The sequence below is a fragment of the Phocoena sinus genome, chromosome 1 (assembly GCF_008692025.1).
Source record: "Phocoena sinus isolate mPhoSin1 chromosome 1, mPhoSin1.pri, whole genome shotgun sequence".
Taxonomy (NCBI): Eukaryota; Metazoa; Chordata; class Mammalia; order Artiodactyla; family Phocoenidae; genus Phocoena; species Phocoena sinus.
In genome coordinates, this window is record NC_045763.1 from 86572336 (window position 1) to 87725768 (window position 1153433).

A 1153433-nucleotide genomic window follows, 5' to 3' on the forward strand; every position below is an offset into this window, starting at 1 on the left:
TCAACGACCAGCATTATTTCGGAATCTGAAATATTTTTCTTTTTCTGTCCCCTTGGTTTCTCTTTCCACCTGGGAGTGGGACCAAGGATGGGTTACTAATTATACTGTGGTAGCTGTGATTCGTAACAACCCCAGCCCTCATCCTTATGCAGCATCACTCACTTAGCTGGTCCAGCTAATACTCGGAGATCGGATGGGGCTGCCAGTGAGCACATGCAACATCGCAGGAACTCAGCTGTGCCTCCTAGTAGCTCCGCGCTGGCTTTTAAAATATGATTTGTTTTCTCCAAACCTGTCCAACGCGCAACATCCAGAAAGATACATGATAAAACCACAAAATCTGCCTCCTGCTTATTTTTGACAGTTAGAACAATCTTTGTCTTCAATTAATAGAAATGCTAAATTTATCTGTTTGAGAATCGATGACTACCGAAATTCAAACAGAAGAATTTCAAAACCCAAAACCTTTCTCCTATCCTAATAACAACTCCTCAGGTAGCAGCACAGACTCCAAGGAGTATTCTTTAGTTTGGAATCTGGTCTTGTGTACATTGGATTGCTGATTAGAGCAATAATAAATGAAGGAAGTTTGCAGAGTGCACAGCACTTCCTAGACTGTATAAAAACATGTTATCCTTTACTCAACAGGCATAATGCTTTAAAAATGGAACTCACTAGCTTCAGGACCTATTTTGGCCTCCAAAATCTCCCAGCTAAGAAATCTAAGGGCTTCTGACTGCATGTATTTTGCACGTAATGTGTGTGATGTGTGCATATCAGTATAGTAACTCTACTATGCTTGTATTAATCTGCCAGGAATGAGAGCAGCTCACTGACTTAAATGCCTTTAGAGAATGATGGAGTCAGGTTACAGAGGCTTGTCATTCGAGGTGTGTTTGGTTTATACTCAGTCCTGTGGTGGTTCAGAACTCTGTATTATCACATGTGGAGCATCGTCTCCTACCAAGGCTCTCAGGGGCTGCCATATTGGATTCCAAGTGGCTCTGGGTTTGGGAGCAACAACAAAAAAAGAGGGATTGATTGATGCCCCTCCTCTATCATAGACCTGAGGTTTCCTTCTGTCTGCAATTCTGGACCCAGGGCTGTCCAGTAATTTATTTAAAATGTAGCTATGGCTTGGAATATTTAAGTTGTTCTTGCTCTGGGTATATTGTGTATTTCTTTGGTAGAACAACAGAGAAGCTAGTATTTACTGAGTACTATGTTCTAGGCAGGTTCTAAGGGCTTTACATGTATTAGTCCATTTAATCAGCATAGCAATCCTATTAAGTAGCATTACTATTTTCCCAATTTCCTGATGAGGACATTAAAACACAGCAAGGGGCTTTCCTGGTGGCACAGTGGTTGAGAATCTGCCTGCTAATGCAGGGGATACGGGTTCGAGCCCTGGTCTGGGAGGATCCCACATGCTGCCGAGCAGCTGGGCCCGTGAGCCACAACTACTGAGCCTGCGCATCTGGAGCCTGTGCTCCGCAACAAGAGAGGCCGCCATAGTGAGAGGCCCACCTACCGCGATGAAGAGTGGCCCCCGCTTGCCGCAACTAGAGAAAGCCCTCACACAGAAACGAAGACGCAACACAGCAAAAATAAATAAATTAATTAATTAATAAACTCCTACCCGCAACATCTTCTTTAAAATAAATAAATAAAAAACAAAGCAAGGTTAAGTGATTTTCTTAGGGTCACACGGTAAGTAGTAGAGGGGAAACATGTCCAGTGCTTTTAACCACTATGGCCATGGACTTTGAGAGACAGCTTTTATGTAGAAGTAGAAGTAAGGAAATTTTTTAATATCAGGTCAATCCAGAGGAGAAGCTAGAAACCTCTGATTTATGATACATAAACTTCTCGGTTTTTCAGGCTAATTTGCCCTGTTAGCAAGAGCATCTAAGAGTCCTCGAATTGGGGGGAAATCCTACATCTATTGTAGCTACACATTTTCTCCTTTTGCAACAAAAATATTCTGAATGTGTAAAATACATGAAAAAATTGCAACTAGTAAGAGATATGAACATAAAGATTTTCTTACCCCATGTGGTGGTAATAGAATAGATGGTTCCAGAACTGGTACCATGCACAGTTTTAAGTTTTACCTAAGAAGGAGATAGGGCTCCACTCCAAAGGAATGCAGTGTTCACTATATTAAACCATTTGGCTGGCGATTGTACCTAGAGTAAGGAGTGCTGCTGTACCCGCCAATCATTTGTTAGCTTCACACACAGTTGTAGGACATTTTCTATAAATGCATTTTCTGTAGATGGTGCATTTGATCAAGGACTAGACATTTCAAGGGATGACTCTGAGTAGAAAGTTTTGATTTATTCCTATTAGGTCTAGCCCTGTCTCACAATGAGTCTTGGTTCCCCCTGAGTTCTGAGATGTTGCAAGTATCTGAGGTAGTACTGAGTGACTGGTATTCCCAAGGAACCTAATACAATAAGGACTAGTTGAAACTCTGCCTTTGGAGACTCACGTGTATACTTCACCTTGGTCTGTGGCCAGGACACAGGAGATGGATGAGCCATTGGTTCATTTATTTCAATTAATTCCATATCACTCCACATCACCAATCCATTTCACTCCGGAGTATTACCAACAGCGTTCTCTTTTTGGCCTGAACCAGTGAGTCCTTTAGATGTCCAGTGCTACCTCCTAATTATTTTCATTCTTGTTCCCCCTGCCCACACACAAAAAATCATTAGCAGTACTGTGCGTGATTTGGTTGATTCACCTGCCAGTTTTGCTACACTCAGAATTCTAGAGCAGATCTGCAAATGAAAGGGTGTCCAAGTAAAGACTCTACATGTGAGGATAATTCACTAACTGATGGTTGCACTGCTAATTTGATTTTGCTGTTGATCAGATATGAAGAGAATTGTAATTGAAACACATTGCCACCAATTTGTAAATGTTGGTACACATTATCCATCATTGTTATGCTATTATGCCATTAACATAAATTATCACACAGAGGTAATTTAAAACTGTTAACTGATACAGGTATAACTTTTTCCTGGTGATAATTACACATAAAGGAAAGAGGTCAGGCTAAATGTTGCATGGTATTATTGCATGGACTATTGATGGGCAGTAGTGATTAAGTGATGTTAGTACTGAAAAATTACTTTGTTCCTAGCATTTCTATTAATTTTCTGTTACACATGAATTCAGAATATCATATTCAAATAAACAATAAATTTTTCTTAAAAACACACTTTCGGGGTTAACTTTTCTAAAGTCACTATTCTGCTTCATGTTAATTTAAGATTGATTTTAATGAGTTTTTATTTCATGTTTTTTAGCTGCATACTTAGCTATAAAACATTTTCTTTAAAAAGTTAGAAGACACTAACTCACTACTAGTGAATTCTTGGTTGAGTACATGAATTCCCAATTCATTTGTATATTGATGAATTGAATTGTGTCCTATATTCTTAAGCAAATTGGTACCAGAAATAATAAGCTTATGCTTCAGAAGGTGAGTATTCAGTTTGACTAAGGGAATTGGGATATGTGGGCAGATTCTGTGTTGATGCTATGATACTATGAAGAAAGATTTTCAATGGAGTTTATCACGTTATGTACTGTATGTGGCTCTGGAGATATAACTAATGAAAGGGAAACTGAGATCAATTATAGGATGAGAAGTAAAGTCAGATGAGGAGCACTGAATATTTCAGGTTTAAGCTTTAAAAATCTTAAGTGCTTGAAGCTTCTCAGCCAGAGGTTAGGTTGTCAATGAATATCACAATAAAAACACTGGACAAGTCATTCCTAGAAACGTTCCATGAGATCTTACTACAACTGATGTCAAGGACAAAATGTAAAATAACAAATAGGCCCTTAACAGAATAATGTGCTATAATTTTATCTCCTCCCAAAGGGTTCCATCAGTGCTAGGACTGTTGAGTCTATGAGACCCATGTGTTACAAGTATTTATGAGATGGAGAAGAAACAACATAGGTGGCATTCTGCTGCTGTGAAATGGGAGGCCCAGACTGATTTCTCAGTGCTCAGGTCAGAAAATAGTTGCACATAAACTTATAGAGAACACGTGACAATAATTCTTTGTTATTCTCAACTGTGGGACACTAAATTCTGAGTCAGGACTTAGTGGGCTGTTTCTAAGTGATAAGTTCTAATATAATCACGAAGGGGGAAAAACAAATCATCAAGATTACTCTTGAAAACCTCAGGAAGTTGCACTATCGAAGACCTAGACACCCTCTTAGGAAATCCAGAGCCGCCAGTTTTCTCCCAGGTTGTGTAGATCAGATTTCTGTGCACACCAAAGGCAGTAGATGTCATCTATTTAGGGCCATAATGCACAAGAAGGATATATGTATAAGCACCAGAGTCTGAGTCAACAGAGCAAGGACAGTCACATGATGAGGGGCATGTAAGAACCGGGGCAGGTTGAAGGAACAGATTTTCATCTTCTCACATTCCATCCACAATTCTCTCTGAGATTTATAGGGACTGAGTGAAATTGCTGAAACTGCTGGCCTAATTGCTTTATTTAAATAGCTATCTTTCACATGCTTCTTCTCTTTGCTCCCTCTCTTTTCTCTTCCTCTTTTCTCCCTTCCCTTACCTCCCCTCCACTACTAACTCTCAACAGAACATTATTTAGCATCACCCTGACAGTCTCTTTGAGATAGAATAGAAGCATTAAGACTTAAAAAACTTGTAGGTAGCGTATTCTCAGCTCTAAGATCTCTAATTTGTTCAAACCTCTATGACTTATTTTATGTTGGTAGGGATTCTTAATGTTTTTGTAGGTCCGAGATTTGAGTAGATTCTGAAAGGACCCTTTCCCAGAAAAAGGTACTATAAACATTCAAACTCGGGCTTCCCTGGTGGCACAGTGGTTGAGAGTCCACCTGCTGATGAAGGGGACACGGGTTCGTGCCCCGGTCCGTGACTATCCCACATGCCGCGGAGCGGCTGGGCCCGTGAGCCATGGCCACTGAGCCTGCGCGTCCGGAGCCTGTGCTCCGCAACGGGAGAGGCCACAACAGTGAGAGGCCCACATACCACAAAAAAAAAAAAAAAGACATTCAAACTCAACATAAACAAAAATCAAGATCCATTCATGGTCCTATAATTTTTAACTAAGATTCTCTAGACCACCACAGATTTCTCCTTCAGCTAGCATGTGGTCCACATTCTCACAATCTAATATTCTCTCCTATATCATCACTTTAGAAGGGACCCATAAGGATGATAAGGACAGAATACTAAGATTGAATAGCTAACATTCATTAAATGCTTAAAGATGTACAGGCACTAGTATCAGTTAACTCATTTACCATTTACCACAACCTGATGACAAATGTGCTGTTATCCTCATTTTACTGTTAAGGAAACTGAGGTACAGGAAGGTTAAGGAATTTGCCTAGAAAACACAACTACTAAGTGACTGAGTCATGATTTGAGGTCAGAAAGTCTGGTTTGAGAGTCCAAGCTCTTAACCACTATGCAGTATAAAATTAACTGGGTGTCCTTTCTACTCAGTTTCGTAAAAAGAGAAGAGAAAATGATTATGACTATACTGTACCATCAAATTGTGACCCTGTGACAGTGGTCATTTCTACGAGTGCTTCCCTCCTTAGAACGGGATGTGCCACCTCTTAGTACTTGAAGCTGGCTGCTGACCTACAACTACTTCCAGCCAGTCTTACAATCAGTCCCCTTGGTAAGCACTTGTATTGATTTCCAGCAGTTTTACAATCTGATTCCGGATTCCTAAAAGGACTATACCTACTTTTCAGAACAGGTTAATTATACATTACTGCTTGGTTTACAATCAAAATATAATTTCAAAGACTATTTAATAAAAATAATATTATTTAGGACATGTGGCTGCAAGTATCAGAAATTTAACTTGTTATAACTTAAGGAAGAAAAAAAATTATTCGGTCATGATCTCCAAAGATCTATAGAACAGTGACGTCATGGAAAAATACAGAGAAGCTAATACTATTGGATAACTTTTGTCCTCATCTGCTTTTCCTTTTATTCATTTTCCCTTATTGCTAACTGGCCTTTTCCTTTTATTCATTTTCCCTTATTGCTAACTGGCCTTAACACGTTTTACATTCTACATCTTAATCACAAAAGGGAGACAGTTTTCTCATTTTCTTCATGTCCAGTTCAAGAATCTAAGACAATATATTTTATGGACACAACTTGGTTTAATTTCCCAAGGGTTTGTTCCCTGGCACAAATAGAATGGGACTAGGGATAGAGGGGTTGGATCATTTGAAAACTTATTAGGTCCATAGAAGTATGTGGATGGAGTAGGAAGCAAGAAGTCCCCAGGAAAAGGGACAGAGTGATAGACAACCCTTACCGAATGGCTATGAAAGAAAACTCAACTCAATTTATTTGCTTGAAGTTAGCATTAAATTATAGAGAACTATTGGAAAGAGGGCTTGAAAACTTATTTCTTGCTTTACACATTGGGAAAAAATGATATGCAAATTAAATTTGTGTTAATCCAGTAAATAAGTGACTGTTTGGAAAAGTTTTATTATAAATATTTCAGCAAAAGTAATGTTATTACAGTAAATAATATCAACCTCAGTTTATCAATAAATAAACCTCATATCAGTTTAGAGTCAGATAAAATTGTAACAGGAAGCCAATGGGAATAAGAAGCACCTTTCTTCAAAGCACAGCTGTGACGTCCTGCCGAATGACGTTCTGGAGGAGTCTGGGACTTGCACTGAGGGAACGAAGTTCAGAAGCAAAGTGGATGGGCACAGTTTATGGACTGATGTGTCAGAGGTTTCCTCATAGTCTAATGCCACCTGGTGCTTTTTAATTAAATAAGCAAAATAGAATTAATACACATGACATTTTAAGTAACATGATTCTGCGACATGGGCCTGAGTCCACTCCTGGAAGAATCTGTAGTTTTCGAGAGGGAGATTTCACCGGTGTAGCTACACCTGCCTTACATTGCTGTCACTGTGCTGAGTAAAAGGTGCTTCTACACAAGCGTGTTCTTAGGAATTATGTTAGTAATAAAGGCTTGTACCTTATGGAGGTCATATTTTCAGCATTGAACAAGAATCAGGATGTGAAGGACAAGTTTCTCATTCTGTCTCACTCACATTAAGTGAGAAAAAGAAATTTATGTGTGAGACTTTATGTATTTAAAAATACATGTGAGTCAGGACAGCCTCTTCAATAAGTGGTGCTAGGAAAACTGGACACGTAAAAGAATGAAATTAGAACACTCCCTAACAACGTACTGAAAAATAAACTCAAAATGTATTAAAGACACTATAAAACTCTTAGAGGAAAACATAGGCAGAACACTCTTTGACGTAAATCACAGCAAGATCTTTTTTGACCCAAGATCTTTTTTTATTTAATGAAAATAAAAACAAAAATAAACAAATGGGACCTAATTAAGCTTAAAAGCTTTTGCACAACAAAGGAAACCATAAATAAGACAAAAAGACAACCCTTAAAATGGGAGAAACTATTTGCAAATGAAGCAACTGACAAAGGATTAATCTCCAAAATACACAAACAGCTCATGCAGCTCATACATCCAAAAAACAAGCAACCCAATCAAAAAATGGGTGGAGGACCGAAATAGACATTTCTCCAAAGAAGACATACAAATGGCCAACACATGAAAGGATGCTCAACATCACTAATTATTAGAGGAATGCAAATCAATATTACAATGAGTTATCACTTCACACTGGTCAGAATGGCCATCATCAAAAAATCTACAAACAATAAATGCTGGAGAGGGTGTGGAGAAAATGGAACCCACTTGCACCATTGGTGGGAGAGTAAATTGATGCAACCACTATGGAGAACAGTATGGTGGTTCCTTAAAAAACTAAAAATAGAACTACCATACGACCCAGCAATCCTACTACTGGGCATATACCCAGAGAAAACCATAATTCAAAAAGACACATGCACCCCAATGTTCACTGCAACACTATTTACAATAGCCAGGACACGGAAGCAACCTAAATGTCCATCAATGGAGGAATGGATAAAGAAGATGTGGTACCTATATACAGTGGAATATTACTCAGCCATGGAAAGGAACAAAATGGGGTTATTTGTAGAGACATGGATGGACCTAGAGACTGTCATACAGAGTGAAGTAAGTCAGAAAGAGAAAAACAAATATATACTAATGCATATATGTGGAATCTTAAAATTGGTATAGACAATCTTATTTGCAAAGCAGAAATAGAGATACAGATATAGAGAACAAGTGTATGGATGCCAGGGGTGGGGATGGGATGAATTGGGAGATGAGGATTGACATATATACACCATTGATACTATGTATAAAATAGATAACCAATAAGGATCTACTATATAGCACAGGGAACTCTGCTCAGTGCTCTGCGGTGACCTAAATGGGAAGGAAATCCAAAAGAGAGGGGATATATTTATACATATAGCTGATTCACTTTGCTGTACAGTAGAAACTAACACAACATTGCAAAGCAACTATATTCCAATTTTTAAAATAATAAATAAATAAATACCAGATCTGCCATTTAAAAAAATATATGTGGGAGTCAGATTGAAGCCTTTCTCCTTGACCAGCTTGAGTGAGTGTGAGAAACAATGTGGTGTGGATGGGCATATGCAGCTCTGAACTCCATCATTTGGAAAAATGAATAGCAGAAAGTTTTAGCTTTAATGCTTTTAAAAAATGTACTTTACATTTAGATTTATAGTTAATATTTAAAAATCTCTTTCATCTACCATTAACTCTGGGAGCGTGATGATGGAACACTAATATCAATTTGTAGCAGTTTTTGGGGGGGAGTAGATGTGTGCATTTGCACAGCAAGTTCAAAGGACAATTTAAGATTGAACAAATGTAACCACGAATTTATGGTGATAGTAAGCCATCTCAGTAGCTTGAAAGGGAAAAGATGGTATATATGAGGAGAGAGGGAACAGAAGGATGAGATATAGTGGGGGAAGTGCAAGAAGGGTGTGAAATTGGTAAGAAACAAAGTGTGTTTATACATAATCACAGACATTAATTCTATATAGAGGAAAAAGAAAATAAGATGTTAGAATTATAATTTGTGAGAAAGAAAATCCAGCATGCTTCTTGGTCATTTAGAATTATGACTCGTTACCCATTATGCCATTGGAAGGCATTAATATATAGTTGGTCAAGAGTATGGGCTGTAGAGTCTAAGTTCAAAAACCTTTCTTACTAGTTGTGTGACCTTGGACAACTTAATCTTTTAAATCTCAGATCTACCATCTTCAGAATGTGGGTAAGAATAGAAGCTGCTTGAGAAGGTTATTCTGATTAAATGAGCAAATCCATATAATGTTATTACCATAGTGCCTGCTATACAGCAACCGCTTAATAAAGTTTCCTATTATTTATGACTCAGTCATTAATTCCCTCTCCTCATTTATGGATAGAAAAATCTGCCCCAACACGCACATGCACATCCTGGTCATATTCTTGGTTTCAGTACTCACTGGAATGGCCTTAACGTTGTCTGATCATGGATAACTCTTTGACCAAGGAATAGTAATGGACTGCTCAAGGTAGAAGGTGACAAAGTCGTAACTACCATTCCTACTGATGGGTAAGCTGAGTCCCAGAATGCCTATGCATTCTTCATAAGATTACCCAACTAATTGGTGCTAGATTAATGATTTTTCCATTATAACATTTATTCTTAAGATCCTCTGGGGGCCAGGAACCTCTATGAGCACCTGACAAAAGCTGTAGACTTTATCCTCAACCAACGTATCTCTGCACATATAAAACATTTTGCATATAATCTCAGGGAAATCCCCCACCACCACACCCAACACACACACACTTTCACAGGCTCTTGGTTATGGACTCTAGCTGATCAACACCCTCCTGATTTTGCACCTTGAAAAAAATAACTTTCAGTTAGAGTCATCCTTGTTTTTCTTCCCATCCTTGTCCTTCATGTAGAGACTTTCATTCTCTCTTCCCCCGTTCTCTAAACCATAGACACAGGAACAGGAGATCTAGAAGCAATGACTTATGTTATATTTTAAAGCTGGTTTGAACCTAGAGGTCTTACCCCCTGCATCCTTTGGAAATATTTCAAGAAATACACAACCAACTCCAAGGAAAAGAAACTTCTACCAAATCCCTCAGGAACAGAGCAAAGAATAAACTAGGAAAAACATAAATGTGGGAGTATGTCCATATGTGTGGCTGTTCTAATTTTTATTATATCAAGAACATGTGAAATGAGATGGTGCCTCTAGATTTGTGCTCATAACAGAGGAAAAAATTGCCCAAAATCACTGCTTTCTTTACCTCCTGCAGATGATGACTTGTGGTTCAGCTGGAAACTTATATCCAAACTAAAGTTTTCTCGTCAGTGGTGGAATGATTTATTTTTTTCTTTTGGAAAGGTTACAAGCATCTCTCTGTATGCAAAAGAGTGAACAGTGGTAGACATAAGAGAAAGGAAGGAAAGGAGTGATTTGCTTTCAAAGTAACAAATGCTTATTAGAGTATTAGTGAAGGAATAAGAGGGTGAGGCAAAACATCGGAGTGGTGAGAGGGGAGAGACGAGAGGAAAGGAGAAGCATAGGGAGATCAGATTGCCAGCTGTTCATCCACCCCTCTGTTGGTGGCAGACAGAGGACCCCCACTGTCCCTTCCAACCTAGCCTAAAGCCCCCAGATAGAATAGCATGTGCAGTAGCATATGAGGGATATTATAACAAAACTCCACAGACTGGGTGGCTTACACAACAGACACTTATTTTCTCACAGTTTTGGAGCCCGGAAGTCCAAGATCAATGTGTCAGCAGGGTTGGTTTGTAATGAGACTTCTTTTCTTGGCTTACAGATGACCATCTTCTCTCTGTGTCCTCACACGGTATTTCCTCTGAGTTTGCACATCCCTGGTGTCTCTTTTGTGTGTTCAAATTTCCTCTTATAAGGACACCAGTCAGACTGGATTAGGGCCACCTTAATGGCCTCATTTTCTTAACCCCCTCTTTAAAAGCCTTATCTCCAAGTGCAGCCACATTCTGAGGTACTGGGTATTTGGACTTCACCGTAGGATTTGGGGGAGATACAATTCAGCCCATAACAGCAGAGTAGCTTGTCAGCCTGCCAGCCTCATAAAAATGGTCATCCAGGCAGAGGTGAGCGGAAATTTTTTTATTTTTCATCGGAGTATGAAATATTTCTGTAAGGTAGAGTGATGCAAGGTGGGCTTTCCACTTACATTTTGAGCCATCAGGATTTGGAAGATATAAGGTAGACAGTGATTACTTTGGCTCTTTGACCAAGGTAAGTCCCAAATCCTACACCAGCTCTCTCTGCAAAAATCTGAAGTCTCTGGAACAAAAGATTTTCTGTAACCCTGAGAATGGATCTCCAAGAAGGCTGCCAACCCTAACATAAAGGCTTTGGTCCTGTCCAGCTCTCACTGCTGTGTATACTCACCACGGTGGAACATTTCCAATCCTGTCAGCTTGTCTTTGATTTTACATTTTTTATAGTAACTTTCTAGCCAAATATCAATGCTGCCCACTGTCTTTTAGATGTTCAAAATCAAAAGTTGCACAGTGGCTATGTTTTTATTTTATTTAAGGATTATTTCTATTTTTGGCAATCTTTGACAGCTCTTTTCAGCACTGACGCTACAGTAAACCCATTGAAACTCTGGCTTTCATGGAGAGCAAACAAGCCAGAGAATTATTTCACTCAACTCAGATGAGAGACAGATTTTTGTTATCTTCCGTCTCCAAAAATCCTATATATCTCCATTAAAGGTTTACCTTAAGAATGGAATTTTGTGTCTTGCTTGCATTTTCTAAACTTTGGAGTATTTCACACAAAATAGAAAAGTACCTTTCATATCTTTTATTTAAAGCCAGGACATCTTCTGGGCCAAAGAGGTGACTTTTAGAAATGGAGCTAGGACATGATCTTTTGCCCCAAATGGGAGACAAATCTAAAGTGTGCTGAGCTAAGAAGCCAGACAGGTTTCAGAAACCTCTTACCATATTTATTTTTATCTGTATACTTCATCTCGTGTCCATTCCCATATGATCTGCCATCAATTACCCATTGTAATGGAAACCTTGAGTTTCTTATAAGGTAGAGATACAATAAAAGTAACTGGAGGCCAGTGAGGCTGCCAGTTCAGCTTTTGTCTGCCCCTGCACATCCCTGACTCCTTCCTATGGCCTTGTTGTTAAAAGCATCCATTTGTATATTTCTTCCTTTTTGCCTTTTAAAGTTCATGGGGAAAATTATCGTGTTTTGTTTCAAGGCACATTGGAATCAGATCAGGAATTGAAATCCTGGCCCTCCGCTTGCTGTGCCGACTTGGACGAGTTTCTTATCCTTTTTTCTGCCTCAGTTTCCTCATCTCTTAATTGGTGCTACGAAAAATAAATGAGATTACGTTTATAAAGCACTTAGTCTAGTGCATGGCTACGTAGTATCATCACTCCACGAGTGGAAACTATTTGTATATTTCTTATCTCTCTCCTTATTATCTCTTTCATTTTGGTCCCATCTCCTCTCCTCTCCTCCCCTCTCCTTCCTCTCCTTTACTGTCCAGTTTTCTCTTTCTCCTAACAATAACATAGTATATGCACACCTTTGCCTGTGACCCAACCCAGTGAGTCTCAAGCAAGGGCTGTATTGGATATATGTAAGGATATTTAAGTATTTCAAAAGCCTGAGGGAAGTCTTAAATTGATCTATAATAGCACTTCATTGTTTCTTTTCTTTTGACTCCAATTAGGTGAACTCAGTATAAAGAAACTGCTTCCTGTTTATCAGCAGCTCTGATGAGTTATAAATGTCTTGCATTAATAAGAGAGAGAGAGAATGGGAAAAAAGAATCAACTTATAAACACATTTTTTTTCTGAGAATTACATCTTTCAAAATGTGGAGTCCATGAGAATTGAGAAAGAGAATAAAAAAATTAAACACATTTTTTTCTCTTTTCTCATCTCTAAATTAAAAAAGATATAGACTAGATGCTTTTACCCATCCTGAATACTAGTGGTATGGACCATGTCAGCCTGACTTTAATTGAAAGGTGTTTTGGTGTCTGAGGCCATTAGCCCTTTCATTGAGGGACACTATAAGAAAAATGTTTATGAATCACACCATTGTGTTAGTTGTTCAGGAATATTATTGAGGACATTGGCTGCTACATTATTAAGCGTGGCTCATGTATGAAAGCCATTCCACTATTTCATATTGGCATCTAGGAAACTTACAGTCAAATTCAAATCTCAATTCTAGCAACTGAAGTGGTCTTTACAGCTTACAATTTATATTGTATTATCCCAGATCCTGGTGTTTAAAATACAACGTTTTCAGATTTTTCTAATTTATAATATTTACCTCAAATCCTCTCTAGAAAAATTCAGAGTATACATTAGTAAACAATTCTCCTCCCTCCTCTGGCTTCTGTAACTTCTTAGCACTCACAGGTACCATTTCCTCCAGAGGCCATTTCATTCACTCGCCTTCTTAGTCTCTGTTTATCTCCTGTGTAAAATCAATGACTAATAATTTGTGCACGTGGACAAAAAGAGAGACATCTGTTCTTTCTCCTCTCCCAACCTCTAATTTTTGCATGTGGATTTCTGTTTGGCTTGTAGATGTTATTCTATGCTATCCGGTAAGAAGAAATCTACAGTGATAACTCGTACCCCATATCATACCTGACTTTCCCTTATGGTCTTAATTTTGTTAGTGAAGACTGATATTTTTCTCTTCTCTATATTTCTCTTTTCTTTTGTTTGAGACTATCCCATATTTTATTTTGGAATATGTCATATTTTACGTTGAGAAGATGGACTCCGGACAAAATTGTTCCTGAATTGTTTAGTTTGTACCTTACTTAAAAACAATTGGTTATTGCAAGCCACATTACCCACAGAATGTAGCTGGCTCAGCCAGTCCTTGATTTAGTAATTTACTATAGATTATTGAAGGGGTTTCGCATTTTCATTTTTCAAATTGTTTCAAGAGCGTTTTCATCATTTACAACAAAAACTTCAGTGAGCAGGGTACACACGTAACATTATTTTTTACAGAAGGATTGCTGAGACTCTGATAACTAAGATGGCATGTGGGTTAGCGCATGGTGAAAGCCGTGGATCTTGAGTAGGACTTCTTGGGTCTGAACCCCAGATTCTTCATTTATTTGCCACGTGGTTTTGAACAAGTTACTTAGTCTTTGTGTACTTTATTGTTTTTGCTTTTTAATCTGTAAAATGGGCCCAAAATGACACTTTCAGCTTAGCTCAGAGCCTGGCTCATGAGCAGTATTATTGTTTTGATGATTTAAAAATTTCAGGATAAAATTGTCAAAACTGGCCTGCAATGAACTGGAACATAATTACACTTTATTGCCTTAACTCCATGTCTCTTAGCTGTTGGGTTTCTGTTATCCAGAGAAAGCTGTTCTATAGCCCAGCATTATACTTGGACATTGGGGAACAAAAGGGAGCTCCTGTAAAATGAAGCTGAAAAAGAAGTTGATGATTTAAATAAATGAGAATTGTTTCTTATAAAACCCGGGAAGGATAAAGAGCCCCACTCAGTTCATTAACCAGTCGCTAAATGGTGTTTGTGTTATCTCCATGAATACTAAATGAATTCATTATGATATGTGCTATTATGGTGAATAGCAAATGAATTCATAACGATGGGCTTCATAAAAATATTCCTAATGGAGAAGTTATGCATTATCAAGCTGATTTCTAGAGTAACTAGGGCTTACATTTAAATGGGGGAAATAAATAATACTAGTCACGACATTGGTTAGTTGGAGTTATTTGGGAAGGTTCTACAGAACTGAGAACACAGTTCATGTCTTGGTAATATATCAGTAGCCTCAGATGACTCTCAGTGTTTGGTTTCTGTCTTTCGTTTCTGATGGCTAATATCTATTTTTGTCTTTGATTCAAAGAGAAGAATCCAATTATATGCAGCTAGTCAACAGTAAACCTTTACTTTGTGATTAGAAAGATTGAGAAAGTCTTAAAGCGTTTTCAACCTTTCCTGCCCAGAGGCTATCTGAAGGAATGGTTATCACACTTCACCAATCTTCAGGTCAGTGGCTGTACATAAAATGCAGTGAACCCCCTCATCTACCACTTTCTCTCAGCATAAGAATAGAATAAATTTCAGAATTAATGGCATGAATAGTGTACCCTTGAAGTAATATTTGAATTTTATTGACCGTCATAAACAGATTATGAAATCATGGCAGCAACAAAAGCACAGATGGTGTCTTATTATAAACCTGCAAACTGCAGGCAATGAGCCTGAAGACCACTCAGAGGGCACTTGTGGGCCATCAGTGGTCTAGAAACCACACTATGCTAACCTCTCATCTAAAGGTAGAATTAATTTCTTAGAAAAAAATTGACACAACTTCTTGATTTCATAATAAAATTAAAATACATCCAGGGCTTAAGTTTCAAGAACCAGCAGTTTTATGTGTAACCCTAATTTATGAATTACATTTGAGCCTCTAAGAGAAATATTTAGTGAGAAGTATAAAAAGTAAAAGAAATACAAGGTAAAACTTTACTAATGCAAGCAGCTTAACAATTCAATTAAATAACACTACTTGCAGCCTACAATGTGCAAGGCATTGAGGGAGGTATGTAAATAAGACACTGTGTTAGTCTTCAAGAAATTTTCAATAGAGTTACATATTTCTCTATGATATAAATTAAACTGGGATAAGACTTAGAACTAATATACATATAATGGAATGTGAATAATTATAGCAAAATAATAATAATCACGTACATAGGATTTTTTTGTGTGCCAGGAACCTTTCTAAACACTTTACATAAGTTCTTCATTTAGTCCTCACAACAAGCCTATGATGTAGGCACTACTGTTATCCCCAATTTACATGTGAAGAAATGGAGCCACAGATGGTAAAGTAACACAGAGATAGCTGACTGTGACCTTTTCTTGTTTTTCTTCTAGGAAGGAGTGTTTTACTGAGAAGAATTTTGAAACTGTAGAAGAGGGTGGAGTCAGAAGATGGAAGAAGGTTGGATTCCTGATACCATAAAAAAGATTGGACTTTCCAAAACAGAAGGTGGTATCAAAAGCAACAGAGATATAAAATAGGGTGACTGGTGAAAAAAAGCAGAGAAAGATGTTTGATAACTAAAACATCAATGGTATTTTTAAGTGAGTGGTTCATGGAAGCATTAGTGCATAGACATGATTTCCAGATTAAACTTAAAGAAAGAATAGGGCATAAAAATGTGAAGACAGTAAGTGACGCCTGTTCTTTTGAGAAATTTGGTATTGAGGGCCAGGGGAGAAAGGATGAGATTAGTTATAGGTATTTTTAAAAAGGAGAGCTTTTCAAAATAAGCATGGAATAGATTTAAGAGTGATTGTCAGAGGGGAGGAGTCGATGGAGACAAAGTGATTAAAGATGCAATCATCCCACCCTTTCTTGGGAGGGATATGAAATTTTATTTAATTTGTTTATTGAAATATAGTTGACATACAGTATTACATTAGTTTCAGGTGTACTACATAGCGATTTGATATTTGCATACATTATGAAATGATCACCATGATAAGTCTAGTAACCATCTGTCCCCATTCAAATTTATTACAATAGCATTGACCATATTCTTTAAACTGTGTATTATATCCCTGTGCCTTATTTATTTTATAACTGGAAGTTTGTATCTCTTAATCCTCTTCAGCTGTTTCACACTGCCCTCACAACCCACCCTTTAGGAAAACACCCTTTTCTTCTCTGTATCTATGAATCTGTTTTCATTTTGTTTTGTCTTGTTTTTTGGGATTCCACATATAAGTAAGATCATATGGTATTTGTCTTTCTCTGACTTATTTCATTTAGCATAATACATTTAGCTCCATCCATGTTGTTGCAATAACAAGATTTCCTTTTTTTATGGCTGAGTAATGTTCTGTTTTATATATATATATATTACAGCTCCTTTATCAAGTCATCTATCAATGGACACTTAGGTTGTTTATATATCTTGGCTATCATAAATAATGCTGCAATGAAAATTTCATATATCTATTTGAATTTGTGTTTTTGTTTTCTTCAGGAAAATACCCAGAAGTGAAATTGCTGGATACATGGAAGTTCTACTTTTAATGTTTTAAGGAACCTCAATTTGTTTCCATAGTGGCTGTACCAAGTTACAATCCCACCAATTGTGCACAAAGGTTTTCATTTCTCCACATCCTTGCCAACACTTGTTATTTGTTGTTTTTTTGATGATAGTCATTCTGAAAGGTGTGAGGTGGCATCTCATTGTGTTTTCAATTTGCATTTCCTTGATGATGTTAAGCATCTTTTCATGTGTCTGTTGATCATCTGTATGTTTTCTTTGGAAAAATGTCTATTCAGGGCCTCTGCCCATTTCTTAATCTGGTTGCTTTTTATTATTGAATTGTATGAGTTCTTTGTATATTTTGGATATTAACCTCTTTTGGCTACATCTTTTGCATACATCTTCTCCCATTCAGTAGGCAGCCTTTTCATTTTTGTTGTTAGTTTCCTTTGCTGTACAAAAGCTTTTTAGTTTAATTTTTTTTCTTTTGTTTACTTAATTGAAGAAACATCAAAAAATATTGCTAAGATCAATGTCAAAGAGCATACTGCCTATGTTTTCTTCAAGGAGTTTTATGGTTTCAGGTCTTATGTTTAAGTCTTTAATCTATTTTGAGTTAATTTTTGTATATGGTGTGAGAAAGTAGTCCAGTTTGAGTTTTTGCATGTAGCTGTCCAGTTTTTCCAGCATCATTTATTGAAGAGACTGTCTTTTCCATATTGTGTATTTTTACCTCTTTAGTCATAGATTAATTGACCATATAGACTTGGGTTTATTTCTGGGCTCTCTTTTCTGTTCCATTGATCTATGTGTCTGTTTTTGTGCCAATACCATGCTGTTTTGTTTACTGTTGCATTGTAATAGTCTGAAATCAGGACATGTGATACCTCCAGCTTTGTTCTTTTTTCTTTTTTTGGCTATTCTAGGTCTTTTGTGTTGGTATTTTATAGAATATTTGTTCACTTCTATGACAAATGACATTGGTGTTTTGACAGAGATTGCATTGAATCTGTAGATTTCCTTGGGTAGCATGTTAATTTTACCAATATTTATTCTTCCAAACCATGAGCACAGCATATTTTCCCATTTGTTTGTATTGTTTTCAGTTTCTTTCATCAGTGCCTTATAGTTTTCCAAGTACAGTTCTTTTGTCTCCTTAGTTAGATTGATTCCTAGATATTTAATTATTTTTAATGCAATAGTAAATGGGATTGCTTTCTTAATTTTTCTTTCTGATAGTTCATTGTTAGTGTACAGAAACACAACAAATTTCTGCGTTTTAATTTCATATCTTGCAACTTTACCAAATTCATTGATGAGCTCTAGTAGTTTTTGATGGCATCTTTAGTATTTTCTATATAAAGTATCACATCATCTGCAAAAAGTGACAATTTTACTTCTTATTTTACAGTTTGGATTCCTTTTATTTCTTTTTCTTTTCTTATTGCTGTGGCTAGGACTTCCAATACTATGTTGAATAAAAGTAACAAGAGTGGTCATCCTTGTCTTGTTTCTTATCTTAGAGGAAATGATTTTAGCTTCTAACTGCGGAGTATGATGTTGTCTGCAGGCTTGTAATATATGGCTTTTATTATGTTGAGATATGCTTCCTCTATACCCACTTTGTTGAAATTTTTATCATAAATGAATTAACTCTGCTCAAAGCTTTTTCGGTATTTATTGAGATAATCAAATGATTATACTTCTTCAATTTGTTAATGTGGCATATCATATTGATCAATGTGCAGATATTGAAGCATCCTTGCATCCCTGGGATAAATCCCACTTGATCATGGTGTCAAAAAGATTTGTTGTTAGTTATAGGGATTGGACACCATGGTGTGAGGAAACATGGTTCGATGGTGATTTTCCTAGCTCAGGCTCTTCATTAGCCAATGGACCTATTTCTTATTATTTTAATCCAAGAAGGGAAGGAAAGGAACTTGTGACCAAGATAGAGAAGAAAAGTGAATCCAGGGAGTAATTTCAGGGAATCCAAGAGAAAAGTTTGCTGATTTTTTCAATGTTTGGCACATTTCAATATCACTTGCATGTCTTCTGAAGAAATTTTTATCAATTTTTCAGACTCTGGACCTTCATTAAAGAAAGTCTTATAACACACACACACACATGCACACACACACACACACACACACCTACAGTTACTCTAACTATAATACACAAAAGCCTTAGTTTTGAGTAATTTCCTATATTACTTAAACATGTAATATATATGATGACTCAGGTAACTTTACCTTAACTTCATTAGACCAATGGCATTAGAGTCTATGTAACTTGTTAATGGCACATTACACATTTCAGAAATGAGAGAACTTTTCACATAGTGCCTAGCAAAATGTTAAATGAATTAAATGTAGTTAAATATGAGCTTTAACACACATCTCATTTAACACTCACAAAAATCCTGTGAAATAGGTGTCATTATCCTATTTTACACATGAGGAAACATGTTAAGTGACTTGACTAAGGTTACAAGGGGTGGAGAAGAAAAGCATGGTCTTGAATGGGTTTCAAATATCCTAGTAGTACTTTCCCTTGCATCACATTTGTACTTAAAATTGAAAGTACAAGGCAAGTTTAAACTATAAACTTCACTGTGTATTAAAAATTATAATATTTTTGTGTAATGACTTCTAAAAACTGTTCACAGTCTTGTACTGTGGCTTACACCTCAGCAGAAAAAGCTCTCAGCTCTTTGAGAGTGGGACCATTTTATGTAGCCTAAAAATGCTCTCAAATGAAGCCATTTAGTAGCAACTCCACAGACAGCCTCCGGAATATAAAGTATGAACAGAGTCTAAATGGGAAGAAATGTTTTTGTGGGGGAAGAATGCTATTATTAGCATCCTTACAGTCACCATGCTTGTGGTGTGGAACCTGAAGAAAAACAATGATGTAGATTTATTGAAACTAGTCTCTAGTACCCTCCTGGAGGTAATTGATAATCAATTACTTATCTGTCCTTAATATCTTTTCTATTTCTTCCATAACAACCACAATAAGAACACAAATGGTTTAATGCAATCATTTATTCCTTCCACAAACTCTTTTTAAGTAATTATTTCGTGCCAGGCACTGGGATTAGCATTTTCAATACAAATATGAACAGAGTTCCTAATCTATTCCCTTGAGGCTCTTGTTCTCTATTGTGTGTATTTTAGGTATATATATATATATATATATATATATATATATATATATATATACACACACACACACATATGTAGTATTACACATAAGATGGTTAAAATACATTATAAAAGATATTATATTAATGATAACCTGGCATTATGTATCAAACTAACAGTTGTCCCAGACGACTCAAATTCTAAACTTTTTCAGGAGAGAGGCTGCCTTATACAGCACTTCTCTTCTCTCCCTAACAGCTCCCTTCCTCACCAGTTGGTACAATGGCTTAGACTTAATGAGTGGCCAAAAATACTAATTAAATGATTTCTTGATTGGCTTTTGATAATCTTTATTCTTTAAGGTATATATTTAGCATTTTTCTCCACAGCAATAATTTTTAACCATCAGATAGATTTATTCTTTCATCAGACTCTAATAAATGCTACTAGACTACTACTACTAGGTAGTTTCTGGATAATTGTCACTGAGTTCAATTCACATCTAAACAAAGTCTTGATGCTCCAGGATTACTAAGGATGATTTGGCATATGTCAAAATTATTTCCTAAGGTCAGTAAATCAGGCAGGGTCTGCATAATGCCACCACCATTACATGATCTAACTTTCACATTCACATGTTGGCTTTATGTTTGCCCATCCAGGGGAGGAGAAAAAGTGAGAAAACCAAAATTTGCTTGGTCATAGAAGGCAAATCACTCAGTCAATTGTCTTGCCTCTCTAGGAAGCTATGGCTCAAAAACAAATTGAGCATATCTAAAGCTGATAAAGTGCCTAAGCTTCAAAAGCAAAACAAACCCAGAAACTGATAAATCCCTTTGCTTAAAAGCAAAACCGAAGAAATTTAAGTGACTAAGAGAAAAGATTTTGTTTAGCAGCCAGGGATATGATACATAGTCTTGTGGGAGATGGGATGAGAATTAAATGATCACATAAATGATCCCACTGTTTTAATGGATGATTATGAAAAAAAATATATTCTCATTTTGATCAGGGTTTAAGGTAATACAGTGGAACAAGTTTGATAATTAAAGAGCTCCAGGAAAGCTGATGTTTATTTTTAAAAAATTAAAATAAGCCATTCTCCTCACTATGTAATTTAGTGGACGACAGTTTTATTTTTTATTTTCATGAAAACCACTTCATTCTTTATCCGCTAGGCTCACTCATTTCTAAGAAGTCAGAATTATGTGCCCCCAAAGTCAATGATGTACATTGCAGAGCAATCAAATCAGCTTGAAGCATAAAGTCATTTTGTGATTAATTAGATTTGAACTAACTCTTCTTTGGAGGATACTTTGTGATAAATCCCACAATTGTGTGTGTGTGTGTGTGTGTGTGTGTGTGTGTGTGTGATTTGGGCAGTATTTAGCCCCATGACCCTTTCTTACTTGTTGAAATACTCTCTACTTTTGGACTGCATGATAACTAACTCTCTTGATATTTTCTCAATTTTTTTACTTCTTAGTCTCCTTTCTAGGGTTTTCTTCTTTGCCCCATCTCTTTAACTTCTTAGTTTTCTGCCCCAGTTTTAATATGTGATGAAGGGCATAAGCTTTGAGACAGATTGTGGCTTCTCAATAACTATGGGACTTTGAGAAAATATTTTAGCTTTTTATGTCTTGTTTTCCCTCAATAATACGCCAAGATAATTATACTTGCCTGTTTGTTTCCTAGGGCTGCCACAACAAAGTACCATGACCTGGATGGCAGTCTCACAGTTTTAGAAATTAGAAGCAAGAAATTTAGTTGTCAGCAGGAGTATGCTCTTTCTGAGACCTGCAGTTTTGCCTCTTTCCAGATTCTGGTGGGTTGCTGGCAATCTTTAGCATTCATTGGCTTGCAGTTGGGTAACTCCAATCTCTGTCTTTGTAATCACATGTTTTCTCCCTGTGTCTATGTCTTCACATGACCGTCTTCTTATAAGGACCAGTTACATTGTATTAGAGGTCCACCCTACTCCAGTAGGACCTCATTTTAACTTAACTAATCACGTCTGCAATGACCTTATTTCCAAATAAATTCATATGCTGAGATACTGGAGATTAAGACTTTAGGGGGGACCATTTCAACCCATAACACTGACCTATGGCATTCTTGTGTGAACTAGAATGACTGATCAATTGCTTGGCATCTAGTAACTGCCACAAAATTATATTCCCTTCCTTTCTCCTTCACGCTGGGTTATTATTACAGTGTCTGTCCATGACTGATTTCAGTCTGTTGTAATGTCCTTAATCTTTTTCCAAAAATCTGCACTGAATGTGGTGAAAGTTGGGTCACCACGTTGATTTTTATTGATTCTCATCCTCACTCTGGTTTCTGAGGGCATGGGCTAATTAATGTTATTTGGTATTTTTGTTTAGAGAAGCACTTACTTGCACCTCATGCAGTGTTTGCCCATTGTTGGTTTCTTTCTTTGTCATTTTATTCAGTTTTACCACAATCTCTTCCACACAACAATATGCTTTTGTGCAAGAAATCAGATTACTCTAGGGAGAGGGTTAACGTCCACAGAGAGTGGACCCCAGGAGCACCTGATCTGCTACAGGAGGCAAGATGGCTCTGGAAGACACAAACTGTCCTAAGTTATGGATGCTCAAAGAAGAGTGGTTAGTTTTCATTGTAATACTTTACTTTTGGCTATGCTTACCTCCTGTCAGATTTCTAATTCCCTTAACATTTAAGATTGCCAAATCAGGCCATCTGTAAACATGAAAAGTTGTAAAACTGGGGTCTTTCACCAAAGTGATAGTTTTAATATTATGAACAGAAGAAGGAATGATTTTTCTGGTCCGGAAAGTCCCAAACAATTTAGTTTGGAGTGGGTATACCTTCTTCCTTCTCTATCCTCTGTAATTCCTAGGGCTTTCTAAATGTGGGTGGATTTTGGTTCAATGACCATCTTTAAAAATTTTTCTTTTTTCCTTTCTTTCTGTCCAGAATGCGTCTTGGCAAGCATTGTGGAGAAGCCCAGCACAGCCTTTCATGAGCCAGAAAGGTTAATACTGTGATGAAAGGACAGCACCAGCTCTCTGCTGTTGGTGAGTTATTCTGTTTATTCTACATATGTTTCCTTTTAATTAAAATGTCATTTTTAATTAAAAATGAAATGTCAAGAAGGAAAAAAAATTGGCAAAGTCTGGACTATTGCAATGGATGCAAGCAGAAAAAGTCAGTAGAGAGGAAAAAACTTTGAAAGGATGAGAACCGTATCTCATTCCCCATTTTTGTAGAAAGAAAAAAAATCCGGAAGAGGATTGGAGAGGTTTGAATGGTCCTTGTTGTTCATGGCACACACACACATCTGCTTTATAGCATGTTCCCATAATTAAAAAATATATATTTGATATGTGGGCACATGCTTTAAGTTAATGAGTGATACTGATGGGTGCCACATTTTTCATGAGTGACAGAGCCACTAATGAGATGTAGCACTGACTGCAGAGGGCACCAATAAATTGTGTAAAACACCCTTGCTGGCCGTTTATTTAATATATTTTACAGAAGTGTAATGCCTTATAGCTTAATATGGGATTTTTATTTTGTTATAAACACTCAAGCCTACAACGGGCTTTTCAAGAAGTATGCATCATTTATGCCTCCCATTTCAGCATCGCTCTGATAGAGAATGTTCCACATTATGATTAAATCCTCAAAGGGATGCTTCCACAGACAACTAAATTCCATAAAAATAATTGCACGAGAGTATCCATCCCTTTTTCTAGAGTGTAGGAGCTGACACACGGTTAGGAAGATGGTGGGGCATGTAGAAATCAGCTGTGGAGGAATGACAAAAAAGTAGTTTTGGTATTGAATAAGGGAGAGACCAATGAGGAGTGAAACTCTCCCCAGCAGGTAGTACTTTGATTTGGCCTTTCATCTCTTTCACTTTTGTCTTGTTTGCTCTTTCCATGAAAACTTCCCTTCCCTCTCCCTCTCTGTCCACGTTGGCTTTATTTTCTTCCCTCTGTGGTACTATGCTTTTCCTTGACTCGCGTCTGTGCATATCGTTTTCCTTATACTTGAAATATAATTTTTCCCCCAAACTCTCCCCTAACTCCCTTCCTAGCTACTCCTTCTCATCCTTTGCATCTCAGTTTATAAAATCAATTCTCAATAGCATCCAAATCTACTGCCTTTTCTCTACCATCAGTAGGTTCTGTGATTACCCGCCCACCATGATATTCTTTCATAACACACTGGACCTCTCCCTTGTAGCACTTATTGCAACTGTAATTATATAATGAAATGCTTAACTTCCAACTTAACTTGCCTACTTTTTCTAGAGTGTACGCTCCAGGAGGGGAAACCATGCCTACCTTATTGATGACTATGTCTCTAGCACCTGGCTCACTGTCCAGTACATAGTAAATGTTAGATACACATTTGCTGTTGAATGAAGTTTACGGTCAGTGAAGTAAGACTCTGTGTGTGGTTAATATGATTTGCTACAAAGCAGGTGGAAAGTAGTGTAGGTTCCTGCAGATTATGAACAGGCTTTACAAACAGTCAAGCACACCTCTACTGTAGATTTAGCTGTCTCTAATATGGCTGTGATCCATGAAAATGATAATAGTGCTTAGAGTTTTATCCTGAAAAGATCAGGAAAAAAATGCAATTTATGGAGACATAATTCAGTAAACCGATATTAAGTTTCTACTGGCAGTGTGCTTGGTACCTACTGTACAGTTTAAGAGCTCTCAATTTAGTAAAATTTGTGGAGCAAGTGAGAATGAAAGAACATTTTTCTGCTGGCTATGCTTTTTGTTCTCCATCAGTAAATGTTATCTAGAGGAAAATGAAGGTTAGGTATCTGCCCAGTTCTTCACTGGGTCTACAAGGAAACATACTTGTAACTATTTACAAAGCTGAATCTGAAGGAGATTGAAATGTTGCTAATTGTTTACCTTAATAGCTGATGAACTAACATGAAATGACTGCTTTTGTTGAAAAATAAAGAAAATGGTAGAAATTTTATTAGGTATATATTAATTTCCTTGCCTCGTCCTCAGTTTTGTAAATATAAGTAATAAAAGTAAAGACATCTCCTATCCATTTCACTGGATATTTTTTGACAGTTATCTTTGAAAAATATTGAAAAGTTCCCCCATTTTTCTTTATCACCATGACAGTCCAGAAGTCCTGCTTTGTGTCCAATCGAAATCCCTCCTGTTTTATTAAAACAATTTCTGCTTGTTTGCTTCTCTGTATCCATGGAGAACAACTGATCAGCATCCTTCATATAAAACCCTTTATATTCTTGGAGGCAGTAATTTCCTGTGAGATATTTAGTTGAAAGTTTCATAAACTTTAAGAGAAAAAAAGGACTGTGATTTTGTAACTTTACATTTTGTAAAGTTTATACTTTACAAAAATATTATCCAAAGTTTTGGACATAAAGATAATTTCATTTACCTCCTGTGTGACAAATTAACTCTAACCCCCTTTTAAATAGCATTTTGAGTCCCATCATAATACATTTAAATCACATATTTCCTGTCAAGCATGGTTAATTATTTTGAAAGTGTGTGCATTATAGCACCTCTTTTTGGTTTCTCTTAATTTCTTGGTAAACCTCTTCTACTGTATTCTATCATTTAAATTTGTAATTGTTCCAATATGAATTATCACTCATTTTGAATTGATTTTGGCAATTTGATTTTAAAACCTTGAAATCTGATTATGGATAACCAATAAAAAAAAATTCATGTGAAAGACAATAAAATATTATCTTTTAAGGTTGAGTGATTCGATTTAGGAGCAGTTTTTAAAAATAGCTTATCTCTAGCATTAATTTCACATTAGTTGTCCACAGTAGTTTAAGACATCCAAACATTTACATAACAAAAAAGGCAAAATGTCACTTAAACTGCAAACATTTGTATGTGATCTAGATGTGAAGTTATTTTCTGGGATTGACAGCACATGGTATTAACTGTCTCACAATTTCTTCATTCTTCACAGCAAGAGAGCTCTTCTTCTTGGAAGTTCTATGATTGGAGGGGTCTCGATACAAATTAACAAAAAGTTCTGCCCAACTGTTTCCTTGGTTTTGGTGAAAGGCTGCCCTCTTGTGCAGAGACGAGAAGCAACTGCTTAAAAACCTCATTTGCCTTATTAGTGATGCAATTACTGTTGGATTCTGAAATGAACATTAAGACTTTGCTTGGCACACGCAACTCATCATTTAGAAATACCAAGAAGCCACTCTTAATCTTCCTTTGGACTCCTTCTACTTTATAAATGAATTATGATTTCCATAATTCTTTTATGCAACTCAGGCCAAAGGTAAACTTTCACTTCGATATAATAATATAGCCCACTAATAGGAAGAATCTACATGGCTCCCCTTTTAAAAAATAAATGTCCCAGCTTACCCTTCCCCCTCCCCATGTCCTCAAGTCCTTTCTCTAGTAGGTCTGCGTCTTTATTCACATCCTGCCTCTAGGTTCTTCATGACCAATTTTTTTTTTTTTTTTTTAGATTCCATATATGTATATGTGTTGGCACACGGTATTTGTTTTTCTCTTTCTGACTTACTTCACTCTGTATGACAGACTCTAGGTCTATCCACCTCACTACAAATAACTCAATTTTGTTTCTTTTCATGGCTGAGTAATATTCCATTATATATATGTGCCACATCTTCTTTATCCATTCATCTGTCTTTACATTTTATTAAAATATTCTCTCATGGAAAAAAAATAAGTAAATGATGTGCTTATTTCTAATTACAAAATCTTCTGATCTGTTAACAAACAGAGTCATATAACTAAATAAAAAAGAAGTCAGGGGGCTTCCCTGGTGGCGCAGTGGTTGAGAGGCTGCCTGCCGATGCAGGGGACACGGGTTCGTGCCCCGCTCCGGGAAGATCCCACATGCTGTGGAGTGGCTGGGCCCGTGAGTCACGGCCGCTGAGCCTGCGTGTCCGGAGCCTGTGCTCCACAACGGGAGAGGCTACAACAGTGAGAGGCCTGTGTACCTCAGAATTATTCCTTTTGGTCTGTTGAAGGCTGGTTCTTGACTTTGTCACCAGAGGGAGAGAAGAAACTTGGAAAATCCTTCCAAGATTAGCACTTAAAAGTGAAAAATAGAGCACACGCACTCTCCCACCCTCTTTTGGTCTTATTTTTCCAAGTATTTAGTTTCACCGAAGTAGTGATTCCAAAATTCATCTTGGATAAATAGATAGATAATAGTATATAATAGCAGTAGATAATAAGTGGATTATTTCTATCTGATACTTTAATAATGTTTTATTTTATGCAAATGCTTTCTTGTACTTTTTAAATTTAGGATTTTAAAGAACTTAACAAATAATTATTATTATTTAGAAAAGAATTAGCTGACTATCTGTGAAAGGTATGAGCAATGAAGAATACTGAGCATTGCTATCTGAATTAACTACTCTGTCTTTAACCCATAACTCACAGAATGGAGAAGTAAAGCTTTGATGTGGCTTACACTTTAGAATTCCATGAGGTCTTTAGTCATCTGATAATGTTCGAGCTCCATCTTTTCAGAAGATAAGAATGACTTAAAAGCAAAAGGAGCCCCCCCAAAATAAAAATATATGTCCACACAAAAAGTTGCAAACAAATGTTCATATCAGTATTATTCATAATAACCATAATAGCCAAAAAATGGAAACAATCCAATGTCTATCAGTGGAAAAAATGTGGTTTATCCATACAATGGAATATTATTCATCTATAAAAAAAATGAAATACTTATACCTACTACAACATGGATGAATCTTGAAAACATTATGCTAAGTGAAATAAGCCAGACACAAAAGGCTACATAATGTATGATTCCATTTTCATGAAATGTTCAGAGTAGGTAAACCTATAAAGATAGAAAGTAAGATTAGTGGTTTCCTTGGAGTAGGGGTAACAGGGAAGGATGGAGAGGGAGAGAAGAAAAGGAGAGCTGCTATTAATGAGCACAGGATTTCCTCAGGAGGTGATAAAACTGTTCTAAAATTGATTGTGGTGATGGTGGCACAACTTTGTGAATATATTAAAAAAACGTTGAATTGTACACTTTAGGTGAATTGTATGGTATTGGAAATACATCTCGATAAAGCTGTTATTTTTAAAAAAAAAAAGGGTAAAAAGAAAAAAAAAACCCTGCCCACTGTGTTCTGTAACAAAGTCTTTTCCTTTATTGTCAATGTCTGACATTTGGCATTCAAAACTCTTCTTATGTGTGCAGTTAGCCTCACAGAACCTTCCTTGGTTTTTAAAGATTTTATGTCACTGGTTCAAATCTGCCTTCTTGTTTTATGAGTTTAATTATTATGAATAATATTCCTTCAGACATTTTTTCCCCCCTTCCAGGACAAAATGCCTTGCAGGGAATGTAAATATTTTAAGTGTTGTTACAATATTTATATGTGCAGAAACAAAGAGTCAAGGGCGGCACTTTGCCCTAACAGATCCGAGCACAGGCTTTGAGGTCTGACCGATTAAGATTCAAATCCTGCTTATTAGTTGTGAAATCTAGCACAAGTCCTCTTTTTGAGTCTCAATTTCCTTAGCTGTAAAATGGGGACAGCTTCACACAGCTGTTCTCTCATGTATTAGATGAGATAATGCATTTAAAACACTTTGCAAAGTTGCTTAGCACATGATAGATATTCAAAAAAGAGATTAATAATAATTCTGAAGGAAACAATTTCATTTATTTAACTAAAGTACATGACTAGAAAAGAGTTAGCTTCCTCAAGCCACTTTACTGTTAATTAGGGAGTTTTTGCCTTGGTCTTTAAAAATATGAATATTTCTAGAGCGTTCAATATGAAGATGCATTATTTTTCCTTTAAAAAAAGCTAGATAGAAACATGTAAGGAGTCATCACAGCTTTGGGAGAATGGACAAAATTATTCTCTTCAGGTATTATTTTCAAAATAATGGATTTTACTTGTCTTAGGAATTTTTTTCTGTCTTTTCATCACAATTGCAATCAGCACACTACCTGCTGTCAACAACAACAGAAACAGCTGGATCACCCATTTTGATGAGGGATTACTCTTCAGTATTTATAGTAACACCCATTTCACCAAGTGGAGCCCAAAAGAAGGAAAAAACAAACAAGTGACTTTCCTTATAACAGGTAACTGCTTTCTTTTGTATTAAATTTCCTTCCCTATTGCTTTCCCCAGCTTCAGAGTCTGAAGCCTGTTTTGCCACTCAGGGGACACTTTGAAAGCAGCCAAACCAATGTAGCTAATAGAAATTTAACTTTAAAAATACAAAGCTTTGCTTTAAATATCCTGTAGAAGCATTAAGCAAAATATTAAGGGATAAAAATAAGCACATAGCCATGCCAAAGACCTTGAAATCTGAACAGAGACTAGGTTCGAAGTCAGACATGCATAAATGTCTTTTCTCAGTGATATTAATGAAATGGTTAATTCTGTTGTCATGGCAACAAAGAACAGCTGTGATAAAAAAGCTAAAGGTCTATACATAATGCCCAATACAAGGTCTCTCTAGTTCTAAAGCTGATTTTCTTAGCTACAATAGAAGTGATGTGTTTTCAATATCATCCTAAGCTTTCACGTCAAATCCTCCCAGTTAATCCAATAAATAGACAAGTAGCATAAAAAGGAATATATGTTTGTACATTATAAACCTTATAAAAGAAGTTTACCTGTGCTCTATCTTAAGAGGGGATCTGGAAGGTAAACATATGCTCCTGGAAAAATAAAAACCTTTACTGAGTGGAAACTGTAAAAAATAAAATATGTTTAAATGGGATATCAGAGTAATTATCAAACACATTATTGTCTAGCCAGTCAGTAGGAATGTATTATATGTGAGATAACAATATCACTGTCAATAACAGCAATGCAACAGCAAAAGTAACTCAATTTTTAAAACTCACCAGAACATAATAAGTGAATGAGTTTGTTTTCCAGGCCCATCAGTGTTGTTTGTGTGAAAGTGAATTCACTTCAGTTCGCTGAATAATCACACCAGTAAATCCACCCTGACTGCAGATCAATTTTGGACTCTTATAAAGACCCATATTTCATCTTTCTTCATAAACCTCTTCTCTCCACCTTCTGGTTCCTGGAAGATGTCCTAGCTTTCTTGGTCTTCCTCATCTCTCCTCCTCATGGGTCTCTATCAGAACTATTCTCTCCACTCTCTTCCATGTTTGTAGTTCAGGTACTCATTGTGCCTTCCCTGCATTACTCTAATAACTGAATGGGTCCCCAATTTAATGTCTTCTCAGATGGCAGAGTGATCTTTTTAAAACACAAATCAAATTGTGTCGTTTGTCTTAAAATCTTTCAGAGAGTCTCCCTTTACATTCAGAAAAAAATCCAAACTTCTTTCTTTGTTTATTCATCTGTCTTTATTTTTTAAATAAACACTATATATATTTAAGGTGTACTTGATGATTTGATGTACCTATACATAGGGAAAAGATTACAACAATCAAGCTAATGAACATATCCATCTCCTCACATAGTTACCACTTTTTTTTTTTTTTTTTGGTAATGAAAGCACCTGAAATCTATTCTCTTAGCAAATTTCAAGTGTATAATACAGTGTTATTAAGTACAGTCAGGCCGATCACTAGATCTCTAGACTTAACGCATCCTACACAATGGCAGCTTTGTATCCTGCGACCAACATCTCCTCATTCCCCAACATCCCTGCCCTTGGTAACCACCATTTTGTTCTCTGCTTCTGTGTTTTCAACTTTTAAAAATTACACATATAAGTGAGAGCCTGAAGTATTTGTCTTTCTGTGTCTGCTTATTTCGCTTAGTATAGTGTCCTCCAGTTTTATCCCTGTTGTTGCAAAGGGCAGAATCTCCTTCTTAGAAGGCGCTTCATGATCTGAACCTTAGTGACTTCACTCTCAACTCCTGTGACACCGCACATCTTCCTCTCTGGCCAAAAAGACCTTTTGAAGCTTTCCAAATGGGCAATATGTTCTTAATGTCTGTGTCATTTTACAACTCTTTCTTCCTTTAATTTGAATGTCTCTTTTTGCTTCTCCATCTAATACCCTCCGATTTGTAATTTTAGATCTAACTCATATTTTCAAAGGTGAGCAACATAGTATTATATGTAATGCAAAAAAAAAATATATTAAATGTCCCATAGTTAAATAATTTAGTTAAATAAATTGTGGTATAGACGCAATATGGAATGTTTCAAAGCCATTACAAACTATGCCAGAGATATACATGTATTGATACAGAAAATATTTCCTGCTATTTTTTTAGGTTACTATCAGGTGAAACAACAGTATGTTCAATATGATTCAAGTTTTTAAAATTAACTTTCTTGATTTATAATTTATATACTATAAAATGTACACATTTTAATTGTACAGTTTGATGGGTTTTTTTTTTTAATGCATACTAGCATGTGACCATCGTCACAATCAAGATAAAGAATATTGCATCAGCCAAAACTTTCACTGGCTCCCCTTACTAGTTAACCCCACTGCTACCCCTGGCCCCAAGCAACCACTGATTTCCCTTCTATTAATATAGATTTGATTTTCTTTCCTAGAGTTTCAATGAAACCATATAGCATGTGCTTTTTGTGTTTGGCTTTTTCCTTCCAGCACAGAGATTTTGAGATTCCTCCATGTTGTTTTATCGATAATCCTTTCATTTTATTGCTGAGTGGTACTCTACTTCGTTATTCAGTAATTTATCTATTCACATGTCGGTGGACATTAGGGTTATTTCCAGTTTTTGCCTAATATTAATAAAGCTGCTATGAACAGTCAAGTACACGTCTTTGCATGGACATGTGCTTTCTTTTCTCTTGGGTAAATCTCTAGGAGCAGAATTGCTCAGTTGATTGGTAAATGTATGTTTAACTTTACAGGAAACTGCCAAATTGTTTTCCAAAGTGGCTGAACAATTTTACATTTCCATCTTCAATGCAGTTCCTCTGCAGTCTTACCAAGTTTAATAGTGCCATTCGTTTCAATACTGGCCATTCTAGTGGGTGTGTAGAGGTATCTCACTGTGGTTTTTATTTGTATTTACCTGTTGATTAATGACATTGAGCATCTTTTCATATGCTCGGTCATCTGTTTATCTTTCTGGTATCTATTCAAATCTTTTGCTCATTTTAAAATTTGTCTCTTTTTCTTGAGTTGTAAGAATTTAAATTTTTTATTCTGGAAACAAGTTCTGTTTTATGTATGTATTACACAATATTACGTAATGTTTTATGTAATACTTACATAATATTACATAATATTTTCTCCTTGCCTATGGTTTGACATTTCATTTTCTTAATGGTTTCTTTTAAATAGGAGAAGTTTTTTTTTTTTTTTTTTTTTTTTGCGGTACACGGGCCTCTCCCATTGCGGAGCACAGCCTCCGGACGTGCAGGTTCAGCGGCCATGGCTCACGGGCCTAGCCACTCTGCGGCACGTGGGATCTTCCCAGACCGGGGCATGAACCCGTGTCCCCTGCATCGGCAGGCGGACTCTCAACCACTGTGCCACCAGGGAAGCCCTAAATAGGAGAAGTTTTTGCATGATTATGTTTTGGTAAAAATAAAGCATAAGCACATCTATCAAACACAGACAAGAACTTAATTGCGTCTTTCATCTTCGCATTCCTAGAACCTGGCTCAGTATCTGACATAGTCAGTGCACAATAAAATTTGATTGAATTCATTCAGCAAATATTACTGAGCACCTACAATGTGCCAGGAACTATGCCTGGAACTGGGAACACAAGTTATATATGAAATACAGACCTTGCAAATAAGTAGCTTATAGTTGAATAAATGAAAGGCAGAAATACTGTATATGGACAAATCTCTAGATTCTCTGTGCCTAGCAGGATTCCTAGCACTTACTAGCCACCTGAAAAAAGTGTGCTGATGAATGAAATGCAGTGATAAAAATTGAGCCTTGCATTTTTTAGTGCCATTGTTTCAGATACACTATCCATTTATTTGAGAGGATTTTTTGCTTGTTTGCTTATTTGTTTTTAACTTATTTAATACATATGAAGGTGGACAACCCAAATAAATGAGAATTCGATAGAAGACTGAGAAAAGTTTATAGCAGAGTTTTGTTTGGAGTGACCCAACCAAGTGAGCTGTTACTCTGGGGTCTCTGCAGAGCTGATGACTCCTAAAAGGAGAGGGATCAGGCAAATAAATTTTTTTTCTTTTTTTTTTTTTTTTTAGGAGAGTTCATCTTTAAATAAAAATAGAGCCCCAGATGTCTGCATGGAGCTATCTCCTTTTCTTCTTTATTAGAAGTGGTCAGATCAGATCTCAAGTCAGTTTAAATGTCTTAATTATTAACAAGACTACGATCATTCTTTACATAGATGTTGTCTATGTATTCCTCAGTCATTAGAATCAGGACACCAGTGTCATTATCTGTATAATCAAATTGGATGATTTCATCCTCAGGCTCTCTAATCAGAATGATACTGGTAACTCATTTCCTGTGAAACATTAACTCCAAGATATTAGATATATCATTATTGGTTACTACATTTGAACCTTTTTCTAATAAGGGCAAATAGAAATCGTGATTGCAAGAAGTGTCAAAACATATGAATAAAGAAAATGTTCTTTCAGCAGATGATAAATTCTAGTTATGTAGTCATTCATGTGTAAATAGAAAAGGCAATCAGGAGTGTGGAAGGATTTTTTATCTGGATAAATTGATCATTGACTACTATTTTAGGCATGGGATGTATTTTTCCTTTTATGATAATACTTAACAGGCTGGTTTTTTAGTATCAAGATTTAAGATGGGAGATTAAATAAAGCATTTTTAATTTTATGGTAGCATTCTACAGGGTAGGGACTTTTTACAAATACTAGTTTCCTCTGAGTTTAGCTTCTGTCTTCAGTTTTGAGAATAAATCACTACCTGTGGGTGGAAATATGCATCTTGATACATTTGGTAACAGCTTTGAAGACAGAAAAACACACACACATTTTTTGGAATGCAAATAGAGAAAATGCACTTATTATAATCTTTAGCTTTTCCAGACAGGAATGCATTTCTGGGGAACACAAGGCTGTTGTCTAATTATTGGTGAATTCAGAACTGCTTGTTAACTTGTATTAAATTGAATTGGGATCATCCCTTAATCTGGCCAATGCATTGCCCTATTACATTTACTAAACTTTACCAGCTGGTTCATGATAATTCTTTCATCCTTCTACAGGACAACTGGTTATATAGAGTTCCTTAAAAAGCAACAAGACTTAGTTTTTAAGTTTTCTAATTTCTTCCAGCAGCTGATAGGCATTACTGTAGAAAGCCTTGGAGACGGCAGTGAACTTTGTCTGGCTTAGATTTGTATGAGAAAACTCTGAAAGAGACAGCAACGTTTTTCACACAGACAGAAAGCCCTGGAAGAAATCAGTTACCTTCTTGGGGGGAAAGGTGGCTTCTATTGTTCTGTTCATAATTTAAAATCCTAATGATTGAAGAAGAGGGTTCTTGGAGGGAAGAAAGAATGATATATAATTTTATCCTCAACAATTAAAATCCAACAAACCGAGACCCAAACTCTAACCCAGTTGTAATGTTCCATCTCATCAATAAAGACAGGAATTTTTAAAGTTTGTAATTTTGTTAATTAATCTACCATTGCCTCAATATCCTTGTCTAGAAAATGAAGATAATCATACTATCTTTGTCACTGACTTATTTTGAAGTTAAATCAAATTATTTAAACAATCCACTAGGACAATAGATGACACTTAGTACGGGCTCAATAAATATTAGTTTTACTATTAGTACTATTGTTAATACTATTATTTTCCACTTTTATTATTATTATGGATAACTCCTCTCTGGTTTCTGTAATGTTTAGGGTAAAGTCTGTAAAATGAAAAGAGCTGAGCATTCATCTTTGGGGGTGATCAGGAACTGACACTGGCCTTCTGGAGAGAAGTATCCTCAAACATTAGAGATCACCATGTCCTACTTAACAGATAGAAGGAAGCTGTGTAAGCCTTTCAGGCTTGCATCTTGGAGGGAAAAGAATGTCATGGGAGACCTTGGCCTGAGCCAAGGTCCTGGGACATGATCGTGTTTCCCACTGTGCTGAGAGAGCACCAAAGATGAGTCAAGAGTTAGTGGTAATCAATTCACAGTTTTATTTGGAAATACAGGTCCAGGATCTTTTCTTCCACAATTCTAAACAAAACCTCCAAAATCCAAGAGGGTTTGGGGTTTTTTGTTTTTGTTTGTTTGTTTTTTAGTAACATCATTTGCCAGTAAAATTAACCTGACTTGCACTCATTTGGGGGTGAAATCTGAAGCATCATCATCACCCTTAGAGTGAATACACTGATCCAGAAATATTAATGACTTCGTATATGGAGTGCTGCCCTCATCTTTCTAGGGATGTATATGATATACAGCATATGCATATGCATTTTTTCCTAAAATGTGAGAAATTCTGAAATGGGAAACACGTGTGGCCCCAAGCTTTGTGGATAAAGGATTAAGAACTACATCTCCTCACAGATTCACTTTGGTCTGGTAGAGTGAGCTGACCCACTGTGATCCACCGATTCCTCCCTGGGCCACTACCTCTGAGTGCCCACTCCTGGGGAGGCGTCTGTCACCTCCATGCAGCACTGGTGGGCTCGCCAAGAGAAGGGAGGCCATCGAGACTGAAGCCACAGCCTGACTGTGGTGACTTCTTGCTTTTGAGAAAGCAACCCATCCCCACTTTTTTTTGAAGCCAGGAGTCAAAATTTAAAGACTATTTGGACAATCAGAATTCAATCTGAAGGGTGACCTCCCCAGTGAGAGTAGAATATGGCCTTGTGAGTTGAACATTTCTAGTTCCAATAAAGCCTTTGTGTATTGGAGACTTGGGCTCCTACCCATCTTTGGTTTTCAGTTTGGTGCTGAGAGCTCCTGCTGTAGTGAGATGTCCACACTTTGCCCCCCACTTCAATAATGTAGCTAGTACGTTGGGACCACTCTGGGCTGATGCCTTCCCTCTTCTTTCCACTCATCTTGAAAATAAGACACTACCTCTGAGATTTATCAGTATCTAACAAATCATAGCAGACATATAAGGTCATGTTAAAGAAAGACTAAACATAGATGCTAGTCTTGGTACTTAAATATTCTAGAGAAGGAATGTGAATTGGAAAGGTGTTTGTTTAGTAATGAAATCCTAGAAATGGGATCACAGATGGAAATCATTAAAGCACCTTGGAGGGAAGGGACTCTGGCCACGGGAGGTGACTAACCAGCCCAGGTGCTCTGGACGATTAGAAAGTAATGTCAGTGACCATTCCAACCATCTAACCAACTCCCTTTACTTTACTCCTGTTTTCCTTGTTAGAGAGAAAAAAATATGTTGACCCGAAGGCTTGAGAGTTCAAGCTCCTTGGCTGTTCTAGTTCTTATTGCACAGTCTGTTTCATAGAACTGTGTCTCTGAGTGGAGGTGATAGGAGTTTACTCCAAGATGTGGAGCTAGTCTGCTATGTGCGCTAATAAGCCCCCAAGACTAAGTTACCACCCTGGAGGCCTTTCCTGAGACTGCCTGCCTTTGCCTGCAGAGAGTGGATGGGTGATTAGGAGAAGCTGACACAGTAACGTCCCTAGTTGTCAGATGGGAAATGTGCATCTTCCCCTCCAGGTTTTCTTCCTGAAGGAAAACATCTATGTTGGTATTCTTTATTCTTTTCTAAGGTTAGGGTACATCAGGTTGACAACAGTTAGTCAACTAAAAATATTTACTAAGCGTCTATTGTTTTATCCTCACAGAGCCAGGCCTTAGGGGTGTGCAAAAGAAGGGGAGATATGTTCCAAACAATCTTTAAACAAGAAGAAACCATTCCTGCAGCTAAAGCAGGGCAGGTAACTGTGGCTGGTTTGATTGACAGTGGGGAGAATTGGGGGCTGACTTAGTTAAAGGAGGGGGAGAGAGGTGTGAGCAGAGGTGGTGAGAGGTTCTAGAAACTTGTAAACAGGGAAGACACTTGCGTGTCTGCAGGGGCCAAGCAGGCAATGAGAGGGGTGAGTGGAGGTGGTCTGTCCACTTGGAGAGCCCTGCATGAAGGGGCAGCTGCTTCTAGTTTTAGCGCAGTGGTCAGCAAACCTTTCCTGGAAAGTGCCAGATAGTAAATATTTCAGCCCTACTGTCTCCGTCATAACTTGTGACTGTGAAACTCTGTTGCAACCCCACTATGCACCTTGTTATCCATGACAGCAGCCATAGACAGTTCGGTTAGTGAATGGATGTGGCTTTGTTCCAGTAAAACTTTACTTACAAAAAGAAGCTGCCTTGGCGTGGCTGCTGAAGTATGGCAACCCCTGCTCTAGAACTGATGGTTGTTGGATCTGAGTTTTCAAAAGGATTTAGAAATCAGGATCGTGATGTGACATATTTTGATCTTAAGATGTTGACTCAGTAAAACTTGTAATGCCACCTGATCCAAGCAAAATCATTTCTATGGCCCCGTTGCGGCCAATTTGTTCACTCTCAGTAAGATCTGATATAGGCTTGGGGATAAGCAGGATTTGACAGCTGATGAGGAGAAAGAAGAACTTTCTAATAAAGAGAATAGCATGAGAAAGACGATCAGGGAACGGAAGGTGCTCGTGGTGGGTGGTTAGGAGTATAAACACTAAAGCCATCTTCTAGCTGTGAGACTTTGGACGAATGACCTCACCTCCCAGGCTTGAGTTTCCCATCTCTGCATAACAAGGATTAAATTAGTTATTATTTGTAAAAGTGCTTGAAACAATCCCTGGCACAGAGGAATCACCAAATAGCTACTGGGTTAATAATAATTTAAAAACTTGTTAAGAGGACTTGTAAATAACAAGCTAGATGTTTAGGCCAGCTTACTATTAGGAATAAGTGCAAAAATTTTCACTCATTGTTCATTTTCCATTGATATGGGTGCTTTATTATTTGTAGTAGAGATTAGTGAATTCTACACAGGCAGACAACTTCCATTTTTTCCAGAGTCGAACTCCACTCCTGACTGGTCACTCACTCTGCAAATGTGTCTCTTGATCCCAAGGGGGACCAGATATACTATATATACCAACTTGGGAGGGAGAAGAGAGAAGGAACATCTAAAGAAATCCATTATATGCTAATTGCTCCTTAAGATATCAGAATTCATACCACAGTCCTGTGAAGTAAATATGACAGTCTTCCCTCATCCTCCAAGTCCAGTAGCTTGCTGCTGCTAAAAGTGGCAGCGACAGAAACTCAAACCCGGTTTAACATCAATACCCATGTCCTTTCCTCTTTGGTAGCTGGGGTTTTCAAAATGTGTCTTGTGGCACTCTAGAATTTAGGAAAGCGACCATAAGCTCCTTGTGAGCAGAGATTTGTCTGTCTTTATGCTGAAATCACCAAGTCCTAGAATATGCCCTAGGTATTTGTTAAACAAATGAATAAATATCTATACATAAATAAAGGAAGGGAGGAAGGGACATAGGACGTTTTTTCGTGGCCTGTTTCAACCAGAGCAATTCCACTTGCATCTGCTTTATCCTTCTGGAAGCTCCTGCAGTGCACGTCGCTGCCTCCTCACAAAAGCACATTATCTTCTCTGTGACATTTGTAGCAAAACTCAGATCACGATAGTGTTATTGCTACATCACTGTATAAGGGTGTCTTCTCTAGGCCTGAGCTGAGATTAGAATCATCTAGCAAGTAGAGGCTCTTGAGCCTATGCTTCAGGAGCCCAGAATTCCCAACCATCACTTCTAGGACTTGCCCAGCCCTGTTCCCTGGGTCCCCTTTCCAAAGGCAGATCCTACCACGAGATGTGTCCTGTGCGATGTGAGATAGGCCCTTTGGAGGAAAATAAGTTTTCGTTTTTTTTTTTCCTATTGACCTGAATATTTGCACTAAGGTGTCCACAGGCATGTGTCTAAGGCCACTGACAGGGGCAGAGAGAGAGTGCGGAGAGAAAGGTTTAGGCTGGGAAGACACTTTCCATTTGTACTTTTGCTCCAGGCACCGTAAATATTAGGGCCAACACATTGGACCCCTTTAACAGAAGGTAATATAAGGAGTGGGGGCAGCTTTTATTCCTTTTACCTGAAAGTAGAGCTGATGTCACAGAAGCTAAGAAGATTGAGAGTTTTGTTGCCTCTGGGACTGGCAGGATGTGAATGAGGATGTTAATGATGCAGTGGAAACTCAGATTAGCAGAATCCAGGTTTGGAGTGATGGGACCCTGGTGTCTCCAGGAGCAGTGCTGGTGTGCAAGAGGATGGGGGAGCACATGGCCCCTTGGAGACAGATGTTAATCCTTTTGTTGTTGTTGGAAATTGGGAGTGGGGTGTGCTCTTCAAAAACGGCTGACATAGGTAGGCTTGCAGGTGAGGGTTGGCTGTTAACATTTATTTCGTAACGTCCGTGTGACCTCATTGGTCCACACAGTGACCTCGTGAGGCCTGAAGATGTTCAAATCAGGTGAACATTTCACACGAGCACTGTTTGATTAGCCCAGTGCTGACAGTTCAGCATGTGTCCCCATCGGAGCTGTCCTCACTAAAATTCAGCCCTTCTTGCAATAGTTCTCTTTAAGTACGCTTTGTAAATTCTTTGGATGAGGGTTTCTAAAAACCTATTCTATTGGGGACCCCAAATCTGTAATTTCCTTCTAATGAGTCCTGTTATTTGATGACAGCCTTCTCTAACATCAAACACCCACCCTCCTTTGGTCTATAGGGGGCTTCATAATAAGATGGATCCAGGGGGACAGAGAGCTGCCAGACACATTAAAGAAGCTAGCGTCCCTGACTAAGGAAGGACTTATAATGATTTTAGTCCCAAAGGGAGAGACACACAGAAATTCTTCAGAAAGAAATGGCGATGGTGAAATCAAAGCAACCCAGATGGCCTATAAACAGGCTAATTATGTAGAAGACCCAGAAGCAACTCTGAAGTTTTCTTCCCCAGCTGCCTTTGGAGTCTGCCTGGTAGCCAGCTGCTGGCAAGGCCAAGCACATCCTCCACAGGTCATCAGCAAAGTGGTGCCACATATCAAAGCAAGCGATAACCCCTAGGATACTTCTTTATGTAACAAAGAATATTTAGATCTTCATGGTAAAATTCTAGAGGATTTAGAAACCATCCATATTATTCAATGAGTAAAAAAGTACTTACAAATTGTTTTTCTTATTGGAAAGGCATAATTAATGGAACACTGCATATATGTATTTGTTCACAACCATAACCCTGATTGTCAGATTAAGGAAGAAAATGGTACTAGTACATGGTTAATGTATTGTAATTGAGAGATAAATGGCAACCATTTTGATGAATAATGTCATTTAATGTCAAAGTTTTATCATCTTAGAAGTAAGCAAGTCCAAAGCTTGGTACAGACTCTGAAATTAGAGGCCAGGATTGAAAAACTCTGCTCAATCTCTTGCCTTCACCAGACCCTTTGTGACAACCCTGACAGACATCCTAAAGCAGGGAGTGCAGGCCTTTCTCCCTAATTGAGTTTGGTGATTTTTTTTAAAATTAATTAATTTTATTTATTTTTGGCCGCCTCGGGTCTTCGTTGTTGCTCGTGGGCTTTCTCTAGTTGCGGCGAGCGGGGGCTACTCTTCATTGCGGTGCGCGGGCTTCTCATTGCAGTGGCTTCTCTTGTTGTGGAGCACGGGGTCTAGGCGTGCGGGCTTCAGTAGTTGTGGCTCGTGGGGTCTAGAGCACAGACTCAGTAGTTGTGGTGCCAGGCTTAGTTGCTTCCGCGGCAGGTGGGATCTTCCCGGACCAGGGCCCAAAGCTGTGTCCCCTTGCATTGGGCAGGCGGATTCCTAACCACTGTGCCACCAGGGAAGCCCGAGTTTGGTGATTTTAGCAATGTCTGCGGAGAAGCCAGGCACCTGATTCAGAATGGAGAAAGGGCGACAGACGGTGGGAAAAGGAAGTGTGGAGGCTTCCTATTTAAAATGAATGGATCGATTTAACAATGGCCAGGATGATGTCATTAAAGGCATCTTGGTGATTACTAATTGATGTTCCCATGAGGTGGAAAGACTAGTGCCCCCCAGAAATCCAGATATTATGCACGTGTCATTTTTACTATATCTCATAGGAGGAAAGAACAATTGCTTGTAGTGAGTTTCTATGTTCAATATCAGGGCTTAGTTTAGAAACCTAGAAGAGATTCCTAGCTGACCCTTGCACTCTTCTGGGCTTACACACTGTTATAGGATTTTCTGGTGGTACCTACCAGTCTCCCATCATCGTACTGTGAGTTCCTGAGGGAGGAGCCATGCCATTTAAATCAAAAATTTTATTACGGGGAAAGAATGGTCCTTTCCAACAAATAGTGCTGGGACAAATGGACATCCATGTGCAACAGAATGAAGCTGGACTCTTACTTTACACCATCTAAAAAAAATTAACTCAAAATGGATCAAAAAGCCTAAATGTAAAAGCTAAAAATATAAAAATCTTAGATGAAAACATAGGTGTAAAATTTTATGACCTTACAGCTAGGTAATAGTTTCTTAGATATTACACCAAAAATATAAGCAACAAAATAAAGTAGATAAATTGGACATCATCAAAATTTTAAAAATTTTGTGCTTCAAAGGACACTATCAAGAAAGTGAAAAGGCAACATATAGAATGAAAAGAATTTTTACCAATTGTTTGTCTGAGCAAGGGCTTGTATCTAGAATATATAAAGTACTCTACAACTCAGTATAAAAAAGACATATAACCTAACTAAACATAAGAAGAGAATATGAATAGACATTTCTCCAAAGCAGAGATAAAAATAATACACACAAGAAAAAATGTGTAACGAAAAGCTATCAGGAAAATGCAAATCAAAACCACAAGGAGGGCTTCCCTGGTGGCGCAGTTGTTGAGAGTCCGCCTGCCGATGCGGGGGACACGGGTTTGTGCCCCGGTCCGGGAGGATCCCACATGCCGCGAAGCGGCTGGGCCCGTGAGCCATGGCCGCTGAGCCTGCCGCGTCCGGAGCCTGTACTCCGCAACGGGAGAGGCCACAACAGTGAGAGGCCCGCGTACAGCAAGGAAAAAAAAAAAAAAAAAACCACAAGGGACATTACCATTTCACTTTGCTAGGATGACTATAATCAAAAGGACAGATAAGGGCTTCCCTGGTGGTGCAGTGGTTGAAAGTCCGCCTGCTGATGCAGGGGACACGGGTTTGTGCCCCGGTCCGGGAGGATCCCACATGCCGCAGAGCGGCTAGGCCCGTGAGCCATGGCCGCTGAGCCTGTGCGTCCGGAGCCTGTGCTCCACAATGGGAGAGGCCGCGGCAGTGAGAGGCCCGCGTACCACAAAAAAAAAAAAGGACAGATAATAACAAGTGTTGGTGAGGATGTGGAGATATTTGACATTCATACACTGTTGGTAGGAATGTGAAATGGTGCAGCAGTGACTTTGGAAAGCAATCTGGTAGTTCCTTAAAAGGTTAAACATAGTTACTACATGACACACCAATTCCACTCGTAGGTATACACCCAAGAAAAATGAAAACATGTCTACGCTAAGGCTTGGACATGAATGTTTATAGCAGCTTATTAATAATAGCCAAAATGAAAACAAATGTCCATCAACTGATGAATGGATAAATAAAACATTGGTATATCATATAATGGAATATTACGTAGCCACAAAAAAATGAAGTATTGATACATGCTACAAGTTGGATGAAACTTGAAAAGATTACGCTAGGTGAAGGAAGCCAGTCACAAAGGACCAAATATTTTATGATTCCATTTATGAAATGTCCGGAATAAGCAAATCCATAGACAGAAAGTAGATTGATGTTTGCCTGGGGATGGGACAGAGAGGAATGGGGAGTGACTGCCAGTTCGTATGGGGTGTCTTTTGGGGAGTGATAAAATTGATAGTGGTGATGGTTGCACCCCTCTGAATATACTAATAGCTAGTGAATTTTATACTTTAAACGGTTGAATTTTATGTTATGTTGAATTATACTCAGTAAAGCTGTTAAAAAAATAATCTGTTGTGTACCCAGCCCACAATATGCCAGGCCCTCAACGTGGCCCTGGGAATGCAAATATGCGTATGGCAAGTGCTTGCAACTTAGTGCACTCATAGGTAGATGCATAAGGAGCAAAGATATTATCAGGAGGGAATGATTAACTCTTGCGTCTGGGGATGCCCTAGAGAAGAGGTCCCAACGTCCTGTGTTAGTTTTTGAAGAAAGAAAAAAAAAATACTCCTGTATGAAGAACAATACAAAACATGGAAACAGCACATGCTAAAGCATTAGGGTGTCTTATATATTTTGGTATGGGGTTCATTTTGTAAACTTCTATGCTAAAAAAGGGAAAAATAAGAAGTTTAGAAAGCACTTCATTGGGCAATTGTTCTAGTACTGATGAGAAGTGGGAGGATGCCAGTTCTGGTCGAACGTGTGGGATGGAGGGAATGGAGGGGAAGGACCACGCAGGGGGCATGTTCATGGAGCCCTCACTCTGGACCTCTGTGCGTCAGCTCTCTTCATCCGCAGCAGCCCCCCTATAAGGTCTGTTTACTCTTTTTCCACTTTAGAGACAAGGGAAGTGAGGCACAGAGAAGTTAGGTAACTTGTCCAAAGTCTAAAGCTAAGTGGCAAAATTGGGATTCAAACCTGGGAAATCTGTCTCCAGAAACTGAACTTTTAGCCACTACTTTATTTTGCATCCCCTGAGAAACCTGCCACAAGGCTTGGCCCATCCCTGGTCCTTGGAAAGTGATTGTTGATGGAATGAACCCAGCTCTCCTGTCAAGCCCAAAGAATCTGTGCTAGGAAGCCCTGCCCTTGAGCATGGGCACTGCCACCACCTACAACCAGAGAAGTTGGAGATAGAGGCCCTGGTCTCATGTTTCAGGACAGCTGCCTCCTTCCTTCCTTTTTACTCTTTATAACATCCAGCCAGCAGATCCTACTGCCCAGGGGCACCATCCTGAAAAGCTAACTTAAAAAAATATTTGATATTATATTATAATTTTGTATTATTAAAATAATATTTATTACACACTTTGCACGTGCAGGCACTGAGCGAAGCACTTTGCATGCCGTATCTCCTTTTGACCTCTCCATAGTGCTGAGAAGTTGATCCCTGAGAGAGTGGTATATTGGTTAATGGCGTGGATTCAGGAACTAGACTGCATGCGTTCAAATCTCAGCTCTGCCATTTACCGGCAGTGAGGCTTGTACAAATTGTTTAGTAGCTCTGTGCCTCAGTTGCCTCGGCTCTAAAACTGATGATAATAATGGTACATACTTCATAAGACTGTGATGGTTAAAAAGATTATAGGATGTACGGTGTTTGTAATAGTGCCTGGCATGTAGTGCCGACTGGTTAAATGTTAGTTGTCATCAGTAATCTCCTTTCTCCTGAGAAAACAGGCTGAGACTATTAAGTATCCTCCACAAGAAGACACATCTAAGCGGCAGAGCCAGGATTCAAGCACAAGGAGTTTGATTCCAGAATCTGCATTCTAAATCACTACGCCATGTCACTGGTCCACAAGATTCTGTTCACCTGGTATATATCTTCTGTGAAGTATCCTTCGTTTTTCCCAGATGGACTTAAGGATGCATTTATATTATTTCCATAATAGCATGATCAACATTCTATTAGAAGAAAATTACTGTGTATTTCTAGTATTTTTCCATTACTTTACACAGTGGCTGGTATCTACTGGTTATTAATAAATATATGGTGTTCTCAACTCCATTGCTAAATATATCTTCAATCCATTCCTTCATCTCTAACCCCACTATTGCTGCCTTATGAGTTCAAGTTCTCAAAATTTCTTGTTTGAGTGGCTGTAAGGGCACTGTAATTAAACTTTGTGCTACCATACCCATCACCATATGTCATGATATGAGATACTCTTAGTAAGCCTTTGTCTGTGCAATCAAAAGACTCTACAGTTTCCCTGCTGATAAAATTGATCTGAAAGCTAAATGTATATACACGTAGACCCAATAATTTCATAATTTGGACAACCCCACCACCTGAAAGTCCTTAATAATTATCACTTGATGAATGTGGAGCTGTCTCTGCTATTTAAGGCATGGTAATGAAGAGTTAATTTGTAAACACCTCCTGGCTGAGTGTAAAAATGGTTGATGCAATGCTATTGATAATATGCAAAGTATGGTTTTCTTTACTGTTGCTGTACCAAACAAGCCGTCTAAGATTTTCAACCACCCGACAAATTCCATAGGGGTCTGTATGTAGTAATGAACATCTTCCCTAAGGAAGGTATCTTCTAAACTCTCTGAAATTGACAGTCATTCATTCATTAAAATCTCACTTGATACAGGAACTAATAAACTTCCTTTCCTAAATAACAAATCCTTTACAATGAATAAAGATTAAGAAAACTTCATTTCTCATTTTGCCTCAGCATGAAACCGGTAGGCTAAATTTTATTTACTGCTCAATTACACACTCTGGTTAGGGGCCAAGCAGCTTCAGACTTTTCTATTTACTACAATTCTTTCAGGTTTTTTTCTATCTAGTGGAGTTGTACCTTATATTTTAGTTTTCAATACCTTGAAGCACCTTTTTATACACTTGTTTACAGTTAGAATATCCTCTTTTTGTGAGACATCTATTTATGTCTTTTGCCCATTTGCTCTATTGGTGGTCTGTTTTTTTCTTATTGATTTGTAGGCCTTTTAATATTTTGTAAGTGAGTTCTTTGCCAGTTATATGTATTGCAAATGTATTTTCTCACTCTGTGACTTACCTGTTCATACTCTTAGTGGTCCTTTTGATGAAAAGAAACTCCTAACTTTTAAAAATTTTTTAAATTTTTGGCCGCGCCTCACGGCTTGCAGGATCTTAGTTCCCCGACCAGGGACTGAACCCAGGCCCTCGGCGATGAAAGCGAGGAGTCCTAACCACTGGGACACCAGTGGGAGTTTCCCAGAAACTCCTAATTTTAATGTTGTCTTTATCAACTTTTCCTTCATGATTAAGATTTTTGTTTTCTGTTTATTAAATATTTACCACTATGCACCCATCAGATTGCTAACACCCCTCCTTCCAATATAAAGTGTTAACAAGGGTGAAGAGGAACTTGAATGCTGCTGGTGAAGTGTAAATGGCTATAATAATTTTGCAAAACATTTCGGTAGCACAAATAATAATAAAGACACACAATTCCTACGATTCAGCTATCCCCTTCCTGGTTATTTCTCAAAAAAAAATGCATACATCTATGCACCAAAATACAAACCCAAGAATCTTCATAGCAGCATTATTTGTAATAGTAAGAAAGACTACCAACGACCTATATTTTCTTCAATAATAACATAGATATGAAATCATGTCATTCTTATGCACTGGAATACTATACAGGAATAAAAATCATCAAATTACCATTACATGCAATGGCATATATGACTCTCCAAAGGCTAATATTGAGTGAAAGAAATCAATCATTAAAAAAATACATATTGTGGGGAACTTCCGTGGTGGTCCAGTGGTTAAGACTCCATGCTTCCACTGCAGGAGCACTGGTTCCATCCCTCATCCAGGAACTAAGATCCTGCATGCTGTGCAGTGTGACCAAAAAAAAAAAAACAACTTATTGTGTGGTTCTATTTAAATAAAGTTCAAAAATAGGCAAACCAGCATGGTGTTAGAGGTCAGGACAGTGGTTACTTTGCGGGAGAAAGGAAGAGGTCCAAGAAGGATTTCAGAGATGCAGGGAGATTTCTGACTTGGGTGGGAATTAAATGAGTATTGTTCTCTTTGTGGTGTTCCCTTTTTTTTTTTTTTTTTTTTTTTTGCGGTACTCGGGCCTCTCCATGTTGTGGTCTCTTCCGTTGCGGAGCACAGGCTCCGGACGCGCAGGCTCAGCGGCCATGGCTCACGGGCCCAGCCGCTCCGTGGCATGTGGGATCCTCCCGGACCGGGGCACGAACCCGTGTCCCCTGCATCAGCAGGCGGACTCTCAACCACTGCGCCACCAGGGAAGCCCTGTGGTGTTCCCTTTGTGTGATAAGCTGAAACTTAAGACTTGTGAATTTTTCTGTGTGTGCTATATTTTAATGAAAAGTTTATGAAGATAAAGTTAGCACATAAGACAAAAATCATATTAAATTTCTTTTTGAGAATATTTGACTCTACATTTTACTGTCTCATCTCCTATACATATCAATGTAATCTGATATTTTTGGGCACAAATGAATGCTTTGTTTTTACTTCTAAGGTCATGTAAATTTCTACTTTAGACAATTTTTTTTGTTTTTTCATATCTTAGGTACTAGATTCTAGCAACACGGAACCATTATGGACCTTACAAATTATCTTTAAGTCCCTTGATAAAGACCTGAAGTAGGACAATGAGAATAGAAGAAGATACAGAAGCATTTCTTATTTCAGAGGTAGAATTTGATAAAAACTGGCAAAGGATGGGAGGAATGCAGTGGGACAGACTGTAGTTGATTTTTATTCTTTGGTCCATCCGTTTACCCAAATTTGGTAACAACAGAGGCTCTTGATCCTTGCAGAATATATGAGATTCCTATTGTTGCTGTAACTATCACAAAGTAAGTTACTGAAAGCAACACAAATACTTATCATCTCACAGTTCTGGAGATCAGAGTCTAAGAAGTGTCTCCATTGGTTACAAACGAACGATGGGCTGAACTGCCTTCCTTTCTAGAGGCTCTAGGGGAAAGTCCATTTTCTTGCTTTTTCTAGCTTCTCGAGGTGCTCGAATTCCCTGCCTTGTGACCCCCTTCCACTTTTAAAGCCCTAAGTGACCAGCTGAGTATTTCTTGATTGCATTACTGACATTCTGTCTTTTCTGCCTCCCTCTTCCACTTACTGAGGACTCTTGGGATTACATTCAGCTCACCCAGATTATCTAGCATAATCTCCCTATTTTAAGGTCCGTTGATTAGCAACCTTAATTCAGTCTGGTATTTATTCCCCCCCTTGTCATGTAGCATGATAAATTCACAGGTTCCAGGCATTAGGACATAAGCAGCTTAGGGCGGGGACATTGTTTTGTCTACCACACAACAATATGATATTTTTTATGATACAACAAAGACGATATGAACTTAGAGCTCCAGGGGTCACACGTGGAACCTGAAAATAAAGCCACAGAAGGCAGAACAGAGAGATGAAGGGAATCTGAGTTCTGCTGATGCCGTTATTTGAAACTCTGGATCTAATAAACACTACCCCTGGGTTTTTAGGTATGTAAGCCAATAACACCCTTCTTTCTTTTCCTAAAATAGTTTGAATTGGATTTTCTGTCACTTGAAATTAAGCTTCGTGACTGATATGGGGCAGGAAAGAAAGGAAGAGCTTATTGTGATTTTATTGGATCAATCCTGAGGGACTAGACGAGGAGCAAAGCTATGATACACGAAGAAGGATGGGAAGAGAGGAACTAAGGAGGAGATAAGAGTTGACTTTAGGCATCCGAAGTTAGGCTTTGTAACTGAATATCCATTGTACAACGAGCACTCTGATATACACATTTGAAATTCAGAGAAGTGGGGATGACACATAGACTTTGGAGTCACCAGTCTTTCCCCTCTTATCTTTAATGTAGATGTTTTATCTATGGTGTTCTTTGCTAGGTCCTTGGACTCCTATACTGCTGTCTTTAGCAGAAGAGAGCATAAAGTTGCCATGTTCTTGTCTTCAGGAAACTTTCAAAGATTTTTATTTTAAGAGTTAGCTCAGAATAATACTGGAATAGGAGGCATTGCCATTGGCCATAGTTGTTGGTAAGAGTTGCAGTAGGATAAAAATTACTCATGCTGGGCTTCCCTGGTGGTGCAGTGGTTCAGAGTCTGCCTGCCGATGCAGGGGACGCGGGTTCGTGCCCCGGTCCGGGAAGATCCCACATGCTGCGGAGCGGCTGGGCCCGTGAGCCGTGGCCGCTGAGCCTGCGCGTCTGGAGCCTGTGCTCCGCAGCGGGAGAGGCCACAACAGTGAGAGGCCCGCGTACCGAAAAAAAAAAAAAAAATTACTCATGCTTGTAGTCTCAAAAGAGAAAACGAACTTTCATTATTAAATATACCATGCCCCCCCAACCACATAAGTGCCCCATCAAAACATCACAACCCATAAGAAGGAAGAGCAAGATGTAGTCTCCCAAATGTTGCAAAACAAACGGGGAATGTAAAAAAAAAATTATGGTTAGCTTCCTACAGTCCTGTCCCAAATCCCTAAGCCCTCCCTCTCTGTTTCACTCAGAAGAGATTCTTTTAAAACAGAGAAAATAAGCATTTTTGAGTTTCTTACATAAAGACATGAATTGAAAGTTTCTTATCTTTCACTCAGGTTCTTACATCTCCAAGAAAATATGCAGACTTAACCTTTTCAATAATTGAGTCTTAACATACCTGTGTCTTTCTCACACTTGTGTGTGTGTGTGTGTGTGCGTGTTTGTGTATACTTGGCACTTTATCTTTGACCAAATACCTAGATTCCATGGAGCTGGATACCATAAAATCACAGAAGGTCAGGAAAGATGAATAAGCCAGCACTAGTAATAGGCAGGTAGATCTTAGTTTCAACAGAAACACATGAAGGAAAATTATTGGTAAGAGAGGAGGCCTTGACCCGTATGTTGACTAATGCAAATCTTCAAAAACTTCCAGCAGTGTATGAATTTGAATTCATCAATGGTAGTGGAATAGAGAAGGCAGGGACACAGAAGACTCTGGGTGCTTGCAGAACACAACATATGGAAAAGCCCTACACAAATTCTGTAAAGAAATAACTGCACAGATACGTTAATCAATATGACTCACTACTATAGACTATCTACCAGTGACAAGATGGCTTGGTTTCTTTAATGGCACAGCAGTTTATAGTGCATATTAGAAGAATAGTAAATATGAAAACAATGATAGACAATATCAGAGTTTATAAATGCTATAGATCACTTAATGAAAGGCTAACATACTCAGAGGGACAATTAGCCATGAAAGTTTCCAACCTGAATGGGACTATTCACTTTAAAAATGTCATTTGTAATTTAAAAATATAAGCAGAAAATCTGTACTAATTAATAAAAGAGGTACTATATTAATTAATGTTACCATATTAATTAACCCTTTCAGACAATGGTTATTTCATAATTTCTTCAGGCCATTAATTGGCACCCTAAGACCACCAAAAGTGAATAATGCATCTCCAAATATTCATATTGTAGAAAAATAGATAATACCCACTTAGCAAAATAATATGGAAGAGAGGGCATTGTCTGAAAGTCAAGTCAGCTGAGCTTCATTTCTAAATATGGTAATTGGATATATATATATATATGTTAAGTTTCATTACTGAGACCTTTCATTTTTGTTAGAATTAGCTACCCTACTCTCTCTCTCTCTTTTTTTTTTTTTCTTTTTTGCGATACGTGGGCCTCTCACTGTTGTGGCCTCTCCCATTGCGGAGCACAGGCTCCGGACGCGCAGGCTCAGCGGCTATGGCTCACGGGCCCAGCTGCTCCGCGGCATGTGAGATCTTCCCGGAACAGGGCACGAACCCATGTCCCCTGCATCGGCAGGCAGATTCTAAACCACTGTGCTACTAGGGAAGCCCGGTTACCTTACTCTCTTTTTAAAAGAATCTTGGGGCTTCCCTGGTGGCGCAGTGGTTTAGAATCTGCCTGCCGATGCAGGGGACACGGGTTAGAGCCCTGGTCGGGGGAGATCCCACATGCCGCGGAGCAACCGGGCCGTGAGCCACAGCTACTGAGCCTGCACGTCTGGAGCCCGTGCTCCGCAACAAGAGAGGCCGCAATAGTGAGAGGCCCGCGCACCGCGATGAAGAGTGGCCCCCGCTCGGTGCAACTAGAGGAAGCCCTCGCACAGAAACGAAGACCCAACACAGCCAAAAATAAATAAATAAATTTATTTAAAAAAAAAAAAGAATCTTGATCTTCCAACTGCTTGGAATGTCTTTTTCCAGATTGCTATGATGATGAATGAATGCTTAGGAAGTCATACCACCAGTTAATACTAAGACAGTCTGATTTTGAGTCTAGCAAATGTAGAATTTTGATAGTAGCCTTTTATCTCTTTAAAGTGTTTTTGAAATTTCTATGTTCATAAATAATAGCAACAGAAATTATAATTATATCTAATGTATTAAATGCAAAGCTATCATCTTCTGATGAAATTTTACAGATGAATAAATTGAGGTTCAGTGGTCTAGTTAACATATCCAAGTTCGTGTGCTTGGCAAGCAGCAGATCCAGATTCTAATAACCTGTGTGTAAGATGAATAACTTTTTTCACATTTGTAGGAAGGTTTGGGAGGTGCAAGTGAAGATGGGGAACATGCACTGTGGTCTGTGTAGTGGGGGAGTGGAGTATTGGGTTTAAATACGGACTTTGCCCTCTTCAGTGTATGGTCTTGGACAAATTGCATAAACTCTTTGAGCCTTGGTTTTTCATCTGTGAAATAGGGCTAATAACCTCTATTCTGATCAAATTACTGTGTGCTTAAATGAGATGTTTTATTTACATTTTAGTTTTGGTTTGTTGCTGTCATTTTGGTTGATAGAGTTTTAAAACAATGGTAGAAGAATTTGTTCTGCATTAAAAATTGTGTGTCTTATATAAACAATATTTACAGGTAAATTTTTTTCTTAATATACAGTCAACAAGAATTTTTAAGTTATTTTATTGTAATGACAAGGGTCTCACATGAGTAGTACAAGATAGACTGCTGATGGTCTCTTCAGACAATATTAGATAAGATCTTAGTAACTGAATGTTTTTATATTATTGAAATTATGTGTTTATTATAAAGTATAACCTGATTATATGAGCTCTAGTGTAAACATATTTTTTTTATGATTTTTTTTTTAAGAAGATGTTGGGGGGTAGGAGTTTATTAATTAATTAATTTTTTTTTTTTTTTGCTGTGTTGGGTCTTCGTTTCTGTGCGAGGGCTTTCTCTAGTTGTGGCAAGCGGGGGCCACTCTTCATCGCAGTGTGCGGACCTGTCACTATCGCGGCCTCTCTTGTTGCGGAGCACAGGCTCCAGATGCGCAGGCTCAGTAGTTGTGGCTCATGGGCCTAGTTGCTCCGCAGCATGTGGGATCCTCCCAGACCAGGGCTCGAACCCGTGTCCCCTGCATTGGCAGGCAGATTTTCAACCACTGCACCACCAGGGAAGCCCAGTGTAAACATATTTTTAAGTGAACACATTAAAGATTTTAATGAACTCACGGTTAACAAGGGAACCAGTAAGATTTACAACTTGTTCCAGTATAAACATTTTAATTTTAAAATAACAAACATAGGGGCTTCCCTGGTGGCGCAGTGGTTGGGGGTCCGCCTGCCGATGCAGGGGGCACGGGTTCGTGCCCCGGTCTGGGAGGATCCCACGTGCCGCGGAGCGGCTGGGCCCGTGGGCCATGGCCGCTGGGCCTGTGCGTCTGGAGCCTGTGCTCCGTGGCGGGAGGGGCCGCGGCGGTGGGAGGCCCGTGTACCGCAAATAAATAAATAAAATGACAAACATAATAGAAGTGACAGAAGATGATTTGTATCCAAAACATATCTTTGTTTTCTAAATTGTTTCACTATAGGATGTTTTTAAATGAGAAAAAAAAAGTGAATACTTATTCAATAAGAGTTATTTAATTAACCTGTATTATTTTGTTTTATCCTCACAATAACCTTAGGAATTAGAAACTATTTTAACACCAGTTTTATAGATTAGGAAGTTTGGTTGTCTGAGGTAACAAGCAATTAAGTGAGAGCCAGGTATCAAACTCCAAAGACTGCAATTATCTTCCAACTTTGGTTAAAGCCCAGAGTATGTAAAGGACATATGTTTGGAATAGTAGTGGAGGCTCTTAGTAGGAGAGTATTCAATTCCATTTTATTGAAACTGCATTTAATTTGTTAACACGTGAAAGGATCTGGAGGTTTTTATGGTGGTGGAGAAATATGATGGGACATTCATCTTGGCAAGTAATCTATCAATAGAATAGCACTGAAGAAGTGGAAGGGGATGTTGGATGGCCTGTTAGGAGGTATTACAAGAGCTGCATAATACACAATGGAGGAAAGAACCACAATGGGGAAAGGCTTGGGGAATGTTTTAGTAGTAAAATTGTTGGACATGGTAAGGGACTGCATGAAAGCAGGGAAGACAAAAAGCAGGAGAAGTAACTATTTTGACTTCTGAAATTGAGTTTGAAATGCTTAAATACAGCAAGTGGTCAGATACATGGACAGAAGTCCAACTTGGAGGTATAGATGTTAGCACCATCTGTATAGAAGGGGTTATCAGAGTCAAGAGTGGGAAGAAATCTTAAGGACACCTTCATTAGATTTGAACTAGCTTGATATATATGACTGACTGTGAATGGAATTTACTGTAGAATTAACACCAAACTGCTCTACCAAGAGATAGCAAAAGACCGTGTTATTTAATAATGCTTTATAAAATTTTATTTGGTATTATTCAATCATACAGATTTTGTGGTAAATGTGCATTTCTAAAAGTGCATAATCAAACATTTAATTTTTCTTGATCTTGCATTTATCATAGAAATATGCCACAGATGATTACATAAAGATTCACTACTTATGGATTCATATTAAAATATGTCACAAAGAAGAGATAAACTAATTTATAGGATGCTATTTGCTGATTATGAAAATAGAGAAATACGAAAATATTATTTGGCAATAACAGAAAATATTTCTTTTTTATTTAATTACTTTCAAAATTCAACATAAACACTAAAATAAAGAGTTGGTAAAGTGGTATCACACATTTAATATATATTTCCAATACTATATTTTTCATTCTTGAATGATGAAGCACATGACCCACTGCTGTGTAATCTGGGTTGTGTTCAAACATTAATTGCTGTAATCATGAAGGTTACTATTAGAAGCAGATAGAACAGATCTGTGCACAGCAAAAGAGTGGCTTTAACCAGAGCTCCGTCCTAACGCATCTTACTTTGTTAGGAACATAGTTTAAATATTTAAAGAAGAATGTCATGTTGATTCATTGGTGGCGTTTGGACACCCATCTGAGGAGTGAGTGATGAATAGCACAGCGTGATATGAATGGTTACTAAACACTCTCGCCTTCAGTATCCAGCACCAAAAAGAAGTTATTTCAGCGAAGGGGCCTGAAAAAAGTTTCCCAAATCCTTGTTGGCTCTCTTTTCCTGCCACAGAAAATTATTATGTGACTTCATTTGAGCTTTATGGAGCTAATTACCTTTGCTTAGAAACAGAGTTAAAATTAAATGTAATTTTTAATTATAAAATGTTGCCTTGGAAACATTTGCTCATAAGTTAAATTGTACTTTGTTCTAAAATACTTATTTCTTTTACAATTAGAAATCAAAGACAGAGCCCAGCATAGGGCAATTTGGAAACTGTAGTATTAATTGCCACAAAACTGCTAATATTTTTCATAATGGACAACTGATGGCGAACATCCAATTAACTGCTACACAGTTATATTTAACAACTCTCCTCAGAAAAGAATTATTCTATTTTATGACCATTAACTGAATGGTCACTGGCAGTAGACATTTTTAAAATTTAGAAATTATCTTTTTTTATTTAGAAATTATATGTTTGTTTGAATTTAGAAAGAGCTGAGCATAATGATCACAATTAAAAAGATCAGCATAAGTAGGTGACCTCAAGGTCCACAGCAACTGTTTCACAAATCACCTTAAGACATGGGATTCACAGCCAAGGGCAAGCCTCTCTTTGGTTCATAAGGTGTTGTCCTGGAAACCATTCTGATGCAGTCGATAATAGGGCAGACGGAGAGACACAGGGTACAGCCTGTACAAGTGTCAGTAATGGTGGGCAGGTGGGTTTCAGGATCAAACTGGATAGCCTGCGAACAGAAATAAAGAGTCTTGCTGTCACTGCCCACAAAGGTCAAGAATGCCCCCATTTTAGCATCAACGTTTTTTTCCACTGCAGGAGAGCTGCACTTGGAGACAACTACGCCCAGCACTGTGGTGCAGCTATAGCAACAGTTGAACTGCCAGGGAGAAGGGAAAAAAAAAAAAAAAAAAGGACAAAAAAGAAATGCCTTTAAAATTAGAAACACAATGTTTAAAATTCCTTAGAGGTATTTTTCTCTCTTTGTGTGAGGAAAATATTTCATAACATAGTAACTCTCTAGTGTCCTGTGTTCTGAGAAGAACATAGGTCTTGTCAGTCTGACCATGACTGGGCAGGTGTCAGCTACCTGAGGGGGGCAGGGTGCTTCCACACCTTGTCCTTCACGCACTCATGGTTCTCGGCAGTGGAGAAACGTCACTGTCAGATGCGGCAATGAATGCACTTGTTTGGATTTCAAATTATGTGTGTAGTGTTTAGAAGAAGGCAATAGGAAAAAAAATTAGCTTAAGTGCCAGCTTTCAGGTTTGAGGATTTCCAAGCTGATTCTAGGCATTACCCGACCACCAAGGGGAAAAATCACTGAAAGATGGGAGCCTGGACACCTGGCTTCCTGGTCCTGGCCTGACACTCCTCAGCTGGGAGAACCAGGATAAGTCTTCAAGCTCTAAAACTGCTCAGGATTTTGAGAAATTCAATAATTTATTCCATTTCCCCCCCTCCCTTCTCTCCTTCCTTCCTTTCTTTTAACATGAAGCAATCTATAACGTGCAATGAAAATACCTAGTGTGAAATTTACAATTGAGATTTTTATTTAAAGTCATGATGATTATTTGTTAAAGAGAGAAACATTTGTTTCCAAATGTTATAACATTTGTTATTTGGAAACAACATGCAAGAATTTCCATCTAGGGGAGACTTCAGGGTAGATACGTGGGGGCAGAGGGGACTTGAGGACTTGTCTGGAATCTTGCAGAACAATTTGATGTTTTTACTCAGATGGTGCACTAATTCGGAGGAACGAGCTAGGGGGCTCAGCAAAATTATGAGGGTCATTAAGCCCCCGCCTCACTCCAGATACTCCTTGAGGCCAGGTCTGCAAATCTTACATTTTGAAATAATTACTGAATTCTGTTGTGTTTTTTTTTTCCTGTGTCATATACAACATGCTATATAATCCAATTCAAAATATTTTTTATGTTTAAAATTTTCCTCCCCCAAATGAGGCTACTTGTAACTATAATTTTTTTCTCTTTTATGCACATAAAAATGAAAATGGTCTCAGAGTAAATTATGTCAGGCTGCTTAATATTTTTTAAAAATTTCTGATCTTTAAGGAAACAACCATATATCTGAACAAGAACTGTAGTTATGACAAACTATTAGAAAATTTGTCTAAACAAATTGTTGCTATGTTTTGTAAAACAACATCTCAGATGGCTGTTTAAATGAGTAAAAGCTATTTTTCTTCTTTATGTACCCTTTTATAAATAGAAATCCAAGAAACAATTGATGAAAATAAAATAATACTTATGTTTTAGAAATCTTAAACTTTGGGCTTCCCTGGTGGCGCAGTGGTTGAGACTCCGCCTGCTGATGCAGGGGACACGGGTTCGTGCCCCTGTCCGGGAGGATCCCACATGCCGCGGAGCGGCTGGGCCCGTGAGCCATGGCCGCTGAGCCTGCGCGTCCGGAGCCTGTGCTCCGCAACGGGAGAGGCCACAACAGTGAGAGGCCCGCGTACCGCAAAAAAAAAAAAAAAAAAAAAAAATCTTATACTTTGAAAATTTGCAAACATGTAAAACTTTTCAGTTGAAGATTTTGATTTTCTATTTTTTATCCTTTAGAGACATAAGAGTCAAAGGACTTTTAAAATCTTTTTAAATGTATAATTGTGATTTTTTCCCCTTCATTAATAAGATTATTTTTGCTAAAATTGTACCAAGGCTAGAATTCCAAGGTGGGAGTAATAACCTCTAAGATTTAAGATGTTAGAACCCTGATGCTGTGATTTTAGTGACGGAACTTCCTTACTTATCTCTGATTGGTTAATTAGAGAAAAGAAGAAATGAAAATGAATGTGATATGATTAGCATTTTCAAAGTAACTGTTAGAGACACTTCTCAGATAGAAAAAAAAGTGATACAAGGGTGAAAACTTGGTATAGAAGTAGTGTTAAATTAAGGAAAAAGAGATTTTTTAAAAATTAAAATTATGTCTGTCGTACCTGTATTAGGTGATCAGAAGAATATGTAATATCATACCACAAGCAAATAGGAACTTTCTCCAAGCTGAATAAGGTAAATGAACTGCAATTTTTAACAATGGCCAGTTTATCTATTTTGAAAATTCATTAATCATCTTAAAGGGATCTTATTTTACTTTACTATACTTCTTTATAGCTTGAAATATTTAATGAAAATAATATTATTCTGTAGTTTTTAGCCTGAAGACAGTTGAATGCCCATTTTTTCTTTATTGTTCCATGGCAGACTCTCAGCTGAAGGCTGAGGAACTGGGAAGAATCTCTGGATCATTTCATGTGGTAGGAATACAACTTGTTGACTCTTCCAGCTATAGAGGAATTTCTGGTCCCAACCAGCCCATCTAGTTGGTGGGAAAATGCTTTTTCTTTCTAACTGAAGCTCAATCAATACTGAATGGAAGAGCATTCTCTTTTGGTAGAAGGAAGCAAGTCCTTTCAGGGTCATGGCAATAAATTGTAGCTCTTTTCCCTCTGCATGAGAGCATAATGCTTCCTCATGGGCATAATTGTGTGAATTTCTTTTTTTGTTTGAATTCTTCCTTCCAATTTTATGAGTGATGAAATGATACTAAAACAGTACTGTGCACTGAATGGTGGCATCGTTAGTATGAGTTATGGCTTCCCTTTAAAAAAAAATCACTATGTTATGAGGGTGAGAGGACAGAGAGCTATGTCACTGCTGAGTAGCAATGTTTGGCACGTCTGGTCTGAATCCCACACTCTGTGACAGAAGATGCTTTCTGCTACAAAAGCCAAGAAGAAACATGCCTCACAGCATCCTAATTGCAGCAGGATTCTTACCTGGTAGCCAGAGTCATTACAGGTCATGTAGCATTTGCCACAGCTGATACACATTTCTTCATCAATCACAGCCACAACTTGCTCTAAGGTGCTCAGTTCACCAAATGTTCCAAGGTGCTGCAGTGCTTTTCCAATCACATCCTGAAAGACAGGCACTGAATCACTTACAGTGTTCATTGTAAAACATTACCATGTGATGATTAATATCTGTCCAAATTTCCCTGTTTTTATAAAATGCTGCATTATATAACTTAGAAGGTTTTGGATACTGTAGTTCTCACAGATATACTTTTTATAATTATAGCTTACATATTTCTGTCTCCTGAAAGATGGGCTTTCTGTATATATCTAGCGTAGAAACACAAGACATAACTAATTGCATTCATCAGGTTTTCTACAAATGATCTAAATCAGTGTTTCTGTGGACAGAAGAAATGACACCCTTTTCAGTGGTTGTGGCTTACTTTTTCTCAATTTTGGACTTTGAATGATCCAAAAGTAATGAAAAGTGACAAAGGGTAATGCACTGATACTAGAAAACTTTAGATTGCTAGGAATGAGGGGAATAAAAATGTGGACACTATGCATTTATAGCACTGCATTTGGAGTCTAGATTTCATTTAGAAGAGTGCTTTGATAGCATACCCACCTGTCATGTCTTGAAGAGTATATTTCATTCTTTAAAAATTCTAATTTATGTTAATTAATTAGGTTAATTTAATAGCTAAATAAGATGCTCTTTTACTACTAAAGAACTAGGATTTTCTTCATTCACCACTGAAGATTTTTCATGCTGTTACACATTGCTTTGTTCTTCATATTAATTGGATGTGTGCTTAATATGTGAAGCACAGAAGATGTTTCATCAACAATAAGAAACACTTTGTTTCATAAAACAAAACAGAAGAATGTAACAATGTTTGTAAAATTAGTATGCTGTCAAGATTTTCTGCTTCTGTTTTTAACTTTTAACAAGACAATCTTTTGTTTGAATTCAAGGTCCGTCTTCAAGGTGGTTTGACTCACATTTAAAGCCACCTTCCTATATTCTCTATGGTATCTTATTTTCTGTTCTTCTTTTTATGACCTTGGTTACCCTTTTTTACTCTATTTTTTCCCGATTTCAGCTCTAAATGACAATATGCTCATGACTTTGAGCTTTTAAACTGAAACAAAGCTTACATAATTATATACCATTGGTGTGTCTCTCAAAAAATAAGGTGATCAAAAACTTACTGTCTTTACTATTTTCTTTTCAGTGTGTTGAAGGTATACTTTCAGTGATACCACAGTCTGTTTGTAGAGGGGGGGCACCTGATGTCCAAATCAATATCTCCATTCTGAATTTCTCTCACAAACTTAAAATCTACTTTTATCAGCTGCATGATAAGCACTGTCATTAGGATTAGGTTTGTCAAATTCACCACTCACTGAATTTTTCATCAGCATCACAAAACTGGATCTTCCTTCTGATTTCCCTAGTCTTACTAACACTGTTAGGAGTTCTTCAGTCACTGAGGCTTGAAATTTCAGAGCTGTATTTCACTCTGACTTCTCCCTACTCCAAAATCTCATCAGTTGCCAAGTCTTCTGAGCTCTGGATCTGCAATATCTTCTGAATCCTCTTTCCAAGTCTACTATAATCTTTAACCATTACTAATTAATTTCCCATTACTTCTAATGTAGTTATAAGAGCCTACATGTCTCATCCTCTTATTCTCCCTTTCCTTTCTACCTTACTCAGTGTTGTCATCTTCATCTATGCTGTACAGCACAGCTTAAATTTTCTCACTACCTTACTCAAAAATCTGTTGAATTAAATACAGTTTCACATTTAAGTCTAGCATTTAAGGCTTTCTACCAACTAGTCTTTTTTGGTCTTATTTCTCACTTCCGAACACCATGTGCTTTAGCTACACTGGACACATGCCCTACACTGAACACACTTGTCAGTCAACTCCTCTGGCACCTAATTTTATCTTGAGTCCTCTGTCCAGAATACCCTTCCTTCCCATCTTCACTTTGAAAAATCCTGTCCATCCTTCAAAGGCATCTCACATGCCACTACTTCCTGAAAACCTCCTTAATTCTTCCTTCTCCTTTCCTAACCAAATTGAAGATGTGATCCCCCGCTTCTTCATTCTCTTCTTCCTTTGTCTCCTACCTCTTTTCCTCCTGCCCTTTTCCCCTCTTCATCCTCTCTCTCTCCCCCTCCTACCAATGCAATGGCCTAGAGTGTTTTATCTATTATGTGGAACTAATGGTTACAGATTACTTTGAGTTCTTACTATGTATCAGGCCAGTGCCATAATTTTTAAGCATTTTCTCATTTAAATCTCACACATTTTATAGAGGATGAGATTATTGACATTTAAGGTATAAAATTAAATAAATGATGAAGCAGGGATTCAGACCAGTGCTGCCTAACTTCAAATTCTGTGACCATAAGCATTCTGCTTTACTGGCTCATCGGTTATTTCTCCATTTAGCAAATTTTACTTCATGTTGTAGATATTTTCTACGTTCAGCTCCTTATTTGCAGCCTCTTAGGAGGCTTTATTCATCTTTGTATCTCATGTTGTGTATCTTGCTCCTCAGATCACTGAAACATAATGGGTACTCAAATATTTGTTAAAATAAATGTATCTTTAGTTTTTCTATATACTAAATATTCAGAAAAATATTAGGCACACAGTTGTATGAGCTAACAGCTACTTTGTGATTTACCGAATACTTTTATTAATATGAGATTCACAAAAAGATTTGAGTACCTCTTTAAATACAAAATAATCATAGTCAACGTATCTGGATATGTTTAATATTTTCTAATATCTTAAGACAGTAAATGCATGAGGTCACTCTATGGCTGTAAAAGACTATACGTGATAGAAAATAATTTTTTCAATGTAGTAAACAAATTAGCCAGAACAGTTGTTTCATTGAATTAGATCATGGCTTGACTGAAATCATCAGTAAATATTCAAAAGATGATTAAACAGGAAACTCCCTAGATGGTCATCCAGCTTATAAGGCTTATTCCAAAGAAACTGCATATTTCTAAGATATTTTATTGGAGGAAGCAAATTCACATTCTGTGTATATCAAATACGCCTTTTGCTCTATATTGGAGATTTGCTGTTGTCATTTATTAAAACATCATTGTTTAATATGAAACTAAATAAAACAAAGTCCTTTGAGCCTCTAAAAATTATTTACACATGGTGTTAAAAATCACCCCTCATTCATCATAGTTCTGAAGAAAATTATGTATATATATATTTAATCTGGAAGAGGATAAAAGAATGGCAACAATTTTAAGTTATTTTGTAAAGAGTAATCAAATAAAATGAATTATCATTCTATGTGGCAGAAAACGTGGACATTTGTTTAAAACTCAAAGCTTCCAGGTAGTATTGCCAGCTTATAAATACCCTTGAGTACACGTTCTGGAATTTGGAGTTTGCTGAAAGTTGCATATAATCAGTAAAGCACATATGGCTAGTCTAGTCCCTGTTGGACACATACCTGTGGAGATTAGGGTACCTACATTCATTACTCCAAGCAGGGTGTGGATATACAAAGGTCACACGATCTGCTATAGCCATCCCTGATTAGTGGAAAAGTTTATGTATGAATGTGTATGTGGGAAAAGTGATGCCAAATTCTTTAAAGTGTAGGTGATACATGTGACTTAAATATGTTTTCCCAAAATTAACGTTGGGAAGTAGTACAGAATTCTAGAATCACATCTTTGTCAATTAGTTATTTGTCTGGGATAATCAAAAGTATTTTTAAAAACTAGATCAGTCAATATTTCTGTTTGATATAAAGTTTGGGATCAAAAGTGAGGAACTACAGGGCCCCCATCCCATCCCTGCTGCATCATGCTTAATGTATTAGGCTTAGTATGAATTTCTTAGTTTTGGCCTATTTTTTTTTACAGGTGATTGAAGTATTTTCAGGTTGTGACTGATATCTGGCGTGTTAACTGTCCTTAGATTTAAGTCTTCTACGCATCTGATTAGCATACTATTTACGATACCTGTAAAAAAGTGTCATTCAAAGGCCAGGACTAAGGACAGTGTGCTGTGGGCAATCACTATGATGTCTATCCAAAACAGATCAAAATTATTTGGACGTAGCTGTTTAATTACTTTACCATTTTCTTATCTGTACCATTACCAATGTCACAGGTTCTTATCTGTTATATCAAGTTCACTGCTTGCATAATAAACCTATCAAAATAGGAAATGAGATAATTTGGTTTGTTCTCACAGAATTTATGCTGACACTTGATAATTTCTTCCTTTACTAATACTCTCAAGTCAAAAGTTTAATGATCCTTAATGAAGCTTTCTGGTCTACTTCTATCTTTTCTTCACTCCCCTTGCCACATCAACCTTTTCCTTTTCTAAAGAACCTAGAGCACCATTTAATTTTTGGCAGTGTGATACAGTGATATCATACTAAAATAGTTTCAAAAATACAGCATACAATTTATCTTTGATATCCTATATAATGTCCTCTGAGCTAGGAGACAGGGATGGTGACTGTACAATTAGATAGGGAAGTCTTGAGTGTAAATTCAGTAGAACTCTGATAACAGGACTCAGCGTGAATAAGCTGAGTTGGGAGGGCAGAGACAAAGCATGATTCAGGAAATAACGTAGTAAGTAAATTAGTGGAGAAGGTAAGAGAAACAAGCAAACCAAGAGATGGGGTAGAAGCTAGTGAGGACCTGGGAACTGACGTGGGTGAGAGAGGGTGCAGTGGAAGGGAGCTTGTTACTGAGAGACAGATGGGTGAGGTTTGGGTGCAGTCAAGGTTGGTTCAGTAGAGATCTGTGGCCCTGATCACTGTATTCTTTTTATGTGGGCTGGCTCGGGCTTTAAAGTAGCAAGTTCTTGCCAGACACTTTGGATTTAAATACAGTTAATGAGGCTAAATGTGATGTGTTTCTACTTTATCTTTACCTATCTTGGGCTTCACCTCTCGAATATGTTTTCCTTATCCTTTTCAGTTCTAAAAGCATTCTTTATGGGGATGCTACAAAGATAACAGGAGCTGAACAGTTCTAATTGTAAGTTAACAGTATACCATCTGCTCTAAGTAGTGGGTGTATTCTCTTTTTTTTTTTTTTTTACTTTTAATAGACAAAATACATTTCCATTTTTCCTAATATTTTCTTCAAATTCAGATAATTTGAGGCTTTGGTATTTCTGAAACACTTTAAAATCTTGATGCCACTCTTTTATGATCATCGTTGGTAATGTGATCTCTATTTTCTCATATGACTATTCAATACTGAGTTATCTAAATGCTTCACTCTTTTCCTATTCCTCGTGAAACTCAGAGAGATTATGTCACCAAATTTCAATTTGACAGCCTCTCATTCTTCTTGATCCATGTTCAGGTTAGAGCTCTGACTACGGGATTGTTTTCTATTGTTGTTTCTGAGCTCCCTGAAAGTAGATTTACTAAAGGTGGCATACTTGTACATTTCAGTTTAGACTTCCTTTCTGTGGCCTAACAAACTCTACGATGATATGGGATGGTTACTTTCCTTCAAGATTCTTTTAGCTGCCATTTTCCCCAAACAGATTGTTATAAGGAACCAGAAATAAGTCAATGCAGTAAGTCTCTCATTGCTTCTCTCTCCTTTGTGAGATTAAATTTCCAACATGGCAATTCAATAGTTTTGCCAATGTTTTGCCTTTAGTGGAGTGGGATTTTCATCTGAAGTCTGTAAAGGCTTACATCGCTGCCCTATCTTGCCTGTCCGTATTAACCATCTAGTTATGGGGTCTCTGATGTAGTCCCCGAAAACATTTCTGTTTTCCTTTCATTTCACTCTCCTGCAGCTGCTTCCTCCATGCTTCACTTTCACGTTGGTGGATTTCCATGCATGTGTATATCTTTTTGACATATACTGTTCCTCCCCCAGCCCTTTCATCAGACTTATTTATTCCAAAGAAGATATACCTTTCCATCATCATATTCCAGTCAGGAATCACACCTCAAAACATCCCCGTAAGACTTAAGAGTTGATTTTCACCATATTCTGTTCATGTGTTTTAAAGTGCAGTTTGATAATTTTTCATCTGCTATTTGTCTGTATATAGACAACTGAGAATGTTAATGCCTCCCGCCCATTTCGCTGGTATCTTCTGAAAATTGCTGGGAAAATCCTCTACTATTTTTCTTCCTGTGTCATCCCTTTTATGCTCCATAGTATCTAATATGCCTTACAGTTATATATGAGTACTTTTCTCCTTCCCCTCACAACTCAATTGAAATAATAAACCTCTCGATCAGGCTGACTGGTCTCCTGCCAACACTGTCTTGCCAGTCTTATGAGATGCAGTCTATCTCTTCCTAGAAGCAGCAGGAAGAGATGAAAACATCACTAGTGCCCCTAAACCATTCATTTTCCTACCCAGAAATTCAAAGACGTTAGAGATACATTCCTGGCTTCATAAAGAGAATGAGAATTCATTCTCAAATATATCAACAGAAGTGGGAAGCATTCGGGGAACTTTATAAGCCTTGGCAGACTCTCAAATCTCTGTTATATGCTGCCTGGGACCAAAGCACGTTTCTCATTTAGCAGGGCCAAATGTGCACACTGTCACTTCAGTTCTCTTCAGCCAGGAGATAAAATGGCTTCCTATTTGGTTTCTTTTCTCTAGCACAGGTGAACCTGTGGAATGTGTTAGGAGCTTCTTTAGAAGGTCCTGGTTCATCTTTTAGAAGGAGACCTTTACATCTATTGCTGGAGGTCAGTTGTCTTTTTCTTACTTTATCTCATTCTTCCCCTTCCCCTTCAGCACTGATTTTGATTACCCTCCTCTTCCTCAGAAGCCTTTTCTTTCACAAAAGCGACAGCTCCGCAATATCGCAATATGTATGGTAAATGTGTCACTATGAAATGGAAATCCAGATGTAGGGTTGATAAAGAGGAAATTGACTGGACGCCAGGCTGACGCTAGGGCCCCAGACTATTCCCTGCGGTAGGACTGACAGCCTCTGAGACCATTTTTTAGCTTCCAAGGACGCAGGGGAAGCTGGATACCATGTTGGCTAGTGAAGACTTTTGGTTCTCAAGGACCCCCTAGTCACAGTGTAACACTGGGAGTAACCACTCTTGACGCTCTAGCTGAAATCCTTAAATGTTTAATCAGTATATCCCCTCGCCCTTTTACATCATATTAAGACTGAGCAAGAAAACTGGATTATTTTCCTCATCACTGCCTCTCAGTTTGGTCCTTTCTAGGAAATCTTATTGAACAAAAGAATGAGTTTTGTATTGGATTTAAGGTCCCATGGCTGCATTTATCCCAAGTATGTATTAACCCTATGCTTTGCAAACATACTCATATGCTTGAAATGCCACCTTCCTTTTTTTTTTTTTTTTCTTTCATGAGAGACAGAAGAAGATAGTGATTAAGGCCCAAGTTTTAGTTTTAGAGCCAGATTTTGGAATCAAGTCTTGGTTTTCATGTCTTCCTAGCTGTGTGACCTTAGACAAGTTATTTAACCTCTCTGTTTATTAATTACTTAATTAGTAAAATAGGGAAAATATGGATACCTGATAGGGTTATGGTGAGGATTAAATGAGTTAATTCACAAGCATGCAGAACAGTGCCTGAAACCTCATAAGTACTCAATAAATATTAGCTTTTATTATTAATTCTCTGCTTAATTAACACTAATTTATTAAACTCCATGTTAAATATCACCATCTCTGTGAAGCTTTGCACAATTACCCGAGGCGGAACTAATCCCTTTCACTCCTCTGTGTTCCCAGAGCATTTTGTACATATTTGATTGAACTGTAAATAATTTTTAACATGTGTCTTTCTCCCTTGTTAGACTGTGAGCTCCGTAAGGATAGATATCTTTCTTTTTAAAATTCATGTTGTATTCCCAGTTTCCTGGATTGCAGCGAGTGCATAATAAATGTATGTTGGCACTACATCTCCACCAAGATCAGGAAAAACCTGGTGCCTTGAACCATGCCTTGTTAGTCTCTGGACGAAGATCCAGTCCTGAGCACACTGCTAAGGTCACATAGCAAATAATAGAATACTTACTGATTGACTGATATTGAAACTGCCTACTTCTGAAGCAGCAGACCATTAAGTCTTATCTGAGGCATTTGAAAGAAAAGAACAAAAGATGAGATCTATTGAGCATGGCTTGCTTAGAAATAATATTGTCACACTCATAACCAGAGAAGATGGGGGTAGATTAGAAACTTGAATGCATGACTGAAAAACTTGTTCAGACAAGAGGGGCTTAGTCAACTTTGTGGGACACTGGGGCCCTTTATATAGCAGATGGGGAATAATATACTGTGCTAGCTGAGAGGATAAACAAAGCAATGGCATGGAGTTTAAACTATTGAACAGAGGAATCTATAAAGAGGCCAGCAGCGAGCAGGGAAGAAACATGCTAAAATAAACAGATAGGTGGACAGGGAAAATATTAAGCACGAAAACAGATAACCCAGGCCCTCAGGAAAAAGGGGAGATGGAAAAATGGTATGTCAAGAACAGAAGAAACACTGTAGGGAAAACATAAAAGTAATGATGAAGCAGCAGAGGGAAGTACGTAGCATGCCTGGGTAAGTGTGGTACAATAAAACAAAGAAGCACAAGAAGAAATGTCTGATTCACATGCAGAGAGAAAATGACTCTTAAAGGGAACGTGCCTGTTAATTTCAATGGGGACTGAACAACCACATGGCCGCATCATCCAGATGGAGTCTAAAATAATGGGCAAGGGGGCAAGGGACTCGTACGAAAATGACGACAACCGTGGCTCCTTACATATGAATAGAACTATGCCTCATGCAATACTTTCACACACATCATTTCATTTATAACAATGGAGTTGAGGTCTTCTGACATTATCTAGTTTTTATTCTCCTTCCTGCCAATCTCCCACCTAGATTGTTACAACAGCCTTCTAACCAGTCTTCCTGCTTCTGTCCTTGCCCATCTAGGATCTTGTATCAACACCGCAGACAGAATGAGCCTTTGAAAAATTTTGTCAGATCACATCATGCTTCCTTTTAAAAAGCCTCAATAGTTTCCTGCCAAGGACTTTCCTACTTTGGGGTCTTTGCATTTTCTGTTCCTTCTGAATGGAACGTTCTCCCCCGACCCCGATATTTATCTGCATTGATCACTCTCTCACTCTTGGAAGTGTTTACTCATATGCCATTTAACCAGGCAGGCATCTCCTGATCAACCTCTCCAGCAATTACTTTTCCCCTAATCCTGCTGTATCTTCTCCACAGCACTGTGACCATCTGACATAGTATGTACCCACTCATTCATTTGTTTATTGTCTGTTCTATAATGTAGACACCACGAGAGCTGGGCTTTTGTTTTGTTCACTACTGAATTGCTAGAGACTAGAGTAGTGCTAGAACATAGTGGGTGGATGTTAATAGTTGTTGGATGAATGACAAAATGGATGTATGGGTGAATAGGACAATTATTGCCAACTGGAAATTGGAATCTCAGTGGTTTACATGTGAAAGGCAAAATGAAACGATACCAGATGTCCTTGCCAAGATGAGCAGTGCTTTCTGACCTGTGGACCACTTCCTCATTCTTAAGACTTCCTCTATTTTTTTCTCCACGTCATCATTTCCTTCTGGTTATTCTCTTATTTCTTTGATCACTTGTTCCCATTTGCTTCCCCAGAACTTCCTACTCCCTCATAGGGTATTAGGTTAAGCAAGAAATGAAGAAATATACGTGAAGCTTCTGTCTTGTATCTGGCACCCAGTAGGCGGTCAGCATGTCAGTTCTTTTTTCTTTATATCATCCAGCACAGGTGCAAAATTAGCTTGAGCTCACTAACTTCAATATGCTCAAATCTAAATTTTTCACCCCACATTAGAAAACTCATCAAACCTAAAACACCAAGAATAAAACCCTGATTCATTATCTTTCATTTTTCTTTATCTCAGTTAGTGGGACTAGCAAAAATCTAATCATCTTAGTCTCCTTATTTTCAACTCCTTACTGTCCCTTATACCTCAGTATATAAAGAGAATCATCAAATTTTAGAGGGAGAATTATCAAGTCTTCATCAATTTAACCTCTGCTTCTGTTTCCATAACCATGGCCACTCACCAAATCTAGGACCACATTATGAATCACTGGGAACATCCCTTTTTCCACTTACCCTTCTAATCACTACCCAGTCTACAGGGCTCCTTAAACGCCAGTTCCTCAGAGAAGCCTTCCTCATCTCCTTCAATCTAAATTAGGTCTTGCTATGAAAGAGACTCCACACATCCTGTATTTTTCTTTATTGTTTGTATTATAAACATAGCTTTATATTATTAGTGTGATTCTTTGTTTTAATACCTGTTTCTTTCTCTATTCTGTATGCTTCATGAGGACAGAGGCTGTGGCTGTTTTATTTTTTGTACTGTAGATGCTCAATTCCTAGCACACTGCTTGTCTCATGGTAGGTATATGATAAAAATTTCCTGAAAAATATATGGACTTCTTCAAAACTTCCAACTTGGTTGACTTCCAGAGCTTTATGTATTCCTACTAACATTCTTGAGTTCACTTTATTGGACATATGGAAATGGAGGGTCACCCTAACCTGTTATCTATTTCAAGCTGTCCATTCCTAACATCATAACTAATAGTGGGTAACATATACAGTATTTAGGATATGTTTGGTGCAGGCTAAAAGCACTTCACACACTACCTAATTTATAATCCCATGAGGCAGACTCTTTTTTTTTTTTTGCGGTACGCGGGCCTCTTACTCTTGTGGCCTCTCCCGTTGCAGAGCACAGGCTCCGGACACGCAGGCTCAGCGGCCATGGCTCACAGGCCCAGCCGCTCCGCAGCATGTGGGATCTTCCCAGACCGGGGCACGAACCCGTGTCCCCTGCATCGGCAGGCGGACTCTCAACCACTGCGCCACCATGGAAGCCCAGGCAGACTCTTTAATTATGTCCACTTTACAGATTAGTTAACCGAGGCAAGTTCATGTAGCTGCTAAATGGCAGTGGCATAATTTGAACCCAAGCAGCATGACAGAGTAGTTCCAGGCTTAATTCAGGAAACTCTTTTCCCATAAATATAATCTTCTAAAATCTTATAAACCTTGCTACATCTTTCAATGAAGGAAATAGCTTCTTAAGACTTTCTAGCAGTCACTTTCTTCAAACACAGGCTACTTACTAAAATGACACTGGTAAGCCCAAATTCAGTTTCATTAAATGCCTATGGCATTGCAGTAGGTAGAAAATCATATGTCACTCTCTTATCCAAGATGACTTAATGTATTGTCTGGACTCCATTCCTTCCTTATTTGCCAAGGATATAGCTTCTTTAATCATGCCCTTTCTGGTAGCTTTAGCTATCCTTTCCTAGCATATAAACACATGCAAGCTTACAGTACCCTAACATATACAAACCAACATTTCCCTCTACTACATTTCTTCTTGTCACTTTCCTTTTGATCTTTCTCAGGTTCAGGGAAGAGTATTCCATATGCCTTGTCCTTAATTGTGAAACGGTTATTCACTCTTCAATTTACCACCTCCTGGATTCTACTTTTCACCACTCCACTGAACCTGCTTAGGCCAAGATAAGCTAAAATATGAAGGTCTGATGTTTATGCTAAGGAGTTTACCTTAAGATCATGCTTAAGATGTGGGAATTTTAAGCAAAGGATAAAACAATCAGATTTGCATTTAACAAAGAATACTTCATAATAGTTGGAGGATACATTAGATAAGAATGAGAAAAGAAGGTGGGAGGCCAGTTTGTAGAATATTTCAGAATTCCAGGAAAGAATGTATAAAGAACTTCCCTAAGATCTTTGCTGTAGGGAAGAGCAGAAGAGGAAGAGGACATGACAGATAAAAATGGTGGACATTGGTGAATGTCTATGATCCCATTCATGAGTGAGATGAGTCATAGGATGAAATCTAGGCCAAATTTCAGGTTTCTGCTTAGGTAAGAGGGTAGATAGAGTGCTGTTCATTGAGACACAGGACTCAGGAGGAAGATCAGGCTTAGAAGGAATGATAATCAGTTTAGTTTGAAGTACGATGGCCTTTAGGCACCTTGCTTAGACTATCCAGGTGGAGGTATCCAGAAGATAATGGGTGACACAGGTTTGAAGCATAAAAAGAGGTAGGGATGCAATCCAAAAATGGGCAGAAGACCTAAATAGACATTTCTCCAAAGAAGATATACAGATTGCCAACAAACACATGAAAGGATGCTCAACATCACTAATCATTTGAGAAATGCAAATCAAAACTACAATGAGATATCACCTCACACCGGTCAGAATGGCCATCATCAAAAAATCTACAAACAACAAATACTGGAGAGGGTGTGGAGAAAAGGGAACCCTCTTGCACTGTTGGTGGGAATGTAAATGGATACAGCCACTATGGAGAACAGTATGGAGGTTCCTTAAAAAACTAAAAATAGAACTATCAATCATATGACCCAGCAGTCCCACTACTGGGCCTATACCCTGAGAAAACCATAATTCAAAAGGAGTCATGTACCACAATGTTCACTGCAGCTCTATTTACAATAGCCAGGACACGGAAGCAACTTAAGTGTCCATCGACAGATGAATGGATAAAGAAGATGTGGCACATATATACAATGGAATATTACTCAGCCATAAAAAAGAAACAAAATTGAGCTATTTGTAGTGAGGTGGATGGACCTAGAGACTGTCATACAGAGTGAAGTAAGTCAGAAAGAGAAAAACAAATACCGTATGCTAACACATATATATGGAATCTAAAAAAAAGGTTCTAAAGAACCTAGGGGCAGGACAGCTATAAAGACGCAGACATAGAGAATGGACTTGAGTACACGGGGAAGGGGAAGGGTAAGCTGGGACGAAGTGAGAGAGTGGCATGGACATATATACACTACCAAATGTAAAATAGATAGCTAGTGGGAAGCAGCCGCATAGCACAGGGAGATCAGCTCTGTGCTTTGTGACCACCTAGAGGGGTGGGATGGGGGGGTGGGAGGGAGGGAGACACAAGATGGAGGAGATATGGGGACATATGTATATGTATAACTGATTCACTTTGTTATAAAGCAGAAACTAACACACCACTGTAAAGCAATTATAGTCCAATAAAGATGTTTAAAAAAAAAAAGAGGTAAGGATGGAAGATAGTTGAGTCGATATATAGGAAAAGCTTAAATGAATCATAAAGGGAAATGATATAGTAAGAAGGAAGCAGAGAGAGGAGTCCAGACACCATCATCATGTTCTCTCTCCACCCTTTTCTCTTATTGTACCCCAACCTGCGCCTGCTTCCGTCATGTGAAGCTACATGCTGCTGCTTGAACTGATCAATCTTCTCCTCAAGGTCCACCTTCTGCTACCTTTTCCCTCTGGTTAATATCAAGAAGAAAAGGGAACTGTGTTGAACATATTTCAAAGTAAAGAATCAGCACTGTAGTAGAAGAAACATTTTTGTCTTCACAGAAATGTTAAAAGTAGTACTAAGGTCTTGGTTTCAAATAAGGGGCTTATAGCCAAGAATTTTGGACTTTGTCAGAAGGTTTTATTTGTAAAGTTTTTTGTTAAACTCTTCCTTATTAGACAAAGATTTACTTAAGGTATGAAACTTTTTATAGAAATTGGCCATCCTTATTAGAACTTTGTCTAACCCATTTCTGATTCACTCTTGAAAAGCTTTAGCGAATTCTGAGACACTGAACATTTAAATGTAAAGTAAGTCATACAATTTATGATACATTTTTTGTCATTGAATCATAACTTGAGAGAAGGAAGGAGCCACTTTAAAATGCAAATATTGAGATCTTGGAATGGTTGCTTATTTGTGAAAAAAAATTAAAGGTATAGCCATATCTGATACTTTAGAGCAGAACAAATTTTAGATTAATTAAATAATCAAATGTAAATTCCAAAAGAACCAGATGTAGTGAATGCATATAATCTTAAGGCAGAAAAAGCTAACCTAAGCAAATAAAAAAAGGGAGAAATCACAAAACTAGCTTTTGCCAGATATGATTTCATAAAAGTAAAACTTCTGTATGTATATCTAAAAACACCGTCATACAAATTATGAGGCAAATTGCAATATATAAAAAGTGTATTAAAAAAAATCTATAAAACAAAGATAAATACTACAACAGAAAACTGGTCAAAAGAAATAAGTAACAAATTCACAAAAGAAGAAATGGTCAAAAATATATTAAAAAATCATGCCCATCTTACTACTATTTAAACATTGGAAATTAAGCAAAAAATACTTTTTTGACTATTATATTAGTTAAAATTAAAAATAAATCTGTTGTTGATGGGTGTCTAAGAATATGAGTCCTCGCTTACATTTTTTGGCAGAATGTAAATTTGCACATTCTTCTTGGAGGACAATTTGGCACTATGTATCAAAAGCCCTACAATTTCACCTGCAATTTCTCTTGAGGAAACAATAAGAGATCTACACAAAGATTTTTGTACAACAATAGTTATAATAGCATTATTGGTAAAAAATTCTGGGAATAGCCTAAAAATTCAACAATAGGTTAATTTTTAGAAGTTAATAAGTTCATATTATGAAATATTATAAAACCATTAGAGTGATATATAAATAATTATGAGGTTTTTATATAGAAAATTTGAGTATTCTATGTTTATTTTAATGTATTACATTTAGGTTTAGAAAAAGAACTAGCAATTTATAAATCTAAATTTTAATAGTGATTAAGTTGAGGTGGTAGGATTATGGGTAACTTTTAGATTAATCTTTGTGCTTTTAACAGAAACAAAACAAAACAAACAAATGAAACTACAGAAGGTCAGGAGGAGGAAGAAAAGCAGAAAGGAAAAGAGACGTCTTTGTCCAGTGGTCTCCTCTTACAGATCTCTCATTAGATATTTTTCCCAAATCAAGCGATTAGTAGCACAGCGGTGACAAAAGCCATGTGTCACAATTCCCTTACAAAACGTTATTCTCCTTGTTCTATACTGACACCTTCATCTTCCATGAGCAATCTCTAGGTATATTTCGTATATTTGCTAGAATGGATCCAAACATTTTGGTCCCTATTATGAGCCAATCTTTTCAATCCTAAGCCAACAATTCTCAATTTCACCTCCATCCCCCACTCTACCACTGTTTACTATGTGACTTGATCAAATTATTTAATGCTTTTTAATTCCTCAATTTTCTTATCTGTAAAATGAATATAAAGATAGTACCTATCCCAGGTACTGTGAAGATTAAATGAGATAAGACATGTATAGCACTTGGAACAGTATTGGCATATTAGAGCTATTGGTTGCTACATACTTCCATTGGTGCTTTCAGGAGATGAAATTTCTCTCCTACTCTGGAAAATCATACTGGGATATGAGTAAAAGTGAATTTATTAGAGGACAACTGTTCTAATTAAAAATACAATCAGACACACACAGAGCTCACTTTTGGTAACAACATAATGACTCTAGAGATCAAGTGTCATCTAACGCCACCACGAATATCTCTGGGACAGGAACAGATCTCTATCTTCCTTCTTCCTCTAAAACATAAGCTCTGTCCCACTCTATAGAGAGATAAAGCCTTGTAGAAAGCAAGATGAAGTGAGCAGTCATTGTCATGGCAAATGTAATTCCTCATTTTCCAGAAATAGTTGCACCTATAACTGGTGAAAATTCCCCATCTCTCTGCAGAAAAACCTCACCATTATCAGCTACCATTATGCTTTCTGACAGGACACACCATATTTCTAGAAATGATAACGGGTATTATAGAATGGGTGTAGACTCCCTGGGAAGAAAAACAAGGTAGTGGAAAATCCACTGGACATTGAGAAAAATCTACCATGGCAGCCCCTTAATATGTCAGCACTGTTATGGTCTTAGTTATGGGAAGATGGTGTCAATGGTCTCTTGAGGCTTATGTAATGTAACACCAGGGGTACTTCAATTTGGATCATCTCTGAAGTAACAATTTAGGAGAGGAATGTAAGCCTGTACGATTTCTAATAAGATTCCTCATCTCTCCTTGAGACTTTAAAAAAATGTTTACTTACTTTCCTGACTTCCCAGTTCTTTGGCTTATTTAATTCTGCTGAGTTTGATATTTTATTTGGATTAGTGATCGGCTAGCTTTAATTCAACTTCAGCAGGTTTTTTGTTTGTTCTGTTTTTGTTTTGATTCTAGGCTATCAATATATTCCCTGACAGAATAGAAGCCTAAAAAAGGCCGCAATGCTTTTATAATCACCTTGCTCTTCCTTTATTTCAAATATAAATAATATTTTTTCTTTTGAATTTTGTATACATAAGGAAAAGATGGAGATCTTACATTTATTTCAAATTAATTAAGTAGGAAAAAGCAAGCAGGGACAATTCCCACTTAACCCCAAATCATATATTAGTTATAGCCAAAGGGTGGGGGAAATGTGAAGAGCAGAAGGATCTGGCTTCTTCTTTACCATCAGTGTCCAGTCCATCCTTTTAGTATCACACAAATAATTGAAAGGAAACAGCTCAAGAGACTCTTTGGGGCTATTATACTGCTGAAAGTCCCAAGTGTTCACTTTATTTGGAATTATGGCATTGAAGTGCTGGTAGAATTTGTGTTCAGCCACTTCCATATTTCCTTTCAGAACTCTGAATAACTTAGCCCTCTCAACATCGTCTAAATTCCACTGTTTTTAGCATAGGACACATTTCTTCTTTCTCATAGATAGAGGGGATTTTTAAGGGTTCCAACTCCTGTTTGACTACTAAAGAGGAATTTCAAAGAGCTCCTAAGAGTAAGTTTTTCAGCTGATGCTTCAACCAGGATATGGAGATGGTCACTAAATGGAGAAGAGTAAGTTTCAGTGACTGAAAACCACATTCCCTGATGGTGACTTCAGAGAGAATGTGAACCAGTAATACTCCTTTTTTTTTTTTAATTATGATTGCTTTAAAATAATTCCATCTTGAGGGAGGTGGGCAGGAGGGAAGTAGGTGTGGCTATAAAAGGGCAAGCTGAGGGATCTTTGTGCTGATGGAACTCATATCTTGACTGTGGTGGTGGACACAGGAACCTACCCATGGAGTGAAATTACACAGAACTAAACACACGTGTGTGCTCACACACACAAATGAGTAGAAGTACAACTGGAGAAATCTGAATAAGATCAGTAGATTGTATCTGTGTCATTATCCTTGTTGTGATGCTGTATTACAGTTTTACAACATGCTACCATTGGGGGAAACTGGGTCAAGGGTACTGAGACCTCTCCGTATTATTTCTTTCACCTGTATGTGAATCTACATCTTTTTCAAAATAAGAAGTTAAAGAAGAAAAACAAGAAATATAATGCACACATAATTCTATCTTAATGATAATTTTTGATATTATCCAGAAAATAATTTCCTGAAACCCAAATTTGTACAGGCTTTCCCAAGGCTGAAGCAGAGAAAGTTTGTCCAAAATGTAAGGTATCATGTTGATATTGATGGTGCATATTGATAATTTAGTTGTACTGTATGACTAAGATACCTCTTCGATTTAATTAAGATTACAGTAATTTTTAAATGAGTGTAAGAAGACAAAGAATTCACTGTAATAGTTTATGGCCTATTTAATACATCCAAAATTTGCATGAAACACATATTTGACAGTGTTCTAAAAAGTATAAAATATACAAATAAAAGAGGCTATCCTGTCACTGCAGACCGAATTTTTAAAACTCTCAATATATTAAAAAAAAATCAGTGGTACATTTAAACAGGAAATAAACACAAACTAAACAATAAAATAGACATATTTACATATACAGCTTAATCTTTACCTTAATAGTGGGAATAGGCTTTTTGGGGATAAAATGGTTTCTCTCAAGTGGTGGAAATGTTGCATTTTGTTCTTTCAGTCTAATCTTTTCCTCTGCTATGATTTTCTTGCGCTGCTCAAGATAAGGTCCAAAACTTGGCAGTTTCTAATAGGAAAACACCCAAATAAGAAAGTATGTTAGCTCACAGAAGAGAAAAATGTGAGGATATAAACACAAATATTATAAACAAACAAATGTGTGTTCTGAGACTGTTTCACATATACTGTAACAAGGTCTTCATTCATTCTTGGACCCTAGTCTTCTATGTATCAGAGTCCACTAATTATTAAAAAGAACACAATAGCACAATACCTTTCCCAAATATGTATGTATTAGATATACAAATATTAATTGAAATACATTTCTAAACAGAATAAAATTCACAATGGTAAACCAAACCATTCACTTAAAACAATAGCTATTAGTTAAACCATTTGTTTAGTTCATATAGACAGAAGGTGAAACCTATTGATGCTTTTTTTCCTCTTCATCAGGTTTTTAGCACAATATAGATACAGCCTAGTCTCTGACAAATGCTTTTGTCAATAGCAAAGGTACTTTGCCAAAGTTCAAATCTGTATCTCTGTTTTACTGTGTTCAAATTCTTACTACATCTCTTTAAAGATTGTAACTAATGTTGATTGCAGTTTACTGGAATAGCTGAAAAACAAAATGGTAAAAATATTGATTTCTCTGCACAGAAAATAAAGTTTATTTTGCATGAAAGAGGCAAAAATAGAAATGAAAAGCACAGGAAATATCACAGTGCTTAAACAAACTCCCTCAGTATTCAAAATCACATTATGGAGCTTTAAATCTTAAGGTTATTCAATTGTACTTTACAAAGTTCATTTAGAAAGATACCTGGGTGTCATGGAAAAATGCTAAGTGGTTTCACGTTAACATGAATATGCCCTCATACTATTCATTATCCTACAATTATTTCCTCTTCACTTTGTCCTTCTCTTCTAGAACCTTTGATCTTCACTTTTACTGACATATACTGCTGGTGATAGACACCACTGAATTCCAAATGTTCTGTGTCTGCCTGGAACCTGGAATTGCTAGGTCTCTTTTCAAAGGCTGCAAAAATACCACCCTCCGCCCCCGCCGCACCCCCCACCCCCCTCCGCCAGCTCTCCTGCAGAATAAAGCAGATTTACCTAGCCAGTGAAGGCTTGGAAAACTACAGCATTCCAAGGTCATACTGATCTCTGCCCTAGCAATAATTAGATGAAAAAATCACACTTGTTTTAAAACACTGGCCTCTACCTACCAGGTTGCATAACACTCTAGGAAAATGAGTTCTCTGGTCCTTTAGAGATGTCACTACAGAAGGTAAAAACTAAACTGAAACTGTGTTCCAATTTGGCCAAACTGCAACTGAAAATTTATATTAGCAGAAAATATTCATGTGGAACTATCTAAGATTGTTATTTCCATTACCAATTTACTGTAATTATGTCAACAAGTTGAGCAAATAGAAACAATGTTATGAATGCCAAATTAATACACACAATTAAACCAGAACTATATACTTCATCTCTGCACCTTAATGCTTTTCTAAATTACAGTATTTAATGATTACAGTAATATGAAATGATATGACAGAGGGAGAAAATATATGAATATGTTGTATCTATTTTATCATAAAATAAGTGATGCTGTCTTGTTAAAAAGCATAAAATAGAGTCTAAAACAAATCCTCAATATTATCACACATGTAAGCCCCTTTAATGTAGAAAAGATAGTGCTTGCTTGTCCTATTATGAAATAATTCTTTTCCTAGGGCAGATGAGGTGTTACAGATTACACTTGGTGCCAAAGAAATGCCCCGAGGGTCCTTTCTTTGGTGAATGTACGTCCACTTGATATAAATCTTGTCAGAATATCAATCTCCCCACACTTCTGTTACACGTCAAGGACACCTCTACCCTAATCTTATATCCTTGAAGATTATTATCAGGACTTGTTAGTGTGAAACACATGACCTCTGAGTCTAGCAGATCCCTCATGATAAACGCAAGCTCTATGAAAATCTGAACCATCATCCTGACTCCTTGATGGGGCCTTACCTTCCTCAACACTATCTCATTCCACCTAAATGTTCTGTAAAATTATTCAAAAGAAATTGTTCTCAGAACTTTTTAATCTATCTTCTTTTAAACATAGACCAGAGGAGATATTTTTTTTCCATTTAGATTATTCTTTATCCAAAGAGAAATAAAGCAGTTAAATTTAAACTGTGATGATTTCAAATTGTTCCAATAATGGTAAAAATAATAATAATTAATAATAGGAAATCCCTTGATTCAGAATAGAATACAGCCTGAATAGACACCAACCACGTGCTATTTTCTGTAACTTTTTTGCCGTGGTTGACCACATTTACCATATTTAACTAATGCAGCCTTTCCATAACTAAAGGTGTTACGATTCTAATGTGCTAATCTTTTATAACTAGTCCTAAGGAGAGGTTTTCAATTTAACATAGAGATTCCTATAGGATTTTCTTTGTGTGTGGGTTGAAGAATCAGTGGGAAAAAACAAAACAAAACAAAAAACTGTTGCCAAAGTTTTCTTTAAATCGAAAGCACACCCACACAGAATATCAGTGACTGCCCCCTCAACGTTCTGCCATTCATCTCCAAATCAAAGAGGGTCTATTTTCATGTAGTTCTCACTGCCATATGGAGATCCCAGAGGCTGAAGTGTTGTACCAGGTTCCAAAACTTCAAGGCTGCCATAGTCACTTTGCTTTCTGCATTAGTGTGAGAAATTTCACTGCTTTTAAAAAATTATTACATCGCACGTTAGAATGCCTCTAGGATAGCAGAGAACTGAACATTTGAAAAGTTAAGTTTTCTGCAAATAAAAAGGTCAATTCTCCCTTGCACCAGAGGATCACGTATTACATTTAGGCGTATGTTTGTGTTCAGATCTTGCCAAAGGAACAAACCAAAGCAAAATAGAAATAAGAAAGAGTGAAGGTGAAGGCAGAGCGGGCCACTGTATATGTGTGCAATCAGCGATGATTAATAAAGCATTTAGTTCAAATCTCTGTCTGAACATATAGTTAATTGATTTCCTATTGCAGGAGGAGAAGCAGCAGGGCCTGACAGGGCCAGCAGCAGGAGCTTTTCCTCTTCCTTCATTATTTTCTTGCAGAAAAGGTTGTAGCCTGCGGTAACTCAAAGAGAGCAGTTTTGAGCGTCATGCTATATTTCTTAAACAAAGGAAAAAGTTCTTTAGGACTCTCGAAAGCTGCTTTGTAACTGATGAGCTGAACAAAGCTCAGAAATGGTGTGATTTTTGTTTCAGTGCTTTCTCCAGGGATTCATCATTGATGAATTTGTCCTCACCAGAAAAGCTAAATCCTACTCATTTAAAGATAACAGTATCTCACACTAAAACTCTCTGTCCAGATATTAAAAGCATTACACTGCCAATAGAAAAGTGACAACGTAATGAATCAACAAGGATACCTTAAGCCAGCAAAGCTTTAGGGTAAAGAGGTCTATTTGGACTATAATTTATTCATAGATCAATCTAAAGGTAATTGAGCATATTATGAAGTAGAAGAGGGTTCTTGTTTCTAATAGAAGCAGGCACTAGTATCTTCCCATTTAAATTGCATAATTTTTATGAGAATGGCAGCAAGTTGGCTAATAGCACTGGTCTACAGTGCTGTAAGAGATCAACTCTTATTTTCCTAATCATACTCTCTCATCTGATTTGAAACAATGAGGGCAAGAAAAGTAATTTATTTGATATTCAAATGGTAATAAAAGATAAAATGACTTCAGGTTTATACTTAGTGCAAGATATATATATATATGTATATATATATATATAGTGCATATACTGTAAATATATATACACACACACACACACACACTGAGTGCAATATATATGTGTGTGTATTTTAATTTGTATACATATTTTGCACTCAGTATAAACCTGAAATCCAAATATATATATGTCTCATTTCTGCGTGTATACACTGACAGATTGAAGAATAAATTAGAGGTAAAGGATATAGTATGCTTCACGACTAAGAATTTATTTTATATGTTTTACAAAAACATGTTCACATATGACTTAGTTACACTATCTATCTTTTGTCATTTATTCAACATATACAATATCAAATGCCTACTCTGGGCCAGGAACTGTCCTTTGCTACATTAAAGGTTGAATAATTTCCATACGTAATGTGTGTAATTATCATTGTGACTAATTTTATAAGTATCTCTTGTCATTCATTAAGGGGTAGTGTCAGGCTGAATTATATGTCAAGTATATCTGGTTATTGCAGTTATCTAAAGGCATTGTATACAAAGCTCCTTGGAAAACTATTTAATCTCAATCAAATGACCACTAAAGAGAAAAGTGAAGAAAACAAACTTCCAAAGAGTTGATCTTTAACAAAACTCAGAAAGGCAACAGAGTACTCTTGGATACCTAAAATAAAAAATGCAGGGCTTCCCTGGTGGCGCAGTGGTTGAGAGTCCGCCTGCCGATGCAGGGGACACGGGTTCGTGCCCCAGTCCGGGAGGATCCCACATGCCGCGGAGCGGCTGGGCCCGTGGGCCATGGCCGCTGAGCCTGCGCGTCTAGAGCCTGTGCTCCGCAACGGGAGAGACCACAACAGTGAGAGGCCCGCGTACCGCAAAAAAACAAAACAAAACAAAACAAAAAACATGCGGGAGCACGATGGCTGGGAACCTGGGTTCTCTGTGTTCCTAGCACACCCCAATTTCAATCACTGTGCACTTGGCGTGATGCAAGGAAGTATGGGAGACAGAGATGAGAGGTCTCTGTTCTGTTCTGTCTGAATTCAGTTACTTTTCTTCTTCCCTTCCTTCAGTTATGACAGTAATCAATTACTTACATTTGATCCTGATTTTTATTCCAAAATCTGCTTTCACATGGCTTACATTCAGAAACTCAGATTTTCCCCATGAATAACTGGCTTGTAATACTTAATCACTGATATAACAGTAAGCCATTTTTCATGATATTATCAGATTTGGACAGTGGAAAACAATAAGAAGACAAAGAGAGAAGGACCATCTGTACATTATATTACCATAGTACTATGTGGTGCCCAGTGGTGCAAATTGGGACACTGGAGTAGGACATGCAAAATATATGAAATTAATGAAATATAACTCTTAGCTTAACCTGATAAATTTAAGTGGATAACTTCTGATCAAAAAATGCAATGTCTATAGCAGTCAAAAGCAAAGATAACTCATGCTTCATAGTGGAAGCAGAAAGTCAGCATTTGCATAGTGGTTAGGATACTGATTTAGAAGTCAAATTTGCATTAAAATCACAGTTTTACACTCATTACCTGTGTGACTATGAGCCAATTACTTAACCATTCTGCTACTAATTTTCCTTATCAATGAAATGAGAATGATAGTATCTAACTCACGATACATTTGATGCTCGGTATAAGCATTAAAATGGAATAATATTTGTAAAGTGCATGCCTGCTAATTTATTCCCGCAAGCCTTAACTGCTTATGTTGCGTTGTGTACCAGGCTCTGTATTTCCACGTTTGCTCATGCTAGAACGAGCCCGCCCTGTCTTTTTTACCTGGTACATGCCCATTTGGCATTTTCCTCTCAGCTTGGTATTCACAGCATTGAAGTAATGTCCTTTACTGACTCCCCTCTGTCTGCAGTGTTAGGGGGGACTTGCAGTGCTGCAGAGCACTCTGGGCACTTTTTAGCCTTGCACTTACGTCACTGCCTTATCACTATTAGCCTCTGCCTGCATCTTCTCCGCTTGAGGTCCTAGTGAGTTTTTGATCCAGCACATAACAGGTACTCAATATGTTCTCCCCACCTTGTTTTTGGCTTGTTGCTTAGCTTTTTTCTCAATAGGTTTTTCAAAACTTGAAAAATTATTGAATGAATGCATGCATGAATATCTTGAATGTATTTTAAAAATCCCGCTGGTTGTTTGAAATGTCAGGCAATCCCAAACAATTACTTTCAGAAAGAAATTAAGTTACAGAAATAAGTTCTTTAAAATTAAAAATTAGGGCTTCCCTGGTGGCGCAGTGGTTGAGAGTCCGCCTGCCGATGCAGGGGACACGGGTTCGTGCCCCGGTCCGGGAAGATCCCACATGCCACGGAGCAGCTGGGCCTGTGAGCCATGGCCGCTGAGCCTGCGCGTCCAGAGCCTGTGCTCCGCAATGGGAGAGGCCACAACAGTGAGAGGCCCACGTACCGAAAAAAAAAAAAAAAAAAAAAAAAAAATTAAAAATTATATCATACTTACACAACAGCTGTGACTCATAAATTAAAAAAAAAACACTTGTAGAGTGCAAGACACTTACAATTTATATATAAAAGACAATCTGTCTCCTTAAAGAGCCTGTAGTTAATAACAATTGCAATACTCCAAGACAGAGGCTGTGGCAGAGATGCCCCAGGATGTCAGATGAACAAAGACAATGTGCACCTGACCCCGGCTGAGAGGACAGAACTTTTCTAGAAATGACATCCGAGCTGAGTTCTGAAGGATAGGGTGAAAGTCGGTTGGCAAGTAGTGAAGTTGGAGGTGTGAGGGTCAGGAAAGGGGAGGAAAATCCTCCAAGTGGAAGAAACACCAGAGAGAGAAGGGCGATACTTTGGAAGAGATGCTGGGGAGCCAGCAGACTGCTGACCCTCTGCTCTGTGTTTAATATGATACAGAGGGTGAGCAGCTTCTTCCGTGAAGGGGAAGCAGAGCACATTTTGTTGTGAAGTGATAAAGTCGGGATGTATGTTAGGGAGAATGTCAACCAAGAGAAGAAAATCTAACATGAATGGAACGCCAGCAAAGGATGAAGGAGATAAGACTTGCTATTTTGCCAAGGACTGTGCACGTGCTGGAGCTGCAAAGACAGCTAGGAGGTCGTTCTTTCCAAAAGCAGTTTATGGCCTGTAGGAGGACTGACTCATATTCAATGGAACTGAGGTGAGAACATTATTGTTTTATATTGAAATATCATTTAAATGATGTATAGCAGATTCCTCTAAAGAAATAAACTTCGTTGCTTAAAGTGATAACTTTTAAAGCAATATCTTTAGCTTGGAGTTCAGGAGATTAAGCCCTGATGGCATGATTGAAGAGAAACAAAACCAAAGAGATGGTCAAACCACTATGCATGAGAAATGCAGAAGAATTTTGAAACAGAGACGCAAGAGGGAAGAGATATGGGGATATATGTATATGTATAGCTGATTCACTTTGTTATAAAGCAGAAACTAACACACCATTGTAAAGCAATTATACTCCAGAAAAGATGTTAAAAAAAATAAAAAAGAAAGCAGAGAGGAGAGGGAAGATGAACGTGCATGAAGAGAAGGAAAAGCGAGAGATGTAGAGGGAGAAGAGCCTATTGATGTGATGACGGGAGTACTTCTATAAAGAGGAAGTGCTAATATCCAATTTTAAGCAATCCAAATCCTCCTCTATGACCCCTAAAACTTTAAAAACTTCTCCTACCCACTTACATATCCTGGAGAGAAATTTGGAAGAAAGTCGGGGAAATAGGGTTGAGTTTCATGTTTGGATTGGCATATAGCTCAAAGAATAGAGACCAACGAGAGACAAGATTTGAGGGAGATTCAGAAATCAGTGGGAATAGGAATTTACTGCCAGACGTGACATAGAGAACATAATCTCTAGGAATTTTGTAGCAATATCCAGAAGGATGGGACTGGTTGACCTCAGCTGACATTTGGGTTATGTAGGTAATTATAAGGAAGAAAGGGATAAGCAGAGGAAGAGATGCAGTTTGATGTAACCCTGATTTTTTGAGCAATTAATTCCAACTAAGAGACTTCTTTTTTTTTTTTTTTTTAAACATCTTTATTGGGGTATAATTGCTTTACAATGGTGTGTTAGTTTCTGCTTTATAACAAAGTGAATCAGCTATACATATACATATGTTCCCATATGTCTTCCCTCTTGCGTCTCCCTCCCTCCCACTCTCCCCATCCCACCCTTCCAGGCTGTCACAAAGCACCGAGCTAATATCCCTGTGCCTTGCGGCTGCTTCCCCCCAGCTATCTACCTTACTACGTTTGTTAGTGTGTATATGTCCATGACTCTCTCTCGCCCTGTCAAAACTCACCCCTCCCCCTCCCCATACCCTCAAGTCCGTTCTCCAGTAGGTCTGCGTCTTTATTCCTATCTTACCCCTAGGTTCTTCATGACATTTTTTTCCCTTAAATTCCATATATATGTGTTAGCATACGGTATTTGTCTTTTTCTTTCTGACTTACTTCACTCTGTATGACAGACTCTAGGTCTATCCATCTCATTACAAATAGCTCAATTTCATTTCTTTTTAAGGCTGAGTAATATTCCATTGTGTATATGTGCCACATCTTCTTTATCCATTCATCCGATGATGGGCGCTTAGGTTGTTTCCATGTCCTGGCTATTGTAAATAGAGCTGCAATGAACATTTTGGTACATGACTCTTTTTGAATTTTGGTTTTCTCAGGGTATATGCCAAGTAGTGGGATTGCTGGGTCATATGGTAATTCTATTTGTAGTTTTTTAAGGAACCTCCATACTGTTCTCCACAGTGGCTGAACCAATTCACATTCCCACCAGCAGTGCAAGAGTGTCCCCTTTTCTCCACACCCTCTCCAGCATTTATTGTTTCTAGATTTTTTGATGATGGCCATTCTGACTGGTGTGAGATGATATCTCATTGTAGTTTTGATTTGCATTTCTCTAATGATTAATGATGTTGAGCATTCTTTCATGTGTTTGTTGGCATTCTGTATATCTTCTTTGGAGAAATGTCTATTTAGGTCTTCTGCCCATTTTTGGATGGGGTTGTTTGTTTTTTTGTTATTGAGCTGCATGAGCTGCTTGTAAATTTTGGAGATTAATCCTTTGTCAGTTGCTTCATTTGCAAATGTTTTCTCCCATTCTGAGGGTTGTCTTTTAGTCTTGGTTATGGTTTCCTTTGCTGTGCAAAAGCTTTGAAGTTTCATTAGGTCCCATTTGTTTATTTTTGTTTTTATTTCCATTACTCTAGGAGGTGGGTCAGAAAGGATCTTGCTGTGATTTATGTCATAGAGTGTTCTTCCTATGTTTTCTTCTAAGAGTTTGATAGTTTCTGGCCTTACATTTAGGTCTTTAATCCATTTTGAGCTTATTTTTGTGTATGGTGTTAGGGAGTGATCTAATCTCATACTTTTACATGTACCTGTCCAGTTTTCCCAGCACCATTTATTGAAGAGGCTGTCCTTTCTCCACTGTACATTCCTGCATCCTTTATCAAAGATAAGGTGTCCATATGTGCGTGGGTTTATCTCTGGGCTTTCTATCCTGTTCCACTGATCTATCTTTCTGTTTTTGTGCCAGTACCATACTGTCTTGATTACTGTTGCTTTGTAATATAGTCTGAAGTCAGGGAGCCTTATTCCTCCAGCTCCTTTTCTCGTTCTCAAGATTGCTTTGGCTATTCGGGGTCTTTTGTGTTTCCATACAAATTGCGAAATTTTTTGTTCTAGTTCTGTGAAAAATGCCAGTGGTAGTTTGATAGGGATTGCATTGAATCTGTAGATTGCTTTGGGTAGTAGAGTCATTTTCACAATGTTGATTCTTCCCATCCAAGAACATGGTATATCTCTCCATCTATTTGTATCATCTTTAATTTCTTTCATCAGTGTCTTATAATTTTCTGCATACAGGTCTTTCGTATCCTTAGGTAGGTTTATTCCTAGATATTTTATTCTTTTTGTTGCAATGGTAAATGGGAGTGTTTTCTTGATTTCACTTTCAGATTTTTCATCATTAGTATATAGGAATGCCAGAGATTTCTGTGCATTAATTTTGTATCCTGCTACTTTACCAAATTCATTGATTAGCTCTAGTAGTTTTCTGGTAGCATCTTTAGGATTCTCTATGTATAGTATCATGTCATCTGCAAACAGTGACAGCTTTACTTCTTCTTTTCCGATTTGGATTCCTTTTATTTCCTTTTCTTCTCTGATTGCTGTGGCTAAAACTTCCAAAACTATGTTGAATAAGAGTGGTGAGAGTGGGCAACCTTGTCTTGTTCCTGATCTTAGTGGAAATGCTTTCAGTTTTTCACCATTGAGGATGATGTTTGCTGTGGGCTTGTCATATATGGCTTTTATTATGTTTAGGAAAGTTCCCTCTATGCCTACTTTCTGGAGGGTTTTTATCATAAATGGGTGTTGAATTTTGTCGAAAGCTTTCTCTGCATCTATTGAGATGATCATATGGTTTTTCTCCTTCAATTTGTTAATATAGTTTATCACATTGATAGATTTGCGTATATTGAAGAATCCTTGCATTCCTGGAATAAACCCCACTTGATCATGGTGTATGATCCTTTTAATGTGCTGTTGGATTCTGTTTGCTAGTATTTTGTTGAGGATTTTTGCATCTATGTTCATCAGTGATATTGGCCTGTAGTTTTCTTTCTTTGTGACATCCTTGTCTGGTTTTGGTATCAAGGTGATGGTGGCCTCGTAGAAGGAATTTGGGAGTGTTCCTCCCTCTGCTATATTTTGGAAGAGTTTGAGAAGGATAGGTGTTAGCTCTTCTCTAAACGTTTGATAGAATTCACCTGTGAAGCCATCTGGTCCTGGGCTTTTGTTTGTTGGAAGGTTTTTAATCACAGTTTCAATTTCAGTGCTTGTGATTGGTCTGTTCATATTTTCTATTTCTTCCTGATTCAGTCTTGGCAGGTTGTGCATTTCTAAGAATTTGTCCATTTCTTCCAGATTGTCCATTTTATTGGCATAGAGTTGCTTGTAGTAATCTCTCATGATTTTTTTTATTTCTGCAGTGTCAGTTGTTACTTCTCCTTTTTCATTTCTAATTCTATTGATTTGAGTCTTCTCCCTTTTTTTCTTGATGAGTCTGGCTAGTGGTTTATCTATTTTGTTTATCTTCTCAAAGAACCAGCTTTTAGTTTTATTGATCTTTGCTATTGTTTCCTTCATTTCTTTTTCATTTATTTCTGATCTGATTTTTATGATTTCTTTCCTTCTGCTAGCTTTGGGGTTTTTTTGTTCTTCTTTCTCTAATTGCTTGAGGTGCAAGGTTAGGTTGTTTATTCGAGATGTTTCCTGCTTCTTAAGGTGGGCTTGTATTGCTATAAACTTCCCCCTTAGAACTGCTTTTGCTGCATCCCATAGGTTTTGGGTCGTTGTGTCTCCATTGTCATTTGTTTCTAGGTATTTTTTTATTTCCTCTTTGATTTCTTCAGTGATCACTTCATTATTAAGTAGTGTATTGTTTAGCCTCCACGTGTTTGTATTTTTTAAAGATCTTTTCCTGTAATTGATATCTAGTCTCATGGCGTTGTGGTCGGAAAAGATACTTGATACAATTTCAGTTTTCTTAAATTTACCAAGGCTTGATTTGTGACCCAAGATATGATCTATCCTGGAGAATGTTCCATGAGCACTTGAGAAAAATGTGTATTCTGTTGTTTTTGGATGGAGTGTCCTATAAATATCAATTAAGTCCATCTTGTTTAATGTATCATTTAAAGCTTGTGTTTCCTTATTTATTTTCATTTTGGATGATCTGTCCATGGGTGAAAGTGGGGTGTTAAACTCCCCTACTATGAATGTGTTACTGTTGATCTCCCCTTTTATGGTTGTTAGTATTTGCCTTATGTATTGAGGTGCTCCTATGTTGGGTGCATAAATATTTACAATTGTTATATCTTCTTCTTGGATCGATCCCTTGATCATTATGTAGTGTCCTTCTTTGTCCCTTTTAATAGTCCTTATTTTAAAGTCTATTTTGTCTGATATGAGAATTGCTACTCCAGCTTTCTTTTGGTTTCCATTTGCATGGAATATCTTTTTCCATCCCCTTACTTTCAGTCTGTATGTGTCTCTAGTTCTGAAGTGGGTCCAACTAAGAGACTTCTTAGTGAAGGAGGAATTTAAATTGTGATGAAAGATTATAAAAGGGAGAAATAGTGTGTGGTGTTGGAAAGGGGGGTAAAAAGAGAAAGGAATGGATGAGTAAAGGGTTGAAACATTAAGAAACTACAGAATGAACTTATTCTTACATGACTAAAACAGAGTAAGTGCCTGAGGAATAGTAGCAGGTAAAGCTGGGAAATCTATGAAGGGCTCTTAATTCTGCGCAAAGCAGTTTGGATTTTTATTCTTCAGGGTGTAGGGAAACACCAGATATTTGAAAATATGTAATCAGGTCTTTGTGGTGGCAGAAAGAAGGATGAATTGTGGGTAGGTGCTTTGGCAAAAAGAGAATGATCCAGAATGTTGTAGATGGGATTCCGGTTGTAGCAGAAAAGGGAAATAGATGACATAACATTTTTTAAAAGATTATACAGTACTCTGGAAAATAGAGAGCCAACACTGACTACACATCCCAACTCCAACAGTACACGTTGATTTTCACTCCCTCACAACCCACCGGCTGCTGCACCCCTGCTCTGACAGTGACTCCTGCCTGAAACCACCTAGCTTTCATTCTTTCTGACACAGAACCCTCTCTGAAAATCTTCTGTCTCTACCTCTTTGTTACTCATCTTTCTGCAAATGACCCCTCCTCTCTCACCATCCCCTGCTCAATCAGAGTCTCCAACATTTTCAAAATCACATGGGAACTGTGTTCACGGGTGGCTGCATAGGCTGTGAACTACAGAAGAGTTACACCTTAGTGAAAATGAGCATAAAACAATGGTGGTAGGGAACCTGGGAAGGATGAAATAGGATTTGTTTTTCTTTCCTTGCATTCTGGAGGACTCCTGTTTGTGTTTTGTAGTGATGATGAATTGGGGGAGAAATGAAGGAAATCAACTTCCTCAACAATAGCTCTAGTGAGAGGGGATTGTAAGTTCTATACAGGAAGGAACTGCACCATCATTATTATCTTCATCAAAATCAGCATATTTATTGAGCATCACTATACACCAAGACCTTTGCAAAGCGCATGAATACCTAATCTCTTCTTCATTGCAACCCCATGAGGTGGGTATTGTTCTCATCCCCTTTTACAGATGAGAAAACTGAGGTTCAGAAAGGCTAAATAACTTGCTCCAGTTTTCACTTATTAATAAATGGCAGAGCCAGGATTCAAATCCCAGTCTGCCAGATGCTAGACTCTCTGCTGCGCTGTCACTCATATTTCGATGTAGTACTTATAAAGCTTATTAAATGAGTAGTTAATGTATTCCTTATTGCTATAAAGAAGCATACTACACACATATTCCATTCCTTGAAATCTATGCTTCCTGTTTTTCTTTTTCCACAAACTGTGAAGCGGAAAACACCTCACACAGTAGACATCATTAAAGAAAATGCTGAACACATACCATGCAAAATATCTGTATTAGTTTAGTCCTGTTTATTACTGGCCTCAAGTTTAATGAGCTCAAGTTAATACAGGTGAAAGGCCAGAGTGTTACATGTAGCGGTTAATGAAATACCACAGAGATGCTGAGAAAATGATTAGCAGCCAAATGTGAATTTAATATACTTCATTCTCAAGATGCAGCGCCCCGTGGGAGGCATCTTTCTGGGGGAAATAATGTGGTATATTGGAAGTAGCACTTGCTTCCGAGTTGGGAGATGGGCCTCCGATCTTAGCCTTGCTATCAGCTCTTCTTGTGACCTATGACAGTGCAGTGACCCCCTCTTAGTCTCAGTTCTCTTATCTGTAAAATGAGGAGGTTGGACCAGATAATTTATAAGGTTCCTTCCAGTGTGACGTTTTGTTTTGTTTTCAAATTCAGTTAGAAATCCTCAGGGTTTATGCCCAGGTAGCATCACATAGTCTGTGGATGAAACATTGGATTGAGTCATAAATTATATTGATATATACCTCTTTCCCTCCTATTTAGCTATAGAACATTCTGAATCTGTTGAAGCTGTAAAATATGGATATTATAAATAATGTTTATCAAACTCCTAAGGTTGGAGTTAAACTGTTTTAGACTTCATCAGTACAACTACAGATAGCATTGCTATGTTATCTCATTATTAAATAATGAAATCTGTATAGATAATTAACAGAAATAAAAACAATTTTAAAAAGGAAGCTATTATAATCTGTATGAATTGGGAAATTCCTACGATCACAACTAACACTACACTGTAATTATCTTTACGAAGTTTGATGTCTAGTTACAAACTCACCTGAGACATACTCTATATAAAATCAACTACACACATATTAGGAGTAGATATAAGTGATAACAAGCATGAAATTGCCAAGTGAGTGAGGTTAAAACACAAATACACTTCAACTGCATTTGTGTATATTCAAAGTTTTAGGTTGTTAAAGGAAAATAGAGCCTTCTACTAAAGCAGTGCGATATACAGAATGGTCACTCGTCTTGGGATGCAGAGACTAAGACACTTAGTTTCTAAGACAAATCACCTGCCCTCTGTGAGCCTCAGTTGTCATCTGTGTAAAACAGAAATAACAATGACCACTCTTCCTCCCTACTTTTCATAATTTTTTGAAATAGGAAGGCACTAATAGATTACTAAAATACAGCTTTTACCATTTTAAAAACTATAAAGCAGCGTAGAACCCAAGTGTCATTTTAATATGAATATAAATATGATTTATGCTCAATATGATAAACAATATAAAGATGAAGTATGCTGAATTATAAAAATGTCACAAAATACTAGCTACACATGAAGAAAGACTTTCTGAGCTATAGTTCTTCCAATGCTTTAGGACAACTTGAATGAAATAATTGGCTTTTGAAATCCACCTTCAAAATGCTACTGCTTTCATGGCTAAACATTGCATAGAATGTCAAGTGCAAACACCAATAAGGGAAAATGGAATAAAAATTATTTCATTCAATGGTATGGAAGCAAAGGAAAACAGAAAAATGGAGTGATGAAGAAAATGGGACTGCTATCAATATGAAAAAAGCATTCAGGATTCAGACTATATTTGGAGCCAGAGTAGAAGATTAATCAATCTTTTCCATATTTATTCAATATGATACCTAATATTTCCCTACACAAGAAACAGCTGGATGACCGCTTTAAGCCTTCTTACCTCAAAGTGTGGCACAAGACAAAAACTGTTACATTTTGATCCAATCAAAACTATTTGGAGTTACATTTCAGGACATACTGGAAAAAAAATCATCATTTTGAAAGTCAATTTTTAGGGTTTCTATGCTAAGCAGGAGATTTATATTGGAGAGAAAATAAAAGTGCAAGGTTTTAGTTGAAAGGAAAAGACTTTTCTAACATAGTTAATTACCATGCTAGTAGGAAGTATTTAACATGGGAAAAGAATCTTTGGTATGCGTGGCAAAGTTCTCCATAAACAATAGCTTCTGCATACAGAATAGAAAACACTAGCTAACATCCATCTGTAACATCAGACTCATATCCAAACCTAGGTCACTACTGAAGGCAATCCTTGCCCCACAGATTTGGATTTTCCTCTCTGTCTCTCTTCCACATCACTTTCTAAAGTATAATACCATTATTTATGTATTTTCTATTTTTCTGAATAGATCATAAACATTTTGAGAACAGGATACTTTCTTAACATGTTTTGTCATTCCTCTTAATTCTTTACATATAGTTGGCTTTAATTAAATATTTGATGGATGAATGAAGGATTAAAATCAACAGAAAGCTGTGCTGACAAGAAATTTCAGCTAACCGTATGTGGTCACAGCTTAATGATGACAATAAGTGATCTAGTCTAAACACTTTTCATATAAAATATTCAGAAAGATTCTCTCTATGCACAATGCTGGGCAAGAGTGGGATTGATCTAATGCCTAATGACCAGGCAAATAAAATTTTGCCTGGTCCATAATATTGCATAATCCAATATCTGATAATAACAGGGAATTGTAAAAACAGATAGCATTTGTAGTGATAAGGTATTGTAAGGTATAATTCCAGCAATCAATTTAGATTCAATGGCTTAGAGCTCAATACAAATAATTTCTTTGTATTTTCCAGGTTCTTTGTTTAAAGTTTTCTATCAAGAAAATAGTAATGATCAACTATTTCATTTTCCTATTCATAACAGAAAAAATCAAACAACAAAACATTCTATAGACCATAGTTACCAAAACCATTATTTTATTAAAAATTTACTTTGAACAATTGTGAATCTAGGCAATTATCACATTAAGTCAAATACTCAGCTTCAGGGAAAGAATAATCCACTGGATTCTGTGGCCTTTAGAAAGGCCATATGGCTATGCAGTACATGCTACTTTTCTTTTGATCCCCTACCCCAGCCATTGGTTGCCATAGTCTTTTATAAAGATGAGCCTAATGCTTTGCATTGGCTAACACCACAAAATGAGGACAGCAGTCAAAGAAACCAGCCATTAGTACATAATTTTCTGAGCTTCATCAGACATCAGCCAATTGTTGAATATCGCATGTCCTAAGAAGCATTAGCACCAAACTCTAAAACTCTTATGTAGCTCTAAATTTCTAAAACCATAGCGGTTATGGTTTTAGAAATTGTTTTTGTATATTATCTCAATTTCCACAATAACATAATTATTATAATATTGCTGAAACTTGAGGCCACAGGTGTGGCAAACACTTAATGCCCAAGTCCACATAACAGTAGGCAGCAGAGCAAATTCAAACCTAGGTCTCCCAACTCCAAGCTTAGCCTCTTCTCCTCTATATTGACTGGCCATGTCCTTCCCAAGCATTTTAGCTGCTATTTCGCCAAAAATTACTGTATGGTTTTTGGCATTTGACCAAGGGAAAGATCTAATAAAATGTGTTCTTGTGGAAGGCTCATTCTATGTGCTAAGCATTGAAGATATAACAGAGGGCAAAATAGATATGATCCCTATCCTCAAGAAGTCTGTAGTAGTTTGTCATGTAATAGGATTAAACATAAATAATCCTATGAATATATACAACATTTATCACAATTTTCAACAATATATAGTTATCTGATTATTTGTTTAAAGTCTAATCCTATCAGACAACAACCTCTAACCCTTTGCTTTAATCACCAGGCAAAATCTTAGCCCATATTTAACCCAATTATCCAGCTATTCTATATTTACACTTGAAAACTGAATATGGCTGGAGAATATGACTGCTCCCCATTCCCCAAATGGGCACTAAGTACCCAATAAGTCTTGGTACTTACCACTGTCATTCTTTTTTTTTTTTTTTTTTTTTTTTTAGCGGTACGCGCGCCTCTCCCGTTGAGGAGCAACAGGCTCCGGATGCGCAGGCTCAGCGGCCATGGCTCACGGGCGCAGCCACTCCGCGGCATGTGGGATCTTCCCGGACCGGGGCACGAACCCGTGTCCCCTGCATCGGCAGGCGGACTCTCAACCACTGCGCCACCAGGGAAGCCCACCACTGTCATTCTTGAACTTTCTCACTACAAAATGACATTCTTATACCTTCTTCTTTCTCCTAAAAACTAAACTGCCACTCCTTCTCATTGTTAGTTGATGATCTCTGTTAAAGATCATTACATTATTGGTTAACATTTTTGAAGTAATTGTTCTATTCTAAATTTTATAAATCCATCTCATCTGTACTATCATCCTTCATCTTTTCTTCTTGCTATGATGGGAAGTGTCCTGGTTCTTTCAAAGGCTCCACTGAGGGCTCTATCTCACATCTGCCTGGTCATCCAAAGGAATGTGCCTCTGTAATTTTTATCTCTGCCCACCCCATGATTCACTCTCACTTTTAAAAAGTATTCCATTAACACACAAATGTGCTTTAATCTCTCATCCTGAAAACAAATACATAAAACAAATAAAATAACTCCTTTGAATCTACAGCCACTTCTAGGTATTATTTATCTACTGCCTTTTAAATTTCTTTTAAGAATGGTTAATCGTGTCTGTCCTCACACCCTCACCTCCCATTTACTCCTCCGTATACTCTTGTCAGGAATTTGTCCTCCATTCCAAACCATGGAAATGCTTTCGTAATGAGGTCAACAAACACCTTTATTTCTCAAATTACATGGCCACATTTTTGTGCTCATTTTACTTTATTTCTCAGAAATATTCAACCTAGGTAAGCCCTCCCTCCTTCTTAAAATACTACCCTTCTTTTCCTCCTACATCACTTCTGTATTTCTTTTGCTGGTTAAATCTTTCTTTGTGAGACTTAGAATATCCAAGCCTCAGTCCTAGCCACTCTTTTTTCCCCCTCTGTTGACATACTCTTTCCAAGTGATTTAATCTTGTCTTATGGCCTTAAATATCATTTAAACTGTGGCTTTCAAATTTATAGCTCCAGTTCTATTCTTTAAACTGAGCTCTAGACTCTTATGTCCAGCACCTTAATTAACATATTTAATTAAATGTTGAGAAGCAATCTCAAAACTTAACATGTCTTAAGTAGATTCCTTGTTATTTCACTCCAAATAGCTTTCTTTTCTAATCTTTCCCATCTCAGATAATGGAGTGACTGCTCACCCATTTGCTCAAGTAAAAACCCTAGGGTTATTATGGCTTCTTTCCTTCCCTTACCATCCTGCGAAGATTGATCCTTCAGCAAAACATCCAGGCTCCACCCCCAACACACATCCCCAAACTCCCCACTTCTCACCATCTTCACTGATACGGCACTAGCCTAAGGCTTCACTGTCTCTCACAGTGAACATGGCAATAGCCTCCTAACTGATCTGCCTGCTTTCTCTTTTGACTTGATATAATGTATTCTCCACATAGTTACCAGAGCAGTTATCTCAAACACAAATGAGAACAGGTCACTCCTCTGCTTAAAATTCTCCAATGGTTTCCCAGCGCACTTAAAATAAAATCTAAAAGCTTCACAATGACTGCAGATTTATCTGGTCCCCGACTACTTCTTCAGTTTTCTTTTTGACTGTTCTCCTCTTAATTCACTATACTGCAGGCACACTGGTCTTGCTTTTCTCAAGTCTTATAAATTCCTATAGCCTTAGGGACTTTACAGTTAAAGTAGGCCCTCCAAATCACACTCTGCGTATCTCCCTTTTAATAATAATCCTATAATTAATTAATTAATAAGTTCATTTCTCCATCCTCTCTAAAAGGTATGAACTACCAGAATAGGTCGTGCATCAATTTCGTTCACTGATGTTTCCCCAGAACCTTGAACCCTGACTGACTCTTGTATATTCTTAGTGAATGAAGGTACTGGGTGGCAGTATATTTAGGATAAACAGTGCAGTCCTTGAACTGAGCTTGGCTTCCAATCCTGGTTCCATTATTTAGTAGGTTTTTGACCTAGTCAAAGTTTGCCTAACCTTCATATTATCTCAGTTGCCTCATTCATACAATGGGAATAACATTTCATAGGGTTGTAGTAAGGATTATATAATTTATACACTGTATATAAAATGAAGCTAGAGCTTTGTACATAGCAGGCACTTAATAAATGTTAGTCCTTGTCTTCAACATCATCATTATTACAGAAATTCCAGCAGTGTATTATAGTTTTTTCAATTATTATCTTACATGTGCTTTAGCATATTTTGCTATGGGCTTACCATTACCCTAGGATTAACTTTCCCCTCCCTCCAGTAAACTATTTTTCCATCTTTTACAAGGAAAGTCAATGGATTGACATCATGTTTTACATGATGGAAAATTGTTTATTTCACGTCCAGACTGCATACCCTCTATAAAGTAAGAATTGCTCACATAGTTATATAATTTTATGCTCCACATGTTTAAGTAAGTAAAATTAAGGAAATGAAGATTTGATAGTTGAGAAGTAAATGTAAACACTAGTGCTTAAAGAATGAAGCCAAGCCCATTCTGTAGCCTAAAGTGAATGCTGTCATCTGTAGGGGCTGGGGAAAGATCCTAAGATCTGAGCCCATTACCGTGCTACTTCATGAACATCTGGCAGTCTGTCACTTCACAGGCAACAACATCTTCTCTAAACAGAAGAGACTTGAATTCATCAGGGAATCCCATAGTACAGTATATGCTTAACTTAAGTACCTGCTTTCTGTGATTTCCATAGATTTTCATATTCATGACACTGTGGAGTGAAAGCATTCTTCTCACTAACCAGAACATGAAAAAGAAATTAAAACATTGGCAGGCACTTTGTCTCCAGTTTGTTGGACAAGTAAGAAAAGGACTGTCTACCCATTTATGTAAATGAAATTCTGTCAACTCAGCGCATTTTAAAAAGATGACAGCTGTCTGTCTATTAATAAATACCTGACAAGATAACAATTACATTTGGAGTTGACTGTTTTTTCTTTCAATAAATGTAGGTCAGTGGGTATTTTTAAGATTTTGTTTAAAATAAATTTTCAAACCCCAATAACTTTCCCCCTCATTTCCATTAAACCAGAAAGAGATTTCAACATGTACATTCTTGCTTTCTTAGCAGTGGTTTCAGAACATAATGGTCAAAGTCTTTTTAATATGTATAACTTTGAAATTAAATATGTATGAGCTTACTGTGTGTATATATATACATACACACACACACATAAATATGACATCCATACTCGAATGCAATATTTTGAATTCTATAGAAAGTGTAAAACATAGTAGGCTCTCTGGGCTTCCCTGGTGGCGCAGTGGTTGAGAGTCTGCCTGCCGATGCAGGGGACACGGGTTCGTGCCTCGGTCTGGGAAGATCCCACATGCCGCGGAGCGGCTAGGCCCGTGAGCCATGACCGCTGAGCCTGCGCGTCCGGAGCCTGTGCTCCGCAACGGGAGAGGCCACAAGAGTGAGAGGCCCATGTACCGCAAAAAAAAAAACAACAAAAAAACCCAAAACATAGTAGGCTCTCTGTTGTCCAGGAGCGGCTACTCAGTGTAGGGATTATCTGGGTTTTTGTGCTGCTTCTTCTATTTGACTTTGGATTTTTATTTCAGTGTTGACTATCAGAAAGGAAGGGTAAGGATATATAACAAATTAATTAATCTGGTTACCCATCAAGCTTTGGGAATATATTTATGAATAATATATTAATGAATAATTTGAATTTTGGTGGATTATCTATAGCATTCATTAATCCATCCTGGCCCAATGTCCTATTAGTTAGACTTCAGAAAGTGAGTTTTTTAAACAGAATGAGGATGAGATTTTGAATTTCCTTTTATGGAAGATCATTCCAGGAGAATGTGTTTTTCTCTGTCTAGTGGAGTTTGGGAGAGGGTCTATGTTGATGTATTAGAATGCCAGTTATAAGTACTGGATAACTTTATCTTTATTTATTACAGATTAAGAGCACAACATTGTATTTAATCACATTTAAAATGTTATATTATTATTATGCATACTATAAGAGGAAAAATATAAGCAAAATAAATTGTTTAAAATATTAATAAAACTTTTTACACCTTCAGAGTCTGCTAATTTAAAGATGACATCAATTAATTGCAAGACATTCTGATTCAGAGGTATTAAAATGTGAAAAAAATGCATGTCTCATAATTGATGGAATGCATTATGTTCCCTAAATACTTACTGGTGCAGTTCTAAGGTCCTTTCTCATCATTGTTAGTAGCTGTAACAATGGTATTTCATTATTCCTAGAGCAATGCTGTATGAAAATTACATCATCATCCTAAAATTCTATTTATAAATAGATGTCCAAATTTTAGAAGTATAAAACAATAACAAAAACCTTATCATCAGAAAAAGGCAGGGAATAAATATTGTTTTATTTCCAGCTTTATCCCAAAAAACAATGAGAAAGAGAAGGCAGAGAAGAGAACTCACTGGATGCCTCTGATTCGGGTGGAGTCCAGATCCGAATGCTTCTGAGATAGGTATCTGTTGTTTCCTGAATTCTATTTTCCCCCATATCTATTCTAGAGGTAGGTAGTGCCATTTAAAAAATAAGATTAATCTGAGTTCAAGAAGAAATTATCGGCGGCTTCCCTGGTGGCGCAGTGGTTGCAAGTCCGCCTGCCGATGCAGGGCACACGGGTTCATGCCCCGGTCCGGGAAGATCCCACATGCTGCGGAGCGGCTAGGACCGTGAGCCATGGCCGCTGAGCCTGCGCGTCCGGAGCCTGTGCTCCGCAGTGGGAGAGGCCGCAGCAGTGAGAGGCCCGCGTACCACCAAAAAAAAAAAAAAAAAAAAAAAATATATATATATCATATGCAATAGTGTTCCTTCAAAGAAAATCACGATATCTGACCATTTTTTAAAAAGCAAAATTCACCTCTTGTATTTCTTATGAATGTCTTTGCATGAGCTAAATACCTGAGCAGTTGATGGACTTAGTTATTTCCAGGAGAAACTTCTGTTGATCAGAGTGCAGGGAATAATTCTATCACAGCCCCTTGGAGATATTTTTTTTCTAGGACAGAATGAGCCACAGGGAGAAAGATACTCAAGACAATGTCAAAAGATACAGCATCATTATGCCATTTAAAGGCTGGTGTGGGTTACGTCAACCAATAGTCCTGGGAAAGTAGGTTTTCCCTGAATAAAAATGAATCAAAAAGATAATGTCATATTTTATTAGACTCAATAAAATCATAAGCAAATACCATACATTCCTGTTAGTCATCTAGTGATGGAACTGTGTATGTGATGGCACTAATGGATTCCTTAAATGTAAATTACTGCTAAATTCCTAAGTAAACCATCCCTCACTTCAGAGCCATTGTAATCCATCTCTTATGTCAGTTGAACTGTGATGCTTATCCTTCTGATTGCACAGGCTTTACTGCTTTTCTTCTTTCATCTCTCATACTCAGTAATCTTTTTACCTCTCCTTTCCAAGTTTATAATTTAAAAGCAATCTACTCACTACTGAAAAAAGGACCCTAGTGTAAATAAGATGACTTCGAGTTATGACCAAAGAAGCCATTACTGGTTATACAATGGTTCAGGTTCTATTACACATACGACAATCTGGGGAGCCTCACTGCTCGCGCGCCTTCAGCAATGTTTCGTGTCAACACACAGAATCAAGGCTGGGTACTGACTTTGGGGTCTCCTTCTGTTCCTACTTTTTTCATATGGTCTTACATTTCACGTTTGAGAGAAAAGTCCCAGAGGGCCAAGATTTGCTGCATTAAGTTCTTTGTCATCAAAATGGATTTTGATTTTTTTAAAAGTTGCAAAATAGTGGATTGGCTAAATTGGAATGCATTCCTCAAAATCCTAGATGGCCATTAAAAAGAAAATCATATATAGGAGGATTATAAGAAGTATAGAAAATGCTTACATAATAAGAGAAATAAAAAGCAGAATTAGAGCAGTATATGCAGTAGGATACTAATTTAGTTTGAGAAATTATTGTTTGTATGTGTATACACACACCCACACACACAGTTGGGATCTCTGAGTAGTAAGATTAGCAGTGATCTTTTTTATACTCAATGTATTTTGCTAATTTCTACAGTAAGCACATATTACTTTTATAATCAGAAAAATGTTATTAAAACAAATATTGTCTTAAAAGGTATACTAATGGGAAATATTATAAAAACCTTTGTAGGAATAAAATTACAGTTATCATTATGGCAAAAATTGTTCTCTTTTTTAAAACCATGAGCTTCAAAAATTAATTTAGAACTGTAGCTACCACACAAATCTAAGTTGTGGGAGAAAGCATAAGCAATGATGAGACAGAAATATGATAAGCAGACCTCAGGCCAAATTCTAAAATATTGTTAAATACATATTAAATCGGAAATGTTCATCCACTCCAGCAAAGCACTGTGCACATTTGAGGTTAGAGATGTTTATTGCTGAATAGATGACTAAATTTCTGTCCTATGTGGGGTGTTGGCAAATTAATGTGCCTCTAAGAATTAAACTGTAATGTAAACTTTTTAAGAATTAAAATTCTAATATTAGCTTTTATTAGAGTGAGTTATTTTTAATTTATATTTCTGAAGGAAGACATACATTTAGATAGATGTACATATAAAATATTTACACGCACACTCAGAATAAAACGTCGAGCTACCTCAACAACGGTAGTTTTCTGAATGTTCCTGAGCCTAAAAACATTGCATCTCCAGAAGGATCTTTGGTGGCAAGTATCATCTGCACTGAACGGAGCTGAGAAGAGCTATCAAGCTAAGAGTTACCCTCACATTCAGTTTTGATGGGTCCGTTTGTGGATTGAAAGAGAACACTTTTGACTGGCTAGTGATGTCTTTTGTAGGCCAGTCTTTTTATGTAGAAGTCAGTGAGTATGAGAGAAGTTTCACTAGAATAATAAACCAATTTCTAAAAATATGAAACAAAGACTATACATAGATTAGAGGCCAAAGAAGCAAATACATTGATCCTGGAAAAATAAGGTATCAGTAAAGAGAGGATTGTAAACAACAGTTGGTGAGACACAGCGAAGGCTTGTATTTTACAAGCACTGAAGACCCATTAAGGTAATATCTACTTCCCAAACACTTAAAAACGGGTATCTGTATTTCACTGAGGCCTGTTATAACGCATATATAACATGTATATAAATATATAACAATATATACTATATAAATATATATATTGTATGTGTATACACACACACATAAGTACACATGGAGAGAAGCCAACTGTAATTTCAACTCCATCTTCCTCTGGAAGCAAAGGACAAATGTATAAAAGGGAAACTGGGCATGTGCACATGATCTAAAAGAAGATCAATGAAGGAAAATATTAATGAGTCAATAAAATTTTCTCATTGCATATGATATTGAAGTTCAGAAAAAGTAGCTGTGGAAACTCTGCAAATGCTGAGACATTGGATGTGATTTGAAAGCTGAATAATCTTCTGTCTAAATAATCCAGTTAAGTTACACCAACGTTTACTGAGAACCTACAATTTTTCAGGCATTGCCCTCTCTCACTGATTCACTGTTCAGCAAGGAGACTCAGGCTGACTGCACCATGGACACCTTCTAAAGGCGGCTATGCTGTATTGTACTGAGACACCAGCCTAGGAGGCCTAGAGACATACAGCTGGTGTGAAATGACAATCCTGGATCTGCTATGGATGCAGGGGAGCTCTTCTTACAGAACTCATTTCTGTACACAATCTCTTTCTTGCAACATTTTGTAGTGAAGATGAATTACCGTTATTGTCTTCTAATATCTATCCCAGCAGATGCTTGAACAAGTAACTCAAGTCCCCATGGGATAAAAAGCATAATGACAGGTTGAATGTGCTAACACTATAGGTTTCCCCACTAAAACCTTTATTGATTAAATGCCTTATCATCATCAAGAGTCACTCATTTATCCGATGCTTTCAAGTATATGTGAATGTATGGATGAACTACTTTTTCCTGAACAGTCTTCACTAAAAGATCACTTCAGAATCATCAGCTGAAGCTTTATTAATGTAGTATAATTGCAGAGGACACTCAAAGGAAGCTAGGTCAAGCACTGTTACCATCTTTCTGATATACTGATTCAACCTATATACTGGGGTTTATCCACATTCTAGAAAGCTAATGCAGAGATTAGAAGAGAAAGTTAATCCACTGTATAGATACATTGCTTGGAACTTTTAGTATCATTGTAATGTCAAAGATGCAGTTTTTAATATTATTTGGTTTAGAATTTTGCATCTTTATTCATAAGTTGAAAATGGTCTATAATGTTTTATTGCAGTATTATCTGGTTTTAGTAGTAAAGTTGATCAAGGTTAATAAATTTATTGGGGGGTTTTCTGTATCTTTCTATAAGCAGGGATTGTTTAAATAACAGAAACTCTGACAAAACTATCAGCTATTCAGTTGCAAAAGTACTCTTGCCTGATCTCTTTTTAATGGTAAAAGTTAAAGTTTGCTTTCCAGTTCTATAGATGATAACTGGTTACATATTTCAAAATTTTTGTCATTTATATTTGATGAGAAATTAGCTACTCTCTCTAGATTTTATTGCCAAAGAGTTATACATAACACATTATTCTCTAATTCTCCTATATTTGAGGTTACTTCTGGTTTCATTCTTACAGAATATATTTTTACTTCCTCCTTTTTGAGTTTTAATAATAATTTTATCTATTTATTGGCTTTTTCTTTTCAAATGTCATTTAAAAATTAGTTAATTAATTAGGTAATTAATTAATTAATTAATTTTGGTTATTTCCCAAACAGTCCTTGCTGACACCCAGGCGAAGAAGATATTCCTTGTAGATGCAGTGTATTTCCCCCTGGTGCAGGCTGACCTTCCCTTCTCCGAGCATCCTGAGCTGTCTTTATAATCTTCAGGTTCTATTGTGAAAATAACTTCTTTCTTTTCCCTCCTATTTTGCCCCTGTCCTTAACCTTCTGCCTAGATGCTCTTTCTTTTTAACATTAGATTTCTCTTTTTTTTCAGCATTGCTTTTTCAGGCCAGAAACTTTGGCTTCCCTGCATACAGAGCATTTAAATGTACATGTGTAGAAAGCAGTAGATGATTATAAAATAGATTCCCTCATTTCTTGGCTTCTGCAAAGAAGTAGGGATGGCAAGGGCGTCAAAAATTAGATCCAGCAATAATGAATGACATTATTAGGTTTTCTGTCTGTTTAAGTACCAGGAAACAGCAGCATCTACTGAAAAGAATACTGAGCCTGGAATCAGATAAGAAGATTAAGGTTTTAGGTCTTTGTTTAAATTATTTTTTTCTGTCAGATTCAAAAATTAAGGCTTCTCTAAGGGATCTTTTACCAAATTTCTCTCTTTTTACTCAAAATATTAGAGAAGTACATGCAGCCAAACTGAAAAACAAAACAAAACAAAACAAAACAACAACAACAAAAACTAATTGTAAGTTTTATGGTCTGGTGAATCTGCTTCAAAACTTTGTAAAAGGTTATTTGTTTATTTTTAATAATTTACCTTTCAGTGGTTTAGACCAGGTCACCTGAGGATTGAAGTTTAGTGAGAAAATTACTGTGCCAGTTGCAAATGGAAAAGAAGTTTCTAAATTTAGGTTCGTGGCTTTGGAGATCTTTGACTCTGGGATGAACCTGCTATCTGCACGCTGACCTGGGCAAGGAGCACAGCTCCCCCCGTGGATACCTCTTAAGTATGTAAGACAAACTATCATCATTTCCAAAAGATGTAATGAGACAAAAAATAATGTAATATTATTTAGTAATGAAGGCAAAAAAACTCCTCATTGTTTTTCACAGGCTTTGGAGACAAAAGGTTCTTACAATTTTGAATAAAAAGCCTTCGGTATAAAGCACACTAGGTGTGTTATTTATTGTGATTGCTAGTGACGTATTAGAGGCCAAGCAGAAGAGTATTTGAAAGGAAAGACCAATGCTGTACATTCTGTAACTCTGGCTCACAACCAGTAAGACGTCAATTTTATGCCATCGAAAACACATCTCATCCCTTCAGTGTGTCCCCAGAAGTCAGGTAGGAGTTCCGTGTAACAGCCCTGCACGAGAAGACGGTTGAAGACAACGACATGGAAATTAGCACATCGCGTGTCCCACTTTGCAGCCCAGTCCCTTGATTTCCATGATTTGACAGGAGATTATATCAAAGGCTGAAGAAGGGTGTTAAGGAATAGGTGAGCAGTTAGGATCGCGAGTCACACACTGACAGCAGAGGGAATGCTGGGGTGAGTGAAGCCATGGACATGGGCCCTATCATAGAAAATATGCTTTTTGTTAAAGCTCTCAGTATCGAGAGGGAGGAACAACCTTTCTGGCATGAATACTTTACTGCTGTGAGGATCTAGTAAAAGGTCTTCTCAGGGTTTGTTCAAAAAGGTCAGCTCAGGGACTACTGACCCCCACGACTTCATCCTGACAGTTTCAGCCCTCTCACAAAATCACTCTTGTCACTTCTAGCCTCCTGTGCTTTTCTGAAAACAAAACCCTCTACCACCTGCCGTCCATTATTCCATCAGCGAGCAACACGCGCTCTCTTCAGCTGATATTTCAATTTATTTGTGGTTAGATGTGCTATAATCCTCTGACCGAAGCCGAGGGAACAGTTTAAAGATTTAAAACAAAACGAAGCCAGTGCTTCAAACATCTCTTCATGCAATACTTACCAGACACAAAAATGTGGCTAATTCTCATCCGTACAAAAGCAAAACTAAGACACGCAGATGGTCAGTGCCTGCCCTCTGCAGAGGGAGAAGCAGGGTTGGCTCCAAGTAACAAATAATTATCCAGGTCCTTTGTAAATCAAGTTGTACCACTTCTCCTGTGAGCATCCACAAAGACGGCTGCATATATTTGCTATTAGCTCCTTCTTTGTCTGGGGATTTTGTTAATGCCCTTTCTTCATATAAGTTTGTGTCGCCTTGTTCTCACATTTGACACCAACTGAAATAGCCTCGCAGAACCTTTGTTTCTATTTTCTTCAAAATGTGTATTCCTCAATGAGGTTTCATCCTAATCTCTTCTTTTCAAAAGGATATGAATTGAACATGCAGAGAATCAGCCTAACAGGACCGATTATCAATTTCCATTTCCTTTCAGCGCCTCTGCCACCCGTGGGCCCCCTAGACAGCGTTCCTTGAAGACAAAGGGTGTCTGAAATGGACAACTTTATTTTCTACACTGATCTCTCTTAGTGGACGACAGAGACTCATCGCCCATAATAAATCCTTCCTCTGACCCTTTTATATAATGCACAGCTGAGCTAAAAAGGAAATCAATGTGGCAATTTTAATTTAGCAGTTTCATTCTGTTAATTTATCTAACAAATCCTATGCCATGACTTCCCCTTGTCAAAACAGCCAATTCCTGTCAACGTGAAAATGTGAAAATGCTTTGAGTTTCTTCCCTTTTTAAAAATAGTATGGCTGTAAAAAAAACCATGGGTCACATACTAAGCCCTCTGTGATTTTCTTGTGAGTGCAAAGCTCTTTTTGAAATCAATGTGAGCGCAGCAAGTTGGAGAAATGTGGAGGGTCTCTAGGGAGAAAAAAATCTGGGCCTACATTGTTTGTTAGCTTCGCTAAAGATGCCTGTGAAACACTATGGAAATGGGATGCCAAGTATCTGCAGTCTGTATGTGGTGGTGAAGCCTGGTCATTTTAGTGAAGTGGGGGCTGTTTAATCATGATTCATCCTTGGGGAGAGTTCTAAGTAATGAACCACACTGTGTTTTCTGTCAGGGCACCGTAAAATGAGCTTGAGCATGACCAGCAGACAGAGCCTTACTCTGCTCTGGATGCCACGCTGTCGTAGGGGACGGAGGCCACCTCAATGCCACACAGCCATCAGGGCCACGGTGGGATGAGCAGCAGTGGGGCCTGGGAGGGGTGCAGACTCCACAAGGGAGGTGGATTCTGCTGCCTTTTCAGTAGGAACCTCATGTCAAAGGAATTGCTTTTTCAAGTCTTTGTTCAAATCTGACTTTTCTGAAACATCCAATTTAAATTGAGAATTTTTCCTGCCTCTTGCCATTCCCCAGACCTACCTAGACCAGTTACATAACTTTTTTCTTTTTTCCTCCTTGGCACTTGTGACTCTCAATCTCCTTTATAATTTACTTATTTATTTTTATTATCTACCTCCATTCCAGGTAAAATGTTAAGTGCCCTGACTGCTTGTTCACTAAATTATCCTCAGAGCATGGTACAGTGTTTGGCACACCGTGTGTGCTCAATAATTATGTTTTGGAAAGAAATGTTACAGGCCCACATCTGCCAAGTTGTCCTTTGGGTGTGGGAATGGCAGCATTGCACCTCTGTTGTCACCCCAGACCAAGGCCCGCTGTAGAGGGTCTCCTGGAGGCTGACTCACATCATGGCCGTGTTTGGGAAGAAAATCACCTATTGCTCTGAGAACCCTCAGGACTTCCATAAGAACTGAGACTGGTAGAGGAGAGGAAGCCCAACTCCAAACCAGATCAAGGAACTAGCCCAAGTGTGGGCTTATAAATAGTCAGATCCTGGGACTTGGGAATTGTAGAGACAAACCTAACTGGTTTCAGTTTAATACAAGGCTTCAGCTATTGGGCCAGCATGCTTCAGCACAGTCATTCAGTGAGGGCCATTATGGTATAGATACCATGCCAGGCACTGCAGAGGAGACAGCAACTGGCCTATGTCTACAAGTAGGTTATGATGTATAGAAGTTAGCTTGTTTCAAGCCCAGAGCAAGACATGGGGTTTAGTATCTTGAATCTTGAAGAATGGCAATGCTTTCAGTGGCAGAGATGAGACGAATGACGTTAAATGTAATGGGAATGGTGTTAAGAGAAGCAGAATGCATTTGAGGAATAACAATCATGTAATCCACTTACCTTGCAGACATATTTACCGGAGGGAAATTGAAAAGGGAGATAAATCTAGAAAGATCGGTGGCTAATTATATTGGAGATGGGTTTTATATGTTGTATTATTTTATTGGGGAACCACCAATAGCTTTTAAGGAGAGGGCAGACTCCTTCGGAAGTCTGTGCTTTAGGCAGGATGTTTTATTTTATTTTGTTTTTGTGGGGGTAATGGGGTGGTGGTAAACATAATTACTTAAGTAAATAAACATTTATGAGTACTGAACTATAAAACTTAAGAACTATGAAATCCATCCAACTTCTAATCTTTAAGTGATAAAAGAATATTCTAGAATAGAGTCATGTATTTGCTTTTCAAAGACCTCGCAACTTTGCTCATCAATCTTCCTAGTACTCTGAACAGTTAAGAAATTCTTTATTTCCAAATCAAATCTCTCTCTCTTTTTTTTTTTTTTTGGTACGTGGGCCTCTCACTGTTGTGGCCTCTCCCGCTGCGGAGCACAGGCTCCGGACGCGCAGGCTCAGCGGCCATGGCTCATGGGCCTAGCCGCTCCGCGGCATGTGGGATCTTCCCGGACCGGGGCATGAACCCGTGTCCCCTGCATCGGCAGGCGGACTCTCAACCACTGCGCCACCAGGGAAGCCCCAAATCAAGCCTCTTCACCTTCATTATAGCCAATTTTATCTGACTTCATCCTATATGTATACAGAGAATTACCATATGCTATACAAAAAGTCAGTCTGCTATATGCCTGAAGAGAGTAAGCAAGTAAATTTTGTTGAAATAATCTACTGTTCTCTAAAAACCTTGTTGCTTTAATCCTTCCTAATGTCACTCATTTTATCCCTTCAGTGAAAAGAAACAAAACAGAACAAAACTCTTAGGTCTCTTTGCTATCTTTATATTTCCTTCCGAAAATTGACATTAAAACTATATCTAGAAGAGTATGTCTATTGGAGAGAGTAGTGGATGATCATTTTGTGACTGTTTAATGTCATTGATTGACTTTTTAGTCCTCAATTGCATTGCTCTGATTAGTAGGATTAAATATAATGTTGCCTATACCCTCAGATTTTTCTTTTTTCTATACTCAGACCTAGTTAGATCACATCATCCTCCGTTATCTTCAGAGTAAAGGTTAACTACCACGTGACCAGGGTACAGGGAAACATGGTTTTGACATATTAATTTGTTTTAAAGGTAAAACTCTCAGTTTTAAGTTGATAAAATATAGACTGAAAATTTTAATGCCAACAATAACATTCTGAAAATTCTGGGTATCTTTACATATCAGAAACATATTTACCTTGCATACCAGCCAGTACTAAGATATACACACAAAGAGTTTACCACAGTTCCTGTAGATAAAATTTATTTTTCAAATAAATTCTGCCTCTAATAATAAGGTTGGAGTTTGACCAGTTCATTGAGACTTGGTCCTTTATTACCCTCTGAAATTGGTACTATCAAGTGAATTTAAGAAAACCAGTAAAAATTCAGCTGAATAGGGTTTGAAATATAGCACCTTCAATAGACCAGAGCACTCTGATACTTTCTAAATCCGATAAAAAAAGTAAATATATGAAGAAAAATATATTTGCTCCTTGACATCACATTTATATACTAGCTTATTTATGAAATTTTTCTTTATTTGTCCTTTGAATGTAAGAAAATAAGAAACCTAGATGCTTTAAAAATAGATGAGAGCACTTATTAACCAAGAAAATATACATAGATGTATATCAATATTTACTTTTGTGTTTTTATTCTTTCATTGTTCCCTAATTTTTCTATTTTATTTCCTATCTAATCTTTAACAGATTTTTAGAAAGCTACATTACAACATCCTAAGCATCCTATTTCATATTAAGCCACTGCTGGGCTTAGGTGGATACTTTTTTTTTTCTTTGCGGTACGCGGGCCTCTCACTGTTGTGGCCTCTCCTGTTGCGGAGCACAGGCTCCAGACGCGCAGGGTCAGCGGCCATGGCTCACGGGCCCAGCCGCTCCACGGCCTGTGGGATCTTCCTGGACCGGGGAACGAACCCGTGTCCCCTGCATCGGCAGGCGGACTCTTAACCACTGCGCCACCAGGGAAGCCCAAGGTGGATACTTTTATTGAGTTGTCAGGACGATGAAGGTTCTGAGCCCTCAGCATATAGAAGTCAATATGCAGTAATGAATCTGGGTCCCTGCCAAATATGGTCTGCCATTGTGAAGTTCCATCCCTGCATTTTAAATCGTGCTGGAGTTTCTTGCATTTCACTTTTCCTTGGATTTTGCTTCATTAAACAACTTCGGGAGAAGTATTTTACACTTCCAATCTCTGTGTGAAAGTCACTGATCAATCAGTGGATTTATGGTTTACAATGACACAATGCCTGATATATAGGAACCAAAACAAAATTTCATAATGAACTCTTTCCTTATCATTTTACTGAAGCAAATGGCTCCCCCCTGCCCTGCTCCAAATAGCACATATTTCTGGCATTTTAATATATCGTTAGTTGGACCAGACAGATTTTAATCCCTAACAAAATAATTCTCCTAAACCTTATTTATTTCTCTTAATACTTTGCTATGATAAAAGGCAAATAGTCATGTTAACTGGGTCATAGTGCTTTAATATTATAACTTTTAGTAACTTTTCTCAGTAATTTTAAAAACACAGAGAGGCACAGTTCCCAACAGACAGCCAAAGGAAACCAAAGAACTAGATTTATTCCAAGCACAGACTCCATAGGTCAATGTCCACATTAGAATTTGTGTTTTGCATTTTATATTATTTCCTTCAACTTGTTTCAGTGTCTCTCAAGGATGAGAAAATTATATTTTCCATGGTCCATTTGGAATTTATTCCTCCATATTTGTACAGATAATAGGGGTAAAATATTTGGTTTCCATGGATAGAAGACCACTGAGAAAAACTAGATGCTACTAAAATTTGCCTGCATCTTTGGACATCCTGTATGATCCTTCTCTTACTCTCCTCCTATCCCAAATATCTGTGCATCCACACAGAAAACAGAATGGTTTGCATGCTCTTCTCTTAGTGATTTGCTGGGCAATCTCTGTTTTATGAATTTAGGAAACTCCTTCTATCTGTGGGCCCTTACTTTTTCTACTTGGTGAAAGAAAAACTCTAGTTTCATCCTAAAAAACATCTGGAGGAAATGAATCAGTAAGGTAGAACCACAACTTCTATAATATTGTTTTAACCTTAGTCTTGAAATCTTTAAAAAGGATTCTTTTAGAATAAACTAACTAGTGAGAAAGAAATAAACCACTTATTTTTGGAAGTAATAAATGATTTTAGGACCCTGTAGTAGCAACTTCCCAAATTAGCTCTTAGATTAAAATTTTCAGAAAAGAGGAAGTATTTTAAAATAATCACATTTTCCTATCTAAGGTGAGGACGGTTTGTTGGTGAATGGAAACTGAACTTGTATCACTATGTCTCCTGTTTTATGTGGATGAATCTCTTTTTCAAAAGACTGTCTCAACCGCATGAGTTCATTTTTTTTAACAAACAAACCAAAAAGTATTGCATCTTAGACATTCTGATTCTTAGACAAAGCATCAAAGCATCTCACTTTACCACAGAAAGTTAAGTATATTTCGGTTTTATAGCAGATCGTCTACATAGGTGTGAAAGAGAAATTCCAGTTTTATAACTTCCTAGTACATATATTTATTAGAACTATGCTGAATATTTGCATAGGCCTGAGGTTTAAGACCCCTAATTTACTGAACATGACAGAATAAACCATGATGAGCAATAAATTATTTCTATATAAATGCTTGGAAAGCAGTTCACTCTGCTTAGTGGAGATATAATTTATACCATTCCTTTCTTTTGATACTATTAATGTTTTATAAATCCTTTGGAGATTACTAGTACAATGATCAACTTTAGCCTTGCTCTTGTCTGACTTGTCACAGATTCTCAATTTTGGGGATAACAATGAGTGAAATTTACTATATGTGTGAGACTTTTTCCAGAACTGTTCTTTGGCTCTCATTCTAACAGACGTGGTCTTAAGTGATAACTATCAATAGCTGGAGAAATTGAGAGGCAGTAGCTATGTCTCCACTTTCAGCACAAGTTTCCCAGTTGGTTTGGTTTGGGATATCTTCTGTTTAGATACCAATATCTATATATAAATCTGATAAATTTGCTTGAGTAGAACTTCTGAATGTGAATATTTGACAAACTTGATTCTATCCTAGTGATTTTTATTATCTGTAGATTATAAAGCATTTGTATACAAATGTCTTGCTGAAAGCTCTGGATCTTAACAAAACAAGCACTTGCTTTGACTTGCCTCCCTGGCCCCTTCTTCCATACTTACACTGCAGCCAAACTAAGCTTCTTTCAATCCCCAAATGCTGCATTATGTCTCATGCCTCTCCATCATGCACATACTGTTCTCTGGGTCTTACGTACCTTTTCTCTAGTCTTAGTCTTGTGAAGACTGACTATTTCTTTAGGTCTCAGCTTTTTTTTTTTTTTTTTTGCGGTACGCGGGCCTCTCCCTGCTGTGGCCTGTCCCGCTGCGGAGCACAGGCTCTGGACGCGCAGGCTCAGCGACCATGGCTCACGGGCCTAGCCGCTCCGCAGCATGTGGGATCTTCCCGGACCGGGGCACGAACCCGTGTCCCCTGCATCGGCAGGCAGACTCTCAACCACTGCGCCACCAGGGAAGCACAGGTCTCAGCTTTGATATCATTTCTTCTAGGAAGCACTCCTGTCAACACTTACTTCTATAGCACCTGGGATTAACCCATTCAGAGCATTTCCTCTGCTACCTTGAGTACCTTAGTTTCCCCCAGGCTAATTCCTCGAAGGGCAAGGATTGAATGTTGCAGTATTATTAGCACAATGCCTGTCACATAGCTGCACTCAAATACATTCATTGAATAAATGAAAGGATGAGTGGGTAGTGAAAACATCATCTTTTCTTTAATGTGCTTTCTGTACATGATTTCCCCATTTCAGTTCTTTTTTTTCTCCTGGAAATAGTACCTTGAAATGTTCTCAAATACTCTGTTTTCTTTGGAACTTTTCTGCCTTGCTCTACCTGGACAATCATTTATTCATTCACAGATATTTCTGAGTTTTGTTTATGTACAAGGCATTTTGCAAGGTTGTCAGAAGAACTCCAAGAGAAATCATACTTGGGTGTGGCCCTCAAAAAGTTTACAGTCTAATAGAAAAGGAAAGACTGGCATAAAGAACACTATCATCAAAGTAGAGAATAGTGCCAGGGAAAGGAAATGATGTATTCAGTTGGAGAGATAAGACAGGTCTTCCTAAACATGAATAAAGTCTTAAAGCATGTGCAGGGTCTGGACATCATGGCATACAGAGAAAAGACATTGCAAGCAATGAGATAATGTGTGCAAAGAAGAAAGAGGAAAACAGAGAGCATATAAACACAGACAAAACCTGTTTGGAGCTCAGGGTTTATGAAGAATTGGAACAATGCTGATAGTATGTTGAGAAGGGAGCCTGGGTCTAGATAGTGGAGATCCTTGAATGCTGAGCTAAGAGTTAGATTTCTGGCAGACAAAGGGGACTATTGAAGCTATGAGCAGAGCTGTAAATCTCTCATCGTCTGGCTGAGTCTTGCTTCATCTTCCTACACAATATTTCTGTATCTAACTTTTTTTTCCTACAAAGCCACAGAAACACTTCTCATCCTGTTCCTGTTCCTTTTCCTATTATTTTATGACATAGTAATTGATTCTTCTAAAAAGCCCCACTTGAAGGCCGCTGGAAAGGTCATTGTCAAAGTATTTTCCCCCATCCTCATTAAGCTTTATGACTTATATTAAGTTAAAAATCCCAATAATTAGCCTCTTCTGTAGTTTCCTGCTGGCATCCTTCCAATTCCAATTTACCTGCTATACATTTTCCTGGTCCTTCTGAGACCTTTGACTCCAACTCTTCCATTTCTGGAGCCATTTCCTTGTCTTATATACCTCTGTGTTGTCTCTCTTTTTTGAAACACCAACTCACGGCCAAGCTCCCTTGGACATCTTGGATTATGGATAAATCATATTAAATAGAACTCATTAACCCCCCCCAACATGATGTTATCTGTTGCCATAATAAACCTGGTCTGTATTGCTCATCTTGCATGAATCAAGCACATAGTAATAGATATTTAATAAGTGCTTAGTGAATAAATGAATGGAATGAATCTTGATTCATGTTGGAATACATGTTCCTTATGAATAGGAATTAATTTTTATATTCTACAACCTCCTCTACTCTCACTGGTACAGACACTCAATAAATGCTAATTAAATGAATGTAATTAATCCTTTCAGAAAAAGGAATGCTGTGGAAAAATCCCAAGGAAGTGCCAAAGAGAATACATTTTCTCACCTCAACATACTCAGAGCCTCATATATGGTATTTAAGATAATACAGAAATGTACTCTTTAGCTCTCATTTACTGATGCTTGGCCTATATACTTTCAATAAAATATAGCCAGTGTTGATTTTTTTTAAAGCCCACCTCAAAGGTTTCATATCTTTGAACTAAACAAGAGTTCTGGGTTTTTATGGCTTTTGCACAAACAGAAGCTGGATGTGCTTAGAGTTATCCGTACCTAATATTTTAATTCCATTGTTCAATAATTCCCATTCCTTTGCATTACTTTTGCTTTATTACACTCTTATAATACTCTCAAATATATCTATAAAACTTTACAACCCTTTTCCAATGGCATATGGTGTGTGTTCTGAAGAGAAACATGTTTATGAGCTGAAAGATGGGAAGAAAATGTAAAGTACTCCTATGGGACTTGGGGAGGGATTACTGCCTGTCTGCATGGCAGGAACACTGCAGTATATCAGACTCTTGCAACCTGAATCAGAGCTCTTCTGTTTCCGCAATGAACAGAAGTCTGGGAATGTACTATGCCAACTTTGATGCTTTTAGGGGTTTTTTGTTTTATTTTTTTGTTTTTCCTGCTGGAGACTGAAGTCAGTAGTTCCTTAAATGGTACTTAAATTCTGTGTGCTATAGAATAATATCTATTAGCAAGGAGAGGAATTTAGCGTGTGGACAGAGGTATGAAACCAAATACAATTTTACTGTCCTCTCCCATTGGAGCCCCCCACCCCCCAAGACTTTGTCAGGCCACAGTTAGTTCTTGGAGCACTTGTCCTTCCATAATCATTTTTGTAAGCCTATAGATTCTTGTTTTGAAAGACCCTTTTGTGTTCTTAAAATGCTTCACTTGTTGAGCTCTCAATTCAAATTTTGAGCTGTCTCCGATATAGAGTCCCTATTTGTCTTTCTCATCACAATCATGGAGACACAGAGCCTAGAAATCTTAGCTTGGTCTCTAACCTTTCTCGTTGCTCCCTAATTGGTCAACAAGTACAGCCATTTCTCCTCTCAGTTCTCTCCTACCCACTTCTCGCCTCCATCTTCTTTGCTCTTCCCTAGTTTCAGGCCTTGACCTTATCTCCCATGGCCTACTTCAGTCATATCTTAATCGATCTCTTCTGACTCTAGCCTCTCCCACTCAGATTATCCTCCAACATGCCACCATAGGATGACTGTTCCTTTAAGAAAGCCTTAAGGAGCCCCTTAAATAAACAACAGACCCCTCCCTCCTGGCTACTAAGTCCCAGAGGACTTTGGGATTGCACTGCTCCACACACTCTTTACATCAGCAGCACTGGATGCACTCAGGGTCTTCTGCACATTCTACTCAACCTTAAATCCTCTTGAACTTCTTCACCTCTGAAATACGGCTCCTCTGTCAAAGGTGGCTCAAAGGCTCTCGTATGTATTCCTGGATTTCTCCAATTAGGAAGAGTCTCCCTTCTATGCTCCCTGACACTATTGTTACCACATCTCCATTGCAGCATTTTTATTCTGCTTTTTATTAGAATTTGTAACTTTAATTCCTGTAGCACCCAGTGAGTTGCATCTTCCTGTCTTCTTCAGCATCTCCATTACCCATTTGACAGTGTGTTTTAAGTGGACCCAAAATTATCTTTGCAGAAAGTATTGACTCTACTCATGAGGATTTTTTTGGTCTATATTCTGACATTTTTAAATGACCTAGCCTTCCTTGTAGATATTCTAGTAACAGGTAAGATAAAATGGCATGGATCTGCCTTAGCAACACTCAGTGATGATCAAACAGATTTGAAAATAAAATATTCAAGGAGAATGGTTTGAAGGATAAATCTCTCTAGATTTTCTAAATTTTATTTCTAGGTGTTCTAAATTCAAGTTTTAGAGATCTACTTAACTAGATGGTCCTTTGTAAAAATCTCATCACTGTCAACAGTGAAGGACGGTGTAAAGTGCTGCACTAGGAAACCCACTTTGCATTTGTATCGGGATGTGGCTCTAGAACATAGTATCTTTGTAAGGATATAACAGACATTTCTTGAGGGATTCTTACCAGAAAAAGCTGTGCTTCATTCACTTCTTTTGGTTTATACCTATAGGTATTATGAATTGTATATGTGATTGTTCCACTTTTTGCATGTTGCTAGGCAGTTTAGGATCTTATTTTCAACAATGCTTTATTAACAAACACAAGGCCACTCATAGACAATGGCTACTAACTCCATTCCTTTTCCATTTTATTTTTCTCACTTTAATATCTACCCTCTGATTTTTTCCCTTTCTAACATCTATCTAACCATCTGTCTATCATCTACTTATCCAGTTATTACTTATAACTTGAAAATCATTGTAAGAAGTTTTAAATATGAACAGAGTTGAGGAAAAATAATTTAGAAATTTCTATTTCATACAAACTACATAAGATAGCACTTTATTTGTAGAAGGTACTCAAGGGTTTCCTGACTGAACTCAAAGAATTTCAAAGCACTGAAAAATCCCAGAGAAAAAGGCTATAGGTCAGATGTAATCAGTCACTAGAAGGAACCCAAATAGGCTTTTGGTCAAAGTTGAACACAATAATATGGTTGTCATCGTTATTGGGTTTCATGTATTTATAGTGACATACTTCATAATTTTACATAGAAAGAGTGAGGCAACATATGCAGTATTTTTCCCTACTATAATCCTCATAAAGAGGATCTGAAAGAGAATGGTACTTTTCATGATGTACTAATACTCAGGCATCACTACATCAGCTAACTCAAACAGCAGTCACAAAAATCACATCAATATTTCTCTTACCTCCACCTGAGAAAGGTTAGCGTTATGGGATGTGCACAAGAAGAAGGGCAAGGAGCATGGATTGCTGGTCCCTGCTGTATGTCAGAGCAAGACAACTGAAATACACTGAGAAGGTCAAGAGCAGTGGAAGCTGAAGAGACAACTGTTTGTGTGTGTGTGTAAATGTTCATAGGATCTGAAGAAACCTCAGTACAAATGTCAGTTTTCATGACCTGATCACATATGACTCAATACAGAGGTGAAATCAAGATGCCCCTACTGAGAAGTTCAAAGTGTAGACTCCTGAAGAATAAGACTGCAGCAAGCCAAGGGATCCAATCATAACGGGAAGGAAATCCATGAACACACTTTTCATATTACGCTCAGTTGGACTAGCAATGAAGATCATTAAAAACTGAATAATTTTAGTTTCTAGGGTTACCTTATTTTATTTTTTTACATTACAAAACTTTTCATTCATTTATTTACCTTTTAGTGTATGCTTTTTAAATGAAGATATATGGCTGCTAAGGTGTCTACAATTTAAAATACACTTGAAAAGATTTCTGTGACTTTCACAATTACCATGCTATTAAGAGTGAACACAACTAAAATTGGGAGGGACATGGAGAAAGAAGCCAAGGGAAAAAATTGTTTTTAAAGATGCTTTTAAAGACACACACACAAAATATAATTCCTTCATTATCTTCATCAGACTTTCTTACATCTCAGCATTCTTTAGGTCAATCAGTCAAATCGCCGCTAATGCTTTCATCAACAGGAACAGCATGATTGAGGTTAACACATCTGTGCAAAAGCTGTTACATTATAACAAAAAATTATAATGCTAAGAACTTTTCCCCTTAAGTGATATAGAAAATGCCCCTACAGATAAACTACTATTATATATCATTTCATTAATCTATTCCATGTTCATTACCTTGGCTATAGTATAGTTTACTAGGATAGGAAATGAATAAGATGCAGGAAATCTTTATAGCATAAGAAATATGCATAAAACGTCTTGTTTCTATATTTTACAATTATAAAGGTAAAATAATACTATAGAAAAAACTGACACATAGAGAAAAGTAAAAGAAAAAACACACACACAAATCCAGTGCTCTAAAATTGGTATTCTCATGGGTCCTCCTTCCATCTTTGTCATGTGCAAGTCATCATGATGTAAAATTACTGTTAGAATGTGTTTGCTCATTTTGCATTTTATCATGTGGAGTGTGCCAGATCACTGCCTAGAAACTGAAATACTCTAACTAATGATATACCATAATTTAATCAATTCCCCATATTGCTTCCAAGTTTTTATAGTTAGTACTATTTGATTATTAAATAATGATGAAGTGAACTTGTGTGCACATTTAAAAAATGTGTTTGGGAATATTTCCTTAGAATTAATTCAAAGGCTTTAGATTATAGGATTTCTTTTCCAAAGAGTTGAAACTATTTCCAAAGTTATCAATATTTACAAGATCGGAGAGAGGGGGAAGATGGCAGAAGAGTAAAACGCGGAGATCACCTTCCTCCCCACAGATACACCAGAAATACATCTACACGTGGAACAACTCTTACAGAACACCCACTGAACGCTGGCAGAAGACCTCAGACCTCCCAAAAGGCAAGAAACTCCCCACGTACCTGGGTAAGGCAAAAGAAAAAAGAAAAAACAGAGACAAAAGAATAGGGATGGGACCTGCACCAGTGGGAGGGAGCTGTGAAGGAGGAAAGGTGTCCACACACTAGGAAGCCCCTTCGCGGGTGGAGACTGCGGGAGGCGGAGGGGGGGAGTTTCGGGGCCACAGAGGAGAGCGCAGCAACAGGGGTGCAGAGGGCAAAGCGGCGAGATTTCTGCACAGAGGATCTGTGGCTGACCAGCACTCACCAGCCCGAGAGGCTTGTCTGCTCACCCGCCGGGGCGGGCGGGGCTGCGAGCTGAGGCTAGGGCTTCGGAGGTCGGATTCCAGGGAGAGGACTGGGGTTGGCGGCGTGAACACAGCCTGCAGGGGTTTAGTGCGCCACGGCTGGCTGGGAGGGAGTCCAGGGAAAAGTCTGGACCTGCCGAAGAGGCAAGAAACTTTTTCTTCCCTCTTTGTTTCCTGGTGCGCGAGGAGAGGGGATTAAGAGCGCTGCTTAAAGGAGCTCCAGAGACGCGAGCCGCGGCTAACAGCGCGGACCCCAGAGACGGGCATGAGCCGCTAAGGCTGCTGCTGCCGCCACCAAGAAGCCTGTGTGCGAGCACAGGTCACTCTCCACACCCCCCTTCCGGGGAGCCTGTGCAGCCCACCACTGCCAGGGTCCCATGATCCAGGGACAACTCCCCCGGGAGAACGCACGGCGTGCCTCAGGCTGGTGCAACGTCATGCCGACCTCTGCTGCCGCTGGCTCGCCCCACACTCCGTGCCCCTCCCCCCCCCCCCCCCCCCCACGCCTGAGGGAGCCAGAGCCCCTGAATCAGCGGCTCGTTTAACCCCGTCCTATCTGAGCGAAGAACAGACGCCCTCCGGCGGCCTACACGCAGGTGGGGCCAAATCCAAAGCTGAGCCCCGGGAACTGTGAGAACAAAGAAGAGAAAGGGAAATCTCTCCCAGCAGCCTCAGGAGTAGCGGATTAAATCTCCACAGTAAATTTGATGTACCCTGCATCTGTGGAATACCTGAATAGACAATGAATCATCCCAAATTGAGGAGGTGGACTTTGAGAGCAAGATTTATTATTTTTTCCCCTTTTCCTCTTTTTGTGAGTGTGTATGTGTATGCTTCTGTGTGAAATTTTGTCTGTCTTTGCTTTCACCATTTGTCCTAGGGTTCTATTTGTTCGTGTTTTGGTTTTTACTTTAAAAAAAGTTTTTTTTTCTTAATAATTATTTTTTTATTTTAATAACTTTATTTTATTTTACCTTACTTTATTTCATTTTCTTTTATCCTCTTTTCTTTCTTTCTTTCCTTCTTTCTTTCTTTCTCTCTCTCTCTCTTTCTTTCTTTCTTTCTTTCTTTCTTTCTTTCTTTCTTTCTTTCTTTCTTTCTTTCCTTCCTTCCTTCCTTCTTCTTTCTTCTTTTTCTCCCTTTTATTCTGAGCCATGTGGATGAAAGGCTCTTGGTGCTCCAGCCAGGAGTCAGGGCTCTGCCTCTGAGGTGGGAGAGCCAACTTCAGGACACTGGTCCACAAGAGACCTCCCAGCTCCACGTAATATCAAATGGCAAAAACCTTCCAGAGATCTCCATCTCAACACCAACACCCAGCTTCACTCAACGACCAGCAAGCTACAGTGCTGGACACCCTATGCCAAACAACTAGCAAGACAGGAACACAACCCCACCCATTAGCAGAGAGGCTGCCTAAAATCATAATAAGGCCACAGACACCCCAAAACACACCACCAGACGTGGACCTGCCCACCAGAAAGACAAGATCCAGCCTCATCCACCCGAACATAGGCACTACTCTCCTCCACTAGGAAGCCTACACAACCCACTAAACCAACTTTAGCCACTGGGGACAGACACCAAAAACAACGGGAACTATGAACCTGCAGCCTGCGAAAAGGAGACCTCAGACACAGTAAGATAAGCAAAATGAGAAGACAGAAAAACACACAGCAGATGAAGGAGCAAGATAAAAACCCACCAGACCTAACAAATGGAGAGGAAATAGGCAGTCTACCTGAAAAAGAATTCAGAATAATGATAGTAAAGGTGATCCAAAATCTTGGAAATAGAATAGAGAAAATGCAAGAAACATTTAACAAGGACCTAGAAGAACTAAAGATGAAACAAGCAATGATGAACAGCACAATAAATGAAATTTAAAATACTCTAGAAGGGATCAATAGCAGAATAACTGAGGCAGAAGAACGGATAAGTGACCTGGAAGATAAAATAGTGGAAATAACTACTGCAGAGCAGAATAAAGAAAAAAGAATGAAAAGAACTCTCAGAGACCTCTGGGACAACATTAAATGCACCAACATTCGAATTATAGGGGTTCCAGAAGAAGAAGAGAAAAAGAAAGGGACTGAGAAAATATTTGAAGAAATTATAGTTGAAAACTTCCCTAATATGGTAAAGGAAATAGTTAATCAAGTCCAGGAAGCACAGAGAGTCCCATAAAGGATAAATCCAAGGAGAAACACACCAAGACACATATTAATCAAACTGTCAAAAATTAAACACAAAGAAAACATATTAAAAGCAGCAAGGGAAAAACAACACATAACACACAAGGGAATCCCCATAAGGTTAACAGCTGATCTTTCATCAGAAACTCTGCAAGCCAGAAGGGACTGGCAGGACATATGTAAAGTGATGAAGGAGCAAAAGCTACAACCAAGATTACTCTACCCAGCAAGGATCTCATTTAGATTTGATGAAGAAATTAAAATCTTTACAGACAAGCAAAAGCTGAGAGAGTTCAGCACCACCAAACCAGCTTTACAACAAATGCTAAAGGATCTTCTCTAGGCAAGAAACACAGGAGAAGGAAAAGACCTATAATAACAAACCCAAAATAATTAAGAAAATGGGAATAGGAACATACATATCGATAATTACCTTATATGTAAATGGATTAAATGCTCCCACCAAAAGACACAGACTGACTGAATGGATACAAAAACAAGACCCATATATATGCTGTCTACAAGAGACCCACTTCAGACCTAGAGACACATACAGACTGAAAGTGAGGGGATGGAAAAAGATATTCCATGCAAATGGAAACCAAAGGAAAGCTGGAGTAGCAATTCTCATATCAGACAAAATAGACTTTAAAATAAAGACTATTAGAAGAGACAAAGAAGGACACTACATAATGATCAAGGGATCGATCCAAGAAGAAGATATAACAATTGTAAATATTTATGCACCCAACATACGAGCACCTCAATACATAAGGCAAATATTAACAGCCATAAAAGGGGAAATCGACAGTAACACATTCATAGTAGGGGACTTTGACACCCCACTTTCACCAACTGACAGATCATCCAAAATGAAAATAAATAAGGAAACACAAGCTTTAAATGATACATTAAACAAGGTGGACTTAATTGATATTTATAGGACACTCCATCCAAAAACAACAGAATACACATTTTTCTCAAGTGCTCATGGAACATTCTCCAGGATAGATCATATTTTGGGTCACAAATCAAGCCTTTGTAAATTTAAGAAAATTCAAATTGTATCAAGTATCTTTTCCGACCACAACGCTATGAGACTAGATATCAATTACAGGAAAAGATCTGTAAAAAATACAAACACATGGAGGCTAAACAATGCACTACTTAATAACGAAGTGATCACTGAAGAAATCAAAGAGGAAACCAAAAATTACCTACAAAAAAATGACAATGGAGACACGATGACCCAAAACCTATGGGATTCAGCAAAAGCAGTTCTAAGAGGGAAGTCTATAGCAATACAGTCCTACCTTAAGAAACAGGAAACATCTCGAATAAACAACCTAACCTTGCACCTAAAGCAATTAGAGAAAGAAGAACAAAAAACCCCCAAAGTTAGCAGAAGGAAAGAAATCATAAAGATCAGATCAGAAATAAATGAAAAAGAAATGAAGGAAACAATAGCAAAGATCAATAAAACTAAAAGCTGGTTCTTTGAGAAGATAAACAAAATTGATAAACCATTAGCCAGACTCAACAGGAAAAGAAGGGAGAAGACTCAAATCAATAGAATTAGAAATGAAAAAGGAGAAGTAACAACTGACACTGCAGAAATACAAAAGATCATGAGAGATTACTACAAGCAGCTCTATGCCAATAAAATGGACAACCTGGAAGTAATGGACAAATTCTGAGAAATGCACAACATGCCAAGACTGAATCAGGAAGAAATAGAAAATATGAACAGACCAATCACAAGCACTGAAATTGAAACTGTGATTAAAAATCTTCCAACAAACAAAAGCCCAGGACCAGATGGCTTCACAGGAGAATTCTATCAAACATTTAGAAAAGAGCTAACACCTATCCTTCTCAAACTCTTCCAAAATATAGCAGAGGGAAAAACACTCCCAAACTCATTCTACGAGGCCACCATCACCCTGATACCAAAACCAGACAAGGATGTCACAAAGAAAGAAAACTACAGACCAATATCACTGATGAACATAGATGCAAAAATCCTCAACAAAATACTAGCAAACAGAATCCAACAGCACATTAAAAGTATCATACACCATGACAAAGTAGGGTTTATTCCAGGAATGCAAGGATTCTTCAACATACGCCAATCAATCAATGTGATACACCATATTAACAAATTGAAGGAGAAAAACCATATGGTCATCTCAAGAGATGCAGAGAAAGCTTTTGACAAAATTCAACACCCATTTATGATAAAAACCCTGCCGAAAATAGTCATAGAGGGAACTTTCCTCCACATAATAAAGGCCATATATGACAAACCCACAGCCAACATCGTCCTCAATGGTGAAAAACTGGAAGCATTTCCATTAAGATCAGGAACAAGACAAGGTTGCCCACTCTCACCACTCTCATTCAACATAGTTTTGGAAGATTTAGCCACAGTAATCAGAGAAGAAAAGTAAGCACAAGGAATCCAAATTGGAAAAGAAGAAGTAAAGCTGTCACTGTTTGCAGATGACATGATACTATACATAGAGAATCCTAAAGATGCTACCAGAAAACTACTAGAGCTAATCAATGATTTTCGTAAAGTAGCAAGATACAAAATTAATGCACAGAAATCTCTGGCATTCCTATACACTAATGATGAAAAATCTGAAAGTGAAATCAAGAAAACACTCTCATTTACCATTCTAACAAAAAGAATAAAATATCTAGGAATAAACCTACCTAAGGAGACAAAAGACCTGTATGCAGAAAATTATAAGACACTGATGAAAGAAATTAAAGATGATACAAATAGGTGGAGAGATATACCATGTTCTTGGATTGGAAGAATCAACGTTGTGAAAATGATTCTACTACCCAAAGCAATCTACAGATTCAATGCAATCCCTATCAAACTACCACTGGCATTTTTCACAGAACTAGAACAAAAAATTTCACAATTTGTATGGAAACACAAAAGACCCCGAATAGCCAAAGCAATCTTGAGAACGAAAAACAGGACTGGAGGAATCAGGCTCCCTGATTTCAGACTATACTACAAAGCTACAGTAATCAAGACAGTATGGAACTGGAACAAAAACAAAAATATGGATCAATGGAACAGTATAGAAAGCCCAGAGATAAACCCACGCACATATGGTCACCTTATCTTTGATATAGGAGGCAGCAATGTACAGTGGGGTAATGACAGCCTCTTCAATAAGTGGTGCTTGGAAAACTGGACAGGGACATGTAAAAGTATGAAATTAGATCACTCCCTAACACCATACACAAAAATAAGCTCAAAATGGATTAAAGACCTAAATGTAAGGCCAGAAACTATCAAACTCTTAGAGGAAAACATAGGCAGAACACTCTATGACATACATCACAGGAAGATCCTTTTTGACCCACTTGCTAGACAAATGGAAATAAAAACAAAAATAAACAAATGGGACCTAATGAAACTACAAAGCTTTTGCACAGCAAAGGAAACCATAGACAAAACCAAAAGACAACCCTCAGAATGGGAGAAAATATTTGCAAGTGAAGCAACTGACAAAGGATTAATCTCCAAAATTTACAAGCAGCTCATGCAGCTCAATAACAAAAAAACTAACAACCCAATCCAAAAATGGGCAGAAGACCTAAATAGACATTTCTCCAAAGAAGATATACAGACTGCTAACCAACACATGAAAGAATGCTCAACATCATTAATCATTAGAGAAATTCAAATCAAAACTGCAGTGAGATACCATGTCTCACCAGTCAGAATGGCCATCATCAAAAAATCTACAAACAGTAAATGCTGGAGAGGGAGTGGAGAAACGGGAACACTCTTGCACTGCTGGTGGGAATGTGAACTGTTATAGCCACTATGGAGAACAGTATGGAGGTTCCTTAAAAAACTCCAAATAGAACTACCATATGACCCAGCAATCCCACTACTGGACATATACCCTGAGAAAACCATAATTCAAAAAGTCATGTACCAAAATGTTCATTGCAGCTCTATTTACAATAGCCAGGAGATGGAAACAACCTAAGTGTCCATCATCAGATGAATGGATAAAGAAGATGTGGCACATATATACAATGGACTATTACTCAGCCATGAAAAGAAACGAAATTGAGTATTTGTAATGAGGTGGATGGACCTAGAGTCTGTCATAGAGTGAAGTAAGTCAGAAAGAGAAAGACAAATACCATATGCTAACACATATATATGGAATTTAAGAATAAAAAATGTCATGAAGAACCTAGGGGTAAGACAGGAATAAAGACACAGACCTACTAGAGAATGGACTTGAAGATATGGGGAGGGGGAAGGGTAAGCTGTGACAAAGTGAGAGAGTGGCATGGACATATATATACACTACAAAACATAAAACAGATAGCTAGTGGGAAGCAGCCACATAGCACAGGGAGATCAGCTCGATGCTTTGTGACCACCTAGAGGGGTGGGATAGGGAGGGTGGGAGGGAGGGAGACGTAAGAGGGAAGAGATATGGGAACATATGTATATGTATAACTGATTCACTTTGTTATAAACCAGAAACTAACACACCATTGTAAAGCAATTATACTCCAATAAAGATGTAAAAAAAAAAAATTTTTACCAGATCACCAGTTTCATACCAATACTTGACATTGTCTTAATATACGTAATTGTAATTTTTCTGCTTATTTGCTATGTGATATAAAAATGAGAACTTATCTTTCTTTTAATTTTCTTCAAAAAGCAGTGGGCTTGAAAAATGTTTCTATGTTCTTAATTAGTTGTGCTTTTGTTCATGTATTTGACTATAGAGGTATCAAGATATTTTTCTATAAATTTTAATTTAACCTTTTATTAAATAAAAATAGTAACTCTGCCACATTTATTATACTCTCCCTAAATTTATTGCTAGCCTTTTAAATTTAGGCTATATATTATGTACACAGGTTTTAAAATTTATGCATATAAATCTATAAATTATAATTTATATGTATATTAATAAATGGAGTCTATAATTGTTGGTATTACCTTTATTTTATTTTAAATTGCTTTTCGATCGTGATAGCATACAGGAATATTAAACTTTATTTTCTTCTAATTTTTTTTTTTTTTTTTTTTTTTTTTTTTTTGCGATACGCGGGCCTCTCACTGCTGTGGCCTCTCCCGTTGTGGAGCACAGGCTCCGGACGCGCAGGCTCAGCGGCCATGGCTCACGGGCCCAGCCGCTGCCGCGGCATGTGGGATCTTCCCGGACCGGGACACGAACCCATGTCCCTTGCATCGGCAGGCGGACTCCCAACCACTGCGCCACCAAGGAAGCCCATTCTTCTAAGTTTTTAAAGTTTATAGCTAACATACAGAGAATCCTATTTGTTGGTATATTTTTCCTTTTTGTTGCTTTTTAAAATTGATTACCTATAGAAGTTTGATAAATATTCAGTTTTAATTTCTACCTGTTCTCTGGTTTGTTTTTTATATCTAACTATTTAATCCATTTGGAATTTGCTTAGGTATATGGTATGAGACATTTTTGATTGTTTTTCTACGTAACTGCTATATATTATCATGTAATACATTTTAATTAAAAAATACTTTCCCACTGTTGTATGAAACTTTCTATGATACATAGAATTCATAGAACTTACTATACATATAAGGTTCTATTTTTAATTTAAAAAATTATATTCCATATAGGTATAGACTGTTCGTTAAGGGCTAATTACATTGATAATATATGATAATTACAGGAAGCAACATTACACTGATAATTTCCTTATCTTCTAGGGAATGACTTTTGACCAAGCTGGAGCTTTGTAGAGTTGGCACTGGGCTGATCATAAGTTTTCAAGAAATGAGAAGGATATTGCCTTCAATTTTTAAACTAAGTTATTATTCTATCTCCAAAATGAAAATAACCCTTCTCATTACATCTGAGTATAAATGTTTGTTTTCCTTTGGTAAATGAACTGTTTAAAATAAAACTGCATTTTGTATCATCACATAGTATTGTGAGCATGGATTCTGAAGCCAGACTGGCTGAGTATAATTCTCTGGGCTGCTACTGACAGGCTGGATAGTTTGGGGCAAATTACTTAATCTCTTTGTGCACTACTTTCCTCATATATAAAATGACAATAATAACAGTCATTATCTCCTGGGGTTATTACAAGGATTTAACGAATATTTATATTATTTTACCTAGTTTTAGAGGAAAAGGGGAAACTGTGTTAACAAAAGTTTCCTAGAAAGGGTTATCATTTGGCTAAATCTTAAAACATTAAGTAGACGTCACTATTTGAATTTTCCATTTTGACACCAGTTTCGGAAGCTGGTGGTTGCCGATTTAGCAGAGAATTTTTACTACATACTTCTAGAAAGTTCTGCCCAGCTCTGCTGGGACAAGTAGAACATTGCTTTTTCAAAGAAGTTCTAGCATAGGTTTCTCTTCAGATCATATAAATCTTTTGCCTTTTTTTTTCAAAGAAGTCTTAGGCCTAATGATGAAGTATGTCAATACTGCCTTTGATAGCTATCTCCTCTCAGTAGAACTAGTGCTGAGAGTACCCCAATGTTGAGAGTATACATGGTAAAAGATCTGATAGAATAATTTACACACAGGTGAATAGTAGCTAGTGGGTTACTTCTTTTAGGCAGGATCTTATGTACAGTTTTTATTTAAAAAGTGTCTCAGAAAGAATTGATATTTAAAAATATCACCCTAAAGGGCAGCTTAATCCACTATTTTTCTGGGTTTCTCTAAGCATTAAATTTGGTCACCATGAAGCAATAATCGTAGAGTTATTAGCTTAGGTCTACTAACACACACTTCTACTTAGTTGATTTAGCTAATCCTTAGCTTCCACTAAGAATTGGTATGGTATAGTTATTTGAAGGACATTTTTGTATCTTTCACAAAACAGCAGTTGTAGGCATTGTACATTATATTAAGGAATATTTCTTAAATATGGATCCATGTAACAAAATTTCCCAATATTTAGTGCCTTTCAGAGCAAAATATTGTCTCTTAAGGCAAACCTAGACTTCTCCTTTTATCAGACCACGAGCACTGCAAAGCCCATGACCTTCTTTAGTTTCTTGGCTACCATTAAGTTTAAAGCTAAACTTGGTGTCCTGTTTCAGTACTATAGCTTATCTTTGGTTTCTGATACAAGTACTTCTTACTTCCTAAATGATTCTTGATCACTCTTAAATTTAAAAAAAATGGTATTATCTTAAATATTTTAAATCTATAAGCTGTTTTAAAAAGCATATAGGTACATGAATGAAATAGTTATCTGTATTCCTCTTTTGACCTTTGTTAAATGTTAATTTTTATAAGAGTGGTAATTTTTTTTATTTCCAAGTAAAGTTCAAGGTCCTACAGCAGGATAGGATTTCTTGTTTTATACCTTCTATACCATTCACTTATAGGTACTCAATAAATAACTTGATTGGCTGATAGCTGTCTTTTAAAAGAGGATGTCTAGTTTTCGTTAAAAAATGATGGGTTAGTAGAAATATTGAGCCAACAGAGGCTTTCTGTTATTTTCAAATTACTCCACAATGGTCTATGATTATTTTCTATATGTAAGGGAGAGTATATCCAGGATCACCACTCTTTAAACTGGAAGGGATTTTGACAGAGTCCAGTTCCTTTATTTCAGGGATTAAGAAAACAAGGCCCAGAGAGTTTATATCATTTGCAAAGGTTACATGCCAAGTCATTAGAAAGTCAAGACTGGAATTAAGGCTTCTCATTTTCCAGTCAAGTCATCTGAGGCCAATCTATTTATTCACTTTCTACATCCACACAATAAGAATGACTTGCACACATTTTAAGGTTCGAAATAAAGCATGACCCTAATTAGAATCTTCATTCATAAAACTCTAAGCTTTAAAAGCGTTAGGAGTCATGACACAAATAACAAAGTTCTAAGAGCTCACTATGCCAGGCCCTGTGTTAAACATGTTTTATTACTTCATACAATCTTCACAATAACCTTCGATGTAAGTATTACTGTTATTCCCATTTTACAGATGAGAAAATGGGTGGCAGGCCCCATGCTTAGTACCAAGATTCAGCTGAGCTGAGCTGAGCTCTCATTTACTATGAGTATTGCCTCACAAATCCATTACAGTACATGCTTTCCTTTATAGATATGTAGATATTTTTTCCTAAACCAGACTGGGCTACCGTAATAATCCTCTACTAGAATCCTTAATTCCTACCCACTTAGGCCTTTTCCCTGGAAACTTCCTGCCATCAAAACAGTAATTCATACTCAGCCCTTCAGGACTTAAGTCACAAGTAGTGCTGGAATCCAAGAAAACACCAAGTATTCAGACAAATCGGGGAGGAATCATCTGAATTCCTTCGAAAGTCAGTGAAAAGAAGATGCTGCAATTACCTTGGAAGAATGTAGGAATCAAATTTGTGAAGAGAAGGAAGGAATCTAAGGTGAAAGCAACCGGATCCTTTCTTTGTTTATGCCATCCTCAACACCAGTAAAGAGGAGTGTACTAGATTGTCTTGGACTAGAAAGAATAGCTAAAATGGACAACTAACACCATAATATTTCAAAGTGACACATATCAGAGAAAGTCTCAGCTAACTAACCACTTCATTCCATAAGTATGATATTTGCTTTGCGAAAGGTGATCACCTGTTAATGTTTCTGATGAAGCCTAAGGAATCATGCGGCAAACGCTGAGGAAATAGTTCAATTCGAACCAGGTTAATTGTTCACCTGTTGGTGCCACAGTTCTGTGTAGTGGTTGTCGGGTCTTTTTGTAGCTGTGGAACACAGGGCCTTCTGAAAATGCTGAGAGAGTAGTGTCTTCCCGGAGCCGACTCTACTAGATGCCAGCCTCAATCACGCATGTGCCAGCTAATACCATGCCACACAACCCATCAGTGCTTTCAGCATATTTAATCATCTGCCTTGGAGAGACAGAAAATATTACTATTGATTTAGCTTGGTGTTTAATGTGGTTGTTAAATTTTAAATCACTGTACAATGACCAATACTTTGGGTAGTAATGTAATTCTTCCAGGTTTATCATCTCTCTAGAAGCTTAACTATTTAGTTCATTGTGTAGCATTAAATTCCAGACAGAGGAATAATTTTTAATAACACAAACACTTAATAGAACAACTCTTCTGTAAGCTTTCTCATAATGGTAACAGGAAAAGACAATTGCTCTCACTGTGCTCCTCTGTAGATGTTCTGCCTGCTCTGTATCTCTATCAGTTTTTCCATAATGTGCTCTTGGCACACTTACTTTAGGATTGCCGGGTTGAGAGCACTGCTTTTTTTATCCTTGTCACCAAATGTGATATTTTGAGCATTCAAGATACACTGCAAGTGTGGATAAATATTGAGACTGATTAATATTGAGACTGAAATGGAGAACATGTAGGTTCATCTACCTCTTTATAAAATGAGCCTTTAGGAAATGATTTCATCTTGGGGATATGTCTGGCTATGCTACACAATTTTTTCTACAAGGCTAATAGTTAATGTGCCAGGCAGCACTCCTTCTGTACTCACTGCCTACGGGCAGAGTGGTCTTGGTAGGTACACACCTTAACATAGCACAGCATCAACTCTTGCCTTTCCCACAGAGAGACTGATGGCTCCACTGAGTACACATCCCTGATCCAAGATGTTAGTGAACACATTTCTTATCGGCAGTGGAGCTCTCAAAGGTTTCTTCACTGTTCACCAACCACGCTCCAGTGTGGAGGAAGGATGTTAGCTAGGTATGGGACTAACAACAGATGCAATCTGGGTATTCAAGCTGACCCTACTGGTGGATGTTGGCTGCACACTGAATGTGGCCTGGCTGAAACCTGTTCTTATATGAGTGTGGCACGTGGAAATTGGAACAGATGGCGGGGTCAGTAATAAGAAACTTGTTTGTTGTTGCCGATTGGAGGCCATTTCTCCTGCCAGCATGACTCCACAGATTTATCCTGGCATTGGTGACCAAGGGGAGACAAACAACGTTGTTCAACAAGCATTCTGAAAGATAGCATATGGCCAGGAATAAATCTCCAGAGAATACCAGGATGTGTTGTGTTGTGCTACACTGTGGTAGTATTGCTCCTAAGCAGTAGAGGGCATGGTGAGTTCGTCCGGTTAGCAGTATAAATACAAGTGACTGAAAACAGCAGCAAATATAATCTGGTGAGCTTGGGAGCAATTGTGTGGTGTGCTGCTTCTAAGATTACTTGCTTAATAAACTGCGTTCGTTTCATTCTTTCTCATTTTACTACCAGAAAATATTCACATGGGTTGGGTTTTAGGGTGACAAAGTGTTGAGAATGTTTGTTGATTTTATATACATATATACATATATATATATATACACACACACACACACACACACACACGCAATATGTATATACATAGTAACTAATAAGAGAGAAGCATTAATGGTTCTAGTCTAGAAGCTTAGTTAATTGGGAGTCTCTGGGGGGAGCAACTCAAGTTGGTGTCTGCTAATTAAGGCAATGCATTTTCCAGGGATTTAGAAAACCAAGAGCCCGTCTGACTTTATGACCACTCATGGGTTATAATGCAATAGCAGTGACTAGCTTTCACTGATTCTACTCACATGGCTGACTTGGTTAGATGCATTTCACTCTCACAACAAAAACTCGTGGGCAGTAATACAGTAACATTAGTCATAGAATAAAATACCAAGGTGATTCCACTTTAACATTTTTTCAGAAATCTGGAAAATTTGTCATTTAGTTTGGTCCTTTTGATTAAAAGAAACCTGTCACAATTGCATATTTCTTCTGAAGCTTTGTGGATTCACAAATCTTATTCAAATATAGATTAATTTCCTGAGATACCTCCAAATTAGGTATCCTGAAATTCCATTCATCCAGTTTTGATCCATGCCGGCTCTGGTTCGTTAGTGCTGAGCAGGTCCTGGTGCCTCAGATCCTTCTCCCTCATTTCTGATGCTATAGCAGGATCTTCCCAATTACAACTGATCAAGTAAATGGAATTTTTAGAAAACTGCAAGGTACTTTTCATTCTTCTGAGAACAAGTTATAAAAATAAAAATATTTACTGTTAAAGTGGTTTCACAAGATGAATCAAAGAAAAGTCAAAACATCGTGAACAACCCAATAATACAACTTCCAGATATGCAACAGAACAATGAAATAGTGCCAAAGCCAAAGACTTGGTTTTATTCATGGATTTAAAAAAATCTTGGACTTCTGGTATTTAAAACTTCTCTCCCTAGAATCTGGGTTTAATCCTAACATATGAGAGTGACCAGAAAAGCTCTGAGATCTGCCTAGGGTTTTATCCAAAAGCAAGAAAAGAACCTAGTGGGTTTGAGAGAGAATAGAGATGTTCCTGGCTAGTTTTGAAAGTGAAGCTCATTCAGTAAACTGTAGTATCAGTTTTTCCAAATCTCAAGTAATTAAGTTTTGTGTTATCCTACAAAGCTGAACGTAGGTGTGAGCTGAGAGTGGGCCTTAAGTCGCATAGGTTTGCAAACAGGTGGAGGGTAGGGAAAGCTCTCTTCTGAGTAGATATTACACCTGCAAACCTTGTCATTATCATCCCAAACAGGGTGGAATGGGAAGTGCTACTATGGTGACCTGGCTTCATGGAAGAGGGTGCTTGCATTTTCTAGCACAGTTCCTGGCACACAATGGAAGCTCTATACATGCATGTCAGACATGAACTGCAAAGCTTGGGAGACCATGGGGCGGAAGGGCACAGAAGGTGGCCAGCAGATTCCTGAGTTAGAAGGGAATTAAGTTAGGGCATGAACAATGGGCACCCTTGCTCCACTCTGCCTTACCTCCTTGAATTTATCTCCTGTTACTTCCCCCAACCATTCTACTCCAACACACTGCTCCTTGTTGTTCCTTAAGACTTTCACACTGCCTGTTCCTTCTGCTTGGAAATCTCCTCTCAGGCATCCACGTGGCCTATTCTTCGCATCCTTCACCACTGTGCTCAAATGTCACCGTCTCAATGAACTGCAACCTGTCTCCTGACTCCCATACTTTTAACTGCCTTACCCTGCTCTGTTCTTCCATTTATATAGCCATGCCTCCTAACACACTATCATTTCTTATCCTTATTGTTCTTTTTTTTTTAACAACTTTATTGGGGTATAAATGCTTTACAATGGTGTGTTAGTTTCTGCTTTATAACAAAGTGAATCAGCTATACATATACATATATCCCCATATCTCCTCCCTCTTGCGGCTCCCCTTATTGCTCATTTTTATGTCCTCTCTCTTGAAGATAAGTTCTACAGGGGTAGGACTTATTTTTATTGATGTGTCCTAACTGTCTAGAACAATGTCTGGCAAACAGGGATTTGATAGTTATCTTAGGTTTCTGTGCCATGTGAACTGAATTCCCTTTGAAGCATCACAGAATATGTGCTGAGGGAAAGTAAGGAATTATTGACTCCTATGCTAAGTAGCTGCAGTGCATATCCGTGACCTCCTACCAAAAGCCAGCATCCTGGGTATTCTAAAATCACATTCAAAAATTACTCAATGGCTCTCGAAGAGATATATGCACTCCCATGTTCATTGCAGAAGTATTCACAATAGCCAAGGTATGGAAACAACTTGTGTCACACACACACACACACACACACACACACACACACACACACACACAGGAATATTATTCAGCTATGAAAAAGAAGGAATTTCTGCCATTTGCAAAAAAATGGATGGAGCTTGAGGGCATTATGCTAAAGGGAATAAGCCAGACAAGAAAAGACAAATACTGCATGGTATTACTTACACGTGAACTCTAAATAAAAAGGAAAAAGAAAAGACAAACTGAGAGAAACAGAGTAGAAAAGCGGTTGCCAGGGGCTAGGGGGAGGGTGGTGGAGGAAATTGAGAGAACTTGGTAAAAGGGTACAAGCTCAGTTATAAGATGAATAAAGTCTGAGGATCTAATGTATAAATGATGACTACAGTTGATAACACTGTAATGTATATCTGAAATTTGCTAAGAGAGTAAGACTTAAATGTTATCACAAAAGTAAAAAAAGAAAAAGAAAACAAGGTAAATATGTGAGGCGATGTATGTGTTAATTAACTCTATGGGGGAAGAATCCTTTCACAATGTATACAAATATCAAATCATCACCTTGTACACTTTAAATATTTTACAATTTTATTTGTCAGTTATATTTCAATAAAGCTGAAAAAAAAAGAGAACTACTCAGGGACTCTCAAGTCAAATGGCAGGTCAAAAAGCTCCTTTGGATTCCTCCTTGGCTGTTTGGAAGTAGGGTCTACTAAATTAGATTTAGAGGTACTCAAGGTTTGAGAGCTATCCCTATATAATGCAGAGAGGATAGGAATTTAGATACCATTGGAAATTAAAATATATTGAAATGGAATCAATTTAGATTAGATAGTTCTTCAAATCAACTTGCACTCAGAGAACACAGGAGCAGTTTTTTGGTCAAAAATAATCAAACTTCACATTAAGGATAAATAAATCTATCTTCAGTAGGACTTCACCAAATATTTCTGGTATTAGTGTGAAGAACTAACTTGAGAATTCTTTTCTTTTTTTTTTTTTTGCGGTACGCAGGCCTCTCACTGTTGTGGCCTCTCCCGTTGCGGAGCACAGGCTCCAGACGCGCAGGCTCAGCGGCCATGGCTCACAGGCCCAGCCGCTCCGCGGCATGCAGGATCCTCCCAGACCGGGGCACGAACCCGTGTCCCTTACATCGGCAGGCGGACTCTCAACCATTGCGCCACCAGCGAAGCCCTAACTTGAGAATTCTGGTGAATGCATTTTAAAGAAAACTTCATATAACATTAGGGAAGGAAAAGAAACTCACATCTTTCATATAGTTCTATGCATTTAGAATTACAGATACATGAGACGCTCTCTTTTTCTCAAAGACCTAAGAAAAAAATAAAGAGATAAAGAAAAAAAGGAGAAAAGAAATAAAAAGAAAAAGAAAAGATTCTAGGGATTTTTGTTTCAGTCCTCTTCAAATAGTTTATTCTCATCATTTCTATCGGATTTAACTTCCTCGTATTGGCTTAATTTCCCTTCCTCAGTGGTAGACTTAGAAAACTGCACTCCTTAAAAAAAAAAAAAACTTTACATAATAACCCTTTTTAAGAAAGATAAGTAACAATTTTTCTTCAGCCTTTCTTTTTTTGGCTAAACTAAGTTTAATTTAGTCTACAAAGCTAAATAATGCCCTTCCGGATTTTGCTTTTTGGCACTTGAAAAGTCTGGATTCTTTTACATTTGGCTCTTCCAGGGCTATTTTGATAAAATATTTGATCAATATTCTTTAGAGACTCCTACAAAACCTTCTAAAGCTACTACTTTCATTTTTAGACTTTGTCACTATAAAAAATATATGTTCACTCTGGGAAATTAAGGAAATACAGAAAAGAAAAAGAAGGAAACCAAAATCACCCAGAATGCCTGCTCTCAGAAATGCCAGTTAATATACAGATATCTCCATTGCTTTTTTTCCTGTCCACATATACATGTTTTTTGAACAAAGCTGGAATTATATTTAGATATCATTTAATTTCCTGCTTTTTTTTAAACTTAATACGAGCATTTCTAGGTACAGTGTACATTATTTTTAAATATTATATTTATTTTAAAAAGGAGTCACTTTCATTCTACCAAGGGTGTTTATAACAAGATATATTTTTGAAATCCTGCTTGGTAGAACAGTTATATAAGAAGTGGGGTATCTCAGCATTTGCTTTAAACACACAAATATTTAATGGCCAGCACATTTGGAACTGAGAACACTTGACCAATTAGAGTAAATTCCTTGAACTGCAAAGTAAATAAACCCAGAAAAGTGATTTGAGGACCACTATTACTGATTGAGGTATCCGATTCTCTTGTCCACAGTGGAAAGAAACCTCAGGGATGAGTGGACCTAGACTCCTGAGTAAGGCATTTTAGCATCATCCAGTGACTGTAGAAATTAGGTAGACCCTTCTATGCAGTAACTCAGTATATATAATGCATACATTTATAATGCTGTCTATAAAATAGCAAATACAATCTTCATCTATATTCCACAAGTACTTTCTTAGAATTTAAGTTTTTCAAGCATTCACAGGTTAAAAATGAGTTCTTTTTAATCATAAGAATTTTTTTACTATAGCATATTACCAGGGGACTTAGCTATTCATTACCTCAGGTTTAGTTTCTGAGATGAGTACAATTATAAACCAAAAAGCATTCTGAAAAGAAAATTTACAACCCATCTTTGTAGGGCCATTTCTTATATGTCATCTTGCAAATTTTACTCTACCAGAATTTGGGCAGAGTTATTCTTAATAAGTGTGTAAAGGCCGCTTTTCTGTGTCATCAAGAAGAGTTATCCCCCAGCACATGCCGACTTATTCCTCTAGTGTATGCGGTATCCCCAGTTACAGACCTTTCCTACACGGTAATCATTATTCCTGCTTTGCTTTTCTGGTCATCAAACCTCAGTACGTATCACCATGAAACAAATGTCAAATAAACGATTGTCTCAGGAGAACCCCAGAGCTGAACGTTTGACTCTCAAGACTTTGGAACAATATTCTCTGACTTTAAGGCCTTTGATAATTCAAGTGACTTTTTAAAGCAGAAGGACAAGAAATAGGTATGCTTCCTTAAAGTAGATACATAGGCAAGTGTTTTTCTTCCTGCTTTGCACAAATACAGTAGAAAATCTTTTATATTCTGGCAACCAACCAGAACTCTATTAACTGGTAGATGAAGTAAACTAAACTATATGTTCCAGATGTAATAGGGAACAAATGCACTCGATCCATGGAAGGTAAAGTCACAGCCCACAAATGGAAAGAACTAAAAGTTATCAGGTCATTCTACATGAAAAGTCCATTTTGACATTTCTGTTGTATTAACAATCTGTTCCTGCTTTGGTGGCCTTGGAAGAATGAACAGCAATATTCATAGTCTCTACTCTCAGCCTTGTTAATTTTTTTGAAGACCACTGGATACTTATTAACCTACGACTTTTCACTACTTGAAGTGTTCTCATTTCTATAATGAATAGATTAAAATCAACAGAGAAAAGTTCCAAAGAGTGACAAAGTTATTGGGTTTTCTTGAGATTGTTACGCTTACTTCTTTATAATGGAGGTCTTTTGAGTCATGGTGAAATATCACCTATTTGGAGTCATATGCTGTGCTTTATCCCTTTGGTAGATCAGAAAAAGAGAGAACTTGGGTCCATCACTGAAATCTGATGCAGCAAAGAGGAGTGACAACTGAAGGAGTCTTAGACGAGTTATCATTTTTTCTTACAAATTACGTTCTTATTCATTCTACAGTTATGCCAAAATAGCATTCGTTCTCTCAGCAAATTTAACAAATAAAATAAAATACCTTTCAATGTAGTGGCTAAGATTCAGTGATGTTGAGGGAAGGATGATATGTAGAGAGATGCTAGTGTGGTACAGGGTGTTGGTGGTGGGGGAGCAAGTGTGCACCGTTAATAGGAGAAGATGTCAAAAAAAAATGAAGCATAATAATAGTGCAATTTATCCTTGCTAAACGTACTGCAGTGTGCTATAATTAAATATGAAAACCTAAATTTATCTCTATGTTCGGTTGTCATTAATTTAACAGGGAGTGCACATGTTCTAATCTAATGGCTGATTTTTTTTTCTCCATGTGCAGCATATTAAAATGTATATTAGCCTCAAGGTGCATAAACACAAAATAATAGACCAAAGGTTTTGGCCTGTGGAGAAAAAAATCCATGCTCAAAGGCCGTCAAGTAGCTGTGATGCAGGGGAGACACTCACTTAGCCTCATTAAGCCAAAGCTCTCTTTTGCTTGTCTTTTGTTCTGCATGACAGCAGCCTCTTTGTTGTATAATAATTCATTCCGAGTTCGTTCCAAGCTACCGAAACTGGTGAACTGTGGCCATTTTAATGAGAAGTATTGGTGGTATGCATAATCTGGAAGCCACGTGGCCAGACAATCACAGAGCACTGCAGCCCGCAAAATGAGATATTGTCGAAATCACAAATTTGTCAAGTTGTTTTTGGACAGGGTATTATAATAAGCACTAAAATATGCATCCTATTACTCTGCATCTGCCAGTCAAAGATCACAGTAATGAATGCGTGCTGCAGGGTAAAACCAGGCCGTTTTCCTAAGTAAAACAAACCACAGAGTACAGAAAAGAATTATGCGGTAGGTTTTTTTGTTTTTGTTTTTGTTTTTGGCATTGCTCGATTTCTTTTTTTAATCCTTTTGCACCAGGAGTCAGGTTCTCCTGGCATGGTGTCCACTGCTAGCAGTGAATACACAGAACCTTCTGATGCCAGGGAGTTTACGTGAATACATTGCTTTTTAATAGGTGTGCTTACCAATGGAGAATACAAAATCCTCTAACTCAAAGCTTAAACTGAGTCTAATGAAGAATTCCTTGGAGACAAAAGAAAAAAAGAAGGATAAGAAAATCTCTCCCAATGATATGATGCCTTATGTTTTATCCTTTCCTACTTCAAATGGCTTAGGCTTTGGGGCTCGTTTTTTCGTTGTGTTTTTTTCCCTGGGTTTTGTATCTGTTTGTCTGTTTCTTGCTTTTTTGTCTGTCTGTCTGTTGGTTTGTCTTTTTGGATTAACCTGAAGCTTCCATACTAGCCAGTTTAAGAAAACCAATACAGTGTATAAGGTAAGTCTTTTCACTTGTCAATAAAAATGGTCCTTAGGGAGAGTGACCATATAATTTATCATCTAACCCAGAGCGCAATTGAGAATGAAAGGGAGAGGGGTATCAACAATTGAAGGCATAAAAAACTGGTTTGTCACAGGCAAACTGGCCTATACGATTATCCTAACTGTAGGTTTTTGGATTGGTAAATGTGAAAGAAACTCACAATGACCAAAGGAAGTACAACACATTCTGTTATTTTAGACAATCTGTATTAAACACGTAGGGGTTTTGTTTTTGTTTTTGTTTTTGCCTTCAGCTTACGGACTCTCCATAAAGCCCGGCTAGAAGTACAATGACTGGAAGACAATTGCAGAATAGGGAGAAGAATCCACCGTTCCACTCTTTTCTAACCACTCATTTAAACAAATTTTATTTGATCAGCAGGCACTATGAGAGACAGCAATCTATAAAACTATGGTCCTCATGGTGTTTATAAACAGGACTGGGGGTGGAAAGATGGTTAAAGACAAGTACCACAGTGACTCAAACAAACAGGTACACACATAGTAAATGTTCATGTAGGTATAAACCAGATGGTCCCTTAGTTCAGAGGAGAGAAATATACTTGCTGGTGAGGAAAAATTAACAAAGCTTCCTGAAGTAGGTAATGACATCCTGAAGAAAGAGTAGAATTTCATTAGGCAAGGACAACTGAGGCAGGGGAATTAATTGCACGTCATAAGCCGAGACGTTGAGGTTGTGATAGGAAGGAGGAGGGCATGTTTCAGGACCACCTGACTCAGAGATGATGCTGTATGTGCAGAGGAATAACAAAAGTAAGATCGTATAACAGGTTGCTGTGAGATCCCAAAGAGCCTTGAATGCCAAGTAAAAGAATCCCTTGGGCTTCCCTGGTGGCGCAGTGGTTGAGAGTCTGCCTGCCGATTCAGGGGACGCGGGTTCGTGCCCCGGTCCGGGAAGATCCCACATGCCGCGGAGCGACTGGGCCCGTGAGCCATGGCCGCTGAGCCAGTGCATCTGGAGCCTGTGCTCCGCAGCGGGAGAGGCCACAACAGTGAGAGGCCCGCGTACCGCAAAAAAAAAACAAAAAAAACAAAAAAAAAGAATCCCTTACGTCTATTGATCAAGCAGTGTCATTGAAGGCTCTGAACAGGAAAATGAGTTTTGGAAAGAGTAAACTGGCAGTGATATATAAGAGGGCTGGAGCGGGAGAAGCTGGGAGGAGAAAGCCTACAGTCGAAGAGCAGGAGAGAGGTCCTAAAAACCTAAACTAGAATGTTGTTATTTGAGTCAGATAAATGGGGCTCATCCAAGTGCTCCCATTCTTTCTGAAATATTTCTACTGTGAGACTTACACATATTCCCCAAGTTGCATCATATCTTCTCTGTCTTCCGTGCTCTCAGCCACCAATCCATCTTGTTTTCATGAACATCTCTTCTGTGCCTTGTCTCAGGCGCAGTGATTGGAGAGCACGTGACTGGTCTTGAGCTCTACTTTGAAAATGCTCAGGACCAAGAGGGTGAGTCTATGTGACTTGGTATAGCCTAAGCTAGTAGGCATTTTCTTTTGCTTTAATGTTTAAAAGTATAAGCACTTGGGCTTCCCTGGTGGTGGAGTGGTTGAGAGTCCGCCTGCCCATTCAGGGGACGCGGGTTCGTGCCCCGGTCCGGGAAGATCCCACATGCCGCGGAGCGGCTGGGCCCGTGAGCCATGGCCGCTGAGCCTGCGCGTCTGGAGCCTGTGCTCCGCAACGGGAGAGGCCACAACAGTGAGAGGCCCGCGTACCGCAAAAAAAAAAAAAAAAAGTGTGTGCACTTTGGGGACATAACTATTTTATTTTATAGGTGCAGGTTTGCAAAGGAAGATAAGTGCAAGACAAACCAGAGCCCCGAGTTTGTCTCAGGAGATACAAGCTAGAAGCTCTGCCCACAGTTGAACCATGGAAGCCTGAAAGTGTAACAAATGTCCTGGGATGTAATGTCTGGGGTCTTAAAGCTGTGATGCATGACATGCTAAGCTCTTCAGTGCCAGAGGTCTCTGTCTCTGGGGCACTAATACATCCCTCCATTGCTCAAGTCTTCTGTTTGGGGTGTATCCGTGTGTGTGTGTGTGTGTGTGTGTGTGTGTGTGTGTGTATGTATGTGTTTTCCTTTGGGACATTTGCTTTGAAGTCTGGTCATCAAACTAGGCTCTTCCCTGGTGAGAGCACCATCCTATAGAGAAAACATCCACATTTGCCTGCAGTTTGTGTAACTTGCTAAACTGAAGACAGACACACTGCACGGCAACCAGAATGCTTTCATTCACCTTTTAATTTCATTAGATTTGTATCTACTGGTCGAAATTCTGGTTTTATTTTTCAACTCTGATGATGAATACTAAGAATTATTTTACTTATAGCTCTATTTCATTTTGTAGGGAATAAGAAGTATTGTGAATTTTTTACTTTAAAGACCTCAATAATATTTAGCTTCTAAATGGAATCTTCAAATATACCAGGGGTATCTTATGGCTTACTACATACTGGGAGATGTCTGCTATGAGATCCCTGGAAATATCTGTCTCAATAATATCATTCCACATGCTGATGTCATGACAAAAATCATTGAACACCTGTTAAATAATCAGAAACACTTGATAACATTTCTAATGATTGTTCTACATAAATGGAATCCCCTACAGTGCATTGCTTGTATTTTCTTTATATTCCCCTTGAATATTCTTCCTTGCATTATAGCTATTTAAATCTTACCTTTCAACTAGACTATAAGTTCTCAATAGATAACACCTGCTTCACTCTAAGTTCACAGCACAGAGCCTTTCATGTGCTTTGGGCTAAATAGATATTAGTGGAATAGAAAGGTAAATCTAAATGTTTCACACTTTTCAGAGTTCCTCTCTATTATAGAAACATAATAGGCAGATGTGCTAACAGAGGATGACAAAAAATAGCAGTCTTTTGAAAACTAGTATTTATTAAATGGATGGAATATATGTTATAAGTTAGTGTTGTATAAACAATTAAAATGCTCTACAAGGACCAAACTGAAAGCTCATATTGGTGGCAATATGATGTTGGATTCTAACTGTATTTCACCTGCAAAAGACAGATTACTTTACTCCATCCCCAGTGCTATCATCTTAGTCTATGGCAACATTGTCTTGTAACTAGATTTCTCTAACAGCCAGTCCCACCTGCCCAGTGCACAATAAAATGCAAGGCCCATTGTTTTCAAAAGCATTAAGATGGAGTTAGCAGGGCATTAAACCAAGAGCAGAACTCTTTTGAAGAGGGGAGTGTTGTGAGACTGCACAGGTCACACACCCATGAAGCTGGCCCTGGTAATAGTCTTCTAATGATCTCCCGGATTTGATTTTGCATATTTTCTATTTTCCCACTGCAGCACAATGATGTATTTAAAATGAAATTTAGATAATATCATTGTTTCTGGGAGAAACCATTTGACAGCTTCCCCTTGCACACTTAATATACTCCAAATTCTTTATCGTAAAGCTCCACAAGATGTGGTCACTGCCAGCCTCTCTAATCCTATGTGGTATGACTTTTACCCTTTTTCTCTAACTTTGGCCATACAGGCCTTCTTTCAGTCTGTTAAACTGAATCACAGATGCTTTTCTCTCCCAGTGGAATGCTGTTCCCTGACTCCCTCTCATCCTTCAGATCTCATTTCAAATATCACTCCCTCAGAGAACCCTTTCTTGATACCCAAACCAAAGTAGCTACACATTCCACATATTCTCCTAAGCACACCTTTTTCTCCTTCATTATAGTTATGACAAAATTTAACTTTTTAAAAAATTAAAATTGTTTCTCTCCATTATCTGACTGTAATCTCCAAGAGGGCCAGAGTCCAGTCTATCTTACTCACCACAGTATAACATCTGGCACAGAGCCTAGCTTACAATAGGTGCTTAATAAACATTTGTTGAATGAATGAATGAATGAAAGATTCATTCAAATGATCAATGACATTTTTCTCATTCTTTTAATGAAGTTAAGATGTAATTTGCTTGGGCAACCAGAAATATACAAGTTCACTCTGGCATTTGGAGGGGGGAGTACCAGGCTCTGTTCTGTACCCAGGAAGAAATTATTTTCTCAAGATAATGAGTATTTATTAATATTTATTTTTGTTATACAAAATAGGACCCAGAACTAAGTACATTCCCTCCTCATCTGTTTTCATGACTCCTGGGTGGTCTGAAATATAATGCCTTTTTCTAGGGCTTTCTCTTTCCCATTTTCTATTCTATTTCAGAACAATGAGCTGTTATTTTTCACTAGCCATCTTGTCCTTCTTTGGCTTCAAATAGAACTGGGGCCGTTTTTAAGAAACTACACACAGAGTATATTGCCTCCTCCTGGAATTCTAGTACATTATTATGACAAATGTTTTTCATAGCAATATTCATTGCATTATGTTCAACTGTTTTTGTTGTTGGCCTGGAAATACTAGAAGTATAATTACTAGCTTTGACAAAGTAATAAAGTCAATAGAAAAAAACTATGCTAGGATTATGGCCTCTTGTTAAGAGAGATAAGCAGCGAAGTCAGTACATACATGGAAAATTAATATTGATATCAAATCCAGCTATCTTATGCTCAAAATAAAAAATCATTACATTCTTAAAATATTCTTCTATGAAATGTATTCCATTTACAACTTGAATGCTATAGAAAACATTAAAATGCTTTATATATATTTATATAGCACCTTACTTCATTTAGAAGCTTTTTATTATATATGTTTTTATTATATATATATTATGCTTACATATATAATATATATTATATATAAATAAATATATATGTGTAAACTTTCTTTTGATTCTCTATAACAGTTCTATGAAATCAGCAGAGGAAGATTTAGTTAGCTCCATTCTCTAGATGAGAAAACTGAGGCTCAGAAATATTACCTATGACCATGCAATCAGCTAATGATAGAGTCAGAATTCAGATTTTCAGATTCCTGTTCTATTTTACTGTTCTATGTTTAACAAATACAGCAGATATAAAAAGCATTTTTTTTTTTTTTTTTTTGCGGTACGTGGGCCTCTCACTGTTGTGGCCTCTCCCGTTGCGGAGCACAGGCTCCGGACGCGCAGGCTCAGCGGCCATGGCTCACGGGCCTAGCTGCTCCGCGGCATGTGGGATCTTCCCAGACCGGGGCACGAACCCGCGTCCCCTGCATCGGCAGGCGGACTCTCAACCACTGCGCCACCACGGAAGCCCATAAAAAGCATTTTAAATTAAAAACATTTTGATGAACATATTCTATTATTCCATGGAAGAACTTAATAGCAAAAAGTTAATTCATGAAGAAGATTTACGATCGTACATTATCTGAATCGGTCTAGTATTATTTACTAAGCCCTCTTCAACCTTTCCCCATCAAAAAGAAGTGTATTAAATTAACATTATAGTTATTTAAGAACTAATTTTTTTCTAGCCTGATTTAACTTTATGGATAAAGTATTAATTATCATGATTTCTTGGTTTTCCATCAAAATGCAGTTGAGGATATTTAAACTGGTATTTCCAGGAAATTCCTTATGCTAACTTGGTAAAGCATTTACTTCACAGGAAGTATTTTCAATACTTTCTATAGGAAATTACACTGTGCAATTTCAGCCAAAGTTTCCAGGGATATGGAGGATTTATTTCCTGGCCTAAACCACCTCTAAATGAGATTTAAGAGTTTAAAAGTTGGTAGTGGAGGGGAGTAGTGCCTGTGTTCTGGTGGATACGGTCATACAGAGTGAAGTAAGTCAGAAAGAGAAAAACAAATACCGTATGCTAGCACATATATATGGAATCTAAAAAAAAAAAATGGTTATGAAGAACCTAGGGGCAGGACAGCTATAAACACGCAGATGTAGAGAATGGACTTGAGGACACGGGAAGGGGGAAGGGTAAGCTGGGACGAAGTGAGAGAGTGGCATGGACATATATACACTACCAAATGTAAAATAGATAGCTAGTGGGAAGCAGCCGCATAGCACAGGGAGATCAGCTCAGTGCTTTGTGACAACCTAGAGGGGTGGGATAGGGAGGGTGGGAGGGAGACGCAAAAGGGAGGAGATATGGGGATATATGTGTATGTATAGCTGATTCACTTTGTTATAAAGCAGAAACTAACACACCATTGTAAAGCAATTATAGTCCAATAAAGATGTTTAAAAAATAGATAAATAAAATGTATTCAAATTAAGGGACTTCCCTGGTGGTGCAGTGGTTAAGACTCCACACTCCCAGTGCAGAGGGCCTGGGTTTGATCCCTGCTCAGGGAAGGAGATCCCACACGCATGCTGCAACTAAGAGTTCACATGCCACAACTAAGGAGCCGGCGTGCCGCAACTAAGACCCAGTACAACCAAATAAATAAATATATATATGAACATATAAAAGATATTCAAGTTAAGTAAAATATTTCATGTACAAAATAAATTTGCATTCACAAATAAAACTATTATGCCTTAAAAAAAAAAAAAGCCGGTGGTGAATGTATGTCTGGGCTACATTACATTCAGATGAATAAGATTTGCAAGGTCAGTGTCAGTGTCAAATTTGGGTGTAAAATGCAAAGGTAGGAAGTTTGATGTTCTCACTTTTTTAGAAGATGACTGACTCACATATATTGTGTATACCTATATATGAACACATACATATGCAGAGGCCCATATTTAATATCTATTAGTGTATCTATTAAATGATGGTGTTATATCACATATACATACACACTCATATTTAATAGATATTAATATATTATATATTATACATAATATATGCTATTATATATAATATATGAAGATAGGCATACATACAATAGATATTGACATATACAATACAAAATCGATATTGACATATGATATTTTTTATATATTAATATATATAATTATCTATATGATATTAACACTATCAGCTTTCTTTGGTCAAGTTGTTACACTCTCAGGTATAGCACGACTAAGAAATGGATACCTTTTTAAGCTTATGTTTGATGATTTTCATTGTATTTTCCCACTGATAAAATAGAATTTTAAATATAACTCATTTTATTTTTATCTGTCCTCAATCGGACAGATTCATTAGTTCATTAAATTTAGAAATCCCTTCTCACTGCCCCTCTGTCACGTACTTAATGATCTGTAAAACACTTAAAAACACTAGAGGAGTTCATTTTTTAAAAGAAACCCTACAGAGAAGCTTTCTGAAATGTCAGAAAATCTTTTGTAATCAGCGATTTATTTATTTGTGCTTTAACTACTAACGTTCATATAGTAGAGGCATTCTTCTGCAGGGCAAACCTGTAGGATGCTCTGAAGCTTAATCTGATGATAGCTGATACAGCCTATTTAAAAAAAAAATTTGTTTTGCATTGCTATTGTAACAAAACTAGTTTAGAGCCTAATGAGCAGAATTAAAAGCCAGAAGAACAGGATCTAGGTTCAGCTGTGGGGGAAAGAGAATAACAGCTACACTGCATCCACACTCCTTTTCTAGCACTGTCTTTTTTGTGGACTATTTGGTAACATGGCATGATAGGTGAATTGAGGCCTAGCTGTAGGCTGTAGAACATGGTGAAGACAGTGTTAAGAGCATGTGTCTAGGTAATCTGCACAGTAGGTACCCTTGTCCTAGGTAAGTTAAATGTGTTTTTACCTGTGTCATCACGAAAGTGGAATAGGCTAGGGCTGTACTAGACTGAACTTTTCTCAAGACCTGGTAGTGAAGTGGGGAGTTGGCCTCTACTGGTTATCTTCTGTGGGGGTTAAGGCTTACCTGGCCTGAATGAGTACCCAGGCTTGGGCTGGGTACTACTAGGTATGTGGGATGTAACATTTGGGACATAGTTTTCTGTTTGATTTCACTACTATACGTCAAACTTCATGCTTCCTAAAATCAAAGGCTTTTCGCATTTCATATTTCCGTGTGCTGTCATACGTCTGACCTTGGAATCATCATTTAAACTATTCATAGTTCTTTTCATCTATCAAATTTTATAACCTGTTGTTCTCTGGGTCCTGTGTGAAGCATAAGCCTTTCTGCTTTTGTGTCCAACTATTCTCTTTGAATTTTCACCTGAGTCATTTTCTCCCTCTTCCATGATTTGTCTCTGGATAGGAGGCCCCAAATTGCATTAGCTGTTTTTATTATCCTAATACATTGAAAGCCTGATTTTACTATAATTTGTTCTTCATTTTCATCCCAGTTCTAGGTCTCCTGATAATCTGTTTTCTAAATTGTGTCTATTAAATGTCTTATTTGGCATTGCTTTTTCACAGATTCATATCTTACATCTAACCAGGTTTCGCTTCATTTCTTTGTCCTTATTTGTAACCTCTTTAGATTCTTTTATAGAAGTCAGCTTTTTCTGAGAATTGAAAATTGGCTCTCAAATTATAACCATCTACAAATTTCCTTACTGTTCTTTTGACCTCATTTTCCAATGATTTCATTAAATAAGATATACAAAGTCCTTCCTACTTTGAGATACTACTTTATTGTAATATATATACCAGTATTTCTCAAACTTTAACATACACATCAGTCACCTGGAGATCTTGTTAAAATAGAGATTGTGATTAAGTAGATCTGGGGTTGGGCCTGAGATTCTGCATTTCAAACAAGCTCCAGGCGATGCTGATGTCGCTGGTTCATGTACCACGCTTTGAGGAGCATTTATCTAGACAATTTTAGTTCATGCAAATAACGTAAATAAACTGATTTCAAAGAAAGTTTTAAGGAAACTGTTCATGTTTTTACACATGGAACTTACTTGAAATGGTGGTTACTTGAGATGAATTTCTTTGTATTAGAGAAAGGATCTTACTTCCATACGGCCTAAGAGGGTGATTAGGATTTGATTTTCCCTTCTTCAGAATCTAGGGTCCTGCTTTGGGGTACGAAAATGCTTACGTGGTTCTTTCAAACCCTTCTTGATGGTAAGCTATATTACCTAGTGTTTGCTCCCATTCAATCACATGTCACCTTTTCTGCCTATTCATATAACTTTAGAGATAGATCCCTTTTCAGTGTATTGTCATCCTCTTGCCTTTTGCTTGTTGGGGAGATTTATCTACTTATGTGGGATTTTATTCCTCAAATAAGATAGGTTTGATTACTGACCCCTGAGGAACACAAATGACTAGCTATCCCTATTTGTAATTTCCTATTATTAAGTCAGTTCTCTATGCAGGACAACAAAGTCCCTCTCATTTCCATGGTGACTGAATGAAGAAGCAATGATTACAAGGAGCCAGCCAGAGCATATGAGACAGAAAATAGGAGGCTTGAAATTTCTCCAGACTTAGGAAATATGTATTCCATGGCAGAGAATGCAGTATCACTTCTGAAATATTTCAGTTTCTGTGAGAACTGCCTACACCTCTTGATGGATATATTTTGAAGTTGTACAAGCATTCCCATACCTGTAATATGTGTATAAGCGCTCCTTTATTTTTGACTCTTTTATTTACCCTTAATGGTACATGGAACTAAAAGTGATATATTTTCTAGACATGGCTTGATTTCAGGTGATATATATGTGCAACCAGAGAATAAGATTCTTTACAATGAGCAGTGTTGAATAGGTGCTTCTACAGTAATCAGCCGTCATGTATTTGGACTTGACTGCTCAGGGTAGCCATATATATTCTTATTGAAGCACTGGGTGCTTAAAAATGCTTTACTTCATTCCGAAGTTAACAAAAATGACCCTGAAAAGTACACTGATAGCAAGCAATATTGCACCAATTATACCCTTCACTGCATTTGATTGTGGGGTTTTCTCTTTATTAGCTTAAAAGTGAGCAATACCAAGTCTAATTCCCCAGGGCCTTTTGTGCTTCTATAAATCATGTCAAGTTGCTCACAACCACTGAATTCATTGCTCTGATTTAGAGATAGCAGTACATTGGATGAGAATTTAAAAACAATAGCAAAAAAATTTAGGTCTTCAATTTATACAAATTCGCAATTTCAGAGAGTTTTATATCTAGGTGAATTGTTCTTTTTATGAGGATTCTTCATGTTTCTCATTTACCAGAGATGAATTTTGGAGAGTCCACTTCTGGTAATGGCCAAGGACCTTGTGTTGAACTTCTGCAAGTAACTCACCACACACACACATACAAAGTTATCCAAAGGGATTTAAGAATGATTAAAAGAAAGCAGAAACTGAAGGGAAGTTGACATTTGGAAGAAGGGAATAACACCATTCTTTTTGCTTGAGGATGGGTTCAGGTGGTATCAAGCAGGGAGGTTAAAATTCAGAGAGAAATCCAGTCCTACTAGTTGAGAACCCAGAGTTCAGTGCCATCAAAGCATCTAGAAACTGGGGGAATTTCTAGGAAAGGGGAAAGCTACAGAGAGCATCGAATTCTGCATATGTACTTGGCCCAAGTCTCTGGCTGACTTCTGAGCTATGAATGTGCTTGGCGGACTTCAAGCAGCCCAGCCAAAGCTGAAATAACTGAAATAGCTGAAAAGATATTTCAGCTTCCGCTAAGTGCAGAGGCGTCAGAGTTTGGGGTTTGTGTTCACATAAGTTAACTGTCTGCTGAAACAAACAAAAGTCAGCACTCTTAGGTAGCAAATAATAGAGTCCAGAGTCTCCACAACGTATCATTCACACAGTCCAGAAACAATAAAAAATTACCAGACATACGAAAAAGCAGGAAATTCTGCCAGTTCTCAAGAGAAAGGGCAGTCAATGTAGATCAATCTTGAGATGATCCAGATATTGGAATTAGAGGTCAAGGATTTTAAGGCAGCTATCATAACTATACTCAGGGTATAAAAAAATATAATGATAATGAGTGATAAGAAATCTTGCCGGAAAGAAAATCTATAAAAATAAACCAAGAAGACATTCTAAAATGGAAAAATGTGGTATCTGAGATAAAAAAAAATTCACTTGGTGGGCTTAACAGCATAATGGTGATGGTACAAGAAGAAAGATTCAGTGACTATGAAGGGAGATCGATAGAAATTATCTAATCTGAAAAACAGAGAAAAACAATTGAAAAATAAATAAATAAAGGAACATCAGGGACCTGTGGAACAATATCAAACTCTAATAAATATTTAATTGGAGTCCCAGAAAAGAGGAAAGAAAGAATGGGACACAAAAACTACTTGAAGAAATAGTAACTAAATATTGCCCAAATTTAGTAAGATGCATACATTTACAAATTCAAGAAGCCCAGAGAAACTTAAGCTGAATAAATATTATAGTTGATTTTGAAACATTAAAATGTTTTATAACATTTTAATACTATGTAGGGGGCAAGTTGGAGAAAAATTTGAGGACTCTGAATTTGTAATATGTTTGGGGATATGGAAAAATGGGAACATAACAAAAATGAACTAGAAGTGCATTTTGTTCCTTTTAAGTCTATTATTAGAATGTTAAACAGGAGTACTATAAGAATGAATTATCCATTAGATAACTAAATAAAAATAATATCATTCAGTCACTATGCCACTTAAATAAATTCTAAGATTGCCTTTCATTTCCCTCCCTTCCTTCCTCACTTTCTCCCTCTCTATCTCCTTCCCTCTCTCTCTTTTATCCTGGAGAAAGGCAAAGAACATAATTTTTCTTATTGGCACTATTAGATTGAAGATTAGATTATTTGGGTCAAGAGTTACTGTGATAACCAATAGTTTTATATTTATAATATTGCATATTTAACAAATTTCTCCACAATTATTATACAGTAGACTGCTAGGATTTCTCAGATGATTTTAAAATAATTTCTATTTGACAGATATGAAATTAAAACAGAAAATTATTTTATGAAAATACGTGATAAAGGAAAAATAACAAGCCAACTTTTCTCTATTAACCATTCAGAATATTAGAATAGGGTGACTGGGAAATTATACTGAAAATGCAAAATAGAATGTTTTCTCTACACTACTCATAGTAGAATGTTAATTATACATCCTCAACTGAACCAATGCCCTGGAGCTTTTCTATAATATTGATAAGAGAGTTCAAAATGGATGTCTCTTTAATGTACCACCTGACAAATATGAGATTAAAGGTCCTGCAGAATTTTGAAGGCCAAATGATGGGGTGTCTGATTCTGAGAGATAAGCTAACTCTTTAAATAGAAATGAAAGATTGCATGAGACTTACCCCCTTCTATCAGCCCCCCTCTAATTCCCAAGGTTTAAACTCAATTACATTTTCATTGGTACTTGAATTTTCCCTTATTGTCAAAAATTTTGAACATCTGAATTTCAAAGAGAACACAATAGCCTTACACGCAGAATCAGTCATAGTTGGAAGGGTACCACCTAAATTATTTAGTTCGTCTACAAGAGACTGTACCATTACTGGGATTCAATAATGTGATATCTGAATAAAAGCCTTACTTTAATTACTGCTTTCATTTTTTTTTTCAAAGCCCAGTTCTTAACAAATTTTGAAAACATAAATTTGGACCTGGTCACTGTTCTCCAGTTAATTCTTCAAATAGCTTCAGGATAGCTTTAGTTAACTTGGCAAAATGCCCTCAGAAATGAATTAGCATGTTTAACAACTTGGCCAATCTCTCCCTCATCCCTACCCCAAGCAAAGCCTATTTAATTTCAAGCAGGCATTTTAGCATATAGTGGTTAAATTCCATCCTGCGTTCCTATCTTGAATTGGCTGATTTGGAGGCAGGCAGACTTCCTTCTGTATCTCATGCAATTTAGAAACAACAGCAGATTAGCGATTAAATTGGCTGAACAACTTCTGGCTCATATCAATTAATTTCTCCAAGGATTTTTCCTTAAATAAAGCATCTTTTATACACAGCTGCAGGGAATGTCTTAAACAACCCAGCCATATAATACACCACTATCTTTGAATACTTTCATTTTTAATGTTAGAAGCTCTGTCATAGAAAAGAGCCTGGAAATCCATCATTATTCTACATTGATACAAGTATAAGAAATAACAGTATCAGTGTTCCAATAAATTAAGACTCTGTAAAGAAGAACTCTCACCTTCTGAAAGGTGCTGCAATCATGAGGGATCTGAGGGTATTTCTAAGCCAGTCAAAAAAGAGCTATATATTTGGCATCTGTAGAGGTATTCTCCTTTTTAATGTTAAATTCAACATGAAATCTAAAGCATGTGTAGTTAAAGTGATTTTCCAAGTAGAAAGAAAACAACCTACCAACCAAGTCCACACACTGAGAACAGTATAAGAGGAATGGGATCACCCTCCTTTGGAAACAGGGCTGAGAGGATAAAGTTGTGGTATTCACTTGTTTCTGGCTCCTAGAGTTCGATTCTTAAAAAAAAGTGGAAGGTTAAAAAGTTGTATAGTAAAACTGAGTCTTCATTCGAATGGGAAAAAAAAATCACTTTCCTCTTGGGGTTTCCTTAAGATGCTTGGTGGTTTACCTGTACTATCCCCTTAGCCTTTGGAAGCTTATCAACCCAGCTACCCACTCCTTTCAAACTTCTCTATCCTCCCAGTTCAGAGGTACCAGGAATTACCTATCAGGAATTACATTTTGTGTTGAGAACTCTCCAGACATAAGCAAGAACCCAGAAATTTGCCAAATGGGCTAAAACTTGTGCTTTAAAGTTTAAAAAAAAAAATCAGAATTTAATGCAGATACAGGAACATTACCTATGTTCTGCGTTATCTGAGCATTTGGAAATTTTCCTTATATTTTATTTTCAGTAATTTTTATTACCACTAATGTTTTCAATAACTTTAGAGAGTATATTAATGCTAAATTAGATAATGGGAATGTTTCTGACAGCAAAAGTTTAGATTTATTAAAAAATGGAAGAAAAGATTTACACATTAAGTTTTTAGAGTGGCATTTTTTTTCTTCTCAGCAGATATCCAGTGGAAATTTTATATTTATCAAGAGTTTTAGTGCAGGATAAAAGTTAGAATTATTCCTGTCATAGGAAGAGCACAATAAACACTTCTGTGGAATATCTACCTCATATTTACATACTCCCTGGATTTATTTAGTATCCTGCTATTAGATTTAAAAATTAAAGCCCGTATCACTCTATTTCCTGTAAGTTACCACTTCTTGACACTGTACAATTCTTGGACTTAATTACTTTGAGTCCCTAAAGTAATGTCAGTAAGCAACTCATGAAAGCTTCCTGGTAGAAGCAGATAGAATGAGACAATGACTACATAACTGAGATCAAATTATATCCGCAGGGAATATGGTGCTCTCTGTATCCTGTGAAAGTCTACATGAAAAGCTCACTGATTTGGATGAATAGTGTGGAGAGTTCTTTCGAGCTGGTGAAAAGTCTGAATTATAGATTATTGGGAAAGAAATGCATATCCACTGGAAGAAACCACTAACAAGTGCTCATTTAAAACAGTACCTACATTGTTGGTTTTCATAAGCATTTTGATAGCATACTTGAAAGCTGTTAATTATCTAAAGTAGGTTAAACAGTTTCTTGCAATGTGTTTGTACTGATAATTTGTTTAGCAAAGCAGTCCTTTTTATATCAAATAGCATAAAGGTATATTACAGCTACTAATGACTAAACATCCAGCATTTTAAATTAGTTATATCTCAAATTTACAAGTTTGTAGTTTTTCATTTCTAGTCTCTGGAAAAATTCTAGGCCTTTCTTTCAGAGGTCCACTATTCTTATTCAATATTCACAAATATATAACTTTAATTAAATATGATCATATCCTGAGAGAATTATGTTTTCAAGTTTGGATGACAGATTTCTATAGTGTATGATAAGCTTAAACTTTTTCTTTCAGTCACATAGTCACAGATTCTAATTGTAAATCTGAGGAACTCTGAGAATATGAAACCTTTTTACAAGCATGATATTCTCCAACCAGCAAGTTAAGCCTTTCACAGGGAAATAAGAATATTATGAGGCTTACCTAATTAATACCTATCTTGCTCTGTGATAGTCACCCCTACAGTGTTCAACAGGCTATCGCAGTCAAGTGTCAAATAAGTTCCAGAAATCAAAGTACATTTTACCAGCAGCCATTCTTCTCTTCTGAGAAGGATGTGGACTGGTTTGGGTTTGTGCTCTGATTTCCTGTTGTCTGGGTTCAAATCCCAGCTTGGCTATTTACTAGCCTTGACTGTTTTCTTATCTGTGAAGCGGGGACACCAGCAAGACCTATTTCACAGGTTGGTCTGAGGCTTAAATGTGGCACTCAGTCCAGCACACAGTACTGAGTAGGAGCCAGGAGAAGGTTAACAGTTGTTATCTGTTTGCTAGAAACATATCCAAAAGAAGTTCGGTTCATTTGGCATGAATTGTTCTTATCGAGTTTTCGTTTCTCCATATCCCTACCCATTCTGCTTCCAAAAGAACACTGCTTTCCTTTTTTCACAATTATATATATATTTAAAACCAGTGAGTTCAAGTTTTCTCCAGGGGGCCAAATTCAACTTTAATATTCAGAAATTTTCAGAATTCACATTTTTTTCCCTTTGGGAAAATCAATGTATCTTCAAAGTTTTGGCCCTGCTCCTGGGGACGATGATTTCTCAGAGATGACCAGTATCGTGTTCGATCACATTTTCAAGCTCTCTCAGTTCCCTTGGTGCAATCTGTCTGGGGCTGGAGACTTGCATTTAAAGTGGTTAAGTAGTACCTGACTAAAATTGCTCACATCAAAACAGGGTTTCAGTTTCCATTTAGTGATTTTTGTTCTGCTCTTTCCAGACTGAGATAATCCTTCTTAGTGGAGAGGATGGAAACAAAATAGGAGTTGAGTAGTTCTGTCAACTGTGTGTCGCCTGTAAACACTTAACAATTTTACATTTACTTTCCTAAGAAATGGTCTGATCACTACCATTTTCATCTGGTAACTCTAAAAAAAGATATTACTGATGAGATGGATACCATCCATATTACTCTATTTTTTTCTTTCCAAATCAAAATGTCTACATATTAGCAATCTTCTTACATTTTGTCTTAGATGAAGCATCTATTTCTTTCCAAGGCAAAACAGTTGGGGGAAATACCCTTAGTATGAAAATGAGCTTACAAATGCCTGTAATAATGATCAGAGTTTCTTCTATTTTTTTTGGACAAATTGGGTTAAGTTTTGAAACACTGCCATATTTTGCTCTTTAGATGAACTCTATTCTCAACTTGAAGCAGTTAATCACTACTGAATCAGGTTATATTGTTCTAACCTGCATTAGAACAGGCGTACATATTTGGCATAATAAATAAAATAACTCAAAAATACTCTCTGATGGTGAACCAATGGTGTAACTCTTGTATACAACAATTACGCTCTGCCTGGGATTGTCGCTTGACTTTGTATACTCACTATGCTGAAATCTCCTCAAAGACAACCTTGAAGCTCATCCCTCAACCCCCAAGTCCTGCTGCTGCTTCACCTCACTCCACCGAGCTCTGGCATGCTATTCCCTGTAACACCAAATTAAAAATAAGGAGTAGGGCTTCCCTGGTGGCGCAGTGGTTGAGAGTCTGCCTGCCGATGCAGGGGACACAGGTTCGTGCCCCGGTCTGGGAAGATCCTACAGACTGAGGAGCGGCTGGGCCCGTAAGCCATGGCCGCTGAGCCTGCGCGTTTGGAGCCTATGCCCCGGGACGGGAGAGGCCACAGCAGTGAGAGGCCCGTGTATCGCAAAAAAATAAATAAATAAAAAAATAAGGAGTAGATAAAAATGTTAATTGTTTTCTTGTGAATTTTTCTTAGGTCCAAGAATATAAGGCCAGGTATCCTGTAGGACTTCCAGAAAGAACCTTATAGGAGTAAACACAGGAAATATACAAGCATTGTAAAGCTAGGGCATAGTACCCACATACAGATCTAGGATACTTTCAAACACCACTTAATTTTGGTTGGCTGCAGACTGACATGCACCACAATGCTTGAATAAGGACTGCACGAATGGGAGCTTCGCCTGGAGTATAATGAAAATGTTCTAATGTTCTTGGCAAGTGTGTGTAGGGGTTTGCTTACCATTAAGTATAAATCAGTCATTGCCTGGTACCCTGAACAGTGAAGGGCACTAGAAGCACATAAGAGACTGTGTACCATAGGAGAGTCTAAAGTCCATTCAAATACCAGTTACTGCCTAGATGTCTGATTTTATATGGAACTGAGATGACTTAAGAGAGAAAGAAGGCAGTGTTCACAGTTTGGCTGGGCATCCAGCCAGACGTGCACACAAATCTAGACAGGCACTGCAGCTGCCGAAGGAGAGGCCCGATGCTGGGGAGGGCATAGAAGTCTGCAGGAGCCTGTGCAGGCTCCTCCCCACTGTCTGAAGGCTCTCTCTTCTCCATTACCCCCCAGCTCTCTTTATCTCAAACATGTTTAAAGACATAAATCAGCAGACAAGAAGGACTAGATTCATTAAGGCTATTGGTGGGGAAAATATATGCATATAAATAAATATCTAAATTCATAACCCAAACTGGAATTGCTGTAGAGGAGCTCAAAGTCAAGAAATCCAAAATAAAGAGACAGAACTGAAGGAAGAGATGGGTTCGTGACCTTTGCCTGTACATGGTGAGAGGATCAGGCCAGTGGGCAGGATGGCAAAGTGGCTAACGATCTTGATGCCAGCAGTGAAGGGCCTAGGAAAGGAGGTGATTTGACTGCAAAAGTAATGATTTATCCTGAGTCCACTGAATACAGGTGAGCAAGCAGGTGTCGTGTTATTCTCAGTACAATCCACTACCATAGGTCACTGGAAGGCAGGTAGAAAGTTCACCACTTTGCCCACAGATTAATAGAATCTTAATCTGCTGTCAACCCAGCTCAGATCTAAAGCATTAGAAACAATGATTGTCTCAGCACAGGATAAGTGGAGGCAGTGAAGCACAGTGGGCGAGTGTGCAGATTTTGTGACCACATACACCTGGGCTAGAATGCTGTCTCTGCTTTTACTAGCATGGGAACTTGTACAACTTTCTTAACCTCCCTGAGTCTCTTTTCTCCACAAGAAAAAGAGGAAAATGGTTCAAACCTTACATGGATTGTTATAAGGATTAAAGTAGATGGCATACAAAGCTGTCAAAACAATACTACACAGCAACCAGTTGAAAGTATTTTTATCATATCATCATAATTATTAATTCTACATTTCTTTGGGCAAATGAAGTCATGAACTGACTCTAACAGCTTTGTCTGTTTTATAAGATGAACACATACATCACTGAATGGTAGACGCAGGACTTAGCCAGGCTGTGCATTCAGTGGGTGCAGTTGAGGGGCATCACTGGCCCCTTGGAATAACAAGACTGATCCCATTGACAAGACATGGGATGATGAAACCATGTAAGAGGAAGTTCATTGGAACAAAGGAATTCTTGAAACGGGAATATTAATGTCTAGAGAAGATGTAAGAAAAATTTCAAGCTAAGGAATCATTGTGTTTATGGCCATGACACAGGAATTAAAAAATCAGGTGAAAGTAGATTTTGTGTCTCATAGAATTTGAAGCACCCTCATTGTCACAATCATAGGTAGATGATGCTGTTACTTTCTTCATAGCCTTTAGAGTCTCTAACAGTGAGTGTGAGAAGGGGATTTGTATTTTAAAGACTCCAGAGTACATATATAAATGAGTAAAAAGTGTATCTTACTCTGGCTAACAGTTTTTATTGGACATCCTTCAAGTAACAAATAAAGTACTTAAAAAACTCATTGGATTAAGTTCTGATGAGCCTAGAAATGCTAAGGAGAGGGAAAGACATGATTTGATACAGAGTTATAGATCTGATTTCTGTGTGTGGAAATTCATATAAATTTGTTTTTGTCGCACTGATTTTGATAACATGCCATAAAACTTTTGTTAATGCTAAGAGGAAAGACATAGCTAACGCTATAAATTCATATAGATATCTCTGCCTTACATATTTTGGTAGCAAATTAAATGTATCACTTCATTATCCCTTCCTGGCAGTTGGAAGTTGTAGACTTTAATGGAAGGTGCCAGGGCTGCTAATAGAATCTTCTCGTCACAGATGAAGGAAATGTAAAAGCAAAACTCACAAAGATTTGATGGGTTTTATGCTAAAAGACAACAGCACCCAAAAACACAAGCTAAGAATGAAGCGTGTACCCTATCAGGGGATGGAATTAATTATCTAACAGATTTGTAACTCTTTCTCTGCTATAAATAAAAATGCAGCAGTTTTCACAAGTGATCATTTGGCCACAGCCATTGCCTAGTATAGATTGGAATTAATGAGGACATTTACATAAAGCTTATACTACCATTTTCCACCCTCGAGACAGTTCATCTGTCCTTTCCCAATTGCTCCTAATTTCCCAGATTGAGATGGACACTTGTTCCTTTCTGCTTCTATAACTCCAGTATCATAATAGCAGTTATGTTGAAAGGAGGTATAGTTTAGTGGTTAAAGGCACAGTTTTTGCAATAAACAGAACTGGGTTTCTATCCTGCTTCCACTAGTAATAACTAAACCTCTTTAAGCCTCAGCTTCCACCTTTATAAAATGAGGGTTTATATAGATATAAGTAAATGCATGTATATATGTATATGTGTAGATAGTTATATAAAGCATTTAATTAATTTATTACTGTTATTATTATTAGTTTTGCAATTGACCATCCCTTGATGATAAAGGGTTTACCTTGTTCATCACTCAATCTCAATTATCTACCACAATGCCTGGTATGTAACAGATACTCAGTATTTGTTGAATGAATATACATATGTTTAAATGATTAAAAGCCAAACTCAAATTAAAGCTTCTGAGCTAAGCAGAGAGACATAAATTCTAGTTAGTTCCCCAAATCAAACCTGTCACAAATGTTATGAGTTCAGAAAAGATATGTGATATTTGTTTCCAGCCATAATTTTTTAGGAGATGCATCTTAGATAATAGGAAGCACAAAAGCAGAAGCTTGAAGGAAGAAAATACCAGTATCAAAATATAGTTTTGAACTTTTTACAACTTTGCCATAGTAAAGCCTCACAAAATGCACAAAATGTACACGTGTGAATCGAAATTCAACCTCAAGAGTTTTGTCTTTATTTCTATAAATGTTATAATTTTATTATCTATAAATAATGGTGCTATTACAAGACAAAATGTCCATGCATATATTAAAGCGTTAGAAAGGTATTTGGCTTAAATTTCCAGACAAATGTCCCACCGGGTTTGTCTATATAAGGGTGGGTAGGACATTAGGGCAAAAGAGCCCAGCCTTGCATGTAACACTCTATCAACAATCAATTTAAGGTTCTGTTCTGGGAGCTGTGGCCTCAGGCAAGGCCAGCTTTTCTTAAGAGGCTGGCAAGCACTGGCTGATGATACAAAGCAAAGGAAGTTGAAGGCCTACCAAAGGACCTAATCAAATCTTCCATCTTTCTGAAACAGCTTCTCATTTGCATTGTGATGCCACATCCCTTACCTGTGTCACTCCTCACGGAGCCAGTTGTTCCTCTTCTAGATTTCTAAGCCCTAGCCAACCTCCCTGATGTGCAAGGCCTAAAGTATTCCAATTCCACACCCAGTTGGCAGAGGGAGTTGGCAGAGGGAAATACATTTGTTTATGCCCCCAGCCATCCATTTGCTTTAAGCTGGTTTCCAGCCAAGATTGTTATCTAGGTACCAGTTATTCTTTTCCAATAGTTAAATTCATAAGGTTTTAGTTTCCCAAAGGCTACCTGATTAAAGTAATTTGGACATAAAAAGTGTCTTTAGTATTTCTTGTATGATATATCTTACTTTGTCCCTAGAAATATTACTGAATGCTTCTTTTCTAGTTTCTTTCAGAATTAGTTTATTTTTTAAAAGTTAATTTAACGTATTTATGTATATTTACACACAGTAAAATACACAGTAGACCGTTGGAGGAATTTGAATAAATAAATATATCCATGAAACTATGACCCTAATAAAGGTATAGGACCTTGTTATCACTCCAGAAAATTCCCTTGTGCCTTCTTCCAGTCAATTTCTACTTATCACTGTTGTTATTTTGAAATCAAGTAGGACCCTGTAGGATCCTGTGGGGATCCTGGGCACAGAAGCTTTTCTATGTCCTCTGTTTCTTGTTTATAGGGAATAGGCTTCAGCTTCTATGACCTTCCCTGAATTCCAAAGGGTAGGTTCAAACTGTTGCTAATCAGGGAAGGGAGGGAACACAGAGACAGACAAAGGAGGAACAGTCCAAAAACAATAGCGCAGCCTTGGGGCAGGGCCCTGCTTCCGCCTCAAGGGATACACATAACAATATCTTTGAGCTCTTCTGCAGAAACAAACCCCCCAACAAATGGAAGATGTTAACTACCTGATGAAGCATTCTTCATTTCAGAGAGAAGACAGTTTGATAACCTCAAGAATCACAGAAGCTCACTGGGAGACCACCTGAGGCCATATTAAAGGAATACAGGTCCTGCACACACCTTGATCCTTATCAGCAACCCTACCCTTGAACCATTGCTATAAAACTCCTCACCAAATCCCCCGGGGTTGGAACACACAGTTTGGCGGCCGGAGCCTGCTGTGTCCCCCTTTGCCTGGCAAAGCAATAAAGCTATTCTGTGCTACTTAACATAAAACTCTGTCTCCAAGATTCAATACAGCACCAGTGCACAGAGGACAAGTTTTCAGCATCAATTTCTAACAAAATTTATTTTTCCCATACTAAAATTCCACATAAAGATGTTTTTGAAATTCATCGATCTCAAACTTTAAGGAGATATGTTTTTATTTCTCTTTGATAAATACCTGGGAGGAGAACTGTTGGGTCTTATAAGAAAGTGCCAAAGAGTTTTACAACGTGGTTGTAGCATTTTATATTTCCACTGGCAAAATACAGAGGTCTAGCTGCTCCATATTCTTGCCAACGTTTGACATTGTCAGTCTTTTTAATTTTAGCCATTACAGTGGGTGTGAAGAGGTATCTCATTGTGGTGTTTCACTGCACTTTTTTTTTTTTTTTTTTTTTTTTGCGGTACGCGGGCCCCTCACTGATGTGGCCTCTCCCGTTGCAGAGCACAGGCTCTGGACGCACAGGCTCAGCAGCCATGGCTCATGGGCCCAGCCGCTCTGCGGCATGTGGGATCTTCCTGGACCGGGGCACGAACCCGTGACCCCTGCATCAGCAGGTGGACTCTCAACCACTGCACCACCAGGGAAGCCCTGTTGCACTTTTTAATGTCACCTAAGCTTTTTCTGTTTTTCCTTACCCAGGTTTGTCAGTTCTTACCTAGTGCTGTCATTTACTTAGGAGAATATCATTCCTAATCACAGGTCAGGCTACCTAAATTATGGTGACGTGCAAGGTCACCTGTGTGATGGAATATAAGTTGGTGATGACAAAAGATGCATCTACCAAAACATTTCCTTGACTCACTCCTGCTAAGCTTCCTTTGGGTTTTCCAGGAGGGACAGAATGTACCACCATCACAGATAGGCTTATCAGGCTTTTGGTAAATTAATTTTGGTAAATTAATTAAACAGAAGTCTGCTCAATTTTGGTGCCAAAGGACTAACAGAAGAAAAAGGGAATGGGGCAAGGAAGTGGGGCTATAGAATGTCTGTCCTTGGACTCTACCTTGTTTCTTTTATTCAATTACTGCCTGCTCTAGGCCTTGACACCTACCTAACCAGTTAATGCATTCCTCCTTAGCCCACGGAAATTATCCTTGAAGCTCCTTAGAATCAAGTGTATCTCGTATTAATTGACTTAAAGTGGAAAAACCCCACCACATTTCATACAATTTAGGCTAAATAAATTTTTTAAACACAGTGCAAATCAATTGAACTGTCCTTTCATGTTGCATCCTTCAACTGCTGAATATTCTATATGGCATTTCACAGAAATATGATTTGATTTGAGAACATCTGCAGCAGTCTGGAACACATTTTCCCCTGTACTTGACTTTTAGCTCATTATAGCTCTCAGATGTTCTCTCAGCAATCCTGTGACATATTGGAGTGTTACTGAACAAACATCAGTGAAGCCTATGTCTTGAGTAGTGTCAATCTCAGTTGAAAATGTTTCAGCTTTCTTAGCATCAACACTAGAAGAATTTAATTAACCCACTGAAACTTTCAAAATGATAGCTAATGCATGTAAGAAATGAGAAATCTGAAACGTAGGGGGAGAGTGGATAAGTGCTTAACCTCCCACAAGCTGATGCCTGCCACCCTCAGCCTGTGCTTAGGAAGCCCATGAAAAGCCTTGCTGCTCTGTGCAGCCTCCTAGACTTTGCCATGAAACCTCTGGCTTGCTCTGTCACCCCTCCGGAGATGGAGAAGGTGGAGGTGGCAACCACTGCTGTCACACTCCCCTGGTCCCCAAACAAGGTCAGCTTCCAACCTCTAATCAGCTCCCATCCAGCTGCTCTTATGTTTTTAGTAGGTGGGGTTGGGAGACCAAGGTCAGAAAAGCGCTGTTGGCAGTGACACGGTTTTTTGCCCACTGATGCTATTACATTAAGGAAGCAGCTGGTGAGATAATGTATGCCAAAGTGCTTTGTAAATTATAAAGTGCTTATATAATTGTCAGGGATAATCACTACTGTTGTTTTATTCCTAGGTTGCAGGAAGAGCACTGAACTGGGCTACTGGGTGGCAAAGTCCACCAGAAAGCTGGAGAGATGGGCGTGTGGGGTCCAGAGGGGGGGTCTTGGTGAGAGTACACATTTGGATGATAACAGCAAGGAGATTAAAATTGGCTTCTGGGTCTGATGAGCACAGACAGTAATAGAAGAGCCATGGACAGGGGAATGTTATGTGACGGCCAAAAAAGGGGAGGGGTTCTAAAAGATTAAGTCCAAGAAGCTTCTGTTCAGACACAGAAATGTTGTTTGACCCCAAGCCTCTGTCATACTTTCGGCCTTAGCTTGGGCCCTAGCCTTCCCACACTTCCTAGACCTTAATTTCAGATTGTTTTGGAAAACATTCTCAAGTTCCCTGCCACCCCTGCTATTCTGTGCATATCTCTGTATCACTGTGATTATCATACTATATTATATAAATAACTCTTTAATTGCCTAATTTCCACACTAGTCTGTGATCCTTCTAAATAAGGCAGCATTATAACGCCTGGCATATACGAGGTGTTGACAGTTGTTTGCTTGATAAAAAGTAAGGGAGAAATCAGGAGAAAAGAGTGTTCAAAAATCAAAGAAGAAATTTCTAATGGGAAGAAGTGGTCAATTGTTGAATGTAAGAAAATCTAGTAAAGACAAGACTGGAAATTACTGGATTTGATGATCACTAAATCACATAACTTGAACAAGAGCAGTTCTAGTGATTTGGGGGGTGGGGATGGATAGAAATCTAATTTTGATGGGTTGGAGATAGTAAAGCAAGTAAGGAATGAGAGACAATGAGTAGAGATGATGTTTTCTGGAGCCTGACCTGTGAGAAGAAGAAAAAATTCAGACCCTGTTATTTATTTTTCTCAACAATCCTATGGGATACCTATTGTTATCCCAATTTTTTAAACAAGGAAATGGTGGCTAAGAGGAAAGTATGTAAGTTGCCCAAGGCCTTACTACTAACAAGAAAGAAGCTATGTGAAAAGCATAAGCGCTGCTCAGTTTCATCAGTTGGATTAAGCCAATGGTGGGATCTCTTCACAATAACTTATTTAAAACCAGCTACAAAGCAGGAATAAATATTTTTGCTGTACGGTTTGGAAACAAGGCTATCTGGTATCTTCCGGCATTTTGCCAAGAGATCAGGCCCAGGGTGGAGTGATGTAATGGAAAACCACATTATGGTACCAGCTGCCAGCACGTGGAAAGAGGTGCAGAAAGGAAAGTGAAGGTCACTAAAGAGGAGCTCTTCCGTTTTACAATTTTCAAAGGGCTACAGTGCTGTCAGTCCTCTGGCAACAGCTACAAGTTATTTGCAATTCTGTATTAATCCTCACTGGCTGGTTGTACTCTGGTAATAATCATACTTGAAATGTCAGTGACTTAACACAATAAAAGTTGATTTCTCACTCATAAAAAAAAAGCCTGTTGTGTCTCTGGATATCCTCAATGTGGCGGCTTAGCAATCTAGGCCATACATTTTATGTTGCCCCTTTCTCATCATGAGACTTCAAAGTTTGCTACGGCAAAGGAAAGGGAATTTAGAGAATTGAGTGCCAGCAGTGAAATGTTTCCACTCAGAATCACATGCCACATTTCACTCACATTGCATCAACGAGATCTAGTCACCTAGCCCTATGAAGCATCCAAGAGGCAAGGAGGTTTACTTCTCCTACAGAACAAGGAAATATTAGTGAGCACCACCAATGCTGACCACAAACTCTGAGCGTATGAACAGAGAAGGATAATCTTGCAGGCTTGTTCTATATCTCAGTGAAGAATGTATACAGTAGTCCTGGGATAATTCTATTTTCTTGGGAGGCCCGGATTACCACAAATGCCATATGTTTACTTTCATTAATTTCACTTGGGACCTATATTAAAAGTAAAGAAACATTTAGGCAACATTTGGTAACATTTAGGCTCCAAAAGATAACCAGCTTGATAGCCCTGAAAGGACGGGTGACATTCTATAGTTCAGTTGGAATGGGCATACGCAGAGAATAATTGAAAGCAGAGGATCTAGAGAAGGTTCTCTAGTTTGAGATGAAATAGGATACAATTGATAAGCAGGAAAGACAAGAAAAATGCTTTAAAGATATATGGCAACAGAGGTTCAGGAGGCACGGTATTGGCGTGGTTTGCCAGGAACAATCCACAGTAGATGGGGCAGCATGGGAGTGAGGCTTCAGGGCACTTCCAAGTCTATGAGGCAACTTCACAGACAGAGCCTGAAGCTGCAAATCAAAGAATTCTCTATGTAGCATTAGTCACATTCTCTGGGCAGGTTGTAGTCACATCTTCTCAAACACATTTCTAGGGGTCACTCGTGGCCATGAAGCACAGACTAATATAGGGCATGGATTTTAGACACTAATAAGATTGCTTTCCAATATCTATACAGCATGAAATGGAGGGGATATTTAGAAATTAGGTGGTTAATTAGGTCAATATGGCAACCAAACAAAGTAATCAGGTTTCTAAGGAGAAGAGGAGAAGGGATAGATATTTCATCTGGATATCTAAATGGATTTAGTTAATTGGAAGACTGCCAATTATTCAGAACAATTGAAGATATCTTGGCCTATCCTTCCTAAACTTCCAGGGCTTTGGTAATGCTATTCAATGGCAGTTACATGCATATAATTTCAAAGGTAAAAAAATACAAAACCAAAACCAAAATACAATAACAAAACCAAAGAACTATGGTTTGTCTTGTTTGATGTTTTTGGGGAGGGGGTAAATCACATCCTTCTTTTGAATTTCAAATAGCAGATATTTAATTTTTTTTTCCTCAAATCTTAGATTAGGATAGGGCTTCCGTGGTGGCGCAGTGGTTGAGAGTCTGCCTGCCGATGCAGGGGACACGGTTTCGAGCCCTGGTCCGAGAAGATCCCACATGCTGCGGGGCAACTGGGCCCGTGAGCCACAACTACTGAGCCTGCACGTCTAGAGCCTGTGCTCTGCAACAAGAGAGGCTGTGACAGTGAGAGGCCCACGCACCACGATGAAGAGTGGCCCCACTCACCGCAACTAGAGAAAGCCCTCGCGCAGAAATGAAGACCCAACACAGCCAAAAAAAAAAAAAAGAAAGAAATCTTAGATTAGGATACATTGTCATAAAGTTGAATATAATTAGAATCTCTGTTGACTCTTTGCATTATCAAAATGACTCCTTTGACTCCTTTAATACCAGAATATTATATCTTTTATATAATGCTCCATTTATTCAAGTGGACAGTGAGCTTAAACAGAGATATAACAAATGTCTATTTTTTTCTCAGGGGCGTAGCTCAGAATTACAAAGAGATATTTTGCTTTATTCCATAAAATCAGGATTAGGAACAAAGCTAACTGGTTTGTGATAAATGTTCACTGATTTTGTAGAGTTCTTAGGAGGGAGGATAGGAGATGAGTTTGAGGATAGTATTTGAATTCAAATTTTATCTTACATGCTTATACTAATGGTTTCTTTACAGATCCTCAGTCCCCACCCAGAACAAGAAAAATCCTAATTTTTTTTCCTGGCTTAAAAGTACTATCAGAATTAATGTGGGTAACTTGTGTTGAAGATGAAAAGCACTTTTACACAAGTTCTAAGTATATAATTAATATTAATGAGGTGCATTCTGATTAAAGTAGTATATTTGATGAAGTATGAGGAATTATACTGAACCACTTACTTTCATGAAAGTGACAAAGGGAATAATTTCATTTGTACTTGGAATTAGATATCAATTTAATGAGTGAGAAGAAATAGGGACTCGTAAGTTTTAAAAGCATGATGGGATGCTGGCAACAGTAAAAATGTTGTATGGCTTACATTTTATTTCAGGCACACAGTGGTGGACTGCAACGAGGTGGGTATAATGGTTACAAATTCAAGAGCTCATCGCTGCCCAAATTCCTAAACCAGTCAAGCTGTCAGTGCTCCACACTCCAGGAAGTGCAAAGCCATATCCTGCAACATCTTTCTGTGTCGGTGCCCATGCAGGCATTACCAATTGATCACATACCTCCGCTGGGCTTGGCTTTGAGTTAGAATTCTCCTCTACAAAGTGCTCTCAGTAATTGCCACCAAATATCAGAGTTCCCCTGTGCAATGAACCCACCTACCCCTGAGATGGGAGAGAAAACAAGCTGGGAAGGTTTATAGGGGCACACACTATTCTGGTTATAAGCAATGCAAAACTATCTCTTCCCATAACATGAGAGACTTCTACCAGCCCCTCCTATAATTGTTGATATTAAATTCTGATACAGTTACTCTGATTTGGCAACAAAGTAGGCCCCTCCCTTTCACCTATTGTAGGACCAATGATGAACCATTCATGCTAGGTTACTGCTCAGACCCCAAATTAACAAATTTATCTCCATTTTGCTTGGAAAGCAAACATTTCTGATTTGTTTAGGAGCTTTTTTGTGTGTATGAAAGGGAATGCTTCAAAGGACAAAGTTGCAGGCTTTTAAGCAGATCAAACAAAACTAACGTAATAAGGGCATGTTATCAATAGAAAGCCAAGAGAATGTATAAAAATAATGTATGAGTATCAGCTGGAAAATCTACACAGAAGATTGAAGAAATCCACTCATAAAGCATTGCTCAAATGTTTATGCTTACCCTAATGTTATCCATATATTTTGGATACAAATATATCACATATCCAAATTACCCCAATCTATCTATCTATCTATGTTAGACTTAGTTATAACAATAACTGCCATGCATTGAATGCCTGCTATGTGCTACATACATCATATATATGATTTCTGGTCCTCACAAAGCACCCATGAAATCAGTATCATTATCTCACTTTGGCATTTCAGCAAAGGGGAACTGTAGGATTCATGTGGTTGGTCCAAGTTCACCCAGTAGTAAGACACTGAGGTGGGATTCAAACCCAGACCTGCTGGACTCCAAACACAGTGCTCTTTTTACTACAGCAGCATATTGACTCCTCTGTGGGATTCTTACACATTAATGAGCTGATGAGACACTCAGGACTACAAGAGGGGATATCAAATCTTATCCAGCATTTTTTGCTTATAAGTAGGAATAATCACCATTTATAACAGGTGATTGCCATATTCTAAAAGGATACTTGGCAATTCAGCATTCTACCTAAGATACTACTCAAACCATCTGATGATATTTAGAGATGTAGATAAGTTCCCATATCTATGCAGTAGACTCATTTGGTAATTTTGGAAAGTTTGAATTTCCAGGAACTGATGCTGTTTTTTTTTGCCATGTTCTATGAAATGAGCTAAAACAATAAAAAATATTTAGCCTCATGCAATCAGTCATAGAAAGCAATAATATTGATTTCTATTTCAATCATTACCCAAGCTAACTGACAGAAATGTAACATGTCATCTGGAACTTCTCTAACTGTATAATGTATCCCCAAAACATAACCACAGGGACAAAGCTGCAATGAGAGAAAATAGCATGGACAAGAACTATGAGGCCATAAGATGAACTTGAAAGAAAATGACTTTCATCACCTTTTCTCTCTCTTTTCTGAGCTAGCCGTGCAAGTGGCCATGGATGGGAGTTCGCTGCAAGAGCCCACGGGCTCCCTCACAGTGGATTTTTCATTGTAAGATACCATGTACTTGTTGATAAGATTAAATTATTTCAAATCCAGTTTACTTGCATAAAGTATTACATATATTTATTCTGGTCACAAGTGCTTTGCGAGATATAAGTATTATGGATATTTTCTCTCATTCTGTGACTTAAATTTTCATTTCCTTAACTTGCCTTTTGATGAGCACTTGCCTTTTGAAGTGCAACCTATCTTTTTTTTTTCTTGTATGGTTAGTGCTTTTTGTATCCTATCTAAAAATTTTTCCTTATAAGTAAATATATTTACTTATATTTTCTTTAAAACTTTTATAGTCTTTTTACTTTTATATCTATGATATAATTTAAAATTACTTTTGTGTCCTGTGTGAGGAAAGTATGAGGTTCATTAAAATATATCTATATCTATATCTGTATCTATATCTATATCTATGCTTACCCATTAATTCCAGCACCATTTATCAAAAGGACTTTCCTTTCTCCATTGGAATGCTTTAGTGCCTTTGTCAAAAATCAATTGAGTGTATATGTGAGGGTTTACTTCTGGACTTTCCATTGATCTATTTGTCTATCCTGACACTAAAACACACTTGCTTGATTACTGAAGATTTATAGAAAGTCTTGAAGGCAGATAGGTCAAATCATCTAAGTCTGTTCTTTTTCAAGATTGTTTTGGCTATTCTGACACCTTTGAAATCCAATGTAAATTTTAGAATCAGTTTATCAACTTCTACATAAACGTGTGCTGGGATTTTGATTGGGATTGTCATAACTCTACAGATCAATTTGGACAGAACTGAGATCTTAACATATCTCTCCATTGATATTTCTTCATTAATTTTCTCAACAATTCTTTGTAGTTTTCAGTGGGTGGTTATTGCATATATTTTAATTTGTTCCTAAGTACTTTGTAGTTTTTAAATGCCATTGTAAATGGCATTTTAAAATTTAATTTTCTGATTGTTTATTTTTCCTGTTGTTCATACAGAAATACAACTGACTTTTGTATATTGTCTTTTGTCCTGAAACTTTGCTTAGTTCATTTATTGACTTTAATAGTGTTTTTATAGGTTCTTTATGATGTTTTATGTACACGATATTACTATCCGCAAATGAAAACAGTCTTAGTCCTTTGTTTCCAATCTGGATGCCATTTCTTTCTTTTCATGTCCTTACTGCACTAGTTAGGACCTCCAGTATAATACTGGATATAAGTAGTGAGCATAGACATTTACGCTTAGTTCTTGATCTTAGGAGAAAAAGTTTATTGTTTTGCCATTACATATGAAATGAGCTGTAGAATTTTTGTACCTGCCCTTTATCAGATTGAGGAAGTTTCCTTCCACTAGATTGCTTAGGGTTTTATGGTAAGTAAATGATGGATCTTTTCAAATGCTTTTTCTGCAGCTAAGGACTTGTACTGAGAACATATAAAGAACTCCTAAAGTTTAATTAAAAATAAACCCAACTTCTAAGTGGACAAAAAATTTGAATAGACACTTCACAGAAGAAGATATATGGATGGACAATAAGGACACAAAGAAGTGTTTAAATCATTAATTTTCAGGGAGATGAAAATTAAAATTTCAGTGTCGTACCAATGTACATGTACTAAAATGTCTGAAATTAAAAAGACAGAGGATACTAAATGTTGGCTGGAAGAACCGAAACACCCATCCACAGTTGGTAGCCGTGTAAAATGGGACCACCACTTTGGAAATCTGTTTATAGGTTTCTTATAAAGCATACACATCACCTTAAGACTCAGATATTACACTCCTGGGTTTTACTCAAGAGAAATGAAAATATGTATTCACAAAACCAGTTATGCCTGAATGCTTATTTCAGATATATTTATAATAATGGGAAAGTGAAAACAGCCCAAATGTCATTTTGAATAAATACACAAATTGTGGTATATTTATACAATAAAATATTTTTTACCAATTAAAAAAATGAATTACTTAACACTCCCCAAATCATGGATGAATCTCTGAAACACTGTGCTGAGTGAGAGTAACTACACACAAAAAAACACACAATGTGGAATTCTAATTATATGATGTTAAAGAGTATGAACAAACTAATCTATGTTGATGGAAATTAGATTGTGTTTGCTTCTGGTGGTGAGGAGGAGGGAGAGATAATGACTGGGAGAGTGCAAAAGGGAATCTTTGAGGTGTTGACAATGTTCTGTATCTTGATAGAATTAAGAGTTGCATGGGTATATCATTTGTCAAAACTCATCAAATGGTTTATTTAAGACCTGTGCTTTTAAAGACAGACCTTTTTTCTTTATGTAAATTATATCTCAATTTGGAAACATAAAAAGCATGAAAAAATAAATAGCATGAAGACATAGAACTTTTAAAGTTTTGGGTAAACAGGAGATACCACTCTCCTCTTCTGAGACTGTTATTATTAGGACTTTTGTGATGATCATGCTTATGACATTATATGTTCCTTGTGGACACTTCTTTGTTCTCTGTGTTGGATAATATACCAGAGACAAAGAAATAGACATCTACACATCAAACACCATAACCAGATAGCGGTAGTGTTACAAAATCATATTACTTTTGGTTTTAAAAACATGAGAATGATGCATCTGGTCATATAGATGCGCCAATTTTGGTTTCTATCATCAAAATAAAGCCTTGTTTTATGAGTCATTATACAAGCACCACGACAGTTTCTCTGACTTTATCCTAATGAAAGCTTTTTCATGAGTACACATTATGTTCACTTATTAATATCACTGATATGTATTTCATCATATTTGAATACCTACTGAAAGTAATTTGGCACATTTACTGTTTTCTTCTAAAATGCCTGCTATTTTTGAAAGGGCCTGGCTGGAATTTTAATTATAAATTTGTTTCCTTTTTTTCCTTCCAAATAAGGACACCACAGATAGTCTGTGCAACTTAATTGTATAAACATGTAGCATTGTGCTAGTTGCTTGAAAACTCAAGTGTAAATAAGACATGATCTCTGTTTTCAAGTTGCTCATAATGAGCTCAGCGATGGACAAGAAGTAATGTTAACTAGAAGATAATGTCATAACTGCAATAGCAGTTATATGAACAAAGGGCTGTAGGAGAAAGGAGTGACAATTTTCCCAGAGGGAGAGGAAGATAGTCATAGATGGCTTCACAAAGTAAGTGACATTTAAGATAGATCTTAAAAAAAAAAAAGAGTGATCAATATATCATTCATCAATTCGGCTACCACGCCGTTGCTCCTACATGGTAGATATTGGGTCAGGCACTGGCACAGAGTGTGTGGTCTAGGCCCTAAAGAAGCTTATACTCTAGGTACATTTTGCCAATCCTAGAAGGAATGCAGGTTGCTCACTTGCCTATCTCACTCTTTCCACTCTGGCTTCTTTCCATTTCATTTTACTAAACTAGACTTATACACCAAAAGGAACTTTTAAGTTCAAAGTTATTATTTTTCTTTTTACATTTTTTCATTTCTGATGTCATGGGAAAAGCGATGGCTTGATAAGTCATTGACTACTAATATTTAGTTCTACCACTTAGCTGTTTTCTTACATTAATTTATTCATTCAGTTACTTATTTGAGCATCATTTATTAAGCCCTTTCTGAGTATCAGTGGGTCCCCAGAAATTGGGATACAAAGGTGAAGAAGACTGTCTGGTAGAAGAAACAGAGATGCAAAAATTCAAATGCTGTGTGATACTGGTTGCAACTAAGGTTGAAGAAGAGAAGGAGAAATTAATTCTGGTGTAGAGGTCAGAGAATAACTCAAAGAGAAGTGGATGCTTTCATTACTCTTTAGTGAATTGGAAAGACATTTCAGATGTAAGGAACAGCATGTGAAAATGAACGCAGAAACCAAGCAGTCAGTAGTGTTGTCCTGTGCTGTTTCCCTTTCAAAGGCTCTTGCTTAGGAATCCTTCATCTCAGGCACAAAGAAGTGAAGTCATTTCCTCCTATGCTTTCTGACTGTAACATTTTCTGTTCTAATATTGGAGCCTCCAATTTCTTTCATGTTTCTCAAGCAAATAATCTCCACATAATTCTTATTTCCACACCTAAAAATGCCAAATACTAACAGTTTACTTTCTAATGTCACTAAAATATATACTTTGTCTCCAATTCTAACGAAGAATTTGTGGATAAAGGTATAATTGCAACTATATTCTCACTTAAGTATTCTTCACAACGCTTTATCTAAAATACTTGGGGCCAAACGTAGCTCAAAACGCAGAATTTTATTTTGGACTTTAGGAAAGAAAAATGGTACACATACTACCTTTTCCCTAGCACCTACAGCAAGATATGGCGTGGCAACCTGGACTTCAACACATTCGTCGATTGGAAGTAAACACGTAAATGTTCTCTCTAAGAGGAATAAATAAAGATTATAAAAGCCTCCCATCAGTTCAGGCCGGGTTTGCTGCCAAATGAGTTATGTGAAACATTTGGTTTCAGAGCTTTTTGGGTTTCAGAAGTGTTAATGAGAGATCGTGGACTTGTACTGTGGTTATCCTCATTTCATAGTTTTAGAAACAGATTTAGAGAGATTAATTAACTTGTCCAAGTTGCTTAGCTAGTATAGTAAGGAAGCATCATGGAAACCTAACAGTCTTACTTGGAACTCTGTTGGTAACCACTGTCCCATACGTAGCAAGCAAACAGTTCACTTTTATTAAGTCACCAGGTTTTCACCAGGTAGAAGAGGGGATTAAGGTAACTGAGTATATAATAAAAGTTCTTTCTTACCGATGCGCCTCCTTTTTTTTTTTTTTTTTTCTTGCGGTACGCAGGCCTCTCACTGTTGTGGCCTCTTCCGTTGCGGAGCACAGGCTCCGGATGCGCAGGCTCAGCGGCCATGGCTCACGGGCCCAGCTGCTCCGCGGCATGTAGGGATCTTCCCAGACTGGGGCACGAACCCGTGTCCCCTGCATCGGCAAGCGGACTCTCAACCACTGCGCCACCAGGGAAGCCCCCGATGCGCCTCCTTTTTGATGATACTGTGAATAGCCTCCCCTTCCTTATCCTCACAGACTTCCTCGTTGCTGACTGTCTGCATGGACTCTGGATGTCATGCTTTGAGAACTGTATCTGTCCTTAGAATTCTTCTTGCTTACATGTCTTTGACCTAGCTGCTGAACTAACTCCCGGTCCTGGTTCCTCAATGGGTATTTTCAACCACTGGCCATTCAGAGCCCAGTGTGCTGCTTTTCTGGATTTCCTCTCCTGACACTCTATTTCATTTCTCTTCCAGCTCAAAATCATTTCTTACCAGCTTTCTCCCTCAAGAGAAGCTTGTGTTGTTCCCACTGCTAACTTCTCCATCTCTGACTATATTCGGTTGCTATTCTTACTTTCACTTTTCTTGGCAATGCGGATCCTTGTATGCTTCCATCAGAATCAGGTTGTTAAAATGCAGATTCCTGGACTCACCTTTGACCAATGAAATCAGGATCTCTGGGAGTGGAGCCTGGGAATCTACATTTTCATAAGCATGCCACATGGTTTTTAAGCACCAGGAGTTGGAGATCGATAGCTTTGTGGTGCAGCAGAGCTGGTGACTGCTCTTCCTGTGGGATCTACTTTCATGCTCGCAGGCACGAATTTATACAACTTGCACTGTAAGACCAGAGCAAACCATAAAGGCCTGACTGCTTGCGCTTCCAAAGTCACATGAAGAAACATTGCTTGGGAAGTTTAATCAATTTATACGTGAGGTATGCATTAGGGAGACTATATTAAATATACTAATTACGTATATTAAATATACTAATTACTTGAAAGATAACATGACTAATTTGGCCAAACTAATTTGTTTCCATGGCTCAAGTCTCATTTTTCCTCCATCTTCAAACACCGTACTGTAATTCGTTTCTTCTGAATTTCTACTCTAATTTATGCTAGCCTGACCTCTGAGCGAAAGATGAAAGAGAGTAACAACTGTACTTTCCAAACAAATTTTTTCCTGTCTAAAGGAGCCAGCTACTTCCAGCGGGGCTTTCTGAAAAGGGTCTGCAACTTCTCTTGTCCATTTATCATGAAAACAGGGTAAGAACCAGCATCCTATTCTATAGCTAACGAAAATATAATATGAATTATTTTCAAAGATGCGCACACACACACACACACACACACACACACACACACACACACACACACCTGCAACGCTAGGAAGGAATAGCTAGGAAGCTACAGCACTTTAATTCACTATTAGGGATATTAACCTAAAGGGGATAGTCACCTATTGTTTGAGTCATGTCAGCCCTCACCAGAGACTCTGGAGCATAGATCTATTAGCAGACCATCTGCTTGTTCCTCAACTTAGTGCTGAGAAATGAATCGCTAATATAATCACATAGGCAAAATCTTTTTTTTTTTTAACAAATGATAATGCTGGAAATTACACTTTTGATTTTGATGAAGGCTGGACTTACTAAAATAAAGTCTGAATCTAGATTCAAACTATCAGAAAATCAATTTCCACTTAAGTCACTGACACAAGTGTTTCCATCATTATCCATCTTCTATTTGAATATGTAAGTTTTCAAACGAGTGTGGAAGTCTTTTAAAGACAAAAATGGCACAGTGCAATGCAGCTACTTCCATTTCAGCGTGCATGGTGACTGCATACATTTGAGACAATGCTTTTATAGACAGTCATAAACTATCAAAGCTACCATGTCAGAAACAATTGACTTGATATATTTACATTGGATGAGTATAAAGTTATTTGTAATTTTTTTTTAGTTATGAACAATTTTAGGATATTGATGGTCATTGATAAAGGCAAGAACACTCACTGTCTAAATACTTGCAGACTCAGTTTATGATAATATGATTAGTTACACTAATAATGCTGCTTAGGCACAGTCTCGCTAATTATAATATTATAAATATTAATGTCACCCAGCCTTTTTGTTTGATTGCCACTCATGGAGTCATTCATCACGATATTTTCCTGGAATCCACACTGTAAGATTTTATTTCTTTCTCCCTTTTATTTTTCATCACTGGACTTGCAGGGATACACATTATTCTCCAAGAAGCCCTTATTTTTGGCTGTTTGGAGAGGAATAGTGATATTTCCCATTAAAATTAGCCAAATGTAAATTGTTATATGATGTTTCTCTTATTCTTTCTGAGTCCCTAACCTTGCCATCCAAGGCAGAGTACCCAGGGTTTTTGTTTTCCATTCTTTTTCATGTGACCTGTTTCAAGTTAAGATTCATTTGAATTATTAAATGCTTCCTTAAAGAATCTTTTTACTTGCCTCTCTTTTTTTTAAAGTTAATTATTGATGTAGTGACAAGCTGAAAAGACTAAGAATTATAATTTTTTCCTCCCCTCATTCAGGACTCAAGAAACGTCTTCTGACAATGGTTATCTATTTAGAATAATACAAAGGAGATACAAAGGCGAAATGCTGAATGTTGTTTTAGAAAAGATTTGCTAAAATCACTGTATTATTCAAAATGTAAATGTAGTGTATATTTCTCTGAAAATAGCAGTTAGTGAGAAAGTTGGGACATAACCTTTTGAGCCCAGGTTTAACCACATAGCAGAAGCAGTTACAAAAGATACTGATTAGATTTTAATTTTAAAAACTTCATCGTATTATTCAGGGCTCCAGTGATTTGATTGTCTTGAAAATAGAAAGGTAATGTTATAATTTCCAGAGCTTGTTAAAGAATAAAGAAATCTCCAGCCTCCTACTGGAAAGAATGCCAGTCATCACCACAGTAAGCAAGAATTTGGAGGCACTTTACACTATAAACTTCAATCTTTTTCTTTTATATGACCTTGTGTTATATTGGTTTCATAAAAATGTAAGTCAGAGACCTATCATAGAGTTATAATCAAGCCTCCTTCAGAACGATTCTACAGCAGAAATCACATCAAATGGGCACTGTGTTTCCTCTGTTAATGAGATGGTAGGAGGGCAAACAAGACCTGAAATGGAAAGTGAACAAGGCAGAGTTCTCAAGGACAACCCAGGAGAGGTGGCCACATACCTTTCCCACGAGTTCAGCAATGCGAGGAACTGGTTTCCCTTTCTGGTGACTCTCGGTGGCTGGACTCTGCCCGTCCCAGTCTTGTAGCTCTTCAATGCTTTTCAGATAAAGCAAGGCTTTGAGGCCAGTGCAGTAGTCTTGAATGACAGTGAAATCCTGATTCTGAACAGCACTGCATACCTAGAAAAGGTGGAGCAACCAACTAAAAGTCAAGCTAAGAGCTAATTCTCCAAACAGCCTCACTTTTCATATAGTCAACACAATTTATTTTATGTGCCAGGCACTGTTCTAAGCATGAGAGGTCAATTGTTGCCTGGAGGGGATGGGAGTGGTCGGGAGGGAAGGACTACAAAAGGGACAAGGAAACTTTCAGGGACTGTGAATACTTTCATCAGCTTGATGTGGTGATGGTCTCACAGGTATACACATATTTCAAAACATCAGACTGTACACTTTAAATATGTGCGGTTTACTGTATGGCAGGTATAGTCAGTATGGCTGTAAAAAAATTAGGCCCAACCAGAAGAATTTCCCAGGAGTTAAGTTTAGCACAACATGAGAATGGACATTTTAACTCTCTCATTCTCCCTCCGTTGAGACGTGCAGCCTGGACGTGGTTCTCATGCGAGGAGGTGGTCCTGCTGAGCAGGAGACCCATCAACTCAGCCCTCATGTACCACGGCCTGCCTCTTTAGCCTCATCTATCACTGTCCCCCTTTGTATTCACTGTGCTCCAGTCACCCAGGTCTTTCCTCTTTTCCTCGAATTCGCCACATTCCTTCTTTGCCTTAAGACCTCATAAGATCTCGCCGCCTAGAAGGTCCTTCCCTTCTACATATGGCTAACAGCACAGCTGCAGTCTCATGGGAATTATCACTTCCTCAAGGAGGCCTCCAGGAGCCCAAAATAAGTTAAGACCTTCTTTAGCTCATATATTTTTGACTTCTAAGTCTTGCAACGTTATTTGATTGACAGCTCCCTCCCCCAATAGACTGAAGCTTCAGGAGGGAAGAAGCTATTTTATTTTGCTCCACATATTATCCCCAGTGACCAGCACAGAGTTTGTCATTTATTCTGCTCTTAATAAGTATATGTTGAATGAATGCGTAATTCAGAAGAGATTTTTTAAATTTGAGTAACATTTCTTAGAAAATAGAGATTTAATTCTAGAGTTAAGGCAGGTTGATTCTGAGAAATTAGGATCATTCAAATAAAAATATACTTGAGAGTCTGTGTTAGGATTTGAATTAGAGCTTGAATTTAGTGGAGTTAGAGAAACACTCCAGGTTGATTATTTACAAAGGTACTTCTCCAATTTTGATACCATGCATAGTCTCCAGAGACTCATTTACAACTGCCAGTAGGACCTCCTCGCCCATATGGCCCATCATCACTTCAAATTCAAAATTTACCATATAGAATTCAACACCTCTCTGCATCCATATTTCAAATCAATCCAAGGAAACAGCTATCCAAACAAAACTAAGCAAAGCAAAACTCACTTCTATCCCATCTTCCCAGATGTTAAATTCTCAGCATATATCATAGTTACTGGTGATTGCAGCCAATAAAGAAAAACCATGTCATACATGAATGTAGATGAAGAAATACCTGAAAATAGAATGAATCATATTCTATTTCAAGTTCTCTTAAAGCCTTCTGAGTCTTTAATTAATACATTTCATTGTAATCCTCATGCCTAGTGCACTACCTGATACCTAGCTATTGCTAGGCTGGTTGAGAAAATTTATTGAAAACACACTAAGGGGTTCCAGAATAGGGAATGGGAAGTAGACAGAGACAGAGAAAGGGCAAGAAAAATATATACCTAAGAGTTCACAGCAAAAAGTGGTAGTGATTTCATCATATATATGAAAAAGAAGGCCAAGTGTGGAATTCTGGGAATATGAGCATATAAAAGGAAGGCTAAGGAAGACCATGAAGGACACTAAGCAGAAGAGATACAAGACAGCATCATGGAAGATGTCAAATGCTGCACGAAGGTCAGTAACATCGGAGGTGAAAAGTGATCGTTAAATTTACCAATCAAAAGACTTCAGCATTTATGGGGGAGAAGCTCTGCAACAGGGCAGAAGCCATCTTATAGTGAGTTGAAGAATGGATGAGGATAGAGGATGTGACAATATGAAGACAGACTGCTCTGATGAGAAGTTTTGCTCCTATTAAGAGAAATAGGAGAGCTAGGGGTATAAGTAGGAGAATTTTGAATTTTTTTTTTTTTGGGTACACGGGCCTCTCACTGCTGTGGCCTCTCCCGTTGTGGAGCACAGGCTCCGGACGTGCAGGCCCAGCGGCCATGGCCCACGGGCCCAGCCGCTCCGCGGCATGTGGGATCTTGCCGGACTGGGGCACGAACCTGTGTCCCCTGAATTGGCAGGCGGACTCTCAACCACTGCATCACCAGGGAAGCCCTGTATCTTATTTTTATAAGGATGGAAATAGCCATGTTTTAGGAGAACGTGGACATTTTATATTTCAGAATAGGAGAGAATGGCTTCTGTATATTATATTTCTGTCAAAATTGGCTGAATGATGGTGTGGTAAGAAGAAAACAATGTAATATCTAACATGAGATGAGCTCTTACTATGGGCCACACACTCTCTTAAACACTTTTTAATGTACTGAGTTGTCCAAAAAGTTCATTCTGGTTTTTTCATGAGGAAATTATATCATTTAGTCCTCAAAATAATGCTGAGGTAGGTTTAATTTTTAGCCCTATTTTACAGATGAGGGAAGTGAGATGCAGAGACTTGCCCCAGGCAGACCACATGGTTAGAAAGTGGATTATACTGCATAATTCATGACCGTGCAGTCTAAGGTGACTAAGGTATAAACATTCACGAAGGAAAACTCTTTTCATGTGACTACAATTATCTTTTCCATGACCCAAACACATGTATATATAATTTTAAATGATCAATTATCTTCAACCCAAATATAACTATTGTTTTGAAAACTCGATACTGCTAGATAAAAATTGTCAATGTCCTCCTGTTTTATTTACTTCTTACTTGTACATGAGTAGAAACAACAAGGTAAAACCAAAAGCAGAAATAAAAACCTTTCATTTCCTATTGTGAAGGGCTGTATGTTACCACAGTGCAGGAAAGAACATTGAATAACCACTAAATACAGACAAGAATATTTTCTAGGAAGTCCATTTATATCACATAAAAAAAATGTTTCTCAGGAGGAACGATTTAAGCATTAATTAGGCCGGTTATAACTTTCTTAGAGTTGATTTTCTTTTCAGAACAATTATAAAGAACATCATTATAATTTCCTCCATGAGATTTTTTTTTTTTAACTGTAAAAGTCAACTGATGCTTTACTTAATCTTCTTTGTTCACCGTGAGATTCTATTTTTTGGTAGTATATGTTAATGTGTATACTTTTACTATAGTCTTAAAATAGTTCCCCATATGGACATCATAAGAAATCAGATTTTGAAAATCACATCATGTCATGTAATTTATGGGATGTTCATGACTGCTGTGAAAACCCACTGCCGAAAGGACTCTAGATACTCTGCAGTGTATGAATAGTCAAGTTGAATCTCAGTCCTCCTTAACTTTTCCAATGAGAAGATACAAGAGCCACTACTTCTCTTAATCCACAAACATGGCACAATTTGTATAGAGTAGACTCAGCCAAGTGGTGCTGGAATGATCACAAAGTAGACTTGTGTATTTTAACTATGGAAGAACATGTGGGGCTAAAGGCTAAAAAGACTCCCTCCTTGCCCACCCTCTTGTATGCACTTTACCCTATAGTGCTAGTGTTTCAGATAAATGGGAGCTACACTGAGCATGTGAAGGGGACACAGAACTTGAAGAGGTAGGAGAGACTACCAGATGGCGACTGAACATTGCTGGGATGGTGTGATATGCTGGAAACCCTGGACGCCACCATCAGGCATGGGTGTCAGAGGGGACCACTTCAGATACGTTTCATCATCAAGCAAATGTCACACTATTTATATACCTTCCTAAAGCGAGTAATTTCCCTTTTACTGTCCATAAGATTAAATATTAATTTTCTGATAGAATTTCTGATAACAGAAGCGTTCACATTGATATTTCTTTGAAAATTTTAATATATATATATTATCGGAGGGTCTTATTAAAATGCAGATTCTGGGCTTCCCTGGTGGCGCAGTGGTTGAGAGTCCGCCTGCCGATGCAGGGGATACCGGTTCGTGCCCCGGTCCGGGAGGATCCCGCATGCCACGGAGTGGCTGGGCCCGTGAACCATGGCCGCTGGGCCTGCGCGTCCGGAGCCTGTGCTCCGCAATGGGAGAGGCCACAACAGTGAGAGGCCCGCATACCGCAAAAAAAAAAAAAAAAAAAAAAATTGTAAAATGCAAATTCTGTTTCTGTAGGTTTGGAGTGAGGTCCAAGATTCTGCATTTGTGACAAGCTCCCAGGTGGTGCTGATGTCGCTGGTCTACACTTAGAAAAGCAAGGATTTAAGCACTGGTGGGGATGAATCTCATCTTATCCTGAAATGTTGTCTGCAAAGTAAGTTTCTTCCAAACAAATAATTTCTTGATTTTTACTATTAGATTGTAGCAACATTTTCATGGCCCTTTAAAGCAGCACTACTTATAATAATAAGTCACGTCGGAAAAAAAGAGAGTAATTTTCTGATGAAATAGTAATGAGACCCAAAATAAACTTAGGATGCAAACACACCACTGGGAACAGAGCTTTGTCCATGGGATTTGATGCTCAGAAAATGGATTTGCTCAGAAAGGGGCCTCGCTCTTGCCTAACCTGCACTGAGGGCTTTATCTCTATCTCAAAGGCAAATGGTTCCTTTTAAAACTCCAAACATGTAGCTGCTATTCCTAAATGGGTGTATTTTATATGACATCTCTTAATTGTTTGTTTAACAGCTCTGATTAGGACTCTTAATAGCTGTTAACATGTTTGCTCAGTATAATTTGTAAGTTCTTTATGGTGAAGGCTGGTTTATCTTTCTTCGCAGCAGGGCATCAGGTGCCATTATAAGGATCATTGCCACCATTAATTATTTCCATAAGCGTGAATCTCCCTACAGTGAGCTGTTCTAAATAGGAGCCCTTGGATTCTCAGCAGGACCAGCCCTGTGCAGGGGCTGAGTGGGTGGTGGCCCCCTGTGCGGCATGTTTTGAGGTGTGCTATGAAGCTCCCGTGGCCACCGAACAGTCTCTTCTAGAGGTCTGACACAGTGCCCTGAATTTTCACTTTAGGTGCAGCCACATTTAATTGAAGCCTGTCTATGTAAAGCAACTGTAAAAATACCTGGGAGGTGACAGAGGGTTGAGGGGTGTTATTCCTTTCTCATTATTTCTCATTAAATGAGATTAACCATATTAATAGTAAATTACCTATTTACGGTGATTTATATTTTAAAAATCTCCTTTACATACATTATTTCTTTCAATACTCCGAATAAAACTATGAATTAGGCAGGGGAGAGGATAGTATTTTTACTTTAACAATGGAAAGAGCTTGGACTTGAAGAACTATTTCTTAAAGTCTAATTGAGTGTTTTTTATGCCATATCAAGTAGTATAGCCTAGGGGTTAAGAGCATACCTGTAGAAGTTTGGCAGAATCAGGTTTAAACTGCATCTTAGCTGCCTAAATGTGAGCAACTTTCTTCACTTAAAAATGGAGATTAAATACTTAGCACATAGGACAGTAAAAGGCAATGTATTTAAGTGCATAAACTAGTAGCTAGCACTTAGTAAGCTAGATTGGCACCAAAAATAAATTTCATAACATGAATAAATCATTAGAGCATGAATTAGGCAGAATATAATTTTTTAAATCTATACTTTTTTGGTCTAATGCAGTAAAAGAAGGTCACGGATATTATTTTTATTTACATTAAGTAATGACCTCAAAAAAAGCTCTGGTCTTGTTGTCAGAAGACAGGTGTGAGACCCAGCTCTGTCCTTCAGCACCTGTGTGACTGAAGCTAGTCTTTTAGCTTGTTGTTTCCTCCTCTCACACCTCCCAATCTGAAAACAGTGGATGATGATAACTAATTCATTACTGTGAGGATTAAATTACCTCATGTAGGTGGAACTGCTGTGGAAATTAGAGTACCATTCAGACAGAATGGTATCAAACCTCAGAGTTATTATCAGGTAATCTAGAATTTAAAGGGCCTGGTGGAGGTCAAAATGGAAACTTTTGCCTGTAAAGGAAAACAAACTCCTTAAAACGTAAAAGTCAATGTACTAGAAAACTAGCAAACAGAATTCAAACTGGATTAAAAATACTAATCCCAGGCAAATGACTTGGCCAAGAAGAGTTCTATAGAAATAGAACACTGTGGGGCTGGGACTTGTTTTTGTGCAACAGAGTAGCACCTCTTTCAAATGATATTTTGAAAATGTGACAAGGTTCTTAAATAGAGATCTTGAAGTATCAGACACAACTCAGATGAACCCATGATCACAGTGATTCCTTTTCATTTCTTACCACATAGGTGGACAAACTACACTCCAGGTCTCAGACAAAGTAGTCTCAAAGTTTCTGTACATTCATTAGTAAGAGGGATATTGGAGAGTAACTACACTTAAGCAAAAATGGAAATTCTGCAATGCTTATCACATTCCAAAATGTACTAATAACAGAGGCTTATGTGGCTGGAAGAAGTTCAAGAATATTCCCATGAAATATGTTTGAACCATGAAATATGTTTCATAGATGAAACACTGAATAAGGAGGATTATCCATCCAATTCTTAAAAGATTTCCCAGAAAAAGAAGAAAAATGTGATCCTATGATCTCTCTTTACTAATCTCTTTTGATAAAGGGTTAATCTGTTTAAGCAATGTAAAACACTTGCAATAGTTTACATAGTGCTTTATTGTTTTCAAAGACAAAAGGGAATTTAGACATTTTTCAGACCAGCCTCCTTGTTTCACAGCTTAGGAGTCCAGAAAGGTTGAAAGAACTGTCCGTGGTCACACAGGTGGAGGCAGGGCTGGCCTCCCCACCTGGTCTGAAGCTTTTGCGCTAAGGCACTGCCTTTCAAGTGTCATCACTTAGTCCATACACCAATTCGGAGAGGAAGACAGAGAAGGTGCTATTAAATGTTTAGTGAGTGAAGAAATGGAAACTAAACATTGAATGTCCCAACTCAAAAGATTAGTAGGTGGTTGAGTCAATGGTCAGATTCAGATCTTCTGACCTCTGCCTTTATCTTATTTCTCTAAATTCTGAAATCTTATTTGTAACGTGTCTTCCATGGTTCAATATGCTCATATTTATAATTTTCATAAGAAGAAGCACATTATTGAACAATGATTTCAAATTTATTATTTAATGAATAATGGCAGAAATCCACAGATTTTTAAAAGCATCCTAAAATAATTGGAGGACTACTTGAAGGTTTACTACTAAAACTGGAAAACAGACCTCTACTGTTGTTGGATGAAAATGCAGTTTCCAATTCCATCTGTCCACACCCACTGATTAAAAACATCAGATCTTCCGAAGGCATGGAATCAGTCATTCCTCACTGAATTGAGTTCTGACCAGTACTGATAAACATGTATAAAACTACATTGTACTTTTGAAACCGGTGTACAATACATACCGTTAAAGTAATAATTCAGAATAACAATATCCCCCTGTGAGGTTTTGGTACTACATAAACATGGTACTGCTTACTAGAATTCATGAATAAAACACCAAAATTATGATTTTAGAAAGCTATAGGTGAAAAGACAGCCCCTGAAGATACATAGTACATAGGGAGCTAGATAGGGATATATTTGCAAATCCACATAAAACCACAAATCTTAGTAGTTCTGTCATATTAGTTTCCATTTGTTGGAGCTGTACAACATCAAAGTCGTGATGTCCCTATATACTGCATTTAGCAGTAATGTAATGGACTACGTGAAGAAATCAAAGTGAGAGTTTCTAAGTAGTTTCCTGGCAATAGAGACAGCAGGCTCTTTCATGTGCTCTGTAACTGTAGCAGGGCATTGATTTAAACTCCTTCTGAGATCTCAAATGCTTTTATACTCTTAGGTCTCTCAAGCAGCATTTTTTTTTTTTCAAAGTGATAAAATTCTGGCATTCCGCAGAATACCGTCTTGTTTGCCCCAAAAGGAGAGGGCTTATTTCAGCTTTGCTACTACACACTGCACAGGATCAGTAAGTAAAACAGCTGTCCAAATGCCATCCTATTAAGAAATCTGGCTTTGAGTTCAGTTTTCTATGTTCTGACCATAGCAAATTAGATTGGGGAAGAAAGAACAAAAACCAAATAGCCCCACAGATGTTGTTTTTGCGAAGGTTCAGTTCAGAAAAAGCCCAATGGATAAGCAGTTAAGCTTACTAATTTTTTTTCAAAGTTGTCCTTTAATTGCTACTCATTGATAAATCCTAAAGGTATAGGAGTCACTTAATTTTTGTTTTGTATGTCATCTATTTCATTGTCGATTACATTCCTTATCCTCTTACCTAGCCTTTTAAATTACCTATTTTCTGAAAAATTCTAAGTATATGAATACCTCTTTTTTCCCCAATCAGGAAGGAATTTTATGGAGCTTGAAAGGCTATTTTTCAATGTCCATCTGTGGTCATTCTCTATCTGATTAATTTCTTAACCCACATTCAGCTGAAGACAGACTAAAGAGAATAAAGTGTTTCCAAGGTATTTTACACTGAGATTCAGACCACATTTTGCCAACCAGAATATATTCATCTATTCTCCAAGTACTTTCTTACAGGCAGCACAGGTGATGGGCCACGCCCTCGACTATTATTCAGAACAGCATTGTGGGACTGATCTTCTCACTTGTACTTTGTTGATGACACAACTGGACTGAGATGGCCTGGGCTGATTAGTCAAAGGGATGTGCCCTGCAGGTGAGATTGCCTCTGTCTCCTTCCTTATAGCGTCCTTTACAAAGTCAGTTCCAGCTGGATTCAGATCTCAATTATGACCTGAACCAAGAAATAATAATAGAAAAGAATCATACAGAGACACAGCACCGCTGTCTGCCTTTTATGAGGGGCTAGAGATAAAATGGGTAAGCCAGGCACAACATGTAGGGCCAAGGAACGGTGACTGCTTACCTGCCTCCTCAAAGACATTGCTGTCGATGGCCATGCTTCCCCACAGACATAAATACAAGACAAAAAAAAACTGAGGCAAGGCCTGGAGTCTTCTGCACATCAGGGTCTTATGTAGCCCATTCTTCAGTTAGGGGCTGTGGCTGCAGTTTGAGGAAGCTTGGTCCCTTTTGCTTCAGAAGCAGTAGGATTTTTCTACTAAAAAAAAGAATCTCACCATCCTGGGCTGTGGTGCAGCATCAGTTACCACAGTAATTTTCAATTACTCTGCAGTAACACAGGTGGTGGTGCAAGGGTTTCACAGAGCATTGTGCAAGCTCAGCATCTCCCATGATCAAAGTGGGGCAAGAAAAGGAAACTAAATATCCAAACAATAGCTGTCAGATGACTAAAATCCATAATTTTAGGCAATCTCTCTTTTTCAACAGTCAACACAGCTGTGAAAACTTGACTTACAATATCATTTACTAAAATACCGCACGGGGTTTGGATGACAGAAGGAGAATAAGTCATAGTGCCTAGAAAGGAAATGTCTATTGGGCAAATTATCCCATGGAAAATTTTTTCTGGACCTTGAAGATGGATAAAGGTATGTGGTTATTCAACAATATAAGCAGACATTCATCATTCCAAGAAAAAAGGACTATTTGCCTACAACGAGAAAAATGCTATTAATGTGAAAATAGCATCTCAAATAATACTGTCCACTTCTTAACTCAAAGCCCTCACAATTCAGTAGTTGATTTTATGGTTAATGTATTATTGATGAAAACACAAATTTGTGAGAGTAGTGTGTAGCTATTATCAGTGAGTCAAGAATCTTGACTGAGTTGCCGATATAGTCTGGGACAAAAAAGTTAGACAAAGTTCAGCTGATTGAGTGAATACTTACAGAGTTAAGTGCTATAGAAAAAAACCCTACCAATGTTCAAGTTAATATACTGAAAGCACTCGTATACACCGATGGAAGGCTGGAGAAGCAAAGCAAAAAAGTTTTTATTTTTAAAAAGATGTGTTCTTTTTAAACATTAAAGACCTAAAGACAAAGAACATTAAAGACTTGTTCTTAATTCCTTTACTATACAGGTAGAAAACGTGAGGCTCACAAGGTTTGTGACTTTGTGGAAAGACCAGGGAAGTAAATTGTGTACTAGGTTTTTATTTTTTAAATTAATGAAGACCAAGAACCTGAAAACAAAATGCCTGGTTTTCAAGCTTCCACAAATGGATCGCTGGGATATGGTTACAGATGAATGAATTGCAATGACCAAACAAGCAGTTTTATTTCTGCATTTCTCACTAAAAGAGCACATATTTTATGATTTATGAGTATGAGAGTTAACCTGAAGGAAGATAACAAACACCAGTCAAAGTTCTAGGCTGAGAGTTTTAGGAGGATACTCAGAGGTGATCATGATTTACCATTGAAACTATGACACTTGAGAGTAAACAGGGCAATTATTCATGAAAACACCAGGACAATCATCATAAATTAAAATTGTCCTAGACAAACCTAGATCTATGATTTCCTTACTTATTAGAAGGTTTTTTCCCCCGTGTTTAGATCGGAGGGAGATTTTCGCTTATCCTCATGGAATGTGTTCTGAAATGCTCTGTCACTTTTGGTTTGGTTTAATATTCTGGTCCTTGGTCCTTCAGGTACTTATGCAGGCCTCAGAACCTTAACAATGGATTGAAGTCACAGGGCCTTTACTGCTTAGGTGGGAATTTGGAGTCTTGAATAGCTGACCTGATCCAGATAGCCCTAGGGTTAAAGGGGCCCTCTTGGCCTCCAAGGGTCTTTTGGCAGGAGACGAACTCAAGAAGAAAAGAAACAATAAGGACTGTCCCAAATCTGAATCTTGTAAGCCAGAATCTTGTAAACCACCCTTAAGGGTGGAAAAATCTGATGTACTTTACATATTTAAGAGTCTGTTCTTTTGTAGCTATCATTTCTTTATACTTTACCCAAATTCCTTTAGGCTTACTGTGCTTTGAAATTCACCTAGTGGGTTATTACATTCCAAGTTCATGTGTAGCACCACATTTAAACTTCACAATAACACCATGAAATGTGGCATTATTTTCTTCAATTAGCAGATGGGTAAAAGAGGGTCAGAGAACTAAGGACCTTGGCTAAGATCATACAGCTAATAAATAGCAGAGCAAAGGTTCAAATCCTGGGTCAGTCTGCTTCTAGGACCCTTTCTCATAACTACTGTGTACTCTTGCTTTTCTGTTGTAACCACTACAATCTCTCATGTGGTAACAGGGATACATAAATTTTGTATTATATATATATATATTTATTTATATATATATTATGAATCTATCTATCTATCTAAAATAGAACTGTTATGAGGAATATATCGAATAAAATATGTAAGTATCTGGGTCAGTACCTAAAGTACATGTATGTAGGTATCATCGTCTGGATCTCATTCACCAGTTTTCAGAGACACAATAAAAGGATAGGTGCTATATCTGTTTTGTTCATCACTGCACACTCACATAAAGATTTGTGCTTGGCATGTGATTTGTTCAATGAATAAATGAATGAAGCAAGAGAAAGATATCAGAGCAACAGCACTCAATGATGAGCATAGTTCTTTCATTTTCTGTCAATAATTCATTTTCTCTTCCTCTACAGTAAGATATTTTTATTTCAATTCCTATTGCATTTAGAGTCTGTTCCATTCATTGCACCATTAAACATTAATTTCTTTGCACTTAACTCTTTTCTGGGAATATCAATGTATTTCTACGATGCAAAGAAGCAGCTCTACTTCTTTAGCATTCTTCTTGATATTCAGCATACTGTTTGTCACAGCCAAACTTGGCCTGTATTTGGATTATTACTTATCTGGTGGTCCCACTCTAGATACCTGAATGTTGATAGCAGCTGTCATTTGATTTTTCTCTTCTAGTAGTCTCCTTTAATAACAACTGGATAAACATGTAATTTATTATTCTATAAAGACCTCATTTAACAGTGACTGAACTTACAGTATCATGTCCAAATTATGCAATGTTCTAAACTACTAATTTTCATTCATATATGCATATATGTTGAAGTGTTTATATATAGCAATCTAGATGCTATCCATGGTGAAGAACAGATAAAATAGAGCCAGGAGAAACTAAGGGAAAGGTCTCTAAGTTCATTTGTGTCTGGATTGGCTTATTTAATTTTTTTGTTTCTGCGTCACTCATATCCAGTTGTCTCCTTGGATCAGGACCAATATTTCCATTCTAAAGAATTCTTTCTCTGTCTTTGATTATTTCAAGTTCATCCTTTAAATTTAAAGTTCAGAACTTCATCAACTTACTCTAAGTAGTTCAAGGTAAATAATCAAATTTACTACTGAACAGATTTGTGGAAACACTGGCATTTAAAACAATTTGCCCTCCTTTAAAATATATCCTGCAAAATTGCTGCATCTTCCCAGTGAAGACCTTTTCTCTCTATTTGCTTGGGATGTAGCCAGGAGTGGTTAATAGATCAATATGAATTTTAATCATAAGAGAGCAGTTTTATGACATCATTTCTTCAAAAAAGCTTTTACTCAAAAATTACCCACTCATTCATTTATTTTTTCATTCAAAGATGTTAATTTATGAACCAGTCCTCTGGTTTCTTTTCAAATTCTATTATCAAACAAAACTGACTGCAGCATCCTGAGATTGTGCTGTTTGTTTTATATCTATCAGAATGAACCTTCCTCAAAAAGATGTTGTCGGGACAAAATGAGATAAGAATTATGAAGAACTATATACAGGAAGGCTTTCTTGTTATATGTATGTCACAGTGGGTCTCATTCAGAGGTAAGAATAACTATTCAAGTTTTTAATTGTGTATCTTGATGTGAAACTAGTGCCTTTTGAGTTTTCTTCCCATAATGATTAATTTCTAAGATAAGTTACTACATTGAGCCCCAGGACTAAAATTATCACATCTACGTTGTAAGCAATTGGCTTATCACACACAGATGAAGATATAAGATAAAATGTGGAGACCAAGAAATAACTGAATTTCAACTGTCATGCTTTGACAACATAAACTAAAATCTGATTGCCATCCCCTCTCCACAAATCAACATACTGCAAGTTTTAAATCAATTAAGAATATGAATTAGAATATGTATATGAATTAAAGGAAAGATAAATAAGGTAGATGCAGCTTAAGTGAATTTTATGTGTCTTACATTTCAGTCTTATCTATAAAATGTCACACTGTAAGTTAAACTACTGCTTACATCCTGAAGCTGTTATAAGGAACAGTCCCTAATTACATAATGCTCTAAAATGCAATAGAACTGGCTTATTTTTTTTAACTCTCTTTAGATTACTCACATTTACTTTGTGTGTTTCAGAGACATCATGCCCTATGAATATGCAACATTATTCTTAATTTAGCTCTGTAAAACCAGGCATGTGCAATGTGTGGTGTATTTGGCCATGCTGAATTCACCAGTGATTAAACTGATTTTTAGCTTGCGTCATTGTTTTCAGGCCCCATGATGAGTCACGGAACTTTTCTCTCACCTCATATATATTACTGCATCTGGTATCATTAGGATGGAGTTAACATCTAGGAGGTAGTGATTGATTTAGGGAGATGATAATGAGATTATGGCTCATGCCCTTAAAGCATGACAACTGAAATCCTATCCTTTTCCACATGAGGAAATATGCTAAATATTATAATATCTGACACGTCTATCACTGTGGGATTAAGCCAGCTATCTGAAACAGGGTTGATATTTTCATCCTTAGACATATTATCTTCTTTGTCTTACAAACACAGAATAATTGATTCGGAGATAATGAAGGTTTAAATCTGCATATCCAAATTTTTAATTCCAAGAAGTTTTTAGGTCCTCTTGGTTCAGATCTGTCAGCTTAAACAAAAGAAACACACAACCATCACTGTCTCTCTTTCCTCTGATTTTGTGGGGCGGGATCAGTAAACAGGATAAGAAAGGTGTTTAACTAGGTGTTTAACTAGGAATATGTATGTTTCAGACCAGGAGAATCTGGTCTGAAAGTTTTCAAAAGACCCACAGGTCACCAGAACATTAAATGTGTGGGAAATCTGACCACTTAAACACAACAGAGAAGCAATATTTCCTGAATGTTTGAAGAAAATGAGTTAGGGAAATGGATGAGCATGTTTTTAAAGACTAATAAATTTAGGCTTTTTTTTTCCTTTGGAAGGAAATGTTTTCTGGACCTTTTATTTACTTTATTTAAAAATATACATTTGATGCAAATTTCATTTCTTTTAATCTTTTCCTCTAACATAATCTTCTAGAACTCAGCTTCAGGAGATATATATATATATATATATATATATATATATATATATATCTGAGAATGATAAGGGGTAACTGAAATTGCCCTCTGAACTATTCAACACCCAGACGCTTTTTGTCTATGTCTAAACATTCATTGATAGAGACATCTACCCATTCATTTCTCAGCATCTATACACGAGCATGTATCCATGTATCTACTTTGTGCCTAATCACTACCAGGCATTCATAAGCATTCATAAGAAATGGAAAGGAATATACATCCTAGCTGAGAGAGAAGACATATTTTTATGGGTTATACATGCATTTGAATGCTCGGTACATCTCTGGAAAGTAGGATAGAGAAAAGGAGATGCAATTGCCTATCTGACATCTCCACTGAGATGTCTCCTAGGCATGTTAACTATGGCCAGAATAGCATTCTTAATTTTCCCACTCCTTACGACCTACTTCTCCAATAGTCCAAGACTTAGGAATCATTCCTTATTTCCTTTTTTTTTTTTTTTTTTGCGGTATGCGGGCCTCTCACTGTTGTGGCCTCTCCCATTGCGGAGCACAGGCTCCGGACGCACAGGCCCAGCATTCATGGCTCACGGGCCCAGCCGCTCTGCGGCATATGGGATCTTCCCGGACCGGGGCACGAACCCGTGTCCCCTGCATCGGCAGGCGGACTCTCAACCACTGCGCCGCCAAGGAAGCCCCCCATGTGCCCTTTTACAGTCATCCTCCCATTTCCTCCCCAAGCTGCCGGCAAATGCTGATCTGTCTTCTGTCCTCATACATTTACCCCTTTGGATCATTTTCATATAAATAGAATTCTGTAATACAAATAGTGCAGTATTTTGTGTCTGCTTGTCTTCACTTAGCATAATGTTTTTACACATGTTAAAACAACCTATGCTGTTATGGTGTCAGTTAATTTCATTGTTGAATATTATGCCATTGGACGTACCCCATTTTGTTTATCCATTCATCAGCTGATGTGAATCTGGATTTTCTCCATTTTGGGGGTATTAGGAACAGTGCTGCCATAATCATCTGTGTACAAGTCTTTGTGCGGATATATGTTTTTATTTATCTTGGATAGGTACCTAGGAGTGAAATTTCTGGACTGTATGGTAAATTTATGTTTAACTTTCTAAGAGCTGTCAAGCTGTTTTCGAAAGTAGTTGCACCATTTTACATTCCCACAAGCAATACATGAAGTTTCCAGTTTCTCCACACCCTCAACAGCACTTATTACTGTCTCTCTTTTGAAAATAGTCATTCTAGTGGGCAAAAATGTCAATATAGCATAGTGGTTAAAATCAGAGATGCTAAGCCAAATTATGTGAGCTTAGATGACAGCTTTGCCACTTACCATCTTGTTATTTAACATTCCTATCTATAGAATGGGGACAATGCTAATATCTATCTCAGAGGATTATTGGAGGGGTAAATGAACTAATATAACTAATAGCTTACAAAAGTATCTGGCACATAGTAAATTCTGTGTGAGCATTAGCCATTATAATAGCTTTGTTATTATGATTTGCAAAGTTATAATGTACGTATAGCCTGTTTGTGGATCATAGTGAGGCTGTGGGAAGCTATTTATGTTCTCTTCATTAAGAGTTTCTTATATGATGCTGGGCTAAGATAGTTATAACAAAATCCAGGCGCTAGAATGTCAAGTTTTATAAAAATCAAACTAAAGATCTTACATATAACTAGAATGGGTAAGACTCCAAATGGCCAGTGACCTATCAGACAATTTCGGTTAAAATTGGGACTTAGATATATCTATTCATGAAAAAAAATGAAAAACTAGTATAGACAAGTTGTTTTCCTACATAAAGTTGCATTCAGTTCTCAATTACTTGACCATAAGGACCTTCTTCCTCCCTTTTCTTTACCTGTATATTTGTACCTTTGATTCCTTTTTTCCTTTGCTTGACTGTTTGGATGATTAATGAATCATTGCGTGCTTCAACCAAGGAATGAATGGAGAAACAGCCAAAGAATGATATTCCCCCTTCTCAAATCACTACAATGCTCATTTTAGACACTTTTCCAGAGAGAACCAAGTCCCATCTTCGTATCAGGTATATTTCTGATGAATAACTTTAGAATATGTTTTGCACGCATGCTACTCAGTTTTTACATATTACTGAAAGCATTTCAGAGCACTTCCCCTGGGTTTCCTGGTATAAGCAGGAATCACTTCTGCATGCTTAGGTTACTGCTGTCCTAATTTCTCCAGGTTCCAGAAAGTCTTTGGGTACCCATTTAATTCTCTCACAGCAAACTCTTCCTACTTGAGAGCACCCAACTTCCTAGCTTCCTGTGTCTCATTCTGGGAGTGAAGTGATCTAGGTTATAGTACACTATTTTCACTTACCTATATTACCACTTATGGTTATAACCAAAGAAATGAACAGTATGAATATAACATTTAACTGTTTCTGTACTGACAGGGTTTTTCTCCATTTCTGAAATTCAGTGCTTTTACAAAATAAGATGAATATATTCTCTTTAAAAAGAAGTAGTAAGGCCAATGGATGAAAGATACATTGAAGTAGATTTTCCACAATATGAGGCAGAATTTGCTTATAATTTTAACTGGATAACTCGTAAGGTCATAAGTTATCTGTCACTGTGAATATAGAGGCTTGATAACCAGATGTGTAGAAGAGATTAGAATCTGGATGAAGTGCCACTATAGGCTACACTACAGTTTGTAGGAGCCCGCTTTCACAGGGTGATAAAACCCAGAAGGAGGGAGAGTTAACTCTCCAGAAGGATGAACTTTAACGAATGGAAGAGAGAAGACCGAAGGGAATGGCAGATAAGTTTTTTCTTCATTTTCCCTGTGATGGATTTTCCCAAGGCACAGTTGTGTTTGTTTGTTTGTTTTTTGCCATACCATGCTGCTTGCGGGATCTTATTTCCCTGACTAGGGACGGAACCCAGGCCACTGCGGTGAAAGCTCCGAGTTCTAACCACTGGACCGCCAGGGAATTTCCCCAAGGCACTGTTTATCTAGTCTGTCTGGAGGCAGTCCACGTGGCCAACTGACTGTAGCTTCTCTTTGCATCTTGTGAAGCAGTGGCCAACTCAGTAACGCATTAACTTGTATTCAAATCGCATCTTCCTCTGTCTCATTTCTAGTTTCTTTTACTCTAACTATCCTAGATTTTACCTTCCAATGAAACATTAGCACTTGACCTTTCCCTCAGGCTCATTTTCAATCAACCTGAGCTAAGACTAGCTACATGCTAGTCAAAAGCTAGAATAGAGGGCTGTAAATTTTGTTTTGAAATTCTTTGTAAATGTATAAAAATGCTAGTGGGGGGTGATGATGATGGTCATTCCTAGCTAACATCTGTGGGGTACTTTTTTGCAGGTACTATTTGAAGTGCTTTACATGTGATAATGTTTAATCCTCATATCCATCCTACGAAGTAGGTATTACCATTATCCCCACTTTACAGATAACAAAACCGAAGTATAAAAAGTTCACACACCTATTAAAGCCGAGGTCATATAGCTAACGAACAGCAGAGCTAGGATTTCACTCTAAGCAGTTTAATGCATTTTCATCTGTGTTGAAACATACATCAGTAAGACCTCAGTCTTCTGAGGTCCCCTGTGCTTAGCTGGCAATTCTGAGGCTGATATCATTGCCTGTGTAGCCGACTCTGGACAAGGCCACTTGGGTCCTTGCCACACTTTTATGATTAGAATGTGGTCGCTAAAGAGCTGAGATCCACTTGCTTTCAAGAATGCGTGCTTGGGGCATCAGACTCGCTACCTCCCAGGCTACTTAGCTCACATGTTCAAAAGGAAGCATCGTAAAACACACACTTGGTTGCACCAAAGTTTCTCCTATCTTCCTGCGTAGAGGTTTATTACAGAGACCTGTAATAAAACAGACTTTTATTTTATGCTTAATTCAGGGCATTTGTAGTTTCACCTGGCATCATTTTTACCCACCATCATACACTGCACATTACATCCATCCTGCACACAAACAGACATGCCCACGCTCAGGCTCATTATACTTATGTGACTATTGGGGCTGTACTACAAAGGTTCCTACCTTGTGTTGTGTAAGATACTTACAGCTGAGAGTGACCTATACTTTGGTTTTGCCTTTCTCTTGCTCTATTTAAAATAATAACCACAGAATCTCTTTCAACATAAGGTCATCTGGGTCAATGGACAGAACACAGAGGATCAGATCACCTGCCATAATTGCAAATTAATGCTCTCCTGGTAATGCATTAACTACACACTATTGATCTACAATTGAATCACAGAAGAACTACTGAGAAGTGATTTTACTTTCCGATTTTTTTGTGCTTTTATTGCTTTCTCCATAATGCATTTTTCTTTCAACTGGAATTTTCTCTAATTGTCTCCATTTTTAACTTCCCACAGTGAGATGACTTCTAACTTGTAATTAGAATCTGTAAAAATTCATGTCTCTGTCTCAAAAGGCTTTTGGAAATCTACTGAACTGTAACTTTGATGCCATAAAACACGTACATGATGCACAGATACATACTTCTAGAGAGCCAAGCTTTTGAATGATTTTTTTAAACTTAGATAAAACAGAAATCCATTTGGTCCTCTATCTGAAATTACAATTTGTTGAATAGTCTTCAATAAAATATTCAAAATTTTCCCTTAAAAGCATTTTGCTTGGGAGCATTGATGATGTGATTTCCCTTCCTTGAGCAAACTTTTAACATGTAAGTAAACCGTTTCTATCAGATACATTTTTTTAAGGAGTGTAAATGTGAGAGCATGATGAAAAAATCCAGTAAATATTTATACACATCTGCACAGAATACTTCTGACAAAATCCAGATTTCCTCTTGTTTGTGGCAAACTCAATTGATAAAAATTCTTCTACTGAGTGGAGCTGATCATAAATTTCAATGCTGAATTTGAGCATGCTCCTAGTTTATACAAAGGTCATCTGGCCTAAGCCTGGTTTCTGAATTGTGAATTAGGAGTCACTTGAACTGGAGACTGAAATTTCCTGACAGAAATTTCCTGTACTTCTCATACACCTTAAACTTATCACTGATTTTTTTTAAAACTTCTAAATGGGAGACATAGTTGTGATTTCTAAGAAAAGTCTTTTAAGAATGTTTTAGGCCTATAAGGACTTTGATATTTTACTGTAATTTCTTTCATAATCACTATTTGCATGAGTCCTAATCGATACTATGAAAATAAATGTGCATCCAAATTATTTGCTTATTCTTTAATCCTCAGTAAATCACTGTCATCTGTAGCAAGAAAACCTCTAATAAATGTCAATTACATGACTAAAATTACATGATCTTAGTACTCTTTCTTCTAGGAGTTTATAATGAGAGACCAACACAATCAGAGTTCATATGCATTTTCCAACCAATCTGAGAGCTGGACCAGGGTGCTGGAGCCTCCCTGATGTGCCAGGCATCGCTGGATGGCAAGAGGTTGGCAGGATCAGAGAGGCTGGATCAGGAGGGAGGCACTAGACGTACTGGGACTCTGAATCATGATACTTCCTTTAACATATTAAATATTTCTCACAGCAACCCAATAAGGTAGATACTATAACTTCTATTATACAGATGAATCAATCAAGGTTTACAGAGGTTAAATAATTAGCTTAAATTTATTTAGTTATAAAATGGTGAGTCCAGGAGTTGAGCAAAGAATTGTAGAACTTCAAATCTCCTTCTCTTAACTACCGTAATATACATGGCAATACAACCAGATCTGGATACATAACAGAGGCACACAAATACTGTCAAGAATCTTCAAGACTAGAATAAACAAAGGTTTCTGAAAAACACTAGGGACCAACAACAGGCTTTCTTAACTGAATGCATTAAGGAACTTGAGACACTGGTTGGCAAGATAAACGAAACAAAACACCACATATTAGACAATGATATAGAGGTATACGGCAGAACTGTTCAGCTTCAATTTTACCACACTAAGAAGAGATCCAACTAACCTTCTTAAGACAGCTCTCAGAGCTCAGTTATACCTTTGGTGCCTAACAGAGTCGTCCTCCCTCTTCCTCTACCTTAGACACATCCTGTATTAAGATCAGAGAGTGAATAAACAAATCTTCACATTTCTAATCTTTGAAGATGGTTAGAAATAAGACGTTTTCAAGGCTACTCCATAAGAAATGAGCTAGGTGTTCATATTTTAAATACTGCCATGTTATACCCAAAACAATATTTGTAATAAACAGGACAGGTGAAAATTCATATTTGTATGACAATTATTTGTAGTGCACAAAGGCATTTTCTTCTTCATACTTATTTCTTCTCTCACAAAATAGAAAATTAACTCTGTAGTATGCTCTAAGTAAAAATAATTTGTTAAACACACATATTGCAAAATTGTAGGATTTATTTTAATTCACAGAGTAAAATGTCTTTTGGAATGTTCTAATGTAAATAAATCCAGGTTACCGTGACCAAAAAAAACAAGAAATGAAAGAAAAGAGAAGAAAAGTGATAAAGAATTGGGATAGCACATACAAAGCAAAATAGTAGAGTACAAAATTGAATGTCAGGCCTGGGAACTCCTAGGGAGGTAGGCACTTATGAGAAACCAACTGTGAAATGTCTTTTTGTGGTCTGTATTTTCATTTTTTCTTGTAAGAGAAATATTTAGAATCTTTGTGGTCTGTACTTTCATTTTTTCTTGTAAAAGAAATACTTAGAATGGCACAATCTATTCTGATCTGAACTCTTGGGGAAAAAAATTCAAATATATTAAGCATGTGATAGAACTGAATGATTCCGGAAAGGGATTTGTGCTAGTCTGATTTTTAGATTCATATCTAATAACATTTTTGTTGTATAGAAAGTTGATGATGATGTTCTACCATTAACAGAACATGTACTGGGAGATATGTTTTTTTCTAGAAGTGATGGATTTGTGTTGATAGAAACACATTTTTGGGGACCATCATCCTTGGAAACAGTAAAAAAAATACTTGCAAGGCAAGGATGAGGGAGGCTGGCTGCAGCCCTAGAAGAGAGGAGAGTTGAATCACAAAGGATAAAAACCATAAATTAAAAGTGAACCATGTGCTCTCGAAGTTCAAAGTAGAAAGGGCCCACTGAGCATTTATTTGCTCCTGGATTTGTGGAGAGAGAGAAGGGTATGGTGTCAGACTGTGAAAATGTAAAGACCTTGTCACTCTTTAATAGCTTCCCATTAAACAGAGAATAACATCTAAAATTTTTATCGTGGCCTACAGTACCCCACAGGAACCACCTCTGCCTGTGACTGCCCCTTCATCTCCTATCATCCTCATCTCCGCTGTGTCTTTCTGTCCTGAAACAAGACAAGACTGCTCTCACCCTTGTGCGCCAGGCCTTTGTATTTATGATCTTGCTCTTCCTTGTGCCAGGAGGACACTTTTCTCCCAGACCTCTGCATGGCTGACTTCTTTTTCTACTCATCCGAATCTGGGCTCGATTATTGTATCACTCCTTTGAGGGGGCTTCTAGCATGCAAGGTTCCTAAAAGCATTCTCAGTTGTCTGAAAACATCCTTGTACCCTTGGGGCTAGAACTATGCCTGGCACATAGTGGGCACCCACCACGTGATAAATGAAGATGTCATCTGATGTGAGTTCACTGAGGACATCATTTCCCTTTTACTAAATATCATATCTCAAATACAACTAAGATCACATCAACATTTACTGGGAAGCTACATCAATATGCTATTTTTGTTGACCTTATTGTGAATTAAATCCCTCCACAGCTTTTCTACAAAATCTTCTCTTTGCCATAGTTACCTCTATTTTAGATGTATAATTAAGTTTTTGCACCCAAGGATGTGTCTTTATATTTATCAACAACCAGCTTTAACTTCTTATAGGGTATGAGTCACATATGTGTCTCTTGCTTTTCCTGAAGCTACATTGGAACTTACTCTGCCTCCCTATTTCACGTTACTTAAAAATTGATTAACTGGATTTCTACGTTTTCCCCAAACAGAACTCAGGAGCCCTAAGTTAGTCAGCTTTCTAGAAATCTCATGATTTCCTTTACTCAGCACACGAGAAAACTTATTAGAATTTAAAGTAATTTTGGAAACTGAAGAATTCAGGGATAAATTATTTAAGAAGGAGTAAGCAGTTCACCTGGAAAATTATAAGACTGGGGTAAACAAATGATACACAGGTGTAGTTCAAGAGTTGAGAATGAATCATCAGTTAATAAGTCAAGGACAGAGCATGCATTCACGTGTTTGTGAATGATGATGAATTCCTTTTTCATTTTCTAGAACAATTTCTTGAGCACAATAACATGGACGGTAGGAGATGCAGAGACAAATCATGGGGTAGAAATCAGGAAACATGGTTTCTAATCACACCGGTTAGCCAACTGGTGAAACAAAGTTAAGGTAATTACAAATTTGCAAATCTACAAAATAGGGTTAAAAATGCTTATTGATATGCCCTGAGCTTTGTAAGAGCCAAATGAATTAATAACTAGAGAGGACTTTTTGAAAAACAGATGGTAATTCATCATGAATATTCTTTACAATATATTTGCTATGGCCTAGCATTTTCTAATAACTCTCTATTCAGTCTGAATTCTGAACCCTAACTTAGTACCAAAATGAGTCTCTAAAATATTGAGGTGGATTTTTAAACAAATACACAATTATACACATCTAAATTAGTTTGGGTTTTTCAAAATAATGTTGGTGGATGTTGGCACTGCTCAGAATAATTTTGTTACACATTTTCTTGAACAGCTTATTAAAGTCAGTTTATGGACTGACAGAAAAGGAGACTCATGACTTTGTATACCTAACTCAGTTCAACAACCAACGTTGTTCACTTGGCTTGGCTCTCTTTAGCTTTGTTTACAGGAAATGAGATCCATTCTCAAAGTATGAAGAGTAGTTACTGATGGTATTGAAAGTACATTAGCTCCCAAGTGACTATTTCTAATAGTCATTTGGGGGGATAAGTTATGGAATGATTATTAAAAAATTAGTTATGTTAAATCACAATTCATTTCAAATGATAAATTGATAAATTGGAAAGATTCAGAGAAAACCAACATAGAAAACACAATGTTTGGAAAATAATGTGTGAAATAAGAATATCTAAACAACTAGGATTTTTTTTTAAACTGAAGAATAAAAAGGTAAATAGTAGTTTAAAACTTTGGTCAGACATATGAAGATTCTTTGATGAAGAAGTGAAACTAGTAATTAACCATAGCTCTGCATACAATGCAAAAAGGAAAAGACAATATAAAGGATCTGGCCAGAGTTGGGAAAAAATTTAGCCAAGGAAGTTTATACAAGATCAGAAATGTCATATGGCTAATTGCAAACATCTTAGCTAACTCATGGTTATTTTCTCACATAAAATAGTCATTGTGCAGTAGAGTTACTTTTTCTTATAGTAAAACTGTCATTCAAAAAGATTAGATTTAATTTCAATTAATTTCTTTTGAATCTAGATATTAATCGTTCTATCAAGTGGCGAATGTGTAATCATTCGAAAGCCTAGCAGGTTTCCATTTAATTTCCTCTGTTTGCTTATAAACAACATTGTTGCACTGCAATCAAGATACTTTTCAAAAATTAAAACCTCTTCCATTAAAGACACCATCCATTAAAGTAATTTAAAATAATGCAATAACTGACACAGTAATTTGAATTTCACTGAATGGATACTATTTTTTTCCTATATATTATTCTACAAATATAGGGTTTCTATTTTTTAAAATAACTACTTGCATATTGTTCTTAACACTGTACATGAAACACTCATTAAAGCTAGGAAACAAGAAACTGCATAGTGGAAAGAAAAACGTGTCTATTTTAACTAGCTATGTGAAATAATTCTGACGCCATTTAAAATAACTTTGAATGGTATCAACTATTCTTCCTTCATGTATCATAGCCTGACTTTAATGATGATGATTAATGATGATTAAATAAAAAATAATTGAATAAATATATTTTCTGCTTACCCAATAAGAATTTAAAATATAGTACGCAAAACTTTTACCACCTAAAGACCCCATCTATATAGCTGAAGCACTGCAGTCTTCCTGTGCATTATGACCAAGAGAGAATGTCCATAATGCATCTGCACTCATGTGGAAATAGTGTCATCGTGCTGCTTCAATTACCCCTTTTTCTCTAGTTTCAATAAAATAATACATCTCTTGATCACATTAAAAAATTCCATTTAGCTTGAACTAGCTCCATCAGAGCAGCTAATTATTGTCAAAAATTGATTTGGTTATATAATTCTAGTGAGTGTCTGTCACATGACCATGACTCACAGAAAATGCCCACTATACTCTCTCTTTCTGCTGTATTTCAGGATTTTCTATTAACTTCAGTGAAACCCATACAAAAGAAATGGAATAAAAAAACCCACCCATACAATCTCAATGAAGGCACAGGTCATAATTGTACATGAATGAACTTCCTATAATTTCTGATGTCCTGAATCAAAGTCCTTAAAAGATTGAATTGTAGTGGCAATATCATTAAATTAAATTATAGAAACCCAAAGTAATTCAGTGAAAAAAAAGGTAGCATAGTACTTATATCCTCTATCTATATACAATAGAGGAGAGTGAACATTTTGTGATGAAACCTATTACTAAAAGCAACTGACTCCGTCTGGGTTTTGGTTGCAATAGAAATCCCTAAATAGTTTTTATTAACAGAAATTGTAGACTAGTACTTAAATCAGATGAAGGGGATATAGAATTCATTCTGAAGGCTAGATCTGGGACAAACAACTTAAACTACAAGTTTTAAAAAAAGCCAGTGTTAATTTATTAATCTTTTCAAACTGTTTTAAAGAGAAATTATTCAAGTTGTTTATTTACTATGCTTTTCCTGAATAACTAATTGGCAGCCAGAAGCAAACTTCCTTTTTTCAGAGTAGCCTTTCAAAAGATTTAAGACCTCAAGAGTTTATGAAGAGCTTGAGAATGTAATTTAACAAACAGGTATTTATAAATTTCAGTGTTCGGTATCTTAATTTTTTTTTTTTTTTTTTTTTTTTTTTTTGCGGTACGCGGTCCTCTCTTTGTTGTGGTCTCTCCCATTCCGGAGCACAGGCTCCGGACGCGCAGGCTCTAGACGCACAGGCTAACCGGCCATGGCTCACGGGCCCAGCCGCCCCGCGGCACGTGGGATCCCCCCAGACCGGGGCACGATCCCGTGTCCCCTGCATCGGCAGGCGGACTCCCAACCACTGCGCCACCAGGGAAGCCCGGTATCTTAAATTTAATAATAATTTTCACTTAGAATTTTTATAGATCTAACTTGCATATTCTAACTAATGAGAGCCTATCAAAAAAGATGAAAAATAAGATTTCAAAAACACTGGGGTTCACTTAAATAAATTAGAAGTTAGTTGGGTTGACTGACAAAGTAGTAAGAGCAGCTACCCAAGAATACACACCCATAATTAGTTTTGAACCTTATTTCTTGGCCAAAGTGTTGCATCTGGTTCTGTTGTAATAGTCATTTTTACTCCAAAGTTCCAGGGAAATGATCTGGAATACTCAAATTATTGTCTAGCTAACTCCTTAGTTTTTATATAAAACATTAACTGAAGCATTTTTAAGGTAGGGTTATTGGATGCTTTACCACTGAAATGTTAAAATCCTCAGCAAAGTAAGTTGTAGAATAAGGTAATAGAAATAAACAGTGCCAATGAGAAATGGTACATTCCTAAAAAATTGTAAGAAGACTTCAAAAAGCAAAAAATTTCCCATTAAAATGCAGCCTAGGGCTTCCCTGGTGGCGCAGTGGTTGAGAGTCCGCCTGCCGAGGCAGGGGACGCGGGTTCGTGCTCCGGTCCAGGAAGATCCCACATGCCGCGGAGCGGCTGGGCCCATGAGCCATGGCCGCTGAGCCTGCGCGTCCGGAGCCTGTGCTCCGCAGCGGGAGAGGCCACAGCAGTGAGAGGCCCGCGTACCGAAAAAAAAAAAAAAAAAAAAAAAATGCAGCCTGAAACCTAAAAGGCATTTTCCATTTTTAAACTGCAAGGTGGTCTAAAGTATTTTGTGATTTTTATATTTCAGTTAAACTCTCAATTAGCAAAAATTTAAGCAAGTGATGCTATAACCTAAGTGTTTTAATTCAATAAAAATTTCCCTAATTCCTCGCCTTCAGTTTTTTATACAAATATTACCTTTGCAATGAGACCACTTTTTCACAGCACATATCATCTTACATACCGGATAATATACTTATGTTTCATATTTATTATATCTTTGTCCTCACTAGAATGTAAGCCCCATGAGGTGATGGGCTTTTGTCTGTTCTACTCACAGAAGTATGTATTCCAAATTTCTAGAATAGTGCTAGGCATGTAGATTCTCAATAAATATTTACTGAATGAATAAATGAATGAATGCTTCTCTGTGGTACAAACTGATTAACAAGAAAAGAATGTTCTATCACACTTATCAAACTTATGAAAAAAATTTTAGTTTTCCATTTTTGAAATGTCAATACTTTTTCTAAAGTCACATAGAAGGTCATGGTTATTAAATTCACTTAAAAATTGAATTCGAAATTGCTACTTTGAGAATAAATCCTTATTCCAGTAGTGCACTCACCTAACTACATAGTTTATTTATGTGCATCAAGAAAATCAGAATCAAAATATTTAATTTATATCACTATTTCTGTTTATTACTTCTCTTTCTAAACTCCAGTATAACAGCACCATCACACTATTTAAATACGTATCATCTGTCTGATTATGTCTTGTAAAAAAATGTATCTTGTCAGTGCATACTTTACATCTGAGTAGAAACAGAAAGCTAGATTTGATAGTATTCCACCTTAAGTTATATAAGTGGATGAGCTCTTCAAGGGAAATATTATAGAACCAGAGAAGGGGAATGAGGTGGGCAGTTAAGAGCCAGTGAACAAATGGCAACAGAGAAATGGGAAGGTGATGATGGAGGGATTTAGGGCCTTGAGGTGTACAAAAAAGATTTGAACCAACTGCCAGAGGGAATTTGATGGGAAATTTTTTTTAAAAGATGAATAAAAACTGATGCTTACCAGCACACCAAGGCCCAGCTGACATTAAACACTGTGAATTTGGAGTAAATTCAATTGGCAAAGTTACCTGAATTTCTCTAATAATATTCAGCATCCCAGAAGTATAGAAAATGAAAGGTTAGATTAACCCAGGACTAGGGCGTGGAACAGGGTAAAATTCAGTTACAATGGAAGAGAGATAGAAATATTATACATTCTCCACCCCATTCAAATGCCAAGCCAAAATTGTATACTCAGGGATTTTCCCACTCATAACTATCCTGAATATATCTTAATACTGATTTTAGTTCAAACTTTAGCTAAAATTGGTTTAAAAATATTTTCCGACTGAATTAAAACGTGACTAAAGCTAATGACACATAATTGATACATAATTTGTAATTTTTTATCAGTAAAAGCCTACGTGTGGAAATTTACCTTTTTAACAACATCAACTGGGAGTCAATATTTTACATGGCTGGGAAGTTTCTGGGCCATTCCTAGCCAGAGCTGAAGGGGCAGTGCTTTGGCAGCCACTTTTTAATACCATGTTAACCTTCTCATCCCCTCTTCATAATCTGGTTTAAAAAAATGACGGACTTGGGCTTCCCTGGTGGTGCAGTGGTTGAGAGTCCGCTTGCCGATGCAGGAGACACGGGTTTGTGCCCCGGTCCGGGAAGATCCACATGCCGCAGAGCGGCTGCGCCCGTGAGCCATGGCCGCTGAGCCTGCGCGTCCGGAGCCTGTGCTCCGTAATGGGAGAGGCCACAACAGTGAGAGGCCCGCGTACCACACACACACAAAAAAAAGATAAAAAATGACAACTCGAGCATACTCATTTAAAAAATACATTCAACAAATATTTAATGTGTTTTTCCTATACCCTGGTCAATATATCAGATGACCAGTGTTCTAGGATGAGGCCTGGCATGAAAAGATACATTGAGCCAAACAGATTTCCTCTTTTGAAAATCTGAGCCAACAGATACTAAGCTGGTGAGGTATTTCATGTAGAAGGTGGAGCTGAAAGACCACCATGTCGAATGGGTCCATGATGAGCATGTGCTAGGCAGAAGTTCAGAGGAGGCAGGAACAAGGAGTAAGTCCTGAAGACAAAGGATTGAACAGAGCTATAGATTCCTTTGAGGGAGAAATCACATGGCTCACAAAAGAGATGGAAAAGGTCTCTGCCCAGAACAGCCCCATTGGTTCTTGCAGTTCCCATCTCCATTCGCATATAGAATACAATAGACTTCATTTTCTTCAAGTAGTTTGAGTGAGTCTCTGCTTCTTGATCCAAGATGAGCCTAAGCAGAAACTGCAATTTGAGCAATTATTTCACCACACGTTTTTATGAGGACACAAAGTACTCTATATATTTATATATCAGGGTCCATAAACTGAGTGCACATCTGTGTTTGGAGCATATCATGTTACTTATTTTATTACGTTCCCACATTTCTTCTCTTCTTTGAATCCTTACTCTAAGAATTAACTTGTAGCCTGAACATGTAAGCTTTGAGTAGATGGGGAAGATCTGCCTATTACTGCTACTCCACCTTAGAGGTTCTGGGAGGGGGACAGGCAGTATGACCAGTTGGAAGAGCATTGGCTTTGCAGTCGAGAAACTCAAGGTTTTAGTTCTGGCTTTAGTGCTAGTCATGTGACTTTGGCTACACTACTTTCATCCTCCAAGCCTAAGATGATGTCAAAGAAGTATAAAATGATTTCACTCTCAGGTAGGCATGGAAATACTGTATCTAGCAGTAGCTAGAATCAGCACACGGTAGACAGTCAACAATTACCACCCCTCATGTGTGACTCGCCCAAGCTTACATGTCTGGAAATGAGCAGGAGTCCTTTCTGGAACCCACTCATAATGCATTTTTATACTTGAGTTCATGTATTCCTCCATGTTCATGAAAACAAATTCAGGTGATATTCAAGCCTAGACATCCATTATCTTCCAGATTCTTCTTGAAGATACTGCTCTGTATTCTCCCTTCATTTCTGATGCCCACAAGTCCCTTCTTTTACCATTTCCCTTCTTCTTAAGGAAATTCCTTCAGTCATTCTTTTAGTTATGCTTCCTGGAAATAAATTCTTAGTATTTCTTGAGTTAAGAATGTCTTGTTTTAGCTTTCCTTTTTGAAGGAAATAGGATTATGGGTTGATAGTTCTTTTCTTTCAACAGTTGAAAAATTTTGTCTCACTTTCTGGACTTGATGGTTTCTGATGATGAGAAATCTATTGTCATTATAATTGTTTGCTCCTTATAGGTAAGATGTCATTTTTTTCTTGCTTTCAAGGGTCTTTTGTCTTTAGTTTTCAGAAGTTTGATAATGATGTGTTTTGGTATGGGTTTCTTTGGATCTCTCATGTTTGAGATGCATTCAGCTTCTTGAATCTTGTAGGTTTATTTATGTCTCTTACAAAACTTGAGAAGTTTTCAGACATTATTTCTTTTTCATCCCCTCCTTCTGTGACCTCTCCTCTGGCACTCTGATAACATGAATATTACAACTTTTGTTACACTCCCACAGTTCCCTGAGTTCATTGTTTTCCTTTCTGTCTTTTTTCTCCCTGTTTTTCAGATTGGTTAATTTCTACTGCTCTATCTTCCAGTTCACTGATTATTTCTTTGTCCTCCCCAGTCTTTTGTTGAACCCATCAACTGAGTTTTGTATTTGTTATTATATTTTTCAGTACTGAAATTTCCATTTGGTTCTATATAACTATGTCTTTTTTGAGACTTTCCATATTTTCCATTTGCTTCAAGCCTGTTTGTAATTGCTTCTTAGAGCAACTTTATGATGTCTGCTTTAAAAATCTTCATCAGATCATTCTAAATCTCTGTTACTGCTATCTTGGTATTGGCATCTATTAATTGTCTTTTACCATTCAGCTTGAGGTCTTCCTGGGTCTTGGGATGATGAGTGACTTTCAATTAAAACATTGACATTTTGGGTATTATGCTAAGGGATTCTTCATCTTATTTAAACCTTTTGTTTTAGCTAGCATTTTTGGATACCATTCTGGTAGAGGAGGGCAAGGATGCTGCCTCATTACTGTCCAGATGCCCTACTTGTCCTCCTTTGACACCTGAGGGACATAACTCCTTGTTACTGCCAAGAGAAGATAGGAGCTCTGGCTCCCCTCTAGGCCTCATCTGACACCAGGGGGCTGTGACGGGGCGGGGACAGAGTGGCCTTGTTACTGCTGGGTGGTGATAAAAATCCTGACTCTCGGGCTTCACTGGTGGTGCAGTGGTTGAGAGTCCGCCTGCCGATGCAGGGGACACGGGTTCGTGCTCCGGTCCGGGAAGATCCCATATGCCACAGAGCGGCTGGGCCCATGAGCCATGGCCACTGAGCCTGCGCGTCCGGAGCCTGTGCTCCGCAACGGGAGAGGCCACAGCAGTGAGAGGCCTGCGTACCGCAAAAAAAAAAAATCCTGACTCTCCATTAGACTTCCTCTGACAAGGCCCCGGGGGGGAGGAGAAGGGACACCTCATTACTGTCAATGGGGTGGAAGTCCATGCCTCCCACATATGGGAGCTCATTATTGCCCAGGAGCGATGCTGGGTGCCTTGTTACAGCCTCCTGAGGCTGGAAGTAAGAGACCCATGCTTGTCCTTTGCTTGTGTGGACAGGTGTGGCGCTGCAGTTTTTAACCTGTGGTGTTTGGCTAGAGAAGAGCAGTTACGGTCAAAAATTTTCTGTCTTGCTAGGCTGTCTTTTCCTGGTTCTCTGGCTAGAAAGCATAGGGGTTTTTTGTCTGCACCTATTGTTTCTGGGTGGCTAGCTTCTTTGGCTCCAAGTCTGGGATATATGAGGCAAAAAGAAAACCCAGGAAATTCTCCACTGTGTGGTGCCTTAGGTCCTGAGATTCCTAGCCAGACTGCCTTCTCCCCTCCTTTCAGAATCTCTTTATGTTCGTTCTAGATATATAAAGGTTTTTAACTGTACTTACTCAGAAGCATAGGGAAAAGTACACCTACTCCATCTTCCTGGAAGCAGAAGTACTCCTCCATGAGCATTCTGATATATGTTATTTCCAATTTATATTTTATAACAGGATGTTAATTCTGATTGTTAAATTGGCAACACAAGATACTGCACTCCACTTTCTTGCCAGAGAATATAAGTGATGCTAAACACTCTGCTCCCCAATTACCATCAATGTTAGGTAGTAAGCAGCCATATTAAAGTGGGATTTACCTCAGAGGTCACAGTCTAGTCCTCACATGAAAAATTTTACCTGGGTCATGTCAGACCATCCAAACCTGCATATCTGGTCCCTGAGAGAAATGCTCATGCTATAAAGTGCTGAGGCACTGTACTGCATCTATGTTGAACAACATTATAATATAAAAAGCAAGTGTATAAATAATAAAAAATTAAGTCATTTCTAAGTTATTTGTAGAGGGCTAATAAGAGTATGATGGGGCTTCCCTGGTGGCACAGTGGTTGAGAGTCCGCCTGCCGATGCAGGGGACACGTGTTCGTGCCCTGGTCCGGGAAGATCCCACATGCCGCAGAGCGGCTGGGCCCGTGAGCCATGGCCGCTGAGCCTGCGCGTCCGGAGCCTGTGCTCCGCAGTAGGAGAGGCCACAACAGTGAGAGGCCCGCGTAACGCAAAAAAAAAAGAGCATGATGTACTACATCTCAAAGTATCACTTTATGAAGACAATGGATGATTTTCCCTCAGCTTTGTACCACAAGAAGGTAAACAACCAATTCATTTCTATATTTTGAAAGCTGTGATTTCTTTGCTTTGGCTACCAGGAAGTTCACAGTCAAGTTTGTTAATGCCTCTAGTACCATATGGCATAGATTGTGTGTGTTGGTCTTGCCCCTGACTTCTGTTATTTTTCGATCAAGATTTTACTTTTACCCAGAGTTCCTCATATATTTGGGTTTTTTTTTTTTTTCATATACTTGGTTTTTATCCAGTAGTACAGTATACATTTTGGAACGTGATCTCATTTATTTTAGAAACATACAGGTGAACAAATATGTTAAAAAAAAAATAGAGGGTTTGTAAGCCCTCAAAAGGACAGGAAATGAACCTCAGGTTTGTTCTCAACTCGTAATAGGAACGTAATGAGTGCCACGCTTTTGATCCCGCAAGGCCTCTTTCTCAAGAGACCCTACAAGAACATACTTGTCACATCATTTTCACTTTATTTGTTAGACGGAGTTTTGTGAAGGGACAGACAAACACAAGTACTACCTGGAGGACCGAAGCACCACTGTGGAGAAACTGAAGACCACTTTCAGCTGAGTCAATTCCACCAGTGGCCAAAATGGGAAATCCAGGCAAAGCGCGAGCAATGGTGGTCACAGCTCTCAAAGCAATAGGTCTGATGGCTGTGCCTACAGAAAATGAGGATGATCAATGGTTAGTATATTGACCACTAGAGCATATTGCCTTATAATCACTATCATGTGATGGCAGTGTTGTACTAGACAAAATTCAATTTTATCTCTACTTAAGATATATACGTATATAATATACAAGCATTGCTATGTTTCAAAGTATGTTAATTTTTAAATGGATATGTACTTATTTTAAGGACTTTGATGCTATTATTGCATGCAGGCATGTTATGCAAGCGGGTATAGCAACTCTAGGACTCTCACGTAAAATACATACATATCACAATTTGATATACAGTAATGTGTAAAAGATTGTACGGAACACTTGAGCATCTGTTTTAAAAAGAACAAGGAATAGCAGATTTTGTAAAAGAAAAACAATCACATACAGTGCATAAATAGACATACAGCTCTGTTATGTTTCCGCGAAGTATAAAGCAGCTGGTGTGAATAGAGATACTGCAAAAACAAGCAAGGTGCTGATGAACTTACAGATTCCATATTGCATTTTACATGTATTTCCCAAAATCTGATAGTGATTTTACTCAAACATAGTAAGCCTAATCTGATTTTCAATACATTAGAACATTTTAATCAAGTTAAAGAGAATTTACTAGAATTCAGTAATTAGAGTATGCGTTTGAGTTTGTATACATTATTTAACCAAACATTACCAATACATTATTTGCTAATTGTAATAAAGGCTGTATGGATGGACAGAACACTCTGAGGTCACTTTTTACATGATCACACTGTATAAGGCTGCTTAGACTCTCAAGGGTTAACCCAATTGGGAGTAAATTAATGCTCTCATAACATAGTAATATAATTTGATATTTCAGGTGTACACTCATAAGTCAACGGTCCTTACAGGCATTTTCTGAAGTAAAAATAGTTATTTTTGTGCAACAATGTGGCATTGCTTCAAATAAGGGCTCTACAAACAACAAAACAAGCAAAGGGTAAAATAAGCCTCATGTGGTGCATACTTTGGCATCTCCTCTACCACCACAAGCATCCTTACCAGCATTCTCAATATGTATTAATTGGTGCTCCTATTAAGGAAGCACAAAGAGCTTTCATTAAAATCAGTGGTTTTCTTTTTATCCTGTTCATTTCAGATGAAACTGAATTTACGTGTAAACTAATGCTTTAGCACTCAACACCAAAAATGTTTGTGGAAATGTCTACTTGGCGCTCCCACACCTAAAAAATCTTCCTCTAGATAGCAGTGTTTCTTAGTCAAGAATATTCAATGCTGACACTTCAGGATTCCATAACTGACATTTAAATACAAGGTAGTAAGTTAGGGCAAATTAGAAACTGAACATCAATATTTCTATTTCAAAATATTTATCAGCAACTTCTTCTTAGTCTATATGTTTTAACCATAAAAAAGGCTAACATAGTGGACAGGAGAATGCATGGAAAGAATACACACACATATTTATAGAAACATATCTTTAGCTATACTAAAAAGAAATTCAATAGTAAAAGTTAGAGGAAAGCATTTTTAAAGGAAGTTGTAACTTAAATAAACCTTTTAGACAGACATACAGCTATCTTGGCATAATATAACTGATATGTTCAATATATGCTAAGTTGATGGCTCCTTTACACACATGTTACTTTGAAGTAATAAAGAAATATTGGGATTCTTTTTTTTCTTATTTAGTTGACCCTGGAGAGTAAAGGAAATTTTTGCTAAGCAGATAAATAATTTATTTCTAACTGCACTGTTAGAAGACTATCATTAACACTAAGGGGTAAAATTTCAAAGTGGTACACAGGGATTTGGCCACATATTCCAATTGATATTAATGGACATCAAATGGCAAAATCCCAGAACACAGCTTTGAAAATTTAACCAGTTACATTTAAAGGGCAACATTATTACACAGGTATTAAAAAAACATCAGCAAATCCTCAGTGGCATTTGAAGATGTTCAATTAGGTCAATAAGACATTTTCTATTTGATGTTTTTCTTCTTTTTTAAAACTTTTCTAATTTACCGAATGAACATGAAAACCTTTCAAACTAATAAAGGTATCTTTTCAAAAATTAAAAGTAATTATGTTCTCTGAGGAAATGGGATCCAAAAATGAAGAAATGGATCCTTCTGTTGCTGGGTAATAGTAAATTCAGTTTTAATTTCCATTATAAATTCCATTTGATTGGTTTTCTTTATAACTCAATTGATTTAGTATGAAATATAATCTACCTGTTCTCAGCATTTTTATGGGGAATAGATTTTAAAAATGACTTTTATTCACCATGAAAGGTTTTTGGAAGGAAACTGAAGGTATGTAAAAGGATCTTTCTAAATTGTTATACAGAAATTTCTTTTTAGTTTTAAAGTGACAGAAATGAAAAAATAATAGATTCAATATAAAAATAAAACTTTTGGTGTGAAAGAAATACATATATCGATACCATACGAGATTGTACATGTTAATTAAAATGCATACAGATTTCCAGAATCACAGTTATTGAGATAAGAGTTTTTAAAACTTTGTCACTGCTACAGTAATTAATGATTTTAGACCAAAGACCAGGGAGGAAGAAGCCAGTTGAGAAGCTCAAGGAATTAAATGTGGACTCCATCCTAAAGGAAGCAACAAGGTTTAAATCAAAAATTGAAATCCTATAAGCTTAAATTAATTAATAGGCAACGTGCAATTTAAATTAAGCCTTCATCTACATGAGGAAACCAGATGAACCTGATGGGAAATTAATTACATCAGCCTTTCTGTTTCAACAGTGTGGGAGGTGCCAATGAAAGTCAGCCATTCTGAATCCCCACATTTTGAAACAAGCTGCAGGTTCAAACAAACAAAAAGTGAACTAGACCTTTGAGTTCCAACATTGCTGTGAAGAGTCCTGATTTGTGCCAAAGTGACCCTAGCAGAAAACCTGGGGGACTAGAATGAACTTTTGGTATCTAATCAATCGAGGCCCTCCATATAGTCACATCCTAAAATGCAAATCAGTATGTTGAATTCATAGATCTTTGATAAACTTCACATTACATTTGATTGATTCATGATCTAGAAAAACATTTCAGTAAGCCAGAGATGTTGAATTCAAAGGTAACCAATCTGAATTCAATGATTTTATTTTCTTAAGAAAATACTTTCTTATTTTAATTGCAATTTCAAAAACGCCACCATTAGTAGTAGTATTACATATTGATATGCAAGTAAGAATTAATGTATTATGACTTAGGTTCCTTACTCAGGCCTCATTTATCCAGTCATCTGTTCATCTGTCTATTCAAGAAATATTAAGCACCTGTGCCTTCTTTTAAAAAAAAGGTAATTGTAACTGAATTGGAAAAGCTTAAAAGACAATCTCAGGTAATCAGTTTATGTTGTAACCATATTGTCACCCAGGGTGGATACCCAAAACACCAGCCTCAGTGATCTTAGGAGGTAATAAGAGTTCAGTTATTCATTCTGTACATATCCCATTAGGAAAGCTTCACATTCATTTAAACGTCATATATTTTATGATTGCTATTAATACAAATTCTAGAAAGAAGGGAATTTGAGGATGAATTAGTTACATCAGAGAGACAACAGGGCCAACTGCTTAGGTTCAAATTCTAGCTCCGCTATTTACAAGCTCTGTAATCTTGTGAAAATTTCTTAATCTTTTCATCTATAAAATAATAAAATTATAATAACTTCACAGAGCTGTTTTGAGGATTAAATTATTTAATATATATAAAGGGCTAGCACATAATAAAGATTATACAGATGTTTGCTATTATAACCTGTGCTACCTAGAAGGACAATTGATTTCAGAGGGAGCATTTATTTAGTTTACTTTGTGCCTTTTACGCTGTTGCTGTGTGCTTAGTAATGCAAAGAAACCTTTTTTTTTTTTATTGGAGACAAGATCGTGATGCCTAGGATGATGAAACTTTATAACCTCTGCTCCCTTAGGAGAACCACACATCTCCCTCTCCCTTTTCCCCTCTCCAGCAGCTTTCATTTAGTGGTGTCATAATGTTAGTAGGATTAACTGACTCCAAAGCTAAAAATCTCAAAGGCAGACATCCATATATTTAAGATTTTATTTTGAGAATCAAAAGGTCCATGCACTAAATCAATATGCAAGACTTTTAATGACAACATCAGAAGTTGAGTTTATTGGTGAGAAGGAGGCAGAGCTTTACTTAGCATGACTAAACCCTTGAAGAGAAAAGACATTTTTAATGGGCAAGATAGTGTGGAACATATGCTAATTTTGGATAACTGAAATTTTGAATAATTGAGTTTTTTGCTTAATCATTTGACTCCTAAGACAGCTACTGTTACAGAGTTAGTTGTTAAAGCTAAGTCCACAATAAACTCCCTGATAATGGCTCTAGCTGGCAATAAAACAGAATTGGGTTATAATACTCACTCATGCTCACTGTGTATACAAAAAGAAAATGTAGTTTTAATTTGCTTACATTAATTAAAATATAATGAATTAAGTGGATAACAAATTCCTTAGAAATTGAACTTTGACTGTCTAATTGTTAACAGTCTTAACATCACCCAGAAGAAAGAAAATATTAGTAAATCAAGAATTTCAAGGATTTAGGAGTTGAGAGATTGATTGTTATAAAATAAATATAAATCAAGCACCAAAAATTTATCCTTTAAAACAACTTTAAGGTATTAATGAACCTAACATACTGATAAATATGTAAAGCACATATATACATATATATACACACATATATATAATGGAATATTACTCAGCCATAAAAAGAAATGAATTTGAGTTATTTGTAGTGAGGTGAATGGACCTAGAGTCTGTCATACAGAATGAAGTAAGTCAGAAAGAGAAAAACAAATACCATATGCTAACACATATATATGGAATCTAAGAAAAAAAAAAAAAAGGTCATGAAGTACCTAGGGGTAAGACGGGAATAAAGACACAGACCTACTAGAACATGGAGTTGAGGATATGGGGAGGGGGAAGGGTAAGCTGTGACAAAGTGAGAAAGTGGCATGGACATATATACACTACCAAATGTGAAATAGATAGCTAGTGGGAAGCAGCCGCATAGCACAGGGAGATCAGCTCGGTGCTTTGTGACCACCTAGAGGGGTGGGATAGGGAGGGTGGGAGGGAGGGAGATGCAAGAGGGAAGAGATATGGGAACATATGTATATGTATAATTGATTCACTTTGTTATAAAGCAGAAACTAACACACCATTGTAAAGCAATTATACTCCAATAAAGATGTTAAAAAAATAAAATAAAATAAATAAAAATACATCTTTACACATGGATTAAAGTCCTCTGAGAAAACTACCATAATTCAACTAGAAACTGAAGTACTACAAGGATCCAGGGTTATATCAAGAGATATGAAATCTAAAGAGGAGAAATGGGAAAAAGAAAACCAATTATTTTACGTTGTTATTTTAGGTTTATTGAGAAAGCTAAAAATTTTCTTATTAACATGTTTTAATTTTTGTTGAATATTTCAAGATATTTTTTCTGAGTCTTCATATCTCTATAGCTGTTTATCTGCTTCATAACATATTCAATATATTCATAGTCAATTTATATTCAATAATTTGGTACCTAGCATGTGCCAGGCATTTTATTTTAAAGCAATAGAATTAATGCTATTTACCAGAGAAGGGGCCATTTTCCTTTCTGAGCATTTATTCTTGGAGTGATTTCCATAGCCTGACACAGAGACTGGGGCTTCATACAGTGTGTGATTTAACCCTTAGAGTGCTGTGCAGGTAGATGCTATCATCTCTGTTTCGTATGTGAAGAAAGGGAAGTTCAAGCTGAATAAAACTTGCTTTATGCCAAAGTTTAAACACCAAGTCTCTGTGACTATCAGAGTCCATACTTTTCAGCTGCTACTGAGAAATGACAGTGCAGCAATTATGACGAGGATCACTTGCACATTGTCTTTGCCTAAGAAAACCAGTATCAGTATCGTCTGTGGTCTAATGCTCAGAGCACAGGTTCTAAAGTCCAACCAATTAGGTGTAAGTCTTTGCTCTATTACTTTACACAATTGTGACTCTGAGCAAGCTCCTTAATTAGCTTCCTAGAACATCAGTTTTCCCTATCTGTGAAACAGAGACATCAATAACAATAATATCATAGCAACTTGGGGACTATTGCATGATACAATTTGTGGAAAGCACTCGGCACAGGGCCTGGTTCATAGTATATATAAGCTAATATTACTATCAAAGCCAGAGAAAATTGATCAGAAAAATAAGCATTCACTATAAACATGTGGGGATAAACACTTAATACTTAGGGGGTGTTAATTAATCTCCTAGATATTAAATTTGGAGATCCTAAGTCATTTCATTTCTAAAAATTATAGTTTGAGTATATGATTGTAAATGCATATATTTGTGTGAATAACTCTTTATTAGATGTATAATGCAATTGCAATATCTAAATGTATATGTCTTATCCAGAAACTCTATTTTGAGAAATCTAATCCATTAGTGCATAGACATAAAGTTACATGTACAAAGATGTTCCTTGAAATATTGTTTCTTATAGCAAAACAGTGAAAACAACCTAAATAATCACTAGCAGTTATGCTAGTAAATAAATTATAGTTCATCCATGTATGTATGATATCACAGGAAACTTTTAAAACTGACGTGGAAATATCTCTAGGATATGATGTTATGTGTTAAATGACAAGTAGCAGAATAATATATAGGGTGTAGTCCCATTTTAGGTAAAAAAATATATGATTACATTTAGTATGTGGGCATGTAAATGCAAAGAATGTTGAGTTTTAAACTGCTAATAGTTATTTCTGGGGAAGAGGTTGAAGAGGAACTTTCAAGTTCGATATCTATACGTCCATATTATTTAATTATTTTAGGTAAGAAAGGTTTATGATTCACTTCTGCAACGAAAAGTGACTATTTTTTATAATGCTTCTAAAACAATACAGGAATAGGCATTTTCAGATTCTGTGCTGTGAAACATTTATATATGGGATGTGCAATGATCCTACCCTCTGTACATTCAGAAGAGCACATTTGGTTCTATATCCAATATTTTAAGTAAAATATTAACAAACTTAGAATATATCCAAAACAGGGTGAATAGAATGATCTCTCTCTCTTTCTCTCATTCTCCCCGCCCTGCCACATACACATATACACATACACACACATAATGGGATGGACCCAGAGATGGAAAAAGCCTATGAAAAGTTTTGTTTGGAATCAAAGGGTAAGCAAAACCAGTAAAGCAAAATTTCAGTATGTCAGTTTTCTGAAGTAGTTTAGGATATGGTGATTTAGAATAACACAGAAAAGCAAGAAAGTGCTTCACACATATCAAATTAAGGATGTCGAGTTATGTTACTAGTGTATGAAACTTTAATTTTAACATTATCTACCAAAATAAACTTTATTCCCCATAACTTAAAATGCATACGTATACATATATATGTATATATAATATACATATATTATATATAAATAGTTTATTATGTACAGCTAATTCCACTGTTATGGTGCAATAAGATTGATTTTGAAATAAAAATTTTTTAAAATAATATGTGTGTGTATAAAATGGCTGAAAGTAATCCCAATAGTGGTTCTTCAAATATTTAAGGGATAACCATAAAGAAAGGTTTCATTTATGTTTTCCTCAAAAGATAACTAGAACAAATGGTTAAGAACACACTATTGGTTTTATTGTTATTTTTATCATTAATTTGTTGTAAATTCAGCAACAGAAGTAGCTACATTTGGATGCCCATATCCTTTAAACCTAAATGGATATTTGGCAGGTAGTGGCAGGTAGGATGCAATAAAAAAGACATCTGTACTATAGAAAATATTGGATTAGATGATCTCTTCCAATTCAAAATTCCAGGATAATATGAACTTTGTCATGGTATTTTAAGGAGCAATTTTATATGATCTGTGGTTTCCTAGTAGATACCAGTGATGAAGTTAACTTATAAAAAGATTAAGTATGAGTTAAAGTGAAATTTTAACATGCAATACATTCATTATAGAGACTCCTCTTTTGAGTGCTTTCTAATTGCCAGGTGTTTTCCTAAGTGTTTTTTCATGCATTGTCTCAGTGACATTACTTTAGGTATTTTTTTGTCCTCACATTCTTAGATTTGTAAATGAGATCGTAAGAAATAAATATCTCACCCTCAAGATCACTCAGACAATGTGGGTCCAGTATTTGCATCTAGGTGTACCTGACTCCTAATGCCATGCTCTTAACCACAATACTATATTTCTTCCCTATTGTTTGCATGTTGATTAAGTTATAAAGAGAGGAGTTAATAATTTTTATAAGTAATAAAGGTATGTTGTCCACGTATGGTAAAACCAAGAATATTGGCATTATATTAATTGTTGGCTAGTAACTAGATAGAAACGATAGTAGTTAGTAATTGGTCTAACTAGAGAGACCATATGACCTGGTTTGCCCAGGAGAGTTCCAGTTTATCACACCTATATTTATTTGTAATTACATGATGTAATTATAAACTGCATCCTTTTTCACTCTAAAAGTAATCTAGTTTGGTTAATCAATTATAATGATAATTGTATCTAGGAATTATAGGACAAAGATAATTATGGAAGCAAAGTGAAAGTTGATTTAGAACAAAACCATAATCTATGAAAAACTTAGAAACTAACTACACCTTCCAAGACTCAAAGGATGGCATGAAGAGATAAATTTCCTTGAACTTGTTACTAGAGGGAAAAATATATGGCATTCATATGTGATATCTAGGCATAATTAGTCTATATGTTCTTTCTGTTTTCAACCTGTAGGTGGCCACCACAAGCTACACTTATTAAACAACTTATTAGTAGCATTTTCAATACTGTCATCTTCAGATAATTAGCAATTTATTTAAATAACCAATTTCTGTAGAAATAATTGCCATGAAATGCCCTGAACCTACTTTTTTCATAAACTATAATAAAAGTGTTAAGATAATCCCTGACATTTGCAAATGCCATTAGTTCACCTTTCCTTTTGATAGTGCTATGGCATTATGTTTAAACAATTACCCGATAACACAGCAGTTTAATGAAACAGTACAGTAAGCACATTCTTCAATATGGCCAGCGAGGACATTCAGATTTAGAAAGAAATCCAGACATGTTAACATAGAGGAAAGACACACAGACAAAAGAAAAAGGATTATTGAAATAAGTACATTATTGCTATTTCCAACTTGGTTTAGTTTTCATAGTAGATGCTACAACATATGTACTCTCTTTGGAAACAAGAATGGAGAGTTTTGTAAATTGATTCATGTAATTGGATGGTGTCAGTTAAAATCGTATGAATCTATGAATATGTAAAATATACTCATCATATTATTTGTTCAGTAACCTCCACACACAAGAAACAAGTAGGGAATTTTTCTTACTCTCATTTTTCATGTATTTGTGTTTTTACTTACAAAATGGTGTAAATTTTCAAAGTAGAGTCATCAAGGAAAAACTATAAATGGCTTTTACATCTCAGATGGTATTTAGCATTTAAAATGGACCAGGGTTCTAATCTCAGTTTCTTCCTTGTGATTCGGCTCCCTATTTTAAGAACTATTGATGAGGGCTCATAGTGTGTTTCTGAGTTACCAGAGATAAAACTCTCTGAGACCATCACAATTTTTAAGCTGTTGGTCTTCAGATTGGGATTGACATAGACACACTACTATATATAAAATAGATAACTAATAAGGACCTACTGTATAGCACAGGGGAACTCTACTCAATACTCCGTAATGGCCTATACGGGAAAAGAATTTTAAAAAGAGTGGATATATGTATATGAATAACTGATTCATTTTGTTGTACACCTGAAACCAACACAACATTGCAAATCAACTATACCCTAATAAAAATTAAAAAAAAAAACAACAACTAGAATTCAAAAGCAGTGACAATATCATTTTACGGCTTAAAGGAAATAATGCTGAGAACCTACTGAATACCAGGTGCTCTGCTAAGTTACTTACACATTATTTATATCTTCACAGGTCACATATGCATTATCCTCCTTGTACAGATGAAGAAATTCAGGCTCAAAAAAAGTTAAATAGCATATGTATATAAGAAAGGCAGGGTTGTGTAGTAAAATAACACATTATAGCAATAAAACAATTAGTTCACAATGTGACCATAAAATTCATTGATGGGTTTGAATTTGAGGGCTTTTCTTTATTTCCAGATTACCATATGCCTCAGTCCCCCCACCTTATAAATACTTCTGGCAGTACTGTAAGCTTATAAATATAATGAATTTACCTATTAATGTATGACTCTTTAAAAATACACATATTTCCTTAGAGAAGAGATTCTGAACCATGACAGACTTAGCGAACTTGGTGTATAAACATCTCTCATAAGATTTTGCCTAAGGATATTCAGGGCAAATGTTATCATACCACATAAAAATCTCACAGTCTATGTGTATTCAAAAATGGTTATTGGAAGAGGAGAAAGAGAAAGATTAAAATGACGATGATAATGTTGATGAACCAGAACTAGGCTTTGCTCTTGGAGAACCCAGGACAATTACAAGGGGGCATTTTTCTGAAGATATAAAAAATAACAAAAATTTTCCCACATCCACTAGGATCATATTATCTCTTTCTTTGTAAAGCCATGATTTCTTTCCTCTCTGAAATTCTGTACTCTGTTTACACTGTGGGTGGTTCCATGGTCAGGGTGTCCATGGTAGCACTTGCCCTACTGTCAGTCTATTCCTTTTATTCTCACTCTCTTTTTCACTTTACAATGAATTACATGTGTAAATCTCTGGGCCTTGTGATAAGGCTGCATTCCACAGAGTCTGCTGAAACCCAGGTTGTACAGCAAGCACTAAGGTTTTGTTCTCTCCTCTGGGCTGGACATCTCTCAAAGATATTAATGGGCTTTAACATTTTTTTATTGAAGTATAGTTAATTTACAGTATTATATTAGTTTCAGGAGTACAGCACAGTGATTCGGTACTTTTACTGATTATAGTCCATTAAAAGTTATCAGAAGAGAATCGGTTAATTTTCTGTGCTATACAATATATCCTTGTTGCTTACCTATTTTATACACAGTAGTTTGTATCTCTTAATCCCATACCCCTATGTTTTCCTTTAATCCATTTTGAGTTTATTTTTGTGTATGGTGTTAGGGAGTGTTCTAATTTCATACTTTTACATGTACCTGTCCAGTTTTCCCAGCACCACTTACTGAAAAGGCTGTCTTTTCTCCACAGTATATTCTTGCCTCCTTTATCAAAGATAAGGTGAATATGTGTGCGTGGGTTTATCTCTGGGCTTTCTATCCTATTCCAGTGATCTATTTTTCTGTTTTCATGCCAGTACCATACTGTCTTGATTACTGTACCTTTGTAGTATAGTCTGAAGTCAGGGAGCCTGATTCCTCCAGCTCCATTTTTCATTCTCAAGATTGCTTTTGATATTCGGGGTCTTTTGTGTTTCCATACATATTGTGAAATTTTTTGTTCTAGTTCTCTGAAAAATGCCAGTGGTAGTTTGCTAGGGATTGCATTGAATCTGTAGATTGCTTTCGTTAGTAGAGTCATTTTCACAATGTTGATTCTTCCAATCCAAGAACATGATATATCTCTCCATCTATTTGTATCATCTTTTTTTTTTTTTTTTTTTTGCGGTACACGGGCCTCTCACTGTTGTGGCCTCTCCTGTTGCGGAGCACAGGCTCCGGATGCACAGGCTCAGCAGCCATGGCTCATGGGCCTTGCCGCTCCGCAGCATGTGGGATCTTCCCGGACCGGGGCACGAACCTGTGTCCCCTGCATTGGCAGGCGGACTCTCAACCACTGGGCCACCAGGGAAGCCCTATTTGCATCATCTTTAATTTCGTTCATCAGTGTCTTAAAATTTTCTGCATACAGGTCTTTTGTCTCCTTAGGTAGGTTTATTCCTAGATATTTTATTCTTTTTGTTGCAATGGTAAATGGGAGTGTTTTCTTGATTTCACTTTCAGATTTTTCATCATTAGTGTATAGGAATGCAAGAGATTTCTGTGCATTAATTTTGTATCCTGCTACTTTACCAAATTCATTGATTAGCTCTAGTCATTTTCTGGTACCATCTTTAGGATTCTCTATGTATAGTATCATGTCACCTGTAAACAGTGACAGCTTTACTTCTTTTCTGATTTGGATTCCTTTTATTTCCTTTTCTTCTCTGATTTCTGTGGTAAAACTTCCAAAACTATGTTGAATAAGAGTGGTGAGAGTGGGCAACCTTGTCTTGTTCCTGATCTTAGTGGAAATGCTTTCAGTTTTTCACCATTGAGGACGATGTTGGCTGTGGGTTTGTCACATATGGCCTTTATCATGTGGAGGAAAGTTCCCTCTATGCCTATTTTCTGCAGGGTTTTTATCATAAATGGTGTTGAATTTTGTCAAAAGCTTTCTCTGCATCTATTGAGATGGTCATATGGTTTTTCTCCTTCAATTTGTTAATATGGTGTATCATGTGGATTGATTTGCGTATATTGAAGAATCCTTGCATTCCTGGAATAAACCTCACTTGATCATGGTGTATGATACTTTTAATGTGCTGTTGGATTCTGTTTGCTAGTATTTTGTTGAGGATTTTTGCATCTATGTTCATCAGTGATATTGGCCTATAGTTTTCTTTCTTTGTGATATCCTTGTCTGGTTTTGGTATCAGGGTGATGGTGGCCTCATAGAATGAGTTTGGGAGTGTTTTTCCCTCTGCTATATTTTGGAAGAGTTTGAGAAGGTTAGGTGTTAGCTCTTCTCTAAATGTTTGATAGAATTCACCTGTGAAGCCACCTGGTTCTGGGCTTTTGTTTGTTGGAAGATTTTTAATCACAGTTTCAATTTCAGTGCTTGTGATTGGTCTGTTCATATTTTCTATTTCTTCCTGATTCAGTCTTGGCAGGTTGTGCATTTCTAAGAATTTGTCCATTTCTTCCAGGTTGTCCATTTTATTGGCATAGAGTTGCTTGCAGCAATCTCTCATGATCCTTTGTATTTCTGCAGCGTCAGTTATTACTTCTCCTTTTTCATTTCTAATTCCATTGATTTGAGTCTTCTCCCTTATTTTCTTGATGAGTCTGGCTAATGGTTTATAAATGTTGTCTACCTTCTCAAAGAACCAGCTTTTAGTTTTATTGATCTTTGCTATCATTTCCTTCATTTCTTTTTCATTTATTTCTGATCTGATCTTTATGATTTCTTTCCTTCTGCCCACTTTGTTTTTTTTTTTTTTTTTTTTGTTCTTCTTTCTCTAATTGCTTTAGGTGCAAGGTTAGGTTGTTTATTTGAGATGTTTTCTGTTTCTTAAGGCAGAAATGTATTGCTATAAACTTCCCTCTTAGAGCCTCTTTTGCTGCATCCCATAGGTTTTGGGTCATTGTGTCTCCATTGTCATTTGTTTCTAGGCATTTTTTTTTTTGCGGTATGTGGGCCTCTCACTGTTGTGGCCTCTCCCATAGCAGAGCACAGGCTCCGGATGTGCAGGCTCAGCAGCCATGGCTCACAGGCCTAGTCGCTCCGTGTCATGTGGGATATTCCCGGGCCGGGGCATGAACCCATGTCCCCTGGATTGGCAGGCGGACACTCAATCACTGCGCCACCAGGGAAGCCCTGTTTCTAGGTATTTTTCAATTTCCTCTTTGATTTCTTCAGTGATCACTTCATTATTAAGTAGTGTATTGTTTAGCCTCCATGTGTTTGTAATTTTTACAGATCTTTTCCTGTAATTGATATCTAGTTTCATAGCATTGTGATTGGAAAAGTTACTTGATACAATTTCAATTTTCTTAAATTTACCAAGGCTTGATTTGTGACCCAAGATATGATCTATCCTGGAGAATGTTCCAAGAACACTTGAGAAAAATGTGTATTTCGTTGTTTTTGGATGGAATGTCCTATAAATATCAATTAATTCCATCTTGTTTAATGTATCATTTAAAGCTTGTGTTTCCTTATTTATTTTCATTTTGGATGATCTGTCCATTGGTGAAAGTGGGGTGTGAAAGTCCCCTACTATGATTGTGTTACTGTCTATTTCCTCTTTTATGGCTGTCAGTATTTGCCTTATGTATTGAGGTGCTCGTATGTTGGATGCATAAATATTTACAATTGTTATATCTTCTTCTTGGATCGATCCCTTGATCATTATGTAGTGTCCTCCTTTGTCTCTTGTAATAGTCTTTATTTTAAAGTCTATTTTGTCTGATATGAGAATTCTACTCCAGCTTTCTTCTGATTTCCATTTGCATGGAATATCTTTTTCCATCCACTCACTTTCAGTCTGTATGTGTCCCTAGGTCTGAAGTGGGTCTCTTGTAGACAGCATATATATGGGTCTTGCTATTGTATCCATTCAGCCAGTCTGTGTCTTTTGGTGGGAGCATTTAATCCATTTACATTTAAGGTAATTATCAATATGTATGTTCCTATTCCCATTTTCTTAATTGTTTTGGGTTTGTTATTGTAGGTCTTTTTCTTCTCTTGTGTTTCTGCCTAGAGAAGTTTCTTTAGCATTTGTTGTAAAGCTGGTTTGGTGGTGCTGAACTCTCTCAGCTTTTGCTTGTCTGTAAAGGTTTTAATTTCTCCATCAAATCTGAATGAGATCGTTGCTGGGTAGAGTAATCTTGGTTGTAGGTTTTTCTCCTTCATCACTTTAAATACGTCCTGCCACTCCCTTCTGGCTTTCAGAGTTTCTGCTGAAAGATCAGCGGTTAACCTTATGGGGACTCCCTTGTGTGTTTTTTGTTGTTTTTCCCTTGCTGCTTTTCATATATTTTCTTTGTATTTAATTTTTATAATTTGATTAATATGTGTCTTGGCATGTTTCTCCTTGGATTTATCCTGTATGGGACTCTCTGTGCTTCCTGGACTTGATTAACTATTTCCTTTCCCATATTATGGAAGTTTTCAACTATAATCTCTTCAAATATTTTCTCAGTCCCTTTCTTTTTCTCTTCTTCTTCTGGACCCCTATAATTCGAATGTTGGTGCATTTAATGTTGTTCCAGAGGTCTCTGAGACTCTCCTCAATTCTTTTCATTCTTTTTTCTTTATTCTGCTCTGCGGTAGTTATTTCCACTATTTTATCTTCCAGGTCACTTATACGTTTTTCTGCCTCAGTTATTCTGCTATTGATCCCTTCTAGAGTATTTTTAATTTCATTTATTGTGCTGTTCATCATTGCTTGTTTCCTCTTTAGTTCTTCTAGGTCCTTATTAAATGTTTCTTGCATTTTCTCTATTCTATTTCCAAGATTTTGGATCATCTTAACTATCATTATTCTGAATTCTTTTTCAGGTAGACCGCCCATTTCCTCTTCATTTTTTAGGTCTGATGGGTTTTATCTTGCTCCTTCATCTGCTGTGTGGTTTTCTGTCTTGTCATTTTGCTTATCTTTCTTTGTTTGGGGTCTCCTTTTTGCAGGCTGCAGGTTCATAGTTCCCGTTGTTTTTGGTGTCTGTCCCCAGTGGCTAAGGTTTTTTCAGTGGGTTGTGTAGGCTTTCTGGTGGAGGGGACTGGTGCCTGTGTTCTTTGCTCAGACAGGATGGGTTTAAAGGAGCAGTTGTTTCGGGGGCTCTGGCTCACTCAGGCCGGGGGGAGGGAGGGGTACAGAGTGTGGGGCGAGCCTGCAGCAGCAGAGGCCAGCGTGACATTGCACCAGCCTGAGGCGTGCCATGCGTTCTCCCGGGGAAGTTGTCCCTGGATCACGAGATCCTGGCAGTGGCGGGCTGCACAGGCTCCCAGGAGGGGAGGTGTGGATAGTGACCTGGGCTTGCACACAGACTTCTTGGTGGCTGCAGCAGCAGCCTTCGCGTCTCATACCCGTCTCTGGGGTCTGCGCTGATAGCCGCGGCTCGAGTCCATCTCTGGAGCTCCTCTAAGCAGCGCTCTTAATCCCCTCTCCTCGCGCACCAGGAAACAAACAGGCAAGAAAAAGTCTCTTGCCTCTTCAGCAGGTCCAGACTTTTCCCCGGACTCCCTCCCGGCTGGCCGCGGTGCACTAACCCCTTCAGGCTGTGTTCACGCAGCCAACCCCAGTCCTCTCCCTGGGATACGACCTCCGAAGCCCGAGCTTCAGCTCCCAGACCCCGCCCATCCCGGCGGGTGAGCAGACAAGCCTCTCGGGCTGGTGAGTGCTGGTCGACACCGATCCTCTGTGTGGGAATCTCTCTGCTTTGCCCTGTGCACCCCTGTTGCTGTGCTCTCCTCCGTGGCTCTGAAGCTTCCCCCCTTGCCACCCACAGTCTCCACCCGCGAAGGGGATTCTACTGTGTGGAAACCTTTCCTTCCCACTGGTGCAGGTCCCTTCCCTATTCTTTTGTCCCTGCTTTTTCTTTTTTCTTTTGCCCTACCCAGGTACATGGGGAGTTTCTTGCCTTTTGGGAGGTCTGAGGTCTTCTGCCAGCGTTCAGTGGGTGTTCTGTAGGAGTTGTTCCACGTGTAGTTGTATTTCTGATGTATCCGTGGGGAGGAAGGTGATCTCCGCATCTTACTCTTCCGCCATCTTCTCAAATCTCCATTCATCTCTTGATGGGCACTTGGGTTGCTTCCATATGTTGGTTATTGTAAATAGTGCTGCTATGAACATGGGGTCCATGTACCATTTTGAATTAGTGTTTTTGTTTTCTTCAGATGTGTACTCAGGAGTGAAATTGCTGGATCATACTGTAGTCCTATTTTTAGTTTTTTGAAGAACCTTCATACTCCTTCCATAGTGGTTGCACCGATTTACATTCCCACCAACAGGTACAAGGGTTCCCTTTTCTTCACATCCTGTACAACATTTGTTATTGGTAGACTTTTTGATGATATCACTCTAACAGGGGTTAAAAGATATTAATGTGGACAAGGACATTTCCAGGTGGACCCGATCAGAACTCTCTGAGTACCAATGCTCTCTGTAAACTGACCAGGCACTTAGGAAAGTAGGGGCTCTACTCATTAATATTTGCTCTACTGATTAGTAATTGCTCTCTCAGTTAGTTGACAATAAAATTTCTTCCTAAATTACAATAGGGTAAAAAAATGAGAAATCATTTTTAGTCAAAAGTATTGCTTGTAACCAGCACTATGTCAGTTACTAAAAGGCAGCAATAAAGGTACTTCCTCTCAGCAAGCTTATGAGACTGAGTAGATGTGATGAAAACATGGGCAATGCATGTCCACATCCTGATTATGTGGAGCAAAGTAAAGAATTTCTGAAACTCAGAGGATAGGACGATCCAGGAGACTGAAGTGGTTCAGGAAGGCTTTGTGCTAAGATGCAGGATGTCAAACTGGGCTGTCAAAAGATGGATAGGTAGGTGTGGGGCTGAGAAGTAGGATATTTAAAATTCTGGCAGGGGTTGGGGACAAGGTGAGCAAAACTGCAGATATAGTAATGAACAATTCATGTTTGTGAGACACTTAACGTTAATAGCAAAACTAAAGCAGCCTCTCAGGTTGGGATATGGTATATGACTCATTTGGGTGGGGAGAGGTGTTGCCTGGTGAGCAGAGGGGCAGCCCCTCCCCCACTCCCCCAGCTATCATCATAAATTTCTGTATGATATTTTATTTAAAAAGACGATTTTTAAAATATTGACCTGGCATAAGAATTCTTCAATTCTTATGAATTTCAACAAAAGATATAATAAAATGAAAGAGGTCCAGATTTATTTCATTGTTAATAAAAAATATTTCTCCAAGGGAACTAAACAGAATATATAGTTTATGTACATGTCCCTGGCTATAGCATTTCAACAACTGTCACCAGTATTGCACATTTTTATTTTCATAAATGGATTTATACTCTTAACAAATGTCATAAATATTGCAGAAATCTGCAGCAAGCATAAAATAGAGCACGTTATTGAGCAATTAGGAAAGGGAAAATAATTTAACATTGCATTACTTCAGATAAGATCTTTCAAAGTATTACCTAGAGGAGCTCTCATACTATACTAGACGTTGGGGATGTACATCACTCTGGTAACCTCTTCTACCATGCCAGAGGGCAGCTACGTGCCTAAAACTAGTCATCTACTCTTAACATGTGCCTATCCATGTGGCCCCTGATACTTTAGGGCTCTGGACTCTAAGCAAGGATGCTCCTCAGGCAAGTGGCTAGTTAGGAACCAGCAGCTATTTGGATAACCATATAGGGGGAAAGAACATCTATTGGACCTAAATAGAACCAGGTAAAATCAAATCAAATAATGTATGTAAAGCAGGTAGCACAGTGACAAGCACATATTAAGTGCTTGAAGCAGTACCATCACAACAGATTTTAAAAACAATAAAAATATAAGGGAACACTGTAAACAACTTTATGCAATAAATTCAACAACTGAAATGAAATGGACAAATTCTAAGCAAAACACAGCTAACCAAAACTGACAACAAAAAACAGAAAGTCAAAATAAAAAACAACCCCATAACTATCACAGAAATTGAATTCATCATCATCATCATAATAAAAAACATTTGTACCAAGCAAACTGCAGGCCCAGGTGGCTTCACTGGTAAATTCTATCAAGCTTAAGGAAGAAATAATACCAATCTTATACAAACTCTTGCAGAAGATAGAACAAAAAGGAACAATTCACAACTCATTTTATGAGGCCAGTATAATTCTGATACCAAAACCCAGCAAATACACTAAAAGAAAATAAAACTATAAGCCAATATCCTTCATTAATATAGACCCAAATATCTTTAATAAAATTCTGGTAAACTCTCTTTGAAGAAACTGATAAGCTGATTCAAAAATTTATATAAAAATATAAACTAGAATAACTAAAACAACTGTGAAAAAGAAAACAGAATTCAAGGATGCTATTTCATTTCAGGACTTGCCATAAATCTACAGTATCAAGATAACACTATAAAAATATAGAACAGGATGGAATCCAGAAATAGTCCCTACATATAAAGTCCATTGATTTTTGACCAAGTCACTAAGTTAGTTCAGTGGGGGAAAGAAAAATCATTTTAACAAATGGTGCTGGAACAACTGGATATTTGTAAGAAAAAGGGGAAAAAAAGAACCTTAGTTGTTATCTTACTTCGTACAAAAAATGTTTAAAGATTCAGAATGGACTGAGGACTTAAATGTAAACCCTGAAACTATAAAGTTTCTAGGAGAAAAACAAAGGAGAATATCTCTGTAGTCTGGAGCTAAGCAAGATTTTTTGGAAAGAATATTAAAAGCACTTACTAAAGACAACCCTCAAGTGGGAGAAAATATTTGCAAATGAAGCAACTGACAAAAAATTAATCTCCAAAATACACAAACAGCTCATGCAGCTCAATATCAAAAAAACAAACAACCCAATCCAAAAATGGGCAGAAAACCTAAATAGACATTTCTCCAAAGAAGATATACAGATTGCCAACAGACACATGAAAGGATGCTCAACATCACTAATCATTAGAGTAATGCAAATCAAAACTACAATGAGGTATCACCTTACGCCAATCAGAATGGCCATCATCAAAAAAATCTACAAACAATAAATGCTGGAGAGGGTGTAGAGAAAAGGGAGCCCTCTTGCATTGTTGGTGGGAATGTAAATTGATACAGCCACTATGGAGAACAGTATGGAGGTTCCTTAAAAAACTAAAAATAGAACTACCATATGACCCAGGAATACCAATACTGGGCATATACCCTGAGAAAACCATAATTCAAAAAGACGCATGCACCCCAATGTTCATAGCAGCATGATTTATAATAGCCAGGACATGGAAGCAACCTAAACGTCCATCGACAGATGAATGGATAAAGAAGATGTGGCACATATATACAATGGAATATTACTCAGCCATAAAAAGAAACGAAATTGAGTTATTTGTAGTGAGGTGGATAGACTAGAGTCTGTTAGACAGAGTGAAGTAAGTCAGAAAGAGAAAAACAAATACCTTATGCTAACACATATATATGGAATCTAAAAAAAAAAATGGCTCTGAACAACCTAGGGGCAGGACAGGAATAAAGATGCAGACATAGAGGATGGATTTGAGGGCATGGGGAGGTGGAAGGGTAAGCTGGGACAAAGTGAGAGAGTGGCATGGACAATATATACACTACCAAATGTAAAATAGATAGCTAGTGGGAGGCAGCCGTATAGCACAGGGAGATCAGCTCAGTGCTTTGTGACCACCTAGAGGGGTGGGATAGGGAGGGTGGGAGGGAGATGCAAGAGGGAGGAGATATGCGGATATATGTATATGTATAACTGATTCACTTTGTTATAAAGCAGAAACACACCATTGTAAAGCAATTATACTCCAATAAAGATGTTTTAAAAAATAAAATAAAAGCTTACTAAATTTTAAAAAATTGATAAACTGGATTTTATAAGAAACCAATAAAGAAGCCAAAGTCTAGAAAAAATATTATATTTATACACATAAGTTTGAAAAAGAACTCATATCTAAAATGTATAAAGAGCTACTATAAAACAATAATTACAAGATGAATAACAGCTAAAATAAACAAAACTTGAGCAGATGTTTCAAAAAAGAAAACATATAAATGGGCAACCAGTACATTAAAAAGGTACTCCATCTTAGGGAAATAAAGTCAAAACCTTCATAAGACTCCATTTCACACTTGTTAGAAAATAGGTAAAAATCAAGAAGGCTGATAACACCAAACGTTGACAAGAGTGTGTAACAAGTAGAACTCTCATATATTGCTAGTTGGAGCATAAAATGAGAAAATCACTTTGGATAATTGTTTGAAAATGTCTTTAAAAATTAAACATACATCTATCCTATGACTCAGCCATTTCATTCCTAGATTTTTGCCCAGGAGAAAAGAAAACAAGACTACAAAAGTGTATGTACAAGAATGTTCACTGCAGCCTTACTTATAATAGCCCCAAACTGGAAACCACCCAAATGTCCTTCAACAAGAGAATGGATAAAAAAATTGTGGTCAATTAATTTACTGAAAATTATCATCAATAAAAAGGACTTGCCTACTGATACTGAAACAACACAGACGGTTATAAAAACTATTATGTTGAGTAAATGAGACCAAAGAGTAAACACACACACACACACACACACACACACACACACACACAGTGGTAGGGCTGTGAGAAAGAGAGAGACAGAGATCACATAGAGAGAGAATGAATAATTTCATTTATATGAACTTTAAGAATAGTCAATATCTATATATATCTACAGTGACATATATATATATATAATATGGTGAAGGAATTGACTGCCAAGCAGTATTAAGAGAATTTTCTGGTATGAAAGAAATATACTCTATATTATTTCAAACTGTAGTTACTACAGATGTATACAATTGCCAATGCTAATTTAGCTGAATACTTAATATCTGTGCATTGTACTGTATGTAAATACACTTCATTCAAAAAATAAAAAATATGTAAATATATATTAGAGGTAGCAAAAATGTCCATCTTAAAAGTAAGCATCTCCCAGTTGGATCCACATCTAAGAAATCTTTGATTGTCAGATCACTCAAAGACTTCATTTTATAAAATATGAGAGCATCTTCCCATTAGTGGGCAGAAACTACATCCAAGAGAAAGTGAATCTTATATTTTAAAGGTCAATAGGACTAAAGATCATATATGCAGTACATCATGAACGAGAAATCCGGAGAAGTACATGACCCATCAGGAGCACTTTTATCATATTTTTGGCCTCTTCAATGCTTGTAATCTCCATGAAATTTTCTTGAAAGCAGTGCTTTTAAAGAAGCCATATATATCCCATATAAGCATGTACAGGAACATATACACACTGTCAGTGATAAATTACTGATTGTTAGGAATAAAGATACATGGAGTATAAAAATGATGCAAATATAAAGACAGGTATTACGTCCAGACCCTAGATCTAAAGCACAGCCCCTGAATTAGCCAGGCATTTTAAGCAACGCTCCATGTAGAAAGACGACAGCTCCAGTAAGCTGCAAAGGCAATTTGGCCCTTTGCTGACTGTTGTACTAAATTAAGACCCCAGAGCCAAATTTCAGAAATGTCATCAACTGATCACAAATATTGTTAACATATAATGAGAGTTTCTGTTTCTGCACTTTATGCCCAAATTGCTGTTCGAGTATATCTTTACCTCTCCAAAACAACAGTGAGCACTCTAGGGTGTTATTCCTATTAAAACCTTGTAATCATAAACTGATCTTCCCAGCCGAATCTTTAAAGAATATTTGGCTTATAGCTTATGTCAAGTCTATGATGGGTTTGCAATGAAAAAAATCCTCTCCCTATCTGCTGCTTTTCCAATCTTTTATGTTTTCTGATGAAATTTCAGGCTCTTGTCAAATTGAGGTTGTTACTTCGTAGATTGGCAAGGCTATTTAGGCTGAATTGGCAAGTGTGCAACCCCGGATGATTCAACTCGTTGCCAAATGGCATTTAGCTAACTTCTGCATGAATGAAAAGGAGACAGCCTATTATGAGAACCAACTTGGTGGAAAAGGATATATAGTCAGTATCTAACGCACGTATCTAAGCAGAAATGTGATGCATATGTTTTTCCTCATTCATAGATGCTCATTCAGTTTATATTGTTGCTGTGTTTCATCATCCAAATGCTTAAATTGTGCATAATGATTCCAAATAGCATTGGACCATTCAGAATTGGGCATTGGGCATCACAGATGTGCTAAATCCAGCTACAGTGGCATGGCTAGAACATGGTTTCCATGCCTCAAAGGGAGAGACTTTTCTAGTAACCTTTGCCAAAACTGCTATCTATTGTTTTCTCAACAGAGTTCAGAGACTCTTTGTAATTGTGTAGAAACTGACAGAAATCATATAGGACTATACCAATCTTTCAAATCTTTTCAAGTATATCTGCAATGGGTGTAAATAGGGCCAGCAGTCACAGTGTATTTCTCTTTTCGAACACTAATATTTGTTTTACTCTAGGCAATAAGAATAAGGTGTGAGAAATGGCATGCTTACAGGCAGTAAGTGGCTTGAAAAAGGTCTCCTGTTTGCATTCTAGAATATCATTTATTTATAAACTCCAAAATACAAATCATAAGACTCCCAGAGTTCTTATTTACTAAAAGCTAAATTGTTACAGGGCAGCTCTTGAAATTTGATATTTTAAAATGGCAAATTATAAAAAGTTTCAAGAAAAAATAATATATGTCCCATATCTAGCACAAACTGAACTAGAGAAACATATTTGTGATTGCCAAAAAGGGCTAGCACTCTAAAGACTGTAGGCAAACAAAATGCTAACAAGTTTAATTATTCACAATGGCACATTTATGGAGAGTATAATGCCGCAATCAATAATTACAAGCCCACACAAACAGCATTGTAATAATTCTACAAGGCGTGTTCAGAAGTGAAATAATTTAGAATTTGAAATCAATAGCATTTATAGACATTGGAAAATGTCAAATGGAAAATGAATGCCAGTGTTTGTATTCTTTCTGGAGCATTTTCACTATTCAGATTTTAATTATTCCTTAAAAGATTTCCTAGTACCTAAAAGCAAAGGCAAACATTTGCCCTTTCATGTCTCAATTAACTCTTCCAACAGACTCAGATTTGTCGGGAGCTATTTTATATACAGGAAAGTGACAAGTCTTCATGAGAACTAAGGTTTGTCCCAAGTTTCCCCCTTTAGTCTTTGTCCCTTTTGGCTTCTCTCCCTTATGACCTTCTCAGCCTCCAACCTCACTTTGTTCCCTTTGTTTCAATTCAAAAAACTCTTTGTTAGCATGTCAAAATAAAGGGTTTGGCACAAATGCTTTCTATCACAAGATATTACTTGGGTAAATTCGTAAATTAAAATGCTCCTTATAATTAAAAATAAAAGAAACTTTGTGAGGGGGGTATAGGGAAACTCTGAGTACTATCTTTTCAACTTTTCTTTAAACCCCAGATCATTTCAGAACAAAAAGTTTATTTTGAAAAATCCCTTATACAGCACTTGGATTCTTCCTGCTCTTACAAAAAATATCAGTTTGCCTACATTATTTGGCAAAAACGAAGACACAGACTTGTGCATACTGGAAATAGTTTTTTAAAAACACAGTACTTATAGTTGTTTTTATTAATTGCCATTTCCTACTAAGAAATAATAGCAATAATATCTTTTATTGAACTGTCTACTATGTGCAAAGCACTCTATTAAGGCTTTTACTTAAATAGTTTCATTTAAATCTCAGAAAATCCTTAGGAGCGATTACTTTTGATGCTCAAAGTGGTTAAATACCCTGCCCTTGTAATAATAACTGAAAGATCTTAGTTTCCACCCAAATCTGTTGACTCCCAAATCAGTGCTGCTTTCCACATTGCCTCACTTCAAACAGTTAGCATTTGTGTGTACTTATGTTCATACTAATATGATTCCAGGCACCGTACTAGGTTACATATTTGTAAGAGTGCTCAAAAATAACCCTGAAAACAAGTTGCTATTAGTCCTAAAAACAAGAGGAAACACCCTGACGTTTTCTAGTAAAAGCTGTTCTAGTTATGAAAGCATCTCACTGTCAACTCTAGTCTTTGCTGACACTTCTTCAGGTTACTAAAAAAAAAAAAAAAAAAAAAAATCTATATTTAGCCATTTCTTCATTAATGGATTGATGTCCAATTACCTTATATATCACCAAGTTATCTATCAACTGAAAAAGAAAAAGCAGAAAATTTCATTTCAGGTTACTCCAGAAACTATGGCAACCAGGCTGTTTGGCAGTCAAAGGGTGTAAAATCCAGATTAGATAGATGGATATATTTACATATTCACTTTTACATTAAACAGAGTGGATGACACATCCCTGTATAAAACCTATTATTTAAACACTTCAAGTGAAAAGTGTTAAAATAAATGGCTCATGACTTATGAAGTGTTAAAATAAACGTTTATTTCAACACTATACATGTCATAAGCCATTTATTTCAACACTTTCTACTTAAGAAGGCTCATGCAGACAAAAAGGAAAGACTTCCTTTGCTAAGATATGTCAAGAGGCCAAGACACAGAGGCTAAAATTGGAGTTTCAATGCTAGAGGTCTTGGTTTGGAGAGGCTAGACCAGAAGGTATGGTGGGAAGTTTGATGCTTCACACCTGGTAAAAGCTCTATGCTTGTGGTAAGCAACATCACCCACATTGACTTCATTTAGACATCACATTTATCTAAACTGATTTTGAGACTTCAAGGCATGTCTGAGCATCAAACTGCAAATGAAATGTACTGTTTGGTGGTATTTCTACAAAGAAAACATATGTTCTATTTCATGTCTCCACTAATTAGAAGAGTCTGATGTAACCCAAACTCTGCAGGAAACAAAGCTTCCAAGAATAAAGGCAGAGTTTCATAAGTATAAAAAAGCTTATATAGCACTTCTTATATGCCATGCTTCATTCTAAGTGCTGTACAAATATCAATTAATGTAATGTAATCCTCACAACAATTTGGAGAGGTGAGTTCTCGTATTTCAGCCATTTTTTTTTTTCAGATGAGAAAACTGAGATACAAAGTGGTTGAGTAACCAATCCAAGAGAAACCAGTAAGTAGTGGCACCAGGATTTTACCCCAAGCAGTTAGCACCAGAGTCCCCACACTTCATCCCTGGGCTAGGCTGCTGCCTCTTAGAAATAAGATAGCAGACTATTTTGTGTTATGGTCTAGAAGTTATGTAAGCTTGAGAAGTTGTCCAGTTCATCAATTCATCTTCAGACGGGGCCAAATTAAATAGGTGAAAATTTCTCCCCTTTGTAAATAAGACATATAAACACAAATAATTAATGATGTTTCTATAAGATATTAGTATTGACTGATGACTGACGGCAGTTATGAATTCTTTCAGTTTTGCCTATCTTAAGATTTTATTTTCCTACAAAAGTTTGGACATCTATGGTTAAAATGAGAATGTCTGATAGTGACTAAGTTATTTCCCTCTAGGATGTTTCTATGGCCTCAAAACAAAAATGCTAGCAAATGTTTCCATTTTCAAGCAAACCCAATAGCAGTAGACTTCATATTCTGAACATCTCTCTGGGGTCTCTTTTATAACGTCTCTAATCCCATTCACGAGGGCACCACCCTCATCATTTAATCACCTCCCAAAGGCCCTACCTCCTTATACCGTCACACTGGGTGTTGGGATTTCAACATATGAATTTTGGAAGGACACAAACCTTCAGTCCATAACACCAACCAATCCCTTTGACAATCTCAAGGCCAAAAATTGGTAAAAAGAAGTCAGGAGACAGAGGACATTGTGACATAGGTAGAACATACTTTTAACATACCACAATGGGGAAAAAAGTTCTTAGAGAGATTATAGGGGTATTTGGCATTTCAAAAGAGAAAACTAAAGTGTAGAAAAATTATGAAATGTATTTCACAGAAAGATGTAGGATTTTTTTTTCAAATGACAATTTGGTTAATATTAAAATATATACTAATATGTTTAAAATCTCTATATTTGATATATTATTAGAATATAAACTAATACTTCAATAGTATAATTTTGATAATTATTTATCATATATTGCATATACTAGATGAATGAGATCTATCTTTTCATAAAGAAACCTGATATTTAAGAATTATTATTGAGAACAAAATTTTTTTACTACTATATATATATATATATATATATATGGTGTCTGAGTGTAAATATCTTAACAGCTTTTCCTCAGTTTAAGAAAAGTTTCAGACCTTCAACCAGAAAACAAAGTTTAAATTAAAAATGAACTTTTATACAAATTTAAAGTATACATTTAAAGTATTTAAATATTTCCATCCATTAAATCACCAGACATTTCTTGAATGCTAACTATAAAGTAGCTATTATGTTTGGAGGTGGTGAAATAACATTAGCATGTAATACATGCTAATGGCTCCAGAAAAAATCTGAGCAAATGACCATGACAACTCAGAGGAAGGTGCAATAGTATACTTTGTTGGGTCATCTTTAAGATAATATGAGCTAAATCTTAAAGGAGAAGTGGCATTTTAGAAGACGGAGAAGGCAGGCAAAGGAATCACAGATAGAAAGCACTGCATGAGCAAAAGGTCAAAGATCTGGAAGTAATTGGAACATGAGATGTGTAACAAGCCCTAGAGTAAAGGATGGATTAGGAGAGACAGGAAGGGGACAAGTCTGAAAGGAGGGTGTGTCAGGTATCTCTGTGACCCACATCTCACGTCCTTAACCACCTCCGATTTCAACTGTTGCTGCCATGGACAGTTCCATGCCAGCTATTATTAACCCAAGAAGGCAGAGGCCCACTCTAAGTTCTGCTAGGCTTCTTTCTTCTTTGTGCCCCAGGGCTGCTGCTGACACAGCAGAAGCCTACCAGGTCTGCGCAATTGCATCCACAAAAGTGACAAGCCGTTAAAATTCCCTGGACAGCTTTCAGTTAGGGGGTGATGGGCACCCCTGGATAAATGCTTCGGATTTCCATCCTTCAGGTGGAAAATTCAGCAAGACCCTCTGCCGTCTCTATACTTCTCAGGAGTTTGCAACTGCCATCTCAAAATAACACTCTTAATTGGTTTTTGCTTCTTCTTTGCCTTACTCTCCTTCCTCCCTAAGGCCTGCTTCCTGAGATCAACTCCCAAATAAACAACATGCATCCAAGTTTTTGTCTCGGGGTTAGCTTTCAGAAGAATTCAAACTAAGGCAGTGAGAGTTACAACAGGGCCAGTGTGTGAAGGGTCCTGTGCTCCACTCAGCATTTTGGACGTTTTCTTATAGGAGCAGGAAAGCCTCTGTGAATTTTGAGCAGAGTGGTCACCAGATGAGACGGTATTTTAGAAGTTATAAATGATGGTGGTGTTAAACAAGGATCAGAAGGAGATGAAAGTGAAAGTGAAGAGATTATTAAAAGGTCATTTAAGAATTAAGTCTGTTGGAGTAAAACATGTAAGTCCCCAAATATACTCTATACTGTAGCATCTGCTTTGTATAAAGTACAAATCCAAGCAAAATTAAATATCATATTGCTTAGGTGTATTGCACACACACACACACACACACACACACACGATAAAATTAAAGAAAAAACAAGAACTTGGTAAACATAATGATAAAATTTAGGATGGTGGTTATCTCTGAGTGTGAGACGGGAGAACGGGATAGGGAGGGTCAGCTAAGTGTCAGTTATTGGCAACATTCTAGCTCTTACATTGGGTTAGTGGGATCATAGACTTATAATATTAATGAAATAATGAATTAATAAGTAAATAAGTAAATAAAAGAGTACCATTCATGGACCAATCATGATAGTGTTTTGTGACTGAAGACCCATTTTTGTGCATCTGAGATAATCCAAACAAATGAACCCCAACTAGTGAGATTAAGCAATAAGTATATCTTTGTAGAAGAGTTCCACGAGGTTGTTTGCTGGTGAAAAAAAGGTGGAATTAACTATTCTCCACATGTTTTACTTCAGCCTTGAAAAAATCCATTGGAAGCTACTAAAAAAATAATAACTACTAAAAATAATAGTAACCACAGTGAAACGAAGTTACTTAAAGTGTACACTGCTCTCTGATTGGATAATGGCTAAAACAGACATGATTTTAAAAAAAGAATTAAGTTCATCATCTGTAAGTTCAGGCCTTGGACTAAATCAAGGTTATAGAGACAGAAAATGAGGTAAAAGAGTTCTGTCACACTCAGAGATGGACCATATTGTACCTTGTGATTAATTAGATATACAGAATAAGAGGCTGGGAGGTTAATGTTATTAACTGTGATAATTTTTAGGGTTTGTAGAAGATAATAATTTGGATTTGGGTGAGTACCTGAGGTTATCTAGATGGAAAACATCTGAGCTACTTAGGAACATGAAATATAGTTCATTATTTATATTTTGGTTTGCCATGCATAGTGCACTGTATAATTGGGATTCTGTAAATGTCTTATTTATATGTAGTAGCCTAGGGCTGAAAGAGGATGTGACAGTGTTGACTACTGGAAAGCATTTCCTAAAATGTTGTCCAGTTGAAAAACCATCTATGGACTTTAGTGTCGTAAAACGTTGGTATAAATTCTGCTTTCCTCTCTTAGTAGCCACTGTGAGTTGGATTTTAAGCAATCTAAAAATAAAGCTAACAACACCTACCTCATAAGGTGGTTGTGAGAATCAAATGAAATTCTGAAAATGCTTTGAAACAGTAAAAGTGTTACACAAATATCAGTTACCACATCATTTTAAAAATAGCTTTGGAAATTGATGAATATATAGCAACATGGATTCTGATGTTTCTGATGATGAAAGCTAAAATCTATTACCCTTACTATCTGCTAGCTTGATCTTAAAGTACTTTATAATGATTATCCCTTAATGATGATGGCAGAAATTGGAGTGATAGACCAATGAACCAAGGACCAAAGTGTTCAATCAAGGTGAGAGAGTGACTTAAGGACAGTAGATGAGATCAAGTGGCATAACTGAGGCAAGGTCAGTGCAAAAAGTCGAGGTGGTGTAAAGAAGACCAGAACTTCAAAGAATGGTGATTGAAGACCGTACAGCAATAATTTGGAAGGAGTAAAATAATAAAACAATTATATGAACATCATTAATTTTTGATCGCATTAAAACTCAACAAGCTTTGGACAGTGGCATATATGGATAGATAGGTATGTACACATAAGTTGCCTGCCTTTCACCACTGTCATTCTTGGCAGATAAAACACTATAATCATTTTATAGTTGAATGGCATATAATGCAATGAAAGGTCTTCACAGGAAAAAAAAATATTATGTTTTCACCCTTTTACTTTCTTTAGCAGTGATTAGTTCCAGAAATATAAGGTATCATCACTTCTCAAAAAGCGCTGTAGGCTATAAGACTGCTCCTCTGAAGTGGACACCATGTAATAAATGTGCTTTATTCCTAAACATCAATCAGTTTCAAGAATGGCAGCTGCTTGTAGAATGGTAATAATAGAAATAGTCAGCTAAGAAGTATGCTAGGCTTTAAAACACTGGATGACAGATGTGAAGTCTTGTTATAAAAGAACACTCTCATATAATTATGGTTTTATAACTAGTTACATCAGTTTCTAAATATTTAGTTTTTTAAGATTTCTGTATCTTTTTTGTAACGAAATTTTATATGGCAGTATTCTGTACTGACATGAGAAATAAGATATAGAAATATATTCAAGAACTATATGAAAGTATTCTGGATAGGTGTGGTGGCTCTAGGTCATTTAATCGGAAAACTACCCCATTTTAATGATTACTAAAAGCATGATTTGAAAGTATTTTAATTTACTGCAAAAGTATGGACTCGAAGTAAGAATGTTTGTGATACATCTTGCAATTACACGAAGTTAAAAGTTTAAGCAATTTATGAAATAGATACGTATACTTTATTGAATGTGCTCTTTGAGAAAAACCATGACGATTTTTGTTTTCAAAAGCAAAACTTCATTTTGTGTCAAATACATAGAGAAAGTGGGTCCCTTACCTAAATTGAGTTATGTTTTGCTGGAGAGAGGGTCTGCAGACTGAACCTAACTATATAATGTAACATACCTAAATGCCAAAGAAATACAGTGGACAGTTCTAAAGGAGATTAAAGAGCAGGTGAATTCCAGGATGTGCTGGGAGAAAGTGATCCTCAAAGTACAAAATGAGATAAGTGGACGTCAGGTATTCCAAACTTCAGAAAGCTTTCGAAGGAAGGCATGGAAGTGAGAACGTACACACTGATTTTACAGAACAAGGAGATAAGCATTCACCTTGGGTAGACAGTGTGTAAAATGATCACTGAGATGTAAATTGGGAAGTAATGCTTGCTAGATTGTAGAGATTTAGTCTAGGATGACTAAGAAGTTTGACAAACAGGACACTGGCATAATACACAGAGTTCTTTCTGTGTGGCATTGAGCAGATTTTGAAGGGGATTTTAATATAAAGGTGAAGGGAGAGAAAAGGAAGGGGAACTAACTGGGTGCCTCTATGTGTTGGGCAGCGTGATAGACAACTTTGACTTTAAATGTCATCCTTATAATTATACTTTATTATTAATATATGTATATGAAATCACATCAATTCAAAATTATTTTAGAAAACCAACTGCACAAATATGGGGAAGTTTAGTACTAAATGACGCTTGCTCATAGGGATGAAGTTATGACAACCCTCTTTGAGAAAGAGATAAAAGAAGAACTTACATATCAAGAAAGAATCAATTTGCATCTCTCTCCTACCATGCTATAGGTTGTGAAGGGTATGATTTTACTTGAGAAGATAAAAAGTGTTCTTAGAATTGAGAAGTAAGAGCAGGCCAGACATTCGGCATGCATTATCTCATTTATTCCTCATAACAGCTCTGGGAGGCCTGATTTTGAGTATTATCTTCAATTCGCAGTGAAGATACAGAGGTCGTCAGCTGGTAAGTATACTTTTGACGTTTAAACTCAGTAAGTTCTTTGCATCATTTATGTGGCCTCCATCCAGTAACTCCTGAAACACTGAATTATCTGCAGTTTCTTGAGGAGATCATGTTTATTCCCATCTCTGTGTCAATTCTCTTGCTATTCTCACTGCCCGAAATGTTCTTCACCTTCTTCTCCTATTCCTCCTTTGAGGCCCATGTGAAATGTTATATCCTTTGGGGGGTCCTCCTGGATCATCCCCAATCACCACATTCCTTCCTTCTTGTTCCCTCTAGCACTAGCAGCCATCATCTTGAATGACAGCCAAACAGGCATGCATGCCTCTTCCTTTGTGGTATGAACTCCGTTAAGGCAGGAGAAAAATCTAGTTCCTACCTTGCCTGTGGGTGTATCCATGGGAAAGAAAATGAAAGGAAGCTTTAGGAAACACTGAGCATGGCTGGATGAGTTCATGAAGCTCTCTTCAGTCTGTTTCTTCATGTGTTAAATGGGGCCAATGGAACCCCCACCCCCAGGGTTAAACAGGAAACTGCGTGTAAAGTGTTCTACATAGAACCTGCCACACTGTAAGCCATCAACGTGCATTATTTCTTACCACCACTGCCACTACCATCACTATTCCTAGAAAATTCATTCCTTAACTTCCTAAAAGATCAAAAAGCATTATGCTTTCCTCTAAAACTTGAAGACAATTTTGAGTTTTATAAAAACGATTGTCATTGGGAGATTGCCATTTGAGTTTTAAATGTCACGATGAAACATAAATTAACTTTTATTTCTTTTATAATTTATATTTTGTCTTAACTTTTGATCAAAGCCTCGAAAGAATTAGCAATTTGGGGTATGTTAACTTTTACCTAGAAGATACATAAAGGATAATATTATCCTTCTTATTTCTCTTTCTCTTTTAGGAGGTGGAAATTATAAGACATTTTCCGGTAGAAAAGATATCAGACTTAGGTATATAGTCAGTTTTATTCTGGATCCATGCTGGGAGAGAAAACAATGAGTGTTCCACTTCATTTATGATTTCCACTGTGAAAATGATAAGGACTAGTATATTCTCAAATCAACTTAATCTATAGTTGTAGCATTTAAGATACAGTGAAAATCCTTAATTCAAGGGATTCAGTATCACCTATAAAGCCAAAATAAATGGGCTAAGATAAGAGTTCTCAGTCTTGGGTTATAGTGTCAATGCAAGACTTGAGCTGTGTTAATTCAACAAGCTTGATCTTGATTGCCAAAGCATGCTTGTCAATATTTAGCTCCCAAGGGGGCATGTCAGGGGCCTTTACAGAAACTAGCTTAAATACAAAATACTATAGGAGGATTTGTGATCCTTTTCCTAACACTCAGATTAAACTGCTGTTGTTTTTTTTTTTCTTCTAGCTTTTTAAACCAGGAATGTGTTTTCCATATTTCTACAGTAACAAGAAGAGGAGCAACTGCATAGAAGAATTGTAAATGCTGTTATTAGGATTTCTCGAAACCCAGATAAAATTCTGTCACATGAAATCACTATAAGGCTTTTATCTGAGGTTTGAAATAGAATTTCCCCACCGTGATTACAATATGGGAAAAAGTGTGGAAAAAAATGTTAATCTGTATTGAGAAATAAATGTAATACAGATGAGATGACGGGTAATGATTCCTACAAACTTAAAAACAAATGGCTTGCAATTTAGTAACTCTATACTTAGAATCTTCTGCTACAATGATGCTATGAGGTTTCTAGACTTCTGTAGCCATTATTCCTTACATTTAAGAAAATATAGTGAGGATGAATCTTATAATGAAGAAAACCTACACCCTCTATGGTGATTAAGAATAAAACATGATATGAAAATTAGCCTTTTTTCCCTAAACTAATACATTTCTCTTTCCCATCTGACTTTTCTGGTTTAATAGATAGAGGTTAGCAATCTACATTTCCCTTTTATTGAGCCTGACAAAGCATTTATGAAATTGAGAATGATGAAGATTATGGCAAAAATAAAAACAAAATGTTAAACGTATATCTCACGTAATTGAAAAATTACCCCCTTCACTTGCTGATCAAAATTTCTATATATGTCAAGTCCTTATAACATAGCAGAAAATGGCCTTGATATCATCTATCTTAGTTTTTACCCAAAATAATGACTAAAGATGAAATCAGATCAATGCTGCACTAGTGAGAATCAGGCTGAAACGACCAGAACCAGACCATGATTTAGCTATTTTCGGTTAGCTATAGACAGCTGTGATTGACAATATTGAGTTTTAATACACAAATGGCAAATTTCTCTTCTCAGTCTACAAGTTTCTGAACTGAAAACTCTGACGATTCACTGAAACAACAGTTTTGATTTATCATATTTGTTTTACTAAGGTAAGATAAACGTCTGAGATACATTCTTAAATTCTATTTGAACTTTTATGTAGTGATAAATCTTCCCATTATTGTCCCTAATTTAAGCTTCCTAAATGTCAGTTGACCCTCATAACTATTACCATATTTTATAGATGCATGGATCAAGTGAGTACAAGGTAGCATCAGAAAGCTACCAGTATTTAAACCAGGACTTGAACTTGGTTTTGTTGATTGCAACCTTGGGCTCTGTCTTTAATACAACATATCAGAGATTTCTTGATTGAGGCAAAGCTTGCATACAAACAATGATGAGACTTCCAGACCTAAAAATGTTTTTGGTTTTAGAGAAACGTTACTCTCCAGCATGTGTCAAAGATTTAGTTAAGCATGGACATATATATACTACCAAACGTAAGGTAGATAGCTAGTGGGAAGCAGCCACATAGCACAGGGAGATCAGCTCAGTGCTTTGTGACCGCCTGGAGGGGTGGGATAGGCAGGGTGGGAGGGAGGGAGACACAAGAGGGAAGAGATAAGGGAACATATGTATATGTATAACTGATTCATTTCATTATAAAGCAGAAACTAACACACCATTGTAAAGCAATTATACCCCAATAAAGATGTTAAAAAAAAAAAGATTTAGTTAAGGAAAGATAAAACATTACGGTTTTCAGTTATATTGTGTGTTGTCTTTTCTTAGAAAACCACTTCAATTTCCCCCCAGTAGATGACAATGGCAAATCAGTTTTTATTCACTCTCCCTTTTATCCTTGGACACTGCCTTATTGGATGCTGGGAATCCTAACTATAAATTACACCCTACTACTCTTGCTGTTGTTCACCATATTTCTGCCTCACTAGTATTTACTGTTTCTTAAATTCCTAAACTCGTGGTAGTAGGTCCTTTGCATGCCCTCTTCCCTCTTCCTGGTGCTATAAGTATCCACATGATTGCATGATTGGCACCTTTTATTCACACAAGTCTCAGCTCAAAAGTTATTTCTCAGAGGCACCTACTCTGAGCCCCAATTTAAAGCTCCGCCCCTTTCTTCCTCTATCAAAATTATATCACCTAGTTTTTCTATATTCATAACAGTTAGGAGTAGCTGAGATTATCCTTACTTATTGTTTATTCCTCACCTTCCGTCCTGCTCATTGTTTGCTCAGAGTCTAGAACAGTACCTAGCACATGGTAGGCTCTCTAACAAGTATGTTTAAAGGATAAAGAACTGAATCAGCCTCTTTAACATCTAAATATAATATATCCCACAAAAATCTTTTTAAGAATAACATTTGTCATTATCAGCCCCATCTCTGGGAATTTACTCATAGCAGAATTTGTGTTACTGTGATGTATAAACAACCTCATAGTCTATTTTCTATTATGTAGTGTATTTTTAATATAAATACTGATTTGAGATAAATCTGGTATTTTAATCTTTCCACTCAACTTTTAAACACAATATTTCTTTAATCATTTCAGGTCGCCTACTGACTAGCTCAATTTCAAACATGTAACCTATCTATTCATAAGTCAGAACATTTTAGTATTCTCCACTTAGATAATCAGTTTTCTAAGAAAACCCCATTCCTTTATTATAGTATAAGTTTGATTCCTCCACTCAGAATTTTATAAATTAAACATTCCATATCAGATGTATTCTACAACATTTTTATTGAGAAAAGTAATATATTGTACTCGGAGTAAAAATTACTTTTAAGTCATATGAACTTAGACAAATAGCAGTATTGAATAAAGTTATTACCAATTACCAGATTTTTTAGGCTAAAAAGATGGAGATATCCAGAAATAAAGAATTTAATCTAAGTTTCTCAAGAATTAGCTCATAATTTTAATAGAATAAGAATTTCAGAGAAATACTGTGCTATAAAATCTGTATGATTTGTCCGAGTTCAGAAGGGTATTAATAAACGTCCCTAGGCAGCAACTTCCACTTGGCTTAGGATGTCAGGGAGAATACTAGCCAGGGAATGAAAAATAGTGCAGTTGTGCTCAGAATGCTCAGCTGCGAGGAGAAGAAATCTCCGCACCATGGACAGAGTGCACAGGAAGCATCCAGACAGACTCTAGGACTGTGACCCAATACCTGATTAAATAACATTGCTGTGGCCTGAAATTCAGGGTCCTGGATCTTTGGCCTTCCCATGCAATTCAGTTCAATACTTCATTATACCATGTCAAGGGATCTCTGGTGGATTTGCAGTTTTCTTCATCTTTTATGTGAATATTTCAGATGAATGCTGTGTCATCTAGTTCTGCCCCTCCCTTTAGCAGACTAGTGAGAAACAAGAGTTTTATTTAGGCCAGAGTAATTTAACTGACCCACAGCAGAAAGTTCCTGAAGAGCTCAGCATCTTAGCTCGAATGCTGATTTAAAAAGAGAGATGGAGTTGGGAACACATTTTTTTTTTTTTTTTCCTCTCTGAGCTGGGACGAGCCTTCAAGGCAGCCTGAAGTTGTAGGTTGCAAAGGATTATATTCCAGATCATTCTTTAATTTTGGTGAGGATAAGTAGGATTAAGACCTGATTTCACGTCTGTTGGCTTTGAAGAAGTGCAGAGTTAGAAAACAACCTCACGAAACTCCATAGCCAGTCCAAAAGATCAGGTGCTAGATTCCTTTTTTTCAGCAGTGTGCTTTCTGCTAAGCCACTGAGGAGAAGCTTTATTGTCAATGAAAGAATATTGTACTTAACATCACATCAGAGTCCTTTAATTCTGATCTCATCATTTAGCATACATGGACAACCACTTCCCCTTTCTGAATCTTGGTGCTGTTATCTTGAAGTGTTCACTAGGATTCTTCAGAGGATTAAGTGAGAGAAGAGCATGGGAGCTCTGAGTGTCATATGGAGGCACATTCTTTGGCTTTTCTGTCAGCTTTGTTAGCTAAGCACAAGGTCCCTACTAGCTAATGGGAGAGCTCAATGTTTGTGCTCTGGACAAGGATCACACCAAGGAGAAATCTGACTCAGCAGTTGTCTTTTCTTTGGGAATTGTCACCATTAGTCCCTCAAGAAGAATATACTTGTCAACAGCTCTGGCTGCCTCCCCACTTGCTCCAAAGGCTAGATCTTTGAGCTAATGATAACTTTTCAGTGTGTTTGCTATTTTTCCTTATATTCTAGGCAATCTAGGAATATTATGCAACTATTACAAATGATAATCGTGATAATTTTTAATCGCATGGCAATAACTTTAAGTGAAAAAGAATGCAGATAAAATTGTATAGTGTTTTTCTATGATGATAAAATATAAATTGCTTGTGTGTATACACATACATATATATAATGTATGCATGCACACACATATATTAATAGTGAATAGAGGACAGAATTACTGATTTTTATCTTCTTTATATATTTCTCTATTATCCAGATAAAAATTTTCAACAATAATGTCTGTTTTGATAATAATTTGGAGGTGTCAAATCCATTGGCTTTGAGATGATTACAATTTGGAATGATTTGGTATGAGGACTATTTGTTATATTACTGATAGCCTTGTCACTCACTGCTGAAGTCTCTTCCCTTTCCCAGCCTCGACTGGGACCAATGCATGGATGTAATTTCTGCCATCCAAGGGTACCTACCATAGTCAGCCATAAAAAGGAGGAGCATTTTATGTCTTTTCCCCCAGATGCTGTTCTATGACAACCTGCTTTTTACCATTAATGCTTGCCTGCTGTAAATGTGTACTTACTCATTGTATTAATCAGGTAGGTTGGGCTGCCATACCAAAATACCATAGACTGAGTGGCTTAAACAGTAGGAATTTATTTCTCAGAGTTCTGGAGTCTGGGAAGTTCAAGATCAAGGTGCCACCTGATTCAATTCCTTAGGAGGGGAGGGCTCCCCTCTTGGCTTTCAGTCAGCAGTCTTCTTGCTATGTCCTCACATAGGAGAGAGATCACTCTGGTGTCTATTCCTCTTCTTATAAGGCCACCACCCTTGTGACTTTATTTAAGTTTATTCCTTCTTAACATGTCCTGTCTCCAAACACACTGGGAACTAGGGCTTCATAGGGAACATGAATTTGGGGGCAGTGGGGGCATAATTCAACCCACTTAAACTGAGCTAAAGTATTCAACCGTACACGAGCACTCAAACTGAAGATGAACTGTAACTCCTCAAATTATACCACTGAGAAGAGAGTGACCTATATTTAAGCCCTGAGAGCCTTTCAATTATGCTGTACTCTCCCAATAAACTTATTTTGAAAAGGAAACAATTTAACATGATATTTTGGATATGTCAGTATTTATCTGATAGAATTATAAGCAGGCAAATATTTTTAAAATTATTTAATCATTATTCTTGCATGGTGGGGAATGACCTCACAACTGAAAAGGCTGGATAGTAGAATAAAAATCAATTTAAAATTTAAGAGTTGTAAAGATCATGAATGTATCTGTACATGATAAAGGGGAAAAAAGACCAAAATTTAGGTGAATTGGCATTTGTAGCTTGATATAAAATTTTCACTGACAAAATTACATATGATTTCAAAACTGTTTTATGGCGAAAAATGTCTTTAGGAAAACTGTATTGGGTAACTAAAAAGTAGCTTTATTGATGAGAAATCACTGTTATTGATGGTGTGTGTGAGAGTTTGAATAAGATTGTTCATGAAATGAACATGAGAAAGATTACTTCCAAATTAATATATTATTTTATACACAATGTACTTTTATGTATGTATAAGGAAATTATGATATTAAATATTATTATTAAGTATTTGAAAATTTTCTTCACATCTGTACAATTTACTTATTCAGATTGGCTGAAAGCTTTCTTTTCTCAATCATCTCACTCAACATAGAGGATTGCCTTATAGTCCTAGGCACCTTGTACTTGGACATAAACTGCCTTTACCCGACACTTAATCCACAAAAATTGTAGTGTGTGAACTACACAAAAAATAGTGTTTGAACACTAACTCTGTGGATATTATATTGAAACACTGGAGAGAGATGCTCATGTAATTGATAGTTTTCTTCATTCACTTAGCACAATTGCAATTATCTTCTAAATGTTCAAGAGTTATTCCCTTACTTCAAGGTTATTCCCATTGCCTTGAAGGCCTGGGGCTGTACATGTTTCCTTCACTTCATTCCAGCAGATTGTTTGGCATATATATTTCTTAAAGGAAGGAAAGAGGGTGGAAAAGTTAGCAAGAAGCAGCAGAATCACTAAGCACCTAATAATCTTCCACTAGGAGTCTGAATTCATAAAGAGTGGGAGAATGAGTTTCACTTTCCCCAAGGATCTATGCTATTGTGGTGTTGAAAGACAGAATGCTACTGCAGAAGAATGTCTACAGACTCTAAACCTCGATACTTCTCCCTCCCCAAATCTGCCTCCTTGCATTTCTGAACCAAGTACTGACACTCCTCGTATATGAGCTACTCCTTTGGGTTACATCACAGATCTCCAGAAGAATCTAATTAAAACATACATACATTATCTGTGGAAGTTAATTAGCTAAGCCATTTATGCCAAAGCTCACTCACATGGACAGCTATGATGTCTGTGAGGGGATAAAACATAGGACAGGTAAATTCTGCTGTGAGTTTGGGGCCAGAAAATATTTGGAATACGGGCAATCACTCCCTCAAGGTGGGGCTTGGGAGACAAAAGCTGGGCTCAAACACCAAAAGGCAATATGGACACTGGGAATTTGTCTGCTAAAGAGGAAGTAAAAGTGAGAGAAACAAAAACTTTTGTCTAGTTAAGTTCTTCTAGAGTACAGCCCTGCCTATGCTGAACATTTTAAAGGAATTAGTTATATATGGTCTCTCATAAACTGTTTTATGTGTTTTGAGTAATTTTAGTCAGGAAGATTTCTGTTCTTTACTTAATATCCGTCTCTTGTGTTGATTCCCTAAGCTGTTACTGAGTATCCACTACTATTGCTACATACCAGTGACTTTGCTAATAGAAGATTTTTTTAAAAATTGACCAATATAGCATTTCTGTGCTAAAAGATCTTTCAGACTACTAAGAGAGAGATGTAAACAAACAATAACCACACAAATGATTGACTTCTTTGACAGAAGCACACAGAGAGTATGTGGAAGCCATTGAAGGGAACATCTAATTTAGCTAGAGAGTTCCCAGAGAAGATTTGTTTGCACACTGAAGAAAAACTGGGATTTCCCCAGACAGGGGAAAAGCAAGAGATAAGCAAGTAGCATGGGGACCAGGGAGCATTTGAAGACCAGAGAGTGGTTCCCTGTGACTGGAGCACAGCTGAGTCTAGGGAGGTGGACAGGCAGAAAAAAACTAAGGCTAGAAACTTGCTTAGGAATGAGTTTGTGGGTGTAAGGAGTTTGAAGATTAAATAAAGTTGTCTGTAGTGTAAAGAAAGAATAGACAGAAGATGGGAGAGAAATCATGGAAGTAAAATCAGGTAGGAGTTTATTTCAATATTCCCAGTCAGCGATAGTCTTGGGGGTTAGAAGAAAAAGAGCAGCTCAGAAAAACATTAAGTAAGTAGGTTTCTTAGGCTTTAGAGATCAATCAGATATGGTAATCTTATTATAGCCTCCTGGTATCATTTTGGAAGAGGTAATGTGCATTGCAGGTAAAATTGTAATACAAGTCAGAGGCTGTCTTTTTAAATTCAATATTTTTCAAGAAATCTGCATATTCTCCACACTCTGATGATACTATATTTTGAAAGCCCTGCAAGAGCATCAATTTCATTAATGCCGATTAAAAGAATGTAGAGAACAAATGACTAAAGCATAAATATACAGACCATTTTTCAATTTATTGCCCACTCACCAATGCCTTCTACTTCACCACATTCCAGAATAATTGTCCGTATTCCCCGTTCTCCCACTTGGTGAATGACTGAATCACGGTGTTCAAATCGAAGGACTTCCACACTTCGAATAATAATAATTGATCTCAAGCATGGTCTCTTAGGATTTAACATTCATTGTATTCTTCTCTCTGAAGTGTTTTTATATCAGTAACTGTAGCTTCATTGGCCCTTATATCACAGTGTTTGTTTTAAGAGTAAACCAGTACCCTGAGCTAACTGTGAGCCTCTTTTTGAAAGATGATTTGCTTCCTGCAATTTGAATTTAGGGCAACAGATTTTGTCAAAGGCAAACAAGCACATTTTTCTCTTAAAAACCCAAATTTTGAACATCTGTGAGAGGTCTCAATAGAGTTTGACACTCCGCCACGTCCTAGAAAAACCCCAACTCACAGTCATGTTTATTTCTTCTCTACTTTTTCTCCAACTTGCACTACATTTTAAAATTATTTCCTGACTAAATTAATAAAAACAAATTGAAAGATGGCAGAGAGCACAGGCATAGAAGCTTATTTTTTTTTTGAGAGGGCTACATTTAGCTAGAAGCATATTCTGTTGCTTCCAGTTTGAATCTTTATTTACACAAAAATTAATCAGCTTCTAGTTTGAATCTTTATTTACACAAAAATTAATCAGCTACAGTATGTCTTTTATCTGAGTAAATGATCAACAACCCTTTCTAAATATGTTAAGGAGTTCATTTCCATCTGAATTCTCCTGGCAAATACTAAAATAGATAACCTTAATAAGGCACTAATGAGATCGTTATAAGTAGTTTTGTCTGTATTTAAAGCACAGATTTAAGATCTTCATTAATGATTAACTACTGGAAAACTTTGTCCAATCCCATGAGTTATTTTTAAATCTTCATACACTATAATTACATATACTCAATCATAAAACTTTCCTTGGTGCTGAACACAATTGAACTTTGAATAAGAACAAGTATGTTACAAATCTTGGCTGTTTAAAAGGTTAATCTTTAGGTAGATTAATGACGTAGTGATCTTTACTCATTTCAAGCATTTTTTGACTGTGGAAAAGATGCTTTACTTACAAGCTATCGCTCTGACTAGACTTATAGGGATAATTTCTCTAGAATATTTAACAACAAACACCTTGAACTTTCTGATTATAAGGTGTCTCTGAGATCAGATAAATTGCATGTGGTCTATCACTGGTCTTTATTTTCGGTTGTAGTAAAATAAAGTGCACTTTTTCTCATCAGTTTTGAAGGAGTGACAATTAGTTTTTAAATTATATTTGAGCTAAAATCAATGTGCAAGACTTTAACCCTAAAGTTACCTGACAAAATAAGGGCATTTCACATGTGGTACCGCAAAATTAAAAAAAAACAGAAATACTTGATATTCCCGTTCATTAAATATAAAATAGCTATTTCAAAAAATAACTCGTAGGTGACTATATTTTAAATTCATAATGTACAACTTCAGAATTAAAGTCAGTTTCAAGGCAAATTAGCTAGTAGTTTCCAGCAAAGAGGTGAATTTAAGAAATGTAATTTTCTAACGTAATCAAGCCTTTCAAAACATGGTTTGCCATGGGTCCAACAGGGCTAAGGGTAAAACTCAATATTTTCTGATCCCTGAAATCTTTGCAAAAAAAGGAATGCAGAAAATCAACACGGAAGTTTAAAAACTATACTAACATACTAATGGAGCAACACTGATATTCATCTATAAAGTATTCCCTCTCACAAGATATCATTTTTTAATACAGTACAATTATCTCCATAGTGACTGCAAAATGGCAGTTAAAGCTTTAAAGTGTAAATCTTTACTTTGAGTATTTACCAGGCAGGGCTTTAAACAGTGTTGGAGAGGACTAAGGAAGGTGGTAAGCTATTTATAAATGGGAAGGTCTTTTGCATTTGTCTAGGCATATATATTGTTAATATGTGATTAAATTACCATACCAGTTTTCCTGGAGGATTTCTGTGTTTATTGCTTTTTTTGGTGAAACATTTATCCAGCTCTCTCAGTCTCGTCCTCTTTCTTGTATGAATTCACATATATTAAAATAAAGGTGTGGGCCTCCCTGGTGGCGCAGTGGTTGAGAGTCCGCCTGCCGATGCAGGGGACACGGGTTCATGCCCCGTTCTGAGAAGATCCCACATGCCCGTGAGCCATGGCCACTGAGCCTGCGCGTCCGGAGCCTGTGCTCCGCAACGGGAGAGGCCACAACAGTGAGAGGCCCGCATACCGCAATAAATAAATAAATAAAAATGCAGGTGTCTTACTTGTCTGATATATGTCATTTGCATTATTTGAAATCCTGCAGCCCCCCAATTTCTTGGAGTCCGTATAGTTCAGGAACAAAATTATTTAATAATAAGATTCTAAGGATAAGACGATGTCTAATGAAACATACATGTAACAACAACTTCACAAGCAATCTTTTCAATTTTCCTGTTGAATTTTAGGAGTAAAGGTAGAGAAAATGTCTATTTTGAAGGAAGCACAGACTAAATTATTGTCATCATAGCCTGTGAATTATTATTGGATGCCCATTTTGCTCACAGGAGACTGTATACACCATAAAGTTAAGGCAATCTTTATTTTAGAAGCTTATACTTTAAAGAATAAAATGAAGTAAAATAAACTTTACTTTAAAATAAGTAAAATAAACATTAGCTCAGATACATACATCTAAGTGCAAGTAATTTGGAACTATATGAACAAAGTACATATACTCATTAACAGTGATCATCATCATAATAACTAAATGTCCAATGAGCATTTACTAAGTATTGCTATGCTAGAAGCCCCATGGGGACAAGGAGTGATCAGTGTTAGTGACCACTGTATCTGGTATGTGGGACTAGCATCAATTACATGCTACGCAAGTCCTTCTCTCTTGAAGTTCACAGTCTAAGGAAAACAGACAAAAAATTAGAAGTAGAATACCATAGAACCATGATAGAGCGATGCACGGTATGCATGGACTCAGGGGGAGGGGCTTCAATAGTGTTTGGGGGCGTATAAGGAAAACAGTGGACTTTGTCTTGAAGAATACATGAAAGAGTGGCTCTTACGGTAGGAATGCCTCTATGTCTAAGGGAGCGGTATGTTTGTAGATGCATCAGCAAGAGAGAGCTTGGCATGAGGTAGATGTGTGAGTAGCTCAGCATGGCTGATCATGGCCCAGGGTAGCTGTCAGGAATGACAACAGATGAGGTTGACTTGACTGGGACAAAATCATGCAGGGCCCTGGGATGCCACTGTAAGGTGACTTTTATGCTGGAATTCTATCCATTTTATAAATCCTGGTTAAAAATGATACCTCTCCCACAAACCTTCTCTGATCCTTCCAGAGAGAAGTGAGCTCTCTCTCCATGGAGCTCCTACAGAACTCTCTTGGAGTTGATCTTTTGGCATTCACCACATTTTCTCTTGCAATAGGTGGTGGACTGAAAAGAATAGGGAAGTAGGATTCAGAAGGCAAGAGGTCTACTCTCAATTGTGCCTTTGGACAAATGTGTTACCTTATTAATTCTGGGTAACAATACTTATAAGCATTTACCACATAGGGTTATTGTGAGTATGTGAAAGTGCTCTAGAAATTCTGAAATGTTACTTGAGTTATCTGAGTATATATCATGTATTTCCTCTAAGAATGTACACACCTTTAAAAGGGACAAGAATTAGACTCTAGGAGGGGTGGACAGTAGTTTGCCAATTATTTATAAGCCTAAAACCTTGAAGATTAATCTCAATCTTTACTTCTTCCAGGAAATCTTTGCTTTGTCCCTCTCCCTGATGTGTTACTTCCCCTCTTCTTCTTTTTTTTTTGCAGTACGCGGGCCTCTCACTGTTGTGGCCTCTCCTGTTGCGGAGCACAGGCTCCGGACCGCAGGCTCAGCGGCCATGGCTCACGGGCCCAGCCGCTCCGCGGCATGTGGGATCCTCCCAGAACGGGGCACAAACCCACGTCCCCTGCATCGGCAGGTGGACTCTCAACCACTGCGCCACCAGGGAAGCCCCCTCCGCTCTTCTTGATTCACACACATGTGCACAGCTATTGCATAGCTTGCCATATTATGCCTTCTAACCTTCCTCCTCTCAGCCTCCTTTGCTGGATCCTCCTACTCTTCCTGATCACAGAATGTGGAAACAGTCTTTGTCTGTATGCATTTCTAGTGTATCTCATCAGGTCCCATGATTTTTAAATACCATACACTGTTTACAGTCCGAATGCTCTATTTATGTCTTAAGCTCTTCCTTTACCCTGAGCTTCATAATCAAATATCCAATCAGTGGCTATACGTCTTCACTTGCATTTTTAATAGACATTGTAAATCCAACACATCCAAAATGAACTACTGATCTTCTTCCCCACTCCCCTGCCATAAAGCTGTTCTTCTTCAGGGTTCTCCATCACCTTAAGTGGCACCATTATTCATTCAGATCCTTGACCCAGACTACTTGGAATCGTCTATAATTTCTCTTCCTCTCATTTCCAAAACCCAATCCCTCAGCCTGACTTACTTATAAAATATACCCTGAATGCAACATTCCCACCCTCCATGGCTTCCATTACTACCTCACTAGTCTAAATCACCATCATCTTTGGCCTGGATTCCTGCATTAGCCGCCAAAATGATCTCCCTGCCTCCATTCTGTCTGCCACAGAATAGCTACTGTGACATTTGATTTAAAAATGGAAATCAGGTCATATACCTATCCTAAAAATTAGAATAAAATCCAAAATCCATAGAGGGCCTACATGATCTCTGGTTCCCCCTCTCAACGTATTGTCAAACACTCTCCTTGTTCACGCTACTTCACATCACATATCCTCACTGCTGTTCCCAAGCATTCCGCCATCTCAGGGCCTGTGTGCTGTGCTTGCCTCTGCAAGTGAAAACGTGGCTTGGGCCCACATTTAATTCAAGTCTTTTCTGACCACCATACTTTCTAAAATTGTGATTATATACTTCCCTTGCCCCTTCTCTGATCTTTTCTTTACAGAACTTATCACTATATTGCATTTAGGTATCTCTTTACCTATTTATTTATTCCCTCTCTCCTCTATTAGAATGTTAACCTTCGTGATAGCAAAAAAGCTTATCTACCTTGTGCAGTCCTATATTCCTGAGCAACTGAGAATAGCAAGAATGAATACTTATTGAATAAATATTCAATTAAAAAATGTTTAATAAAACAGGCATTATAAATATATTTGAATAACTGATTTCAAGTAATGGACCAGTTTAGCATTTGGATGCCGTCTGATCAAGATCATGCTCAATTGTCTCTTAATCCACCAATCCTTTCTTCATAATTTAACTGAACATTCCTGGCCTGTAGCTTACCTTCTAGGTTTCCTCTGTAAGGCACTTTCTTCAACGTGTTTTCTTTTGGTGGTGCTTATCTATGTGTTTAGTTTGCCATTGCTCAGTTCAATTTATGTAACTAACTCTGACTAATGTGCCATGTAAGTGTTTACTGTCATTCATCTCATGACTCAGCCTGTTCCAGGAAATGCAAAGATCAAAAAAAAATTAATTTCTCTTTGATTGTGGCTTAATATTTTTCATCTTCAGAGATGTATTCCCCGCTGACTTGAACAACGTCTAATGTCAATGAAAGTCTGCCTACTCAGGGACTTCAAAGCCAAAAGTAGTGTGCCAGTCTATAACAGAGCAGTGTCCTCGGAGGTTCCAATTTTTAAACGTTAACATTTACTACTTGACTGCACCTTTACCACATTACAATTCAGGGCAGGACAACCAAAAACTCCAGAAGGTGAGTGGATAGGGAAAGAGATACACAATTGTTGTTGATAATATAACAAGACATGACTAAGCTGCACTAGTTAAGTGTTCCTCAATGTTCTTAACTCAATGCCTAGATTTAGAAAGTCACAGATCAGAACTCCAATTATGCTGAATTACCTGGGTATTACTAACCCCCAAGCCGACTTCCTGCCGTTGCTCTCCTCTAAAACTGTGTAGAGGAAAATGACAACCAAATCCGGCTAATTTCATGTGCATAATTGGAAAGAAAGCATCATTTAAGAAAAAAAAATAGTTTCCTGTCATTTGGCAATGACGCAAAAAGCTAGAGAAATCTAAAATCCTGAATTCTGTGCGGAGAATATTTTCCTCGCACAAGGAAATTTACTAGCTCCATATCAGTTTTAATTATGCGTGTATGTGTACACACGCACAAACAAAACAACACACATACACATACATACACATTACACTGTTAATAAGACAATGGTATTTCACAGAAATTTTTCCATAGCTCTTTGTAGACACTGAATGTGAGCTTACGAATGGCAAGAATTTACTTTTAAAATATAATGTGAGGCCAGAAACTATCAAACTCTTAGAGGAAAACATAGGCAGAACACTCTAGGACATAAATCACAGCAAGATCCTTTTTGACCCACCTCCTAGAGAAATGGAAATAAAAACAAAAATAAACAAATGGGACCTAATGAAACTTCAAAGTTTTTGCACAGCAAAGGAAACCATAAACAAGACCAAAAGACAACCCTCAGAATGGGAGAAAATATTTGCAAAGGAAGTAACTGACAAAGGATTAATCTCCAAAATTTACAAGCAGCGCATGCAGCTCAATAACAAAAAAACAAACAACCCAATCCAAAAATGGGCAGAAGACCTAAATAGACATTTCTCCAACGAAGACATACAGATTGCCAACAAACACATGAAAGGATGCTCAACATCATTAATCATTAGAGAAATGCAATTCAAAACTACAATGAGATATCATCTCTCACACCAGTCAGAATGGCCATCATCAAAAAATCTAGAAACAATAATTGCTGGAGAGAGTGTGGAGAAAAGGGAACACTCTTGCACTGCTGGTGGGAATGTGAATTGGTACAGCCACTATGGAGAACAGTATGGAGGTTCCTTAAAAAACTACAAATAGAATTACCATATGACCCAGCAATCCCACTACTGGGCATATACCCTGAGAAAACTATAATTCAAAAAGAGTCATGTACCAAAATGTTCATTGCAGCTCTATTTACAATAGCCAGGAGATGGAAACAACCTAAGTGTCCATCATCGGATGAATGGATAAAGACGTGGCACATATATAAAATGGACTATTACTCAGCCATAAAAAGAAACGTAATTAGGCTTCCCTGGTGGCGCAGTGGTTGAGAGTCTGCCTGCTGATGCAGGGGACGTGGGTTTGTGCCCCGGTCTGGGAGGATCCCACGTGCCGCGGAGTGGCTGGGCCCATGGGCCGTGTCCACTGGGCCTGCACGTCCGGAGCCTATGCTCTGCAGTGGGAGAGGCCGCAGCGGTGAGAGGCCCGCGTACCGCAAAAAAAAAAAAAAAAAAAAAGAAAAGAAACGAAACGAAATTGAGTTATTAGTGAGGTGGTGGATGGACCTAGAGTCTTTCATACAGAGTGAATAAGTCAGAAAGAGAAATACCATATGCTAACACATATATATGGAATCGAAGAAAAAAAATGTCATGAAGAACCTAGGGGTAAGACGGGAATAAAGACACAGGCCTACTAGAGAATGGACTTGAGGATATGGGGAGGGGGAAGGGTAAGCTGAGACAAAGTGAGAGAGTGGCATGGACATATATACACTACAAAACGTAAAACAGATAGCTAGTGGGAAGCAGCCACATAGCACAGGGAGATCAGCTCGGTGCTTTGTGACCACCTGGATGGGTGGGATAGGGAGGGTGGGAGGGAGGGAGACACAAGAGGGAGGAGATATGGGAACATATGTATATGTATAATTGATTCACTTTGTTATAAAGCAGAAACTAACACACCATTGTAAAGTAATTATACTCCAATGAAGATGTAAAAAATAAAATAAAATAAAATAAAATATAATGTGACACACTGAATCTCTAAGTATCATGGTTCTTACATTGAAATTTTTCAAAGAATTGTTTTTTAAGTATCTAAAAATGTAACATATTTTGATGAAACATTGCAGATTCACCACACCTATGCACTCCTTCCTGAAAACCCCACCTTAATGACAGAAAGTAAATATTAAAAGACAAAAAGCATAGATGCATAGAGACAAAGAGAGTAAGGAAGGTATCTTCTATAGATGAAAAATTTTGGAACTTGGAAAGTGAATTGAGAAGTGGTAACTGATGTAGTAGAAACCTATGAACATGCATGGTGTGGAACTCCCAGAAAGGCTCAGGACTGTGGAACGCAGCAATGCAGTGGAATGAAGGGCCCACAAGGGACTAAAAATGGGAACATCACGTGAATGTAGAATCAGCAGGATCCCAGGTCCCCTCTCCCACTCTTTGCAGTCAGATTTCTAGTAGTCCGCTAAAGACCAGAGATTTATTTCTATTGAGAAAGTGTACTAGAGATACACCAGATATCAAAACTAGTGGAAGGCTGTGATTGAGATGATAATGAAAAGTAGGGAAATGAAATGAAAGTCTGCATATTGAACACTGAGACTACCATTCACCCTCCTTTCCTTTTACATCAGAGGACATGTGCTTCCATGATAGGAGACTTGAGGATTCTTTTCCTAAGAAACTATTTGTTCCTAGAGAAAAGACCCCATATTTATGAGCCCCAATAAAAAGGACAGCTTACAGTTCAATCATTCTACATTTAAACTCTATAACTGTTCAACTTCACTCACAAACTCAAAGCTTCCAGTCAGCTTTTCAGTGTCTCACACTCAAAACTGAATCAAGAAAAAGAGCCCTGGATCTGCAGGCATTTCAGAAAGTCTCTTACATGAACTAGAGAAACCAAAACAAATCATCAAAATAAATAAAAGAATGAATAATGAGGAGGAAATAGTAAGCATATAAGAATTGAAGGAAAACTGAAAGAAAAAAAACCAAACAGTTAATATCCTTAGAAAGAGTAAGATAAGGCATTGCATTCAAAAGATGAGCATGCAATAAAAAAGAAACTATTGGAAAACAAGAAAGAATTTTAAGAAAATTAAAATACAACTACCAATAAAATAATAGGTTAGGGGATTTAAAATGATATAAAATTATATCCCAAAAGATAGAATAATAAATCTCCCAAAAGAGAGAACAATAAGATTCAAGTAGGAAAAAAAAGATTTTTGAAAATTAGCAAGAATGATTTAGAAAGACTGGAGAAAAATGAAGACAAATTATAACAAAATAACACCAGAAAATTTCTTAGATCTAAAGGTATAAATTTTCAGATAGAAAAGACCTGAGAGCTCAACAATAAATTGAAAGGAAAATCCTCACTGCAGAAATCAGATCACAAGGGGTAAAGAGATCTGAAAGGGGGGATATATATATATATATATATATGTATATATAATATAATATATATAATCTTAAAAGAGCAGATATTAATTGCAATCAGATTTCTAAATAACTGATAGAATAAATTGGAATAATGGCTTAAAATGTTTAGTTAAAAATGACTTTAATGTGGGAATTTATGCTCAATCAAATTATTAACTATGAAAATAGAACAAAGATATTTTAAAATATGCATGAGCTGAAAATTTATGAGTATGCTTAGACTATCTCAGGAAGTTCTCAAGCTAAGTTCCAGAAAAATATGCTAAGTAATTACACTAAGAACGAGGAACATGGAGGAAACAGAAATAGAGAATCCAACACAAGTACTAAGTTAAGGGACATTCCTAAATGATATCAAATAGGCATACAGGCATAGGTTTTGTTTTGAAAATGTATATCAAGTTACAATTCTACCAATCGAGTGTCAAAATCTCTACTTCACCACCATTTTTTGAATTAAATATTCCCTTTAAAATATTTTACCAATTTGATACTTAAAAATACCTCACTGCTGCTTTACTCTGCACGTCTCTGTAAACTGAGTTTTAAAAGGTTTTTTTTCCTTGTGTTATTATTTATTTTCCTTTTTTGCTCAAAGAACTTTAAAACTCCACCTCTAGTTTATGACAGACCAGAAAAGAGCTGCTTTTTTGACTTACACCTGGATATTATGCTATAAACTGAGGGATGCCATTAGAAAGCCAACTCACTGGTGATAGCATGTTGGCTGTTAAGCCTTTTGTTGAGGATAGAACTATTATATTATATGGTATTCACTTAATGAGAAGGCATGCACCTTGGTTCTGAAGCAACTGAGTTATTATCTTACGAACACTTTTTACATTCATATTTTAGTTTTGTTCATGTTTTTTAAAAATATATAGATGTTTAAAATTACATGCAAACACATTCAATGTCTTCACTGTGATATTTTTTCATTTCTTTCACCTTTAGAAAGCTTTTCTTTTCCATTTCAAATAGGGTAACTATCCACCCATCATTTTTCTTTTTTCAATAGTTTAATCTAGTACAGTTCTTCTTTTAGGTTTTAATATAAAACTTGTTTTGATGTATAGTATGAAGAAAGGATACACTTAGATTATTTTTCCCAAGGAGCTAATTTACCCATTCATTATAAGTTTAATAAAAGATCTTTTCCCAATTGACTTAAGAGTCTTCTTTTATAATATGTTATGTTCTTTGGAATACAGAGTTTCAGGGCTTTCTGTTCTGTTCCTTGGTTTTTCATTGATTGTTATGCCAGCAAACACTTTTGAAGCATGTCAAAAACCTCAGTGTTCACTCGTCGCCCCCATAATTCCAGTTTGACTTTGAATGCAGCCACTTTATCCCCCGAGTTGAACACAGTTGTCATTCTTCTTTGAAGTGACGGATTGAGTTTGTTGAGCAGGTTGAATATGTCACACAAGTAAGCAAGTTTTGTGACCCATTGTATGTCACTGAAATGTGCTGCCAGTGGTGACTGTTTTTCTAAAAGAAATCTCTGGAGCGGCTCTCGTAGCTCAAAAATTCTGGCCAGTGATCTGCCTTTAGAAAGCCATCTCACTTCTGTGTATGAGAGAAGATGTGTGTGCTCTGCGTCCATCTCCTCACAGAGCTGCACGAACAGACATGAGTTAAGGGCATGTACTTTAATGTGGTTGATAATTTTAATTACCTCCTGCAAAACGTTGTTAAGTTCAGGTGATATTTTTCGGCTAGCCAGCATTTCTCTATGGATGACACAGCGCGTAGACTCACATTCAGAAGTGACCTCTTTGACCCGAGTAGTGAAACCAGAAAGCCGTTCAGTCGTGGCAGTCACTCTGTCCGTGCATATACTGACACAAAATGACCAATTCAGTTTTCCTGATATGTAATCATTCAAAGACTTGAATATTTCTGCAGCTGTGGTGTTGGTTGGCAACAAAAGTGCACATAACATATCCTCAATGCACAATCTCCTGAAAAGTATATTGCACAAAAGCAAGCATTGTTGCCTTGTTGTCAACATCAGTAGACTCATCAACCTGGATTGTGTACCACGGTGACTCAATCCTCTCTAACAGTTGTGCCTCAATATCCTCTGCTATTTCATCAGTTCATCTAGTTATGGTGCTAGCTGAAAGAGGAACACATGTCACCTTTTGAACTGCAGCCTCTCCTGAAAGTTCACGACAAACGTCCTTAGCAGCAGGCAGGATCCACTCTTCACCAACAGTAAAGGGCTTCTTAGCTTTAGCAATGCGGTTAGCCACTAATAATGATGCTCTCAGCGCAGACACATTTGACAAAGTGGTGGCCTTCAATAATTGCTTCTGTTCTTTGTGTCCACATTTTTTCCCTTTGAAAAACTCCAAAGGCATGTGTTTTAATGCAGGGTGCTTGGTCTCCATGTAGCGAAGCAGTTTTGAATGTTTCATGGCTTCATTGGATAGCCGGTCGCCACATATTATGCAAAAGTGAGCTTGGAGAATGTGAATCACCTTTTCAATGCACCCATAATTTAAGTAGGACTCTTGGTATTTTCTTTTAAACGCAGCTTTCTTTTTGTGGCGGTCTTAGAGTCTTCTGTTGTCTCATCATTGGGTCTTTCCCCCTTTTCAAAGAAGCTCTCCAGCGACGTTAGTTTTTTACTCATTTTGGCTGGGGTTAGCCTGTGGGCTTAACAAAACTGTGACTGAGACAAGTGCAAAGTGCAGGAAAGAGGCGCGGATGGAAGTGGTAAATAAAACAATGGGCAGGCCATGTGTGGACTAAAATAAGTGTCGGATTCTGACTTAAAGCCTGCCACCAGGTGCAGCTGTACAATTGAAGTACATCAACTCACTATAAAGCCTGCCACCAGATGCAGCTTAATTGTCACTTGCCACTCACTGATAGGGTTTTGATGAGTCCACAAGCAATTGATTTATTATGGTTTCTGTGCAGTCAAACCTCTCTGCTAATGATAATATTTGCAGCCACTCCCCAGCGCTAGCATCATTGCCTCAGCTCCACCTCAGGTCATCAGGCATTAGATTCTCATAAGTAGCACGCAACCTAGATCCCTCATATGTACAGTTCACAGTAGGGTTTGCATATCTTTGAGAATCTAATGCCGCCACTGATCTAACAGGAGGGGGAGCTCAGCGGGTAATGCAAGCGATGGGGAGCGGCTGTAAATACAGATGAAGCTTCACTTGCTCACCTGCCGCTCACCTCCTGCTGTGCGGCCTGGTTCCTCACAGGCCACGGACCAGTACCAGGGTTGGGGACCCCTATTTTACTACAAGGGTGTACTATGTTTTGTCATAGTACTTGTTTTATTCAAGTCTGCTTCTCCATGCTCTGCAGTTATGTTGTTTCTCACATTTAGCCCCCGTATATTCTTTGTTAAGGATGAATATTTTATGGGTTTTTTTTTTTTTTTTTTCTAGTGTGAATGTTAGTGCATAAGAGAGCAACTCATGTTTGTATGTCTGCTGTATGGTGCAGGCCCTACTGCCCCAAGAGCATAGGCTTGGGAACCAGTCAGACTTGGCCTCAAATAAAAATGAACCTGAGTCTCTGGCACAATTTTCCTCATTTATGAAATAATTCTTTGTAAAGGCTGCTTAGCTCAGTTCTTGGCACTAAGGGGCCCTTTAATAAAAGGTAGCTGCTATATAATATCTTAATGCTACCATTGTCTTTACACTGTCCTATACTCATTACTTCTAAGATTTAATATTTCATTTTGCATTTCCTAGGTATATGAGCAGAGCATCTCCAGGTAAGTAACTATATTTTCTAAAAATTCATATCCCTTTTTTTCATGTAACATATGTTACACATAACTTCCAGGACAACATTAAGTAACAATCTGATGATATTATATAAATAACACTCATAACATTAAGCCACCCTTGCATTCCTGGAGTATTATTCTTTGGTCAAGATGGATATTTTAATATAGTATTGAATTTAACTTCTTAGTAATTAATGTACATTTAGATTCATAACTGAAACTGATCCCAAATTTTTATTTAGTGCTTTTTAAACAATCAACTTTCTAGTGTGCTGAGTTTCATAATTACTTCTATTACAGAAATATTCTGGTACTATTTTTGTAGTATTGGCAAAGAGGAAGCACCTTATAAATGTAACCATTTATTTTATACATATCATTTAGTTTAACCATCACAAAAACCCTCTGAAGTAAGCCTTATTCTTATTCCTATTATATAGATGAGAAAACGCAGGAGATAAATGTTTCCCAAGGTGTCAAAATACATTAATTAAAAAATCTGTGCTTTTGAGCACTATGCTGCTTAACATGACTTTCAAAAATATTACTTTCTAATTATATTGCAAGACCACCATTCTTTATGTCAGGTCCCAATTTTTAATATTTATTCATTCAACAGTGTTTATTGAGCACCTACTATGTGCCAGCCACTGTTCCAGCAACAGAATATATATCAGTAAGTAATACAGTAAAATATCTCTGCTCTTGGGAATTTTACATTTTACTGAGTAGTAGCAGACCATAAACACAATAAGTAAGTAAATCATTTGTGGGCTGTGTCTAAAGCAACACTTAGAGGGAAATTTATAGTTTTATATATTTATATTAAAAGAGAAAAAAGTATAAAGCAATTATCTGTACATCCATTTTCTATTCTAAGAATCTAGAAAAAGAGGAACAAATTAAATCCAAAACAAGCAAAAGGAAAGGAAACAATAGAAGTAAGAAATGAAAAGAGAAAATGAACAAAAGCTAGAACAAATCAATAAAGCCAAAAGGTGGTTCTCTGAAAAGATCAAGAACATTAATAACTTCCAAGTAGACTTATCAAGGAAATAAAAGGTAATGCTCAAATTACTAACAATAGGAATGAAAGAGGCTAATAATTATAGATTCTAAAACATTAAAGATAATAAACATTAAAAGAATTATAAATAAGTATATGTGTCCTCTTTCCTTCCAGTTTTATTGAGATATAATTGACATACAGCACTGTGTAAGTTTGTGTACAGCATAATGATTTGACTTACATACATCATGAAATGATTACGACAGTAAGTTTAGTGAACATCCATCATATCATATAGGTACAAAAAAAAAGAAAAAAAATCTTTTTCTTTGTAATGAGAACTCAAGATTTACTCACTTAACAGCTTTCATATATAACATACAGCAGTATAATTTTATTAATCACATTGTATATTACATTCCTAGTACTTATTTATCTTATAACTGGGAGTTTGTACCTTTTGACCACCTTCATCTAATTCCCCATCTCCTCACTCCCCACCTCTGGTAAAATCTGATCTCTTTCTCAGTGAGTTTGCTTCTTTGTTTTTGAAGTATAATTAATTTACAACATTATGTTCACTCCTGATACACAAAAAAAAGTGATTTGATATTTCTGTGCATTAGAAAATGATTACCATGATAAGTCTAGTTGCCATCTGTCATCACACAAAGATATTACATTATTGACTATACTCCCCACACTGTACATTTCATACTCAAGACTCACTTATTTTATAAATGAAAGTTTGTACTTGTTAATCTCCTTCACCTATTTCTCTCTTCCCCCATCCCCTCCCCTCTGGTAACCATCTGTTTGTTCTCTGTATCTATGAATCTGTTTCTGTTTTATTATGTTTGTTCATTTGTTTTGTTTTTTTTTTTAGATTCTACATATAAGTGAAAATGTTATTTGTCTTTCTCTGTCTGACTTTATTTCACTTAGCATAATACCCTCTAGGTCCAACCATGCTGTGGAAAATGGCATAATTTCATTTTTTATGGCTGAGTAATACTCCATATATATATATATACCACATCTTCTTTATCCATTCATCTATCGATGAGCAATTAGGTTGCTTCCAATCTTGGCTATTGTAAATTATGCTGCTATGAACATTGGGATGCATGTATCTTTTTGAATTAGTGTTTCTGTTTTTTTCAGATAAACACCCAGAAGAAGAATTGCTGAATCATATGGTAGTTCTATTTTTAATTTTTCAGGAATCTCCATACTGTTTTCCATAATGGCTACACCAATTTACACTCCCACCAAAAGTACATGAGGGTTCTCTTTTCATCACATCCTTGCCAATATTTTCAATTTGTTGTCTTTTTTATAATAGCCATTCTGACAGGTGTGAGGTGATATCTTACTATGGTTTTGATTTGCATTGCCCTGATGATTAGTGATGTTGAGCATCTTTTCATGTATCTATTGGTCACCTGTATGTCTTCTATGGAGAAATGTCTATTCAGCTCCTCTGCTCATTTATAAATCAGGTTGTTTGTTTTCTTGATGTTGAGTTGTATGAGTTCTTTGTATATATTTGCATATGAAATTCATCAGACATATCATTTGCAAATATCTCCTCCCATTCATTAGGTGGCCTTTTTGTTTGGTTGATAGTTTCCTCTGCCGTGCAAAAATTTTTTAGTTCGATCTTGTCCCATCTGTTTGTTTTTGCTTTTTTTGCCCTTGCCTGAGGAGACATATCCAAAAAAATATTTCTAAGACCAATGTCAAGAGTACTGCCTGTGTTGTCTTCTAGGAGTTTTATGGTTTCAGGCCTTACATTTAAGATTTTAATCCATTTTGAGTTTATTTTTGTATGAGAAAGTAGTCCAGTTTGCTTCTTTTGCATGTGGTTGTCTGGTTTTCCCAACACCATTTATTGAAGGGAGTATCTTTTCCACATTGTATGTTTTTGCCTCCTTTGTTGTAGATTAATTGACCATCTAAGTGTGGGTTCATTTCTGGGCTGTCTGTTATGTTCCATTGGTCTATGTGTCTGTTTCTGCCCCAGTACCATATTGTTCTGATGACTATAGCTTTGAGTTTGAAACCAGGCAGCATGATACCTTTAGCTTTGTTCTTCCTTCCCAAGATTGATTTGGCTGTTTGGAATCTTTTGTGTTTCCACCAAATTATTTATTCTAGTTCTTTGAAAAGTGCACTTGGTATTTTGATATAGATTGCATTGAATCTGTATATTACCTTGGGTAGCATGGTCATCTTAACAATATTAATTCTTCCAACCGATGAGCATGGTATAGCCTTCCATTTTTTGTGTTGTCTTCAATGTCTTTCATCAGTGTCTTACAGTTTTCTGAGTACAGGTCTTTTACCTCTTAGTTAGATTTATTCCTAGGTATTTTATAGTATATGTCCTTTTTAAATTTCACTACTTCAAATAATAATTATCCTTAAGTTTTTCAAAAGGCTGTTTCAAGTTTTTAAAATTATCTACGTCAAGAGTGAAGCAAAAAAAAATCTCCGATTTAGGATAAGAAATTTGCACACCTGAATTTCCACCCACCTACTTTTGTTATTTCTCACAAATTATTCTTTGTTAAAATAATCTGGAATTTAGATCTAAGTTTTTTCTTTTAAAATTTTGTTAATATTTGTGGCTTCTTTTTCAGGATTAAGTTTTGACACAGGCATTTAATTTTGAAACAATTTCTAATAAATATTTAGGCCTACATATATGGTTAACATTTTAAAAGCTTAACATTTATGCAGTGTCCTCCTAACTCTTGGATTCATAATTTAATTCAATGGTTCTCATACTTTAGTGTGCATCAGAATCACCTGGAGGGCTTGTTAAAACAGACTGCTGGGCCCTACACTTCAAAATTTCTGATTTAGTAAGTCTTGAGGTTCTCCCTGAAAAAATCTGTGCTTCTAATAAGTTCCCAGGTGATGCTTACTGCTGGTCCAGAAACCATAATTTGAAAACCACTGTTGTAATTTATTACTCAGTTATTTAGTACATATATCTTCAATAATATTTTTAAAGAATGATATATTTTCTGAGCCCTTGTATATCTGAGAATTTTCACACATTAATATCAACTTGGATGTTTGATTACCCTTTCTTCTAAAAATATATACCACTCCATTTTCTTCTGCTATTTAGTGTTCTTGAGATCATATCTGTGGCTAGACTAATTTATACATCTATTCTTGTAATTCAAAATATTTTGTAGAATGTGCTAGGTAAGTCTCTTTACAGATTTTTCTGGTAATCAGTGAATTCTTTCTAATTATTTTTTAATTTAGGAAAGTGTTTTAAAAGTCTAAAAATATAAGCCTTTCATTATGAATTAACATATGGAAAGTGCCTATTAAAGAAACTAAAATTTAGAAAGTAAGCTTAGAATAGTGACTGGTATTTTTTCTTTAATTACCTGCTGCCCCACCCCCATTCTGCTACTTTCATCAAGAATTCCGTTTTTGGTTGTCTGTATGTCCATCACCTTCTCTTTCGTGATATTGACTTCTCTGTCCTATTTGTCTACATTTTGGAGAGATTCCTAAGGCCACTCTTCACAACACTGATTTGAGTTTCCATGGTTTCAATTTTTCTCTGTCATAAAAGCAATGTGGATTTTATTTGTGTTATTGTATTTCGGCTTTTTTACTATTTTTCCTTTTCTCAACAATTTCCCTATCCATTCTGCATCTTCTCATCTCAGTCCAGCATGAATTGCCCCTGTTTTTTCTGTCTGCATGGTTAGGCAAATCCCCTCTTCAGGACTAAAGGTATGTGCAGCATTGATGTTCACATTTCAAAGGCAAATTGGCAGAATCTAGCAGATCATGGGAGTCTGTGAGACTAAAGCGGGAAAGTTTTATTTTTTTCTCCTTGCCTTGATCTCTGACACTCTTTACAGATGGAATATATGTAAAACTACATAATTCCCAGTGAACAGATACTAGGACTCTTCGAGTCTCTAATTCTACTTGAAGATCTTAGCTTATGAGGATTAGAGCTCTTACACATTAGGCATTGCCTCCAGCTACTCCTGGCCACCCCTCACAGAGAGAGAGAGATGAAGTTTTCATTCATTCTAGAATCTATCTTAGGGCACTGGAACAACAGCAATGCTGCTTGCCTTAAAGTAGGTATAAAAGTGCTGAAAGTGCTTCTTGGCTCTGTTTTAATCTATTCCTGGTTCAGAAAAACAAAAAAATCATCCAAAATATTCTCATAAAAACAGCTCTTTTGATACATCCAATCATATGCACATACTCAGAAATACCTGGTCAGGAATACTATAGGAGTAGCAAAGAATGGCCTCTAAAGATATATCCCATCACCCCAAATTTAATACCTATACGTAAAGCTCACCAAACAGAAAGTCAGTAAAAATTGCTTGACAAGTGTGACATTTGGCTAAGAGTTAAGTCAACATTTTGCTGTTCCTTTGAATATTGTCACTCTTTATTTGTTCATAAATGTTAGTGAGCATTTTGGAGAATCCTTCTGAGGGTCTACTCATTTAAAAATCTAAATTATTATTAGAAAGATCAATGACTAAACTGGACCATCAACGATATACTGGTTCACTTCATTCTCCTTAAAACAAACATCTCAAATTTTTATGGGAAGTTTTATACCTTGTAATGGTGACATTACCCACATTAAAATGCCCCCGCCAACCCTGTGCCAAATGGGGACTGAAGATCACAGGTGTCAGAATACTCTGACATTCTTGTTGAGAAACGTATGTGTTCCTGGCTTCACTTCAGATCTACTGAATTAGATGCTCTCTCAGCCCAGGAAGTGGCATATTTAACAAGTTCCTTGGGTGACTACTATCACACTAAACACTTTGGTGATCCCTGCTATATTATAAACCTATACAAAAATGGTGAAACTAAAGAAAAGTCTTTTGGGAATAATTTAGAATAATGGATAAGGAACAAACATGCAAATACACACACACCCACCCACACACACACACTATTTCTACCAAAAAGTTACCATACCCCCATCAAGTATAAACGTGCTATTAAAACAAGGATTTAGGGAGCTAGAAGGGCCAAGGCAAAAAGATATTTCCGCTACTCAAACTATTACTGTTAGCCCAATTCTTTTCTATTATGTTTTATTTTACACTATTTCAGACAGAAATTTATAATTCCATTTTAACATTGGGCTAAAGTAAAAGACCAAATGTTTGGAGCTAGTGAATAAAAATCCAGCACAGAAATAATTTGATCCATTAAACCTTTGGCATCTGCCTTGAAAAGTACATGTTTCTTTGTGTTATTTCTCAGTATATTAATATGAGAAATGCATGAAGCACAGAGGTTAACAGGAATACTGAGAGGTTTACTAGGCCACTTACAGTATAATTGTGACCTGTCATTACTGTGATATTTTTTAAACAGTAATTAATCTTAGTGGCATATTTATAGATTATTTTCAGTCTAATTTTTTTTTGTTGTTAAAGAAATACAAAAGTGGGTCTCTGTGTATTTTCATCGTATAATATATTAAGAACATTACAAAAGCATAATAGAGTAAATCAATACAGAATGAGCTGGGGTAGGAAAGTTGCTATAACATAGTGGCTAAATTCATAATATCAAGAGCCAGACAGCATGAATCCCAATACACATAGATATCAGCTGTGTGACATTACAGAATTTACTTGACCTTTCTGTGCCTCAGTTTCTTTTTCAGTAAAACAGGTCACTAACTGAGACCACCTGACCAGGTTATAATGATTAAATGACATCACACATGAAAAGTTCTTATAGAATTTCTTATAATTTCTTCTTAGAATTTCTTACTCAGTTACAAAAAGCTCACCAGCAAGTCAAGGTGGATGGCAGAGATTAAGAGACAGTCTGATCTCCAAAACCTTCTGAATTGTACACAGCTGAAAATTAAGAATCAAAAGGTGTTTGTTGCAGGTCTAAAATGTGCCTCTAACTTTCCTACATTTTGGTGGAGATAACGAAGAACCAGTAACAGTTCCTGCTTTTAAGAAGCTTATAATCTAAATAGGTCAATCATTAAACAGATGTGCTAAATGAACAAAGATGTCCAAGAAATATTCCTTGGACTCTTGACTACGTCTATATACTTCTTTTCAAATTAATTCACACTGATTAAAATTTCTCATACCATATGATATCCAATGTATGCTAAGAGGGTTTCACCTTCTTCTTATTTTAATTATATTTTATCTTCTTTTGTTTTAAACCAGGGAAAGTGAGAAATAGTGTAGTTTACTTTTTCTCTTTCAGAAAGGGCTTAGCATAGGTTTTATGGCCCAATATCTTCCCCACCTCACTACTTTCAAAATGTCCTTTTCGCTCTCCCCACTTAATGAACAACTAACATCTCTGAATTACTTAATAGTGCTTTTTGCAAGCTCAGTTGAAATTTTAAAGGAGACAATACTGTTCCTGGGGAAAAAGATGGATCTGTCCAAAAAGAAGGTGAGACAGTTGCAGAAATACATGGTCATTTGTAACTGACTGAAGATTACAAAGAAGGAATTAAGAAGGACCCCAAACTTTGTTCTCAGTATCACAGTTGGACCAAGCCCTCATACAGTTTATCTAAGCCAGTAACAAATAAGGTTATTTATGGCTATATTGATGTCAGTTTCATTTCAATTGAATGCTGCATGCTTACATTTTAAGAAAAATGCCTGAATGCTTCCTGTCTTTTGTTGTTGTTGTTGTTTTTCTTTGGAATAAGTTCAAGAATTTTCCCCTAATTCATCTATTTGACTCAATTTTCCCATTTGGAGATAAAGTGATACAGATAATAAGGGACATGATTTTGACAATGTTCACAGACTGTCAAATCGTAGAATAAATTTTAGATTACTAAGTGACATCTGTAGCCTATTAGAATTTAATAAGTATACCATAGTTATACTATTTAGACTTATTGTGGCAGATTTTGGATGAAGACATTGATAAAAATGCCTAGCAGTTCATCTTTGGAGACAGATCTTAGCTTGAATCCAAACTATGACATGTCCTGGCTCAACTCCAGATGGCTCAACTCCATCTGGAGTTTGAGTCTTTAAGTCTGTAAAATGGGCCCAGTAATGTTCACCTCATAGGGTTATTTTAATAAGAATGCACTTAGAGTGTTCAATACAGTGCTGGGCACACAAAGATCATATTATTAAAAAGGCCTGGATATTCCACACAGCTATTACTCATTTTTTGAATTGCCAGGGCTGAGGAGTGCAGAAAGGCTGATCAGTTTTGCTAGTAACACAAGTGACTAGCAGCATAAATGTTCAAATACCACCATTAGCACATGTTAACTTATATACTGAAATTTATTAACCCATGCAAGGAAATTTTCTCAGAATTGCTGGTGCTACTTTAAGAGACATAGTCGAGTTTACATAAAAAGTAATAAAACCAAGGTACTGTTTTGTTGTCATAAAGTTGTGCGAAGATTAGATGAAATAAGCTAGCACTCTTGTCCTAAAAGTATGTATACTCAGTGATGTACTTCATATGGCAGTATGTATCCCATGGGTAAATTGATTTTAAGGGAATCACTTTCTAGATCCCATATTTCCATATGTATTATTTCTTAAGTTATATTGCCTGAGAAACAGTACAGTCAAGAGATCATGCTGGCTCTTCTGTTCCCAACTCCCATGTCTCAACGTTCCTTTCCACCTTAGAAAAAAAGCATATTTCTCAGTGATCTCAAATACTGCAATGGTATATTGCCCTGTGGTATAAAGATGCTAGGGTACAAAATGGAATGATAATTCAAAATATTGGCGTTGGTCCATGATTGAGTAAAAACTATTTTTGCAAGTCAGATGACTTCTAAGTTATTGCTTCAGAAAAACTGAAAGAGAAACTCATCAAATTGTTTAAGTATTTTTGGTTAAGATCAATAAGTAATGTTTAGCTTATAACATGAAAGGTGTCCAAAGATTTGAGTAAAATGACTATGATATTATAAAACTCTTTCCACTCTAAAATTAAAATTATTTAGATGAACAAGGACTTTCAATGTTCACATCTACAAATAAAAGCAGGATAGAATGATGCTGAACCTGGGCATTTTTAGGAATAACATGCATCAATGGATACATGATCAGATTTTTTTTTTAAAGCCATATTTTTCTCATTAAGAAATGCATTTCCAATAAAATTAGTTTCATGTTGAAAAATAATCAAAACTCATAATACATTTATATTATTATGATAAAGTATAAATTTTAAGGTCTAAAAATACGAAAGAAAAAACATTTATCATTTAAAGTCTTAACCCAGAAATTTAAAAAATATAAATGTCCAGTTATAAACATATATTTTGTTAAAGACAAATTCCATAGAGCGGCTTATAAAAGAAGTTCAAGCTTAAAAAATATGAAAACAGAATAAAATCTGGTGAGAAGTTCAATTAAAAATATTAGTTCAAGGGAAAAACATCTATGTAAAACTTTCAACTATTATTTAGAGCTTGTTTATGTATTTTAAAATAAGATGATGAGTATAAAGTCACTGCTCTTTGGATTCTATTAGGTTTATTTACAAGAATGATGTAGCAATTTCATTTTAAGAATGAATATTTGCAGAACTCGGGAAATTCTGTCTTTTGCTATCAAGTAAACTTATAGCCAAAATTTGTAAAGGTCAGCCTAAAATGAGTGAAGGGTACATGGTATATAATTTTTTTAAATGTGGGGTATTTGTGAGCATAAAAATTTGAAGACCACAGACATAGTATGTATAGAATCCTTAGTATACTTTCTGCACCAAACTGAATCAAAGTGCTGGACTTTTTTGCAAAAGCATAGCAAAGAGGTTAAACTGGCCTGACCAGATTCCTTTGGCTCCTCTATTCCAATCCTAACTCTTCCTGTACCATCACTCCTGTATCATCTTGTACCTTAGTGCATCAGATACTGCATGGGTCTCTCAAAGGTTTACCGTGCTCTACACTTAGGAACCTCTTGGAACTTATCAGGTATTCACAGGATACAAAATTGTCTGGGCTGCACACCAGGACACTCCTCCATCCAAGAAGGCTGTAGGCAGCTTCCATGATTGATGAGCATTATGGCAAACAGGCTATAAACATGACTTTGGAAGACTCTCAGTGCATAGTGTAATCATGCAAACAGCAGGGATACTGTACACTGAAATAGCTTATCTCTGCAACATTGGTTATCTCCTTCCTTTTACTGCTAAAAGGATACCACTGTATGGGGATGACAGGAAAGAAGTAAGTGAAGAGAGAACAGAAGGCTACCAATACTGTTGTCTTCTATATTTTAAGAGTCTGAGAAAGTAACTTAGGTTCATTGATATTTAAGTGCTTGTCCTGGGAGAAAACTGTTATTATTCAGTATATTAGTATCTGCACAAAGTCAAAAAGGAAAACATAATATTTCACAGTCGTGAGCTTAATTTTACCCTTGTCTACCTCTGACACCTTCAAAGGATTACTAATATCCATAAATCGTCTTTAGTGGCACTCAGAATGGATTCTCTTCGCATAAACAATGGTTTGCAATCAACATTTAATCTGGAATGGGGTGACATATTCTTTCTATTCTGAAACATCAAATATTGTGTTCTATACTTTTTCTAGGAATTAATTCTGACCTTATTAACTACAATTTGTTACAGATACTTAACTGTGGGCAGACATTCTGCATTTATTTATAGAATACCATGTTTCTCTAATTTTACCTTGGCTTAAAGCCTTTTAAGTTATTTGAGAAGTAAGTTATTCAAACCAAAATGCTCACTGATACTAACTGTACTTCATCTACTGTTCAATGCACATTTTCAGGCCCTCCCATACTTATGTATCAGAAATTCAAGAGGAAGACTCCAGCAATCTGTATTCTAATAAGTCCTCCACGTACTGGTACACATTAAAGTTTGAGAACCACTGATCTCCTGGAGTCTCACTTCACCAGCAGAACTTCCATAAGTAATAACTGGCTACAGTTTAGAAGTTAAATAGAAATATTTCCTTTATCAACATACATGAATCCTGATACATAAAGGAATCATATATACAAACCTTAAGTCCAACAATTAAGGGTTAATCTATTTTCTATTATGTGATCAGGCATTTGCTTCTAGAGGGTTTCAAGATCTTTACTGAGAACCAATGACATTTTGATAGTTCTCTAGATGTTAGGAATAAATGTGTTAGCTTTATAGTCAGAGTTTGCTGGAGAGTTTGGACCAACGCTTACGGATTTAAGCCAATGAAGGGATAAAGATGGTGAAGAATCTCATTCTAATCATGCCCTCCTTTCCTAATTTCCCTTTTCACTGTTTGGTCTTCTCCTTTTCCTTAGGGAGCCGAGTGATTGATAGCCTAATCCAATGACTATTACAGCTGCCTCAACTAGGACTCTTTTCCTTATCATTAGCAGTTAGCCTATGGTTAAATTCACAGCTCACTGCTTGGTACAGCCCCTGAGATTTAAGGGTCTGGCCTTTAGAAAATATTTAACATAAAACTGAAATCTTGACATACTGAGAACTCAGTTCTCTGCAAGGTTTCTTTAATTAATCCAATGTACTGTACCATTGTTCTGTATGAGATTGTGACATGGTGAACTGTTTCTGAAGCTTACAGAGATGTGTAGCTCTAAATTAAACAGTCACTGACATGTACCTACACTGATTTTTAGTACAGTAGATATGCATGAATCTGTGAATATTTAAATTCAAGCTCAAACAGTGACAAAATACTCTCTAGTTTTACTTTCATAATAGAACATTTTTGATTAATTTCAAGCTTGAAATCATTCTTTACGAAAACACACACACACACACACACACACAAGAAAGAAATTTAATAATTCATTACCACTGCTGCAAAGGTAAGTTTTCTTAATATGCTTGTTGGTGTCCTTTAGTTTACAAAGTCTATCAAATATTTTCTTAGGAGCTGGTAACAGACATTAATTTATTTTCCTAATTTTGAACAAAGAAAACATATATACTATCCAGATATCCAAGAATTGTTTGGCTCTTAAACATTATTCGATTTTATCATTTATCTGCAGTTATTTTTAAATACCTAAGGAAAGAATATAGACCTTGATCTATGCTTTAAACCTTTGCCCTTGCTCCAGTCTGTCGATGAGCTGTAAGCGTCTATGAATATGGCACCTGAGTCCCAGATGAAAAATTATGCATCTCATAAACTGCTATTCTGCTGAAATGTCAAGCCAAGGCAAGGCTGTACCTCAAACTCAGCACTTGGCATTTTCCTTCTGTCTGCTTTGTTGCCGTGAAGCAAACATGAACAGTGAGGATTTGTGTAGGGCAGGTAGCAGGCGAGCTCACTGTCAAAAATCTATTATTAGGGCTCTGATCTCCTGCATAGACCAACGACGGCCAAACAGTGAGAAACTCAGGCTTCGGGAAAAGCAATATAATGCAAAAGGGGATTCTTTGTCAATCTGTACGTGAATATATTCAAATAAGCATGATTTAAATGAGAATAGTCCTAATGGTGAGCTTCTCTCAACTAAACTGATAATTTATAATGAAAATTGTAATTCAACATCTTTATTTGATATGCCTACTTTTGACTATTCTGCAAATATAGTACATATATTTATATAACAAGTTCTTTAAGAATTTGATCAGTTAAACTTGTGATAGTCTAAGAATGTTTTTACATATGTGAATAATAGACTAGAATTTTTTCCATTATGTTGGTACATATAAAAAAAGAAAATAGATAAGTGAGTATAAAATGGAAGGCTCTCCTTTTAATTATTCTTTTTGGCATGATTTATTACTGCTTTTTTATTCATTTAAATATTATCTTTATCAGGTTACTTTAGATATTTCAGTATTAAAATCTAAGCTCTTATTGATAAAGATGGTTACAATAGATAGCTGAAATTTTATGACGGATAGTAGGTGTGTTTTTCTGAAAGGATTATATGCATCAGTAATCATGTGATTGACACATAAAAAAATCCAGCCCATTAAAAACTACTTCCTATAAAAAATATCAGTACTGCATTTTATGATATAATTGTAACGTACAGTATAAGAACTTCAAGCAATCTTACTAAAATTTTCAGTTGCTTGCATGTGTGAAAATAGTTATTCAAAACAAAACGTAACTGAAACTTCTGAGTTTCCAATCTAGTGTATGTTTTGTCATCTTCTCTATTTTACACAATAGTCACTAATAAATACAACAAAATAAGTTTAAGTTTATGCTTAGAGTGGGTTACATTGGATTTGTGTTTATGTAGTGCCCAGTAGCTGAGAGCATGCTGCTAAGTCCCAGCAACTCTTGAGTAACTATTTTAAAGACAAACATAAAATATGCAGTGTGGAGACAATGCTTAAGATTCTTTTTTAAGCTACTCTTGATACATTATTGATACATCGATTCCCTCAGGTTTTCTGAACTATACACTTTGTACTCATTTCTAGCCCTACATTGTCACAGAGTTACAAATTACTAGCAAATTTCTAACTTGCACCTTCTTTTATTGGTAATTCCCATGTTGATTTTACAAAGAAAACACCTTTAGGCTTGTAACTATAAGAGCTCAGTTAGTATGCACTGTCCAATAGCCCACATAGCTAGATATCGAATCATATATCATTTATTTGTAGAATGTAAGAACATTTATGGAGTATACCATTATATTTGTTGAGAAATACACCATCATTTCTTAACCTCTGTAATATCCTTCACGTGATTAGTAAAATATGGGTTCCTGAAACAGAGATCAAATCTTGAAGGCCGTCTTTGATGAATTATTCAGAAATCAGTATAAAGTTCATAAGTATTAGTAGTGAATAATAACAGTGTTCTACTGTTTTAACTAAGTTGATACAGAATCAATAATTTCAAACATCTAAAATTTGAAATTGAGGACAAGAATTTCCCTTTTTTGATAAAATAAAACAAATTTAGCAAATAAAATAATTTAAAATGAGTTAATTTTTCAACCTTGTAGAAAGTAAATTATACTGAGCCTAAAGTATCTATCATCATCTCAAAGTGCCTTCTGCAGAGAAATTTCAGAACCTTTCCCTATATGTGGGTGTGTGTGAATGTGTTTTCATGTAAAACAAACGAAATATGTGCGGGACAACGGAATAACAACAAACCTAAGGAATATGCCCATCCCCCATTAATAAAAAGAACCTTTTAAAACACAATAAGGAACAATAACAAAAACTCCTTCAAATGAGTTTACCCCATTGCTTGATTACTATTTCTCCCAATGCAGCTATAAATGAATAAAAGTTATCCTTGTGAAGTCAGTTGCAAGAAAGACATATCTTTAGTTATGCCATGCAGGACTCATTTTTAACCATCTCTAAAAGAATCTTATCTACAGGGAGGACTTCATGTGAAAATGTTCCACCACAGCTGGATAACACCATTTATACAGGTGATAGTAATCACTGAGTTAGGGGTAAGCTTAAGATACCATTATTATTTGGGGACAAGGTCAAGAAAAGGGTAAAAATTTGAAACTAAATCAAGAAAAAAAAAAAAAAAACTGAAACTAGGTAAAATAATGAGTAATTCACTTGAGGACAGAGTTTATAAATAACGTTCCTGATGAGATTAGTGTTCCTTCTAACCAAATAAATAAAGCCAAGGAATTTTCTCCCCTCCCCCTCAAAACAAAACAACAATAATTTATTCAACTCTGTAGTGATACATGAACTAATTGCTGTTTGATGTTAAAAAGTGTTCTGCATGGATTCTAGAAAAAAAGAAAGTTACGTGGTAACAACTTACAGTATTATGTTTCTACTGTCCATAGAAAGGTAGAGAATATTGATTCCTTAGAGGCAATGATTTAGACAGAAGTACTTGTATGGTGGAGAGCTTAATTAGTCATCCTAGTTTCATGAAAATATTCCTTATGAATACAGAACAAGCTTTCTTTTGATACTGTTCTCACTATGAAATCACCTTTAATAGACTCCTACTGTTATCTCAAATCTTGCCAGGTATTTCTCCTACAATTAAAATTTAGGTTTATAAGTCATTTTACTATGAATTTGATTCCTGTGTTTGACCATCTTCCCCATTCCAATAACCTACAGATGAGTTGGAAAATGCAGTTTCTAAAATAACAAAGCTGAGGATGAGACCTTGGAATGAAGTCCTAACTCTCCCTCTTGATATAAATTTTAAACTTCAACTAGTAGAAGTTACCTCACTTAATGACTTCTACAGGCATAATGACATCTTTTATTTAACAAAGAGACCTCCCTCTAAATCAGCAGCTTTCTGACATGTTTGAAGTTAACCAAAATAAAAAATTCATTTTACATCGTGACCTAGTACAGAAATATACATATGTGCGCATTACATGTATAACTAAAAAACGACGTTTGACCAGTGTTTATCCCAACTGTGTGCAAAGCATTCTGATAGTTTTTTCTGTTCATTAAAAAAAAAAATTGTTCAGCGTTCATTAAGCTTGATTCCATAGTACATTCATGAGTTGGGAACCAAAGTTTGAAAAACATTGCTTTGGAATACTCTAGAATCCAGACTAATCATATTTGAAATAATTAAACTGACATTCCTTAGCTGAGGTTCTGTTTTTGAAGCTAGTCACTGCACCTTACTAGCTAATATGTTTTAAAAGAAGGACATTACTGAAATGCGACCATTGTTCTATAGCATGTGCTCTACTCTAGTTCCTCACCATTTCCCCATTGAAACAAAACAAAATATTCATTTCAAATAGCAGGGATCTTATTCTGAGAAAAAAAAAAAAAAAGACTGATAGAGAGCTAGAAAGTTTTGAAAGAGAAAAATAGCCTTCCCTGGTAATGAAAAGTACGTACTGTATTTCAGGTGGCTATCCAAAACTGAACTCTTTGTAGCTTTCACTTAAAAAAAAAAAAAATCTATGATTCAAGCAGCTCTTCCAAAAGTAGATATTCCAGTGTTCTGAGAGAACACTTGGGTAAGTATTAGCACTGTGCTGTGGGAATTTTTTTTTAAATTTTGTAAAAATACCTGGCATATTTTGTGTAGTTTTCTATATTGAAGCAGCATAATTCATAAAACTAGGAATGATATTTAGCCATTTTGATATTTTCATCACTCCTAAAATTTGAAGCCATTATTATTTAACACATTTTGTTAGGCTACGTTTTGCTATAACTCATTCTGAAGGTACTTCATTATAGAACTTACTTCTATCCTAAAATATATTATCATTGCTTGTTTAAACTGCTTTTCAGATTATATTACCTTTAAATTAAAGCAAACATTGCTTAAAAGGAAAAAAACTATTAATTTTGTCAATACGGAGAGAGTCTATTTTCAAAACAAATTGTTTATAATGTGAAGGGACTTATTATAGAACCTATCAGAAATGAGGTACAAACCCTTAAAAATGTTAGGGACATTTTGTTGTTTAAAATGAAAGTTCTACCCAGGCTTGGTTGAGTTTATAACCCAAGTGAATATTTATAGATGAATTTATAAATCTTAGAAATAGAGTTTTATGGAAATGTTAACAGGCCCTGAGGTACAGCTAAACTTGTTTGCAGATACTGCTATAATTTCCAGTGTGTGTATGCTTAAAAGACTGCAACACAAAAGACTTTTTCTAATGCTGTAATTCCGTCAGTTTATTAGACTGAGTTATAGTATGGGAGAATATTTAGAAACTGCAGCTTAAATGAGAAAACGCGAATGGTGTTACTTATATAAAATACTACTGCAATAGTTCTTTTATTAATTTTTAATGTTCAGCACCCTCTGTGACCTCCTTTATTCTCTTGCTGTCAACATGGCAGGCTGGAAAAATTGAAATGGGCTGACAGAAAACATAGTGCACGTTAGAGCCCAACTCTGGAATCTCTCGACTCTCTTTCTGAGACACATGCTAACTTGCTCCATGTTATTCTGCATTACAATAATATTTAAGGCACTGTTTGATAGCGCCTGATAAAAGGGAGTTCTGTCTGGACCCTGAGCAGGTGCTCCTCTACAGCCTTCTTCTTTCTGACATTGTGGGAATGGCATTCAATTAAAAGCAGAATATACTTTTTTTTTTTTAAATTTTAAATCATGGCTTATAGGCACACTTCACGCTCTCAAAACATAATACCTCAGCATGGAAAGAGCTTTATTTGTGTCTATGCAGCCTCTTCCAAAAGCACATTTTTGTCTGATTCAGCAATGCTTTTCTTGAACAGTGGGACACTGCTATGTTATGTATATTTACCACTGTCTCTATCACCAAGGAGACTAATCCTCATACCAGTACAGTCAAGAACCTCACAGCATTGTCTTTGCAAGACCAAGTTCACACTGTCACAGCAACAGAGTGCACAGGGCAAAAGACACTGAACAGGACTTTGGGATTAAAACTTCTCTTTCTGTTTCAAATGCAAGTGTTCTATGATGAGAGAAAGTGTGCAAAGGTATGAGGTCTGCAAATATCTTGTCAGCTGAAGCTATAAACGTAATGTTTTAATGATTTATTTCACAGTTGTGAAGGTAAGATTTTTGAAGAAGGTAGATTTCAAACTTCTAGGAAGACTGGAAACTAACTCAGACTATGAAAAAAGATATGAAAATCAGGGTGCTTATATTCTTCTTTTAGAAAGCCTTGTTATTAGCCTTTACTAATTAATGATGAGACAATTGTGACAATGAGAAATTCTGAGTAATGCACAGACTGCAAGAGAATAGAATTTGTATGAAACCCTATCTTGGTATACTCTCTTCTTGTGCTATCAGTCACTCGATCAATCTGTCCCATCTGTCATAACTATTAGGAGTTTTGACCAGCAGTGAGTTATAAGAATTTGGGATCGTAAAAGGCACAGTATTCTTGCTTGTAACATGATCTCTGGATTTTTCACCAACCTCCAAGGAAGCAAAAATGCAAGGAGCGGGTAACACCTACCGGACACGCCTCCGTACGTAGTCCGTTTCCCAGTGCCCACTGCCGGCCAGGGTGTGCCATCGGCTTTTAATCCCATGAGACCTGAGACGGTGTTGGTGGCTGTAACACCGTCTGCGCCACCTATGCAAAACACAACATTTTTCTGCAGTTCTTAAAGGGACGATTGCTAAGGCCCATTCAAACCCACACAACCCAGAAAAATGCACACTCTACTTTCTCTTGAGAACATTTCCTCCCCTCAAATATATTCACTAATTTCATTCCTATAATTATACTTAAAATGCTAGAATAAAAATTTTTAATTAGCACCACTTTATTTTTCCAATTATTATACAGATTTGTGGATGCCAAATGTTTTGTATTCAGTCTTATTTTCCAGCTAATTTACAATATCTTTACAAATCAGGATGCAATTTCCATTGGATAGCACACAGCATATATGATTTGTAAAATCATGCATTGACTGTATGATTTATGTATTCAAGATATTTATTGAGCATGTGTTTAAGGCAGAGTACTAGATCCCACCAAATATAAAGGGAACTCATAAGAAATTTCACCTGTGGAAGCAGCTATCTTTTTAAAAAGTTTCATTAGAGGTTCAGGTGCTATTGCTGGCCTGTTATATGGTGAAGTCATTCATTTTGGAGTGGTTTGTTGTGACTGTGGCTTCGTTTCACAATTGTTTGTGTGTAAACCAGGTGTTCACTAGGAAAAATGATAGATATTCTTGTATTCCCGGGCCACTTACTAGCTTGAGTATAGGTATGGATCTGTTACATTTGTGAAGTCAAGCACTCAATTTAATACTTTTCTTAAAGTTTAAAGAGAGATATGCACATATATTTGTGGATAAAGATATACTTTAATATGGCTATGAAATTTAGGCCCATACTTACATAACGAGGCAATTGATGTAAGTCAGGTTCTTACCTTCCTTTGCAGCTCTGGCGATGCTTACGATATCAGTGACATTTGGGGTCAACTTGGCAAAAAAAGGAATCTGAACAGCTTGCCTAACCCAGCGGCAGATGTTTCGCACCAGCTCTGGATCCTGTTCAAATAGGTCAGTCAAATATAGAACATAATTAAAGAATTGTGATCAAAATGTGTGCTGGAACAACAGCAAAGCTGGAGATGTGCAAGACAAATCCAACTTGACAATGAGCAACATGATATATTTCTCAAATTCCTCCTCAGTATTACATCTAGACTCATTAGGGAACTAAGGTTAACACACTTCAAGTGAACTGCAAATTCATCACATAAAGGTTAAATTCCTCAAGGGAGCCTTTGGAAAATAAAATTACAAAGAACCAAATGGAAGAAAGTGTTTCCCACTTCCAGTTAAATAATGTCAGAAATAAAACATAAACTTCTGGTGATAAGTTCGGGAACCATTACAGAATTTCTAATGACCTCATTGGTTTAAGCCTAATAAAAATATTTGAATAGCTGACTCCCAGGTGAATGGTATGAAATCTGCAGCCTATTGTTTTCATTATTAGAAGACTTAGTCTTGTTGAATTGTATTCAAAAGAAAACATGTGACTTCCTAATCAATCTAATTACGGTATATAGTATATGCTAATATGGGGTAATTCAGCCTTAGGTTACACACACGAGCTGATCAGTAACTTTAGCTTACTTTTGCAAATGCTGCCAAGAGCTGTGTAGCACTTTTCAACATTGGTCAACTTGAAAGAATTGATTAAAATGACAAGAATGAAACAAAATATCAAATGCTCATTTTTAAAAGCAAGGAATAGATGTTTTCCTCTGCCTGTTTCTTGTGATTTTTCAGGCTTCTATTTTCTCATGGGACAAGTATCATTTAGAGGGCAATAACCTATCCTTCCTATTGAAAATAACTTAGCAGTAGTAATGTTCTTTGATTTCAACACATACAATAGTCCTTTTTTTTCATTACTTTTAGTGCAAAATTTATTCTGACAGGTACTGATAATGTGCTTTGATAAATTACATTAAAATATGCAATAGCAATTCATTATTGAACTTGGTAATATTATCTTAGGAAGTTAAAATGTTTTTTTAAAAAAATTAAAGATCCACCCAGAAAAATGCAGACATATATTTAAACTATGAAACAGTAGGCAAGTATTTCATTTGTAATTAATATTTTTATATGTAAGAAAGTTGCTCTTTGCATTTTAACCTTCCGAATTCTCTTAAGATGAGATTTCTAATGTTATAACCTTTAGAAAGAACCTTTTCACTTAGGTTTAATGTATCTTGATCAGTCATCTTGTATTACTCTACAAGTTATGTGTTTGTGTGCTAAGACACTGTGATGAAGTAATTTCTGTCGATTGTTATTGTTGCTATTCAGCAAAACTAATAATTTCAACAAGAAATCTTTGACTTGGCTTGTTCTCTTTTCCGAACAGTAATTTCTTCATTAAACATAAATATTAAAAATGCACTATATGGAATGCTCTACAGGGCATATTGTGTATTATGAATAGTAAAATCTGGAGACTTAGCTGTACAAATTCTAACTCATGAAAATGGAGATCTGCCCCTGCCCATGCAATGTTCATGAAATATTTATAACCACTGCATTGGCATTATGAAGACAGTTGCATCTTTGTGACTTTCATTTTTAAGTTATGAATTTCCATGGGACTTAGCCTAGAAATGACAGTAACTCTAGATGACATCAATTGCATGTCCTTTGTGAAAGCTTTCTTTAAGGTAGAATTTGCCAATAATTTAAAGATCACTTGAATTGCATAATACATGGAAGGTAGCCTGATAAAAATTAGTATAACAAATTTAAAATATTATCTGGTTCCAATAGAGTAAAGACTAATAATCTGATATAGGTTTCTAAGTGGCTTTCGATACTATTGACCACCGTGTCTTTATATTTACTTTGAACATCTGTCACACTTTTTTCTGTTGATTCTCACTAGCTGAATACTTTAAATGGATGCCTCATACATTGTTTAACAATTTGAAATTTGTTCAGAGTTTTTCAGTTTTTGTAAAAAATATGGTCCATTGGTTACCTTTATTTACTTGAATCATCTGCTGCTATTTTGAGATACCATAGTTTAATCCTCTGATAGTTCTGAGTAAGGTTTATGGTGTTCAGATATATTTTACCTGTCTTCATACTCAGTTAAGCCAGCTGTTTACTAATCTTCATACCCAGCTGAAACACAATTTGATTACCTGAGAATTTTAAAGACAACTTATAGCCAACATTATCGTAAAAATTATTGACTGTTCCATAAATTGCAAAGTTTTGTTTGACAGGCATAATAGGGAATATTCTAATACAACTAGCAATGTGGTGAGGCTAATAACATGAAAAAATTAATCTGTACACTTTGGAGAAACTATTCACACATTCCTATTTCCTCACATTTTTGATATGAATGATCGAGATCTAAAAAAATTAATAGTGCTTCTGCATCTTGACCTTCTCATTTGCTAGTGATAGCATCAGGTGGCATGACCCTTCCTAACAAGCCAATTTTTAGAATCTTATTGAAATGAATAAATTTTAGACAATTTCTAATTCTCCCCTACAAAAAGTCTTCAGGATAGGAAATACACAAAGTTACTACAGCCTCTCAGACAGACTGAGACTTTAACATTATCCACACCAACAAAAATTAAATAAAAGAAGACAATTCTGGATTGCTTTTCTACTTCTAGGCATATAACATTGTAGGCACTCAAAAAAATTTGTTGTGTCAATGAAAGAAGACTAAATGAAAACTTGGCAGATTTTCAATTTATTTCTTTATGTATCCATCAATTTATAGATTATGTTTGGGTTTAAGAAAAACACAAATATATGTTATGATAGATACTGTCTAAAAGGATGAAATTCACTAAGACTTCTTTACAAAGCAGGAAAAATTCTGAAGAAAAATGGTAGATAATCATGGAAGAAAGAACAGCTTAACAAGTCTTTTAAAGTGTCTAGTCCACAAAAAGCCCACCTGTATCACCAATTTTTTACTGGCTTTTCCTGCAGATATTCATAATGCGCATTCCTCATCATGATTTGTAATCCCTCCCATAGCAACTGCGTGTGTGTGTGTGTGTGTGTGTGTGTGTGTGTACTACTTTAATACCTGTTAACTCTTTTGTTATTTACATGATCGCCAAAGAAAGCTGTGAGGGAGCAGAATGGGTTTTCCTGTGACGAAGGTGTGTGATATTACTAGCAAGAAAGCAGTGAAGCCCTTAAAGGAATGAGTGACAGGTCTGGGGAGCACGTGGTGGTCTTGGGGGTACTACATGACGTGAAGGTAACAGATCAAGCTTGTGAGGTGCTAAGAAGAGGATAAAAGCAAACTAGAGATACATGTGGCCTGTGACAATTTTAATGAGGACCAACCCTGTGTCTGTCTGCAATTAATACACTCTGGAATAGATTCCTATGAAAACCAAACAACAGTGACAACAGCAAAAAGCAGAAAATGTAGTTCTGAGCAGACTGTTTGTTGCAGAAATTTCCATTGTCCAAAACTGGCTGCTTTTAAAAGCTTAATGTTCTATCTGGGCCACAAGATAATAATTTTTAATTCTAGTAGCATGTCTCTAGTTACACATTAAGGGTGTTCTATATATGATGCACCCTGCTGCTTTTGAGGACCCTTAGATGACCTCTCCATTGTAGGACAGGTATTTTCACCAATTACCTAGGGCATCAAATCTCACTGATTTCATGCCCTGTACACAGGAATAAGCACTAGAGAATGAGATTGTGAGAATTTCTTGATAAGTTAAATTACTAGTGAAATCTTTGACTTTAAGAAACATTTTCTCCAATTTCCCTGGTAATTTCCACTCTGCACAATTCTTTTGAAAATGGTTTTCTTAGAAGGTGGCATTTCAATGAACCCACTGAAAAACTTTACCAGTTATGAAATGTTTTCTACTAAGGAACTCTTAAATCTTAATTCACATGGCATGCTAGGAAGTAGCTAGCATTTTTATGTCCACTTTTCTGATAGACAGAACTAGGGTCTAGAAGATCAATCTGAGTACCTATTGCTCCTTCTTAATTTTCTTTCCCATTATCCTGTCCTAAACCATCATCTTCTTTAGCAAAATTGTTCCTTAAAGTAAAATGCAGCCATCAATTGTAAACTAGAACTATAAAAGGCTTCTACTTCATTTATACCTGTAAGACTAGCTGTAGCTTCAGAGTGATAGGCAAAAGTGATATATTTATCCTTCTATGTCAGTAAAGTAAGACAGAAAGAGTTAACTACTCCAGGTAGAACTATTAGTAAATGCAAAGACTAGGCATCGGAATGGGGATGTTTTAAATTAACTTATATTTTAGCATGTGTCCTTCTTGCACCAGGTTTCCTGATTTAAGAATTCTAACGATGGCGTAATCACCATGGAACACCGTTTGGCGGTTTCCTCTAAAGGTAAATGTGCACTTACTAATCCATGCAGCAATTCTACTCTGAGTAATATATTCAAGAGACATGAAAATATATATCCACACAAAGACTTGCACACAAAAGTTCATAGCAACTTTTTCAAAATAGCTCCAAATTGGAAACAACTCAAATATCCATTAGTATGTGAATGAAGTGGCATGTCTACACAACGGAATACTATTCATCAATTAAAAAAAACTAAACTACTGAATCATGCAACAACTTGGACTTAATCAAGGAAACATTATTCTCAGTTAAAGAAGTCCACAAAATGGTACATGCTGCATGATTATATTTATACGAAATTCCACAAAGGAAAAGCTACGCTGACAGAAAGCAGAGCATTGGTTGTTGTCACTGAGGTTTGGGGATGGGAAAGAGACTAAGTGGGAAAGGGCATAAGGAAATTTTTTAGGGTAATGGAAATGTTCTGTATCTTGATTGTGATGGTATTTACATGAGAGTAGACATTTGTCAACACATAACAAATTCTATACTTAAATGTATTTTTTTCTGTTATAATTATAAGTAAATTATACCACCACAAATTTCATTTAAAATTTTAAAATAATTCCAAGGGTGTTCAAATATAAATAGAAAAATTAAAGCCAGTGGCATTCTAGGCAATGTGGGTTCTATCCTTTTAACAAATTTATTTACTGACGACAAGGCACTGCAACTAGCCTATGCTGGAGACAAAGATGAGTGAGACAAGGAAGGCAGAGTCTACTAGGAAGTACAACCCAGGCACATAAATAACATGTATGTTGGATGTTAAGTATAAAAAAGGAGATCCTGATATGCGCTCTTATTTCAGAGTATTTGAGAGCATGTAGCACAGAGTTCAGCACATAGTAGGCACTCAACAAATACTGTCGACTTGATAGAGCTCACATTGCATAAATTAACATTGACTTTCTTATTTCTATTTACTCAGAAGAAAACTGCGAGTATAAAATTACTGGTTCCAAGGTAACCTAATAGACAACTGTTTCAGGCACTATGCATTATGTTAGACAATGGTGTTAAAAATATATAATACACTATCTCTATTCTTAAAAAACAAAACAAAATAAAACACTTCATAATCCAGGGGGGAAATGCATATAACAAACATATAATATGAATATAAAATGCTATAAGTCTATAGCAATGTATCTGTATATGCATATAAAATATTATATATATATATATATATATTTTTTTTTTTTTTTCCTCCACTTCCCTTGTGCCTTAAGCTGAAGATGACACAGAACTAACTGCTTGTGTGTTCTCTCCTCCCCAGGCACCCGTAGCCTTCTCCATTCTGATTCCTGCTTCAGGCTTTTCTTTCTCTCTCCCTGCCCAGAATGTCCTTCATCTCTTGTCCCTTGGATAACATCACTTCCATCCTACCTCAACACAGGATGGGTTAATAAATAATGACTCCCTTTTAAATACTCTCATAATGTTTCTTTATTACTTCATTTATCACAGTGTTTTATAATCATGTTGTTTTTTTTCCCCCATCTCTACCAGACTATTAGTCTTTTAGGGGATATATCCTACTGTTTTATCTTGATCCTCTTATGTAGAGTCTAAGACACTAAAGATAATAAATACTGTGTTGAACAAAAGAATGAAGAATTCCTAAATGTGGATCAGATTTCCACAGTCAGCAAGAAAACAATTGTCCCTTCCCTTCAATGGAGCCAAAATAAGCTGGAGATATTAGTAGTTCTTGCTCCATAAGCCAGTGGAATTTGGAAACAGTCTTGCTGTTCTCTACCAGCTAGCTGGACTGTCTGGAAGACAGCTGTGCCCTCCTGTGGCCCGGCAATCCATTAAAAACTCCCTGAGGTCCCGACTGCCCATGGCCCTTTCTGTCTAAATCTTTAGGATATTGAAGATTTTCCAGTTTGCACTCCTAACCTTGCCTCAAGTTCCAGTCCTTGGTCCCTGGGGCCTGGTGGGGAAGTCTATCCATGGTTTTGCCAGTTAAAGGGAACTTGCATTCCTTTAAATACCATTTCCTGTGACTATGGTTTAATGCCGCTGTTTCTTCCATTCAGACAGCATTTCCCTAGCGTACCATTCCTCTGATATTCCTAGTGTCAGTGTTCCTCATTCCCACACACTTAGTTTCAGAAGCTTAAACCTTTCACAAATGGATGAGAATTGCCATGAACTATTTAGATAATTCTTAAGAAGTAGGTAGTCTTTGAGTCATTATTTTTATCCCCTCTGACGACTAGCCCCTCTTTATCCCCTCTGGTCCACTAGCTCACTTCTTTATTCCCAAGTGGCAATGTAATGATGGAGGTCAGCTCTGAAAACGGTTCAAACTTCAAATCTTCCCCTCCACAATTTGTCCCTATGGAAGCAGATTCAGATTTCCTCAGATTGTCTTGATCCTATCTTAATCCCAACTAGAAATCCACTGCCTCAACTGACCACGGCAATAAAGTGGGAGAAGTACCTGTTCAGTAGTCAGGCCAATGAACATATCCTGCTCACAGGTCCATGTGCTATTCTAGCCAATGAGTGTCTTGGGGAGGCTCTTCCTCACAGCACTCTTCTTGTCTTATTATACAAATACCTTGAGTCTCTATTGTAGGAACCCCAAATTATAACAAAAAAAAACCAAACAGAAAAATAGAAACTGATTCTGCAAGTTAAGGGGTCAACTTTTTGAACTGTTGAAGAATTGCATAACCTTTCACCAGAACTAATGAGTAAATACACTAAGGTGATTTAACTAGGATCCGAAATGTTCTTAATGAGTACACGTAGAAGCACGCAACTATGACAGACCCAGACATGCACCACTCAGATCCTCCTTCAGGAAAAGACTTGTGCCCAGCTGCTACAGTGTGCTAGAGCAGACAACTTCTAACTGGTCCCTACTTCAGATCCCCTTCAGCTTTCAAGCTGAGGTCGGGGTCCTCTTGGGGAGGCCCCAGCCAAGACAGCAAAACTGTGGTACAGGGGCCCAGCCATTTCTATCCAATGCAGGATTTCCCTAGTAGGCCATCTTTGCCCTTGGGTTCTCTGTCGGACTGGTGAAGATTCTTCTCATATCTGTTTCAGGGTCTGACTGCTCCCCTTCCCCAATTCTGCTTCATCCCTATTCGTCCCTATTCCTTCCACAAGTGTTACTCCCCAATAAACCTTTTGCACTTCTAACTCCATCTACGTGTCTGATTCCTGGAGGCCTCAATTCCTTACTTGAATTTTTTTAATTCTCTTTGTGATAGGGTTAGGGTGTATTCTAAGAAAGTCAAAGAAGAAAAAGAAGCTCACCCAAATGACCCCAGGGTATCTCACTGAGAGAAACTCAAGAAAGCTAAATGGAATCCTAACAAAGCTCTTAAACCCAGCTTTCCTGGAAGGTCCTGGAAACAATCAAGCTTAGTTTACTCAACAACGGACAATATATGCTTCTGGGTAAGAAAGGGTCCAACATCAAGAAGCAGGACTAATTTTTCCTGTGAAAAAGACTGTGTTAAGGGACATAGTAGCAGACAATGATTGGATGTCCTCTGTTCAGATACAGTTCAGAGTCATCACTGGAGAGTTTAGAAACCTACTTTATCTTTTGATTCAGAACCTGTTGGAAAAGTCACTGCTGTGATGTGGGACACTGGAAATGACTGTGCGAAGTCTACAGATAAAGGAGATGATACCTTTGTGTCTGAAAAGCCAGGTCTACCCATCAGGGAAGTATGGTCAGGGGAATCAATGCACATGCTAATCCCTACCCCAGTGCCATATCTCTTGTTGATAAAACAAATTAATAACAACCTCTTTAAAAACATCATGAAGAGGTCGTCTGGCAACTTCCGGCAGGTGTGTTGGGTCTCTAATATTCTATTCTAAAGTCTGCTTTTGCTTTCACATCCATTCTCTTTGCCTGAACTCTTGCATTTCTGGACTTTATCCTTTGCCCACTTCTTTCAGGATAAGACCCCTTTGAGTCCTGACGCTTACCTGAATTGGCCTGCAGGTGCCCTGTTTGCATCCATATTTGATCCATGACTTATTGATCAGTTACAGGCAGTCATTCCTTTCTGCTTCACAATGATTTTCCTTCACCTCTGCTGGATATTTCCATCTCTACTTCCCTTTTATCATCTCTCTCCCCACCCAAATGAAGAATGAAGCAGGCTCCATGTCTTTCTTCATAGGCAAAAAATGCCCTTTGAGAACCATACATTGGCCATAGTTCACAGAAATTAAGACACTTCAAAATCCTCTACATTAAAACATTTTTGAAAATGGCTTATTCTTTTTAGCATTCTTTACACTGAGCCCCCCAAAATACCTTGATCTTTCCTTATATGTGGGTTGTTATTTATTTGTGAATTCAAAGGTTAGTATTGTCCATGATGCAGGAAAAGTGCTGTCCATAGTCTGTTAATGAAGTTATTCAGTGTAACCTGAAAAATCTTATACGTGGAGAAACAGGCTATGAACATGCTTTGCTGATACCACCGGTAGGGGTTCAAAATTGTGGACCAGCTGAGCCAAACTGAAACTCAGCAGGCTCCTCCATCACTGCCCAGAACACACCGAAAAGGCTTCAGTGGGTAATGAAGTGACAGCAGTCACTTGCACTTCTGTGTATGGATTCATTTTAGATAAGGGCAAGTAAGTATTTAAGTGTCTAATATGGAGTTTTTATTCTTTGCAGACTTTAGGCAGCTTGTCATTTGTTTTCTTAATGCAAAGCATTAGTGTAAGCAGTGTAACAATTGATATTTCATACATCTGTTGGTCTACTCACTTAGCCTATGTTTTTGAGTGCTAGAGTTAGAAAACAACCAGAAGCACAAAACCTCAGTATCTTAATAATCCCCTATTCATGTGAATGATTAACCGACACAGGGAGGAGACTAGTGTAAAACAGCCTTCTGCCCTGGAGCACCCATGATGCTGATACATTTAAGATGAAGAGTCTAGGGAAGCCATGCTTCTGTCCTGGGAACTTTACGAAATCCAAGCAAGAAGGAATTACTGTTGAGGCAATTTTAAATAACGTAGCAGAGGAAACCTCAATCCCTTGGCAATGAATGGTTTCAGCTAAGGGGAGCTCATCCGTAACAAGCTGGTACAGTTCCTTAAGGGATTTCTTCTGCTGCTGCTAGAAGAGCTAGAAAGAAATATCTAGGCCTTTGTTTGTTTTGCCAGCTCAGCAGACTGATTTCCCTCTTTGAGCTGAAAAGGATTTGGAGATAACTAAAAGTGGGGTGACTTTATTGAAAAGTGTTTGCGTGAAAATGTGGGATGGGAAAGATATTAAACATGACCTTTTGTACGTGTGATATTAACAAACTCGTGATAGAAAATTCAAGGATATTAGATTTTACCCCAAATTCTGAGCAATCTGAACCTAACTTAATCTTTATCAATGTATTTATACTCATGTGGTTTATAAGAGTACACATCATAAGGTGTGTTTGTGTGTGTGTGTGTATATGCATGTGTGTGTAAAAAGAGGATTCTCTATTTTAAAGTCTTTCAGGTGTCAAGGAAAGGAACCATGGCAAGCCTACCCCCGTCCCCCGCCCCCCATTACCAAGGGCTTATTACAAGTACATATGGAGAAGTAAGAAGGTAAGTGAAATATTTTTGGCAAAGGAAGAGCCAGTCCTCTGGGGTCTGGGATGCCTGTCATTCATCTTGTAGGACACACAGCAGCTCTGGTGACCCACCAGTGAAATCAGTGACAAAGAGCAGCTCTTACTTTCTTGTTTTTCCTTTAAGAGTTGGTGTCTATTGCTTTTAGGCTTAGAAACTCTGTGATACTAATGAATCTGCTCTTACTTTTCAGTATCTCTTTTTCCATTTCTACTTCTACTCACTTTCTCTTTTTTCTATATTGCCTTTTTGGTTCTCCCAATCAGTTTTTCTACAGTCCACCAGAGAATCTATATATTTCAAAACCAAACCCACAGAGAAGATCCTCAGATAAAAACAGAATAGTATTTTTGTTTTGTTTTTTGTTTGTTTTTCGTTTTTTTTTTTTTTTGGCCATCCTTCCTATTTCACACCCTTCCCATTTATTTTGTTAAATTCCCACTGTATGAAGTATCAGTGGAACACAGAAACTATCACCACTATGGAACCCACTGAAAAGAAAATTTTTGTCTCTCTATTCTCTGGCAACCAAGAAACAATTGCATGATTCTCGGCCTGGCCAACTGATGCTCCAGCCAAAATTTCAGTCTCACAATCAGAAAAGTGGCTGAAGTTTCTTTGTGGTAGTGTGTGGTGCAAAGTCCCTTGACAGTATCCAACAATGGCAGTAGTGGCAGATAACAGCACTGGTACAGGCTGTGCATTATCTGGGCAATTCTTGCTACCCATTCTCTGGATCCATTTGGTTTCTGACCCTTTTCTAAGCCTGCTGTTCCTGCCTTCCCTGATTCACTAAGACATCTTGTATCCTGCCAATAAATCTTCTTTTCACTTCTGACAGCTAAAATCAGTTTCTGTTGCTTGCAATTAAGAGTGCTAAATGATAGTCAGATAGCCAGTACCCAGTACAGAGTGACCTTATTGCTTGAGTTATGGCACCACACTCCCTGAAAGGCTGCTGATCTCTTTTTATTTAGACTACAGCTGGTCACTTTTTTCTCAGGATACAATATCTAGTCCAATGAACTGTGGTCAAAGTATCCAGGAAACATGCTTTTGTGACAGCTTGTACACAAGATATTGCTTTTGGTCACTTCCCTTTAGAAAGGAGCTTTAGGTGTGGCAGGTCCTTAGCTACATGGATTGTGTATAGTAATAAATAAATAAATAACACTTTTTATTTAGCTCCTAATAATTAACCTGAAACGTCCCATGAAATGTGAAAATTACAAAAAAATAAGGTATTAATTTGTCCTCAAATACAGTCAAATTAGATCACTTAGGGCACTAAAAATTGGTCAAAGTCAATAGAATATATAAATGGCTTTTGGGATTAGTATAGTCATTATTTTTCTATAAATCATTCAGCATTTGAATATGTCATAATAAGCAAGATGTCATATAATTCAAGAGACCCTTGCAGAAAGAAGTAATACATATCACGCAGGTACAGGAAAGCTTGATTTGAAATGTATTAAGAGTAGCTATGAGTTCTTAAAAAATGGATATATAAGCAGAGAATGGTAATATAGCCCATAAGAAAAAATATCCTGAGGCCCTGAAATTAATTTAAAATATGATCTCCCTTTCACTCTGAATACCTGCATGATTACCAATTCAGCAAGGATCTTTCGTTTATCCCAACTCAACTTTACTAAGGTGCCTGCAGCCTACATGGTTGATAAAACAGTTAGGAAGCTTGCATGTGGGGAAAAAATCTTCAAACTGCTTGATACACAAAATCGTATTAGTATTAAAAACAGGTGAGTATTTACTTTTGCAATATTCAAGAAATGTAAAATACCCAAAGAACTGCTAAACTTAGATAGTTTAAAACTTTGCACTTTTTTTTTCCACTTAAAAATAATAAGTGTGGTAACCCTTACTGGGTCATGTAATTAACATCTAGATGTTGCAGCATATAATTAGGTTTTTAGAATATTGGGCAAAGGCAGCATCCAGCATTAAAAAAGGTTTTACTCATACATTTCCAGTTGCTAGTATTCTTAGATTTTAACATCCAACAGTTGAAATCACAAACGCGACACAGTTACTTCTTACTTTATCCTTTCTCTGCTAAGTAAGTTATTTGTGGGAATTCAAAAACTATTGAATCTAAACCTTACTGGACATTTGCAATCATTCTGCAGTTAACCACAAAGACTTTATGAATGGTTTCATTTTGGTATAAGAAAGACATAAAAACAACCCCAAGCAATTTGCTCTCCTTGAAGTGTGTACAAAGAAAGTGGGAAGTTAGTAGTAGAATGATTACTTTTATTTACTTCTAAAGTGTGTGTGTGTGTGTGTGCGTGTGTGTGTGGTGGGGGGGACTGGAGTCTTGAAAGAGTCACAAAATGGCAGCAACTGGATTAGGGCCTGTGGAGAAACACATGGGTAAGGAATGCATAGGAAGACTCTAAAGCATGGGAATGCACTGTGTGATGGGAAATAGAAAATTCCAAACTATTGCTTATGAAGGGAGCAGAGAGGAGATATGGCTAAATGGTTCAACTAGAGTTTAGAGTCAGCTTCCTACAGATTCTGTGCCTTATCCTTTAGACAATAAGAAAACACGAAAAGCCACATGGTTAAATCCCCGTTTTAGAAATATAATTCCATATATGTCTATGGGTTGAGTAGGATAAGATACAGAGCAAGCAGGGACACCAATCTGAAAGAGAAAAAAGGCCTAGTGCTAGCCAAGAACTTCAAGTGGACTAGAACATCATTTTAAGGATGAATATTAAAAACTTTCAAGATTAGTACAAATTGGAGTTGGGGAATGAAAATCAAAAATAATTCTGTGGTTTGTCATTGTAGGAGAATAGTAATTTCATCAACCAAGTGAGGAAATACTAGAGAAGCAGGTTTGGCAATAAAATGATGAATTTTAGATACATTGAGTTTGAGGTCCCTATAAGACACCTAGCTGAAAGAATCCAGTTGAGAGTTAATAGGAATCTGGATCACAGGATCACTAAATCATAGATTTATGAGTTGTTAGTATGTAGTTGGTGGTTGAAATCTTGTGAAACCCTTGCTATGTCAGAGAGAGAAGAGAACAATGAGGAAAGATCCAAGGAAGAAGGGAAACTCCAATAAAGAATATGTAGATGTAGTTCTTGATATGAAATACACCAAAGACATCAGGTAGGATGAGGACTGAAATGTAGGCAATAGATTATACCCCTTAAAGTCACCGGCAATTTATGGTACATATAGCTAAACATATAGGGATGAAGACAGATTACAATGGTTAAGTAGTTATATCTATAGATACACACAGCCCAAGAAAACCAAAAATAAATTTAATCTGAACTATCAGAGCTTAGAACTGTGCTTGACATAAAAGGTGTATGCAATGAATATGTTGAGTAATTATCATTTTATTGCTATCACAATTAGAACTAATGACACAGTGGAAGATCATTTGCTATATTATGAGGCAATGCATATATGTAAGGGAGACTTTATGACATTTTTAAAGGAATCGGTTACAGCTTAAACAATATCTCTGAATTCTAACAATGTGAAATCCATGACAGTCTGAGATCTAAATAATTAGCTTTGTTAATTAAATAACTTATTGAAATCACAGGCCTAGATAGGACTCAAAGAGGTTATTTAGACCATTCTCAGGCAATATTAAAAATAACAAACATACAACACAGTGATTTACAAGTGCTCTCACACATCGTAACTTAATTATCCTTAAATCATTCTACGTTTTGTTTTCTATCAAGTCATCCCCAGTGAGAGATACAGTAGACCCACTTCTCACAACATTTGAAGACAAATTCACACAAATCTCTTTTGCATCGTAATACAAATTAAAATCATATATTTCTGTTTACCTTGAAAGAAAAAAAATAAAAATTGTTTAATATAATTTATACACTATACTTGCATTAAATCTTTCTTCAAATGTCATTTTTAAGAAAGTTTTCCATGATTATGAAAGGATGATTTCATAACTATTGTGGAGTAATTTTTTGAATAAATTAATTAAAAAATTATTGACTAAGAAAAGTTAAAATTACTCATAATAAAACAACCAAACAACAGCACTATTAAAAAGGTTTATTTCCTTCTATTTTCTTGGAGTAAGAATACAGTTTCCTCAAGTTAATTCTTACCATTTTTACAGTTGTATATCCTTTATTTTTTTCATTATATCATGTGCACTTCCTATGTCATTCAACTTCTTTAAAAATACTATTTTGATATCCATAAAATATTTCATTATATAGATATACCCTATTTTACTTAATTATTTCCCAATTTTTGCACTTTGAGATATGTCCAGTTCCCATTATAAATAACATTGAACTAAATCTCTTCTGGTGATTGGTGCTCCTAATTCCCTTGCTTTTGTTCCTAGGTGCTGTGTTTATGGATAAAATATGAATTCTCCTAAAGCAAGCAAACAAAATCAGACATTTAGAATATATAACGCCTTAGAAGAGCTGGATAGTCAATAGACCTGGGCCTGATACTTGTGGAAACTTATGTTGCTATATGTTATCATGGGAGCAATTGGTGAGGGAGACAGAATTGGATTTTTCAGTTGATGCAAAATAGGCGAGAGCCCAACCACAAACAGTCAGCTTTTAGCCTCCCCCCCCCCGTCCCCCCACACCCCCACCCCCACCCCGGCCCTGGACCTAGAGCACACAGGGCTTCCATGTCTTACTCAAAGATGGATCTCTCCTCAGTTAGCACATGTAAAATTTGGTTCCTCCACAATGTTTAATTTAAGCCAATGCTACTCATAATGGGATTTTCCTGAACCTTATATACCACAGATATCCCTACTAACAGATAAAATGATAATGCTATTATACGTGGCCACAGTCATTTCTAAATAATTAAGAAATAGACAATAACCTATGCTGTACATATAAACCATGATATGCAGTCAAAATCAGTCACTACGTAATTTTAGAACAGTCATGTTAGCCCACTTATGTTTAATTACCAGATCAGAATTTGTTAATACGCTTCCTCCATCCAAAATATACTTCCCCATTCATATCACACACATTAGTTCCAACCCTTGAGAGAATTCATTTCTTCATTTATCTTTCCTTAGGATTTTATATATACTTGTATTTGGACTGCTCAATAGAAATGTATTAGACGAATGAATGAATATTATTTGTCATGTAAATGGATAATATTATTAAAAAAAAAAAAACTTTAAAATGTCAATAGGGCTATACATTCCCAAAGACACATTAGTTAGAAAAAACTAGGACTACATACTACTAAGTGAAAACTAAAAAGGTCAAACTACATTAAATACAGGCATGCTTTTATAAAGCATCCTTATGTAATCTTTTGCTAATTATCTGAGAATCATATATATACTTTTCTTTTCTTTTCTTTTCTTTTCTTTTGCGGTACACGGGCCTCTCACTGTTGTGGCCTCTCCCGTTGCGGAGCACAGGCTCCGGACGCACAGGCTCAGCGGCCATGGCTCATGGGGCCAGCTGCTCCACGGCATGTTTAAAGGCGTATTTACCTTTATACAACTAAATTTCCTTAAAATTTGCCAAAATTTTACTGTGATTATGTTGCAATCAATCCTTACAGAAAAGAGTTATTTATAAATTCTTAGGTTAGTTTTATTACATCAGTTCTTCATAACCAAGAGGCTTTTTAGTTTATATCTTTGTTTTATTCCACATTTAATTAAAGCTAACAATTTGTTTAAAGTGTGATAAATTAAAGAAAATGTTTCCCAAGTTGAGTGAGAGACAATTTGTAAACGTTATTTCCTAGATTTTTGGGCAATTTGGTAGGATGAACTTAATAGCCTAAAACAGCTATTTAAGAACAAGAGAAAAGAATAGTTGTAAATCTGAATTTTGTTAAAATTGCACGAATAGGAATGAGCATTAACAAAAATATGTTTTGTAAGATGGAATTGCTACCAATTTGAAGTATGCATAAATTCATTTTTATGGTTATGCCATTAACTTTGAATTATCCATATTGGACTGGTAAGAGACACTTATATTATAAGCAAACTCAAAAGCAAGTATATTTCTCTTTGGGATATAATCACAGTTACAAACATACACTTTTAACTTTCTTTATATCCAGTATTTAATCCTGGCTTAAAGTGATGGTTGGTGAGCACTCTGCTGGTTACTAACAGGTAAGGGTAAGAAATATCTTTGAGTCACCATGCATGAATGGGACACTAAATAAATATCTTACTCTACATCAAAACAAATACACTATCAGATTATCTTATACCATATTTGTGAGTTTGATCAATATTAAATATTAGCATATTCAAATTTACAAAAGAATATACATACAATGATCTTTTATTTCTATGGTATTTCCCATAACTTCTGCAATACCAAAAGTACACTATGTGTTTCAAGAACACTTGACAATTTATTTAGACTTTCCAAAAATTTCAAATCAGAGCTTTAGTTTAAATTTTATTATTAGTTATACATATAAAATCTTAATATACAAAGAACATTTTACATATATTCCTCTCTTCTAAATAGGAAATGGATAAACGGATAACTGTTTGAACATTAAATATCCTATAATTCATCCTGATATAAAAATGAAGATCTGAAAATAAATACTGATTTTCCTGTTTATAAAAGAAATCAGGCTGAGTCCCATGTCAACAAATGAGTTCGCAGCAGCTCTAAAGAAATTGTAAAGACGATCAGTCTATTTTCTTTTTTATTATTTTCTTGTCGTTTATTGTCACAGTTGTTGCTTAATGAAGATGTGAACTTGTGTAACTAAAATCTGCACCACAGTAAACAATAAGGCATCATCAGCCATATGCAACTTATTTGCATAGTAGTGGGCTGTACGTTGTGTAACCAGTTGTAACCATCTTTTCCTTATTTGGTGATATTCATCCATTCATTCATTCATTCAACAAATATATTTTCAATTACTATCTTAGTTGCTGGGGTAAATAAGTAAAGTGAATAAGACAAAGTTATGGTTCTCATGGAGTTTTCATTCAACTGGGAAATACAATAAGGAAAAAAGAAACAAATATGTAACACAATTTCAAGTAGGTAATAGAAAATTTAGAGCAGGGTAAGAAGATAAGGAGAGAAAGAGTGACGGGGCTGTGGGTATGGTAAACTGAAGATGGGTTGCTTGGTTTAAACTTGAGGAAGTCACATTTAAGTTTATGTATATTCTATGACCAAAACAAATAATCACTTTGCTTTTACAGTACCTTAAAATTATTTTAATTTTATTTAGTTAATTTTTTTTCTTTCTTCCTAGATTTTGAATTGTTTCAAGTCAGGGACCATTTTTATTTTTTTTCATCATGCAATATCATCCATAGAGGCAAGCATAATACTGATATACAACAGGCACAATAGATGTACTAATCATTGACTAAATACTCATCACTTTAGATAAAACTTTATTAGAATGAGATGTGACTTCAGAGCAAATACTATATTGATTTTATATGATCACTACCTGTTTCTATTACCTAGTTTTATGTTTAACACAATAACAGGAAGCTGAGATGCAGATGTTAGCTAGTAGAATGCTTGTAAAAGTTGGACTAATTCTTAGCTAAGTGATTCACTTATACTAACCTTAATGTACAATTCAAATTCCTTGCAAAACTATACACTGCTATATTTTATATGAAATCACTCACCAGTAGTTAAAACTGCAAATGCTCACACTCATGTTAAAATGAGTTATGGCTAGGTAGTGAGATTTAAGGAGGAAAGGAAGAAAGGTAGGAAGGAAGGAAGGCACATAGGCAGGCAGGCAGGCTAAAGAAGACTAGACCTAAGTAACTGAATTAACTCCTCCTTGGTTTTTGTTACAAGTTAAATGATAGTGCCATATGTTTAGAGTAGTTTAAGAATGACAGGTGGTTTTACTTTTTCAGACATAGATATAGAATAGTATAAGATTAATTGAATGCCTGCTTTTATTAAGACAATAACTTTAAGTTCTACTTAAAGTTACATAATGCTTATGCTAGAGCAGGTGTTCAGAGAAATACAATTCCATAGTACTAAGGGGATATTCTTGGTACTATGTATCTATTATCTAGGAACTTTTACATTAGAAGAAAGAATACCTTATTTCTTTCAGCTTTAAGTTTAATGTTCCGGGTCCTTTTTATTCCATCTGAGATGCTACTGAGATAATCACTGTTAATTAACCTCTGATTGTGTACCTAGGAACACTGAAAATACACTTGGTGTTTCTGGGCCTTGATACACCCCTCTTGCCTTGCTGTGCTATTTGGCGTTCTGAGGTCTCAGCTACCTCCTTAAAATGATGACACATCCTGTCTGTATATGAGGTCTTTGAGCCAGTTCTCCTGTTTCTGTTTTACAACTTATATAAATGTATATATATACATATATATATATATATATATAACCACATATATTTAGTAAACATATTAAGAGTGGAGGTAATATGAAAGTAGGATTAGGGTTAGCATCACTATAGGCAAATTTTTTTTTAACATCTTTATTGGAGTATAATTGCTTTACAATGGTGTGTTAGTTTCTGCTGTATAACAAAGTGAATCAGCTATACATATACATCTATCCCCATATCCCATCCCTCTTGCGTCTCCCTCCCACCCTCCCTATCCCACCCCTCTAAGTGGTCACAAAGCACCCAGCTGATCTCCCTGTGCTTTGTGGCTGCTTCAAGAAATGAAATTGAGTTATTTGTAGTGAGGTGGATGGACCTATAGTCTGTCATACAGAGTGAAGTAAGTCAGAAACAGAAAAACAAATACTGTATGCTAACAATATATATGGAATCTAAAAAAAAAAAATTGTTCTGAAGAACCTAGGGGCAGGACAGTGATAAAAACACAGATGTAGAGAATGAACTTGAGGACATGGGGAGGGGGAAGGGTAAGCTGGGATGAAGTGAGAGAGTGGCATGGACATATATACACTACCAAATGTAAAATAGGCAAATTTTTGAAGTAAGAATTCTATCTCTGAAGACCTGACCATTTTGTTTGATTCTCTGTCTTAAAGGCATCTTCATCGGCTCCAAGCCAAATACCCTGTCTTCACGTTTGAGCATGACTATAATTCAGGACAGTCATCAACAAATTACAGTGGTGATGTATCATATGACAGGGACTAACTATTTACCATTTATTGGGTCCTGACATACTATAAGCAGTAAAATAAATCACAAGCTCTGGGGAAATAAATTGTAAGTTAGGAGTCAATAAATAAATAAATTCCTTATGATTACTGATGCACACTGAAAAACAGTAAAAGCAAGAATTAAAACTACTACTTAATATAGTAAGTCTCTGATATTCATAGACTAAACATTTGAAGTCTCAACTCTTTGTGAATGATCCCATAGAGCATATATTAATATGTAATTTTATATGAAACTTGGAGGATGTTGTGAGCTTGGTGTGAGTGAGTCACTTGGCCAGGAATAAGCCTAACTTTTAAGAGCTTTTCTAGCTAGCACCTACGCTGAGGTGCATGCTTAACTTTTTTTTTTTTTTTTTAATACTTAGAAGTACAAAATAACTTTTGAACATGTCAGAAGACTTTGTGTAGAGTGAACCCCAAAGAAAGCCAATTGTTAATTCTCATGATGGAAATAAGGAAAAAGTGAAACAGTTTTATAAAATTGATGCATCTTAGAAAATAGAAGTTCTGTATAAATTTGGTGGTGACTCAGGCAAAAATTAGTAACCATATGCTCTATATGGGAAACAAGAAAAAGTGATGTTTGAAAACGTTTCGGCCAGTGCTCAATTCAGAATTTATGTTAATAGCATTATAAATGACTTTAGTTCTGTTTCTATAGAATCATTACTGTCTACAGGGACCATTTAAACATTTCAGTTATACTTTACTGCTTTTTACGAGGAAAATTATATATTATAGTGATACTTAGGGATTTGAGAAGGTCTTGGGACGTATCCCTCATTAATATTTAAGTCTCAGCACTTGTCGATTTACTTTTCTGCTATAATTTCCTGTTGATTCTTCAGTAATTGCTAAAATGTGGCTTATTCAGCTTATTATTGAACTGTTTATGAAGATGCAGAGTTTTCTTGAAAGTTTTTGTTAAATTTGACACTACAATGTATGGAAATTTAGGACTTAAGATACCTTAAGAACTGCAACTTCTCCAAATGTATATCCCCAGCTACTGATTCCTGCTGTTTGGTCATTTTTTGGTCATTTTTTGACTCATTTTTGAAAACGATGGCAGGCTTTATGGGATTTCACACCCAGTCTGTGGTCATACGTAGTTTATAGTCTAAGAGGGAAGCAAAGCACGTAATCATGCTTTGTATAGGCTGGTATGGGATGCTAGAGGCAGCATGATGGCATAATGAAAAGAATATGGAATTGGAGTCAGCTAAGCCTCTGTTTTCCTGGATCTGTCACTTACCAGCTATATGACAGGTACCAAGCACATAGCAGGAGGTCAACATACAAGATAAGCAGCACAAACTTCTGCCAAGTTTAGAGAAGGAAAGGGTCATCTGGGGCAGCAGTGGTCAGTAGAGATATTTGACTCTATCCTTGGAGAACAAACAAGCTTGACTGGGCAGATGGTGGAAGGAAATCTGTTCTGTGGCCCAAACACAAACAAAGGGGCTGCAGGGAACAAGAAAGTGGGGTGCGTACTGGGGAAAGCAGAGTGTGTAAGTGTTGCAACACGGAGGTTCTGTGGACAGGTGAGGGGAAATCAGATCAAAACTGTAGATTTTGAAAGAAAGACAGGTTGCCTATCTCTGTGATAAGCTTCAGGAGAGGGTACTTCCTTTGTTTTTCATCATGCTTTCCTTGGCAACATGCACAGGAAGCTCTGCTGTCAGCTTTTTGTAGAGGCTGCTTCCTAAATTTAATTAGAAGATGCTTCCTAACACAGAAGCAGAGCCTCCCCTCTTCTTTCCATTATTGCACTTTATCTAATCAAACTCAGCTCCTCAAATTTCCAGCTTAGCTGTTTTCAACACTGCCTGTGCATCAGAATCACTTGTGGAGTTATACACACACACACACAGGCCTTGGGCCCAGACTTCTGGACAAATCTAGGGAAGAGGGGTCCATACACATTTTAAAGAGAGTTTAATTGGTGATTTTAATCTTCAGAAATGATTGGGGGAGAACTTGTAGCTCATATCTTCTTTCTTTAAAATGCGGGTCAAAGGTAGTCACCTGTTCAGATACAATAGCGTGCTTATTTCTCCTTGGGATAACTATACATTTCTCCTTAAAATAATGGAATACGTCACCTTGTGGATTAATTGTAGAGCTGTCAATACCCAAAGGCCTACTTTATTTACCACAGCTCTGTCTGCCCCGGTGGGTCCCCACAGTCTTGCATTACCTCCCACTTGGCCAATTCAACAGATAGGACCAAGGATAACTAAATTTCTTACATTTTAAAATAACATACTGGAAAATATACCAGTGCAGTTGCTGCTCTCTTAAAGTAGTACATATGCCTTTTTGAGGCAAAGACACAACGCAGTGTACTCTTTCTAACATTCTTTATTCTTCCATTCCTCTACCTTCATCCTAGTGACTTGAGGTTACCGAGACCTCCTTTCTCCCTTTACTCCCACGGGCTATTTTCTTTATTCAGTGCCTTATGTCCTGTCTTACATCTCATTCTCTCTCTTTAAGGTAACTGGTTTCATAAATTTAAATCATGAAGTTATAAATAGATTAATGATTTTTCCTTATAAAGAATAGCTACATTTTAAAAGATAACTCCAGAAAACAACAACGTAATAATGTCTCCACCTCATAGAATGACTCAATGATGGTGGATAGTTCAAACACCACGGCACAATAGTAGGAAAGATACATTTGAACAAGTACGCCTTTACAAAGCGTCTCTGGAATTACACCTTGTAGACCATTCTAAGACTGACTAGTAGGTGCGCAATAAGTGTTTTAGAATGAAGAACTTTGCCAACATATTTAAATAATGTCAAGAAAAGAGAATTGAACCAGGAGCCAGGAAACCTGAGTTCGAGCTTAAGAACAAGATGAAAATGGACCTGAAAAGGGGGGAAACAAGTGCTTAGAGAGATGGGAAGTGAACCAGAAAAGTACAATTTTTAAAAGAAAGGAAATAATTTTAAGAAGGTGTTCTAAATAAGGTCAAATTCTGTGCAAGAGATAAGAAGGTAGACGATTGTGAAAATGTTATTGGTGACATTTCTGATAGTATTTTAACTACAGTGAGAGGAAAGTTAGAAGTTTGGAATGTATAAATGGTGAAGAAGTGAAGACAGTTTTCTAGATGACTGGAAATGAAGGGATGAAAGAAAAAAAAATGGACAGGTGTACTGAGAGGATGGTAGGATTGGAACAGGGTTTATCTCAGGATTTTGTTCATGTACGTAGGAGATGGGGAAGGGGCCAAGGTGAAGGAGGAATGAAAAATATAAATACGGGGAAGAGAGTGAGATATTAAAGAAGTAGATGAGGTTGGGATTAAGCACTTGAGCAGAGGGGTTTGTCTTGGAAAGGAGGAGGGACTCTTATCTGACATTTGGGTTAAAGGAGAATGCTGACTAGAAAGATATGTTTCCAGGAATGTCAGAGCAATGAGGAGGCAGAATTCCTCAGGCCTCTACCAAATATTTCCTGTTGTACTCTCTGTTCCAAGAAAAGTACTCATTGCATCTCGCTGAGACCACCACCCATAGGCCCAACTCTATGGTATAACGTACTTATTCAGTTAGGTCTCCCAGGACAGATCCCTACTGTCTCCCATTGCTCTAAGGCAGAAGACCTCTGAAAGACATCTTAGCTGATGGGCTAAACTCCTAGGCTTTTTGCGAAGAAACTACTAAGGCAAGTCTGAATTGAAGAATTATGACTCAACACATTTTTGGGAATCGGTTTCCAGCTAAGAGAGTGCCTCAAATGAAATTAATACAGAGTTGAGTAGGATTCTGAAGGACTATATGGCCAAGAATCTCCAAGTCTGGCAGAATGGCAAGGGATAGCTTAATAGCTAAATATCACTTAACTATATTAACAGTTCTTGCCAATACTGGGCAAGAACTATCTCCCAGCAACAGAACCTGAACCCATGGCAGCCACATTGGCTAAATAAAGAACTTGGTTTACTTCAAAGGAAGTGAGTTACCACTAAATTGGCAAGCAGAAGGTGGGCCCTGCTTAGTTCCATTGACGGCTATATCTTGGTTCCCTTCTTCCACTATTCTAAATGGGTGGCTCCTCCATGACTGTTTACTAAGAATGGCAATTACTGTATTAAAGAATTTTGTAGATGAAGTAGTAGGACATCATGATCCCATTATTTTGACCTGCCATTTTAATCCAAAAGATATTTCGACTGAAACTCTGGGAAAATTAGACTCAGTAGAAAAAAACCCAAACAAAATGACGGTGAAAGTGAAAAACTGTATAACATTAAAACTTTACACTTGATGGCAATATTTAAAACTGTGAAAACAGATTCTGGGAAGATAGAAAGTTGCCAGAATGACACAACACCTAAAGAAGCTTTGAGCTCCCCAGAGAAGAGAGCAAGTATGAGGCTTCATTAACCTTGGGAAGAGGAGACAAGCAGAAGTCCCACTAGGTCTGAAGTTAACACAGCAGATTTTTTTTTTTTTTTGGCCACTGGAGAGGGCTCAGCCAACACATGCCAGTGATGCTCCAACCTTGCACATCTGTCAATATTTCACATGGTCCTCTGGGAGGCTAAATAATCCTGCTAGGGCTGACAGACCTAGAAGGGTTGGAGGGTGGGGAATAGGTGGAATAAATTGCTCCAACCATTCATATTTTAGGAGGAAGTGACCTTTTCCTACTTTAACCTATAGAGTCTTAGGACCTGGTCTTACACCCTTCTCAGAAAAGGGGCTCAGGTATGCCAGTGTGTGATCACTAGAAGACAAGACCTCTGCATCATCCACAACCTTCCACTTGCTCAAGAGAACCTCAAATCCTGGCCTGTTCTTGAGTGACAAAACCTACATTATAAGGAAGTCAAAGGAGAACTACTACCGATTTGATAGACTCTGTAAGTTGTGGGAAAGAGGTCAAGCTGAACCAGTAGCTACTGTTAAAGAACAGCTAATGAATTAGATAGAGAAGAATGTTAATTTACATGTAATGAGTATTCTCAAGGAGCTGCAATTAGAAAATAAAAATAATAATCACTTGAACTGACAATAATGATTTTCAGAATTCTAAAACCAAATAGAGAAATTGAAAAAGAGTGTAGCCACTGCTGAGAACTGAATTAGTTGTCTGGATGATCAAATAAAAGGGGGAAGAAAAAGAAAATTAGCAATAAAATAAGAGACTTAGAGGAAGATCTAGGTGACATAATATGCAAAGAGGAGTTTCAGATGGGGAAAAATTGAGCATGGAATAGAAGTGATAATCAAGGAAATAATAGAATAAAAATTCCCTGAGTTGAAGAAAGACTTGTGTCTTTTGAATGAATAGGCTCACTAAGACTCAGACAGGATTAATTTTACGAAAAGCCACACACCTAGACATAATCAGGGGAAATGTCTGACCTCCAATGCTAATGAAAAAAATTCTTTCTTCGACCCAGAACAAAAATAGTTTTCTCACAAAGGAAAGATTATCTGACTATGCTATTAAAAGAAAAGACCTATGATCCAAGAATCTTTATACTAGCCAATATAATACTCAAATGTTAAGGAAAAAGCACAATGGTTTTCAACATTCAGGGATTCAGAAAATATGCCACCCATGTATTGATATCTTATCTGTAGAAAATACTCAAGGAAGTACTCCCAACCTCATAAAAATTCAACCAGAAGCAAATCTTTACTTTCTGAGAAGAGGAAAGAAGAACAATACAATGAAATAGTGTTAAGCAACTTGTTTTAATTTATATGATGACAATTCTATAACTAAGATTTAGAATAGAAGTTATGACAGGATTCTTAAGAAATATGTATTCTTAAAATTATATGCTTAAAATAAGATATATATGTGTGTGTGTGTGAATATATATATATATATATATATATATATATATATATCTTAAATAAGTTTAATAACAACTTGCAACTAAATTTTTTCAGCTGCTTAGGAAACCCAGGAATTGTGGAGGGAAGAAAGTAGAGGGAGAAAGGCAGGCCGAAGCCTAACGGTCTCTAAAAACAAGTAGAAGGAGGAAGACTTCAGGGGTAAAATGAGCAAGTAGGCTGTTCTAATAAGGACATCATAATTATTGAACTTGATATACTAATTGAGAAATATTGCTTTACACATCATTATGAAGAGAAGAATGAAAGTCCATATTAGAATAACAAATAGAGTAACAAATAAATAATAAAACAATGGGGGAAAACCAGCAAAGTAAGCAAATAGTAAGCACAAAATAATATGAACTATTAAATCAAATAGATCAGTTACCACTATATGTGTGAGTAGGCTGAATTTCTTATCAAAGTAAAAAATATCCAGATTGGGTTTAAAAAATCAAATCAAATACCTAAAATAGAAAACAAAAAACAAAAAGCAAAAAAGAATGTAGGAAGAGCAATTCAGTTTTGAGTGAAAATCTAGACCAAAAGCATTAATGAAGATAAGGAGTGATATTATATAGTGATAACAGACATGATTCCCAAAACTATATGCATAAACTATACAGCAAACAAGATAAGGCATATAAAATAACTTTAAGGCATGAGTTTAGCATAAGGCTTACAATCCTAGGAAACAAATAGGAAAATATATAAAAACACAAGGATAATTGGAGATTTTAATAGATGTCTTTTAGGTGTTGACTGAAAAATAAGCAAGGATGTAGATAATTTGAATGATACAATTAACAAGCTTGATCTAATAGATAATTGTAGAATTATGTAACAAATCTAGCACATGCATTTTTCTCAGATAGCAATGTGAATACACTGGGAATACAACTGGCCACAAGAAGAACACCTCAGCGGTTTCTCCCCAAACAGTGGTTTTATTCACTGAGTTCTTTGACTAGAAATTAATAAACTTATGCATCAACCACTAATCGATGACCTACCACACTCCTTCATCCATTGCTGACATTGTAGGAGAGTGACAACAAAGCTGAGCTATGGGGAGAAACTGATTCAATAGACAGAGAGGGTACTGAGGTGTGAAGTTCTTGTCTCCACTTTTCCCCTGAGTCAGCTGTACTATCATTCCTGTGGTTTGGCTCAAGTCAAATTTCCCTCATTTGGCTTAAGCGTTTATATTTTCATCCAAAAAAAGGGCCAACTAACCCAAGGTTCTCTCTCTCTCTTTCTCTCCACACATACACGCAAACATGTATATTGAACTTATACAAACACCTTCAATTATGTCATGTTGAATTACAAAGGCCCTAAATTAGTGCAGATATCCTCAGATTTATATCCCTATGCACAAGGCTTGACAAGTTAGACTTCCTTTTCTGCCCCAGAATAGCATAATTTAAGAAAAAAATAATTTGTTGAGTATACTTAGGAATCCATGGAATTTTCAAGTTTCTGAATTCTTTCACTGACACAGACTACATCATTAAAAATAAACCTTTGAGTTATTTGGCTTAGAAGTTAAAAAGGTGAAATTTACCTTAAAGACTTTTCTGTTTTACCTACAAAGTTAATGGTTCTCATTTCCTTTATCTCAAAGCAGATAAGCATGATGATCTGATAAAAGCAGCTGGTTTCTTGGTCAGCCACTTTATCACTCTGTGTTCCACTCCTTGATAAAGACTGGCACATCTTTTTCTGTTGTCAGTGTTCTAGTAGTGCTCATAGCGGCTGCAGAACTAAGTCTTTCATAGATGAAGCCTAACTATTCCAGTGGTGGGCTGGAACCAACTCTATATTCAGTGACATCAGGTGTAGCTTGAAACTGGCCATAGTGGGAGCATTTATACCACAGAAAACCACAAATGCTCCAGATCAGGGGGTTCATTTCCATAGAGCCAGTTTAACAGCACACTACTGATTTCTGTTCCAGGTAGTTGATTTGACAAAGTTTGGAATCTCATACTCTAGTAGGAAGAAATAAAGTAGAAAAAAGGCCTATCAGAAATGTATTATGTTCTGCTTGAGTAAATGAATTTATTTCTGAGAAGTATAGTTTTTTTAAAAAGTCATGGAGTCCTTAAACTAATAATTTTAGGAAATGTTAAGTCTGAAAAATCATCTTATAAAATTATAAGCTTAGAAAAAAATTGTACTTTTGCTTAAGGCAAGTTAAAAACATGATCTTGTCTACTCTCCTCTTTTTAATCTCCTATATTCTTGTATAGTGAATCTTTCTAGTTTCTACTTCCAAGAACAACTAATTTAATTTTCAAAGGATGGTTAGAATGACATTTCAGTGAATAAGAATTTTCATATTATGCCTTAATAAAACTTGGAGACCTGTTTATTATTCTATGGGAAAAAAAAATTACCAAAGCTTTTCCTTTCTGATAAAGCACTGAAACATTTTTATTACTTCATACAACTTAATAATGCTAAGCAGAAGTGAACTTATGTTCTTAATGGAATTAATCAATGCCCAGCTGATTATAACCAGTATTAGGTTCAGATTGGGCACAAGTGCTCCTCATGTGTGGGAACATGAACTGAAATCTCTTAATTTTCATCCACAGAATGTCCAGAAAAGTAAGAAAGGTAAAGACAAGGTCAAAACTGAGCGCCAAAAGTTGAACACCAATCAATGTGCAGAAGTCTAAGAGGTATTTGTGTTGGGAGTTGAAGTCGTGATAAGGGGCTTGTCAGGAGGAGGCAGACCCCTGCTCTAAGGGGCTTGAGTTGTTTTTATTTAGCAGCCTTTGTAATTTGTGCCCTTGCCAGCTCATGAAGGGGCTTATCATTAGCACCCCACCACTCACCATCATCACCACTCTAAGAAGGACAATTCAATTTATTTGTATGGCAGAGACCAGGTTTTGAGGTCTGGATGAAGTCTGCTACCCCCTGTATTTGACTTACAGTTTCAGGTATTTAATAAACACTGTTAAAACAAAGAAGTGAAGAAAACCACCTCCAAAAACGACAACAACAAACAAAAAACAACAACAACCAAAGATAACACCAAACAACTTAAAAAAAAAGCCTTATAAAAAATACTGAGAATCAGTGCATTTCCTTAATGTTATAAAGGTCTTCTGATATTCCTGTGTGTTTGTGTGTGTGTGTGTGTGTGTGTGTTTAATTGTCTCAGCTATCTTCTATGAACTGAGAAAGACCTTCTTTTTTTCGAATGTGACAGATTAGTTAGAACTGTGGCAACTACCATTTACAGTTATTGATTTCCATGTGACATTAAAGGCCCCAAATTCAACCATTATTCTCTTCAATTGTCACAAACAAAGGTTAATAATAGTTGAGTTTGGACTGAAGGAATCAAATAAATATTGCCAACTGAAATTAGCACGCTGTTCCTTTCTGAGTCTCAAGTCAGTATGAGGGTCTGTGTTCCACAGATTACATGTATATTATCACCCTTTTAAAATGTGCCTTTCTCCCAAAAGTAATATTCAAAATACAGAAAAGGAAAATGTAGTTTCAAGCTATTTAAAATAATAAATAATTTAAAAATATATTTCTCTTTGTGCAGAGTAAAAACATCTTGTTTTGTTGCTTCTATTGCAGCAAAATAATGTTTCTCATAACTGTAAAAAGTGGTATGTAGCATGATTAAACAATATTTCAATCCTTTAGTTCATGCAGAGGTTACCAGCTGGAGGGGAGAAAGGTTTGATTAAGTTTATGTCTTCCATGAGGAATTTTAAAGGAAAGCATACAACTTCTTTAATATATGAGTGCTGAAGCTACAAATGGCTTTTTCTCATGGGTAGGTATGAAAGGATAAAGTCTTTTCACTACAATAAATAGGCAAAAAATAGCTGGTAAGATATTATAAATCTTCACAAAAGCAATGGCAAATTTTAAAAGTCTACAAGTCTTTACAATTTCAACTTGCTTATATTTATATCATGACTTACTACCTATTTATCCTATTTATGAATGGTAAATAAAGATTCATGTGCTGTGTCCACTGTAAAAATTTTTTTAACAAGTACCTTATTTTGAAAAAGTTATTCCAATAATTTTAATTATTATTTATTGATATATTATCATTAAATAGTTATTTAGCACTATCAAATTATAATTCCTCATTAGATGGAAACTAGTCATTTTTGGACTATTTCATAGACAGGAATTCTAGATCAAGTAAATGAGTTTAGGATAATTTATTGTAGATCATTATTTCTAAAAAAAAATGAGACTCCTCCCAAAAGTTAACCTGTGGTTGTTAGTAATCATTCTAAGGAATTTTGGAAGTGGAACAATATATTTCCAAATAAACCTGGTTTATTCTTTGAATAGAAAAAACATTGGGCCTGACTTAATGTCATGCAATAGCATTTCATAGCTTAATAACAACAGTGGTAGTGAAATTATTTTAACTACAGGATCCTATCCTGTGCACTCAAACATAATAATATCCGTTTAAAACCTGACTGAAATTTTAAAACACCCAAGAATTAACAATTGTTCCTATATAATTGTATAAAAGAAGAAATAAAATTTCCCCCTTCCCAATCCCAGAGTTTCTAACCACTAGGAACATTAGTGTGTATTCTTTTCATTTCTTTACCCTATGTTTATATAGGCATATCTATATATAATTATGTATTATTTTTATTTAACAAAAATTTAATCGTTTGCTTTCTTCTCTCTCTCTCTCTGTATATATATATATATATATATATACATATATATGTATACACACACACACACACACACATATATATATATACACACCACATACATTGATATATGTGACATGTTCACTTTTTCCCCCTGATTAAAACATATAGACCTACCTCGTTCTTTTTAAAAATGGTAGAGTATCCTGTTGTATGGATGTGCCAGTCCCTTAAAGATGAACAATTAAGTTGTTTCCAGTTTTTGTGTTTTTACAAATACTGCTGCACTGAACTATTTTCAACATGTTTTATGCATATGCTAAGATTTTTATAGGATAAGATTCCTAGAATTGGATTACTGGGCCTAAAAGTTCATGCCCTGAAATTTACTCAGATTCAGCAAAAACACTTTCTCAAAGTGTGGTACGATTTACTTCCCCATTAACAAAATGTGAGAGTGACCGCTTCCCCCACATCCACAACAGCACAGAAGGTTATCACTCTTTGCCAATTTAATTGATGAAAAATTTAGTGTCTCTGTTGCTTTAATTTGCATTTCCATGTAGACCTACTGAGTTGGCTATCTTTTCGCGTTTACTGGCCATTTGCAATTCTGCTTCTTTAAATTGACGATCCATTTTTTATTGGGTTGTTTCTCTTCTTCTTAATTGGCTAGAAATCTTTTTTTCTAATGTCCTTTTCTTCCTGCTTATATGGATAAGGCATGCTCACTTTAGAAAATACATATAGGCAAAAACAAGATTAAAGCTGTCCATATTGCTACCCACACAGAGAGGAATATTTTTGGCATATGTTTTGTTAGTAGCATGAATGATGAGATGAAATAATTGTGTCCATTCTGTTATGTCACCTCTTCTATTCACTCAACGACATAGCCTTGGCATTTTTCTATACTTTTAATGTTCATTCACAACTCAAAATTAAAGTTGAATCAAAGCCGAGCTGCTCAATCAGCTTCCTCTCATAACTCATATCCTGTACTGGATCATGATTACTGTGGGAATGCAAGAAAATGCCTTTTAGTTGGTAAGTAGAAAACAGCAGGAAGAAAAATGACAAGAATCTTAATTGCAATTACATACGCAAGCAGACTCTATTCTTCTAAATATTTACATGTATTTTAATCTTCACTACAACTCTATAGGATGAATACTATTATTAATCCATTTTACAGAAGAGGAATTGAATGCAAAGGCAGTTGCTTTATATAGCATATAGTATGCATACAGACTGAATCCAGTAATCCAGTTTTGTGATCTATGCTCTTAGTGACTATGCAACCTGCCTAACGGAAGTACAAAAGCAGCGGTGAAATCATTTGCACTTGGATTGGTGTTTTCTGAATTATTTTTCCCAAGACTTTTTTCCGATTGCAGAGATTTTGAACATAGAGATTTTTTTCATTATTTGTCTTGTTTGTTTTTACTTTTTATTTTATATTGGAGTATAGTTGATTAACAATGTTGTGTTAGTTTCAGTTGTACAACAAAGTGATTCAGTTATACATGTAAATGTATCTGCTCTTTTTCAAATTCTTTTCCCAATTAGGTTGTTATATAATACCGAGCAGAGTTCCCTGTGCTATACAGTAGGCCCTTGCTGTCATCCATTTTAAATATAGCAATGTGTACATGTCAATCCCAAACTCCCTAACTCTCCCTCCCCTCCCAACCTGTAACTGTAAGTTCGTCTCTAAGTCTGCGAGTCTGTTTCTGTTTTGTAAATAAATTCATTTGTATCATTTTTTTAAGATTCTGCATATAAGTGACATATTTCTCTTTCTGTGTCTGACTTACTTCACACAGTATGACATTCTGAATAGAATAAATACAAAAGAATATTTATAAAATATATATTTTACATAAAAATACTTTTGTGTTTCTCATTACCTTGCTTTTTTTTTCATTTCCTTGCTTTTTAAAAATTAGTTTTACCATATACATTTACATCCCTAAAAAACATATAATTTAATATTAAATAATTTTATATTATTGGGTTGGCCAAAAAGTTGTTCGGGTTTTTTGGTAAGATGTTACAAAATCCCGAATGAACTTTTTGGCCAAGCCATTATATATATGTGGAATTATATCCTTTCTTACTTATTCTTCTGAAACTTTCTTTTTTAGCTCAATATCAAATTCCTAAGATTCATTTACATTTTTGCATGTAGCTGTGTACCAATCTTTTTTATTGCTGTATAGTATTTCACTGTATAACTACATTACAGATTTTTCTATCTTTTTTATTGTGGATGAGCGTTTGGTTGTTTATAGTTTTTATGTTATCTCTTAAGTGACTATTCAATTCTTTTCCCCATTTTTCTACTGAGTTGTCTTTTTCTTGTAAATTTGAAGAAATGCATACATTCTAAATTTTACTCCTCTGTCAATTGTTTGTAGAACAAATGTTTACTCCCAGTTTGTATCTTGCCTTTTCACTCTCCTCATGGTATCTTTTGATATCAATCTTTTCTTTTACGATTTGTGCTTTTTCTGCCTGTTTAAAGAGAGCTTCCAGATCATGAGGTCAATAACACATTCTTCAACATTGTTTTCTAAATGTTTTTAGTAAATGTTTTTGCCTATCACATTTAGGTCTTTAACTACATGTATTTGATTTTTGTGTATTGCTAACAATTGTCCTAGTACCATTTAGTTCTTAGTTCAATATTTTTGCACTGGTTTGCAATTACAGCTCACTTAAATCAAGTTTCCATATATGTTTGGGATTTTTTCATGAATTCTCTATACTGTAACTTTGCTTGAATATCTAAACCTGTGCCAAAACCACTATCCTAAGAGCTATAGCTTTATAAGAATTTTTGATAGTGGTTAAGGCCAACTCAATGTATATTAGGTGCTTAGAACAATGTTTAGAACAGAATAACTGCTATATGAATCTTTGTTATTATTATTATTATTGAATGCCTTGGCTATTTTTTTGTCATCCATATAAACTTTAGACTCAGTTGGTCAATTTCAATGAAATAATTTTGCTGGGATTTTGATTGGGTTTGCAATAAACATAGAGATCTACTTGGAAAAAAATGAAAATCTTTCTATAGCAATATCTGGTTCCTGAAGACGATATTTTCCATTTTTTACATCTTTTTAAAATGTCTTTCAATAAAAATTTTTAAATTTTCTACAAAATGATTATATATATCTTTTGTTAGATTAAATCTATTTATTTATATTTTTTAATGCAACAATAGTGTATAGTTTAAAAAAATACATTACCAACTTGGTGTAGCTAGTGTATAAATGAATTGATGTTTGCATATTGATTTTTTCCCTAGAAATTTTCTAAAATCTTTTTTTTTTTTCGGTACGCAGGCCTCTCACTGTTGTGGCTTCTCCCGTTGCGGAGCACAGGCTCCGGACGCGCAGGCTCAGCGGTGGCTCACGGGCCCAGCCGCTCCGTGGCATGTGGGATCTTCCCGGACCGGGGCACAAACCTGTGTCCGCTGCATTGGCAGGCGGACTCTCAACCACTGCGCCACCAGGGAAGCCCTAAAATCTTTTTAATTCTAATAATTTATCAGTGGATTAGTTTATAATTTCACTATAGATAATCAGAAGATATATATCATCTAATTTTTTAATCCTTATATTTAAAATTTTTTATACTTTTATTTTATTATAAATTGATTTTATAATATAAAATTAATTAGTCTTACTGCATTGACATTTTATATCTAGTACAATGTAGGACAGATATGCAAATAGCAGGTATCCTTGTTTCACTACTGATCTTAAAGAAATGCTTACCATTAAGTTTGCAATATGTATTATTGCAAAAATAATATATATTGCAAGTATTTTGCAAACATGTTAGATCACTTTAAGGAAATTCATTCCTATTCATAGTTTTCTAAGATGGTTCTAAAATTATGAATAGATATTGAATTTTATCAAACATTTTTTCTGTAGCTATTGAGATGATCATATAAATTTTTTCCCTTTTGACACTTTATGTGATGATTTACCTTAATGTTTTTCTCTTTTGGTTAAACCAACCTTGCTTTATTGAGGTAAGCCCCAAGTGTCATGCTATGTTCACATTTTTAATGCATTGTGGGATTCAACATGTTAATATTTTGTTTGGTATTTTGTATCAATGCTCATGAGTGAGATTAGCCTGCAATTTCTCACACTGACCTTTCAATATCAAGGTTATGCCTGACTTATAAAATGAGTTGAGAGGGGGGTATTCCTTTTTTTGCTATAGTCTGTAATACTTTAAAATCTTTTCTCCAAACACTTCCCATTTTTTGAAGCTAGTTTTGGAAGGGCTGCTTTTTCCTGTGCACAAAAGACCGATCTGACTATAATGTTGGTCAGCCATTCTATAATTAAAATGAAAATTATGAGTCTTTTTGACTAATTAGGTTTCAAACAGCTTTTGGTTGTACAGTATATCCAAGGATGTTAAGACAGTATTGTCACAATTAAGGTTTTTGAAAAAAATCCTTTCCAAGAGGATGTTTTCCATCAATAAACAGAAGTAAAATTAAATGCCCGATTAACAAACATAATGTCCTCTTTAATAATTCTCAGCACTCTGGTAATTCTGCTAATATTACTGTGCTATCTACAACCCTTTCCTTTTGTTTCATGTTTTGAATAATTCAATTAAAAGTCTGACAAAGCAATAACAAGGGATTAAATTTTGTAGAATTGTAATTCGAAATAAAAACATAAGCTCTTTGGAAGTATTTATTAAAAATTCTACAAAACCTTTTCAAGTATATGAGATCCTTGGATTCTATAAAGTTAACTGCTTAGCCAAGTTATCCTGCTTCATCTTTTGTACTCAATTCCAGTAAATGAAGAAAATAAAAATGTGTAAAGCTGAATGACGTCCTTGCAAAACAGACCACTTAGGAAGGACTCTGAGACTTCTCTATTTGGCCTACATTGAAGGAAGGATGCTGCCTTGCCTTCTTTTCTCCTGTATAGTGAGAAGACTCATCTGTTGTAAGATGAGCACTGAACAGCAGGTTTATAATTTTGACCCTTTATCTGGAAACCATTAAGGTACAAGGCAATGAGGAGGTTATGAAAAGGAATGTGATATAGACCTGCCGTTAGAAAATATTTACATTAGAAATGGAGGTAGGACAAAAGTCACTTTCATGCATAAACTAATCTCATGTGGTTGGTGGGCAGAAAGGAGCCAAGAAAATATGCTAAGGAGCATATGGATCAAGATGTCAACACCATAGGATTCAAACCTCCCATATAGAGTTCTGCTCTCATCAGATTTAATGATGAAGAAAGATACAACGAGGAAATCGCTTATTCTTACATCAAGATTAAAAACAAATTAATATAACGTGGCATCACTTTAGAAGAGGAGCTATGGAGTGGTGGTGAAGTGTACAGACCTGTAGTTACACACCCTGACTCTGAGTCCTGGCTTGGCCATGTCTTGGCTGCAGGATTTTGGACAAATTGCTTAACCTTTCTATGCTTCTATTCCTTTATCTGCAAAAATCAGGAACACGGTAACACTAGCTCAGAGGGTTGTTTGAGGATTAAATAATATAATCTATGTAAAATGTTGACACATTTCCTGGCATACAGTAAACTCTCAAGAAAACAAGAGCTATTTGTTGCTAGCAATGTAAGCCAATCCTACAAATTCTTATCAAAAAATTAGTGATGATTCTGAGAATCAGAAACCATAAGACACATTCAAACAAGAAAAACGCTAAGTAAGCATAAAAAGAAGAAAAATATAATAAAAGAAATAAAAGAAGGTAAACCATGAGAATTTTTTTTTTAAATCTTGTGAGATGAAAGTAGTCTTAGACCTGGGACTGCTCCTCTTCAGAGCAGGAGAGAGAGGTAAGAATGACAGGGAAGGGGACCACACAAGAAAGGGAGTCATGAGAAAATCAAAACTTCCTTTTTTTTTTTTTTTTTGCAGTATGTGGGCCTCTCACTGCGGTGGCCTCTCCCGTTGCAGACGCGCAGGCTCAGCGGCCATGGCTCCCGGACCGGGGCACGAACCCACATCCCCTGCATCAGCAGGCGGACTCTCAACCACTGAGCCACCAGGGAAGCCCAAAACTTCCTTTTTAACAAAGTAAATTAAACTTTATTATAATACTGACTGGGGTATTGGTGGTGAGAAGGAAGAAATTAAATATTCAAGTCATAAGATTTAGCCCAAAATACATTACTTAAACAGCTTCCTAATCTGAAGTGTACCACTGTATACAAACATTTAAAAAATAATAATATAGCCCTCTAAATTTACCTGCTTTCTCTATTTTTATGTTCACAACTTATACCAGAATGTGTGTTGCCCATGCCAATTTTATATTTACTAATCTACATATAAGACTGGATAACTTCTGTAAGCAACTATTCCATTTGACAAATTTGAGGTGATCTGAAAGTTTGGGTACAGGGGTCAGCCAAATAAACTAACTGATAAATTAATAGTTTAATGTTGGAGAGTTTTTTTTTTTTTTAAAGATGACAGGTTTTATATTAAGACTGACACCAGTCAAGGAAGGCACAGGAAGAAGTGAACTTCAATTATTCATGGTACTATAAGTCATAAAATCAGGAGAAAACATATGATGTAATTTTTTGGATTGTTTTATATGCTGATTTAAAAAATGTTATCATTTAGTCAATGGTTTATATCATAAGTGGAATCCGGTTGATAAAAATGCAATAGGAGATTCAAAAGAGACTGATACCGTAGACTTTTAAAAATTAGGACATCATGTCAAAGGCACACAAAACAGGAGCGATGCCTCGTCAAGGCTGAGAATGGGATGAATAAAACTATAGAGGTGAACTGGGTTCACCTAATACAAAAGTCAGTTTTGCTTAGTGGAATCAGCTACAAAAGCCCTGCTTTTTAGGAACAAATCTGTGGGAGGTTTCCTGAACTTCTCATCTTCTATCTTGTCACCAAAAATATTTCCCCCATGGCATCCTTTAAGGATGCAAGTGTCCTAGTTACCACATTTGCTTATTTACTTTCAGTTTATTATCTCCCTTTCACTTTTACAACATCTTGATAGCTCTTTATATATGTTCCTCCCTCTTCTCTTCTACCAACTAAAGAAGATAATATTAAAAATGGAAGTGTGAAATATATGAGAAAATAACACGAGCATTTTACTTCATCTGGAAGCTGACAGGACAACTGACTTATTCTTTTGGGTGCATAAAATGCACTATATTACAAGTTTGAGAGTTTACTCTGAAGGCCAATTAGTAAAAATAAGAGAAGTTGTTCCAATGGCATTTGTAAAATGATATTAAAGGGACCAGTGTTTCTTAAAAAAAAAAAAGACTGATACAGGAAAAAGTTAAAGGGCAGAATTCAAAGTGGCAAGAAAAGAGAAAAAGAAACCACAAAATGAAGGAAGCACTTAACTAGAAATTTGGAGACATGAGGAAAAGTGGAGAGATGAAAAATATAAAGAAAATGATTATGGAGATAGAAGAAAATCATTTAAGTGTCAAAAAACAATAAACTAGCTTTTCTGAGCTACTAAAGCAATTCTTATTTAAAATATCAAGTACCAAAAAAATAAAAACAGCAACAACCCTGGAATACAATAAAGTAAAAAAAAATAGAGAATGAAAGTATAAAAATACAGTAGAGATAGAAACAGAAAACCAAACGTGATTCAGGAGAAACCAAATTAGAAAATAGTAATTTTACAGAAAGAGAAAATAAACAACCAAATAAAAGCAAACAGAGGGAGAAACATTTAAAAGGAACAAGGAACTAAATGCCGCAAAAGGAAGAGTTTAATTATAGATTTTTATTTAATTACACTAATATTTAATAAGTATACATATTAATACAATTAAATTCACCTACTGCAAATATTACAAAAATCCATAATCATACCAGACGTGAGGATACTGTTTACGTTTGTCTTTAAATGCAACTCAAAAATGAGACTGAAGAATCTGGCATATTCTTGGATATTCACTGCCAAGGAAATTTGAGCTTTCTAATCCAATTTAGGAAGAAAATCAGAAATTCTTTGTAAATAAATCTAGATAAAGAATAGGAGTGCTAGGTCCAAAAGGATCAAGGAAGAGAAAACGGAGAAGGCAGAATAACAGACAGGTGTCCACAGAAAGAGGAAAGAAATTGGGGATGAGGGACATGACTAATTAAAGAATACAAAAATGCAAAACAAAGCTGATGGTATCCAGTATCCTCAACACCTGCACAATTCCTACCACATAATAGTTGCTCAATTAATAACTAATTAATTAATTGAATGAATGGATGTTTCAGCTACCAGACTATCTTTTCAGGCTGTGTTCATCAATAGAAAAACAATGAAGGAAAAGCAAATAGGTAGATTTGCCAGGAATAGTGTCAACATAATTGCCACTTTGGAATAATAGACCTACTTTTGGAAAAAGATGAAAACCCTGAATAATACAGAAAATTAGGAACAAAAACATACAGATTCTATGTGAATTGATCTACAGGGAAGAAATAGGTCTGCACTCTTCTCAAAGAACAATTCTTACTGGTTGCTTTGATTGTTTTTTATTGTCATCAGCCTTGGCACTCCTCTTGACGTGTGTGTAGGATTCTTGGAACCAAAACGAATATCACGTACAGTAAAGTGCACCTATCCTGAAGGGAAAATGACAACCACATAACACCATGTAAAAGAATGCCAACAAAAAGAGAATTTGTTTTTGCATTACATGAGGCAATAAGGCAGAAAGAGAAAGAAAAGTAAAGCAAATGACTGTGTGACAGAAAAGAACAAGGCTCACGACATACAAGACCAAGAAAAGGAGGTGGGGGAGCCCACGAAGGCAGAAACAACGTAACAAAAAGGACAAAACCAGCAGTAGAAAAGAACTGTCAGACACAAAACCCTCAAAACAATAGATACGAAAAAAAGGATCAAGATGACAGAAAAAGAGCAGCATGGAATCTAGTAAGAAAAAGAAACAAAATTTTCAAATAATGGATTTTTTAACACCCCCGCTGTTCCACCAATACATTGTGTCACAGCCTCACAGAACAGTGCATAATTTATTATGGTCACTCGCTGCCAGGCTGTTCTAAAGGGCAACAGCTATATGAAAATACTCCCCACCGTTGGATGGCTTAATGATCCACCCTTTGTAGAGGGGTAGGGCTGTGGAATGGCCAGCGAGGACAGAACCACTTATGGTCAGGATGGTGCTCTGCATATTTAGTGCTCTCTACCCTGTGAAGAAAGGGCGAATTAACTCTGGGGCACCTCTGTGGGAGTTTTTTCACCCCTCTTCAGCTTCTCCTGAATAATCACCATCTATCAGGAGTAGTTTCTGAATGCTCAATATCACATATTGCCTCCTCTAGGGGAGGGATGATGTTAAATAGAAACAAAAAAAAAATGGATTTTTAGAATAAAAACAGTCCTTGAAAATGAACATTCATGGCTGTAAAATTGCACTGTATTTTAATCACGTCTGGAGATTTAAAAAAGAACTGTTAGGGCTTCTTTTTAGAAATGAACTTGGATACAGAAAAAATAAATAGGACATAAAAGTAAAGATCATTCAAATTATTTTTACCAATCATTTTCAGGAGCATGGCCTTTTCAGTAGTTTATATAGAAGAGTTTTCATTACTTCCACAAATAGCACTCTCTTCAAAGACATGCATCATTAAGATATGTATCCATTTCTATGATTAGTAAAGCCAGGGATTACTTCTTTAAAATTCTTTTTTTAGGGGCACTAGTGCCTGAGGTTGGGAGCAGATGTTCATGAATCAGATGCCCAGGTTTTGGGTCCTGATGCTGCCGTTTACTTGCTATGTGACTCTGCCACATTACTTACACTTTCAATCTCTGGACTCTCCCCTTTGTACAATGGGAATTAATAATAGTACATATGCCATAGAGTTGTGATGAGGATTACGTGAGTTAGACCTTGAATCAGAGCCTGGCAGATGTCAGTGATGGTACCTGCTCTCAAAGTGTGAGGGGACATTCAGGAGGCATTTGTAATCCAGAACTGTCTGCCATTAGGTGGTGGGCATGGAGACAGCAGAAAATAATGTTCTGCTCCAGATCTTCTCAATAAAAATGGCACAAAAAACCACTTTGTATGAAGGCTTAATTCATCCACTCATTCATTCATTCACTCATCCATTCATACCTTTATTAATCTGTCCAAAAAGTATTTACTGAACATAGCATGTGTCAGAATAACATTAATCTTGGGGGTTCGATGTAGAGCAAGTCACTCTAGCCATAGTTCCTGTGTCTGTAATATAGATAATGTTCTATCTTCCACCTCAAAGTTGACTGAGGAGTGGATGTGATTCCATGTATAGAAAGACCTAGCAAATTGCCTAGAATAATACGGGCACTAAGTGAATAAACTCAATTTCTATTGTTCATAAAAACTATTCATGAATTTATTATCTTGGTGTTTATTTATTTATTTATTACACACACACACACACACACACACACACACACACACACACACACACATATATATATATATATATATATATATATATATATATATATCATGGTAACTTTCTTTGTAGCCACCTCAAAACTATAATTCCTTATTTACTACCTATTGGGAAAACTGTATTTCCCTTTACACTAAATCTATCATTTCTATAGAGAGAGTGAATATCTAATATATATAATACTCAAAATTTTATATGTGTAAGTTTTTAATTTTTAAAATAAGGATGGCTCCATTTAGAGGAAATTTTTTAATAAGAGCTTAGTGATAAGGATTGGAGAAGGTATACTGAAAATATCAGAATCACAGATATCAGTTCATGGTCCAGGATTGGAAAAGTAAAGATCCCTTGATAGTTGGGATTATAAACCATGGATTTGTCTGAGGCTAGGTCATCAGATGGATAAAGAATGCTTATCTGTTGTGGGTAAGAATGAGTCACTCACGACACCATGGAACAAAGAAGAGAAAGCTGGAGAGAGTGTGAATGCTGAAGGCATCATCTGTCTTCCTGGATCCAGACAATCATGAGGTCAACTTCAACCTTGTACCATCAGTTACATAAGCTAATATACCTATCTTAGTTTATAATACCAGAGTTCCTCCATCTGCAGAAGACAGAAAGCTAAGAACTATCTTTCCACTTGTTTCTTCCTTAAAACTCATAGCCAATTCATCCTCAATTGGTGTTCAATATACTCCTTACCTTTGGCATATCCATTTCTCTATCTCCACCATCATTTTCTTCATCTAAGCTACAAGCCATTGATATTTTTTACTTGAACTGCTTTCTGCAAGAGATTTCAGCTGGTCTTCTCAAGTCCATTCTCATGCTCCTCTATTCTATTCTCTCAAAATGAAAATATAATCCTATCATCCCCACCGTTGTCACCGTCCCACTCACCAAACACATGTGCATGTACATATGCACACACATATTCAATAAACCCTTTAATAGCTTTCCACTGCTGTTTGGATAAGACCAAAATGCTTAACAAGGCCTGGTTATGGGGTCTTAGACAGCATGACCTATATTTTCCTCTCCAATACCGTCTTGTGCCACACACATCTCTTCTAAGCACCCCATTCTTATTTCTTGCCCTTCAACAGGAGTTATTTCAGCCGCAAGGCTTTTGCTCATATTGTTTCCACTGCCTGGAATGCTCTAACCCACCCCAATCATTTCACTTAGTTAAAAATCCTCTAAATATTTCAGTTATCAGATCGAATATCACTTCCTTAAGTTATCCTTCCTTGACCTTTCAGAGTAGCCCAGAAACTTCATACTACATGCTCTTCAAGTATCCTGGACCACTGCTTCATGGTTACTATGCCAGTCACACTTTACTGTTTGTGGGGTTATTCATCCAATATCTCTCTCCTTTACTAAATGGAAAGCTACATGAGGACAGAGAACATGTCTAATTTTGCTCATCATTGTATTCTTAGCATTTCACACAATTCTTGGTACATGGTAGATACTCTAAATATTTGTTGAATGAATGAAAGTAGGGAAATATATGATGATTTGGGGAGTACAAAATAGGGTCTCTAGAATCTATTTCTCCTAAATAAAAAGGCTAGTTTCTAAAAGTTTGAGACCTAGGTGATAGAACATAGAAGGAGGATCAAGAGTGAACACAGGAAAGAGGAACAAAGAACAGACACTAGAAGTGAAGGGAGCTAACTGTTCCTTCATATACCAAGTTCTCCCATATTAGGCAAAACATAGTGATAGAAAAAACAGGAATGGAATGCCTACTCTGTTGCCATACGGTTTCTTCCATAGTCAAGAAAAGAAAAATGTTGGCAATGGAAAACTGGCAACAGAAATCTCATTTGATAGAGGACGAGAAATTTTACAAATAAGAGAAAAAAATCTGCATTCTTTTTTTTTTTTTTTTTGCGGTACGCGGGCCTCTCACTGTTGTGGCCTCTCCCGTTGCGGAGCACAGGCTCCGGACACGCAGGCTCAGCGACCATGCCTCACAGGCGCAGCCGCTCCGCGGCATGTGGGATCTTCCCGGACCAGGGCACGAACCCGTGTCCCCTGCATCGGCAGGCGGACTCTCAACCACTGCGCCACCAGGGAAGCCCTGCATTCTCTTTTTTGATGAGTGATTAACATACATTAAATGTAACTGAATTTGCAGTTACCTTTGATCTATGAGGACTTTTAAAGCTGAATACACCCAGGAACAAAAGATAGGGAGGGAAGAATAAACACCCAACCTATCATTTCTAGAAAAAATAAATAGCAAGTAATATGAGGAAAGAACCAAAGATATTTAAGACATCTCAAAGTGGCTAAAATTGACAGTCATGCTTTAAATTGGTATCTCTTTAAACAAAACTTCTTTTCAGAGTATGTATTAATTAATCATATTGCTACTTGACAAATTGACTTTTTTTTGAAAGGACAAAAACAATGTTAGCTCCAAACACGACTGTCATGAAGATTTCTGCAGTGTAATCGACGTCAACCAGACTTCATGTTTGTGTAAAATCCGTGATTCCCCTTAAGGACCTCCTCATGTGTTTCAGGGGATGGGGGATGTAACAGTTCCCTGGGAATGTGACTGCCGGACGATGGTAACAAAAGACATAGAAATTTCAGTTTTGAATCAGCACTCCTAGGCTGTAAAATGCTATGAGTTTGATAAATCTATTTTCTTTGATTTACTTTTCTGGGGGTAGGGAGGAGCAATATTTTCTTCCATAGTCAAATAAACCCATGTGCCTCCTTCCTAACATTGCTCACCTACTCCCAGCTGGAAGCCTTAAACTGATTGTACTTTAAAAGATTACTTCTACCCCAGCGAGAAATGTGTAAAAACTTCCTCTCTGAAGTAGAAGTTGCCTTAATTTTACGGTCTTCTTAAAAGCAGTGCCTCTTACGCCTTCCCTTGATTTGCCTTATTCATTATCCTCTCTCTTGCCTTATCTTGAACTCTGCTGCCTCCGAGTCTGTTAGCTCCTGAGTTCTTATTAGTTTTCTGGTCCAGTCTTGCTTTTTAGCCCAAAATGCAGTGTCCTTTTACTCCTGGGTCTTTTTTCCCTATTAATGCAGGACTCAAGTCCTATTTGCCATTTCTTTCAAATAGTCTAGGCTAGTAGGATCCCAGGACTGGACCCGCCATTCCAGTGCCAATATTTCTATCTTAGTAATTTTGGTTTCCAACTTTGTTTCTATTCCGCACTGCTGATACATATTTATTCTGGTGTGACATTATGGTATACAAACTGCATATCACAGACTAAGATCATAGCCTCTCCCCACCTCATTCCCACATCTCTCTCTTTAGGTCAAACATGTTTTTGGTTCATCTTTGTGCTATAGTCAACAGACATATAGAAAACTCTCAAATTCACTGTGATGTGATCATTTGAGAGTGATTTTAAAACAATTTGAAATGCTATTGCTGCTTTATTTCAGGATTATAACATGATGAGTGTAGTAAAAAACACATTAAGTTTGAAAATACATATTTAGATGTTTTTCCTGCAACCATTCACCAGGTGGTCCACCTATTTGTACTAAATATATATATATATATTTTTAACTGACAGACCCATGAATGTTATTCTAGATAAAAACAATGACACTTCCTGATCTAGAACTAGTATCTCAGTTAGATTTAAAGGGTGTTGCTTTCTACTAAAGATTTATTATTTTTAAAAGAAAGGGATCATTGTTATATCATTAACCAACATTAATAACTAAAATTGAAAAACTCATAGAGAACCAGCTTAAGGCAAAATATTGGCAGTTCTGTAAATGCCTCTTACAGATCTCCTGTAGTTGTCTACTTATCCAAGCACCCATGTCTATGCGAATGTCTGGGAATTAAAATCAAATAAAAAATTAGGCAACATACTATAGTGTAAAGCAAATATTTCTTTTTAATCAGATATGCTCTTTCTCATAACCAAGTTGATAATTTATTTTAAAGCACTTCCAAAATTATACCGCCGAAAGGAAAAATAAAAGAATGCAGGATAGTAAAATGTATTTGGGTAATATCAGATTTCATTGGCTTTTGCAGAAGCTTATACCATGCACCCATTTCTTGTCCGTCTTCCGGGAATGAGGTTATTTTACAGTGCAGTGATTTCCAAACCTGTGACGTCTCAGGGGCTCAACCCACTGAGGCTAACCTAGCCTAGCCCACGTTTAGCCAGTCAGCTCATAGACTTCAAGAACAACTTCCTAGCCCGAACTTACATTCATCCATGTTGATTAGAGCAAAGTTAAACACCACATTCAGGACAAAGCAACATTTTGACACCCATGTTTCTTAGAGAGGCTAGAGTCAGAAGGGATGAGAAGAATCAAGAACCTTAAACAGAGGAGGTCTCATGGGCACATACCTAACCAGTATCAAAAAGAAAATTTAACTCAGCAGTAAGCCTCACCTTAGATTCCCCCAAGAGATGTCAGAGAGGTCACTGTGACTTGAGTTTGTTGTATTTTACCACTGGTGGGGCTCCCACATTTCTTTCTCTAACCTTTAAGATTTCTCACTCTTGAGTTCCTGCATTTCACCCCTGGGAAATATAGAAAGTGCTATCACTTGTCAGCTGTTTTGGCTTTAAAAGAGGTATCTTTATACTGTCCCCTCCGCAGACATTCAATGGGGACCAGATTGAGGCAAGGCTGTGGTCATTGTTCCCTAGACCTTGTATTGCATATGAGATAGAGGGTCTGTTAGCCCAGCTGCTGGAAAAAGGTTTTATTTCCTAAGGGAAGTGCTAGCACATCTGGGGCAACGTGGTCCTCACATTTAGTTTTGGATTCTCTTCCTGGTGACAGACATCTGCTGTCTGGCAAGGGCAAGAGCAATAATCTGTGTTTTATGAAAAATGTTGGCATGTTTTAACAGAAGCAAATCCTTTCTCTCTTTTTTTAATAAAAATACAGAGTTTATGTAAATTAAATTTGGACACAGAACAGATCATGAGGGAAATATCAAAGTGTTGCTTTAGGTGATCTTAATATAACTCAACAATTATTTAAGATCACTGAACATTTTAAGATTTATCACTTTTAAACTAGTTTGTTTTGCTTAGCTAAATCATCATAAAAAGCAGGACTGTATATGTATTTCCTGATGAGAAAATTAATGTTAAGACTGTTTTAGTTGAATAATCCAGTGTTTGGAAATTCTATGCAGAGAATGTATGTAAATAAATGGAGGGGGCTGTGAGATAGAAAGACATAGCAGGTGATGATGTGACACTGCCATCTTTATTCAGAACTCTGCTTTGCCTGTAAAGCTAGAGTAGTCTTCTCTTCAATTACATACTATCATTTTGGAATTTTCCATCCAAAGGAATCGTTACCAAGCTAGCTGTGCACTATTTAGCAATCACACCCACAATGAAAGCCAAACCATGGCACCCAAAACACTGAACAATGAGAATCCTCCAAGGGCCAGATAAATAACATCTCTGTAGCCTCTTAGAACTGTTAGATAAAGAAATCCAACTTCATTGACAGTGATTCAATCTCTAGGTCACCATAGACTGAAATGAGATAGTTTCTACCTTTAACCTGTTCATAGGTAAAATATTATCTTTCCTTTCTCATGGAAGATTTGTTTGATTGATAAAACATACCCAATTAATGAATTAGATGTCATTTGAAATAGAATTAGACAGGTGCTTTTTATTTGAATAATTTCAGTTGAAAAGATACGAATTCCAGGCGGAGGGAATAATAGTATTCAAAAAGGTACAAAGTAAGAAGTTTCTAGGGCAGTTGACTGACTTATTCAGTTGCCTAGAGATTTGGTTACAACCAAATGACAAAGTAGAAAATACTGGACAGAACACCGGATGGGGGTCAACGACAAGGGCATCACAGGCTCTGAGCCTTGTTAGTTGGTTACCTCAGGCTAAGGTTATTTAGATCACTTCCCAGTCCCCAATTCCTGTCCTCTAAATAAGGAGGCTGAACTGGGAAATCTTCAAGGTTCCTCTCAGTTCTGAGAGTCTGTGCCACATCACTGACTCAAGGCAAAGAAGGAAACAGCTGGTGTGAAAAGTAACTCCAGAAAAGACTTTAAAAATGTATGCTTTCTGATGGCAAGGACAAAAAATCATGGGGATTATGTAACCAGTATTTTAAAGTCCTGTGGAGCATGTTTCCTCTTGCTCTCCTTTTTTGCTATGTGGAAGATAAAATAGGAAGGTAGGAAGACAAGGCAACTTATCCCATACCCCACGCCGCCCCCACCAACTATTTTTCGTTTGGTAGCTGATGGAGGGTCTAAGAATTAAAGACACTGCTGGCTGAAGAAGGCAGCCTAGAGAATCTTCAATGTCAGGAACCCAGAGGATTAGCAAAAATGCTGGGAAGGCTTGGTTTCAATATTTAAAGGTTGAACCGGACAGGCACATACGGATCAAATCCATGTTGCGAATGAGCACTTATCCTTGGTCAAATGTTTGCTGCTGTTTACATGTACCAAATACATTGTTAAAGGAGCCTAATTAAGCTCTAGTTCCTCATTGCTGCATGGCAGTGCAGGCCAAGTGTGGCCATATCTTCCTTATTGCAAGAGACCTAAGAAGTCGAATTTTTTTGTCCAGCCACCTGTTTTTAAAATGTTGGTAATAATTTCAAAAACAAAACAACCACCACAACAGTAGAAAGCTACTCAAGGTCTATTCAGCTTCTGTGTGAATCTAGGTTAGGAAGTTCTACAGGGTGGAAGTAAAAATGTTCAGTATAATTCTAAAAGGACAAAAGAGGGATATTCACTTAATGCCCTATGAACACTTAGCATTTCAGAAAAGGAGAAGACCTCAAAGAGGTCCCATTTCATCTGGACTTTAGAGAATTTATTGTAGTTCAAGGACCTTGATGAAGTAATATGGTGCCACAGGAAATTGGTTTACACAGATTGCACGTAGACAACTTTAAATTTGAATGTCAAGACATCAGAGAAGCTTCCTTATTCCCAAGGGACAGAACACCTCCATAGTAGGTTCAGGTTTGTTTGTGACTTAGAGCTTACTTAGTCCTGCACTTAATTTTAAATTAATAATAATAATATTTATGCTAATATTTAAGTACTGATTTATTAGGAACTGTTCTCCGTGCCTTTCCTATATTCAGGCTTACATGCTAATTAAACTCAGGCCCCAGGAGCCACTGACCAGCTTTGTGACCTGGGAAGCATGGAAGCTCAGGTGTTTTGTTTCTTATTTTTTAATTTGTTCAACGGGATAAAAACTCATCCTACTTCAGAGGATTGTTAGGAGCAGAAGGAAGAAGACAGAAAAAATTTTCATGTTGTAATATACCTCTGACTCTTTGGAGTATACACAACCCAAACCAGAGCACATTTTCACCTTTACTTGAGCAATAAGTAAAACGTTGACTTTTATGCAGGCCAGGGAAAATGTTAATGTTTTTAAAAAGAACAACATGATATGCATTTATTTCTTTAGTTGTTCTTGTTTTACCAATGCTCTTTATGGGTAGATTAAAAAATTACATGTTAGCCTGCTGCCTATAATGTTAGCATTTGAAGAACATTAAAGCTGGAGGGGATTTAGAGATCATCTAGTTCAAATTCCATGTTATAGAAATGGAAACTGATGCTTTAGGAGAGTAAGTGGCTTGATCAAGGTGACATAGATGGTTGATGGAAAGAATAAAGAATGAGACTGCCTTTAAACACTTAGAAAGTGTCATGCTAAGTGTTTAAGATTTTATATTAAGTTTCACCATGCAGGGAATATACAATTCAAATTCCTAAGGTCGGCTTGAGATATTATTTATTTCTATAAATTCCATAAATATATATGATGTCTCTGTGCTGTAAAGGTTAGAGCCTTTTCTATTCATATCTTTCACAATTTTTAGTCAGTTATGGAAACATAAAGAGTTTAAATATATATGTATATGTTTAAATATATACAGCTAATTTAAAAGCACTTAGGTACAAAGGCAGTACTTTTCACTTATTTGATATTTGCAAGAAAATATTTGAGATAAAGGAGAATAAAACAGATGTTTAGAGAGGAAAATGTACTGTATTATGATACCTTACCTCATCTTGAGCTAAAATCACTATTGTTTCTAGAAACACCAGAAATGTGGACAGTACAAGAGAGTGTTTCCAATGGATAAATATTCTAGCCATGGAATTAAGGTCAGTTTGTTTCATTCATGAAGCAAACATTTATCAGGCTCTGGAGATACACACAGGTCTGTGCTTGGCACAAAGGGAGCTTTCAGCAGATGGGATTCAGGATCACACTGTGATGGGAAAAATGAATTGGAATGGCTCCTCAGTCCCCCTACAACGAGTACAAATTCCCTATCCCACCAACTTGCAAGTGTTTAAAACTATGAACCTTAGGGAGGGAAGAAGAGCCAGTGGGAACAGGAGACAGAGAAAGGAAAAAAGGAAATGACAGAAAAGATGAATAAGCCCCAGATGTTTTTGTGCACACTCTAAAAATTCAGAGTTATAGTAAAGATTTTTTTTTTCAATGCACTAATATTCTTCCTTCCTGCTATTTAAAATATTGAACATTCATGTATCCCGAGGCAGAGTAATCATTTAAATTATGTTGGAGCAAAATGATTAAATTAGCTTTATTTTCCTATTATATAATTTGAGGATATAATTCAAAAGAAAATTTCTAAACTTGGCTAATAGAAAGAATTGGTTATAGTTTTAGAGATTATAACTAACAAGTGAAATGGAAATGGTTCTAAGTTTCCTTCAGTCTAAGATATAATGGTTTTTGGAACACATGTTTTCCATGAGTTCAAATTTTCCATGACTGCAAAATTTTAGCACTTGCACCTTCATTCGGCCAAAGGCTGCGAGAAAATTTGTGTGGCTAAATAACTTTCTGGAGAGGATATACCTAAGACACTTAACAGCTGGGTAAGTTTTTAGAGGTGTTCCCAGAGCAAAAGTCTACTCTAAAAAATAAACTCAAAGGTGGGCAACATTTTCAAAATAATTGTCATATTTGTGGCAAGGAATATATATTAAAACACATCTTTCTTTTAAAAATTAGTCAATAGATTTAAATTTCCATAGCTGTTTTAATCCATGTAACTAAAAGATATTTTGGTTCGAAGTTTCAGACACTGGGAAAGGGGTAAAGAGAGAAACTTGACTCCCTCAGGCCCTGCTGCAGGTGTCCTTTTAGGAACCTTCCTCATTTTAAAGAAGTTACACATCTTGACACACTGACAGTTACCTAATCATATGACTTATAAAAGTTATGATTTAATACAATGGTATTTTTCCTCTACAGGTAATTCTGAGGCTCATTCTATTACCACACTTCTGGATAATTTGTTGTGAGTGGAACAGAGAATGTACTTGAGCAACATTTGACTAGGCCATCCTTTCCTGCTGCCATAAAAGAATGGTTTCTTCCTAAGTCACAAATCTATTCTGAATGTTAATTAAATATTTACAAGGTACTTTAAAATCCTCCCTGAATGCTAATATGAAAAGAGCAACCTATGTTCATTTGAACAAGCAGAAATTTCTGCCCAGGTTAAGGGCCTCTGGCCTCTGAGTTTAATTCAAATAATTCTATGACTTGGAAAAAAAAAAAGAATTGAAGAATTGAGCACCTACTATGTACAAGGCCCTGTGTCAGATGTGGAAATAAAACTAAACGTTCTAGGACTGGGAAATTTGTCATAAATTACAACATTTTGTATTATTTAATTCACATCATTTCCCTATGGGCTTAAAAGCTAAATTAGATGCAAAATACTCACCTTTTTAGCATTAAGCTTTTACATTGTTCCTTAACGTATAACACTGTATCTAGTTACACAAAGATGCAATATTTTCTACATATTAACATATATTTCCACATTTTATTCATTAGGTTTTTGAAAGTACTTTAGCATGAAGTTTCCATTTATTGTATCCAAAAATAAAAATAGCATCAAAGTCTTCTTGCAACTCCCAAAACACAGTTAGGGAATAATGATCATATGCTAAAAAATGTAAAATGCAATTTGTGCTGTGCCCCATTTACTACAAAATCACTACGAACAATGCATTTTGTACAGTATATTGCTCCAGGGAAACTGGATCAGCATCAGGAATGAATAAAGAACATTGCATTTGAAATCAGCTAATTCTGCTTCAGCGCTTTTAAAAACTATTTGTTATAATATTACCTCCTGTCAAGCACGTAATGTGATATTTTCCTCAATAAACCTAAACAGTTGCTGTAATTTCAACTTCTCTCATTTTCCACTTTTTAAGCACTAAATATTTAAACAATGCAGACCTGGAAGTCTCAAGCCACTCATCTGATCCTCCCATCTTCCTGCCTAAGGTATAGTAACTATCCGTACAGGGCCTGTTCTGTCACACAGACATACATAATGGCAGCTGTTGAGGTCCTTACCTGCCCGCAAGCCAGGCCCATTCCTCTTTCTCCCATGCCATGTGGACACGATAAATTTAACTCCAGGGCATCTGCTCCAGAAGCCTTTAAGATGTGGAAGGAAAATGAAAGTAAAGGCAAAGCTTTATTCGTGTACTGATAGGTTTCACCATTGATAACTCAACATAGGTCACATTTGCCAAATCTTAACTACTCTGCTTTCTGTACCACGGCTACCTTGTGAGGTAAATTCTGACTCTCTCAAATGAGAGTGTGTATGGCAGCAATAATAATAACGACAGCAAATATTTATTGAGTGCTTATAAGATGACACTCACTGCACTATATGAGCTATATTTGTTATCTCTGACTCTCATAATCCTTGAATTATTAGGGTACCAATTTTACAGATGAGGAGACTGAAGCTCAAGGGAATTAAATGACAAACCTGGTTATCAAATGCCACAGCAGAGATTTTAACTCAGGTCTGCTTGACAGCACATTGATTCTGCCCTACACAGCTTCTATTTTCATAGAAACAAATCTTACTAATTCTGGATAATTGGTACTGGAGGTAGCAGTGCAAAGAAAAATGTAGTAGGCTAGCTGGAATGAATTTGAGTAAAGTTTTAAATGTTCCTCTTTTATCAATTAACTTTTATTACTCATTAATACTGCTTTCATATGCTTCAGAGCATTCAAGCATGTTAATTCCCAAAACTGGAACACCATTCATTATGTTCTATGTTGCTTTAAATAAATTTAAAAGTAAAATAAAATTTTGGTAACAGTTCAAATTAAACCAAAGTATAGAAAAATATAAATAGTCTTTCTCTTCTCTCCTTCAATTTCCTACCTCTAAAGTAATCAATGTTAACAATTTAATGTGTAATTTTCTACTTTTTCTATGTATATAAAAAAGTAAAACATACATAGAACACATGCATCAGGTTGCTTTTTCTTCTTGGTTTTGCTCTTTATATTTTTCATTTTTTTCTTCCAGTTTCATTGAGATATAACTGACATATAGCACTAAATAAGTTTAAGGTGTGCAGCATAATGATTTGACTCACATGCATAACGAAATGATTACCACAAGAAGTGTAGATGAACATCCATTATCTCATATAGATACCAAATAAAAGAAAAAGAAAAAGAGCCCTTGTGATGAGAACTCTTAGGGTTTACTCTCTTAACAACTTTACATATGACATACAGCAGTGATAATTATATTAGTCAAGTTGTACGCTACATCCCTAATACTTGTATATCTTATAACCAGAAGTTTATGCCTTTTGACTGCCTTCACCCAACACACCCTGACTCTGATAACCATAAATCTGATCTCTTTTTCTATGAGTTTGTTTGTTTGTTTATTTTTGAAGTATAATTGACCTACAACACTGTGTTAATTCCTAGTGCACCACATAGTGATTCAATATTTCTATACATTTCTATACATTACAAAATGATCACCATGGTAAGTCTAGTCACCATCTGTCACCATATAAAGATATTACACTACTACTGACTGTATTTATCATACTGTACATTTCATACCCATGACCCATTTATTTTGTAATTAGAAGTCTGTACCTCTTAATCTCTCTCTCCTATTTCTTTCATGTTTTTTAACTGATAATCAATTTTATTATATTTCTTAAAAGTCCATGCTAAGAAACATGAAGTACAGATAATTTTGTCTTACTTTAATAATTAAATGGTAATCTTTCTTATTTAACTCATTAATTCATTAGTATACAAATGGGTCTTAAAAATGAAAAAAAATATTTCATGCTAAGCATTCTTATAATAATTGGAGAAAGACAGAATTTTTGAGAAGTCTTCTGTAAAAACTCTAAGAACAAACAGAACGCTTTTTAATTTGAGGAATGGAGGATAAACTAAACAATTCTTTTACCTAACTTCTGGAACTCTTCCAATGCCACAATTTCCTTTTAAGTAAGGTAAACCAGAAGCTTGAATCAGTTCCCATAATATTATAACATGTCTATAGCATCACACAAAGACTTACCAAAAAGTTCATTATTTTCTAGGTGCACCAAACCTTTCTTTAGGCCAACAGAGTCTCTTCAAGTCTCTCTTTTCTTCCTAATCAATCAAGATTTTAGCCTATTTTTTTCTGTTTCATGAATTTTAAATAGGACCTCAACAAACTTAAAAATTCTAGTTAGTTCTTTCTTGGTTGACGTCTTACCCACTTTCATTCATTAGTGAGTCTGCTTTTTCTTCTGTACATTTGTGAAAATTCATTTGCTCATTCAGCCTATTTTCTAACATGGTTTTATTATGGTTTTTGCTTCTTTAATTCAATTTTAAAATGCTTCATGTTATTTGAAAATCACCATGAATCATGCTACATTTTTTCCTGCTGGTTTGGTGGTAAGCTTGGACAAAGCACAAACTGCTAAACTCTTGAGATCTAATCCTAGAGCTGCTAAGGAATTTGGGCAAGTCAGTTAACTTTCTTTGTCTCCATCTATTTTAGTGTAAACCGGAGATAATATGACCTATCTCAAAACCATGTCATGTGGGAATTTCCAGCTTAATTAAAACATAGTACGTTGTAATTATATACAATACTGCGCTTTTCTTATTATTTCTTAGTTATTTCAAATACTTCTTTTAGACTTCTTTATTTGTTTTAGACTGCTAGTTGAATTGCAGCAATTAATAGGAGATCAATTCAACAACATTTTGGAATAAGTTTTAGGTACCATTCGTATACATATTTACATTATACACATTTCCTAAATTGTAGGTGCAAGTTTACAATTAGCTATCATAGTAGACAATAATAGCTAACATTTACTGAGTACTTACACTATGTCAGACATTTTACTAGGCTCTTTGTAATGGGATATACCATTATCCCCATTTTGCAAGTGATAAAACCAAAATACAAAGAGTTCAAGTGACTCACTTATTGTTCTATAGCTTGTAAATGAGAGCAGGGTCTTGAACCCAAGCATTCTGAGTCCAGAGCCTGTATTCTTAGTCACTATCATAACTGATTAGAAATCATTTATTTCATGGCTGGAGTTGTTTCAGTGTGTTAACAAAACATTACAACTCGACATCCTTAAAGCTTCTGAACTTTAAATAAATATTAAAATCTTGTAAAACCACTTATCCAATTTAAAGTCTGTTCAGTGTCTAATTGTTAAAAATGTCCCCAGTGTTATACACGTATACAAACACTGACTCACCAAACACACCTGGAAAGACCTTTGAAATGAGCATCTAGACTTCAAAAACAGATAACCCTGCTCAAGGTAACACAAAGAGATGGGGAATTTTCAACTGGCCTCTGCTTGACTATTTCTGTCATAGGCTACACCACCTTAAAAAGTAGTTAATTCTATTTCCAAGCAACTATAGGCATTCAAAAAGCCTTAATTGCTGAATTTGTATGAAATGTTAAATTAACTGAAACTGGGCATGCATTCTTACTCTTGTTAGTCACAAGCTTTTTAGTTTAGTCACTTAGCCCAGAGTTTATTCTGCCTCACCTAAATGATTATACAATAAAGTAATCTAGTGAAGGCAGTGACAGAAAATTTGCTGTTTCTAATTTCATATATTATCTATCACCCATCTATCGGCATGAAGTAGAATGATATGTTAATAGTGTGGACTATGGAGCCAGAGTTCATGGGTTTGAATTCCACTTTTACCACAGCCTAGCTGTGTGATTTTGGGCATATCATTTAACAACTTTTGGCCTCAGTTTCCTCACTTCTAAAAGGTGGAAAACAATGAAAGTAACTCGTAAGGTTGCTTTTCTAAGGTATAAATAAATTTAATCAAAGTGAATGACTTAGAAAAGTGCCTGGGCTACATCAAATACTATGTGAGTGTAAACAATTGCTATCTATCTACCTGTCTCTCAGTCCATCCATCCAATTAGAATCTCCAACTTGCCCTTCCTCAGCTTTGATCTGAAAAGAATTTAGAGTAGCTATCCATACTTCAGGGGGAAAAAAGAAAACTATTCTAAGGAATCCTCAGAGTAGTGGTAATAGTGTGATTTTTAAAATTTTATGAATCATTTTATAAAAACTCTCAGAGAAACTAGGGAAGCCAAACCACAAACCCTTGTACAATATATACAGCAAAATCGGGTACACAGCTCTTTCCCTTCTCCTTTCCTTACCTCTCCCTTCCTTCCCGATCAATGTAGTTATAAAGTCATTGGTTGGGGTAGAGCAAGGTAGGTGACTAGGAAGATCTAAGGAAGAGCCATGAGGGTCCAGTGTGGGATATCAGAGCCCAAGCACAGTGAGAAGGACAGACGTGTGGAGGGTGGCTTGGTGTCGTGCATCAGAGTCCTAGTGGGAAGGGAAATCTTCCATGGATCAGGGGAACAGGCAAAGGACAACAGAGCCCAAGCAGGGTGGAGAGGCACGAAGCTACTCTTTTTGGATTCTCTCTTAATTTCTTCTGTTAAAAGAATACACGAGGTCCACTGCCAACTTTCTATGTAGCAACAGTGCCAACTAGTCTCAACTATCCAAAACTGGGGACACAAGTTTTCTGGGATCTTAAACCACTTTGAAGTGGACGTGGCACAGGTAAACACTGAACTGGCTCGGGACCCACTGGGCACAAAGTCTGTGACTATCTCTTGTCTCCAACTAGGTGTCTATCTTCCCTGATTCCATTCTTTCCTGCTTACTGTTAGTGTTCAGGGACTTATATCCAACTGGTCCTACATATTTCTGTAATGTGCCTCTCTGCCTTTTACCTCAGTCGATTTGAGATTTCCTAACTTCAACATCTATTTAATTTTATGAAATACTGCTAGCCCAGATCCAGGTCAAAAATGACAAGAACCTGGCTTCAAAGTGGTTTACTTGGACTCTCTGCTAGGAATAGTGTGGCCACCGGGTTTGACATCTATGCCTCTCAGCTGGGCCTTCCTTGCCTCATCCTACCAGTTACAGCCAGACCCTTGGCAATCCCTCATCAAGTCCCTGACTTAAAATCTTCAACTTTGGATCTTAATCACCTTAAGTTCATTGGTGCCCAATAAAGTGCACTCTTCTCATTTATTGTATAATTGCTTCCTTTTTGTTTGTCACATGCCAGTATGCCAGCTCTGTGCCTCTATTTTGCTTCACTCAACAAATATCTGAGGACTATCCGCTGGCTGGCAAAGCTGTATGTTTGGAAATGGGAATTAAACAGTGAACCAGATGGGGGTCTCTACCCCCCTGCCAGAGTTTGCTTTGTCATAAGGAAGATAGGTTACAGGGCTGACGACACCACTGTTTATCACCATTTTATTAAATTCTGCAGAAAAAAGGTACAAGCAAAGGTAGACCCAGATTTGGCAGAGCCTGAAGTTTGTACGATTTGAGGAAACTTCTTTAAAAATGAAAACTAATTTTAAAATGACAAAGAGAAAATTAGTACAGGCACTTGGAAGTAGCTTGTACAAGTCAGAGCTCTGAAACTTAACCTTCATTAGCTTTATGGTAAACCAGTTTTTGAGGACAGGAACTTAGAAGGAGTAGGACAGGGGGTTAACCTACTGGTTAGGGAGCTCAGAGTGGAGGAAGAGGGAATATTCCAGGCCAGGGGAACAGCAAAGGCTCTGAGGTGTAAATGTATTGGAGGAGTGAAAGAAGGCCATCGGGGACTGGAATGTAAAGAACATACCCAAGGTGACACTGGGGAAGTGGCAAGGTACCATACCATGGAGGTCAAGTCAGGAGTTTTGCATCTTAAGAAAGGTAGTGGGAAGACTGTGGATTGATTGAGGGAGAGATTAGTGGGGCATCCTGAGATAAACTTAGATTACGATGGTAGCATTGTTTATTGAGCCACACCTAATTTATATGTCTCCTCAAATCTGATGGCCTTAATTGCCACCCAAGCTTTTACCACTAGCTTAAAAAGTGCTATCCTACATCTCCCATCATTGCCAGCTCTCACGGCTCCCTCAGGATGAGAGCGGGGCTCTGTCACAGCCTCCACTGTACCTGTCAAAGTGGGAGCTCCAGGAGGGCCAGTGCCCTCAATATGCTGTGGGATTTGACTTCCCTAGCAGCTACCTAAAGCGGGCAGGACACATAACACAAAAGTGCAGAAGAAAGTAAAGTGTTGTAGTGTAAAATTTTACCAATGAGAGACAGGAGACAGGAAGGAACCGGTAGATAGCTCCCTCCCCCTTCTTCTCCTGTAAACTGCTGCGAGGCAGGACAATTCCATACAGCCCTCCCGGTCCCACACGACTAAGCGATTGGCTCCATCTCCTTGGGAAGTGGCAGCCAGCTCTGGAATGCACCATGCTCTCTCTGCTTTCCCTTCCTCCTATTGCCTTTCCCCGCCCTCACTCTTACTGCTCTGGAATTGAATCCTTCAATGAAGCATCTTCACATTAATTTTGACTCAGGTTCTGTTTTCTAAGCTAACACGCATTAAGAAAGAAATGGATTCAAAAATCTATTCAAATGAGTTCAAGATCTATTCAAGACCTACTATTGTGTATGGTTCAATTTGGTATACACATTTAAACTGTGAACATATCTACACAGTTGAGGCTCTACCTTATTCACGTTTATTTTGGCTGGCCAGGGACTCTGCACATAGTAGGTGTTTCATGGATCTTCCTTGCATGGAATTGGAATAGGTTATCAATGCCCCAGAAAAGTAGGATAGTGTGTCATCAGATAACTGAACCAAAAAAAATTGAGCAGAGCCTAACCATGCTACTGATTTGACACCAAGCTGTAAAAACTTTTCCAGAGGCTGCTTCTGTTTTATGGTGTTCATAAGACAAGACAAATGAAAACCAGGTTGAGGAATGCATAAAAGAAGACATTAAAAGTGTGGGTATTCTAGGGTTAGAGTGAAAAGGAAGGTTTGGTTCAACATGGTTCTATTTCCAAGAACATGCATGTGACAAAAAAGATATACTGTATGTGCATTAACTTTTAAAAACAGCATTTAGTAGAATTTACTATATTTTAAGAATGTACTAGGTTCTTTTTTTTTTAACCACCCACGTGGTCTTAAATGTTTATTCAAAATAGTGAAATAAAATGGTATCCTCTGGTGAAACAACTAATAATGATCTCTTCTTGTGCAAATTTTCATTCTGATACAGAGTTTCTGTCTCTATTTTTTCATGTTCTTATACAACTGGATCTGCTCTGCTGTTACACATGTGCATTTCTGTTTTCAGATATAACAGTAAAGAGCAGATTTCCTCAATTCCCTACTGCGTAATTCAAGAATTAATCTACTCTAAGGAGAGGAAATTCATGAATTTAAAGTATACCCATCACCACATTAAGTGATTTGCCGAACTTAAAAGCAGTGGCTCGCTACAACAGCTGGTGTGTTATCTCAGATTTCTTACCCCTCATTATCACCACCCCGAAAGAAATGTACATTCTAAGTGGTATAGTAACTTTGGCTTGAACACTCTTTGTTTCTGTTGATTTGTTTTAATGTGGGCTCTTCCGTTGTAAGAAAATCTGTTTTAATCTGTTTTGAAGTATGTGTTCATAGAAACAAAACCAAATACCGACTCTACAAAGCTTTACTGGGTGTCCCCCATATAAGCTGTGATGGAATCATGCTGCCTATCGCTGCCCTCCAGGGGGATGCGAAGACCTGGGGATAGTTCCTTCATGTGCTATACCCTGAGTTGGTCCATATTTTAAGATTAGAGGGAAGTGTTTTTTTTTAATTGACACCATCTATGGATTGAACTTCTTGATATGTATATTGCTTTCCTGTGGAGAGATCCCACAGACTGTTTTGACTGAATGGAAGGCATATCTTTTTCTTTTTTTTTTTTTAATGTTTTCCTTTTTTTTTCCTCCTTACTTCCCCTTTTACTTTTATGGATTGATTGATTGCTATAAGAACCTAGAATATGATATCAAATTGTAGTTTTAAACTACAATTTAAGAAATAGGTATAGAACGTGAGAAATATGAAAAATATCTTTAAGTTGGTTACATGTATAAAGGCTTTTGACTTTTTAAAAGTAAAATTTGCTTATTTAAAAATTAATGCTCATTATTGAAGAAAATTCTTTAAGTATTTTATTCTATAGAAGGCAGAGAAGCTAGTAGCGTGATAAAGCCATTCATCATAGTCAAACTTTAAATTGGCAAAACTCATGCCAAACATGGGCTCTGTGGAAGATTTCATGGTCAATTAGGCAAATACATGTATGAAATGGACCCAGCTACAAAGATCATAAAGCCAATTACTGATCATGTTAATTTCACCCCCCCCCCAAGTCCCAGAAATAATCTTTGCCCTCGCAGGTTTAAGATATCCAAATAAAATATACAATCAATATTTTTGAACACTATAGAAAGCTTTTATAATATTTTATAATGTAGAGTCCTTAGTTCATCAGTATTGTTAGATTTAGTCTTCTATATTTCTGAGAGGTTTTCAAGAAACCCCAGCTCAAGCTGTCTACAGTATGTTTCATGACAACACGATGGACATAAGTATACAATTTTAGGTATGTATTTTTCCATTTGAAATACAAATTTGAGGCATATGGTTAGTTGTTTGCATTTGTGCAAGCTGCAATTTATATTATAGAAAACCTGCTGACTAGTGTTCCACTCAGGAGCATTCTGTCCTACCATTTTATGCATGTCTGTATTCAAACTAGAATAGTATTAAATGAACCTTTTATATTTTAAATATTCAAGAGTTTTATATTCAAAATTTCTTTTCTCGCTGTCAAACTAGTTTGCCTAAAGGCAAGGTAAGATCAAGTTAGACTCTCAAAGGTAGAATTAAATTTTATCATGGCATCCATCATAATATACAGTTTGCTTAATATGCAAATAAAGAGCATATGGATTCAAAGAATAAAGGATTTTTAGGCAGTGTGTGAAATCCAAGGGACCACTTTTTTAGAATAGATTCCTTTTAAATTTACATTTCCATCATTTTAATGAAAACATAGGGTAAACAAATTAAAACAGAAATGTTTTAAGTTACTATTTTCCATTCAATTTTACTTCTCCTGGATTATTTTTCATGACAGCTCTTTATTTAAAACTAATAAAAATAGAAGAGAAGAAATAAAATAAATATACTAGAAAGAAATCATTACCTCAGCCTTTCTGGAGAGTTCCATCCAGTCATTTTTGTCGTAACTGCACATAATGCTAGCAATCACAATCTTTAAAAAGAGAAAGGAAAGAATATTAGATCAACTAGTTATGCCTTTGTACACAAGGGTATATGATTATATATATATATATATGTTTATAATGATAAACTATATTATAAAAATTAGTTTTCCATCTGTTGAAAGAAATCATTAAAAAAACAGCAGGGCGTTATAGTGAAGCAAAGGATGAGATCTGGGGCTTCAGACTTATGTTAGAGACTTTCTCATTTACTCTCTTTGAATACTTGAGCAAGTTACTTAACTTTTCTGATCCTCAGCATCCACATTTTTAAAATGGAGAAAATAATGACCTTGCCAACCTCAAAGAGTGATAATTGGAATTACATGGATTTGTGTATGTGAAAGGGTTGTTTAAATTATACAATGACACAGAAATATTTATTAATATAATTACTGGTATAGCTAAAAGGTTTCAAGGTATGGAATGGAAGTAAATTAGTGTCTTCTTCAATCATATCTTATTATAGTACGGATAATAACACCTTACATATCATATTCAGAGTGAATTATAGTTTTAAAGTTTGTTAAATGTTGATTATTTAACTATAGTCTTACAGTAACCTTTAATGGAGGCTACATAGAGTAGTATTTACTAGTATCTGCTCTGAAGCCAGAATGTCTAGATCAGAGCTCAGACTCTACCACTAACTGTGTGGCCCTGGGCAAGATATTTAGTTTTCTCACTGGTTAAATATGGATAACAGTACCTTCCTACTGAGAAAAGTGATCATTGAATTGCTAAGATTTTATGGCTCTAATGATGTGCTAGGTAATGTTTTAATGGATTTTACTTTATTAACTTACTTAATCATTCTCAACATTACTCTCCCCATTTTACAGGTGAAGATGCTGAGGCACTGATATGTAAAGGTCACAGCCAGGACTCAGACCCAGAAATCTGACTGACAGTCTGTGCTTTTAACCACTAGGTTTTGCTGGCCTAATGTAAATATTCAATATATGTCAGTAATTCTTTTTATTATTACCATTTAAAGACTATGAGATTGTGACACAAAGAGTTTGTGCCAAGCCTAAAGTCACAGAGTCCAGTGGAAGAGTCCACTAAAAGCCACTGGGCTCTCACCACATACAGGTTTTTAATGTATGTCTAAAAAACAAAACAAAACAAAGATGTGCTGTACAAGTCAGATGAATGCTTTTAATATTAAGAGAAAGACAGAAAATATGTTGGAGAGAGTTCTGAATACCAGAGTTCGAAATACTGAACAAGTCTGTCCTTAAGATTGGGTCAATTTTTTCTCTCCTCATAGACTGTAATCTCCATGGGTGCCTGGACTGCTCTGCATCATGCATCATTTTATCTACAATAACCAGCATGATGTTTGGCACATAGTAAAACTGAGTGAATAAATGTACAAGGGCACTAAAGGTTTAGGAACAGAGAGTTGTTTTGCAGTTCATCCTTTTAAAATTAAGCAGAAATGAACACCATGAGTTAGAGAAGGGAAAAAAAATAAACAATTGGTGAAAACCGTTGGCAAATAATTATTATACATGTCAGAGTGAAGAGTGAGCAGGGCCGTTGCGAGTGCTGGTCTTGGCAATAGAAAAAAGGGTCAGATGTCAAAATACATAGAACTCGTGAACTAGAAGGAGCAATTAAGAAAGCAGAATCAGGGGCTTCCCTGGTGGCGCAGTGGTTGAGAGTCCGCCTGCCGATGCACGGGACACGGGTTCGTGCCCCAGTCCGCGAGAATCCCACATGCCGCGGAGCAGCTGGGCCCGTGAGCCATGGCCGCTGAGCCTGCGCGTCCGGAGCTTGTGCTCCGCAACGGGAGAGGTCACATCAGTGAGAGGCCCGTGTACCGCAAAAAAAAAAAAAAAAGAAAGAAAGAAAGAAAGAAAGAAAGAAAGAAAGCCACTTCCAGGGAAGGAAGGTTTACTAGCACCGACAACTGGATATGATAGATGCTCTCAACTAGTGACTAAGATGGTTCCTCTTTACTAAGTGGCGAGGTTTTTGCGTGTGTGTGTGTGTGTGTGTGTGTGTGTGTGTGTTTAAGAAGATGTTGGGGGTAGGAGTTTATTTGTTTATTTATTTATTTTTGCTATGTTGCGTCTTCATTTCTGTGCGAGGGCTTTCTCTAGTTGTGGCAAGCGGGGGCCACTCTTCATCGCGGTGCGCCGGCCTCTCACTGTCGCGGCCTCTCTTGTTGCGAAGCACAGGCTCCAGACGCGCAGGCTCAGCGGCCATGGCTCACGGGCCTAGTTGCTCCGCGGCATGTGGGATCCTCCCAGACCAGGGCTCAGACCCGTGTCCCCTGCATTAGCAGGCAGACTCTCAACCACTGCACCACCAGAGAGCCCTAAATGCCGAGTTTTATTTTGATAAAGCTGTTTTTGCTTCAAATATATATTGATTGTGCCTGGATTGGTTAAAATCGTCACTTGCCTTATAAGGCCTGAGAATCACAGGAGCTACACTTGAGCTCGATGGAGAGAAATAAGTATCACCCAGAGAATTTTCCTGAACTTTGAGAACACTGGTGCCATCAAATGCCTAGGAACGCAGTGACTAGATATGATTTGGGGCACACTGTCATTGGGGAAGGGTGACCACAGGTGGGAGAGATACATTACGTTGAACAGATACAAGTTATATTTGTATGCTCTGAGCAGCCGAGCACTACCCTGTTCTTTCCTCATCATCTAAAAACAGATTTTATCTTCTTGCCCAAAAAGCTAGGGAAATATCTCCAACAGGGTTAATCACAGTGATCAACTACTCTGGTCTCATTAAAGTCCTTCAATGGAGCTGGGGAGTTAAAGGCTTTTTTCCTCTTTGGTCCCTGAACTGGAATGAAGGATGTTCAGAGTAGCTGATAATCACTGACTGCTTACCTAACCAACCCAACCCTCCCACTCCTACCCAAGGCTAGCTGCACTAGGTAAAAAAAAGCAGAGACAGAGGAAGGTAGAGATGCAAGATGGAGAGATGTTTCTGCCACTTCTAAGTCAGGTGTACCACTAATATGCCTGTACAAGTGAACCAATAAATACCACTTTGGGCTTAAGAAAACCCAAGTTATATTCTATTTTCTATCACTGACAGTCTTGGCAATTACTACATGCAAAACTAGAATTGTCACTTTTAAAATAACTTCCTAAGCATTTTTTTTCTGTCAAGTAAATTTAAGGGAAAAATAACTTTATACACTATTTTTAAATGTTAAATTATCTAAGAAGTCTAAAAATCTTTATCTAAAACCAAGGGATAGTTTGTGAAATTATATGGTAACATTCTATTTCAGAGGAATATGATGACTCCAAATCATTTTAGTTTTTATTAAGAGATATTAGGATTTTTCGAAAAGTCAGGCTAAAAGACATTAACACTAAAAGAACACTGGACAGAATTTAATCTTTCTTTGATGATTAGAAAGCCCTTCAGTGTTTTGCTGTGCTTAGTTTGTAATCAAACAAAGGAAGACAGGTTACTTTTTTCCTATGAAAAAAAAAAGAATTGATGTGTATTTTACACTGTGAAACATCATGAAATGTTACTAGAAATGAATACCCAATGAAACATTTTTAAAACCAAGGAACATTTCCCTATCTTTCATTTAATTTATGCCATCTCTAAGTGCTCTGTTTTTCATGGCTAAATTTTAAAACATTATTGGATGTGTCTATACATAACTATATCCTACATTTTTTGATACACAGTCTAGCGAGAGATTCAAACAATGTCAGTTAATCAATTAATATGGAAGCTGAGCATCTGCTGTGGTAGGCACTGGATGACATGCAGAGGAGTTTAAGATATTGATTCAGTCTTTGTTTATCAACATTTAACCAGTATCTTTTGAGACCTTCTATGCACCAGTAACTGTAACTCAAAAGTGATGAGCAAAAGAGGAAAAGTCCCTACCTTCCTGCAGCTTACATTTTTAGGGAGGGAAAAAGTCATTTAAAAAATACATTATTAGGACTATTTCCAGGTCAAGATTAAGGAAAAATAGAGACGAGCAAGATGGAGAATCACAGGGGTGCACAGAACCTCATTAGTTGATGGTCAGTAAAGGGCTCTCTGAGTTGAGAAATAAAAGATAAGAAGGCCCCTCACACAGAAGAATGGATTGGGACCTGAGTGAAAAGTGGCATTCCAGGCAGAGGAAACGGCATGTGCAAAGACTCTGAAGTAGGAGTGAGCCTGAGATACTTAAAAAGAGAAGCCCTTTGTAGATGGTATTCCGTGACAGGACAAGAAGAGTGTAAGAGGAGACGAAGGAAGCAGGCAGTAGCCATATCTCTGGGAGCTGAAACCTGTGGGAGTTTGGATTTATTGTAGGTATAATGGGAGACCACTGAAAGGTTTAAAGGAGGGTGATAAAATGATCCAATTTACATTTTCAAAAGATGCTTCTGGCTACTTTACAGGGAACGGAATGAGGGGCTGTAGGGTAAAAGCAAAGAGTCCAGTTGAGTTGAAATAATGTGGCTTGCATAATATTCATGGAGATACCAAGAAGTGGAACTCTGAGCTAAGACCAACAAAGCAGATCAATGATTAGACTCAGGAGGTGAGAGCAGAGAAAAAATTAAGGATGATCCCTAGATTATTGGCTTGAGCCACTGAGTGGAGCACAGACACTTCACCGAGATGGAACAAAGCATAGTGCAGTAACAAGTGGGGGACTGTTAAGAGGTTCAATTTTTAATATATTACATATAAAATGACTAGCAAGCATCCCATTAGTGATAACATCAAGTGTGCCACTGGACACATGAGTCTAGAATTCACTGAAGAGGTTAGGGATGAAAGTGAACACTGTAGAGACTTCAACATATAATGGTATTTAAATCTACCTAGCTTAGTGACTTCTAAACAGAATAGAATAAAATAGAGAAAATGAAAGAGATGAAGATTAACCCAGAGCCACATGAAAATGCTAAGAGAGGGAAGTGTTCCAAAAAGTAAGGAGCAATCAACGGGGATGAATGCTTCTGACAGCTGGTGTAAGAAAACAGAGAAGTGTTCACAGGATTTGGCAGTACAGATGCCACTGGTAAGCTTTACAAGAAGGGTGGCGGTGAAACAGGGAAGACAGAAGTCAGACTGGAGTAGATGGAATGAACAGAATATGAAGGAGTGAGAGAATTGATACACAAAGCTCTGTAACAGTTTTTGTGGGCTAGCTCAAAGAGCAATGAGGCAGCAGATGAAGGGCTGTGGGAGGTCTAGTGAGATATATATATTTTTAAATGGACTATATTTGAGTATGTTTTTATGCCGATGGAAATGATGTGGAAAAGAGGAAGAAGCTGTTGAAAAGGCAAGAGGTGATGATGAATCTATAATAATTTATGAATCAAATTTTGGGTGTTGTTTCTCCCTGAAAAATACTTCAAAGGTTAAAAATGACAGGACACTTACTCTGCAACAAGGAAAAGTAGTGTTAAATGGCTTCAACTGTCATCCTTCCAAACTTTTAAATTAAAGAATCACGATTCATAGTCAAATTATTTTTTTTTATAATTCATTTCCTTATGGAATAAATAAAATGATTTTATTAAGTATCTATTTTTTCAATCTGAATGACAGTAAAGTCTGCACATCAGAAATTAAGGTGAAGAGCAACATAAAATTTCCAAGTAGTTACAAGCAGGCCGTCTTGTCAAATTCCCAAATACTTACAGTCTATGCCTAGAACACAGGTTGGAAACACTGATTTGGTATTCTGTAATCATACTGTGAACTATATTGGAAATTCAGTCAACAATTCAGCTTCCAGACAACCTAAATTTTTTAGTACAGAAAAACTGCAAAGTGACAAAGGTGAACAATTGTAAATTACAAGTGGCCAAGTTAGGTTTTGTCAAACAATTTAACAAAATCATTGCTAACACTACTGGGATTATATTACATTGAGGAGGAAAAATAGCACGGGACATGTGATTTTAAAAGACATTTAAAACTAAGAAAATATGTTTACTAAATATTAACTAATTGTACAACATTCAAATTGTGAATGTTCTTTATACCACGGTACAAATATACTAAAGTGAGATTGGTACAATTTTCCTGAAATGTACACATTGAGAGTAGAACATTAAAAGTAAAACTCATAAGCTCTTCAAATTTTATATGGTTACTGCTAATTTAATGGTTGTAAATGAGAATAGTACTCTTAAAGCTGTCTTCTATATTATTTAAAAATTTATCATTTTCTTTGCTTATTTTGGGACCCACAACTACCTTGCTTACACAACTATTCCTAATACAGAAAAGTCATGTTCAAAGTTATAAAATATGCACATAGTGTCCATAGAAAATCAGAGATGTTTTCCACTAGAACAAGAAATAAAAAAACACTGTAGACTATTCAGGAACTACAGTAACTGCTTTTTTCCTCTCCTTTTCATCACTTCGTACTAGGTTTTTATGTAGTTTCCGTCCCCACTGTATTTAGCAACTGATCTACCCTAGGTCACCAGTAACCTTGGCAAAATTATTAGATACTTTTCAGCCCAAATCTGTACTGGAACTCTTTCCAGCACTGAGATGGTTAACCACCTCCACTTCCTGAGACCCTCCTCTGTGTGAGCTTTGGAGATACCTCCTTCTACCCCTATTTTTCCTATTTTTGCTATTCCTTCTCAGGCTCTCCTGCCTTTAGCCACCTTTCCACGTTGATGTCCCCAGGTTCTACTCATGGTCCTCTTTTAACGTAGACATCATGTTCACAGTGAATTCAGAGAATACCTATATGCAGAAAATTCACAAAGTAAACACCTCCAACCTGTGTCTTTCTCTTGAGTTCAAGAACAGCATATTCAACTATCTTTGAGCACCTATGTTCAACTTGCCCCAAATCAAACTTAAATTTCTCCACCCTGAATTTGCATTTTCCCCACATTGAATTTGCTTATACTCTACCCTTTTGTCCCAAGTTAGAAAACTAGGAGATTTTCTTTCTTCATTTCTCCCTCATTGCCTACATCCAATTACTTACCAAATACTCTCTAGTCCACTGGTTCTCAGACTTGGCTGAGCACTGAAATCACCTAGAGAGTTAAAAAACATAACCCCAAGATCTGTATGTAGTTAGGCCCAGTCATCAGTGTTTTGTCAGGATCTCCAGATAGTTCTAACATGCAGAATAGTCTGAGAAGTATTGCTCTAGTTTACTCATCAAATATCTCTTCTAGGTGCTCCTGACTCTTCATCATGACTGTCTTAGTGAAGACCTTCACCACTGCTCCCCTGGATTACTGAAGTACCTTCTTTATTAGTCTCCCTATCTCTGATATCAGCCTCCCTATCTCTGATATCAGCCTATGTCATCTGCCAGATCCGTCTAAGAGACAAACCTGATCATATCACACTTCTGCTTCAAATCCAAATTCATGCTATACAAGACCACAATGGGACATTTGCTCCAACCGCACTGAATTACTTTGCTTCCTTTTTTTTTTTTGCAGTACGCGGGTCTCTCACTGTTGTGGCCTCTCCCGTTGCAGAGCACAGGTTCCGGACGCACAGGCTCAGCGGCCATGGCTCACGGGCCCAGCCACTCCGCGGCATGTGGGGTCTTCTTGGACAGGGGCACGAACCCGCGTCCCCTGCATCGGCAGGCGGACTCTCAACCACTGCGCCACCAGGGAAGCCCTACTTTGCTTCCTGAATGTAACATGTATTCTGCATTCTCTTGACCATATGTCTACTCCTTTTGTCTGAATGAATAAGGAATGGTCCCTGTGCTCATGTGGTATAATAAAGGAGACATATGTAAATTGATACAAAAATAATTATAGTGTATGAACCAGAATACAGTGAGAACAGAAAGGAAAGAGTGAATATCTGTATCTGTGTGAATCTGGGAAGACCTCAGAGTAAAGGAACTCTTAATCGACTAAGAAATCATCCATGGGTATTTATTGGAAACTGATTAGAAATGAAAAGGCCAAGAATACTCCGGTTGTAGTAAGCAGCAGAAACAAAGGCACAGGGTGCTGTGTTTAAGGAATATGCTCTGCTTAAGGAATATCAAGCAGTTCAATTTAGCTTTGGGGGAAATGAATGGCTACACTTTGAGGGCATGGAGCTGGATGCATAGGTTGAAACCAGATTTATTCAGGCAAGGGGTTAAAACAATGGTTTCTAATCAGCTGAGCATTTGGTCTTGAATTTTAGATTATTTTGTCTAGTAAATTCCTGCTCCTCTTTTGCCCATTACCTTTCCCAGGAAGGCTTACCTGTTCACCCTTCCTCTCCTGTGTCTTCTGAGATCCCATAGCACCCTTTGCATGTCTTTATCATAACATTTACTATATTGTACTAAATTGTGGTTTGTATGTCTTTCAAAAGATGACCAAAGTTTTTGGGGATAGGGCCCAGTTTTTCATCTCTATATCTCTAGAATCTAGTATTGTACCTTATATTTAATCAGGATTCAAAAATGTTTGCCTCAAAGGAATAATGAAATAGGTAGCTGAGAAAAGAAACTGCAAGTAACACACACTGCAAGTAATCCAAGCAGTTAAATAATGTATTGCATTACATTTACAATATCTAAATGTAAGTAAATTTCTACATTCTACAGAAAGAATGAGAAGGACAGGTAGGTGGTGCAAGGTAAGAAGTTCAAGAACCTCTCACATTTTATAAAGTATACTTTATATCAATGAATAAGAACCCATTATATTTGTTTATAGATTTACACTTAATACACATTTTCACATACGTTATCTCATTTATTCCACATAATAATTTTGAACTTAGAAAACCTTGTATTGAGAATAATGAGCACAGATAATTTACTTTACCAGCATAAAGTAAATCAATAGCAGAGGCAGGGATTAAGCTCAGGTCTGTTGACTCCAAGTTCCTCTTGACTACATCAAGACTATACCATATTGATTTCCTATCCTTTCAGTTTACATTAGAGATTCTAGCTGATTTTGTGTCCTCAACCCTCTTGTGGTAGTCTATTTGAAAGAAAGTGTTCCCCTCCCTGTATCCATACCCCCTTGCCAAGTAAGTGTGCAGCTACTCTGATAAAGTGGGGAATTTATCTACCTGCTTTTTGAATGTGGGCTTTGTGACTTGTTTTAATCCATAGAATATCACAGAAGTGATGCTGTGCCAGTGTCAAACCACAGCTTGAAGAGGTCTTATCCTCTTCTGTTTACTCTCTTGAAATCCTGCCTAGCCATGTGATCAAGCTAGTACAGCCTGCTGAAGGATCAGAGACCACGTGGAACAGGGATGAACCATCCAGCTGAGGCACTTGGGACCAGCCAGCACATAGCCCACTGCGAAGTTGACTATAGACGGAGTAAGACCAGCTGAGACCAGAAGAACCACACAGCTTAGCTCAGCCCAAATCGCTAACATGCATGCAGAATTGTGAACTAAATTCATAGTTGCTTCAATCAACTAAGTTTGGGGTGTTTTGTTACGTAGCCAAAGCTAACTGATACCACTTTTATTAAGTTTAACAAGAACAACAAGAACTAGCACTTGCTCTGTACTTGCATGTGTCAAGCACTATGTTAAGCATTTCACATGTATTATCTCTAATCATGATAAAGTGGAAATTATCAGCCCCAATTTACAGATAGGAAAGAAAAAAAACTTATTTAAGTACTCAGGACTGTACAGCTAACAAGAGTAAATACAAATCTTAAACTCTCTACCTATAATATTTTTTCTCTAACTCATTTCTCTTTGCTCCTTAAACACACATTTATAGAAAACTATGTGGGTTTATTTTTATACATGATGCATTTCATTCAATGTGTGTCAATTTTTATCACTTTTATTTTCAGAGACTAACCTTATTTCTGTGTTCTTGCTCAATGTATTATTTCACTGTGACTCCATAAGTACCATCTAAGCTCGATAGGCAGACTGAACTGCCTAGGAAATCATGAAGTCAAAGGGAAGATCAAGGGAGAAAGACCCAATGAGATGATCGCTGTTTCCTAATCACCTAAACATGTTAAGGAATGAAAACAGGGTAGTGTTGGCTCTTTATAATTTGGTCCCAAATCACCTTGCTGCCCCTTATCTTGACACACCAAACTGAATACACTATATATACTGGCCACCAGACTTTTCTTGGCTTCCATTCTTTTCCCTGTGCTGATCCTTCTTCTTATAGCTCACACTACTCCTCTGACAGTATATCTCCTATTCATTCTTCAAGTTCTAACACAGAGCTAACTTCTACCATACTGCCCTCAATGATCTCAGAGACAGAATTACTGTTTTTACTAGGTATTTGAGATTGATGCATATACCTCTATTTCAGTTTCTATCACACTATATCACAGATGCATGTTTATTTATACCACTGTCTTCCCTTACTCCACTCAATGGGAAAACATGCTAATTTTTATTCACCTTCATTTTCTTATCATTTGGCTCAGCATTGAATAGCACCTAATGTGAACTTAACAACTGTCTGTAGAAGGAAAGATGGCCTTTTGTTATTTTTTATTAATTTAAAAAACTTTTCTAGTTCATCCCTATAAAGATTATAGTACTTGCTGCAACAATGGAGAAAAAGTGCATATATGAAACTACCAAGACTACCATATATTTTCATACCTATAAGTCATTTACTGTCTTCATAGCATGATTTTGGCACTGGCTTTAATCTATGATGTCTAACTGGATTTAGGTTGTTCTATCACTGTTGACCCTTCACTGAGGTTGCAGTAAGTCAACTGAAGTCATAAAATTTGAATTCACTGTACACAAAAATGGTGTCACCTACATAAAACCTGTGAATGAGATTTGATTTTTCTTCTGCTTAAAAGGTCATGATATGTTGCCTGTATTGATGTGGTTCATTCAGGGACACAGCCTTTCAAAGGCACATAAAGGAGTTGATTTGAAATATATTATAAAGTATCTCTATTCCAATTTTAAACTTGTTCAATTTAGAGGCTATAACAAATATTCATTTAATGAACTGCCTTCATAAATTAATAAGGTTAATAAATACAGTATTAAAATGTGATATAGGAATTTGAGGTTAAAAACAGGTTAAAAATAAAGTATTAATAAAAAAAAAACCTCTCAAGATAATTACATGGAATAATGCGCTACCTTAAATAGTCTGGGCGCTTCTTCCAATACTATACATATAACACATGGGTGTTATAAAGATTATTGAAACATTTTCTGTAAAGATTTTAAATCCCAAATGAAAATTTTATGTAAATACTGTTATTGTAATTATTTTATGAGATGTAGCTCTTTTGCTCTCATTAACTATGATTGCACGTTTAATGCATATTCAATTAGATAATCCTGTTGTGTAAGTTAGTGGTATCGTGTCTTAAGTTCTGGATGGTAAGCTTCTGGAGGACGTTGGCTGTGTCTTCCATCTCAGCCTATGTCTCTTGTGGGCTGGGATTGCCTGTTCTGTTTAATAATGTACTTGACACATATTAGGAACTCACAAAATATTTGTTGAGTGTAGAAGTAAATAAAAGAATAGCTGAAATGCAATAAATGTTTGTTAAATGCAATGTTTTTAAGAAGTCAGGGACTTCTAAAAACAAACAACTAACTCTTTCCCAACTATATGCTATTACCTCACAGAAATTCTATAGGAAGCCTTAAATCCAGTTCACTGTGGAACATGCTGCCCACCCTTGGGAGACTCTGATTCTGTTCTGGGGACTTCTTCAAACTTACATATTCTCCCCTAGACATCCACAGGCACTCTCCCACACTTCCTTCCATTCTCTGCTCAAATGTCATTGCCTCAGTGACACTTTACTTAAGACTGCAAACCATCCCCTCCCAGCTCTGTTTTCTTTCCCATGGCACTTTCTATTATATCATTTTATTTAATATAGTTAATGTCTTTCTTGCCTCAGTGCAAATGTAAGCTCCACTAAAGTAAGAATCTTTGTTTTGGATACAGAACAGTGCTGGCGTATATAGTGATGCCCCTTACTTGTGAAATTAATAATCAAATACTAACATGTCAGTTAAATGTCTTTTTGTATCAGCTACCTGATCTATAAAATGGGAATAACTTGGCTTCCCACACTTTTTTCATAGGGATTATTCTGAGAATAACATGGTTTTATATATTTGACATTAAATACTTTTCAATGAAATTCAATGATTTTTTATGACTAAGAGAATAATGCCATATTCAGATTTGCCATTTTCTACAATTTAGTTAGAGTGCAAACAATGACATTTTGAAATAGTGCACCACTTTGGTTTTAAACATCCACTGATAAGACTTTTAAAAATATGTCATTGGAAAGGGTAGACAGCATCATCTTTATATGCTCCTTTGATCTTTTGGTAGTGTCATTTTGTGGGTATATTTGTAAATTAATGCAGTTTTAAAAAAAAAGAGGCAGATCCACAGGATCAAACTTTATAGATCGATTCACATTTTATAGATATTTTAAAATTATTTTTAGACTTCACTGAAATATTAGGAAATTCACTAATATCTAGGACACCTTTTATTAAATTATGTTTCTTGGCTTAAATTGTTTTATCAGAATTGAGATTACATTTTTTTGCCTACTCACTCAGAAAAAATTCTAAGACCTTTGAGCCCCAGACATGTATGATTCTCTATTTGGAAGACCCAAAGAGGGCCAATGCTGCAAACAAGTAGCACGTTAAGGATAGAGTAGTGTACTGCAATGAGGAAAGTCTGGAGAGTAGGGGAGGTGTTAGCAGCCATGCCCTTTTCCTGAGAGGTCTGAAGAACACACACTTTAGACCATAAAGCTGGAAGCTTTTCTCCTCACCCATGCTCTGCATGAGACACGTGTATTTCCATTGCTCCTGTCCTTCCCTTATGCACTTCTGTAAGTATTCATTCATCACCTTTCTCCCCATGAAACCGCCTTCTTCAGTGCCCACCTTGAGACAGGCACAGAGAAAGCGCTGAGGGAAAACTAGATGGCTGGATAAACTAATGATCTTGTGCACTCTCTTTTTACACAAATAATGCCATCTTCACTTTTTTTTCCTGCTTTCCTTCTCCTCTTCATCATATCCCATCCCCACCACAGTTTCCCTCACCTCATCAGACCTTTCTGAACAGGAAGCTATTTCCATGTGGGGACTCATGTGCTTCCACCTCCTCCATCTGGAGGAGCCGCATCTGCCAACAATGGGCACCTTGGTAAACTGCAGTAGAAACAAACCCTCTAACACGCTGCACTTTTCAGGATAATGATTAATGATACTTAACTAATAAAACATTCATTGTGTCATTGAATTTTGATCAATGATTCCCTGCCTTAATGTGCTGTTGATACTTGGGAATCAACCAAAGATATTTCCACATTTTGTAAACATCTTAGGGTTTCATCTATATTTCAAATTTCAGTTCAAAATGTTCCTTCTCAGAAGCTTGGCGTAGTGATTTACAACAGAAATAATGACAGGATCTTTTTCAAAGTGATTGGAACCTTTCTGGTATAAACTTTACACAGCATAATGAATGTGTTGGCATTATGAACTTATGTGCATACTATAAAAATAAAACAGAGTGTACAACAAAGTCCCTGTTAAATTCACATTACCTGTTAAATGAAGATACCAAGAGGCAGAGTAGCCTAATTAAAATCAAGAAATGCTATTCAAGCCATACTTAATATACCTCTAAGATAATACATATGCACTAATATTTACAATGCATGAAAAGGGTATACATCTCATTAAGCACATGGGAAAAAATCCCCAAATTTCTTTGCTTTAGTGAGTTATTTCATAAAATATTTCTAATATCAATATTAGCTATTTCAACTGCTGAGGTAAAGTCACATTTGTCAATAATCAATGTATTAGAACTTCTAATCCAAAGCAAACTCTGAAGGACCTTTTCAGAGTTTAAAATTTGATGTTTTTTCACAATAATATATTTAAAGCTTAAAAATTAAAAAGTTTTTCTCTTAAATGTTCTTTTTGCTCATTGTTCATACTTTCCAGCTTGCTCACGATTGCACAGATGTGATATAAATGCTGTTTTTAAGAAACAGCAATGAAGTGTTTGTTTTGTAATTCTTCTCTCCCATATCCCACATATAATTACATGATCTTTGAAACATTCCAAACAAATAAAAGTAGCCTTTCAAAATAAAGTAATTTTATGGCTGGAATTTGTAGTCCTCTATATTAAAGGTAGATTATACATATTCCCTAGTATATAAGATTTGCCAATTTGAAAGTTTATTTAAAAACTAAATTTATAAGCATACACATGTCTTAGGAATTATTGTATAAAAGTATACACAATTAAGAGTTGGGAAAAAGGCATAAGACTGAAATTTTGGGTCATCAAATGTTTTGTTTTGATAATTACTATATATTTTCAAAGAGCATTATAAAAACTATAGCACTGATTATTTTAATTACTTAGAATATGGCAGAGAACAGCCTCCATAATAATTTGATTTAAAAAAACCAAATTCCTGTTTAGACCTTTTCAATTATTTACAACTACCTCCAATTGTTCTATCAGTTAATGAAGGAATAGTGAGGTGTCCTTACCTCCCCCACCACACAAGTCATCACAGTAGAATACCATAAAAGCATGTGATGAGGATTTTAGTCTCAGATGCAGCCCATGTCCCCACATGTCTCAAATTCTTCTAATGCATTTTCAAATGCATGATCATGAATGCCTATTCAGTGAAAAAGTTTACCATATGCTACATTTTTCAACAACCAAGAACAAAGAATAAATGGTTCCTGGCCTTGTATATGGAACAAAAAGCATAAAAGCAAAACAAAAACCTCTTACATTTTTACTAAATAAAGGAATGAATGCAGAATTGTAAAGACTGAGTGGAAGCTTCTTTGGGCACCATGCTGTTCTTTTCTTGAGACAAAAGTGTTCAATGAGAGACAGATAGGAAGGAAAGGAGGTACAAATGTAGACCTCATGTGTCACTCAATCCATCTTTTGCTTAGTAAAAACTGTTTGCTACAGTATAATATTCAATGCTTCCTTCAGTATACTTTAAGTAACATGAATTTTTATTATTTCTTTAGGAAGAATTCACAATATAGTAAGTAGGAAGTTACTGTCAAGAGTTTTTTTTTTTCCTTTCCCCCTTCAAGATACTCTTGGGTATGCCTCTTGAATCAGGCTAAGCAATCCCTTTCCTCTTTTAGTATGTTCTAATGACTTGGAGTATTATTTCTCAGTAGATATTAATCAGTCAAGCCAGAGATATTTACTGCATTGGCTAAATGTATAATATATTCCCCCAAATTATTTATGTAAATAATATATACATATGTATGCTTAGAAATCATATATATATATTATATGCATACATATACACATACATTTCCCCTTAATCAACCACCCCAATAACTCTACAATGATCCAGCCACCTATGAGCTTGAATTACTCAGCCAAACACACACACACACACACACACAAATTCTATAAATTGAAAGGAAAAATACTTAACCTTAAATTTTTGTCCTATCTAGGCAAAGTCCTTCTTATTGAATTGTGACTTATTACAATTAGTCTTTTTATCAACTGGTTACCAGCCTTGGTTGAGTGCACAAGGAATTTCTGGTAGAGGACTCATTGTATCAAAATACCTTAACCAATAAGCTATAGGTTCTGAGAACCTCATTATATGGGATATTATCTCTATCATATACTTTGGTCTTAAGAACTGACAGAAAAAATTCACTCAAAGCAAATTAGTGGCTACATTTCATGTATTAAAGGACATGTATAGTTCTGGTCTGGTGTCAGTTTCATGGTGTCATTTTACTGATGTGCATCAGAAGGGACCCATGGCGGAAAATTAACTTGGGCTTTTTAACTGGTAGAGCAAGATGCTCATCTTCTAAAAATACTTATGCCTTAATGGTGTTTTTTTTCTCATATAGAATTACTCTGCCCCACTCCATTTCTTACTGTCTTCTTATTTATCTGCAGAAGAGCTATCACTCCACTGAATATGCTGTAGCTATAAAATTGCTAAGATTCAAGTCTCTCTAGGTGCAAAGTATTTTAGTGCACAACCTGTATCTTACTATGCATGCTAACAGCAAGCAGTATTGAAGCATTTTTATTGCCTGACTTGACCTTTGGTCTGGTTTAAAGTGTCAGCTTCTTCCTCTGTTCATTTCATCTTGAATAAATTTGTCAATGAATATATTTTTTAACATCTTTATTGGAGTATAATTGCTGTACATTGTTGTGTTAGTTGCTGCTGTATAACAAAGTGAAGCAGCTATATGTATACATACATCCCCATATCCCCTCCCTCCTGTGTCTCTCCCACACTCCCTATCCCACCCCTCTAGGTGGTCACAGAGCACAAGCTGATCTCCGTGCTATGCAGCTACTTCCCACTGGCTATCTAATTTACATTTGGTAGTGTATATATGTCCATGCCACTCTCTCACTTTGCCCCAGCTTACCCTTCCCCCTCCCCGTGTCCTCAAGTCTATTCTCTACGTCTGCATCTTTATTCCTGTCCTGCCCCTAGGTTCTTCAGAACACTTTTTTTTTTTTTAGATTCCATATACATGTGTTAGCATACGGTATTTGTTTTCTCTTTCTGACTTACATCACTCTCTATGACATAAATCACAGCAAGATCTTTTATGACCCACCTCCTAGAGAAATGGAAATAAAAACAAAAATTAAAAATGGGACGTAATGAAACTTAAAAGCTTTTGCACAGCAAAGGAAACCATAAGCAAGACGAAAAGACAACCCTTAGAATGGGAGACAATATTTGCAACGGAAGTAACTGACAAAGGATTAATCTACAAAATATACAAGCAGCTCATGTAGATTTCTAGTAGATTTCTGGTAGCATCTTCAGGATTCTCTATGTATAGTATCATGTCATCTGCAAACAGTGATAGTTTTACTTCTTCTTTTCTGATTTGGATTCCTTTTATTTCTTTTTCTTCTCTGATTGCTGTGGCTGACTTCCAAAACTATGTTGAATAATAGTGGTGACAGTGGGCAACCTTGTCTTGTTCCTGATCTTAGTGGAAATGTTTTCAGTTTTCACCATTGAGAATGATGCTGGCTGTGGGTTTGTCTTATATGTCCTTTATTATGTCGAGGTAAGTTCCTTGTATACCTACTTTCTGGAGGGATTTCATCAAATATCGGTGTTAAATTTTATCGAAAGCTTTTTCTGCATCTATTGAGATGATCATATGTTTTTTCTCCTTCAATTTGTTAATATGGTGTATCACATTGATTGATTTACATATGTTGAAGAATCCTTGAATTCCTCATATAAACTCCACTTGATCTCGGTGTATGATCCTTTTAATGTGCTGTTGGATTCTGTTTCCTGGTATTTTGTTGAGGATTTTTGCATCTATGTTCATCAGTGATATTGGCCTGTAGTTTTCTTTCTTTGTGACATCTTTGTCTGGTTTTGGTATCAGGGTGATGGTGGCCTCGTAGAATGAGTTTGGGAGTGTTCCTCCCTCTGCTATATTTTGGAAGAGTTTGAGAAGGATAGGTGTTAGCTCTTCTCTAAAGGTTTGATAGAATTCGCCTGTGAAGCCATCTGATCCTGGGTTTTTGTTTGTTGGAAGATTTTTAATCACAGTTTCAATTTCAGTGCTTGTGATTAGTCTGTGTATATTTTCGATTTCTTTCTGGTTCAGTCTCAGAACGTTGTGCTTTTCAAAGAATTTGTTCATTTCTTCCAGGTTGTCCATTTTATTGGCATATAGTTGCTTGTAGTAATCTCTCATGATCCTTTGTATTTCCGCAGTGTCAGTTGCTACTTCTCCTTTTTCACTTATAATTCTATTGATTTGTGTCTTCTAGCTTTTTTTCTTGATGAGTCTGGCTAATGGTTTATCAATTTTGTTTATATTCTCAAAGAACCAGCTTTTAACTTTATTGATCTCTGCTATCATTTCCTTCATTTCTTTTTAATTGATTTCTGATCTGATCTTTATGATTTCTTTCCTTCTGCTAACTTTGGTGATTTTTTGCTATTGTTTCTCTAATTGCTCTAGGTGTAAGCTTAGGTTGTTTATTTGAGATGTTTCTTGTTTCTTGAGGTAGGATTGTATTGCTATAAACTTCCCTCTTAGAACAGCTTTTGCTACATCCCATAGGTTTTGGGTCGTCGTTTTTTCATTGTCATTTGTTTCTAGGTAGTTTTTGATTTCTTCAGTGATCTCTTGGTTCTTTAGTAGTGTATTGTTTAGCATCCAATGTGTTTGTATTTTTTACAGATTTTTTCATGTAACTGATATCTAGTCTCATAGCATTGTGGTCAGAAAAGATACTTGATATGATCTCAATTTTCTTAAATTTACCAAGGCTTGATTTGTGACCCAAGATATGATCTATCCTGGAGAATGTTCCATCAGCATTTGAGAAGAAAGCGTATTCTGTTCTTTTGGATGGAGTGTCCTATAAATATCAATTAAGTCCATCTTGTTTAATGTATCATTTAAAGCTTGTGTTTCCTTATTTATTTTCATTTCGGATGACCTGTCCATTGGTGAAAGTGGAGTGTTAAAGTCCCCTACTATGACTGTGTTACTGTCCATTTCCCCTTTTATGGCTGTTAGCATTTGCCTTATGTATTGAGGTGCATCTATGTTGGGTGCATAAATATTTACAATTGTTATATCGTCTTCTTGGATTGATCCCTTGATCATTATGTAGTGTCCTTCCTTGTCTCTTTCAGTAGTCTTTATTTTAAAGTCTATTTTGTCTGATATGAGAATTGCTACTCCAGCTTTCTTTTGATTTCTATTTGTATGGAATATCTTTTTCCATCCCCTCACTTTCAGTCTGTATGTGTCCCTAGGTCTGAAGTGAGTCTCTAGTAGACAGCATATATATGGGTCTTGTTTTTGTATCCATTAAGCCAGTCTATGTATTTTGGTTGGAGCATTTGATCCATTTACATTTATGGTAGTTATCGATATGTATGTTCCTATTACCATTTTCTCAATTGTTTGCAGTTTGTTATTGTAGGTCTTTTCTTTCTCTTGTGTTTTCTGCTTAGAAAAGTTCCTTTAGCATTTGTTGTAAAGCTGGCTTGGTTGTGCTGAATTCTCTTAGCTTCTGCTTGTCTGTAAAGGTTTTAATTTCTCCATTGAATCTAAATGACATCCTTTCTGGGTAGAGTAATCTTGGTTGTAGGTTTTTCCCTTTCATCACCTTAAATAGGTCCTGCCACTCCCTTCTGGCTTGCAGAGTTTCTGCTGAAAAATTAGCTTATGGGGATGCCCTTGTATGTTATTTGTTGCCTTTCCCTTGCTGCTTTTAATATTTTTTCTTTGTATTTAATTTTTGATAGTTTGATTAATATGTGTCTTGGCATGTTTGTCTTTGGATTTATCCTGTATGGTACTCTCTGTGCTTCCTGGACTTGATTAACTATTTCCTTTCCCATATTAGGGAAGTTTTCAACTATAATTTCTTCAAATATTTTCTCAGTCCCTATTTTTTTTTCTCTTCTTCTGGGACGCCTAGAATTTGAGTGTTGGTGCATTTAATGTTGTCGCAGAGGTCTCTGAGACTCTCCTCAATTCTTTTCATTCTTTTTTCTTTATTCTGCTCTGCAGTAGTTATTTCCACTATTTTATCTTCCAGGTCACTTATCCGTTCTTCTGCCGCAGTTATTCTGCCATTGATTCCTTCTAGAGGATTTTCAATTTCATTTATTGTGCTGTTCATCATTGTTTGTTTGCTCTTTAGTTCTTCTAGATCCTTGTTAAATGTTTCCTGTATTTTCTCCATTCTATTTCCAAGATTTTGGATCATCTTTACTATCATTAGTCTGAACTCTTTATCAGGTAGGCTGCCTATTTCTTCGTTTGTTTGGTCTGGTGGGTTTTTACCTTGCTCCTTCATCTGCTGTGTATTTCTCTGTCTTCTCAATTTGCTTAACTTATTGTGTTTGGGGTCTCCTTTTTGTAGGCTGCAGGTTCGTATTTCCCATTGATTTTGGTTTCTGCCCCCAGTGGGTAAGATTGGTTCAGTGGGTTGTGTAGGCTTCCTGGTGAAGGGGACTGGTGCCTGTGTCTGGTGGATGAGGCTGGATCTTGTCTTTCTGTTGGGCAGGTCCACGTCTGGTGGTGTGTTTTGGGGTGTCTGTGGCCTTTTTATGATTTTAGGCAGCCTCTCTGCTAATGGGTGGGGTTGTGTTCCTGTCTTGCTAGTTGTTTGGCACAGGGCATCCAACACTGTGGCTTGCTGTTTGTAGAGTGGAGCTGGGCCTTAGCATTGAGATGGAGATCTCTGGGAGAGCTTTCACCATTTGATATTATGTGGGGCCAGGAGGTCTCTGGTGGACCTATGTCCTGAACTTGGCTCCCCCACCTCAGAATCTCAGGCCTGACACCCAGCCAGAGCACCAAGACCCTGTCAGCTACTCAGCTCAGAAGAAAAGGGAGAAAAAAGAACAAAATAAATAAAATAAAGTTATTATAATAAAATATATGTATTATTAAGAATAAAAAATAATAAAAAAAAGACCAGAGCAACCAAATCAAAAAACAAATCCACCAATGATAACAAGCACTAAAAACTATATTAAAAATATAAAACAACAACAAAAAAAGAGACAGAACCCTAGGACAAATGGTAAAAGCAAAGCTATACAGACAAAATCACACAAAGAAACATACACATACACACTCACAAAAAGAGAAAAAGGAAAAAAATATATATATATATAAATAAATAGGAACAGAGCAACCAAATCAATAAACAAATCTACCAATGATAATAAGCTCTAAATAGGAAACTAAAATAAACATAAAACTAGAAAAAAATTAGATTCAGAAAGCAAGCCTGAAGTCTACAGTTGCTCCCAAAGTCCACTGTCTCAATTTTGGGATGATTCGTTGTCTATTCAGGTATTCCACTTATGCAGGCTACATCAAGTTGATTGTGGAGATTTAATCTGCTGCTCCTGAGGCTGCTGGGAGAGATTCCCCTTTCTCTTCTTTGTTCTCACAGCTCCCAGGGTTCAGCTTTGGTTTTGGCCCTGCCTCTGCATGTAGGTCGCCCTCTGGCGTCTGTTCTTCAACCAGACAGGAGGGGGTTAAAGGAGCAGCTGATTAGGGGGCTCTGGCTCACTCAGGCCATGGGTGGGAGGGGTATGGAATGCAGGGTGAGCCTGCGGAGGCAGAGGCCAGTGTAACGTTGGAACAGCCTGAGGTGTGCCATGTGTTCTCCTGGGGAAGTTGTCCCTGGATCATTGGACCCGGGCAGTGGTGGGCTGCACAGGATCCCAGGAGAGGAGGTGTGGATAGTGACCTGTGCTTGCACACAGGCTTCTTGGTGGCTGCAGCAGCAGCCTTAGTGTTCCATGCCCATCTCTGGTGTCCGGGTTGGTAGCCACGGCTCCCACCTGTCTCTGGAGGTTGTTTAGGTGGTGCTCTGAATCCCCTCTCCTCGCACACCTGAAAACAATGGTCTCTTGCCTCTTAGGCAGGTCCAGACCTTTTCCCAGATTCCCTCCCGGCTAGCTGTGGCGCACTAGCCCCCTTCAGGCTGTGTTCACGCAGCCGACCCCAGTCCTCTCCCTGGGATCTGACCTCCGAAGCCTGAGCCTCATCTTCCAGCTCCCATTCACCTCAGTGGGTGATCAGAAAAGCCTCTCAGGCTGGTGAGTGCTGGTCAGCACTGATCCTCTGTGCGGGAATCTCTCAGCTTTGCCCTCTGCACTCCTGTGGCTGTGCTTTCCTCTGTGGCTCTGAAGCTTCCTTCCAGCCCATCCCTCGTCTCCGCCAGTGAAGGGGCTTCCTAGTGTGTGGAAACTTTTCCTCCTTCACAGCCCCCTCCCAGAGGTGCAGGTCCCATCCCTATTCTTTTGTATCTGCTTTTCCTTTTGCCCTACCCAGGTACGTGGGGAGTTTCTTGCCTTTTGGGAAGTCTGAGGTCTTCTGCCAGCATTCAGTAGGCGTTCTGTAGGTGTTATTACACATGCAAATGCATTTCTGATGTATTTGTGGGGAGGAAGGTGATCTCCATGTCTTACTCCTCCTCCATCTTGAAGGTTCCTTATAGCTTTGAAAGGATTTCAAACTGTGTCATTCCATCTACCTATAAGGTCTAAATTCACATGAATTAGACTCTCACTCATTAGACTGTCACTCTCACTCATCACTCATGTAATGTGGTACAGAAACGTCTTGTCAATGGTTCATGTAGAGCTATAATTTGGAATATGTTAAAGAAATGTATCTAGTGACTGTTCATGGTGCTAGATCCTTCCAGAATCATTGACTGAGTAAATACTTAACTCTCTGATTTGCCATATCCATAAGTATTAAATTTTGGACCTCCCTCATTTAACTTTAAAGACACTATTTTGTTTTAGCTTCTAGCTATACAGCAACATTTTCCCATCAGAAATGGATCCTAGAATACTTTGAAGCAACTGGCATAGAACTTATCTCAACGTATGTCTTGTGGTAATTAGCAGTTGCCAAAACGTCACATTATTCTTGGTGAAATAGAAAAACTTCTATCTGGAAATCTTTAGAGGTCCATGACCTCTAAAGCTATTTGCAAACCCAACACAAATTTAAACAAATGTTAAAGTGTTGCTCCATTCATTACTCGGATGGAATTAATCCAGACCTTCTGGGATATCCTTAACTGAGAGGTGGTCACTGAATCCTTCTTATTGACTCATATTTTCCTACCATTTGTTCTCAACATTCAACCTCTAATATAATATAGCCACTAAAGATTAATTAATTAATTTTAAATTTTCTAAGGTGTGTTCAGAAAAATCTTTGACTCCTGTCTCCCCTGCTTGTTAGCTGTTTGATCACTGACAGGAAACATACTTCCCTAAACTCTACAAGGGAGGTCACATGATATAGTGAAAAGAGCTTGGACTTCCACATTTATTAGCTGTAGAGCTTAGGTAAATTTCATAGTTCCTTGGGTAAGTCAGTAATTTCTGTGAGATTCAACTTCCTTATCTGTAACATGGGGTTAATAATAGCTGCCTTAGTGAATTCTTGAGCTACTGTTTAAAAAGCATTTCTATTTATTTGTCTATTTCTATACCCATCTCTGTCGCTTTCTCTAATCCTATCTCCATCTCTACTTCTACACCTGTATTTCTAAATGATAAACACAAAACACCCCAAAAGTATTAGCTAGCTCCTTTGACTCTATAATTATCTAAAATTAGCACATATTTCTTATATACAAATATTAAATCCAATATGTAAATTTCAATTTCAACAAATAACATATTACAATACATGCCTTTAAGCAGGAGAATTGCATTAACTGAATGGTTGAAGGAAGTACAGGAAATACATTTCTTTTAAACAAAACTACATATAGTAAGAAGAATATTCTTTAAATAGACATAGTCTGTTACCTGGTAAACCTGATTTTGATTTTATTTTACTGTGTGTTTTCACTTCAATTTTTTTCAACATTGAAATACAAATATGTTTCTTATTAAAAACTACCTAGAACATCAAATCCCATGCAGTAAGAGTGTTAACCATTGTAAACCCTGTCATGTCTCTGAGAAGCAAAGGAATTATCTTGTTATCAATTTAATAATGGAACATTGAAGTAAATGATGCCATCCACTGACACCAGTAACACTGTCTCTCTGGGGAAATTCATGTCTGTGAGAACTGTCAATCCAGATGGATACGGACATATTAAACATACTCCTTGCAATCCATAAATCTACCCTTTCTGGGATGCCTTAATAAAAAGATTCCTTATTTTGATAAAGACAAGCTATGCAGCATATTTTGACATTACTGATCTATAATCCTTTCATTTAAAAAAAAATTTTGTGGAAGGGGTTAGTAAATAATTTAACAAATTTTCTTCTTCCTTTGTTTGCTTTAACATAACCTGTATGTAAAATATTATTCTGAGGTTTTAGATGAATGAAGTATTAATAATTACATAGAGATGTAAAAAGCAGATATAAGGTATTGAGATTCAGCTATTCGCTTTAGCAAGCTTTCTGCAAAAAATAGTTTACCTCTGCTGTTTTGCATTAAAATTGCTTCTAGTTCTAATTCACATGTATATAAGATGATTCTTTATATTAAATGTGTCATACATTTTCCCATGAGAATATATGACAAGAAAAGTAAAAATCGTAAGTATAAATATATCAATCAAATATACAGTACTAGAAAAGAATGAAAATCTTCTCGGTACAAAAATACATTATAAGAAGAAGCAGAAAGCAATAAATCAGTTCAGTTGCATTGTAAAATTACTGAGATGTTTTGGTATCTTAGATTGCTGGTGCATATTAAATTGCATTAATGGACACAGGTTTTAGCCAAAACCTAGAAGTAATGACATCCTCAATGCCTAAAAACTGTGGAAGGAAGAACACATATTGATAAGGGGAAAAGAAGTTCAAGATGGAAGTAAGGATTCTAGAAAAGGTTCTTGAAATTTCCAACTGATTTTGAACTATTACTCCCACCGTCCCCACCCTAGACGATTATATTCCAGGGTGAAGAGAGGGCTAACTTGCCATGAGATCATTCGACGTGCTCTTGTCCAAATGCCTTGTGGGCAACCCAACTAGATATCTTAACAGGCACCAGAAACACTATGTACCCAAAACCAAACCCACCATTTCTCTCCCCAGATCTGTGTCTCCTGCTACATTCCATCTTTAGTGAATGGAGCCATCAAATACACAGTTATGTAAATGAGAACTGAGAATCATTCTACAATACTTCATTTCTTTATGCAATAAGTCCTACACTTGCTACTTGAATAGTCACTATCTCTGGCAATTCCAACTGTTACACCCTCTAAAATTTATCACCTCTTCCATGTCCACTTTGCTTGTCCAGGTTGTTCCCATTTATTATCTATGTCAGGTCCTTCTATAGACCTGGTACCTAACAGCTACATAAGATATATTATGGCTTTAATTCTCACAACAATTTTATGACATAGGCAAAAATATTCCCATTTTAAAGATTTTTTTAATTAAAAATAACATATTAAAGTTTAGATAATTGCAACAGTTTAGAAAAATGCAATATGAAGAATAAAAACCTACCTCTAACTCTATTCTCTACCTCTAGGCCCTTTTTCCACAAATGTGAACACTATTAATGTTACTTATCTATTTAAAAACATACATTTTCACACCAAAGAGATCACATTACGCACATGGTTCTGCAACTTGAACTTCAATTCCAAAATTATCTTTGATATTTATTAAATCAGCCTCTATGTATTTTTTCCAATTTTTTAAAAACCATTAAACAATACCACAAAAACTACTTTTGTACACATATGTTGAAGATTATATCCACTGAGTAAAATCTTAATGAAGAGATTTCTGGGTCAAAGGGCACATGCATTCAAAATTTTATTGCTATGGTCAAATTCTTCTGCAGAAAGTGTGTACTAATCCCACTATCAGCATATGAAAATGCCTATTTTCCCATATTCTATTATATTAATCAGAATCCTGGCAGGAAACAGATGGCACACTCAATTTGGGTAATTTGAGTAAAGATTAATAAAAGGGCTATTTACAAAGGGGTAGCCTTGTGGAGGAAAACCACAAGGAAAAGTAGAGGATAACAAAGGAGACAGTAGGGAGCCATTACCATCCCAAGACCTGAAGGCTGGTGAAGAGGGAGGGCCATCAGACAGGAGCTGAGATTTAGTGGCATTCACAACTGCCTCACAGTGACTCTTCAGGGAGGGAGCTCCCAACCTTTCCACAGTCTCTCTAGTCCTCCTGACTGAGCCCAACTGGAAGCCAGAGGACAAGGTGGCCCATTGATGCAGGTCAGCCTTCCAGATCCAGATATGGTGTGAAAGGGGAGAGTGGATCTGAACACACACTGAAGACGTCGACCGGACCTTATAATTTTCCAGAGTTGAAAGTTAAAAAGGGTTTGTGCATAATGTTGAAGCATGTGGGTATTTCTATTCTGTCATGTTGCTTTCTGAACTATTAAATACTCCTTTGCGAAGTGGTTTTGGTGTCTCTACTCTTGTTCTTTTTCCAACAAGTTTCGGTAGAGCTACTCAGGGATCTTTCCAAAATGTAAGCGGGATCATGCCATTTCTCTGCATAAAATCTCTGTAGTTCTCCACTTTTCAGGGATAAAGTTCAAACTCCTAGGCAGGAATAAATGGCTTTCATAATTGGGCCCCTGCGGTCTGGGGCCATCTCTCTAGCCATCGCGCCTGCTACCAAAAAACTGCCTGTTTGTATTCAGCTCTCAACCACTGCTGAGCCATTTGTAGTTCCCAGTTGTGAACCGTTTTCTCACACCTGTGTGTGACTATATTACTTGGTCAGCAAAGCCAGCTCCTCCTTTGTACACATGGTCAACTCCTATTCATTCTTCAAGATGCCACTCCAGAGTCCCTACCTCTGGAAGGCTCTTCCCAACCAACTCCCTTTTGGCAAAGTTAGACACTCGGTACTCTCAACCTCTATGTGATATTGTGCATTTCTCCCTTGCACACAGTTTTCTGAACCTGTTTACTTGCTTATCCTCCCCTTTAGATTGTGAACAACTTGAGAGCAGGGCTTGTTGCTTGCTCATTTTTTCATCTTCTTCTTTGGTATAGAGCAGAGACTCTGATGTCTGATGAGTGTGAGTCCTGGCGCCTTCACTAATTTGCTGTACATACTTGGTAAAGTCCTTTCATTTCTCCAAGTTCCTTAGCTTATAAAATGGACGTAATCTTAGCACCTCACTCTTATGATTGTTGTGAGAGTTAAAAGAGTTTTAAGTTCGCCAAACCTTTAGCACTATGTCTGGTATAGAAGCACTCAATAAACTGTTAGTCATTAATCTTGTTTGCTCCAGAATGTTTACGTATCATATCAAACCACCAAGGATTCCATTTCCAAGAGGTTCACAGCGACTATTTGCATGAAGAAACACTACCTTTCCCTAGAGTAATGTGAAAATGTTTGAGGCCTGACATTAAAACTCCTGAGGGCATCAAATTTAAGATTTCTGGACAAACAAAAGAAACAAGTGGTTGCTCAAATCTCTGGGTAACTAGAGAAATACAAGGGTAGACTTGTTTCGTCAGTTATTGTTCATTGTGTAATCCATAGCATACAAGAGAGTCTAACACATAATGGGGGATAATAATACTTGATGGAAGAATGTATATGTCTTAGGTTGGGGGGACACAAACTGCTTATCGATATGAACCATTGTTGTGGCCTAAAGTGCCACACAAGCCCATTGTCAGTGACTGGGAAATTATTGCAACTCCTCAGGAGGGTGGAAACACCATTCAAAAAGCATGGCAACAATGTAGGGTCTTAAAAACTGTTATCTCTGGTGGGAAATTCTTCCTCAGCTTTGAAGACCTGATGGCAGAATCAATAGGAAGAATATTTCCAAGAGCAGAAGCAGGAAGAATTTCTGTAAGAGGTGAGGTTCTAAACTAGTAAGACGTGTAAAGTACTGAGGACAGGAACAAGGAGATAGAACATAGAAGTAATGGGGATTGGAGTTCTGTGTTAATACTGAGTGCTGCTTCTGAGTCAAATGCTCCTGAAATTCTGATTCATTCTTACTCCTTGTTTTATCTTTGGGAAAAGGGAGAGAAATAGAATTCTCCTCACCATTAATTCTAAGTGGTATTATGAATAAACTAAAAAAATAAATCTGATTTTTAAATTATAATTTACAATATTAAGAAAAGTATCACTATTTGGATACAGTTTAGAAAATGCACGTTTTAAACAAATAATACATTCATTAGGGAGAGTTTTACAATTAGACGGAAGAAGGCTTTCACAATTTGATTATTTAGTCCTTATCAAGGCACCATGAAAATGACTGGATAGAGGGCAAATGACAAGGGCAAATGATATTAAATGAGGGGATTAAAGTCACATTTGCAGACTTCCTCTGATAACATGTCCACTGATGAGTAGGGATTGTGGTAGGCTGACCTAGGAGTCAGGACAAAGGCATACAGCCAAGCCTTTGTCCTTTGTTTTTTGAAATTATCTATACGTTGGTAAATCCAGACCTAGGAGACCATGAAATCAGCAAACTAAAGGCGGGGTAAAGCACAATAAACTTTTCTCATCACAGTCTAAGACATCCCACTTCTTACTTGCATGGTGTTGTTAGGTCAGTGGTGTTGCCTCAGATCCTGCAGGTCAGGAGAGAGTCTTAGCACATGACAGGGTGGTAGGATCTGGTGCTTCATTCACTGAGCACCTACTGTTTGCCAGGACTTGTGCTAGGTTCTAGGTATACAATAGTCAAGAAAACAGATGTGATATCAGCGTACATACCTCAAGATTACAGTCTAGTGAGGAACAGAAGTACTCAGAAGTACTCAAAGAACATAAAATGTTATGTTTTATGTATATGCCTACAAACTGTGATGAGTGCGGCAAGTAGGCTGTTATGGTATCCAAACAAACACATACATACATAAAATAATGGGCACTTGACACAGATAATCCTTTCAGGTAATGTCTACCCATAGAAGTGATTTGCAATTGAAAATCTGACAGATGAGTGGAATTTGGGGGGTGAAAAATGGCCAAATTCAACTAAGTGGACTATCGTGTATCAAGACCCAGATGCAGTGAGAACTAGCCATGTTTAAAAACATAAAAGAAGACTAGTATTGCTGGATGGTACCGACAGGAGGGAACGGAATAAGATGCTGTCAGGGAAGCAAATAGTAACCATAGTAAAATGTTGGTGCCAGCAAAAGAAACCATACTGTGATGATCTTACGAGGAATTAGCTGGAAAACTCTCTAGCTCTCCCATGCTGTCCATATGCCTATTTTTTTCAACCTGAGGGTGGAGTTGAACATCACTGAATTCTTGATTTCATTCAAGTCTGCAGGTAACCACACATCCATACTGTAAGTTCTTTTTCTGTCTGGTGAGTCATCTGGCCTAGGGGGAGGAGTATGATTATGGCTAAGTGGGGTAGGTGAAAGGAAAGCAGCAACTTCTTTTGTTCCTTTCCTTTCAGACCTGATTTTATCCTGAAGAAGAGAATACAAAATGACATTGCATCCCTCCTGCTGGGGAGAGTGCAGAATTGGTCATGGGCAATTGTGAGCACTGAGCTGACATAGTACCCTGGTGACCCAAATGAGTTAATGTATTGTCCAGAAGCTCTAATTTACAACCAGGAAGAATTTGGGGTATTGAGAGGCAGATTGAATAGGTCCATTTTGGCCCATTGTGATTTCAGTGACAGGTCCAGTTTGCTCTAGTCTAAACTGACTCACCAAATCATGCATTCAGACAATTAAATTACCAACCCTTTGACATACTGTAGGATTCCTGCAATGTGACACAGCCCTGTCACTTCAGGTTCCAGCTTAATGTGCCCTTTACTTTCCAGTCCTTTCCTCTTTTCAGGCACTTTGTGCTGAAAATCTTCTTTGACATTGATTTTAAAACAAGATAGGCACAGTGTCGTTTATCTTTCTATTAACCTATGAATACAAAATCTTGCCTATAATCTTGTAATAAAACCAGATATATAACCAGAAATATAGCTAGCCATCTTGATTCTAAGATTTGTACCTTTTTAATTAACCAGAACTATGTCATATCTGTTTGTCTTTTCTTGTGGAACTTTCTTGGTATATATCAATAATAACTATTACATTTATTTTTATCTACTGATGATAAAAGATAATTCCAATAAAATACATAGTCAAAGAGGATTTTAAAAAAACACTTCCAGAGTGGTTCATGAAACTAATAAAAATGATATCTGGGAAACATTTAATACTTTTTCAATCAAAATACCAGTGGGAAAGTAGTCCCTACAATAATGGGTGTTCAGTGGTTACATGGGGACACTCCAGAACTTTTGCTAGGGTGGTTTATTCAGAAACAGTCATGGGGTTGCTGGATGGAAACAAGATGGAAATGAGTCTTTCATCACACAAGTAGAAAAGACAACTGAAAGTAGAGTGGTAGTCAGAATACTATTGGCAAAGAAAACACAGACACGTGGCTCAGATAAGAACGAGAAGAAGGAGAAACACCATGTGGAAACTGACCTGCTATACTGTGAAAGAAAGATTCTTTGGCCCCCGTGGTTAAACTATATCACCAGAACTATAGAAAGGAGGAAATGAACATTGATTATGATACTATGCATCATTTATTATTTGTTATGCAAATACTTATAGTGAAATTCTCCATAACACTCATTACTGAGTTTGGGCTCAGTAATTCTTCCAGGATCCTTCTGTCACCTTCATAAGATCAATTTGAAAGAGCCTTCCTCTTCTCCAGACACTGATATTAGTATACGACCTAGTGGGCCCTTGAGTATTATATTTGAAATTCTTGTGCCCACAGTGAATAAAACCCTTTTCCAAATGCTCTTTTAGTGAAGATTAATTTTTTCTTAGATTTTTCTAAAATATAAAAACCAAGCAATTAAGAGTTCTTAGATTAGCCATTCCCAGCATCCCACATTATCTTTATTCTAATATGTTCCAAATGCATTAAGTAACCAATTCAGTTTTTCAGATTTAAAATTTTCCTTGTATTAAAAAAACATATAAATTAAAAAAAATTGAACCACGTTGATTGAATATAGATTACATAGATAACAAGTCTGTCTTAAAAATTTTAGGGCATATCGTGACTATGCTTAGGGTAGTGTATTATAAAAAACTGATAAAATTAATTTGAAATCCCTAGACGACAAATATGTATAGGTTTGGCATACATAGTTAATTCTTTTATTAAATGTATATTAAAATCAGCAGGATAATTAGATGTTAGCAAAATATTTCAACTCAAGAAAAACAAAGAAAACTATTTAGTTTCCTCTTTACAACAATACAATACAATCGATTGTTAAGCTGATATCTTTAATAAACTGATGGTTTGTACGTTTTGGTAGAACACAATTAGGCAAATCAAGATATTTCAGTATGACAGCAACAATTTCAAAGTAAAGGTAGAATTATCATATTGTCTTATTAATTATTAGGAATATTTTATTACTAAAAATAAAACTATAAAGATATCAGAAGAAAGGGGGAATTGGAGATTTCTACTCTCCTTCTATGACTACAACTTCTTGAAAACTCTAATCTCCTATCATGATCCAGTTCTTTGTTACTCCAGAGGAAAATTTAGAAAGGACATTTTATAGAAACAGATGTCTGATTAGTAAGGTTTCACACATGAGTATGCTCTTAGATTATAGATAAACTTCAATGGAGATAAAAGTATATTTGACATTTTACAAAACAGCCTTCATCCAAACATGCTATGGCTTCAGGCCAATCCTCCAACTCTGGTCAAATCCTTCTGTATTCAATTCTAAAAACATTCTTACTTGAACCTTTGGAGCATTCTTTTAATTATTCCCCTTTTCACAACTTTCATTCCTTACTTGCATTACAACTGTACACTTTTATAAATATTATATCTATTGGCTTCAGCTAACTGAAAAAGAAAACCCATGTCTTCTTTACAGCTATAAGGTAGATGCCACTATTTAGGCCATTTTGACTACTTAGGATTTTGTTTTATATGATGTTCCTGCAAATTCCTATAGCATGAGAGATTTCAGATTCAGAGCTGGCAGAAGAGCTTCATCATTTATGCAGCATTTAATATATGAATTAAGTTGTTTTGATCCTGCACTATTTCATGTTTGATCCTCAAATACGTTCCTTTAGAAAATTTCTATCAACAACCACTGACTTGCAATACTCTGAGGCAAAAGGAAAGGCATATTAGCCAAGGCTTTGCCCTTTGTTTTTTGAAGTTAATTATCTATATGTTGGTAAATCCAGTCAACATATAAGCTTTCTGATATTGGAAATCTTGAGAATTAGATAAAAATGACTTTCTCTGGTTATTATCTCAAGAGCCAACATAAACCTATTCCTATTTGTGCTTGGCCAAATGACTGACATTTTTGTGTGTCCAAAGATCTATACCTTTATCACATATAAGCTATAATACAAAACTCCTGTTTGTCTATTCTAGGAAATTACTAAGAAAACATAACCCCAATCCTTCACTCTACACTAGGTACCAAAATAATTTCACAGCTGATTTAAAACTCTTACCCTCATCTTCATGCCCCAAGTGCAATGTGACCTGTCTAGCCAGGAAACTAACAGAGCATTCTCTCCCTTCCTCTTTCTGCCGTGTGTTCCCCAGCTCCCAGCAGTGGTCTGTTCCCATAGTTAACCTCACAGACAAGATAAAGCTTTCTTGCCCAATGAAGCAAGAAGAAAAAAATTTCTCTCTGAAAATGTGCCTCCATCTCAAATTTTTTTTTCCAGGAATAGATATTAATCCTGCCCCTTTGCCCACTCAGCCAATAGTCAAAAAACCTCTGAATATAAAAATTCTCAGTAATTTTCTATGTTGCTCCCATCAAACTAGTTCATTACGTATGACTAAAATGGAGTAGGGAATAGAAGATAATATGTATTCACCTCTGGAATGATCTCTTATCTTTTCTGAGCATGAGATCCCACTGGCTTCTCTTATGTGCAATTCAAAGATGCCTAAAAAATGACTAAGTATTTATGGTTCAGTTAAAATGTAAAAGCTCTTTCTTCTGTTATTCAATATCCACTGCAACAAATACTACTGCAATGTAGGTTATATGGTACAATAAGAGTTCTCAGCCTCTGTGAGAGATCTTTTTAATCAAATCATTGTCAGACATGTAGTATCTTTAAGGCGATGATAGCATCACTCCAACTCTTTGTTTATGGATGAGACTGTGATTTGGCCGAGTCATACAGCTGCCAACAGAGCTGCAAAAGATTGTAGTTCTTGCAGACTGGGTCCAGCATTTATTCATTTATTCCCTACACTCCATGACTGTTTCCCAAACTCATCCTCCTCTCCCCACTCCCCCCACCACCACCAAGCTGCAGACTCCCTAATCTCAGTTTCAATCAGTTGCTTGAAATTATTTTGGAAAGAAAAGTAGTTCTTCAAATTCTAAACCTGGAAAGGAAAAACAATTCAAAAAGTTAATAGCCAACAAATATTTATTTGAGTGATTACCATGTGCCAGGCACTGTAGAACAAAGTTAATAAGGTGGAATCAGTAGAGGTAGAAAAGCAGCAGGTTTTGTTCACACAAGGAAGTTTCAAGAGTTTGAGCTCATTACTTAAAATAACAAGGGGATCATGTGATAGGAGACAGTTAAGACAGACAACCAATCAACCAGCCAAGGAGCTACAACAAAAACTAAAAGCTAAACAACAACAAAATCTACCTGAGGTCCTTAAAAAACACTTGATAACATCACTTACACAAATAAGTGATTCATATAATTTGAAAATGAACATGTTCAAAATGCATCAAGTCCTTAAGTTTTTCTGAGTGTGTTTAGATGTTTCTAAGTCTGTTTATGTGAGTACCAGTAAGAAAGGTTTCTTTTCAAAGTGCTCATATGGTTATGATTAAATTACAATATTAATTTGGATTGAGAAAATGGTTTACTTTGCTAAACAGAATATTTGGTAAATAGAGTATTAAAATTTTAAAACATTTAGAAAATTTTACCAGGATGCAAATGACATCAAAATATCAGTTCAGGAAAACTTAGTAAAATAGTGAGCATTTTTAGAAGTGGACATTAGACATAAATTTGGATTTTGGTAGAATTAATACAAACTATTATGCCACCTTTGTAACTATACAGAGAAATGTTAAATGTTTAGCTCAGACTATTAATGGTATAATATGATACAGATCTTGGTAAATTTGAGTTAATGTGGACTACAATTTGTGCTATGTACGTGACTGTAAAGATTGGTATGTTTTATAACTTGTTTTACTTCACATAATTTGATTTTATATTTCACTTAACTTGTATCATTTTTAAATTTCAGTAAATCAATAATATATTGGTGAAAATATTTTATATAAGAAATAAATTCAGCATAACTTTGTCTGCCTTAAACCTAAATACAAAGAAATATCTGTCATTGTGGTCTGCAATTTCTTCCTTTTTCTTTTTTTTTTTTTTTTCTTGTCTTTCCTTTTCCTTCTTTTTTGTTTTGTTTTGCTTTGCTTTCTGGTCAGGAGGTATGATTAAGTAGATATTGTTATAGGTAAGTGTTGCATATTGGTGAGACTGAAAGCTTTGAAGTTCAATTCCTGGCTTTGCTACATTCTAGCACTTTTATCTTAGGTAATTTACTTATTTTTTTAGGATTAGTAAGCACATTTGTAAAGTGAGGAAGATACTTTCTGTTTAAAATTGTGATGTGCATTAGTGATAAAGTAGGTATTACTCAGCATAGCAACTGGCACAATAATGGGCAATTATTACTAATTAATTTAGTCAGCATTAATTACCATACCCTAATAGATACTGACAACATATAAGTCTAAAAGATGTGCACCTGGGTTTTAATAATATTCTCTTGGGTGTGTTTTATTTGGGGGTGGGGGGAAGGGAAGGTTAGCAATAACCAAAAAACATGTATTTAGGGAAAGAGGCATGAGGTGCTTAAGAAATGTGGACAAACTGAACACCATTTTGCATGACTTGGGTACCAATATCTCTAAACTTCATTTTTCTCCTTAGTAAACAGATTGAGCCAGATGATGCTTGCTAATTAGTGATTCAAAGATTCTGGCATTCAAGGACCCTGTGACTTAACAATTCAGTTACATTTATTGAGAATGATAAAGAATGGCAACTCCATTTTTTTTCTACCATCATCAGATTTCTAAGATTAGAAGGCTGTTTCAGTGATGATTGGAAGTAAATCTTAATATAAATCAGAACATCACAGGAGATGCATAGAAGTTCCTTAGTTAGAACTATGAGAAAGGAATATTACCCTTGGAAAATTCAAGTGTGTGATTTGATATAGCCTATCTAATCAATCACTGATCGACTTAGACAGATTTGGTCACCTGTTTGTTAGACTCGGCCAACATGGCCTAGGGGACATGGATTTTTAAATAAGAATAATAATTTAAACTAAGTATTTTGACAGTTGCCTTTTCTTTAAAAACAAACAAACAAGCAAACAAACAAAAAAACCTTTCATGGCATGAGTCCTTTAATTATATGGCTGATTTTCTATAAATTATTGAAAAATTTAAGAAATTCCCACTTCCACATGAAATTAAATAACATATCATGATGTATATGACAGAGAAGCAATTGAACTTGGCTGGGCATGGGTCTTGGCCCTAGGAATACCAAGAGACCACTATCTGGAGGGAAGAACAGAGACTACATGCAAATAATTACAAGATAAGAGTTATATATGCATTTTTAGAAGTACGATTACCCTTCTCCCATATCTAGTTCCTCTTATAAAAATTCTGGTTTACATCTGTACACCTCTCTGTATCTGTAAAATGTGCCTATGTGAATCAATTCTTTTGAGAATATAGAAGTGGAGCCTAGAGCCTGGGGGTTAGAAAGAATAAAGAAAGAGAAATAGTACATAGCAAAACAGGCTTAGGAGTTTTTGTCAGACAATCTTTGGCAAGACACTATAAAATAGGGCCTGCCTAGAACTAACCCTTAGAAAAATTCATTTATTCATTTTTCTTGAGATATATTAATTGAGTCCCACTATGCACAAGCTACTGTTCTAGAAGGTCGAGATTCAGGAACAAATTAGGAAAAATAAAAAAGGTCCTTACCCTTATGAAAATCGCACTCTAGAGAAGAAATAAGTTTTGTGAGAAAAGGGGCAAATATATTATTAAATAGATACTGAAATACTGAAATATACTGTCTAGTTGAATATTATATTCTAAAATAGTTTCTGATACTTAGTATATATTCAATAAATATTGGTAGAATAAAAAAAGGGAACAATTTTGATAGCAATGAGTACTATAGGAGTTTGTGATAGGGGACTGCTCTCCACATGACAGTCAAGGAAAGCCACTATAAGATGGTATTATTCGAATAGATAACTTGTGCTAGAATCTCTCATTTCTTTATAAGATTCAATTACATGAATGTTAGAGGATTTGATATTGTCCCACAGATCTCAGACACTATGACATATTTCTTCTTTGTTTTCTCAGTTTGGGTAATTTCTTTTACTCTGTCTTCAACTTCACTGATTCTTCTCTCTGCTATATCCGGTCTCCCTCAAGCCTATACTATGAATTCTTCATTTCTGAAATAGTATCCTTTATATATTTCTATTTGGATCTTTTTAATATTTTACAACCCTCTGATAAAATTCTACCATCTTTTCATGAATGTTTTTCCACTAGACCTTTTTTTTTTCACATTTATCATGTTAATTCTAGAGTCTTTATCTGATAATTCCAATTCTATCTCTGGATATGCTTCTACAAACAACTTGCAAGAAAACTCTCTTGACCTGGGTCACATTTTTTTTTTTTCCTCAAACCTTATAACTTTTCATTGTATGTCTGATAGTTTGTGTAAAAGAAAAGTAGAGACTTAAATAAATAAAAATTATCTCAGAAAAGGGTGTACCCCTCCTTATGAGGCTGCTAATGTAGGAGACTGAGTTGATCAAATCTGTAGTTAAGCTGAGTCTGGGCTTTGTGTTGATTTTACTAGATCTAGTTCTCCACTGGCTTCAAATGTTTGAGTGTTGAAATTTCTCTTCAGTAGGACTTGGAAACTGAGCCCCAGAAAGACTCCAGTCTCTTTATTATGATTAGTCCAGCCACCAACTTTCCAAATCATGGAATGTCTCTTGCTGCCTTAGACCAGCTGCTAGCTTTTTGTGTTGCCAGGGAGTTCTTTTTGCTCTCTACTTCCACATTGGCCTTCTGTGCTTCAGAACATCTTTCTGCTGAGCATGCCTTCCTCAAGCCTTCAAAAGGGCTACAACTGGTGAAGGCTTAGAATGCCTCGGAGAATTTCTCTCAGGGCTCTTTCCCCACCCCATTGGTGGGGAAAGAGGCTTCAGTAGGCCTCTGCCTTGTAACTGGAGAAGGTCCTGATTCCCTTCAGGATGATCTCTCTGAGCTCTGCTGCCTCAGCCCCACATCTGGTAGGCAGCTCAATGAAATAACAAGGGAAAGAGTTGGTTGCTAATGGCTGACAAGTTCTCTGCCTGGGCTCCTTGAGGTTCTCACGCATCATACCACTCCAAACACATCCATTAAACATTCTTTAAATCTTTACTGGTTTCTCTGTTGTGATTTCCTTCCCTTCCCACCATTCTTCCAGGGAGCAAAACAGTCAAGAGTCTCTTCTCTCCCAAAAAGAGCTTATCACTTTCTGGAATTTATTTCTTTTGGGTTAATCTGCATGGGTTTAAAAAAAATATTCCAATTTTGCTGATTATCTGACTTGCTCTGTTTTTTAGGATGGGAGTGTAATCTCTTCTGGCTTTCTATCTCCTAACTAGAAGCAGAAGTCCTGCCTGAAATTCAAAGACACAATCTAATCATATTGTATCTATCCTAGCTGAGTTTGAACTGAGAAGGTCTTGGAAGGTGTTAAGCAGAAATAAGGCAAAACCTCTGAGTCGTAAAACATGATACAAAAACTTATTGAATAGTAAGTAGGAAAGTATGTTAAATGTAAAGTATTTGAGGTGTAATTACAGTCTGGGTAACAACAAAAATTATTGTTATATGTCATTTTCACATTGATTTCTAACCTGTTTTCTAATAATTCATCTAAAAACTTATTGCATACATAAGTTTTCCAGTCTATAAATATGTTCATTTTCTATATAGACACCTCCCCCCCAACCTTGCAACCCAAGAGCCATAACTAAATTTACAATTTAAACTAAATCAACCACAAAACAGTTACTGACCATTTTAATATTGGGGATTTTAAAGGACACATTATGAAAAAATTAAAATGCAAAAAGAAGCACAAAGTTAAATTATTTATTATGGAAAGATTAGTTAATCTAGTTACTTCTCTAAATTTTTCATGAATAAAATATTACACAAAATTTCCTTTTGGGTGATCAGTATATAGATCAGAAACTCCCCAAAGAAGCTATATTAATAGTTAACTCATTCTTTATTAATACTCTAGGCATTTTAACAACATGCAAAGTGAAGTATCTACCTCAAAAATGACTTTAATAAGCTATTTCTTTGCTTCATATACATAATGGATAATTAGCTTAGGAAAAATCTCAAAGGGAGAAAAAATAGCCAACTGTGAAATTCACAAATACTTTCCTTGGACTGGGTACAAATGCTATTCAGGCCAATACCAGGGATGCATAAATTCTCTCTATCTTATTTACAATCCAGTCTTGATTAGTTAGGAGCTCATTTTCCAGTTTGTGAATTATCTAGGTCTTTGCTTCTTCTCTTCCCTCTGGCTGATTACCTTTCCCATTTCTCTGCTCTTTAGCACCTCCACCAGAAGGGGAGGAAAATCCAGGTGAAAAGAAAAAGTGAATCATACATGGACATTTTTAAGTATTCTGAAGCTTGACTTTAAAAAATATTTTTTTTTCTATTGTGAGTGTTTGTACATCAGACCTCTGTCATCAATTTGAAATTTTACCACTAATAGTCTGAGAAATATCCTTGGGAAATTACCTTCATCTGGATATCAGATTCTAATACAAAATGGGGATGATATTCATGTATTCCTTACAAGGTTATTTAAATTCATAAAATCTCTTTGTCAAATTCTTGCTTCTTTTCCTTCTGTTAAGATTCAGGGCTTGCCTTGGGAAATGGCTCCTTGCCAAAAAATGTGTTTTTTTTTTTCTTCCTTCCTTCTTTTTTTAAAATCTCTCTTCTCTTAACACGGTTATGAAATGCACTCTTGGTAGAAAAGTAGAAGCTACTGGCAAAAATATCATATCTTTACTGTTGTATTTCATTCATAGTTCCATAATTCTTCTCTATCTGTTATTAAAAAGATAATCACAAGCTACCTGTATTAATGGACCTCATTTTAATGTATATTTTCATGACTTTGATTCTTAAAATGAAGACACATCCCATAGAGTGAAATTTTAAGTAAATTAGAGGGTTCATTTTACACGTTTGTTCTATTAAAGTTTGCCTCATTTGTGATATTTTAAGGATGAAGTACTAAATTTGCCTAGTGATTAAATTAGAAGTCCAGTGCCTCCGTGACCATTCTCCTTTTAGATTGTTTACAATTAATTAGTTCATATTTGTGCATCACAGATATAGTTTTAAATTCTGATTAAATTGAATCAATTACCCAAGCATAAATAAGGGTTGAAATAGAAAGACAGTTATTAAAGAGCAGTCTATAGACCTTTAAAATAGTACTAAGTATTTATTTTTTTTGAAAACTGTCTTAAAGAATAAAGAGAATAATTTTAAGTAAATACCTTAGAAGACCTAAGGGGAAAAATATGAAATTTGCTCCTTGTGAAAAATAAATCTCTGGAATATTCCCTGTACGGTACAGTGTAAAATAATAAAATGCCCAGTGGCAAAAAAAAAAAAAAAAAAAAAAAAAGTAAAATAGAATAAGTAGTTTGTAACAAAGTTAATGCAACACACATAACTATAGCATCTTATGTTAAATAACAGCCTCTATTTAACAATCTCCAACTTTTAGCCTCTCATAAAATGTTGGTGATTTAAAAAAAAATAAATTAAATGGGCCCTTCAAGATTAAAAAAAAAAAAAAGATACAGTTAGGGACCTGAGGGGTCCCTGAGGGGCAGTAAGAGGTTTTACTTTATCCTTTCTTTCTCCTAGTTTTCCTAATACTTTAAGAGAAGAATGCATTAGAGCTAATTTCTCCACAAAAACAGAACACTGACTGATGTGAAATATTACCAAATTGATATTAAGTAAATGAGTCCACTGAGCAAACCTCTTCAGCGGTTTGAGTATGGGCTTTGTTTTTAGTTTATGACATGGTCTGGTTATGTAGCAAACATATATAATTGATAAATTGTATCCATTGCCTCTCTCATGAGCTAGTATATAACCATGAAAGAGTCTAAATTCAATGCAACATCGCCATCCCCAGGGTCTCTTTCAACATGGTTCAGTGTGTTGGATGCTATACTTCCAAACTGAGGAGACAATATTGTTACCCAAAAGGCAGCCTGACAAATTACACAGTGGAGGAGAATTTGAGAAAAAGTATGTTGCAGGCAGTTAATGCTTGTATATATAAAGTGACTAAAAGCTTTGAAGGATTTTCTTAAGATTTTTCCTTTACTGAATGAGATAAAGCCCTAGCATTTTAATCTCCCACAAAGCAGAAGCTTAAAAAAAACCCCAACATTTCTTTTCTTTCTTAACACTGCATAACATCATTTTTAACCTCACGTTAATTCCCGTGTCTCCATATCAAAGTGAATACAATCAAAACACTAGAAAATTTCACGGAAGGTAATAATTGACTGGTGGCTTGGGCAATGGGTAGGGATTGAACAGCCAGGTGACAGCAGTTTAGCCATTTAATCCAATCTGGGATTAATTCCCAGGGCACATCCCATGAAAAGTGCTTTTATAATTTTAAATGTAACCTATTGAATATGTTAAAACAGATTTATTGAAATATAATTCTGTATATACTATAAATTATATAAAGTATAACATATAATAATTGCACGTATTTAAAGCTTACAATTTTATATACTTTGAAATTATCATCACAATAAAGATAATGAATATGTCTATCATGCCCCCAAATTTCCTTGCGATGCTTTATAATCCCTCCCTCCAACTCCTCCCCTGTCTATGAGGCAACCATTAATCTATTTTACATCCCTATAGATTAGTTAACAGTTTCTACAGTTTTATCATAAAATATGTATTTTTTGAGGGGGAGAGGGGCTGGCTTTTTTTTTCTCAGCATAATTTTTGAGATTAATCCATGTTGTATGTATCAAATAGTTCATTCTTCTTACTACTAAGTAGTATTTTATTGTATACATACACCATAATTTGTTGATCTATTCAGCTGGACATTTGAATCATTCACAGTTTTTTGCTATTACAAATAAAGCTGCTGTGAACTGTCCTGTACAAGTCTTTGTACGGACATATGTTTTGGTTTTTCTTGGGTAAATAGCCAAAAGTGGATTATCTGGGTCATATGGTAGGTGTATGTTTAACTTTTTAAGAAACTACCAAACTATTTTCAAAAGTGGTTTCACCACTAGCAATGTATGAGAGCTCTTGTAGTTCCATATCCTTGCTAACATTTGATATGATCAGTCTTTCAAATTTTAGACATTCTAATAGATGTATATCTCACTGTGGCTTTAATTTGGATTTCTATAATGACTAATGATGTTGAGCACCTTTTCTTGTGCTAATTTGTCATTCATGATCTTCTTTGGTGAAGTGTCTCTTTACAAGTTTTGCTCAAAGTGGGAAGGGTTGTTTGCTTTCTTATTACTGGGTTTTGAAAGTCCTTTAAACAATTTCGATATAAGTCCTTTACCAGATACATGATTTGCAAATATTTTTCTTAGTCTGTAGTTTGTATTTTCATTTTCTTAGCAACAGGTTTGAAGACAGAAGTTTTAATTTGGAAGAAATCACATCTATCATCTTTTTCTTTCAAAGACTATACTTTCGGTATGCATCTAAGAAATATTCAGTATTTCTCTAACCTAAGATAACAGAGTCTTTCTCCCTTTTTTTTTAAAGGAGTTTTAGAGTTTTAGGTTTGTCATTTGGGTCTATGAATATTTTGAGTTAATTTTTATATGTCATGTCAGACATGAGTCATTTATTTTATTTTTATTTTTTGCACATGGATACCCAATTTTACCAGCATCATGTGTTGAAAAGACTAAATGCTGTCCACTGAATTTCCTTTCAGCATCTTTGTCAAAAATCATTTGTTCATATAAATAATTTGTAGGTTGTTTTCTGGACTTGTTATTCTGCTCCATTAATCTATTTGTCTATCTATCTTTACGCCAATACCACACTATCCTAATTACTGTAGTTTTAAAATAAGTCTTGAAATCGGAAAGTTTTAGATTTCCAATTTGGTTCTTTTTTAATTATTTTGGCTACTGTAAGTTCTTTATACTTCCATATGAATTTCAGAATCAACTTGTTAAATTCTGCAAAAAAAATCATGCTAATATTTTTATTGTAATTTCATTTTACCTTTAAATCAATGAGGTTACTTGACATCTTAACAATAGTGACTCTTCTGATCAGTGAACATGATATAGCCTCCCATTTACTTAATTCTTTAATTTCTATCGTAATATATTGTAGTTTTCAGTGTTCACATCTTTCACCTTATGTCAAATTTATCCCTATTTCATTTTTTTGCTATACTGATATATTGATAAGATATACTTATTTCAGTTTCCAATTGTTAATTGCTAGTATATAAAAAGTACAAATGATTTTTAAAAGTTGATCTTGTATCTTCAATCTTGCTAAACTCATTTATTATTTAAAGTTGTATTTTGGTAGGCCAAGGCTAGGTTGAGTCGTTAGGCATTTGCCTGGAGTGCAGAATTTAACGGAGTGCAAGAAAAGTTAGTAATAAAGATAAACAGTATTTTAATGCAACTCTTTAAAAAATCAAATCTGAAAACAGTAACTTGTAACCTAGCTGCCTGCTTTTGTAAATAAAGTGGTTTTTATTGGTATATTCAGTCAGATTTTCTACATAAATAATCATGTCATCTGTGAATAAAGGTAGTTTTACTTCTTCCTTTGCAATGTGCATATCTTTTATTTGTCTTCTCTTATTAAACAGTACAGGAACTCTAGCACAATGTATACTAGAAATGGCAAAAGCAAATATCATTATTTTATTTCCCTTAGGAAGAAAGTATTCAGTCTTTTACCATTAACTAGGATGTTAGCTCTAGGGATTTTTTTAAAATGCATTTTAGAGGGCTAAGAAATTACTCTTATATTCTTAGTTTGCTGAAATTACTTAAAAGTTAGGAAAGGATTTTTGAATTTCTTCAAATGTTTTTTCCTGTTTGTGTTGTTGTTATTATTTAGTTTGCAACTTATGTGAATTATATTATTATCAAATGTTAAACCTACCAGAATTCCTGGAATAAACCTCATTTGCTCATGAGGTATTATATTCTTTATATATTTTTGGTTAATATTTGTAAATTTGTTTAGAACTTTTGCATCTACGTTAATGAGGAACACTTGTCCATAGTTTTCTTTTCTTGTCCTGCCTTTATCTGGTTGTGATATCAAAGTGTGGCATTACAGATTTAGTTAGTAAGTATTTCCTCTGTTTTTCTTTTCTGAAAAAGTAGGTGTAGAATTAGCATTATTCTTTCTTAAATGGTTGGTAAAACTCACTCATGAAGCCATCTGGGCTTGTAGTTTTCTTCATGGAAATGTTTTAAACCAGTAATTCAATTTCTCTAACGTTATCCATTGCTTCTTGAATACACTTTGAAAATTTGTGTCTTTAAAAGGGATTTGTCCAGTTCACCTAAGTTGATTATCTGCATAAAATTGTTCATAATATTCTGTAATTTTCTGTTTTATGTCTGTAAAATCTGCAGTGGTGTTACTTCTCTCATTCCCTGTATTGGTAAGTTATGTTTCTTTTCCCTTTTTTTTTTCCTGATCAGTCTGGCTAAAGTTTTATCAATTTTATTTGTCTTCTTAAAGAATCAGCTTTACCTTCCTTGACATTTTCAATTATTTTTCTGTTATTTATTTCATCAATTTCCTCCTCTAATCTTCATTATATCCTTTACATTATTTATTTTGGGTTTAATTTTCTCTTTTTCTAGTTTTTAAAGGTGGAAGTTGTAGTCATTCATTTGAGATCTTTCTTCATTTCTGATACATGTATTTGATACCACGGATTTTCCCTCAAGTAATGCTTGTATGGTATACCACAAATTTTAATATTTTGTATTTCCATTTTCATTCCGTTCAAAATAATTTTTAATTTTGCTTGTGATTTCCTCTTTTAACCAAGGGTTATTGAAGTATATTATTTATTTTCTAAATATTTGGAGATTTTCCAAATACATTGCTGTTTTGATTACAAATGTAATTCTGTTGGGGGCAGAGTATATACCTTGGATGATTTAATTTTTTTTAATTGCTGAGACTTCTTCTATGGCTCAGAATATGGCCTATTGTAGTAAATATTATGCATGTACTTGAAATGACTGTGTATTCTGTTGCCTTTGGATGGCGTGTCCAATAAACGTCAAGTAGATAAGTTGATAGCATTTTTCAAATCCTCAACAGCCTCATTCCATTGTTTTATTAATTACTGACAGGCAGGTATGGAAATCTCCAATTATAATTTTGAGTTTTCCCATTGCTCCTTGCAGCTCTATCAGTTTTTTATTCAGGTTTCTTGAGCTCTGTTATTAAGTCATAAAACATTTAGGATTGTCATCAACCCTGGATGAAGTTTTTTCATCATTATAAGTTGATCTTTTTTTGCCCTTGATAATATTCTTTGCTTTTATAACTACTTTGCTATCAGTATTATGAGATTGTATTTGAATAGAATTACCATTGTATATCTCCTTCCATTGCTTCAATATTCTCCTATTTGTGTCTTCATATTTTAAATTGTTTTTTCTTGTAGGCAGCATACAGTTGAATCTTGCTTTTTTTTAACCAAATATGAAAATCTCTGCCTTTTAATTGAGATGTTTAGACCAATTACATTTAATTTGACTATTGATACGGTTAGGTTTAATTTTACTTTCTTTTGGTGTCAGTACTTTGTTTAATTCTATCTTACACCTTTATTTTTCATGTTTTAGCTGTAACTAAGTCACATTATTTTAGTGGTTGTATAGAGCTTAGAGCATATATCTTTAAGTTATCACGGTCTACCTTCAAGGGATATAAAACTTCATAAGGTTTTAGAAGCTTACAGTAGTATACTTCCATTTCTTCCTCACAACTTTTGCACTATTGTTGTCATATATTTTACCTTCATGTATGCTATAAACTCCCCACACTATCTTATAATATGTTTTTGTTTAAACAACCAATTATCTTCTAAAGTGAATAAATAATTTAAAAAATTATTTACCCATGTAGTTACAAATCTTGGTGCTCTTTACTCCTATGTGTAGATCCATATTTCAACCTGGCATCATTTTCCTTCAACATAAACATTTTCTTTTAACATTTCCTGTAGTGCAGATTCCTAGTGATGAATTCTTTCCATCTTTTTTTGATTGAAAAAGTACTTATTTCACTGTATTCTGAAAGATATGTTACTGAATTTTGAAATCTAGGTTAACAGTTTTTGTTTGCTTGTTTTTTAAATCTTTCAGCACTTTAAAGATGACCTCTAACTTGCACTGTTTCTGATGACAAATCAGAGCAGTAACCCTTATGTTAGGTTCCTCTGTATGGAACATGCTTTTTGTCCCTGATTGCTTTGAAGTTTTCCTCTTTATCAATGGTTTAATTAATTTGATTAGGATGTATTACCTTGGTGTAATTTTATTCATGTTTCTTGTGCTTGGAGTTCATTAAGTTTCTTGTTTATTATTTTTATTTGTTTGCTTTTGTTTTGTTTGCATAGTGGGAGGCTTATAGTTTTAAGAAAAATTGGGAAAGTTTGGTCTGTTATTTCTTCAAATTTCAGGAATTCCAGTACATATTAGGCCACTTGAAGTTTTCCCCAGCTCACGAATGGTATGTTTACTTTCTTCTCTCTCTCTCTCTCAAGCTCTGTGTGTATGTGTGTGTGTGTTTGTGTGTGTGTTTCACTTTGGATAGTTTTTATTGCTGTATCTTCAAATTTACTAATTATTTCTTCTTCAGTGCCAATATGCTGATAATAACTTCCAGTGTGTTTTCCATCCTTTTCGTTGTAGTTTTCATGCTTCGAATTTTGATTTAGGTCTTTTATCTATCTTCCATGGCTTAACTTAGCCGTTTGAATGTATGGAATAACAGTTTTAATGTACTTGACTGTTAATTTTAACATCATATCAGTTTTAACTGATCGATTTTTTTTATTATTTTGGGGCTATTTTCCTATTTCTTTACATACTAGGTAATTTTTAATTGGATGCCAGACATTGAACTTTATCTTGTTTGGTACTAGATATTCTGTATTCCTATAAATATTCTTGAGCTTTTTATGAGTTGCAGTTAAATTATTTGGACATATTTTTATCCTTTCAGGTCTGGTCTTTAAGGTTTGTTGGGCATAACCAAATTAGTGCTTGGCCTATGGCTAACTGTGAATCATTTTGGATTTATTTTGATTTTTGTACATTAGACAGATCTTTTTAAAAAGAAATAATAAAGTAATGCCACTAGATAATTGTCCTGGATTTTAGCAAAAAAGCAAGGTTGGGAAATATCTATGTCCTCTGGAATAAACGAACAATATTACAAAATCATTACTTAAGCTGCGGTGTATAAAAGAGAAGAGCTTCCTGGAGGATATACTAGGCTTCCCTTCAATACCTGATCCAGCAGTTTTCTAATTTACTTAAAATAAATCAGCATGGTAATATGTAGACATTTACAGAAACAGGGACATTATAAGCTCAAATAATTCCAGATGGAGCAAAGAAGGAATGCCTCCAGTTGCAGAGACTCTTACGTTTCTGTTGGTGAATACCCTTTTTGGGATACGAGGAGAGAAGAGCTAAGGCGCTGTTTGTGCTTTGTAAGCTCTGTGATCAGAAAGCAAAAGTAATGAACTTACACTGATCATTGCTTCCTGACAATACATTTATTGTAGTTCCATTTGTTACAAATTTATCTGAACAGACTGAATGGGTAACACAATCCCCTATTTCTAATTAGCTGGACTTAATTATACATACTTCAAAGAAAAGGAAGACCACTTCTGCTGAGCCGGACTTTGTGGCACCTGTAAGAAGATTGTGCAGGAGTAATGGGGTGACGAATGTCCACTGAATAAGTAGGGAGCATCCTCCTGCTTGGAGGATACCTAGATCTGACTCAGTCCCTCGAACTCCCTATTTTCAAATACAGAACTTAAAACAAGGCCAGGTAACAATTAAAGCCAAGGTCCACATTGAGTCACTGGCATTGTTTTCTATAGACACCTACATCCTTGCAAAGCAAAAAGAGCTGAGCTATAAAGTGTTCTTCACTGGAACTAATGACAAGATAATGATTGACTGATGACAGAACTTTCTTTGTCAAATGAAAAGATTTGTTTTGTTTTGTTTTTTCTTTTGACAGTCTGCAGTTGAGAAAGCTCAATCTAATTGGCCCATCTGAGTGGGTTGACAAGGGAGGATTGTAACATGTATATTCTTAATTTCTCAGGTTCTTTATGGTCAAATAGAACACCTCTTCATGGTGTAATGGAAAGATTTCCAGTCTCAAAGCATTTACTTACTAACTGTGTCATCTGGACAGTTAATGCAGTGTCTCTAAATGTCAGTTCCCTCATCTGTAAAATGGGGAAAATCTCTGTTTCACAGATACATAAAACCCTTAGCACATATAAACAGCTCCCAGTAAATAGTTCCGGTATAGGAGTTTTATAAATATTTAATGATATATGCCAAAGTTCATGAGTGACATTGATGGTATATATAGTGGAATCAATTGAGGAACTTTATAAAAAATATAAACACACTCACATACACATATACATATCTATACACATACATACACACACACAGATCTATATTCACTGTATCCATGCCAGAATTCTAAACTGATTCAACTAGTATAGGGCCTAACCATAAATATCATTTTTGAAGCTCTCTAGGAGATTCTAATATGTAACCAGAATTGAGAAACACTGGACACAGGTTCTTAATCTGAGGTCTTTAGAACCCTTGATAGAAAACAGGAAATTCATGAACTTGGATGGAAAAAAAAATTAGGTCTTTATTTCCACTAGTCTCTCACTGAAATTTAGCACTTCCTCCATCATGAAGCAACAAACCAGTGTGCTTTGCACCAACAGAAACCAGAGGAAATCACATAGAGATGTAGAGTTGCTGCAGCTATCTCAGGGTATCAGTTGGAGTCACCATTATATCAAGACAGCAGTAGGTAGTAGATCTGCCATTAGATTGTATTTTTAGTGCCTTACTAAAGAGTAACATATTTTACTACATCATATTTTTAAAAATATTTCAAGAATTTTATTTTAATATAATGGGAATCCTTTATTACCTTATGAATTTTGTTTTATGCATTGAAAAACAGTATTCTAAAAGAGGCTTTTAGGCTTCACCAGGGTGCTTATGGAGGCCATGGCACACACACAAGGTTAAGAACTCTGTATTTAGAGGCTACTGGTCAGGAAAGCATCTTCAGAATGCTGACGGAGAGCAACTTCTTTGGAGTCATTTTGAACATAATGTGTGCAATGCCGATCTCTCAGTAATAAACTGAGAATGGGTTTCAGTAGAAATGAGGTGTCTTATAATAGAAGTATATTTACATACCAATTGTTCTTGCCTTATTAATTTCTCTAACAAAGCCATCATTCCCTTTTCTATCTTCACCAGCTGATTCACTGATGAATCCCTATCTTTTGCCTAACTCTCACTTTAGCTGCCACAAATGATAGAAAATGCCAGTCTTTGCTTGCTAATTCAGTGCATTCAGACAAAATGCAGCATGTATTTCTTGCTAAAAATTTTTTGCAAGCCTAAAGTATATGATGTCTAAGGTTTTTGCAGTGAGAATTAAAGGATTCACTTAAAATTGATTTCTGTAAGCCCTAATTACACAATACATTTCATAATAAGCATTGCAAAATCTCAGGTTAGGAAAGAAAAGAAAAAAACTCTTAGTAATAAATTGTCACTACAATGATCAGTGTGCCAAGTTTAATTCACAGGTAAATAAAAGGAAACCTTGAAAGCCAAGCAGAAATCTGGTATAAGTGTAGGCTTTGGTATAATTCTGTGACAGTTAAGAAACAAGCCCTTACAATATATTTCAGGGGGTCTTAATGTCTTTATATTCAACATGTTCTTCCAGCTGTCTCCTCTAGTTCATGGTCAACTGGTGCCTACTTTCTCGGGAAAGAAAGATACTGGCTGCTGATGTTAGCTGAACTATATGCCCCCCGCCACACAATTCCTTTTTCAGAAAAGTTAGCCCTTGCTTAGAAGCTGCCATAATAGGTTGAATTATCTGATCCCTGTCATTAAAGGTGGCAGCCACACGCTCGAGAATGATGTGGGAAAACTCCAGTGAGAGTGATAATTAAACGTGGAAAATGAAGGGTCACCTTCTTTCATTCAGCTCATTGGGTTTGGCATCAGAGTAATTCCAAAACAGTGGGGGACATTCTACTCTCAGCATGGCAATATCTAGGTGCACACATATTATTTCTATGGGTTCAAATGGGAATGCCATTTTAATTGTATTTAAAATGTTATCTTTGATATGGGGAGTAAAAATGTTAGAAATTAATTCTAAGAATACAGAAAAAGAATAATGAATATAATCTAAATGGTGAAAGAATTAGGAACAAGAAAAGCTGCATTGTTTTCTCAGAAGAAAAAGTGTTATAGGAGAAGAAAATTATTTCCAGGGAAATTGAAAAGAACATTTAAATGTGTTCAAGTCTTTCTGCCTGACTGTAGGATCACAAAGCAAGGGTTTTGTCTCAACTTTCTTGTCTACTTACTGTCATTTCTTGGAGGCCATTATTATAACATCTTATTCCTCCTCAAGAGAGGGTAGAAAGTATCAGGTGAGCTTAAGACAAGTTATTGGTAGGTGTTATTTTCCAGAAAAAGGGATTTTTTTCAGATACATTGGCTCATCTAAATTCTATTGAAAGAATATTTCATACTGTTCTTATTTTGCATTAATATAAGTAACACTGAGCCTTTAAGGGACTGAAATGATATTGCAACATAAGCAGGTGCACTAGTGAACACTGTTACTAGACAGGAGCGTAAAATCAAATTTCAAGTTCAAATTCTGGCTTCACCATATAATAGCTGTGAACCTTGGGCATGCATGCTACTTAACTCTGTGTGTCTCAGTTCCTCATCTGTGAAATGGGGAAAATAATACTACCTATCTTATAAAGTTGTTGAAAAATTAAATGAGTGTTAAAATACATAAAGCATTTATAACCATACCTAGCACAGAGTGAATACTATGTAAGTGCTCACACTTATTACCATTTATTATTATTTTATTGCATGTTCAGTACCTAGCATAGTATTACTTAACACTGTAGATTGTTTAAAAATATATTAATAATTATTTCTATGGTTGACCACTTTTTGTCCTTGTCATTCTGAGAAAAGCTTCCCAAAACATGTGGATTCTTTTAAACACAAATAGTCCAACTAAATTGTTACTAGAGTTGATTATATAATGTGCAAACAGATAATTGCAACATCAAGCTCAGGAAGTGAAAAATTCCTGAGCAGAAGCTATAGATTTCAGATGGCCTTTATAGTTCCCTTCACATCTGAAGGGTTGAATTGAGGAAGATAAATTGTATCTTCTGTGATTATATTTTGTTTCAAGATAAGAGAGAATTTTGAAACAATTAGAGCCTTCTAAAACAGAAAAAGAAACTTGATGAGCTAGGTGATAGTGTAATAGCTAAAGTTCCTTCGTAAAATTTCCTGATTTATCAGTTTGTGGGCAAACATCCACAAATTTCATTAGATTTTAAAATATTTATTATTAGAATACTTGAAGTGTTCTCATTTGTCTTTGAAATATTTTCTACAATGCAAACATACATCGCCCCAAACTTCAACCTCAATTCACCACCAGCTCAGTGAGAGAGAGAGAAATGTGTGTGTGTGCTTGTGTGTGTATGGTGAAGGGGGCTGGGGGGAGGAGGAGGAGAATGAATGAATGACATTAAAGACAACACTAACCAATTATTGAAGAGAAAATACTATCTGTGGACTAAAAAACTATAGGCAATATATAAAAATCCAGAAAAAATGAAATATCATACATAAGCCTGATATTACTGTAATATTTGTGTATAGTACTTTAGAAGAAAAAAACATTTTATAAAGGATAGTTGACTCATTCAGAATAAAGTTGTTTGGTGAATTATTTCCCACTGAAAAAATCTAAACTATACAAGAAATTCTGCTTCTGCCTCAGCTTTATATTTAAAATGATTTACAGTCTGCAATTTCTTCCTAAGGTCATCACTTTCATAAATACTAGCCACATACAGTGAAAACCAACTCAATACAATGAGTATTTCATTTCTCTTCCTCCTGCTTATGTAGATACTTCTTCCATCTACATGGCACCCATTTATAATAAAGCCTCACATTGTGCAGATTTTTATGAGTTCTTGAGCATTTCTTTCTTTTTTTATCTTTCTATGCATCAGCAAAGCAACTGGCAGATTCTTTAATAAAATATATTATACACATTAATATTTATAAGCCTATGAATTGGATGTTTAAATAAACATTCACCAACTTATGCCAATTCTTTTGTTTTAGACGTTAAATCACACTTACATTGTCTGGAAAGTCAGCTTTTAGTTCAGTGACACTTTGACACCAATATGCAGCTGTTTTTTCACTGATGAGCTCAATATTCAGGAAGGAGCTTTGTCCAGGGCCATACATGGGGCCGGAGGTGGTCCCCCGGATGATTCTGGGTGAAACATTTGTCACTATGTCCTGTTGAAAGAATAAAGATATTGGGTCTCCTTTCTACAAAGGAAAAACTGTTATCTTCATTCTATGCTCATTTCCATATGACAGTATTCTACTAAGTCCTGCCTCACATTTTTAATATATTTTAAATTACAGTTGAACATAAACTACTTTCAAATGAAAAAGTAAAATAAAATATTTGTTATCTTTATTTAAATTACTTCCTATAATTGTAAGGTTAGCATAGTGGAAAAATATGTAAATTCATTTACACTGGTTTTGGGCATACACACTTTAATTTGTCTGCAATTAAATAATAAATAAAAATGCCAGGGCTTCCCTGGTGGCGCAGTGGTTGAGAGTCCGCCTGCCGATGCAGGGGACACGGGTTCGTGCCCCAGTCCGGGAAGATCCCACATGCCGCGGAGTGGCTAGGCCCGTGAGCCATGGCCGCTGAGCCTGCACGTCCGGAGCCTGTGCTCCGCAACGGGAGAGGCCACAACAGTGAGAGGCCCAGGTACCGCAAAAAAAAAAAAAATGTGATAAGTAAAATGTAAGAAAATCATTTCAGTCTATTTAATCTAAGCATCTCCAATGAGATTTTAACTCAAATAAGAGTTAATGTTTGTAAAGAAAAAGATTTTTTTTCTAAAAAGTAATTTCAATATAAATCAGCTAAGGAGTACATATTAGCATTATTGGCTCATCAAACTTTAACACAGATTCTAACAAACTAACTAGGTTGACTTACCTATATGATTCTAACCATAAATTCACATTCAATGAGAACTAATTTTTCCTAAGACTGAAATGAGGATATCAATAACTTCCTGATAACTATAAACAGTAAACAGTCAAATTAACTTGCTTGTTAAGTGTAATTAACGATCCATACTGCTTCTAAAACTGTATTAACAAAGAAGAGTAACATTCTTACATTGCTAAAAACTAAAAAGAAACAAAGACAAAAAAATGTTTCTTTAGCCAGCTTCCAATTAAAATTAATTTTGAGTAAAGGTCATTTAGTTAAGGAGCTATCAGAATTATTCCTTTAAGTACCCCTCCTCACCATCTTGTCACTTTTAGTGAGATAACATGAACCCCCATTAGTATATAGCAATTAAGGTCAATTTACATATTTTAATTAAGAACCACCCCATATAAAACAATTAGCGTAATAGGCATACTAACTGGATTTCATAACATTTGGACGTTTTTCCAACTAGATAGACAGGAAACCTTAATTAGCATTAATTAGTGCTGATCTGCATATGTTTGATAAGGCATACCCTTGCCACAAAAGATTATTTATTCCTGAATCTGCCAAATGCTACAGTTGCAGAGGATAAAAGGACTTTTCTTCACATTGCATGTTAATTTCTGGCAATTTACGTTCACTTTTACATACGAATTAGTATATTATAAAATAAATGTTATAAATGTTACAATAAGCCACCTTAAATATGTACATTTTTACTTATAGGAATCCTGCCAGTTAATGCTTTACTAATTAAGCCATTCTAATTTTATTGTAGTTGTAGGAGTACCACCAGCCTTACTTTGATTTGCTATTGTGAAACCATGTTACAGGATCTTAATGGGTAAAATGACAAGTAGAGTCACCCCAGGAAGCTCAAGCCTAGTGGGTCCACTTTCTATCTTGGCAAATGCTTAAATGTGTGCTCTGCGTACCTGCTGGTGGCTTCTGTGCAGCTCAGCCAGGTAGGTACTCTCATGCTGTCATGGTCTGAGAAAACAATTCTAGAAATGTTTCATTCAAATTAGGCTGATTTTCTCCTAGGTTTCAATTTTCAAGAGCCATACATTTAAGCCTTGAGTTCCTCCTTTCCTCTGCTATCCCCTCTACTCTAAATTTTCTTCACCTAGATAAGTCCAGTCTAGGTCACAGTCTGTGCTCTGCACAGGAGAATTGGACCAAGGAGGTGAAGAGAGTCCATATTCAGTTTACCAAGAAGTCATGCGCCCTGGCAATGGATAGTTCCACAAATGAAAGGGCACCTGTTTTAAACGACCATTTTGTAATTTATTGACCTGTGTTGAGGAGGAAGAAAACTTTCCCCCACCCTTCTAGGTTCTTCAGGCTGGTCTAAGAACTAAATTGACATGAGATAAACAGGAGAAATGGAATTTAACTTCATATGTACAGGAATCCTACATACATGAGAGGGTCAGAGTCCCCACATACATGAGAGGTTCAGAGACAGAAAGGTTACATGAAGTATAAATGCCATCCTGAGCTAAGGAAAGAGATAGGGATCTGGGGCTTCCAAGAACAGAAGGGTCATTATAGGACAATAAGAAGATGTTTGGTAACTAGATGTTTGCCCTGTTGAATAGATGGAGACACTTAGGTAAATAACTCTTTTCTGGGAAAAATCCCAAATTTAAATTCTTCTAGGTACTTAAAGGAGGGGCAGTAGTTTCTCTTGAACCTGCAGGATCTTGACTGCCTTTATCTCAAAGTAACCTTCATGCCAAAGTGACACATTTTGGGGATGCTAATTCTGAACCCCTACATTGGAAGTGGCACTTCCTGCTTATTCAACAAAACTGACTCGTGTGTTAGACTCCCTGCTCCTGCCCATTCTTCAGGTCTTAGCTTAGACTTCAGTCTATTTAGGAATCTTTTCTGATCTCTCCAGCACCATCAAGTCTTAAGCTGCTCTGACTCACACCATCATAACAATAACAATGGTACCAAGAGTACCATTCCCGGGGCTTCCCTGGTGGCGCAGTGGTTGAGAGTCCGCCTGCCGACGCAGTGGACATGGGTTCGTGCCCCGGTCCGGGAAGATCCCACATGCCGCGGAGCAGTTGGCCTCGTGAGCCATGGCCACTGAGCCTGCGCGTCCGGAGCCTGTGCTCCGCAATGGGAGAGGCCACAACAGTGAGAGGCCCGAGTAGCGCAAAAAAAAAAAAAAGAGTACCATTCCCCATTTGGTACTCTTTACACTCTGTATCGTTGATTGTCTATATTCTTGTCAGTACTTTTCAGTAGAGTGTAAACTTTTGAAGAGGAGGAACTATATCTTGTTTACTATTACATGTCCATCTTCTAGCCTGGCCTTTAGTAAGTGCTCATATAATGTATTTTTCTTTCTTTTTTTTTTAATTGAAGTACAGTTGATTTACAATGTTGTGTTAGTTTTGGGTGTAGAGCTAAGTGATTCAGATATATACATATACATATATATATACATATACATATATACATATATATACACACATATACATATATATGTATATATACTTTTCCAGATTCTTTTCCATCATAGGTTATTGCAAGATACTGAATATACTTCCCTGGGCTATACAGTAGGTCCTTGTTGTTTCAAATAATGTTTTATGAAGGAACCTAAACTAGAACCCTAGGCACTAGAATAGGTCTTGTCCTGAGGCAGGAACTATAAGGTATTTGTTGCTGGCCTCATTCTGTTGCTGAACAAACAAATGAGTTTGGGCTTATAGTCAAATTTTAGGAACTCGTTCTTTGCTTAAATCCTTTCCTACTAGACCATTCACTTGCTTCCCCTGATCCCTCAGGGACCCCTTCTTTGAATACAGTCCCCCACCCCACACTATGGCTAGATCCCGATACCAGCATGCAGTGATGCAGATTGCCCATTACTCCACTTCTCCCCATCCTAGCCTACTGTAGATCTTTTTTTTTTTTTTTTTTTTTTTTTCGGTACGCGGGCCTCTCACTGTTGTGGCCTCTCCCGTTGCGGAGCACAGGCTCCGGATGCGCAGGCTCAGCGGCCATGGCTCACGGGCCCAGCCGCTCCGCGGCACGTGGGATCTTCCCGGACCGGGGCACGAATCTGTGTCCCCTGCATCGGCAGGCAGACTCTCAACCACTGCGCCACCAGGGAAGCCCGCTACTGTAGATCTTTGATGACAGAAAGCATATTTGAACTTGATCACCCTGTAGCTTCTAAGACCTTTCTGACTGTTGACCCTAAGTTGCTGGATTTATCTGATCTCTAGGATCCAAATAGAATGGCCCCATCCAGATATAAACCAACTCTTAAGCTTTTCCAGTTCAAGTGGATAAGAATTCCTAACCTGGTCGATGGCCACCTAGAGGACTTCCTGGGTTAAGAGATTTCTTAGGCTAAAGTCCTGATAAGATGATTTCTTCCTATCAGGACCATAACCAACTATAGTTGCCTCTTATATCTGTGCCCTAGGCTGTGCCCATATCTTCATAGAATGTGTAGATATCTTTTTAATATCATAAAACAAAAAAGATGAGTGGAAGAATCACAGCTATACTGAATAAGGAAAATCTCAATAGTCCAGGAATTTTAAGCCATATGCTATTTTACAGTATTCCTCCTAATAACAATTTGGCCAAGAGCTCACAACAGCCAAAAGGGTCAATAAGATGACAACATTTAATTGGAGGACAGTCAAGTCAATGCTTATTTCTTCAAATGTCCTCCCTCAGTGATACCTTAAAACCTCAAATTCTTCCACTAGAGATTTTGTGTATTGTGAGTTGAATTTATTGTTAATGTTGGGATTGTTTTATTTCCTCTTCTATAATCCAATGTTAAACTGTAAATATACTGTGGGAGGATTATCAATGATTTCTTTAACCAAGATCCAACAGGAAGTACAAGGCAAATCAAAGGGAAGTTTTATCTATTGTATGACAGGGATTGTTTACTCATTTATGTTGATTTATGACAGGTAGTGTGTCTCTATACAGGTCAGTTTTCTCTCTCCTTAACTCAAGCAAAGAAAAAGATCCTTAATAATGGCCCAGATTACAGCCACCTATTGTGTATAGCTTGTCAACTATCCATGAGTCAATTGTTGCCATCACAGCAATTAAAAAATTCAGCATATTCCAAATTCAACTAAAGTGCCAAAATTCCAATATGGTCATCCAGTGATAAATCAATAATATAAATTTTATTCTAGGTTTTGTTTCCCAAATTCAGTCATATTTACCACTACTTTGTCAAAAACCTTCTCCACTGACTTGAGACTTAGACTTTTTAAATTAAGTGAAAGATGGATGAAAACTTGGATATAACAAATTATCCTTGGTTATCTGATTAAAGTTAGAGCTTCAATAATTGGGCAATAACTTACTAAAGCATTTGACCTGGGAATACTAGAATCTGAGTATGATTTTACAAGATAGATATTTTGCTTTAATATTTAACAGCTAAATCATATTAGCATTGCTTTAGGGAGTTAATATAACAAAATAAACATATTCAAGAATAGTTAGAAGAGATAAGAGTTTATTCTCTATAACAAAGAAGATGATTCACCATAGTTCTAGTGTTCAGTACATTAGCAATATTCAGACATTTAAAAAAATTGATGTTTATTTATAAGAAATCATTAGGTGATATCACTGCTTTATGTGATTCTGTAATTACCATTATAAAATGGAGTGCTAGTGACCTCTTAACATTTGAAGTGATGATAGTGATTTTTCAGCACTAGTAAAGAGACTGAAATGGTAAATAGGCTGATTATATTTGTTTAAGTTCATTTACTTGACCTCTCTTATCCTAAAAAAAAACCCATGCTGTTTCCATGGTTACTGCTGGAGTAAGATAGTCACAATGGGCTCAATGAATAGGAAAAGGAAACTTTGCAGAGATGACTTGGTAAGAAACTAGGAAAAGAATTGGGGTCTAAAAATGGTAGCTGAAAATGAAAAATAAAATTTGCACAGTGAACCACAGCTACTATACTACAACAGATGAATTTTAAAAATATGTTGTTGAGTGAAAAGAGCAAGATGTAAAAAAATAAAGAATATGATACCTAAAACATTTTTCTGTGATGAAATTAAAAATAAGAGAATAATTTAAAACAATTACTTTTGTTACTTTTTGGAGTAGATAGATGCTGGGGGAGAAACTGGAGATGAGGGGCAACAAAGGCTTTCTAAAAGTATTAGTGATATGCAGTTTCAAAGAAGCTTTATTCCTGAACTGTAGAAACACATGGTAGAATGAGAAATCTGTTTAATGAGCTTTGTGCTAGCATAGTGAATACTATTATAAGCTATCGCTAAAGGTTTGTTGGTTTACCTGAAAACCTGTATCTTAAATCTTAGGGATATTTGTTCTTTTTTAATTTCCAAGATTCTGCTGTGAATTGGTTGTTTTTTATCCAAAATTCTTTTAATTATTTGGTTTTAATAACTAGAATTTCAAAAATGTAATGCACTGCAGGAAAGATCGTCCTCTAAAATATATCATCTTCTATATAAGTGGGATTTAAGTATTCATTATTCCATAAAAGAGTAGACTCACTTTACAGATAAATCTAACAACAAATATCCTGTTACATAATATGATTCCATCATTATAAATCTGGCATACTGTTACCCTGGTAATAGCAAAAAGTAAAATAAAATTCAACAGTGGCCCAGTTTCTAGTGCAACTCCACTGTTATGAAAGAACCCTCTAACACTTTATTTTCTTCATGAACTAAGTATATTAATATTTGATTACTCCATAAAATAAATTTTATAAGGGTCAGAATAATTTCCACTTGGTTGTTTTGGAGGGGTGACATGGGTAGGAGGAGAATCTGTTCTTAATACATCAATTTTCCATCTTAGTATCTTATACAATGATACTGCTCAAAAACCTAAATTAGGGCCTCCCTGGTGGTGTAGTGGTTGAGAGTCCGCCTGCCGATGCAGGGGACACGGGCTCGTGCCCCGGTCCGGGAGGATTCCACATGCCGCGGAGAGGCTGGGCCCATGAGCCATGGCTGCTGAGCCTGCACATCCGGAGCCTGTGCTCCACAACGGGAGAGGCCACAACAGTGAAAGGCCCGCGTACCATAAAAAAAAACCCAAAACAAAACCTAAATTAGTGACAAAATTTACCCATTTGTCATCAGGAACTTTAAATCTGTCTATCCACATGGAAAACACAGTAAATAAGATTAACAACATTATCCTACAAATACAAAATAATTTATCAGAGAAACAGTGGTGTTGAAAATGCAGAAACAATAGTAATTTAGATTTGTATAGCACAGATCCTCCACATAGATCATGTATTTGATCTTCACAACTCTGTCATCATGCAGTTAATGCCACAACCAGGTCTCAGAGAAATTAAAGTGACTTGTCCACTGTTGCACAGCTCTAGTGAGCATTAGAGATGAGACTAGAATCTAGATGTATTTATGTGATATGAGTAATAAAATTATTAGTGATTTAACATTTGATGTATATGATAATAATTAGTACTAATTTTAGTTGCAAGAAAAATAAATCAACTTGAACAACTTAAATTTTAAAAGTGGGATGTGGCATATGAGCTTTAAGGAAAAGAAATGTATTACATAATGCCAGAATGTTAGGAATGTTTCTCTGTCTCTTTTCTCTGCTTCTATTTGCATATCTCTTCATTCTTTTCTCTTTCTACAGAGGGCTTCCTCTGTCTCAGTTCTTATGATAGAACACAGGCCTGTGACAGGTCCCAAGTTACAAGATGTGTAGTCTCTCCCCAAAACTTGTAATCTCTCAGGCCCACCAACCCCTGTGGCAGAGACTCTGACATGCTTAACTTGGGTTTGATAGTCACCGTTTGTCTAATTAACTGTATCTAGCAGGGTAGAATTAAGCAGGATTCACACAGATGCTCATGTAAACAAAGATGTAGTAACTGAGAGCTGAACAAGTAGTCTTATTAAACAAGTGTTCTACCCAGGACTAGTCTATGCAGGTTCACCTTAGAAAGAAGAAATTACGATATGGCCATTCATAAAGTGTCATTAACTTGGAAAATGGCTGCAAAAAGACAAAATTATTATCATTTAGTGAAATTAAACTTTCCATAGTCTTGAATCAACCTTGATAATCCATTTCCTATTCCTGTGGCCCCAAACTTTGCAAGATCAAAGTCCTCAGAACCTTTTGAAACCTTCTCATGTTTTAGAACACATTGGGAATTCTGTATTTCCAGTGTGCTGGTGTGCTGACGACTGTCAACACAAATGGCGTGGGGTGCACTTAATCTCAATCTTGGGCTGGACAGAACCGACCAATGGCTACCCTATGTAAGGAAGGGAAGACAGTGGAGGGAGCAAGAGGAAAATCAAACAAACAACAGCACATTGTGCAGTAGAATAATTAGGGAAACAATTTAGAACCTGATTAGGCTTAAAAAGGAAATGATGAACAGAAACTAAATAGACTGAATGTCTATGTCGAGGAAGGAATTTTACTCACATGCTCTTAGTGCACACCTGGGGCCAAATGTCTTCCTCCTCCTGGATAGTGTCAGACATCTAGAAGATATGGTTTCTCACACTGCACAAATATGGAGATTTAATTTTTGAATTTTATTCATGTCTGACTGGTAAAATTCTGGGTCACAGATTTGTAGCCTTTTGTCTTTCCTCTTGCCCCTTTTCAAGGAGTTTATAACTTTGCACACAGGACACTAAAAAGTAATTTGATTTGCTCTTTGACTTTTTCATCTATCAAAATGGCTTCACTATATCACAGAGAGGTTGTAGGATATTACATGACATAATAGAGCACATGGCTGACATGTGGTATTTGATAAATAGATATTTATTCATTCATCAATTCACCAACTTTAGAGACAAAGTAGAAGTGAAAGTTCAGGCAACTGTGCATGGGCTGAAGCTGGGAACTCGACAGGAAATTAGGATGGGGAGAGTGCATAGAGTTAGGTCAAATTAGAGCGTCTTGAATGACTGTTTTAAAGAGGTCAAACTTCTTTCTGCAGGCTTTGAGAATCCATTGTGTTCTGTCTCTTATTCAAGTTATTAATACCAATAGCTCACAGCAGCTGTGCATTCACAGAGATAAGTCTTACAAGAAACAGATGAAGAGCTTTTTCAGTGCTGATATCAGATGGATTAGAACGTGATTAATCAGCAGACAGACTGATTAAATTATTGGGTTCACTGTTCAGATAAGAGGTTTTGGATATACTCTGCCAAACTGTAATTAACTTAGAAATTTCTGCTGGCCTGCTCATAAGATGATCATGTGATATGCTTTGAGGAAATCTTTTAGGGCCCAAAACAGCAGCTGTGAAGGTATAAGCCTGAGTCAGTTCTAATAATTATTAAACATCTTCAAGTATTAGGGCAGGGTTTTCATTGAAAATGATAAATGTTAAAAAAAAAACTTTACTTTTTATAAAACTTGTATAAATGCTGTGGTCTTACTTGAGAAGCCACTGTAAATGAAATGGCTATTATTTAAGGAAGGGGACATCTAAAAGAATCAGACAGGAGTTCTCCATTTTTGCATTATGATTAATAAGATATTAAGAGAAAGCCCTCACAATATAGCGCATTTAAAAATACCTGGCAGGATATGAAAAAGCAAAAGCAAAAGATGCACAACCGTACCTGTGTCAAAATAAGGAAATTTCTCAGAGATCAGAAATGACAACCAAGCAGAGATCCCCAAGGCAAACCAGTTGTAGAGTGATATTTACCCTCAAGGTTTCTGCCAGTCCCAGGTGGCCTACAGCCTGAGTTCTAATGGCTTAGAAACATCTGAGAGAGCCACATAGTCAGGGCACAAGCATGGTGGTCGCGTGACAAGAAGCCTCCAAATAACGGTAGCACCAACAAAAAGTTATGCTCTCATTTTCTGAGCTAAAGAACAACTACAGAGTAATGATGGGGTATGTGTCCATTTGAGCCTAAATATTGGATGAGAAAAAAAAAATCTCTCTCCTAAGAATACAAACTTGTGTGGGCCCAAAAACCACAAGTTGAAAATTTGGTTTAAAGATGGCTCTTGGGGCTTCCCCGGTGGCGCAGTAGTTGAGAGTCCGCCTGCCGATGCAGGCGACACGGGATCGTGCCCCCGTCCGGGACGATTCAACATGCCGCGGAGCGGCTAGGCCCATGAGCCATGGCTGCTGAGCCTGCGCATTCGGAGCCTGTGCTCCACAACGGGAGAGGCCACAACAGTGAGAGGCTTGCGTACCGGAAAAAAAAAAAAAAAAAAAAGGCTCTTGGCCATAGTGTCTTCAGATAATTAATAGAAGCAGTGTCAAAATCTCTCTGGAGGAAATTTTACCCCAGGGATGTGAGTTCACAATAGATTTCTACTAATCAAATGAGGGGAAAAAAGGCATCATAAATGAAAGTCAGTAGGAAGAAAAAGCTATAAAATCAAATCTACAAAACAAAGCAAAATAAAAATCCCCCACAGATACTGAGATTTTCAAATATGGAATGTAAAACTTTAGTACGTTTGAAAAATAAAAGAGAGGCTTGAATGTATAATCAAAGAATAAGAAATTCAAAACTTACCATAAAAATTTAAAATATAAAAAAAAAGAATTTCTAGAAATAAAAAAGTAATAATTGGGAAAAAAAAGAACCTTAATAGTTTGGGGTAAATAAGAGATTAGATTAGACATAGATGAAGAGAAGTAGTCAATCTGATGATATATCTGGGAAAATTACCTGAAAGGTAGCACAGACAAATGAGATGGAGGTAAAGAGACATGAAACACAGATTGAGAATTAAAGGAGAAACCTAACTGGAGTTCACAAGAAGATAATGGGGACAATCAGAAGAGAAAGTATTTCAATATATATTGTCAGAGATTTAATAGAATTAATGAAAGATGTCAGTCTTCAGATCCAGGGACACCAAAAAACTCAAGGAAAACACATTAGATCACTGGAAAAGAATAGAGAGCCCAGAAATAAACCCACACCTACATGGTCAATTAACCTACAACAAAGAAGGCAAGAATATACAATGGGGAAAAGACAGTCCCTTCAATAAATGATGTTGGGAAAACTGGACAACTGCATGCAAAATAGTGACACTAGACTTATCTTATACCATATAAAAAATAGACTCAAAATGGATTAAAGACTTAAATAAGATCTGAAACCATTAAACTTCTAGAAGAAAACATACGCAATAAGCTCTTTGACACTGGTCTTAGCAATATTTTTCTGGATCTGTCTCCTCAGGGAAGGGCAACAAAAGTAAAAATAAACAAATGGGACTACATCAAACTAAAAAGTTTTGCACAGTGAAAGAAACCATCAAGAAAACAAAAAGCAGTCTACTGAATGGGAGAAGACATTTGCAAATGACCCATCCAATAAGAGATTAATATCCAAAATACATAAAGAACTCATACAATTCAATTACAAAAAACAAACCTGATTAAAAAACGGGCAGAGGATTTGAAAAGACACGTTCCAAAGAAGGTGTATGGATGGCCAACAGACACATGAAAAGATGCTCAACATCACTAATCATCAGAGAAATGCAAATCAAAACCACAATGGCATATCATCCCATACCTGTCAGAATGATTATTATCAAAAAGACAATAATAACAAGCATTGTTGAAGATGTGAAGAAAAGGGAACGCTCATGCACTGTTGGTGGAAATGTAGATTGGTACAACCACAAAACAATATATAAGTTCCTCATAAAATTAAAAATAGAACTATCATATGACCCAGCAATTTCTGGATATTTAACCAAAGAAAACAAAAACACTAATTCAAAAAGATATATGTAGCCCACTGTTCACTGCAGCTTTATTTGCAATAGCAAAGTTATGGAAGCAACCTAAGTATCCACTGATGGAGGAATAGATAAAGAAGACACGACATGTATATACAATGAAAATTACTCAGCCATAAAAAAGAATGAATTTGCCATTTGCAACAAGATGGATGCACCTAGAGGGCACTATACTAAGTGAAATGTCATACAGAGAAAGAGAAATACTGCATGACTTCATTTACTTGTCAAATCTAAAAAACAACAAACAACACAAAAGAAACAGACTCACAGATACAGAGAACAGACTGGTGGTTGCCAGAGGCAAGGGCTATAGGGAAATGGGCAAAATAGGGGAAGGGGATTAAGAGGTACAAATTTTCAGTCATAAAATAGATAAGACACAGATATGTAATGTACAGCATAGGGGATATAGTCAATAATATAACTTTGTATGGTGACATAGGGTAACTAGATTTATCACGATGATCATTCCATAACGTATAAAAATATTGAATCAGTACACAGTACACCTGTAACTAATATAATATTGTAAGTCAATTTTACTTCATAAATAAATAAATAAAATTAGTACCTTGTAGTAAATAAAGCACTAAAAGCAAAGAGAAGACTTAAAAAGGAACCAAAGTTAAAAAGACTACCTACAAGGAAAAGCAGATTGATAGTGAACTTCTTGACAGTGCCAGTGGAAGTCAGAAGAGAGTAATCTATTTTCTATAAAGAAGAAATGTTGACTGAGAATAACTGTATACCTTCAAAATTATAACTCAAAAATGAGGATAGGGACTTCCCTGGTGGCACAGTGGTTAAGAATCCACCTGCCAATGCAGGGGACACGGGTCTATCCCTGTTCGGGAAGATCCCACATGCCGCGGAGCAACTAAGCCCGTGCATCACAACTACTGAGCCTGCACTCTAGAGCCCATGAGGCACAACTACTGAGCCCGCGCACCACAACTGCTGAAGACCATGTGCCCTAGAGCCCATGTGCCACAACTACTGAGCTCATGTGCCACAACTACTGAAGCCCACACACTCTAGGGCCCACGTGCCACAACTACTGTGCCCGCATGCTGCAACTACCGAAGCCTGCGTGCCTAGAGCCCGTGATCTGCAACAAGAGAAGCCACCACAATGAGGATCCCAAATTAAAAATAAATAAATAAAAAAATAAAACATAAAAAAAACGAATGAGGATAAAATAAAGACATTTTCAAATAAAAGGAATGATGAGCAAATAGTATATGGCAGTGACAATGAATGAACTAATGCTAATTCAACTAAAATAAATGCGAAAAACAGAAGATTAAACAATAAGTGAAAAGCATAACAATATAAACTGTGTGGTCATACTTATATAAAGTATTAAAACAGGCAAAACTAAATATACTATTTGGGGATTCATATGTGGCAAAACATAAACAAAAGTAAGAAAGTGATTATCCCAAAATCTAAGTTACTACCTCTAGAGGAAAGAGAAAGGAATGCAACTGAGGAGGGGTGCATAGAGTCAAAGGTACAGAAATGTCTTATATTCTACATCTTAACTTGTGAAATGAGAAATAATAAACTCATTTTATTATTACTTAAACTATATATCTAAATTACACATACTTTTTTGGTATGCATGCTATGTTTCATGGCTTTAAAAAAAGTAAAACAAAAAAATATATCAAGCAGGAAAAAGAAAAACTGATAGGATGCAGACCTGATGGTGGAAGTATTCTAGAGTAAGCCATCTAAAACTCTAAGATTGGTGTGTTCTTCCTCAACCTTAACACCTCTGTTGATACAGAGCCATGTATATTTTAGAGAATACTGGTTCTAGTGTCCCTCTAAGAAAATAATGAGGTTGTATGACATGATCCCTACCATCAGTTTCAGCCACCACTGATTAGGATAGCAAAACATCATTTATCCATAAAACTATAAAACATTCAACATGCAAATCTTTCAGATTAGAAATGTTACTATCTGAACATTTTCCATCCATGACACAAATTTATGATTTTGGGATAATCTCAAACTCATATTAAAACCACATGCTGTGGCTATCTTAGGGAATCCTCCCCAGCAATATTCTACTGACTAAAATAAGAAGATGCAATATGAGGGAGAAAAAAAGAAGTTTATTCCTGCCAAGAATCTGTGAAACCAATCAGCTAACAAAAAATCATTCATCTGAAGCTTTCGACAAAATTCAACACCCATTTATGATAAAAACCCTCCAGAAAGTAGGCATAGAGGGAACTTTCCTAAACATAATAAAAGCCATATATGACAAGCCCACAGCAAACATCATCCTCAATGGTGAAAAACTGAAAGCATTTCCACTAAGATCAGGAACAAGACAAGGTTGCCCACTCTCACCACTCTTATTCAACATAGTTTTGGAAGTTTTAGCCACAGCAATCAGAGAAGAAAAGGAAATAAAAGGAATCCAAATCGGAAAAGAAGAAGTAAAGCTGTCACTGTTTGCAGATGACATGATACTATACATAGAGAATCCTAAAGATGCTACCAGAAAACTACTAGAGCTAATCAATGAATTTGGTAAAGTAGCAGGATACAAAATTAATGCACAGAAATGTCTGGCATTCCTATATACTAATGATGAAAAATCTGAAAGTGAAATCAAGAAAACACTCCCATTTACCATTGCAACAAAAAGAATAAAATATCTAGGAATAAACCTACCTAAGGATACGAAAGACCTGTATGCAGAAAATTATAAGACACTGATGAAAGAAATTAAAGATGATACAAATAGATGGAGAGATATACCATGTTCTTGGATGGGAAGAATCAACATTGTGAAAATGACTCTACTACCCAAAGCAATCTACAGATTCAATGCAATCCCTATCAAACTACCACTGGCATTTTTCACAGAACTAGAACAAAAAATTTCGCAATTTGTATGGAAACACAAAAGACCCCGAATAGCCAAAGCAATCTTTAGAACGAAAAAAGGAGCTGGAGGAATAAGGCTCCCTGACTTCAGACTATATTACAAAGCAACAGTAATCAAGACAGTATGGTACTGGCACAAAAACAGAAAGATAGATCAGTGGAACAGGATAGAAAGCCCAGAGATAAACCCACGCACATATGGACACCTTATCTTTGATAAAGGAGGCAGGAATGTACAGTGGAGAAAGGACAGCCTCTTCAATAAATGGTGCTGGGAAAACTGGACAGGTACATGTAAAAGTATGAGATTAGATCACTCCCTAACACCATACACAAAAATAAGCTCAAAATGGATTAAAGACCTAAATGTAAGGCCAGAAACTATCAAACTCTTAGAAGAAAACATAGGAAGAACACTCTATGACATAAATCACAGCAAGATCCTTTCTGACCCACCTCCTAGAGTAATGGAAATAAAAACAAAAATAAACAAATGGGACCTAATGAAACTTCAAAGCTTTTGCACAGCAAAGGAGACCATAACCAAGACCAAAAGACAACCCTCAGAATGGGAGAAAACATTTGCAAATGAAGCAACTGACAAAGGATTAATCTCCAAAATTTACAAGCAGCTCATGCAGCTCAATAACAAAAAAACAAACAACCCCATCCAAAAATGGGCAGAAGACCTAAATAGACATTTCTCCAAAGAAGATATACAGAATGCCAACAAACACATGAAAGAATGCTCAACATCATTAATCATTAGAGAAATGCAAATCAAAACTACAATGAGATATCATCTCACACCAGTCAGAATGGCCATCATCAAAAAATCAAGAAACAATAAATGCTGGAGAGGGTGTGGAGAAAAGGGGACACTCTTGCACTGCTGGTGGGAATGTGAATTGGTTCAGCCACTGTGGAGAACAGTATGGAGGTTCCTTAAAAAACTACAAATAGAATTACCATATGACCCAGCAATCCCACTACTTGGCATATACCCTGAGAAAACCAAAATTCAAAGAGAGTCATGTACCAAAATGTTCATTGCAGCTCTATTTACAATAGCCAGGACATGGAAACAACCTAAGCGCCCATCATCGGATGAATGGATAAAGAAGATGTGGCACATATACACAATGGAATATTACTCAGCCTTAAAAAGAAATGAAATTGAGCTATTTGTAATGAGATGGATAGACCTAGAATCTGTCATACAGAGTGAAGTAAGTCAGAAAGAAAAAGACAAATACCGTATGCTAACACATATATATGGAATTTAAGGGAAAAAAATGTCATGAAGAACCTAGGGGTAAGATAGGAATAAAGACGCAGACCTACTGGAGAACGGACTTAAGGATATGGGGAGGGGGAAGGGTGAGTTTTGACAGGGCGAGAGAGAGTCATGGACATATACACACTAACAAACGTAGTAAGGTAGATAGCTGGGGGGAAGCAGCCGCAAGGCACAGGGATATTAGCTCGGTGCTTTGTGACAGCCTGGAAGGGTGGGATGGGGAGAGTGGGAGGGAGGGAGACGCAAGAGGGAAGACATATGGGAACATATGTATATGTATAGCTGATTCACTTTGTTGTAAAGCAGAAACTAACACACCATTGTAAAGCAATTATACCCCAATAAAGATGTTTAAAAAAAAAAAAAAAAAAAAAAAAAAAAAAAAAAAATCATTCATCTGAGCAAATATACAAAGTCAAACTCCCCTAAATGTAAGTTAAGCAGCCATGAGATTTAATAATTGAAATAATAAAGTTTAAAGTCTATTTTTTCATAATTCTAACATCCCAACTCAATAACATTCTTTCATATATTAGGCCGTAAAGATGCTTGCATTATAATTACAAAACACAATGTAAAAAAATGTATTACGTCCTACAGCACTTAGCCTTGACAAACAATTACTGGATATCACATTCAATTGAATACAAAAAGCAATCTTTATCACAGGTTAAAATTAGCCTTGGAACAATAAATGCTTTCACAGCTATTATAAACTCCAAACTGCTTTGTACCAGTCTCTTCTGAGGAAATGCAAACAAGTAAACTGAAGGACATTTGAAAAACTTCCTGTGTCCTCTAGGTTTTTCAAGTTGTTTTTTTTTTTTTTCAGTTTCATAAGTAATAATCATTCATGTTACACTTAAAAGGTGGTCGATACGGCTTCATAGGGAAAGGTTTTACAAATTAGAATAAAATAAAACAAGAACAAATAACCAAGCAAACAAAGAAACTGAGAATTCTGAAATTCAGAATGTGTTATTCATAGTAGCATTCTATTTTAATTATCAGGACCACTTTTTAGGCATTATTGTAAAAAAGAAAATTGAATGGCAAAGTCTTTGCTTTGATGGGTTTCAGGGACATGCTGCCCCAAAATATGGCACGTTGGCGTATTTAACACCTTAAGCTGAAGAAATTGTTTAAAATGGCAGAAGCAGAAAGGTCACGCTGACCTCATTCCTCTCACCCTTTTCTCCTGAAACATGTTATACAACTTTCATGTGAAAAGTACCCTTCCTGTACCTGGAGGAGGGAGACATTCTTATACCAGAGATGGGGAATTGGGGGCCAAGAAATCTGTACAAAGAAACCTTGTTAAACTCACCCATAACTTCCTAGTTATTTCTTTACCACTTACTACCCCCTAGTCCAAACTGTTTTGTCTTGTCCATTCTTCATAAATATATTGTTTCTTTGTCTAAAGCGTATTAAATCTTCCTGCTCTCGCCACTTCTTTGGGTCTTCATTCTCTTGTGAAGTATTCTGTGTACATGTAAAAACTCAACAAAATGTGTATGCTTTTCGTCTCTTAATCTGTCTTTATCAGTTTAACTTTCAGAACCCAGCCAGGGACCCAGCCAGGGACCCTACAAGGGTTCAGGAAAACTTTTTCTTCCCCTAGAAATGGTTTTGTCAGTTGGTTCAAACCTAGTATTCTGAGATAATATACTTTCTTGTACACTCATCCTTCAGAAGACAGCATGAACTGTTGAATTTCACCATTTAAATTACTTAATGAATTACTTTAATCATAATAGTTATTTCTGAAAATGGTACAATCAAAATCATAACAGCAAAGTGGTGGGCAGATGCAAATGCTGGATATAACCACAAAATATTCTTACAGGTTGTCCTAAAAATAAACTGATTCCTGGTAGAGACGTTATAATCAAAATCTTCCATCACTGACCAAAATACTAATTTGAGAGTCTACCACTAGCTTGCTGAAGTAGCCTTAGAGATCATTAGATGGTTAGAAGGAACAATCCAGTGCTCAGTTTTCTTTTGGGCTGTAATCATGTTCTGACTTTAAGTATATTCAAAATTAATTAATTAAATAACTATAATAATAACAATGAATACATTTTAAGCAGCAATTAATTCAGTCACTTAAATGCTTGTCCAGGTGCCAAGACTGGTAAAAGCCCCTCCAAACGATACCTCATATTTGTATAGTGCTCTACAATATCTTCGGTGCTTTCACATATACAATAAAATTTAATGCTCTTAAATGTCCTATGAAATGAAACATTTCCCAAGGGTGCTTGCTGGGATATTTGGGTATGGATGGGAAGTTCTTTGACCATACCATCTTGGGAAAACATCAAAGTTATAGCTCCTCTTGGTGATTAATAATGCACCCTAAGCATATGAAAGGCCATAAGATATCCAGTACTAAACCTATTTGTCAACCTTTCCATAATCCATTATCTCACAAACCCACAGGACTCTGAAACTTTTTCTCACATATTGTCAATTAATACCCTGCATACTTTAATATTTTATAGAAAACAGATTATGATATACATATATGGCAGTGGTCTTTAAAATTTTTTATCTTATACATATCAGTAAGAGCAAACATTTGACCAGTCATCTCCAAATAAATAATTTGCAAAAATAAAATATGTTCCTACTTTCTTACTATATCCCAATGCTTTAGGGATGTTTGAGCTCACAGTGGACAGGAGAGCACTGAAAAATATCTCTCTGGAGTACAGAAAGAAGAAAAATCTGTCCAGAGAGAAAGCTTAAAATCTTACAAAGGACAGGAAGATTGTCCAGAGCAGAGGTCGGTAAACTTCTATTTTAAAGAGCCATGTAATAAATATTTTAGGCTTTGTGGGCAATGTGATCTCTGTCACAACTACTCAATTCTGCCATTGTCATATGAAAGCAGTCATAGACAAAATGCAATGACAAAGCAATCTGTGTTCCGATGAAAATATATTTATGGACACTGAATTTCATTTCTTGCTGCTACTTACATACATTTCATATAATTTTCACTACTTACAATATTATTCTTCCTTTGATTTTTTTTTCCCCCAAACATTTAAAAATGTAAAAATCATTCTCAGTTCATGGGCTGTATAAAAACAGGCAGAAAGCCAGATTTGGCCAGTGGGCCATAGTTTCCAGACCCCTTGTCCTAAGTGTAAAGGGTCAGATTAAAGAGCAAAGCAAAGGATGGGGATGAGGGAAAGCACCATTTTGATTTTCCTACAAAGCTTTACAGGGTGAAACACAAATAATTAGATAAAGATGATCCTGTTTCTTAAGGTTTAGTAGGCTTAAGACATTTAAGCTGCTTGACAGTAAGCAGCAATACGAAATACAGCTGGTCAATATATAACTGATTCCAAAATATAAATGTATAGAGGAATACTTTCCAAAATATTTTTTTAAATGGCCACTCTGACAAGTTTTCAGGAAACTCCAAGATTAGTCAGAGCTGGCTCCATGGTCCTTACGGCCCTCTGTGGAGAGTCAGCACCAATGTTTACTAGTTGGACTTGTCCTTGCAAAAATGATACAAAGGAACGGCCTTTTAATATATCAACCTCATTAGGAACAAAATGCACTGCTAACATCTGTAATGTTTCATAGCACTACATATAATTATTTTCAAATTTAGGTGAGGGTTACACAAACATCATAGATCTCCAGAAGTCTTTTATCTGATATATGTAAACATAATAAAACCTCATGGTTCTGATTACCAAAGGCTAAAGAATGAGTAATTTATACACTGCAGGCCTACAGATGTACAATTTGTGTGACAAAATAGCCCTAAGGGGAAGTTCCAATCGCAAAGACAAAGGACACAAATAAAATGCCACTATTTCCTCACAAACTTTTTTGGTTGTGTTTGATTTTTTTAAAAATAGTATTATTATTTCTGATTTTCCGGTAGCAAAAGTAAAACAGTAGTTACAGGCAACACAGTTTAATTAATACTAGTTATAAACAAGAGAATGTTGAATTTCATTCATTAACATATTGATAAATTTCTGCTTCTATAACAAAATTAAGTTCTACTAACAGTTCACAACTTAGACTGTAGATACTAACCACAGCACCATATAATGATCTTATAATTGGATTGCAATGTCTTGGATCAATTTTCTAATGGGAGTAATTTCAAAATAATCTTATTTCTTTTTTGAAATGGTTACAAATCTAATATATAGACAAATGTGGAAGATCCCAAGTACCTGAACCAGAGAAAGTAAGGTATCTGATTGTTCCCTTAGATAAGATGAAGGATATGAGCTAGGAAAAAAAAAAAAAAAAAAACTTAAATAATTGCTTATTCACATGGAAAAGGATTTCTAATATTGAACAAAAGGGCTCCCTTTTCAGCCAAGTCATGTTCATCATTTTTATAAATAACTGATGGTAGCCATATAAAGACCTGAATACAGATATAGAGAGATCATATTTATTAAATGTGCTGATGGTATTGAGGGGAATTAGAAGAAATTACTCCAATGAACTAAGAGACCAGATTAAGAGACACAGGTCAATACTGATTACCATAAACCTACTGCACCCATTCCCCTGGCATTTTCAGAGGCTTTTTTTTTTTTTTTTTTTAATACAAAGAGGCAGTATGGTGTATTGGTTAAAAAGAATAAAGTCAAACTACCTAGTTCACATCCTAATTCTTTCATCATACTAGCTGTGGCACCTAGACAAGTTACAACCTCTTTCTACTTCACTTTCCTCATGGGTAACATGAAGACAGTTAAAGATAACATTTCAAAAAGTTATCTTGGATAAGGTAAAACAAGGTACATGTAAAGTACTTGGAACAGTATGTGATAAAATATAAACATTTATTATAGTTCAATGGTCTTCTGTGCATTAACATTCTTTACTCTCCCTCTAGTTCCAATATATATGATATAATATTGATGTCAACCTTATTTTGGTGAATTGATATTGGGTATTGGGGAGGTTGTGCATCGCTCAGAGTAGTACACCTCCACAAAGATACTGGGAGAACTCTGGTCTTCAGGAGGGCTTCTGCTAATTTACTGAAGCTGCACATATTACCTGACACAATTGGATCCACAAAAGGATTATAAGATTTCTGAATTAGTTCTCCTGATAACATGCCACACTGCTTGTCCTGGTAAAGGGAAAGAATTTAAGCTGGAGATTCTGAGTGCTACAATGTGGCAAAGATCTAGGTCATACATACCCCCTTTTTTTTTTTTTTAACATCTTTATTGGAGTATAATTGCTTTACAATGATGTGTCAGTTTCTGCTTTATAACAAAGTGAATCAGCTATATATATACATATACATGTTATACATATATATGTTATACATATACATGTTATATATATACATATACATGTTATACATATACATATACATATACATATACATATACATATACATGTTATCCCCATATCTCCTCCCTCTTGCGTCTCCCTCCCACCCTCCCTATCCCACCCCTCTAGGTGGTCACAAACCACCGAGCTGATCTCCCTGTGCTATGCGGCTGCTTCCCACTAGCTATCTATTTTACATTTGGTAGTGCATATATGTCCATGCCACTCTCACTTCATCCCAGCTTACCCTTCCCACTCCCTGTGTCCTCAAGTCCATTCTCTACGTCTGCATCTTTATTCCTGTCCTGCCCCTAGGTTCTTCAGGACCTTTTTTTTTTTAGATTCCATATATATATGTGTTAGCATACAGTATTTGTTTTTCTCTTTCTGACTTACTTCACTCTGTATGACAGACTCTAGGTCCATCCACCTCACTACAAATAACTCAATTTTGTTTCTTCTTATGGCTGAGTAATAGCCCATTGTATATACTTTCCTTTTACACGTCCTTTCTCTCTCAGTGCATGGTGGAGATTTTCAGAGTCTACATAGACTGCAGTGTCATTTCTCTTATGGCTATGTGTATTTTTGTCTTTTCTTTTTAAAAAAAACTTTGTACAAAGCTTGAGGTGCCTACTTCACTTCTTCAAATGTGTATAATGAGATCAATAAAGTTTCCCCAACAGTTGCAAATTACACTGCCTCTACCTTCAATATGTTTTAAGGGAGATCATAAAGACTAAGGTGGACAGTCCCAAGACAGAACAAAAAAAATAAAAGCTAGAGTCAGAAAGGGAGACCAATATATTGGATACAGAATCAAATTCCAAAGAGATGTTGATGGGCCGGAATAATAGACTTAATTTAGCAAAACAGCATGTAATGAGTAATTATATTTTGGATCTAACACTCCAAATACACAAGTACAAGATAGAAAAGGCATAGTTCATCAATGGAAAAAAAAATAAAATACTATGGTGCTTTTATTTCAACATGGCTATAAAGAAAAAGGAGGCTACACACAAAACACTAGTGAATATATTAATAGTAAATTTGTATTAGAAAAAGGGATGTGATTGTCCCACTCTTTTCAGAGATGTTCAGAGTACTGCTTCCAGTTTGGGGCAACTGAACACTTTCATTAAAAAATAACAACAAAAATTGGTTAAGAGACTTAAAATGATATCATATGAGGAGTAATTCAAAGAAGTAAGTACATTTAGCTTAGATAAGGTAAAACAAGAGATATATAAAAGCTTTGATCATTTATCTGAAGGACAGTTATATAAAGGAGGTTTAGACTTTTTCTCAAATTACCTTAAGAAGGAATAACTTGCACAATAATTAGAAACTATTCAAAAGCATTTCAACTATGCTTTCTAATGTCCAAAGCTGTTTAAAGAGGCAATTATTTGTCTCTAGAGAGTTCCTCTTAACTGAAGTATTTGAAAATAATGTAGTAGACACCTGCTAGATTATCTACCCAGCACTTCTTTTCTGAGAACTGTCTTTTCTCTCCTTCATCCACCTGGTTGTGGGAGCCCCATACACAACTTTAGATTGATTTGGGGGCAAGCATTTTAAAGAGAGTCCAGATATGGTTGCAATTTTTAATTACATTTTCTTCCTTAGGCGAACTGATTTCTTGTCTTTGGGATCCTGTAGGACATCCCATTATATACTTCTCACTTAGACTTAAGTTGCTGCAACCAAAACAAAACTAACATACCTATTGGTATGGATACTAATTGATAACGATGGAACAGGCAGATGACAGCAAATAAACCTGCAAATCCTCTTCCAGCTTATATTTTGCATTTTTGTGTCTAACTATTTTCAATAAACATCCATTTTTAAGGGTGAGATTTAGAAGTTTTATCACAAACCCCAACATTTACCCAAATCTTGTTAGCTCACATAGCCTTAAAAAGAGAAGAAAATAGGATAAAATGTTCCCCAAATCATTAAAATACTGAATTTTTGAGAAATAATTCCCCATTTTCCCTCTCTCCCCAGTCCCTGGCAACCACCATTCTATACTCTGCTTCTATGAGTTAACTATTTTAGATAACTCACATAAGTGGAATCATGCAGTATTTGTCCTCCTGTGACTGGTTTATTTCACTTATCGTAATGTCCTCTAGGTTCATCTATGTTGTTACAAATGGCAGAATTTTCTTCTTTTTCAAGGCTAATATTTCATTGCATGTATATACTACATTTTCTTTATCCATTCATCTGTCAATGGACATATGGATTGTTTTCATATCTTGACTATTGTGGATAATGTTGCAATGAACGTGTGGGGCACAGATATCCCTTTGCAATCCTGATTTCAATTGTTTTGCGTATATATCCAGAAATGGGATTGTTGGACCTTATAGTAGTTCTGTTTTTAATATTTTGAGGAACCTCCATACTGTTTTCACAGCAACTATACAGTTCCACATTCCCACCCAACAGTGTATAAGGGTTCCATTTTTTCCACATCCTCACCAACAGTTATATGTTTTTGTTTTTTTAATAACAGCCAGCCTAACAGGTATGAGGTAATATCTACTTGTGGTTTAGGTCCAAATTTCCCTGATTATTAGTGATGGGCATAAAATTTCTGTTATACAAGATGAGTAAGTTTTAGAGGTCTGCTGTAAAAAACTGTACCTATAGTTATAACAATATGGTATTGTGCACTTTAAAATATGTTGAGGATAAATCTCTTGTTAAGTATTCTTACCAAAAAATAAAAATCCACAAAAAACAAAGGAAATTTCTGGAGGTGATGAATATGTTTAGTGTCTCGGTTGTGATGACAGTATCACTCATGGGTGCATGCATATATCCAAACTGATCGAAATGTAAAAACTAAATGTGTGCAATTTTTTGTATATCAATTATAGTTCACACATCTAAAAAAAAGATACTGAATTTCTGAACAGATATTAAATATTGATCACAGGTCACTGAAATGACAAAGTCGAAGTTGTAATAAAATATTCTAATGATGAACAATGCAGTTTAGGGAGAAAGAATAGAAATATAATTATTTCAAATTCTGCGTGTAAATATGGACATTAACACAATGAAGTGTAAATGCCAATAGAGCCCAGGTATATATACTTTCAATGTCTGATTACATATATGAGAACATACCAAAGATATATTTCGAATTAGATATAGATCGGGAGTTCCGATAGATGTTATTTCACATTTTAAATTTCTGGGACTTTCTCTAATAACTTTTAGATATTTGGTGTTCTTTGATTAGTGTCTAGGTATTAAGTCAACTCTTCTTAAAATAATGTACAGATTAATTTTATTTGTAGTAATTGTATACTAGATATTTTGAATATATTTACTGTTCATTCATTCAGTAAAAATTTAGAGGGCAATTAGTCTGTACCAGTTACTTCCTGTTAAAATTAATAAATAACCCTCAAATGAATAATAAACGTACAAGATATGTGTTTTTCATATTTAGGTACGAAATATTATGGTGGTATATAATGTAGAAAATGCATACAGACGTAATTTTGTCATTTTGAATATCTTTCCTAATCTTTTACTTAGCCTGAATGAAACATATATAATATAATTATAACAAATCTTTTTTCTTGTATAAATTCTATAAATCATGAATAAAATGTAATTCCAATAAAAATTCCTTGATTGACTTTTGGAATTATAAAAAAAAATGATTTCAAATTTTACCTATAAAAATAAAGTAGCGAGAATAGCTAAGGAAATGTAAAAAGAAGAAAAGGACAATAATATATATTAGTAAAATTAACACATAATAAAAATCAGTAACTTTAACAGTATGGTTTTGTTACAAGAAGAAACAGAAAGAACAATGGAGCAAAATAGGAAGCCAGTGTATGTGGGCATGTGTGTGAATATGGTGGATAGTTAGGCTATAATATTCAATTAATGGGAAAATATGAATTAGTCATCAATTGTCCTAGGACAATTGATAAATCATTTAGTGAAAAATAAGCTAAAGATAATTATGACTTGCCATACACCAAAATAAACACCAAATTTTATAAAATAAAAATAAGTAAATGAACAAGAGGAAATAGAAGAAATATGTTACAATGTACCTCAATTTTATATGTTGATAAATTTTCTAAGTATAAAATCAATGAAAACAAAGAAACAAACAAATAAATAGGACAAACTAGACTTAATAAAAATTTTAAATATCTATACTTCCATACCATATAATCATAAAAATACAAATGAAAACATGGGAAAACGTTTGCAGCATGGAGAGCTTGGATTAATACTCCATCTATTGGAAGGAAAGGATTAACAGCTGAGTTGTGGCCTTTCTTCTAGCTCCAATGTCAGCAAAATTTTTTCTGTAAAGAGCTATTTAGTTAATGTTTCAGTCTTTGTGGTTCAAAAGTCTCTGTCATAACTACTCTGTAATTGTACCATGAAAGCTACCACAGACAATATAAACTAATGGGTGTAGCTGTGTTCCAATAAGACTTTATTTACAAAACTAGGTAAGGGGACAGATTTGGCCTGTGGGCCTTAGTTTGCTGACCTTTGTTCTAGCCTCAGAGATGCCTAAAGACTTGACCTCTGGCCAAGTTCTCCCTGCAACAGTAATTCAAAGAATGTATATCCCATACAAGTTAAATGAGAGTCCTGCTGAGGTTATGCTCTACTCACTGGATGGCTGCACCTTGTTGTTGAGTTTGGTCACTAATTAATTAATTGATGAGATGCAGCTACATCAAAGGATGTACCTACCACTGAGAAAGCCATAAACTAGCAAGGTAAAAAAGACTGGATGGATCCGAGAGCTGATGGTGTCTCTGAACTGAGAGTCCTCACCCAGGCCGCCTCTTTTATAGTAACCATGGAAGTCCACAGTGCAGAATGATTTGTGGATGTTGGAAACTCTGCTAGAGACTCGTGCCACTTCCACTCTGCTGTCACTCTGCATGCTGAACACACCTGTCCCAGATCTTTTTCAAACCTAAGTAAACCTGATACTGAGTCTCTGAGCTTGACTATCAATCCAAATCCAAAGACAACTGCTGCTGGGAAGAGTAAAATATACGTGTGATTATAAAGGGTTTTAAATCACTAAGAAAAAGATGAGCCTTCTAATAGGAAAATGGCCCCAAAATATGAATAAACAGCTGACAAAATAAAATTTCATATGAAAAATAAAAAGAGAAACAATAAAAATGTTTTACCTCATTAGTAATCAAAGAAGTAAGTTTAAATGATACCCCATTATATACCTATCAAATCAGAATTTATTTTAATGATAAAACTGTGCATTGGTAGAACTTGAGGGAATAGGAAACATCATGGAGTTGACACTGGAAAACTTGAAAGAATTTAGCAACAGAAGGTGAAATAAAATGTACTTTTTGAACAATAATCTCATTTCTGGGATTTTATTTCAAATGTAATAAATTATTACATTATTTGTAATGCATTTTTTGCATTACAAACAATGTAATATGCATATTTTGCATATTACAAATGCATATGTGTATACAAATAATGCACAGCATGTGTATGTGTATACACATATGTGTATACACATATGTGTATACAAATAATGCACAGCAAAGAAATTATTTGTAAGCAAATAAATTAAATACAACCTTAAATGTCAAATAATAAGTGAAAAAAAAAATATATATCAAAACCAAATTCAGCAGACATTGTTCACTGCCTATCTAATATCCAATCCTATTTTTGTTCTTACTCACAGAATCCTGATATCATTTAGGGGAAAATGTGCCCAATTTAAGACTTGCCTCTGTATATTCCCTTACACCTAGGGGAGGCCATTTGACATAGATCTGGTCAGTGAGAAGTAATCTGAGAATTTCTGAAAAAGCTTTGCTTCTTGATATAGACATTGCACTTTCCTGCTTTTCCTTTCTTTCTGCCTGAAAAACATATTTCTCAATAGCAGCATTTAAATGATAAAAAGCAAGGAGAAATGCCTCAAATTTTTGAAGAGAAATAACTTTTAAGCTAGAAAATTTAAATCAATGAGAATTCTAAAAATGTACCTACTATACACCCTTTCTGTGGAGCTTTCTGGAGGATTGGTTTTAGGAAAATAAGAGCTCAACCAAGAAAGGAAGAAATGGGATTCAGGAAACATGGAGAGTAGCATAAAGTAAATTGAGGACTCAGAAATATGAGTATAGATTAGAACAGGAGTGGGTGGTCTCCATAAGATGAATAAACTGACTGAATCTTTGGAACTTTTTGTGGAAAAACTGCTTATGCATATGTAAGAAATCAGGTAAAATATATAGGAAAAAATAAGGAGTTATATAAAATATAAAACTTTTTTAAAAGGTGTAATTATTAAATCCATGTAAAACAAACATTTGTAAGTCAAAGGAAACAATCATCACACACAACTTGAGTCAACAATGAGCAATATTTACATAGACAAAGTAAGGTAAACATTAATAATTGAGAATGAAATTCTTAGGAACTGTAACAGGAAATCAATAGAAAATGTATAACTAAAAAAATGCAATGTAAGTGCATTAGACTCATACTTTTTTAAAAACCTAAAAAATGGTAAAAATTGAAAGTAGTTGCTTTGCAATAGCAAGAAAAAAAGTGTGAAAAGGTGGGGCAGGGAACAGCTGAATTTCATAAAAAATATTTTTAGTATTATTCGAGGTTTAACTTTGGGCACATATTACTTTGCTAACAGCAAACTCTTGTTTTAAAAAAGTTATAAAAAGTAGGCTAAAAGAAAATATGGTATAAAAACTACTATGTTAAAGATTACTATATGTGCAAAAACACCCCTCAAAATATTAGAGACATATAACTCAATAGAAAAGTAGTCAATATTTGTCAATTATTCCTCAATAAAGCTTGGGGAAAAAAAGGAAAAAACATAGTTAAAGGAAGTGCACAGACATTTCAGAGGAAGGAAGGTAAATATTGATAACAATGTAAAAAGACACTTAAATTTACCAGTAGTCAGGAAAATGCACATGATAACCAGGAGATGCCATTTTTCACCCATAGGATTTTGCAATATGGTGTGTGAAAATAAGTAAAGAAAACCTCATTTTAAATGGAGTTGGGAAGCCCTGAAGGGGGAGCTCTCATGCACCACCGCTCCCAAGATTTTCTCCTTGCCCAGCAATAGCCCAACCAATGAGACACAGCCACATTCAACCAATGAGAAACTGCCACTACCCTAAACTCTTGTTCTCCTCCAATGAACTTTCATTCAAACAGCCCCTCCCAACTCCCTCCTTTCCTCTATGAAAGAACATTCGTCTACTTTGTTCTTCAGACACGTCTGTGGTTCACCCATAGTCAGCATGTCCTGAATTGCAATTCCTCTGCTATCCCCAAATAAACTTGTTCTGTTGGCTAAGCTGCTTACCTTTGTTTTAAACGTTGGCAGTCAAAAAGTTTAAAAGATTGATATAACATTCAATGCTGAAATTCACGGTGAAGGTGGATACTTTTACATTATTGGGTGTGTGAACTGCTAGGACATTTTTGAAAATTAATCTTCAGTGTTTCTCAAAATTAAATAATACATATACTTTTGAATCAAAATTCCCCTCATAGGAATCTAGTTTAGAGAAATAATAGTCCAGAACACCAAATATGAACATTTCATAGTGACAAAAATTTATAAAACCCTAATGTCCATCAAGAAAAAAATAGTTGAATAAATCCTGCTATATCCAATCCATACTATGAGAATGAGGGAGCCATTTTAAAAAATGAGTGAACTTGCTTACATTCTACTTTGAGAGGTAGACCATAAACAGATAACTAAAACTGCATATATTAATATAACCATCTTGTTAGAACCTTAAAATCTTGATAAAGTTAAAGCTATTTTTTAAAGTTAAGAAGCCATGGTTCCTTTGGTTGTTTCATTTGTCTAACTGATACCTGCATTGGCACATATTTTTATCTAACAAGCATTTTAAATTACCAGTTCCTCTTAGAAAACTGTATGAGCTCCACTTTCTCCTTCTCTCTCTGTATATGTATGATCATTCACACACATAGATATATTAAGAAACACACACCTAGTCCTAGAGAAAGAAATTACTGATAGTGGACTATAAATCATCATTGCCTTGTAAGTTTTTTTTTTTTTTTTTTTTCCCATATACCTTTTACTAAAGCAGATGCATCACTTTCTCCTATTGTGGGGTGGTGAGGGTGGTGGGAGAAGCAAAGGTCTATCACGTTGAAAGTTATAAAAGTGATACTATATGTCGACAACAATTGACGAAGCACAGTGCCGTTGTTGAGAGAACGGTCTAGGGGATATATATATATAATCTAGATATAAAGATTTACTGTCAATCAGTGAACTATACAGTTATTTAATATGTGGATGTATCCAGTTCTTCCCATTGCATTAAATTGCCTTATTCCTCCTTTAAAATGGTGTTATCCACCTGAACACACATTCAATTACATTTTCCACTAAGGATGAACTGCTAAAAATCAATGCACACATCATAGACACCTATATTTTTCTTTCTCCATTAGAGTTTAAGATTGCTACAATTCTATAAGTATTGACTCACTTCATTAGATTATTTTGGGTGAAGAACTTGAGGCAAAGATACCGTTTCCATGTGAGTACTTTAATAGAAAATATATACTTAAATTCCACTGTTTTTTTCTTCAGGTAAAGGCTGAACCAGATTCGGGTACACATGGGTAAAAAACTGGTTTGGATAAATAAAGGACATGTGCAGGCCAGTTTCATTAGCGATAACAAGGAAGAATTTTTATTATTTTATTGGGAATCAAAGATAGCAAATTTAGTTTTCATAATAGAAGTAGCAACTAAAAAAAAAGTATGCATTTCTGGGTACTGAGAATAGGCCAGTCACCTTTGTGCAGAAAAAGTCCCCCATCTCCCTCTGCCTTCACCTATAATTTCCCATTACGAAAGTTAAGATTTTAGTTCTTTTTATATTACCTCTCATGCAAACTTACCCTCCTCCAACCTCCCAACATATCTGAACACATTTTCAGTTAAATCTCCAATCAATATTTTTATGTTTGTAACTAGGTAAATATTGGGATAGAATGAGAATAGGGGGAAAGAACAGAAATACAAGCTTGACTTTTTTGACTATATCTTACATACATTTGACTCTGGACCAGGCACATATTTTACATAATTTAAAAGCAGCCAGTGGCATAACCACACAGAGAGGTGCTACACAACACAGCTACTTTAAAGCGCTGTGATTTGTACATCTCCAGTGGGACAAAAATAATGGCAAACAAAACAAAATAAAATATATGTCAATTTTTTTTTTCAGTATTAAACTTGTTGGGATAGTGGTTTGGCTGTGTATAGTATAGAAGAAAGAAAGTATAGATGTAACATTGACAATGTCAATTAAAAATCATGTAGCTCTGAACTGGAATTGGAAATAACAAATATCATTATTTATTTTATTCTAAAACAATTATTATTCAGATCACTGTCTACTAAAAAAGCCTAGAAGCAATGACCAACCTAGCATCAGTGGGCAGCCCTAGGACCCAGATTATGGTCTCTAAATACTATTTTTTTATTAAATGGAACCAGATTACTCAGAGAAATGACTTTCTACTTCAGGGCAGGAAGTAAGCAAAGTGAGCCTAGAACATTTTGTCCCATCATAAAACAAGGCAGCTGTCAAAAAATACAAGCATATTAGAGTCATGTGAAAGCTTATAAATAAGTGGAAAAAAAACAAAGCATTTATCCTGCTTCTCCTATATGAACTCTAGCTCAGTGTAACCAAATAAGTCATGGTAGGAAATTACTCTTTATAGAATTCTAGTTAACATTTGAAGAAGGTAAGATAGAATTAAAGTATCATGTTTATGCAATGCCATATAAATTAATAGATCCATGTAGAGTAATAACAAAATTTGTTTTCTATATCAGTGTACTATTGAGACACTGGAAAAAACATATGTAACCTGGGTTCTTTGGGATGTATGATTTCTTGAGATGACCAATAGTTACTTACAAGCATCATCAATAGAGAAAAGTGGCCATTTTATATACCCTGATAGATTAGGATAGATACCTACTAGATATTCTTGCCAAAACAACAACAACAAACACTATCAATCCTCTAGATCTAACTACCACATTACGATAAATCTAAGGGTCTAGAGATAATTTAAATGAAAGCTCAGGGAGGCAATCAAAGAAACCTAGGCTTTAAAAAACTCTAAAGGACACATCAGCTGGCTTTTCTAACAAAAACTGACAGAAACAATTTTAGAGAGGGAAAATTTTTAAGAGATTTAAGAGAAATATCGTACAATTGCTATTTAGGGATCTTATTTGGACATACTAATTCAAGTAAATAAATAAACAAAATTAGAAGCAAACACAAAAGTTGACTAGATATTTTATGATTTTAAGGAATTATTGTTAATTATTTTTAGTTGCTATTCCAGTACTGTTTTCATATTAAAAGATAATCTTTTTAGAGATATATATTGAGATATTTACCAATTAAATCATAAAACAACTGATATATACTTCAAAATAATCGGGAACAGAAAGAGTGGTGAGGTAAAAATGGATGAAAGTTGGCTTTGAACTTTTAATTATTGCAGCTTGGGGATGGACATGTTTTTTACATTTTGAAATTTTCTGTAATTAAATTTTTTAATATGACATGAATACTAAGCTTTATTATCCCTTTCAGATACTCAAAATGGGTTCTATGAAAATCTGTACCTAATACCTCAACCTGTGTCCCCATCTTAAATGATTATATATATATATCAAAATTTGTGCCTATTGTAAATTTAATCTCTATTTCATAAGCTAATCATAAATTGGTATGAACCTACAGGTGTAAAGTTTGAAAAACAGTGGCTCTGACTAGATGATACCACTGTTTGAGCACATAAAACTTAGTTGAAAAGACAATCCATAGCTTCTTGAAACTATTTATACTTGCTGATATCGGGCACCCTATTTTTAGGAGAAATTATTTTGAGGAAAAAAATATTTTTAAGGAACTAATGAGTTTGCGGCATGTGCTACACTAAAGAGTTAATATCCAAAATATATAAACAGCTAATACAACTAAATATCAAAAACCAAACAACCCGATTAAAAACTGGGCAGAATGGGCTTCCCTGGTGGCGCAGCGGTTGAGAGTCCGCCTGCCGATGCAGGGGACACGGGTTCGTGCCCCGGTCCGGGAAGATCCCACTTGCCGTGGAGCGGCTGGGCCCGTGAGCCATGGCCGCTGAGCCTGCGCGTCCAGAGCTTGTGCTCTGCAACGGGAGAGGCCACAACAGTGAGAGGCCCGCGTACTGAAAAAATAAATTAAAAAAAAAACTGGGCAGAAGACTTGAATAGACATTTTTCTAAAAAAGACATAGAGATGACCAACAGGCACATGAAACTATGCTCTACATTGCTAATTATTAGACAAATGCAAATCAAAACCAAATGAGATATCATCTCACACTTGTCAGAATGGATGTCATCAAAAAGACCACAAATAAAAAATGTTGATGAGGATGTGGAGAAAAGGGAACCCTTGTACACTGTTGGTGGTAATGTAAATTGGTGCAGCCACTGTGGAAAATAGTATGGAGGTTCCTCAAAAAGCTAATTTGAAAAGATTATTTACAATAGCAGCATTATTTACAATAGCCAAGATATGGAAGCAACCTAAGTGTCCAGCAACAGGTGAATGGATAAAGAAGACATGATATATATATGTATATGTATATGTGTGTGTGTGGATAGATAGATAGATAGACAGATAGATAGTGGAATATTACTCAGTCATAAAAAAGAATGCAATTTTGCCATTTGCAACAACATGAATGGACCTGGAAGGTACTATGCTTAGTGAAATAAGTCAGACAGAGAAAGACAAATGATGTATGATATTGCTTATATGTGGAATTTAAAAACTAAAACAAACAAATGAATATAGTGAAACAGAAAAAAAAAGATTACGGCTTATGTTCTTATTTTGACATCAAGGCAAAAGCTCAGTTCTAAAAACTGGATGAATTTAGCACAGCAAAGTCAGGGAAATCCTAACTCAGTAATTCTCAGACTGTCCCTGAGGGGTCTATTCACATCACAACCACATGTGCTAGAGCTACTCTAGGACACATCACAGGCTTGACCTGAGGTCATTGCCCTGGTTAATCCTCTCCTACTATCATGAAGATGAGAAAATATGTCAATAATGATAGTTACCCTTTGTTGAGCACTTACTATGCCCTCAGCACTTGTTAAGGTTTTACTTCTATTACCTGCTAGAAATGTACTTGACACATGGGTGAACTCAGTAAATTATAGTTATTACTATTTCATTGCAACAACTTTACAAATAGGAGACTGAAACTTAGAGTTGAAATAACTTGCACAGAGTCCCTGGCAAATTGGGACATGAAAGGGAAACCTGCTACTGAATACATGAGATGTATGCATAATAAGTCCTGTTGGTGTTTAAACCAGCTTGAAAATTCATTCCCAATGGCAGTGCTACCATGAAAGTTGGTTGGTGAACCAGAATAAAGCAGAACTGGGCTTTATTCATTAGTTTATAATTCAACAAAATTTTGATTCTTGCTCTAAACATGCACTTAATAATGTTACCCTTAATATTTTTTGACCACTTACTAGATGCCAAGAAATATATCTAGTATTTTTATCACTATGCCAAATCAACCACCACGGCACAATGCTGGTTGGGCAAATCATTAACCTTTCTGTGACTCTGTTTCCTTTCTATAAAGTATTGATAATTATAGTACCTTTACTAGTACATTATCATCATCATCACTATCATCAACTCAGTGACTATTCACAACAATTCCTTAGGGTAGATATTCTCATCTGCTCTACCACTTACTAATAGCTCCATTAGAGCAACCATTCCATGTCTCATCCTCAGCTACTGGATGGAACTAATATTAATATATACTGCATAGCCTTGTTGTGGAGATTTAGTGAGTACATTAACCCACAGCTCCTGGAATATAAACACACAAGAACTGTTTTCAATTGGGTAAGGTCCTAATGAATGGGAGAATAGAGCAGATATGAATGGCTTTGCCCCTGAAACCAAAAAATAATTAAATATCATATATACTGTGCAATTGTGAGGGCTCACTGCTCTTCTGTGTCATCATTATTTTTTTAAGTTTCTTTTGATGTCATTTTTAGAGTAACATTTTTTAAGAATAAGGGGAGATAATGCTGTGTATTAGAAAGACATTGGTTTTGGAGTTAGGTAAACCTGACTAAAAATTCTGGCTTCACCATTTAATAGCTGTGTGACCCTGAATAGTTTACTTACTTCTTTGGGATTTTGTTTCCTTAATTACAGTATTATGAAACAATATGAAAAGATATAAAATTCTTATTTCTAAGAACTGTCATGAAGATTAAATCAGATGATCTATGTCATAATAATACATAAACTGTTTCAGTCATATTTTCCTCTGTATCAAGTTTTTAGAGGAAGGTAGGCTCTACAAAAAGATTTGATCCTAGAGTTTTGCATCCTCAGATTAAATATTCTTTCCCCAAAAGTTGCAACATCAGCAGATTCTCCACCCAACTTTCATGGTAGCACTGCCATTGGGAATGCATTTTTAAGCTGGTTGAAACATCAACAGGACTATTATGGATATATCTCATGTATTCAGCATTCAGTAGCAGGTTTCCCTTTTATGTCCCAATGCCGCAAAAGGAGCTCTTCTGATACGGTATTTTTGATTCATTTCCACTTGTCAAGGAGGGACTGTCAGGTTTTATTTCAAATTTGTGTCATGTCATTGCTGTGTGATACTTCACATCACAAAAGATGATGCAACTTTCCACATATTAAACTCGACACAGTCATAAATTTGCACTCCAAGCCCTCATCGACTTCAATACAGCTTCAACTTGTAGAATGATTACAGATCAAGCCATTTTGATATAATGTAATTTTTTTAAGTAGCTTTTTTCCACACGTAGAACACATGCTACAAACAGCAAACTACCTGCATAGCATACACACAGCAGTCAGTAATCCCGCTCCTCGTCAAAACATTTTCTATTCATATGGGAGTGTTGACTGTCGTCAGAGACTTTAAAAGATTTTAAGGAAAACCTCTGTAGCCACACTCTACTCCCTATTAGCATAACACAATTTGAGGAACTTCATTAAAATTCATTCTTACAGGGCTTCCCTGGTGGCGCAGTGGTTGAGAGTCCGCCCGCCGATGCAGGGGACATGGGTTCGTGCCCCGGTCCAGGAAGATCCCACATGCCACGGAGCGGCTGGGCCCGTGAGCCACGGCCGCTGAGCCTGCGCGTCCGGAGCCTGTGCTCCACAACGGGGAGGCCACAACAGTGAGAGGCCCGCGTACAGAAAAAAAAAAAAAAAAAAAAAATCCATTCTTACAGAACCACACCTTGGATGCTTTATTACAATAAATTAGCTACCATTGTTGAACTTCTATGCATGCAAATCATAGTACGTTTTCCTTCATTTTAAAATCAGCTTTTGTTTCCAAATTAAGATTTATTTTGCCAGTTGATCACAGCATAAATCACAAAGAGCATAGCCTGCAAACATATGTTTCAAGTCCAAGCAGCAATGATCTGCTACTTACAACCCTGAAGACAATAAACATTTTTATCCAATCAACCAGAGTCTAAATAAATTCAAAGAATGAAAAGTCTTTGAAATATACAGGCTTTTGGATATCAAATTACCTTTGAACCCCCCCACCCAGAAGTATCTCTAACAAAATCCATGTGAAATACTGCTTCAATATTCTAAAAAAATCAATAATTTAAACCACAGGTTGAACATTTTTACTTCTTCTACGGCAGACTGTCATTTTTCGAAACGAAAATGCTAATGATACCGAAGGGGAAAGCACTAAGCAGAAGAGATGCATGAATGAAACCTTGGATTGGCTAGACTTGCTGGTTTGATGTCTTTCTCTCTCACTCATCTGTGACAAAATGTCTTTTAAAATCAACAACTTTCATTTCAGTGTTTCTAAAAAATGCACTTCTCTATTGTACATTACCTTCTTTCTATAGGAAGTTAAGGAATGTGCTATAGCAATACATTTTACAGTAAATACGAATACAAAATGTTATACCAAGTAGACTCTATTATTTCAGCATAATTTATAATGTCAGGACACCTTTAAATATTGCACAGAGCACTAGGGAGAGGATATTCGCCTAGTACTAATGGTTTTCATATTCATTCCACTGTACGAAAATATAAGCAATGAAGAAAGCCATGGAAATCCAGAGCCCAGAGGAGTTCAATTCAGAAGAAACTTTTTTGCTGCCTCTGAAATTATGTGCAGTGTTTAAAAGCGTTAAGAAATAAAGGTGTGAGTCCAGGGTCATCACCTTCCCTGTGAGGGAACTGGATTTAAATGAGCTCTACCTAACATAAAATGTTGCTAGTAAACTGGGTGAATGTTGGAGTTGAGTCATTTTTGTCCAAGAACTGGGAATTCATGGGGTGTAAAACATCTTACTGGAACAAGGGCCAGAGAGATAAAACCAACAAAACAATGATGACCAATGAATAGTCAAACATGATCCCAAGAGCAGTGGGACTTACGAGGGAGAAATCTTGTCCCATAAAATAAGATAGTTAAAAAGAGGCCGATAGTAAATCTTTTAATAAGTTTCTCATTTCTTTCCTAAAAACCTACAGCAACTTAAATTCAACCTATAGCTAAATTATGAAAAAAATATTATTGATCAGTTTGTATCAAATGATAAATTACATCGTATTTCCATCTGGAAGAATAAAAATCCTAACTTAAAACAGAAGAGAGGAATTTGGCTTTTGCTGAGTGGAGGGCTGTGTTCGTGGCACTGAACTATGACTGTAGCAGACACAAAGAACAAGCAGACTCAGAAATTGTTAAGCTAACATACACACACTACTATATATATAATAGATAAACAACAAGGACCTATTGCATAGTACAGGGAACACTATTCAATATCTTGTAATAACATATAGTGGAAAAGAATCTGAAAAGGAATATATAGCTGAATTACTTTGCTGTACACCTGAAACTAACACAACATTGGAAATGAACTATACTTCAATTTTTAAAAAAATAGTTAAAAATTTAGAAAACAAAAAAATTGTTAAGCCTCAGTTTATCCATGCAGTGGGGATTATGACATCTACTGTAGTGATTTGTGAGTAGTAAAAAAACAAAATGTAAATTACGTGGCTTTCAGAATTCCTGACATATAATATATATACAAGAAATACCTAATGCTAGTTTTTTCAGAGGAAGTTACATCTGGAACTCATAACTCTAAAAAATTTTAAATGTTCTAGTTAAACATTTAGCATGGTAAAAGAGAAAAGAGCTGGCTAATAAGTTGGTTCACCTACCTCCCTTTACAAGGTTACATAGTGTGTTAGTTGCAATTCCATGACAATTTTCATCTTCTTCCTATTAAAACAGGCAGTTCTAGGATTCCAAAGGTTTATGGGAATGCAATTTTAGGGGAGGAGAAAGTTTCCAGGGAGGGTTACATCTAAACTGGCTCCTGAGGCTGAATTGAGTTTCCCATAGGCAAAATATTGGGGAGGGGTCTTCAGATGGAAGCTCACCACATGAACAAGTGCTGGGGGAAGGCAGCACCCGGCATCTTCGGGGAACATGAGGGTGCCCTCAGGCAGGTGTGACTAGAGCAGTGAGCAATTTATAAATCTTGTGCACAAGCATAGTCTGTAGATTGGATAATAAAAAGAACACACAGGGTCTGAGAAAGTGTATATTACACAATTGTATTACACAATTATAGGAAATTGTATATACAAAGGGAACACTTATATTTAAAAAAATCTTAGACTCTCTGTTACTAAACAGGTGGAGTGGAAATCAAGGCTAAGAAAACATTGGGTTGAGATGACAGAGGGACTTGTATGACATGGTAAGGAGTATGAAGTTTCTCCTACAGGTAGAAAGGATAGTGACATGCCCAAATATACTTTAGGGGGATAAATTTGGTTGAAAATAATCGCATTAATTTCTGTTGGGAGAGACCATGGAAATTAGACCCTTTAAGAGGTTCATGAAATGTTCTAAGTGAGGACAAATGAGGCCTTGAACAAGGAAAGTCAGAGCAGGGAAGGAAGATAGTGTGTATGGAGTGTTCTGGATTTGGTAACTGATTCTATGGGAACAGTCAACACTCCATTTGAGAAAGAAGGAGAGAAAGAAGGAAGGAGAGGGAGAGGGACAGAAGGACAGAGGGACAGAAGGAGAGAGAGAGAGAGATCGATAAGTTCCCACATCTTAATAAACTGTAAAAATGTTTCTCATGCCTTTCTCTCTGCTTCCTCTTTCCTTCATTGAAAATCAAGAGTCAAAATGTAGATGTGGACTTAAATGGATGAACAGTTCTGTGCTGGTACTTTATCCACTTGTGAACTCAAAGTTTTAATAAATTTCCCTTCCTAAGCTGCATCAAAGATTTTTGTTCCGTTGTTGATTTTATTATTATTGATTATATTATTATTACATTAGCATTTGAATCTGTGAAGTGCTGTAAGACAGTTTGTTAACAATTTGTCATGATACCTCTGGTGGGTGGGAGGATGACACATATCATTATTATTAAGATTTTCTTTTACAGCTGGTACCATGATAAATGATTTACAGATAAACATAGCAATACTCAAGTTATTTATATCAAGTTAATTAATCATATTGATTTAATAACCTGTTCTGTTAACTTTTCCCCTGTAGATGTTAGTTTTAGATCTAATTTTAGAATAATTAAATTGAGTTCAAACTTTCAAACTCTACATTAGTACCTATATCTCATCTGAAAAATTATTAACATTTTCAGTTCAATTTTAATAACTGAAACTCTTCTAGCAGGGTGACCTTTTCCTTCCAAATATTTGAAGTAATTATAGCTGGAGAATGAAAGTACCCACTGACAATTTTCTTTTGCTATTGAAAAGTACTACTTCAGTGACTGGCCCAGAACACAGAAACCACGTTTTTCTCCTCCTATCTTCACTTCCTTTATGAATGGGGCAACCATAAACAGCTGCCAAGTCAGAGATCCTGGAGTCGTTTTGCCTTGTCCCTCCCCATCTCTGGCTTCATGCAGTCAGTCACCAAGGCTGCTACTGCAGTCTCCTTTATACATTTTATATAGGTTCACGTTACTCAGTCTACAGCCTTGGGCCGATACCATTTCTTCTCCAGTCGAATGCTCCTGTAAAGTCCATGAAGACTGGATGTTCCTTGCCATGCTCCTCACCACTCTATCCTCAGGGTCCACGTACAGCACTTGGAAATAGAGTAGCTTATAAATACTTGTGGAATGAATACATTGATCCTCCCCCTTTTGCATAGAATGAGAAAAGTACCAAGTATGGAAGCAGAGAGCAGGGAAAAACATTTGCTCCAGACTCCTAGAGTGATATTCTTTTTTTCTTTTCTTTTTTATTTTTTTTTGTGGTACTAGGGCCTCTCACTGTTGTGGTCTCTCCCGTTGCGGAGCACAGGCTCCGGACGCGCAGGCTCAGCAGCCATGGCTCACGGGCCCAGCCACTCCACGGCATGTGGGATCTTCCCAGACCGGGTCATGAACCCCTGTCCCCCCAATCGGCAGGCGGACTCTCAACCACTGCGCCACCAGGGAAGCCCTAGAGTGATATTCTTTAGTCTTGCTATCTAGAGTGTATTAAATGTTTCTCCTTAGGTTTCTAATTTAGTAAGTTATGCTCATAATATAGGTTGGAACACTTATCCATTTCCTTGAGCTATATAAATAACTAAACAGTAAAAGAGTACTCTTTGAATGTATGACATCCTGTAACACTGTCTCCCAAAGGCCGGGGACCCATATAAACTGGCTATTCTTTACAGGTTGCCTTCTACCCCCCACCCTAAACTCTTATTTTCAGAAAGACTTGCTCTCATGTCATGCCTCCAGTATAAGTGGATAAGGCTTTCCTGATGACCACACTTCCTAGATCAAAAGAAAAGAGTGAAAAATGGCAGCTATTTTAACTGCTAGTTATGACAACTAGTTGTTATGGTGATATGTTATTAAAAATATTGAGGCAATCCCAATCTCCCAATTTATCCCTCCCCCACCTTTCCCCTGGGTAACCGTAAGTTTGTTTTCTACATCTGTGACTCTATTTCTGCTTTGTAAATAAATTGACATATACACACTACTATATATAAAATAGATAACTAATAAGAACCTACTGTATAGCACAGGGAATTCTCAATATCTGTAATGACCCATATGGGAAAATAATCTAGAAAAGAGTGGATCTATGTATAGGTATAACTGACTCACTTTGCTGTACAGCAGAAACTAACACAACATTGAAAATCAACTATACTCCAATAAAAATTAATTTAAAAAAGAATATTAAGGCAATTATTAGGCTTTCATACTTTTACTATTTAGTTATCAATTATACTAGAAGTGAATATCACAATGAGAAACAACTTCAAACTCATTCTGATAGCTATAACAAAAAAGACAACCAACAATGTTGGTGAGTATGTGAAGCAGCTAGAGACCTCATACACTGCTGGTGGCATTGCAAATTGGTGCAGCCATTTTGGAGAAAAGTTTGGTGATTCAACAAAAGTTAAGTATAGAGTCACTGTCTTACCCAACAATTCTACTCCTAGGTATATTCACAAGAAAATTGAATACATACATCCACTCAAAAACTTACCCATGAATGTTCAAGAAAATACTACTCATAATAAGCAAAAAGTAGAAAAAGACTCTAAATATTCATGAACTAATGAATGGATAAGCAAAATGTTAGTACATCCATAAAAAGGAATGTAGTTTTGATACATGCTACAACATGGATGATCTCTTGAAAATATCATGCTAAGTAAAAGCAACCAGACATAAAAGGTCACATATTGTATGATTCCATTTATATAAAATGTTCAAAATAGTCAAACCCATGAAGATAGAAAGTGTATTAGTGGTCTCCAGGGGCTGGGGGGTGGGGGGAACAGGGAGCCATTGCTCGTAGGTATAAAGTTTCTATTCTGGAGTGATGGAAGTGCTCTGAAATTAATTAGTGTTGATGGTTACACCATTCTATGAATACACTAAGAAACATGGAAATACATATTTTTAAAGAGTGAAATTTATGATATATAAATTGTAAAAGAAAAGAATTCTAGAATGAGGTTGATAGCTAAGGTTGCTAAATATTGTATTTCTTTTTTTTAATTGCAGGGATAAAACTTTCCAAAGAATTAAAAAAAATTGTGATTACACAACACACACACACATACACACACACACACACACACACATATATTAAATAAATATACATATTTTATATAATACACTTAGACCAAAGTAAAGTATTATAATTTCTCAACAGATAACTATATGATCTCATGATATACATATATATACTTTATTCTTTTTTTTTTTTTTTTTTTTTTTTTTTTGCGGTACGCGGGCCTCTCACTGTTGTGGCCTCCCCCGTTGCAGAGACGCGCAGGCTCAGCGGCCACGGCTCACGGGCCCAGCCGCTCCGCGCCATGTGGGATCTTCCCAGACCGGGGCACGAACCCGTATCTCCTGCATCGGCAGGCGGACTCCCAACCACCGCGCCACCAGGGAAGCCCAAATTCTTGTGATAGCTATATATAAATGGAAATTATCTAGCTTTTGAATTAATAGAAAAAACATTGAAATTTATACATAAATATAAATGAGGAATTTTTTTTTGAAGATTGTGTTTTGTAAAAATTCTTCTTTAAAACTTTATCAACAATGATAGACAGATATACGTGATTTCTTCTTATGCAAACTTATATCACTTACAATAAATAAACTTTTCATATTACTCTCTAAGGAATAAAATGAAAAACTGAGTAGATCAAAATGTAGAATGGTTGGAGTTGCAACACTGACCTCTATCTGATTTTTCTCCCTCAGGAGATATACCTTTAAATAAGCAATTTCAGTGTTTAGCCCTGTATTCCTTTGATAAATTCACTTTTCTTCTATCTTACATAATTTCTTTATAAAGACTTCATAACCTAAGACTCCAAATGGAATGAATATGATTTTTCTTTACCCTTGAAATAAAGAATATTTTATTTTACACCTTTTTTTAATATCTGTGACTTAATATTTTAAGGTATTGCTTTAAGACAGGTTTAAAAACACCTTTTGTGTTAAAATAGCAAATATTTTCATTTACCATGCATATATCTCCAAGGTTCATGCTAATTCAAAGATATTTTACAGAGTATATAATGTGTATTTCTCTCTTTCTATTTAAAAACATATAGCATACACACAACTTCAAATCCTCAGTGGAAAAGAGTGAGAATAAAAAACATACACATTCATCTAATCACAGGCATACATGCATTTTATTAGCTAAGAAAGCAATAAAACAACGTTGACACTAAAATTTAATCAAGACCTTATCTTTCAGAAATGTTTTGAAACACTTAAAATTTATCTTTCTTCATTAACATAAAAGTATAAATCCAAGATTTATTATGCATCTGTGACCCTCTGTTTCAACTGCAACTTAAAGTTCTATTCAAAATCTTATTTCAAAATCCTCAAAAATGTTGGAATCTAGAGGCAAATGGCAGAAACAATCATTTGTATTCAGGTCTCTTTTAAAAGGGAGATGTATGTGTATACCTAACTTCATTTATAAAGGGCCTGTATTCTTCAGTGGATTAGTTTAGTTTATTTACAAGGAGAATTTGCATGTTTGTATTTCAACCATAGATAACTTTCTGAAATGAAAAGTTATACTTCCTCAGCTATAAAGAACAACAATAGCAACAAAACTTCTAGATCTTCTATTTTTAAGGCATTAACATTTTGCAAGTTATAACTCCAACAGTACTCACATGCATTCAGAAATGAAAGACATGTAATTCAATACTGAAGTACTCTGTTCTTATATTTTACTAAATTTAAGCAAAAGCCATTTGTGTGGTAAAATTGTATAAATAATAAAACTGAAATTCTCCCATTACAAATAATTTTTTTTATTTCTTAAAAGTATATCCAAACATACCTGTAGTATGTCTAATATTTTATGGTTCTTGGTGAAGCATAAATTAAAAATTAAATAATTAGGGCTTCCCTGGTGGTGCAGTGGTTGAGAGTCCGCCTGCCGATGCAGGGGACACGGATTCACGGCCCAGTCCAGGAAGAGCCCACATGCCGCCGAGAGGCTAGGCCCATGAGCCATGGCCACTCAGCCTGCATGTCCAGAGCCTGTGCTCCACAACGGGAGAGGCCACAACAGTGAGAGGCCCGCGTACCGCAAAAAAAAAATTAAATAATTAACCCCAAATTCTTACTTCTAATGTATTTTAATCAGTCATATTTGTTGTCTTCTCATGTCTTCATAAAAGAAGCATTTTCCCCCTTAGATGCGTGGAATTTTTTTTGCACGTGAACACCAAATAACGTGTGTTAAAAGGGGGAACTGTAAAAACACAATGTGTATATTAATATAATATGATATAGTGTATCAGAGCTGATAAATGCCAAGCAAACAGCACATTTAATATGTTGAAGCACGTTTTAAGCCTTGCTTTGCTCATGTAACCTAGGCTTCAAATGTATTTCTCAATTGCTCACTGCAGAATATCTGCAGAACTGAAACAATACTTTCAGTATAAAAATGAAAACCCCTTTGTTTCCACAAAAATCCTTATTCTGTCATCCACTGGCATGAGCTTTCCAGTCATGTTCTCTGCCAGTCCTTACCAGTTTGCCAATTACACAAGCTGCTTCCCAGACATCAGACACAAATTCCACAAGACTGCTGTGCAAGCGTACCCTAATTAACCATCAGCTTAATTAGACAATTTACTGTGTAATTAGCAGGCAATTAGTCAACACCTCTCAGATCTTATTGACTGCTGTGACAGCCTTTCCATCTCTCCACATTCCAATACACAACAGCGACCATGTTTCTAGCACTCTTCAACCCGGTACGACATGGTTCTGGATGGAGAAGTGGGTAATATTACACAACAAAGGAAAAAATCAATATGTAGTCTGTCCAATTATTGAACTGCTTATAAACTTGTCTTTTATTTAATACTGAAAGTTCAATATTAAATATACTTTAAGTACTTGCTCCAAAAATGGCTATAGCGGCAACTTCTTAATATGTTTTATTTCATGTTTTAATGTGAAACACTGCAAATTACATGTACTATGAATTAAGCTCCATGATTGACTATGCCTATAATAATTTGAGTGAATTTTCTGACCTGCGTGTAAGAGAACTACTCGATTAAATCCTATTAATGTTAATAGTAGCTATAGACACAAACCCCATACACACTGATGGAAGGCATTCTAGAGTTGGGAAGCATTTTCTAGTTTTCAGTGAATTATAAACAGGTTCAGAAATCAGGAATCACAGCTTGGTGTTTTAACATTTACATTAATACTTATTAAGTTTAGATGAAAAAGCGTTTTAAAAATGATTTTCTCTGAGCCCGTGTGTGTGTTACATAACATCCACTGCTCTTTGCAGTGCAATTTCTGATCCTTATAAAATCCTTTCCTTTTTGGGGGGATTTTATGATTGGCAACTAATGAGATTCCAACAGCTATAAGGAAGAACAATTCCTTATCTCTTTTGTTTTTCAGAAATATTAAAGAGGAATTTTATTGAATGATTTAAAAGTCACAAATCTTCTGCTATTTGAAAGGAACAGAAAAGAAGAACATGTGACCATTCCTTCACAGTTTAATTGGTCAGTTGTCATCTATATTTTCTGTTATCTGATAAACTGCAATAAACATAAAGTACTTATTACAACAGATTTTTCCTATTATTTATACTTTCCCATTAGCAATGATTTTTTTTTCTTCTTTTTGAATGTAAGGGCCCAAAAATTCTAGGCAAGAAGAACAATTAGTGAAAGGCAACAGGTGACAATGAGGTTGGTTCATTGGAGAAAACTAGAAAAGGCCATTGTGGCTGTAGCTTAATTGGTACAAGTAGAATGAGATGAGGTAGCTTAATGTAGCTTAATTAGTACAAGTAGAATGAGATGAGGTCTGAGAGACAGGCAAGAGCTATATGATAAAGCGATTTGTACAAGAATTTTGGATCTTAGTTTACGGGCTATGGAAAGCCATTAGAATGTTTTAAGCAAAGGAAGGGCATGATATGACTTAGGTTGTAAGAGATCACTTAGACTGTGGGGTGGAGGCTGGCGTAGTATTCAGTGAGAAATGACGGTAGCTTAGATATGGGTGGTACTAGTGGAGATAAGACCTTAAATGAGAAGGGCAAAAATATAGTGATTTTCTATGCTTTAAAAAATGATTACATGACTATTAATGTTTTACTTTGGCATGCAGATTGTGGTAACAATAATGACAACTCTACTGATACGGTATTTCACATGTTAGAAAATCATTTTTACAATTTTTTTTTTAATTCAAACTGATCTTCACTAGAATACCATAAAGAAGGGAAAACAGATATTTTGGTCTTGCTTTACCAAAGGTTTAGAGAAGTATAGATATATATTATAAGTATAAGGTATAGATGATACAAACATAAGCTTCATGATTAGACTGGATTAATCAGAAAAAAGAGACTGTGTTGGGGGCAAGTGGAAGTCATTACTGAAATGGTGAATGGGAGTTACATCATGATTAATAGTGACTTCCAAATTGAATTATGTAATTCCTCTACTTAAAACCTCTTTAGTTTCCTGTTGTCTATAAAATCACATTTAAATTCCCAGCCTAACAGGCCTTTCCCATAGTCACCACAGATACTTATACCACCCTGTGATGCATTATGCTGAATCTTAAATATGCTTGGCACTCCCAAGACCATGGATGTCCGTGAGCTATCCTTTCTGCCTAGGATAAAGATACAGCTCAAATGTGAAGTCATTTTTCTTTTTAAAAAACTGAGGAAAATACTGCTTTTGAAGTAACATTTTTAGTCTAAGAATCTCTGCTGCCTTATGTCAACATTTAGTCGGTCTTCCTGCATCTTTTTGTTGTATATTCTGAACGAGTTTAAATCTTGTAGAGCAAAAACCATTTATACACATACACACACACACATGCACACCATATGAATGGTCAGTGCCTAACAAATGTTTGAGTCAATGAGAAAAAAAAAAGTGTATATAAAGACAACAACAGTTCTCAAAATACATCCAGTCTAGTCAGTATACCTAAAAGTGACACTTATGACACTTTTAGATAAATTTTAACTTTAATATAGAGTGAATTTGGCAGAAGCTAATGATAAATTGTTCCAAACATATGGGATATTGTGGGGAAACATGCAAATGAATAAGCAGAGCAGGATGAAAAGGGCAGGGATTTAGCTGAAATGAAAGAAGCAGATGGGGAAGTCGGGTAAGTAAAGGTAACTGATGTATGAAAAGAAAGTTTGGCTGAATGTTTCTCTAAAAAAACAGTTACTTCCTTAAGCATCTAGTGACACCTTATTTCAGAAATAGTGGTGAATGTGAAGTGACGAATATTGAACATGAAGCTCATCGCAAGTCACGTAAGAAAAAGGAACACAAATAGAACTGCAATTTAAAACTGAATAAATTCTTATAACAAAATAGCCAATGTAGGTATATCTTTAATACAAATTTGACAGTGAGCTAATCACTGGGTTTTATATTTAAAGTTTTTTTTTTAATGAAGGTTAAAGACTATCTTTATGTAGTATGACTAGAATCTTGTTAAAAAAACAATAAAGAAAATACAAAGCCAAGAATGGTATTATGGAATTCAAGTCATCTTAATTTCAACCAAGACTGCATCATTCAAACATTCCCAGAATATGGATACTTTTCAGCTACTTAAATTTAAAAGCTGCAAAAAAATTAAGTGAGACTGGAAAATCAGTTTCCCAATGGCAGGACTATACTCTAAGAAATTTCCATTAGCCATAATTATGAGACTTTTCCATTAACCTTGGCACTAGTTGCTTAAGAATAAAGGAGCTGAATGAGAGGTATTTTCCACTACAAGTTAGGTTTTGCTACCAGCTAACCCAGATCAAAATTGTACACATCAATTTATATTATTAAAAAGCCTATTTGAGTCTCACCTTGTCCACTCTACCAAAATGATTAACTAATTAACAAGTGTGAAATCGCAGCCTGAAATGGAAAAGAGGTGAAGACGTAATTATATTGGAAAATTGATTGGTCTCCTTCATAGTCGACTAGCCCAAATTGTGAAAAAGAAGGCAAAAAAATTGAGAACAATTTAAATAACTTTAATAATATACTTGGTTAAAAATGCTACTTTGGTTACAATTAAAAGATTTATGTTTAATATTAGAAGTATGTCAACCTGTTTGGAAACATCATAATCTATATTTTACTGAACAAACTAAGCCTGGCATACATGGCGTGCTTGAAAATTATTCATTTAGGACTTTGGGGGGAGGTAGGGAGTATTTTTATTGGATTCTAACTTGCAAGACTTAGCTTCATTATTGCAAGTGTACACACAAATGGGTATGCAAGCACACACACACATTCTTTTGTTGTTGAAGCGATCAAGTTTGCTTCAGAGAAGAGCTTGCTAAACAGTCTTGAAGTGAACATTTGGATGAAATCTCTCCTAAGACTACGTGTGAACTGTAGCCTTTTAAAAAACCCATTGTGTATAATCTGAGGGTGAGTCAATTTTATGAATTAAGAATTCAGTCAAAATTACGAATACAGTTCATCTAAATAACAGTAAAAGAACCTAACCAGTGAAAATCAAACTATTACTACACAGAAATCACTTATGGTTTTAGCATGTTAAAAAGTTTCCCAGAGGAAAAGCTTATATTGAATGTGTTTAAATAATTATAGTCCTTAGTTAATGTATAGTTAGATATACAATAGAATAATACTACACATTAAAAAAAAAACCTATTTATGTACTAAATTTAAAGCCAGAACTATAGCAGTGAAAATAACACAATGTTGTTCATTCATTATTTCATAGACTTTCATGATAAAGTAATGTAGAAGCTCAATAATAATAAAATATATTAGTTTTGATATAATCTTTTAAAAATCCAGACCTTTATTTCTCATAAGGCCTTCCAAAAGGAGTTATAAGAGAAACTGTGATTTTCTGTATTGTAATCCAAAGAGAATTACTTAGGCTCTAAAATATAATTATGTATCATATTTGTGAAATTTTTCTTAACACCTTTAAATATTATTTTTTGCATTTATAGTCCTGACAATGTTAGTCCTGATTTTTGTCTGGTTCATAGGTGCTGACAATTTGTGCAAATGTAGGCAACTTCCTCTCAATTAAGATAATGAGGATCGAAACAAGTTTCTGGAAATCCACATGGGAGAACCGACAACCTACACAGTGAAAAGTCTGCAAACCTTATTATGGGAAGGAAAATGGGACTATTTAAAAAGGAAAAAGACAAGGCTTGCAGATAGGACATGAGAGCTGTCTCCAAGTAACTGAAGAGCTGTCATGTGGAATTGTGGTTTAAATTAGAATCCTATAATTATTCATTCATCTAACAAGTATGTATTGCATCCTTCCTATCTGCCAGACATGGTTCTTGGCACTGGGCATACAGTAGCAAACAAGAAAGATAACATCTCTCTTCTTACGAAGCTTACTTCAAATGGCTAAAACAGAAAATATACAAGTAAGTAAATAAATGATTAAGAGCATGGTAATTTCATATGGTGCCAAGCACGGTGAAGATAAAACAACCAGGGAAATGGGGGACAGACAGAATGAGTTTTGAGTGGTCAGCGAAGAATTCTCTGAGGAGAGAATTTTTGATGTGAAAACTGAATGGGAAGCAAGAGTAGCTGTATAAAAAGCTGAGGGCAGAGCCTTCCAGGCAGAGCAAACACAAGCAAAATGGTCCTAAGAGTTGGAGGAGCCTACCATGTTGGAGGACTAGAAGGATGGCCAGGGTGGCTGGAGAAGGATGGTACAGGAAGATTGGCTTTTCATGACAATGGATTCCCAGAGGTTTTTTAATAAATCTCTCTCTCTCTCTCTCTCTCTCTCTCTCTCTCTCTCTCAGTGAAATAGTAGATAGAACCAAAATAGACATAAAATCCCAAATGCCACTCTGCTTGAAGCAGGGGGTGGGAGGCCCTCAGTGCCTTCAGCCTCAGTTCAGCTGAACTCCAAACGCTGATGGAGTCAAACTGCCTTCATTTTATACATAGAGTAATGAGGTCCAGTGAGGATAAATTAGGAAACAGCATCATATAGAGGAAAGAGCCTGAAATAGACCAAATAGACCTTGGTTCAAAACCTGGCATGGTAAATTTAAGGCTTTGGATGAGTAGAGCCATTTCCATGCTCCTGGGTCTTGTCTGAGGACCAAAGCATGTGAATGAAGCCATCAGGGACAAGCCAGCCACCAAGCAGTCTGTCAACTGGCCACAAATGCACTAGTGAGAATAAGTAACATCACATGGGGCAAAAAAGGCCTACCCAACTGAGCCCTGACCAGATTACCAAACTATAGGATCAAGAGCAGATTACTTGTTGCTTTAAGCCACTAAATTGTGGAGTGGTTTGATATACAGCAACAGATAAGTGATACAGAAATATCCTCTAGCCTAAAATCAAAAACATGCAGCACCAGATCTCAGATTGAGAGGCAGGCAGAGGCCTCTCTTGAAAACTCAAGAGTAGTCTGTTAGTAATCTGGAAGAATGTTAGTGGAGGCTTAAAACACAGTGTAAAAAATGCTATTGGAGACTGGGAAAGAGTGGCCTTGGGACTTCCCTGGTGGCGAACTGGTTAAGAATCCACCTGCCAATGCAGGGGACACGGGTTCGAGCCCTGGTCCAGGAAGATCTCACACGTCGCAGAGCAACTAAGCCCGTGTGCCACAACTACTGAGCCTGCGCTCTAGAGCCCGCGAGCCACAACTACTGAGACCATGTGCCACAACTACTGAAGCCTGTGTGCCTAGAGCCCGTGATCAGCAAAAAAGAGAAGCCACTGCAATGAGAAGCTTGCGCACCGCAACGAAGAGCAGCCCCCGCTCGCCGCAGAGAAAGCCCGCACGCAGCAACGAAGACCCAACGCAGCCAAATAAATAAATAAGATTAATTAATTAATTAATTTTTAAAAAAAGAGTGGCCTGTATTACGCAGTGACAGAACAAGTGGCAGAATGTCACTGGTGATCATTCAGAAGATAGAAAATGTACGTAATGCATTTGTGGATCTGACTAAAGAAATCTCTAGACAGAATGCTGAGAGTGTCAGTTGAGTGTTTCCGCCCATGTATAGTAGGGTACTGTAAGAGAGAAAAGAGTCAAATAAGGATATATTTGACTGCTAGCAAACTTAGAGTGAGTAAAGAAAAGGAGCCTAGGACTTGCCACATTGGAAAATAAAACTATTCTTCACACTTCATCTCTCCTGGAAGGAAAAAGATTTTCCAAGTAAGAAATGACCCTGGGGTAAAGATCACATCAAGAGCATTGCTATATGATACTTTGTTAGGACTTTACAAAGATTTCAATCTGGTCCTCGTAGATTCTTTCAAGTAGACAATATCGATTCTAAGAATCTTTAGGACACTGTGTCACAGCAGCAAGACATATTCAAAATGGAGAGAAGTCTGTCTCAAAAAGACTTATGGATGTGGCTTTGGGGCATGGAGTCGGCCCTTAACAGATCTGAGAAGTTTTTAAGAAAGTTTTATGGTAACATCACTATGACCTAGGACTAAAAGGGATAATTCAAAATAAAGCGAGAAATAGGGATTCCTAACTTTCTATGGTCAGAAACAGGCTGAAAAGGCTACTCCACTGCCAACATGGACCATCAGTGGTCATTTCTAAACAAAACAAAGCAAAACAAAACTCAGAGGACAGAAGCAAGATCCCAGAAGTTAGGGCCAATAGTGGATAGGAACAATGGATTAGGAAACCACTACTAGAGAGTAGAACTGGATCTTAATTAAGTAATGGGCCCTGACAACATGTGCCCAGCTGAATTTCAAAATTGCAATGGACAAGTGATTGCTATTTTCCTTCCATTTCTTCTCTTCCTGAATGAGAGTATCTGCTGTGGTTCTCATGACCATATCATTTTATGTTGGGTGTATAGCAGATAGACAACTTGTCTTTCTATTTCACAGAACCCTGGATAAAGTGAAGGTGAACCCAAACAGCCTTATACGGGTTAGGACCTGATACAGATCACTAGATCATAGACATTGAGCCCCAAATCATGATTGGATGATATTTTGAGTGTCTTGGAATGGGGTGGATGCATTTTGCACATGGAAGGGATGTGAATTATTGTGACCAGAGGTCAAGTTACAAAGACAGCTGCAATAATCCTTCCATGCTGTATGCATGCCCCTTTGTGATATGACTCTGCTGTTCTTCCCATCAATGAGCAGATGGTATTTACCTACTTCTTGAATACAGCCATGTATATTGTACCTTGTAACTTGCTTTGTCACAGAAAGTACAGTGGAAGTGACAGTGTGTGACTTTTGAGGTCTCAGCAAGGCCTTGCAGCTTCGAGTCTTGCCTTCTTAGAACACTGCTACCTTGTGAACAAGCCCAAGTTACTCTCCTTGATTCTGAGATACCAAGAGGCAAGAGAGATTATGAAGAGATGGAGAGAAGGGCCCGGCCATCTCAGCAATTACAGCAACTCTGACCAGACACATGAGTGGGGCCATCTTGCCTGTCCCCAGGCATCCCTCCAACTGACTGCAAATGCAGGAATGAGCCCAGCAGACATCATGTGATGCAGAAGAACTTCCCATATGAGCTCAGCCAAACTACCAATGTACATAACTGAGTGAATAAATAATTGTTGTTCCAACTCCTGGGCTACTTATTTAGCTTTCTCAGACTATTACAGTTGATCCTTGAACAATGCAGACTTGAACTGCGTCCACTTGTATGCAGATTTTTTTCAATAATCAAGTACTACAGTACTATATGGACCCATGGTTGGTCCAATATGCAGATGTGGAACCACAAATACGGAGGGCTGACTATAAAGTTATAAGCAGATTTTCGACTTTGCAGGGGGTCGGTGCTCCTAACACCTGTGTTGTTCAAGGGTCGGCTGTATTTCATCTAAAAAAATTATACTATCTATCTTATTGAGAAGATTCAATGGATAACTTATGAAAAGTATTTGGCAATATCTATACATTCTAAGTAATTGATAAATGCTAGTTAGTAATGTGTGTAAAAATAATAATCATAACAACGACCTGCAATTTCAAACAACATGTTCAAGATAGTGATATAGAAGCAACTTGGGACAGAGACTGTTGTTGCCCAGGTCAAATTTCTTTTCCCTAGATGGCACTGCCTCGCCATACTTGTTAGCCTTCCTCTATGGTATTTATTTACTTGGAAGGAAAATGAAAAAGAACACCATATTTTAAAATCAACAATTCATTTATGTTAATAAGTTAGACTAATTTATGTCATGATGTCTCCGAGGGCAGAACTATAAAATATGGATGCAACTTATAAGAAGGCCGATTTGGGGAAATTAAAATGAATACATTTCTAAAACAGATCTTTCTATAGCTATAACAGGCTGCAGTGCCTTAAAAGATCTAGCATGTTCTGTCACTAAAGGCATTCAAGAACAGGCTACATTTCTTCTGTCAGGGCTATTGACACATAATTTGGCCAGATAATTTTTATTTCCCGTCCTAATACTGTACAATATTTATTCCGTTTTCTCAAAAATCCTCTGCATTTTAAAGGCTTAGTCAACAACCTAAATCTTAATATACAATCCACGCATTTAGAAATTCCACTGACATTTTCATTTTTAGACATGTATACATGTACTATAAAAGCAACCTGGGATATGAAAATTTTAAATTGGCCTTTTCTCCCTTGATTGAGATCAATACTCAGACCAATCCATTTTTTATGTGTTAACTGTCTGTTCATATGGCTGGAAGAAAAATAAACTCAATATGCTGTTGCCAAGAAATCTATGTATTCATTTACTAATTCATTTATCCAAAGAATATCTATGAAACATTTATCAAACTCTTCCTATACACTAAGCATCGTGCTATGTGGTATAAGATTGTATTTTATGCAAACAGTTACAATCAATACTTTGATGCCAAAGAAATAATGAAGACCCTTAAATATTTCTCAGATTCTAGTTTTAAGTATTTTATGTTGAGAGAGACTCATTATTTGTACACCTACATACCTAATTATTTGATACTTATTAAAACAAAATATATGCATTCAAGACATTTTCTTACTAAAAATAAATTACAAGTGTACTGTAATAGCTATATATAGCTTATAAATGAAGTGAACTTCTGCTTAGGTTTGAACTTGATTCATGATAGTTAGAAACACTTCTGAGTTTATCTGGGTAGTGATGAAGATATATGCACCCTACAGTTAGATATTCCATATTTGCAGTATATAATATGTGGCTGGCTACCTATGAGAAAAAAATTATGATATAATCAGCAAAAGCAAAGTGTTTTATCTATTTCCTATCAGTATAATGCAAACACAGGTCAGGAGGTTATTTTATGTGAAATCTAAACAATTTCTAATATTCCCAGTTAAACAGAGCATTACTCTGGTTTGTCAGGACACTTTAGCTTTAATTAAGCTTGACAGATTGATTTCTCCCCTACCTTTTTAAACTTGAACTCAATATATATTTATATTAAAATGTATAATTATATTTTAAATATTTTTATCATGATATTTCAAATATTGTCTTTATAACACATAAACAGAATCTCAAGAAAAGCAAGCTAGGTATTTTGGGACACTCTAGGAAAGTCTGATTTGGGAAGGAAAAATATAGTTAATAAAAGCCACCTTTGATGTTATTTAACACAAAAGCAAACATAGATCTTTTTATATTTGACATTAAAAATCTTATCATTTGCCTCCCTAAAGAAAGCACATACAGCTTTTATACAGACTGCACAGTAAAGAATAATAATATTTCTGTTTACTGAGATAACAACTGGCATTTCACCGTAAGTCAATGGTCTTTCGCTGCTACAGCATATTAGACCTCAATCTGGCATCTACAAATGTCGAGTATAAAAAATATATATATAGGATGAAAATCAAAGCATGTTCCAAACTCCCCAAAAAAATAAAAAAAAGGGAAACAAAGTTCACCTAAACATATTTGCTGCAGAAAGCAGTGTAATATTCAGCTGTCAATCTTGAAAAACAATGAGGGAGCCACACTGTCAGTAGGACAGGATAATAAAATCTCCAGCAGATGTTCAGGCAGGGCTCTAATTTTTACTGAACTCCCTTGGCAAGCATTTAATTTCTTTATCATATGCAAGCTCGGCAAATTGTACTTCATCAAAACTGTATTGTGAAATATTAATATTTCATATGATAACAAAACTGCATAGAATAACCTTTGTCATATTAAGAGCATCCAAATTTCAAATGTCAAGACTCTGAATTTTAATACATTTTAAGTAGACTCTTGAAATCGCATACTAAACTGTAATAAGGCTAATCTAAATTGGTATGCTATAATGCCACACAAATGTATAGTACATATAATACTTTAATAGATGTCTTTAGTAAGAGGCTGCGAAAAACATGTGCTTATAATCCTGAGTTTATACTACAATATTTCACCAATAAGAAAGCACAAAACTCATGAGACAATAATAAATTCACAAAAATGTAATCACTAATTAGAGACCATATAAGAACACAAAACGAAAAGAAGTAGATCTCTATGAAGCAAAATAACGACTTTGCAAAATCAAGTACGGGAAAAAAATCATTTTTGAAAATAGAATTATATAAGCCCAAGGTGGCATTGTTATTTGTGTCATTACAACCTGCACAGATACATTTAAAATAGTTTTTGCACAAATATTTTGTTGTACGCACCATCAAAGTAAGTAAAGTGGAGCTTCCTAAAACCCCCGTCATTATATTTTATGTGCCAACTTTAATTTGCATTTGTCCATAACTCTCCTTTTGAACCAGCATCACAGACTTCTGAATTGGTAGATTAAATTCAAACTGGAGGTTCAGAAGGAAGTTAGCTCCCACATTTATTTCTGCTGGTGATCCTAATAAAGGCAACTGCTCTTAGGTTATTGAAAGAGACAGCTTCACAAATCAAGGCATGTCACCAACAGAGTAAAGACAGATGTCTCTGATTAATCAGAATTCAATTTTTGTAAGCAAACAGAAAGTTCAAAGCAAACACTTTTTTCCCCTACAATTCTTCCCTTATACCTGATTAGCCACCTATTTCTGTTTACATATAAAACTTTTTAAATAGCATAACTAAAGTAGTCATTAAGTGATATCAGAGACTCAGTTTTTCTCAACGGATTAAACATTTGATTATAGCTTCCAAGTAATTCTTAAGGAAGAATTGAAATAAAAACAAATGTAGTGTCAATATTCTACAAGGTTGTAAACAATTGATTAATGATATTCTAAAGCTAAATCCAATATGTTGTTTATTTTTACACTTTGTTTAACCAAAGTATTTCTAAGTATTCAGCCAATTTATGAAGAAACCTCCCTTTAGCCATTTAAACATAAAAATATTTAACCTTTCTTTCATGCACTAGTTTTCTAACTTTTGAGGATTCTCTAGATATTCTTGATCACACTTACACATAGCATCTTGTAAAGCTGTCAGAATAAAACAGCTGTGATGTTTTAGCCATAATAACGCCAGTTATTGATCCTAGTAAGAGGTGAAAGAAGAGAATGTGCTTAATGGGGCATATTTCTTGTGTATTATTTTCTTTGCCTAAGGATAAGGCTGATTTAAATAATGATATGCTTTTCTCAGTCAGTAGATTCACACATTCTTATACATTAATTATTACTAACTACTGGTAAGTACTAAATATATCGATAGGTGTAGCCTTTAAAATTTTATCGATAAAGGGCCTAAAAATGTTAAAGTTTGCTGCTTTTTTCTAATCCAAAACTGTATAAGGATGCAACCCTCTACTGCATAAATTATTCCACTTTGAAAACATTCACTTAAATGCTTTCTGTACTTTATAAAGAATCAATCTGAACTTTAATATGTAGTTTATTTTCTACTAAGTATGTCCACTTGCATTGTGAGTACAAAGTCATAATATCAAATTAAACTCAGGTATTGTATTTAGGGAAATGTTTCTGTATTTAAAAATTCAAGAAGAATCTTATTCCCAGCACCAGTAAGTTACAATAAGTGATTTTTTTTTGACACGGCTTTGATTCCAGGATTATGTGCAAATAAAATTCATTGTCTCTCTAACTTTGAGTTGAGGCATATGTCCTCATTCACATACATCCAGAAATCACAAAACAATTAATAATGCCGACATAAGAATAAGTAAGTTTGTGATTATTAAATGAAATAGACACTCTGTAGTATTTCTATTTTTGATGCTTCTTAGACAAAACACAATGAAAACTCTATGCCATTCCCCCTCCATGGGACAGAAGAAATAGAAGGAAATTAAAGACTCATTTGTAATAATAGGTTTTATCCAGTAGTTTAATAACACTTATTTATAGGTCAGAAAAATCTTTCCATTATAATATTTATGCCCTAATTAAAATACATGATAGATATTTAAACATGACTTCAAAAATAATTTCTTACCTTATCAAGAGAGAAAGTTTTGGTCAGAGCAAAGCCCCATCCAGCTTCAAAAGCTCTACGAATCATTGATGAACTGCTAGTTGGAGTTGCACTGGCAAGACCAAAAGGATTTGTAAACTTCAATCCAGCCATTTCCACACTAATGTCCACCAGATCAATAGGAGTATAAAAGAGGGGTAGTTGAGGCGTGGCAGAAACTGAAGCTCCATATTGTGACTGCGAAAAAACAAACAGCCAATAATTATTCTTGTATCACATGTGATTTTTCCATATAATCTTTTACAAAAATCACTTCAACACAGCATTTAAATTAATATAGATTACATCGGTCTGTTTGGAATGATGAAAATTAGCAAAAAAGTCAGTTAGCAGAGAACCAAATTCATATAATATCATCTTTTTCTAATTTAAAAAGTAGTTTAGAGAGTACTAATGGAAATAATATCAATTAAATAAACAATACAACTACACTTAAAACATTCTGAGATTCAAACACAAAAGGGAATAATTTCAGAATTTATCTCCTTGGTCCCATTAGCCCAACCTTTTTGTACTTAATTTGTGGAAATGTCTTTAGTGCTCAGAGATAAGGGCAACAGCAAGTCAGGAGTCCTAAATTCAATTTCCAGTAACCTGACTCTATTTATGAGATTTTAGGAAAGCCACCTAACACATCCTTTCCTTTTCTTCTTTACCGTTTTCAGTACAGCAGCATGAATGCTGGTTGCCTAATTTCCTACCTCCTAGGGATCCTGGAAAATGCAGGAGATCAAAAGCCACAGGGAGACATCTAATTGGGAAAGTGGGTAATGTACTCATGTGCATGAGGGGACTTTCTTCAGAAACCAAACAGGTACCAAACGGTATAGAAATTTCAACTGTAATCTCTCAAAACTGTAAAACTACCTTTGTTAAATGAACATAGTTAAAAGCAACTTTGCATTACTGGAAAGATTCAATCAAAAAATGCTTTACAAAGCGCATGGCCCACTGAAACACAGTAGGTGCTTGCTAAATGTTGTCTCTCTGATTGCAGAGGTTATTGAACATTTCATCAGGTCTTTTGTTTGTAAAATGTCTCTGTCTCTGAGGAGCTTCAAGATGGCGGAAGGTAAGACGTGGAGATCACCTTCCTCCCCACAAATACATCAGAAATACATCTACGTGTGGAACAACTCCTACAGAACACCTTCTGAACGCTGGTAAAAGGCCTCACACCTCCCAAAAGGCAAGAAACACCCCACATACCTGGGTAGGGCAAACGAAAAAAGAAAAAACAGAGACAAAAGAATAGGGACAGGACCTGCACCAGTGGGAGGGAGCTGTGAAGGAGGAAAGGTTTCCACACACTAGGAAGCCCCTTCACGGGCGGAGACAGCAGGTGGCAGAGGGGGAAGCTCAGAACCACAGAGGATAGCACAGCAACAGGGGTGCAGGGGGCAAAGCGGTGAGATTCCCACACAGAGGATCGGTGCCGACCAGCACTCACCAGCCCGAGAGGTTTGTCTGCTCACCCGCTGAGGTGGGCGGGTCTGTGAGCTGAGGCTCGGGCTTCGGTCGGAGCACAGGGTGAGGACTGGGGTTGGCGGCGTGAACACAGCCTGCAGGGGGTTAGTGCGCCACGGCTGGCCAGAAGCCAGTCCGGGGAAAAGTCTTGACTTGCCGAAGAGGCAAGAGACTTTTTCTTCCCTCTTTGTTTCCTGGTGCGCGAGGAGAGGGGATTAAGAGCACGGCTTAAAGGAGCCCCAGAGACGGGCGTGAGCTGCGGCTATCAGAGCGTACCCCAAAGACAGGCATGAGACGCTAAAGCCGCTGCTGCCGCCACCAAGAAGCCTGTGTGCGAGCACAGGTCATTATCCACACCTCCCTCCCGGGAGCCTGTGCAGCCCGCCACTGCCAGGGTCCCGTGATCCAAGGACAACTTCCCTGACAGAACACATGGGGTGCCTCAGGCTGGTGTAACGTTATGCCAGTCTCTGCTGCCACAGGCTCACCCCACATCCGCACCCCTCCCTCCCCCCGGCCTGAGTGAGCCAGAGCCCCCGAAGCAGCTGCTCCTTTAACCCCATCCTGTCTGAGCAAAGAACAGATGCCCTCAGGCGACCTACAAGTTGGCGGGGGGGGGGGGGGGGGGGGGCGCGAATCCAAAGCTGAACCTCGGGAGCTGTGCGAACAAAGAAGAGAAAGGGAAATCTCTCCCAGCAGCCTCAGAAGCAGCGGATTAATCTCCACAATCTACTTGACGTACCCTGCGTCTCTGGGATACCTGAATAGACACGAATCACCCCAAATTGAGGAGGTGGACTTTGGGAGCAACGATATATATATATTTTTTCCCTATTTCTCTTTTTGTGAGGGTGTATGCGTATGTTTCTGTGTGTGATTTTGTCTGTATAGCTTTGCTTTTACCATTTATCCTAGGGTTCTGTCTGTCCACTTTTTTTTTTTGTAATACTTTTCAGCATTTCTTATCATTGGTGATTTTGTTTTTTGGTTTGGTTGTTCTTTCTTTTTTTATTACATTAACATATTTTTTGTAACTATTTTTTGTTTTTTATTATAATATTGTTTTAAAAATCTTTTTCTTTCTGCCTTTTATTCTGAGCTGTGTGGATGACAGGTTCTTGGTGATCCAGCCAGGCCTCAGGGCTGTGCCTCTGAGGTGGGAGAGCCAAGTTCAGCACATTGGTCCACCAGAGACCTCCCAGCTCCACGTAATATCAAATGGCGAAAATCTCCCAGAGATCTCCATCTCAACACCAAGACCCAGTTCCACTCAATGATCAGCAAGCTACAGTGCAGGACACCCTATGCCAAACAACTAGCAAAACAGGAACATAACCCCACCCATTAGCAGAGAGACTGCCTAAAATAATAATAAAGCCATAGACACACCAAAACACACCACCAGACATGGACCTGCCCACCAGAAAGACAAGATCCAGCCTCATCAACCAGGACACAGGCATTGGTCCCCTCCACCAGGAAGCCTAAACCTACTGAACCAACCTTAGCCACTGGGGGAAGACACCAAAACAAATGGAACTACAAACCTGCAGCCTGCAAGAAGGAGACCTCAAACACAGTAAATTATGCAAAATGAGAAGACAAAGAAACACATAGCAGATGAAGGAACAAGGTAAAAACCCACCAGACCTAACAAATGAAGAGGTAATAGGCAGTGTACCTGAAAAAGAATTCAGAATAATGATAGGAAATATGATCCAAAATCTTGGAAATAGAATGGAGAAAATAGAAGAAACGATAACAACATCTAGAAGAACTAAAGAGCAAACAAACAATCATGAGCAACACAATAAATGAAATTAAAAATTCTCTAGAAGGGATCAATAGCAGAACAACCGAGGCAGAAAAACGGATAAGTGACCTAGAAGATAAAATAGTGGAAATAACTACTGCAGAGCAGAATAAAGAAAAATAAATAAATAAAAAGAATTGAGGACAGTATCAGAGAACTCTGGGACAATATTAAACACACCAACATTTGAATTATAGGGGTCCCAGAAGAAGAAGAGAAAAAGAAAGAGACTGAGAAAATATTTGAAGAGATTATAGTTGAAAGATTCCCTAATATGTGAAAGGAAATAGTTAATCAAGTAAGTCCAGGAAGGACAGAGAGTCCCATACATGATAAATCCAAGGAGAAGTATGCCTTCAAGACACATATTAATCAAACTATCAAAAATTGAATACAAAGAAAAAAATATTAAAAGAAGCAAGGGAAAAACAACAAATAACATACAAGGGAATCCCCATAAGGTTAACAGCTGATCTTTCAGCAGAAACACTGCAAGCCAGAAGGGAGTGGCAGGACGTATTTAAAGTGATGAAAGGGAAAAACCTACAACCAAGATTACTCTGTCCAACAAGGATCTCATTCAGAGTTGATGGAGAAATTAAAAACCTTAAAGACAAGAAAAAGATAAGAGAATTCAGCACAACCAAGCCAGTTTTAAAACAAATGCTAAAGGAACTTCTCCAGGCAGGAAACACAAGAGAAGGAAAAGACCTACAATAACAAACCCAAAACAAGAAGAAAATGGTAACAGGAACATACATATCAATAATTACCTTAAATGTAAATGGATTAAATGCTCTAACCAAAACACATAGACTGGCTGAAGAGATACAAAAACCAGAGCTGTATATGCGCTGTCTACAAGAGACCCACTTCAAACCTAGGGGCACATACAAAGTGAGGGGATGGAAAAAGATATTCCATGCAAATGGAAATCAAAACAAAGCTGGAGTAGCAATTCTATATCAGACAAAATAGACTCTAAAACAAAAACTATTATAAGAGACAAAGAATGATGCTACATAATGATCAAGGGATCAATCCAAGAAGAAGATATAACAATTGTACATATTTATGCACCAAACATAGGAGCACCTCAGTACATAAGGCAAACACTAACAGCCATGAAAGGGGAAATCGACAGTAACACAATCATAGTAGGGGACTTTAACACCCCACTTTCACCAATGGACAGACCATCCAAAATGAAAATAAATAAGGAAACACAAGCTTTAAATGCTACATTAAACAAGATAGACTGAATTGATATTTATAGGACATTCCATCCAAAAAAAATCAGAATACACTTTCTTCTCAAGTCCTCATGGAACATTCTCCAGGATAGATCATATCCTGGGTCACAAATCAAGCCTTGTTAAATTTAAGAAAATTGAAATCATATCAAATATCTTTTCTGACCACAATGCTATGAGACTAGATATCAATTACAGGAAAAATCTGAAAAAAATACAAACACAGGAGGCTAAACAATACACTACTTAATAACCAAGAAATCACTGAAGAAATCAAAGAGGAAATCAAAAAATACCTAGAAACAAATGACAATGAAAACAGGACGACTCAAAACCTGTGGGATGCAGCAAAAGCAGTTCTAATAGGGAAATCTATAGCAATACAATCCTACCTTAAGAAACAAGAAACATCTCAAATAAACAACCTAACCTTACACCTAAAGTAATTAGAGTAAGAAGAACAAAAAGATTCCAAAATTAGAAGGAAAGAAATCATCAAGATCACATCAGAAATAAATGAAAAAGAAATGAAAGAAACAATAGCAAAAATCAATGAAACTAAAAGCTGATTTTTTGAGAAGATAAACAAAACTGATAAACCATTAGCCAAACTCAACAAGAAAAAAATGGAGAAGACTCAAATCAACAGAATTAGAAATGAAAAAGGAGAAGTAACAACTGACACTGCAGAAATACAAAGGATCATGAGAGATTACTACAAGCAACTATATGACAATAAAATGGACAACCTGGAAGAAATTGGACAAATTCTTAGAAAAGCACAACCTTCCGAGACTGAACCAGGGAAGAAGTAGAAAATATACACAGACCAATCACAAGCCACTGAAATTGAAACTGTGATTAAAAATCTTCCAACAAACAAAACCCAGGATCAGATGGCTTCACAGGCGAATTCTATCAAACCTTTAGAGAAGAGCTCACACCTATCCTTCTCAAACTCTTCCAAATACAGCAGAGGGAGGAACACTCCCAAACTCATTCTACGAGGCCACCATCACCCTGATACCAAAACCAGACAAAGATGTCACAAAAACAGCAAAAACTACAGACCAATATCACTGATGACCTTAAGATGCAAAAATCCTCAACAAAATACTAGCAAACAGAATCCAACAGCACATTAAAAGGACCATACACCATGATCAAGTGGGGTTCATCCCAGGAATGCAAGGATTCTTCAATATACGGAAATCAATCAATGTGACACACCATATTAACATATTGAAGGAGAAAAAACTATATGATCATCTCAATAGATGTAGAGAAAAGCTTTCGACAAATTCAGCACCTATTTATGATAAAAAACCTCCAGAAAGTAGGCATAGAGTGAACATATCTCAACATAATAAAGGCCATATATGACAAGCCCACAGCCAACATCATCCTCAAAGGTGCAAAAACTGAAACTATTTCCACTTAGTTCAGGAAGAAAGACAAGGTTGCCCCACTCTCATCCACTACTATTCAACATAGTTTTGGAAGTTTTAGCCACAGCAATCAGAGACGAAAAAGAAATAAGAGGAATCCAAATTGGAAAAGAAAATAAAGCTGTCACTGTTTGCAGATGACATGATACTATACATACAGAATCCTAAACATGCTACCAGAAAACTACTAGAGGTAATCAGTGAATTTGGTAAAGTAGCAGGATACAAAATTAATGCACAGAAATCTCTTGCATTCCTATACACTAATGATGAAAAATCTGAAAGAGAAATTTAGGAAACACTACCATTTACAATTGCAGTAAAAAGAATAAAATACCTAGGACTAAACCTACCTAAAGAGACAAAAGAACCGTATGCAGAAAATTATAAGACACTGATGAAAGAAATTAAAGATGATACAAATAGATGGTGAGATATACCATGTTCTTGGATTGGAAGAATGAACATTGTGAAAATGACTCTACTAACCAAAGCAATCTACAGATTCAATGCAATCCCTATCAAACTACCACTGGCATTGTGTCACAGAACTAGAACAAAAAAAATTCACAATTTGTATGGAAACACAAAAGACCCCGAATAGAAAAAGCAATCTTGAGAATGAAAAATGGGGCTGGAGGAATCAGGCTCCCTGACTTCAGACTATACTACAAAGCTACAGTAATCAAGACAGTATGGTACTGGCACAAAAACAGAAATATAGATCCATGGAACAAGATAGAAAGCTCAGGGATAAACCCACACACATAATAGTCCACCTTATCTTTGATAAAGGAGGCAAGAATATTGAATGGAGAAAAGACAGCCTCTTCTAAAGTGGTGCTGGGAAAACTGGACAGGTAACATGTAAAAATAAAGAAATTAGAACACTCCCTAACAGCACACACAAAAATAAACTCAAAATGGATTAAGGACCTATATGTAAGGCCAGAAAATATCAAACTCTTAGAGGAAAACATAGGTAGAAACCATCTATGACATAAAATCACAGGAAGATCCTTTTTGACCCACCTCCTAGAGAAATTGGGAAATAAAAGTAAACCAAATGGGAATCTAATGAAAACTTAAAGCTTTACACAGGCAAAGGAAACCATAAACAGATGAAAGACAACTCTCAGAATGGGAGAAAATATTAGCAATTGAAGCAACTGACAATAGATTAATCTCCAAAATTTACAAGCAGCTCATACAGCTCAATATCAAAAAAACAAACAAGCCCAGTCCAAAAATGGGCAGAAGACTAATAGACATTTCTCCAGCAAAGATATACACATTGCCAACAAACACATGAAAGAATGCTCAACATCATTAATCATTAGAGAAATGCAAATCAAAACTACAATGCGATATCATCTCACACTGGTCAGAATGGCTCTCATGAAAAAATCTACAAACAATAAATGCTGGAGAGGGTGTGGAGAAAAGGGAACCCTCATACACTGTTGGTGGGAATGTAAATTGATACAGCCACTATGGAGAACAGCATGGAGGTTCCTTAAAAAACTAAAAATAGAACTACCATACGACCCAGCAATCCCACTACTGTGCATATACCCTGAGAAAACTGTAATTCAAAAAGATTCATGTACCACAATGTTCATTGCAGCTCTGTTTACAATAGCCAGGACTTGGAAGCAACCTAAGTGTCCATCGACAGATGAATGGATAAAGAAGATGTGGCACGTACATACGATGGAATATTACTCAGCCATAAAAAGAAACAAAATTGAGTTATTTGTAGTGAGGTGGATGAACCTAGAGTGAAGTACAGAGTGAAGTAAGTCAAGAAAGAGAAAAACAAATACCGCATGTTAACACACATATATGGAATCTAAAAAAAAAAAATGGTCATGAAGAACCTAGGGGCAAGACGGGAATAACGACGCAGACCTACTAGAGGATGGACTTGAGAACATGTGGAGGGGCAAGGGTAGGCTGGGACAAAGTGACAGAATGGTAGTGTATATATGGACATATATACACTACCAAATGTAAAATAGATAGCTTGTGGGAAGCAGTCACATAGCACAGGGAGATCAGCTCAGTGCTTTATAACCAGCTAGAAGGGTGGGCTAGGCAGTGTGGGAGGGAGGGAGACACAAGAGGGAAGAGATATGGGGATATATGTATATGTATAACTGACTCACTTCGTTATAAAGCAGAAACTAACACACCATTGTAAAGCAATTAGACTCTAATAAAAATGTTAAAAAAAAAAAGTATCTGTCTCTCTCCTTCTCTTCCTCCTTTCCTTTCTCTCTGTTTATCTCCGAAAGACAAATAATACTGGCAAATATAAAGAGGGTGAATTTTCTTAGCCAAAGTGGTTACTGAATGGACAGGTCTAGTTAATTGTAAGTTAGAACTCTTTTCTCTTGTGAATCATCACTCAAAAGTTGTTTGAGCAGAACTTTAATTTTACAGGAGTGTGTCTTATGTAGATAAAGATTGCCATGACCTGCATAAAAATTATTTCTAGACCTCCACCATTTATAATGCAAAGTTAAGTTCACGTAATATGTAAAAAGGCATCAAACTTGTCAGTTGAAAGACTAATGTGTCTCTGGTGCCTGCAAAGAGTACCTGATGGTATCTAGCCTTCAGCTGTGGCAGGCATCTTCTGCCAACAATGTTCTGGGTTTCAAGGGACATTTCTGAATGTTGTGCAGTCCTATTGTGAGCATAATGTCTTCTGTTCTCACGTGGGTGGCAATACTATTAAAAGGATTATTAGCAAAGGCAAAAGTTATAATGTATAATATAAGGAAGTGAGGGATAATTGAGTCATGTTAATTTGAGGTGTGTGTCTGTGTCTGTGTGAGTATGTACAGGGATAGGTGAGGAAATAAACACCTTCAGTGAGATTTTCTTAGCTCTGAATAATCATAATTTAAATTGAATCAAGGAACTTCAAGGTTAGACTATGGAAGAATTTCCTGACACCCCAATTTGGTTAACACCAGGGAAATTTTAGAAGCCCCTTCCATGTTTGAGGAGCCTTAGAAACTTTGGGCAATCTTCTAATGATGATAGCAGAAATACTTATGTTCCCATGTTCATTATTAGGTGAGGTGAATGACTCCACATTTTCTCCTTTTTTCATGGCTTTGTACTGAAATAACTAATCTCTTCAATCTCACAGATGAATTTTAGTTTTTCAGTAATTATAGCTATATAGCATTAGACAATAGCCCAAGGACATAGATATATATGTGTAGTTTAACTTGCATTTCTTAATTTACGTAGTTTTAAATACATAAAGCATTGCTTTGGAATTCTTAAGAAGGCTGCTGCCTTAATATTTAGAAAGGGAATGATGTGGCCAAACTCTGCAAGATTTTCCTTAAGCTTCAAAACAAAATTGAAAAGCAAAAAACAAAACAAATAACAAAAAAATCAATATACACACAAATGTCAAATGAGCAGTATACTTTCTTATAAAAATGTATATTTTATTTCATTGACAAAACTACTACTGATGTATATGCAGATATGACATAACCTAAAATCTTTAGTTGTAATAGGCAGTCTTTTTTCATATTGTACATACAGGGCTATTTTTTTGTTTTGTCTTTGTGCCTTTTTACCACAGTGTGGTGCTACAGCAAACCAGTCTGGTCAACCTCACACTATACTCAAGCCTTAATGTACGCTTCATTTTCTGAAATTTAAAAGCTTGTTCCCCTCTGCACCCTTGCTCAGGGAACTTAAGCATCTCAGATTTCAGCTCTCACCACAAGGCTAGTTCCTCCCAAATCCAAATTGCAACCTCCAAATTCAGATTTCCAAGAGACTTCAAGACCTTTGGATGTGGATGCTTTGTCGTTAATTCAAACTCAACTCCTTCAAAATGTACCTCATCGTACATTCCCTTCTAAAGAATATGTTATTCAGATTTTCAATTTCAGACTGTATTATTTTTCCAGTCATCTGATAGTGTTAGTAAGCAATGAATGTAAGAAACAACCTAGATGTTGAATAATGAGGACTAGCTCCCCAATGATGCAACTGTACAAAGAATGTTATACTGGCTCAGGAATGACACAGAAAAAAAGAATGTATTGACATAGAAGAGTGATTATCCTGTAATAAGTGAAAAAATTAGTGATGAACAAAACAGACAAGGTCTCTGGAGCTTACATACAGAAAAATGTAAATAAAACTACCCACCAACCAACTGAACACAAAATTAAAACCACAGATCATTCATCACACTGCCACTTGTCTCCATGCATTATCTTAGGTATTCCGACTAGCTTGAAATATAACCTAACACTTTCTTCACCCATCAAGCTCCTAATCATCCTTCCAAACTCAACTCATTCATGCAAGAATATGCTTCCTGGGGCATTTCCTTAATAGACTTCATATAGTTGTCTAAAGTAGCTGACTCTTTTCTTTGATATTTTATCATTTAAAATATGGCTGTACCTCAGTAGTCATCATACTGTGCAGTACATGTTGATTTTCTCTTCAAACAGAGCATAAGCTCCTTGAAGGCAGAGACTATAACCTATTCAAATTAGTATCTCCATTAGAATTTGAAATATTTGCAAAATATATGTTTAGATTACATTATATATAAAATACTTACTCTTAAAGGCAAATCTGCCCCTTGTAGAGACAAAGATAAATAAAATCACTTTCCCATAAGGCAACTCTCATTATTTATATCTTTATAATTATTTTTAATACACAATGCTTTTTGACATTCTCATTGTCCTTTGTTGGATATCTCATTTACCTTATATTTTCTGAAACTGAGGAGTCTGCTAAAGTAGTTAAAAGGGTTAAATACAGGAACTTGAATTTTAAAAAATTTCCCCCTTCTCTCCACTCTCTAATTCAGGAATCAACTTATAATCTGAATATCACCACAATCTCTCTGGTTGTTCAAAATGCACTTAATAGGAACCAAAAGAAAACTACAGAATCAAAAGAGACTGAAGTGATAAAGAACTGAGATCAGGATGCAGGGCAAGGGTAAAAATAGAGATTAAGGAAAAACTAAATATTCAGCAGATTTTTAGAGAGTAAAAATAAAAAGTAACACTTCTTTTATAAAAGCCATTGTCAGCCACATGAGATATTGAGAATGAGAGAGATGTCTAAAGATGATTTTTGTAAAAATTTCCTTTTTCCCCCTCAGAATTTTTAAGGGGAGACTGAGAAAAGATTTTAGTTACTTACAGTTCAATCTAAAAAAAATAACTCGATGACATGCATAGACCATGAGTGTTCCCAAATTTATATGAGTTACACTTAAATGTTCTCATTTCATTTCCATCTACAAAATCCTTCGAGGAGCTTCACTACCTGCAGAATACAGCATAATCTCTTCAGCACTATACAACCCCAGTTGTGATCTGGGCTCTTCCCTTTCCCTACACTTTCTAATCACATCTTTCACCCTTTCTAATCTCATCTACTACCATTCCCTCACAACATCTTATGCTTCAGTTTATTAAACCACTTATAATTTCTCAAACAAAACAATGTCATTAATGCATCTATGCATTATGACTTTTTATTTTTCCTAAAATGTTACCTCCTGCCTGGCTTTTCTGCTCTGAAAATTCCAACTAATCCTGCAAGAGTCAGTCTTGCTGTCATCTCCACCAGGAAACTTCCCCAGCTACCCACAAGCTCACTTGTTCCCTTATCATACTCTGTACTTGGTTGCTTACATGTATGTGTCTCCCATCTAATTTACTTTCAGCACCAAGCATAAGACTTAACAGAAAGATGCTTAAAATATTTGTTGAATGCATCAGACTACTGTCCATGGGTACTTAGCCTCTTTTTTACATCAGTTCCCATAAGATGATAATCAGTTTAGATGAAATAATCATTAACTGTATTCCAGATATTTAAAAAGTCCAATATTCTATTATTTTAATGTAGAGTAACATTCGACTCTTACCTCTGGAAGACTACTGAATTTATTAGCAAAGCCTCTCAAAAGAGCCATCTAGTAGGAATGGTAAATAACTGTTCTAGGCAATCAAGTTCCTTATGTAAATACAGGCATTCTATAATTCAGTCACACAAAGTGACGTAAAAATTCACCTCACAATTTTGCTAGGATCCAGCTTAAAATAACACATTTTTCGGCCCTCCATGACTTTTAACTTCCAGATTCAAATGGACTCCTTTGGTTCCAGGTAACAGAAACTAGGTTCAAAAGATTATTATGAGGGTATAGAAGTATCTCATGTAACAGCAGGAAAACAGCAAGGCATCCAGGAAGAGCTGGGGATCCTCATGGAAAGCCATAGGATCTATCTCTTGCTCTCTCTTCTGTGTGCATCTAGGTTTATTCTGTCTCTGCAAATTGACTTCCTCTGCTTCATTATCCAGAATGGTTGATATTTTATAGGTCTAGCCCAGACATTTTTAACTCTACATTTTAAAACATTTGGAGAGTTTTTTTTTAAATTCTGATGTTTTGGCAAGAAAGACTCCATGCTAATTACATCAGAATTGCTCTGAGTAGGACTCAAGCACTGTAATTTTTAAAAATCTCTCCAGGAGATTGCACTGTGCATCCAAGCTTGAAAATCATTTCTTTAGCCGTATTAATGGTTCTCCTAATTCTTATTCTCAAGTGAGACATTCAGGTTTAGCCACCATCATCTTAAATGTCTACATTTTTCATATAAGCTGGGCACATACTCTAAAAAGTGCTTAACTGCTTAAAAGGCACTAGTTCTGACAACCATCAATACATTTTCCAAATATTAAGGCCCACTGTAAAAACAGGTCACTTACTTTATTCTCAAAATGAACAAGATACTTGTCTATTTGCAAATAATACTTATGCTGGGCCCAGTGATAAGTGTTTTGTACTTATTCTCTCTTTTTGATCACAACTTTTCAAGTTAGGCACCATTCTCCTATTGAAGATGAGAAAAGTGAGGTTCAAAGAAAGTAAATTACTTGTCCAAAGATAAGCAGCTAATACGTGGTAGAGCAAGATCTGAATTCAGAGCTTTCCCTTACTACATTATATCAAGTTGCCCTTATTTACATAAACATTGTTTTTCTAAAGTATTAATGCCCTCAAAATAGGAAACTGACTTAAAAATTATTCATGATGGTTTGATTAAACACACACACAACACATGTACACATACACTTTAAAATCTATTATCAAAAATAAAAAGTAGGGCTTCCCTGGTGGTGCAGTGGTTAAGAATCTGCCTGCCAACGCAGGGGAGATGGGTTTGAGCCCTGGTCTGGGAAGATCCCACATGCCGCAGAGCAACTAAGCCCGTGCTTACTAGAACTACTGAACCTGCGCTCTAGAGCCCGTGAGTCACAACTACTGAGCCCGTATGCCACTACTGAAGCCCATGTGCCTGGAGCCTGTGTGCCTGGAGCCCATGCTCCACAACAAGAGAAGCCACCACAATGGGAACCCCACGCACCGCCACAAAGAGTAGCCCCTGCTCACGGCAACTAGAGAAAGCCTGTGCACAACAATGAAGACCCAACGCAGCCAAAAATAAAATTAATTAATTAATTAATTAAAAAAAAAAAAAAAAAACACTGGCGAACAGACTCTTATACCTAAGGTCCAAATTAAAAAAAAAAAAGAGAAGTATATACCAGTCAGATATTAATGAGATAATCAATCATAATGCCTTTCATTTGAGAATAGAAATAAAAACAAGTACAATGTTACACTACAATGACCTATTATTTTATTATTACTCTTTATCACTGGTATTCTTCTATTATACCTGGCTGGGTCATGGAATCACAGACAGAGAAATTTTCATATATAATTGTTATTCTGTTGAGGGAAAAGCAAATCACATCATAATTATGAATCCCAATTTCACTTTTTCCCTAATTTGCTTTAGTAGAATGATTTTTTTTAAGAAAGCACTGTTAAAGGCAAGACTATTGGTAGTGTTATGTTTGATTGAAGAAGAGAAAATAACTATCACTATGTTGCTTCTAATTTAAAATCCTCAAACAGCTTTCACTTACTCATTTTATTTATATTTCATTGTGATATAACTATAATGGTCCCTATCTTGGGGTACAGCTGTTCTAGAAGCATCCATTCTGAGATTATTTTAAGGCAAAGAATAAATAACATTGTGCAGCTACTTACAGCTAGATTAATTCATAGGTTGGATTAATGCATTAATTAACTCCAGCTCAGTTACTTTGCCCTTTGAAGAAATATCCGAGGGAAAAAAACTTACAAGGCAGAAATTAATTTGGATTAGCTGTTTCCATGATGGAAAAGCCTAGGTACAGTGATTATAATTATAACATAAAATCAGATTTCATTTCTCCATTTTGAGAAATTATTATTTATAATGAAAATTTTAGAAAGATATGAGTCTATAAAAAAGTTTCTAAAAAATAATGATCCCATTTTATTCACTTATTTAAAGGAGTATATTCACATTGCTTTTAATAAGATATTTGTAACCTGAACACAAAATAAGGCTACAAAATTAAATGATATTAACTCAAATCAATGTGATCTTTTTCTCCACCTAAACCCTATCTTCACCCCTAACTACCAGCTGTTAAGCAACTTAAAGTAGTATCATGCAAACATTCCTCTGTTCTTCAATAAAAAAACTATTCCTCCCTTAGTTTTTCCCATTTACTTTATTATGACACTGCTTAAGCCAAAAAGCTGTGAATCATTCTTGATATTGTTCTCTCTCATTCCCCATTTCTCTTCCACCAGCAAATCTAATGACAGTGTCTCCAAAATATATGAATCCAAGCGCTTCCATCCATTTTCACTGCCACCATTATCTCTTACTGGGACTATTTCTTACTGGTTTCCCCAGTTTCCCCATTTTCCTTGCCTCCTACTGAAATCCACTCTTTACTTTGCACCAGAATAGCCTTTTAAATACATAAATTTGTTTAAAAATTTTCATTGGCTTCTCATTGCATTTTGTTAATATTCAAACTCTTTATTATAGGCTACAAGATCCTTCATGATTTGGTCCTGTGTCCCTATCCAAACTTACCTTATTCCACTCTCTATATAAATATACATATCAGTCACATGTGATTTCCACCAAACTCTATCTTTCCCTGGGGGTCTGCATGTACTCTTCTCTCTACCTGGCATGTTTTGTTGTTGTTGTTTTTTTCTTTAATTCTTCAGTTTCCATGTAAAACTTTACTCCCATTTCCAAGTATCTGCACTTTTGGCAACTGCTATGGACTGAACTGTGTTCTCCCCAAATTCATATATTGAAGCCCTAACCCCCAAGGTGATGGCATTTAGAGACTGGGCTTTTGAGGGTTACTTAGGTTAAGATGAGGACGTGAGGTCATGAAGGTGAGGCCCTCATGATGGAATTAGTGCCATTATAGGAAGAGACACCGGAGAGCTAGCTCACAGCTCACTTGCGCTCCTCTCTCCCTCTCTCTCGCTCTCTCTCTCTTTCTAGCTCACTCTCCACCATGTGAGTACACAGCAAGAAGGTGGCCACCTACAAGCCAGGAGAACCCTCACCAGAACCCGATCATGGTGGCACCCTGATCTCAGACTTCTAGCCTCCAGAACTGTGAGAAAATAAATTTCTGGTGTTTAAGCTACCCACTTCATGGTATATTGTTATGGTGGCCTGAGCTGAATAATAGAGCAACCCAATGTAGAATCACCAATGTGTCAAGTGAACTTGTAAAACATGCTTCCTAAATCTCATGTGTCCCATGACCTAAAATGTTTCCTAGGCATATTCAATTTTTCAACAATATTTACAAAGTGCTTACTATATGGTAGACATTGTGACCAGGTCTAGGGACACAGCAGTAAACAAATTACACTTTCTAGTTTCATGGATCTTATACAAAGTGATGGGGGCTAGGGGATGGGACACAAACACAAACACAAACATAGATTAGTGTATCTCTGTGTGTGTGTGTGTGTGTGTGTGTGAGAGAGATAGTGTGATTCATAATGAAAGGTATATATTTGGTCTTTGTCCTGTTTTCTGGCACATTGCTCCTAAAACTCTTGGACTTTCCTCAATGATGAAAACAATGGAAGTGTCTTTTTCTATGTCAATGAGGTGACTTTTGGAAAGAACCAAAGGATGGGGGCTGGTTGCCAGGAGAATCAACCTTGTGGTAAGTTGGAACTTTCAGCCCCACCCACCTGTCTCCCTGACCTCAGTGGAGGGGAGAGGGGCTGGAGGTTCAATCAATCGCCAATGGCCAATGATTTAATCAATCATATCTAGGTAATGAAGCCTCTATAAAAATCCAAAAGAACAGGATGTGGAGAGCTTCCAAGGTAGGAATACCAGATTTGGGTGAGAGTGGTGTGCCTGGTGAAGGCATGGAAACTCCGTGCCCTTTTTCCATATCTTGCCCTATATAATAATTCTTCCATCTAACTATTCCTGAGTTATATCCTTTTATTATAAACCAGTGATCTAGTAAGTAAAATGTTTCTCTGACTTCTATGAGCCACTCTAGGAAATTAATTGAACCCAAGGAGGGGATCATGGAAACATCTGATTTACAGCCTGTCAGAAGTACAGATAACAACCTGCTCTTATGATTGGCATCCTAAGATAGAGGGGGGTCGCTGGAACCTCCTATAGCCTATTAGTCAGAAACACATGTGATAACCTGGGCTTGGTGACTGGTATCTGAAGTGGTAGAAGGGAGGAAGGTATCAGTCTTGTGGGATTGACCTCTTCCCTGTGGGATATGACACTTATCCCCAGGTACATAGTGTCAGAATTGAGTTAAATTGTAGGATACCCAACTGGTGTCCTGACCATTGCTTGGTGGTGTACAGAACCACTCCCCCTCTACACACACATGTTGGTATTAAGTCCAGGGACCCAAAATATTGTGTTTTAAAGTGGTTTTTCCTCAGAAACAGAATGCAGAATATGTGGGTTAAGGAATAGTATGGCTGGGGTCAGGGAAGTTTTCCATTTGGTACACACAGAGGCTTCTTTAATAAAGTAACACCTGAGCAGATACCCGAAGGAGGTGAGCAAAGGGTCATGTGTGTATCAACAGAGTTTTGGTATACCCTTTTCATGACTTTGAAATGCATGGCCCAATTTATCAATTTAGCTACAGCAATAACATTGGTTTCTACCTTCTACTAAGTATAATATCATCCATTAAGAAAACAGAATGTATCAGTCTCCCAAGGCAATAGAAATAAAAGCAAAAATAAACAAGTGGGACCTAATCAAACTTATAAGCTTTTGCACAGCAAAGGAAACCATAAAACAAAAAGACAACCTATGAAATGCAAAAAAAATATTTGCAAACGATAAGACTGTCAAGGGATTAATTCCCAAAATATACAAACAGCTCATACAGCTCATGAGGAGACTGTCAAGGGATTAATTCCCAAAATATACAAACAGCTCATACAGCTCAATAACAACAAAAAAAATAAACCCAATCAAAAAATGGGCAGAGGACCTAAACAGACATTTCTCCAAAAAAGACATCCAGATGGCCAATAGGTAATTTCTCAACGTTAATTATTAAAGAAATGCAAATCAAAACTATAAGGAGTTATCATCTCACATTGGTCAGAATGGCCATTAAAAAGTCTACAAAAAAAAAATGCTGGAGAGGGTATGGAGAAAAAGGAACACTCCTACACTCTTGGTGGGAATGTAAATTGGTAAGCCACTGTGGAAACCCATATGGAGTTTCCTTAAAAAACTGATAATATAGTTATCATATGATCTAGCAATTCCACTCCTGGGCATATATCCAGAGAAAACTCTAATTTGAAAAAATACATGAACCCTAATGTTCATAGAAGCACTATTTACAATAGCCAAGACATGGAAGCAACCTAAATGTCTATCCACAGATGAATGGATAAGGAAGATATAGTATATATGTAGTGGAATGTTACTCAGCCATGAAAAAGAATGAAATAATGCCATTTGTAGCAACATGGCTGGACCTAGAAACTGTCATACTGAGTGGAGTCAGACAGAGAAAGACAAATATCATATGATATCACTTATATGTGGAATCTAAAAAATAATACAAATGAACTTATTTACAAAACAAAAACAGACTCACAGATATAGAAAACAAACTTATGGTTTCCAAAGGGTAAGGGGGGACAAGGATAAATTAGGAGTTTGGGATTAGTAGATACAAATCACTATATATAAAATTGATGAACAACTAAACCCTACTGTATACCATATATTCAAGGACATATATTCAATATCTTGTAAAAAATTATCATGGAAAAGATAAAAAATTATCATGGAAAAGAATTTAAAAAAAGAATATATACATATTTGTATAACCAAATCACTTTGCTGTATGCCAGAAACTAATACAACATAGTAAATCAACTATACCCCAATAAAATTAATTAATTTTAAAATTAACTAATTAAGTTGTAGAAAAGAAAACAGCATGTAGACTATTACACAGAACCTCTACTTCATACAAGCATAAGGGTTGGTTAAAAGGATAATACAGTACTTTAAGAAATGGCTTCTGTTAGCCAAGGATCCCTCCCAAATAATAAATAACATGTTGACAAATTTTCAAAAGTGTCAGTCAGGAAGGTAACAATTGCCATATTCACAGGCCCAGGGGCAAATGCGGCGACACTGCTGACAAGATGTCAATGACTAGTGTAAGAAAAGCCTGGTGACCAGCACAAGGTGGTGCCTGACAGCAAATCCATGTAGTACAAAGGAGTCAGTATGAGCAAGGTGAGAGTGATGAAGGTAAATAACAGAAGCTGACATTTAAGAAAAGTGACAGCAGCAATGTTAAATATTAAGACTTGGAATAAAAAGCTTAAAATTGTAAGTCAACAACCTATCAGGCAATCCCTGCTTTTGTGTTAAGCTATTAACTCTGTATTTCTAGGAGGAGACATCTCTGATATAGGCTAAGGTGGGGATAGGATGCAGGGAGAAAACCAGTACAGTCTCTCAGAGGTTATTTTGCCACCCTCAACAAGTCAGTTAGGCCTCTTTAAGACTCATTTGTCTCATCTTTAAAACAACGATTGTGAAGGATGTTGTGGGAATCAAACGAGAAAAACTGTAACACTGTTGTGCTCATTTTCACCCTTTCATTTCCATGTTAACTGTACCCCGCCACCTGTTTTAGCAGTTGAAAGTAGTATTTATCACCAATGATCTGAGTGCATTTGTAAAATCTACTTTCTAAACCTCATGTGCCCTGTAATCCTCAGCATATGCAATTTTTCAACCACAGTTATCAAGTACCTACCATATGGTAGGCGTTTGTTGTCCACCCACCTACTATAACACAAGCGTTGTTCTAGGCATCGAGGATACCATAGAGAACAAAACTGACAAAACATCACATTGAAGGCTACATTCCCATGGGATGTTGTCCTGCAGGCAGTGACTATGCAGTATATGCTAAGTCATCCAAAAATGAAATAACATCATTTCGAGGGGTGGTTGTATGGATTACAAAAGCCCAGTACCTTTGTTCTCAGCCCCACTCTGGTACAGAGTTCTCTGATAACTAGCAGGAACTTACCTACGCGTTCTGCCTTCCACAAGCTCAGCTAAAGTTCAGCCCAAAGAACACCACGAGGAAGAGGATGCAGTTACTGAAAAGAACAGCAGGGCTGAGGATGAAAAAACTTGGCTACAGCCCCAACACGGCCATCACACAGTTTCAACACCTTAACGATGGCATTACATTTCTCCTGTTCTTTTTTTGTGGATCTTATTGCTGTCTTTATCTCTTTGAGGCTCTTTAACATACTTATTTTAAAGCCCTTTCAGAAGATATTTCTATTATTCAATTCTCCTATAACTTGAATTTAATCTTTCAAAGTCTGTTCTTCAGCTTCCTGCCCTATGTATTAAGGGGTTGTATCAGATGATATTCATATCTCTCTCAACCAACTTCAGCATAGGTTTTCTAATTTGTAAAATGGGCGAAAAATGGTTACTCCAGAGGTAATTTTTCAGTGTAACATGAATGTTAAGCTCCTAAAAAGGAAATGAGCGTGTAGCAGGTATTCAGTAGATTAGATTCTTTATTTTTAACATGCAATATTTGGGTTTCAGAACCATAAAAAAATTATAATTTTGTCCTTTTTATGGATGAAAATAGTGAGGCACAAGATAACACATCAGAAACTTTAACAGGTTTCAAGTCTTTAAACTGGGAATTCCACCTCTATAAGTACATTGTGCTGCCTCAGAGCCATTAGTGAGATAACCAAAGGGCAATATGACATTCCCAAAGGTCTGAAGGGAGAATTAATGAATAATTAAGTCAAGGCTTGAACCCAGGTCTCTTGACTTTTAGGTTTCCATTACGTCACCTTATCAGGATAATTTTCTTTTTTTTAATTTTTATTTTATATTGGAGTATAGTTGATTAACAGTGTTGTGTTAGTTTCAGGTGTAGAGCAATGTGATTCAGTTATACATATACATGTATCTATTCTTTTTCAAATTCTTTTCTCATTTAGGTTATTACAGAATATTGAGAAGAGTTCCCTGTGCTATACAGTAGGTCCTTTTTGGTTATCTATTTTAAATATAGTAATGTGTACATATCAATCCCAAACTCGGATTCTTTACAACTTGTATTAAGAGTCAACTTTAATAAATCATTGAATGCAGAGAATAAAATTTTAGCTAAAATTTTCAACTGAGTTATTTTGCATTTGAATTTCCCCCAGCAACCTAAAGATTTTTAGTTCTTTGTTCTACTGTGATATTGTCCTTAGCCCTATACAGCTCCAGGCATTAAGGTGTTAAAGATTTGGCATAGAATTCTTGACATCTATAGCCCATTTGGACCAAGTGACACTGCAGTGGCTAAGTTCTTTCATTCAACATCAGCACACGCTGAGATCAGGTTCTGTATGGCATGGATCAGAATTTTCAGAGTTATTTTTTCTACCCATTCTAATCTTGAGTTATCTGCCTGAAGTAGCAATCTACTGCTATATTGGTAAGGAAATATTCTGCCTTTATGGAGACAATTTCATTTTAAATTACTTTTCAGGTCAAATGCTGCCATTTAATAAGGTTTGGAACCTTATACAAAGTCAATAAAAGGCGTTAAAATTACTTATTAGTCATGGCATTTTCTTCCCCTATCACCAACTAGATAGTTTTGTTTTGATAGCTCCATTAGATATAGGCTCATTCCTCAGTTTTTCCTTGATTTCCTTTTACAACATATAGATGATATAAAAAATAAATCCCCCTTCATATACAAAAAGCTACACACTATTAAAATTGAAATTTTTAATAGAAAAAGTATTGTCTCTGATACTTAATAATTACTTTAAACATTAGCTAGGGAATACACCAAAAATTAACATGAATGTACCACCAAAGGCAAATTCTATAGATAGCACTATAGGGTTTATTGTATGCTTATTTACAAGCACTTAAAATGGACTTTATTTTTCAATAGCTGTAAGCAAATTTAACTTTATTACTTCCCATTGAAAGGGATAAAAATTAGATCACATGCACTTCTGATTCTTTTTCAGTCTAAAGGTCCAGTTTCCCAATGAGCAATTGGGCTGAAGTCATCTCAATACTGTGATCCTGACCAAGTGGAAAAACTTAGCATGGAAACAGCATTTAGCCATGACATACTTCAATATTATTTTTCGGAGGCTATCACTACCTCAAACTAAATCCATTATGATTTAAAACTGTCTTTTTATTGATATTCATTGTTTTTCAACCTGACAGTGGCCAAAGATTTATACCAATTTTCTTTAAACACAGGAATTAAAGAGTTTGAAATATATCTTAGAGGACACTTTTTCAATAGGCCTCAAGATTTTAATACAGCTGTCATTTGAAAAGCCTTACCTCCTCTCAGTTGGAGAAGGGTTTAGAGAAGAAACCAGTTCCCTTGATAAGACTGTTTTTATTTGAAGCAGTGGAGGATTCAAAAATTAGTATGACATATTGATGATGCCTTTTTTGAAAGGCATTTTTATTCCCTAAGTAGAAGAAGACTGTAGAGGGCTGTCAATCATTAAACCACAAATGAAGTCCTTTGCCTGGCTAAGATATTTGCAACTATACCAATGCTGGTAAACTAACCACAAAATTATAGCCTTTTCTCCTGCCTCACCCAGATTTCACAGGGGCTGCACACCCAAATAAATGCCTCTTGGCTACCCATTCATCTAACAGCTGGAAAGATGACACTTGACATTTGGAAACTTTCCTGTGAAGATTGCTGCAAGGCTTTCCCATTAGCTTCCTGGTGAGACTGTAAGGTCGAATAAGCTGCCTCAAAACCTGCAAAGGGTAACGGAAATACTCTAATATTAAGCCTGTGCGATTTAAATTTCTAATTCTCAAATCATAGTTCTTCAGATACTGTAGAAACCACTGGTATATTTCAGGGCAAAAGAATGCCTTTGAAGATGTGGAATTAAAGTGATATCTTAAGCAATGATGATGATAAGTGCCTTTTATTTAAAGTTGGCACTGAAGGTCTTCTAAGCAAGAGACTTGGACATAGATAATTTCTTCTAAGTTTGTTTTCTAAAATCCCAGACTGTCATATTTTTTTTTAGCAACTGTTCATCTTTGGCCAGAACAGAAATCTTAAACAAAAGGCACTGTCACTACCATTCTTTGGGATTTATTTTCACATCATAGATGTTATGAGAGATAGGTTTAAAATTTTAACAGTCCAACAGTGTGTGTTTGTTTGGAAAATCACTGACCCCAATATAAAATAAAATTGTAAATATTCCAGTATTCAGAAAATGCTGTGATCTTATACATCTTTCAAGTATAAACATAGGACTTTTTTCTCTTTAGAAAGAGACCTTTCGAAGAGACCCCCAAATCAAAAAGTTTTAATAACCTGACAGTTCACTAAAGGTATTAGAAAGATAAAATCCTTCACATAATCTCAAATCCTAAAGATGGCAGAAGGTGAAAGATCTCATTTATTGATATGAACGCACATAATTCAATTAGCTTTATAGCAATGATCCTTCTGCACTGCGCCCAGTTTTGAATTCCCCATCTTCAAAGTGTCCTTACAATTTTCTATTCTTGGTTGTTAACTCAGTATTTCCCATGTGAAAGATTCACAAGAATGAATAAGCCTCTCTAAATGTTCAGTCATATGTCCAAATGTAGATAAAATTAATGATTAAAGAGGAAAATGAAACATTTAAAAAAATATATGCAGAAGGGCATTGAAGAAACAGCAGACATGAATGATGTAACTTTGAATCTTGAATTAATCACTATCTGAGACAGAAATCACTTTTTAAAAGTCAATTTAGTGAGGCTGAATTTTACCCTATTAGTGACAATGACAGATAGGAATTCCTCTGGATGGGAATCTCATGGCCTCAAATCACAAAAAAAACACGGACACAAACCTAGCTTTCTCACAACATTCCATTAACAAATCCACCAAGAGGAGTCTCAGCTCACAGAGAGAAAATGAAATACTTAGCAATGACTGGATGACTCTTTTCTCTTCAAACTAAAACCACAAACAACTACCATGTTGTACTCACTCACTATATGATGGGACTATGTCATGTCTCTCTCTCTACGTACTGAAATCACAAACTTGTTTCACATAGCCTATTGAACTACCATCCGATAGATGGTAATGACTTTCTGTCACTCTTGACCTGGGGCAGATCTGAACTAGTGACCAAAAGGTTAAAGGCTCTGTATCTCATTACTAACCCCCTGAGAGATCTAGTTCTCTCAACAACTAACTATTCTTTTGTGCCTCAATGAAACCAAAAGAAAATACACAAAAACCTCAAGCAGTAGAGAAGCAGGTCATCCATGCAAGGAATTTATGATAGTTTCGAAGAACTTTACAAACACCTATTTCAAAATATACCCATATACTACATACAACTGAGGAGAATCACACTAACTGTGAGAGAAATTCATTATAACCTTCATTAAAATATCATATAAGCTTCACTGAAGCCGAACAACACTGTAGAAAGTTGAGCTGAAAAAACACTGTAGAAAACTAAAACTTAAAAGATGCCTGTGCTCTGTGATCTTACGGAGTTAGGAAAGACATTTTAGATCTAGTATGATGCTCTAATATTTATGTGTGTATCTTGTACATACATTCTAAGATAATTTTGCCACAAGAATTAGTTTTAGGAGGGATTGACAAAATGGAAAGTATAACATAAAGAAATAATCATAAATGAAATAATCATAACAGTATCGGGCACTTTAACATGGATACTTATTATAGGAATACAGCTTATTTAATTAAGGGTAAAGTTTGAGAAAACAAAAAAAGAATATCATTTGGGAACATGCATGTAGACAAACTCATGTATGTAGAAGGAACACTGAAACTAAACCAATAATAAAATTAACTTTTTGTTGTAGAAAGTTGACCTCAAATGCTGACTGCCAAGAAACAATATTCTGTAACTATTTAATTTCAACTATTCTTTTTTTTGTGGTGTGTGGGCCTCTCACTGTTGTGGCCTCTCCCGTTGTGGAGCACAGGCTCCGGACGCACAGGCTCAGCAGCCATGGCTCACAGGCCCAGCCGCTCCACAGCATGTGGGATCTTCCCGGACCGGGGCACGAACCCGTGTCCCCTGCATTGGCAGGCGGACTCTCAACCACTGCGCCACCAGGGAAGCCCTAACTTCAACTATTCTGTAACTAAGTATTCAGTGACACCTAAAGTCACTTGCAAGCTCAGTAACCAAAACATTTTTTTTTAATGTTTAATGACCCAATGTCTCCTTCCTTACCCTTTGCAGTTTCTCATGAATTCTACCTAGAAGAAACCAGGCGTTACCCTTTTCATTTCCTGCCTATAGTTGAATAAGCTCTATACAAATTCTGTCCTTTATTTGAGTTTCTATTAATTCCGTACTTATCCTTCCACTAATAACTCTTGTCTTTTGCCTTTCAATATTTATCTTTGTACCACCACAACTGCTTTCATAGCAGCAGCATGTACATTTAGATAAACCCACCCACTACCAGTAATAAATATTGTGTTTTTTTAATGTTACATATAAGAGATAGTGAATTTAAAATAGAATTCTGAATCACAGAATAGTGACATGACTAAAGGATCACTCTAATGATGTAATCAAACCTGTGACTTTTGAGATAATTTCCGTATATTTAAATTGCTTTATTTGACAAAATGTCTCATGTTTACAAGATCATTTTCTGAGAACTACCATGATTACTTTAGGAAAAATGAACTTCTGATCTAGGATTAGACTTAAAAGAATTTAGCTTGTATTCTATCTCCAAGTTCTCAGAGAAGGCCATAGCATGGTGAGATATCATATTGTCTTTTTTCCCTCTACGTTTTGTGACTAAATTTTTGTTTGTATGTCAGTAGTAGAACAAAGTAAGTGCTGAATCTTGTGAATGATTGTATTTTTGTAAAGAACATTTGGTATTAAGGTATTATGGTCCTCTTTGGTAAAGTGGGACCTTAGGCACCTTTTACACTCTCTTAACCAAGTTCTTTGCACCAAACAGATTCACTAGACTAGTTTCTTCTCTCCTTTTCCTCTCTGAGATATACAAAGGAATGCCAAGGAGTACTGAATCTTTATAATGGGTGGGGTGCTCCACCTGTTGAGTTGTGTGCTTATTAAGAGTCAGTTGTACATTCTTTACCCCATTTGTGTTGGCTCAAAGTGTAAATAAAAATTATATAAATCGATGAGCTATACGAATGTGAAAAGAAAGAGGGTTGATTCTGTGAAAACTAAGTTGAATGTTTTCAAAAGATATGATAAAAAGGTGAGTTACTGTCAAATTAAGTGTGACAGAAACAACTGAAATGACTTCAGGGCAATCATAAAAACCCAGAAAATTGCTATGTATGTTCCTCGAAAATGTGGCTCCACTTTAAAAAACAAAACTGGGGGCTTCCCTGGTGGCGCAGTGGTTGAGAGTCCGCCTGCTGATGCAGGGGACACGGGTTCGTGCCCCGGTCTGGGAGGATCCCACGTGCCGCGGAGCGGCTGGGCCCGTGAAACATGGCCGCTGGGCCTGCGCGTCCGGAGCCTGTGCTCCGCAATGGGAGGGGCCACAACAGTGAGAGGCCCGCGTACAGCAAAAAAAAAAAAAAAAAAAAAAAAAAAAACAAAAATGGAAGTTGTAGACAATATATTATAGTTAGGTTTAGATAAGAAATATTCTAGAACTCCAGTGACTGGATTGAAAAGATCTTGGCCCTGCTTATTTTTTTAAGAGAAATGAAAATGAGAAAATATCTAAATGCATTAAAATAAAATGATATGCTTAATATATGTGTATATCCTTTTTATACGTCCCCATTTTAACTTTTTCGGATTAACCAAACAATTATTGATAACTGTTTCATAGGACAAGATAACTTTTTTGTCCTCCTGTGTTTTTACATAAATGTTCTAGATTTAACCAATTTATCATTGATAAATGTTCTGGATTTACCTATATAATTAAATGTCTGATTTTTACTCCAATTAATAATTAAATAGCCTTTAATCATACTAACTGAGCTAATTGCCCCTCTATTTTCTTTCTCTGGGAAGTTCAAATTCCTAGAACTTTTCTATACACTTAATTATTCTGGTTAAGGTACATTTTTGGCCAGAATTAAGTTATACACAGACTACAGCCTCCAATCACAATCTTTAATTTCAGTTTCAAACTACAGAGGAACTCTCAGGAGAAGTTCTATGGCATTATTATATTTTTAAATTTTAACACATACTGTAGGGGAAGGTATCAAGGACTGCTGCTAATAGGCAAGAAAACTAAGATTCCAGAGTTGAAAAGTACCAGGGAAGTAGTCCAGTACAGGGGAACTTAACAGCTAGACATTTGTGTGTTCAAATCTTGGCTTCATTTCTAACAGGATACTGACCTTGAATAGGTTTATCATTTGAGCCTAAAGTAAAGTAGGTAAAGTTGGTAAAGTATTTTTACCAGCTGAAACATAGATAATGATGCCTGTTTAACAGGGTCATTATAACCAAAAACTGTACAATGTATGATAGATGCTAAACAATTAGTGACTGTTATTTCAACGGTTGACAAGTGAATATAAAAGGCATGTTCCAGGGAGGATAAAAATCAGGGACTACTTCTTTTGAGTCTTCTCTAATAATTCTAGTCAACATTGATTTCTGTTCTTTGACTAATTTAGCATTTATTTGTTATAGTAAATTTAGCTTTCTATTACGTCATATATATTTTTCTCTAACTATTTCACATGGATGAAATAATTGAATTGAAACATCATTATAAGCTCCTTTAGAGAAGGAAGGCTGATGGGTTAATGTAGTTAATTTCTTTTTTTCCTATTACAGAAATTTTTATCTATCCATCTGTCCACATACATGCACACACACACACACACAGACACATACACACACACACACTAGTTAAATAAATCCATTACAAAGATACAAGTACAATTGCGAATTTGAAAATTTATAGAATTTTTTTGTTTACCTGTAGTCATTCTTTCAGTTACATACTCTTTCTTTGGGTACACTGTCAAAGTTGTCTTAGATAGTCAGTATTCTCATTTAAGTGAAAGAAGAAAACTCAAATATGCCTGGACTCCACTAATATCATAGTATTATAAACAAGTGAGGTGAAGTCATACTGGATCACTTATTAGTACAACTAAAGAAGAGCAAGTTTAATATTTTAAAATAATGACCTATAAGGAGGGAAATGTTGACAAAATGAAAAATATTTCTCTCTCTATAAATTCTAGATCTGACACTATCACTTCTTTATTCAAACAGTTCCTACCACATTCTTGCCTCATTACATACTCCAAATTAAATTCCCAAACTGGGTATTCTCATCATGTTCTAACCCCAGTATAATAAACCCCAGATCCTTTCTCCCATTTTTCCTATATAGTCTCCATGTTCAGGGCCTCCACTAGCTCAGACTGCCTTTTGGTGAAAACAAACAAAAAAAAGCTGTAGCACAGGTGCAAGGCTTAGGGAGCAGGCAGAAAGCACCTTTGTGAAAATGCAAGGAAGGCACTCCTGCCTCTGAATAGAAGCAGCACAGCAAAAGATGCCATTGTTTGGTGAGTGGAGCTTGGTCTGGATTTCAGCCAACTGGTACCCTTGTTTGGGTAGCCCTTGCACAGTGGGCAAGCTATGCAATCTTATCCAGTAGGCTTCTTTAAGTTCCAGCGATTCAAATCACTCAGCATTCTTCCAGCTTTTCTTATCTTCCCTCTTTACGTGTATCTTGATTTTTATGAAGTCTGCTCACTCCATATCCTGATACCCACCTCCAGGCAGAATCAATCATTAACTCTTCCATACTGCCTCGTGCCTTTACAATTTTTATTACTGCATTTGTTATTTTGTATTATATGTATGCTTCCATAACTATTTGTAAAGCACCATTTTAAAAAACTACTGCTTACTGAATGAATGAATGAATCCATGCATGAATGACTACACAGATAGACAGATGGATGCATATGGATGCATAAATGAATGGCTAGATAAAATGCTCTTATCATGACCTGAAACAGCCTCTTTCAATCGTCATCTGTTAAAATACTATACTTTGACTTTCTATTCAAATCTCCTATTTTATAATTTTTCTCTGATACCATTTTAACAGTCCAAAGGGAATAATCTCTAATAATTCACAAACAATAAATATTTAGAGCTCAGACTCTTTACTAAGAACTTTCCATAAATTCCCTTATGTATTCTTCCCTGAAACCCAATAGGGTAGCAACTTTATTATTGCTCCTTTATTAATAAATCATTTCTTTACCCCTAAGAAGACCACATCTTAGAGCAATGAAGTGACTTTCCCAAGCTCATACAGTTTGAAAGTATTGTTGAAATCAGATCTGTTTAGTTCAGAGCTCAAATTTCTGACTCTTCTATTATACTTCTCCTCATTTATTCACTTTGGTACCCTCCCAAAGTCAAGTGTTAGACCTAACAGCTGGTACTCAATAAGTGGTAATTGATTAAATTAACTAATAAAATTTAAGTGAAGCTCACTTCAGATAACTATGGGAATTACTGAAATCCCAACATGTGTGTCTTTAAATAATCACATTTACCTGAAAAAGTGTATTTCAAAGAAATTCTAAATATCCAGCTGCAATGATTGCATGTATGAATTAATACTATAATGTATGTATAAAATCATTTTTTTAAGTCCACTGTCTAGTGTTGCATGTTTCCCCAAAGTATAACATAAGACAAGGTGTTATAAACCTTCATTAATGAATACACTTCAGGCATTATATACATTTTTCTAAACTAATGTTACATTGGTAAGAAAACACTAGTTATTTACAGTACTAATTAACTTATATAACAAATATATTAGTTTTCTTAACTCTTCTTTAAATTCCTTTACAATCAATTATCCCTATATTTTTTCCTATTTAATGATGAATACGCTCTTTATTTTGAGGGTATATTAGTAAACTAGCACGCCACTGGCTTGTGTAGCATCAGACCAGTAAGAAGGCTTCAATCAGGGAAACATAGGATGCTAAAGAACACACTAGAAGGAAAGTGTTTCTGGAAGAGGAGAAGGAAGCAAAACCTGAAGGACAAGCGGGATACAGACAGGTGAAATGGGTGGAGTCAGGAAAGGCCCAGATGTAGGAGATATCTTGATGTGTTAGGGGAAATTCAAATTGGTATCACAAGCTAAGGAGTTTGGACTTCATCTTGAGCATAAAGAGGAGCCTCTGAAGGGTTTTAAGTGAGGAAATTAGGATCAAGTTTGTATTCTAGAAAGATGACTCTGGCTGCAGCATAGGGGCTTTGGATTTGACAGGGGGAAATTGGGGGCAATTTTAGGAGGTGATAGAGGCCAGAACTAAGTTACTGACAGTGTAAAGAGAGAAAAATCCTACTTTGTCTATATGTTCCTTTTTAGTCTCGTATCTGCTTAGCACTTTGTATCCAACACCCTCGCAGAACAGTGAAAGTGTTCATTTTACCTGACAGAGATTTTATCTGCCTTCTGCTTTCACTGCATTTCTAAAATGTCATTCAATACTTTCTTTGACAAACCTGAATTCTTCAGCCAAACCCAAAACTTTTACTGGTCACAAATTTTTAATTTTTTTATATTTTAAACACTATAATTCCTAGCAATATATATTTAAAGCACATGCACTTTGTTTTCATAATACCTAAGAGTTTGTGTCTTTCCTTTCATGAGTAAGTGGAAACTAAGTAAAATGATTGCTCATTTTTATCAGCACACATTTATCAGATTCAGGGGAGTAGAAAGATAACAGTGAAGTAAAAAAAAAAAAAAATACCCTTAAGAATCTTTCTGAATGATAATTGTGAAGCACTACAAAACCACCATCATCATAAAATATAGTAAACATTCTCTATGTCTTTTTTTTTTTTTTTGCGGTACGCGGGCCTCTCACTGTTGTGGCCTCTCCCGTTGCGGAGCACAGGCTCCGGACGCGCAGGCTCAGCGGCCATGGCTCACGGGCCTAGCCGCTCCGCGGCACGTGGGATCTTCCCGGACCGGGGCACGAACCCGCGTCCCCTGCATCGGCAGGCGGACTCTCAACCACTGCGCCACCAGGGAAGCCCTCTATGTCTTTTAATTTAAAAGCTACAAATGGATTTAAATATTTAGAAAACAATAACACACGGCATTCTCCACTTGCCTATGTTCAATTTTACTGTTTCAAATCTCTCTAGCATCTCTGCCTTCACACCATTTTCACTTATGCAAACTGAATTCACATCTTCACTAGGTTTCATCTGGCGTAGCACAAAAGCCTTTTCCCTTCTCCTGGGTCTACTTTCATTTCTTCAAGGAGTTAACAGACTGGTCAGTGAGATGTCTGGTCAACCCAAACTCGTATTTCACACAAAAAATAAGCAAATTAAAATAAGTGTATGAAAGTCTTTACAGGCGTAGAATTGACCAGACATATATGAGAGAGAGAAGAAAAGAAAATTTAGATTGGGGCTTCCCTGGTGGCGCAGTGGTTGAGAGTCTGCCTGCCGATGCAGGGGACACGGGTTCGTGCCCCAGTCCGGGAAGATCCCACGTGCCGCGGAGCGGCTGGGCCCATGAGCCATGGCCGCTGAGCCTGCACGTCCGGAGCTTGTGCTCCGCAACGGGAGAGGCCACAACAGTGAGAGGCCCACGTACCGCAAAAAAAAAAAGAAAGAAAGAAAGAAAGAAAGAAAATTTAGATAAATAACTCATAAATAAGGGTGTGTACAGCAGTGCTGTTTTATGAGAAAAATAGGTGTGTGAACACACTAGCATAAATCTTTCAACTGTTTTCTTAAGAATTATCTCTATTCTGAGACTGTGCTGTTTCCTACTTTTCTCATAAACTTTCTTGTTAATAAATGTGAGTAAATATTATAATTTCATGTGTTTGAGTGTTTATTTTAATGCTGCTACTCAGCAAAACAAGAAGCAATCAGCCCTATACTGGTTTCCAAATTGATTTTGAAAATTTTATTAGCCTGAGTAATCCAGAATTTGAGGACCACTGATGTAGAGGATTTGACTCTAGGAATCAGAAATGTTAAATACTGGAGATGAAACAAGTTTAGGAGATCATGTTTGGCTTAAAAGAAGTGAGTTTGAAGTGTAGGTAAGATATATATCCAAATGGAGTGGTGAATTTGAAATGGAGTTTAGACAAGTGAAGATGTTCAGCAGACAGCTGGATCATGGAATGCCCTACTAGAGATACAGATTACGGAGTTACACACTTAGGAGCCTTGGGAGAACACAATGAAAATAAGAAATAAGAGTAGAATGAGAAAATCAAAAGAGTGATAAGTTTTGGGACAGAAAAAGTAAAAAAGCCAAAGCAGGAGTCCATCCTGGGTAGTTGTCTTGAACTGTTCCTGCTGTGAATTTCTGAGGCCATACGGACTCTCCAAAATACAGATGCTGCAGCAACTAGAGCCAAAACCACTACCGACATGTCTCTTTTGTATTCCCAGATTTCTGTCTGTTAAAATTTCATTCCTTTTCCCCTTTTCTTCCTAGCCTAGTCCCTTTTGATTTATGAATGATTTGGACAGAATTCTTAATTTTAGACTTATCATCTCCCCAAAACACTGCTTCCTTTGTCTCTATGCACAACCAGTAGACTGTGGTTTACACCCATTCTTAGAGCTTTACCTCTATGGGACACCACACCACCCTCTGGCCCAGATCGCAACATATCAAGCCCCACTACTCAGAGATGCCAAGGTGAGGTGGGAGTAGGTTGGTTAACTGAACATAAAAAATATGATGTAATCAGTACCAAGTCCAGGCCCTACCTAGTAAGTAAGTAGTCATGGATGAATTACAGAAAGAGTAGAGAACAACCAGAATAGACTAAATGGTGGTGACAAAGAGGAAGAAAAATATTCAAGGAAACGGAAACATTAAAGACAAAGTGAATTTTGCTAGCATGTGAGAAACCAAAGAAATCAAAAGAAGGGAGGCAGGAATTATATGGTGAATTTACAGCCTTTCTTGAATAGGAAAGAAAAACAAGGATTTTATTTACAAGAGCAAACTTTTCCAGAAACATTTTATGTAAATGAGGTTACTGTGTCTACATTTAGTTAAATTATAGAGCAAGAAAAGAACAGAGCATTTTGTCAAAAAGACAACTGAAATCTAGTAGATATGGCTTTTTCCCCCAAGAGCACAAAATTACTGTACCAGAGTATGCTTAACTTTATATTTTATCATTTTTACATTCTGCATTTGTATCATAACAGCAAATAGTGAAAAAATAATTACAATTGAAATTTATAAAATTTTTGATTTCTTTTCAATTAGGTGCATATAATTTAGGAAGTGAATAGGAACTCACTGATCCATGCGGACAGACAACATAATTTTCTGGACTGTGCAAGATTAGTAGGAATATAGATTCTATATCATACTGCATATCATCCAGATTTGATAAATGTATTATCTATGTCTTTAAGCATTGATAAATATTTTGAATACAGGATGAATAACTTCATAGTATTCCACTGGTAGAAATGCATAAATGAATTTTCAGTCACCTAAACAGGTCTGCTATCCAGTCCACATTTAAAAAAATTTATCCAAGTAAATATGTATGTGACCTATTGCATATATAGTTACTATATACCTTATAGGAATGCTCATATGAATGAGTAGCAAAAATAAAGAAGTACTTATCCATTGGAAAAAATTAACTGAAATTGATGGCAAACACCTACCTGTATATATTTGTGAATGTACCAAGAGGCTTGCTTTCCGTCATTCACGGATTCCACTGTAGTGTTAGCCATACCAACAACATCACCACCTGCAAACACCCATGGTTCACTGGTTTGCATAGTTTCTGGATCTACTTCTGGGAGATCCCATCTGTTAAATTTTATAGGGCTCAAGGCTTCTTTTACTGGAAAAAAGTGAAAGATAACAGGCAATGACTAATCTGTGCATCACATAAAATAATTTGAAAATTAAGAAAAATTATGATGTAATTATTGTTCTAGGGATTCAAGCAACTGTTTTTAATGAACCATAAAAATCGAAAGTTAGTGAAATATCTTAGTTAACAACACATTCAAAGTGTACTGACTTAACCAATTCAAAATAAAACTCACATGTAGGTGTTAAAGACCACAGATTTGGGCAATGTTTCAGACCTGGTATTTATGTGTAAGAAGTTTGGCAGACTACAGTCCTTTAAATATTCTAATGGTTATAAAACGCATTTTCTAAAACTTTGTCCATGACCATTATTTTCACAAATTTGTTACTACTCTTATGAACCCAAACTTATTCCTGTGTAACATAGATGTAAGTTATATTGTGAATTTGAATCAACTGCCAATCTCTTCCTTTCACAGCAAGTTTTATGAACAAAACAAGACAATATCTTCTACGTTTCCATCAAATTACTTACACTTAATGTTAAGCGATTTAATGGACCCAGAATACAGTTACATTTAGCCAGTAATTTCTGTTTTATTTTGTAAAAATCTACAAATGCAACCATTAACATTAGTTCCTTGTGGAAATTGCTCTGTAAAAGAGATTTAAATTATCTGCTAAATATGCTGTGTTCCAATGAATCTAAACATGTCAGGAAAAGGAAGAGGTTGAGTCCCTTTAAGAAAAATTACCTAAAGGAAACTCACTCATCACACAATCTGGATATTTGGAAGAGATAAAAGAAAATAAGTTAGATTAAGGGCTTGATCTAGAGAAGAAATAAAGAAAGGTAGACTGTACCATATATGTTGGAGCAAACTGAGCCAGTGTTTAAGATAAAATGTTCTTTCCAGGTATTCATATCATGAATTTTAAGCACAGCTTCTCAAGATAGACTAAGGGAGTTATTTTTTACTCCAATTGAAAAGAAAATATAACAATATAAACAAAAGGAGAAAATATTGGAAGCTCTTAGAATACAAAAATTAGTTGTCGAATAGATGAATAATTTAAGTTTAAAATAAAATAGCCAAACCATGTTATTCTAAAATTATTTTTTTCTGAGCAATAATAGAAAAAAAAAACAAAATAAACACTTTATTTGTAGCTTTCTACTTGAAGAATATTAGAATTCTAGAAAACTATTAAGGGACTACTGTTGATTGTGTTTTTCCCACAAGACTGTAGGTTTCATGAGAACAAGAATGTGTCCATGCTATACTGCTTACCACTGTGCCACCAAGCCTAGCACAGCACTTAAAACATGAGACACTCAATTCAATGGATGGATGGATGGATGAGTAGATGGATCAATGCCATCATGCTCAGGATTTTATTTAAAAATCTTCTCTTGTTTGTATCTCTGATGCAATTTCACCCTTCATTGAGAGTAAAATTAAATATTCATGTAATTATTTTCAATACAGAATGGCATTCTGAGAAGATTTTTCTATTGTCTTTAAAGATCACATGAAAAGAGACCTTTAGCATTTGTTCCCCGTTGCATAACAGATCATCACTACCATTTGTTGACAGTTACCTGAGTTGCAAAACATCGATAGTGAGCATGGCTCATCAATTCAACCTATTATAATAATGGTAACTGTAACACACCATCATTGAATGGTATAGAGACATACACACACACACACTCACATGCAAGGGATAAAAAATAATTCTCCTGTATAAGAAATGACCTTATTTGTCCAAGACTTTGATACAACCTTGTCCTACATAGAGATCTGAAATAAAGATGGTTTTTAAACGAGAAGAAATTCAAAATTATTTCACTAGGAGATCAAAGCTCTCTTATACATTTTCCTAATTTTTTTACAAGAATATCCTTGAAGATTAGCACAGATTTCACTCTAAGCTTGAGCAATGCAGGGATTATGCCTTAGTTATCTTTGATTTCCCACAGCAGCTATTAGAGTCAAAGACATATATACTGTGAAGTTATTGAAGCTTAAGTTTCAGGATCCCTCACTTGCATGGGCCTCTTTCAAGGCCTAAATTTGAATTTGTAATTTTTTTTCTTTTTTATAGAAAGTCCTCAAGTTATATAGGCTTCAGGTCTCGCAAAACTTGAATCTACTCTTCAGTGCAGTGCACCTTAAATAGTAGGTGCTGAATAAATGCTTGCTGAATTAAGCTGAAGTTCATGAATAACGTGCTTTATAACTTTTTTATGATTTACAAATGCATATGGTATGATTCACTTTAATATTAGAGCTCTATCACTAACTCAGTCAATAAATAGGAGACGTTACTAGAAGTTTAATAAGTAATTCTTGCATTTCTTAAAATATTTAGCACCAACACTATAAGCCAACCTAGGAATATTTATTTGTGAATTCAAAAGCACTATTCTACTCATGGGTCTTTCCATTGGATACACTTTGTATTACTTTATGTCTCTAAACATTCATACATACTCATGTTTAATTTTTAAAATATGCTCTCTTTCCTCAATATTTGACTCAATTATAGCTTGAAGTCAGACCTGAATATAACTTTTAATTTTTCTATCATTTGTAACAACCAACTAACCTCACAAATAATCAAATAACTATGACACTGTATTCCAAAACAGAATTTTTCTCTCACAGTAAAAATTATCTCAGCCCCCTGTTGAAAATCACCTATTTAATTTTCCCCCTACTCTTTTTAGAGGGCTTCAAGTTTCACATGTTCATAGTTTCATTTAAGAAATAAATAGAAAAAATGAGAGATCAAGCAATTGGTTATGATGTTATTAAATAGTATAGCAAAGCTTACATCAATCAAAATAGAGATCATTTGTTTGCATTTTAATATCTAATATTTTAACTTTTTCTTTGTCCAAATGATAAAGGATCATTGAAAAAATTGAAAAAAATAGAACACGGACAGCTTATAAGAATATAAGCGATGCTTTAGTGGGTCAGAAATGTTTTCCATCAGTGGCACTAAGCAGCTAACACAAGAATGACTATTCATTACAACTTGAACATCAAATGATTAGGATCATTTCCCTGTAGGCACAGTGGACTCAATATTTAAACATGAGAGACAGAGAGAGGGGATTAATTAATTTTTTGAAACTTTGTTGATTCTGATTGTGGATCCTAATAACACTTTTCACGATTTTGATGACTCTTTTGAAATGTAGCTATTTCTATTACTTAATCATATTTTTAAAGCTCCAAAGTATTTAACTTAGAACTCAAATTAAGGATTCAGTGGAAAAAAATCTATATGCTTTTATTCATAATTTGTCAGGAAGGAGTTCATTTATTTAGCTGCTTCTTATTAGAGGGACTTTCATCCTCCTCGTCATTGTAACTATCCTTCTATGGACTCCTCACAGCTCTCTTACATCCCTGCTGATACGTTTAACTTGGAATACAATAAAAATAAGTCTCAGAAGGATATCATCTGTTTTGCCTTTATCTAGCTTGGAAGGAATGAAAGCATAAGTGGATGAAAAATGTATATTTACATTTGCAAACCAAATAACTGCTTGCCATATCCTATGAAGTGTTAAGTGAATAGTAATAGAAGGATTGTATTATTTTCTTTCTTGTTTATAAAATAATGGGGGTGGGGGAAGAGGGATTTTCTGTTATGATCATACACAGTTTCCCCACAGATTTCCATGAGATTGCATCTTGCTGGAGACTGTAGCATATGTCCTGGTAGTTCCATAGATGAACAGAAAAAGAACTTGAAAAAGAATCCCAAAACGTGCTTATTCACAGTCTATATTATTCTGCAAATGGGATAGAAATGTGTTAAATGTTATGGTGCCTGGAATTTTATGCAGTCTTTAAAAGGAATGAAAACATCCTTAATTCATACCAAACATTCAAGATTTATGTTAATTTTCTGCTTTAATCACTACTATGTTCGAATGAGCTTATTTAAAAAACAAAGACACTCTGAGGTAGCTTTAAAACAAGAAATGGTTTTGAAATAGGAACTTTTAGTCAACTTGATGTTATGCATGAGATGATTTTTTTATATAGACTTAATTGTATTGTGACACACAAGTTCTTCAATAAGCCACAGCTTAAAATTGCAGAAACCGTCCCTCAGGGACACATCACTGGCAGATGCAGATTGCCAAGGTCAATTAAACTGATGTAGCTGTGCTGTCATATACATAGAAGAGAAACCCACAGCATATGACAAGTATATTTCTCAGTATTTATAAAAAGGTGTCAAGAATGTTATATTTTAGTACATAAATATAAATTAATTCTCCATAAACAATAAAACAATACAACAGAAATCATAATGAAGAACAATTATTAGTATTCTTTGGAGAGTTTGAGATGCTATAAAACAATGGGGGGAATAAAAAATTTCAACATTTGTAATAAAATGATATCTTGAAAACAGATGAATTCATCAACGTGCTTGTTGTTTAATTTTACATAACATATTAGCCAAGAGGACCAAAGCACAATGAAACAAAAAGGCGAGCTGAGGCAATAATCTCAGTAAATCAGAGCTGAAAGCAAAATCTCAGCAAGAGCAAATAAATTCTAATTACAGGGCCAGGATATCAGAGCTGTGTTTAAATAGAATAACCTGGGGTATGGAGGGGACAGAACCACAGAATGCCTTCAACTAAGTATATCAAGTCTGGTTGGCACGAGCTTTGTTCTCACACCTCCCTTCTGCCTCTGAGTATTCAAATCAATATGCTGTCCATTCCCAAACACAATGGAGCAGACAATGCCAATTCATCATTCTCTTTCTGTAAACCCCTCAAAAGTCAACCTTGATATTGTACCTTCCTGATCCTACAGAACCTCAGGTATCTCTGATTATTTTTAGACTATTGCCTTTCTCATATTCTCCTCTCTCAACTCCTATGTTGGAAAACTGGTCTTAACCTGGTTCTCTCTTCTCACTGCCATTCTTACATCTTCTTTTATCCAATTTCTGGAGTAATTTACACTACCTACATTTTTTACCACCCAATTATTCCTTCCAGTGTATCCCTCTTATGAAAATATGGTCTCTACGGTCACCAAATTCCGTGACTTCCTTTTTGCCTTTCTATAGCATCCAATAGACGAATCAGGGTAATTTTGATCTCCTTCTCTGATTTGCGGAATGCTACTCTATCCGGACTCTCCTTTTTAAACTGTCCTTAGGCTCTATCTGGCTCCTTTTCATCTTGTCATCATCCTCTTCCCAGCTCTCAAATATTGTCTACTATACTTTTCTGTGTCAGAAATTATAGTTGTCTTGTGCTTTTAACTTCATCTCTCTGGAAATGACCTCAAACACGACCTTCTGCTTTTTTTTCTGACACTTCTAGCTGCCTGTTAGAGATTCCAATGTGGATGCTCTACTGTCCCTTCTAAATTGTCACATCTAAAACCCAGTTCACAAGCTTCCTCTGGGATTTTCACATTTCAATTATTAGTAAGCTTACTTTTTCACATCTCCTACTCATTGTGACCACCAAAGCTTCACTGAAACTCTTATCACTAAGATGATCCAGATTGTCACATCCAGTGACCCTTCCCATCATCACCTCATTTCAGGAACTAGGGTGGGGTGGGGTGAGACACCCAGAGAACAAGATTTAAGAAGGCCCTTAGGCTCAAGATCGTGCAAGGGCAGGTCAGTGCCTCAACTGTCTCACCCTACGCATGGCACTGTCTTCCTTGATTTCTCAGTAGCATTCAACAGATGACCACTTCCTCCTCATAAAAGTCCCTTATCTTGGCTTCAATGACACCACACTTTCCGCTTTTCCATTTGTCTCCATGATCACTCTTTAACCTTCACTGCTGCTTTTTCCTATTCTTCCTTCTCAAAAAAACGTAGAAATAGATCTTAGTCTTGGCATAGTATTTGAATCTTTTCTCTCCACTTATCTCAACATGCAGTCAGTTACCATGTTCTAACAATTCAACCAAAGGAAATTCTCTCCTAGTTACTCCTTACATCTCATTTATATCATCCTCACCTAATGAAGAACGTTAAGGAAAACAATCAGCATTCATTGATCCCTTGTGTGAGGCAGACATGATGATGAATATTTCCATACAGTAGTCTCATTTAGACCACAGCACAACTCTTTAAGGTAGGTATTAGCATCCTAAATACAGCCAAGAGGAGGTAAAGCCAGTATATGAATCCAGTTATTTCTCACTCCAAAGCTCTCCTTGCCACTGACCCTTGGTGTGAGGGAAAGAAAAAGCCAGGAATAGGCCAAAAACAGTCTCTTAAAGTTTCACTATTGGGAACCATGGGAATAATTAAAATGAAGCAGATTGGGGTTGAAGGGGCAGCAATTATCTTTCTTATAGGTCTTATTTCCACAATTAGAGAATCAGCTCATTGTAGAGAAGAAACCCAAGTATTTTCCAAAAGCTTCTAAAGAAAGTCTCTACAGTGACAAACACACTGATTAGAGAAGAATAGGCATTGGCTAATTTCTTTTGACTGATTTAACTATTTGACTTTCCTACTGCTATGGTTAAATAACGTTCAGTTTGGATATGCTTGTAGAATTCAGGCAGTGTAAAAGTACAGATTTAATTTTCTTTCCCTCCATGCCCAAGATAAGCTTAGACTCCCCAAGTTAAATACAAAAGATGGATGTCAATAATAGCCTGTAGCAACTCCTTTTGTTTTATCTGTATTCTATAGGGAGTCTCATTCTCATTTCCTAAACTGACCAACTAATCAATTCAGAATTAAAATTGTCTAAGCACTTCACCTTGATTTGCTTATTTCTCTGCAATAATTCCATCTATTTAAAACACTAAACTCCTTGAAGATTTGATTTCATTTTCTCTGTAAGAGATCTCCTCAAGGAGGTCAGTGTCCTTGAGGAAAATATATGGGGATTGTTTTCAAATTCTCAGTTGGATTCCCAAATGCTGCACTTTGATTTGCTTATTTATATTCAATGATACCATCTACTTAAGACTACAAACTCCTTGAAGGAATAGATCATCCTTTAATCTGATTTGGACCATAATCATCATAATTCTATGCACATTTGGGTGCCTAATACCTCTTGATAATTAGGAGACAGTGAAAAAAGTGGAAAGGCTACTGAAATATTTTATGTATACTTCTCAGTGAAAGAACTTTTTAAAATGCTGGATGATACCATCAAGTGATATAAATAACTACAGAAAGGGGTTAAAAAATGCTTAATATAAAATCCTCATTTGCTGCATTTAAAGCATAAATAAAAACAAATAGAAAGCCAGAAGTAAATTACACTACTTGTGAAAACAATATTATTAAAATATAAGTGAATACTGAAAAATATTTTAATTAACAAAATAAATCAAATGGAAAAGATTCCCTAAATAGAGCTTTAAAAGTAAGTCTATGTGTGTTTGACTGCCATGACTAATTATGTATCCATGTAATGTGTGTTCAATTTGGGCTTATTTAAATAGCAGAAATGCTCATTAGCTGCAGTATATCTGTGAAGCTTCAATAAACAGTTTAATGGTTTTTATGTTTAACCAATTTCATAAGTTCCTGTAATTTTAGCTTTAGCAGCTCATTAATGTTACTTTTTGATATCCATCTTATGGCTTTTTTTTTCCTTGTCGATCGGCTGTAGGCATACTTCAGTGCAAACTTAAAACATACAGTAGAATTTATTTTAAACAATTTTAGCACATAAGTAGATGCACGATTCAAAAATATAGCTTCTTTATATAGAGTACTGGTTGTATTACCATGCAGTCAAGAACTATCTTTGGTATTGACAAAGGCTATATTCAATAGAATTCATGATGATAATAATGACAAACATTTATCGAGTGCCCCAGGAACATGTGGTTGGTTTTGGATGAGGCGATGTATATGTTATCTCTCTGGATCTTCACAGAATAGGTATTATTTTAATTTTATAGCTGAGGAAACTGAGACTAAGTTACACAGATCACATTCTCAGGATTTGAACCTAACTACAAATCCACCACAGCTGTACCAGTTGGGAGTACCTTCAGAGGCATTTGGAGATAAAACACCTAGACCTTAGTAGAGGTCCCTACACCTTGGGATTAGATATAGTCATATGAGGGACGAAATTCTAGAGAAAGAACACAAACCTGGGTAAAAATAGAATGAACCATTTATTTTTTGAAGTGGCAGCAATCACAACCTGAACTAAAGCCAGAAGAGGAATCATCAGAGTTTCATGAGAATCAAGATGTTTCTGAGCCATACAGCCAAGAAGTGATCATTTCAAGAAATGTCAGATACAAGAGAAATGTAAGGTAGGTAACCAGATTTGGGGATCTGGAGTTCAATGAGCAGTAAAAAGATGACATGTGTAGGTAAATGATGAAGGCAAAAGGCAGAATAAAAGGGGTTAAGGAGAAAGGATCTGGCACAGACAGCAAGGTGGTGCATACAGGATGTTCTTCTGGGACTTTAGTAATGATTGCATAGGAAAAAAATATGGCACTAGCTTGCACTGGTTCATTCAATTAGCAAATATTGTCTGCTGTGTACTAAATCCAGCTGTAGGCACTGTAGTAAACCACAGATAAGGGAACTGTCCTTGTGGGATGTACATTTCAGTTGGCAGAAGATTAAACATAAAAGGTAAACAAGTAAGTGAACTATATGATAGTGAAAATGGCTATGAAGAGAGATATATCAATGAGAGTGTTATGAGGTGAGGGGGCTGAGAAGCGGAAGATCATGGTGGGGATGGAGGGGCACAGAGGGCTCTTTGATGAGATGACATCTGAGCTAAAACAAAGGATAAGAATGAGCCAGCAATGTGAAGACCTTGAGGCAGATCATTCCAGGCAGAGGGAACTGTTACAGAGGAGTTAGAATGAGCTGAAGTTGATGCACTTGAAGAGTAGAAGCGAGGCTTTATGTGCGTGGAAGAAAGCAAGCAAGAGAAGAGGGGAGGGGGCCTAGAGATAGGCAGAGGCCTGATCAAGGAGGGCTTCATAAGCTGTGGGAAGAATTTTATTCTAAATAATGTAGGAAACCACTGGAGGGTTTGGAACAGGGGAATGAAATGATGTAATTCCTCTTTATAAAGCTGATTCTGGTAGGATTATAAGGAAGCAAGAGTAAATGCAGGGTGACCAGGGAGGAAGCTACTATTTTCAATGCAAGTGAAAGTATCAAGCATCTGACCATTCTCTCAACAGAAGGAGGACTTGCTGGTCTTCATGTGATACTTTACAAAAACATTGCTTTCATAGGCTTTTATCTTTACTGTGAATTTTCTGTAGCAGTATTTAGAATAAAGCAATCATTTCATTCTATTCATCCCAACATTTACCCATCTCTTCATTCATCCATCTAGCTATTCATCCGGTGAACCCTTGAGACTGTGCTGGGTACTTTGGGTTAAAATATGAATAAATTACCCTGCAGTCGTACTGTCAACATAATTTAGAGTATATAAGGTGTATAGGTTGAAATAGGAGAAGAGAAGGAGTCAAAAAGGAGACACAAAATTAATTATGTTTCCCTCTATGTGTGAGGGGAACATATTTTATTGACATGGCCCTTTAGATTTCAGGTACCCACCAACTTTAGAAAAAAAATCAGATACTTTAGCCTAACACTAAAACATTTTGTGAATTAGCAATGATACATTTCTCCACCTTTACTATTTCTTGTGTGTGCACTATGATCTAGCCAAAGGAATTACCCCTTGTATGTATCTAGCCTGTTCACTGTGATGAAACGTGCTTTCCCGTCTCTAGTCTCCTAATTCCTGTCCAGTCTTCATCTCTATTACCAATGCCATGCCTCCATACAAACTTCTTTGATGCTTACAACTGGAAGTCATCTCTCCACCCTGTGTGTTATGCTAGCAGTTTACCTATTTCTCCTTGAGTCTACCTAATGGCATTTTGCATTTTTCCCTCTCTATTAGACTGCAAGCTCCTGCAGACAGGGACAATGTATTGTGTGTGTGTGGTGTGTGAACGCAGGAGAACCTAACCCAGAATCTTGTAAACTCAATAAATATAGAATGAAAGAATGGGAAATAAGGTCCCACAAGTATGTAGGAGGGCAGATTAGAAGGGTGTTAAAATTAAATTGAAGCATTCTGTTTCAATCCCACCGTCAGGGGAGAATAATTTTAGATTCTAAACTATGAGAGTAATACAATGATACTGGTGATGTAGTAGCTCATTTGGCAGCAGTGTGCAAATACAGGGAAAACACTGGGCCATGTTAAACAAAGTGAATTGTCAATATGCTTTTCAGAGGTCTTGGAAAATCATTGGATGTTCACTGAACATAATATGCTTGACACTCTTTCATGCACTTGTATGGAAAAAATGGTTGTGTAAATGAAAGTCCTTTGAAAACATTTGAAAAGCTTCATAATTACAAAATATTATAAGAATGGCTAGCATGGGGAAAAGGTTGGCACTGCATAGCATCAGAACATATAAAGCTTAGGTGAGACCTCTGAATGTATGTTCAAGTAAGTGCTGGCTTTCTCCTCCAGCAATGCCAGCACATTCGGGACACCTAATAAATTACATGTGAATATTACATTTGAATTGGGTAGCTTCCATACTGGGAGGCTATCTATTAAATATGATCCAATGTAATTTTCCAACTGATGAAATTACAACTTACATGTATGTAGGTCAATATCTAATTTAACCAAAGACTATTTTAAATAGGTATACTGTTATTTTTATTTTGTGATTTGAGCCAAGAATACAAATGCAAAGTAATTAACAAAACTAATCTGTAATACCAAATACATATTACTAAGAACATGAGTATAAAATCTACATCATTACTAAATTTATAATTTCACTAAATTTTACATCTTGATTTTACATCTCACAGCAGCAGCTTACTGTAGTTTAACACTTCACAAGAATATTTGGTTTCAGAATAAACTTTTAGTATACCATAAGCTAACTAGTATTTAAAAGACAAATATAATAGGCTATGGTAAACAAAGCTCTGGACACATATTACACTCACTCTATGTTGAATAACATTTTCCTACGTTTTAAGATTTCTGTTCTCTAAAACAATTATGTTATTTTGTCCATTTTCTACCTTCTTTCCCCAGCAAAACTTGTTACATGCCACTGCTCTACTTCTTGTATGTAATCTTTGATTTGATGGAAAAGTACTGATTTATCCACTGTCTCCCTGTGAGAATGCATATGATATCAACCACTAGTGAAACCTGGAAAACAAAGATAAGGGAAGGCTCTGAACAGAGCTATTCACTGGGGAAACAAACCTATTCCTATGCAGTTATTAGAGGGAAGTAAAATAATTACAGAAATATCACGTTGTGCTTCAAACGGATGTCTAAGGCAGTTGTAAGTGATGTGATGTTGAGTCCAAGTCACTTTCAACACTGTTATCAGTTTCACCTCCCTCCTCATCACCTTCACCCCTTTAAAATAATTCCAAAGAAAAACTGTGCAAGGATTCCATTATTTTGGATGGTTACTCTGCAGAAATGCCAGTACTTGCTTTAAATCCTACCACTTTATCCTCACTCTGCACAGTGTATTCTATAATAGAAAGACAATAAATCTTTCAGCCAGAAAAGAATCTGATAATTAGGACAATTTTTAAGAAAATATGTACAGTTTTACTATTGGTTTCCTGAGAATACTTCTTGCCTAAAATACAGTTAAAAGCCAGACAATGTACAGGGAGGACTAGAAAAGGATTCATTCTCCCCACTGGGCCAACGATACAAAGGATATATCAATCTTTTATTACTCAGGCATTATGAAATGAAACGGTAGCATCAGGAACCCACTGCATTAGTGAAAGGGGGAAGGTACAGAACCATGGATTAAAACTGTCTTGATGCCATGTCCTCCAATGATATTTACCACCTAAAAAGCAGCAATAACAAAAGCTGATTTTTTTCTTCTTCATAATATGGTAGGTGAGATCCTTCTGGATTTCCAAATACCACATGACCTCTTTCATCATACTTTTAAGAAGTTGTAATCTAAAGTACAATTATAACAGCTTTTATTCATTAATTCAATCAATGAATAACCACTGTTCTGGGCACTAGGTTATGACAGTGAAAAGACAGACAAATGATAGATAATGATTCTTAATGTCTCTTTTCAATCAGAATGTTCTTAGTTCTAGTCCTATTTCCAGTTGTTGAATGGATTAGCAAATCCAAATGACACACATCACCATTTCCCTCAGATCTGTTCTGTCTGCTGCATTTGTGAGTTCTGTAGGCATTATGGACATCTGATCAGATTCCCATGCTAGATACTCCGTATTCCACCCCTTTATCAGATGACCAAACCCTGACTGTCTACGTAAAACATATGTCTGGATTCTGAATGTTCTTCTGCAGTTCTATGTCCTTTAATTTAATCTGGGCCTTAATTAGTAGCCACGCAAAACTGACAACAAGTCTTTTAACTGGTTTGATCGATACTGTTCCGTCTTAATCCCAGGCCACCTTGGAGCAACATGCTTATTCCATACTCCTGATGCTTCCTTCCATGTGGGGAAACAATTATTGGTATAACACTCGTGGTGTCTCTCTGTATCTCACCTCTCTTAGAAAAGCTGAATTCAGCAATTATAATTAGTGGATCTGGAAGAAGAAATTAGGCATGCATGACACACCCTTGTCAAGCCTATAGCTTGGCAGCTGCCCAGTTGAGCACAGGTTGTCTCCCTCCCTGAACACTGAAAATCTTACTGCTGCAGCTTCCCAACAGGGGACCTGCAATTGTTGGATCTTACCTGTGACTGGTGAGTAACTTTGCTTATTTCAGCCATCCAGTACTAGGAAACACACTTGTCTTCTGACATGAACCACCTCAAAGGTGACTTCATGGTTTCTAACTCCCAACTATTTGAAGAATATTACAAATGCTGCAAACCCAAGCAGAGAGATGGAAGAGCCATCACCTACCAGAGTTACCTCATTAACATAAAGGTCTCTCCCATATTTAAACCCCCTCATTTTCACCTGGGTGTCTATAGGATAAAATTCAAACCCCCTGGCTTAGCATATAAGTCTCTTAACTCCACATAAATTTGTAGCCAAATTTCCTGCCATCTTACCCCTACCCACTTCCCACCTTATCTTACCATACGGCATCTGCTCCAGCTAAACAGACTTTCTCACTATTGTCTGGTCACCTGAGGCCATTCATCAGCTTGTACTTTGTGTATGAATATACCCTCTAACAGAGAAACTCCTACTCAAGCCCTAAAACCCAGTCCAAATATCATCTCAAATTAGCACATTATGCTACAATTTATGTATTTACATGCCTGTTTCTCTCATTAGCCTATGAGTCCCTGGGAGGCAAAGACTCTCTTTTCTCATGCTTGTATTCTTAGTGCCTGGACAGGGCCTATAACATATTTGGATATTATAAAATGTTCATTGCATGAAAAATAATGAGAGAATGAATAGTAAAAATCATAAAATTAAAAGTTCAATTTTAGAAATAAAAATGCAAAATTCAGACCTTCATTTATAAAGATGAGAACATGCATGAAATAAGTAGGCTGATGACAACTTTCTAAAGACATGCTGGTTTTTTTTAATATAGCTTTTAAAAATGACTGTAAAATGACTACTTAATCTAACAGTATGGTGTTGAGCAAGTTGCATAATCTCCCCGTGGCTCCCTCCCTTCCACCCCAATTCCACCTGGAAACTCCTACACATCACTCAGCCTTCAATTTACAACCCACTTCCTCTAGGAAGTTTCTCTGAACCTTCAGACTATGTTTTGCGCTTCCCTAGGACTCTAAACTCCTCCCGGCACAATTTATTAAACTGCATTCCTGGAGGCAAAGTTTGCATTCACTTTTTCCACACTTTATCCCCAGAATACAGCCCAGGGCCTGGAATAGCAGGCCATCAGAAGTCATTAGCTAAACAAATAAATCTGTGAAATTAGGAGTCTAGAATACATTATCTCTTAAATCCCTTCCAGCACGTTTGGAAATGTATGTAAGGAAAACTTCTACGCAAGTTACTGCATTGTAACATATCCATAAGTTACACTGGACTGACAACATTATTTTTCAGTTCTTTCTCATCCATTCTTAGTTGTATTAATCATTAGTGAGGCCCTGCCTCTAACATTTGTGCCATTAGTTAAAAAGTTCTCCGATCTATCAATAAAGTGCAGTATTCCTTAACCTGTTCTTTGAAACTATATTGTAAACATTTCTGTTTATAAAAATGCATGCAACAGGGATAATCTGACCAATTATGACAAATTTTCAACTTGGTACTCCACTCCTTCCCCTTCCTCTTTACTTTTGGTAAGGCAGAAGAGGAATGATGAAAGCTGAAGGCCACGAAGAGTGGACAATTGTTCAAAGAAAAGTCTGCTGAATCTCTAAGTGCCATGAGTGGCTTCTGAAGGACATACTTTATTGTTTGAAAAATGAAACATATTGGTTAAAAAAAAAGGGGTTATTAAAATGCCTCAGTGTTCCCACTTCCATTAGAGAAGTAGCATATAAGTAACATTTTAATAAGGAAAAAAACAAATCAAACATACTGATGCCATGTCTTCTCAAGCACAGGTAACTATTATTATTGGGGCACTTGACTCATCTAGTGCTCAGTTTAAAACATCTTTTTCTAGGTTTTTCCCAACACCTAAAATAATTGAGGAAAAAATGGGCCCATTTGAAAAATTCCTAAATATCTGCACTGTCACAGTCTCATGCACACCATTTCTTGCCTACATAGCAATTTCTAGCTCTGGCTTAGGCCAGAACAAGGCAAACTAACCCATGGCCTGTATCTTTTCTCAGGGTAGGAGGCAAGTGAATCAAACTACACTTGAAGCTAGTACTGGCAGAACATTTTATCTACCCCATGAGGTTTTGAAATAATTTTCTGAGGGAACTGGTAAGCTATTTTAAAGCCTCTCCACCATCGTCCCCCTCCCCGCCAAAAAAACATCTCACTCCCTTATGGAACTAATTGCAACTAATGCTATGAAGGAAGTTGCTTTCTGAGGGTTTCCTTAAATCTTCAGAAAGAACCGGGCTTCATGTTTCCTTGTCTCTAGTAAAATAAGCAGGAAGAAAATGTAGGCACTGGGTGAAGCGTATAAACTCCTTTCCTAGAAGAAAAGCCATGCATTCCCTGCTATGCCCAGAGAATTCAGTCACCTTGTGATTTGCTCTCCTGAGCAGTGCTGTGCAGCATTATCCTGAGTCAGTTTTACACATCATTCATCCTATCTTTCCTTCCAAAAAACAAAGGTTTTGAATCTTAGTTATCTCATACCATAATTTTCAAATGCTTAAGAGCTCAAGCTTAGTATCCTCTAAAGTGCTTCTCTTTCCATTTTAAGGTAAAAGTGAGCAAACAAACCAAAAATTTGGCCCAGTTTTACCATGTTTAAGAGGAAAAACCAAAGATATTAAAAATATCCTCTGCTCTTTATATACTTGATTTATGAAAACACAAAATGGAGTTTTCTAACTACGAACAATTAGTTGAAAGAAAATTCCTCTCAATGGTATGAAAATCATCAGAATTGATAATAGCACATTTTTAAAACATATGATACAGTTACAAGCTGTGTAATCTTTTTTCTGTAAATAAAAATAAACAAATGTAGGAAACATCTTCTCATTTAAAAAATCATAAATTGTAAGAGCATCTGCTTCACTTATTTTATAAAGACATGTGGACGAAGCCTGCAGGGCCCCAAATGAAGTCCTAATTTTCAAATGCTTTTATTCCTAGACAACATTCATAATGTCATAAGGGTGTAATATAACTCAATTTAATTATTAAAATATGATTTTGTTACACAAGCATAAGATCCAAAATGTTAAGAGATGCCCACTATGTGCTAGACATATATCTAAGTGCTTTACATATATTATTAATTTATTTATTCTTAAAATAACTCTAGAAGGTAGATGCTATAATCTTCCCTCTTAAAAGATCGAGACCACAAGACCACAAAGTATGAAGAGACTAAGGGAGCCAGATTTCCAGCGGGGCAGCCTGGCTCCAGAGCCCCTGCTCTAAGCTGCTCTACCAGAGGGACTCTAATTAGTGTCCTATTTATTGGATTATAAAGAGTACAACAATTTATGCCAAAACAGGGGAAAATAACAATAGAAAAACAGAACTGCTTGTCTAACATTTGTGCTTTCTAAGAAAAGTAAACCAAACTGACCCCACAACAGGAAAAAATAACAACTAGGTGTAATAAAATTATATCTTAACGTGAATCAAGTCAAGTCAAATGCACAAATATATATTGTGCATCTATTATGGGTACAATAATATGTTGGCCACTGTTGGGACTACCACTTACTATAAAGGTACAGTCTATGCCTTTTTGGGGTTTACAATCTAATTGGAAGATAAATTATAATAGTTTCTGGAAGATGAAAACACATAGCTCTTTTCACAGTGGACACTTCAAAAGAATGAGAGGATGACGTGGTGTGGTGCATGAAAGAGGCACAGAGGTCATGGCTAAAGTGCCTTCCTTCAGTTGTCTGAAAGCATAGTCAAAGACACATAAAACTGTGTCAACTAGATCTAGGAATGTGAGGACAAGGCGACTGTTATCACCTCCACTGGAAAAATGAAACTGTGAGTTCAGTGAAAATGGTAACGCATTCTCCTTATCAATTCCAAACCAACAGTGAAGATATGCATGCTTTCACAACTGACAGTTTGGTTCAAAGCAGAAAGAGAAGGGAATAAAATAAGGAAAAAGTCTCTCAAACTTGACATTGTCCAAACAAACAAAAAGAGGGAAAATTCAATTCCATAAATACTGACATTGGTGTTTAATAGAAGAGGAGACTTCCTATATTATGAAATACATACTTTTAAAATAAATAAATGTTTTAAAATTTCCAGTGAAGGGCAACATTTGTGGAGTAGAAATGCCAGTTAAAGGTAGCCTGTGCTTAATTTACTGACAGCCTTTAAAATCAGTCTTCAATACTAAAATCCAAATTTCAGGTGATTTGGAATCTTAATCTTACATACTTAGAGAAAATGGATGAGAATTTTGAAAATGTGGAACCACTCTCAGTTTTTCATAGGAAAGATATTAAATAAGACTAAGACTTTATCATACCAATCAAATTAGAAATTGGACACCACACTGCCTTTAGAATTTGGACAGTAGTTAATGAAGGATTCAATTACATTGTGCTCATAATAAGCACACATATATTCCATGCACAGGGATGTGGAATACAGAGTCCTTTGTTCTTATTTCCCACTTACTACTACACTCCAAAAAAAAGAGAAATAAAATAGAATTAAATAAAATAATGATGATTACTTATAATTGTTACAAGCCTTAGGAACAATGAAATAATTAGCAACTGTAATCCAAGGATATTATACAAATTTGTTTTATAAATTTGATGTACTTATCTTTTCTTTAAGCTATTGAGGCACTTACTATTTTTCTGACATGAAATATTTATTACAGATATATTGGGTGCTTAATACTAAATAAAGTTATTTTATATTCTCCTTTGCGAAACACACAAATTAAGGGACTTGCAAAAGTGATGCAGTATATCAGAAAAAAATGAGATTAAAAATTTAATTTTCTGCAAATTCCCAACTTAGTTTACCTTTACAAATACCTATGATTGATATAATTGAGACACTACAATTTCATTTCACTACTATTTTCATTTAAAATATTATTGTAATCAGACAATGCTGAGAGTATAAATTATCACTGTACTTTATATGTACTCTGTCAAGTTTATTTCATTCCTTGAATTCTTCAGCATATATTTACATAATGCATTCACCAAGGACTTTCTAAATTAACCGCTTTGGAATCCACCCTGTATTAGATACTGGGAGGAACAGTTCAAGAGGGAACAGTGGAACGTAAAGTCAGGCACGTAGTATACATAAAATCATTTCCTGAAGTTCTCAAGTACTAAGGCGTAGGAGCTTCATCCTATTGTGTAGGGTAAAATTGTTGAATTTAATGAAAAGTAAAACTGGAATTAGATATCTGAATCTGGGACACCATTTTTGGACTTTAGTGATAGGAGAACTATGGTATGATAGTGAACTTGAGAAGAAATCTGCCTTAAGGAAACCTGATGAGGTGATCCTTCCTTACTCTGGGCATATCTCTCTAAATGTATTCTTGACTTGATAAGACAACTATTTGTTTGCAGGTCTGCCTCCAACCACCAGTTTGTGAGGTTTCTAAGTATAAGGAATGCATCATTCATCTTTGTACTCTCCAGAATACAATTTGGTACCTGGCATTCTCTAGAAACTCACTAAATCACTGTTACATGCATGGGCATAAATATATGATGAAATGTCTTCTAAGACACAGAGAGTGGAGAAAAAGACTGCAGAGTCATTTTACACAGAAGTGCAATAGTGCCTACTGTAATCTAGCTATTACTTGGCACATAGAAGTTGTTCATTAAATATTTCTTACAGGAATTAATGCATGTGTGAATAAATGAATGAATGAATGAATCAGGTCAGTGAAGGAATAAATATATTAAGAGAAATGGGCAAAGTCTGAACTTTGGAAAGCTAGAGGAAGAAAAGCAGTCAGTGACAGTAGGAAAGGAATAGTTAAAAGAAAAAGCAAGAAAATGGAGTGTTGGACTTCCCTGGTGGCACAGTGGTAAAGAATCCACCTGCCAATGCAGGGGACATGGGTTCGAGCCCTGTTCCGTGAAGATCCCACATGCCATGGAGCAACTAAGCCTGCAAGCCACAACCACTGAGCCCGTGTGCTGCAACTACTGAAGCTCGTGCGCCTAGAGCCCATGCTCCGCAACAACAGAAGCCACCGTAATGAGAAGCCCGAGCACCGCAATGAAGAGTAGCCCCCGCTCACCACAACTAGAGAAAGCCCATTTGCAGCAACAAAGACCCAAGACAGCCAAAAATAAATAAATAAAATACATAATCATTTTTAAAAAAAAGAAAATGGAGTGTCATAAACAATAATAATGTGTTTCATTTCCAAAGCACTTTCCCATTTTTTCATTTTAATTCTGACAACAGTCCTGAGAGGTAGGAAGAGTATATTATCATTGTTATTATCATTGTTTTTTTATAGAGGAAGAAAGCTGAAGCTCAGAAAGGTTAAGTGACTCGGAAGAGAGTTTTTCAAACAGAAAGAAATATTTAACACTGTCAAATGCAGAAAATAGAATATGGACTGAAAAGATGTCACTGAGTTTGGCATGAAGTTCACTGGAGCCTGTGCAAAGTGAGGTTGGGAAGGACAGAAGAAGAAGGGTAAAAAAGCAGGTTGATGTTTAAGGAAAGAGATTATAAGTAAATATATTAAAATATATCATACCACATATGTAGTAATCACAAAGGTACCACACATAAATCACATCACATGGGTATCAAGATGGGATAAAATTCAGGGTAGAAGAGGGAGACATGAATATCTTCTCTTCTTAGCCAAATGGACAAATTGCTTCCTATAAACTGATTTTCACTATACCTGATACATGTGCACATGAAAGTTTTCTTTGAAATTACTATTTTAAGATTTTAAATACCATTTAGATAAGATCTTCTTGATCAACTTCTAACAAATAATGATTCTCTCTACTATTTTTTAAATGCTTTCCATTCAAAAAACAATATTGAATATATTTAGAAAGCAGTAGAGGCATGAATGCTATTTAATATTCCAACTCTTCCAGCTCCCCTCTAACTTGAAAGTAGCTCTTATTAATGTCAATATTGAAGGGCCTTCATAAAGCAAGTAATTCTGTTTGAGGAAAAATTTCCCAAGCAGTTTGTTTTTCAAGTCAGCAGGAGGGGGGAAGAAAGGAAAGTGAAGAACCATTTTTCCTTGATTTCTCTAATGTATAAGGGGTAACACATGTAGAGCACTGGAAGAAACAAACACAAGTGAATTTTGGAATAAAATACACAAATAAATTCTTAAATGACTTCGTCAAATAAGCACAAATAAATCAAATTCTCTTTTCTCCTACTTCATATTTTAAATACTAAGTTAAATCTTTTACACACACAGGAACATAAGCTTTGGAAAGCTGTTTTCTATGATCTTCTAAGTCACATCGACTTTAAGTTTGCTTAAGAAAAGATATATTTTTCTTAATATTAGAGTTGTCAGTTTTGGAACATAAATTTAGATGGTAAAATAAATTATTTTTTGATAGGCAAATAATCAACAGAATTGCAAGTTAAATAGGATTCAACTTTTTACTCAATTTTTGGTCATATGCAGAGCAGTAAGAACAGTATGATTTTTTTAGATAATAGAATGCAATGTATACGTTGTTCTTTTTTTCCTTGCTGAACTCATCAACAAATAACAAACCACACTGTGACTATGTCTACATATCACATAAACGTCTAGATGAAAAGAGACAAATTCAGGCCATCATCCAGCTATTCAAAAACATTTATCTTGATGACATTAAACATCTGGATGTTTCCAAATACCAAGATGTTTGATGTCCTGCAGATAAAATATCTTGATGAGTGGTTAAAATTTTCACTTATCTGTTGCAGAAATATGCACATTTCCAAGCATATATCTCTTTCTATTTCAGACACAAAATGTAATTTTAGCATAGATATAGTAGAAAGTTATAGGAATCGTCAGGTTTAGATTTTTTTCTTTTTTTGGTTACTGTTTTTCTTAATGAATCTCTGACCGAGAGAAACTTTCTTTTATTTTCCTTTTATTTAATAAAATAGTTAATTGTCATTTTGACAGTGTGTAGTAAAAGGTAAAAGATTTGCAAAATGAAGGCATGGGGAGGTACCTAAGCTTTATATACAATGGTCCACAGAAACACTGTGTGTGGGGAAAACTTAACACAAAATAGTCTTAGTTGGTTGACTTATTATTCATTTGGAATGCTATATAAAACATTTCCTTTTCTCATTGTCTTTTTTTAAGCATTTTGTTCTTTCTTAGCATGTCCATTTATGCCATTTAAATGAAATGACAGGAGTTCAAACTTCCTAATTTGATAATTTTGATGTCTCTAGTGATGATTTGGCATGAAGATAGTAGTCAACATGAATTCTATTTTTGACTATTCATTAGATCCTAATTTGCTTGAATCATTGAAGATTGGCTCTTACAACTTACCTGTCACATTTTCTTACTCTAGGTCTAATTGAAGAAAAAGCTATTCTTATAGAGGAAACAAGGCAAAAATTATTACAAAGTAGAACATGTATTTTGATTATAAGCTTAAAAGAAAGATTAATGTTCTTTTCAATTCCCACTACTTTAAAAATAATTCTCTGTAAACATTAAATACCATTTCTACATCTTATAAATCAAGATTTCTTGCATTCCATACTAGAAGAAGGAAATGAATGTTCAAGTGAAAAACAATTCCCTGAAAGCTGGAAACCATTATGGCAGTAAAATAACAGACAATTCATAACACATTTCAGCTCCCGAACACTCTACCTTTAGGATCACTCAGAACTGAGCCAAAGGCACTGATGACCACATCGGCTTTCAGATGGACTATCTGATCTTCATCTTCATTCCAGTTTCCAGTTTCATCTTGCTCTGTCCGAACAAACTGCACAGCAACAATTCTCCCACCTTTTACGATAACCTTCCGTGGGGACAGGAAAGGCAAAAATTCACATTTTTCTTCCTTCGCAAGCTCCATCTAAAATGAAACAGAATAGAGAAAAACTAGAAAATGTTTCTTTATTTAATATTTGATTTTTAATTCAATTATACATGCTAAAGCTTATAATGTTTAAATAAACATGAAGTTTTTTCTTTCACCAAAGCTGAGATTCAGTTATCAGCTATTCACATTTTATAAATCACTGACTCAGGAGAGTCTTAGACTGAAGTTGTCATGTGGAATTTTATAGATCATGGCATCACAAGATGCTTCTCAAGTTTTAGGTTGTGCATATGCCCTACGGTTGGTGATGTGTGACGTTTCTCACTATAGTAGCCTGGTCTCCTTATGCTTTCATTTGTGTAGGTTAAGTTCTCTTTTTAATTCTGCATTATATGAAAATAAATTCTTATTATTATTACTGGACTGTATATACCTAAGCTGGAAAAAAGTCAATAAAGTGGGTGAGCCAGTCTCTGGAAGTAAGTGATTAGAATGGTAGGTAGGAAAATAGATTAGAGGAATTCTGTAGAACCAAGAAATAAATAAGATTTATTTTTACTTTTCGTGTAAAAATATACACGAAAATTTCAGGAAACAAGCATGCTCCTCTTGACAAATTCCCAGTTATTCCACATATCTCACATAATTTATTGTGCCATAAAATTAGGCACCCTAGTTTTTGTTTGTTTTCGTGCCCAGAAAGGGATTTCTATTAAGACAGGATGTTGATATTTATTTATTCCACTTACTGTTTTGGAGGAAATACAGGCATTTGTTAATGTGATCCTAACCAGTATGTTGAGTAGTCTTTTCCAAAAGATATAAAACCATCCCACTAAAGAGGTTGAGAGGGTGTTGAGTCTTATTCTTTCCCTACCCCATGGAAGACAGGTAGATTCTCAGTTGACAAGTGAGCCTGAGAAAGTTGTGTGTGTAAGGCTTCAAACCAGGAATTATCTGGGCTACATCAAGATGAAAAAACTGAGACAGAGAGTAACTTGCTCAACGTTGTTCTGAAGCCATGGACCCATCTCTCAGCGCTCTATCCGTAACTAGCGGGATTGTCATTGTAGATTGTAGATTATAGATTGTAGATTATAGCTGTCTCTGAGCTCAACAGATCTATACCATGTATTCTCCATGAGACTAATATTGCCCATAAGGGAGCAAAATTGATTCCTGGGGAAGAAAAATTCTTAGATAACATAAAGCATAGAGCCATAGCTTATAAACAGATATACAGAATTATCTAGTATATTAAAATAACAGTGTGGGGCTAATTAGAAAAAAAATCTAAATGACTCTTTCAAGGGCTGATAATTTTTTTTTTAATTTGAGAAATGCAATATATTACCAAATATTGGCAGGAAGCTATTTCAATCTACATCTTACTTAGGATATTTTTTGAATACTGGTTTTAATGGCTTAAAAATTGGACTACCTAAGCTATTATCACACAATAGTTTACTTTGCATTATAAAATTAAGAGGTTAGCAATAGCAAAAGTACTACATAAGTGGGTAGTGTGGGTGGTAAGTATACAGAACAGTGGATCTCAAACTGCTCATGGTTTAGAAGGAAAACAGAAGTAAGTGGAACTGAATCAGTTTTGAAACCCACTTCCACTGCTTATTTGGGATAGTTGCTGAATGTCTTTGACCTTCAAGTTCCTTATATATAAAAAGGGGATAACAATACCTAACTAATTGGTATGTGGTGTTGTTTAAGGCAATTCAGAAATGTAAAACACCTAAAGCAGAACTTAACATGTAGAAGGTGAAAATAAATGCAATTTATTTGTAGTTGTCATTTTCTGAATTCACTTTTTCCCCAAATCATTCTTCAATCTATTTAGTATCACTTAGCAATAGGATTATGACTCCAATAGAAAGGTAGCCCAACAACAAAGGTTAAAAAAAGGAAAGGCCCAAGAAACTTGGACTACTCTTCAAATTTTTACAAAATAAAAATGTGCAATGTCTGGAAAGCAAAATATTCCTTAAATACCTCAAATTAAAAAATAAATAAAACATACCATGATATGTTTTCTGTATCACTTTTGTCCCATTTGCATAATGCAGTGCCTTATAGCTCAATATAAACCAGTTATTGTGGTTCAAAAATGTCAAGTGATGCTAAATTTTAATGATAATGCCAAACTTGACTGGATAACAATGCCAAATGTTTATGGTTTGAACAAATCAATACATGATGTGTATTTATAATAGTACTCCTCTCTGTGGAGGGCAGAAATAAAACCCTGAACTTGGCTGTACACATATTGAGAGCATGTCTCAGACTGATTTAGGGTCTGTTTTGTCCCATTCTACTCTTCTTAACTATGAATACTTAGACAGTATATATTATTATGTGTAGATAATCTCACATACTTTTTGCCAAATCTGTCGTTTAATTTAGAAACAAAAATTGAACACTGCAAACAAATCAAAACTTTTAAGAATTTAAAATAAGGTTACCAATGATTTATGCTTGAACATGCTTTAGTAGTACTCTTACCATGGCTTTTGACTAAAACCTATATTCTAAAACCTACGTAGAATTATGAACATGAAGAAACCATGTTAATGTATCCTTAGCTCATATCATAATTTTCCATATATGCCAGGGTTGATACCAAATATTTAGTATTCATGCCTGCTATCTGACAGTGCACGGAAGTCAGAATGTATATACATTGGCCCCCAAAAAGACTATTCTAAAATTCTGCTTTTTTTTTTTTTTTTGCGGTACGTGTGCCTCTCACTGTTGTGGCCTCTCCCGTTGCGGAGCACAGGCTCCGGACGCGCAGGCTCAGCGGCCATGGCTCACCGGCCCAGCCGCTCCGTGGCATGTGGGATCCTCCCGGACCGGGGCACGAACGCGGTGTTCCCTGCATCGGCAGGAGGACTCTCAAACACTGCGCCACCAGGGAAGCCCTAAAATTCTGCTTTTGAAACCTGTAATGTTACTTACTTTCTCAAACATTTAAGATTAGACTATTGGGCAGCAGACACAAATCACACTCCTTCCTGCTATTTTGCTATTAGGTACCTAGATTTTTCATTTTACATAAAAGAGGGGAAAAAACTTTTAAAGGAAAGATAGAAAGACATGACGAACATATGTAATTATTTGGAAAGTATTGATATTATATTGAAAAAAGAACTGAGATAATAAGATATATCTTAGTCAATAGGGGAATATTAGGAAAATGAGAATTGAAAGTAAGTGAAGCCATATGTTAAGTGAAATATCCTTTGCATTATTTGTGGACAACAGAGGAATTTATTTTCACTGTTTAAGAAATCTGTCTGACAAGACAAAAATAATAATAATAAATACTTATATAGCAGCTATCCTTTAAGTGCTTTATACATAACTCATTTTAATTTTCACACAGGAGATATGACACCTATATATTAGTTATTTTTTAAGTATTTCCTCAAACCAAGTTTTTCTCCCTGTTGTGACCCAAAAAGTCAATAACACCCTGGATATCATCATGATTTACAGATTTATCAACCGACCTCTGGCACTCTGCTGCTTGCTGGCCTCACAACCAACACTTTGTGGGAAGAAGTATTATTTCCTTCCTACAGAAGAGAAACTGAGGATCAGAGAAACCAAAGGTATATTAAGAGATGGCAAAGCTTAGCTAAAATCCTGATATGGCTAGAACAAAATCCTGTGGTATTCAGTTTTATCCAAAGGCAGAAATTGTGGTATATTTGAAATAATGAGACTTTGTATGGTTCCAGTTGTTGACTCTCAAAACAAGGAGAATTAGAACAGGAAAGGATCTAGCTAAAGGCAAATTAAAGGTAAGGAGTTGGCTGGATAAAGGCTGCCTTCAGTGGGAAGAGGAAATCCAAGCTTCCTAGTCTAAGTACGTTTAGAGGTACTATATAATCATGAAATACAGGAACCAAGTGATGGACTTATGAACCCAATATTGTAAATTAGTTAATGGAGACTCCTTGAATCCAGAGGAAGGATAAGTTTAGAACAAAGAAGTACTACTTCATAAAGCAAATAGTAGAAACATAAAACATATCATCTCAAGATATAAAGGTGGAAAATTAAAACAGAATTTAAATACATTTATTTGTTAGACAGTAAACTTCAAAAAAACCTCTTTAAGTACCGAAAGAATATCTTACTAACTTTCTATCCCCAGTGTCCAGGAGTGACATTCAAATATTTAACAAATGATGAGCACAAACAAATGAACATTCAGACAGATGCCTGGCAAATCAGGATATACTCCAGCTGATATGCCACATGGAAGGTTATCAAGTGAATTTCAGCCGTATCAGTATCTATCAAAATAACTGGCACACAGTAGACATTGAATAACATTTTGTTTACCAAAATGAATGACTAATATGAAAACCCAGAGGACATTCAAGCTAACAAAAGGAAAACCAATTAGTAGTATGTGGAGTCAACAGTTACTAAACATCCATCCCAAAGCAAGGAACACAGAGCATGCAAAAGACATGCTACCTGACCAGAACATCCTATGTTTTGAGTTTGAAATCAGAAAGCAAATGGTACTTCTCCTCAGTTGTCAGTTACACTGCCATATGAAAATGATGGACCAAAGTGACTAGTGGTCTAACCTCATGCTGTGGGTCTTAATATTTTATTGTTCAAATTAATCAGCCTTCTGGGCTAATTAGTTCACAGATGTCAGTGTTAGTGCCTTTTAATACCTAATGTTTGTTAATGATCATTAATAATCAGCAGCTCAGAGTTTGGTATATGGACACTTCTGTTCATGGCACACATATTTATTTACTTGTTTGATGGAGCCTGTTCTCACGAGGAACAACTGGTACATCAAGCAAACATACAAATACCTCTTGTCTTTTTCTCCACCAATAATTACTCAAGGGAATAAAAGACAAAAGCATCTATAAGGTTCCAATTTTGAGGTTCAGTAAATCAAATTGTTACTTTCTTTTCATACTGTATGAGGAAAGTGAAAAAAAAAACACTTCTTAGCTTTGATTTTTACCTCCATATTCAGGGATAATATGTGGTTGATGCAGAGTGAAATAAAAATAGAGTGCTATAACATGCAATAATGATCATCATTTTAATGATTAACTTTATGTAATATGATGATTTGGTCTGATTCATATTACAGGCATCATACTGTGGAAATTATGAAACAACTTAATTTACTATAATTAAAAGCATGATGTCAACTCATTTTTAGATTGCATATAGGCAAAGTAAGCATAGGTTATAAACCATAATTAGCAGAATTCAAAACTAGCATACATTAAACTCTAGTTGCCAAAGTTTGAGAAACGATATGAAGAAACTATATTCTTTGTAAAGATTATGCTCTAATAGCTAGACATTTAACAATTTATCAATTCTGTATGAACATGAGGACCTCAGAGATGGTATTTCAAATCAAAATTGTCTGGTAGTCTGCTTTGGCCAGTGATAATCCTGGACAATATTATCTTTTATTTCATCACTGTTAAATTTATTCATACTACATAATGAGTCCAATTAATTTATAAATTTACCATATATTTATTAAGTACTTATTATGTACAAAAACGGTGCTAGGTGCTTGCTGCAGTTAATAAAATAATCCCTACTTTCAAAAATCTCATAGAGGCAGACAAATCTGCAATTATATTGTGTGATAACATATAAACACCTTCTGTTCTAATGACAGATAAAAGGGCATTTTACACAGCAGTTGTGCAGGTCAAGAAAGGTCATCCTGGAAAAGATACAGCATAAACTAATCTTGAAGGATGAGTAGGAATTAGTTACTGAGAAATTCTTGTATGGAATAGATTATCTTCCTTTGGTAAGGGAAGATGTAGGATGGTAAGAAAGTCAATCTCAAGAAAGAAAGAAAAGTGACCTGGTTAAATCCCCTTGTAAACATGCTAATGGAAAACAAACTACCAGCATTTGCAAAGTGGGAGAGACCTTATCTGCATAAAGCTTTTGGTAAGATATACCTGCTAGTCTAGGATTGCTATGGTAAACAAAACCTGGGAAATATGGATTTATACAGCAAGGGTCTCTCTAAAGAGTCAAATAAACTATGTAACTATCTGACTATAAACTGGAGATGCTTTATAGTTAAAACAGCTTCTTTTTGTGTAAGTGATGGAGCTACAAATGTTACTTAGAGACCCTACATTATTCTGAACAAAAGCACACCCTGATGCAGCAGGATGGGACCTGGAGAACTGTACTAGCGGTCTTGCACCTCCTCTTGTTTACCCCACACTTCATGTTTACTTATATCCTTGAAATTATTTATAAAGCTTGATGCAAGTTATATCTCTAATTCATGTGAGTTTGATTTCACAATCCAATCTTCTGGTTATTTTGGTTACCAAGGAGACGAAGGAAGACAAAGAGTCAGTAAACTCTGACAATCCACTCTTGATCTCATCTTTAATTTACTAAATACTTCCTAATGTATTTTGTACTTTTTGGTTTATACAGACTCACAGTCTGTGGTGGAATGCAGAACAATTTTGATATGCTTACCACTCTCTGGAACCTACAAGCTAATTCTTCAATTATTCTTTTCTTGGGCGAAAGAGTTTGCTGAAACCACAAGTTGAGTTTCCTTCTTTTAGTACCTCCTATGGTGTTACAAGCATTTGGCTTCTTTTAATTTTAAGCTTTTAAAATGGAAGAATCTTGAATAGAAGGAAACATTTCTTCACATGAGAGCTGTACTACACATTTGATATAGTTGCCCCTTAACTATATTGTGTCATGATTGAGCTGCACAAACCAGAAATGCAATGCCTACATAATTTATAGGCTTAAAATGCCTTTGCACAGGTATCATAAAATACATCTTTTCTAACAAGAAGAGGGTATTTTTAAACATTACTCACTCATGATTGACAACATTTTCTTAAATCTGACTATAGCTCTTCTTGTTCCTCATCTTAGATTTTGCTACAGTCAAGCATTCCTGGCTAATGTTGGAGTATCTCACACAATTACCTTTTGCATAACTTTGGTGCTTTTGTAGTACCTTCTTCCATCTTGAAATGCCTCTTCATATAAATTCTGTACAAATCAGGATCCTCTGTTTTATGCAACTCACTAATCCTCTCTGATTCTACAACTTTTTATTCATTTTTCCTTTGGTTTCATACATTGATTGGTTGAATTTCTTTTTTTCCTTTTTTTTAAAAGAATTCTCAGCTATTTTTTAAGAGACTGAAGACCAGGAACAATTAACATTTTTCAATCTACTTTTAATACTAGGTTGATATTGTAATATCATACATTAAAAAAATTAAATTAAAATATAAATAATTAAATAAAAATAACTACCTATTTAAAAGCTATCAGAAGTAATTTTGAGGTATATGTATATACATAAATATAAATTATATACTTTGAATATTTCATATTCATTTAAAGTCTTCCTATAAGGTTTTCAATGTCCCTAAAATATTTTATTCAACGTGCTTCATTGATCTGTTGTCTTGGATCAAGCACTATTCTATACTTTCGGTCAGACCCAAGTTGAATGAGCCAATCCATTTGAAGGAGACTGCACTTTAATTTGTGGGATGAGTATAAAGTAATAACTACCCTATGCGGTAAGTGCTCTAATATAGGAAGCATAAAGAGCCATAAGGTCTCACAGGAGGGAGAGGCTAATTAGAATGGGATTAAGGAAGCCTTCAAAGAGGAAATGACATTTAGAGCAGACCTTGAAGGATGAGCTCACCTCTTAAGAGAAAAGAAATCACTTTAAAAAGAATGACAATTTTTTTTGGTTTTTGCATTAATCCATGCGTGGTTTTCATTTATTTCTATCTTTTAAATTGTGTGCATGTTGAACGTGTGTTTAAAAAATTATACAAATTAATTTTTAATATTTTCAATTTATATAAAAGAAAAGAAGATATTGGAAAGCTGAGATGAATATTATTAATGAGAGAGGCGCTTCTAAATTTCACATAAAAGTTAACAGAGTAATAGCAACATCAAGTTTAATAGAGTAATAACAAAATATCATTATTTAATAAGGTTTCATAGTGACTTGATACCAGTTTAAAATGTTCACTGTTAATGAATCTGTGTGTATATATATATTTTTCATATATATAGTATATATATGTGCATTGGAAACTTGGTAAAAAAAGGTACATCGTTTTTAGCTCTACAGATATTCCTAAGTCAACACAATGCAGCCACCCCCTTGGGATTTTTGAAAATAATTAAGCATTTAGAATATATAATCTTGAATGGGCACAGGATTTGTTGGCTCCTGGCCTATTTACAGTCCTTTTTTTCCACTCACCATCTGAATTATCACATGTAGTGCAGAATTCTGACAATCACACCTGTCAGCTTCTTTGATACCCATGTCTTGAGTGCAGCAGATTTTACCTCACCAACTGACTGAGGAAACATTAATTGCAACTCGTTTCAAGTGTAATATTTATAGATATTGCTAAAATTTTCAGTACAGAGTTGCTCTCATTCCATGGAGAGATAAAGCCTTCCTGTCCAGATTCCATATCGTTCACAGATCTTTCTCTAAATGTTCAAAATACAGAACTTGGGGAAATAGAAGAAACTCTGAGAAGCATAGTTACAACACTTATTTTACAGATGGGCACATCAGACTAGAATATATAACCTAGAACCAAGTACTTCAACTTTTAGTTAATTCCTTTTTGACTGTTCCATTCCACCTCTCATACTACACTGAAATTTCAGGCTTTTCAAAATGTAAACACATACAGATCCTTGGAATGTCATTCCCACATCATCATAAATTATTAAAGGCATACTTAATATCTTAGTACCAAGGGAGTCATTAACTACCATTAATTAACTTTGTGTTCCTGGGGACAATTGTGTGTGTGTGTTTGTTTGCAGGTACCTTCATATCTCCAACCATGCTAACAGGCCTTTGATCACCTTCCGTGGAGAACGTCAACCGAAATGATGTGCAGGTGACAAATATTGAAGAGCTGCTTACTAAGTAAAATTAAATTTGCCAGCGTATAAAGTTTATTTTCTAAAAATAGTCCCACGGTCATATCTCTCATAACTAAAAAACTAGAAAACATTAGCTACTGGTAGGAAAATGCATGTTTACCTAGCCGTATTTAGGTGATGAAAGTATCTACGGATGTAGCTTTAACATGATCATTTGATATTAAAAATATCTGAGGGGAGACCTACAAATCATGCCACATGAATGATCTGTTATGGGGCATGCTGTGTGGTACCAGAAGGATTCAATTAAAAGGTACATTTTTTCACACTAAGATGTGTTATTTCAGAGTTGTAGTAACAGTTGAAGAAATTTTTGACTAACAGACCAGGCAATCTGGTTCTGTTATTTTATTATTAAAAATAATAAAGTAGCATTATCAAAATAGTTGATGTCCTGAATAGATAAAATACATAGAAACAGGCATTATCAAAGTTAAATCAGTTACCATTTTGGCAAATAAACGGGGGGGGGGAGCCAAGGGGTGCTAGGGAGTAAAATAGAGAGCCCATTTAAAATATAGCAGAATTAAAGACCTGTCATGTTTTGCTGCCATTGGGAAATTGACTATGTGAACAATAGATTCTTGGTGTGTTCTCTGTGTGTGGGGCTATGCTATTAAAATAATTTTGTACCATATTCTTCTCAGTAATAATTAATAAGAACTACAAATTCCTTCCCTAACCTTATCCTTTAAATTTATCAACTCAAGAGGTTCTGTTGAGTCCTGACCTTCATGCCTCCTTCTAGGGATTCCCAACTGCCTAAAGCATTCTTGCAGTTCTATCTGATCTGTCAACAACTTTTAATACCAGCATTTTTGGGGATTCTGTTATCCTGTGAAATTTAATCTCACCTATTTAAGCTTGCAGAAAGTTCTGGAGGGAATTATTAACAGATTTTCCCTCATCTTCTTAGAGGACAGTGCTGAATGATTGGCTGGTTTCCCTAAGGACCCATGGCTGAGCAGTGCTAGTTTGTCAGTAGCATCCTATTTAGCATGTGTGTGAGGCCACAAGGGAGACTGAAAGACATTTGGAATCAGAATTACATCAATATGCTGATGATGCCTCCATATCTTCATTTCATCAAACCTTATATCCTGTAGCATTAATGCTTTCTTAACTAAGATGGAAAGTGCCCCCAAACAGCACACTGCTTATGGCTCTAATTAGACAGCTGGAAACTACATTGATGATACACTAGAGTAGTGGATCAGCAGCCTCAGCATCACCAGTGAACTTGTTAAAAATGCAAATTCTCAGGCCCATCCCACAGCTACTAAATCAGAAATTGGGACTAGGGCCCAGCAAGTTGTGTTGAACAAGCCCTCCAGGTGATTTTGATGCACACTGAAGTAAGAAAACCACTGCATTAGAGAAACGGGATGTGCTTGTCACTGCAGAACCTATTAGTAGTGCCTCCTAACTTAGTAGATTAAAACATTTCTGGATCTAATTATATGGTTCTTTGTTACTAACCATGTAACAATTCCTTGTTAAGTCTAACTGGCCTATGTAATAATTCATATTTGCCACTAAATGATGGGAAAACTTTATAGTGTTCTGTATTTCCCTCCCCATTCAAAAATCATTTGAGAATTAGACCACAGCTTTGGATATATACATGCTGACATGCCTGACAGAGAGGCCTTTTACCAACAGACAAATTATGTTATTTCCAAATTCCATCAAAGAGCCAAAGCCCAATAAACAATATACATATTTGAGAAAAACTCTAAATATCAATCTTCATTGACTTCAAAGAAACCAGTGTGATTGCAGTTTGTGTGTACTGGGGGTAGAAAGCATAGGAGGAATTGAAGAAATACCAAGAAATTGGGTTTGATATTAAATTCTTCGTATAGGTTGAAAATTTGTCTGAGAACATTCTTTCAAAACCTGTATCTTGAAGTAGATGATACTGACTTACCAGTTTCATAAGTGCTAGCACTGCCATGTCTTGGACCTCTTTGATGTATACCAAATCAAGTAATTACATTTATCTAACTTGGAAACCATGAGCCTTTTTAATGCTAGAAGCCCTGGTTGCTTATTCTCTCCAGAAAACATTCATTCCACAATTATTTGTTGAACACTTTTTATGTGGAATCCATTGTGCTAGGCAGGGGAAGAAAAAAGTGATGATCATGGCACCGTTCTCATAGAGCTCACAGCTCAGTAGTTTTAAGACCATGTAAACATTTTAGTTTCTTGTAAGCTAATAATAAACATCCAAACATTTGTTCTTCTAGTTTTAATTAAGCTCCAGATCCGCTTGAGTTCCACTAAGCTCAACTGCAGGCATAAGACAAGTTATCCCACCAACCCATCGCTTCCTCCCAATACTTTGATAAACACAGTTCATCCCAACAAGCTTTGGCCTTCTGACTGAGCCATGCCTGGACCCTGATCCTTTCCTTCCTATAATCCAGCCGCTTTAACAATTAGCCCCTGAATAGCCTCCCTGCTTCTGACCCAATCCCCCATAGTCAATTATCAGTAGAGCAGTCCTTTTAAAATTTAACTCAGATCTTGATGTTTGTCTGCTCAAAACAGTTCAGTTGTTTCCTCTTTCACTCAGTAAAAACTAAAGACCTTATGGACACTTACAAGACCTCACCACATACCGCCACATACTATCCTCTCATACTCTGTTCCAGTTATGCTGACTTTTTTTTTTTCTATTCCTAGAAGTCCAAAAGCCTTCCTCAGTCAAGGGTGAATGCATTAACCTTGACATGGAAACTTTTTCTCTCAAATGTCTACATTCCCTCAATGTTTTCATCTCTATCCCCAAAGTCATCATATTAGAGAGGCATTCCTGGGCCACTCCTTTTAAAATGGCAAGTCCTGGGCTTCCCTGGTGGCGCAGTGGTTGAGAATCCGCCTGCCGATGCAGGGGACACGGGTTCGTGCCCCGGTCCGGGAAGATCCCACATGCCGCAGAGCGGCTGGGCCCGTGAGCCATGGCCACTGAGCCTGCGCGTCCGGAGCCCGTGCTCCGCAACGGGAGAGGCCACAACAGTGAGAGGCCTGCGTACCGCAAAAAAATAAATAAATAAATAAATAAATAAATAAAATAAAATGGCAAGTCCTGTCTCCTCTTCCACCATAGCCCCTCCCCAAATTCACACTTTGTTTACTCCTATTTCAACTATTTTCTCCATTGCATTAACCACTGTTCAACATACATTTATGTGACAATTTATTTGTTTGGTTGAGTGTCTTTCCTTACTAGGTATGAGCTCCATGAAGGCAAGAATTTCTATCTGACGTGTTCACTGCTGTATTCCAATTGCCTAAAGCAGTGCTTGATACACAGTGGATGCTCAATAAATGTAGGTTGATTAAACAAACAAAAAACAAACAAGCAAACAAAACTTCTACCTTCTCAAGTAATTAATTATCTGGTCTCTTTTTGTGTGTCTATGTGTGTTCTACTTATGCAGAAGAAATAGCCACTACTCATTTCTAGTGACCCTTGCCAATGGGATGATGACTATAATATAAAGCATGAAGTAAACTGACATTGCCATTCAGGGGTGTCTTCCCTTCCAACTTTCAAGATGCAGCCTTTCATAATGAAAACTTCTCTGACTTTAGATTTAGAAAAATAAGAGTTAAAATATTTAGTTCAAAACATATTGCTCAAGCACTTATTCTTTGCTGAGGTCCTATGCTATGCATGAGGATACAAAGATGAATCAAATTAGCTTCTGTTTTTTTATCTTAGGCAAGTCACTTTACTCCAGTACGGCTGTTTTCCTTTTATTTGTACCATAATAAGTTTGTACTAACTGATACCTAAAATGGTGCTCCAGAGAGGGTGTGGAGAAAAGGGAACCCTCTTGCACTGTTGGTGGGAATGGAAATTGATACAGCCACTATGGAGAACAGTATGGAGGTTCCTTAAAAAACTAAAAATAGAAATACCATACGACCCAGCAACCCCACTACTGGGCATATACCCTGAGAAAACCATAATTCACAAAGAGTCATGTACCAAAATGTTCATTGCAGCTCTATTTACAATAGCCAGGACATGGATGCAACCTAAGTGTCCATCAACAGATGAATGGATAAAGAAGATGTGGCACATATATACAATGGGATATTACTCAGCCATAAAAAGGAACGAAACTGAGTTATTTGTAGTGAGGTGGATGGACCTAGAGACTGTCATACAGAGTGAAGTAAGTCAGAAAGAGAAAAACAAATACCGTATGCTAACACATATATATGGAATCTAAAAAAAAAAGAAAATGGTCAGAAGAACCTAGGGGCAAGACGGGAATAAAGATGCAGACCTACTAGAGGATGGACTTGAGGACACAGGGAGGGGGAAGGGTAAGCTGGGACAAAGTGAGAGAGTGGCATGGACATATATACACTACCAAATGTAAAATAGATAGCTAGTGGGAAGCAGCTGCATAGCACAGGGAGATCAGCTCGGTGCTTTGTGACCACCTAGAGGGGTGGGATAGGGAGGGTGGGAGGGAGGGAGACGCAAGAGGGAAGAGATATGGGGACATATGTATATGTATAACTGATTCACTTTGTTATAAAGCAGAAACTAACACACCATTGTAAAGCAATTATACTCCAATAAAGATGTTTTAGAAAATAAATTAAATAAATAAATAATAAGTAAAATAAAATGGTGCTCCAGAAAAAAAGCTCCTATGATTACAAGACTATCTCCACCTTGGATTTTGGAAAAGTCTGAAGGGTAGAGTGGATGGAGAAAAACCTGGAGGATAAAGTTGACATTTTTAACTCAGTCATGAACCAGTGGTGACTCTGATATTTTAGTGAGATTGTGACAAATTACCTATTGACTACAGTTATAATCCTTTCCTAGAATAGAGACTCCAAATATGTTCAGGCATTCTAAAGCAAATCAAATTCATAATACTGATTTGGATAAAATGAGTAATTTATCTTTCTATAAATACATTTGGTTCTTGTTCTCAGAACTAATACCCTTTATAAGGCATTATCTTCCTTAACGTTAAAATTTGAGAAGTCTGTGGTACATGTACCCAGCTGATGTTTCACCCAAGATTAGTCACCAGTCACCTGTTAGAATGAAATGATTTTAAATCTGTCATTTTTAGTAAGTTAACTAATTATTAATTCTAAGTAATGCTTACATTAGAGCTCTTTTAAGAAATAAATGGAAATCTCTTCATTCTACTGCCTTCATAGCAGAATGAATTAACTATAAGTATTATATATATCTATATATAGATATAGATAGATAGATATAGATATAGATATCTTTGAATGCAGCTTGTAAATTTGACTTATGGAAAATTCCGAATGTCTCTAATTACCACATTCTCCTAATTAATATCCATATATTTTGTGAAGAGTATCTAGTATTTGGATATGCAAGACTTAACACATTCCACTGTTACTAGTTAAATACAGTACCTTTCAAAGATATTAACCCTGAGAATACAATACACAAGAAGCACTTGTGTATTGACAAAGATAAACTTCTCATTGTATCCAAATCAGTATTATAAAATAATTTTCTTTTACTTTGAATGTCTGTACTAGAAAAAGCAACTATGGGTAACCCAGAAATTTTTAAATGTGCATCTCACAATCTGAAGAACATTCTAATGATTTAAACTAGGAGACTGCACATTAAGTTTTACATCTTCTAAAATTTGTTGCATGACAACTCCATATTTTCTGATGGTTCCATTTTACCTCCTCAGGGACAGCTCTTATATGAACAAAGCCTTTTCTGAAGACGATGAACACTCGGCGGGCTCCACAACGTAAAGCAGATGTTGCACAGTCGAAAGCTGTGTCTCCAGCTCCGAGTACAATCACGGCTCCCCGTATCGATGGCAATGGAGAGTGACAGGCACACATTCCTGAATGATGAAAGGAAAACCCCATTTTCAAGTAGAGAAACCATTTCTGCATGACAGCTCAAAAGATACTTGTACTCAAAGCAGTGTAAAATTGCATCTTGCAGTTTGCGAGGATGGAGTGTCACTATCAAATTATTCTGCTTCATTGAAAGACAGTTTTATTCCCACTTTAAAGATATGCTCATACATGTAATTTCATAGTCAATACCTTTAACTTCTTTTTTGCCTTCTAGAAGGATAGCTATAACACATTTTGAAGAGTTTGGGTCATAATAAACTGGAATCAATCAATTTAAACTCTCTGTCAAAGTTGTGATATGTATTTTTAACTTATTGTCATTAAATTTGTTTGTTAGAAGAAAAAAAGTGATCCTTGTGATCCGAGTTAATAATTTGCAATATTTCATTAAAACCTTTTATTTAGAAATCATCTTATAAGATTTCTAACATACAGCCCTGCTGTATAGTATATTTAGTAAATTTTGAAAATTAACATGCTGAATATGTTCCCTTTAGGTAACTGAAGAATTTCTGAGAACTGTTTTCTTGAAATAGTTAAAATAAAACTTTCTCCCTTTTACTGCTTTTTTCCTGGTTTTGTTTGTAAAACTGAGCAATAAAAGAAATATGACTCTCCAAGTGAACATTTCTCAACAGCATTTATATGAATATTTGATGTCCACATGAAGATTCTTTAAAAAGTAAAATGCAGGTGTTCGCTATGTATTAGGTAGCTCTGTATTATTGGATTAAATAAAACTGTTGACAAGATAAATTACTATAATTTTTGAAATGGCACCACAGATAGCATAATCATTTTGCTTGAAAGAGTTTGTATTTGGGATTACATAATTAGCCTTTTGTAATTCTCAAATACATGCTACGTGTACAATGATCTTCCCTAGCAAGCATCGTGTTCTCTTGGAAGGAAGAGGATGAAGATGTTACACAACTTTAGCTGTAAAGTTCTACAGATTGATCTAAGAGAGAAAGTTTCTTATCTTTTTCAATTTTAGGAGAATAAATGTAGATTCTTATCTTTTCCATATGTAATTGATGTTAGAATATCTGAAGTTCAGAATTCTTTAAAAATATATATTTAAAGGAGTTTGACTATCGGGTTTTAGGGAATATATTATAGCTTCTTTAACACTAAGACGATGACTCTAGCCCAGTCAAAGCAGAGGACAGGCATAGCTTCCAGTTGTTCTTCCTTTGGTGTGTGAAGTGATTTCACACAGAGACTAGGTATTAGGGTATCCATCAAAGTGTTTTGTTTTAATTTCATAAAACTGTGGTTCAAGAAGAGACTGAATCTTTCTGCTGGTGTGGATACAAATCATGGAAGACATGATCACTTGTCCTATTTTAAACAAAAACATAAAACAGTTCCCAAAGTGAAGTTCCTGCCTTTTCTTTTAAGAACATCTTCTGATGTTTGTTAAGGACACTCTTATTTTGAAGCAACTTTTCATAATGCAGTTTAGACCTGTATACAACACAGTGAAAAATCCTTATGATGATGTTTGATTGGGAGGATGGACAAATAGATGATTCTGGCTAACAGTAATGTCAGATTTTTTTTTTTTCATTTTACATTGGTGTTATAAAAGGATGAACTGGAGATCTGGACAATTTCCTACTGAGCCTGGACTTAATATATATTCATAATACACATAACAACATAGGTAACATTAAGAACAGAAGACAGTATGTGATACCTGCTTTACTGCTTTTGGCTACAAGTGGCAGAAAGTCTTTGGATGTATAAAACCCCTGGTCCTGTGTCAGGCCTTGGAAGATGTGATCCTTTTTGGGTTCTGGCAAACCTAAGTAAAAAAATTGATAAAATGTCATTAGAAGGAGGGGTGACTTTTCCTACTGACTATTAGAAAGAAAGTAGAAAGCTGTGATCATTAAGATAATGTGGTTCTTAGAGGAAAAAAAATCTATAAGCAAATTAACATAAAAGAATGTACATAACGCAATGTAACAGATCTCAGAGTATACCTTTAATACATAACTAAGAATACATCATAAATCACACGTTCATGTGCACATGTACATATACAGAGACATGGATACTCACATACTGTGTTAAGGGGAAAATCAGGTTATATTCTTTCCTCATGTCATAAATAAAAATAAATTTCTGGTGTATTAAAGTGTTAAATATAAAAAATTCATCACAAAACCTAAAAGAAAATATGGATATATGTTTATCTAGTTCCTGAATATGGAAGGTCTTTCTAAGGGGGTGGGGGGAGACTAAAAAATTTTGAAGGAAAAAAAAGTATTTTACCACAAAAATTCAGCTAGTTTTACACTTCAAAAATATTATAAACAAATTAAATGCCAAGTGATTAGCTAGAAGAATATTTTAACAAATAAAATGTCTTTTCTACATAAAGACATTTCTCAGTTTTAATGAGGAACATATTAACTTTTCAATAGAAGCATAAACAAAGGGTAACAAAAATTGGGATAACAAAAAACATAGTTTATAAGCACCAAAAATCTTAAGTGCCCTAGTAATTTAAGAACTGCAAGTTAAAACAATGAGATATGATTTCTCCTCTATTAAAAAGTAAAGGGTTTAAGAAAATTACACTATATGGCAAGGTTAAAGATGAGATTTGTTATGCTCTTTTGGTAGAAATTTGGTAGAAACTGGTGCCTAATTCTAAAAAACAGTTTTGAATCTATCATAAGAAAATACTAAGACATGCAAATAAAGGTTTGATGTACAAAAACAGTCAGTGCAGAAAAGATAAGAGAGAGACAGAAAGGGTGGAGGAATATCAAAATGCCAACAGAATGAATAATCCAGTTTTACTTTAAGAGATGAAAAACATGACAGAACAAAATGCAGCCATTAAAACAAACATTTGAAAAATGTGGTAACAGATTGTAGTCAAAATACAGTGTTAAATAAACTAGCAGGACACAAAACACTGTGTATAGTATGATTTAAGTTTTATAAAAATATATAAACTATATAATCTGAACAGTAATCATTTCTGGTGGTGGGACTGTGGATATTCTGGGTTTTCAAAAATTATTTCCTTATTTTCCAAATGTTCTATAACATGCATGTATCAACTAGTTAGGAAATAATTGCCAACATTTTGAAAAGAATATGAATAGCTGGTTAAAATGTTTTCAAACTATAAATGAAGCAAATCTGATAGCTTTCACCCCACTACAGGAAAGCTTTTCATCTCAATTCCATAAGGGGGAAATTTATAGCTTAATGTTATTTACTATCCAAATCTCAGTCTACCAATAGGCCATTCCAGAGAAATAGGAGTTTATTTCATAGTTAAATGAAAGCCAATGGTAGCTGCTGGTAGACACACAGAGTAAAAAGCATGGCCCAGGAGATGAGTTTTGTTGTGTGCGATAAGGTTGATCTGACCTGAAAACTGAAGGTGCTGGTGGATTGAGTGCATAGCCAGCAATAAACCACTGCTGTCCCTTCAAATTAAATCAAACATTTTTCTTTCCTGTCTAGCACCTCTTTCATTTCCTCCCTCCGCAAAAGATTTGCTCTTTGTTTTTAGGTTATTTTAAGACCATTTTTTAAAAATTATTTTAATTATCTAAGAAAGTTAGGCAAGTCATTTGACTGATCTTTGCTCTGGCTTCTCTATAAACAAAACGGGGATAATTTTATTTCTTCATTTTCTGACACGGAGGAATATCCCTTAGTCTATTTGTAACATGGAAACTATTACATAAATGTGTGGTTATATATATTAATGTAATTCTTTTCGAAGGACTGAGATGGGGGTGGTTACAGTTACATAAATATAGCTGAATATGTACTTGAAGATTCTAATGACAAAACAATTTTTCTTGAAAGCTGTTAAAAGATGATTGTAGTTTAAGCTACATTTGATTAGTCAAACCAACATGTGTCATTTTATATATATATATAAAATATATATATTTAAATAATAAGGACCTGTCTCCCCTTTCATATTACTATACTATAGAGACTGCATATGTTCTATGGTACTTCATTTTCCCATTTTCCTGTTAAAAAAACACAACAAGGAAAACAATGTGAAGGGTTTTGCAATTTCAAGGTGATGTGGTAAGGAAAAACCTTTAAGACAGATCAAAAACAAAGCACAGAGAATATAAGTGGTGGACAAGAATTCTACAGTTTCTGGTAATGAAGTCCAAGATCCTTCCTTTACTAATCCCTAATCTGAGCTTTTTCATTACTTGCCATGGTTAAGGTAAAAGGGAGATTTACATCTGTGCTTATTTTCTATAGACCCACTGCTAAAATAACTGTTATATAAAGAAATGCAAGGCATTAGTATTAAACACACCACCTGACCCATAGAGATGATGTTTTCTCTCCTGCAAGAATTATTTCACAAGAAAAAAGCTTCGGTAAAATTTAAATTTCATTTTTTCACTTGAATCATACATTGACAAGGACAACTGAGTTTCCTGTGCTTTCACCCCACTCTGCATTTATCACTATAATGAATTTAACATTTACTGGGTCAGATTCTCCCTGTAAATGTTCAAGAGGGCACCAGCTAAACGTTCTGACCTATAGATACTGGCTTGAGGACAGGAAAAACGAGCCAGTAACTGGATGGGATGATTATGATTGGGTTATCTCTGCAGCCTATTTAGCCACACCTCAAGTCATGCTCACTTTTAGATTCCCAGTGTCCACGGAGCGCTTCTCCCCTACCTGGGTGGCAGATCATCTATTAGGACCATGTATCTGAAGCTCTGCTCACATACTCTTTGGCAGTCCAGCCCAGCTGGCAGAAGTACCCTATTCTCTGCTAACTATGATGCTGCTGGGTGATTAGGAACAGGGTCTTTGTCATCAGACAGAGTTTGGTGTGAGTTCTACCTCTTCCATTTATCTGATTGTGATCTTCTGTAAGTTCTATGACAGTTAGTTTTATGTGTACATAGCTAAGTACACACATCAAATTATCCAATCAAACACTAATCCAGGTATTACTGTGAAGGCACTTTAGAGATGTGGTTAACATCTATAATCAATTGATTTTAAGTAAAGGAGATTACCTCAATAATCTGGATAAGCTTCATCCAATCAGTCCAAAGGTCTTAAGAAAAAATTGAGGTTTCCTTAAGGAAGAAGAAATTTTGTCTGTCTGCTGGCCTGGCCTACAGATTTTAGATTTGACAGCTCCCGCAACTGCATAAGCCAATTCCTTGAAATAAATCATACCACTCAATCTATCTATCTATCTGTTTATCTATTTATCTATTTTATATATCTCTTAAAGGCTTTATCTTTCTAGATACAATTAATTAATTGCTCTGATCTTCTACCTCTGCATTTCTAAAACAGAGATAATAATTATATTTCTCTTCTCTCATAGATGTGTCTATCTATTTATCTATCCATACATATATATATAAAGCATTGGGACCTGGCACATAGTGAATGCTCAATAAACACTATCTATTAATATTATGATAGGTTTATTATTCTGTAGTTTATAATTTTTATTTCAAATTCCACATCTCGTGTCAAGGAAGAATAAATCTTAAATCAAAGTAAAGTATTAAAACCTTAGCAAATTTAAACAAAGTGCTACAAAAGAAGAAAAATGAAGCAACCGTAAGTGAAATATGAAAGATAATGAAACTTGCAAATACCCATCTATCAAAGGAAGATTTCCCTGAGAGTAGGTGGCATATTAATAAATAAGGTATGTGTCTATACCAGGATGATTTCAAAATGACACCGAAATGACTTTTTAATTCACCTTTCAGTGGGAAGAAGGAGGTTTATGAATAAAGAGGAATTGACAAAGATCTGACAAACAAAACAGCTCAGGGTAATATCCATATAGTGTTCTTTGTCTTTCAAGAAGGCCAGATAGTTTCTTTGTTCCCCTAGAATAGTTACTGAAGTTTTTGGTGTTTCAGCACGCATTTATACAAAGGTATACAATGGAACACCTTCTTAAGACGTACTGAAAGATTATCATTTTCAAGTTCTCCAAAAAGAAAAGAAAGAAATAAAATGTTGCTTATACTACAGAAAATCTAACTTAACAGGTATTGATTACTTATAGGCAGTGTTTTAAGTGCCTGACATATAGGTAGGTGATTTTTATATACTAACTCATTTGATTCTCAAAACAACTCTAAAAGACAACTCGCATTACTATCTGCATTTTAGATATGAGAAAACTGAGGCACATAAAGATTAAGTAACTTTGCTGAAGGTCATAGAACAAGTAAGTAGTAATGCCAATTTCTAACCTGGATGCTCTGGCTGTAGAGTATATGCTTTAACTTCAAAATGCTGCCTTTGCCATGTATAAGGTTATAATTAAACCCTGTTATAATGTGTTGCTACATAACAAGTGATGTCCAAAGTAATCATTCAACGTATATGTATTCAGTTTCACTTTAAGGCTATGGATACGCATACAACACAGAATGTTCCAATCTAGTGGTAGAGAAAAGACTGGCTGCTTCTCTGGGCTGCATCTTTGTTTTGCGATTCTTTTCTCTAGCACAATTCCTCTCTAAAATGTCTTCCTTCTTAACTGCATTCCCCTTGGGTATCTGCTGGTTATTTTTCAATATTTGATATTCTTTGAAATCTGTATCTTTGCTTTGTTTCCAAAGCACCTCCCTCTGAAACAACTACAGAATATACAACAGCAGTGTATTTAGTAAATTCTTTGTACTCATATTAAGTTCTGCACAACTTCAATTAACATTAACAAGATACTAAATATTCTGTTTTGTGTTATCATCTAGTAAGTAATAGATGAGGAATAAGTTTCTAAGGCTCAGTCTTCATAGCTACTGTAGGACGTGTTTAAGAATTTCTCAGATTTTATAATGTCTGCATGTGTTACTTTACTGGGTCAACTCATTCAGTGTTAATTGAATTGAGCAACAATTTGTGTGACGCCTCTCATTCTTGAAGGCATTCACTTGAATGACAGCTAAGCCGTCATGCGGAAGATGGTGATCAGACAGACATGTCACGGGAGACAGCCTCACACATCCCACAGAAGTGGAGAAGACAGCACAGAACGTTGTGAGACTGCCTCAGGTTCCTGGCTTACGGAAATGGGCAATGTTCTAGTATTCTGAACTCTCTCTGCAGGTATACTGTCTTGTTATTTCACACGAGTGCTTTTTCAATAAGAAGATTTTAGTAGACATATAAAATCCCTCTGCTTATGTCCTACTGTCAAGTTTACTGGCTGAGCACAGCAAAATGTAGTTGATGGCAAATGTCCTAAGTTTTTCACTTTTCCAAGTACTTTTGTGTCAGAGATTTTGCTGTCTTCTCAAAGAAGAAAGCACGTTGTTGTGATCTCAATCCTCATTGCTAAGCCTGGTTTGGGGAATGGTGCTGCATGAGGAAGAATATTAACATGTGAAGATTAAACATGGATTCATTAAACAAACCCTCACTAAGGGACACGAGGCTATCTACCACAGCTATGCAGTTGTGTCTTTGTAAGAAATGTCCCTGTGTAACCATTGTTTTTCTTTACTTTTGTTTATTAAGTCTTTTTAAAATATCTTAATGCCAACTGACTTATTTCTATCATTTGTAAATACAGCGTACTGAATAAGAGTGAAAGCTCTAAGTCAGACTTTCTGTGTTAAAATTCTCATTCTAGCTCTTACTAGCCATTGACCTTGGGCAAGTAAATTACCCTTTCTGGGCAGCAGCAGCCTCATCATAGGATTGTTAGGAGAGTAAAATGAAAACAATATATGTAAAGCTCTTTGCATAGATGTGAAATAAACGATTCCTTTTATTTGCATTCTCTCCCTAAAAGCCTTTGTTTGATATAATGAAAGGACACATTCGGATAGACATAAATTAAATGTTCATCTAATCCATCATATTCACAATTCACACTGTTGCACATTTAAGCGGTCAGCGTTGGACAGATTGGTTAGAATGAAAGGCTGTGGTAAGACAAGGGTATTCCTCTAACTTCATTCATTCTACAGACTACAATGGACGCAAACCATACTGCTTCAAGACCAGGAAATAGCAAGGTTAAGACCCTCTATTGGTTAAGGCATCATTCAAATTGCAGCAGTTAGTTAACATCCTGCCTCAGAGACCACTGACCTAGGAGTCTGGAGAACTGGGTTCTAGTCTCATTATATCCCCTTTCTAGCTGTACTTGGGTAAAATTACCTTTAATACTGTGGCTGTCAAATTCCTTTATTTTATCTAATTATGTTTTATTAAGCTATAATTGATATATATTAGTTTCAGGTGTACAACATAAAGATTCAGTATTTGTATATATTGCAAAATGATTACCACAGTAAATCGAGCTAACTGCCTTGATTGGAACGAAGATATCTCTGACTTATGTACAGGGTTGCTCTGAAATGAGGTGGAAAAGTACACATAAAAGCACTCTGGTAAATCTAAAACAACATTCAAATGTAAATCATTATTACCGTCTTGGGTAAAATATAAAAACTATGGAAAATAAAGACTCACATTATAAAAGATTCATAGTATACACTTTCACAAACAGAAGATACTGCAATTAATCATAAGAAGATATTTAAATGGCTGTACATAGATATGTAAATGTAGGTATAACTCATAAATACATGTATTATGGATATATGTGTTTATATACTTACTAGAAAAAGTAAACTATTTTGATATCAAGCCCAAACAGTTGAGATTACAATATGGAAATAAAATATTCCTTTCAAGGGCCTAAGCATTCCACAATTTCACAATGGATTATAAAGTTCTTCATCTGTCACTTAAAGATCACTTATATGACTCAAAGGATTTACTTCCAAGGGAAAACAGTGCCGTAAGGGTTATCATTCTAAGATCTATATATGGATTAGAAAGAGAACAGATCAATGATGCCCTATTGTGATTCTTTTCTCAATAAAACTCCCCATCTTTTTCTGACAACCCACTGTAAATGTGTTTAGCTCTTGGGTGTTCAGACTGAATTCAGAAAGAGTGGAGTGATTCAATATAACACATATGAAATCAGATCACCATATATCACAATAGTATTCATTTCATTGATTTTTCAAATCCCCAATAAATATCTGTTCTGTATAACTGCTGTCTAGTCTCTCTCTATATATATATGACCACAAGCATTAATTGTATGGATCACATAATTCGTTAGAGCATAACAAGAGGAAGACTCTTAAAAAATGTTATGAATGAAATCACCATCTCAAATCATATTTTTTCCCATTACACAAGGTACTTTTCTATACAGAAACATATAACAATAATGACATCCAGACCTAAGAGGAGTAAAGAACACTCATACAATTTTGAAAATCGGAGAGACGCTGAACTAAGATCTTCTTTTTGTATTTAATTATGAAAACAGTATAATTTTAAAAGCATTGGAGAAGAGAGTAAAGTAAACAAATGTAATAATTCCTATGAAGTTACAAACGTATTTCAGTTTGCTTCTATGATTTCATGTAGAAAATATGTATAAGTTCTATTATACCAACGAGATCAGTTCATAAAATTTCATATTAGAGCTTAATATCAGGCTCCAATTTAGAGTTTTCATGGGTGACAGAAAATATAAACATATTAATAAAGCAATGTGTTCACAAGATCAACACATGTGAAGTAAATTGAATCTAAGTGGTTAAAATTCTTCTAGAGGATTTTTAATCTGTAATAAAATATCTAGCAATTTCATATAACAAAATGAGAATAAGATTCACTATGCATTTGTAGTCTCATAATTTTTACTCCTTTTACACATGTGGAAAAAACAGAGAGAGAGAGAGACCTTATTTTAATTAATAAAATATTGTCCAAGAACTCAAAGACAGATAAAATATCCTTGAGTGTTTTCTACTTTCCTGATAAATAACTTCTATATTCAGGATCCACCTTATCTATTGTTCTTTCTATATAAAGGGACATATGAAGGAATCAAAACAACAAAATCCTGGACCAAAAAAAAGAAGCTGAACTATTTTTCTTTATATTTTTGTAATCCAATTTTCTTGTAATTAGCAGAAGTTATTTTACTAATTAAAATTTAATTTTAATATAAAAATAAGATCTCATTAAAATCCCTCTTCTAGAAAACATGTTAACGTAATTTTCTTTTTCTGTCACAAAATTATACATATCCCTTTGATTTTTGGTATTATTTATTAAAGTGTGCTTTATCTCTTGGGCTTTTTCTATTTGTTTTCCTCCCTTCTCTTTTCTCTGTTTCTCATTCTCATTTGGCTTTTGCTATAAAACAATTTCCTTAAATTTTAATCCTCACATCATGAAGTAAGGGTAAGCAAAAAAATTCAAAGAATATGCCTCAGGCGAAGATTTTTTTTTCTTAATGACTGGAATTCTTAGATGGTGTTAGAAAATTACTATTTAGCACTATGTAAGTATACTATATTCCAAAGTAAAGAAATCATTAATAATAAAATACTAAAAAGGAACAGTTATATTACAAAATAAATCTACCAGGCTTACAAAGAAAACAAATTTGCTACAGCTACCTGCTGTGGAGATGAGGCAGTAATCTCAACAGCAGGAAATAAAAGAGAAGAGAGGAGAAAAATACAAAAGCACAGACATTAAAAAAGTAATTAAAACACTTATCTCCATCGACATACATTACGGAAAAAACCCTCAACCAACCACCTAAAACCATACTTTATTGAACTGCACAGCTGGAAACAGCATTAAAGCTGCCACCGTAAACACACATTCTGTAGAAGGGAGAACACCCCTTTAAAAATGTAATCTCAAAAGTATTACTAATGTGTTAATCACCAGTAAATGTACCATACATTCATTGTATTGTATTAGCTACTTTCTCAAAGGTATTTATTAATTGTACTTCTAAATTTTTTACTCAAATAAATTCTTAAATATACGTACTGGTAACCTCTTTATTTGTAATCGTTCTAATGAATTTTACAGCTATATTGTGAGGCTAAAGTATTCTGTATATCAAAAACTTTATGTAAAAAATTTTAATATAACATGCATTTATAATTGGTAATGCAGTTAAACTGTTTTCTTTAAAGCCAAACTAATCTTTGCTATAGTACTGAAATAAAAAGCGTGAAACACAATGCAAGAGTTGAGGTCATGGATTAAAACTGAAATGAGGGGCTTCCCTGGTGGCGCAGTGGTTGAGAGTCCGCCTGCCGATGCAGGGGACGCGGGTTCGTGCCCCGGTCCGGGAGGATCCCACATGCCGCGGAGCGTCTGGGTCTGTGAGCCATGGCCGCTGGGCCTGCGCGTCCGGAGCCTGTGCTCCGCAACGGGAGAGGCCACAACAGTGAGAAGCCCATGTACTGCAAAAAAAAAAACTGAAATGAAAGCTAAGAATCATTCTGAATTACCCAAGTATGCTCTGGCCTTCAGAGCTCTGCAAAGTGAAACAATACAAGTCTGAGGAAGCAAGTGGCAGGCCTTAAAATAAAGACCATGCACCAAATGTGCTTGGTGACTCTCTCAGCTGCTGAAACTTGTTTCTGCATCTACCTGATTCTCCCCAGGCATGTCTGTGAAACAATGGAGAGCTGCCTGATTCAGAATCAAAAGACTTCTAATGGACTCCTGACCTTTACTTTTTAGCTATTAGCTATAAGCTCATGCCTAAGTCATTAAATTTTAAACCTCAGTTTTCTCATCTTTAAAATTAGAAGAATTACAAAATGCATTTCCTTATAGAACTGTTATGTGGACAAGTAAGCATAGTACAGCTCTATACTGCTGAAACAACTTAAATTTACACATAGAAAATATAGATATTGGTTTTGCTACAATATAATTCTTTTACCTTTTAATTATGCATTTTGTTCTTTACTCAAATGATACATTTCTGTACAAATTTATTTATCTTATTCTAAGTCACTGCTGTGGTTTTTATAAATCTTACAAGAAAATACTTATCTTAGTAGATTTTTTTAAAGAAATGTGTATGCAATAAGAAAAATATTAAATTATTTCCATGATTAAATATACTTGGAATGTGCTCAGTATTACTGATGCATTGCTGAGTTAGAGTCTTGAAACTAGAATACTTTTCTAGGAATTCAGAAAATTCCACAAAGTAATCACTTTCCAAAGACACTCTTGATGGATAGACATGGTCAACCATTTCAGAAACATATGGTTGACCTTGAACCTCAGTTTGTTCATCCACAAAATAGGCAGATTATCTAGAAACCAAATTCTGAAACTTGCCTGTGATTTTCAAGGAATCCAAGACTATGAAAACGTATCTTTGTACATGTGTACATTTTATAGTGTATGTGTACAGAGGGTCTATACCTGTCATTATACCCCCTACGGAGCCTGTGACTCAAAAATGGTTAAAGAATCACATTGACTAAGATTAATTCAACTATACCATACCACTTATCCAGCTGCCATTCCAAGAGCATGGAGTGTGGTCTCAAATGCCAAATGCAATGTAATTATCCACACCTGACAACTGTTACACATCATGAATAAATACCATTTTATATAAGACTTTGTAAATATATTAAGGTCTGGTAAAATAAAGTTGTAGTTTTGATGTCAGACATAACTATGTTCATGTTATTACTCCACTGTATATTGGCTGTATAACCTGCATAATCCCAGTTACTTAAATTTCAAGTCTCCATTTCCTTATCTATGAAATCAGGTAAATTAATTTAGATAATATATCTCAATAATATGATAAATGCTTACCACAGTGACTAGCATGTGGTAAATACTAGTAAATGAATTGGCTTTTATGTATTTTAACTTCCAAAATCCTATTACTTTCATACTTGTACCTTCCTTGATATTTTTCTTTCTTAACACTTACATAATTTTAATATAAAACACCACAACAACCACCAAAACTACAGATAATTTTAAAAACTTAATGCCAATTGAAATTTCCTTTGATATTGGTGATTAACCATATAAAACTTGGCAGATTCAATGTATATTCACTACATATCCAGTTCTGAAATTTCTGTTACTTAAAAAAGCCAAGCAAAACTACAGTCTACCCTGTTCAACTTTCAACTTTGGATACTAGTTGTGTTTTTTAATTGTTATTAAGATAAGATGGAAATAGAAATTTTGGATGTTTCATTTATTTAAGCACTTATTCATTAATACCTATTGAGTGCCTACTGTACTTGGGATACAGAGGAACTTGGGATATACAGAGATGAATAGCTTCCAATCTAGTGGGAGAAGAACATATAACCAGAAATAGAAGAAAGCAAGATAAGTGCTGTGACAAACGGATGCATAGGTAAGTGCCAGGAGCCCTTACAAAACACAGTTCACCTCAGCTGGTGACAATGATACTTATGCTCAGTCTTGAAAGATGAATGTTTCCCATGGTAGAAAAAGAAAGAGGAAGAATGAGCAACATATACAAAGGTGTGAAGGGGTAAGAGTTCAATCTGAATGAAACTACGTGTGGTCAGGGGAGCAGATAGGAGAGAAGGAATAGCAACATTTGAAATTGACAGATAAGCAGGCCCCGGACCATAAAAGGCCATGCAAGCCACACCAAGGAGTTTACCCAGAGAAAACACTGCAGAGAAATGATACAGTCAGCTTTGTATATTAACAAGGACAAACTGGTAGCAGTATGTAGACCTGGTTTGCAGACAGTGAGAATGAAGGAACTAGATCATGTAAGGGGATGCTGCATAAATCCGGATAAGACAGGAACACTAACCTTGTACTTCTCAACCTGGATTATTAGTAACCTCCACTAACATGGCATTACAGGGAGTGCCCACAGCCTTAGTACAAACACAGCCTACTTTCCTGGGTCAACAATTTCAATCAAAGATAAGTACTTTAAATTATGGTGTTTATATTAAGACAAAAATGGAGATGCTGAGGAATGAAATGCAAATTTTGAATAAAATTTTACTACTTCAAAGAAATTCTGTATATGGGATTTGAAACTGTGCCTCTGGATTCCTTAGAGGTATGTTTTCACTTTCTTCTCCTATTACAGTAACTTTAATGGGGAAAAAAAAAAAAGATTGATTCACACTAAGATACCGACAGTGGGGATACATACAGGAGAATAAAAACATATCCTGAAGGTCTTTAAGGGTTAATTTCATGGGATTTGGCACCTCGTGGTTGAAAAGTGTAGAGAGAAAGGAAGGGTCACGGCTGAGCCTCAGCTTCCTGTTTCGGTGGGTTCCTCAACAGTGGTGTGCTTGACTGTGGCCCAGGACAGTGGAAGAGGAGCAGAAGATGCTAGGGCAACAGTATTGTTCCACTTCGAACATATTTAACGGAGCGTGGGATATCCAGTAAAGTCATTCTACAGATAATTAACAAGTAAAATTTCAAGGCTGAAGCTCATGAGAGAAATCTGGTCTGGACCAAGAGATCTGAAAAGTATCAGCAAAGAGATTGTACTGGAAGCCATGAATGCTAATGAGCTAATCCTGAGGAAAAGAAAGCCAACAGTTGAGCCCTAGATAACATAACAACATTTAAAGGAAGAAAGAGGAAAAGGAGCCCAAACAGAAATTGAGGAGGGGTCAGTCAGTCATGAGAGGCAGGAGAAAGCAGTATGCTGAAAGCCAAGAGAAGAGAGGTATCAGTTCAGACTTTATAGATCTATATACATGTATATATATATATATATATATATATATATATATATATATATATATATATCTCCAGTGCATAAAAATGTACCAAGAAGCAGGTGTTTAAAGAGTACTTTTGATTTTAGGACTCATCCTTCTTGAATTTTAAGTATAGTGCAAGGTCACTTTTATTTTGGAAATAAAAGCATTAATTAATTAATTGTTTTTGGAGATAATATAGCTAAAGGAGATTTATTGAGAGGGAACATAAAAGAGGACAAAAACAACAAAATAGAAATATATGTATTGTAGCTATGAAAATCAATTTAAATGAGGCAAATCAGAAGAGGAAGAGGAAACAGGATAAACCCTATACTGACACCCACACTGCAAGGTATTCTAGTGGTAATGCCTGCCAAAGTATGAAAAGATTTTGCTAGAAGAGAAACATAACACATGCCTTTCTAGGAATCAGTATCAGTGGAGAACACATTCATACTAAAATACATTCTTAAGAAGAAAGAATTAGTCAACAATGGCAACTCTGCATTAATTAAATTCTGAACGAATAACAGAAAATGGATGTAGCTTAGCTTGTATAATATTTGTTTGATTAAAAACTGCCTTTAGGGGCTTCCCTGGTGGTGCAGTTTTTGAGTCCGCCTGCCGATGCAGGGGACACGGGTTCGTGCCCCGGTCCGGGAAGATCCCACATGCCGCGGTGCGGCTGGACCCGTGAGCCATGGCCGCTGAGCCTGCGTTTCCGGAGCCTGTGCTCTGCAACAGGAGAGGCCACAATAGTGAGAGGCCCACATACCGCAAAAAAAAAAAAAAAAAAACCCAAAAAAACTGCCTTTAGGAGGGCTTCTTAAAGAATTTCGTCAAAACTGAAGCTTTGAATTAGGGAGCTGTTGTTCCACCTCTAGTACGTTTGGAAATCCCACAAAAGGGCCCACTGATATGTGGTTCACCCTGCAACAAATTTTTCTGACTTCTGAAAGGAAAACCAAATAATGACTCCCAGACAGGTGAAATACACGGCCAAGGTAGCAACACCTATGTTTGCTCTCAGCTCCCCCACCTACTTGCTGCGTGATGTGTGTAGCAAATTTGCCTATTTCTCTGTACCTTAGCTTTTACTTCTGTAAACTGAAGCTTTTAGCACCTCGTCCTCTGAGCTTTTCCAAGAACTCTTGAATCACGAAGCATTATGCAGACATAAGAAATTTAATAATAGTTGAAAATAATTTCATTATAATGGAGTCTATTACATAGACAAAGAGTATCATCCTCTCTTTTACTACTACAAGGTGAAGAAACTACAGTAACAGTGGATGGTGGATTAATCAGGGAGATCAAACTGAAATTCTGGGTTGCTCTTTGGAAATGATTTAAATTCCCTATGAACTGTGCAATATACACACAATCAAAAAATAAATTATACTCAAAAGCACCTGAACCACTCTAACCATGAATAAAAGCATATATCTTGACATCATCAGTAAAAATCTTACACGTTTTAAAGTCAACGTGTAAGATTTGATAAGTAAGTAAGATAGAATAATGAATTCTATCCCAAATGCCTGTGGTTTAATGAAGTGAGCAGTCGATGTTTGATTTTTTTTTTTCAGTTTCTGAAATATGATATTAGGGTCATTTCTTATAAATATTTTCAGTTTTTTTTAAAGAAGTCATAGTCTACTGCTAAGCTGTTTGAGTTCTGCTGCTTAGAGCATGGTTCATGTAAAACCAATATCAGCAATTTCATCTAATCCAATAGCTGTAAATTCCAGCCACGATGAACACTTTTGTGAGTCTAACTTGCTGTCTTGCCAGTGTACTCTGTAGATTATGAAGGAGAGGAGACAGAATGCAGTTCAGAAGCTCTCTTCAGCACCCCCTGTCCTAAATTCAGGCTCAACTTCATATAAGCTCAGTAGTAATAAATATTTTGAGTTAACGTTTGTAGCGTGTTTTGCCACTTAACAATAATTCTTGTGTGCTGGAGCTCCACAACAGCTTTATCGGCTAGGCATCTTTATGACCATTCAAAAAATGAGCAAACTGAGGTTCAAGGCAGTGAAACAAGCTTTCTGAAGCCCATAGCTAGTCCCATAGCTAGTAAGTGCCAAAGCCAGAATTAATCCAGCAAAAGCTCTTAAATACAGTGTTTCTTCCATTACATAGAATATATGTTTAGGATAGTCTATAATCTTTATTATCAGGGGAAGAAAAGGAACCATAACCTAGTCTTTGAAATTTTAGCATACAATGATCTGTGGCACCTTAAATTTTCTGAATGTTAATACAGTAGTTTTATTCATAAGAAAGATAAAAACATGCTTTACAGATTAGCAGGTAATTATTCACATATCCCACCTACGCTACATTTTCAAAGATTTTAGGTAAACTATGCCTACTTAAATTTAAATGATGTCTTGTAAAAAGGATTTTCTAAGCATTATTCATTTGTTTAAAGCACAGATCTACAGTGACAAACCTATCATCAATTCATTTTGTTGAAAGGGTAATAATGAAAGCGTTATTTTCCTTCTTTCACTGTGAGTCATTTGACCTATGTTAAATCAACTCTCAAATTTTCATTCATTATTTCTACATGAAGGAGTTTGCCAGCTCAAAAAAGTATAAATCTTCATTTGTCAAATTTAAACTATCCCTGTCCCAGTTGCTATCAAGGCTCATAGCTCTTATCCCTTAAAAAACAGCAAAATATTGTCAAGTCACACAACCTGCCCACAGCCTCAGATGACCCCTGGAATCAATAATATTTGTAACTTGTAAGTGCACAGTTAAGGAGATCAGAAGGCAAGCGCTGTCCTCGTTAACCGCATTGAGCTGTGATACTACAGCCGACTCCCTTGTGTGGTCTGTGATCAATTTTAATCTCCTGACCAAGAATAAAAGAATGCAGACTCCTGATTCTGGATTCATCTTGAAAGGAGAGTATAGATTTGTATGTCTGCAGTGGGAATGAAAGATTTAATTCAACTGGCATTCCAGGAAAGAATACATCTAAACTACCATTCCTCCTCATTACCCTCACTGCTTCCAGGGTCCTCTATCAACAGAGCTAAATACTGAAAAATGTGTACACAATGGGTTAAAAAGCAAAGCTGTCTTTGTGGACATATGATCAACTGCCTACAGAAACAGACTTTATAGTGATTTGTCCTATTGCTACATGATTTAAAGTGGAATCACTTTTTCTGTCTTGAATTTCCTTAGAAAAGTTATAATTTTGTGCCAGACTTCTTTGTGTGAAAATCTTTATGTTTAAGCAATTAAAGAATGCATAATTTATGAAAATTATCATTTAAAATAATCATGATTAGTTGTTTTCAAATCCCTACATTTAGGTACACTGTTACATTTCGGGAACTTTAAATTGCAAATTGATTCGAGAAGAAAAGACATCACCAGTTTGTTAGTTTTATATCTTTATATCTATACCCATGTCTCTCTCTCTCTATGCACATACATATATATGATAATGCATTTACAAACAAATGCAGAAATATTCTTATTTTTCTATAAAAATAAGAAAGAAGATATTTTATTGTTAAAAATAAAGTGTTCTTGCAGTTTACAGGGACAATTCAGGCAACTGTAATTTGAAAATTCCCTAGTTCCTATAAAATAGCATTTTCAATACATCTGACAAAAATTCCCATTCCACATCATTGCAGCAGTTTTTGAGCATTCATGATGCATCATGTACTGTGCTAGACAAAAACAAACAAACAGAGCAAGCTGGTGAAGAACACGGACCCCAAAGGCAGAGCCTAAGTTCAATTCGCAGCTCTGCTCCTTCCAAGCTGTTTGATCTTGAGCATATTAATTTGCCACCTTTGCCGCAGGTCCCTCATCCGTAAAGCAAGTATAAGGTCATGAATAGCACTGAACTTAGTAGAACTTTTATAATGACTAAATGAGAGAACACAGACAAACATGGAAGTATGTGTAGTACTTCATGGGTATAAAATAGGTGTTAGCTATAATAAAATGTATTCTGGCTCATTCATTCATTCATTAATAAACATTCAGTAACTGCTCCCTATGTAAAAAGGACCGTGTTAGGAAACAAAGATGAGCAGAAGACAACAATCTGACGTTTGCAAGCTGTTTAACTTTTGGACATCAGCCTTCTTATTTACAAAATTAAGATAGTAACATTTGTCTTGAAAGACTGCTATAGGGATCAAATGAAATTAATTACATAAAGTGTCAATCATAACACCAGCTACATATAGGGGATGGTCAATAGATGTCTATTGAATGAAGGAGTAAAGAACTGGATGGATGGATGGATATATGTTATGCCTTAGGCAGAGAGGAAACAAGAGTGAATCATCAGTCATCAGCTCAGAGCACACATTTATAAGTGAATTTCAAATATTTCTAGACTAAAAAATTGAAATATAGCAGGTAACAAGGTTTTTACATGAAGTCCTGGCATAAAGTACATTTGTCCTGTTTCCTCCCATAGAGAAATCAGCATCTAGTGAAAATGTAAAGGATAAATATAGATTCCTTTTACAGGAGCTGCCTTTTCTCTGTTTATTAATTGTGTAATGGGTTCACAGTTCAAAAGGCCCAAATTTGGCAGTGGTAGACAACTGATATTCTAAAACCAATAAAGCAGGGTATGGTGCTGTTTACCAGGGAGGAGTGATTTATTTTATCATTTGATTTTAAATATTTAATGAAATCCACGACATCTTGATTGGCTTGAAAACTCTGGGAAAAAAAAAAAAAAAAACAAGAAAACAGAAGTGGGAATCATCTTGACATTTTTATTTTAAGAACAATGACTCCACCTCAGCTAACAGAAGTGAATTACTAAAGGAATCTGTTTCTCTATGTGAATTTTAGTAATGGAAAATTATGTTTATTCTGTCTCTTAAAATGACTATTAACCAGATAGTTGAAATATATATTGATTTGAAAAGGATAGTAACATTTTAACCTATCCAGTGTGCCAATTCAGTCCAATTCTGTTCTATGTATGCTCAAAGCTGATCAGTTTTAATTAGCTGTTCTATGAAAGTAATACCACCAAGCATTCATTTTTTTCCTAGTTGATGCCATGCTAAATTAATGGTATAATGAGAAAGAACTCAGGGATGTGCCAGCATCTTAAATGGTAAAGAAATTGGGGTCTATCAGACCCAGTCAAGTGGTAAGTAGAATGATAAATCTGATTGCAATGTGCTCAAGTAAAAGACACCCAGATCCAGGTAGAAGAGCATGAAACTCAGAGTCCAGATCTGGCAGAGTTGGGTAAGGGGCAGAAAAGAGGACATTTAGAAGAAAATCAAGTAGCACTTCTTGAACACTGGTTCAGGAAAGCTTTGTGGAACTAAAAACATTTCTTTTAGATATCTTAACAGTACTATACTATCTGACCAAAAAAACTGCTATAATTTGACTACTGTAAATGCCAGCTTATGTACAGAACTCATCTCTTGTTTTTTTTGTTTTTGTTTTTTGTTTGTTTTGTTTTGGGTTTTTTAAAAAAATCTATTTATTTAGGCTGCGCCAGGTCTTAGCTGCAGCTTGTGGACTCTTACTTGAGGCATGCATGTGGGATCTAGTTCCCCGACAAGGGATTGAACCCAGGTCCCCTGCCTTTGGAGCTTGGAGTCTTACCCACTGGACCACCAGGGAAGTCCCAGAACCCAACTCTTCTTAACCGAGGATGGACTTTGCATATGTGTGTACATGTGTGTGTATAATATATATTATCATGCATGTAAACATATTCACAACTACAGGTACACAAACAACTCCATATCTACTTACCTAGCTGTATATGTATATGTGTATGTATGGTTTAGAAGTATTAGTTAGTAACAAACATATTGTAGCTTTATCAAAAAGTAAAACACCCATCCTTCTCAAACTCTTCCAAAAAACTGCAGGGTGGAACACTCCCAAGCTCACCCTGATCCCCACCATCACCCTGATACCAAAACCAGACAAAGATATCACAAAAGAAAATTACAGGCCAATATCACTAATGAACATAGAACCAAAAATCCTCAACAAAATACTAGCAAACAGAATCCACAAACACATTAAAAGGATCATACACCATGATCAAGCGGGATTTATACCAGGAACGGAAGGATTCTTCAATATACGCAAATCAATCAATGTGATACACCATAGTAACAAACTGAAGAATAAAAACCTTATGATCATCTCAATAGACTCAGAAAAGCTTTTAACAAAATTCAGCACCCATTTATGATAAAAAAAACTCTCCAGAAAGTGGGCACAGAGGGAACCTACCTCAACATAATAAAGGCCATATACAACAAACCCACAGCAAACATCATTCTCAATGGTGAAAACCATAATTTGAAAAGATATATACACTCCAATGTTCCTTGCAGCACTACTTGCAATAGCCATAATTCGAGAAGATACATGCACCCCAACGTTCACTGCAGCACTATTTACAATAGCCAGGGCATGGAAGCAACCTAAATGTCCACTGACAGAGGAATGGATAAAGAAGTGGTACATATATACAATGGAATATTACTCAGCCATAAAAATAATGCCATTTGCAGCAACATGGATGGACCTACAGACTGTCATACTGAGTGAAGTAAGTCAGACACAGAAAGACAAATGTCATATGATATGGCTTGTATGTAGAATCTAAAAGGATGAGTACAAATGAACTCATTCGCAAAAAGAAGTAGAGTCACGCATGTAGAAAACAAACTTATGGTTACCAGGTGATAAGGGTTGCGGGCGAGGGATAAACTGGGAGATTGGGACTGACATATACACACTACTATATATAAAATAGGTAACTAATAAGCTGTATAGCACAGGGAACTCTATCAATACTCTGTAATGGCCTATATGGGAAAAGAGTCCAAAACAAAAAAAAAGTGGATATATGTATGTGTAACTGATTCACTTTGCTGTACACCTGAATCTAACATTACATTGTAAATCAACTATACTCCAATAATATTTTTTTTAAAAAGTAAGACAATTAATTGACTTATCTCGTCCCCTCTACCAGCTCGAAAATCATTCACAAGAATCAGTAGGTATAGCTGCTTTAGGTAGAATGGTCTCTCTCCTTTCCTACCTTTATCTCGTAACCTTCCTATAGGATAGAAATCACCAAGAATCCATTGACTGCCATTATCCAAGGTGGTTTAAGACACCTAGACAAATTAGGGATAAGATGACCACTAGGCCAGGCTAAGTTTTAGCCAAACAAGTCATTCATCACCCAATCTTTTATAACCGATGTACCTCCTGATTGGTCTGTGCCCATGCTTTGCTGGTTAGTCAATATTTGAATGTCACTCCTGGGATCTAGCCAAATTAAAGTGAATATGAGGATGAGAGGCCAGGAAATATTTTCTATGCTAACATGGCAACAAGGTGGAGGGGGATGGGGTAGGGGGAGGAGTAACGGAGAAATGAGAAGACACAGAAATACTATCCCTTGCCTCTTATCAAAATATATAACAAAATCTCAGTGTGCTTCTATACTTCACTGACTCCTTAATCCCTCCTTCTACCAAATGAAAGTAAACACTCCCAGAGATTTATTGTTAACATGACTTTCAAGCATTAGTTTACAACTAGAAAAAGCATGAATGGCTCATCTATTACTTGGGCCATAATGACAAATATTTAGAGTGTATCCTGTTTCCACAGATCTCTCCTTAAAACCTGCATTTATATAGTAATTGGCGTTAAAAGTAGAAAGGGTTAAGAGACTAACCTAATCCTGTGTTGCATTCGTTAAATTCAGCATATCAATGCAATATGATATCGTCTCTGTGGAGTTTCATTTCACACGATAAAAGAAACAAGAGGCATCTGATCAATAAACAGAAAATCAAGTTACATATTCCCACTAGGTTGCTCTAACAAGGATTAATCTCAGAAATGTTGGTGCATGCCTAATGTTGTGGCTTTTAATCCTCTCACACCAGTGGGTCTAAAGTACTTGCCATTAGCGCTAATGTAAAAAGAATTAATACTTTACATATGGATATCCACTCTACTAAAATGAAGGGGTTAATGGTAAAATAAGCCTTTAAGGATGTAAATGATTCCTCCCATGTGGCTGGAAAATAGCTCAAGTGTTTTTCATTTAAAATTATTAACATACAGAAACATTATTATCTCTGCAGTTAATATGCACCTCACTGAAAATCTCATGGTCTGCAAAAATTAAGGAAGGTAGCATCCCTAATGAAGTTATAAAACATATATCATTTATTAAGCAACAAATTACATCTTTAATTTTGGCTTTAATATATCTTTAATTTAAGCTTTAATCATTATATGGAAAATGCCTTCCAAAGCCCCAGGACAAATTATGTCATGACAATAGGGTTTGTTTCTTCTACCCCCTACCTTCCACCCACCCCCAGTGCTAAACAAGGTTATAATTGACCTCAAGCTTCCTTTTTATGAGCAGGCACTTCTCTGAAATACTGAGAAAATCAAGGGCAAGACAACAAGATATGAATGTTTTTCCATTAAGAGTCTAATTGTATCTAATTTTGACATTTTTTATTGATTAATGTAGAGTATTGAATAATCTAGTGAATGTTTTGAATCAGATTTTCATTGCTTAAAATGTGAAATGTTAGAATAAAAAGGTTAAAGCCAAATTAGGCATACATTTTTCTTCCCTCCCTCCCTCTCCCCCTACATTCTTTCTCCCCTTCCCTAGATTCCTTCCTCCCTTCAATAAATATTTATTAAGGGGCTTCCTTGGTGGTGCAGTGGTTGAGAGTCTGCCTGCTGATGCAGGGGGCACGGGTTCGTGCCCCAGTCTGGGAAGATTCCACATGCCGCGGAGCGGCTGGGCCCGTGGGCCATGGCCGCTAAGCCTGCGCGTCCGGAGCCTGTGCTCCGCAACAGGAGAGGCCACAGCAGTGAGAGGCCCGCGTACCGTAAAAAAAAAAAAAAAAAAAAAAAATTATTAAGCAGCCTTGATATGATAGGCATTGTTCTCTTCTAGGAAAATTTATCTAAATTTGTTTTAAATCATATACTAATTTAATGTAATGTCTATTTGCACAAAGCATAATTTCAGTTGTCAATAGTTGATAAAGTTTGTCTGAAAAACCTTCTTTCAAAGGAAAAATACTTTATGTCTTGATAATACAAGGGGGCAAACTCTGTTCAGTGTGCTTATAGAAATCAATCATACTTCTCTGAAAATAATTAGGGAAGAGTCATGACAATTGATATGTCATTAAAATCTTTAATAAATTATTTATCATTGTTCATCCTCTAACACAATGCTCATCACCTGTTTTACATAAACAGGTAGTTTCAATCACAAAATGTTAGCATTCTGATGCTATATGTAGAAATTTTGATTACATGCCATTTCTCAAATGGCAAATATGTTTTCCCCTGTGTAGCAGGTCGAGGTGAAGGATGAGTCAGCTGAAGGAGGAGAGATGTGTTGATCCTGGAGGAAGGAGGGCAGGAGGAGAGGACAGAGGAAGGAGCACGCTGATAGGTGCTGGTGAAACTTCCAAAACAACTGTTACTAGTCCTGAATTGCCAGTATGTGTCTAAATCTGTTCATTTATTTTATATACATTTACAAATTAAAATTACAGTTTTAAAGAGGTAGGGTATGAATATAAACATATATAATGAATTAATTCTAATTTATAAATTTTATTACATTAAATAAATAATGAGGGTATCATTACATGTCAATTAACACCAATAATGAGTAAAGACACAATATAGAAAAGAAAATGAAATTAGATTCCTTGAACATACAGAGGACAATTGCACAGAGCCAGAACTATGGGCACCATACAAGTGGTAGTTACTCTACAGTTGACCCTTGAACAATATGGGTTTGAACTGGGCAGGTTGACTTATATTCAGATTTTTTTTCAATAGTAAGTACTATAGTACTACGTGTTCTGACTTTTGGTTGAATCTAAGGATGTGGGACTACAGATACAGATACGGAGGAACTGTGGATACAGAGGAACTGCAGATCCCAAGGGCCAGTTATAAAGTTATGCCTGGATTTTTGACTGCATGGAGGATTGGCCCCCCCAACGCCCCAACTGTTTAAGGGTCAAATGTATTTTCTTCTGTGTATACATACAAAATTATAATTTTCTTTGAATTTTCGCTGCTGGATCATCTTTTTCTCTAACTTTCCAGCTCATGAAGAGCCAGAGAGACTGAATCTTACTTATAATCCCAGCGGTATCTCTCATGGAGTCAATACTCAAATAACTGACCTATGGGAAATTTTATACTGTGCCTACAAAGTTCTACTCATGGCACTGAAATATAGTGATTTAAAATATAATAAATGTTTTTAAATGAGCCAAATCTGTAAAGTTGATTTAAATTTTTTAACAAAGTTTTATAACAAGGTGTATCAAATCAGGTTCCCACAAGAAACAGATTTCACTCTTAAAGGATAATAACTCCAGGAGATTTTATTTACAAAGGAAACATTGCAAAGGTGCAGGTAAGATGTTAAGGAATTACAAGGGCAGAGACTTGGGGCTAGAAGAATTAATCTAACATCAATGGTTCTGCCAGATAATGTAACACTTTCACTCTGTTTTCAGTAGATCAAAAGTCACCTATTAGATATTATAGCATATAGTATTTACAACACAGTGAGGTTATTTCCCCCATAAGTTTGACAGAGCAAAATCAAACATAGAAACTTTGTATAAAACCAGATAAAACTGAGATAAAAAGTACTTCAAGGATGATTTGCTCCCAGAAGGGGCTTGACTTGTCCAAAACTGCATAGTCAACTAAGTGACCAAGCTGGGGTCTGGACCCAGTTACTTAATTCTCAGACAGCTTAATTTTCATTAACAATGAAAGCATCATGATTACCCACCAAAAGAAATCAAATGTACATCTTCCCTACTCACCAAAACATGCATTTTTCAATGTATTTTTAAAAACCATGTTTAAGTATGAATATACAGGATTATTTAATGTTATAAGTTGCAGAGACCTTGGATATCATCAGAGCTCACTGTCTCATTGTAGTAGTGAGAAAATGAAAGTTACAAACTTTTTGAATATTTGGGTACCAAAAGCTAGTTAAGGGCAAAACTAAGACTTCGAGATCTTCTAATTCAAACATCGATGCTCTTTCCACAATCAAAGCTGCCTCTTATTTTTTCCTTATTTATTCTATAATGGCAGGCTTTGATCTACCTTTTTCCCCAACTTTATTGTAGTACAACTGACAAATAAAAATTGTATATATTTAAGGTGTAAAATGTGATGATTTAATACACATATGAAATGAAATGATTATCATGACCAAATTAATACATCCATCATCTCACACAGGTGTTTTTGCTTGTTTGTTTTGTGTGTGTGTGATGAAAATACTTAAGATCCACTCTCTTAGCAAGTTTCAAGTATACAATACAGTATTACTAACTATAGTCACCTTGCTCTACATTAGAACCACAGAACCTAGTCTATACTGAAAGCATGTACCCCTTGACCAACATATCCGCATTTCGCTACCCCTCAGTCCCTGGTAATCACCATTCTACTCTCTGGTTCTATGAGTTTGACCTCTTTAGGTTCCATATATAAGTGAGATCATACAGTATTTGTCTTTCTGTGATCGACTTACTTCACTTAGCATAATGCCCTTCAGGTTCATCCTTGTTCTCACAAATGGCAGAATTTCTTTCTTTTTTTTTACTGCTGAATACTATCCCATTGTGTGTGTGGGCATGTATATGTATATGTGTATGCATACATGCGCACACACACACAATGGGATAGTATATATATGTGTATATATACACACATACATATATTATTCATATATATATACACATATATCATGTTTTCTTTAGGAAATGTACACTATTAGTAATAATGTAAATTGATACAGCCATTAGGGAAAACACTATAAAGCTTCCTCAAAAATTTTTTTTAAAAAGTACTACCATTTGATCCAGAAATCCCGCTTCTGGGTATATAGCCAAAGGAAATGAAATCTGTATCATAAAGAGATATGTGCACTTCACTGTTCAATGCAGCTATTAAAAATAGCCACCTCACAACGGTCAGAACGGCCATCAAAAAAATCTCTCAACAGTAAGTGCTGGAGAGGGTGTGGAGAAAAGGGAACCTTCTTGCACTGTTGGTGGGAATGTAAACTGGCACAGCCACTCTGGAGAACAGTATGTTGGTTCCTTAAAAAACTAAAAATAGGGCTTACCTGGTGGTGCAGTGGTTGGGAGTCCGCCTGCCGATGCAGGGGACACGGGTTCGTGCCCCGGTCCGGGAGGACCCCACGTGCCGCGGAGCAGCTGGGCCCGTGAGCCATGGCCGCTGAGCCTGCGCATCCGGAGCCTGTGCTCCGCAACGGGAGAGGCCACAACAGTGAGAGGCCCGCGTACCGCAAAAAAAAAAAAAAAAAAAAAAGGATATGCTGGTTGGCATGATAAAATACAGTGTTCTGATTGATTCAGTTGCCTTTAGCATTTAGTAATATGTAAAGATAACAAGTTAACTACTTTCCATGAAATTGGAATTAAGCGAATTTTTTTTTAAATTTTTATTTATTTATTTTTGGCTACGTTGGGTCTTCGTTGCTGCATGCGGGCTTTCTCTAGTTGCGGTGAGCGGGTGCTATACTCTGTTGCGGTGTGCGGGCTTTCTCATTACGGTGGCTTCTCTAGTTGGGAGCACGGGCTCTAGGCGCACGGGCTTCAGTAGTTGTGGCGCACAGGCTCAGTAGTTGTGGCGCACGGGCTTAGCTACTCTGTGGCATGTTGGATCTTATCGGACTTGGGCTCGAACCCATGTACCCTGCATTGGCAGGCAGATTCTTAACCACTGTGCCACCAGGGAAGCCCCTAAGCACATTTTTGTACTTAATTGTTTATAATGTCACATGAGAATTCTGAAAAAATAATTTCCTTTCCTTTCAAATGTGTTACATATATAAAATCCATATCCATGTCTTAATCAATGCAAGAAAAGCTAACTAATGATATTGTTAGAGCCATTGGTCCTATTTTTATAATACTGACCAGCATCACAAATCCAGCAGCTATGTTTTTTATTCCTTTAAAAAGTTTCAGTTTTCCTCCTTAGTCTTGGTATCTTTTGTATTTTTACCATATATACAAACTCAAATTTCACTTAGCTTCTAGGAAATCTGGAAGCAATTTTTATCCATTAAAAATGGATATTTTTTAATATGGCAACATTATTTTCTAGGCTTAAAGCATTTTTAAATATTGCCAGTGGCATTTGTGCCTATACTAGTTGACAGCTTTTTCTCATGCTGAAAAATAGATTTGGGGAAGTTAAAGCAAATTCACACATCTGGAATTGCCATGACTGATTCAAAATATAAAATAGCTGAATGCTATGAGAACCAATTTAGTCATTGTTTTTTATTTAATGTTATAGTTAGGCAAAATTCCCTAGAATAAGTAAAAAATATATGTATATATAGGAACCCTGGAATTATTACCCTGGATCAAACTCAGATTCCAGGGCTACTTGGCTACATCACTACCCCAAGGTATACATAGGACATTAATCTTAAAGTTCTGCTATGTATTGGTGTTTCCATACCCATTTGAATATATTTAGGTTTCTCACTAAGAGCATCTCATTGGTTATAAGAACCATTTCCATATCACCTTCTCAAAATCAGGCAAACATAATTGGCCAAAACATTTCACTCAAGTTTCAAATAGCTTACAGTTTCACATATTAGACCAGAAATCCGTATTTAGTTTTTATACTGTTCACTAGTGTATGACTTTTATTAGTGTATGCTCTTTCATTCTTCAGTCTCCCAACACGTGGAGGTCTAAGCTTTTTAGGCTTCCTTCATACTTCTGCCTTCATCTAATCATTTTAATTAGAGTTTTATGGTTCCATTTTTATTATCATTTTTAATTAAAAAAATCAGCCTCCCATTTGCAAATGTACTATAGCTTTGTATGAAATTGGATAATTAGAAGTTTTCATCCCACTAAGAGAACTATCATATTTGCTTCAAACTCAACTATCTAATAATTGGCAAATTTATACACCTACCGTATAAGAGTACATAAATTCATAATGATGGCCATGTCAGCATTGTAAGAAGCTGAATGTCTTTTGGATATCAAAGAAATTTGAATTTGATATATAAATAAAAATATTAACTATTTTTAGCATAAACATTGAGAACCTACTATAAACTTATCACTCTTCTAGGTACTTTGAGTAGTACAGAAATATATGTACCTGTACTTATATATTATTTTATATTTAATGTGTTAGGATAGGGATATGAGTTAATGTGAATACCACTACACATGTACACTGGAATTGAACAATTAGGTAAATCAATGGCAGATGATGGGAGTCAGCTTTCTCACTGTTGGCATAGGAGGATATAGGCAAATAAAGGGAAGATGCTAAAATGACCAATGAATTAGAGCTGGAGACACCAGTATGTACTCATGTTCAGCTTAGTATAGATACAGATGATTATACATTTATAGATGTATGTATGTACACAGGTGAGTATACACATATATATTTTCTTACTCTGTCAGTTAAGAGGTCCTAGAAGCAATAACACTGCAGTAGCAATGAGCATACTTAGCTCTGAGATCTTCGTTTTTAATAAAAGGACCTTGGAGAAATGGCTGATTCTAGGACTAGGGCAAAAAATATACAAGATATGCCTGTAGTCTCTCGTAGTGCCAGAAGTTAAGTGCTAAAACACAAATACACACACACACACAGGATGATGGGCATACATCAAAGAAGCACTGGAGCCAACTTACAGAACTCCTAATGGTCACAGCTGGAAAAATTAGAGCAACAAAATAAATAGCTTAATATTAGATTATATCCCAAAGCACAAAATAAGCATCCTTGAGTTCATACTTATATAAATAAATGATTAGATAAATGAATAGACAGGAAGAATAGACAAATCTCCACACAGTATAATTCCAAATAATTTATGTAGGTACTGTACTTTCAAAGAAGGGGAGCATAACTCCCCAACTCTTAAGTATGGCCTGCTCATAGTGACTTCCTTCCAAAGAGTATGAAAAGGGGGCAAAAGAGTAACTTATTAGTAGGGAAACCTGGCATACACTACTTTAGCCAGGTAGACTAGAACAACTTATTGAAGGTGGACTATCATAGAAAGTGAAAGAATGACCAACCTAGAGTAGAGATGATTCACTGCAGAATAACTGGAAGTAAATTTGGAACCATAGAGTGTTCAGTTGTTACCAAGATCTCATAAAGTCAGCCCTAAGCAACAGAAGCATTTTAATGAGGGGTTTTTTGATCAGGGATACAGTATAATGAAAAGAACTATTAAGGAAGATAATTTTAGTTGGCGGGATGAAATGAAAGAAGAAATCCTGATACAGAGAGCCTGTCTATAAGAGAAAATATTATTGTTTATAAACATCTGAAATAGAGTAACAGCAGATACAATAGAAGAAAAAATGATATAGAATTATTATAGATTAATTGTAGATGATATACAGGACAGTAACTGTTATGGTCTGAGTTGTGTGCCCAAAATTCATATGTTGAAGTCCTAACCTTCAATACTTCAAAATGTGATTGTAATTGGAGATAGGGTCTTTAAAGAGGTAACTAAATTAAAATTAAGTTAAGGTCATGAGGGTAGGTCCTAATCCATTAAGACTGGCATCCTTATAAGAAGAGGAAATTAAGACACAAACACACACAAGGAAAGACCATGTGAAGACAGACACAGAGAGAAGACAGCCATCTACAAGCTACGAAGAGAGGTCTCAAAGGAAACTAACCCTGCTGACACATTGATCTCAGACTTCTAGCTCCCAGAATTGTAGGAAAACAAACTTTGTTGTTTAGGCCACCCACTTTGTGGTACTTTGTTATGGTAACCTTGGAAAATTAATATAACGATAAAACAATAATTCTCAATTCTGAAGTTTTGCAACCTAGTACAATAACCACGACATCACTAAAAGTAACTGGGAAAATGGAGGAGGAAGTTCATGTGGGCTGTGGCAGATGATAAATCCCTCAACACAGATAAATCATTGTCCTCTTTGGGTCATTTAAAAAATCAAGGATAAAATAGCTTGTCCTCTTGACTGTGTACCTACTAGCCTGTGGGCAAAGTGAGGTCTGAGACCACTTCCTTCTTATTTTTCACTCTTTGTGATCTTGCAACATAGCAAGAAATATATAAATATTGGTTAAGCTAATGAATTTATATTTCCCACAGTGCCAAGCCCAGAGTGTCTTGCATTTATCAGTGATTCATTAATGTTTGTTGAAACAAATCAATTGGAAAAATGTTTTAAGCCCTAGTCAAAGTTATAATTATTTTTAAATGTCAATGATACCAACATAACTTAAATGAGAAAACAATTATTAAAGTAATGGGAAAAATATCATGCAAATATCCAGCTACTTCAGGTACTTTAAGATGATTTTAATCTCAATTTAATTTGGAAGTGAATACTTCCACTGCCTATAACTGGTTACGCCAAATGACAGGAAAAAAAGCAAGCAATGACTTCTAAGCCTCTCCGAAAACCTCTGCCTAACTGAAAATGGGTTTGTGTTCTCTCTCACATTTCTACTTCTGTCTATTGTTTCTAACTATGATGTATATATTTCCAACATAAACAATAGTCTTCTAAAACAATGTTAAGCTGCTATCAGTTGTTAGTATTTGCCTGACTTGTATAGGTGAGAAGGATCAAGTCTTATCATGTCTCCCTCTGTATTAGCTTGAAAACTGTCAAAATGAAAAGACACAGAAAGGGAAGAGATTGGAGGGGAACTATAATTCTTGAAATACATATTATGTGCCAGGTATTTTCTAGGTGACATACATTCAATTCCCACAGCATCTCATCTCTAGTTTATCTAAGGGGGAATTGGAGCTTATATTCACTAAGTGGCAGATCAAGGATTTGGTTCCAAAGCCTAGATACTTTAATTTACAGCACACTGCCTCCCAGGATTAATGAAACTTTGTATGTAAATATTAACAACAATAATTTAATAACTATAATCATTTCAATTATCGTTTCCAAGTAAGTAAACTGCTGTTACCTGCATATCGCCTCTTGTTGCATTATAAACTGAGTGTGAGGACCCAGCCTGTGGCAACTCACATTGTTTCAGGTATACTTCCCAGATCACCCTCCTGCTCTTCAACTTCTCAGGTTTCTAGGTACCAAAGAATGTATGTCCCCTTGCCTTCCCAATTATGACACCACACTTGGAGGCCCAACTATGCTTTTGCCTCTTGCAGGGCCAGCAAGTTTCTAAGTTCCCCCATCCCCACCTTGCCTATGACAGAAAACCCTGCTCTGAATAACACTTATTTCCTTCTCTCTACATACTGTGTTTTCGAACATCTTTTCTAGACTGGATGACTTAGGGGGATTGAGCACTATCAACTGATTATCATTCGACACTACATTGCTAGTTGCATTGAATTATAATTATATATATAGCATATATAATGTATACAAATAAAATACATTATTATAATTATAATACTATTAGGTCCAAAGAGGCAAAATTATAAAGAGGCTTTTGAGCCACACTAAAGACTTTGGATGCCATCCTGAGAAAGACCAGTTTGCAAGCTGGGTTGTAACTATCTAGTAAGGAAAAGATAAGTGCTAGGACTAAGAAATGATAAGAAAGGGACCCATTTTTGAGACATTTAGCAGTAGACTCTTTAGGATATGAAAACTGCCTGGATATGGAAGGAAAGGGAGAGAAAAAGTCTCTGAAACTTTGGTCACGTCCATTGACTAAATCTTCAGGAGCATTTGCTTCCTGGAATCACCCATCCTATTGCCCCAGCTCTCTAATACTCTCCATTTATACTCCAGGAACCTATTTCCACATCCTGCTTTAGCTGACGCCCGATGTGTATTCATCACTCCTCCCTGCATCTTGATATATATTCCATCCCCGGATATCACCCAGTATACACAGTGATTCTCTTGTTGTGTATGCCATAGAGAAAAAATTCTCTGACATTAATGGTTAAATTGCCATTTGAAAATCAACTAGTAATAAGAAAAAATGCTTTTGGCATCATATATGTTTTGCCTGCTGTTTTAGGTCCTGCAATCAAGTTCATAGCAATAGTCTCAAACAACTGTATCAATAACAGTTAATTATAGGAAATCTAGTACCACTTGGAAATCTTGCCAATAATAACAACAATGATAATAATAATACCTCTTCATAATTTTTAGGAGATGAGAACAACCATGATTTGTGAGGTGACAGCCAAGTCCTACTTAGACTTACAAAATGATTTATATATGCAAAATAAAATGGTTAAAAGGAGAAAAATTCAGGATTCTCATTTCATTATATGCAAACAGAACTAGTAAATACTAATGTATGACTGTGCTGTTTTATGGGCCATGTATTATATGTAAAAGAGCATTATGTGCTTAGACTTTGAAACTAGACACCTGGGTTCAAATCCTAGCCTCTACATACTAACAAAAGGACTTGGGATGAATTTTCAACTGGGAATCCCAATGATGGGAAGATATGCATAGTTCATTTGACTTAACATATGTAACAGAATTAGAAGAATGCCTGGCCATTAGTAAACTCTCACACACATTAGATATTATCTCTGCTCCTTTTAAGTTAATAGTTATCTTTAAAACAAAAAAAAAAGCAAATCACTGATTTATTTGATTTTCTGTTTTCCTCCCAGACCATAACTACTCTAGCAGAAAATGCGATCTGTCCACCTCTAAGTCACATGCTAAATCTGACATCTTTTTACCACTTAGGTTGCTACCACTTGGTTTGGGCTTTCCCAGAAACAGCCTAAGATAAGAAATCAATTGCAAGTACTTTATTTGGGAGATGATTACATCCTTGGCAGATGAGGACATGAGTCAGGGAAGGCAAGAATGAAAACAAAGGGTGTTTTCCAAAAAGTTAACCCATGGGTAATAAGCTCAGATCTGCTAGGGATTCTGGGAGCCAATGTAGGACACTTGCCTCAGAGCTATCCCATCCCGGGGGTCTGGTAACTGGAGCATTTAGGGGGCATCAGTGATAGTTTGAAGGTGGCTCACAGAGGCATTATTTCTTTTGGTACATCCTGCCTCTCCACTGTCATCTCATACTGGCCCCTTACTTTTTAGATTGATACAGCCATATTTTATCAAATGTAGTAAAGCCAGCATGACCCACATCCTCACATAATTCAATTACTCAAGTGACTCTCCTCAGAGATGCCATTTCTGATCATTCTATTTAAAATAGCATCCCACTCCCCTTAAAAGTCAAAAATTTATTTCAAATGTTAGCAATCTTTTGTTCAAGATCGATATATTCAGCAAATAATATGAATGGGTTTTAGAAATTAGAATCTAGACAACACTATGATTTATACAAATCTTTTAAATTTTATTATTATACCTATAAAATGGGGATAATAAAATCTATTTTCAGGGGTATAAGAATTGAATAAAATAATACAAATATGCTGTAAAGTACTATATAAATGTACTACAAATGCAGTGTTCTTATACTTAACACTTTTTAATATTTTGTACTAAAGTTTTCCATACGGTTCATTTTATTTCATTTCCATTTTCCTTCCTTAACCACTTACTTTTGTCTGTTTTGTTTTGTTGTTTGCTTCCTAGGTCCCTTCAAATACTCTGTATGCCAACTCTTATGTGTCTAATCTGGCGCTGCTCTATTTCTCCATGACTTCTTAGTCACTCTCTTTCTAGCTCCCTCCACATCTTCCTCCTGGAGGGTTTGTTCCTTCCTCTGAGCATTCTGCCAGTGTTGTCTCTCCTGCCGCTTGAAGCTAACAAAACCCTGAACTGCTGCTTCTCTAGGACCTCGGAGCTTAATGTTTTGTCAGCTTCAAGCTGTTTTGGAGAAAGTGTTGGCTTATTTCTCAGCTGTAGCATTGACTTAGCAAGTCTTCCTTCTAAACCTGTAAATAATTCATTTCAGGTCAAGTTTTTGTTACTAGAAACTTTTCCCAGTAAATAAGTTTCTTTATCTCCGGTACGAAAGTATGGTTTGGTGGTACTAGTGCTAAGCAACTTATTAACAAAAGATAAGTTCTATAATAGGAAGGCATAAGCCTACCACTTAGGTACAACACTATTTGCTACTATTTTTTTGTTTTGGGGAGCAAAGCAAAGAATTACGGTGGTAATACAGCTTCCTGCCCTTCAGAAAGCCTGTCAATAGGCGGTACTGTCAAAAGCTTCAAGACATAAGCCAAACCTCAGTGGAACACTAATACTCCTGTTGTCTTGATATGCTTCATTCTAGGTTCTATAATAACTTAAACAATTGAAGAAATGGAGGTAGTTGAAACAACAACTAAAAGGTAGGTACGTAACAGGCTTCTGAGAGAGGCTTACCGATTTTCAGTTTGCTGATACTACACCTAATGTGGCTTACAGGGATCCCAGAAGGATTTCCCAGTCACTTCAAACTGTCATAGTCTGAGCTGCCCCAATGATGGGAATGGGATCAAGAGTACTGGGCATTCTGTTAGTCACTCCAAGCCCAAAAGACTGTAAGTCAAGAACAGGCACAAACTCTCTTCTGATCGGCAAAATTGAGAGCCCAGCCAGCCACTATCAATCCAGCTCAGAGTATAGTTTATCTTCTCTTGTCAATCTAGAAAACCCTATTTGTTGCTGGCATTTCAACAAGCAAGATTTATTAAGGGTGAAATGTCAATCTTGGGCCTTGCTGCACCTTGTCCCAGGTCAGTAGGCAATGAAAGTGGTCATTCTAGAAAGTGGCATTTTGCAATCATAAGCACTTATGTGAAACCAATTTGAGAAATGATTTATGTTGACAAAGAGTAAGAGATCAAATGCATAAAGCAATAAAGAGATGGACAAAACAATATGTGCTTCTAAGGAACTTGTTATTCAGAACTAAGTTGAAGGAATTTCATGTAAAAAAGTAGATATGAATTAATAACTTTTCTATGTTTTATTCAGGAAAAAGGAAACACATGCAAACTGCTAAAATATAAAAAGAAATGAAAATGGAATTTTCTTGAAACATAATTTGCAATTTTGGACAAATGTTTGCTCTTTAAAGGTACGGGAGTAGGAAAAAAAAATTGTGGAGAGATCTTTATAATACAGTAGGGGGATAAAAGAGTCAGAGAAACCATAACATTAAAAGATGCAAAATAAGAATATTAGATCATTTTATGGATAACACAGTTATAGTTTTTTTAAATGATTTTTAAAGACCCCTTTGAAATTGAGACTTGAATTATACATAAATACAGCCACAGGGTTGGACTTCTAAAATTCCATACCACCACTCAGTTGTAACCTAAAAGTAATGCCAAGAGTACATAAGCACAAGACATGTAACTTCTTCCATAGTAAAAATAACTAATATAACAGGGAGTGAAATGAAAAGAGCTGGCAATGCATTTCCCCCCCAGCATATCAAGCAGGTTTTCATAAGGAAGCTGTGGTCATCAATCACTACCTCATTACCAGCCCGTCATCTGGGCTTAGGCTAAATGTATTCTGGCTGGCTGCCATACTAAATGTTCAATGAAACATCCTTAAGGCTCTCTACAAGTTCAGCTGAAGTCGCACATGCTATACATCACAGAGGAACATTAGCGTTATCATAGCTTAATAAATAGTGCCATTCTGGCAATGTAATCTTGTGTTCTAGAGCTATCTACCATCCCCGGTATTATACTGCTTAAGTAAACAATCTTGCTATCTCCTGTGAGGTTTATTTAATGATAAATGTATATAGAGATAATTATTCATACTACAGATATACAGATATACTGCCAAATCTACTCAAAAGCTGGACATAAATGAGATTAACAAAATATTTTAATACACACAACATGTAAAAAAAAAATCTTTCTGGGAATATAAGTCATACATGTCCATTGCTATTCATCATGTTTGACTCTCACTGGAAAACTTTTAAGCCAAATAATGGCCCCAATCTTGCTGGTGACTTTCACAATTTCAACTAACACAGATATTGGGTGATACGCTCGTTGTTGAAATGATTGCTCACTGTCATTAGTCTTATAATGATAGTCCCAGAATTTTTAATATACATACAGGTGTCATTACCTTCACTTGTATAAACTATATACCTAAGTTTGAGGATGGGCTATTTTTTAATGTGAAATGTGCAAAATGGTTTCAGAGCAGTCAACATTTTTGCAGTTTCTGGTTATTCTTAGTTTGGTCGTTAAAGCCTAAGGATATAGGCAACATGCACATTACTAAGAAAAAATGTCCCTGGCTTCTTCCCAAGTTTCAAAAATATATAAGTAATTCTAAAACAAAATTGTGGGGCATGCTTTTTTAACACTAACAAATTTGCTGAAGCAACTTTCTTTGGTTTTCTTGCTAATTACATGCTTTTGATTAAGAGTTTCCAAAAAAATAGTGATAATATTTAAGAGATCTGAAAGCTAAATCTAAAATGTGAAGTCAAACATCTTAATAAGAATTATGAATCAAGATGGGATACGCCAACAATAAGTAAATTTTAAAAAGAAAAGACTTAGTGTCAAATATAAGATGAAGGTCATCTTGGGCCAGAAAATGAGATATAAATATAAAACAGCAAGCAATATTAAGGCCCTCATAAAATAAAGGGCACTAAAAATGAGATAAGGATATGGAACCAGGTTTCCCCTGAAAGTCTAGGTCTGGGGCTGGGCTAACCTGCCAGGGAAAAGTGGTCAAAACCACTGCCAACACGCCGTCTGGAACTATGACATTTTAAAATGTGAGCCTACAGGGGATAGTTGGGCATAGACACAGCCTCTTCACTATTAATCAAACCAAGACATCAACCACTTCAGACATTAGATCACTGTGGGAAGAAGCCCCCAGACACATTATTAAGATGTCAAGGAGGAAAACCATTCACTCTATTCTTAGATTCAGTGTCTGGGACCTGTGAATTCAACAAATAAAAGATTAACAGGAGAAAAGGTGTATGGTTTTTATTAATATTTGCATGCATAAGAGCTCACAGAAAATAAGCAAAACTCAAGAGGAAGCTTGACATGGGGGCTTATATACTCTTTTAACAAAGGAAAGGAGGTTTGTGCTACAACGGAAGATAAATTATGGGGAAATGACTAAGAAATATATGAGGGAATTTAAAAAAGATAAGGGTTATTTTAGTAAAGCCTGTTTATGCAAACTCATCTCAAGTGTTGAATCCAATCTTTGGCATTGAGGTCCTCTTCCCTTCCTTTCCTGGCAGGCAGGGCAGGGTGGTCAGGGGCATGACTAAGGGGCACTTCCACAAAGAGAAATTTATGCCCTGTTTTTAGGCAGATAAGGGGAGGGCAGAGTACTCTTCCTGTATCTGTGATTCTTAATTGCTTTCAATTCAAAATAATCCTTATGACTAAGAGGCATATTTTGGGGAGGCATATTCTGATTCCCTTCAAAGACCTGATTCAAGACTAAAGTTCTAGAGGAACAGATTAGGAAACTGCAAAACCACTGGATAGGCAAAGGAAGGTACAGATGAGGAGAGAAAGAAAAGTAAACCAACACAAAATTTTTAAATTCTATTAAGAATGAATATGCAAAAACAAATGTTATAAAGGATTCAAATGCTAAGAAAGAACACCGTCTAAGTCAATATGCGAAACAGGAATTACAAAAAAATAAACATTTTATGGAACACTCTGACAAAAACATTACAATAAGAATGTCCAGAATGCTTAGAACAGAAAATGATATATTGGTTTTTCTTAACAAAGTATCAACTTCTGGTACAAAAAGAGGGAAATTAAATATGAAACAACAGATTTGAAAAAAATAATTGATATAAAATAATGGAAATAAAATACAATTAATAAATTAACAATAAATGAAAAAATAACTCTTGCTCTGAAGATGTCAAAAAGATAATTAGAAATGATACTGAAAAATTCATCCACAAGGCAGAATAAAAACTAAAACATGAATAAGTAGGTAGAATATATTGAAGCAGGAGGAAAGGGGGCAGGGACAACCTTTAAAAGAATGATATAGCCATAATACAAGACAAAGACTGGTTGGAACCAACTGGGTCCCAGATGAAGGAAGATTCGACTTCCAGTGGACATTGAGCCTCATTACATGCTCATTGTAATACATTAACATGCTAAATGACACACCCACCAGTGCCCTGACAGTTCTGAGGCCAATCATAAGAGGTCAAAAAGTGGGCAGTGGCCCAATTCCTAGAAATCCCCGCCCCTTGCCCAAAATAATTGGAATAATCCTCCCACTCATTAGCCTATGAAATTACCAGCCCATAAAAATTAACCACACCATATTTCGAGGCTCTCTCTCACCTTCTGAGATGGCCCACGCTCTGTCTGCGGAGTATGTTACCCTCTAAATAAATCCACTTTTTACCTATCACTTTGTCTCCGAATTCTTTCGCAATGAAGAAAGAACCTCAAATTCACCGGGAACAACATGAAAGATACCAACAGATGTCTTTGAAGTTCCAAGAATAAAATAGAAAAATAGAGAAGTATGATTTTAAAAAATAGTAGGTGAGTATTTTACAGTATTTAACACTGGTTGCCAAAGTGGGCACTTATGTTTCCACAAGGCTTATAGAACAGTGTCAGAATAAAACCTATTCATGTCTCAGTGTAGTACAACTGACAAGAGCAGGATTTTTAGGGACAAAGAAAAACCCTCAGGACCAAATCTAATCTCCTCCATCTAGTTGCAATTGCCTGAAATTCCTTTAACTGGAGACAAAGACTTTCAATCTGTAGATAGAGATAAAAGGCTTAAAATGCAAATAACCAGGAAGAAAGAATGTATTCAGTCCATGCTCTGTTTACTTAGATGGGGTGTTCAAAAAAGTGAAGAGGCACAAAGCACCATAAGAGATCTGTTGAGAGTGATGTCTTTGAAGAGAGGGTCTGGAACAGCACTGCCTTCAGACTCAGGCTATCTGTGCCCCTGGCTCTGGATTTCAGAAGGTAATGTTCTAGTAATTTTTTGGCTGTACTCCAAGGGGTGAGGTGTTCTGTAGAGCCTAAGCTATGTACCCACCTGGAGTCCACGCTTCAGGATGGAATTCCTTTCACCAAAGGCCTGAGCCTGCTTCCTGGGCCTGCCGTCTCTTTGGTTATTATACCATCCTTAGTGTCATGTCTGCAAACCAAGGGCTAAGGGTGGCCAGGGTGCAGCTATTGCTCTCCCCATTTATAAAATGGGAATAAGACTCTATTCTAGAATTGCCACAATGATTTAAAAAGTCATTGTATATGATTGATATATATAAACATTTAATAAATGCTCATTCCTTACCCCTTATTGATAATGCTATTATCGTAAAATAAATGTATGTGTACTGAATTAAGAATAATGTTCTATTATCTTCTGTTATCTACCGTCCCATGGCTCAGACACTGAACAAAACTACCATACTATACTCAACATTAACTGTTACTTTGTGCATATTTATTTGGTTGTTTCCTCCCATCCTGTCTTTTTCTTATCTATTATAGACATTTTGGAAATAAGAATTTGTAAGCACTGTGCATTTTAAAAAGTATAAATAAGAAACAGTTGAATTTTCTGAAAGTTTAAAGAAATCTCCTTTCCTAATGATCATTAAAGTGATGTGTTATATCAAATAATCAATGGCCTCATTAAAAATGACAGCAGTCTTACAAATAGTCTATGAAGCTGGGTCCTTGAGTTTCAGTGGTGTATGTCTGTGTATTTAATTTCATATAATTGGTAGGTAAACAAAGAAATAAGATTTTCAGCTATGACATTGATTCCAATTATCTCATTGTTAATTTAAGGAGCCCACTGGAGGCTTAAGATGCATTAAAAAAATATAATCAAATTAGATCCTCAAACACATGTATGCATCACTAAATGATGCTTCACATTCCTATGCAAGCTGATATGATTTCTGAGTGACACTGATAAGGTCAACAGTCATGTGAAAGCTGGTTCTTATTCTACTCAACCTAATTGAAATATAGGGACAGAAACTGTATTTTTATGATATCACAAAAAAGGAGTTAACTATTGAAATAGAAGTAACCCAAGGGCAATCAATCATCAGAGAATCTACCTCTTTATCTAGTCTGCATATATAACTGACAACTCATCAAAATATTTAAATATATATAAATGAAGTCAGGTTAAACAGTGACTTGCAGAATTTAAAGAGTACAAATTCATTGATTTGTTTTTTAAAAATAAATTCCTAAGGAGGAGAAAGGGCATTTTCCAACTCCCCTTGAGGCACTTAAGATTTTTTTTTTTTTTAGTATTGCTTTCAACCTCTAGCAGAGGTATTTTTCTTGACATATTTATTCTGTTAAAAGATTATGTGAGTCTGTAATTGTACCGGTCACATAACAACACCATGGCCAACAAGGCCAACATCCAACACCATGGCCTAACCAGTGTAAGTGGTTCCCCGGTAGTTTTGGAGAAGTTAGGACACAGCCTACATTTGCAACAACTGTCACTGCCTGGAGGCTCCTGACCCTTCACAGATGCCATGCGTCATGGAAATTTTTCCTGGGTGAATAAAATGGTCATTTTTATAGAAAAGTCACAGAGGTCAGTAAAGTGATAGCAGAAAAGGGTGACTCATACTTGACTCTGGTGCTCTAGCTCTAAGGTCTGAAAGTTAGTCTAAATATCTTGTTTATTCTTGCCTGCTATGACTTTAAGAGGTCAATCCCCTTAAAGAGATAGATCCCAGTAGCTGGTCTTCTAGCATAAAATATTTATTATGAAGTCAATGCTTCACTTTTCCTCTTCAATGTGAAAAGTGATTTCTAGCTTCCCTGTCTTTCTTAGATGAAGATTATGACTGCCTAGCTGACACATGCATGGAATATAAAAGACATATGTCACTGCTTAGCCTGTCCCAAGTCTTGCTGTGGGAATAAACCAAATGATTCTTCCTTTGGACACAACTGGTTGGACAGAGGATGAATGCTTTATCCAGGTCCTAACCTCTGATCAGTCCGCCCAGATACTATATGCAGTCTGTAGTGGGGAATTTGGTTGGTATCTGTAATGCAGAAGGTTAAGGACTTCTTTTGGAGACAAGTACAGTTTCTTTTGGAGACAAGTACAGTAAGCACATGTAAAGTTATAGAGAAAAGTAGAGGATGAAAATAGCAGAAACAAAAAGAGACAGATCAGATTCAAGACTGTTTGGCAACCAAGAAATGAAGAGCTTTATCTCTATTCCTGATGCTTTCTACTTCCCATAAAGCCTGGCAACATCTCATGTCCTATATTTACAATGAATCACTCTTAACCTGAGCTAGCTTCTGTGGCTTTCTGCAAAGAAGACTACCACTGAGAAAAACACAGCAAACATATTTTATTATTACTGTCTATAAAATTTGAACTAGAACTCTCAAGCTCCTCCATCTCTAAGATGTAATAAACAAAATTGTAACTTTGTATAACTACCAAAATGTCATGTTAAAATGTCTTCCCATTGCTTTCTACCCTTAGTTATCAGGGCTCCACATGTTGCAAATATTTGTGTATATATATCAGATGATAAGGCACTATACAGTGAAATTTATCACATGTTTTTAAAGGAAAATATTTTAAAGTTACATTTTGAAATATGTAATACTTCCACATAGTTCAAAGATAAGATACAGAAAGATACATTGTGAACAGTCCCCCTTCCCTATTGTCTTCACTGCTTTAACTTTTTTGGATAGCACTGAATATATGAAATTTTCATGCATACACAAGTAAATATTCTTATTGCCCTATTTTTTGCATAAATGACAGCATATATTGTTGTACACCAACTTTTTTCACTTTACTGATCCATCTCAGAGATATTTCCCCATTGATATATAAAGATGTTCTTCAGTATTTTTAAAGCTTCCTAGTATTCTGTTGTATAAATATACCATAATTTATTTGTTGATTATTAGCTAGTCTCTCCTGATGGACATTTAGGTTGTTTCCATTACTTTGCTACTTTAAAAAGTACTGCAGTTAATAAACTAGAAGACACATCATTTCTTATGTGTAAAGAAATTTCTCAGAAGTGGAACTGATGGTTTTACATAAGCATTGTATGAGAGTGTCTGTTTTCTCACAGCCTCATCAACAATCTGCCAGACTAATAGATAAAATGGCACCTCAATGGAGTGTTAATTTGCATTTCTTTTATTATGAGTGAAGTTCAGCATTTTTTCAACTGTTTAAGGGTCATTTTTTATTTCCTTTTCTGTGAAACATGCTATTCTATCTTACTGTAGGATGTGAAACATAAATCCAACTTTATTGCAGAGGATATCCCAGTTATATCAAAACCATGTAATGAATAATTTGTTTTTTCACACTAATTTGGAATACCACCTTTTACATATACTAAATTCTCATGTACATTTGTGTCCATTTCTGGGTTTTTCTAATCTATTCTGTTGCTCTGTCTTTTCATGTACTAATACCATATTATTTTAATTGATAAGATTTAATGATGTTTTAGGTTTATTACAATATATTTTAACTTCTGTTGCTCTTATAAATACATACTTTCATTTCACCACATCTTCTAATAGGTTAATTAGAATCATTTTTTGTTTGCATATATAAAAGCTACTGATCTCAGTACACAAATTTTGAACTCCAGTTTTCCTGAAATTTGTTTATGAAAGTTTATCAGTTATTTTTCTTTGGTACTCATCCAGAATGAAATATTTTTTCTCAACCAATACAATTCTTATAACTCTATCTTCTTTCTTTTCCCTAAGTGTTCTGACTACTACTTCCAGTAAATGTGAAATAACAATAATGATAATGGACATTATCATTATTGTCTTGGTCCTGAGTTTACTGAGAATGTTTCTCCATTAGAGAAATGTTATGTTAGATTTGCATTAGGATAGATATATATTTGTGTTAAGAATATATCCATCTCATCCTACTTACCGTATTTTTCTTTGAAAATCAATAATGACTCTTGAACTCTGTCAAATGACTTCCCAATTTTGATATAAATTATCATGTTCTCCTTAGACTTATTAATACAGTATATCACTAGCTTTCCCTAATGTTGAACAACGCTTATATTCTGTAATGAACCTCCCTTTTTCCTGGTGCATTTTTCTTTAAATGTGTTGGTGGAGTCTGCTTGATAAATTTCATTTAATATTTTGTATTAATATTTATAAGTGAGATTGGTAAGACTCGTACATAGTTTGTTTTTTTTTTTTTTTTTCTTTTGGGGAGAATTGGGCAACTTTTGTCAGGTTTGGCATAAAAGTTATGAACATTATAGGAAAAACTTTAGAAGTGCTCCTTACTTTCCAAGCAATTTAAATAATAATGAAGTTGTTTGCTCTCTTATGAAAATTTCTGAACCTGACTTTTGTGAGGTGAACTATGACATATTTTTCTTTTTGTTTGTGGAAATCAGTCAACTCTCTTTTTGAGGTAAGTTTTGGTAAACATTATTTTAGTAAAGAATTATACATTTCTACACAATGGAATATTACTCAGCCTTAAAAAGAAATGAAATTGAGCTATTTGTAATGAGATGGATAGACCTAGAGTCTGTCATACAGAGTGAAGTAAGTCAGAAAGAAAAAGACAAATACCGTATGCTAACACATATATATGGAATTTAAGGGAAAAAAATGTCATGAAGAACCTAGGGGTAAGATAGGAATAAAGACGCAGACCTACTGGAGAACGGACTTGAGGGTATGGGGAGGGGGAGGGGTGAGTTTTGACAGGGCGAGAGAGAGTCATGGACATATACACACTAACAAACGTAGTAAGGTAGATAGCTGGGGGGAAGCAGCCGCAAGGCACAGGGATATTAGCTCGGTGCTTTGTGACAGCCTGGAAGGGTGGGATGGGGAGAGTGGGAGGGAGGGAGACGCAAGAGGGAAGACATATGGGAACATGTGTGTATGTATAGCTGATTCACTTTGTTATAAAGCAGAAACTAACACACCATTGTAAAGCAATTATACCCCAATAAAGATGTTTAAAAAAAAAAAAAAAAAAAAAAAAAAAAAAAGAATTATACATTTCAAATGTATTCGCCCTGAATTTTATAAAGAACTTTTTATAATTTACTTAATTTTTTCTGTTATTTATAGTTATTTAGTACTCAGAGTTCATATTTTTTGCAGTTTTGTTTGTTCACTTTTTCCTCTTTTCCTAATTAATATATTTGGTTTTATAGCCAAAGACTAGCTATTAGATTTATTTTTTTTAATTCTATTTTTCTGTTTTCTAAGTCATTAATTTCTGAGTTTGTCTTTATTAATTACTTCTTTTCTTTTTTCTCAATTTAAATTATTTTTATTAATATATTAAATTATATTATTATTTTATTATATTATTATTTTATTATTTCAATTTAAACCTAACCTTCTGGGTCAGAAGTTTAAATCTTTGTTTTATTCTTTCTTTTTTGTTGATAAAGTTATTTAAGGCTATAATTAATTGTATTCCACAGGATTTTATATGTAGTTTTGATCTCCCCCCCACTTATATTACAAATTCTGTTATTTCAATAAGTATTTCCTATTTGACCCAAAGGTAGTTTAAAGGAAATCTCTTCCCCTGTATTTCCCATACAGTGTTTTTATTGTTTGTTTGTATTTACTCCATCATGATCAGCTAATCAATACCAATATTTTGTTACAGTATGATCAATATTGTGTTTACTCATGAAAATTTACTGAGATTTTCTTCATAGCATAGTACATGCTCATTTAAAAATTGTCCATGGGTGCTTTAAAGGAAGATGTATTTTCAGTTTCGAGGTACAGAGTTTTGTTTATGTGTTTTAGCAATTGATTATTATGTTATTTAATTCTATCTCACTTCGGTCACCTTGATCAGCTTGGACTGAGAGTGGTGAAATAAGTTTCCTACTAGTAATGTGCCTATAGGAAATTTGCTGCTTTCGGTGCATAGATTTTCATCACTACTACATCTTCATTGTGATTTTCAGCATTTGGTATTAAAAAGTGCCCTATTTCTCATTTTATTGCTTTTGAACTGAATTTCACCTTGCCTGTTATTAGCACCATGACCCTTGCTTTACTTTTGTTTTCATTTACCTTGTGTAACATTCTCATCCTTTTATTTCAGCCTTTCCAATTCACTTTGTTTGAGCTGTACCTATTAAATAAAGCATAGATTTGGGTCTTGATTTGAGATGCAATCTAAAGGATTTGTTTTCGTTTTTGTTCTGTGCCTTTTATGATATTGTCAATAGAGTTGGTCAGCTAAGTCATCTTATTTCATGCTATTTTTCCTGGTTTTTACATATTTTACCACTTGGTCTGCTGCTTTCTAAAAATTTAAAACGGGTAGTGTATATATATGTCCATGCGACTCTCTCACTTTGTCCCAGCTTACCCTTCCCCCTCCCCATATCCTCAAGTCCTTTCTCTAGTAGGTCTGCATCTTTATTCCCATCTTGCCCCTAGGCTCTTCATGACCAACTTTTCTTTTTTTTTTTAGATTCCATATATATGTGGGAAGCAGCCGCATAGCACAGGTAGATCAGCTCAGTGCTTTGTGACCACGTAGAGGGGTGGGATAGGGAGGGTGGGAGGGAGGGAGACGCAAAAGGGAAGAGATATGGGGATATATTTATATGTATAGCTGATTCACTTCGTTACAAAGCAGAAACTAACACACCATTGTAAAGCAATTATACTCCAATAAAGATGTTAAAAATAAAATAAACTGGGTAGTTCTTTCGATATTTTTACAAAAACAATACCCTCAACCTACTAATATTTTAGATAGGATCAATAGTTCCCTAATACGAAAAATGATAGGATTTCTTCCCCTAACACCCATTCTCCACCACTGGCCTTCGGTCAATACTATTTCCATCCTCATGTTTTTCCATTACATGTAAGAGTAATGTGCTTATTTATGTTAAGCTCAATGTGCTTATACTTCTATTGAGTGACTCAGTCAGCTTTAAATGATTACCTAGCTATTAAAGATAAAGCCTCACATTGTTTCCCACTTTTCCTCCATATTTGTTATTTTTATCATTTCAGCATAAGCATAGCACATTTCATTCATATTCTGTTCTATCACCATGATCCCCACATTTGTTCTAGACTTTATTCTTCAGTTATGTTTGTAGCACTCACTAACACTTTTGACCCACCACTCAGCATCTTTTCTGATTGACTGAAGTTTGTTCTCTAATAGTTTCACCAAGAATGGTCTCCTGAAAACAATCTTTCCTGAGTTCTTGAATGTTCAAAATGTTTGTCTGTAGACTTTATACCTGAAGACAGTTTGGCTAAAAATAAAATACTTAGCTCATATTTTCTTCCCTTGACTCTCTTGTAGGTATTGCTTCAGTGTTTCTGTTCTAGAATAATGCTGCAGAGTTGTATGAAGCCAGTCTAATATTTTTTCTCTTAAGTATGACATGATCTTTTCCCTTACATATCCAAAATATATATATTTTTTTATTCTTTAAAAAAATCCATTAATTTTCCTTGGATATTTCACAGTCTTAGGCACTCCAGGGTAATTTTTCCTGGCAAGATGTTCAAAGTATCATTTATAATCTTTTATTTCATGCATAGAAGTTTTCTTGAATTATTATTTCAAATATTTGTTCTGTTCCACTGGAGGAGGAAGAAGCTTTCTTCTGAAGGACTCCAATTATGTGTATGTTAGATCTCTTTTGACTGTTTCTTACAGTTATTATAATTCTTTCCCTTTATCCATATCATTTTTTGCTGTTCTCATTTCCATGTTATATGTCCTTTACAGTGCTTTGCAATCTTTATTAATTTTTCTTCCATTCAGTGATTATGTTGTTTTTTGGTCATCTTTCTTACATTCTGCCAATTCATTTTCTATCTCCTCCTATTTTTCTGCCTTGGTTCTGGCACTTAGGCTTTACAGCTTTCACTCATAGAGGTGATGATACACTACGTTTTCTTGTTTTAAATGAATAGCAAAATATGAGTCATTATTTTTATATGTTCAATTGCAGTATGTTTCTGGGGAGTATGATTCATCTGTTGGTAAATGTATTTGCTTTTTTCCACAATTCCTTACAGTATTTATGTTTTAAGGCCACAGTAATATCTTATTACTCATTACCTAATGTTTTGACTTCATTTAGACTAGTTATTTAGAGGATGATCCTGCAGAGGCGGTTAGGCAGTGAGAGAAGGTAACATTCCAAGATTATTAACCCAAAGGTTCTATCCTTTTTTTGCAGCCATGCACACAGATGGCTTCCTGCAAATATAGCTTTTTTATGTGGGATTGCTTGAGTAATTTCACCTACTCTGTTTTACTGAACAAAATCAAGTACAGGAAGAGCTTTTTGTTTTTGTTTTTTCCTACGAGCATTGCCCACCCAAGTTACAACACTTATTTATGCAAAGAAGGGCAAATTGCCATGCTGTATGAGATCTCTCACTTCTAACTCTATAATATTTGTTTTCACTTTCTCTTCTACAGTTTTGTCTGATTTAAGCAGCTCTTGGCAGCTCCTAAAATACTTCGGAGTATACCAGTTATATCTATATTCTGATTTTACTGAAAAAAAATGTGTTTGGATGTTTTTGATATTATTGATGTTGACTTTAAGAAGAAATGTAAGGGGCCTCCCTGGTGGCGCAGTGGTTGAGAGTCTGCCTGCCGATGGAGGGGACACGGGTTTGTGCCCCGGTCCTCGAAGATCCCACATGCCATGGAGCGGCTGCACCCATGAGCCACGGCCGCTGAGCCTGCGCGTCCAGAGCCTGTGCTCCGCAACAGGAGAGGCCACAACAGTGAGAGGCCCGTGTACCGCAAAAAAAAAAAAAAAAAAAAAAAGAAGAAATGTAAGCTAGCTTACTAGAAAATATAAGTTTAAATATTTTGGTGTCCTTTTCACAAATACAGAAAATTAAATTGACATATATTATTCTTAAAATTTAACATGAGTTTATATATTTTTTCTAAGCAAATTTTATATTTGGTCACCCAAAACAATGGGAAGTACAGAGCCCAATTATTTATCTGATTAGAAATAGAAGACAAATTCCCTGGAGGTGAGATATACCATGTATAGAACTAGGAAAAACAGAAATAACAGTATAATATACAGCTTTTATTCTAATATATACTTATATAGTATGTGTTTCTTACTAAAAGCAGAAAACTTTAAATTCAAGACCACACATGTTTTCAAAGAGGGAAATTTGCCTATTATAATGTGTAATAAACTACTGAACATTATTTCATTCAACAGTGCTACATCTTTATAAGTTCTCTAAATAAGCCAAAGAAAGTTTATCTTAAAATACTTATCAGACTATATTATATCTGCAAAGTACCTTTGTATAATTATATAACTTCTGAAAATAAAGATATATAAATTCACTCTGTATTTGTTTTCCTAACAAAGTATTAAAATTATTACACTGTCAAATACTATATCATCACAAAAATTATGTCCAATAGGATTACCAAAACAAAAGTCTCCTCAGACTCTCCTCCATTTTTTTCCAATTCATACATTTGATATTTTGCCAATTACTGATGAGTCAACTCTGCCCTTTCTCTTTCATTCTTCTTCTCATTTTCATTTCTGCTGCTACTACCAAATCAAGTTTTCATTATCTTTCACCTTGACAATAGGCCTCATAGAAACATGAAAAGTTATTGTTGAAAGGAACTTTGCAATCATAGCTAGGCTACCAAATATCAGGTCTGGATTTAACTGCAGCTGTTACTAGGTGACGGTTTGAGACTATCGGTATAGTTTAGGTCTAACAGAAATAGTAGTAAGGAATCTAGGTGGTGAGATCCATCCTGGATTCAATCAAGTAGCAGCTGTCATGAAGAAAACCCAACCTTTGATAGGACTGTGGAAATCAGTCTGTGGTTTACAGTGAATGTCTAAGGCACTATGGGAAAACTAATCTAAAACTAAAGTAAAAGTGGGCCAGGTGCTGTGGACTGTGTTAACGTAACAAGAAAAGGAATTAGGGAGCTGAGTTTTAGAAGCAATTTAATGCCTGTGTATCATCTCATTAGGTATTATGTCTTGGGCTTGATAGGAAACCAGATACTTGGGGAATAAACTTTATTTCTGTTATACGATTATGGTTAAAATTAGTGTTTTGAGAATAAAGCTTAGAACATAATTACTGAAATAAAGTGGCTATACAAGTAAACAGTAACAGAAAACACGTAGAAATACAATTAAAACTAGAGATTATATTGATTTATATCATAAGGACATATAGTTTTATTCACTATTGAGAACTGAGATTTTTTTTTTTACATCTATCTCAGTGTATTGTAATGGTTCATTTTTATTTATTTATTTACTTATTTTAACATCTTTATTGGAGTATAATTGCTTTACAATGGTGTGTTAATTTCTGCTTTATAACAAAGTGAATGAGCTATACGTACACATATATCCCCATATCTCTTCCTTCTTGCATCTCCCTCTCTCCCACCCTCCATATCCCTCCCCTCTAGGTGGTCACAAAGCACCGAACTGATCTCCCTGTGCTATGTGGCTACTTCCCACTAGCTATCGATTTTACATTTGGTAGCGTATATATGTCCATGTCACTCTCTCACTTTCTCCCAGCTTACCCTTACCCCTCCCAATGTCCTCAAGTGCATCCTCTAGTAGGTCTGCATCTTTATTCCCATCCTGCCCTTAGGTCCTTCATAACCATTTTTTTTTTTTTTTAAGATTACATATATATGTGTTAGCATATGGTATTTGCTTTTCTCTTTCTGACTTACTTCACTCTGTATGACAGACTCTAGGTCCATCCACCTCATTACAAATAACTCAATTTTGGTTTTTTTATGCCTGAGTAATATTCCATTGTATATATGTGCCACTTCTTCTTTATCCATTCATCTGTTGATGGACACTTAAGTTGCTTCCATGTCCTGGCTATTGTAAATAGAGCTGCAATGAACATTGTGTTACATGATTATTTTTGAATTATGGTTTTCTCAGGGTATATGCCCAGTAGTGGGATTTCTGGGTCATATGGTGGTTCTATTTTTAGTTTTTTAAGGAACCTCCATACTGTTCTCCATAGTGGTTGTATCACTTTACATTCCCACCAACAGTGCAAGAGGGTTCCCTTTTCTCCACAACTTCTCCAGAATGTACTGTTTGTAGAATTTTTAATGATGGCCATTCTGACTGATGTGAAGTGATACCTCATTGTAGTTTTCATTTGCATTTCTCTAATGATCAGTGATGTTGAGCATCCTTTCATGTGTTTGTTGGCAATCTGTATGTCTTCTTTGGAGAAATGTCTGTTTTGGTCTCTGCCCATTTTTGGATTCAGTTGTTTGTTTATTTGATATTGAGCTGCATGAGCTGCTTATAAATTTTGGAGATTAATCCTTTGTCAGTTGCTTCATTTGCAAATATTTTCTCCCATTCTGAGGGTTGTCTTTTTGTCTTGTTTATGGTTTCCTTTGCTGTGCAAAAGCTTTTAAGTTTCATTAGGTCCCATTTGTTTATTTTTGTTTTTATTTCCATTTCCCTAGGAGGTGGGTCAAAAAGGATCTTGCTGTGATTTATGTCATAGAATGTTCTGCTGATGTTTTCCTCTAAGAGTTTTATAGTGTCTGGCCTTACATTTAGGTCTTTACTCCATTTTGAGTTTATTTTTATGTATGGTGTTAGGAAGTGTTCTAATTTCATTCTTTTACATGGAGCTGTCCTGTTTTCCTAGCACCACTTATTGAAGAGGCTGTCTTTTCTCCATTTTACATTCTTGCCTCCTTTATCATAAATAAGGTGACCATATGTGCATGGGTTTATCTCTGGGCTTTCTATCCTGTTCCATTCATCTATATTTCTGTTTTTGTGCCAGTACCATACTGTCTTGATTACTGTAGCTTTGTAGTATAGTCTGAAGTCAGGGAACCTGATTCCTCCAGCTCCGTTTTTCTTTCTCAAGATTCCTTTGGCTATTCTGGGTCTTTTGTGTTATCCTCAATGGTGAAAAACTGAAACCATTTTCACTAAGATCAGGAACAAGACAAAGTTTCCCACTCTCGCCATTATTATTCAACATTGCTTTGGAAGTTTTAGCCACAGCAATCAGAGAAGAATAAGAAATAAAAAGAATCCAAGTCGGAAAAGAAGAAGTAAAGTTGTCACAGTTTTCAGATGACATGATACGATACATAGAGAATCCTAAAGATGCTACCAGAAAACTACTAGAGCTAATCAATGAATTTGGTAAAGTAGGAGGATACAAAATTAATGCACAGAAATCTCTTGCATTCCTATACACTAATGATGAAAAATCTGAAAGAGAAATTAAGGAAACACTCCCATTTACCATTGCAACAAAAAGAATAAAATACCTAGGAATAAACCTACCTAAGGAGACAAAAGACCTGTATGCAGAAAATTATAAGACACTGATGAAAGAAATTAAAGATGATACACACCGATAGAGAGATATACCATGTTCTTGCATTGTAAGAATCAACTTTGTGAAAATGACTCTACTACCCAAAGCAATCTACAGATTCAATGCAATCCCTATCAAACTACCGCTGGCATTTTTCACAGAACTAGAACAAAAAATTTCCCCATTTGTATGGAGAACTGGGATTAAGATATAATAATAGCTAACACATGTTAAGCATTTATTTTATGCCAGGCACGATTTTACACATTTTATCTGTACCAAATCACTTAATCCTGTCTATGATCCAGTGAGGCAGTTATATTATTTTCCAGACTTAAAGTTAAGAAGACTGAAACAAGGAGTTACTGAGTAACTCATTCAATAAAAAAAACTAAGTTTAAACCCAGGCACTACAGTTCTGGAATCTTCAATCATAATCACTTAGAATACATGATTCTTTGAAACTATGCATAGGCATATGACTCCTGCTATCTCATTTCAGTCAGTTGAGACCCTCCATAGAACAGTTTTCATGCTGAAAGCCTATGCTGAAAGAGAAACCACCTGGAAAAAATAAAATCTACTTTTTTCTCAATATAACATACTATCCGTGGACTGTAGATTGTTTGCACAGAAGGCCATAAGAACTCCTTCCATCCTTGTATGCATGACCCATTGTAGATGACTTTGCCATTCCTCTCCTTAAAATTTAAGGGGAATCTATGACCCTGCCTCTGCATTTGGATTATCCTGTAACAATTGCTTTGACCAAAATAATGGGGTGAGAATAACACTGTGTGACTTCTAAGCCTTGGCTTCAAGAAGGCTTGAAGCTTGTACATTCATTCTCTTGGAACAAACCTACCTTGTGAACAACTGGGCTAGCCTCCTTGAGGATGAGATACCATGTGAAGAGAGATAGAGGATGGGATATCATGTGAAGAGGGATAAATGTGTAGATTAAAAAACTCCAATTTTTCCAGTTGACACCTGAGACATGTGAGAAGCCCATCCCAGGCCAACCAGCTTCTAAGCAACCTCCCAACTGATTCCAATTCATGTAAAAACAGCTGAAAACATGTGTAGCAGAACTTCTGTTTGATCCCAGATCAAAGTGCCATCCATGGAATCATAAGCAAATAAATGTGGGGTTGTTTGTTATGTAGCAATAGGTAATTGACACACTTTAAACACAAAAATCCATTAGAAAATTGGTCATCCTGGTTATTCCTCCTGATTGGTCAATTTCATAATCTGCTTGTTGACAGTGATTGTTTAAATTAGGTCTTTCTTGATATTTTGTTTTATTACCCTCTATCTTTCAATACTTTCTCAAGTCCTTTGGGCTTTACTCTCATTTCCAATATGACTGGCTTATACTATATAATTTCTCTGTCTCTGTCTCTCTATATGTGTGGGTATGTGTGTGTGTGTGTGTGTGTGTGTGTATAAAATATTATATACATTATATATATACACATATATAAAATATTGTATGACTTTATGGGGTATTAGTCACTTCAACTTCTGTCTTTAAAGCCCAAAATCATTTAGTTCAAATTATTCTGAGATGACAGCTTTATATGTGTGTATATGTAGAAAGGAATGGAGAAAGACTATTTAAATAGCTATTTAATACAGCTTTTTAATATTCACTGTCTACAATCACTTTCTGAACTATCTCCCCCAAAGCACATAGGTATCCTTCTGTATGTATTCATTTCTTTCATACTTGTATTACAAAATAACCTAAACTATGGTTCTTTCTCTTGTTACCCTGGATTCTTTCCTACAACAGAAACCCTACTGAAAGTGTAAACTGTCAAATTTTCGTCCATTATGAAAATCTCTCAATACTGACAATTAGCTTCTAGTTGTTTAAATCACCAAGTGCTACCTTCCATCCCCACAGCCAGCCTAAAAAATGCCCCACAATGTTAAGTTGAAGGTACAAAACCTTGCAAGAAATAATCTTAATGTGGGATTGGTTGGTGTTCACATTTTCTTATGAAGGACGCACATAAGGACATAGAGTCTGCTTATGCCATTTATATGAGTCTGAAACTATGTTCAGTTTTATATGAGATGAAAAGTGGGAATCAATGTCAGTACCAACAATTAATATTTATAAGGATTACAGACTGATGCATAATTATCAAGGTTTCACATGTGTCATTTCTTTTCATCATCATATCTACCCTGCATGTGGGACCTGGGAAGGGTGTGACTTGTCCAGGGCTGCAGATCCAGTTTAAAGACAGAAAGAACCAGAAACCTATATTTATTATGAATTCTTATTAGATTCCTACTAAGTATGCCGTGGATCTTAATTTTGTTTTACATATGTTATATCTACATAATTAGAAAGAAGGACATACCTCTGTATGTTCTTTGATGTTAAGGATGCTAGGCAATATTAATATTTGACATCTTAGCAAGGAGTTCTAAGAAAACTCTTAAATCTAGAAGGCTTATATTTTCATATGTTTGCCTACACATTTCAGTTTAATTGAGGAAGCAATTTTTAGTCTTTAATTAATTGGAACTGTAATTATTCAGGCTGGAGAAGTCAATTTAATGAAGATTTTCAGCTACATAAGGAGCTCTCAAGATGTTCATGCCTATTTCCACTTAAGACTGATTTATAAGTAAAAAAGATGAGGAAAATATTCCTGACAGTGAAGGTTAGCAAATTTTAGAAAACACAAAGGTTACAGAAATTCTTTCATGACTGTTATTAAATAAATCTTCATATTTCTTATTCTAGTTATAATTTTGTCTGCACATGAATAAGTTACTTAAAAAATAATGTTTCTTTTGCAGTTTTGAATGATTCTGTGGCTGCATATAGTAATGTATTTAAATCTGATCACAATGCAATTAACCATGTATTACTATTTGGTAATTAAAAGATGGTAATTAATTTTTTTGACACTTCAGGGGAGTCAAAATTTTGAAAATAAGCAAAAAGTACAAAGAAAACTTTGGGGGGACTGTCTTGTTGCCAGACAAGTATTCCTGTGTTTAATTTAAATGACAGTTAAGATTTCATAAATAATTCTAAGTTAAATATAAGAAGGGGGAGTTAGGAGGTACCAAACAGTAATGATGAAAAGCCCCTTAGTTTTAGGCCATGAATGCTCCCAGAGAACAGAGAAAATGAGAGACAGGGGAGAGGTCGAGAAACCATAATAGGAAGAGATCTGTGTTCCTGAAAAGAGCAGAATCAATGCCATCATCTTGCGTTCCTATTAGTAAAGCCTCTTAAATGATTTTCCTACCTCTACCCTTCCCTCTATACAGCTGCCAAAGAGATTCCTTTAAAATGGAAATATGGAGGCGGCCACATGCGCCTACCAAGGATCAAGGTCTCAGCAATGGGAGGCCACCGTTCCTTCCCAATATCAGAAACTTAAGAGCTGTGGGGCAGGAGGCCACCGGAATGGAGCCCACCAGATAGTAGCTGGCGCTGTCTGCTTTTACCGCCCTCCCTCTCCTGACGCAGGCCACTGCTCTCTGTCTCCTCTTTGTGCCGCTTAACCGAGGACGGCTCACTCAAAACACCACCCGCTCCTGGGCACTCAGAAACCACTGTCCCTGCCACCCTCACCTGTCCCGTGCCTCCTGTGACCAAGTGACCTCTGTGGACAAAAGAGTCTGAGGCAGAAGAACCAGGAGGCTTAAGAATGCTGGGATCTGTAAGGTGCTTTGTGAACACAGGAGGTGGTTCACTGTGGCTTCATAACAGCAGTTGATACTGGTGATGTGGAGGTTTCAACTTTTCCTCAATATAAGAAGAAAGATTTAAATAAAGCACCAAACTTTGGAAAAGTCTGCTACACTCACACATTTTTGGGAGAAGTTTGGGAAGAGCAATGAAAAGTGGTTGTAGCTACATCTGGTTACTATGGAACTGGGAGCTGAAACAGCTGCAGAAATGACAGGGTCATGAGAGACCTTCAAGATGGTGGAAGAGAAAGATGTAGAGGTCACCTTCCTCCCCACAAATACATCAGAAATACATCTACATGTGGAACAACTCCTACAGAACACCTACTGAACACTGGCAGAAGTCAGACATCCCAACAGGCAAGAAACTCCCCACATACCGGGGTAGGGCAAAAGAAAAAAGAAAAAAACAGAGACAAAAGAGTAGGGACGGGACCTGCACCAGTGGGAGAAAGCTGTGAAAGAGGAAAGGTTTCCACACACTAGGAAGCCCCTTCCCAGGCGGAGACTGCGGGTGGCGGCGGGGGGGAAGCTTCGGAGCCACGGAGGAGAGCACAGCAACAGGGGTGCGAAGGGCAAAGCAGAGAGATTTCCGCACAGAGGATCGGTGCCGACCGGCTCTCACTAGCCCGAGAGGCTTGTCTGCTCACTCACCGGGGCAGGTGGGGGCTGGGAGCTGAGGCTCAAGCTTCAGAGGTCAGAACGCAGGGAGAGGACTGGTGTTGGATGCATTAACACAGCCAGAAGGGGCCAGTGCACCACAGCTAGCTGGGAGGGAGTCCGGGAAAAAGTCTGGAACTGCCTAAGAGGCAAGAGACCATTGTTTTGGGGTGCGCAAGGAGAGAGGATTCAGAGCACCACCTAAACAACCTCCAGACATGGGTGATAGCCGTGGCTATCAGTGTGGACACCAGAGACGGGCATGGGATGCTAAGGCTGCTGCTACAGCCAAAAAGAAACCTGTGTGCAGGCACAGGTCACTCTCCACACCTCCCCTCCGGGGAGCCTGTGCAGCCCGCCACTGCCAGGGTCCCGGGATCCAAGGACAACTTCCCTGGGAGAACACATGGTGTACCTCAGGCTGTTGCAACATCAAGCCGGACTCTGCTGCCCACAGGCTTACCCGACATTCCATACCCCTCCCTCCCCCTGGCCTGAGTGAGCCAGAGCCCCCAAATCAGCTGCTCCTTTAACCCCGTCCTGTCTGAGCAAAGAACAGACTCCCTCAGGTGACCTACACGCAGAGGCAGGGCCAAATCCAAAGCTGAACCCCAGGAGCTGTGCAAACAAAGAAGAGAAAGGAAAATCTCTCCCAGCAGCCTCAGGAACAGCAGATTAAATGTCCACAATCAACTTGATATACCCTGCACCTGTGGAACACCTGAATAGACCATGCATCATCCCAAATCGATGTGGTGGACTTCAGGAGCAATGATATATATATATTTTTTTCCTTTTTCTCTTTTTGTGAGTTATGTGTATGCTTCTTTGTGGAATTTTCTCTCTATAGCTTTGCTTTTACCATTTGCCCTAGGGTTCTGTCTGGTTTTATTTGCTGTTTGTTTTTTTTTAGTATAGTCTTTAGAGCTTGTTATCATTGAAGGATTTGTTTTTTGGTTTGGCTGTTCTCTTCTTACTTTCTTCTTTTTTTTCTTTTTTTTATTACTTTTTAATTTTCTTTAATTTTAATAATTACTTTTTATTTTAATAACTTTATTTTATTTTCTTTTCCTTCCTTCCTTCCTTCCCTCTTTCCTTCCTTTCTCTCTCTCCCTCTCTCTTTCTCTCTTCCTTCCTTCCTTCCTTCCTTCCTTCCTTCCTTCCTTTCTTTCTTTCTTTCTCTCTCTCCCTTTTCTTATGAGCCATGTGGCTGACAGGGTCTTGGTGCTCCAGCCAGGTGTCAGGCCTGTGCCTCTGAGGTGGGAGAGCCGAGTTCAGGACACTGGTCCAACAGAGACCTCCTGGCTCCACGTAATGTCAAACAGCAAAAGCTCTCCCAGAGATCTCCAACTCAACGCTAAGACCCAGCTCCACTCAACGACCAGCAAGCTACAGTCCTGGACATCCTATGCCAAACAAACTAGCAAGACAGGAACAAAACCACACACATTAGCAGACAGGCTGTCTAAAATCATAATAAAGTCACAGAAACCCCAAATCACACCCTCAGATGCAGACCTGCCCACCAGAAAGACAGATCCCGCCTCATCCACCAGAACACAGGCACAACTCCCCTCCACCAAAAAGCCTACACAACCCACTGAACCAATGATAGACACTCGGGGCAAACACCAAAAACAAGGAGAACTATGAACGTGCAGCCTGCGAAAAGGAGATCCCAAACACAGTAAACTAAGAAAAATGAGAAGACAGAGAAACACACAGCAGATGAAGGAGCAAGGTAAAAACCCACCAGACCAAACAAATGAAGAGGAAACAGGCAGTCTACCTGAAAAAGAATTCAGAATAATGATAGTAAAGTTGATATAAAGTCTTGGAAATAGAATGGAGAAAATACAAGAAACGTTTAACAAGGATAAAGAAGAACTAAAGCGCAAATAAACAATGTGGAACAGCACAATAAATGAAATTTAAAATTCTCTAGAAGCAGAATATTAACAGCAGAATAACTGAGGCAAAACAGATAAGCGACCTGGAAGATAAAATACTGGAAATAACTACTGCAGAGCAGAATAAAGAAAAAAGAATGAAAAAAATTGAGAACAGTCTCAAGACCACTGGGACAACATTAAATGCACCAACATTCGAATTATAGGGGTCCCAGAAGAAGAAGAGAAAAAGAAAGGGACTGAAAAATATTTGAAGAGATTATAGTTGAAAACTTTACTAATATGGCAAAGGAAATAGTTGATCAAGTCCAGGAAGCACAGAGTACCATACAGGATAAATCCAAGGAGAAACATGCCAAGACACATATTAATCAAAAAATCAAAAATTAAATACAAAGAAAAAATATTAAAAGCAGCACGGGAAAAACAACAAATAACATACAAAGGAATCTCCATAAGGTTAACAGCTGATTGTTCAGCAGAAACTCTGCAAGCCAGAACGGAGTGGCAGGACCTATTTAAAGTGATGAAAGGGAAAATCCTACAACCAAGATTACTATACCCAGCAAGGATCTCATTCAGATTCGAAGGAGAAATTAAAACCTTTACAGACAAGCAAAAGATAAGAGGATTCAGCACCACCAAATCACCTTTACAAAAAATGCTAAAGGAACTTCTCTAGGCAGGAAACAAGAGAAGGAAAAGTCCTAAAATAACAAACCCAAAACAATTAAGAAAACGAGAATAGGAACACACATATCGATAATTACCTTAAATGTAAATGGATTAAATGTTCCAACCAAAAGACATACACCGGCTGAATAGGTACAAAAACAAGACCCGTATATATGCTGTCTACAAGCAGAGACCCACTTCAGACCTAGGAACACATACAGACTGAAAGTGAAGGGAAGTAAAAAGATATTCCATGGAAATGGAAATCAAAAGAAAGCTGGAGTAGCAATTTTCATATCAGACAAAACAGACTTCAAATTAAAGACTATTACAAGAGACAAAGAAGGACACTAAATAATGATCAAGGGATTGATCCAAGAAGAAGATATAACAATTCTAAATATGTAGGCACCCCACATAGGAGCACCTCAACACATAAGGCAAATGCTAACAGCCATATACGGGGAAATCGACAGTAACACAATCATAGTAGGGGACTTTAACACCCCACTTTCACCAATGGACAGGACATCCAAAATGAAAGTAAATAAGGAAACACAAAGATCAACGCAAAGATCAATAAAACTAAAAGCTGGTTCTTTGAGAAGATAAACAAAATTGATAACCCAATAGCCAGACTCATCAAGAAAAAGAGAAGACCCAAGTCAACAGAATTAGAAATGAAAAAGGAGAAGTAAAAACTGTTATTGAAGAAATACAAAACATCATGAGAGATTACTACAAGCAACTATATGCCAACAAAATGGACAACCTGGAAGAAATGGACATATTCTTAGAAAAGCACAACCTTCTGAGACTGAACCAGGAAGAAATAGAAAATATAAACAAACAAATCACAAGCACTGAAATTGAGACTGTGATTAAAAATCTTCCATGAAACAAAAGCACAGAACCAGATGGCTTCACAGGTGAATTCTATCAAATATTTAGAGAAGAGCTAACACCTATCCTTCTTAAACTCTTCCAAAATATACCAGCGGGAGGAACACTCCCAAACTCATTCTACGAGGCCACCATCACCCTGATACCAAAACCAGACAAAGATGTCACAGAGAAAGAAAACTACAGACCAATATCACTGATGAACATAGATGCAAAAATTCTCAACAAAATACTAGCAAACAGAATCCAACAGCACATGAAAAGGAGCATACACCATGATCAAGTGGGGTTTATCCCAGGAATGCAAGGATTGTTCAGTATATGTGTATAAATCAATGTGATACATCACAGTAAAAAAATGAAGGATAAAAACCATCTGATCATCTCAAGAGAGGCAGAGAAAGGTTTTGACAAAATTTAATACCCATTTATGATAAAAACTCCCCAGAAAGTAGGCATACAGGGAAGTTACCTCAACATAATAAACGCCATATCTGACAAACCCAGAGCCAACATCTTTCTCAATGTTGAAAACCTGAAACCACTTCCAATAAGATCAGGTTGCCTGCTACCATCACTATTATTCAACATAGTTTTGGATGTTTTAGCCACAGCAATCAGAGAAGAATAAGAAATAAAAATAATCCAAGTTGGAAAAGAAGAAGTAAAACTCAGTGTTTGCAGGTGACATGATAGTCTACATGGAGAATCCTAAAAATGCTACCAGGAAACTACTAGAGCTAATGGATGGATTTGGTAAAGTAGCAGGATACGAAATTAATGCACAGAAATCTCTGGCATTCCTATATACTAATGATGAAAAATCTGAAAGAGAAATTAAGGAAACACTCCCATTTACCATTACAACAAAAAGAATAAAATACCTAGGAATAAATCTACCTAAAGAGATAAAAAGACCTGTATGCAGAGAATTATAAGACACTGATGAAAGAAATTAAAGATGATACACATAAATGGAGAGATATACCATGTTCTTGGGTTGGAAGGATCAGCACTGTGAAAATGACTATATTATCCAAAGCAATCTATAGATTCAGTGCAATCCCTATCACACTACCACTGGCATTTTTCACAGAACTGAAACAAAAAAATGCATAATTTGTATGGAAACACAAAAGACCCCAAATAGCCAAAGCAATCTTGAGACAGAAAAACAGAGCTGTAGGAATCAGGCTCCCTGACTTCAGACTATACTACAAAGCTACAGTAGTAAAGACACTATGGTACTGGCACAAAAAACAGAAATATAGATCAATGGAACAGGATAGAAAGCCCAGAGATAAACCCATGCACATATGGTCACCTTATTTTTGATAAAGGAGGCAAGAACATACAAGAACAAACATACAAGAACAAACTGGACAGCTACATGTAAAAGAGTGAAATTAGAACACTCCCTAACATCATACACAAAAATAAACTCAAAATGGAGTAAAGACCTAAATGTAAGGCCTGACACTATCAAACTCTTAGAGGAAAACATAGGCAGAACACTCTATGACATAAATCACAGCAAGATCCTTTTTGACCCACCTCCTAGAGAAATGGAAATAAAAACAAGAATAAACTAATGGGACCTAATGAAACTTAAAAGCTTTGGCGCAGCAAAGGAAACCATAAACAAGACGAAAAGACAAAGCTCAGAATGGGAGAAAATATTTGCAAATGAAGAAACTAACAGGGGATTAATCTCCAAAATTTACAAGCAGCTCATGCAGCTCAATATCAAAAAAACAAACAACCTAATCCAAAAATGAGCAGAAGACCTAAACAGACATTTCTCCAAAGAAGATATACAGATAGCCAACAAACACATGAAAGAATGTTCAACATCACTAATTATTAGAGAAATGCAAGTCAAAGCTACAATGAGGTATCACCTCACACCAGTCAGAATGGCCATCATCAAAAAATCTACAAACAATAAATGCTGGAGAGGGTGTGGAGAAAAGGGAACCCTCTTGCACTGTTGGTGGGAATGTAAATTGTTACAGCCACTACGGAGAACAGTATGGAAGTTCCTTAAGAAACTAAAAACAGAACTACCATATGACGTAGAAATCTCACTACTGGGCATATACCCTGAGAAAACCATAATTCAAAAAGACACATGCACCCCAATGTTCATTGAAGCTCTATTTACAATAGCCAGGACATGCAAGCAACATAAGTGCCCATTGACAGATAATGGATAAAGATGTGGCACATATATACAACGGAACATTACTCAGCCATAGAAAGAAACAAAATTGAGTTATTTGTAGTGAGGTAGATGGACTTAGAGTCTGTCACACAGAGTGAAGTAAGTCAGAAAGAGAAAAACAAATACCGTATGCTAACACATATATATGGAATCGGAAAAAAGAAAAAAAAAATGGTTCTGAAGAACCTAGGCACAGGACAGGAAAAAAGACAGACGTAGAGAATGGATTTGAGGACATGGGAAGGGGGAAGGGTAACCTGGGAGAAAGTGAGAGTGGCTTGGACATATATACACTACTAAATGTAAAGTAGATAGCTAGTGGGAAACAGCCGCATAGCACAGCGAGATCAGCTCGGTGCTTTGTGACGACCTAGAGGGGTGGGATAGGGAGGGTGGAGGGAGATGCAAGAGAGAGGGGATATGGGGATATATGTGTATGTATAGCTGATTCACTTTGTTATACAGCAGAAACTAACACACCATCGTAAAGCAATTATACTCCAATAAAGATGTTTAAAAAAAAATGGAAATCTGATTCTTTCATCACTCCCCATCCAGCTACCTCGCCTCTCTGGCCTCTAGTCTCCTTTCTTTGCTCTCTCCTCGCTCAGGTTACATGATCCCTCCGTGTCTCCCACTCAGGTTAGGTCCCCTTGGAATGCAGCCTCATAGTCCTTTACAATTCATTATATCACTTTTAAAATTGTTTCACGATGTGGTATGTGTTGTATTTAATATTTGTTTCCCACCAGCCTAGGATCTCCTTAAGAGCAGGGATTATGTGTGTCCTCTTCACGTATATATTTCCAGAACCTGCCCAATGCCTGACATGAAGCAGGTTTCCCAGTACCCTGTTAAATGAATGAGTAAATTTGCAGTGAATAATATTTTCTTTACTAATCTCTTCATTTATTCAATCATTCAATTAAACATTTAATAAGGATTTAGTTTATGCTCAGTCCTAAAGCTACCATAGACAAAAGGGATGCATAAACCTTGCTGCAATTTACTTTCTAATTCATTAAGAATAACATATAATAAGTTCCATAATATTAAAAAAATTCTTTCATAGAAGTTAGTTTTCTTATGATAGTGATTACATTTTTAAAAATCTTGTTGATCTGAAGAGGATGTTCCTCATTAGTAACAACACCACACTTTGCAAAAGTGCCTTTTAGAGGTGAGTTAAACAAGCAGATATATCTCACAAACCACCAAAAAGGAATTAGTAGTCCTGATGGCATAATTCTGCTACTGTTCCAAGTTTATTTTCACATTGTTTTTCATTGGGTTTAACCCACTATGACTATTATTAGGTTACTAGTAACTTGAAAGAATTTTGAATTTTATTTTCTGAAATAATGATCTAGTATATGTGAAATATAAGGTAACTACTTTTATAGAAAAGGTATAATTTTTACCTAAGCAACAGTGAATAATTCCAGTTGTGTACACACACACACTCACATACACAACACACACGCACATTAGAACTCCAACAGCAGTGCTTAAAACAGTATCACTCCCTTCATTGCATTCTATTATTTATCATATAACATGTCACCTAACTAAAAATTGTTCAATCATAAAATGATAGATTATTCAAATGTCTAGCTATAAAAGTTGCAGTGAAATCCTCAACTCAGAGTATTTGATGAGTGTTAAGGCCTCAAGACTTCAAACCTTGTTTCTATTTGGGGACTGTTGTTTCAAGTATCTACAATTTATTCATCTTTATACATAAAACATATGTGCAATTTTAATAGTTGTATATGATGCAGAATTTGAACATTTAAGGGATGTTGTTACACCACATTAAGTTTAACCCTCATTTACGTCTTGGATGATAGATGCAAGAATTCCAACTGAGGCGATTTTATGAACCAGTTAAATGATTTGTATTCAGAACAGCATTAAAGGTCCCCATGACAAAGTGTACTTGAACAAAAATACCCTGCTTGTGACACATCCTTTACAAGTAATGCGTTTTCATTTTTCACATGTTGCATCTCATTTATTTTACTCAGGCACACATACTTAAATCTGCAAGATACTGCAAGCTTCCAATACCTTTGAAATAATAAATCACTTCTTGCAGATGTTTTCACCCGCTGCAAGGCTGCCGTTCATTAATCAAACATTATCAGTTTCTATCATTGCCCAGTGTTAAACAGAAAAGGCACTTCATTTTGAGTTCTGACTTTCATTCACTGGTTAGTCCCTGACCCCACAGTACTCACTGCTTTCACTTTAGAAATGTGAAACCTCCTACAGTGTAATAGATTTTACAGCAAAAATCCTAAATGGTATTATATTTTTTGGATTCTGTATTGCTTTATCCTGAGCTAAATCACACTACATATCTAAAATGGCAAATAAATGCAGTCATAATATCCATTCAGAATTATATCCACAAAAATAATAAATTTGTAACATATGCTGTGTTTCTATGAATATGCCTAACATCAAATTTCTAGAACACAGGTGCAGGGACATACTTTTTAAAAAATTTGCTTAAGCTATTTAAATCATTTCAGAAGACAATGAAGGGCAATTTGTCTACCCACAGTAATTTTTAAGCCTACAAAAAGAAACTGGAACAAAGAGACAACTGTAAAATCTTTCTGAATTTTTTTCTCTCTAGGGAAACACATTATGGAAAATGGATCGACTTGTAATACAAGATATTATGGATGATCTTATGGATCATGAGTCACTGGAGACACCCCATAACATCCTTACGACCTAAAGAACTGACAACTGATGTAAACTGCATTTCTTTACTGCCTTAAAGATAGCCCAATAATACAGATACTACAACAAAGAATTTGAGCATCACTTTCATTTTCTTTTCAAAAACACAGTCTCATGTTAATCAGTCTCTTTGACTAACAAGTCTTGAACAATAAGAACTCAAAGCCAACTCTAAGACCAAAATTGATTTTACAATAAATTCATGAACTGGAGACTGCCATGCAATTAAATTTATTTATTTATTTATGACTGTGTTGGGTCTTCATTGCTGCACGCGGGCTTTCTCTAGTTGTGGTGAGCGGGGGCTACTCTTTGTTGCAGAGCACGGGCTCTAGGCACGCCAGCTTCAGTGGTTGTGGTGCATGGGCTTAGTTGCTCCACAGCATGTGGGATCTTCCTGGACCAGGGCTCGAACCTGTGTCCCCTGCATTGGCAGGAGGATTCTTAACCACTGTACCACCAGGGAAGTCCCCACCCAATTAAGTGTAAAGGAAATGCTTTATAAATATTTCATTTCACCAGTATGAATCGATATCATTAGTGACTATTCATAAACTTTCTCTCATTAAGGTATGGTGCTAAAAGCCATACATATTGATATGGTCCCCATTCCAGTAAATTTATAATAAAAATTATGTGAATTTTTGCAAGATCCTTTTTCAGATCAAGATCTGAGGGATTCAAAGTCAGTAAGAAAAGCAACATGAAAAACATGTTACCATGATTTCACTCAGGTATCAACTAACCTTACAGAATATTAATTTGAGGGCAGAGGGGAGAGTAAGAGTACCATGGCAAGTTTTTTTGTATGGTGATGCTCCTAAGCCTGGAGGCCTAAAGCATAGAGGCTCCGATGTCATTAATCCAGAAATTCAGATGCCTCCCACTGCCTTGGGAATAAATCCAAACTCCATAAACTTCTTAACCTCATATATGACCCATAACAATTTATTCATGCCCTACTGTCATGCCCTATCCCTGTCATATACTTTCTTACCCTTCAGCATGAATCTTAGGAATACATCATACAATACTTGCCACAGTTTTCAAATTTCACTCCATTCTTTCAAGTTCCTGTGTTGTGGTGGACACGATCTTCTCTGCCAGCAATGGAGTTACCTCACCTCTGTCTAAAAGACTCCCACCCTCCCATTAGTACAGTAATTATAAAAAAATATATATATATATGAGTCTCCAGGAAGTATGTCTAAATAATCATGGAATTCTTAGTGACTAGTAGAGTGCCTAGACCAATAATCATTGTTAGAAATATGACAAATAATTGAATAAAATAATGGACATGGGTAAACGTTGTCTTTACCAGTCAAAATCTGAATTTCTTGTTTATGCCTTAATATGTTCTTGTCCTTACATTTTCATAAAATCAATCCCTCCCCCCTTTTCTTTCTCTATCCATTCTATCTTCTCGTTTTAGTTTCCCACAAGGAAAGGATCTGAAACACTTTTGTATTAGGTTTAAAATAAGTGATAGTGCTAAAATTTTATTCTTTCCACACACATATGCATTTAACTAAAGATAAGCATATGATGTTGTCCTTATGCTAAATAACAAGCCTTTAGCTGTGAAACTGTAGGTTTGGGTTTAACAGTGTTTGAGGAGAGAAATCAGACTCAGATCTCTATTTAAGTCTGAACTTAATGTCTACCAGTGATCAATACTGTGCATGTGCTATCTGTATGTACAGTAACTTATCAAGGTGTCATCTATATTTTATAACCCCCATCTTATCTCAACTAACCCAACAATCTCAAAAATTAATGGGATAAGTAGAGATGCCATTCACAAATTTGTGTAAGGCCAAATAGGTTACAGATATGTAGTTATAATATATATTCTCCTGCTTTCATAATGTATTTGAGATAGTATAAAATTTGAGATAATCTAAAAATTGGATAATTACAATGATTGAACACTCACATTAACTCTGAGTTTCCTGGCAATGGAGTAAAAATGAGATGATTATAACCTACATAGATATCAATATCTAACGAAAGAAGGTTTACCAATTCATCAGGAGAGACTATTTTTTTCAAGAAATTTTGTTATACCAATCAATATATAAAATTTACTGACCAATATAACAATGTTCAATAGTAACTGTACCAAAGGAATAAGATTTCTTTACTTGGCTTTTTAATATTTGAAGAAGTCTTGGGAATTGTAATAAAAAAAATATATATATATATATATTTCCATATAATTTTCAAGATTATGTGAGATATCTTATTGTAACCTTTATATAACCTTTGTAAGGCTATAACCTGATATCCTAATAACCTTTCTGTACAGAATCACTAATATGCATTATCTGATCTGAGCAGTAAATACATACCTTTAGAAAAAACAATTCGATGACTATATTATCCTATCAGAAATATCTTTTATAAAAATAAGTAAAATATTAAATAGCAAACAATAATAAAAATAGCTTGAAAAATAATCAATCAAAATCAAATATAGACTACCATAAAAGGGATATTTTCTATCTATTGTGTTCTACTTGAATATACACAAATATGATTAAACACTTGCATTTCCCAAGAAAAAAATCTTGACATTTAATTTTGCAATGAGGCGTTTTGAAAATAAAATCCTATGTGATCCCACAATGAAGTGTCATGAATTTGATTTTTAAAATTACTACACCACTTTCTTACAAATTAGTACATATCCCTTTTTTCCTTAGAGGCTAAAAACATGATCTCACTGAAGCTCAGCTCCACTACTCTGTTAAGCCTCAAACAGAGCGAGACACATTTGTGACTGCTGTTTCAGCGCTCAGAAGATGCTTTTTGTGAGTTTCTTTCCACGTTGCCTGCTGAAACACATCTAGCCATCCCAGCTCCAAAGTGACAGTGGTAATCTCTCACGGAGTGTCACAGTTTAATTTTGTTTTTGTTTAAACACATTGATTCCTAAAACTCAGCTAGGGCAAGGAAAATAAAACCTTTGGGATTCAATAATAAAAGTTAAAATATTTAAAAATAGTCTTATAGAAGAAGCAATCAAATGAGTGTAACACACACATGAGTACACAAAGTGCTGGCATCTCCTCCAACTCAAGAAAACAAAAACTTAAAAATTGTACAAATTTGAGATAAACATGAACGGACTTGTGTTATCTTGTGTTGTGAGGCAATTAATAAAAATATTGACTTTTAAATATTTTTTCTGAGTCATCTAGTTTTCACTGTTTGCGGGGAAATAAGGCTGAAAGGGGGGAATAGCATGCTTAGGAAACTCAAAATAAGGCCACATTTTCCTCTTCAATTTTTAATGAAAAATAATTGCTAAAGAATACCATTATTTCTTCTGCAAGAATGAGGACTTAGAAGATTGAAGGAACTTTTCAAAAAAGCAACATCTCTTGAGCTCTGACGTTATTGTATTTCCATTTCTCTTATAAATCTAATGTACCATTTTCCGTTAGCTATTGATCTCTTTACAAGTCATAACAACACATCTTACGTAACAAACAACCATGCCTAACTGTCATACTCTACCTACAAAGCAGTTGCTCTGAGAGCTCAGTGAGAGAAAGGATAAAAAGATTCTCGTGCTTCCCTGGTGGCGCAGTGGTTGAGAGTCCGCCTGCCGATGCAGGGGACGCGGGCTCGTGCCCTGGTCCGGGAAGATCCCACATGTCGCGGAGCGGCTGGGCCCGTGAGCCATGGCCGCTGAGCCTGCGCGTCCGGAGCCTGTGCTCCGCAATGGGAGAGGCCACAACAGTGAGAGGCCCCGCGTACCGCAAGATTCTCAACTTATAGAGAAATTCACTCACTCAAAATGTAGAAATTCACTTAATCCTCCTTTTTTTTCACTAGAGTACCCTTGTGCCTCGTGTCCTCTAGTTTAGGCACTGGGTTTACTCTCCTGAACAAATGGGGTTCTTAAACTCTTCAAGGTGGAAAAGGGATCAAGAGATTTAGCTGCTTTTTAACAGACTTTTGACAAATCTCTTCCTTTACTCCTACACTCACAGCTGCCCGGTATTACTAATATTGAAAGTTTAAGTGGATTCCTTGTTGTCCAGTTCAGGACTCAGTTTTCTAGGGTCTGCTCAGTCCGATCCCATATAGCCATCTGATTTTCAGCTTCTAAAGTTTTATTGTTGTTTTCTCTCCTACTCTTTTTTCTTCTGGGTTTATGGCATTTGAAAAATTCTATTGCTTTTATTTTAGTGGCAATTCAGGGTAAGATAGAAGCATATGCTTGTATTCAGCCTCACACTTTCATATGCTTGTATAGAATCCTCACTTTAATTATAAAAATAAGAACGTCTGTATCATATCTTACTTTGTGTTAATACTTGGAAAATTTTCTATTTTCTTTTCAATAACCTGAATAGAACTAGAAAATTTATTTGTAGGTGTGACTTTTCTCTCTTCGGTCTACATTCCAAGAATGAATTTGAACTTTTAAGTTCAACTGTAATTTCTTAAGCCATTGCATAACTGTATTCTTTAGCACCTTCACTGTACAATTATCACACCAGTAAGCAAGACGTAAGGCAAAAAAAAATCAGCTATGGCTTTCTGTAGATATTTATTTACTAAAACTTCTAGAAAGTATTACAATTTGTATTTTTAAATTAAATTTCTAAATTCTAACATACAGTCTTGCCCATGAGTTGCCTCACGCTTGTGACTCTTAAAGTTTGTCAATATTTTATATGAGCCAATGTAATATAAAACCAAATTATTTTTTGACAGTATTGGGGCTTCTGTCAATCAATGACATCACATCCTATTGCCATTACAGACTAAGCAAATGGTTTTATTTTTAATACATTGTATGTAAATGAAAAAAACATCCATTTTCTTATAGTCACAGGTACATCTGATAAAAAATGGTTCCCTAACAAAGGAGCAACAGGTGTCCAGAAAATTCAGTTCACACTGCATTTTTCTTCTGCTAGTGGTATCAGAAAACTAATAAGTTAACATCAATAATATATTCCAATTAGAAATATATTTATTATATAACTAATGGGGGATATTGAAGATGATTGTTTCCTCAATTCTTCTCAGAGACCATTCTCATTTAAGTATAACAATTGGCTAATTAGAATTATTCCTGCAAAGTTTTTAAAACAGATACAGCTTATGCATTTGAATTTCATACAAATATTTAAAAAATTTTAAGTCCAACTAATGGTTCAATATACCTATAGGACCACACCTAAAGAAATTAAAAGTTATTTAGTTGCTTATTTCTGTTCATAAAATTCTATTAGTTTTATTCTACAGACAGTACCTACAGTTTGCATCAAATAAACCACAAGAACAACATCAAGAAAACATTCTGTTTAGTTATACCAGAATTCAATTTTTGTTGATGCCCTTTTAAGCATTTCAATTAGTTGTTATGTTTAGTTTTATAAATTAATCTTCTCAAATATCTAAATATATATTTCCTAATGAGCTTTAATATTCCAAGTGATAAATATGAGAAAATGCTTTGAAACCAATTATAAGAATAATCTTACATAGTCTGAAAATGCTGATCAAAGTATATCATTTCAATAATGTCACTGCTGGGACAATATAGCTTTATTTGGTGAAAATAATGATTTTCACTTTTATGAGAATGTTATATTTTTATCCTATGTACACAGAGATTAATACAACATTGAAAAGCCTAAGCTACAGGAATTTAAGAGTAAAAGACTGTATATATAATTCTAATAGCTACTTACTAAGTGGCCATTTGTTTTCCAATGTCCTCATTTAGGTTCCTAATTTTAAATCAAAGGAAAAAGACCTAAGACTTTAGACCTAAATATTAATTACTTAACTCATCTTTTGCCCAAGTTCAAGCTCTAATCACCTCTTACCTACATTGCATAACAATTGCCCAGCTTGCCTCCCCATGTCCAGTTTTGTTACTCTCAAATGCAACCATACAGACTATGCTGCTTAAAACCTTTCAATCGTCTTTCATATTCAATAGAATAACAGCCCAAGTCCTTAGCTTGCTAAGCTGGCCCTCCGTGATCTGCTTCTTGCCTAACTCTCCAACCCAAACGCTCAACAATTAGAGATTCACACACTCCAACAACACTAAAGTACTCAGAATTTATTATGCTAGTTCACTGAAAACTTGCTCTCTTGAGCCGTCTGTCAGAAATAACCTCCTCCCGCCAACTTCTCTTTTCCAGCTATCTCTTTTTTTTTTTCATTTTAACATCTTTATTGGAGTATAATTGCTTTACAATAGTATGTTAGCTTCAGCTTCACAACAAAATGAATCAGTTATATATATACATATGTTCCCATATCTCTTCCCGCTTGCGTCTCCCTCCCTCCCACCCTCCCTATCCCACCCCTCCAGGCGGTCACAAAGCACAGAGCTGATCTCTCTGTGCTATGCGGCTGCTTCCCACTAGCTATCTACCTTACGTTTGGTAGTGTATATATGTCCATGCCTCTCTCTCTCGCTTTGTCACAGCTTACCCTTCCCCCTCTCCATAGCCTCAAGTCCATTCTCTAGTAAGTCTGTGTCTTTATTCCTGCTTCACCCCTAGGTTTTTCATGACATTTTTTTTTCTTAAATTCCATATATATGTGTTAGCATGCGGCATTTGTCTTCCTGCTACCTCTTAATCATTCTTTCAACTCAGTAAAGATGCCACTCCCTCTAGTAAGTATCCATGACTCCCTTTCCCCACCCTAAAAAACATTCTTACACTTAAATTCATCAGGGCCATGGATAATGTTGGGCATCCCCACTGTGCCCACAAAACTGGGCAACTCTCAGCTACTATATACATTACCATGATGTTTTGAAATTATGTTACTCTACACCCCCGTGAGTCTTTAGTCTTCATGAAGCCAAGTCCAATGTTTTCCCCGTTACTGAATGCTTAACAAGCAGTACCTACAATTTCTTTTGTTCGATACAATGTCTATCAAGATCCATCCATGTTGTTTCATGTATCCCTAATTCATTCTCTCCTGTTGCTGAGTAATATTTCATTGGTGAATATTCCAGAATTTGTTTAATCCATTCTTCTATTAATGGACATTTGTGGGGGGTTTTTCCCCATTTTTGACTAATATGAATATTCATGTAGGAGTCTTTGTTGTGGACATGTTCTTATTTCTCTTGGTTAAATATGTAGCTGTGGCATCACAGGGTAGGTATATATTTAACTATATAAAAATTTACTAAACTGCTTTCCAAAGTACATTTTACACTCCAACCAGGAATGTATGAAAGTTCCAGTTGCTTTATATTCTTGCCGATCTTTGGTATCATTAGTCTTTTTACCTTAGTCATGCTAGTGGGTGTGAAGTGGTTTCCCTCTGTGGTTTTAATTTGCATTTCTCTAATGATTACTGATGTTTAGCATCTTTGTCATATACTTATTGGCTAGTCCTACACATTCATTTGTCAGTTCAAACCTTTTGCCTCATTTTTTTTTAACTGGACTATTTACCTTATATGCCATGAAGAATTCCTACCATATTCAGGAAATATACAAATTCTCTCTCTATATATAGAGAGAGAGTATTTGCCATTTCATTTGAAGAGCATTTTTAAATTTTAATGAAGTACAATTTATTTCTCAAATTTTAATGTTTCATTTTTTAATTTTCCTTTCTCACAAGTATTTTTTAACCTATCTAATGATCCCAAGGATTTTAAGGGAAATCCATAATTTCAATGAAAATTACACTAACAACCACTGAGCCCTTGGTACTAAGCACTGTGCTAAATTAACTTAATCATCAGGGTAACCCCCATGAGGCAAATTATTATCTCCACTTAAAAGATAAGGAAACCTAAACAATGAGAAGTTAAAAGAATTTACTCAAGGGCACACAGCTAATATAAGACAGAGTTGGGATTATATTCTGGTCTTTCTAACCTTGAATTCCCTGCTCCTAACTTTTATTGCTTTACTGCCTCTATAATTCCAGGCCCAGGTGATAATTCGCTGGAAATTTTTAAAATCTGGAATGTTTTTACTACTAAAAGAGATCATGGGAAATAGCTGTAGGATGAATATAAAATTTTGATATAATTAGATAATCCAAATGCGCTGCTTGTAAATTGGCACACTGGAGATTTGGGAGAAAGATTCCAATGATCTTTTTTTTTTTTTTTTTGCGGTACGCGGTCCTCTCACTGTTGTGGCCTCTCCCGTTGCGGAGCACAGGCTCCGGACGCGCAGGCTCAGGCCACAGCTCACAGGCCCAGCCGCTCCGCGGCATGTGGGATCTTCCTGGACCAGGGCACGAACCCGCGTCCCCTGCATCGGCAGGCGGACTCAACCACTGCGCCACCAGGGAAGCCCCTCCAATGATCTTTTTTATATTACATAATACAGTTTGTGCACCAGTATATGGGTGGTATCTGCTCCATATATTCAGTAATGGAAATTCTTTGGTTATCTGTATTGTTCTGAACAGTTATAGTTTAAAAAGGTCAATCCATAATAAGAAGTAGTTACCATACTAGATATATTGAACTATTGTTCTTTAACATATGGCTAAGTAAGTCTTTGGCAGAACTCACTTTTTTCTTTTGACTAAAGTTTTGGCCTAAAGGCTTAGCTCAAAATGAATTACCTCATTTTTCAAGTCAGCAAATAAGACTTTTTAACTTATTTTTTTTCACTTATGCCCTATAGTTGACTTAGATTATTTAAAAGTGAAATACATGCACAAAGTATAAGAACTCAAGTTTTTGAATGAATGCTCAATTAGGTCATACTTTATTGAATTTTACATACATTTATTTTGCTCTCTTGTCTCTTTCTCCTCATTCACTTTCATTTCTTCCATTTCCACCTCCTCATACATGAGTATTGTACATTCATATAGTCATCATTCATATAGTACATTCATTTTAGTCATCCAGGTTACCGGTGCCTACAAAGCTCCAGTAACATAGCATAATACGCTTAAGGATGAATTTATCTTCAATCTTTAACTTACAAAATGCCCTACATTTTTCCTAATAGTAATATTCTCTAATGGCATGGTGGCAGATTTCATCACTGTACTCAAGCAAAACACAAGCTCTTGCTACGGACTACTAATTTGCTAAAATACTACTATTCCTGCATTTTTGAAAATAATATATTTGTCATAATAAGTTACTAACAAGGTTATTCAGTGATCTGATAGTATTAACTCCTTTTCAAAGCAATTAATTATTTATAGCTGAGTATAACTTATAGCTAGACAAACTGGCTCAAACCAGCTTTGTGTGTTGGTTTTATTTTTATATGCTTGAAGGGATAACAATTTTGTAGTTCTCTTAGAATTCCATTGAAAAAATAATAACTGATTTCATTGTAATACATTCAAGAGATATTACTTTTTTTAAATACAAATAAAAAATAAAACTAATGTTCAATAAAGATATCATTCCCACTTGTTCCATCTGTTACAATAAAATGTTTTATTTTGTTCTTTTCTTCCTTCTATCCCATAAAAGTTAACTGGCTAAGACCTCCCATAAATGTAAAAGTAGTTAAGGAACATTTTAATGTTCTTTGTCTATATTTCTCTACTTTGCTGTGGAGTTTCCTTTCCCCACTTAACATTTTCTGTTGGTGTGTGCTCCTGGAGATAAGGTTTTCTCTTCTCTCTCTCTCCCTCCCCCACTCCCCCGCCACTCACTTGGCTCTCATGTTCTACCTTAGAATTTTTTCCATCATCACCAAACTCTCAATGAGGAAAAATATCCTTACAATTTTCAAACACTAACACAGCTGCCTATGCTGTTCTTTGCCTGTCTCTTATTCTTCCCCACCTTCTCCTCTTTAAATATTTCAAACTTTTGTTTTCCATTTACTTCTTGCCTTGCCAGAAAGTGTATTCAGATTTCTCTATTAAAGCAATAACTACAGCTTTCTCATCTCTCCTCTTTCCTTAAGCCACTTTACCACTCTTTACTTACTTTCCTGTGATTATTGTATGGGGTACTGTGGAATGGTAAGAAGACCACAAACTTTGGATATATGCTTTAGTTCTTGAGATCCTTGGTGACCTTAGGCAAGCCACTTTTCCACCTAGACATAGTTTCTTCAGCATTAAATTTGATGTAATGAACACCTGCTCCCTGGGATTACAGTGCAGTTTACATGAGATCCAATGAGATCATATGTGCAAGGCCTCTAACACATAGTAGGCATTCAAAAAAAAACGTTAGCAAAGCACTTAGGCACTGATGGCTCAAGCCAAAGTTGACATTTACAATGTCCCATTTACAATGGGACAGATGTGATTTATTTGCATTAGATAAGAAAAACTCTCAAAAACACCAAGTGTACTTTCTAGAATTATTGGTTTTTCTTACTTTTCTCAAGTTAATCAAGTTACTGATAGAGATTTTAAGGCTCTTTCAAAATACTCAACAAAGGCAATTACCACAACTTAGATTCAGGACCCTAAAAAAAAGCTGCATTTCAAAACAGTCTTCACAAAGTAATCACAAAACATTTGCTAGCCTGATTAATAGATATTTAAAATCTTCTGAATGACTTGGCTCAGGATTTTAGTTCATTTCCATTGTAACCATTTAAGGAGAGCTCACATCTGTGATCAACAAGCCTGTGTTGTGTCCTGTCATTCATCTACACTGGTTGGTGGAATGATCAGGAACATGGTAAAAATTCCCACAGGATCCCAGAGTCCTTTCAGCATCCTGTTATAAATAAAAAGGAACTCTCCACTAAAGCCAATTTGATAAGAAAAGTATACATCACTTTTCAGCTGAAAGGTAGGTGATTTTAATAGCAGGTTTAAGCATTTTTGGAAAATTATTTTTTAACAGAAATAAAACCAGTGTAATTTTAAAAATTGAATACAAATAATGAATACCAGTGGTTAATATTATATATTGTTACCAGGATTCTAAAAAGTTACAATGATGAGGGAAAAAGAATTTAGCAAAACAACAATTATCAGTGTTTAAAAAGATCTGTTTATTTGATTTAACATAAATTATGTCTGTAGTAATAAGTATTAGGTAGAGTTTAATACAACTCATTACTACAAATTCATTTTGTCAAGAGGGTAAACATAAATCCTGAGATCATAACTTGCCTAAGATTTTCCTCCCCACTCCTTTATTTCCTCTACCAATCAACCTACAGTGGTTTGTGGAGACCATACGTTCAGTTATTCTGCATTGTGAAAACTTAAAAGAATCTGTGAGGGTTGATTTTACATTTCCATAATACATAATGTATATTTTCTTGCCAGACGTTAAGGGAATACAACATTGAACTCTAATGATGGCAAAATGTTAATTTTAGAGATGTATCTATTTAATAGTTATGTAATTGAGAGAATTTCTAAATGTATTAAGCCATATACTAGTACTATATTTTGACAAAAGAGAAAATACAGAAAGCCAGTAAGAATACTCTAGGGAAGAAGCAAACTTAAAAAGGAACAAATTATGGCAAAATTGAATTTCTTTTGCAAAAGAATTTTATTGGTTATTGAAAAAAGGATGGTAAACTCACAACTCACTTTATATGATAAACATGTCTCTAGGAAAAAAAAAATCAATAAATTTTATAAACTATATCTTATGTTAATTCTTGTTAAGGAAATTTGCTTTTTTAAGGACTGCAAGATCATGGTTTTTAAAGTAAAAGTTTTCTTTCCCAATTCATTTATTTTCTAAATATACATGTATTATACGAAGTTTTCTTTTAAAAGGTATATTTTCATGTAATTATTTAATATTTCCAACTTACTTATGACAAATATCCAGTATTTCCAAGTCAACTCCTTAGCAAGTAATAACCAGGTTTGATAATACTGGCTCTGTACATCAGCAGCTAATACTAGCATCGCGCCACAGAAGTTCAGTACTCATGTGAGTTAACTTTACTTTTTCTCTATTATCACAAAAGATCCCTCTAACCAGAGTTATCTAATCTATGCTAAGGTCAAAAGAATGAACAATAACAGAACTAAAAATAACTATGAATAAATCATGTTGAAATAATAGCCCTAGACACAGAATTAGAACATCGTCATTGCAGTGTGTCTGAATATCACACTCTGTGAGCGTGGGCAGTCATACAATTTCACTGGGCCTTAGTTTCTCACGCCACATAGGGCGGTTATGAAGAACAAATATGTAATCCCACTGATACCATGGCTTCCCATAATACCTATAAGCTGATAATACTAACAACTGCCATTTTTTTATTCCTACCACATGCCAATTTCAGTGAAAAAATAACTTACATTATTTCTATTACTCCCAATAATCATGAATGGTGGAATAATAACTGAATTTGACCAGCTTTAAGGCTTATAGTTTTTCTGCTAGCGCATACAGCAAGTAATACCAAATCCACCTCTCCTGCCCACACTTCACACTTGATTTACAGACATAATCAGGTATACCCGAGGGCTTACTGGATCTTTCCACCAGGATATCACAGGAATCCTAAATGTAAGAGGTCAAATCAGAACTCATAATGTTCCCCTCTTATTCTACTGGCAAACTGACACCACCATGCAATTGGTCAAAAGAAGTGTTGAAGACATCCTGACTTAGAGCTATTCCTTAAATTTTGTACCCGCATTGCTGATTCTTGCTCCTATTCTTCACTGACCATATCTAATCAGGTGCTAAGAACTACTCATTACACTTCCTCACATTTGTTCCCTGCTCTCAGCTCTCAGAGCCCTACTTCAGACCCTCAATTTTATTTTACCTGAATTATTGCAATAGGTACAATGTAAAATCTCCCAGTATCTGATCTTGTCCTTCCCCAATCCATTTCCATAGTGCCACTAAATTAATCTTTCTCATCTCTTACCTCTCACATCACATTCCTTCATCTTCCACAGTAAAATGGAAATACACTAACTAACTAAACTAAACTCACAGGCATATCATGCAACATCTGCAGAATCTGACTGGGTTATAGCTGTTTGACCCTACTTTCTAGCACAACCCCCTGGCAGTAAAAGTTCCAGCAACAATATGGAGCTGTTCCAGATGACATTCCCTATACCTGGTGTCCTCCTCATCTTCTGCCTCTTACATGTTCCCTGATTTGTCTTTTTCCTATAGAGACTAATGGCTAGGATGAATTAATAGGAACACATATAAGTAAGTGAATACAATGTTTAGAGGCTGTGCCACCATGTTACATATTGCAGGAAAGAAAGAAAGAGTTACCTGGGGAACGATCAGGAAATGTTTGTTTATCTCCCCTTAAAACTGCAAGCTTCTTGATAGCAAGGACATATTAATCACCTATCAGGAATTTAATATTTACTAAATGAACAACTGAATGAAGTAATATAAGCAATAATGGGAGTGAAAGCCTTAGCATTATAAAAATTATAAGAATGAAGGTCATTGATTATTGTTAATAAGCACATGTCTGTTGATAGTTTTTCCAGTGATGCCAGAGTTGGATTCTAAAGATAACTTATAAATATTAGATTTTTCAAATAGCATTTTCAGGTTGTATGGGCATAATTAAGTAAAAAAATACAGCTACATATGTCAAATTAATCAAAACTATTTTTTTAATATGATGTTGAGTCAAAACACCTTTTAATCTTTGCCTCATTTTGGTCCCTGTTCTTGATTCTTAGAAAACTTTTAAATTCTAGAAGTGAGGTTTGCTTCCCCTAGACTGCTTTTTGACTCTTCTTCCACAGAAAAAAAGGGGCGACAGAATGAAAATAACCTTAAGATTATGCTGCCTTTGAAAAATTACTCTTTCCTCACTTTATCCTCCTCAAGCTTCCATTTCTCAGAACGTTGATGTTAAATTGCAAAAGGTTGGTAGCTAAGAATTAAAACAAAATAAACAACCCCACCACCCCTCCAAAAAACCCTGCCCAGAACCAAGAAGGATTGTTTCATAACATATGTGCATGTGTGTATGCAATATAATATGTGTATAGCATACACAGAAACACACACACATATATAGAAGAAAAAAGAACTCATTTAAATATAATGGAGAATAGTTGCAAAGAAACCTAAGACAGCTTTAGGGCCAAATCTATACCACTCTAATAGGAAACCTCTCTGTTGAACCAATCATTAGAGACTTAGTTTTCTTTAGTCCCCATATGATCCACTCTATAGTAGCCCAGAATTTTCCCACCAGAAATTCTAGTCAATAGCTACCAAATATGTATTAGAAGGGGGAAAAGCACAGATACATAACAGTGATTCAACTTTCCCTAGAGTCTCCCATTAATCAATCATTTCTACAGTCAATAGCAGAAGAAAACATACATATGCAAACACAACACCAAAAATTTACTTATTTGACCGCATCAGAGTGGTATTCTTTAGAAAATAACTTTAGTCTATATACACAAAAGGTTTCTATTTTATAATAATAATATAATAATAACTGATTATACCTTCCAAAAAATGACAATAGGATTTTACATTATTAATCTTGGTTAGCATTTGGGTTTTAGTTTTCATACACATTTTTTGTTTTGGCATTTTTCTAAGTAGCATAAAGGCAAACCTGAATCCAGTTTAAGGCAAATTTAAGAAAAAATAAAAATTGAATAAATCAGTCCTGAATTCAATATATTTTTACAGTAGGTCAAACAGATATTGAAATAAAATAAAACATGATTTGTCCCACCAATTAGCACAGAAAAAAATGCATTTCTACCTGATCTTACTGTCTTTAAAGTTAAGAAAAATCATAAGTTCTATTCACTATCCACATTCTTTTCTTTTTCAGTATTTAGTTTAATGTTATTTCTTTTCATTTACCAGTTATACTTCTATGGTCTTTAATAAACTTTGCTACATAACAAACACCTTATCTGTTTTTTGTATAAGACGATGGATACACTTACATAAAAATGTAAGGATATGTTCCAAATAATGTACAGCTTACTTCCCTGAGTACCAAGAATAAGAGGAATTACAGTCTGAATGGCTCTTTGTTACTTCTGGGCTGAATCAATAGGTGCTAATTGTTAGAAATTATAATGGAGAGTTGAGAGAGAGGACAAAATAATGTAGAAAGAAAAGTTACATATATTTAATAAATCATGTCCTAGCCTAGAAACAAAGATTTTTACTGTGTGTGTATGTTTCCTATTTACCTATCAAAAATTGATGAGATACAGCAAGAACTAACACAACATTGTAAATCTACTCCAATAAAAATTCATTTAAAAAATTGATAAGAAAACATAAAACTAAGCATGAATCACAATTTATAAGATTACACCTTAGAATCATCAATCACTTCACAGACAACTGACTAATTTCAGTTCTCAATTCCTGCTGTGACTTTAGTTCATGGATGTGTTTTTGTTTTTTCTTTGATTGTGAAACTAAGCATATACTTATTTACTGAAGACTACTTTAAAAGGATAAAAATTAAACCTGAGGAAAAAAAATAGTAGGTTTACCTATGTTAGTAATGTTTTCAAAAAATTAATATAGGCATGGTATCAGGAAGAAAAATATTCCTGGATACACCTTTCAGATAAGCTATTTGCTAAAATATAACTAAGATGTGAGGAAGCCATGTGCTTTAATGAACATGAAAATGTGGGGACCCACCTACAACTGGCTATTTTAAAGTGCTAGCACAATATAATCAGTGATGGATACATCTTCTGCTTCAAAGACAGGTTTTATACTGGTGTTCTTAAAAGTATTCAACAAACAGGTCCATACTCTCAAAACAAGTTAGGTGGTATTAGACAAAAAAGTTAACTTGATTTACATTGCATGTGGACGTCCATGTAAAGGCTTCTCTTGTCTCAAAACTATGAGAAAATATAAGCAGTCAGTGTTCTTAAGTAATTCCTTGGTCTACAATCTGCTGGGCAAATCTGGCCTTCCACCTACAATATAGTTTTATTGACACATAGCCAGCTGTGTTCTTTTGTTTACATTTACTCTTTTCTATGCCTGCTTTTGCACTATAAAGGCAGAGAGTTGGGTAGTTTTCTATGCCTGTGTTTGCACTATAAAGGCAGAGACCTATGGCCCACAAAACGTAAAATACTTGCTGTTTTTTAAATTAAAATTTTGCTGACTTCTCATGTAACTTTTTTTGCCACTAGATAGAAGCTCAAATAGAAGATATTTAAGTTCTGTCTTCTAATATTCCTCTCTCCAATTTAACCCTTTTAAACTGATCTCCTTGCTGTATTTCACCCTCTTTCCCCATCCTTTTTGCTTATAATCCAATTGAGGTCCTCATGACATCAAAAAGATAAATACAATTTCATTTTTACTCAGAGAGGTTTTTATCTGCATATCCATCTTCTTGATTAATTTTGCACTTAACCTATATATTTTTAATATTCATTACCTCTATATTACCACTGTAAGTTTTTGTTGGTAATAGGTAGGATGCAAAAAAAAGTATTAAAAATCACTATAAACTGGGCTTCCCTAGTGGCGCAGTGGTTGAGAGTCCGCCTGCCGATGCAGGGGACACGAGTTCGTGCCCCCGTCTGGGAAGATCCCACATGCCGCGGAGCGGCTGGGCCCGTGAGCCATGGCCGCTGAGCCTGCGCGTCCGGAGCCTGTGCTCCGCAACGGGAGAGGCCACAACAGTGAGAGGCCCGCGTACCGCAAAAAAAAAAAAAAAAAATCACTATAAACTACCTCATACCCATTACGATGGCTACTAACAAAAAATCACAAAATAACAAGTGCTAGCAAAGACACAGAGAAATTGAAACCCTTGTGCACTGTTGGTGGAAATGTAAAATGGTTCAGGCACTATGCAAAATATTATGGCATCTCCTTGAAAAATTAAAAATAGGATTACTACACGATCTAGCAATTCCACTTCTGGGTATATACCAAAATTAAGTGAAAGCGGGGACCTGAAGAGATATTTACCCATGTTCATAGCAGTATTGTTAAAAACAGCCAAAAGATGTAAGTAACCCAAGTGTCCACTGAATGATGAAAGGATAAACAAAATGCAGTAATACATAAAATGGAAAGGTGTTTAGCCTTAAAAATAAAGGAAATTATGACACATGCTAAAACATAGATGAAACTGGAAGACATTTGCTAAATAAGCCAGCACAAAAGAACAAATACTGTATGATTCCACCTATATGATGTATCTAGAGTAGTTGAACTTATAGACACAGAAAATAGAATGGTGCTTGCCAGAGAATGAGGGAAGGGGATAATAGGGAGTTGTTAAATGGGTATAGAGTCATTTACCATTGCAACAAAAAGAATAAAATATCTACGAATAAACCTACCTAAGGGGACAAAAGACCTGTATGCAGAAAATTATAAGACACTGATGAAAGAAATTAAAGATGATACAAATAGATGGAGAGATATACCATGTTCTTGGATTGGAAGAATCAATATTGTGAAAATGACTCTACTACCCAAAGCAATCTACAGATTCAGTGCAATCCCTCTCACATTACCACTGGCATTTATCACAGAACTGGAACAAAAAATTTCGCAATTTGTGTGGAAACGCAAAAGACCCCAAATAGCCAAAGGAATCTTGAGAACGAAAAACGGAGCTGGAGGAATCAGGCTCCCTGACTTCAGACTATACTACAAAGCTACAGTAATCAAGACAGTATGGTACTGGCACAAAAACAGAATTATAGATCAATGGAACAGTATAGAAAGCACAGAGATAAACCCACGCACAGATGGTCACCTTATCTTTGATAAAGGAGGCAAGAATATACAGTGGAGAAGAGACAGCCTCTTCAATAAGTGGTGCTGGGAAAACTGGAAAGGTACATGTAAAACTATGAAATAAGAACACTCCCTAACACCATACACAAAAGTAAACTCAGAATGGTTTAAAGACCTAAATGTAAGGCCAGACGCTATCAAACTCTTAGAGGAAAACATAGGCAGAAAACACTAGGACATAAATCACAGCAAGATCCTTTTTGACCCACCTCCTAGGGAAATGGAAATAAAAACAAAAATAAACAAATGGGACCTAATGAAACTTAAAAGCTTTTGCACAGCAAAGGAAAACATAAACAAGATGAAAAGACAGCCCTCAGAATGGGAGAAAACATTTGCAAATGAAGCAACTGACAAAGGATTAATCTCCAAAATTTACAAGTAGCTCATGCAGCTCAATATCAAAAAAACAAACAACCCAATCCAAAAAATGGGCAGAAGACCTAAATAGACATTTCTTCAAAGAAGGTATACAGATTGCCAACAAACACATGAAAGAATGCTCAACATCATTAATCATTAGAGAAATGTAAATCAAAACTACAATGAGGTATCATCTCACACCAGTCAGAATGGCCATCATAAAAAAATCTACAAACAATAAATGCCAGAGAGGGTGTGGAGAAAAGGGAACACTCTTGCACTGTTGGTGGGAATGTAAATTGATACAGCCACTACGGAGAACAGTATGGAGGTTCCTTAAAAAACTAAAAATAGAAATACCATACAACCCAGCAATCCCACTACTGGGCATATACCCTGAGAAAACCATAATTCACAAAGAGTCATGTACCACAATATTCACTGCAGCTCTATTTACAATAGCCAGGACATGGAAGCAACCTAAGTGTCCATCAACAGATGAATGGATAAAGATGTGGCACATATATACAATGGAATATTACTCAGCCATAAAAAGAAATGAAATTGAGTTATTTGTAGTGAGGTGGATGGACCCAGAGTCTGTCATACAGAGTGAAGTAAGTCAGAAAGAGAAAAACAAATACCGTATGCTAACACATATATATGGAATCTAAGGAAAAAAAAAAGGTCATGAAGAACCTAGGGGCAAGATGGGAGTAAAGACGCAGACCTACTAGAGAATGGACTTGAAGATATGGGGAGGGGGAAGGGTAAGCTGTGACAAAGTGAGAGAGCGGCATGGACATATATACACTACGAAATGTAAAATCAATAGCTAGTGGGAAGCAGCCGCATAGCACAGGGAGATCAGCTCGGTGCTCTGTGACCACTTAGAGGGGTGGCATAGGGAGGGTGGGAGGGAGGGAGACGCAAGAGGGAAGAGATATGGGGACATATGTATATGTATAACTGATTCACTTTGTTATAAAGCAGAAACTAACACACCATTTTAAAGCAATTATACTCCAATAAAGATGTTAAAAAAAATTCAAAGAAACTATAAGGGACTAAAAATAAGTGCATGTATGCACAGTTGGGGCAAATTATGGACAACAAGATACAAAAAGACCAAAAACCCATCTGCCACTTCTGAAGAGCTGAGAGCAAAAGCAGGGGGTCCAGAACAAAATCAGAGTACTCTGCATGCCCCGTGCACACAACACTACCAAAGGGGTGGACAGACCCCCTAAACCACCCCTCCAGACCCAACACCTGGACCCACCCCTACCCTCACCCCATATAAGGAACCAGCTAGCCCCACCTCAGTGAATGAGCAGAGAAACTAGTTACTTGTTTTCGCTCAGGAGCCCCATTAAAGTCTTGCCTGAAAAAAAAAAAAAAAAAAAGGGTACAGAGTTTCAGTTCTGCACGTTGAAAATTGTTCTGTGGATGAATGGTAGTGATGGTAGCACAACAAAGTGAATGTACTTAATGCCACTGAACTGTACATGTAAAAACTGGTTAAAACAATACATTTTATGTTATGTGCATTTTACCACAATTTTTAAAAATGAATTTAAAAAGTTTAAACCATATACGAGCAACGCCGTCTTATTGTGTTTGTTAAGAGTAAAGCTTTGGTTTCAGATGGACCTCCATTGAAATCTAGGTTCTAGTACTAAGAAAATTACTTAACTTATTTTAGACACAATTTATGTATGTGTGAAATGAAAGTACCAATAATACCAATCCAAAATTACTTCAAGATAATTAAAATAATTTATGCAAAGAATACAGCCAATACTCCAAGAACTTTAGCTACTATATATATTACATTCATATGTACACAATTCTTATTTATTAATTGCATTAAAGTAGTTTTATTGTTTTTCTAAATGAATCATAACCCTTTAAATTTATTTTGTAATCTATAATCCTTAGCACATATGGTAGGAGTTTAATAATATACTTTGAAATATGAGCAGCCAATGGTAAGATTAAAGGAATAAGAACAGTGGCAATGCACCTGACTATGGTATGGTCTTTATAAAATACAAAAGAAAGACTGTTTCCTTTCAGTAAAAGGGAAACAACCATAGAGATACTAAATTGCAGTCAATTTTAAAATACATTAATCTGGCACTGATAAATGTATCAGTAAAGTATAAATATTAAGGTTCAAAAAACAAAACCATCATGTACATAAAAAAAGGAAGAGGAGAAATACAAAATAGGAACTTAAAGAGTCAAGGAAGCAAGTTTCCATTTAAGATGACTTTTTTCCACTAAACTAGATGTACTGACATAATCTTTGACTGATTAACTCAGTATCAATATCTTCTCCAAAGTTAACATGAATTAAGAGTTGGATGCACAATTTATTTCAGTAACACAAGCAAAGTGAACATCTGTTAATTTTCTGTCGTGGAAGTTTTTGTTTGGGGAGGTGGGGGATGTGAACAGAGCCTGTGATGAACAGAGCCTCTGATGTGTAATGTTCTTTCCATCTGCACACCACGAGGCACTGCATGGCTAATCAGAAGATAACACACATCAAGTTTCTCACATATTTTGAGATAAGTAAATAAATCAAAATTTTGTTTTAAAATTGTTTTCTTAAATGTCCATGGCAAATATGCTTAAAAATATACTCTAAAGGTTTATGTTATTTGAGGAAATAGTTATAAATTAATCATGAAGTATTGTTTTCCTCATAAATAATATTACGAAGTAATATGAGTTTAAGAAATTAAGAAAGAGTAAACAAACTAGGTTCTCTCCCATTGATTTTCACTTATTCATTTAAATAAATCTACGTCATACCAAAGAGCCTTGGGGAATTCAGAACATGATTTTGCTGGAGGCCCCTTAAACGATTCAAAGACAGGATCTGGAGAAAAACTGATTTGATATAAATTTCAATTGAATTGCTTCTAAAATAGATGTTATTACTTAAAATACAATGTCTTAATGAAGCCTCCTCTTCAAAACACTTGTCTTGCTTTAGAACATACTGTTTTTAAGCATTTATGTCAAAGAAGGTGTTTAAAAGTCCATGGAAAAGAATATTAGTTCATTTGATATAGTGCTGCTAGCCAAAGATGGTATAGCCTAACCTGTATAAATAGGAAATAGGGGGGACCTTGAAGATGGCGGAAGAGTAAGACGCGGAGATCGCCTTCCTCCCCACGGATACACCAGAAATACATCCACACGTGGAACAACTCCTACAGAACTCCTACTGAAGGCTGGCAGAAGACCTCAGACCTCCCAAAAGGCAAGAAACTCCCCACGTAACTGGGTAGGGCAAAAGAAAAAACAGAGACAAAAGAATAAGGACGGCACCTGCACCAGTGGGAGGGAGCTATGAAGGAGGAAAAGTTTCCACACACTAGGAAGCCCCTCCGCGGGCGGAGACTGCGGGAGGCAGAGGGGGGAGTTACGGGACCGCGGAGTAGTGCACAGCGACGGGTGCGGAGGGCAAAGCGGGGAGATTCCTGCACAGACGATCGGTGCTGACCGGCACTCACCAGCCCGAGTGGCTTGTCTGCTCACCCGCAGGGGCGGGCGGGGCTGCGAGCTGAGGCTCGGGTTTTGGTTTTGGACGGAGCCCAGGGAGAGGACTGGGGTTGGCGGCTTGAACATAGCCTGAAGGGGTTAGTGCACCACGACTAGCCGGGAGGGAGTTCGGGGAAAAGCCTGCACCTGCCGAAGAGGCAAGAGACTTTTTCTTCCCTCTTTGTTTCCTGGTGCGCGAGGAGAGGGGTTTAAGAGCGCTGCTAAAAGGAACTCCAGAGACGGGCGCGAGCCGCGGCTAAAAGCGCGAACCCCAGAGACGGGCGCGAGCCGCGGCTGAAAGCGCAAACCCCAGAGACGGGCGCGAGCCGCGGCTAAAACCGCGGACCCCAGAGACGGGCGGGAGACGCTAAGGCTGCTGCTGCCGCCACCAAGGGGCCTGTGTGCGAGCACAGGTCACTCTCCACACCCCTCTTCCGCGGAGCCTGTGCAGCCCGCCACTGCCAGGTTCCCGGGATCCAGGGACAACTTCCCCGGGAGTACGCACGGCGGGTCTCAGGCTGGTGCAACATCACGCCGGCCTCTGCCGCAACGTCACGCTGCTTCTGCAGCCGCAGGCCCGCCCCGCACGTAGTGCCCCTCCTACCCCCATCCCCCAACCCCCGGCCTGAGTGAGCCGGAGGCCCCGAATCAGCGGCTCCTTTAACCCCGTCCTGTCTGAGCGAAAAAACAGACGCCCTCCAGCGACCTACACGCAGAGGCAGGGCCAAATCCAAAGCTGAGCTCCTGTGAGCTGTGAGAACAAAGAAGAGAAAGGGAAATCTCTCCCAGCAGCCACAGAAGCAGCGGATTAAAGCTCCACAATCAACTTGATATACCCTGCATCTGTGGAATACCTGAATAGACAAGGAATGATCCCAAATTGAAGAGGTGGAATTTAGGAGCGAGATCTATGATTTTTTTTCCCTTTTCCTCTTTTTGTGAATGTGTACGTGTATGCTTCTGTGTGAGATCCTGTCTGTATACTCTTGCTTCCACCATTTGTCCTAGGGCTCTATCCGTCCATGACTTTTTTTTAAAAATTCTTTTTCTTAATAATTAAGTTTAATTGTAATAACTTTATTATACTTTACCTTCGTTCTTTCTTTCTTTCCTTCCTTCCTTCCCTCCTTTAGACAACGAATCACCCCAAATTGAGGAGGTGGTCTCAGGGAGCAGGATTTATGATTTTTCCCCCTTTACCTCTTTTTGTGAAGGTGTATGTGTATGCTTCTGTGTAAGATTTTTTCTGTATAGCTTTGCTTCCAACATTTGTCCTAAGGTTCTATCCGTCCCTTTTTTTTTTTTTCTAAATATTTTTTAATTCAATAACTATATTATACTTTATTTTATTTTTACTGTATCATCTTTCTTTCTGTCTTTTTTCCTTCTTTCCCTCCTTCCTTCCTTCCTCCCTCCCTCCCTCCCTCCCTCCTTTCTTTCCTTCTTTGCTTCTTTCTTCCTTCCTTCCTTTCCTCCTTTCCTTCTTTCTTTACTCATACTTCTACTAATTCTCCCTACTTTTTCTCCCTTTTATTCTGAGCTGTGTGGATGAAAGGCTCTTGGTGCTCCAGCCAGGAGTCAGGGCTCTGCCTCTGAGGTAGGAGAGCCAACTTCAGGACACTGGTCAACAAGAGACCTCCCAGCTCCACATAATATTAAACGGTGGAAATATCCCAGAGACCTCCATCTTAACACCAGCACCCAGCTTCACTCAACGACCAGCAAGCCACAGTGCTGGACAACCTATGCCAAACAACTAGCAAAACAGGAACACAACCCCACCCATTAGCAGAGAGGCTGCCTAAAATCATAATAAGGCCACAGACACCCCAAAACACACCACCAGACGTGAACCTGCCCACTAGAGAGACAAGATCCAGCCTCATCCAGCACAACACAGGCACTAGTCCCCTCCACCAGGAAGCCTACACAGCCCACTGAAACAACCTTAGCCACTGGAGACAGACATCAAAAACAACGGGAACTACGAAAGTGCAGCCTGCAAAAAGGAGACCCCAAACACAGTAAGATAAGCAAAATGAGAAGACAGAAAAACACACAGCAGATGAAGGAGCAAGATAAAAACCCACCAGACCTAACAAAGGAAGAGGAAATAGGCAATCTACCTGAAAAAGAATTCAGAATAATGATAGTAAGGATGATCCGAAATCTTGGAAGTAGAATGGACAAAATGCAAGAAACAGTTAACAAGGACCTACAAGAACTAAAGATGAAACAAGCAACGATGAACAATGCAATAAATGAAATTAAAATCACTCTAGATAGGATCAATAGCAGAATAACTGAGGCAGAAGAACGGATAAGTGACCTGGAAGATAAAGTAGTGGAAATAACTACTGCAGAGCAGAATAAAGAAAAAAGAATGAAAAGAACTGAGAACAGTCTCAGAGACCTCTGGGACAACATGAAACGCACCAACATTCGAATTATAGGGGTTCCAGAAGAAGAAGAAAGAAAGAAAGGGACTGAGAAAATATTTGAAGAGATTATAGTTGAAAACTTCCCTAATATGGGAAAGGAAATAGTTAATCAAGTCCAGGAAGCACAGAGGGTCCCATACAGGATAAATACAAGGAGAAACACGCCAAGACACATACTAATCAAACTGTCAAAAATTAAATACAAAGAAAGCATATTAAAAGCAGCAAGGGAAAAACAACAAATAACACACAAGGGAATCCCCATAAGGTTAACAGCTGATCTCTCAGCAGAAACCCTACAAGCCAGAAGGGAGTGGCAGGACATACTGAAAGTGATGAAGGAGAATAGCCTGCAACCAAGACTACTCTACCCAGCAAGGATCTCATTCACATTTGATGGAGAAATTAAAACCTTTACAGACAAGCAAAAGCTGAGAGAGTTCAGCACCACCAAACCAGCTTTACAACAAATGCTAAAGGAACTTCTCTAGACACGAAACACAAGAGAAGGAAATGACCTATAGTAGCGAACCCAAAACAATATATAAAATGGAAATAGGAACATACATATCGATAATTACCTTAAATGTAAATGGACTAAATGCTCCCACCAAAAGACACAGATTGGCTGAATGGATACAAAAACAAGACCCTTATATATGCTGTCTACAAGAGACCCACTTCAGAACTAGAGACACATACAGACTGAAAGTAAGGGGATGGAAAAAGATATTCCATGCAAATGGAAACCAAAAGAAAGCTGGAGTAGCAATTCTCATATCAGACAAAATAGACTTTAAAATAAGGACTATTAAAAGGGACAAAGAAGGACACTACATAATGATCAAGGGTTCGATCCAAGAAGAAGATATAACAATTGTAAATATTTATGCACCCAACATAGGAGCACCTCAATACATAAGGCAAATACTAACAACCATAAAAGGGGAGATCAACAGTAACACATTCATAGTAGGGGACTTTAACACCCCACTTTCACCCATGGACAGATCATCCAAAATGAAAATAAATAAGGAAACACAAGCTTTAAATGATACATTAAACAAGATGGACTTAATTGATATTTATAGGACACTCCATCCAAAAACAACAGAATACACATTTTTCTCAAGTGCTCATGGAACATTCTCCAGGATAGATCATATCTTGGGTCACAAATCAAGCCTTGGTAAATTTAAGAAAACTGAAATTGTATCAAGTATCTTTTCCGACCACAACGCCATGAGACTAGATATCAATTACAGGAAAAGATCTTTAAAAAATACAAACACATGGAGGCTAAACAATACACTACTTAATAATGAAGTGATCACTGAAGAAATCAAAGGGGAAATAAAAAAATACCTAGAAACAAATGACAATGGAGACACAACGACCCAAAACCTATGGGATGCAGCAAAAGCAGTTCTAAGGGGGAAGTTTATAGCAATACAAGCCCACCTTAAGAAGCAGGAAACATCTCGAATAAACAACCTAACCTTGCACCTCAAGCAATTAGAGAAAGAAGAACAAAAAAACCCCAAAGCTAGCAGAAGGAAAGAAATCATAAAAATCAGATCAGAAATAAATGAAAAAGAAATGAAGGAAACAATAGCAAAGATCAATAAAACTAAAAGCTGGTTCTTTGAGAAGATAAACAAAATAGATAAACCACTAGCCAGACTCATCAAGAAAAAAAGGGAGAAGACTCAAATCAATAGAATTAGAAATGAAAAAGGAGAAGTAACAACTGACACTGCAGAAATAAAAAAAATCATGAGAGATTACTACAAGCAACTCTATGCCAATAAAATGGACAATCCGGAAGAAATGGACAAATTCTTAGAAATGCACAACCTGCCAAGACTGAATCAGGAAGAAATAGAAAATATGAACAGACCAATCACAAGCACTGAAATTGAAACTGTGATTAAAAACCTTCCAACAAACAAAAGCCCAGGACCAGATGGCTTCACAGGTGAATTCTATCAAACGTTTAGAGAAGAGCTAACACCTATCCTTCTCAAACTCTTCCAAAATATAGCAGAGGGAGGAACACTCCCAAATTCCTTCTACGAAGCCACCATCACCTTGATACCAAAACCAGACAAGGATGTCACAAAGAAAGAAAACTACAGGCCAATATCACTGATGAACATAGATGCAAAAATCCTCAACAAAATACTAGCAAACAGAATCCAACAGCACATTAAAAGGATCATACACCATGATCAAGTGGGGTTTATTCCAGGAATGCAAGGATTCTTCAATATACGCAAATCTATCAATGTGATAAACCATATTAACAAATTGAAGGAGAAAAACCATATGATCATCTCAATAGATGCAGAGAAAGCTTTCGACAAAATTCAACACCCATTTATGATAAAAACCCTCCAGAAAGTAGGCATAGAGGGAACTTTCCTAAACATAATAAAAGCCATATATGACAAGCCCACAGCAAACATCATCCTCAATGGTGAAAAACTGAAAGCATTTCCACTAAGATCAGGAACAAGACAAGGTTGCCCACTCTCACCACTCTTATTCAACATAGTTTTGGAAGTTTTAGCCACAGCAATCAGAGAAGAAAAGGAAATAAAAGGAATCCAAATCGGAAAAGAAGAAGTAAAGCTGTCACTGTTTGCAGATGACATGATACTACACATAGAGAATCCTAAAGATGCTACCAGAAAACTACTAGAGCTAATCAATGAATTTGGTAAAGTAGCAGGATACAAAATTAATGCACAGAAATCTCTGGCATTCCTATATACTAATGATGAAAAATCTGAAAGTGAAATCAAGGAAACACTCCCATTTACCATTGCAACAAAAAGAATAAAATATCTAGGAATAAACCTACCTAAGGATACGAAAGACCTGTATGCAGAAAATTATAAGACACTGATGAAAGAAATTAAAGATGATACAAATAGATGGAGAGATATACCATGTTCTTGGATGGGAAGAATCAACATTGTGAAAATGACTCTACTACCCAAAGCAATCTACAGATTCAATGCAATCCCTATCAAACTACCACTGGCATTTTTCACAGAACTAGAACAAAAAATTTTGCAATTTGTATGGAAACACAAAAGACCCCGAATAGTCAAAGCAATCTTGAGAACGAAAAAAGGAGCTGGAGGAATAAGGCTCCCTGACTTCAGACTATATTACAAAGCAACAGTAATCAAGACAGTATGGTACTGGCACAAAAACAGAAAGATAGATCAGTGGAACAGGATAGAAAGCCCAGAGATAAACCCACGCACATATGGACACCTTATCTTTGATAAAGGAGGCAGGAATGTACAGTGGAGAAAGGACAGCCTCTTCAATAAATGGTGCTGGGAAAACTGGACAGGTACATGTAAAAGTATGAGATTAGATCACTCCCTAACACCATACACAAAAATAAGCTCAAAATGGATTAAAGACCTAAATGTAAGGCCAGAAACTATCAAACTCTTAGAAGAAAACATAGGAAGAACACTCTATGACATAAATCACAGCAAGATCCTTTCTGACCCACCTCCTAGAGTAATGGAAATAAAAACAAAAATAAACAAATGGGACCTAATGAAACTTCAAAGCTTTTGCACAGCAAAGGAAACCATAACCAAGACCAAAAGACAACCCTCAGAATGGGAGAAAACATTTGCAAATGAAGCAACTGACAAAGGATTAATCTCCAAAATTTACAAGCAGCTCATGCAGCTCAATAACAAAAAAACAAACAACCCCATCCAAAAATGGGCAGAAGACCTAAATAGACATTTCTCCAAAGAAGATATACAGAATGCCAACAAACACATGAAAGAATGCTCAACATCATTAATCATTAGAGAAATGCAAATCAAAACTACAATGAGATATCATCTCACACCAGTCAGAATGGCCATCATCAAAAAATCTAGAAACAATAAATGCTGGAGAGGGTGTGGAGAAAAGGGGACACTCTTGCACTGCTGGTGGGAATGTGAATTGGTTCAGCCACTGTGGAGAACAGTATGGAGGTTCCTTAAAAAACTACAAATAGAATTACCATATGACCCAGCAATCCCACTACTTGGCATATACCCTGAGAAAACCAAAATTCAAAGAGAGTCATGTACCAAAATGTTCATTGCAGCTCTATTTACAATAGCCAGGACATGGAAACAACCTAAGCGCCCATCATCGGATGAATGGATAAAGAAGATGTGGCACATATACACAATGGAATATTACTCAGCCTTAAAAAGAAATGAAATTGAGCTATTTGTAATGAGATGGATAGACCTAGAGTCTGTCATACAGAGTGAAGTAAGTCAGAAAGAAAAAGACAAATACCGTATGCTAACACATATATATGGAATTTAAGGGAAAAAAATGTCATGAAGAACCTAGGGGTAAGATAGGAATAAAGACGCAGACCTACTGGAGAACGGACTTGAGGGTATGGGGAGGGGGAGGGGTGAGTTTTGACAGGGCGAGAGAGAGTCATGGACATATACACACTAACAAACGTAGTAAGGTAGATAGCTGGGGGGAAGCAGCCGCAAGGCACAGGGATATTAGCTCGGTGCTTTGTGACAGCCTGGAAGGGTGGGATGGGGAGAGTGGGAGGGAGGGAGACGCAAGAGGGAAGACATATGGGAACATATGTATATGTATAGCTGATTCACTTTGTTATAAAGCAGAAACTAACACACCATTGTAAAGCAATTATACCCCAATAAAGATGTTTAAAAAAAAAAAAATAGGAAATAAGTGATAAATAAGACACAAATTAGCCTGCAAATTTTCTCATTTCTATTCTACGGAAAAAGTATCTCTAGAAAGAATGCTAAAGCATATGTAGAAATATACCTACTTTACTCTAACTCACACCAACTCTGCCATTTCCATATCATTTCTCATGCTTCTCTTATTAATCTCTTTCATTGTGTATAATGGACTCCCTTATTTTACCAACTTTTACATAGAGTGATTTACAAAAGGGTAAGATATGCAGAGTTGTGTGATTTGTAGTATGAATAAAGCTATCTAGTAGTATGCCTCAACTTTAATTGGAAATCACTGATGTTTTGTACACATGTGTTTGATGTAGTTGTGAATTTCAAATTCATTGAATTGAGGGGTTGGGGATGGAGGTTGTGTACTGTGGCATTACTTAATACTTCTATGATAATATCCACTATCTTAGTGACTTCTAATTTTGTTAATTATCCTGAAGTTTATCTTTCGACATCAACATTCTACCTGTAGAGGACAACCCATACCTATCGGATGATTAGTACATTTAAAAACATCCATCGTGTTGCCCATAGTGAATGTTCAATAATATCCCCTTCCAAGTTCAGATGATGATTTCACCCATCAAAAGATGTAACCATTGGCCATAAGCCATTGGGAACTGCTAAAAAAAACAGTGCTTTAACAATGTGCTTCTTTAATTTCAGCAACTACGGTAAGTGCAATATATTTTCGTTTCATAAAATATATAGAGAGAAATATAATAAAAATTTCTCCATGTCTCCATCCAAAGAAATCCAATGATGTGTTCAATATTTTAAAATATAATCTACATTCTTTTACAATTTTTTAATAAAAAGAACATGGGCTACAGGATATTTTAAAATAACCCTCTTGCTAAATAAATTACTTCCTCTTTGGCTACCATATGAAAGCAATCAATATGTTTTAATTAAACAAATGGTTAATTCAGTAGATATTTATTGAGCACCTACAATATTCCAGGAATTCTACCAGCAGAAAAAGACATTTTTTAAAAGAGATTTTCCTGGGGCTTCCCTGGTAGCCCAGTGGTTGAGAGTCCGCCTGCCGATGCTGGGGACACAGGTTTTTGCCCCGGTCCGGGAAGATCCCACATGCTGCGGAGCGGCTGGGCCCGTGAGCCATGGCCGTTGAGCCTGCGCGTCCGGAGCCTGTGCTCCGCAACGGGAGAGGCCACAACAGTGAGAGGCCCGCGGACCACAAAAAAAAAAAAAAAAAAATTTTCCTGTATCACCACCTTCATCATAAAACACTTCTTAAACACCCTCAAGCAAATAGCTTTGCCTTTACCAAAAATGCTCAAAAGCCCCCTAATATTCAATTTAGCAGTGTAATACTTGATAAATGATAGAGATAAGCATAAGAATGACATTCACTATAACATTTAGAATTTTTAAATTATTGCCTTTGAGTGGGTAATCAAAACCATGAACATGTCTTTGCATTTCATCAAAAAAAAGATGCCTGGAAAGTACATGAATTTTAAAAAAGTTAAATGATCAAGTATAGCTTTAAACTTCTCAAGAAGTTATGATGCTATTTTTCATTTTTTCCTTTATTTCTCTTTTCTTTTCACTCTTCCAATTATTTTACTTCAAAAAACTGTACTGATATACTTTGTGTCAAGAAATGTGCTAAAACTGTAAAATACAAAGATTTAAAAAACTAATCTCAGTTCGCACAGGTTTTTTTTTTTTTTTTTTTTTTTTTTTTTTTCCGGTACGGGGGCCTCTCACTGTTGTGGTCTCTCCCGTTGCGGAGCACAGGCTCTGGACGCGCAGGCTCAGCGGCCATGGCTCACGCACCCAGCCGCTCCGCGGCATGTGGGATCTTCCCGGGTCGAGGCACGAACCCGTGTCCCCTGCCTCGGCAGGCGGACTCTCAACCACTGCGCCACCAGGGAAGCCCCCGCACAGGTTTTTAATATGTCGTTTTTGTGCATGGGGCAGAGAAGTGGATATATGCAAACACCAAAAATAAGAAGAAGAAAACGAGATTCAGTCCTATAAATGACATATAAAACATTTTGCTATGTGTGAACATACAGTGAACATTTATCTCAGCAGAATGAGTATGACAGTCTCATGTAGGAAGTACCATTTGAGATGAATATTATATGTATTGACTTTACCATACGGGGACAGGTTGAAAATTTTTCTCAGTAAAGGAAAGAGTATAAGCCAAGGTATAATGGCGGTTATAAAAGTACAGGTTACTTTTGAGGAATGGCTAGAGATCTGGTAGTGGGAGAGGTCAATAAGGGGTGTATTTTTAAGGAAAAAGGGGTATATTTGGACAGCTATGGTAACCAGTTGAAAGTCATACTAAGAAAATTGGACTTATTCTGAATGCACTGACAGCCACAAAAAATGTTTGAGACACTTATAGCTTATTTTATGTAGTGTTATCTCAGGTGGAGAGTTCTTCAAATTAGAGTATCACATTACTCAGAGAAGCAGTGATAACCATCCTAGGGACCAGGATTACTCTTACCAACATGATTAGTATGGTCTCCTAATATAATCAAACTGTTTAGGAATCAGCACCAGCTTGGTGAACTTGAAATCAGAACAAGGAGATTTAGGGATCTTTAAAATGGACTTACTATGTATCTTCATGATAGGGGCTCAAACAACTCCAGGTTCATTGATTCATGTGCCTTTAAAGAGACACTGCCAATATTTCCTCAGTTTTTTTTTTTTTTTTTTTTTTTTTTTGTCTTTTTCTGTGCTTGGAAAGTTGACCAGCCCCTATTACCTACTTCTGCAGATTAAGATGCACTTTCTATAGAAATGTTAATATGATCAAAGACTAATTGCCCTACATCTATTTTATCTCCTTCTGGGGGCTTTGCTTGAACTCATTAAGTGATGATTTAATGAACTCTCAGCTGGAATTCTATTTCCCTCATTTCTGAATTCTTGGGAGCCATCTAACAATTATACCCAAGTACTTACAAGTGACACTAGATTAGACATTATTACAAATTTTAAAAAGTGGATTGGCAAAATATCCATGCCCTTTTCTCACTTACAATTAAGACACGTTTATTATTTTAAAATAATCTATTCAGAATTGTGCATAGTTCTTAAACAACTTCAGTTTTTATCTGTAGACAGAAGTTAAGTGGGTGGTCTAAAAACCTATTTCATTTTCTTCTAAATAAATAGGAAGTATACATGATTGTGTATAATTTAGAAACTACCGATTAAGAAGCTAATTAAGAATAACTTTTATAGAGAAGAATTCTGGCTCTAAGAAGGCACAGGAGATTTAACTAAAGGTCACACTATAGCAAATTTAACACCATAATCTCTCCATGGGTTTTCTTAATTGTAATTATCTCTTCTTCCACTGTTACAATATTTGGGCTTCATCACATTTCAAAAACATTCTGTTCTGACAGTAATGGGAGAAAACCAATTGGTAGTAACGAGAAAAGTGATCTTAACTATAAAGCCTAATTCTTGCAGATTATTAAGTCCCATATTCAAGATCCTTAAGCCGGACTCATCCATGTAAACAGGTGTCATCAGTTAACTTGTTGATTTTCAGTCATTGCATCTGAAACACTTTTTAATTGTTTAGTTTTTATTTTTATTTATTTTTTAACATCTTTATTGGAGTATAATTGCTTTATAATGCTGTGTTAGTTTCTGCTATATAACAAAGTGAATCAGTTAAAAGTATACATATATCCTCATATCCCCTCCCTTGTGCATCTCCCTCCCACCCTCCCTAACACACCCCTCTAGGTGGTCACAAAAGCACCAAGCTGATCTCCCTGTGCTATGCAGCTGCTTCCCACTAGCTATCTATTTTATATTTGGTAGTGTATATATGTCAATGCCACTCTCGTTGTCCCAGCTCACCCTTCCCCCTCCCCATGTCCTCAAGTCCACTCTCTACGTCTGTGCCCTTATTCCTGTCCTGCCCCGAGTTTCATCAGAACTTTTTTTTTTTTTAGATTCCATATGTATGTGTTAGCGTATGGTATTTGTTTTTCTCTTTCTGACTTACTTCACTCTGTATGACAGACTATAGGTCAGTCCACCTCACTACAAATAATTCAGTTTCATTTCTTATTATGGCTGAGGAATATTCCATTGTATATGTGCCACATCTTCTTTATCCATTCATCTGTTGATGGACACTTAGGTTGCTTCCGTGTCCTGGCTATTGTACATAGAGCTGCAATGCACATTGGGGTATATGTCTCTTACTGAATTATGGTTTTCTCAGGGTATATGCCCAGCTGTGGTATTGCTGGGTTGTATAGTAGTTCTATTCTTCGTTTTTTAAGGAACCTCCATACTGTTCTCCATAGTGGCTGTATCAATTTACATTCCTACCAACAGTGTAAGAGGGTTCCCTTTTCTCCACACCCTCTCCAGCATTTGTTGTTTGAAGATTTTGTGATGATGGCCATTCGGACGGGTGTGAGGTGATACCTCATTGTAATTTTGATTTGCATTTCTCTAATAATTAGTGACGTTGAGCATCCTTTCATGTGTCTGTTAGAAATCTGTATATCTTCTTTGAACAAATATCTGTTTAGCTCTTTTGCCCATTTTTGGATTGGGCTGTTTGTTTTTTTGATATTGAGCTGCATGAGCTACTTGTAAATTTTGGAGATTAATCCTTTGTCAGTTGCTTCATTGGCAAATATTTTCTCCCATACTGAGGGTTGTCTTTTCATCTTATTTATGGTTTCCTTTGCTGTGCAAAACTTTTTAAGTTCCATTTGGTCCCATTTGATTATCTTTGTTTTTATTTCCATTTCTCTAGGAGGTGGGTCAAAAAGGATCTTGCTGTGATTTTTTTTTTTTTTTTTTTTTTTTTTTGCGGTACACAAGCCTCTCATTGTTGTGGCCTCTCCCGTTGGGGAACACAGGCTCTGGACACGCCGGCTCAGTGGCCATGGCTCACTGGCCCAGCCGCTCCGCGGCATGTGGGATCATCCTGGACTGGGGCACGAACCTGTGTCCCCTGCATCAGCAGACGGACTCTCAACTACTGCGCCACCAGGGAAGCCACTTGCTGTGATTTTTCTCACAGAGTGTTCTGCCTATGTTTTCCTCTAAGAGCTTCATAGTGTCTGGCCTTACATTTAGGTCTTTAATCCATTTTGAGTTTATTTTTGTGTATGGTGTTAGAGAGTGTTCTAAATTCACTCTTTTACATGTAGCTGTCCTGTTTTCTCAGAACCACTTATTGAAGAGGATGTCTTTGCTCCATTGTATATTCTTGCCTCGTTTATCAAAGATAATGTGACTATATGTGCGTGGGTTTATCTTTAGGCTTTCTATCCTGTTCCATTGATCTATAATTCTGTTATTGTGCCAGTACCATATTGTCTTGATTACCGTAGCTTTGTAGTATAGTCTGAAGTCAGGGAGCCTGATTCCTCCAGCTCCGCTTTTGTTTCTCAAGATTGCTTTGGCTATTTGGGGTCCTTTTTGTTTCCATACAAATTGTGAAATTTTTTGTTCTAGTTCTGTGAAAAATGCCATTGGTAGTTTGATAGGGATTGCACTGAATCTGTAGATTGTTTTGGGTATTAGAGTCATTTTCACAATGTTGATTCTTCCAATCCAAGAACATAGTATATCCATCCATCTGTTTGTATCATTTTTTTAATTTCTTTCATCAGGGTCTTACAGTTTTCTGCATACAGGTCTTTTGTCTCCTTAGGTAGGTTTATTTCTAGGTATTTTATTATTTCTGTTGCAATGGTAAATGGGAGTGTTTCCTTAAATTCTCTTTCAGATTTTTCATCATTAGTGTATAAGAATGCAAGAGATTTCTGTGCATTAATTTTGTATCCTGCTACTTTACCAAATTCATTGATTAGCTCTAGTCGTTTTCTGGTAGCATTTTTAGGATTCTCCATGTAGACTATCATGTCATCTGCAAACAGTGAGGTTTACTTCTTCTTTTCCAATTTGGATTCCCTTTATTTCTTATTCTTCTGATAGCTGTGGCTAAAACTTCCAAAACTATGTTGAATAACAGTGTTGAAAATGAGCAACCTTGTCTTGTTCCTGATCTCAGTGGAAATTGTTTCAGTTTTCACCATTGAGAATGATGTTGGCTGTGGGTTTGTCATATATGGCCTTTATCATGTTGAGGTAAGTTCCCACTATGCCTACTTTCTGGAGGGTGTTTATCATAAATGGGTGTTGAATTTTGTCGAAAGCTTTTTCTGCATCTATTGAGATGATCATATGTTTTTTCTCCTTCAATTGTTAATATGGTTTATCACATTGATTGATTTGCATATATTGAAGAATCCTTGCATTCCTGGGATAAACCCCACTTGATCATGGTATACGATCCTTTTAATCTGCTGTTGGATTCTGTTTGCTAGTATCTTAATGAGGATTTTTGCATCTATGTGCATCAGTAGTATTGGTCTGTAGTTTTCTTTTTTTGTGACACCTTTGTCTGGTTTGGTATCAGGGTAATGGTGACCTCATAGAATGAGCTTGGGAGTGTTCCTCCCTCTGCTATATTTTGGAAGAGTTTGAGGATAGGTGTTAACTCTTCTCTAAATGTCTGATAGAAGTTGCCTGTGAAGCCATCTGGTCCTGTGTTTTTGTTTGTTGGAAGATTTTTAATCACAGTTTCAGTTTCAGTGCTTGTGACTGGTCTGTTTATATTTTCTATTTCTTCCTGGTTCAGTCTCAGATGGTTGTGCTTTTCCTAGAATTTGTCCATTTCTTCCAGGTTGTCCATTTAATTGGCATATAATAGCTTGTAGTAATTGTTCATGATCCTTTGTATTTCTGCAGTGCCACTTGTTATTTCTCCTTTTTCATTTCCAATTCTGTTGATTTGGGTCATCTCCCTTTTTTTCTTGATGAGTCTGTCTAATGGTTTATCAATCTTGTTTATCTTCTCAAAGAACCAGCTTTCAGTTTTATTGATCTTTGCTATCATTGCCTTCATTTCTTTTTCATTTATTTCTGATCTGATCTTTATGATTTCTTTCCTTCTGCTAACTTTGGGGTTTTTTTGTTCTTCTTTCTCTAATCTTCAGGTGTAAGTTTAGGTTGCTTATTTGATATTTTTCCTTGAGGTAGGATTCTATTGCTATAAACTTCCCTCTTAGAATTGCTTTTGCTGCATCCCATACATTTTGGGTCACCATGTTTTCATTGTCATTTGTTTCTAGGTATTTTTTGATTTCCTCTTTGATTTCTTCAGTGATCTCTTGATTATTTAGTAATGTACTGTTTAGTCTCTATGTGTTTGTATATTTTACAGATTTTTTCATCTTGTTTAATGTAGCATTTAAAGCTTGTGTTTCCTTATTTTCATTTTGGATGGTCTGTCCATTGGTGTTAGTGGGGTGTTAAAGTCCCCTACTATGATTGTGTTTTTGTCGATTTCTCCTTTTATGGCTGTTAGCGTTTGCCTTATGTATCGAGGTGCTCCTATGTTGGATGCATATTTACAATTATTATGTCTTCTTCTTGGATTGATCTCTTGATCATTATGCAATGTCCTACTTTGTCTCTTGTAAGAGTCTTTAATTTAAAGTCTATTTTTTCTGATATGAGACTTGCTACTCCAGCTTTCTTTTGATTTCCATTTGCATGGAATATCTTTTTCCATCCCCTCACTTTCAGATTTTATGTGTTCCTATGCCTGAAGTGGGTCTCTTGTAGACAGCATATATATGGGTCTTTTTTTTTTGTATCCTTCAGCCAGTCTGTGTTTCTTGGTTGGAGCATTTAATCCATTTAAATTTAAGGTAAATATTGATATGTATGTTCCTATTCCCAGTTTCTCAATTATTTAGGGTTTGTTATTGCAGGTCTTTTCCTACTCTTATGCTTCGTACCTAGAGAAGTTCCTTTAGCATTTGTTGTAAAGCTGGTTTGGTAGTGCTGAATTCTCTTAGCTTTTACTTGACTGTAAAGGTTTTAATTTCTCTGTTGAATCTGAATGAGATCCTTGCTGGGTAGAGTAATCTTGGTTGTAGGTTTTTCCCTTTCATGACTTTAAACAGATCCTGTCGCTCTTTTCCAGCTTGCAGAGTTTCTGCTGAAAGATCAGCTGTTATCCTTATGGGGATTCCTTTGTATGTTATTTGTTGTTTTCCCTTGCTGCTTTTAATATTTTTTCCTTGTATTTATTTTTTAATGCTTTGATTAATATGTGTCTTGGCGTGTTTCATCTTGGATTTATACTGTATGGGACTCCCTGCACTTCCTGGACTTGACTATTTCCTTTCCCATAGTAGGGAAGTTTTCAACTATAATCGCTTCAAATATTTTTCAGTCCCTTTCTTTTTCTCTTCTTCTTCTGGGACCCCTATAATTCAAATGTTGGTGTGTTTAATGTTGTCCCAGAAGTCTATGAGACTGTCCTCAATTCTTTTCATTCTTTTTTCTTTATTCAGTTCTGTGGTAGTTTTCTCCTCTATTTTATCTTCTAGGTCACTTATCCGTTCTTCTGCCTCAGGTATTCTGCTATTGATTCCTTCTAGAGAATTTTTAATTTCATTTATTGTGTTGTTCATCATTGTCTGTTTGCTCTTTAGTTCTTCTAGGTCCTTGTTAAACGTTTCTTGTATTTTCTCTATTGTATTTCCAAGACTTTGGATCATATTTACTATCTTTACTATGAATTCTTTTCAGGTAGACTGCCTATTTCCTCCTCATTTGTTTGGTCTGGTGGGTTTTTACCTTGCTCCTTCATCTGCTGCATATTTCTCTGTCTTCTCATTTTGTTTTATTTAGTGTGTTTGGCTGCATGTTCATCATTCCCATTGTTTTTGGTGTCTGTCCCCAATGGGTGAGGTTGGTTCAGTGGCTTGTGTAGGCTCCTAGTGAAGGGGACTGGTGCCTGTGTTCTGGTGGATGGGGGTGGATCTTGTCTTTCTGGTGGGCAGGGCCATGTACAGTGTTGTGTTTTGAGATGTCTGTGAACTTAGTATGACTTTAGGCTGCGTCTCTGCTAATGGGTGGGGTTCTGTTACTGTCTTGCTCGTTGTTTGGCATGGGGTGTCCAGCACTGGAGCATGCTGCTCGTTGAGTGGTGCTGGGTCTTAGCATTGAGACAGATATCTCTGGGAGAGCTCTCACTGACTGATATTAAGTGGGGCGGGGAGGTCTCTGGTGGACCAATGTCCTGAACTTGGCTTTCCCACCTCAGAGCCTCAGGCATGACACCCGACTGGAGCACCAAGACCCTGTCAGCCACACGGCTCAGAAGAAAAGGGAAAAATAAATAAATGAATAAATAAAGGAAAAAGAATAAAGTTATTAAAATAAAAAATTATTAAAATAAAAAAATCAATTTTAAGAAAAGAAAGAAGAGAGCAACCAAACCAATAAACAAATCCACCAATGATGACAAGCCTTAAAATCTACACACAAAAAAAAACAACAACAACAGACAGACAGACAGAACCCTAGGGCAAATGGTAAAAGAAAAAAAAATCACACAAAGAAGCATACACACTCACAAAAACTGAAAAAAGAAAATATATATATAAATTTTAAAAAGGTAGAGGGCAACCAAATCAATAAACAAATCTACCAGTGATAAAAAGCTCTAAATATTAAACTAAGATGAACATAAACAGAAGCAAATTAGATGCAGAAAGCAAACCCCAAGTCTACAGTTGCCCCCGAAGTCCACCGCCTCAATTTGGGATGATTCGTTGTCTATTCAGGTATTCCACAGATGGAGGGTACATCAAGGTGATTGAGGAGATTTAATCTGCGGCTCCTGAAGCTGCTGGGAGAGATTTCCCTTTCTCTTCTTTTTTCACACAGCTCCTGTGGTTCAGCTTTGGATTTCGCCCCGCCTCTGCATATAGGTCGCCTGAGGGTGTCTGCTCCTCCCCAGACAGTATGGGGTTAAAGTAGCAGCTGATTCGGGGGCTCTGGCTCACTCAGTCCAGGGGAGGGAGGGGTACACAATGAGGGGTGAGCCTGCGGTGGCAGAGGCTGACGTGACGTTGCACCAGCCTGAGGCGCGCCATGTGTTCTCCCGGGGAAGTTGTCCCTGGATCATGGGACTCTAGCAGGGGTGGGCTGCACAGGCTCCCAGGGGGGGCAGTGTGGAGAGGGACCTGTGCTCGCACACAGGCTTCTTGGTGGCTGTAGCAACAGCCTTAGCGTCCCACGCCATCTCTGGGGTCTGTGCTGATAGCCGCGGCTCGAGCCCGTCTCTGGAGCTCGTTTAGGTGGTTCTCTGAATCCCCTCTCCTCACGTATCCAGCAGCAATGGTCTCTTGCCCCTTCCGCAGATCCAGACTTTTTCCCGGTCTCCCTCCCAGCTAGCTGTGGCGCACTAGCCCCCTTCAGGCTGTGTTCACACAGCCAACCCTAGTCCTATCCCTGGGATCTGACCTCTGAAGCCAGAGCCTCAGCTCCCAGACCCCGCCCACCCTGGCAGATGAGCAGACAATGTGTTCCTCTGTGTGGGAATCTATCCACTTTGCCCTCTGCACCCCTGTTGCTGCACTCTCCTCCGTGGCTCCAAAGCTTCCCCCATCCGCCACCCACAGTCTCCGCCCGCGAAAGGAGAGACTTGTGTGGAAGTCTGTGTGTGGAAACTTTTCCTCCTTCACAGCTCCCTCCCCAAGGTGCATGTCCCATCCCTATTCCTTTTTTTTTTTTTGCAGTATGTGGGCCTCTCACTGTTGGGGTCTCCCGTTGCGGAGCACAGGCTCCAGATGTGCAGGCTCAACGGCCATGGCTCACGGGCCCAGCCACTCCATGGCATGTGGGATCTTCCCAGACCGGGGCACAAACCCATGTCCACTGCATCGTCAGGCGGATTCTCAACCACTGCGCCACCAGGGAAGCCCCCGTCCCTATTCTTTTGTCTCTGTTTTTTCTCTTTTCTTTTGCCCTACCCAGGTACATGGGGAGTTTCTTGCCTTTTGGAAAGTCTAAGGTCTGCTGCCAGCATTCAGTAGGTGTTCTGTAGGAGCTGTTCCACATGTAGATGTATTTCTGATGTATTTGTGGAGAGAAAGGTGATCTCCATATCTTACTCATCCGCCACCTTGTAGGTCCCCCTGAAACAACTTTTTATGTCAAAGTATGGATGTTTGCATTTATTACATTTTTCCTACATTCTCTATATAACTCACTTTCCATGCTTTGGTTGCCATTTACTTGTTTTCTTTAACTTTGCTTAATCTTAATTTCTTATCCATAAAATGGAGTTAATAATATCTACCTCAAGGGTCATTTTAAAAGTTAATGGCGGGCTTCCCTGGTGGCGCAGTGGTTGGGAGTCCGCCTGCCGATGCAGGGGACGCGGGTTCGTGCCCCGGTGTGGGAGGATCCCACATGCCGCGGAGCGGCTGGGCCCGTGAGCCATGGCCACTGAGCCTGCGCGTCCGGAGCCTGTTGCTCCGCAACGGGAGAGGCCACAACAGTGAGAGGCCCGCGTACCGCAAAAAAAAAAAAAAAAAAAAAAAAAAAAAAAAAAAGTTAATGGCATAAATAATTATTTTAAAAATTGAGAATGGAATATTTTAGCTAATACTGCTACTACTAGCATTATTACCACAAGTCATATCACTATTCCTACTTGTTTATTTCATTTATAGTGTAATACCAACTTTAAAATTATGTAGTAGCTATTTCTCCTTGTTTTTGGTTAATATTATAATACCCCAGAATTGCCAACATATTTTAACATCCTATCAATTTATTTTGGCAAATGGTCAAAACGGTTGCATAAAAATCAACAGTTTAAAAATATTTATAGGGCTTCCCTGGTGGCGCAGTGGCTGAGAATCTGCCTGCCAATGCAGGGGACACGGGTTCGAGCCCTGGTCTGGGAAGATCCCACATGCCGCGGAGCAACTGGGCCCGTGAGCCACAATTACTGAGCCTGCGCGTCTGGAGCCTGTGCTCTGCAACAAGAGAGGCCGCAACAGTGAGAGGCCCGCACACCGTGATGAAGGGTGGCCCCCGCTTGCCACAACTAGAGAAAGCCCTCACACAGAAACGAAGACCCAACACAGCCATAAATAAATAAATAAATAATTAAAAATATATATATATTTATAGACTTCCTAGTATGTGACAGGGACTACACTATACACTGAAGATTTACCAGTGAGTAAGGCAGACAGACTCTTCGACCTACAACAGTTTAACTTCTACTGGCGGAAACAAGCATGTAACCAGTCAATTATAATACATGGAAATAAGTGCTAAAATCTGATCTGAACATCCAGAGAGGGAACAGGGACATAATGGTGTGAGGATTGTTGGTAAGGAAGTGGCTTCATTCATCCAGGCTAAAGAGTGAAGGTAGGGAGTGGATCGTCACAAGTAAAGAGAACTCCACGAAGTCGAAAAAAGGATATGGAAGAACTCAAATATGAAAATAATGACAGTTCTGGGTCCAAGCAACACCAGGTCCAAAAACCAAGTTAAAAAAATTGAGATGAGGTAAAAGTGAAAACATTTCAAATGTCTGCAACACCCAATTTAACAAGTGACTAAAGACATAAGTTGTGAATAAATCATAAAGAGCCTTGAAAGTTTTATTTTAAGGAGTTTTTCCTGTATCCTGAAAGAAATAGGGAGCTAATTGGGTGGAGGGTAGGGGCGATTTAAATGAGGGAATGACATGATGAGATCTAATTTTAGAAAGATCACTATTTCTGTTGTGTGCTTAACGGTGGCCAAAGAGACTGGTTAGGAGGCTAAGGAGTAAAAGAGAGGTGAATAGTGATGAAGGCGAATAGTGATGAAGGCCAATAGTGATAGTGAGAAGTGAATTCAAGAATCGACACAAGTAAAGCATACAGAGAGAGAGACTCTGTGTGCTTCACAGAGTGAGACAGAGACTATTCAGCTCTATAATATCTTCCTGCAGCCTCTGCTCCCTTTGTATCTATTGTGACTGTAATTATGGATTTTACTGGTATTCACCCCGTAATTCCTTCCCTCTCTCAAGTATTAAAAACAAAAATTCAGAAAAAAAAATACTTTGTCAGAAGAATCTATAAAGTATTACCATTTTTCTGAGGGTGTCTTAGTGGATATTCTTTCCCTTACATGCTTGCTTAGCCTTTTCATCACTGCCATGTTTTGTGAGAATATAAGAGGTAAAGTACCATAAAATGGACAATCAGAAATGGGAAGGGAAATAGGCTCCTTTGAAGCAAAGATTAAGGATACAATTCTTCAGTCACCTAGAACAGTGATGCTTAGATTGGCTCCAGAATATAATCACCCAAAGAACTTAAAAAATATATATACCTAAAACATTGTAGTCACTCAATACTTATTTAATTCACTCAACAGCTGCTTATTGAGAGATGTTGGGCATACTATGGGGAAAAAGCAATTAGTACTTGAGGGTGTTTACAACGTATAGCAGTGGCTTTCAAGCATTGACTATTAAGCCGCATCTTAAAAACACATTTTCCATATAATGCAGTACGCATGTGCAAGCACATACACCAAAAACAAATACACATATGATAGAAAAACATTCTTCTCAAAATAACACTTACCACAACAATATGCAGCACACTTTTTGATATTTTCTGTTTGTGCTCATATTTTAATAATAAGAAATGATGGCTGTAAACCATTATATTGATTTCAATATCAACCAAAGAAAGCCATCAAATACTCTGAAAAAACCTCGTACAGGGCTTCCCTGGTGGCGCAGTGGTTGAAAGTCCACCTGCCGATGCAGGGGACGCAGGTTCGTGCCCCGGTCCGGGAAGATCCCACGTGCCGCGGAGCGGCTGGGCCCGTGAGCCATGGCTGCTGAGCCTGCGCGTCAGGAGCCTGTGCTCCGCAACGGGAGAGGCCACAACAGTGAGAGGCCCGCGTACCGCGCAAAAAAAAAAAAAAAAATCCTCGTAGAGAGGATGTTCTAAAACTCTACTTCTGAACACTGATAGTAACACACTGTGCCGGTGCTTTTATTTCAATAAAAATACCCAAAATTTACAGTCTTTTAAAAAAATACCAATTATCTCAAAGACAACTCAATCCAGTTTGAATAAGACACAGAGCTTTATCTCACTTACCTTTATTTCACTTAGAAAAAAACTAAACATCTCATGGGTAAAGAGATGTACTCTTTCAGTCTTACAATGATGTACACACAATGAGATAATTCCCTTAATGGATTCTGGAATTAGTTAGGGAAAAAGCTAAAAGTGAGCAAGTTTTCACCAGCAATATTACACACAATACTAAAAAATCAGGAAACATGAGAACACACTTCTGTTAATGCAATGGATTTATAAAGCTATCCTTAATAAGTCATATTTAATTAAAAAATAACTTTTTTTCTTTTAGAGAAACTAACATAGGATAAGACAGTAGTTATAAATATAGAAGAGCTATAATATGGTATTCCCAATTACAGAAGGAGAAAATACTCTTTTATCATTAAGTGACCTATGTAACCAGCATGTAAGAACTAAGTTCCAAGAGTTTTTTCTTTGCTATTAACTGCTTTACTTGATTTCTCTCAATAAGGTTTCCATGTGTCAGATAAAAATGATGATGCACATGTATGGCAGAGACCTCTTTTTTTCCTCTCTCTATATCTATTATCCCCCTTCTCTATAGAAATAGAAGTTTAATGGAGCATTATGTCCACCCAGCTGAAGGCTTTATGTCCCAACATCCTTTGCTGCCAGGTATGTTTATGTGACAAAGATGTAGACAATAAGATACAAACAGAAGTGATATGTGCAATTTCTGGGTCATAAACTTAAAAGGAAAGGAGTCCCCTTCCTTATTTCCAATTTTTGTTAGCAGGAATGTGGAAATATTGGCCACCTCAGAACTAAAGATGGAACTCAGGTGTTGAAGATGGTTCATACTGTTAAAATGAGAGAGAACTAAACCTATATCTCGTTTAAGCCTCTATTATTTTCCTTTCTTAAAGTGGCCAAACCTATATCCTAAGTAATGTAGAATTCCTATTCCAAAATGTACTCCTCTATACTGAGTGGGAAAAAGTAGATAAACAAAGTGAGTGAAGTTTAATTACAACATAGAAGCATGGTGAATGAACAAAAGCATGTAAGGATGTGAGGTTGCCTAAGTAATAGGCAGTTATATGGTAATAGAAAGGTCACAAATTCCCAACTCGGCAGTCAAGAGTGTCAAATAAATACTTCCTGGAGAATAAGGCTACTTGTCTTCTACACACAGAACCTTTTTTTTTTTTTGGCAAAATGAAACTTTCTTGTATACGTTTCATACAAAATACTGAAATAGAACATAACTGCATTCTACACATCACTACACCAAAATGTCAAAAGATTCACTTCTCAGCATGAAAATGCACAGAAACATAAATATGAAAGGACTTCACATTAAATGTTTTATTCACACCTCAGTGCAGAGTCAAATGGAGTATTGTGAATGGGATGTAGCACTATCAAATAACATATGCAAGGGGACTTAATGGAATAAAAGAAAAGAAAACTCTGAAACAGTCCTGATTCTTGCAGATGGAAGATATCTCCATGGCTGAAAACACTCAGAGTGATAAAATTCAGCTCTTCCAAATTTTGTTATAATTTGCTTCTTGAGCAATTAATTTGGTGATATTTCAATGTATTGGTTATTTATTTGGCCCCTGTCTCTACAGTACGGAGATTGTTTGTAGACAAAGTTCATAGAGATATACTAAACTGCATTAGCATATACAACTTCATTAATAGAAAATATATCTTTTACATACAACTGCTGTAGGAAACCACAGTGGTGAATTTCAAATAGCTACTTGAAAACATTGCCAATGTTTCAGCGCTATTGCCTGACTAAATTTTTCATTTATTATTAACCAAACATTTTTTAATACACATTTGTTGAGAGTAACAGCAACTTACTGATCCAATTTTACTGGTGTTTAGTAGAATATACATCAAAAAATACTTGCCCAATTTCTTTAAGTAAAATTCTCAGTACAAATGTAATGTTGTAAAGTAAAACCAAAATCAACGGTAGTGCCACTAAAAATGGAACCTAGAGAATATATCCCTAGATATTTTCTCTTTCCTCTTTGTATCTAGGCATGATTATTGTACTTAGATAACATAGGGAAATACTGCTGACAATGGCACTCAAGTTTCTGAAAGAAAGGAGGTTCAGTACATATATTTAGGAGCTAGAAGGCAGGAAAATCTATCTTCCTCTTCATAATTTTTCATCTAAGTTAAGGGAGTGACAGAGATGGTCTTAAACTTTGTATCAATTATCTAGTAAGAGAACCGTCCTGATAAGAAAATTTAGTAGATAGTAAAGCATTCCTGATTATTTTACTCCAGAAACACTATGAAAAAAGAGAGCCCTAAAAGAAATGTTATCCAGTGTGTGATTACTTAAAGAGATGGAACAGTTTTCACCTCTGTGTAGGTTTATTAGACATTTCTATTCAAAGAATGTGAACTAGAGAGGAGACAAACTAAAAGACATGAGGATGCACTTAGTTTATGTGCCATAATTGTTCATAGTATGATCATATAAGAGAATAAATACAAAGTTCATGAGACAAAGAATAAATTAAATCAACCATTTGCTCTTTCTGGTTTCTCAGTATACAGGAAATGGAAGGGAAGAGTATTAGAAAACTCAATCTCCGTGGGATATTTAGGCAAAATATGGAACCATAAGATACATTAATTGCCTTAGCAGTTACACACTGTCCATTTGACATTCAGAACTATGATTAAACATCTTTAAAATTCAGCCAAATATGAAAAGTCTTTAGAAAATATTGAAAAAAATAGAAAAAGAAAATGAGCTAATTCTCTCCTTTAATATCAATTTAACCAATTTGTTTAATCATAAAGAGAAAGCTACAGCATCAAGATATTTCTAAGCCCAAATTCTGAGCTTCTGTGGCATGACTTGAAAACACTTTGCTTCTTAGATGTTCGCTGGTGATGAGAGTATGGTGAGAGAATGGGAAGATAAAGACAGTCTTGCCAAAGTCAATCCATAATGAGGTGAGGCAGTGCAACACTTTACAAAATCGGAAATTTTCTTTGGCCATTCATTTCTGTCTGCTCCTCCCTGAACAAACACAACTTCTAACATGAAAATGTCTGAAGGCAGTTATTCTTCTGGATATTATCAGGAAGTAAAAAAAATACTATAAAGAAAAATATTTTAAAGTAAGCTACTCACCTATCCCAATGAAAGCAGCTTTGTACCCTTCTTCTTTCAAAGTGCTAAGAGTAATTTCACTCACTGAAAGGCTTTTACCACAAATTATCTGTAAGAAAAAACATTTCTGTAACTGTATTTTGGCATTTGAATGACTAAAACCTTAATCTTTAACATCGAAAATAATAAAAACTCCGTATACACATATATATAATTCCACATATAGATATGAAAATATTTTTGTCTTTTGGTATATAGGCTTATGTATACTAAATAGTATATAAATAGAACAAACATGTTTTACTTAATAGCTAAATGCATTTTTGCCTTTTAATTAAGTACCACAAGAAAAGCTAGTGTATTTAAAATCAAGTCAGTAAATTTTCACAGCTTAATTAGTATGTTCAAGGCACTATGTGGGGCATTTTAAAGAATAAAATGTTAAATGAGACACAGTTTCTGCCTCAATGTACAGTCAAGATCTGTGCAGAAGACGTACAGAAATAAGTATAATAAATAACACAGTGTGATCAGCACATGTCTACAAGAACTCAAGGGATGGAGAAATTCATTTTGGCTGAGGTCATATAGATGAGAAAAAAGAGAGGTAGTGGGATTTCAATAAAGCCCTTTTTAAACTGAAGTATAGTTGATTTACAATATTGTGTTAGTTTCAGGTGTACAGCAAAGTGATTTGGTTAAACATATATATATGTGTGTGTGTATCTATATTCTTTTTTAAATACTTTTCCATTACAGTTTATTGTAGGATATTGAAAATAGTTCCCTGTCAATAAAGCCATCTTAAAAAATGGATAGGATTTTGATAGGGGATACTTTTGAGGGAAGATGAGTAAAGTCAGGAGTCAGAGGGTAGATACTTCTATTAAAAATCACAGTACTTTGCTTAATTCCAGACATGAGCCTATTTTCAGATCTTGAACCTGCTGACTGAAGAGGTGGTCAGGTCCCTAGAAAGAAAGACCCTGAAACATCCTGGCAAGTAAATACTATAATGATTTCTCTATTCCTTCTCCAAAGGGAATTATAGCCATTTACCCAGGTAACTGTACACTGGGGAAGGGGGCATAATCACACATTTCAAGGACCCTGGACAAGGTTCTTCACTGACATTGATACCTGAAGAGTGGGGACCTACAGTGATAAGGTGAAAAATGGAACCTGGATAAAGTCTGGTTCACAGTGGGCCTAAGGGGATCACAGACCCAGTTAGTGGTTATTCCCAAGTCTGCAAGTGTATAATAAAAATTGTTATACATGTCAGTAGAAATAATCCCCACGTTGGGTCTCTGGTCTGCAAAGTAAGAGCTATTACAGCTATAATATTGGGAAGGCCAGAAAACTTCTGAAACCCTGGTCGAGAGAGTAAATCAACCACAATGATAGCCTGGAGTCGGTGGGATAGGGAAAGATGGTGGTGGTCCATGTTATACTTCTGTTTCATTTCCCAGTCTGGCCCTGCTGAGACTAGATGATTTCTGGAGAATGACAGTCAACTCCTGCAGGCTTGACCAAAGTGAAGCCCTGACTGCAGTGTCTGTGACAGATGTGGTATTATTGCAGATTAGTAAGGCCACAGGTACAATGCACGTAGCCATTGATAATGATGAATGCACACTTTTCATCATGTTTCTGTGGAAAAGGGATCAGAAACAGTTCACATTCATGGGGGAAAGATAAGAATATTCATTTACAGGTTTGCCTCAGGAATATGTCAACTCTCTTCTGTAATTATATGTATAATCCGAAACAATCTGGCCATACCACAGACATCATAGTGATCCATTACACTGAGAACATCATGCAGGTTGGACAGCATAAGCAAGGGGTAGCTAGTATGCTGGAGACTTTAATATGCCTGCCCTCCACAGGGCAGAAGATGAACCTTATGAAGATCAGGGACTAGCCACTTGAGTGAAGTAAAGGGGTCTACTTCTCAGGTATGTGCCAGTATATACTCTCTAAAATACATGACTTCGCTGCGATTTTGCACTCCTTTACCATTATAAATAAGGAAGCACAATATCTGGTAGGTTTGAGTTTTGAAGTCAACATGTTCCTAAAAACAAAAGTCTCTAAACTGATTCATAGCAGAAGAACAAAGTTTACCCATTAAAGCAATAATTGCACCTAACTTGCATAGAGTACCTAACTAAGTGCAAGACTCTCTTCTAAATACTGCATAGATGGACTTCTTTCATCCATACAATAGCATTATGAAGTGATATCGTTTTCTAATTTTACAGATGATGATACTAAGGGACAAGAGAGCTTTGACAACCTTTACCAAAGTCAAATATGTAGTTTAATTGCAGAACCAGCACGTGTAAAAGCTATGCTCTAATGTCTCTTGAGAATGAAGGGCAGAACCAGCACCATCCTCAAAGGCACAGAACAACATACTGCATGTGGAGAACTACTTGAAAATGTAGTGTTTCTGGGGTATAAAGTGCAAAGAAAAGAAAACAAAGAGAAAGTAGGGGGATAAAATGACTTTGGATATAACACAGGGGGGCATTTTTGTATTACTAAAATACTAGTTCTAATTTTATTGGCAGATGAACCATTTGAAAGTTTACAACCAGGGGACAACCAAGGTGAGATTAACAACTAATATTCAGAACTCTGGAACATATCAAATACCATAAAATAAACTGGACAATTAAAAAAACACATATTATTAAAAGTACTTAATACTAAGTATCTAATAGTGGGTATTACTATTAGAGTTAGTAGAGTTAGATGCTATTAAAAGTAATGGATAATGAAGCTTTAGAATTTTAATTTATTTTTCAAAGAGTATATTTTTGATTAAACTATTTCTGATCATAAAGAAAGATAAAAAGTTCTAGTGCTTATTTTTTGAAATGACCTCAATACCAATATACAATGAAGGTTAGACATAAAAGAAAACTACAGGTTCAAATATTCTAAATAAAATTTTAGTAAACTGAATAATACTACAATTTCCAAAGGTGAGCAGTGGAGTGCCCTGCCAATGGGTCTATCAGTGGAAGTGATACTCAGAATACTTGACTTTAGGTTTGGTTTACTAACTGACTCAGCAAAAAAATTGAAGAAAGACTCCCATCCTTCCTGAGGTAGTGTTTGTGGGCATGTGTGTGTGTGTGTGTGTGCGTGTGTGTAGCTGAGTAGTGGAGTTACGTGATTTATCAAACAGGATTGAAAATCTTCCAATTTTTCCACCCTGATAGAGTGAACATGTCCCTGAATTTGTAACGTACAGAAAGGATGCACAGGCATTTTGCGTTTCTCAGTCTGTTTCCACCCTAGCAGGCAACAGCGTGCAACTGAGGAAGCAAAAAAGTTGAATTAGACTTTTGTGTATCGAAAACTGGAAAGACAAGTAGCTTTACTCCTAGTGTTAATTTACTGGGATTGGGACCAGTAAGACTTTACTTACTGTAGTCAGACATTGTGGGACAGGGGGAGAATAACCATCACTGTGCAGTAAGTAGCTCCATGGTGCAAATGAGAACAAAGCAATAGTAACAATAATCAGTGGAGTGACAAGCACATGGACTCTTCCCTATGTTGGGGAATCTAGTCAAATTTCCCTTTTCTAAAGCATAAAACCCCCAAACGTTTGCCATCAAATCCAAAACTCACTCTCAGAAAGAACAGGAAAAAGATTCTTTGACAAAATGTTAAAATTTTGCTTACATTATGCCTTAGGAAATTGGACCAAGACGTGTAAAACTTAAAACTGGTATTATATGACAACTAACAGACATCAAAACATTTTGTGGCTGATATACGATGAAGTCCTAAGTTTATTTGTTAAATATATATGATGTTAGAAAAATCATGTTATGGGCATTTTGTTTGTGTTTTTGCTCCCTTTTCTCCCATATTTTTTATATATGTAATATTTCTGTCATAATTTTCTTAGATATGGATTATAGCATATATTAACCTCCCTCTAATGGCTTTAATAATATATGCCTGGGTACTCAAACATCCCAGCTAAATTGAGAATAAAATTTGCTCCACATCAAGCTTAGTGTAAGAGTTATTACTATTTCAATAGAAGGGCTGAATATAATAAGCCCTGAGCCAAAGTTCCACCTAATATCTACTCCGGGACTTGACAGAAACTTTCTTTATGCATCCATAATATGTCTTCATACATATAATAATATTTTTAATGTAGGATTAAGGTTTACAACCTTTTCGGCGTGGAATACTTTTTTGAAATGAACTATGTGGCACCCATTATTAAAAAATACAGATAATAATGTACATGCTCTTCACATTTTTGATAGAAAATCTGGCTAAATAGACCAAGTATTTCCAGACTCTTTAACATAGAAAATAGGATAAAATAATTTTAAAACTAAATTCAGCTCTTTTTAGACACAAAATTATTTTGTTGGCTCTTAATGCACATGTTTCTCGCCTTCCAGTAGAGACAAAATATGACTTCATATTAGTTTTCAATAACATCCTATAATGATGGAAATGCTTGTTGCAAATAAACATAATGACAAACAAGATGATATAGAAAATTTATCAAGAAAGATATCTCAGATATTTCTGTTCAGATTATGAAGACAGAGCTTCCCTGGTGGTGCAGTGGTTGAGAGTCCGCCTGCCGATGCAGGGGACACGGGCTCGTGCCCCGGTCCGGGAAGATCCCACATGCCGCGGAGCAGCTGGGCCCGTGAGCCATGGCCGCTGAGCCTGCGCGTCAGGAGCCTGTGCTCCGCAACGGGAGAGGCCACAACAATGAGAGGCCCACGTACCGCAAAACAAAAACAAAAAACCCCATCAATGTTCTGTTTCTCATAAAAAGACTGAAATCAGATGGATAAAATTTTTAAATTTAGCAAAAATATAAGTATCAAGACAATATTCTTACCAATAATAAAATAATGAAATGCTTGGAAATTTATTTCTATAAAGCTAGCATAACTCTATAACCAAAATCTATAACATAGCCAAAACTCGCAAAGATAACAAATAAAAAATAAAGCAAAACAAAGACAGACTTTCAGTAGCTTTGAAACTCTATAAAGCGAGCAACAGAAGCTATTAAAACTGTATTTACAGTTTTAATATTCAGTGCATAAATAAGTGAATGCAAAAGAATTTTTAAAAAAACCACATAGAAAAAACTTAGTTCTAGATGTACAGATATAATAAAACATGATGCAAATGTATACATTCCAGAAATGCAAAGATTAATATAACTCAATACATTATCTGAACATAGACTTTCAAAAGGGGCAATTAAAAAATTTAACACCCCTCCTCCGTTAAAATAAAACAAAATAACTTAGAAAATGTTACTATTCTAAGTCTAGAAAATGAAAACATTTATTCAATATGATAAAAATACTATTTCATAGCTCAGAAAAGATGCCATGCATTACTACTTTTATAACATACTAGTGACAATGAAATAGTGGAAGAAAAATAAATATATATATATAACATACAAATAGAGGGTTTTTTTGTGACACAATATTTGACTGAAAAAATTCATCTTAGAATAAACAAGAACTAATCTATCAGCTATTAGATATGAAATAAATTGAAATTACTCAACAAGAAATTTAGCTGAAGAACACAGTTGGGAGGGAAGATGATGAATTAAACTAAGTTTATATATGATGAGTGTATGTTATTTGGATGATAAATGTGTTCATTAAACTATTAAGATTACAGGACTGGAGTTCAAAAGAAAGAAGGTTCTAGACAAGTCCTTAGCACACCTCTAGGCAAAAGTAAATTCTCAGTAATTATTTATCAAATAAATGAAACAAACCTAATAGAAAGAGAAAAAAATCAGATAATAACCAAGATAATGCTAGATCATGAAAGCTAAAAATACATACATACATGAGCATAGATACATACATGCATGCATACATATCAGAATATATCACATGCTGCACAGGAGCCAAACAGTATAAACCCAGAGAAAAATTTGTTTCATTGCCAGGAAATTATTTTTGACTTTAAAATATACAGTGTTAGTTGAGAGGTAAAAACGGAAGGCAGGTTATAAGAAGAATTTGGTGATGAGGAAAATGTGGTAACAAGTGTAGAATATTTTTAAAAATATATATCCTTTCATGGATAAAGTTGATAAGTCATAAAAGATGCAAGCATTTCATCAATGGATGCAAGTCCTCAAAGCTGAAAAAGAGCCTCATTACTGTCTCTCCTCAGAGTGATGGACAAGACAGTATTAACCTTCTCTTTAATTCAGGTTCCAATTCTTTCCTGATAATTTAATAAATTCATAGGGTTTAAAATTCAAATGTACAAAGTGGTGATAAAGTCCTTCCTACACCTTCCCAAAGGCAATCTATACTATCAGATTCTATACATTTCCAGAGCACATATATTTCCAGGCATATATAAGCAGATATGTTTGTATTTTACACAAACTGTAGTAGCATACTTTTACCTTTGAACAAATATTGACCAAGGCAAGGGACATTAATTGACTTTGTCAAGGTTATCTGACTATAAAATTAGAAAGTGTCATAATTGTAGCTGAAATGTACGTTTTCTGGCACTCAGTGAATTGACTACTATTATGTCTTGAGTTTCCTAGTAAGAGAAATGGGTATGCCCTAATTTATGCAATATATCTGATATGGTAAAAATCAAATGCAATTTTGTAATTACTTATAAGATGAATTCAGAGGTGTCAAATTAATTTTTGATTCATCTTCAATTTGAAGTATCACTTAATATATTAGTTTGAAGTCTCAATAATCATGTTCTTATTTAATGAGATTTAGGTAAGAACTTGCATTCAAAATGAAATACATTTAACAGACTTCTCAGAATGTATTTATATAAAGCAAGTAATCACCCTTAAATCTATTTTGAACACTATTTTTGAACTCTGTTTTCATAAAGTTGTGCACATCTGTACGGCATACTTGCTATAAGATTTTTTGTTTGGTGATTATGTGTAAATGTTTCATCGCCTATCCATTGCCAAATAAGATGTAATTATAAGTGTAAATGCACAAAATACTGTTTTGAGTGTTTCCCTTTTAATTGGTTATTTTAATTTTTATTTCTAAATGCAAGAGCCATAAATAGTTTGTACTTTTCAAAATAGCTCCCATGTGTACTTACAGAATGTATTATGTAAATCATAGTACTTTGTTAATCTATTACCTTATACCTATTACAGAAAGGTAACGTTTTTGAAATAAAAATAGCAATATGTTCAAGTGAAGAGCCAGAGTATGATACTCTTAAATAATACAAAAGAATAGGAATATCTAAAGCTATATTACGAAAGTAAAATGTATTAATTTTTTGACCATCTTTAAAAGAACACAATATTTATTTCACAAAACAATTAAAAAGACAGAGCTGTTGCTTTCTACCTTGCTGAGTAACTGTTTATGTTGAAAAAGGATTATCACATTAACACTATTGACATTATGCATATAGTAAATAAAATAAACCTCTGTAAGAAATTATGTTCCAACTTGTGAAATACAAATGTTTCAGAATGCACAAAACTTGCATGAAAAAAACGTGATTAAAGCAACCAAATCCTTCTATTAGCTGCACTGAACCCCTAAAGCAATTTAGGAATTTGTTTCTTACAGACAATTAATCACATGCAGGCGTGCCAGATGAGAACTATTGATTGCCCTTTTCCAGGCTAGTGGCATTCAGACAGTAGACAGACAAATGCCCTAAGCAAGGAGAAGCATCTTTCTGCTTCTGCCTGGTGTAGCTTTTAATTGTTCTTTCCTAAAGTGTGTGACATTTTGTTGTTAATCTTTAGTGTAGCGCTTACTCCTTTCTTTTGGAGCAATACACATGTAAGTGTTATGTTTTTCACTTACCTTTACACCAAGGTCCTTCATAAGCTCAATCTCAAAATTGACTACATTATATGGTAGCCGGAACTGAGGGATTTCAGAGATACTGAAAAGAAAAACGAGACGCATTTGTGGGAAAATCACCAATTTAAAAAATGCAACATGTCTTTATTGATCAGTATTAAAAGAATAAGTATCTCTTCTGAGGGTATTTTCATATCACATAATGTGAGTGTGAGGACATCCACATTTTTATATGCATGACAGAATATGATATGGGTTTCAAGAGAAACAGTAGAAACTGATGTGGAAAATAAATAAAAACAATAAAAAACAAATAGTGAGTAGACAATTGGCCTATACTTTTAAGTTTATTACAGTATTTAGTTGATTTATTTACTAACACTTCTATAAATTCCTAAGAAAAAATCTAAAAAAACCCAAAAATTTGAAAGTATACAGTGTTTAATATACATATCATATATACATACACACATATATATTCTATAACTATACCTCTAGCTTGTTCAAATTCAAATCTGTAACTTTGTATTATCATGCTGTTCAGGACATTACAGAATAAGTTCTGTAATGTGATCTACAGAATATTTTTACAGTAAAACAATCTTCTATGAAAGCAATGTGTCCCAAAAGGGTTCAGTCATTAAAAAGTAATCCTACTTGATATCAGTGCTCATTGTTTTCTGTCTTCAAATACAATCACTTCAAGAGTTAATAGTTCATACATAGTATTAAAGGTATGTTCAAATAACTTTTCAATATCTTATAGCAATAAAAAGGCTACATATGTTCATGAATATACAGCAATTCATGTAGTCATTCATCTATTCATCCAACAAGCATTTACAAAGTACCAGGTACAGTGCTAGCTGCAGTGATTTAATGGTGAATTTGACCAAATTACCACTTTTAATAAGCTCTCATTCTTGTGAGCAAAGATATATAAACAGATCATTACAACAGAATGTAGTACATTCAGTGAAAGAGCTATATCCAAGCACTATAGAGATTGATTTGTAAAATAAATAAATAACTGTTGAAGATGAACTTTCTGGATCATTCAGTGCAAGGTCTTCCAAAGTACATCTATAGTCTTTTCATTCTTTGGTGACTTAAGAACTTGATTATTCAATTAATTTCCATACATCAATCAGCAAGGCACCATGCTCATCTCAGTGCTATAGAAAATGCAAAGTACTGAACAGTACAAAATCTATATTAGCTCCTATATTAAAGGAGCTTTCTATCTAGTTAGGGTGTAAGATTATACATAAGAATGACTTAGGGCATAGGGTAAGAGAAAAACCTCCTAAGCTGATCTTTGGACAACCACACTACCTCAGCGGTTATCATAATGCTCTGGGCACCACACAGGACTCTGCCTTTGTAGGGTAGCAGAATATGCCCCTCCAAATATGCCACTTCAGCACAGGATTATTTTGAGCTGAAGATAATTAAGAAGAAACAGATACAAGAAAAGCTCTCCGGTCCCCTATTAACTGCCAAAAAGCAGTACATAAATTTGCAATGGTGTGTCTTCCTTTCCTGTACCAAGAAGGGCAAAACTCTTAATCACCAGGAGACAGTTGTAGACCCTTACCAGACCAAAGATGGGCACCAAGAGGAATTTACATTACAAGCTTTACTAAATAACTCTTATGTTCCATTAGTTTCCCCCATATATTTACCTTCTCACAGTTTGCTGTCCCTAAAAGCATAAACCCCTTTTCCTTTGTCTTGTCACTTCTCCACAAATTTATCATTCTTTGTTAAGATGCTACATAGGGGCTTCTCTGGTGGTGAGGTGGCTGGGAGTCCGGCTGCCAATGCAGGGGACACGGGTTCAAGCCCTGGTCCGGGAAGATCCCACATGCTGTGGAGCAACAAAGCCCGTGTGCCACAACTACTGAGCCCGTGTGCCACAACCACTGAAGCCCATGTGCCTAGAGCCCATGCTCTGTAACAAGAGAAGCCACTGCAATGAAGAGTAGCTCCCCCCCCAAACGCAGCTAGAGAAAGCCTGCACTCGAGACCCAACGCAGCCAAAAATAAATAAATAAAATCTATCTTTAAAAAAAAAAAAAAGATGGTACATAAACCTCAAGTTCTGACCCCCCTTCTCTGAATGACTCATCACTGAGTTCTCCCACATGTATGTACAATACATGTGTTAATAAACACTGTTTTTCTCCTTAATTTGTCTTATGTTAGTTTATTTCACAAGGCAACTACTGACCTAAGAGGATAGAGGATATTTTTTTTTCCTCCCTGTACCTTCTGAGGCTAAGGAGAAAAATTCTTAAATAGTATGGATTACATAAGTAGGCACAAACAGACACCCAGTCTTGATAGGCCTGGGGGTCTGCAGAGGAGAGACTGAAAATGGACTAACATTGGAATCTGATGAAAGTCCTCAAAAGGCTAGACACGAAAGCAAAAATTCTAGCTAAATAAACCAACTACAGCAAGGTGAGCCTCTAAATACAAACAGATACACTGTGAGGCTGAGTACCTTCCTCTGACTTGGAATTTTTATGGGCTCTGAATAGAAGTACATGATATGTAAGTAAAAAAAAATGATGCTAGTTTAGGTCAATGGTTCTAATTTAAGATATGGCTCTGAAACAGCAGGTTAATGAAGCAGGAACAATTTTTCTATTGACCAGAAAGAAAGGAGAACACTCTCAACCTAGCAAGAAGAAACCAGAGCAAGGAGGAAGTATAACTCTGAAAGTTGAAGTAGCCAGCAGAGCAAATGGAATGCCAGGCTGCTAGGGCTTGAGCAGCTCTGCTTAGAATCACATACTGCCCTGAAAGCGTTGTAGCCCACACTTACTTAGCACATGTGTTATGAATAAATGTGTGAGAATCACATTTCCAAGCATCTTCTATAGGAAATAAGAGTAATGTGAGATACTAAAAAGAGTTAGATTTGATCATAATCAAGTAGGCAGGGGATAAGGAGGTATATTGATTGTTATAAACATGACACAATTATATTCACCAATGGATGAGGTCAGCAGACAGATGGGCGATACACACACACACACACACACACTCTCATGGTACAACGTGACAAGTATCAAATACCAAATGTGAATGAGAGTGTTTCAAAGGAGAATTAGCTTATTGCAAGATGAGATAATCAGGTGAAATGTGACATATGATCAGCTTTCAGACAAGTGAAGGCATCCCAAGATGAGGAAAATGGTAAGGAAGGAGGAACAGAATGGGGAAGAGGGGAAAAAAAAAAGTGTACATGCTGTGTTCAGGGGATGGGCAATGGAGTAGAGGGGTGTCAGCAGGCTTTAACAGGAACACTACCACCCCAGATACCAGGCAAATTCCTCCTCATTTCAGAGCTCTAAATGACGTCCATATGTGATGGCACCCACATTTTTATCCTCAAACCTAAATTCCAGACCTTTATATTCACTTGGACGTCTAATAGGCATCTCAAATTTTTTATACCCCAAACTAAACTTTTGGTTCCTCTACCCCAACATATGTCCTCAGACAACTCCTTCCTATGAGCTGCTCAACCCTATACTCGTACTCTATTCTCTTACCCACATCACACCAAGTCCAGGTGCAGGCAATAAGGAGGTACACTGTTTTTAGACGATTTAAAAAGTTATGAAACTGACAAAAATAAGCCTTTTTGTATTATCACCATGAGTAGGTAACTCTAAACAAGTCAGTGATATTCTAAACACTGTCTCCCCCCAAAAAACTCTTTGGTGGATCTAAATTCTAAATAATGGCTACAGTTGCTACAGAGTTTTAGTAATAAATGTTTTTAAAATAAATATCCACATGTGTCAGGTCTACAGTCTTCCACTCTACCAGCTGAACTACTGAAGGTGAAGCAATTATACTCCAATAAAGATGTTAAAAAGATGTGTAAGCTTTAAATAATCCCAATTTTATTACCCATTCATTAATAAACTGAGTTCTACAGAACAGTTAATATGGAGAACTCCAGTTAAACAGCAACCACTGGCACATGCTGATTCACCTACAAGCATATTCCTCATTCCAACGGCCATAGGCAGCATGTGTCTCCACCCCTGCAAGACTACGTATTCCAATGTTTAAACAGTTGATCTGAGATTGATAAAATGATAACACATGAAGCAACATGAATCTACTTCAATTCTATCATTTTGTGTGACCAGAAGTTTTTAACTTGGGTTTAAAATAGTGAAACTGTGAACTATACCTTTAATATTGAAATTATTTTGTTTTAATTGCTAATATTTTGTTTTATGGGCGTGAATAAAAATAATTATAATCACCAATTATGACATAATTCTCTTTGAAGATTATTTTATTGCACAGACTAGAGGATAACCATATTTTAAGAATTATCTATTCCATATATCAAATGCTCTAGGGACAGCACTAAACTGCCATTTTTGAAACCCCCTCATGCATTTATAAACACCTGACATACTCTATATTTGGTTTATTGTTGCTTTATTGTCTACCCCCCCACTACCAGAATACGAGCCCCATGAGAACAGGCACTTTGCTTTATTTACCTTTGTATCTCTAGGGCCCGAGACAATGACCAGCACATAGTAGGAGATCAATAAATAAAAAAGTAAGGAAGGAAGGAAGGGAGGAAGGAGGGAGAAAGGGACAGAGGGAGATTACCCTCAAGACTGCGTATTGAGAAAGGGGATACAAGGACAGAAGATGGAATTTAATTGGAATGGTTACTTCCCAAGTTTGTTGTACTTATAAAAACAAACTATCATTCTTCTATATGTGCTCTTTTAACAATCTAAAGTTTTGAAAGAAATCTTCCTTGTGGCCACAAATCCTTTAGTACAATTAGTGGAATGCCCAGATAAGCTAAAAAAATAATCGTTCTTATATGTTCATGTTTCTTTCATCTAAATGGAATTAACCAGTAACAACCTCCTTCCATTCTTTTTAAAGCACGATGCTCATACTCCGATAGAACTTTGCTTTAGTTTATTACGCGAAGGTACCACACTTTAAATTTGTGTTACATGACACATGTTCTCAAAATATTTTCTATGACCAAATCTATTTCACCTAAACACCATTTCCTCATTGTGAATCCATAGGTTGTCTTTTTGTTTTGTTGATGATTTCCTTTGCTGTGCAAAAGCTTTTAAGTTTGATTAGGTCCCATTTGCTTATTTTTGTTTTTATTTCTTTTTCCTTGGGAGACTGATCTAAGAAAACATTGCTAAGATTTATGTCAGAGAATGTTTTGCCTCTGTTCTCTTGTAGGACTTGTATGGTGTCATGTCTTATATTTAGGTCTTTAAACCATTTTGAGTTTATTTTTCTATATGGCGTGAGTGTTTTAAGTTCATTGATTTACATGTAAGCTGTCCAGGTTGCCCAACATCAGTCGTTGAAGAGATTGCCTTTTCTTCATTGTATATTCTATAGAGTTCCATTTATTTTAAATAAAGCAAACTCCATCCAATTTCTAAGCTTAATATGAATTTCTGAAAATCAGATACAAAGTGAATATTTTCCATTTCAGTGTATGAATCTTCATGGGAATAAATGATTATGTGACTGAATCCTGGTTTAATAATGATGTTGATTAATAGTAAATAATAATATGGTATCTATGAGATAAACACTGCATAAATGTACATTAAAATGGAACATTTTTAGTAGACTCTAACATAATTATAATCAAATGCAAAACTTAAAGAGACTGGAGAATGAAAATACATGACCAGGACAGCACGTCTGTGTACACAACAAAATGAATCATCCAATATTCTGTGGAGTTTGGTTTCCCCATCTCTAATTTGCATAATTTTCACATATATATATCGCCATTAAAGGAAAGATTCACAGGGGTGAAATAAGCTTTCTTTTTTTTTTTTTAAAGATTTTTTTGATGTGGACCATTTTTTTAAAGTCTTTATTGAATTTGTTATAATAGTGCTTCTGTTTTATTTTTTGGTTTTTCTGGCCGTGAGGCATGTGTGATCTTAGCTCCCTGACCAGGGATTGAACCCGCACCCCCTGCATTCGAAGGTGAAGTCTTAACTGCTGGACAGCCCGGGAAGTCCTAAAATAAGCTTTCATATGATTGGTTCCTCTATTCATAAAATATTTTGCTGAGATTTCTCTTAAATTCACAGAACTAGACAGAGAAATTTTAAAATAAATATTGCTTAAAGCCAACTGCAAATTTAAAGTGAATAATGAAATCAAAATTTGAGCATTTGGAAAAAGAACACTTAAAATACCATCTGTGAGCCTGAAGTTCCTATACGATTACGAACCAACAATGTTCATAATCATTTTACCCCATCATTTTTGACACTGTGAACATGAAATAAATGTAGGCATTACCTTAAACCACCAACGTATTCTTGTTTTTCAAATATAGTGATGTCAGAGTAGCCTAATCGAGCCAAGAAGGAAGCACAACTTATACTTGCAGGCCCAGCACCCAAAAGAGCAATCTTTGCAGAATAGGCTTCAGGCATTTTTTCTGGGGGAGGCAGAAAATGACTCCTGATTTGTGGGATATTCATTGCTTTGAACACCTACGGAGAAATCAATTGGCATGGTTAACATTTTTAAGCTAACTTTTACATCCTCAAACATAGTTTTAATGTTTCCAATCCATTTGTGCTTTTAATAGAAATAAGCAGTACATTTTAAGTATTAGCATACTTAGAAGTTATATTGGGTCAAGCCGATGGCAATCTATGCTTGACTAACTCTTTCTCAATCTTTGACATTCCTGTCTAAGGTCCTCTAGGAAGCATTCCTGACTCGCTTTCCCTACTCCAGCCCTGGTCCAAGTTAAATGCTCCTCCTCTAAGCTCCTGTATCATACCGTGTATGCTATTAATGAAACCATTTACCGCATGTGCCACGTTTCCATGTTAGCGGAACATTAGTTCTTGAGTCATAGAATATGTCATATATAAAAACACACACATATAACTTATTAACTATTTGTTTTAAATATTTTTAGAAACACGTTACCATTGTATAACCAGCAGTGAGCGTTAACCTGGCACATAGGCATTCAGTAGATAATTTATGACATCTGCTTCTGGTTATGATAGATTAGCTTTTGAAGAATAACATTTCAAAAATATGTTGGAAGCACTGGAGACCCTCTGAAGTAAGCCTGACTAGAGGAGCCAAGATCTCAGAAAAAAGGGAACAGCAGAGAAGTGAGGTGACAGTTTAGGAGTTACTTTTACCCTGAGGGAATTCGCCACTTCTTAGCAGAGTGAGGAATCTTGTAGATAGATGACCACGGCTCAGAAGAGACAGAGAGATTTTAGCTAATTTTCTAGGACTAGAGAGACACAGTGTTTATAAACAAAACAAATTTCTATAAAGCAGAAGGGAGCTTTCTGCACTCTGAGAGGCCAGAAGAAACAACTGGAGTACAGGAGTAGTTGAAGAAGAAAAAGTCCTAGTAAACACCTTACCATACAGCTGAAACTTCTGGAGGGCTGTACTCTGCAAGTGGGGCAAACCAGAGGAAGACATGTAACCCAGCCTGATTTAGATGAAGGTGATAAGGTCTCACTCCTGTCTACCTCCCAAATGATAGGGTGAACCTTCTGTGGAGGATAATAAGTCAACTGCAACATCTACAAATTTTCATATACGAGGCCTGGCTTTTGATCAAAAAAGCCCAGGCTTCTCATTAACTAAGAACTAAGAACTGCCAATAACTCAGAAAACATAAAGATATGCATACATAATCCAGTAAGTGTAGTTATCAAAGATAGACTTTAGAATAGCTATAATGAACATGTACAAAAAATATATAAGAATGTGAACTTCACCAGGAAACTTGAATTTGTTTTTAAAAAAAAAGAAATTTTAGAAAAGAAAAAAATTCAAAATTAAAATTGAAAACTAAATAAATGTACTTAACAGTAATTTGAACAGGTGAGCAAAAATGGACTCATAAACTGAAGATGAGTCAATGTTTTGTTCTGTTAGTTGTAAATTATTATTGCACTGGATTTTCCCCCTTAGTTTTATAGTAGGGTGCATCAACCTTGGTAGTTTCTGATGAACTGAATATTTGAATGAAATTTTGTAAACTTCATCACAAACGCAACATGTTTAGAAGTCTGGTTTTAAAATTATGCTCTTGGGGTTGAGTCATGACCTCCATCATTCTCATGGTGTACAGTATTGAATAAGTGTTTTAACATCTCCATGCTTCAGTCTCCTCAAACTGTAAAGTGGGGTTAATAATTATCTATCTCATAGGGCTAATATGAGGATTAAATGAGTTAATACATGTAAACCTAATCTGAGGGTTTCTCTGAATGCCAGGGCACAGTAGAATTTTACCACATAGTAGGCTTCCAGCAAGATTTTGATGAATTTCAAAATTCCTGAACTCCAGTGATAGTTACTCATTTCAACAAATGAGTAACACACGCAGTTCTTCCTCAGTGATACAAAAGGATGGTTATTTATAGGTTATTTGTAAGTGAATAATCTTGAGGAACATTTTAAATAGATTTCCTTGTATAATCACCCTGTGATTTCTGACTTTTCACTCATTTGGAAAGTGCATTTCTTTCATCACTCCATATTGACTTTACTAACATTTCCCCCATAATTTTCATATTATTTTGAGGCAAGGGAGAAATTATCCTGATTTTTAAAATGCAAAGACTGAGACACAGAGAGGGGCCATGTAATATTCCCCCAAGCCTCCTCACGTTCTGGAGACAGAAACAGTATTTTTCTAATAATTATGCAGTGCTCTCTAAATGGAAAAGGACATAACATGGTAAATGCAAAGATATTTACTGATTCTAATTTGAGAGTATCCTTTTTCTCATTTAAATATTTCTTACTTTCTAAAATGGTACTTAATGGAAATAAACACAAATATTTGGTAGCTATATTTCTTCCTCAATTACTCTACTTGTTCTTATAAACCAAGCAATAGCAACTATAAATTATAGGGGAATCATGACAAAGTTTTCTTGGATATTTCAGAATATCTCCACTAGTTGAAGGATATATTGTAAAAGGTTAGTTGTATTCAACATATCCCATAAGAGTTTTATATTTTTGCAAGTATTTAACTTGATTTTATTATAGAAAAAAACATAATTTCTGGTCATTTCTAAAGAGATACTATTTCATCAGTGTAGGTCTAAGAGAAACCTTAAAAAAATAATACATTGGTTTTCATTTTGCTGGTTTCAGTTTCTTTGAGTTAATTAATTAGCAATATGACAGTCTGGTTACCTTTTGAATGCTTAAATGGAAAGAGATTGTTATTTGTGCATCCAAAAGTAAGTTACCTCAAATTACATGCCTTCTAGGAGATGCTTCTATGTAATTTTCTTTGTAACTTGCTTCCTTTTGTGAAAGAAGTCAAAGGAAGTACTGAGTACATACTATTCACCGCACTCATCCTTAGAAAAGAAATATTCTTGGGCTGTCTGACAGTTTCTTCACCACAATTAAACAAGGGACACCAAAAGTGGGAACTGTGTTTCAAACACATGAGAAATAAGGAAAACTTCATGCTATGGCAAATTTTTAGTTATCAAAATTATTAATGCATTAGTGATTCTTAAAAAATGTTGTTTCATTATGTTCTTATTATTAAAATAGACATTATTGTGAGACATCGCTGGCATGGTAAAAATACTGTGTAATTTGAAATCAGAATATTCTGTTCCATTAAATTTCCACCTTAATTTGGTAAATATCTTTATGTGCCCTCTATATTAGTATGAATAAGACAAACACAGACCTTCCAGTCAGTAGTTCCCTGGGTAACAGGGTACTCATATGTCTTAAATATAGAAAAATTATTACAATGCAATCTGTCCATGTGTAGGGTTCATTTTTATACATGGTGCTGTTGGAGCTGGTGAGAAAGAAATGTTATCCCAGAAGGGAAGAAAGATAACGCCTTAGCCAAATCTTAAAAAAATGACACATGTTATTGTGGAGAGGATTTCACCTCTCTAAATGTCAGCTCTAAAATTAAGAGAGTAATAATTACTTCAACAATTTATTGTGAAGATTGAATAAATCAATGATGATAACCTCCCGGGATTAATGCTTTCTCTTTATAAGGCACTCACGTAGGTGCTTAACATTTACATCTCCAGCCCTAAAATCTTTAAAGTTAGGTATCATTGCTCATTTTATAGACAGCAGAACTGATTCCTAACTTATTATTCTACATTATATTTCATAGTTTTATTATGATTAAACTATATGTTCTATTTGTGATTTAAGGCTACAACTGAATTGAATAGTTGACAAAATACAATTAGAAAACATAGGTGTGTGTACTTTGGTTATGAGCAACTTTACTGATCCAAAATCATATGTAGGTTCAAACTAATCAGTGCAAGCACTCATTTGCCTTCAGAATTTGCTCATGCTGTTCTCTGTGCCTTGAATTCTCACCCACTCCCAACTTTACCATACTTGATGAACACCTTTCAGGATTCGGTTTAAATTTCACTTTCTCAACTCAGCTTCCCCTCCCTGCTAGACTATCTGTTAGGGTTCCTAGCTACTGGCTCCCACAGTATTGTCTGACTGCCCCCTCTCCGCACTTCATTGTAATTTGCTTGCTTTATTTTCTTTCTCACTAGGCAATAAGCTCCCTGAGGGCTAGTATCATTCCTATCTTGTTCATCACTGTATCCTTAGCACCCAGACACTGCCTAGTACCTAGTTAGTCACTCAAATATGTGTTCATTGCTGGAGTTGGAAAATAAAGCTGCCGGGGGTCAGGCAATCCACGCTACAGCTTGCTGGGGACAAAAAGAGAGCAGGGAGGCAACAGAGAGTGATGGAGACATGGTAGACTGGAGAGATCATTCCCCCATCCTGTCAGCTTCAACTGATTTTTAATATGATTTTTCAAGAAACAGCAGTAATGGTTAACTACTTATAAGCAGGTCAATAAAATAATAAAAGAACAGTAATTAGAAGGCAGCCAAAATTGAAATGTACTGGTTGTTATGTGATATGCCAGATAATCATTTACTAAACTATTTTCAAAGAGCCAGGTTTTCTTTGTAGATCACCATTATTTTTGCTCTCATGTTCTATTTCATTATTTTTCTATTATTTTCAGTTTCTTTCTTCTACTTTTTCCACATCTACCACCAACACATGCCTCCTCCACCTGTTTCCTCTCTCTCTAGCTTCTTGAAATGAAACCTGCTTACTTATATATAATCTTTATCTCTTCTGTTATATACACTTAACACAATAAATTTTCATGTAAAAATGGCTTCAGCTACATTTTACAGGTTGTCAATGGAAATTGTGTCATTCAGGTCTAAATATTTTATAATTTCTATTGTGATAACCTCTTTAACCCATGAGCTATTTACAAATGTGTGTTTTAAATTTGTTGCTATTACCTTCATTTTGACAATATTTTTATTTTTGATTTCCAATTTAGTTGTGTTGTAGAAAAGTGCAGTCTGTATGTATTTATTTGTTAACAATATATGTCCACACACATATATATCTATATGCACTCACTCTACATTAGTTGGGTACAGGAACCTTTCTGGATTTATTAAATCAATCTAATAAACTTTACTCAAAAAAATCTTACAAATTTTGAGTAAGGCCATATTGTAATGTATATGTAAGTTTATGAATTTTATACTTTTAAGACATTTATTCTTCTTTTCATTACTTGTTTTTCTCTTTATTTTTATTAGTACACGTTCCCTAAAATTCCACTTTTGTTACATATGAATATGACTACATTAACTTTTTTATGGTTACTATCTTGCAAGGTATTGCTTTTTTCAACCACCTTATTTTCAAGTTATCTGATAAGGTCTTTCTCTTTTAAACATCATATAGCTGTTTGGAGTACTTATTTTTAATCCATAATAAAGTCACTTACGTTTTAATAAGTAAACTTAATAAATACATTATTATGATTAATTATATATTTGTACGTATTTCTACTATCTGCTTTGTGTTTCCTGTTTACCATATTTTGTATTTGCTTCTCTCTCTCATTTTTTATTTTTCCTTTCCTGTCTCTCACTGGATTAAGTTTTCTACCCACCCACCCCTCTTTGATTCTATGATTTCTTAGAAGTTACAGGTGGTATTTCTATATTTTTTGTGATTACCTTTTAATTTTTAACATAGATATTTCAATGTTTTTAAAACATTGAAGAGAGATATCAAGTATCTCTCTCCTCCCAACACAAAAGGCCCTTACCACCCTTAACTGTGCTCTACCACACCCACCTCAAACACCTTCCTTGTCAATTTTATATAAAATTTTATCTCTATCTTTTTTAACACCCCAAAATGAGTTGTTATCATTACCTTACAGTCAATAATTTTATTTACCACCATATTTTTCTGGCTTATTTCCTCACCATCATTTCTTACATCTCTCTTTCATTCCAAGTTTGTCTCAGTCATGCTGAAAAATAACTTTTAGCAGTTCTTATAACAAGGTGAGTAATAAGTCACCTTAGATTTTAAATGCTTAAAATACCTTTACTCATGCTTGTATTGTTAAGGGAGAAATACAGTTCTTTATCTTAGTTCTTTATAAAAAGTGTTCTTGGCTTCTAACATCTATGGATGCTGATGAAAAGTCTGGGGTCAGTCTAAATGTTGTTTGGTTTTAAAGTAATCTGTTTTCTCTTTTTCTGGAAGCTGCTTCTTTTGAGGTCTTTGGTATTTCACAATATTATAATCGTGAGGGGCTTACATCTTTCCTTTCTTTTGGAAAATTCTCTACCATAACTGCCTTAAGGCTGCTCTTCACCAATCTCTTTCTATTCCATTTCTAAATTTAACTTTTTACTGGTATTTTTACTACAGTGAATATTTCCAATCAACTATTTTTCATACCAAATTCATTGTTTTTTTTTCATAATTTTACCTTATTTTTATGGATATTATTTTCTATTTGTTTTAAAGGCCTGATTGTGGTAGTATTTGGTTTCATTAGGACAAAATCATCTATAGGTTGAGTCTTTTGATTATCACTGGCAGCATTAGCTTTTTTAATGTGGCTTTGGACTTTTTGTTCCAGACTTATTCTGAGACAAAGTTTTCTGTCTTTGCACTTACCCTCTTGCTTCTTATGTACAGTATACAGTGGCCTCCACCCAGCATCACTCCTCTCCCTCTACCCCACTGCAGAAACAGGTCTCTAACTGGAAGCCCAGGGCTCCAGTCCCCAGGTGATATTTAGAGATAACACAGAAGCAAGTTACTGGGCCACCAGGCACATGCCCAAAACACTGGGGCACAGCTTTCATAGCTTATCTTTGTAGCTTCATATAAGCACTAGCCCTGCATCTATTTTTTTTTAAACTTTCTACCAGGGTTAGGTAAATCCAGTCCTCTACGATGCATAATGTTTTTGGTACTTATTATCCCACACCAGTCAAACTCCCCAGCAGCCCCTGATTGTTTGCTTATGCAGAGCCTAGCAGACAGTGGCCCAAGTCCCCTGTTTACTCTTGAATATTTCTATACCATTTCTGGCCCCAAAAGGTATTTACCTTCCTTTTTAGTTCAGCTACTAACTTTTCTTGTGTGCTTATTATATTTCATTTATAGTTACGCTTTGGAGCAAACGGGTATTTAAATTTTAACTCCCAGCATAATGGCTCTTACAAGTGATTCATGCTGATACACTATTACTGCTTTGTACTACTTTATACTACTACTCATCAAATATATTTGCAAAAAAAAATACATATTTTTAAGTTGTTAAGATTCAAACGAATGAAAGTCCATCCTTCTACACTGTAAGGTGCCCACAAGAGTATATATATTTGAACTTATAAAAAAAAATTCAAAAAACATTAATAGCAAATCTTAATAACCATGTGATTTCGGTAAATTTCAATGTTATTGCCCCAAATCTCTGAATGTATTTTTATGTGCTAAAACTCCAGATACTAATATATAGTTTTAAGACAAACTAAAATGTTGTGATGAAAATCATCTAACTATTTATCCATCTTGCAGGTTTAATTATTCATCATTGTGCCAGCACTGAGTATTTTTTTTTTAATTTTTACTGGAGTATAGTTGCTTTACAATGTTGTGTTAGTTTCTACTGTACAGCAAAGTGAATCAGCTATATGTATACATATATCCCCTCTTTTTTGGATTTCCTTCCCATTTAGGTCACCACAGAGCACTGCATAGAGTTGCTGTGCTATACAGTAGGTTCTCATTAGCTATCTATTTTATACATAGTATCAAGAGTGTATATATGTCAATTCCAATCTCCAAATTCATCTCACCCCCCAACCCTGCACTGAGTATGTTTAATAGATTTCTAAAGATTTTGGAAAAGAATGTCAAATATTTACCAATATCTTTATCAAGACATTATTCCTTTCTATTAATCATTGCATTAAGATCAAAAGGAGAGACACAAATGAAGCTTGTACAGGCATTACTTGTGTTTGCATCCCCAAGAGCAGCCCTCTTGATTTTATTTATACAAACTATTGATTTTATTACTCTTTAATGCATATCTTTCAAGTACTTCTTATTTCTCTCAGAAATACTTTTTTTTTCTTTTCTATGAACAGTATTCACAAACTATTGATAACACTTTTTTCAAATAGGAGTGGTATGGAGAAATTTTATTCAAAGATGATACAAGTTTGGGACAATAAGGCAAGTGTGAGATGTCATCAAATCTAACAACTATTCGCTAATCCATATTCTATTTATAGATAAACTGCAAAAGGCATTAGCCATAAATATTGGTTATTATACATAAATAGTGGTTATCATCCATTATCATGGTAACATATCTTAGATTATACACATGAACTAGCAGATCTTATTGACCAGTTTGCCAAACTGTATCATAAATGTGGTAGACTCATTCTTAAATGTACTTATAGACCAGTTATCACAAAATCAGGCTTAGGTTTTCCTAATTAATATAAAACTTTAGGTAAAAGCTTAAACTTCAGGGCTCTCAATTACACGGGTCCCTTCCAAGGCCCTGCCTTTAAATCTGTAGCAGTACTTTTGTGTAATTCTTCAAAGAAGGAACCCAAAGTTTATCATCTCAGGCCCCATGAAACCTGAATACTGGCTGTATAATAATCCTTCAATGGCAAGAAGAAAAGAAAAAACAAAAGCTTCCTGGTAACATACATAAATAAAGAAAACAACTAAGCCATATGTGTTGGTCTTACACAACCTATTTTAATATAGTTGCTTCATATCTAACAGAAAATGAGGTACAGTGACCTCATTTGTGAGTTGTAAGGTATAGTGACTGAGGTATTTGTGGCTGAGTCAACAAGGTGTAACACTGTGAGCCTGCAGCCAGAAAACCCAAGTTTACATTGACTTTGTATCAATGACTTATAACATTAGGCGGGACAAGTGACAGTATGTGAAATAATGGGAATTAGATGCTTTGTACTCTGGATCTGCCCTTTATTACATGTGAACTTGTGTAAGTTTCTTGTTACTCATACAAAAAAAATGAGGGTGATAACATTTACCTAGAGGGTTATTTTGAGTATCAGTCAAGTTCTAAGTAAAGTACCTAACACTGTCCAGGGCTAAAGGAGTTTGTTTAACAAACTATGATTTTCTAATCAATTTGATCCTTGGTTTCCTCATGCCCCAAATGGGAAAAACATTGGCTAGCTTACATGTCTTAATGGTTGTTTTTCAACATTTTAAAGTGAGATATTATAAAAAAGCATTGAAGTGCTATGCAAGTATGGAGTATTATGATGCTACATTTTCCCCCTACCTGATCCTATCCTTTGTACTAAGGTCTATCATCTCCAAAACCAAATTTCAAAAATTAATGAAGATTAGAGAGGGGAGACAGCAGACGCAAGAAGAACTACAATCCTGCAGCCTGTGGAACAAAAACCACATTCACAGAAAGACAGAAAAGATGAAAAGGCAGAGGGTTAAGTACCAGATGAAGGAACAAGATAAAACCCCAGAAAAACAACTAAATGAAGTGGACATAGGCAACCTTCCAGAAAAAGAATTCAGAATAATGATAGTGAAGATGATACAGGACCTCGGAAAAAGAATGGAGGCAAAGATCAAGAAGATGCAAGAAATGTTTCACAAAGACCTAGAAGAATTAAAGAACAAACAAACAGGGACAAAGAATACAATAACTGAAATGAAAACTACACTAGAAGGAATCAATAGCAGAATAACTGAGGCAGAAGAACAGATAAGTGACCTGGAAGACAGAATGGTGGAATTCACTGCTGTGGAACAGAATAAAGAAAAAAGAATGAAAAGAAATGAAGACAGCCTAAGAGAACTCTGGGACAACATTAAATGCAACAACATTCACATTATAGGGGTCCCAGAAGGAGAAGAGAGACAGAAAGGACCAGAGAAAATATTTGAAGAGATTATAGTTGAAAACTTCCCTAACATGGGAAAGAAAATAGCCACCCAAGTCCAGGAAGTGCAGAGAGTCCCATACAGGATAAACCCAAGGAGAAACATGCTGAGACATATAGTAATCAAATTGGAAAAAATTAAAGACAAAGAAATATTATTGAAAGCAGCAAGGGAAAAATGACAAATAACATATAGGGGAACTCCCATAAGGTTAACAGCTGATTTCTCAGCAGAAACTCTACAAGCCAGAAGGGAGTGGCATAATATACTAAAAGTGATGAAAGGGAAGAACCTACAACCAAGATTACTCTACCCAGCAAGGATCCCATTCAGATTCAATGGAGAAATCAAAAGCTTTACAGACATGCAAAAGCTAAGAGAATTCAGCACCACCAAACCAGCTCTACAACAAATACTAAAGGAATTTCTCTAAGTGGGAAACACAAGAGAAGAAAAGGACTTACAAAAACAAACTCAAAACAATTAAGAAAATGGTCATAGGAACATACATAACAATAATTACCTTAAACGTGAATGGATTAAATGCTCCAACCAAAAGGCACAGGTTTGCTGAATGGATACAAAAACAAGACCCATATATGTGCTGTCTACAAGAGACCCACTTCAAAACTAGGGGCACATAACAGACTGAAAGTGAGGGAATGGAGAAAGATATTCCATGCAAATGAAATCAAAAGAAAGCTGGAGTAGAATACTCATATCAGATAAAATAGACTTTAAAATAAAGAATGTTACAAGAGACAAGGAAGGACACTACATAATGATCAAGGGATCAATCCAAGAAGAAGATATAACAATTATAAATATATATACACCCAACATATGAGTACCTCAATACATAAGGCAACTGCTAACAGATATAAAAGAGGAAATCAACAGTAACACAATAATAGTGGGGGACTTTAACACCTCACGTACACCAATGGACAGATCATCTAAAATGAAAATAAATGAGGAAACAGAAGCTTTAAATGACATGACAGACCAGGTAGATTTAATTGATATCTATAGGACATTCCATCCAAAAACAGCAGATTACACTTTCTTCTCAAGTGTGCACAGAATAGTCTCCAGGATAGATCATATCTTGGGTCACAAATCAAGCCTCAGTAAATTTAAGAAAATTGAAATCATATCAAGCAACTTTTCTGACCACAACGCTATGAGATTAGAAATCAATTACAGGGGAAGAAACGTAAAAAGCACAAACACATGGAGGCTAAACATTACTAAATAACCAAGAGCTCAATGAAGAAATCTAAGAGGAAATCAAAAAATACCTAGAGACAAATGACAATGAAAACACGACGATCCAAAACTATGGGATGCAGCAAAAGCAGTTCTAAGAGGGAAGTTTATAGCTATACAAGCCTACCTCAAGAAATGAGAAAAATCTCAAATAAACCATTTAACAAAAAATAATAATAATAATGAAGGTTGGATTATTAGTCCAAGGATGCTAATGTAAATGCATATGCCTTATCAAGTTTGTTATGAAATTTCATTGTTGGTTTGTATTATTTCCTGAGAAACTACAGTGTTTCTCAGGACATGTAGTATGTAGAAGCAGCCTACAACAACACTTAATTCTAATCAATGTTCAATCAATGTTTGTTTGATTAACTGAATCCTTACCTAGTGGGAGTTTAATACAGTGGGTGTTTATACAAGCCAGTTTTCCTGGTATAGTCCTGGTTTGTTTCTGTTGCCCTGAATTAATTATTAATAGTGTTCTCATTCACTTTCCAAAGTATCTCGGTCATTTGTTTTATTAACTGATTTATAAAGCAATCAACATAACAGAGTATATCCAATCTCACATTTCAGTTTATGTACTTTTTCTTAATAATTGATTTTAATATGAGGACTGCACCTAAATTTTTTATTTGTTCTCTACTTATCTATTTGATAGATGGGATGCATCACAAAAAAACATTATTTGAGAGAGGACATGCAGTACTCTATTATTTATTAGTGTATGTGTGTCTATATTCTACTCCAATATACCTGTAGAAGGCAAAAGTTTAAGGCTTTCAGTGACTCCATGTTCAAGATGAATATATGGTAGAAATAATATTTGTCCTATTAAAATAATCACTAACTCAAGTAGTCATGTTCCTTCTTCATTCACAATTCTTTAAAGTATTTATTGCAGCATTTAACAAAATATAAATATTGATGTCATTTAAGTAATTTTACTAGGTTACTTAATGTAGCCTCATAATACCTGGCTGCTTGAATCATATCAGTGTATTTTTTTATTATATTATAAGCACTGGTCAATTTGATTTCAACTGTGCCTACTCAATAAAACATAGAAATAAACACAAATAGTATATGATGGTATATAAATAGTATATGATGGTATATAAATATTATATGATGGTGGGCTAAGAACTGGGTATTACAAATGAGAGGTGATATAAAAAACCTGCTGAGAGATACAATTAGAGAAAAATCTAAAGAGTAATTCTGTTCTCAGTGAGTCACCTGATTTAGTCTGGAATTCCGTTTGTCAGTTCCATTCTTAACTGAAAATGTGAAAATAAACTAAAAGTACAGTGTCAAGAAGTATATGCCACACAAAACAGTATACGTAATGGGTATTAAAATAATCTCATAAAACATTTACTGGGACTAATAGATATTGTTTTTAGATACCAATTTCATAATCTAATGTATTCCTAAAAATTCATAATTGAGGAAGCAATCTTAAGTACTAATCCTCTGAACCTCATTCACTTTAAGATTTAGAGTCAAACTTTAGAACCTTGGACTTTCAATTTTAATTTTTCTAAATTGTCTCTAAAACTCTTTAACATCAGTAAAAGGGAAGTGATTTGACATGCAGCTAATTATCTACTTATAGTTGTTTTTCAAACTTTAGAAATGAGTAGAAAGATGCATCCTTATTTCACTATCTTTTTGCAACAATTCATTAGTTAAATTTGAGAGGTAATGAGAGTCTAGTTGGTTTATTAAATGTGATAAATACATGATTTCTTAAAAATTCAACTAAATGATCAAACACATTTTAAAATAAAATTTTCAAGTGTTACATTTTTGTAGAGAAATTTTTAAGACCCTGATGAAATTGATAAGAAAATCCACGGCAAACTATTATTTCCAAAATTGTTTTATTGAAACACTATTATTATACCTAACTGAACTAGGAAAAACTGCCTCCAAGAGAGATTTGGAATCACCCTGTAGCCTGTCTGTCCCACAAGCACACAAAAGTGTATGAAGCAAGGTCACCGCAGATGTGAGGACAGCAAAGGACTGACAATACAGGACCAAAAGAAAGTAGCTGAGTAGCTGGTCTCCTGATTCTCCTCATGCTATCCTTTGTATGATTTATTCCTTTTCTACCACAGTCCCTCCAAATCATATGCCCATGTTCAAATGGAAAGGTGTAAGATATGGATTTAAATGATAACGGCAGACTACAGAGTTGATATTTTAAAAATAACATAAGTTATAGGAAAAACAATTTTGAAAAATATCATACTATTTTACTCTGCTTTCTTAACCTTTGCTTAATTTGGCTGAAAAATAGATTTATATTTCTTTAAAGGTCAAAAATCAATCATCGTTTTATCAAACAACCAAAACATGAAATTATTTGCATCATGTTCCACTTTGACTTAAGTATTCACGTCAATAGTTTATTAGTTTGAAAGAATAACAGTATTTTGTATACTGTTATTTATAATTTAATATTTTTATTTTAATATTATTTAAAATATTTATACTTTTTCTTTTCACTGGAAGTCAATTAGTTCATTGTATTTTGCTTATTTTTTTAACTGAAGTGTAGTTGATTTAGTGTTAGTTTCAGGTGTACAGCATAGTGATTCAGTATTTTGCAGATTATACTCCATTTTAGGTTATTACAAGATAATGAGTGTAATTCCCTGTGCTATATAGTATATCCTTGCTGCTTATCTATTTTATACATGGTAGTTTGTATCTGTTAATTCCATACCCCTAATTTGTCCCCCCCATTCCCTCTCTCCTTTGGTAACCACAAGTTCATTTTCTATATCTGTGAGTCTGTTTCTGCTTACCTTCACAGCTATGACAGTTGGGTAAATTTAAGTAAACAACCCTTTCACAGAACTCTCTACAATAACTTGCCCTAAGTAGTCAACTTAAAAAAAAAAAAGAATGGAAAGCTTTTCTATATAGTTCCACTGGGAGATTTTTATTTATGATTTGATAGATATATTTGAAGACACAGTAATACAAAGTAAAAATGGAACGTAATAAGATACATTCCTATCTAAATTCCATGAGTCACTTAAAATAATTTTAATGCCATTCTAATCTATGCTATGTCTTAAATAAACAGACTGCTTTGGAAAGCAGTGGTAGTAACCTCATTAAAACCAAGTGAGAGTTCTCAGAGTAATGGTGTTCCCCTTTCTCTCCCTCTCTCTGTTTCCTCTCTCCCGCGTGCGCTCTCTCTCTCTCTCTCTCTCTCTCTCTCTCTCTCTCTCTCCCCCTCTCCTCCCCTTTCCTTATCGCTCTCCCCCTTTCGCCTTCTCCCTCTCTGTTGTCAGGTCACTGACAAACTAACAATATTATTTTAACTCATCTTGTTTTGAAATGCAGTGTTAGTTCGTATACATATTATGTGACCTTTTACTTACTACATCCTTGCAAGCTTGCCCTGTTTTAATGAAGAGGCAATGAGTCCCCAAAGAAAAATGTGGAAGAATTCAAGTGAATCTTCTCCATCAACTAAGGATTTTCTCAGGTTGTAAAGATCATACCTTGCACTGGTCAGGTAAGCCTAATGCAATTTTGAATTTGGTAGGAAAAGAAATTAAATCCAAGAATTTATTGCAACAACTCACAACCTCAAATTGTTTCTATTTTCTCATTCCCAGGAGCCCTTCCTTAGAATTAACCTGTCAGAAAGCAGGAAGGGAATAACCCTGATTTATTACTAAAAGCAAAGTGAAATTTAAGCTTGAGGGATACTATGGGAAGGGTCCTAAAAAGAAAGAATATATTGCGTTTAAGTTGACAAAATCAGACAGGGAAGTCATTAACTAAAAATCTAGTGTTGACAGGCATTTAATTTGGTATTCTAGCCAACTGGACACCAAGGATTACAAAATTTTACTGGAACCTCCATATAAGCTGGTCATTTAAATGATACATGGGAACTGACCTGGTAGTTGACTCCAAAAAGGAGACCCCAGAGAGAATAAGATGTCCCAGAGAATCAAAGTCATTTAAAAAGGATTCATAAAAGAGAAAGACATGGCACAAACTTACAGGATAAATAGGGACAAAATGTTTTCATATTACTTCATTATAAATTTGCATTCAAATAACACACCGGCTTTTAATCCATAAATTCACAAAAGCTAATGTTAAAGAATATTATTCAGTTTCAGGGTGTTTGATAATTCTACAACCTCTATTACTCAAAAAATATTACAGAAGAATACTGATGCATTATTTCAAGCTGTAAAGATTAAAGACAGTTTCTGGAAAAAGAATCAGTTAAGCAAGATAGTCTTTTCATAATGAGGGCTCCTATCCACACTCCAATGTAAAGTTAATAAATATATCCCATTTTCAGATCCTCCACTTCATATAATTTTCAGTGAAAGTTTTTTAATAACCTCTGGGATTACAATTAAATTGACATATGGTTTTAGAAAATTTCATTTTTGAAGCCAAGTTGTTGAATAAAAATACTGTTTATGGCACAAAACACTTTCACTTTACCAGTATTATCACACTAAAAATATTGGATATCAACAAAGCATCAAGAATTAAAGTTATTTTAAGATTTTTGTGCTTTGGGGGGAGGGGAACAATGTATACATCTTACATACCTCAGTAGCAAACTGTTGCAATCCACCAATATTAATTGGTCCCTCTTCAGTGGCATATAAATTGCATCCACCTACACAAAGATCAGAAGTTGGACATACCATTCCACAGGTCAGACCAAGTGGGTTATCAGAAAAAATCATCTTAGCAGCTCCATAATAGTTCTGCAAAAATAAAATAAAATAAAATTTTCTTATGTAACAATGTACCTTTTAAACATTCAAATTATGACCTATTTTTTTCTATTAGATTATTGGACTGAAATCAAGATATGTATAAGATGCAGAGGTTATAATACTGTTTACCATCATCAGGAGCTATAAAGCAATTATTAGCAAAGTAATATATAGGAGTATTCAATATACATCATACTGATAAATGAATAATTTTGGTAGTCAAAATTTAAAATATGAATGTTCTGTAACTATTTTTCTTTCACAAGGCATCTAACTCTATTCTGCTATAAATATTTATTTTCAGTTTTAACAAAGATTAGTTAGGTAGATTGCTTGAACAAGCTTAAAATCTAAACCTTAAGAAAAAAAAAAAAAGATTATGCTCAGGTTATCCAGGTTATCCTCCATTTAACCAAATTAAAAGCAACCAGGGCTCTATTTCCCTTCATTTCTTCTGGCCTGTCCATGGATACTATGTACTGTGACACTCTTTGTTGACTATCCTCCTTCAGTAACATCCTATTAACCAAATATGCAGACGAAACTCATTATACAGGACTAAACCTTAACAAGTTCATCCCTAATCGCTCCCTTCCACACATTTGACTATTATAGATTAGCTTAGAATCCTTTACGTTTCATTAAGAATTTCTAGGGACTTCCCCGGTGGCGCAGTGGTTAAGAATCCGCCTGCCAATGCAGGGGACACGGGTTCGATCCCTGGTCCAGTAAGATCCCACATGCCGCAGAGCAACTAAGCCCGTGCACCACAACTACTGAGCCTGCGCTCTAGAGCCCGTGAGCCACAACAACTGAAGTCCACGCGCCTAGAGCCCATGCTCCACAACATGAGAAGCCACCACAACGAGAAGCCCACGCACCGCAACAAAGAGTGGCCCTCACTCGCCACAACTAGAGAAAGCCTGCGGGCAGCAATGAAGACCCAACGCAGCCATAAATAAATAAATAAATTAATTAATTATTTTTTAAAAAAGAATTTTTGGACTAAAAAGAGAATTGCCATATGACCCAGCAATCCCACTACTGGGCATATACCCTGAGAAAACCATGAGTCATGTACCACAATGTTCACTGCAGCACTATTTACAATAGCCAGGACATGGAAGCAACATTAAGTGTCCATCGACAGATGAATGGATAAAGAAGATGTGGCACATGTATACAATGGAATATTAATTACTCTGCCAGAAAAAGAAACAAAATTGAGTTATTTGTAGTGAGGTGGATGGACCTAGAGTCTGTCATACAGAGTGAAGTCAGAAAGAGAAAAACAAATACTGTATGCTAACACATATATATGGAATCTAAAAAATAAAATTGTTTTGATGAACCTCAGGGCAGGACAGGAATAAAGACACAGATGTAGAGAATGGACTTGAGGACACAGGGAGGGGGAAGGGTAAGCTGCAACGAAGTGAGAGAGTAACATTGACATATATACATTACCAAATGTAAAATAGATAGTTAGCAGGAAGCAGCTGCATAGCACAGGGAGATCAGCTTGGTGCCTTGTGACCACCTAGAGGGGTGGGATAAGGAGGGTGGGAGGGAGATGCAAGAGGGAGGGGATATGGGGATACACCTATGCGTATAGCTGATTCACTTTGTTATACAGCAGAAACTAACACAACATTGTAAAGCAATTATACTCCAATAAAGATGTTAAAAAAAATTATTTTTGGAACCCGACTTGTTCATAAATTATACAACTACATCATCATTTACTAAATAATAAATAATAAGTTGAATATTTCAGAAGAATGTTTTCCTCTAATGAAAATTAAAATATTGGGCTTGACCAGTATTCCTCAAAGCTGTCAAGTATTTTACCAAAACTAAGGAAAATTTTGAGAAGCTGTAACAGTCAAGAGGTCCCTAAGGAGATGTGACAACTAAATGTAATCTGTTATTTTGGACAGGATCCTGGATCAGAAAAAGGGCATGAGGTGAAAACAAAGGAAATCTGAAGAAACTATAAACTTTAGTTAATAATAATATATTAATAATGCTTCATTAATTGTAATAAATGTACTATACAATGTTAGATGTTAATAGTAGGTGAAACTTTGTATGGAAATTCTCTGTACCATCTTCACAATTTTTTAATAAATATAAAAATATTCTAAAAATACTTTTTAAAAAAGAGATGGTAGAACGTATTTAACAATATGAAACAAATGCATTTATTTTTCTTTTGGCTTTTGTTTAAAGTACTTTTGAAGGTCTTCGAAAACAATACATTGCTTCCATAACTAACTTCAATCATAAATACAAATTCCTATATAAAATACTGATGATAATAAACAACAACAATCATATTTACTATTTATTGACTCTTTACTATATTTCTAGAACTTTACCAGGTCTTTATTTAAGTTTTAACACCAATCATCTTATATAAGATGTCCAGCACTAAATAAAAAATTTCTAGGCATAAGAAAAGACAGAACTAAATCCCTGATAATCAGAAAAACAAATAAATAAATGAAGCAGACCCCAAAGTGATCCAGAAAGTAAAGTTAGCAGATGAAAACTTTAAATTAATTTTAATAAAAATTCAGTCTAAAAAGACACACAAAATAGATGAAACAATAAAAATATAATTAGAATATTGTAATCTGTTAAAAAAGAATCAAACTGACATTCCATAACTGAGTAAAACACTTTAAAATAGATCTAAATGCATGGTTTTAACAGCATTCATGGTGGTTTAACAATATTTCTCTTATTCTCAGATCTGTCTCTCCACTCCATTTCTGTGCTTACCACCTTATTTCAGGCCCTCAAATCTCTGTCTGGGAAAAGGAAATCATTGTGCACTGTTGGTGGGAATGTTAACTGATGTAGCCACTGTGGAAAACAGTATGGAGGTTCCTCAAAAAACCAAAAACAGAACTACCATGTGGTTCAGCCATTCCACTCCTAGGCATATATATGAAGAAAACGAAAACACTATTCGAAGGATTACATGCACCCCATGTTCATAGCAGCATTATTTACAAAAGTTGGGATGTGGAGGCAACCAGGATATCCATCGACGGATGAATGGATAAAGAAGACATAGTATACAATGGAGTATTGCTCAATGGAGTATTGGTCTTCTTAGAAACCAACAGTCACAATTGACACATGTAAATGTTTCTTCAGTACACTTGGAACCTGAATGGCTTTTTGGCCAACCCAATATGTTCAACTGATTTTTTTTTTTTTTTTTTTTTTTTTTTTTTTTTTTTTGTGGTACGCGGGCCTCTCACTGTTGTGGCCTCTCCCGTTGCGGAGCACAGGCTCCGGACGCGCAGGCTCAGCGGCCATGGCTCACGGGCCCAGCCGCTCCGCGGCATGTGGGATCTTCCCAGACCGGGGCACGAACCCGTGTCCCCTGCATCGGCAGGCGGACTCTCAACCACTGTGCCACCAGGGAAGCCCCAACTGATTTTTAAAAGGGTTCCAAGACAATTCAATAGGTAAAGAACATTCTCTTCAACAAGTGATACTGTAATAACCAAATTCCACATGCAAAAGGATTAAGTTGAAACTCTACCTTACACTGTACATAAAAGTTAACTAACAATGGATGATAGATCTAAATTTTAGAGCTAAATTTATAAAGCTCTTAGAAGACAACATTGGAGCAAATCTTCATGACCTTGGATTAGGCAATGGTTTTTAGATATGACAACAATGCACAAGCAACAGCAAAAATACAGATAAATTGGATTTCATCAAAATTAAAAGGATGCCATCAGAAAAGTTAAAAGAGGGCTTCCCTGGTGGCGCAGTGGTTGAGAGTCCGCCTGCCGATGCAGGGGACACGGGTTCGTGCCCCGGTCCGGGAGGATCCCGCGTGCCGCGGAGCGGCTGGGCCGGTGAGCCATGGCCGCTGGGCCTGCGCGTCCGGAGCCTGTGCTCCACAGCGGGAGAGGCCACAACAGTGAGAGGCCCGTGTACCGCAAAAAAAAAAAAAAAAAAAAAAAAAAAAGAAAAGTTAAAAGAAAACCAGAACAGGAGAAAACCATACATGATAAGAAATTTGCATCTTGAATATGTGAAGAATATCTACAACTCACTAATAACAAACAAATAGCCAATTAAAACGAGCAAAGTATTAGTATAAACATTTCTCCAGAAACATACAAATGGCCAAAAAGCATAAGAAATGACACTCAACATCATCTGTCAGAGAAATGCTAGCCAAAATGACAATGAAATATCACTTCTCACCTGCTTAGTGGGCTATAGTTGAAAAGACATACAGTGAAAAGTGTTGGCAAAGATGTGAAGAAATTGGAACTCTCATAAGCTACTGATGGGATTGGAAAATGATGTAGCTGCTTTAAAAAATAGTTTGGCAGTTCCTCATAAGTTTTAAAAGTAAAGTTACCATGAGATTCAGCAATTTCACTCTTCGGTGTACACCCAAGAAAATTCACAACATATATCTATGTAAAACTTTGTACACTAATGTCCATGGCAGTATTATTCCTAATGGCTAAAATGAAAACAACTCAACTGATCATCAACTGATGAAAGGCTAAAAAAAAATGTTGTATATCCATATAATCGACGTTATTTGGCACTAAAAAGTAATGAAGTAATGATAAATGCTACGACATGGCTGAACCTTGAAAATATTATGCTAAGTGAAAGAAGCCATTCACAAAAGACTATACATTATATGATTCCATTTATAGAAAATATGTAGAATAGGCAAAACTAAAGAGACAAAGCAGATTGATAATTGCCTATGACTGGGAATCTGAAAAGAAATGGAAAACAGCTGCTAATGGGTATACAGTTTCATTTGGGGATGATAAAAATATGCTCAATTTGATTGTGGTAACGATTGTAACTCTGCAAATTTATTCACCATCACTGAACTGTGCACTTTACATTGGCAAATTGTATGGGATATGAATTATATCTCAATAAAGTTGTTATTTTAAAAAGTACACTTACAGGACTGGGAATTATATAGGCAATGTGTAAGGCAATAAAAAAATCATTCTTGTAGAAAATAAAATTTTTTTATAAAGGGATATTTGAATAATACTGCTAAATTAGATGCAAAACTGGACAATATCCTAGAAGGCAACAAAACATCACTTTTGGAGTTATATTTTCTACAAATAATTTGCATCTCTACTATACACAAATCTCAAAGTAAAGATGTAAATTTGCAGTCTAAAATTTTAATTAATGTTACAAATTAATAGTTTTTTTTCCTAAAAATTAAATAATACTTAGGTGTCACCTTGTATTTACTTACAAAATGCTTTGGTATGATAATGGTAAACAAATACAGACTTATCTCATTGGTCGTTGGTCTGGTTTTGGATAATTTTGCCTAATAGTGGTAAACATTAAACAAACTGTTCATAATGAACAGTTACGAGCTTTAAATTAATTGGTCTACTCCTAAGCAAACTTCTTTAGTTCCTACTTAAACCCATTGATCCACTAACTCAGCACCTGCAATTAAGCAAGCAGTTAATCACTGCCGAGAAAATCTCAAAGTCATTGTCAGTATTCTTTCCTCATCTTACTTGACACATCAGGAACATGTGACATGATTGATTAACAAATATTTACTGACTCACTGACTAAAAAATCCTATTGCGTAATTAGAAGTTTTTATAATATAAAAAGAGTATCATAGCAAAAAATGTCAATTGCAGATAACTTTTAAGGATAGTTGAGGAAAAAACAATGCAGAAAGAATATAATCTACTTAAACACCTAAGGATCTTTCCATAAGAATACTGATTGTTTTATGAGCCCCAAATTAGTTTCAAGACTGCACATAAAATAATCACAGAAGAGAAAGAGATACATATTTTTTTAAATGCAACAAATAAAACATTTAAAATTACACTTATGGCTCATGATATGCTACCGCTGTCAAACTTACTAGGGCCTGATCTATCACAGCCTATCATTGACAATAAAACTGTCTAGTAATTTTTCAGCACTCTCATAACTCCAAGTGTAACCATTACATCAAAATAAAATTATAGGAGGCTATAAAATTTTTTTTAAATTAATAAGAATTACTGAATGTTTCTTAAATTAAAAAATCACCATGACAATTTTATTTTAAGGCAAATTTACGTTCCCTGATATCAAAATGATTTGCTATCGGAGTAAGAAGTCATTTCAGGCTAAGGTTTAGAATCAGTTTTAAAATTGGTGGCATTCAAAATGACTCTGGAGGTGACAGACCTAAGAGATGAGAGGGAATGTGATACAGTCATTGTAGACTGAAATGAGTAAATAATCAGAAAAGTTCAAAATATGTCTTGGCATAATGACTTGGCAGTTTGGCTAGAGTAGTTCATTCATCCACTTAGGAAATGATGATTAGGAGATATATTTGGAAAATGTGTTTGGGACCAAATTATGGAGAATCTTCACTGTCAACTTAAGGGTTTGGTATTTAATTGAAGTTTTTTAATAGAAGGGTGCCAGTACTAAGGGACTAACTAGGAAGACTACTGTGTAGATGATGTGGAAATTCTCAGAAAGGGAGTGGAATTACAGGGAATTTGAAGAAGAAACAATTTAAACCTAAAAAACGGAAAGCATTGGCATATATCACAGAATATAGAAACATGGTTTTGAAAATGGGCTAAGCCAACATTAAGCACCTATTCAGAAGTCACCTTTGCAATCGACCTCTTACAATTAATTTTGAAGAAACGGTAGATAACTCCATGTGTAGAGATATGGGTACTCAGAGTCAAAGACATTCAGAAACCTGTTAGAATGGGAACACTTCCTCAACTCTTCCCATCAAGAACGTCAAGATCAATATCAATTATTTCTCTCATAGTAAGTGGGAAGATTTCTTGAGCCCTCCTTCTAAACTAGAGTTTTGACTCCTATTCTGTGAGCTCTTAAACCTTTCTAAAAGTAAAGGCTATAAAATTTAAATTTAGTAGGGTACTTTAAAGACAACCCAGCAGTCTCCCTCTAGAAAATACACAACCACTTCAACTGGTTTCTTCATGTTATTCAGTCACAAGTATTTTAGTCTTCTACTGTGTGAAAGAAAAAATGTACAGGGCTATGTTAGGAGGGAAAGAAAATAAATATCTGATCTTTTGTGCACAGATTTATTTTATATATAAAGGATGATGACTTTTCCCTTCTTTAAACAAAAATCTAAAAGACAAAAATGATGTTTGATATGTTTGCTGTTTTTATCTCAACACAAAAGAACAGGCGTTGACTGTTATGTGATCCATTAACTTACCCAGTGTCTTCTCGGTGCTGAATTTTCTATTACTCATTGGGATTTTTAAAGCATATTCTAAGGAACAACTTATGCCATTTACGTGAGTTAATTTTAAGATAACTTCAACTTTTATTCTTTGTTTTTCATTTTAAAGTTATAGCTTGAAACTTCATTAGTGTCATCCCTCTACAATTTAATGATTTTTAAAGTCATTATCAAGAAACACGAAAAACTCACAAGCCAGCTATTCTCTCATATGGTATAACTATTTTAACAAATAGTTCTATCATATTCAGGCCTTCATGTCACTACAGCATTATCAATACAGCTGGTGGATTTATTTTAAAGTGTTCTTCCTTCTTCCAATGAGTGTTTTCACAGATGGAAGCACCCTTCCAAGATAAACTCCAATCTGTTGCATTTAAAAAAATACTTGGGCTAAACTTCAATAAGTTTGCATGTGTGAGAAGGGTGAATTAACATTACTTGTATTTCTGGATTGAGCTATATAATGGTGAGTGTCATGATGTACATTAGTTGAATAGAAAATATCTCTAGTAGCACATACAAAAGTATAGGCAAAGGACATCTCTCTGGCACTCACCATCCCTCAATAAACAATCTATGTATCTTCACATATTTGGCAAAGGAGAGGTAGGGATATATCACGAACAGATTACACAAAAATTCCCGCCCTCACAGTACTCAAATTCTTGTAGAGACAAATAGAGATGGAAGAATAGATTTGGATGCTTTTATTCTGAAAATCCTTCCTTCATACCACATACACTAAATTTTACAAAATTTTTACATGAGTGTAGACTTTAGAACTATGAATTTATTTTAGTCTCACTTAATGCGTAAGGAAATTAAAAAAATCATTCTTGTAGAAAATAAAGTTTTTATCTGACCTTGAGATGCTAAACTAGAAAACACACATTCAAGTGCACACATGCACACGTGCGCACGCGCACACACACACACACGGGCTTCTGAGCCATATGCTCCTGGATTTGAATCATGCTTATACCATATGATTGGAGGAAAATGTAATATCTCTCAGCCTCAGTTTCATCACCTAAGAAATACAGATCAAAATTCCTTCTTAATTAGTCATATTTATGTTAAATATTGTTTAAATACTTGACAGAGATAAGATGCCTAGTACATTATGGAGCATAGGGCAGATTTAATGAATTTAAGTCCCCACCCCTTCCCCTAGGCTTTTTCTCCCTAAAAAAGTTTTCTTAACATGTTAATTCTAAGAGTTTAAGATTTTAACACTTATTAAAGAAAACTCATGTTAGGAAGTAGAAGACAGTAAAAAAAGAGCAAAAAGTACAGAAAGAAAAATTATCATCAATCTACTAGGTCATAAAAAAGAAATGACATGGAGGCATGTAAGTAGAGGCATAATAATTTATACACATTATAGAAATGTAAAAATGTCACTTCTACTTCTCCAATTTTCTGCACCCTATCCACCTTTCTCTATTAAATTGACCTGAGAACATATAATATTACCCAACTTAGTTAAGATAACTTAGTGTGTATGTGTACATGTACTCAATTCACTAATCATCAAGTATTTACGAACATCTACTCTGTGAGAAGCCTTTTGGTAAGCACTAGATACGCGTGAAGAATCAGTATTTTTGCTCTAGATTGTTCTGGTTAAATGGAATACAATTATCATCTATACCAATATCCACCCTATTCATACCATATATCATTGTTCAAATAACATTTCTTTAAAAAGCTTTATCAATTTTTCACCATTTTCCAACCAGAAGCATAATGCAGGTATGTCCTTTCTTTGCACTACACCTTTTCAACCACTGTATTTGTTAATGTAAATTTACGATAGTTGTATATTTTTCTGATCTGTCTTTTATTAATTTTTTAAAATTTCAGAAACCATGTCTAATCTATAATCTTTGCCTCTAAGCAAGCAGTAGAATATTAGAAACTCAATTGATTAGCATTTATCTTTTAATATCAAAAATAAACATTTAGGTAAAATTCAAAAAGTGTAAAGTACTTCACAGATTTGAATGATCATTTTAAAGTAAATAATGTGAATATCTGTTGTAAAAACTAACAAGCCCACTTTATCCAGAGAAAATAATAAAATGTACAATAGATTTTGTAAGAAATTTACAAAGGTATAATTGTTTTCATTCTTAGAGAGAGATTAAGAAGCACAGAAATAAACAATAGAACATAAGATTATTTCATTTAGTGTATGCTAGAGTTCGCATATAGTAGTTTACCATAATTCATGATATACTTTCTTCAAGGAGATAGGATGCCTTTCTACATCTAAACTGCAATGCAAATATAGAAACACATATGTTAGAGTCATGATCATAATGTTAGAATGATCATTAAAGCTAAGAAAAAAATGTAAAAGTAGAAATCTACAAGTATCATTTATAAATATTACATAACTTGAAAGCAAATAGAAATATTTTAATTTGAGAAATTATTGAAGGTGAAGTAAAATTAACATTGATAGAATCCCCTATTTATAAACTACATAAAAATGTTAAAAGATTTTTCTCTAATTTTATATTATAAATTTTATTTTTTACTGAGATTATTTTTCCTTACAACCCAACTAAACTGTACATCCTTTTAAAAGTAACCAGAATTATGGCTTAAATATGATTCTTTATACTTAAACAAAAATGTACACACATTCTATACTAAAAGGGCATTTGGTGTCTAAAAGTTTGAAGGAGAAATTTAGTATCTGGATGTATTGTTGCACTTCATATGTCCCTCTCTTCTGAAAGACTTTACACTAAAAACAAAGCTATATCATATGAGCTGCCTACTCAGCAAATAATTGAGAATTGTGTCATCTCGGATATAATTTAAATATACTGGTTACTAATATTTGCTACAAAAAGAAAAACTGTGGAGGTTTTGTTGTTGTTTCTCTGTTCTTTAAAAATCTTTTGTTATTGAAAAGGGCAAAAAAGTACAAGTCAATCAAGTTTTTGGCCAAGTTTTAAAAATAAATTTATATTTTCAATAACAAATATATATAATAGCTAAATTAACAAAAAACCTGAAGGTAAGAAAGAGCTCAAATAATCTCACTCCAAATCATCTTACCCCAAACAAGATTTAAAACAACAAACTCAGTGACCGTTGTTGAACATCATATATATGATAATAACTTGACAGAATTTTACTACTTATGATATTAGAACTAGACTATAATTTAACACTCCTATTTTCTTCTATTCAAGCAAAATAAAGTCACACTATTTTATGAAGGTTTACTCTTTACTGACAGAAATGAGAGATTTCTTAACTGACAGGGTGTTTTGGTGTCTACCATAGTGTCTTATATATGGCTCATAAAACCAGCTGTCAGTTACAGTCTGTACAGTGGGTACAAATAGATTTATCAGAAAAGTCTCCTTTCCAAGTGCATTAATTTAAACCCAAACTACTTTCAAAATTGTAATTAGTTTTGATTATAACAATTTACTTAAAAATCTTCAATTTATCAAAGTACTTGTCTAAAAATGAAACCCAAGTTTCTTTAAGATGACGTCTACTGTGTTATACATTTTGCCCACTCTTCAATATATTAATACTACTTATAAAACTCTGTCAGGATAGCAAATGTGTTACTTATTTAGCTCTTTATATTTTAATAATGACTTATAAATATACATACTTCATTCATATAAATAGCGTAGTGTGATGCAAACAAAAGCACACTCGACAAGGAAAAGCATACTCAAGAAAATCCAGTTACATTATCAAGTGGTTCTGTGATCTGGGATAAATCATTTAACCTTGCTGGATTTCAAATTTCTTCGCCAAATAATGGGATGGTTAGTTAGATTAAAATTCCATTTGTCTAGATTCTGTTACACTGAATTTTACTTATTAATAATGACAAATATTCTAAGTAGTACTTCATGTGTTTATATAGATTTTTCTTTGTCTTGATTATACTAAAGAAAAAAGCCATAATTCCAGTTTAATTTACATATACATATATAGACTATAAATCATTGTTCTGTTTAAAAAGAATTAATTTTTAAAATATATTTACAGTAGCATATGTTTAAATGTTTCCAAACATACACACAACCACAGTGTGGCTTTACCTGTCTCATATAAAATTGGTTTCATATGTACAATGAATATCTTTTCTCATTTAGTTATATTACTTTTAGATTTTATATTGCTCATATTTTATAATGGATTGACTAATAATGCTTTGTGTTATAGGTTTTCAGAACTAAATGTTAATTTTTTGAAGCAAATACAAAGAAAAGTAGTTAATGTTACCTATGTTGGCTGTGATTAAAAGTAAAAATGTAACCTTTTAAAGGTCCAAAGACATATATTATAAAACAGAAACAGGACAGACTTTGCATAAGCATTAATGATTCAATAGACAATTTAACATCCATCTATCTTTTCCAGCACAATGCATTAGAAAAGAGGGGACATTTTGACAATAATATTATAGTCCTTTGTCTTTAGCAGTAGTAAATTTAGCATTCTACCATTTGCTAGACTCAAAACTGAGAGGCTATGTATTAAAGGCTGAATTCCAGAAAATTTAATGTTATACCAACTGATAAATGAATAAGGTAAGATAAGCATACATTTGCATTAATAAATTTAAATTAATATATTAGAGTCCAAACACAGTGTTCAATAATTATTTTGTAGAGCATCTTTCCATTTCATAAAACTAATTTTACATGTTGAGAAAAGTCAGGATATTCTGAAAATAAATATACTATCAGGGGAATAAATATAGAATTAAGTATATGATAGATGTGGCATTTCAGAATAGTGGGAAATGTATTATTCAACAGATTTGGAACTATTAGTTATTTAGAAAAAAAAAGGCTGAATTTTTCTCTCATCCTTTATACCAAAATAAAAACTCAGAATAAGGCCTGCACATGTTACTCTGTAAACGCTTAGATTTATTTTATTTTACTATTGAATTTTAATTTATTATTTTTATTAAAAATATACATGCTGGGACTTCTCTGGTGGTACAGTGGTAAAGAATCTGCCTTCCAATGCAGGGGATGTGGGTTCCATCCCTGGTCAGGGAACTAAGATCCCACATGCTGTGGGACAACTAAGCGCACGTGCCACAAACTACAGAGTCCATGTGCTCTGGAGCCTGAGCCACAACTACAGAGAGAAAACCCATATGCCACAACTAGAGAGAAGCCCATGTGCTGCAACGAAAGATCCTGCATGCTGCAACTAAGACTCAACACAGCCAAAAAATAAAGAAAATAAATAAATATTTTTTAAAATATACATGCTCATTGTAGAAGTAAAATAATAAGGACATTTATAAGAAAAATGTTAATAACCTCTCTACCCTGCCCTCAACCTAAATCAACTGAGGAATCTAAAGTTTAAGTTATTTCCTTCTATGCCACTTTTAGCTTATATATAAATTAGAATTTTTTTCTAAAGATAGTGTTATGTTATTCATATTAATATGCAACTTACTTTTTTCATTTAATAGGGATATCTCTCTAGATCAACAAATATAATAATAATGCATAGCCTCATAACATTCCATAATATAAATATAACCTAATAGATTTATCAATTTTCCTAATGATGGATGGCACTATAATTGTCTCAAGTTTTTGCTACCTCAAACAATGCTATGATTGGTATAATAAATACTATTGTACATATGCCATTAAATGGTCGTACTTTTATTTCTCTAGGAAGAACAGATAGCAAAGCATTGCTAGTACAACAGTATATATATTTGAAATTTTCAAATACATTACTACTGTATGAGACTTCTTGCTTCCTTTCTGCTAAATAGCATAGGAGGTTATTTAACATTTTAACTTTAAAAATATGATGAGAGGGCTTCCCTGGTGGCGCAGTGGTTGAGAGCCCACCTGCCAATGCAGGAGACACGGGTTCGTGCTCTGGTCCGGGAAGATCCCACATGCCGCGGAGCAGCTAGGCCTGTGAGCCATGGCCGCTGAGCCTGCACGTTCGGAGCCTGTGCTCCGCAACAGGAGAGGCCACAACAGTGAGAGGCCCGTGTACCGCAAAAAAAAAAAAATATGATGAGAGAAAACTGGTGTCCCACCCTTTGATTTACATATTTCTGGCTAATATGGAAGTAGGACATCTCTAATATAGCCATTAATCATTTTCATGACCTCTTCTTTAATGTTTATAACTTTTGCCCATGCATACACAGGGTCAGGTTATTTTTTCTCATTTAAATTTTTAGGAACTCTGATTTAACAGAGAAGTTACCACTTAGCCTAAACATGCAGAGCAAAAAAAATGTTCACTTGGTTTCAAGTTTGGTTAGATTTTATTTTAAAATACATTTTTAAATGTGTGTAGTAAAATTTTCTCTCACATATTTCCCAGCTTGAAAATTATCCTTAATTCTTTTTATATTTAAAACTTTAGTCCACCTAAAATTTATCTTAGATGGCCTGATGAAGGGTTCTAAAAGTAAAGTAAAAATTTTATCAGAACCACTTTTCAAAGAACTCATCATTTTCCACTGAATTAAAATGTCCTCTTCATTATATATTATGTTCTCTTACTTACTTGGTTCTATTTACAGATTTTCATCAGTTTCAGAAATGTGCATTCCTATACCAACTCTATATTATCCTAACTATAGTAGCTTTATAGTGAGTATCAATATCTGATGGCAAATCTTTTTGTCTTATTTTTCAACAGTTTCTTCCATATGTCTTCTCAATTACTATTCCAGTATTTACTAATAAAAATGTGGGTTTCAATCATTCTAGACTACCCACTAGATCTCATTTATAGCACTTTACCACATGTGTTGAGAAATAGTTATCTACTATGACTCTTCTAATTTAAAAAGTTAATAAAATTATAGGTAAAATATGTCTTAAAAAGTCACTGTGAACGCATCCATGAGCTTTTATGTCCAGGGACTGAAAAATGACAAGGCAGTAAGCAGAGAAATAAGTGGAACCATCTTAAAGGCATTCATCAAACCAGATGAAAAAGGCTTTCGTTTTTGGGGCCTTTGAGAACATAGCAAATATAAATTCCTTCTAAAGAAACGTCTTCATTGCTGTCCTCAAAGAACTTCCACAGATAAAGCCTCAAAGAAAATGAGCAGCCAGAATTAAAAAATAATAATAAAAAGATAAAAATAAAAAAAAGATATTAAACACACAGGGAAACAAAACACTATGAGTGGAGCCAGTAGACATCACAGACAATATAATCAGCCTCACAAATACTTTAGATAGTGGGATTCTCAGAGCACAAAGCTAAGTAACTTTATCTGTTTTAAAAAATTAAAGACAGGCTTGAAAAATAAATAAAAAGCTACCAGATTTTTTTTAATGTAAAAAAAAGGACTCCTAGAAATGAAAGATAAAATTGTAACTCAAAACTCAGTGGACCATTTTAACAACATGTTTGAAATTAGTGAAGAAATTATTAGTAAACCTGAAAGTAGAATTGAAGAAAATGATCTAAGATGTAACCCCCAAAACACAGAGATGAAAGTTTAAAAAATAAATTGAGTCATTGAGACTAAAGTAAGAATGTTTAACATATATCTAATGAGAGCTCCATAAAGCGAGGAGAAAGACGAGAAATTCCCCCAAATGATGAAAGACATCAATCCACAGATTCAAGAATCACAAGGAAAACCATGCAAAATAAATAAAATGAAATCCAGACTTAGATAAGTCACTGTAAAACTGCTGAACACTAAAGATAAAAAGATCTTTAAATCAACTCCCCTCCCAAGATATTATGACTCTCAAATGAGCAATAACTAGGCTGCTGGTGATTTTCCAATAGCACCAATGCATGACCAAAGACACTAAAATGATATTGTCTGAGAGGTGAAAAAAAATAATAACTGCCAACCTGGAATTTTATACATAGTCAAACTATTTTTCAAGAGTTAATAAATGTATAAACAGTTTCAGAAACAAAAAGAGTTGGTCAACACCATACTCTTACTGAATAAAGGTTTAAAGTATTTATTCTAAGCAAAAGTGAACTGATTTCCCATGGAAATCTCAACATGGAAAAAAAACCTGAAGAAAATAGGCAAAAATTTGAATAAAGCTAATCCAATATTGGCTAATCAAGCATTAACAATACTACTGATCAAGTTTTAAAAGGATAGAATTATTACATTATGAGATAGGGAGGGCTAATTAGAATTACAGTACCTTAGTCTATGCCACAAGACCCACTCAGATTAGGTCCCAAAATGGCACAGATCCAGAATATTTAACTTGTTGTAAAATTTAGAATACAATCAGTCCTAGAAAAAAAATACATCTTTCACATTACTCAAAAATTGGCATCTCAACTGAAAGGGAAACTGACAGACAAGTTCAGAACTACTTATTTAATCCAAATGGCAGATTTAGCTCTGAAGGATAATGGCTTGTTAGTCCTCTTGGTGCATCACGTAGACTTTTTAAAAGCTGTGTTCCCTTGAACATCATCTTATGGCAGGTAGGTAAATTTCTGTCAGTTTTCTTAGGATGGATAGAGGTGCTCACACTATCATCTAGCAATAAAAGTGAGGGAACTAGCCTTGTGTACCAAAGAAAACCTGAAATCTCATCACTACATTTTGTTTTATTTATCCAAAATATTCATATTTTTTTAAATTACTGAGTAATAAATTATGGACTTCCTAATACTTTTTTTTCATCTGCTTACTTCTCTTTCATAATAGTGGAGAAAGCCCAATTGGCTTACATAATAGGTTATGTATTGGGACATTACTTTCTAGGCAATGGGGAGCCACTGAAGCTTTTTGAACAAGGGTGTAATGTAATTAGAGTTACGATTTTAAAAAATTATTCTGAAAATGATCCACATTTTATTTGATAAGGGTATAAACCACTTAGCCATTGAAGTTGAAAAGCAAACCCAAAAGGAGGATGGACTAAATCTATTGATTGCGCTTCTGCTTTGTAACCTTTGTGCGTGTGTGTGCATATGCACACACACACATATATCAAGACAACATATTTAAATAAAAATATTGTTATCAAGAATATTTATCAATAAGTTCTGCTGGTTAAATTGTGTTGCTCCTCTGACTTCTTGTTACTTTCAATAGGAATCTATGATAAAGAGTCTTTTACTTTACATTGAGTCATTTAGTCAGTTTTTTTCAATGTATATTATTAAATTTATTTATCTAGATATAAAAGTCACAAAATCTAAGTACACAGATTCTGTAAAATATGCAAATCTGTGGAAAAACCAAAGCTTTACAACTTAATATAAAATTTTGAAAAAGAAAATAACTATTATTTGAAATAAAGCATCATGAAACAAGAAACATTTTTTAGCAATTTTTCAATAAATTTAAAGACTGACCTTATGCATACTGGTTTTTCAAAAGAAAACTATTGGGCTTCCCTGGTGGCGCAGTGGTGGAGAGTCCCACTGCTGATGCAGGGGACACGGGTTCGTGCCCCGGCCCGGGAAGATCCCACATGCCGCGGAGCGGCTAGGCCCGTGAGCCATGGCCGCTGAGCCTGTGCATCCAGAGCCTGTGCTCTGCAACGGGAGAGGCCACAGCAGTGAGAGGCCCGCGTACCGCAAAAAAAAAAAGAAAACTATCAAAAAATATAGCCTAGTATTCACAGTTTGATTAATCTGAAACGTGTACTTCCGACTGATACAATTGTAAACAACAGCCTGCACGAACGAAGGACAGAAAAACTGACTGAGGAGGTACGACAGAATTGAGTGTACCTTTGGAAACTAGAGCTGTAATCCAGTTTGTAAGAAAGTAAAGAATGGAAGTATTGGCCTAAACTCCACTGAATCACAGAAACCTAACACAATACAACACAAGTGACATCCTTTTTTCAAAATGGCGCAAGGTTCATTGAGTTGGGTGATTCAATTACCCTCTCAACCTGGAAAGAACCCCCCTCCTGATTTGAAGTCCACTGGCAGAGCAATGTGGGACAGCCTACATTGTACACAGCTGGTAAATAGCTAAAAAGCTGCAGGCTTTAAAGTACAAGAATCTCTGACCTCTCATGATTGGTGCAATGATTCTTCAACAAAATACTACTTACAACAGAGTTCCTTAAAAGTCTGCAAAAGACTACATTTTCAATTAAATACCTCCAAATATCTTCTCTTCATATGGAAATCTGTTTAAATAAATACCGAAGTACAATGTTTCATCAGGTAGTAAAGAATTAATGAAACGACATTTTTTCCTAAAATAGAAATGATTTTAATCTTGTTTAGACACTTTATAAACTTTTCAAAGATTATCATTATTCCCATTTTGTCTTTTTTTAATAAACTTTTGTAGACCTTAAATGAATGTGCTATACACTAATTAGAATCACAAAATCACTATTGAATTATAGAATATATAAGGAAAATTTAGCTAGCATGGATCATAATTCTAGTATCTCCTCATGCATGAAGCCAAGAGTACTACTACCTTAGATATAATTTTAGCCAAAACACTTTCTACTTCAAAATTTGGACATTTTGTTTTACTCCTTTTCTCATGAGGTTATTAAATAAATGAGATTTCATGCACACATTTCACATAAATTATTCATTCTCACATACAAGACAGAGATCCTGTGATGATAAATGTTTGGGATACTACAAAGTTAGTATCCCTTTTCAAATTTCATCTTATTTACAAAACAAACAAATCATTGATGATTTCCTACTATCTACAGAATTAAGTCTCAAATATTGAGCATAGAATTAAAATATTTTCACGACCTAATCCCAACCTAATTGTCTGGTCTCTTTCCCATCACTCTTGTTCATGTAATCTAGGCTTCATTTTAGCTACACTGAATTTATTATATTTCTCCAAATATGCCGTGTATACACCCATATTCCTGCTTTTTCATATGCTGAATACTCTTCCTGAACTGCATGGATTGCAGCACTAACCATATTGAATTATGGCTAGGTTTTTGTGTTGCTTTGTTTTTTAATGTATCTGGCTTTGCTTACAGATTACGAATTTCCAAAAGGCAAGGTCATAGCAGGGACCCTTTCTTACCCAGTACCTGTCACTGTGTTTGGTACGTAGTAGGTGTTCAATGAATAACACCGGCTACAAAAAAAGTAATCACTTGTATAGTATTTACCATACTGAATGAATAGGGAAGTTAATAATTCCACATCAACAAAATATTTGTTGAATAATTACCATATTAGAGATTTTTTTCACATACAAATATTATTTACTTTATACCATAATCCTGTAAGACAGATGTTATCTTCCTTTCATAAATGAAGGTAAAGAAATAAGTAATTTTCCCTGGGTTCACAAGCGTTCAATCTAAAAATTCAACCTGGACTTCAAATCCTAAAAAAACTGACCATGTAGATTAATACCATGTCCTATACCTAAGTAATAACCTCTAAATCTTTTGAAATCCTAAAGCTATATAAATTTATAATTTTTATCCTACAATATATTTTAAATCATTGACATATTGAGAAATGATCTTTATATATTAAAAGGTACCTGGTAGTTGAAGGGGCACTTTACTGGATTTTTGCAGCATTTTAGAACATAAGTTTTAAACCCTGTGAAAGGAAGGATTCGCTACATCCTTATGAGAAGATTACTTCAGCTTTTGCTCAGTTAAAAGATAAGATACTTGGCTAAGAGCTTGTAATGCTCCTTTCACAAACAAAAGATACTATTAATTAATTATTCAATCAATAAACCATTCTCTTAGTGAATAAAAATTAGGCTTAGCCTTACATTGACTTAAAAAAAAAACAAAAACTGAAAGATCAAAATTCCTTTTTTTTCTACTCATGCCCATAAAAGTCTGTTTTCTATTTTTTAATTGTTGGGGGGTTTTTGGTTACAACTCTATCAGTCTCTATGAATTATTCCGAATCTTAAACAAATTCCCTTGATTTGTTTCAGTGTGCCAGAGTTAATACCAAAGCACATTTTAAAACAAAGATACGGACTTCCCTGGGGGCGCAGTGGTTGAGAGTCCGCCTGTCGATGCAGGGGACACGGGTTCGTGCCCCGGTCCGGGAAGATCCCACATGCCGCGGAGCGGTTAGGCCCATGAGCCATGGCCGCTTAGCCTGTGCGTCCAGAGCCTGTGCTCCGCAGTGGGAGAGGCCACAACAGTGAGAGGCCCGCGTACCGCAAAAAACAAAAACACAAAGATACTTCACAAATTTGAATGTGTTCAGATAATCAATGACATTCCTATCTATAAGCATTTAGCAAGCCTAAGCTAGAGTAAATCAATTCAGTGAATGCTTTGTATTAAAAAATGACTAATTTCAACACAAACTAATTTTTAAGACAATAAACAGTGAATACGCATTTCACAATAATCATATCACAAACTGGGAGAGACTAATTAATAAAATGTGCCACATTTTCACAGGCCTATAGAAATCATATTTTTAATACTTTAACCCAATTTACTAAGACAAGCTTTATGCTTTAATCATGGTCATAATAGATAGAGAACAAGATCAAAGGCTGTTATTAATTTTCATTTGCAGAACTGAATCCAAATTTACCTTGTTTGAGATACTTGTGATGAACGATTTAATATCTAGATTAGTTGGACAGCTCTTCTGACAGGGGGCATCTGCACATTTCAGGCATCTAGGGAATAAAATAACTGAATTAAAGAAACTATAAAGTAAGTGAGATCATATTCTATATATTCTCTACCCTATACCCATTCAGAGTTAGTGTCTATTAAGAACAAATAAAATTGTACTATTTTTAGATACAAAAATTTTTTAAGCAATAAACATAGAGTACTTGTGTTTCCCTTTTGTGAAACTTGTGTTTCACTTGTGTTTCACAAACACTTTTGTGTTTCACCTCCTAAGGTGTACGAAATGGCACCACTGAGGCTAATAACTGCCCTTTCTCTTGGTGTTCCTCCTAGAGTTTAAGAAGATCATACTTATTTAAGATACATCATTCATCCATCCATTTACTAAATCAGTCTTACTTGGATCCCTCACGACACTGATAATGCTTAGAGAATGGAGTCTTTTATGATAAAAGTTTTGTATGCCTTTTACACCACAATTATACAAACACAAAGGTAAAGTCTCTCTTTTTACCACGTGTAAATTCCTTTCTTCCTCCATTCATCCCTCCCACTTTTCCACTCACCTCTCCTCCCAGCCTTCTTCTTCCCCTGCCATCATCCCTCCCTCCCTCCCTCCCTCCTCCAATTTTCTGATGTCTTTTAACCTACGCATTATTCACATGGCAATTGAGCTTTGCAGTAGATGCCTCAATGCATAGACCAGATCTACCCGCTTTCAGACTGAAGCATTTATTCCTCCAGCTGCTGTGCCCTCACGTGAAGAGAACAGGCTGAACCAAGGTCATGTCCCCTTTCTAGCTGCTGCCAGTTTCCAATCACAGGTCAGTGAGGGGAGGTAGAGGCCCAGTCTCCTTGCCCTCACTTGGGGAATAGGTCTGCAGTGATCTACTGCAGCCTTTATTGTAGCTATGTCTGTCCAATCTTGATTCCTTCACTCTTGTTACAGGTGTGGATCTTCTAATAAACTTCCCACATACTAATCTCATATCAGAATCTGCTTTCTGCGGAAATGACCAGAGACATGTTCAAACTTCAGTGTTCCTAAGAACCACCTGGGAAGCTTGATAAATGTCATAATTTCCACAGAGAAGCCCCTCCTGAGTTTGAGTTATTGGCCTGGGAATCTGCATTTTGGAAAAACCCTTTAAGGTGATTCTGATAAACATGGTTGGAGCCACACAGTGAGAATCACAGTTCTATAATTACTACCTTAGGACTGAAACCACTGGTTAGAACGGTCTTTAATTTGTACATTCATATACGTATTTGTGTATTCATTTGATAAATATTTAATGAGCCCTTGTTACATGGCAGAACCTGGGATATGAGGTTATAAAAGTGATGAACAAGACCACCATGGTCCTGCTCTCATGGAACTTGCAGTTTGGAGGAAGTTCAGACATATAAAAGGTACTTGTAGTAGTCAGTGTGGTCAATGTGAATTTGGGTAAAAACAGCATGCTAAGGGAGCATATAAGAGGAACAGTAGTCCTAGAGGGAGAGAGTCAGGCAAAGCTTACTGGGAACAATAACACTTAAAGGGATGATTGAAGAATGAGTGGGCATTAGGGAAGCAAATGAAGGTGGGATTTGGAGTGCAGGGTCACTCAAAAAAATGACAAAGGATAAAAACAGTACGTGCCAAGGCCTGGAGAGAAAAAACATGAGAGGGTAGGTGAACTAATGGAATCTGGTATGGCATAAAGTGAAAGTGGGAGTAGTGAAAAATTAAGCAGGTGATCTGAAATTTAACATATACCATTGTCACATCTGTCAGAAGACGAGAATTCTCTGAGAATTTCACTGAGAATGAGTCCCACGTTGCTCAGTGACAAAGGTCACTAGCTGGCTCATTTTCTATCCACTTCCATGTGTAAAGACGTTGGTTCATTTCCTTTAAGAAAACAATACCGGGAAATAGGGGGGGGACCTTGAAGATGGCGGAAGAGTAAGACGCGGAGATCGCCTTCCTCCCCACGGATACACCAGAAATACATCCACACGTGGAACAACTCCTACAGAACTCCTACTGAAGGCTGGCAGAAGACCTCAGACCTCCCAAAAGGCAAGAAACTCCCCACATAACTGGGTAGGGCAAAAGAAAAAACAGAGACAAAAGAATAAGGACGGCACCTGCACCAGTGGGAGGGAGCTGTGAAGGAGGAAAAGTTTCCACACACTAGGAAGCCCCTCCGCGGGCGGAGACTGCGGGAGGCAGAGGGGGGAGTTTCGGGACCGCGGAGTAGTGCACAGCGACGGGTGCGGAGGGCAAAGCGGGGAGATTCCTGCACAGAAGATCGGTGCCGACCAGCACTCACCAACCCGAGAGGCTTGCTGCTCAGCCACCGGGGCGGGCGGGGCTGCGAGCTGAGGCTAGGGTTTTGGTTTTGGACGGAGCTCAGGGAGAGGACTGGGGTTGGCGGCTTGAACATAGCCTGAAGGGGTTAGTGCACCACGACTAGCCGGGAGGGAGTTCGGGGAAAAGCCTGCACCGGCCGAAGAGGCAAGAGACTTTTTCTTCCCTCTTTGTCTCCTGGTGCGCGAGGAGAGGGGTCTAAGAGCGCTGCTTAAAGGAACTCCAGAGACGGGCGCGAGCCGCGGCTAAAAGCGCGAACCCCAGAGACGGGCGCGAGCCGCAGCTGAGGGCGCGAGCCCCCGAGACGGGCGCGAGCCGCGGCTGAAAGCGCAAACCCCAGAGACGGGCGCGAGCCGCGGCTGAGGGCGCGAGCCCCCGAGACGGGCGCGAGCCGCGGCTGAAAGCGCAAACCCCAGAGACGGGCGCGAGCCGCGGCTAAAACCGCGGACCCCAGAGACGGGCGGGAGACGCTAAGACTGCTGCTGCCGCCACCAAGGGGCCTGTGTGCGAGCACAGGTCACTCTCCACACCCCTCTTCCGCGGAGCCTGTGCAGCCCGCCACTGCCAGGTTCCCGGGATCCAGGGACAACTTCCCCGGGACAGCGCACGGCGGGCCTCAGGCTGGTGCAACGTCACGCCGGCCTCTGCCGCAACGTCACGCTGCCTCTGCCGCCGCAGGCCGGCCCCGCACGCAGTGCCCCTCCTTCCCCCATCCCCCAACCCCCGGCCTGAGTGAGCCGGAGGCCCCGAATCAGCGGCTCCTTTAACCCCGTCCTGTCTGAGCGAAAAAACAGACGCCCTCCAGCGACCTACACGCAGAGGCAGGGCCAAATCCAAAGCTGAGCTCCTGTGAGCTGTGAAAACAAAGAAGAGAAAGGGAAATCTCTCCCAGCAGCCACAGAAGCAGCGGATTAAAGCTCCACAATCAACTTGATATACCCTGCATCTGTGGAATACCTGAATAGACAAGGAATGATCCCAAATTGAAGAGGTGGAATTTAGGAGCGAAATCTATGATTTTTTTCCCTTTTCCTCTTTTTGTGAAGGTGTACGTGTATGCTCCTGTGTGACATTTAGTCTGTATACTCTAGCTTCCACCATTTGTCCTAGGGCTCTATCCGTCCATGACTTTTTTTTAAAAATTCTTTTTCTTAATAATTAAGTTTAATTGTAATAACTTTATTACACTTTACCTTCGTTCTTTCTTTCTTTCCTTCCTTCCCTCCCTCCTTTAGACAACGAATCACCCCAAATTGAGGAGGTGGTCTCAGGGAGCAGGATTTATGATTTTTCCCCCTTTACCTCTTTTTGTGAAGGTGTATGTGTATGCTTCTGTGTAAGATTTTCTCTGTATAGCTTTGCTTCCAACATTTGTCCTAAGGTTCTATCCGTCCCTTTTTTTTTTCTAAATATTTTTTAATTCAATAACTATATTATACTTTATTTTATTTTTACTGTATCATCTTTCTTTCTGTCTTTTTTTCCTTCTTTCCCTCCTTCCTTCCTCCCTCCCTCCCTCCCTCCCTCCTTTCTTTCCTTCTTTGCTTCTTTCTTCCTTCCTTCCTTTCCTCCTTTCCTTCTTTCTTTCCTCATACTTCTACTAATTCTCTCTACTTTTTCTCCCTTTTATTCTGAGCCGTGTGGATGAAAGGCTCTTGGTGCTCCAGCCAGGAGTCAGGGCTCTGCCTCTGAGGTAGGAGAGCCAACTTCAGGACACTGGTCAACAAGAGACCTCCCAGCTCCACATAATATTAAACGGCGGAAATCTCCCAGAGACCTCCATCTTAACACCAGCACCCAGCTTCACTCAACGACCAGCAAGCCACAGTGCTGGACAACCTATGCCAAACAACTAGCAAAACAGGAACACAACCCCACCCATTAGCAGAGAGGCTGCCTAAAATCATAATAAGGCCACAGACACCCCAAAACACACCACCAGACGTGAACCTGCCCACTAGACAGACAAGATCCAGCCTCATCCAGCACAACACAGGCACTAGTCCCCTCCACCAGGAAGCCTACACAACCCACTGAAACAACCTTAGCCACTGGAGACAGACATCAAAAACAACGGGAACTACGAAAGTGCAGCCTGCAAAAAGGAGACCCCAAACACAGTAAGATAAGCAAAATGAGAAGACAGAAAAACACACAGCAGATGAAGGAGCAAGATAAAAACCCACCAGACCTAACAAAGGAAGAGGAAATAGGCAATCTACCTGAAAAAGAATTCAGAATAATGATAGTAAGGATGATCCGAAATCTTGGAAGTAGAATGGACAAAATGCAAGAAACAGTTAACAAGGACCTACAAGAACTAAAGATGAAACAAGCAACGATGAACAATGCAATAAATGAAATTAAAATCACTCTAGATAGGATCAATAGCAGAATAACTGAGGCAGAAGAACGGATAAGTGACCTGGAAGATAAAGTAGTGGAAATAACTACTGCAGAGCAGAATAAAGAAAAAAGAATGAAAAGAACTGAGGACAGTCTCAGAGACCTCTGGGACAACATGAAACGCACCAACATTCGAATTATAGGGGTTCCAGAAGAAGAAGAAAGAAAGAAAGGGACTGAGAAAATATTTGAAGAGATTATAGTTGAAAACTTCCCTAATATGGGAAAGGAAATAGTTAATCAAGTCCAGGAAGCACAGAGGGTCCCATACAGGATAAATACAAGGAGAAACACGCCAAGACACATATTAATCAAACTGTCAAAAATTAAATACAAAGAAAGCATATTAAAAGCAGCAAGGGAAAAACAACAAATAACACACAAGGGAATCCCCATAAGGTTAACAGCTGATCTCTCAGCAGAAACCCTACAAGCCAGAAGGGAGTGGCAGGACATACTGAAAGTGATGAAGGAGAATAGCCTGCAACCAAGACTACTCTACCCAGCAAGGATCTCATTCACATTTGATGGAGAAATTAAAACCTTTACAGACAAGCAAAAGCTGAGAGAGTTCAGCACCACCAAACCAGCTTTACAACAAATGCTAAAGGAACTTCTCTAGACACGAAACACAAGAGAAGGAAATGACCTATAGTAGCGAACCCAAAACAATATATAAAATGGAAATAGGAACATACATATCGATAATTACCTTAAATGTAAATGGACTAAATGCTCCCACCAAAAGACACAGATTGGCTGAATGGATACAAAAACAAGACCCTTATATATGCTGTCTACAAGAGACCCACTTCAGAACTAGAGACACATACAGACTGAAAGTAAGGGGATGGAAAAAGATATTCCATGCAAATGGAAACCAAAAGAAAGCTGGAGTAGCAATTCTCATATCAGACAAAATAGACTTTAAAATAAGGACTATTAAAAGGGACAAAGAAGGACACTACATAATGATCAAGGGTTCGATCCAAGAAGAAGATATAACAATTGTAAATATTTATGCACCCAACATAGGAGCACCTCAATACATAAGGCAAATACTAACAACCATAAAAGGGGAGATCAACAGTAACACATTCATAGTAGGGGACTTTAACACCCCACTTTCACCCATGGACAGATCATCCAAAATGAAAATAAATAAGGAAACACAAGCTTTAAATGATACATTAAACAAGATGGACTTAATTGATATTTATAGGACACTCCATCCAAAAACAACAGAATACACATTTTTCTCAAGTGCTCATGGAACATTCTCCAGGATAGATCATATCTTGGGTCACAAATCAAGCCTTGGTAAATTTAAGAAAACTGAAATTGTATCAAGTATCTTTTCCGACCACAACGCCATGAGACTAGATATCAATTACAGGAAAAGATCTTTAAAAAATACAAACACATGGAGGCTAAACAATACACTACTTAATAATGAAGTGATCACTGAAGAAATCAAAGGGGAAATAAAAAAATACCTAGAAACAAATGACAATGGAGACACAACGACCCAAAACCTATGGGATGCAGCAAAAGCAGTTCTAAGGGGGAAGTTTATAGCAATACAAGCCCACCTTAAGAAGCAGGAAACATCTCGAATAAACAACCTAACCTTGCACCTCAAGCAATTAGAGAAAGAAGAACAAAAAAACCCCAAAGCTAGCAGAAGGAAAGAAATCATAAAAATCAGATCAGAAATAAATGAAAAAGAAATGAAGGAAACAATAGCAAAGATCAATAAAACTAAAAGCTGGTTCTTTGAGAAGATAAACAAAATAGATAAACCACTAGCCAGACTCATCAAGAAAAAAAGCGAGAAGACTCAAATCAATAGAATTAGAAATGAAAAAGGAGAAGTAACAACTGACACTGCAGAAATAAAAAAAATCATGAGAGATTACTACAAGCAACTCTATGCCAATAAAATGGACAATCCGGAAGAAATGGACAAATTCTTAGAAATGCACAACCTGCCAAGACTGAATCAGGAAGAAATAGAAAATATGAACAGACCAATCACAAGCACTGAAATTGAAACTGTGATTAAAAACCTTCCAACAAACAAAAGCCCAGGACCAGATGGCTTCACAGGTGAATTCTATCAAACGTTTAGAGAAGAGCTAACACCTATCCTTCTCAAACTCTTCCAAAATATAGCAGAGGGAGGAACACTCCCAAATTCCTTCTACGAAGCCACCATCACCTTGATACCAAAACCAGACAAGGATGTCACAAAGAAAGAAAACTACAGGCCAATATCACTGATGAACATAGATGCAAAAATCCTCAACAAAATACTAGCAAACAGAATCCAACAGCACATTAAAAGGATCATACACCATGATCAAGTGGGGTTTATTCCAGGAATGCAAGGATTCTTCAATATACGCAAATCTATCAATGTGATAAACCATATTAACAAATTGAAGGAGAAAAACCATATGATCATCTCAATAGATGCAGAGAAAGCTTTCGACAAAATTCAACACCCATTTATGATAAAAACCCTCCAGAAAGTAGGCATAGAGGGAACTTTCCTAAACATAATAAAAGCCATATATGACAAGCCCACAGCAAACATCATCCTCAATGGTGAAAAACTGAAAGCATTTCCACTAAGATCAGGAACAAGACAAGGTTGCCCACTCTCACCACTCTTATTCAACATAGTTTTGGAAGTTTTAGCCACAGCAATCAGAGAAGAAAAGGAAATAAAAGGAATCCAAATCGGAAAAGAAGAAGTAAAGCTGTCACTGTTTGCAGATGACATGATACTATACATAGAGAATCCTAAAGATGCTACCAGAAAACTACTAGAGCTAATCAATGAATTTGGTAAAGTAGCAGGATACAAAATTAATGCACAGAAATCTCTGGCATTCCTATATACTAATGATGAAAAATCTGAAAGTGAAATCAAGGAAACACTCCCATTTACCATTGCAACAAAAAGAATAAAATATCTAGGAATAAACCTACCTAAGGATACGAAAGACCTGTATGCAGAAAATTATAAGACACTGATGAAAGAAATTAAAGATGATACAAATAGATGGAGAGATATACCATGTTCTTGGATGGGAAGAATCAACATTGTGAAAATGACTCTACTACCCAAAGCAATCTACAGATTCAATGCAATCCCTATCAAACTACCACTGGCATTTTTCACAGAACTAGAACAAAAAATTTCGCAATTTGTATGGAAACACAAAAGACCCCGAATAGCCAAAGCAATCTTTAGAACGAAAAAAGGAGCTGGAGGAATAAGGCTCCCTGACTTCAGACTATATTACAAAGCAACAGTAATCAAGACAGTATGGTACTGGCACAAAAACAGAAAGATAGATCAGTGGAACAGGATAGAAAGCCCAGAGATAAACCCACGCACATATGGACACCTTATCTTTGATAAACGAGGCAGGAATGTACAGTGGAGAAAGGACAGCCTCTTCAATAAATGGTGCTGGGAAAACTGGACAGGTACATGTAAAAGTATGAGATTAGATCACTCCCTAACACCATACACAAAAATAAGCTCAAAATGGATTAAAGACCTAAATGTAAGGCCAGAAACTATCAAACTCTTAGAAGAAAACATAGGAAGAACACTCTATGACATAAATCACAGCAAGATCCTTTCTGACCCACCTCCTAGAGTAATGGAAATAAAAACAAAAATAAACAAATGGGACCTAATGAAACTTCAAAGCTTTTGCACAGCAAAGGAAACCATAACCAAGACCAAAAGACAACCCTCAGAATGGGAGAAAACATTTGCAAATGAAGCAACTGACAAAGGATTAATCTCCAAAATTTACAAGCAGCTCATGCAGCTCAATAACAGAAAAACAAACAACCCCATCCAAAAATGGGCAGAAGACCTAAATAGACATTTCTCCAAAGAAGATATACAGAATGCCAACAAACACATGAAAGAATGCTCAACATCATTAATCATTAGAGAAATGCAAATCAAAACTACAATGAGATATCATCTCACACCAGTCAGAATGGCCATCATCAAAAAATCAAGAAACAATAAATGCTGGAGAGGGTGTGGAGAAAAGGGGACACTCTTGCACTGCTGGTGGGAATGTGAATTGGTTCAGCCACTGTGGAGAACAGTATGGAGGTTCCTTAAAAAACTACAAATAGAATTACCATATGACCCAGCAATCCCACTACTTGGCATATACCCTGAGAAAACCAAAATTCAAAAAGAGTCATGTACCAAAATGTTCATTGCAGCTCTATTTACAATAGCCAGGACATGGAAACAACCTAAGCGCCCATCATCGGATGAATGGATAAAGAAGATGTGGCACATATACACAATGGAATATTACTCAGCCTTAAAAAGAAATGAAATTGAGCTATTTGTAATGAGATGGATAGACCTAGAATCTGTCATACAGAGTGAAGTAAGTCAGAAAGAAAAAGACAAATACCGTATGCTAACACATATATATGGAATTTAAGGGAAAAAAATGTCATGAAGAACCTAGGGGTAAGATAGGAATAAAGACGCAGACCTACTGGAGAACGGACTTAAGGATATGGGGAGGGGGAAGGGTGAGTTTTGACAGGGCGAGAGAGAGTCATGGACATATACACACTAACAAACGTAGTAAGGTAGATAGCTGGGGGGAAGCAGCCGCAAGGCACAGGGATATTAGCTCGGTGCTTTGTGACAGCCTGGAAGGGTGGGATGGGGAGAGTGGGAGGGAGGGAGACGCAAGAGGGAAGACATATGGGAACATATGTATACGTATAGCTGATTCACTTTGTTGTAAAGCAGAAACTAACACACCATTGTAAAGCAATTATACCCCAATAAAGATGTTTAAAAAAAAAAAAAAAAAAAAATCTCTGAAATAAAACTAAGCTATTTTGTTTAGTATCAAGAAAAAAAAAAAAGAAAACAATACCGGTCTCCTTGTCATTCTTTTATAAGTCAGAGAGTCCTCTTCATTGTCTGAACCAATTTCTCAGTACCTAATTAATATCTTGTTTTTAAATCTGATCTCTTCTCTCTGGTTTGTGCCCTTAGCCTTCTCTCTAAATTAAATTTTACACCATGAGTACCAAAGGCTTTTCATAATCAATTGTCCTCTCTGAAATGCAGTCATTAAACCTCTCCCCTATCATTTCACTAAATGCCATTGTTAGATTCACATTTATAATTTAGTTGAATTCCTATCTTCTTATACTTATGGGTTTTTTTTTTCCCTAAAACACTGTCACTGAGTTTAAAAAGAATTTCTTGGAAGTATGATCAGTAGGACAACAATCCAAAAAGAAAACAAAGCATGGTTTATTTGGTCCTTGATGTTGAAACGACGTGATACTTATATGTGTTATCTTCACATGGATAAATATGTTGTACATTAACAGTGGTTTGAAAGGATTTCCTATTATGTGGTAAAATAAAATAGCTAAAATAAAAATAGCTATAAAATAATATGCAATCTTAAATGTCTTCTGATTTGTAAAAAAGTCATTTTGACAATTTTTTAAATATCTACCACTCCATAAGAATAAAGCAACGGAAATACTTGTTATGATAGATAAAGATATAGATAAATAGATAGAGGATTCTGGTTATCCCTAATGAAGTCACAAGCTTTCGGCTTTTCTTTTTTTTAACACGCAACTTGAATAACAAGGCAATTAAAAAATAAAGTTATAATGTCAGCAGGTATGAATGAGCCAAATTAATTCAAAGTGTATTTTTCTGTTCTTCCAGAGAAATCTTATATTCAACATAAACAGATTCACTTAACAGCACTGACAACACAAGGAGTTTTAGTTGTGGTTATTAAGCCTCTTTACCAAATAATTCTCCTTTTATTATTGAGCTAGTTCACAAATAACAGCTGTTGAAAATGTCAAATGTTAATGAGGCAGGGCAATGGAAACCTGAATTGTAGCATTCTTTTTTTCTTTGGTGCCATGAATATGCCAGAATGGGCAGACTCTGATAATAATACCATCTTGCAATTCTCTAAGCGCTCTGCAGACTAAAGTGCATCAGGCTGCCATTAATCCCACTTATCACTCTGACAGCTCAGTAATTACACTACTGCTATAGCCAGGTAGTCCTATAAAATATCAACCACTGCAGTGGAATGCATACTGGGGAGATGTTTTATTAAACTAGGGGGGGGATTGATCATCAAGTGACATTAGTGTTGACCTATTTTTCTATTTGACAATAAATTATCCTTTGACCATGCCATAATAGATATTACAGAGTGCATTTACTGTACCAAATCAGAAAGGTACTGCATTACAATGATGTAGGCAAATGGTGTAAATAAAATAGCAGAAATGCATGTCAGAATGTATTACCTAAATTGCTTTAAATGATTGATACCATGAAAAATCACAGACACAGTACTTAGGGGAATATGTCAACAATTATTGTAAACCACAGTCCTACATAAATTTTTCATTAGAAGTAACATTTAAGTTACACTTGTTTTTATCCTCAGTCATTTAATTCCCCTTTTATGTTTCAAAGTAACTCTTTTATAGTGCAGTTTATTTTTAAATGCATTGTAAGAGGCGAAAGTTAACACAGATAAACATTTATGTAATATTTTAATCCCCAAATAATTACATTTATACTATGTTAAATTATTTTTAAGGCATAAAAAGTCTTAATTTTTTACCAATGATGAACTTTTTTATATTTATATAAAAAATATAATTATATAAAAAAAATATATATATATATTTATATAAACATTTTACATTTAATAGAGAGGACAACTACAGATTTCATTAAAAGCAAAATATACAATCTTTAATAATGTTAATCCTTCATGATTCAACATCACCATAAAAAATGTATGAAAACTTTAGTACCGCTACTTAAAGGACAAAAACTATTAAAGATATATTTATCCAGGAACTTTCTCTAGGGAAAGAGAGCTATGATTCCTCTCCCCAAATATCAGTGAGGCTGGACAGCTTTTTTTTTTTTTTTTTTTTTTTGCGGTACGCGGGCCTCTCACTGCTGTGGCCTCTCCCGTTGCGGAGCACAGGCTCTGGATGCGCAGGCTCAGCGGCCATGGCTCACGGGCCCAGCCACTCTGTGGCATGTGGGATCTTCCCGGACTGGGGCACGAACCCACGTCCCCCGCATCGGCAAGTGGACTTTCAACCACTGCACCACCAGGGAAGCCCAGAGGCTGGCCTGTTTTACTCCACAGTATGACACCAAAAAACATTATAGTGAGCAATGAACTAAAGCATTTCATTCTTCACACATCTGAGAACAGATGCCTGCTTCTTTTATTGTTAAGCATACATAGCAGTTGGAATAGTAACATATGCTTGTTGAAGAATTTTCTAATCCATGAGTTTAAATAATAATTAATTTGTTTCTCAGTTTAAAAAAATCACACAAATCTGTTTGAAAGACTTGAAAACTCACATTGCATTGTCTTTGGGTTTTTTGCTAGACTTTGGTTCAATCAAGTCAGCACTGTTTCATCAGGTTATGTATTATCTATGTTAGCTTATATAATCAAACTGGGCAAGTCAGTATTTACATTAAAAAATTTAAATATTTTCTTAATATTCATGTTTTATTTCCTCAGATCTTTGATATTCAGTACCTTTATTTGGAAAGGTCTAACTACTTCAGGTGTAGCAGTGGGTACAGGATCTAACTTCTCCACCCTATTATAACCAGTGTAAGCAAATATATAGTCTAATATCCTTCCCCAACTTGCCATCATTTCTACTGAAACTGGGCAGAATGGAGTATCAGACTGAATGGAAGGTGTGTGAATCAAGAAATGGAGGTTAGAAGTGTCATACATATATCTGAGTTCCACAGCTTACATCACTTGCACCCAGATTCTGTCATAATAAAAGGACCCAAGAAAGCTGGTTGGCATCTTTAAAGTATGATGAGACTAATCCAATGTTCTGATGCATTAAATATACAAGAGCCATTCTCAGCTTCCAATAATTCTCTCTGCTTCTCTCAGTATTCCATTAACAGCCTTTCCTATATACTTTCTGACTCTGCTTCTCTGATTACACCACAGGTTCTTACTAGCTCAAGGGTATTTGGAACTAACTTTGAATATTCCTAATATGCATCTTGGCCCAGTTTCTACATTCCACTGGGCTGGAAAGCTATGGCAACATCATTTACAATAACTGAACTTTTTTTTTTTTGCTATATGCCGGCCTCCCACTGCTGTGGCCTCTCCCGTCGCGGAGCACAGGCTCCGGACGCGCAGGCTCAGCGGCCATGGCTCACGGGCCCAGCCGCTCCACGGCATGTGGGATCTTCCCGGACCAGGGCACGAACCCATGTCCCCTGCATCGGCAGGCGGACTCTCAACCACTGTGCCACCAGGAAAGCCCTAACTGAATTTTTTTATCCTGTTCACCATTCTGCCTTTTAACCCCACCAACGATGTTCATGTTTTAAGGCTTTTAATATTTATTTGATTTTATAGGTTAACAACAAAACAATTTTCAAGTAAAGATATTTATCCACTAGAAATTTCCATTCACATGTGGGTGCTCCAAGACAGTTCAAAAGAAGGAAAATTTAGGGCTTCCCTGGTGGCGCAGTGTTTTAGAGTCCGCCTGCCGATGCAGGGGACGCGGGTTTGTGCCCCGGTCCGGGAGGATCGTACATGCAGCAGAGCGGCTGGGCCCGTGAGCCATGGCCGCTGAGCTTGTGTGTCCGGAGCCTGTGCTCCGCAACAGGAGACGCCACAACAGTGAGAGGCCCGCGTACCGAAAAAAAAAAAAAGAAGCAAAATTTAGAACAGTACACAATTCACACAATCAATGCTCAAAACATTTTGTTGGATGATCATGAATCTAGGAATATAACATAGTTAAGAACTTTTCTACAATATTTCTATAGTCTGTGTCAGAAAATTGTTTTGTCTCAAATACTAATAGCTAAAAATGTGCGTTTTACACTTTTTGCATATTTTGAGTTAAATGAAGGAACTTAAAGTTAAAAATAATACTCACTTTTGATCTTCATATATAAGTGATTCTTAAAAATTAATAAGATCACTTTTATCTCCACTTCATAGATGAGAATATTGAGCCTCTGTAAATCTCCCAGAAGCATAATGAAACCAGTGGCCAAGGCAGCTGAAGGAACTACTGGAACATATTTACCATCTTACACCCATCTAGCCCATTCAGGTATGAAGACAACTCAAAATTTTAAAAGGTGATGTTTTACTGACCTCATCTCTTGACAACACTAGTGCCTCCTTCCCAGAGTAATTTGAAGACTGAGAAAAAAGCAGTTGAGAAGTCACAGCTAGAAAAAGGCTATAGTATCCTCTCTCCTAGAGTCCAATTTTAGTTTAAGGAAAAAAAAAAAAAAGTGGAAGGTAGTCTTAACCATCTCCTCAAGAGGCTTCTCAAGTCAAGATGAAAACATTAGAGTTTTATGATATTACACCGTTTCGAAGGCTAATTCAATTACAGCTTTAAACAGCTTTAGCTGTAGCCACTTCTATTGGAAAGATACTTTTTGAGCATAGTCTTATTTTTGAAAAAACTGTGTGTGCTACAGAAACCTCAACAGCCTAAGAAGCCATAAATTTGCATACATCTTGTCCTGCAAGCAAATAAAACACTTCCATAAGACTTTAGTACATATTACCTCCTGAAAATTTTTAAGCAAACATACTGTCCTATTTTACTACACAAAGAGAGTATCATCATGAGTATCTGAAGAATGCTGCTCTTAAACTTAGATTTTTCTCTTTCTTATGAGAGCCAATGGGACTTTAAGTTTTTGTTGTACAGAGGTGGAACAAGAAGAATGTGATGGAATCTGTATATATTATAAACTGCAAGAAGTCGTTGAAAGAAAATAAACACACATCATGCATATATGCATAAGACAGAAATAATTAGGTATGAAAAGAGAACCAAGTATGATTAAAGGAAGTGGGGTCAGTCCTTAAGGCTTTCAGAATCTACTGGGGCTTTAAGATACTAGAAATAGCAGTTTTAAATAATAAGCCAAGATTTCAATACCAATACCAAAATCTAAAGAAAATAGGTTTATTTGCCAAATGTAGGTTACAGCAGTGAAGGAAGAGTGCCCCCATTTCCAATTTCTCTCTACTATAAATTTATTTGAAGGGTACAAGATCATGACTTACAAATTGAATTGTTGAAATGGAATAAAAAATGTTATTATATTGTAACTATTACAAGTAATTGGGAACTTCCCTGGTGGTCGAGGGGTTAAGACTCTGTGATCCCAATGCAGGGGGCATGGGTTCAATCCCCAGTCAGCGAACTAAAATCACACATGCCACATGGCGCAGCCAAAAAAAAAAAAAGTAAGTATTACACATTCACAAGTTTTAAAAACATGTCAGTAACACAGAAACACTTAAGGTCAATGAATACAGAAAAAATCAAAGTATTTCTTAAATGTTTTTTTCTGCCAAGTAGATATCTAGGCCCTAAAACCTATGATATAGTTTTATCCCTGTCATTTGCAGCTACAACAGAGGTATACTTTGATCAAGAAAACCAGAGATACTAATAGATAAAAGTCCTGCTTTATGTCCTGGAGGGATGGTCCGCTTGGCAACACTCTTAGGAAACCTTTTTTTTTTTTGCGGTCCGCGGGCCTCTCACTGCTGTGGCCTCTCCCGTTGCGGAGCACAGGCTCTGGACGCACAGGCCCAGCGGCCATGGCTCACAGGCCCAGCCACTCCACGGCACGTGGGATCCTCCCAGACCAGGGCACGAACCCGTGTCCCCTGCATCGGCAGGCGGACTCTCAACCACTGCGCCACCAGGGAAGCCCAGGAAACCATTTTTTATCCACCTTAAAGATGGTGGGGATTGAGAGTATTTAAAGGGATTGAAGAAGATGGCCAGATTCGAGAAGATAAAGAGATTCCTCTCTCTTGCAGTAATGAGAGGGTGATAAGCCATGTAGCTGGATAGGGTTACTTGTGAGACTTGGTTATACTAAATATAGGCAGCATAAACAAGCCAGATTATACATAGCGTATAGGTATGATATATAGAGCGTCTGTGTGCACACACCCAGACTTATGTGTACACTAATATTAATTACTAAGTGCTCAAATGTGCTTGCTTGTCCAAAGCCTTTAAATGTATTACCTCAGAAAGCATAGCATAGAGGTTAAGAGAACAAGCTCTGGATCTTGATTGCCCATATTTAATTCTTGACTTCATTGTACTGGTGTTAAGACTTCAGGCAAATGACCTAACCTCTCTGGGGATCAGTTTTCTCATATGAAAATGGAGGTAATAATTTGTACTTCAGAGGTTTGTTGTGAGAATGTTTAAATATTATACACCTACACCAAATAGTATGTACTTCTTTAGTTACTTAACAGGCATTCTCTATAACTCTCAAAATGCTCTGAAAAGTTATGCATTGCTTTCTCTCCTTTAATGTGAAAGGGGTCAGTGAAGAGTCACAGTATAATGTTTTACAGTTATTTACATACATTAAACGTAGTGGAGGGCTTCCCTGGTGGCGCAGTGGTTGCGAGTCCGCCTGCCGATGCAGGGGACGCGGGTTCGTGCCCCGGTCGGGGAGGATCCCACATGCCGCGGAGCGGCTGGGCCCGTGAGCCATGGCCGCTGAGCCTGCGCGTCCGGAGCCTGTGCTCCGCAACGGGAGAAGCCACAACAGTGAGAGGCCCGCGTACAGCATAAAAAAAAAAAAAAAAAAAAACGTAGTGGATATCTGACAAACATAAATATATGCTTTAAATCTTCATTTTCTCCTTATGGGATTTCAGAAGTAGGAAAAAGTATTTCTACTTCAGGAAAATCAGAGAAGCCTTCTCGAACAAAGATACTTATGCTGGAGACTGAAGAACAAGTAGGATTTTACTATGAACCAATGAGTCTACTAGAGCTTGATACTGACAGCAAGTTATGGATGCATATGTGGTTTCTCCGTATTCCACACAGCAGCTATTACACCATGTACATTTTACCTGCCCAATAATATAGGAGGAATGAACGAATAAAAGGAATGAGAGGAAAAGAAATTCTGTTGCCTAATGTAATTCATTAAAAAAAAAAGATTATGGGTTCATCCAGGGCAGAGACTACATAACCCATCTTTGGTTCTCAGTATTACTCACAAATGTTTATGGAAAATTCCTGTCAGTGCACTTCTTCAGGAATTAAATGGCTAAAATACATGTCAATCTCATTAGTGACCCAAAGTCATTTATACAGCATCCTTTCCTCATGAGGTTTCTGGTTGTTTCTTCATGCTAATAGTATGAGGCAAACATATTCTTCTCCCAAAAATCAGTTAAATTAAAGATGATAGGTTAGGCAACTCAGTATACTGTGAAGTTTGTGCTTTTGAAAAATGGATATATCCTAACTAAAAATGTAAACTGATCTTTATTATGGATGTATAGTTGAGTAAGTAACTAACAAAAGCAATTAGCAAATATGAGAATCCATGCGATGAAAGAGGCTTTCCTTCATTCCTGCTCCACACATTATCTCCTAGTACTTCTGTATTTTAAATGCCTGTATAAGGCATATTTCTCCCTTCCCCTTTTCAACTGCTGCCACCTGGTGAGATGGTGACAAAGTATTTCTTACCCTCCAGGGTAGGGTAGCACTTTGTCCTGACAAAATATGCTATCTATGCACAAATAAAATATTTCCTTAGGTAACTGTTTGCAAATAAGAAAATACCTATATTTTACATACCATTTTAATTTGAATACATGTGACGACATACATCCATAATAAAGATCAGTTACACGTTTAGTTAGCATGTGGTCGTTTTCAAAAACCCAAGATTCACAATACATTTTATAGTCTAGCCTACCATTTTTAACTACAACAAGCCATATGTAATTATTTTTCAAACCAGTATATTGCTGATCAGCACAATTGTGGTTCCCCTCACATTCTAGACATCTGTTACATGATGCTCAATACACTTTTGATCCGTTACAGACCTTAGGGAGAACTAGGTGACAGTACTGACAGTTTTTATTATAGCTTTCCTCCTACTCAATAATCTTGTTTCACCTGGACTGTTTCCCCAGTAGTGTCATAAACTCTTTGATTTATACTGAGAATCCTTCCAGGCTTCTTAGAAAGAAGAAATTATTTTTCGTAGCATGTCCATATGCTGTGCAAATTATATTTTCAAACTTCGTAACACCTGTTGTATGTTTATCTTAATACCAATGAAGCCCCTTTAGGAAGGGCAACCCAAAAAGGTAATTTATATTAGTCATAGATGCTCTAAAAGCAAAATTTTCAGCAAATGTCAAAACTGAAAAAGCTTTATATTTTATGACTTTTTTCAGGCAATTTCAGAAAAAATATAATAATAATAGTAATATTGACAGATCTTTGATTTCTAATAAACATGTAAAAGAGAAACTACAACTCCTAGATATGTGGGATATATTGATCATGAAAAAAAAGAACATTTGTGTAAATGTGTAAACCTACTTAAGTGCATGGAGACTAAGATTTAGGATAGATTTTACTTTCTACAATGTTATATTATTTGAATTTTTTGCAATGTGTAAATAAAACATGTAATATAAAAAAATTAAAAAAAGACTTAGATGTTGTTTGGCAACTAAAATCACATTATTTTGTGTAATTTTCATTTTGGTCATTTGAATTGACAAGGCCAAAGCCAACCTACGATGCTCCCATATCCTCTTTAAGTTTTACAAGGGGCTAGTTGAAGGTTTTAATAGGAAGACCACAATGAAGTATACTTCTGAGTAGCTGGTGGTTCACAAAGCTAACAGAACAAAGGGTCAGGTCTGGCCAAAAAAAGAGTGAGTGAGTGACCGCACAAGTGCTGGAGGGAGTCATTAATTAAGTTAAAACAACATCTGAATAAAATACTTGGCCTTAAAATTATAAGACAGTATTTGCCAATAATAGTATTTAAATTTATCCAAATCTCAGCTATCTAAGTGCAGCAGGAATGTAGGAATACATTTATTAAAAAGCCACCATGTTCTAAGTTCTGTGCCGGCGAAGGAGAGAATTTACTGAAACTTACTTGGAAGACGTTGACTCAAAAATATACTGGACTTACTTCATGTAATAGAGATTTTTGTTCAGTTTTTTTTTTTTTCTTTGTAAGTGCAACAGTGATTGCAATACTTTAGGTGCTGAAAGAACAGATTTGGAGAGCAAATGCCATATCTGAATTTTCTTCCTGTTGGAACTAGTATTCAGTTTCAAGTGTGGAGCCCACACAAATTTATCTGAAAGTTTTATTTCATAAAAATAATGTCACTCCTCCTTTTTTAAAAGTAAAAGTTTTTAAACACACTTTAAATTAAATTTAAATATTCATTCCTTTTACTTAATTAAATCTATGTTGATTACCCCAAGTAAAAGAAAACTGTATTCAGCACAAATTTTTTCAAGTGTTTTACACAATCCTGGTGATCTTTTTAAAAACCTGTATCCGATCATGACATTCTCCTGTGTAAAGGGAAAACTGGCATATAATGACCTTTGAACTTGGCCCCTGTCTATTGCACTCCTCCAGCTCCAGCTGCAACACCTGCCCCACTCTAGAACTCTGCAGTTCTGTGAACAGGTCAAGTCATTTTTCAGCCTCTATCTATTCCAACAGGCTCGTCCCTTGCCTGAAGAGCCGCACTTCAAACCTGCTGCAGAATTAATCTCAGCTGTCTCTCATGAAGCCCCCTGGTTCTTACCATTCTGATCTCCCAGAGCACCCTGTGGATTTCTTTATCAAAGTAATTAACACATTGGACTATAACAGTTGATTTTCTGGTTTCTCTACTATTTCCTCCTCCAGTGAGAAAATGGTTGGGTCCCTTGTCTTTGTTGTTGGTCTGCTTGAAAATAGATTCATTTTAACGTAGCTGAAAAAGACAACCAGAACTTTGGGTATATGCCAGTTATTGTTTTTAATGTTTGGGAAAAATTATTTTATTTTAATAATTGACTTTCAAACTTATGTAAATAACATACACTTACAGTGAAAAATATTTATATTTGGTTTAATTTATTTAATAAATACTTGTGTAGAAGTTGCTATATGCTAGTACTATTGTATGTGTTTTATAAATATTAACTCATTTAATCTTCATAACCACTCAGTGAGGTAGACATAAATATTAACTCACTATATCTTTATAAGAACCTGATAAGGTAGACACTGTTGTTATTCTCATTTTAAAGATAGTAAGGCACAAAATTTTCTTCTCTGATTTAGATTTGAAATATTTTATTGCTTATTTCTGTGATCCTGGTGATTATTAAGTTAATAGACATTTCCTAAAGTCCTGGGGTTCCCAATTTTCTCTTCTACTTCATTCTAAAATCATAATAGTGTATGGTGATGTCTGGGTTTGCCTCACAGGTTGTGAAAGCTGAATTCAGGACTATTATCCAGGTGTGACTTTCTCCAAAGTCCAGTCTGTAGGTATCATCATTTCATTTCTGCAGTATTTCTCATAATGATAGCCAGGAGCCCCAGAGAACTTGAGAAAGTTTCTGATATAGTATAAGAAAACCATATATGTTATAGTCATTATTATACAATATATGCCATATATGGCTGGCTTCAAATGCAATCTAACAAAATTCCTCATTTGCTTTACAAGGTACCCAGCAATAACACTTAGAGATCATGTTATTCTTTACAAAGCTTTTTCTTATATGTAAATTACCTACAGAAATCACTAAGATCAATCTTTTCAGTAGAAATACCAGATAGACAAAATAAAAGCAATTAGAAACATCCTACAGATACAACTATGAGTCAAAATAGATAAACTAAAAATATATTCAACATCTGTAATCATGACCAGCCTAAAATAATGTCACTATAATTATAACATTTGGAACATTATATATTGTGGCAAAAAAATAATTAAGACCAAAATTGTTCTGTTAAAGATGTTGTCCAGACCACTATTACTTCCCACTAGGGTTTGTGTGAAGTGACTTAGACACTATTTCAGTACTTGGGAGTTTAATGCCTAAGAGTCAATGCTGACGTCGCACATGAAGAATATGCAGAAATTTCAGGAAATTAATGAATATGAGAGAAAAACAGATAAGAATATAAATGTTTAATCTTCTTAATTTAATTCATATCTTAAGGTGGACCAAGATTTCAGGTAATAGCACTGCTTGGAAATGAACTGTTATGATGGTCTGATCATTATCAGAATATTTTGAAAAAAATTAGCCTAGAAGCCAAAGGACACAATGTTCAGAAATAACATCTTGAACATTGTCATGAAAACTAGCTGCCTGCAGCTAAATATTATTTAAACTCTAAAAACAGCAAAATAAAAAGCTAAGGGCACATCATATATATTTTTATAAAACTGGAAAATTCCATTGACTACGCTTCTAGTGAAATGCATTATAATACTGACAGTGCTGTCACAGTTTGTCACAAGTACCATTAAATTTAAGAAATTTAAATGAAGAATTTGAGTGGAAGTAATAGAACTTATATATGTTTGTGGTCTATGGAAACTTAACATATCATTTCCTTCATTTTTTCATTCATTTCCTTCCCTCCCTTTTTTCTCAATCAACAGATATCTATAGAGCACTTTTTACTTGCTGAGGATTACTGCTGCATTCTGGAGTAAACAAGATGAGAAAGCCTTGGGTTCTGCCCTCAAGAAGCTCACAGTGGAGAAGTCAGACAAATAAATACACATTCTCAAATGATGCGAAGGTGTGGCAATGGAAAGATGAGGGATGTACATACTTGCCCAATCTGTCCCCTCCTCTTTCTTAGTATAATGCTAAGGACACAATGAACAGATTTGTTTCTCTAGGATGTGTGTGTGTGTGTGTGTGTGTGTGTGTGTGTGTGTGTCTACGTGTGTATAGGTGTGTCCCTGTGGATAGGCCAAGTAATACAGGGCTTGAGGAAGATAGAAAAGGTGAGGAACTGGAAGTATTTGCTACTATCTACTGAAAGTAGCATAGAGCTCTCTGCCCAATTACTTTTAGATTCACCTCAATCACAAACACATCATCTCTTTCAAATGATCTCTCTTCTTTTACCCACACACCAGCCAGTAGGTACTCATCACAACACAATACCATAAGAGACAATATAGTTTGATGGATTCTGGACTTAAATCCAGCTCTATCACTTACTAGCTTTGTGATCTTAGAAAAGTTACTTAAATACTTTGTGCCCCCAGCTTCCTCATCTAACTTGCTAATTATAGGCTAGACACCATACAACTATAGGGAGGACTGCATAAATTAATACATGTAAAACGCTTAATGTCTGCCACATAATAAATGCTCAATGATGTAAATCACCGTTGTAAATCATTATTGCCTAGGAACAATGGAGAATGCAATGGAATAAATGAGCACTGTTTTTCCACAGCTAATGGGAAGCGCAATGTTACGATGAAACTGTAAAATAATGACTACCACACAGGTTACTGTGAAAACCAAGTAAGATAATTATGAAGAAGACCAACAACAATGTTGCCTAATAAATGATAAGTAGAAAACATTTAAAAGAATATCTTCCAAGCCACTTCAAGGGAGTTTGTGGAATACAGAAGTGAAGTGGTATCATACTGAATAAAAATAGAATGTGTAACCATGACAGATTATATGAAATAAAATATGTAAGATGTGTTATGTGCATCCATAAGGTTTATAATGAAAACAGCAGCCACACCCCAAAGCCAAAAATAAACTGATCTCTACAGATACCCTACGAGCATGATGGGTCAAACTTAGAAATGACTTGGCAATCATTACCTCATTTCTCCAAATGATCTCTTCTTTAGCTCACTAGTAATAGTTTTAATGAGACTGTGTTAGTAACCAATTCTGTATTTGGGTAGTTAGTGTAGGCAAATTTATATGTTACCAATGAAAAGAGGTACTGGAGCCTAGGGTAGTGACAGTAGGCAGGGAGGCAAATGAATTTTGCTTTGTCAAGGGAAGTACCTCTGATAGAGTATAATTTTTTTGCCTCTTTTATTTCCCACATCTAGAATGGATATTTTTCCAATACATGAACACATTTCATATGATGGGAAACCTAAATTTTCTACTTTAAACAGAAAGAGAAGGAAGAGAAACTTATTTTCAAAAATATTTTTAGAGAATAATTTTTCTTATGTACTACCTTTTAATTCAAGCTGTGAAATGTCCCACCTATTCCCTTCTTGATATTTTTTTAAGGTGAACTTTTCAGAACAATCCCACGGAGAGGAAATTGCTTTACAAGCTAGGAAGATATGAATCTGTTCTCCCAGTAGAGTGAGTGCATAAATCCTTTTTTATTGAAGAGGTGTTGGTAAAGTTCTATATATAAGACGACAGTACAGTATTGATTTTGGTAATGCTGATACAAAAGCAATATTTTTATTTAAACATGCCATATTCTTTCCATTTTCCTGCCTTTGCTCTTACTTTTCCCTCAATATAAAATGGATGACTCCTCACTCATATTCCTCGTCTGGCAAATTCTTGGGCACCCTTCAGGATGCAGAATAGGTATCATCTCCTCTTGAGAAGGCTTCCTCAATTACCTCCTTTCCCTCCTTAAAGGTTATTCATTTACTTCATATTCCCACATTTTTCACACTATAATTATTTTTTAAACTAACTATATCCCCAAATAGTTGATAGGTTTCAGGGGACATTCATTCATTCAAAAAATATTGATGGAGCATCCGTTAGGAATAAGGTCATGAGAAAATAATGGCTAAAAAGACAGACACAGTTCCTTTCTGTAGCTTAGGGTTAAACAAACAAACATTTCACTGAAGATGAAGAAGGATTATAATATCATAGAGAGGTGGGATCAGGGGATCAGGAAAGTCTTCCTGCCATCTCAAGGATGAGTAGGAGTTACCCCAAGCGAGGAGAGGAAGGGACAAAGGAAACGTGCAAATGCTGTGAGATGGCAGGAGGCTCAGAGGGTGGAGGTTTTGAAGGAAGATGCTGGTGCCTAGAACAGGAAGTGAGCAGGAGGGTGACTAACAAGGGCTGGGAGACTTCAGATTTATTCTGGGACTTCCATCAGATAGCCATACCAGGGGCTCAAAAAATGTTTGCTGAATAAATAAATGAATAAAAATAGTAATAAAAAGAAGACTATGCACTTGCTTGGTTCTTGAGGGCTTATATTATTTCTATCTTGAGAAAATTAAAATTTTTACAAGGTAATTTACTTCACATTACTATAAATAGGAATGAATATGTTTGCCTTAGCAAGACTTTCCCCTTTTCATATATTTAAAAGTAATTTAGAGAGCTATAATTCAGATTAAAATACAGTATTTATGATGCAGTTAACTTGAAAAATAGGCATCTTACATACATCTGCTTCCAGAGGAAATATTTATAATATTTACAAAGTTTCTCTGTGGATTCCAAGAAGATGAAATTGTACAACCTCTTTAGGAGAAAAATTATCATTTTCCACATAGCCTTACCAAATGAATGCCCCCAAAGGCAGCTTGGTACTAACCATTTCTTTTGTCTGCACTACTGAATTCCCATAATATACACTACCCAAGAAAAAGGAACACCTGCCCCTGACTGATCATCTCATTGCAGACATTTCCCAACATGAAGTGATTCAGTCATGAGGCAAAGACACCTAAAAATAAACTCTCAGGGGAAGACAAATTCAAGAATCTAATCCACAATTGTCCTCTGCATTGAAAGAGCACTGGACAAAGAGTGACTTCTGGCTCCTATGCTGTTATGAACAAATTATATAACCCTGATCACATCATTTAACCTGATCAGGCCTCAGTTTTCTCATCTTAAAGGTATGGGTGTATGATGAAGTGGTCTCTAAGTGCCTTCTAACATAAAAGGGCCATGGTCTGATGTCCTCTTCACATGTTTCTCAAATGTTATGGGACTAGGAGAGTAAAATTCTTAAGAAAAAGTATAAACACCATTGAGTTTTCAGTTTGGGGAGTCAATAAAAGATCACCAAAATTTTAAACTCTAATTTTTTTTAAATGAGAGAAATGAACCTTTTAATAAATGAAACATAGTTTGAACCCAATAGTGAGACCTGTCCTAAAATTTCATTAGTGACATGGAAATGCTTATTTTAAAAGTAATGTGAAGAACATGAAAGAAACCCAACCCACAGTAATAAAAATGGTAAAATATTTGACAACCTTGATCTGGTCCAAAATGTTCAGCTACATTAAGTGATGAGGATATAGAACGTTTCCAATTCCTCCACCCTGTTATTTCTTGGCAGTGTGACTTAATTTGGGATTAAAAAGTCCTTAAAAAAGGTATTTAATTCCATTTTTAAGTGTTAGGAACTGACCGCCTCTACCTACACTACAGTCTGAAGTTCCCATTTATTTTTATCTTCATCATGCCTTTTTTTTTTTTTTTTTTTTTTGCGGTATGCGGGCCTCTCACTGTTGTGTCCTCTCCCGTTGCAGAGCACAGGCTCCGGACACGCAGGCTCAGCGGCCATGGCTCACGGGCCCAGCCGCTCCGCGGCATGTGGGATCTTCCCGGACCGGGGCACGAATCCGTGTCCCGTGCATTGGCAGGTGGACTCTCAACCACTGCGCCACCAGGGAAGCCCCATCATGCCATTTTAGTCTCCTGCACAGGAGAGGTCAAGCTCCTTTCTAGAAAGTGTATCCAAAGAAAACAGTTTGGGGCCGGAAAATATGGGCTTATATCCTGTCACTGCTACTTGAAGGCTGTGGGGCTTGGGTAAGCCACCTAATCTTTCTATGCCTACCTTTTCCCATCTGGAAAATGAGATAATACTTACCTTAGAATCATGAGAATTTAATAATGTACATGAAGGGCTGAAGCCCAAGTAGCTATTCAAAACAGACATGGATTCACTTACACATTCTGTTTGCTGGTGTTCATACTCATCCCACCAACACCTTACCTGGAGCATGTCTCTCGGGGACTAAGTCATTTGACCTGTATTTTGTTTCCTTGCTGCCCAAGCTATAAGCCAGAATTACTGAATCCCACAGATATACACCTTTTGCTGGGTTGGTATTCAGAAATATTTCACTAACTTTCCTAAGGCCCTAAAACTCCAAAGATCTGTTGACTACTCATTAGGTCAGATTTTTTATTTCTGTCATCCTGTCTCTCTCCGTCTCTAGTCTACACTTCTTAAAATTGCTAAAATCCTGAATTTTGAGTCTTCACTGCCAAATTGCCTTTTAATATTATGCTTATCTCTTTTTCGATAATCCAACAGATTTATTCATGTGGCTTCTTATAACCTCATCACTCTCTTTGATATTTCCTTTCCTTCCTAGCCATAAAGTTACATAATAGTGGAAAACAGCATTTGTCTAAATTAACATTGGTATATTTCTCTTAGAAGACAAATAAGAAACTATATTTTTGCTTAATTTTGCATATAAACCACTACATATCATTTTTTTTAAAAAATGGTATTTTGTTTTAGATGAATTTTGTAAGACACACAATTTTTATACTGTATTGCCACCTTCTATAATCTTTTATATATATGTGTATACATATATATTTGTATTAAACTCACATTCCTAAACTGAGAGGCTATTAAGAAAACACATGACTCTAATTTGTTTCAGCAATAACATCATATTTATTTATCAGGCATTTTCTAAGTACCTACCATGTGACAAACACACACCAGTTTTAAAAATGAATAGAATGTGATCCATGACTTTACACAATAACCATATTGTTGGGCAGCAAATATTTAAACACCTAATCATGGCTATATATGGTGAGATAAATTAAAAGATAGTACAAAATGCTCCAGAAGCAAAAAGAAAGCAGTGATAAGTTTATAGTGGGGAGAGTCAAGGGAAGTGTTCTTCGGAAAGTGGCTTTTAATCAATCTGGTCCTAAAGAACAATGACTGTGACAGAGAGAGAATGAAAGCGGGGGGCGGGGTGGGGCGGTATTAGGTGGAAGAAACAGAATGAGAAAAGGCATGGAACGTAAAACTACATGGTGTGTTCCTGAAAAAGCTGTTCTACAGGAAAGTTAGAGTAACAGGTACCTGAGAAGCAGTAGCTAGAAAAAACTGTCCAGAAATATAGTCTGGATTAGAACTAAGTTTTACTAGTCTTCTAAGAATTTTGGTTAAAATGACATTGTAAAATTATGATTTGAAGTTCATCTTCATTTCAAATAGCCACATGACATTCTCTCTCTCTCAATGCCTCCCCGTCTCCCTCCCTCCATATATACATATGTTAAAAGTGCAGAGGTAACCTAAAGAACAACTGAGATACATCAATGGATAGGAAAAGAAACAAAACCACAGAGTAGCAAGCAGATTGGAAGCAACAGGTCTGATGGGCTCCAGGCCCTGAAGCAAGCATAGAGAGCCTAGAATCAACTCTTTTGATATAACTGAGACCAAAAGTGCCCCACCTGAGATGGGGGACTGGAATACGACTCTCTGCTTAAAATCATGGACCTTTACCAGGTAAGGGATTAGAAAAATACTGAGAGTTGTGCTAATTTGAATAAAGACTCATATAAAGCTTTATGCCAAAGAGAGATAGAAGGAAGCTAACACAGACTTGATTCTAAGACATGGGTCAAGCCACCCCTCATGTGGTTACCACAGATACAACATCAACACAATATTACTATGGGATAACTTCCAGAGCCACCAATAGAAGACATGAGATCCATATCGAGGCAACCATGGAATTATTACATGGGAAGGGAAGAAAAACACATTTCATCAAGAGAAAAACAAATAAGCACAACAATCACTCAATATACACAAACACACAAAATGTATAAAAGCAGACAATGAAAAACTTACGTAAAAGACTGCCAGTAATCAGGAATTGAATTTATTACAAAGTGAAAATACAGAGTAATCTGAAAATTTCAAGATTACTATGTTTATAATCCTCATAATCAAATAAAATAATGGAGTAGAACCTGCTGTATATAGTACAGGGAAATCTACTCAATGCTCTGTGGTGAACTAAATGAGAAGGAAATCCAAAACAGGGGGGATATATGTATACACATAGCTGATTCACTTTGCTGGTACAGCAGAAACTAACACAACATTGTAAAGCAACTATACCCCAATTAAAATAATAAAATAAAGAAATATTTTAAAAATTCAACTGTAAAAAAAATAGTAGTAAATACCATTCCTTAAAAACAAAAGAATAACATATGAAACAAAAACAAGCAGAAATGAAAAAGAAATGGGAGGATATTGAAAATGACCAAATAGAAAAACAGGAAATAGGAAGTTTTGTCGTTGAAATGAAAGTATAATAGATGGGACACATTCTAGAGTGGATGCAGTCAGAGAGAAATTTACTCAATTGTAATATGATACTGGAGAATTCATATAACCTACAGCACACAGTGAAAAAGATTAATATATTTATATTCTGGGATAAGGAGTTTAAACATCATTGTACAACAGAGAGTGGGAAATTACTATTCAGAGGATTCTTTAGGAACTAATTCTGGTGTCAGTATAAAGAATGAACAACAGGTCACTGTCATATTCCTGCCAAGTCATGATGAGGTCATGAGCAAACAGGTAGTAGAAGGAATGGAAAGAGATACATTATTTCCCCCAGCTTTTCTCTCACTTGATTTAGTTTCCATATTTAAAAAAATTACTTAGGTCAAAACTTCTTTAGTTACTCTCTGAATCCTCTCTTTCTTGGCCTCAGGTTCTTTCTCCACAAGTATTCCTATCTTCATTATTTCCTTCCAGTCCCCCTAGCATAAAGCCTTATTACCTACTACCCAGAATATTATTTATTTTCACTATGATTGGATATCTCCAATCATATTATTACATGGCAGTCATACTATTTTCTAATAACTGTCAAATGAAGTGCAGACTCTTGAAAAATGATAATAGAAATAGTACTATCTTAAAATCAAATGGATCTGGGTTCAAATCCTGTCTTTTCCACTTATTAATGTGACAAGTCACAACTGTTGTGAGCCTCACCTTCTGAATCTATACAAGGGGATTCATAGAGTTATTATCAGGACAAAAGGAGATTAAATACCTACAGTCTTGCTAAATATTTGTAATGTAGTAAGTGCTTAATAAATGTTACTTCCCCATCCCCTTGAATACCCAATAAGAACAGCAGTCTCTAACATTCCTGATTAACCAAGAAAGAAAAGACCAATGCCCGCATTGTGTCTTACCTTTCTCTGTTTATGTATTTGGTTAAACTAATTTATTTACCCAGCTGTCTCCCCTTCTAGTCTGTAAAACTTTCAGAGCAGTGCCCACTTTTATGCCTCTCTGCATCACTCTATACCTAGCACAGTGCCCAGCTAATAGCAGAGGCTTAATAAATGCTAGATAAACAAATTAATGTATCTACCATCTCATTTATCTCCCACTCACTGCCCCTACATGCAACCAATGCTTTTTAAAACTGTACAGTATGCTATTCTTAAATTACCTTTACAAGTCTCTCCCTCTTGTTCTTCTATCATTCCCCTCAACTTTCCTCCTCCTAGCAAAAGCACATCCAATCTACCTCTTCGACTGATTTTATTATCTCCCTCAAAACTGAACTATCACTTCTCTGAATTCCTCAATCAAGAAAGAGAAAGGATCTTAATTATCATATCCAATAATATATTCTGTTTCCTAGGCTAGTTTATCACACATAGTAGGAGCTCAAATTTGTTAAACTGTCTTCAATAATCTTGCCAATTAATTAAAAGTTTTTTCATAGCAGTAGAATGCATCATAAAAAGATAATGCATATTTTAAATTATTATGATTTATTAACTCAATTATTTTGATTTATGCCAGGGATCTGAAATGAGGATTTAAAAATCCAAATAGGATATTAAGATTCTCAATATTCATTCAAACATCTATTATGAATCTTATTTCTCTCTGAAAGTAAAGCTTCATACCAACCTAATTAGCATGCATTTATTGTGTGTGAAAACATCCTCAAGGATTTTACCTTTTTTTCCAATCAGGTCATAATTGCTTTTACTAATAGCTACTAAATATTTTATTAATTTAGAATTAACATAAAGTAAGATAACACTATATATAAAAAATAATAAGAAAACACTGCTGACAATCTGTTGAGGTAAGAAGGAAAGCATGAGAAAGAGGGGAGAAAAGGAGAACAGGAAACTGGAAGGAAGAGGTGATAATGTTGAGAAAAAAGGAAAAACAAAAAAAACAGAATAAAAAAGGAAAAGAACTGATAAAAGGGTGAAAAAGTAACAATGAGACAAGAAGGAAGGATACAGAAAGAAAGAAAGAAGAGCAAAACAAGAAAAGAGAACAAAGCATAGAAAGAGAAAAAATGTTACATGCATATGGTATTTATTCTATCCATATATAAAATTCTAGCATTATGAAATTAAAATATAGTATAAGATAAAATGACTCAGCTTTCCTGAGACAGCACCAGGCAGCATGCAGGATGTTAGTTCCCCGATGAGGGATCAAACCCGTGCCCTCTGCGGTGTAAGCACAGAATCCTAACCACTGGACGGCCAGGGAATTCCTAAATCTTTAAATACTTATTTTATAATGATATTCTCCTGCCACAAAACATTAAAAATATTCATCCTTTCTGAGGCTTATAAGTTTAAATCCCTTGACTTCCCTACCATTCAGTGATAGATTTAAATGTTCTCCAACATTTCACTTTCACTCTGATGAGGTTCTTTGCTGTTTGTTTTAAGCATTAATATATGACACTGTCATAAACTTCTGGGAGTTCTTTATAGAGTTTGTGGGAAGGAAATGCTTTTGCAGATTACGTTTCATTGCTTGATTATTTAACATACGACAGAAAAATGTCTGAAGAAATTTTTTCTTTAATACATTTTTATAGGCCGTGGCTACAGACAGGCTATTGGACCACCTCAAGGTCACTACACTCAACAGCCATTACACTAAGGTAGGACATCTGAGAAATTCAGGTGCAAGCTCATAGGACACAGAATCAGCCGTAGAACACAAGCACCTGTGGCAGGTAATATCACATAAGTATACCACTCAATAATTTCCAAATTCCATCTCTAGTCAAAAACTCACACCTCACAGGTGGGCTTACAACATAAGCAGGAGAGTAGCCAGTAGCCTTACTCTTGTTTTTATTTTTTTCTTCTTTAACATCTTTATTGGAGTATAATTGCTTTACATTGTTGTGTTAGTTTCTGCTGTATAACAAAGTGAATCAGCTATACGTATACATATATTCCTATATCCCCTCCCTCTTGCATCTCCCTCCCACCCTCCTTATCCCACCCCTCTAGGTGGTCACAAAGCATGAGCTGATCTCCCTGTGCTATGTGGCTGCTTCCCCCTAGCTATATATTTTACATTTGGTAGTGTATATATGTCCATGCCACTCTCTCACTTCGTCCCAGCTTACCCTTCCTCCTCCCCATGTCCTCAAGTCCATTCTCTACATCTGCATCTTTATTCCTGTCCTGCCCCTAGGTTCTTCAGAACCTTTTCTTTCTTTAGATGCCATATATACGTGTTAGAATACAGTATTTGTTTTTCTCTTTCTGACTTACTTCACTCAGTATGACACTCTCTAGGTCCATCCACCTCACTAGAAATAATCCAATTTTGTTTCTTTTTATGGCTGAGTAATATTCCATTGTATATATGTGCCACACTTTCTTTATCCATTCATCTGTCAATGGACACTTAGGTTGCTTCCCTGTCCTGGCTATTGTAAATAGAGCTACCATGAACATTGGGGTATATATGTCTTTTTGAATTATGGTTTTCTCAGGGTATATGCCCAGTAGAGGGATTGCTCGGTTGTATAATAGTTCTATTTTGAGTTTCTAAGGAACCTCGATACTGTTCTCCAGAGTGGCTGTATCAATTTACATTCCTACCAACAGTGCAAGAGGGTTCCCTTTTCTCCACACCCCCTTCAGCATTTGTTATTTGAAGGTTTTTTGATTATGGCCATTCTGACGGGTGTGAGGTGATGCCTCATTGTAGTTTTCATTTGCATTTCTCTAATGATTAGTGATGCTGAGCATCCTTTCACGTGTTTGATGGCAATCTGTATATCTTCTTTGAATAAATACCTGTTTAGGTCTTCTGCCCTCTATTGGATTGGGTTGTTTGTTTTGATATTGAGCTGCTTGTATATTTTGGAGATTAATTCTTTGTCAGTTGCTTCATTTGCAAATATTTTCTCCCATTCTGAGGGTGGTCTTTTCATCTTATTTATGGTTTCCTTTGCCATGCAAAAGTTTTTAAGTTCCATTCAGTCCCATTTCATTATTTTTGTTTTTATTTCCATTTCTCTAGGAGGTGGGTCAAAAAGATCTTGCTATGATTTATGTCATAGAGTGTTCTACCTATGTATTTCTCTAAGAGTTTTACAGTGTCTGGCCTTACACTTAGGTCCCTAATCCATTTTGAGTTTATTTTTATGTATGGTGTTAGGGAGTCTTCTAATTTCATTTTTTCCATGTAGCTGTCCAGTTTTCCCAGCACCACTTATTGAAGAGGCTGTCTTTTCTCCATTGTATATTCTTGCCTCCTTTATCGAAGATAGGCTGACCATATGTGCATGGGTTTATCTCTGGGCTTTCTATCCTGTTCCACTAATCTATACTTCTTTTTTTGTGCCAGTATCATACTGTCTTGATTACTGTAGCTTTGTAGTATAGTCTTCAGTCAGGGAGCCTGATTCCTCCAGCTCCGTTTTTCTTTCTCCAGATTGCTTTGGCTATTCGGAAACTTTCATGTTTCCATACAATTTGTAAATTTTTTTGTTCTAGTTCTGTGAAAAATGCCATTGGTAGTTTGATAGGGATTGCACTGAATCTGTAGATTGCTTTGGGTAGTATAGTCATTTTCACAATGTTGATTCTTCCAACCCAAGAACATGGTATATCTCTCCATCTATTTGTATCATCTTTAATTTCTTTCATCAGTGTCTTATAATTTTCTGCATACAGGTCTTTTGTCTCCTTAGGTAGGTTTATTCCTAGATATTTTATTCTTTTCATTGCAATGGTAAATGGGAGTGTTTCCTTAATTTCTCTTTCAGATTTTTCATCACTAGTGTATAGGAATGCAAGAGATTTCTGTGCATTAATTTTGTATCTTGCTACTTTACAAAAATCATTGATTAGCTCTAGTAGTTTTCTGGTAGCATCTTTAGGATTCTCTATGTATAGAATCATGTCATCTGCAAACAGTGACAGTTTTACTTCTTTTCCAATTTGGATTCCTTTTTGCTTTTTCGTCTCTGATTGCTGTGGCTAAAACTTCCAACCTATGTTGAAAAATAGTGGTGAGAATGGGCAACCTTGTCTTGCTCCTAATCTTAGTGGAAATGGTTTCAGTTTTTCACCACTGAGAACAATGTGGTTGTGGGTTTGTCATATATGGCCTTTATTATGTTGGGGTAACTTCTCTCTATGACTACTTTCTGGAGAGTTCTTTTCATAAATGGGTGTTGAATTTTGTCAAAAGCTTTTTCTGTATCTATTGAGATTACTGTATCGTTTTTATCCTTCAATTAGTTAATATGTGTATCACGTAGATTGATTTGCGTATACTGAAGAATCCTTGCATTCCTGGGATAAACCTCACTTGATCATGGTGTATGATACTTTTAATGTGCTGTTGGATTCTGTTTGCTAATATTTTGTTGAGGATTTTTGCATCTATGTTCATCAGTGATGTTGGCTTATAGTATTCTTTCTTTGTGGCATCTTTGTCTGGTTTTGGTATCAGGGTGATGGTGGCCTCATAGAATGAGTTTGGGAGCGTTGCTCCCTCTGCTGTATTTTGAAAGAGTTTGAGAAGGATAGGTGTTATCTCTTCTCTAAATGTTTGAGAGAATTCACCTGTGAAGCCATCTGGTCCTGGGCTTTTGTTTGTTGGAAGATTTTTAATCACAGTTTCAATTTCAGTGTTTGTGATTGGGCTGTTAATATTTTCTATTTCTTCCTGATTCAGTCTCAGAAGGTTGTGCTTTACTACGAATATGTCCATTTCATCCAGGTTGTCCATTTTATTGGCATATAGTTGCTTGTAGTAATCTCTCATGATCCTTTGTATTTCTGCAGTGTCAGTTGTTACTTCTCCTTTTTCATTTATAATTCTGTTGATTTGAGTCTTCTTCCTTTTTTCTTGATGAGTCTGGCTAACGGTTTATCAACTTTGTTTATCTTCTCAAAGAACCAGCTTTTAGTTTCATTGATCTTTGCTATCGTTTCCTTCATTTATTTTTCATTTATTTCTGATCTGACCTTTATGATTTCTTTCCTTCTGCTAACTTTGGGGGGTGGGGTTGTTCTTCTTTCTCTAATTGCTTTAGGTGTAAGGGTAGGTTGTTTATTTGAGATTTTTCCTGTTTCTTGAGGTAGGATTATATTGCTACAAACTTCCCACTTAGAACTTCTTTGTTGCATCCCATAGGTTTTGGGCCGTCATGATTTCATTGCATTTGTTTCTAGGTATTTTTTGATTTCCTCTTTGATTTCTTCAGTGATCTCTTGGTTATTTAGTAGCACTGTTTAGCCTCCATGTCTTTGTATTTTTTAGTTTTTTTTCCCTGTAATTGTTATCTAGTCTCATAGCGTTGTTGTCAGAAAACATACTTGATATGATTTTTATTTTCTTAAATTTACCAAGGCTTGATTTGTGACCCAAGATATGATCTGTCCTAGAGAATGTTCCATGAGCACTTGATAAGAAAGTGTATTGTGTTATTTTTTGATGGAATGTCCTTAAATATCAATTAAGCCCATCCTGTTGAATGTAGCATTTAAAGCTTGTGTTTTGTTATTTATCTTCATTTCGGCTGATCTGTCCATTGGTGAAACTGGGGTGTTAAAGTCCCCTACAATTATTGTGTTACTGTCGATTTCCCTTTTTATAACTGTTAGCATTTGCCTTATGTATTGAGGTGCTCCTATGTTGGGTGCATACATATTCAGAATTGCTTTATCTTCTTCTTGGATTGATCCGTTGACCATTATGTAGTGTCCTTCTTTGTCTCTTGTAATAGTGTTTATTTTAAAGTCTATTTTGTCTGATATGAGAATTGCTACTCCAGCTTTCTTTTGATCTCCATTTGCATGGAATAGCTTTTTCCATCCCCTCACTTTCAGTCTGTATGTGTCCCTAGATCTGAAGTGGGTCTCTTGTAGACAGCATATATACAGCTCTGGTTTTTGTATCCATTCAGCCAGTCTATGTCTTTTGGTTCGAGCATTTAATCCATTTACATTTAAGGTAATTATTGATATGTATGCTCCTATTCCCATTTTCTTAATTGTTTTGTGTTTGTTATTGTAGGTCTTTTCCTTCTCTGTGTTTCCTGACTGGAGAAGATCCTTTAGCATTTGTTGTAAAGCTGGTTTGGTTATGCTGAATTCTCTTAGCTTTTGCTTGTCTGTAAAGGTTTTAATTTCTCCGTCAAATCTGAATGAGATCCTTGCTGGGTAGAGTAATCTTGGTGGTAGGTTTTTCCCTTTCATCACTTTAAATAGGTACTGCCACTCCCTTCTGGCTCGCAGAGTTTCTGCTGAAAGATCAGCTGTTAACTTTATGGGGATTCGCTTTTATGTTATTTGTTGCTTTTCCCTTGCTGCTTTTAATATTTTTTCGTTGTATTTAATTTTTGATAATTTGATTTAATATGTGTCTTGGTGTGTTTCTCCTGGATTTATCCTGTGTGGGACTCTGCACTTCCTGGATTTGACTATATCCTTTCCCATATCAGCGAAGTTTTCAACTATAATCTCTTCAAATATTTTCTCAGTCCCCTTATTTTTCTCTTCTTCTGGGACCCCTATAATTCTAATATTGGTGCATTTTATGTTGTCCCAGAAGTCTCTGAGACTGTCCTCAATTCCCTTCATTCTTTTTTCTTTATTCTGCTCTGCAGTAGTTATTTCCACTATTTTATCTTCCAGGTCACTTATCTGTTCTTCTGCCTCAGGTATTCTGCTATTGATTCCTCCTAGAGAATTTTTAAATTCATTTATTGTGTTGTTCATCATTGTTTGCTTGCTCTTTAGTTCTTCTAGGTCTTTGTTAAACGTTTCTTGTATTTTGTCCATTGTATTTCCAATATTTTGGATCATCTTTACTATCATTACTCTGAATTCTTTTTCAGGTAGACTGCCCATTTCCTCTTCATTTGTTTGGTCTGGTTAGTTTTCACCTTGTTCCTTCATCTGCTGCGTATTTCTCTGTCTTCTCTTTTTGCTTAACTTACTGTGTTTTGGGTCTCCTTTTCGCAGGCTGCATGTTTGTAGTTCCCGTTGTTTTTGGTGTCTGCCCCCAGTGGGTTAGGTTGGTTCCGTGGGTTGTGTAGGCTTCCTGGTGGAGGGGACTGGTGCCTGTGTTCTGGTGGATGATGCTGGCTCTTGTCTTTCTGGTGGGCAGCACCACATCCAGTGGTGTGTTTTCGGGTGTCTGTGAACTTCATATGATTTTAGGCAGCCTCTCTGCTAGTGGGTGTGGTTGTGTTCCTGTCTTTCTAGTTGTTTGGCATGGGGTGTCCAGTACTGGAACTTGCTGGTCGTTCAGTGGAGCTGGGTCTTAGCATTGAGATGGAGATCTCTGGGAGAGCTCTCGCCAAGTGATATTAAGTGGGGTCAGGAGGTCTCTGGTGGTCTAATGTCCTGACCTAGGCTTTCTCACCTCAGAGGCTCAGGCCTGACACCCGGTCGGAGCACCAAGACCCTGTTAGCCACGTGGCCAGCCCGCAGTCCCCAGGAGGGTTGTGGCTTCAATCAGTGGGACCTCTCCAGATCCGGCAGCAGAGTGAGGCCACCATGTCCTGGGGTTCAGGGGCAGCTCGGTGATGGCAGAGGAGAGGGACCTCAAGCCAGGAGTTCCAGCTCGGCCCAAATGCGGGCTCTGTTCTGGTAGCCTTACTCTTGAGGACATACTAATAACTCCTGCAAAAACTGGCCAATCAGTCAAAGCTAATGCCAATCTATTGGACTCTCCATCCAACCCATAGTCTGGTAAGCAGTAATATACGCACATTGTTCAAACCAGTGAGCTGGGGGTGGTTTTTTATGTGACAATAGCTAATTGATAGGAAAACTGTACCTAGAAGTTCAGTACTATCATAACAAAAACCTAAAATATGTGGCACTGGCTCTACAATGAGGAGGTAGTCAGAGGCGGAAAATTCTTACAAAAGATAGAAAAATGGCAAGAGAATTATTAGTAAAGGCTGAGAAGGTGCTGGAATTATTAGGGATGCTGGAAAAATAATGGTGACTTGTGTTTTGTATCAGCAAATGTAACACTCTGCCCTGTAGTAAATCTAAAGCAAGATATTATAATATACCTAATGAATTTATGGATCTTGGCAAGATGATTTTTCAGGTGATATATTCAGAATGTCAGTTGGTCTTACTACATTTAAGGTATATTAATAAAGAGTGAACCAAGAAGGTACTTGTCCATTTGCAAGTCAATTTTAAAGGGAATATAGTGAAGCTGAGGGTAGCTAAGTTTGAAAATAAAATTTTTCCCATCTGTAGTCTTCCCAGCTGGCAAAAGATTTTCAAAGTGAAATGAGGCCCAAGGAGTACAATGAAATCAAGGCTTAGGTTGTAAGGCCCTTTGCTAAGATCTCTAAAAGAATTAAGTCGTGTCCAGTGGTGAGAGAAAAGATGAGGACGAGGACATGGGCTTCTAGAAATCTTTAAGGTGTGGTCTCACAGACACCAAATCAAAAAAAAAAAGAAAAAAGCAATAAAAAAGTGTATAAAGAGAAGCATTTCTGGAAAACGATTGTGGTTTGGCTTTTGTGGTGAAGAGTAAACTATACCAGACATAGAGAAAGCCCACAAAATTTTATAGTAAGTTTCATAGGTAAAAGAGCCACCAACCTTTAATAAAAGTGATTTAAATTGTTCAAATTGCAAAACATCTTCTGGGCCTCTAACTTTCTATGAGAGGAATAAGCCTAAGAAAACTACTCTGGTCCCAAAATGGACCTGAGAAGTATTTCTTCAGAAGTATCCAAGAAAAGTAACAGATTAGGAAGGACATCACAAAGAGCAGAGCAAAAATCTGAGAAGGGGCCATGGGGAACAATGAACTGGAAACTTACTCCCAAGGGGAAAAGTCAGGACCTAATCAAGGAACATTTCCTATTTTTGGAGTTGAGGAACTTGATAATATTTTTCCAGCATGGTTTCAGAATTACTGTGCACCAGTGACTGTTTGGTGCCTCTCATTTTCCCCCCTTTTGAAGCTGCATCTGAGGAATCACATCAGAACTTTATGTAGTTTATGAGACCCTGTAATTAACATGATACTAGAACTGGACAAGATTTCTGATGGTGCTGAGTTGGAAGTGAGGAAATTTTGCTTTTGGGAGAGACATGTGTAACTGATGCAAGAAATGGTCTATAATAGAGTGGTAGAAAAATGGACCAGTTTCTTCACCCCTTCCCATATCTACACCCTTTGCAATGTGACTTTGCAGCTCCTTTCATCAAAAGGTAGATCTACTTCCCAAATCCTTGAATATAAGCTGATGCTGTGAACTGCCTTGGCCAAGAGAATGTGGCAAATCATGTGCCAGTTTTGAAGCTAGGCCTCAAGAGATCTTTCATGCTTATGTCCCCTCTCCTGGAGCTCTGCCATTCCTGTGTGAACAATTCCTATCTAGCCTGATGTAGCTAGTACATGAGTGACCACAGGGAGGAGAGTCCAGTTGTAAAAGCCAAGGCTACCCGGACCTCCCAATAGGCCGCCAACCTCAAACATGTGAAAGAGTTTAGTCAAGATCAGCAAAGCTATCTGCAAAACTTAGCCCTGACGGGATGTGTAAGTATACTCATGTACAATAATAAATACTATTGTTTTAAGCTTCTGAGTTTGGGGATTGCTTGTTATGCAGCAATAGCTAATTGATACATGCAATGATCCTCTAAAAATCTCAAATGCAGACTAAATAACATCCAAATTTTTAACAACATCTAGAATTAATTTCAACAGTCCTCTCTTTAAATAGGGCCAGAACCAGATGGTCATTTTAGGTTCTTTCATCTTATGACTTTGTTCTTTCTGCCGATGCACAAAAGAGAGGCTGAGATTTGACAAAGTTAAGAGAAAACACACTATTACAATATCTACTTTTTACTTAAATGTTTCCATGAATAAATTTATAATGGCTCAATTTAAGAAGGAGATGACCCAGAAAAAGAGCAATCAGTTCCTCTGAAGTTCTGGGAATCTGAGGATTCTCTCAAATATGTACGTATATCCCTTCCTAATTATGGAAATTATTGAGCAAGCATCTTCCTATATCTAAAAGTTCTAGATTTTGTAATGCCAGGAGACACATAATCTACAGTTTTCTAAAAAGTACTGTGTGCATATTTGTGTATTAAACATAATAATTTTAAAATTCACTGTAATCAGCCTATAGTCCTGGGAAGCAGAAAATGTACTTTTACCCTAAGTGTGCTCTTATCAGCATTTATTTCTATGTTAGCTGATTCTAAATACTCTTTTTTATGCAAGCAAGCATTGCCAAACATCATTCTATAGGCAAGAATTTCCCACAAATCATAGACTGACAGTGAAAGAAATTCACTCATCCTTTTTATTGGCATTTTAGAAGACATTAAGATCTGTGATAATGTAAAAATTTCAAGTATCCTTTCACATTCTAAATTTAGTCATTTTCCTTGCAGTTTAGCAGTTAAGCAGTTATTTCACGTGTGAAAATGGAAATATTTCAATTACAAAAGCTAAATTCCTACTACAAGAGGGATAAATGTTCAACATTTTTTGCTGTAAGTAAAACTACTTTTTATGCCTGTAGGACTCCCAAAATCACAAATATTTATTTCAAAATGCATCTTTTCCTAATAAGGAAAAGTCCATATCAGTCTACCACTTATTGAAGGTTAAATGAGAGCTCTTTCAAATTTAGCCAAATTTCACAAAATACAAGCTATTTTATCAAGATATGATAAATATTTGTCATATAGTAATAAAAGAAATAAGAAAATTATATTTATAATATTAACTATATCACATAATCCCCCCAGATAAAAAATAAAGATCATTAGATTTTAAAAATGAAAACTCTATTCAGTTTTTCACATAAAATTGCCAAAATAATATCCTTTACTAGGTTATAACTTATAAGATGACTTTCTATAGCCATTCATCTTTCTATTGACAGAATGCCCCAGATTTACAAATTAGGTAGAAATTGCCAGTCTTGCCTTGATTTCCACTTACTAGCACTATTCTGCAGGAAGGAAAAGGATTTTTTGGAAGAAATGAAGTACTCTCTGGTATAACAATTTTCATGCTCAAAGAATACAAGAGCTGGATACAATTATACAAATTTTTCTAAAGCAATATAACATCAAGTTTCAACCAATTCATCATGGGTTTTTTAACTTTAAAAAACTCCTCAATTTTTTACCAACATTCTTCAAGCATAAGAATAATCTCCATCATACATTTGAGTTATAAAACAACATTTAACATACCAGGTTGGAAAACATTTGTCATTGAGTAATGATGTGTTCATTGTGAACAATTATGAGACGGTGACTGTTAAATCATTACATTTTTAGATTAAAAGAAATTTTTAACACTGTCAAAGTGTGGGACAAGATCTCAAGACTACCCTCAATATATTTTGAGAAAAAACATCTCGAAGTCAAATGTGAACTTAATTTAGAAATATTTCTTAGCTGTTAAAATATAGATGCACATATTTTCAAACTTCTGCCACAAATTAGCTGCTCATTCCACATTGGATAATAACTTTAAAATATTCAAACATTATTTTTCTCCATAACTTATAAAGAACACAGTGTCTGGGGAAATAAAACAAAAAATAGGAGACATTAGGAAGAAGTTATCATTCTTCCACTTTAAACCTTCCATTTTGAGTGGGAGTGGAGGTTGGGAAAAATAAAGGAATAAATCAGTAAGCAAATTAATCATCAATATGATTTTAGCTACTGATAAATGCTTTGAAACAAACAAAAAACACACACACACACAAAAGCAATTGACTAACAGGAGCAAGGATCATTTAGATTAGGTAGTTGGGGCTTCCCTTAAGACACAATATTTGAAGTAAGTCCAAATGATATTAAAAAACCAGCTATCGGAAGACCCGGAAGGAAGAGTGTTTTGGCAGGAGGCTCTGTAAATGCAAAGTATCACTGCTCATTAACATGTTCATGCTGCGCTTCCATAACTAAACTGCAGTTGCCTGAGTTCAGAGATTACGTTACCCTAGTTGCTTTATTTGAACATTATTATCAGTATAACTCTACATTTCCAACAGTTGATTAATAAAAGTCTATTAGTTAATGAAAATAAATGTTTTTGTAGCAGTATGATATATGTGTGTATATTGCTTTTAGCTATTAGAAAAGATAAAATGTCATTATTTAAGCTATGTAAATAAGGAAATGACTGATATATTTAATAAACTATTCAAGAACAAAACTTTTTCAAAAGTTTTTTAAAACTTTTGCATGCATTTTTTCTATGAGTACCAACATTTTCCAAATTAGAACATATAAAAATACATATTTGCATAATTAATGTTGTGCATGTGAATGAAAAAATACCCACTGGAATAAAAAGCACCCCTACTTTCATTACAGCATTATTTACAACAGGCAAAACATGGAAGCAACCAAAGTGTCCACTGATAGATGAATGGATAAAGAAGATGTGGTATATATATACTCAATGGCATATTGCTCAGCCATAAAAAATAATGAAATCTTGCCATTTGAGACAACACAGATGCATCTAAAGGGTATTATGCTAAGTGAAAGAAGTCAGACAGAGAAAGATAAATATTGTACGACCTCACATGTGGAATATAAAACACAAAACAAATGAACAAACTAAACAAAACAGAAACAGACCCATAGATACAGAGAACAAACTGGTGGTCACCGAGGGGAGGGAGGTGGGGGTTGCTGAAACAGGTGAAAGGGATTAAGGGGTACCAACTTCCAGCTATAAAATATATGTCACAGGGATGTAAAATGCATCATGAGGAATACAATCAATAATACTGTAATAATTTTGTATGGTGATAGATGGTTACTACACTTATAGTGATGATCATTTCATAATGTATTTAAATGTAGAATCACTATGTTGCACACCTGAAATTAACATGATATATGGCAACTATAGTTCAATTTTTAAAAAAAGATAATTGTGACTAACACCTTACATGAGAACATACTATTTTGAGTAACTAGAAAACACACTACATTTTCATGACAGCTTTTTTTTTAAATAAATTTATTTATTTATTTTTGGCTGAGTTGGGTCTCCATTGCTGCGCGTGGGCTTTCTCCAGTTGCAGCAAGCAGGGGCTACACTTCATTGCAGTGTGCAGACTTCTCATTGTGGTGGCTTCTCTTGTTGCGGACCACAGGCCCAGCTGCTCTGTGGCATGTGGGATCTTCCCAGACCAGGGCTCGAACCCACATCCCCTGAACCCGCAGGCGGATTCCTAACCACTATGCCACCAGGGAAGCCTCATGACAGCTTTTTGATATAAGCTCTGTCTAGGATGACTGGATAATATAACAGTCATTTCTATTTTATTAAACTGGGAAAATTCATAATACTCTTGTAAATAAATCTTTATAAGTGTTAGATCAAGCACAGGAAATGACATGAAATATATTAGATATGATATCCAAAATCTCAGTGTAACAATTTATTTACTGCAAAAGTCTCATTCATATATTCTATTTCTTACATTTATTTATTACATCCTTAATACATCTTAAGACATTAAAATCTAAAATATAAATATATATGGGCACACACATATACATCTATACATATAGGATATATTTGTTTGTGTGTATGTAGATAAAATAGACCATAACACTATAAATTGGCAATTGTGAAAAACAAATGGCCATCCATTTGAGATATTTTTAAATGTTTAAGCTTAATTTTATCAAAAAACTTACAGTTAAATCAAAATGTAATTTTTCCCACATCAGATTGGCAAGTATTAAAAAGTATCCACTGTTGGAAAGTAAATGGGAAACAGACACATTAATAATCCATCAGTGGTTATCAACTTTAAAGAGCTATTTGACATTTATATTAAAAAAAATACTCCTGCCCTGCCTCAGGTGGGGCAATAACTAGTAATTTTTCTGCATCTATGGATAGATCTCCTTCCTCATTTCCTAATATTCTGAATTTATGTTTCATAGCATTTCTTTTTATCCATTTGGTATGGTCTATCTAAATAAATGATTTATCTTTTCAAAGAACCAGCTTTTAGACTGAGTTATCAGTTTTTCATTTTTTATTTGGTATCTTCATTAATTTTTACTGATTTGCCTACTGCTATCATATTTCTCACTACTACTGAGCTTCTATCAAGCATCCTAATTTTTCTAGTTTTCTCATTATAAATAGTGCAGTGTTAATTAGTACATAACATTTTTCTTTCTTTTTTTTTTTGTCTCCCCAGTGTTTTACAAGGCACATATTCTACTTTGAATTTTTCTAGTTGCTCTCTTGGTGTTTTATTTAATAGCATAAGTGAACCAATTTTTCTCCTGGTCAGTTAAAAGTAAAATTGTATATTTTTGACTTCTTTAATTTCCCTACTCCATAATTACTCATTCTTCATTATTACAGTCTGGGGTCTTACATGCAAATTATCATCATTATATTGACATGTTTTCATTATAACCTATTCTTTCAAGAATATTTGTCTTTTACATTCACTTGTACCCAAGATATTTTAAACACCAATTCTTGATTTCTCAATTTTTTTCATTCACTTGGAAAACATTTTCCAGTAACGTTCCCTAATAGGTTAAACGGTATATATTCTGAACACTTGAAAGTTTAAGAACATTTTTCTATCACTACCATAGATAAACATCTTGGTTTTTTATAAAATTATTAAACACAATATATTTTTTCCTTAAAATTCTATAGATAGAATTTCTCCACTGTCTTCTGACATATGGAATTGAAAATAAGATGTATGAAGCCGACTGATATTTCCCCCTCTTATAATCTGTTTCTTTGGCCTAGATATTGATAGAACTTTTCTTAATTATTGCAGTACAATAATTTGACAGTAACAAAAAGAAAAAGAAATTACTGCAAGGTAAATAAAATATTCTTCTATTATGCCTCTGATTATTGTCTCGTTTCTACATTTTTGCTTCCTCTTTGGGGCACATCTATTTCTGCCCCCCTACTCTCTATTCCCTTACTCTGCTCTTTTTATTCAAAGTATTTATCATTCCTAACATATTATATATTTCTATGTCCCCGTGTCTATAATTCTTCATCCCTCCACAGGATGTCAGCTCTGTGAGAGCAGGTACAATATTTACTTTGTTCATTGCTGTATCCCTAGAGAATTGACTGAGATCTAGTATACCAAGAATGTAGCTAGAATATAAACGTTTTGAGTGAACCACTGAAATCATATATATTGGGCCATCGTTTTATCCTTAATATAATTGATTGTCTCATGTTACACATTATAATTTTCATCTGCATTATTAAAAACTGCTCAAATTTCTTCTTCTTATCACAGATTTTATTTTATATTTTTAGCCCTAGTTCTACTCATTACTGTCTCCAATGTGGGATCTTTCTTTTTTTAGATTCTTAGCAGTTCTGTCTTCCCTCTCTCCCTTATCCTATCTCTTCCTGTATTCTGCTCTTTTTTCATAGAAGTCATGCCTTCATAACTGTGTTGAGGTCCTAAAATTCTTCCAAGGTGCGTGCACGGCTATGTACTTATCTTTTTTTTTTTTTTTTAAACATCTTTTTTTTTGCGGTACGCGGGCCTCTCACTGTTGTGGCCTCTCCCGTTGCGGAGCACAGGCTCCGGACGTGCAGGCTCAGCGGCCATGGCTCACGGGTCCAGCCGCTCCGCGGCATGTGGGATCTTCCCGGACCGGGGCACAAACCCGTGTCCCCTGCATCGTCAGGTGGACTCAAAACACTGCACCACCAGGGAAGCCCCATGTACTTACCTTTAAACAAAAGATAATGGGTAACAGTTACAGGCATTGCTACCAGAGTTCATCTGCTTCACATGACCAAGTCCTGTGACTATCTTGGGACTACCTTTCAAAGAAGATCCTGTGACTTGATTAGTTTTGAAGACTTCCTATCCAGTTTCTCTAGGACTTTCAAGATCTGCCTATATGTAGAAGGAGGAAGGAGGCATGGTGGAGACAGGAGCGAGAGTCTAGAGCAATGAAGTATCCTCCTCCCTCAGTCTCAGGCAGTCTTTATGATATAAATTTCAGGCACAATAAAAATAAGAAACCTGGCCAAAGTTTTCTTAGGGGAATTCCTTCTGATGTATATGTAGTACGTAATTCTTCAAGACTATTAAATTGTCCATCAGACCTAGTTGTCACTGTTTTTGTAAGGTTTGACATTTTTAGTGTATCTCCTTAAGAGTTCATAAAGGCTGGAAAAGGCTACATTTTAATTTTAATTAAAGTAGTATTCAAGTTTTCTGACAGATATTATATACTTCTAACGAAATTATCTTAAATACCACATGAAGTTTGGATACTATTTACCATGATTAAACTACTAACTACAATTAATAATTATTTATTTATATGTCTTTCTTCATTTTCTTCCCTGGGTAGTCATTATTTGCCACCTACCAGCTGGTAGTGAAAATCCATAATGATTCATTTTTAACCCAGATTATTTAAAATATTAATATTTTAAAATTTATATATGCCAGGCTTTTTCATATTATGTATGTCTGATTTTTCACTTGCAATATAGAAAAAATGACTTTGTAATGAAAATGACTTTCCCTTTGCTTATGAGCAACTATAAATCTGTTTATTGGAAACAGTGTCAAAGATACTCCATACACCCAAGCCCACATTAATTTCTCCTTACTCCACATTCACTCACTAACATGCAATTCAGTGCTTACTTATTTGCAAATTCATAGTATGAAATGTTCTTAAGATAGAAGTGCCAGAAGGGACCTTACAGATTATCAAGTTCAATTTACAAATGAGAGAACAGAACCACAGAGACATATTCAAGATTACAAAGCTAGCTAATGGCAGAACTGAGGCCATAACACAGGTCTTACCATTTCTTTTCCAGTTTTATTTTTCTAGCCAGATGGGAAGGTATTTAAGGACAGAGATCATGTCCTCTATGTCCTAGTAACCTCTTTCATAATATGGGTAATAAGTGAAAAATGTTGAAGCGCTGATAAATGAGGGATGATAAGCAACACATGCTTTTGTTTTTCTGTTGCTGTTCTAGCTTGACTGCATGGTTAAGTAGCAATTATGTACCATATCATAATAATGTGACAACTAAATGTGATAAACCTCAAATGTGTTCTCCAAGTAAGGTCACATCAGAAAATACTTAGAAATAAAAAAATATTTTCTTTGGTTGTAATAATAATTAACAAAATATCTCAAAGTTTAGTAAGCACATCAATAACATCATCTCATTTAATCTTTCAATGGCCTTATTTAGTAAACATTATTATTATCTCCAAATTACTAATAAGAAGAAAAATCTCAGAGACAAAGTAACTGGCTCAATATCTCAAAGCTAATGAATAGGAAGGCAGGAAATTAAACTTAGTCCATTTCATTAAGAAGCTTAAATTCTTTCTATCACTTCTCCACACACGAATGCTGTTTATTAAACCATGTCCAAAAACTCCTGTATTCAATACCACCAAAATGAAAATTATAATTATTACTCTCAACATTCAAAATTACTATAACCTAAGATATATTTCTTAAAATGTGTAAACTTAGTTATCACTTCTTACTAAAACATGTCAATGATTATAATAGAAAATATTTCACTGTTATGTCATTGTATATAGGCATAGGGTGAAGGGAAAGGTTTCCCTTTATGCAGCAGTGAATACATAAACCTATTTAACAAATTGGAGTTAGCAACAGTAAAACTCAAAACAGTAGTATCTTTGATAATTTTCCACATATTCCCTAAGAAATAGCTGCTCAATTTTCCTAAAAAAAAAAAAAAAAACCAAAAAAATCCTTAGGTACAGTGAATTTTTATGTACAGCACAACAATGGTTAAGGAACCACTTGGTGCAACAAGCTCTCTTTCTATACTGATGGTTATCATTGAAACACACTGCCACCTTATGACAATTCTTTTTATATCTTAATTTTCAGAAAACTCTGTTTTAAAAATAAACTCTTGCCAGGAATATGACCATGAAGTACAGAAATTATCTAAAATTTAAAATAAACAAATAAAATAAAATCCCTAGCTCTACTGAAAACAGACTGAGAGAAAAATGCTATATTTAAAATAATATTTTGAGATTTTTGAATAACACAATGATTTGGATGACATGATGTAAGCATTTTTAAATTCAAGGGACCAGGATATAACTGATTGCATGCTAGCAATGGACTTAAATTTTGAGTCTACTTTCCAATTATAGTTTGAGAAGTTATATCCAAAGCTTTAGTCCCTTATTGTATCTATCATACTGCATACACACACCCAAAAGATATAAAAATTGCAATGGTTCTGTTTGGAAGTATAGGGTAAAGAGACACTAAAATTAAGAAAGACGGTATATCTGAATAAAGTCTTTATTATGTGAAATTTATAGTAAAACAAAATAAGTATTATTACTACTACAAATTAAAGTACTGATTTGCATAGAATCCTCTTTTTGTTTCCACAGTAGAAATTTCTATTGTACCAGAAAATGTGAAGCTTTTATCCAGCAGCTGGCTTATTTTTCTCTATGGACCCAGTGATTCATGTCTGTGTTGGGTTTTGTTTCCTTTTTTGCATTAGCTCCTAAGGTACTTATAGATGAATTTATGGTTCATATTTATTAAGTATATAAGAAGTCACTGTATGCATTTTGTACTCTACTATCACTCCTGGCTACACCTTATTTTTCTGCCTTATTTTTACTTTGGCCTGATAGTACCATTTACTTTCATTTTTATGTATATACTTGGTACTGTGGAATGAGTATGGATTTTGGAAGCTGAACAACCAGAACCAGCTCTAACTTTTACTAGCTGCAGGATCCTGATAAATTACTCCATCTCCAGGGTAAACTATAGATTTGTCATTCATAAATCAGGGTTAAAATACCTTCTTTGCACACAGTTGTCGTAATGATTAGACAATGATTAGAGATACTTAATGTCTATTGAGTGCTTGATATGTAATGGTTACTTATATGACTTAATTTCTACATTTTTATTTCAATAAAGCGTCTGAAATCAAGTTGTATTTTATAATTGCAATTAATACAGTAGTATTCTCTCAAAAAAGATGTTTTTAAATCAGTGATATCTGAGAATCTAGGAAAAACAGTATTAACTTATTGTGCTGTAGTTTTATAATCACCCTCATGCTCTCTTTGAACTAAACGGAATTATTAACAAAAATATTTCAGTGAAATGCTCAGTTGAAGTTAAATTATGAATGAAGGATAAACAAATAAAGGATGTAATAAAGACTGTGGTATTATAGTTTTAAGGGAAAAAGTTGACAGTTCACTAAAGTTTTCTATTTTTGTTTAAAATTTATGAGCAAAGGAACAAAACTTTAAAAAAGAATTTGTGCTTAATAACACATTGCTTAGTTTAGTTACTGACTTGCTGTTTGCCCAAAGTTTTCATCAAGAGAGTTCTTACATGTGGATACCAGTGGAGACATCTGTAAAAGTTAGTGCCACGTTAACTCTTCTAGGCATTGCAGCACCTGGTGACGCCACAGGGAAGAAATCATGGATACTTCTTGAACATACTGCAACAGCTGTCAACTCGGAAGGAGGTATATTCTAAGTTCTACCAAGCAAGTAGTATTCTACAAAACCTCATTCTATTCCTTCTTTTAACTGAAAAGAAGCCAGATGGAAACATGCAACTTGTCAAATGGCAAATAAAGAATTCATATAAATCGTATTGCATGGGTCTCTTTATGTTCAGCTTTAAATACTTGGTTGCTCAATTCTCAGAATAATTTCACTGACATTTTAAAATAAAAATAAAGATACCAGATGCTTTTCCAGGTAAAGAAAACACCACATCTCTAAGAGAACACAATAAATGTAAAGACAACGGCAATATGATTGTATCTTTAACATAATATCAGAATGAAGAAATGAGACATCATTCTAGAAGCTTAATAATGTCCAGAATGACTGTGACTACTGCATGACTAGCCATCTCTCACAACAGTTAATGGTGCAATCTGCTTGGAGCACACAGCCACAGAAAACCAGAAAACAAGCATTTTTATTCATGATATAGCAATCCTAGCTGTGCTGCTAGGGCTAAACCTCCACCTGTATCTCCATTGCAGACTTTTATTTCCATCCATTATATGAAATTACCATAATAATTTTAAATATACTGTGGCCAGATTTAATCGTTGATGTATACAAAGATCAAAAACTAGTAATTTTGTGATATATTATTGCTACCAAAAATTACTTAAGATTTTAAGATCATAAGATGCTTTTCACAAAATTGGACATGTAATTATTCAATATTTAGAGTTCAAGCTTCACTATTTCTGAGGTGCCACTGGGAATGTGTTAATTTGTCCATCCATTCTCTTATGGCTGCATAAAAACATTAGTTGAGTACCTACCATATAACATACAGCATGCATTTTTATTTACACAGAGCCATTCCTTAAACATCACTAAACATTTCTTTTATAGCTGAAGTCTAGTTTAGGGCAGGAAAAATACCCTACAAAATCTGAAAGAGAATGATTTGTATCAAGAATCTGAATCATGTCATAAATGGTCTCCATTGGGTATGATGTCTTAATGATGGTGTGATAGAGATCACTGAATCCCCATGAGCATTCATAAATTTCTCACTAAACTGAATTGTAGTATAAATAATTTCCTAAAAGCTTCTTAAAGACACAAATTGTTTGCTTCTCTTCTACATAAAGCCTAAGAATTATATAAATGATTGTAGCAAGTCAACTCTCATTTTTCGATACCAGTAATAACATATCTTAATGTGGTTAACCAACAATAAGCAGTATTTTATTAACAATATTATCCACTTTTCAAATGCTTAAAATTTTACATTATTTAAATACAACAACCACATCATTCATAAGAAACAGACATCTTTACACCCAGCACTACAGATGAGAAAGCTGAGCCTCACAAAGGTTCAGAGAGCTACCTAAGATCACACAGAAAGTAAGAATACTGGGGTTTTGACTAACTGATTCATGTTTGTGTCCAGCCCATGTCTCATTCCAGTCCTTTATCCCTTGATAAAGCTTTTAGGCACAAAAGTTAAATACTAGAATGTACTCTTCAGTATACATTGTAAAGGAAACTTTAAGGGACAGAAAGATGGAACTTAAGATGTTGAGGCAGGAAACCCAGCCACTATTTTCCACTTTCTCTCTTTCTTATCCTCTCCCGCTAATAGATGCACAATTAAACCACTGCAAACAAAGAACTTCTATGCAGGAGGTGTAGTTCATACTGCCCAGTTTCTGTGAGTTACATAACTCACTGTAGGAGATATACTCATAACTACTACTTCTACAATCCTCACTTCTTTGCAAGTCGTTTTACCTCGCCTTTCTTTTCACACCATCATCCCATTTCCTTTTGTGGCACCAGAGAGCTGCTGTGGTTCACAATATAAACGATGACAGTCACTGCAGCCTTGCTTGTCACATGCTCTATGGAAGGTCCTCATCCTAGTAGCTACCTCTTTCCCAGAAAATGGAAGTCTACCACAGAGAGCTCTTGATTATCTGCAGGTAAAACATCTGCATTGGGAATTACCCGTTTGCTCCAGACACTGCCGTGCACACACTTTTCTTCCCACCCTACCAAGCTGCATTCCAATTTCATTCAGTTGCCTATTTACATTTAAAACTTCCAACAAAAGCACAGAAAGTGAAAGTGGTGAAAAGGCAAGGGGGTAGGTGGGGAAGGCCCACTCAGAAAAAGGCCATAGAATCATACTACTATTGTATATATACCCACTCTAGCATTAACAGGATTAGTCAACTAAGTGCCTTAAGTCATTTATAAAGAGTAAACTATTTTCCTTGCCTACATTTGAAAAACAGAATAAATGACTAAACTCCTTTTCTGCATTTGTCTGTATGAATCAAGCCTTAGAATATATTCCTTGAATATCAGCTGGTAGTACCATCAGGGTGTTGCTATGGTTCTTTGTGACTCAAAAATATAAAATGTGAATCAACATAATGAAGGCACAATCCTAGAGAAATGTGCAGTGATGTGACAGGCACTCAAGAATTCTTGGAGAGTGGGGGAGCGGTGGGTAAGGGAGACGCACAAAATGTTAACATTTATAGTTCCTGTGTTACCTATCTCTCAAACATTCTGTTCCTAGTTCTTATAGAATCAAGACTATGGAACATAAAAACAGAATAGAAAACTTTGATCTTGACAAAATAATTTCTGAATAATTATGACTGTAAGTGATTGGCCTCTTCTACAATATTAAGAACTCCATGGCTCAGTTTTATGTAGATATGTGTTGATCATCTTATTTTAAAAAATCTTTCTTATTTAAAAAAAATATTTTTATACGAGTGGACTCGGACCATAGGAAATAAAATGTACTTTCATTCTTGGGTTGAAGGTGAAGGGGTTGTTACCCCAGGAATGATGTTCTTACTTTCAGGCAAGAATAAGAAGGCATCATTTCTTGGGGATCATAAAGCTGGAGATAGAATCTCATGACAACTTGTTCAATGGAAGGCCATACCTCCCTTAAGATCAGTACTTTATCCTAAATCCCAGACTTGTCCCCAAATCAGTAATAGGAAACATCAGCTTTTCCACACAATCTCTCATACTTCTAACAAAATCATGCTTCCCATGGCAACAGATGATATCTTAGGAGAGGCAAGTTCAGAGTAGAAACAATACACATAATTGTGGTCTAAGGAGCAGGACTGATACTACCCTGACCTTATTATCCTCTTACATTTTTTGTTAGGGGTAGTAGTAATAGTTTACAAGAACATGAGTCACGTTACGGTATAACCAATCTGATGTGAAATATTTGATCTCATTTGAATTTCTATCCCCAAGAGACAGAAAAATGTTCAATATAGAAGGAATAGTAAATAAAAGCAAAACTAAGGACATCTCAATTCCCAGTGATCATTATCTCTCCAAGCAGTAGTGTTTCCTTAGGCATGAGCCATGCTTTTCCTTTTCCTTTTTTTTCAAATTACTCTTACAGTGAAAATAAAACCAATTTTTCAGCTTTTCATAACAACATTTGAAAGTATAGATATCTATTCAGTAACCTAGTCTCCCTGGCAAAAAGCTCTAGGGATATATGAAGAAGCTCTTTAGAGGAAAAGGACATACAGAACAAGGGAATACACTTAAGTCTCTAAGTATATTAAGGAAAATGTAAATATATACAATTTTACAAGACTAAACCATTGTCTTCAAGAAATGGAGCACACAATGTATTCGGGGTGGGGGGAGGTCCTCATTTAATACAATAGGCTATGAATCAACCAGATTATATATTTCCTCTTACTCATAAGGGCACTAGGGAAGCACTGTTTCTCATAGATGGTTTATATTAAAAAACACAACCACTCTCTTTGCTCCCCTTTCAGAATACTCTCTAACTACTTCTATGAAAAACATGCGAGGGATTCATATTACCTGACTAAGCTGACAGATGTTATCCAAAGTGACATTGTTATGAGACTGTGATTTTGACAGTCATCTATATCAACTTCTTCTTAATGTCCCATTTTTCACAGGGTTAAGTACACAGGAACAAAGGTAGACAATACATAAAAAAGTGTGTCCAGAGGAATTTTAACACCAACAGAAGCTGGGAAAGTAATTCCTGTGTTGCTAACTTTTGTGTCAGGAAATAATGTAGAATTATGGTGTACATGGAGCTCTAACTTTAGTAAACACAATGACATTTGTTAGATTTTTGTTGTGTAATGAGAATTAGATTTACATCTTGCTGTTTAATAAAATCATTAAAAGAGAATATAACTCAGACTTTGTAGAAGGGAAAAAAATACAGCAGAAAAATTAAAATATACTTGCCTTTCCAACAAGCTTCAAACACCATGAAGTCCATTAAACATTTAATTTAATTAATATGCCTATTTCCTTGGTGATAACATTTACTGTTATAACATTTACCATATTTTAATATGCTTTACTGAATATGAGAAAGATCAAATATGTATCTTTTGGAGTATGTACCAGAGATATAACACACATTTCCTCTACTAGTATCATATGAAGCAGCTTGGGCCATTGTTTTATGCTATGCATATTATTCATTTTGAATATATATTTAGAGTAGTATTTTCCAAGTGGAAGAAGATAACTACTCACACGCATTTGTGATTCAAAGCTTTCATTTAGGCAATGACGCTCACCCATCAGTAGTCTTTCATGCCATATGTTTTTATAGCAGTTCTCTAAACACAAAGAGAACCTAAATATTCAGTGAGTTTCAAGCACATCAGACACCTCTGTGTTTATTAATAGATCTTTATGTGAGTTGAAAGAGAAAGATGACCTTTCCTTATAGGTCACTGCCTCCTGACTGAAATAATGAAATAATGTGTGCCCAATTTGGCCTTTAAATCTTAGGTCAATGATATGCCTCAGCCACATTAAAAAAAAAAAAAAAAAGGCTCAGCATTTCTCCAAAAATACTCAAGACAACCTCATAGAAGATGAATGGCACTTAAATCTTATTACTCGGAAAAGAACAAAGGTAATTTTTTAAAAAAAGCATTCCCTTCTCTTTTTATAACATGTTTATTAGTAACCATTATTTTACCAATCCTATCAAATATGATGGTTGGTGCCAAAAAAAATTTAATGATATTTCTAAGGAAATCCATGCCTTCTCCAAACATAAAAATGAAAAAAAAAAAGGGTGATATGTAAAAATATTTACATTTGTGACGTGTGATTAGCCTTCATTTCTACACAAAAGACATCACCCTTGCAAATATTTTTTTATAAAGCAGAAAGATAAAATGTGTCCAGTCCACTCTGAATTACTGTAATGTTCTCATTTAAAACCACCATCTGTCAGAGATAATCTTATTTTATACCAAGGGAACATCCACTAAATATTCATCCTCCTCATCCTGGAAATACGCTCATACAAGATTAGGGCCCTACCTGAGGAGATATGAATATTAGTCATTTTACTAGCTCATCTCTGAATGAACCTTAGAATAGACATCTGAGAAGTTTACACCTAAAGAGTATCATTCTTTTTAGGCTGAAGAGTGTGATTTCTGAGGGCTGCTATTAATTTACACATTCTGAGGCCAATGAGTTAATTTATACTATCTTGGCAACGAGCAGTTATCACCTATTTTGTTTGATTTTTAAAACAGAAATTTGCAAAGGTAAAGTTTGTTAAAATACAGCATATACCTGCAAGAATTTGGGTGGAAATAAAAAGCTAATGTTGGCATAACTGCTGAGGGGGAAAATTGGGTAAATCGTTCTCTTTTTGCATGGACGTTCCTAACTTCTAGACTACTTAATCACAGCTTCATAATTTATGCTTTATTTCCCTGGCTTTGGGGAAAAAAATACACAGGTCACTGTGAACTAAGAGCAGTCCTTAAAATATTCATGCTGCCTTCTATTCTTCATACAATAGTAATGAGAAAATTGAACATTTTGTTCAATTACAGAAAAAACTACTAAAAATTTCAAGTTATATATGAAGACAAATCATAAGTAAATTCAAGAAGAAAATAAAGCCTCCCCTCTCATTTCACAGATTTCCCAGGAGGATACTTCACATAAGCAGTAAAAATATTTGAAAGCATAACTTAGTAAGTCATAACTGCATCTATATCTAAAGTGAAATGGAAAAAGTGAGACCTTCATCCTAAACAGTGAAATAGATCATAATGACACTTTGGAAAGAAAGAAGTTTCAAGATGCTATATCATAACTGCTGGCTTACATTGTCAACCTGCATTTCTAGTCTTCATTTAGAATAGTGGCAGTCTTTCATGGCAAGGTTCCCCTGCTATTCTGTAATACATGAAAAAGAAGAAAGAGGTCTATTTACAAGATTCAACTTACCCGTAGGCAGAGAAGTAGCAAACACTTTAAAGAACGATTCTTGGCAAAGACTAGAAGTCTAAGATACAAAATTCAAACTAATGATCCTTCTGCAATTTTTATGATGTCCTTTACTTTAAAAAAAAAAAAAAAAGCTAAACTCTGAACAAACAGAAGTTCAATTGAGTAAAACTATGGTAAGAAACGTACTTTTAAAAATAGAGCTAATGACTCTCAAAATGTTCTTTTCTGAAAATAGAAGATATTTATACATTAAGTGCTAAAATATAAGTGTGCATTAACATTGATATTATCATTATCAATACCTCTGCACAGAGTTCACTTTGACATTGACTGTTATTGGTCACCTACTGCACACATTTGAAAGACAAAGTTTAATAACAAGTCTTCCCCTAGGGAAAATTATACCACAGTGGGGAAATATGAATGAAAAGGTTTAAATAATCATTGCAGTACAATGTAACAAGTACTTTATTATAATATGTGATAGATTTTCTTCAGAGGGTACCAGCAATCCCTCCCATCCTTGTATGTGCATGCCACTTCTCCCTTTAAGAGATGGGATCTTCCCTCTTGAATGTAGACTACATTTGTGACTCCCAGTGACCAATAAAATGGTGGCAGAAGTGCCACTGAACCAGTTCTGAAACAAGGCTTTAAGGGGCTCAGCAGCTTTCACTTTTGCTCTCTTAGAATCTAACCGCAATGCTATGTGATGCTAGTTTAGCCTATTGGAGGATGAGAGGCCATGTGGGAGAGCCATGTGAGTGAGACCATTCTAGTATTCCAGCGCCAACTGAGGTCCCACAGGACTGCAACCATACAAGTGAGCCCACATAAGAACAGCAGAACTAGCCAGCTGAGTCCAGCCAAAGGAATTATAAGAAACAGTAAACTGTTGTTTTAGGCTACTAAGTTTTGGGGTGGTTTGTTATGTAACAATGGATAAATGATATAAAATAAGGAAAAAATAATCATGGCATTCATAGACCTATAGAATCTAATCTAATTTTCCCAAGAATAATCAGCTAGTAAAGCACAAAAAACCAATTTCCCTGAATTTCCACCCAAGATTCAAGTATAGCGCAAAGGCAAAAATACAAGCTCTATTCTCAAGTTGAACACAAAATCCTGTGGCTGAATATGAATCCCATTAACCAATACAAAAGATGACCTACACTGGTGGGACACATTAGTATCCTCACTCAATAATAAATTCACAGTGATCCAGAATCTGGCAAAGATTCATGTAACAGCCCCAATTTAAAATATTACATCTAATTTGCTAACAAAATTTTGAAAGTGATATCCACATATTATATTTCAGAAACAAATATAACAGGACCATATAAGCTGAGCCTCCTTCAAAAATGCTTTATATGAGATATGGTTTAATGATAAGGCTTCTGACTGTACTGGGAGCATCAATCATTGAACAGCATCTCTTTCTTTTCTAAAACTGAATGATAAGCTATTACTCACATACTTACTATTGATCACTAGGATACAAAAACCTGTGTGGTAAATTCTAGTAGTTTAATTTCTGGGAAAATAGTTTGTGAACATGAATTTTAGGTTTTTCTTCCCAGAAAATAAATCATATTTTTTATTATAGATGTTAAGCAAAATTTTAAATAGCCCCATTTCTTTTCTTCTGCTTTTCTCTCACCTCCCACACTTCTTTCTCAGCCCATGGGATCTCATGCTGGCCTGAGTTCCTTTTGCTATTTCACAATTTTCTCAATTCCTCAGAAGAGCAATATTTGAATAACAAAATTAAGTATAACATAAATATGTCTTTTTAGATACATCTCCCAAAGGACTCCATGTCCCCAAATCACTCAACTCTTTTCCCCAAATCAACACGTTCAGTCCCTGAATACAGCTGGTATCAGCTAGTTATTCGCAAGAAAGCTTCAACACATGGCTAATAAAAATATCTCTTTAAATCTCTGATAGACTTAGAGACGGATGCTTTGAAAAATCAAGGAGGGCGGCCTTCAATAGTGCAAGGGAGAGAATCAAGTTAAAGAGCAGAGAATCACACCGGCAGTACCTGAGGATGTGTGCAAGAGGGAAGCTGTGCCTTTGGAGAAGGGAGAGGTTACTAAGGATCCACATTAACAGGAAGTTGGGATGTGTGTTGTAAATCCTTCACTCACCTGCCTCAGAAAATCTTCAGTAATTTATCCACTGCTTACTAACAATTTCTAAGAAAGAACTCTTTCTGCTGATGGAGAAAAGTGATAAATTCTGTCTCAAAGTTACACTCTGGGCTCAAAACAGATACTACTCATAGACCCAAGCGACTTCAGGATTATGCTCCTTTTAAACAGAAAAGGTGTTGCTGGAAGAGGCCACTCTTCTTGCACAAGAGGGAGAGCAATGATACTAGCATTTTAGTCTCTAAGAGTTCTTTCTTACACATATTGAAAAGGATGGTACGACGCCTGGAGGGATTCCACATCAGGACCCAGGAGAGAACAGATTTTCTACAGAATCTATGCATTTCAAACAGAAGTACCATGTTTCCATGGAGGGCATAGAATATTCTGCAACAATGTGATTTATATGGTTCTCTTACTTTTTTGACATTTGTTTCAGAGCAATTGCCTGAATACATTCTTTTTTATTGGGGGGGGGGCAAAATGTGGATAATAACATATGTTGAAAAAATAAAAAACAGTGTGATTATTTTCTATTTTCACCTATCATTTGAATATTATTTGTTACTCTCTTTACATCTCTTCTTTACCCTTCTTTACAATTCTTCAAAATATTAGGTTTATGTATGATCATTTATATTGGAAAAAGTAGAATAACTACAGAGGACATTCTGTTGAGTTCAAAATATTCAATTAGGAAAAAAAATCGATACATCATTTACTCACATTTATAGTCATTAAAGATTATCTACGAGTATCACACGGTAAATGTCCCTCTTTGCTTTAGTATAAACTGCAATCAAAAGTTTCCAATTAGCTATTAAATTATCATAATATGTTTTATAAATAGATAAGCTACTCTATTGAGCTTACAACTTCTTTATTCATGTTTATACATTCAGTCAGGAAATAGGTAGTTGGTTCATCCAAAGTGTCTAAATAAGAGTTATATATATATTATAAATAAATACCCAATATGACAGGTCAGTTATACCCAGTTTCTTAAGAGGCATCATTCACACTTTGTAAGGAACAACTCTTTTTTGTACCGGGGATGTCTGAGATCTGTGATGCACTCTTATTAGATGCCAAAGCACCCACCCATCATTGTGACAACAACCAAAAATGCCTCTCCACGTTTTCAAATGCCCGCTGAGGGGTAATAACACCTACTGCCCCAGTTAAGAATTACTAGATTCACTTTATAATTCAGGAGGGAATAAAAATCTTTTACAAAACTGAAACCAATGAAACCTCTACTTAACTTGGAAACCATAGTACTCTGCTTTTGCAACTGTAGCATTAGCAGTACTGTAACAAGTTTTATGGTCTAGTGTGTATTTATAGTATAGCTGTGCTAAACATTTTTGAAGGAGTGAGAAATTTGCATTTGTGATAATGCAGAAAGCTTACAGGGAAACTATACTTAAGTCTAGTAACTATATCATGGTCTGCTCATGAATCAATTGGCCCCAGGTACAGTTCTTTTTACTACTTTAAAATCCCCTTTCTTTGAGAAAAAGAATATTTAAATGTTACACTAAACTAATTCATTCCAATCAGTATCCCACATTTGTGGACAACACGAAAACAAATATTTTATAGACTTATCTAAAACTATTCTGACCACTGAAATTTGTCCAGTTAAATATTCAGCTACATCAATATTTTATTAGACCTTCCTTTTTTTGTTGAATTGTGGGGGAAGACAAGGAAATAGGAATATAGAAAAGGAATTAGTAATGGGAAAAGAGAAAAAAACAAAATCTTCTTGATTCTTAATTGCTCTAGGAAGCACAGTGTTCATAATATTTTGGGTTTAAGAAACTGATTTCAAAAAATTATAAGTATTTTTAAAATGAGGGAATAAATTGATGTTTCTAATAGCTCTCAAAGAGAACCTTCTTCTGCTAACACTTTTATGCAGTCATAATGCAGTATAAAGATACTTCAACTAATAATTGTTCATTGTAGGCCCATTAAATACAAAGAAAGACTATACTATCAGAAGTCCTTAATCAGAGGTACCTTCCTGACACCAATTTAGTCATAGGACTTTGCCCATCTCCCAGAGTAGAAAAGAGAAAGATACTGCTACTGACTCTTCAGTCTGCAGCTGGCCTTTCTTGTGCTAAATAGTTTTTATATATTTTTTTCTAACTTAGTTCCACAGCATTTCAGCAGCAGCATCACCATTTTACCAAAGATGAAGCTAAGCCTCAAATATGTCACACCACACATAAGTGTCATTAAAATAATATAAGAAAACTGATGATTAATAAGATAACCAGAAAACTCAGTTAAAGTCATGCTCCTTTATGTAAGTTATCAGTCTTGGGTAATTTCAAAATGGGTAGCAGAAAAATATAGGAGAGAAAATAGTTTCTATTTGTACTTTCCTATCCTCTCTAAAAAGAGATTCAGCAACTGGAGGCAGCTTACTACATATTCATCATAATTCATTCACTCATTCAACAAATGTATCTACCTACAACAAATATGATCATATTATTTTATTCCATCATTTATCAATTTTTTAAATGCTAGGGATAGTAATTTAAAGTGTTGGAATAATAAATAACTATGCAATCAACTATTGAACATTTAGTGAAAAATATTAACTGTTAAGTCATATGTGGGTCCTTCTAAAAGAATACATAAAATATATTAAAAAGCAAGCTAAAGTAGAATGGAGAATAGTATACATTACAGCAAATAATCAGAACAAATATTCCTACATAAATTTGACTTTATATACTTTTACCTTTATCTTAACAATTTCACTTTTTGACATAGCAAATAAAATTTTGCATTCACCACTGCAGTTTTTTATAAACAATGAACACAGTATACACACTTCTATGCATAAGAGTGCTTAACTTTTAATATATGTATATGCTCAATAAAGATAGTATAAAATAGAAATCTCATTCTCTGAGGAAGTCATTTATTAAAAAGAACTGTTATAGGGATTCCCTGGTGGCGCAGTGGTTGAGAGTCCACCTGCCGATGCAGGGGACACGGGTTCGTGCCCCGGTCCGGGAAGATCCCAATGCCGCGGAGCGGCTGGGTCCGTGAGCCATGGCCGCTGAGCTTGCGCGTCAGGAGCCTGTGCTCCTCAACGGGAGAGGCCACAACAGTGAGAGGCCCACATACCGCAAAAAAAAATAACAAAAACTGTTATAATAATGATTACATGTCTCATTTTGTTGTACCAAGATATAATGAAATACTACTTATTATTCTAATAAAATGCAATAAAAATGATCTTTCCCTGTGTTACTGTTGTGATTTTAAGGTCTCCCTATAAATCTTCTACTAACAAAAACAGTACTTCATCAATCGATGCCCCCATTAGAGACAGCAATGATGGTGACATCTTAAAGCTTTTATTGTACTGTACAGTTTAAAATTCACTTTCTCTTTTAATCTACATATCAATTCTGTTAGGTAGATATTATTATCCCCCATTTTACAGACATAAATATTGACACTTAAGGAAGTTTTTTTTTGTGTGTGTGTGTGTCAAATTACACAGCTAATTAAGGAAGTTAGGTAACATTCATTTTTCTTCAGGGCTTTTAATCACATTAAATGGATTCCTCTATTCAACATATGGATTTAATTTTCTATGAAAATAATACTGTAATTTCTCATTCCACACTAATCACAAATTTAAAATATCCTCTCAATACACCAGGAAAATCTATGTTTTAGTACTTATATAGTAAACATCCTAATTATGGATGTGACTCACATAAATAAGTTTTCACCCCACTTCACTGTAACTCTTTCTTAATGCCAGTATAAAAATTACTCTTTATTGTTACTTGTGAAAAAAGACATCAGGGAGATTCTGAACCAACAAAGGAAGAAAATACACGAAGGCAAGGGGAAAGAGAGATAAGGAGGGAGAGACAGAGAAACAGAGAGAAGAGAGAACAAACATCCAGCAGTAGTGATATGAATTATTTTTTTAGTTATCACAAAAGTAATAATTACACTGTAACTCCATGGGAACAATGGTAATTTCACAGTAGCTCATGTTACTGTTATCATCCTATATCCTGATAACTGTGAAATTAATTTGTGGCACTACTGTAAGTGTTGGCCATAAGCTGTTCCCTTGGTAACAGTATTATGCTACCATAGAGAAGGAATATTTGGCAGCAAAATGGACAGCAGCAAGCTGGTAATACATGGGAAAGCTTCTATCTAAATACACATAGCATAGCAATCACCTTTGGAGAAACTACATGGCTTTCCAAAAGAGTTCCCTCTGTTCACTGTCCAGTATCTGTTGACTGTAGTTAGTTCAAATGAATAGCAGGTAATGATCAAATTACCAGTTCATATTTAGTAACAGGGCCTTCTTATCTTTAAAAAATTGCAAGGAGAAAGTACAAAAATGTATTACATTTATCTTGCTCTCTTGTCTCTTTCCTCCCCTGAAATTATTACATGCCATTAGAAGCCATACCAATGTATACACACACACACAAACATACACAGTTCAATGAAAAGCATGCATGCAGCTGATAGCTAGGCAACCCTTAGGTATAAACAAAGATACTAGGCATATTTTTAAAACTATTTTGCTTAAGGATATTCATTTAAGAAGGAAGATCTTTTACATCTGCAGTCTACTACCTTCAAAGTCACAGAAGGAAAAGTTGAACATGTGGCCAAAAGTCTAGTAGCTTACATTTCTATTTTTTCTTTTTCAACATAAAATATTGAAGAGAGTATACACTAACGTGGAAGAGCATAACTGTGTGATACCACAAAAAATTCTGAATTAGAGATGTGTATTTTAAAAACCATGCACCCTAAGCTTTGGATGGCTTAACAACCCAGAGGCAAAGGGCAGATTCTCCAGCTCGCCCCTTCTTTCATAACACTAAGCAGGCTGAATACCACTCCAGGACAGCAACAAATTGGCTGAGCACACTGTTTAGATTAGCTAACATTTATGTGTCTATGCTAAACTAAGCATCACGAGACTGGCACTGTTTTGTCATTTTTCAGAGAGAAAATTCAGATATGAATTCTTCAGAGTTCAGTAAGTCTATTTTAAAATCTATTTTTGCTTTTGATATGATCAAACTGTACCTAGAGAGATAACTGCATCTTAATATTTATGATAAGCTTTTGCTGAGTAATATTTTCCGTATATATGCAACGCAAGGTCAATAGTTACTAGAAAGTCCTTTGTTTGGCGTATCATAGATTCCTGTCAGCCTAACTTCAGGGACTATTAGGTTCTGACAAGTTCTGCAGAAAAGTTAAATCACAGACAGAAATGTATTAAGCTTAGTTGGCTCCTACACACCAATCTTTTTTTCCCCCAAAGTACCTGGCACAGAGTAGGCTTACAATATTTGTTGAATAACTGAATAAATATTCTCAAAATCCTATTTGGCCATATTCCCCATAATGACATTGTCCTAACCTACATTTAGAGTCATCTCCTCTGATGTCTATTTCTCCAGAGTTATTCTCCTAATTTAGATCTCTGGATATTCTCTCTGCGATATCTTGGAAAAAAAAGATCAATGAGAATAGGAATTATTGGATATTATTTTATTTTATTTTATTTTATTTTTATAAGAACTAACCACACATAGGCTAACCACAAACTAAGCTAATAAACCATGGTTTAACAGAATTCTCCATAATAACCCAATAAATAGTGAAATAGTTTTTGCTATTATGAAGTTACCACCTATTCAGTATATGACCATGGGCAAGTTTCCTGACCCACTCGAATCACAGTATCTTCATACATAAAATGGGTATAATAATAGTACCTACCTCATGGGATTATTATTAGGGAGAAACAAGATGATCCATGTAAAGTATTTAGCATAGTGTTGAAAAACAGAAAGATCATATTAAATGTTTATGTTATTGTTATAATATCATATTAAACACATCAAAAGTATCGATACTTAAGATATATTCACTTCAGTGCTTAAAGTTTTATCTACTATGTCACCTAGCCTGGATATATTCCAAAACCTATGCTGAATAATCTTCCTTGTACCAGGAACTAAAGGTGGTATTGAAAAGAAACAGATTTTGGTGTCAAGCAGACAAGAGTATAAGTTACAGCTTTGTCACTTAAGAGAGTTCTCATCTGCAAATTACTGAAGCTTCTTGAATGTTAATTTTCTATTAAAAAGGGTGGAGATTATAAGTGTCCACTACGTTCTTCTGATTTTTAGAATAAAATTCATACTCCTTTCAATAGCCAATGGGTCATAGAACTCATCTTCCTCCACCAAACTCCATCCACGTTGCTTTCTTCAGAGTCCTCATACATGCCAAGCTTGATATCCATTCAAGGTGAGCCTGGAAACCCACGTACTTTACCTCAGTGGTACACCTCCCCTCACCCATGGAAAGCAACATTGAGGCATAGAGGATTTATATAATGATTAGTCGGGCACATTATGTCAACTGAAATAAGGTTTCCAGGAAGTTTGTATATTTGAGTAACTTCAGTATTTCTTAGGAATCACAAATGATTATCCTAGCCTTACAATAAAATGTGACCCTGATTTGTGTGATCAATAAGCAAATTTTCATGGAAATTACTGAGTATATGACAGTAACTTCTAGAGGCAAATTTATACCTGCATGAATAAGTTCTCATCCTGAAAAAAAAAAATTACCTTCTGAAAGTCCATGCTAGTTATCTGAAATAACAAAGGTGAAGTACAAACTATGTGATCCATCATAACGTGAAATAAACATGTATTGCTACTCTGTGATTTTGGTCTTTATCTCTGTCTGACCCATTTCTTGAGATTATTACCTCAAGATGCTCTCCCATGGAGTTTTCACTGGGAATACTTTAATCCAGTTTCTTAAAAATCCATAACAAATTACTAGGGTCTCAATGACTCAATAACACTCCTATGTTTCAAAAATGATATATAAAAAACATAATCTACAGTAAGTGTGGCTAAAGTATTTTATACCTGCAGTGTTGAATTGTTCCATTGGAGGAGAGCAGGAAAAAATTAAGTTCACATGCCAAAACTAGAAACTTGTTGTCACTTTAAAGTGTATTCTCTCTGAATTTACTAATTCAAAATCCCACAATTCCAACATGAATCTCTTAGCCTCCCATTCTGCTTGCTCAGTTTCCCAGTTACTACTGGTCTTTATGTTCTTCAAGATCTCTGCTATACTCTGTGTTGAAAAAATAGATAAAGTGAAGACACGCAGAACTAGACTACCAAATGGTTCAAGTCCCTGATTTGTTATTCATTATCTGTGTAACCTTAGACATGGTTCTCTTAACTGTGAAATTAATGTAAGAATAATACCTTGAATTTTAAGTAATAATAATACCCACCTCATTGTATTGTCACAAGAATTAAGTGAGTAATCATATGTAAAGTATTTAGAAAAGTTCCTGGCATAAGGTAAGTAAGCAATAAATTACAGCTATTATGATTGAGTCCTTCATTTTTTCTTTATTTTAGTTCCTCCCTTTTTTTACTTAAACTCCATTTTAATGATTTTAAAGAACCTTCTATACAGATGCCTATCCCCTTGTTTCCCAGTTCTTCCATTATGCCTTTCTTAGAAAATTCATATTCTGAATGAAAACTTTCATGCCCACAGAGAAAACCATATATACATGCAGAAAACCAGCAACATAATACAGCCGGTGTCACCAATTATCTGAGCTCTCAAGACTCCACAGAAACAGGACCTATTTCTTTGGTCAACTTCTCATTCTTCCATTCTCCAGAACAACTATGGAAAACTTTCATCTTTCCTCCTCACTGCCAAGCCATTTCTGTTCCATTCCTTTACCCTCAGCATGATAACCTTCCTTTTTATTTTTGTGACAAAAGCCTTTAGTTGGTGCTCCCTAACAGAGCTGTCACCAATTCTCTAAACCTGCTTGTAATGATCACTGTTTTTCTTCTGCCCCTTATCAAAACGGTATTTCTGGTCCTCTTCCTATCAAAGGCGAATACCCACAAATGTAAATGGATTCCATCTCCTTCTACTGTCTCTAAAGTCACATGCTTTCCATTTTCACCTCTTCTCCTTTCATCTCCCAGAACCTCCTTATTAGCATCTAATTATTTTTAGTCACTCCAATGTAATAACATTCTTCTCTGAATCCTACATCTCCTTCCTCCTATGAACAGCCAAAAAGTAGAAAGAAGTTTGTTGTCTATACTGACCATCCCCATTTTCTTCCTGCCTACTTATTTATTCATTCACTCCACAGTCTATTCCGGTCTACTTTCTGCTCCTACTTCTCCATGGATACACTCATGTTACTAAGTATGTCCACACCATTCACTCCAGAGAATACGTTTTCAGATCTCCTCTTACTTAGTCTTCCAGAAGCATTCAATAAAGTTGTCTACTCTCTCCCTGTTAAAGCACTCTCTTTCTTTCAACTTTAAAAATAGTATATTTTCCCCTTGCTTTTTTGGTCATTCCCCAGTCTCCTTTGTTTTCATTTGTGTTTTCCCATTCCTTTCCTAAATAATTGTTAATACTGGAGTTCTTCAAGATTCTACTGTGGTCTTTTGTCTCATTCTACACTCATTTCCATGGCTTCAATTATATCTCCATACTTATTATCTTTATGTCCTGCATTCTCAGATCTCCACACTACAACCCATCTCTGTCCTTATCTTTGGGCATGTATGTCAAATATAATTATTAATTCCTTCATTGTTCATTCAACAGATACATAGTGAACATTTGTCATGCCCCCGGAACAATTCTAAATGGTAGGGATGTACATTGAACAAACACACAAAACTTCCTGCCTTCACACAGCTTTATTCTATTGAGGGAGTTACATTAAATATAAACAAGTAATATAGACAGTATATTAGATAGCTGTGAATTCTCAGGAGAAACATAAATTAGGAAAGATGAATAAGAAACGTTGATGATGTAACTTGGGTTATGTTTAGATAGCAGCCAAGGAAGGTGTCTCTAAGAAGGTAAGATTTCAGTTCTTCAGAGAGAACTGAAGACTGAGAGGAAGCAAAGGGCATAGAGAATGGCAAACTCCTGTGTTCTGTGAAACTTTTTACAGTTTGCCTCCTCCCTCTCTAATCAAATTTTCAGTCATGTATATTGACTTTTCACTGCCTGACATTTTTTTAAAAATTCTTATGCCTTTCTTAATTGTTTACTACTTTGCAATAAATGTTAAACATGATTTATTTTATTATTTGAATAGTAGTGTCTTATCTTCATGCAAACAGATCCTCTTTTAATTTATTTGAGAAGTAAGCAGGATATAAATAATAAAATAAGTCAAAGTAAAATATATCAGTATGTGAGTTGAGCTTTTACTTTGTAAAGAAAGGGCAATATGCGTAATAGAAAAAGAGATGCAAAGAAGCCGGATTGTAGTGGGTAGAGGTATGACTGAAAGGTAAAGACATGGAGCCACACTGTTTAGATTACTTATTCCAAAAGGTTGGCAGTGAAACGCCTTCCAGATAAATTTGTAGTTAGATACAGCACAATTCTGACAGTTGGCTCTTAGTGAATTCTTTCAGGTTTTTAAAACTATTTAATTATGAACATAAGCCTTAATTAAGACAAATCTTTCTTCTGCCTAAGTAAGAAACTGCTTAAATGTCGGAGGGCAAGACTAAAAGTTTCTGTCTAAACTCATTTTACAGTCTCCACATTTACATACAACGTGCCATGCTACCAGGAACCACTAAGCACATTCTCACACAGGTTCAGAGCCATCCATGCTCCAGTAAGAACTTTGAACTTGAAGAAATATACAAGAAACCATTGAGTCAGAAGCAATTTCTACTACCCAAAGTACCATTTGTTGCCCTTTGGGTGTCCCAGATACATTCCTCAGATATTTCTGTTACCAAGACTCCCAGCTTAATCTTTGCAAGACTCACTATGTGAGATCCTGAATTTTGGGACCTTATTCTCTTTAGTGCAGATGTCAGAGCCGTCTTATTTATCCTTCATGCCTTAACTGATCTTTCTGAAATCTAGAACTTTTACCATTAAAAAAATATATGTTTTACATGTCTACAAATCTATATAATGAACATATTTATCCCTCTCAGGCTATAGTCCAAGGTATGGCCCTGAAATGGCTTCAGGTTTTTTCTTCAAAAATTCTATAGGATCCTATATCAGTTTTTCTTTTTTTTTTTTTTTTTCCTTATGGTTGTTGTTGTTTGATTTACCCCACCAGTAACATTTTTTTTCTCAAAGTAAACTGAACTGGCTTATCAAGATATAGTAAAGTAAAAAGACATCTGCAAAAAACTTGATACAGGCAAAAGCAGTGTTTAAATGATTCAAAGTTTTGTTCTTACATGTCTTCAACATACTAGTTTATTATTCTTTTCAAATAAACACATTATTTTCTCAAACCGAAGGTATGAAATTATTACAATAAAAGCAAATTAAATGCTGTATAATTATCTCATTTATATGGCTAAGGTTATTAGCTTATATATAATGTCTTTAAAATAACTATTTGCAGTTATGTTTCAAACTGCAGATTTGACACACCAGCCAGGAGGAATGCTACAATTCCTGCTGTGCTAAACTTACTGAAACAAATAGAAAAAACACTTTATTTTGTTTTGTTACTGTTTTACTATTTTGTAATTGGACTACCCTACAGGAAATACTCTTCTTTATATCACTGAGTTAGTATAATAATCTTGTTTCATGCTCTTCCTTTATATACAGCATAAGGATTTCTGAATTATTATTTTATATGAGGGATAAAAATAATGACAAAAAATTTTTAAGATATTAATCAAAAGCTGTGTTAGAACTACTTGTAATGGCAAATGCTCCTAATAATATGATTGAATGTATTTTTTGACAATGGAAATATGGGCACACATACTTATATCCAAGTATCTATAAAATGCGACTACACAGATAGATAGATAAGAAGCATTCTGAAAAAAAAAATGTCTTCTCCAAATGTTTTAAATGAGTAACACCATATATCTTACTATTCAAAGATTACAAAGTTGTTGTTTTTTTCCTTTCAATTATTAACTAAAATAAGGCTAAAAAGCAAAGTCTCCTTGTATACAAAGTAGTCTTGAAATTTATATCTGGAGACTATCATTTAGGGTTATATTCAGTGATGCTTATATATTATGTGTTCCATGATTAATTTTGTCAAAATAAATAACTTTTATGAAAGTGCTAATATCCTCATAGAAGAATTAAAAACGATCTTTAGAAAATGCTTGATAACTCCACTCCATCTCTCCCTGGATTCCACATGCTAAGACCACTTTTAAAGAGAATTTTGTCACTGAAGTAAAAAATTCATTTAAAAGGTTTTTAAGCTGGAGTAGCTTTATGAACAGTTGTGCTAACAGCAATAAAATGTTATTTCTAGTGAATAATGAAAAGTCTTATCACATTCCATTTAGAGAAAAAACAAACTTGTTAATAGGCTAAATGTTTTTTTTTTCTTAACCATAATTCTCATTTAATGCAGACATCTTTGGGGGGGGGAAAGGGGTGCATATAATGGTATATAACATCTAATTTGGAGCTCTATATAAATACCACCTGTTTCTTAAGTTCTATCAGCACTTACTGAGGATCAGATTATAAGGATACCAAAAACTTTATTTTATATAAAAGCACACATAGAATTTCTTCAGGAACAGGCACTTGTGAATATAATAGTAACAAAAAATAAAAAGGAACTAAATATAATTTTGCAAATTACAGCCTACGGTATCATGTCCTAAAGTTCTGTCCCAAAACTCACTATTTCAGAGGATTTTAACATGTTACAAAAATTCATTAAGAAAAATAAATAAATGCATTTATTTCATAAAACCTTAATTAGACACATCCTACAACGTGTCTTTGACATTATCTATCCCTACAGAATCTCATTGATATTTCTCTTCCTAGACCAAAGTCTATGGCATTTGATTGTGTTCACCCAGGTGTAGCATACTCAGTGATACAGAATTCTCTCCTGAGTAAAGAAGAGGGAATTAAAGAAATTAGAAGATAACAGGTTGCATATTCTAGTTGTAAAAACAGTTACTTTAGGAAAAGTAAGTGCTTAAGTGGTCATATAAAAAGCCCTATTAAAACCAATTAAGCGGGCTTCCCTGGTGGCGCAGTGGTTGGGAGTCCACCTGCCAATGCAGGGGACGCGGGTTCGTGGCCCGGTCCGGGAGGATTCCACATGCGGCGGAGCGGCTGGGCCCGTAAGCCATGGCCGATGGGCCTACGCTTCCGGAGCCTGTGCTCCGCGGCGGGAGGGACCGCAACAGTGAGAGGCCCGCGTACCGCAAAAAAACAAACAATTAAGCTTTGTCTGTTAGGATTTGTAAACCTACACTTTTGAGCACTGAACTGAGTTGACAAGACCAATTAATAACTAATTCTTATCAAAGTAGTGAAATACTTCATTTACATTTGGGATAACCTGCATGTATATTATTTTGGTTTTGAAAAAATAAACACTAACTTGACACTTGCTAAAATATTCTGTTAAAACAAGCAATGACCTGGGGCTCTATTTCGATTCATTAAATGAAATATAAATTAAAAATGTTTTGAAAAATAAGGCTCATAGACGTTAAGAAGCTTACTAAAAATTACAGTCAGTCTGAGGGACAGAGTCAAAATTAAAACTCTGAAAGGATAGAAGACTGACCAATTGAAAGGTAAAGCACATTAATTTTGGTTTAAGGAAGATGAGTTTTGCATGACAAACATGCAAATGTCAAATAAGCATTTAGAGCTTTGGGTTTGGGGTTCAAGAAAGTGATGTGGCAGATAATACAGATTTAAGAGACAATAACTAACACACAGACTACGAATAAAGGCAAAATAAGGAGGTGCGATCACTAAAGGCATGAATGCAAAGTGAGAACAGGACCCAAGAGGAAAAATATTAAATATTCTGCTTGAGGGAGGGAGACACAAGAGGGATATGGGGATATATGTATACATATAGCTGATTCACTTTGTTATACAGCAGAAACTAACACAACATTGTAAAGCTATTATACTCCAATAAAGATGTTAAAAAAAGATATACATATAAGATATATGTATATACATATATATGTGTATATATACATATATACATATGTATATATACACAATGGAATATTACTCAGCCATAAAAAAGAATGAAATAATGCCATTTATAGCAACGTGGATGGACCTAGAGATTATCATACTAAGTGAAGTAAGTCAGAGAAAGACAAATATCATGATATCCCTTATATGTGGAATTTTAAAAAAAGGATACAAGTGAATTTATTTACAAAACAGAAACTGTCTCACAGGCTTCAGAAACACACTTATGCTTACTAAAGGGGAAAGGTTGGGGTGGGGAAGGGATAAATTAGAAATTTGGAGTTGACATGTACACACTACAAAATATAAAATAGATAATCAACAAGGACCTACTGTATGGCACAGGGAACTCTACTATTATTAGGATATTATTTAGGATAAGGATATTCTGTAATACCCTAAATGGGAAAAGAATCTGAAAAAGAATAGATAACATGTATATGTATAACTGAATCACTTTGCTGTACGCCTGAAACTAACATAACATTGTAAATCAACTGTATGCCAATATAAAAGAAAATGTTTTTAATTAAAAGAAAAAATATTCTGCTTGAAATGAATAAAACAAACAAAAGGAAAACAAGATTTGTTTTTCTCTAAAGTTATAATGACATGTAATTGCTTATATTCAACCAATACATAAATTTAATAATCAACACAATGTGTTAAGGTAGACAGAGGGGGACTTCAACTTCTATACAGAATGTAGTAGGTCATGGTAGGTCAATCGATGCTCTAATTGCCAAAAACGAGAAAAAGCTGAATAAACCACAAACATTTTCAGAGGCATCAGAGATCTGAAAAAGCAAGGAAAATTGCACAAACTGAAGTTCTTGAGAAGGGAGAATGTTCTCAAGATAAGTTGAGGAGAAATTACCAAAACTTTTAGTGATCATTGGCACAAGGGAAGGGGTGTTGTAAGTGGAACATTAAGACAGACAAACACGTCTGTCTCCCTGCTGCATATATGCAGAATTCTAGTGCTGTGTGGGAGGCTTATAGAGACTAAAGTTCTAAAAGGCAAACAGAAAAAAAAAAAAAGGGAAGAGGGAATGGGGCATGAAATAAAAACTGTTAGAAACAAAAGAAGAAAACTGACAAATCTCAAATCATACTTGAAGAGTTTAACAACCCTCTCTCAGAAAAAAATAAATATTTAAATAAATAAAAATCAGTAAGGATATTGAAGATCTAGATAACACTATCAACTGTCTCTAAGTGACATTTATAGAACACTACACCCAACAACTGCAGAATAAACCTTCTTGTCAAGTCAACATGAAATATTCACTAGGCATAAACCATATGCTGAGATAGAAATCAACTTTGAAAATATTAAAATCGTAGAGATTTTATTTTTTGGCCATAATCTTTTACAATTGATAAATCAACATTGACACGTCTTGATCACCCAAAGTCCATAGTGTACTTTAGGGTCACTAAAATGTTCAGATCTTTTGCCCATTTTTTAATCAGGTTGTTTGTTTTATTATCATTGAGTTTTAAGAGTTCATTGTATATTTTGAGTAAAAGTCCTTTATCTAATATGTATTTTGAAAATATTTTCCCAGTATGTGACTTGTCTTCTTATTCTGTTGGCAGTGTCTTTGCAGAGAAAATTTTTAATTTTAATGAGGTCCAGATTATCAACCTTTCTTTCACAGATCATGCCTTGGTATTGTATTTAAAAGTTATCAGTGACTCAAGATCACCTGTGTTTTCTCCTATGTTCTGGGAATTTTCTAGTTTTGCATTCTACATTTAAGTCTATGATCCACTTTGAGTTAATTTTTGTGAAGGCTGTAAGGTCTGTGTTTATATTCATTTTTATGCACGTGGATGTCCAGTTGTTCCAGCCCCATTTATTGAAAAGACTATCCAGTATCCATTATATTGCCTTTGATCCTTGGTCAAAGATGAGTTGACTACATTTGTATGGGTCTGTTTCTGGGCTACCTATTCTGTTCCATTTATCTGTCTGTTCTATAGCCAATACTACACCACAATATTGTAGCTAGAATATCTTAAAATTGGGTAGTGTAAATTCTCTTTGTTCTCCTTCAATATTGTACTGGCTATTCTGGATCTTTTACCTCTCTGCATAAACTTTAGAATCAGTTTGTCAATATCCACAAAATAACTTGCTAGGATTTTGACTAGGATTGTATTGAAGCTAAAGATCAACTTGGGAAGAACTGATATCTTAAGAAAACTGAGACTTCCTATCAAGGAACATGGAATCTCTCCATTTATTTAGTTTTTCTTTGATTTTGTCCATTGGAGTTTCATAGTTTTCTTCATATAGATCTTACATATATTTTGTTAGATTTATACCTAAATATTTCATTTTGGGGGTTGCTGATGTAAATCATAATGTGTTTTGAATTTCACATTCCAATTGCTCATTGTTGGTATGAGAAAAACAATTGATTTTTGTTTATTAACCATGTATCTTGCCACCTTGATATAATGCTTATTATATATCAGGAGGTTTTCTTGTCAATATTCCGGGAGGGTTTTTTGTCAATGTTTTTCAGATTTTCCACATAGACAATCATGTCATCTGTGAACAAATACAGTTTTATTTCTACCTTCTCAATCTGTATACCTTTTATTTCCTTTTCTTGTTTTATGCATTAGTTAGGACTTCCAATACGGTATTAAAAAGGAGTGTTAAGAGTGGACATTCTTGCTTTGTTCTGAATCTTGTCAGATAGATCTTTTTATTTGGGTCTTTTTTTCTTTTTTGTTATTTAAAATAATGATGTATGCATCCATGATCTTTTTTCTTTTTATTTATTAAAAAAATTTTTTTTATTGAAGTATAGTTGAGTTACTATATCATGTAATTTTCCAGTGTACAGCACAGCAATTCAGTTATATATAAATATATATATATATATATATATATATATATACACATATATATATCGTTTTTAGATTCTTTTCCCTTATAGGTTATTACAAAATATTGACTATATTGATAGTTCCCTGTGCTATACAGTAGGTCTTTGTTGGTTATCTATTTTATACATAGGACCGTGTATATGTTAATTCCAGATTCCTAATTTATCCCTCCCACCACCTCCCTTTCCCCTTTGGGAAAGTTTGTTCTCTATGTCTGTGAGTCTCTTTCTGTTTTGGAAATAAGTTCATTTGTGTCTTTTTTTTCCTTTTAGATTCCACATATAAGTGATATCATATGATATTTGTCTTTCCAGGTCTGGCTTACTTCACTTAGGATGATAATCTCTAGGTCTTTCCATGTTGCTGCAAATGGCATTATTACATTCTTTTATGGCTGAGTAATATTCAATTATATAAAGTCCAAATAATCTACCATGTTACGTACTTATGAGGATATAAAATATAAAACTTAGTTAAGGAATTTATTCATATCCTAAATAGACTGTTTGGAAATTTGTGTAAATATACTTCTACGCAACATCATATATAAAATGTATTTATTGTTATATATAAGCAGATAAAAATAATAAATAATAAGAGGTATACAATAATTTGGCATGTTCAGATAATCTTAAACTTGCTCATATATTTATAGATTGCAAATAGTATGTATTAGTATTGATATAGTCAAGATATTGTTCTGGAGTAATGTCATCTATAGAAATATATGTGACAAAAATATTTATCATGACCCTTAAAAGCAGGTAAATATTTTGGTGGAAATACTGAAAGAACAATCAATTCTATAAAAATTTCAAGTGAGCAGAATAATCCTGAAGAAATATGAATTGCAAGACAAGTCTTATATTACTACCAAATAAAAATAGACTTTCATTTTAATGGAATGACCGAACCTAAGCAATGATTCTCAGGCTTCAATTAATGGTTCTAACTGGCTCAAACTTGCTACCCAATGCTTTTTAATTATTTAATATATTTTACTCATATGCAATCATTTAACTATAATTATATGTCAAAACTAGTAATTTATTTCTTTACAATGAAAAAATTTCTTATCCTTGTTTCACTATTAAAAAGAAAAAATCTGATTCCTCAAACAGCTTTTTCATCCAAACTGTTTATATTTCAATATAGTTCTTAGCCCTGGGTGAGAAATGTCTCAAGCAATATTCCCTTACAGAATATGAAGTTATAAGCAACATCTAAGGGGATGAAGGAAGAAATGAAATATGAAGGAAAAATATGACAATGACAAATATAATACCAGTAAGTAATTTAACCTTATTGTAAATCATTTTTCTTACCTATCTAAAAAAAAAAAAAAAAAAAAAAAGAAAGATTGCTCTAAACTCTCCTCAAAGATAGAGGGAGATACTGGCAGGATAATTGGTTTGTAAACACAGCACAGATATCAACTAAAAGTATTACCTATGATGTCCAACGACAGACACCCATTTCCACTAAAACTTGATGGAAGTTGACGTTATGGAAGACTTCTAAATAAAATGACTACTATTATTTCTTCTATTTGCCAGCCAAAGTAATGGCCCTTAAAATGGGAAAGAGCTATAGGGCTAAAAGTTAGGACATGTACTAAATTAACTAAATTTCTTAGAAGGTTTCTTGGAAGATATTAGGAAGGTTGAAATTTAAACATCAGGAGCATTTTTTTAAAGAGTACAGAGTATCCCATATGGCCTCTCATTGAATCCTAGAAAAAACTTCTTTGTGCACTAGAAGAAAAATATTTATTCATGATTCACTGATTTATTAAGTAAATAGTAATTGATTAAATTTTAAAATAGAGGCAATCCCTCAGAGAGTCTCATGGGTACAAAACCTTATAAAGGAGTTAAATGGACAAAAAACACATCACAATGAATATTTTCCAATAAATATCAGCTAGCATGTATGTACTTTAGTAGATGCCATGATTCTTCATCCATTTATAAAAATAATTGATAAACTATTATATCACAACGTTGAATTTTCATAGGTACCTCACTGTGGTTAACTAGTGTCAAACCGGAGAGTAACATTATACTGTTTCATAATGTACATGGTTCTTCAACCACAAGCATAACAGATTAATGCTAACTGATTCAGTGGCATTGACATGGATACCTCAAGTTGCCTGCATATTGGTGACTTTACAATTGCAACTGACAATTTAATTCTTAATCATGCCTGTTCACTTGCATGAGTAATCCAGGAAATGTAACTTATTCAGTTTCAAGGAACAGCCCAGAAACTAGGAGATATGACACCTCAGTAAATGTTCTAAGTCACACTTATTAATAACAGTGGAAGAGCTTCATAATATTTTTACTATTAATCAGAGAAAATCACAAATTCATAATATATGTACCAAACAATTCTTTGAAATTTATTTTAATTGGTTTATGTCAAGTTTGCTCTTAACGAGGGGTCAGTGAACTATGACCCATGGGACAAATCCAGCTGGCTGCCAATTTCCATAAATAAAATTTCATTAGAACACAGCCACAACAATGCAGCCACACCCGTTGGATGACATATTGTCTATGTGGGTGCATTTGCACTATACCAGCACAACTGAATAGTTCCAATTAGAGACCATATGACCCAGAAAGCTGAAGATACTATCCAGACTTCTACATAAACTGTTTGCTTACTTCTGCTTTAGACTATCAAATTACCATGTTCTGTTTCTTTAAGCAACAAATTCAGAAAAAGTAAATCTAACCAGTTAGCTATCTTCACCAATTGTCAGAATGGGATACATTTTTTCTTCCCAAAAAATAGAGTAAACACAAACACTCTCGATGGATAGAATTCAGTATACATCACAATAACCTGTAGAAATAATAGATAAGAAAGGGTAGAAATCTTCTTTTAAATGTAGTGTGCTGATATATGAGAAATGGTAAATAGAAAAACTAAACTGCAATGTATATCTTCTAGAAGAGAAGACTATTACAGAAAAAAAATAGAATCAGCTGTTGTGTTATATGTGGAATGAACCTAAATTAATTAGAATGAGCAATAACAAAATATACCAATGTACTTATAAACAATAATGAATTATCTATAAACCCATTCTATTATTCTTCTTAAATTGTAGAAAATGCCAAATATAATTACAAAATACATATTCAAAACATGTAAACCACTAATTTTCCACTTGTAAAAGCCTGATTCAAAAAGCAATTTACTTTATGGTTTACTTAAGCTTTGTAACTACATTAAAATATGATAGTATATACACAACAGCTTGTTAACAAGATTATCATAACATTAAAATCATAATGGGGCACTTCAATTACGGATACTTAAAATTAAAGCTAATCCTCACAGTACCAATTTTTATCTCCTAAATAATTTTAGCTATTAGCTGCTCATTCAAAGTCTGTATCTAAAATGATAAGCATTCTAGAGTAAGACAGCTCTGTACTTTTCTTTGGTAGCAAAACAAAAGCTGTATCCTTTCTCTGTAGTCTTTAACCCACAGTCTTTTGCTACAAAAGGAAAAATGCAATTTTTTTTTTACCTTAGTTAAGTACTATTTATTTATGTTGTTGCTAATGTTGTTGTTTGAAATAGTAACTTCTAATATAATAATACATATTTTCTGTTTTGGTTTTATCGTTCTAAATGTATCAAGTTGTCATAAAATAGCAGTTACAATAGTAATTTGATTTTTTTCTGTAAATATTTCTTTTAAGAACATATTGTCTAGTTACACAGTGGGCACCAGGTTGAAAGAACCAATGCTCAGATTAATGAATATGGTAATGCATTTTATAAGTATATAACTGTATCAAGTCATGCCTGATTTACTTGTGCTGCTGTTTCCCCAAATTTATAATTAATAAGTATGCAATCACTTCTCACACTCAAATTCTAATTAAAGTTCAAAGTAGAGGGCTTCCTTGGTGGCACAGTAGTTGGGAGTCTGCCTGCCAATGCAGGGGACAAGGGTTCGAGCCCTGGTCTGGGAAGATCCCACATGCCGCAGAGCAACTAAGCCCGTGTGCCACAACTACTGAGCCTGCGCGTCTGGAGCCTGTGCTCCGCAACGGGAGAGGCCCCCGCTCACCACAACTGGAGAAAGCCCTCACACAGAAACGAAGACCCAACACAGCGAAAAATAAATAAATAATTAAAAAAAAAAAAAGTTCAAAGTAGAGGAAAACAGTAAATTAACATAGCTCCTAATTCATATATGCCAATTGCTACCAAATCCATAAATAATCCACAAGTATGAGGTATATATTTGGTTTTATTAAACATTAGTGAAAATTAATATAGAACTTTTCTTCTACCTCCCTTGAATGGTGAAAAAATTAAACTATCTTTGGCCCATTTGAAACTGAATGACAAATCTTGCTTTCACTCATCCCTGAAATGAATGAAAGTAACATTCTTAAGTTATGCAGTAAACAGATAATACCAAATGTATGTGTGTGTGCATACATGTGTGCACATTTGCACACATATGTGTAAACTGTGTGTATACATATGTATTCATAGTACACAAATTACATTAACTTAATTACACAGAATATATAATCAAATGCAGTTAATTACATATATTTTTACATAATCATTTTCCTAATGCTTAACCTACATTTTCTAAGCTGCATTTCAATAGTGTTATTAAAGTAGTTCCATCACATCATTATCTAGAAAAAGTGATGGTGTGCTTTTGTCTTTATATTTTATAAAATTTGAAGATATTCAGCCTGGTTGCCCTCTTTCTATGTTAGGTGACAGAAACCATAGACACGTGCTTATGTGCATAGTAGAGTGTGTGCCTCGCTCTAAAAGAAATGATAAAGACAAGATATTCTCCTCTGCATGGAAGAAAAGAGGATACTCTTGTAACCTGCTTAATGGGGGCGGAGGGTAGGGTGTGTCTTCCAGAGATTCCTGCTGATCCATTTAGCGAAAAAAAAAAAACTTGCAGAAATATAATTATTATAGGATCAAGAAATATGATTAAAATAGAAAGCTTACACATTGCTTCTGCATCCAATTTCACAGGTCAAACTTTGCATGTAGGTAAAACACACATACACACACATGGGCATTTATAATTACCTTTATTTTTGTAAACTTTGAAAACAAAAATATGTTACTAATATTGAATATGTAATCACTGATCATTATATAACATTCAGGATTTTAAACAATTTGTGTTTACTTTTCATACCATTAAACAACCTGCTGATTTCATTAGAAATATTTTAATAATTTCTCATTTTATTTATTTTATACTTCTCTTCAGCACCACTTCAAATTTTCTCATGCCTTAGATTTGTTTTCTAAACTACTTATTCAATTCACTATTCATAAATATTTAGGTTGCCTTCTCTTCCCCCTCATCTTTTTTTACCATCATAAAAGAATTTCATTGAAAGTTGTGCATAAAACTGTAATTCTAACAGATATGTCTAAAAAGCAAATGGATCTCCAAACTTCAAATGCTGTCAAACTGCAAGATTTCCTTGACTGGGACAGGGAGATTCATATAGAGATAGAAATAAAGATAGAAATTAATAGAGATAGAGTACATATATATGGACATATATATATATACAAACACACATTTCTGCATATAATATATACATACACACAAACTTATCTACAAGTGTAAAGTTAAGTAGGATAGTGATAATATTCTTATCTTCAAGTCTTATTCAGATGGCCAAATTACTCATAGAGACAGTCTTTTACTTCAATTCATGTAGAAGTACCAGTTAAAGAAATACCAGTGTAGTTTAATCATTATGCTTAGCAAGGGATGCAAAATTAATATAACTAAAACAATAAGCAACTAAAACAATATGTAGGTACCAGGAGTAACACATCCCTTAGATCAGATGGCAAACAGCCTCAGTACCACTAGATATTAACAGAGGAATGAAATTAAAGTTGTACTTTATAAACTAACACATCTAGAAGGAAAAACTGAAAAATACTTCTTTTTAATGTCTTTGAATCTCTCTTCAGACCTCACTCTTTCAATGAAAAGTTTAGATTGCTATTTATATTCCTTCTACCTCTCAAAGTCTAAAGTAAAGCAATAGCTTTAAAGGATTTTTACCTTTCAACTTAAATGATGTTTAAAATGTACTGTATCCCTTAAAATTATTTTCCTAATTTACATAGTTATACTTTCAGTTTTAACTCTGGATACATAGCTGGGTTTATGGTACACCTACAATTACTATTACACGCACCAGAAAAAAAGCCAAGAACATAAACTGTGCAACTCAACATCACCATCTAGTGACAGAATTCCTAACACGTGACAAAGCTGAGCAAAAAGGAATAGATTTCAGAGATATAATGCCCTGGTAGTTTATCTTTAGAATAATCACCACATGTAACAGCTCTCACTGAATATGTATGGCTCTACAAATAAAATACTAACCCTTAATTGGCTATGTCTGTACTCTAAAATGTAATTTATATTCTTACCATAGAGGTATATTCACAGATCTCACCAATCTATATTTTTGTGTATTAAGTCATTATCAGAAAGCTTCATATAGTTTTTTACATTTTTTTCTTAATGAACTATATTCTATATGTAACTTTTCTTTCAGATTTTGACACCCCATTTTCTTAAGTTATTCAACTGAAGTACCTTCCAATTTCATTATTTCTACTACACATGGCCCACTACTGCCTTGGGAAGTAAAAAGGTGACAAAGAGACACCACGTTTTTTAAAAAGGTCCCACTTTTCCCCTTGATGTTTAGAAATGATTACAGGGACTATGACAGGTGCAAAATATAATACAGTAATCAAATCACTTTGGTATGATAAGAGGGTTGAATTGGCAGAGATAAGAGGAAAAAATGAAAAGAAATTGAGAATTCCACCTCTAAATTCACTATTATCATACTATAGACAGAGATTTCACCTGGAGATGATACATTTTTTTCTGTCCTTGAAATTTTTTCATGTCATCATTTTCAGAAATCCTGTACAGTATTTCCACACAGCCATGGAACTACAATGGACTCTATAAGTTAGATAAAAAATATTCCCTCTGGCATTCTACATTCTAAGACCACACCGAAGTTTTCCAGTCAATTCCATTATGTATGACATATGTAATTTATTTGAAATAAGCACTATACACCATTCAATGGAAATAATGTATACAAACATTGTAATACTTTGTATCTTCATTTTCTTAGTTTCATAAATTACAAAGCATTCTCTCCTACATTATTGTTGTTCTTCATATCAATCCTATTAAGCTTTTAATCCTATCTTATAAAAAAGACTAAAAAAGACTAATTTATCTAAAATCACAGTTGGAGTCTAAAATCTGATTTTTGCCACTTATCCAAGATTTTGTATCTTATTTTATTCTTCCCATTTTTGCTTCTTACTTCATTATTTTTCTTTTTTTCTTTTATTTTTTTTAGATGGAGAATTTTAATTAAATTGGCATAGTTAAGACCAAAAAGGGAAAGTGGACATTGTCAGTGTATCTTCAGCCCTTGCCTTAACGGGCGAATGAACACAACTTGAAACACAGGTGACTCTTGCTGGTCTATGAGACAGTGAAGGGAGCTTCTCAATATTTAAATATATTAATATAACCAGTTATAGAAATCTAAATATAAAACCAATCTCCTATAGGGTTTGAGAAGGCATTCGCCATATCCCTGAAAAGTTTAACATTCCTTATTCAAGTTTAATCATCTCTTTAGAAAGGGAAAACAGTGATAGTACTTGTTGAACCAGAATTACTATCAAAATTCAAAAAGCTGACCATATTTATTTAGCCACAAGCCAATCTTATTTAAATCAGGACAGAAATATTACATCAGCCATTCATGATCTGAATTCTAGTGTATGAGATCAATTTAAATATGGTACACATAAAAAGTCATGAGACATTTGTTTCATAATAAATAAGGCAGTGGCCAACTATTACTCATTAGTAGCTTTTTTGAGATAAGCTATCAAGTCTGCCCTTTCTCCCTTCTTCTTAATGCCAGCAAAGATCATTTTTGTTCCAGGGATGTACTTCTTGGGATTCTCCACATACTCCATCAGCGTCTCCTCTCCCCAGAGGTGATGCCTTCGTTCTTGTTGGCATCTGTGTAAGAGATTCCGACAGCCTGTCCTGTCTTTCGCCCAAACAGAACACGGAGATTTGGCCCGGTCTTGTGCTTGCCTCCCTTTTCCACAGTATGGCACTGGGCACACTTCTGAACAAAAATCTTCTTGCCCTTCTCGACATCACCCATTATTAAATCGTTCTTTCTCCGTGCACGACTCAGAGGTTCCCGCTCGCAAGCCGAACGTCCCGCTCTCTAATCCCAAGAACACGCCGGTCCGCGCCTACGTACCTCATTATTTTTCTAATCATTCATAATATGCTCCCATTATAGAAAATTTAGAACAGAAAATTATAAGCCTGAGAAATGTGTAAGCCCACCACTCAGATATAATATATTTTGCTGTATTTTATTCCTATCTTTTTTCTCTTTATTCTTTATATTCAATGGAGATCATGTTCTACATGCAATTTTGTTTCCTGGTATTTTTCAGTGAACATGATGATACTCGTGTCACCCAAAAACACTGTGTTAAAGATCATTTTAATATCCAGATATAACTAAATATGCCACAATTTACCATTATGTATATATATTTATTGATATACCATATATATTATTTTATATTCTAGAAACTTCATTTTCTTATTATTTCCTTAATAGTAGACAATTAGGTTCTACTCAATTTGTTTACTGCTATATTCTATAATTTGAGAAACAGTTTCAGATTGTCCATAATGTCTATGTCTTGTGCATAGTATATTTCATGAAGTTAAATTTATATGAAAAGGGGTATGTTTGTTTCAAGGTTCTTAGTACTTATTGGTACACTCCCTTCCTTAAGTGTAAAAGTAATTTCAATTGCTCTTGATCTCTGAGAATGGGACAATGGCTCTTACCATTCCATCTCCAGCACTCAAAAATCTCCTCCTCGCTGAACTGCAGTAACGTCAATAACCAAGAATTAGTACTTTTTATGTAATTTATATTTTGCTTGCCATTAGAGTTGAATATTTTAAGGGTTTCTGAATCATACTTTGCCAATTAAACACTAAGTTCCTAAATTTTTTTGAATCTCTTACACACATGGCAATACAGAACACTGATGTTGTCTTTAAATTTTGTGATTTTTTTCAATATACAGAAGCTTTTTTTTTTTTTTTTTTGCGTTATACGGGCGTCTCACTGCTGTGGCCTCTCCCGTTGCGGAGCACAGGCTCCGGACGCGCAGGCTCAGCGGCCATGGCTCACGGGCCCAGCCGCTCCGCGGCATGTGGGATCTTCCCAGACCGGGGCACGAACCCGTGTCCCCTGAATCGGCAGGTGGACTCCCAACCACTGCACCACCAGGGAAGCCCCAGAAGCTTTTTTAATGCAGTCAAAGCTTAGCTTAGTTATTTCCTCAACTACTGTTTGGATTATTATCTCTTTCCCCATCTAAACCTCAGAGATAGTCACTTTCATAGTTTATTGGACTGTGGCTGTCTCATTTATTTATTTTAGCTCTTTAATATACACGAAACTTCCTTTAATACCCGTGAGGTGAAAATATAAGGTGATTTCTTTTTTCTAAACAGCAAAACAACTGTCTCTTATACCATTTGCCGAGCAATTCAACATGTCCTGGATGATTGGGGTACTCTAATATAACTACCTCATAGGATCTTCATAGAACAGGTAATACACAGAAAAGTTCACAAATTTCCATCTTTATCTTAAAACTGACCATATTACTAAATTCTTTTATTAATTTCTAGAGTGTTTTTGTTGTTAATTCCATAGAGATTTCTACATACAAGTCATGTCTTTAGAAAATAATAGTCACCTTGTCTCCTCCATATCATATTTGTTAATTTTGGTTTTATATCCATTACTATGTTCTGATTTCAGTTTTACTCTTCATTTTTTGAGAGTGTGCATGATGTGTATGTGTGATGTGTGTGAACGTGGTTTATCCTTACCCTAGACTCTCCTTTGATGATAATTCCATCGGTGAGAGAAAGGTGAATGTCATGTTAGCAACTCAAAAACATCCCTCTGGGGCGATGCTGTCCAAACCATAGCCACTAACCACATGCAACAATTTACATTTAAATTAATAAAAATTAAATAAAATTAAACATTCAGTTCTTCAGTTACACTAGCCACAGTTCAAGTGCTCAGACACACCATATCAGAGTCCCAATTTATTCTGTTGGAGAAAGTTATTTAAAATGTTTAAATCCCGGGCTTCCCTGGTGGTGCAGTGGTTGAGAGTACGCCTGCCGGTGCAGGGGACACGGGTTCGTGCCCCGGTCCGGGAAGGTCCCACATGCCGCGGAGCGGCTGGGCCCGTGAGCCATGGCTGCTGAGCCTGCGCGTCAGGAGCCTGTGCTCCGCAACGGGAGAGGCCACAACAGTGAGAGGCCCGCGTACCGCAAAAAAAAAGTTTAAATCCCAAAATATGTTTCTCTCTGACACACATTTTCCTAAACCAAGTATTTTCTTAGGCATCTGGTTAGATTCTCCTTTCTGATTCCAGGCACTATCATTCGAAATCAGATGCTTTCCCATGGCTACAAATATCAAAATACTTAACAAATCCTAGGCTGCAACCTCCAGTCTTTTTCCTGAGTTGCAGAGTTGTATTTTCCTTTGCCTACTGCAAATTTACACATGAGTTTACCATAGCTATCTCAAATTCATCTGAAAACTAAAATCATCTTAATCCTCCTCTTCTTTTCTCTTTCCCTATCTCAATTAATGTATATCCAAATACTCAAAATAAAAACATTTGAGTTTAAACTTACACAGTGCTGTATGTCAATTATATCTCAATAAAACTGGAAGGGAAAAAAAGTTGAATACAAAGTCAAAAAAATTTTTTTGACTTGCCCTTGATAAATGTCCTTCTTCTTATTTTTTATCTTTATCAATAATTCAACAAATAATTATTAAGCACCTAATATGCTAATACTATGGTAAGGCTAAGAATACAAAGGAGAGCAAAATAGCAATCCTCCTACCCTCATGAGATTTACTATCTAGTAGGACACACAAAAAAATTAGACTTTATTCTGAAAGCATAAGAAAACTTTAAAAGGTTTTAAACAGAGCAACAGAGATTAAATCAAGTTTTTAATATATTGAGGCTATTAAGTCACAGAGTCTCATCAGATCTACCTTCTAAATATTTCTAAATTTCTCAAACACACTCTTCTCTGTTGACCTCTATACCCTTCTACCTTTATCTTAGTGGGGTCACTGATTTCTCTACATCTCTCATTCCCTCCACTGTACCCTCTACTCTACTGCCAAAACAAACTTTTGAATTATTTTTTCCCAGTCTGGGTATGAGTTAAAACCTAATAAAATACTTGTTTCATTTAGCCAGCACATTCCAGAGTAGGCTGTATCCCCTTACACGTTTTAAATAGCCGGCCACAGGTTCTCACATCCAGGATTAGATCCTCACATCTGGGATCAGGAAGAAGCACCAGAGGGGTCTAAAATGATTCCTGAGCTGGGACACTGATGAAAGAACAGGCCCAAGATTGCTTGGCAAAGACTGCCCACGAACAGGGATTGGATGAGATGACAGAGAACTGAGTAAGGGCAGAGACCTCTCTTTTTTGTTCTAAGCTCATAGCAGTAGTAGAACCTTAATAAATGAGGAGGTAATACCCAACTTGATGATAAGGCCCAACCAAGGCAGCCACAAAATGTCACTCTTCAGATTCAGTCCAGTTTTGCTCCAACTTCTCCAGACTACAGACAAACTCAGGAGGAGGGTACCACTGCGGGTACCCAGAGCCACCTGAGGGCTGCTGCAGAGGTTAAGTTAGTGAGAAAAAAAGAATGTTCAATAGCCAAGCTATGTCATGCCCGTGGACCAAGAGAAAAAATGCCATGTCATTTTTGGGATCAGGGAAACAACTCAACTGCTGAGGCTCTGAGTCTTCACATCAGGCATTTGATTTTTGTATCTGTCTCCCCAACTAGGCCATTAGCCCCTTGAGGGCAGAGATTCCCTTATTCATATCTGTAACCCCATTACCTGGTATATTACAGAAACACAATAAATGTTTATTAAATAAATGAATGATTGTATCTATCCCCACATTGTATTTTCTTACCCTATTAGAATTCTAAAAAGCTGTAAAATAATCTTCATAGTTTTATCAATATATTTAATCCTGTCACCCTTCCTTAAAAACCACAATCACTCCTTGACGTAATTTAAAGTATCTATCCTGGCAAGCTAGACTCTATGTAACTGACCTCTAGAATATGGTAACAAACACATTTCCAACAAGCCTCCTGAGACCAGCCCCTGAACTAACTGAAATTGTTGGCAAATTATTCATACTTGTCTCCCACTGCCCCCTCTCACACCCTGAAATTCTGAATAGTTCCCACCATCCCTGCCAACCTCGTACTGCTTTATTTATACCCAAGGATTCTTGGTATATAAGGAGAGATATTACTGACCAAATAATTCTGCCTATGTGAGTTTTGCAGGAAAACATACATTCAAAAAAGCTTTGTAATGAGGTGGATAGACCTAGAGTCTGTCATACAGAGTGAAGTAAGTCAGAAAGAGAGAGACAAATACCATATGTTAACACATATATATGGAATTTAAGAAAAAAAAATGTCATGAAAAACCTAGGGGTGAAAGAGGAATAAAGACACAGACTTACTAGAGAATGGACTTGAGGCTATGGAGAGGGGGAAGGGTAAACGGTGACAAAGCGAGAGAGAGGCATAGACATATATACACTACCAAACGCAAGGTAGATAGCTAGTGGGAAGCAGCCGCATAGCACAGGGAGATCACCTCGGTGCTTTGTGATCGCCTGGAGGGGTGGGATAGGGAGGGTGGGAGGGAGGAATTCGCAAGCGGGAAGAGATATGGGAACATATGTATATATATAACTGATTCATTTTGTTGTGAAGCTGAAACTAACATACCATTGTAAAGCAATTATACTCCAATAAAGATGTTAAAATGAAAAAAAAAAAGAAAGAAAGAAAGAAAGAAAAGTTACACACAAACAAATACATACAAAAACACCATAAAGATACTTTGTGATTTGACAAACAGCAATAATAACCTCTTTACTATTTGCTGGAGATACGTAATATTAATAAAACTACCTTTACTGTAAAAAAAAAAAAAAACTTGAAAAAAATTTGCTCTACGTCAGATCACTTTACTGTTCTTGAAATACATCTTGCCCCTTTGTTCAATACCTTTCCCTCTACCTGTAAAACTGGCCATATTCAAGGCCTATATCAAATTTCTTATCCTCTCCATGGTATTTTTTGATTTGACACTTTTCATGTAAGACAATAAAAATGATCATAGATGAGAGAACAATTAATTTTTGCCCCTTGATGCATTCTCCTTTTATTCTATTAGTCACATAACATTATAACTTTTTGTTTATATGCTTCCATAGTCTCACATATAAAGAATGAGCTCCTGCTGTATTTTCTAAAGGCAAAAACCAGAAGTTTTTTAAAAAGTGCTAGGCCCACAGTACACTAAACTGTTGAATGCTTTTGGTAACAAGATTATTTAGTTGTGTTTAGTGAATCTAAAGATTATGAGTGTGTGTGTGTATGTGTAAAATATCTGCCAATGTAAACAAAGTACATTACACAGCCATATGATTAAATGCTGATTTAAATTATCTAGCCTATTGCTTTATCTCATAGCATGGATGGTTGAGAGGTTACTCCAATCAGGTAATACTTGTTTTTCTCATTAATTCATCTCTACTTTTTGAAAAGCAGAATTTTCAAAGATGGCAAGTATTACAAAATTTGGCAGAATTTTATAATCTCTTCCAACACAGTTCTCCCATAATTCAATTTGTTTTTTTCTTGATGATGAATTTTCTATACTAATTACATCCTTCCCTTGTTCACTGTATTTCCCTCACTCACATCCATTTTCATTCACATTGCCCCTTTGCAATTCTTTCTATGTTTTTGGCCTTTTATTCAAAGCTTCAGAGCTGGCATTCTCTTTGTCTTCCTTTGGGTCTATAGGTTTACTTCAAACTGAATAGATATAAAAATACAGAGAATAACTGTACAGTTCTAAATAAATATTGATGTTATGCTTAACATATTCAAAGTTATTACAATAAACATTTACAAAAATGATGTTTTCAATTTATACCTGTGGTAGTTTCAGGTAGAGGATAAAGAATATATTGAAAAACAGCAGTTCAGTCATAACTTCTGCATTGGCCTTTTCCACAATACATTTTACTCTTTATTTTAAATTTACGACTATTTTCAATAACTTTTACTTTCTGAGAATGTCCACTTGCATTGTATATAGATACAAACTCTCTATTGTGGACTCAGTTTTATTTTTCCCTCTTTTTTATTAGTAAAGACATTAACAATAAAATAGGCTCACTTGCTCCAGCTGGTAATTTCTCAATACTAGTAATATATTATTCCTCTTTTTGTGACATCATAATCATCCATATAGAAGTACCATGTATCTTTGTGTAGAAGCTACTGTTTCCATTAAATTTAATTACCTCCCCCTGTGGTTTTAAATAGAAGTGGCTTCAAAATGAGGGCAGCTTCTATTAAATTTAATTACTTTCCCCTGCTGCTTGCGTGGTAAAAGGGAGGTCACTAAATGAGAGCAGCTTCTAGCCTAAAGTATATGGTAACTGTGTGCCAGCAATAACAAAATTGTGCCCAAAATACCCTTCTAGGGAGCTTCACAGGTTTATCCTTTCTCCTATTTAAAATTTTTTCTTTAGCCTTAATTTAAGCCCTTAAAAAATGAGCATGGATAGAAGCAGATATATTTTAAAAATCAATTTTAGTTTCACAGGCTAAATCAAGGCAAATATACTATTTCTGTACAAATATACTGGAAATTATCCCACTCAAAGGTTCAAGCTCAGAACTTTTAAGATTAACATCATTTGTTGTCGTTTCTCCAGCTGTAAGGATGCTAAGTTTTATTCTTCACACATTTTCAATGCCTAGTAAAAGCCTTCATTGATTCTGATCAGATGGATTTAAAGACTGCTTCCTAAAAGTTATTAAAAAGGTATTAAGTTTAGGGAGATTTCAGAAAAATATTCAGAAATAGTAATGTTAAAAAGGAAAAAAAAGAAAACCCATCAGGTTCATTATAGACTGCTGTATTTGAAAAAAAGTTAATCTGTATGCTTTATAATAGTATGAAAACGTGTATCAGTTTAAAAATACAATGGTATAATCCTATAAAATATTTTAGTTAAATATTAATTAGGAGAAAATACTACTCAGTTAAAACACCATTGTACTATTTATTTTTTTATACAGGCAGAATGTAGATGAACAACATTTCCATTCAATCACACAGTTTAGTATAAATATAAAACAAGACACCCCTTAAGCATTTTAAGTAACAAATTAAACATTTACATTTTTTACTGTGCACTGAGGCTTAACATTTATGCAGCTTCAAAACCAAAGTACAGCCTCAAGGGAAGTCTCTCCACTGACAAATTAATACCTTAGAGAACAGAGCTGAATGGTGGCAATGAACTCATTTGTTCCCCCAATAATGAAGAATGACTTTTTCTTTACCACATCTGTGACTGTTGCTATGGTGACCCAGACTTACCTCATTGCTTCTCGGAGAGCTCCTCGTTCACCAAGAGTCGTGTGCTTGATGTCATCAAAATTATTCTCCAGCTTCTCGCAATTCTGCAACATATTAGAAAAATGCATTAATCCCCAACATACTGAGATAAAATTATATCTATGCAATTATGTAAAATATAATTGATTATATTGATTATGGACTCAAAAATATGCACACCATTTTAATTGTGTAGGATTCATTAAAATTGACAGTGTGAATTCAACAGTAACAAAATAAAAACGTTTTATGTTACAGCTGTCACAGAAGTCTTCTTATCAATTTTTCAAAATTGGGTAAATAGAAGAAATGAGTATTATATAAAAGTAGTACAACTTCTAGAGTTTTGAGGTTTAAAAATTAGTTCTCTAAAATAATCTCAAGTATACCAAAGCCAACTGGAATTCAAAAGAAAGTCAATAAAGTTTGAAATCACAATAAATTGTATATGATAAATACCCAGTTCTAAAATATTAGTATTTACTGATATGGAAAGATAAAGCCCAGGCATAATATAATAATAAAAGTTCAAACATTTTGAAGTCAAAATTTTAAAATTAGATCTTTAAATAACAGTTATATACAAATTGTTCACAAATATATATATATATGTATATATATTTGAAAATAAGTCCACTCATTAAAATTATGTAACATTGCATCAGGCTCTTAGCATTACTGGACTGAATTTTCTAAGAGTTTTTTTGTTTAATTTTAATTATGTTTTTATATGTAAAACTAACTTAATCTCACATGACCCTAATAAGTTATCAGAACATAATATATAGGATTAAATTTTACCCTAAAAAATGTATCCATATGAATCTTTTGGCACATTAGATTTCATGTATTTAGGTAATAAAATAACTGGATTTAGCATTTTAGTTAATTTAACAGACAGTAAAACTAAATAATAAAATTTTAACATTAATGAGTTCTATATTAAATTGTAAATAAGTATGCTGGATTTTACAAAAATACAGAATTTAGATTAATAATTTCCAATGTGTAAGAATTCATTGATTTAAAGCCCATTGTTATATATACCATTATCTTACCTTGATATCTTTTTTAGATCGGCCAAATTAAGGCAAAGATCCTTTTTAACACATAGTTACATGTTTTACAATGAAAATCTTGAAAATTAGCAAAATGTACCTAAAATAATTTGAATTATGGATAAAAGTCCTTTTTTGGATATGTAACTTGCAAATATCTCCTGATATGTGCCTTGCCTTTTCACTTTTTAATAGTATCTTTTCATAAAGAGAATTTCTTTTTTATTTTTTTTTTTGGCGGTACGCAGGCCTCTCACTATCGTGGCCTCTCCGGTTGCGGAGCACAGGCTCCGGACGCGCAGGCTCAGCGGCCATGGCCCACGGGCCCAGCCGCTCCGCGGCATGTGGTACCCTCCCGGACCGGGGCGCGAACCCTGTCCCCTGCATCGGCAGGCTGACTCCCAACCACTGTGCCACCAGGGAAGCCCGAGAATTTCTTATTTTTAAAGAGGCCAAATTTACTATTGCTTTAATTTATGGTTAGTGCTATTTGTGTCCTGTTTAAGAAATCTTTGATTTCCTCAAGGTTATAAATTTATTTTCTTATATTTTTTCCACAAAGCTTTATTACTTTGCATTTCACATTTAGATGTGTAATTCATCTGGGATTGATATTTGTATATGTGTATAACAGAAAAATCACACCATACAGGTCAGTGGTTAAATCAGTACTATTTTTTGAAAAGGCCATCATTTCCCCACTTTAATTCATCTTTTCCATATAGTAAGACACAGTATACATAGGGTCTGTTTCTGGGGTCCATAATAGCCAACTGCTCAATTTCCTATATTTGTGCTAGTATCACACTGTTTTAATCACTCATATCTATAATAAATAAAGAACTCCTACAAGTAAATATGAAAAAAACCAGACAATTCAATGTAAAATGGGCAAAAGACTTATATAAACACTATATAACAGAGACTATACAAATAACTAATTTAAAAGAACATGCTCAACAGCATTAGTCATGATAAAGATGCAAATTTTAAAAATGAAATATTACTACACAATTTGAAAATGTGTAAAATGAAAAAGATAGATGATACAAAAGTGGGTTTTTTTAGTATAAAAAGCAACTGAAGCACTGCTGGTAGAACTGTAAATTTGTTAAAACCACTTGATAAAGCTTTTCAGTAGCACTTTCAAAAGCTGAATTTTCATGTCTTGGAATACACCCAGAACAAATATGTAATATGTTTGCCTAAAGTCGTATACAAGAATGTTAATTGTAGCACTATCCAAATTTCCCCAAACTGGAAACAAGTCAAATGCACATAAAGATGGAATATATAAATCAACTGTGTTATATTACTACAATGGAAAATACATAGCAATGAGAATGAACAAACTACATCTGTGTGGAATAACATGGATTATCTCACAGCCATAGTATTAAATAAAGTGACACACAAAAGATCACATAAGAAAATTATTCCACTTAAATGAATTTCAAAAACAAGCAAAGCTGCGCTTCCCTTGTAGCACAGTGGTTAAGAATCCGCCTGCCAATGCTGGGGACATGGGTTCGAGCCCTGGTCCGGGAAGATCCCACACGCCGCGGAGTGACTAAGCCCGTGCACCGCAACTACTGAGCCTGCACTCCAGAGCCCACGAGTCACAACTCCTGAAGGCCGGGTGCCTAGAGCCCGTGCTCCACAACAAGAGAAGCCACCGCACTGAGAAGCCCGCGTGCCACAACGAAGAGTAGACCCCGCTCACCGCAACTAGAGAAAGCCTGCGCACAGCAACGAAGAGCCAACGCAGCCAAAAATAAATAAATTAAATAAATAAATTTTTAAAAATTACCTTTAAAAAAATAATAACTTGGAAACAAAAATAAGCAAAGCTACAGTGAATAATTCAACAATAAAAGTAAGAAAACAATTCCATTTATAAGAATATAAAAAAGAATAGAATACTACTTAATAACTTTAACAAAAGAAGCATAAGACTTGTGTACTGAAAAGTACAAAACATCATGATAAAAATTAAAGAAAACCAAAATAAATGGTAAGACATCCATGTTCATGAGTTAGAAGACAATATTGTTAAGGTGGCACTACTCCCTAAATTAATCTAAAGTTTCAATGTGATTCCTGTCAAAATCCCAGCTGACTTTTTTTTTTCAGATTTTGATAAGCTGATTCTAAAATTTATATGAAAATAGAAGGGACCCAGAATAGCCAAAACCTTCTTAAAAACAGAATAGCAAAGTTGAAGGCCTAACACTTCCTGATTTCAAATGACTATAAGCCTACAGTTATCAAGACATATACCCACATATATATATACAAATGTTCATAGCAGCATTATTCATAACATAAAAAGTAGAAAAAATGCAAGTCAATAAAATGATAAATGGATAAGCAAATATGGTATACCAATATAATGATATACTATTCAGCCATAAAAAGGTAAGTTCTGATACATGATGAGCTTTAAAAACGTTATGCTAAGTGAAAAAGCCAGATACAAAAGGTCACATTGTATCAATTCATTTATATAAAATGTCAAATACAGGCATATCCATAGAGACAGGAGATTAGTGGTTGCCAGGGGCTGCAGAGAGGGAAGGAATTATTGCTAATGGTAATGGGGTTTCTTTTTGGGGACATGAAATTTCTGAAATTAGTGGCGATCGATGCACAACACTGTGAATATACTAAAAACCACTGAATTATATGCATTTTAAATGAGTGAACCTTATGGTATGTGAATATATCTCAATAAAGCTACTATTTTAAAAGTAGGCAAAACTAATCAAGGTGTTGGAAATTAGTGGATACTGACTACAGGAGACAGAAGAAGGTCTTCTAGGGCACTGTTTAATTCATTTTGTGAAAATTCATGGAACTGAATACTTAAGATCTATTTAGTTTTCCATTTGTAATACTGCAATAAAAAGCTTTAAGAAGAGAGTTTGAATTCTGGTGAAGGAATCATAATGCAGTAATATATCACTACAGTTAAAGAATGCAGATAAAGAAGTTCAAAGTATCTGACACAGTAAGTGTTAGCTACCAGCTAATAATAATAAAATAACATTTTATTATTTACTAAAATTCTGTACTAATGTTCCAATTCCTGTAACTTACCCTGATAAATTTTTGATACTTCATTAACTAAACTATGAACTTTTTCTCTATAGAGTGATAGTCTTAAAGAATGACATTTATATGACTGTAATGGCAAAGATGAATAACTAAATTATTCGAATTAGATGGCCTTTGAAAAACACTTTCCCAGTACTTCTGGGATAAAAATTAGTCTGGACCTCTAAGGCAGAAAGCAGAGTTTTCCTTTCTTTATTCAGGAAAAAAAAGAGGTGGGGGGGACAAATATAAATTTTACACTGAACAGATTATAGTGCCCTTTCAAATATTTCTATGGAAATAATAATATTTTTTAGAAGCTTTATGTTCATAGGTGTTCAATGCAGCATTTTTATGACAGTGAAATATTGGGGGGGATTCTAAATTTTCAACATAAAAGAATGGTTAAATAAAGCACTTTAAATTTGAGGGATATTATGCATTAATTACAAATGCTGTTTAGATAGAGTTAGCCAATGTTTATTTGACATTGTGTAATTTTTTTTAAAAAGACACTATAAAATTGAATATGTTGTATGATATGATTACAGTTTTGGAAAACAAAACAAGCAAAGCCAAAAAAGACTAGAAATGAAATAGTAACTCAGATTATCTCAAAATGTTGAATAAACAAGGGTTTATTTTTTTACTTATAGTTTTCAATATTTTCCAAAGTTTCAGTTATAGGTTTATATTTCTTTTTGATTTCAAGATTTAAAAAATTAAGCATTTTTTTAAAGATTTTGGAAGTATCTGTATATTCTGTGCTGAATATGCTATTTTTGTAAAATATAATACAACAAAATAATTGCTAGCAATAAAAGAAATTTAATATAAGATAGGACTGGACTTTTCCAATATTTATTTTTTCTATTAAATATGCACTTGACTAATTAAGATTTATGCCTCCTGATTATTTGCCAATGAGATCATGAAAGTTTTAATATTTCAAATTGTCCAAAAAAAGTTTCCAATCATCAGTTTGATTTCTTTACTTTTGCACACCCAAAAAGAGGTATAAGGATGTACACAAAGCAGTAAAAGAAAATAAAGTCATATAATAAAATCAGTTACACTTATTTGCTATATTCAACCTACAACATAGCTTAATGTGAACAACTGATACTCAAATAGTGCCACTTGGGCTAAGCGAATACCTGAAAAGACCCAAACACAACTACTAGTTATATAATATTTGGAATGTACTGTTTTTAATTTTCATATATTTAAACTTAATAACAGATGACTAGTATTTATTCATGATTCTAAACAGACTTCACAATACAATTTTTAGAGTTGCATAATATTCTACTGCACCCATGTGCTATTATTTATTTAGCTAATTCCTTTTTGGTTTGGTTTGGTGGTTTGTTGCTAATGCTATTATAAATATAAAACAAGAATAGATGGCTAAAAATGAAATAAAAGCTTAAAAAGTATTAAGAAAAAATAAATATCATTGACTGGGATTATTCATTCCAACTAATTTCCCATCTAACTCAAATTGTTTTCATCTAAAATATATTCAAATTATGTGACTATGGTAGAATCAATACTCAAATTCAGGATTACTGATTCTATATCTCATTCTTGTTCCTGAATTTAACTGTTAATGGAAAACAATACATGTTTTCTCTGTGGTCATATAATTATACTTATTTCTATCTAGGTTTGCCATAAACCCAACCCCATCAATTTAGATGAATCACTGCTAAGAGTCTTACATTTAAATCTTAAGTTGGAAAAAGGTTTCATAACGTTGTTCTTTCAAACTTTACTGACTCTTGATATGGAAAACAGCACCTATCACTTCCCCACAGGTGGTTTATAAATCAGATGTGGAAATAGATATTTCTATTTAATTGTTTTGGGCGTATTTTTCATTTTTAATATATCTCCTACTTTGGATATACATAAACATATACACACACATATATACATACAAATTTGTTTGTTAAATGGAGTCATTTAATAGAAATAAATCTGTACCTTGACGAGGTATTTTTGTTTTTTATGGTTGGTTTTCAAGAAAATCTTAGAAACTTTGATTTTACCAACAGAGATTAACAAAATCAAATAACATTATATCTGAATCTATTTATTTAAGAACAATTGTCTTCAGTTAGGGTACTGTCTTCTCAGACGCTACCTATAGGAAATGTGAGATTTAATCATTAAAATCAATGGAAAGGCTAGAAAAGTCACACTACTGTAATTAAGAGAGAATTTTAAGATCTCAATTTAGCCATTTAAAGTAACTCCCTAGACCAGAGCAATAATGCCCACAGCAAAACAAAGTCATAGATAACAAATATTTAAGGCAGCCTGCTACAACCCTGTGACACAGCAGCTTAAATCAAAAGCAAACATCGATGGAGTCCACAAAAACCTCTTTTCATCCCAATATCCATTTCTGAGTCCCTTGGGAAAAGCTGTACAATAAAATGTAAAAAGCAAAAAATAAATAAGCTTTTACTATTTCTTATCATTTATAAATCATTTCAAAAAAATGAATGTTAATCTGATCAATTTTTGGAAAAGGTCAATTCACAGTAAAATCCATGTGTAGACAACCTTTTCTAAACAGAATTCTTGCGGAAATTTTACTCTTTCAGATTTATATTTTTAAAAATTATACAGATGGTTTCAGAATCTCAAACGAGTCTAGATGTTACTACAAAAAAATGCATTTGCCTCCCTTCTATGTGGTAAATTGAGAGCATAAAGAAAAAATACATATACTTTCTTGTTTGTCTGTTTTTTCTTCTGGTCCTGAAATCCCTCATCACTTTCCTCCTCTTAGCTACCTGCACTGTGGTTTTAAACTTTATTTTGGTCTCCACTGCTGCAGAGAAACAAGTTCGTGAAGGACATTAAAGAAGAAACAAAATTTCTGGATTTTGAGTTTTTAAAGGCCTATCCTTGGCATACACAAACAATAGGGTGGAAAGACTGCTTGATTGCCTAGCTTTTCCAGCCACAGAGATAGGAGATAACAACATTCTTCTAAAGACAGAGTGAGAGAAAAGTTGGACACAGAAACCTTAAGTAGCCCCACTGGGCTCACTATGGCTCCAGGAATTGAGGACAGGCAAAGATATCAGAGTAGACTGAGAGAGAAAGTGTTCCAGAGCATCTGAAGGTATTTCTTCATTTTAATGATAAGAAGCCTCAAATTTAATAGTGATTTTATCTGGAAGTGGTTAAAATGACATATTTTACCATGAAGTGGAATGGGAACCCAAAATGATTATTGAATAACAGAAAAGGAAAGAATGCTCCATGTTTCATACTCCCTGAGTCTGCAGAAAACTTATTGTGCCCAACAGAACAATAGAGGAAATAAATAAGTCTTGTAAACATTTAAACAGTCTAATTGTTACCTTCACCAAAAATACCTGTGTCCTGAAGAAATCAAATCCAAGGTTTTTTTTTAAGAACAATATATGGAAGTACCAAAGAAGAGATACAAGAGTTAAATTCTAATTAAGACAAATGTTAGTCATTTTCCAGAATGAGATAAGCATCTCAAGCAACTAACATTTTTATCTGCTCATCTTCTCCATAAATAAAATTAAGCATCAGATGCTTTAGATGAGAGGCAGAGAGACACTCTCATGTTCACCATTAGTAACATTTTCCTAACAGTAGGGACAACTGTAAGTAAAATGGTGCCAATGTCTTCTATCAAAGTCTATTCTCAGCCCAGTTCATATGAGCACGGATCTAAAAACAATTATAAACTTATGTTTAAATAACAAATAACTTAATACGCTGTTCATTACAGGGTGAAACCATGTAACCCAGATTGCGACTTGAACCCACGGTCTTTTAATTGAGATCACACACCTGGTCTCAGGACTTAATGAAGCTCAGGTTCTTGATGTTCTTGTCGCAGAAAGAATTCAGTGAAAGACAAAGTGATAGGTAAGAAGTGGATTTATTCAGAAAGAAACACACTCCACAGGCAGAGTGTGGGCCATCTTAGAAGGCAACAGGCCCCGAAATATGAGGTGGTTAGTTTTTATGGGCTGGGTAATTTCATAGGCTAATGAGTGGGAGGATTATTCCAATTATTTTGGGGCTGGGGTGGGGATTTCCAGGAATTGAGCCACCACCTACTTTCTGACCATTTATAGTTGGCCTCAGAACTGTCACGGCGCTGGTGCGTGTGTCATTTAGCATGCTAATGTACTACAATGAGCATATAATGAGGCTCAAGGTATACTGGAAGTCAAATCTTCCACCATCTCGTACCTAGTTGGTTTTAACCAGTTTTTGTAATGTCCTATGGCTATGTCATTATTTTAAAGGTTGTGCCCTGCCCCCTTCCCTCCTGTTTCAAGGGGATTCTCTATGTTAGTGTAGGATTATCCCAGAATACAATTTCAGGCATAAGTAAGGCATAGGGGACTTTCCAGGATGTAAAAAACTCTCAAACAATTCTAAAAATGAACTCACGCATGGTGATGACCGATACTTCCTATTTTTCAAGTGCCTCGTAATTTCCTTTGACCAAGATAATTGCATGAGAGAGCTGCAACCATCACAGCAGATGCAAGACAATCTATTTTGTAGGAAAGAAGGAAGGTGAAGGCAAAGGGTAACTAAAAAGGAAAAGGGGACACAGGGAGAGAATGAATGAACAAACTACTCCTCAGATTAGCAAGTACAAGAACAAGAAAAATCAGTGATTAGTAATAAAACACTGGAACAAAAAACAGGCCTATTAGCCTAAATACCATGGAGCAAGAAAGTGGGAACACACAGAAAAAATGGAAGGACATGAAAAGTATTGAAATTAGTGCTGACCAGACATTCCATTGGCTACAACAGGCAAATGTTATCTCTACTTAATTAGTAGGAAACTGGAAATCCATATCAGCAACCAAGGTAAATGTTATAGTTTTTTGGCGTATAAAGATGAATTATATTAATAGTAAACTAGCTAATAACATGAAGGGCTTACTCTGTGTTAGACACTTTTCTAGGAACTTTATCCATTTAATCTGCACAACAACCATTGAGATCCATACTTCACAACTGAGGAAACAGGCACAGGGAGATTAAGATATCTTGTCTAAGGTCATATAGCTAATAAGGGATAAAGCAGGGATTTGAACCCAAGGAGTTTTGAGAGCCAGACTCAAATCCCTCAGAGACTGCTTCAAAAGAGTAAACTGAGTAAAGTGAATATAATAAAGTTCTGCATAGGTCCTCCTCTAGACATTTGTTGTTAAGTTTAGATAACTGGATTGGACGGATAATAGTTTACTAATAAAGTGGGGTATAAGTTTGTACAGAATACTGTTTTCTTTCTTTCTGGATGTGCTACACTTTACAAGGTAGAAAATAAGGAATCCAATATCCAGATGTTTAGGCAAAATTAATACCCATAAATATTTTGCATGCAACAGTCTTTATTTGGGTCTGTGACACCACTGTGACAAATATAATGAGCAATTAAATTCCCAAGTGCTCAGATTTTGGCAGCAATTAAAGTAGAAACTAGAAACTAAGCATCAAAAAGAACTGGTTTTGGTGGCCTCCTGCCAAATGAATCCCCATGGGTTGAGAGAAGGTCTAGGGTTTCAACTGTGATAGATTTTACAGTGTTTTAATATCTCATCTGTATTAAGGATTGTATAAAGTTATGATAAAACAAATGAGTAAAATATCAACAGCAACATGGGGGCAAAGTAACACACAAGAAGATCTCTGAATGCTGAGAAATTTAAACACGATCACTGAAGTATCTTTGCTTAACTAAACCAAACAATAACAAATCCAACCAAGTATCTAGTGATTCACATGCTGGATGGGGCAGGAAAGAAGCAAAAAATTCAGCAAATTACATGATTAAATAAAAGAATTGATGGTATTACCATATAATTTAATTTCTATTAGTACAGCATTTCCTTTATGAAATAATCACAATAACTAGAACTAAATAGATTGGATCTAAAATTTATATAGTAACCTAATTTTTTTAAATTAGTAAATTAATTTTAATAAATGAGGAAACAGTTTTATATTATTAAGGTCACAGAGAGTTAATGGCACAGCTACTAGAACTTTAGTCTCATAATTACTAAATAACAAAAGCTGAAGTTAATCAATTAAATTTCAATTCAGAAAAAAAAACTTGAAAATCTACTGTTAGGCATCATACTAAGCATCAGGGATATAAAGGTAAATAAGAAAAGACCCCCATATTGATCACAATCCGGTGATAATATAGAGAAGAGAGAGGAATTAACTCTCCTAGAGCAGAGATGTCTACGAGTTAATGACTTCTAAACATGTCTTTGAAATGAGTCAAAAATTTCCAGATTAACAGGGGCTGAGGAGGGGTGAGAAGGCAAAGGTAGTGGAATTGGCTCTAGCCTCAGACCTCAGCATTACTGCCTACTAGTTATAGGTCCTTAGGCAGGACACTCAGTTTATTCTATGCAAAATATACTTGAACCTTCTAGCATGGTCATCAAAATTAAATAATACATGTAAATCACTTAGTACACCAAACAAATAGAAGGTTTTCAATAAATGGAGGAAGCAAAGGAAAAGAATAAAGAGGAGGAAGAAGAAGAGTATCCATGAATCCCACCATAATCCTAATGGATCAGTATGGAGTGAGGTAGAAAAAAGTGCATTTTTCATGTCTTCCAAGTGATTCTAATGAGTAATAAAGTAAAATCAATACAGTCTTTATGGGAAAAAGAAGATTTTTAACTTTTGATCATAAGATCCCTATGAGAATATAATGAAAATCATGATCCTTTCCTCTTAAAAAATTAAATATTCACAAAAAATTCATATGCATATATATACAATATGCTACATACAATTTCAATGAGCCAGTGGATCCCCTGAAGCCCATCTATAGCCCTACGTCTATGCGCACCAAATTTTAATATGAGGAAGGATGATTTTTGTAATGGACCTAGATGACATAGAAATGAAAGTTACAAATATAATGTCCAAGTACATTGAGAAGCAAGGGGTCCGAAAGCTGGCAAATTTCTACTGTTTGATAATGATGCTTAAGTATTCATATTACTAATAAAAAAATATGTTGCAAAAGTCAATCCTGTTGCCAAGCTAAAATGAAAGCAAGTCATTCACTCATTCATTCATTCAATATTCATTTAGATTCTAATAGGTGCCAGATACACGGTAGTCACTGAGGATATGAAGGTTTAAAAAAAAAAAACCTCTTCATGTTCAAAAACACAATTTCAGTTCAAAAAGGAAACTATTTCAGGCAAGTATGTCCCACATCCAGTGGAAGAATACTTGCATATTAATGTGATCATTACAAATGATCACATATTAATGCGATCATTACAAATCTCAGATGACTGGAAGCCTGCAGGACCCACAGGGAATTAACACCACAGAGGCCACAAGTTTTATGGAGGCAATTATAAATTTACATTTCATAAAGCAGAAACCAACACACCATTGTAAACAATTATACTCCAAGAAAGATGCGAAAAATAAATAAATTTACATTTCAAAATCTGAACAATTTAAGTAAAATAGCACACTCCAAGCTATAAAGCTACAACTCTAAGGTAATTTAGCATTGATTAATTTAATGATTTTCTTTAGGCAGTGAGGTAAACAGGGAAAAGTTAATACCAATGCCTATGTTTCTCATGAAGTCAGAAATTCCTAAGGTCTAAGTTCCTCCAAAGAATGAGTCAATTAGATGAACTTACTCTTCCAGTAAAATGTTATGTTTTAAATCTTGGCACTCAGCAAAAAGCCTCAAAACTAGCCCCACTGAAGTTCTTTATGACTGAAGTAAGAAATAATAATTATATTCAGATTTTTAAAATTCCAGATGAATATTCTAATACCAATATACGATTTCCAGTTCTAATCCAGAGTTTCATATTTCAATAGATAATTGCTTTTCCCTTCGGTATGTCTTAACTAGTCTAATCCTTTCAGCGAACATTAAGACATAATCATGTTTAGCTAATGTCATTTCACTAATGGCGGCCAGCTTACAATCAAGGCCTGTCTAGGAGAATCTCGTATGAGTCACAGTGAAATAGAATATAATATAGTAGGAGACATAGGAGCTGTGGAGACAGGAAATCTGTTTTTAAGTTCCAGCTTTGCAAGTAAACTGTTTATATATTCTTAGGAAAATGCTTAACATCTCAGTCTGCAAATATTTCCTCATGAAATGAAGATATCAATGAAAATGATAAAAGTAATGACACACACTTCAAAGTGTTGTGAGGAAAAATTAAATGAGATCATGTATGTGAAAATATACTCTAAACAAGAAAGCACTGTTCAAATAGTGCTATACATTTTTAAATGGATAGAATAAATCTCATTTCCAGGCTCACAGTCTAAGTCAAAATGTATTTTAGCTACAATTACCTTGAAGTATTTTAAATTTTAACTCGTATCCATGGTAAAAATTAAGTAATATTTTAGTACTTTCCCAAGGTGAGCAAAAATTAAAAACAGTTCTGCTGCAGAATCCTACCTGCTGAGCATTAATTCCTATATCTAAAGGAGGTAAACAAAATTCAAGATTGAGTATTTACTTTTTAATCTTAATTTCTTATTCAAATTACCACATAGGTCTTTACATAATGTATGGTTATATTTTGTCTTTTTTGGATTCTTTTTTTTAAAAAAATATTTGTTTATTTATTTATTTGGCTGTTTCAGGTCTTCGTTGCAGCACACGGGCTCTTAGTTGCAGCTCACAGGCTTCTCTCTAGTTGTGGCATGCGGATTCTTTTCTCTTCTCTAGTTGTGGCACGCGGGCTCTAGGGAGCGTGGGCTCTGTAGTCTGTGGCACGCGGGCTCTCTGGTTGAGGCGCTCGAGCTCAGTAGTTGCGGCGCACAGGCTTAGTTGCCCTGAGGCATGTGGGATCTTAGTTCCCTCACCAGGGATCGAACCCGCATCCCCTGCATTGGAATGCGGATTCTTTACCACTGGACCACCAGGGAAGTCCCCGTATGGTTAGATTTTGAATGAATCTCACTTGGTTTACAGGATAACCAAATGAAAAACAATTATCATTATTTCAAAAAATATTGTGGAGTACTATGTGCCAGACACTGCCTATCTCAAATCACTATATAAACTTTAATATTTGCTTTTTAGAAGTCATTATTATTTACTTATTCACCTAATCTTGAGGGGGGAAAAGCCTTTCAAAGAGCAATTTAAATAATGAAAATCTACTCCTTCAACTGCAAAGTTTGCTCACCTTCAAGCTCTGTTTGATAGGACTGATCTCATTTGCTACCAGGCTTCCTGAACTCAGTTTGCTCCAGTGACAGTGCCTCCTTGCTGTTCCTTCTACACAAAAGCACCCTTTCTCCTCAGGGCCTTTGCACATGCTGTTCCCTCTGCCTGAAATATTCTTCTGCCAAATATTCACACGGTTTACTCTTTCATTTCATTCAGGTCTCTATTTAAAGGGCACTTCTTTAGAAACATCTTCCCTAACCACTGTCTCTAAAAATGAATTTATCTTCACTCTCTCTGCCGCCTTTCCCTACTTCACTATTCTTCTTCATAACATTTATTATACCTAACATTATATTACATGTTATGGTATTTTTAAAATACTGACTGTATTCGTAAAGGCAAGTGGTTGTTTTTTACTTATAAATATTGACTATACTTATGAAGGCAAGAGGATTTTTTTATTAATTTATTTACTACTACATTTCCACATAGTAGTTAACCATTAAAGGCTTGTTGAATGGATGGTCTAGGAACTTTCACATACATGAATCAGATGCTACCTTCAATTAAAAGTGCAAAATGATGTCAGTGAAGGCAGCTAGCTATCTTTCCTCCAAGAGACCTTCCATTGTAGCCTTACCTTGACAACTACCTCATGGTTCAAATTTGGTTATTCAGTCTCGCAAACTTAACAGCTAATTTTGTCAGTCTGCCTTTCATATTTTGTCTCACATTAACCAAGTTAAATGAAACAGAGATACCAAAGTAGAGTGCAAATGCAGTCATTTATTACATGAAACTGTTACATGGACCAGACTATTACGATAACATAAACAGTGAAATTTAACTTTCAGGAAACTCAATATGGAATGGCAAATAAAAATCAATGTTGGTTAGTGAGCATAGATTCTAATGAAAAGAAATCAGACTTTAAAAATTGTTACTTCAAAAGAGACAGCATAGAGTATTCTTGCATTCCACAAAGAGATCATTACCAGTGCCTTTACTGGACATGAATAGACACTGCCCTCGTTGAGCTTTATAACTCATTTTCTCCTATGATTCTAGAGTTAAGTACTCCTAATGGACATTTGGGTAGAGCTAACCCAAACAAGTCTCTATCTGCCAGTTTAATCTCCCAAACTTTTTAAGATAATTTTTCCTGTACATACTCGTAAGTCACAACAAAATGCTCTTGCGGTGCCAAAAAAAAATCATAAAGAAAACTATTTGCAAGTCACTATAGTAAGAAAACAAGGACTTCCAATTAAGTACTTAATAAATTGCTAAAATGGAGGGGAAAAAAAACAAGAAAGCAAAACAAAACCAAAAAAAAACCTGAAAGTACTAGAAACTGATAGTGTTTATAGATTATGCCTGCTAAGAATAAGAAAAGTGGGAAAAAAATTGGATTACAAATCATAATCTACATTTGTATCATTTTCTCAAGATGCTGCTTCAAATCCTAGCTCATTTACAGCACTCTCATCCAGTTCAGCCTATGATATCTACTGAATAGCATGGGTGTATATTTTTTTGATGAACGGCAAAAGCTTACTGGCCAAACCGGACCTTCCTGTGTTCAGTGATACGGTGGAAGATGGACAGAAAGCTACAGAAGGAATGGAAGCTTTGATCACCTTATTTGTCTCCTAAGCTAGGGTATGTGCGCTCATATTTAAATACCTCTTTAGCACTGGAATGCATGCAGACCACGGTTTACCAGGAATTAGCTCGCTTTTGGCAGTTCCTTGCTTTGAACTTCAAATAAATGACAGAACTTTGTATACCTTCAAATAACCCTCTGGTAGATATTTTGAGCCCTGCTATGCTAAATGAGGCCAATAAGAAAAACCTAATTCCAAGATCAGAACATTCCCAAAAGACAACTCTTCAAGTGTTATATATTTATGAGTTAATTTCTATAAAAAGTATTTCTACCAAAACAAAAAATTAAATTCATTTTCTTAATACTAATAAATTCACGGTACCAAGCACTTCATATACTGGCTGATTTGTTATCGTAGAGAAGGATCAGTACCAGTCTGAGTAATCTACATTAAAATGCCCATCAACAACATGATCCAACAGCTATTTACCTTTGCCGTGTGGAAGCTTGACAATAAACTACTTACTAATAGTTTTACTAACATCAGTATGCCCCCACTAAATTAATTACCACCACTAGAAAGGCAGAGGTACACAGTTGTTCTATATAGGATCTTAAGCCTATTCAAAATTAAAAATTTGATATAATCTGGAGGCTTTAAAATTAAACAATCCCTTGTCCTTGGGCAGCTTATCTCAGAAGCAGTGGGTGTTCTTTCCAGAATAGGGATATCTCAGCAGATGAGAAAAAGTTTGAGGTCAAGGTTGACAGTGTTGGGGGAGTGGAATAATTCCATTATTACTACTCCGACATCAGTGGTATTTTTCTACATCTCAAAGACAATTTTAGATAGTTAAGTTTTTCACATGAAGGATTGTCTTTAGGAACATCATCCACTTTAAAAATCTTAAACAAGTGTCTCATTTACTGAATCCAATCTGCTTATTCATGCACTTAATTACACAGAAAACACATCATTCTCAGTGTTCAGCACTTAATCTTTAATACGTTTACTTTGGTCAAAATCTACAAATGTCTACAGACCATATGGCTGCGTAATGCAATGCATAATGTATTACAACAGTACCATACATAGCATGTACGATGTAAAGTTAGACATCAGGTAAACTCACAGATGTGGACATACGCAAACATAGTCTTTTCTCCAGTGCTGGGAAGGACCACTTATTTTAAAATTCTATTAAAAAATAATTAAAAGCTGACTATGTATCATTTTAAGCTATCTCATTGTCTTGTTTGGAATAAAACCCTTGAGATCACAGCAAAGTGAGTCAATTCAAACAGGAAGGAGTAATTCAGTACTGGAAGTACTGAAATTTAACAATCTTTATAGTGCATCAAAAATTTTAAATGTACATTACAAAAAAAAATTATGCAATCCAATCCAACATAAGTCTCCATAAACAGTACCTAAACTGATAAACTGATTTTTGTTTACAAAAACATATGCCTAAGATTTCTCTATAAACATGGAATGCTTGGTACTAGATAGATATCAAACAAACAAAAGACCCTAAAATAGTATTTCTAATCATATATCTTTAAAAGCACACGTGCATTTTAAATATGTGAGAAAAGTTTAATAGAATCATTTAAAGTTCTTGTGTTAAGTTAAAATTCAGAAAAGCAATAATTTTTAAGTCACAAAAATGAAGCCTTCTAATATCCTTTTGGTTTTGAAGAAATAAAGGCTTTTACTTGACAGTTACTTACATAAATTTGTATCAAAAAGAGAAGTTGGCAGAGACTTCTAAATTCATAACAATTGTCTATTAGTCTGTTTTTAATAATTTTTCATTGGCATGTAATCCTCTTTAATTAGATTCCACTCTCTGTTGTTTCAAGACTCCATAAACTGGTGTCTTATATACCAGCTGCTAAAGCAGGAGTTACTGTCTAAATGATATTCACAATGAGTATTTAGAAGGTTTACAATTATACCCTTGCTAATAAATTGTGCTATTTTCCCCAACAATTTTAAGTGTTAATCTTCAGAAGCCATTTTAAAATTAGCTAAAATTCCGTCAAGAGATTTACAAAAATTGTTAGCATGAAGATAATTATGTCACAGTCCTTGGACTCCATCTCTGATTGTGTGCATAAATCAGAAAATGTCAGCTGTGTTTTCCCTTAATAATTATCCTTGCAGCAATATATTATAGTCTAAACTCCTATTATAATTTTTGTTTCTGGTTTCTAAAACATCAGACAATTATTTCAAAAGTTTGGAACTGATTAAATAATTTATATTGCCCAGAACAGTAAGTGATTATCAGTTCTAAAATTTTAAGTATCAGTAATAAGTGGATCAATATGGAAAGTATAAATTCAGTGTTCATGAACCCTCCATCCTCAGGAACTAAACACTTGAATGTGCTAACAATTTTTTAAAATATTGATTGATTAAAAATCTAACATAGCAGATAGTAGGCACATAGAGGTATACAATTGAGTAGAAATTCTAAGATATATATCCTTTTACTTTCAACACCAGAAACACATGAAACATAGTATCTGTGTATCTGAAATATGTGTCAAGTTTCTTATCATCTGTTAAGATATGATTTTTCTATCTTTCTTGTAAAAAAAATATAACCTTCATTTCAGGAGGTATGAAATGAAAAATAAGTTCTCTCCCTTTCATCCAATAATCATAAATTACAGGTGTGTTTTGATTTTTTTCTGATTAAACAAATTAGACTAAAAGATGGAATTTTGATATAAGCTTAGTAACCATAATAAAAACCAAAGTCTTAGATAGTTATCTTTATACTTAATTAATAGCTAAATACCAGGAAGTATTTTTGGTGTATTTCTCACCATATCAAGCATTTTAGAATTAGCAAAGATAAAAGTTCCAGTTCTCTGAATACATCAATGCTATAACTTATCAAAATGGCTAGATGTGATAGTTAAAGGCATGTGGCTGAAAGTTCTGGGTATTCAAAGACAGGTGAAAAAGGGGTATATTTTCCTGAAACATTAATTTCATGAAAGATATTCTGGGAAAAATTTTGAAATTTTGCCAGTCAACTATAATCAATAGTCACATTTTCCATGTTATCCAATATTATGTCCTTTCCATGAAATCTCAGAGTGGAAAATAGTTATGTGCACTAAATAATTGGTAAATAATGGAAATTGAGTATTATTGCTGAATTTAACATTACAAACTCTGCAGTCACATCAAATTAACAGGACCATTGCTAGCCCAAAAAGGAGTGTAGCAGCTAGAACCAATGATTTCAGGAGACTCCCATGATTCAATTTTCTGAAAAATAAGTTTGTAACCTTAGAAACCAGGCTTCTTTCCTCATCAATTAAACCAACCAATAGACAAAACTCTTTTCCACAAAATACATCAACATTTTCCACAACAGCTTCCTTAAAAATGTTTTAGTAATACACATTATCAAGCCTCAATCCTTTCTGAGTATACTCCCCAATATAAAAAACAAGTTTAAAATTGTGCTTAAGTGAATTAGCATTTTTAAGTTTAATTTTTCTTTAATCTCAAATTTTATTTAATAATTAGATGTTCAATTGTAAAAGTAATATAGTTTCCTTGTAAAATTGGAAAAAAATACGAAGTTACATAAAAAATAATAATCTCCTACCCCATACTAAAGTCTATTCCAATCCTCTGTACTAGTCATTTTAAGCACAATTACTATCTTTCTATAGTGTTTTCCATGCTCACAGAAACATATACTTTATGCTGTACTTTTCCTGTGTGTGTTGGGGGGCGGGGGGGTTTCAATAAAGTTCACCGTTTTAAAAAGTCAGCAATTTTTTTTCACATAACATGAATATGTAGATATCCTACCCGATCAATAAATATGCCTCTAAAATTCCAAAAACTACATCAAGTTCCATATTTTTAACAATTTTATTAATGATGGAAATGTACTTTTTATCCTAGCATTTTACTGCTACAAATAATACTATAATACGTACCACTGTACATGGGTTGATGATAATTTTTCTGATTGTGGGATAAACTTTTTCGTAGTAGAAATGTTAGGACTTTTTTTTTTTTTGCGATACGCGGGCCTCTCACTGTTGTGGCCTCTCCCTTTGCGGAGTACAGGCTCCAGACGCGCAGGCTCAGCGGCCATGGCTCACACGCCCAGCCGCTGTGCGGCATGTGGGATCTTCCCGGCCGGGACACGAACCTGTGTCCCCTGCATCGGCAGCCGGACTCTCAACCACTGCGCCACCAGGGAAGCCCTAGGAGTTTCTTTTTCATTTTAATATACATTACTAGATTTTTCACCAAAATTTTGTACCAATTCACAACTCATTAGCAGTGTATGAAAGTGCTTAGTTACCTGAAACTTTGCTCATGCTAGATATTATTAATCTCCTACACGTTTGCCAACTTAAGACTGGAAATCATTTTACATTTACCTGTCTCCTAATGAGGTTGAGCATCCTTTTACGTGTTTACTGGCTGTTTATACTGTCTCTTTTAGATATTGCCTATTCATATCCTTTGACATTTTTCTTAATCATTTATGTTATAAATATATTCCCAGACAATTGCTCCTATTTGACTAGTTTAGGGTACATTTTGCCACACAATCATTCTTTGTTATTTTGTTGCTTATTTTTAAAGTATATTAAAAGCAATGACAAAAAATAACATAAAATCTATAAAATGAAGCTAAAATGGATTTTTTACAGGAAAATTTATAACATTAAAAGAAATAACACAGGAAACAATCATAAAATATTGAAAATTATAAAGTATTTATAACAATTCATAACAGAGAAAAAGAAAAGAGAATCCCTCCACACTTATCTGATGGAAATGGGAATAAATTTTTGAAACCCAGGGCTGTAAGATTTTGGTTGGATCTGCTTTGCATCAGAAAGAAGCATCCAAGCAGAAAATAGGGTTGTTATTTATGTTTAAATCATAAAATTTAATATATTCAAATGACATCTGAATAACTAGTTGAGAATAGAGGTTAACCAAATAATGTATCTTTCTTAGATGAAAGCATGAACTTCACTAATTTCCTTAATTTTTCCATGTTCACCATTTCACTGTTATTTATGATGGTATGTTCATTTTCCAAACATTTAAAGATAAAATAATCTGTGAAGAAAATTTCAGTAGGCTATTTGAGTCTTTTCCTTTTATTTCTTTTTATTATTATTTTAAAATATTGTATTTAATTAGAAAAAATGAATGGAGTCATGTGTACAATGATGCCAAATCCATGAAAGGCAAGAAGATTCACCTGCATCTGGACCATGCTACTTTGAATGCTCCAGGAGCTATAGCCACATTCTCAGTTTATACTTTGTCTCCATGAGTTTGCTTCTTTTTACCTGACTGGTTTGAGTAGCAAAACAGGTAGTTTTACGATTTAAAAATTTGAAATACCAATAACTGTAATTTTAGATAAATTTTAATGAAATAGACAAGAATGTGTATAGTTTTCTCTGCTGCACTTCACTGGAGACAAGCGTTGGTCCAAGAAATTTTCATCATGAAGGAATATGATGCTCTGTCAGAGGTTAAAAACTGAAATAAGGTAAATCAACTTAAATTCATTACTCACTCTAATACGGAGATTTGCAAATTTGGTCTATTTAAACGTTCTTACAAATTTGGGCAAGATTCATTAAAAAAAATTACAAGGAAAACAGTCTATTTATGGTACATGACCAAAATGCTGCAATGAAAATGAAATTTGAAAATTGAATGAAGAGAGTTGATTATGCAGATTGCAAGGCTCAGATAATTTACATGTGATGAAAATTACAGTATCAGTTTTTAAATTAATGGCATTATCAGTCATCGTTTTTCCCTGAATCAGTCCTTTTATGAGATTATCACAGAGACAAGAGAAGATGGACCAAAAGATTAGTGACCCTTTTATCCCTTTCATCCCATCATAAACCACAAGTGGCTTAACTTGTCATCAAAAAATATACTTATCAAAATTTCTGTCAACACAGCCTGGAAATATTGCACTGCACTGCCTCTTTGACTTCATTCTGGATCTCTCTTATTAGTGATTATCTGGGGGTACTTAGTAAGCAGTGAAGAAAAGAAAGTGATGGCATCTCTCCCCCACATGACTCTGTGCAATCGCCAATGCTGGGAAGGCTAAAAAAGAATGATAATCACCACGTTGCTGAAATGAATATGTGATATAAGTACTTCTTAATTAAACCAGCTTCCTGACACTGACAGGATCATTGAAACAGCATCCTAACGACTATCGAAAGGAATAGCTGGGGAAAAATATTGTTCCTTGGCCTGAGCAATTCAAATATTTTAATGTCAAAATGAACAAATCTTAAAGTAATCTGACATACTATATATTTTACTTATTTTGTTTGCTGTTAATTTTATCAAACTAGAATGCAATTTCCACAAGAGAAGGTATTTTCCTATATTTTGCTCACTGCTGAGTTCGCAGGGCATCAAGCAGTGCCTGACCATAATAGGCATTGAATTAAAACCGTATTAGATGTAGAATTAAAAATTTGCATAAATACTAAAATTAAACAAGAGAGACTTTATAGATATTTTCCCTGGGCTAAAGGCCCAGACCTTCTCTAGTATGCAGTAGCTCCTTTGAAAAGCACTACTTTATTGATACAATTCTTAAAAACTGACTTGCTTCACAGGAGAAGATGATAAGCATATCTTAATTTTTCTTTAATGACTATTAGTAATATATAAAGTAATGTATTATTTATATTATTATAAAGTAATATTTCTATTAAGCATATTAAATATCTCAACTTGGTAAATTGAGTAGATATCTTGCCATCCTTGTTAGAATAATTAAATGTTGTCTGCAATCATTAATAGAATAACAAGTATAATAAAATTGTCAGTGAATATGTTAAAATTGCAAAGATGAAAAAATTATTTTAGGGCTTAATTCTCAAATGCACTTTTTTAAGGAAAATCATACTAAACTGCAATTCAAGATAATTTCCTCTCTCACAAATATATTATTTAGTTATTTCTATCAGAAGACATATATATATTTAAATAGTCCAAATATCTTAATTCTTAAATTAAGCATTATATACATATTACATACACATATATTACATACATAGACTTAAACACATCCTACAATTCATATAGGAGCTTACTTGGTATAACTCTCCACCAAATGATACTATTAATACCTTTTACTAATTTCACTAATTATTATCATAATTAACATGATTATGGTTAGTATTATCTTATATAGCTTATATATTACTAGTTCTACAAAGATCTGTTCAATATTGTATTCACTGACAGATTGCTGCTGAGACCACTGAACTGGAGGGGGCCTTGAAAATGCAATAAATGTTTGTTGAACTGAATTGAAACTACTGCCTATTAGTAGTTATGAAGTGAAAACCTATATTGTTTAAAAGACTTCCAAAAAACAAAACTCACAACCTCTCAAGGAATTAAAATCTTCACTCTTTTAGTTCTAATCTAAAGTCCTTATGCTTCCCACCCTCTTGTTCTGCACTCAGTGGAGATGTTCAATAAATATTTGTTAAATTCCATCCTCTTGTTCTGTTCTCACTGAAGATGGAAAACAGCTAGTCATCTTTCTTTTGTAAGAACTCTTCATCCTTAAAGACTGTTATTAACTCCCTATTCTTATAGTCTCAAGATTGAACAATCCAATTCTTTAGCCTTGCTTCATCATTCTGATTTGTTTTCAACTCTAAATTTATACACATGCTTATCTCAGGAATCCACTGCATTTCTCAATCTTATTAATGGGGCTCAAAACTGGATAACTTGTTCTATGCATTTAACCAATTTTGAACATAATCAACAAAATGTTGCTTTACAGCTTCTTACTACAGCAATAACTCCCTCTTCAGCAGCCCAATCTAGATGTTCTTAGGAATTAAAATAACGCTTTGACCCACTAGAACATACAGATTTACTGGCAGAAGCTATTTTCCCTCATAGCAAATAATGTTTCCCTTCAGTACATTCCATAGAGTTTTATCATAATTTTTCTCAGCATAATCCAATTACATGTAAACTGAATACAATTTTAAGACAAAACAAAACAGAGTAAAAAGTGACACCCATGTGCCATTACACGGTAGATTTGAATAAGTCCACTGTCTTCCCCAAATCCATTATTTATGGAGCCTCTGACAATCCCCCTGTGAACAATATGATACCTGCTGCATAAGAACTTTTATTTCATCAGCTAAGTTGGAGATGTAAACTTGATTTTCTAAACACTTAGCACACAATCAGGCTGACCTTGCTTTGTGTATTAACTAGATTAAATGATAGCCACACTTCTCTCCTTAAAAAGTCAAATGTTCATTAATTGAGTGAGTAATACTCTGAAATAGACAGTCCATAATATTTGCATACATAAATCATTTTATGAATTTTATTGGTATGGATTTACTAGAAATAAATTAATAATACTTTTAGAATTTATTCTGAATATTCTAGCTCTCTGTCCTCGTGAAGTTTACATTTTAATGGAAGGGAGAGAAATGATACAAATATATACTTCAAATATCTATTTAAAATATAGTGAAATACACACTTCAAATGTCAACATTTAACACTGATAGCCTCAAATACTGTTAAATGCTTTAGGGAAAGAAAGGAAGGTAATGTGATAGTGAGGGAGATGTGGACCTAGTACAAACAGAATGGTCAGGGAAGGCCTAGTTTCTAAGGTCATGATAGAGGAAAACGGAATTGCAAAGACCCTGAGATGGCTATGAACTTGGCTAATTTCAAGTAAAAGAAACAGTGTTCCTTAAAGTTTGATAAAGTGCATAATAGTAGAAGTTAAAACAGGAGAGGTGTACAGGGTCCAGATCATAAAAGATCTTGTTAAACCGTGGTAAGGAGTTTGTAATTCATTGGAATTACAACATGAACCCTTCACAGGGAGATACTTATTTAGCATCATTGTCTTAAAATCATAAGAAAATCATCACATAATATTTTCTGTTCTCTTTTGTAATCACTATTCCTCATTTACTAATTTTTTAACTTCTTAAAATATTAGTTCATCATGTGCTTCTATAAAACATGTATTCATCAAGAAGTGTAGATTTCTAAAAATACTGCACAACAGATAAATTATCTTTTAGCTTGTGGAATTAAATATGATGAACAAAAAGGAGGGATGAATGGCTGTCCCAGTCATCATTTTTAGTTAGCCACCCTCAGATCTGACTTGCACTGCTCACCTTTCACTAAGAATCAGTGCTGTATTTCCAACTTACTGCTAGGAATTTAGAACATGTTTGACACTGGACTGTATATTTTTCCTCAATATAAATTATTTTGGGGAATTCCCTGGCAGTCCAGTGGTTAGGACTCCACACTTCCACTGCTGCGGGGCAAGGTTCGATCCCTAGTCAGGGAATTAAGATGCTGCAAGCTGCGCAGCATGGCCAATAAATAAATAAATAAATAATTTTCTTCCCAGGAACAACCAAGTACTTTTGGGATGCAGTGACTGTTGAAAACTAAGAATACAATCGCTACAAAAAAGAATCTCAAATAATTATTCAGACAAGAACTCTCTCCACTTATTTTATTTCTTAAGTACAAAAAAAAGATATAGTGTAAAAAATAAAGATAAGTGAGGAATAAAAGTGTAAAAAACATAAGCAATTGGTAAAATGTGTCCTTAACATACCTATGAAGCTTAGTAAAAATATTCTTAGAAGTTTCATAGTACTTTAAAAATAAAACAGATTTAAAACACAAGTTTATCCTAACAAAATAATAAAAAGGATCATTAGGCAGGAAATAAAAGCATGCTATATTTATCAGCTTAAATGAAGGGATTAAAGAGAGCCTCATTCCATTTATTGACTCTGGTATTTACTGATTGTGATAGAGAAGTCAATTAATTCAAATATGTTACAAATTTAATGTTATACATTTATAGAATCAATATACAGTGTATGATTTATTAGTCTAAAGGAAAAGATTAAAATTTCAGCAAAAAAGGAAGAAAGAAAGAGGAATATCATAGATGTGATGAGGGCAGAGTAGGGATTAAGATAGCATTTGAATGCAAGTCAAAATATACCAATTAAACATAAATGTAAAATGGTTAAGCTTCTTTATTAAAAGATATTCTCAAAATAAAAAATAACAAGATATACCTCTATATCAAATGACAATTATAAATAATAGGATGGGCCAGGCAAATGCAAAGAACAAGATTGTTTTATATTGATAAATAGTAAAATCTGCAAAGAAGATACAATAAGATTAAACTGAGATGGAAACAAAGCATTCAAAACATTTTTTAAATAGTCAATATCAATAGAAAACTTTAAGACATTTCTCTATTTTTTTATCTTTTTTAAATTATTTTATTGAAGTATAGTTGATTTACAATGTTGCATTAGTTTCTGCCATACAGCAAACTTACTCAGTTATTTATTTATATATATATATATATATATATATATATATATACACACACACACACACACACACATTCTTTTCCATTATGGTTTATCACAGGATATTGAATATAGTTCCCTGTGCTATACAGTAGGACCTTGTTGTTTATCCATTCTATAAACAATACTTTGCATCTGCTATCCCCAAACTCCCAATCTATCCCTCCCCTACCCACCTCCTCCTTGGCAACCACAAGTCTGTGTTCTATGTCTGTGAGTCTGTTTCTGTTTCATGGAAGTTCATTTATGTCATATTTTAGATTCCACATACAAGTGATATCATATGGTGTTTGTTTTTCTGTTTCTGACTTAGTACGATAGTCTCTAGGTCCATCCATGTTGCTGCAAATGGCATCATTTCATTATTTTTATGGCTGAGTAATATTCCATTGTATATATACACCATATCTTGTTTTTTTTAACGTACTGTTTATCTGCATTCTTTTAATATCTTATTGAAATACAGTTGATTTACAATGTTGTATTTAATTTCTGCTGTACAGCCAAGTGACTCAGTTATACATAGTCTTTTTCATATTCTCTATTTAACAATAAGAAAATATCATTTCTGTTTAAGAACTTTTAAAAATTGTGACTATTCTCCTAAAATGTCATATTGAATAGATAAAATAAAATAAATCCAAAACAGTTCATCCTTTAAGAGGATGTGTAAAGTGTCATTATAGAGGAGATAGGAGGTTGGGCTGTGACATGCAATTATATTTTACATTATTAGGGCAGCAGATCTAATTTTAAAAGTTTTATTGTGTGTGTATACAGCATATAAATATCAAACACCATTATCATATGAACACTTACAGTATATGTGTATAATACACATTCAAATTGTCTTTTTAAAAAATCTACAAGTATATGAAATTACTAATTATACAATTATGCCTAATTAGATATGAATCAGTGTTATTCATGTCATAGTTATAAAACGGTGTTGTATAATTAACAGCAAGTGTTATCTCCCTCTGTACCATCACCATTACTCAGCATCTTGAGTGCTATGTTTGTTTTGGAGAAGCTCAAATAAAAAATCAAAGAGTTTTCAGAGGAAAACAATGAGGAAAGATTAAGGACTTTTTTCTGTGTATTATGAGATTATGAGTCAAACATTTCCAAACATTTGAAATGTAATCAGTTTCAGTTTGCTTTAAGTTATAACTAACAACTGAAGATTAGATGTGAGAGAAATTTCTTATACAGTATATTTTAAGAAAACAATCTTAAATATGTAAATATGTGAAATCAGGGCCTTTATATCAATACCATCTGAGGCATTGCTGACAATAGCAAAAAATAAAACAAAACAAAACCTGTATAAAAATTGCATATTCAGCTTTAGGGCACTGAATATATAAATTATCATATTACTGTGGTACTAAAAGCATTTAAATAATATGTAGTATGATATGTGATAAAATAATATGTAGTAAATTTTCCATTTAAAGTGAAAAAAACGAGGTTACAAACTAACAGGTATGCTATAGAATCCCATATTTAATAAAAATATAGAAGTATTAACTAAGACTGAAACAACACACCAAAATGTCTGTGACTTTATCTTTTTTTAAATTTTTTTTTTATTTTTGCGGTACGCGGGCCTCTCACTGTTGTGGCCTCTCCTGTTGCGGAGCACAGGCTCCAGACGCGCAGGCTCAGCGGCCATGGCTCACAGGCCTAGCCACTCCACGCGGCACGTGGGATCTTCACGGACTGCGGCATGAACCCGTGTCCCCTGCATCGGCAGGCGGACTCTCAACCACTGCGCCACCAGGGAAGCCCCTGTGACTTTATTTTTGAGGGGTAAGATTTCAAGTGATTCATTCCACTTTGCTCTGCTCTGTCTATATATATTTCCTAAAATTCTCTAACACTATCAAAAATTCTTTACTAGCTAACTTTTACTGAATTCTTGTTCTGTATCAGGCATTGTTCTAATTCTTTTAAACCCTACCAACAGCTCTGTAAAAGAGCCATTACTAAATTTGTTTTTTTCAGATGAGGAAAGTGAGGCAAAGAGGTTAAATAACTTGTTGCCTAAGATTTCCTGGGTAGAAACTGACAGCGTTCAGATTTGAACCTTACACGTATGGTACCAGGACCTGAACTACACTCTAAGCATTCCACAAACAAGAAAAGAATTATCTTTTATAATTCTCAAAGAATTATAATAGTTATATTAAAAATTAAAGAAACAAACCTGATGAATATAAAGATTGCCATAATCAGTTCTATCTCCTTTTATGCATATTTACAGGAAAAAATATGGGCAAATATTCTGTAGCAATGTTTGAATAAAGCTTTCCCGAAAGACGTGAGTCTCTTCCAAACTTTTAATTTCATGACTTTCCTTTAACAAAAACAAAAAAATCACATGTTGTTGTCCTCAGGAGCACTAAGAAATTTCCTGCCTGAGAAGTAAATGACTGAGGGGAAAAATTTATAGACTATTATGGCATGCTAATAATCCAAATTAGATAAACAAACATAAGCAATGGAAAGGAAGAAAGAGCAAATGCACTCAGCAGAGAATGGTGATAAAGAGTAATGGACAGCTCATTCTCCACAGCTAAAATTGCACAAGCTAAGCTGTCTAAGGAAAATGAGTCATGTGATTCTCAAGTTATAAGGGAATCTTACAGAATATTTTGAGTTTGAATAGCTAACACTGCAGGCAATTGAAATAGGTCTCCAAATATCTGATTAAAGTCATGAACGATTACAACCGGTATAGAATATTTTTGTACCTCTCTTACAAATGGTAAAATGCAGGTTAAATTTCCAGCTTCTCTGTTGCTTAACTTGCAAAGTAGGTATTAATTAAGGAAGTAAATTAAGGTTAACTGAAATTTTAGTTATGAAAATGAAGTTTAAAACTCTTTATTAGGACACTTTTCACTTCTACAATGCTTCTTAATGAACTATTTCGTGCTTTGATTCAATAGTCCTTTTATTTCATATGAATTCTTTAACACAAATGGATTTTCACACCAGAATCTGGCTTTAAATCTCTAAAAAAAATCAGCCTCAGAATACTAGAGTGACTGAATAAAAGGAAAAATGAGAAGAGGAATAATATGAGGGGTGCTGTGCAACCATGAGAGATAAGAAATACATGAGATCATAGGGAAAATAAAACTACCAATAATGTCATCTATAGAATTAAGTCTCCAATTTTTTTCAACTTAATTTAATCATGCAAAGTGCCTACTAAAAACCACCAGGCTGGGTGATTTTTCTATTTCATTGCTTATAACTGTAACTCTACCAACTGTTCCTCTATAAATGATATATTAAAATCAAATCAATAATGATTTTTTAAATATATGTCCTTTTTTAGAATATATCTCCCATGATTCATTACCAATTTGCAAGTGAAAGGGAAAAATACATTGTTCTCTTTTTCATAAATTGTCTATGTAATAAAATAAAACAACATAATTTATGTAAAATACAGAATAGAACTTTAACATCTTTCCTAAGTTAAGTATATCACTGTTTTATCATGTGACAAAGCAATGATGCTCAAAGAGTAATATTTGACAAAGGAAATAGTCATATCTATAGTCATAGGAAAGATATATAGAGAAGGACATCTTAATTAAAATTTTAAAAATATAATGTCTCTAGGGCTTCCCTGGTGGCGCAGTGGTTGAGAGTCCGCCTGCCGATGCAGGGAACACCGCATTCGTGCCCTGGTCCGGGAAGAACCCACATGCCGTGGAGCGGCTGGGCCCGTGAGCCATGACCACTGAGCCTGCGCATCCGGAGCCTGTGCTCCGCAACGGGAGAGGCCACAACAGTGAGAGGCCCGCGTACCACAATAAATAAATAAATAAATAAATAAATAAATAATGTCTCTAACAAGTTATAATTTTGGAACACAAATTATCACTTGCCTAATTCCTATATATGTCATTTCTGTTGCACTTTATTTAATATCCTAATTCAAACAAAGTAATGAAAACTATTCACTATGATGAGGTCTAATTAGGATCCTCCTTATTTTTAAGGTAGTGTAGTATATCACCTCACTTATTATTCCTTTCACCTATAAACTATGACATATATATAAATCACCTAAGTGTAGATACTACATATAAGGTCAAGGTCAAAGGTGAAATTCTTGAATGGTAATATACAGTGATGGAAGTTCAAGAAAGAGTAATTATAATTTAAATATGCAGGACATTTGGACCTCCCTCCCTTATGTAGTCTTTTTCAGATATCCATATATTTACACCATTTTACAGAAAGTTTCTGACCTTAAATCAAAATTAGATATTCAACCCTAGTCCCAAAACTTCTGCAAATATCAAACCAGACCATACCTACTTTTATAAATTTCACAGTGGCTAATGGTGCCAGCAGCAAGGAAAAAAAATAATTGGGAGCTGGAGAAATAAATATGAAAGCTTTCGTAATTGTAAAGCACCGTAAATAAGAATTGATGTCTATGTGTGTGTGTGTGTTTGTGCTTGATTCAGGTAAACCAGGACTGAACACCTGAAAGAAACTGAGCTGTTAAATTTTGCATGTCTGAACCATTCAGGAAGTACAGTTATATGATGACTGAAGAAAACCAAATGACGGAATGGAGAAATGAAGTGGAAATTAGTTTACCAATTTATTACTGAGAACCAATTGGCTGTCGATACCCAGACCCCACAGTGCATTCTTTGTATCTTGACATCACCTACAGGCATATCTCTCTAAAACCCATTAATCCCATTCTGGGTTAATGCTTCAGAAGTGCTTTCTGGCACTTGGGTATCTGTCTGTCAGGTTATTTCTCTTGTATTATAGTCCTTTAGTAACGGGTTTCTCTCCCTCACTTGACTAAACATTCTTCTGTGTATAAAAGTTCATGCATAACCCAGTGTTTGATCGATAGTATGTACTCAATATCCACTTACTGGATTAATTAACGATTGATTTATATTTAGTTCAACTCTTTAGGAACTTCTATGATATTAGTTTAGTCATGTGCAGTCTTCAAAATTTTTGATCAATAAACTCCTTGGGCATTATCATACTTAAATTTCTGAACTAAGTGAATCACTCTGAAAAGAATAGTTAAGATTCTGCTGCCAAATGTGAGCACTTCTGATGAGCAGCAACTTATATAAAATTGCTGAGTACAACCTCAAGGCTGATTTTTTCCTATCCAAGTATGAGACTTACTACACCACACCTGGCCTAGAGTCTAAACTATAACACTGTCTGAATTAAAATGGTTAATAAATCTACTAAACTGTGTAAACAAACAGGCAAAATTTATTTAACGTTTAATTTTTCTTTCAAAATATATTACACATCTTCAATTATCTTCAGATACACTTTTATTAGAAGGCTGACATGAAGGATGTCATCAGATAATAAGAGATCATCAGATAACACGAGTCACATGACTTATCTAAGATTGAGTAGTTAGCATAGAGTCTACTTCCATTTTCCAGTACTGCTGTGCTTTATGAAACTATCTTCTAAAAAAAGCAGCAGTTATAAGAATAAACCAGGCCACATGGAAGCAAATGCCTTATCCTCACAAAAATAAAAACATTTATAACCATAAAAGAATAATAATAAGAAATAATAAAGATGGATGGAAAATATTCCTAATTACAATGTTTGGTTCTGGGCAAACATTCTGCAGGAAAGAACAAATTTATAAGAAAATTAATCTGATTCAAAAAGAATCAGAGGGCTTCAAAAAGAATTTGGAGGACAAGAATCAACTTTAAGAGAAGCCAGATTCAGGAACAAATCATTAGAAATACGCAAATTTATAAATCTTTAATAGACAGGTAGAAAGTTCCTTTTAGAAAAGAGCCAAAAGAAGAAAAATCTAAATGTTTAGAATAAGTTAAGCTGGGAGCTGAAGTTCCAAGAAAGTTTCAGTCTTTAGAAGACACATCAAAACACAGCCAATTTCACGTAGCTGCAACCAAAACAGCCTTCAAAATACATCAGAAGAATTAAGAACGACTTCAGATAGCACTAAAAGCAGTGCATTGGATAAAAATTTCAATCTTGAGGGAAGTACAAAACTACTTTCACAAGAAGCCAGAGATTGGAAAAGGGGAAGGGAACAAACATTAAACAAAATAAAATGTTAGAAAACTCTAAAGTGTGTATGAAATGAATTCTAAAAGATAAAGAAAGATCAAGCCTTGGGTGAACACTAGCTAAATATGAGGGATTGGGCTACTGCTCTTGGAGAAGATAACACAGATGGTGGGAACTTGGAATTGAATATAAATAATGCATTAGATCCTAAGTGTCCATCAACAGATGAATGGATAAAGAAGATGTGATACACACACACACACACACACACACACACACACACACACACACACTCTGGAATATTACTCAGCCATAAAAAGAATGAAATGTTGCCATTTGTGACAATATGGATGGACCTGAAGGGTATTATGCTTAGTGAAATAAGTCAGACAAAGAAGGACAAATAATCTATGTTTTCACTTATATGTGGAATCTAAAAAATAAAAAAAATGAACAAGCATAAAACAGAAACAGATTCATGGACACAGAGAACAAAGTAGTGGTTTCTGGGGGGATGGGGATTAAGGGAATACAGTCAATATTTTCAGTAACTTTGTACAGAGTATACTCTATAACAATATCGAATTACTATGCTATACATCTGAAACTAATACAATATTGTAAGTCAACTAAACTTTAATTAAAATAAAGACTGCATTAGAAAATTAAGCCCTCTTAGAAGATGGATTAAAAGTTATTTTGAAAAAAAAAAAAAAGTTATTTTGAAGAAATTGATGCAGCTAAGTTATTTTTTTTCACAACTTTATTGGAGTACAATTGCTTTACAATGTTGTGTTAGTTTCTGCTGTACAACAAAGTGAATCAGCTATACATACATACATATATATATATATATCCCCATATCCCCTCCCTCTTGAGCATCCCTCCTACCCTCCCTATCCCATCCCTCTAGCTCAACACAAAGCATCGAGTTGATCTCCCTGAGCTATGCAGCAGCTTCCCACCAGCCATCCATTTTACATTTGGTACTGTATATATGTCAATGCTACTCTCTCACTTAGTCCCAGCTTCTCCTCCCCCCCACCATGTCCTCAAGTCCATTTTCTACATCTGCATCTTTATTCCTGCCTTGCCACTAGGTTCATCAGTACCGTTTTTTTAGATTCCATATATATGTGCGTTAGCATACGGTATTTGTTTTTCTCCTTCTGACTTACTTCACTCTGTATGACAGGCTCTAGGTCCTTCCACCTCACTACAAATAACTCAATTTTGTTCCTTTTTATGGGAGAATAATAGTCCATTGTGTGTGTGTATATATGTATATATATATATATGTGTGTCACATCAATGGAACAGGATAGAAAGCCCAGAGACAAACCCATGCATCTATGGTCACCTCATCTTTGACAAAGGAGGCAAGAATATACAATGGAGAAAAATAGCCTCTTCAATAAGAGGTGCTGGGAAAACTGGACAGCTACCTGTAAAAGAATGAAATTAGAACATTTCCTAACATCATACACAAAAATAAACTCAAAATGGATTAAAGACCCAAATGTAAGGCCAGACACTATAAAACTCTTAGAGGAGAACATAGGTAGAACACTCTATGATATAAATCACAGCAAGATCCTTTTTGACCCACCTCCTAGAGTAATGGAAATAAAAACAAAAATAAACAAATGGGACCTAATGAAACTTAAAAGCTTTTGCACAGCAAAGGAAACCATAAACAAGATGAAAAGACAACACTCAGAATGGGAGAAAATATTTGCAAACAAAGCAACGGACAAAGGATTCATCTCCAAAATTTACAAGCAGCTCATGCAGCTCAATATCAAAAAAACAAACAACTCAATCAAAAAATGGGCGGAAGACCTAAACAGACATTTCTCCAAAGAAGACATACAGATTCCCAACAAACACATGAAAGGATGCTCAACATCACTAATCATTAGAGAAATGCAAATGAAAACCACAATGAGGTATCACCTCACACTCCATCATCAAAAAATCTAGAAACAATAAATGCTGGAAAGGGTGTGGTGTAAAGGGAACCCTCCTGCACTGTTGGTGGGAACGTAAATTAATACAGCCACTATGGAAAACAATATGGAGGTTCCTTAAAAAACTAAAAATAGAACTACCATACAACCCAGCAACCCCAGTACTGGGCATATACCCAGTATATTCAAAATGAGAAATAATTCAATGTTGTGTACTACAATGTTCATTGCAGCACTATCTACAATAGCCAGGACATGAAAGAACTTAAATGTCCATCAACAGATGAATGGATAAATTACTTAACAACTCAATAAAAATAAATAAATGCTAACTAAGCTAACTGAAGAAGATAGGAGAATTTATGTACTTAAAGGTTATATCAAAAGTTTCCAAACTGGCAAAGCTTCATTGCAGTCAGAAAACACACACACACACACACACACACACACACACACACACTGAACGGTAGAAGCAAAAGCTCTGGTGAAACTTCAAGTTTTTCCTGAACTGAATCAAAAAAAAAATAAATGCATTTGCACAAAGTATCCAATTAGAGTGAATTTATTCCATAAAGATGGAGGGGGGCTTCCCTGGTGGCGCAGTGGTTGAGAGTCTGCCTGCCAACGCAGGGGACACGGGTTCGTGCCCCAGTCCGGGAAGATTCCACATGCCGCAGAGCAGCTGGGCCCGTGAGCCACGGCCGCTGAGCCTGCGCGTCCGGAGCCTATGCTGCACAATGGGAGAGGCCACAAGAGTGAGAGGCCCGCGTACTGCAAAAAAAAAAAACAAGATGGAGGGGAAACTTCTCAACAGAGATGAAAAGATCAGCTACACATGTAAAGAGACAGACATCTATAAAATTATTGCCAAAAAGTCTTTTAGAAATAATTTCAAAATATATCATTGGCTATTATCAAAGGCAGCTTATTTCCCATGAGAAAAAAACTCAAATAGTTTGAGAGATCTGTTGGCTGAGAGAAACTCTGATATCATAAGAAAACAAAATGCCTACACATTAGACAAATTACTAAGAATTTAAATATTCTGAAAAGTATCCTAACATCCTCAATACTCCACGTGGGAGGCACTTAGCAGAGACCAAGGAGGACTACCTGGAAATGCTCTGGATGAAAAGATCTCTGGAAAAGGAGGAGCATCAAGCTGTGGTGGTGTGCAGCTGCAGAGTTTCAAGTCCAGAATGGACCAGGTGCCACTTCCTCCTGTCCCAGGGTCACAGCCACATGAGCAGGCCCTTCCATCAAGTCAACTCCTTCCTGACAGAGCAGGTCCCCCATAACAGCAAAACTGACCTTGCACTGGCAGGTGTTTTGGACTTTCTTTGGGCTTAACTCTCCCACTTGACGTGGAGTTGCTGATCCAGACCCTGGTGGTCTAAGTCTTTCTGTTACAAGTGAGATGTTACAGACGGATACTCAGGGGCAGGTATTAAGAGAAACCTTTCACCTTCCCCCAATTCTGTAAAGTGAAGATGAACTTCCTGAAGAATCCACCCCCCTGAAGAAACTCCCTCACTCAGTGCATCCTCCCCTGACAAGAAGAAAGGTCTGTATACCAAGCACTGAATTTTGTCTTCTAATCACATAGCCTGAAAATAGAAATAAGTCAATTTCCTAGTTCATCTCACCTTCCCATGAGTCTGTTTCTGAAGATCCAGAACCATAGCAAGATGCTTTTTTTTTCCTTTACTAAAGGAATTTTTTTTTTCTTTCTCACATTTTTTTTTTACTATTAAGTGATTACATAATGGCTCAAACGAAAGTTTGATAGGATTATAATCCATAGGAAAATGTTTTATAACTGTGTGTTATTTAAATGTGAATCATATGTAAATTGCTTCCATCTTATTCAATTTGTAGGTAGTGTAATTACAGTATTTTTGTTTTCAAATCCACTAAAATAATCCAGAAACACAGGCAAGTATTTTTGTCTTCCTTCAAAAATGTGACTTTTTTCTTTTTTTTTATAGCTATTACTTAAGTGATTATGGAAACTTGATAGGATTACAATTCTTAGGATAATGTTTTATAAATGAATTTTATTGAAAAGTGAATTTTGCGGGTATATTGCTTGTTTTCTTCTGTTTCTAGATAACATAAAGACAGTACTTCTGTTTTGCTGTTTTACAAGTCTTCCCTAACATTAGCTGTAGTAAGAGTTTTACAAGGGAAATCCTGCCATAGAGCCATTTGAACTTTATTCTGTAACCAGCGATCAAATTTAATGTATTGGGGGTTCCCTGGTGGCGCAGTGGTTGAGAATCTGCCTGCCAGTGCAGGGGACACGGGTTCGAGCCCTGGTCTGGGAAGATCCCACATGCCGCGGAGCAACTGGGCCTGTGAGCCACAATTACTGAGCCTGCGCGTCTGGAGCCTGTGCTCCGCAACAAGAGAGGCCGCCATAGTGAGAGGCCCGCGCACCGCGATAAAGAGCGGCCCCCGCTTGCCACAACTGGAGAAAGCCCTCGCACAGAAACGAAGACCCAACACAGCCATAAATAAATAATTAAATTTTTTAAAAAATTTAATGTGTTTACGAAACTAGTACATTTACCAAAATAAACTCTGATTTAAAAAAATTAAACTACCTAAACATCTAGGCTCTGGGAAAGAAAAACAGACATTACTGTCTAGTACTTCAATTAAGAATTATCAAATCTACACTACTGTCAAAACAATTTTAATATTAGTCATAATATATGCTTAATGAATATATATTTGAAATCTTTAATGCCAAATGCAGAATGTATTTGACAAATATTATGTGACTAGTTCTAATTTTGAATGAAAATACATGTATTATAGTTCTATGAATTTACAATGACCTATAGTTAATGTATGGTATTATTTCTGTTTTTCTAATTTCTACTTGATTTTTTTTCTTACGTTTATTTTCCACTGGTAATTTTTAATCATTCTCTCCCTTTTGGACCATTTACTTCTCTGTTTTTGAAAATATCAAGCAATTTATTTTTTTGTTATCTTTGTTTTATTCTTCAGCTTTATATCTTCTTGCCTATTACCCAAATGACCCTAAGCAGTACTCTTTCTAAACCAAAAAATTAATGTTAAAAGAAAATGCTCTCTATGGGACTTCTGTATGGTCTAGCAACATTATTCACTGCCCTTTTTAACACAGAGCAGTAACAAGGATTCCTTCCCTTTCTGTCTCCTTAGTATACTATGCAAAACCTTTCTTTCACTGTATATCGACTCACTGGTAAACAGAAGAAAGACATAAATGACAAAGATATGTTCCACTATTAATACCAGTATTCATAACAATTTAATCTTTTTTAAAAATTTCTCTCTGGTAGATTAAATGAGATAGCCTTAGATTTTCATAATTATGGAAGACAATAGAAATTCTAAATATTTTTATGAGGTCGTATTTTAAAATATCTTATTTATAGCTAGAAAACACTTTTAAGGTACTAACATCCTTACTACTATTCAATTATTGACTTTTAAAGTTAGAACAATGTCAGCTTAAATATAGTTATTAAAGTACCCTTTTTTTCCAATAAAGGAAATTTTCCTACCAAATTATTGCAGAAGATAGAGGTAAATATAGCTCAGTATATGCACTAAAATGTAGAAAACAGTAAAAAGATTTTAAAACCAAATAATAGAAGGCATTTAACAAGTTTATCATTTATGATCATTTGCATTCACCAATAATAGACAAAGTTTTTCACCTTGAACTGTAATTAAATCCAAATCTATACTACTTAGGAAAAACAAAACAAAACAAAGCCAGAAACAAACAACCTTTTTAAGATAAAAGCATGAACAAAAATGTATTAATAAGCAAACAAAAATAAAACAGCTACAATAATATACTAACAGATAAAATACAAAGCAAAAATTTTAAATTGAGTTTCAACACATGATAAAATATATGGCTGCCTAACTTAACTGCTACCTCTTCAGAGGCCATCCAACCTAAATTCCCTGTCTAGTCACTTCCTCTCATTTCCCTCTACTTACACTCACCACAATATATTTATAGTACCCCAAATTTTATCTATTTAATTACTGCTCATCTTCCCTAACTAAATTGTACTCACCATGTATTCAGTCCCATTTAAACAGAGACCTGATAGTATTAATAGTTTAAATAACACAGCTAATAAGTTTAAATTAATAAATATATATCAAATTTCACATGATATCCCATAATTAGGGGATATATTTACTTTCAATTGTTCTTAGGACATTAAAAACTAATAACCTAATATTACACAAATTTAAAATAATATTTTACAGTCAATTCTCAAAAGCAATTTTTATACAGGCTTTCTCACTACAATGCAGCATAATGAGAAAATGATAATATAACAAGAAAAATATAATCATTTGGACAAAAGCGCCAACCATTATCCTGAACAGCTATTAGGTAAAACTATATTTTTTTTTAAAAAATTGTTTTAAATAAGTAAAATGAAAAAACTCCATACAGTAAGTCCCCTACATATGAACCTTCAAGTTGCCAACTTTCAAAGATGCGAACATGCCTTCTCATGTCCAATCACGTAAGTTAGTTCACATGTCTGGCGTACACTGTCACGTGCGTGCATCCTCTACGAGTGGTTGTGCTTTTGTGTACTTTACGGTACAGTACTGTATAGAGTACAGTAGTACAGTATCTTTATTTCAAGCCCAGGATGTCTAGAAGCAAGTGTGAAAGCAGCAGTGATGTAGCTGGTCCTGCCAAGAAGCACCGAGCGATAACGATGGAAACAAAAGAGAAAGTAGTTGAGAGAGTGGAGCGAGGCGAAAAGATGGTACACGTCACTGGTTCCTGTAGCATTGAACTCCTTGCTGTGCAACACAAGGAGCTTACTAATGAAGACCTAACGGAACTGGAGGCCCAGAGAAGGACAGAGAGAAGAGACACAAGAGGAAGAATTAACTGAAGAACTGAAGAGATACACAACGCAGAAAATGGCAAGGGGATTTTCTTCCTCTGAGGAGGCACTATTAGTTTTTGTGGCACAGGACGCGAACGTAGAATGGTACACGAAGGTTGCAGCAGCCGTTCAGAATGCAATCCAGTGCTACCGTGTCATCCATGATGAGGAAAAAGGAGCTACTACCCAGACATCCCTGGATCATTTTTTCAGAAGGTAGACAGAATTGAATCCAGCAAGGAACCAGAACCTGTGTCATCAACATCACACGTGAGTGAAATTTCGGCTTTCCCTCCATCTCCTATTGCTGACGTTCCTTCAGCTCTACCATCTCCCACCTCCCCTCCCTCCTCCGGTCAGTAACTCTTCTTACCTGTTCACTTGATGCCAGCCCCTGTATGCCAGCTATTGTGCTGTATTACTGCACTCTTTCAAGGTACTGTACTGTAAGATTAAAAATGTTTACTTTTCATGTTTGCTTTTTATGTATTATTTGTGTGAAAAATATTATAAACCTATTACAGTACAGTACTATATAGCCGATTGTATTAGTTGGGTACCTAGGCTAACTTTGTTGGACTTATGAACAAATTGGATTTACAAATGCACTCTGAGAATGGAACTCGTTTGTATGTAGGAGACTTACTGTACTGAAGACCTATCCAAGCTGTAATTACTATTTTTTAATCTTAATGATATATTTAAGTCAGGAAGTTATGACTTTAAAAAACAAGAGTGATAGTAAAAAAGGGAAATAAAATAGTAGTGATATTAGTAATAAGGATAAAATGTGACGTGGCATGCTACGAGGGCATCCAGCAGAGACACATGAGCTAGGCTACAGATTCAAGGTCAAACTTCCCTTCCTCTCATAAAGAAATGCTATATGATCAACAGAGGATGAGAAAATTAAACACACACATACACACACACACACACACGAAAGATCTGTAAAGAAGAAAGGGAAACAGCAGCTACACTTTTGGGGAGGTATAAACTGGTAAACCCTTTCTGGAGGAAAATTTGTCAGCATTCATTGTTTGAACGAGCAATTTCACTTCTAGGAATCTATACTATAGAAACATGCAGAGGGATTTCCCTGGCAGTCCAGTGGTTAAGACTCTGTGCTCTCAATGCAGGGGGCACAGGTTCCCTGGTTAGGGAACTAAGGTCCCACATGCCCCATGGTGTGGCCAAAAAGAAATGTGCAGATATGCAAAAAGAAGGTAGACAGAAGGAGCTTCACTACAACGTGGTTTGTAACGGTATAGAACTGGGAAGTACTAAAAGTCTTTTTAAAAAGGATGATCAGGGACTTCCCTGGTGGCACAGTGGTTAAGAATCCACCTGCCAATGCAAGGGACACAGGTTTGATTCCTGGTCCGGGAAGATCCCACATGCCGCGGAGCAACTAAGTCTGTCTGCCACAAGTACTGAGCCTGTGCTCTAGAGCCCGCAAGCCACAACTACTCAGCCCGTGTGTCACAACTACTGAAGCCCACGTGCCTAGAGCCCAGGCTCCGCAACAAGAGAAGCCACTGCAATGAGAAGCCTGCGCACCACAATGAAGAGTAGGCCCCGCTCGCCACAACTAGAGAAAGCCTACACACAGCAATAAAGACCTAACGCAGCCAAAAATAAATTAATTAATTAAAAAAAATAAAAAAGGATGATCAGATATGTAATTACATATGTATATAATAGAATATTATGTAGCCATTAAAATTAATGAAATAGATCAATATGTACTGCCCAGAAATCAGGTAAAACCTGTTTTATATGTAGCAACTAACAGCAGACTCTTCTAAAAGTCTATAACCTGATGATAAATCCAGTATAACCATATAAGTTCTAATGTTACATAAAAGTATATATAACACTAAGTTTCTGGAATGCAATCAATAAAACAAGTAAACCCCCAAACTGTAATAAAAGGAAAATAATAATGCATGTAACATAGTAGTATAGATCTGCTCAAAGAGAACTTCTCTTTAGGGTCCTAGCAAAGCATGAAAGTGACATTAGTCTAAAGTTAATCTGTGTAAGACCCTGGAATATGGGAAAGGAGGCTAGGCTAATTTTGGAAAAGAACTCACCAATTAGTGGGAAAGGCAGATCTTAGACTGAATAAAAACTTTTAAGGGCTTCCCTGGTGGCGCAGTGGTTGAGAGTCCGCCTGCCGATGCAGGGGACACGGGTTCGTGCCCCGGTCCGGGAAGATCCCACATGCCGCGGAGTGGCTGGGCCCGTGAGCCATGGCCGCTGAGCCTATGCGTCTGGAGCCTGTGCTCCTCAGCGGGAGAGGCCGCAACAGTGAGAGGCCCGCGTACCACAAGATGCTAGGCACTTAGTAGGTATAAGAACTTACAGTATCATTGGGAAGAGTGACAAGTAAAGCAGCAATGTAAACACAGTGTAATAAATTTCTTAATAGTATAATATAATTTACTTGTTTGTAAGTTTTTATTGTCTGTCTCCCCTGACAAGAATGAGAGTTCCATGAAGGAAAGATTTTTGTCTAGTTGTATTCTAAATGCTTATAGCAGTGCCAGGGAATTAATAAGTCCTCAACAGATTAGTTGATTGAATGAAGAAAGGGAAAGAAAATAAGGTATAGCAGAAAGGAGGGAAGGTGGGCTATACTGGAGGTAGGCTCATGGTGTTGGGAGGCCAGGGAGTAATCAGAGAAGGTTTTCCAGAAGATATAAAATCTTAGGTGAGACCTGAGGACAAGATTGAATTTAGTGAAAGTATTTGAATGGTGTGAGATTATCTTAAGTCCTTGATCAAATAAATGGAAGACTGCTTAGACAGAGATAAGTGGAATTGATTTCTGTAAAAATATTGTTTTATTTTGCAACTAACGTTCCAGTGGTGTATCCAAGGTATGAAGATGTTGACAGATAGATAGATAAATAGATAGATAGATAAAATTTGATACATATATCAAATTATACAGAGAGTTCTAGTAAGAAAAATGATTGGAAATATGTTCACTGGGCTTAGAAACACAGAGGCCATTTGTGACCTTGATGAGAGTGATTTCGTTCAAGCAGAGGAAGTGGAAACCACATTGTGGAGAGTTTAGGAGTAAAAGAGAAATGAGTGCTTGGCATTTCCAGAGAATGAGCAGTGATTTTGAGGTCTGGATGAGGGAAGAAGATTTAGCTGGTTACATCTGTGAATACCTCTAGTTATAATATATACTTCAACTAATTTTTAAAAAATGACAAGCCTAGGCTATGTGTTTGCATGTGGAAGAGGAAATACTGCTGCAGAGGTAGAGGGGGAAAAATGTGTACTGCACTCAAAATGAGCATCTTCCATAGGCGTTTGGAAATTCTCACCAGGAGCTTTGAGAATCCAACAGTATAAAATTACTTAGTGACACTAGTTGGTGAGGAGAAAGATTTGCCTGCCTATTATTTGGATGTTAAAAGAAAAGAAAAACAAACAGCTTTAACAAGGAGAGTAAGCTTGTCCACTGAACTACATGAAATGCATTTAATTTTTCTCTCCAGCAGTGTACTCAAGCTTGTATATCTCTGTGGTTTTGGTTGTTCTAGGACAATACCTTTGAAAATATCAAAATATTTCTGCAGATATTTAAAAACATTTATTCCAAAGAATAAGAAATACTGAGACCTAAAATTCATAATTTATTGATTACTGGATATTGGTTCTTTTATATAATGGAAAATTACCATAGAATTTCCATCACTACCATTTTTTCATTCTATTTTTTTTCTGTCTCTTTCCTGCCATCCTCCCTCACTCTTTAACTACATAGTTCCATTCTCTCCACAATTTACTGTCAAGAAATATTTGCTGAAAGTTAATAATATTTATAATAATAATAAATATTTGCTGAAAGTTAATAATAATAATAAAGTGTATTATAGCATTAAGAGATAGATTTCAAATGAGCATGAGTCAATAACATTGCATTTATTTTGTTATACATAAATTTATTGCAAAAGTAACCCAGAAATTTCACCTATATCATACCAATGTAAGTACATTGCTTTTACTTTTAAAATTAGTTATAAAATTATAAAATACTTGACCATATTATAATGTGGTAACTGGCACTCTTGTTTTAAAGCTTTTTTTTTTTTTACAATATTTGGGAATGTGTAATTGGGAGAACTGTATATGGGCATACCAATAAGTTTTTTTTAAGAAACAGTTATTCTGGTCAAACCATGACCATAATGTCTCTGCCTAAAACCCCAGGTTTTTAAAAATAAGACATATAAACAAGGATCTAAAATAATTTAAAATATCAACACTGACACACATTGTAAACTAGCATACATAGGGCTGCCTTTTTAAATTATTCATTATTGAGCTATAAGTGGTTATACAGACATAGAAGAACCAAAGATGACTAAGACACAATCCCTATCATCAAGCAGCTCAAATCATCTCTGATGTTATAATAGAAGACATGGGAATCCACGTAGTTACGTGGCACAGATAGAAAACTTCCTTCCTTAAAACTAGGATGAACCTCAAGAAGCATTTCCCAAAGTACATATAAAATAATTTTTACTTTTCCATTCACTTTCCAAACCACCTTGTCACCTTTGATTGTTTCAATCAACAGATGCCACAGGAGGGCAAATGTAGAGTAATCACACATGTTGTGGCCTCTCAGTGTGACTTCCATAAGGGAGCTTCTTAACCGACTTTTTGCGAATGGGTTAGAGGTATGGCAGGACATACTGATGGATGTAAAGTGATAACATTTTTTATATTGATAAAAACTGAGTCATTGTACACATTCAAAATTTACCACACTTGAAAATATATTTGAAAACTATACAGGTCCTTCTGTTAACTTTCTGATCTTAATAATTTCAAAAATATCCTATTTGAAATTTTTTTTTATAAATTATAAATTATAAATACTTAATATCTTCTTTCTATACTTGATTTTTACTACATTATATTATATTCTTTATATACATTTATGTTTTATATATAATGACATATTTGTTATATATTTACTTATATATAAATATTTTTATTTACATAACTTATATAGGGAAATGTAACTAACTCATCTACCAAGCCCCATTTACACACCTCCAAATACTCCCTGGTATCTCAGTGTGGCATGCAAATATTTCTTTGTGTGTTTTAAAACAAAAGAAAAATGGTGTTCTAAAACAAAAGAAAAAGGTTGGGAAGTGCTATACTAAATGATTTACTCAATTTGTAATGATGGGAAAACTGGCCTATCTGCAGTAGTGGTGCTCTCCTCAGCTAGATTATTCTGTGTGTGAAATTTTAACCTATAAACAATATTACAAAGTATGCCTCTGAAGGATCCCACAATTTCATAAAATGTCCAGGTCTTAAGTGCATCAGGGTAAGAAACATTATTACTGATTTCATTTGGGCACCATAGAAAAATCATAATATGCTCCTCTTCAAGTCCTTTATACAGAATAATTCCAGACAAAATAAAAACTTCTCATCATAACAATCCAAAGATATAAGCTATGTGATATTTCTCTTCTTATAACCTAAAACAGTCTTTTCAGTTAAAAGCCAGGATGACAGCTGTATTATATTTACTTATAGAACTTGAGAATCATTTTGCTCACTAAAAGATACTGTTAGATGGTTAGAGAAAACAATTTATTGAGCCCACTGGGGGCTAAATATTTCTAATTCCAATCCACCTCAAAATGGATACAACATGAAAATATTGATGTTCAAAGAAGCAGATGAATTTGAAAAACCAAACTTTAAATGTGAACTTCAATTTTGATACATACGTGACTGTATTTTTTGTGTCATTAATTAGATTTGAGATAATAACATTGACTAGTTCCTAGAATCTTTGTTTCATTAATCTGTGTATATACTTTTGACAAGTATTTGTCTTGGTCCTGAGGATATAGCTGTGGACAAAACTGACTGAGCCACTGCCCTCAAGAAATTTAAATTCTAGAGAAGGAGAAAGTCAATAAACAAATAGACCAGCAAATATATAGATGATAATAAATGCTACAGAGGAAAATTAAATGTGGTTAGAGATAATAAGAAATGCTGGGATGGGAGATGTTGCTATGTGACTTTCAGTCTCAAGAAAGATCTTTCCAATTAGATTACATATGAGCAGAGATCTGAAGGAAGTTAAGAGAGTGTGCTATGCAGATATCTGGGAAGGAGTACTTCAGACAAAAAAAAAAAAAAAAAAGATAGTGTAAATGCCATGAAGCATGAAGCTATATGATGTTTCATGAAAAATTAAGGAGACACGGACTTCCAGTTCCTGGTTCTGCATGTAAAGAGCCTGGAAGTCACTACTGCAACCTAACAACAAGTAAAAAGCCTGAACAAACTGAAAAATCAACAGCTTCTCTTGGACCTGTAAAAGAGGGGAGGACCCAGAGCAAAGTGTTTTCCCCAAGACTGGACAGACAGGTGCATACAGGGAGTCAGAGAGTACCTGTATAAAGACTAAGGAGAGGAAATTACCCAGTGCCAGGGTAGGAAAAGCTGAACTGTAATTGGTAAATTGCTGCATGCTCAATGTGAACAAGTCTGAGAGTGAAAACTTCCAGGGAACCCAATCATAGGGAAGCCCCCAAAATACTGTCAGATTTACCTCCAAGAGTAGATATATTAACTTGAGAGAGAGCAGACTTCAAAGCAAGGAAAATTATCATAGAAAAAGAAGCCACACACAAAAGAATGAAACCTGACCCCTATCTTACACCATACATAAAAACCAACTCCAAATTGATTAAGACTTAAACATAAGACCTAAAACTGTAAAACTCCTAGAAGAAAACAAAGGAGAAAAACTTCTTGACATTGGTCTTGGAAAGATTTTTTGGATTTGACACCAAAAGCAAAAGCAACAAAAGCAAAAATAAATAAGCGGGGGACTACATCTAACTAACAAGCTTCTACACAGCAAAGGAAACCATCAACAAAATAAAAAGGCAGCCTATGAAATGGGAGAAAATATTTACAAACCACATATCTAATAAGGAGTTAATATCCAAAATATACAAGGGACACACACAACTCAATAGCAAAAATAACCCAATTTAAAAATGGGCATAGGACTTAGACATTTTTCCAAAGGCATACAAATGGCCAACATGCACATGAAAAGGTGACCAACATCACTAATCATCAGAGAAATGCAAATCAAAACCACAGTGAAATATCACCTCCCACCTGTAAGGATGTCTATTATCAAAAAGACAAAGATAATAAATGCTGGGGAGGATGTGGAAAAAAGGGAACCCTTGTATACTGTTGGTGAGAATATAAACTGATACTGCTATATTGAGAACATATGGAGGTTCCTCAAGACATTAAAACTAGAACTACCATACGACCCAGCTATCCCACATTTGGATGTATATTCAAAGTAAATGAAATCATTATCTCAAAGAGATATCTGTACTCTCATGTTCATGGCAGCATTATTCACACTAGCAAAGGTATGGAAACAACCTGTCAACTGATGGATGAATGGAGAAAAACAATGTGGTATATGTATATATACAGTGGAATATTATTCAGCCTTTGAAAAGAAGGAAATCCTGTCATTTGCAAAAACATGGATGAACCTGGAGGTCATTATGGTAAGTAAAGGAAGCCAGACAGAGAATGACAAATGTCACATGGTATAACTTATATGTGGAATCTAAAAAAAAAAAGGTCAAACTCATAGAAAGTAAAAAAAGTGGTTGCCATGGGTTAGTAAAGAGTACAAACTTTCAATTAAAAGATGAATAAGGTCTGACCATCTCAAGTATAACATGGTGAGTATAACTGATAACACTGTAACGTATAATTGAAATTTGCTAGAAGAGTAGAACTTAAATTCTCTAAATAAATAAAGTAAATGTGTGAGGGAATGGATGTGTTCATTAATGTGAAGGGAAGAATCATTAGAAAAATAAAAAAATAAAAAGAAGGGCATTACACAATGATAAAGGTGTCAATTCTCCAGAAAGACATAAAAATCCTTAATGTGTACATGCTTAACAACAGCATGTCAAACTAAGTCAGCATAAAATCTTATAGAATTGCAAAGAGAAATACATGAGTCTACTATCATAATTGGAGACTTTAACAACCCTCATCAGAAATGGACAGATCCAACAGGCAGAAAAAGTAATAATATAGTTGAACTCAACAACTACATCAATCAACTGGACATAATTGACATCTACAGACTGTATCCAACAACAGGAGAACGCACATTTTTCTCAAGCTCACATGGAACATTCACCAACACAGAACACATTCTGGGCCATAAGACACATCTTAACAGATTTAAAAGAATACAAAACATACAGTGTCTGCTCTCAGAACACAGTGTAATTAAATTAGAAATTAATAACAGAAAAACAACTGGAAAATTGTAAAATACATGGAGATTTGCTAACACACTTTTAAATAACATATGGGTCAAAGAAATCTCAGGAGAAGTTTAAAATATGTTGAACTAAATAAAAATGAAAATATAACTTACCAAAATTTATGGAATGCCGTGAAAGCAGTACTTAGAAGGAAATTTATAGCATTAAATACATATATTAGAAAAGAAGATCTAAAATCAATAACCTAAACTTCCACCTTAGGAAACTAGAAAAAGAAGAGCAAATTAAGCAAAATTAGAGAATGACAGGAATTAATAAAATTGAAAACAAGAAATCAATAAAGAAAATCAATTAAACCAAAAGCTGGTTCATTCAGGACATCAGTAAAATGGGTAAGCCTCTAGCCAAGCTAACTAAGAAAAAAAGACAGAGAGCACAAATTACTAACATCAGAAATCAAAGAGGGGACATCACTACAGATCCTACGTACATGAAAAGGATAATAAAGGAATACTAAAAACAACTCTATGCCCACAGATTTGATGACCTCGATGAAATGGACCAATATCTTGAAAGACACAAGCTGCCAAAACTCACACACAAAGAAACAGACAATCTGAATAGGACTATATTTATTAACAAAATTGAATCAATAATCAATAACCTTTCAAAACAGAAAGCACTAGGCCCAGAGGGTGAATTCTATCCCCTGGTGAATTCTACCAAACATATAAGGAAGAAATTATACCTATTCACTACAACCTTTTTCAGAGTTACCCTCTGAAGCAGAGAATACTTCCTAACTCATTCTGAGGCCAGCATTACCCTAATACCAAAACAAGACAAAGACATTATTAAAAAAGAAAACTATAGACCAACATTCTCACGAACATAGATGCAAAAATCCTCAACAAAATATTGGCAAATCAAATCCAACAATGTATAATAAGAATTATACATCATGAGCAAGTAGGACTTATTCCAGATATGAAAGTCTGATACAACATTCAAAAATTAATACAATCCATCAACAGGCTAAAAAAGAAAAATCACACAATCATATCAATAAATGCAGAAAAAGCATTTGACAAAATCGAATACTCATTCACGATAAAAATAAAATAAAATAAAATAAACAAACCTCTTGGTAAATTAGAAACAGAGGAGAACTTCCTCAACTGGATAATAGACATCTACAAAAAATCTACAGCCAACATACCTAATGGTGAGAAACTTGTAGCTTTCCCACTAAGATCGGGTGCAAGTCAAAGATATCCCCTCTAAACCACTTCCTCTCATCAGTCCTTTCCAACATCGTAATGAAAGTTCTAGCTAATGAAATAAGAAAATAAAAGGTAAACAGATTGGGAAGGAAAGAATAATGCTGTCTTTTTTCACAGATGATATTACTGTCTATGTAGAAAATTGGAAAGAATCTACCAAAACACTCCTGAAAATAATAAGCTATTACAGCAAGCTTGCAGAGCACAAGGTTAATAAACAAAAGTCAACTGCTTTCCTCTATACTTGAACAAAGGGAATTTGAAATTAAAAACACACTGTCATGGGGCTTCCCTGGTGGCGCAGTGGTTGAGAGTCCGCCTGCCAGTGCAGGGGACACGGGTTCGTGCCCCGGTCCGGGAAGATCCCACATGCTGCGGAGTGGCTGCGCCCGTGAGCCATGGCCGCTGAGCCTGCACGTCCGGAGACTGTGCTCCGCAACGGGAGAGGCCACAGCAGTGAGAGGCCTGCATACCGCAAAAAATAAAAAATTAAAAATAAATTTAAAAAAAAAAACACTGTCACTTACATTAGCAGCCAAAAAAGTGAAATACTTAGGTATAAATCTAATAAAATATGTACAAGATCTATACAAGGAAAACTACAAAACTCTAATGAATGAAATCAAAGAGGAACTAAATAAATGGAGATAAATAAATGATCCTATATAGAAAGGCTCAATATTGTCAATGTGTCATTTCTTCTTAACTTGATCTATAGATTAAATGTAATCCAAGTCTAAATCTCAGCAAGTTATTTTATGGATACTGACAAACTGATTCTAAAGTTTATATAAAAAGGCAAAAGACCCCACAACACCCAACACAATATTGGAGAAGAAGAACAAAGTTGGAAGACTGACAGTAACAATTTCAAGACTTACCATAAAATTACAGTAATCAATACAGTGTGGTACTGCCAAAAAAAATAGATAAATACATCAATGGTACAGAACAGAGAGCCCAGAAACAGACCCACACAAACTGATCTTTGACAAGACAGCAAAGGCAATACAATGATGCAAAGACAGTCTTTTCATCAAAAGGTGCTGGTAAAACTGAACATCTACATAAAAAAAAAAAAAAATTAAAAAATAATCTAGGCATAGACCTTACACCCTTCACAAAAATCAATTCAAACTAGATCACAGACCTAAATATAAGAAAAACTATAAAACTAGAAGATAACATAGAGAAAACCTAGATGATCCTTGGGTATGGCAATGGCTCTTTAGATACAACACCAAAGGCACTTATGAAGAAATAACTGATAATTTGGACATCATTAAAATTAAAAGCTTCTTCTCTGAAAAGATAATGTCAAGAGAATGGGAAAGCAAGCCTCAGACAGGGAGAAGATATTTGCAAAAGATTTATCTGAGAAAGTACCATTATCCAAAATATAAAAAGAATTCTTAAAACTCACAATGAGAAAGCAAACATCCTGATTTTAAAACGGGCCAAAGATCTTAACAAACACTTCACCAAAGAAGATATATAGATGGCAAATAAGCTTATGAAAAGATGTTCCATATCATATGTCATCAGGGAAATGCAAATTAAAACAACAATGAGATACCATACATAACTATTAGAATGACCAAACTATGCAACACCAAATGCTGGCAAGGATGTAGAGCAACAGAAACTCTCATTCATTGCTGGTGGGAATGCAAAATGATACAACCACTTTGGGAGACAATTTAGCAGTTTCTTACAAAACTAAACATACTCTTACCATATGCTCCAGCTATCACACCCCTTGGTATTTACCCAAAGAAGCTGAAAAATTATGTTCACACAAAAACTTGCACATGGATATGTATGGCAGCTTTATTCTTAATTGCCAAAACTTGGAAGCAGCCAAAATGTCCTTAAGTAGATGAATCGATAAATAAACTATGGTACATACAGGCAATGGAATATTACTCAGCACTAAAAAAGAAATTAGCTATCAAGCCATGAAAAGGCATGCAGGAATCTTAAATGCATAAAAAAAGTGAAAGAAGCCAATTTGAAAAAGCTACAGGCTGTATGATTCCTACTATATGACATTCTAGAAAAGGCAAAACTAAGGAGACAGTAAAAAGTTCAGTGGTTGCCAGGGGTCTAGGGGAGGAGAACGATGAACAGGCAGAGCACAGAGGATTTTTAAAGCAGTTAATGTACCACTCTGGTGGGAGATGCTGATAATGGGAGAGGCTATGCATGTTTGGGAGGTAGTACATATATGGAAAACTTCTGTACCTTCCCCTCAATTTTGCTGTGAACCTAAAATTCCTATAAAAATCAAGGTCTTGCTTCCAGAGTAAGTCACTGGGAGAACAACAGAAGTTGGAGTAAGAAGGGTAGTGTTGCAGATTGTACAAGACTGTATTTTATCTCGATTGTGATGGTAAGACAACGAGAAGACATGCTGTATTTTATGTTTCAAGATAATAATAATATGGGTTTGTTAAGGTTTTGTTTGTTTGTTTGTTTTAAAAGTCTGAGGAATAGGGGAAAACAAGGAGACCATATAGGAGAATAACTAAGTTCAATATTGCTTTAGATCTGGGCAAGAGATGGTCACATTGGAGAACCTCTATCTCTCAAACATATATACCCATAATACATTTATTAAAGAACAAATGCCTGCTTCTGTCATTCTGAAACTGATATTAGGTGCTGATACAGTTTTAAACCCTAAAAGGGTTCTAAACCATTTTTAGGGTTTAGAACCCTAAAAGTTCTAAACCATTGAGGCTCCAGAGAACACTTCTCTACATCTTCCATCCTATCTCCTTCAAAAAGAGAGAATAACATGAATAAGTGTGGGTATGTCATTACTGACATATGAGATAAAAACTGCTTTGGAATGAAGGGAGGATTTAAAGGCAGAAGGCTTTAAATAAACAACAGAGAATTAAATTCCTTCTTTACAGATAGCATAAATTCAATACTTCTTGTATCATTTTCTAGTAGTGCCAAGAGTCATTGACTTGATTCTTTCCATCTCCTAATTCATAATTCCAGAAACATGTAATTGTAATTGTAGGGAAACAAAATTTGCCACCCCCAAATGTGTTTCTTTGGCTTGAGGATTATTTTAGGCTGATTGCTTTAAAGAAACAAAAGGCTCAGGAAGAGTTTTTAACCTCCTCCTCTTAACGGCCAATTTAAATATTTTATAAAGGGACTGGTCCAGAAGGAGCACTATCACCAGAGATATCTACAAAGAACAGGAGCTAAGTGTGGCCCAGGGCCTGGAAAGGAATGTGTTTTTCCTCCCCCACACAATCCGTACAAAATCTGCACATGACAGCCAGTGAGTAACTAGTAATATTAAACAATCCATATTACTGTTAAATTTGTATGCATATATAGAGCTAGATATAATGTGTGAAACATGATTCTTTAGAGTACCATATACATGAAAACTAAAGTTTATATTCAAATTGATTTATTTTTATCAAGTACTAATACTTGATAATATTTACAAAAAAGTTCAATATAAATTTCAACTTCAGTTAAATATTTTGATATTTAATAATTATAAATTGTTTCACTTCATTGAATGATTTTGTTTATATTATTTTATTATACCATTTTAATAAATAATATGAATATTTTAGAAAAAACTTTTAAATATATGAAAACAGTTTGTAAATGTTTAAATATTTAATTTACATTTTAATGAAATATATTCAAATTGGTATATTTTGAATACATTCCATTATATTTTAATCCTTTAAAACATTATTACCACTAGAATACAAATTATATGGCATCTTCAATTATCACAACACAGTTTGTTTCTGCTGAAACAAAGGCAAGAAATAATAAATTTCATAATATAAATATAGTAATTTTATAAACTACACACATTTATTTTATTACTCACCTAAGCATCACCAGCCCACCAACAGAACAGCCATGTATAAAAACCATATTTTTCAACTTTATCATGAACATGTATTTGTTAAAGTTGGGTGCTAGAATATAATTTTTTAACACTTTTTTGTCTTGCATTATAGCTTGTAAATATTCAGATATATGAGATGTGGGCCTCTATTTGTATTCTTGCCTGAGCCAAACAAACGTCCAGGCCAGGGTAACAGCCAGAAGACCAGGTATGGTTGTGCAGTTGTACACATAATTCTAAGAGAAACCATACCCACAGATTACAATACAGATGAAGCTCCCATGAGGTGGAGAAGGTGAGAAGTTGTCTTTTCTGTATATATTCTGAAGGTAGAGCTAATTTATTAACAGACTAGATATGATGTGTGGAGAAAATAAGAAATCAAGAATTCAATATTTTTGGCCAGGGGAATTAAGTGGATAAAGTTATCTTTTACTGAGACTTATTTGGCTATTAAAAAGAAAAAAGTTCAGGTAACTGTTAAAAAAAACAGCTCCCGACACTTTCTATGTATTCTCCCTTAAGAGGAATGACAGAACAATAATACCTACCATAGAAATACTTCACCAAGGTGGTAAGATAAATGTCAAGTGTTTTGAGTTCCTTGGAGGAAAATATTCTATAAATGCAAACTGGAACTGCTATCTTGATATTATTTATGATAGTTTTAAAATGATTTCTTGAGTATATATTCTGTCTAGATTCTTTTCTGATGCCAACACTGTGTTAACAGTTCCAACGAAAGACTCAAATACAAGGCAAATCTCAGAAAATTTTTTTCTTTTGTCAACATTACTGTTTTCAGCACTGTTTTCAGCATTACTGAATTTTACTGATCTTTCACATGTAGCTTTCTAGATGTTTATTCCCATTATTAAAATATCTGTTTCTATTTTTTAATTAATAATAAAATATTTTTATTTTTCTTAAAGTTACTGCCCTTACGACAGTACAATAACATTATTGCTTTGAGACAATTTTCTGTCAGATATATCAAGCTGCTGAGTATAATTAGATCACTCTTTTGAAAATTAGTTTCTTTGGAAAACTTGATTTGAATTTTGGGCAAACACAGTAAAACTTGCCTAATGATATATTGGTAATGAAAATAACTAAAAAAAGGTGGGTAAATGTAACAACTGTTCCTATCTTGTTTCAGTTCAGTACAAAAATATTCCAAACATTTACTTTCTTCTTGCAAAAATATAAACATATTTTTATATATTCTGAAGTGTGCTAGGACTTGCAGATGTCCAGTTTCATCCCTAGGTGTTAATAGTTTACTTACTAGCTACATAACCTGGACAAGGAACTTAACATCTCTAATTCTCAGTTCCCTCACCTTTAAATAGGAATAACTCTAGCACTTACATCACTGAATTATTGTGAAAATTAAGTAGGTGTTGTTTAATTTCTTCTTCTAAAAGGGTGCATAGTAATAATATACATTTAAAGGCCTTCATATGCTGGTCCGTATTATCCTGTCTATTCTGGTAATACTATAGTTATCTGCAGTTCATTGAAAACATGTCACTGCTTTATAAATCTATGAGGCTACACATGCTGTTCTTCTGCTTATATTGCTTCCTTTTCCCCTTCTCTTTCCTGCCTGGTTAAAGGCCTGCTGTATCTTCAAGATTCAAATCAGATCCATCATCTTCTCCGATTATTCCTTGTATTCCCTCCTGGCAAAGGTAACTTCTTTAATTGTCCAGTTATTTATTTCTCAAATATTTATAGAATGTCCAACATTATCCAATGTTCTAGAATTTTTCTATGCTTTAGAATATCTATTCAAGATTTATCTTAAAAATATAATTGTTTTTATTTTGACCTTTACTCTTCATCTTTCTACCATTGGTCCAAACCCAGTTTGTTGAATGAATGAAAAGAAGACTGAAATGCCACCATTTCTATTTATTTCTGTTTGAGGGATTAAATATTTGTTCAATTGATTCATAATATTTCCCACTCAAAAGATTAAAACTAGGTTACTATGATGACATTCATCACAAAGCAAGCAATGTTTCAGGGCTGGACAAAATATACTATGAACTGTTTTTCCAAGAAGGTATAAGATAAAAATGCAGTAAAAAGGAATAATGCTTTTATAGGGGAGATAAGTAAGGTGTTCCAAAGAACACTTTCAGTGAAAAAATTACAACCTATGATATTTAATCTAACAAAGCTTAGTATACATCTGATAAAGCCTAAATCTTGCATCGCAGATAACCTGTCCAATATATACCCGAAGTTTGAGGCTTGATAAGTTCTTTCAGCCTTTTTCTGGGTTGGAGTGAAGTTATCTTCTCTTCCATTTGTTTTTTTTCGTCTCTGCCTAGAAGCCATTCTGGTACAGCCAGACAACAGAACGTGTAACATTACCAGTAATTAGCAAGAAGTGACTTTACCACTGAATGTCAATAATAAGAGAAAAAATCAGTAACAGTGATAGCAAAATCTATCAAGGATGAATATAATAGCTAGCAATCGTTGAGTGCCTACTATATGCCAGGCACTATGCCAGCTGGGAGAACAATGGGCCAAGATGGCACCATAGCTGGTATTTCCCACCGTACATCAGTGCATTCCATTGCTGTCTGTTTCTCCCTAATACGAATATGGATACCTTCTTGTATCCCTACTATGGTACTCAATATGTATTTAATGAATGATGAATGGCATTTTATTTATTTTTTTCATCCCTTTCCAACAAAGAGTGCTGTTCATTCTTCCTAAATAATTTTCACAATATCTGAAGAATCTTTAATCCCATTCTCTTTATTCCCATAACTCCCACCTTTATTGATGCCCCTAACTAAAAAGTAAGTTCCAAATTAACATTCTAAAGATTACTCATTAATTTTAAAACATTACTTTTATGATGGTAGTATCTTAGTCCAAATCATGAGTTTATTGCCCTAAGAAAAACATCCAAATCCCTAAAGTGTACTTAATTTTTTTTCACAAGCTCAATCCAGTCTTCTTTTCTAGACATTTTCACCTCCACCCTTCCTTCCAAAACTCTTCTTCTTTTGCTCTCAGGCATGAATCCCTTCTGGAGCCTGAATTATCTACTGGATTTTTGCCTCCCAAACATACTATGCATATTCCACATTCAAAAATCTGTTCTCCTTGATGGACCTCCTGGCCCTCTTCCTTTTACTCACTCTTTTAAATCCTCCCCTACTAAACCAAACTATGGCAAGAACCCAAATATGATAAAAAAGTTATTCCAAATATGTGCAAGAAAAACCACCACACTGTCAAACTTTCTTAGGCAGTGCTGTGGGGAAATGATTTGGGTAGATTATTTGTTGATTTGCAGCTTACAAAGCTGCTGGCTTTAAAGCCAGAGAGTATAACTTTAAAAAGAAGGCATATAGATATAGATTTAGAGATAAAGAGAGATAGATAGGTTAATATAGAGGTACAGATATAGATTCCAATTCTCAAAACACATGAGAGGCAATTTAAAATGAAACATAATAAACCTAAAAGCAAAAGGATAGAAAATGGATAGGATGAACTAATAGATAATAAGGGCAAAGGTGTACCATAAATGCTATCTGTATTCTTACTGGAGCTCAGGGAGGAAAACATAGAAGTAATCCAAAATAACCAACTACAATTACTTCATGTAACATGGAAATAAACTAAGAATACTACATCTGTATACATTTTGTATCTTATAGAATAAGGAACACTGAGAGAGTTTATGATAAAGGGCCTATTTAATCATGAAAATCATATGGTTATATCAACCTGGATTTGTTTACCAAATACCCAAATGGATGAAGCGGGTCAACTGTATGGTGATGAGTGGTAACTAGACCTTTGGTGGTGATCACTTTGTAGTGTATAAAGATGTAGAATTATAATGTTGTACACCTGAAACTTATATAATGTTACATACCAATTTTATCTCAAATTTTTAAAAAGTATATGACATTTGAAAAGAAGTCACACTTAGGATAAATAAATGTAGTATCACTTTACTCAATTTTTACTATCTGTAAATTATGACTGAAGATGTAAGGAATCCTAGATAAATATCTTATCATCTGAACCTGAGACATTCCCCATATGCACATAAAAATAAAATAATAAAATAACACACCATTTAGTGAGCATTTACCATGTGCTAAGCTTTGTATTATACGCTTTTAAAATTCATTAGTTTATTTACTCCTCAAAATAATTCAATTAGATTGCTATAATTATTAGTATTTCCATTTTTTATTGAAGGAAACTAGAGCTAGCTGATAGAAGTGAAGAATAGTACCCAAGGTCAAGTTAGTAAATGCTGATACATAATTTGTACCCAGGCAGTCTGTCTCTAAGTGGGAGCTAATTACATTACACTCTACTGCTTCACCCAACACATAAAATTTAACTATCTTTACCCCTTACTCTGTTTTTCTTTTCCTACTTAATTATAATTTTCATATATTCCCTAAAACTAAAACACCCTTTTCTAAGTCATTAGAATTTGATATATACCACTGTGCTCCTTAGGATTTTTTGGTTGTCTATACCTAAAATCTGCTTTAGGTAGTTTAAGCCAAAAAAAGAAGACTATATTTGGATACAAGAGTATCTCACAAAACACAAAACTGCAAAACTCCCCTGATGAAAAGCCATGAGTAACCCAGGCAGCCTTTTTATCTACATCTGCTTCAATCTTCTCTCTCTTTAGACTGGCTTTTTCTGCTTTTAATATAATTGGCAGGTGGAAAATGGCCACCCCACAACAACCAGGTTTCATTTTTTTTTCTACTGAAACAACCTAGAATGAAATGTTATCTCTTGTCCCAGATTTCTAAGACAGAATCTGCTTTTCCTGGGTTGGGTGAGTTTTCTCAATCAGATTCAGAATCTGACCCTAGAATTGGGGTCACAGTCAGATGGTGCAAGTATAGTTTCAACGGCCCACACCTATGCACCTGTGAATTAGGGGGCAGATACCCTCAAAAGTATATACCACAGTCATATTTATTCCATAATTTATGATAAATATTTGCCTCTTGTAGAAGAGAATCCTATAACTAAGGAACATAAAAACTATAGGGAACTCAATCCTAAGAGGTTGTACATGAAGGCAATCAGAGTATGCTATCCCAAAATATGCTACTTTACTCAATTTTTAAAGATTATTTTGAGCTGAAGGCAATTAAGAAAAAGCAAGTGCAGAAAGAGCTCTTTGCCCTCCACTATCTGTCTAAAAGCAGGACATAAACTTCCCTTCCTGAATGCGTTCCTCCTCCCTTCTCCTGAAGAACAACCCTTATCACTGGAGACAGAAAGTTGACACAAAGATGCAAAAACAAACCTTACTAAAATAAGTCCTATCAGCCATTAGTTTCCCCCATATACTTACCTTCCCACAATTAACCACCCCTAGAAGTCAAATCCGTTTTCCTTTGGTCACTTCTCTACAATATGCCCTTTGTTAAAATGGTATATAAGCCCATGAGTCTAACTGCTTCTTTGAGTCTTCACTTCTTATCTGTGAAAGCCTTCATGGACATAAACTGTTAACATCAAATAAAATGTGTACACCTTTTCTTCTATTAATGTTTTTTGCCAGTTTAATTCATAGACCTCATATATTGAACATAAGAAGAAAAATTTTTTTCTCTTTTACATAAATTATAAATATGGATAGATAGATGATAGATAGATAGCTATAGAAATACACAGATATTTAGAGCTACATCTTCAAATGTTGATGTTGAAATGTTAACCACTGATCCAATCTGCAAATCTTGAATAGATACTAATGTTTTCAGCATCAATCCTATGCAATGTTCTGGAGAATAGGTTAGTAAAATCTAAATAGATATTAGAAATTCTGAGACACTAAAAAAAGAAATATTCCATTCTGTCTTATTAAAGACTACTGAATCAAAGTATAACCATGCATAGGATATGACACAATTTTTGGTTTTGTTGTTATTAAAGCAACTCGAAAGAAGTAACACTAAAATACCCTGGTCTAAAGAAAACAAAAAAATGCAATGCAGTTAGGATGTTCCGATCTTGACTGAGTTATATAAAACTCCAAATAAACTTCCATAATGGAGGACTATGACAGCAGAGTTTCACATCTCTGCTCATATTCAATTGTAAGTGTGTGACTAGAGGAGGATCCTTTTCAAGCTATTTCTCTATAGTCCCTGATACCCAGAGTGCATGCAATATTAATGTTTTAGCTTTGTGAGTACACGGCATACACCAAATCCTCACTAAAAGAAAAGCTCCTCAATTCCTAATCATTTCAATAGGCTCTAATGTAATATTTCCTACATTGGAAATCACTGCGCTTTATTTAAGGAAATCAGTTTGGCCGAGTGAGCTCTGTGGAGTGCAGCCTGCACAGACGTCAGTTCAAAGGATCAGATGTCAAAGTGCTCCCTCTAATGTCCCTTAATCATCACTCTGATTAGTGCTTGAATAGGACTGTGATTAAAAACGTTGCTGCCATTGTCTACCTATTCAGGCGCCTAGCATTCTACGTGGGTTCCACCGATTAGTGTTTGAATAGGGGAGCGATTAGAAAGACAGCTGCCATTGTATGCCCATTCAGAAAACAGCAAAACTCGCATATTTATTTGTTATGAGCACCAAATAAATGTTTTGCAAAGGTAAAATATACCATTAGGCGCTAAAGACAATTTAGCTGATTTCTTTAGTTCAGAGCACTCTATTTTCCCATATGCAAAGTTATTTCTTATTTGCAAATACAGTAATATGCTTCATTAATATCTTTTAAAATATACATATCCTGTTTTTATAGACATAGTCTTAACACATCTGCTTTATTATATACTACTTATTGACCTACAATACATCATATAATTCCAGTTTAGTATTTATGACTATGCAAAGAATTTCTATATAAACAAACCAAATCAGTTTGGTTTCAGATCTTTTGGATTCCCTTCTCAATATTCCCAGACTAATATGTAATCTATATGAACAACTTCTCCAAAGAGAAACTTCCTTGTCAAATGGTTAGAGGAAATGTTTCACTCTCGGCCATTTTAAGAGAAGAGAAACATTTCAGGTTAGCACTTAGTTCCCTACAGGGGCTCACACAACAGAGCATCGGCTAGGGCGAAATCCCCATGACAACGAAGAGCTATAGACTGGTGAAACTGGGCAGGACCAAGGTGTCATGATGAAGCTTTTTGGAGAGTGCAAAATATGGTAAAAAAAAATTCACAGGAAGATAATTCATTCCAACTTCACGGATATATTAGGCAGTGCTCAGAAAATCTGGTACCTCCGTTGTTTCTCTCTCTCTCTCTCTCACACACACACACACACACACACACACACACACACACACACACGCACACACATACACACACACACAACTTGCTGCTAAGAAATTTCTGGGCAATACAGGAAATGTCTGCTCTGTTTTCCATTACCGTCCTTAATATCTTCCTGTTTATTACCCTTCCACATTCTTCCCATATTTAGTTACTTTGTTCTGTATCCACTATCATTATGGATCTACGCATGTAGTAACAGAAACAGATCTGGGAGCATCAACCCATCAATGCTACACAATGACAGTTATAGAGGATTATATATATGCCAGGAAGTGTTTTAAAGTGTATAGGAAGTGCATATAGTATGCAAATTGACTCATTTAATCCTAACAACAACTATATCAGGTAGATGCTGTTATTACCCTCATTTTACAGAAGAGGAAATGGAGGCAGGAAGAGATTAAGGAATTTACTCAAGGGCACATAGGTAGTAAATGGAAGAACCAATAATTGAACCCAATTAGTTTATCTCTGTAACTCACTCTTAAACCAACCTTTCTGCTGATAGGTCATCCCTTCAGGTTCCACTGTCTTCTTTCATAAAAAGCCAACCTCAAAGATAAGGCAGCTAGCTTTAAAGGGAAAGATTTCTTTCTTTGCTAATAAAGCTAACTGAAACACACCTTACCCAGAGGAAAGTTTTTTCCAGTTCAATTTAAACCCTGACTAGATAACTACACTCCATTCTAATTAACAATAAAGTTGGTTAAAAAAAAAAACAACCAGAACTGCCACTTAATTACTATAAAATTTCACTCCCACTTAACTATTATAAAATTTCAAACTAAAGAAGAGCAAAATAAAAGTAACAGAGCTGATGGCTGACAATTACAAACGAGTTTAATTTGTGTGTCACATGGACGTGGAGAAAGTTGTGATCAGTCTGAAATAAATAATTAAAGCAAAGCTTTCTTGTAACAGCCTCAGGAAATCAAGAGTTAACACTTTTCTTCTTTTTAGCCAATTAGCATTTTATTACATATTTTGCCTGGAGAATAAATCTCTGACAATACTATTCTAATTCTATGTGTGCAATGAAGTGCCAAGAAAACACATACTTTCAAAGACAGAACCTAATATATGGCAAAATTCCAAATTCTAGCAGGTAGCAGAGTGTGCTTTCTTAATGGGATGGCATGCACTTCTCTCAATGAAAGAATCAGCATACAGAACTTTTCGATAAATGTTATTATTAATATCATTACTGTTATTGTTACTTGTACTACTCCCCTCTGATCTCTTCTGTCTCATCACTTGGTACTTCCCCCCATATTCTACACAGCCATGCAGCACTAAAATTGTTAAAGTATCAATATCGTTAGTTCAATATCCTCCCTCATCTTAGGTGTCTGCAATATATAGTCTGTACTCTGGTGGGACCCTTCTTCTTCTTTCCTTCCTTCATCGACATTTTCAACTTAAATTCTGTTTTCTCAGAGAGAAAACAGAATTTTCTGTTTTCTAATGCTAAATCCTGAGACTAGGTTACATACTTCAAGTCCCATGGATGGCAATACTCACAACACTTGGTTGTGAGTGAGTTTAATGCCTGTTCAAATGACTGTAAGCTGTCAGGGCAGGAAAAGCATCTGTCCCTTTCCCCACTTTTCACAGTGGTTGGCACATATGTGGCCTTCCATTAATATTTGATAATTAATTAAACTGTACAACTCAGATTTCAAGCAAATATACTATGAATATTAGTAAAATAATTTATCTATAGTAGTGTTGAGGCAGGAGGTAGATGGGCCCCCACTAGGGTAAGCAATTGGAGTTTGTCCCCTGTGGATACTCCAAGATGAGAATAGCATGACAAATCGAGAGAGGAGGCTGGGCCCTGCCCAGGTAGAAGATAAGAGACCATATATTTCTCATTCTCGAAGTCAAGGAGACCTTCCTGACCAGAAAGCTCCTTGGATGTCAAAAGGGGAGTTATGCCAAGCTACGCATAGGTCTCTTCAGTGGCATCCATCTTGGCTGAGAGATGCGTGCACACACGGGAGGATCCTGAGATATACCACATATGGACTCTGAGCCAGGCAAATCAAAATGACTGGCCAAAGGAAACCTGGAAGAAATGCCCCATAAAAGAGATTTAAACTACCACAAGGGCGCAACCCTCTCTCTGTGTCCACCCATGTGTCTATCCACACGTACTGTACTCTTTTTTTCTCCTAATAAACACTTCACTTGTTTCACTACTTTCCGTCTTTGTGGGAATTCTTTTCTGCAAAGCCAAAGGACCAGGGCCTTGTCACTGACCACTGGTCTAGTGGCTAGAATTCGGTGCTCTCACTGCCATGACCCAACCTTAATCTCTGGCCAGGATCAGAAACCCTGCTTCTAGTCACTGCAGACCGAGGCCAACCAAGATCAGTGTTGTATAAATATGGAAAAATGTGATGAAATCTATTAATTATCTAAGAGAGGTCAATGCTATAAAGAGTACCTTATTTCTAGCCATTGGATCAATGCCCAAAAATGTTCAAAAGATGCTATTTGGAGTTCATAATTCATATATAGACAATGGAAACCAATCAATGATTTCATATTTTAAGTACAGATTCAGAGTATACTTTGTATTCTTAAAGAAATTGAGATTGCCCAAAATTCTCCTTTAGAAATTTGTAACTAAACTTTAAGACTTCTACCAAAAATGCCCTTCCCATAAGCAGTATGCTACTATATTAAAATAAATACTGGTTATGTGTCAAAATTCATACGACTGAAGACTCCATCCCAATTTCAAAATTACAAGGTTTACATATGTCTAAATGACCGTGCAGCAAGAGTTTAGGCTCAGAATCCCTGTTCTTCTTAAAGTTGTATATTCTGACAACAGGATTTTTAGGTAGTCACATTTCACAGTACATTTTAACTCTGTAAAATTTTCCCTCTGCTGAACTTTTAAACTTGCATTTTCTTTAAAGGATTAGTTTTTTTCTAGTTTATGTCTATCTTAACACACACATAAAGTTAATTACTAAATTTATACAGTAATAACTTCTAACCTTTGTTAGAAGTATGGAAGAGATTATCCAATAAAGATCACTTAAAATACACCTATTTAAAAACAAACTTATTTTTCGAATCCATTACAATGTTCTCCACAAATGCAGTAGGATAACTGTTCTTAATAGAAATGGTAAAACCATACCAGATTAATGATTCCAAAAAATCCGATAATATATGCAGTAGCATTACTGGGAAATTAATGGAAGGACCAGGGAAGCCCACCCAGTGAGCCAGCTAGGATTTCTGGGGCCACCTGTGCCATCCAAATCCATTTGAGTCCCTGCTGCAGGTTGGCAGTTGTCACCCAAGTTTAAACACTCATGGGGACATTGCTGGGTCCCAAGGCATGCTGGTACCTCCGGCACAGTGCAAGCCTTTGGTTGGCAGCAGTTTTCAGAGTCAGTACTATGGTGATGTAAGTGAGGTGTCTAGGTCACAAAATTTAAGGAGACACTCACTCTCAAGAGTCCTGCAAGTACTATCTCAGCTTCCCAACACAGGGTTCTGAATGGCTTTGCCTGGCCTAGCCCTTCTTTCTTAGTCTCTCTGACCCAAAGTAGGAACTTACCCTACCCTAACTTCCCACCCCAACAGACCTCATTTGATACTCTGCTGGATGAAGGATGGGAGATAATCACCGATTTTGTTAAATCCAAATTCAAAATCAGACTTTGTGGGATACGAGATGTTTTACTGTAATTTTTGTCTCCTTCCTCCTAAAGTTTACACATGTTAGGCAGCTAGGCCACTGGTTTTCATTTCTAAAAGAGAAGAATGTAAGTGCAGAAAGCAGCGACACAGAGATCTTCTGTGAGACTTCGGATTTCAGAAGTCAAATTTTCAAGGAAACTGGAAGAACTTGGGTGATTGACAGTGTGGATTTAGGAGGATATGTGTGATGAGTTAAAAGCAAATTTTTTCCTCCACTCTTACCTTCCCATCTAAACTATATAAATATTTTAAGAATGGAAAAACAAAATGAGGATCAAAAGGAAAGGGAAGAGTCCAGGAATAATGGTCGATCCAGAGAAAGAAGCTCAGTTCCTCAGGCTGGACACAGGGGGAATGACAAACCCTAGCCAGGTGCGTGGAAATCATGAGCTTGGAGAACCTGTCACCCACTAACTAGATGAAGCCCTGGGAAAAGGTGACTAAACCGTGAAGTTCCCCAAGCCCCTGTGTTGAGAAGGACATTAGAATGATTGTCATGTGCTCGAGAGTGACTTCAAAGTAGAAGAGAGGTGAGGGACAGGAAGGGACCCGGTGAATGGGAATGAAGGATGACTCCACATTCCCCGTGATGGTTATTAGAAGAGAGATGTCATGAAGAATCAGCAGGGCTCAGCTCACCTATCACACTTGCCACCAAATCCCCAGAAACTCATATATTAGCTCAGAGAAATAAGGGGGAGTGGGGGGACAAACAGAGAAAAGAGAATTCTGAAAGTGACAGTGACTAAACTTCTACCCTTAGAGAAGTTCAAACTAAAAATTAAGTTCAGTTATAGGAAAATAAAGGAGGTTTTATTTCCTGCATGCCTGAGTTTCTAGTCTGATATTTGTATTATGTATACAAACCACGTATTTTTCAACTACTGAAGAAGGCATTAAGTTGTAAAGAATCTTGGTTTTGGTTATTTTTTTTAATTCCAGAAACTCCTTCAGGCATTGAGTCTATTTTTGGAAGAAAGCTATTGTCAGCAATCAGGAAAGCAAGCTCAAGCCTGAGAAGTTGTTTTAAACTATGGTGTAAGAAGAGGCCAGTGCAGAATAGGATTGCTTTCTTACTGTGACTCTGGTCAAAAGCTCATTTAATTTTGGAGCTTAAAAATAAAAATTCATATTGTGAATTTGATATGTACCAATATTGGGACCTGCATTCTATGTCACGTTTAACAGAGCCAAGTAGCTGGGGATCCAAGCTTCCACCTTCCCTTTCTGAAGATTTCATCTCTTAATAGTCATGTAAAATTGAGAGGGAAAAATGGACTCAGCAGATAAGGCAAGCTAGAAGGATAATTTCCAAAGTACAAAAAATAGCCCCATTCGGTAATCGGGTATTAGAGGAAAAGCACACTGATCTCTCCTTCTTTGTAGGAACTCTCCCACTACGCTCCTCTGGTTCTCATCTCACCCATCATAGCACTTCTTGGCTAAATTCTCATCTCTGCCTGCCCTTGCCTGGTGCTCAGTGCCAAGCTGAGCCACAATGGAGCCTGAGGCAAAAGGAAAGAAGTGTGTTTCCATATACACATTTTATATATTTTTTGTATTATTTATATATTTTGTATGATTTTTGTATTATTTACCTTGATTATTGAGTCTTTCGGTGCCTCCTTTACACTCTTCACCTGAGGCCAGTGTCTAACTCCCCTCTCCCTAATCCCTGCCCAAAGTCTAACCTCCATATTCTTCCCACTCCACACACCCTTCCTGGGTAACTCTGCCCACAGGCTTTTAATTACCCACATATATTCTGATTACTCAAAACTCTTCATCTGCATTCCTGACCCTGTTACTGAGCTTCAACCTTTAAACTAAACAGGATGACCCACAGGTACAAGAAACTCAAAAGATCCCGAACTGAATTCACGATTTCTCTCAATTTATCCTATGAACAATTAAGTGTACACATAAAGTCAACTCCCAAGTCATATTTATTTTACCTCCCTGTTATGGACTAAATGTTTGTGTCCCGTCAAAGTTCACATGCTGAAATCCTAACTCTCATTGTGATGGTATTAGGAGGTGGGGCCTTTGCGAGGCTTTTAGGTTATGAGGGTGGAGCCCTCATGAATGGGATTAGTGCTTATAAAAGAGGCTCCAGAGAGCTCTCTCATCCCTTCCGCCACTTGAGGGCACAGCAAAAAGCCATCTATGAATGAGGAAGTTGGCCCTCACCAGATACTAAATCTTCTGGTGCCTCGATCTTGGACTTCCCAGCCTCCAAAAGTATAAGAAATAAATATTTGTTGTTTAAGCCAACCAGTCTGTGATATTTTTGTTATAGCAGCCCAAACAGACTAAGACACCTCCTATATATTCAAGCTTATCCTCTCTCCTACATGCCCCCCGCCCCTGGTCTCCAAGATTTGTCTTCCAGCCTTGCACATCAGTCCCAGAGACCTGGCCTCCCATCTTTCTCGTTGAACCCATCTTCTACACTGAAAGTTAGACTGATTCATCTCAAGACAAACCTGACCAACTCATACTGATAATTAAAATTCCTCCAGGGTTCGTCCTTTGAAAGAGGACTATATGTTGATATTTCTGTCTTCTTCTAAAGAATGTGAGACCTTCTTGGCAGGGTCTGTATCATGTTCATTTTTATTCCAGAGTGCTAAGCAGCACAATGCCTGGCCCATTGTAAACAGGCAATAAATGTAGAAACAAAGTAGTGACTAAGATGGTGAAGCTCACCCAGGGAAAAAAAAAATGATTACCAAAACCTATATATTACTTTAGTCACTTACTAGGAGAAAAAAGTTCAGTGATTTATTTTTATTTATTTATTTTAAATAGTCTACTTAAAGAGCTCTGGTACCAGACTGCATGGATTCAGCCTCTAGTTCTACCATTTAGTTGTGGACCCTTAGACAGGTTTCTTAAGCTTCCCTCATCTGTGAATGGAGATAAAATATAACATTTACCTCACAGGGTGGTTCTGAGGCTAAAAAGAGTTACTTCATAGAAAGCACTTTGAAATATACCTGCAGTCAGCAAATTCTTAATATACATTATGGTTTATTTTTATTTGTATTATTTTACTTTGAGCACCTACTACGTGCCATGTGTTTAAAACAAATTAGCTAAAATTCTCAAAACATGTCAAATAATTGGTTATCTTTAATTGCCTTTCCTCTTTATTTTCACCCAGGATAAGTTTTCTGATTTGTAACATTTTCTGCTCTTTAAAAATTGCTAACGGAAAATGAGCACAAAATATTTATGTAATTAAGACAGTTCAACATTTTCAAAAATGGCAAAAATAAACAGCAGTTATAGAACACCTGCTTAAAAGATACTGGAAATAACTGTTTCGTGCTTCATTAACCAGTAAAAACACATTTGCCAGTTTAAATTCCCTACTGAATTCAGAATTTCTAATTATTACTAGAATGGTATTAACTTGGCAAGGAAGAAATTCCTGGGTAAAAAATTTCAGAATTGCCATTCTTAGGGTACTTCTACAGGCCAAAACAGATGCCTATTTTCTAAAAAGCCTATAAACAAATATTTGTTTATTAAAACTAAATGTGATTTAATTTAATAGACAATTTTAGACTACTTATTTTGCATATTTTATTCACCTTTGAGTGGCATTCAATACAGTGCCTAACATACAGTTGCTTCAAGGACCAAAGTGGAAAGAGAGACAGAGAGGACTCTACCCAAATAAACCCAAACCACAGCCCCAATGCAGATATGCTAAGAATGATAAAGCAGTAATTATCTGAGTCAAACCAAAACAGAGAATTGTAAAGCCAAAGCAAAATCATTAGAAAATAAAACAAAATAAACACGAATAAATAAAGCCTTTCTATTTGGTAGTTGGGGAGTTGGTTCAAAACGAGCTCTTTGGCTGCCTTCAGAAATGATGTAAGATTACTGGTCACAAATGTGACCACCACTACAATCTACATTTTCCTTAACTTTAACATATCTATTTTCTAATCATCTTATTCGTGTTTTTTAAGGAGGCCAGGTAATACACTGGATAGGACACACTAGATTCAGATAACCAGAATTCTAGACACGGCTCCAACACTAAGTAATTTCAATGAGTTTAAGCAAATAATTTAACATTTTCAGCATAGTCAGTAAAATGAGGAAACAGATCAGTATAATGAGGAAACACATCTGGGTTGTCCATTCACATCATAGTAAAAATCAAATGCAATATGCAAAGGGACTCTGGAAACTGTATATAGCACTATACAAGAAAATATGTGATCCTTATGTATGTAAGGACTAGGTAAAAGAGGGGTCATATTCATTCAACAGATCTTTAGTGAGCACCAAGGGTTCATGAAGCTGGGGACGCAAAGAAGCAAAGAAGTCTAAAGAGAGCTTGGTAGGGTGGCAGGTTAGAGTTTTAAACAGGGTGGCTGGAGAAGCCCTTGCTGAGGTGACAACTGTACAAAGGAAATTATGCAAACTCCAAGTAAGCTAGAAAACCACTGAAAGATTCTGAGCACAGGAATATTGAAAGGATTTCTCCGATGAATTATTATGAAGAGACTCTACCAGGAAAGGGCATAAGCATGGAAACCATTACAAAGCAACTGAAATAATCCAGATGAAAGATAATGGTGATGGCTTAGAAAGGTTGGTAGTGGTAGAAGTGGTGAGAAATAATCAGATTCTAGATATATTTGAAGCCAAAAGGATCTTCTACTTAGGTATGGAAGGTGAGAGAAATAACAAAATCAAGGACTCAGTATTTTGCTCTCAGAGAAAGGGTGGATGGACATGACTCCAAGAATAATACATTTTGGAGGTAAGTTCATAATTTGGATTTTCAGTATGTGTACACTGAAATCGCGATTAGACATTCAAATGGAGGTATTCCTTAGGCGTTTTGTTATAGAGGACTAGAATTTAAGAAAGTGGTCCAGGCAAGAGATATAAATGCAGGAGCCATCTGTCTATATATGGTATTTAAAATGAGGAGACAAAATGTGATCACCAACTTAGTGAGTCTCTAAAGAAAGAAAGAAAGATCTGAGCCCTGGGCACTCTGATATTTAAGGGTGAGAAGATGAGGAATAACCAACAAATACGCTGAGTGAGAAGGAGATACCAATAAGGAAAGAAGAACACCAGGGAGTCTAATGTCCTGGAAGTCAAGTGAAAAAAATATTTCAGGAAGAAGAGAGTGACTGCCTATGTCAAGTACTGCTGATACAGGCCACAATTTGCTCCTAATTTAGCAATTTAAAGTTCGTTTTCCCTAAAAGCAAAATTTGAGGCAGGGATTTGGGTTCACGTGATTATGGAGTGAGTGCTCTTCAGGAAATACCAATACAAGAGGAGTGAAGCAGGATAGGAAAAAAAAAAAAATGCTAAGCAAGCATTTGTCGGTGATAGTGTCTAGTCTTAGTCAAAGCTACAGGGCAAGGATCTGGAGCACAACTGCCCATAGAAGCTGTCCTTACCTTGAGGCAAGCAGGCTGGCTTCTTCTAAGATACTGTCTTTCTTTTTAGTTCTCAGAAGGTTAATTATGATACGTCTTGCTATGGATTCCTTTGTGTTTCACAGAGGCTTTTGAATCTGTAGATTAACGTCTCTTGTTAAATCTGGGAAGTTTTTAGCTATTATTTCCTTTTGGGGTATTTTTTAGCCTCACCCCATTTCTTCTCTTCTTGATAGCGGTAGAAGTTCAGTGGTCTCACCACTGACACCACAGAGGGTGACTGGGGATGTGGGCTGCCTTGGTTACCGGCTAGCTAGTGGGTATGAAAGTCCTGACTCCCTACTCTTTCACCCAGCAGAAGGATTGGAGCATCTCATCCTCTCATCATAAGATGGCCTTTATGAATGAATCAGGATGAGGTCATAATTTTTTTTGTTGTGTTTGGCTAGATTAAAGCAGTTACTGTCAAAAAGTCTTCTGTTGCTAGACTGTTCCTTTCCTGGTATTTTGGCTAGAGAGAGCAGACTTTGCTGAGATCTGTGTACGTGTGTGTGTGTGTGTATGTGTGTGTGTGTGCATGTGCGTGTGTGTGTGTGTATCAGTTAGCATTTCTGGTTTTCCAATTTCTTCAGCTCCAAGGCAGAAAAAAGAAAACCCAGGGAACTCATCACTGTGTCATGTTTCAGGTCCATATCCCTAGCTGGCTGGCCTTCTCTTCGCTTTTCAGAATCTTCTTATGTTTGTTTTAGCTAGAAGGCTTTTTAGTTTAGATGAGTGATTATAAAACTCAAGTATGAAAACTTATCAATTAAAAAATAAATCACATCTTGTGGTGATACTTTTATTCATGCACTAAGAGAATAATAATGAAAAGAAAAAAATGCATTCTTTAATGACACTGAGGCTAACTTTCAACTCTAGCTCCATATTTCCCCTTGGGAATGTTATTTCACTGTTCTTTATTAATCCAGTGTATCACATAGAGTTTTCAAAATGGTTTACATCCAGAGCAATATATCTGCTGTTAGAAATTGAGATTATTTTAACATATATTTAAAGCTTTTATTTTTCCTCTAACACTTGCTCATTATAGAAAATTTGAAATATACAAAACTGCTAAGAAAACAAATATAATTACTATTAACATTTCATTCTTTTTTTCTTTGTGAATATGTATATAAGTGTGGTTGTGTAAAAGTGCATACAATCATTCTTAAATACAGTGCTGTTTCGTGCCTTGGTCATATAATATAGATTGTAAGTATTTTTTCAGATTATTAATTATTTCAAAAGTAATTTTAATGGTTGCACAATTTACCACTGAATAGATCAGCCCTAATTTACTTAACCATAACCCAATGGTTGGAATTCAGTAGGTTTTTTCCCCCACATTTTTCTCTACAAATAATGTTGGGATGATCTTCTTTCTATTTAATTATTTACCTACATTCCTAATTCTTTCCTTAGGATAGTTTACTAGGAGATGAATTACTGGGTGTAAGTGTTTGATAATTTAAAGGTATTATTATGGACTGAACTGTATGTATATCCCCTCAAATTAATTTATTGAAGTCCTAACCCCCAGTAACTTAGAATGTAACTGTATTTGGACACATTTGGAGACAGCCTTTAAAAAGGTAATTAAAATGAGGTCATCAGAGTGGATCTTATCTGAGATATTGGTGTCATTGTAAGAGGAAATTTGGACAAGTACAGAGTGAAGACCATGTGAAGACACAGAGAAAAGACAGCCAGCTGCAATCCAGAGAGAGGCCTCAGAATAAATCGCCCCTGCTGACACCTTGATCTCAGATTCCTAGTCTCCAGAGCACTGAGAAAATAAACTGTTCTTTAGGCCACCCAGTCTATGGTACTTCGTTATGGCAGCCCTAGCAAACTAACACAGGTATTAACAAATATTGTCAAAGATATTGCCAAAGATACTGTCAAACTGCTTTTCTAGGAATTTGTCCCAATATATATTTAATAGAGAAAAACACTTCTCACTGTATCTTTGCCAATTACAAAAAATAGGATAATATTGGACTGGCCAAAAAGTTTGTCCGAGTTTTCTGTTAACACCTTATGGAAAAACCCGAATGAACTTTTTGGCCAACCCAATATACACCACTCAGTTTACAGGCTAACATTATAGAATGAAAATGCTAATTTTTATAAAATAACAACAATAATAATAATAGAGAAAGCCTCTCTTTCTAAATAAACAGTTTAATAATCTATAAAGGGAACCTTAGAGAATTTATCTAATTTAATCTAATTTATCTGGATCACATTTAAAATGAGAGAGTTAGACTTGATAATCTTTAAAGGCATTCTAAGTTTGAAAATTACATGATTCTTTTTTCAGTGTCCTTCAATTGTTCACATCATTATACAGGAACATGACTGATAGTTGATCTATTCCTTGATCTAATTTGGACCACATTAGTGTCCTTCCAGAGACCTCTACTAGAAATGCCATAGTAGAATGCAAAGCTCACAGAGTCAGAGCAAGGAAAACTGAATTTCAAATCCAGATCTGCTAGTAAGTGGCTGTGTTATCATCTCAAGTCATGTTGTTTCTCCGTATTTCTATTTCTTTTTTTACTCAAAAAACCTTGCTGGTTGGTCAGTGACAGAAAGATTAAAAATCAGATAAAAACAAATGCACATGAGCACATACCCTCAATTCCTATCCTCGAAGAGTTTATATGTAGGAAAGAAGTGCATAAAAATAAATTAAAATCATTGTATTAAATAGAACATATACACAAGGTACCAAAAGAGCTAATGTTAAATAAGCTAATACTATTAATTAGCTCACTAGTTACTTTGAGAAAATTAATTTTGGAGAAATTAATTTTGGGAAATCAGGTAAAAAGGAAATTGCTTTCCCAAACTTAAAGATTTATACCTCCTAAGACAGCATTTTAAAATTGCCTTCAAGGTTGTACTTAATCCTCATTTATGGCCTAACAATCCCAGCCCAGTAATCATTTCATGGGCCCAATTAAATAACATTCTAGCAATCAGATCTCAGATTTTTGCACCTATACCTCACCTGGGACTATGAGATGCTCATATTGAATACCTAATGTTCAAATATTCCCCCAAAGCATATTTTATAACAGTTTGTATATATTAGTATACCCTTGTTCAACTGAATTATATTTATAACTTTGAAACTCTTCTGTATCATTGTGTCATTACAAAATGATTTTAAGAGGTTTTTACAGACTTTTAAGAAAATAAATTTTGGCACCAAACTAAATTTATATGATTTTAAACTATTTCAATAGATTTTTTAAGCATCAAAATTAAACACACTTTTCAGATTATTCAAATATAAAATATTTAAAATAAGAAAAAAATCACAGCTGTACTTTACACATATTTAATTATGTTTCTAACTACATATAAAATCTGGTCTTACAGTGTGTAGAATGAGATAATTTTCAGCATGAATTCATGTATCAGTGGTACTTACAAAGCAGTTCTTATCAGGATTTCTTTTCCAATGTTTCTTGGCTAATTTCTTGGCCAAAGTGGAATGCAGAGTTGCATGAGATTGTGTTCGAGGATTTAAAGCCAGGATACTCTGAAGACAGTATAAACAAAGTATAAGCATGTGTAAATATGTTGGCATTTTTAAAAAGCAAATTTTATTTTAAGATTCCCCACACATACCCCAAAGACATATATTAAAAATGTTGTTTTTCCCTTCTACTATTGTAATTCCACAACAAACTTATCTAAAGTAATCATTTACTAAGTGATACCCCAGCTGACTTTATAAAAATATTTATTAATGATAATATGGAGTTCAAAAACATGTGAAATATAACAAATAACTCTTTAAGATAAATTTTATAATTAGTATTCTTACATGAGAATGAAAAGAGAGGCGCTTCATTCCAGATTTGATTTAAAGTAGTAATAATACTAAGTTTTTAGAGTTTTACCAATTGCTTTCAAACGTATTATTTAATTTAACTTACAAACAGCTACTATTATCCCAAAATCTTGGATGATCAAATAAATTCAGGCTGGTTAAGTAACCTGTTCAAGATCTCACAATTAATATGTGGAAGGGAATGAATCAGAGCTCAGTTCTTCTGAGTGTTGGGCTTACGTTTGAATTCATCCAAAGATGAAATCTACATATTTTACTGTGACTTTGTGAGTTATAAAGTAGAAGCGAAAACCTTTCTAATCACACATGTAAAGCAGCACCTGAGTAACTGAATAAAAAATGAATTCCAAAGCCCTGTCTTAAGCAATGCTTTAAAACATAACCACTGGGCTTCCCTGGTGGCGCAGTGGTTGAGAGTCTGCCTGTCGATGCAGGGGACATGGGTTTGTGCCCCGGTCTGGGAAGATCCCACATGCCGCGGAGCGGCTAGGCCCGTGAGCCATGGCCGCTGAGCCTGCGCGTCCGGAGCCTGTGCTCCGCAACGGGAGAGGCCACAACAGTGAGAGGCCCACGTACCGCAAAAAAAAAAAACATAACCACTAGGAGTCTTCCAGAACAATCACATGAGGACCTCTGCAGATCAACTCCCCAGCAGGACAATATAACTGATAAAAATTAGTAAAATTAAGAATCCTTTGAAATCTCCAGAAATTGTCGTAAAGCCAAAGAGCAAATGAAGGAACATTTATTCAGGAAAAATCTACTAAAACTTGGTAAGAATGGCGAGGGTCTGTGGCATTCGAAGTGCAGTCTGCCCCCAGCCTCCACGTTCCCAGTTCAGCCTGACAGAAATTCTACCTCAGGTGAGTACAGCCAAGAACACAGAGCTCCCTCCGCCCCCAGCCTCTAGCTGAGGCTGTGGTGTCTCCCAGAGAGAGGCAGGACATTAACATTTCTCATCCCCTCTCCCTACTCTACCAGCTATGCAGCACCTAAACGCCAGAAAGTGCAGCTGCAAAGTGCAGGAGCTCCTTTGCTTCACCCAGACCCCACTCATAGAGCAGAGGCTCTACTTCAGGAGCAAACACACCAGTAACAATGGGTGATGAGATCACCATCATCTCAGCTCGCTCATGGTTTAGAGTTAGCAAACCAAGAGAAGCAAACTGAGATCAGAGGTTACCGCCTATACCAGGGCCCTGCTCATAAAAGCAGGAGTGTCACTCTGTGAGAAGCAGGCCACTGTAACCACACTTAGATCTGGAGCTGTGGCTCAGAGATTTTTCCCAGAGAAAGAGGCAGGCCATAAGAACAGACGGCTCTCCCCAGAAGAACTGACTTTTTTTGAATTAATACATAGGAAGTTCAAGCCTAAGGGTAGTCTCAAAAACAATAAAGATTTTGATGCCAAACAATTAAGACAAAACTGGTAGCTTCATGACAGCAATAAAGTAAGGCATAAGGCAGACAGTTTACCAGAAAGAAATAGCTAACAGCTCCTTCAGGGCCACAACAAGCCGCAAAGACTCACCTGAAAACTACCCCAGCAAAGGGGCCCAAGTTTAACTGATTCACATTGTGGAGCAATTTATATGCCAGGGCATTGTCAAAAACAGCAGAGCAATCAACTAGCAATCAATAGAGACTAAGAGCTGGCTGTGATACCAACAGAGGTGGATAGTTTAACAAAGAGATCCAAAGAGAAGACACAGAGTCCCACTAAAACCCCTGTCATCCCAGAGTTACTAGGCACACACCCACGACTTCACCCTACATGAGTGCTATCTGAGGTTCACACCTTAGGGGAAATAGACTTCCCTAAAGTAATACACCAAATCACTAAACAAATATGCAAACAACAACAATCCCCCATCCCTGGGGTGGGGGAGAAGGAAATTAGTATCCTGAATTGCTATATTATCTGAAATGTTCAGCTTTTAATAAAAAAAAAAAAAAATTACAAGACATTCAAAGAAGCAGGATTATGTGATCCATGCAAGAAAAAAAGCAGATAACAGAAACTGCCTTTCAGAGGTTCCAGGTATAAGATTTAATAAAAACTTCAAAGCAGCCATTATAAGGAAGGTATAGTAACAATATCTCATCAAACAGAATATTCATACAGAGATAGAAATTATTTTTAAAATTATGGAGATAATAAACTACAATAACTGAAATGAAAAATTTGCTAGAGGGGCTCAGTAGTATATTTTAACTTGAAGAAGAAAGAATCAGCAAATTTTAAGAGAACTCAAGAGAGATTATGCAATCCAACAAACAAAGAGAAAAAATAATTTTTAAAAAAATTAACAGAGCCTTAAAGATATGTGGTACAAAAAAAAAAAAGATATGTGGTACACCATTAAGTACCCCAAAATATTGTAGCAGGACATCAGGAGAGGAAAGAAAGGAGGAGAAAAAAATGTAAGGAGAAAAATGACTAAAATTTTGATTTTAAAAAAAAACAGAAAAAACATTAAAGTATCCAATAAGCTCAAGAAATTTGAAGTAGGATAAATGCAAAAAGATCCACACATAGGAACGTTGGTAAAAATGCTAAAAGTCAACACCAAAGAGAAAATCTTGAAAGCAGCAAAAGAAAAATACTCATATGTACAAGGGAACTCCAATAAGTTTAATGGTTGACTTCTCATCAGGAACAATAAATGTCTGAAAGTAGTAGGATAACATTTACAAGGTACTAAAAGAAAAAAATTGTCAACTAAGAATCCTATACTTAAGGCAGAAGAACAAAAAGGAAACAGATTTGAAGTATACTGTAAACCAACTAGACCTAATAGATATCTATAACCACACACCACCCAACAACAGAATATACATGCTTCTCAAGTGTACACAAAACATTCTCTATGACAGACCAGATGCTAGGCCATAAAACATGCCTTAATAAATTTTAAAGGATTAAAATCATACAAAGTAGTTCTCCAACCAGAATGGAATGGAAACAGATATCAATAACAGAAAGAAATCTGGGAAATTCACAAACAGCTTACATGCACATTGTAAACATTGTGCTGAGAGGAGTCAGTTACAAAATACCGCATATTGTATGATTCTATTTATACACAATGTCCAAAATAGGCAAAGCTATAGAGACAGAAAGTAGACTGTGGCTGCCAGGGGCTGGGGGGATTAGGGCAAATGCAACATTACTGCTAAAGGGTATATGGTTTCTTTGGGGATGATGAAAACTGATTGTAGTGATAGCAGCACAGCTATGAATACACTAAAAGCCTTTGAATTCTACACTTTATACAGGTAAATTGTACAGTATGTGAATTACATCTCAATAAGGCTGTTACCAAATAATAATAATAAACACATATTCTACATTCAGTGGATTTCACTGTATACTGCATTCATTCTAATAAACATCATTGGGACTTATTTTATTATCCCAGTATAAATGAAGATTACTTTTAATAATTGCTATATATGATATACATGATATTTCTTCAATCTATCAATTTAGATATCTGTGTTCTGGACAACAAACGAACAATAGAGCTATGAGTTTTAAACAGTGTATTCCTTATGATGAAATAATGCCAAAGCAACCTAGCAATAAGAGCCAACATTAGAAAACATAAGTGGGCTCCCCTGGCAGTGCAGTGGTTAAGAATCCACCTGCCGATGCAGGGGACACGGGTTCAAGCCCTGGTCTGGAAAGATCCCACATGCCGTGCAGCAACTATGCCCGTGCGCCACAACTACTGAGTCTGCACTCTAGAGCCCATGAGCCACCACTACTGAGCTCACGTGCCACAACTACTGAAGCCCGTGCACCTAGAGCCCATGCTCCGCAACAAGAGAAGCCACCACAATGAGAAGCCCGCTCACCGCAACTAGAGAAAGCCCACTAGCAGCAGCAAAGACCCAATACAGCCAAAAATAAATAAATTTATTTTAAAAAAAGAAAGAAAACATAAGTAATCTCATTTTTATACAAAAAAAGTTGAAAACACTTCCTTATTATAAAATAGATGCAGTTTTGTTTTAGTTATTCAACCTGAACCATTACTAATCTCACACATTAATTCAAACTGATAAATAAAAAGATGACATTTTTTAAAGGTAGTTATTGTGGCCAACATTTAAAGAAAAAAAAAAACTGGGTAATATGCAAGAAAGATGGCTGTATTTCATTTAGTTTTTACTTCCACAATCCATACTGTGATAAATGATTATGTTTATCTATGTCGGCACAGTAATGTAACTTTGAGAATAAATATTCTGAATGCAATTTATTGGCTGCTTATCACAGTAACTTTTCTTTTACACAGCATAAGTAGAAAGTATAACACAACATGAAATATTGGGTTAACCTTTTGCAAAAAGGCAGTGAGTTGAATTCAATGGATCTTAGCTAAAAATAAATTGGATTGTGGAGAATGGTTACCAAGGATTTGACTTAATAATATCCCAAATGAAAAGTGATATAAAATAAAAATACAAGACACGAGAGGTTGAGAGCTGTTAAAAACAATTTTCCAAAGCAGGACTTTTTAAAACTAAAAGTCAATATCATCAATAACTAAGCAGCTGGCAGAATAATACAGGAGAGTTCTAAATTGTGTTCTTCCTAAGAAATGACCAAAGCCAGGTCCTAAAAGGGTCACAGGGTCCCCTCTCTGGATAAATTGAGCACTATAAGAGGCCCATTAACCCTTTCAGATATAAGGCATACTGCTTATAAAGGGAGATTTTCTCCCATGCAAAGAATTTGGCCTTTGTCTTTCCCATTTTCAGTAACACAATAAAAATGTACTGGTGATTCTAAAGACAAAAAAACAGAATTTGAGAAAATTTCATTGTACTAATTTTATTTAGGTTAAGAAACGATAGAATATGATCCAGAGACAGATTTACACATGAGATCAAGTCAGAGGCATGTGTTGTCACTGTGCTGTCTGTCAGTGCTATTCTGGGAAGCAGCTGGAATGCCACAACACAAAAACTAGAATTCTGCATCTGAGGAGCGTTCTTCTGTACTGCCATAGAGAACACAAAGAGGAGCCCATATTGACTACAATAACAGGCCCTCACATCACAAATAAAAGCATTAAGTCTTAGCCCAAAAATACTGGAACTGAGTACTGAGAGCTTGAATTCCAATTGCAGAAAACCACTTGGCCAACATATTCTCTTTCTAAACACACAGCTTTGTTTTATATCACAATATCGATTATTCAAACATAATGCACCATTAAGCTCCCTTCATCCTTTGCATTTTAAATTATAAGCAAATGTTTCCTCTTCAGTACTGGTCATTGCGTACTGACCCATTAACATAATACACAGACACTGACACTTCTGATTTACAGGCTGAACTTAATGAGTTAGATTTTGTCTTATTTAAATTATGTTTAAATTTTGTCTCTGGTAACTTATCCTGAGGTCTCTATAATGGTCTCCTACTTTCCATTGAATCAGGTAAAAAATAAATAAAATTTAAAACATGCTTTTCTCATTTTTTCATAATTTGGTATAACTATCTTGATTTCAGCAAAACATTGTATTGTGCTGTCATTCTTTTCCTCTATAAATATTCTCAGCTAACAGAAAAACAGAAACAACTATTGCTTAATGACTTTGCTAAGTATCTCTTGCTTCATCCAGGTAACAATGTAACAAATGTTCAACAATGGAGAACTGAACTTTTCAGTATTCATTTGCTTAACAGTCTCTTGCTTACAGGCCCCAATCTCAGCCAATTACCCTACCCTTTCCTATGTCTATCACTAGTCATAGTATAAGGCAAGTTTAAGTAACTTAGGAATTTACAAAGGTGTCTTTGGTCCTTGGATAAGCTCAGAACTCCAGCTGGGTTGGGAGCTGAAGAGGAGAGAATGCAGCCTCCATTTTGCACCTTGCACCCACACTTGAGATATAAATAACCTTGAAGTCTGAAAACCTTGGAAATCCATGGTAATCAGTCCCGGTCAAGAAATCTAATTATTCTTAATGCACTGTCATTCTTTGTCCAGGCTCAGATTTCTTTTCCTTTAGGTTGGACTACTTTTCCAAATAACTTATCTTCCATATTTTTCATTTTACTAGCTCTATTCAAAGAACATTTTTTCCTTTATGCACAATGACTAACTCACTACAGTTAATACATAATTGACGAAGGATGGAGTCTCTAACGGTCCTAAATTTTACAACTTTCATTGTATTAAATATTTACTAAGCAATATGCATAGTGTTTCAGATTAAACTTGGGCTTAGATTTTAGCTCTACTGTTTTTGCTTGTTATTTAAACTCTCAGTCCCTCTACTTCTTCAACTATAAAATGGTCATGAGTAATAGTACCTACCCTATAGGGTTGTTTTGAGGATTAAATAAAATGACATATAAAACTTAGAATGGTGCATGCAGAAAGTGCTTAATACATGTTATCAATTAGTATATGATGGGACTAGATTTTAGACTCCACTCAACCCATTTATATTCATATTCTTATATTGTTAATTTTGAATACATATGTATATATGAATCATACAGGAATATAGAAACAGATGAAGGCAACAGGTGAAGGCAAAAGGTGAAGGCAACAGGTGAAAAATATAGAAACAGATGAAGGCAACAGGCAACTATAAATGAGACAGTAAGTAGAGATATATCCCAGGTGAAAACAAATCATTGGTCTCTGAACTTATCTTTGCCCTAAGTCTGCAATTTCAAAGGCACATTGCCTGAAAATGCAATATGCTCTTCACAAATTAGAATGGAAGGGTCATGAAATTCAATTACAGATTTTTAAAATCCAGTACATGTATATAGCAATGTAGATATCATTTTATAATACATACAAGTCTATATAACTCATGGACCTTTGGTTGCAACATGTTTAGGTGAACTCATATTACATTTCCTCCCCAAGAAAGACAGGGCAAGTCAAAAGTGATGAATTTATAAAACATCAAAAAACTCATCAACTGGAAGTGAATGAACCCCTTCAGAAATGCTAGTCATTCTGGGACTTCCATGCCTGGGAAATTTAATCTATTTCTACTGAACCAATAGTTAATACAAATAAAATAGTTTATGTATCTTAAAACACTGCATTCATCACGTCACTCTCCTATTCAACAAGCAAAGGTCTGCCACGTGAAGCTGCAGTCTGCCTTTGCAGGGTCCAGTATGCACTCTTCTTCACTTACAGAATACACACCACACATTAGGCACCTAAGTGCTTCCTAATTGAAAAACGTCTTTTAATGTCTTTCAGAAAAGATTAAGAATTCAAACACAGGATTCATAACTTATACATCTGATATTAATCTCATAATTCTTAATACAGAACAGAGCATACCAAAGGTGGTGACTGATTCTGACCTAGACACTGTATTAGTCAGCTTGGGCTGCTATAAAAGAATCTCATAGACATTTCTTTCTCACAGTTCCGAGAAGGTCCTGTTTCTAAATACTATCACATTGAGAGTTATGGCTTCAACACATAAAATTTAAGGGGGTCACAAACATTCAGTCCATAACAGCCATGGAAAGGATTCTACTATCTGTGGAACTATGCAAATGTTGTTAATCCTGGGCATTAACTTAAAAGATATTTTTCTCTTAAGATTGCAGTGGTACTACATTGAGTCTACACTTTTATTTTATCAAGAAGAAACTTCAGAATAAACAAAAGAGATATTACATGGCATTGCTTAAATTTTAATAAAAATAATATTGACAAAGAAATTAATACTAGCCATTAATTTTATATCTTCCTTTATTCCTTTAACCATTTGAATAGCATATATACCTAGTTATGTACTGTTTATATATTTTCATTACAGGAATTGAAAACAAAGTGTCACATGCAAACCCTTATAAAGTGGTATCAAAAATATAAAAAAGATGAGAACCTGTACTATACCCATTTTATTTAAAAATTTCACTACTTTATAAACTATTTTCTATTTAATATAATTTAATATATTATTGCAAAGTATCTCTGCATTATATATTTAAATAAAAAGCAATATTTGGAAAAGGCATAACTATAAAAACTCATGCTAAAATAGTATCTTACATTCTCAAGAGTTGCATGTATATATATATATATATATGAATGTATACACAGAAACTCAAGATAAAATTATGCACGAAGAGAATTAAACAGAATTATTACATTACCAAAAAATATTCACCAGTTCACTGATAATTAAGAAAGAGGGGGCTTGCACTTTGCGAGACACAGTTTGTGCTGCATGCAAAGGAGCCCAAAGGACTACTCATGCTCTGGTTGTTTCTGGAAATTGCAGCCCCTTTCCCAAATTCTGATGGCGTACTCACCTGTTACCCCTTAAAAGTTTCTCGCCTCCCTCCCTGAGGGAGAAGGTTCAGTAGAACACAGAGCTTTCCCTTCCTCATTCCTTAATCAATAAATAAAGTTTCCCGCTCTGCTTTGCCGAACCTGCTCCCCCTTCAATTGGTGCAAGCAGCACCAGGCAAGGAAAGGACCCAACTGGGATCCACCCGATCCAGGAGGGGGTCAGTAAGAATTCGAGAAGGATAAGTGTGAGGCAAGGATGTGGTGAGTTTGGGAGTTGAACGATTTAAAACCAAGAAAATGCAACTTTTGAAAACTTTTTTGTTATTATGCTATAAGCTTTAGTTTACTTCTCAACTCTCCATGACTTTTATGCCGTATCCAATACTGTTGATTTGCTCTTCTATCCAGAAATACATCGTCTTTGGTTTCTCTGGTATCAGAGTTTTAAGGCCTCTCTTTCTATTCACTATCTTTACTTCTGTGACTTCCACTGTCCTCTTGACCACAATTAAGGGTCCTTGGACCTCTTCTGAATGCCCCTTTATTGATGATTTCTGCAGCTGAGTCTTATATCTATATTCCAAACCCTGAGATCTCTCTCTGTCTTGATCTACAGTTATCTACTTCACTGGATGCCAAATAACCCACTTGCATGTTCCATCATTATCTCAATTTCTTCACATCAAAAAACAATGTATTGTCTTTTTCACCCAACTTTTTAACTCCACTTGACTTCTGTCAGTAATACCACCACTTTTCCAGTAAATTGAACTTCACATGTGGTCAATCTATAACTACTGTTTCTTTTGTTCCTTAAACCCACACAATGCCAATGTCATTTACATCTGGCCCATCCTCTGTATTTCCTATTTCTACAAACTATTGCAGATCCTATTACAGTACACTTGGATCATGATATACTACTACTCTCCCAATTAAACTATTCACCTCAATTCTGTACTTTCTCTCTTTCCTATATAACAGACATCCTACACACATATAAATGCACGTGCACACACACATATACACACCACAAAGCTTAAATGTCTCCCCATTACATACATAATGCCAATAAAACTATCACCTTGCTATTCAATCTGGTACCCACACATAGACACACCACAAGGCTTGAATGTCTCCCTGTTACATACCTAATGCCAATAAAAATTATCACTTTGCTATTCAATCTGGTACCACCTACCACTCCAACCTACTTCCACTCTCACCTATTTGTTGTTTATTGAGTCTGTGTACAATCCTACATCCACACTTCTGCTCACATCACTTCCTGTCTAGGATGCAGCCACTTTACGTTAGTTTAAATGCTAACTTTCCTTTAAGAACTAAGAACTATTTCCTCCAAAAATTAAGAAGAACTGTCCCTCCCTCTATTTAGATCACATCCATGAACTTCTAGATAACCTATTGCCACTGTCATTGGACACATCAGATAGGATATCAATTATTAATATATATGCCCTCTCATCAAACTGTTCAGTAAAACCCTCAAAAGCAATGATATAGTTTATATATCCTCCTGTCCTCAAAACCAAGCATAATTTTTCATTAGTAAAATTATGCATAAAATGGTTAATAAGAAAAGTTCTTTAGCAAAACAGTCATAAAAAGCAGCAAGAAACTTCCACTGGAGAACAAACTTTAATGCTGGCAAAACAAACAGAATTTTGTTATCTTAGTGTTCATTCTATTGCAGAGGACAAAAAACACCATTCAGTATCTGTCAGCACTTACAAAGATTTTTAAGCCATATAATCATTAACTACTCCAAAATGGGAGGTCAGTGTTTTCCTACTTTCATTGGAAGGTTTAATCACGCAACTCACTTGCTGAAGCAGCAGTGACACTTTGAACTGAACCTTGCAATCTGTGGTAATATAACACCAGCAAAAAGTTCTGACAAGAAAACAAATGAATTACTTGTTATCCACTTTGAACATGTTCTAGGGTCAAAATTTTGGATTTTATTACACAACACAGACATCTCCAACATATGATAGATGTGGTCCCTACGACAAAAGAAGATGCAGACCACTGGACGAAGTAGACACAAAAAAATAAAAATAAAGTGGTCTAAGTATGTTCATAGAGCAATGCATGGTGCTAAGTCAGCCCAGAAGGTGAGTCTAGGAAAGGCTAGATTTGAAGTGTATTTTTTAAGGGTTTCCCTTATAATCTTTAAAATAAAAAGGAGATCCTCTTAAAAGAAAGTATGACTTGTTTATAAAAAAAAACCTGGAAAATACCTGGCAAGAAGAGAAAAGTTAAATTACAGTCTGTCTACAGTTGAGTAATATACATACTTATTATAAATTGTGTTTAAAAAAATACTGATGTGGAGAAAATATTATGGAAAGTTTTTAAAAGGAGGAAAAATCAAATTTATATATGAAATAAGATCAGCTCCATGAGAAAGATACAATTTTGTGTATTAGATAACTATTTTAATTAATATAAAATGCATGGATATAATTACTGTCTAAGCCCCTTCTCTTACGTGATATCTTGTATTCTTAATGACCTTTGTTTGAGTGCCTAAGAGAATGATCTCCATTTATTATAAAAAGTAGTATTAGCTAATGGAAAATATGCAGTATGAAGTCAGATCAAGATATCTCAATTCTTTAACAAACATGATCTAGCAATTCCAACTAGGGGCATAAATATCTCACTTTAAATACTTCGGATTTAAACCTAAATTAAGATATGAAGAAATGAAGCCTCTTTTACTACTCTTCAGTTGTAATTAAATACTACTTGACCTAAACTAGTTTCCTTTCAGGAATAAATAAAATTAAACTCTCTGCATCTTCTCAGGGTCTCTAGGATTTAGTACATTAGAGTTGGAATGGACTTTAGATATTAAGATTTTATTTCCCATCCTAACTCGGAAATCTTATTCCAAACACTTATTAAACTATATCAATCAAATTTGTCAAAGAAATATGACAAAGCATTAATCTATAACATATACAAGGCTCACACAAATTATTAAGGAAACAAGAAAATGCTAAAAGATAAATACAAAAAGGGCATAAACACTTCACAGAGGAATGCATGTATATTTCCAGTTAAAAAATGTTCAGCCACCCACTGGGTCTTCATTGAAATAATTTTCTGCTCCTACCACTACTAGAAAAGCTCCTGTCAACTCTCTGATGATGAACAAGTTGCCCAGTATTTCTCTTTGTGCTATTGTTGTCACACATTTTACTTTTTTTTTTTCATATTTTTCACCTTTTTTTAACTTTTCAAGTTATTTTTATAATAGCTTTATTGAGATATAATTCACTTACCACACAGTTTACCCATTTAAAGTATACAATTTAATAGCTTTTAGTACATTCACAGAGTTGTGTAACCATCATCATAATCAATTTTAGAACACTGCATCAATTCCCCCTCCCCAAAAAAATCCATACCCATTAGTAGTCACTTTCCATTTACCCCAAACTCCCAGATTCAGGCAATCATTAATCTACTTCCTGACTACAGATTTGTCTGTTCTTTTTTCCCAGCTTCACTGCAGTATAATTGAGAGATTATAAAATTATATATGTATTTAAGGTATACAATGTTGTTCTAATATACATATACATCATGAAATGTTACCACAATCGAGCTAATTAAAATACCCATACCCTTACAGTTACCTTTTGTGTGTGTGTGTGTGTGTGTGTGTGTGTGTGTGTGTGTGTGTGAAGAACATTTTAGGTCTACTCTCAGTAAATGTCAATACAGTACTATTAACTATGGTCACCACACTGTACGTATCAGATTTCTAGAACATGTTCACTCTGCATAACTGAAACTTTGTACCCTTTGACAATCATCTCTCCATTTCCCCCACCTCCCAGCCCCTATTTTTGCCTTTCTGTGCCCAGCTTATTTCACTTAGCACAATGTCCTCCAGGTTCATCCATGACATTGCAAATGAGAGAATTGTCTTCATTTTTATGGCTGAATATTCCTGTGTGTGTGTGTGTGTGTGTGTGTGTGTGTGTATGTGTGTGTGTGTACTCCATTTTAGTTATTTACTCATCCACTGATGGACACTTGAGTTGTTTCTGTATCTTGACTATTGTGACTAGTGCTGCGATGAACATGGGAGTGCAAGTATCTTCTCTTCTGATACTGATTTCTGTCCTTTGAATAAATACCCAGAAGTGGGATTGCTGATCATGTGGTAGTTCCATTTTTAATTTTTTGAGGAAATTTCACACTCTTTTCCATGACCGCTGTACCAATTTACAGTCCCAACAACAGTGCACAAGAGTTCCTTTTTCTCCACACTCTCGCCAGCTCTCATTATCTTTCGTCTTTCTGATAACAGCCCTAACAGTGTGAGGTAGGCTCTCACTGTGGTTTTAATTTTCATTTCACTGATGAACAGAGGTGTTGAACACCTTTTCATATACCTATTAGCCATTTGTATGACTTCTTTGAGAAATGTCTATTTGCATCTGTCTTTTTAATTGGATTATTTGTTTTCTCACTATGGATTCACCTATTCCAGACATGTCATATAAACAGAATCACACAATATGTGGTCTTTTGTAACTGCTTTCTTTCATTTTGCACAATGTTTTCAATGTTTTATCCATGTTGCATTTTACTTTTGTATAAATTATAAACCCCACACTACATAGTTTTCATTTAAATAATTACCTTTTAATGACCTTTAAATAAGTAAAAACCATATATTTACCCATGCAGTTACCATTTTTGCAGTTTTGTATTCCTTTGTGTAAATCAATATTTCTGCCTGATACCATTTTCCTTGTCTGAAGGACGTGACTTCCTTTCACATTTCTTACAGTGCAGGTTTGCTGCTGATATATTCTTTCAGCTTTTGTCTGAAGAAGTCTTTTTCACCTTAGTTTTCGAATGCTGATTTCACTGGGTATAGAATTCTAGGTTGAGAGTTGTGTGTTTTTCCCAGTACTTTAAATATGTTGCTCTGCTGTCTTCTCACTCGCATCGTTTCCAAGAAGAAAGCTGTTTACCCTATCTTTGTTCCTCTGAACCTAGTTTGTGTTTTTCTGTCTGCTTTGAAGATTTTCTCCTTGTAACTGGTTTTCAGCAATTTGATTATGATGTGTCTTTGTGTGGTTTCCTTCATATTTCTTCTGCTTGGCTTCATTGGGCTTTTTGGACCTATGGATTTATTTTCTCAAATTTTTTTCTGATTTCTCATCCCACCACCACTCTTCTCCTTAGGGGATTCCACGTACGTCTATATTAGGCCACCTGAAGCTGTCCCACAACTTGCAGCTTTTTTTTTCTCTCTATGCTTCATTTCAGATATTTCACTATCTTTTCTTCTGCACTATCTAATCAGTGTTTCATCTTATCCAGTGTATCCTTCATCATAGATATTGTAGTTATCATTTCTGTAAGTTCAATTTAGCACTTCTGTCTTATCTTCTGTGCCTCTACTTAACTTTCTGAACACATAGAACGTTATAACTATTCTAATGTCCTCTACTAATTCTAACATCTGTGTCAGTTCTGAGTTTGTTTCAATTCATTGTTTATCCTCATTATGGGTTGTATTTTCCTACTTCTTTTCAAAAATGTCTAGTAATGTTTAATTGGATGCCAGGTATTGTGGACTGCACCTTGTTGGGATGTTTCTGTATTCCTATTTATATTCTTGAGTTTTGTTCTAAGACATAGTTATGTGAAAATAGTTTGATCCTCTTGGGTCTTGCTTTTAAGATTTGTGAGGTGGTATCTGAGCAGCATTTAGTCTAGGGTTAATTATTTTCCACTACTGAGGCAAGTGCCTAATGCCCTATGAATCATGAAGTGTTCCAGTCTGGCTGGCAGGAGCAAGCATTCTTCCCAGACCAGTGTAAATGTCAGGTACTGTTCCTTCTAGTTCTCTCAGATTGTTCTTTACCCAGCTTTGGGTCACTTTTCTCACATTCATGTGCTGATCATTCCTCTGTGGAAGACTCAGGGTTGGGCGGGGGGGGGGGCGGCCTTCAGAGCTCTGGGTTTCCCTCTGAGAAGCACTCTCCTCTGTTACTCTGTGCTACAAACTCCAATGGCCTTGGCCTCCCCAGAGTCCACCAGGCCCTGGGGTGGTTCCCACTTCCTGAGATGAAGCTTATAAACTCTCTCAAGAGAGTAAGCTGGGCAAATATTGGGGGCTCTCATCCTTTGTTATCTGTCTCTCAGGGATCAGAATCTTTTGTTGCCAGATAGCTAGCTTATTAAAAGCCATTGTTTCACACGCTTCATTTGTTTTTTACTGTCAGGTGGGAATGTATGCAAGAACGGGTTCATTCAGTAGGCCTGAGTTGCTCAAATCCTGCACATTACCAGAAAAGGACTATTTTCAGAAGTGGCCCTTGACCCACTCCTGGGAACCAAGCTGGGAATGCTCTGATCAGAGTACTTTTATATGCCTAAGGTCTTGGGCCGTGCTACACTAACCTGACTAGATAGTTTAAGCTTACAGTGTGATTAATGATGAACATCTGCTTTTTCTCTGGGGGTCTGGTGCTTGAGTAACTGAGGTCAGCCATGTAGCACTATATGCCTCTGTGACTAAGGCCAAATAAAAACTGTGGACACTAAGGCCTGGGTCAGTGCCCCTGGTTGGCAACACTTCACACATGTGGTTACACATTGTGGTTGGGGGAATTATGCATGTCCCACATAACTCCATTGAGAGAGGACACCTGAATGCTTGTGCCTGGTTTCCTCTGGATTTGACCTATGTTCCTTTTCTCTTTGTTGATTTTAATATATCTTTCATGTAATAAACTGTAATCATGAATATAATAACTTCTGAGTTCTGTGAATACTTCTAGTGAATCAATGAGTCTGAGAGTGGTCTTGGGCACCCCTGACACAAAATGTAAACTCATTCCCTTTTACTCCACCTTGAGCAGAAGTGGAAGTAGAGACAAGAGTACCATATTTTAACAGTCACTCTCTCCCACACAACTTAACTTTCTAAAGCATCTTGACAAAAAAACATAGAAAAATTCTCTAAATGGCAACAAAGTGATTTCTCCACTCATATATTCAAGTGTCAGCCAGTAAGATGTATTTAGAAGTGTGGGTCTTTTAGGAAGTCTCATTAAAGGGAGGGGTGCACCCTTCTTTTCCCCTTCCTCCATCCTTTTGGAGCTCTAACTTCCAAACTGAACAATGAGGTGGACTTGAGGATATCAGAGTGTAAAGACAGAAGCCTGCTGACAAGAAAAAGGTGCTGCATGCCCTCTACTATGTATCTCTGGGATGCTTTACATGAGGAAGAAATATATCACTGTCTTGTTTAAGACACTTTTATTAATTTTTTCTATAATATGGCTCATAAACTGGTTCTTACAGTGCCCGAGGTGATTCTGGTCGCCAACTAGGTATGGGAAGCACTGATAGTCCCATCAACAAGCAAACTATTTGGAGCCAGAATATATATAAACATCAAAATGAAAGCATTTGGCTTACATACTTAAAAGAAAAATGGGAAATCACATCAGCACAAGTTAGTATTTTTCTTGAAACCCATCACCATGTCAAAAATCCTAAACCAAAAATTACTCATTTCAAAAAATGATCAATGGAAACTTTGTTGTGCCAGCACAGAAAAAAAAAAAAGATTCATTTTAATCTCCATTGATTGACTGCTAATAGGTTTCTCCATTTTAACTGACATGAATTTTTTACAATATGGCACGATGATGTAAATAAAAATTTACCCAATGTTCATTCGTACACTGTTTTCTGGAAACCTTCCATAACCATCCTTTGCACACTCCTTGCCTTCAATCCACTCGAACCAAGCTATGTTAAACCCAACTTACCAGGCTGTGGTAGATTATACACTCTGTGCTCCCAAGATACACTATCTCTATCAATATTTTTGGACTTAATTTCAGGATTTATTCTCAGCCTAATATATATTTCAAACAAGAAGACAGCTTAACTCCTCTTTCTCAAAACTGTATAACATTTCTTCTTTGTAGAAATACTTAGGCACATTTTTCTAATGTTCTTACATTGGACAACTGTTTATAATAGCTGATGTTAAATCGGAGCTTCCGTACACAAGGCACCATTCTAAGAGTTTTTCAAGTTGATCCTGTGATGCCATTACTATTATTATTGCCAGTTTATAGATGAGGAAACAAAATCACAAGGAGGTGAAGTAACTTGCCCAGAAAGTGGCAGAGTGTCTTCAGATTCTATACTGTTAATCACTACTCTACTTCCTCCATGGGCAGCAATAATATTAGCTTTATATTTACTTTTAATGTATGTAACTCAAATATTGCAGTATATTCACTGTAAATAATGAAATGAGTTTTGTATTAGGACATATAACAATGTAAATGAGACATGAATAAGTCAGACTTAAAGAAAAATCTATTATCTCTCTGTTAGCCACAGCACCTAACAAACTAACTGGTATACATTGATTACCTGTTTCGAGGTTAAAATGAAAAGAAAGAGGCAAATCTTAGAAATATTGTTAAGGAAACTCTGGAAGGAGGTGATGACAATGAATGCAAGCTGTAAGAGACAGAAAAATAAGTGTATCTCCCATGTCAAGAATTTGTGATTATAAGAGAAAGGGTAAACACAGAAAATAAAAATTGAGATACAGAACTGGCTTAGGAAAAAGTGTTCAATTCTTTTTGACACATCACTTGAGTACTGGTGTTATCTTACAAATGACACATAGACTAAAAAAACTGACAGTGAAATACAGCATGTTACCAGTGCCTTTCAATTGTTGAATTTGAATTAAGTCCAGACATCTTATCTGAAAAGCTAAGATCTTTCCTTAATTGTGAAGAAATCACAGATGCTCTGGTACCAAAAATACAATTTACAACTTAGAAATGCCTAGTAACACTACTTCCATTATAATAGAAATTATATGCTTAACACTTTCAGTTTATAAAATTTTTTTCATATATTATTAGATCATGTGTTCCAATTGAAATCTACACTGTAAAAAAAAAAGTCTTCTTATGTGCCTGTCTGCCCAACGAGACTTGAGCATATCAACTATAATGAATGGCTACGACTCATCTCAGTATCTTCAGTACCTTGTATAGGTATAACATAAATGAGGCTCACAATGAATTGAATTGCACCTCCTTAGAGTGTTAGAGCTGTAAGGGACCTCCATTTACAGATGAACCTAGGAAGGTGAAAGGAAAACCCAAGTTAAAGGCAGTCAAGATTAGGACCAGGTCTCCTGATTCCATTACTTTACCATATTCATATAAAAATATTACTACAAAGAAGGTACAAAATATTTTGAGTTATCCACTATTTTACATTGCCTCTGACCACACTTCTGACTGGAAGTATATATAAAAGCAGAAATGGAGCAACAATCAAGAGATGTATAAATAATCAGACCAGGGAGAGGCATAATAGGTCAGAAGTTCAGTGTTTCAGATTTTTTGGATAAAACTAGGCTTCTTTTGTTTCCACAGGAAAGATCACATGATCCCCATATTTAAAATAATTCTTTAAGCATTAAAAGTTTTCCATTGCCACTGAAATACTATTCTTCTCAAGATGAGTAAATTATCACTGTCACTTTCAATACAAAGCTTCTTGCACTTCAGCTGTCATTTTACAGATTCATAACTGAAAATAAATTTTAAGCAGAGTTACATTGCTGTGTAATGAGTAACAATTTTATCAAATTGGTAGCATTCAGCTTCTAGTGAGATTTATTTTAGTCATAGAATATTTAGTAAAAAGAGCATACAAACAGAACCATTTACCTTTTAAGACTTTTCTAAAATGGGGCATACTACTAGGAAACAATCAGCTATTACTCTCTATTTCAATCTAAATAACGGTAGTAACTTCCAGGTGTTTGATAAAAGGCAATTCCATCACTGTATAGGTCCACATAGTTTCTATAAGCCTTCCTGGCATTTAAACTTATTCAAAGGTATAAACATTTTCCTCAAAAATGATGGATATTAACTTGTAATTAAGGTTATTATGTTGGCATAGAGGAGGATTTGACTTAATGGAAGACTCTCTGTGATGGAAATTAACAAGATTGCTACATAATTACATAACAGAATTAATTGTGAGCAACATTTGTGCTATTTACACACTTGTTAAGATTTAAGGAAGCAAAGGCTGGATGATTAATACATCTCGTAGTATTTACTACGAAGTGAAATAAAAACTTGAAGTACTAGAAATGATCTGTTTAACGTTATCAGAGAATGAGATATCTCAGACTTCTTTTGCTTTTTTTTTTTTTTACATTGAACATAATAACTTTTTATTGGAAAAGGTAAGAAAATGTTAAATACAATGAAGTTTAACCCTCCTAAAAATACAGGTTATGGAACTGAAGCATTTGATAACTTTTAAGTATACAAAAAAATGGTGTTTCTCACATTCATGAATCAGCTCCAAAGTAGAGCTTCTGCCATAACCAGAATCTTGAAATAGGCAAAACATACTAGACTAGCAAAGCAATATCTAATATGAGCAAGGCTGTAGAAATGTCCCGTGTTATTACATTAATTCTATTATTAACATAGCAATATCTTTAGGTTCACTAATATCTTTCTAAAATTATTCCTTGGAAAACTTTTCTTGGAACTATCTTACATTTCACTGTTTTTCACTTTCCAGCCCACTATTTGGTAATTTAAATTAGTTTCAACTGTACTAGAGGAACCCAGAGATCCAAATATTTAATGTTTTAAAATCTTAACCTTTAGGTGGTCTTTTAAAAAACTGTACTTTTCCAAAACTGCTAGGCAAATAGCCAAAGATAAAAAGAAAAATGTCCAAAAATGTGATAGATGAATCATACTATGGGTAAATTAAAAGCAGGAACAGCTAAAAGTGTTGCCTCTAGAAAAGGAATGGAGAAAGATGGAGAGAGCTGCAGAGAAGTCAGTGTTGTCGGAGCTGGACCCAGCTCCAGCGGGTACTGGAGAGCCTACAGTTAACATTTTTTCCCAACTTCATGTTTTTAGGGTGTAAAACCTGCTGTGGAGGATGTATCTACCGCCTGGTAATCAGCAAACACTACAAATCATGGCTTCCCTGCTCCCCGTCCCCCTTTCTCCACTCCCAATCAGTTGTTTACCAGCCTATCACTGGGAGGAATAATAAAGAGCACCACTGATTTCCTTAAAAGCTTTTCTTTATTTTTTATTTTTATTTTGTCCATTTGTTACACTAATTAAATTACATTTAAAGATGCCTTTAGACTCCCAACAATGGCGGCTCCGAGCCCGAGCGGCGGCGGCGGCTCCGGGGGCGGCAGCGGCACCCCGGGCCCCGTGGGGTCCCCGGCGCCCGGCCACCCGGCCGTCAGCAGCATGCAGGAGAGAGACTGAGAACACACAGCATTGAATCGTCAGGAAAACTGAAGATCTCTCCTGAGCAGCACTGGGATTTCACTGCAGAGGACTTGAAAGACCTTGGAGAAATTGGACGAGGAGCTTATGGTTCTGTCAACAAAATGGTCCACAAACCAAGTGGGCAAATAATGGCGGTTAAAAGAATTCGGTCAACAGTGGATGAAAAAGAGCAAAAACAACTTCTCATGGATTTGGATGTAGTGATGCGAAGTAGTGATTGCCCGTACATTGTTCAGTTTTATGGTGCACTCTTCAGAGAGGGTGACTGTTGGATCTGTATGGAACTCATGTCTACCTCGTTTGATAAGTTTTACAAATATGTATATAGTGTATTAGATGATGTTATTCCAGAAGAAATTTTAGGCAAAATCACTTTAGCAACTGTGAAAGCACTAAACCACTTAAAAGAAAACTTGAAAATCATTCACAGAGATATCAAACCTTCCAATATTCTTCTGGATAGAAGTGGAAATATTAAACTCTGCGACTTTGGCATCAGTGGACAGCTTGTGGACTCCATTGCCAAGACAAGAGATGCTGGATGCAGGCCATACATGGCACCTGAAAGAATAGACCCAAGTGCGTCACGACAAGGATATGACGTCCGCTCTGATGTCTGGAGTTTGGGGATCACATTGTACGAATTGGCCACAGGCCGATTTCCTTATCCAAAGTGGAATAGTGTGTTTGATCAACTAACACAAGTTGTGAAAGGAGACCCACCACAGTTGAGTAATTCTGAGGAAAGGGAATTTTCCCCAAGTTTCATCAACTTTGTCAACTTGTGCCTTACCAAGGATGAATCCAAAAGGCCAAAGTATAAAGAACTTCTGAAACATCCCTTTATTTTGATGTATGAAGAGCGCGCTGTCGAGGTCGCATGCTATGTTTGTAAAATCCTGGATCAAATGCCAGCTACTCCCAGCTCTCCCATGTATGTCGACTGACATCGCTGCTACGTCAGACTCTAGGCAAAAGGGCTGAGAGGAAGCAAGACGTAAAGAATCTTCATCCCGTACCACAGTGTTTTTATTGCTCGCCCAGACACCATGTGCAATAAGATTGGTGTTCGTTTCCATCATGTCTGTATACTCTCGTCACCTAGAACGTGCATCCCTGTAATACCTGAGCGATCACGCAGTGTTAGTGCCGGTCAGAGAGACCTCATCCTGCTCTTTCGTGATGGACGTATTCATGAAATGTGGAAGTTAGTATGATCAATTTGTTGACCGTGATTAGATCACATCTTAAATTCATTTCTAGACTCGAAACCTGGAGACGCAGCTACTGGAATGGTGTTTTGTCAGACTTCCAAATACTGGAAGGATGCGGTGATGGATGCGCTGTGTCTGAACACAGACTCGGGCTGGAGTGAGAAGAGCGGGCACAGCCAACGAGACGCATTGCCTTCTGGAGCTGGGAGACGGAGGAGGGATTTACTGTCTTCACCAAGTGCAATAGACTTACTGATGTGACATTCTGTTGCTTTACAGCCACCATCGATGTCTGGGGATGGATGTACTTAGCCAACTTCCTTCCCTGTTTGAGATATCATGTTAAATCAGAGGGAATTTATCTTTACCAAAAACCACGTTGCGTTCAGAGAGGTGAACATTAAAAGATTGAGACAGGACAGAACGTGTTCTTTTCTCCTTCCCCAGCCCTCTGCTCTTCACTGGGGAGACTCAGGAGTCTGCCATTTGTCAGAGAAGGTGCTGATCCTAAGAATTTCATTCTCAGAATTCGGTGTGCTGCCAACTGGATGTTCCACCTGCCACAGACCACCTGGACTGGAAGAAGAAAAAAGTACGGAGGGCAAAGTTTACAGCTGTTTTTAATCCTAGAATCTTACGGAACAACTTGTAGCAGCTGTATATTTCCCCTTGGTCCCAAGCCTGATACTTCAGCCATCATAACTCACTAACAGGGAGAAGTAGCTGGTAGCAATGTGCCTTGATTGATTAGATAAAGATTTCTTCTAGGCAGCAAAAGACCAAATCTCAGTTGTTCGACATCACTGGCCCAGGTCTTCAGCTTCTGCATCTCTTTACCCACCTGTGTGTGGTCTATGGCCACTATGTGACTTTTGCTTAATCCAATATTTCGCCTTTTTCTCTTGTATCAGAAACATTTATAATTACCAAGGATGTTCCTTACCAAGGATTTTTAGCCCCCAGTCTCTCACATGCTCTACTGTTTAAAAGGCTGAGAAGCGTGGGGCCCAGCTGATGTGGTAGATAATGAAGGAGCATCTTTTCTAGAGAAAACCGCTTGACCAGAGGAGGATGGGAAACGGCAGTCTCTTAGGTGAGATCATCACCTGCGAGAATCTCTAGCAGGTCACCACCATTTCTTGGAATTGGGAGTCTACAAAAACACAAAAACCAAAAAATCCCCGAAGAACCCCAGAATAGTTCTAAGAGGCCATTTAAATCTGCCATCTTCTGCTGTCCTTCCTCCCTTACCCATGGGCCGGGTCTCCGTGGTTTCACTCTGGCCTCCCTGGCCCCGAGCGTTTGTGTGACAGTCGGTCAGGCAGCACTGTGAGTGGCTCACGCACACTGGAGTAGAAAGCTGCCATGGTCTGAGACGCAGATGGGGCTGCGACAGAACCAAACAGTGGTAGGTGTTGCTGTGTCTCCTCCCAGGTGACGGTCACAAACACTTCTCAACAATAAAGGGAGAATGGTGCTGTTTACAGTTACATCCCTGTAAATTTCAGAATTCACCCGTGGTTTATCGCTTTGGTCCACTTGCCTGGTTTTCCTGTTTTCTCCCCCATGGCACCTGAAGCCCAGGCTTCCCAGTGCTCTACAGGAGGCCCTGCAGTGTCTGCCTCTGACCACACCAAGCCATCACCCTCCACCGTTCCCGGGGACTCCAGAGGAATCTGCATCTCTGCTGTCAGCCTCCTGTGTGGCTCAGCATAGGGTCACTTTGCCATATACCAATGGAGAGAGAAGCAATTCTGACTGTCCAGGAGCTAATCTGACCGTTCTGTTGTGTGGATGACCACATAAAAAGGCAATTTTAGTGTATTAATCATAGATTATTATAAACTATAAACTTAAGGGCAAGGAGTTTATTACAATGTATCTTTATTAAAACAAAAGGGTGTATAGTGTTCACAAACTGTGAAAATAGTATAAGAACTGTACATTGTGAGCTCTGGTTATTTTTCTCTTGTACCATAGAAAAATGTATAAAAATTATCAAAAAGCTAATGTGCAGGGATATTGCCTTATTTGTCTGTAAAAATGGAGCTCAGTAACATAACTGCTTCTTGGAGCTTGGAATATTTTATCCTGTATTCTTGTTTGAATTCTTCCTCTATTTAAGATATATACATGGAATCGAAGTGTTTATGTAATAGTTCTATCCTTTTGCCTGCAGGTCAGTTGTAATAAATCTAGGATGTGATGATGACTTTGTAATTTGATTTTCTGAAGTCAGACCCTGAGAGGGTCAGTTCCATTGGAATTATCCAGTTCCAAGTCAATTCCATTAAATTATCTGTGCATTTCACATGGGGGAAAATTCAAAAAAAAAAAAAAAAAAAAAAAAAAAAAAAAAAAAAAAAAAAAAAGATGCCTTTATTAAAACAATGGGATAATTCAGAGATTATTCCACAGGATTCACTGGGCAGCAAGGTAATCATAACATTTCAGTGACAGTACCTTAATAACATGGAAAGAACTCAAAGTTCCATATTAATCCAAAGTAGTTCCCATGGATATTAAAAGGCACTGGTGAGCTTGAGTAATAGCATGAGCATTTGCATAACTAATCAATGTAATTTACTATCCCCAGAAAAGTTGACTCAAAGAATAAAAGTTATCAAACCCAAAGGTTATATTTTTAAACCATAGGTTAATATGGAGGTATACTATTTCAAAATTGAGAAATGAAATATTTACATAGACTCCTGATTTATTTCATTTTCAGATTAACAGAACTAGACAAATTGCTTTGTTTTGAACATTGTAGAGCAAATTACAATTACACAATATGCAACTCTAAGTATTTGCCATTGTAGCATAATTAATTCAAAATTGTATTAGTACTAAAGATGCAAAAGAGACAATGGTTAGGCTTATATAAATTAACCACAGATCATAGCCTTGTAATGATTTTTTTCTAATTCTCAAATATGAACTGATTGTCTTGACAGTGGCATCATCACTGTTATAAAGTAGAATTGCAAAAGAATAATGTCCTTCAGTCAAGGGATCCAGTGAATGTTTTATAACAAATGTCTAAATGTATAGAAACTAAAGAAAAAAATATATATATACATATAGAATCCCAAAGCCAATTCCAGTTCTGCAGTCCATTTTGCCTATTTTTCCTAATTTCTCCAACAATTAAAGACTGTGTCCTGGGCTTCCCTGGTGGTGCAGTGGTTGAGAGTCCGCCTGCCGATGCAGGGGACATGGGTTCGTGCCCCGGGCCGGGAGGATCCCACATGCTGCGGAGCGGCTAGGCCCGTGAGCCATGGCTGCTGAGCCTGCGCGCCCGGAACCTGTGCTCCGCAACGGGAGAGGCCACAACAGTGAGAGGCCCGCGTACCAAAAAGAAAAAAAAAAAAAAAAAAGACTGTGTCCTGTCAGAGATCAACATAGCCTGGCAAAGGGCAAAACTGGTCAGTTGACACCATGTTGAGTAGTGATTGATGAAACCTCATCAGCTCCCCTCCACTGCAACCATCTGGCCTGTGGATTAGAAGCCATTCATACCTTGTTTCATTTACACATGTGAAGGACTCCTTGAAGAACTGAATATAAAACATCTTATTGAGAAATTTTGTGAATGCATACAGTGGGAAAAAACGAGGTAACGTTTGAAGGACTTCCCACTCCTGTACTTCTTTTACTCCTCATTTTCATGTCATGTATTTTAATGTCTGAATAAAGAGCAATGTAAAACTGGGCTCGTATTCATAGATTTTAGTTTCCAGTTCACTACTGACTTTAGTCAAACCATTTAACCTTTCTACGCCCTTGGTTTTATCATTTCTGAAACTAATATATCTTTGTAAGGCTGGAAACATGTTTTTAAGTAAGGCAGGGAGGAAAAAAGTGCTGTGAGTACACAGACCCACATTCACCCTTCTTAACTCTAACACTGCCAGCTCCTGTACTTACACCTGTCTTACACTTGACCCATTTAAGCCAGGAGAGCCCTCCTCTACCTGTCCCTAGAAACAGACACCTAACTCATTTTTGGTCCCTGAATTACAGGAGATTGGAGTGAAGGTGGGAGAAGATTATAACACAACTTACATGTATCTCTTTATTATCATTTATTTAATAAAATGAAAATAGTGTAAAGCTAAATCACCAAGCTGCATGAATGTGGATTTATAACATGCATACTTTAATTCTAACACCATAATTCTGAACCATCACACCCAAGCACTTTTCACCTTCTGTCCTGATTTATACTTATTTGTCAATTTGCTTCAAATTCCATTCTGATGTCATAAGCTCATTGAGAGGAGACGCATTTATCTTTTTAGCCAGTTCCCACATGGTACTTAATGTAGAGCTTAGGATATAGCAGATACTTAACAATTACTTATAAAACTGAATGAAGGTATATACCTTGTTGGTAACTTTAGCTTTGGAAAAATACATATTTAATTTTTAGTGTAGATTTTAGAATGTATCTACTTGGTTCTTTATCATATTTGATAATAAACATATTTTCCCCTCATACAACGACTGTACATGTCTGTAAGTTAAAGAACTTCATGATAATATCAGCTTCCAGATGCATTTGTTCTTAATTCATTTGTTCCAATCAATAATAGTATGAGGCAGACAAGACAATGACCATGATCTCCATTTTATAGATAAAGAAATTAGCTTAATTTGACAAATCTATACAGTGGCAGAACTAGGACTTTAACAGCATATTTAGGGTTCTCTAAAATATATTATGATATTTAACCCTAATTACTTCCTTAAACTATGGATGTGAATTTAATAAAGATCTTCTCTTTTACAAACTTTAGCTATCTCTACTTCCAAAATCTCATCCTTCCTTCCCTTGCTTCCTTCCACAAATATCCCAGCTTTTTTGCAATTCATATTAAAATCTGTATTCATTTGCTAGGGTTGCCATTAAAAAATACCACAAACTGGGTGGCTTAAAACAACAGGCTCACAGTTCTAAGGCCTCTAAGTCTGAAATTAAAGTGTCAACTGGCCATATTTCCTCTGAAACCTGTAGGTTGTCTCTTGGACACTCTGGTGTTTGCAGACAATCCTCTGCATTCCTAGGCTTGTAGATGCATCACTCCAATCCCGGCCTCCGCAGTCATATGGCCATCTTTCCTCATGTATCTTCACATCATCTTTCCTCTGTATTTTCCTCCTTATAACTCTGCGTTCCTGTCATCTACCAACACCTTGGTCACCACACCACCCTCTGCCCAAATTCAGTGAAAATTTAACATCGAGTTTTCTTTCCATACCCTCCATTCTTTTCAGCAGTCCAGTGACTTCAACAGCCACTTAGATCATCCAGCATCTGCCTCTTACTCAACAGTCTCACCAACAATTTTTTTTTCTTCCACATCACTTCAGCCACCATCTCCCTTAGCCTTGTTATTAATTATTGCACCACCTCCAAAAGCTTTATTTCAAACACACCACTCTAATCTTCACCTCTCATACTCTTCCCTCTTACAAAAATTCTTTGACCTTACTGAGACTGCCAATCCACTGAGTGCACCCCTGGTATTCTGACTTCCCTCATCTTCAAAACACCCTTAACTTCCTTCCCCTCTCTCACATCAACTTCATTGCCCAGGTAAATCTGAACCCAATTAAGCCCTTTAACTACTTTCTCTAGCTACCCAAGCAGCTAAAAGTGGCTGGAGAATTCCCAATTATGTTCACTGTTCTCATGTTAAATTTTTGACAAATTTCAAATGGAAAACAAACACTGCCTAACAATCCTACTGTACTTTCTTATTGTTTTCATTCTCCCACTTTGCAGAAAATCTATTCATACTTTCATCTGTTCTTCAAATCTATATTCCATTTTCCTCTTAGCCTCAGTTAACGATATTGCCTCATACGCTTATTGAGAAAATAAAAACCATCAGATGGGAACTCCCTCAATTTCCCACCACCCAATATACCACCTTTCTACTTTTTCTACTCTAATGCTTATATTATCAATCCTATTCCCTCTCACCAAAAGAATCCTTTCATACATGTAATTATCCCTCCTATGTATTCAACACTGGTGTCTCTTTCCACTGGATCTCTTCCATTAACATGTGTATATGCTCTTTTATCCCCTTCCAGCTACTTCCCCATTTCCATGTTCCTCTTTACAGCAGAATTTTTCCCCAGAGTTTTCACTTGTCATACTATCACTTCCTTATATTCTGTTCTCTTCTCAGTCCACTCTTATGGGCTCCTTTCTCCAAGCTAGCTATTGTCAAGCTCACAATTTCTCCATGTTAACAAACTAAAGAATCTTTATGCCCTCATCTTACCCTCTCAACAGCAATAAAGACAGCTGACTTTAACACATCCTTCCTCTTTCCCTGGTCTCTGTGATACCAGACTCCTCAGCCCCTTGTCTAGCTCCACTGTCTCTAAGTGGTTTTAGCCCCATAATTCTCCAATACCCATCTCCACTAGGACTGCTTCACTGATCTTCAGATGCTTATTTCCAGCTGCCTATCTGATATCTTCACTTTGGTATCAAATAGGGATTTCAAACTTAATGCCATTACATACAACACCTGTATCTCCCTCACACCGGTTACTTCTTTTTGCTCTTCAAACTAAGTTCTAGCCTACCTCTTTGATTTGCTTTCTTTTTTAACTCAAAAGCCATGGCAGACTTCTGGTCTTTCAGGTTTGAATTCAAAAGTCACCTCCATAAGGAAGCCTGCTCTGACTGCTACATATAAAGAAGGCTCTACTAGTCATTCTGCATCATTTTACTCTGGTTTACTTTTACCAAAACTCGTCATACTGTCTAAAACTAACCACACATTTTAAAGTTTTTTTACTGTCTATTACTCGCCTACTGTAGTGCAATTTTATTGAAAGCAGAAATCTTTTTGGTCTTGTTTGCAGATGTGTTTCTGAAATCTAGACAAGTGCCTAGCACACAGTAAGAAATTTATAAATATTTTTAAAGGGACAAAACAAAAAAAGTAGATTTCTGTGTTTTTAAAATATCAAAACACCGTATTTTCAGAGATACAAAGTCCACTGGAGTCAAAACAATAATTAGTAGCCATTATTAATTTTTTTTTTCTTTTTTTGCGGTACGCGGGCCTCTCACTGTTGTGGCCTCTCCCGTTGCGGAGCACAGGCTCCGGACGCGCAGGCTCAGCGGCCATGGCTCACGGGCCCAGCCGCTCCACGGCATGTGGGATCTTCCCGGACCGGGGCACGAACCCGTGTCCCCTGGATCGGCAGGCGGACTCTCAACCACTGCGCCACCAGGGAAGCCCCCATTATTAATATTTTAACAGCTGACATTAATTACACAGTTGCTACACGTTAGAACTATTAAAAATATGTAGTACTGAATATGCACTATTTCCTTCAACCATACAACAATCTTATGATATAGGTACTATTACTGCCCCGATTTTTCAGGCAAGGAAACAAACAAAAAAAGTTATTTGCTAAGGTCAAAAACTAGTAAGTGGCAGAGCTAGGATACAAACACTAGCGCTCTCATTCCAGAGCCTATACTCTTAATCACTAATCCATGCTACCCTTTCATTACAATTAAAATAAATAATAATGATCCATTACATATTACCAATAAATATTTTAATAGGTTCAGTCTACTGATCTATTGCCATTTCTGAATTTATCTGAGGGTAGTTTTAGTGGATGGTATGTTTCCAAAATAGCATTAGTTTTGTTCTGATTTTGTAATTCATTAGCACTTAATTTTCTTAAAATCGGTGATATTTCTACTATTCTTATTTATATTTCTTATTTTCTCTTATTATTACATTAAAATTCTGTTAATATAATTTGTTTAAAAGAAAATGCAAACTATTTTAAAATGTGGAAAAATGTTCAAACTTACAATATTCAAATAAATGCAAATTAAATCAGACAGTTTTTATCAAATTGTTTATTTAAAAATTAAAAATCAATATTAACCTTCAAGGGTATCATTTCATACACATTCATACACTGATAGCAGCCATATGAATTTGTACAACTCAAAAATATTTCAAATCCTTAAAATAGTCATACCTGCAATGGATAATTTCTCTTCTAGAATCCTTTCATGATAATGTGATCTTAAACATGTATAAAAATATTTTAAAGTTTTGTTTATTACTGTCTAGCTTTGGCGTGAAGGGGTGTTGGGCAGTAATATTCATGAACATATGAGAATTTTCTTCTACAAATGTTTTTATCTCTTTCAAAAAATATAGAGGCTTAAGCATACCAATGTTCAGAGTTCAGGTTGCAAGCAAATTTTAGCTTTAAAATGAAGCATGAATCAAAGTTATTTGGGGTCTTCCCTAGTGGTCCAGTGGTTAAGACTCCATGCTTCCAACGCAGGGGTACAGGCTGGATCTCTGGTCGGGGAATTAAGATCCCATATGCCACGAGGCACAGCCAAAAGATTAAAATTTGAAAAATAAAGAAAAGAAAATGTTTTTTTAAAAGTTATTTTGGTTAACACATCTAAGACAAAAAAAAAGTTTTGCTTTATTAAATTTGTCATGTGAGAAAACTGTGCTGAGGCAAAAGTAGTTACACTAACTGCCCCTTTCCTCTTCCTAAGTACTATGAGGAAAAGAAAAAGGAAAAAATTGCAAACATACATGTGCTTGTGTGTACACAAAAACACACACACACACAACTCATTCTTCTGATGTAAAGACCTAAAGTGAAAGAATCCTTTGAGAATCTGACCTGACAAGAGTGATTTTTAAAGGTGGGGCTGCAATGTAAAAGTTTCCATCCTTGGTCACATGTTGGGACATCTGCAGTTGGTGTTACATTTATTCATTTGCAATCACATCCTGAGATTTATTCATTCAAGATAACAACTTGAATCCCAACCTTACTCATCCTGTTCTCCCAGGGCAGAAAAAATAAGGAACCATCATCAGGCAGTAAAGCCACAATCTAGAAATAAGCATCAGATCAGGACTGAATACAAATCAAGTCATATCCACATCAAAGGAAAGGACATCCAGACGCCTGAGTGTTCCATAGCCTTGTGTCAGTGGTGGGAGGATGAGGCAAATGGGTGATTGGTTCCAATTCCATTTGTCCTTTCTTTGTACCCAATAATGAGACACTTTTCCATCTAAAAAATACTTTTTAAAAATGCTTAATTCAGTTGAATCATTGTAGGTTAGAAGGGCAGAACTGAAATGCACTACAAATCATTAAAGCCACCCTCTCAAGTATATTTACAACATTTTAAGAATTTTGTTGAAGCATTATTTTTAATAACCACACTAAAAACAAATGTCTGATAATAAATGTTTTCAATAAACTTTGGTATCTCCACTCCCAGAGAATCATGCTGCCTTTTAAATAGTAAGAATGTAGGGAAATACTTCTGACAGGATAAAAAAGGAAATATAAAATCATATATGATTCCTTCTCTTTTTTTTGCATGTATGTATTATAGATTTTTGGTCTGTGGTTAATATGAGGTTTATATATAGCAATATATATATATATGTGTGTGTATATATATATATATGTTTTAAGTTGCTGATCTCTTAATTTCAAATGCATTTTAACGACCCTGCATTTTTACTCCCCACCCCCTCACTACTACTGTTTTTGAGATCCTATTTTACATCTTTTTGTTTTGTGTAGCCTATTGCAGATATAGATGATTTTACTACTTTTGTCTTTTAACCTTCTTACTAGCTTTGTATGTGGTGGACTTGCCTTCCCCAATGAGCTTTTTCCTTTCATAATTTTCATGTTTCTAATTTTGGCCTTTTCTTATTCCCTTAGAGAACTCTCTTTTACGTTTCTTGTAAAGCTGGTTTGGTGGTGCTGAACTCTTTTTCCTTTGCTTGTCTGTAAAAACTTTTGATTTCTCCATCAAATCTGAATGAAAGCCTTGCTGGGTAGAGTATTCTTGGTTGTAGGTTTTCCCCTTCATCACTTTAAATATATTATGCCTGCAGAGTTTCTGCAGAAAAGTTAGTTGATAGCCTATGGGAGTTCCCTTCTACATAACTCGTTGCTCTTCCCTCGTTGCTTTTAATATTCTCTATCTTTAATTTTTGCCATTTTAATTACAGTGTGTCTTCATGTGTTCCTCTTTGGGTTGATCCTATTTGGGACTCTGTGATTCCTGGACCTGGATGTCTGTTTACTTTCCCAGGCTAGGGAAGTTTTCACCTATGATACCTTCAAACATGTTCTCTTCCCTTTCTCTCTTCTTCCGGGACCACTAAAATGGGAGTATCAGTGAGCTTGATGTTGTCCTAGAGGTCTCTTAAACTATCCTCATTTCTTTTCATTCTTTTTTCTTTTTTCTGTTCAGCTTCAGTGATTTCCACTACTCTGTCTTCCAGCTCACTGATTTGTTCCTCTGTATCATTTCATTTACTGTTGATTCCTTCTAGTGTATTTTTCATTTCAATTATTGTATTCTTCACCTCTATTTTGTTCCTCTTTATATTTTCTAACTCTTTGTTATAAACTTCTGACTTCTCACTTTGTTCATCCATTCTTCTCTCAGGTTCTTTGATCATCTTCACAATCATTACTTTGAACTCTTTATCTGGAAGACTATCTGTTCACTTAAGTTTTTCTTCTGGGGTTTTACGTTGCTCCTTTGTTTGGAACATGTTCCTCTGTCGCCTCACTTTGCCTAAGTTGCTGTATTTATTTCTATGTATCTGGTAGGTTGGTTATGTTTCCTAACCTGGGAAAAGTGGCCTTCTGTAGGAGATGCCTTATGCATCCCAGCAGTATACTCCCCTCTGATCACCAGAGCTATATGCATTAGTGGTGCCTCTATGAAGGCTGCATGGGTACTTCTGTTGTGGCAGGCTGACTACTGTGGATGGCCTGGTAGGCGTGGCCAGCCCTTCGCCCAGTTGGTTGCCAGGCCTTGCCTTGTGCAGAGGCTGCTGGCTACTGGTTGGCAGCACTGGGTCACAAGATAGCTGGCTGTGGAACCACAGGGGGTCCTGGGACTAGTACTGGCTCGGTAGGCAGAGCTGGGCTCTGGAATGGGTGGACGAAGCACTAAGGTTCCTGGATCTAGTGTCGGTCTGCTAGTTTGTGGTGCCAGTTCTGACACAGCAGGCTGTGGGTTTCTGGGTGTCCCAGACCTGGTGCTGGTGTGCTGGTGAGTGAAGCTGGAAATCAGGGCAGCTGGCTGAGGAGATATCTCAGAACTGATATTGGCCTGCTGGTGGGTGGGGCCAGGATTGGCAGGGCCTGAGGCTTGTGCTGGACACTGGCAGGTGGGTCCAGGGCCCCAGGGTGTCCCAAGGCTTGTGTTAACCCACTGGTGAGTGGCCAGCCCTGGGGTGGCTGGCTGAGGGGCCCAAGGTTTCTCGGAGCTGGTGTTAGCCTGCTGGTAGGAGGGCTCAGGGCCCACTGGGTCCCAGTGCTGGTGGTGGCCTGCTGGTAAGTGAGCTGGGTCCTGCCACAGCAGGCTGTCAGGTGCAACTGACCTGGGACTGGTGTCCACATACTGGTGGGTGGGGTGGGACCCAGGGGGTTCTGAAACTAGTACGTGTCCAGTAAAGAGCTGGGAAAGAGCTGGGTCCTTGAGTCTCTGGTTGAAGGGCGCTGGGGTGTCCCACTTCTAGTGCCTGCTCCCTGGTGTGTGGCATCAAGTCTTAGGCCCTCTGATGGACAGGGCCATGCCCAGGAGAGGCTGTGGGTTCAGGGGGTCTTAAGGCAGCCTGCTTGCTGGTGGGTGGGGCCACGCACGCACGTGTGTGTGTGCGTGCGTGCATGTGTATAATGGAATATTACTCAGCCAAAACAGAGAATGAAATTTTGCCAATTTTTCCATTTGCAATGACATGGATGGACCTTGAGGGTACCATGCTTAGTGAAATAAGTCAGAGAAAGACAAGTACTGTATGTTATCACTTACATGTGGAATCAAAAATAAAACACAGCAAATGAATGAAAATAACAAAAAAAGAAACATACTCACTGATACAGAGAACTAGTGGTTACCAGTAGGGAGAAGGAATCAGAAAGGGGCAAGATAAGGGTAGGGGATTAAGAGATACAAAATACTATGTGTAAAATAAATAAGCTACAAGGTTATATTGTACAGCACAGGGAATATAGCCAACATTTTATAATAACTTTAAATGGAGTATAATCTATAAAAATTTTGAATCACTACGTTATACACCTGAAACTAATACAATATTGTAAATCAACTATACCTAAATGAATATTATACGTGATTAAACTATTTAGGGAAAAAAACCTCATGTATAGGAAAATACTAAATCACTATCAGCATGACTGTTTCATGTGGTATGACTGTATGTTTGGGATCTTCTTTTCACTTTTTTTTTGCATCTTTTAAATCTTCTGTAATGATCATGAAAAATAATTAAGTTAGAGAAATTTTTTTAAATTATTGAAAGTTAACCCCCAATAAAGAGTATTTTGCTGTGAATGTTGTTATGCTTTAATCCTAGGGATCTGTGAAGAGAATTGAATGACTTTTTCTTCTTTGAATTACCAAGGATTTCAAACTTTTCACCAGCACTCCCCAAAATCTGTCATGGAAGAACATTTGGAAGAAGATTCCCAAAGTTTTGAGGACACTGTGGTGCAAAGAGTCAGAGAAAGGTAACTTGAATTTCTGTGGGGCTGGGAATCCACTATCTGTACTCTAGTTTCCATTGACAGTTATCAATCAAAAAGCACATTGGAGAAACTGATTCCTTTCTGGAATCTCTGGTCTTAATTCCTAGTTAAATACAGCATCACTCTACAGACACACAAAAATATGAATTTATTAATTCCAGATCACCCTCACAGAACTCCAGCCATATAAAGAAGGATCGGACTTTTTCTGTGTGCTCAGGAGAGATTTAGACTTAACTCATTCATTTGATTAAAAAAGAAAAGGAAGCAAGCAAGCATGAAGAAAGTTTAAAAATCAGGTGAATAAGTATATCAAATCCTTATAGCTGGTATAAATGGTGCACTTAATCCTACCTAGCATGTAAAGTACAGTAGCTCTACACCACTACCTTGCATTTCCTTAATATGATCACCCAGCAGGTCACGTTTCCAAACGATTTCACCATTGCCATATTGTATCACAAACCATCCGTAAAAGACTGATCAATAGCAAACTCATTGAGGAATCAGCAAACTCTTCACAGTGGTTGAATGATTTCCACAAGGTCAGACAGCAAGGGATCTCACTTACGGAGCAAAAATATCCCCAGGCTTGGCCCCTATCCCAGGATACTTATTTTAATTAACATATAGTAAATACACATTATCTTCTATTGTTTTGCTGAAGATTTCCTCATAGCCTTTAATTAAACATACTAACATTTCTGAAGTTTTAACATGCTACTATGGTCAATTTTTAATATCATTCAAAGGATTTCACAAAGACTAAACAAACAGATCTACTTAGATGAGTCAATCTTGAGTAGGTAAAACAAGTTGAAAACTGGAGGATGAAGTTTTGGGAGAGAGGTGAAGGTGGGGAAGGGCATGGGGAGGATCAGCAGAGAGTGGTAGGTAATAAAATACTGGGGGAGGGAGAAGTACAGTCAGGCTCCATCCTTGAGCACCATCTGTATAAATCAGGCCTGGAGTTGACATGTAATTTTGTGTGGGTCCCCTGAGAAGTGGCCCTCAGGGCTTCATTATTGATGAAGAGATTTTTCTTCAAAGTGGCCTAGCCAGGAGTGCCTCAAGGGGACATTCATAAGCACTCATAATATCAATTTCCAAGCACCTGGGAGGTAGGGACACGGACTGTCTCTTTAATTATTATGATAGAGGTAGAAGATAGTGAGAATGCTATTACACAACCAAGCTGAAATCCTCAAAGAAATTAAATTACCATAACCTAGTATACAAAGTTTATTATCTGAGTCATCCTTTAGAAAGGGCACACTTTACCTTTTCCTGGTGCAAAATAGGTTATCTCCAATTCCCTCCTTCCTAGGAAATCAAAAAGTTATAAATACAAATATAGTGTGTGCAGGGATGCTTAGAAGTCCAGAAAGAAACTCTCTTTGAAGCTAATATGCTCACTTAGAGAAACTATAAGTTTAGTCCAGTTTACACAAAGAGATATGGAGTTGGACACTTTTTCTTAAAATAATTGTATAGGGATTTCTTTTCAGAAAAGGATAACACCAATCCCTTCTACATATCATTGAGAATGCCAAGAAACCATTTTCACCAATGCTTGGGCCTGATCTAGTCACAAAAACACTCAGAAAAACACCAAAAAAATCAATCCATATGTACACTGCAGTAAAACAGCAAGGGTTACGAGGTAGGAGAACAGTCAATGCTGAATCTGAATCTTATTCCCCAGAGATTTAGATGTGGCTAATCCTATATAGACAAAGCCTGTGCCACGTACTTCCTTTGAATCTCCTGCAGCCTACACTAGAGGGTTGGTAATACAGTGGGTATTAAAAATATTTTTTAAATAGAAATAAAACTCAAAATGAAGAGGGTCTCTTTAATTTGACCTGAATTTTAAAAACTCCCCCATCTCACTGGTAATACTGACCAAAAGAATTCAGGAATTTTCTCATAAGTCATGTCTGCAAAATTTTTTCATCTGTAATAAGCCTCACTCATAATTCTTTTAACTTCATTAACTCTCCCTTTCTTCACATATTTTAACAGCTTTTGATACCACTAGTTAATTCTTGGAGTTGAACAACATTCTAGCCGAATGACATTTACATAACACAGATGATATATGCAATAATAATATTTACAATAACTACTACCATTCAAAAAGCACATATTTTAAGTGACAGATGCTGTCTAAGGCATTATATGTACATGACTCTAATTAATCCTTATTTATTAAATAAAATTAAATTAAATTAAAGTTAATAAATTAAATCCTTAATTTATTGCATGAAATAAATTAAGATTAAAACCAACTGACAGAGGAAGAAATGACTGATAGTCCAGGAAACAACCTGACCACAATCACACAAATAAAAAAATAATAGTGTCAGGATCTGAACCCAGGACTGTTTTAACACAATTTTTGTTTGTTTGTTTGTTTTGGTTTATTTTTCAAACTAACCATGAAATGAAGCTTGATTTTGTGAAATACAAAATAAAAATTTTTATACAAAAATAATGAGTTCCTAACATCAATATACAGATAAGTGTGGTGAAGAGTCTGAAAGAAGTTATATGTTGAGTTAAATACAGATGTTTCCTATCTACTAGTACAACATTTTAATTAAAAGCAATGGAAGCAGTAATAATTATAAACCACAGGAAAGACATAATCCTATTAAGAGTTATCAGTAGTATAATTGGCTCCAGGATATCTGTGAACACCCACATTATTGATGTTTGAGGCCAAAAAATACCTTCTGTCTTAACATGGAGGATTAAGAGCAAATGAAGTCCAGAAGGCAAACACGTCACATTTGAATATCAAAATCCTGATTACAGATAAATTTATAACCTTAGAATGCCTTATTAAATATTTTTTAATTAAGGCAGGATATGAATGACACAGAACTTTCCTTACAGTTTTAAGGACTGAAGATTTCTTCCTCCTATATATCATTGTGTCCATTTAGCTAAGAGGCAGAAAAGCAAATTGGCCAATTCTACTTTTCAATCTCTCTGGCCACACTGAAGCCTAGACTATATCAAATCTCTTACAGTTCCTTTGTCACATTATTTCATGACAATTTTTTTTAGTCTCATTGTCTTCAATTTTAGTGTTTCTAATTTTCTGACTTAACTTTATGCTAATTACTAGAATTCTCCCACAGTGACCACACATGTTTACCTTATTGGAAGGTCTGTTTTTCAGCTCTTGTGTTGTTGCTTGTTTATATACAGAGTTTGGTAAAATGCTGTATTCCAACAGTTTAGGAAAGATATGATTGCTTAATGATCATCCAGTTATCTCAGCATTCTGACTAGAGATCTTCTTGGTATTCTTACTAATTCCTTACTGTAAATGTAGAGCTTTCCAAAACTGGGTTTTCCTTCTAGAATGTAAGAAAGGAGACTATTGAATTTTAGCACATTTTAACAATTAAGCAATCAGTCAACACTATCTGCTATGATTAAGATTAAGCAGATCCAATCTAAAAATCTCCCTAGTGATAGATTCATCATTAGTCATTAATCTCACAGTTTTTAATTAAACCACTGAAACTAGCCATCTACTTCATGCGTAGGAGGTAAAATTCTTTTTAAAACTGTAATGAAATACATACATAACCATCCTTAACTACAGGAATGTGTAGTACCTTAAAACTACAAGGAGCTATCATTGGAATAACTCTCCAAATTTGGAGTAACTTTCCAAATCACATAATCAGACGCATTTCTACCACCCAGCTAAATTCCTTAGAAAGGAGAAATACTTTAAAATTAAGTATTGTCCACGGGACAGCTTAAAATAAGGAGAACAAGCACATTTTTAACAACTCAAACTCACAAAACAAATTTTAAAAAAAATTTTTTTAATGCTTTAAAAGCCTTGGCAAGTCAAGATAGCATTCCCAGAGATTTGTGGTGCCCAATCAATAAAAGGAAGGAGACAAAAATGGATGCAGTAAAAAACATTTAAGTTTAAATAAATAAATAAATAACCCATAACTCCTGCAAAGTTGAATCCTTATTCTCTCCTTCGGATCTATGCACCTCCTCCCTCCCCAGGGGCAAAAGCAGTTATGGTAAAGGGCATTCTGAAATATCTTTTGCCATCTCTACCAATTCATAAGCCTGTTTTCAAAATTCTCCTGAAAAGTTACTTTCTCCAAGTTGTTTCCATTATACTGCCATTTCCCAAAGCCATCGTTTTATTATCTTATTTTCTTAATTAACACAGAAAATTCTAGATTATCTTCTCAAATGAATAGAAGTCACAGTATCGGTAATTCAGAAACCATTTCTATTTAACTCTAAAAGCATTATGATTTTGTGGACATTGGACTAAAATCATATTTTTATTCAACATAAATTTGAAATGAGTTTATAACCCCTTATGAATCATTAACTGATAATTCTAAGAATAGACCTTTACTTGGGATTGTGGAAACAGTAAAGGGGTGGACAGCAATTTAGTTCAGCTATAAATACTTACCAAAATTACTAATATCCAAAGAATTAATTAAAAGCTCACTGTACCTGCATACATTTTCACTCTGCTATACTTTTACAGTAAATTCTCAATTACCCATGTCAGTGGAGGGGAACAAGACATTGAACAAAAGTGAACTGTTCCAAAATCATTCTTACTTGCTTTTAAAAGTGCAGATATTGACAACAGACCAGTTGTCAGTTCAAACTAAATGAATTATTGTGAAGGTATTGCTGAGGTCAGGGAAAGTGATCAATGTCTGATATTCACCTTTCTTAAAACCTTCCCAGGAGAATTTGTATTCGAAAGTCAGTCTTGACAAAATTTAGCTAAATCCAAAAAGTAAGCCCACAAAGCAAAATAACTTTTAAAAGTATATAGCTACCATTAATGAACTTTAAAATAGTAGTTATTTCACAGGCAGTGATTTTCCCAAGATATTTGTTCTATATTTTTATTTTTTAACGTTTTGTCCTTTTCCTAACAAGATGTGAAGTTGTGACATTTATTTATTAATTTTACATCTTGTCTATATCTTGTCTATTTTATATCTTGTTTATTATCTTGTCTATGATTATTTTCCTTACTTAGCAGAGTGTGCAGATGTGACACAGAGAAGCTAGGTAACCCAAACAACGTCACCTATCTAAAAAGGGGTAGACATAGACCTCAACCACAGGCAGTTTGCTCCAGATCCCAGGCCCTGAACCACATTAATAGGTCTGGAAAAATGTCTGACTTCTCATACATCTGCTACCATTACTACAATTACAATAATTTTTTAGTATATGAGCTAGATTCTATTGCCTAGTATCTATTACCTACTAATGCATCCTTGCTATGCCTATCTGCCGGCCCAGGGATATTTCAGTTTTGGAGTCTGGTGACCTTCTGACTGTTTTTTATGCTCCCAACCCTTCAAACCCTGATGCACTATTGGATTGAGGCTAGACATATGGAGTGAGCACACAAAACAACTTTGTAAGCCTCAGTAACTTTTTTCCCCAGAAACAAAAATATTTCTTGGCTGCTTCACTGAAACCTGAGGTTCTATAGGTAGCTTAAGGAGAAAATTTAGTCACTATTATAGTGGGTTGTCACCATCACCTTCTGTTCTTTTCACATTGATCAACTGAACACTTACTGTTTTATACTGATAATTTTTTTTAAAGATTACATGCTTCTCCACATATTTGAGACAAGGCAATGGTCACAAGCAGATCAACCTCTAGACAATGATTTTAAAGAATTCATTCAAAAAAGGCAAATCCAATGTATACATTCAAATTTGATAGAAAATTGAACCTTCATAATTCATTTTGACTCTTCCAAAAAAAAAAAAATGAGCTTTGGTGAGTCAATAGGATCACCTGAGACATCTATGCTTGGATGTGTTCCTCTAAATTTAGTGTATTTTTCCTCACTGCATTATATTTTAATGATTAATTTCACACCCTTTCATGGTACTCTAGCTCCTGAATCGTGCATAGTACTTTGAGGGAAAAGAAAATTCCCATGCATGATGAAAGATGTTACTGATTAAAGTGTGGTGCATATATGAACTACATAAAAGGTGAAAAAGCTTGAATGCCACTATTCTATATCAAGTAATATTGGGCCAACTAAGCTTAGATTAAGGGGAGTAAATGTGAGGGTTTGACCTTCTTAAATGGTCTTAGTTGAAACAATTCACGAAATTAAGCTGGTCGTTAATGTTTCACTGGCATCTTTTTCCTTAGTGTAATATGGTTATGAACTGATTTCATGGACAACTGCGAAAGAGATAGATAAATTCAAAAGCCAAAAGCCATCTGCCCTCTGACATTCTTATCTCTGAAATCAGTACATCACTACTACCTAATACTGTCAGAAACGTACTATTTGACTTAGCTTCAAAAGGCGGGGCGGGGCAGAGGGGGCATTTGGTGAAGTCAAAGTAACAAGGACCAAAAAGGACAATGACATAAATCAAGTATCTTTTACCCTGTGCATGAATAAACATTGGGTTAAATATATCATATTGATCAATATGAAAAAGTAAACTATCCACAAGAGAAACTACAAGTAAATTAAGTAGACATGTCCACATAATATACTTTGGTTCTTATTACTACAGTGGATTTTTCAAACCAATGTATGGAATCTGGAGAAAACACTATCATCCCCCAAACAGAACACAAAGTTCCTTCAATCACTGACAGAGAGAACACAGAGGCAACACAATGGCAAAAAGCAGCTCTTCTGCAAACAGGTGGTTTTAAAATTTTACTTAAGCCACTGAAAGGACTGAGGAAAGGAAAATTTTTTCATTCTAAGGAAAACATAGGCGTGCACATACACACGTTTTACCAGCGTAGGAGACTCAAATTTTAAAAAGCCCCAAACAAAACACAACAAAAAACTACAAAGCAGTTTATTTTAGCTCAAAAGTGCTGACATTGGGTTAGTACGTCTAAAATCACTGTTTGTTATTATATCTGTCTCATCGCATACATAAAGGTCTTAGGGAGAAGTCAAAGGAAATGGTCATGTATTTCAGGGAGGACTTTATTCACAGGAAGAAAGATGACATTTTTACAGAAAGAGAGTGCAAGAGAGAATCAAAAACTGTTGACGAGAGGAAAATACAGTTTATTTTGTATTTCTGAAGGCACTGTATTTTTCATATTTTCAATACCTTATCCCATTCTTCTCTATGTTATTTTCATAAGCAATAATAAGGCTAGCAGGGGCTGCTATAGCTGACACACAGATCTTTATTTCTATACTTTGCAAATATGCATTATTCCGCGACTGGAGGTGGGGCAGCTGACTGGAAGTGTCCGGAAACGCGAAACGCTTACAGGGGCAAAGGGGAAGGTGCGGGATAGACTGCGTGAGAAATGAGCGCTCCTTTGAGAAAATCCATCTCTCTCGAACACTCGTGGTTCTTCAGTCACTGCCACTCAGAGACTTCTTTAACCCCCACTCCGAAGTAAACAGCCAGGTCCCAAGCCAAAGAACACCCCTACCGTCGCGGGCACCCCACTTCCCTCCCTGCCAGCCCACACGGGTCTCTGGCTCCTCGCTCCTCCGCCTCCCCCCAAGGCCTCCCGCGGAGGCAAAGTTTCCCGCCTCTCCCACTTTCCCCGGCCCTGCGGTGGCCGCGGCGGCCTTCCGGGCACCCGCCAGCTGCGTCCCCCTCCCTCCCTAGACGAGCCCGCGCGCAGTCGGTACCTCGATGTCCACCACGTCCTTGCTTAGCACAGAGGCCATGGCGTTGCCCACAGCCTGGAGTCTCCTACAGACGAGCCCAACCCGCGTCCTCAGGCTCCAGCCAGAGAGCAAAGCAACAGCTTGCCCGAGCGCCTGTGGAAATGGAAAACAGAAGGCAGTCGGCGCGGGGGCGGGGCGGGCGCCGGGCGGTGACGCCCCCGGGGCGGGGCTGCGCGCTCGGCCCCGCGGTTCCCGGCGCGCCGCACAGTGGGCCGAGTGGCGGGAAGGAGCCCGCCCCCTGTTTCCCGCCTCCGCCCCCCAGCCTAGCAGCTTGTTTTCCTTCTGCTCTCGGAAAGAAGGGAGGGGGAGAGCGCTAGCTCTGGGGACTGGCCTTTGCTCTGTAAACTGTTAAAGGCTGAGCTAGGTACGTAGGGGCAAGATGTGATTCAAGGTAAAAACAGTCGGCGCTCTAAGTAACTAATTACTCCTTTTCTCTCCTTCCGCAGGAGCCCTGCAAGGTGCAGAAACATTGTCTCATGGGCAGCTGCATCCTCAGAATTCCTCAGGGATAAGATAGTAGTAAATGTTCCTCCGGCCATCCAACAAATAGGCGGGAGCAGGCAAGGTCAGTGGTCTTCTGAGAATTGACAATCCCTGGGGGCAGGGGCGAAGAGAAAGGGGGCCCGGGATACAAGTGAGCAAAAATTTCTACAGACAGAAGCTGCAAGTAGCAAGTCCTGTAGGTGGTACAAAATCAAGGTTGTGTTTTTGCAGTGCAGTACGTTCTAATGTCTATTTTAAAAAATTGTTCTAAAATGTGTAGCTCTTTTGAAGAATTGTTCTTTATGTTTTGTTCTAGAGCTTGCTGGGGAGAGGGGAACGATTTCATTTAGAGACAGTCTCAATCCAGAAAATATTCTCCTCATCTTTGAGTGTATCTGTACTCCAGACGTCCCTCCTTTCTCCCTCCATCGTCCTCTCTTCTCCTGTAACTCGTCCTGCTTACTTCTGTTAAGGCTTTTATCACACTTCTTAGTCCTCTTGGCTAGATAATGAGCACCTTGGATTCTAGTATTTCCTCTTTATCATTATTCTTTCAACAAATATTTATTAAATATTTTCATTCATTCAACAGATATTTAGTAAACATTTTCAATTACCAAACACTGTGTTAGGTGCTCTGCCCATAGTCTTCAAGAAGACACATCAGTCTCATGGAAATTCTACTCAGAGTAAGGAAGTGAGCAAACTAATAGGAGACTGAGATGCCAGCTTGGAAGATTAGAGGACTAGAACAGAATGACTGGGGTGTAAGTGTTCACTATCTTGAGTGGTTGGGAAGACTACTTTAAACAGACCATCAGATTACCGTTCAGAACCTGGATAGAGGCTGGATACATTTTTCTTAAATCTAATAGTATATTAAGAGAAAGTAGAAAGTTACATAGAAACCTTGGACTATTCTTTTTTTTTTTTTTTTTTTTTTTTTTTTTTGCGGTACGCGGGCCTCTCACCGCTGCGGCCCCCACCTCCGCGGAGCACAGGCTCCGGACGCGCAGACCCAGCGGCCATGGCCCACGGGCCCAGCAGCTCCGCGGCATGTGGGATCCTCCCGGACCGGGGCACAAACCCGTGTCCCCCGCATCAGCAGGCGGACTCCCAACCACTGCGCCACCAGGGAAGCCCACCTTGAACTATTCTTGACTCCCCTTTTCTCCCACATTTAATGCATCCCAAGCTCTCAGGATTCAACCTCCTAAATACATCTTGGAACATTTCTTCATTTCTCCTTCTTCACTGCATCCACCAAGATCCAAGCTGCTGGTATTGCAGCTTCTACTCTTACCCCTCTTCCCTCCAGATTGAGCTTTAAAAAGTATCGATTGGCTCATCACACACACACACACACACACACACAGAGCATAAATCTTTCAGTGGTTCCCACTGTATTCAGAATAAAATACAAACCCATAGTGACCTGTGAATAACCTGCTCTTCCCCTCTTCTCCAACCTCACGTAGGGCTACTCTTGCCATGAGTCATTATGTTCCAGCCGCAAAGTAATCTTCCCATTCTCCAACCACTTTTCTCCCTTTACACATGTCCTCCATTCTACTTGTACTTTAGGTTTCAGAGAAACCTTCCCTGACCTATCCCCACCACCAACAAAATTAGACCCACCCTGTCTCTGTTGTTCTCTTTCAGGGCACCCTATTTTTGTCTCCATAGCCCTGTCAGATTTTATTTGCATATTTATTTGAGTGTGATTTGTTTAATATCTGTCTTCTATTTAGAATGTAAGCACCAGGAAGGGAGGGTCCACATCTGGCTTGGTAGCCTACTGAATATTAAGTGTCTAGACCGGGACTGAAACATGGGACCAGGAATACTAGGTGACTGAATGAACTCAGTAAATCCTAAAGTTAGTTTATGCAGTAAGCAATTCATTTTAGAAACTTTAGTTTTACTTTACAGTTTCACTTTACCATATATTCTTCTCAATGTTCCACTTATTCCTGGGAAGTAAAATCATAGTATCTATCAATGATTTTCTAGTTAAAATGTGTCAAACTAACTACTTTTCTTTTCATGGAGTAAAATTCCAAAGTCTGATTTCCTTCATCATCCTACGACCATACCTTACTCACCACCAAAGTCATCTATATCCTCTTTCTTGGAGATATTTTTTATATATGCATACATATATCATACATACATATACACATATTTAGAAGGATAGAAAGAGATATACACATGTGTGCATTTATCCACATATAATATGTATATAATATGATATATATAATTTTAATATGTATGATTCCTTCTCCAGTTTAACCAGAAAGTTTCAATAGTCAATTTCCTGACCGCCAGAGATATGGATTTATGTGTTGTTTTAGGTTGCACACTAATATAAATCTTATCAGTTAGCAATCCATACTTTAGTTGTCCAAGTTATCCTTAAGAGTTAGACACTATATTTCCATTTTGATTTTATGTGATTATTATTCTCCTAAGCCACCATAGAGGATAAAAGCCCAAAATATGCTGTCTTTCCAAAGGTGAGAGCTTCTTCAGTGATACTCAATAATCAAATAGAAAATTTAAATGTTATTTTACCGTCCTCTCAATCTCACCAAACAGATGTATCCTATTCTGAGATATTTAATTAAGGCATATAATCACATTGCTCACATGCCACACATATACTCCATGATCGGTGATGGAATCTAGTAATATTTTAAATCCATTAAAATTCCACATTAAACACAGTTGTACCTGTAAATAATCCAAGTTGTTTAAAGCTTACTGCAAATGCATTCACACTACACTTTTTTAAAGTTGTAAGTTATGATGGCACTTGTCAAGCTGTCCCTCCGTCTAGAAGCACAGTCAAATATCAGGTGTTCCACATTAATTTTTTGTAGGCTTTAGAGGGACAGCATATCAAATAGTGTACAGATTTACCAAAATGCATCTCAGCCTAATAATTTACATTACACAAATGAATATTATTACCATAATCAGAAGGAAGGCTTATGAGTCATCTTTCATTTCTGGAAAGTTATTCAGTACCATGATTTTGGAAACACAATAAAAATTTAGATTTCCATATGCTTTTATTTCCCCTCTTTAGTCTAGAATTAAGCAATTTTTAAAACATTCTTTGGAAGATGATTTTCTTCCAAAAAGTCAGAGCCTTTGATTTAGCATAAAACCTTTTTTCCCCCATCTGATTTTCTAAGGCCAGATTAACTCCTATCCAAACTGACAAAGAGGATAATGACTAAAAATCAATTGGGCTCAAATATATCAAGTATTCCTGCTCAAAAAGATAATAACGTATATATTTGTCCTATTTTATGGAATAAACATGGTATAATTTATTCAGCAGTGTATGCCATGTATCCTATATAAGCCTGCATGTGCACACGCATACACACATGTGGGTACTACATGTATGCATATATATTATGTAATGCCATAAAAATCACAGATAACAAAGAGAAAATATAAATTCCTGTCACAAATTTATTCAATGATTACTTTTTGAATGCTATCGTTTCAGGCCCTGAGATAGGCATTAGTGATACCTCAGTGTATAGTAAAGACAATGTCCTTGTCATCACAAAAATTAAGCCACGAGTTCAAAAACTCATACTGTCACATAGTGATTTTGAGTAAATGATGAATGGGGTTATTATGAGAGTTAAATGACAAAATATGTGATAGTATTTTGTACATTGCAAAACACCATGCAGTGTGACACGTTAAATGTTTAAAGATATGTTTTCCAATGTTCATATTCCAGAAATACACCATTGGGGTATGGTTGACTATGAATGATTTGGGGTAAAATGCAGTGTGAGTTGGAGGTTTATAGACTTAGCCGACTTAAACTAGGGGAAAAATATCCTCTGGAATGAATATTCCCTGAATTTCTGTCATTACCTCGAGGCCTTTTTCTCAGGCTTGTTGCTTCTCTCTCACAATCAAAACTTACCATAATCCCAGCAGCTGGCAGTTAATAGCTGTCTCTTGGTTTTCTTGCTGAGATTTTACTCTTTCATAGTTTCAAGTGTGTTTATATTTGGGATTGAGACAGAACCTTACTGAAATTATTCAGTGTTTCTTTTGGTCAACTGCAGTGGATGTCTGATGTGCCTCACAGGTTCCCACCCTTCCCTGCAAGTTAAGACTAAGGTACTCATTCTCACAGCTGCTGGGCGTGTTGGCAGAAGAGTGACTTTGCTGAGTCACTCCTCTTCGGAAATTGCCCCTGGCTAAAGAGAGCTATTCACTTAAGGGTCATTCCTCTTCCTCGGGTAATGCACATCTAATAACTGATTGATGTGGGACCATAAAGGTTTAGTACTTGCCTAAATTCAAGATATCTTTGAGGGGCCATCCCAACTTCAGAGGTCCCTGGAGGGATCATCTGAGATATTTGTTGGAATTGCCAAGAGTTCAACTTCTCCCTCTGTCCATCCTGCTTCATTCTCCACTCCCACAGGTCCTCATCCAGATAGCAATTCCCAATAAATAAACTTCCTGCATGCACATTTCTATCTTAGGTCCACTTCCCAGGGGACCTGAGCTGCATTATCACCACTGTATATTATTTCACTGATAAAATATATTGCATGTAAAATGTACTTAATTATCCACGTGTCTGGACATAAAGAAAATTGACTCACATAATAAAGTCTCATCATTTCTTTCAGTATTCTGAGATATTCCTATATTTGTTCATATATTTATTTATACCACAAATAACTATATGCCTAATACATACTAGGTATAGTAAATAACATTAGAGGTACCATGGTAAGCAAAAAAGAAATGAAGTCTCTGCTTATGCAGCTTGCAGATGAGTTAGAGAGATAAACATTTGTCAAGTAATCACACAAAAATATAGTACTTACTATGAATAACAATATCAAGGAAAATATAGAGAACTGTTATATCAGAAGGACTGGGAAATCAGTGAAGGACAACTTGAGTAAATGACCTTGCTGCTAATTTCTGAAGGACAGTAGAAGTTAAGAAGGCAAAAAAGAAGAGATCAACAGCATTCCAGGCAAGGAAATAATCTCTGCAAAGACTCCAAGAACAGTGGTATCCTAATGGATGGGAAAGAAGGCTCTGATATCTGGAGGTCAGGAAGCTAGGTGGAAAGTGTCCCAGAGCGAGGCAGTAGAAACAAGAATGGACTGTGATGTTTTAGTCTTAGTTTAAGATTTTGAATATTATCCTATAAGAAGTGAGAAGTAATGGAAGTTTTTTAAAGCAGTGGAATGACATGATCAAATATGTATTTTGAAGTATCACTCTGATTGCAGTGTATGTGTAATTGCATATTCATATACTCACTTGGGTAAATATGTGAAAGTCAACCAAGGCAAGTGATTTCTGGGGATGGGCTCAGTCATTTCCTCCACATGTTAGCCTGGCTGATAGTCACCATGGTCATAGAAACCAAAATAGTGAGTTTCCTACCATATATTAATGTCATTGTCATTTATTATTTTCTAATAATTAAAAAGCAGATCTTTTTTTTCTTAATTTTTTAAACTTTTTCTTTTTTAAAATTAATTAATTTATTTTTTGGCTGTGTTGGGTCTTCATTGCTGTGCACAGGCATTCTCTAGTTGCAGTGAGTAGGGGCTGCTCTTCGTTGTGGTGCACGGGCTTCTCATTGCAGTGGCTTCTCTTGTTGTAGAGCATGAGCTCTAAGTGCACGGGCTTCAGTAGTTGTGGCTCACGGGCTTAGTTCTCCATGGCATGTGGGATCTTCCCAGACCAGGAATCAAACCCGTGTCCCCTGCATTAGCAGGTGGATTTTTAACCACTGCCCCACTAGGGAAGACCCTCTATTTTCTTTTTAATTGAGTTGTATTTGATTTATAATATTATATTAGTTTCAGATGTACAAGACAGTGATTCAAAATTTTTAGAGACTATACTCCATTTGAAGTTATTATAAAATATTGGCTATATTCCATATGCTATATAATATATCTTTGTAGCTTATTTATTTTATACATACTAGTTTGTACTACTTAATCTTCTAAATCGATTTTTCCCCTCCACCTTTCTCTCTCCCCACTGGTAACTACTAGTTTGTTCTGTATATCTTTGAGTCTTTTTCTGTTTTGTTACATTGACTCTGCCCCAGGATCCAGCCCCACTCACCAGCAGGCAAGCACCAGCTTTGGGACACCACAGAACCCATAGCCAGTGATGTCAGGATCCAGCCCCACCCACCAGCAGGCCAACACTAGCCCTGGGAACCCTAACCCTGCAACCACCCACCCCAGAACCTGGTTCTGCTCACCAGTGAGCCAGCACTAGCCCAGGGAACCTGGCCCCCTCCCCGGGCTTCCACAACTTGGCCCCACCAAAGAGTGGCCATCAGCTTCCACACAAAGCAGGGCCTAGCAACCAGCCAGACTGACAGCAGCCACCCACAGCCAACCACAACAGAAGTACCCATGCAGCCAACAGAGGGGGTACCCCTAGAACACATAGCTGTAGTGACCAGAGAGAAGGGAGTGCTCTGCTGGGACTCAGAGAACATGTTCATAAAAGGCCACTTTTCCCAGGTCAGGAAGCATAACCAAGCTATCAGATACATAGAGATAAAAACAGCAACTTAGGAAAAATGAAGTGACAAAGGAACAAGATAAAACTCCAGAAGAACTAAGTGAAGTGGAGCTAGATAGGCAGTCTACCAGATAAAGAGTTCAAAATAATTTTTGTGAAAATGGTCAAAGATCTCAGAAGAAGAATGGATGAACAAAGTGAGAAGTCAGAGGTTTATAGCAAAGAGTTAGAAAATATAAAGAAGAACCAAACAGAGGTGAAGAATATAATAATTGAAACGAAAAATACACTACAAGGAATCAACAGTAGATGAAATGATACAGAGGAATGGATCAGTGAGCTGGAGGACAAGAGTAGTGGAAATCACTGAAGCTGAACAAAAAAAAGAAAAAAGAATGAAAAGAAATAAGGACAGTTTACAAGACCTCTAGGACAACATAAAACATAGAAATGTTCACCTTATAGTGGTGCCAGGAGAAGAGAGAGAGAGAAAGGGGCAGAGAGCGTATTTGAAGGTATAATAGCTGAAAACTTCCCTAGCCTGGGAATGTAAACAGACATCCAGGTCCAGGAAGCACAGAGAGTCCCAAACAAGATCAACCCAAAGAGGACCACACCAAAGTACATTGTAATTAAAATGGCAAAGCAAAAATTAAAGACAGAGTCTAGATTATTAAAAAGCATCAAGGGAAAAGCAATGAGTTATGTACAAGGGAACTCTCAGAAGGCTATCAGCTGACTTTTCAGCAGAAACTCTGCAGGGCAGAAGGAAGTGGCATGATATATTTAAAGTGATAAAGGGGAAAACCTACAACTAAGAATACTGTACCTGGCAAGGCTTTCTTTCAGATTTGATGGAGAAATCAAAAGTTTTACAGACAAGCAAAAGGAGAAAGAGTTCAGCACCAGCTTTACAAGAAACAGTAAAGAGGGGCTTCCCTGGTGGCGCAGTGGTTGAGAGTCTGCCTGCCAATGCAGGGGACATGGGTTCGTGCCCCAGTCTGGGAAGATCCCACATGCCACGGAGTGGCTGGGCCTGTGAGCCATGGCCGCTGAGCCTGAGCGTCTGGAGCCTGTGCTCTGCAACAGGAGAGGCCAGGACAGTGAGAGGCCCATGTACTGCAAAAAAAAAAAAAAAGAAAAAGAAACAGTAAAGAGACGTCTCTAAGGGAAAAAGAAAAGGCCACAACTAGAAACATGAAAATTACAAAAGGAAAAAGCTCATTAGTAAAGGCAAATATCTGGTAAAGGTAGTAAATCCACCACATACAAAGCTAGTAAGAAGATTAAAAGACAAAAGTAATAAAATCATCTATATCTGCAATAGGAAGTTAAGGGATACACAAAACAAAAAGATGTAAAATATGACGTCAAAAACAGTAGTAGTGAGGGGGCGAGGAGTAAAAATGCAGGGTTGTTAAAATGTATTTAAAATGAAGAGATCAGCAACTTAAAACAACTATATATATATATATATATATATATATATATATATATATATATATATACCTGTAATACATACACACTGAAAAAAGAGAAATGAATTCAAACAACGTTAAAGATAGTAATCAAGACACAAGGGAAAAGAAAAAAATAAGAAGAAAGGAACAATAAAGAACTATAAAAACAACCCTCAAACAATTAGCAAAATGGCAATAAATACATACCTATCAATAATTACTTTAAATGTAAATAAACTGAATGCTCCAATCAAAGACATAGAGGGGCTGAATGGAGACTAAAAAAAAAAAAAAAACCATGTAATATGCTGCCTACAAGGGACTCACTTCAGATCTAAATACACATACAGACTAAAAATGAGAGGATGGGGAAAAAGTATTCCATTCAAATGTAAATCAGAAGAAAGCTGGGGTAGCAATACTTATATCAGACTAAATAGACTTTAAAATAAAGACTGTAATAGAAACAAAGAAGGACATCACATAATGATTAAGGAATCAATCCAAGAACATGTAACAATTTTGAACATATATGCACCGAACATAACAGCACCTAAATACATAAAGCAAATATTAACAGACATTAAGGGAGAAATTGACAGTAACACAATAACAGTAGGGGAATTTAACTCCCCACTTGCATCAATGGACAGATCATCCATACAGAAAACCAATAAGGAAACACGCCTTAAATAACACATTAGAGCAGGTGAACTTAATAGATATATAGATAACATTCCATCCAAAGCAGCATAATATGCATTCTTTTCAAGTGCACATGGAACATTCTCCAGGACAGAACACATGTTAGGCCACAATACGAGCCTCAGTAAATTTAAGAAAATTGAAATCATATCAAGCATGTTTTCCAGCCACAATTCCATGAGACTTGAAATCAATGAAAAGAAAAAAAACTGCAAAAAAAGACAAACACGTGGAAGCTAAACAATATGCTACTGAATGATTAATGGATTACTGAAGAAATCAAAGAAGAAATTTTTAAAAACCTGGAGGCAAATGAAAACAAAAACACAACAATGGATAATCTATGGGATGCAGTAAAAGCACTTTTAAGAGGGAAGTTTATAGTGATACAAGCCTACCCAAGGAAATACAAAAAACCTCAAGTAAACAACCTAATCTTACACCTAAGGAACTAGAGGAACAAACAAAATCCAAAGATAGTAGAAGGAAAGAAATCATAAACATCAGAGCAGAAATAAAGGAAATAGGGACTAAAAATACAATAGAAAAGATCAGTGAAACTAAGCTGGTTCTTTAAAAAGGTAAACAATATTGATAAACCTTGAGCCAGACTCACCAAGAAAAAAGAGAGAAGGCCCAAATCAATAAATCAGAAATGAAAAAGGAGAAGTTACAACAGACACCACAGAAATACAAATGATCATAAGAGATTACTACAAACAATTATACTCCAATTTGAACAACCTAGAAGAAATGAACAAATTCCTAGAAATGTACCATCTTCCAATACTGAACAAGAAAGAAATAGGAAATGCGAACAGAACAATTATGGTAATGAAATTGAATCAGTAATTTAAAAAACTTCCCCAAAACAAAAGTCCACGGCCAGATGGCTTCACAGGTTAATTCTACCAAACACGTACAGAAGAGTTAACACCTATCCTTCTCAAATTATTCCAAAATATTACAGAGGAAGGAATACTTCTAAACTCATTCTGCAAGGCCAGCATTACTCTGATACCAAAACCAGACAAAAATATCACACACACAAAAAAAATTACAGGTCAACATCACTGATGAACATAGATGCAAAAATCGTCAACAAAATATTAGCAAACCAAGTCCAACAATATGTTAAAAGGTTCTTACTCCATGAAAAAGTGGGATTTATCCTAGGGATGCAAGGATGGTTCAGTATCTGCAGATCAATCAGTGTGATACACCACATTAACAAACTGAAGAATAAAAATTATACAGTCACTTCAATAGATGCAGAAAAAGCTTTTCACAAAATTAAATATCCATTTATGATAAAAAAAGAACTTCACAAAGTTTGTGTAAAGGAAACATACCTTGGCATAATAAAGACCATATATGATAAGCTTACAGCTAATGTCATACCCCGCAGTGAAAAGCTGAAAGCATTTCCTCTAAGATCAAGAATATGACAGGGATGCCCAGTCTCACTACTTTTACTCAACATAACAGTGGAAGTCCTAGTCACAACACTCAAACAAGAGAAAGAAATAAAAATAGTCCAAATTGGAAAGGAAGAAGTAAGACTGTCACTGTGTGCGCATGAGATGATACCATAGAAAATTCTAAAGATGCCACCAAAAAACTACTAGAGCTCATCAGTGAATTTGGTACAGTTGCATGATACAAAATTAATAAGCAGAAATCTGTTGCATTTCTATACACTAAAAACAAACTATCAGAAAGAAAAATTAAGGAAACAGTCCTATTTATAATTGCTTCATAAAGAATACAATGCCTAGGAATAAGTCTAACAAAGGAGGTAAAAGACCTGTACTCATTAAACTATAAGACACTGATGAAAGAAATTGTAGACAACACAAATAGATTGAAAGATATACTGTGTTCATGTGTTGAAAGAATTAACATTGTTAAAATATTTATACTACCCAAAACAATCTACAGATTCAGTGCAATCCCTATCAAAATACCAATGGCATTTTTCACAGAGCTAGAACAAATAATTTTAAAATTTGTATGGAAACACTGAAGATTCCAAATAGCAAAAACAATCTTGAGAAAGATGAACAGAGCAAGAGGTATCACACTCCCTGGCTTTAGACTATACTACAAAGCTACAGTAATCAAAGCAGTATGGTAATGGCACAAAAACAAACACATAGATTAGTGGAACGGAATAGAGAGCCCGGAAATAACCCCACTCATTTATGGTCAGTTTATCTACAACAAAGGAGGGAAAAAGATATAATGGTGAAAATACAGTCTCTTCAATGCAATGTGCTGGGAAAACTGGGGAGCATATGTAAAAGAATGAAATTAGAACATTGTCTCACATCATAGACAAAAATAAAATCAAAATATATTAAAGACCTAAATGTAAGACAGGAAACCATAAAACTCCTAGAGGAAAACATAGGCAGAACACTCTGACATAAATCAATATTTTTTTGGATCTGTCTCCTAAGGCAAAGGAAACAAAAGCAAATATAAACACCTGGAACCTAATTAAACTTAAAAACTTTTGCACAGCTAGGGAAACTATCAACAAAATGAAAAGAAAACTTACTTACTGGGAGAAAATATTTGCAGATGATATGACTGATGAGGCGTTAATATCCAAAAACCATAAACAGCTCATACAACTCAATATCAAACAAACAAACAACTTGATTTTAAAATGGGCAGAAGGTCTGAATAGGCATTTTTTTTCAAAGAAGACATACAGATTGCCAACAGGCACATGAAAAGATGCTCAACATCACTAATAATCAAAGAAATGCAAATCAAAATCACAATGAGATATCACCTCACACCTGTCAGAATGGTTATCATCAAAAAAACCACAGATAACATATGTTGGTGAGGATATGGAGAAAAGGGAAACCTTGTACAGCATTGGTGGGAATGTAAATTGGTAGAGCCATTATGGAGTACAGTATGGTGGTTCCTCAAAAACTTAAAAATAGCACTACCATATGGTCCAACAATTCCACTTCTGGGTATATATCTGAAGAGAATGAAAACACAAAGTCAAAAACATATATGTACCCCAAGGTTCACAGCAGCATTATTTACAGTAGCCAGGTATGGAAGTGGCCTAAGTGTCCATCATCATATGAATGAATAAAGAAGATGTGATATATATATATAGATATATATATATACACACAATGCAATACTGCTCAGCCATAAAAAAAGGAATGAAATTTTGCCATTTGCAGTAACATGGAGAGATTTGGAGGGCATTATGCTTAGTGAAATGTCAGACAGAGAAAAACAAATACTGTATGTTATCACTTATATATGGAATCAAAAAAATAAAACAGATCTCTATGGTTTTAATCAAAGTCTAGAAAGAAAAACCTAAACCCCAGAAGGAATTCTGTCTCTCAATCAGTGGCTACCTTCCTATTTTCCAACATGAAACTATAAAGATCCATTTTTAATCTTCTGAATAATGAATGACAGGCTATTCTTGTTCTTGGTTTGTTTTCATGATCACCACCTCCTCTATATTGTGAGGTCCTTCTTAGTATTGAGTGTGTCTTATCTTTTCATTCTCCATGCCTAACACAGTACCTAGTAATAGTACATACATAAATATGTTGGAATTATTATTACTCTCTCTAAACTTGACAGCATACAGAAAGCCTGAGAGGAAAAGATTTCTAGTAATAAATGAATAAAGGGCATTAATGGGCCATTCACAAAAAAACAAAGAATACAAGTGGATGATAGAGAAGTGAAATTGTATCAACCAAACTAGTAATCAAATGCCATTTAAATGATAATGAGATATGATTTTTCACCTATCAGACTGGCAAAGAAAATTTAAGGAGTGATCAAGGCATAGGAAAATTAATGGATTCATAAGACTCTATAATGAGTAAAATTTTCTTATGGTGTATAGTTACAGCAGTTTAGCAGTACATATCCAAATGTTAAACATATTCATTATCTTTGTCCCAGCAACTTCATTTCTTATATTTTTACCTTAAAAAAAAGTTATGCTTCCATGCAAAATTTACCTAAAAATATGGTTCATTCCAATGTTGTTTATGCAAAAACAAAAAGGTAACAACATAAATGTCTTACAAAAGGTGACTGATTAATAACTGTATTGAACAGATACAGTTAAATCTTATGCAGTCTTTAGAACTGGGGTTGTAGAATTTTACCCACAGTGAAAGATACTGACAATATATCAAAGAACATATGAGACTGTATGGTCTGAATACACATGGATAAGTAACAAACACATATTAGTTAATTATAGGAAAAAGTAAAAGTTATTTTAAAAACTCTATTGCATCATGAGCAAATACACAAGCACATATACCTTTTATAAATTTGTATATGTGCATGCAAGGAAGACCTTCCTTACTCCTACCATGGTGCTTGACACATGTTAGGCACTCTGTAATTTTCATATGAAGTATTTTATATGAAAAACTGAATACCAAAAGTGTTGATAATATTCTACAGTCCATTCTATGAAAATAATTATTCATATTGTATTTCTGGATGAACATATTTTAAGAGTTATAGAAACTGGCACATAGAATTATTAATATCATAGTCCTGGCTACAATTTTTTAAGTTATAGAAACTGGCAAATAGTGAACACTACTTAAGCCTCATCTAACTAGACAAAATAATCTGAATATTTGAATAATGTCCTATTACAAAATAATTGATTGAAGTATTGATTTATTTAATCTATAAAGGAATAATTACATCAGTCCTTTGCTCCAAACACTTCACGGCTTCCCAATTTACTCAGTAAAATTTACAGTGCCCTATAAGACATGCATGATCTAGCTGTCTGATTCCTCTCTCCCCCTAATTCCTACTGTTCTTGTTCACTCCAACTCTATCCAGATAGGCCTTTCCATTTGCTGTTCCCTCTGCCTGCAGTGGTATTCTACCAGATAGTCTAACAACTAGCCCCTCATCAGCTTCAAGCATCTATGTAAAATTCACCTTTTTGGTAAGGTCTATTCTGACTACCTAATTAAAACTGCAGCTCCCATTTCTCACATTCACCATACCCCTCTCCTGCATTACTGCAAACTAGCATTCTATTTGTTTTAATTATGTGTCCATTCATCATCTACCTTAAGTTCTGTAAGGTTGTTTTGTTCACTGCTATACTCTCAGTATCTGGACTACTACCTAGCACACTGTATATGCTTAACAAATATTTTGCCTGAATGCATGATACAGCTAGTACATTATAGTCCCCTTTCACCTTTTCATACTTCTGTATTAGCATTTAGCATTGAATATTATACATTTATGAGTCTGTCTCACCCACCAGAGAGAATTGTTCAAGGGCAAGGACTATGTCTTGTTAATCTTTGAATCCTTAGCTTACATAGTGTCTAGAAATAAGTAAATGCACTCAGATATGTGTTGATTGAACAAACATATGGATTAAAAATCAGCATACTTGTATATTCTCCCAGTAGCACTTGCCCCAATGCATCCTTAGACATTTAAAAGTTGAAATTTATCATGTATGGCAATCAGAGAAACTCCTGGCTAGAAGCTTACTCTGAAACATGTTTCCTGTTCTCATTCTTGTCTTAGCAACTTACTTGGCAATATTTGATAAATATATTCACCTGTATAAAGTAAATAAATTTGAAAATATTTCCATTTTCTTATTTCATGTCTTAAACACATTCAAAGAGTTTCATTAGTTTTGTTTTTTCAAGTGTCCTGAGCAGTCCCTTCTCCATCTATTGAAAATATTATCAAATTATGCTTTAAAAAAAATTGCATCTAATTTGCAGAATGCTAGAGAACAATTGTTTGATAGTGTTGGGGAGCAGCATTTGCCAGCCCCAAATATGTCTCTTTGGCATATTAATTGTTTTAAACTGGTTATTTTCTGAAAAACAGCAGACATGAAAGGGCTCTGAAAACCACGTAGAAGTTGCCCTTTTGGAAGAAACATAATTTGTAAGAGGAATCTCCATTTTAAGTGTGTCTTTCTGTGCCTGAGAGGTGGATGACTAAATATCTAGAAACTCTTATCAGTAGAGAAAGCAGTGACTTGAACCTGCATCGCAATCACCCTTGTTTACTATGCTTTTCCTGATACCTCCCCAAACTGACCCTCCCACTCTCAATATCCTCTTTTTTCTTAAATTTTTATTGAGGTATAATTGACTTACAATATTGTGTTAGTTCCAGGTGTACAGCAAAGTGAATCTATTATACAAATACATATATCCACTCTTTTTCAGATTCTTTTCCCATATAGGCCATTACAGAGTACTGAGTAGAGTTCCCTGTGCTATTCAGCAGGTCCTTATTAGTTATCAGTTTTATATATAGTAGTGTGTATGTGTCAATCCCAATCTTCCAATTTATCCCTCTTTTGTCTTTAGCTGAAGATGGTGTTTATGGTGAGGGCTTCAGCCATTTTGGCGAGTTATTCAGTTTTTCTGGGTCTCTCCCATGTATACATGTTATTAAATTTTTGTTTGATTTTCTCTTGTTAATCTGTCTCATGTCAATTTAATTCTTAGACCAGCCAGAAGAACCTAGAAGAGTAGAGGAAAATTTCTTCCTACCCAACAACAGTTTGTATCATAGGCAGGATAAATGTTCCGAAAGTATTTTAACACTCTTTTAGAAGCACTAATAATTACATGTTTGTGCGATTGTATGTTTGTGTGACATGTTTGTGTGTATATAGATATATTTTATCACTCAGTATACTGTTTAGATTTATTGCTTAAGGTTAGTCATCACTGAACTCAAACAAATTCAACTATCTTGTTTTAAACTTTAATTGAAAGAAATTCTTTTAAATATCGTCTTATTCTTTTCCTTTTTTTTTCAATCGGAGAAGTGGGAAGGTGAGGGATACTGATTAGCATGACTCTACCAAGTAGCACAAATACATTTCACAATGTGATCTTTGATAAATGTCCAAATGGATTTTAAAACTAAGTAAATTGAACTGCTTTTTATTGAGTCCCATAATTTATTCCAACCATCTGTGTTACACACACACAAAAGTTTGTTTTTTAAGGGTTTTAGATTATTTTTTTTGTCCCCCTCAGCACCATCATTAGGATATAAAAACATTAACATATTTCAGGATTGACTTTTGCCCCCTAAAGAATATATCTTTCAGTCGAGAAACATTTTTCAGCACCGCTATTTGCAATTTGGAGATTAAAAAATATGAACCCAAAAGCATCCTTTTGGCATCATACTTTCTATTTAAAGGCCACCAAATGTTTCTTTCTGAGAAATTGTATTGAACAGTTAGGATCTTGGCATGCACTGTTGTTCTAGGGAGAGATATTCCTGGCCCACACTTGTTGCTGGGTAATGAATGACTAGAATGTGTGGACAGAGCCACCTTCCCATCTGTACTAGCCTTAGCTACCATCGATTGCTGTGTGGTGTCCTCTGTTGAACCATGCATGCTTAGTCATTAATTTTACTTAGGACTAATAAAAATACCTGCCTTTATTGATCAGCTACTGTATGCCTAGGGCATTACATATAATTTCTGATTTAATCATCACAGCAATCAGAATTTAAAGATAGAGAAACTGATGCTTATGTATTTTATGGGAATTTCTGATAACTACTTTTTTTGTGTGTGTGTAGAAGTTATTATTGATAAAACAATGTTAGAAATGTGTGGATTTTGTTTGTTTGTTGTAAATGCCTGGAATTTAAAAAGTGCATTTTTAGTTTTCTTCAAGGAGAATGGTACTAACTTTTAAAGTGTCTACTATGCTAAACTTCATATTAATTATCACAGTGAAAAGAAAAGAGGCCTAGTAAGATTAACTGTGTATCTTCTCAAGACTGAATCCAGGCATATCCTGGATTCTTGCCTAGGACTCCTTCATTCAGTATGTGTTTCAACTTGAAATAGTATACTGGTAGCCTATATTCTCCTACAGAATCCACCTATCTTCCTAACTATGTATCTATCTATTCTATTCTAGTCTAGCCTAGTCTGCCTGTGACCTATAATAATCCTGATGTTTGGGGAATGATATTATCTAAATGGTGACTTTTCTGTGCTACAGTAAGAGTCAAACATATAAGTTACATGTGTAACTATATGTATCAACCACATCCTATGTAAATACATGTATTTGTGGTTGATTCATACAATAAATCCATGCCTAGGTGATAAGCTCTATTGTCATCTTTCTCCCATCATTTGCACTAAGCTGAATTACTAAGCATGCAACGCAAATCTCAAAACAACTCATATGATGCAATGATACAAAAAGCAATTCACAGTTTAAAATAGATTGTTCTGAGAATAAGAAAAAAATTGGCTAAAGCAATAAAAGTAGAGAAAGATGAAGGAATTTGAGATCATTTAGCCTAGAGAAGATAAAGCTTGCTGAGTTTGAGAAAGTGATTCATTTAAATAGGTTTTTTATAAGAATAGTGAACAGTTTTCTATTCTGCCATCAGATCAAGAAATGAATTAATAAATTATCAAAGAGTTTAATTGGCTATAAGGATAATAGCCTCTATGCCAAAGTGATGAAATATTAGAACAAATTACTAAGGAAGATATGAAGTCTTTATACTGGAAATCTGCACAAAGAACATAAACAAACATCCTGCCCCCAAAAGTAATCTACTGGACAACAAGATCTCAAGTAGTCTTTTCTAAATTTTTGTTTTATAGACATCATAGCTCTTTCCTTACTTTTCTTCCATCTCTCCCTGCCATTCATAACAATATCCTAAACAGTAACAATTTCTGCCTTTTCTTTTTTTTTAAACATCTTTATTAGAGTATAATTGTTTTACAATGGTGTGTCAGTTTCTGCTTTATAACAAAGTGAATCAGTTATACATATACATATGTTCCCATATCTCTTCCCTCTTGCATCTCCCTCCCTCACACCCTCCGTATCCCACCCCTCTAGGTGGTCACAAAGCACAGAGCTGATCTCCCTGTGCTATGCGGCTGCTTCCCACTAGCTATCGATTTTACATTTGGTAGTGTATATATGTCCATGCTACTCTCTCACTTTGTCCCAGCTTACCCTTCCCCCTCCCCATATCCTCAAGTCCATCCTCTAGTAGGTCAGCATCTTTATTCCCATCTTGCCCCTAAGGTCTTCTGACCATTTTCTTTTTTTTTTTTTAGATTCCATATATATGTGTTAGCATACGGTATTTGTTTTTCTCTTTCTGACTTATTTCACTGTGTATGACAGTCCCTAGGTCCATCCACCTCACTACAAATAACTCAGTTTCGTTCCTTTTTATGGCTGAGTAATATTCCACTGCATATATGTGCCACATCTTCTTTATCCATTCATCTGTTGATGGACACTTAGGTTGCTTCCATGTCCTGGCTATTGTAAATAGAGCTGCAATGAACATTTTGGTACATGACTCTTTTTGAATTATGGTTTTCTCAGGGCATATGCCCAGTAGTGGGATTGCTGGGTTGTATGGTAGTTCTATTTTTAGTTTTTTAAGGAACCTCCATACTGTTCTCCATAGTGGCTGTATCAATTTACATTCCCACCAATGGTGCAAGAGGGTTCCCTTTACTCCACACCCTTTCCAGCATTTATTGTTTGTAGATATTTTGATGATAGCCATTCTGACCAGTGTGAGATGATATCTCATTGTAGTTTTGATTTGCATTTCTCTAATGATTAATGATATTGAGCATTCTTTCATGTGTTTGTTGGCAGTCTGTATATCTTCTTTGGAGGAATGTCTGTTTAGGTCTTCTGCCCATTTCTGCCTTTTATTTATTTATTTATTTATTTATTTATTTATTTATTTATTTATTTTTGGCTGTGTTGGGTCTTTGCTGCTGTGCACGGGCTTCCTCTAGTTGCGGTGAGCTGGGGCTACTCTTCATCATGGTGCGCGAGCTTCTCATTGCAGTGGCTTCTCTTATTGCAGAGCATGGGCTCTAGGTGAGCAGGCTCAGTAGTTGTGGTGCACGGGCTTAGTTGCTCTGCGGCACGTGGGATCTCCCCGGACCGGGGCTCGAACCCATGTCCCCTGCCTTGGCAGGCAGATTCTTAACCTCTGTGCCACCAGGGAAGTCCCTGCCTTTTCTTTTTAAGCACATCTGATTATAAGACTATTAACTGCAGTTTGTCTTTTACATTCCATTGTCAAGAAGTGAAAACAGTTATATATGAGCCAGTTTTTCAAGAAAAATGCAGATTGCAAGGGAGAGCACACTTAAAATGTATTCCTTACATACATGTAGGGACTAGATCGATGATTGAAAAATATTGTTAAATCATAACACTCCCCTGTTTAAAACCTATCAATGGCTTCTCATTAAACTAAAGTAAAATCCAAATTCCGTAGTATGGTCTACAAGGCCTTTCAGGATCTGAACATTCTGTATCTCTGTTCTCCTCTCCTCCCATTCTTCTCCAGTTCACACCACTTCAGCCACTCTGGTCTTATTACTTATCCAACACACCAGCTTCTTAGCTCTTCCTAGTCTTTTTCCTTGGATTAATACCAAAATGATACTGAACAGGTGACCACTCAACAATGTTGTATGAGGATATTCCACACTCAGGGAACAGCAAGTACAAAGCTCTGAATGCTCTCTTTCTGTCATTTTCCCCTGAACATGCATAGGTAGACATACACATCGACATCCATATCTTTCTACTGAACATTTTTCTTTGCTGCACATCCACTGACATTATATCTGTTTTGTATACCCATTTAGTGTCAGTTTCTCCTTCTATGTCATGAGTACTATGATCAAAGACTGCTTTCTTTCTTATTCTCTCTTATATTGCCTACACCTAGTATAGTATCTGGCACATGATAGACATTTAATAAATCAGCCTTTTATTCCACTTTCAATTTAAACGTAGACATTATTTCCACAATGCCAAAATCTGATGGAAAAAAAATATTGTCTATAGTTGTGACTATAGCCAAAGTCAGTATATTTGTGACTGAATATTAAACTTTTCATCTGTATGGTTTGTCATAATGGAAAGAGAGATGTAGTCTGAAGGTGAACTGGGAAGTACAATTTGAAGAAATTATATCATTTATTCTTTCTAAAATGAATCAAGGCTTATTGTCTTTGGGTAAAAATGTATTATTAAAAAAAATCTTACAGTGAACTTCTTTTCTCCATGTAAGAAAACATTTGCTATTTAAAAAATGTGATTCTCTCTCTGATGTGAGAAGAATTTATTCCATTCCCTATCCGAGAATTTCGTTGCCATTTGCATGTTGCCTAGAATACAAATTGTACTTAGTAATCAATCAGTGTTTAATTGCTGCTCAAGTAAACCCTCGTAATCAGACTTGCTGTAAAAATGTTAAGGTGTGCAAAAAGCATAAGGTGGCATTTTCCCCTCCTTCTTATTATGCCTGTGTAAGTTCCATTAATACTAATAGGAGGCACAGCTGGTCGTCAACAGGAGATTACAGGTTGCTGTTTAAATCATATTTTATTTTTATACCTTGACAAGATTTATGTATTGAAATCAGTTGGCCAGATTTTTGCTGTTGTTAAGAAAGCTTTTCTCTGAAAGAATGAGATTGGGAGAGGGAAATGGAGTCTCATATTTTTTATTTTAAGAATATAAAGACTCGAAATCCAAGCAGCAGCTTGTCCTTATACAGCAAGTCTGTCTTATGCTTTAGCACCAGCTGGAGTCCCATTTCTAATTTGCTGTGAAGAATTAAGTGATTTGAGACACATACCCTGGAGTATTTGACCTCCAGTGTCAACCAGCTAGCTTGCAATTCCCTTGGCTGGAAAGTTTCTCCAGAATTGATTTGAACTAACATCAGTTAAAATACTCTGCAATATACTAGTAAATATCATTGAAAATCTGAGAATGACTTTATAGCCATGAAAATAAGCACACTGTAGAATATTAAGGAAAGGAGTTTAAAAAACGTGGGAAGCTTGGTGATCCGAAATGTTGTGACAATAGAACTTTTCACCTCAAGGTCATCTGTTTGAGTCTGGCACAGCTGGGTAGCTTCACTGGCTGAAGGTGATTGTGAACTGTGTCAGTGCTCTCAAGCTTATTTGTCATAAAACAGCTATTCCTGTTATTGTCAATTGCCACAGTGTTGACAATTCTTGAGATTAAAAGGACTAATAAGGACAAAGTTAGGGCAGTATCGTCATTACCCCAATGCAAACCAGCCTCCATTTGTTTCAGTCTTCCTTTTCCCATGTTGTTGCCCTCTTCTGGATTGTTGTCCATTTTTTCTCTGTACCTAATCTAGTTCTTCAAGTCATTCAACTCATTCCTTCTCCCTCTCCATGGTACTTCTCCCAATAATCCTAAGGATTATTATTTTCTCATTCCTCACCTTGCTTGGTATCCAGTTACCTGATGATAATTATACCAGTATGAGTAACGCTATTATAGGTGGAGGAATAAATGTCACCATTCCCATATTTCTTGAACTTCTCTATCCCTCTATTTTCTCCTTCCCCAGATTCCACTACAGTTAATTAGCCACATCCCATGGAGCCATATCCTCATTCTCACTCCAAAATCTCACGTGGATCCTCACCCTAGTTCTGGTGTCCCTACTTGACACTGCCTACCCTAACTTGCTGTACTATCCGCTCTAAATAATGAAGGGTACAATGAAAGCTTATAACCATGGACATCCCCATCCCCTTGACATGATAAAGTAGATAAAGGAGAAAGTAGATGGAAAGTGTCAGTCACGAGGTGAGATCAAAAGGTAGGGGTAACTTCTGAGAATCCCTAGTTGGAAAACTACATAGTGATTACCTTTCATAGCCTATTTCCCCATATTTATTAGAGTTATATGTTTGTTGGGATATTTAGTACATTTAATACTACATTTCAAGTATAGTATGAGTTCACGTAACCTTATGACTTTACATAATCCCCTAATTCTTTAACTTCTATGTTTATTCCCAGAGTAAAACTACATGGTGGGATGGAGTAATAAAAATATCTACCTTTTATTGAGAGATTACTCTATGCCAGGCACTGCCTTGAGTGCATTATGTATATTATCTCATTCAATACTTAAATCTATCTCAGGAGATATTATTATGCTTGTTTTATAGTAAAGGAAATTGAGCCTTCAGGAGTTTAAGTACATGACCAAAGTCACACTACCAGAAATATCAAAGTTTCAGGATGAACATAGATATTTCCAAATTCATAGCCCATTTTCTTAACCAGTATTGCCCACGATGTCTTCAAATTCTAATATTTTGTGATTTGATCCACCTATTTAAGCACCTAAGGTCTAGCCTGAGATTTAGCATAATATATCAACTTCGCTTCAAGGAACACTATACTTATGCATTCAACTCAGTGCTTTATTTAATGTATTTGGTAGAATGAAGTAGAGTTATGCTTATGTGCCATTGTGTACCAATTCTTGGTTACGTCTTTGTCACCCAGTAAGATTTTGAGTGTAATAATCCAGTAACTGACATATATTTTCTTTTTGTCTTAGAAAACATATGGCACATTATTGGGCACTGAATAAAAGCTCAGCAAATGCTTATAGCTTTGAATTGATGTTCTAATAAAATTATCAGGTTATGGAAATTCAGAAGTTTGTACCCTGCAAATTTTGATTTTAATTTGAAAGAAAAATTATCCTACTTGCTATTATGGTACCTAAGACTATATACAATCCACTAGTGAGGTTTTGAGGAATATGTGATCATTTTGTATTCATAATTTATTTTTTCTGAATATGTGATAATAAAAATGTAAAAAAAATAAGGGAGAAAATATGTAACACTTATAATTCCACCATCAATGCTTTAATCTATGTCAATTTATACAACTGTTTTACACAGTTGGAATTATTTTAATAACCTTGATTTGTAACCTGATTTTTTTCACTTAACACAAAATATGATATTTAGTAGATTCATGTTATTCTAAATTTTGAGTGTTATTAAGTATAGGTTAGGTTATGCTGCAATGACAAATGATGGCAGAAATTTCAGAGGCTTAATACCACAAAGGTTTATGTCTTACTCATGATACATTTCTCATGTGGGTCGACCCACAGCCTCTGCTCCATACAGTCATCCTGGGACCTAGTTGCCAGAACTTTCACTTTCTTTTGGTTGTACCTTCTAGAACATGTGGCCTCCTCAGTCACTGCAGCACATTAAAAAGATGCAGGAAGTTTTCATCTTAACAATTAAATACTTAAACTAGAAATGACACGTGTCATTTCCACTCATAGTCCAATAGCCAAAACAAGTTATATTACCCTCCTAATTGCAAGGGGGCTGAAAACTGTAAGGAAACATACGGAATATTTTATATAACTAATCTTCCTCACTTTTTTCCTTCAATATAATTCCTTCAATATAATTCCTTCAGTTTTATATTTAACAGAGATTTCTCAAAGTTATGATTATCAAGAAAGGCATTCTTCCCATTTTTCAAGTGTTGATATAAAGGTAGCAGTTACTAACCTTAGAGTTCAGATTCAGTTAGGTTCACCAGAAACGTAACTTAAATTACTCTCTAATAGAACTTAATTTTTATTCTGAATCCTTAATCAGTCAAATGGCAAAACCAAAATCTCGTTCATTGTAAGGCTTCTTTTCCCTTTCACATGAGTTGCTTCTTCTAAATTCTAGGCAGTTGACAAAGTGCCGGAGTCTTAGTAAGGAGGGTGGGCACCTGGTCCTCGGTCATTTTCATGTTTCTCTGTGATAAAAGCTGAGATGACCATCATCCATTCTGTTCACTGTCCACACATGTAAGTACAGTTTGCTCTTCTTTCCTGAAGACAAGACCTCCAAAGCATCCTGTTCTCTCTCAGTTACTGCTGTGCGCCTGTGGAACAGAGGGAACACATTATTTTGCTACTGTAGCTACATTGGGAATGTGTTAGGGATGGGATGAGTGTGAGGGGAAGCAAAAGAGGCAGAGCTCGAGTTCTTTTCTGAGAAACCCACAAGTGACTAATCTTTCATTCTTGATAGGAAAAATGAGGAATATAGAGATTGACCACATATTCTTCCCAAATATTATGATGTAGCATAACCTTGTTCCTGGATCTCAAGTTTTAAAATGAAAAAGAAAACCTGACTCATTTTACCCGTGTTTTACAACCCTCATTTCAGGCTATAATCTGACTGAATAAATAGAGGAAACACAAAAAATGAGGAAAGGAAAAAGAAAAATACATAGCAAATTATCAAGATATTATTCTGTAATCTGCTAACCAAGTACTCATAGCTGGTTTCTTCTGTGTAAGGTGGCCATATTCTGCACCATGCAGCTACGTTATCTAATAAATCCTGACTGTCTAGTGTTTATTTGGGATCCCGGAGCCAAACTTCTCCTGTAGTAATGTGTGGCTCAATCATATTCTCAACCTTAGAATTTTGCTTAGAGACTCTGGTGTTCCTAGGAATAAAATTTTATTATATACCTTTAGAAGTGGTGGTAGTGAAATGGGGGATTATTGCTGTTTCTTCATTTGTTGGTTGGTTGTTGCTTTAGAAGAAGCATTTTGTCTATCACTGTGGGTAGGTGATTCATTAGTTGTGAATGTTAATTCATTAATTGTGAATTGCTTGTGAATTCCCTCTCTCCCTTCATCTGGCTCCTGGGAAGGAAGCTCTCTCTTGTTTCTAAGGAATTATTTTCCAATCCTCCTGCCCATCAAGCAAAGTTAGAAAAATAGATTATTTTGTCATTCTGGTAGAGGGATTTTTGGCTGAAGAAGCCCTTTTTGAGATATGAATTCATATTTTGAGAAAGAAAAGGACAGGGATAGTAGAGGCCTTATGTTTTGGGAGTGGGGTGAGAATGAGAGTTAACCCTCAGTCCTGAGTGGAAATGGGAAGGAGTGTGAAAAAACAAAAGTGAGTGCAGCTTCCACAGAATAGAGGCCCTCTGAATAGGTAGGGTCTTAGAAGCTGAAGGCTCGTTTCTGCAAAGACCCAGTGCTAAGTTTCACACTTTTGAGGATCATGGCAAGTGTCCCCCATAACTTAGCCAGATAAAGTGGAAGTTGACCTTCCTTTGGAGCAACAGTCCTCAAAGGCACTGTGCTGTCTAGGCAGGAATTCTGATAAAAAATATGAAAGAGCACATAGTGAAAGATCAAAGTCTAATATTATATGACATTACGTAGACCCTAGATGGTCTCTTTATTTTTTTTATAAACCTTTTATTTTAGAAAAATTTTAGATTTACAGAAAAGTTGCAAAGGTAGTACAGAGAGTTCCCGTGTATCTCACATCCAGTTTTCATTATTATTAACATCTTAAATTAGTATGGTACATAGGTCAGGTTAATGAACCAATATCGGTCCACTATTAGTAACTAAAGTTCAAACTTTATTCATATTTCTTTATTTTTTACCTAATTTTTTTTATTGTTGCAAGATCCCATCCTCTATACCATGTTATATTTAGTTGGCATGTCTCCTGAGATTCTTCTTGGCTCTGGTAGTTTCTCAGAAATCCTTTTTTTAAAATGATATTAACAGTTTTGAGGAGTGCTGGTTAGGTATTTTGTCGAATGACCCTTAATGAAGACTTGTCTGATGTTTTTCTCATGATTACACTGGGCTAAGGATTTGGGGGAGGAAGACCACAGAAGTAAAATGCCATTCTCATTGCATAATATCAAGAGTATATGCTATCAGTCTGACATCACTTTTGATATTAAACTTGATCATTTGGCTGAAATAGTATATGTCAGGTTTCTCCACTGTGAAGTTACACTTTTTCCCTCTCTCTTTTTCCATACTGTATTTGCGGGGGGCGGGGGGCGGGAACGGAGTGATGAAGTCACTATAAAAGCTCATATTTAATGTTTAGAAAAAAGAAAATCAGTGGTTGGTGGGGAAGAGTGAATAGGTAGAGAAGTACGTAAAGGAGATAGAGTCTGATCTGTGCTTCAAAACAGAGGTAGGTTTGGATAGGCAGAAAGAACAGAGGATGGGGGTCATGCTCCCCTTCCTTGAAGACTGAGAATCTATATAAATTACCTGGAATTCTTCTGCATGGAAGCTTTTAAAATTCTCTCCCATGTATTTACTTAGTCAATAATTAATTTATATTAGTGTAGAGTCGTGGATATTTATTTAATACTTTAGGTTATAATACAGTACCATTTTATTTTGTTACTCAAATTGTTCCAGCTTTAAACATTGAGAGCTCCTTAAGTTGGCTTCTGTGTTGCTTTAAGATTCCATTTGTGTGTGTGTGTGTGTGTGTGTGTGTGTGTGTGTGTGTGTGTGTGTGAGAGTGCGAGTATTAGTCGACTCAGGAGGCTGCTATAACAGAATACCATAGACTGGGTTGCTTAAACAACAAGAATTTATTTCTTACAGTTCTGGAGGCTGGGAAATCCAAGAACAAGATGCCAGCTCATTCAGTTCCTCAGTGAGGGCCCTCTTCCTGGTTTGCAGATGATTGCCCTTTTATTTTATGCTCACATGGTGGGGAGAGAGAGAGAAAGAGAGAATGAGAGAGAAAGAAAGAACAAGCTCTGATTTTAATGCCGTCATGGGGACCCACCTTCATCTAAACCTAATTATCTCTCAAAGCCTCCATCGGCAAATTGGGGGCTGGGGCTTCAACATATGAATTTGGAGGAGATACAAACATTCAGCTCATAACAGTGTGTGTGTGTGTGTGTGTGTGTGTGTGTGTGTGTTACCACTTTCTTTCTGGCACTACAATTTGCTGCAGGCTCATCGTGTGTATTTCCTGCACAGTCTGGAAGCAACGATTTCTCCAAGGAGCCCTGGTTCATTTTATTGGAGAATGGTATTAGAAACCAAGATCTGGGCACTAGGTATGCTTACTACTACTGGAGTGTCATTGCTTCTAGGCCTTCTCAGCAGACAGAGCAAGGAAATATGTGTATGTATACGCACCCTCGTGTAGGTAAATATCTATAAATATTTCCTATGTATCCATCTGTGACTATATTAAACTAAATGTGAGTTCATACTGATGTCTTCAACTCTAATCCATTACTGCGTAGATCATCTAACCTTCTCCCCTTGCTTTTCTGTAACCTCTTATTCCAACGGTGAGAGAACTGACTCCCACCATCCACCATCCACCATCCATTTACTTAATTGTTCAGTTTCAGTGCACATGTATAGCAGTACCAGAACTGTTAACCCATGATCCAGTGGGAAGCAACAATACATTGCTTTTGTAGTTACTTTTGCCTAGTTTTACAGACTCGGCTAATTTCCAAAGTTGCTTTGGTTAACACCTGTTCCCCCACTTCTTCAGTGAGGTTATTTAGTGCATTTATAATACAGTTAGATTCTTTTGTCACAGTCTGCATTCTATCTTGGGATCTCTTGATTTCCTAAATAATTTCTTTTTAATTTGCATACATTAAGGTTTGCTATTGGTGTTCTGAAGTTCTATGGGTATTGATTGACAAATGCATTATGTCATATATTCTCTATTAGCATCAGGCAGAATAGTTTAATTATCCTAAAATATCTCCTTTATTTCATCTATTCAAACCTTCCCTCTTCTGGAACCCTTGGCAACTACCAATCTGTTTACCTATTCTACAGTTTTACCTTTTCCAGAATTTCGTTTAGATGGACTCACACAGTATGTAGCTTTTTCAGACTGACGTCTTTCACTTAGTAATATGCATTTAAGATTCATGCATATTTTTGTATGCCTTGCTAGCTCATTACTTTTATCACTGACTAGTATTCTGTTATTTGGATATACCACAGTTTGTTTAACAAAAAGAAAGACATCTTGGTTGCTTCCAACTTTTAGTGACTATGAATAGTTTCTGTAAACATGCATATGTAATATTGATTTTTAGCTTTATCTTATTTTTAAAACAATTTTGACATAATTTACATACCGTAAAATTCATCCTTTAAAGATGTACAGTTAAGTATTTTTAGTACATTTACAATGTTATATAATCATCACCACTGTCTAATTCCAGAATAATCTCAGCATCCCAAAATGAAAACTTGTATCCATTAGAAGTTACTCCACAGTGTCCCTTGCCCCCAGTCCCTGGCAATCACTAATCTACTTTTTGTCTCTATGGCTTTGTCTATCTGGGACATTTCATATAAATGGAATCATACAGTATGTTGTGTTTTGTTTCTGACTTCTTTAACTTATCATAATGTTTTCAAAGTTCATCCATGTTGTACCATGTAACAACACTAATTGCTCTTTATGTCTGAATAATAGTCCATTTTATGGATATAGAATACTTTGTTTATCCTTTCTTTAGTTGATGGACGTTTGGGTTGTTTGTACTTTTTGGCTATTAAGAATAATACTGCTCGGGCTTCCCTGGTGGCGCAGTGGTTGGGAGTCAGCCTACCGATGCAGGGGACGCGAGTTCGTGCCCCGGTCCGGGAGGATCCCACATGCCGCGGAGCGGCTGGGCTCATGAGCCATGGCCGCTGGGCCTGCGCGTCCGGGGCCTGTGCTCCGCGGCGGGAGGGGCCACAGCAGTGAGAGGCCCGTGTACCGCAAACATAAATAAATAAAATAAATAAAATTGTAAAAAAAGAATAATACTGCTATAAATATTTATGTACAATCTTTATATGAGCATATGTTTTCATTTCTCTTGGGTCTATACCTAGGAGTTGAATTGCTGAGTCATATGCTAACTCTATGTTTTACTCTTTGTGGAACTGCCAAACTGTTTTCCAAAGCAGTTTTACTATTTTAAATTCCCACCAGCAATGTATGAAAGTTTCAATTTCTCTCCATCCTCACCAATACTTGTCATTGTCCATTACTTTTATTATAGCCATCTAAGGGGTATGAAGCAGTATCTTACTAGAGTTTTGATTTCCATTTCTCTAATGACTAATGATGTTGAGCATATTTTCTTGCGCTTCATGTGCAGATTTTTGTATGAGCGCAGTTTTCAAATCAATTTGGCAAATACCTAGAAGCATTATTGTTGGATTACGTGTTAAGACTATGGTCTCTTTATTTTTATTCAATCGAATAAATATGATATGAATTGCAACCAACATTTGTGGAAAAACTCCTACCTGTTACAAACTATGACAGCTAGCCATTTGTTAGCCAGAGAGGAGGCAGAAAGTTCCTATTACCCGTGTCGTTCTTCCCTGAGTGGGGAGGAGACATTTCACCCTCTAGGGAAGCTTGGAGAAGCGTTGGGATACTTTTGGTTTAACAACGACCTGTGTGCTACAGGCATTTATTGTCTGAGGCCCAGTCAATATTGTGCAGTGCGTGAAAGAGTCTTGCACAATCAAGAAAAGCCCTATCTCAAATGTCATTGAGCGTCCCAGATGAAAATAACAGCCAGACGTATGAGTCAGCAGAAACCAAAAGGTAGAAAAAAGTGAGGGGTAGAATTCAAAATTTGCAAGTGATGGAAAGAAAATAGTGGTTAAGGACAACTTCCTGGGACTGAGAGGTGATATGATCTTCCTAGAGCTGTCTTGAGTCATGTCATCTCTGGGATGTCATGACATAACGACCCCTGGGTCACTTGAGAATCTTGTTTTCCTTATTTATATTTTGTATCTTCATCCTGACCACCTAACATTATGTAGATTACCTAAGTGAGTGTCAGGTTTTGCAATCAGGAGATGCTAACTAGCATACCTTTTTTCCCCCATAAAGATATGGAGAGGGTGGAATTTGAAGAGGGAGGTCCACTTTACTCTGAAGTTATTCATTATAAGCTGTTAGGTCTAATATTTGCATGTGGTTAAAATGTTACAAGTAATGGTGGTATCTTTAAATATTAACCTGGCAAACTCATTATTTGGGATACTTTGATTTGTTGTTTTTTTACTATGTAATTCTAGTAAATTGGTTTCTGAGAAAACTCCACATTATGAAATGGAAGCAAATTTCACACCAAATATTTGGGGAGGAGAAAAAAAAAGCCAGTACTTTGCAAGTTTACTCACACTGTGTGGTTTGTTGTTTCAGAAAGCTTAGTATTTCACAAATGTATTCAACATTATAAATCATGAAAAAAGAAATAGAAAAAAGAATAGAAAAAAGTGAAAACTTCTCAATAACACCCATAGGTAAGAATTATAGCTTAAGTTGTGGTTAAAGTAGGACTTTGTCAAAAGTATAACCAAGGTACATTCTGTATACACTAAAGCATTTACTTTCCATATACTTGAATTTTCCATGTTACCAAAATGCTGAAGTCATTTTTTCCCTAGTGATTAGAACCTGGAATACATTGTTCTGTATTATCAAGCAGCCAAGGCAATAAGTAGTGGTTAAGCCATGTGGTAGTCTATTCCATTGGTGGTCCCGGATGAATTAGTCACCTGGTATTTGTCCACTTGTGCAGTCCTTTCCCTGTGAATCTGGACTGGACTAACAATGTGCTTAACTAAAAGAATAGGTCTAAGGTGACTGTGCTAGTTCCAGGCCTAAGCCTTAAAAAGTCTGGCAGCTTCCACTTTTGCACTCATAGGAGCCTTGACCCTCTAGACAAGAAATTCAGCTATGCTTTTGGAAAGGCCATAAGAAGCAGCGAGGAGAGTGAGAGGCCCTGAGACTACATGAAAGAGAGATGCCTAGCCCTCAGAGAGATAGATGCCTAGCCCTCTCAACCTCCCTGTTGCCCACAGCTGACTTGCCCGCTGAATTTACCTACAAAAGTGACCAGCAATAGGACCATCAGAAGAATCAGAAGCTGAGCCCAGCCCAGACTACAAACGTGTAAGCAAATAAAACAGTTGTTTCAAGCCAGTAAGTTTTGGCAATGAATGACCAGAAAAAGCACTTACAGAATATCTGACACTGCATAGTTTGCCAAGGAGGTACAAAGAATAGATGATGGAGTGATGCATGTTTGACTTCCAGGTTTATTTTATTTTATTTTGTCTTATTTTATTTAAATTTTATTTTATTGAGGTAAGAACACTTAACCTGAGATGTACTCCCTTAACAGTTGTTAAGTGTAGAATACCATATTGTTGACTATAGGTATGACGTTGTACAGCAGATCTCTGGAACTTGTTCATATTGCTTAACTAAAACTTTATGCCTACTGGTTAGTAACTCCTCTACCCTCTCCCCCCAGCCACTGGCTACCACCTTTCCACTCTGATTCTATGAATTTGGATATTTTAAATACCTCATATAATTGACTTCCAGGTCTTGAGCTTCCAGTCTTGAGTATACTATACATCTTTTCACTGAAAGTTTTAGAAACTACATTTTTTATTAGTAATATATTTTAGCTACATTTTAGATTATCCAAAATATAGCATGGAATATTAATTATATTTAGCATTTTTGTGAGTGAATAAGTTTTCATCTTCTAATAAGTAGCTTATAAATGAACTTTTGGAAGACATTAGTCTACTGAGTGTTGTCTGTATCATCACATATAGTACTTCAAGGTATAATTTTCAATTATTGCAGTAATTCAGGCAAGGGAGAAATTTGGACCTGCCTGAGCAATTCAAGAAAGGTGCAAGGTACCCGGAACTGATAGGAAGGAAAGAGTTGGAGTGAGCCAGGTGTAGAAGAACAAGACAGACATTCTGAATGAGGTGTGACATGCTAAATGAGGCACAGTGGCCTGGGGGAAGCTGCCATCTTAGAAGGGTACTTAAAGACTTGGTTTAGATTCACACTGGATGGGTTAAGAGGATTTTAAAGGAATTACCCAAAGGTAACTTAACAAGGAAATTACATGATTAGGCCATGTTTTAGACTTATGAATTTGGCAGCAATTCTGAGGACAGAGTAGAAGAGGGAGAGGTTTAACAAAATCATGAAAAATCTTACTGACATCCAGTGTTTTCAGAAACTTTCTCTAGTATTCAAAAGAGATTTTTTAAAACAGAAGTATAAAATAATTGCAATAAATAGTAATAAGTACTTTTGCTATTTAGTCAAATACTTTCATATAATGTCATAATAACAACAAATTAGAAAGACTACCATATCTTCTTGATCAAAAAGTTAATTCTTTGGTCATGTAACTTTAATGATCATCCTGGGCTGTTCCATGATACTGTAACTAAAGAGATGTATACTTTTTGCAACCATAACCTTTGTCATCCTCAAGCAATTTTGTTTATGTTGACTTTCCTTAGAAACTTTATAGTGCTTGTACATGTATATATGTATTTTTCTTTCGGTCTCTTATGCTGGACATGATTTTTCATATTTTGACAAATGTTAAACAGCAGAGCATTTTCTTACACATTTAAATGTCACTAAATAAATATGAATGTGTCTTCCTGTAATGAAAAAAGATGTTCAAGACAAAGAAATTCAGGCAGACTCTAAAGGAATAACTGAGTCAGGATGAAAAATAAAACGAAAAATGTTCTCCCTATCTCTCAGCTTAGTCCAAAGTATCTCTTAGAACATCTTAAAGGTATCCTCTATGAACATATACCTATACTTCATATTATTATTTGTAATTGCATAGGGAGTATCACAAGAACTGAGAAAAATATCTTGTTAAAATGTATTACCTTTATAAAATTTGTAACCAAAGATTTATTTATGCACAAATACTCTTCAAAGGGCAGGCCTCGTGTTCAATACCCAGTTATGGCTAGAGTTAGTGCTAGAAAGGAAGGTCCATAAGGTCTGTCCAATTTATATTCCTAGGACGATGAGCTGTGTTAGGATTTCTTCTAACACACAACCTGAATATTCTATTCTATACAACTTTTTAGAATTTGGTGGAAGCCTTTCCAAGTTAGGTAAAGCTTTTTAGAGGGCTTAGTATTTAGCTAAATTTCCTGGATTGGTCTTGGAGCTAATTTAGGCTTTAGTGACATGTAATAACAACTTGAGACATTTCCTTGGCCAGAATTTATGTGATATGTGCTTCTGTGATTTAGAGTGTTATGTTGTATCACTGGATTACAGATAATCCATTTCCCATTGAAATATGTAGCCACAAACTTTAAATGAATAAAGAATGAGTCGAATGAGAAGCATAGCAAATGTTGCTAAAATGCAAAATCTGCATATATTTTTAGATTTGTCTACATTAGGACCTATACTATAAAATATGGAAATTCTTTTAAAATCTGGAGATACTGCATGGTTTTGGAAGGCACTCCTCTAAATGGATCTAATTTAGGTCTTAAGTATTGTTTGGGATAAAATATTAAAGGTAGCTTTTGATTTGAGATATTTAAATTAGAGTTGCCTGTAGATTAACTTCAAAGATTAAAACTCATAATCAGCTGTTAATTCTAATTCTTTTTACTGTCATATAAGTGTAAAATTGTATTTTTATCTCTAAGGTAACATAATGAACCATGAATCTACAATTTGAAAAACTGTATACTAATGAACTTATAATTCCCTTGTGCATATGTTGGAAGGCTTTTTTTCAAAGCATATCTGAAAGTATAAAGAATCTCTTTTTAGTGTTTGATTAGCAGCAAAATTAGTGAGTTAGAAACATTATTCATACTACAATAGAGATGTAGGCAAGTTGGAAACTCTCCAATTGGGTATTTGGAAACAGGGACAACTTAATTGTTCTGAGGTTGAGAGACAAATTATTGATTACATTTTCCCACTAAAGCACTCCCTTTAAAATTAAACTGAAATTTGCGGGGTGGGTGGTGGTAGTGGTGGGATGAACTGGGAGATTGGGATTGACATATATACACTAATATGTACAAAATAGATAACTAATAAGAACCTGCTGTGAAAAAATAAATAAATAAAATAAAATTGAAAAAAATTAAATTAAACTGAAATTGTTGGTACCTTTTGCTAAGGAAACACTCATCCTCTACTGGAAAGTGCTTGGCAAATGGTAGGTGCTCAATAAGTATTTTCAAAATGAATGCTAAATGCAAACATGTCCACTAATTATGAATCTTCTGCTGCTTATTTGAATTTAATAAAAATTGTGTTTTATTTTTCTATTGTACAGATTAGACACAGTAAAGAGATATGAATGTTGATGCCATTTTTGGTGATTTTATGAAGCAAATTTGTCATTTGCAAATTTTGACTCAATATTTATATTTCTAGTGTACAAATAACTGATTTCTGGAAAATATTAAAAGCAATTTTTTGTGTATCAAATGCTTTGATCTTTTCAATAATGCCTCTTGAACATGAATTTTTAAAATATAAACCCGAGCAATGAAAGAAAGAGTACAAGTGTCTAGATATTAAATGAAATGTTTAGAGGTGTATATCTTAAGCTATATACACTCAAACTGAAAATAAGAATTTTCTGGGCAGCATAAGAAATTATGGTAGAATGAGTTGCCTCTGTGTGTGTGAGTAGGTATGTACTTGGGTTAGTGTTCTGTTTGTTTTACAGTAAATGGAAAAATAAATGATACTTCTTGTGGCTGAGAATTTTAGTGTCCTAAGTTGTGTATGTATTAGATGAGAAAAAGTCCTTAAATATTCAAAATTGGTATTATTGGTATATACATTAAAGAAGTTCTTTCACTGAATAGGAGAAGCAATGCTTACAGCAAGCTTGGAGTTGAGTGAGGAGAAAGAGGGTCAAAGATGAACAGGGATAGAAGTAAGGATAGCCATGAACTAACCAAAAGTGTGAAAAATACTTTTATTACTCATTGGACAAGAAAATTACAGAATCACAGATGCAGAAAATCCACACATTTTGATGTGTGTAATTTAATTTCAGTTTAAAAGATGCTGCTAAATAGAAGAGAAACAAATTCAGATATTTCCAAATGAGGCTTGCATCCAGAAGAAGGGATTTCAGGCTTTACTCAAGTCTATCACTAAATGTATCTGATACCATCATTAAGTATGTATTAATAAGCTAACACTTATGTATGTACAATACTATGTTAGATGATGAGACGACAGAGAATCGTTAGACATATTTAAGAATCTTAAATTTTCCAATCTTATTAGAAATCTAAGAGACACCTATAGAAAGAAGATAAGATCTGGTATCATCTGCTATGTTCTAAATATGTGTACAAATAATAAGTGCTATATTCAGCTATGATAGAAGGTGAAATGTGATAAGTGTTAAAACCAAGTAACATGCGAGCACAAAAGGTGGAGAGATTAAAATAGGGGAAGAGGAAATGGGATTTTAATACACTAAGTTTTCATGTAGAGGGAACAGTATAGCAAAGGTACTAACGTAAGAAAGATGGAGCAAGATTGTGGAGTTGCCCTGAATGAGCATACATACAGGGTGTACGGTGGTGTAAAAGCCTTAAAAAAATAAGTTGACTGTAGTAATGGAGAATTTCAAATGTTGGGATAAGAGGTATTAATTGTGTTAAATAGACCTGTAAAACTGTTCAAAGTCTTTCAAGACTCAAATCCTGGTGTAACATGATGAGATGTTGGTTTAAGATGAAAACTCTGGTAGTGGGTAATGAAAAGAATAAAGTGAAGGTGTGGAGACAAGTAAGGAAGTTACTATAATAATCCAGGTGATAGGGATTAAGAATCTGAACTAGGACAATAACAGAATGAATGGAAGCAAGAGGTAGATGATGTTGCAGAGATGAAATAAAAACAGTGTGCAAGCAAATAGTTGTTAGGACAAATAAACAAAATAAAAATGTTAGTAACTACTATTTGTTACACATTTTTACATCCATATTTATTGTCTTTCTGAAATTCTTGGAAAGGTACAATTTTCTAAGACTGAACCAGGAAGAATTAGAAAATATAAACAGACCTATCACAAGTGATGAAATTGAAACCATAATTTAAAATCTTCCAACAAACAGAACTCCAGGACCAGATGGCTTCACAGGCGAATTCTATCAAACATTTAGAAAAGAGCTAACACCAATCCTTCTCAAACTCTTCCAAAAAATTGCAGAGGGAGAAACACTCCCAAATTCATTCTACAAAGCCACCATCACCCTGATACCAAAGCCAGGCAAAAATATCACAAAAAAAGAAAATTATAGACCAATATCACTGATGAACATAGATGCAAAAATCCTGAACAAAATACTAGCAAACAGAATCCAACAGCACATTAAAAGGATCATACACCATGGTCAAGTGGGATTTATTCCAGGGATACAAGGTTTCTTCAATATATGCAAATCAATCAATATGATACACTACACTAATAAATTAAGGAGTAAAAACCATATGCTCACCTCAATAGATGCAGAGAAAGCTTTTGACAAAATTCAACACCGATTTATGAGAAAAGCTCTCCAGAAAGTGGGAATAGAGGGAATCTACCTCAACATAATAAAGGCCATATATGAAAAACCCACAGCAAGCATCATACTCAATGGTGAAAAACTGAAAGCATTTCCACTAAGATGAGGAACAAGACAAGGACGTCCACTCTCGCAACTCTTATTCAACATAGTTTTGGAAGTCCTAGCCACAGCAATCAGAGAAGAAAAAGAAATAAAAGGAATACAAATTGGAAAAGAAGAAGTAAAACTGTCACTGTTTGCCAATGACATGATACTATACATAGAAAGTCCTAAAGATGCCACCAGAAAACTACTAGAACTAATCAATGAATTTGGCAAGGTTGCAGGATACAAAATCAATGCACAGAAATCTCTGATATTCCTATACACCAACAATGAAAAATCAGAGAGAGAAATTAAGAAAACACTCCCATTTACCATTGCAACAAAAAGAATAAATAAAATACCTAGGAATAAACCTGCCTAAGGAGGCAAAAGACTTGTACTCAGAAAACTATAAAACACTGATGAAAGAAATCAAAGATGACATAAACAGATGGAGAAATATACCATGTTCTTGTATTGGAAGATTCAATATTGTGAAAATGACTATACTACCCAAAGCAATCTACATATTCAGTGCAATCCCTATCAAACTACAAATGGCATTCTTCACAGAATTAGAACAAAAAATTTCACAATTCATATGGACACACAAAAGACCCCGAATAGCCAAAGCAATCTTGAGAAAGAAAAACGGAGCTGGAGGAATCAGGCTCCCTGACTTCAAACTAAACCACAAAGCTACAGTAATCAAGACAGTATGGTACAGGCACAAAAACAGAAATATAGATCAATGGTACAGGATAGAATGCCCAGAGATAAACCCACGCACATATGGGCACCTAATTTACAGCAAAGGAGGCAAGAACATACAATGGAGAAAAGACAGTCTCTTCAATAAGTGGTGCTGGGAAAATTGGACAGCTACATATAAAAGAATGAAATTAGAACACTCCCTAACACTATACACAAAAATAAAATCCAAATGGATTAAAGACTTATACGTAAGACCAGACACTATAAAACTCTTAGAGGAAAACATAGGAAAAACAATCTTTGACATAAACTACAGCAAGGTCTTTTTTGACCCACCTCCTAAAGTAATGGAAATAAAAACAAAAATAAACAAATGGGACCTAATAAAACTTAAAAGCTTTTGCACAGCAAAGGAAACTATAAACAAGACAAAAAGACAACCCTCAGAATGGAAGAAAATATTTGCAAATGAAACAACAGACAAATGATTAATCTCTAAAATATACAAACAGCTCATGGAGATCAATATCAAAAAACAAACAATCCAGTTTAAAAATGGGCAGAAGACCTAAATAGACATTTCACCAAGGAAGACATACAGATGGCCAAGAGACACATGAAAATATGCTCAACATCACTAATTATTAGAGAAATGCATATCAAAACTACAATGAGGTATCACCTCACACCAGTCAGAATGGCCATTATCAAAGAATCTAGAAACAATAAATGCTGGAAAGGGTGTGGTGAAAAGGGAACCCTCTTGCACTGTTAGTAGGAATGTAAATTGATACAGCCACTATGGAGAATAGTATGGAGGTTCCTTAAAAAACTAAAAATAGGGGCTTCCCTGGTGGCGCAGTGGTTGAGAGTCCGCCTGCCGATGCAGGGGACACGGGTTCGTGCCCCAGTCTGGGAAGATCCCACATGCCACGGAGCGGCTAGGCCTGTGAGCCATGGCCGCTGAGCCTGCACGTCCGGAGCCAGTGCTCCACAACGGGAGAGGCCACAACAGTGAAAGGCCCGCGTACCGCAAAAACAAGAACAAAAACAAAAACAAAAAACTAAAAATAGGACTACTATAAGACCCAGCAATTCCACTACTGGGCATATACCCTGAGAAAACCATAATTCAGAAAGAGTCATGTACCACAATGTTCATCGCAGCTCTATTTACAATAGCCAGGACATGGAAGCAACCTAAGTGTCCATCAACAGATGAATGGATAAAGAAGATGTGGCACATATATACAATTGAATATTACCCAGCCATAAAAAGAAACAACATTGAGTTATTTGTAGTGAGGTGGATGGACCTAGAGTCTGTCATATAGGGTGAAGTAAGTCAGAAAGAGAAAAACAAATATGGTATGCTAACACATATATATGGAATCTAAAAAAAAAAAAAAAAGGTACTGATGAACCTAGTTGCAGGGCAGGAATAAAGAGAGAGACAGACATAGAAAATGGACTTGAGGACATGGAGTGGGAGGGTGAAGCTGGGGTGAAGGGAGAGTAGCATCAACATATGTATACTAACAAATGTAAAATAGTTGGCTGGTGGGAAGCAGCAGCATAGCACATGGAGATTGGTTCAGTGTTCTGTGATGACCTAGAGGGGTGGGATAGAGAGGATGAGAGTGAGACTCAAGAGGGAAGGGATATGGGGACATATGTCTGCAAATGGCTGATTTGCTTTGTTGTGCAACAGAAACTAACACAGTACTTTGAAGTAATTATACTCCAATAAAGATCTATTAAAAAAATAAAAAAATAAAATTGTCTTTCTTATAATGTAATTTTCCAGTGTGTGTGTCAGAGCAATGCCAACCTAATAAACTGAGTTACTTCAAATATATTTTATGCAAAGATATTTGCATTATTTTGAAGTAACAGAGCATCAATTTGGGGTATGGAAAGGTTCTCTCTAATGAAGAAGGGATAATAGGCAAAATCTGATAGAAATTCACATTTCATGTGAAATGTATGGAGTATATGTATGTGTGTGTGTATATATATATGTATAAATATATATAAATAAATAAATAAATATATATATATATAAAATACTCCCCATCAGCTTTATATCTGAAAAGATTATTGAGAATCATTGTTGGAAAATGTGTTGGAATAAGGAAGTTTATTCACCACCTAAACCAATTCATTTGAAGTGGGATTAGATATCATCTGTTTAATAATGAGAAAAACCAAAAAAATAAAGGCCATACCTGAATATCTTAAATAACAATACAAGACAATGGAAAAGAAGCATCTGCTTGCCCTGGTGAAAGGGCTTTTTTTCTGAAAATGATTTGCTGCAGGAACCAGAAGGAAATATTAGAAAACAATCAGTGTTCAAAAAAGTATGCAAGAAATCATTGTTTTTTACAAAACAATAGAAGAAAGTCATTAGAGAGGCAATGTTCAAGTGAAATGGTAAAGGAATGACTTAAAATAAGAAAGAATTGTAAAGAAATTAAAAATTATATTAAAAGAATAACAATCCATTGATATCTCAAAAAGCTTAATGATGATGTCGAGGATAAGTTTGAATCAAATAAGAAAGAGAAGAACAATAAAACAGTAGAAAATGACTTTTGCTATTTTAGTCTCTGATGTTTTAATTAAACATAAAATGCATTATGGAGAAATTTGAGAATAAGATAAACTCCATGGATCTTTTCTCCAGAAACAGGTACACATGCATATACACCTAAAACTCTTATCAATTTTAAAAGGTTCACAGACCTCCCAAACTGCACACATGTGCCCTATGTTAAGGTGAAGAATTCCCATTATGCAGTGGATCTCAATAATCTAGTTCAATATTTCCAAAACCAGTATTCCATGGAATACATTTTTTCCCCAACTGGCTAAGACCTAAGTGTCCAATACTCAAGTTTGGGAACTGATAGAATAAGCAATATTAAGCAGATCCCACTACTTCATTACTTCTCAGAGCCTTATATATGCAATGTATCAATACCTAACTGTTTTTAAAAATACTTACTCTCTGCCAGACAATAAGTGTTCAGTATAATATATATTCATCTTACAGTCCTCAGAACAGTCCTATAAGTACTGTACTGTTATTTTTCCTCTTTCAATGACATGGAAAGTGAGGTTAAATAACTTGTGAAAATTCACACAGCCTGTCAACTGGGGGAGCTAGGATTCAAACAATCTAGTTTAGAGTCTGTGTTATTAACCACTACAATAAAGACAGGAAGCAGGGCATATAGGGACTATTAAACTTTTGTATTTTGAGGTGAACCTATTAATATTCCACAGAAGTAGTATTTTATAGAGCATATATGGAAAGTGTTAATATGATTAAGTAGTTGAATAAAATATAAACATAATGCGAAACTTACACACACAGTTACATAGCTTTGAAAACTAACAAAATACAGAAAATGTTTACAAAACGTGATCATTTTATTAGGCAACCAAAAATATCTCAACATATTCTGGGCAGAAATTATGCTTTCTATATTCCTTGTTAACAATGCAAAGAAACTAAAAATTATTAACTGTATTAGTTATGCTATAATTATAGCTGCTGATACAGAGCCTCAAAATAACAGCTCTTAAATGAGTTAGAAGTTTATTTTTGTCACACAAAGAATTCTATCATAAACCATCAGGGTGGATAGGGCAGCTCCTGGTATCAGTGACCCAGGCATCTTCTACTTTCTTATTCTACACACCTCAACCTTTTGCTTCCACATCGTGGTCTAAGTTAGCTGCTTCAGCACCTCTCTCCTTCATGTCTGCATTTCAGGTATTGAGAAGAAGGGAGCACACTGTTTCATTTTCAGAGTAAGCATTTATATCACTTCATCATTCCATCACTTTCACTCAGGTCTCCTTGTGGAACTATTACATGGCAACACCTAGCTTCAAGAGCAACTAGGAAGTAGTAGTCTTCAGGATGGTGACCACGTGCTCAGCTAAAAAACATATCGCCACATAAGAAGGGGATAACAGATATTGGGATGTTGGGGCAACCAATAGATTTGGCCAATCTAGAAGAAAATATTCTCTTTACTCAGATACACAATGAAATCAAAACTATAGTTACAGCAGGTTTAAAACTGGTGGGATGCTGCCAAATTTACACTCAGAAAAAAATTGAATGCTTAAATGATCTTATATTAAACAAGAAAGAATGAAAATGAATTAATCACTCAAGTGAAGAAGTTAGAAATAATTCTTTAAAATGAGTAGAAGAAAAGCAGGGAAAAATTAATAAAGATAAAATTGCAGGTTAATAATTTATAAATGAGAAAAAACAGCAGAATGGTAAATAAATGTAAATGCTGGCTCTGCAAAAGACCATTAAAAGAGACAAACTGCAGAAAACGCAAGTCAATAAAAAGGGAAGATGCAAGCTCTTTACATTATGTATGAAAGAGCGAATATAATCACAAACACAAAGGAAGATTTACAATCATAAGCATATATCATCACCTAGTGCAGTGCCTACCAGAACACCTAAAACAAGTAACAGGAGCTTAGTTTTAATTAGTTAATAGGCCCTAGCCTACAAAAAGCTCTTTCTATAAAGTAATTAATATATAAATCTGTTATAGTAAAAAAATCAGTTTAAGATGTTAGAAATATGAAGCAGAGAAGGAAGGAAATCAATATTTTTGTAGCACATTCTGTATACCCGGTACTTTACATACTTTTTCTCATTTATTTAAGCTTCACAACCCTGTAAGGAAAGATTACTATATTTCAAAGCTGAGGAAACAGATTCAAAGAGGTGAGTAGTTTGTTCAATCTCAGGATCTAAATGATTGAAATAGTGTCTGTTCAGGTTAGTCTGCCTAACCTGAAAGCTGATGTTCTTTCCACTGCTTTGTACCTTTTTGCTCATTCTAAGACTTCTCTTTGCCAAGAAAATCTTTTTGAGTTCCTTATATCTAAGCAGACCCATTTAATCTAGTTTATTTTTTCAAATAGCAGGGATTTGTATACAACTTCTTTTGAAAAAGCAGTTTACTGCTCAAAAAATTTTTTTATTATTTTTTTTAGTTATTGCATCTAGGTGGGAGGGAACTTACCTAAGGCAGAAGTTTCTCTCAGATCACAGGACAAATCATATTGCTTCTAATCAACTGGTATACTTTTTATCTTTCAGACACTGGTCTCATAACTGACTGCTTCTTTACTCTTTGGCTTGTGAGAAGCTCAAAAAACAGGCAGGCTTTTCCCAAAACCCTGCAAAACCCATGCGTGTTTTGTGTACTAACCTTATCTCTGATTTTATTTTCTCTAAGCTTTTTAATTTCTGTTTGATTTTAATATGTTTATTATATCCATGATGTTCCAAATACTTTTGCAAGCCATTTAAAATAGTATATGTACTAAAATGTTGATTGGACTAAACATATATATAGGGCTTCCCTGGTGGCGCAGTGGTTGAGAGTCCGCCTGCCAATGCAGGGGACATGGGTTTGTGCCCCGGTCCGGGAATATCCCACATGCCACGGAGCAGCTGGGCCCGTGAGCCATGGCCGCTGAGCCTGCGTGTCCGGAGCCTGTGCTCCGCAGCAGGAGAGGCCACAACAGTGAGAGGCCCGTGTACCAAAAAAAAAAAAAAAAAAAAGAAAGGAAAAGGTAGTAAGTATATGAGTAAATATAAATGAATATTGATATTAAGTAACAATACTAATGTCTTGAGCACTTTACAATGTTATATAATTAAGTGCATAATAATAATAAAAATTATCTCAATGAGGATAATATTTTCATAATGTATACATAAATCATAACATTACACACTTTAAAAATCTTAAAATTTTATTTTTACCTCAACTATACCTTAATAAAGCAGAGAAGAAGATAACACAAAAGGGGAGAAGGGAATAAATTGAGGCAAACCATTCCAAGATCGCAGCAATGAAAAAGCAATAATTTATAGACAAGGATGCATATTTTAGTAACTATGGCAATCACAGAAGAAAAACGAACATAGAACTAACAAATAGTAGGGAAACAGAATGGCAAAATATAATTAACCCCAAAGAAGTTAAGAAAGGACATAAAAGTATAAAACAGATGGGTTATATAGAAAACAAATTATATAATACCTATCAACCCCCTCAGTAACTCTACTAAATAAAAAGGCATTAAATATTCTGACTAAAAGACAGAAAATAAAACTTAACTATGCTACTTATTAGAAATATGTCTTAAGTATAAGGGCACAAAAAGAGTGACTGTAAAAGGATATGAAAAGATATATAAGAATGTATTCAAAAGGAAGTTGGGTATTACATTAATATAAGACAAACTCGGTTTTAAGAGTAGAAGAATTCGTACAGAAAAAAGAACTATTTCATACTAATAGTAGGTCAAAGCAACAACAGAATATACAATTGTAAATTTGTATACACCTATTAACATAGCAAATATATATTATGATAGATAGATATAAGCAAAAGTTGACACAAGTAAAAAGAGAAGTAAACAAGTCCAAAGCATATGAGAGAGTTTAACTCACCATTATTCATAGCTGATAGAACAAACAGACAAAAACATTGTAAGAATATAGATCTGAACAACACAGGAAATTATTTATTGGCATAAATTGAACAGTGCATACAATCATGATAGAATATACATTATCTTTAAATGCATATTGAATATGCACCAAAATCTAAACTTGGCAAGTTCCATAAAAATAAAAAGAATTCCAAAAAAAAGTTTCAAATAATTGAATAATACAGAGTATAGGCTTCTGGCCACTGCTGAATTAAGCCATAAAGTAATAACAGAGATAACTAGAGAATCTCCAACTTTTGGAAATTAAGCAATTTAGTTTGCATGATTGAAAGACAAAACCACAGTGGAAATCAGAAAATCTTAGGAACTAAATAATAATACAGCACATGAAATCTTAGTTACAGCAATGTTCTCTAGAGACAATTTATAGTTTTAACATCTTATATTGGAAAAGAAAGGGCTAATAATCAATATCAAAGTTTCCATCTCAAAAAGCTAGAAAAAGGAACAGCATATTAAACACAGAATACTAGTTTGAATGAAATAAAAATAAAAGTAGAAAAAGATGAAATAGAAAGAAAACACACAACAGAAAAATTCAACAAAATGCAAAGTTGTCTTTTGTTTTTGAATAATAAAATTGATTATTACTTGGAGATAGGAGACAGGCCTGACCAAGTTTTTTTTAAAAAAAAAGAGAGAGAGAAAATAAATTTTACAAAAATCAGGAACAAAAGTGAGATGTCATTATAGGTTCTATCAATATTAGAAAGATAATAAAGGATGTTTTGAATGACTTTACACAAATACATTTGACAGTTTAGATGAAAGGAATAGATACCTTAAAAAACAAAATTTGCCAAAGACATCAGGAAAAGTAATCGAAAATTAAATAATTCTGTGTCTATTTTAATAATGGAACTGATTATTGAAAATTTTACACAAAAAAATCCTGTCAAGTTGATTTCACCAGTGACTTCTTCCAAATATTTATGAAGAAACAACACCAATTCTACAGAAAAACTTCCCATTCTTTTTATGAGGGCTGTGTAATTCCAGAAAATCTGGAAATATTAAAAAAAATTAAAATCACACGAATTTTTTTACATGAACACAGATGAAAAAAAATCCTGCACCAAAAAGTGCAGTGTGTTAAAATGAGTCAGTTTTATTCCATGAATTGTAATGGTGTTTTAGCAACAAAAATAAATCAATATAATTGACCTTAATGGAAAAAAGGGAGAAAACACATACAATCATATCAATAGATAAAGAAAAATAAAATACGATTCATGAAAAGAAAAGAATTGTGTAAGCTGGGAACAGTTGGGATCTTCCATTTTATTGAAAGCTTTCCTCAGAGTTTGGGAATGGGACAAGAGTGTCTGGAGGTTTCAGTCTGTGCAAAAATATCTGAAAAAATGAAATGAAAATAATATTACAGGAAGAAATAAACTGTCATTTATAAACAATATAATTACATATGTGGTAAATCCAAAAAATGTGAACAAATTACTAAAATTTATAAGTGAATTCATCAAGATTACTAAATACCAGGTCAATATACCAAAAATCAACTGTATAGCTATATACCAGCTACAGAAAATATAACATAGAAATGGTAAAGATAACTTTTACAATAGCATAAAACATAAACTATCTAGATATAAATCTAACAGAATATGTAAATTCTGTATCCTAGAAACTACAAAACATTGTTGAGAGAAATTAAAAACCTAAATAAATGAATGGATATAATATGCTCATGAATTGGAAGATATAATAGTGTATAACTATTCTCCCCCTTGTAAGTGACCTATAGATTCAATGCATTCCAACTAAAACCCCAGAAGAGTTTTTTTTCTGGTGGAAATTGATTAGCTGATTCTAAAATTTATATAGAAATACAAAGGTCCAAAAATAGTCAAGAAAATCTTGTAGAAGAATAAAGTGAGAATTTCCAGTGCCAGTTACCATGTCTTATTGTCAAGCTGCAGTAATGAAGACGGTATGGTACTGACAAAATAATAGGCGAAAGAAATAGATGAGAATTCAGAAACAGACGCACATTCACCTGGTCCCTTTATGTATGACAAAGATGACACTGCAGGGCAGTGGAGAATAAGGGGTACTGGTTCCATTGAATAACCATGTGAAAAAATGATATTTGTTCCCCCAGCTTTATTAAGATATAATTGACACATAATTCTGTGTGAGTTTAAGGTGTACAATGTGGTGATTTGATACACTTATATATTGCAAAATGATTACTGCCATAGTGTTAGCTAACACTTCCATCACGTCACATAATTACCATTTCTTTTTTATGGTGAGAACATTTACAATCTACGCTCCTAGCAACTTTCAAGTGTATAATACAGTATTATTAACTGTAATCACAGTGCTGCACATTAGGTTCCCCAGAACTTATTCATCTTATTTTAAAAGTTTACCTTTTTAGAATCCACATATAAGTGATATCATACAGTATTTGTCTTTCTTTTCTGACTTATTTCAGTTATCATAATGCCCTCAAGTTTCATCCATGTTGTCACAAATGGCAGTATATCCTTCTTTCTCATGGCTGAATAATGTTCTATTGTATATGTGATATATAGATAGATGATAGATAGATAGATAGATAGATAGATAGATAGATAGATAGATCGATAGATAGATGATAGATAGAGATATATCACATCTTTATTCATTCATCATTCACATTGTTGTTTCCATATCTTGGCTATTATGAATAATGGTGTGTTGAACACAGGAGTGCAGATATCTCTTCAAGGATCTGTTTTCATATCCTTTAGATATATACCCAGAAGTGGGATTGCTGGATAATATGGTAGTTCTGTTTTTAACTTTTTGAACAACATCCATACTGTTTTCCATAGTGGCTATACCAATTTACATTCCCATCAGCAGTGCATAAGTGTTCCAATTTCTCCACATCCTTGATAGTACTTGTTATCTCTTGTCTTTTTGATGAAAGCCATTCTAACATGTGTAGTGATATGTCTTGTGTTTTGATTTGCATTTCTCTGATGATTAGTGATGTTGAGTACATTTTCATGTAACTGTTGGTCATTTGTATGTCTTCTTTGGAAAAATGAATATTCAGTTCCTCTGCCCATTTTTAATTGATTATTTTTTGCTATTGTGTGAGTTTTTTTATATATTTTGAATATTAAATCTTTATCAGATATATAATTTGCAAATACTTTCTCCCATTCCATGGGTTGTCTTTTCGCTTTGTGGATCATTTCTTTTGCTGTGCAGAAGCTTTTTAGCTTGAAGTAGTCTGACTGATTAATTTTTGTTTTTTTGGTGCTTGTGCTTTCGATGTCATATCTATGAAATCATTACAAGACTAATGTCATGGAGCTTTTTTCCTATGCTTTCTTCTAGGAACTTTACAGTTTCAGGTCTTAGGTTTAAATCAACCATTTTGAGTTAGTTTTTTGTCAGTGGTGTAAGATATGGGTCCAATTTCATTCTTCTGAATATGGTTATCCAGTTTTCCCAGCACCATTTATTGAAGAGACTATCCTTTCCCCACTTAGTGTTCCTTAAGGGCTTTTGATTCTGTTCTGTTGATCAGTGTGTTTATTTTTAATGCCAGTACCATACTTTTTGATTACTATAGCTTTGTAGTATAGTTTGAAATCAGGAAGTGTGATGCCTCCAGCATTATTCTTCTTTCTCAGGATTGCTTTGGATATTTGAGGTCTTTTGTGGTTCTATACAAATTTTAGAAGTTTTTGCTGTTATTGTGTAAAATGCCACTGGAATTTTGACAGGGATTGCATTGAATCTATAGATGCCTTTGGGTAGTATGAACATTTTAAAGATATTAATTCCTAATCCGTGAGCATGGGTATCTTTCCATTTTTTGCTTCTTCTTCAATTTGTTTCACCAAAGTTTTGTAGTTTTCAGTGTGTGGATTTTTCACCTCCTTGGTTAAATTTATTCCTAAGTATTTTATTGTTTTTGATGCTACTGTGAATGGAATTTTTTCCTTGTTTTTTTTAGATGCTTCATTGTTACTGTGTAGAAATGCAACAACTACCTCATGCCATACAGAAAAGTAAATTTCAGAAGGATTGTAGATCAAATTATTAAAGTTAAAAGATTAAGAAAAAGCATAATGAATTTTTTGTTTGCTTTTGGAGGAAACAAATTCATCAGGACACAGTATTAAGTTTACATAAAGGAATGAATGATTAACTGGATAATATTTAAGTTAAGTATGTAAGTTTTACTGCATAGAATTAAGAATGTCCAGAGATCAAAAACACCATTAATAGAATCCAAACCAAGACACAGGGCTTCCCTGGTGGTGCAGTGGTTGGGAGTCCGCCTGCCAAGGCAGGGGACACGGGTTTGAACCCCGGTCCGGGAGGATCCCACATGCCATGGAGTGGCTGGGCCCGTGAGTCATGGCCAATAAGCCTGCACGTCCAGAGCCTGTGCTCCACAATGGGAGAGGCCACAACAGTGAGAGGCCCACGTACTGCAAAAAACAAACAAACAAAAAAACCAAGACACAACGGTAAAGATATAGATATAAGATAGATAGATGGATAGATAGATAGATGGATAGATAGATAGATGGATATCTGACAAAAGACTTTTATCTAGAATATATTAAGAACATCTTCAAATCAATAAGAAAAAAGCATACAGTTCAGGAGAAAAATAGGCAAATGATTTGAATAGACAGTTCACATAGGAGGACATCCAAATGGCCAATGAATAGGATAAAACATGCTTAATATCATTGATAATTAAATTAGTGCAAACTAAGACCAGACTGAGATAACATTACTCACCCACCAGAATGAGTAAAATGAAAAATACAGGTAGACACCAAGAGATGCATCATTTCTTGATGGTCCCCATCCCAAATTGTTCCCATCTGCCCAGCTGTTGGACTCACTAAAATGTAGAGGACAGCACTGATGACAATGTACCTTTAAACAGCCCAGGATAAGAAGGAAGCTCACTGTCTTCAGAACTTATGAAGTTTTGTGGTGAAGTGAAACCTGAAAACAAGCCATGTGGCTGACACGATCCTGGTGCTCCAGCCGGGTGTCAGGCCTGTGCCTCTATGGTGGGAGAGCCAAGTTGAGGACATTGGTCCACCAGAGACCTCCCTGCTCCACGTAATATCAGATGGTAAAAGCTCTCCCAGAGATCTCCATCTCAACGCTAAAACCCAGCTCCACTCAATGACTAGCAAGATACAGTGCTGGACACCCTGGGCCAAAAAACCAGCAAGACAGGAACACAACCCAACCCATTAGCAGAGAGGCTGCCTAAAATCATAAGGTCACAGACACCCCAAAACACATCACCAGATGCGGACCTGCCCATCAGAAAGACAAGATCCAGCCTCGTCCACCAGAACACAGGCACCAGTCTGCTCCACCAGCAAGCCTACACAACCCACTGAACAAACCTTAGCCACTGGGGGAAGACACAAAAACAATGGGAACTACGAACCTGCAGCCTGCGAGAAGGAGACCCCAAACACAGTACGTTAAGCAAAATGAGGAGACAGAGAAACACACAGCAGATGAAGGAGCAAGATAAAAACCCACCAGACCAAACAAATGAAGAGTAAAAGGGCAGTCTACCTGAAAAAGAATTCAGAGTAATGATAGTAAAGATGATTCAAAATCTTGAAAGTAGAATGGGGAAAATACAAGAAACGTTTAACAAGGACCTCGAAGAACTAAAGAGCAAACAATGATGAACAACACTATAAATGAAATTGAAAATTCTCTAGAAGGAATCAATAGCAGAATAACTAAAGCAGAGGAATAGAGAAGTGACCCAGAACGTAAAATATTAGAAATAGCTATTGAAGAGCAGAATAAAGAAAAAAGAATGAAAAGAATTGAGGACAGTCTTAGAGACCTCTGGGACAACATTAGACACAACAACATTCAAATTATAGGGGTCCCAGAAGAAGAAGAGAAAAAGAAAGGGACTGAGAAAATATTTAAAGAGATTATAGTTGAAAACTTCCCTAACATGGGAAAGGAAATAGTCAATCAAGTCCAGGAGGCACAGAGAGTCCCATACAGGATAAACACAATGAGAAACACTCCAAGACACATATTAATCAAACAATCAAAAATTAAATAAAAAGAAAAAATATTAAAACCAGCAAGGGAAAAACAACAAATAACATACAAGGAAATCCCCATAAGGTTAACAGCTGATCTTTCAGCAGAAACTCTGCAAGCCACAAGGGAGTGGCAGGACATATTTAAAGTGAGGAAAGAGAAAAACCTACAACCAAGATTACTCTACCCAGCAAGTATCTCATTCAGATTCAATGGAGAAATTAAAACCTTTATAGGCAAGCAAAAGCTAAGAGAATTCAGCATCACCAAACCAGCTTTACAACAAATGCTAAAGGGACTTCTGTAGGCAGGAAACAAAAGAGAAGGGAAAGACCTACAATAACAAACCCAAAACAATTAAGCAAATAGTAATAAGAACATACATATCAATATTTACCTTAAATGTAAATGGATTAAATGCTCGAACCAAAAGACATAGACTGGCTGAATGGATTCAAAAACAAGACCTGTATATATGGTGTCTACAAAAGACCCACTTCAGACCTAGGGACACATACAGACTGAAAGTAAGGGGATGGAAAAAGCTATTCCATGTAAATGGAAATCAAAAGAAAGCTGGAGTCGCAATCCTCAAATCAGACAAAATAGACTTTAACATAAAGACTATTACAAGAGACAAAGAAGGACACTACATAATGATCAAGGGATCAATCCAAGAAGAAGATATAAAGATTGTAAATATTTATGCACCCAACATAGGAGCACCTCAATACATAAGGCAAATGCTAACAGCAATAAAAGGGGAAATTGACAATAACACAATCATAGTAGGGGACTTTAACACCCCACTTTCACCAATGAACAGATCATCCAAAATGAAAATAAATAAAGAAACACAAGCTTTAAATGCTACATTAAACAAGATGGACTTAATTGATATTTATAGGACATTCCATCCAAAAACAACAGAATACACATTTTTCTCAAGTGCTCATGGAACATTCTCCAGGATAGGTCATATCTTGGGTCACAAATCAAGCCTTGGTAAATTTAAGAAAATTGAAATTGTATCAGGTATCTTTTCCAACCACAACACTATGAGACTAGATATCAATTACAGGAAAAAATCTGCAAAAAATATGGAGGCTAAACACATGAAGGCTAAACGATACACTACTAAATAACCAAGAGATCACTGTAGAAATCAAAAAGGAAATCAAAAAATACCTAGAAACAAATGACAATGAAAACACGACAACACAAAACCTATAGGGTGCAGCAAAAGCAGTTCGAAGCGGGAAGTTTATAGCAATAAAATCCTTCCTCAAGAGACAAGAAACACCTCAAATAAACAACCTAACCTTACACCTAAAGCAATTAGAGAAAGAAGAACAACAACAAAAAAAACCCCAAAGTGAGCAGAAGGAAAGAAATCATAAAGATCAGATCAGAAATAAATTAAAAAGAAATGAAGGAAACAATAGCAAACATCAATAAAGCTAAAAGCTGGTTCTTTGAGAAGATAAACAAAATTGATAAACCATTAGCCAGACTCATCAAGAAAAAAACAGAGAAGACAAATCAATAGAATTAGAAATGAAAAAGGAGAAGTAACAAGTTACACTGCAGAAATACAACGGATCATGAGAGATTTCTACAAGCAACTATATGCCAAAAAAATGGACAACCTGGAAGAAATGGACAAATTCTTAGAAAAGCACAACCTTCCAAGATTGAACCAGGAAGAAATAGAAAATATAAACAGACCAATCACAAGCACTACAATTGAGACTGATTAGAAATCTTCCAAAAAGCAAAAGCCCAGGACCAGATGGCTTCACAGGCGAATTCTATCAAACATTTAGTGAAGAGCTAACACGTATCTTTCTCAAACTCTCCCAAAATATAGCAGAGGGAGGAACACTCCCAAACTCATTTTACGAGGCCACCATCACCCTGATAGCAAAAGCAGACAAAGATGTCATAACGAAAGAAAACTACAGGACAATATCACTGATGAACATAGATGCAAAAATCCTCAACAAAATACTAGCAAACAGAATCAAAAAGCACATTAAAAGTATCATACACGATGGCGGAAGAGTAAGACGCGGAGATCGCCTTCCTCCCCACGGATACACCAGAAATACATCCACACGTGGAACAACTCCTACAGAACTCCTACTGAAGGCTGGCAGAAGACCTTAGACCTCCCAAAAGGCAAGAAACTCCCCACGTAACTGGGTAGGGCAAAAGAAAAAACAGAGACAAAAGAATAAGGACGGCACCTGCACCAGTGGGAGGGAGCTGTGAAGGAGGAAAAGTTTCCACACACTAGGAAGCCCCTCCGCGGGCGGAGACTGCGGGAGGCAGAGGGGGGAGTTACGGGACCGCGGAGTAGTGCACAGCGACGGGTGCGGAGGGCAAAGCGGGGAGATTCCTGCACAGACGATCGGTGCTGACCGGCACTCACCAGCCCGAGTGGCTTGTCTGCTCACCCGCAGGGGCGGGCGGGGCTGCGAGCTGAGGCTCGGGTTTTGGTTTTGGACGGAGCCCAGGGAGAGGACTGGGGTTGGCGGCTTGAACATAGCCTGAAGGGGTTAGTGCACCACGACTAGCCGGGAGGGAGTTCGGGGAAAAGCCTGCACCTGCCGAAGAGGCAAGAGACTTTTTCTTCCCTCTTTGTTTCCTGGTGCGCGAGGAGAAGGGATTAAGAGCGCTGCTTAAAGGAACTCCAGAGACGGGCGCGAGCCGCGGCTAAAAGCACGAACCCTAGAGACGGGCGCGAGCTGCGGCTGAGGGCGCGAGCCCCCGAGACGGGCGCAGCCGCGGCTGAAAGCGCAAACCCCAGAGACGGGCGCGAGCCGCGGCTAAAACCGCGGACCCCAGAGACGGGTGGGAGACGCTAAGGCTGCTGCTGCTGCCACCAAGGGGCCTGTGTGCGAGCACAGGTCACTCTCCACACCCCTCTTCCACGGAGCCTGTGCAGCCCGCCACTGCCAGGTTCCCGGGATCCAGGGACAACTTCCCCGGGAGTACGCACGGCGGGTCTCAGGCTGGTGCAACATCACGCCGGCCTCTGCCGCAACGTCACGCTGCCTCTGCAGCCGCAGGCCCGCCCCGCACGTAGTGCCCCTCCTACCCCCATCCCCCAACCCCCGGCCTGAGTGAGCCGGAGGCCCCGAATCAGCGGCTCCTTTAACCCCGTCCTGTCTGAGCGAAAAAACAGACGCCCTCCAGCGACCTACACGCAGAGGCAGGGCCAAATCCAAAGCTGAGCTCCTGTGAGCTGTGAGAACAAAGAAGAGAAAGGGAAATCTCTCCCAGCAGCCACAGAAGCAGTGGATTAAAGCTCCACAATCAACTTGATATACCCTGCATCTGTGGAATACCTGAATAGACAAGGAATGATCCCAAATTGAAGAGGTGGAATTTAGGAGCGAGATCTATGATTTTTTTCCCTTTTCCTCTTTTTGTGAATGTGTACGTGTATGCTTCTGTGTGAGATCTTGTCTGTATACTCTTGCTTCCACCATTTGTCCTAGGGCTCTATCCGTCCATGACTTCTTTAAAAAATTCTTTTTCTTAATAATTAAGTTTAGTTGTAATAACTTTATTATACTTTACCTTCGTTCTTTCTTTCTTTCCTTCCTTCCTTCCCTCCTTTAGACAACGAATCACCCCAAATTGAGGAGGTGGTCTCAGGGAGCAGGATTTATGATTTTTCCCCCTTTACCTCTTTTTGTGAGGGTGTATGTGTATGCTTCTGTGTAAGATTTTCTCTGTATAGCTTTGCTTCCAACATTTGTCCTAAGGTTCTATCCGTCCCTTTTTTTTTTTTCTAAATATTTTTTAATTCAATAACTATATTATACTTTATTTTATTTTTACTGTATCATCTTTCTTTCTGTCTTTTTTCCTTCTTTCCCTCCTTCCTTCCTCCCTCCCTCCCTCCCTCCCTCCTTTCTTTCCTTCTTTGCTTCTTTCTTCCTTCCTTCCTTTCCTCCTTTCCTTCTTTCTTTACTCATACTTCTACTAATTCTCCCTACTTTTTCTCCCTTTTATTCTGAGCTGTGTGGATGAAAGGCTCTTGGTGCTCCAGCCAGGAGTCAGGGCTCTGCCTCTGAGGTAGGAGAGCCAACTTCAGGACACTGGTCAACAAGAGACCTCCCAGCTCCACATAATATTAAACGGTGGAAATATCCCAGAGACCTCCATCTTAACACCAGCACCCAGCTTCACTCAACGACCAGCAAGCCACAGTGCTGGACAACCTATGCCAAACAACTAGCAAAACAGGAACACAACCCCACCCATTAGCAGAGAGGCTGCCTAAAATCATAATAAGGCCACAGACACCCCAAAACACACCACCAGACGTGAACCTGCCCACTAGAGAGACAAGATCCAGCCTCATCCAGCACAACACAGGCACTAGTCCCCTCCACCAGGAAGCCTACACAACCCACTGAAACAACCTTAGCCACTGGAGACAGACATCAAAAACAACGGGAACTACGAAAGTGCAGCCTGCAAAAAGGAGACCCCAAACACAGTAAGATAAGCAAAATGAGAAGACAGAAAAACACACAGCAGATGAAGGAGCAAGATAAAAACCCACCAGACCTAACAAAGGAAGAGGAAATAGGCAATCTACCTGAAAAAGAATTCAGAATAATGATAGTAAGGATGATCCGAAATCTTGGAAGTAGAATGGACAAAATGCAAGAAACAGTTAACAAGGACCTACAAGAACTAAAGATGAAACAAGCAACGATGAACAATGCAATAAATGAAATTAAAATCACTCTAGATAGGATCAATAGCACAATAACTGAGGCAGAAGAACGGATAAGTGACCTGGAAGATAAAGTAGTGGAAATAACTACTGCAGAGCAGAATAAAGAAAAAAGAATGAAAAGAACTGAGGACAGTCTCAGAGACCTCTGGGACAACATGAAACGCACCAACATTCGAATTATAGGGGTTCCAGAAGAAGAAGAAAGAAAGAAAGGGACTGAGAAAATATTTGAAGAGATTATAGTTGAAAACTTCCCTAATATGGGAAAGGAAATAGTTAATCAAGTCCAGGAAGCACAGAGGGTCCCATACAGGATAAATACAAGGAGAAACACGCCAAGACACATACTAATCAAACTGTCAAAAATTAAATACAAAGAAAGCATATTAAAAGCAGCAAGGGAAAAACAACAAATAACACACAAGGGAATCCCCATAAGGTTAACAGCTGATCTCTCAGCAGAAACCCTACAAGCCAGAAGGGAGTGGCAGGACATACTGAAAGTGCTGAAGGAGAATAGCCTGCAACCAAGACTACTCTACCCAGCAAGGATCTCATTCACATTTGATGGAGAAATTAAAACCTTTACAGACAAGCAAAAGCTGAGAGAGTTCAGCACCACCAAACCAGCTTTACAACAAATGCTAAAGGAACTTCTCTAGACACGAAACACAAGAGAAGGAAATGACCTATAGTAGCGAACCCAAAACAATATATAAAATGGAAATAGGAACATACATATCGACAATTACCTTAAATGTAAATGGACTAAATGCTCCCACCAAAAGACACAGATTGGCTGAATGGATACAAAAACAAGACCCTTATATATGCTGTCTACAAGAGACCCACTTCAGAACTAGAGACACATACAGACTGAAAGTAAGGGGATGGAAAAAGATATTCCATGCAAATGGAAACCAAAAGAAAGCTGGAGTAGCAATTCTCATATCAGACAAAATAGACTTTAAAATAAGGACTATTAAAAGGGACAAAGAAGGACACTACATAATGATCAAGGGATCGATCCAAGAAGAAGATATAACAATTGTAAATATTTATGCACCCAACATAGGAGAACCTCAATACATAAGGCAAACACTAACAACCATAAAAGGGGAGATCAACAGTAACACATTCATAGTAGCGGACTTTAACACCCCACTTTCACCCATGGACAGATCATCCAAAATGAAAATAAATAAGGAAACACAAGCTTTAAATGATACATTAAACAAGATGGACTTAATTGATATTTATAGGACACTCCATCCAAAAACAACAGAATACACATTTTTCTCAAGTGCTCATGGAACATTCTCCAGGATAGATCATATCTTGGGTCACAAATCAAGCCTTGGTAAATTTAAGAAAACTGAAATTGTATCAAGTATCTTTTCCGACCACAATGCCATGAGACTAGATATCAATTACAGGAAAAGATCTTTAAAAAATACAAACACATGGAGGCTAAACAATACACTACTTAATAATGAAGTGATCACTGAAGATATCAAAGAGGAAATAAAAAAATACCTAGAAACAAATGACAATGGAGACACAACGACCCAAAACCTATGGGATGCAGCAAAAGCAGTTCTAAGGGGGAAGTTTATAGCAATACAAGCCCATCTTAAGAAGCAGGAAACATCTCGAATAAACAACCTAACCTTGCACCTCAAGCAATTAGAGAAAGAAGAACAAAAAAACCCCAAAGCTAGCAGAAGGAAAGAAATCATAAAAATCAGATCAGAAATAAATGAAAAAGAAATGAAGGAAACAATAGCAAAGATCAATAAAACTAAAAGCTGGTTCTTTGAGAAGATAAACAAAATAGATAAACCACTAGCCAGACTCATCAAGAAAAAAAGGGAGAAGACTCAAATCAATAGAATTAGAAATGAAAAAGGAGAAGTAACAACTGACACTGCAGAAATAAAAAAAATCATGAGAGATTACTACAAGCAACTCTATGCCAATAAAATGGACAATCTGGAAGAAATGGACAAATTCTTAGAAATGCACAACCTGCCAAGACTGAATCAGGAAGAAATAGAAAATATGAACAGACCAATCACAAGCACTGAAATTGAAACTGTGATTAAAAACCTTCCAACAAACAAAAGCCCAGGACCAGATGGCTTCACAGGTGAATTCTATCAAACGTTTAGAGAAGAGCTAACACCTATCCTTCTCAAACTCTTCCAAAGTATAGCAGAGGGAGGAACACTCCCAAATTCCTTCTACGAAGCCACCATCACCTTGATACCAAAACCAGACAAGGATGTCACAAAGAAAGAAAACTACAGGCCAATATCACTGATGAACATAGATGCAAAAATCCTCAACAAAATACTAGCAAACAGAATCCAACAGCACATTAAAAGGATCATACACCATGATCAAGTGGGGTTTATTCCAGGAATGCAAGGATTCTTCAATATACGCAAATCTATCAATGTGATAAACCATATTAACAAATTGAAGGAGAAAAACCATATGATCATCTCAATAGATGCAGAGAAAGCTTTCAACAAAATTCAACACCCATTTATGATAAAAACCCTCCAGAAAGTAGGCATAGAGTGAACTTTCCTAAACATAATAAAAGCCATATATGACAAGCCCACAGCAAACATCATCCTCAATGGTGAAAAACTGAAAGCATTTCCACTAAGATCAGGAACAAGACAAGGTTGCCCACTCTCACCACTCTTATTCAACATAGTTTTGGAAGTTTTAGCCACAGCAATCAGAGAAGAAAAGGAAATAAAAGGAATCCAAATCGGAAAAGAAGAAGTAAAGCTGTCACTGTTTGCAGATGACATGATACTATACATAGAGAATCCTAAAGATGCTACCAGAAAACTACTAGAGCTAATCAATGAATTTGGTAAAGTAGCAGGATACAAAATTAATGCACAGAAATCTCTGGCATTCCTATATACTAATGATGAAAAATCTGAAAGTGAAATCAAGAAAACACTCCCATTTACCATTGCAACAAAAAGAATAAAATATCTAGGAATAAACCTACCTAAGGATACAAAAGACCTGTATGCAGAAAATTATAAGACACTGATGAAAGAAATTAAAGATGATACAAATAGATGGAGAGATATACCATGTTCTTGGATGGGAAGAATCAACATTGTGAAAATGACTCTACTACCCAAAGCAATCTACAGATTCAGTGCAATCCCTATCAAACTACCACTGGCATTTTTCACAGAACTAGAACAAAAAATTTCGCAATTTGTATGGAAACACAAAAGACCCCGAATAGCCAAAGCAATCTTGAGAACGAAAAAAGGAGCTGGAGGAATAAGGCTCCCTGACTTCAGACTATATTACAAAGCAACAGTAATCAAGACAGTATGGTACTGGCACAAAAACAGAAAGATAGATCAGTGGAACAGGATAGAAAGCCCAGAGATAAACCCACGCACATATGGACACCTTATCTTTGATAAAGGAGGCAGGAATGTACAGTGGAGAAAGGACAGCCTCTTCAATAAATGGTGCTGGGAAAACTGGACAGGTACATGTAAAAGTATGAGATTAGATCACTCCCTAACACCATACACAAAAATAAGCTCAAAATGGATTAAAGACCTAAATGTAAGGCCAGAAACTATCAAACTCTTAGAAGAAAACATAGGAAGAACACTCTATGACATAAATCACAGCAAGATCCTTTCTGACCCACCTCCTAGAGTAATGGAAATAAAAACAAAAATAAACAAATGGGACCTAATGAAACTTCAAAGCTTTTGCACAACAAAGGAAACCATAACCAAGACCAAAAGACAACCCTCAGAATGGGAGAAAACATTTGCAAATGAAGCAACTGACAAAGGATTAATCTCCAAAATTTACAAGCAGCTCATGCAGCTCAATAACAAAAAAACAAACAACCCCATCCAAAAATGGGCAGAAGACCTAAATAGACATTTCTCCAAAGAAGATATACAGAATGCCAACAAACACATGAAAGAATGCTCAACATCATTAATCATTAGAGAAATGCAAATCAAAACTACAATGAGATATCATCTCACACCAGTCAGAATGGCCATCATCAAAAAATCTAGAAACAATAAATGCTGGAGAGGGTGTGGAGAAAAGGGGACACTCTTGCACTGCTGGTGGGAATGTGAATTGGTTCAGCCACTGTGGAGAACAGTATGGAGGTTCCTTAAAAAACTACAAATAGAATTACCATATGACCCAGCAATCCCACTACTTGGCATATACCCTGAGAAAACCAAAATTCAAAAAGAGTCATGTACCAAAATGTTCATTGCAGCTCTATTTACAATAGCCAGGACATGGAAACAACCTAAGCGCCCATCATCAGATGAATGGATAAAGAAGATGTGGCACATATACACAATGGAATATTACTCAGCCTTAAAAAGAAATGAAATTGAGCTATTTGTAATGAGATGGATAGACCTAGAGTCTGTCATACAGAGTGAAGTAAGTCAGAAAGAAAAAGACAAATACCATATGCTAACACATATATATGGAATTTAAGGGAAAAAAATGTCATGAAGAACCTAGGGGTAAGATAGGAATAAAGACGCAGACCTACTGGAGAACGGACTTGAGGGTATGGGGAGGGGGAGGGGTGAGTTTTGACAGGGCGAGAGAGAGTCATGGACATATACACACTAACAAACGTAGTAAGGTAGATAGCTGAGGGGAAGCAGCCGCAAGGCACAGGGATATTAGCTCGGTGCTTTGTGACAGCCTGGAAGGGTGGGATGGGGAGAGTGGGAGGGAGGGAGACGCAAGAGGGAAGACATATGGGAACATATGTATATGTATAGCTGATTCACTTTGTTATAAAGCAGAAACTAACACACCATTGTAAAGCAATTATACCCCAATAAAGATGTTTAAAAAAAAAAAAAAAAAAAAAAAAAAAACCCCTGCAAAACAGAAGTAGAGTCACGGATGTAGAAAACAAACTTATGGTTACTGGGGTTCGGGGGGCGGAAAGGAGGGGAGGGATAAATTGGGAGGTTGGGATGGACATGTACACACTGCTATAAATAAAGTAGATAACTAATAATGACCTGCTGTACAGCACAGGGGACTCCACTCAATACTCTGTAATGACCTATATGGGAACAGAATGTGAAAAACAGGGGATATATGTATATGTGTAACTGATTGACTTTGTTGTACAGCAGAAACTAACATGACATTGTAAATCAACTCTATTCCTCCAATAGAAAATAAAAGTAAAACCCTAAAAAAAAAAAAAAAAAAAAAAAAGTATCATACACCATGTTCAAGTGGGGTTATCCCAGGAATGCAAGGATTCTTCAATTTATGCAAAGCAATGTGATAAACCATATTAACAAATTGAAGGAGAAAAACCGTATGATCATCTCTATAGATGCAGAAAAAGCTTTTGACAAAATTCAACACCTTGTTATGATAAGAACCCTGTGGAAAGTAGGCATAGAGGGAACGTACCTCAACATATAAAGGCCATATATGACAAACCCACAGCCAACATCTTTCTCAATGGTGAAAAATTCAAACCGTTTCCTCTAAGATGAGTAAAAAACAAGGTTGTCCACTGTCACCAGTATTATTCAACATAATTTTGAAAGTTTTAGCCACAGCAATCAGAGAAGAAAAACAAAAGGAATCAAAATCAGAAAAGAAGTAAAGGTGTCACTGTTTGCAGATGACATGATACTATACATAGAGCATCCTAAGGATGCTACCAGAAAACTACTAGAGCTAATCAATGAATTTGGTAAAGTAGCAGGATACAAAATCAATGCACAGAAATCTCTTCCATTCCTATTCACTAATGATGAAAAATCTGAAAGAGAAATGAAGGAAACACTCCCATTTACCATTGCAACAAAAAGAATAAAATACCTACAAATAAACCTACCTAAGGAGATAAAAGACCTGTATGCAGAAAACTATAAGACACTGATGAAAGAAATTAAAGATGATACAAACAGTTGGAGAAATATACCATTTTGTTGGACTGGAAGAAACAACACTGTGAAAGTGACTATACTACCCAAAGCAATCTACAGATTCAATGCAATCCCTATCAAACTACCACTGGCATTTTTCACAGAACTAGAACAAAAAATTTCACAATTTTATGGAAACACAAAAGACCCCAAATAGCCAGAGCAATTATGAGAAAGAAAAACAGAACTGGAGGAATCAGACTACCTGACTTCAGACTATACTACAAAGCCACACTAAACAAGACAGTACGGTACTGGCAGAGAAACAGAAATATAGATCAATGGTACAGGATAGAAAGCCCAGAGATAGACCCACGCACATGTAGTCACCTTATTTTTGATAAAGGAGGCAAAAATATACAATGGAGAAAAGACAGCCTCTTCAATAAGTGGTGTTGGGAAAACTGGACAGCTACATGAAAAAGAATGAAATTAGAACACTCCCTAACACCACACACAAAAGTAAACTCAAAATGGATTAAAGACCTAAATGTAAGGCCAGACACTATCAAACTCTTAGAGGAGAACATAGGCAGAACACTCTATTACATAAATCACAGCAAGATCCTTTTTGACCCACCTCCTAGAGAAATGGAAATAAAAACAAAAATAAACAAATGGGACCTATTAAAACTTAAAAGCTTTTGCACAGAAAAGGAAACCATAAACAAGACAAAAGGAAAACCCTCAGAATGGGAGAAAATATTTGCAAACGAAGCAACTGACAAAGGATTAATCTCCAAGATTTACAAGCAGCTCATGCAGCTCAATATCAAAAAAAACCAAACAACACAATCCAAAAATGGGTAGAAGACCTAAATAGACATTTCTCCAAAGATATACAGATAGCCAACAAACACATGAAAGAATGTTCAACATCACTAATTATTAGAGAAATGCAAGTCAAAGCTACAATGAGGTATCACCTCACACCAGTCAGAATGGCCATCATCAAAAAATCTACAAACAATAAATGCTGGAGAGGGTGTGGAGAAAAAGGAGCCCTCTTGCACTGTTGGTGGGAATGTAAATTGATATAGCCACTATGGAGAACAGTATGGAGACTCCTTAAAAAACTAAAAATAGAACTACCATATGACACAGCCATTGCACTACTTGGCATATACCCTGAGAAAACCATAATTCAGAAAGAGTCATGTACCACAATATTCATTGCAGCTCTATATACAATAGCCAGGACATGGAAGCAACCTAAGTTTCTATCGACTGATGAATGAATAAAGAAGATGTGACACATGTATACGATGGAATATTACTCAGCCATAAAAGGAAACGAAATTGAGTTATTTGTAGTGAGGTGGATGGACCTAGTGTTCGTCATACTGAGTGAAGTAAGTCAGAAAGAGAAAAACAAACACCGTATGCTAACACACATTTATGGAATCTAGAAATAAAAAATGGTTCTGAAGAACGCAGGGGCGGGACAGGAATAAAGACGTGATGTAGAGAATGGACTTGAGGACATGGGGAGGGGGACGGGTAAGCTAGGACAAAGTGAGGAGTGGCATGGACTTATACATACTACCAAATGTAAAATAGATAGCTAATGGGAAGCAGCCGCATAGCACAGGGAGATCAGCTCAGTGCTCTGTGACCACCTAGAGGGGTGGGATAGGGAGGGTGGGATGGAGACGCAAGAGGGAGAAGATATGGAGATATATGTATATGTATAGCTGATTCACTTTGTTAGAAAGCAGAAACTAACACACCATTGTAAAGCAATTATACTCTAATAAAGATGTTAAAAATAATGAAAAATTCAGATAATGCTAGTGTTGGTGAGATGATGCTACAACTGAAACCTCATATAGTGCTAGTATGAATGTAAACTAGTACAACTACTTTGGAAAATGGTTGGACAATATCTACTAAAGCTGCATAGATGAGCTACCAGCAATTCCACTTTTAGGTATATGACCAATACAATACAGTATATATATTCACCAAATCAATGGAACAACATTTTGCAACGAGAAAAGAGGAAAAGAATAAAATCCTAAAATAAATCTAATTTGAGTTGGGTGATGTTTGAAGCAGCTACTACCTGTAGGGCTTAGTTAAATTCTCCCAGCTCAGTGATTCTAGAAATGCTCTCAAAAACCCCTTTAGCTGGGCACAGGTTCCTGGTCTGTTGACTTGGTCCCAGTTTCAACATCTCACCCCATCTTCCTCAGACAGAGGTGTTAATAAGTGTTTTGCCTGATTCCAGGCTTGCCCTTGCATCTTGACTTTCTAATGTTTCTTTACTCCATATTCTACAATCTGTGAAGGAATTTCACCCTATTCCTATGATCAGGCAGAACTCACAGAACTCCATCCCAGGAATTGCCCTCAGAGCCCCTCTTTAGCTGGGATGGGAAACTATAAGGTGTCAGTGAAACAGGCAGAAGACTAGCAAACATAGAAGAGTCATATTGATTAGATGGCCATTATTTTTCTAATTGTCCTGTCACTTTTGTGTCACCAATTGGTTTTTCCACGTTGATGAAAATTAATTATAGATATTCTAACACACTGATTTCATGACATCCTTCTGGGCATACACTTATTATCAATATAATTAACATGTTTTCAGATACTCTGCTTTGGGAGAAAGTTCAGGTAGTTGAACTCCCTCTTTAGCAAACACTGTGCCTTGCCTTCATGATAGCCTTGTCATGTTTATCAGGAGAGTGTCATGGGAATTTTTTTTCTTTTTAAAAAATTTTTTTAAATTGAAGTATAGTTGCTGTACAATATTATGTAAGTTATGTGTGTACAATATAGTGATTCATAATTTTTAAAGGCTATATTCCATTTATAGTGATTATAAAAGATTGGCTATATTCCAGTGTTCTGCAATATATCCTTATAATTTATTTTATACCTAGTAGTTTGTACCTCTTACTCCTCTACCCCTGAATTGCCCCTCTCCCCTTCCCTCTCCCCACTGGTAACTGCTAGTTTGTTCTCTATATCTGTGAGTCTGCTTCTTTTTGTTATATTCACTAATTTGTTCTAATTTTTAGATTCCATATACAAGTGATACCATACAGTGTTTGTCTTTCTCTGTCTGACTTATTTCACTTAGCATAATGCCCTCCAAGTCCATCTATGTTGCTGCAAATGGCAAAATTTCACTCACTTTTATGGCTGAGTAGTATTCCATTCTTTATCCATTCATCTGCTGATGGACACATAAGTTACTTCCATATCTTGGCAATTGTAAATAATGCTGCTATGAACATTGGGGTGCATGTATCTTTTTGAATTAAAAAGTGTTTTTTTTTTTGGCTATATACTCAGGAAGGGAATTTTTTTTTTTTTTTTTTTTTTTTTGCAGTACACAGGCTTCCCACTGTTGTGGCCTCTCCCTTTGCAGAGCACAGGCTCTGGACGTGCAGGCTCAGCGGCCATGGCTCACGGGCCTAACCACTCCACGGCATGTGGGATCTTCCCGGACTGGGGCACAAACTCGTGTCCCCTGCATCGGCAGGCAGACTCTCAACCACTGCGCCACCAGGGAAGCCCCACTCGGGGAATTCTTTACAGAATTCTCCAATCGTTTCACTCCTTTTGTCCCATTCCCTTGTTTCCTTATTCCCTCTGTTCCTTCCAAAGTTTGAAGATTTCTGCATAGGTGTGAAATATCTTCTTGTCATAAAATGTTATGCTCCTCCACCTTCCACTAAGCTTGTTAAAAATATATTTACCCTTCTTTTCTGTCTTCCAATATTGAGTTATATCCCATAAAGTTGTACCTAGGAAACTTTTTGGTTAACATTTCAAATAACTTTTGTTTTATATAAATACATACTCTATATAGGGTCTAGAACAATCAGCTTTACGTTTTGTTCTTATATTTTTTACAGTGGCTTAACTTCATAGCCTCATTCAAAGAATCACGTAGGATACTGAGAAACTTCGTTATCTAATTGACATATTGCTGCATGATGGACCACTCAAAAGTAGAATCAATTTTAGAATTAACACAACAAATCCACTCTCACTGCATTTAGGAGAAGTTAAAAAATGTATTTTTCATTCTAAAAGTATTCATAAAGGGGTAAATGTTAAGAAGATCAATTCCATAATAAGTGAAAAATGTTTGACATGTGGTTAGTGGGAGGGGGGATGAAAATAAGAAAAAACTAAAGATGATATAATTTCTGAATCCTTACAAGTTTTAAATATTCTAAACCTAGCATAATGCCATGTTCTTTCTCTCTGCATTTCTGTTACTCTCTGCACTTTTTATTCCTTAAATCCTTTAATTATAGCACTGGACCAGCTGCAGCAATGAGGACTGTAACTATGATTTGCTAAAACTCTGTAAGCTTTTCAGTTTCTTACAATTCACTACGTCCTAAACAGATTGGACTTGCACCTCGGTTTTCAGAGAAAAAAGTGTGGGCTCTTGTACTCACATGAGATTGACTGCAAGCTGATCCAAGTGGTGCCAGGGATGGGCCATACTGGGCTTGGTTTATGCACTACCTGAGATCTGCTTGAGACCATCTACATCTCCAGACCTCAGACACTTCCCTCACTAGTGATGGGGTAGAGGAAGTGACACTCTAGCAAATAGTCACACCTTCCACAGTTTTGAAGCTCCGGACACTGCCAGTGCCACTGCCACCTTCATTGCCACAAATTTAGAAACCTTCACATGTTGTACCAACTGACATAAAGACATTACATCTGCCCGTTGGCTGTACTGCACGCCTGGAGGCTCTGGATTCCCCAGCATATACCTGGAGGGGCCAACTAACACAACCCAGAAACTGGGGAGTTATTACTGCATGGGGTATATAGAAAACAGAGGGTACTGCAAATAAATTGTTTGCTTTTCCTTCCCCTCACTGGACTGTTCCAAGTTGCAATTAGTTACATATAACCCTTCTGGGATATCCTGCAACAATTAACAACTAACTGTGATGCAAAGCTGTGACCAGCTCAAAAATATACTCCTTATTATCCTCAGTTTTTCCTTCACTCCTGCTTCTCTGGGATTGCATACCCAAGAAAGTCATAGCACATAAGTTTTTGCCTCAAGGTCCATTTTCTAGGGAAGTTTATTTAAGATATGGACTAAACATCAACTAAAAAGACAATTTTAGAGTCCCTCTTCTAAATGGCCACCACTAAAACATAAGGACATGAAAAAGTTGAAAGAAGTATAGAAAAATATATAGCAGGCAAATATTAATTTTAAAAACCCACTGTAGTTTTATTAAAGACTGATAAATAAATTTCAATGAATAAAACAGGATAATTAGGAATAAAGTGGCCAAATACATGTCAAAAATTCATCAGAAATATTAAATAATTAAATTGTGTGCACCTAATAAAACGTCTCTAAAATATATACAGGAAAAATGGTTGAAACAAGAGCAAAGTGATAAATCTCCAATCATAGAGACTTCCAGTCGCCCTTTCAATTGTTAACACATTAAGAAGAAAGAAATTTAAAGATAGAGATAATTTGAACACACAATAAACATATTTTAATAAAAATTTAAAAAACTGGAAAAAACCCAAAATATTCTTTGTTAAGTGACTGAATTAAGAGACTGTTATATAGGCACTCAGTGGAAAATTATGTAGCCATGAAAATGAACAAATTATAGCTACATGCAACACAGTGAATCTAAGAAACATAGCCTTGAGTGAGACAAGCAAGTTGCAAGCCACGAAGTTAATAATATCATGTTATATACTTCAAAATCTAGAAATAGATACATCTACAACAGAAACTATTTGAAAAAGCAGAGGAACAATAAACCCAACATTCAAGATATTGGTTACCTTTTGGGATTGGCAGGGAGATGGGGTTTGGAGGAAAGCATATATACAGCCTCGGTGACATGGGTAATATTCTACTTCCTGAGCTGGCTACAGGGTTCATGACTGTTATATTTTCATGCTTCATGATTTTTATATATAAAATATTTTTACTTATATATATCAATTTTATATAACAAATATTATATTATAAAATAATATGTAAAATTTAAAAATTAGTCTTAAAGATCATGTCTATTGAGTAAAATATTGATATATCATTAGTTAGTGATAAAATTGTTTAAGAAAATTAATTTTGACAATTTCAATACCAAATTTTAGTCACTGTAGATCTTGAATTGTGGTCTACTCAGAAAAAAAATCATACTTTATATCCTGAGTCTCCTAGATTCTCAAAGTCAATAAAAAAGTAATTTTTAAAATGATAAACTCTGATTCAACTTAATGGTCTGCTTTCCAATTCAATTCAGTATTTTTTTCAATATAGAAGGGGTATAAAGTATGTCCAGGGAAATATGGCATGTTTTTCTAATGGTGTTCAGAGGTGTGTCTATCTATAACTTTGAAACTATCAGTGAACGTATATACTTTTCTTAATGTAGAGAAATATTAGTGTTGCTACATGTCATTTAAATATTCTTCCTTGAATTACACATGCTATACATACAGTGCTATATCCCCCCACTCCCATACCTGTAAATTATTAGTTCAGTCTGTGCACAGAGCTATGAGTAATAAGCTTAGAGAACACCAAGATGATGTGCTAGTCTGTTCATTTTATTCCTAAATGCTGCCCAAAACCCATATATACCCCATATCTTAAATACACATATTCATTAAGAGATAGCATAATGATAACTAGCTGATTCCAATCAAACCTTCAGTTTATTCACTTATTAGCTGTGGGTTACTTATTATCTTGCTGCCACATTTTCTGCATTTTAAAAATAGAGATAATGTTATTCCCCAATTTAGACGTTTGTTGTGAATATAAAATAATATAGGTGAAGTTCGTAGCACAATGTCCTTTTTATTCATTGAAAGTGCTCAATAATTGTAAACTACTGTCATTATTATTATATAATTGAGGTAGTGCTTACACCTGTGACCAGTGTTTTTCTCAAAGGAAATAGTACTGGTGTGCTATTTTACTCTTATGTAAGATTTCAGACTACATAGGCTCTATAAGAATATCATGTTTATATGTATGGAGATTGGAAATAAAGGAACGAGTGTATCAGTTTTAGCTGCAAGATACAGAAGACCCAACTAAAAGTGGCTTAAACAATAAGGAAAATTTATTATGTCATGTGTCAAAAATTCTTTTTTAGATGTAGGGTGGTACTACACAGTTGGTTCAGAATCTCTCTTTTCTGCCATCCTCTGCATGTGTGTTACTTTCTTCAGCCTTACAAGAAGGCTACAATAGCTTCAGATAGCTTCTCAAAAGACTATTCAAAGATTGAATGAAAAGGCATCCCTCCCCTTTGTCTGAAGAGTATGAAAAAAATCTTGCAAGATGATGTAGTCTTGTGTCTCATTGGCCACAACAGCTTCACATGTCCCTAGAAGAAGCAGGGGTGGAAGGTTGTGAAGGCAGGTAGTGACAGTATTTGTCACATTGAGGATGGGAAGGAAGTGTTGGAAGCAGCATTTAAAATGTTAATCAATCAACAATCAACAAATACTTACTGTACAACATCTAGTATAGAGAATTATTCTATAAATATTTGGGGTAAATACAAAAAAGATGGCAGTATGTCATTAAGAAGAAAAATCAATAATAAATTTTTTATTAAAAAAGCAAAATACTAGCAGGGACATAGATTCAATTAAAATAAGAAAAATGTACAGAATTATAAAGCAGAATTATCACATTATTTGTGTATAAGCAAATGTTCTTATCTATCTATATATATATATCTCCTCTTTATCCTTAACTACATTTCCCTCATGGGAAATAACACTCATTTTATTTTCAGTGTTAGCATACCACATGGTTTGGAGAAGTTCCTTTTTTTTCTGGTTGTCACCTGGACACTAACATTTAAAAAATAAATGGAGAAACTCTAGAAAAGTTATGCAATTTGCAATTCAAGATGAAAATTATAATGATAAACTAAGCACTTAGCATGTATAAATATTATACTTAGATTCTAGGGCTTACTGACAAATGATAAGCATAAAAACACTTACACAAACAAGGAAGTATATCATATTTTAGTTCAAAGCCATCACAGAAGCCATAAAATTCCTTAGTGCACATTTTTGAATTTTGGAAATATTGATGATTTCTACATGCATATTGAATCAAAATGGTCATCAAGAGAGTAAGCAGTAAATATTTAATGGATTTGTGAACATTAGGCCAATTATTTTTAACTTGTTTCCATTATAGATAAAAGGAATATAGAAAAAAAATTCTCAGTGCTGTTTTTTTTGAAGATGCCAAGTTTTTAAAGGCTCTGAACTCATAAAAATTTTAAAGCTAATAGAAACCTTATAAATTATTTCATCCTTTCTCCTAATTTTACTAATGAGATTCAGGTAGAGAAGAGGTTAAGTGACTTTTCCCAGTTGGTGCAGCTGGCTAACTGCTTTCTGGGACTGGCTTGCACCCTTTCCAGGCTGCATTTGAACCTTTTTCACAGGTTCTTTCCTTTTCTTCTCTAATGTATTTGTGTCCTTCATTTCTTCTCTGGCATGCTTGGAATACACAGAAACTATAAAACCTGAATCTTAAAGCAGGCAAATAATATATTTTACTTAAATTTTAAACAATTCTGTTAAAAACATAATCTGGAGAGATGGATTATGTTTTAAGTCAGTTGTGTTTCCTCCCCAACCCTCCACCCCAGATTTACTGAGGTATAATTGAGAAACCAAAATTGTATATATTTAAGATGTAAGATGTAATGATTTGCTACACATTGTGAAATGATTACCACAATCAAGCTAATTAACAAATCTCTCATCTCACATAGTTATCGTTTTTGTTTCTGTTTCTTTGTAGTGAGAACACTTAAGATCTACTCTATTAGCAAATTTCAGGTATACAATCACACTATTATTAACTATATTCACCATGCTGTACATTCGGTTCCTCAGGATTTATTCAACTTATAACTTACAGTGTGTACCCTTTGGCCAACATCTCCCCATTTCCCCCTCCACCCAGCCTCTGGCAACCACCATTCCACTCTGTTTCTGTAAGTTTGAATTTTTTAGAATCCACATTTCAGTTGTCCGTTTCTTTGCTCAAGTTTGGATTCTAATATCTGGGATGATTACTTCTCTGACAGTTGGGAAATCTAACCAACAGCTCCATTCCTCACAAGCTCACCATCCTCAAGCTTACCCAAAAGACTACTTGATAACACTGAAGAATAACCACAGTAATTACAGAATAACAGAACAGAAAATCAAACTGGTTCAAAGTCTCTACCCCAACTGTAAGAGACCCCAAGGAGTCTCTTACAGTTCTCCCTGTAAGAACTGCATAGTTCTTACAGGGAGATTGCTCTTATGAATAAGGATTTTTATCTCCAGTCCTTGCCCATGCACTAAAATCTACCCCTTCTCCAAACAGGAATGTCCTCAAGGTCACATGCCTCAACGTTATCTTCTGAATATACCTCTGCCGTGTCTATGTTGCTTAAGTCATTATCTGTTTGACAGAAGCACACCCTTTAGGCAATTTCCACCTGGTCTCATTACAGTTCACGTCCGTTTCCTATGTTGGAAAAATCAACCAGCTATTTTCCATTCAGAGATTCATTCCTTCAATAAATAATGGTTAAGCACTTGGCTTATTCCTGGCATCCTAATAAGCTCTGGGGATACTTTGGTGCGCAAGAAAGAGACAATTTCTTTCCTTAAACAGCATTTAGTCCACTAGGGAAGACATGCAGCTAGACAACTAAACTCAACGCGATTCTTGCTCTGATCCAGCAATTATGGAGTATAATGAAGGCACGTGACAGAGAGGCCTGATGTAACTTCCAACGATGGTTACTTTTAAACTGAACACTGAGTAGGAAGCTCACAGGCAAAATAGGTCAATTTCCTTTTTACTCTTGTGTTTGGTAATTAGTTTCCTCATTAGTTTTTCAACAGAATTGTTCCTCATTAGTTTTTCAACAAAATTGTTCGTGAAAGAATATTTAAAAACTAGCAGCTTTTCTTCTGGAAACCTTAATTCTTTTTCTCCACACTATTTGCGACATCTACATTTCTCCACTTCTTGGAACTGACTCTTAATATGTGAATTTAATTTCTGTCATGGCTATGGTTTCCAAAGAAGAGTCACTGACCCCCTATCTCAGAATCACTTAGGGTAATATTTAAATATGGAGATTATAGGTAAGCCTCCTAGTCCTACTGAAACATAATCTCTGGGAATGTGAGGAGAGGAAGAGAGAGAACTAAAATTTGCATGCTTAACAATTCCCCTCATACACACTAAGGTTTGAGACTTATTGGTTGCCATCATTGAGTGTATATTCAGAATGTAACTAAAATCCTCTTCCCCAGTTTTCTTCTCATTGCCTCCAAATGGAGTATATGTGTCTTTTCAAGGAGGACTATTCCTAGCTGTCCAAGTGCCAAAAAACTCACCTTGATTATTTCCCATTATATTACCTAAGGCACTATGTTGGTATATAAGCATTTCTTGGGACTAAAATGACACATGCCTAGGGCAATCACCAGTTGTTGTGGCTCTCTTACTTGGTAGAAATAGGAATTAGTAAGGTCAGTTTTCAAAATTCCTGCTTAGCCTATCTGGAGTTGTATATTTTTATCTAGGGAAACAAAATCACAGTTCCTATAAGTGACTAGCCTCTAGCCAATTCAGAAAATTGGGGCAAAATTTATCAAAGTACCCTAGAGTTTTTGACCCAAGATCCAACATTCTACTAACTAAATCATTTGGGTACCAAAATATATTGCACAAAACTATTGTATTAGTTAGGATAAGATTAGTCTGCTGCCAAAAAGACTCTTAAGGAGAATTCAGTGGCCTAAGGAAGATTCAAGTTTATTTCTCTCTCACGTTAATAGTCCAACATTAACTCGTGGTCCAAGTTGGGGGGTATGGCACAGCTCCACATGGTTTTTAACTGACTAAATTTCCTTTCATTGTATCTCCTCCATTCTCTAGAGCATTCTACCTGTCTGCATGGTAAATCAGATTGCTGTACATTCCAGTTAGGGGAATGGAAGGGGAAGGGGAAGCGGAGCATGGAGAAAGCACAGTAAATGCATACATCATTTCCGTTCATAGTCCAGAAGTGAAAACTTTGTCCTGTGGTCACTCACAACTGAGAATCAGGCTCATGGTTGTAATCCCTGACTGAGTGGCTATAAGCCCGGTGCCAAATGTATTACTATGGAAAAAGGAAAAAACAGATATTGGTGTACAGCTAGCAGTCCCCATAACTGTACTTTAGACATGCAAACTGAAATGGTATTGTTTTTCCCATAAAAGAGATTATTGACGCTGAAAAAAATGCATGTATTTTGTTCATGAGCATAGGACTTTTTTAGCTTAATAAGAAATGAGATATACTCCCTTTTTTGGAAAATAAGTCTGTGTCATTTTTCTATTGCTACTTAACAAACCACCCCAAAACTTAGTGGCTTAAAACAGAGATCAGCAATTTTTTTTTCTGTAATGGGAAGATAGTAAATATTTAAGGCATTGAAGCCTATATAGTCTTTGTTACAACTATTCAACTCTGTCATTGCAGTATGAAAGAAACAATACACAATACATAAACAAATGACTATGGCTGTGTTCCAATAAAACTTTATTTTCAAAAACATGTTGTGTTCTACATTTGGCTCATGGGCTGTATAGATTGGCTGACCCCTGGCTTCGAACAACAACTATTCTATTTTTGCTTATTATTCTGTGGGATGATAAGTTGATTGTCCAGTTAGCAGACAGGTCATCTAAGGCTAAATAATCTAGAATGGCCTTGCTCATGTACCTGGTGTTTAGCAGGTTGGTTGATATTGGGGACCTTAGCTGGTATGTCTCATCTCCACCCCATGTGGTCTCTCATCCTCCAGGAAGCTAGCTCAAGCTTCTTCACATGTCAGTCTCAGGGCAGCAAAGACAGCAAGCCCAGATGTGCAAGTGCTTGTCAAATCTCTACTTTCAACATGTTTCCTGATGTTTTATTGGCCAAAGCAAGCCACCTGATAAAGCCCAGATTGAAGGTGCAGAGAAACTAGCTCTTGATGAGAGGAACAACAAAGTCATAAGGCAAAAGGTGTGTGCAGACAGGGATAGGAGGGATTATTTTAGTCATGTTTGTAAACAATCTACCATGAAAGCTTTGAAGTACTAAAGGACATTACAATTCAACTTAATATTTTTAACAATAAGATGATCTTCATACTTTGTGAGCTATAGTGGAAAGTGGGTAGGTATAACTTATCTTAAAATATTACAAAGAATTATATTCCAAGGCCAGAGAAATGAAACAAGGATCTTAAGAATAAATCCATATTGAAGACTACCTAGATGAGAGAGTTGTTAAGTAAGCAACTAAGCGGGGTTATCTCTAGACTGTTTAATCTTTTCTTAAATTCCTTATTTCCTGCAGTTGCTACCTTCAAAGTTTCAAGGTATACATACAGCCTGTCATCTTGATAGACATAGTGGCCTCTGGCTCAGAATTTTCTGTTTGAGCTTTCCAAACAGTGGGGTATACAGCCAACATCAGTCCTTGAATTAACTTATCAAGAAGTTTTGAAGAACTAAAGCCATTTACAATCTAATTTAGTGGATGGTGGGTTAAAAGCCCAAAGGACGCCCTTGAGCTTCTCTATGAGTCACTGTAGAAAGCAGAAGTTTTTCTAAACTAATGTACAGAAGAAATATACTATACAAGTATTAGCAATTGTCTTCTTTACAAAATCTAAAAATATATAGGAGAAATCATTCCATCTGTAAAGCCAGTAAAATGATTTTTACAAATCCTCCTCTCCTGGAATTTTGATTAACTAATTGAAATGTTTTCTAGTGTGTTAGAAAAGCAAAATGGTTCAGTGTTTTATCTAATAGGCTGAATTAATTTACTAGAGTGCTACCATTATTGATGTTTATACTACGTACCAGGCATCATGTGAAATATATCATCCATGGAAAGGTATGCAGAACATTATGAGGACCTGTCGTATTTGTCTTTTCTTCTCAGATGAAAAAAACTAAAAGCCCAGAAAGATTAGGGAATTTCCCAAGGTCCAGGGGTGTGCTGGTAAGCTGGCACATGGGGGTAAAAGCCCTGATTTATATGGTTTGCCAATTTTTGCCATGTAACTGATCTCAACCTGGATGATTTCAAATTATCAGTGTGATGTCAGTGAACACGATGTTGGGAAGAGCTGCACATAATCAGCTATCATGATATAGTAGGAAGTGGCTCTGATACTCCACTGTCAAGATCATAAGCGTAATAGGAAGTTGGAGAGCCAGGATTTGAGCTCCTGGCTGTCTACAAAGTCCATCCTTTAAACCATCATACAATAATGCCTTCTGACATAATAAACTATTCACCTGAAAAATCACAAAAGATCATGAAGGTCTACAATATCTTTAATCCCAGAAACATAGATACTTCTTTATTCTCTATTTTATTGAAACTAATACAGGAAATAGTCTCTTAGAATTATTCAATAACCATATGTTAGAGGCCAAGAAAAACGGTGTACTTTGTCCATCACCATTTCTATTATTCTTCCCTTTCCATTATCTTAAGCTTTCACACATTTTGCTAGTGTTGCTTCTTATTCATATTTCATTGCCACTTTTCATCTTAATATCCATATACTTGGTCCCCAACATTTTTTTTTGCTGTTTCAGAATGTTGGCTGCTTTTTTTCATTTTCATAGTTTATTAAATTTTTCTTACCTTATAGTGTAACTTTCTCACTTATGCTCTTTAGTTCTTCAACATTCTGGCATTCCTTGTTTGAGCAAGTAAGTAGATGGATAGAAGTCTAACTACTAAAATAAGATGGGTTCACATTTTAAGAATTATTTAACCTTTTTTAATACCAGAGTATCCTCATCTATAAATGAGGATAATAAGAGTACTTACCTTGTGATGTGTGAGTGATTGATCATTTAAAAAACAAACAAACCAGGAACTATAGCAGGAACAAAAATGGAGGGTATGAGATGGTGGTACGGATGATCCTTTGAGAATGGATGAGATTCAACATCATTTTATGCTGATGAAAAACATCATTTGGTGTTTGGTGGGAACATATCTCAAAGATTTGTAAACAAAAAAACTCTTGAAAATGATAGCATTTTTTTCATAGTATGAAATAAAATTGCACTAGATTATTTTCATTGCATAACAGATTTTATACTAAGAATTTCATCCTTTGCTAAAATAATTAAGATACTCATGAATACCATTTACTGTTACCATGAATTGAAAGAATGACAGATGAGAAAATGAATTTTTCCCAAATATTCTCATATGTCTCAAGCTTTAAGAAAAATAAAGAAAACAATTTTGCAAATTGGTATGAATTTTTATCTGATTGGTAAGAGGAAATTTATGAAAGCATACCTGTGATGATACACCAATACATGTTTATACTATGCTGGAGAAAATGAGAATTTTAAAACTCATCAGAATTTTCATAATTTCTTCAAATAGCTGAATTGAAGTGAGTGGATACCCAGCAAAATTTTTTTTTTCATATACTTCTGTAGAAAAATAAAAGTACAAATTGAGGTGATTTCTCTTTTTATAAAATGAGCCCCATTATATATTTTCTTCCCATATAAAGATAGAACATATGCTGCAAAAGAACAAACTTAAAATGCAGAATTCTCACTGTCTAGTAGTAAAACAAAATCTTACCTTCTGTTTGATGTATTATTCTTGTTACTCATAACAAAATTCAGTGATATCACGATTTTCTGTTGAAATTATTATTTTATCATGTAGCATACCCTAGAGTTTTGAAGAGTTGTACAGAATGGTGAATAAGAATTTTTTTGGACCTGATGCATTTTCAAGTACATCCAGGCAAATGAAAATAAATAGATAGGAAACAGAGCTAATTAAGAAGATTGAGGTTCAAATGAAATAAAACCGGCAATAGGAACAACATTGAACTCTGAATCAGGAAATGAAGCCATGAGTGAATTCGATTTTAAGTAGTGGTTAATTACAATTAAGCTTCAAACATAACTTGTAAATCATATATCAGAGCATTATATAGAAAATATAACATAGTTTGTGTTTAATATATTTTAATTTACTTTCCTTCCTTAACTCCTACTCTAACATTGTTGTTATACTATGGAAAGCCAAGTTTCATATGAGCAATAGATGGTAGTTTAATAACGTAATAATGTCAAGGGCTAGAAGGAAATTCTGGAGAGAAAAATCATTGACTTAGAATTTAACCAATATCCTTCTAATAAATTGAAAGTACTGATGAGGGCATAAATGCTGCATCAACATAAAGAAAAGAAATCTATTGAATATAATACCTCTGTTCTTTCCAAAGCCAAATGATTCTCTTTACTATTCCAATGGCTTCACTTGTTAAATTTCATCGCTTAGCAGACAAAATGTGCAACTTGGCAATAATATAGTCATATTGGCATTTTTTCTTCCTACAATTAAATAACTTGAACTTTCCCTCTATATAGCATATTACACTATAGACATATATTGTTTCTCTTCAAATTTTGGTATTACCATAAGGTGTGAGCTTCACTTATTAAAACAAGATAATTGAGAGCTTTATTTTATTCAGGGGAAAATATGGGGGTCAGTTTTTGTTTTTTGTTTTTTTGCGGTACGTGGGCCTCTCACTGTTGTGGCCTCTCCCATTGCGGAGCACAGGCTCCGGACGCGCAGGCTCAGCGGCCATGGCTCATGGGCCCAAGCGCTCCGCGGCATGTGGGATCCTCCCGGACCAGAACACGAACGCGTGTCCCCTGCATCGGCAGGCGGACTCTCAACCACTGTGCCACCAGGGAGGCCCGGGGGTCAGTTTTTGCATAAAACATTAGACTGTAGTAAATCTCATTTTTCTCAGTATTCTGGGTTAGATTTTTATTGACTAGTAAAATAGCATGATGTTTAAAACATTTACAATAATTTATTTTATATGTAAAACTGTATCACTGATGAATATTGAATCTAAACATACTCTAGTTTAAACAGATTGTAAAGCAGAAGCAGTGAGAAAGCTAAATAAATGATAGATAAAGAGGAGTCAGGATTAGTCACAAAGTGAAAACGAAAGCTCTAATAATGACAAGGTTGTGAACTAAACATTTAAAGAAAATGCAAGACATATCTTGGATTTCTAAATTTCTATTTCCTCATAGTTTTTCTGGGCTTCATTTTATTATCAGGTTATGAAATCTAGCCTAATGGAATAATAAGCATGCTGAACTTACAAAGAATGCTACCGAAATTATCTTGCAACATAAATATGGATTTTGTATTATCCTGAATATAATCACTATATTGTCAAGATGTTATATCTAATAGTTTTTATCCTGCAATGTAGACTACTATAATTCCTCAAACCTTTATTTATTTATATAGACAAGCCATTTTATTATTAGAGTTTGCTTTTTGTCTTGAACACTTTATTTTTATATTAATTCTACCTTCTAGAGAACAGTGGAGAATGTTTAAATTGACCATTTTTATGGAGTACGTGATTTGTCATGAGCAATATAAATAAATACATTAATTTCCTTATCATACTTGTATCTGACAGATGGGTCCCCAGGCACAGAGCCTAACCTTTTATTTTGACACCTGCCACATTTTGCCAGCCCTGACCCTTTTTCTTTGCCAGAGTGTCGCTGTGCTGTTCACCATGGTTGCACTAATCCCCAGCTTTTAAAAGGCATAATATTGGAACCCTTCTGAGAATCGCTGCTATCAATCAGCTGATACCACAACATAAAGCATTTTACAGATCCATCCAACATCCTTTCTTTCCTGTGATTCAAACACATTTTCTCTTATTTCTGTATCCTACTGGCTCAATAAGATTACATGGAGTTTGTTTTAATCTAATACCCCATATTGTTACCTTCTGATACAAACCATTTAGTTTAGCAGTAATTTAAAATTTAGAATTTATTGGAGAATACTAAAAGAAATTATGTTTCCATTTTTAAACTAAAAGATACTTCTCTACTACAAAGCAAGTATGCTACTTTAATGTAGCTAAGGAGTTAAAAATAATCTGAACACGTTAATTTGAAAAAAAAAAAAAAACAAGCATCGGGACAATGAAACATGTTTTGAGAATTACTGTGCACTCAATCTCAAACCTGCACCTTTGATTTCTGGGGTGATTCCAAAAGCCACTAACACATGATATGTGTCTGGATTCATACAAACTAAAAGCACATGCCTGGTCCATTAGACAGAGGTCTGGTTCTAAAGAGTTCTGCAACGCAGAGGACAGACAGAAGGCAGGTAAGCTGTGGAGGCGCATCCATTACTGAAATAATTTAATATAAATTTTAAAGGATTCCCTCCTTGAGAAAAATCAGACTATAATTAATTATGGAAAATGTTGTAAGCAATCTTTTGGAGGGAATATGTTGGAAACAAAGAATGTTAAAAGTAGATAAGTAGGTGGGAGACAGATATTTGATAGCAAACATAAAGTTCCACCAGACCAACCCAGTTTGGCTTACAATCTCATTGCGGACTGGAAGCCAATTAGAGACGGGTACACTAACAACCTGCCTTTCAAATACGGCATCTACTGCTTCTGAAGTAAGCTTATTTGGAATAAGGGAAAGAGCCTTGGACTATGTCTTAAGCTAACTTTCTTCTATAATTTAGACCTATTTATGCCAGCTAGGATATATATGTACATTGCAAGAAGTATGGGATCTGTATCTTAGGACATTCAAAGAAAATGCTGTTTCATGCCTGGGGCTAAGAGATATTAGAGTTAAAAGGCAATTCTAGAGTTATGGCAGCTTTTTGTACCTCAGCATCAGCGTTTTTGAATCTTTAGTGAGCCACCATTAATATGACTCAGCTGTATTTCACTTCTTCCTCTTTCTTCTCTGCCCCAATCCAAATTTCACAGTTTACTCAGAGTTTCTGATAGCTCATATTTTAAGCATGTACAAAACCTTGGGCTATCATAGAAAATCATTTTTTCACTTATTAGATCTAAATCCAGAGACAAAAAGACTGAAGGGCCCATCATCTTTTCAAGCCTGGCCACAGTTCATAGGTTGCTAGCCAGCCTATTCTTTGGTCCCAATTCAATCAGCTCTAAATGGTGGGAAGCAGAGATTACTTGTGAGTAAACATATCCACTTAGGTGGCAGATGTTCTGGATGAAAATGATTCTCTTAGAAGGAATATGTCATGACTGACATAGACAATATTCAAAGCGTAGTCCAGAGACTGGAGCTGGTCCCTGTGCTATTTGTTACCCAACCAGAATGATAAGCACATTGAGGATAACCATGTCAGAACTTTTACAGCTATTTGTTAAAGTCATTTGATGGCTGTTGAATCCAATAACAAAAAGTTTAGATTTGTGTTTTGTATACATTTTTGTTTTTTTTTTCCTAGTAATTCATTTATATTATATTATTAAAAAATAATGGTGACATTGAAAGTGGGTGGTAAACTCATCTATCACTACAGATATTTTGATAGGCACTGGTTTAGAATACTCCTAGAGTTCTAATTGTGGTGCTCGCCTAGCTAATTAAGTAATAATGATCAAATCTTTGCAGTCATATTATAATCCTCTAAATATCAGTTTCCTCTGTAAGGAAACTCACCTTCCCAAGTTATTATCAGTCACAAGGCAATACATGAGAATAAATTTGAAAAGTTGTAATAGACTAATCAGAAGTAACTTATATTTAATTGTTATTAAAGTCTCTACATACATATATCTATATATATCTTTCCCATATAAATATAAGATATAGCTGCAGTGGAGATTTTATTGCTTGTTTATCTTGTATTTGCTATTTTTTGCAAAAGGCAATCAGAGATCAAATTGATAAAGATCTACTCAGGAAACAGCCTGTTCTCAGTAATTTTACAATTTAGTTGATTGTAAATAAAAGTTAAGTAAAAATATTTTAGCAGTGTGACATTCCAAGAACTACGAGGAAGAAGTACATGTGTAATAAATTAGTTATATAAATATTAAAGACTAAAGATATTCAAAGGAAGGAGAGAGAATTTCATGCTATGGTGATTAAGGAAAATTTTTAGAACAGGTAGGATTTGTACAGGATCTTGAAGAATGAATGAAATTTGGAAAGGTGGGAAGGACAAACTAGGTTGTTCTAGGCATAACACAACTTTCAAGCAGAAGCATTGAGTCAGAACATCTATGTATACGTGTGTGAAATGTGTGGGTATTCCAATAGATAGACAGATAGATAGAAAATAAATAAAATTAGAAACAAAATAAATAAAATTAAAAATTCTAAAAATTAAATTACAATAGGCAGTCTTAAGTTTTTTGTAGTTTTCCTCACCTAAAGCATGATCTTAAATTATTAAAACTGAAACACTTGAAATAGAATTGCTTTTACATTCATATCATTTACTGTCACATGTTAAATGCAAACAATGGAAGTGCAAAATAATTTAATAAATCATTTTCTTCAAGTAAAACAATAATTTAAATGATAATTTTTAAAAACCTCATAAACAATTCAAAGAATAAAAACACAGTTATTAAAGTATTAGTATTCTTTCCTGTGGATATCTGACGTTTCAGTCTAATGTAAAGAACAAAACTGAATGGCAAGAGAATTGCTTCCCCTAATAAGCAACTTATTACCTTAGCAATTTTATTATTTTACACTAGGGTCAAAATAATTAAATTACAGAATATCATAGAGCATCATGTAAATTTGAACCACTGAACATATAGTGCCTCACTTATAAAAGTCCACCAAGTATGAATGCCGTTATTTTAAGACATAAGAACTAAGATATTATTAGCAAAGCAGTGATTTCAGTACAGGTTTTTGGTATTTCACATTCAACTCTATGACACCAATTTGAAGTACCAAGATACCAGTAATTTTGTTTGTATAATATTTTTATTTTTATTCTGAAAATTCTATATGATAAGATTAAATCAACAATTTATTTGTTCAATTTGTACAAAAATGACAAACCGAAAAATAATCTACAATTCTAAAGTGGTCACTGCCTAATATAATAAGCAAACATATCATGCTGCTGCAAACATATATTGCAAGAATCATCCTACTCTGATGGCATATAAATAAGACAGTATTGAAAGTGAAAGAGTAACTCTGTGTAGGAATCCCCAAGTACATAAAATACAATTAAAGATGGTAAAGACAAACTGAAAATGTTTAAACAAAAAAAATCGAAACCACAGTTCTGCCTTAATTTTAAAAACTGCAGTTCCTGCAAAGAAAAAAGGTAATAAAAAAGATCTTAAGCTTAGGAAACAATAGGTGGAATTATATGAAAATGAAAGAATTAGAGGAAAATGTGTAGAAACAGTTTATAACTTCCTCGGCAGCATTTCCCAGACCACGTAGATGTGACAAGAGCTTATCAATCAGTTAGAAAAATACAACAAAATGGATTGAATGAAGCTTTTCCACTTAAGATCACAAATTTATAAAGCCAAAGAATTTTATTTTGGTTTCAATTTGTCTTAAATAATTAAATTTTCTCTACATTTCTAGTATTTTAATAATACTTTTATTAATTGACTCTATGAATAATTTATACTAAAATTTGTTTAATATTCACATGTTATAAATTCTTGCATTTTGCTTTGTAATGTGTTTGTAAATGTTTATCTTTGAACTGTATGAACTCTTCTAATTTTGCTTTCTTTCATTAATTTTTAGCAATATTCAAACTACCTAGCGTCAGGCTTATCATTTTATCTTACTATTAATTGCCTGTACAATTGAAGTTCAGTATTAATCAAGCCATACTAGTTGATCTCAGCTGAGGACTCTTTTAAGAAAGAGACGTGATGAGAAGATCGTGGTTGTCAAATGATGTTTAGTCAGTGAGCTGGCTGCTCCTTTTACTCTGTTTCTTTCCACTTATTCTAATCCCTCCTTTCCATAAACTCCTCTGCAATGTAGCAATTAGACTTATTCCTTCAATTAAATATGATATCCGTATAACATGTACTATTAAAAAGTTATCTTTTTCTTTTAAAGATTATGATTCTTCAAAGAATCGGTCACCGCTTTGTTGTTTACCACACATTTCGCCCCTCAGCTATTTTTCAGTTTGGCATCCTGTACCTCAGCTGTAGATAGCAAGAATCACTCATGGCCTTTCCTCAGAACTAATTCTGAGTCACCTTTTGCCTTTTTTTTTTTTTTTTTTTGCGGTACGCGGGCGTCTCACTGTTGTGGCCTCTCCCGTTGCGGAGCACAGGCTCCGGACGCACAGGCTCAGCGGCCATGGCTCATGGGCCCAGCCGCTCCGCGGCATGTGGGATCTTCCCGGACCGGGGCACGAACTCGTGTCGCCTGCATCGGCAGGCGGACTCTCAACCACTGCGCCACCAGGGGAGCCCTGCTTTTTTATATTACTTATCACTCTTATCTTAAAATATATTTCTTTTGGCTTCCTTGACTTCTTGTAACTCGGACGGTTTGTTTGCCTCCTGCCCTTTTTTGCCCTGGAATGCAGGTATTTCCTAAGGATCTGCTTTCTTTTTTTCCTTTAGTTTTCTAATCATCTGTGGAATGTAGCTCTTGTCTCTCCCTACTTTAATCTCTGTGAGGATTTTCCTGAAATCACTCTGTCTCACTCCACACCACCCACTGGATCAACCTGACATACCACCAGCACCTCAAACTCAACGCGTCCAAAAGCTTTTCTCTCCTCTCTCCACACACTTTCCTATTCCTTGGGTAGCAGGACCATAATCCTAGAAAACCAGACAGGAATACTGCACTGGGGTCTCACTCCCCACCCCACCATCCTCACCACATGTCTTGAGTTTAGAAATTGTGTGGATTTTGCCTTCACAATATTCCTAACATCTGCTTCCCCATCCGGATTCTCATTTTTGCTGTTAGTCTCTCATTTAACTTTGATCTAAAATATCAAAATAATTATATAACTTGATTCTCTATATTCACTTTCTTCCTGTAAAACATAACTCTGATCATGTTCAGAAACCTCCAGTGATTTTTTATGAGAATTCAAAATTACTTGTTTTTAAATTTCAATAACCTCTACTCTTTGGCCACATATACTTGTCTAGCCTTATTTTTAAGTTCTGTAACTTTTAAGATACATTTCCCGGGTCTTTTCTCCCTTACAATAGACTGTAAGTTTCTTAAGAATTAGGGCTTGGTTATTATTTGTCTGCGCGTTCCTTAGACCTTCACACAACATTTTATTCTAGGATCTCATTATACATGTTTTCATAGTGAATGAATAAATGAATGAAGTAGCTTTTACCCACCACCTCTTCATCCTGGAAATTCTAACATTCCAGACTAGCAATAGAATTCTCTTAAGATCAAACCTAATAAAAAAAAAACCAGAGTGGTGGGTCACAGCCCTGGATGCACCCTGGAATCACTGGGAAGATTATGAGAAACAGTAATGCTCCACCTCCAGAGACTCGTTTAATCGTCCTGGGTGGGATTCAGTAAAACGGTATTTTTAAACGTTCTCCAGGTAATTTGAAGTACGCCCAAAGTTAAAAACTTTTGAGCTAGAGAGAAAGTGTGGGCTGGGGAAATTGGAATTTTGAATTTAGTTCAAGATTAATTTTCACGTACTATATTTACCCCAACAATAAAATCCACCCAAATGAATATTTTCACTGTCTCTAGCATCAGAATTTGATACTTAATAGATCTACGGCTAATGGAAAATATACATGAAAAAAGAATTAGTTTTAATAGAATATTAGACTTTTAAAATCTATAGGTAATTATCTGAGATTAAACTATTCAAAAAGAATATTAGACCTGAAAGTAAACCATCATAATTTATGCCTGGTTCTTTTATTCTATTTATGCAGTGATCTGTTTATTCAACCAACATTAATATTCAGTTATGTTTTGGTTGTTTATAATTGCAATTTTAATTTATACAGAAGTAATTTCATATCGAATTGTTTTAAATTCTAGAGTTTATTGATCCTTAATACATCCTATGTAATCATTAAGACCTTGGTATAGATCTTCAAGCTCACTAAGTGTTTTGAACCCTTTATGCTTTAAAGAGGGAAAGGGTACAAATGATGTAATCATTTCTGAGTTTTTAATATTCCATTATTTTGTCTTGCTCTCTCTTTAAATACAGGTACAACACATATTTGGAAATATGTTTTACATTTTAGATATCACCAAGCAGCCAAGTGGTATTGTTTATCTAACCCTTATTTTTTTAGAAAGTAATTGGTTTTAACACCACCATTTGTGACTCAGTAATTCATCAACTAGTTCTGAAACGCTAACCAATTTTTTTTCTTAATAAGTCCCTCCTGTGTCACTTCCCTACCTCCTCTACCCAAACTGTGCTCCAAAACTGTCAATATTTCAGAGTAATATAGAGGTAAATGCAGAAAAAAAAATTTTTTTAATTCTGAAACTGGTTTCAAAAAACCTGAAGCCCTTGGAGTTATGGAGAGGACTCAGAGTATAGATACACTTATGAGAGGGAAATTTGTGAAAAACTAAAAATGTGTCACCCCCAGCCCCCATATAGGCTTGCTGGGCATGGAGCAGGTGGAGGAGAAGTGATATAAAGAGATTATCTATCATTAGAAATATAGGAGGGATGAAATAAAGTGAGCCACCTGAAAGAGTAAAGCAGGCAGGAATAAGGAATGTGTAATAGATGATTACAAGCGTGGACTCAAGCCAGACTGCCTGTGTTCAAATCCCAACTCAGGCATTCACTAACTGTGTGACCCCAGGCAAGATATTGGCAATTATGTTGCCTAATTTTTTCTATAGTCTAAAAAATGAGGATAAATAAAATATCTACCTCATAAAGCTGGGGCAGGAATTAACTGAGTTGGGGATGCTGGAGAGGATGTGGTCTCACTCAGACCTCCCAGCTCCCCACGTACTTCACAACATCTTTTTCCTCCCTTGGCTCTGTGATGATGCTTCATCCTCATTCCTTCCTATTATCTTGACTATTCTCTCAAACTCAGTTCATGTAAGACCACTGTCTTTAAGCGTTGTCTTCTAGCCAACACTCTAGGTCACAGGCATCCTAGAAAGACCCTGACACCTGCTTAAGACACTTCTCCAAGCTTTGCCTCCTACCACCTAAGCTGAATGTCTTCATTTTTCTTTGCTCAAACCCTTTACGTGGACCTTGCATTTAGATGGCATACCAGGCTTTTGATTTGGCATCTTCCCCCCTGCTTCATCCTCTCAGCACCTAATATGCTTCTGATAAGAGGAGGACACACTGCCCCTGCACTGGACCAGACTTCCAAGATTCTTCCCAGACCCCAGGTCCGGAAGCCTCACCTCCTTTTTCTCCTTGGGATGATCACACAGCCTCCACAGTAGACTTCTGTCTATCCAACTACCCCTTAAAGGATCAAGGATCCTCTCAATTTCTCATTCCCCACATTAACCCAATCTCCTTTTCCTCCACGATTCCAACATTCATTGATAGGCTAATAAAAATAATGACTTAACATCGATTGAATGCTACTATATACCAAACACTTTTTGGAGATAGGTAGTATTACCTTCATTTTGCAAATGAAAAAATTGAGGCACAGAATGAGTAGGTGACATAACCAAGTTCACACAGCTCATAGATGGGAAAGGAAAGAATGAAAATCTGAATCTCCACACCGGATTTGTACTAAGTGTGTTTTTTAGAAGCAGACTGTCTGGGTTTGAATCCTACTTGGCTGGGAGCTGTGTGACCCGAGGTAAACTGTTTAATAGATCTGGGCCTCAGTTTCTAATTGATAAAATTGGGATCATTATGCCTGTCTCCCAGGATTTATGGGAGTGTTAAGTGGGATAATAAATGTAAGGCACTTAGAACAATACCAGCACTTAGAAAGTGCTTTAATGGTTACTTATTGTTATTACTCTTTATTGCCTCTTCCTGATGGCTAAATCTTTGTTCCCAGTTTTTTGAGCACTGACCCATGTATCTGACTCTGCTAGATGTCTGGATGTTCCACAAATGTCTCAACTCATTATTATCTCCTCAACTTATCCTTCTAGTAGAGCTTACCTTGGCGAATGCTATTATACAAAACACAGGAGTCATCCTGGACTGCTCGTTATTAATCAGTTAATCCCAACAATGAATTTCCCCATATTTTTCCAGCCTTAAAAGTTATCCCATCTTCCCTCCTCTCACTCCTACCTATAGCAGACTCATTTCTCGTAATAGTGAAATACTTAATGATAGTTTACTATTAAAAAACAAACAAAAAAACAGGAACACTGCTATGTGCCAGCGAGTCAATGACAATCATAAAATGAATAGTATCAAATCTCTTCTCTCAAGGATCTCACAGTCCAATTAGGAAAAGAACACATTAATAATTGAACACCAACTGGTGAGCGCTTTAACAAGGAATATGTCAGGTATTAACGGAAGGTGGAAATGGGGATTATGGATGGTGTGGTGAAAAAGGCAATACCAAAGGTCAGTCTCATTCAACAAGCCAATGATACAAGGCTCTGTGCTAGGTGTTGGGTTATTTCTTCTGACCTGGAGAATATCATAGTCTATGGGAGAAACTATAAATATACATTTCAGTATAAAATAGCAAATGCTAAGACAGAGGGAGACACAGTGAGTTCTGAGAGTATAATCGAGGTCTGCAGTATAAGAATAAGACATTTTAGAAATGTCAGGATCTAAACTAACTGCCTCTGCCTTATTTGACTTGTCTTACTGGAAAAACCTATTTTTAAGGCTCTCTTCAGATGTTGCCTTCAGTTTGAGGCTGATCCTGGCTTCCTTTCAAGTGGGTTTGGTTCACAGTGTCCGTTTCACCCCACTCTCATCACTCCACCCTCAGCCTTTTACCTCTCCTTGACCACTCCTCTGTGAGAGCAAATATAATTTCTTTTCTAAATGATTATTTGCATGGTACTTTTTCTCCCAACCTATTATCAAGTGAGACGTCTCAATATGTGGGGAGTTTGCCACCATAAAAGCCTCATTTTCTTATAGTAATCCACTCAGTTATCAAATGCTCTACCCAGTTAATAGCAAACTGTACTTGGTGACTTCAGAAATTTACCATGATTGAAAATGAGAGTTAAGGATGCAGTTTACATTTAATCTAGGTGTTCCTTAATACAAATAGTACAAATGGGTATAATATATCTTCAAAGCTTTAATTTTCTTTATCATTATAGCAGTCAGATAACATTTAAGATGTGTTTATATTCAGTGGATTTTTAAAAAATTAAAACATTAGTCACAATGAAATACCTACGTATTACATATAATACTATATGTAAGAACTCAGTAAAGTTTAGTTATTGTTAAATCTCTTGTACTCAAATTATCTTCATTGATAGCCAAGATATGGAAGTAACCTAAGTATCTATCAACAGATGAATGGAAAAGGAGCTGTTGTGCATAAATATATATACAATGGAATGTTAGCCATAAAAAAAGAATGAAATTTTGCCATTTGCAACAACATGGACAGACCTGGAGGGGATTATGCTTAGTGAAATAAGTCAGTCAGAGAAAGACAAATATTACATGTTTTCAATTATATGTGGCATCTAAAAAATACAACAAACTAGTGAACATAATAAAACAGAAACAGACTCCCAGGTACAGAAAACAAACTAGTGGTTACCAGTGGGGAGAGGGGTGGGGGGAGGGGGGAGGTAGGGGATTAGGAGATACAAGCTACTAGGTATAAAATAAATAAGATACAAGGGTGTAATGTACAGCACAGGGAATATTTTATAATAACTTTAAATGGAGTATAATCTACAAAAATATCTAATCACTATGTTGTAAACCTGAAACTAACAAAATATTGTATAAATTTAAAAAATTATCTTCATTGAACATACGAGCACTTCCCCAGTATTTCCTATGTGCCAGGCACTGAACAATCTGACCTGACAGGGCTGCCAGCCACTAATTCATATGGCATCGTTGTACAATTTGGAAAAGACACTCTTCCTCAAGACATTTTTGTGTCCATGTTGAGGAATTTGTCATAATAAACTAATTTTATTAGAACAAGCCACCATACTGCCCTCTGCAGAAGAGTGTTGTAATAAATATGTAAATTGGCAAGGTATACAATGTGAATGGCTCCTCTAGGATTGTGCAGTAAGCAACCTACACAACCATTCACCGAGGTCCAGCTTAGTCTATCCTTGTCCTCAAAAAGAATGTTACATTTGGTAAGAAAAATAAATGCTTCAATAATGCACTAAATCAGAAATCATAAGTTTATATAAGTAAGCAATTTGCTATAAAATTATTAAAAAGAAATACCATCTTAATAAGTAATGAGTATCATACATGGTTTCAATTTGGCAAAATGCTATGCTGACTGTGAGACTCTGAGAAGTCACACTATAAACAGTGATGAACTTTTGACTATGGTCATTATTTAGAAAATCTGTTTTTTAATAAAAGCAGCTGAGAATCTGTCAGATACACAATTATTGGGTTGAAATTGACCTAAGGAAGCCCACATGTTCAAAATCCTGTTTCCAGAAAAAAAAAATCCTTAAACCACCTAAAATAAATATCTATCTTTTTAAAAAAGTATTAACGACTCATATTATAAGAAAATCCTCCTTATAGTTAAATCCACAGTGCTTAGAATTTAATGTCTTTTATTCTCTCAATGTGAGAATAAATGATACAACAAATGTATAGTGCCTGGATAGGGTAGGTACTCTATAGGTGATGAAATCCTTCTTATTAATGCATTTAGAATACTTTTCAGGTTTCCTGTATTATGACAAGTTACAGTATTAACTTCCTGCAAGCAAATATAAATGAATAATCAACTAGTTGATTACAGTACCTGAAATTTTCTTTATAGAATATGGATATGGCAGTCTGTGATCTCAGGTTCACGTTAGAGCATATGTTGCACAAGTACAAGATTTAACCAAGAGATAGTAACATTGTAAACATTATTCCAAATTTGAAGAGAATGGCTTTTTAATATTTATATCTATCACTGATTTTTAAAAATTGGGAATGTCCAGGTTTGATGAATTGAGACAATGGTAACTAACTAATTAACTAAATAAATAAAACTAAGCAATGCCTTTTCCTTACCATGGAATCCCTTTACCTGTTCTCTTTTTCTTAACGATTTCTTTATGTTCTCTTTTTCCCAACATTTCTCAATTCTTTTTTCCATTCAGCTTCTTACTGCCACATATAACATATTAAAATTTGCCACAATTTCTTTTCTTTCTTTCCTTATATTCTTTTTTTTAAATCATAGATTACCTAAGATATATTAGAATACGAATGTGTTTGGATTACTGCAAGAAGGATTCCATATGATCCCAATATCTATATTGAGCTGTTTTCTTCAGTTTCATGTAGCCCAATTAGCAGCAGATGTTTTTTGTTTGTTTTTGAACATTTTATGTGTAGAATGTTTGTATTTTTCATAGTAATTTTTCTTCTAATTGTGTTGGCGCTTTTAGTGTATTTCTAACCTTTTAATTGTACAGAAAAAAAAATCCTCTAATGCTGCATCATGAGAGATAAAAGGGACACTTCTATCTTCGTGCTTCATAATTACAACCTGCAGCCAGGAATGGAAGTCATGGTGGCACAACTAGAGAGTTGCTTATCAGGGACATAAGATTAAGGAGTCTGAAAGAAGAATGCACCCATTAATTGTGGAGAAAGAAATAAGGGGATCATTTTCTTAATTACATGGAAATGTAGGAAGAAAAAAATCTAGGAAAAAAGGCTAAAAATTGCATTTCTGTAACAATTAATAGAGAAAAGAAAACTTTAATCAATTTATTTTCACAGTTTCTACACAAATAGATTCAAAAAGAATTATCCACACCAAAATGATTCAATTACTTATTTTTTCAGTGAAGTTAGTAACTATTTTTTTCCTGATTGAGTGAACCAACCAAATGTTTGATAACTTCTAGTGGACGTTGACAGTGTATTGATGTCAGTCATGCCAACAGTTTTTTTTTTTTTAATAAATACTAAACTGAGACTATCCTTTGAACTTCTCATTAAATATGAAAGTCCATATTATTTCCTTGTTGTACTCTTGAAAAAACTCTTACAAACAGGGCCAAACATCTCTTAGAGAGGAAAAAAGGAATTTACCTCCTTGACTTTACCAAGAACTGTTACTCAAAATTTGTTGTTATTGTTGTTGTTTAATTCAGGGGAAAATGCTATATTAAGCAGTGAAAAAATTAAGAGAACATGTGATTTTTAAAAAATATAGCTACGATATAAATGAGAGTCATTGATCTGTAGCACATCAACCCAACTTCATAAGAAACCTTCTAAATTATATAATAAATTGCCCTTTTTTCTACCACATAGGTCACTGCTTTTTGTTGATACTATTTACTATAATAGTACTAATGTCTATGACTTGAAAAAGCAGACTCTCTCTGATAAGAAGAAAGATTTTTAAGACAAGGGCCTTCATTCTCTGTGAAGAGCTAATTATTCAACAATTACATGTGTGACATATTTTACACGTTAAAAACTATGTAACAGAACTGATTGTTGCTTGAAACAAACCAATCTTTTTAGGGAAAACTAGTAACAGTAAAATCTGTTTTTAAATCCATAGAGTTTAAGTTGCTATTTAAATGATGATATAAAGGAAAATAAACTGATTTTTGATTATACATTTAATGTTAATTCAAGTGCCTCTTGATATCACCTTAAATTAATTTTAGCTATAAAATTGCCTGTTGACAATCTGTTTTTATAAATCTCTTAAGAAAGATTTGCATTATCTATCATTTAGTTCTAGTTTGTTTTTAAACAATAAAACTTAGTGCTTGTAATATTACTGTCATTTCTACCTAAAACTTAGTTAGATTCAGCAATATACTTTACCCACTTATTTGCACAGTGGCTCCCTAATTTATACTTTATAAATTATTTATTTATAAATAAATAAATAAATCTCTATGGATTTATTTATTTATTGATGAAATATGTCCTTTAGTATTTCTTTCAAGTGACACACTTTGTGTGTCATTGTATGTCTTTAAACTTTTTTATTCTACCCTCTTTTGTAAATGTTAACTTTACTTTGAATGTTATTTCCTCAGCACTATGAAATTATTACTCCATTCTCTTCTAGCCTCTCCTTATGATGATGAGGTCTGTTATCAGCCTGATTGTTCCTTTGTAAATAAGGAACTTATTTCTCCTTTATCTCTATTTGATTCCAAGATTTTCTCTTTGTCCCTGATGTTCTGCAATTCATGACAAAAAGTGACTAAGTATAATTTGTTTTATTTTTTATCTAACTTTTTGATATGAGGGCTCATTTCTGTCTTCAGTTCAAGATATTTTTCAGCCATCATTTCAACGATTTCCCCCTCCCTATGAACACTATTATTTCTTACTTGGATTATTATTAGACATATGTCAGAGCTTCTTGATTGTTTTTTTGTCTCCACGTCTTTTAAGTTCTCTTTAATGCCTTTTTTTTTCTTTCCATCTCTCTCTTTGTGCTGCATTTTGCACGCTTCAATCTTCCTATTCACTCATTTTCTCTCCATCTATGTCTAGTCTACTTTATATACTTTTCATTATTGTTTTATTCCAATGTCTTTATTGTTTTATTTGATTGAAAACTTTTTTTGGTTTATACTCGTGGAAGCTGGGAACTCAGGATTCTATACTAAGTCTAGAATAAATAATGCCAAAATATTGAGGTTGTAATTCCAGAGAGGAAAATCCTATGATTAAGCTACAAGATGCATGCAAGAAAGGATGAATCATTATCTTAGTAGCCCTAGCATCTAGTAAACAGCCTGGCAAATTGTATATCTCAATAAGCGTTTACAGTATAGATTAAATATAAACCAACTAAGTGATAAACTTAGCAATAGTATATGCTAAGCATTGATAGGTTGTCTTTTCTAATTGTCAGTGGTTCAAGTACAATGATTCTTAAACCAGAGATATTAAAAAAAACACTTCAGGAGAACTTTAAAATGAAGATTTACAGGCCTTACCACAGAGTTTCTGATTCAGCAGGTTCGGAAAATGTCTAGAAGTCTGTATTTTCACATGTTTGATTTTGATTCTGGGAGTACAGAAAGTATTTAGAGAAATATTACCTGAGTGTAATCAGATTTTGAAATGATAGTAGAGGTAGGTAAACCAAAGATTCCTCTACATGATTTAGTCAGTAGAGAGGACAGTTGAAACTGACAGGAGAGAAGACCTTTGGAATAAAGCTGAATAACAGGAGAAAAATTTGAGAAAGGCAGATCCTGCCCTTATCAAGTATTATATCAAAGCTAGATCCTTTAAAAAATTTGTAAACAATAAATATTTGGTCATTTCTCTAGTAAAAAGCAGCATTTTTCAGCATACATTTTAAAAATTCTTTACATTATTTCCTTAGTTAAAACCATTTGAAAATCTGCAGAAAAAGTTAATATTGAGTCTTTTTTTCTTGTGGATTTATTTTTTTAAAAAAAGCTTTGCATTGAATTTTGTAGCATCACAGAATGATAATGTAATGTAATTTAGCTTAATAGCTATTTTGTGTTAGATGACAGTTTTATTAAGCAGAACCAATAATCATCTTTATTCAGAGTCATAACGACCCATTATAAATGGTCTTATTTTCCCTAAATTTAATTTTACCTCTTAGAGTATGCCTTTCTAGAATTGCTAAAATGGTTACGCTTGGTTTCTTTCATAAATATAATTTTAACAATCACTATAGAAACATGAGTCATCTGGTAGTTAGTACCACTATTCTATATATTTCATACAAAACTATTTTAGTATCTTGGTTTGTTATTAAATTATTATTGGTTTGTTATTGGTTTGTTATTAAATTAAACTTTCAGACAAGCAAATTTCAGGAAATTAAATTACCATCCTTTATGTGTTGGAGGCTTAAACTGAGATGAATATTCTTTTCTTTCTAGGATGCCACCTTTCAGACCCCTGTATGTATTAGGGTAGGGATTAGCAATCAGATTAGACAAAAGTGGGTCTTGTCCCCAGCAGCCTCTAGAATAACTGGATTCACATTCGCCTCTTTAAAAGTATCAACAAGCTAGGGTGGTTTTATGTTTATCAGGAATTTTAGCTTAAAGTGAAAAAATTTAGACAACAATCAGATTATTTTTTGTCCCAACAATTGCACTGATAGATGAGGGGAGAGAATGAAGTTATTTAGGTCATAGATACTTCAGAGCAGAGAGGACATCAGAAGTTCTCCAATTTTAAGGTTGTTTTATATAATATTAAATATCTATATAATGTCATATAGTTTACAGAGCATTCTCACTTGCATCCTTTCATATAGGCCTACACCTTTTCTTCCAGAGGAACATTATTATTATTCTAAATTTACACTGAGGGGACTAAGTGTCAGAGAAATTAACTCACACCCAAGACGGTTACCTAGTTCACGTGGAGGCAAAGCTTACGCTCATTCTCCACAACATCAGAGTGTTGACAGTCAGAGCACATCCCAAAGGCTCTGGATGCCTGGGAACAGAGGCGAAAGGTCAAAGAAGTTCAAAAAATGGAGGGTGAAGGTCACCTCAACTACAAACTTTACCGGCTTTATATTATTGTCCTGGGACCAGCATGCAACAATTGCTTAGAATTCAAGGAAAGTCAACTCCTTTCAGCTTCTGTCATGGGCACTATAGGTGGCTCCTGTTGCTTTTGAGTAATAATTCTATTTCATCTATACATGATTAAATATAACTTTCTTCTATAAAATTTGTGCCTAAGTGAACTAAAGATGTATTTCCAAGAATTCAAGGGTACTATGAATCAAGGGGATGCAAATATGAATTAACCTATGATGCCATTATGTAATTTGATATTTTACTTTATATTATATATTTATTTATTCAATAAGTAAATAGTGAATGCCGGAACTGCATTATACACTGGGATCATAGAGAAAAAGACACAGTCTCTGACCTTATAAAGCTCATACTCTGGTTATGGAGAAAGGCATTGACAATACAACATGGTAAGTAATATATTAGAATTCATAGAAGGTCCTGAGAATGCAGAGTGACAACCTTTAAACCAACCTTCCAATTGTTTTTGAGATTATTGCTTTGCTGTGATTCACTTACATACATGCATATCAATTATTTGAAAGTTTGCACATATGTGTATGTACACACATAGTATGTAGCTTTACTCTTTCTCAGTTGCTACCTACCTAATCTGTAAATAAAATAATGTTCCTGAGTTTGTTCAAACAGAAAAAATTCATGGAGAATTCATGGAGAATGGTAAATTAGAATTGCTTTGATTGTACTTGGAGCATGTGGTTAATACAATGAATACTGGGCTATCTATTTTTATAGGGGTCTTAATAAGCCATGCTGATAGTGGCATTTTAAAAAGTCTTGGGTAAATTAACAAAAGAAATGCTTTTATTTTTAGCCTAACAGATGTTTAGTTTCTGGTTTATAACTATCTCTTAAAACATTAGAATCACTAGAATGCTGCAACTACCCAGGAATTCTGCCAGTCTAGCAAAGTCTCTAAGATAAATCTAGAATAACTAAGAAAACAGGATATCTCTGTCAATTATGTCCCATATCTATAAAACTCTTGGTCACAAATTATGTTTCTCCAAAAATCCGTGTTCTCCACTTGGGTTTTTAGGTCAATAGTTATATCCATTTGTTAGTATAAATAATACAGATTATCTGAATTCTATCAAGTTTTTTGGTTATGTTTATATTATTTTTATTTTAAATAAAAATGATCATGGTATTTGGAGTAAGTCTTTCTGGCCAGATTCTGAAGCTTTCACTATCTTTGGCTCTAGACAAGTTTTTTACTCAAAGGTTTAGTTTCTTACCTTGAAAATGAAGATGATTCTTACCACATAGTTCTATTGTCAGGATCAAGCACAATATATTATATAAGGAACGTGTATAGCACAAGGCATAGGGCAGTTTCTGGGTCAGTGATAGTTTTTATTTTTGCTTGGCTATAAAACCTGTGCTGGATAATACTTTAACATTTAAACACACCTTACAACATTCTGATGGTGGCATTTAGTTAAAAAATGTAATGATTCCTATTCATTTATTTTGTGGGGACATCAAACTCACCTGTCAGTGATTGGCCTGGCCTATATGATCTGACCACTCAAATTATTACTTGGGTTGTGTTTCCCCACCAAAAACGGGTGAGACATACAAAGTATTTTCCTTTTATTTTCTCATAGTTGTAGCGTTAAGTGATGCCTGACATTCTATTTTGAATGCACAGGCTGAAGGCTGTACAATAAAAAGGAACTGGGGATGCTTTGTGAAATTCATCAAGGTATAATGACACCAGTTTATTTTTAAAACTGGATTAAATGTAGTTGTATTATTTGACACCATATGGATATTTGAGCTTAGTTGGTCAGAACTTGGTACTAGTATGTCAGGTTAGGGTATTCAATCTCCCTCATGTACCAATTACAATCTGATTGATTTTTCACTCACCAGATTTTTGTTTTGTTTTTTTTTAGGCTCTCCGACTGCAGCTGTAACTTCAACTTGCCAATGTACACCATTGCTCACAAGAGGACCAGATAAGAGAGTGTGAATGAGTTTATTGCCAACCCTTTCCTACTCCCCAAACAAAACAATTTTGTAGATTTGTTATTGATGAGTCATAGCACCATCTTCATATACAAATGACAACATTTCATATGGCATTATTTTCAGTATAAATGATAATAGAGATCACGGGGAGACTGTACAAATTATCTTGGGCTATTGTTTTATTTATAGATTAAAGTACAGTTATGTCTTCCACTGATTTACATTCTGACATCTTAGCTGATTATGTTATTTGCTTCTTTTATGCTCATCCTCCCCTTAGATCTTGAATAACCATACTTTTCTTTACTATTCTTTGCCTTGTTAGATTGTGTATTTTCTCTGAGCGGCAAAATACGTTTTTTATTATTATCATAAGAATGCTAAGTATTTACCTAATTACCCTTCAGAGAACACTAGAAGAAAATGCAGTTGAACAAATGGATGAATACTGGAAAGGGATTACTGAATACTTATATTATTTCTGGAAGTCAGCAGCTGTTTTCTCTTACTTTCAAATAGTTTTATTCTAGGTTTCTATTTTTTTTTCATGACAGTTTTTCAAGCTTAGAGCTGGTAATTTTTTCTTCCTGTTTGAAAAAATATTCCAGTAGTGTGCAAGTACTCAGATAAATATTTTCTATTAAATATTCATAAATTTCAGAACTGATTAATACATTTGTTCATTTTTAGAATGAAAAAATAATACAGTATTTATTTTTATATCATGGATTTCAGTTCACATATAAGTTCAAAGAATTTCAAATCAAATTTTATGCCAATCCAAAAATTGAATAACTGATATAAGTAAAAGGGCATAAGCCCAATACAAATAGTCAGACAGAGAAGAATCTCATTAATTTATTTTAGGCAGTCAATCAGTCATCCATCATACAATATCAAGAGTATAACTTTGTGCCAGGGATTTCTGTAGATACAAAGTTGAAAAGACATAGTACGACTCCTCCAAAATTACATACTCTATTAAGAAAGGTAGATGATGTGGATGTGAAAACAAATTAACATCAATACAGTGCAGTCAGATGTATCATAGAAATACGTACAGTCACTGAGAGACTACCTAGCCCAATGGATAATCCAATCTGGCAGACAACGTATACTATTTCTGTTTCAATTTGGAATGCATTCTGATTGTGGCCAAGCAAGTTTGTTTTATTAACTTTTGTGCTGGATTGGCTAATCTTTAAATTGTTTTAATTGCTTACATACATATTATTTAGGAGTAGGACAAATGATAAAATATGATGAATGATAGGATAAAGGATCATGTGAGATTAAACATTAGTAAAAAATAATTCAAAAGGAAGAATTCATTCCTGAAATGGAGAAGTAATTGCAAAATTAGGAACATGTTTGTGGAAATTCAATAGCATAGCTTGGCACTGACAATCTGATTCACGGCTCTCTTGCTATCTATTCACATTTTTCCTTTAGGGGAAATTTGACAATGATGTCTTGCAAATGGGTTGCCACTTTCAAAGCATCTTGCTAGCATTTTAGCAAGGGGAAAGCAGTTCTGGCATTTTAAATAAATGTTCTCCAAATCTTTCCTGCCAGACATCTCATTAAGTAGGAAGCCTCAATAGAGTAATATGGAAAAGCAATTTTAAATAGAAGTTTGATCCAAAACATGGTGATTTTTGTAAATAATATTCTGGGAAGTCTTCTGTGCTTTTTATAGATTTAATTTTACTGTTGGAGTTGTATGCCTCTCGCTGTTTATTATGACCAGAAATATCACCCTGCCACCCACCACTCCTTTTCAAGGAGAATGGATTGTAAATAAATGTATGAAACCATTCCATAATTTACAGAAGACTATTCAAGAAATGACAATTTCTGAAAGGATCGTTTATTCAATATGTTCCCACATAAATATTCTCTAAGATATTAAATGCATCCCCTTCTTTAATATGATGATACTTTTTAATAATATCATTAGAGACCTTCTTTTAAATACTATATTATGATGATTGTCTCTGCCTCATTGTGATTCTCTTGCTAAAAGTGGACCCCTGAAAGCAGGGTTTGTGTCATATGCACTGTATACACATTTATATCTCCAACCTCACCACAAACATATAAGTACTTGATTAATTTTTTTTTTTTTTTTTTTTTGCGGTACGCGGGCCTCTCACTGCCGTGGCCTCTCCCGCTACGGAGCACAGGCTGCGGACGGACAGGCTCAGCGGCCATGGCTCACGGGCCCAGCCGCTCCGCGGCATGTGGGATCCTCCTAGACCAGGGCACGAACCCGCGTCCCCTGCATCGGCAGGCGGACTCCCAACCACTGCGCCACCAGGGAAGCCCTGATTAATATTTTTAGCAATGACTACTAGCATGACTTATCAATGTTAGGTACTTGCTGATATCTATTTCTTTCTTTTATAAATATGACTTTCAATGTGATTGATGATCTTGGTCTAATATTCTTGTTTGCTGAAATTGGTTGGAAGCAATCCTGTGCCATTCTATCTGGATTGTCTTCATTCCAGTGCATGTTCTCATCCTCTCTTGGTTGGATCACAGAAATAACCTTCTTAGCACTTACCTGGCATAAGTCAAATGTCCCTACCCACTCTATGTCTGACTTCACTCCCAAAGTGATATTTCCAACATTCAAATCTGATTATGTCACACTCATGCTCAGAACTCTTCAATGCCTGCCCTTCACTCCACAATGAATCAAGACTCCAGGGTTATTTTACCTGGACTTAGTTCTAGGAGTATATGAAAAATCCTGTCTTTTCACTTTTCTCCCTGAAGCGCTCCACTTAGGAGGTTCATTAAATATTGTTGAATAAACCCTGCAGAACTGAATAAATATAGATGTCTATTGTAGCCCACTTATGCCAAAATTTGGGCAGTCAAGTTTGTTCATGGAAGTTTTTTAATAGAGATGTTTGTTTGAAAATGCAGATGGGTGCTTTAGGAAAGCATTTCACTCACTGGGCCTGTTGATAAAAATCATCCAAGGTGAAGGTGTGGGTGTGTGTGTGTGTTTTGCTTTTTTTTTTAGTTTTTATTTTATATTAGAGTATAGTTGATTTACAATGTTGTGTTAGTTTCCGGTGTACAGCATAGTGATTCAGTTATACATATACATATATCTATTCTTATTCAGATTCTTTTCCCATATAGGTTATTACAGGATATTGAGTAGAGTTCCCTGTGCTATACAGTAGGTCCTTGTTGATTATCTATTTTATATATAGTAGTGTGTATATGTTAATACCAAATTCCCTGGAGGGATAAATGAGGTGTATTTTTAAAATGAATATTTCTGGAATTAGAATTTGCTAAGGAAAACTTGAGAATCTTTAATTTTTTTTAAATAATTGCTCTAATCGATTCTCTTGTCCAGGCAGGTTTGGGAAAGATCTCTTGGAGTTATAGTTAATATCTGGAGACTAGATGCCTTCTCAGTGTGGAAAGCTGGGATATGTGACCCTAAAGTCATTCCCTTCCATGAATTTTGAGAAACTGGGATTCTAGTGGAGGTCACAGTTTACACATGTGTAGATGCAGATAATCGACTTGAGATTTAACTGAATGCAGATAGGAGGAGTTTGGGAACCAATGACCTGGTCCAGGGTCACCAGATCTGGAGAGTTCTGACCAATTGTCAAGGATTCTAAGGGAAATTATTCTCTAACCCCACATTTGTTTATTAACTTAACAACTATTTGTTGAACACCTATTATGTGCCAGGTATAGTTTTAGGTGTTGGGATATAGCAATAACTCACATAATCTCAGCATTCTTTTAGGTGATCTGTCCCAACTCACCATAACTCTCCAGTTAAGAGTAATTTTCATAGCCACTTGGCTCTTATGCAAATTGAAAACAATCTTCCCCAAAGAGCCATCATCAAAATAAGTGTTGAGGTTTTTGGTCTGACTGAAAACTCTGAAAGTATAACAGTTGGATCCAGGTTATCAGACACAACTTCTCACCCTATGAAACCTGTTTATATCCTACATGAACTCTTATGAAGAGTTTATTCTAGGCCTAGCCCAGAATCTCTGACTATTAAATGCCCTATCATTTTAGGTGAAAATACATTGTATTTCTTATTTTTATCTTTTGAACCTGGCATTTTTCTGCTCACATTGATAATCGTATAAATATTTCAAGCTGTAGAGGCAGGATGGTGAAGTGTGGAGAATTGTTCTTACCTCACAAGCTGTGAAATTAAATGAGTTATAAAATAGTGTTATATTGACTAGCATTTAACATCTTATACATTAAAATTACTGTGTTAATTTGTCTGCGTTTTACAGGATGTTAAACTGAAATTTGAGGTGGCTACAATGGCTTGTAAATATTTATTTATGATAACAAAAGTGTCTTCAAACATTGTCAACGTTTTAGTACACCTAATGTTTCTATGAAGTATGGTGAGTTAAAATGATGGCCTTGAGACAATGTTTTCTACTCTATTTTTAAAATCCTGTGTGGTAGTCAAGGCTTATATTTCTTGGTATTTCATTTCTCTGTGGTAACATTAAAATTTAATTGCTACATTTTTACAAGGAAATTATTCTAAAGGCAAAGTCTACTAAATTAAATCTAATGGCAATAAAAGACCATAGTGAAATAAAAATAGAACTGCAAATACAAAAACTAAAAACAAAATAGTAAGCATGGGGGTTTTTCGTTTTGGTTTTTAATCAACAGTTTTATAGATGTGGATGCTTTGGAAAATGGAAGAATTTTCAACAAGAGCCAAGAACATCATGGTGATTTCCGTGAGTGTATTTCCAAAGACCAGAAGAAATATATCGGCCACTAAATGGGAATTATATAGACTCTTACATAGATAATACACCCACCGAAAAGCAAAAGAACTACCTTACTTTTGGAATTTCCCTAAAATTCCACTTGTAGTTGCAAAAATAAAACAAGAAAATGGTGTTTATTCGCAGTGGTCTTAAAGTCTATGGAATGGTGCACTTGACTTATGAAAGTAGAAAGCCAGGATATCCAAATAAATATCCTTTTTGTTTTGTTTATTAGAGTGAGAGGGAGTTTTACTAATTACTATGCTGTAAATATAAGAAAGTTAAAGCATTTAATAGTTTCCTTTACTGCTCACGATTTTCTGGGATGTTTTGAAGATGACTGCATCAAACACAAACTATTTTAAAAACTAGTAGATTAAAAAGAGAAGTTACCTCTTTTCCTTCCAGGGGTTTTATGAGCCCACATTTAAGTATTTATCATTGAAATTAGGATAATTCCCGACACTACCACCGACGTCAACATCTACCATGTATATTGTACAACAGAGTTTCTTAAATTCTTCCACATCATAGCACTCATTGAAAGTAGCATTTGTATAGCACACTGGGGTGAATAAAACCAAAAAGAAGGCTTCTTCCTGCAGAGTCTGAAAGCTGGGGAAGGTCTGGGCCCCAGGCCCAACCCAGAAGCCCTGAGGGCTGTAGGCATCGCTGTGCTGGCACACTCGTAGTCCGTTTGCATACATCAGGGTGTATTGGCATACCTGTTGGGGCGCTCTGTGCTTGCTTTTAAAGAGATGGTAACGCTAAAAAGACTACGTGTTCCTTTTTTCTTTTTTTCAGTTTCCTTGAGCCAAAATTTTAGCAGGAAATATTTCTGTATTTTATATCTCAGCTTTCTATTGGAATAGATTGCTTCCAATGTCCCCGGTGATGAAGATGATGAGAAGTAAGTACTTGAGTTTTGTCTCAATAAAATGCAATTAGCATAAGCGAATCTGCTTGTAGTGACTCAGGTTTTTCTTTTTTCCTGAAATTTTCAATAAAAAATTAGGGGTTCAAAGTAGCAAATTGGATTGCTTAGCAATTTTTTTCTAAGGTAATTATTAATGGTTTGGAAGAAAAGAGTAAGGTGGCATATCCATGTAACTTGATTTATTTTAAATATCTTTTTTTTTCTAGTTTAAGATATAGTGTTTTTCATCTAACTCGTGTATAACAATGACAATCTCTAAAACAGAATTAAGTATACCAGCCAGTTTAACTTCAGAAAGAAATGTCTTTAAAGCAATTAGAGAGGTGAGAGTGGGTGAGGGAGAGAGGATTGATTTATCAGCTTCCCTTAGTGTGTTCAAAATTTAACAATTCGTCCTGTCTAGAAACTGTTATATGTAGCTTTAATCTCTTCTACTACAATGCAACTTCATTTTCTTTTTTTATGTCTTGTAAGGCAGAGGGCCCCAAGAGTGTAAGAGAAGTTAAAGAATAACCAGCTCTACAACTGTGATTGGGTAGCGTTGCCACAACTATAAAATGAAAGCTATTTCACTTGTTCTATAGCCCTTAAACTTTGGAAATAGTGTCCAATAGTGGAAAATTAAAAAAAAAAAAATCTTCCTTGTTGTCCAAAGGAAAAGAATCATGAGTCTGTACACATGATAGATTAAGTCAATTGTATTTCTTTCAAAAGCTTTTAAAAGCACAAGTGAAGCCTAAAAGAGGTTGTATGTCACCATGAAGATGTCAGTAACCTATGACACTTAAGCAATTGATTCCTATGTTCATTCTGCTTTATTAATAATCTTTTGTATATTTCCCAACACATTAACCTGCTCTTACTTCCATAATAATCTCTTCAATTTTGAAGATAGTCTCATTGCAACATGTACTCTTGAGCACTAGTCTCATCTGTTGGAGACTGAGATCATATACCAGGAATACCCTTTGAGCATTTATGACCTTAAAACCAGTGTGAAATTGGATCACAATTACAGAAAAATACCCAGTCTGCAACTATTTGTCTCAGACATCTTAATGGCAGCTCTTGTACTTGAAATGACTTAAGAAGACTATTCAACATCAAATCTTTTCTAAGGAACTTATTGAAGTACATTTGAACTTTATCATACTCCTAGAAAGTTTTGGAGAAACTGTTGGTTTCAACATATATGTCCCTTGATTGTGCCTTTTGTATTGTGCTTCAAATGGATAAACAATGGGATTTTTCCCATTTTTAAAGGGCACGATGGATCCATTTCCTCAACATTTTGAAATGCAGAGGACATGAAACTATATACCAACTATCCCTAACATATTTATAACGTTTCTGATGATCTTCAATAATTGTACATATAATGTATTAAATTTACACAGTATATCAACTATTTATTAGAGTTTTATTACAAACATTGAATTGACACAGTAAAAATGTCGCAAAATTATTAAACACATAGGGAGTACACACTATTGTTATTCTATAGCATTTAGAGAAACAAATAAGGTGAGTTGGTGCTATCTCACGTATTATCTAGAAATTGTTACTCTCATATTTTTCCAGATTGATAATTAATTAAATCCTGGGCACCAATAGATGGCGGGGGTGGGGGGAGGCCTTTCTGTACATGTGTAACTTCTGAAGTTCTGGTTAGAGAAACACATTCCACATGCCCACACAAAAAAACTTTCACTCATGAATAAATTTATATGATGGTTAAATTTATTTCCAGAACATTTTAAACTAATGTTTCCTATTAAGCCATTTTACAATTTTGAATTGATATAAATTATGCCATTTCTGAGTTATGATTCTTCTGTAACAGTTTTTTACCAAGCACTAACTGAACATATTTCCTAACTCTGTCAAATGAACTTTGCTATTTTTTGTAGATTCTTGATTTGAACTATCAGCTAATTACAATACTATCTTTTCTATGAACTTGGTAGGTCTAAGGTTTTCTCTATTCAGTAACCAATTTGAATGAATTTATTTTGGCAACATATGGAATTAGTCTAAATGATCTTTTGTTAAGGTGAGTTCAGTTTAGATAATAAAATTTAATTGCAGAAATGTAGCTCCATTCACCATTTTATTAACTGATGCCAGTAGCTGAATATATGGACTAATAAGTGAAATGTTATTCAGGAGAAAGTAGAAAAGTCAAAATAATTTCCTGATTTTTAAAATCTGATTATTAGTGATACTGTTATATACTTTTACCAGTTCCTATAGTTAAAACTGTATAAAGCAAAGTAGAGTTACAGATGAAGCTTTGTGTTTTTAAAGACAGTCACATGAGGTTCTTTCCAAATCATTCAGCAGCTACTTAGAAAACTGCTATTTTGAATGATATCATTTTGCAAAGATAATTATCACTAAATTATTACTACAGCATAAATGGATAGGTTGTCTCTGGTTATCTACCAAAGAATCTCCTTCATTTATAAATTTACGAGTACGTTTTAATGTGAAGTTCATATTTTAAAGACACGAAGACAAAAGGGGTGCATCCTGGTCTATGGATTTGGGAAATTCTTTTCTTTCTACCTCAAAAGAAGCTATTTGTTTGGAGGTCAAGTCCAACACATGTGCAGTGTAAAATTACAGAGTTGTCTGGCCCTGAGCTTCACCTGGAAGTCTAGTTACACGTTTATTAGTGAGAAATTCTAGCCAGGCTAGATCACTTGTGGGACCCCACCATCTGCTGTGAGCCTATATCTTAATGCAGTCTGGCATCCTCTTTAGATGATGGCGGATACACTTTTAAACAACACGTGATACCACTTCCGCTATCAATTTAGCAACATTTTACTGAAATTGGAACTTACAAACAGTATAAGGACAGTGGCATCAACGTTTTAAAACATGGATAGTGGGAATGAATTGATAATTGTAAAAATCAATTTGGCAAAAATGCATCAGGAACCTTAAAATATTTGTATCATTTGAGGTAGTAAATTCTATTTCTGGGGATCTGTCACAAGGAAAAACTAGAATATTGACTAAAAGTTGTATTGAAAGGTTTTTATGACATTTCTAATATGGGAATAATTTAAACATCCAACACAATGTTACTGGGTAAATAAATTATAATACACTGTGAGGAAAAGAGATTACAAATAATTAAACTTGTTCATAATATGGGAAGTGCTTTAAAATAAATAAAAAATGACAATTGAAAAACAAACTTTAAGAAAGGATTACATAAATTCAGAGGAATTGTATCTGCATGTATGTGCATAACTATATTTTGTACCTATTTCTGCATTTTTCTAACTATATTTAAAATGCATAATGAAATGTCCTTAAGGAGATAATGAAATGTCCTTTGTGTTCTTTTAAATTTCTTTACACTTTTACACATTTTCAAACTTGCATAAAATTAGATATTATTGTTATAATTACAAGAATCTTATTTTAAAAAATAGACTCAGCCCCTAATAATGGAGAAAGAGTGCCCTTCATCAGTTGATGTGTCTGTCTGACAGCACAAAAAATACACTATCAGACCGTCCCCATATACTAAAACATTCCATCACTTACCCATGGGTGACAAATTGGGATATATTTGATAACATGGTTTGCATAATTATTACTAATAATTGAGGCACTTGGCTTCATGTATAGTAAAATTTCCAATACTTCCCCTTTTCAAGTGTAAGACAACAAGGGTGAGTTGAGAGTTTTTCTAAAATCCCAAAGAAGGTGCGTAAATAATAACTGAAAAATAATTTAAAAATCATACAGAACAAGACCTTTTTAACTCATAAAATATACTATAAAATTATTTCCTGAGGAGATTATTTCAATGTATACTTTAAGTGCCTTTTTTTTTTTTTTTTTTTTTTTTTTTGCGGTACGTGGGCCTCTCACTATTGTGGCCTCTCCCGTTGCGGAGCACAGGCTCCGGACGCGCAGGCTCAGCGGCCATGGCTCATGGGTCCAGCCTCCCCGCGGTATGTGGGATCTTCCCGGACCGGGGCACGAACCAATGTCCCCTGCATCGGAAGGCGGACTCTCAACCACTGCGCCACCAGGGAAGCCCTAAGTGCCTTTTTATAAACAATATTGACTGGAGAACTTGAGTCTGAAATGTTTGGAAACTAATAGGAGTTTATTAATTTCATTTAGGGTATTTCAAAGCCAAGTCTTATTAGAGTTGTTAAAGGACCTTTGCCATAGTACTAATGATTATTGTCTTTTATTATATTGCCACCGAACTGGGAACTACAGATATGGAAGAATGGTCTTAGGACAAGAATAAATTGGAAATGGCACAATAGCTCAATTTTGTCCTGGTAACAGAGGTCTGAGGAAGAAAAATGTTGCTATGAGATGATTGTTGTTCATGGTAAACACCACAGTTAACACCTTTATTTCAGCATTTTTTCACTGAATAAATACAGGCAGGGAAAATGTTTATGAATGGAATGCATTAATTTAACGTGTATGAAATTTACTGCCACCAGGCACGCTGTGGCACAGCATTCTGTTCACAATAGGAACAAGTTGAAAAGAAAGTAGAATGAATGAATAAATGATAGGCATTTAATGAACCCTGATTATTTCCTTCTCCTTCATCACTGTTTCTTCCTTAATTGATAGGTGAGTCAAAAATTCAGGTCTGCAGTGTGGCCTGGAAGATTTCATGCTAAAAACAATACAAAACAAACAAACACAAATATATTTATCAGTGTACAACCCAATGGTATTAAATTTATTTTGAGTAACATAATTTTTTAAATCTCCAGGGTAAATTCAAATAGTAGGCAAAATGTCATGGTTTTTAGTTAAAATCTCAGGAAAGTGGACATTTTTATATGTGCCTATTAATAACCCTATAACATATGTTTTCATGAGTAAAATAAAATTACTAATAGACCCCTTCAGTTACACTGCTGAGAGCTGCATATCAGGATGAATTTGCATGAAGAATGTAAATTTCATTTTTTGTCACAGTGATCTGACTTTCATCACATGTGGCTATTACATTTTTAATGGATGCTTAGCAACTGAATCTATAGCTTTTGTTTGGTAATGTATATTTTAGGGAAAAAAATCACATTCAACAGGAGTTAGAAAAAATTCTGGTTTTTATATTGATTGATGCACATTAATTGTTTACCAGAATATTTAAACATCCCCCAAGCTCATCTTCTGAATAAATCATTTGCAAACTCATAGGCAAATAGAGCATAATTGATGGGAGTAGCATTCAACAAATGCCTTGTGATTTGAATTTTATGTGTGTTTTATATATGTGGCTTTATGGATAGCAGAAACTGAATAATATATTTATCTTTGGGTAGAATTTTCCCCAGTAAGCTAACTAAGAAACTAAAATTTGATATCTCTGTTGGGGTAATTTGAAACTGAAGTTGCATTTGTTTGAAAATAATTTTAAAGTTTTGAACTACCCAGTAATACTAAATACAAGTTTTATTGAAAACTACAAATGCAAAGTAATTGAAACATTGATCACTGAAAAAGAAAAAAAAAAATAGGGGTGGGGGTAAAGGAAGGAAATGAGAAATGGTTTTATTTCTCAATAAACATGTCATTGCTGATTAAAGAAAGATATGAGATTTCATTGTATGCTACAACGGAGGATGACATCAAAGTGTCCTGTTGGTAGCAAACCAGCTATGTAAACCAAAAAATAGAGCTGCATTAAAAATACAATACATTGAAACAGTAATTTTTCAATGCTGGGTAAATACTGTGGACATTTTAAATTCAAAGATAAGCAGAATCAGCAGACAGTGACAGAGTTAAATTTGCTAAAAATCAATAGAAGAGCAGTAAAATGCAATTTTCTTAAACCAGGCTGTAACTTCAAGTGAGCTGAACCATTCCTGATTCAACTGAGAGATTTTTAAATAGGACTTAAGAAAAGTGGATTTAATATTGTTTCATTTTATTAGTGCTTGAGCAACATAAATGTGAAACGCTTTGAAGTAATCTACATTATATTTTTATTAGCTTCAGAGTTTCTATATACATATTTTATGTTCTTTTCATAAGCTTAAATAGTATTACATTCTAATTATTATTTGCAGATGGTATTTGTTTTTCTCATAATGACCAGTCAGAAATCAGTACTCTGAGTTCATGAAAAAGAATCATTTCATGTTGAGTAGCAGTTACTCAGTATGCATTCTAGCTCTTCCTCTCAGAGGGAAAGATTTAAATAATGTATGGCGGGTTCCTTTGTAATGAGGCGCTCTTTTTTTATGTTTTGTTGCGATTTTGTCACTTTAGAGGAAATGTCGTTAGTTAAAGGGTCACAAATCATATCAAGGATTTCATCGATGCCATATAATTGAGCTATATATCTTTTAATGGGTGGATGAATGTCATTCAAGGCTCTTGGGCATTTAATTCAAATACTAAATTTAAGAACCATGAGCATATTGATGAGTTAGGAAAAGATATAGAATTTTTTGCATGAAACGAGACCTGGGTGAATATCTTTTTTTTCCCTTTCTTTCTCATTAAAGATTGATCTAAAGATTTTTTTGAGGGAGACTTATTTGGTAGACGTAGCCACTCTTTTGATTCCCAGAGTGGCAATAAAAAAATCGCTCAATAAAACACCATTTCCCATTTCTCTTGTGTCCAGTACTCCCTTCCTCTTCAAATGCAGCTGTTTTCTTAAGGATTATTTCAAAAGTGAAGGCCATGGGAAAAAAAAAAAAACAGAGACAGTTTCTGAAGAGCCAAATAGCTTCTTAAAGCACTGAATTGAAGTGTTGCTTCTAAGCATTGTGTGGCTTCTAACATAGGCTATCTTGAAGTAATAAAAATAACAAATCTCAGCAAATTTTATTTTAACAGAAGAGTAGCCTTCCTAAAGATATCTTTCATTATTTTTTTTCATCTCTCTTTTTTTTTTTTTGCGGTACGCGGGCCTCTCACTGTTGTGGCCTCTCCCATTGCAGAGCACAGGCTCCGGACGCTCAGGCTCAGCGGCCATGGCTCATGGGCCCAGCCGCTCCGCGGTGTGTGGGATCTTCCCAGACCGGGGCACGAACCCGTGTCCCATGCATCGGCAGGCGGAGTCTCAGCCACTGCGCCACCAGGGAAGCCCTGTCATCCCTTTTCTTAAATGTTTCCTGCATGTGAAATCTCTTGTATCCTCTGGCACACATGACTTGTTAGGTATTGATATTTATTTTGTTCATTTATTTATTTTTAACATTTTTAACATCTTTAATAAAGAGTATAATTGCTTTACAATGGTGTTTTAGTTTCTGCTTTCTAACAAAGTGAATCAGCTATACATATACATATATCCCCATATCTCCTCCCTCTTGCATCTCCCTCCCACCCTCCCTATCCCAGCTTTCTAGGTGGTCACAAAGCACCGAGCTGATCTCCCTGTGCTATGCAGCTGCTTCCCACTAGCTATTTATTTTACATTTGGTAGTGTATATGCGCATTTATTTTTATTGCCTACACATTTTGCTATTATGCCATGTCAGGCCCTTTGTCAACTGACAGTATGTGTAGCCCTGTATTTGGGATACACGTCTAGGAGGCATAATAGGTAGCAGCAACATAAAACACAAAATCAGCAACATCCTATGCCAGAGAAAATCTCTTCTTTTTACAAAAGTTTTGTAATATTCTCTTAACTTAAAACACTAGCATGTTAATTGTACCTGTTTCCAAAGAGCATGCCATTATTATTGACATGCTGCTAGGTTTATGGTCCCAGGATGCACGAATTATTAGTGTTGCTTGACATTTTAAAATCCCTAACTCTATAGCCTATAGCTATATTCCCGTTAGCTATTACAGGCTTTAAGAGGTCATGCTAGTTCTTGATCAGTGATTGCTCAGTATTTCAGAGGTGTCAGGTTCTCTTTTTGTTAAAAAAAAATCTTGGCTGTTACTTTCGGACTTTATAAAACATTGTCTAAATAAAATTGTAAAGCACTGTTATGTGTCTGATGCTTAGAGCACACCTACGCTGATTTTTGTAAAGAAACTCCAATTACTTTTCTACCACTATTTTTTTAACACTAAAACAATACTATTCAAATGCAATTATTATTAGATTTCAGTGCCTTTCTCTCAAAGCATTCCAATGAAATATTAAAACAGCACTATACCATACATAACTGAATATGTCTGAATACTTATTATCCAAAAAATCCATCTGATTAGGAGGAATAATGAAAATAGTTGAGTTACAGGAAGGTATAGCATATTTATGAGTCTTTAATTTTCCAGGAACAACATACTGATTCGTATCAGACTGAATGGCTATTTGCTTGTCATGGAAAGATACAAGCATTGGAAGCATGAAACACAAAACCAGAAATATCAAAGACATCTGATTTTTTTTTCAAAGACTTGTGATACTTCACCTTTGCATTCTCAGTTTGTTTTTCATTGTGAGAAGATGTTAACTGACAAATTCTTTGAAATATTTAGGCAAATCAATGAATTCCCAAATAATATGTCTGTGTTTGGAGGTTTTAATTATTAATGAATTACAATGAAAATATATTTTGTTTCATTTTTTTCCTTTAATACACACTTACCCTCTCCTATCAGCAGGAAACATTTTAAATTAGGACACCTGTAATGAAACTCAGCACAATTAATTGCCTGTTAGTCTCTTACACTAGATCTATACTACTAGTTATGTTGCTAAATTGTGGGTTTGGAAACTTGCTTTATACAGGTTGACTCCCAGCTCATCAAAGGATGTATTCCAAAGTCCCAGTGAATTAGTTCCAGTGATCAGTTGACAATAGGAAACACATTTTTCAGTGTCCTCCCACTGTCATATTTAATGGCTGATTTTAAGTCCTTGTCCCAACTCATCTCTCTGAAGTACTTCAATCTGTGGGACAATTCTCTGTATCTTGAAATATTCTTTTCCTTTGGCTTCCATTCTTCTCCTTCTCTTCTCATCGTATCACTAACCAATCTTTCTCAATTTGCTTTCTGGGTCCCTTCCCTTTTCCCATTCCTTAGATTCTCCTTTTTGGTTCTCTTCTCATTTATCCAAAGAACGTTTGTGAAGCAATTACTATGTGTACTATAGTGTGAAATCTCTGAGGTATTCAAAAGTGCATACAATAAAGGCACTATCCTGAAGACCTTGACCTTTAATAGTGAAGAAAGCATGTAAACATATCTTTCTAACTGAATGATGTCAATGCTTCTCTTCTCTGCATGTTCTGCCCAGGTAATCTCACTGATCCTCAAGACCTCAACTACAGTGTGTGCTGCCTATCTCTGACACTTACCTGCAGCTGTATTTCCAGCTCCTTACTAGACCTCTCTCTTTCAATGTCCTCTAGACACTTAAAACTCAATGTGTCACAAATTAACTTTTTTCTGAACCAATGATACTTTAACTTCCAGAAAAAAAAATTCTTAGTTCATCTACTTGATTCTTGGTCTTGAATGTTGGCACTTGTGTTAATACTTTCTCAGTCTTATAACCTCTAAATTATCCTTGACTAGTGCTTTCTATTTCCTTTCTTACACTGAATGTGTTTTTTTTTTTTTTTTAAAGAAAAAGTCTACTTATCTTCCTTGGAATATAAGTCTGCTTATTTTCCTTGGCTTCTGAATATCAATTCCTCATTGTCACTTTCTTATTTCAGTCCTACCTCACCTCTCATCTGGATGAATGGCAATAATTTCATATCCTATTTCCCTACCATGTAGACTAGTGGAAATATATGGGGCTTTGGAATCTTTCAAAATGATTAAAAGCACAGCTGCACCACTGACTACATATGTGATCTTGGATAGCGAACTACTTACTCCAAGCTTCAGTTTCTCATGTATGACATGAAATAATAATATGAACATTTCAAATTTGTTGAGAAAATTATTGTATAATATAATTCCTGGCATATATTAAACACATACAAATATTAGTTACCTTCTCACTTCAATTTATCCCAGACAATACCATCAGAATGATCTTCCTTTAAAATTCTGATCATATTCTCCTATTGAAAATCTTCATTGAATTCCCACTGCTTAAAAATTACACTCACCTGGATATTTTAACTCCAGTCCACTTCTCTAACCTCATTTCCTGTCTCTCCACTCCTGGCTTCTAGTGACTAAATTGTACCAACCTTCTCACCATTCACTGAGCCCTCTGATCCCTGTGAATACTCTATGTCTACCCAGACTGTTCCTGCCCCCTCTTTGGAAAGGTCTTCTCCCACCTCTTCTCTTGATAAAACTCCTTTTCATCTTCAAGACCCAGATCAAATGGCACATCTTCTGGAAGTCTACACTGACTCATCCAAGAAGAAATAGTCATTCTGCCTTTTGTACTTCAGCATCACTTTGTTTACAAACAAGGGCATGTTAATGTCTTGTGACCTTTCCTATATGAGCTTCAGTTTGCTAAACAATAATAACAAGGAGAACAACAGTAATAACATTTATGGAATACTTCCTATATGTAAGGCATTGTACTGTGCCCTTTATGTTGCTTATCTCATCTGGACCTCACTGCGACACGGTGAGGTATCAGTAGATGTTATTTCATCCCTAGTTTACTGATGAGCAAACTGAGGCTTAAAAATTTGCAATTAGTCCTACATGAACCACTTAGGTAGATCTAACGTCAGAATCCATGCTTTTAAATGCATATAATTATTTATTTTAAACGTCATATGTTGATTTGCAAACTCCTATAAGAATATGATAAAAGTAATTTTTAAAATACCATTTGCAAATCCATTTCCATATCATGTAGCTCATGGATCTTCTGAGGAATCCACTGATCTGAAGATAAAACCCTTTTCCTTACAGATCAAATTTTTAATTCTATAATCTGATGAACAAATGTTATCAAGCTTTTCATTTTTTAAGTAAAATCCACACTTAAAATGACAACCTACAGTTATCTCAATGATGTGGCTTCTAAGGAAATTGAGATCCTTTAGGTTTCCTGAAACAATGTTTGAAAAACACTGGATCAAGGTAGTGACATGTTCAACTCCTCAGAAAATGTTTATTTCTCTTCATGTTGGAGAGTGAGCTTGTTATGAACTGTACAAAATTTATCCTTGCATCTCATCATGAGTTTTCTGAAGGGTTATTTACTCAATCAAGCTTTTATCTGAATATTTCAATGACGTTGGGATTTAAAAGAAAAGTAAAACATGTTTCCACAACCAAGGTAAGTTCGGCAAAGTACTTTTTATCATGAAAACTGAGCAGCATTGACAAATAGCTGACATGAATGGAAATGTGTTGATCCAGATTATTGAGATCACCCCCAGACATATTTGGATCAATGCTCAAACATGTGAATTATAAGTTAATCAGTGGGAACAAAGTTGTGCTTATATACGGATAGCACAGATTGCAAATTGGCTGCCCGTGGACTGAATTTGGCCCATAAACATGTTGTTTGTTCTGCCTGATATTTTTTAAAAATTTAAGACAGTATTTAAACACCAGGGTATTTGTTTTTTACATGAATCTCTGGGTTTACAGCTTCTCTTGAAAATTTGGAAGCTCTGATAACACTGGGCCCATTTTCTCACATGGCAACAATTGGCTGGAACTGAACAGCAGCTGTTCCCTCTACATAGGACTTGTACTTTCCAGTGTAGCACAGCCTCCAGCAGACCCATTTCACCCATTTACCATACCTGCCTGTCCCTTGTTGGTAGTTGTAACCTTAGAAGACTGGTCTGGAAATTTGAAGAGTTTATAGGAAACTGTTACTTTTAATAATGCATCATGTGCTGCAATGCAAAATGAAATCACCTCTTCTAAAGTGTAGGTTAGAGGGCTTCCCTGGTGGCGCAGTGGTTGAGAGTCTGCCTGCCGATGCAGGGGACACAGGTTCGTGTCCCAGTCCAGGAAGATCCCACATTCTGCTGAGTGGCTAGGCCCGTGAGCCATGGCCGCTGAGCCTGCGCATCCGGAGCTTGTGCTCCACAACGGGAGAGGCCACAACAGTGAGAGGCCCGTGTACCGCAAAAAATAAAAATAAAAATAAAGTGTAGGTTAGAGATATACACTCCTAGATAGTCACTGAGGCTGCTGTGACTCACAAAAATAATATAAATAGAAAAATCCCACGTTTAAATATTTGGGATCAAATACTTTTGACTATGGAGAAACAAAAGACTTGAATCCTCACCTCCTGGTCAAATCCTCGTCTTCTTGAATCCAGGTACCCTATGATGAGTATGAAATCAAATCCAGAGGCCCAATAGTATTTCAATGAATAAGTCATCCACAGTTCAATGTAATTTTAATATGGATTATCTATAAGAAAGATGGGAGGAGGGGGTTGGAATGAAGATCTATTTTCTTTTTATTCTCTTTAGTTTGGTATTATTAAATTTGTATATCACCTTGTAATTAGAAACAACAATATAAACAAGCAAAACATAAATGGGCAGACATGTTATTTCATCATATTTTACAATTTTTTGTTTTCTAGTCTTTTCAATCTGGTGATGATGATGCTAGGATTATTAAAATGGTCTAGTAGGTTATAGTATTTCCAGTTATTCTAAATCCTTACAGTTCTATAGGACCTTGAAGGAAATTTCATCATGAGAAAAAAATTAACCATATCATGGTTTAATTGTTTGTGTTGGGTAATAAATGTAACACTAAATTTCTATTCCTAGTGCTTTGTTGAATCTTAGACTAGAGGATATATTAGAGGACTGATTTGATTTAGAAGGACTTTGAGTCCCTTAAATTATCATGAAAAAAAACAGCTCAAATTTCTTTGATGTGTCACTCATCTTTCAGCAGCCCTGGTAATGTTAGAGCGCTTCATTTTTTTTTCCAAAGCACTTTCACATACTGCAAACTTGCCTTTAGGTATTGCAATTAAGTTAATTTAGGATATTTAGCCTAATGGAAGTATGAACAAGGATAGCTCAAAAAGGAGGGTGACTGATTGAAGACTTTTCTTTCTGGTTCAGCAGTCTTTAAGACTGAGAGAGATTTAATAATTCTGATAAGTAGGTAACAGGAGAACCAATACCTAGGAAGACTCCAGAAATGTGAACATTGTCATTTGTATTAGATTCTCACCATTTATGGATTTACCATTTGAAATTTGACTCTTCACAAACTGCCTCAAAGGTTTATGACATTTAAAAGCTGTGATCATTTTTTGAACCTTAAAATTTGAATTATTTTCTTTTCAACTCTGGTAATTTGAAGAAAATCACTTAGCTAGTATGTGAACCTAGTTACTCACTGGACATCAATGCTGCCTGTTGTTCTCTAACCATCTCTGCATACAAAGCATCTCACTTAGAATGGTTTAAAAAACACAACTATTTCTTTGTGGAAAGGAACTGGTCTTCAAAAGAGAAGAGGAGATTAGACAGTCAAAAACAAAAGTGATTAACTTCTGGTGAAAGAATTTCTCAACTGAAATAACCCAACACTGAAAGCAGTGTTTCTGTTTATAAATTTGGAAACTTCAGATTTCAAATATCGAAAATATCAGGAGTCTACTACCCTTCTGGTATATCCTTTAATACCAATTCTCTTACTTTCAACACTGGACACATTTAAGTTTGCTGAAAGGCCAATTTAATCTTCATTTAGTCAAACAAAAAAATACTCATTGAGTGCCTATTTATGCAGATTATGGCATTAACAGAGATTAAAATAAAGCATTGTTACAAATAAGGTTCCTTCCAAAGATATTCCTCACCTTCTGGATTTAAAGACTTCTATTTCTGGTCATATGGTCCTCTGATTATTCACTTTCCTTTTCATTCTGCTGTATCTTTGCATATGCCTTTTATTCCCCCTTAAATGATGTCTATGCCTAAGTGCTGTATTTGTTCCAGATTCAGCTCAGGTGGTAATTTCTCCAGGAAACCTTGCCAAGGAGAGTGGAGCATCTTTGCTTGAGTCTACTCAGCACTCTATACTGACTTCTCATGACGTTTCCCATTGTAATGAGATTATCCATTCATGTGCTCGTCTCTACACTGGTATCTCCATCACTAGGACTTCAGCTTATTAAGGGGTTAGACCATGTTTCTTTTTCAATTAGTGGGTATCCCCAGTGCACATCAAAGTGCCTAGAAGAGTAAACATTCACTTAATTTCGATAAAGTTGGGAGAACCAGGTGGAGAAAAAGGTCCGTCTGGGAGAATGGGATGATGAGTTGAGGTGGATGCTGTCCTGGAAGGAAGAAAAAGCTGAAAGGCAGCAGTATTCAGTATATACAGAGCATTGATGTGCAGTTAATTGAGAGCTGACAGTACACTGCCAAATGAGAAAAGAGCAACCTCACTGGAGAATAAACTTGCATCAAATCCAAGAAATACAGTAGCCATTTGTTCAATGATCATATGATTGGGTTTGATTCTGAGCCTACCAGGCAGTACTTTGTCAAAATGATTCAAACAGATGTGTTTCATATCCAGAGGAAATAAAACATTTAGGATAATGCAGTAATGTTCTAAACTTAAAAAAAAAGCAAATAAAATATCTTCTTGAAAGAGGCATAAATTACAAAACTCAACCATATATGTAATTTAGGTTGTATCTATGCATTCAAAAAGATAAATTATAAATGTATGCCACTAATTTATCTTTTAATATCTTCATGTTCTTACATGCTTTCTTATTAAAATATTAAATAATATAGATACCAGATCTAGAAAAATTTTTCTTAGTTTGATAATTGTTCTAATTATGAAAATCTGATGAAGCAAGAATTCAATCTGGGATAGCTCTCTTCTTTTGATTCTCCTTTAAACATTTTATATTTATTCCATTTAGTGTGAGTTCTGTCTCTTGATACAAAACAAAGTCTTTAACATATTGTTTTATTCATATAAGATTCCCAGAAAAATGCTGATTTTTAAGATTAGGAATCTTTCATAACGACAATATGTCTAAAAAATAGGTCTAGTTATTTGTTTTTGCCTGAGGATATGACTTAAATCAAGGCTTTCCAATTACAATCCAAGGAAAGGAAAACAGGTTGTATAAATAATTTTATGACCAAATATTATTATCTTCCTACACTGAGGGCTGTGACATCCTGAGCACCATACTAGGCCCTGGGACAACCAAAATTAATTAGAGAAAGCTCCTGCTTCTGAAGAGTTAATAATCAAGTAGGAAGATAGACACAATAACAGAAAATGCAAATATTTGAAAAAGAATTAGCTAGAGCTTCGTGCAAGTGCTATAGGGGCAGAGAAGGGAGAGCATTTGCACCAGTTTGAAGGCTTTATAAAAATGCGGTGGAGATGATGCTGAGTCTTAAGGGTCAATAAAAGGAGGTGAAGGGAGTTCCAGGCAAGGGAGACAGCAGGTAGCAAGACATGGGGTTAGACAATAAAGTACCTGATGAATCAAGTATGTTCCCATCTCAGGGCCCTTGCATTTGCTGTTTTTCCTTCTGGAATGCTTATCCCCCAGAAAGTTAAATGGTTTTATTTTCTCTCATTTCAGTCAGTTCTCTGATCAAATGCCAGGTAGTACTCCCTAATCTGTACTCTCTGTCTCCTTACCCTACTTCATTTTTCTCTGAGGAGTTATTACCATATGCTTATTATTTATCCACATTAAAGCTCACATGAAGGCATGAACTTTATATGTATCTGGATTCAAAGTCCCTAGAACAGGAAATGACTCTCCATAAATACTTGCCAAATGAGTGAAACAATGACCCTAAAAGTATTAATAGCAAATGAGCATACCTGAGATTCAACTTTTCCTCTGTGACTATTTTGACACATAAAATGACTTAGGTCAGGAAACATGTTAAACAACCCTGAAGTTGAAGATAAAAGCATGAATCATGGAGAGGAATAAAGTTCTCCATACTCCATTCCTGTTCCTAAAACTGCTCTGTCAGTTTCATAAAGCTTTTCTGAAGAAACCAGAGCCTCATATATTTATAGGATCAAGAGTTAATCTCACATATTAAAGTTAAATTTCAAGCCCAAACTAAGTGATATTAGAGCATCTAGATCAACATATTTTTGAAAGAGCTTATGTCATAAATTATTCTTGCAATATAGTCATGACTATAATCTGAAGGTTTTCTGGCCTAGAAACCCTACTCCCATAAAACTACACTTTTTCCAGGATTTCTCAATTCTCTAATAAATGAAAATGTAAACTTCATTGTCACAAACCAACACATTCATAACTTTTAATTTGGTGAAATTCTCCTTGAAATTCTCAAGAAATGTGTATTTCTTTCCAACTATATAATATATTGTATAATTTATATTTGCATATGTCTACATTCTCTAGATATGCTGAATACAGATTGTGGGAAAATATTTGAATTATATTAATAGAAAAGTGATCTAGTGGTTATAAATACGTCCTGCTAATTATTAATATCACATACTATACATCTTACACTTGAATTTAATTACTTCAAGTTAATAAAACAAGGCAGCTATTTTATTTGATTATAGGGTAAGTTAAAAGACCTATTTTCTTAATCCTTGTAATATAGGTCATGCACTTTTAAAATATTTGAGAAAATAATTTGATTTTATATTATTTTACATGCTTGCCAAACTTCAAGCATGAATACAGCATTAGTGCTCTATAACTACAGGTTAAATTACATTTTGAAGAACATATATATTATGTACATGAGTAATATATATATATGTTCAGAATATACATATATGTTTGATGTAGTCTCACTTGTCTATTTTTGTTTTTGTTGCCTGTGCTTTTTGTGGCATATCAGTGAAATCACGGCTAAGACCAATGTCATGAAGCTTTGGCTCTATGTTTTCTTCTAGGAATTTTACAGTTTCAGGTCTTACATTTAAGTCATTAGGCCCATTTTAAGGTGATCTTTTTTTTTTGCATGGTGTAAGATAAGGGTCCAATTTCATTCTTGTGCATATGGATATCCAGTTTTCCCAACACCATTACTGAAGAGATTATCCCATCATCATTATGTATTCTTTGTACCCTTGTGGAAGATCAGTTGACTATATATATATGGATTCATTTCTGAGCTCTCTATTCTGTTCCTTTGGTTGATATGTCAGTCTTTATGCCAGCACCATACTGTAGCTTTGTAATATATTTTGAAATCAGAAAATGTGATGTCTACAGCTTTGTTAATCTTTTTAAGATTGTTTTGGCTCTTTGAGGTCCTTTAAGGTTCCATATGAATTTTAGAATTGTTTTCTCTATTTCTACAAAAAAATTGCCATTGGGATTTTGATTGGGATTGCATTTAATCTGTAGATTTCTTTGAGTAGTATGGACGTTTTAACAATATTAAACCTTTTAATCCATTAACACAGGATATTTCCCTATTTTTCTGTGATTCCATTCCTTAAGTTCTTTCATCAATGTTTTGTAGCTTTTTAGTGTACTTCTTTAATTGCATCAGTTAAGTTTATTTCTAAGTATTTTTATTCTTTTTGTAAATGAAACTATTTTCCTTTTTGGATAGTTCACTGTTAGTGTATAGAAATGCAACTGATTTTTTATGTTGTATCCTGCAGCTTTACTACAGTTGTTTTTAGTTTAACAGGTGTTTTTGTTGTGGGTTTTTTTTTTTGTCTTTATGGAATAATAATCAACAGAGTGAACATATGGAGTGGGAGAAAATATTTACAAACTATATATCTGATAAGGGGTTAATTTCCAAAATACATAAGAAATTCCTATAATTCCATAGCAAAAAAATCTAATAATCCAATTTTTTTTTTTTTTATGGTACGTGGGCCTCTCACTGCTGTGGCCTCTCCCGTTGCGGAGCACAGGCTCCGGACGCACAGGCTCAGCGGCCATGGCTCACGGGCCCAGCCGCTCCGCAGCATGTGGGATCCTCCCGGACCGGGTCACGAACCCGCGTCCCCTGCATCGGCAGGCGGACCCTCAACCACTGCGCCACCAGGGAAGCCCCAATTTTTAAATAAAGGGTTAAGGACTTGAATAGACATTTCTCCAAAGAAGATATGCAAATGGCCAACAGGTATATTAAAATATGCTCAACGTTGGTAATCATCAGGGAAATGAAGAACAAAGCCACAATGAGATATCACCTCACATCTGTTAAAATGGTTATGATCAAAAAATCAAAAGACAATGTTGGCGAAGATGTGGAGAAACTGAAACCCTTATACTGTTGGTGGGAATGTAAAAAGGTACAGCTGCTGTGGAAAACAGAAAGCAGTTCCTCAAAAAGTTAAAAATAGAACTGTCATATGATCCAGCAGTTCCACTTCTGGGTATTTATCCAGAAGAACTGAAATCAGGATCTCATCTCAAGGAGTTATTAGCACTTCTATGTTCACTATAGCACTATTCTCAACAGCCAAGATGTAGAAACAACCTAAATGTCCATTAAAAAATGAATGGATAAAGAAATATGGTATATACATACAATGGAATATTATTCAATCTTCAAAAGGAAGGTAATCCTGCAATATGTGACACCTTATGCTAAGTGAAATAAGTCAGTCACAGAAGGACAAGTACTGCATGATTCCACATATATAAGCTATCTAAAATAGTCAAACTCATAGAAGCCAAGAGTAGAATGGTGGTTGCCAGGGGATGGTAATAGGGAGAAAAGAAGAGTTGCTAATCCATGGATATAAAGTTTCAGTTATGTGAAATGAATAAGTTCTAGCAATCTGCTGGACATTTTATGTATAGTTAACAATATTTTATTGTACATGTACAATTGTGTTAAGAGGGTAGATCTCATGTCAAGTCTTCTTACCACAATTTTAAAAAAGAATATATATATATACATATACATATAATTTAAAAATCTATGGGTTACTTAAAATATTCAAATGCTTTTTTCTTTTTGTTTTGAAAAAATAAGTTCCACTACTAGAAGTAATTGGTCATTTATTTTAAAATAACATTACAGCGGAATGGGGGGAAAGGCCTTTTTATGAAACTAGACATCTGAAATAGCTATTGAACTTGAACTACTGTAACTGGGAAATACATAATTATGAAAATTTGAGAAACCTTCAAAATGTGAATATATATTTCAGAGTTTTTCACAGTATAGCTACATGAAACCAGCAGATGTTGGTTATGTGTATTCATATTCTTTGTAAGTGGTGTAAACAGCATTACTTAGCATTTATATACGCCTGACAGAGATGTCAAGCATCACAAAGACATTTATTTGTTAATCATTAAAGGAAATAGGTGTCAAGAATAATTTACAGTATATTATGTATGTCTCCAATAGGCTAATTTTATAAACCTTACAATCAGGAAGAAAAAAAGCCACAAAGAAAAGCAGTCTTCTGGTTTTCATAGTTTAGGAAAATTGGACAGTTACATAGAACACATAAGAATTTTCTCCCCTATGTGATCTTGGGGAATATTTTTCCATGTATAATAGAAACTTGAGAGAAAAAGTGAGAGAGACAGACAGAAAGAGACAGATAAAGGCCTTAAATACATTGATTATGTAACTTTACATGCTGAGAATGAATTGGCTATGAGGTTATGAGACAGGAATCAGGTCTAACACTTGTGCCCTAATTGCTTTCATGAATGACAACTGCAGATATACACACAGGCACAAGTAGAGAAGTAGAGTATATCAGACCTATGACATCTCCATTTAAAATATGGAGATATGACACAAAGTAGTTTCCTCTTTTTCAGATTTTCAACTTAAGATAGATTCCATAAAGGAAAAAAAGTATATCACTTCAGAGTTGTAGCTTATAAATTAATTTTTAAGTTCATTAGTGTAATAATATCTCATTAGCATAAAAATATTAATTTTACCACATCCAATCTGTGTATGCCTTTTTCATTCATACCTGGGAGTAAGTTCTCCAAGTGAAAGGTAAGAGTTAATATTCAAATAAGTGATTTCACCCATTTAAACTTAGAGCAGGCAAGTATTAATTTTTACATATTCATGATTGCCAATATTTTGATTAATTTTCATGAATTTCAACTGATATTGATACTTGAAATAGGTTTTCCAGATCTTTAATGTGAGTTATTCATATAGACTAAGGCATTATCAATACTTCTCCTACGAAGAAAGACTAGATGTAAAGGGTAAAATACCTTAGGAATGTATTATCAGTTTATAAGCAAAAAAAACCCCACTAAAATTAATTTTCATTGAATTGATAAAATGATTTACATATATCAAGAATTCCTGGCATACTAATTTTTACCAAACCCTTAGGGAAAAAATCAGCTATATCAAATTTCATGTAGAAGCAACTAAATCTTAATGCTAGCTACCAAGCAAAGATGCGACTCCTTTCAAATGTGAGTTTTCTTCATTTCTAAAAATAATGAGTACCAGAATGTTTTAGGTAGATGATTCTAAGGGAAGCAGAATAGCATGGTAATAAATTTCCGAAAAGGCTCTTCAGTCGGATTGCTTTTTTAAAGCCCTGCTCTGACATTGCTAATGTTTTCTCCTGGACAAATTGCTTAACCTCTCTGTGCCCGTTTCCTATCCATAAGATGGAAAAAATAATGCCTATCCCACAGGGTGGTTGTAAGAATTAAATAAAAGAATCCATTTCAACTAAGCACTGTGCCTGACACATAGAAAATTCTCCATACCTTTTCAGTATTAGAGTAATGCTGTTAAAATTGAGGTCGTCTCAGTTTAAAAATAAATTGGTCAGTAAATTTTAAGACTGTGGAGTTTGACATTTTTACTTACAGTTTGAGAGGTGTTGGTTTTAAGAAAAGTTGACAATATTTCAGGAGAACATATTTCTGACTTCTTTCTTCCTTGCAAACTTAAATGTGGAATTTCAGTTGTTTGCATTGCACTTGAACAACTATTTGAACATATTTCTAAGATACTATCTCTAAAATTACCTCTAGAAGCCTCCTCTCTGTTTCCTGTAGCTTATATTCTATACCAATGTAGATGAGATAAGTATAGCATTGCGTGCTAAAATATTCTGCAAAAGTCAACATGGGTTTAAATAGTTTCATTGATTCAATTATCATTGGAGTTATCTCTATATATGTACCATTTATATTACTATATATTCCAAGCAGCTTCATAATAAGATGCTTAGTAGGAAAAAGTAACTAAGATAGATAGGAAAAATCAAAACACGGTCCTTATATTTTCTCTTTATGCATACATTTACTTTGTACTTCAGAGTCCTGTTCTGGCTGAGCTTTCCAATACTTGTACTGGGTGCACAATTAGTAAACTTGGCACTGACATGTTTCAATGGTCAAAACCATGCAAGAATATAGTTCCTTGCTTTGTCTGAAATTGGCCAAGACTTTTTGTGATAATAGCAAATAAATCATCTGCTATATTTTGCACACATACACATAAAACCTCTCTATAGGTGTGTATGAGATTAAAATTTTTCTCAATGATAGGAGTAGGTGTATGTAACCTAATATTATAATCCAAATAAGTTCTAAATGTTAGGTGTTTTAATAAATCTTTTTTAGATTGCTTTATTCTACTGAAATTTTAAAAAGCAACTATGACTGCAGTATAAAGTTGTGGGATTTATACCATAAAGAAATACTACATAACACCTAAAGTTTAGAGTGTTTGCATTTCTTAAAAATTTTGACCTGAAAAAAATAAATGCCGTTGAAATTAATTCAATGTATTTCAACATATTCTATAAAATATTTTTATTCTATTATCTCATTTACTTTATGAGGTTATGGGACTTCGTCATAGTTATAACATCGCAAAGTAAATTATTTTAGATAACAGAGAATTTAGTAAAATTTAAGTCAGCAACTTCCTGTCAATTAACACAGTACCTTTTAGTATCCTAATTTATCTTCCCTCTTTTTTCTCTTAAGAAATGGGTGTTCCTCAGATATCTGCATCTATCTTTCCATGTCCATATGGTTTTGAACAAGTGGGGAAAGTATTCACTATTTGCTGTGTACCCACACTTGTATAGTTTAGCTGGAACACCATTTGGTGTGGTACTCTTCCCATTTTCCTCATTTTGATTGCTTTCTCAATCTGGAATATGGTAGGTTGATCATCCAACAGGTCTCCAGATGGCTGCTGGATCATTCTATGTAGTATTCATCAACAATATTTGATGAGTTATTTAAAGTTTATCCAAGATTTTTGCAAGTTAATTATTTGGTCATAAAATATAAATTTTATCTGGAGAAATATCATAATCAGATTTTAGGAATGAAATTTTATGGATTATTTAAAGAAAGAAACAGGAAAACACTTTCATATCTTTTTGAGAAACAGATGGCTACTCTTACTGTTGGTTATCCAAAATTGTTTCCATTTTTACCCTTCTATACTGGCTAAGATGACATTTTAGTGGAAACAGCATCCTTACATACAGACCATCTTTGTTCCTTGAAGGACAACTATTGAAATAACAAAGTATATGAGTTTAAACTTCTGCATGACAGAGCTATAAGGATCAATCAGTGGAAATGGAATCAGATCATAATGATACCATGAAGATGTGATATGAGGCAAGAGTGTAAAGATGTGAGGAAATTATGATGTATATCCTCATGTGAATATAAATGTGTCTATAGAAGATCATGGTTTATCAACCTCCTTTTCTGCCTCCCTACCAAAACATGCCAATCTTTACTGCATTTTGGAACACCAAAAATGTATAGTTTCTTAATTTATCCTTCAACATTCTCCATTTCTCCATTGTTTTGTAAACAGGACTGGTGTAAAAAATTGTTTTCCCCTCTCTCTAACCAACTCCTGTTTTATGCTTAGCTGATTTTAATTTCATCTCAGTTACATTTCCCATTCTCTCTTCTCATTCATTCATTTATCCTTTCCTTTTAAGTTTACTGAATACCTACTGGAGATTCAGGAAAGATAACAGGTGATTTAGAGAAAATCACGCAGGGAGCTCTTAATAAGGAGGAAAAACGGTATGTGAACCAGTAATTACAATAAAGTGCGATGGGTACCATAAGGTATTCATAAGGAGATATGAAACCACAGAAAGCCCCCTAACTCTGTTAGTTTGATTCCAGATTAATGCATCTTCATGTTTTCCTGAATCACTATCTGTACATAAATATCTGCATGTTTAATGACATCATTTGTTGTATAAGTGGAAGTATTTGCAGCAGGCTTAGAACCTCAATAAGCAAACCCTAACTGAAATTGGAACATACTTTCCAATTTGCCTCATCTGTGTAATACATGTATGAAATATTTCCTAATTAATTATTCCCTCTTTCTTTTTCCATGCAAAAATGGAAAAGATGTTCATGATTCTTGCCTAGTGACCATTCTTTGGGTAAAAAATATATATATTATAACCTTTATAATGGGACCAGAATTTAGCTTCAACTTTCAAGCTTTAGCCTCCAGTTAAGATTATCACATGTTGTATTTTATGAGCTTTTCTGAGAAATTCTTGATATCTTCAACTTTTACAAAATGCTTGCTTTAGAATTTACCTTCTTCAAAGTGGATTTGGATTCTGTTTCTTTCATCTCAGAAGAGATGTGTTAGTCCCTATTAAGTTCTAAATTTATTTCAAAATTGATTGAACAATGACATTTAACTGATATCTATGTTTTAGAATTAATTTAAATGAGAATTAGGATTGTCAGAAGTAATCTGAAGATTGGATGATGCCTATTTCAAGTACTAGGCTAAAGATTTACAAGACGTATACTAGTTTTAATTTATTTTAAATCTAATGGCATTATCATCCGATAGAGAAATGCAAAGTTAGTGAACTATCAATTTTGTATTTAATTCTTGTCACTTTATACTAGTCAATTAAGAACATTTAGACCTAAACAAATTTCAGAATAGTCATAAAAACGCAAATCCTTATATTTTGTGTACAAAACCAAGTTAATTGATTTTTCTGCTACTTTTTATTAATTTGATTTGGCATTAGGTAGATATGTTATTATTATCATGAATTTGTGTGTAAAACTGATTAAAATTCATTTTCATAAAAAAACTATAATTATTTTATTAAATATTATTTAATTTATTTTTTCATCATACAATGTAAATATTTCAAAATAAAGTAAGGCGGTCTCTAACTAGCACCTATGTATGTGTATAATATAATGACAGGATAGTGTAGTAAATCAATCTTTCAGATAGTCCATGTCTGTTTTTTCTGAAACAATGAGTTTACATGAAAATATTTTTAGACAAACAAATTTTAGCTTTTTCTGTCTTCCCCAAATATGGTGTGTATTTTGGGACTCAAATGCTTTCATTGTAAATAAGAAGCAACAAATAAGAACAGTTACTCCTCTAAGGACAGAAAATTATTGGAATAAGTTTTGTGTTTTATAAAAACACATTAAACTATCTTATAGACTACTATAAACAGAAAATTCAAGCAGAGATCTTTGCTCTGGGATATGTTTCTTAAAAATATAATATCCAATAAGTAATAATATTTTAGATATTAAATACTTCATCTACCCTCATTCTTTTTTTTTTTTTTCGGTACGCAGGCCTCTCAGTGTTGTGGCCTCTCCCGTTGCGGAGCACAGGCTCCGGACGCGCAGGCTCAGCGGCCATGGCTCACGGGCCCAGCCGCTCCGCGGCATGTGGGATCTTCCCGGACCAGGGCACGAACTCGTGTTCCCTGCATCGGCAGGCGGACTCTCAACCACTGCGCCACCAGGGAAGCCCTACCCTCATTCTTAAAGCTGTTCCTTAGGAGTAATTTCTTTATTTTTCTAAATTACTACAACTTTAAAAAATGCCTTCCTTTAGCAAATCTTTCAATAGAGTTGGAATTTTCCTGAGAATCATGCTAATTAATGAAACTGAAGGACAAAGCAGACAATGTATTCCTAAAATACTTGATATGTCTCAGTGTCTTTGTGCTTGATCCTGCCTTAGCTTAGAACACTCTTCACCAAGCACTGGTTCCATTCCTGGCTTTCCTGATCTCAGAAATTCACCTTATCTCAGTTGGCTTCCTCCAGTTAATCTTTGTCTCCTCAAGGTGTTAATTTCCTTTGTGGAAGTTTTCACAATTTGTAATTACTTTTCTCTCTATTGGTTTAATTGCTTATTGGTCTCTCTTATTGCACTGGAAGCTTCAGGTAAGTATCAACTTTGTGTTTTTTAGCAACAAAACCCAGCACCTTGCATAGTGTCTGGCACGTAGTAGCAGTTCAAATAAATACATGTTGAATAAATAAATGAGTGAAATCAAAACTTAACCACACTTCTTTTTTGGCCAAAATTTCTACGAGCTCAATATAGCCTAAAGTGACATATTTTTGTGTGTGTGAAAATCATATATTCCAAGAAAGTGTTCTAGGTGCTTACAAATTCTGTGGAACAATTATTTATTATTATTTCTAATCCAAAAATTGTGGCATTCTGCCAATATTTATGCAATAGCAATATGAGGGCACAGAGTAATAACTGCTGAAAGAAATGATAATTCTTTTCACTTTGCCATCATTTACATTTTTGTCAACTTTAGAAAAGGAGAAAATGGTGAGAAAAATCTGTAAAAAGTTTACACACAAAAGAATATTTCAACGAAGGAAAATATGTCAGCTTACTATACCATATTTTGTTCTTTCAAAATATTACAAAATTGACATGGGACATAATGATGTTTGATGTTCTAAGAAAAATACAATATGTTTAGGAAACTGTATATGTGATATGGATGCATCATTGTGAGAAATACATAAGGAACTGTTAACATTTCAAAAGCACAGATTTTCAAAATGGTATGTATATGTGTCTGAAATTGCTGGTGTGCTACAGTTAATTTTTATTCACTTATCTTTTATAGACAATTTCCATAGCATATCATGAATCCCTAGAGCTGCTATGATTAAGTCAATATATGTACTTGAATAGTATGTAAATGTATTTAAGTATTTAAATATAGTGTTCTTGATATAGCTTAAGGTGTTTCACATGAATATATACAATATTTTTGCTTTTTGAGGAAGATAAATGTATTTTTATGCTTCATCACACATACTGTAAATATCCTTTATGCTTGTACTAAATTCCCACCTTGCTTCACATCATCCATTTAATTTTTTTATATATTCAATGGCATTATTACTGTGAATGATTTTTTTTCAATTTTCTTTCTCAAAAAAAGAAAAATCTCTGAGATTACTTAAAATCACAGAAAGCTACAGCTAGTTCTATCACTTAATTCTACAGATGAAGGAAATGAGACACAAAGTGCTGGTTTAAGGTCACATTTCAGCTAATGGCCGAAGCAGAAATAGAGCTCAGTTCTACTAATTCCCAAACTGATGCTCTTCTCAGGCATCACGCATCTTCACTGGTTGTTTTAAGAAAACATGGAAATGGCAGTGAAGTGGGAAGAACTGAATATAAAGTAGCCCTTAGGCTCTTGAACTTATCAGCTGTGTGGCTTTGGATATGTGACAATCCCTGTGAAACTCAGTTTTCCTATTTATAAAATGTCAATAATAGTACCTGACACAGTTTCAGAAGTAAGTAAAATGAGATAATAGATACTTTATACAATGCCTGCCGTGTGGGAGGCATTCAAATAAAGTATACTATTATGATTATTTACAATTAGCGTTCTTTTAAAAGTTAATCATTACTACAAGCATGAGTAATCACAGCATTCTACAGTATGAGACAATCATTGGGTGGGCAGAGCTCTCCTGACATTGGAAGGATCTAGCTTTGCTGTGGCAGACCGTGGCTGCACCCAGTTTAGCAGTAATTAGTCCTACTCAACCACGGTAATCGGGGAAATTGGCTCTCAGACCATATTTGCAGTTTTATGTGGAGGGAAATGATTCAATATTCAGTAATGGTTAGGTTCTTTCAATGTTCAACCTTGACGTCCTTGTGTAAATAGGATCATTGTTGAAATGGCATGGAAGTTTTGTGTGCAGAATGACAGCTGGGGCAGCCCCTTAATCAGATTTACACAGAAAAGGAGGGGATGTGCCATCATGGGAATGCCAATGAGAAGATGCGCTGAATGTGAAAATCAGTTATTTTTAGTGTTAATGTAAATATTAACAGTAATAACCGGACATAGAGTTGTCCTTCTAGTTTCTATGTTTCATAAAGGAGAAAAGAATCCCATGTTTGTCATGTTATGTTTAACAATATTTTCACTTCAAATAAAGGCCTAGAAATATTTTATAAATTACATAAGTTTCATAAATTACCCAGTAATTGAGTAAAGAATGTGACAATTAGGGATAAACTATGTGAGGAAGAAATTTTTTGTGATAATTATAGAGATGATCACGCAAATACTTGGCAGGTTAAAGATCCCATATGTGTTGAACTAGACGTGATCCATGACTCTGGAGTTGTTACTATCAGCAGGACTTTTCTTGGAGAATATAGTATCATATTAAGACTGGAAGTTGTAATTTCTCTAAAGCTCAGTTTCTCATCTTTAAAATAAGAGTAATTGTACCAAATGACCATTTAAGTCTCTTTCAGCATTAAACTCTGAAAACAATTCTATCATCAGTTCAAAGATAGAGTCCTTCCTATACGTGCACCCAGAATCCATCAGGACTGAGGCGTGAGGGGAGATATTCTACCCTGTGAGGTTCCTATTATCAATCAAACCAATACCCAGGATTATTAGAGGATTTAGGAGTGATTCCAGAGATACTGCTTCTATAATCACAACCTAGTTTGTTCCTGACCCTTCAGGACAGCATAAACCTAGTTTTGACTTCAGCAGGAAATCCTAAGTTCAAGGCCAGAAGCAGAACCACACTGTTGTCCAGAACTGGGAAATATGTTTTAGTATACTAACCCATTCCCTCGGTGGCTGTGACATAAGTGAACTCATAAAATCAGCTTCCCTTTTTTTTATGCTCACATATTTTGACACTTATAGCTTGTTACGTCACCAATTATCCTTCATCCATGTGTTGTCTGGAACATGGCTGAAGGTATTCAGTGGTCTCCTAGCCTCAGGATTCCAATTTTACTAAATTTTAAAGAGACATCCATTCCAAATTTCCTTTGTTTAACCTACTCCAGAAATCGAAGTGCCTTTAAAGGTAAATGACAGGATAATAGATCTCTAAGTCTTCTTTGCAATGAATATTATACTTTCATTTTGCACAGTAGAGCTCAAAATGCCTCACTTTATGCTGATGGTGGGCACTTTTAGAGTTGTTTCATCCTCCTACAGTTAAAGCATATGACAAAGTGGCCACTTGCAAAAAGAGATGAAGGGGAATGAGAGCATGAAATTCACAGAAATTAAGATCACATTAAACACGAAGTAGATGTACTTCCATCTACCTCTATTTGTAGTTTAAATTTTAAATTTGCTATACCAAGAATTTCACATTGACAAATTACTTTTATGGTTAAAATTAGATACCTTGGGGAAAAATATAATAATCATAATAAAGACAAACTGGAAACACAGTAATCCTCACAAATCAATGTAAATCAAATACATAGATATGTATGAATAACATTTAATTATTCATAAATAGTTCTTAAAAATATACTACTAAAGGAACTTAATACATTACAGTTTAATGTATTTTTTTCAAAATAATTAATTTCTGTAGCCATGTGGATCTACTACAGAAAGCAAATTGTGTATATTATAAAATGAAATAAAGAAAATGACTTTCCTAAATATAAACTTTATTCCTTAAATTATTGTAATTTTGTATTATAATAAATGTAAAAAAACAAATCCATATAAATGTCCCTCCTACTAAATAGTGGAGAGAATCGAAATGAAGCTAATTCTTTTAAAACAAATTTCTCTAAACAAATTTTTACCATGTGTTCTTTCTGCTGATAAACAACATGTAAAGTTAAAGAGAGGAAAATGAAAACAGTAATTACCATTCACCAAATATAATTTTGGGAAATCATTTCAGAATCTTTTAAGTCAACCTGGATTTTTATCTCTTGACTGAAAATAATAGTGGCTTCCTCAACACAATAGCCTAGTTTTTTCAAATAAGCTAGTATGACTAACAAGTGATGGTTATTTAAAATATTATTTTACATTTTAAAATTTATTTAAATAAATTTAACTAATGTATATGAGATATGTGGGATTCCTTTTTAAAGACTAAGAAACCAAGATAAATTAGGATAGCAGTTAATAAATCAGAACAGAATTTCAAATTTGATATAAAGGTTTTTTAAAGAAAAATAGATCATAATTTTAAAAGGATATAAATGATATATTTTATAATTGTTTCTACATTAGACTAAGATATTTAATCATCCTAAGATTGGACGTTTTGTAAGTGGTCATATTTTTCCAAGAGATGTAAAAGCAAAAGTATATCATGTGATGGTCTTTTATCATGGCCTAGCTTTGATTAGAAACTCTTAATCCCTATTAATTTAACTACTAAAATATTTTGGATTGTTTTTATAGATTTTTTAAAAAGCATTATACACAGTGATAGGAAAGGCTTTAAATTATTTGAATACCTTGTTTTATCATCATCTAGGAGTACTTTGAAATTAGTTTTCCTGCTTTATTGGCATTCTATGGCAATCCTTGTGCTAAAATGTCAGCCCCATAGTTTCATGAATCATTATAAAAACATCATGGAGTATCATTTATAATGCACAATAATTCATTTTGACACAAAAAAACAGACCTTGTTGCAGTATGCCATTCTTGGATTCTATTTTCATGAAATTTGAGGTAAGTGCTAAAAGTTTGATCTGGCCTGGTTCTTGTTAGTGAGCCAGTCATGGCATTAAAGTTAATATATATCAAAAAGAAAGAACAGAAAGGATGGGTAATAGAAATAATTCGATTTAATAAACATGTTACATGTAATATTTCATATTTTAACATACTAATTTTAATACTTGGACTTAATACTTGGCCAAAGTGTGCTTTCAGTTTTATTTCCTCAGTATTTTTTTCCAATTATCTTTTCCTGTATGGCTAAAAATTTCAAGTTTTCTTCTTTACAGGAAAATGTTTTTTATATAAATATTATTTGAGTGTTTTAGGAAATTTTGTTTACTACAAACTTTAAAATGTACATCATTTAATAATTAGAGTTCAGGGATTCCCTGGTGGCTCAGTGGTTGAGAGTCCGCCTGCCGATGCAGGGGACACGGGTTCGTGCCCCGGGCCGGGAGGATCCCACATGCTGCGGAGCGGCTAGGCCCGTAAGCCATGGCTGCTGAGCCTGCGCGCCCGGAACCTGTGCTCCACAACGGGAGAGGCCACAACAGTGAGAGGCCCGCGTACCGAAAAAAAAAAAAAAATATTAGAGTTCACAAACTATAAAATAACACATTTTCCGGTGGATAATCGTTTAAAATTTCCTGCATAGATATACTTTTATAGGCATATTGAAAAACTTTCTAAGTAGCATCAGGTAGCAGTTTGCAAATAAAATGGTCCAGATGTGACTAAGTCAATTTTGCAAAAGGCTTCAAGCATTCTAGAACAGAGATGCTAAACCACTAATGTTTTATTGTTGATAATTAATAAGCTCACATCTGATAAGTTTCCAGCTATCAACATACTAATTTATATAGAGTATAAATCCACAATGATGAGATTATCAGCAATATACGTCCACAATAAGCCAAATGAGATATGGCTATAAAGTAAATCTATATACTCATTTGAGAAAGATTCTAATGGGCTTTATAATGTTAACAAAATTTTCAAACTGACTTTTCCTTTATAAAATGTTTAAAGTTACATTTGCTACATAAAAAAAGAATGTGTGAAACATCAACAATGTAATAATTGAACACCTCTGAATCCGCCCTATAACTTAAGAAATAGAACCAATAATAAACTGAAACATTTAATAAAAATACAAGAGAAAAATAAGCTGTTTTTGACATTTCCAAATTGTATCTTTTCTGCTTAAATATAGGCTACTTGGTACTTATTTTGTATCCTTTTTACAGTCACACCTTCTTTGTTTGAGGTCTGAAGTACTAACCTTTAAATTAGTGTCTATTTAATTTAATAACTAAATCCATCAAACTTCAGACTCACTAAAATGATTTCATTTTCCTTTCTGGATAATCTGAAGTGCTTAATCTTAAATGTTAACTGTCAAAATAATGGACTTCTTTTTTCCTCCATAAGAATAACTTGGATTTCTCACATATCTCTGGTCAATCCTTCTGTCTAAACTGGGTGTGCATAAATTGTTCCACCACTGAGATTCTCTCTTTAGTGTTTAAGTCTGGACAGCGTTGCTCATCTCTACTGTGAAAAAGAAATAAGATCATATTCTAAAATTAATATATAGTCTTTTGCTCATAGTCAGAATGTATTTTTAGAGACAGAAAGTTCTATTATTCTGACAAGTAATGGAGCAACTATAAAAATTTTTTTTGAGAAAACAGGATATTATAGAACACTTTAATGCATTAAAATTATAATGTGAAATACTACACAATTTATTATTTAATGTTATACATATTCTCCATTAGGTAATTTTTTGATATTTGGGCTACACCTTCTCTCTTTATACATTAGTAATGGTTGTATTTTTACTAAGAAATATTATTATTAGTTGTTCATTATATATTCTGGCATCCTATAATGCATATGACTAAACTTACACTTTGTCATAAGCAAGTACAGTGTCTTATTAATAGAAGGAAGAGGTTAGACTGAGAAAAATTTCAGTTATGTTGCCAATCGGTTACTTTAACATTAACTCAAAGGTGGTTTGAGATTATGTTTTGTGCTAAATACAAAAGACAACTTTAATGGATCAGAGAACTATTCTAGGTCTTACAATCCAGAGTGATATAGTTTATTAGCTGTCCTTTTATTTGAATTTAAAGTATAAACAGAAACAATTCCCTGCACTTTAGAGCTGTGTTATTTTAGCCTTTTAATTCCTAGTATTTCCATGAAAGCTTGAATAAAAAGCTGTGGTCTGACAAGCTAAGAACATATTATAGTTCTATGAAAGTCTCCACTTGGCATAATGAGAACTGATATAATCTAACTGCTTAATCAGTAACATTCATTTTGACTATTATACAATAATCTATATTCTAAGTAAATTTTAATCAAATGACGTTCTAATAAACATATTTAGGAAATTTATTTTATACTGTTGTATTACTGGAATGTTTTGTAAATGCTCAAAGAATTTGATCAGGGCAATTCACTTACATGAGAATTTAAAAATTCTTTGTGTCATTGATGAATGAGAAAATGTTAATAATGATCCATGGGACAATAACACACACACAAAGTACTTATTAAATGCTTTACGCCTTTTATAAAATGAAGCTGATTCTGCTTGCTTCTGCACTGGGACACAATTTAACACCAGAGTAAAATTTGGGAAGCTATTGGAATTACTACAATGATAGTAACTTAAATCAAAAGAAAAGTTTAAATTCTGGAAAAATTCAATTCAATATGCATTATCACAATTATAAAGCTATTGGCAATAAGAGTACTATTAAGAGTATTATATAACACTAATAAGAGTACTATATAAGTTCCATACACATAGATCTCCAAATAAAGTGGAATATTTGGGAACCTAAAATATTTCCCAAATGTTACAGAATTTGCCAGTGAGGTGAAGTCCTGATTTTGAATTTAAAGTATCTGCTATAATTAGTAATTAATAATAAAGTATTACTATAAATCTACAACAGAGACTAAATTATTGATATTTGGGTCACTGTGGCATAGAACCTGACTTTAATTGTGAATTATCTTTAATCAGTAGGAAGCAGTGGTTCTCAAACTCTAGCAGGCATCAGAATCAGGCTTGTTAAAACACAGACTAGCAGGCCCTCACCTCCAGATTTTTGGATTCAGTGGGCCTGTGATGCCATCTGGGAACCTGCGTTTCTAACAAGTTCCCAAGTGATGCTGAGACTACGATCAAGAGACCACATTTTGAGAACAACTGATCTTAACTGCAGCATTGTACTCTTAGCACCTTCTTTGAGAAAGTCTATCATCACATTCTCAAAAGACATTTATTGACTCTGGAGCCTAAGATTATTAATGGATTTGGGAATTACATGTATTCACTATCATTTTAATAGTTACTAAAATAAAATTTCTGATAACCATAGATACACTAACAATTTTTCCTAGGACAGTATAATTATGTGTAGTTATAAATGGTGTTATAATAACTTAGAAATGGTAATAAAGTAACTATTGCTTTGAGGTGAAAAACTGTGTACTTAATTCTTTTCTTATCAGGTGCTTCCTTGGTCTCTTCGGTTCTGAAAGGTAGTCTATACTCTAAGGAAAAGAAATATAAGTCCTTTTAGAAAGAATTTTTAATATTATATCTTGATGGGTAAGTGTTTTCTGGTGAATAGAGACAACAGTAATGGCTTAGAGCAACATTCACTTTTACACAATTTAATATTTGTTATATTAACCACAACCTTGTACATTTCTTGAAAGGAAGATGTTACTTTTTTGCGGCCTCTCACTGTTGTGGCCTCTTCCGTTGTGGAGCACAGGCTCCGGACGGGCAGGCTCAGTGGCCATGGCTCACGGGCCCAGCTGCTCCGCAGCACGTGGGATCCTCCCGGCCCGGGGCACGAACCCGTGTCCCCGGCATCGGCAGGCGGACTCTCAACCACTGCGCCACCAGGGAAGCCCAGGAAGATGTTACTTTACATTCTTTAGAATCCCCCACAGAGCTCATAAGAGCCTGGACTGTGAGATGTCTTAGAGGGCATGAATGATTTAATGACAATGTCACCCCAACATTTAGAAGAATGCCAGGTACATAGTAGGTGCTTAATAAATGTTGACAGCCATGAATACATGACTCATGAAGAGTACATGCATAATAGATATTTACTGATTTATTCTGAAAGACATCCTAGCTCTTTTGACTATACAATCTGTTTGATCTCAGCATGTTCGTCAGAAGCTGTAAAATGAAACGTGGGATGGTCTAAATATTCTTGCATTAAGGCAGATGACTTGATAAATACCAAATTGGCTTAAGTTATTCATTTTGCCCATGTCTATGCTACAGGCATTACAATAAAAACCTGTTTCTACATTTTAAAAGTTTTCTCATTTTTAATAATTTAGCTATGACCCTGTATAAACAAAATATATATTCAAAATACACATATTATCACTGTTACTTGTAGTATAAGCTACAGGTTTAATGAGACTAGAATGGTGAAAGCCAGATTTGGTTCTGCTTGTGGCTGATGAGAAAGAGATTTATAACCTAGAACTAGGTCTTCTGAGGCTTAAATAGACCTGTGTATTGCACCTGAAATGTTAATTTAGTTTCTGCTTTTAAAGTATATTAACTCAGATATTATCTTTGTTTTTTCATCAGTTCTGAGAATTGTACCCTAACATATGCAGGGGGATTTAACTGCATACATTAAATGACAATTACATCATTACAAAGAAAGGATGAGTGTGAAACCCAATGACAAAAAAGTTATGAAGGAGTTCTGTCTTCCTCTCACTGATTGGTAACCTAAAAGCCCAGGAAAAACAATTACAGCATATAGGATGTGTGGTACGGGAGAAATTGCAACAACATCTGATAAACCCAAATGCCTTGATACAGCTGAACTAATTTTTTCTAACACAATATGAAAAACCACTGATGACAAAACACTTTAATAACAGATGTCATTTAAAGGTTTTTCTTTTTTTAAGGAAGAAAGAAAACGAAAAATGAAAGAAAAAGTCCTACTGCTCTGCATCTATTTTTAATACTGACCCCCAATACACCAGTTACAGGACACAGTACTGAGGCCTGCTGGCTGTGACAGCCCATGTGACTCTATAAGGAGACGCAGCCCCGACTAACACGCCAGCAGCCCTGCTTCTGGCAAATATCCTTTACCACCTTCAAAGAAAGAACAGGGTGGGCAAGAGTTGTAATGCTGCTTAACACAAAAGACTCTTTCTGCTTCCTTCTCCCTTTCCTCATAAAGTGAATGAACTTTTGTTAGAAGACAACATACTGCTAAGTTAATGTAACTTAAAAATTTACAGCAGGTTGTATGCCTGGAGGCACATTCTGAGGCCACCTGTAGGCATCTAATTTCACTGAATATAATGAATACTTGTGGAGAATTTCTCCGAGTCTAGAGGAGAGTGGGTAAGAAATGTGTTGCTGGTTTACTCCAATAAGGATTCTGTCGTGGAGGATTAGAGAACTGTACTCTCTCCAACAAATAGGAGTAATCTTTCTCCCCACAAAAGATCCGTTAAATGCAACACCAGACACCTGGGTGCCAGATCTACACAGCCATTTCTTGGGCACTTTTGATAACCCACCTGCGGCAATTGCTTAATATAGCACATTGATCCATTTGAGGCTTTTTTTTTTTTACAGGATAGAAAGCTATTTTGTCTCTCTATATCCTGTTTATCTCTTTGAAGCCTCCTCATATTTTGGCCAAGGTAGAAAGTGACAGTAAGAATACGCTTGATATGATTCCAAGCGTTTATTTGGGAGAAATTAATACGTGTAGTTTAGCAATGCTCGGCAACCTTGACCTTTTTCAACTGGAAGGTAAAATTAATATACTGCAGAGCTGCTTTAAAGAGAAAGTGTTTGTTATTATGCTTTTGCCACAAGGTAAGTAGATTTAGTACTTATCCTGTAGCTACTTTAAGTATATATGTTGTTTCAGATCCTATTCTGCTGTAAGATCAGTGAAATTTTCCACACACATACACACACAAACTTTTATCGAATAAGTTCTAAAAGCTGGCCTAATTTTCATTCATTTGGGTTATAAATTACCCATAAACGTTATTAATGTAGCCCTTAGTCTTAGAGTCCTTGCAAATACTGTTTGGATATTTAATTATCCGACAACCTTTCTCCACAACAGTCGCATGGTTTTGAATTAAGAAAAGTACATTTAAATTATCATTTACGTACTGAGGATTGGATTCTTGGTGGTATTAAGGTTGACGTTTCCTTCTGTTTGTATTACACGAAGGGTTAATAAGGTTTGCATAAACTTTTCTTTGATGGCTTTATAGCAGAGCATTACAGGATTGCTGCCAAAACAGATTTTAACCCTTTTAATCGTACTGTTAATAACCACATCACGCAGAGTACAGCCTATGCTGCACAGGAGGCAAAATAGCTCTGAACACAGTTCTGACCTGATAGCCAATCAAGGAAAGTTTCCTAGAGATACTTGCCATTTTGGTTGCTATGGTGAGTTTCATATTTTGTGGAAACCACTATGATGTCTTAAAATAGACCTTTGCCAAGAAAAACATTGGTCCAGTGGCATATGCTGGCAGAGCATTGCAAGGTTGCTCAAATTCCCTTCCTTTATTTTTCCCTCTCTCCCCTGGGGCAACTGCTCCAAGCATCAGCCCACTAGTCTGGCAGGCTAAGAATCCAGAAACTTGCTGCTAATTACAATGCTGACAATTCCCAACCTGTTTACTGGCGCCAGCAATCAAACCGCATCCTCTGGAGTGAACCAAAAAGCACTTGTTGGCTTTAGCTTCCTGAGGTTCCAAGCTGGCTATATTAATTACTGTTAACTTAAAGCTGTATGTTGTACAAAAGGAGCTTAATTAGCTGGTTTGAGGATTAAAATCTATCCTCTACAAATTTTAAAGCCTTCTGTTCTTGACCAAATTATGTGAATCCATAAAACATCTTTCCTTGGACAAAATGTTATTATTTTAGGTGTGGCTTCTCAGAGTCAGTTTTGCAACTGTATTTATTACCTTGAACTAGGCACCAAAATAATCAGAAGAAAATCTCTCTCTCCTTCTCTCTTTCTCTCTCTCTCTTTCCCCCTTCCTCTTCTCCTCCCTTCCTTCCTCTCTCCCTCCCTCCCTCTTTGCTTCCCTCCCTCCATGTTTCAACTCTTTATCTTTCTATCTATCTTAGAGTTATGTTCACATTTTGTTTTTTAAAAATTGAAGAAAATAATGAGCATAATTATTTACAGTTATTGTTTACAGTTAATGAAAAAGGAAAACATTTTGATGAGGACAAAATGGTAAAAAGATATATTTTTATCTGGTAAATTTTAAAACCTTATAGTTACACCATTTTTCAAGTGAACTCTCACTGCTGTGAGTGAGGTCTGATTTGGGAACAGTCATCTTTCGAGTATAAGAAGTATATTTCCTTGATTGATAAGCTGGGTGACTACACAATGAGTAATCACCCTCTCAGGCTCCTAAATGGTTAGTATTACAGGTACTACATAATTTTCATACATAGCATAATAGCAATGGACAAGGGTTTAGTAAAACTGAGAATTTTATTTTGACTCTATTCTAATCCAAGAGTCATTCTGTCTTTCTTTATTCAAGATAGCTTTGAATACTTAAAAGCTGAAATAACAGAGAGTAAATACAATTTTAATTTGTATATTAAAGATGTGATTTGATTTCTGTTCTGCTGTGTGAAAATCATTCAGCAAGTGTTACTTACTAATCTTATTTTAAATTTTCCATTGAATGTACTACTTGACAAATATTTGTCACTCCAATCTTTCAGCCAATATTTTCATCTGGAAGCTTATTAAATTGAGCTGATTTAATTGAGATTAAAATTTTCCTTTTTTTACTGAAATATTGCAAGTTGGGTAAAAGATCAAGCTGTTCCTTTAATTATGATTTATGTTTGTTTCAGCATTAACATTAATTTGGCCTATAAAATCTTCCTAGATTTTGAAAAAAACCTATCCATAAGCACACTGCAGACCTTTAGAATCTATTCGCACATTCACATCTGTATATACAATATTTGAGCTTGAAAAGGTTAAATCAGATAATAACTGACTAGTAAGGATAATATAATTATTGTCAGATACCAGGAAAAGCAAAATTATAACAAAAACCTCAGTGTTGAAGTTTTAGTGTGATGTGTTAGAAAGAAAACATCCAGAAGACTTAGAAAATGGGTTCCAAGTATTAACTGCATGTCTATGGGGACGTTACTTAGATTCCCTGTGTTGTGATGATTTCATGTATAAAAAGTAGAAGTATGACCATACACCAAATAACTGGATCTGAAATAGAAAATTATCATGACAACTAAAAATCATAAGAATGTACTATAGGCTTATCTAAGACTCATGAAATTTTGTACTCTGTGTGGATAATGGACTGGAAAATAATTACATCAAAAGAAAACTAATGATCAAGTGGGAATGTTATGTCTTTGGACACAAGAGCCAAGCCAGAGAAGAACAAGTGTGTCAATCTTCTATAACTTTACCATCGTTAATTAACAAACAGTCCTCCGCCCTAAAATTTAAATTGCAGTGAAAAGGAAAAGCTAGACTCTTAGACACAAGTGTCCTTTTTATACTGAGAAATATTGCTAATACTGTCTTAAACAAATCCCCCTAGGTAACTTTATTTCTAAAGCAGGCATTCAAATATAAAATATGTCTTTTCCAATAGAAAAATGGATTAAAAAGGCTTTTTAAAGCCATGTTCCCCTTAGGCTTAATTTTCCACAAGTCTGTCTTTTCAGACTGATGATCTTTCCTTTGACCTGTGAAACATCCAGATTCCATGCCTTTCTCAATTTTCTACCTGTAAGTTAGGCCCATTTTACTCAGACACTATTTCTATTTTAATTGATTCTATACCATTTCTATATAGTTCTATACTAGAGCATGACTTTCTATCTAAATAAAAGCAAGAACTTTTGTGTACTATGAAAGAAACCCTACTATATAGTTACACTATATAAAATCAGTACTGTCAACTTCCCATATTTTGGGAAAAGGACACTATATAAAAATGATCTCTTGTAAAGTTTCCTAAAAATTGGTATTTGTTCAATGTGCATTGGTACTAGCTATTAGATCTGCCAATAAAACTGCCACAAATAATTTCATTATTGTTTCTTTAACACATCACCCCAAACTGCATGATCCTCTCTGCAGTTCACATCCTTAATATGGTTACTTGCTATCACTGTCCCTTGTCTCTTGTCAAATCCAATTGTTATCTGCACAGATCGCCAGATCTAAATGTGAAACCGTCTAAAAAATTTAACGTCAACACTGATTCTTAATATAGCAGCCACAACTAACAAAAACCTGTTTGGAGTAAAGAATTTCGACTTTGTCCTAGTATATAGTATTAAACAATGTCAGAGCTGTTTTGTACAACTATATCCAGCAACAGAAAAGAATATGAGATATTTTAATTGAAGTGTAAGTAAATGGCTTCTGAACCTCATGCTCCTATCACCAGAAATCTATTTGAAATCAATTGCTTTTGAAAGCTTTACAGAACTTTTATTAAACGTATCCTCAAAGTTTTAAATGGACATGATGTGTCATATCCATCATTAAACTGTGGATGAAACATTATGTAAATTATCTGGATAAAACAATAGTTGACAAGCCATATTATTTTAATTTTAAGAAAATGGGTGTATTCTTTTGTGCTTAAAATGTTAACTTATATTTATTATACTTGGAACATCCAGGAGAGTCACACCTTTCAAATAAAACTATAAATTAAGTTTGCTTGTAATTTAAATTTGCTTTGCTAGTAAATAATGAAAAAAAAATATTGCACAGATCCTGACCTTAGAAAATATATCTATCATAGTAATTATTATATTGGATAAAATGAATTTCTATTTATTATTTGTTTAACATTTTATGAATTCTTCTAAGTATTTATAGATTTAATATTAAATAAAATATATTAGGTAACATTTTCTACATCAGAATTCACATAGAATGAAATGAGTCTTGAGTAAACAGTTACTTACAATTCTAAAAAGCATACCAGCTTAAAAGAAATGTTCCCACAGATTTTTCAATTATTTAGGAGTTATATCTGAGAATCAGAGAAAATGAATTTTCTATCTTAGCAAAGAATAAAAGCACTATTAACACAACGTTATAAATCAACTATACGTCAATTAAAAATTAAAAAAATAAAAGCACTATTAAACAAATTGATAATTAGAGTTTACATTAACATTAAATTAAACTTAACTACATTTAGTTCAACGGCCATTTTTTAACAATGACATTAACTATGGAAAAAAAATGTAAAATTCTGTGTTAACATGTCCTGAAAGGATATAGTTGCTTTCACTAAATTAATAAATATTTTAAAGAAACTACCATGTGCCAGACACTGGACTTGATATTCTAAAAGGCTGTACCATTGCTATGCTATTTTAGGATTAAATATCCTAGACAAATATTAGTCCTTTTCTTTTTAACAGAATGAAAAATAGCAATTTCCCCATTCCTCTAAAAATTGTAATTAAATTTAATAGCAGAAACATTTACACACAGAATACACATTTTAAAAGGCCCAATGTTTAGTCTTTACCCACTATTATTGTATACATAGACTTTGAAAAGAGTTGTTTGTGATTTGGTCTTATTAACTTGAAATATTTTTGAGATGTATCCATGGTTTGAGAGCCTCACAAATATTATACATATAGAGACATACACATACACGCATTCCCACAAAAACACACTAGGATGAATCAGTAAGTCATTCTTTCGGGGCTTTTCTTTCCCACTGAAACTTCAAATAAAAATCAAAGGGTGAAGAAGTGATAAAAATGTCTCCATGTGCTCATGTTTTAAAATTTTAAGTAAAGATTGTTTAAGTAAAAACAATTTCCTGTTCAATATCAAGACAAAATATGTTGGTGAATACCTTTGAAAGATTTATGTCTTTTTTAAAGCTGCTTTCTTAGTTGTGGTATCGATTTGCTCACCATCTATCTATATATAAAATAAAGAGTAGAATTCAGGCCAAAACAAAAAGGTTATTTTGGAAATGGAATTCATAAGAGGTAGAAGGGCCTTGAGAGGATCTAAATCCAGCCCTCCTGTTGTGGATGAGACCCTGAGCGCTGGGCAAGCCCTGTGGCTAGTCACAGTTCACAGCAGAACCTGTACTCAAAATCAGATTTCCCAGCCTTTATTCCAAAGTTCTTTCTACCATAAGATGCACTTTCTTCCATTAAGTATCATATAATTGAGGAAAAGACAAGATTCAAGTTTTTTCCATATAACTGCCTCAATTCTCTAATTTGCTTTGTCTTTGTAAACACCGTGAAAGCCTGTTTAAAATAATAGTTATGAAAACAAATTGTGCATGAAACTGGACCCATAAAGTAGCCATTCTTAAATTTAATTCCCCACAAGTTATGCATAAAATAATTTAGAATATTTGTTAAGTCTTATCCTAATATGTTTCTATTGTAAAGGAAAAGATGTTTTTGCAATTATGCTTCTGATAGAATATTAGGCATGGCATTCATTCATTCATTCATTCATTCATTCTTCTTGAAGTCCCAAAATGAATGGAATATTTACCAGATATACAAAAAAAATCTTAAATAAGTAACTTTAGTTTATCTTGGGATTGTTTGAAGCAATTCTTGAAATTGGTCACATTTGCTCACGGAGATAAAAATAGACCTCAAACAATTAATTTCCACTTGTGTATTGGATATAAATTTTTTAAAAAATTACAAGAAATATCAATTTTCTAGTTAAATTATATCATTGTTATGAAAAGTATTTTTTAGAAAGTGTCTCTTAAGAGCACACATTTTATTTAAGTTTAATAAACAGACACTACTATCAAATTATGCAATTATGCCACTACTGTAATGTAACTTGTCAACTTGAAAAAAGTGTACTATGATATAAACTGTATTTTAACCATGAATTGTATTAGTAAATAGGCTACAGCAATATAAGTGATTTTTTAGTTTGAAATTTGAGGTTCAGTATTGTTTTGAAGTTAATAAAATAAACACAGGAAGCCTCATTTAAAATCCTTTGAATATTTTAAAGTTCATAGTTTATTCTTGGCTTTTTTTTTAACTTTTAGTTTCAGCTATAGGTGTCATGTGTATAAATTTTCAGATACCATGGATTGTTACTGAATCTCAAAGGGTATTTCCACAAACACAGCAAATGAAAAGTGTTGCCTTTACACTTGTATAGACAGTATAATACTTTTCATTGGTTGTGGAGAACAGACTGTCTTACTTAGCTCTCATTATTAACCAGGATAGAGAACTCAGAACTCAGAACGTAAAAGATTTAGGTAGTCACATATTTGTAATCTGGGACAACAATATAAATATTAGGACACATTGGTTCCACCGTCAAGCTGCACTCAGCAAACTCAACCAGGTACTAAACATATTTCAAGAAACTTAAAATTTCATAATATTTCTTTAGCTTACAGTTTTTGCATGAATTGCAATGTCTTCTCAATGAAAAAGCTTATAATATACACCCACATGAAAGGTTTTGTAAATTTAAATTTGAGTTCTAAGTCATGATTTAAAGTATAGGTGCCAGAGGAGAAAATCTCAAAACATTTGAAAAACAAACTGTACTACAAAACTCACTGTTTAAAAGATATTTAGCACTTATGTTTATAGGTGTATAACTACCAATAACTATATGTAATAGCTAAATACGATAATAAAACTCTTTAAGTATTGTCATTAATATGTTTTCTTCGTATTGAGAACATTTATCATCAAATAAATTTACTTTCAAATAGTAAGTCTAACATGCAGATTACACTACTTTATAAGAGTAAGAACATCATCCTGTCATTTCTGTGATTCAGTGACAGCGGAAACTGTACAGTATTGAAAAGTTGGTGAATAATCGTGATCATCTTATACTGGCTTCTGTGTCCTTAGTCCTTCTCTGTCCTACATAAAAGCACAAAATATTCCCCAATATACCCATCATCTCCACCTAGACAAAAAAAATGTCTATTTTTATACTTGAAAATTTACTAGGACTGATATGGAATATAATTTTAAAAATGGTAATATGACTTATGGAATTTTCCTCCCATCAAAATGCTACTTCATCATTCTCCTTTGCCTGGACATTCATTGATAGTACTGTTCTAGTTCTAGACTGGCACTGCTTTAACACCAAGAATCATATCATTCTAGAGCTAACAGTGGACTTGGAGAGAGATCCTGCCTCCAGGACATGATTATTTATTTAAAAATGTGCTTGGTCAGAATCATCTGCACAATAATTTTTTTTGGTATTCACACAGAGGTTGTCACGACCCTCAATGGATCTTTAACTCTGAAAACCACCATTCCCTGCACTTCTATTCAAGCAAAAATATCAGAACAGGATTCACAAACAAAAAATAAAATCAGAAAATTCTTTGTAAAATGCAGTTTCTGTCAATCTCCTTACCTGAGACTCAGTAGTAAACCATCAACCAAGATGGTGTTTCTTACACCTATTAATGAATATCATGTTATAAATTTGAGTGTTCTAGACATATAAATTTCAACGAGAAAACTAAAATCTTCTATCAAAAGCCATAAATTGTGTTCATAAAGATTTGAGTACTTAGGCAGACTTCATTAAGGTAAAAATAGCAGACAAAAGCAATTTTCACAAGTTTACTCCTTCCCTGTCCACTGTGCCTTAAGTATTACTGTCAAGTAAACAGTCTAAGCTGTATCCATATGCTTTTCTCAGGTAAAAATTGTATCACTTTTGTAAAGCAAACCATATTTTAGAAAAAGGATGCATACCCTTCTAATATTTGGACATCAATTGAAAAACAACCCACCTATTATGATTACTTAAAATCACTTGTATCTAGCATGAAAAACATACAGAATCACTTTGTACTTCTTTAATCTTGTCTATGGATACCCACAGGGCAAAAGTGATAACAGGCTAGTGGTGATGTAATTTAAAATTCTATTTCTGAGGGAGAAAAAAAGCTGCCTTATAACAATAACAATTAACTACAGCAATTTCAATTTAATAAAGTTTTGGGGATTTTCCTCCTTCTTATCTAAAAAGGCCAAGTATGGTAAAACCCATATTTTTTTGTTTTGTTTTGTTTTCTAAATTTAAATAGGAACCAGCTCAGTCAGACTGACACTTAATGGAAAATTTTTTAAGAAATAATTCTGCACAGGAAAGAAAGCAATGAGATACGTAGTTAAACCACTTGAACCAAGAATATCAAATACTTTTTGTGACCAGAAAGAGATGAGTACAGGTTTCCTCTAGATTTCGTCACTAGCATTTAAAAGTATTCCACTCTAAAAAATTATTATTCATTTATGAAGCAATTGCAACCATAAGCTAAAGTACCAGTGGCAAAGAATTGAATGAAACAGCTTATTTTTCAAAAGTTCTTCCTTATTCTCTCAACAAATGCCAGAGTATTACATCTTTCATTTCTTGCAAACTCTGTCACTAGGTTCCCAACTCCCTTTCTGCCTTTCAATCTCATACACTTATTTAACAAACCAGCATGAGGTCAACTTTCCAAAGATCACCGAATTACTGGATTATGCAGGTTCTCTCTACTTTCCCAATTTCCTAATGAAACAAGGGCACCAGTAGACATATTGAATTCTGTTAAATACACAACAAGCACAATATTTAAAAGCCCTTTATCACCAACTGGTGAATCCCGAGTGAAAGAGGGTAATTCATGGAACGATGAAGGAAAGGACAGCAGTTTCCAAATTCTCTTGCTAGTGATAGAATTTCGAGTGCAAAGATAGTATCTGTGTTTTCTTTTCTACTTATACTCCTTCTTAAAACGGGATCGCCAGCCCTGGGAGCTTCTGAGAAGGGCCACTACTCATTTTCCTTGCAAACAACCTTCCCTGAGCGCAAAAGCTATGAGTGCTGATACCCTGAATGTGGGATCAGATGCGGTGTGGTAGGAATAGGGACAGGGAGAGGCGTGGCATAGTGTACCCTTCACTATGAATCCAAGACACTGGAAGAAAGGCGAGACTCTAGATGGGAAAGAGTGAGAGTGTGCCTGCCTCCTCTGGGGCACTTTGCTCTCAATGTCTCCATGGCTCAGGGCTGCTCTGGTGGGCAAGAACCCATCAGGGTACATGCAGGTCGCGCCCGGGAAAGGCCAGTCCTCCCAAGGGAAAAGGTGTCTGAGGAGTAGCTCGGTTTAGAGCTGGTGTGGGAGCGCCGCAAAGGAGAGCGTCGCAGGCTTCTCTCTCTCTCTCTCTCTCTTTTTCCCCTCCTGCAGCTTCGACTTCTCAGGAATTCAGTCTTCGCAGCCCGTGCAAAATCAGGGGCCACCACGCAGGTAAGAAACTTGGTCTTAGGGTCCTAGGAGGTTCTTAATGAGCCTCGTGGAACCTTCTGGGGGCCTGGCACGTTCTAGTCTCCAGCATTTTCTCCTTCCACCTATGAAGCGCCGCCACTGGGCAGGCCCTGGCGCCTCCCTAGAGGGAAAGGAGAGTTGCAGAGCCGCGTGGTCTTAAGCCCACAAGAGCTGAGAGCTGGAGCCTCCTTGGCCCGCGTCTTCTCCGGTGGATCACCTTTTCCAACACCATTTTGGGCATCTCAACTCCCGCCACAGCCGGTCGTCCTCAGATGTGTCCGAGTGTGCGGGGTGGGGGTGGGGGCATCGGTGGGTGGTTGCTAGTTCTTCGCTAGGACCCCTCCTCTGCTGGACAAATCCGTAGGCTTTGATCGTCCATTAACATTTGAAACAAACAAACAAACAGAAACTGTAAGTAGAAGTAGGGAAAGGCTCTCTCTTCCTCTAGTCCCATCGCAGCAGACCTGAGAAGGGGAGCGTGCCTTGGGTTTGTTGATGTTTGAGACTCATCCTAACGGCAGAGGCAGGGAAGACACGACGAAGAGGTGTCCCAAAGAAACTGGACGACTGAGCAGTCCCTGCCTGCCCCACCGCTTTCGGGAAGGTTCCAGTTCTGTGCCAAACGGCAACCAATCCGGTTCCCATGCTGATTCTCCACCCCTTCGCGGAGAATCCGAAAAGAAAATATGGGCCCCTGAGAGACCCAACACACTTCCAGTCTGGAAGTTCCGGGGGACCCGGGCCCGGGTCTCCCGCCCGCTCCCCACCCGGGCCGCCAGGTCTGGCTGCGGAGTGGCACGGCTGGGGGTGGGGCCCGGGATTCGCGAAGTCACAAGCCTCCGCGGCTTGCGGGGGCACCTTCGCCCACGGACACGCCCTTTCTGCGCAGGCAGCCCGCAGCGACCCTCTGCTAAGCTCCAGCTCCTCACTCGCGACGTTGCCAAACTGCTCAAGGCCTTTCCATCACTCCCAACTTTCGAAATTCGCCCGGGCCGCGTCTCTCCCCGCAGGCAGACCCCAACGGGGAGAGGAGCCTGGAAGGCCGGGGACGCCGAAACTCCCCGCAGGCTTCGCCGAACAGACCCTCATCCTTTCCCCGCCCCTCCCCTCCGCCTCGACCCCCGCCCTTCTGCACGCACCCATTCTACAGCTCCAGTCACCAGAGGCGCGGCGCACACAGCCCTTCTGGTGGGATGTGTCTTGCGATCACCTAACACGCGACCCAGAGCGAAAACACCGAGGAAAAGAAAAGATCAAAAAAGTGCTACCTTGGCAACCACAGGCGTTTAGAGGCCAGCTGGTGGGCTGGGAGGGGCGGCCGCTGCCCGCCTGCCGCTGGTACTCTCCTCGACTACGCGTATTCTTAAGCAATAACAACGTAATCCGTATTATCCACCCAAGAATACCCGTCACCGAAGAGAGTCAGAGGACCAAGCTGCTGCTGCCGCTGCTACCGCTGCCGCTGCTACTGCCGCCGCCACCAGAACTCTTGCTGCTGAGCCCGCCCCTGGCTGGGGCTGGGCTGAGCTTGACCGGGACCATAAATCCATAACTCGATTTCCCTAAAGAAGGATCCAAAGCTGTGATCGGCTGCTTCCTGCCCAAATCCAAATGGCTGCTCTATCTCCAATTCTGAAAGACAAATCACAAAACCAACCACTTAACACAGAAGAAGAGTGCACTCTTCCCAGTGAAGAAGGAGGACGTGGGAAGGCTCTTTGGGCACAGGGTGGGCGTGACAAGTAACCTTTAGTTTACCTGGTGCTCTCCCAGTGCCTTCCTCTGTCCTTGTTCTGCTTGGTACCCTCTCTGGTCTCAGCCAGCCCACTCTAGGTGCTTTGATTGAGTGTCATGGCAGCGAGAGAGCCCTGTAAGAGACATGCATAGTTAAGCACACAAATATTACAAATGTATTTGCCTAGACGGCTTTAAGAAGAAGTGAGGCTCAAATAAAGATAGGGTCATGCATGGGTGAAATTTTCAGCAGTGTGTTTTGGAAATGCATTTTCTCAAGCCCAAGATCACAGAAAATAAACACTCATTCAATATACTACTTGAAATCAAATACTTATAGATCTACAAAAATAGGCATCTCTCCTTTGAAGGCCTTAGAGCTATACAACATAATGATTTTTAAAGGGAAAAAAAAAGCTTCAAAGCACAAAATAATTAAACTCATTTTCCATAGTATCAGAACTCACTGAATTGGCAAGCTGGTAGAGTTTCCATGATTTAGGCACTGTTTTGTAGTACCACGATGTGTAATTCCATAGCCCACATTTTTAATATACAGTATAAATACATTGCTGTGCAGTTGTTGTGAACACTTCTACAGAAAAACCTTTGAAGCTCTGTCTTCATAAAAAAAAAATTTAAGAAAAAAAAACAGTATAAACTCATTTGCAAATTGACTGTAATTTTGGTTTCCAGAGAGAGAATCTCTGTGATTCTTTGATGATCAATATGGCTCTTACTGGAAAAGCTTTGTCTTAAGATCCTGCAGTGAATATTCTGATAATAGGGGTTTATTGTTCACTAAATAAAATGAACAAGTGCAACGTCACTACCCAAGACATGTTGTGGTTCCATTAGAAAGTTCTCAATTTGCTTTTCCCTTTACTCTCAAATACATGGAAGTACATCCATGTGAGTGGAATAGGGAGGGGTATATGGAAACATGGCAATAGACGTTATGATTCCTCAAATTATGTAAGTGCAAATAGCTCTTCATCAAGGGATAATTATATAACAGAATCTCTCCCACTACCACAACTCATCTCTAACTGACCTGGTTGCAATTTAAGGCATTTAGGTGGTGCTTTCTCTTATTACTGTTATTTTTTAAATATATGACTTCTCCAACACACCAACTCATCATTTTCCTGACACGTTACTTACAAATAGAAAAATCAACATGAATTCTAGGTTTTATGAACAGCTGTTTAGTATATAATGCCTGATGCCTAAAATAACTCAAAAGAAAAGCAGCATTGCCCAATTAGTAGCCTATTTTACAGTATTTTCAGATGACTTTTAAGTACACCTTTCACAAAAAGACAGATGCCAATTAAACAAATTAATAAGTGCTATTTTCTGCCATTACCTAACATAGCTATAAAGTGAAGCTTTTCTCTGGGGATGCTACAACCAAACACACACACACACACACATACACACACACACTCACACAGAAAGCTGACAGGTTCTCTTCAGCTTGAACTCCTAGAAACAAAAGCCCTTAGGGAAAGTAATGCAATAGTCTGTGAGCAAAGTGTACATTTGTTCCTGAACTCTTCCATTTAAAATCAACTAACATTAAAAGGAAAATAAGAAACACATTATAGAGACAGATTTTGATTTAGTAAATAGAACATTCCTTTTGAATTAAAAAGGATTATCAAGGCATATATACACCACACACACAAACACACATACATATATGCATATACATACATACATACATACACAACAATACATGGCATATGAGAATCACAGCATAAATGCCCACACAGCTTTTCAATGCTTTCTGAGTAATCTCCTTTAGTTTTGCTTCCTCACAATTGGAATAAGGCACACACACACACACACACACATACACACACACACACACTGACCCACAGACTCACACGCTTTAAGAAACTAGAACAACGCAGTCAATATGCTTTCTTTTTATCCAAGTAGTCAGTGCCAGCCCTTTCCCTACCTACCTAAATGTTCTCCCAGCTTCAGCACCTGGACGAGTGGACAGCTCAGCCCGGGCCGATTGCCGGCAGCACTCGCAGCAGAACTGACTCTCTGAGCTCTAACCAAAGCTCTCTCGTGCTTCCGCGGGGCAGCCTGACTTACGAGAACACCATTTCCTACGAGACCACTGCCGCTGGGTGCATATTCAATTCAAGCCTCCTTAAGCTGTCGGATTTCCCCCACCCATCCACCCTCCCCCCCTTCTCCACCCTCCACACAAAAACGGAAAAGGGAAAAAAAGCCCAATACCATCAGGGCGTTTGTTGATCAACTTACACTTTGCTTTTGAATATTTAGATACTGCTAGCGGAGCAATATCAACGGAGGCTTAGGTCTGCATTAAGTACCTTTGTTCATCGACTCCTGAAAGCCATGTTTATTAGAATCTACATTTCTCTAGCTCCCCAATAACTAGAGGTGTGTTTTGCGGGCAAGGGCTTTCAGCACCTTTTGATCTCTCAAGGCCACCGCGACTGACTGCCAGTCCCCACTACTTTCCCACCCTGTCCCCCGCACTTCAACACCCATCCCAGTCAAACGCTTGGTAATTTGCGACCAAATATACATAAAGAAACGCGACAAAGCAATCGGTTTGAGGAAATAAGCCAATTAAGCTAAAGCAGAAATGCTTCTCTCTCTCCCCTCCTCCCCCTTGCCTCCCTCCCTCTCCCTCTCTCTTTCCCTCTGAAGTAGAAAGGGGGAAACACCGAGGAGAGGGAAAAAATCGGGAGGAGTGTGATAGTCGACTCTTACAATCAATGGAAAAACACTATACACATCTTACTGAATAATACTGTCGTTCTCAGACAAAAAGAAACAGATTTATCGATGTAAACATAGTCTCCCTGTTCCACACATCCTACATCCTTTACGTTTGCTGAGATTTGTCTTGCGGTATAGCAAAGTAACTGTCACAAATCCATCTCGATTGAAGAGCTTACCCTCTAAATCCAGGTTTCAAGCGGAACTCCAACTGTGTGTAGAAGCCAGAGAGTCATCTGATGAGCAGTGAGGTAGGCTCTGGGCAGTGGGAGTTGCTTCCCTCGGAGTGCCGGGTTACAGTGTTAACAAGCCCTAAGAAGGGACCTCGGTGGCTTGCGCTGGCTGTGCCCCAGTGCCTTCGCATGGTGGCGGCTTGCTCACGCTTCCGAGGAGTCCCAGGCGGTAGCCTTCAGCTGATGCGAGCTTCCAGAAAGGAGTGGGGAAGGGAAAAAAAATCATCTAATGCAATCAAATCGATCTGATCTACACCATCTGTCGCCTGCCACTATACACAAACGTTAAAATAGGAAAACGGAAAACACTGACAACCCGAGAGGGCTGGTCTGCAAAGAGTTCATTTTTAGCAGAGCATAATTGGGTATGGTCGGCGTACAGTTACAAAAGCTGCTGTTAACCATCCAGTAGTGGATCCCAAACATGCTAATGGTGGATTAATTGAGGAAGATCTGACGTGCAAGCTTCACAGTCTCTTATTCATGACTTCCCAATGGGAAAGGACCAATGCCTTGTGGGACCATGGTAACATACAGTCAAAAAGCTGCTAAGAAAATGGCTGTGTGTTCACAGCACCTCTCTCTGATAACAAACATATGTCGACTAAAACGGTTTAGTAGAATGGGGGGGGGGGGTGTTGAGAATAAAATTTTCTTTCCCAGTATAAGCAACCCCATCTTCCTTCCTTAAAGAAATGCAAAAATAGATACCATATCTTTACCACAGTGGAGGAAAAAAAGATGTTTTAAAAGATTTTTTCAAGATTAAATTCTGCCACATGAAAGAAACAACACTCCTGTGCAGCAATTCTAAAAAAAAAAAAAAAAAAAATCTATTATCATTTTTTTCCTTACTGTGATCAGAGTAGATCTATAGCATGTGCAGTATATAGAAACTCAGCCCAGTTAATCCCACCAGGATTGACTGGATGTTGTTTAATGCCAGATACCCTTTTGATTTCCTGAAATCAGGATGCCTCTTGGGCAAGACATTTTGCATCACTGAAAATTGACATAATGAACGTTAAGTGTGATTGCAGTGAGGAGATGGGGAGAGTTTTCTTTTTTAATTCTACAGTTATTCCCTCTGGCCAAAATTCCTTTTGGACTGTTTCCAGTCTTTCCTGATCAGCTGATGGGGGAGGTATAGGGAAGGGGAGGGAGTGGAGATACAGGGTCAGGGGGGACAAGGAGGAGGGAGACTGTAGATTATCAATAGCCAATAAATTCAATTCTACCTGTAATAAAAAAACTATGGCAATAAAAGAGATCGCTTACTAATTGCTGATCATGATATTTAAATATAAATATAAACCAGTTTTTAAAATTAGTGGTTTATATGTGGAAAGAAAATAGTGCAAACAATAGAGTGACCATCCCTTACCCATTTGTATTTTTAAAATTAAAAAAGGAATACAGAGTTTATTATCTAGATATGTGATGTTCTTTTATTATCTATGTCCAAATAGGCCGCGTTTCCTCTAATTTTGTCATCCATTTGAACATTGAAAGCTGTATTTATTTTGATTTGGCTGCCTTTGAGAATATAAATTACATATATTCATAGTAAACAATTAGTGTTTAGGATAATTCTTGAGATAGCTGAATATGTCTTCTGAAACTTTGATCATCTCTTTAAGGAAAAAAAAAAACCTCACAGTTATGAATTAGATTAGTCTCAAAATATAGCTTGAAGACAAACCAAACAATTTACCTGATCTTTTGTTTCAATATACATTAATTAAGCACTCTTTCCAACCTACACAACATTCCAGGGTCATAGTCAGAAATCCAAGTCTTATAGCTCAGCAACCTTTGTTGTCATTCGTGTCAAGCTATTGCCCCCTGCAGGTTAGGCTGAAAGTGCAGGCAGAATTTGGCCAAGCCCTCGTAAATTTACGGTAGTCATGTTACTCATTCTCTCCCAATACTCAAGTAGAGTCCATTTATTAACTTTAAGTTTGTTTACATCATAGTTTAAACTGTTTAGAAATAGCTAGTAAATTGAGAAAAAAATGAAATGAGATTTGTAGATAGAAGATTTCAGTTTTCCTTCTGAGAATTGCAGGGTGGAGCAGATTACCCACTTTGTTGTCACACAAGAAGTACCTTTTTGCACTCAACATTGTTTCTTCACCTTTTCATATCCTTTCCCCACAAGCTCCAGCAAAACTTAAAAACAAATGCAACAGAATTGGAATTATGATTTCTCAACAATAAATTATTCTGGGTAATTTACTACTTGATGTCAGTGTGCTCTAGGTAGACTCAATGAAGTGCATTCGAATCAAACCCTTTCAGAGTCTTCCTACTACTGATATGATGAGGACAATTACAATGTTTTTCTTGAATATAAAATGAAATGTTATTTCAACGTCCATGCTCCCGCCATCCTATCCTCCTCTCCTACAATCAACTTTTCCAAACAAGGCACCTCGCCAAGATGAAATAAATTTAGTGTTGACAGAATAGAGATTAAGTCAACTTCTCAACAGTATTAGAAAGTGGGGCAGGTTTATGGGAATGATTTCAGAAGGCTTATGGGAAGATTCTTTTATATTTTCGAAGTCATGATATAGCTACTTACACTGAGTCATAAAGAACCCTGCAGTGGTATTTCCCTATTATTTAAATACATATTTTATTGAACAATGGGATATCATTATGCAAAATATCATTAATTTTAATGTCAAATTAGCAAGCAATAAGAATTTTACCCAGTCAAATGTTAGAAGTATTATTTCCACATTGTGTTGAAGTAGTTAGGAACATGAAATGCATTATTCTATCTTAACAGCTATTCTGAAATGCACACAAAAGACTTAAATAAGGATAGTGGCAAGACTCAGGGCTTTCTTGGAGGATTTTTTTACCCTACTCACTGATACTTTTTCCAGACCCTCTGGAATAAAAACATGGTATGGGAACTGGGGATGACTATGTCATATTTTGAACAAATCTAAAAACAAAACCAACCAACCAACCAAACAACAAAACCTGAAAACCTACCCTTGTTTTATTACTTTTTTAAAGCTTGGTAAATTTCAAAAGGACAGTACATCTATAAATTAAGATCTTTGCCTCTACATTTCATTAATACTCTTGATCCAAGCAAAGAGAGGATTTGGACTAGGCTGTTGGACTATTAATTGCATAACTTGTTGTAGCCAGAAGAGTGGCTGGTTGCCTGCAGCTGACATTTCTAGCTGTCTTTGAGTGGACATTTTTCTTTCAAAATACATATCATATATTTGATACGATTACACATGATTTTATATATATATATATATATATATATATATATAAAAGCACACTGCTATTGAGCAAGACAATTTCAACTATTTTGATTCAAATGTCTATCAAACGTCTATGGACAGAGTTGCTCTTAATTAGTGTCCAGAAAAGAGAGATGGTGTCATTTGACCTGCGGGTCTGAATCAAGGGCAATGATTTTTAGTTCTCCCCACACACGACGCAACAGATGGCCCGCAAGTGCCCTGAAAAACACAATTCTCTTCCTCTTACTATCATCACTATTATTCTAATTGTTTCTAAAGGATCCGAACAGGGTTCCAGAAACCTTGTAATGTTGTTATTGCCGGAATCCTGGGTTATTGGACATTCTTATCCTCAGAAGCTAAAGGCCAGGCAATCTTATTCATTTGTGTCCTATGACTCAACTCAGTTTCCAGTTGGCGGGCCGTGTGTGTGTGTGTGTGTGTGTGTGTGTGTGTGTGTGTGTGTGTTCATCCTGAAAGTGCTTCTTTCCAGAGGTTTTCAAATGCAAATGGAGTGGGAGCGGTGGGAGTTTTGGTGGAGTGCGGTGTGTGGCTTGAGGGCATTTGGGGAGAGGGTGTCTCCGGCAGTAACTTTATACAAATTCAAGGCCATCACTACTGCTGCAGATCTAAACAAGGTAGTTCTGAGAGACCCCTTAAAAGATAGGAGTATCTTCCTTATCTCCACCGAGACCAGCTAAAGGCAGGTCCCAGTGCTCGCGCTGTTTTGAGAGAGGGTCTCGAAGACTGCCGGAGGCCAGTTCTCGCGGGCGGGCCGGGACTCAACTCTCGTGTGGCGAAGGGCAGCGCGCCGGTCGCCAGGCCCAGTGCGCCAACGCGGAGGAAGGCCAGCCGCCCTGGGCCCCGGCTCGGCTCACTTTCCCCGGACGCCCCGGCGTGGGACGAGGGCACGGCTTTAGCCACATCCACATCCGCCCGCCAGCGCGGTCTCGGACCCGGGCCTCCTCGGGGAGAGTGAGGGAGCGAAAACTCCACCTCCACCTTGGCTCTCAGCTCGAGGAAAGGAAGCCAAAGCAAAGGTGTGGTTACACCGGACAACGATACACAAACCGTTGCCTCTTTGGGTTAAGGCGGCCTGCGTTTTGCAGCCCCAGGAGCGCAAGGTGCGGTCCGCGCGGGGACGAGGGCACAGGGAGTCGCCGCCCCCGCTGTATCCCCACCGCGCGCTCTCTCGGGCCTCCCGCGTCTCGGCCAGCGACGTCGGCTCGCCCCCTCACACCCTCGCCGGGAAGGCTGCCCCCGGCCGAAGGCGACCTGGGCCGGAGGCCGGAGCGAGACGGCGCCGCGGCGCTTGGGAGCCAGAGTAAAGCGGAGGCGCGGACCCTGTTCCTGAAAACGCTCGATTCCTCCAGAGTTTGTCAAGTGTCAAGCAGCTCCAGGAAGGCGAGCTTTCGGGGAAACCCACTGTGTGGCTCACCCCATTTGGTCTCTGTCAAGCCCTCGCCTTCCTCGTCTCTTCAGATCCTCCGCGCTCCCGGGGTCGTGGGCAGCGCGGGCTGAGCCGGCCGAGGAGGCAGCGCGGCTTTAGGCAGAGCGAAGGGGCCCCCTGCTGGCCGGACGCGGCAGGCGCGGCAACCCGCTCCTGGTTCCCGCCGCCCGGCCGCGCAGCCCCGCCCCGCCCAGCCCCGCAGCGACCCTCCAGCGCCCCCGGCGCTGAGGACGCGTTAAAAGAAACAGAAAACAAAACAAACCAAACAAAGCGCCAAAATCCACTCTCACCTCGTCTGCTGCTTAAAGGTAAGTGTGAGTCCAGCCTCTTCTCCCATGCCCCTCTCTGACCCTCCTCTGGTCCTCTGGGCTGAGATCTGGGGGAGACAAAGGGGCAACTCACCCCACCCCAAATAAATCGTGGCTGCTTTTGAAAGCACGTTTTGCAAACATAAAGATCAAACGCAGACAGACAGACAGACACACACACCCTCATCCAAACCCACACTTACCAGTCCGGAAGAGGGCTACTGATGTGCATGTTTCTGGAAGCATTTCATTAGCTGTTGGAGGAAACGTTTACTGATACTGCAGGTTGTAGGCAACACCAGTAATTCTGTGTATTGGAAAGAGGAGGGAAGACGAGGAAAGATTCCCTTTAGTTTAATCCTCCCTCCCATACCTGGACGTGAGTCCTATTTTCAGTCTCAAGTCCTAGCATGGGCAGAAAAGTTTTCATCTTCTTACTGAGAAGGAAGAGAGATTCAGCCCTTTTTTGGGGTTTTCCTGTGTACTGCTCCCATTCTTCACCAGAGAACTGGCGAAGGGATTGTTTTGTTTATCTAGACAATTCATAACTTAGTTCTGTATGGTGTTTTGAAATTAGTTTAACCTTGAAATAGTCTATGTGCTTTGAGTGGCAGGTTCTTCTGTGCTTAGGTACAGGTTATTAAAAATCACAATGTTTCTTTCTATTCAGGCAACCTTGAGTTAGAGATGGGCATAATGTCTTGCTATTGTGACTTTCAGTAGTGTCTGTTGCCTCTGGATGTTTACTGTCTTTGGAGAAGGAGTAAGGCTTTAAAAATTTTGTTTTATAAGTTTAGGCAAATAATAAGTATAGGTCCAGTAAGAAAAGATCAGTACTATTTGCTTCTACTTTCTTCACACACTCTTTGGGGGAGAGAATTAAGGATTTTGACTGTCCCTGAGACTAGTTTATAGTAGGCCAGATCTAGAAGAGTATCTTTTAAAATGGTGTGTCTTTTTATTTGGTATTTTCAGATGGATGACAGAATATTTGATCTGCTAATAGGAAAGGGAGTAAGGCTGATTTGGAGTGGGATCCGGCACCTCTCTTTTATATCCAACAGTCTGGGAGATCTGAGCCGGTCACAGAGGATTAGAACTCCAGAAGATAATAATAACAATTATAATAATAAGAACTAACATGTATTGAGTGTCTGCTCACTACCAGGTGCTAAGCTTCAGCCTTTACCTTCATTATCTCATTTAATTCTCACTACAGTCTTATGGATAAGGTACTATTATAGTTTCTCATTCTACAGATCAGGAAAGTAAATCTTAGAAAGATTTATTTATTTGACTAAGGAGACAACAGGTGGTCATCATAAAGTAAGGATCTGAAAAGTAGGCAGTGGGAGAGATATCTTGAGAAATGATGCTTATTGTATTGAATTCAAGGTGGCAATAAACTAATAGTTTAAGTCTGAGTTTTGTCTTTCATTAAAAAAAAGAGAAAAGGTAATCTTTTCTGGAAAGAAAATATTAGATAAAATGGGAGTATTTGTTGCAAAAAATTCTAGTCATCAATTCCCTATTCCTATTTCCCAGTTGAAAAAACTGAGAGAATGAATTGACTTAGCTTCCCTGGCAAGGTGCACAGCCAGGCCTGGAAATGAGATTTTCTGATTCCAGCTCCTCTGTCCATTCTACTTAACCACACTGTCCAAACACAGAAAGGGCCTTGGTTTTTCTCAAAATGCTAAACAGTAAATCATTAACAGCTCATAGTCCATATATCTCAGTGAGTAAGCTTTCTTTCAGCTTAATTGTGAATACCTTTTTATACTTAAAAGGATGCAAATGTAGAAATTGTGCTGTCTTCAGTGGTGAATTAAATGACATAAAAATCACAACAGACTAAATAAACTACATCAGCTTTACTAGAAAAGCAGTTAAAGCAGTTAAAAAGATATCTGAAAGGCCTGAGTACAATTTTAGTCTTCTTCACCCCCCTACAAGACCGATCTTACCCCACGCCAGGTAAGTCATTCCACATTACATTTCTGCTAGTTTTTGTTCATGAAGGAGTTTAACACTCACAAGGTTTTGTGCTTTTCATCTCCATTCATATGTTTCTTCTTTGTTCTGTGAATGGTTACAGTAAAAATATCAAAACAAATCTCTGGAGTGGCCATGGCAAAAAATATATAAAATTAATTGGCAAGAGATTTTAGACTGGCACCCACATTTTAAGGCACACTTAAAATGCACTGAAGTATATTGTGTAGAACTGATTTACTCTGTGTTGTAAAGTTAGCTCAGGTACAGAATGTGCTTCATAAAATGGTCTTAGGGTTACTTCATTTTCAGTAGGGCTCAAAAGTATCAGAAAAAGCCAGATGAACTGCCTTAAGTCACTGATTGGACTGCAGCCCATGTGTCTCATCTTTCTCAGTCATTTGTGTGCAGATTATTTGGCCACATGGCCTCCTGTCATGTTGGGGATCTGTGATTTTTCCAAAGGTTTAATTTAGTTGAATATGATTGTTAATGTCATGCTGGGAATTTTCTCTCCCAACCTCTCATTAGAACCATTAGTATCAATATCAGTTTGGAACTATTATGTTATGTAATGAAACTTGCTTGTCTGCGTGAATTTGTACCAAAACACTCTCACAGATTTTTAGATTTGAAGGGCTTTTTGAAATTATCTAGTCTAATCCTTTTATTTACTGATGGATAAATTGACATCCTAAGAAGTAATTCAGAATTCTCCATGTCACTGCCTACTTAGTGGAAGAATGAGAACTGGAACCCAGATTTTCTGTATTCAACCTCTAACGCAGAAGTGCATTGCCACAGCATCATGTTCCTTCTTTATTTGATTGTCAGAGATTCAGTCACTCATTCAACAACTAGTTATTGCCATGAACTTGGCAGCTGTCCTAGACATTAGAAATTCAACAAAAGGAAAAAATAAAACAATCCAGAAAAAGGCTTTAATTTGTTGAAATTTATATTTTAATTGTGGACAAAGTCAAATGCCAGTCTTAACAATGGTTATAAAGACATTTTATAAAGACATTTTTCTTAAAAAATACCTTTAATGTGTTATAAAGTGTAAGGCAGCAAAAACATGCTAATATTCTTCCACATTTCCTGTGAAAGAAATTTGGGGATATCCTTAGTGCCAAATAATTAATTGACTGGAAATTGGTAAATGGAGAAAGCACACTGTAACCATGTAGGCAGGGCCCTCTCAGGTGATCCATTCATGGATCAAGGGTAATTCCTTTCCAGAGTCTTCTTGTGATTTGGGATTACAGGCCTGTGAGAAAACATGGACTTGTGCAGGAAGTAGCATAAAGAAATAATAAAGAGATCAAAGAGGAAATTATTCAACAAGATGTTTTTAAAAAGATACATTTTCAAATGTATATTAGATTATCCTAGCAGATGAACCAAAGGGCCAGGAGAGCACTAGCTTGAGAGTTTAAGGCAGAAGCCACAGGGTCTGTTATAATTGGTTTTTGTGATAAGCTCGTTTCCCCTTTTAGAATACGATATACAGTAGCCCCCTTCTCCACGCCCCCCAGTGGAATAATTGGGGAGGGCAAGGTATAAAAAGTTGAATCCTGTAAAATCCTGCATCTCATTATTGTGAGATTCATAAAAAAATAACATTTTTCAATGTTATTTCAATGTTATTCAAGTAGAACAGGCCATTACAAACAAGACATACACTGGATGTTGAAATGAAAAATTATCAAATGATTAGGATACAGCAGCTTCCTAAAATCCCTCCCCTGCTGCTTCCCCTGCAACAATTTTGCTTGTCAGAGTTTAAACAATGAGGACCAATGGCCGATTGTCTCATGTCCACGTTTACTACTAGTGAGGGGCAGGGATTTTTTTGCAGGGTTTTACCATATTTTGCCTAGTAATGAAATGAAGTTTTCTTTTGACAAATCTATAAAGTCAAACTTTTAGAATTGGGGAGAGTGGGGGATGCGGTAGGAAGAAAAGAGTTTTGTCTGATAAAGCAGGGGGAAAAAGTACATTTACACACTGAAATTTCTTCTCTTCTCTTTCCTGACAATTTAATTTGTATTTGTTCTCAGTTCCAATAAAGCAATAATATAACATATTAGTTGTAAAGTAGTTAATAATATAGTATAATATATTCGTTAATAAAATAGTAGTTTGGCTGTTTCGCATTTCTGCAGTCTATGTGTTAGTCATGTGATAGACAAGACTGACTGAAATAAACTTGGATGACTGTTCCATAGTTAGGGCCACCCAAATCCAATTCACTGTATTGTGAACTGTTAAGGAACTCTTGCAGAATTTCTCTTTCATGTTGCCTGGATGTCATGTGTTGGTATCAACCAAGGAAATGATTAGATTATATCCTCAGGAGAATCACTGATCTATTTTCTGCCTCCAAGTGTAATCAGGATTAAGCTGCAACTGCACGAAGTGTTGCATTGGAGATAAATGGTTGAATTGTTCTCCCTATTACCTGTATTACTGAGACTAGAAGTTGGAAGTAAAGAGCTCTGAATCTCTGACTTTTCTGCCCACAGACCCACTGAAGAAGCAATAGCATACTCCCCATCTGATCACTGAAAAAAGTAGCAAATCTTAAATGAAGAAAAACATGAGACCTGAGACCTTTTTGACCTGCTTTAAGATCCAAGTGAGCTTATGGAACAATTATGTTGGAGTGCCCAAGTGATGCGACTGAGGTTATCTTTCTGGAGGGGTGAAAAGGTCTTTGTGAAACACACAGCTTTTGGAGCTTACTCTCTGTAGAAAGAAAGACAGGAAGGAAGGAAGGGAGGGAGGAAGGCAGGCAGGCAGGAAGGAACAGAGGGAGGAAGGGGGAAAGGGAAGTGAAGGAAGGGAAAGGAAAAAGGGAGGAAGGGAAAAATATCTCTTTTGAGGTAGGGGTTGAGTGACAAGAGAAACTTTGAGCCTTCAGGTTTATTTTCTCTGCACTAGGTATATAATAATATAGTTTTTTTATTTTTTATTAATTTTCATTGAAGTATGGTTGCTTTACAATGTTGTGTTAGCCTCTACTGCACAATAAAATGAATCAGCCATACACATACAGATATCCCCTCCCTTTTGGACTTCCCTCCCATTTAGGTTACCACAGTGCATTAGGTAGAGATCCCTGTGCTATACAGTATGTTCCCATCAGTTGTCTATTGTATACATAGTATCAGTAATGTATATGTATCAATCTCAGTCTCTCAGTTCCTCCCTCCCCACCCCTTTCCCCCTTGGTTTCCATACATTTGTTCTCTACGTCTATGTCTCTATTTCTGCTTTGCAAATAAGATCATCTATACCATTTTTCTAAATTCCACAATAATATAGTTTTTATATCTTTAAATCCACACTTAGCTAGGCATTACACATTAGGAATAATCTGTTTATAGAAAATAAAGCCATTTTTATTTGAAAACAAATGGAAAAAATAATTATTTTTCCCCAAATGTGTACCCTTTTAATTGATCGAATGCATCCAACAAATTCTGCCGGCAATTTGAACACTCTGTAGGTGTTGTTGCTGCTCTAAATTTGTCTGCAAGAGGAATTGTAAATGGTATTTACCTTTTAATTAAACAAAGCATCTTGCAAATTAAACACATGTTCTTGCACATCAAAATTTAGTTAACATTCTTTTCATTGTTCATCCTGCTGATACTCTGACTGCATCACGAGTCCACACACAATATAGAATCACGCTGCTCCCCCCTCTCCTGCACTTTGCATTCTTCAGAGTAGATGATATCACATGCTAGAGTACACTCTGTAGCTGACTTCTAATAACTGAGCAGCTTTTCCCATTTAATATACTTAATATTGTGTAAAATATGGGGCTGCATTGGTGTGTCCAGAACCTGGAAAGCTTTGGACACTGATCTGACATATGTCTTATAATCTTACACTGGAAATTTGACAGTGAATGACAGAACACCTTAGAGGAATATAAGAAGCTGATAAAGGCAGAAGCACTGCACATAAATGCAGAGTCTGGTTTCTAATAGCTACATACTTTTTTACATGCATACTAGTAATTTGACATTTATAATTCACTGTTGAGCTGAATTTCTGTCATTTTTTTTACTGTCAAGTTTTCCACATTTTGAAATAAATGTCCCTTCTAATTATTATATGAATTTGAACTCCAACATTCAATTATTTCCCCTGTCCCTTATAATGGAGTACTACATTTGGCTGAAGTCTGATTTGTAAGACCATTTAGGAAATGTGAGCGTTTCACATGTATCCCCGCAAAACTATACATGGGCACCCCTGTCTTGATTGTACTCTGCCTTACTTGTGAAAGTACGATTTAAAACTCATCCATCAGTACTATTTCCAAGAAAATAAGGTTATTAATGGCAGAATGAAACTGAGATAATTAGGATATAATCTTAATGGAACAAAAGTCAGAGAGAGGTTTTTCAATAAAGCAAAACTGTAGTTAACGACTGTCACTCAGTTGTACCGGTGCTCATTAATCTCTTTTATTTCTGTTTATTTATGGTTTATATAATTGAAATAAAGTCATTCGCTTAGAATATTGCCAAAGGAGAAATGCTTTCTGCTGTGAAAAGCGGCGTCTTAGAATAAAGTTAAATAAAATCCAGGGTGAGATGAGGTCTTCCCTTATCATATGGCACCTCGAAGATTTTTCTTTTTTAAAGTTGAGAGATTATTTTTACTATCAGTGTTTAGTTTTAAGGTTCAGGTAAATAGCATGTTGAAGAGACGCTATTCATGTAAGAAATTGCTTTGAGGCACTGAAATGATTGGTGTGGATAGAGTGGAGGAAAGGGTGAGCAGCCCTTAGTGTTATAAAAAGCTTCAGCTTAAAGGAGTCAACGACATACAATCTTTCTCTGTTGTAACCAAGCTTTAAAATACAGAAGTAAATAATAAAAGTACCATGTGCCAATACAGAATTTTATGTTTTAAATAGGTGTTTATAAAAATACTGGTAGTATGATGCTTGTTTGTTGATTAAAATAAGCCTTCACACATAAGAATAAAATGCCCTTTCTTGATTTCCAGGAAATGAATAGAATGTGAATACTGAATGCATGCAAATAGGACCTATAATAATCAAATACATTTCCCTAGATTCAGATAAGACCAAAGATGATGGACTTTGGATAGTGACAGAGTTTTAAAATGTTATTATTTGCTTTTATACTAGCACAACTTCTGTCCCCTTGTTTAAACATTTGACAATTTTCCAACTATAAAGAAAATCTATGCCAGTCGACGAGTTTCAGAAATATTAATTGGAACTTTCACTGATGTGTAAAAATGTGCCTGAACTATAGACGTAGATGTTCTGTCTGAAAAAAAAAATTGTTTTAAAGTTTCATATTGATCCTTGTGCCATTTGGTTTTCACTAGGCTTATGAAAGATAAAGCAGTGATTTAACTCTTCATAGAGCCATCCAATGTATAATAATTTTTAAAGTGATGTATAAGGCTTCCTTCTTTTAAAATAATTTTTATAGCATATTTAATAATATGCTCTCATTTTATATATCAATTTACAAAAATATAAATAAAAAAATTTTCAAAAAATAAGTAGTGCCTTCACAAAAGCTGATAAAATGGCCAGTGCTTCTTTAGTTTTTGCTGACTACCAGGCATTGTGCTGGATACGTGACACATCCCAGAAATGCTGTTGAGATACGTTGCATCTTGCAGCAACCCCACGTGGAGGTACTCTGAGGGGTCTGAGACTTATGGAGACTGAATGCCTTGTTTAAGGCCACCCACCTATAAAAAGTGGGATATGGTTTCAAACCAAGTTCTGACCTGAGGCAAGGCTCTTATATACATTGCTGTGTGTCTACTCACAGTCTCATTTACTGAACACTTAGCAAGTACCAGACACTGTCCTTAGTAACTTACAGGCTGTGAAATGTCTCTTCTTTAGCACCAAACCTAAATCATAATCTAAGACAAGAATTTTGACTCAAATGGTACTTCTGGGTTTAGGCTGAGTGGGGAAGTAGAAGGGTGTATAGGTAGGGTCACCTAAAACTAATATGCTAAGTGGGCCAAGTGTGTTTTCAGTGCCTTTTCATTCCCACTTTCTCCCCTCCCCCAAGTCTATTTCCCATTCCCATAGAACAAATTTTCAGAAGAAGATACTCCTGCCAAAAATGTGAATTTGATTAGGGTCATCTAGAAAACTGAATGGAAGTTAAGCTTTAAGGAAATAGATTCACTCGTGCATTCATTCACTCATTCATTCATTAGTTTTAAAGTATGAAAGGGATGTGAGGATCAGAGAATATCCTAGAAATCATATAGTTCAAGGGTGAGAAACTAGAGTCCCTCCAAATAGAGCCTGCAATGTGGCTTTTCCCGTTATATTTTATTTTGAAAAATTGAATTTGAATGCCTTTAGGTGAGGCATAGTTTGTCCAGTACACCATAGATCCTCACCACCAATTCCATCATACTCTCATCCTTGTTCCACACATTCCCTACTTGGTTCCTTAAATCATTTTAAGCTTATGACTGCAGATAGTCACACATAGAAAATTTTTGAGAGGCCTGAGTCAAAATAAGTTAGATTCTCTCCCCAAAGTCAATATCATCTTATTCTTTTCAACACCTAGGACAGTGCTTTGCACATAGGAAGTTCAATAAATATTTAATGAATGAATGAGTGAATTAATTAATTAATGGGACAGACTTGAGACTGCAGCCCAAGTGTCCCTGGTCCGATCCAGTGTTTGTTGCACCTTATCACTTAATCCTTGGGAGGAATGGGGAAACATCTCTACTTTTGTGCACAGGAAATTTGACTCTATCTTTCAGTACATGATTTTTCTTTTTCTGCCTAAATCAAATGAGGCCTAAACTAAAAGTAATTCAGCCAGAGGAGATTCATTCAAAGGTTGGTTTCAAATTGAAATCATGTAAACACAGCAACTAAATGTATAGTACTTTCCAGAAGACCCAGAAAATCATATTTACTTCCAATAAAGTCATGATTATTGATGTAGTACACTATCTTCATCCCTGAGAATGAAAGGGACAAAGAAATATGACAAAGTGAATATCTTTGTCAGCCATATCCAGAATGTTTTAGGAGCCTGGAGAAACCTTTGGGCTGAGCTGACTTTATAGCCAAACATCCCCCCCCCAAAAAAAAAGAATAACTGAGCCATTTATCTATCACTATGATTAATCTACTCCATACCAACAGCTGGCTATTTAGAAAATAACTGGTTCCTTTATTCAGCATTCATTTGTGTATTTAGTATGGTATAGCTTTGAGCTGATCCTTCTATCATTGTTATAGCATGTCAGCCCTATGACTGCTCTGGAGAACCTTGGAATGTCCATTATGGTTAATTGTATAAAGTAATAAAAGTTATACTTTTGATTGAGAATGAGTTTTAAGGCAGTAACCGTGTTGCCACAGGTGTGAGAGATACTCTAATTGGGCCTATCAAGCATACAGAGTCAGGGCAGGGTATGACATATGTTGAACTGAGACCAGGTCTTCATCTGCCACGTAACCATCTGCATGACCATCACATTACAAGCTGTTTCAAAGCCTTCAATGCTCCTTATTTTCTAACAACAAATTCCAAGTCCTGAGCATGTCAGTCAAGGCTCACCATGCTGGATGCTCAATAAATATTTTTTCAGTAAGCTCATGGATATTTGCTGGCATACACTGTGTCCTGCTTTCACCCAAGAATTCTCAAAGGCCTCTGAGCCTTGTTTTATTATTTTTTTTCTATGACTTTTCCCACAATTCCCTGGGAAAGTCCTTCTCTTACTTCAAGCATATCCCCAGCCTCACCTCCTTTATGAAACTATTTCTGTCAGTGTTTTTGAGCATCCTCTAAAAAGTTTAAAGCAATTGCTCTCTCCTTTCTAATATATTGCACAGCACTTTCTTGGCTGCTATTATGCATATATCACACTTTACCTATTTTATAACTATTATATACATGGTGTATTACCTATATTATAGATGTTAGGTGCAAGCCCATGTTACCTATATTATAACATTATATATATATATATATATATATATATTTCCCTAAAAAATGTAAGCTGAGAGGAAGTGGTGATATCTTTTGAGATATATCCCTAGCTCTACCATTTTTTGCTTATTTGAGTGTGACTATAAAGTAGTATATTTTCTCCTTTCTTCTTACCTAACTTTTTTTGTTCTTTTCTTACTTAATTTTTTTAAAAAAACTATGAAATTTGCACAGCAAATATAATTTCATCTTTCAAGATGATATTTATTTTGTTCATGCTGACATCATTAAAACATGTTTTAAGATCATCTCTGGAATTGTTTTAAAAGCGTCTCATTACTTTCTGCCAGCCTTTAGTTTTTGGTCTCATTTTGGTTTGTTAAAAAATTTTAACTCATGTTCAAAATTTGAAGACTTGCAGCAACTGAAAAAAAAACCTAAATGCCAAACAAGAGTTATTGGTTAAAAGGAAGTGTAATAATCCTTATAAAGAATATTATGTAGCCATTAAAATAATGATATGTAGGAAATTAGGAAATTATTTGTATGAAAATTGTTCATTCTTTTTTCTTTTTTGTTACTAGTGATGATTTTTCTCTTTTTATAAAAAAAATAATTAAACTAAAGAGAATTTGAAAGAGCAATTCCATGGACACCCATATATCCTTCTCCTTGGTTCATTGATTATTAACATTTTGTAAACATTTTCTTTATCTGCTTTTCTGTTTCAATTTAGATTGATGGAGAGAGAGAGATAGGTACGTGTGTGTGTGTGTGTGTGTGTGTGTGTGTGTGTGTTGTGTGTGTGTTTCCTAGGCCCAGAGGATTTTTCTTCATCTTTAGAGTCTACAGTCTAAAAAATACTAGTTTTATTAGAGCTTGTCTGGGTCAGTTTTCCCAGTTACACAGTGGGTCCTTTTAATATGAGTCAGGTCTTCTTTCACCAGAATTTCTTCCTTTGATTGTAACTTTATATATTTCATTGTTTTTTAAAAATTTTCTGGGGATCAGATCATTTCTATGATAAATGTCCTATAGTCTATTTTATATATCAATTACATTTTCCCTGATTTTTTTTCCAGTTTCTTTTGTTTTCATTGACATGGCTTTATGTTTGCATTTCTTTAATATCCTTTATGATCTATTGTTGTTGTTTAATCCATTCTCCCTTGTGCACCTTGTAATTTAGCCTTTATTTCTAACATGAATTTTATAATTTTAAAAATATCATTTCTTTCTGAGTTTGTCAATTCTTCATCTCTATTTTTTTTGCCCATTTCTGTTTTGAAGTTTATAAATTATGATTTAAATTTTTTAAAATTTTGTAAATTCTTGTTTAAGGTTTATTTAATTTAGTTTCCTTCTGCTTTATTGTAGTTTCATTAAGGAGAATATAAACTGAAATACTTTGATTTGCACTTTCCATTTTCCTTGTACAGTAGTTTTGTATGAACATGGTTGGACATCTTTTTAAAAAATTTTAAATGTGTTTGATTTTCTTAGACCAGAGGTATGTTTTATGCAGACAAAGGAGATAGGTTTGGCTGGCCTATTAGTACAAGAGTACTTCCTTCTTTCGATATGGTAACGTTAATTTTCTTTTATTGATTTAATTTTTTTTTCTCTTGGGGAGGTGGATGATTGTATCTTCTGATTTTGTATCTTTGTTCAGGCCCTTTAACTTTCATCTCTTACCTCCTTCTTTTGCATCACCCTCAAACCTCCAAAGGGACCTTTTTCCTTCCAGAAGTGGTGCTTTCCCAAGAGTACTGTTACTGGTCTTATGCACTTTATCTCTTTCCTTTTGGTTTCCTGGGTATGGATGTAGAAGGTCCTGGTTGAGCAATAAAGGGTGTACGTCACAAGCATTCCCAAGTAATCAGTGACCTTCTTCTTTTCCTAAGCAATTTCAATCAAAGAAAAGGAATGGTTTATGGAAAGAAGAGAATAAAAATGCCTTGAAGGTAGATAGTTGTAAAATATTTGTGCAACAGTGATAACGAACACATTTAGAATATTTGGATGATTAATCTCTACAGACATGTCACAAGGATTACAACATTGTTCTCCCTCTAAAGAACATAATGGAAGTAAACTGAAAGTAAATAAGAAAGGGAATATGCTCCAGGTGCTATCAACATTTATTTGCTGGTGTTTTAGAGTTCTGAAATTTTCTAGAGTTCAAGAAGAGTTAAAATGAAACAGAACTATCAAATTCACAATTAAATTAAACTGTTGACCATTAGAGAATTTGATAATATAAGGTTGTACATTTGTAGTACTGAGAATTTTTATTCATCTCATTTCAGAGCTATGTATTTCTCCTTAAATGGAAAAACCTAGTGTTTTATTCTTAAGTATGAGCTTTCTGATGACATGATCAGAATCAATCTTTCTCTTTCCTACCCTTTCTCTTTCCATTATTCAGACTTATCAGTGCTGTTCACCAAACATTTCTTATTCTCCTTGGGTACATGGAGTTAGTTGTGACCATGTTATCTTTGTTGGTCAAGGAAATGTGAGCAAAAGTGCTGTGTGTCCTACTCCATGGAAGTATTAAGAACCAGAGTGCAACGCACCCCACTTTTTGCCTCAGAAATTTCTCTCTTTACCGAGCTCCTGGAGTGAGGGAGATGAAGAGCAAGGCCCTCAGCTCCCCACACTACCATCCCTCACACACCCAGAAGACAGGTAGAGTAAGAAATTAACTCTGAGATTTTGTTTCTGTTTTTAACTACAATATTATTTAGCCTATCCTGTAAATATGTAGACAAAGAAGGAAAGTTACATTCTTCATGCAAGTTTAGCATTTTGGAGTTGGGGAAAATTTTACACCATAGGTCAACTGTGTTATAACTTAACAGTACATATTATATATATGTATATTAAATATACATATATAGCCATATATGTTGTTATATTTTAGTAACATAGCATTTTATTTCTTCAAACACTTCAAGCTAACTCATTCTTGAGGATCCATAAGGTCAATTCCCTTTGCAGGATTTCCTCCCATACTTGTGTGGTTGGTTCCCACTCATCCTTCAGGTCTTGGCTAGGATGATGTCTCCCCTGAGAGCCTTTCCTGGTTACCCTATCTAAGTAGATCCTGACCTGTTACCTTTTATTGCAGCATCATGTCTGGATTTTCTAAGCTTGCAAGTAGATATTTATTTGCCTGTTACATGTTTATTGTCTTACCCTCTAGCCTGTCAGCTACATGTATCTGTGTCTGTCTTCTTCACCACTGTATATAACCTGTATAGGGCAAAATGACAGGTTCAAAGTAGACAATTAATGCATATTTGATGATTAAACAAATGACAACATTATTGCAATAAATGTACATGGAATAGTTGCAACTCTATACAATATTTTATATAATCATGAATTACAGCATTTTCCTCCTAAAACATCAGTTCTTTTAAGCTGGTGGTAGAAAGTATGGAAATAGAAGTAGTTCAGAGGTTTTGTTTCTTATTCAAAAGAAATTGGTCATCATCATCATTATTATTGTTACTGTTATTATGATGATTTACTTTTGGGGCCGCCTGTTAATTTTTTTTTTTTTTTTTTTTTTTTTTTTTTGGCGGTATGCGGGCCTCTCACTATTGTGGCCTCTCCCGTTGCGGAGCACAGGCTCCAGACGCGCAGGCCCAGCGGCCATGGCTCAGGGGCCCAGCCACTCCGCGGCATGTGGGATCCTCCCGGACCGGGGCACGAACCTTTGTCCCCTGCATCGGCAGGCGGACTGTCAACCACTGCGCCACCAGGGAAGCCCGCCACCTGTCAATTTTTGACGGGAAAATGTGCTCTTGTATTTCTAATTTTAAAATACCAATCGAGTATATTATCAGCATGATGTGTTAATTAAGAAGTCTGCCTGTGATTGTGCTAGGATAGCCAGTACATTTTCAATTCAGGTTGACAGCATAAATGATCCAGGCACTACAAATTTCTGTTTAATAATAATAAATTTTATTACAAAAACTCTACTATAATATCTAAATATGTGGTTAGAAAAGTTTCTGGATTATTTTCTTTTTAGAAAATAATAAAATTATTTTTAATAAAATTATCATTTTAATAAAAACTAAAACTATTTAGAGTGTTCAATTGATTTGACTCCACTGGGCCAATGCTAAACCCAGTCTTCGGAGTTTACAATCAGTATTAATGCTTTTTGTTAATGCTTTGTTAAGGACTTTAGAAGCGTAAAAGCATCTAGTCACATGTTTTTGGAGTATAGTTAATGTGAATATAAATATTTTATGTAAGAACATTTTCAGCAAAGTTAGACTTTCAGTGATTCCATATTATCAAAATAGTGATATAAGACTACAGTATGGTTAAAGAATAATTTCAGAAATAATTAAGACACTAAGTTTGTAGTTAACATACTTAGGGGGAATGAGCCTTTTGTATATAATCAAAATAATAATAAATGCCAAGGATTTATGGATTAGGCTCAAAAACTGTTTTAAGAAATCTTTAATCCAAGAATTCATAAATAACTGTACACACACACACACACCATTTTGGCTAGCTTAAGCAGGAAATACTTTACTAGAGAACATAGGAAGATCACAATTTTTGGAGAGCTGAAAAAAAAGCTCCTAGTCTAAGCTTTCAGAAGGGACTTGAAACCACAGCAGAACCAAGAGGACTGCTGTGTGTGCCATGATCAGGAAACTGCAAAATTAGGAAGATTTCCTCTTGACTGCTGGCTCTACCATCTCCCTGCTACTACCCTGATTCACACCTGCAAGCTGAATGGGTGCCTTGCACCCTACCCCTCTCCCTCTCACTGCATAACTCTCTTTCAAATGAAAGAGGAAACCAGATTACATCTGGGGCCCAAGCTACAAGCGGATATAGAAAAGGTCATTTTTAGATTTTGAACCTCTGCCACTGAAGGGAGTGGGTGTTGAGAAAGCCTATACAGCCCTTATAACATCAAACACAATTAGAATTATGCTATCTAGATAGCTTTGTGTCTTGCATTTTTTCAGTTTAAATTTTATCACACTCATTTCTCACACCTTAAATATGTTATAAATTCACATTGTTGGATGACATGATTCAATTTATTGAAATAGTTTAATCATTTTGATTAATAAATATAATTTTACAAATTATTAGAAAAATACAGTACGTAGCACATTTGAAATACTCAATATGTACTTGTTGAATGCATGAATGAATATCATTTGAGGATCCAGGTTGATAACAACAATACCATCTTAAATGCATGATATCTGAGATCATTGTTGTTTCTACCCATGGGATGGAGGGAAGAACCTGGAGGGGTGGTTTAGGGAACTCTATGGGGCAGGCTTGGCAGTAGCATATCTTATTCATAGCAGTATCTTCTGCTGACATTCTGTGGGGGAGAAAAAGACACAAAGTCACATCTAAAGGCAGGGGAGAAGGGAGGATAGGAAATGGAGTGTTCCTGCGGTAGAAGTTTTAAAGGACAGCCTTCAACACAGCATGAGAGGAATTCAAACTTATTTTTCTACCTTGTCTATAAGGTGCTTCATACTTGGATTATTCATTGGTTAACATTATTTTTGAAACTGCTGATCATTCACAATCTATATTATTACTATCTAATTTAACCTTAACAACACATTTTCTCTAGAAGGAAGGAATAAACGTTAAGTGGAGACATGATGCATTTGAAATATTTTTATCAGAACAGTTGACTGTGTAGCATAACTAAACAGAATTCTTTTCAACCGTCATGATATGTGGTTTGTAGCCAATGCCAACTCTATTGAGACAACTGAAATAAGTTGTCTGAACTGAAATAGTTCTATAAGCATCCAGACCTTCCCCATTCTCTTTGATATGTATAACTAGAGTACAGCTTTTCTTTCTAAATTTCCTATAAGTAGACTACTAAAATACAACCAACTCATTTATGGTCCTCTTATTTCATTGACCTTACAATCTGATCTAGACCGTGTCACCAACTGCTGGGAGTGCGCCCTGCCACATTATCACTTTTCTAGTTCTTTATAAGACAGAGGCAGTGCTCCTTCCCCTTTTTATTCACAGCCTGTATCTTCTGTCATTAGGAAGATCATAAGTCCTGTTTAGTACATCACTAACTACATTATTGCTCAGCAAATTACTTCTATTTCTATGCCTCTAAAATATACACAGAAAATAAGACAAGGTAGGTCAGCTTGACAAATGTTGACTTTGACTAGAGAGAATTTATGTCTACTGCATTGGCTGAGATAAATTAGACTTAATCACACTTACCATCATCATTAATTTTCTCCCTAGATTCTAAATGATAACAAATCAGTTAAAATGTGTACCTACTCTAGAGTAAGCAGCTCAGCCTTGAGGTTATTATGCAATGGAAGGGAGAGACTCTTCAAATTATTTATTTTTATGAATAGAGAGCAAGTCTTAAAGAGATAAAATGTGTATGGAATCCACAATAGTAGGTAAATATGACACTCAGCAAATTATCCAATTTGGATAATTGGGTATAATTTTTTGATTTAACAAAATTAGTTGACCAGATAATCTAATGGATTAATTTGTGGTCAATCTGATATGGATTATAGTATTTTCGAAGATTAAGGTAGTATTTATGTTAAAATCTTTTTTTTTAAGTCATTGATCCAACCAAAATTAGGTTCTTTCTCCTAAAAGGGATAAGGTAGATCTTCATTATTCCCATTATCTTTATCTTAAGGAAGACCCTATTTTTAGACAATTTGAGGAAAAAAATAGATAAAAAAAGAAAAAATATAGTAGTAATAACAAATAATCTTTATTGTATGCTTACAAGGTGCCAAACACCATGCTAAAGACTCATTCAACAAATATTTTCTGAGGGTTTGACAGGTACTGAGGACACAGCAGTGAAGAAAGAGCCACAAGTCTCTGGAGTTTACATCTTAGAGAGTGGAGATGGACACTATGTGCAATAAAAAAGTAAATTTTATAGCATATTCTAATATAGTAAGTCCTATGAAGAAAACAAAGGAGAGTAAGGGCGAACAGGAGTGTGAGACTGGGGCTGAAGTTTTTAAACGGAATGGTCATGGTGGTGTTGAACATTGAGATGAGGTATATGAGGACAATTACAGAGTTACAGACTCTATCTGCCCTGGGTTTTCCTTTCCCTTGCCAGCTAGAGTTCTGTATCACTGACCTGTGTTTACGGTTTGCTCTCACCTTCTACTTTCTAGTTTGATTCTGAGGCCCTTCCTCTGTCTCAAGGGTGAGCAAGGCCTTTCCATCTGGGCTACAGTGTTACCTTTTCAGCTCAAATTGTAGCCATTCTTCTCAAAGCCAACCAAGTCCTAGCTCCGCCAGACTCTGTCCAGAGAAATTCCCATCCAGTTTTTTTCTTTTCAGAGCACATAGCTAGAAAGGCTAAACTCATCTGAACCTCTTAGTTTCTCTTTAGCACGCTCTAAACTTTCTCAAGTCTATACAATTTTAAAATGAAGGATAGGGATTAAGTTAAATACTTTCATTGACAAATATTACAATTTTAAAATGAAGGATGGGGATTAGATTAACTACTTTCATTGACAAATATTGTGTCATAGAGTATGATGGCTGCTTTATGTTATATTTATGCATGTAAAAATCTAAGGAAATAGATATTACTCTTCCATATATAGTTGAGGGAATGAGGCTCAGTGAGTGGTTGACTTGGGGCTTAAAGCCATGCTAGAATTTTTTTAAAAAAGGAAAGAGTTGCTTTTGCACAATCTCTTCACCTAATATCATCATCCCAATTCTCCAGACATCAGTTATTCCTCTGCCACTTTTTGATAAAAATACAGAAATCCAATGTTTGTACGGTTTGAATTATTTGAAACATTTCCTTTCAGGATTAAATTTGATTTTTGTAACAAAATACACCTGAATATAGAATTGTAATTTAATTTATTCATTCATTTAGTTATTTATTTATGTATAATTGCTTTACAATGGTGTGTTAGTTTCTACTTTATAATGAAGTGAATCAGTTATTCATATACATATGTCCCCATATCTCTTCCCTCTTGCATCTCCCTCCCTCCCACCCTCCCTATCCCACCCCTCTAGGTGGTCACAAAGCACTGAGCTGATCTCCCTGTGCTATACAGCTGCTTCCCACTAGCTATATGTTTTACATTTGGTAGTGTATATATGTCCATGCCACTCTCTCACTTTGTCCCAGCTTACCCTTCCCCCTCCCCGTGTCCTCAAGTCCATTCTCGAAGTCTGCATCTTTATTCCTGTCCTGCCCCTAGGTTCTTCAGAACTTTTAAAAAATTTTTTACTTTTTCCCATATATGTGTGTTAGCATACGGTATTTGTTTTTCTCTTTCTGACTGACTTCACTCTGTATGACAGACTCTAGATCCATCCACCTCAGTACATATAACTCAATTTCGTTTCTTTTTATGGTGAGTAATATTCCATTCTATATATGTGCCACATCTTCTTTATCCATTCATCTGTTGATGGACAGTTAGGTTGCTTCCATGTCCTGGCTATTGTAAATAGAGCTGCAATGAACATTTTGGTACATGACTCCTTTTGAATTATGGTTTTCTCAGGGTATATGCCTAGTAGTGGGATTGCTGGGTCGTATGGTAGTTCTATTTTTAGTTTTTTAAGGAAACTCCATACTGTTCTTCATAGTGGCTGTATCAATTTACATTCCCACCAACAGTGCAGGAGGGTTCCCTTTACTCCACACCCTCCCCAGCATTTATTGTTTGTAGATTTTTTGATGATGCCCATTCTGACCAGTGTGAGATGATATCTCATTGTAGTTTTGATTTGCATTTCTCTAATGATTAATGATGTTGAGCATTCTTTCATATGTTCATTGGCAATCTGTATATCTTCTTTGGAGAAATATCTATTTAGGTCTTCTGCCCATTTTTGGATTGGGTTGTTCGTTTTTTTGATATTGAGCTGCATGAGCTTCTTGCAAATTTTGGAGATTAATCCTTTGTCAGTTGCTTCATTTGCAAATATTTTCTCCCATTCTGAGGGTTGTCTTTTCGTCTTGTTTATTGTTTCCTTTGCTGTGCAAAAGCTTCTAAGTTTCATTAGGTCCCATTTGTTTATTTTTGTTTTTATTTCCATTTCTCTAGGAGGTGGATCAGAAAGGATCTTGCTGTGATTTATGTCATAGAGTGTTCTGCCTATGTTTTCCTCTAAGAGTTTGATAGTGTCTGGCCTTACATTTAGGTCTTTAATCCATTTTGAGTTTATTTTTGTGTATGGTGTTAGGGAATGTTCTAATTTCATTCTTTTACATGTAGCTGTCCAGTTTTCCCAGCACCACTTATTGAAGGGGCTGTCTTTTCTCCACTGTATATTCTTGCCTCCTTTTTCAAGGATAAGGTGACCATAGGTGCATGGGTTTATCTCTGGGCTTTCTATCCTGTTCTATTGAAAAATTGAAACCATTTTCACTAAGATCAGGAACAAGACAAGGTTGCCCACTCTCACCACTGTTATTCAACATAGTTTTGGAAGTTTTAGCCACAGCAATCAGAGAAGAAAAAGAAATAAAAGGAATCCAAATCAGAAAAGAAGAAGTAAAGCTGTCACTGTTTGCAGATGACATGATACTATACATAGAGAATCCTAAAGATGCTACCAGAAAACGACTAGAGCTAATCAATGAATTTGGTAAAGTAGCAGGATACAAAATTAACGCACAGAAATCTCTTGCATTCCTATACACTAATGATGAAAAATCTGAAAGTGAAATTAAGAAAACACTCCCATTTACCATTGCAACAAAAAGAATAATATATCTAGGAATAAACCTACCTAAGGAGACAAAAGACCTGTATGCATAAAATTATTAGACACTGATGAAAGAAATTAAAGATGATACAAATAGATGGAGAGATATCAACATTGTGAAAATGACTATACTACCCAAAGCAATCTACAGATTCAGTGCAATCCCTATCAAACTACCATTGGCATTTTTCACATTACTAGAACAAAAAGTTCCACAATTTCTATGGAAACACAAAAGACCCCGAATAACCAATGCAATCTTGAGAAAGGAAAATGGAGCTGGAGCAATCAGGCTTCCTGACTTCAGACTATACTGCAAAGCTACAGTAATCAAGACAGTATGGTACTGGCAGAATTGTGATTTTAAAGGAACAGCAAAGTATGTTCATCATACTTGCATTTTCACATTTTACCTTCTTACCCATCCTTTATTGTTGGTATTATTATTATATCTATTTTATAGGGCAGCAAAGTGAGGTTTGTAATGGTTACATAAAATGCTCAGGATGATATGTCTAGAAGTGATGGTACTTAGATGCTGAAAACAAGTAATAATTCAATTAATTACTTCTAACAAAAGTGTTAACTAAAATACCTCCCCAAATCAGCTGTGGAGAAAAATGTTAATACTTAGACAAAATGTTACTACTTAGATAAAACATACTTATTAAGATTGAAGAAGAAAATTTAAATAGAAGTCAAATAGGAAATCCATATATGACTTTTATTTTAAAAAATTGGAAAATTCTTATGTTTTTTTCTGTTTCAAATGAAATGGAATTTTTTAAAGTTAACAATCTTGGGACTTCCCTGGCAGTCAGTGGTTAAAGACTTCACTTTCCAAAGTGGAGGATGCAGGTTTGATCCCTCGTTGGGGAGCTAAGATCCCACGTACCTCGTGGCCAAAAAACCAAAACATAAAACAGAAGCAATATTGTAACAAATTCAATAAAGACTTTAAAAATGGTCCATATTAAAAAAAAATCTAAAAAAAAGGAAAAGTTAACAATCTTATAACCACCTGTATTAACCTGAGCCTAATATTCCATGTTTTTTCCCTTTACACTTAAATATTATTATTGGCACACACACTACAACAAAAAGGAAACAGCTTTTACTTTAAAATAAAATCAAAATATAAAATGTGTCCTTATGTAATGAAAAATGACATGATATTTTAAAAACTCTTCTTTTAATATTTTAAAATGTAGAATTTAAGTATGAATGTTGCTTTAAGAAAGGTACTCATATTATTACAAAAATAGAACTTATGCTTGTGATGTTGCAGTTGCCATGGTTACTACAAATTTGTTACTTAATAGCAGAGCAAATAGATTCATAAACATGCTAATTATATCTGATACATTTTTCAGACTGTTTTATATGAATATGCATATAGTCTGCATAAAAATGAATGTCCTCATCCAATAATTTTGCAAGTTTGGGAAGGTTTTGCTGTATTCTCTATAATGTAGTGTATGAGCATCTCAACATAGGAAAAAAGAGAAAAGAAAATATTCAAGCATATTATTTTATGATTCACAGAGTAGACAACTATTGTTTTTAAATTGAATAATATAAACAATTGTAAATGCTAATTCTTTACTATACAGTCAGTACTTAGAAAGGTTAAAGTTTTGGATTTATAATAAAGCTCTTCTTTTCTGTCATTCCAGTTAAAGAAATATTAAGAATCTAGTAAGACAAATGAATATAGTTCTGAGTTTTGACATGAATCAGCATGCTATAAAATTTACACATGAAGATGAACAAAGATTTTACAAATACAATGTTTTCCTTTCTATAGCTTAAGTATTTGATAACATTGAGTGCACACTGAACGTTGCAAAAATTCAAGGGCGCTGCTCTATCTTTTTCTAAAAAGCAAAGCTACTAACATAATGAGAAGGGAAGAATAGTCTTCTGCAGTTACAAAACCACGAGGAGGGGAAAATATTGGCCCAGATTACCCATTGAGTGAGCACATGATATAACTCAAAATAGATGCAGGAAAGAGGCTGTGACCCTTCTTGAGAAAGAGGATTTACTTGGGAGATTTGTGACTTCAGTCAGGGCCTTGTATAGCTCTCTGATGAAAGAGTGAGAATATATGTGTCTCCAGAGAGTTACACCAGGAGGGGTTCTTTGCCCTAATCTTGTGATTGAAGATGTTACCACTCTCATGTCTCCATTTAAAACAATACCCCACTTTCTGTTTTATTGACACTGACTTTTCTCTCCTTTGATGAAGTTCTAGGTAAAAACACCAGTTAATTGCTCAGAAACCAAGTGGTATTGAGCAACATATATGATATTAACAATCAGGCACTTATTTGTTTATGCTCCGTTTTTCACTTTCACAAACAAAGCACATGGAAGTTGGTTGCTGTATTTCAGATGTTTGAGCATGTCAGGTATATTGACTGAAAAATCTGCTCTGCAGCTCACTGTCACCTAGTGATTGATATCAGCTGTAACAAGATAAAATGTTATGGCATCATAATTCTGTTTGATGGAAGGTAATCTTTGATCTTTTACTATCAACAGAAGATTATAATATATACTTAGTGTGATAAATAATACCCTTTCACTGATGTCAGAGAAGAGCAAGTTAAATTGATATGGTTCCAATAGCTAGTATTTTATTTGCAATTTTTTGAAAGATTAAATACCTAATAAACAGTAAGACTAGATTCCTAAAATGTATTATTATTTAATTATTACTTCTGTTTGTTAATAATCCTCAATTATGCTTTCTTTTGCATTGAACTAAAGGATGCATTTTAAAAACTGCTTAAATGTATAGCCTTGAGGTAACATTTTTTTGGAGGGCATTATGGTACTGAGGTGCCAATTAGAGGCATTAATATGCCAAAATATTATGTAAGTTAAAAAATCAGGAATTGAATATTTGGTATGTGAAATACTCTAAATAGTATGAACAACCATCTTCCCTTTCCTTTAAAATATAGAGTCCAAATTCCTTGCTTAGCATGTAACAAATGCTTGATAGATGTTAGCTCTCAAAATTATTTTTTTATCATAATTAATTGCAGCTCTTAGCATATGCTATGATCTTATGATTTACCTCAAATGTCTCTTGTCTGCCTAGAAAAATTCTCACCTTTCAAGATATAGTTCAATTGCCACTTCCTTTGAGAGGCTTGTCCAGAGTATCCTTTCTCTATGTCTCAGAAAGGATAGTTGTTCTTCCTCTCTTCTCCCTTAGTGTTTTCACCATGTTTTTGTTATTACTGTTTTTTATTGCCTTAAGATGAGTTGTTGCTTGTATGACATTCCATTTGAATGTGAGCTTCTAGAACCAGAGATTGGGTCTTGACCATCTTTGCCTTCAGTGTTCACTAGGTGCTCAGTAAATGTTTGTTGGTTGAGTTACTGAATACGATGAGAGGGCCACATGGTATGAAAAGCAAAAGGGCAGAAAAACAAAAATGGGAAAAAATCGATTGACAAGAGAAAATAGTCATAAAAAAGAAAACACGAAGTCTACTTCTGGTGTTAATCATTTCTATCCAAAACCTTACAGCTTTGTGTACATACAGCAGACCTCAGGCTTTGCCCTGAATTGAGAATTGCCTAGGCCTCTCACTTTTCCTTTCCTCGGGGTATTAGCCATAGAGCATTTAAAAAAAACCTTTCTCATCAAATCCTCTGATTTGATACTCACAATATCCTTGTGAAATAGTCAATTCAGCTGTATCATCATTGCTTTTTTAAAAAACATCTTTATTGGAGTATAATTGCTTTACAATGGTTGTGTTAGTTTCTGCTTCATAACAAAGTGAATCAGTTATACATATACATATGTCCCCATATCTCTTCCCTCTTGCGTCTCCCTCCCTCCTACCCTCCCTATCCCACCCCTCTAGGTGGTCACAAAGCACCAAGCTGATCTCCCTGGCTATGCAGCTGCTTCCCACTAGCTATCTATTTTACATTTGGTAGTGTATATATGTCCATGCCACTCTCTCACTTTGTCCCAGCTTACCCTTCCCCCACTCCGTATTCTGAAGTCCATTCTCTAGTAGGTCTGTGTCTTTATTCCTGTCTTGCCCCTAGGTTCTTCATGGCCTTTTTTTTTTTTTTAGACTCCATATATATGTGTTAGCATATGGTATTTGTTTTTCTCTTTCTGACTTACTTTACTCTGTATGACAGACTCTAGGGCCATCCACCTCAGTACGTATAACTCAATTTCATTTTTTCTATGGTTAATATTCCATTGTATATATGTGCCACATCTTCTTTATCCATTCATCTGTTGATGGACACTTAGGTTGGTTCCTGTCCTGGCTATTGTAAATAGAGCTGCAATGAACATTTTGGTACATGACTCTTTTTGAGTTATGGTTTTCTCAGGGTATATGCCTAGTAGTGGGATTGTTGGGTCATATGGTAGTTCTATTTTTAGCTTTTAAGGAACCTCCATACTGTTCTCCATAGCAGCTGTATCAATTTACATTCCCACCAACAGTGCAGGAGGGTTCCCTTTTCTCCACACCCTCTCCAGCATTTATTGTTTGTAGATTTTTTTGATGATGGCCATTCTGACTGGTATGAGATGATATCTCATTGTTGTTTTGACTTGCATTTCTCTAATGGTTAATGATGTTGAGCATTCTTTCATGTGTTTGTTGGCAATCTGTATATCTTCTTTGGAGAAATGTCTATTTAGATCTTCTGCCCATTTTTGGATTGGGTTGTTTGTTTTTTTGATATTGAATCATCACTTTTTTATAGAGCAGGAAACTACAGCTCAGAGAGGTTAGTGGTTTGTCCAGGGTTACACAGCTAACAGACAGGTTGTGGACTCAACTATGACTATCTGACTCCAGATAAAGTGCACTTTCACTGGTGCCATAAGTCTTTCCTGAGGCTAATTACAAGTGTTTTGTCTATTTTAGAAATTTTTACATTCAAAACACTAGATTCATGTTTAGCAGGCTATAAAATAAGTAGATTCAATGATGTCTACAGTTGACTTGAATTTGACTAGTACACAATGTATCATTTTTGATTCTTGCTATATAAACGATATGAGAACATTAAGAAATGAGAACTCTGAAAACCTGGTGCAGCATTTTCAGGTAAATATTTCTGTATTTCTGCAGATTCCTCTAGTGAGGATTTATTGCCATGGCTAAAGATTTTTAGAAATAGTTTTGCTCTGAAATAGGGAAAAGTTTACAAAGTTCTGTAAGTTCATCTTTCGTGTTAGGTTTGTACATACAGGCCAGTACTATTCACCTGATCATACTGCATTTATTCAACTTGTAAAAGGAAACTATCTCCAAAAATAGAAGATTACCTTAGACTTTTGGCAGAATCATTGTTCTCAAAGAGATAACAGATGTCATCTTCCTTTAGCAGGTGAGAATCTGGACTTTCTAGACAGTTATGAGCAGTATTCTGAAACCAAAGCTTCTGTTAATTTGGATCTACAATTACTGTCAGCTATAGTAACTTAGAAGCATAAACTTTGTAGCTGAGGTGACAGAAGATTGCCTAATGAAATCTGTTTGTACAAGAAGAAATTGTGGTCTGGAGAGGTTAAGAGGTTCATCCAATTTTACATGGGTAATCAATGGTGCAACTAGGACTTGAAGCCAGGTTACCTTATTTCTTTTCAACATTCTTTTCTCTGAAATATGCTGACTCCATCTTGGTGGATATATCAGTTGTCTCTTGCTATGTAACAAATCACTGCATATGATGGTGGCTTGGGGAAGCTGTGGCCATTGTTGTGGGCTGTGCTAGTGATTCTGTCACAATGATAAATTTGCATACCAATGGGGAAAAAACCTCTTTATCAATTTGTGTAAAGACCTCTTTTCTAATTGTCTGCTTGGTCACTATGTCACCAAGTGACATATGTGTAGGACAAGGATATAAGTAAAATGTATGGTTGCTAAGTTTCAATTTCTGTTTCACCAAGGAAACGATTCAACATTAATTAGCCAGAACTACATATCAAATATGTTTATTCAAACATAAAATACCCCGAATTCTACCAGTTTGAAGCTATTAAAACCAATTTTAGGGGGAAAGACCATGGGTTTTCCCACATCAGCTGTGGCATTTTACTCTCTTCTGGCAAAGCAGATATTTAGCGTTAAAGGAGTCAAAAGTATCTTCTTTAGCTCATATTTCATTGCTTTCACAAATGAAAGTAAAGATGTAGTCTGGAATTTAAAGAAGCCAGATATTTAGGCAACAATTTTGAACTTCTTTGAATCTTTTCTGAAGAAGCATCTTCAGGAGAAGTAGGATCAGGAAAAACAAAACAGAACAAGACATGAAGTTATGACAACAATAAGGAATTTTAGAAACTAGAGTGTGGCCAACTCTGTGGGAAGAGGGAGAAATATCTCTAGAGGATTTGAGGAGGGCATTTTACAGCTGAAATGCCAAAGTTCTTTGCTAGTTACCCTGGTCCAGTCATTACTCTGAAAAATAGAATTCAAAACATGCTCCAGTAGAAGTAGAAGATGTACAGCCAGTTATGGATGATGAATCAAAAGAAAAGAGGCTCACTCATTTTGATACAGCCTGGCTTTCCTTTGTGTCCAAAGGTTATAATTGCTCATAATATATATCAAACTTTTATTATTAATCTTCTGAAGAACTTTGTTGAGAATCAGTAAAATATGCCACTTTTTTTTCAGGAAAACTAAAACAAAAGCAAAAACCTCAGTATCCTGAAATAATCATTTTTTTGCTCCTCATTCTCTTGTTCAGAAATTTTAGCTGGGATCAGCTGGGTGCCTTTTCTGTGGGACTCACTAGAGGTCACTCTTGTGAATGTAGTAATATGGAGGCTTAATGGACGAAATGATCTAAGATGGTCTCACATCTGGCTGCTGACAGGGTTCCCTCCTCTCTCTCTCTCTCTTTGTAGCCTATAACTATCAAGAAGTCTAGCTCAGGCTTCTTTTTATGGCATTTGGTTTCTAAAAGGGTGACAATGGAAGCTCGAAGGCCTCTTGAAGCATAGACTTGGAACTCCCATAACATAATGCCCATCACATTTTTCTGGTTAAGGTGGGTCACAAGGCCCATAAGCAGGGAGAGAAATTGACTCTACCTTTTGCTGGAAGGAACAGAAAAATCATACTGCAAAGAGGCATGTGCGTAGAAACGAGAGGCATTTATGCACCATCCCGTTTGTTTTGCAACCTGTGTTATTGGATATGCCAAAAGTTCTTAACCATTCGCTTTCATCTATATGTTATATAAAATAATACTTTAAGGTGCAGAGAATCTAATTTCTGTTTTATTTTTATTTTACTGAGAAGAACTTGTGTGGTTACATATCATAAAGACAACCGTTTTCTGACTCAAAATAATGGTGATACTGACATTTTAAAGTTTTTTTCCCTTGATACAAGTCAATGGAATAGGTTGACATTTTTATAGATATATATTTCTTAGTTTTCTCAGGAAGAGGTTGAGGATAAAAATTGGTTCTCTAGTGAGTGTCTGTGTTTTGGTTTCTGTTAAATGATGATCTATAATTGATTTGTGTGCCAACTAGAACTGCCTCAGACTGTTTTCAGCTATTTTGTTCTCAACTCAATATGTAGCTTATTCACAGCATTACCAGCCCTTTCCCAGATAATCAATCATAAACTAAAGAGAAAAAGACTGTTTTTAATGGAATATTGAGAAAAGAGGAAGTGACTAATTAGTGTGGGCTTGGGGAGGGAGAAGTAGGGGAGAGTAAACTTAGTAACTGTAAAGCTGTTTTGTAATAGGTCCAACTTTCTAAGCATTCTTTTGTTATTTAACCTTATGTTGTTAGAGATGCCAGGGCAGAAAGCAATGTAGATGATTAGGGACAAACGTGGAAGCCTAATGTGTTTAGATGCTTAATAGACAAAAATGTTATTTAATCCTTACAATAATTCTATTAAATAGTGCTATTATACCCATTTTACAAATTAGAAAACTGAGGATTTGAGGTTAGTAATTTATCCAAATTCGTACAGACATAAAATAACAAAAGTAAGATAAGAATACAGAGAAATTTGATTTCAAATCCTTATTTTGTTCTTCTGTTACATACAAGCTTTTGACTTGGGGAATATTAACATGATAATCCCTAATTTTTCTGCAGTATCGTAAATAAAGGGTCATAATAGCCAGGCATAATAAGCTGCAATTGTTTAATAAACACAAAGAATACAGTGCATATTGTAACTGGTAATTATTCTACTAGAAATACTTATCAATAAGTATTGTCTAAAGAAGCTATGAAAATATCTTGCCCCTCCTTTCAGGGTGAATACAATTTTGCCAATTTATATCACTGTTTTAGAGTAACTTCTGGGAGGAATGTGGGTTGGTAATGATCATTAATGGACTGTCATTTTGTTATACTATATCTTTAATCCGGTCTTAAAAATATTAATTTAGAAGTCTTAGGTTCCATTGTGAGAAGAAACAAACTAATTCAATAAGAATCAAATCCAAGGTGTATATTTTTTTCACATTACATCTCTGAAATCAGAATTTCTTACACCAGTAAGAAAGCATTTTATCATATTTTAACTGTTTAATGGTCCTTGATTCAAAATAATAAAGATGGAAACAAGCTCAAGTAGGTGGCTCACTAGTTCTTCTTTTTTATAGATGAAGTACCTGAAACACAAAAGTTTAACTAGCTTTTCCAGTGCCACAAAGGCAGACCCAGGATTTGAACTAAGGATGCATGAGCAGCAAGAAAGTCTGGGATAGCAAAATTAAGCCTGACTTTTGGAGTATAGGATGTAGGAAGTGCAGAAATTTGGAGAATAGAAAACTCACTATGTTTGATGTGTCATTGAAGAAAAATTTCCATACCTTATTCTTTATCCTAACCTTTATCTTTACAGCTAATTCACTCAGTGACATCATTGGCCCTCTCCTTTCTTCTTTTCTACTACTCCTTCTCCACCCTCCACCATTCAGCTTATCTTCCCTAGTAAAAAACTTCGGCCAGTCTCTAATCAAATCCTATTCTTCATTTCCGTATTCCTTTTTTTCTGACTAGCAAAACCAACAATGGATGACCTTATCTATGCACTTTCTCAAATACAGTGAAAACCACACATGGGCAGATTCATGGTCACCAACCTGAAATGGACTCTTGACATTTTTGAGAAATATACTCTTTTGCTTTTTCAACACTCTCTCCCATTGTTCACATCAACTCTTTCAAATATCCTCTTCCTGCTTCATGTTTTCTTTCTCACCTCACATTTACTCTAAAATTTCTAATTTTATCTCGTTATAATCACTCAAAGTGTTATAACATTATTATAATAACAATGCTAAAATATATAATATTTATTTTAATGAAATCAAGAATAAAAGTTGGAGGCAATATAAAATAGCAAATTGCAGAGGAGCCAGGCTTAGAGCAAAAGTTTCCTTGTTGCCAAAAATGATTTCCATTTCCTTATAATCTCAAAAAGTAGGGTACACACACACAAACATACATGCAAATACACACAAGGACATATATATTTGACATTTTGTTATCTTGTGAATAAATGTTACATTCACATAGTTTGAAATTAAAATAATAACTCCTTCCTCATCTACCCCATTCCCTCCTACCCACTTTAGGTAGGCACTCTTCCAGTGTTTCTTTACGAAATAATATGTGAATTAAAACAAACATTTTTGTGCTTCCTTTTCTTATACAAAGGATAACATTATATATGTATATATACATATATGTTTTCATATATATATATGTGTATATATATATGCATATTCTTATTGCAATATTTTTGGAGAGAAAGAGGGTCCTCTTGGGATATACATATGCATATACATACACGTGTGTGTGTGTGTTCTGCACATTGAGTTTTTCACTTAAAATATGTTTTGGTGTTCTCTCCATGTCTCTATAAAGAGACTGTCATCCTTTCTGTTTGCTTGTTTGCTTTTTTAGTAGTTGCATAGCATGCTGTTGAATGTATGTACCATAGTTTATGTTTAACAGTTCTTTATTGAAGGACTCTTGGTCTGTATCCAATTTTATGTTACTACAAGTAATGTTGCAATGATATCCTAGTATATTTGCCATTGGGTTCATGTGAAAGGGTATCTGAGTCAGCTCCAGAAGTGGGTTAAAGCGTTAGTAGTTTTGATGGATATTTTTAAATTACCCTCTAGAGGCATGTACCACTTTGTATTCCCACCAGCATTTTGTGAGTGCCTGTTTTCCCATAAGGTTTGACAACATATCATCATACTTTAGCATATTTGTTAATATGATATGTAAGAAATTTTAATATGCTTAAGAACCGTTTGTGTTCCTATTACTGAGGTCTGTCTTTTTACACCATCTGCTTAATTTCTTATTGTATTGCTGTTGTTTTTCTTCTCCATATCTTGAAGCCATTTATATTTATTAAGGAATCAGTCCTTTGTTTCTGACATCAGTTGACATTTTTGTCCCCATTTTGTCTGTTGTTTTTGCATTTATTTCTGGTGCTTTTTAAAAAATGTAATATAGCTTATTAATTTTTGTCTTCATTTCTGGATTTTTTAAGTCAGAATTGGAGAGAACTTACTCCTCCAAGCTTATAAAGAAATTTGTTCATATTTTCTTCTAATAATTTTATGATCTTACATTTACATTTACATCTTTAATCCATTTAGAGATTATCTGGTAAGGGTCAAAGTTGTCTTTTGATGCCTATCCATTTGTTATAGTACCACTTGTTAGAAATTTCGTTCTACCTCACTGATTTGAGATGCCACCTAATAATACGGCAAATTGACATTTCTTCTTTGGGTCTATATTTATACTTTCTGTTGTTCTTGTTTCATTCATCTGTCTTTATTCATGTGCCAATATTTTACTGTTTTAGTTTCCTTAGAGCTGTGCTATCCAGTAGGGTAGCTACTAACCACATGTAGCTATTGAGCAGTTGAAATGTGGCTAATGTAAATGAGGTGTGCTGTAATTGAAAAATACACATTGGATTTTAAAGAATTAGTTTAAACAAGGAATTTAAAATACTCCCTTAATTTTATACTGATTATACATTGAAATAATATTTTGGATATATTGGTTTAAATAAAATATACTTCAAAATTAATTTTACATGATTCTTTTTACTTTTTAAATCGTGGATACTAAATGTTTTTTAATTGTTTATGTGACTATCATATTTCTATTAGACACCACTGATTGTGAGTATGTTTAGGCATGTTGAGTTTAATGTGGCAAAAAGACATTTAAGTGGAGTCTTAGGGAACACTGAAAAGGTTTAAGTTTGTGTAAGAAATCTGCTTTGCTCATGGCGAATTAGGAATTTTCTTGTCAGGCTCTCACCTCCCTTCAAATCATCTGTATGTTGCTTCTGCTTTCTGGAATGCCCTTACGTATTACATATATCATATGTGTGTGTGTGTGTGTATATGTTTAAACATCTCACTCTACTCATTTATGACTCAGATATCACATTATCTCCTCTGCTGGGCTCACTATCCTAGCTATGCCTGAATAAATGTTTTTTTTTTTTTTGTCTTTTCCCCAACTTAGTTCTAAGCTCCTTGAGGACAAGAACATTGCCGTAGTCATATTTGTGAATCCACAGCCTAGGACAACACATGCATAGATTAAACAGTCTTTACTGTTCGCAGAATGAGCTGGTAATGAGAATCTATGAGACTGGATGAGTTCTCCACAAGAGGAAATGCTAAGGGGAAAAGAGTGAATTTTGGAGGCATCTGCAGGTAGATAAAGCTACAGAAAGTGGAGTCATGAAAGCAACCTTGAACTAGACTCCAAAATGCAGGAAGATAGCCAGGAGCATTCTTTTTATAAAATAAAGTGAAGTGTGTTTGAAGAGATGAGGCATGAGCAAACAATTTTTAGTTTGAATGGAAACTTAGTGATAAGAGGCCTTGAGAATTGTTGCATTCTTTAAAGAATCAAGTAAAGAAGGAGAGATTTATAGGCTACTACACTCCTTTAATGAATATAAAAATTCCCCTACCTTGCCCAGTGTTAAATATATTAATTAAAAGATGCAATGTTGCTTAATCTCACTAGCGTTTTTCATTCAGAATAAAATGCAGGTGATTCTTGTGAAAATTTGTGAAAGGGAATATATTAATATTTTAAGAGTTAGAAAGGTCAAGTGAAATGATTTTTGTCTTCTAAATGAGGAAGATGCATGCACATTTGGAGACACAGAGAAGGAGCCCATAGAGAAGGAAAGATCCAAGATGCAAGAGAAAGAGAGGATGACTGTTCTCTCAGGAGGTGAGAAGGGAGAGTATTGTGAGCCCAGGTAATGGGGATGGCTTTTGAGATGTAGAAAAACATTAGTTTTTTTGGACCTCATTTACACTGGGTGTTTCATGGAGCAATGATGCTCAGGTAGTCTTTTGTTATTATTTAAGCCCTTTTTACATTTTATCACCCTACTCTTTTCCATTATTATTTGAGACACAAAATAAAGAAGATAGGTTTGGTGATATTTGGCCAGAGTCAGTTTTTGTCTAGGGTTTTTGTGTTTGTTGCCTGTATGTGTGTTTCAAAAACTAAGTTCTGGGAAAGTAGCACTCTACTCAATTTTATTGGATTCATTTTGGAACATATAAGCATACTGATTTCAAACTTGTTTAAATATTTGAATTTTTTGATTCTCCACCAGAGATTAATAACTCTAAAAAACATTTGCTGATTGGAGTAAAAGTCTCTGTAGTTTATGCCTCTATTTCATAGAGTACAGAGCGAGATAGCACATTTGTCTGACAAATATATATTTATGTCAGATAATATCAGTTTTGTTATCACCATCTGCACTCTGCTATATTTTAACAACAATATGAACAGAGATATACATATAAAATTGTGGATTTACAACAGATATCATCACTAATTTCTAATTAACTACATGTTTTTTGCTAGTTTAGAAAACTTTAGAGTGTTAAGTTAAATAGCAACTGAAGCTCTATTTTATGTTCTCGGAAATATTACATTTTATAGAGGATTAAATTAAAAGATGAAGAAAATGATGCCAAATTAAAGCTAGTTTAAATGAAACCATGAAGGCAAAAAATCTGTTTTTGATATGAAAGGAAATTATTATATAATATTGTGATTATTCATTGAAGATTTTTATAGTGCATGACCTGCAATTTAAGATTAGTAATTTATCAAGTAACTCTAAGTTAATATCTGCTGGACATTTTCTGTAACAATATGTGCAATGAGATGGTGAGGTTATGTTTACATTATGATTTCAACATTTATTCTTTGCTTCAAAAATTAAAGGTTTTCATAAGATTATTATTATTCAGAAGAATATGTTATCTTAATATCAATATATTTATACCAGACCTAAAGATTTTGCTATTTTCTTAATATATGTCTCAAGGTATCACTTTATAATCGTTGAAATCAAACACAAAGGAGAAATTCTCTGATAATCCTTCTAGCCAAAAAATATGACTATTTTAATTTCATAATCATTTGTAATCCTAATCTAAATATAAATTTTAACAATATATCAGAATTGCCCATGCTGCCACATAGTCTTATGATGCTCATTTTAATGAGTCCATAATAATCAAGTTAATATTTGTTTATTTAAACACTCCCTAATATTAGGACAATTAAATTGTTAACAATTCTGCCCACCATAGATATTGTTGAAATACATTTCTTTGTAACCATCATTTTCTCTTTTTTTTTAGCTTTGGATTCACAAGGCCTAGGTCTAAACTCAGACACTCCCATTTACTAACAGTGATTTTTGCCATTTATTTAACTTTACTAAGTTTTAGTGTCTTTATCTGTAGAACGGTGTCACTATACATTACTTTACAAGGTTTTTTGGGAACTGAATTCTAAAAATATTGTATTCATTCCACTCATATTTAACGGGCATATATTCTATGGCAGGGACTGTTCCACATTCTATGTATCTACACTGGAGAAAACAAAATCCCCTGCTAGCCTATTATATTGCTTACGTAGGGAAAACATACAATATTATATATATATATTTGGTAATAATATATACTAAGGATAAAAATAAAGTAGTATAAAGGAGAGAGAGAGTGCTGGGAATGGGAGTAACTATTTCTTTTTTTTTAAATAGATCTTTATTGGAGTATAACTGCTTCACAATACTGGGCTAGCCTCTGTCACACAACAAAGTGAATCAGCCACATGCACACATACATCCCCATATCCCCTCCCTCTTAAGCCTCCCTCCCACCCTCCCTATCCCACGTCTCTAGGTGGTCACAAAGCACCTAGCTGATCTCTCTGTGCTATGCAGCTGCTTCCCACTAGCTATCTATTTTACATTTGGTAGTGTATATATGTCAGTGCTACTCTCTCACTTCGTCTCAGCTTACCCTTCCCCCTCCATGTCCTCAAGTCCATTCTCCATGTCTGGATCATTATTCCTGTCCTGCCCCTAGGTTCATCAGAACCATTTTTTGTTTTTTAGATTACATATATACGCGTTAGCATATGGTATTTGTTTTTCTCTTTCTGACTTACTTCACTCCGTTTGACAGATTCTAGGTCCATCCACCTTGCTACAAATAACTCAATTTCATTTCTTTTTATGGCCGAGTAATATTCCACTGTATATATGTGCCACATCTTCTTTATCCGTTCATCTGTCAGTGGACATTTAGGTTGCTTCTGTGTCCTGGCTATTGTAAATAGTGCTGCAATGAACATTATGGTACATGTCTCTTTTTGAATTATGGTTTTCTCAGGGTATATGCCCAGTAGTGGGATTGCTGGGTCATATGGTAGTTCTATTTTTACTTTTTTAAGGAACCTCCATACTGTTCTCCATAGTGGTTGTATCAATTTACATTCCCACTAACAGTGCAAGAGGGTTCCCTTTTCATCACACCCTTTCCAGCATTTATTGTTTCTAGATTTTTTTGATAATGGCCATTCTGACTGGTGTGAGGTGATACTTCATTGTAGTTTTGATTTGCATTTCTCTAATAATTAGTAATGCTGAGCATCTTTTCATGTGCCTCTTGGCCATCTGTATGCCTTCTTTGGTGAAATGTCTATTTAGGTCTTCTGCCCATTTTTAAATTGGATTGTTTGTTTTTTTGATATTGAGTTCCATGAGCTGTTCGTATATTTTGGAGATTAATCCTTTGTCCATTTTTTCATTTGCAAATATTTTCTCCCATTCTGAGGGTTATCTTTTTGTCTTGTTTATGGTTTCCTTTGCTGTGCAAAAGCTTTTAAGTTTCATTAGGTCCCATTTGCTTACTTTGGTTTTTATTTTCATTACTCTAGGAGGTGGGTCAAAAAAGATCTCTCTGTGGTTTATGTCAAAGAGTGTTTTTCCTGTGTTTTCCTCTAAGAGTTTTATAGTGTCTGGTCTTACATTTAGGTCTTTAATTCATTTGGAGTTTCTTTTTGTGTATTGTGTTAGGTAGTGTTCTAATTTCATTCTTTTACATGTAGCTGTCTAGTTTTCCCAGCACCACTTATTGAAGAGGCTGTCTTTTCTCCATTGAATATTCTTGCCTCCTTTGTCGTAAATTAGGTGACCATAGGTGCATGGGTTTATCTCTGGGCTTTCTATCCTGTACCATTGATCTATATTTCTGTTTTTTTGCCAGTACCATACTATCTTGATTACGGTAGCTTTGTAGTACAGTTTGAAGTTGGGAAGCCTGGTTCCTCCAGCTCCATTTATCTTTCTCAAGATTGCTTTGGCTGTTTGGGGTCTTTTGTGATTCCATACAAAGTGAAAAATTTTTTGTTCAAATTCTGTGAAAAATGTTGTTGGTAATATGATAGGGATTGCATTTAACCTGTAGATTGCTTTGGGTAGTATAGTCATTTTTATAATATTGATTCTTCCAACCCAAGAACATGGTATATTTCTCCATCTGTTTATGTCATCTTTCATTTCTTTCACAGTGTTTTATAGTTTTCTGAGTACAAGTCTTTTGCCTTCTTAGGTAGGTGTATTGCTAGGTATTTTATTCTTTTTGTTGTGATGGTAAATGGGATTGTTTCCTTAATTTCTCTTTCTGATTTTTTTGTTGTTAGTGTATAGGAATGCCAGAGATTTCTGTGCATTAATTTTGTATCCTGAAACCTTGCCAAATTCATTGATTAGCTCTAGTAGTTTTCTGGTAGCATCTTTAGGATTCTCTATGTATAGTATCATGTCACCAACAAACAGTGACAGGCTTACTTTTTCTTTTCCAATTTGTATTCCTTTTATTTCTTTTTCTTCTCTGATTGCTGTGGCTAGGATTTCCAAAACTATGTTGAATAAGAGTGGTGAGAGTGGACATCCTTGTCTTCTTCCTAATCTTAGTGGAAATGGTTTCAGTTTTTCACCATTGAATATGATGTTTGCTGTGGGTTTGTCATATATGGCCTTCATTATGTTGAGGTAGGTTCCCTCTAAGCTCATTTTCTGGAGAGTTTTTATTATAAATGTGACTTGAATTCTGTCAAAAGCTTTTTCTGCATCTACTGAGATGATCATATGGTTTTTATTCCTTAGTTTTTTAATATGGTATGTCACATTGATTGGTTTACGTATATTGATGAAGCCTTGCATCCCTGGGATAAATCCCACTTGATCATGGTGTATGATCCTTTTAATGTGTTATTGATTTCTGTTTGCTAGTATTTTGTTGAGGATTTTTGCATCCATGTTCATTAGTGATACTGGTTTATAATTTTCTTTTTTTGTGATATATTCTTCTGCTTTTGGTATCAGGGTGATGGTGGCTTGGTAGAATGAGTTTGGGAGTGTTTCTCCCTCTGCAATTTTTTTGGAAGAGTTTGAGAAAGATCAGTGTTAGTTCTTCTCTAAATGTTTGATAGAATTCACCTGTGAAGCCATCTGGTCCTGGACTTTTGTTTGTTGGAAGATTTTTAAATACAGTTTCAATTTCAGGGCTTGTGATTGGTCTGTTTTTATTTTCTAATTCTTCCTGGTTCAGTCTTAGAAAATTGTACCTTTCCAGGTATTTGTCCATTTCTTCGTGGTTGTCCATTTTATTGGCAATAGGTGTTTGTAAGTAGTCTCATAATCCTTTGTATTTCTGCGGTGCCAGGTGTGATTTCTCCTTTTTCATTTCTAGTTTTATTGATTTGCGTCCTCTCCTTTTTTCTCTTGATGAGTCTGTCTAAGGGTTTATCAATTTTGTTTATCTTCTCAGTGAACCAGCTTTTAGTTTTATTGATCTTTGCTGTTGTTTTCTTCGTTTCTATTTCTATCTGCTCTGATCTTTATGATTTATTTCCTTCTACTAACCTTGGGTTTTCTTTGTTCTTCTTTCTCTAGTTTCTTTAGGTGTAGGGTTAGATTGTTTATTTGACATTTTTCTTGTTTCCTGAGGTGAGATTGAATTGCTATAAACTTCCCTCTAAGAACTGCTTTTGCTGCATCCCATAGGTTTTGGGTCATTGTGTTTTCGTTTGTCATTTGTTTCTATGTATTTTTAAATTTCTCCTTTGATTTCTTCAGTGATTGCTTGGATATATAGTAGCACACTGTTTAGCCTCCATGTATTTGTGTTTTTTACAGGTTTTTTCCTGTAACTGATTTCCAGTCTCATAGGGTTGTGGTCAGAAAAGATGCTTGATATGACTTTAATTTTCTTAACTTTTCCAAGGCTTGATTTGTGACCCAAGATGTGATCTATCCTGGAGAATGTTCCATGTGCACTTGAGAAGAAAGTGTATTCTGCCACTTTCAGGTGGAATGTTCTATAAATATCAATTAAATCTATCCAGTCTATTGTGTCATTTAAAGCTTGTGTTTCCTTATTTATTTTCAGTTTGAATGATCTGTCCATTGGCGTAATTGGGGTGTTAAAGTCCCCCACTGTTATTGTGTTACTGTCGATTTCCCCTTTTATGGCTGTTAGCATTTTCCTTATATATTGAGATGCACCTGTGTTGGGTGCATATATATTTACAATTGTTATGTATTCTTCTTGGATTGATCCCTTGATCATTATGTAGTGTCCTTCCTTATCTCTTGTAACAGTCTTTTTTTTTTTTTAAGAAGTTGTTGGGGGTAGGAGTTTATTTATTTATTTATTTTTGCTGTGTTGGGTCCTTGTTTCTGTGCGAGGGCTTTCTCTAGTTGTGGCAAGTGGGGGCCACTCTTTGTCATGGTACATGGGCCTCTCACTATCATGGCCTCTCTTGTTGTGAAGCACAGGCTCCAGACGCGCAGGCTCGGTAGTTGTGGCTCATAGGCCTAGTTGCTCTGCAGCATGTGGGATCCTCCCAGACCAGGGCTTGAACCCGTGTCCCCTGCATTAGCAGGCAGATTCTCAACCACTGCGCCACCAGGGAAGCCCCCAGTCTTTCTTTTAAAGTCTATTTTATCTGATATGAGTATTGCTACTCCAGCTTTCTTTTGATTTCCATTTACATGGAATATCTTTTTCCATCCCTTCACTTTCAATCTGTATTTGTCCCTAGGTCTAAAATGGGTCTCTTGTAGACAGCATATATATGGGTCGTGGTTTTGTATCCATTCAGCCAGTCTGTGTCTTTTGGTTGGAGCATTTAATCCATTCCCATTTAAGGTAAATATCGATTATATATGGTCCTATTACCATTTTCTTAATTGTTTTGGGTTTGTTTTTGTGGGTCTTTTTCTTCTCTTGTGTTTCCCACCCTGAGAAGTTTCTTTAGCATTTGTTGTAAAGCTGGTTGGATGGTGCTGAATTCTCATAGCTTTTGTTTGTCTATAAAGCTTTTGATTTCTCCATCAAATCTGAATGAGATTCTTGCTGGGTAGAGTAATCTTCATTGTAGTTTTTTTCTTTCATCACTTTAAGTATATCCTGCCACTCCCTTCTGGCCTGCAGAGTTTCTGCTGAAAAGTCAGCTGATAACCTTATGGGGTTTCCTTTGTATGTTATTTGTTGTTTTTCCTTTGCTGCTTTTAACATTTTTTCTTTGAATTTAATTGTTGTTAGTTTGATTAATATGGGTCTTAGTGTGCTTCTCCTAGGGGTTTCCCTGTATGGGACTCTGTGCTTCTTGGACTTGGGTGACTATTTCCTCTCCCATGTTAGGGAAGTTTTCGACTATTATCTCTTCAAATATTTTCTCAGACCCTTTCTTTTTCTCTTCTTCTTCTGGGACCCCTATAATTCAAATATTAGTGTGTTTAGTGTTGTCCCAGAGGTCTCAGAGACTGTTCTCAATTCTTTTCATTCTGTTTTCTTTATTCTGCTCCTCAGCAGGTATTTCCCCCATTCTGTCTTCCAGCTCACTTATTCGTTCTTCTGCCTCAGTTATTCTGTTACTGATTCTTTCTAGTGTATTTTTCATTTCAGTTATTTTGTTGTTCATCTCTGTTTGTTTGTTCTTTAGTTCTTCTAGATCTTTGTTAAACATTCCTTGTATTTTCTCAATCCGTGCCTCCATTCTATTTCTGAGATTCTGGATCATCTTTACTATCATTACTCTGAATTCTTTTTCAGGTAGATTGCCTATTTCTTATTCATTTATTTGGTCTCGGTTTTATGTTGCTCCTTCATCTGTGATATATCTTTTTGCTGCCTTTTTTTTTTTTTTTTTTGATGAGTGGGATTGTGTTCCTGTCTTTCTGGTTGTTTGGCCTGAGACTTTCATCACTGGAGTTTGTAGGCTGTTGGGTAGAGCTGGGTCTTGGTGCTGAGATGAGGACCTCTGGGAGACCTCACTCCGGTGAGTATTCCCTGGGGTCTGAGGTTCTCTGTTAGTCCAATGGTTTGGACTTGGAGCTCCCACCACAGGAGCTTCAGCCTTACCCCTGGCTTGTGAACCAAGACCCCACCTGGTGTGTGGAGTGGCAAAAAAAAAAAAGAAAAAAGGGAGAACAATAGCAAAGTAAAAAATAAAATTAGAGTAGGAAATTAACAGATATGTTAGAAAAATAAAAAAATAAAAATATAGAAGAAACAACAACCAGAAGGTAAAACAGATCCACAATAGTAAAAAAGAGGAGAAAAAAAAAATGTGGAAAAGTCCTTGGCTGTGGAGGGCGGGGCCTAGCAGGGGCTAGGTTTGGGCAGTGGGTGGGGCCTATGCTTAGGACCTACAGGGCTGGAAAAGGCCCTGGGGGGTGTGGGGGTGGGGCTTAGGCTCAACGGAACAGAGTGGGTCCACATGTGCCCCCCACCTCTGGTCTCAGAGGGTGGGGGACCCCACCTGGGGGCCCAGCAGGCTTCCTGGGCTTGAGTGGGTGGGGCAGACGCCCTCTGCGTCTCTCCCGCTCCTCCGGTCCTGGAGGGCCCCTCCTGCCTGCCTCTCCTGTTCTTCCCGCAGCCTTCCTCCTATGCCCCAAGGACCCACACGGCCCAGAGGGGGCCTCTGAGGGCGTAGGACCTGGCCCAAGAGCTGGGCAGACTTCTCTGGCCGATTGGGCAGGGGATACGCTGGGTGTGCTGCACCTGGATCCCAGCCCCCCGTGGTCCCTCCAGGTGTGGGAACCCCTCCCCCCCAGCCACCGCTCAGGGGCACCGGTCCTGTCCGGCCTCCTCCCACAGTCCCCCCATGTCCTACCAGTTCGCTTGTGGGTTCCTCCCATCATCTAGGGTGTCAAGATCCCACATCAGTGTCCTTTAGGCGCTCCAGTTGTGGGGAGACACGAATTCCGAGTCTTCCCACACTGCCATCTTGACTCCGCCCCCCCCTCCAGAGTAACTATTTCTATAGAGTAGTATCTCAGAGTCTCAGATAAGATAATATTTAGGTAGAGAACTGCAGAAAGTAATGGAGCAAGTGACCTGACCGTCTGTGTGGCTGGAGTTGGGAGTGAAGGAGAATATTAAAGACAGAGAAAACAGCAAGTTAAAAGCTCCTGAGCTTGCATTTGTGGAGCAGGAAAAAAAAAGGCCAATGAGGCAGAAGCAAAGTGAGAAGGAGTGGGAATACAGTCAGAGATGAACGAGGATGGTGGAGGGTGTTGCCCATGATTTAGAGCCTTGTAGGCCATGGGAAGGATTTGGCTTCTCTGAGTATGATGGGAATTATTGCAAGAATTTGAGCAGAGAGGAGACACAACTGGATTTAAGGTTTAATAGACTCATTTTGGCTGCTATGCTGAGAATATATTCTAGGTTGGCAGTAGTAGAAGGAGAAAGACTGTTCAAGAGGCTACTGTAAAAACCAGACTGGAAATGGTAGTAGCTTAAGGTAAGGTAATACAAAGAAGTGAAGTTGCATTCTGGATTTATTTAAAAAATATGTCCAAAAGGATTTGATGACAGATAGTGTGTAGGATATTTGAGACAGAAAGAAGTTGAAGGTGATCTCAATAGTTTTTCCTCTAAGCAGTTGAAAGAATGGCATTGTCATTTCATGATATGTGGAAAGTTTAGGTGTGGAAGGAAAATCAGAAATTGATTTTGGACACATTATATTTGAAATACGTATTATACTGTTCTGAGGTATTCAGTAGACTGTTGGATGCATGAGTCTAGAATTCAAGAGGAAGGTCCTAGCTAGATTATTAAACTTGAAAGTGGTCAATATTTAGATGGTTTTCTAATCTATAAACCTGAATGCTCAGCTAGAGATTAGTAAGGTTAGGGAGGAAAATGATTTGGAAGGCTGAGCCACTAGGCAATGCCAACATTTAGAGGTCGGGCCATAGAAATCAGCAAAGGAGAGAGAGAATCATTAGTCAATGACCGAGGAGGAAAACCAAGAGAGAACTGTCTTCCGAAAGCCTAGTGAAGAATGTTTTTCAGTAAGGATGGAATGACATAGTAAGAGCAATGCAAAATAAAACTATTATTTCTCATCAATTGTATTGGATGGTGACTTAGTAATATCTATAAAAATTACAAATGCATGTGTCTTTCAACCCAGTACTCCCATTTTCAGGAACTTAAACTATGTATATAACAGAGTAATGTGGAATTATGTATGAATAATAAAGTATGAATACTGAATATTCAAGGAAATATTTTATGTTATAGCAAAAGATTCATCTATAATAGGCTGGCTGTGTAACTTACAGTACATCTCCATGATGGAATATTATGCAGTTCTAGAAAAGAATGAGGAAGTTCTCTATGTAACTAGTATGAAAAGATTCCATGTTATATTATCAATAATAAGTAAAAGTATATATCACATACTATCTTATCTATAGTAAAGGGAGGAAGTAATAAAACCCAGAGTCGTATGTGCATAAACATAGGAAATGTATACAAGAAAATAGTAAAAGTGTTTACTATATGGTGGGCAGATATGGAAGCATATGGATAGGAATGAGGATGGGAGTGAGTGTTGTAAATATATACTAAATAAAAATCATTTTGATAGAGACTTCTCTGGTGGTCCAGCAGTTAAGACTCTTCACTCCCAATGCAGGGGGCCCGGGTTTGATCCCTGGTCAGGGAACTAGATCCTGCACGCTGCAACTAAGAGCCCTCATGGCTCAACTAAAAGATTCCCGCATACGGCAACTAAAGATCCTGCACATCGCAACTAAAGATCCCGCATGCCGCAATGAAGACTTAGTGCAGCCAAATAAATAAATAAATAATTTTTTTTAACAAATGATTTTGATATTTGAATCACATATTTTTAAAAGGGAGGAGAAGGAGAGGGAGATCAGCTTTTTCAAATGCTGCTAATGGGTTGCTGAGGTTAGCTCTGAAATAAATTGACCATCATATTTGGTAAAGGAGACACGTCAATAAAGAAAATACCTTCTAGAAGCTGTGTTGAAAAGGGGAAGTGAGATACGGAATGTTAGCTAGAAGGGGTTATGAGGAAAGAATGTTATTAGGTTTATCTAGTGATGAGAGTAATAGATCAGAAAGGAAAATATTGATGATGCTGAGAGAGAGAGAGAATTGTTGGCGTGGGTAAAAGACCTACCAGTGATGGCATTCCTTCTGAATTTTCATTTTCATGCTTCAGACTAATATCAAGCTATCCTCTCAACAGAAATGTTTATCACCTTCCTTCATTTCCTACATCTCTGCCCTTTTAAACTGTTTCCCTGTTTGCCACTGCAGAAGAACAAATAGATTAGATTAGAATTTTTAGAGATCTAAAATACCCACTTTATGTGGATATCTAATTTAATCCTCAGAACCATCCTGTGAACTTCATATTGCTATTCCCATTTTACAGAGAAGGAAATTGATATTCAGGTTAACTTGCCCATGCTTATACAGTGGATAGTAGCACATTCTAGATTCAAATGTCAGCTCTTTATGAATCTAGAGGGTTTTTGTTTTGTTTATTGTTTTTCCATGTTGTAATGACATCTATGGATATTCTGAAAAGGCTTCAAAGAAACAGCGTGTTACTACAAGCAATAATAAAATTTTCTTCTATTTGTTCATTCAACAAATAGTTGTTGAGCACCTATCTTGCATTAGGCCCTTCACTAGGTATGGAAATAAAGGGATGAATGGGATGGATATGAATTCTGGCCTCATGATGCCTGTCATCTTTTGAAGAAAAGAGATTTAGGAAATCATTATGATTACAAGAGGTGTTAAAATAGCAAAAGGCTGTCTGTGAGTAGAAACAAAGTTCTATACTGAGAGAATGAGCTATAATAAAAGAGCTGTGGGCTATAAATAAAATAATAGGATAAACTATTTTATTTTTATTCGTTCACGTTATGTGGTCAATATAATTATAAATAATAGTAAACTGTCATTGAAGAGAATGTCAAGAACCACAAAATAAAATATCCTTTAAGTATCTTATATATTAGGGTTTAAAGAAATCAATATTTTATGAAACTAAATATGTAGTAAAAGCAGTTTACCTTTTTTTTTTTTTTTTTTTTTTGCGGTACGTGGGCCTCTCACTGTTGTGGCCTCTCCTGTTGCGGAGCACAGGCTCCGGACACACAGGCTCAGCGGCCATGGCTCACAGGCCTAGCCGCTCCGCGGCATGTGAGATCTTCCCGGACCAGGGCACGAACCCATGTCCCCTGCATCGGCAGGCGGACTACACTGCCTCACCAGGGAAGCCCAGTTTACTTCTTAATTTAACTCTTATTCTTAAAGTCACTTACAGTTTTAGAAAACTTGAAAATAAAACTCAAACGTCTGTAAGTTTTTCTTTGGTGATCTCTTAAGGGTTTCATGAAAGAATTATAAATATTATCTTTCATCTTTGAAACCATGTTCTTTGGCCCTCTAGAGGAAATGGTGTGGGAATAAATAATACATTTGTAAACCCAGGATAGAATATAATCTTGACTTTATTGATAAGAATTGACATACACAAAATAGCTAGTAAAGTACAAATCACAGTGCCATTGTGCAGGAGGAATGGGGAGATACATAAGACTAAGGGAGACACAATAAAAAAGAAAAGTACATGATATAACTCCCTCAATATTTTAAAACAGATGTCATCACATGCAGAAAGTTTTCAGCATTTTTATGTTTCTGATTCTGTACTTTGTTTCAAAATCATGAGAACTATGAAGAGTAACAGTGTTACCTTTTATGAATTTATCTTTCTAAAGATATGATGCACAATAACCAAATTTTCTTCCTTTACATTTTTGTCAAAAACTGGAAGAATATTTTCTGGATTAGCCTTGAGATGGATGCTATTGTACAGTTTCACTAAAATACCCAGATACTTTGATATTATATGCACATTTTTTAGTTCAAGAAGAGCAAGAGAAAGCTTTGGGTGTTGTCCATGTGTGGAAAGTAGTTATAACGTCCTTCATTCACTTTCTCCCGCCTTCCAATATGGCGTTTAGTAGCTTAAACATTCTTCAGTGGTTCCTTTTCATTTCTGGGTAGAGGATCCACCCATGAAAATGAACAATATACGTCATGTCATCTGATTCCTGCCGTCTCCCAAACTTACTTATCTCCTGTGCTCATTACTTTCTAAATGCTCTCCCATTCCCAGATATCCCATGCTGTTTCTCACTGTTCTACATTCATGCAATACTTAAAATGCTATCCTGCCTGCTCTTTGTCTGATGAACCCTTACTCACTTGTCAAGACTCAGATCAAATGGCCACCTCTTCTGGGATGGCTTCCCTCACCTCTCCAAGTGGAGTTAATCACCTCTGCTTTTCTGCTCCCATCTTGTATTTCTTTGGTCTTTGTTAGTGATTTACTTGTTTAATAGCTCCATTTCCAGATTGGTAGTTCTGGGAAGGCAGGTTCCAGTCATCCTAGTATCACTGTCCAGAGCCTGCTCTATATTTGTTGTTTAAAAAATATGTTTAATAAGTCTTTTGAGGGAACAGCGGGTGGAGGAGAATATCAGAGAATAAAAAGTAGGCTCCTAGGGCTGCTAGCTTTAAACCTGTCTCATGGGGATGTGTGGCTACTGGTGGGTGGGGGAAAGAGTCAGATCATGCAGATTAGCTGGGGAAAAAAGGGCAACTGGAGTTGCACAAATTTTGAAAGAATTGCAGTTTATATATGTCCAGCATCCATTCCTAAAGGGCACTGCTTCAAGAGTGTTTCATTGGAGTGTGGTTTTAATAAAGTCTAGAGCCATTTTCTTGTCCTCAAGATGTTCCTTGTAACTCTAAGGCTATATCTAAATTAAAGCTAATGACCAAACAGGTTTTTTTCTCTGTTAATGTCTAGCAGGAAAGAACCATTAGAAAATTTCTGAATTAGAGTCTGTTTATTGAGAAGAATCATCATGTATTCCCTTAAGCAATTCCCTGTCTTAAAAGTAAGTATAACTGATATGTTCAGTGAGCAAGACTCATGGAATGTAATCAAAAGCAACTTTATTTTGTCTCCCACTATTCTAATAAAATGTATTCAGTGGGGAGAAGTTCGTCCTCTGACCCTGGATAAAAAGTCTTGCAGTCCAAAGATTTTCTATTCACTCCTAGGTAATAAAAAGCCCTGCAACCACTTTAAGTCACAAACACAGTCTCCTTGAATAATTAGAAATCCCTAGGGCCCCCTGTAATAATCAGAGCTTCAAACTTTATTCACGGTTAGAGGGACGCCTTGTCCTCACAAGGACTTGTTGCAGACCAGCACTTCAATTTCTTTCTTACCTCCTTCTCCCTCACTAATGGTAATATTTGATGCTGCTAGAGATGAAGTTCTGGAAGGAAAGGTCAGAAAGAGGCCAAGAAAGTCTTATTGGCTGACACTGCCATAAGGTGGCATTGGGGGTTTCAATCTGGTTCTTCCTCTCATGGGCTCTTTGTTAGGTTCTTCAGAGAAGCCCACTGGGAGCCTCTCACCATGCCTCCTAAAGTGTGGATAATTTGGGACTAGATGATGCATTCTCTTCTGCACTCATCAGCCCCTCATGGGTCTACCCCAGTTGGGGTTACCTTGCCCCTCTACACAGTCCTTTTCAGCCATATTTTCACAGGTTCCAGGCTGGCTCTTGCTCACCTGGACCACAGTTACGAATCCTTGCCCTCATAAACAGTAGAATGGAGCCACACTGGTGTAGCCCATATTGATCTCTTTCACTACTTGCCACCTCAGATTGATAGCAGAGCCTCCTTCCTTGAGATTCCTAAGGGATATATTGGATAACTATCCACTGTGCCTCCTAAACTCCTGCTGATACACACCACAGCACACATTTTAGCCCTTCTCTTCAAGCTTAATCTAAAGGGAATGCATCTTCTACCCCCAGTCCCCCTCAGCACACTGATGCCTATCTCCAAAGAATGACCCTCCTCATAAATCTTATTTCAGTCTTCAAAAACATTACCAGCTCGTTTCAGTCTCAGACATGGGCACACCGCAGAAGGATGTTATTAACAAGTCAGATGCACCCGACACCCTATTAGTGGAGAAGCATGCAGATTATATAGCATCCTATGGCTCAAAGAAAGATGATTACGAATACTGTATGTCTGAATATTTGAGAATGAGTGGCATCTATTGGGGTCTGACTGTAATGGATCTCATGGGACAACTACATCGCATGAATAGAGAAGAAATTCTGACATTAAGTCTTGTCAACACGAGTGTGGTGGAATAAGTGCTAGTATTGGACATGATCCTCATCTTTTGTACACTCTTAGTGCTGTCCAGATTCTTACTCTCTATGATAGTATTAATGTTATTGATGTAAATAAAGTTGTGGAATATGTTCAGAGTCTACAGAAAGAAGATGGTTCTTTCACTGGAGATATTTGGGGTCCCACTAAGCAGCTGGTCTAACTGGAGTTAATGGTCTGCTGGAAGTTCCAGCATGCACTGTGCTAGTTATATCAGCATACAGGAGTAATGGAACAGAGGGGGGCAGTCTAAAAGATAAGGGCTGAATGCAGTGCAGGCAGGAGAGACCAGCTGCTTCATGGGATGTGAAAATCTACTTTTATATAATAGGGAGAAATCGACACAAGATTCTCTTTTTGTGTGGTGGCAACTTTGGCTCTATTGGGGAAGCTGGATGCTATTAATGTGGAAAAGGCAATCGAACTTGTTTTATCATGTATGAACTTTGATGGTGGATTTGGTTGCAGGCTAGGTTCTGAATCCCATGCTGGGCAGAGCTATTGTTGCACAGGATTCCTGGCTATTACTAGTCAGTTGCATTGAGTAAATTCTGATTTACTTGGTTGGTGGCTTTGTGAATGACAGCTTCCATCAGGTGGACTCAATGGAAGGCCAGAGAAGTTACCAGATGTATGCTATTCGTGGTGGGTGTTGGCTTCCCTAAAGATAATTGGAAGGCTTCATTGGATTGACAGAGAGAAACTGCGCAGTTTCATTTTAGCATGTCAAGGTGAAGAAACGGGAGGATTTGCAAACAGGCCAGGAGATATGGTAGATCCTTTTCATACTCTATTTGGAATTGCTGGATTGTCACCTTTGGGAGAAGAACAGATGAAACCTGTTAGCCCTGTTTTTTGCATGCCTGAAGAAATACATCGGAGAGTGAATGTTCAGCCTGAACTAGTGAGCTAGGTTAGATCCCTTGATGCAAAAGGTGTTTAGTGTAGTTTTACTGTCTTAACATTTCAGTATTTGAAGTGCTTAACAAACTTAATGGCTGTCATGTTAATATTTTATACATGAATTGTGTTGATTTTAATAAATTATATAATTATACATATTGTAAATTAGAGACCTTTGTTGTATCTTCGGCTTTCCATTTTCTTCTGGAATGCTGTTATTCTGAGCGTAATATTTTGTTTATGCTTCAATGTATCTATCTTGTCTCCATAACAGCAAACTGAGTTGAACTCTTATTTAGCTGATGAAGTCTTGTGTTCTGATTTTCCCATGTACTCCCTTGACATGTTATATATAACTATAGTTAATATAAATTGGTCTTTGTCAATGAGAATGTTAACTGATAAAGAATTGTTGAACCCCATAGGAATTAAAAGATGAAAAAACAAAACAAAACACAACATTACCATTTTACTTCCTTGGTGGGAGTAAAGGGTTTTCAAGAGTCTTGTAACTACTTTTCAAACATTCCTTTTTAAATTCTGCATATAACCTGGCAGTTTCTTTGGAATACATCCCTTAGGGTATCTTGGTGTCTAAGATGAAACTTCCGAATTAAAGTCCTGTTACTCAAATAAATGTTCACAAAACAGTAATAAGTAGACATTTGAATGTATTAGTCTTCACTGATAGGCATTATTGACTTGTACGTATGAATTTAGGGTTAGTGATCTGTAGAGAGGCCCCTAAGTAACAAATAAATTAATTGTTCTTTATGCCCTTGATGTAGATCTTATCTTGATACCCTCACAGGCCCTAGTGAGTGAAGAGGTGAACAAGAGAAGCTTTTTAATTGTTCTTCAAAAATTCTGTAGCTAGTAAATCAAGAGGATTCCAGAATACAACATATGTGTTATTTGGATTGGGAAGGCATTTTCTCATAGAAAGAACATGGTAAGTAGTTCAAGATGAGTGTCAGATGAATGAATTAAACAATGATCAGGTATCTAGGCTTTCTCTAAGGAATTCAATTATGTCCCTAAAAGTACTAGCCTGTAATCTGAATGCTAAGAACAGAGTGACATATGGTTTTGGTAGAAGAAGAAGAGTTTTTTTTCCTCTCTTAGACTGAGTTGGACAAAGTGTTTAGCCAGTTTGGCTTTGGTATACTTTTTTTTTTTTTTTTTTTTTTTGCGGTAAGCGGGCCTCTCACTATTGTGGCCTCTCTCGTTGCGGAGCAACAGGCTCCGGACGCACAGGCTCAGCGTCCATGGCTCAAGGGCCTAGCCGCTCCGCGGCATGTGGGATCTTTCCGGACCGGGGCACGAACCCGTATGCCCTGCATCGGCAGGCGGACTCTCAACCACTGCGCCACCAGGGAAGCCCTGGCTTTGGTATACTTTAACCTCCTTTTTTTTTGGATACCTTTGTCCTGTCTCCCTGTGCTCAGGCACCTATTTACCCAGTATACTAATAGTTTTCTAAATCCCAAGCCCAGCCTTCTTTTCAGAGTTTTCTACATTCCTAATTCACCTCCCCTTTTCATTAACACAGTTCACATCAGCACCACTCACTGATCTAAGTTGGAGATAGCAGAAAGTGTTATGATTGAATTAATTCACACTAATGTTTAGATGGCTGGAAATAGTTTAAATAGTTTATCCGTGCTGGAAATCCAATATTTGCATTTTAAAAAAGAGGTTTATTAATCCAAATTAATTTAATCTGTGAAGGAATGAGTATCTTGCATAGGGCCTGGGATATGTTAAACTTTCAGTATTATTTGTTGAATGAATGGATGAATGTTGGGCTTTCAGGCAGTATAAAAAAATGAAGTGAACATTTTGTGCAATTTAGGGAAGATATTTCTAGGTAGGGGTGGCATCTTTTTAGACTTACCAGCTCTACCTTCAGGGTCAGCTCCTTAGACTGTTTTGCTTTTCAAAGTTCTAAGGTAAAACCCATAGAGTATTTAAAAATCTAAACATTTTTACAACTCACAAATGGAAGTAGAAAACAAAGGCAGTGGGAAATTGGGGAGTTGGGATTGGGTCAGGAATTGTAATTGCAAAGGTACTTGTTAGTCCAGATTTGTAAAATTGAGGGACTCTGAACTGAAATACAATATGAGTAGAGTGTAAAAGTTAGATTTGACTTCATGTTTATTTAGCTTTTTTGGTGTAAATTATCTGTATCCTTTTATCAAGACTATGTAACATGAGCTCCTTGGTTTCTTTCACAGCTATTTTGCTTCTCTAAATAACCAAAACTGTGACAGAGACTGGGCTCAATGAGGGAAAGAGAGGAAAAAAAAAAAAAAAAAGGAAAGAAATTTGCCTTGTGTCCCAGCAGTCACAGTCAGTATATGAAGAGGAGGCTGATGAACTTGCTTGAGCTACACTGTAGGTTGTGAGTTAGGGCTGGTGCCTTTGAACTGCTTTACTCTGCCCAGACGCTAGGTAATCTGGACTGAAAAACAATGAAAAAGGCAATATGGAATAACATATACTAATAAAGTACCTGAAGTTACTATATATTCAATGCCAGGTAAAATAACCCTTCACTACCATAAAGAGCAGTGGGTATAGCTAAACTTTTCCAAATAAATACTAATGTAAAACATCAGGAGGAAAAATGGCCCCACAAACTAAGTATATGTTTCACATTAGTAAAATAATGCTATGGGGTTTGAAAAGAGGGGGCGGGGGGAGGAGGAATCACCAGTATGCAAATGATTAGAAGCTAATTGGATTTCCCAGAGGAGTAGAGTTGAGAACCCACTGGTTGTTTAAAGAGCAATGAATTCTGAGCTCTTACAACTGCATGTTGAAGAAGATCCTCCGTGCACTTAAAGAGGTCATGGTGCCTTTTAATGCAACTATAGGAATATTGCTAAAAACACTGCACAGATAGTAATCTTTAAGCCTCAGATGAGCCAGAGTCAGCTTTGCAATGCTGCCTGCAGAAAGAAAGATCTCATTTGTGAAAATAACCACTCTGTTTTCATATTGCCAGACATCTGCTCCTGGCTAAGAACAACATGAAAGGGAATTTTTTCTGGTAGGGCTCTGTCCTTCTGCAAAGGAAGACATTCTTTTGAAATAATTGACCATCTCGACAGAATGGCCTGTATTCGTACCTGCAAATTAATCTAATCAGGGCCTCCCCCTTGGCTTAAAATTGACACTTAACTCTCGTGGAGGCCTAATGGCATTCTTGTCCTTACACTTTATGCCAGGGTCAGCGACGACAAAGATAAGGTGCAAAATATTTGGCAATACAAAAAATACAGTGTCCTAGAGGAAATTAAGGAAATACACATTCAGTGGGCACCTATGGTTTGCATTTATCAGGCATGCTACTCTCCTATATATACCTTTGTAACAACCTTTTTTTTTTTTTACATCTTTATTGGAGTATAAATACAATGTTGTGTTAGTTGCTGTACAACAAAGTAAATCAGCTATATGTATACATATATCCCCATATGCCCTCCCTCTTGAGCCTCCCTCCCATCCTCCCTATCCAACCCCTTTAGGTGGTCACAAAGCACCGAGCTTATCTCCCTGTGCTATGCAGCAGCTTCCCATGAGCCATCCATTTTACATTTGGTAGTGTATATATGTCAATGCTACTCTTCATCCCAGCTTCTCCTTCCCCCTGGTGCCCTTAAGTCCTTTCTCTAGGTCTGTGTCTTTATTCCTGCCCTGCCACTAGGTTCATCAGTACCGCTTTTTAAAATTCCATGTATATGCATTAGCATATGTTGTTAGTTTTTCTCTTTCTGACTTACTTCACTCTGTATCACAGACTCTAGGTCCATCCACCTCACTACAGATAACTCAACTTCGTTTCTTTTAATGGCTGAGTAATATTCCATTGTATGTATATGTGCCACATCTTCTTTATCCATTCATCTGTCGATGGACATTTAGGTTGCTTCCATGTCCTGGCTGTTGTAAATAGTGCTACAATGAGCATTGTGGTACATGACTCTTTTTGAATTATGGTTTTCTCAGGGTATATGCCCAGTAGTGGGATTGCTGGGTCATATGGTAGTTCTATTTTTACCTTTTTAAGGAACCTCCATACTGTTCTCCATAGTGGCTGTATCAATTTACATTCCCACCAACAGTGCAAGAGGGTTCCCTTTTCATCACACCCTTTCCAGCATTTATTGTTTCTAGATTTTTTTGATGATGGCCATTCTAACCAGTGTGAGGTGATACATCATTGTGGTTTTGATTTGTATTTCTCTAATGATTAGTGATGTGGATAATCTTTTCATGTATTTGTTGGCCATCTGTATGTCTTCTTTGGAGAAATGTCTATTTAGGTCTTCTCATTTTTGGATTGGGTTATTTGTTTTTGTGATATTGAGCTGCATGAGCTGCTTGTATATTTTGGAGATTAATCCTTTGTCAGTTGCTTCATTTACAAATATTTTCTCCCATTCTGAGGGTTGTCTTTTCGTCTTGTTTATGGTTTCCTTTGCTCTGCAAAAGCTTTTAAGTTTCATTAGGTCCCATTTGTTTATTTTTGTTTTTATTTCCATTTCTCTAGGAGGTGGGTCAAAAAGGATCTTGCTGTGATTTATGTCAAAGAGTGTTCTCCCTATGTTTTCCTCTGAGAGTTTTATAGTGTCTGGCCTTACATTTAGGTCTTTAATCCATTTTGAGGTTATTATGGTCTTAGGGTGTATTCTAATTTCATTCTTTTATATGTAGCTGTCCATTTTCCCCAGCACCACTTATTGAAGAGGCTGCCTTTTCTCCATTGTATATTCTTGCTTCCTTTGTCAAAGATCAGGTGACCATATGTGTGTGGGTTTATCTCTGGGCTTTCTATCCTGTTCCATTGATCTATATTTCTGTTTTTGTGCCAGTACCATACTGTCTTAATTACTGTAGCTTTGTGGTATAGTCTGAAGTCAGGGAGTCTGATTCCTCCAGCTCCGTTTTTCTTTCTTAAAATTGTTTTGGCTATTTGGGGTCTTTTGTGTTTCCATACAAATTGTAAAATTTCTTGTTCTGGTTCTGTGAAAAATGCCATTGGTAATTTGATAGGGATTGCATTTAAACTGTAGATTGCTTTGGGTAGTATAGTCATTTTCACAGTATTGATTCTTCCAATCCAGGAGCATGGTACAGCTCTCCATCTGTTTATGCTATCTTTGATTTCTTTCATCAGTGTTGATGAGTACCGGTTTTCTGAGTACAGGTCTTTTGCCTCCTTAGGTAGGTGTATTTCTAGGTATTTTATTCTTTTTGTTGCAATGGTAAATGGGAATATTTCCTTATTTTCTCTTTCTGATCTTTCATTGTTAGTGTATAGGAATGCAAGAGATTTCTGTGCATTAATTTTGTGTCCTGCAACCTTACCAGATTCATTAATTAGCTCTAGTAGTTTTCTGGTGGCATCTTTAGGATTCTCTATGTCTAGTATCATGTCATCAGCAAACAGTGACAGGTTTACTTCTTCTTTTCCAATTGTATTCCTTTTATTTATTTTTCTTCTCTGATTGCTGTGGCTAGGACTTCCAATACTATGTTGAATAATAGTGGTGAGAGCGCACATCCTTATCTTGTTCCTGATCTTAGAGGAAATGCTTTCAGTTTTTCACCATTGAGACTGATGTTTGCTGTGGGTTTGTCGTATATGGCTTTTATTATGTTGAGGTAGGTTCCCTCTGTGCCCACTTGCTGGAGCGTTTTTATCTTAAATGGGTGTTGAATTTTGTTGAAAGCTCTTTTTGTATCTATTGAGATGATCATATGGTTTTTATTCTTTAATATGTTAATATGGTGTATCACATTGATTGTTTTGCATATATTGAAGAATCCTTGCATCCCTGGGATAAATCCCACTTGATCATGGTGTATGATCCTTTCAATGTGTTGTTGGATTCTGTTTGCTAGTATTTTGCTGAGGATTTTTGCATCTATGTTTATCAGTGATATTGGTCTATAATTTTCCTTTTTTGTGATATCTTCGTCTGGTTTTGGTATCAGGGTGATGGTAGCCTCATAGAATGGGAGTGTTCCTCCGTCTGCAATTTTTTGGAAGAGTTTGAGAAGAATATGTGTTAGCTTTTCTCTAAATGTTTGATAGAATTCTCCTGCGAAGCTATCTGGTCCTGGACTTTTGTTTGTTGGAAGATTTTTAATTACAGTTTCAATGTGATTACCTGTGATAGGTCTGTTTATGTTTACTAATTCTTCCTGGTTCAATCTTGGAAGGCTGTACTTTTCCAAGAATTTGTCCATTTCTTCCAGGTTTTCCATTTTATTGGTATATTGTTGCTTGTAGTAGTCTCTTATGATCCTTTGTATTTCTGTGGTGTCAGTTGTAATCTCTCCTTTTTAACTTCTAATTTTATTGATTTGAGTCCTCTCCCTTTTTCCTTTGATGAGTCTGACTAAAGATTTATCAATTTTGTTTATCTTCTCAAAGAACCAGCTTAGTTTTATTCATCTTTGCTATTGTTTTCTTTGTTTCTATTTTATTTATTTTTTGCTCTGATCTTTATGATTTATTTCTTTCTACTAACTTTGGGTTTTCTTTGTTCTTCTTTTTCTGGTTGCTTTAGGTGTAAGGTTAGATTGTTTATTTCAGGTTTTTCTTTTTCTTGAGGTGAGCTTGAATTGCTATGAACTTCCCTCTTAGAATTGCTTTTGCTGTGACCCATAGGTTTTGGATCATGGTGTTTTCATTGTCATTTGTTTCTAGGTATTTTTTGATTTCCCCTTTGATTTCTTCAGTGATCTCTTGGTTATTTAGCAGCACACTGTTTAGTCTCCATATATTTGTGTTTTTTACTGTCTTTTTCCTGTAATTGATTTCTAACTTATAGCATTGTGGTTGGAAAAGATGCTTGATATGATTTCAATTTTCTTAACTTTTCCAAGGCTTGATTTGTGACCCAAGATGTGATCTATTCTGGAGAACGTTCTGTGTGCACTTGAGAAGAAAGTGTATTCTTCTGCTTTCAGGTGAAATGTCCTAAAAATATCAATGAAGTCTATCCGGTCTATTGTATCATTTATTTAAAGCTTGTGTTTCCTTATTTATTTTCTGTCTGGATGATCTGTCTATTGGTAAAAGTGGGGTGAAAGTCCCCCACTGTTATTGTGTTACTGTCAATTTCCCCTTTTATGGCTGTTAGCATTTTCCTTATATATTGAGGTGCACCTATGTTGGGTGCATATATATTTACAATTGTTATGTCTTCTTGGATTGATCCCTTGATCCTTATGTAGTGTCTTTCCTTAACTCTTGTAACAATCTTTATTTTAAAGTCTATTTTATCTGTTATGAGTATTGCTAATCCAGCTTTCTTTTGATTTCCATTTGGATGGAATATCTTTTCCCATCCCCTCACTTTCAGTCTGTATGTGCCCCTAGGTCTGAAGTGGGTTTCTGGTAGACAGCATATATAAGGGTCTTGTTTTTGCGTCCATTCAGCCAGTCTGTGTCTTTTGGTTGGAGTATTTAACCCATTTACATTCAAGGTGATTATCGATATGTGTGTTCCTATTACCATTTTCTTAATTGATTTGCATTTGTTTTTGTGGGTCTTTTTCTTCCCTTGTGTTTCACACTTAGATCAGTTCCTTTAGCATTTGTTCTAAAGCTGGTTTGGTGGTGATGAATTCTCATAGCTTTTGTTTGTCTGTAAGGCTTTTGATTTCTCTGTCAAATCTGAATGAGCTCCTTGCTGGTAATGTTGATTGTAGGTTTTCCCCTTTCATCACTTTAAATATGCCCTGCCACTTCCTTCTGGCTTGCAGAGTTTCTGCTGAAAGATCAGTGGTTAACCTTGTGGGGATTCCCTTGTATTTTATTTGTTGCTTTTCCCTTGCTGTTTTTATATTTTTCTTTGTACTTAATTTTTTTTTTTTTTTTTTTTTTTCTGTACGCGGGCCTCTCACTGCTGCGGCCTCTCCATTGCGGAGCACAGGCTCTGGACGCGCAGGCTCAGCGGCCATGGCTTACAGGCCCAGCTGCTCCACGGCATGTGGGATCTTCCCAGACTGGGGCACGAACCCGCGTCCCCTGCATCGGCAGGCGGACTCTCAACCACTGCACCACCAGGGAAGCCCTGTACTTAATTTTTGATTAATATATGTCTTGGCGTGTTTCTCTTTGGGTTTATCCTGTTGGGACTCTCTGCGCTTCCTGCACTTGATTGACTATATCCTTTCCCAAGTTAGGGAAATTTTCGACTATAATGTCTTCAAGTATTTTCTCAGACCCTTTGTTTTTCTCTTCTTCTTCTGGGACCCCTACAATTTGAATGTTGGTGTGTTTAATGTTCCCCCCAGAGGTCTCTGAGATGGTCCTCAATTCTTTTCATTCTTTTTTCTTTATTCTGCTCCCTGGCAGTTATTTCCACCATTTTATCTTCCAGTTCACTTATCCATTCTGCCTCAATTATTCTGCTATTGATTCCTTCTAGAGTATTTTTATTTTCAGTTATTGTGTTGTTCATCACTGTTTGTTTGTACTTTAATTCTTCTAGATCCTGTTACATGTTTCTTGTGTTTCCTCCATTCTGTTTCTGAGATTTTGGACCATCTTTACTATCATTACTCTGAATTCTTTTTCAGGTAGGTTGCCTATTTCATCTTCATTTATTTGGTCTTGCAGGTTTTTACCTTGCCTCCTCATCTGTAACATATTTTTTTGTCGTTTCATTTTTCTTTTTTGATGTTTTGGGCTGTGTTCCTGTCTTACTGGTTATTTGGCCAGAGGCATCCAGCACTGGAGTTTGCAGGCAGTTGGATAGAGCCAGGTCTTGGTGACGAGATGAGTTCCTCCAGGAGGCCTCACTCTGATTAATATTCCCTGGGGTCTGAGCTTCTCTGTTAGTCTAGCAGTTTAGACTTGGAGCTCCAACCATAGGACCTTGGGCCCGACCTCCAGCTTGGGAACCAAGATCCTGCAAGATGCGTGGCGTGGCAAAAAAAAAAAAAAGCAAACAAGCCAAAAGGAGCAGAACAATAACAAAGTATAAAGGATAAAATAAAATTAAAAAAATAAAAGATTTATTAGAAAAAATAAAATGTAAGTGAATCAACATCAATGAATCAACAACAAGGTAAAACAGAACCCCAATATAAAAGAGGGAAAAAATAAAAAAAGGCTTGGCTATGGGGGACAGAGTTTAGGCGGGGTGGAACTTGGGGGTGGTTAGGGTTGGGTGGGGCCTAGGCAGGGCAACGTTCAAACGTGGGGCATGACATCTGCTTAGGACCTGCATGGAAGGGGAGTGGCAGCACATCCAATAGGGGGCCTCCAGAGTGTGGAGTTCTGGAGTTTGCAGGTAAGGCCCTGGGTTAGGGTGTGTGGGTGGGGTTTAAGCCCAGCACTGTTGGAGGGGGTCTCAGAGGGGTTCTCCAAGTGTAGAGGTAGGGCCCTGGGTGGGGTATAGGGGTGGGGCTTGGGCTCTGCACCACAGGATAAAGGCTCCAAGGGCAGAGGATTAGGCCTGGGAGCCCAACAGGCTCCCTGGTGCCTAAGTGGACAGGGAAAGCACTGGCCATGTTCCCTTCCATTCCTCTGCCACCGCACCCCCCAACGTCGACCCCATCCCCACTGGACCCCTAACCGTGGGTGGGTCCCACTGGGTGTAGGAACTCTTCCCCTCCCCCAGCCACCCCTCAGCAGTGCCAGTCCAGTTGGTCCATCCTTTACTTTTGCTCCCCTTTCCCTCCCTCCCACTCCCTCCAGACCTACACGGCTGGAGGGGGCCTAGTGGGCAGAGGATCAGGCCCGGGACTCCCAAGTGGGCAGGGGAAACCTGGCCACACTCCGTTTTTGATCCTCTGCTCTCCCAATGGTCCCCCAATTTCCCCCTACTGACGTGGGACCTCTTCCCCTCCCCCAGCCACCCCCCAGGGGTGCCAGTCCCGTTCCGCCTCCACTTCTCCTCCCCTTCACTACGCCCCCATGGCCCACATCCTTCCCAGTCGCTGGGGGTTCCTCCCGTCCCATTAGGTGTCTGTGGTCCCCCATCAGTGCCTGGCAGGTGCCACAGTTGTGCAGAGATGCGAATTCCCAGTCCTCCTAGTCCGCCATCTTAACTCCGTCCCCCAAGCATGTCTGCAACAACTTTTTAAGGATGAGGAGCCTGGGCTTCCCTGGTGGCGCAGTGGTTGAGAAACCGCCTGCCGATGAAGGGGACACGGGTTCGTGCCCCGGTCTGAGAAGATCCCACATGCCACGGAGCGGCTGGGCCCGTGAACCATGGCTGCTGAGCCTGCGCATCCGGAGCCTGTGCCCCACAATGGGAGAGGCCACAATAGTGAGAGGCGCTAGTACCACACACACAAAATATATATATATAAAGATGAGCCTGAGCACAGAGAGTTTAAATAAGTTGTCCAATATTTCTCAGCCCGTAAAGTGGAAAATGTAGAATTTAAACCTAGAGCTATCAAACCCTAAAACCCAGGTCATCCCTCTGGGTTACACTGGCTTCCTTAAAGGACTTAAAGGTTGCAAGAAAGGTAAGACTAACAAAAGGTACTGTGAAATACTACACACTTTTGTTGGGGCAGAGGACAGGGGGACCAGGGACAATACAACATTCTAGATATTTCATCTAATGGATCCTCCCTTGAGCACATCTGAGTGCACTCTGTGTTTCAATGTTTTCTCCTCAGAGACACTATATTTTCTCCTCAAAGGCTCAGACTTTTTACTATAATCTTGTTTCCCCAATGTAGTGCCTAGCCAAAGTATTGATAACACAGGGAAGGGTTGTGTTAACACGTGCTGTCCTATTTTGAATGGAACAAAGAGGTCCAAATAGAACTCTGCTGTGTCAGAAAGGTGAGCTATTTACCATATTTCACAGGCATTGTTTTGTGGTATTTTAAAATTCGCAAGCATATCGTGTTGTCTTTTCGATTACGAATTGTAGATATTTTGACAAACTAGATATTTCTCTAAGAAGCCCCATCCTATATTTAAGTAGCAAAGAACCAGAAAAAAACCTGTTTTTTTTGGAATTATTTTATATGGTCTGGTCAATGTCAAAATGCTGTAGTTGCCTAATAAATAGCAGGTCATACCAATCAGTCCTCCACGGGTCTATTGTGATTGCACAGCAGACCCCACACATCAACAACCTGAGTAATTTGACACTCCAGCTCTGAAAAAGGTAAATACAATTAACGCTGGGCTGTGAAATAAGTTGAAATGTTCATTTGGGGATGCTAATCAGATTTGGAGACCGACCCCAAAGTATTCTCAGGGTTGTGTTTTTCATTTAAAAATCTATAAAATTTTATTAAGAGTGAGAAATATTGTAACTACCAAATAAACATGAGGAGGATAGTAAGTGGCCTGTCTGCTGATATTAACTGTGGAATTGACTGTCGCAAAAAAGAGCTAGTGCAAAATCAGCATTCTGTCTCATGTCCTTGCTCTTTGAAGAACACCAAACATTTGACATATTAGAAATGGCTTAGAACCAAGTCAAAATTTAAACAGAACTACTAATCCTATTTGTATAAACTTGACTTGGAAGGGCTGAGAAGGAGCACTGGACTGCAAGTCAGGAGACGGGCCCCCATCCTGGCTCAGTCACAGTCTGTGTGATCTGGAGGAAGTCTCTCAGTCTTATGTTTCAATGACCTCATCTGGCAAATGGGGGAAATAATACCTCTCTCTGCCTGTGTGAGAATGTTGTGAATATCAAATAAGATGATCCACATACTGGTAGTGAGAAGCATGTCTTAGCACTATAAAATATGTGTTATTATTATTATCCAGAGATAAAGCTATTAAAATGAAGATTTAATTTGATGTATCTAAAAGAGGTATGCAATAAAATACCTTGTCAATCAGATCAAGGCAATGTCTTTTATTGATGACAGTAAAATATACAAGCATAAATTGACTTTCCTACCAACTGTTCCCTACTGTTTCCCAAGGAACATTCCCTTTCACCCCCACGAAAAATTAAGCTCTAGAAATCTGTTATTGTGACATTTAACCATCAGACACTCACTTTACCATTTTACTACTTTCCTTTTTATTGTCCTTGGTGGTAAATTCACTGGAGATGGAGGCACTGGTAACACGCAGGTTGGGCCTTTGGATTTCCAGCAGTAATAATTGCCTAACTGCTTGAATGTCAGTGGTTGCTGTACAAAAGGACTCCACTAACTGAGATTTACTAGTTTCCCCCTTTGATATTCCATTAAGGATATTGTAGAGAGAAAGTGTGCTTTGAAAAATTGTTAGGAAAAACTGTGAGTTAGGTTTCTAGAGCTCTACCACATATGGCTCTAGGCTCAACAAGGCTGCTATGTGCAGGGAAATGAGTGGGAGTTCTGATTATGACCAATGTTCAAATCTTAGCTCCTCCACTTATGCATTGAAATGACTTTGGTTTTAAGCAATTTATTATTCAGAGCCTCAGTTTCCTTGTCTGTGTAAAAAGCATGATGGTGCGTTCATTTATTTAACTACTGTGTATTGAGCATTTGCTATGTGGCGGATACATGCTGCATTCTTAGGGGCCAGTGATGATCAAAACATGCTCATGTGGAGTTTGCATATAGTGGGGAAATGGAAATGAAGAGATAAACAAGGTAATAAACTCTTCTTCATAGTTTAGTAAGGAATCAAAGTGGAAGGGCTATAGACTGTGAGAAGTATTATGTAATTATAAGATTAAAGTAATAGCGGGGATAAGCAGAAAAGAGATTTAGAAGAATATGTTTAGAGGACTATACCTAGTAACAATAGTAGCTACCAGTGCATTTAATAATAATAATAATAATAATAATAATAATAATAATAATAGCTATCATTATTGAATGATTACTAGGTGCTACATACCATGAAAGTAATTTACATTTATTACATACATTTTATCCACTTTACACACCAATGAGATAATTATTGTTGTTTCTTTTAACAGAGGAGAAAACAGAAGCTCCAGAAGATCTGACTTTCTCAGATCTCGCAGCTAGTGAGTGATCGAGTTAGAACTCTGATCCCAGGTTTTTTTGTTTGGGTTTTTTTTGCGGTACGTGGGCCTCTCACTGTTGTGGCCTCTCCTGTTGCGGAGCACAGGCTCCGGATGTGCAGGCTCAGCGGCCATGGCTCATGGGCCCAGCCGCTCCGCGGCATGTGGGATCTTCCCGGACCGGGGCACGAACCCGTGTCCCCTGCATCAACAGGCGGACTCTCAACCACTGCGCCACGAGGGAAGCCCTGATCCCAGGTTTTTTAAGACTGATCATTAATGCTCGTAACCACTGTGCTAACAACTGTGCCACCATAACAACAGCAGCAACAATCTAAATTTTATGGAAATGTTACCTAAATATCTGTTACCCTCCCTGTCCACTCTTATCACGTGTAAAAAGAAGCTTCTACAATTCAGGAATTGTGACCCGTGAAGACATGCATATTGCAATTCACATGTCTGATCTTCTTTTGGGGGGTTCCAACTTCCAGAGCAGAAACTTCCTAACTAATATATTTCCTTGACAAATAAAATAAAGCAAGTGTGTCATTCTACCTGGAAATCTTTAAATTATCTCTTTAGACTTTCAGCACACAATTTACAAGTGACAGGCAACATATTTCATTATCTTTATGTTTGAAATAACTTTCAAAGAGAGTGAAGAGGGGCGTTTGACATTATTGTAATCAATTCTGTCAAAAATATTATCGGATTTACTTGATTTTTGTGAACACAATCATTTTTCATTGTTATTCTGAATTTTCTCAGATGTTTTACAGGAGGCTAACATAAATAGTACAATATGCTTCAGTAAGACAGCTATTGAAAAAATAATGAGGAGGTGCTCTTCTGAGCAGAGGCACTGTGTAAGCTGTGATGGCCATTTTTATAGCAAAGAAGGCAATTTCTCTAGTGTCCTCTGCCTAATACAAACTCCACTCTCCTCAACCAGAAGGGTGACATGGCTTCCTGTAATCTGAATGGCAGCTGGACTTTGTTGGGGTCAGAAGGGAAGCAAAACTTAGAGAGACACTAAGGACCTCACAGGGTGTGTAGGTCCAAGCCTTGACAAGACCAAGAATCGGTCTCTGTTGGTCCTGATCCAAACAGACTTGCCTAAATTAGGTGCTTTGCGGCTGAAAACCTTTGTGTGAAGGTTCACTTTTTTGTCTGGTTGCCATGAGAGTTAAGGTTGAAGAAGGCATAGGGCAGGTATCCGTGTGGCTGGCAGCTCTGGATGACTCATGTCCAACAATGTTTTGGAATATTATGAGGAAAACTCTACCTGTGTCTCCTTATATGTAGATGAGGGGAAACTGCTGTTATCCTTGGGCACAAATTAAGACTGAAACAGAAATATGTATTTAAGTGAAGTACCTTGGATTAAAAATTATTATTGTGTGTCCTTAGTTGACTCTTAAATTGCTTGTAACTCTTGTCATCTTATTTATTTTCCAAAGCAAGATATTTGTTGGTCTTATATGTAGAATTTGACAGAATATCTGGCAGAGGTCTTTGACATAAATTAAAGAAGGCGCTATTATCCTCATTTTATGTATGAGGCATCCAGATATCTGAGAACTTAAATTATCTAATGACTCTTAGCTACTAAGTGGCAAAGTAAAGAGTGCTTAGAGTCTAGATGCTTTTCCTGCAATACCAAAATCTTGCATTTGGAAATATTTTTGTCATATATCTATAGTTGAGATGAGAACCTTGAATTTCCTTGTTCTAACTACCTACCCCATGGGCTAATTTCTATATTTTTTGGTCTGTGGTACTATGTGTGTCTTATGTGTATGTTTGATGTGATTGTGTATTTGTATGAAATGGGAAATAGTCTCAAGAGTCTTTAGAGGAGATATTAAATAAAATTATTTTTCCATAAATGTGAAAAAAGTTGAGTTATTTTATTTCTATCCCTCAACTAATTTTGTTTTTTATTAGTAAAATAATATTTTGACATTGTTAAGCATACTTTTTTGAGGGTATGAGAGTAAGGCAGCAAAAAACAGGGCAGTATCTTTCCTATTTTTGTATTCCAAGGGCCTAACAAAACAGCAATAAAAGATAACTGAATGTTTAAAAGTTTGAATCATAGAATTCTTCTGAAGGAAAGCAATTTGATTCCTTTGAAATATACCTAGCTATCTAAATTTAGCTAACATAAGCTAAAATTACATGAGGAAGTTTCTTAAAAGATCTATTCTGATGAATAGCTAAGCGTACTTTAGAGTTAGCATATCAGATATCGGGATGTAAATGAGTACTTCCAAACCACTTGAAAAGCATTTGTTCTATAACTTGTACTCTAAGACTAGCTACAAAGTCATAAGTACAGAATTTTATACAGCTCCATGTTACAAATGTAAGAATGAAGGAGTCAGATCCTGCCTGCAAAGGGTTAGTAGGCTGGCTGACTGAGGAAGTTAAGTAAGATTTAAGCTACTTGTATTACTTACAGAACATGCTAGCAATGAGGACTAATATCCATGCCAAATAAGGCTTTGGTCAGTAAAGGTTTAAAACAGAAGTAAACAGAATGCAGGAAAAGAATAAAGTGAAGGTGGAGTAGGGAAGGCTTCCTAGAGGAGGTGGAATTTAAGCTAGACCTTTAAAGATTTGGATTAGCAAAGACAAGGGAGGTTAGACCTACACTGCACAGAGAGCTAGAAGAAAAGGCCCAAATGTGCACAAGCATGAGGTCTTCCAAGGGATAATGAGGACCAGTCAGGGGGATGAGTATGATTGAAAAATGATTTGCCCATCAAAGGTAATTTAGCCTTGGTTTTGTTGCCTGATCTTCCACAAATTTGCATCCAAATTGATGAAGTTATAATGTATGTGGTCTCCAGCCTATTGTAAATTTCCATCTCTGTGTTTTTCAGGCATCTCTCTCTCTCATGAGCCCCCTTAGAAATCAAGAGAAATAATACACTGTGCAGAGGAAAGAGAATCTGGTCCTTTGTGCATCCCTGCTGTGGTGCAGCAAGGTCTGATGCCCAAGGTCACACGATCCTATTTCTAGGATTGGTTAGAAAGGATTGAGCACATGTCTGTAGAGTTTTGCCTCAATATTATATTTTAGATGGTTCAGTCAGAGCTGTTACATTTGGCAGCATTCCTTGTTAGCATTTGATAAACAATTATTGCCAAATGTTAGCAAGGAAACCTGCCAAATGTTACAGCTCAGATTTAACTGCTGAAAAAAATATGCAGTTTGAAAAAGGCTTTTGCTACAGAGCCATCGCCTGGTGTGCCAGTTCTGAAGCTGCAGGGGACCCCGGTTGGGACAAATTGTGAGTCTAAAGGTATAGGGCTGTTTGCCAGCAGTTCTGGGTTCCCTTCTGAAGTTATGAATTAGTTGACACCTGTTGGTTTTCAAAGCAGTAAGTTTGGGGCAAATCATTTTTGATGAACATTTTGTTCCAGGGCGTCTGGTTACACTTTATATATGACACATCTTCTTTCATGGCACTTTATGCCAATGGATAAAGTGGTAGATTATCAGATTATATAGTCTCTTGCTTATCTGTTGGTGGATTGCCCAATTTCTTTCAGGGTTCAGCGTTCTTTAAGGTACTATGGAATTATTCCTGTTTTCCATTTCCTCCAGGAAACATTTTCCCATCTTTTCATTCTCATTTTCCATTCTTGGTTACCAAAAAAGAAAAAGTACCATGCTAAAATTACCCCTGCCCCCCAATTTTGGGTAGTTTTACCATCTTGGTAAATCAAGAGAATATTGTCAAGATGGCGCACCTGGATTTTAGTTGTTGGATACTATCCATGTCAGAGGAGTTCTAGATACTTGGTTAAGAATAAGAGAAAATAGATGGCTGGATAATAGTTAGTTATCTTTACAACCCACTGAAGAGCTCTTGGTGGGAGTTGATTATAAGATCAACTTCAAACCAGAGGGTCTTTATCCTTATTTAACAGAACTTTGTTCTCCTCTTTGCCCTGTAAAATTTTGCCAGAGGCTTGTGTTAGGATAAGCAATTTTATTTAATGTGTGGGTGGTTTAAAGCTTGGGGGGATAACTAAAATATTGGGACACATTCAAGGTGCATAAAGATAAAAAAGTTAAAATTGGGGGTAAAAACCGACAAGTTTACTAAATAGGAATTGATAGAAAATTTTGCCTATATGTTAAAAAAATCCATGGCACAAGTCACATTTGTATTTTCTCTCCAGGATTTAATCTGTCTTCCAATGTTGAGGTAGTTTTCCTCCAACCATAAATTCAAAATGCCAAATACTTACTTTCCTGGGCCAGTGTTCCCAAGCAGCTTGTCTTGGCCAGTCAGATGTGCTAGTCCAGGACTTTGAATGTGAAGTTAGTGACTCAGGAAAGAAAGAATTCATCCTGCAGGAGGTGGTGCTATCTGTAACACAGAGCATCAGTGGTTTCCGTAGGTCATTTAGTGCTGGTGGCAGTGACAGAATATTCTTTTTATGATGTGTTATATTAACTACAATGTTGAGTTTATCTCTTAATTATTTATTGAACCTCTTCAACCTCCCTATCACTATGACCATTTTCTAGCTCATATTTTTATAATCTCCTCCCTGAACTAGTATAAAGGCCTCTTAACTGTCACCTTATATCCTCAGATGTATTCTGCACATAACCTGTAACCTATTGAGTGATCTATATAAAATGGAAAAAAGCATTTTTTTCCCAAAAACAAAAACAATTTCTCAGTTCAGAGGAAAGATAAGATATAGTAAGAAGGTGTTAATTAGTGTTTTAAGATAAATAATGACATGAGAGGGAATTAAGAACATAATCTAAAGTAAAATCCTTGGTAAAAGTGCAGAAAGGTAGGGATGAAGATACATGTAAATAATTTTGAACATTGAGGAAAGAAAATGAGGACTAACTGCCCTCACCTTTGCCTGTGGGGTACAGGGCAAGATCTTCTGCCAAGACGTTGAGTTGGGTCTTGAAGAGCTGGAAAGTTTAGAATATCCACTGGGGGAAATATTGGTTGGCCAAAGAAAATTAAATAATTACCATCATGAGGACTCAGCTAAGACTGACAACCACAGAAAATGCTGTGGCATCGAGTAATAGTGTTGTGAAAAGAAAACTCTTTTTTGACAGGATACAGGACAATAGAAAGTAAAATACAGGGTTAATTTAGGTTTGGGAATTTATCAGATGGGTTTGGTTGAAGGGTAATTTCACCCAAAAGTTGAAGATGGGGATGAGTAAAAATCCCAGTTCTGAAAATCAGGAATAGGTTGGGTAAGAAAGGAAGCAAGTCACAATATACAGGGCAAAAATTGAAGAAGCGGGTAAAGGAACTTTGAGATGGAAGAATCCATTATGGTCATACATTAATCTTATTCTTTCAAAGTTGGAGTAATGATGGAAAGTACCAAAATTGAAAGTAGTTGATTATTAAAATGGAATGAAGATAAAATTTACTGTAGTAAGGGCTTCCCTGGTGGCGCAGTGGTTGAGAGTCCGCCTGCCGATGCAGGGGACACGGGTTCGTGCCCCGGTCTGGGAAGATCCCACATGCCGCGGAGTGGCTGGGTCCGTGAGCCATGGCCGGTGAGCCTGCGCGTCCGGAGCCTTTGCACCGCAACGGGAGAGGCCACAACAGTGAAAGGCCCACATACCACACACACAAAAAAAGTTACTGTAGTAAGATTTGATCTAAAACTCTGAGTGGAAGTCTCTGTTCTGTTCCGAAGACTAAAAAATGTTTCCTTAAAGGAGAGAGGAGTGGTAGGTTTCATCGACTACTGTTATTGACCCTGCACCTTAAGAGAAATAGCCACATGCACGATGGTTTTTCATTGGAAAACTTTCTGCCCAAGAACACAAATAATTTGGCAGCAAAACTGATACAGAAAATAGTAGAAACCTCGTAATTAGTAGTAACTTCAAAGTTCATATAACCTAAATTCCTACCTAATTAATTCGATTTATAATTTTCCTGATCAGCTTGAATACCAAAAGTGACAGAACTCAGTTGCCTTACAAGACAGTCCATTCTGTTGTGGAGTTGATCTGATCATTAGCCATTTCTTCCTTGAACTGTGTAAATGTATAGGCAGAAAGTTTGCATACTTGTACTTTCAAAAGGCAGCTTTTCAATTGTGTGGAGACATTCTGTGTCCCCTCTACTTCTTTTCAGGATAAAATAAGCCCATTTCCTTCATTTGACCCCCATAAGATACAGTTTCAAGGCCTTTTGATATCCAAATTGTGAAGGCTTAGGGACCAAGTTATAGACTGGCCTTTCTTGAACAGACACCACCCTCCATCTGTCTTCTCATTTGGGGTATCTTTTTCTCCCTTACCTTACACTCCAGACCCATCTCTCATCTCAGTTTCCTCTGACTGTTATTCACTTTGCCTGGAATGATCACCTTTTCATTCTTCTCTTGGTGACATCTTGCTCATCACCCAATACCCAGCTCAAATGTTTACCATTCTTGTTCCTCAAGGCAGCTTTGGCTACACCTGTTTTGTGCTACCAGCACTGGTTTTACACTTATGTTATAGCACTTACATTTATTTTTTCCACTAAAGTGTATTTCCAAAGGTCAGTGATCTTATTCATCTTTCTGTTTCCATTGCATAATATGATTCTTCATGTAGAATCCAGTAAACATTTTAAGTGTATATATTTTTTTCAAGTGTGATGCCCCAAGCTAGATACAATACTCCAGCTGCTGCAGAGTAAGGTGGAAATATCATGTTACTTAATCTGAACACTGTGCCTCCTGACGCGCTTATTTATTTGTTTTATCATTTGCTTGTTTGTGTTGTGGCTCCAGTTTACTCATATTGTGCTCATACACAACTGCATTCCCTGTTCTTTTTCACCAGACTCTGCTATTAAGCCATATTTCCTCCATGCTCAGTTCCTAGCAACAGAAACTGACTCTGGCTAATTTAGTTAGAAAATAAAAGCAGTTGTTGAAAGGTGGTGTGTAACTCACAGATGCAACTGGAAATCTGGAATTTAGAAAATGGGCAGGAGCAGGGAGAGACCAGGCAGCTAGAAGCACAGCCAAAACCCTGGGGGAACAGCGACATTTAAATGGCAGATGGAAGACAAGAGCCCAGGAAGGAAAACTGAGAAGGCGCCATCAGCGGGGCATGAGGAGAGCCACAACAACAGTTTTAAAGCGATGGATGCTAAGAGAGTGGAGAAGAGAATTCCACCAACAGGAGGCTGAACAGTGGCAGTGCAGCAGAGATTTAATAAGACAGTGATTGTAAAATGCCCATTGCATTTGGCAGTTAGGCAGTCGTTGGCAAGCTTGGTAAGAGCATTTTCAGTAAAGTGGTGAAAACAGAAGGTAACTTCCAGTGAGGAGGTGAGTCAGCAGGGTAGGCTAAACTTTTGAGTATCTTGGGTGAAAACAGATGAAGAAAGGAATATGACCCCAAGGGAGAGCTTTTATTAGATGAGAATCTTGAGCATGTTTATAAGCTGTGGGAAAATGCTGGGAAAGAGGTTGGAGCAGAGAAGAGAGAAGGGATAACTGGTTAAAATGTGTTTCTGAGGAGACAGAAGGGGCTTGAAGCAGAAGTCAGAATAGTAGTCGTGAAGGTGGGAGGATCACCTCATCCACTGAGGTGGAAGGAGGGCAGAAAAAGGTGTATGAACCTAACAGTAAGTTTGTTTGTATGGGGATGAAAAGTGGATGGACATCAGCCTTGATGGTTTCCATTTTCTCAATGAAGTAGAAGGGAAAGTGATTTATTGAAGATGGAAGAGGACTCTGGAGGAGTTTCTTTGTTCAATATATTTTGTTGTTGTTTTGTTGATGGCTTTTCTTCCATTACCCATTCCTTAATCTGTGGTATTTGCCAGAGTTTACACTCCTTAAGTAACCTACTCTAGAGTTACTTTCAGTTGCCTTCATGATAACATATACCATTTCTCACTGTGATCGTTTACAGAGGCATCCACCTCCACCAATAGATACTGAAGTTAAAGAAGATACCCATGTTTTATTTCCATTCTTGGTCTATAGATGCTCCTTAATCAGTATTTGCTGAGTGAACTAAAGGTTTTTAAAATTTAATCTCTTTACTCTGGTTCATATTAAGGGTTTTTATACTTGACATATTTAGAGCACATGGCAAAGTAGAGGGGGAAAAATCAAGTACACTGTATAATACCTCACTCTGGCATTTTTATATGAACCCAATATTATGTCCTTTTAGTTCTCAATATTTCATCAATAGGCCTCCATGCTCTGGTGCAGACACCTTGTATTGTATGTCCTGATGTGTCCATCCAGTAAGGTGGGTAATTGAAAGTTGGATAAAATTTATTGTGAAAAAGACTTAGAGCTTAATTCTTCCTCTGGTCAGCAACTGGGCTCATGTGCCTCCGCCTACAGAAGTGAGGCGGGAGGCCCAACCCCCCCACACCCCCTCAACTTGGAAAAGGGCCCAATTCTCTAAATGGCCACTCTACTCTTATGACTCATTGAAGCAGCAGAGAGCAGGACACTGTTCCTGCTTTTGCTCAAGCAGGGGTGATGACCCCTAGCTCCTTGCTTTACCATTTCTACTCTGATTTATCAGAGGACTGTGTGGTCTGCAGGCCTATGGCAGCTGTGACTCAGCAGTTCTGGGATAGAACTGGACATAATTTATGGGCCCAAAGACCTGGAGAGGAGAGATGACAGCTTGGCTGTGGTATGTGTCAGGCAGTTAGCACACCCTGTTGGGATGGAAAGGGACGATAGGACAATGTTTTCTGTATCTTTAGTGTACTTATTTTAGGTCCTCACAAAAGGGGACTTCACATCTGCTTAGAAAGGAGTGGAAGAATACTAGGAATAGACGCTGACTTGCTCAACTTTCTTCATTGACTCTGGCACGTGTTTTTTGTATTTTCTTTCCTGCTTTGTCTTCTACCTTAAGTTGAAAGGCCATACGACTGCATCTCTAAAGTCAGCGTTACTGTTCAGTGGGTATGATCCAGGAGGGCTGTCCCAAGGTTGGCATCTGTTCTGATTTCTTGGTGCTTATCATACGTAGATTCTATTTATTCAGAATATCAGTCCTGGACCAGAAGAATCTGTTGGAGAGGAATGCTTCCTCTCAGCCTCCTTAAAGTATTAATAATGGTTATCACTTAAAGAGTAGCTAAGGCACTGTGCTAGCTAGGCATTTTATACACATCTGATTTTTGCAATACCTCTTGAGAAATAGGTGTTATTATCCATATTAGCCAATACATACTGAACCACATAATATTTTTGTGAAGTTCCTAAAGTCACAGTATTAGTTAGTGACAGTGATTCAAATCAGCTGTGACTGATTGCTCTTAAGTCTACTCCTTTTCCACTTAACTGAGCCCCATGAATAGCTTTGGAGAGGAAAAGTAGTACTGATTGGCACTAAGGATCTAGAATGTTAGGTAGATGAATGAAAAGAGGCTGTTTTCTCTGTAACTCCTTCCCCCACCAAACGTTGGCATTGGTGAATGTTTGGGGTAAGGAGGAGACCAAAATGAAAATCATATGCTGATATGCATATGAATTTCTCAGGGCCTCATTGAACAAGCTGGGGATGGGTCTTTCTCTCATTTGCTCCCCACTTATTCTCCAGTCCAGTTTTGATGAACCCTAAAATTTTGACTAAATATATTTCTAGTCTCTATGCCTTTGGAACTGTTCTACCAAAAGTTTAAAATCATACAACATGAGTATAGGAAAAGAATAAGAGGCAATAAAAAAGACTGAAGTGGAAAAGGCACAAAAGGAGTTTCACCTCAGCCAATCTTTTTTTTTTTTTTTGTATGAAATTGTCCATTAGCTGCCAAGTGTCTTCCAAATGTAACAGCTGTGTTCTTGAATATATGCAGAGAAATTTAGGAAGCCTATTCTGTTTAAACTAAATGAGTTCCTTATAAAAGTGCTGATGCAGTGAAGGGTCTAGGATTTCATTTAAGTTAATATATAGGCTAGAACCCCAGGCTGATGAGGATCAGGAGATCTCATTTTTATTCTAAAACCACATGTACTGTTGATATCTTTGCTCTCACTGCCATTAATTAGGGAGTAAAGCACATGACTAAGGCACTGGGGCAATAAAGCCATGTTTAGGAACCAGACAGACTGGGTTCAATTTCAACGTCTACCTCTCATAGGATTTTGAGTAAGTCCCTGGAACTCACTGTAGCTTGGTTTCATCATCAGCAAAATGTTCACAAAATAATATTTTAAGCAAGCTGATGTATACAGTATATGTATTAACAGTGCTTAGCATGTAAATAGCCATATGTAAAGATTATTTGTTCTTATTATACAAAATGAAATGACACTCTGTAGAAACGTACCATGCTTAGCCAAAAAAGAACTCAGACTCCCCTCTCCCTCACACACAGGAGAGTTCTAGAGGGAGAATCTCCCTGTATCTAACATTTTACTTTGACATTTACCTTCCCTTAGGAGTTTCTCCCTGATTGAGTATCAGCATCCTCTCACTGGCCTCAGGGGGCACAGCTTCCTTGGTAATATTACTCCAAAACCAGTGAGTGGGGGTTGGTGAGGGTGCTCTCATCTTATGACCCTATCTGAGATGAGGCTCCTACCACAATGAGATCTTACTAGAGGTTACTGGCAGAAAGGTGAGTGAGCACGTATTATCTATTTCTGTGCTGCTACATGTGGCTATTGAGTATTTGAAATGTGACAAGTCTGAATTAAGATGAGATGTAAGTGTAAGAGACACTGAATTCCAAAGACATGGTGTAAAAAAAGAATGTAAAATATCTCATTGATAATTTTTATATTTTACATGTAGAAATGATACTATTTTGGATTTACTGGACTAAATAAAATGTATTATTGAAATTAAATTTCCTTGTTTAGAAATATGGCTACTAAGAATTTAAAAATGATCTATGTCACTCAGATTTTTGACTCACTTTACATTTCTACTTGACAGCACCAGTTATAGGTAACCCGGTTTAATAAAATATAGCTTGCTCTCCAGGTTTGCTGGTATCTTTCTTTTTCTGTGACATTTTTTCTTTCCTTCCTTCCAAGCTTGTCATCTCCTTCCATGTGATGGCCAGCAGAAAATCCAGTGCCCAGACTATTATTACTTGACAGCTAGGTGCCTCAAGGTCAAAACCAAGGGAGTATCAGAATTCGCTCTCTGTCCCATACGAGATGAGCACCAAAACCAAACTTAGCACTAAGGTTAGGCCCTGTCATTGAATACAGGGCTGCATCCTTACTCTTGGAAGCCTCACTAAATTCTCCACTTCGTAATACAGCATAAATAACTCTGATTTTTGTGGAACAAAAAGCGATTATAAAAGACATACTTATGATTATCATCCTTCCATTTGTACAATTAAATGATTTGGAACTTTAGCATGCCAGACACATACAAGTTACTTTTTACCAATTATACTGTATGATATTAATAAAAATATTGTGAAGTAGATAATGTTTACATATTAAAAAACTGAGATTTGGAACTATTAAATACTATTCCTAAGGCTACATAACTAGTGTTTGTTGAAGTTGGTTTAAATTAAGGTATATGTATCTTAAAAGCCCATTCTTGTTTGGATAAAGCACTGTGTATCTCTTCTTAGTTAAGTTCCCTGAAAAATTCAGAAATTTCAGCACAGATTTTGGATTTCACCACTCGGATTTTGCTTCTATACTCCAAATCTTCTTCCCCATTTTCCAAGTCAGAGTATCCATTCTTTCCTGTCAAAGATCATAGAAAGATGCCATGAGGGATTGTTTGTTTTCAGTTTTGTGAGTCTAGGGGATAGCTTCTCCAAAGAACCAAGAATTCTGGGAATGTGGAACAGGGTAAAATATAATTTCATGATAATATGAATTTTCCTTCCATTCAAGTATGAACGGGGGAAGCTTAGAAGTAGGGGTATGAAAGTACATCACAGCCTTCTCCTGGTATAAGTCCTCACTCTGGAAAAGTGGAGGAAATGTTATTTGCATGGAGTATTTGTGTGGACATGATTGTGCGCAGTGGTTTTGGAGCCAGCCTGACTTAGAAAACCAGACTCTTATCCTTACAGGCATTGTAATTCTGGTCAGACTAAGTAATCACTATAAGCTATAGGTGGTTCTTCTAGCAAATGACATTAGTAATAGTGCCTACTCACAGCATTGTAGGATTCAATCTGGTGAGGCATATAGAGCACTCATTGATCACTGCAAGCTGTAGATTCTTCTTCTGGCAAATGGTGTTAATAATAGTGCCTACTCACAGAGTTGTAGGAGTAAATCTGGTGAGGCATAGAGAGCACTCAGCCTAGTGTGGGACATTGTATGTATTTAGTAAATGTTAACTTTTATTTCTATGACTTTCCATGCATTAACATAGACTGTGACCAAACTAAAAGAAGGCTTTGGTGTTATTTCTCAATCCTTGCTAAAGTGTCCTGTGATTTATTTTTCAATACAGTAAAACCATCTCAGATTGCCATGGAGAAAGTTTTAAAGTGTCCGTGGTCCCCAGAAGGGAAGCCAAGCCCCTTGCCTGGGCATGATAGTGAGCACGCAGAGACCCAACACACTGCTGGGTGTTCTCTCCAAGAAGCAGAGAAAATTGTAAGCTCCAGCAGCCGTTTAGGTTGCTAACTTGGGGAACGAATTCCTCTTTTCCTCTCATTTGGGAAGAATATATTTTTTTCCTTTTTCTTTCTGGCATTCCTGATTCTTTGATGGACAGAAATGGGAAGGGATTTGGAGCTCCAAAGGGATGTGTGGTAATTCTCTTTATAAGGTTATGATTGATTATTTCAACACACAATTTCACTTTAATTATGTTCATTTAGTATACCTGGCTGACATAAATACACATTGTGGTGTATAATGTATCCCCAACGTATATAAAATGAGAGCTACTATTCCATTCAGGGTTCTGGTGCTAATAAACAAGCTATTCAGGCTTTGCTCAGGTAGTTTATGGCATTGCTGGAATACCTTGATGGAATTACAGTATTATCCATGTACAGTTGGGGGCATATGATTCCTTTTATGTAATATAATACCCTATAATATAATGAGTATCATTAATAAAGTGACAAAATAAAACTTGAGTTACCACTTCAGGATGTGCTTTTATTCAACCAGTAATACACTTTCTGGTCCTTTGTAGTTTCTCTCCTTTGAATTCATGGCTTACTGCATTCAAACTGTGGTATTAACACACCAGCCAAGCAATCTGTTGTGTCATAAAGCCATGGTATGACATTTTAAAGGGGAAAAAACCAAACATTATTCTAAAACAGAAACTGGGGAGTGTTGCTGTGATGCTTTAAAAGATGATATGGCTCACATGAATAAGCGAATTTATTTACTAACCAAAAGCAACATTTCTGTTTTTTGTTTTGGGAAGGCAAGTGTTCTTTACTCAGAAAACATTTTTTTTGTGAATTCTGTACTTGAAAAATGGAGCTAAATGATAAAGCCATAAATTAATATTAGCCAAGTTTAGATAATAAAAGGCTGCACAGATTTCTCTGAGAATACTGAACAATGTAGAAGGCATTTTAAAAAATCTTTGCTTCTCTTTTCTTTGGTTCCACTTGATACTATGAGTTGATTAGTCCAGGGTAAATCTTGGAAAGACAGCATCTGGAGTTTTCTCCGGATAGCTCAATCATCCCCAAAGCATAAAGGATTTAGACATTTGATTGTGATATCAAGGATATTAGTTACAAAGGAAGTTTCTCCTGCAGGTACAGTTAAGCTGAGCAGATTACCTCAAAGCACAGTGACATATTCAGAAGATGCTCAGAGTCTTAGAAATTGGTTTCTAATTCTAGATAGCAGGAAGCCTATATGTTCATACAAGGTAGGTGATGAAAAGATTTGAGATTCCTTGATATGCAGCAGTAGGAAAAATTACATAAGTAACAGTATGAGAATTACTAGATTTAAGAAGAGGTTCCTGCTGTGGACCTTCAAGATGACAGAGGAGTAAGACGTGGAGATCACCTTTCTCCCCACAAATACATCAAAAATACATCTACATGTGAAACTCCTACAGAACACCTACTGAACGCTGGCAGAAGACCTCAGGCCTCCCAAAAGGCAAGAAAATCCCCACGTACCTGGGTAGGGCAAAAGAAAAAGAAAAAACAGAGACAAAAGAATAGGGACGGGACCAGCACTTCTGGGAGGGGGCTGCGAAGGAGGAAAGGTTTCCACACACTAGGAAGCCCCTTCACTGGCGGAGACGAGGGGTGGTCGGGGGGGCGGAGCTTTGGCACCATGGCAGAGAGCACAGCAACAGGGGTTCAGAGGGCAAAGCAGAGAGATTCTCACACAGAGGTTCCCTGCCGACCAGCACTCATGAGCCTGCGAGGCTTGTCTGCTCACCCGCCAGCGCAGGTGGGGGCTGGGAGCTGAGGCTTGGGCTCAAGCCTCTCTGAGGGAGAGGACTGGGGTTGGCTGTGTGAAAACAGCCTGAAGGGGGTTAGTGCGCCACTGCTAGCTGGGAGGGAGTTCGGGAAAAACTCTGGACCTGCCTAAAAGGCAAGAGACCGTTGTTTTGGGGTGCACGAGGAGAGGAGATTCCTTCCTTATCTGCCCACAGAAGGCAGAGCACTGCCTAAACCAGCCCCAGAGACGGACGTGAGTCACAGCTATCAGCTTGGACACCAGAGACGGGTGTGAAATGCTAACACCTCCTGCAGCCACGAATCCTGCATGTAAGCACAGGTCACTATCCACACCCCCTATCACCCCCCTGGAGCTTGTGCAGCCCACCACTGCCAGGGTCCTGTGATCCGGGGACAACTTCCCTGTGAGAACACACGGCACACCTCAGGCTGTTGCAACATCACCCTGACCTCTGCCACCACAGGCTCACCCTGAATTCTAACTACGGTACCACTCCCTCTCACTGGCATGAATGAACCACAGCTCCCTAATCAGCCACTGCTTTAACCCCATCTTTTCTGGGAGGGAACAGAAGCCTAAGGGCAGCCTACACACAGAGGTGGGGCCAAACCCAAAGCTGAACCCCAGGAGCTGTGCGAACAAAGAAGAGAAAGGGAAATCTCTCCCAGCAGCCTCAGGAGCAGTGGATTAAATCTCCACGATCAACTTGAGGTACCCTGCATCTGTAGAATACCTGAATAGACAACGAATCAACTCAAAATTCAGGCGGTAGATTTTGGAAGCAATTGTAGACTTGGAGTTTCCTGTCTGCGACTGACTTGTTTCTGAATTTTATGTTTATCTTAGTGTAGTTTTTAGTGCTTGTTATCATTGGTGGATTTGTTAATTGGTTTGGTTGGTCTCTTTTTTTAATTTTTAATAATTTTTTTTACATTTTAATTTTAATTATTTTCATTATTTTACTTTCTTCCTTTTATTCTCCCTTTTCTTCTGAGCCATGTGACTGTCAGGGTCTTGGTGCTTCAGCCTGGTGTCAGGCCTGAGTCTCTGAGGTGGGAAAGCCAAGTTCAGGACATTGGACCACCAGAGACCTCCTTGCCCCACGTAATATCAATTAGCGAGAGCTCTCCCAGAGATCTCTGGGAGATCTAAGATGCTAAGACCCAGCTCCGCCCAACAGTCACCAAGCTCCAGTTCTGGATGCCCCATGCCAAACAACTAGCAAGACAGGAACACAACCCCACCCATTAGCAGAGAGGCTGCCTAAAATCTTACTAAGTTCACAGGCACCCCAAAACACAGCACCGGACACAGTCCTGCCCACCAGAAAGACAAGATCCAGCCTTATCCACCAGAACACAGGCATCAGTCTCCTCCACCAGGAAGCCTACACAACCCCCTGAACCAACCTGACCCACTGGGGGCAGACACCAAAAACAACGGGAACTACAAACCAGCAGCCTACAAAAAGGAGACCCCAAACACAGTAAGTTAAGCAAAATGGGAAGACAGAGAAATATGCAGCAGATGAAGGAGCAAGGTAAAAACTCACCACAACGAACAAATGAAGAGGAAATAGGTAGTCTACCGGGAAAAGAATTCAGAGTACTGATAGTAAAGATGATCGAAAATCTTGGAAATAGAATACAGAGAAAACAAGAAATGTTTAACAAGGACCTAGAAGAACTAAAGAGCAAACAAACGATGAACAACACAATAAATGAAATTAAAAATTCTCTAGAAGGAATCAATAGCAGAATAATTGAGGCAGAAGAACAGATAAGTGACCTGGAAGTTAAAATAGTAGAAATAACTGCCACAGAGCAGAATAAAGAATAAAGAATGAAAATAATTGAGGACAGTCTCAGAGACCTCTGGGACAACATAAATGCACCAACATTCAAATTATAGGGTTCACAGAAGAAGAAGACAAAAAGAGTCTGAGAAAATATTTGAAGAGTTGAAAACTTCCCTGACATGGGAAAGAAAATAATCAAGTCCAGGAAGTGCAGAGAGTCCTATACAAGATAAATCCAAGGAGAAACATGCCAAGACACATATTAATTGAACTATCAAAAATTAAATACAAAGAAAAAATATTAAAAGCAGCAAGGGAAAAGCAACAGATAACATGCAAGGGAACCCCCATAAGGTTAACAGCTGAACTTTCAGCAACAACTCTGCAAGCCAGAATGGAGTGGCAGGACATATTTAAAGTGATGAAAGGGGAAAACCTACAACCAAGATTACTCTACCCAGCAAGGATCTCATTCAGATTTGATAGAGAAATTAAAACTTTTACAGAGAAGCAAAAGTTAAGAGAATTCAGCACCACCAAACGAGCATTACAACAAATGCTAAAGGAACTTCTCTAAGCAGGAAACACAAGAGAAGGACAACACCTACAAAAACAAACCCAAAACAGTTAAGAAAATGGTAATAGGAACATACGTATCGATAATTACCTTAAATGTAAATGGATTAAATGCTGTAACCAAAAGACAGAGACTGGCTGAATGGATACAAAAACAAGACCCGTATATATGCTGTCTACAAGAGACCCACTTCAGACATAGGGACACATACAGACTGAAAGTAAGGGGATGGAAAAAGCTATTCCATGCAAATGGAAATCAAAAGGAAGCTGTAGTAGCAAATCTTATATCAGAAAAAATAGACTTTAAATGAAAGACTATTACAAGAGAAAAGGAAGGACATTACATACTGATCAAGGGATCAATCCAAGAAGAAGATATAATAATTGTAAATATTTATGCACCCAACATAGGAGTACCTCAATACATAAGGCAAATACTAACAACCATAAAAGGGAAAATTGACAGTAACACAATAATAGGGGACTTTAACACCCTACTTTCACCAGTTGACAGATCATCCAAAATGAAAATAAATAAGGAAACACAAGCTTTAAATGACACATTAAACAAGATGGACTTCATTGATATTTATAGGACATTCCATCCAAAAACAACAGAATACACATTCTTCTCAAGTACTCATGGAACATTCTCCAGGATAGATCATATATTGGGTCACAAATCAAGCCTTGGTAAATTTAAGAAAATTGAAATCGTATGAATTATCTTTTCCAACCACAGAGCTATGTGACTAGATATCAACTACAGGAAAAAAACTGTAAATAATACATGTACCTGGAGGCTAAATAATATGCTACTAAATGACCAAGAAATGACTGAAGAAATCAAGAGGAAATCAAAAAATACCTAGAAACAAATGACAATGAAAACACGACAGCCCCAAACCTATGGAATGCAGCAAAAGCAGTTCTAAGAGGGAAGTTTATAGCAATACAATCCTACCTCAAGAAACATCTCAAATAAACGACCTAACCTTGCGCCTAAAGCAATTAGAGAAAGAAAAACAACAACAAAAAAAAACAAAGTTAGCAGAAGGAAAAAAATCATAAAGATCAGATCAGAAATAAATGAAAAAGAAATGAAGGAAACAATAGCAAAGATCAATAAAACTAAAAGCTGGTTCTTTGAGAAGATAAACAAAATTGATAAAGCATTAGCCAGACTCATCAAGGAAAAAAGGGAGAAGACTCAAATCAATAGAATTAGAAATGAAAAAAGGAGAAGTAACAACTGACACTCCAGAAATACAAAGGATCATGAGAGATTACTACAACCAACTATATGGAAATAAAATGGAAAACCTAGAAGAAATGGACAAATTCTTAGAAAAGCACAACCTTCTGAGACTGAACCAGGAAGAAATAGAAAATATAAACAGACCAATCACAGGCACTGAAATTGAAACTGTGATTAAAAATCTTCCAACAAACAAAAGCCCAGGACCAGATGGCTTCACAGGTGAATTCTATCAAATATTTAGAGAAGAGCTAACACCTGTTCTTCTCCAACTGTTCCAAAATATAGGAGAGGGAGGACCACTCCCAAATGCATTCTATGAGGCTACCATCACCCTGATACCAAAACCAGACAAAGATGTCACAAAAAATGAAAACTACAGACCAATATCACCGATGAACATTGGTGCAAAAATCCTCAACAAAATAAAGCAAACAGAATCCAGCACCACATTAAAAGGATCATACACCATGATCAAGTGGGGTTTATCTCAGGAATGCAAGGATTCTTCAATATATTCAAATCAATCAATGTGATACACCATATTAACAAACTAAAGGATAAAAACCATATGATATTCTCAATAGATGCAGAAAAAGCTTTCAACAAAATTCAACACCCATTTATGATACTTTCTCCAGAAAGTAGGCATAGAGCAATCTTACTTCAACACAATAAAGGTCATATGTGACAAACCCACAGCCAACATCATCCTCGATGGTGAAAAACTGAAACCATTTCCTCTAAAATCAGGAACAAGACAAGGATGCCCACCGTCACCACTGTTATGCAACATACATTTGGAAGTTTTAGCCAGAGCAGTCAGAGAAGAAAGAGAAGTAAATGGAATCCCAATTGGAAAAGAAGTAAAGCTGTTACTGTTTGCAGATGACATGACACTATACATAGAGAATCCTAAAGATGCTACCAGAAAACTACTAGAGCTAATCAATGAATTTGGTAAAGTAGCAGGATACAAAATTAATGCACAGAAATTTGTTGTATTCCTATACACTAATGATGAAAAATCTGAAAGGGAAATTAAGGACACACTCCCATTTACCATTGCAACAAAAAGAATAAATTACCTAGGAATAAACTTACCTAAGGAGACAATACCTGTATGCAGAAAATTATAAGACACCGATCAAAGAAATTAAAGGTGATAGAAACAAATGGAGAGATATACCATGTTTTTGGATTGGAAGAATCAACATTGTGAAAGTGACTATACTACCCAAAGCAATCTACAGATTCAGTGCAATCCCTATCAAACTACCAATGGCATTTTTCAAAAACTTGAACAAGAAATTTCAGTTCGTATGGAAACACAAAAGACCCCGAATAGCCAAAGCAATGTTGAGAAAGAAAAATGGAGCTGGAGGAATCAGGCTGCCTGGCTTCAGATTATACTACAAAGCTGCAGTAATCAAGAGAGTGTGGTACTGGCACAAAAACAGAAATATAAATCAATGGAACAGGATAGAAAGCCCAGAGATAAACCCATGCACCTATGGTCACCTTATCTTTGATAAAGTAGGCAAGAGTATACAATGGAGAAAAGACAGCCTCTTCAATAATTGGTGCTTGGGAAACTGGGCAGCTACAGGTAAAAGAATGAAATTAGAACACTCCCTAACACCATACACAAAAATAAACTCAAAATGGTTTGAAGACCTAAATGTAAGGCCAGACACAATAAAACTCTTATATGAAAACATAGGGAGAGCACTCTTTGACATAAATCACAGCAAGATCCTTTTTGACCCGCCTCCTAGAGTAAGGGAAATGAAAACAAAAATAAACAAATGTGACCTAGTGAAACTTCAAAGCTTTTGCACAGCAAAGGAAACCATGAACAAGATGAAAAGACAACCCTCAGAATGGGAGAAACTATTTGCAAACGAAGCAATGACACAGGATTAATCTCCAATATATACAAGCATCTCATACAGCTCAATATCAAAAAAAACAAACAACTCAATCCAAAAATGGGCAGAAGATCTAAATAGATATTTCTCCAAAGAAGATATACAGATTGCCAACAAACACATGAAAGGATGCTCAACATCACTAATCATTAGAGAAATGAAAATCAAAACCACAATGAGGTATCACCTCACACTGGTCAGAATGGCCATCATCAAAAAATCTACAAGCAATACATGCTGGAGAGGGGGTGGAGAAAAGGGAACCCTCTTGCACTGTTAGTGAGAATGTAAATTGATACAGCCACTATGGAGAACAGTCTGGAGTTTCCTTAAAAAACTAAACATAGAACTACCATATGACCCAGCTGTCCCACTACTGGGCATATACCCTGAGAAAACCATAATTCAAAAAGAGTCATGTACCACAAAGTTCATTGCAGCTCTATTTACAATAGCCCGGACATGGGAGCAACCTAAGTGTCCATCGACAGATGAATGGGTAAAGAAAATGTGGCACATATATACAATGGAATATTACTCAGCCATAAAAAGAAATGAAATTGAGTTATTTGTAGTGAGATGGTTGGACCTAGAGACTGTCATACAGAGTGAAATAAGTCAGAAAGAGGAAAGCAAATACTGTATGTTAACACGTATATATGGAATCTAAAAAAAAAAAAAAAGTTTCTGTCGAACCTCTGGGCAGGACAGGAATAAAGACACAGATGTAGAGAATGGACTTGAGGATACGGGGAGGGGGAAGTATAAGCTGGGACGAAGTGAGAGAGTAGCTTTGACATATATACACTGCAAAATGTAAAATAGATAGTGGGAAGAAACTGCATCGCATAGGAGAGCAGCCTTGCTTTGTGACCACCTAGAGAGGTGGGATAGGGAGAGTGGGAGGCAGATGCAAGAGGGAGGAGATACGGGGATATATTTATACATATAGCTGATTCACTTTGTTATACAGCAGAAAGTAACACAACACTGTAAAGCAATTATACTCCAATAAAGATGTTAACAAAAAAAAAGATGTTCCCTACAAAAGGACCAGAAATTAGTCATAAACCTGAAAAGTTATAGAAAGCCTATAATCCCAATGTCTAGAACTGTATTTTCCTTACCTTTATTGGTTGATATATCAAGTACAAAAATGTGGCCTCTTTCAAGACCATTACAGAATAGTTTTCAAGAGCTATGTAAATAAGCATGGCTCAGAGCAAAAACTGAGTTAGATAACTGAAGGGTATGAAGAAATAAATGAATTATCACAATTCATCTGAGAAACTAAGATTAACATTAGGTCAAGAATTAGAGACAGTTTCTTCTTTCCAAATTTTCCAGCATTAATTTTGCATGATTAGAGAGATTTTTATCTATAATGTTGTCAGACTTAACTATGAATTTTCAAGAAATATTCAAAATGTGATATTAGAAGCAAGCTATAAACCATGATTCATTTTATCTTTGGTATTCTGACACTGGTTCATTGAGAAAAAGATCTAGTGTGAATTTGGTGATGTCATTATTAATCATGGAACTTGGAATTCAAGAAGTAGAAATCTTCAAGTGCTTAAATTCACGTAATAATATTATTCCAATACCTACAGGCCAAAGTAATGGGTAAACTTTTAGAAAAAACAAGAGAATATTGACACTTAGAAGTTGATCTGCAGAATGACTGACTTCTATCCTCTTCTCCATTGAGCTAACAGTATTCTCTAACCTAAATTCCTTTGTGGTCACATATCTTTAAATTGACTGACTGGGATTGCCGTGCAGCTCTGGAATATGTCTTTTCCTTGAATTACATCAACTGGCCCAACTGAGAAATGAAACCTACATATTTGTTCTCACTAACATCATATGCCAACTATTCCAAACTAAATCTTAGGTTTACTGCTGTGTGATTCTCATGCTAGCAGGTCTAGGAGGTCCCAGAACTAAATTACATTATATATTTTTTATTGTTACACTAGTGCCCACTATGAATATTTACTCAGTATTTATACCTTTTAAAATATGCATATAGTTAAAGTTACAAGACTGTATAGTTCACCATAATCTCATGAGTTTCAGAATAGCTCACAGATTGCAATGTGAGTGTGAATGTATATAATACAAATCTTTCTTACATTGAGTTCAAGTTCTGACTCTGATTTACCTATTGTTGAACCTTGGCCAATGCATCGAGCTTCTTTTGTGATCAATTTTCTTATCTGAAAAATGGTTTCAGGTCTGTCCTGCCAGCACACTGGATGGCTACTATCATCCAGTAGAAAAATCAGGAATCTTTATACAATGCACAGAGAATCAGACATAAGCTATCACTCTTATTATCCCAGTAGAGCAGAAAAGGAAGATGTATCCTGTTTAGGAAACATGAACTTTTTCTCCTGCCCTAACGCATCACTCATCTCTGGCTTGAAAGAAATTCATAGGTCATAGAATAGTTCAACAGTTCTCACATACAAAACACAAAAGTGAAAAGAAAGCCTCTGCAGTTTATCTCTGTGTCATGTGACACAACTGAGTGAAAAGGTTCACATTTACTTAAATCAAGCCATTCCTGACTAAACTCCCTGAAACTTCAGGTTGAGACCAAACTACCAGATATATTAGGAAATATCACTATGTTTCTAAAATAATGTCCCCTTTGGCTGGAGAGCAACCATTAGTTCAAGGTTTTCTTGTAGAGAAAGGGAGTTATAACCCAAGCTGCTCCTGAAAACTGGCATAACTTTTAAAGGTCTTTGGGAATGCTCAGACTGATGTAGAACTGGGGAGCGCTCTTGGAGACATTGTCAGTCTGGAGTGGGCTCCCCAGATTTACCCCAGTTCTGACTTGTTCCAATTTAGGGTAGATTGGGTAATGCTGAAGAGGCTAGAATTAGATTTGGGCAGAGGAATTAGGATAGGCTCCTTCATTTAATGCTATACTCCAACGCTTGCAGAAAACCTTTAAGCTCTTTGCCTTCTTTTTTTAAATTCAGTAAATGGGCTACCAAATCTCCAAAAAATTAATGAAATGCAAAGAAATTGTATTGATCTTTTATTTTTAAATGAAGAGAATTTTTTTTTAATTCTATTTAAAAACTTTTAGCAGGAATAAATGCACACCCAGTATTATTAGGCTAAAATAGTATATTTAGTTAGTTAACCAAAAGAAGCCTTTATTGTAACAATACTCATATAGCATGGAATTATAAGACAGTAATTTTTTTGTTTACAAAGCTTACGTTCGGTGACTTTATTTTTTCCTGACACATTCAGATATGCAGAGATAAGGAACATATTAACTGAAATAACAATTCTACTGTGATTGAAGCTGTATGTTCAGAAGGTCATTCATATCCTGTATTTGCTAGGTAAATATATAAGGCATTCTTTTTAAAATAGAAAAAAAAAAAAACCATAGCTCCTAACCTGTGTTTAGTTGCTGGATTTTGCACAAGATTTATGGATGTTGCCTGAGATTATTGAAATCTTTTATTTCTTTCAAGGTGCAAACTCTGTCATGAATGTAATCTGCACCATTACCACCAAAACCAACTGACAAACTTAAGTGGTTTCTCATGTGTTCCCAAAAAGATGGTATAGGTTTTTCTAAATATAGTCTATAATATGCAATTAAACAAATATATTTGAATAGTTTTCACCTTGCAATTAAGAGTTCAGTGCTGTTCTGAAATACTTCTTTGCAAAGATCTTGCAGAGTAAATTTAAAGGTAAACTATTTGATTGTTTCAATTAAGAATTCAGTTTTTCTGTGGAGAGTGGAAGTCTCCATTTCCAAAAAAAAATTTTTTTTTCGTTGCTGCTGTTATGCACTTCTGAAAATACAGCCAATATCTCTTTCTTTAGGCTATCATATAAAATATTATGGAGGTAGAAACAAGATAGTATACAAATGTCAAGGTGATTAAAAATCTTACTTTTCTGAATGTCTTTAAAGTTAACACACACTTGACAGTTGGTCCTGTCTCTCTTGGGACCACTAAGGTGCCATTTATAGCAATCCTAATGTACTGCACACTGCTAAGTATTTGTTCAGCCAAGAGAACCACATTGGTTGGGGTGAGGGATGGGGTGGGGTCAGAGAAGAAAGGCGAAGCCACAGCAGCAGCAGCAGCAACTGGGCAACTGTCCAGGGTTCTGAACCATCTGTCTACTTTAAGGCAATGTTTTCTTCCCTTGAACTTGAGACCCTGGTGATACCTGTCCAGCTTCTCTTAGGCTCTATATTATTTTTATTTTTTTATATTGGTAAGATATATTTTAATTTAAAAATTTATCCCAAATAAACAGGGCTGGAATTTATGTTTTCCAGTCGATGTGTTTTTTAAAATTTTCTTTAAAATATTATTCTATTCTTGAAACATTTGCATATCCTTTGTCTTATCCGAAGTGGGAAGGTGGAAAAGGTTACATACTCCTTTAATATCATACTTACGACAAAATTTTTGAAATATAAAGGAAGTCCTGATGCCTATTCTGGTAACTGTAAAGGCTGTACAAGCTTTACGACTGTGTACTCCCAGTGATTTGTTTCATACACAACCTCTGAGATATGCTGATAATATCCCAACTGATTATTCTTATTGAAATTTTCCACAAATACAAATACAAATTTAGCTGAGCAGAATTTAGCATCCATTACTTATGGTGATGCCATTATAGTGATTTTGGGGTTTCTTGCTCCAGGAACCACAATGTGGAAGATAGGTTAACCCAATCCAAAGAATAACTCTAATAATGCTGAATATCCAAAAAGATAGTCTTTATTGGACTGAGACATCCATAAGAGATGACTCAAGGGCATGCCATTAATCCTATGCTAAAGGAATCTGGCAGAATTCGAATGTCTCTACAATCTATAATGAGATATTATCACCTTAGTCGTATTCTATGACCTTTATGGACTTCAGCTTTCCTATCTGTAATTGAGAAGTTTGGGTTTGATGATATTAATGGTACCTTCAAATTCCAAGGTTTCATACTCTGTAGTCTAGGCAGGTGAGTTACCATGAATACCATTCAATAGTCCAACTGTGACACCATTCTTTGTACTATGCTGGAGTTCCCATGAGTGTTATATATCTAAAGGTATAAGTAATAACTGCTTTTTGCTCTCCTGTGTGGTGAACCATGTAAGAAAGCAGCACTTAATTTGTTCATAGGACAAAAAGTCAAACTCTCAATAAACCTGTGCGTGTGTGTGTGTGTGCATGTACGTGTGTATGAGAGAAAATATGTGTGTGTGTGAGTGTAAGAGAGAGAAGGAGACAGAGACAGAAAGGAACAGTGATTGTTCTGTAATATGGGGAAGGAGTTAACTGGTTTAGGGGAAAATAAGCAAGGAATGATACAAGAAGGAAACATTAACTGAATAATGATGAACATTTCTATGGTGTTTCATAATGTACCAAATTCAGGCCCATCCCTTCCCAAGTACATAGATTCATTGCTAGACCTTCTCTCCAAACAGTTATAAGAGTTTCACTTTATCTGTAGAATGAGTAATTCCCAATGATTTTTGGAGCTGCCATGGTAGAATCTTTACTGCACTTTTTGTCTTTATGCTTGTGCTTACAGCATTACTGTTATATTAATATGAGTGATTGCAGGCAGTTATAATCTTTAAAAAATTCTAGAATTCCTTATATAACTTGAAAGAAACTATTTTTTCTTAGAAAATATAATGTTGGTTAAGAAGCTAAGTCAATTTTTGCTTTGTAAGTCTGTTGTTATATAATATAAGTGTACTTGAAACATAAGGACAGATCCAGAAAATTAAAGAATGGGAGAAACATTCTGTAGTGGAAAGTTATATTTTATGAAAAAATTAAGCCAGTAACATCTAAAGAGCATTGTAAATTCATAGTTGGAGAGTCAGCCATGGTTGACCAGGTTCTACAGGATCAACTTTACTCTGGGCACATGTAGGTAGTGGATCTGGCATTTTATGATCACCCTAAGCACATAGAAGTAGGAGAGTTGACTGTGGGTATTCTTGTAGTTTTGCCACTTCTTTTAAGATGATACATATCTGTTATTCACATTTGCATAGGGAACTAAATACCTCCAGGAGAGAGGTAAATAAGATGTTTGTGCTTTTCTTATTTCATTTTTTTTAAAGTTTTATTTTATATTGGAGTATAGTTGATTAACAATGATGTGTTAGTTACAGGTGTACAGCAAAGTGATTCAGTTATACCGATGCAAGTATGCATTATTTTTCAAATTTTTTTCCCATTTATATTATTACAGAATATTGAGCCAAGTTCCCTGTGCTATACAGTTGGTCCTTGTTGGTTATCTATTTTAAATATAGCAGTGGGTACATGTCAATCCCAAGCTCCCAATCTATCTCTTCCCCCTCACCCCAACCCTTCCCCCTGGTAACCATAAGTTTGTTCTCTAAGTCTGTGTTTATGTTTTGTAAATAAGTTAATTTAAATAACTTTTTTAGATTCTGCATATAAGTGATATCATATGCTGTTTGTCTTTCTCTGTCTGACTTACGGCACTTAGTACCATAATCTTCTTTCTAACACTGTTCATCATCTCGTTCAGTTCATGTAGCACTGAAACTCCATATGTTCCTTTGTCCTCCATTCCTGTGAAATCAATCTCCTTTGGAATCTCTGTTTCTGACAAAAGAGGTACAACAATTTGGGGCACAATTTAGGGCATCTGTAAAGTTGCACAAGTAAAAATGACTGAGATTTCCCAAAGAGGTTAATTAAGGGGAAAAAAATCAGCACAGTCTTGCTTTGATATTTCATGTCAGTATTTCCTTAGAAATTTCTCCACAGACTTTCAATTATTGAGTAAAATAAGTAGGGTTTTTTGTTGTAGTACTAATGTATAAAATGTGGAAGGACTAACAGCTCAAAAGTGAGTAGCTGTTTATTAAAATGCATCGAGTTATGGTAAATCTCAACATGTGGTGGGAAGTACTCTTGGTGGTGAAGATATAGACAGAGATCCATGGGATGCTAGGAAAAATCTGAACTATCTCTGCTTGGGAGAGTTAGTGAGGCTTTCCAGAGGAGGTGGCTTTGGAGCTGCACTTTAACGAAAGAAAGATTGGACGACTTTGGCAGTGTTTGCTTTTTGTAATATGGATATGCATCTATACTGCGTGGCACAATCAATATTTTTATCTTTTATAATCTTTTTTTTTTTCCTATCCCTCCCTACCAAGCTTTCAAAGCAGGGAATTCTCTATGGGCTATGATGAAATTTGAAAAATTATTTTCAAGAGAGCTTTTAACTAGTACCAATAACATGTTGGGGTGAATATTTTTCCTCTCTTGGACCATAAAATCCACTATCAAGAGCACTGTGAAAACAAAAAACCAAACCAAAACAAAACCCAAAAAAGTATTAGCACCTAGTGCATGGAAGCTACATATGTGGTTACAGCCTCAGCTTTGGGGTTTCTTCAGATTTTAGCATGTCTATCATATATCTATCTCACTGTTGTACAGTGAATGCTTGGAAATTCTAAACCAAGTCTTAAATGTGCACATGTAAAATATACAAATTATGTGCTCCTTTGTTTCATAAATGGAAAACTAAATTTTACTGATTTTTTTTTTCTCAGAGTGTTGCTCCTCCTGCTTATGCTTCCCAGTCGCAAGTAAATCTCACTTTTACTGAGACACTAATACTTAATTCTGGTCCCATTCTTGGGATCCATGGAATCCTCCTAGAACTTTAATAACTATGTTCCTTTGTAAGGAATCAAGGTACACAGATCTTATGTTAAATCCATTCTGTTGTAATTTTAGCAGGACTCACTGCATGTACAGGTAGAAGGATATTACCATTTAGATGTTTTTGGTTGTTTTTTATTTGTTTTGTGATGATAGTAGAACCATAGGCAGAGGAGTGAATCAAGCCATATTTGTCTTTACCTTCTTTTAAGCTGTTAACATATCTTATGGCCTCATTCACAGCTGATACAAAATTTTTTACAGTTTCCTCTCCCTGAAAAACTTTCATTTTAGTAAAGTACTCTTGAAAATAAGAATCAAAAGAGTGAATTTATAGTGATGGATTTTAAATAGCATGACTGAGTAATGGCCAGTGTGTAGAGTAAGTTTAAAATTAATCATGGGGAAAACTATAGGGAATGAAATCTGAAGATTAATTAAAGAAAAACCAGCTGAAGAAGAGATAGAAATGATGCAGTGATTGGAAAAGAGACAGAATGGATGATACCAGGAAAAAGGAGAGGAAAAGAGGGTGTTTTCAAGTACAGGAAAAAAATTCAGTTAACTGAGGCAGCCAGTGGTTAATACAACTACCTAAAGATTCTTGAAGTTGACAGGCATATACGAAAAATATTGTTGAATTAGAAGTCCAGTTGTGCATCCTGCAGCCATATTTTAAAACTATATCTATATGTGTATGTATATATTCATATGCATACCGTATGTATATATATATGAACTAAATGATTAAACTGTAAAACTTTTAATTATCTGTCACCAAAGTTGATGTTCTATGATACTACACAAGTAATGTTAGAGAGTTCCTACTTTTTTCCTGTTGTAAAAATCATGTTTTAGTTTAGACCCCAATCAGGAACAGATCAAATGAGGGAATCAGATAATGCATAGTGGCTAAACTTAGTGGCCAGTAGCCGGAGACAGGCAGTATTCAGGTTGGAGAGTTTCAGGGCCAGAAAAATACAATGAGAAGTCATTCAAGGGTTAGTAAGTAAAAAATAATTATAGAATGCATTGGGGGAGTCAGACTTCAAAATATGTATGGTTGAAGAAAGAGGGATGTCTACCCTGGTAAAGATAAGCATCCAAATACTTAAAGAATCATGAAGTAGAAAATGTGTTAATTTTGCTATATTTTTGACAAAGTGTGGCACCTAGTGAAGAAGCTAGGCTGGTGGTTCCAGGATTTTCATTCCCAACACATAAAACTCAGCCATTACCTAATAAAATAGAAATAGAATTAATGGGAAGAAGCAATAGTTAAAAGATTTCTGCTCAATAAAGTAGGAACCTTCCAAAATTTCCTGCTACCTAAAGATGGCATATGCCACTTATAGCACTTGGGAGTTTCTCATCAGGAGACAGGTTCAGCTCTAGGTTGAATAATCATAGTTAGAAGATGTTGTAAAGTGATACCAGCCTTTGATCTTGATTAGACCATGGTTACTTAATTCTGATTTCTCATTTTCCTCATCTGCAAAATGGGATACCAGTAGGACTAACCAGGGTCACAGTTTTGGTGAGAAGTGGAGCTGGAATTTGAACCAAGACCATCCCACACCTGAGCAGAGCTCTTAACTATTATGTAATATTACCTTTATAAATTCTATGAAAGATGTCTTAGGACAGTCCCAGGCATATACAAAGTGCAAAAAAGTTTTAGCCATTATTATTGTTATTTACTTAAACAATATTTAGAATGTAGTCAATGCTGTCAGATTTACTGGCTAAGCATGAAGTTGCTGGAATCAAACTTTCAAATCTTGGCTGTATCGTTTACTAACCATAGGGCTATAACTTAAGTGTGTCAGTATCTTCATCTGTAGAATGAAGGGAATAATAATAATAATAATAACCTATATCAAAAGTTGGTTGTAAGTATTGAGTGAAATAATATAAATCCTTAGAACAATACCTGGCCACATAAGAAGTACTCAAAAAAATCACTTTATTATGATTACTAGTTATGTACGAAAGACCAGGTTGAGTGGAGGCAGGGAAGAAGCAAAGTATCAAAGACAAATATGACACAGAAAAGTCCTCAAAGGTGCTTGCATTTCATGAGGAAGATAAACATGTGCATAAATAATGTAGAGAACTAATCTATATAGTTTTTCTGTGTTTGAAGGTGATTATCAGAGTAGATGTCGAGTATATATATAGGCTAAATGTGAGGGTTAATATGCCCATGTTAAGGTTCCAAATTGTAACACTAGTGTTAAGATGAAGAAAACCTGTATTCCAGAGACCCATTCTGTCTTTAGGGAGCACAGGGAGAGGAGAGCAGGCCAGATGGAAAGAGTGTCTCTAAAATCTGCTCCAACAATATGATTGATGGTCAAACCTTCTGGTTCTAAGACATTTTATTTTTGTCTTTACTTTAGGTTGTCATTTGTGAACACATACACTCTTCCCTTCAAAAAAAAAAAACAGTTCAATAATATCAATAGTCTCTTACCACACATTTTCATTATGGAAGACTCCAGAAGTTTCACAGGATACTAACCTCAAAGACTGAGAGGTGATCAATATGTTAAAACAATTAATATCCAATATTCAGCAAAAGATGCATAATTTCACCAGTGGAAAATGTTAGATATAAATAGTCAGTAGACTGTTGCCAGAGAAATGCTCCTTGGCATGTGAAATAATCAAGTAAAATTCTTGAAAGATGAATTACTTTCTTAATTTGCATATCTTAGATTCAATACATTTACACAATATTTGCATTGGAGGCATCTAAAGCCAACCAATGGAAAGAATACATGATTTTACCAACATGCTTATACATTAATAAAGTTACTTGGCAATCTGATGTTTCAAGACCCAGGGTGAATTACTTATTAAAAACCCATATACAGCTATCTGTCTTTATCCTTCTTTCTGTATGAGCCATAATGGCTCTGAATTGTTTTCAAAATTATATTTGGACAGGATATGACTGTTACATGAGGCCTCTCAAACCAATATCATTTCCCTTACTCATAAAATACATTATACTGCTGTGTGCATTGAGCCAAATCATTAATGAAGGAAGCATAACCTAACCTTTATGCCTCTGATTTGACCAGCAGTTACACTGTAGCAAGCTAACATCTTGGAAATTGTTTAAAAAGTGAAGCTAACATGATTATGAATATTTATGGTAGATTCACTTATTTCTTAAAAATTCATCCTGCCATCTGAACCATTTCATTATTCTTAACTATTTTCTAAGAGGCTTAACTTTGAATAGAAAAACAGTATCTGAATCTTACATTATTTGTGAAGTCAAATAACTGTATTCCTGGAGTACATCCCTTCTCTGTATTTATTTAAACATGCAATAGCTATAATAACTAGTTAAAAATCTGTGAAATATGCAGATTAGGAAGTACATTAACACAGTCCTCACCCTTTCAGCTTTTAAAAAAATATTTGGAAGGCAACCATTGACTTGTTATTACTATCATAAAGGATAGTAATAGCTGCTGAAATTTCAATTTAACAGCTGAAACCAACACTTACTAGCAAACTGCTTTATGTGTAGTAATTATTTGCATTTTTTGGGCTAGGTAAATCTAGACGTCTGAATTTATCAATGATTAGAATTTTTGCATAGACACATAATGAAGTTCATATTTGAGATTAAGAAGAATAAATGACCCTGAGTTATAGATTAGTTATAATTAGCTTTATTTAATTACTCTTTTTACCATTTGCCTAAAACAATCTTACAAAAATAGGAATATAGTATGACTTCTGCTTCACAGTTGTGAATGAGTGAACATAACCTGCCTTTTAGGGAGTATCTCTGGTTCAGAAGAAGGAAATAGGAATGAATTTAATTTAGAAGTTGCAAACAGGTGTGGCGGGGAGTGGCACAAGGCCTCTGATTGTGATGTAGGGAGGCACCCAGTAGGCTAGCATCAGCCCTGAAATGTGGCCTGCAGGTGTATTTATTTGGGCTTACATAGTCTTTTCATCTTTTTTAAAAAAAGTGTATCCTGAGAGGGTAGGAGTGGGTGGGACTCCACTTCAGGTTCGCTAGAATATCTTCCTCTCCTTACTGTTTCCACTCATTTATGATACCTGTCTGGTTGTCATTTGACTTGGCTACCCTTGATTTCAATAGTGATCAGAGAACAAAGGAATCTGCCTTGAAGAAAACTAGTCTCAGAGCATTGCAAGGTGTGTGATTTTTGATCCTCTGTTCAGAAAACAAGGGCATCAATGCCACAGATGCTTTGATGGTGAGAAAATTACCCTGCTTCACTAAGGTATGTTTCATAGAAATCTCTACAACCTTATTCTAGAAAACATACTATTTCAGTTAGCTAATGTAATCCTGAATGAATTAAGTCTTGGTGTTTGTCATTTTGCCAGTTATCACTTTATCCTACATATGTCATCCTTTGTAATTGAGATTGCTTTAAAGTATACAAATGTGTGCTTAGGAACACAATAGTCATTTGCAGGGTCCTTACCAATGTTTCCAAATTGGATCCTGATTTTCAGGGCCCACTCACAAAACACTCAAGCATCCATCATACAAAATTATGGAATTTAGACTCTATCGAAGGTGATTCACTCATGGGCAAATAACACATTAGTGCAGTCCTCTCTTTTGCTGGATGAATTTCTGCAGTTCTATAGCCAGGATTCATTAGGAGTTGGGAAACAGACCTGTACTAAACAGTGATTCAGTCATAAGAGATGTCCATGTAATGGTTCCAGCTGTGACCCTTATCTTCAAAGCAGATACAAAGCATCACTATCCCTTAAATATTCTTGGAAGGAAGCTGCTTCATCCTAGCTGGGAAGAAAAAAGGGAAGAACAGGTAGATTGATTCCCCTTTTGCCATCTTCTCCAATGCTCCATTTTGCTGAAGAGCACTCTCCATTTAAGCACAGTGTTCTGACAAAACATAAAATAAGATTGTGTCTAAATGATCTTCTGGGCTGGTACCACCCACTAAGATGTGTTGATATGCATGGGGTCAATAAGAATGTTTTAGGAGTTGTTTTTGTGCAGAAGCTTTGGGGACATCAGAGTCTAGAGAGATGTACAAGATTGGGTGGTTTTGTCCCCCTTCTGGACCCAAGATCTGGAGCTGAGCCCTCAGCTGTCAGCTAAATGTGAGGCATCCCTTTGCACGATTGGAACAAGGAATGAAGATAACTCAGTGTTGTTTGGTATCGGTAGAGTACTGCAGGGATTTTTTTGGAAGCGTTGGGAAGCACTTGCTAAAAATATTGCAGAAAAACAGTTTCTCACAGAGGATACCAGAGACTCCATCATTGGCAAGGAGATTTCTTAGGGCAAGAGTTGCCATAGATAAGGAACATCAAGGGGATTGATGCCATTAGCACTCATGAACTACCCTAGACCCATAGAAATAATTGTGAGGGTGGCTAAATTTGGGATTATGAACCAACTTATTTGGCAATGTTAATGTAATCTCCTGTGAATCCACCATACATAGGCAGGTGAAGTCCCAGAACATTTGAGTTATGCTTGTGGCTAATAATAATGCAAAAGTTCCATTATTTATTTTGTTTGGCTGTGACATGAAATCACATGGCACTGCATAATGATAAAGTAAACTGCAAAAAGTGCATTCAAGTGATGCTGAGAGTCTGCCTTAAATTGTGAAAATGTTAGGTGGAAAGCTGAAAACTTGCCAATGCCCATCTATGTTTTATAGTAGATAAGCCACTAGTCTTGGCTAGGTATAGCACTTCCTACATTATTGTGCATGCAAAATGTGAACTCCTGAGACCTGTGGGGTGTTTATCATCCAACAGAGATATGCCTTTAAGAAAGAGTTTGGATAAGGTCACTGTCTTAGAAACAGATATGGTTTGGGGAGGCTGCTAAATGATTATTTGAGAAACAATGAATTGGAGGCCTAAACCTTATTAGGTTAGTCAATTAAAGGCCAATGAGTGCCCTCCCTCATATAAACTGGCAAATAACCTACAACTAACCTACTAAATTCTTTTGCAAATCATTGAGATTCTAAAGGCTTGGAATGGAGAATTCTAACAGCTAAGATTGTTTCAGTAGAAATTTAATTGGGTTATATCACACAAAGATATCCACTGACTTGTAAAGTGACATGGAAAATCAGCTTCTATACAAAATGGAAAATGGGCTAACTATATTGATTATTTCAGGGAAAACAGAGAAAGAAAAGCTTTAAATCAAATCAAGAAAAGTCTGTCTTATGTCAAGATTAAACCAGAAACTGAAAACTCTGATATAAATTAAACTAATGTTCTGTGAGCCCTTAGAAACACTAAGACCCAGCTTGGGATTTTAAAGAATAATTCAGCTAAAATACTTCCCTTCTTTTTGTAAAATATTATTAAAACAATGAGTTTGGACATCACCTACATTGACTTCCGTTAAACATCTGATAAACTTTCTTATGATATAATTGCAGATAAAATGCAGAACTATGGATGTGTACAGTTTTATGGATTTGTAATTGCTTAAACAGAGTCCCCAAAGACCGTGATTCAAACAACAAGGCTAATAATGTAGAGGGAGATCATAGTGATATGTCATCAAGCTCTCTCCCCAAGGTACCAAGATAGGACACTGTCTAAGGAATATCCCAGTTACTATGGTGATAAGAGAATTTACTGATCACACTTCATCAGGGCTCATTGACCAGAGCAGCTCACTGATTGTCTGGTCCACAGGGGAATGAGGAAGCAACTCTGTCCATTAATCCACAAGCAATGGAAATGGTATTGCCTGAAGAAAATGACTCAAATGGCAGCCTACATACCCAACATAGGTATTCTTCTAAAATAATCCACCAATAAAAAAACAAACAAACAAACAAACAAAAAACAGAAAAGCAAGTCATTAGAAGGAAATGATAATCGATTCCAAATAGCCAGGAAGACTCTTGTGATTCTAAAACAGGGAAAGACACCCATGACCATAGCCGTCTCAGAAAGAGTGATTCCTGACTGTTAAATCTCAGGTCAAAAAAATCCATTCAGTAATTAGAAATAGCTTGAAAGAGCCCATCAGGAAAGATATTTTCAGTAGGAATCTTTCAGGAAATTAGAAATGCCATAACTGAAAATAGATGATCTGGATAATTTTGTCTGTTTGGGAACTAATTAAGGGAATGAAATTTTGGACAAAGAAACTTCAAAGGTGGACATGAGAAAGAAGATGTGAGCCCTGTAAGAACTTAAAAATTAGAAACGCTTGGACAGATTTTTTTTTCCCCATTTCTCAGAGAGGCAAGGCTATTTTAGTTATCACTCATTAAAAGGAGATACATTTAAATGATGGAAGTTTTCCAAGAGTGGGAACTTTGTTCAGTTAGATTCAATTTTAAGTTATAAGGTTGCAAAATCTAGCCAAGTTTTATTTGTGATTACATAAGGCGGGGTTGGTTTGATATTTTTTCCAAGTTGGTTTAAGGCTTTTGACCCTTCTACGGAAGAGCTGCTGTGGGAGCACTGCCAAGTCATCAATGGACAGCTTCTGCAAATGGCTAAGGGCCACTGAGGATATTGCTGAGAATTCAAGACGTGGAGCACCCTAGAGAATTAGGTCAGGACTACAAAAATTTCAATGAGAGAGAGAAAGAGGTAGAAGATAGATAGATAGATAGATGATAGATAGATAGATGATAGAGAGATAGGTTGATTGATTTTGGTCTGATGGAAAGAAATGCGGAAAAGAATAACTAGCAGCATTTTGTATCTCTGTGCCACCACTACACTATGCTTCTTGGTTTACATGTATTATCTTTTTTAAAAATCATCTTGGCAAACCTCAATCTGTTATTATTCCCACTTTACGGGGATATTGAGGCTCAGAGAAATTACAGATCACCCCAAGGTCATACTGCCAGTAAGTAGTGGTGTTATGATTTTAAATCATATCTTTTGGGCTCCAGAGGTACATATTCTTAAAACTACACCAAGTTGTTAGAAAAGCTCAGTGATTTCCAGATAGATCGGATTTCCTCACAAAGCAGCTAGCTCTCTCTCTCTCTCTTGAAATTATAGTATCTTTAAGGCTGGAAGGAACCTTAGAGGTGGAACTCTCTAACTTCTTCATTCTATGGATGAGGAGTTGAAGCTAAAAGAAATAAGGAGGCATGCCCAAATGCACAGTGAGAATGGGGCGCCCTAAAGCTGTACCTCCTCTCGCGTAACCCCCAACACACTCTTGACTGTTAACCAGATAGCTATCTTTCACACCAAATATCTTCTATCCCCAAAGTCTATCCATGAAGTCAGGGGCCTTGATCGTCAGGCCTAGCACCCATAACGGGATTTCAATAAGTATGGAATGAAGAATGAATGGAACCAGAACTTGAACCCATGTTTTCTAAGCTGAAGTGTTTAAACAGCATTTGTGATAATTTATCAACGGTATTCTGGTTTAGAAGTGAGTTGTACTCACTTGTGGTACAGATGGTCACTATGGACCCTTTCAGCACTAGCATCTATAAAAGGAAATTGGTTCAGGTGTTCCTGATTTCTCTGCCTGCTACATCCTATCTAGATTTCTATTTAAGCCTTTGCCATGTTGCACTGAAAAAACTGTATTCATCCCTGTCTTTCCCATTAGATTAAAATTATGTGAGCGTTTAGGCTGGCTGTGTCCTTGTCAGAGTTTCCAGCACTTAACGTGGGGCCTTGTACCTCACAGGTATGCAACAAATCTTCATTGACCTGAATTGCAATACATTCAGCGAGGATTCTTAGAATGTATTTAGATATCTATCACATTGCTTCATGTGGTAGGGACTTCTGGTTGAACATGTCTCTGTGGGAAGGTGTTTATTGAATTGATTGGCTTTCGAACTTGGTTTATATTTGAGCAAAGTTAGGTAGAAAGTGAGATTGGGCATTAAAAAGAAATCTGTGATCCGTTTGGCTTGCCTGACACAAGGCTCTTCACAGACCCAGGTTTCCCTTTGAATTCAGTATGAATTCTACATTTATAGAAAGATCTAGTGCCCAGGATTAGCTTCATTAGGCAGTTGGGCTTTAACAGAGGCAGCAGGAGAGCAAGAAGGGTTCTTTTAGGAATAGGCACAGAAAGACAGACATCGTGTGCATAGATGAATTCTCCTTTAAATAAAAACTGAGTCAGATTTTAGAATGAAATTCTGTAGTGCTGTCAAACTGTTTGAAACTGGATTTGGCAGTTGTCCTTTCAAACTGTTATTTCAGAGCACGTGTCCCAGAAGGGACAGCTAAGAATGTTTGTCATATTTGAACTCTTTCCAGAGCCATTCAGCAGGATACTGGCAGTCCACTTTCTGTGTTAATTATTTCTGCCCTGATTGCCTGGCAACACATAACATGGGAAGTATTATACTTTGCTATTTGTGAATGCTTCCAGCTGAACACAGGAAGAAAATGGAATACAAAGTCAGCTGGAGATGCAACTTAATAAGTTAGGTGTTTTTTGATTGAAAATTTGTTATGGATGAAGTAGTTTGTAATCCCATGATTGTATGCGTTAACCACAATTTCAGAGAGTTTGAGGGTATCACAGTTGGCCTTGGTGGAAAAAAAACACTGGTTGATCTTCAGGACCACGGGACTAGAAACTATGAACATGAATTGTCTCTGTAGAAAGAGTAGACTTTCTGTAAGTCCACATTATTTATTTATTTTCTTTTTGCGGTACACGGGCCTCTTACTGTTGTGGCCTCTCCTGTCGCGGAGCACAGGCTCCGGACGTGCAGTCTCAGCGGCCATGGCTCACAAGCCTAGCCGCTCCGCAGCATGTGGGAATCTTCCTGGACCAGGGCACGAACCTGTGTCTCCTGCATCGGCAGGCAGACTCTCAACCATTGCGCCACCAGGGAAGCCCAAGCCCACATTATTTTATCCTTCAAGAATTTCCTTGGTTTTGGGTTATTTTTGTTGTTGTTGTTGTTTTACATTGTTGGAATCTAAAAATTTGAGTTCAGTTATAAGAAAGCTAAGAACCAGGTGAGATGGGCAAAGATGTCATCACTGCAACAATAGTGAAGATTGCCGTAAACTGGAAAGTAATGAGGGTTTTGATGGTGACTCAGGCACAAAAGGAACTTCTCACCACATCACTATGAGAAAACTTTGCCTGGGGCTGGGGTTCTGTTGAAACCTGTTTGTAAAACTGAAAACAATAGATCCACACATAGCATTGGAAAACAGTGACACATTTCTGAATTAGTTCCACAGCTTCAATAAATTAAGAAAAAGATTCTCTGAAGTTATTCTTCTTGCTGTGTTCATGAAAGCCACCCATAAGTGACAGCTTCAAAGGTGGCAGTGTTGCATTCTGTACTGCTAGGTAATGTGAGATGATGACCCAAAGGAAATGAATCCCAAAAATTGAATTGTAAAATGCCATCATTAATGTGTTTAGAAATACTTTTTTTTGTTGTTGATGAAGTAAGTACTGAGTTGTAAGTGCTCAGTTAGAAACTCATGCTTTAAATTTTTTTGTATGAAGATTGAGATCAATCTTAAAAGTAATTTTTTTCCATAGTAATGGGACTTCAAACATTTATTCAGATTGTTACCTTCTCTGTTAAACTAGGTAAAAAAAAAATGGTAAAAACAAACAAAAACAAACATGCAAATAAACAGAAAAACCAAAGCATATTTCTGGAACAGATATGTTCAGTTCCACACATAAAAGTCCCAGCAAAATTGTACCAAATTGGAATGTGGATGAAAAAGGTGGGGGCAAAATGTATTCCCTCCAGACCTGCTGCCATTGTTATTAGGCCTACTTTCTTTGAGAATTAGCTTAGGGCCAAAAAGAGGATTGGCTTCTCATGATTATTGTGAAGATTAAATTAACTGAGAAATCCCATGTTTCTTTAGGCAAACAGGTTAAAAATGGGATTATTTTGATCATAGCCATGTTTGCCACTTCTTTTTCTCTTTTTGTGCCCTAACTGCCAATTTCCAGGGCCAGCCTCTTTCCTCACCTTCCAGGGAAGGCCTGCTCTTTCAGGAGTGCTCACACATGCTCGTATGCCAGCAGTCATTTCTATCATTTATGGCAGTAAGCAGGGTCTTCCCTTCTGTTTGTTTCCTGTTCTGCATCCTAAGCGCTATGGGCTGCTGTTTTTGCAGGCCACAACAATACCACAGCTGTTTGAGAGTCCCTAAAGTGCCAGATTTGGTGGCAACTGGAGGAGAACGCTGATCTCCTTCACCTTTTTGTGTAAACTCAGGCAGTGGAACAGTGCTGCTTCCACTCTGATGTCTTACAGAGTTCTTAGAGGGCGGGAAAAACAAAACTCATTTAAACACTTAAACCCTTCCTGAGAATTTCAAACACAAGTTCATAGAGGTTCACCTATGAGGCAAAGCCATGTGAAAAAATATCAAAAAGTATTGTGTTGAAATCAGTTCCCCCTCTACCCTTAGACCAAGCTTGTCTGTCCAGTCCTTTTTTCTTTACTTTGGAAGAAATTCCCCCTGTGATAAGGCTTCTCAATATCTCATGCAAATACACCTCTGGAAGGAAAGCCTCTTTCTATCTGACAGGACATCTTAAAAATGCCTTAATTCCAACAGTAGGTAACAGCATAGAAAAGAGGTGGCAATTGTGGTCTAGAGGTCTAACCTGTCCTGATGCTTGTGTTTGTATGTCCTGCTAGATAAATTTGTTCTTATATTATCAAATCATTGGGAAAAAAATCAAAAGGAGAATATTTTGGGATGTAAGAAATTCGAATTCTGTGTCCATCAATAAAGTGTTATTGGAACACAGCCTCACCCATTTGTTTATGAATTGTTTGTGGCTGCTTTCACACCACAATGGCACAGTTGAGTAGTTGGGTCACCATATGGCCTGCCAACCAAAATATTTACCATCTGGGCCTTTAGGGAAAAAGTTTACCTACTTCTGATCCCAAGTAAATATGGAACCACTGATTTGGGTAAAGGTTTATATTGCAGAGACTGGCACTTTCTGAGAAAGTGCTCAATAAACATTAGGCTCATATGTCCCTTACACATTACAGGGCAGTGATTCCTAGTCTGTTTCCATTCCCTCCCTCCTTCCCTCTTTCATCCCTCTCCCCTCCCCTCTCTCCTTCCCTCCTTCCTTTCTTCCCTCTCCTTCCCTTTTTTCTCTTCTTTCTTCCTTTATCTTCCTTCCTTCCTCCCTTCCTCCCTCCCTCCCAACCTCCCAACCTCCCTCCCGACCTCCCACCCTCCCCACCGACCTTCTTTCCTTCCTTCCTTCCTTCTCTCTCTCTCTCTCTCCCACCCTCCGTTCCTTCCTTCCTTCTTTCACCTGCAATAGTTCTCTTACCATTTCTTATGAATATTTAACTTATTCCTAAATTTTTCAATGTATGAGAACTGATTTTAAACTGATTTTATGTCAGATCAGTATCTTTTCAAGATTCCATTATAAAGTACATTTTAATATACTCTAATAATAGCCAAAACATACAAAGCCATTTTGAATTTTCTCAATTAAATGTCAAACATGGTTGTTTGATAAATTATACTAGGAAAAGCATGACTTATGGACAAATACATTTTGAAATCTTGGTTTGAGGGCCAAAAGTATATTACAATGTATATGACAGTTTAACTGTGTATTATAATACTAAACATAGGCAGTGATTGTTTTTATGAACTGATGTTTGGTGTTCTTACACTTTTGTGTTTAAAAATGCGTTCTGCAATTTTGTTATTTTATATAATATTTTATACAAATTTAAATGTTCTATCTAAACTTAAGTATTTTGTATAATATTCATTTGATTTACTTTTTGTTATTTAATGTTTGTTTTCTAAATAATGCAATAAGAAAGGTTTCAGGCTTCTATTTGCTTTAATAATAATAGCACATTATATATGTATATCTTTCTTATAAAGGAAAAGGCAAAATGAATGATCACCATTATTTTTTTCACCTTTTAATTTTGGTTTTAAAGAAATAGATATATCTTGATATTATAAAATAATTTTATTTAGACAAACAAACTTCATTGACCATGAACATCTTGAAGCTAAGGATGTTTCATTTTTCACGTTTCTGGGACTGAAAAATGAGTACTTTTTTTTTTTTTTTTTTTTTTTGCAGTATGCGGGCCTCTCACTGTTGTGGCCTCTCCCGTTGCGGAGCAACAGGCTCCAGACGCGCAGGCTCAGCGGCCATGGCTCACGGGCACAGCCGCTCCGTGACATGTGGGATCTTCCTGGACCGGGGCACGAACCCGTGTCCCCTGCATCGGCAGGCGGACTCTCAACCACTGCGCCACCAGGGAAGCCCATGAGTACTTTTTGGGTGAGTTGATTAAGGAATGCATAGATGAAATAATCATCTCTAACCTTTATGCCACCACCATAATCACCCAGCACAAACAACATCATCATTTCATTGATGAGATGTCTTACTTTTCTCCATCCTCACTCAGCACATACCTTCCATGTCCTTTGAGTGCTCTTGTTTTTCCTGGAGGAAGATACTACATCCTCTGTATTAAAATCACATCTCCTGACAGTCAGTGCTGCCACAGCCCTGAAGTAGGGGAAGTACACTTCACCCATTTGTTTGAAAGGACAGCATGAGGTTACAATGCAGGATAAGCTTGTGCTATTTGTTTTCTACAGCAATGGTCTTCAAACATTTTAAGTTCGTATCTCATTTATACATTTTTTATAACATTCCTTCATAGATAGATAGATAGGTAAATGGATAGATTGATGAGGCTAGATAGATGTGAATAAATAAATTTAGATAAGTATATAAATAAGTAACCTTTAATTTTGACAATTTTTAAAAACACATTGTCTCAAGATAGCTAGTGTACATAAATATAGTAAAAAATTTTACATATGCTCCCCGTCTCTAAATAATTGTTTACATTCATTATAGAAGACAATGTGACCCATAAATCACTTTAAAATATAGTAAACCACACTGTGCTGAAAGCTAACAAATGTTGAGCTACTTGCATATTATATGTGATTTGAGACTGATGACATATGGCCATAGTGTGGGTATCAGTATTCAGATGTGTAATAAAAATTATTAAATGTAGACTTTCTTATATTTTATATAAAAAGTATAAATAGAAATTCTACCATGCTATTTTATATTCTAGTGGATTGTTTTGCATATCCCCTGGGTGAGAGAAGCTCATTTTAGGCAATTATTATTTTGTTGTACCTCTAGAGGTATGGCTTTTTCAGTTCATTAAGTTTCCTCCTTCTGATGCCATGGTTCCTGAAGATTTGTGTGAGAAGACAAATTATGAATGAATGCTAGTGTGCTCCCTTTAATATTCTCTATCTGCTCTGTCATCTAGCACTAATCCTGGATACTTTGACCCTCCCTCCAAAATAATGTCCTTCTTCATTTAGACCATGGCCTGTGAGGCTAAGGAATAGCATCAGTCCTCATCAACTCAGCAGCCTAGGCATGTGTTGGATGTATTATCTATTTATCTTTGGAGGTGTCTGGCCCTGCTGCAACTAAAGCATGTTTTATTTTACTCTGTTCACCTACTGAAGAATTGCTGGTATTCTCATTTGTTTTAAGGGTTGGAGTTCATTCTAGGACTCCAGTAAACTAGTAATCTTGCTGGAGTCTCCTCCTTGGAGAGTTGAAACCAGTTAGCAGGTAGGAGATAGGGGGTAGATAGCAGGTAGGGTTTGTCCCACCCACATCCTAGTTTCACCTATTTTGTGAATGTTTAGTCACAGATGGGCAATATGGAAAGGGCTGGGAAGTGATATGTCAAACTTTCGAAGGGATGCTTTGATTCCAAGGTTGATATTAAATTTTACATTCAAACACTACCCTATATCAAGGTGGAAATAGAAACTAACAAGGATCTTACTTATCTGCCAAAAATGTGTCAATTTCTGCCATTATAATCATTCTCTTGGGCTGAGGTATTCACTATACAGAGTTAGGTTAGAAAAATTTATTTTAGAAGAAAAGTTTGTTCATTCATTCATTTATTGAAAAATAAATCTTTGGAGGGGGGAGGAGTCGAGATGGCAGAATAGGAGAACGTGGAATTTGCCTCTCTTCACAAGTACATCAAGAATACATCTAGGGGCTTCCCTGGTGGCGCAGTGGTTGAGAGTCAGCCTGCCGATGCAGGGGACACGGGTTCGTGCCCTGGTCTGGGAAGATCCCACATGCCGTGGAGCGGCTGGGCCCGTGAGCCATGGCCACTGAGCCTGCGCGTCCGGAGCCTGTGCTCCGCAACGGGAGAGGCCACAGCAGTGAGAGGCCTGTGTAAAGCAAAAAAAAAAAAAAAAAAAAAGAATACATCTATACATCTACAAATGGAAAAGTTCTCACTGAACACTGGCGGAGGACCTCAGACACCTAAAAGGATGAAAAAAATCCCCACGTAGTTGGGTAGGATGAAAGAAAGAAAAACAGAAAAGAGGAAATGGGAAGGGACCAACACTTCTCAGGGACACCTGAAGGAGAGGAGAGTTCTTGCACTCAGAGAGGCCCCCTCATGGTAGGGGAATCATCTGGGATAGAAAGAGACCTTCGGGGGATTGGAGGGGAGTGCAGCAGTCAGTCTGTGGAAGGCAGGACAGAATAGGACCTATGCACATAGTCTGTGCTGCAGCCCTGCACACCCCAGCCTGAGTCCTGTGTCTCCTGGTGTGGAGCGCGACTGGGTGCTGGAAAGTTGATTTTTGAAAGTGGACCCAGGGAAGGGACAGCTGTTGGCTGTGAGGAGACAGCCTGAAGGCAAGGGAGTGGGGAGCTCCACAACAAAACTGCAGAGGAGGCCCAGGCCATCATAGAAGCAGGGTGCCATTGTTGAGTGGCATGCAAGGGGTGGTGCTGCCACTGCAACCCCCTTCCCCACCCACTGGCCCCTATCTCTGTGGGCACTGGGAGGGGTGCCCATCTGAGCAGGCTCACCCCCTTCCCCCAAGCCAAGGCCTCCTTTGGTTGTGCAGGTCCCAGTGGGCCTGCATGCCACGCCTGCCAGGTCATCCTGGAGAGTCAGCCCTGGGTGCCCCAGCCTGAGACCAGTGTCCACCAGTGCTGGCGGGGGCTGGGTGCTACAGCATGGGATTAGAAGAGCAGACCCAGGGAGAGGACTGCTGTTGGCTGTGCAGAGGCGGCCTGAAGGGACAGAAGTGAGGAGCTCAGCTGCACAGGGACAGCCTGAGGAGATGGGAGTGAGGAGCTCCATGGCTGGGAATGCTCCTGGAGGAAGCATGGTCTGCCTCAGAGGTGAGGCGCCATTGCTGAGTGGCATGCAGAGGTCAGGGCCACCATTGCGGACTCAATCCCCACACAACAGCCCCTGCCTGTGCAGGCACTAGGAATGACTCCCACCAGAGTGAGCATGCCCCAGTGTGTCACAAACTCCTGCTGGCCTCTGACACCGTGGGCACTAGAGGGGGATCGCATCGGAGCGAGTGTACGAGCCCCAGGTGTGGCCGCCCTGTCCCTCCCCTGCATGAGCGAGCATGCCCCCCCCCCCAATCTGTCGCTGCTTCTTGCCTCTCCCACCTAAGTGAGCAAGCATGCCCTAGTCAGTCCTACCTTTGCCCCTTATTGTCTGGGTGGGGAACAGACGCATGAGGGTGGCCCACATGCAGAGATGGGGCCAAAAGCAAAGCTGAGTCCTGGGACCTGTGCAATTAGGGAAGAGGAACTGAAATCTCTCTGTGCAGCTGCACAAGCTGTGGACTAAACCCCCGTGATCGACTTGGGAAACCCAGCATCTGCAGAATATCTGAATGGATGAGTGCTCCCACAATTGAAATCAATCTAGCTTTAGCAGCTGTGGATTTTGGGGGCAAGTACACATGGGAGTTGGGCCAGGACAGAATCTGAACTGCTCCCACAGTGCCCACAGCAGGTCCAGAGACCTATCTAGAGGTCTTGGAGAGCCTCCTGGGGAGGCAGGGGTTGGCTGTGTGTCACTGCAGCAACAAGGACACTGATAGCAGAGGCTGCAAGAAAATTTCTTTTTAATTTATTTGTTTATTTTTAAAACATTTTTATTTTTCTATTTTTTATTTTATTTTGTTGTTTGCTTGTGTTCTGTTTTTGCTTTTCTTTCTTTTTTTTTCTTCTGAGAGTTTTGTTTGTTTTGTTTCTATCTCTTTTTTTGGTCTTTTTTGTGTGCTTGCTTTTCTTTTTAGTTTGCTTTCTGTTTTTTTGTTTTTGTTAGTTTTGTTTTTATTGTTTTGGTTTGGGGATTCTTTGGTTGTTTTTCTGTTTTTTGTTTGATTTTTTTAGTTTGCTTTTTGTTGTTTTTTGGTTTGTGTGGTTTTTTAAAATTGCTTTTCCTCTTGTTTGGTTCTATTTTTATTACTTGTCTTGGGTTTTGTTTATTTGTTTCATTTGTTGTTTGGTTTTTATTTGTCTTGCCTTTTGTTTGTCTGTTTGTTTTATTTTCCTTTTTTTGTTTTTGGCCATGCTGCGTGGCTTGTGGGGACTTGGGTCCCCAGCCAGGGGGTCGAGACAGAGCCCCTGGGGTGGGAGTGCCAAGTCCTGGCCCCAGGGAATATTAATTGGTGTGAGCTCTCCCAGAGCTCCCCATCTTGGCACCACGACCCAGCTCCACCCAACTGTCTGCAAGCTCCAGTGCTGGATGCCTCAGGCCAAACAACCAGCAGGACAGGAACACAGTGCCACCCACCAGCAGACAGGCTGCCTAAAGTTGTACTAAGCTCACAGACACCCAAAAACACACTCCCTCATGTGGCCCTACCCATCACAGCAACAAGACTCAGTTCTGTCTACCAGAGTGCAGGCACCAGTCCCATTCACCAGGAAGGCTACACAAGCCCCCGAACCAATGTCACATACTAGGGGGCAGACACCACAAGCAAGAGGATCTATGACCCTGCAGCCTGCAAAAAGGAGACCACAAACACAATAAGTTATACAAAATGAGACAACAGAGAAATATGTTCCAGATGAAGGAGATAGGTAAAAATCCACAAGATCAAAAGAAGGTGAAATAGGCAATCTACCTGAAAAAAATTTAGAGTGATGATAGTAAACACGATCCAACATCTCAGAAATAGAATGAGGGCATAGATTGAGAAGATATAAGGAGTGTTCAATAAGTACCTAGAAAAGCTAAAGAACAAACAAACAGTGATGAACAAAATAATAACTGAACTGAAAAATACACTAGAAGGAATCAGCAGCATAACTGAGGCAGACGAAGGGATAAATGAGCTGGAAGATAGAATGGTGGAAATAACTGCTGTGGAGCAGAATAAACAAAAAAGAATGGAAAGAAACAAGGACAGTCTCAGAGATCTCTGGGTAAAAATTAAATGCACCAACGTTCAAATTATAGGGGTCCCAGAAGAAGAAGAGAAAGAGAAAGGGTCTGAGAAAGTATTTGAAGAGATTATAGTCAAAAACTTCCTGAACATGGAAAAGGAGATAGTCAACCGCGTCTAGGAAGTGCAGAGAGTCCTATACAGGATAAACTCAAGGAGGAACATGCTGAGGAGACACGTTAACCAAACTAACAAACATTAAAGACAAAGAAAAAATATTAAAAGCAGCAAGGAAAAAGCAATGAATAACACACAAGGGAATCCCCAAAAGGTTGTCAGCTGATTTTTCAGCAGAAACTCTGCAGGCCAGAAGGGAGTGGCAAGATACATTTAAAGTGATGAAAAGGAAAAACCTACAACGAAGATTAGTCTATCCAGCCATGATATCGTTCAGATTCAACAGAGAAATAAAAAACTTTACGGGCAAATGAAAGCTAAGAGAATTCAGCACCACCAAACCAGCTTTACAACAAATGCTAAAGGAACTTCTTTAGGTGTAAAACAAAAGAGAAGAAAAAGACCTACAAAAACAAACGCAAAACAATTAAGGAAATGGCAATAGAAACATACATATCAATAATTACCTTAAATGTAAATGGATTAAATGCTCTAACCAAAAGACACAAACTGGCTGAGTGGATACAAAAACAAGACCCGTATATATGCTGTCCCCAAGAGACCCACTTCAGACCTAGGGACACATACAGAACTGAAAGTGAGGGGATGGAAAAAGATACTCCATCTAAATGGAAATCAAAAGAAAGCTGGAGTAGCCAAACTCCTATCAGACAAAATAGATTTTAAAATAAAGATTGTTGCAAGAGACAAGGAAGGACACTACATAATGATCAAGGGATCAATCCAAGAAGAAGACATAACAATTGTAAATATGTATGCACCCAACATAGGTGCGCCTCGGTATATAAGGAAAATGCTAACAGCCATAACAGGAGAAATTGACAGTAACACAAAAATATTGGAGGACTTTACCACGCTACTTATACCAATGGATAGATCATCCAGACAGAAAATGAATAAGGAAACACAAGCCTTAAATGACACATTAGACCAGATAGACTTAATTGATATTAATAGGACATTCCATCTGAAAGCAGCAGAATACACTTTCTTCTCAAGTGCACATGGAACATTCTGCAGGATAGATCACATCTTGGGTCACAAATCAAGCTTTGGTAAATTTAAGAAAATTGCAATCATATCAAGCATCTTTTCCGACCACAACACAATGAAATTAGAAATCAATTACAGGCAAAAAAAAAAAAATGGTAAACACAAACACATGGAAGCTAAATAATATGTTACTAAATAAACAGTGGATCACTGAGGCAATCAAATAATACCTAGAGACAAAAGACAGTGAAAACACGACAATCCAAAACCTATGAGATACATCAAAAGCAGTTCTAAGAGGGAAGTTTATAGCAATAAAATCTTACCTCAAGAAACAAGAAAAATCTCAAATAAGCAATCTAACCTTACACCTAAAGGAACTAGAGAAAGAAGAACAAACAAAACCCAAAGTTAGTAGAAGGAAAGAAATCATAAAGATCAGAGCAGAAATAAATGAAATAGAAACAAAGAAAACACTAGCAAAGATCAGTGAAACTAAAAGCTGGTTCTTTGAGAATATAAACAAAATTGATAAAACTTTAGCCAGACTCATCAGAAGAAAAAGGGGGTGGGGAGAGGATTCAAATCAATAAAATTAGAAATGGAAAAGGAGAAGTTACAACGGACACCACAGAAGCACAAAGGATCATTAGAGATTACTACAAGGAGCTATATGCCAATAAAATGGACAACATAGGAGAAATGGACAAATTCTTAGAAAGATACAACCTTCCAAGACTGAACCAAGAAGAAATAGAAACTAAGAACAGACCAATCACAAGCACTGAAATTGAAACTGTAATTAAACATCTTCCAACAAACAAAAGCAAAGGGCCAGATGGCTTCACAGGGGAATTCTATCAAACATTTACAGAAGACTTAAGACCTACCCTTCTGAAACTCTTCCAAAAAATTGAAGAGGAAGGCACACTCCGAAGTTCATTCCACAAGGCCACGATCACCCTGATACCAAAACCAGATAAAGATATCACAAAAAAAGAAAATTACAGACCAGTATCACTGATGAACATAGACACAAAAATCCTCAGCAAAATACAAGCAAACAGACTCCAACAACACATTAAAAGGATCATACACCATGATCAAGTGGGCTTTATCCCAGGGATTCATGACTTCTTTATTATACACAAATCAATCAATGTGATATACCACAGTAACAAACTGAAGACTAAAAACTATATGATCATCTCAATAGATGCAGAAACACTTTTGAAAAAGTTCAAGTTCAACACCCATTTAAGATAAAAACTCTCCAGAAAGTGGGCTTAGAGGGAATCTACCTCAACATAATAAAGGCCATATACAACAAAACTACAGCTAACATCATAATGGTGAAAAGCTGAAAACATTTACTCTAAGATCAGGAACAAGACAAGAATGTCCACTCTTGCCACTTTTATTCAACATAGTTTTGGAAGTCCTAGCCATGGCTATCAGAGAAGAAAAAGAAATAAAAGGAATTCAAATTGGAAAAGAAGAAGTAAAACTGTCACTGTTTGCAGATGACATGATACTATACATAGAAAATCCTAAAAATGCTACCAGAAACCTACTAGAGTTCAGCAATGAATTTGGTAAAGTTGCAGGATACAAAATTAATACACAGAAATCTCTTGCACTAACAATGAAAGACCAGAAAGAGAGATTAAAGAAACGATCCCATTTACCATCACATCAAAATGAATAAAATATCTAGGAATAAACCTACCTAAGGAGGCAAAAGACCTGTAGTCAGAAAACTCTAAGATACTCTTAAAAGAAATCAGAGGTAGCACAAACAGATGGAGAGATATACCATGTTCTTGGATAGTAAAAATCAATATTGTGAAAATGACTATACTACCCAAAGCAATCTACAGATTCAATGCAATCCCTATCAAATTACCAAGGCCTTTTTCACATAATTAGAATAAAAAATTTTACACTTTGTATGGAATCACAAAAGACCCCAAATAGCAAAAGCAATCTTGAGAAAGAAGAATGGAACTGGAGGAATCAGGCTCCCTGACTTCAGACTATACTACAAAGCTACAGTAATTAAGACAGTATGGTATTGGCACAAAAACAGACATATAGATCAATGGAACAGGATAGAAAACCAGAGATAAACCCACACACCTATGGCCACCTAATCTATGACAAGGGAGACAAGAATATTCAATGGAGAAAAGACAGCCTCTTCAATAAGTGGTGCTGGGGAAACTGGACAGCTACATGTAAAAGAATGAAATTAGAACACTCCCTAACCATACACAAAAATAAACTCAAAATGGATTAAAGACCTAAATGTAAGGCCAGATACTATAAAACTCTTAGATCAAACACTCTGACATAAATCACAGCAAGATCTTTTTTGATCCACCACCTAGAGTAATGAAAATAAAAACAAAAATAAACAAATGGGACCTAATTAAACTTAAGAGCTTTTGCATAGCAAAGGAAACCATAAACAAAATGAAAAGGCAACCTTCAGAATGGGAGAAAATATTTGCAAATGAAGCACCTGACAAGTGATTAATCTCCAAAATAGGCAAACAGCTCATGCAGCTCAATATGAAAAAAACAACCCAATCAAAAAATGGGTGGAAGAAGTAAATAGACATTTCTCCAAAGAAGACATACAGATGACCAACAAACACATGAAAAAATACTCAACATCACCAGTTATTACAGAAATGAAAACCAAAACTACAATTAGGTATCACCTCACACTGGTCAGAATGGCCATCATCAAAAATTCTACAAACAGTAAATGCTGGAGAGGGTGTGGAGAAAAAGGGAACCTCCTACACTGTGGGTGGGGATGTAACTTGGTACAGCCACTATGGAAAACAGTATGGATGTTCCTTAAAAAGCTAGAAATAGAGCTACCATATGACCCAGCAATCTCACTCCTAGGCATATATCTGGAGAAAACCATAATTCAAAGGGATTCATGCACCCTGATGTTCATTGCAGCACTATTTACAATAACTAGGACATGGAAGCAACCTAAATGTCCATCAACAGAGGAATGGATAAAGAAGATATGGTACATATGTACAGTGGAATATTACTCAGCCATAAAAAGCAATGAAACAGTGACATTTGCACAGACGTGTATGGACCTAGAGACTGTCATAGAGAGTGAAGTAAGTCAGAAAGAGAAAAACAAATATCGTATAATATTGCTTATATGTGGAATCTAGAAAAATGGTAGAGATGAACTTATTTGCAAAGCAGAAATAGAGTCACAGATGTAGTGAACAAATTTATGGTTACCAAGGGGAGAAGGGGGGGATGAATTTTGAGATTGGGACTGACATATATACTTTACTATGTATAAAATTGATAACTAATGATAACCTACAGTATAGCACAGGGAACTCTACTCAGTGCTCTGTGGTGACCTAAATCAGAAGGAAATCTAAAAAAGAGTGGATATATTTACACATATGACTGATTCCCTTTGCTGTACAGCAAGAAATTAACACAGCATTGTAAAGCAACTATACTCCAGTAAAAATTAATTAAAAAATAAATAAAAACAAAAATATATCTTTTGTACCTGCTTACCTACTGTGTACTCACTGCTTGGCCCTGGATGTAAAAAGAGGGTAATGCCAAAAAGCAAAATCCTAAAAATTCTCAGCCTACAAATTAAATATTGAACATTCACTATGTATTTAGAATTGTGCTTAGGTGTTGTGTGGAAAGAAAAGATATAAAAGGGGGTTACAAGACCTATTCTATTTAGTTGAGTAAGTCCTGACAGAGAACACTAACTTCCCTAGAAAAATCTCACTGTCCTTTTTATACTTTGGGGTATCCATATGAAAATTTGGAATAATAGCTTCCTTACAGGCGTTAAGAGTTAGTTCATTTATGCTGATAAGATCTCTAAGTCAGAGGCCTCCTCGAGTAAGAGGATCACTTAAGTGTCATAAGTAGAGAATATAATTGCATTCATCGTCCTATATTGAATAAATTCTACCTGGTAAACATTGACTGAGTCTCATTAAGACAAAGTAATAAGATTCTGTGCTCTCAAATATCATTTTCTCAAGTATGCATTTGCTTCTACAAGCTCAAAATCTTGTTTCTGAGAAGAGTTGCCAGTGACATGTTTAAAAGACCCATTTTAACAGAAAAAGTTACAAAGCCAAGTAAGTTTAATTGCATGTCACCTCTTGGTTTTGACAAAATATAATGGCACAAGTTGCTAGTAAACTTAATTATGTAGATTTATTTTAGCTTAACAAAATACATGCTATATAGAGTAAGTAGTTAGCTACCAGCCAAGTTTTAACTTGATACTTTTTTTTATGGTGAAAATGTTCATGAAAAAATGATTTAAATTAATGAACTTTACCAGTATAATTGTTGTCAAAAGAAGTTTTAGACTGGAAAAATACCTCTTATTGTGGTTCAAGGGGAAATATAAGGGCCTCTTTTCAATGTGTATGCCAAACTTTGCTACAGGTGTTACAAGTCCTTGTTCAGCCTTGTACGTCTGCCAAGACTCCTCAGAATTGCCACAGTTACCCCTAACTTCTAGAGCTCAGCTTTCCCCATAGAATCCTGCCTTCTATAGGGACAGAGACTGTTAGCTAAATGAAGACTCGTGGTGTTTGAAAACACCCCAGCCTCCCTTTCTTCCCTAAATTAATTTTCCCCATTTCCTTAATTTCATTACCCTCTTTTCATGCACCTCCCGACACCCCCCAACAAAATCTCTGGAGGTATATTTGACTTTTTGTTATCTTTAAGTACCTCCCAGTCACCAGACCCTACGTACTCTTTCTTAAATATTTTTGGATATCAGTGTGCCCCCCTGTTGATTCTTATTTCTGTCACCTTAGTCCAGCTCTTTCTATCTAGACAAACGCAATTGCCTTTTCATGTATTTCCTGGTCCTTCCCCTCTTCAACCAACCCATTATATATGATTAATGTTATTAAGATAGAGATTTTATTGCTGCCTGGCTCAATGTTTCTATATGGTCTAGGAAAAGAGTTCAAACCTTATCATGGCGTTTAACATCTTCCAATCTTTCTCTATCAATCCACCTTCATCTTCATTCCAGCACAGCTTGTCATCATCTCCTGACCATGGCATCTTCAGCATTGAGTTCATTGTGTTCCCATTTCCCATCATTCCTTCTCTTTAATCATATCTTTCTCAACTTTCATGATTCAGATGAAATCCTAATTTCTTTGCACAGCTTCTACAAGTCTCCCAACCCCAATTGATCAATTGTTCAAGCTGAAAGGAATCTCACAAACTATGTAAATGCACATCTGCGTTGTACACAAGAAATTGAGTCCCAGAAAGGTTAACTACTTAGAAGCAAAATTGTGATTTGAGCCCTTTCATGTTCCTTCCTATCTTGTTGCCTTTCTAGCCTGCTTAAAGAAATGATAGTATTTAAGAGTTACATATCTTTTTATTTGTTGATTAACAGTATACTGTTTTGCCTTATTGCTGAACTATATTTCATCTGCATATGTTTGTTCTTACTATTCTATAAGCTCTGAGAAATAAAGGACTGTGTAGCACATGCATTTCAGTGCTAAGTATATCTGAGCAACTGTATATACTGTATATATTTACTGAAGGGTTTGAATGTACTCTTTAAAAGTAGATCTAATTGAATTGTTTGTTTTTTTGATATTGAGCTGTATGAGCTGCTTGTATATTTTGGAGATTAATCCTGTGTCAGTTGCTTCGTTTGCAAATATTTTCTCCCATTCTGAGGGTTGTCTTTTCATCTTGTTCATGGTTTCCCTTGCTGTGCCAAAGCTTTTAAGTTTCATTAGGTCACATTTGTTTATTTTTGTTTTCATTTCCCTTACTCTAGGTGGTGGATCAAAAAGGATCTTGCTGTGATTTATGTCAAAGAGTGTTCTCCCTATGTTTTCATATAAGAGTTTTATCGTGTCTGGCCTTACATTTAGGTCTTCAAACCATTTTGTGTATGGTGTTAGGGAGTGTTCTAATTTCATTCTTTTACATGTAGCTCTCCAGTTATCCCAGCATCACTTATTGAAGAGGCTGTCTTTTCTCCATTGTATGTTCTTGCCTCCTTTGTTGTAAATTAAGTGGCCATATGTCATGGGTTTATCTCTGGGCTTTCTATCCTGTTCCATTGATCTATATTTCTGTTTTTGTGCCATTACCATACTGTCTTGATTACTGTAGCTTTGAAGTTTGAAGTTGGGGAGCCTGATTCCTCCAGCTCCGCTTTTCTTTCTTAAGATTGCTTTGGCTCTTTGGGGTCTTTTGTGTTTCCATACAAATGGGTGGAAGACCTAAACAGGCATTTCACCAAAGAAGACATACACATGGACAAGAGGCACACGAAAAGATGCTCAACATCACTAATTATTAGAGAAATGCAAATCAAAACTACAATGAGATATCACCTCACACTGGTCAGAATGGCCATTATCAAAAACTCTAGAAACAATAAATGCTGGGAAGGGTATGGTGAAAAAGGAAACCTCCTGCACTGTTGGTGGGAATGTAAATTGATACAACCACTATGGAGAAGAGTATGGAGGTTCCTTAAATAACTAAAAATAGAACTACCATATGACCCAGTAATCCCACTACTGGGCATATACCCTGAGAAAACCATAATTCAAAAAAAGACATGTACCACAATGTTCATTGCAGCATTATTTACAATAGCCAGGACATGGAAGCAACTTACATGTCCATCAACAGATGAATGGATAAAGAAGATGTGGCACATATATACAATGAAATATTACTCAGCCATAAAAAGAAACAAAGTTGAGTTATTTGTAGTGAGGTGGATGGACCTAGAGTCTGTCATACAGAGTGAAGTAAGTCAGAAAGAGAAAAACAAATACTGTATGCTAACACATATATATGAAATCTAAAAAAAAAAAAAAAAAAGGTACTGTTGAACCTAGTGGCAGGGCAGGAATAAAGACATAAACATAGAGAATAGACTTAAGGATACGGGGTGGGAGGGGGAAGCTGGGGTGAAGTGAGAGTAGCATCGACATATATACACTACTGAATGTAGAATAGTTAGCTAGTGGGAAGCAGCAGCATAACACAGGGAGATCAGCTCGGTGCTTTGCTATGACCTAGAGAGGTGGGATAGGGAGGGTGGGAGGGAGGCTCGAGGGAGGGGATATGGGGACATGTGTATGCATATGGCTGTTTCACGTTGTTGTGCAACAGAAACTAACACAGTATTGTGAAGCAATTATCTTCCAATAAAGATCTATTAAAAAAATAGATCTAAAATTCTAATGAAGTCCCTGTGTTTTTGCTAACGTGTTCAAGTTGAACATTAAATAATATTTTATTCTCAAAGAATAACAAACTGTTTATTCAGCATTTAGCTAAGCAGTGTAGCAAAGAAAATGGAGATTAAGATAGGGTTAGAGGTAAAATTCAGACATTAAACTAAGTAATAAAGCCCAATACCTTACTGCTAATTAAAAGATAATTCCTGAAATAAAGTGAAGATGAAAGGTTTTGCCAAATTGTTTTCCCCCATCATTTTTATATATTTGATTAATATTGTTGTATTAAAGGGAAATATTGCTATATACATAGCTATGGCATTATTATTTTGGTAAATAAGAGATATTTTACCTTTATTTTTC

General features: G+C 36.1%; 2 protein-coding genes, 1 long non-coding RNA gene and 2 pseudogenes across 4 annotated transcripts; 2 read left to right on the forward strand and 3 right to left on the reverse strand.

Moving 5' to 3' along the window:
- Positions 1-53747: 53747 nt before the first annotated feature.
- DPYD (dihydropyrimidine dehydrogenase) lies at positions 53748-882259 on the reverse strand. 2 transcript variants are annotated; one of them, XM_032630437.1, is made up of 23 exons: positions 882101-882259; positions 840439-840549; positions 768436-768518; positions 679470-679557; positions 659453-659614; positions 643524-643720; positions 637167-637248; positions 629314-629401; positions 520005-520112; positions 518114-518283; positions 503185-503395; positions 481519-481703; positions 448240-448455; positions 391249-391413; positions 339835-339903; positions 330732-330815; positions 279959-280079; positions 279026-279145; positions 207232-207374; positions 174501-174680; positions 76130-76273; positions 58275-58415; positions 53748-55196 (listed from the first exon to the last, which is right to left on the reverse strand). In XM_032630437.1, exons 1-23 carry the CDS (start codon positions 882137-882139, stop codon positions 55026-55028), a joined length of 3078 nt encoding a protein of 1025 aa, XP_032486328.1. In that variant the 5' UTR covers positions 882140-882259; the 3' UTR covers positions 53748-55025. The 2 variants fall into 2 exon arrangements, with proteins under 2 accessions (XP_032486328.1, XP_032486336.1); XM_032630445.1 differs by lacking the exons at positions 53748-55196; positions 58275-58415; positions 76130-76273; ... (10 more) ...; positions 518114-518283; positions 520005-520112 and adding an exon at positions 628988-629199 and having other exon boundaries at positions 882101-882243.
- LOC116753040 lies at positions 758692-761235 on the reverse strand (annotated as a pseudogene).
- LOC116753033 (dual specificity mitogen-activated protein kinase kinase 4-like) lies at positions 860426-864094 on the forward strand. The gene is given in 2 exon segments (XM_032630458.1): positions 860426-860531; positions 860534-864094. Coding segments are annotated over 2 exon segments (1089 nt in total). The 3' UTR covers positions 861517-864094.
- Positions 882260-975215: 92956 nt separating the features above from the next.
- Positions 975216-1033197, reverse strand: LOC116744873. Its single transcript, XR_004347205.1, has 4 exons — positions 1032883-1033197; positions 1029956-1030065; positions 1029466-1029829; positions 975216-975302 (listed from the first exon to the last, which is right to left on the reverse strand). It is a non-coding gene; the product is annotated as an uncharacterized LOC116744873 (long non-coding RNA).
- Positions 1033198-1084493: 51296 nt separating this feature from the next.
- LOC116760851 lies at positions 1084494-1084943 on the forward strand (annotated as a pseudogene).
- The last annotated feature ends 68490 nt before the right edge of the window (positions 1084944-1153433 follow it).

Coding starts and splice junctions, on each gene's coding strand:
- DPYD (XM_032630437.1), bottom strand. CDS start 882,139: ATGGCCTCTGTGCTAAGCAAGGACGTGGTGGACATCGAG. Junction 391,414..448,239: donor AAACTTTCTCTCTTGATAAG/GTAAGAAATTAT, acceptor TTCTTTCAACAG/GACATAGTGACAAATGTTTC. Junction 174,681..207,231: donor GTGGTGCTTCGGTCCTCCAG/GTAGTACTTGTG, acceptor CACCTTTTCTAG/GTATGCAGTGCTGTTCAGAA.